Here is a 1,087,500-nt window from a genome sequence, read left to right as displayed (position 1 = left end):
ACTTAATGCTATCACCGAAGACAAGGAACTGAAAACCGAAGGGAAGAAGAGAAAATAAGCCAGTTGGACCTTTTAGATTTTTGTTTCCTTGGGACCACTTCTCATTTGATCTAGACTGACCTTGAAATTGCCTCGTGAGGAGTGAGGAAGATGTTGAACTTCTCCTTCTGCCTCCACCTCCCAAATCTATGATTACAGGCACACATCACCACCGCCACCTCCAGCTGTAGTCTGTTTATTTTTCAAGGAGAAGTGTTGGTCAAGAAGTTCAAATAAGAAGCTGGAAGAGCAAATAAAACCCACGAGAAGAGTGGATGTCAAGGGTCACAAGCATGTGAAGGGCGAGAGGTAACTTCAGGTGACTTCTTTCCCCAAGTCCACCATTTCCATAGCACATATGACAGATTGGCTGGGAGAGAAGAGTTTGGGTCTAAGTTCTCTTAGAAAATCTCTTGAAAATATCAGACTCAGAAGGGGAACCAGAGCAGAAGTAGAATGTAGAGAGGGTATCAGTGGGCAGAGAAGATAGGTTAGCAGCTATGAAGACTGGGGAGTATGTTTGGTTAGGGCCAGAGTGGTCACTCTTGTCATACAGAACTTCTAATTCATCCAGTGAGGAAGGTCATAGAGAGGAGATGGTGAACTAAGTCATGGGAGTGTGTGTTGCATGATTTATAGAGAAACTGATGCCATACCCAAGTAATGGATGATGCTTAGTCACACGCCAGGTGCTGAGCAGTGGGGAAGCATGCATCTAAGGCAAGGTGGGGCATTAGGGACCAGTATTGAAAATTTGATTGGTTAATGGTTTTATCCCTGAAGCTGTAAATATACACAGGTGGGATATTTCTTCTTTGAAATTGTTACCAGTTGCCCCAAGATTTCTAGTGAATAATTATCCAATTTCCAACTGATGTGTCCTGCTTGTTTTAATGATACATTAAAATGATGAGTACCACCTCAGCCCTGTTCAACTCTTTTCTCTTTTGTTCTTCCTGCCTTCCCTAGATCAGGCTGTCCCCTACAGTTTTTGTATTTGTCTTAAAAGGCATTGGATGCTTCTTTTAATTTTAAATAAGTGTTTCCCTGTCTTATTCCATGTGTATAAGAAAATGTTCCAATACTGAAATGCTGTTGGTTCATTCATATTTTTCATACATTCAGCTTTTTACCAAGTTTTTTTTTGATTTAACAACTCTGAATATTCTTCTTTACTTACAGGATATTTAATTCCAACCACAACTAATCTGCTTGTCATTTTTTTACAACAGTTATTCATTTTAATATTTCCTGTCATTACATCTGCTAGAACATTTAGTCTAATAAATAATGGTTGGAAATGGATATAATTTTCCCAGACTTTAAGAGAATTACTCAAGGTGCACTTTACTCTTATATGTAATATTAATATCATTTTGATATGGATAGCTTTTCTCATGATAAGGCAATCATTTTCTATTTCTAGTATTATTTATTTATAGAATTCATATGTGAGGACTGTATTTGCATCACTGCTACCCCTCCTCCTTCTTTCTCCAACTCCTATCATGCTCCCTTCAATCTCTCTCAAATTCATAACTTCTTCTTTAACAATTACTTTTTAATATATGTATGCAAATATGTATGTATGTCTATGTATAACCACACATATATCTTAATGTTGGTCATATGTATATGTGTCATATATACATACGTGTGTGTGAGAGAGAGAGAGTTTAGAGATGACCACTTAAGATTCTAGTCTATCAGAAAGCTCATCTCTGGATAAAACTGATTCTCCCTATCAGTTCCCGTTGACTGTCTGTAGTTCTCTATTCGGGAGTGGGACCTTAAGAGATTCCTGCCCCCCTATCGTGTTGGCAAACTCAACTGGTGTGGTGAGTGTGCAGGTCCTGTCTGTTGAGATTTCACCAGTGTGAAGTTCACTGTCATGTCCTCCCTTACATCATGGTAAGATGCTGTTCTCTGGCTCTTACCATCTTTCCACGCCCTCTTCTGTGATTTTCCCTGAGGCTTGGGTCCAGGTACATTGCCAGATGTGCCACCTGCTCTCAGGATTTTGACCAGCTGTGGCTCTCTGTGGTGGTCTCTATTTGCTGGAAAGGAAGCTTTTCTGATGCGTGGTGAGCTCTACACATGCCAGGCAGGAGAGAGGGCACGAGCTCTAGCTTTTATAAAATCTTAAGGACTGGTACACAGCATTGCCTAGGATCTTCTTAATCTAGAAGCTACCTTGCCTTTTTCCTTTGTAACTATCCTGAGATGCTCTAAACAAGCAGCCATGTCTGAAAAGAGCAGTGGTGTGCAGGCAGCTTTATCCAGTCTTAACAGTACCTCCTGCCATTTCAGCTATACACACACGTAAGAATGTGAGAAGCCCTTGCCCATCTTGGTGCATAGCCACCGTCACCCCTGTTTGTTTTCTAGTTGACAGTTAGGTCAGCTGCTCATGCTTCTGATGACTGGGGTTTATTTCTGAGATCTCTGCTATTTCTTCTTACTCTTTGTTTCCACGACTAATTTCCCTCAGGACTGCATCATATAAATCATACTGCTTCTTAATAATTAATAGCTAAGTCATGGTTCTATGTAGGAGGAATCTTTCTACCTCATTCATTTTGTTTTCCAAATATTTCTTAGCTATTATTGTACTTTTAAGTTTTAAAATGACTCATATTTATTACAATTACATTATATCTGCATGAAAGTTTTATAGACATCAATAGAAACTGATACTTGAACATTTGTTCCTTTGAATATTCTTTACACCATGGCTCACACACATGATTGACAGCAGGGAAATGCAAAACACATTCTCCTCTCTGCTTGCAAGATACCTTGCATTTCAGAGATTAAAGTAAACATGAACCTAAACATTCTATTCCAGCTGTTTAAGCATGGTGTTATAATGGAGAAAGTTTTTTCATGTCCAGATGGACACCCTTGATTTTCAGGGTAGCAAGTCTTCATTGATTAACCTGTCTTTATTAAGGTTTTGAAGAAGAATGGGGAGTCAACATGGCCTGGCACATTAAGTCGAGGCAGGACCAAACCCCTCCCTCTGCATTAAGACTGAGCAAGGCATTCCACTACAGGGAATGGGCTCCAAAAAACCAACTCACGCACCATGAATGTGTGGTTGGTATGTAAAATGAATAAAAAATTTAAAATTAAAAAAACAATGTAGAGGGTATACATAGTTTGCTGATTTTTAAAAAGTAATTTGGAGATGTTCAGAATAGCCTTTTCTTTATCCATGTGTCTTCAGTACATAGCTTTATTATGAGAGTTCCCAGTACTGGGAGTCTCAATGGGATATCCCAGCAGGCAATTAAAGCTGAGGACTGGTGAAACAGACAAGAGTTTTAATGACTACAGCTTGGGGCTAGGATCAGATAAAAAGGTCCAGTGACCTCAAGTTCATCTTTAGAGTTCTGAAGGGGCCTCTATGTGTACATAGAGGAAGGCTTGAGCAAGAGATACACTTGATTAAGCAACCTGGTAAAGGTGTGGTCTAGGTTATCACAGTCAAGACTCTGCTTCTAAATGGTAAGGAGGAAACCATTAGGTTTGCTAGCTCCTACCTGAGGGGAACTGGCTCATGTGTGAAGATTAGCCTGGTCTCATCGTTTTGGTTAACTATATCCAGTGAGGCTCTTCTGTTCCTGGAGTCCAAGGGGCACTGAAGGTGACTGCAAGACTGTCAGCCTCGTCTCTAACCTTCAGCCTTGAAGGATGAGGAGGGAAGTCAAGACAGATTCTCCTTGGGTGAGTCAAGCATGTGTCTGGCCCAAAGCATAGGAGGTAGACACGAAACGAAGGCAGAGATAGAGGCTTCCATCCTTCCGTCCTCTCGGTTACCTGGTGGGTATCAGTGAGGAGTCACTGCTTTGAAACAGATGCGGCTGTTTAGCCTGTCACAGGGACTAGCGGCAGCATCCTTTGGAACAGTCTTCACTGTGCATTGGAATGATGATATCGGAACCCTTCTGTGTTTCTCTTGGGTTTGTCATCAGCGATTCTCAGAGTAAGGGAATGGCACACATTTTGGTCTTTTTCTTTTGGTATTAGAGACAAGATATCCCCATATAACTCAAACCTTTAGTTCCCAACCCTCCTGCTTCCACCCAGGAGTCCAAGAATCACAAAGGTAGCATGCTTTGTATTTCTTTTTTTCTGATCTATTGTTTTCTGCCATGCAATTAGAATACAGGAGTCCAAACTCCTAAATTTTAGGTTTGAATTATCTAGATTGTTTAACATGGGGTTAACCCCAGAACAGCTGTCTTTGTCCTCCCTGCGGGGATAAGGACACACTGTTGACACTGGGAGTTGGGAAAGAGACATGAGACGTCCAGGATCTGCCCCTCAGTCAAGCAGGCCTAGCAAAGCCAGAGGCTGTGAACTATACAGCCATTGGGTCCAAGCACATAGTTCCCTAATTTCAGCAGCTCATCTACAGGGGGGCAAGTGGTTTGAGGATCCCTGGTGACCAGGCACCTTTCCATGGAAGTGAGCTTGTTTGCAAACGTTGGCCATTTGAGACATTTTCTTTAATTATCTCAGACGTTCAGGACTTGTGATGGATGTGAGGCTTATCAGTCTATCATGTTAAACCTTTGAAGTTTCTGAGGCCTTAGGTCTAGAAGGACTTGGGGTTTCAGTTGCTGTGGTGATCAGGGACCTCAGCTTTTGGCTCATTTCTGAGCTGAAGACTGCCTTTGTGTCTATCCTGGTGGTGGGAGATGTTTTCTCAAGAGTCTGCCTTCCAGCACAGCTATTGTAGCTTTGGGTCCCTAGATACCTAATATTTTGGAAATATGACCTACAGCATCTTACTCTTCTATATAGTCATAAATCTCTTATGGTACTTCCCTAGCAGTGATACTTAAAAAAGTAGCTCCATTGCCTTATCATCGTCTTATATGATTGTGTTATTAATACTTGATGATTCGATCCATCTGATAGTTGTAGTATGTCATGTGAATTAAGGGCACTGTTTATTTCTCTGTGTGTGAAAATGTGTGTGCTGGTGTGTGCCGCGTGTGCATAGCCGTGAGCAGAGGAGGATGGCAGTGTCCCTCTCTACCACTGTCTACTTTATTCCTGAAGACAGTGTCTTTTAACTAATCTGGACTGGGCAAGCCATCAGCAGCCCTCGCCGTCCTGTCTCCGCTCCCCACAGCACTGGGGGTGAGCACAAGTGCAGCCGTGCCCAGCTTTCTGCATGAGTACTGCGGGTTTTAACTTCTGCCTTCATTCTGGTGCAGCAAGCACAGTTGTCTGCCGAGTTATCTCCGAGGTCCTGGAACCATTTATTTCTTAGGCGCTACTCACTGCCTCACTACTTAGTGTGCATTCATCACTGCTAAATGCATTCATTAAATACTGAATTCATGTACATGCTGGAATCATTTTCAGCTTTTTTTACTGGTTTCATTCATTAATTTCCCATGTGGTTTTAATTATCAAAGCTATAGATAACATTCTTATTAATTTGAAAGTAAATTTTATCTCTTTTTGGTCTTCTTTGAAATACTTATTGCTAATTACTGCTTATTCCAATAAACCATAAAATACTACCATTAAATTATAGAATATTTTAAAACTAAGGAATTTTTATTAGAAAGTAAGTTTATTTGTTATTCATGGGGTTTATTCATTGCATTTTATATGGTGTTTCTTTATACATATTTCTTTCTTTTTTAAATAATATTTTTATTATTTTAAATTTTCCTACCCTCCTTAAACTCCTCCAGGGTGCCCCACCCCCTACTCACCCACTGTCATGCACATGCTTACACACATGGTCTCTACCCCAACACACATGCCATCATTCTTTGAAATCCACCCAGTCTAAGGCATGTTGGCCAAAACCCCTGCTGTGTGGCCTGATTTGCATTATGATTGCTACACCAGGGGTCACACCTCTAAGGAAAATGGACCTCCCCTCTGATAGCAGCAGTCTAATGCAAGTATCTCCTAAGGGTCTCTCCCTCCATGCTGGGATCTTGTCTGGTTTGACCTTGTGCAGGTCCTGCGTGTGCCGCCACAGCCACTGGGAGTTCTTATGCACATCTGCCCTTTTGTTTCCAGAAAAACCACTGTTTCCTTGAAGTCATCCACCACATCTGGCTCTTGTAATTTTTCTGCCTCCTCTTTCTTGTGGGTCTCAGGTGTGATATAGATGTCCCATTTAGGGCTGTGAAATCTGGACTTTCATAGTCTCTGTACGATGACCATTGTGAGTCTCCGAGTTAATTGCCATCTAGAAGATGCTACTCTGATGGGAACTGAGTGATACACTGATCTGTGTTATATCACTATCTCGTGCTCTGTCCCTTTAACCGAATAACAGGAGTAATAACTGGATAACAACAGTCTTCACTATGGCCTATAACCTATCCAGCTAGCCACGGGCTCTTGGCCTCATGGTCATTTTGGGGTATCTGTTCTATCTCCTGGGACTGGACTTAAATCCAATAAAAAAATGGTTTATGGCACTATTGTGCTAGTGGGCTTATCTTGCTAGGCGGGTCATTATTGAAGCTTGTGAGGTTCATACTTGGGTAAGGTTGATGAGTAATTCTTCCCTGCAGAAGTGTACATAGCATCTTCCAGTACTATGAAAGCTAGACGTTTGGGATGAAGCTCCCAAGGGGGTACCAGTTTTATATCTCTATGCTTTATGACTCAAATATGTGATGTCTTCAGCAATAGGGTTTTAGCATCAAGTTTGGAAGATAATCAAGGTATTGGCAATGGCTTGTTGTATTTGAGGGTCTATGAGATCCCACTGACTAACAACTCAAGAAGAGAACTAATACCTGGTTGAAAATGGAGACTACTCTTTTGTTCCTGATTCCCCAGACCTGAATAATCACACAGAAACTATGTTAATTACAACACTGTTTGGCCAATGGCTCAAGTGTATTCCTAGCTAGCTCTTTTATCTTAAATTAACCCATTTCCATTAACCTATGTATCAACATGAGTCTGTGACTTACTAATATGGTAGGTCATAGACATTTTTCTCCTTTGGCAGTATATAGTATCTCTCTGACTCTGCTATCTATCTGTCTAGCTGTCTGTCTGTCTGTCTATCTATCTCTCTGTATCTCTGTTTGGATTTCCTGCCTTGCTATATTCTGCCCTGTCATAGGCCAAAGCAACTTCTTTATTAAGCAATGGTAATAAAACATTCACAGCATACAGAGGGGAATTCCACAGCACCTGGAACTGTATTTTTATTTGGTTCTGTGTAGTATCTAGTTGAGTTATTGTGCCCCCCCGTTACAGGGTAGCTCCATTTATGCTCCTTTATATATGCATACATTGTAGGAAGCTTCTACAGTAGTAGGTTTCAATACGGCTCTTTCAAAAGGCTCTGGTGTTGGTTGTCTCTCTGTGTCATCTCATCTACCCTGCCCTCCCACCCCACCCCACCCCACCCCACTTAATCCTGCTGTTTCATCTTTCCCTTTCCCCATTTCTAACACTGTGTTTCATTTCCCCTTCCTTGAAATATAGGGGCATCCACTTCCATTTCTCTTCCTTCTACTCTCCTGTATTTCTAACTTCATGTCTCAGTTTCTTTACCTGCTGCTATAATAAAACCCTGACAAGAGCTTCTTAAGGGAGAAAGGTTTGTTGGGGTTCACAGTTCAAGGCAGAGTTCATCCTGGTGGCATAGTCAAGCCAGCAGAAGCTTAGACCAGCTGGTTACATCACACATATCATCAGAATGCAAGGGGATGAGGGGACCATCCCCTTTTTCCCTTTCACGTCCCTTTTTCCATTTTATATGACCCAGGATCCTCTCTCAAGAAATGGTTCCACCTACAATTAAGATGCCACTTATCAATTAACATAAGATAATCCCCCACAAGCATGCTCAGAGGCCCATGTCCCAGATGAGCCTAGAGCCAAGTTGGCAGTTAACACTGACCATCATAGGTCTTTACTCTCTAACGTATGAGATTGTGCATCTCAACCCATCAACTGATGTTCATTTATGTCCCAATTGAGTCAACGGTCTTCTAGTAAGGGTTGGAAGCTGTCTGTGTCCTCCCCCTCTTTCTCAACTCATTCCCTTCTTCTATTCCCCCATCAATCCATCTCCTTCTCTCTGTGATAATTGAGTCTAAACTTTTATTAAACAGGAAGTCAGATGATAGACGATGGATCCATGCTGCAGACAGTTATATGATTATAGTCCTGCAGTGCTGGGATGGGGGGGTTGTTTATTTTTAGTATAAATAGCTTCTCATGAGAAAAATGGCCCAAACCTTTGGGACTGCTCAGCAAGAGTAGCACACATGGCCCTGATACATATGGAAAAAAACGGTTGTGATCAACTCCAAGGTGCCTGACAGGTAGCTTGGCTTCCATCCCACTCTCTGCATCAGAAGACCCCAAGTCCATTGAATGTCACTGTGTCTTATTCAGTGCTGGAATGGCATCCTGGTTTCATTTCTGTTGCTGTGAGAAAATGTCCTTATAAAAGCAATTTTGGGGAGAAAAGATTTATTTTATCTCACAGTTCCAAGTTCCGGTCTGTCATTGGAGGGTCTTGAAACTGTCATAACACATCAAGGAGACTGGAGCAGAGAGATGTGAATGTCTGCCTGCCTTTTGCTCAGCTCACCCTCTCTACTCTTATATGTTCCAGAATGTGAGCCCAGGGAATGGTGCTGCTCGTGGTGGGGTGGGCCTTCTGCCCCATTTCACCATATGAAGACAAATCCCCTCAGAGATATCCCCACATGTCAGCCCGATCTTTAAAAAGAAAAAAAAAAGTTCCCCATGAAGATTCCCTTTTCAGATGATTGTATCAGGTTGACAAATGTAAGTAGTACCTGCCAGAGAAAGGAAACAAGATGAAAATCACAGCGTTTGCCATCGTCTACAATAAAATATTCCCACTAGAGATCATTTCAGGCTGTTAAGGTGAATTTGGCAGACTTGGAAAATCCCTAAAAACTTAACAGTTCTCATCCCAGGCCTGTGCAGTGAACCACAGAAGCCATGCTCCCCACCCTTCCAAGGTCCTGTGCTACCACCTTCAAGAGCTTGGCTCATCTGCAGTCCTCTGTTCTATGATCACTTTGAGGCTGGATTGTCTGTCCTCCTTGTCAGTCTTGTTAGCCAAGTCTAAGCCATATCGAAAGCCTTGATTTCCAAAAGGGGGCACTTTGAACATGAACTCCTCATTTTAGGTGAAAAGGTAGAAGAAAATTGAGGAGAGTGACGAGACATGCCAACCAAATGTAGTGTGTGCTCTTGAGTTGACCCTAGCCTCGGGGGGGGGGGGGGTGGTGGTGGTGGTGGTGGTGGTGGTAAAGACTGTTAATATGACAACTGATGAAATTTTAGCGTAGATTGTAAATTTAGTAATAATTCCATCTATGCTAATTTACCCAAGCTTGAAAATTGTACTGTAGTTATTTAAAAGATTATCTTTTTTTCATGAAAGCAAAGAACAAAGAATGCAGGGATAAGCGAGCTAGGGATGAGCTTTGTGGTGATGTTTTGTTTGTGCTCTACCAAATAAAGCTTGCCTGGAGATCAGAGTGCAGAGCTAGCCACTAGCTAACCATAGAGGTCTGAAGGTCTGCACAGACAGACAGACAGCAAGTGATATAGCTGGGCTGAGAGAGAATGTAAGGCAGGAGAAGACAGCAGCTCAGCCCTTTTTTGGAGTTAACAAGATAAGAATTGTTACTCTGATCTTTCAGCATTTACCTCAATATCTGGTTCTGGGTTTTTATAATTAAGACCAATTAGAGCTCATGCAACATAGCTCAGTTTGTAGAGTACTTGCTTAGCATATTTGAAGCCTTGGGTTTGATCCAATGTCCTGTAAGCAGTACACAGAGGTGAGGCAGAAAGAACACTTCAAGCCCTGCTAGGCTGTCTAATTTGAAGCCAACTTGGTAGCTCTTTTCAAACAACAACAAAAATCCAAACAAACAAAACCAGTGTCAGTAGTTTGCTACATGATGATGCAGAAAGAATGTGTTTAAAAAGAAAGAGAGAAGAGGACAATGCGAGAAATGGCAGGCAGGTATGGGAAACATTTCAAGGAATTCTGTGTGGCATTCCTGACTTTCCCATGACTCTAAAATTATTTATAAATCAAAGGAAGTAGAAAGAGAAGAGGGACAGAAAGGAATGGGAAGGGAGGGGAGGATGAAATGGAAGCCCAGAAGGAAAGAGGGGATAAAATAGGCTACAGAGAAGGCTGCAGTTGACTTCTCATGGCAATCTGCCATTGAAATACCCTTTCTGATGTCTCTTGGGACAAATTCTTGCTAATCCTTGGCACTCCTCGGTGGTCATCTCATTTAGTCCTTCAGAGAGATTTGGTGATGTTTGTTACTCTCCCCTTTGATAATGGCTTCTCCTGTAACTAGTCTATCCTGTCACAACCAAATTCTGATTGTCCCTTTTATATCTTAATTGTTGCTGTTTTATGAAGTTTTGTCCTTGATTTCTCTTCTTTAGAGTATATACACTTTTTTGCAGATTATTTAATATACCTCATAATCTATACCAGTTCAGGCTTCTACCTCCATCTCCTGAGTTTCTGGCTTATGAATGTGCCATGCAGTGTCCTCTTTGTTTATGACACTAGAGACTGAAAATCAACAGGGTCCACAGCGTCATTGCTTTTGTTGTCACATTTGGGCTACGCTAACAAAAGACCAGAGAGAACAGATTTCAAAGAGAGATGCTTTGTTGGGGCTATGGTTCTGGAGGTCACAGTTCAAGATGGCCTCTGGTATGAGTGAAAGAAGAAACTGGTGGGAAGACAGGGCTAGAGCAAACGCCATCACACTGTGATCCAAGGGACAAGCAGGAAGGGGTTGAGTAGCTCAGTCTCTAATGGCAAAGTCCCAATGATGTAAGTGTCTCTCAGTAGGCTCCACTGTGATGGTTATCTGTCATCTTGGAAGACTCTAGAATCCCTAGAGATGTGCCTCTAGGTGTGCCTGTGGGAGAGAATCTCAGTCACATTAATGGAGTTAGGAAGGCCCACCCACTATGATAGGATTATTCCCTGAATGGGATCTGGGACTCTCTAAATGGAGAAAGGGAGCTGAGAAGCAGGGTGCAACCATTGCTCTTTTCTTCTTGATTGTGGCTATGATGTCACCAGCTGCTTCAAGTCCCAGCTGCCTTGATTTCCCGGCCATGAGGGCTACCTTTGAATTGTGAGCTGAAATAGACTCTCCCATCAATTGATTTTATCACAGAAACAGGAAAAATTAAGACCCCCTCCCCACCTTTTCAGTATCCACTAATCCCTAATAGCACCACACTGACAACCAAGTCTTCCGCATACAGATCTTGATGGACATTCACCGAGAAAGAATTTACCTTCCTTGGCCCTACCTGTGGTGTTCCAAGGCCTGATTAGGGCCTTTTCGGTTTGTTTGTCTCTAAGAAGCATTCCCACAATCACCAGCTATCCATGCCAGAGCCTAAGCTTAACTTCCCCCTCTCTCCTTGTGAACACCCTTGTTTTGGAAGCTGACATGACATTGATGGCTCTAAAGTGGATCCTGTCACCGCAGACAGTGGAAAGCCTCACAACACTTCCTTCTACCCAAACCTCTTTAAGAGCTTTTGTAATGTGGCCACTGTTTACCTTCTTCCTTTATCTACCAGAAACTCACACACATTCCTCAGCATTCAACCCTTTTTTTTTCAGTTTCTCAGGGATGACAGTTTTTTTTTCCCTTTATCATTTCCTGTGATATTCTCTATCTTTGGTTCTTCAACTTTGTCATGAACACTCTTCTTTCTAAACCCTAAGTAAATTCTACTTCGTTTCTGGCCCCCACTGTGGGGTCTTTAGTGTGTGGCTTCCCTCATTCTCCTAAGCCCATGTGCCCCACCTGTGACACCTCCATACCTGTGCACATCAGAGCCAAGCCCTTCCTCCTCCCTGACTTATTGGCTCTGAGAGATCAGACCAGTTTGCTTTACAGTTCCACTCTAAGTGCTTGTCACGGATTCTGGCAGATAGCTGATGCTCAGTGGCTGGTTCCCAAAGAGTGAGAGTAGGGAACTTTGTCCTCCTGTCAGCTGCTGAACACAGCATGTCATTGGCTTAGCTCCACCTCTCATAGCCAGCTCTTCTTCCATGGCTACATGTACCTTTGTGTGACTTCCACGTGCAACTTTGTTCTTTGCCTTGAAGCACCCACATAGGTCCAGTTCCTTTTCTGGGTTGTGATCACAGCTGAAATTCGCTAGTGTGCCTGCCTGTTCTGTTGGTTTCCTTCCCTCCATCATAAGCACCCCTGTCCTTCCAACCATTCCATGTGAGAAGTTGCCTTTTGCTATGTGAGCTCTTTTTTTAACGACCTTTGTGAAGAATGGCACCCATAGGTGGTCAGAGAATTCCATTACGTGGTGAAGACCCTCAGGTGATGGTAACAGCATTTGCTTGATTACAATTTTAAACACTGATAGACAGAATACTTTGATTTTGTTATCTTTGCGTCTATGGATACCGCGACTAGAAATAGCTGCGGTAGTTTTCACATTGCCTGAGGAATATTGAGCAACACCGAACAGTGGGCTTTCCTTACACCTTCACATGCTGCCCTAGTTATTTTGTACACCTTGAGGAAGTGTGCAGTAACAACCTACCCCTGTAACAGCCAAGGAAGTCATCTGTTCAAGGTCCCGTGTTTGATGAGAGGTTGTCAGGTGTTGACAGACTTTTCTGAGTTCTTCTGTGACGTTCAGAGCTGCACCCCAGTTCTTCACAACATCTTGTGACTGCCTCGTTGCTTCTCAGTTCCCAGCACCTGCTATGGGGTCTGCTGTGCAGAATTCTCTGAAGGCTTGTGCTCACAGCTTTCTCCTGATGCAAAGATGGAGGATCCTTCTGTAGATGCTCCGGTTAGTGGTTCCACAGGATGGAAGAGATTAAGAAAAAAACCATAAAACAAAAACCAAACCCAGCCACTATCACCATAAAACAGGTAGAGACCAGCAACAATAGGAGAACAAGACTCAATATATCATCTATTTATATTTTTGAGTGAGAGAAACTTTGAGCAGAAACTCCAGGTTAATTTGTCATGGAGGAGAGAGAAAGGACTGTCTGTCACAGATGTGTTCCCAGTTCTGCTGGGACTGGGGGGCTCATCCCACATAGGTAGAGGTGGCTAATTTCAGGGCTATGAAGTCAGAGGAGTGCAGCTCCTCAGTCATGTCCAGTACATACATCTTCGAATCTTAAAGTTCTTCAAAACTTTAATTATTTTGCATTTATCTATTTTTGGAATGTAATTGAGTAAAAAGACATAAGTTGCAACACAGCTTTATTCTTTAGATAATTTAAACAGGTTTGGATATTCTCAGTGCATCTTTCTGAATGTATTACAAATGGTAATGAAAGTTTGTAAGTCAATAGTATTATTAGTGCCTGGGAAAAAGAAGTAGATGAAAATATTGACTCAGCATGGTGCATTAACATCTCATTTTTCATCATCTGATCAAAGTTTCATCAAAACATTAGCTGTATGTTGTATTTTTGGAATAATTGCTTATAATAGCTTTTAATTCTACGGTTCTAATGAAGGGAGATTTCTCCAGTAGAAACAAACAATCCGTACTTTGCCTTGAAGAGCTGGTGGTTTCTTGCTAAACTTGGGGTGGGCGCTTTAAGCTATGACTCACTTGTGAACAACCGGATTTTTCCATCTTTGTTTTTCAGGATTTGGAAACATCTCCCCACGAACTAAAGGTGGAAAAATATTCTGTATCATTTATGCCTTGCTGGGAATTCCCCTCTTCGGCTTTCTGTTGGCTGGGGTTGGCGATCAACTTGGGACCATATTTGGAAAAGGAATTGCCAAAGTGGAAGACACATTTATTGTGGGTACCACAATCTTTTTACTACATCTATTTGCTATTCTTTTTAAAAGACATTACTTCTTCTAGGCCTTAGATGAGGTAGAAATCCAGTTGCCATTTACATAACAATTTTTTACGGCTCCCCTCTCAGACTGCTACTCATTGGATTTCAGTTATTTACATACTTGACTGAGAGAAACTAAAAATTATGTACAAGAAAACAGATCCATATCCTTCCTGGGTTCTACTTGGAGTTGTATGATATCCTAATTATATTCTGTGTGTGTGTGTGTGTGTGTGTGTGTGTGCGCGCGCGTGTGCACATGTGTGTGTAAAAGTCAAAGGGTGATCTTGGGTGTCACCTCAAGGTCCATTCAATTTTCTTTTTATACAAGGTCTTTAAATGACCCAGATTCTCACTGGCTGATTGGTTGCTGAGGTCCTCAGGACCTGTCTGTCTCTGCCTCTCCAGGACTGGGGGTTACAAGCATGTGCCACCACACCTGGCTTTGTTTTGTGGGCTCTATGTGTGGAACAGTATTTTCATGTTTGTAAGGCCAACATTTTACATAACTGTTCTATCTTCCCAGGTCCCACCTATGTTTTTTAAAGTAGTTAATTTTCCTTCAAACTTCTTTTTTATTTATGCATGTACATGGTTCACAGATCTTGGTGTTCATAGAGGTCATAAAAGTGTATCAGAGCTCCTGGAACTAGTTACAGATGGTAGTGAGCCCCTGTGTGGATGCTGGAAACTGAATACAGGTGCTCCTAACTGCTGAGACCCCTCTATAGCACCACATCTTTATTTCCTTATTTGAGCAACTTTATCAATAACTTAACATTGTTCTAAGCAGTAAATGTTAAAACTTAACTCTTGAAGCAAGTAAATGGCAAGACTTTTATTTTGAAAAATTGCTTTGGCACCTGTCTTGGTTACTGTTGGCATTGATATGATATGTGGTCCATTGAGGCAGGTCATAATAATAAATAGTAAACACAAAATACCTTGATGGTAGAATTCGGTCAAACATAACTTCCTACAAAATGTAGCAGTTTAGAAGAAGCCAAGAGAGTAAACATGAGGGTGTTTGTGATCGTGTTATATTTAGGAGGTATGCGGATAAAATTAGGATGCTATTATTGAAGCTAACAGAGGGGGAAGTAGTGGTGGTGGTGGTGCATGCCTTTAATCCCAGCTCTCAGCTTTGGTGAGGCAGAGGCAAGGCTCAAGGCCATCCTGGCCTACAGATCAACTTCCAGGACAGGCGGGGCTGTACAAAGAAAAACCAAAGGGGGTGATGCTATTACTGAATCTATGATTGTAAGTTTGTACCCCAGAAGAAAGTCATGGAAGGATAAAAAGGTTGCATTTTCACATGGTGTTAAGAATCTCCTCTCACCTGTCCTGCAAAGCATCACATTTATCATTCCATTATTCTTTTGTCATTCCATAGAAGCTCCGATAAAACACATCTTCAAGGTTCCTCTATTGAAATGAAACTATTGACTCACCATTTTAACTTTAACATTAGAGATTTAAACTACTAGAGATCGGAGTCAGCTCTGGTCATTCTTACTGCTGGAGTGAATGAGATACGGCCCTTCCCAAACAGGGCTCTCCCTCCTCTTGCGCATATTGGACTCCAGTCATTCACACTCACCAGGAAGGCAGATCCAGTGCATTGCTTGGTAGTAATGAATAGCTCATTCCTACATTCAGTGGGACTGGCCACGCCATCCTCCACAGTGTTTGCCAACCATGTGCCTGCTGGCTGTTTGCAAGCCTTCACGCCTTCACGGTGGTGCCATTCCCGTTGTTATGATGGTTGATGTCAAACACTTTGAAACAACTTTCAAGATATGAATTTACTCAAGACTCTCAGATGAAGATGGTAGATGAGAGAGCTCCCTGTGGTCATTTCCATTCTGTGATTTTGTACATGTTTATCTCCATAAAGATCTCACTCTATTATTAAATAGTTTTCATTTTTTAAAAAATTAAATTACACTTACATTTATTTGTATGTGCCTGTGTTGCTCATGTAGAGGTCAGAGGACAATTTGCAGGAGTTGGCTCTTCTTCTATCATGTGGGTCCTGGGCTTGAACTCAAGTCTTGGTGACAAGCACCTTTATCTTTTGAGGGTGACAACCCCCCTCAGTTGTTCCCACAGGGCTACTGCGGTGCATAAGACAGAGTCAGTCAGTAAATAAAGCTGCATCACAGCAGTGCCAGCGCGGCTTACTGGAGAACACACCTACAATCCCAGCGCTCTAGAGGCTGAGTTGGGGGGTCCTGGCAAGTCTAGATTACACCACAGGGACATTTTGCTTTAAGAAATAACAAGAAGATGACTAATCTCAGAGAGCTGCAGACAGACCCCCTTTCATACTTTACATTATAGGGAGTTCTTACTGAAGAAGCATGTAAAAAAAAAAAAGAACAAAACAACAACAAAAAAACAGGCCCCATGGTGACAGGCATGGTCAGAGCTGTGAAGTCCCCCCTTGGCTTGCAGATCTCATAGTTTTGTAGTCCCACAGGCAGCTGGCTCAGCTGGGACTCAAAGGCAGACTTCCTTAGTGTCATAGCCTAGTCAACCAAATGAATGCCATTATCCATGTCCCCAGTTTTCAGCTGTGAATGTGTAGTACTCGCCTGGTTTCTCAGTTGTCACATTTTCCTCAATTGTACCTAACCCACAGTTAGCTGTGTTCCCACAGTGTAGACTGCTTTCACTAAACGGTTCAGGTGAGTGACCCTTCACACCTACCCAGCGCCACCCTCTCCCAGCCAATGAGCAAATGTACTATCATTTTGAAAAGAATATTTTACCCTTGGCAAAGCTATGAAGGTGCCAAGTAGCATTATTTATTGACATTGGTTGTTTTTAACTGTTTAAATTATACTCGATTCTAATGAGTAAAGATGGCTGAATAGGAAGGACAGAAGGGCAGGAAGGAGTGTACTCACTCATGTGACGGCACTTGGTCTTGCGGGCATATGAGTAACCTCTGTCTACCCCATGTCTCTGTCTTTCCAGAAATGGAATGTTAGCCAGACCAAGATCCGCATCATTTCCACCATCATCTTCATCCTCTTCGGCTGTGTCCTCTTCGTGGCTCTCCCTGTGGCCATATTCAAGCACATAGAAGGCTGGAGCACTCTGGACGCTATCTATTTTGTGGTTATCACCCTGACGACCATTGGATTCGGTGACTACGTAGCAGGTAAGGATTTGGATTCTCTGGGCTGTGGCTGCTCTCCAAGCCCAAGTCTATCAGTTAAGGATCACTCTGGTTGAAATCGGAACACAAGGCTATGTGAGACAGGGCGGCCAGGCCAAATGTCACAGCAAGGTGGCTTTAAACAGGGAGTCCCTGCATCCCTCTGAGACTGCGGGTAGAATTCCTTGCCTCTTGCTAGTCCTTGGAAGAAGCTGCTAGGTCTCCCATGATCCTTGGTTCTCAGTAGACTCATTCCTACCTCAATCTTGCCAGTTTGTGACAGCCCCCTTGCTTGTGTTTCTAGGTGCCAATTCTCCCCTCTTTCTAAGAGCTCAGTCACTGGGTTAAAGACCCACCCTTCTCCCCTGCAAGCTCATCTTTGCTAAGAACAACTGCAAGGACCATGTTTCCAACACAATCACATTCTGTGATACATGGGAGTTGGGGCCTCACCATGTCTTTGGGAAGGACATGATCCAGCCCCTAATAGTGACTGCCATGAATAGTGATTCCTTTACTCTGGAGGGAGACAGAAGGATTAAGCTGAACTCATTTATGTTTTATTTTGTGAAATAAGTAGAAATGGCTGGTTGTATAGAATTTTGCATTTCTAGATTAATAAACACTAAATACCTATCTTTCTTTTTGGTATAAGAAAGTTCAACTCTTCTTCATCCTTTTTACTTTCTTTTGCCTTCATTTGTAAAACTTTGTCAGCTTCAGAAAGTGATTTTATTCTTGGCCACCGAAGATCCTCTTTTGCCTCTGACACTGGAAGGTTTAATTCTCAGTGCAGGGCAGTAGTTGCGACCCTGGCTGAAGTGGGTCACATGGTTATCTACCTCATTCATATCACTTGATTTATCCTTTTCTATGTGCAGTGTCTGCTCTTTATTCCCTTGTTGTTTCTCTGTCTTACTGTATCAGTTCAGACCTTAGCTGTGTGGTTCCAATTCATTTTTGTGTTTTTGTGGATATGATCATGTGTGTGTATGTGGGTACATGCATATGTATGTATGTGTGTATGTGGGTACATGCGTATGTATGTGTGTGTATGTGGGTACATGCGTATGTATGTATGTGTGTGTATGTGGATACATGCATATGTACGTATGTATATCTATGTGGGTACATGCGTAGGTATGTATGTGTGTGTATGTGGGTACATGCGTATGTATGTATATGTGTGTATGTGGGTACATGCGTATGTTTGTATGTGTGTGGGTGGGTACATGCGTATGTATGTGTGTGTATGTGGGTACATGTGTATGTATGTGTGTATGTGGGTACATGTGTATGTATGTGTATATGTGGGTACATGTCTATGTATGTGTGTGTATGTGGGTACATGCATATGTATGTATATGTGTGTGTATGTGGGTACATGCGTATGTATGTATGTGTGTGAATGTGGGTACATGCGTATGTATGTATGTGTGTGAATGTGGGTACATGCGTAGGTATGTATGTATGTGTGTATGTGGGTACATGTCTATGTATGTACGTGTGTGTATGTGGGTACATGTGTAGGTATGTATGTGGGGGGGTACATGCGTATATATGTGTGTGTACATGTGTATGTATGTATGTATTTGTGTGTATGTGGGTACAAGCATATGTATGTATGTGTGTATGTGGGTACATGCGTATGTATGTGTGTGTATGTGGGTACATGCGTATGTATGTATGTGTGTGTATGTGGGTACATGCGTATATATGTGTGTGTATGTGGGTACATGCATATGTATGTATGTGTGTATGTGGGTACATGTGTATGTATGTATGTATGTATGTGTGTGTATGTGGGTACATGTGTATGCATGTATGTGTGTATGTGGGTACATGTGCAGGCCAGAGTGTCTTCCTTGATCATTCTCTCCTATATTGTTTGAGACAGAATCACGCACTGAGCCTGGGGTTCCTGGATTCAGCGAGAACAGCAAGGCCCTGCATCCTCCTCTGTCTGCTTTGCCAGCTCTGAGATTACAGGGGCATGCTGCCATGCTTAGATATTTTTGCATGGATACCAAGGATCTAACTCACATTCTCATGCTCTTCACTGAATGATCTTCCAGCGCCAAACTTAAATGCTGATAGTAAAAATAAATGTGTGGATGACCCTCCGGGGATCATTTTAATGACATCCCCAAATTCAATGATCAACTAATTTGTAACTCCAGTTTGGAATGATAGAAAATATAATAGGTATATTATGTTGCTATAAAAGAGTGACATGTTATTAAATTCTCAGAATAAGCTCATCAGAATGATTTTGATTTTTTTATTATTTTATTTATTTATTAAAGATTTCTGTCTCTTTCCCGCCACCGCCTCCCATATCCCTCCCCCTCCCCCAATCAACTCCCCCTCTCTCATCAGCCCGAAGAGCAGACCGGGTTCCCTGCCCTGTGGGGAGTCCAAGGACTCCTTCCAGGTCTAATAAGGTGAACATCCAAACAGCCTAGGCTCCCACAAAGCCAAATCAGGAGCAGAAGGAGAGAGAGCACGAGCAAGGAACTCAGGGCCATGAGGGGTGTGTATGTGTGCACGCGTGTGCATGCATGCACATGTATGTGTGATGTGTGTGTGTACACACACCGAATGGAGGTCAGAGGACAACTTGTGAGAGTTGGATTTCCATGGATCTGGTGATTGAATGCAGACTGCCAGGCTTGTGGGGCAGGCACCTTTGCCATCTGAGCCATCTTTCTGGTCTGACCTCTCAGTCTCTAATTTAAATCCTTCCAGAGGAGAGACCGTATTGCTGTCTTTAGTAAAACATCTAAAAGGCTGGAGGTGGTTAGTGTGTGCTGGCATTAAGGTTGAAGTTGCCAGAGCCTCCTTGTGAGGATTGTGTGATATCTTTGAAGAAGTATGTAATTCTTATAGGTAAGGCTGTCCCTCAGAAGCACCAGGTACACTTCTCTCTACCAGGTGAAGGGGCCGGGAGTGAGGGGGCAGAGGGCTAAGGGGCCCTTTTATTGCAGCAATTGTTGAGATGGTGTGAGGCGTCTCAGCCTTTGTAGCTCACATCAGAAGACAGGGTCCTGTCTCAAGATGTTCGCTTTCCTGCCTCCCTAGAAGTTGTATGTGGTCAGCATAAACAGAGCGGAGAAATGTGTTTCTACAGGGGAAACTGAGGCAGCATGATGAAAACAAAAATACACTTACAATTCATTCGTCTTCCCTGGTTACATAAACATAATTACAAAGCCTTGTGAACGGTGTTGTCTGTACAGACATTAGGTGGTAAGTCTTACACTTCAGGCCAATAGCCCAACATGCCATGAGATATTTTAAACAACCCCAGACTGTGTCGAACCGGCTTGTGGCCTTCATGGTCTGAGACGCCTTAAAAATACAAAATTTATAAGAGAAGAAAAATGTGGGTGGAATCTTAAAATAATCATTTCTATGACCACCACCTAGATTGGCTTGGAGCAGGTAAAACCCCAAATATTTTACTTTGTGGTTTTGAAAGACATGTTTTGTTTTTCTTTTTTGTTTTTTTTTTTAAGACTTTCTTTAAATTCATCTCAAGAGGTCAATACTCTTACGCTGAAGAGATCCTGTAAGTCTCCCTGTGGCTATTGCCCCCTGCCCACGGAAGAACATCCCATGGGTCCAGTCCCAGTGGGGTCTCTGACTCCAGAGTCTTGGCCCCATGTCATAGAAGGACAGGGTGACTAGGATGATACTTCTTGACCTGGACAGATGGCTCAGCAGTTGAGTTCTTTCTACTCTTGCAGAGAGCCTGAGTTTTGTCCCCAGCACTCACAGTGTCTCACAACTGCCCCCAACTCCAGCTTCAGAGGATCCGATGCCCTTTTCTGTCTGCTGTGGGCTCTTGTGTAGGAGTGCACAGAAACCCACACAGACACAAATAGGTATTTTAAAAGGAATGATGCATTGTGCAATTGATAACGGGGAAAACAGCGTTTCCTGCCACTAGTATCTTGCTATATTGAACCCCTCGCCAAAGGCATTACTTTCGTCTCATGTTTATTTGTAAAGGAGTTCTTTAAAAGATAGAAATCCATCTTTGGCTAAAATGACTAGTGGTGGCTAGAGAGATGGCAGTGGTTAAAGACCTGCAGGGTGGCTCACAGCAGTCTGCAACTCTGGTCCCACGGGATCCATCATCCGCTCCTGCCTCTTTGGTCACTGCACTCATGTGATGGACAGACATGTAGACAAACGCTCACACACATGAGATTTTAGAAAAGATGAAAAGGAGGGAGAAGAGGAGCAGTTCACTCGGATCTGTTTCTGCTGCCTTGCTCTATGTTGGTGCTTGTGAACACAGAGCTGTGTTCCTAGGGCTGCGGGCATCTGTGCCAAGTTCTCACCCCCACCCCCGTTTCAGATAGATGTGGAGAGGCAGGGCAGGAACCATGTGCCCTTTGCCAGAGTCTTCGGAAAACAGAAACTATGTTTATCTTTCAAGTTTCTTGAGAAGGGGTTGCCATGTGTAACTCCACAGAGTCAACACAGTGCGTCTTTGCTCATGGGGACCTGCTGAGCTACGGCAGGGCAGGGCTCCTCTGAGGAATGGCTGGCTCTCTGCTTTGTAGAGCTTCCCTCTTGCTGCCTATTGTCCTGACCCATAATGCAAGAGCCAGCACGCCACCTTAAGCCCTCTAGATACTCCCTACAAATCTTAATTTTCTGTTTCTGCTTCTGCTTGTGTCAGAGCATGGGGCAGTGGCTGGCTGGTTACCTTGGTGACTGACATTGAATCCTTCTGGCTGATCCAGTCTGTCCTCTTGCCCATGCTCAGTGTCCTGGGGCTAAGAAGGAGCAGTGGGGGTGGGGTGGAGCTAGGTGTTGGCTTGTGTTATGGGCAAGAGCTGCTCCGCACAGCACAGAGGAGTGTGGGCAGTAGCTCTACCCGAAACGGAAAAGGGGGAATGAGATGGCTTAGCCAGTGCCATCGACCTGGTTTTGAAACCGTAGTCAGAGCGGTAGGGATGAGTTAAAATGCACTGCAAAGTCGCACCTGAGAATTAATTTTTATGTCCTCATTCCTGTCATTTGAGTTTTCATTTCCTTAAATACCTAGAATGACATGTTCTTAAGTCACGCTCACCTTATAGGCTGAGGACTACACCTACCGCTTTCTTAAAATCTAGCCTTGATCATATGGAAATGTGCTTGGGTTTTTTTTTTTTTTAAGTAGACTTATTGAGCTTGGTCCCATGACTGATCTGCTTGGTCCATGAATGTGCAGGAGAAAATGACACACAACCCTTAGATGACGATTCTCAAAGACTGGTGAAAAGCCCCAGTTGCCCACTTAAGGCAACTTAAAATGCATTTTCAAACCTGGTGGCTTTTTGAATCTACAGTGAGTCAGAGGGAAGACACGTAACCCCAAGTGTGCTTCCCAATAAAATCCTTAAAGCACTTCTTTTCCCAAAGGCTGCTTAGGTAAGTGCAGAAGAGGCAGGCATGAGGGAGGGAGAGCCTGATGTGAATGGTAGCTCAGCAAAGCCCTGCTCGCCCAGTCCTCATGTTCTTAAGAAAACCCAAACATTTTAGTCCCTGAATGTAAGCCTTCTATGTAACCATCATGGCCAACATCACAAAGATGTATTTCCCAGCCAGTTCATTGGTTATGAGTGCTTACTGCTCATCCAGAGAAGGGGTGTTAGGTTCCAAGTGCCCACATGGCAGTTCATACACCTGTAGCTCCAACTTCAGAGAATTCAATGCCCTCTGCTGACCTTCTTGCAGACTATACTCCAGTGCACAAAGTTAACATGAGATAGGATGAGCACCATGAGTGAAGTCTCACCAGCCAGGGGCGTACTCCACCTCCTGTGGGATGAATCAGCTCCCAGCATTTAACAGAGCATACTTCAGTGACCAAGACTCCATAAAATACATTCAGTAACCTAAACTCCTGATATACTTACATACATATGGTGTGAGAGGTCCTTCTGTCTATGTATTGCTTTTATCGGTTAATGAATGAAGAAACTGCCTTGGCCTGTTGATAGGGCAGAACTTAAGTTGGCAGGGAAAACTAAATGGCATGCTGGGAGAAAGGAGGCAGAGTCAGAGAGATGCCATAGATAGATGTGCTGAAACTTTGCTGGTAGGCCATGACCTCATGGTAATGCACAGATTAATTGAGATGGGTTAAATTAATATGCAAGTGATTAGCCAATAAGAATCTAGAGCTAATGGGCCAAGGAGTAGTTTAATTAATCAGTTTCTGTGTGATTATTTCGGTTCTGGGCAACCAGTTCAAACAAGTGGCTCCTTACAAACAATTGGCACCAACGTGGCTATCTAAATCCACATCAAACCTGAGATTTGTGCAAATATCTCTGAGTACAGTTACCAAAATTTCTGCCACTAAACTGATTGCAGAGGAAGATATTGCTGGAGCCCCAATAGATACCAAAGAAAGTACTTGATGAGGATGGAGGGCTGTTGAAGAGCTGTCATGCTTCGTCACAAGAGCCACTCAGAAAAAAAGAAGAAAAAGCAAAATAAAACAAAAAACTACATTAACCAGAAAGGGGAAGTTTGTGTGACTGCTAGAGAGATGTGTTATAGGTTGTGTGTGTGTGTGTATGTGATGCGTGTGTGAGTATGGTCATGAGTGTGCTGCTATGTAAGTGTGCAAGTCAAAGACAACTCTTGAGAATCAGTTTGAGGCAGGTCACTCTTATTTCTCCCTCTGCATCCCCAAGGTCAGTTGGCCCATAAGCTTCCCAGAGAGTTCCTTGTCTGCATCTTCCATCTCACTGTGGGAATGCTGGATTGCAGATGCATCTGGCTTGTATAGGTTTTCAGGATCATTGGTCTCACCCGTGAGATATTTAATCCACTGAGCCACCTCGCTGGCTCACTGTATTGTAACCATCACTCCTTTATTAATGCATATTCACTGACTCTGATATTTAGTGAACATGCTGTTGTTTATGAGACGCTGTGCTCAGCACTAGATCATAGCAATGGCTTGGGAAGTTCTTGCTCCTCTGGATGGAAGTATGAAATTATGGAGCAGCCACGAAGCAGGGATCCATGTTCGGTGGGACAGGAGAAATTTGCTCATCCTGTTTTAGTCAGTGATGAGAGAATTGATAGTCTACACATGGTTAATGAGCAGGATTGAACTGCGGGTCTGTGGGCAAGCCAACAGTTGAGCTTGCAGAGGTCAGCAGATATCTAGAAGCATTGTAGAAACACGGGGGGAGACAGAAAAGAAGGGGACGTTGGAGTGATAGCCATGATGGTGTGGATACTTAATGGAGACTCCAAACTGCTCTCCATGGAGACCTAGAGATCATTTCCAGGGAGAACGATCACTTATCTCCTGCACACCGCAGGGTCCTACCGTTGCAAAGATGACTGCGTGAGAGGAATTGTGGATCTCCCTTCTCTACACTCACAAGGTTCCTGTTCTTCTTATAGTAGCTTTTCTGTGAAGAACAGAAATGGGCTGGTAGTTTCTAAATCTGAACATTGATCTCTAAAATCCAAAAATATAACTTCACATACTAGGCAGATCTAATTGCCTTCATTCAAAAATAATTTAAAATTTTTAATTTCATTTTATGTCTATGGGGGTTTTGCCTGTATGTATATCTCTATTAGTACGTATGTACCTGCTATCCTTAGAGGCTAGAAGAGGGTGTTGGGTCCCTCTGGAACTGGAGCCACAGATCATTGTGAGATGTTCTGGGAATTAAGTTCTAGTCCTCAGGAAGAGCACTGAGTATTCCTAACTGCTGAGCCATATCTCCAGGCCTGTATTAAATAACTTTTGTTTGTTTGTTTGTTTGGTTTTTCAATCAGGATTTCTTTGTATAGCTCTAACTGTCCTGGAACTCACCCTGTAGACCAGGCTGTTCTGATACTCACATAGATCCTCCTTCTTCTGTTCCTCAACCCCCAAGCTATGATTAAAGGTGTGTGCCACCACTCCGCATCTAATTATCTCCCTTAGCTTCACGTTTTCCTGCCTCAGTGGCATCGGTTTGATTTAATAGACTGAAGTCACCAGATTGACCATGCCCCTGTAAGAATGTTTCTGTCCCTCATGCAATTTGATATCACAAAAGAAAGATGCACAAAGCAGACATAATACCTCACCAAAATCATAATAAAGACTCATGGTTAAAATTATAGTCAAAGCCAAAAATTAAGATTGCTATTTGATATCCAAGCTGAAATACTTACAGAGAAATGGGAGCCCATTTCTGTTGTTTAAATGGGTACCCCCCAATAGGTCATGCATGCTGTGACCCCCCCAAGAGATATAAAGGATCCCCTCAGGTCACTGAAGATGTGCATCCACAGGTACTGTGAGACCCCATGCGCTTATTTCTCAGCTTCTTGGCCCCTAGCACACTCTTTGTCATCACTGCTACTCCGTGTTCTTCACCAGAGCACCGAACCCGATGAGGCCCCCTCACCCCAGACTGGAACTCCCGAAGTCATGGGTCCAGTGAACGGTTTTTGGTAGTTGGGCTACATCAAGCGTCTTTGCTACAGCAGTGTGAGGCTGAAACATCATTACTACAGAGTGACGGTGTGCATACGTGATACATGTTTATGGAATACATGCATCACTGTAGAAAATGGAAGGACGGCCCTGGGATTGGCCATCTTAGTCAAGAAGGAGTGCCCTTTAAAACCAGGGTGTGTGGAGGTTTCATCTTTTCATTCATATTTTGTGATTCAGAGGAAAAAAATCATGAGTCAAGAAAATTAAGGGGTCAGAGCACTGTGTTTTCAAGTTCATATTTTAAAATTGCTTTATTATAATAAATTGCACACACACACACACACATACACACACACACACACACAGAGAGAGAGAGAGAGAGAGAGAGAGAGAGACAGAGACAGAGAGAGAGAGAGAGAGAGAGAGAGAGAGAGAGAGAGAGCGCACAGCTTGACTATGGTAGCTATGCAAATACCTGAACCCAAACACAAGTTCTGTGGAATAGAATAGCGCCACCTTCTGGAAACGCCTGGATTCCCCACAATGCCAGGCTGGAGGACGGCTGTATGGACTCCACCGAAGGGTAACTGCAGTTAGCAGCTGAGCACGTGGGTAATGAACAGCTCCATCTAAGGAAAGCAGCCATGCTTTGGGGCAACCTGATGGGGTTTGAATTTGAGTTCTGCAGCTCTGGGTTGTTTTCCGTCCTCTGATGTCTCTGTTTTGAGACCCTGGGATTTCAGAGAAGCTGTGTGGACCTGGCAGTCTCTCTTGAGTTCTGAACAGATTGAACTTGATGGCACTTGAATCATCAACTTTGTTTCTGAGAAGGCAAATGGAAAGGAGGCTGAAACCTGTGCCCAAAGGTCTGATTGATGTCCTGGCCCAAATATAGGGGCCTCAGCTCCCTCGGCATCCACCTGCAGAGCTTCGGGGTGGAATGGCCCCCTTGGCACCACCGCCTGCAGTCCTTTAGGTTAGGATGGTTCCAGTCATGGAAGCTAATCAATATGGCCAAATTCTCTTATCTCCCCCAGTAGGAATTTTGAATATTTCATAAATTGATTGAGCAATGTGGGGCATTCAGGGTCCAAAGGTCCTTTCCATGTCCCCAGGGCTATTCTCTACCTTCCCCCAGCTGGGATTCTTGGGGAGCAGGCAGGAAAGTTCTGTCAGTGCTTGATATAGAGGAGGTTTCCAGCTACTGTGTGTAGGGAACCCACTTTGTGGAGAGAATCACTTCCCATCATTGTGAACAGCACGAACCTTGCTGAGTTATATTTTTAGTAATTTAATCCGCTACATTGGATCAAACTCTGGCCGAGTTCCTCTTGCAAATGTCAAGGAAGAGAGATCAGTGAGGGAGTGGGAGCAGGAGGGGGAGAGAGGGAAAAAGAGAGAGGGAAAGGGAGAGGGAGGGAGGAAGAGAGAAAGAGAGAGAGAGAGAGAGAGAGAGAGAGAGAGAGAGAGAGAGAGATATCAAAAGGGGGCTGTCACATCCAGGAAGAGGTTCAGAAAGCTTAGACTTCCTGTACTATTTGGAAAAGTTGATGAGGTTCCTGAAGCTGTCTGCCTCCACCCCTCTTTGGTATTTTTATTGCTATCTGTATGTTCTCTTATAATGAGCCAGAAAGCTCCTAAAATGGAAAGAGCTTGTGTGCACATTTTCTATGGCAACAAGGAGAGAACGAAGTGGAGAAACTGTTCTGCCAAGTAGATGGGGAATCCAGGAGGGGAGGGAGGGTGTAACATCCCGCAGTCTTCAACACAAACAGTGAGGGGAGGAAAAGACACAGGGGGACACGACACCACGGGACACGACACCACACCGGAGACAGTCCCGAGGATTCAAGCAAGGACAGAGACATCAATCTACATTTGTGGTTTCTAGACAGTACCTTATTGTGTCCTCTAGTCTGCTCTAAGCTCCCAGGCATATCTCAGCATCCCAAGTGATAGATTACAGATGTGAGCTGCCACTCCCAGCTACTTTACTGTCCTAACAAGAGACACCTATTCCTATGAAATAGGTAGAAAATTAATACTCTTCATAGTTAAGAATGAAAAAAAAGCACTTTTGGTGGTTAAAAGCACTTGCTGCTTTTGCAAAGGACCAGAGTTTGGTTCTCAGCATCCACATCAGCTCACAGCTGCTGTTAACTCCAGCTCCAGGGAGTCTGATGTCCTCTTCTGGCCTCAGCAGGCACCTGCACACATTTGCACATACATGTACATATGTATACATACATGCAACTAAAAGTATAAAGTTTAGAATCATTTCCTTGTTTTAAAATACCCCCTCCCAAATCAGCTTATCTCAACATTACAGATATACTAACATAGGGAAGATTTTTTTTTGTATCAAATGAGCTGATTAATGTGCAAATAAACTCATAAGTCTCAGGTTTGGGAAGCGAATAGCATGAATAGTTCTCTGACAATGCTTTCTGTCTTGGGGTTTTTCTTCTTAGATCATTTAGCTGCCAGTATTTCATTTTAAGAGTGGTAATTAAGAAAGGGGAAGAAGCTTTTTCCATGGTTTTGAATCACTAAAACTTCTGGGTTAAACGTTTTGCCCAAATATAGGCCTTTTGGTGATGAAGCTAACTCACTCTTTGCGACTGTAACATCCTGTTTATGACGTGGACATAAAATGTCATCCCAGGCTTGCTCTCATTCAACACAGCCGTTTCCCAGGTGCTCCCCAATCAGAGTGTCTCTTGGGGCTTCCCACCACCCGTTCCGCTTCAGCCACTAAGTTCCTTTGGATAATGTATTCAGCCATGAACACAGGCCATCTCACCTATAAACATAACCCAGTCCCCACTGAGTTAGGGTCCAGCCTTTATCATCTTTTGCGCCCTATTCTTATAGAGAAATAGACTCCTCACTGCTCCTACGCTGTCTGATCCCCTGAAAGAATCCTTTGAAGAGAGTGTGCCTTCTCACAATGTCTTGCTACTCACCCCTTGAAAGTTCCCTGTCTTCTCTCTTCCCCCTTCTGTGTTCTTCCACAGAACTATGTAACCTTTGTCCTACAGCGCCATATGCTCTATTGTGAGTGACTGTCTATGTGAGGCTTTCTTTCCTGTTTAGATGTGTGTGTGTGTGTGTGTGTGTGTGTGTGCGCGCGTGCGCGTGCACTTCCACCTTTTCTTGAGACATGTCTCTAGTTCACTACGGCTTATTCCATGCTAGCCCAGGAACTTCTAAGAATTTTCTTGTCTCTATGACCCATCTCTGGGTAGGAGTCCTGGTTACAGAGGTGAGTGGTCACATCTAGGTTTTATACTGGTTCTGGACATCTGAACTCAGTGCAAGCACTTTGTACACTAAGGTGGCTCTCCATTCTCAATGTGAGAATTTCTCAGGTTAAAGTTGGGTTTCTTAAGACATGCCCTTGTCTTCTTGTTCTGGTAAATAAATAAGCATTTCAGTGTAACTTCTGTTTGTTGTGCTGAATGGAAGGGTGTTTGGGAATGTGCACAGCAGAATCCCACAGTACACAAATTTCCTTTAACACTTCAAGAACACTTCTCTTCTTCCTCTTATTCTTTCTGGAGATATACATTGATGATGTCATGGGACTTCCTCAGGGACAGCTGCCATGACCCAGAAAGGGAAGGAAACATCTTTCAGAAGAACTTTTTGAACTTGTCCATGAAAACCTGAGAGTTGTATAAGCAAGCATGAGAATCTCGGTGTAAAAGAAGAGGCTGGGTCAGTGGAGAAGGCAATGGGTCTGCCCTTGAACTACAATTCGGCCAACGAGTGCAGTGGAGATCACAGTGGTTGGCTCCTGGGATTGCGATTGTGTATCTGACTTGGCCTTTCTCTGGCAGGTGGCTCGGACATCGACTATCTGGACTTGTACAAGCCTGTGGTGTGGTTCTGGATCCTCGTTGGGCTTGCTTACTTTGCCGCCGTCCTGAGCATGATCGGAGACTGGCTGCGGGTGATATCGAAGAAGACTAAGGAAGAGGTGAGGCTGAGGGTGCACAGAGTCAGCAGCCAGTAAAGGGTTGGTTTTATGTTCTCTTAAAAATATTTAGAAGTTTAAATGCTTAATATTAGCATAAAATTTACTGCATGAAGTAATAAAAATATAGGCATTATAGTTTAGTCATTTTCAGCATTTGTTGAATACTTATTGGGTCAGTGACTATGTAGGAATTCTGATTTATTTGTAATGAAAAAAGATATAATTTAAAAAATTTTGCTAGTTATATACTTTTCTTTTGTGTTCTTTCTTTCTTTTGTGCAATGGCACAAAGTGAAGTCTGGTCCATAAAAGGAAAAGAGTGCACTCAGGGCCAGATCTACTGCCCTGGGAGAGGACCTGTGGAGGATCGTGAAACACTGCGTCCCGTCCATAGCAATGGGGGAAAAAATCTATCAGTGTGCCACAGAGTGAATAACAAATGCTTTCTGTAATAGGAATTTAGTTTACCTTTGCCGGTTGTTTTCTTTTTTCTTCTATCTATATGTTCACACTTGGACATACACATATATTTTGTGGCTCTTTACATCAGAACTTGCAGGTATTCAAAATGTTACATATTTTATACAACAAAACAAGTAATAGTGATCTTGAGAATTTTGGTGCATGAAGGTTTTGGAATTTTAAAATGTAAGCATTGATATTGATTCCTTGGATATTCAGTTTTGATTGTATTTCTATCTCCAGAAATACCATTGGCTGTTGGAGGGTGACTGAGTTGTGGATTTATTTGTTTGTTTGTTTATGACTATTGTATGTTTTTCTGGTGGGACTTGCCAGCTTTGCTAGGGGAGTCACAGGTCTCTCCAGTCTATGCCCGTGTCACTCAGATGCCTTCCTCCAGTTAGCCTGTCCATCCATTTCATTATCTGCTCTTCACAGGCCAGGATGCACCAGTGTTAAATCTTTGGTTTTTAAAAGCAAATGTCCATCCAAAAGAACGGGAATAAAATAAGAAATAGTGAATTTGATTTCTCTTTACAAATTCTGTCTTACTTTTTTGGAAACATGTAAAGTCAGGCAGTTTTTTTTATCAATACCTTGCATGTTCATGGTAGCAAGCAAGAGTATTATTTACCAACACTGTGTCCCGTGGGTAGCATGTCACCTCGTTGGGATTTTCTGGATTAAGTCTAAGTGTGTCTGTCTGTGTCTCAGTTACACCATATGCCAAAAAACTCTTTATCCTGAGAAAATGAGCAAGACAGAATGCTCCGTATCTTAAAATGGGCCAAAGTCCTCTTTTTGGATGGACCAGAAAGGATCTAAGCTGTGGGCTTGGGGTATGTGGAACTGGGAATGGGGAGAAGGGAGGTGTCTATTCTAACATTCTATATACTGCTGTGAATCTTGAAATTCTCAGGGATAAAAAGAAGTTGTAGCAAGGAAATATTTTAGGTAATAGTAATAAAGAAAGCAGCTCAGGTGTTCATCTAAATAACTTTCAAGTGCATTGAAATATTGACATTCATGTCTGCATGCACACACTATCATCTCTTAAAGCTTGAACTTTGACAGTTAGGAAAATATTATTGTGTGACACATTATATGCAGTAAATTGAATACATATATACATTAATGCTACTGTGATTGCCGAAAGAAGATCTAGAGGCCACCGTGCTGTAATGTAGCGAGAGATTTTGTATCTTTATACAGTTGGTGAAGTGTTGTAATAGGAGCGGAGGGGCTGTGTTCGCAGCACCCCGGCCGCCTGGCTAGCTTATGCCCCGAAATAACAACACACAAACTGTATTCTTTTAAACACTGCTTGGCCCATTTCTATCTAGTCTCTTCTAGGCTAATTCTCGCACCTGGACTAGCCCATATCTAATATCGTTTGTAGCACCCCAAGGTGCTCTTACCGGGAAGATTCTAGCCTACGTCCATCCTGGGTCGGAGCTTCATTGCATGTGTCCGCCCAGGAGCAGGGAGCATGGCGTCTCTGTCTGAGGCGTCTTACCTCACTTCCTCTTCCTCCCAGCATTCTGTTCTGTTTACTCCACCCACCTATGTTCTAACCAATAAAATGGGCAAAGGCAGTTTATTAGCCAATGACCTCCCTCCATCAGTGAAGTTGCTGTAGGGTATGTGTTTAAGCTTGAGAACTTTGTTTTGGTATTTTTGCAGGGGACAAACTGACAGTGCTGCAGATCACTGCTCCAGAGTAGCATCCTTAGTAGCAAACACAGCAACTGCAGCAGTGTTTGGGGCTGCTAGAACAAGTGCAGTAAGAGCTCTGTTTCTCCCTGCTCTGCAAGCCATTAACTCTTGAGGGTGCTGGCAGGCATGGGCCATGGTGAGGCCTCACTCCTGGACTTGCCTGGGTCCTAGCTGGCATGAGCCATGGTGAGGCTTTGTTCCCTGGCTTGCAAATTGCCTCTTTTTTGCCATTTCTCTGGGCCGAGAGAAGGCAGGTCAGCATCTCTTCTTTTCTGTGTAAGAACACGGCTGTTACTAGATTTGGGCACCAGTCTTTTTTTTTCCCCATCTGATTAGCTGCCTTTGAAAAACCTGTCTCCAGATCCAGTTACTGTGAAGGTTTCCACTTCTGCATAGGGATTGATGAAGGCTGGAATACAGGCTACGATGCTGTCTTTCCAGATCAATACACATTTTTACAGAATGGGTTTGTTACATGTGGACCGTGAGGTCATGTGCCCATTCATGGAGGACTTCCCTGGCTTTCAGCTAAAAGTACGAGTGTGTTTTCATGCTAGCTCACCGTGGAGAAGGCTAAAGGAAGAGGCTATTTTTCTCCTTACCACAGACCTTTTGACTGCTGCCCAGTGTTCTGAGTACCACGTGCCTTCTGGAAACAGCATCCATGAGGGAGTCTAAGGCAAGAGACAGTGTGAGCCCCACGCTGCAGCAGCTCCAGTTGAACCCACGGAAAATGAATTTAATTTGAGCAAATGTGTATTTTCTGATTTATGATCAATTTAGAGAAATGTAGAATAGGGTCACAAATTTAGCCAAGAGTATTGGTGGGGGAGAAGGCACAGTGTAACTAATTTGGGCATTAGGAACCAAATATTTGATAAATGGCATAGTGCTTAGTTATCTACCACAGCGAGAAGATGATAGATAATTTAAACTTTGAAACAGCTCAGCAAAGGGTAGGATCACAGAAAAACCAAAGTGTGGACTCAGGATCCCGAGTGATAATCCCATGACTCAGAATAAACTGATTTTCTTCAACAAACCCATGCATTGCATTATTATTTTGAAATATGGCTGAGCCATAGTGATAAAATACAAACAGATATAGATAATTATATGAAGGGTTTATATCGTTTTGAATGTTAAGCCATATGTTGTTTCCATTGTGGAATCATTTTAATAGAATATACATAGAAGATTTGGGGAGTAAAGGAAAACATCATTTTCCCTCAGCACGTTGAAGTGAACACCATTGGTCTAGTGAATCCATTCGAAGGGCCTGAGGAGTAAGTCACTGGATGGAAGACTATGGCATTGATCCAGAAGCACCACACATAACTCTAGGTGGTCTGCGTTTCTCAAGGAAAGCAGGAAGAGCTTAACCATTTTTTCCTGGAGACGTATGCATGTCAGAAAAGTGTGCTCCTTTGTTATTTTTAAAGTTCCCATAGAAAGTAGACCGAGTTTAACAGTAAATATGAATAGAACTAATTGTTTTCCTTATTAGCCCATATATCCTGTTCTGTGAGGAGATCATGTTTCCATTTAGGAAACAAGGGCTATTTCACAACAGGGTGTATACTGACACCCAGTTCAGGTTTAAAAAAATAAGCTGTGCTCACATCAGCCAGAAAACAAAATCTGTCCCTGCTTAGGAACAAAGCAGGGAAGAATGAACCCTAACCCAGACATTGCTCAGTCAATTACTTTTTACCTCGGAGTGTGGAAGCCATGACGTCTGTGTGCACTCTGGGTTCTGGTCCTTGTGAGGTAGGCAGCAGCAGTATCCCAACATAGATTGGCAGTCCTGTCACGTCTCACAGAAGAGGGAGAGAGGGACACTGTGGATGGATGGCTAAGCAACTTTATTTATTTATTATTTGCAAATGCTATTTCTTTAGTCTCTGAAAATATTGATGCTGAGTTGAGAGCCCAACTTTGGTGAGTTGGTCTTCTGTTATTTAAGAAAATAACCAGTGTCTGGGGCCTCTAGTGTTCAGGTCCCCCAAAAGAATGTAAACTGGCTCTAGAATCATGAAGTGACCCAAGAATACCAGGGGAGAAATGTTACTTCCTCTGGACACATAGTGGCATTGTTAATCTCTGCACTCTGCTCCGGGTCGTCAAGCAAAACCCGTTCAATGAAAGAACTTAGTGGATCAACGTCACGTCCAGAAAATGGACAGCTAAAGAGGAGGTCTGGGCTGAGTCCTGGAAATTTTGCAGAACAGGAGCAGATCAGCGTCTCTTATCTGAGAATTGCTTTCTAACACCCAAGGCTTTATTGTCTCATTTACAACAGCTTCGACTTCCTCCTAAAGGCCTCGGGAGTCGCTGAAGGATTTTAGGGAAGTGGAATAAATGCTTTGATGAGAATGAGAAAGATGAGTTTGGAGATGCAGATGAGTGTACAGCTGGGAGGGATTGGTCCAGGGAGTCTGCGGTAACAATGCGGTAGAGATCAAGTATTTATTCCAAAAATCTTGGTGGTTTGTGTGCTGAGAATACAAAACAAAACAAACAAAAACAAAATAAAGCAAACGATGGTGTCTGTGATTCTAACTTCAGTAGGGTATCTACCACAGGAAATAACTCAGGAAATTAAGAAATATTGAACAGTTAGGAGGGAGAGGATAATTTCATGTTGACATTTATTAATTTGTGGGTAATTTTACATTTAAGTGATGTGGAGGCCCAGAGATATGAGTCCTGTTTCACTTTGACTAAAGGTCAGAGAGTCTGAGCTTATTTTTACCCTTTCAAAGTTGTTGACAACAGGTGTTGTTCTTTTCTAAAAAATGCTGCAAGATCCCCACGGCAGTACGCAGCAGAAATGCTGTAGGTCCCAAATGGTGGCAACGGGCCATGTGGCGGCAGACAGCGGACCCTGGGAGCAGCCAGTCCCAGGCAGAGAGGCTGCTGGTCTCAGAGCAGTGGTGGCGGGCCATGTGGCAGCAGGCAGTGGGCCCCAGGCAGAGACAGCTGCTGGTCCCCGAGCAGTGGCTGGTTCCAGGCAGGGAGACACATGGCAGGCAGGCAGAAGACAGAAACATGGATAGACACGACATGCAGGGTGAGGTTGAATGTTTATTCAGGGGGTTATGGAGGAGGAAGGGTGAAGGGGGGACAGAGAGAGAGGGAGAGAGAGAGAAAGAAGAGGAGAAAGAGACAGAGAAGGGGGGAAGCAGAGAAGTGGGGAGAGAGGCAGAAGCAAAGCTGCCTCTTCGAGAGGAAGATGAAAAAGAGAGCGAGCTCAGGCCGGAAGCTGAAGATCAGCCTGCCTCAGCAGATGGGGAGGGGAATGGGTGTGGCTTGTCTCTTAAAGGGACCAAAACCATAACAGGTGTGGCTACAAACAAGGTATGCTGACCTAGTGTGTCCTTACTTGGTGTTTGGACATTAGGATGGCCCACAGAGGTGGAGCTGCTCCACCCTGACCAAAGGTCAGAGAATTCAAGCCTATTCCTGTCCCTTCATTTTAAAACAGGAGGTTTGACCCAGGGAGTGGCTTCCTATGGGATACTTGGTCTACGGTGTATTCACTGCATTTCCTGTCCAAAACATCAGAATGCTTAACTTGGGAAATAGTGGCTTGATGTCTCAGTATTGAAGCAGGTAACTGTTCTGGTTGTCCTTTGTGTCATGTTAAAGTGGTCTTTTGCCTTCTTCTCCCCTTTTGGACTGGGGTTTATACGTGCATGGAAAATTAATGCAGGTGGATTTAGTATTCAGTATTCACTGAGTTGCCCTCCTGGTACTATTCTATGTCTCTGTATTTCTTTTCTATCTGTCTATTCTGCCTAATGTTTCTAATGCAAACACCCCTACCCTGGAATGTACAAACCCATCAAGGCTGGGCCCCAACAAAGTGATTAAATCAAGTATAAAAAAATGGGTTTGCATGCCTAGATATATGGGGGAAATGGAGGCTGTGAAGACAGTTTGGGGGTCATAACTATATAAATGACAATGAGGGCTGTGAGTATAGATAAATATCTTCATTAAGATTTGTCCAACGAGACAACCACAGAGATTAAAACAAAACCTGAGGCAAAGCAGTCCTTGAAGGAGCTGAAGGTGGAGACTCACGTGGCTAAATGGATCCTATGCTGGCAGATTCTGCCGAGGAGACAAGGGAGGTTTCAGAGGATGATCAAATGATGGATCATCGCATTGGCTAAGGACAGTGGAAGAGAAAATGAACCACAGTAAAAGCCAACATCGCGTGAACAGATGAATGAGGTGGCTCATGTCCCTGTGGGGTGGCTGCCACTTGGGTGTCACTCCTGGGGAACTGTGGGGCTTGCAGAACACACAGTGGCCATCTCCTAAGATGCTCCTCTAGGCTTATCACACACAATTCCTAACATAGGCGTTTTTCTGTTTTGTTTTTCTTCTCACCCCTGCCTGCTTCCCTCCCTCTCTGCTCTCCTTTCTTTACTTCTCCCCCTTCCTCTTTCCCTGTCTCATTTCCACTTCCAGATTGTATGGTTGACATTGTAGTTTTTTACTTTAATTTCTAACATATGGCAGGGAAAGGACAATGTGGGTTAGTATCATTTTTAAATCTTTCTAAAATTCTCTGCTATTGAGATTCTAAAGAAGTTAAAGATGACCAGGTGAAGTTAGACTCCAGACTTGCTCTATGTGACCCTAAGACTTCTCCAGTATATATTTAGTGTGTATATGCATTGAAGATATTTCCTTTCCCCATACTGAAGTGTTATATGACTGAAGATACATGCATCAAGTATTTTCTTAATCTTATTAAAAGTCTTATTTTAAAAATAGAATAGAGGCAGGTATGACGTGCTAATGAAATCCAGACTTTCACATCCCATGGAGATGAGGATGCTTCTCATTATGCCAGAGTACAAGATCTGAGCTTTAGGCTTTAATAAACCTTTGCTGGTTGGTATTTGACTCCAGCCCCATTACACCAAGGACAGTTCTTCTCATGGTTGTCTCAGTCTCGGCTCTGTGGCTTATTTATTGGGTAAAGCAGGAATCAAGAGGGAGAGTGAGCAGAGAAGAACATAGCAGTATCTGGAGCACAAGTATGGGGATCCAAGTTCGGATCCCTAGACCTACGTCAATGCAGGGCAGGCATGGCTGCCCTCTGGAACCCCAGCACCACGAAGGCAGAGAGACAGGGCATCCCCAGAGCAAGACGGTAGCTAGATCAGCTGGAGTCAGCAAGTTCAAGTTAAGGCTCAGCCTCGTCATGGCAAGTGGATAGCGACAAAGGAGGACATCCGTTGTCAACTTCTGCATGTAGGTATACCCGCAAACATGTGTCCACAGACATGTGAACCTGCATATCTATGCAGGTGCACACCCTACACATACTCATCAAAAGTAAACAAAGTTAAAAAATCACATTACTAAGGTAAGACTGTAGTTACCCCAAGGGAATAGTAACTGGCAGGCGCCAGTACACTGGCTAATTTCTAAGTGGAATTTTTTTCCTTTTGTCTACAAGAAATGGTTCTATCATCATCTGTATGGTTTCTGGAATGCTCATGGGATATGGAGCCCACAGAACTGTGAGTTAGAACTGGAAGGATCTAGAACTTGGAGTCTTCATTTCCTCATGAAACAGGGGTGGTAGTACATTGTTTACAACTGAAGAAGCATATTTTGGGTACGTTGTATTGTGGCCAAATGCTTCCCTAGGTGCCTGCTTGATTTCTTCCCTGATTCTAAAGACAATGATACAGATTATTATGGTCTGGAGAGCCACCTTAAGATTTCTTGCTGCTCCTGCAGAGGACCTGTATTTGGCTCCCAGTGTCCACATCAGGCAGCTTACAATGACTTGTACCTCTAGATTCTAGGGATTCAACATCCTCTGCTGGCCTCCGTGGACACACACACACACACACACACACACACTCACACACGCACACACACATATGCGCACATACACACATGCACATGTGTACACATGCACACACATACGCGCACACACACACGCACACACATATGCGCACATACACACATGCACATGTGTACACATGCACACACATACGCGCGCACACACACACACACGCACACACATATGCGCACATACACACATGCACATGTGTACACATGCACACACATACGCGCACACACACACACACGCACACACATATGCGCACATACACACATGCACATGTGTACACATGCACACACATACGCGCGCACACACACACACTGTAAAATACAAGTAAAGCCTTTTGTGAAGCTCTGTGGTTGCCATCTGTGCAGCACCTCATGCTGTTCTGTGCACAGCTTCAATCCATGTTTTTGTTCTATGGCCCTGTGCTTTCCACACCAACAGTTTAAGTGGCTGAAATAATAAGCAAGCACAAAATACAAAACTAAAAAAAACAAGAAAGCCTTGTTCCTGTATATATTGGCAGAATTCCATCATAAAATACAAGTCCAGACGATTTTATGGGAAATGAGTATATAAATTTTCAAATGTTTTAGCTACTCTGTGAGTCTAACATGTGTTTTTACATTAAGTGTTGCTTAAATCTACTCAGAAAGCTATTTTCTTAATTGCGTTCTTGAATTCAACCCACAGATTTTCTGGATCTTGCTGTCTCAATGGAGGAAGAATCCATACAGATTCTTATCTTTGCTAATCAAGTGGCAGTGTCCTAATTACCACCTTAAGTAAAATATTCTGGATTATTCTTTTCTTCCTTTGAGATGTTAGGTCAGACACTGTTGAGAAGTTGTGTCTTCTCTGCTTCACGTATTTCAGACTGCTGTCTGCCAATAGAAACCCGAGAGGTTCCTGCTCTTGGCTTATAGGCAGTACAACAGGAAGTCAATCGCCTCGGCCTCCAGACAGTGTATAAGCAATCTCATTTACTGTAGAGATTACATTATAGAGGATGAGTGCACCCGGATGACCTAATGTTGTCTACCCCATTTGACTGTTTGGAAGCCATCACTGAGACTTTGTGTTCAGAAAGGTGGCCACCAACAACTTACCTTTCAAAATTGTTTCTGAGCTCACTCATCAAATCCCAAAGTAGCATGATTTCTCATTCTTAGAGCTGAAATAAAGCACATTTTCTACACACCCACTCCCTGATGTTCATACATGTAACCTCAAGTGGTGTGTGTGTGTGTGTGTGTGTGTGGTGTATGTGTGGCATGTGTGTTGTGTGCATGTGTGGTGCATGTAGTGTGTGTGTGGTGTGTATGTGGTGTGTGGTAGGTGTGTGTGTTGTATGTGTGTGTATATGTTATGTGTATGGTGTGTGTGGTGTCTACATGTAGTGTGTGTGGTGTGGTGTATATGTGGTATGTATGTTGGTGTGTATGTGTGTGTGTGGTATGCACGTGTGTGTATATGTGTGTGTGATGTGCAGGTGTGTGGTGTGTGTATACAGGGGTTGACATCTGATGTCTTCCTCAGTCTCTCTCCCCTTATCTGGGGGAATAGGATCTCTCATTGACTCTGGAGCTCACTGATTTGGCTAGACTGGTTGGCCAGCAAGCCCCATTTATCCCTCTGCCTCTACCGCTCCAATGCTGGGGTTATAGTCGGGCACCAGCCCTCCTGGCTTTTATGTGATTGCCGGGATCCAACTCAAGGCCTAATGCTTGCACAGTAAGTGCCTCACTCGCTGCTCCTGCTTCCCAGACACCAGAGGATTCTTTCCAAACGAGTGTTTGTGGTTGTTCGAGGCCAAGAGTAGGAGGCACTCTGAGGTTTCAAGTTCTATGGTCATCTTTTTCCCCAAAGTGTGGCTGTTTGTCTAGTGGTCAGTGGGTGGTGTCCTAACTATAGTGAGGAAATTTACCTCTTCCTGTGTCACGTTCGGTTTGAACCCAATACACCAACTTCCTATTAATGATTGTGTTTGCAGGCATATGTGCACATCGTGACAATGGGTAACACAATCTCAGTTCTCAGAGAAAAGAGTCGCCCTTTCTTTCCCTGACGAAAGTGGCAGGCATTGGTGACAGTGCTGTGCTTCTGTGTGCCTTCCCTTCCCAGACACGCTTTAAGGTCACCTCTATTTCCCTTGTGGTTGGTGAGTCACTAAAATAGAGCTGGGCAGCAATGTAGGCAGAACTGAGCAAATTGGATGCACTAATTGTTCCTGTGGCCCCCTGAGGTCTCACTTGCTCTTGGTACAGTCACCTCAAGGAGACGGGACTGTGTCAACCAAATCTCTGTGTGACCCCAGGGGACAGAGTCTTCGCTGACTTCTGGGTGTCCAGAGAGAGTCAGAAATGAGCCTTTGCTGCCTGAAACCACTGATGCTGAGGCAGGGCAGAACTTATTTGGTATGAGCCCCTCCCCATCATGACTGTTCTAGAAACTTCTAGCTGTTATTTCTCTAACTCAAAGAAAGAGTGAAAATAGTAACCACGATTTGGAGTATTCTGAGTTTGTGTGCCACAGTCAAATCTGTGTTTTGCCTTTGTTCCCAACTCAGACAAGCTTAGACACAGTTGTCCGTTTTTATCCCCTTGAGGTTCTCTGCTGAGAGTGATGGAGGCAGGAAGGCTACTCTGAGTGAGGTCAGGTTAGCCTAGGCTACATAGTGAATTCCAGGAGAGCCTGGGCTGCGGAGTGAGATCTGTTCTCAAAAGAGCCAAAGGGAACCAGACAAAAGCCTGCAGATGGCTTTTATTAAAATAGAAGCATCAAGATAAGAATCGAAGCGAAGTGGGGCGGCTGGCTTGTGGAAAGTGCGGCTGCGCGAGCCGTGTCGAATGGCAAGTGCACCTGCCTTCTTGCATTCTGGCTGCTCACTCAGGACGGGTCCCTGGGAATCTGCACATCCTTTGTTTCTAAATGTTCTGTATGCACCAAAGACCTTACTTCTCACTGTCTCGGGACTGTTACTTCATCAGGGGGATCTTGAGGGCTCATGCTCTGTGTAGCATTTGAACAGGTCCTGAGAGAACCTAGTGAAATAGAGAATGGTCATAGCATTTGCCTTTAAGGTGAAAGTTGCAGGAGGGCGGGGATCTGTATGATCAGCTGGTGAGTGTCACAGCGTGGACACTGTGTTGGAGATGAAAGAGGGTGGGGGTGGAGCCATGCACAGACACAGGGATGATAAAATGATTAATGGACGTTCTGCTGTGTTGAAATGTATCCTGTCTCCCCCCTGTGTGAAATGCCACATGACTGCAACAGCTTTAAACGTGAAGAACATTCTCCGTGAGGCTGTTGGTTTTAAATTTATCTTTTCACAATTTCATTACAAATATGTTATCGATAACTCCACCTTCTTCCCAGGAAATCCCCTCCTGGTTTCACGTTTCCTTTGTTCCTGCATTGCTGTATTTATTTGGGATATGTACTTGAGTGTGAGCAAGGAGTTCATTGTCTTCAGCAAGGACACCTGTCTCTAGCTACACCACTGAGGAACCATGCTCCTCCTTCTAGCGGCCATCAACTGCCTAGGGCTTCTCACTGAGGGGCAGGGCCTTAGGAGCCCCTCCCTGCTCTGTGATGGAATGTTGATAGGCTTAGTCTTGTGTTGCATTGTGGACACCTGCTGATGGGTAGAGCATTCGTACCATGTCTGCAAGACATCATTGCCCAGCGTCTCTACCGTCCTTGACTCTTATAGTCTTTCCACCCCTTCTTCTGTAATGTTTTTGGAGTCTCTGAGATGTCCCACTTAGGATGAGCACTCAACGGTCACTTACTCCCAGAACTTTCACCAGTTAGGGATCTATGCCTTAACCTCTGCTCACTTCAAGTCAAGAGCTTCTCTGACCAAGACTGAGATTAACTCTAATCTGTGTTATAAACATAAATATTTAGAAAGCAGTTTGCTAGAGTGTCAACATAGCAGAACAGCAATAGTAGGTCTCCTCTAGAGCCTATGACCTCCCCAACCATGGACCTTTGACTGATTCTTCAGTACCAAATATGAACTCCTGAGTCCTCAAATCCAACCAGGCAATGGGTGGTTACCACCTAACAGTCATCTCACTATTGCACTGGTGAGCTCCATTTGCCTGGCAGATGGCAACTTGTGGGTCTCACAGCTGGGTAAGACGGTTAATGACTTTTGTTCCCCAGAAAACTGCATATGACATCCTGGCATCATGGAAACTAGCCAGCAGAAAGAAATCTTCAGCTAAGCACCAGCTTGATTCTATGTCCTGTAATTAAAGTGTGTGATGTTTTTAGCAAAGGGGTCATGTGTAGTCCAGGTGTGTAGCTAAGAACAAGGGCAATAGCCTATGTTGTTTGGGTGGTTCTGGGGAATCTCTGACCATATTAGTTCCATTTCTGTTGCTCTCCTAAAAATATCTAAAAATCATAAAGCAAGTTGGGCAAGACAGGGTTTATTTTGGCTCATGGTTCCAGAAGGATCGAGTCCATCGTGGTAGAGAAGGCAAACAATCAGGAGTGCAATGCTGACTTGATAGTCAAGGAGCAGTGAGAATCACAGCTTGTCCATACATAGGAAGCAGAGACAGAGAGAACAGGAAGTGAACTAAGCTATAAAGCATCAAACCCCGCTTCCACTGACATACTTCATCCAGCAAGGCTCTACCTCCTAAACCTTCTTTGACCTCCTAAACAAGAACACCATCTGGGAAAACAGTGTTCAAGTACAGGAGCTCACATGGGACATTTCTCACTCAAACCATGACATAGTCAACAACTCATAAGGAGGTGTCCTACACCTGTCACTGGGATGTTTGTTGGATAAACTATGGCTTTGGGGACCATTGTTATCCAAGCTACTTCAATTTAAACCCTTCTTAATTTATTTTTTAAGAGCTTACAAAATACTATGGTTCTAATATGGCTTTTTCATACTTCCTTAGTATTAGTTAACATTTGTAAATGGAAGTTTCTGTCCCAGCCAGTCCCACAGACATTCAGTCCCAAAGAAACACACAGAGGCTCATATTAATTATAAACTGAACTATTAGCTCAGGCTTATTGTTAACTAGCTCTTAAAACTTAAATTAACCCATAATTCTTGTCTATGTTTAACCATGTGGCCTTGGTACCTTTTCTCAGTTAGATATTCTCATCTGGCTTCCTCTGTATCTGGCTGGTGACTGATTCTCTGCCTTTCCTCCTCCCAGAATTCTCTTAGCTCTGGTCACCCCACCTATACTTCCTGCCTGGCTACTGGTCAATCAGCATTTTATTAAACCAATGTGAGTGGCACATCTTTAAGGCATACAAGAGCATTACCCCACAGCAAACATTTTTCCCATCTCTTCATCTTCTCCATCTCCACTTATACCTTCCAACCCCGAGTATCCCTCTTCTTCCACTGGAGAAAGTATTTACCCTAATTGAAGGCCTTTTCCCTCTGCTCAGTGTCCCCTATCTAACTTTGTGGACTCTGCAGGCATTCCCAGGTAAACACAGAAGTCTAAAATTTCTACATTGAGGTCCAACTGAGGTCCAATTATGAAGCGAGAACATGTTATGTTTGTCTTTTGGAGCCTGGGTTATATCACTCAGTACTTCCCAGGCTCACCCATTTATTTGAAAATTCATAATTTCATCTCTCTTTGTACCTAAATGAAATCCCATTGTATATATGTACCACAATTTCATTATCCATGAATCAGTTGGTGGGCATCTGGGCAGATCCACTTCCCAGCTATTATAAATAGACCCGCAGTGAATATGGATAGGTACATCTTGCTATAGGAGTATTATAGCACCCATATGGTATGTGATCAAGAGTGGGTCATAGGTAGTTCTGCTTTGAGCATTTAGAGAAACTTCCACACTGATTTCCATGGGGGCTGCACCAGTTTCCACATAAGGAATCTCTTTCCTCACATCCCAGGCAGCCAGCCTTCCTTGTCATCTGTCTTCTTGATTTTAGCCATTCTGATGCAGGTGAGATGTAACCTTAGATGACCTTAGTGCCAGGGGTCTAAGATGGAATATTTTAGTTATGATTATTACTTATAAATACAGTCCTGAGCTACTTAGCTTTTCCTGTAGTCTGCTAGTTTCTGACTAGACATGGTTAAATGAGGCAGGGGAGGGTTTGGATTTATATGTCTATATCTTTTGCCTCTGATCTGTTCCCCATGCTACCATTTATTACCACCCACCGATAGTGTAGCCTGTGTATACTGAAGTTCTGGGATACATGCCTATGGGTGGCCTGCCAGAGAAATTGGTGGTTTGATGAATTGTTTAGACTACACGAAAGGGAATCTAGAATCCCCAGTTCCTGCTTCTCTTCTATTTCCCTGAAAGTTTTTGTTTTCTGTTATGCAAATTACAAGTGCAAGTTTCAGGCTCATCAGACTGAAAAGATAAAGGGTTTAGTGGAGGGGGAACTTGGGGATAACTCAAGCCTCCCTGAGCTTTATTTAAAGCCTTGAAGACATCAGAATCAGACCAAGGCAAAATGCCCATCAAATTCACCCCCTCTAAGCAGTTGTTTATTGTGTGAGAGAATGAAGCTTGGTTTATTTTCATCAAAGATGAATAGCAATGGTGTCTATATAGTCCTGAAGAGACAGTATCCATAAAGTCCTGGAGAAGAGGGAGATATGACATTGCTCCCTCTTGCTCTTCTTAATCTTCTAGAATATTCCTTGCTCCTGAAGTACTATCTGTAATACAGGCTTCTTAAAATAACCATAGTGAGATATAACAGGGACTCTGTGCTGCTCAGCCCTATGCTATATGGGCACAGAAATAGATCAAATGGTGTTGTCAGAGATATAGAGTGATGCTGTAAGGACCAAATGTGGAGGTCAGCCTGTCTGCTAAGACTGACGGGGGATTGGGGGCTCCAGGTTCTTTCTGTCTTGATAGAGTCTCTTTCTTCTCATACGGTGTGGGTGGCTACTGCAGGCAGCTCTGATCACCAAAGGCAAGGTGTGCTTCCAGCCAGGCTGTCTTCCAGATGCCAGGAGCCACATTCAGAGTCACTCTTCCCCCAAGTTCTAGACACGCAAGCCAGCAGGGGCACAGCGAGCCGAGGCATCGCTTGGACACTTGGCTCAGGAGCAATCCCACTCTTCTAAGGGGAGAAGCTAGCCCTTTCCACCCTTTCCACATCCCTGCCCCCGTTGCCTCTTCTGCTATTCTCTCCCTTTCTTCCTGTGTCTGTGACACAGTAAGAGAAATACAGCCCCATGCTTGTCAGACAGAGCGGTCCCGGCAGCAGGCAGTATTTCTGAGGACTAATTTCTCAGTGCTATATTTGGCTTGTGAATGGCAGCTGGGAGCGCTTGCACGGTGTACAGGAACACTCTGCCTCATTAGACCCTCTCTGCTGCCTTCCCTCATTAAAATAGGGTGGGAGACACTGCTGGGTTTAGAAAGTGCACATGCACTGTGACTACTCGTTTGTCTTCCCGATTGTCTCTGAAAGCTTTCGACTTGTTCTTAAGGAGACAAAAGTGTGAGTCATGACCGTCCCAACTAGGGATCGCGACAGAGGTGCTTCTCTAGACCAGTGCTTCATAACATAACCACAGTACACAGGTAGATTTATATTACATATCAGCATATGTGACAGTACAATATAGATTATCGTATATAAGACCACTGTATATAATAATACAAATTATGCATAGCATATCTAATAATGCTTATGTTATTAATATAGCATTATATTTATTGCTGTTTTGTATCCTGTAGTGCATAGATTATATATTGCTCTATATAGTAAACATGAGCTATATTAACTTAATATTCCCAATAGTTCTGAATAATGTACAAGGCACAAACACAAATCATCTATGTATAAAAAGTTTCTAAACACTATCATTAAAACTGTTTACTAAAAGTGAAGTTAATTTTTTGTATATGTAGTAATAGCAAGCATACATATTTATTTATTTACTATATTTGGGTATTTTTTCCTGCATGTATGGCTGTGCCTCCAGAGACCAAAAGAGGGCATCAAATCCTCTGGAAATGGATTGTTGTGAGCTCCACTGTGGGTGCTGGGAACAGAACTCTGACAGAGCAGCCAGTGCTCTCAACCTCTGAGGCATCCTCAGTCCCTGCAGAATTTACTTTGAAGAGAAATTTCTGGAAGCAGTTTCTCCTTTGAAAAAGAAGTTGGAAAAATACTTCCTCATGGGTCTCATGAATATTTTCTTCAGCACGCTGCTGTGCAGTTAGAACACGGTAAAAATATTTCGGAGCCAGTAGAGCATCGATTTGGAAATGAATGCGTAAGCCTCTGCAAGGAGCAGCAGGAGAGCAGCGGAGTGGAGATGCTCTTCCAGCGCTCCTTCCCCTGCACATCCTGTCCTGTTTCACACAGGCACCCCAGCCACAGCTGACATCTGCACTATTCTGGTAATGTACTTTGTCAGAGACTAGTTCAGCCAGGAAAGCAGAAACAACTTTTCCTGTGCCTTCTATAGAGAAAAAGAATCCATATCTACTTTGCCTGGGATAGAGTCTCCAGTGTACAGATGTGAATACAGGCTCCACATAATGGCTTTCAGGAGTAAAATATCCCCATACTGCCTCTACTGTGTTCAAACATTAGTAGATGTATTAGGCCCTTTTGGCTGCTATAATAAAAAATACCTAACGGAAACAACTTAGGGGAAAAGGATCTGTTCTTGCCTGCGGTTCAGGGATGGAGTCCATCCTGAAGAGAAGGAAGGGAGGAAGGGAAAGAGGGAGGAAGGGAGGGAGGGAGGGAGGGAAAGGGAAGGAGGGAGAAGGAAGAAAGGGAGGGAAGGAAAGGAAGAAGAAAGGCAGGAAGGGAGGGAGGGGAGGGGAAGAGAGAAAGGGAGGGAGGGAAAGGGAAAGGAAGGAAGGGAAGGAAGAATGGGCATCGTGACAAACCCCTCTCCATGGCACTGAGAGGCTGCTTCCTCATAATTAGGTGGATGAGGAGTCAGAGAAGGGGGTGTGTGTTTTTGGGCGTGGCACTGGTTTTCCCTTTCCCACGTTTTACTCCTGGGCTGGTGCCTCTTGCATTCAGTGTCTGTTTTCTCCCCTCAGTTAATCGTTTATGGAAACTCCCTTCTACACACAGCCAAAGCTGAGTCTCCCAGGTGACTCCTCACTGGCTCCAGTTGATAATGGATATTGTACAACCAATCATGGTGAATAGTTTAAAGACTAATTTGTTTGTATGATAATGATTTGAGATTTTAACCTCTCTATTTCAGACATTGAGATCAATGCCAGTGGTTAGAAGATAGCATGTTGGGTCCGCCCACAGTGATGAGAGCCCAGGGAGGAGCCTGACAGACTATTCCAGGAGCTGAGACACACACTCCAGTAGAGTTAAATATACCAATAATACTTGAAGGAAGGGACATTTTGCAGGATTCTAGGAGGATGAAGGAATGGTGCCAGAGGGACCAGATGACTAAGACAGTAACTTAGTGTAACTTAGTTCATAGTGTTGGGTAATGTGACAGAACTGGGCCATGGTGAGGGATTCAGTCTCCGATGTCAACATCCAAGTGAGTGGTGACCTACAGCAAAGGTCACAACGTGAGGATGCTGAGGGAGATCTTGGGGAGGCTGTGCACTCCTGCAGACATCTCCACTGGGGGGAACACAGTGTAAATGAAGCTGTTGTTTATTATCTCCACTTGGTCATCACTCACACGAGACCTTCATGTCCTTTCTGCAGAGCATCCAGTGATGTTCCTGTTTTTGGGAAGCATCACCCAACATCCATCCATTAGCTCATGGCAAAAGCCTTTTTGTCACTTGTTAAATTTTGTTCTTCCTCGCCCTCGTGGCTCAGGTGTCAGAGATTTTCCTGATGCCATGGCCACAGCACCTCTAATTTCTTACCTCACACTGTGTCTCCACACCGTCACTCAGACCCATGGACCCCAGGACCCCTTCAGTCCACCTGATCCCACGTTCCCACAGCAAGCCTGCTTTGTCTGTAACTCCCATCAGTCCACCTCTCTATTCCAGCCACCTCCAAGTTTTAGTAAGTCACCAGGAGAAAGGAGTTGACCTCTCCATATGTGCCTCTCCAGGTTTATCTGCATATTATACAAACATGCTACTGAGTCCCTGATCTAAAAGGCAAGATACTATTTCAAAACACATGCAAATAACTAAATGTTAACAAAATGAATGTGAGCTAGGTTTTACATATTTTAATCGTACTTTTTCATAATAGAGAAGCTTTGTTTTTCTTGGTAAAAATTGATAATGGCATCAGTGTAATGCATATGCTTTGTTAATTCTTAGATATTGTTTTAACATAGCCCTAATTTTGCTCTCTAGGGCTATTTTGGCTGTTGTGTCTGAAAATGGAGACTTCTGTAGATACACAGACTCCAGTGAAAAGGGGCATAATATTTGATTTCATCGTTTGCTAACTGTGCAAATGGCGTTGGAAAATGCCGTCTCCACCAATATCATACTGTCGTTTTTAGGGCTGGCTCTGTTCAAATTTGTCGAAAGTCTTCCTTTGAGGGATTTTAAAATTCTTCTTCCAAGCTTACTAAATATCATTCCCAAAGTTTTCTGCTCTTTATTGGGACACATACAGTAGTAATGTTTCTAAATGAGCATTCAAACATCGTCTCGTCCCATGCACACATAGAAAAACAACTGAAGAGCAGCCTGTGTGTCTTGGATCTCATGCCTCTGAAGAGAGTAAATGTGGTAGTTTTTTCTTCTTTTTTTTTTCTTGCAAAGTATCTGTCATATAGCATCTTGCAACGTCATTTGTCATCACAGAGCAGAGCATAAAATTTAAGGAAAAAAACTACACAGTTGATCTTTAAGTATTCTGCCCTTGGAGAACCATTGCATTGGAACATAAGATGCCCATGGCCGAGTCTGTCCAATCAGCATGCCAGGAATTCTATTTAGAATTCTGCTTCCCATTGCTGAGAGCTCATAGCCTATAACATATGACTGTCTGTTGGGAACAGTGAAGGGGACGTTCCTGTCCAGCCTCCCATCTAGGACATCTGCCCTGCTCTCTGCATTCCACCTGGATCACAGGACTCTGAGGGCTTAGAAGCCGCCTTTGTCATTCTGTGCTCTAAGTGTTCGAACAATGTGATCATAAATTACAGTAGGTGTTCTACTTGTCCACAGAATATTTTGTCAACTCAAGGCAAATTTTCAAAAAAAAAATTTAAATCTGATAGTTTTATTCTGAATTTTAAAATTATTTGTGTGGCTCTGAGAATCAAGTTGAAAATCTTTTACACGACTGGTAATCTCATATACTCTGCGTTCTGTTTATTTCTCAGCCCCATCTTAAAGGTTTATCTGGGGGATTCTCCAGGGCCTTCTCTCAGTACTCTGGATACCAGGCTCCATGACACATCAGTTCCATCTCTTCTCCGTGTGGAACCATGGCCTCAAGCCCACGGCTGTCTACCTGTCACCCTGCTGACCGTGGATCATTCAGGTCACAGATCAAGTGCCACATCTCTGCCAATAGTCAATAGTCCCCGGCACTCAGCCTAAGCCATCCCTCCTCTCAGGATCTCATTGGAAGTCTTCATTTTGTCTTACTTATTTTGAGACAGGGTGTGTTGGTTTGAATAGGAATGGTTCCCATAGACTCATGTGTTTGAGTGCTTGGCCCATAGGGAGTAGCACTATTAGGTGGCCTTGTTGGAATAGGTGTGGCCTTGTTGGAGGAAGTGTGTCACTGTGGAGGTGGACTTTGAGGATTCAGATGCTTCAGCCCAGGCTCAGTGACACACAGTTCTTTTCCTGCTGCCTGTGGATCCAGATGTAGAACTCTGGGCTCCTTCTCCAGTACCATGTCTGCCTGTTTGCTGCCATGATCATAGTGGATGGAACCTCTGAAACTCTGAGACAGCCCCAATGAAATATTTTTCTTTATAAGGGTTGCCATGGTCATGGTGTCTCTTCACAACAATAGAAACCCTGAGTAAGACACAGGGTCTTCTGTGGCCCTAGTGGGCCTTATGCTTAATATTGCAGCCCAGCCTGATTTCAAATTCATTATTATCCTGCCTCTACTTCCCAAGTGCTAAGATTTCAGACTTTTATCTTGATCTTACTTCATCACAGTTTGTGTTATTCTGTGTGATTGTGTGTCCCATGCGTGTGAGCTCTGTTGGGACAGGGCTCTTCCCTTCAGCCAATTTAAGTACATTTCTGAGCTGCAAACCCTTCTCATTCCCATCGTTCTGCCCAGGACTCTGTATTGTCCATCTCCTCCTTCGTGACATTATCAGTCACTCTCCCTGGAGCCATCCACAGTCTGTTTCAATCCAGAGACCTCGCTTGGACACATTTAATTAAACATTCATTGTGTACATAGTACGTGAGGCAATTGAGAGAGAACAGTGTGTAAAATCAGACTTTCAAAATAGATTGTTTTGTGTGTTCTTCCTCTTTTAAGACATACACACACGCACATATACACACATACACACACATGCACACACATGTATACATACATATCCATGCACCAATGTTGAATTTACTTCATGTGGCAGGGGCTCATAACATTGACTTAGTCACATATTCCTTGGGAATTTGTTTTACCCTTCTATGGTCTTCTTTCTCCAATTAAAAACATAAACAAACATGAATCCTAGTAGCAAATACCTACTGTAAGATGTCCTTATACGTTTCTGGCCGGATGACCCTTCCCACATCGGTTATGTCTAAGGTATAAAAACACTTACATTTTCTTCTCAGAGCTTTGAGGTAGAGGATAATAAAGCTCTGAGTCTCAGAGGGTGGGGAGATGGATCAGTTGGTAAGATGGAAGACCTGAGTTTGGAGCCTACCATGGTGGTGGCATATGTCTGTGGCATGTGTCTGTAATGCCAGCACTAGGGAACTAGAGTTGGTGGAGTTCCAGCCAACCCAGGCAGGTTGGTGATCTCCACGTTCAGTGAGAAACCCTGCATCTTAATTAGATTTCTCTTGTGATAGAGTCCATACCAAATGCCTCTTGAGGAGGGAAGTATTTCCTTATCCATCTTCATCAGTCCATTAACAAGGGAAGCAAGGTATGAGCTCCAGCAGGGCAGGAACCTGGAGGCAGGAACTGAAGCGTAGACCACGGGGAGACACTATTCACTAGCTTTTCCCCTCCATGGATTGTTCAGCCTGCCTTTGTATACAACCCAAGACCACCTGCCCCAGTATGGTACCTCTCACAGTGGACTGAACCCTTTAATAGCAATCATTTGCCAAGAAAATGCTCCACAGTCTTGCCTACAGACCAATCCAATGGAGCCACTTCCTCAATCCAGGTTCCCTCTTTCCCGATAGCTCTCACTTGTGTCAAGTTGATATAAAAGTAACCAGTGCATCCTGCATCAATTAGTGACTGAGAAAGACGTGGACTCTGATTTCTGGCCTACACACACACACACTCACACACACACATGCACACGCACACACACATACACACACGCATGTACACATCCACATTGAACAACACACACACACACACACACACACACACACACACACGCTCACACACTCACACGCTCCTATATACAAAGTGTCCCTGGTTTCTCTCCATGGACCAAGAGCAGTGGGGTAGAGTGACAGAAATGTTCTCTTGTACTTGTTTGAGCCCTGTATTTGACCAGCAGTCATGCTGAACCTTAATATTTGTTTTTGAAAGGAAAGGGTTTATTTAGCTTACAGTTGTAGTCCATCATAAAGGGAAGTCAGGGCAGGAACTGAAGCAGCGGCCTGGAGAAAGGCCACATACTGGCTTTCTTCCTTGGGCTTGCTCGGGCTACTTTCTTATACTACTGTGGACCACCTGTTGAGTGCTAGCACTGCCCACAGTCTAGACACTTCCACATCAGTCATTATCAAGAAAATGTCCCCAATCGCTTGTCTACAGCAATCTGATGGAAGTATTCTCAGTTGAGGGTCTCTCTTCCCAGACTCAAGCTTATGTCAAGTTGGCAAAAGAAACAAACAAAACCCAAAGAAACACTGTTCAGCCTGTTGCTTGGGCTTATAAATAACTAGCTCTTACAACTTAAATTAACCCATAATTCTTATCTGTGTTTAGTCATGTGACTTGTTACCTTTTCTCGGTAAGACATTCTCATCTTGCTTCCTCTGCATCTGTTTTGTGACTACATCTTTGCCTTTTCTCTTCCAGAATTCTCCTAGTCTGGTCATCTCACCTATACTTCCTGTCTGGCTACTGTCCAATTAACATTATATTAAACCTATATGAGTGACAAATCTTTACATTGTCCAAGAACATTATTCTCCAGCACCCCAGGACCACCAGCCCAGATACGACATCACCCACAATGGGCTGGGTTCTCCCTAGTCAATCACTAATTAAGAAAATGCTCTGCACGCTTGCCTACAGCCTGATCTTATGGAGGCATTTCCTTAACTGAGGCTCCCTATCCCAGATGAATTTAGATTGTGTCAAGTTATATAAAACCACCCAGCAGGCGCCTTTCAATATCTGTAACTTGTTTCTTGTCTAGGGTAAAACACCCAATGCCTGTAACTCTCTGCTTCTTACTGCATCAGCCTCTTTGTATGTAGCTGATTTTGAACTGTCCCCAGTGCCACCTCCCCACGGGGGATGCCCACTTGCTGCTTGGTCTCCAGGCCTTTCTGCTGGCTCCTTCTGGAGTTGCCCGTCTTCCCTATCTCAGGCTGAAACCCAGCACTTGGCAGTCTTGGGTGGATTTTCTCTTCATGTGGTGGAGTCAAGGTGCCTCTCCAAACCCAGGGCATTGATTGACATTTAGCTAATTCTCTTCCACTTCTCTTTGGGGATACAGTGTGTGGGAAGAATAGAGCAAGGGATAAGGGAAAAAAAAACATTTTAGTGGACTATTCCCATGTTCTTGTGGTGAGTACTAAATACTCTTTATAGAGAGGGGGTAAACTGGTATTAAGTCTGGGTTTTCTGAATGTATCTTGAGGTAGTATTAAATGTTCAATTTATTCATTCAAATTAAATAGATACACATCAGGATGAATGCCTGTAGGTTTAAATCATCTCCCTCACCGGTCATTACTTTTGACTTGGCATTTTCTGCCAGCCTTTAAGAATGTAGAAAATGAAGAGAGCTCTACCTCTTATCCCTCATCCCCACCCCAACCCACTCACTGTGGTGCTGACACAGTTTCTGCATCAACTCAGAGGGATGTTAAGTAAATATCTGATGTCTACACCTCAATTACATTAGTGTAGAATTTTCATAAATGGTACACAATTGCTTTCAACTGTCTTATATTGTTCACTATCCCATTTTGTGCAATGCAGTAAGGTGTTGTATAAGTTGGGTAGCTCCCTAAAACAGGGTGCTACAGAAACACCAATTACAGAGCATCAGGGAGAATCTCAGTATTGAAAACAAAAACTCATGCTATTGTTCTCAATCTTTATGTGTTGTATTCGTTTGTTTGCTGTTGAGAAGCTCAAGAATTATTAAGTATAACAGGTAATTTAGGGTAAGGAGACTTTATGAGTATTATATAAACTCTCCTGAACCAGTGGGGGCAAAATTACATACCATTCTGTCAGAATAATGTAACACTTGAGTGCTCCTTTTGGGTTTGGGAGGGCTTTTTAACCTGGTTGGTAAAGAGACAATTTAAATTGCTCTTTTTAACAGTGCTGTTCAGCAATAAAATGAAATGTCAATACTTCAGAAACTGAATAAAGCTAATTGTTAGGAATTACATCTTGGCAGTCTCTGAAAATGGAACGCAAAGTAGGCTTCCGATTATTTTTACACATTGAACCAGAGGGATGTTTTCAGCCCAGCTGGCTGCTTTTAATACTTAACTTTCCTCGATGCATTAAGGTCTCCGAGCAGCTGAGTGCTGGGAAAAGTACTTATTTTATGATATCACCATCTAAGGGAACAGGAGGACTTATGGTCAAGGTCTAGGGAGGCCTGCTTAACTCTGTTCATGATGATGAAAGTTCCTGCATGTTTGTTACTGAGTCTTACATGTTGGACTTTGAGGACTTGCTGTCAGGAATAGGTTCTGTGTTACCATGCCTTCACCAACAGCAGGGGCTAGAGCCCCAGAAATGGGGCTAATGTCCTGTATTTGAACTGAGTACTGATAACTCAACCGAGTTCAGACTTACAGGGAGAAATTGTTCATCAACTGATGATCCAGGAGAGGAACTGGCTGACCTGAAATGCTGGTTGCTACTCAAAAAGATCATTAGGGAAGTGAAAGAAAAACCAATTAGGATAAAATTTAGATAAGACACAGGATAGGCTGTGTAGGGGAAAGTTGACCGGGGAAGCATTATGAAGACTGGAAAGGAAGAAAAGAAGAGAGAGAAGAGGGTGGGAAAGGAAAGGAGGAAAGAAAGAAGGATGAGGAGGGAAGAGAGATGGAAGGAAACAGCTTCGTACACGGAGTGAGCATTGGATGGCAGAGAGTCAGTGGAACAGCTGAGGAAAGGAGCCTTGTGGGGAGAAAGCATGGCTGCGTTCTGATCCAGAGCTACCAAAGATGCTTGCCATGTTCCCACACACCACAGATTCCATCTGAAGCAGCTGCAGATGATGACAATCCTGTAACTGGGGTACTCCTTTTTTGGAGAGAGTTTAGTGGCAAATTTGGGTTCCCATCTTCATGACTGGAACCGAAAAGATTATAGAATCTAAAAGGTGGCGGATGACTGGGAAAGTGTGTTGCAGGGGTGGAACACCAAAGCGGAGGACTCCAAGAGGAAGCACAGAGCCTCCGATGGTGTGGTTAGGGGGACAAAGTTTTGGAATATTTTGACATTGAGTGACATAATTAAGGCAGCCCCTGAAAATATAACGTAAGATTGGCTCCAAATTACCCAATTGTTTGTTATTTGATCAAAGTGAGTAAACAATTTTGTTTGGGGCTATTCTAAATTTGATGAACTTCCCATTAGTGTGGAGTGCAGAGACAGCATGGCTGAAATGAAGTGACGCCCAGTTTCCTTGGGACTAGTTACTAAACTGTCAAAAACAAGACTCGTGAGGCAGCTCCGTTTAATACTGGAGAGTTGATGTGACACAACCTGGGTTGAGATCCAACCGTGTAATGCTGGTTGGAAGACCATGACTATTGCCTTGTGGAGAAGATGTCCTTTCCATTAAATTTACTCTGACTGTCTTACTAAAAATGAGTGCTGTAGCTATATTGGAACAATTGCTTCCCATGAGAAAGTCCCTACCCAGCAATGGGGAAGCAGAAGAAAGAGGAAGTAAAAGCAGGATGGGAAATTTTCTCTTCACAGAAATGTGGCTAAAAAAGTAGATTAGAAGGAAAAGAACCCATAGGAGCCCAACCTTTAGAAATGGACTCGACTCTCTGCCTCTCTAAAACAGATTCTCTTTCCCTCCTTCCAGAAAAGGGTTCTACTAACTTGGGAAAGCATGCAGCTGGTATTTTGTAGATCTGTGTGGAAGGAGATGATCTCTTTATACAAACACCTAAAAAGACCATACTCTTCGATAGCTTAATTTGAAAATCATTTCCAAGACTGGAAAGTTCCCCGAAACCATTTTGGGCTTTCTGCCTTCCGGTGAAGACTGGCAGAGGAGAGGAGCTGTTGGGGAGGAGGAGTGCATCCATGTAGACAGTCACAGAACCAGACCAAGGGATCTTCTCACAGCCCAGAGTGAAGGGCAATACATTCGTGGTTACAGTTCAGAAATCTGGGCTCAGACTCAGTCATTTTTTATTTGCTTTATAACATTAAAAATTAAACATTAAAAACCACAAGTCGTGGTTTTATGCCTTGATATCCTGGTCAGATAGATTCCTAGGGACAGATGCATCCAGTTCTGGAGCTTCAGTTGTACTGAGCAAAAGAAAAGCATCCGTGTACTTTGCTTCCAGGGTTTGTTTGAAGCTGGCTCTGCAGTATATTTCATCTGACAGATCCTGGCACCAAGGGGTGATTGAAAAGAAAAGAGCACTACACCAAAAATCTTATCCCTTCCAAGGAGCAATGCGAATCCCAACACTCGGTATATTAACATTAGAACCCAGTTATCATTTTATATACTTTTAATACTTTTGTTTATATTCATTCATTATCATATATGGTAATAATTAGTTAGGAAACAAGTTTATTTAGTACTTAACCTCCTAATAGTAGAAAATAGCTCCTACAGGCAATAGACTTCTCAAAAAGCAGTGATAACTTACGTGATATTTATTGCTACTGTGTATATATTATATGAGTTATCATATGCTTATTTTTTGTCTTTGACAGAAACTCTTGATCAGAAAATGTTTTGTTATTTTACTGGCCTTTGTCACGGGACATGAACATTCTGTACTGTTAAAATTGGTTCTGATGGTTAGGTGGTACTCAGCAAATGATCAGAAGGTAAGGTTTCTGGGTTGCCTTGTCTTTGGGCTGTGCTAGGGCACACTCTCTCGGAGATCATGAAATGTCAGCCTCACAGTGGAGGACCTGGTGTCCGCATAGGAGGCTACCTGTCTGTGTCTGACAACAGCCGGCAGCTTCTCACTAGTTCTGAAGAGTACGTGATGCTGAAGCATTCCCGTAGAGGTGGGGAATGAGCGCATTTCTCTGAATTACTACTTTCCAACACGATGGTAGATGTCGCCTTGTCGAGTGTTTGGGGAAACAGAGGCTTCACCTTCGGCTTTCAAGGAGTCTGCTTCATCTGTGATGGGAACCAATGGAGTGATGAATACCCCCGGGAGCACTGATGAGTCACCTGTAAAATTTCTAAATTGTAACATCCAAAAGAGCTGTCCTCTTAGTACAGCCTGTCAATTAGGCAGTTTAGGAAACTTACCCTAAAGATGTAAAATACTGCAAGTACTTGCTTTTAAAATATGTTGTTGCTGTTTAAGGGCCTTCCCAGTGTTACTTGGGATGACACAAAGAACAGAAGATGTAGGCTTTGGACCATGGCTGCAGAGGCAAGCAGCCAGCGTTCTGCTTTTGCAGGTGCTCTGCGGCCTGGAAAGACCTCGGATTCTAAGCACAGGTCTTGTCCATAGGGGCCAAGGAAGATGATGGTTATCTAAAGTGAGAGTCGCTCATCTTCCATTTGCAAGGCGTCTGGTTGATCTGCTCCCACAATCAGGAAGCACAGAGTTGCATGCTGGACCCCATCTGGCTTTGGCCTTTCACCTTGTTCTTCATCTGTCCCCAAAGCTCTCTCCGTGATAGTGTGCTTCCACCCGCATTCAGAATGACTCTCTGGCTTCAGTTAATCCTCTCTGGAAAATCCCTAGGAGACCCTTGCCGGCCCACATAGGGAAGGTATAGCAATAGCCAGAGTCTGCTACTGCTTCCAAGGTGCTGCCCTGCAGAGCTGCTGGAGCTGTGACAATGGAGAGGGGACTGGTAAAGATGGAGGAGTCTCTGCAGACCTAGGTGCCTCTGCTCAGCTCCATAACTGGAAACGTAGAAACTAGGTCTGAGAAACACATGCTAGACCTTAGCTGTGCGTATCTGGCTAGGCAGGAGTGCTTCCCACAGGCTGCCTCTCCCTGTAGAGAGGAACAAGATGCCTGGTCAGATTGAGGAAGCAGAAGCCCTTTGACCTGATTATGTATAAAGACTGTTATGATTAGTTTGCCATTTGTTCACCCAATTTGTCCAGCTGACCTGGCTAGATTCTCCATGCATAGACCTTTCTGGAAATACCCAACAGGACCCAGCAGGCAGAACCTGTCACCGGTCATGAAGCCAGATAAGCAAATTAAACCAACATTTGTAACAAGTTGTACCGAGAGCTGGGGAGGGGAGGACAGAGTGTACAGTGTGGTCCAGGAACGAACAGATGATGATCAGATTGCATTCTAGGCGATTGGGAAATGACTTTCATGAGGATATTCAGTTCTCTGTGAGCAGGGACTATCCCAGAGGACAGGACGGAGAAACATTAGTCTTTGTCTAGGAGGCAAAGCAAGTGTGGCCTGTTCAGGGAGCTGAAAGAAATATGCAGAGGGTTCCCGGGAGTAGAGCTGGTGAGGGCGGCTGGCAAGAGTTGACTCTGGAGGGGCAGGCAAGCCCGGATGGCATGAGGTCCTTGGAAGAGGTGGACTGTTACAGAACTTCAGGGTTGCTGCAGTGGAGAATGTGTTTGGGGAAAGGGAGCTGGAGACATCTGGGGGTGGGGGCTGGTATGAAGGAGAAAGTGGATCTGCAGAACCACGGGTGTTTTGAAGTGAGAGGAAGTGTTAGGAGGGCAGGCAGGGTGCTGATAATGTCTGACTTGGGCAGCTTAGTGCATGCAAGTGCTGGGATGGTATTGAGAAGTTCTGCAGTGTCATGGGGGAGACGTGAATCTGTGATACCTTCTTGTCATCCAGAGTGAGGTGCCCACAGAGCAGTCAGTTAGATGGACTGTGTGTCCAGGGGAGAGCTGACCTGGAAAGAGAGGTATTAGAAAATGTGAGCACTGACAAACAGAAGGACATGGTCATCCAGGGAAAGAGAGAAGACGGCAGTGCGGAGGAACAAAGGCAAGCTAGGGGAAGATGCCAGGCAAGGAGTGCGGAGTGTATAGACCAGGACGGGGCTGACCGTGCACAAGGAGAAGGCTCTCCAGTAAACGCCCACACTGCGGAGTATCCACAGTAACCACTAAGGACCACAGTGTGGTCTCCAGCTCCATCACTAGGTGACGTACACTGCTGTGTCTAAGGGAGAGGGAGTGCTATTTCAGCTGCTCTAAGACCTTTTAAAAAATAAAGTCCAACGAAACCAAACCAACTTAATACATGAAAATTCATTTTAATTTTCCAGAATGTCACAAATATCAACATTCCAGACAACAAAAAATTTTAATTATTTGATGTCCTAGGGAGCTTCTTTGAAATTCTTTAGAGATTTTATATATTTTATATGTGTGGGTATTTTGCCTCCATGCGTATATGCGTATGTGAATACAGTGCCCACAGAGGTCGGAGGAGGGCATCTGATCCCTGGAACTGGAGCTGTGGATGGTGGTGTCCCAAAGTGAGTTCTTGTTCTCTCTCTCTCTCTCTCTCTCTCTCGTTCCTTTCTTTCTTTCATCTTTTTTTTTTTTAAACACAGCACCTTCACTTCTTGGATATATGTTTGATCAGTGTTAAAATGATTCTGTACTTTATTTAGGTCACTGTTATTTTTTGGTTAATGACTATGTTGTGATACAGTTATATAAAAATGCCACCTTTTTTTCTCATTTCTTTAGAAATGGGAACAAATTAATCTTTTTCTTAAGGACTGGGGATAACTTTTCTTTCATAGGCATGCTTTGATTTGTTTTTTTTTTTCCTCCATAATTTTAAAGCTTAGGAGCTATGTTTCCTAAATCCAGTATCATAAAGAAAAGTATTGCCAGGTGGTGGTGGTGCATTCCTTTAATCCCAGCCCTGGGGAGGCAGAGGCAGGTGGATCTCTGTGAGTTCACGGCCAACCTGGTCCATAGAGCAAGTTAAAGGACAGGCTCCAAAGGTACAGAAAAATACTATCTCAAAACAATAAAAGGAAGGGAGGGAGGGAGAGAAGGGAGGGAGGGAGGGAGGGAGGGAGGGAGGGAGGGAGGGAGGGAGGAAAGCAAAGTGAAGATGGACATAGTGAGGAAAGAACACGCACTATTGCTGCTGCTTTTGATGACTAGCCCAGGGAGTGTTTTTAGGAGTTGACTCATTGTTTCCTGTAGGAGATTACAGCCATACACACTCACCCTGGTACCATCACCAGTTGTAGGGCTGGATTTCAACCTAGTCTGAATTCTTTGCATTTCTCCAAAAAGTTTCTAGTCTTAGGATTAATAACTAATGAAGACACCCTTGGGCATCGCGTCACCGCTGGCTTTGTTATGTTTATTGTCTGTAGGGTCTTTTGCATTCTAAGAACATGCTCACATGAGCAGCTGTCTCTCTTGTTTTATACTAATGACTCTGGTGCTCAACAGTGAATGCCAAACGGCTGCCTATGGGCACACAGGATGTGATTGCACACCAAGTCATTCTCCTGTATCCCGGCCTGTTTCTGACTATTCTCACTTAAGCTCCGACACCCCTAAAGGTTCTCCACCATTGGGGATTCTACCAAAAGCAGGAAAATCACATTCCCCGAATGGGCAGAAAGACACAGCCTTGCCAGAGATCAAGTACAACCAAGGATAGGAGGCCATAGTCCGAGGATTCAGACAGCCAAAGCCTTCTTGCAGTTGCTGCTTTACTACTTGGCAAAGATGCTTGTATGCAGGATGTCTCAAAATATAAAAGAAAGGAAGGAAAGAAGGAAAGGAAGGAAGGAAGAAATTAAGGAGGAAGGTAGGGAAGGAAGGGAAAGAAGGAAACATGGAAGGAAGGAAGGAAGGAAGGAAGGAAGGAAGGAAGGAAGGAAGAAATAAAAGAAGGGAGGAAAGAGGGAAAGAGGAAGGAAGTTGAGAAGATAAGAAAGGAGAGAAAATGGGAAGGGAGGGGAGGGGAGGGGAAGCAAAATGAGGGACGGGTGGGTTTACTTGGAGACCACAGTTCAAGGGGATACATACCAGACCCGATCAGACAACAGAATATCAGCCAGCTGGTCACATTGCATTGGCAGTCAGGAAGCAGAGAGCAGACAGGAAGTGAGGCTCAGGCTGTAGACGCTTTAGTCCTACCCCAGCTTCATCTCTTAAGGTTCTCCAACCTTCCCAGACACTGTCAGTCTCTGGGGTCCAAGTCTTCAAAACCATGAGCCTGTGGGAGACAGCACAACCAAGCCTTGCTGCATCCATCACATGAGAAAGGCTGGACTGCTGAGGGACCACAGGGGACAGTAGGCACTAGCATGCTTTGAAGTGCAGCCATTTGCAAAACAATTCATTTACTAAGGACTTATTTTTTTTTATTTCACAAAATGTGGAGGAGGAAGAAAATAAGATGAGCATATACAGAGAAAGAAAAAACAGTAGCAGCATGTGGGCTTCACAACATTGGCTTCCTTCGCCCATGTGTCAAATTGAGGGGATGTGATTTTAGTGATGAGTTTATCCATTCGATAGACATTTGGTGAACTATGTCTGCTACATACCAGGTACCTAGTGTCAAGGGTATCCAGGCAGTTTATATTCCAGCCAGAGATAACGAAAAGCTAACCAATAGAAAAATTAACAGTTGACTTTTGATAAGCAAAGTGTAACTTTCATTGTAAGAAATCTGTTTTTAAGATGTGTGTGTGTGTGTGTGTGTGTGTGTGTGTGTGTGTGTGTGTGTGTGAGAGAGAGAGAGAGAGAGAGAGAGAGAGAGAGAGAGAGAACATTACCTAGGAAAAGGGAGAGGAGTGGCCTTCTGGGATATGGAAAGAAGTTAGATGTCATATCTGCTTCTTATATTTGTTTGTTTTGTTTGCTTGTTTGTTTGGGTTTTGGTTTTCTAGACAGGGTTTCTCTGTCCTAGAACTCACTTTGTAGACCAGGCTGGTCTTGAACTCACAGAGATCCACCTGCCTCTGCCTCTCAAGTGCTGGGATTAAAGGCATGCACCACCACTGCCCAATTTCATATCTTATTCTTGAATTCACAGACACTCATTTAAACAGAAAATGTAGATTAGTTTGTTTTCTCTATTATATTAGAGTTTATATTAAATTTCTCCTAGGGAAAACTCATCAAAGAGTAGACTAATATTTGCTGGTTTTACTGTTGGATAATTATGAATTGTGAAATAGAGCAGGCAGGTTCCTCCATAAAATCATCAGCAATGGGAGTAATGGTCAGGTGTAATTGTTTTAGTTTATGAATAATTAATTATCCTTATTTTATAATAAATTTCAAATATTACACCATGCCCAGCCAGGAGGCATGCCTATAATCCACCATATACTTGAAGGGGACCCTGAACCTCTCTCAGGTCAGGATTCAGGGTCTTAGGAGGCTGCGCACTGAGACCTTGTTGCAAACATTTTGTTCTAAACTTCTATTAGGACAGTTGACTTTGAAGTAAACTAGAATAATTAACACATTAGAAAACAAAAACTATTTCATCTAAGACCTTACTAATGGAGACATTTAATCTTTAAGCTATACTTTGCCTTTAACATTAAGTTGAAGTTGCAGAGAAACCAGATCTTCTAGCTTTTCATGTTAAATGTGTTATTTTAAAACCCCAGGACAGTATGTATTCATAAAAAGCACATTACTGTGTCAGACAGCAGGTGCTCTGGACTCAGAGACAATGGGGACTGTGATTTCATGCGCAGTTAGCCTGGCAAGGAGACAGCTGCTTAGGAAATGGAGCATCATGTGAACTGTGGATGGTGATTTACCCCTGGGTGTAAGATTCTTCGGGAAGCAATTCTGAGTGGTTGGGTTTCTCACCAACAGATACTACCTATGCTTTGCTAGCCTGAGAGCACCCCATCCCAGTTTGCTTTCTATTGCTGTGATAAACATCAACGTCAAAAGCAATTTGGGGAGGAAAGGATTTGCCTGGCTTATACCTTTTAGTCCATCATGAAGGGAAGCCAAGGCAGGAACTGAAGCAGAGATCATAGAGGAAGGCTACTTGCTGACTTGTTCCCATGGCTTGCTCAACCTGCTTTCTTATCCCATGACTTGCTCTACCTGTTTTCTTATAGTACCCAGGACCACCTGCCCAGGGTGGAACCACCTACAGTGGCATGGGCCCTTCTACCTCTATCATCAATCAAGAAAATGCCCTATGGGCTTGCCTACAGGCTAATCCAATAAAGGTGTTTTCTCAAACGAGGTTGCCTAAATGCAGAAGATTGCAACTTCTATCAAGCTGACAAAACCCAACAGCGCTCTCCCACCAAAATCAGGGTGCAATTTAATCATTCAATCTTGGTTGAGAGGGAACTGTGTATGACAGTCCCCACCTATAGGCTCAGCTACACTCTTAGCTTGTAAGCACCGAGCCACCGCCTCAGGGCTAACCATATGACTGATGTTACTTGGCGTGCTGCACCAAGCAAGCACCTTTCACCTTCCCAGCTTCGCCTTTGCAGACCGAGATAGCAGTTCATCACTTCCTTCCTAAAACATATTTTAGTTCATATCCATTCACGCACATATTATGTTCGGGTCAAACCCACTCTGTTTTCTCCCCATCCACCTCGCACTACTTTCCCTCCACCCCGATAACATGTGCTCTTTTGTTTAAACACACCAAGTCCACTTAGTGGCATTTGTTTGTATATGGGCGTACCTCTACTGGAGTATGGAGAGCCTCTTGGGGGAGCACATGCATGGAGGACGTTGACTCTCCCCCTATTCACCCAGCAGCCACCAATCACTAATAGCTCCTCGGCTAGGAACAGAACTCTCTGAGACCTCCCTGCTCCATGCTGGGGTTTGGGCTGCCTTGATCACGTGCAGATATTGTGCAGGCAGTCCCAGCTGCCATGAGTTCTGTGCACAGAGGTCCTGTCATGCTCCACATATACCGTTGTGCTTTAGGTACCCACAGAACTTCTGTTACTTGCATGGCAGGCAAGAGAGAACCAAAGCAACACAAGCCCTAAGTGACCACCCAGGAAAGTGAGGCTGGACGCAGGCACAGCTTCCTGGTAGGATGTTCCCGTACACACACCACAAGAGATTCTTCCCTGTGATGAAACTTGGCTAGTTGAGGAGATGGCAGAGTCCCTCAAAGTCTGGTCCTTTTTCTGTTTTAGGATATAAACCTGCACACAGAACTGTCAAAGACTTGTAAGTGGCTTATGCTATGGAGTGAGTCCTTTGGTTTGTAGGTGCTTAAAACTTAGTAAGGGTGTTTAGCCATGGAAAGAGAATGGCTCCCCCTTGCGATAAGGTCTCTGTGGTTGGTGACGTTCATAGCTTCAGCCATGCTGCTAGGTCCTAAGTGGCAACACAAGGTTGGACCCAAAGGTCATGCACTATGTCTGAGTTCTAAACTCTAGGTTAGATCTGAGCTCACAGCTGCACTGCTGCCAGATGCTACCATGTCACCTGGGCAAGAATGCCCAACTCTTCCTCAACACTACCGCTTCTGTAGTTGCCTCTTCTACACCCAAGTCTTCAAAGCTACGGGCAGATGGAAGCAATAAACAATACCCCCAAAATTTGGGTACACATTAAGAGATTTCGTTTTTATAACATTTGCAATGTCTTCATGTATGTGCGAATATGTGTATGCACAGGTGTGGAGGCCAGAGGCCAACCTCAGATGCTCCTCAGGTGCCTTCATTCATTAATTCATTCATTCATTTCTGAAACAATGTCTCACTGGCCCAGAGCTCTCAAATTAGGTTAGACTGGCTGGCCTATAAGCCTTAGGGATCTGCCCGTCTCTGCCTCCCCAGTTCTGGAATTATAAATCACATGTCCCTACTGCACCTGACTTAGCATTTTATGTTTCTATGGCAGGACTCCCTGCATAAAAAAAGCATGTCTAGGGCATTAGAAATAAAATTTTATTTCTCAGGTTTATGTTTGTAATATTTTAGAGCCCTTTCTGTAGGAATTTGACTCTCGTTCTGTCAGTGTGGCTGTTAGTAACACTGTCTCTGTCAGAAGACAGACACCTTCTCAGTAAATCTCCCGAATAAGACAAGAACTATACAAGATGTAGCTCCCCGTGTTGATGGCTTCCTCTCTCTTCTTGGCCTCCATGCTCCAGGTGGGAGAGTTCAGAGCCCATGCCGCCGAGTGGACAGCCAACGTCACAGCCGAGTTCAAGGAGACAAGGAGACGGCTGAGCGTGGAGATCTATGACAAGTTCCAGCGGGCCACGTCCGTGAAACGGAAGCTCTCCGCAGAGCTGGCGGGGAACCACAGCCAGGAACTGACTCCTTGTAGGAGGACCCTGTCCGTGAACCACCTGACCAGTGAGAGGGAAGTCTTGCCTCCCTTGCTGAAGGCTGAGAGCATCTATCTGAATGGCCTGACCCCTCAGTGTGCCGGCGAAGAGATAGCTGTCATTGAGAACATGAAGTAGCTGCCTTTGGGAAGAGTCTGAGGTGTAGCCACAGGGCAGGGCTTCTCTAGGCTCTTGGGACTGTTGCTGGCAGCATTTAAACGGTGTGTATGATGAGCTCAAAGGGAAAGCAAATAGATACATCCATCTGGTCACCTTACATCCAGGGAGTTGGAGTCCTGCAGCGGCAGCCCTCTGGGGACTCGTGAGCTGTCCACTGAGTGGTAGTTGTGGATAGGCAGTGTTGATGCCTTTTCGTGCCCAGACTGTTGCCCTCCCCCTCTTTCCTACCGTGCCATAAGGCCTCTGAAGGAATTGGAATGCTTTGGTAGTCATGTAGCTTGGAGGAATATACCCTTGACTTTTCAGGGGTTGCCTAACTGAGCCTGGATGCAGACCACTTAGGGATGACAACATTTCTTTTTGTAAATGGCAAGAAACTCTCACGCAGCCTTTTACCTAAGAAATTTCCTGGCAGTGCCTTAATTTACGAAGAAACAGGACCCTCTCTTGTGGGCTTGTGGTTTCCCTTCCCTGCCCCCACCCTAGGCTGACCTCCGCTGACTCTTGTTTCCTCCTCCCCTTCACACACCGTACCTTGCTGGAAGCAATGTGTAGCTTGATGGAAGGAACAGATGCCAGCCATGGGCACAGAAAGAACACTCAGGAGCTCTGGTGTCACAAGACAACGCAGAGAAGGGAGGTCAGAGAAGGCCCTCTGAGTATTTATTTGACTGGGGTACCAATGGTACATCTATATATATGTACAGAGTATTAATTATCCGGCCGGTAACATCGGCTGCTTCTACATAGCCCCCTTTTTTCCTGGCAGTATTTGGAGTTTATCATTTATTAATAACTAGTCATTTTTTAAAGGCAGAAGAAGTGAGCACATACTTCTATAATCTAAGTGATCTAATAGAAGAAAATGGTTCCAACTGATATCACAAAGTGATTTCCAACAGTTGGTGTGAATTCATTCTGACGAAAAGAAAATAGCGAAGCCGTGTATGTGTATTCGCTAAGAAATGGCTCGCTGCCAGCGTGGACAAGCCCAAGGCACAGAAGGCTTAGACCCTTTATTTTCTTGAGTGGCTCTTGCCAAATTGTAGTGTTGGGTGATGCCCAGAAAGAGGGAGTACAGCCCCAGCCACCTTAGAGTCCCTCTGCCGAGGTGACTGAGTGTGAGCACAAACGCTGGTCTAAGGGTCACTGGGACTTTTGGGTGTGAGCACAGACGCTGGTCTAAGGGTCGCTGGGACTTTGGGGTGTGAGCACAAACGCTGGTCTAAGGGTCACTGTGACTTTTGCACATGGAATGATGCAGACTGCCAACCTACGTCGTCTCTAACAGTAGAGAAAATGCTGAGTAGCACAATTTAAGTCCCCAGAGTTATTTTTTTTAAGAGAAGAAAAGGCTGATAATCCATTTAATTTAAATTTATATCCTATAATTCTTTTGGATGTTTCAAAATTCAGAAAAATTTCATTTTGCAAACCGCTCCCCTCTCCTTTATTTCATACTCATATCTACTGTACACTGTATACGTAATTTTTAAAGTGCAGAAGAGAAACGATTCCTCTCCACGTAATTGCAAAACTGATTTCTTCTCCTTTTGGGGGAGGGGTGGGCATATGTGAACAAGTGGCATTCAGATTAAAGTCTTAAGAAATCAACCCAGGATCTTAAAAAAAAATCTAAAAGATTCATATTTTCTAAAATTTGAATTTAAGCTAGAAATGTAAATATCCAGTTAGCTTGCAGAGAGTACTTTTATAAACCCGGGAAAGTTCTAACCAAAATTCTAGCAGGTCAGACTCCTTTACAAAGAAAGCTCCCCTCCATCTCCTCAGTAGCCATCCTGAAAGCTGACACGGTGGGATGCTGCACGTGGAAACTGTGAATCGGACGGACGAATAAAGTTTGTAATTAAAGTCGGACTCTCGTGTTTGCTGTGAGAACGTCAGTCGGACTCAAGCCTAACGGAACGGAGGGCTGTTGGTTCTCCTGCTGAGTTACTGCCAGGTCTTCATTCACAATAGCCAAACAATGGTTTGGGCTGGTCCTGTTGGTGATTGAACCGAGGCCTTGCACACGGACACATAGCAGAGGGCTACACCGCTGATGTTTTCTTGGCTTTTAAGACAGAGTAGCCTAGGCTGACTCCCAGTGTGGGATTCTTCTGTCCTCCCCTTCACATTACTAGAACCATGGCTCTATACTACCATGTCTGTTCTTCTGGAAGGGTTTATGATGCTCAGTGCTTCCCTCTTAAATACATACATGGTGGACTTTGGAAGGCGTTGACCCAGAGCCAATGACTGCAGTGCGGGAAGATGGTACCTGTGGTATCACCCACTTTCTGACTGTTCCTACCATCTCTTGTTGCATGCTTAAATCATTCTCTCATTGCTAGAACTCACTGACATAGTCTGGAGAACGAACCCAGACGAGCAGCTGCTGACTGTAAAAATAATAGTGGAATATCTGGGTAGTACTGAAGCTTAAGGAAGGCAGCTGCCAGCTAACCTTCCAAACTCTATGCCCCAACTATTGACTACTTACCATTTTTCCTTTTCCCTTTTTCCTTTTTGCAGTACTGGGGATTAAGCCTAGGGCTTTGAGCATGCTAGGTAAGTGCCCTACCCTTGAATTATAGCCCCAGTCCCCTTTCTATTTTCTTCTGGGGTTACACTAAGTTGCCTGAGCAGGCTACAGGCATGCAACACCATGCACAAGGTATGGATTCATTCTGTATACGTATCTGAAAACTGGTCCCTGCACCGTGGTTTCACTATAAAACACCCCCTACAGATGCATGTTCTGAACACTGAGTTCCCGCCTGGGGATGCTGTTTGTGAAGGTTGTGGAAGCTCTAGGATTTTGAGATGCATTACTGGTCACAGTGGATGGGCTTTGGGGTTTTACAGGCCCACCTCTTGCTTACTCTGTTTCCTGAGGAATGAAATGTGGTCAGCTGACTTCCGGTGCCCCCCTGGTTGCCAGGTCTTCCATCCCTGACGGAGTCCACGGCTCTGGAACTGTAAGCCAACCAAATCCTTTCTCCCTTAAGTCGCTTTTGCTCAGGGTGTTTTACAACAAAGTAAAGAAGCAAGTCACCTCTAGACTGGGGAGATTTTACCACAGCTTGAGTATTATACCACCTGAGGCTGCTTTTGTCTTCCCCAGGCTTTGTTTTGTTTATTCTTCCATGAAGAATATTGATTAGGGTTTTGATGGGACATTGCAATTCCTAATGAGGGGGCTTTCTTCTGAATCAGGAATAAGTTATTCTATTTTGGTGGATATTTGGAAAAAGAAATTGAGTAGTGAGATAAAGGTCAGAAAGTCCCAGTTCCTTATTCTCAGACCTAGGTAGCAGGTAACGGCGGCGTTTGTCTGAGGCTTCGGTCCTAGCTGAGAAAGGGATTCCTCTGGCATGCTTCCAGGTTTGTAGCACGTAGTTCTCATCATTGCTCCGTAGTTTATGCACATGTGTTTTTGTAGGCTTCTCTCTCTTAATGCAGTAAAATATGAAATTTCTGAAGCTCAAAGGCACTCAAATATGTTTCTTAACCTCTGAAAAACAGGGTGAGGGGTGATGCATATGGTTCTGTCTCTTTCTCAAATTCTAAGAAACAGTCAAGATAGAAAGAAAATCAAATCCCTCCAAATTCTATGTCACAGATCAGTCAATAAAAGTATTTGATTATTGAGGCTGGATGCTTAAAAAATTTTCAGGAAGTTTTAGATGAAACGCCCAAACTCAAATCTGGACACTCTGGAGGCCTGAGCTCGCTATGCAAGTTCAGTTTTTTGTTTTATTTTTCACATTTCTTTAAAATTTTTGCTGTTCTCATAAAATTAGCTCTCATTTCTTATTAAAGTGGGAACATAAATTTGGGGGTTTGTAAAGATGTATTTGAGTCCTCAAGTTATTAAAATCAATATTGGTTTAGGCTAACGTGTTCACTGAAATATTATTTTTAGTGACATTATTGCCTAAATGTGTTCAGGCATTACTTCCGGTGTTGTGTGGCGATATCTATCTACTTTGTAGGGATTTTGGAGAATGAGACCCCTTGCTGCTTTACATTGGGAGTTGTCATAAGGCCCACCTTCCCCCGTCACCCTTCCCCCAGCTCAAACACTTAAGTCTCTTTCATAATCCATCTCCACCCAAAACGCCACTGTTCCCTCCTGAAAGATGGGAGTCTTAAGAACACACTGTTAGAATCCAGTCGATGTCTGTAGGCCCCAACTCAACTGAGAGATGTGTTACTTGCTTATTATTTAATCCTACCAGTGAGGGCTTTATTATTTTCATTTCCTACTTTTGTTTCATGGTACTTGCTATAACAACTTTCCAATTATTATTTTATTCTTCAAGTCTGTCTAGGAATTAGCTTCTGAACATATTTTCTGATCCTAACAAGTGGATGCCTTTTATTGGCATTAGATAAATGCACATTAACATCCTTTCTAAACAAAATTCTTTTTTTCATGCTTAAATGACTGTCTATGCCACCTGGAACTGAATCCAGTGTTTGACACATTTGAACTATTTCCAGTATGGCGTGTTAGTCACTTGCAAGGTATGATGTTCAAATGAGCTCAGAACAAGCATTTCTCATTCAGAATGTGGCTGACTGTTGTGACTTTTGCATTATACATGAAGAGACGCTAATATGTCAATCATTTTGCACTGTCTCCTTTGCTTAAATGCCAAGTTAGACATTTAAATCATATTAACATTGGACTTACATTTCCATATTTTTCAGCAAACATCAGTAAGTGATATTTCCTGATCCAGATCAAAATATAATCAGTAAGCAAGTGTTTCACATTTGGGACAAGTTGGTTTGAAGATCACATGTATCTGATGAAGCCACCTTGCGTCTTGTGAGGTAGAACCTCATGAACAAAGCTGATTCTGACATTGCAAAGCTCTCCAGGCAGGTTAGCCAAATGCACAAATCTCCCTTACAATGGCAATGTATATGCAAAGTAAATACGGCCTTGCTCCTGTCAGCACTGTTCAAGAGCCTTCAATGAGTCAATCACTAAAGATATAAAACCACTCAGAAGACAGAGAGGTACATGGTGGGAAGTCAGAGAAGACCCCCAGTGGTCCCTGAGAGAGAGATTTGAGTCTGAACTATGCAAACAGACTGGCAAGAGGGCTCAGTAGGTAAAATTGCTTGCCTGATTAAATTCTAAGCCTGTAATCCATGATGGCAGAAGTTGTCCTCTGCCTCCGTATGTTCCTCATAGCATGTACTCACCTGTACATACTCATCACACACACACACACACACACACACACACACACACACACACACACTCTACCAGGACATCTTTTCTCCTTGAAACATTAAACTATAATGAACTCAGTGCATGGAACTAGAAAACAAGCAATTGCAAAGTAACAGCAGTGTAGACTCTGTTGCTTCTTGAGCGAAATTGCCATGCACGGACCATCAGCCCAGCCACTAGCTTCTCTGAGCGACACATTGGGACAATCTGAGCTGCCCCAGCACAGCTCTGCAAATGGGAATCTACCCTTATGGGAAGTTAACCAGCTCCCCAGTGTGGATGCTCCAAAGACAATAATTGACATAAGACTAATAAAAGACAGAGATCTTGGCCTCCCATGCGTAGGTCCCACTAGGCCACATCCTTTCTTATAGCCTCCTCTGTCCCCCCTTTTCTCCTCACAGGCTTTCTTCTCGTGAGCATCCCTAACCCTCACATTTGCCTGAATTCTGGCCTTTGATTCCGTCTTGAAGATGGCTGTGATATTGAATATTGAAACAGAAATGACAAAATTCAACACTTTTTAAATAGGGAACCAGTGACTCTGATGTGGGATCTCATTTTCTGAGCAGCCAGAAGGAAACATTTATCAGGGGCTTAGAACTCACGGGCAGTGCTGAGAAAGTGGATTCAGGTCCTAAGAAGGAAGCCACACAGAAGACAGCGTCCCAGGAACATGGGCGTTAACAGGGCTCATACAGTAACAGTAATGCTGGGAATTGCCCACAATAACCCTTGAAAAATAATTCAGTGGATTATATTAAAGTATGTATGAGATATATATATATATATATATATATATATATGTGTGTGTGTGTGTGTATCATATAAGCTTATGCTCTATATTGGTCATGCTACCCCCGACATCTCCCCCATCACCTCCCCTTTTCACCTTCCACCCATTCCTAACTTCATATCCTCATTTTTTTAAATAGCCCCCTGACTCCAGTTGGTTCTGCTTGTATCCACCTGAGGAGGGGGTATCCACCAGAGCATGGGTGGCCTCCCAGGAGCTACTCTGCTTAAATAAAACCCTAAATATAATAAATAGAACCCCAAATCATTGGGATTTATTTCTCCTCAACTCCTCAGGTGAGGTGAGAGTGTTGACTGGCTTTATCCTGTTCAGACAGCAATAGCAACTGTGAGCTCATAAATACATCATCCTGCCAAGCTGAGAAGACACAGTTTTGGCTGCTCCTTTCTGGCCACAAACTCTTCCAGTCTTCCACTGCCCTGTCCACAGGGCCCTGAACCTTCTGGGGAGAGGCATAATATATTTATGCTTTGTAAGTGTTTCTATGAATGAAAACACATTTTTTTTTTTGAGCCTAGAGAAGCATTCCCCACCTTCCAGCTCTATGCTGTCGAAAAGCAGGCTGGATATGTAGGTAGAAATGGTTCCCTCAGTATTCATCCATAGTGTGTGTATATGTGTGTCTGTGTGAAGGGGAGCGTATAAAAATGGAGAACAGAGCCAGGCGGGGGTGGCGCACGCCTTTAATCCCAGCACTCGGGAGGCAGAGGCAGGTGGATCTCTGAAAGTTCGAGGCCAGTCTGATCTACAAGAGCTAGTTCTGGGACAGGCACCAAAGCTACAGAGAAATCCTTGAAAAAAACCAAAAAAAAAAAAATGGAGAACAGAAGTTACATAGTACTTTTCCTTGATATTTGAACAAGATATGGAGACATACTACAGTAAGTTGAAAACAGATTGATGAACTTTCTATACTGTGTGCAAGGATGAGAGGGACACAGTGTCTTCACTGGCATTGAGGTCAATCAAGTTACGACCCAGCCAGTGGGGTTTTTCCATGGGTTGCATGTAGACGGTAAGACTTAAGTTTCTCCTTAGCTTACACATTTCAGAAGTAGCTGGGAAGCCAAGGACTCTGGGTAAAGCATTCACAAATGGCCAAGTCAATGAAGCTCAGAAACAGGTTTCCTGTGATTGCAGGAAGAGCAGTCAACAGTTAAATGCGGACAGCTGTAGGGAACTATAAGCTGGCACCATCAGAGGCTCCTGCCTACTATCTACCTACTAGCCATAGTCCCAGTTGTCGAAAGCATTATGCCTCCAGATGTTGCTGAATGTCTCCAGTGGGGCGCCATCAACTGTGTATTCTGTAGTAAGGACTTCAGAGAAAGCACAGGGAAGTCGTGTGTTCTGGGAGCATGAACCAATGCATACCTAATTCTACATAGACGGTGGAGAGATCATTGCAAGCCACAGACAGTTACTTGAGCTCTGGTTTGCGGCAAGGCTTGATGAACTAGGAGAGGGAAATTGATACATGAAGGACGTTGGCTCAGCAGCCAGTGGTGCCCTTAGAGTTGACTAAAAGTGCTTCCTCGGAGTCCCCTTGAGCAGGACTGTGGCTTTGGAATCGGTGGAATGAGGGCTCCCTTCAAGTCACCATGGGTTGAAATCTGTACACTTCCTTGCCCACAGGCAACTTTAATAACCAAGAGAAATGGTCAGACAGTGACATACACTCTTCTTGCCGTGGAACTGTGTGGTTAGTTGTGAATTTGAGAGACAAGTAGCCCAGGTGTACCTGTTCCCAAAGACCTTTATACCTGCTGGGTTGTGTAAATATTCTGAGCCTTTCCCCTCGTGTTTCTCTGAGGAAGTCAGTGGTGATGGTGGAGTATCCTTGGTAAAGCCTGAAATGCATCAAAATTCAAGTAGCAATTCCCTGCAGCAAAATGAGGCCCTTGAAGTTTAGCAGAGGGAGAGAACCCATTTCCTATTAATATAAAGGATGCTTTTTCCACGGCAGGGCTAGGTTGTGCAAAGGCTGAGATATTACAGCCATCGCTTTTACTGCTGAGCTACAGGACATGATCAACATTACAATAGAGGCACTCATTTTCCTGAATTATTTTGGTAGAGTCCTTCTAGCAGAAAGACATTTATTTCACCAGATCTTGATAAAATATTCCGTCAGTTTGGTGCAGTCATTACCTCTGCACACTGCAAGGGCCGCACAAAAGATCAGAGTGTGGGGCAGATTCCTACCGAGGCACCCACATTGCCCAGAAGGTCTTTAAGGAACGTCTGCTGGGTGACTGCTTTGGAATTGTTCATAAGGAACAGACCCATGTCCTCGCCGATGTGACTGTAAAGTTCCAAAGCTCCATGTCAGCTGTTCTCCAAGATGTTTAATGAATCATCACCTCCAAGATGTTTTGTGATTTGATTTTAAAAAATCTATTCTTCTTAAATGCCATGAATAATTCAGTGGACTACAGTTCACTGCTGTAATAAAATACCATGACCAAGGGAACTTACCGAAGGAAGGAAGAGCTGATTTTGGCCTGCAGTCACAGAGGGAGAGGCCTGCATGTGGGGGAGGAGCAGCCACAAGTGTTCAGGGTGGGAAGCTGAGAGAGCATGTTCAGCTTCGAACACGAAGCAGAGGAGAGTGAACCGGAAGTGGAATGAGGCTGTGAGTTCATTCCCCATGGCATACTTCTACAAGGCCCCACCTCCTAAAGGTCCCATACCATCTACAAACAGAACTGCTATGCTGGAACCAAGTGTTTACATACATGAAACTGTGCGGACATTTTTGTTTTAAAGCACTCCCCTGAGTAAGCTAACAATTAGAAACTGCATTAAGAGTATTCGTTAATTTACCCCAAGATGACGTTAACTTAAAACAGAAATTCTGGGGATCAGGAGACTTGGCTGTGTGATGTGACTCTGACATTGACTGGGTTTGTAGGGAGGCTCTTAGCCACCATCTTAAGGCCTGACTGAGCATGAGACACTGCTCCAAAGATGGCATTCCATGTGGTTGTGGAAAGAAAGTCTAAGGGAACCTGCCTCTTCTCCTGTCTGAAGAACCTCACAGCATGGCAACTAGCTTCCTGACAAAGGATCTGAGAAAGAGAGCAAAACAGCTTTCCTGTGGTTTATATCTGTTAGCATATATAGCCAATTTCATTTAAGATGCATTTATTAAAAGTGAACCCTGAGATCAAATTGGATTCAAAGCAGGGGGAGGGGTTGACATTAAACACAAACTATTGAAGACTTGCACCGTACAAAACAGCACTTAGGACTTTTTTCCATATCTAAGAAAATTCACATTTGATTTCAGATGCTGATGCAAATAAAAATATTTTGATAGATCACTACTGAGATAACTCATAACTCTCCTCCATCTTTAAAAATGCAAATCTTGCCAAAAAGAAAGAAGACTGGCTATCAGACAAATAGAAGATATTTGGTCCTCATAAGTAAAATGTGCTCCACCATGCTAAAACAGCCTAGATAGCCTACCTTGTTGTTTTCTTGCCAGAAAGTATGTTTGCAAAGGAATGCTCTTTTTAGCTTCTTTAATCCCACTCTAAAATGAAAAAGAAGACTGTGTTCCCAGTCCTCTGGGAGTTGGGAGAGAGTATGAAACCCCTGCAGCTTAGATTACAGCAAATCCTCTGGGAATCCAAATAGCTGATGCCTCTCTTCCATTTCCAGAGGAGCACATAATCCAGAAAGAATAAGGACAGCTGGCTGAGCCATCATTGGATGGGGTTGCTCACTTGGTTAGGACACAGTGGGGGCAACAGAAAAGAGATTCCCCTATTTGAAAGGAGGAACCTTTACTTCATGGGCACAGAGTGGAGATTTTTGAATTTATTTCACGTTTGCTCTAAATAATTTACAAAGCTGTGGGAAAATATGGATAGCTCAGTAAAAACCCTTTTGTGTCACACAAGTCATAGCATTGTGGAAGACAGAAGCATCAATTCTTACATATAGTACTTAGACCTTTTAATATTCCTTGTGGTCTCCTTTTTTATATTTAACAATATTTGGGTTCAGAGCCTAATGCATGACAAGAATTCTACTACTAAGCCTTTTCCTCAGATCTTATACGTTATGCTAAAGACTAGAAATTTCTCACCAGACAACCCAATGACTCTAACGCACCATGTCATATCAAGACTTTAACTCATGACTTGTTATCCCCCAAATCCCTCATTCTCATGTATTTGAAAAGCAAAGTGAAAATGTCATTTTCCTGGAGGGGCAGAGCATTAAGGTAAAACATAAATGATATTTAAAACTTCTACTATTGGGCTAGAGAGATGACAACAGTTAAGAATGTTTGCTGTCCTAGAGGACCTGAGCTCTGTACTCAACACCACCCTCTTTCAGGGACTCACAAGCACCTGTAGCTCCCACTCCAAGGGCTCCAGTGCTCTCTTCTGGACTCCATGGGCATCTGTGCTCACACATCCATAATCAAAATAATAAAATATCTATTAGAATATAATAATATCAAAAATAATAAAGAATCAGCTTTCCGTTTTGTAACAACAAGCCAGTTTTTAAAGTGACTTTCATTCAGAGATGTACAGGAAGAGCACAGACAATCAGCAATGTATGCCAGCCAGTGGCATGCAGAAGCCCTGCGGAAAGAAGGGCTCATTGACCTTAAGGCTCACAGAAGACTCTGGAGGAGACCGTGGGTATGATGCAATCAGTAATGAAATCAGGAGAAAGTCAGTCTTGTTTGAATCTTCCTGATCTCTTCCCTCTTCCTCTTCATCCATGGGTCAAATCACTCATGGTGTCTTTAAACTAGCGAATGTGTCACTGTCTGGGTTCACCAAGATACAGTGATTAAGGCAGAGTTAGATGGATAAGAGACTTTCTTGTGGGCATTACTTGAATTAACATCACAGACCTCCCCAAAGTACCACAAGATGATTGGCATCAAGCACTTATCTCTCATAGTTATGAAACCTTCATGTCTGAATCAAGGTGTCAGGGCCACAGCAATGATTGATGTTCATTGTCAACTTGAGGGAATCTGGAATCACCTGGGAGAAGGGCTTCTGGGCACATTTGTGAAGGATTGTATTGGTTATGTTAATAGAGATAAGAAGACCCTTCTACTGTGGGTGACAGAGATAACAAGACCTTTCCACTGTGGGTGATAGAGATGATCAGACCCTTCCACTGTGGGTGATAGAGGTTTGCAGACCCTTCCACTGTGGGTGATAGAGATGATCAGACCCTTCCACTGTGGGTGATAGAGGTGAGCAGACCCTTCCACTGTGGGTGATAGAGGTTTGCAGACCCTTCCACTGTGGGTGATAGAGATGAGCAGACCCTTCCACTGTGGGTGATAGAGGTGAGCAGACCCTTGCACTGTGGGTGATAGAAGTGAGCAGACCCTTGCACTGTGGGTGATAGAGGTGAGCAGACCCTTCCACTGTGGGTGATAGAGGTTTGCAGACCCTTCCACTGTGGGTGATAGAGGTGAGCAGATCCTTCCACTGTAGATGAGGCTACAGTGACTGGGGCTGGGCTCTTAAATGCAAAGCAGAAAGAGAGCAGAATGACAACATGCATTTGTTGCTTCTGCTTCCTGGGTGGATGAATTGTAAACAATGCCTACAAGCTTCTGCCACCTTGACTCCCCTGCCCTGACGACCTGCACCTTGAGCTGTGAGCCAGCATAAACCTTTCTCCCTTAGCTTGCCCTAGCAGGGCATTTTACTGCTGTGAAGGAAAAGGAACTCAGGCAGCCATGCTTCCTGTACAGCCTCTGTGGAAGGGCTTTTCTGATCTCTTCCAGTTCCAGAAGCCTCAGGCATTCCATCAGAAGTCTGATAGCTGATTCTCTCTCCACATAGCCTTCTTCCAGCTCTGCTCCCAAATGTTCCCCTTACTATAAGGACAGCCGTTATACTGGATTATGGCCCCAAACAAATGATGTCATCCTAATTTTGATTGGATAAGCCAAGACCCAATTTCCAAATAAAGTCGCATTTGCAGGTAACTAAGGTTTAGAACATCAACATATATTTCTGCAAGGCACAATTCAGTCAATCAAGGACTTAGGATGTAAAAGGCAAGAGAAGAGAAATTTCCCTGGAGAGTCCTCATGCTGCAGTGCAAGTTAGACACCTAAAAAGGAGAAAATGAAAGAAGTAGAAAGAGTGGCAGATGGCAACAATTCTGAGAGCTATGTCCAGGCTGATGAGGACTCAGAAGCCAGAGTTTACCAATAAAGGAGGGGTAGACCAGATGGCCTAGTTCTACTAGACTCACTCCATCCAATGTTAGCTTGTAAAGTATGGCCTGAATGAAGCTGGGATGTGGGAAGCAGAGACTTACAATCAGTGAAGTCTATAGGAGGGGGATTTGAGCAGGATGTGATCTGCCTTCCACACATCCAGACAGCAACTTCCTGTGGTTCTTGTAGTTACATCCTCCTAAGCAGAAACTTAGCAGTAGGAATAGTCAAACAATCTATAGCCCCCATGGCTATCTTGGGAGCTGCAGCTAGCACTGTCCCTTTAACCCTCTATGCATTCATGCTAGATTCCCCTTAAGGAGATTTATACCTTTCTTGAAGAGATGGTTCTAACATTCATCCCTGGAGGCACCAAATTCCCGCAGATCTGGCTGGATTGTTGCTTGTGTCCAGTCCCATTGGGTTTGTGATAGTGTCAGCTGGCATACCAAAAAGTCACCCGAGTTCCACAGTCTTTCATTGCTCCATTACATAAGGGCAGTCCTGTCTTTCTTTTGCTTAGCAGAGTCAATTTCCGTTGCCCAAATGCTGTCTCCTGTTTTAACCTGCTGGACCCTAAACCACAGATTTCAAAGTGCCCTAATGCCAAGCAAAGATCAATGGGATGCTTTCAGGATACATGCGAGAGCATGTGTCACCTCTGCTCCGGGAACTGGGGTGTGCGACATGCAGAGGAGCCATGTGGCATGATAAGATAAGGCAACTTGAAAGCGAGAATGTGTTCATTTAAAAGTGGGGAGGGAGCTGCAGAGATGGCTTAGTCATCAAGTTATTGCTGTTGCAGAGGACCTGGGTTTGATTCCCAGTGTCTCATTAGACAGCTCACAGCCATCTGTAACTCCAATTCTGTGTGGCTCTTACTTCCTAGGGCACTCACACATGTGTGGTCCACATAAACACATGCAGGAACACATGCGTACACATAACCAATATAATGTTAAAAGTGGGGAGACCTCGGTCGAGCTGTCGTTGTTCAACAGGAGTTGCTTGACTCCTCCGTACTCACAATCTAGTAGACTCATGACCTGGGAGGAAAGGTATATCCATGCAAAGATTCTTCAGCTAAAAGAGAGTGTCCCGTTAGTAAACACAGTTCTATTGGTCACCTGTGCCCTCGCTCTTAGACAACTCCAAACCCACCCACTCGTATTTTGTCTGCACCTTAGTCCTAATGCCATGCAGCTTCCTGCCTGACCTCCTCCACTGGAAGAGGATTTGTGTCAAGGGGAAGACTTTGTTATGACCTGAGGGGAAAACAGTGCTAAAAATTGGAGACTTCACTGCAGCTGGTTTTGAGACACCCTGAGGCTGTGGTTCTTTGATTTTCTTTCTATGTACAAGTTGTCATGAAATATTAATTATGACTTCAGTGAAAGGATCATTGTACCACAGGCAAAAGGTCAGCACCGCAGCGTGGTGCAGAGATGGCAGCAGAGATGAAAGTGGGAAGCCTGTCCCCTCCTCCTTAGAGCAAGGTGACACACAAAAGAGAATGCAGGGTACGGTGGTTCCCTTTCTTTTGAAATTTCTAGTTGCATTTGAGGGGGGGCAGGGAGGAGGGAGGAAAGAGAGAAAGCGATAGGGAGAGAGAGAGAGAGAGACAGAATCAATTTTCTTCCGCAGCATGGATCCCAGAGACAGTACAGTTGCAAGCTTTGCCTTCCGAGCCCTCTCTTCCAACCTAATGATATTCACTTTCTTTAAGTTCATCTGCGATGTCTCTGGAATCCCTCGTAGGGCTTTACTTGTGCTACTGAGAATCATTTCTTCACATAGACCGATTTTCCTTGTTACTTGTTCCCTGAAATGGTGGTAGACCCAAGAGACTAGATTACTAAATAAGAAAAAAAAAAAAACCCAAAAAACTAAAAAAAAAAAAAAAAAAAAAAACTAAATCACAACAGGAGTGACTCAGAGATAAGGAAGACTCTAAAATAGCCTGGGGGTGAATGTGAGCCAGATACATCCTGCAATCTTCCATGGCTTTTTAAATGCACATGCCTCCCCAATATGTCTGAAATGAGATTAGATGCAATCATTTTAAATACGTTTGTATAGTTGCACTGGGTTCAATCACATCTACTTAGAAGTCATGCTTCTTTCTCCGGTCAATTAAAGCAAGCAAGAAGAGGTGCTAATTAACATTTCCCCAGCCATGAGTGAAGACGGCACAGGACAGCCCAGACTAGCAGACTATTAGTCACGTGTCTATGGCCAAAGTTAAAGTTTTTTTTTCTAAAGGAACTGACGTGTAAATGTATCTTCAGAAGTAAAATTGTTTGCAAAAGACTCCTAACTATCACCTGACCGTCTGTAGCCTCCTCACATCTGTGGACAATCTCCAAAGAGCAAGTAATTGAGAAGAGGGACAAAGAAAACTTTCAAATACAAAACTTTCCCACCCTGTGTGATGCTTAGCTGTAACTCCCAGCTCCCCACAACCTAGGCTCACTGGAGAAGAGTCTCATTGAGAGACTGCCTAGACCGGTGGTTCTCAACCTTCCTAACACTGTGACCCCCTTAATACAGTTCCTTGTGTTGTGCTGACCCCCCAACCAAAAAACAATTTCCGTTGCTACTTCATAACGGTAATTATGCTACTGTTGTGAGTCATAATGTAAACAGCTGATATGCAGGGTATCTGATATGTGACCCTGTAGGGGTTGGGACTCACAGGTTGAGAACCACTGGACTATTTTCATTAGCCCGAGAGTGTGCCCAAGAGGCGTTATCTTGCTGGGCAGTAGTGGCACACACCTTTAATCCCAGCACTCAGGAGGTAGAGGCAAGCAGATCTCTGTGAGTTCGAGGCCAGCCTGGTCTACAAGAGCTAGTTCCAGGACAGGATCCAAAGCTACATAAAAAAACCCTGTCTCAAAAAAACCCAAAACAACAACAAGAGAGAGAGAGAGAGGAAGAGAGAGAGAGAGAGAGAGAGAGAGAGAGAGAGAGAGAGAGGTGCTGTCTTATGGAGTGGAGTAAGCTGAGTACGCGTGGATATGGCGTAGGTTTATTCCTTCTCTGATCTTGGATGCCTCAAGTTCCTACCTTGATGTCCGTTGCCATGATGGGCTGTCACTGGAAACTGTAAGCCACGTAAGTTCTTTTCTCCCCTAAGTTGCTTTTTGGTGGGTTATGCTATCACAGCAACAGAAATGAAACTGGAAAATGTGTTAATTGCGTCTGGACGTCCCCAGTGATGATTGGAAACTGGGACCAGTGGAGTCATGTGATTAGCGAGAACATAAGGTTCCTGGAATTTTCCTCCCTTCTGGCTGATGATCTTCACTCCGATGAGTCTAAGAAGCTTCAGACATATTCCTGAGTGCCCATAAATAAATTTCTTGGTGGGCTTGACCATACTAATTAGTGCCCTCTCCCATTTTCTGTTGCTGTACCTGCTCACAGGTAACAAGCCATCCCTGGTGTCTGTGTGACTTCACAAGCCACCATTAATAGCATGACAGCTGCGAATGAAGGCAGTTATTTTGGTGTATGTCCCAATGCCAGGAGGTTAACTTTTGTTTGCCATCCTCTGCCCCAGATGTAGAAGTGAGTCTGCACGGGCGACCCGTGTTTTTGGAAGGACAGTCACCATGCTATACCGACAGTCATTGCCCCTTTCTGTCCCAGCCCTTTGTCACTGGGCCTCTTGTCCAGCCTTGATTTTGACCATCAAGGTGCCCAGACTTAATTGCATTTCCAGAAAGGTTCAAATCTGAATTTCCACTACGTTTTTGTTAGCCTCAATTAGAAATAATTGATATTCTCAGCAAATTATAACAGAAAATATAATGAAATGCAACTTGAGTTTTTAAACGCTGAAATTTTAAATGTTGCAAGTATAGCAAAACGTAAATGAGTACAGACTCACTCTGATGTGAATGAGCATGGTATACTGTGTGTGTGTTTGTGTGTACTGCTGATGACAGTCATTGTTAGGGAGAGCAGTGCCCTGCTAACAAAGTATAAGTTGTCTCAGTGACTTTAAAGATTTAGTAACCTCACATAATACATACATAGCTACGGTAAGTGTACGTGAAACACAATAAAGTATTATTACATAATTTTTTCCAAAATTATGGTGTGAAGAGAAACATGTATAGTAACCTCCTGACACTTTGAAAATTTTGCCTTTATTTATTTTTAGATTAATTTTGTGTGGGGGTGTACACATGTGCGCCACTGCCCAAGCGGAGAGGTCTGAGAACAAGCTGCAAGGTTGGTTCTCTCTCACACCATGTGGGTGGCAGGGATCGAGGACCACCCCCAACACTGCCAGTACTTCCTTCCATTTGTTTAATATTGCCCCATGTCCACAAGAGACTGTCTCAGTGACTCCATTACTGCGAGAAAACGCCACAATGCAAAGCAACTTGGGAAGCCAAGAACTTATCTATCTCATGTTAGAGCTTTCGGGCTCAGTGTGGAACTCTGAGACCTTCCTGTCCTCTCCCTCCAGTGCTAGCTTTTTGCTGTCAATCACACTGATTTTATGGCAGCCAGATCCTGCTGTGGCCAGAGCATATGCTAAAATGAAATCCTTTGCTCTCGCATCTCACGGTGGGTGACCTCATCACAACCCCCACGCCCAGATACACCTTGACTGTCCTTACTGGGAAAAGATGAAATCATTCCTAGATTCTGATATGTTAGAGGCCAGAATAGGTAGGTGCTTGGACTGCTGCAAACTATGGGTGGACTAATTTCTCAATTGAAAACTTATTGATGGCACATCTAAGTGAACTACCCATTTCTTCTGTAGGACATCTGCCTAAACTCTTTATGATGCATGTACAAGTCTTACCCATGATGGCTTAGCAAACTAATGTCATACCAGCTTTTTGACTGATGAATACTTCTGAATCCTAATGGGCTAGAAGAGGCTCTGATCTAAAAAGTATATATATATATATATATATATATATATATGTGTGTGTGTGTGTGTGTGTGTGTGTGTGTGTGTGTGTGTGTGTATGTATTCTGTTTAAGGGATTGAATCATAATCACACATTAACACAATTTGAGGACATAGGGTTCATGTTAGAAAAAGTCACTGTCTTTACATACAATAAGCTGCCATCTACACCCTCCACTTGGCAAGAACTGTTCATCTATCTCCTGAATCAGAACACACACATTATGCTTGAAATGCTAACATTTGCACAGTGAGCATTAAATGAAATTGAACTAAAAACCTTCAGAAAATACTTCCTTTAATCTAAGAAATGGCCCTAATGATGATCTTTGCTGGAACTCCTCACACCAGATATTGCGTGGAAAGTAGGTTCCTTGCTTGACTCGCGAACTGCTACTATCAGAATAGCGGATGGCCTCGTCTTGGTTCTAGTCCCTGTCATGTCCAGATGCGTGATGACAGCTTTCCCCAGTTTATGATTACAGCCCCGGGACAGAATAATCTAAATTATTAGATTATTCTTCAAAGCCAAGGTGTCTTCTTTTATAATCTCCCTGTTCCTGGGCAGCTGTCGACCCTGGTGGAAAGTGGAAACAGACATGGGGACTGGGGACTGCAGCTGAGGCAGTCGGAGGTAACAAGTAACCAAGTAACAGGGCTCCTGCCACCAACTGAAGGGACAAAGCTCAGTTGAGTCCAGACCAGACTGGGTGTTTTCACACCAGCAGGGTCCTTCCTTTCAAGGCTGTGAGAAGAGAAGCCAGGGCACTGGGCCATTATTATGCGAGACAGCAGGTGCTGAGGTCTTCATTCCCTGCTGAGAAGTGTTCTGCTCCATGGAGATTGTAAACTCCTTTTCTTGTCTTAACTGTCACTTTCCTATAGAAGGGCTTTCGACCAGCACGCTGGCACGCTGGCACTCTGGCATGCGGAATGTTTGCTCCTCTTGTTTTCCATGCAGTAGCTATGTATGTGTCTCCAAGGCAATTCCAACTGCAACGTCCCACACACAGACTAGAAGCACAGACTCGGGAAAGAATGAAAGCCCTGTTGGACCCAAGTGGTCAATGGACTGAGAATGAACTTGAGCCAGAACAAGACAGACTAGAGATTTTAACATCCTCTGAATAAAAGTGGAAGACGATTCAGATTTGCTTATTAAAATACAATTTTCCCAAAATCTACATGTCACAGTGCAATGTTTAGTCTCCATAGTAGGTGCAATAGTTATTAAGGGAAAGAAAGCTTGAATTTGGAATCCTGTGTTTCTAGCAGAGCCTAGCCTGGGCACTTGTACTAGTATAGGTTAACGGCTCTCTATGAAATGTGTTACAATTGTTATTTTTCTAATATTTTGATTTATAATCCAAATTTAAGCTATATACTAGGATGCTTATGCTCATTGCCCAAGATTCATGTAGTAAAGAGTGACTTCCCGAAATTTAATCTTTGCTCCAAAGTTTTTCAAAATAATCTTACAGCATCTTCAGATGAGGTTCCTGGCTTTCACAGTCTCACTCTTTGGGCCAATTTTATAAACACGTGATATCCAGGAAGTGCCTAGGGGGACCTGTACACTTGTTTGTATGTGTCTGTACACAGGGGAAGCTGTGCGTTTCATTGGGCCCTTGTGTATTATTAGGCATAAATGCTGACATGTAACCATCCCAAGAATCCAAGGAGGTAGGGCGTATTAATTTCATCTTGCATATAAGGAAACTGTCCTTTAGCCATGCCAAGCAAGGTGGCACCTGTCAAAAGCAAGAGTGGCCTATAAAATTCACTAACCTTTAACTGCTGGCCCAACCAAATCTAAAGTTTAGGTTTGTCTGAGCTTGTTGAAATAAGGAGCGGCGGGCTGCGTCCCCAGCACCCGGCCGCCCCCACAGCTAGCTTTACCCGAAATAATTACACGGAAACTGTATTCTTTTAAACACCGCTTGGCCCATTTCTATCTAGCCTCTTCTAGGCTAGCTCTCGCACCTGGACTAGCCCATTTCTAATAATCTGCTGTAGCCCACCAGCTGGCTTACCAGGAATGATCTTAACCTGCCTCTGTCAGGAGTGTGAGAATCATGGCAACTCACTGACTCAGCTTCTTTCTCCCAGCCTTCTGTTCTGTTTACTCCACCCACTTAAGGGTGGGCCTATCAAATGGGCCTAGCAGTTTCTTTATTGCTTAACCAATGAAATCAACAGATTGATATATGACACTCCCACATCATGAGCTCAGACTTACCTTACCTAAATTTAACAGCTAGTTGGCTGATATGAATTTTATTACCCTCCTTTTCATGCCTTATTAATTGTGCATGCATATTTTATCAGTTTATCTATAATATAGGCCTTTCTATGTCACAGTTTGACATGGGGTGTGACATAGGATGACACATCACCAGCGTGGGTTTATTTACGGTCTTTCTCTGCTTCTCTGTTGAGGTCCATTTGGTAGTTTTCTAAGGCATTTACTATGGACGATCTACAAAAGCTCACAGGCAGTCTCCAAGGCCTGCTCATGCTGAGATCTGCTACACCAGGCTCACCCTGGACTCATTCTGCTATTCATAATTACATTTGCGTTAGAGTCCAACAATGTGCTGAGAATGACTTAGTCCAAATGACCAAGCATGAGTTGGGGAAATGGGACAGCAGCTAGTTTCAAATGCTCCGTGCCTGGGGATCTTGTGTACAGTTGTGGTAGCTTGGGGGAACTTTTGGGGCTGGGGAGTGGGTTACCAGTTCCTCTGAACTTAAGACAATCCATCATTGTGGTTTTCCTTGGGTTTGTCCTGAGTAACCCATTGTTAGTGGTAACTGTAGCAACCCTAGATGAAATACAGATTTTTAAAGGAATATACTCTTTTAGAAGTACTTTGTTCTATTTCATTTTGTGTGTATAGATATTTTATCTGCACGTGTGTCTATGTACCCTGTGTATGTCTGGTGTCCATAGAGATCAGAAGAGGGCATCAATTTTCCTAGGACTGGAGTGACAGTTATGAGGCTTCATGAGGGTAATAGGAATTGAACCCAGGTCCTCTGGAAGAATAGCCACTCCTCTTAGCACCTGATATCTTTCTTGCCTAGAAGTACAGTGTTGGCCAATTGTATCGAGTGCTTCAAATAGGAAAATATGCAGAAAACTCCCTTTCTGAAGATTTTTTTTTTGTCATTGCTAATAAGATATTTGTTAAGGGAAACTATGGGGAAATCGTTTCTGAAGAAAATAATTAATAAATAGCAATTTTTATCCTGGTCTCTCTCCATAGCATGTAATTACCTAAGAATTGAAAGACTGCCATCGCCGGGTCCCCTCGAGGGAAGTCCCCAGTTAGGGCTCCATGGGCAGTGTTAAAAATACAGCATTGATATTACCATTGTTGTTTTCTTAAAATACCACTTCAAAGAGAAAGGAAATTGATTGTATATATTTATCCTGTGTTTGAATGCATGATTATAACTTAATCTAAAATCATTCAAAGTTAGACATTAAATAGACATTTGAAATGAACTATTATGTTCTATCCTAGCGTTACAGCTTTTCCTTAATTGAATGCATTCATAAATAATCACTCATTTGCAGCATTCTGGTGGCCCTCAGCAGTTTTATTGTTGGGAGGTTCTCAGACACGCAGCTTTCCAGACAAATTCTCTTCTGCTAACTATGTTTAGCCTGAATGTGAGTCTGTAAAATGAGCCAGCTATTGCCCCCTTCGTTCATCTTTAATTTGTTTATGTTTACTGTCGCCAGTGGCATCTGTGTCTCTAAAACTTGTCACTCTCCGCTGGTTATTTTCTGCAGTACCAGGTGCCCTGCAGGTTATCCAGCATGAACTGAAGGCAATCAGGTCTTCACTGCAGCCTCATGCGAAAGGCCACGAGAAGTATTTCACACCATGCTATGCAATAAAGCTCAGCAAATCCTTCCAATACACAGTTCTTCAACTCTCTGTCTATTGCAGACAGCTTCTCCACCCCTCCTCCTTCCTGGTGTCACTAGTATGGCTTCTCTGTTTCTCTGATTTTCCTTATAGTAGTTCCATGCCAGTCTTAATGGCACACAGTGCAAGCTTCCAAAGGCTTTGTATGCATAGGCATCTTCAGGAATAAGCAAGAGCAGAGAGAAGGCAGTGTAAGTTAACAAGCTAAGAAAGTGGAAAGGGAAAAAGATGGCAGAGATACAGTAAGTATAGAAAGGACCTACTACCTCCAGCAAGTCGGGTGTCATGCATGTGTGCAGTGTGCAGGCGAGGTTCTGAAGAGCACTGCCTTGTTGCTTTTCCTGAGAAGAAGTTAACAACCATCCATGAATCCATGCCCAGAAGGGGCAATGGAAGCACACCAAGGAAATGATTCTACCCAAGTCTGGTTTAGGAACCAGAGCTTGCTGACACTGTGCACAAGCCATCGGTTTCTTCTACCAACATGGTGACTAAGGCGCTTGCACTACTGAACCACCACAGTGTGAGTGGTGACTCAGGAGCTGCATCTCCAGAGCTCTCTGCACAGTTCGCAGGCAGCTCTGCTGGTCAGAGTCCCCTCTTGCTGAAGTTCTGTGGTGCTTTAAGTGCAATGGCTCCTATAAGCGCATAGAGAGTGGCACTATTAGGAGGTATGACTTTGTTGGAGTAAGTAAGGCCTTGCTGAAGGAAATGTGTCACTGTGGGTATAGGGGTGGAGGTCTTATATATGCTCAAGCCACACCCAGTGTCTCAGTTCACTTCCTGTTGCCTGCAGAAGATGTAGAACTCTCAGCTACCTCTCCAGCACCGTGTCTGCCTGCATGCTGCCATGTCCTGCCATGATGATAAGGACTGAACCTCTAAATTGTAAGCCTCCTCAATTAAATGGTTTCCTTTCTAAGAGTTGCCATGCTCATGGTGTCTCGTCACAGCAATACAAACCTAACTGAAATAGAAGTTGGTACCAGGGACTGGGTATTTCTGTGATAGGTCTGACAACGCTTTTGTTTGAAGGAATATGGACCTTGGGACTGTGGATTCAAAAATCAGTTGAATACTTTAAGTACTGTTTAATGGGACATACTAGGAGCATGGAAGACATTGATGCTGAGCCTGGTTTCATGAACTGTTGGGGCCTGGCTCAAGAGGTTTCAAAGGAGAAGAATATTAATAAGGGTCCTAGAGAACCTTTTTTTGATATTTTGGTGTAGAAAGTGGCTCTGTTTTGCCTTTGTCTGAAGAGTCTGCCTGAGGCTAAAGTGGAAAGTTTTATATTAATTCTGTTGGCAGACGAAGTCACAAAACTGCCTAGTATAGACTCTGTCATAGGGTTATTAGTGGTAATTCTATTGAATATTTATAATGAAAATAAACAAGCTGAGAAAATAAAAAATACAAAATGTACAATTTGAGGAAAAAAGGAGCACCGGGAAGTGGAATGGAGCTTAGTCCTGTGTTCAAGGAGATAAACAGATTAATAAATAGAATAAAGGGAGTGGTGACCTCAGGGTATTAGCCCATCCAGCTAAGTTTCCAACTTGTGAAAATGAATTTTTAAAAATGCTTAGAACCAGCTGTGGTGGTTCACATCCTTAACCTCAACACTCCAGAGACAGAGGCTGGTGGATCTTTGAGGACAGCCTGGTCTACAGAGAAAGCTCAAAAACAGCAAACCTTAGGAAATTAAGGTATCCATCAACAATGGAAATCTGGTGAAGATGCAATTGAAAGATCTCTGAGTTCAAGGCCAGCCTGGTCTACAGATTCAATTTCAGAACAGCCAGGCTTAGGCAGTGAAGGAAACCAACAAAAACAGAAAACTGGTGATGATATAATTGAACGAGGGGACCATGTCCCAGACCCAACAAGCAGCAGAACGTGGCAGTTTTGGACACATGGTTCTGGCTTTAGAGTCAAGGACAGAAAAAAAGGTTTATGGAATATTCCTCCATGACTAAAGAAAGCTGATAACACCAGGCATGTGTGTCTGAATGGAGGCCTAGACAGGCAATTTTCTGAAGCTGTGAAGGAGAAGCCTGGATTGCCTTGGAGACAGCAAGATTTTAGAGATGGCAGAGTCATGGGATACCTGTTGAGGAGAGCTGCTGACAGGGAGTGGAACCAATCCAAGAGAGAGGAAGTGTGTTGCAGTCAAGGAAGTTGAAAAGAGTTGGAGATCTGAAGAGCATTTTGACTTCAGACATAGAGATGTAGCATCTAAAGTTTGCCTAGCTGGTTTTCGGTCTTGCTTTGGTCCAGTATTTCCTTGCTATGCTCCTTTTCTTTGTTTTGAAATGGTAATGTGTTGCAGTATGTATGATGTCCACATTAGCCCAGAATAGAGTATAATAAAAGTTTACTTATTAAGGAGTAAACTCACAAAAAGAGTAGTGATCCATAGTCCTCTGGAAATTGGAACTGAACCCAGCAGTCATGAGGCCCACACATACTTTTATGTCTGCATTTATAGCACATGAGACCTTGCCCAAACTGGGTCAGTATCTTAAAGGCAATTGGCTGAAGGAGTACCACAGCACCTCTCCCTTTTGTCTAAATAAGAGAGTTCTAAGCTTAATATAAAACTATATACACTAAGAACAAATATAAATTCTAAAAATTAGAACTTCAACCAGCATAAACAACATAGAGCAAAAAATATATACTAAATGTTTCAATAGTTATCCTATCTTAAGGAGTCTAAGTCTTATATTAGAAATGAGAGGAAAGTAACTATGACTATCAACCCCATCAAAGACCTGAGAAAGGAAATAGTATGACTTGAGTAAACAGGAAGTACAATCATGCAACTTCCCAAAGGTACAAGAAATAACAGAGACAACCAACTACCTGGTCAATCACCCAAAGTCTCATTTGCAATGTTGGGGCAACCAACTCTGGCTAAGGCCTAGAGTAACTGACACACCATTTTTGAGGCAGGAAACATTTAAAAACCATCTTACTCTATCTTGACAGGTTTGGCAGTCTTTTTGCTTGTATCCTTTTTGTCTAATCTGGAAACCACGCATTTTATCAGTGGTCAAGGTAGGGGCAGTTCTTTGCCCAAAGGCCAGTTTTGCAAAGAAGAAAACAAGCTCCATATGGAAAGCCTCCAGTGCTCAACAGTCTCTCAGGAATAGATCAGTGCTGTCAGGAGCAGTCGTATCTCATGTCAACAGAGCTTTAAGTAATTTAATTGCCATATTCTACAATTCTTTGAAGTGGTTGAAGATTGCCTATCTATGTAGAATACAATCTCTATATATCTGAAGAACCCGATCAGTCTAACTAAAAGTATGACAAACATGAACTACTATTTACCTATAATTCTTAATACCTATATAGCATAAAGACTAAGTCTTTTTATTAAAATATTAAATAATCTTTAAACAAATGTGCAATAAATGAGGACAATGATCTCAAAATATAAACAAGTATAAGTATCTTGATCAGAGTTAGAAATGTATAGTGCAATATGAAAAGTTTATCCTAAAACTGCACCAATATGCGAAATATCTTAAGCAGAAATAGAAACATGTATGCATATAATTTGACAAAATAGCTTTGCATAGGTACACAAATATTGTACACAGAGATTTGTTATATATTCATGATAACAAATATAATTTGAATTTGTATCAAAACATAAGAATCTATAACAATGTAAATTGTCTATAAATAATAGCTCACAAGTATTCACTGTTACTCACTATTATTATTATTAGTGTGAGTAAGCTCACAATAATCTACCTATTATTCCATCCAATCCCTTTTTTTCAAAAGAGATATCTGAGCCTAATTAATTTCTACCCCTATACCATTTATAAGTAACCCCTAATAGATGTCCCTAACTCTGAGGACAAACTTTGTTGGGAGAGGGGATGTGATCATGGGGGAGATGTTATTCTTATGAGATCCTGTGTTGTAATAGAAGCGGCGGGGCTGCGTCCCCAGCACCCGGCCGCCCACATGGCTAGCTCTAGCTTATGCCCGAAATAATTACACGGAAACTGTATTCTTTTAAACACCGCTTGGCCCATTATATCTAGCCTTTTCTTGGCTAACTCTCGCACCTGGACTAGCCCATTTCTAATAATCTGTGTAGCCCACGAGCTGGCTTACCAGGAATGATCTTAACCTGTGTCTGCCTGGAGTGGGAGAATCATGGCGACTCACTGACTCAGCTTCTTTCTCCCAGCATTCTGTTCTGTTTTCTCTGCCTACCTAAGGGTTGGCCTATCAAATGGGTCTAGGCAGTTTCTTTATTAATAAGAAATCACTCCCACATCAATCCTGTAAAAACTAAAGTGATGGTTAAGTTTTAAGATTACTGTCTGGTAAAATTGCAGACAGTCTCTGAGTAGTTGGTTTGGTTTTTCTGAAGTTCTTATTTTAAGTTCTGGCCAGAACATTGTTAGAAGATGTACCATTTCAGCTAGCCAAGTTGGAATCATCTTGAGCAGTTTGTAACCCAAAACCAATCTTAAAGTGGTGCTATCAGCATAATGACATCATATCAATCATGTGTAATCATTGTTGTAGGGCCCCATTTTCTTTCTGGAAACTTAAAAGAGTACTGCAGGAAAATTTATCATTCATTGTGGAAAACTTAAACATTATTCAAATAGACATATATTTAATGAAAGGTACCATAGAGACAAAAATAGGAATGGGGAGAAGTAAATTTTTTCCTAAATTTTTATCTTCCTTCTGTCCCATACCAGGTAGCTCCTGATGTGAGACAGAAACACTGAATTTTTCTTTTAACAACATGCTTGGATTTAGAGAAGGATAGCACTCTCTAATTCCAAAGCCAGCTTTGATTTTTAAGTGAGTCATGACTATCATTATACTGAGAAGTTGGGAGATATGTATGTTTAGGTAGTGAAATTTAATCCTGCAAAGGATATTGGTACCATAAGTCAGATTTCTCTATGCTCGGTGATTCTTTCTGGATAGCTGTCTTTTCTTCTTTGGGCATCTCCATATCCAAGGTCTCTTGACTTTTTGAAGATGGGTATTTTCCTGCAAAGAACAGAACCCTGCACCAACACTTATGAGGTTTCTTTACCACTGTAGGATTGTCACCTCTGTGGATGGGCTGTCATTTCTCTTTCTCAAGAGGTTTCTCTTTTTCCAACCAGCAGGGCCCAGTAATGGCATAAACTCTGGCCCCACGTTGGGCACCAATCTGTAGCAGTATGAACCATTTTCACACTAGCCTAGAATGGAGTATAATAAAGGTTTATTTTTGTGGGGTAAACTCACAGAAAGAGTAGTGATCTGCAGCTCTCTGCATGCTCCAGGAATTGGAACCAAATCCAGCAGACAATGGGCCCCATGCACACTTTTACATCTGTATTTCTAGTACATGATATGACATCCAAAATGGGCCAGTATCTTAAAGGCTAGTGGCTAAAGGAGTTTCCACAGCACCAATGTATATTTTGTCATTATATGTTGAAAGCATGTAATCTACTGTTTGATTTTGATTTTAAAGGGGATTACAGTTTAGAGATTTTATGCATCTCAGAAGGGACTTTGAACTTTGAACTTTTAAATATTGTTGAGCTCGGTGGTAGTGGCACACACCTTTAATCCCAGCACTCAGGAGAAAGAGAAGGGCAGATCTCTGTGGGTTTGAGGTCAGCCTGGTCTACAAGAGTTAGTTCAAAGACAGACTCCAAAGCTACAAAGAAACCCTGTCTCAAAAAACACCAAACCAAAACAGAACAAAACAAAAATAAACATTGTTGAGACTGATAGACTATAGGGGCTTTTGAAGTTAGAGTAAATGTATTTTGCAATTTATGATTTGTTATAAGCTTATGGGGACCAGGGAGTGGAATGTGGTGGTTTTAATGTAATTAACCCACATAAGTTCATTTGGGGCACTGGAGTGGCATTATTAGGAACTGTAGTTTTGTTGGGGGTAGCTATGGCCTTGTTGGAGGGAGTGTGTCATTGTGGAGGCAGGCTTTGAGGTCTCATATATGTTCAAGCCACTCCCAATGTCTCAGTTCACTTCCCATTGCCTGTGCAATATGTAGAATTCTCAGCCAACTCTCCAGCACCATGTCTGTCTACACACTACCACATCCCACCATGATGATAATGGACTGAACCTCAGCAACTATAAGTGAGCCATCCAATTCAATATTTTTCTTATAAGATTTCTTTTGGTCATGACATCTTTTCACAGCAATAGAAACCCTAACTAAGACACTGTCTTTACTGCTCTATAACATTGGGAAGGGGCCTTGTGAATCTTGTAATTTTTAGGAGCTTCTTGAGTTGTCTTAGGAATCCCTTCCCTCCCTCCTGGAGGGAATCCCTCATCAATAAACAGGAAACCCTTTCCGACTCTGCTGCCCTCTGAAAAACATCCTTTGGGACATTAACATAACATGTTCAAATTTGGCATATGTGACCTCAGAAACAAATGAACAAACAAACCTTTCAGCATTGTGTGTTTTGGGTTTTTGCTTTCAGTGGTTATTAATGGTTGATCTTGGTTGTTACCTTGACAGGAACTAGTGTCTTCTAGGAGGTAAGTCTGGGTGATTCTGTGAGAGTATTTCCATACTAGTTTAACTGAGGTGGTATGACACCCCCCCCCCCGCCGAATGTGAGTGGCATCATCCGATGGACTGCGGTTCTGAACGGAATGAAAAGGAAAAGTGTGGTGGAGCATCAGATACTAGTTTTTCTGCTTTCTGACTACAGACATGTTGTGACAGCTGCCTCAGGCACCTGCTGTTGTAACTAGAGTCTTTCTCTCTCACAATGATGCTGTCCTGGCTATGATGGATTGTGCCCTAATCTGTGGCCAAAGTAAACACTTTCTTCCTTAACTTGATTTTGTCAAGTGTGTGGTCCCAGCAGCAGGAAAAGTGACTAGTGAGGTGGGGTATGGTCAGATTCTCCAAACACCAGGACCATGAATTGTACTTTACACAGCTTAGCCTCCATGCTAAAGTCATGTATCAGAAAGTACCTGTCGTCTCACTGCTTTGTGCACATGCGTTCTATTTAGCAAAACAGGATCCACTTAATTAGCCAGCATGGCAGAATGTGGAACCATCAAGACCACCCAGACCTCTATGGGGTGCTCATCTGCAGAGGACTGGAGACAGACACAGTTCTGAGGAAAGAATGCTAAGGTATACCGTAGGCCCTGTTGAGAAGGACACAAGCCACTCTCAGTCCTTGCAAATCACCATGAAGAAAAGAACACCTGTGCTATTCATAGTTGCTGTCTCATGCCCAGGATCATGTGTATATGTACACTCAAGCTAGATGTAGTTGTGTACTGCTAAAATTTCAGCAACTGGAAGACTGAGGAAGGAAGATCATCAGTTTGAGGAATCCAGGGACAAAATAGTAACACTCTCTTTCAAAAAACAAGCAAGCAAACACACAAAAATTCTATCTACAAAGCCACTGTGATGGGAGCCACAATCTCATTCATTTCATAATTTCAAATTATTCATCTAAATCCATAAATGTTCTACCCAGGATGAATGTACAGCCTAAATAGGACCATGCGGACATCGCCTATCCCTGACTCTTTTAATTGATGACACTAAATTCTGCCATGAATTTTTGTTTATGATCAAGGTAGAAGGAGAAAGTTCTAGTGCTTTCCATTGGTTCATTTCTGCATTCATGACCCTGAATATGTCAGAGGGCAAAGGTGGGAATACAACTGCCCAGTGTACGTGCAACACCAGTATTGTGAAATACTTAGAAACTGGAACAATGACCATAGGACAAGCCCTCGTGGGGTTTCCAATTGCCTAGAGACATATTCTCTCACCTGTTCTCAACACACCCTCATTTCTATTGGTAGAGTATAGAGTAAGATTGTAGGAATCTGTCAACTTAGAATGTCTAGTAGTCTCTAATGCATCTTTAGGTCACCACTCCCAAGAACATCTTAGAGGAATGCATTTCAGGAGTTTCTTTGTGAAAAGCGTCGAGTTTCTAGGATGAACAGACAACAGGGCTATGACAGCCTTCTCCCTCTGGGATTCCAATGTCATTTGAAAGTGTCAACTCATGAGTTTACATGGCTTGAAAACCTTAGGGAGAAGCTATTGCTTCCCACTGTGGCATCTCCAAGTCATGATTTCCAGTACTCTTACAAAGCAGAAGCGTTTTTGTTTATTGATCTCATGAAAGAAATTTTCATTTTTGTTGCCTATTGATACATTTCATCCTTAGGGAATACTGATAAATCAGCAATTACTCAAGAACTATGAAGTATAAGCATGCTAACTCTTACTATTCTATTATACAAAAATAAGAACTTCTGATACATACAACAAAACTGATGGAGCTGGGGGATATACCAACAGAAATAAACCTAACATGGAAAAATGCTATCTATTCTGACTTGTATTAGACTCTCAAAAAAATCTAAATTCATAGAAATAGAGTAACATTGGCTTCTCAGGAGTTTGTGGGGCACCCCTCCCCATGGTGATGTCAATCAAAGGAAGCTGTCAGTTAAAAGCTGAGTAAGCTCAGGAGTCATGTGGTATGAATTTTGATTACAAACCTGATTTGATTAAGAAACACAAGGTTAGAAATATGGCTTAGTGGTAAGGAGGGTTGCTGTGCAAGACGGATGTCCTGAGTTTTACACTCAGAACCTACATGGTAGGAAGACAGAATCAAATCCTGAAAGTTGGCTTCTGTTATCCACATGCATATCAGGGCACATGTGAAACTGTATGCACACTTTTTTTTAAATCAGCTAAGGTATTAGAGAACATACCTCTTGGATTGTCTGGGAGATATCTGTAGAGAGAATCAGTTCGTGAAAGTTCTAGGATAAACAACAGATCAATTCTTTGATGGGTTCATAACATCAGGGTAAAATTGAGAGGGATCAAGAAGTAGGAGTTGGGCCTTTGGAGACAGTCCCCTATATGGGCCCCTTATTGTATCTGTTGCTTGCTTCCTTGCCAACTATGAAATAACAGCTTTTCTCTGTCATACAATGTGGTACTCAGGCTTTTGAGCCAAGCTTGAGCATGGGTGGAGCCATCTGCATCTGTGAGCCTAAATAAATCTTCCCTCCTCAACTGTTTCTGTCAGGGGTTTGGTAAGAGCCACAACAATCAAACGCAAGACTTAATGTACAGTTTTGTGACTCTACAACAGATAATAATATGCAATATACTTGTGGTATGAGACCATGGTCTGTATTCTGTCAATTATATTTTAAATAAATGCTGATTGGCCAATAGTAGGAAGTATAGGTGGGACAACCAGACAGGAAGTAGAGGCAGGTCAATGAGAACAGGGGAATTCTGGGAAGAAGGAAGCCCATTCCTCTGAAGTTGTGAGACCCCCACAGAAGAAACAAGATGTGACTGCCTTGCTGAAAAAGGTACCAAGTCATATGGCTAGCACAGACAAGAATAATGGGCTAAGATAAGTTATAAGAGTTAATAAGAAGCCTGAGCTCATGAGCCAATCAGTTTATAGATAATGTAGACCTCTGTGTGGTTTCTTTGCGACTTAATGACTGTGGGAACCAGGCAGGACAGAAACCCTGACAACATACTTGAAGTTTTTTCATTGAGAGGACTCAAGCATTTCCACTTCATACATTGAAATCTGAAGTCTGAGATGACAGATAAACTGTTTTGATTGTGGAGTTTTCCCTGAAGACATAGTTTAAAACTTTATCTTGAATATTCTAAATATACATATCAGTCAACTATAACTTAATAAAGCCAGGAAATATTAAAATCACCACAAGAACAAAGAGCCAGGGATTTCTGACTACTGTGTGATCACTGATAACCTTGAGGTTAATGAGTGCATCAAACTGGGTATTTTCCAGCTTCATGCTGGCTCATGCTTAGAAAGGCATCCACCACAATGCTTTCCAAAGGCACGGCTCATTTCCCAAGTGAATGTGTTTCTTAGTAGCTCAATAGTGCTTCTTATTCTTTCTGTTTCATCTTGCTATCTTAGGAGTCTTGCCACTTCCATAGAAGATGTGAGACACAGACAGAGTTCAAATTACAGTCAACACAACAAGAAAGGTGCTAGAATCAACTTTAACTTTGTGCCCTGACCCTTTTGATGTAAAATTCTCCACAATTTCACTTATATTAATAAAGAAGTTTATTTTCTGCTAGATATCAAATCTGAAGTCATTGTAGGATACATGAAAGACTCTCAGAAAAGTGCAATTCAGGGACTGGAAAGAGGACTTAGCAATTGAGAACATTTGCTGCTCTTGCAGAGGACCTGGGTTCAGTTCCCAGCACCCACAAGGCAGCTCATGACTGCCTGTAACTCCAGTTCCAAAGGACCTGACAGCCTTTTCTGGCTTCCACAGACACCCGGAACATATATGCTGCACAAACTTAAGAACAGGCAAAACACTCTCAAAGTGAAAATAAAGATCTTTGAAAAGGGGCAAACCATTATGGTAATTTAAATAAGGCAGATTTAAATGACAATCAGCGTGAGTTAATACAGAGTGTGAAGAGTTGACACAAACAGTGGTGTCCTTGTGTTCTTACACAGTGGAAAGGAAAATATTCTAAAAGTACTTTCTATAAATTAATATTTTTCATAGTAAGAATTATTGTTCCTTAGGTCTTTGTGGTGGTTTGGCCAAGTTTCCCAATCATAAACATCAAATTTCTTGTCTGTTTCTAACCTTAAATTGCATGTTGGTTTCACTCAGATGTCCAAGGCCAGGATCTGGAACAGAGGATAGCGGTGCATGTCAGCTGTTCCTGTGGAAATGGACAATTCTCCCCTCAGAGTCACTGTGGGAGATGCTGGGCCAGGATCCTGGGATGAACCTGACAGCTGAGGCCTTAAGGAGCTTAGGAACCTTGTGGTCTGGAGGGAACTGGAGTTTAACAGACTGCAGTGGTGGTCCGGACTGTGGAGGATAAGCCAGGAAGAGTCTCTACAGCAGCTGGACAGAGGCAGCTGTGTCTTGACTCTGACTGTGGTCTATGCGGGAGAGAAGTGGGAAGGACCCAGCAGGTCAAGGAGGCTCTGACTTCAGTGTGGTTTGGATGTGTTGCACCATTCATGCCCACCGCTTCCCTCTCTACACTCATGGGAAGGGATGTTTGGTTTTCTGATGGGATTGCTTGGAGACACCAAGTTTCAGTAGGCTTCATAATGCCAGGTTCAAGGGAAGGATTAAATGTCTGCACAGGTTAGATGCCACCAACACGCTGAGCAAATGAAGGTGCTGGAAGACATTGACTACTTAGATGATGGCTCTAGATCTTTGATGCATGTGTTTATGTTTCTGTATATGTGGGGAGTAAGTGTGTACAGGTACACACACATGTCTGTGCATGTGCATATGTATGCTTGCATGTAATATGGGTGTGCATTGTAGGGAATGATTATGTTCAGGTGCACACGTATGTTGTGTTTGCATGTATGGGGTAAATGTCTATAGGTGCACATATGTGTGTGCGTGTGTGTGGAGGCCAGAGGTTGACACTGTCTCCTCAATCATTGTCTACCTTGTACACGAAGGCCAACTCTTTCCGTTGAGCTCAGAGCTCACTGTTCCAGCTTGTCTAGCTAGCCAGCTTGCCTCAGGGATCCCACATCTCCATTTCCCAGGTCTGAGATTACAGGCATGCTGCCATGCTTACCTAGATTTTATGTGGGTGCTGGGGATCCAGCCTCTGGTCCTCATACTGGAGTGACAAGAGTTTCTATTCACTGTGCCATCCACCTGCCCTCTTGGTCCTTTAAGAAGGCAAAACTCAGCCTGATCCACTGAAGCACTAGAGAATTCTCAACATTCCTCAAAGAGAGATAGCATCAACCATTTGGTAGCAGCCAATCCAAAGTTTATGTGCTAAGCATGTACAATAACATTTAGCTACACTGGATCCTGAGTCCCAGGGGTGCAGTGTGATGGTGTCTCAGTGGCTGGCTGGTACATGGAGCTAAACAGTCCTTGGGACAATGCTGCCAGACTCCCTAGACCTCTCTGGGTTTTACTCGCCAGCCTCTTTCATGTTTGGCAGCTCCTACATCATTCCACACATCCATAGAAACGTTAGCCATGCCCATAGTGTGATTCTTTCCCCGATCAAAATTCCATTCAAATTAAAACCAGAGATGTAGGTTTTTCCCAACCAAAATTAACTTTGCAACTGTGTTATCCAGATGTAGGGTGTCTTTGACAGCTGTTTATGGATTGGACACAAGGGCGGCTTTGGGAACAGACTCTTGCTTTGGCAGTTGATCGGCAGTGCACTTGGGTAGATGCTTTTGCAACATTTACTGGAAATCATCTGGACATCAGACTGACTCAGAGGATGGATTTGCTTGGCTGTTAGCCAATCATTGTCCTGCTAATCACCTCCCAACACACACACACAAACACACACACACACACACACACACCAATAGTTCTCATATGGACCCTAAGAATGGTGTGTTCAAGGGAGGTAATCACAAGTCTTTGCATGATTCTAAAGTTTCCATGATCACCTTGCAGGAAAGAGGGAAAATGTATTATTTCCCATTATTGCTTTGCATTGATGAGTTTGTAGACCACATCAATGGTCATTTAAAGCCTTATTGTTATTTCTTTATACCTCCAATGATATATGACACAATTAATAATCAAGTGGGACTCCATACTCCCTAAATCGAGCTCCAGAAAGCCAGGCTAAGTCTATATCACTTAAAGAAAAATTCTAGTGTTATGAGTATAGAGGATAATATATTGGTATTTTATTTAATTTCCTGTGTCTTAGATGAAATAGCCATTACAAAGTATGGGCAATAGAGATCCAGGAACAAGTTGTCAGCAGGCTGTGTTCTTACGACAGCTTCCTTCATGACTTACAGATGTCTGTCACACAGTGGGGCTGAGGCCTTCAGAGTGACAGGGAACAGGACAAGTTGCCACCTTTCTGTTTCTTCTCCTAGTGGTAGGAACCCCATGCAGAGGGCCACATCTCTAAACCCATTATTCTCACGGCTAAGGTTTCATCCTGTGGGTTCTGTTGGGGGGCAGTAACTGAGGTCCTAACAGCTCCGTCCCTATGTAAGAACCAACGCTTTCTCCCTTCTTGTGCATGCAGTCCAGATGTGCTCTCCAACTGTAAGGACTCTGACTCCTGGTCACTCATGTGTGTCTGGGACATAAGTACAAATGCTTCTGATGTGAGCTCTTGACTGTCTCACATAGTGACCCTGTTCCTTTGGGAATATTGGAATCGGATCCCGCTGCCTGTCCTTGTGCCATTCCTTTGAAAGTCACCCAAATTTCCAGTTCTCACTGCTGCATTCTTCCCTAGGTCTGTTAGCGCACTAGCAGTGACTGGGGCCTGAATGGGGTTTGGAGTAAATAGGAGCTGATCTAATGTGTAGTTACTGGTTTTTAAATCACTCATGTAGCAAAAAATATTATTCTAGTAGTGTCAAGTATCAAATGTTTGGTTTCAACTGAATCAATTAGTTAAGTCAACAGTTTTATTTTCTGTTAATATGCCCTTCCCTATATAGTGAATGATCTTTTACCATAACAAGTAAGTCAAGCTATTTTTGCTATATTTAGAAATATAACTCAAAACAAAACTTATAACATTTTGTTCGCAAGATTTAGTCCTCAGTCCCTTGACCCCATATTTACTTACACAAAGCCCTTGATGTTTAAATATGTTTCCTCTTGGAATGGATGCTCCGTGCCTGCACTCAGTGCCTGAGCCACAGCCGCAGGGTGGACGGAAACACAGGGAGGTACAGATGGCTCAGAGGCTAAGGGCACTGCAGGGCTCAAAACCTGGCTTTGGCTCCTGGGATGCTCACAATAGAAGGAGAGAACCTTCTGGAATGCGAGCTTTATGGAGGCTCTTGTTCACCAACAAATTCCCAACACCCAGAATAAGTGCTTGCATTGTCAGTGGTCACTGGACAAACGAATAAATGTATATTTTGTCTGCACATCATCGACAGAACTGTTGAGGGGATCTGACTGTGCAAAGGAAAGAAGTGAGAGAGAGCCGCCCACGCATGAGGGCTCTCCTGCCTGAGACGGCATTAAAGGGTAGTTAGCAGACAAAGCAAAGGCAAACGGCACGATGAAACCTCGGTCCTAAGACATAGAAATGTTCCTTCTTCTGTATGTGCTAGGGAGGTGTGGTCTGGGTGTTTTCTATCGAGACGAATTGACTTTTATGTTAAAAATGTATCTGTGTGTGTGAGCCAAGGATGGGAGCAGTTGGCAAAACCAAAAAGATTCTAACCGAATGACAGGTTACATCTTCAGAAGCATGACGGTCTACCATGAAGAAGGCAGACTCCAGTCATCCTGCTCCCGTTGGACATCACTTGAACTATCTATTCATTTCAGAGAGGAAAATACACACTTTAGGCATTATTAGTGGACTGTCAATACATAGGATCTATGTGCAGTTTTCCTTGTTTAGAAGTTTTGGAAGCTGAAACAAGGCACAGGGCTTCTCAGGCCTATGCACCACTGATCGTGAGAACCAGAGCTAGACAAGACAGGCAGCCCCAGGTGGCCAGGCCGAAGCCTCTGGTCGTAGCCTAAGTGACGGAAGGAACAAGGCTGACAGGCCATGGGAGAAAGAAAAGCGAGGAGCTTTAAAAATGTGTTCTTTTCACTGGAACTGTCCAGCTTACAGAAAAGTAGACAAGGTAATAGCCACCATAAAATGGTTGAAATGCTACCACAAAGAGGAACGTTGGAATTTTATTGTCGAAAGCCCTGTGAGAGGTTGGGGCCAATTGACCTAACTCTGAGGAGATAGAGTTTCATATAAGAAAGAACTTTCTGGAAGTGAAAGTTGTCAAGAGATGTAAATAGGTGGGAAAGGAGAAGAAGAGGTAAAGATGACTTTAAGAGGTTCCTGGGGCCTGGAAGGGAGAGGCAACTTTAATGTCCTTACTTGGGGCTGCTTAGGACAGACAGTAAACTGTTTAGTTTGGGCTTTTTCCCATTTTTTCTTAAAGATGAAAATCGCTTAGTTACATATGGACTATATTTCTCCTGAAATCCCACAAGCCCACGGCAGAAGATGGGGAGGCGTGTGAAATAGCTCTCTTGGTAACAGAACAGAGGAGGACAGGAGCTAGAGATCACAGGAAAGTTCATGGGAAATCGATACTTACTTAGAGACAAGGTAAGAAGCTAGAATGTGGGACCAATAAAATAAAATATAATAAAACAGCATGGAAACAAACAACAGACCAGTGCAGAAGGTTCTGGAGTACACTGGAGTCTTAGGGAAATTCCACTCTCGATAATATGTGGATTCTCCTAAGACAGCACCCAGAGACTGGAAATAAGATTCAGCTCTTAAGAGCATCAATTGCTCTAACAGGGGACGCGAGATTGGCTCCCACTCTCCTGTCAAGAGGCTCACAACCGCCTGCGTCACCCCAGTTCTGGGGGAGGGGAGCCACCACTTCTCACCTTGGCAGGCACTTGCTCTCACATGTACAAATCTACACACAGACTCACCAATATACACAAATAAACATAAACAAACAAAACAGGACCCAGGCATGGGATTTGGAAGGAAAAGGCAACAGGAAGAGAGAGCAATGCAGGACACACTGTCAAATGGGGTCCTCAGGGCATGGGCCTTGATTGAAACTCCGACCCAATTCCAAGTCTGTAGGACTAAGAGATCTGGGGCTGGGGGGCCATCGTTAGAGGAGCCGCAGAGAACTCTGGGGGCCTAGATGGAAATGCCCTGGAGTATAGGAGAGGTGTCCTGGCCATTCCTTACCAGTTCTCTGGCTTTCCAAGAAAGCAGCTTTGGAGAGAGGGAAGGATCCCGAGCCGCGAAGAACTGGCTGGCATGGAGAGCTCTCTGGCTGTTTCGGCACCGTCTGTCAATAACAGCTGCCCCACCCCCTTACCTTCACCTTCACCGGCTCTCTGTGGGCTCCTTTAGGAGTCTCTTAGGTTTGTGTTAGTCCTTAGGTGTCTCCACCATTTTCTTCTTCTAGTCTCAGTGGAAGACATTGTGTTTTCTGCTGTAGTTTCCCACCCCCCACTGACATTTTGTCTGGGTGTCCATGCTCTGAATTTCGTGTAAATTCTTAGGCAGGTGGAAACAGATTAGCTTTACCAGTGTTGGGTTCAGTTTTATTTTTTGGTAGAAGTGCTATATAGGTCGCGTTTTAGTTTTTGCCTCTCTCTGCTTGATGTTAGCAACCATCTGTGACTGTTGTTGAAGTATAAATTCTCAGAGAATATATGACTTAGCAAAAATGCTGGAACTTTCTGGCACCTAAATTATTGCAGGGAGCTTTGAAAGCTTCAGTAGCTCGTTATCCCTTAAGACGAGCCTTTGCCTATAGAAGGGTTTATTGAGCAAATGAATTAAGAATAACAATTTATGAAAATAATCTGAGAGCAACATGAGAATGGTTGTGTGAATCTTTTTATTATATATAATAATTTTATAGTCATTTTGTTTCTTAAATATTTGTTCTTTCTAAATCATCAATTTTTTTCTAACTCCTACTACAAGCACAACAAGGATCAATATTCGCTGCTATTATAGATGGTAAATGTTTGTATTTAGCTAAACGGACACTTTTAGGTTCATGTTCTACTCACAAGTGGAGGTTTTGGAGCAAGCGTACTGACCCCCTTTCATGGTTATGGTGCTGTAACTGTTCATAGACAAAACATGGCTAGGATGATAAGTTCTGAAAAATAAAGCTATTGTTTCTTCATCGTTTGAGAAGTGGCCAGGGTTTCTAAGATTAAGGAAGCTAACAAATCAACAATCGAACCCCAGAAATTACATGAGGAAGCAATTTCTTTTTTTTTTAATTAGATTTAAAAAAAAAATACCAAAATACCAATCCAAATTCCCACTCCCTCTCATCCTCCCATTCCCGCCACACACCTTTCCACCCTACCTCCTCTAATCGGAAGAGGGTAAGGCAGAATCCAAGGCCCTCCCTACTACGTCTAGGGCAGCATTGCTGAGTTTTAATGTCAAGCCTTCTCTCTCACCAGGGTTCAGGTAACAAAAGACAAAGGTGAAAATACTGTAGTCAGGCCATTTTGGAAAAAAATCTCTCCACTTCCTGTAACCATTTTTTGTGAATTTTTGTTTAAAAACAAAACAAAACAACAAGACCAACTTTGGTTCTGTGAGGTGTGAAAGAAGGAAAAGTTCTCTCTGAAGAAATTGAGCAAATTAAAGATTGTAAATTAGCATGTTGGGTGAAAGCCCTAATAAGACTCGCCATGCAAGGATGGCCAGATGGTCTGGGTAATGCAGCCGCTGTATCCAGGGAACGCCACAGCTGTTTGTACATGCGTCTGATGACAGATGTCCGTTTAGAACAGAAACCTTCACCAGTGAACCAATGAGACTATTTAATTGAAGTTTAATATGAAAGCAGCAGAAATTTAATAATAGAACAGAGCTTTAAAGGACTGTGAGCCCTTTGCTCGGCACGCATCCTCACTCTCCAAATGCAGTTTTTCTATACTAGTTGGGACTAATCATCACCAAATGTGCAAGCATGAATTCCTCACACTGGCTCTCACCATCTTTATTGAGTCCCATGTGGCAGAGAACTTTCCTCTCGAAAGTTAACAGCCCCTGTGTTTGTATGTGGGTAGACGGGGGAGATAGAGGTAGATACAGATATGGAACACCATGGGGCTCTGGGCTACATTAATATTTCCAAGAAATAACTGATACCCACAGGAAACTTTCAACCTTAGCTTTCTTTTGAAAAAAATAAAATCCTCTCATCTGCTTGTGGATGCTGGGCCACGTGTTCTCCCTGGGAATTCACTAAGTTTTTCAGAATCTAGAGCTGTTTTGATGTGATAGATGAGCATTCTGTTCCCATGGAGCCTAGCTCTGTCCTGCACATAAAGCCCATGGGGCTCTCAGATCTTAGCTGGGATTAGGATGTTCTAGAACAAGAGGGCATCTAAAGAGATAGTCCAGGCCTCTCTCATTTTGGGCCAAAGTCTAGAGATAACAAGTGCAGCTGCACACAGTTTGTGCACGGTTACAGTGCTGCTTTTGCGGGATCAGTTTCCTACCTGGGAAACACATGTATTCATTTAGATGCCATATCCGTGTGTTTTATAATCCAACAGGAGAAACCATTCATGGACTAGGAGAAAAGTAACAAGCCATCGCTTTTCTATGCAGATGTACCCTACCGTGAGATGAGTCTCCGTTGTGTGGTCACTGTTGATCCCCATACCACAGGCTCCCGTGTTTCTATTGGTTGATCTACCTTATTGTGTACATTGCTAACCACCTACCTTGACAATGTTCCTTTTATTTTTCTGTTCATTGGAAAGTATTTTCTCCACAAACTTCAATGAGCTGGTGATAATGCTGCAGGGAAGCTTTACTTGTTGGGTAATTACTCACACATTGTCTGGCAAGCACACACTTTAACCAAGGTTCTCCAAGTCACACATAGTTAGGATGGGCTCTTTTCACAGTAAATGTTAGCCTGTAGATCATTAAACCATGAGCAGGTATCTCTGAACACTGGAGGCTTTCAGTTGTGAATTGTCCCAGCTTGGTTTTTTAATCAACTCTATATCCAGAGGATTCAGACATACAGCCTACAAAGGACCTTTCCAAGTTCTCTTTGGCTGTTCACAGCTGTCTTCTCAGTTCTGAGTTTTCATGCAACACAGCACAGCTGCAATCTTAATCTCTTCCTTACAGCACTCATGGATCATTTTTTTTATTTCCTATAAATTTGATAGCTAAATCATTGTTTATTTGCTTAAAACCAACATTATTCCTGTTGCCACTGAATGTTTACCTCTAGGTTTTACTGTGTTTGGAAAGTAACCTGTTGTGGGCCTATCTTCCCTCAGCTCTTTGGTGTATCTTTGCTGTGAGATTTAAATGCAGCAATGTCACCTTTAGACTCTTATCATATCATAATAACCAGGTCATGGGTTGACTTGTAAGTAGTTGGAGACTGCTCATTTGTTTCCCAACTTCCCAGACCTAAAATATTACACAGAAACTATATTAACTACAACACTGCTTTACCAATAGCTTAGGCTTCTTATTTACTAACTCTTATATCTTAAATTAACCCATTTCTATTAATCTATGTATTGCCACAAGGCTTGTGGTTTATTGGTAAGGTTCTCCAACATCTGTCTCCTTTGGCAGCTACAAGGTGTCTCTCTGACACTGTCTTCTTTTCTCCTTTCTCTGCTTGGAATTCCCACCTTGCTCTATTCTGCCCTGTCACAGGCCCAAAGCAGTTTCTTTATTAATCAATGGTAACAAGACACATTCACAACTGCTATAGGAATTCCTACTGCCAGTAGCCTTTAAGTTACCCACCCACTTGGGCGTGGCCTCTTATACTATATATGCTGATGTAAAGCACATGTCTGGCCTCTTTTCCAGCTGTGGGATTTGGTTGCTATTCCCCTTTCCAGCAGAGGATTGTGGTCTGTGAGCCTACCCCTAAATAAATAACCTTTTATTATACTCAGTTCTGAGCTAGTGTGGAATTTCCTTTTTAGTGTCCTTCATCACACAACATGCAGAGGGGAATCCCACATCAACTTATATACAAAAGACAATTTATGGCAGAACAATTTATGTGGATTTCTGCCTAACAAAGGTCAGAGTAGTAAGATTCCACATATGAAAAACATCGCCATAGTTAATGCTCAGACTACCAACCAACAAGAAGGCAGATTGTTACCAATGGTTTGCCATAATTCCAGCAACTTTTTTGCAATTGAAGTCCTACACATCCGATTATAATGGTCTTTCTTCCCCCTTAGTGCTTCGGTCTGTCTAGTCTCACCTGGAAGTCATTTTCTCCAGAAAGCTACTTGGAGATATTTATTGCTTTAATGACTTCTAGACACCAAAACATACTCAAACGGGAAGAATGGAGATTTCTTTCCCAATCATCTTGATGGTTTGTCAACAGGATGTCAAACATCTGCCTCCTTGAGACGCCTGCCAATGATTGACTAGCCTTTCCATTTTCAACTTCCATGCTTTCTGGCACCGTGGGGACATGCATCAAGTTTGTTTACACAGTAGCCCCAAGCCTCTTACAGAGGAATAATCTAGCGTCTGTCCTCGTGAGCTGGAAGGGGAACTCTGCTGTTGGTGATGGCTTTGTTTTGGACCCAGAAAAGACTGTGGAAGATCAGGAATGATAGCAAGAGATGTGAGCAAATATAAAAGGAAAGAGAGCCTAGATCATGAAAGCCTTTGAAATTATACTAAGAAACTTAGAGACCCATTAGGGAGCTAATGTGTCCACACTTGATTCTGAAACCACTAGCGCTGGTCACAGATGCGCACCTGGATCAGAGTCGGGGCCACTGATGGCAGTAAGGAGACAATGAAAGGCTACTGCAGTAGCCAGGTGATAGTCACATGAGTGCTGGCAGTGCCCATAGAGACAATGACCGCTTTTAAAAGTGGTCAGAAATACACTTACAATTAAAAGGCACCTAGGTCCACATAAGGCAGAGCAGAATGGGAAGCAGCTGGAAGCAGAAGGCAAGTTTAGAGAAAATAAAGATCATATTGAACCGTGTCAGATGTAAGGACCTAGGCCATGGGAAATGGCTGTGGCAACGGAGGAAGACATGAGCGTGAGAGCCAGACGAGGGAGACTGCCCAGGACTGCAGAGCATCTTCCATGAAGTTCAAAGAGCAAAGAATTCCCCAAGACTATGAACGCCAAGTTAGGGTGAGAGAGACGGCCCTGCCAGCCAAAGAAAGAGGGCTGTAGTGACAACCAGAGGATTGCCATGATGGAGGTGTCTGGAAGCTGCTCAGGGGAGTTGTTTGACAGTGGGTTTCACATGCAGAGCTGGACCTTAGCTGTGAGGCTGCCCTGGAAAGTCATTGAAATTGTCAAGGAAAGAAGGGTGTCCAGTGTGAAAGACTCACTGTTGTGTCACAGAGAGACAGGTGAGAGAAATCTGGGACTAGAAAGTTCTCATGAATGGTAGGAGTGGCCAGTGTCACAGGACCTCAGATCTCTTAGTCCTTGTGTCCATACCACTGCCCAACCTGTGTGCCCCAGCCCAGGCGCAAGGCTCTTTAGAACTTCTTGCTTACTTGACATGCCGACTTGTGTGTGCAAAGGAGAGAGCTAGATCTGAGTGAATGATTATACTTTCTCAAATACCAGGCTGGTTCTGGACACTGGAAAGAAGTGATTTTGACTGTTAATTAGATTATCCTTAGCTCTCTGTGTCTCTTTCTAGGTGTGATCTGTTCTTTACCTTACTTTACCCTCTTTTTCCTCTGGTTTCTCTCTCTCTCTCTCTCTCTCTCTCTCTCTCTCTCTCTCTTTCTCTCTCTCTCTCTCTCTGTGTGTGTGTGTGTGTGTGTGTGTGTGTGTGTGTGTCTGCCATTACCCTAATGACTTAATACATTGTTCTGGTTGTTTCTCTCTGACCAATAACACTACCACTCCAAAATACTGCCTGGAGCTCTGGCTTTTTTTCTTAAGTGAAAGAAATTGTCTCTTAAAACTACAGACTTGGTTGTAAACCTGTGTATGGCAATACCTTATCAGCTACCACTGCCTGCCCCTGACTTCTGATTTCCAGTGGACCAGGCCCCATTGATGCATTTAGCATGCAGGGTTGATATTGTAATTATACTTTCTCACCCAGGTCCAAGCAAATGAGGTATATTTAAGATCTCACAGAGTAGAGGGGACACAGAAGATATTAGGGTTGATGATGACTAAGGCCCCTTAAAGACACCCAGGTGTTGACAGCTGAAGAACAATCCCAGTGAAACAAGCAAGAATTTGGTTGCTCTATCTTCAGAAAATGTCTTATTTATTTCCATTTATTCACTGTGTAATTTGATGACTTAAGAAAAGAATCTAGAATGCAAATTTCTAATGGAGACATTTGAGCTGTTGCTAAATGTGTCCTTGTGGCTGTTGCATGACCGGGATGATGGTACCATTCAAACTCTCAGCTCAAAAGCTCTTCTGCTCTCGAGTTCTTGACTTTTCAAGGCCCCTTACATCCAACCACTCCTTAGAACACAGCTCCTGTTGGCGTCAAATATTCCCCAGCTAGGTCCCTCCCGTCTTACATCAGAAATGCCAACAAGATGAAAATCAAACACTGTCATGAGAAAAACGAAGGGCCTTTGTGGCCACAGCCAGTCAACACAGATGTCATGGTTTCCTTTCCCTGTTAGAAGCTCAGAAATACCATTGCAAGCCAGGAAGGACAAACTTGAGAGCAAATCCTCCCTTGTACCTTGGCCATTCCACATTCTGCTGGTGTCTTAGAGGGTGAGAATGTGGTTCCATCTCAACTCAATGGCCTATGAGAAGTACCTCACCCAGCACACATTGAATGTGAGTGGGGAGGGAAAGTCTTTGTCATTTTCAGTTCTCTTTGAGTACTTAAAAACATGGAGTTGTTTTATAATGTCCAAAGATTGGAAAACCCCACAGGACCACTGCCCAAGCTGATAGGCTCACCACTAGCAAAGATGAGATCCCAGCCTCTGTGTGCCAGATTCTGTGTGTCTGGAGTATGATGTAAGTCTTTCTGCACAGCTTGTGTGGTTACCACAGTATTGGCCATTTGTGGATGGCCCTACATATCGCTCTTCTTTCTTCCTTGAGGTCGTATCTTAACTTTTGTTCCTATATTTTCTACCTTTTATTTTAATTTTATTTTTTATTTTGTTTTTCTACATGTTTTACCTTTTATGCACGGGACTAGGTAGAGGAAACCATACCCCGAGATAACTCTTGGTTCCATTCTCAATGCTGTTTCCTGGGAGAATGTGTGAGCCAGATCTGAACAAAGAGAAGCAAAGGCAGCTGAGGCTACTGAGGCAGAGTTTACAGCTCTTCTTTTGCTGGGTCTTTTGTTGGAACTAGATATGACTTCTTTCCAAGCATAAGGTGTTTGTTTGGTCTGGAGACAAATCTGGAACACGTTCTAGTTGGGTTGTTGAGATAATTGATCTTGAAATACACTTTCCCTGTGGATGGAAATTTTTAGAGTGTCTTATGTTTTTTCTTTCTAATCTATTTTGTGTTTGCTTTTAGATAGTGTCTCATATGTTAGCACAGTTTGGCCAACAATTTGAGATCCTTCTTTCTTAGCCTCCTGAGTAGACAAACTTATGACCATGCATAGAACGTGGGGGAAAAAACCAGACAGGACAATTCTAGTTACTTTTTCCTGTAGAAGGTCTGACTCTAAAGTCCTTTAATGTGGAGCTGACTTTTTACCCTTTCATTTCTTCATTCAGCAAACACTATGAAGCCACTAAGTTTTGCTCTGCTGGCCTGAAGGAATACTTCTATTAACACCCTTGAAGTCATCCTTGGGGCTGATTCAGATCCAAGTCCTTTTCTTTGACAGGTAAAAACAAAACAAAAAGAAACAAACAAAACAACAAGAAACATGCTCTCACCCACATTATATCCTTGACCCCACTTCTTCACACCTTTGTCCTCGCTGGCTTGGCTGTGCCTACACAGCCCCTCCGAAGAAGCTGAGGCAGCTTTGACATCCGATGGCACAGCGCGACTCTGCACAGGCCTCCTCTCTCAAACACTTGTGTGGCTGCCTCACTGGCTTCTTTGATCCGGACTTTGGTTAATCTGCCACCTCATCTGCCACTCTCCCACTTTCTTGTTTCAGTTCACATTATTTAATACTCTTAATTTATAAAAATTATTCCTAGCCATCTTGGCTCGTGGTCTGTGTGGGATTTTCTTTGCCACAGCTACGTCCTTAATGCTATTGCAACTGACGCTTAACACTAATGGCAAAGGCACAACTGCTAAGGTACAGCAGAAACTCCTTTCCAAAGACTTCCATTTCATACACGAACAATAAGCCCAAGGGTTTAACACTATTAGGATGTAAGTCAGAAGTCTTCTGTTATGTTGGTACTTGTCTTTCTCAGGGTTATTATTGCTATGATAAAACACTATGACCCAAAACAATTTGGGGAGGAAAGGCTTCATTTGGCTTACATTTCCACATCACTGTGCATCACTGAAGAAAGTCAAGGCAGCAACTCAAGAATGTCAGGAACTTGGAGGCAGAAACTGATGCAGAGGTCATGGAGGGGAGCTGCTTACTGGCTTGCTCCTTATGGCTTGCTCAGCCTGCTTTGTTATAGAACCCAGGACCACCAGCACAGAGTGGCACCACCCGCAATGGGCTGGGCCCTCCTCTATCAATCACCAATTAAGAAAATGTCCTACAGATTTACCTACAGCCTGATCTAAGGGAGGCATATTCTCCTTTGAGGCCCCTCTTCCCTGATATCTCTAGCTTGTGTCAAGCTGACATAAAGCTGTGCAGCACAATCATCTAGGTAAGCATGGACCTCAAATTGTCCTCCCATTTTGAGATCTGAACACAGTCTAATAAAAATAAAACCACTGAGTTCAACTGCTGCTTCATCCAAAGTATTTGTTGATAATTCTGGTTATCAATGTGGAAAATTCCGGCGAGTCCTTATTTGACACCATTGGTTAATGAATTAGTTCTGGGTAACAGAGAAAGTTGGGGGGGCAGTAATGGCAGTGGGATGGTAGTCCTAGACAGCACCAGGAGTGGGAAGAATAAAGGATAGGGATTGTTCTTGATGTAATGCCCCTTGGCTTTCGGAAATGTGGGTTGCGTGAGTAGCGTCTACGCAAGCAAATCTAGTACATTCTATCTTTGTGCTGAGCATGAAGCTGGCCTGAAATCTGGTGCCAAAACCATATGTTTGACTCTGGAAAAAAAGGCATTCCTCATATTCATCAAGAGCTCTTCCTGGCAACCCTCGCTAATAGTTTTGAGCACATATGTGTCTGCACGGTCGATAGTGCAGAAACCACACTGGTTATATATAGAAAGCATTATAATGCTGGATATATTTATAGAAATGTCTGTGGAACATGCAGTTATTTTTAACAAGAAAGACTTGAAGTTGTTTAGTGCAGATGCATAATTGCATTACAAACAAAGCAACTGATCCTAACGCAATCCACGTTTGCAGACACCGTGCAGCCCCTTTAGAGTCAAGTGCACGCCGGGAATGGCAGAAGTCTGAGGACTGCACAGGATTGTCGGATAAGCACAGACCTTAATCTAAGGAAAGGCATGCTGGCAAGAAGGCATGTGGGCCTGGTGCCTGCAGAGGGGGAAGATGTGCTCAAAAGCTGTCGGCCTCTATTCAGTAGTACACAGAAGACCAAATTCTTCCCTTCTCCATAGATGCTAGCTACAGCTGGGACAGAGTTCTTTGGCATTTTCAAAACACTTTCCATTGATGAAAGGACAAGCAATGAGAGAACCAGCTGCCTGCTGTGCTGGTTTTCGCTCTGCCCATGACCTTGAGCTGTCTGGCCCAATAGAGGTGATGCTTCTTGTCTGCCTATGTGACCTCTTAAGAGGAAAGAGGGAGGGGGTCACTCATGCTTGGGTGGAGAAAACCTGGACAGGCAGTGTGAAGTGGCGCGTGATTGGTTCACAGCTTTCCAAGGACACTGCAACTGGATTTACCATATCCTGTACTCATGAGTGTATTTCCCCCTTTCGTATCTTAATAAATCCTTGATACCACTTAAACAGACGTGCAAGGATTTCCCATAACAGCTTGTACCCCACTCTGTTACAAACTATGTGTGTGTTATGACAAGTGACGTCACCTGGACAGGATGCAGAGTCACCTGGGAAGCGGGCACTGGTCATACCTCTGAGGGATTGTCTTAATCAGGTTGACTGAGATGAGAATTTCCAAGAGTTGGTGATACTATCCCCTGGGCTTGGGGTCCTGGACTGAATAAATCAGCTAAGTCTGTTTGCTCCTCACTCCCTGCTTTTTTGGTGTGGACAAGGTGTGAGCAGCCACTTTAAGTTCCTGCTGCCACAGCTGCCTCACCGTGATGGACAAGGAGCCGAAATAACCCTGTCCTTCCCCAGGTTGCCTTATGGTAGGGGCAGAAGAACACTGAGACGTAGGAGCTTTTGTGTATCTTGTTTTTAAAAGGGTCTTCTGATTCAAGGTGTTCAATTTTTAAGCCACCAGCAGAGATCCCTCCATCTCAGCCCTCTACAAAAGACAGAAAGTGACAGGAATCCAGAGGGCAGACGGTCACTGCAGACTCAAGACTAGCATCTTTTCAAAGAAGGTAAACTGAACCGGGCCCAAAGCCCAGACAGGATGTGAAAAAATACAGGAATGAAACTCCACAGTGGACAGAGATGGTAGATTTAGGACATTATAGACAAGTCAAAATTTGAAGGAACAGGCAGAAGCAAAGCTTTGGGTCCCAACTACAACTGTGTTTGCATGTGCTTGCTAATTTAAAATGTATTATTTGTGTTTGTGTGTGTGCATGTGTGTGTGTGCATGCGGTGGGTGCTCATAGGCTCCAGACAAGGGTGCTGGATCCCATGTGTCTGAAGTTATAGGGGGTTACATTCCCTGGTGGGGTTGTACAGTGATGTACATTCCCTGGTGCATGTGCTGGGAAGCAAATGCCCGTCCTCTGTGAGCGCAGGAAGCCGAGCATCTCCCAGCCCCACAGCACCTGCTCATTCCTCTTGCCTCTCAGAACCTAAAACAGAGCCTGGACGATATCCCCTAGACACCAAGTAAATATTTGTCAAATTCAGTCTCAAACACACCACAGAACTGAACCTCATAGGATGTTATCAGTGAAGAGGGGCCTCAAAGAACCCGAACACTGAACCGAAGCTGAGGGAGCCAGGTGAGACTCCAGCGTTTGTTGGTTCTATGCTCTCACTGGCTAAACTACGACATAGAAATAGCATGGCAGTCCTGATTCCTGTCCTCGTGATGAACAAGTTTAGAAGCCTGAATGCAGAGGCTTTTCTTAAACCTGTCAATGCTGAAGCCATGGAGAGCATTGCCAGTACTGGTCTGAATGACAGAAAGTAAGAAATCACAGCTGAGTGTGTCTATGGAAAGCAGAAGTCAGAAGCGCTATCCTTGTTGGGAAAACTTATGTAATTATTTTATTAATCATGGAATGTGATTTACAAAGTCTTTTTTTTTTTAAGTTTTCCTTCTGGAACTGTAATCAGGTTCCTCAGGATAAATAGTTGAGAAATAAAACAAAACAAAACATCTCCCTGTATTTCTAGCAGAGAAAGAGAAAACAACTAGCCATTTTGAAATATGGCAGAAACACTTGCCATAATCATGTCTACTAAGCAGGAAAAAGCTTAACCGGGCTTTCTGTGGTGTGAGGAAAGAGCAGTTCCCCTGCCCCAGCCTCATCCAGCAGCCCTGTCCCATCTACCACAGAACGAGCCAAGCAAAGGCACTGAAAAGTAGTGTCAGCCGCATGGGTCCATCCAAAGCCTGGGGCTTAGTCACTGCAGCCAGCGCAGAACACTTGGCTTCCACACACTAGTGCCACAGGAACGGGGATTCCTCAGAACAACAGCGCTACCCCCTGGTAAGTTAGAGCTGAAAGACCGGCAAAGTGTCCTCTCCACTTAAGGAAGAATGTATATCCAAACCCAGAGACAGCAGAGAAGAAAGAGAAGGCCACTAAGGGAAGAGTTGGAGCCTTAGGCTTAGCACAGCTACAGCGAAAGGGGAAATGTCTCCAGGCCAGCCAGGTTCTCCCCAGACTTCACAGGCAGGGTCATTTTCCTTCACTGTGTCAGCAGGAAAACCATATGGAATGCGATCAACAAGTACGAGGCTTGCTAGCAGACAAGGATGAACACCCAAATGGAAAAAAAAAACAGCTGGAGATGCTTATAAAATGAAACTTTGGAAGCATCAGACAAGGGATATGAAGTAACTATGATTGGCCTGTCATAGCGTAAATTGGAAAAGCATATAAACACAGATAAGAATAATATAAATAATGGTTAATGTAGGTGATAAGAGTTAATAAGAAGCCTGAGCTAATGGGCCAATCAGATTATAACTTATGGAGACCTCTGTATGATTTTCTTCGGGGCTAAACGGCTGTGGGACCTGGTGGGAGGACAGAAACCCCAACAAGCAGGCCCCTCAGTCAACAACTTTCCACTTAACAAGGTGGAAACTTTGAAAAAGATTGAAAAGGGAAACCTAGAAATGAAAAATACTGTAATTGAAATGAAGAATACATTAGATGCAGTCCCTAGTCAGTTAGACAGGTCCAAGAAGACTGAGTTTGGAGACATGCTACCAGAAGTTTCCCAAAGTGAACTGCAAAGAAAAAAATATATACCCACACCCACTGAATGTCCAAAGAGCAAGAGATGAACATATGTGTAAATTTATCATAAATGTATATATGGATTATTTTATAACTTCCTGTAGGTTTTATGTGTGCATAATATACAGCAGTCTCCAGAAAGTGGATTTGTAAGGCTTTTTCACATTTGGGTTCCAGTACTTCTCAGAACAACTATACAGGATAGATACAAATGTCCTCTTTTACAGTTGTGCCCAGTATCCCAGGATACTCAGAGGGCTGCTGAAATGGAGAACACTGATGGACAGGGAATAAAATCACAAATCCAAATATAAAAGAAGCCAGGGAGTTTGCACACTGCAAAACTCAAATTCGAGAGGATGAAAATGCTCTGTAGGGTTGTGAGGGCTGAGCTTCTGCGTCGCTTCTGCTGTGACCTGACTAGTGCCCTGGGGGACACAAAGCAGGGCCTTGGTGGACCACTGAGCCACAGACATAACTATGAACTAGGCCTAGGCTGAGCACTGAAGGAGACGGAGGTCGCTGCCACTTGAAAATGATGCTTCCCACGGCTCAGGCCCTAGGAGGAAAGAGCACACGGCAGAAAAAATGGCCAACCGGCTAGCCATGCAGCCAATCCGAGTCCTCCTACGCAAGACTAAGAACCAAAGACCACATAACGTGCTAGGCCACCGGCCACCTATTGAGATGAATTGGAAACCCCTTTCATCCTGGGCACCATGGGGATTCCCACAGCACCGAGGATGCCTGATCATGCTTCGTGGACAACACATACCTAAGAAAGTATTTCCTTTTGGTTTGGGGCCAGTTGCTAAAGCTGTAGACTTGAATACACAAATGGCTCTTTTCCCACAGGCAAAGCACAAACCAGAAATTGAGCAACGTTTTCGGAATTCACCAAATCTGTCATCTCTAACTTTCCAGAAATATCTGGAGTTACAGCTGTCATTGTTCTGGAAACATCCTCCTTCTTCCTGAAATTAACCTTCAGCAGCTGGCCTTGTTGCACCAAGATTTCAGAGGAGCCCAGATGTCTAAGGAGTGTGAATCCCTGGTGAGCCTGAGTCCAGGGACACAGTGCCTTGGGGGTGGGAAGGAATTGCCATGAGGACTTAGGAAGATTACACTATTTGAAGTCTTCTGTTTCACTTGCTTTCTGTGCTGATAGCTACGATATTTTTCCTAGCATAAAGCTCATGAAGGTTTCCAGGATAAATCATAATTGGTCATTTTAAATACTATTTGATTCCATTACTGCTACCAGCCAGTTTAGGGTAAAAAAGAAAAAGATTTTCTAAACAGGTCAGTTTTGTATTTGGTTTTGATTAATTATTTTATAAAATTGTGTGTGCGTGTGTGTCTGTGTGTGTGTGCCCAAAGGGACCACCAGAGGGCTTCGGATTGGAGTCACGGGCAGTTGTGTGCACCCTAATGTGGGTGCCAAAACCAAACTCAACAAAAGCAACAAGGGTCCTGACCTCTACGTGGCTTTAGACCTTCTTTAAATTCTTTGAGAAGTCAGATTTCTGCAATGATCCCCCTTTACTTATGTGAAAATTCCACTGACCAAAGGTACATCTTCAAAGGTAGCTAGATTAAATCATAAATTACCATTATTCTAGTAAGTTTGTCATAACATGTTGGCTGCCAGCTAGGTTTCCCAATGACTCAAATATTAATGCAACATGAAATGATATCTAGGAGAGAAATAAGAAAACCAATGGCTGGGGTACCTTCTGTGGTGACTGACTCTGGGGCCTGCCTTCCTCATGAAGCAAGGCACGCTCTTCAGAATCTGCTCCTCCACCCAAGCTCTCAGGAAGCCTCTCCCATACTCGCAACTGGACTGCAGCTTTTCTGTTCACCAAGACTCACACTCTTCCTCGACAAAGTCTGAGGCAAAGTCTCACTCTGCAGCCCAGTTGGGCCTGAGATTTGTGGTGCTTCTTCTTCCTCGGCATCTTATGTGCATGGCTGATACATGCCACACACCCCACACATTCACCTTTTCAGTTTATTCCCTGCCTGTTTCTCTTCTTCCTACCTCTTGGCACATGTGAACATATCTTGCTCTTCTCTGCTTCATCAATTTTCTATACTGAGAGAAAGAGAGATAGGGGGAGGGAGGGGAGGGAGAAGGAAAGAGATGAAAAGAGAAAAGAAAAATAAAAAGAAGGAAAGAGAGAAAAGAGGAGAGAGGGAGAAAGAGATTGAGATTTAGTTCTATTCCAGCCAGCAAAGAGTGTCTGAATATCTTTGTCCATCTGGTCTATTTTTCACTAATGAAATGAACAAAACCCAACAATCAGCTTGAAAAATTATTTGGCAAAACAAATAATTACCAACAGGTAAAAGAAACTAAAAGGCAAAAATATCCTTTGGTGTGTTTTGTTTCCTTCTCATAGGAGGCTCAGAAAAATGTCTAAACATAACACAAAGCCATAATTATTAGCAATATTTACACACCATAATAAATTAAGAAAACATGTCTGCCACCTTGGTATCATTGAAATTAAGCTTTTGAACATGAAACGTGCATAAGAAGGGCTTATCCAAAGGCTGTGCTCCTAATTATAGGACCTTATAATTTCCCCATCATATGAGCCACCATTCAGACCATTTCCTGATTGTGTATTTAATGAATTCTTGCCACGTTTTCCCTCTACCCAGTCTGTGTCTGCACTCGAAGCAAAGAGGCTCCTAGGTCCACCTACATTCTCTTGCGCCTTGCTCTGCAGCTGCTGCTGCGGTCCTTACCGATGCCATCCTCTCCTGCCAGTGTGTGCTTTTAAGCTCTCTGAGAACACCTGTTCCTCCTAGATTGCCTCGTAAACACTGTGTCCAATGTGCCAGACACAGTGTGTCACGTCTCCTAGGGATGTGACTCCCCTTGATGAATTTAAAAGCCACTTAACACTTCCTATTTAATTTAGCAGAAAATCACAATGTAAGTTGTGTGTAGCGACTTTCTCTGGATGCTTGTTCTCCCTTTAGGGGATTCCTTTACATTGAGGGATCGCTTTCAGCCAGCAGTCCTTCCTCTGCATGGCATTAGAAAGTGTCCTTGATGGTATGTGACATTTCAGGGAGGTAGAAAAGCCTCCTTAGATTAAAAAAAAAAAAAAAAAAAAAGCGGTCCTTAGGAAACATAGCAGCACATTGCAAGCTCCAGTTGAATGTTTTGTTTTCTGGGGTACACGATCTCTGTAATCTGGTATAAGATCCCCAGGGAGTCTTTTCAGTACTGCTATGGAAAATATGGCACAGAGAATTAGACCACAGTGGAAAGAGCCTTGCTCTAAATATTTCCCCGAGCTTCAAAGGAACAATAGCCCTGGGATTAAAAGAACCCAGAAACCATTCCAGCTTCTCTGCCTCGACATGGTCAATGAGCTGCTCTGGAGTGGTCATCTGGGAGGGCTGACAACAGCGCCCAAGAATTTAAGACTAGCTGGGTAGTAGTGACACACGCCTTTAATCCCAGCACTTGGGAGGCAGAGGCAGTTGGATTTCTGTGAGTTCAAGGCCAGCCTGGTCTACAGAGCTAGTTCCAGGATATTTAGGGTTGTTAGACAGAGAAATTCTGTCTTGAAAAAAAAATATAAAAATGAAAACAAAAGCAAATTTAAGTCTATAAAACTAAAATCATTACTGCAATCAGATCACCACGGCGAGTTTCGCCTACTGCCTCCAACAAGGGTGTCTCCTAGATGATGAATTGCTCATGCTTGGCACTTTTATGAAGCTCACAATATAAATAGTCTGAGACGTTAGACCATCATGTCCTCTACCATGTGACATAATCTAATGCCTTTGAAGCTGTGCTGCAGGAAGCCAGTCAGAGCCCAGATGTCTTAAGTGCCTCCATCCCTGCTAGTAAAACCCAATACGAAACACTGTATCAGGTCCACAGATTTACCATCTACATTCCCAAGCAAGATACAAGCATGGAGGTGCTAGCTGGGTGGTACCTCTACTCTTTCCTGTCGCCTTCCTCTCCAAGTAAGCTTCTTACCGCTCAAATGAAGTTACCTGCTATTTTGATCAATTGGACTCTGAGGAATTTGGCACAGAATGAAAACTGGAAGTTAACTACACTCCCTAACTTGGGAACTTCAAGGGGTGGGCTTTTCAAATCCATTGTTTTGAAGCAAAACCTGCTTTGCTTTCAGTGGTAGTAACACAATCCCCACCACCCTATGGCCCCATTCTATCCCCAATCCCCCCAAAAGAGAGCAAGCAAAGATGTTCTTGCAGTTACGTCCCATAACCCCAAACTGCTGTGCACACGTATTTAAAAAGCCATTTCAGATGATCTCCTCATGTCTTGAACTCCACCTGACGGCTTCAGCTTCACTTTGTGAAATTTCACGTCTGCAGGAACAATGTCTTTCTGTGCTACAGATGAGCAACCCTTCCAAGGAAATGCTTACTGAGTCCCTCCTCATGTCCCTTCAGCTCGCAATAGTCTTGTCTTCTGTAAGATGTGTCAGGGAAAACATCATCTTAGGTTACTTGCTGCTGAGAATAAGCACCCATCGCTTCTTGCTTAGGTCCCTGGAGACAGAAGCAAGCTAAAGATGACAGCAGATGTAACTGCTGTGGTTTCATGCCCCCTTTCTTGATCACAACAAGCCTTATCACTGCACAAATTTTCTTCCCCTTGATTTGCTTTTGTTCATGAAATCTTTAAGTGAATTCAAGTATATCAAATATGTAAGTATATCAAACATGTTCAAAGAAAACATCTGGTGATAATAAATCATAAAGAAATTTATTTTAAGTTAATTCTCTAAGATACAGATAGTTTTGCCATTTATTAAAGATGAAGGAAAAGTTATATTTTAATGAGATCAATGTGTTTGTTGGGTTTTTACCAAGGAATCAGCTGGGGACTGGGAAGAAGGTTCAGTTGATAAAGTACCTTGTTACTCAGACTTGAAGATCTGAGCCAGATACCAGCACCCATTAAGAAGCCAGGCATAGTAGCAGGAGCTTGTCCCAGCTCTGAAAAAGGCTGGGATGGGTGAACCTCAGAAGGATCCCACTGAGAGAACCTGTCTCAAAACAAAAGGTGGATGGGTACTAAGGAATGACTTCCGAGATGGACCTCTGACCTCCGCATATGTGCACACTCATGAACCTGTGCACATACACACATATATGCACACACACATACACACAAACATAAAAGTATAAAATCATCATTGGTTAAATCTTTGGCACTGGAGCATGTACAGAATCTTCAGTGGTTTTCAGATTTGACTAATATTTTGATTTTATAATCCTCCATGCTAGCACACTACTTCACCTAAATACATAATACATAATAGCATGCATATGTTTAAGGACATTTCAGAAGTTGTTGGATATCCTGTTCTTATCCCAAACCAAAATTCATTTAAATATTATTTAAGTGAAACTCAAGTCAGCAAGGCCAACAGCAGTTTTAAAAATCAAACACCCTGACACAAGACGATTCAAAGAGATGCCAATTGATGCTCTCATCCTGAAGGATGATGCAGGAAAATAGTAGACATCTTTGTTTTCCATGATTGACTATCACGTTTCTGCAAGGACAGGGAATGCCATACGTGTCGTGGGAACACTGTGATCAATAACAACCAATACTCTGGACTCTGAGCTGAGGCATTTCAGTCAGCAGTCACCTCCATTGCATGGCATGTGCCGTGTGCATGCTATGCAGTGTGCATGCTATGCAGTGTGCATGCTGTGTGACGTGCATTCTAGGCAGTGTGCATGCTGTGCAGTGCGCATGCTATGCGGTGCACTTACTATGCAGTGTGCATGCCGCGCAGTGTGCATGCTGTGCAGTGTGCATGCTGTGCAGTGTGCATGCTGCATATGCAGCCATGAGACTTCAGGAAAGTCGCTGGATACAGCATCCACGAGTGCTGCCAAAACAGGTTGAGTTCAGTGTGCAATTGAATTTGAATTCAGTTTTATTAAGCATTCAGGAATCTTTTGTCATTGTCAAGTTTTTCAAGACCCTCTGTTTGGTTACATACCCCTTGAATCTTGTGACCCATGCTTAATGAAGCTGGGGTCAAATTAGTAAGAAATATTGCTCACAGAGCCTGCAGGCGCTCCCTGCTCAGTGCAAAGGTGTAATTGCACATGGCCCTGTCCTCTCTGAGGCAGGCACACTGCTAAGTGAGCTACAGTTGGCCCGGTGTTTTGGAAATAAACTCCTTCTATTATTTCTTTTTTATTTTGTCCCTTCTGCTTGCTCCCCTTCCTTTGTTTGCCCTTCTTTTTTCCGCTGCCACACTTGAGTATATTATTCTTTTTTTAATTGAATTTTCAGAGTAAATTTTTAAAATGGAGGTTTGCGATGGGTTTTATAATAGCCTTGCATTAATGTGACATAAAATAATAGTTTTCTCCCTATATTATTCTATACTACCGAGCAAGTTTGAAGCGTAAAGTTTTCAGACTCAGTACATGAACTTGGAAAGGGTGCACATTTCTTGGTCTTGCTTCTCTTTTCTTCCGTGTAATAATTTCTGTTTTTTTTTTTTTTCGAGACAGGGTTTCTCTGTGGTTTTGGAGCCTGTCCTGGAACTAGCTCTTGTAGACCAGGCTGGTCTCGAACTCACAGAAATCCGCCTGCCTCTGCCTCCCGAGTGCTGGGATTAAAGGCGTGCGCCACCACCGCCCGGCAATAATTTCTGTTTTGTGTTTTGGTTTTCATGCATTCTCTTTGACTGACGCTTTTCCTTTCTAGGAGGTTCGGACACACACATCACTGCATGCCAAGCCTTTAGCAGCATAGCTGGGCCTTGCTACGCAGGAAAGCTCCATGTAGGTGAGTCGCTGCCCCTGCTCATTAACTAGACCTGCAGGGTGGATGATGACGAGGATAGAGATGCTGTTGTCACCTGAGGAAAGCCAATGCAAGGAAAGCCACCGTGAAAGCCCTTTCACCATTTCAGAAGCATGAATGCCCTGGATACACAAGAGACCTTATCAGTTTTGTTCAGTCTGTGGAAGGAACCTGCAAACAGATGCAGGAGGATCAGGACAAGGGAAGAGAATTGTCTCGATGCAGTTGTTTCTTTTGGGTATTTTGTTGCCGTGAGACTGAGCTCATCTCTCTGACAAGCCTTTAGTTACAAGGAGGACTATAGGTCAAGTTTAGTCTCCAGTTGCTCCACCATGCTAACTGCTTGGTGTCCTTGAGAGCCTCAGCTATCAGCTTGACCTGAACCCGGAGTCACTTCAACTGAAGAATTGTCTCCATCAGAGTGGCCTGTGAGTATGTCTGTGAGCTAGGTTTGATTACTAATGGATGATAAGACACCAACTGTTACTGGGGCAGGGGTACCATCCCTAGCTATGTGAGCCTGGGCTGTCTAAGAAACCTGCCTGAGCAAGTCAGAAAAACACCCTCTAGTAAGGATTTCATCCACAATCTGTAGTTCAGGTCCTTCCTTCAGGTTCCCCACTGATGGACTGTGGTATGAACGTGTAAACAAGTAAGTCCTTTCCTTCTACTACGTATGTGGGGTCATAGTGTTTATTACAGCAACAGGAGCAAACTACAGCCTTCAGAAAAATGAGAGAGAGAATCAGATTTTCTTGCTATTCAACAACATAAAAGGAATAAAGTACTGTTTGATTCGACAATATGAATGGGCATTAAAAGTCTGACGCTTCATGGGCGCACACCTTTAATCCCAATACTCAGGAGGGAGAGGCAGGAATGGCTGACTTTAGGGCCTGTCTTGTTTAAGTAGCCAGTTCCTGACCAGCCAGAGCCACATTATAAAACCCTGCTTAAGCAAGGGATGCTGAGACTGGGAGAGAGAAGGGGAGGGAGGGTAATCAGGATGAGCAGGTGTCCAACAACCGTTTGTCTGACTGTGCAAACCGTTACACACAAAATTCATTCAAGAATATACTTAGAATTTATAAATCTCATTATCTTAAACATACAAGAAACCAATCTAAAAGTTAAAAATGAAGAAAATCCTAGCCTCAAAATGTTACTAAAGCAAATATCATTTTATAACTGATAATACAATTCTCATTAACACAAAGGCTAAACCAGAACTGGTAATCTTACTCTGGTGAGGGGAGGGGGAGGGGAACGTGGGGGAGGTCACGGTCCTCCTTGACTATATTTGACTACACAGGAAATTCAAGACCAGTGTAGCTGCTTACAACCCTGTCTTGAAAGATTAATATTAAATAATACAAATAGTTTAAGTAAATTTTAATTCAGTTTGTATTGTCAGATGCCAGGCTTCTGAAGGTTCTGTGTATTTCGGATATTTATTTGAAATATTTACCATGAGAAATTAAATGAAATTGAAGAAGGGAAAGAGAAGGTTCTGAACTTGAGAAGTGAGGTTGTGTCCCCGTTATACTGACCGCTTTCAACCCGTTGACTAGATGGCTTAGCTTGGTACATTTTTGTATACATATTGTGGAGTAAATCAAAATTTTCATGTATTTCAAGTGGGTTGCTCTTAATCCACCTGTCCTTAGGATGAGTCTACATATTTTATTTAATATTAGACCCTCATACCTGTGTGCCTAAACAGAAACCCAAGTTGCTACTTGGTGACTCCCCTGTAATGATCACTTGTTACCATTGTGCTAAATGTTTTAAATAGTTTGACTGCTCTTTAAAAAATATTTATTTTATAAATTATGTGTGTGTTGGGTGAGGGTGGTATGTATGAGTGTTAGTACCTGCAGAGGCCAGAGACACTAGGTCTCCTGGAGCTGGAGTTGCAGACACTTTGTGAGCTGCCTGCTATGGGTGCTGGGAACTGAACTCAGGTCTTCTGCAAGGGAGACTCTTGGTGCTGACAGATACACCATCTCTCCATCCCCGTCTGGCTTTCTCCAGGTCGGTGTCTAATCTAGACAGGCTCATCGGTTTCTTTAAGCTTTCTAAGGCAATTCCACGTTTGCTGCTATTTTTCTACTCTTTGCATGTCTGTGGGGAACAGGATTCTGGCGCACGAGGTAGCATTTGATTCTGCAATGTCTGTGTGGGGGCGGTGATTAGAGAAGAGAATGCTGAGGAGATAGGCAAGTGGGAACATTTAGAGAAGAGTCATGCTGGGAACTTTGCAGCCCAGACTGGGGAGAGAGAAAAGGCTGGGTAAGGAATTTCTAGCTGAGGGCTTTGCACCATTCCTACCAGGAGATGCTCCGGGAGGAGAAGAGGCACTAAGCTGAAAAATCTGGGTCAGGGTGTTCTGCTCCCCGGCAGTATCGAGCAGGCATGGGCAGTATGGATGATTTTAATATTCCTCCGCTAGCTATGCTCAATTCTGGAGTTCAGTAATGACAATTAAAAACTAACCAGGACTTTGCATACAGTAGCCGAGTACCCGTTACCCTCGCTGTTATCCTCTCTAGAGTTAGCACCGCATACTCATTCGCGCGTGTCTACGCAGAGCTGTTTGTTGTGTGCGAGAGTTGGTAGTTTGGCTCCGTGCATGCCGAGGACGGAGACCTGAAGACATCCGCAGATCTCCAAGACCTTGAGATAGACTGTTGCAAGCTGCCATGTGGGTGATGGGGATTCGGACCCTCTGGAAACGCAGCCACTGATTTTAACTATGGACCTGTCTCCCCAACTGTACATTTATGGCTTTTAGCATCACCATTTCTTTTTGTTTCTCAAAGCCTCACTCTGTGGTCCACGCTGGCCTCAGACTCATCCTCTCTCTCAGCTGCTTCAGTCTTAGCTTAGAGTTGTGCGGCACCACAGTAGACCTGCATTAGGTAATAATATTATATTTCAGCTATTTTCATACCTCTACTGAAAACAGTCTTGGATTCAAAGTATACTCAGTACCATTTGTTTGCATTGCCATAATGTCATGACCATGTTAGACATCTGACAGCTCACAATATCATTAATAGAGACACCACAGAGGAGACTCTTGTTCCTCTGTGTGGGTTCCATGACTGACAAGGTAGGTATAGAAGCTGCCAAGTGGGGCAGGGAAATCATTTGATGGAAATCTTGATACATTGGCATCTTCTCCATTGGCAGGATTGAGGGATGAACCTGGAGTCTCTCATGCATGGGAGGTCAGAGTTCTACCACAGATCCTGCCCTCAAAAATCTACTTCTAAAAAATAGATTCTAAATAATAGTTTTAAAAAGTAGACGAAGATACTTAGCTGCATGGATCATGAGAGAGAAAGAGGCGAGGAACACTTTTGAGGGAGGGCAAGGTGTAGAAACCATCACAGTTTACGGTTCAAAGGCCTACGGGCGTTTTCTTTTTCCTACTTCTATGCTTTTGGCAACACCCTCATTCAGTGTAAGGTGGATGGATGGATCCCCTTCTCTTACAGTTCCCATTTCACAAAGAACATTGGTATGGCTAAAAAAGCAACTGAGAATAAATATGTCTATTCAAGAGGGATGCCTGCTAGGGTGTATATCACTTCTAAATGTGTTAGAGGGGAGCCTATGCCACTATTTGGTTGTTAAGAACAATAAAGAAATCACATCTAAACCAGCTCTCAGAGAAGAGGCTCAGTCACCTGGTCGGAGAACACATCCGCATGCTCACTGGCTGCCAGCCGGTGACAGGGGTCAAACGGGGACTGGAAGCAGGCTGTGAGCAGCTCTCTCTGTGCCGCATCATTCATATGTGAGCTTAATAACTGTGTGCTCCTCCAAAAGAGACCTAAGGCATCATCTTTATAAATTGTTATTGTTGAGATGAAAATTTCAATCTGTGGTATGAAAAAAAAAATCCACCCTTTCCAAGTCCATCCATCTCCGAGATAGCCGAGGGGGTAGCAGCTGCTCTGAGTATGAAAATCATTTGGATTCAGGATCGGCTATTATGTTTCAGGGCCTACATTATCCCCTCTCAATGGCTGCGGCAAAATTAGTTTTATTAGTCAGATAATGAGGACAGAGGCAGACGGCAAAGCAGTGGCTGAGCTGGTTCACCTCTGCTTTGAGGACGATAGCTACTGACTGATGTTTTGTCCCAGGGCGAGGTCAACGTAGGGCAGCAAACAGTTTCCAGTCTGTTCTTTTCTGGAAAGCAGCAACGTCCAAGTCTATAGCCAGGCTGGCTCACTGTGCAAAGTTATCAAGGGAAAAAGTCTGGAGGGGTGTGTTCCGAGAAGTTATTTCCAAAGAACTCTGGAACTGCTCTTGAGCTGGGAGATGGATTCCACTTCACCTTTTGAATCCATTGCTGCTAGGAATTTAATTGTTTATCATCACCTTTGAGGCATCAGGAAGTTTCTGTCTAGCAAGGTATGGTTGCATACGTCAATACCCACCCCCCCTCCCCCGGCCCCGTTAACCCAATGCTTTCTCAGCTGGGCTATTAACAGAATCAAAACTGCATGACACATGCATGGAGACTAACTGGAAAACAAATAAATAAAATTAGTGACCAGCTTCACAGAAATCCAACTTCTAAATAAAGAATGTCTTTTGTCTTAGTTGTGCTGAAATGAAGAATTCTACCTTTTGCTTACTGATTGAACCACAGAATGAGGATCTTAAGTGCAATGGATGTCTCTTTTCTGTTTCAAATTTTATCTTTTCGGCAAAAGTGTGGTTGAACACCTACTGAAAACTGCTATCAGAATCTTGTGATGATAAGTTATTTAATAATCAATATTCACACTTAATAAATGGATTGATAATCAGAAAGGTAGCATGCCAGGGTGAAGATATGACGCAGGTCACTTAGCCCCCATCAGCTCACACCGTTTTCCTTATTGGCCACTGACTCCTACAAATGTTGACTATCACTTTTTTTTATGAGATACATATAGGGAATACAATTGGAAATGGAGATTTTTTGTATTTGATTAGAATAGAACAGTGTGAGATTTAAAATAAGTAAGTAAAACAAGCTAAAAGAAGTTTTTTCTTTGCTTGCTTTGTTAGGGCTTGAGAGATGGCTCAGTGGTAAAGGGCACTGGTTGCTCTTATAGAGGACCAGAGTTCAATTCTTAGCACCCAAATGGTGGCTCACAATCATCTGTAACTCCAGCTCCAGGGCATCTGACACCCTGCTCTGACATCCATGGAGACTAGACATACATGTGGTGCACATACCTACTTTTAGACAAACTACTCATACACATAAAACGATAAAAAAAATTAAGATTAAAATATACACAAGACAATAAAATTATAGTAAAGTATTTTAAAGATAATTTAATTTAGTATTTAAAGAAGACAATATCAGATGAGCATAACAGTAAAGAAAATACAAAAAGCCGGTAGGATAGGAGCTGTCTTGCAAATGATTATTGAGTGATCTGTGGGAATTTTTAAATAGTTGAGAACAAAGAAGGCCTCCTTGAAGAAATGTTGGCATGACTTGGAATTTGTGGCCAGATCTGCTTATACATATTGAATTCACTGGACACTGTTTGATAATATGCGTTGTGTATATGGACATCACAGAGAGACAGGCACTAGAGGAAGGGAAAGGAACTAGGAAAAGTCTCTTAACTCCTTTTGAAGGCTTGACCCCCAGAGCTCCAGAGTTCTGAGTTGGAGCCTCGGAGAGTCAACTGTATCACGAGGGATGTGACTTCATCAGTGAATCCTGTAGTCATGGGTCCAGAGCTGATTGGTTGTCAGGGTGTAGAGTGGACTTTAGAAAGTGGTCCCTAGCTGATGGACGTGGTCACTGGGCCATGCCTTTAAAGGGTATGTTTTGTTCCTAGAGCCTCTGAAGGATGTATCTTGTATAATTTTTCCCTATGAAATATTCTTCCACTCTTCCCTTTCCCACTCCTTCTCTCCCACCTTCCCTCCCTCCCCACTCATTTTCCTCATGTTCCAGCCATGTGAAAACACAATCCAGGTAGATCCCTTCTCCTTCATGGAATTTCCCTCCAAGATTTTGTCACAATTAAAAGCTGAGTAGCACCGTCATTTTAAGAAAGAGTTTTCTTTTGTTTTAAGGCATTTTGAAGCCTCCATTTTTGTTCTGAAAGAAGCATGTTCAGAGGAAAAAACTGTGGACAAAGAATAAAGGGGATATGCACACACGTACTCAAAGATCTGACTGCTCTCCAAACTGAATAGCAAGAGTAGGTTTGTCTGCCACTTTCACAATTACAGCTGATAGGCACCCCAAGGCCTAGAACATTATGCCAAAGGGATATTCCATAAAACAGAATAGAGATGAACTCTTCGCCATCGGGGGTTTTTAGGTGCAGACCCAGAGTTCTCCAAAGAGATTGTTTATTTTGTTTCCACTTAGTTCATGTCTGAGAGGCAAAGACCTTGTGAAATCAAATCAGAGTGGTAATGGCAGGGTTTTCAAAGACCATCATTCCTTCCAGAAAGCTCTGCTAACTTTGACTGGAAGGACAAAGCAAAAGCCCAATTAAAATTTTCAAGAGAAATCCCACCTGAACCTGTTCTGTAAGCACTGATTGGAAAATTAAAGGCATCCGACTTGTCCCATTCCCAGACTGCAGTGTTTGTTTATTTGTCTTTCTGTTTGTTTTGAAACAGGGTTTCTGAATCCAGGTCCTCTGCCAAAGCAGACCTTGCTCTTAGTCACTTACCATCTCTCCAGCCACACAAGGGCATTAAAAACAATCTATTGCCACTATGCATTTGAAACTACAAAAAATAAGAGGAACACAACATAGCAAAGTCTAGTGAACTTCCCAAAGAAGGCTTTCCACTTATGCTGGGGGTTTTTATTCCTGGCTACTTCGGATTGCCTGGGAGCTTCACTGAGTACAGGAGTCTGGTTCTTGTTTCCAGAGACTTTGATATAATTTCTCTAGGGAGAATCCTTGACATTGGCATCTTTAAAACTCTCTAGGATATTCTAATTAAAGCCCGGCACCTTTGAGATGCAATCTTTAAAATACGTGTGGCACCTTCAATGCGTGTCTCTTCATTTCGTGCTTTCTTCTGCAGCACAATATGCACAACCCTCTTGGATGCTGTTTGTCTTGGTTTAAAGATCTCAAACAAAAATCTATGCAAAGAGAATGACGCCTCAGAAAGACACCCTATTTTGGTTTGGAGAGTGTGGTAGATTGAATGTAATAGGCTCCCATAATCTGACAAGGTGTGGCACCATTAGGAGGTGTGGCCTTGTTGGAGTGGGTGTGGCCTTGTGGAGGAAGTGTGTCACTGTGGGGGTAGACTTTGAGCTCTTCTTTGTTCAAGCTACTCCCAGTGTCACAGGCTTTTTCCTGTTGCCTGCAAGATGTAGGGCACTCAGCTACTTCTCCAGAACTGCATCTGCCTGCTTACCGCCATGCTCCCCACCCTGATGATAATGGACTGAGCCTCTGCACCTGTAAGCGAGCCACCCCAATTAAATGTTTTCTTTCTAAGAGCTGCTGTGGTCATGGGTCTCTTCACAGCAACAAAAACCCAAACCAAGGGACAGAGAGGTTATTTAAGGATAACTTTGACCATGTGTTTTGGTGGTAGACCAGAATCAAAGGCCCAGTGTGATGAAGCAGGATTCTGCGGCACCCAGCAGGACGCTCTGACTACTGGGTTAATCAGTAAAGGGAGAAATCCTATTGCTGGACCATCTGCACTGAGAAGGACTAGGGAAATAATTGACACCTTCCATCTGCACGACATTGGTCTAAATGTTAGCTAAGGGTCCCCAGATTTCCAGACAGCATCAGGGAGAAGGAAAAAGTAAACTTGTTTTTCCAAGTGTTGGGGAAAGTAAGGCTTGGATTCACAGTTAAGAGAACCCTACCAAACACACCCACAAGTGAGGCTGATATCCAACCACAACACATTGAGTAGTCATACTAAGTGCTAAAATATTGACTAAAATAAACATCTTGACTAAACAAAAACAAACCAAAAAGCTACTTTGGGGTGCGGGGCAGCCTCAATATTCTTAAAATGTTTAAGAATAACTCCAGGTAACTCAGCCAAAGAGCCCTTCCTTCTCCATTGCTCTGCTATTTCAATTGGCCTCTGTCACATCTCCATGACTGCAGCCTGTCCCCTCCACCAACCAAGTCAACAAACAAACAGAACAAAACAAGGGGGATCAAAAACAAACTACCAGAAGGTTAAACAGCAATGGATTTAGGAAAACACTAGTTAGGGACAGAGAAAAATTGTCGCCACCCGTTTGTGTCATGCTGGCATACCGGAGTATGATCCTCAACCCACAAGCCGGAGGTGGGACGACCTCGAGCTTGAGGCCAGCCTGTGTTGCCTGTGTATCCTACCCCAACGCCAACATTAAAACAGTCAGTCGCTGCGCCACTGCTGACAAAAACCGGCAAAGCCCAGAAACTCAGAGACCAGGTCCTGGTGCGCGGTGCCCTGAAACTGGCCGCTCTCTTAACTTTTGCTCTGACTGGCATACTGCCTACATTTCAGGGGTTTTGTTTGTTTGTTTTTATCAGTCCAGCAGTAGACATCCAGCATAAAAAAATCCCTCAAATTGAGAAATAAATCAGAAAGGTGGGGTAACAAGGACCCTTTAAAAATGGGCCATAAGGATTTAAAACTGTCCCGGGAAACACTCTGGGGGGAGGGGAGGTTGAAATTCTGTTGTCAGAGGAGCACAAGCTGGAGGTTCCCTGTCAGCTGACTTTGTAGCAGAACCCCATTTTTCTAGACCCAGCTTTCCTTCCATGGTTTTTTGTTTTGTTTGATTTGTTTTTGGGTTTTTTGTTTGTTTTGTTTTGTTTTTCAAGATTGGGTTTCTCTGTGTCACAGCCCTAGCTGTCCTGGAACTAGCTCTTGTAGACCAGGCTGGCCTCGAACTCCCAGAGATCTCTGTTTCCCAAGTGCTGGGATTAAAGGTGTGTGCCACTACTGCCTTTCCTTCCATGTTTTTATGAAAGCATTACACTGCCTGGACAAAACTCAGAAAAAATAAGAACTTCCTTGCCCCACTCCTGGCCCAGTTTTAAATTAATGTATTTTTATTTGCTAAAATATAAAAAAAAAAAAGTCTTAGGGCAGCATTACCAGGAAAGCACTTCCTTTATAATTACTAAAATATAATTAATATAAAGGCTATAATAATCACTGATAACATCGTTACAGCCGGTGTTTTTAGGGTTCTAGAAATAGAGAAAAGTTAATGTGTCCTTAAATGCATGTCTTCTCACCATGCATTAGAATAAATATAAATATAAAGTTGCTGAACTGATCCTCAGACTCCTCCCAAGCCAAAGGGACCTGAATCCCAGAAGTCAGAGCCTCCCAGCCACTGAGGGTCAGACTGAGGACAGAGCTCCCTGGAGGCCAATTTCCAGGTAATTGCCATTATCTAACTGTCCCTTTGGATCTGCCTCCTAGGCACTATCTGGATTTGATCTGTCTTGGAGGTTCCCAGTTAGAAGGACTTTGTCTCTGAAACGTTTATGGAAAGCAGACAGTTTAACATTGATGCCTGCTGGCTGGCAGATGAACGGTGGGAGAAAGGGAAAGCTGTATAAAGGATTACATCACAAGCTGCCCGCAAGGGGCTCCTAATGTCTTGACACAGTCTCTCTCAGGAATCTAGAGGGCCTTGAGTCTCCCTGACAATTCATCTGAGGCTCTGCATTGGTACGAAGCAGGACTGTGGAAGAATTCCAGGGGCTATTTGGTTGTGATAGTGAGGGGTTTTGAGGGTTTTGTTGTTGTTGTTTGTTGTTATTTTTGAGGGGGGTCGGATTTCATTGTATTTTGGGTTTTCTATATTGGGGTGTGTGTGTGTGTGTGTGTGTGTGTGTGTGTGTGTGTGTGGATGCTTGCACTCAGGAAAGCACACATGAGTGGATTACAAATTGTATTGATCTCTAGAGAATGTGCCTATATCTCCTACATTAACATCCCTTGTTAGAACATCGTCCTTGTCACTAACACTAATAATTACCGTTTTCTAAAGTCTGTGACTTCAGGCTTCCTCATTTCCTGCCTTATGTTCTTCTGAAAACCGCTTGATAAATTCAGTCAACAGGTAGCCTTAGTGCCTCTCGGGTAGACTGTAGCTGGCTGACCTTGGATGACCTTGACAATGTTGGGTGTGTTGTAGGTGCTGTGGACAGTGCCTCGCCTCACGTGAGCTTTTTTGAAGTCATGAGTTTGGAGGGAGAAGGTCCTGAACACAAAAGGCTTTGTCATCATGTCCAGGCTGTAGACTGTCAATATACAGATCATAGGCAGTGATATTTCACGTCTAGTGCTTATTACTGACCTAAGGTTCTTCAGGCGTTTCTACTGTGGGGTCCTCGTTTTCCCCCTTTCCACATTGCTCCCTAGGACAGGAAGCAATACAAGGCTTAGCACACGTTATTTTAGGAGTATTCTTCCTTATCCCCCAGGGAATTGGGTGAACTTCTTCTGCAGAGAAGACGTGTCTACTGCTTCCCATGTATTTACTCATAACCACTGGTTGGTATTATCATATCTTGAGTATATGGTTAGTATGCTTTCTGAAGTATGGGCCTAGCACTAGATAATTAGATAAATATTGTCAGATGGCCTTGAATTTATTAGGAAATATATTAATATATTTTATAATGGTCTGTCATGTCTTCCCCCAACTCTGTTGTGCCGCTTTTCTCATAGCAAAATCCTCCTCATTCCTGTATATTGTTATGCTCTTTGACAATGGATCACGGGAAGTCTAGTGGTTAGTGGTGTTTGCATTTAGAACTCATTTTCCTCCCTTGGGTTTGTTCATCAGGGCTCTGAAAAATAGGAACTACATTCTCTCCTCTCTCCCACTAACCCAGGGGTACCATCAATTTCTTGGTTAGAGTTTTTCCTTGAGTTTCATTTCAAGCCAATTTAAAATCTCTCTTATATTTCAATGGGAATAAATGACTGGGAAGCCCAGGATCTAAAGGTCAGCAGATAGAGGTTTGCTTCTAACTATGAACCAGTATCACAATGTGTAGCGATATGTCGTATTTTTTTCTTTTGGGGACCCAGCCATTCCTTCCATTGCTAGCCATAATCCATACTAATCACTGACTCTTGTTTCCAGCTACAAATGCTGGAAATTTTTAAATCAATTAATTTAGTTTCAAAACTAGATATTGAATATTCTTGTCATCCTTTGTTGGTACCATACAAAGTACATAGCTCATAGCTCAGATAGCTATAAAATATAAGAAATGGCCATATCTGGCATGGCTTTGTCCTCTGTTTATTGAAAGCTCTGATGTCTCAGGGTTTTCACAGGGTTGACAAGCAGCTTGATAAGCTTATTCATGTTTTTTTGTTTGTTTTCTTGTTTTCCATAGCTTATTACAAAATTTTTAACTCATTTCTCCTGTCTGCTATTACAAATAAAACCATTCAGCTTCTGCATTTTAATTCAATCAGTAGATAGCCTGCCTTTTTTTTAAATACTTTTAGTTGATTCTCCTAGACTTTATATTTATAAAACATTACCAAACCATGTCTTTCTTCTGTTAAAACTAAAAGGCATCACTGTGGGGCGTTCCCCATCAAGAGGTCCAGGGGGGAGTTTGACAGGTGGGAGAGGAAGCATGGCTGTATGCTGTTTATGGTTTTGCCTTCCTAATCCAATCACCACAGGAAGTTAGCTATTTGGATTCAGTAAAATAGGCTGTTTGGGGTCTTGCGTTTGTCAAATGTGTTAAGTAAATTTTATAATCTCAGTACCTGGGAAGCAGCAGCAGCAGGATCAGGTGGTCACCCTTGGCTATATAATGAGTTTGAGGACAGCCTGGGCTACATGAGACCCTGTGTCAAAAACTGAAAACAGAAAAGGAAATTTGAAATTTCCTTTTTTCCTTGATTTTCCTGAAATGTAGTAGCGAAGACACTGTCAAAGGGAGGGGGCCAGGACATGTCAGCTGTGGATTGAGGAGCCTGGAGCTCAGTGTCACCGTGGAGCCCACTGGCCTCACCCTCCATAACTCTGAACTGTGGACATGGACACCAGCTGGCACTTGGTTTCATCCACAAACATGGAGGAATTTACCTCTGCATGGGACTAAACTAAACCTTCTCATGAGCTTTTGTTCTTTCTGTAAATGGTTTGATATTTCAGCATTTCTTCTCATCTATTATTATCAGCATGGTGTGTAATTGTCTTTCTGTGTGGATGGTGTGAAGGAGATGGACACTCTGCTTCCTCATTTATGGAGATGTGTGGTGCAGATAGCTGATGCTCCCGCTTCCTCATTTATGGAGATGTGTGGTGCAGATAGCTGAGGGGGTTTGGCTGCACTCACAGGAAAAAATTCAAAATAATTCACATCTATGAAGAGGGAAATGCCCTGTCCTGACATTCCATGACATCTAGGACAGCCATTAAAAACAAGTATCTTTACAACCAAAATTTAGTAGTTTTCAAATTTCCATTTTTAAAACAAAGAGGCCTCCCTTAGATGCAGAGTGATGTCGCTTCTCCTTTCTCACGATGGCTAGTCCTGGTTCCTTGTATCACATTTTGTATACCAGCTCATGTTAAATCACCACCAAACATGAAGGGAAGGAGGGAGGAAGGGAGAGAGAGAGGAAGGGAGGATGGGAGAGAGGAAGGGAGGAAGGGAGGGAGGGAGGGAGGGAGGGAGGGAAAGCAGCAAGCTTGCTTCCTAGGCTTCTATAATTAGTGATATCATTTGTAGTGAACTCAACTGTTGCTTAACTAAACAAATGTTTTTACTTAAATATTTGACAGTGTTTTCTAAAAATCTGCTACTTTTCTTGAAGATAGTAACTCACATAAAGTGTATGATTCTGGCGGAGACATTGTAAACCATCAGGGCCCCTGGATGGCTACATTGTGTGAACCTCAGAAGTGTAGCAAATTGATCCTTTGTGAAGAAATTTCTCAGAGCCTGGGTCCACATTTTCTAAATCTTCTGCTCCTTCCTGTAGGAGTCCCAGCTGAGAAGCCACAGGTGAGGTCGTGGTGGACGGTTTTCTGGTTAAGGAGACCACACCATTTAAGAACCGTAATGATCTTTCAGAACTGCATGGTCCTAGTCTCTTGTTGACAGGTGATAAAGAAAGGCAGGTTGTGAACGGAGTCCTCTGGTGGCTGCTTCCAGCCCTGAGAGCAGACAGCAGGCACTGGCTTTAGCAGATCCCTTTCCAAGGCTCTCTAAACCCAGCTCCAGCTCTTCTGCTGTTTCCCCTTTCTGTGGATGTAAAGAGGGGATCTCTGTCACTGGAGTCCTGCAGTGAAGAGAATGACCTAATTCCCAACAGCCATGAAGTACAGGGCATGATTAATCTCTGCTGTAGGCGTTCACCTGAGAGTAGAGCCGCTGCCTGGCAGAGGCCTCCCACCCAAGGAACCATGTCTCCTGCTCATCTGTACAGAAGCAAACAGGACTAGATCCCTTGACCTTCGCCATGGTAACAGATGTCTTCCTGGAAACCTTTGCTATGAGTTAGCTAGCTGGGGAGGAAGGGAAGGACATAAAAGGCTAGTCGTGATGACAGAGTCCTAAAGTTGTGTCCGAATCGGGAACCAACTCCCCACTCAGTAAAGGGAGCACCTGCCACAGCAGCAAGAGAAAAGGCAACCTAGAAGCAGCTGATGACAGTATGTCCCTGCCAAGTGTCTATTCCAAAAGAACTTGGTCACCTCCTTGCTTATTCGGCAGACTGGGAGGGGTGGGGTGGCAGGGCAGGCCCAGCGTGGATGGGAGACTCTCCCTACTGAGGCAGAAATTCAAGATCATTAAGGCGGTTTGAATAGAGCAAGGCAATCTAAACTCGGGGTGAGGGCTGCGAAAGGAGGTGTGAGTGACACATGGTGGCCAGGTACGACCTGGGAGATAAGGACACCCTTTCTGGCTCAAGACTTTCTTTTCCTTTTCCAAAAGATAAGTCAGTATTTGGAATTTACCTCAAACTGCATATGGATCCATCAGCAATGTCATTTAGTACACAAGGCTGCAGCTACATCTTCTGAATCCTCTCTGTAACAGCTCTTCAGGGATCACTGCATTCTGCTCCAACACCCTTCCAAATCTGCAGGGGTCTACCTGTGTCTTTACATAAGGATGACCATCTTGTTGACTAATCCATGCTCCTTGGCATCGTCAAAGTAAGAGTCATGGGTTATTTTTTTCTCACTAACCCTTTTATATTTCAGATAGTTGTTTACACAAAGAGCTTTCAAGGACATGCATTGGCTTATATGGCAAAGTTTTTCATTTATACATATTTTGTTTATAAAGTACTTAAATTACTGTTATGCATTTTAAATGCATTACCCCCAAAGATAAAAATGTGTTTGGAAGATACTTTTCTTGGCTTTGTATTTTAACTCAAATAAATTTGTATTTATAAGACTTAGCACTTAGCTTCACATTCACTGGACACCCAACATTGGATGTTGTACAACTCGGTCCTCTGGGCACTTCAGGAATGTTTCTCTCTTCAACTCTCCACGGCTGTGATTGTTCACAAGTGACCGGCACATAACTGAGCCCTTTAACTCTACAGCTCAGAGCACAGGGACCTCATGAGGCTCCGTCCCTTTGCAGATTTATAGGTGTTTCTGGAGAGAAGTGAAGTTGCTTCCCCAGCTGCTGTAAGTAACCCCACTTAGACGCTCCTGGTTTCCCAGGCTAGACTCAGGTAGACTCATTTCTTCCATCTCATTGGTGCACCATCTGGGGTGAATAGATGTTTGGCATACGGCCTCAGAAAGGGCATACATGACCCTAGGCTTGGGGGGTCACCTGTTTTTGTCATCGGTTTCATCTCTTGGCAGTGATTAGGCTTCTCTCCTCTCCCACCATTTCTCCAATAGGCAGACCAACAGAGTTTTCAGACACAATACCAAGAACAAAACAATTTTTTAAAATTTTTTTGTCTTATTGGATTGTTTGTTTTGATTTTCATTTGGGTGCTTTTTATGTTCTGGAGGGGCTTGAGAGGGAAAAAAAACACATGGTTAGGTAGGCAGGGAAATGGGAGAATCAAAAATGTTGGGGGAGGAGAAAGAACATGTTTAAAAAATAGTGGACAAAAAAAAATATAAAAACAAGACAATATACCCTTTATCAAACTGACTTCAGAGGCAGCATCCCCAACTCTTCAAAAGCACTGTAACTGTAGAGGTGAACTGCCCCCACTTAGGCAGAGAATGGACATGCTAAACAAGAGAAAGCATCTCTTCTCTGTATGATGCCATGTTTCAGGCCATCTGGCCTCAAAGTAATCCAGCAGACATGTCTCTCTCAAGCTTTCTGCTGCAGATCAACCAGGACTACGCTACACAGGAAAACAATAGTCAGTGAATCTGTACCCGCGCTGGGGCCTGGACCAGGTGTTTCCAGGTTCTTGGCATCGTATTCAATGAATTGAAAAAAAAAAACTCACATGAATTGCAGAGTAGCAGGGAGACGATTAAAAGATAGAACATGTCAGATACAGAGTCAAGAGGGATGGGGGCCACAGGCATAAAAGTACTCATAGGCCCTTTTATGGAGTTGTAGAGGAGTTTGGTGACTAAGGGCATAGTTAGGGTGCTGATCTGTTTTACAGGCTTGGATAACATAAACCTTTGCCTCATTCTACATGTCCTTACCCATAATGCACCTGTGCATGTATCCCACCCAGCCTAGGCTGAATGGGCCTACCTCTTGGTTTCAGGATATTTCTGGATATGACTATCATTTGCATTGTGATGTGGAGGGGAATGATTTATTTTTACTGTTGGAAGCAGGTGCGCACGCAGCCTGATAGAGCTGGAAGCCCTAGGCCGCCGGGTGCTGTTAGGGAAGGCGTGTGGGCACAGCTCAAGCCAAGTAGACTCCCAGAATGCTAACGTGTCTGTGAGCTTGCTTGTCTCTGTGCCTTAACCTACAACTTGACAAATGCTGCTCTGAAGAGAGCCAGCCCGCAGGAGTAAGGGAGGGACCCAAGGAGATCTCACGCCCTGTCTGTCCCTCAGGGCTTCTGCCTTTGAGCCCATAAAGACTAGACTTTCCACACTCTTCACGGTTTATAGCTGAATTTATCAAATGGGAGTCTCATCAATAAATGCAACTGGGGATAAAGCCAACATTCTTCTGTCCCGTTTATGTTCTCTGACCGCATCTGCCTCCCACTTTCTGGTTCTCACCCTTCCTCCCTTTCTCTTTGCTACCTCGTCTCACATGTGGCAGGGGCTGTCATTCACTGTGTCCACTGTGAGCCGTGGGCATGTCACCTTGAGTCTAGCGCATCTCAGATACTTCTGTTTGCCTACAGTTGTGGCTGCCACTCTTCATCGAGAGTGGCCTGCTTCTCTGTCTGTTTTCTTCTCTTCTCCTCCTGCTTTTCCTAGCTTGAATCTTGTATCAGTCTGAACTCAGCCTCCTCTTCGTGTCATGAAGGTAACACTTCACTGCACCAATCCGGTTTTGGGTTCAGGTCCTGGGTCATAGAGACTGCTGAGTTCATAAGGAGGTGGCAGGATGGGACCCGGTTCATCCTTCCTGCCTCCCGCAGTTCCCACTCTGCCTGTGAGGATTGGTACTGCTCTGTTTTGTCTGAGAGTGCCCCATGCATGGCTGCTCCGCACAGAAGTGTCTGTTGCCATGCAGCTGCCGTAGATGCAGATGAGCTTGCCGGCCCGCACAGGAGGATCAAATGTACACTGTCTCTGGTGCTTAATCTTCTCCATTTCTGCCTAGCACTTCTTCCCTCCTGGAACTAAAAAGCTCACATAGCACTTCTTGTGAAGTTCTCTGCTCATTTTTAACAGCAATACTTCCATGAATTTGAAATGAAAGCCTTGGGCTCTTTACACGTTCTTGTCTGCTGCTGACTGTAAAGCCACAGGGTAATCTAGAATGATACCCTTCCTTAGAAAGTCCTCTTCATGTGTCCACTTATCCTAAGAGAGGTCTCTAGATGGCTAAAATGACGTCAGCCTCTACAAGAGGACTCAACCTGACCCACAGACCCAATTCTCTGGTGTCGATAAGGCCAGGCCTGATAGTCTCTCTTGCTGGGACCGCATCCATAGAACGCCTCTTGATCAAACACCCAACTTCAAGTTTTCAGATTTTAGAGAGAAAAGCCACAAACTCAGAAATAGTTGCTGAGGGAGTTGTTTCAAGGTAGTTACAAACCAAATAAACCTGTTTAGAAGCTTTCAAAGTGTCAGTCAAATTGCTAAAATAACAAATACCATGTGGGTGACAAGGTAATACTTTTACCTCCTGTCTTCACTGCTATGGCTGTGATGTCTAGGTCAACGTCTGGCCCTAGCTAAGAAGCTCTCCACAGACGGTTTACAAATGTGTGGGCCTTTTCTTCAGGTGAGACTGGAGCTGGCTGAACACAAAGTAATTTGAGAATGAAGTTTTTTAAGAGGAAGTCATAGGATATAGCTGTCACTGTCTGTGGGAAAATGGTTGAAGCAGGGAAATTCTAGAAAGGGAGATGAACCAGATCCCAGGAGGGAATGAGAAGGCCAGGTTTCTGCGAGTGATAAAGAATCCAATGTCCCTTCATAACCACAGCATGCCTGTTCAGATGCTGGCAGCCCCCGGGCTTTACTGCTCCCTGGAGAAAAATAATGCTTCCTGTAAAATCGCGAAAGGAATTCCATCCCTTCAGCGGAAGCTCACTTTATCTTCCAGTTCGAGGAGGGAGTTGTTCTTTTATCCCAAGCCCCTGCATTTTTCTGCTCCGTTTATTGCTCAGATCTGGTAGCTCTCATTCCTGGTGGCTCATCTGAATCACCTGTGAAATTAAAAAAAAACAATACCAATGCTTTTGTGCCCATGCCCCATCTCTACTTTGATTTATCTGGGCTATGATGCAGTCCAGACACTACTGGGTTTTATTTTTCTGTTCTGTTGCTTTGTTTTTAAGATCTCGGATGGTTTTAGTATTTGTCTAAAACTGAGAAGTTTTGTCCAGCCCCACATTGCAGGACTCTATGTGTCTATGGTACTGGAAAGACATTTGGTCGTTTTTCCTGGCTTGAATCATGCTCTGTATTGTCTGTCCCCGTCACCTGATCTGATCTCCATGCCCCTCAGTGGTTTCTAAAAACACCTCCTGTTTACCTTGAGTCCTTGCAGAACATTTGAAAACATCCATTTGCAAAGTACTCTAAAATGTTACTTACACATAAGTATATGCAATGTAGATGCCCAATTTCATTCTAATTTGGTTCAGAAAATGACTATCTCAACCTAGAAAATATGTCAACAAATGGTCCCCTAAACAGCAGAAAGGGCCGAGATCACCTCATTGGAATGTCAGCATGTGGAGGAAGAGGGGGTCATCACTATATCCTCAAGCATCTTTTTTTTTAAATTCTGTTTTTAGAAATAATCTCTGTAGAATCAGAGTCTATTAACTATGAAGAGAAAAATGTTTCTATTGAAAAGACGTACCCTGCTTAGCCTGTCTGTAGCTTACTCTTTCTGTCTAGGAAACGAATATGGAGTCCTGTGGCCCTAACATCTCGCGAGATGTGATGACCTTTAGCGTTCCCAACAGTTTGTTTGCCCTAAGCAGATGAAGGATGAAATCAGAATTTTCAAAGTCCAAAGTTGCTTCTGGCCCAGCTACTCAGACTAAAATAAAACACCACCTCCCTCCTGGCTCTGCTCAGAACTCCACAGCTGGCCTCAGCACAACACTGAGCAGAACTTGGGTCTTAGGGGACATCACAACTGTCATTCACAGGAACTGTCTAGAAGGTACGCATGGGAGAGCTAGAAACCAGTCCTTCCTTCAAAGTTTGAGGAAATACATGATTTGAAATCAATAGTGTTGACAAATTAGTGAGACATAGCAGCCCATGGATTATTTTAAGAAATAAGCTTCTGCCAATCAATTGGGTAAGTGCAACTGAAAGTTGCAACTGGCAACTTTACTGGGGCTCAAGGTGGAATCACTAATGGTTCTTATGGAGAGGAGAAACGTCCCAAAGAAACACTGGAAACTCGGTGACGTAAAAACCCGGTTCTATTCTCAAGACATAGCAAATGCTTTATGCCCTGAGTTAGCGCCACACTCCAGGACAAGAGAATGAAACCATCCCTTCCCTGCTTTTATTTATAAGAATTTTTCATATATATGAGTAAAGGAGGAGGAAGTCAGAAGAACACACTAAGGATGTACTTATACGCTTCTGCCTCACACTGCTAGAATAGCCGATATGCAGCGGTTTCGTGTCTAAAGCATGGGGTTCTGAATTCATTGCTAAGAGTGAGTCCTTCATCTAGAAAATGCTATGAGTGAGTCATAATACCTGAGAGGACCAACTGGGTGCGCTGAATTGAGCATAATTAAGATTGAAGATGTGCCACCAGAAGTAAATTAGATTTTAAATGTGTTTGTAGATTAGTAAAGAAAATAAAGGTTGATAAAAGCTAGTCATCTTAAGATGAAAGTGCAGCATTTGAAATCCTTTATTGCCATGTATTATTTATTATTCCAGTCACGTGACATGGAATCCCTGCTTAGCATTTTTACTTAGTTGAATAGCAGGCATCTCAAAACCAACATGTCCTGGAACTCGGCTTCCCAGCTCCTGAAGTGTTATTCTGGGCTCCTCGCCTTCCCTTCTGTCTTTCTCGGTGACGTCTTTCCAGTTGTTCAGATCAATTTTTCACACGCTGGCGTCTTCTCTTTCTCCTCTCCTAGCCAGTTAGAGGGTCAATGTCCTTAATCTGCTGGCCGGTACCACCTCCTCTCTCCGCCTGCACTGTGGACCCAAATGTCCCAGTTGCTGGCCCTCTTGGTACTCTGTGATGCTTCCCCCTGCCCAAGCCTCATTATCACATACTACCAACACCATGGCCAGGGGACCCAATTAAAGGCTGGGTCAGAGATTCATTTCTTCTTTCCTTAGTGTGACTCCCACTGCACCAAGAATTAAAACAAAAGCCCTGCTTTAGATCAGAAGGCGCCTGCAAAATCAAGGTCTTGCCACCTCTCTCCTGCCTTTTCTTCCTTTTCTCTCCCCTTAGCTGTCCAGCCCCTAGAGTTTCTGGACCGGCTGGCTCCTGCTGCAGAGACTCCTGAGCTAGTGTGGCCTCCAGCAAGCAAGGGCTTTCTCCTGTTGTCTGCAAGCCTTACCCTCCGCCTCCTTTGGGCTCACATTGTGAAGGAGTCCTCCTGTGAAGACCATCCCCAACCACCCTAAACTAACACTTGCCAACACTTGACATGTGGGAATTCCTAGATAATCCCATGTTGTGCAAACGAATACAGACCTTCATGAGTTGGTTGGAGTTCATTGGAGGCATTTAAGGATGGTTTATTTCTGAGCGGTATTGACTTTCCGTTTTGTTTTCCTGTGTTATACTATTTATTTCTTTAAACCTTATAGCTGAGCCTTAAATTCTGGATTTTTGGATGTATCATTTGTAATGAGTTTGATTGCTTTATGTTCATAATGATATATTCAGTCCATTTCTTTTTGTTTTATGCTAAGCCATCTCCCATATGATCTACAAAGTTTGATATTCTCCTTTTACTGGCTGTAATGTCGATCCTATACCATATCAATATGTGTGTTGGAAACTCTAAAGAATGCCAAAGCATCCAGTCTAACTCGCACCATTGCATCCATGTAACCGACGCTGACATATAGACATTTGAGATTGTGTCTTTAACAGAACTAAAGAAACACGAGCCTTCAAGTCCTGTGCTAAATATAATGTGGACGATATATACGAAGCCTTCTTCTAGCCTTTGCAGATATTCATGCACACCCACATGTGATGCACGTGCGCACATGGACACGCACACCACACACACACACACGCATGTGATGCCCACGCATACACGGACACACATGCTGCACACACCCATATGATGCACATGTGCACACGGACACACATGCCACAAGCAAACAATAAAATGTTTTAAATTGTGAGCATGATGAGCATTAGGCCAGGAAGCCAGCAGAGATGCTACAAATGCTGGCTGCTCAATGTCAAAGCCATTCATCTTCTGCTCACGTGAGCTAGTTTTGCCCTGAGAGAATCCTTTGAGAGTTTCTCATGATCCAGCCTCCATTCCAAAGCTGACAGCAGGATATACACAGAAGAAAGTTTTCTCCTCCCCTTAGAACACAGCTCCAGACGCCCTCCATAAATTATATTTACTGTGACTATATTACTGATTCAGACGATAAGCCTCAATCACATTAAGACAATATTAATACTGCATCGCCATATGAGTTTCTCATAGGACAGGTCAGTTTTATCACATTTCCCTAGATGTGTTCCTAACAGTCTAGGCTTTTCCCTCACTTGAAGTCATATGTACCCTTTTTTGGTTTGTTGTGTCATTATTTAATATTTATTAATTCCTCATTAGCTTGATAAATTAGCATACTGCATCAATTTGTAACAGAGTAATTAAGTCATTTCAGTGAGTAGAGCAGCATATTTTCAATATTCAATGTAAAGCATGTGGAATTTTTATCTACTGAAAATTACATCTCAAAAATAGCATTAAATTACAAAACCAAGCCAATTTAATCTTGAGAGAATATTAAGCCATACTCACAGCCTTCAGTACCTCATTTTAGATGATTTTAACGGTTATGTTACAATGTTCTTTTAGTGAATATCAGATTTTGTGTCAAGAGCTCACTTTTAGAACTCTACAAGCTTCAGAGGTACTTGTCTGATCAGAGCGGCAGAGGTGGAGTGTGGGATGGGTCCCCGCAGAAGGTGAACGCTGGTGTTTAGCTGGCTTCCCTTTCTTATTCAGGATGGTTCTCCCCATCCCTGTACTTCTCTGGACACACCTTTACAGAAGTGCCCAGAGGTGTGTCTACTGACTCGAATTCTGTCAAGTTGACTATGAGAACACAGTCTACATCAGGAGTTGTGTGAGGAAAATTCCGAGAGCTTGTGAGGAAACTCTAGGAAAACAAGACGTGAGTCATGGGACCCCAGTGTCTTCAGGAACTGTTATTGGATTTGCCTTTGAGTCCCTCCCAGATGTAACGGATGGGACTGAGTTTATCTCAGGTTATTCATTACAACTGGCTATTGCTATTTGTTTATGTATCTCTGTGGATAAGCATGTGTTTGCCATATGCAGCATGTCCTTGTGGTTGTACACTTTACCCTTATTAACCTTCAGAGCAGAAATTGTCTGGTGCTCTGAATAAAGCTGGTTATGGCTTGAGACTTTAGTCGGCCTCATTTTAAGGCCCTACTCTCCCAGGTTCACACTGCCAACCAGAGTGGTAAACAGTTGAAGGTCAGGATTAAACCACGACAAGAACTGTGGTAAACAGTTGGTGATCAGGATTAACCACCACAAGGACTGTGGTAAACAGTTGGTGATCAGGATTAACCACCACAGGACTGGGGTAAATAGTTGACAGGATTAACAGCCACAAGGACTGGGGTAAACAGTTGATACCAGGATTAACTACCACAAGGACCATTGTCTGGCAGGGGAACCTTCCTAACAGGTGCACAGAGGTTTCCCTGGGAGGTTAATATCTTCCGGGTACTCCACTACAACATGTTAAGCTGCTTGAAATCAATCACAGAAGGCCCAGCACTTCGGTGCCGGAACACTTGGTCTTGGAGATTCAGGAGCTTTCTCAGGCCAGTCCTCAGCAGCACACTGGAGTCATGTCTGTTTACTTCTTCTGCAGGTCACCACCAGAAAATACATTTCTTCTGTCTGTGTTTATTCAAAGCTAGATTCTGTCCCAGCTCTCCATGTTGAAAGGTTTAATTCAGACCAGTTAGACTCCTTCACCCACACGTGAATCAAGGTTATAAATGCGTGTGTGTATCTGTGTGCTCATGTGTCATGTAGGTGTGATGTGAGTGTATGTAGAAGCCGGAGACTGGTGACAGATGTCCTCCTTAGTGGCTACCCTCTTTACTTTTTAAGACAGGGACACCCACTGAATCTGGATCTTACAAATCCTGCTAGGCTGGCTGACCAGTGAGCCCCAGCGATCTGCTTCTCTCTGCCTTGCAGGGCTGGGCTTGTTGGTATGTGCCACTGCACCAGATAGCTTCATGGGTTCCAGGGATTGAACTTGGTCCTCATGCTTGCTTGGCAAGCACTTTACTTTCTGAGCCATCTCCTTGGGTCCTGGGATTATAAAGTTTTACACTATCATTTAAATCTTGTTGTTCCATTAAACAGCTGCATCCTTTTCTGAGCTGTAGACTCTTTTTTAAGAAATTGTCTAGCTTATTATAAACCCTCCGTCCAGTGCACTGAGATTGAGAGGGTGATTACAATTAATTGAGAATTGTAATTGGGAGTAGGTTTAAAATTTATGGCTGTCCATCAAAGTCAATAGAGCTAAGCGACCGCTGTCAAGAGCAAAGCCTTCCTTCTTCATCATGAGAGTGTGGAACACAGACGTTTAAGAGGACTCCACCGTACCTTCTGCTAGTGTTGTAGGCTAATTCACCAACATGCGTTGCCTTAAGACAGCTGCACAAGTTGATAGTGTGAATTATCTTGAAAAATCAAACCCGATTGTGTCATTTCCCTTCTTAAACTGTTTCATTAAAACCTTAGCTCTGGCAGGCATGCAGGTTGTTCCATTTTCCATTTTACAGATGGGGAATTAAGAATGTGGTTGACTAACGTTCCCAAGAGCAAGGAGCTAAGCAAAACCTCTGAGCCAAGATTTGATCTCAACCCTGACAGTGTTGACAGGAACTGGTGAAGTGTCTGAGTGGCAGAGGAACAGGAAGTTCGAGATTTATTCAGTGCCTGCTGCATAGCTGTTCATTCTGTTGCTGTGAAAACAGGCACGTGCATGAGCTGGGGAGATGGCTCCGTGGTCAGGAGTGCTTGCAGTTGCTGCCCTTGCGGACGACCGGAGTTCAGTTCCCAGAGTTTGGCTCCCAGCACCAAGGGCCTCACAACCACCTGTACTTCAGATCCAGGGGATCCAATACTCTCTTTGGGGTTCTACAAGCTGTAATTTTGCTATTGTTATGAACTGTCATGTAAATATGCAGGATATCTGATATGAAACCTGCCCCCAAAGTGGTCTTGCCACACATGTTGAGAACTGCCCATCAAGAGATTCTATCTTGACAGATGAATTAGAGCAATAGAGGAAGATGTAGGACATGGACCTTTGACATCTGCATGTACAGGCAAGCCCCCAACACCACACTCAAACCCACACATACAGAAGCATCCGGGGCTTCAAAAGCCTGGGGAGATGGAGTTCCGGGTGAGGTGACCTGATTCTTGCATGGCTCCTCCTCAAAGCTTCCGCTGAAGTCAGGGAAAAACGAGTCTGGTGTGCTGAAGTGCTTGTGCTCTAACAATGCTTCTGCATCATTTAAATTTGAGTTACAAAATGTCTTAGGACATTTGATTGGCTCTTCTTGTTAGTTTTGAGACTGCCGTGTAGCCCAGACAGACTTCAAGTTCCTAATCCTGTGACCAAGTCCTTCATCTTCATGCAGTCACTGGCTAACATTGTGCCTGCGTTCAATGTCTTGCAATTGGACTGAGATGCTAAAGTTAACTTTTATAAAACAAATAGAGACAAAATAATTGCACCTGATGATTGATGGGGTAAATACTGTGGAAATGTGAGCTCATCATTGGAAATTGGCACATATATAACCCAAATAGGTCTGTAATGGGGGGAGAATTAGATAAAGAGTAATGATTATATCCCAGCTATGACACAAACAGAAAGAGGGTGCTGGTCATGTCGGAGCAGCAACATAGGGGTGGGGGCAGTGAGAGAGGGGGCAGGAACCTGTGGGAAGTGGCTGGCTGGACGATCGGTTCAGCATCATGCAGAAGGGATTTTAGGACTTTGGGGATCCCCAATGTAGAGGTGACCCGAGGAATCGAGAGGCCCCGAGGGTTGGGGGTGAGACGTCTGGTTTAATTAATTGCTTTGAGTAAATGAGACTTCAGGTTAGCACTTTGCTGCTAAAATGGAAGTGACTGTGACTAGTTTTATGTCATCATGAAGGCTGTTCCCAATGAGTGGTTCAGAGTAATTCTCTCTAGATGTCATGGCAAAGGGATTTTTCCAATGAGATTTCAAGCAAATATAAGACTCCCCACCTTGTTGGACAGACTCATTCAACTAGTTTGAGACACCAGCAAAGACTGGTTTCCCTGAGAGAGGCTTCTCCAGACTGTCAGAGGAAATCCTGACCCGACTTTTCCGCTTGGTGACATATGGAATCTCAGCATTGGTTCTCACTTGCATTTCCATCCCGAAGAACTGGACTACAGATTTTGATTTGCCGATCTACTCCTCAGGTCAAACAACCATCAATCAATTGATCTGTTGATCTCACTGCCTCCCCCTTCTCCATTTCCCTCACCCTCTCCCTCTTCTACCTCTCTCCTCCCTCCCAGCATATCTGTGTGTGGTCATTACAGAAAGCAAAAATACCAAAGATTGTATAAATAATAGAGTTGACAATAAAAGGAAAAGATTTTCTTAAAGTGAAAAGCAGCTTCGATGTTTACAGGAGGCTGGAAGCAGCTGCAGCTTCTAAAACTGCCTTGGTCTCCTGTCTTCACCCACCTTCCCTAAAGGAGCAATCCCCTGTCCCAAACCATGGTTCCTGGTGCCTGAAGAAAGGCTATACATTGTGCCATTCACTTTCCCACTGACCTTCTAATGATCTGGTTTCTTGTATCGCCAGTACGATATAATCCAGACTTTTTTTTAAGTGCTTAAGGACTTCTAATACTAGCATGGTTCAAATATCAGCTTGAATGGAAACTTCCTAAGAGCCTTGAAGCCTCAATTTCAACACCACCCTTAGAGCGTCTGAAGGAGCGAGGGAGAGGAATTCCCACAGCTTGTAAGACGGGGAGGTAGACCCAGAGGACAAAATGCTTTCTCTGCCTTGCTGCCGGCGAGAGACTGAATGCAAACGGTACCCTGGAGTGGACAATTATTCTCCTCAATTCAGGTCCTCACTAACTGCATTCTGCCTTTGAACCCTATGTGTGTTTTCAGTCCACTCCCTGCTCAGGGTGACCTCTGAGGAATATATTTCCTGTGATGCAAAGTCAAAGCAGAAATCTTAAAAGACTTGCATGGTGATGTCAGCTTCCTTCAGTACAGAACTCTGTGCCCACAGAGGACTCTGTGGAGTGCCTGCTTCTACTCATCCAGCAACTGTACCAGCTTGAACTTCAGCTGAACACTTTGTTGTTCTGAGTTAATCCCATGCATTGTCCATACTATCTGCAATAATGGTGACAGCAAAGTCACACCCTCAGCACTAACTGTAAAATAGTAACTTCTGTAACTGAAGGACAAAGACAGCAGAGAATTGCATGGAATTTACTTGCTAAGTTAATGTTGTTCATACCTGTTGAAAAGCAATACTCTAGATTTATCCATTAAAGATTTGTCTGCATATCCATATCCTCACAAAAAATATTTTAGTAGCTTGTTATATAAATCCAAAAACTTAGAAATAACATTAGCCATAAAATAACTAGATAGGAAAGTTGTGAAATAGTACATATTAGTAAACAACTGACTAAATTATCAACAGAGATAAAACTCGAATCATTTATAGTTTTTGTTGGGAAAAATAATTCATATGGCTACATAATCACAATAGGTTTTTTTAGTAAGTTAAAAAACTAAAGTATCTATTAAGAATGCACTGATAAGTGGCAAATTTAGAAAGAAATTTGTATATATCTCTAAAGCACCTAAGGGGCTAGGAACCCATAGGAGTAAGGCCTGGATAGAGTGTCCAGCAGGTTCAACGGGGAGAGACTGTTTGTAAAAGGTGTTACTGAGTCATAGTTGCCTATCGACACATCTTTACCGTCTGTAAAATCCTTCTTACATGAAAACAAGAGGGAAGCGGGCAAGCACAACTGCTTTCTGTATCAGAAGACAATAAAGGAAAAGAGAATACAGATAATATATAGTTTCTAAAATCTCCAGATTTTAACAGAACTCATGGCAGAAAAAACAAGATAATGTGGCCGAGACTCAAGAAACAGAAGAACTGAACAGATGAGCAGAGAGTCCGAGAGATGCTAAGTGTTGGGTGTAGCAGTGACTTAAAAGCAGTTGTTCTAGCTATGGTCAAAATGAGCAAAGCTGTGTCCAAAGGATTAAAGGAGGTATGCTGACAAGAAGTGCTCAGAGCGTCCCAGGGAGCAAGTGCAGACCGCCAATGGACAAACTGTACCTCCAGAGTTGCCAAGTGTAGCAACCGACCCTAGCAGCAGATCCGATCTTGAGAAAGCACGTGGGAACCGGAAAATAGACCAGTGGTTAATTGAATTCAGGGACCAGAAGATAAATTAGTGGTTAATTGGATGAACAGAAAATAAAATCAACAGAGCCTCCGAGGTTTAAAGAGAACACAGCAAACCATGAGTCCAAAGGAGCCTCAGAAGTGGGAGATAAATAAAGAAAAACTTGCTCAAGACATCCCAAATACCATGAAAAGGAGTTCTGAACCAGACAGTGGTGGCACACATATTAATCCCAGCACTCGGGAGGCAGAGGCAGGTGGATCTCTGTGAGTTCGAGACCAGCCTAGTCTACAAGAGCAAGTTCCAGGACAGGTTCCAAAGTTACAGAGAAACCTTGTCTCAAAAAAACAAACAAAACAAAACAAAAGGTATCTGACAAACACAGTACCAAGAAAAGCTAAGTAATCCAAATAGAGAGAACATGAAGAGATTCGCATGTAGATGGAAGGTTGCCGAGTTTTTGAACATCAACATCAAAGGGGATATAAGCAGAAGCTTAAGTCTTTCCAGAAGCAAAAGTTGCCAGAGGTACAGAGTAAGAGGCGGCTTCTGCAGAATAAGGCAGGGAGGGGCCACCTGGGGTTCTGATTGTGGCTTCCCATTGTGTCCCTTGTGTCTAAGAAGACTGTGAGTGTCCGACCCATCAATTCTAGTTACTTAACCGGGAGAAGCAAGAATGTGCCCGTGCTGCCTGCAGCAATGTCTATAGCAGCAGTGTTAACAGAATCAAAAATATAGAGACAAAATGCTCGTCAGTGGATACATAGATAAGAAAATGTGACTTAGCCCAGTAATGGAATCTGACTAAGCTATCAAAAGAAAAGAATATTAACAAAGCAGACCTGGTATTAGAGTGAAGATAGAGGCTCCTAACAGACTTTTTGCATGATAGAAATGTTATAAAATTATCTTTTTGATGATTATAAAACTGTAAATTTGTTATGAGGTTTGTCATTCCACCCTAATCAAACTCTTGGATGCAAATATGTTTATCTAAATTCAGAGTTCCTACCACTTTAGTTTAGTTATAAGTTGCTAATTGCAAAATTATCTTAAATTCGGCAAACTGCTGAAGGAGTTCAACCACCAAAAGAAGCTGGCTGCCTGAAAAACAAGATAAATTGTTAGATAATTATTCATTTTTGACTCAGGTTTCCTGTTGACAAAAAACAAAACAAAAAACCCTATTCGTTGAACGATCCCTCTTTGCTGGCATATTGTCTTAACGTGAAGCTCCTTCATTGCAGCTCCTTTCTCTCCGCCTACAGAGAGAGCATGTGCTTTCCCAGATTTGCCTTTAGAAAACCTGCACAAGGGACACAATGAGAAGCTGCAATCAGAACCCCAGGTGTCCCCTCCCTGCCTTACCAATCCCTCCGGAGTCCCCGCCTCTGCCCTCTGCAGGAATTGTCACCTTAATTGCTTTTTCTAAAATGAACTCTCCTTAGGGAGTTCTAACGGCAAATTGTTCTAACATAAAGTCACCCTTCCCAGATGAAAAAGACAATAAGACTCAGATGAAATTTAAAAAAATGTACTCTGACTTTGAGCTTGAAATTTGTTGAAACTGTTTGTGTGTAATGACCAACCCATACTCCTAAGATTCACAACTTAGGATAAGCTTGCATCAGCTGGCAAGCTGGTTCAGTAGGTTAAAGTGTGGATAGTAGGAGCCTAGTAACCTGAGTTCAAGATCTGGAGGGAGACAGGTGATGACCAGAAGGTTTGCTCAGACTTCCACAGGAGTGCCGTGGAATGGTTGTGTGCACATGCACACACTAATCACCATCATCATCACCACCATATTGATCATCATCATCACCATCATCACCATCACTGTAACCTTCATCATCATCATCATCATCACCATCATCATCACCATCATCACCACCACCATCATCATCACCATCATCATCACCATCATCATCTTCACTGTAACCATCATCATCATCATCATCATCATCACCATCATCACCACCATCATCATTATCACCATCTTGTGAGCATGTGCGATGAGACACAATAAAGAACACACGACTTGCTGAAAATATTTAGCAACTGTGTTTTTATGCTGGGACCAATTATAGGGCCTTTACACAGCCGTAGCCACTAACCCAGCAAACGGATCTTTAAAGAGTGGTGGTCTGTGTCATCTCCAGGTTCTACACACAGACACTCTGCAGTGACCAGATCCAAGCTCGTGATGCTGTTCAGGTCAAGAAGATTCCTGCATGTTCAGTGGTGGGGAGTCTCCTGTGTCATCTCTTACCTCGCTGTAGGAAGACTGGAATTATGCATGTGTTCAATCATGTCCAGCTTTATGTGGATTTGTGGGGTTTGAACTCGGATCCTCACACTCAGTAATTGACAGTATTGCCATCTGGGCTCATCACCAATAGATTCAGTTTATGTAGTAGGAAGGATATGTGGAAAACAGTGAAATTACCTCTTATTACCAATTGTGATTTTCTTTCTGATTTTTAAATCTTTTCTACCCTTCCCACTTACCTTTTCTGGCTTCCTTTGTTTATGTGTGGTAATTTTCTTGGAGTCATTCTCTAAACTGTATGCATCTACTATGGAGTTTTGTTTTGCAGTTACCATGAGGTTTATATATAACACTTTGAACTTAAAATATGAAGTTTTAATAACAACTTTAATTACAAACAAACAAAAAGTATATTCACATCCTCTCCCCTGTATTGTATGTGTGTGTGTCTCCAGGCTTACCATTTTTGCAATTCTCACATCATAAAAATTCATTGCAGTTACAGTTATTTAAAATGTTCAGTATTTAAAACATAGTAGACAGAAACTTGTGTTGCAAACTCTATATAGATGGGCATCTTGAAAATGACCACACCATTTCATAGAGAATTTACCCAGTATTGCCATGGTGGTAATACTGTGCAAATAGGACACAGTCTATAAGATTCAGCAGGATTATGGGGTAAAAACACAAAACTGCCGTGATTAGTGCATCAGTGAAATTTCTATAGTGGTGTAGAATCATGCAAGACTTCTCTCCTAAGGCTAAGGACATACTGATGCATCATTATCCTCTGACTAAATTTTCAGGGCGTTAAACCCAATGAGTCTATTGGAGGCAGAGGGCATCATAATTCTGCTGAGTGTCCTGTCAGGTTTGAGGGTAGCACGGGGCAGCAGAGCTTCAGACTGCCAGTCCAACTGCCATGCGAACTATGGCCTTAGAGCTCAGCCAAGCTAAATGGTTCTTTAAGATCGAAGCAGCAGGATAAGTTACAGAGATCCTGAGTGGACTCCTAAAGGGGAGTCTAGGCCTCGGGGAGTTTGGAATAATCTGATAGTTGCTTGAGGAATTTTTATGATTCTCCGTGTTTTGAAGAATTCACAGAGATCCATCAGCAGACATGCACTGTGCATATGAGACTGGGCATGGGCAGGACATACAAGCTGTTTGGATGCACAGCTGGCTCAAATGATTAAGGTTTCTCCTCCCGGTGCATTGCCCCGTCTCTCTTAATGCACACCAAGAAAGCTCCCTGTCACCAACTGATCGGGAATCATTGTTTTTTTCTTGTACCACACAACAGATCAGCACCGTCCAGTGTGGATAGCTGCCGCACTACAAACTGGCTCCAGCTAGTGTTGCAGAAATGCATGATGGGAAAGCTCTCCACAGACGAAATTTGAGCAGAGTCCTTGGTTGCTCAGTTTGCTCCAGGACGAAGGTGCCTAGAGATAAGAGCTCAGCAAGGTGGATTTAGAGTGAGTCACTTCTCTGAATTGAATGGATGGTCGAGAGCTGGAAGAAATAAGATAAGTGGGAAAAAAGGCAGAGTGACAAAATTCTGTGACTTTACTCCTCAGAACAGGCACAGAATAAAAACAATAGTCAATTTCAGTAGACCGTTCTCAATAGTCAGGTTTTACTCACTGAGGCTGTTCTTCAGGGCAGGAGTGCAGCTCTGGGTACAGTGCTTGCTTATCTTGTTCAGGACCTTGGGTTTGATCCCAGGGACTACAAACTGTAGAAGGAAACTCGGGCAGCTACATGGCATCTCCTTGACTCTTCCTACTCTCTCTATATATCTCCGTTCGGATTTCCCGTCTGGCTTTATTCTGCCCCGCCATAGGCCAAAGCAGCTTTAACTCATTAACCAATAAAAGCAACATATATACAGAAGGACTTCCCACATCAACAAACAGTAACAACAAAACAAAATTAAAACAAAACATATAAGACTGATCACCCCTGAAAGTTGCTATGCTCTTCAACTTTTAACCACAAAGTAGCACATCTAGGGGTGGGAAGAGGTCGCAGGCAAGAGACAGTTACCTAGTAACCGTGTGCCAGTTTCATAGTGAATGAAATGATGGCACTCCTGCCATGAAAAGGCAGCCATTCTCCAAAACTGACACAGTGAACTTGTATTTTTTCTTTCCCGTCCGTGTTGCTCGTGCCAACCCTAATTTTGGGGCATACAGATTCTCTCCCTCACCGCAGCGTTTCCCTGGAGTCTGACCAAAGAATGCCTTTGCTCTATTTAGAGAACTAGAGCTCTGAAAGCGGTGAGATAATATTTCTGTTGGTGTTAGGCTTCCCATTTTATAGCTTTTTAATATAAAAGAATTGGAAGAATTTTATACATGAGTACTACATTTATATCCTTTTCACGCCCCCCTCAACCCCCTCCTATTTTCTCTCAACTTCACGGCTTACACATGCATACACACATATGTATATATAAATACAGCCTGAGTCCATTCACTGTTCCTCACATGTGTGTGTTCATGGCTGAGCACTTGAGATTGGGGAAGCTGTTGAGGGGCTCGCAGCTGGAGAAAACTGATTCTCCCTTTCTCAGTACCCATTAATTGCCTTCAGCACTCCAGCTATTGGGTGGAGCCTTGTGAGATCTCACCAATCCATGTTGGTATGTCAAAGGCTGTGATTGTTTAGGTCTTATTTAGGTAGCCATATTTTTGAGATTCCGGGGGTGCATATGTAGTAGACGCTATGTCACAGCAGACTTCCTGGTCCCCTGGCACTTACAGTATTTCCGCCCCACGCTTCTGCAGCGTTCCTAGGGCTGTGTCGTAGATGGATCAGCTGAGGTTGGGCACCAATGGGCAGTTGTTCTCTGCATTCTCACTGGAACATTGGCAAATAATGTTTGAATATTAATTATGTGTTATTTGTATTTTAAAAACTCGAGTATTTGATTAATTTTGTTGATTTATAAGACCTCTGGGACTGGAAAAAACTAATAGTGTGTAGTACAGTTGATATCTTTGTGTCATTGGGAATATCAGCTGTCAATGATTTTGTCCAGGCTTTGCTCTGCCTTTGCTGCAAATGGCTGGCGACACACAGTTAACTACCTGGCCTACGTTTAGCCATTTCTCTGCACGTATTTCCTAAAAGTGTGTGTTGAATATGACAGGAAGCAAGAAACTAACATCTGTAAACTCTCTTTGCTCAGTAATGAAATTAAACAACTCAGCGGTACCTTCCAGCATTTTCTGAAGCACAGTGAGCTGTCCTTGTGTTTCAGCCGTCACCACTTGGGCTGTTCATGTGTTCACTGTGTGGATAGCACACGTGTCCTCTCTGAAGGGGAAGTATGTCCACCACATTCTAATAACGTTACCTGCTTTCTGCAACTCTCTGCCCTCTCTAGAGCACCAGAAAGTTGTAAGAATTTTAGAGATCATATTACCCCCAAGAATCTAATCTAATAATAAAAAACCACTTAAGAGGCTTCTCAGGGTCAAGCTGTGGTATCTGATGAGTCCGGCCAAGCAGCCTAATCCTGCACTGTCTTCCCTAAGCTCCTATGTCTCTGTCCTGCGGTGCTCTTTCTCTGCCTACTGTGACAACCTTTAATATTTTAACTGATTACTAGAATGTTCCAAAGTCTGCATCTATGGGTTTTCTAAGTTCCAGGCTGTGTGTGCTTTTGCAGACTTAACCTGTGTATTTATGAAGCATGCATGTAGGAAACTGGTGAGTTCTTTGCTTGTTCAAGGACATCTGAGAGCAGCTATTACAATGCTAGCTTGAGTCCACGGCAAACCACAAGTGAGACTTGCTCTTTCCGGGTGGACACAGTCAGGCAGGAGAGCCACACTGTGCTCTCGGTCACTTCTCCACAGCTCATGGGAACAGATTTTCAATGAGGCAGGATAGGGAGGCTGGGACTTCTGTGAGTCTAGCATGGGGGAGCTTCACCAGAAACCAGAGACTGGTACCCTGCTCTTGAACCACCAATTTCCAGAGCAGTCAGCCAAAAATAAGGTGTTTAGGTTCGCAGTGACACTCTTAGGTATTCTGTTACTGCAACAGAAAATGGACAGAGATGACCAGAAACTCTAGAATCACCTAGAATCTAGATTACGGTTGCAAACTATAGAAATGGATGTGCACAGCCCAGGGGCTCCTATGCTGCTATATCTGGTCGCATTTAAGCGCCAGTCATGTGAGGTGATTAGCAGAGCCGACCAGGGCAGCATACTCTGTCCATGATGAATCACTGCGAAGAAGCTGTTGTGATAAAAATGCCTACAGGATGTCAAATTCTGTGCTGGGAGCTGAAAATATGGAGATTAAAAGATAGATTTCCATCCCACTGAGAAATCAATTTTGTGGAAAAACCCACATAATGAAACTATAATGGAATAATAATGTGATTATTTTGACAGAATAATGCAAAACAACAACATCATGGGGGCTGGAGAAACGGCTCAGCACTTAAGAAGCACTTGCTTGCTCTTACAGAGGACCCACATTCAGTTACCCACAGTCCCTCTGGAACTCCAGTTCCGGGGCTCTGCTCCCCCACTCCCCTCTGTGGTCAGTATATGCATGCTATGCACAGGAACACATATAGGCAAAACACTCACACACATGCAGTTTTTTTTTGTTAATTCTAAAAAAAAAAATAGGCCTCAAAAAATAGTAACTCAGTCATGTGTTAAACGGTTTCGATGCAGTTTGTATAATAACAGGAAAACTGAACTGTGGTTACCATTCCCTCACCTTGAGCAGAGGCTGAATACACACAGCTGGAGGGACTGAGTTTACAGTGCAACCCAGATGAGTGATCCTCCATGACGAAAGGCTTTAAGGGAAGAGTGTTGGTGGGGGAGAACAAAGGAAGAGAACAGTCTCGTTGTGTAGTAATAAGGGTGGCGGGGGGCTGCGTCCCTGGCACCCCAGCCGCCTGGCTAGCTTATGCCCCGAAATAACAACACACAAACTGTATTCATTTAAACACTGCTTGGCCCTTTAGCTCTAGCACTTACAGGCTAATTCTCACATCCCAATCAACCCATCTCTAATAATCTGTGAGAACCGGTCTTACCGGGAAGATTCTAGCCTAGTCCATCCTGGGTCGGAGCTTCATGGCGTGTATCTGCCTGGGAGCGGGGCATGGTGTCTCTGCTCCAGCCAGCAGAGCTGACGAGTCTGACCTCACTTCCTCTTCCTCCCAGCATTTTGTTCTGTTTACTCCACCCACAGGGCCAAGCAGTTTCTTTATTGGCCAATGACCTTCCTCCATCATTTCCCCTTTTTCAGTTTAAACAAAAAAAAAAAAGACTTTAACTTTAACATAGCAAAATTACATATAACAAAACAGTTATCAAGTAAAAGTTACAATAATCTTTATCATAACTAAGGAAAACTATAACTATAACTAACTATTCTTAACTCCATCAAAGACTCCAGAAAGATACAATACTACCTAAGCAAACAGGAAAAAAGCAACTTTTAAAGCTCTAGAAATGACAGAGACATCTCGCTGCCTGGACAGTCACCCAAAGTTCTTTTGTACCGTTGGGGCATCCATCTTCAGCCTTCAGGCCCATGGTATCCAGCAGACATTTCCATAAAGCAGGAAAATTCAAAGTCAGTTCAGTCACTATCTGTTGTGTCCTGCAGAATGTCTCGCAGACTCTTTCATGAATCAGGAACCCCGAAAGATCATCTTACCTTAGGCAAGTTCAGTAGTCCTCTCTCTGTGGGTTCTCTGTGTCCAGTTTATGCAATAGTCCAGGCAAGAGCAGTTTCTTGCCCAAATGGCTATCAAACTCCATAAGGGGCCTCTTCGATGCCCATCTTCCTCTTGAAGTAGATTGGTGCTGCCAGGAGCAGAGTGTCGCATTGTCATGAAAAGTCCTCAGTTATTAAAACATTAAATGTCCTATTCTGTAATCTTTGAAAGACATGAAGAATGTCTATCTAAAATATATCTCTATATATCTAGAAAATCTAATTAACATGACTACAAGCTTTACTATTATCAATGATTATCCATTAACAACCTATATTTCTTAATTATACAGTACATATTTAAATGAACTACACAATCACAATACCTTAATCAATATCAGAAACACTTATACATATAACAAAATTGACTTTAAATCTCTATCAATAAAGCAAAATCTATACTAATGCAAATTATTCATATCTATATCATATCCCCCTTTAAATGTAAAAGAACGTTTATAAACCATATTTGGGAACATGGGCGCAGTTTTTTCTCTCCATACTGCTTCCTGCTGAATGGGGGCGTCGTTAATTAGGTCTTTCATGGTATAACCTGTGTACTAGTTTCATCTCACTTGGCAGTTGAGCGAAGCAATTTTCTGAAGATGTTCACTGCAACCCTTCAGGAGGGCGTGGTCCATCATACCACATCGGAATAGAAGAAATGAACAGCGTCTCATCCTCTGTGAAAACAAAATAAGAAACTCCTTTCCAAAGTATCATATCCTTAGATCCAAATTCAAAATATCTATGTTGGATTAGTTCAGCAGTATTTATAAACAAATATCTTTTAGTAGATTTTGCTCTTTCCTCAGCATTCAAACAATTCAAAGAGAGCATAATAGCATACAGTATCAAAATTCTCTGTGTATTTTCCATCTTTGTGCAGCTTTGTTTTAACCTCTATTTTGTTTATTTTTACTTTTAACTCTTTGCTTTTTGAGACAGGTTCTCTGTATCTTTGACCTGAAGTAACTCTGTAGACCAGGCTGTCTTTGAACTCTCAGAGATCCGCCTGTCTCTGCCTCCCAGGCATTCGGGATTAAAGGTGTACACTACTACACCTTGAACTCACAGAGATCTGTTTGTCTCTGCCTTCTAGGCACTGGGATTAAAGGCGTGTGCTACCACACACAACAACTCTCTTCCTTTTTTTTGTTTTTTACTTTAAGAACTTCAATTTTTAGTCTGCATATATTTTTAACACACTTCAAACCATTTAGAAATTTTCTTTGTCTTTGAATCTCTCTTTACTGTATATCTCTCTTTTTCTGACCACATGAATCTTTAATTTACCAAGTAATCTCAGTAGGACTAAAGGCGTGGCTTTGCCAGCTAGATCCAGTCCATTCCTTAGCTTTCCAGCCTCATGGCGGATATACAGGCTGTAGCCATGTTTACTGCCACAACTGTATGGCATTTCAAGGTCCATGCCAGCAAGTGAGCTACAACAGACAACACTTAAGTCCTCTCTCGGTAGCCGGCCCTCCTGCCTCAAACAGTCAGAGTTTGCCCTGGCAGGACAGCCCAGAAAGCTTGCATTTTTAAACGGCGCAGCTTTTTTCCTGCTACGGCTGAAAACCGAAAAGCATGCGCTCAGCTTTTCATCAACACCATTTAAGTGTTTCATGGCAGGACCTCTTAATGAGCTGCAGGGTTTTGCAGCTGAAGCTGAGTCAGGAAGCCTCTCTTAGATGAGGCGCTTGCTTGCCTCTAGGAAGCAGAGCAGACCCGAGAACACAGCGAGTCTAGTTGCCATCAAACAAATCGTAGCACTTTACTCCAAATGCTCTATTCAAAAGCTCTGTCTCCAGCAGGAGCCAGACAGAGATCGCAATGGCGGCACAGCCCCAGGAAGTTGCGCTTTAAAATGACACAGCGTTTTTTTCTGCTACTGTTGCCGAATCAGGAAATCTCTCTACAGCACACCACCAACAAACAGCAAAAATCTGTGTTAAACTCTCTTTCCCTTATTTTTAAGCCTTCTCAGGTTTTTTAAGTGGGTTTAGTCCATCACGTGGGGCGCCAAAATGTAGCGGCGTAAACGAATGCAGACAGATTGTAAAAATATATATAGTTTTAATGTAGAAATAGACTTACAGAACCACCATTCCCGCGTAGACCAGGAAAGCAGAAGAGACAGCTTGGAGCACGCTCGCCAAATTTATAGGCAGACATTAGCCCGAGGCGAACACGCCCCCCAAGGGGCGGGACTTATCCCTACATCGTTTTGTGTGTGTGTGTGTGTGTGTGTGTGTGTGTGTGTGTGTGTGTGTTTCTTTTTTGAAGTGGTTGTTTTGTTGGAAACTGAGTAACCCAAGCTAGCCTAAAATTTACTGTGTGGACAAAGCTGGCCTTAAATGCGTGATTTTCTTGCATCTACTTCTCAAATGCTGGGAGCATAGCCATGGGACACCATGCTTGGTGAGGACCACATATTTAAGACAGGATTATTTATTTGGTTGACTGGGCTCCATGTGTGAAGGAAACTCCATCCTGGTGTAGGAAACGGGTCTCTGTCCCTCTGGCCAGAGCCCAGGCACACAGGATAGCCTGGCCCAAACTTATTGACTCACCTGTCAACTTATTCTTCAATCAGTATGTGCGATTAACCCCTTAGAAAAAGATCCATTTTCTCACAGGTGTTAGGAAGAAGCAAGAAGGGATTTACAGAGGATAACATCCCACTTCCTGTTATCTCTAAACTGACTTAGATCCATACTCACCCTGCGTGCTAAATTGCGATTGTCTGCAGTCCTGTCTAAAGCTGGATTTGATGCCTCAATCTCTACATATGCTGTCAGCAAATCCAGTTAACTTTGCACCCTAAGTGTTACCCAAAACCTCTGCACCCACTGTGACCCAAAGTACCCTAACTCAAGGCATGGTCCTTCCCTCCAGAGTCACATGCTCTTTCCCTCCGGCATTGCTCCATCTCAGACTCAGTCCTCTCGTTCCCGTCTAACTCTTCCTCAGCTGCTCTCTACAGAGCAACAAATCAGCCTTAGGAAGCCATAACATTCAACGTCTCTTATTTTAAACCACTCAATGGCTTCTAACTCTATTAGAATTCCCACTCCTCAATGAGTGTTGACTCCCTTAGCATTTGGAACCTGACTCTGCAGTATGTTTATGGGGGGCCTTGGCTCACTTGTTCTACCTTTAGGCTTCAGAGCACATCACGATGTATTTATTATAGCTTGTCATGAATGCATTTATCACATTCTATCGTAACTGTTATTTATCTATGTAGTTATTAGACTCCAGGCTCTTTAAAATTAGATTCCCACCCCGTTTAACAGCTACATAGTAGCGGCTGACTGAATTGATAAGCATCATTTAAGTACATCAATTTCTTCAAATGTACTACCTTCTTGTAGGATCACCAGGGTTCCGTTGAAGAGGAAAGCTGTAACCATTAACACTAATGTATAATATGAGAACCAACTAACTGGTAAACACTTGGAAAACAAACAATGGATTCTCTGGCTGAAAATGACAGTTAATATGGGCCAAAGCTAAGTGCTATGTTGCCAGACCCTGGTACTATTGGGTAAACTAAGAAATCAGATCATTAGCAAAAAAAAAAAAAAAAAATCTTTGAGTAGCAGCAATTTAAAAAATGTGTGGGTGTGTAGCATAGAATCAAACCTGGGGCTGTTATAACTGTTTGAAATAACAGCACAGAGAGGATAGTTAATAAAAGTCTCCTTCCTAGCCATCTTTTAGACAGAGAAGAATTGGAAAATGATTGCATTGAAATGATTGTGTAGAAGCTCAGTGAAAACAATTGGCATGAAATCTTGGCCAGCCTGGGTTATATCATAAGTGCCAGCCTAGCCAAGGCTGTGTAGACAGACCCTGTCTCAACAAGGCTGTGTAGACAGACCCTGTCTCAACAAGGCTGTGTAGACAGACCCTGTCTCAACAAGGCTGTGTAGACAGACCCTGTCTCAACAAGGCTGTGTAGACAGACCCTGTCTCAAACTCTCCCAACACAAACAGAGCAAAACAAATCATAGTGATGTGTACGTGATAATTTTTAATCTTTGGAAGTCTTTCCTTTTCTGTTTTGCTCAATTTGTCCCCTGCTGGGCTACTAATTGCTGCTGATTTTATTGTTTATTTGCTGGTTCTGCTTCTCTTCTCTTCCTCTAACATCACTGCCTGTTGCATGTTCATAGCATGATGGCATGCAGTTACAGATTGTGGTAGAATCCTAGCGTGTGGGCACACAGGTGTGTGTACACAGGAACAGACAGAGCTGTCAGGGCCTGAGTTATTGGAATAATTTAGTAGTAACACTTCCTTGTAATGTCTGAGTTCTAGCATCTCCTACTCCAACCACTCACACGCCACCACACCATAGTACAGTCCTGGGTACAAAGGTCACCTCATTTTAGATGTTAGAGTAAAAGAAAAAAACATAAAAAATAGAGATCTTGCTTTTCTCTGCAGGTTCTCTTTAAATAAAGTTCATCTGAGATTTCAGAATAATGTATGTTCCAGTTACTCCAGGCACATCCAGACCTTTCTCAAGATTAGGCATAAAGTCATAAGTAATCTGAGCAAGGCATTTCCTGGAATTTTTTAAAGGAGCCATGAAATGCTTTGGCATGACCAACCTCAGATCTGCACAGAATTAACACAGAATGGAGGTTTGAATCCTCTGGGGAGAAAAAAAAAAAAAAAAAACAGAACAAAATGAAAAGCGAAGGACAACGATGACAACCACAAAACCACTCATTGGTAAATGATTGCATTTGGTTCGCCATTGGAAGTCATTGGCACTGGTTATTTGATAAAAGCTGAAGGAATCCACAGGCTGAAGACTGACTCGGGATGAAGCGCATCTGCTGCTCTTCTAGAGGACCTAAGTTCTGTTCCCAGACCCCACACAAGGCGGCTCACTGCCCCCAGACACATGAAGAATAGCAGAGAGGAGGAATGAATAGAGAAGGACGTAGGTGGACTGTTTTCTACCCCTGACCCTGCTGTTGAAGAAAAGTAATTAAGAGCGTTATGTGCTGTCTATCTACAGTATGAGTCAAGCATGTGCCTCTCAGGGTCAGCATTAAATGTTCCTTAGGTAACATTCACCAGTGTTGTCTTTCCTTCAAAGCCTTGATTGGCTAATGTCTATTGAATACTTCCCATCAGACTCGGTGACATACCTTGTTTTATGGGATTCATGGGACTTATTCCCTGCTGTGCTCTTACTCGTTGATAAGGCATGAAGTGTATCTTCAAATTCTCTCTCTCAAACGTGCTGTGGGAAAATGTTTTTGCACACTGTAAAAATTTGTCACTTGTATTGGTTTAATAAAATGCTGATTGTCCAGTAAACTAGGAGAATTCTGGGAAGAGGAAAGGGAGAGACTCAGTCACTAGCTAGGGGCAGAGGAAGCAAGATGAGAATGCCTTACTGAGTAAAGGTACCAAGCCACATGGCTAAATATAGACAAGAATTATGGGTTAATTTAAGTTATAAGAGCTAGTTAATAATAATCCTATGCTAATAGGCCAAACAGTTAATAATTAATATAAGCCTCTGTTTGTTTATTTGGGACTGAATGGCTGTGGGACCAGGCAGGCAGTTTTTGCTCTACAAAAATTCAACTGTTGTATTCTGGACACTCCAGAGAGTAGGTGACACACTGCTGCATGCTGGGCACTCTGGAGGGTAAGACAAGAAGAGTTCCTCACTGTAGAAGGGTCCATACCATAGGGGAAGCTATAGTGACAGAAATGTCAGGTAGCCAGTCATCCTGCACCAGCCATCAGGAAGCAAAGAGAAACACTGGTGCTCAGCTCTCTCTCTTCTCTTTACTTCAGCCAAGGACCCCGTCCCATGGAAGGCTGCTGCCAACATTTAGAGTGACTCTTTTGATGTCATGTGAGCTAGTTTGTAAACTCCTCAGAGACATCCTCAGAAGCTTGTCTCCTAAGTATTCTGGATTCTGTCAGGTTGACATTGGCATCCTTTACCACGAATGGCGATTGATTGGGAAAGAAAGGGTAAAATTCTCCTTCATAAGAAGAAATAATCATACATTTAAAAACTACAGGAAAGACGCTGGGAGTAATGAACAGAGATAATAAATGTGCCTCTCTGTTCTGCCTCTACCTGTGCTAACTCTCCCGTCCCTCGCCAAAGGCCTTGAGTAGTGAACTCTGGAAATGCATCCTGCAGATGACTAACTCAGGGGATCTGGAACTTTGCTGAAATAGTCTTACATAGTAGACCTCACCAGGAATCGTCTCCAGCTCACCTCTGTGGGGGTCTGATGTCAACCCCAAGCATTTTCTGGATGGAGCTTTCTATCCTGGCCCAGTCTCCTTTCCAGCTGCCCCAATGCAAACATATTTTACCACTACCCAGACATAATCCTGAGATCTGCTTTGAAAATACTTCTGTCAGTAGTTTCTGTGTCTCTTCAGACTCAAGTACCCAATATTATGGACCTGGAGCCCCCTTAATTTTTCACTTTTTTTTAGCTGATGGCTTATTTTAAAAGACATAAAATATATAATGTAATATATAAATGGTATAAGCAGAAAGAGACGAACGGTGAAGACGCAGGTAAATATACAGCCTTGTGTCTTACCAATCAGTTATGGGCCCTGGGAAAACTCCTTGGCTGCCTTGAGCCTTAACATTTTTATCTATGTAATTGCCCTGGATAGTTCTCTCTGTGACTCACAGTCAGATCGTAAAGCAAAGGTGTGGTGATGGCAATCACTCAGTATTCCAAAACAAACACAAAAGTGTTCTAAAATGTTTTTCTTTTATTTTTGAGATTTTAGTTATACAATACCCCATTCCCTTTCCTCCCTCAAAATGCTCCCCAAAATCCTTCTTTGCTCTCTTTCAATTTCATGATCTCTTTTCATTAATTGTTGTTACATGCATGCACACACACACACACACACACACACACACACACACTCATCTTCTTAAATATAACCTGCTTAGTCTGTAAAATGTTACTTTATGTGTGCTTTGGACTAACAGTTTGGTACCAGGGAGCCAATAAGCATATCCTTTTTTTGGGTGGGAGGGAGAGCTTCGACAGGGTTTCTCTGTGTAGTTTTGGAGCCTGTCCTGAAACTCACTCTGTAGACCAGGCTGACGTCTAACTCATAGAAGTCTGCCTGCCTTTTTCTCCCTGTGGTGGCATTAAGGGCGTGCGCCACCACCGCCTGGCATTCAGTAAGCACATCCTAGATGTCTGTAGTTAATTCTGTTGAGTCCTCGAGGACTTTCCTCTGTCATCATGGCTTCTCTGTTGGGTGTCATCCTTGTTCAGTTCCTCTTTAGGCAGTCATGTTGTTAAGGCTTTATGGGTTTCGCTTCTGATATTACTAGGAGACACAGTCTCACAGCAAACTCCCCGATCCTCTGGCTCTTAAAAGTCTTTCTGTCTCTTCCACAGTATTCTCTGAGCCTTAGATGTGGGAGTTGATTTGAAGATGTTTCCATCGGGACTGGGCTCTGCCACCCGGTGTTTTGACTGGTTATGGTTTTCTGTGATGGTTTCCATCTGTTGTGAAGAAATTCCCTTGATGAGTAGTAAGGAGTGTACTTGTCTGTGGGTATAAGGACAAATATTTAGAACACAGTTAGGGATTCTGCTAGTTTAGTAAAGCGATAGTGGTAAGTACTCCAAGATCCAGAACTTCAGTAGGATGCTAGTACCTCCAGGCATCATTTCCTTCTCGCTGAGTATCTCTTAAACCCAATTAGAGAACTATCATTTACCACCAGATATGCTTGCCTTATTATTATATATTAGTATTATGCAGTAATACTGTGTCCTTAGGATTGTCATGCCATGCTGGCCACTATTGTGGGTCCTAGGCATCATAGCTGGATAGAATGGTTGGTTGCTTCCTATTAGAAGCTTGCATGGCACCTTCTGGAACTGTGAAAGCTAATCCTCAGGGAAGAGGCGTTCAGATCAGTTCTAGTTTGGGGACCTCTGACCCCTGTGTCTGAAGTGCATGGTGTCTTCAGCAATAGAGACTTGGATTAGATTGCTTCAGGCAACTAAGGGCAATAGTAATAGTCTACTGTGTTTTGGAATTCTCTTGGACAACTCTGGCCAACTTCCAATATCAGGTTTCTCATGCCTGATGTTGGCATTTTTGTTAGGTAGTCTTTGTCTTTTGGGGATAGCATTGTCAGAGTAAACTATATATGTATGCTTATATGTGCATGTATATGTATTATGTGGAGGGTATGTACACAGACTTCGTGCATTATAGGCTTTTATTTTACGTAGGTAATAGCACGATTCCTTATGAATTTTCAGATATCTTTACTACTATTTTGCCTCCTTTCCTCCTTCCATATTTATCTACCCGCTTTTATCATTTCCGGGATCAGATCTCTTGTACCCTGCTATCTCCCTCTCTATGGTTCTCCCATCTCCCTACTCCAGCAATGGTATCTTTTTGCTTTCCTGGTTTCTGAAATTATTCCAGGGTATATATTTACACCTGAATATTTGGAGCTAGGAGCTTCTAATTTAAACAAACAAACAAACTTGAGACTTTTGTCTGTCTGGGTCTCAGTTACCTCACTTGGTATGTATTTTTCCAGTTCTAGAATGCTCCCTGCAAAGTTGATGACTTCATTATTCTTTACAACTGAATAGCATCCCATAGTGGACCACATTTTCGTTATCCATTCGTTGGACAGTTAGATTGCTCCCATTTCCTAGATATTGTGAATCGAGCAAGTAATGACCATGGCTGAGAAAGAATCTGTGGAGTGGAATGCCAAGCCCTTTGGGCATCTGCCAAGGAATCATGTGGGATCATGTGGTAGATTTATTTAGATTTATTTTAATTCTTTGAGGATTCTCCACACTGATTTCTATAATGGTTTCATCAGTTTACAGTCCAGCTAACAATGAGGGAGGGCTCCTGTTGGGGAATATTATTTTCAGGTGTGTTGCTTTTGTTTATGCTGCATTGGTTTAACTCTGTGAAACTGGGACTCCTTGCCTGTCTAAAACACCTGATGGTCTAATAAAGAGCTGAACGGCCAAGACTGAGGCAGGAGCGAGGATAGGCGGGGCTGGCAGGCAGAGAGACAAGGAGAGGAGGACACCAGAGGCCAGGGTTGGCAGGCAAAGAGACAAGGAGAGGAGGACACCAGGGGCTAGTCACCCAGCTACACAGCCAGCCACGGAGTCAGAGTGAAGTTAAGACACACAGAAGAAAAAGAAAAAGCCCGGGGACAAAAGGTAAACAGAATAATTTAAGAAAAACTGGCTAGAAACAAGCCAAGCTAAGGCTGGGCATTCATAACTAAGAATAAACCTCCATGTGTGATTTATTTGGGAGCTGGGCCCACCAAAAAAGACAAAAGACCAAAGACAAAGGAACAAAAGAGAAAAACAACCAGCAACAAGAGGCTCCCTTTTTCTGCACACCCAGTACCATGATTGTTGATAGCTGTTTTGTTGGTCTTTGCCATTCTGGCTGGGGAAAGATGGAATGCCAACATTGTTTAGATTTGTATTTCTAGAAGTTTTCTGGTAGAATTTTACCTTTTCCAGCATAACAGAGTGTGCAAGTTTATAAAGATTCACTTAGAATATTCCAAGTTTCTTTCATGTCTGAGGTAATGTTTCCCTGTTCTTTTCTGAGTCCTTCAATCCCTCTCTTTCTCCTTTGGTTAGTTGAGCCAATCTTGTTTATCTTCTCAAGGAACCAGTTCTTCAACTCACCGATTCTTTGTATTATTTTCTTTGTTTCTATTTCACTGATTTCTGCTTTGATTTTTCTTCTTTCTTGCGGTTGACTGGGTTTGGATTTGTTTTGTTCTTGGTTTTCTAGAGTTTTTAGTTGCCTCATTAATCCATTTATCTCTGTTCTTTCTGATTTTTTTTTTAATGTAGACACTTAGAGCTATAAATTTCCTTCATAGGACTGCTTCCAATGTGTCCCAGAGATCTTGGTGTGTTGTTCCAGGAAATTTTTATTTATTTCTTGATTTTTTCTATGGCCCATTCCTCGTTAAGTAATAAGCTGTGTAATCTGTGTACGTTTGCATATTTACTAGACATTTGTTCGCTGTCAATTTCACATTTTATTGCATTGTGGTCAGAGAGGATACGAGGAGTTGTTTTAACTTTTTGGAACTACTGGAGATTTGTGTCTCAGGATGCAGGCTACTTTAGAAAAGCTTCATGTGTTACTGAGTAGAAGGGGCATTCCTTAGTGTGAGTGGGGTCTTCTGTGGACGCGTGTTAAGTCCATTTGATGTGTAATGTCAATTAATTCTGATCTTTCTCTATTTCTGTCCAGGTGACCTGCCGATTAGAAAAAAAGGAGGTATTGCAATCACCTACTATTAATGATTTGATATTAATCTGTGTCTTTAAAATCCAGTAATACATTTTGTTTTACAAAATTGGGTGCTCCAGAGTGTGGTGCATGTAAGTTAAGGATAGCACTATCTTCTCACTTGTCCCTTGATTAGAATTTCATTCTCTTTAATTCTTCCATTCGTTTACTCTGTAGTCTATTTTGCCGGATACAAGGAGGGCCATACCTGCTTGCTTCCTGTTCCCATTTGACTGGAGTATTCTGCCCATCTTTTTACTCTAAGGTGGTGTCTGTCTCCAGAGCTGTGTTTCTTGTGAACAATGCGTAGATGGATTTTGCTTCTTAATCCATTCAGTCAGTGTGTGTCTTTCGATTGGAGCATTGGGGCCCTTGATATGTAAAGTTATTGTTGAAATATGTTTGCTCAATGCAGGCATCATGTTGTTGATTTTGGTGGTGGTGTTGTGTGCTCAGCGGTACTTTATGTTTCCATAACTATGACTTATTATTCTTTTCCTAAAGTCTCCCTGCTGTGTTCAGTCCTCTCTTCATCTTGAAATATTGTTTTCTATATTTATTTTCTTTACGATTATTTTGCTGGAAATAATTTTTAGGCCGTTTATATCACATGCAGTCTTTCTTTCTCCTTCAAATATGGTAGTAGTTTGGCTGGTTCCAATATGTTTTTAGCTGAAATAGAACTACATCACTTTCTCTGCTCCCCTCCCAGCAACCCTTCCTTAAGCCCCCATTACCCCCATCCTCAAGTTGGCAGCCTCTTTTCCTTTTATTATTACTATTATCATTATTATTATAATTATATACATGTATGTGTATACATAGACATGCGTAAGTAGAACCTACTGAGTCTGTTTTGTTATTTGTGTGTGTATGGTTCCAAGCTGACCAGTATGCACTGGACAACCAATAAGGGGCTCATCTCTGGGAAAAGCTAATTTTTCTCCTCCTAGGAGTCATAAGTTGACTGTAGTTCTTTGTCAAGGAGTGGGACCCCTCAAAAGTTTCCCATTACCATGTCCATTGATATTGCTGTTCGTTGTTTTGGTCTTTTATTAGGCAGCCATTTCTAGGAGAGACTGTTTCACAGTAGACTTCCTGGTGTGTATGTATGTGTGTATACATGTGTGTCGTATATGTATATATATATATACCTGTACATGTATTGGATATAATTTCAGGTAAATATAAAATAACATGATTTCTTGAGTCCTTATTAAGTAGTTTTGATGTTATTCCTCCCACATTTCTCCTTCTGTATTGACCAATACAGAATGCAAAACTATTCTAATTAGAAGACTACTTTGATTTAATTATCCTTTGGAGCTTTATAAATTCCGAACATCCCATGCAGTTTATAAGAGGAATCATAACTTGAACAATTTCTAGTGCTCTAGTTAAAACTGGAACTTATCACTAAGTTTATCGTTCATGATCTTGAAACTTGATCCTGCAGTGTAAACTTTTTCTTGAAATGACCTCATCTTTAAAAGCAAATAATCTCAAAATTCCAGAAAAGGATTCCCTCCTGCCAAACACAAAGCAGAAGTTATGGTTACACCACCATTCTAGAGTTTTCCATGGTCTTAAGATTGTCTTCTTGAGAACTAATAATCATATAGGTACAGCTGAACACAGCCTGGAAATGTTGCTGCAGGATTTTTACTACTATTATATCATCATCATCATCACCATCATCACATCATAAAGCAATGCAATGTACTTAGATCATATCCACCTTCCTCTCCCCACTCCAGCTCTTCCTGGACGACCCTCCCACATCTTCCTCCCAATTTCGTCAATCCCTTCTCTTCCTATGGAGTAAAAGTATAAAATTTGGTTTTCTGGTTCATTTTTGTGATGAATTACCTACATGAGCTAAGCTAAGTGTGTGACTACCCTTCTTCCCCTTCTTTCTTCACAAAACCAGAGCTCCTGAGCCTCTTCTCTTCTTCTGAGGTTGAGCTGCCTCTTGTGACCTCCTTGCCCCAGACTTTCTCAGCCAGCACCGTGAACCTTTCTTTGGAACTTAGGTGTTCCCACACCGTTGAATAAAGTTCATCTAGAATACTCTCTGATCCTGTTGCCATTCTCTAGAGCAGTATGTGTCCTTGTAGTCTAAAAATAAATTACTATGTATTTTAAAGTATCTGATGCTTTTAAAATACTTGCACAATTACTTCTCTTTTACCCCCAAATTTGTTCTATTTGCTTTTATTCTCTTGTGAGGGTTCTGGACAGTTTCCACTGGTGGCCATCAGAGACTTCCCACTCATGTGGAACCTCACTCAGGATTTGCCGCCCATATCCATTACATTCCAGTGACTTCGCTCAAATGTTTGACAAGCAAGCAGTGCCAAGAGGCAAAGCTTTTATTCAGATTCCTGCCTTGAGGGCACCACCTAGCATGTATGGAAGGCGTGGCCGTGGGTGTGGCATCAGCCTGTGCCAGTAGGAACTTGAAGCCGCTTGTCCACACCTTGGTAAAACAGGAAACAGGAATTAGGGTCCAGCCTCAGAACCCCCAAGACCTACCCCCAGTGACCCACGCTGTCCAGCAAGGCGTCACCTCCTAGTGTGCTACAGCATTCCACACAGCAACTCAATCTGGGTATGAGTGTGCAACACACCAACCTGGAACACATTTCACACTTCGAAGGTCCCACTTAGCAAGTATTCAGTGCGACAGTCTCAACTTTTGCTGTCACTCAAACTCCCCCAGACGTACAGCCCGGGCCCTGGGTTTATACACGTGGAGCTCACTGCCCGTGGCTCTTTCTCTACTAGCCATCTTCCTGCTTGTGACCTTAGACCGTCCCGCCTGTCCTTACACAGCCGCCTTCCACATCAAGTCAGTCCCCGGCAGACTAGGACGAACCAGATTTCTCAGGCAGAAGTCACTTTAGCTTGGCTTTGAGCGACTCTATGCTAAATCACACACAGAAGCCTCCGATGAGGTGAAACCGAGTTCACACAAGCCCCAGATGGAGGCAACAATGTCACCCTAACCACAACCAGAGCTAAACCCTTCCCTGATAGATCCGGCGTGGAGAAGGCAGGCAGGAAGGGGTCGAGCGCGGAGAAATTTTTTACCGTTGCTGTGCTGGAGGACTAGGAAGACTCTTCCCTCATAAAATTTTATTTCTGTTTAGACCTTTCTTTTCTGGGAAATTGGGAGCTCTTGTTTGTTTGAAGTTTTGGGTTTTTTTTTTTTTTTTTTTTTTTCCTGGAGTACCCACAACAGGCTTGAGCACAATGTCCTGGAACAAAACATTCCCAGGAGAGCCTTGAGCGCAGAGTCGGATGCAAGGTCATTTTTCGAAACAGCCTCAGTAGTTTGCCTGCCTCCAAGTCTTCCCAGAAGCCAAAAGAAGTGAGCCAGGTTCAACTGCAGACTCTAAATATGACAGAACGCCCTGTGTATCCTCCCTCGTTATGAAACCGTACAACACATTGGCTTTTCTGTGGGTGCGGTGGGCGGGGCTGGAAGATCAGCTGTTAGCGTTAATGACTCGCGGCCTTCGAGCTGCCTTCCACACAGGGATGTTTGAGGTCCTCAACAGACAATTATCCCGGGATTCTTTGTTTCAGTAGCTCACGACTTTTTGGTTTTACTAGCAGAGGGAATAACATCGACTTGTGGAGGATAAAAAACATGTAAACTTGACAAACGAGCGTGTTGTCATTCTCAGAGGACAGGGCTGGCAGGTGTCTGTTGTGGCTATGGGCTGAGAACACCAGCATGCGGCTGGGAGGGTCAGAGGTGTAAAGCAGCCAATGACTGTGACAGACTCAGTGGCTCCATGTTGGCTGGGAACAGCCATCAGTGGAGGGAGGTGGCCTCCAGATAGTGGGAACACAGGGCCACAAATGACGTGACAGTTGCGTTCTCATTCTATGGACTGAACCCTCCACATAGTTCATGGAAAGGCCTAGGCGAAGCCTAGAAGCTCCGTGTCCTAAAGAACAATGCTAGACCGTCTAAGTTGAAGGCTGTATGGTTATGGAGAAATACAGTGAAATTCAGTGGTCATCAAATCAGCGGCACGTGTGTGTTTTGTAACTTGGCCTCGCTAAGCTGGGGCCCATTTTAAGCCAACTTATTTTAATTGTACCCTAGGCCAGCCTTGAACTCACTATATAGCTGAGGCTGACCTCGAACTCCTGATTCTTCTGGCGTCATTTCTCCATTGGTATTATAGGCATGCCTGCACCACCACAGGTCGCTAACAGATGCTTTCTATTCAAATGGGCTCAATACACCCTGTGTTATGTCTCTTATAGTACTAGAGAGTATCGGGTCCTTACTGAGGACTCTGAGCTCGGGCTTCCCTGTTTGACACTCTCAGACTGTGAGGCTGGAACCGGTCACCTGCTGTGCAGATTAGAGACAGCTGTTTATGTCCGGTCACAGAACCAGGTATAAACTGGTGAGCCTGACACCCAGGTAGCCTGACACCCAAGCTTCAGCTTGGCTATTTCTACAGAAGACCTGGGAGGGATACAGTAAAGAAGTCTGTACGGACTTCTCACAAACAAATGAAATGAATCTTAGGGGGCACCACCATTTAATAATGTTCTGAAAGTCATCCAAGCAGTGATAATATGTGATTATAACCACAAAGGGATGCGAAATTTAGTTTATGAGTGTCTCTAGATGTCCTAAGGAGACCGAAGAGCCGCTTGAACATAACAGCACTCCCCACAGAACATCGGGAAATGATGACATAGTATTTGGGGACAGGATTTAAAGTAGGAGAACACGCTATGCTCAGAAAGTAGGCTCGCATTCTGAAGCTCCAGATAGGACCCCAGGCACACGTATTTGGAGGAATTAACGAGCCTTCTTGCTTTCCTCAAGCCATGGAAAATAAGGTAGCTAGTCCCCAGGATTTCAGAAAACTAAAGATGAAATAAATAATACGCTATATTATTAACTTTTCTGTGATTCTGGAAAAGAACATCGTGTTTTATTTCCAGTCAATAAACTCATTCAACTCGGAGAACATTGCTGATTCCCAGCTAATGGGCAGGAAGCAAGGACAGACAAGAATGCTCAGTGTTTCCTATAAAGCGCTCGTTGTTTATGCTGAAATTAATTTAATAACTAACGAATACTTACTGGAAATGCAGGGAAATGGAAGGTGCTCAGTACCACTACCCAGTTACTGCAATGTCTTTTCATCATTTTATTAAAAAAGTAAAACTCGGTCAGTAAATATTAGGAAATAAACCTGAGATATCCACGGACTCACAGAGACATGAACACCTGTTCTCTCTCCACCTCCCAGATGGAAAATTCCACCCAATCTCTCGGCTCCTCCTCTTCCTCCTCTGTGTGTCCGTCTTCTATCTCCCTCTGAGTCAGCCAGAAGACTCTATGGCTCACTCCAGCTTGCTGAATGTGGACTCTGCCCAAAGAACCGAGGTGGAACAATCAACACAAATCAATCTCCCCCAACACCAGAAGCATCGCTCACTTTTCCAGCTCTGTAGTAGAGACTGACTTAGCTCGTGGTTTCAAAGGGTCCTTGGGTGCTCAGCCTCACACACTTGGACAGAACATCACAGTGACAGGAGGGTGACTGAGGATGGCTCTTCACCTCACAGCAGACAGGAAGCAAGAGGGGAAAACAGGAATAGACTAGGGAGAGCACAAGAACATGGGCCCAGAAACCAATATTTTCCAGTTAGGTTCTACCTCCTACAGTTTCCAGAACATTCCAAACTAACTCTTCCCGCTGAAAATGAAGTCCCAACACATGAGGCTTTGTGGTGGATGCGTCACAGACAACCAGTACTATCAGACGGGCTGCTGAGCCCTGCGAAGAGCTGCCGTTAATGCGGCCTCGGCCAAGCAGAGCAGGGGTACTCGAGAACGTAAATCCACACCAGGCAAACATGTCTTCACCCCAGTACCATCTTCCTGGTCTCAATAGAGATATGGGAGTCACTTATATTGCTAGTTCCAGTCCTTCTTAGGTATGGTCTCTGGATGATCTTGGATTTCAGCTAATCTGTGTTCACCTCCCTAGTAGAAATGGACTATCAAGTTGAAATCTTTTTTTTTTTTAATGATGATGGAATCTACAGTTTCAATCAGGCCAAGAAAGTACTCTACCAGTAGAAGGGCACCACTAGCCCCACAAAGCATATGTGTGTACATATGTGTGTGTGTGTGTGTGTGTGTTTACATGAGATGAGAGCTTTATCAAAAAGTATATGACATAAATGTTCATATCATAATTAGTGGCAGGCCTCCCCTATGTAGGTAAAACAGTTTCCTTAATTTCTTTTTATATCTATCTATCTATCTATCTATCCATCTATCTATCCATCCATCTATCTAGATAAGATCTTGTAACTTATCTCAGGTTGACTTTGAACTCTTGATCCTCCTACCTGTGTCTACTGACTACTGGAATTACAGGCAAGCATGACCATGCTTCTCTGCCCGCCTGTGGCTATGCCAGAGGAGCAGCAGGTGGGAACTGAGTTCAGGAGTTTGGTCCACCAGAATGCAGGACACTGATGGGTGAATCTCAGAGACTCGAAGTCCTGAGGGCGTCGACTCCAGAATGCCTTCTGCTACTGCAGCACCTTTAAATGAATGCTTGCTGCTGCCATGTTTCTCTGATATCTGGCATGGTGTGAGGGGGGGGGGGATCCCCACTGCCATTAATGTGTATGATTGTCTCATGGAAATACAGCATTCTACTGGGCGTTTTTGCCTATGGGTTGTTATGAAGATGATTTCCTCTCATGCTGAACTGTTTAATTGAAGCAATGATTTTATACAATAACAGTGTTAGCTTAAAAAGAGTTTTGAAGATTAAGGATTTCTAACAAATGTAGTAGGGATTATGATAGAGGTTGGTTTAGTGGGGAAATGGATATAGGTAAAGGTAGAAGATAGTGTTGTCCCTGCCCCTGATAGAGCAAGGGCTACAGAGGGTAGAAAATAGGAACAAGGAAGTTATCACACAGCTAGAACCTACGAGCGTCTCTTGAGGAGCCGTGGAGTCTGTGGTTTAGGTTAGAGATTAGGAAGACAATCAAGTCCCAGGAGTTAGCTCAGTTTATTTTTGATATTGGGACATACTAAGCTATGTTTCCAGACTCCATTCCAGACTGGAAGACATCCAGGTACAGTGCTGGTTCTCACACCAGGCTATGCACTCCTGAGTGAGGACACTAATATTTCTGAGTTGTTTCCCTCAGTGTAAAGTGGAGAAAACGGAGATCACAAGATCTCCCTCCATTTCCTCTTAAGAATTTGTTGATGGTCCAGAAATAGACACACCCGTGTGTGTCCACTCACAGAAGCATAAAACTCTACAGATATTTTAAACAGGGAGGCTTTCAGGCAGGAGATTGTCTGTGGTGGAGTAAGAAAGTGGGAGAGAGTGCAAGGGAGATGGGATGGATGTGTCATGACAGGAAAGCTGCCACTGTCATTGCTGGTGCACACATGTATGCACACACACGCATCTACATACACACACATACACAACATACACAACACACACATAAACACACAACGCACACACATACACACATACACAACGCATACACACATACACATACACGCGCATATACACGATAAGATCCGAGAGAAGCCAGCTTTCAATAGAATCTTGGAAATGCAGCCCTGTAGTTAGCTGGAATCCACTTCATTCCCTGTGCTGCCTCACTGGGGTTTGCACTTGGAAGTGGGGATGTTCAGTAATAAATACAGGAATTTTGATTATGTATGCTGGCTCAGAGCTCCTCCACATCGCGTCTGGAGTTGGCAGGCCATAGAAGTGCTTTGATTCGACTCTCGACAACTTCCTTCACCTAAGGAAGGTAGGAGAGAAGTCAGGAGAACATAGATGACTGAACTGTGTAGAGGTGTAAAATTCCTGGATATTGTCAAGCAGTGGGATTTTATAGGCATCTTATATCTTGAGTAGTAAGGGCACTCCTATCGGTTCATAGGACACAGCCTTAGCTGGGCATCTTTGGGGCGAGGCTTTCCTGAGTCACTGCATACTGTTGTGGGCTTTTCCAACAAATAATTGAAATGAATGAACACTGTCAGTTAACATCTCTTCAATTTATTAGGGAATAACTAATGTGATCAATATACAAATCCTTTGCAACTTATAAAAAGTGAGACTATATTTTAAGTTTCATTTATTTTTGTTCTATGTATGAGTGTTTTGTCTGCCTGTACATGAACTGTGTGCATGTGCCCACAGAGACCACAAGAGGGTACTAGATCCCCTGGAATTGGAGTCAGTTGTGAACTGCCATCTGGGTGCTGGGATTCAAACTCAGGTCCTCTGCAAGAACAGCAAGTGCTGTTGACCACCGAGCCACCTCTCTAGTCCCTAACTGTTGTGTTACGAGCAGCAGGGCTGCGTCCCTGGCACGCGGCCGCCCGCATGGCTAGCTTTACCCGAAATAATTATACAGAAACTGTATTCTTTTAAACACTGCCTGACCCATTAGTTTCAGTTTCTTATTGGCTAGCTCTTACATATTGATCTAACCCATTTCTATTAATCTGTGTAGCCCACGAGCTGGCTTACCAGGAAAGATCTTAACCTGCGTCTGTCTGGAGTGGGAGAACCATGGCGACTCCCTGACTCAGCTTCTTTCTCCCAGCATTCCGTTCTGTTTACTCCGCCTACCTAAGGGCTGGCCTATCAAATGGGTCTAGGCAGTTTCTTTATTAATAAGAAATCACTCCCACATCATTTCCCCTTTTTCTGTTTAAACAAAAAAGAAAGGCTTTAACTTTAACATAGTAAAATTACATATAGCAAAACAGTTATCAAGCAAGAATTACAGTTACAATATTTATATCTATTTTATCTTTTATCATAACTAAGGAAAACAATAACTATCTATTCATTCTTCAACTCCATCAAAGACTCCAGAAGGATATAATATTACCTAAGTAAACAAGAAATAAGAAAACTCTAGAAATGACAGAGACATCTCACTGCCTGGACAGTCGCCCAAAGTTCCTTTGTACGGTTGGGGCATCCATCTTCAGCCTTCAGGCCCATAATATCCAGCAGACAATTCCATGAAGCAGGAAATTTCAAAGACAGTTCGGTCACTATCTGCTGTGTCCTGTAGAATGTCTCGCAGACTCTTTCATGAGTCATGAACCCCAAAAGACCGTCTCACCTTTAGGCAAGTTCAGTAGTCCTCTCTCTGTGGGTTCTCTTTGTCCAGTTTATGCAACAGTCCAGTCAAGAACAGTTTCTTGCCCAAATGGCTACCAAACTCCATAAGGATCCTCTTCGATGCCTATCTTCTTCTTGAAGTAGATTGGTGCTGCCAGGAGCAGAGTGTCTCATTGTCATGAAAAGTCCTAAGTTATTAAAACATTAAATGACATATTCTGTAGTCTTTGAAAGATATGAAGAATGTCTATCTAACTGAAATGTATCTCTATATATCTAGAAAATCTAACTAACATGACTACAAGCTTGACTATTACTGATGATTATCCATTAACCTATATTTCTTAATTATACATTACATTTTTTAATGAACTACACAATCACAATACCTTAATCAATATCAGAAATACATATACATATAACAAAATTGACCTTTAAATCCATACCAATGCAAATTATTCATACCTATATCATTTCCCCCTTTAAATGTAAAAGAACATTTATAAACAATATTTTGGGAACATGGGCGCAGTTTTTTCTCTCCAAACTGCTTCCTGCTGAATGGGGGCGCTGTTAATCAGATCGTTTAGGGTGTAACCTGTGTGTCAGGTTCATCTCAGTTGGCAGTTGAGTGAAGTAATTTTGTGAAGATGTTCACAGCAACTTTTCGGGAGGTCGTGGTCTATCATACCAAATTGGGATAGAAGAAATCCACAGGGTCTGGTCCTCTGTGAAAACAAAAGAAGACCCTTTCCAAAGTATCATATCCTTAGACCCAAATTTTGAAATCGTAATACCTTTATATCCATTCTGGTTTAGTTTGGCAGCCCATGTAATGAAATGTCTGTCTGTACTTAGCTCCTTTACAGTCAAAAATTTTAAAGAAAACACAATGTACATAATCCAGACTCTCTGTGAATTTTCCATTTTTACGTGGCTTATTTTTCTTTATTTCTTTTAATCTCTTAACTATCTGTACTCTGTCTCTTTAAAGACTTTACCCTTTTTTAAAGACATTTACTTTATTCTCTATATTCTTATTCTTCTCTCTCTCAAGCCTATGTACATTCATCCAACACTGTGATCCACTGAGGTTCTGTTATGTCTGAATCTGTTTTATTGTGAATCTGTAATATTTTTACTATCCAGGAGCATTTCTTAAAATGTTAAGCACTTCTTAAAAACTTAAGTTGCACCATGTACAGGTAATACGGTACCACCTGTGTCCTGCCCAGTCTATACCTTAACTGTGCTGTTATTATGGTAATTACGGTAGTTCCTGCCAACCAGCACAGTTCAGCAAGGAGCAGCCACTCCTGCCTCAGATCCATTTGGTGCCCCTGAGCTGTGCACAGTTCCAGGCACACAGCAAGTCCTCATTGGAGCCGCACTCAGCAGTTTAATTTTGAGACTGAGCATGCAGCACAGAAACTTTTTATCCAAGTTACAACCAAATCTGACACGCAGAGCACTGCGCAGTCTGAAAACACGTCTCTTCCACCATGTTCTTCCGCCTGCCTAAGCCTGATTCTGCCATCTGCCCAGGTGCAGGCGGGGAGCGCTGAGAGCACTCTCCTTCCGATCCCAAGCGGGAACACAAACATCCAGTCCCATAAAATCCATTGAAATGCTTTAAAGCCAGAGTTTGCACTGGCGGCACAGTCCCAAGAAGCCGCACTTTAAAATGACGCAGCTTTTTTTCTGCTGCTGTTGCCGAATCAGGAAATCTCTCTACAGCACGCCACCAACAAACAGCAAAAATCTATGTTAAAGTCTCTCTCCCTTATTTTTAAGCCTTCTCAGGTTTTTAAGTGGATTTAGTCCATCACGTCGGGCGCCACTCTGTTGTGTTACGAGCAGCAGGGCTGCGTCCCTGGCACGCGGCCGCCCGCATGGCTAGCTTTACCCGAAATAATTATACAGAAACTGTATTCTTTTAAACACTGCCTGACCCATTAGTTTCAGTTTCTTATTGGCTAGCTCTTACATATTGATCTAACCCATTTCTATTAATCTGTGTAGCCCACGAGCTGGCTTACCAGGAAAGATCTTAACCTGCATCTGTCTGGAGTGGGAGAACCATGGCGACTCCCTGACTCAGCTTCTTTCTCCCAGCATTCCGTTCTGTTTACTCCGCCTACCTAAGGGCTGGCCTATCAAATGGGTCTAGGCAGTTTCTTTATTAATAAGAAATCACTCCCACATCACCTAACAGTGTTTGTAATGGAATTGGCACATGAAGACGTGCGTATTTATGGAGTGCCATGAGGTGATTCAGTACATTCACTCTGTGCCGGATGTTCAAATCAGCGTGGATATTGTCCAGCTCTTCAAATAGCATGTAAGCCTTGGGTGGTTTAACACAGGACTTGGGTGCGATTTCACATATCCTAATAAATTTGGCAATCACAGTGTCTAAAAAAACCTAAGTTACATTGTTATGCCTGAGGATGTATAAAAAAACCTTTCCTGATCACACAATATAAAAATTTCATTTCTTTCTAGGCATAAAATATGAGTTGTGTGCCGCAGTTCACAGCATAAAGAATTCTTCGGTTTGAACTGAGTCACAGGTCTCTGATTCGGAGTAGGCAGACTGTGTGGTTAGTTAGGCTTTAGAGATGTAAAAGCATTGTCCAGTCTGTACCAGAAGCACGCTCTTTTCTGATCAGACAGTATCAAACAGACTCGGGCTCTTTACTCTGACGTCACGTGGAGCAGAATCCACCAAAAAGAAAAGAAGAACAAAAAAGCCTCAAATTCGATACACAACATTTAGAAAACAAAAGAAATCACGTAAAGCTTCATAGGCTCAGTCCAAAGTGTCCTCTTCCTGTCTCCACTCACGGTGCTTACATTTTGTAACTGACCCCCCCCCCCACTTCAGTCACAATGCTCAGTGCTACTTGTAACTGGCACCGTTATAAATATTTGTACTATATTATTGAACAAAACTGACAAAATTTCCCCTCCTTTATCCTTGAGTGTGTATGTTGGGCCTGGGATGGGAGGGTGTAGAGAACACATAATCTGTGGTGAGGGAATTGTACCATTCCATGCTGTACTTGAATGTTACAAGAGATGGGTGGGGTCCGGCAAGGAAAAGTGATCCGGAGTGTTAAATAACCCACGTGGCAGTTCTAACTGGTTTAAGTAGTTCATCGAAGGAATCGGAATCCACACGGTGGATCCACGGACTGAATAAAAAGGAGAAAAAGGGCAAGTGGTCTGACTGCCTGAGTTCACCTGCATCTGCCCCTGACTGCGGACGCAGCGTGACCGCCTCGTGCCCCTACCGCTATGGAGCCTGAGTTCACCTGCATCTGCCCCCTGACTGCGGACGCAGCGTGACCGCCTCGTGCCCCTACCGCTATGGAGCCTGAGTTCACCTGCATCTGCCCCTGACTGCGGACGCAGCGTGACCGCCTCGTGCCCTGACCGCTATGGAACCTGAGTTCACCTGCATCTGCCCCTGACTGCGGACGCAGCGTGACCGCCTCGTGCCCCTACCGCTATGGACAAAGCCACTGCCACCACCAGGCCTGGGTTGTCATGCTGGGCAGTACCCTTAAACTATGACCCAGAAAGAGCCCTTATTCTTTAAGCTATCACAGGGATGAGGACAGTGCTCAATACAGCCACTGGCTCCAAAAGAAGAAAGGTCATCATTTCTTATCCTTGGGCTGGCCATGAAGAAAGCCAAAAATGTCGATTTCCACAACAAGTGGACCGATTTCTTGAAATAAACAAAATCCAAAGGAGACCCGTGGAGCACTGCTTTATGTATACCAATTAAAGAAACTGAGTCACAAGGCACAGTGATGCACACCTTTAATCCCAGAACTAAAGAGTCCTCTAGAGGCAGGTGGATCTCTGTGCGTTTGCAGCCCATCTGTTCCATACAGTGTTCTAGAAGAGTCAGGGCTACATAGATGGGGAATAAAAAAGAAAGAAAAAGAAGAAAGAGAAATTGAATCAATTGTCATTATCCTTCCTCAGCAGAAGGCAGCAACACTTCTTGCCCGATCAGTCCCCCGAAGATGTAAAGAAGAAACAGGGCTCCTCTCTACAATCTGCTTCAGAAGACAGGGCAAAGAGAGTGTTCCTGAGGTCACTCAGTGGCACTGGACTTGCCCTGACTACAGACCCTCCTGTTAGTGGCTTGAGTTGCCACTCTCCCCGAGGAGATTTTAATTGGTACACTCAGATTAAATCTGCAGCAGAGTGACACCCCTTCTCTGTGTCACTTTTGTGACTCTGGGTACCCTCATCCATTTGCAGAAGTAATTGGACAAAATGCTTTGGGTGAAAGAGATATGTGGAAGATCTTGATTGTCCAGGACAGTGCTGATGAAATCCCCTTCGCTGGTCTCCACTGCTTAAAGAAGCTTGAAGATCCTGTGTGTCCGTTGGCGTTGGAGGTGTCTAATCTTCACCTCAGCAGGCACCCCTAGTGCCCTGTACCAGACTTGCTGTGGCCCTCCAAACTTTACACACTACCTCTGGATGTCCTGTGAACTTCTTGTGTGTGGTCTGTCGTCCCTTCCACTGTTTCCTCTTTCCAGCTCCCCTCCTGTTAGCCCTGGTCCTTCTCTGTCTCTTTCCAGCTCCCCTCCTGTTAGCCCTGGCCCTTCTCTGTCTCTGGACCCCTGCTACCACCCACCACGATTCTGGCAAACACAGCACCATCCAGATGTGTTCATCTCCCCATATCAAGCATCCCGATATCTGGAGACCAAATAATGGACTGCATTTTCTGCCTGAGAGTTTGCCTGTGATCCAAACAGTCTTTGTGTTGTCAGGACAAGCTCTGGGAAGCATCATTTAATCTGTGAAGAAGACTAAAACAGAAAGGAAGGTGAAGGACTCCAGGGTGGGTCAAAAGTTCACTCGGAACTGAACTGGAAGTCAGGCTGAGATAAGAAACATGTACAAAAGCCCTTTTGTGTCTCAAGATGCCTTGTGTTTAGAAATACCCTCTGGGTGGGGCAAAGTCATGGTTTCCTTTGTAATATGCTTGCATTCAAGAGGTGGGAGGAGAAGTTGCCTCTTTAAAGGCCATTAGCCACAACCTTTGGGAAGAAGGAGAAACTTGGATGGGATGACACACAGCAGAATGTTCTTGGATGACCAATGGAAGTATCAATTCTGAATATAGGCCATGAGTCATGTCTATTTGACCTTTCCAAAGACGCCATGTCCATCTCTGAGAATGAAGATTATATTTCAGTTAGCATATGATCTAGAAATTGCAAGTAAAATATTCATAAACTTAAAACCAATAATTCTAAGATGTGTACGTGGACTTCTTGATCCAGGCCCTGAGGCTAGCAGGTCAGTTCAACCCCTTAAAACTTAAAGTTTCAAGAGCACTAATGTAGCTGAAACTTTTTAGTCCTCTTTTCCCTCCAAATCTCAGTGCGCAGCACACAGATCCGGAGCTTTGGAAAGGCTGAAGCAATTCTTGATCTAACACACACAAGAAATGTCTGTCATTGTGATTTCACTCTGCTGAGGACGTGGGAGTTATGCCTGTGTAGCTTCCAAAGGTTCTGAATTTTTGTATTAGGGTGCTTAGTGCATTACCCATAAATACGTGTCTTTTAGTCAAAAGATCAAATTCAGTTTTTCTGTTGGAGCCATTCTTGTTCTCTGGGCAACTTAAATTTTCAGGTGAGTTTGCCAAACATCAACTAAAGAGAAATGAGCCAGGCGTACTAATACAGTGTCTATAAGCTCAGAATTTGGGAGACTAGGGTGGGACAGTTGTGAATTTGGGGCCAATCTGCCCAACTTAGCAAGGGCTTGTCTATGGAGGGAGCAGAGGCAAGAGTGAGAAGGGGGTAAAGGTGAGATGGGGAGGGAGGTCCTGATAGGTGGGTGAGCTTGCGGACACCCTGGAGGCATGGAGTGCCGCTGTGCCAGTTGGAACATACCTGCTGAGGTATTCTAAGTTCTCTGTGGGCAGACTGGTTTATTAAATGTCTGAGGTCAACACTAGGGATGTGTTTGCAAGGAACTCCTCAGAGAGGTAACTTCTCTAACATCAGAGCAGCTGTTACTGTAAAATTATCATCTCTTGCTTTTTATGGAGATCCTTCTGCTGTGGTGTGGGCTGTGAATGTTCCCCGGGACATGTGTTTGTTACAGGCTCAGCTCCCATCAGGACTCCTCTAGGAGATGGTGGGTTCTTGGGCTAACAGGGAGTTAGGTCATTGTGGGGTGCGCCCTTGGCAGGGATTGTAGGGTTGCAGCCTCTTCTGTGTTTTTCCCTCTGGCCATAAAGTGAGCAGTTGTCTCCACAGTGTGACCCCAGCCCAATGGGCCACCTATCCACAAGTCAAAAAGCAGCAAGCTCATGTATCACTGGTAGGATCCTGCAGAAGTAAAAACCAAGACTACATTCTGTGTTTTATAAATTACCTGAAAATACATAATAGCAACAAAAAGGTGACAAACTCACCTGCTTTAAGTTGATTTTATACTTACCCTCCTGAAAAAAAAAAAACCTGACCACAAACTGGTTCCCAGACAGGCCACATGTGTGTCTGAAGTGAGAACACTGGCAAACACCTTTTTAAGCCTGAGTCATGATATATGACACTCTCGTGCTCCTAGTGGGAAGGCAGTGGTGGAGCCCTCAACTGTGTTGAACTCCGCTCTGTTTTTACTATTTGTTATTATGAGAAATACAAAAGTACCCTTTCTGACAGATTCCATGTACAAATTATGGTCTGTACAGTCACACTGCCATACTCCGTCTCTAGAACTTTTTTAGATGGCATGAAAACTCTGTGTCCTTCATTGTTTCACCCACCCAATCTCTGGCAGCCACAATTCAACTTCCCGTTTCTATGAGTGAGCTTGTGGTTCCCAAGGCAAAATAGACAGATTTCTCAGTGCCTTTAGGTCCCACCCACTGGTATTAGGGACTCATGCTGTGCCTTTGGGGCTCCGGCAGAGGTGGGTATGGGAGACTGATCTCCTAAGCCATGGTTTTGCCATTGTGACATAGATGTTCCACACTTATAAGTGAGATCTGGCCATGGTCTTGATTGGGCCGGTTTGATCCAGTGTGAGAGTTGTGGAGACAGGGATGAAACAGGATGTATCTCCAGGGCTCTGGTGAGCTGCATCAGGCAAGCCTTCCTCTAAGGACATGCCGATGTCCCCTTGGTAGCTCTGATAGTATTGGTCACTAGTGGCACCAGCCTCCTAGTGCTCAGCTGCCACTGGTGTTGCTGTCCACAGGTGTGTAGAGGCTCTGGACCTTTTCCCCAGCTCACTAGCCCGCTTCCACTTTGGGGGTGCTTTTTCTAGTCTTCTAAATATTAAAAAAGAATGTTTTAGTTGTGTTTATGCACCTGTGTCTGCGCGCAGGTGTCGTCTGCGCGCAGGTGTCTGCCTATGTACATGTGCAAATGGATATCTGTGGAGGCCAGAAGGTGTCAGATCCCCTGGAGGTGAATTCCACGGCGTTGCAAGGCACCATGGGTGCTGGGAACAGACCTTGGGGCCTCTGGAAGAGCAGCAAATGCTCTGCATCTCCCACCCACGCCCTTTCTTCCTAAGCTCGCTCTTTCTAGTCTACGCCTGGCTTAACTTACTGCACCTGTCGTTGCCTAGCTGTGCTCTTGGTGGCTGTGCCGGTTTTCACCCAGCCGGGTTTGATTTTAACTCACCCTCTGGTTTGTTTAAGGTGGCAGGGGCGGGGGCAGTAAGAAGCTGCCATTAAAACTGCAACAGGCCATCCCAGCAATTCTCACGGTCCTTCCCAGTTCCGACCTCCTGATGGCAGTGACAGAAGCAACTGTGAACACAATTAGTTCAACCACTTGATTCTAAGAATTTTTTTTTCTGAAGCCTCATAGTAATGAGCTTGTTTTCAGAATTTGCTGTAGTAATAGGAGCGGCGGGGCTGCGTTCCCAGCACCCCAGCCGCCTGCGCGGCTAGCTTATGTCCCAAAATAACAACACACAAACTGTATTCATTTTAATCACTGTTTGGCCCATTCTCTTCTAGGCTAATTACTACAATTTGCAATGTGTCTTCCTCTCTCCTTTCCTCTCCCCTTCCTCCTCCGTCTCGCCTTCTCCTCCTCCTCCTCCTCTTCCGCCTCCTTCTCTCTCTCCCTCTCTCTCTCTCTCTCTCTCTCTCTCTCTCTCTCTCTCTCTGTAGTAATACGAGTGGCGGGGCTGCGTTCCCAGCACCCCGGCCGCCTGGTCAGCTAGCTTATGCCCTGAAATAATAATTACACGGACACTGTATTCTTTTAATCACTGCTTGGCCCATTTCTATCTAGCCTCTTCTTGGCTAACTCTCACACCTGGACTAGCCCATTTCTAATATTCTATGTAGCACAACTAGGTGCGCTTACCAGGAAGATTCTAGCCTAAGTCCATCCTGGGTCGGAGCTTCGTTGCGTGCATCTTCCCTGGAGCGGGGAGCATGGTGTCTCTCTGAGGCGTCTGCTCCCTAGAGGAGAGCTGTGGAGTCTGAGCTCACTTCCTCTTCCTCCCAGCGTTCTGTTCTGTTTACTCCTCCCACCTATCTTCTAACCAATGAGGGCCAAGCAGTTTCTTTTTATTTAACCAATGACCTTCCTCCATCCTCTCTCTCTCTCTCTCTCTCTCTCTCTCTCTCTCTCTCTCAGCTAATTCTCCACAGTAAATAACTTTTCATTTAAAATTGCCGAAGCAATTCCTATTTCTCAAACCAGCCCTTGGCTGCTGCACCTGCTGGAAGGCTCTGGCCTGTTTTAAACAGGTTCCTGCTCACACTCTGCCCTCCGCCTCAGTCTCTGAGACGCCCTTGACTCCAACACTGAGGAGAGTTGGGCACTCACAGTCTTTTTCATGGCAGTCTCTCCAATCCTTGACTCATTCACCACAGGGACATAGCCAACCAGCGTCTTAGTATTTATTCACTACAACTATGGACCGTATCAGCAGCATCTCATTGTACTCATATCTCATAATATTTTAAAGGCCGAAGAAACCAAAACTGCAAAAAACATAAACAACCTCTCACAAAAGCGAAGTTGTAAATTTATGCATATGTATATAAAATAAAATAATGTATTACTTTAAAATAACAATCTAAATCCACAAAATAAAGATGATGTGAAAATAGTGTCCATCTTAAGATAAATTGTTGTCTCAGTTGAATTTTTTAAGATTTATTTTTAGCCAGGCATACTGGCACATGCCTTTAATCCCAGCACTTGGGAGGCAGAGTCAGGTAGATCTCTGTGAGCTTGAGAGTAGCCTGGTCTACACAATGAGTTCCGGGAAAGCCAGAGCTTGTCTTGAAAAAAAAAGTTTAAAATTTCATTTGGTGTATGTGGACATGTCCATGCAAGTACCTGCAGAGTCCAGAAGAGGGCGCCAGGTGTTTGTGAACTGGGGTTTCTGGAGCATGAGTCTCCAGGTGTGGGTACTGGGGGATAACTTAGGTCCTCTGCAAAAACAGTCCTCTCTCTAAACCTTGGAGCCATCTCTCTATCCCTATTTCAGTTATTTTTTATGTGCTCTTAAAAACAAAAATTCAATTGCTTGTGCTGATATATGTATGTTTGTATATATGCATACACATATACATGATGCCAAGTGTTTTGTGTAAAATATTTTAACTCCACCCCAAAATGCAGATTCTTTGCTTACAAGTGGCCTGTGGGTGATCAAATGTACCGATGATCTAAAGAGGTCCTCAAGAGTGATGACCTGAGCCAGCCCATTAACCTCAACATTTAAAACCCACAAATTGCAAGTCTCAAACACACATCATGCAGAGACCCCGCGTGCCCGTTTCTCTGTCCTTTCTCTTGTTCATTGCCACTCTTTTCCCTTCTTATCCCAAAGAGCTTCCTTCCTCAGTAGCAAAGGGATAGACTTCTCGGAAAAGTCCTTCCAGTCTCATTTCTCACAATGCCCAATACTGGCTTTACCCCTTTCTTCTCCCTCCCTGTCTCCCTCCCTCCCTGTCTCCCTCCCTCCCTGTCTCCCTCCCTCCCTCCCTCTCCTTCCTTCTCTCTTTTCCTTCCTATCCCAGAGGTAGCAGAACCCTTGCTTCTCATGTGCTGGTAGTTTTCACCTCCTGCCTCCTGACAGAACTTTCTTCACCACTTCCCCTAAATCTCTGCCATCTCTAGCGTGCATCCTCCTATCCCAGGCATAGACAGCCCTCAGTATCCCTGGAGGACTGGTTCAGGATCCCCCCGACATACACAATGGTACCCAATCTGTGGGCGCTGTCGACCCTCCAGTAACACAGATTAGAAATCACATGTAGCCTCTGAGCATCCTCCGAGACACCAATCACCCCTGATCATTTCAGATGCCGTTTGCTGAACATCTTGATCTGAGCTCACTCATCTGAATCCTAGCCTGCAGAGCCTGCAGAACTAAATGACTTGCAGTGTTCCTCGTGGGTTTTTTTTTTCCAGGTTGCCCTTGCTGCTCCTATTTCCCCATGCCCAGTGTCTTCATGCCAAGGTATCATGAACCCTGTGGTTCCCCTGTGTTTACTTGATTCTCCCTGGCTTTGCAGCCTGGCTCCCCCTCACTCACTGTGTGGCTTCCAGGAAGGAGCTTGCCTGTCATATAAACTAATGGTGATATATCTCTGGTTTGCTTACTGCTATTGTTTTTGTTGTCAAAGGCTGACCATATTTATGCCCATTATTATTTTCTTCTATGACCCATGTTACCAAGAATAGACCGTTTGAATGTAAAGTCATGACTTCAGTATGTAATGGAGCAACTTTGCATTCCCTGCAAGCGACTCTAACTCATTTAGGAACCACGTTCCTAGTCCACAACCCATGACACCGATGTTAGTGGCAGGGACAAGGCCTGTGGGGCAGCAAGCTTGGCTTAAACCTCCATTGTGTGTGCTGTGTGGCCTCTAAAAGAGCATGGGGTGAAGCTTGGGGCTGACCTGCTGAACTTTGTGGGGCTGCGAGAACCTTTACGGTTTTCTTGGCAGAGGTGAACAGTAGCAGGCGCTGAACTAGGGAGCACAGCTTGCACAAGAGGGAGGCCATCTGGTCCTCTGGGGCACTGTGACACAGCTCAGTGACGGGAACATGCCATGACACCGACACAAATTGACGGTCAGCCAGGAAACTACATCTGACAAACAACATCTTCAGGTTGAGTTGTAATTACTGTATCCTCCCGTAGGCATGCCACAGGAAGTGAGCGTCACTTATGACAGAAATCCAAAGTAAGCAATTTGTGTATGAGTAAAGAACAGCCATATGGCTCCATTTAAGGTTGGCAAAGATTTTGTGTTATGTTAAATATTTGTGCTTTTTTTTTCCTCCGATGAATATGCTGATAAACATATTTAATAGCGAGCTTGCTTGTGGTTTAAAAAGCCAAGGCTGTGGACTTCTCTGACCTGAACAACAGGCTCACTGGCAGCCGGGGTGAGCAGGAGAGGCTTGCTGGAGAGATGCCCTTGCCCACTTGGGTTAGGCCCACTGAGACATAGATGCTGGCCAGACATTCCTTCTGTGAGATGTTGATGGCTCACACCCCGCTTCTGGTGACTACACACCATTGTCACACACCTTCTTTACCCTCTCCAGTCCTCAGGCCCCTGCACTTTCCTTCCTCAGCCTCGTCTGTAAGAGAAAGGGAAGGGATATCCGATGGGGAAAACGCACTTCTTAATCCCGAGCGCTGGGATTAAAGGCATGTGGAGCCATCACCCGGGTTCTGAACTTATTTCTTAATAAATATTTATCTCTCTCTCTCACACTGTTAATGGTGCTTTAAAGAGAAAATTTATTGAATTGACTCAGAGTTCAGGCTACTGAGAGCATGTTAAATCAGATCTCTGTCACAAGTGACTATACAAGTTGGGTAAGATTCAAGAAAGGAAAAAATCGTAAAGCCCCTGGTATTTACTACAATTAGTGAGTAGAGAGGGTGTGGGAGAGAAAGGGCTCCAAAGTATGCAGGGCAGGCCCACAGCTCCTTCCTCTTAGCAGATAACCCACTGATTCACAGGAGGCATGCAGAAGGTGGGATGGGCAGGAAGCAGAAGGCAGAGGTTGCGGCAAACTAGTTGCTCTGGGAAGGTGAACACTGGCCTCATGATGACCAGGGCAACTAGAACCTGACAACATGGAGAAGGGAGAACTTCACAAACTCTCCTTTGAGGGTCTTGTTAAGGCCCAAGTTATTGCATGCCAAGAAAGAGATCAGAAGATGAACAAGGGGACCAGGGGACCAAAATCCCAAATGGCTTCGTTTGCTTATTTGTTTTGGTCCTGTGGTGCAGGAAACAACATGAAGTTCACAACTACTGACGAGCCAGGAAGAGGCCAGTGAATGGCCAGGTTCAGTGGGAACATCCAGAAGGCTCCTCACCTCAGAGGTCCCTGTCTCTGCTGCATCTCCACCCACAGGTATGTCTGCATATTTCCTCACCCCTTCCTCTTTCCCTCCCTCATCCCCTGAGCTGTTTTCCGTCTATGAAGAACTTGCTGTGGCTTCTTGGAGCCAGTGTCAGTGGATGGCATGCCCTAACTTGTCCCAGCGAGGTTCTTAGGTGTTGGGGCTTCTCTGTAGCTTTAGAGGAGTGTGTTCCTGGGCGGCAGTCATTTAAGACTTACGTATTTCCTTTGTCTTCCAGCTTTGATAGCCGAGCTGCATTCTTCATCCCTATTCTATTCCTCAAACAATGCATCTTTGCTTGTCTTTGGATTGCTTTTTACAAATTCCTTTGTTAATTATATAAAAGCATCATTCTCCAATGTGCCTGCTGTGTTTCTCTTTCCTTCTCTTCTCTATGGGAGTTGTAGAGTTTCTTGAACATTCTTGACATTTATAATCAGATTTAGGATATTTTTAGCCAGTTTCTCGTCAGCTGTGATTCTTCTTTCTTCTAGTGTTTGTGCAATTCGGTTTTTATTGGATTATGTATGTTAGGCCCAAGCCCACTTGCCTTGTCTCGTGGTGTTTCTCTGTACATGTGCATGTGGATATTTTTTACGGACTTAATTTCCAGACCTGGAGAGGTGACTCAGTGCTTCAGAGTGCTGCCTGCCGTTGCAGGGGACCTAGGCTCTGGCCTAGCACTTTAATTGGTGGCTCAAAGTTAGGTTAGTCTCTGCTCTCGGTACATGCACTCACACACATGTGTGCCAAACATACACACAGGTACACACACATATACACACAGACATATACTTGCACACATACATACATGTATGCACATTTACATACAAACATGCATGCACACCTACATGCACACACAAAGGAATAATGATCCAGTTTGGTTGACTTTAGCTTGGTGTGGAAATCAGTAGATGACAAAGCTTCTACCCTAAATTTATCTTGGATCACAGGAAGTGAGGGACTATTGCAGAAGGAAAAACACAACTTTCATGATAAAGAATCTGCACATGAAAGAAATTCAGACACACTCTACGAATCCATAGAAAATAACTGAGCAGATACTGGACAATGACGTCCGCACAGCTGAGGGTCTCTTTTGCCTCCGCTGTCTCCTCTGAGTCCAGCAGCAAACCTCCGAGCAAGGGGCCATCTTCATCAGCAGTGAGACTGTTTTTCGGGGGAATCTGCAGGCTGTAGGCTATGGGTTCGAATATCGCTCTTCTCAGGCACTCACTTAGCCAGATGATGGCTCTTTCTTATTGCTGGGTGCAATTCTACATGATGGGAGCAATAATGTAGAAAATAAAACTGAAGTAGTCCCTGTAAGGGTAACATCTGCTGTCAACCCAACAGGATCCAGAATCACTTCAAAGCAAAACCTCGGGCGAATATGTGGGGGAATTTGATGGAGGAAGGTCATTGGCTAGTAAAGGAACTGCCTTGGCCCATTTTATTGGTTAGAAGATAGGTGGAGTAAACAGAACAGGATACTGGGAGGAAGAGGAAGTGAGCTCAGAGTCTCGACAGCTCTCCTCTCTGGAGCAAACGCCTGAGAGAAATGCCATGCCCCGCTCCCAGCATGAAGCTCCGACCCAGGATGGACATAGGCTAGAATCTTCCTGGTAAGCGCACCTTGGGGTGCCATACACAGATGATTAGAAATGGGCTAAATTAATATGTGAGAATTAGCCTAGAAGAGAATGGTCCAAGCAGTGTTTAAAAGAATACAGTGTCCGTGTAATTATTTTGGGTAAAGCTAGCCGTGGGGGCGGCCGGGTGCTGGGGATGCAGCCCCGCCGCCCCCTACTACTACAGGAATTATAGGTGGTGTTAACTGAGGTGGGTACCTTAAATACAGGTGGCATCATTTCCTCAGCTGGGATCCAGGGCAGTAGAAGAAAAAGAGAGCTGAGTGCCAGCATTCCTTAGTCTTTGGTTCCCAGCTTTGAATTCAGTGTGGTGGAGTGCCTCTATCTCTTGCTGTGGTGACATCCCCGCCATGATGGACTGTGTAATCTTAAACTGTGAGCCAAACAAACCCTTTTTCTTGCCTTCCTTTCCTTCTTCTTCTTCTTCTTCTTCTTCTTCTTCTTCTTCTTCTTCTTCTTCTTTCCTTCCTTCCTTCTCTTTCCTTCCTTTCTTTCTTCTCCTTCCTTCTCCTTCCTTCCTTTCTTCTTCCTTCTTCCTTTCTTTTTTCTTTCCTTCTTTCCTTCCTTCCTTCCTTTCTTCTCCTTCTTCCTTTCTGAAGTTTCTTCTATTGGGTGTTTTCTCAAAGCAATGAGAAAAGTAACTAATAATCTCTGTCCTAATCACTTCTGTTGTGATTAACCAAGTGCCTGAGACAATCATCTTACCAAGATTTGTTCCCACATTTACAGTTACAGTCTGTGATTTACTAGTCCTGTTGCTTTGGGCCTGAGTATGTGGAAAAGGAAGAGGCTGAGATTCCATAGTCCCTTCATAAACTTTCCTCTTATTACCTCAGGAGTCCCCTTTGGACCACATCTCCTAAAGGACACACTATCTTTCCCATCTGTGCCACCCTGGGGAAGAACCAGGGTCCTTGGGTGACAATCAAGAACTAAACCAGAATATCTGCAGTGCATCTTGTATACCATGAAAGATTCAGAGAGCAAGTCAAATAACCATGATGTGCAGTGATAGAGCCTATGATGTAGGGAACATGGGACCCAGAACAAATAACCAACAAAAAGCTCTGAGTTGGAAGAGAAGGAGTGATCAAGGAATTCTTCCAGAAAATGAGACCTCTAAAGTGGATGGAATAAAACCAAGGGCTGGGAAAGTGTAACCTTCCAAAGAAGTGGGGAGATCGTTAAGGGTGAAAAATAAGAATGTGCCCCCAGTGGCCTCAGGTGAGGCTTCACTTCTCAAAGTCTACACTGTCACACCACACATCACACATCGAGCTGCCACTTGTGAGTGTTCAAAGGCCTAACAGCAGTGTTGGTGACAGTAAATACTGTCAATGTGTGTGGTTGTCAAGGCGGATTTGTGTGATTTCACATTATCTGTTTAGTGATGAAAATGACCTACGGGTTGTACTCTGGTGGCTTGGATGTCGTGTGATGGTGAACAGAGATCTAGAAGCTTTTCCAGAGTTGTGTTTGATTATCAGAGATTTTTACCTAAGTGCCAGAGATTGTGATGGGCCCAGGCAAAGCCCAGGGACAAATTCAGTAGTGCTGTAGCCTGTAGCATATTCTAGAACACTACCCCAACCAGTCAAAGGAGGTTGAGAGTTTATCTCAGTGATTAAGCACTTGCCTAAGGAGGCCTGGGTTCAGTTGCCAGCTCTGGAAACAAACAAGCAAGAATTCTAACCAACTAACCAATCAACTAACTAACCAAACAACCAACCAAACAACTAATCAACCAACCAACAAACTAACCAAACAAACAACCAACAAACTAATCAACCAACCAACTAATCAAACAACCAAACAACTAATCAACCAACCAACCAACTAACCAAACAACCAACCAAATAACTAATCAACCAGCCAACCAACCAACTAACCAGCCAACTAACCAACTGACCAACCAACAAACTGGAAGTTACCCAACAAGGATGGAACCCAGTCCTTCTGGGAAGCAATGCAGAAACTGGACTGAAGAACAGATCCATGTACTTGAACTTCTCAGGGAAGCTGGATATTGAATCAAGCAATTCTCTCAAACTGTCTCTCCTGAGTAAAGCTGCACAGGCCCCTCCCTCCACCAACCAGGCCCTTCAAGTCCTTGTTTAGAGTTCAAAGAAAGCTTGGTCAGCTCTCAGTCAAGGACTTGAACTTGGCAAGTAGATCCCTGCTCCAAGGCCCAGAATACAGAAAAGCTTTTCTTCAGTCACGCACCCGCCCCAGGGGGAAGTGCTCTAAGAAAATTAGAAAGTGGTCTCTTCCTTGAGTAGCTGTGGGGATGTGTAATGCCAGACATGGGTCACTCCGGTGGACCACAATGTGTGCTGGCATCTCCCACGGACTCAGGCCGCATAGGAAAGGATAACAAGGCAAGTGACTGTGAGATATTCAAGGCACTTGAGACTGGCTTTCATGCTGGTGAAGTTTTACTGGAGTGTTGTTTAAACCACCCTCAGTCACTTAGTCCCACGGGCCTAATGTGGTGGGCCAGCTTCTACGTAACTACTGTCGGTGGCTGGATAATTGTTCATTTTCCAAATCCTGTTAAACTCCCCTTGGGGTCCATGTTGAGGCATTAAGTGGCATCCATTGGCAAATGTAACATGAGAACCATTGCAAGGAAGCAAGTTAAATTCCCCCAAGGTGATGAGAAAATCAGGTCCCTCTGTCTTCACAATCAGGTTTTCCTCATACAGAATCAGCAAGAGTCCCTGACTGCCACGTCTGAACGCGTGGATGCTACCGCCTGCACAGCGCTGGGAAACCCACCTCTGTCTGCTAGAAAGAAAGCTGGCTGCTACTTTAGAAATTCAAGTTGGGTTCCATGAAGTATCTGCAAATGTTCCCAAATGAAGTCAGTGCACAATCAGGAGAGAAGACGGTTTGGTTTGGTTTTCCTGTCAAACCTAGGATTGGGGTTTAGGGCCCTTTCTACTGCCCTTGTCTTACACAAAACCCAACTCATCCCAAAGCCATTCCCCATGTTCCTCCCTTCCTATCCCCACAGGTCATGTGAGACTGTTAGGGGGCACAGAGTCAGAAACCCAGCACCCCAGTCTCTGTGAGAGTGTTAGGGGGCACAGAGTCAGAAACCCAGCACCCCAGTCGCTCTGGATTTCTAAGAAATTAGGAAATGAAAATTGCTCAGAAACAAGGATTTCTTTACAGTCTGCCTGAAGCAGGGGGTGAAAGAACTGTACCCCTTCCCGTTCTCTGTTGCAGGGGTAGAGCTCTGGCCTAGCAAGTGGAGGCCCTGGGTCCTGTCCACAGCATTGGAAACAGAAATGATGGACCAAGAGGCAAACCATATGCATCTGTCAGTGTGTGAGATAAAACTATACGAAATCTCCCTGCGGGGAGTTTCCACTCCTCCTCTGCATCCAGGGTTTCAGCCTTTGCTGGGGACGTTTCAGTTCTTGCAGTCCGTTGCTTGCGGCTTCCTGTCCCCACATGCCTGTGAGTTCCTTTGGACCTTTCCCTCTGCCCGTCTATCACCTGTCTTCCGATCTCTTTATTCTTTGCTTCTCCACTACGTCTTTCCTTGACTTGGGTTGTATTTGAGTATTTCTCCCTTCACAAAGCTAAACAAATAGAAAAAAGCTCCTCCCTGGTCCAGAGTCCTTCATTGCATCGAGCACTCTTTTATGTTCTGAAAGCCCAGTGTAACCCTGCCTTTGGCCAACATCTACAGAAGCTGAATAAGTTAGAATTCATACCCAGAAATTAGTCATGCCTGTATGAAGTCACTCTCTCCATGTTAATTTGTTACACTGTGAGTCAGCCCCTCCTCTCATACAGAAGAGATAACGAAGATCTGCTTCTAGCTTATGCAAACCTCGCGAAGCTCTGGTTGTCTCCCATGGAGTCCATCGCAGGGGATGATGGGAAATGAGGCACTGTGACACTGGCTTCTGTTACCTCTGCCCATACCTGGGGGGTTGTGGACACATGGCCCCAACCTTATGACAAGACAAAGAAGGCGGAAAACGTAGCTACAGTGCATTTATTCCAGGGAGACGGAGCTATAGGGAGTGGGCAGCATTAACACTGCTTGACGACATGGCTTGTATTATCATTTTAATTACTATTTATTCTGCTAGTTTGTAAATTCTTAAGACATACACACATGCACGTGCACAAATTCTCATCTTTATTCGTCATGTTTCTGTGGTTCCTCAACACCGAGCAGTGGGGCAGGCTTTCTGCAAATGTTTAAATTCCTGTTTGATTCATTGACTAAATGCCTGAGTACTTACTCACTGAATGAGTGAATAATTGAGAGCTGGTTTTCTATTGTAGTCAAAGTCAGGTCCCACTGGCTAAGACTCAAATCTCCCAAGTGAATTCTTCTGCTAGCAGACATTCTCTATGGGCTTCTAATGCTTGCATTTTTCTCTAAGCCTCTCAATGGTTTTTCTCTAAACCCTATTATTTCACGTTTGTTCACACAACAAGCCACCGTGGAAGGTAAGAATAGTGTCTCCCTCAGCCACTGTTTGCCCACATAGCCTTGGAAAGTGGACAGACTACTCTACAACCGAGAGAAAGCTAGTCTTCCATTGGGCATAATAAAGATCACCTCTCACTCAAGAGCAAATCAAAGCATTCTTGCGGCTCTTTCCAAAGGATTCATGGACCAGAACTCACGAACGCCTCTCCTCCAATGCAGGTGTCATTTTGATTTCCTTGGCTTCACTGTGAGGAACCTTCAGCGCAAGTCCAAGCAGTGGCTTGCACTGTTGCTGATGCAAATCTGCCCTCACTCTGGCCCAGCACTCTTGTCCTCCATCAGCACCCACGATGCCAGCTGTGAATACAGAGACAGCTCAGCATCTTCCCCTGCCTTCACCACTCCCTGTACTAGAGAGCTGGTCCTCTTTCTTGGTATGGATCTGACTTTTGACTGGGCTTGCTTCTCATGGCCTTAATACTCAAACTTAAAATTTCATCCCTCCAACAAAGACTGTTTTGCAAGTCTCTGGTTGTTTCTCAGATAAATGCAGAAGTAATTTCCTGTGTTTGTTGACCCCTCTGCCCACAAATCTACTTTGTTACTGATGACTGTGGTGGTTGGAAAGAAAATGGCCCCCAAAGGGAGTGGCACTATTAAGAGGTGTGGCCTTATTGGAGGAAGTGTGCCACTGTGGGGTAGGCATAAAGGTCTCTTTTGCTCAAGCTTCCCTCAGTGTGACAGTCATCAGTCGGTTTCCTGCTGCCTTCTGGTCAAGATGTAGGACTCTCAGTTCCAGCACCACACCTGCCTGCACACCTCCATGCTCCCCAACGTGATGATAAAGGACTGAACCCCTGAAACTGTAAGCAAGCCACCCTAATTACATGTTTTCTTCATAGGAGTTGCTGTGGTCATGGTGTCTCTTCACAGCAATAGAAGCCTTAACTAGGACAATGACAAACTTGCCATGTTGGTGACAATTCTGTATTTCTGCGAAGGAGTCAAAGTTGTTGCCACCTTTATGTCCCCCCACTAAACTTTCAGAGACTCCTGTGCTCAGAAGGCATTAGCAGGGATTGTGATGAAAGCGATCTAACCTATGAGAAGTTCTGCCAAGAGGCGCTGTTGCGAGCAGATTGGAATGTTTCAGAAGGGCTTCTGCTTCCCCTTTGTTCTGGGGAAGGAAACTATCCACTAAAGCACAGGTGTGCCCCTCTGTGCTTCCTTGTAAGGGAACAGGCCCTGGGCTGGGAGCCAGAGGAAGTACGTTCCCCAGTTACCTAGAGGAATGAGCCAATGAAATGATAAAACATGGGAAAAGCCAGAGCAAAGAGACACATTAATGCCTGGATTCATCCCGCTCTGGCTTAGCTTATCCAGCGACTCGTTTGTCTCCTGCTATGAATCCGCCCACTGACACACAACAGTCAAGAGGGAACGGGATGTGTTTCTGAAGAATCAAATGAGTTTTCCCTCAGAAGAGACATCTGCACAGGCATTGTCTCTATAAAACTCCTCAGACTCTGTCCTTTCACTCGGAATCTCTCAGACTCGTGGAGACAGGGTTATTCCTCCGCAGGGGGACAGCAGTATCTCAACAGAGGTGGAGGTTTACCAGCTCTGACCAACAATATCTTGAACACTGGGAGAAATGTGGTCTGTTTTCTCTGCTGTTAGAAAACATGGCTGAGGGCACGGTGACTTCTTCTGGCTGCTGCTTTACGATAGAGAAATGATTTCCCTCTACTTAATGGAAGATTTTTTTAATGGATTCATCTATTTGTTAATTTCCAGCAAGGACAACTTTGTTTTCCTAAAGGAAATTCAATCAAAGCAGCCATTAAAACCTAGTACTTTGGATGTTGTAGAAAATTTTTCTCTTTTCATAAGAAATATGCAAGTATAATATCCAACAAAAGAACACAAAAGGGAATACCCAGTTTAATTTTCCAGAGATTAGGTTTTGTAAATGTATTTTTTAAAAAAAAACAAAAATAACATGTTTCTATCAACATCTTTTGTTGCTTCAAGTCACCAGAAAATGAGCAAGCATTTGCAATACACAAACAGTGGAGATACACTCTCCAGAGCCAGGCGGGAACAATTCATATTCAGCATCCATATGCACACTCCTCTTCAACAGCAGGAAGCCTGCATCGTCCTGCAGTGGTTTGCTCCAGGCTTCCAATGAGCTCAGCTCCTTGCCCAGTTCTAGGAGATAATCAGGTTTTGGTGTGACTCAAGTTTGCAGCATAGCAGAAGGTGGTAAGATTGTGTGAGAAGCCTAAATGCAAATCTCTCATTGCAACTTAAAGTGGGAGAACTGAATTTACCCCTCCCGCCAACTCTGATGTTGCTAACCACTCTGTTTGCATGCTGATTCAGAGTGATAAATGTAGATATGGACAGGGTAAGGGATGTGATATAGACAGGGTAAGGGATGTGATGTAAACAGAGTAAGGGATGTGATGTGGACAGGGTAAGGGACATGATGTGGACAGGGTAAGGAATGTGATGTGAACAGGGTAAGGGACGTGATGTGGACAGGGTAAGGAATGTGATATAGACAGGGTAAGGGACGTGATGTGAACAGGGTAAGGAATGTGATATAGACACAGTAAGGGATGTGATGTGAACAGGGTAAGGGACATGATGTGAACAGGGTAAGGGATGTGATGTGGACAGGGTAAGGGACATGATGTGAACAGGGTAAGGGACATGATGTGAACAGGGTAAGGGATGTGATGTGGACAGGGTAAGGGACATGATGTGAACAGGGTAAGGGACATGATGTGAACAGGGTAAGGGACATGATGTGAACAGGGTAAGGGACATGATGTGAACAGGGTAAGGGACATGATGTGAACAGGGTAAGGGACATGATGTGAACAGGGTAAGGGACATGATGTGAACAGGGTAAGGGACATGATGTGAACAGGGTAAGGGACATGATGTGAACAGGGTAAGGGACATGATGTGGACAGGGTAAGGGACATGATGTGGACAGGGTAAGGGATGTGATATAGACACGGTAAGGGATGTGATGTGGACAGGGTAAGGGACATGATGTGAACAGGGTAAGGGATGTGATGTGGACAGGGTAAGGGATGTGATATAGACAGGGTAAGGGATGTGATGTGGACAGGGTAAGGGATGTGATGTGGACAGGGTAAGGGACATGATGTGAACAGGGTAAGGGATGTGATGTGGACAGGGTAAGGGATGTGATATAGACAGGGTAAGGGATGTGATGTGGACAGGGTAAGGGACATGATGTGAACAGGGTAAGGGATGTGATATGAAAAGAGAATGAAACCTTCAGCCTTTCTCTAAAGCTCAAAAGACATAATTATTTGATTTGTTTTTTTTTTCTTCTTAATTTGGGTCTTCTGGAGTTTTTTCTCCTAGCCTTTACAACTGCCATTTAGTATGAGTTATTTGGGTAGACACTGTTTATTTTATCTATTTATTTATTCATTCCTTCATTTGATTACTTACTTTGAAACAGGGTCTTACTCTGTGGCTCTGGCTGGACTAGAACTTGCAATATAGCTCAGGCTGACCTTGAACTCAGAGATCCTCTTACCTCTGTACACCACGAAGTATGGCTCATTGTTTATTTCTGTAATTAAAACATACTTAACACAGATGGATTGAAACATGCAAAAATAAGTAAAAAAAAATACCAGAAAGAACACCCCAATTGAATACATGTAGGCATAAGAATCATCCAGTTTCTAAGTGACTGTATAGTAGCTCCAACTCCAGTCATTCCAAACCTTTCCTGCAGATCTGCGTCTCTACTGATCCACTTGTCTGCCTCTCTGGCCTCCTCCCCACACACAGCTTCTGAGGTAAAGGGTCATCCTCCCTGTGAAGGAAGAGCCATTCCTGCTGTGTGGAGCTCTGTGGCTCCCATGATGCCCTTCAGCCCTCATCTGCCCGACGTGCAGACCCAGGCGCCTCCTAGGTACTCACTGAGGCCATCATCCTCCATTCTTTCAAGGTTTCTTTCTGTCCAGAGATTTGTCAGGTTTGCCTTGAGAGGTGGCTAGTATTCCAGATCTTGTCGTCTGCCTCTGATTTCCCCTTGGTCACCGCGGACACACAGGTACATGCACAGTACTGTCCCAACACCGTGTCCCGCTGCATGTCTGGCTCTAAACAGATGGTGATGCCAGACATGAGGGCTGAGCAGGTGGCTAGAATCTCTGATCTTGGCTAATGCTCAACTGAAGCTTGTCTTCTCATTAGGATTCTTGTTCCGGGCCAACCACAGGAGGCTGCCTCTTGAGGATCTACCTGGAAGCTCCTTCATAGCTGCCTTCTCGATGCTCCCTTGTTCGTTCCTCACCCTCTGCTTTGCTGGATCAAATTACTGATCAGGGAGTTTCTCCTTAGTTCCCAAACCAACAGATCAGTTCCGATAAGCATCACCTCTAGCACTGTGCTGTGCTGTGCTGTGCTGTGCACTTTCCATCAAGGCCCAGCTTACAGCGGATTTGCCTATTGCCGTTCTAGTCAAAATGGTGAGGAAACAGAATCAGCCTAGAGGTCCACTGACAGATGAATGTAGTACAGAGACACACAATGGAATTTTGTTCAGCCATAAAAAAATGAAATAATGTAAGTTGCAGGAAAAAAAGTGGGTGGAATAGAAAGGAAATAAGGAAGAAAGAGGCAGGTAAAAAGGAAGGAAGGAAAGGAAGAAAGGAAGGGGGAGGGAGGAAGGGAAGGAAAGGAGGGGAAGGAGGAGGAAGGCAGGCAGGCAGACAGCTTTGTATGTAGGCAGCCCAGCCTTGAGCACAATCAACCTCTGAAAAAAGACATGTTACACTTGTGTCTTTACTACTTCCTCCCTGGCTACCACAGTTGCCCAAGGCAGCCTTTCCAGAGTAGAGGCTTCCTAGTCTTCGTTTATCTTACAGTCTAGCTGTAGCAAAGGTTGCCCCACCCTTTGATAAGATCTCCTTCGGGTCAGTTCCCAGTGCCCTGGCCAAGATGCTGTGCCAAGAAAGGCATAGACCGGAGGAAGCAGGCGAGAGCACGGGTTGATACCGGCACTAATCAGGCAACACACCATTTCTCGCAGCCTTTGAGAGAAAGGTGACAGCGCCTCAGTCTAAGGGCAACACAGGACTCACCTGTCCAGCCAAAAGCTCACCTGTAGAATACAGGCTTCTCTTTACAATGAACACGCTGGAGCCGCTTGTGTTTCGAGCACTACATGCGGCAGCAGCAGCAGCAGCGCATATCAACATACAGGTCTTCACTGTGAGAGGCAAGACCTCCCCGATGACACATTCAGGAGACCATTGAAAGCGAAACAGCTTTTAATACAGGATCTCACGGAAACAGACGACATCCCAGAGAAAAGGCGCCCAGGTGAAGGCATTGATCCCTGGGCTCAAGGGTATATTTATGGAAAAACAAAAGCATCATTTTTGCTGAAAAGGGTTTACATAGCAGACAAGAGCATAGCTGTATTTTCTGCTGAGTCATAATTCCCCAGGTATCCGGATCCAGCATTTTTAGCTGACTCATGGTCCCCATTTGTCTGGTGGCTGCAGACTTCAGCTCATTCCAGAGGTCTGTGTTGTCACCATGTGGTCTAAGCCTTTATGGCCCCTATGGCGTCTAGCCCTTCACACATGCGCACGTGCAGGTCTAAGTGTAGGGACCAACGGCTGTCATCAGGCAGGGATCCTCCTCCATTGCTCTTCCTTTACCTTGCTCACCGAGGCAAGCTCTCTCGCTGGTTGGGCTAGTCTTGCTAGCCGGATTGCTCCACAGAACCCATGTCTCTGCCTTCTAGGGGGTGGAATTACAAACTGGGCACTACAAGTGCCTGGCATTTACATAGCTTCTGGACATCAGAATTGCCATAGGAAATCCTACAGCCAGTAGCCCTTGAGTTACCCGCCCACTGGGGCGTGGCCTCTTATACTATTACCCGCCCACTAGGGCGTGGCCTCTTATACTATTACCCGCCCACTGGGGCGTGGCCTCTTATACTATTACCCGCCCACTGGGGCGTGGCCTCTTATACTATTTATCCCAATGTAAAGTGTGCATCTGACCTCTTTTTCCGGCTGCCGGGTTCAATTGCTGTTCTCCGTTCTAGAAGAGGATATTGATTTGTGAGTCTACTCCTAAATAAATAACTATTATTCTCAATTCTGAGCTAATGTGGGATTTCTTTTAAGCGTTCTTCTTTACAGAATTGTGGCCCTCAGGCGTATGCATGGCAAACCCTTGACACACGGAGCTGTCACCCCGGCCCCTTCCATCTTCTCCTGTACTTTAGTAGCAGTCCTACTTTGTTACGTTTAAAGCTTTTGTGTTTTGTTTTTATTTCTTATATTCATATTATTATTTACGCATTTTTAAATTGGGCAGTCTTTTTCTTTAACTTTTTATGTTTCTTGAACTTCATAACATTCTTCTCCACTCCGACTCCTTTTATTTGGCCTTGCTTTTCTTTCATTTTCCCCTTGCCCTGACCCCTTCCTTCCTCCTGTGTTCATTCACCATCTCCATATTTTGTGTATGTCTTCTCACATATGTCTATGTATGTTACATAGATTCTAAACATTTTTAAATCATAGTGCGCTCTACACTGTGTCTCCCGTTTTCTGCCCCATGGTCCATGGTGATGGGTCATTGGGCTTTAGTGGACTTTAAGGCATTTTTGCATCTACTTCAGTGCAGTGGTGCTGCTCTTACAGTGCTTTGTCCCCTTCGCCATGAGCGATGCTAGGTAGGGATCGATGCCTCCAGAAGAGGCTGCATGGAAAATGGATAAACAGGGAGACCATCATGTTAATTAAAATAAATCAGACTCAGGAAAACAAACACCATGTTTCCTTTCATATGAAAGTTCCAGATCTAAGTGTGTGTGTGTGTGTGTGTGTGTGCCTGTGTGCGTCTGTGTGTCTACACAGGCCATACAGGTAGAAAGGGATCATGAGAAGGCAAGAAGGGATATTAAGTCTGAGGATGGGTTGAAAGAATGTGTGGTAGAATGAACAAGATAGGAAAGCAGAAGGAAAAACTGTTGTGGCTGCGGAAGGCAACCATAGCAACCATAGCATGCTAGGAGCTGGGGGAGGGGCAAGAATCAAGCAGAAGGGCAACTTGTGTGTGTGTGAAGCTTTCTGTGTGGGTGTGAGATGATGAAACTCTCCCTTCCTGTGCTTAACTACAAATAAATAGAAAGAGTAGGCTGCTCTCTGGGAAGACCCCACTATAAGACTAGGAGAGAGAGCCCAGCTGGCCGATGCCCAGGCCACCACCCAGAGTCACAGGAGGTGTGACAAAGGAAGGCAGGTGGTTCCTCCAGAGGATCTCAAGTCCTTAACCCCTCCTACTCAGGTAGGCAGCAACGAATGGGAAGATTTCAAAAATTCAGTGGCAGGAGAGAGGGCTCAGAGGTTAAGTATGCTTGCTGCTTTTGCAGAGGACCCAGATTCAGTTCCCAGCACCCATGCAGCAACTCACACCCACCTGCAAATCTCCTTCTAGGGGTTCCAACACCCTCTGTCCTCTGAGGCACCATACATGCATGTGGTGCACCTCCAAACATGCAGGCCAAACCCTCCTGTGCATAAAACAAAGATAAGTTCAAAATATTTTTAAAAATTTAAAAGTCCATGTGGAAAAATTATCAAAGACCTCAATGAAGATGAAAATAAACAGGCAAATGAGGCAGGAAATCATCCCAGACCTGGAGAGAAGCCAGCAGCACAGAGGAAAGAGCAACATATCAATTAGAAAACTGAAAATTCAAAAACATAGGTCACTAACTCTAAGAATGCCCTCTGACCTCTGCATGCATGTGCTATCAGGAATGAGTATGCATGCATAGATTCACACATACACATGTGCGCCCGCACGCGCGCGCGCGCGCACACACACACACACACAACGTTTTCCTGAGACAAGAGAAGGAAGCCTACTTCACTTGTCATGGACGAAATGAAATTGAAATCAAGATACCACTTTCATAAGCAAACCAATTAGGAAAGGGTTATATTGCTTCCCTGGAAGAAGACCTACCCAAAATCACTGGTAATACATGTTGTGTTGTGGCCGCTTTAGGGAGGAATTTGTGGCATTTGTTAAATTTCTGAGTTCATGGATCCTGAGTTTCAACACTTCCAATCCCATAGATTTTCCCTTAAGAGGCAGCAAATGGGCCTGGAAGGAAAAGTAACACTCGTTATGAGAGTCATTTGGTTTAAAAATTCAAACAAGAAATGCATCCATCAATACAGAACTGCAATTAGATCAGCACAGTGGATTCATTCTATGAACCAGTACATTATATTAAAAATTTGTTTGAACATAAAAGGTCTGATATATTATTATTCAGATAGATTTTAAAGCTTTTTAAAAGTATGTGTATGTTGCCTGCATGTGTTTATGTATACCATATGAGTGCAATGCCCCTGGAGGCCAGAAGAGGGCACAAGATCCCCTGCAGTTGGAATTACAGGCAGTTTTGAGCTCCCTGACGTGGGTGCTTGGGACCTAATTCTGGTCCTCTGCAAGAGCTTCAAGCCTGCTTAGCCCCCAAGTCATCTCTCCAGCCCCTGCTTCAATTATTGAATAGCTTCTGCTCATCTCACACACAAGAATGTTAATTCCAATGTGTATTTAATGAAAGTTTCTACATATACATAGCACATCAAAATATCAAATAAGGCCAGACAGTGGTGGCGCACACCTTTAATCCCAGCACTCCAGAGGCAGAGGCAGAGGCAGGAGGATCTTTGTGAGTTTGAGGCCAGCCTGGTCTACAAGAGCTAGTTCCAGGACAGGCTCCAAAGCTACAGAGAAACCCTGTCTCGGAAAAAAAAAATCAAATAAAAGAGTAAATTCATTTTATTAGCACCAGCAAACATTTCCCTGAAGAGTAGTTGTTTATTATGTTGCTGTTCCTCAAGGTCATTTCTGGTCATGTTAATTCACTGATGTTCAGTCATGGGGATACTTTGTAGCATTGTTTATGAGTGGGTGCTCTTTAATCCCTAAATACATATGTATGTACATATATACAGTACAAATATTATATATATATATATAAAATCTTGTTTTCCAGTTTATATCTTTTATTTTATCTTAAATTTCATTGAAAATTAGACAGAATATTTATGGCATTTTTCCTAATCTCATTCATAAACAGCATTTGAACCCTCCATGCGTGCTATAGACATACAGGACACTCACAGAATGTATAATACTGCAGACAAGAAAAATCCCTTGACAAATATTGCAGGACATTGGTTTTATCTTATCCTTAAGATCAGAAACTATGTTTTTAAAATACCTTAACAATGGCCAGAGACAGGACTCAACAGTTGAGGACATCTGCCACCAAGCCTCGTGACTTAAATTCAGTCCCTAGGACCCACGTGGGAGGTGGAGAGAACTGGATCCTGGAGTTGTCCTCTTACCTCCACATGCATAGCTTGGTGTGTGCGTGTGTGTGTGTGTGTGTGTGTGTGTGTGTGTGTGTGCGTGCATGTGTGTGCGTGTGTGTGCGTGCGTGTGTGTGCATGTATGTGTGTGCATGTGTGTGTGCATGTGTGTGCATGCATGTGTGTGTGCGTGTGTGTGCGTGTGTGTGCATGTGTGTGCATGCATGTGTGTGTGCGTGTGTGTGCGTGTGTGTGCGTGTGTGTGTTCATGTGCGTGTGCATGTGTGTGAGCGTGTGTGTGCGTGTGTGTATGCATGCACACATAAACAAATAAATATGAAATACCTAAAGCATATTAAAGTACCTTTAAATTCCCTTTTAGTTCTAGCTTCTGTTATAATCACACAGATGTCCCCATTTTGCTACTTGCATTTTCCCAGAGGGTTTTTTTCCATATTATTGTCTCCCAATTTATTTTCCATTTTCATAAAGCACTTTAGAAGCCAGTGACCCTATCCACATTCCACCCCTGGGTATGAGCCCCTAAGAGTCACTAATTGATTGAGTTCAGACTGTAGCTTTTATTGATTCTATTCAGAGTTCCCTAAACATTACTTTGTATAGAATACTTTGACAGTCTGGAGTGAGGAGTGTTATCTTCGTGACAGGAATAAGATGGGGGAGGAAAGAGGTTTTAGGTAAGCTCTTGGATGGGGCCAATCAGGCAATTACTGTGAAACTGAAATGGAAGCCGAACAGCCTTCCTTTCTACTTCTAACATCTTCCTTTGTCTGCAGGTCTTAGGGTTCTTGGGGAAAGCGATTTTCTGAGAGCCATTGCTCAGGAAAAAAATAGCACAAAGCCCAGGGAAGCAAATCACACCCTGAGGACAGTGGTGTAGAACATGGAGATCAGCTGAGGTAGCTTTGAAGGAGGAGAATGTCTGAACAAATCCCTTTCTTAAACCTTTTTGTTAAAGTCCCCTAGAACATTTCGGATTTTTCACTTAATGTTTTCAGCATCAACAGAGAAACTTGAGCGTCAGCAGTAGATGCCGGAACCAGGCACAGCAGATGTTGAACCTACCTCCTGAGGGGTCCTACCCGATGATGGGGCAGGCTGCAATGCATTGTTTAAGTCTTGGCTTCTCACCTGTCAGATGAGTGAGAATTCATATGTCCATTCCCTTATTGGATTGACTCAATTGTCACCCGAAAGAGAAGCCTCTTCCCACTGTGGCTGATGTTCATGTAGCTTCCACTACATTACAACATCCAGTAAGAACTCATACTTTCAACCACGGTGATTAGGAAGCCCTGTTATAGATGGCGTATCCACTCTCTTTCATTCGGCTTCTTGCTTAATTCTCTCCAGTCCTGGTTTGAGTGTGTGCGGTGTCGCCTACTTAGCTGTTAGTGCATCCAAATGGCACTTGTTGAGGGGCTGGGGATGTAGCTCAGTTGATGGAGAGCTCAGCATGCACAATGCTCAGCTTACTCCACAAACCAGAAATGGGATTGTGCATCTGTAATCCCAGCATCTGGGAGGTGGAGAAAGATTACCAAAAGCTCAAAGTCATCCTAGATACATTTCAAGTTTAAGTACAGACTGAGAGTTGTATATATGAGATTCAGAAGGAAGGAGGGAAGGGAGAAAGAGAGTGAGGGAGGGAGGGTGGGAGGGAGGGAGGGAGGGAGGGTGAGAGGGAATGACTGGGAAGGGAAGGGAGAAAGGGAAGAATGAAAGAAAGGAAGAAATGAAAGGAAGGAAGGAAAAGAAAAGGGCGGCCAATAAATGCTTGAAAGAAATAAAGCTAGGCTGTAACAAAACACAGGATATAACAAGTAAACACTGAACATATGTCCTCCTTTAATATGTACCACTGTTAGAAATGATGCAAAGTGGGGTTTGCACGGGGTACCAAGTATGTAGTGGGGATGAAGGGCTCGAAAGAGGCCTTTCTGAGAAGAGGACTAATGGCCCCATGGAAGGTTCTGTGAGTGCATCTGAGGACAGAGTGTCCTCAGCCAGAATCCTGGATTCGCCATGAGTATGTGTTCCATAAACTAAAGGTGGAGCCTCAGTAAAGACTACAAACCTTACAGAAAATATAGAACACTTTTCTGAATTTATAGAATATGTTGCTTTAAATGTGATGCAGTGACAGACAGAATCACCAAGCACGAACTCTTAGGTGGGTGTTAGCTTCTGCCTCTTTACGGTAAATCTGTGTGCAATGGGGTGCGGTCTGAGCTTGAGAGCTGAGAAAGGACTGGTGAGGAGTCGTAGGCAGAGGTGACATGTTTTAGTCTCTCTAGGTGCAGACAGGCTGGTGCATAGGCAAAAGCAGACACAGGTGCCCCTTCCGGTTCGAGTGGTGTACTTATATAGGATCACACAAAGTGTCATTTTTCTGGAAATGATTCTGTAATGGATTACATCACTTCTTGCTCAGGATCCCCATCTATCCATCACAGCCATCTTTAGCTAACAGTCCCCCAGGTGCCCAGTGTGGAGGGTTCCATAACTCTGTTGATATCCATCTTGTCACCACATTATCTAAATGTTCATTTCTTCCACGGAGAGTAAAGGACTTATGGGCGATACCATCTGCGGAGGAACATTCGAGAGCTAGTCTCCACAAGCACACACAACTGGGCTAACGTCCAGGCACCCAGGAGAGCATGTCCACTGAGCTATGGGACTGTAGCGGAAGACGAGGGATCCACCTGGAATGCAGGAACCACACTTCAGCACGGCCTGTGGATAAACAGGAATTTGCTGTGATGACAGTGCATTTGGCGGTTGCCTTGGAGAATTGCAGTATTGTAAATCTTAAGGTCAAGTAAAAAAAATCAAGTCTAAGTAGCCACACCATTTAAGTACAGCCACTCATCAAGAACTAGGCTGCACTGACATCGTGGTTTCTTTTCCTGTTGCTGTGATTAATACACACTCACACATACACACACTCACATACACCCACATACACACACACACACATACACACACATACCCACTAACACACACATACCTACTAACACACACACATACACACATACCCACTAACACACACATACTCACTAATACACACATACACACACTCACATACACCCACATACACACACACACATACCTACTAACACACACATACACACACATACCCACTAACACACACATACTCACTAATACACACTCACACATACACACACACACATACACACACTCACACATACACACACTCACATACACCCACATACACACACACATACCTACTAACACACACATACACACATACCCACTAACACACACATACACACACACACATACCTACTAACACACACATACACACACATACCCACTAACACACACATACTCACTAATACACACACACACACACAAGAAGAATGTAGGAGTCTATTATGCCTCACAGGAAGGGAGGACAGGTTACTGGGGTAAGGGCATCTGGTCACATGACATCTGCAATCAGGAAGCAGGAGACAGTCAATGCTGATGCCCAGTCCTGCTTTGCCATTTCATCCACAACCCCAACAGTGAGATGGCAACACCCACAACCCCAACCATGAGACAGCAACACCCACAATCCCAACTATGAGACAGTGACACCCACAACCCAAACATGAGGTGCTGACACCCACAACTAGAATGGGTCTTGCCACCTGAACCCCCTCCAGAAACCCCTCATAGACACATCTGGAGCTTAGTCTCCCGGGAGATCCCAGGCTCTGTTCATACTTTGCCACCTTTTTAATTATAGCAAGAAGGAAGAAAATTAAGACAGTGAAATATGCCACAAATATCCTCCATTAGCCTTGACGTGAGAAAACCTCTGTGTGAGTCTAGCCTTGGACCTAGAGCTGATGATTCTGTGGCTTAGACTTCAAAGTGGTAGGCCTGACGCCTGCCAATCAGTCTTCAAATGCAAAACCTAAACAGCAAGATTTTGAGCTCTGTGTAATCCAATCCGTGTTTAGAGGGTTTGAATTACCCGGTCTCATGGTTTCCCTCCTCCTTGGACTAATGTTTGTTCTTCTTTGCGTTTTTTCCTATTCAGAATTGTACTTTTGAACCATGGGCTTCTTGAGATGTTCTTGTTCAAAACAGAAGTGAAGTCAGGTGTTTGTGTTTGCTGTGGGTCTCCAGGTTGTGAAACAATTTATGCTTCGCAAGTATTATGTCAAATATGAAAAACAGCACCTGCTAATCTAGACCCATCATAGGTTAATAAATATAAAGTTGAATAAAGGCACTCATCTACTATTGCATTGATTTAAGTGTTTTATATAATATGCTAATTATAAGTATAGAACATCATATTATAAAACCTAAGCCATATTGCAGGTTAAAAAGAGGAAAGGGATTTTATAGCAAATCATAGGTGAAGCAAAGGTTATGAGAATGTGGACCTCGGGCCCTGTGCTACTCAGTGGCAGGTAATTAATTATTGCAAATTGTATTCTAATATCAGATATCCCAGCTTGATTATAATAAATGAGAAAGAAAGTTATCACTGAGGTGCCCTTCAGCAAATGCAATTTAGTTAAACACCACGTTTGCAGTGACCTTGTTCTAACAGGTCATTTGTTGTGTTTTCACTGTGAAGTGCCCCCACAGGCTCTTCTGTGTGAACAGTTGATCCCCAGTTGGTGGAGCTATCTGGGAATGTGGAGTTTTTAGGCAGCAGTTTTGCTAGAGGAAGTGGATCACAGGGAGGCCACCTTGAGTTTTACAGCCCCACCCGAGTTCCTGCTCACTCTCTCCTACCCGCCTGCCAATCTGTAGTCAGCCGGCCGTCTTTTTCACCTCCAAGCCTTCTTTGCCCTGATTGGATGAGCCTTCTGAACTGCAACCGTACACTTTGCATTGTTCCTTGTTGGGGAATTGGTGACAATAAGTATCACAATGAGAAAAATAGCTGATACATCATTCAAATATAGTAAAACCTGAAAACGGCGGGGATACGGTGGGAAAGTGGGGCACAGGGCAGTTCTCTTCATCAGCTGGAAGGATGCAGGCTGCACGAATGCACTAGCATTCCTAAAACACCAAAACTTCCCTTCACACTCAGAGAACCTGCACTCTCAGGCCAACAGGCAGCAGCAGATTTGACAGTCAATTAACTGCACCTGAGAAATTAATTGACTATTAAGCCATGTCAGGTCAGCCAGTTCCAAGGTGGTTTTTGTGTCCTTCATGGGGGTTCTCTGGAAAGAAAATCACTAAAGCCTGCTCTGTGTGGGTAAGTCCAATAGAATCGGAGCAGAATTAGTGCAGAAGATGAGAAAACATTTTATAGTTGCTTCTATAAAAGGAGAAAGTGTGGATCTTTAAGACATAATTGATTCAATCCATTATCTCGAATTGTATTTAATTTCAAGTATGCCAGTTAATATTGAAAGGGATTTCACAACCCAACAGAGCTGGGGCCACTAATTTAGTTGACCAAGTATTAAGAGCATCTTAGCCTGTGTGTGTGTGTGCACACGGGTGAACATGTATGTGCATGTGTGTGGAGGAAAAAGACAACCTTAGCTATTTCTCAGGTGATGTTCACTATCCTTTCTGAGACAAGAGCTCACTGATTTTAACCCTGGGGATCTTCCACCTCCTCAGGCCTGGGGTTACAAGCTCACACCACCATACCTGGCTTTTTTTAAACATGTGTTTTTTGTTTTAAACTCTGGTCCTTGTGCTTGCAAAGCAAACATTTTATTGCTGAGCCATCTCTCCAATCCTCACCGTCTATTTCTTATGATACACACACACACAAATAGATAGATAGATAGATAGATAGATAGATAGATAGATAAATTAAATAAATAAATCTGGTCAGTGTATATATGGTTACTATATATATATATATATGTCTCCAGTCACTACCACACCCTATATATATATGTCCACAGTCACCACCACACCCTATATATGTCCCCAGTCATCACCACACCCTATTTATGTCCCCAGTCATCACCACACCCTATATATATATGTCCCAGTCATCACCACACCCTATATTTATGTTCCCAGTCACCACTACACCATATATATATATATATGTATATATATATATATATATATGTCCTCAGTCATCATCACACCATATATATGTCTCCAGTCACCCCCACACCAGCTTTGGCATGCTTGACTCCCACAGGACGATGACGAACAATGTGACAAGGTGTATTAGACTGAGCAGATGGCTCTGTGCCTTCATTCAGGAGCCCACACAGAACCGTGACATCACACTTACTTTTATGGCTCACAGTTGGCAAGAGTGGCATGTTTAAACAGTTAATTATTTTCAAGACATTAAATCCGTACCAGAGGGAAATCTAGCAATGTGAATAGAATATAAATCCTATGAAGCCATGGCTTCGAAATGTCTTCCGGATAGCGAGCCACTACCTAATAAACAAAGAGCGGATGCTTAGTAAATGTTTGCTGCATGGACGAAAGAATGAACTGAGTCAGTGGCAGCAGTGTGGTTCAAACCAGATTCTTGAATGTAAATTCTGCGTGTGTGCACCTGTGGGCAGCAAGGGCCCAGACTTCCATAAGATCTTGGAATTAACTGTGAGATGAACTTTGACCCTCAGCTGCAGGGCCTGAGGAGACCTTTGCTATTCGGCAAGCAGGACTCGATGGCCTCCAGGAACTTTTCAACCCTAACATTTGATCTCAAGAACCTGTCTTTCATGTCAAACTGAGTTTACACGTCATAGCACAATTGTCCCTGAAGCCTCACTTCCTACTGTGACATTGAAGGGATTTTCTTTCCTGTAAAATTGTAGATTGTTCTGAAGTAGTGGGAGCCAAAAGGACATCTATGAGCTCCTCATAAAAGAGAATCTTATTCCTCCTTCCCCCTCCTGCTTTTCTAGCAAGACCAGGCCACCAGGACAGCAATCTACATGTTGGGAATTCCCATGGTAGAAGAAGATAAAATGGGCCATAACCATTTGTAGTCCCTGGTACCCTATGCTCAATCACATTATAGTGACTGACACTTAGCGGCACTTTCCTGATGTGTGGTTATATAAAACATCTCATGCTCACATAAAAAAAAAACCAGACAATTATAGTTGTATAATGGTCAAGTCACCTTCCTTTGGAGAGATGGCTCAGTAGCACTGGCTACTCTGGCAGAGAACCCCGTTTGGGTTCCCAGAACCTACTTAGTAGCTCACAACCTCCATAACTCTGGTTCCGTGGGAATCTGATGCCCTCTTGTGGCCTTTGCAGACACTGCACACATGTAGTTCACATACAACATGTAGGCTAATCAATCATACTTACAAAATAAAAATAAATAAATCTTAAATTTTCTTAAAAGACAGATGAATTTGTGATGATGATATATTTCAAAACCCAAAATTTGGGAGACAAACCCTAAAAGAGCAATAATCCCCACCTGCATTCTTTTAGAGATGGCCTTGCAAAACTCTGAAACTAAAGCCACACGGAGTCACTCAGTTAGGTCCTGCATGCTTTGCGTTTGATAAGTGTTTTTCATGTAGCTTCGTGTTATCTTTGTATGTCTGGACGTGATTCTGGTCTACAAAGGCTGAGAAAGAGGCCGAGAAGGCAGGCAGGCAGGAAACGGAGATGCCTTTGAAGTTAGAATTAAAACCAGCCAGAGCAAAAAGTGAGACGGAAGGAAGGCCTGGGCCCTGGAGATGGCTCTGTTAGAATGAGGAGAATTTCCCCTCTCCTTGGCTCTGTTGAACTTCAATTTGCACCTCAGGGCAAGCTCTGGTCTCCTATTTTCTGGATGGTTCTTCCCTTTTTCCGTCTTCCTTTAGCTGCCTGCAAAGGCCTCTATTCTAGGGACAGACTCAGTGCATGCTGTTCAACCAAACGCATTTTGTATCTTTTTAATCCTTTTATGTAGTCTGAAGGCTAAAGTTGTTACAAAGCTTTATCATTCCCGTGGTGAGAAAGAAGTCTTATCGATGAATTCGAAGGAGTGAAGGAAAACCAGGTGAAACGATTAGGCCTCCATAAGTGCCTCATTATCTCAGCTAAGGAAATGAATGGGGTTTTTTGATGTTTCTCCACTATTCTCCAGCATGAAGTCTGGGTTTCATATTTATTAGCACCTTTATATTTGACCTTCAAGCTGGCTGACAGATTTCCACAGTAATGTGTAACAATAAGAAATAAATCGCTAAAGCTGTCAACAGTGGGCTGTGGATGGTTCCTGCCCCACGTGTCCTTGGCTGTAGTATTTATTACTCTCCACGAACATAAAAAACTGAACGCGGATTAGTGTAATACTAGAAAAAGTACAATGTGCCTTTGATACTGGAATTAGAGAAAATGAGCCAGGAGCTAAAGGTGAAGGGATTGGTTCTCTAAAGTGACTTTGAACTAAAATGCACATGGTTCTGTATTTGTTATTTATAGATCCTGGAAAATATGGACCAGCATTCACTAAGAAAGATTCTACACTAATTGATTTTGTTGTCTTTTAAAATATGTGTTTATTATTTATGAGTTATTGTATGTCACTAGAGTGCAGGAGCCCATGGAGACCAGATCCCCTGGAGCCGGAATGGCAGGCACTTGTTACGTTGTCACATAGGGGCTGGGAACAGAGCCTGGGTCCCCTCTAAGATCAGTAAGCTCTCTTGTCCGCTGGGCCATCTCTCCAGCCCCTAGAGTTCTGTTTCCGAGAAAGCACAGATGTAGGGAGCTTGCTGAACTTCCCTGTCTTGCTGTAATAACTGGGCTTCTCCCATGCTGTGTTCCTTATGCATAAGCCAGCTCTTCAGATATGTGCACAGTCACGCTGTGTGAGCCTAGGGTTTACATAGCTTTGAAGCGTATTTTAGGATTTTTAGAACATTTATAGAAAAAATGACGATGCAAAATCATTTTTAAAAGCATCAAAATGTTACCCATGTATTTGAAAGAGAGGACATAGCTTTGGGAGCAGCGAAAAAGATGAGGTGTTTCAATAAACATTATTTTCTGTGATCACTCATGAATTTCAGTCCTTCCCTGGCCATAATACTTTGTTGGTGAATATGTTCACACGAAACATAAAAAAAATCTAAGATGAATTTGCATACCGATTACAGTGGGAAATCATATTAAATTCAAATAATGGGGGCTGTGAGATGGGTCAGTGGGTAAGGGCACTTGCTGCCAGGCCTGCCTGACATCCTGTTTTACCTCTAGAGTCCCCATAGCAGAAGGGGAGAACTGACTTCTGCAGGCTGCCCTCTGACCTCCAGACATGCACCATAGCAAATGCACACCCTGTCACATGCATACATATACACACAACAAATCAATGAAAAAAAGATTTAAAATTTTAAGTTAAAATGCTTGCTAAAATCCTAAGCAGGGGCTGGAGAAGTGGCTCAGTAGTGAAGAGCACTGGTCGCTTTTCCAGAGGACCTGGGTTCTATTCCCAGCACCCCCATGACAGCTCACAGTGGTCTGAAACTCCAGTTCCGGGGGCTCTGACATCCTCTTCTAATCACCGCATGCCCCGCACACAAGTGGTACACAGGCATGTGTACAGGCAAAAATACCCATATGCATGAAAGAAATAAGAATTGTAAATGCCTAAGCAAAGTCCTTTGGGTATTTTACCAAAAGGAGGCAGAAAGCTGAGGAAAGAGTCAGAATAAATTTTTTCTCAAAATGCAAAAAAAAAAGGAGTTATGAAAGTGGGAGATTGCAGGCTCATGGAATCTAAAAGCAGCTAGAGTTATTAGACACTTCCAGTGTGTACTTGGACTCAAAATTCCAGCTTTCTTTATCTCCCCAATGGTAGAGAAAATGTATATGAAATTGCTCTAAAAGAAAGAACTTTGTGTGTCTAAACAGAACTTTCCTGGTTGTAAATTTTGAAAAGCTTGGAACATATCACCAAGATGAAGACAACAGTAGAATTTCTTTCCCTGGATGCTTTTTAAGGCAGAACAAAGAGCCAGCTGGAGGCTTTTGGGAGCAGAGGGTATTCATCGGCACACTTCAGAGATGTCTGCTCATTTGGCTGTGGCACACAACTGTCTGAGCCTGCGGGATCGATCCTCACACCCCACAAGCCGTCCTGCATTCGGACTTCTTATTTCCCTTTTCTAGAGGAAGGCAAAACCCCATCTGGGCTTAGGACTGCAGACTTTTCCTCCTTATTTCTTTGCTGCCAAGCCTGAGATGAATTACAATGTCTCACTGAAGGATGCTATGTTACATCCTGTTCCCAGAACAGAAGAATCTTGTACTCTGCTGCTGGCACTCTTTGATAGTGCCCACTGGGGCTTCTTTAGACTGTAACATCAGGATGGGTACAATATCTCTGTAAACTCACCATGGTGATGGTCAGGAGTAGGACCAAAAGCTCATGGGCTCCTTGACCAGGATGTGTTGAAGCCTCGTGTATTACTTTTTCTGTGCTATAACAAAAGTACCCAAAACAGCAGCTTAAGAAGGGAAGGGATTATTGCTGTGCAAATTTTGAGGATAAGCACAGTCCTTCACGGTGGGGAGGCCCGGTGGCAGGAACTGGAGGTGACATTTTATCTGTAGTCAGGAAACAGATGGAAACAAATGATGGTGCTAGACTGCCATTCTTCCTACTCATTCCGGAACCACAGCCCATGAGTGACGTCACCACAGCCCATGAGTGACGTCACCACAGCCCATGAGTGATGTCACCACAGCCCATGAGTGACGTCACCACAGCCCATGAGTGACATCATCTCAGCCCATGAGTGACATCATCACAGCCCATGAGTGACATCACCACAGCCCATGAGTGACATCACCACAGCCCATGAGTGATGTCACCACAGCCCATGAGTGACATCACCACAGCCCACGAGTGACATCACCACAGCCCATGAGTGATGTCATCACAGCCCATGAGTGACATCACCTCAGCCCATAAGTGACGTCACCACAGTCCATGAGTGACATCACCACAGCCCATGAGTGACATCATCACAGATCATGAGTGATGTCATCACAGCCCATGAGTGACATCATCTCAGCCCATGAGTGACATCACCACAGCCCATGAGTGACGTCATCACAGCCCATGAGTGACATCACCACAACCCATGAGTGACATCACCACAGCCCGTGAGTGATGCCATCACAGCCCACAAGTGACATCATCACAGCCCTTGAGTGACGTCACCACAGCCCACAAGTGGCATCATCACAGCCCATGAGTGACATCATCACAGCCCATGAGTGACATCACCACAGCCCAGGAGTGACGTCACCACAGCCCAGGAGTGACGTCACCACAGCCCATGAGTGACATCATCACAGCTCACGAGTGATGTCACCACAGCCATGAGTGATGTCATCACAGCCCATGAGTAAAGTCACCATAGCTCATGAGTGACATCACCATAGCCCATGAGTGATGCCACCACAGCTCATGAGTGACATCATCACAGCTCACGAGTGACATCACCACAGCCCATGAGTGATGTCATCACAGCCCATGAGTAAAGTCACCATAGCTCATGAGTGACATCACCACAGCCCATGAGTGACATCACCATAGCCCATGAGTGATGCCGCCACAGCTCATGAGTGACATCATCACAGCTCACGAGTGACATCACCACAGCCCATGAGTGATGTCATCACAGCCCATGAGTAAAGTCACCATAGCTCATGAGTGACATCACCACAGCCCATGAGTGATGTCACCACAGCTCATGAGTGACACCATCACAGTCCATGAGTGAAGTCACCACAGCTCATGAGTGACGCCATCACAGCCCATGAGTGATGTCACCACATATAGGGTGGGTCTTCCTGCCTCAGTTAGCCCCATCTAGGATTTCCCTCACAGACATGTCCAAAAGTTGTCTCCTGTGGGAGTCTAGATCCTGGCAAGCTGATAGTTAATATTACTCACCAGACTTCTTTTTAGAGACATGACACATGTGTAGGATCTCACTGGGTTCATCACCATGAGGCAATTCTATGCTGCCATTTTAATGAGGAAATTCAGGAATAATGAGTCATGTGACTATGTGCTTGGACCACAATGACTGTGTAATATACTGTCCAATCTATGATCCTCTGGATAATAAGATAAGGGGAAGGAAGCCTCATTATATCAGCTCTGTGAAGACATGGACAGACTGTCACAGGAAACCCAGGAAATATGTTGTCCTTTATTGAGCCCAAGCTGCAGAGCAGATGCACAGGAAAGAGCCCCAGTGGTGCCATGAAGGTAGAAACAGGTGGGCCACGGTCCTATGTGCTTCCAGAAAAGAAGCTGACGGGGGCGGGGAGCTGGAGGGAGAACAGGTAAGAGCACCAGGCACTGTGCTCTCGGGGAAGACCTAGGCTTTATTCCCAGCACCCATATGGTGATCCGCAGACATCTGTGACTCCAGTCCCAGGGGAGTATGACTCGCTGGCCTCCAAGGGCCCTGTATGCATGTGATGCAGTGACATACAAAAAATAATAAAATAATTTTTAATTTTTTAAAAGAAGCTAATGGGAAAATGAAGACCAGAGCCTTCATTTTTAAATGTTCCTTCTTTTGACATAATGTTAGAATTATTTCGTTTTGATATCAATAATGGATGCCTTTTGTACAATTGAAGTACTCACTTTTATTTTCATAGCTTTTATATGACCGGGTCCACTTGTGAGTCCTTCCCCATCTATCTGATAGCTAACTCTGCATGCTAGTCAGGCCCTCAGTAGCCTGCCAGGCAATAACATGTACTGTGTATGTAAAATGGGCTTTCTCAGGGAGCAAACACTGGGTACCGAGAGCAATATTCCAAGAAGGAGGAAAGAACATTCTGTCTCTGTTCTTTCCTGTCATCTAGAACTATGTTAATACTGAGTGATGATAGTTTCAAAAAGAAAAGACATAGCTGCTACCGCCTAACAGGAAATGAAGGTGATATAAGCCCAGGAGAGCTGGGAAAGATTTGCATGGACGTCTCTGGAAATCTGTGTGCAAAGGGTTTCCAGGAGAAACAGAAGATGAAGAATATTTTAAATCTTCATATTTGTAACTCTATCGTTCTTTCTAAATAGGTGAGATTAGGGTGAATTTTAAAGATTATTTAAATAATAGAGACCTCCAAAAAGATGCACTGAATTGCATTGGTTGAAATTAACGTCTAAAGATATCAATATGGACTGGAGTGCTCCGTTCTCAAGGATCGCCATGCTGTCCCAGCCCTCAGTGCGCTGCCTCCAAACACCTGCCACTGCCCCCGAAATGCCATCCTTAAAGTCTCATCTTCTTTCCTGGCTGTCCATTCCTGACACCAGCTGGGTCTGCCTGTAAAACTCAAGGCAGCAAATTCAAGTCAGAAAAAAATGTTTTCCTCAGTTCCCAGGCAGTGAAAGTGCAGATGTGACCGTATAGACAAAATAATGAGTAGAAAATTCTCTCACTTCCGTTTCATTGCTAAAGGGATTAAATGTTAGACACGAACTATTTTAAGTTCACATCAGCTTTCAATAGTTTATGACAACTTCTGTCTTTACATCGAAGAAATTACCGATGTAAAGGCCATTAATGTTTCCCTGTGTGGCCAGACCCCTGAATGCATGGTGCATTCCAAATCAGGAGTGAGGGGAAAACCCAAGAATTTAATGAATTCATGTCCTGCACCTTCAAGAAGACACAGTAGATGACAGAGACTCCTTCAGTTGGCACAACTATTCTAAAAAATATTCATAAAAATAACACTGGTAATGAATTAGTATTAGTACTAACTTTGAGTTCCTTTATGTGAACTTCAATTGTGACGATGAATTACAGGTCTCAAAAGAATTTGTGTCATTATTAATTTGAGTGTAGAAAAATGGCATTTTTGATTGATGAGCTCATTTCTCCATAATGCATCTTAAATTTAACTATACTTGAAACCACCAGAATTTGACTTTTGTGAAAAAGCGAGCCTAACATTGTGATCCCTGGGGTATTTTGTGCAGCTCTTCCATTCCAAACTCCACATTCAAAGTGGCGGTCAAAGCTGCAGAGTAGGGTGTGATGGGGAGGGCCCATCACAGGTGAGCAGACAGACTGCAGCCAGGCAGTGTGCCGAAGTGTGTGATGGTTTGAAAGAAAACAGCCCCCAAAGGGAGTGGCACTTTTAGAAGGTGTGGCCTTGTGGGAGGAAGTGTGTCACTGTGGGGTGGGCTTTGGGGTTTTTTTTTTTTCTCAAGCTTCCCTCAGTGTGACAGTCAGTTGACTTCCTGCTGCCTGCAAGATGTAAGACTCTCAGCTCCAGCACCATGTCTGCCTGCATGCTGCCATGCTCACCTTCATGGTCATAAAGGACTGAACCTCTGAAACTGTAAGCGAGCACCCTCAAATGTTTTCTTTGTAAGAGTTGCTGTGGTCATGGTGTCTCTTTAGAGCAATAAAAGCCCTGACTAAGACAAAGTGCATGTGGCATTGCATATTGGTGCCTGGGTCAGAGGAGGCTGTAGGACTGAGGTTCTCAACCTGTGAATCGTGACCTTTTTCGAACAACATTATCACAGGGGTTACCCAAGACCATCAGAAACACAGACATTTACATTACATTGTATAACGGCAGCCAAATTACCCTTACAAAGTAGTCATGAAAATAATGTTACACACAGAAGCAGCTAGAAGCCCCAAAGCCATAGTTTTCTGCCTCCTCAATGGTGTCTGATGGGATTCTAATTGTTAAACCATGTTTTAAATTCTCCGACGTATCTCTCACGCTCTACCAGCCTGGAAAGAAAGTGCTTGGAAACAGGCCATAGCACGTTTTCCTGAATTATTTCAGCATAGCATGAAGACTGTCACCCGGTGTCAACACCTGGCCATGACTCTTCCTAGTTTAATGAAATGCTTGTGAGACATATTTGTTCTTGGCTATGCAATTTTTAATATAGCAATAGGCCTTTACGTCCAGTCACTACTAAGCCAGTTGCAAGGAACACAGTGCTCACAAAAAAGAAAGAAAGAAAGAAAGAAAGAGAGAAAGGCAGGCATGGTTTGGTGTTCTGAATCCACAACTCCCTGCTGTCTCACCAAGACGGGTTATCTCGCCTCTTGGAGTCTCTTTTCTCCACCGTAAAACCAGAGAGCACCACATGCCCATTTACTGTGGCTGTGCCAATAACACAGCCGGCGTCAGGTGCTGTATATAGCAAAAATCAGACTAAAATCTGTGATTTCACAGGAAAGGGAGTAGTGTTCTCCCATGTGAGGAGCGTGGAGAAATATTTAAATATGAGAAGGGGGTTCCTGTGCCGAAGTCTACTAAATCCTGATAACTGGGTTTGTGGCCTGTCCCTCTGAGAAAAGGGATTTATTTCATGTCTTCAGTAACTCTCTGCTGTTCAAAAGGCAGGAGGGCATCTAAGCTGTGTCTTTATTTAACAAAAGCATCTGACCATCATCTTCTAAGGAGACTTTACTGGACCCTGAGGACTCTGATCTCGTAGGTCTTCAATCTACTCTACAGTAATAATGATAACAAATTGCTTTTTATTGGACTCCTGGCCCAGTGTCCATCGTTAAAGAGACTTTCCAGCAAATATTATCCCTACGTAAAGATTTTTTTAGTTGATAAATTGATTTGTTTGTCAGTTTGCTGTTTATAAACATGTTAAGTAAGGGAGCTAAATGACAACCTAAATCCATCTGATTTCAAAGGCTGGGCCTTTGATGAGTAAGCTCTTTCCCCCTTGTGACGTGAGTTTCACCTTCCATTTGAACTGGTTTCCTCATTTCAAGGCCACTGCAGCACCAACATCAACACTGTCTGGTCAGGGATTCTCTTTGCACATTCAGCTATGATATTTCTAACAACCATCTCCTTTTCTTGCATCTGTCACCCTGAATAAGTGTCTTACCTTCAATTTCACTGCAACTTCAATTTCTTGATGACCGTTTCTTCAGCCTGTCTTTCCTTCCCTGCATTTGCTTGAATCTCACTAATAAAATGGTGCCACTGCTTTCAGCTGAGGCCCCTCCTGAATCAACAAAACCAGTTTACCTTGTTCATTTCAAGTCAACAGCTTGTTCGCTCTGCAGCAATTCTAGGGTGACAACTTGTACTGAGAAGGTCTAGCACATTTTCCAACAAGTGGGTATTTATTTTTGAAGTTGCCCCACAGTAGATATTATATGAGGAGGAATACATCTAATCCCTATCTCAAGGCCTTGATCTGGTAGAAAAATCTTGTGTTTACCTCCTTAACAGTTTGCGTTTGTTAATGGTAGATAAAGAATCATTTATATCCAAGAGGTCAGGTGGGTATAAAATCAGGTTGTTAAATTGTCACTATCTTTGTTAGGGTTACTATTGTTGTGATGAAATAACATGGCCAAAGCAACTTGGGGAGTAGAGGACTTATTTCTCTCACAGTTCCATATAACAGTTAATCATCAAAAGCAGTGAGGGTGGGAACTCAAGTAGGGTAGGAACCTGGAGGCAGGTGCTGATGCAGAGGCCATGGAGGGGTGCTGCTTGCTGGCTTGCTCCTCATGACTTACTCAGCCTGCTTTCTTAGAGAACCCAGAGCCACCAGCCCAGGGATGGCACCACCCACAATGGATTGGGCCCTCCCCTACCAACTACTAATTAACAAAATGCTCTACAGGCTTGTCTACAACCCAACTTTATGGAGACATTTTTTTTCAACTGAGGCTCCCTCCTCTCTGATGACTCTAGCTTGTATCAAGTTGGCACAAAACTAGCCAGCACTATCACCGGCATAATCAAACTAGCAGAGGTGGGGGGGGGGACAAGAAAAGCCAAGAGTCTTTTGTCTGAGTCTTGCGTTGTTGGGGAATGAGAGTGAGACCCTCCGCCAGCGAGCATGTCTAAGCACCATGCCGGAGTTATATACGAAACACTGGTGAGAACTGTGGTGGGGTTCGCCACTGCTCTTCCTCAAGAACAATGCTGGATTTTCTTTGTAAGTGATCTTTCTATTATTCTGCCAAAAGTTGATAGCGAAAAAAAAAGTGGCTAAGAAAACATTGGTCAGAGCTCTCTGAAACTGCACCTTCTTTTAGCAAGCAGCCTTGAAGAACTGTAGTCTTCAGGTCGTCCTGCACAGTCGGAGAAGAAAGTCTGTGCATCACAGATAGCTTCTGAGTAAGTCAGGGCTCTGTTGGATCTTTTGTGCCTGACATTAAGTTGTGATTGACACCTGCCCTGTTTTAGGGCCAGTCTTCAGGCTTGTGAGTCTTTTAATTTCTTGTTCTTACCAAGTTTCGTTTTATTTTCTTCTCTTACTTTTGACTGAAAGAGCTCTAACGAGACATCACGTATTACAAAGACAGAAGACAGAGTCAGCCTGACGGGCAGTAACATTTTCCACGCATCCAACAAATCCCACAAGACACCAATCACTTGTATTATTTCAGGCAGATTCCCTAAATCCAAATTCCAGATTTAGAACTCATTTGCTGCATGATCGGAGACAAGTTACTTAACATCTCTGAACCTTAGATTCTTTTTACCAAAAATGAGAACAATGATAGTTTCTACTTTCCAAATCTGTTACTAGGATTAGATCGAACAATCTCATGTCGGTCAGATTGAGATAATCTGACAACTTTATGTGGCTGTAGGGGCTGAAGAAGTAAAAAATAAAGATTTTTCTCTAGAAAAAGAAGTGAATTTCTTCCTCTGCAAAAAGTAACAATGGTATATGGAAAACAAAACGGAAGAAAAATAAGTCCAAGACTGACGGGTGCCAAGGGACTGAAGAGGAATGTGAACTAGAGAGATCCTCCTCGAGATCCATTGGCTGGGGAGAGGAACAGAGACCAAAGACTACTGAAAGAACATTTTACACAGTGTTGACTGGTTCACAAATCAGTGTCTTACATCCCAGAGACCATGGTGGAGGCGGCATTTGTGGGCGTGGTCTCATGCAAGGGTGGAACCCCTGACACTGTAACTTATATAGGCTGATAGTGCTGGTGTGTAAGGAACAGAAGGGCAAAGGCAGGGCTGGACGCGGAGAAAGGAGGAGTGAGAGAGACTTCTTTAGCTCTGGGAGAGCAATCCCCAGCTTCTCACTGGGAAGGACTGCATCCTGCTCATCTAAAAGCGCCTGGAGCTCTTTCCTGTGCATGGTGTTTTCTCCAACCCTCCAGGCTGGAAAAGAGGAGGTGTTTTGTATGCAAATGTTCATCTCTGAGTAGTGAGTGCCAAAAATACGTATACCATGATTGATTCGAAATCTCATCTTGTTTTCAACGATGAAAAACAGAAAAAAAATTGTGTATGCCTTGTTGCTGTAGGCAGACACATAGACACTAATGAGATTTATAATGGAGCCAAAACATCTGAGGGACAAATGAGCAGAAAATATTCAAGATCCATTCTGACTCTATTAGAACATTAACATGAACCTCCCAAGCTCTTTGAGTATTCTAAACTAGGCACGCAAAGATGTCTGCTGCGGTAATCATTTGTATTGGCGGGACTAAGGAAGTAGTCTTAAGAATGGAATGGTTAAATTACTTAGGGCATAAGAAGTCTATTTTAATGTGGTTTAGATGTCCTCTAAGAGTGAGTTCATTTCACAGTTTAAGAAGAGAAAAGCCTGCAGTAAGTAAGACAGGACCCAGGGTCTCGAACATGCTACACACATTCCCACCGCTGAGCTACAGCAGCAGCCCTGAATGGGAAATGCTACTGATCCAGTGGGGCATGCCCGGAATCCTAGCCCTTGGTGGATAGAGACAGGGAGAACACAAGCTGAAGGCCAGCCTGCTTATATAATAAAACTGATGTGGGATTCCCCTCTGTATGCTGTGAATATGTTTTACTACATTTATTAGTTAATGAAGAAGCTGCTTTGGCCTTTGCGCTCCTATTCAGCGTGAATTGGCAGCAAGGATGAAACTTTTCCTTCAGATCAGGAATGAGAACTCCACTTATTATTGGAAAAGAGGTTTTCTGAAATATAAAAATTGGATTCAACATTAGAAATAAACGCAGGGCATCCAGCATACCACTGCGATACACAACATGTTTACATTGTTCCCAGATGCCCCCATGCAGCTTCCAGCCTACCACTGCAATACACAGCATGTTTACATTGTTCCCAGATGCCCTCATGCAGCTTCTAGCATACCACTGTGATACACAGCATGTTTACATTGTTCCCAGATGCCCTCATGCAGCTTCCAGCATACCACTGTGATACACAACATGTTTACATTGTTCCCAGATGCCCCCATGCAGCTGAAGACTTTGACCAAATGCTGGGTGAGAAATGGTTAATAAACTGAACATGTTTTTATACTCTCTGTCCTTTATTTAAACAAAGCAGTTGCACTTGACAGTATGGAGACGATTGGAGAGGAGCATAGCAAACATTCGTCTTTTTGTTCCTGTTCAGTGTGGAACTGTTCCCTGTATTTTGAGAAATTTCCATCAAATGAAACTGTATTTTCCCTAAGTAAGGAAATTAAGAAGATAATAATGTTACTAGATTAAACAAATGAAGGAAGAAGTAAGAGGACCAGTTAGATCGCATTTTATACAAGTAGCATAATGTTTAGTGTCTAACTCAGATATGTATGCATTAAGCAAGTCCTGATGGAGGAAGGTCATTGGTTAAATAAAAAGAAACTGCTTGGCCCTCATTGGTTAGAAGATAGGTGGGAGGAGTAAACAGAACAGAACGCTGGGAGGAAGAGGAAGTGAGCTCAGACTCCACAGCTCTCCTCTAGGGAGCAGATGCCTCAGAGAGACGCCATGCTCCCAGCTCCCAGGCAGATGCACGAAATGAAGCTCCGACCCAGGATGGACATACACTAGAATCTTCCCGGTAAGCGCACCTAGGGACGCTACACAGATGATTAGAAATGGGCTAAAATAATATGTGAGAATTAGCCTAGAAGAGGCTAGATAGAAATGGGCCAAGCAGTGATTAAATGAATACAGTTTGTGTGTTGTTATTTCGGGCATAAGCTAGCCAGGCAGCTGGGGTGCTGGGGACGCAGCCCCGCCGCTCTTATTACTACAAAGTCCTCCCTGCATCAGTTCAAAATTCAGTTCTCCTGGGTTTCGTTCTGTAGCCTGGAAAAGCGAAATATTTGCTCTCCAGTCTCCTGTGAGAACAGGCTATGGGGTAGGATGGGCATAAGACCTGGGATAGCCAATCAGATGTGTGCGTCCTGACTTGGCTCAGAAGACGCAATAACAGTAAAAACCCAGCATCAGCATCCAGTTTCCATGGAAACAGTGGTAACTGCAATGAAAGCTTTGTCATCCTGTGTCCAGTAACATAGAAGCAGTGACGATGGTAACCACTCCCATGGACTCAGGGGCTCATTGGCTAGCTGGCCTCTTCATCCTGAACTTCCAAGTTCACTCTTCAGAAGGTCATTTTCTGCCTGGGTCAGCGTCTCTTTAACACCTTCTCGTTCTGCTTATGTTGTCCAAAATCACTTTTTTCTTTTTCCCCAATTAAAATCATGTTTACAGGTAAAGGAGAATAAAACAGAAAGTAAACATTCAAATATAATACTATCCGTTCTCCTCTCGGAGCAGCTCCGTGTTAGGAGCACCGAGCAGGGAGCAGGACTCTTTGAGCTCGGGGTCCAGCCGTGCCACTCACTGCTGAGCAACCTGTCCACGCGAGACGAGCTCAGCCCCAGTGTTATTCTCGGAACACTGCTTTGAATTTCAGATGAGTCAGTACTGAGGACAGGGCCTGGTACCGACCAAAAGAATATGCAGGTTTCAAAACACCAAAACGCTGCTTACCAGTTGTGTTCAGAGGCAAAGCCAGTCATCCGCGGCATTACTGCATTGACTCTTCCTGCAGGTGCTAGGAAAGGGTCTTGGAGGAATCTACAATGTGAAATATGTCACCCTGCGGCTGACAGAGGCTAAGACAAGTAAATTTCCTTGAGCGCTCATAATCACGCATCCTTCACTGCAGATTCTATTAAGTTGGTGAACTCTGTTAGTGTAATTTTTAATAAAAGAGGGGATGTTCAGGAAGCCTATGTATCATAAAACAGCCCCCCTCCAGCTAATCAAGGTCCCGCAGAGTCAGTTAGTTATTAGCAGACCACACAGAAAAGGTGCTCATGGGGCGAACATGCGGCTTGAATGCCATTATTCGATTAATAAAGGGAGTTGGTTTGGGTTTGTTGAGACAGCATCACATGAAGGCCAGGCTTTTGAGCTGTCCCTCATAGATAGATAGATAGATAGATAGATAGATAGATAGATAGATAGATAGAGATAATCTCATCTAATCTCATTTTAGTGATGAGATTATAGGTGTGTGTGTGTGTGTGTGAGAGAGAGAGAGAGAGAGAGAGAGAGAGAGAGAGAGAGAGAGAGAGAAAGAGAGAGAGACCATGCTCAGTTTATGTGGTACTGAATATGAAATCCAGGTCTGCGCATGTCGAGAAAGCTCACCCCAGTAGAACTCCATCCCTAGCCCTCAAGAAGAATTTTCTACTGAATCCAATGGTGATAAACTCCTGAGACAACAGCTTATAGGTGCACCAGTGATGAGAAGCAAGGTGACAATGCACCCTGAAAGAAGAGAAGGGTGAATCGGGGATGAGTGAGGCTAAGAAGGGAATGGGAGAGTGTGACCAAGTGACAGGGGCACCCATGACCTAAGGTGGATGTGAGAAATGAGCTGTGCCCTGGATGGGGAGCTCCTTCCCACTGACTCACTGAACAGTGTGTGAGATCTCATTACTTTCCAGTAGAACTAGGTGACCAATTCTAACAGGTTCCTTTGGGAGATGTTTATGCTCTGAACTAACAGTCTCCACTAAGCCTTGCATGGCATTCAGCACCCAAGACAGGAAAACCCTTCTGTTGACCACTTAGAAATTGATTTTGATTGAAAATTTTACTTCTTGGCAGTGGTTGAATTTCAGGCATGATTGGAGTCAGGAATTCACAGTGTGTCAAGCATTATTTGGAGGGAAGGAACCTGTGGATGGATGGATGGATGGATGGATGGTTGGATTGATAGATGAATATATATATGAGAGAGAGAGAGAGAGAGAGAGAGAGAGAGAGAGAGAGAGAAGGGGGTAGAGAGAGATATGGACATAGGTAGGTAGATAAACAGATACACAGATTCATGCATAGATGTCATGCTGTTTCATTTCTCTAAAGACTTGCAGTCATCTTTAGATCATTCAGCTCATCGGTGGTGTTTGAAATTGGACTTGCTTCTACCATAGAGAAATAAATCAGTCAGCTTACTTTGTGTTTTTTTACCAGCCACTGTGGCAGCTGCTCCTGTGTCACTGAATAAAATACCAGACAGACAGACTGATGTTGGGGAGGAAAGGTTGGTTTGGGGCCTCTGGTTTCAAAAGGTTCGATCTATCTTAACAAGGAAGGAAATAAAAATAAATGAAATCAATCCTCATGATGAAGATGTTTTAAAAACCTGTCTCTTGTCATTCAGAAGGCCTTGAAGACTGACATCTGCAGACTTCTTAGAAGCTGACATTTACACCTTTTATCTGAGACAAAATAGATTAAAGAATTTTTTAAAACATTTATGTATCTGATTTTACTGTCCAGTTAATCTTGGCCACTGAGGAGTTTTCTCAGCTCCCATCCAAGCCTGGGTTTCTAGCTTCTAAGTTACAGACCACAATCCATCACCCTGGGGTGTGATGCAGTCTCACTACTTAGTTCTCTGGCATGCCACACCTCGTAAGCAAATGTATATAAAGCCATAATGAGGATGGATGCTGTGCAGTTCCCACCCAGTGAGAGCCCCAAATCATCCTCCTTTCTCTGTTTTGTTGTTAGATATATAAGGAGAAGCTAGGGTGCAATTTCTAGGGCATACAAAGCCCTTTATCAGTGATAAATAATGCTTCCTCGGCTCACTCTCTTTCGTAGAGTAGAATTTTTAATAAGAAATCATTGACTGAGACCTTACAGCCTCCATAATTGATGGCTCTGTGCTCCTGAACTGCTAACTGCAATTCCTGCTCCTGTGATGGATGCTCAACCCCTTCAGGGCAGAACTCACGTCTTCGCTCTCACCTTGGTACCCATTGCCAGAAAAGATGTAGCCCTCAATGAATGAGTGTGTTTAGAATTGCAGTGACTTCTGCTGTTAGGGTGTTACATGGCAACCACCAACACATGCCTCTCTGCTTGGCGTTCTGCCCAGTCCTATGGGTATGTTTGCTAAGCAAAAGATTACAAGTCCTCTCTGTCTGTCTCCATAGAATTTGAAATCTTGTTGGAGAGAGATGAGTATCTATCTTCAACAATGATGATTAAACAAAACAAATGAAGGCCCCTCGATCTGTCCCAGGCTGACATTTAAAATTTTACTGTTACCACACTCTTTAAGATACTAGTGTATTTCTCCATAACTGATTCCCACAGAACAGTAAAGATTAGACATTTCTTTCCACCAAATGTTGAGTAGGGTTCATTACAGTCTGCTAAAGCAATGTCTGATCTACTTGGTATTAAGTGAGGAGTTAAGAGTGGACGCTTAAGATTACTTAAGGGGTATTACAAATAATACTGCTATGAACAATCTAGATGCCCTTCAATGGAAGAATGGATGAAGAAAGTATGGAATATATACACGCTAGAGTACTACGCTGCGGTAAAAAACAATGACTTCTCGAATTTTGCATGCAAATGGATGGAAATAGAAAACACTATCCTGAGTGAGGTGTCCCAGACCCAAAAAGATGAACATGGGATGTACTCGCTCATAATTGGTTTCTCGCCATAAATAAGGGCCACGGAGTCTACAATAGGTGAACCTAAAGAAGCTAAGTAAGAAGGTGAACCCAAGGAAATACATATAGTTATCCTCTTGGCTAAGGGAAGTAGACCAAATTGCCGGGGAGAAAATTAGGATCTTGGGGGTGGGGTGGGATGGGGGTAAGGGGAGATGGGGAGAGAAAAGGTAGAAGTGAAGGAGGGGGGACTTGGGGAATCAGGAGAATTGGGATAAAGGAAAGGTGGATAGGGGAGCACGGAACCACAATTCTTAGTTAAGGGAGCCACTTTAGGGTGGGCAAGAGATTTGACCCTAGAGGGGCTCCCAAGTGCCCAAGATGAGGTTCCCAGTTAGTTCCTTGGGCAGCTGAGGATTGGGAACCTGAAATGACCCTATCCTAGAGCAATACTGACGAATATCTTGCATATCATCATAGAACCTTCATCTGGTGATGGATAGAGATAGAGACAGAGACCCACACATGAGCACTGGACTGAGCTCCCAAGGTCCCAATGAGGAGCAGAAGGAGGGAGAACATGAGCAAAGAAGTCGGGACCACGAGGCGTGCACCCACCCACTGAGACAGTGGAGCTGATCTACTGGGAGCTCACCAAGGCCAACTGGACTGTGACTGAAAAAGCATGGGATAAAACCGGACTCTCTGAACATGGTGAACAATGAGGGCTGATGAGACGCCAAGGACAATGGCACGGGGTTTTGATCCTACTTAATGTGCTGGCTTTGTGGGAGCCTAGCCAGTTTGGATGTTCACCTTCCTAGATATGGACAGAGGGGGGAGGACCTAGGACTTACCACAGGGCAGGGAACCCTGACTGCTCTGTGGACTGGAGAGGAAGGGGGAGAGGAGTGGGGGGAGGGGGAGAAGGGTGGGAGGAGGGGGAGAAGGGTGGGAGGAGGGGGAGGGAAATGGGAGGCTGGGAGGAGGTGGAAACTTGTTTTTTGTTTATGTTTTTTTTTCTTCTTTTCTTAATAAAAAAAATTGTACATGTAAAAAAAAGATTACTTAAGGGGGTGGGAGAGTAGAAGAAACTTTTTTTTTTATCTTTGCTGATGCATAGATGAAGAGATGGAGTTTGTTCCCGGCACCTGCTCCCTTCCTAAGCTTGAAATAGTCATCCCTCTGAGTCACCGTGAACCACTCTGGTTCAAATTCATTTCATTGCTTGGCCCTCTCCAGACTCCAGACTAACTGCAATTTCTCTCCCAGCAACGAAAGGCTATGCATGAGTAATCCTTGGGACAGTCTGGAAGAAAGAACTCTGAATTAAATCTACAAAACTTACTTAAAGCAAGGTTTCTTAATCTTCTAGGGCAGTAGTTCTTAACCTGTGGGTCGTGACCTCTTTGGAGGTTGTATATATCAGATATCCTATATATCAGATAGATTATGATTTATAACAGTAGCAAAACTACAGGTATGAAGCAGCAATGAAATAATTTTATGCTTAGGGGTCACCACCACATGAGGACCTGTATTGAAGGTCGCAGCATTAGAAAAATTGAGAATTACTGTAAACCTAGAGGTTTCATGATCTTTCAAAGATATTTTGTTTGACAGATAAACACTGTATGTATTAAGGTGTTCACAACGTTTTGATGGGTGGTTATATTGGGCAATGGGTGTGTATATTATCTAACATACTTATGGGATTTGGGGGATAAAAAGATTTAAAATCTATTTTCTTACCAGTTTTCAAGTATAAGGCGCATTGCCATTACACATCCTGTCTAAGGGGTAAAGAGGAGAACACACCCCTAGAGGCTGGGATGAGCCCTGGGAATAGGAAGGGAGAAAGATTGGGAAACAGATGCAAAACACCCACAGCAGGGACTGTTCCAATGTTCTGCTGCCTGGGATGATAACTGTAGTTGCAACACCTCGAAAAGCCAGAGAAGGGTGGGAAGGTGCCAGCCTGGGGAAGCTTTCACAGGTTAGTGTGAACATCAATACCTCCTTTCTGTAACTGGTTTATTCTACTTAACGTCCATCCTCACGGCACAAATGACAGGATTTCTTCCTGACCCACAGTGAAATAATATTCCTTTGTATAAAATTGTTCTCTTTTTTTATCCATTCCTTTTCCACCAGATGTTGTGGTTGACTCTCTATCTCGCAGATGTGGGAAGGATAAACCTGGGAAGGCAAGCAGGTCTTTGATATGCTGAGTTTCTTTGGTTTGTGCCTGTACCCAGTCATGGGATAACTGGGTCGTGTGGCGGCTGTATTGTCAGAGGTTTGGGACAACCTTACACGGTTTACTGTAGGGCTGTACTAACGTCTGCTTCCACAAATTCCCCCAGTTTTCTGTGTTCTTGCCCACACTTGTTATTTTTTGACTTGACAATAAATCATTCTAGCTAGGATAAGTTCTCACTGTGACTTTGAGTTGGGTTTCTTTAATAATTAGTAATCTGAAATTTTTTTAAGTTTTTGTCTCAATTATTCATTTTGTTTCTAGCTGACTTTAACTGTTACATAAAAACACGAAACCTGTACATATTAATCTGGAGCCATGTGATGTTATAGTACTTGTTTTAAGTCATGTGATGTTTAAATTGGGCTAAATATGACTATCTCCTCAAACACTGACCATATCACAGCAAGGTCTTTTACAGATGTCCCTTCCAGATTCTGGAAAGGCACAGTGTGTCGCTGTCATCGTGGTCACCTCATTGTGCTACACCACCCCGAACTGCTCGCTAGCATTCTATCTTACACCTGCTGGGCATTGTGTATGTTCTTTTACAGACTATATCTACCTAAGCCATTTGCCTATTTCTAATCAGACGACTTAAGCACTTTGCTAGTAGCCTATGCCCTTGAGATTTTTCTTCTCGTCTTCACTTCACTAACTTCCCTCTTAGAAATATTGTTCCTGCCACCCATGAGCACTGGTATCTTGTGTCTCCATTGTTCAAACTCTTGACACATTTGGTGGTTTATCTCTACATTTCTCCTCCATCTGTTGGTTATTTAGAAGCATGTTGCCATGGTTCTGATTCCTAGCTGCATCCTGCTGTGGTGAGATGCCCCTGCTGTGAGTTCAGTCTTGCTAAATCTGTAATGACTCTTTGTTGCTGTAGGAATTCCTACAGCTAGTAGCCTTTAAGTTACCCACCCACTTGGGTGAGGCCTCTTAAAAATATGCATATGTAAAGTGTGCATCCGGCCTCTTCTCTGGTGGCAAGATTTGGTTCCTGTTCCCCGTCTGTGTAAAGGACTCTAATCTGTGAGTCTACCCCTAAATAACTAGCCCTCTATTATACTCAATTCTGAGCTACTGTGGGATTTCTTTTAAGCATCCTTCTTCATTTGGCGCCCCACATGGATCCAAAATCCACACCTACCAGGTAGACCAGCTTAAAGGCCTAATTGGTCCCACCCTTGCTCACCTGGCTTGCTTTTACCTAAGTGGCTTTTTGTTAAAAAACAAACAAACAAAAAAAAACACCACAGCAAAGCTAACTGTGTGTGTCAACTTGAAAATTTCCCAAGCTCACACACACACACCCACTGCCGTGTTCCCTGCAGGGCGACATGCACAGCTTCCTGAGTTCTGGGCTTCTTTCTCCATGTACGGAATTGATTAAATTGCTTTTAATTGGTCAAGCAAAGCATATGTCTCAGCATTTAACCAGCATCAAGGCAAAAAAAAAAGAAAAAAAGAAAAAAAAAGTTGCTCAGGACTGTTTGAGGCATCAGGTTGCGCTCCTGGTCACAGCTCTGCAACCACAACACCTGCTGGACAATAAAGATTATTACACCTAAAACAACTTACCAGACCACATAACAAGTAATTAATAAATCAATAAACTTGAAAGTTATATAATTGCAGACAACATTACCATGGAAATTTTTAGTACCTTTTTTGCTAATACTATGGATTGTATTCTGCAAGACTTATATGGTTATTGTGATACATCCATTTATTGGATATTGGGACTCAGTTTTTTCTTCATGTTATATCCTGAAGAAAATGGTTTGATAACAGAGCCAAGAATGAGGAACTTTAAGAAATGATACAGTCTTTATAGACTAATAATGAACAACTTTCTGATAGGATTAATACAATCAAAAACCAAAATTTACCTGAAAAAAAATAGTATTATAGAAAATGGTAACATGTCAAAGGATATTGAGAAATTATCTGAAAGAATTTATACTGCTGAATTTGACAATCAAAATTTGTTAAAAGGTTATGATAAGTTAGCAGATAGAGTATCTCTCCTGGAAGGCAATCTGCATGCTATCCAAATAATGTTCAAGGATGAGGTGTTATCTTTAAAGGAGAAACTTCAGACCTTGAAATCACATGTGCAGACTGAGGACCAGAGGCTAGGTGGCTCAATGAAATCAGTAGAAATATATATAGGCCTGGAGATTCAGGCTTTACTAAAGACAGTAGTAAAAAGATTTGAAACGATTGAGGAAATTATTGGAGCTGATGAGCAGGCAAAGAAGGTACAAGGACAGGATTTAACATCACCAGTAGCTGTCAGATATGAGTTACCCAGGGTTTTAGCTTCCTATCCTGTAATCTTTTTTTTTTCATTGTCCTGTTTTTTTTTATTTTTTTATTTTTATTGAGAAAAGGAAGAAAAAAAAAACAAGTTTCCACCTCCTCCCAGCCTCCCATTTCCCTCCCCCTCCTCCCATCCTTCTCCCCTTCCTCCCACTCCTCTCCCCCTCCCTCTCCAGTCCAAAGAGCAGTCAGGGTTCCCTGCCCTGTGGTAAGTCCTAGGTCCTCCCCCCTCTGTCCATATCTAGGAAGGTGAACATCCAAACTGGCTAGGCTCCCACAAAGCCAGCACATTGCGTAGGATCAAAACCCCGTGCCATTGTCCTTGGCTTCTCATCAGCCCTCATTGTTCGCCATGTTCAGAGAGTCCAGTTTTATCCCATGCTTTTTCAGTCACAGTCCAGCTGGCCTTGGTGAGCTCCCAGTAGATCAGCTCCACTGTCTCAGTGGGTGGGTGCACGCCTCGTGGTCCCGACTTCTTTGCTCATGTTCTCCCTCCTTCTGCTCCTCATTGGGACCTTGGGAGCTCAGTCCAGTGCTCCAGTGTGGGTCTCTGTCTCTATCTCCATCCATCACCAGATGAAGGTTCTATGATGATATGCAAGATATTCGTCAGTATTGCTATAGGCTAGGGTCATTTCTGGTTCCCAATCCTCAGCTGCCCAAGGAACTAACTGGGGACCTCGGCTTGGGCTCCTGGGAGCCACTCTAGGTTCAAGTCTCTTGCCAACACTAAGGTGGCTCCCTTAACTAAGAATTGTGCTTCCGTGCTCCCCTATCCTACCTATCCTGTAATCTACTCTGACAAAGCATCAAGTTCTAAAGGCCCAAAAGGATCCAAAGATGATAGATGGATATCCATAGGAATGAATGATCTAAAAGAAATTAAGCAAGCAGTAATAACTTACAGCTTGCATTCCGCATTTGTTAGGGAGATGGTAAAGACATTGGCTTCTAGAATTAAAGCAACACCACATGGCTGGCTTCAGTTAGTTTCAGCAGTCCTGGACGACGGGCCTCAACTGATATTTAAATGTTATTTCAGGGAAGAGGCAAAAATTTTAGAACAACAGGGAAAAGCAAAAGAACTTGAGACTTCCCAAGATCAAATTCTTGGTGAGGGCACTTGTGCTGACCCACAGGCACAAGCTCTTCACAATGAACAAATTTTGTCCCTATGCCACAAAGCAGCCTTAAATGCTTGGCACAGGATTCAGGAACTAGAAAAATGAATTGAATCATATACCAGGGTTAAACAGGGCCAGAGAGAACCCTTTAATGACTTTTTACAAAGATTAACTAAGGCTGTACAAATATGAGTAACAGACCCCGATGCTAGATGAGTACTTATTGAATCTCTGGCTTTTGAAAATGCCAACTTGGAATGCAGAAAGATACTTGGGTCTTTAGAGGTTAGATTAGCACTAATGGATGAATGGATCCTCCATACAATGAACATTGAGACATTTGACTATAATACTGAATCTTGGATAGGAGAAGCAATTTCCAAAGGAATGAGGAGATATCAAAATACCAAATGTTTTAATTGTGGTAGAATAGGACATCTGAGAAGGATTGTAGATAGGGAATTCCTAGGAATAATATCTCCTCTGAGAATGGCAAGAATAGGAGGACTCAGCCTTCAGGTATACATAGAAGGTGTGGCAAAGGCCGACATTGGACCAATGAATGCAGGTCATCAGAAAACAGACAAGGCAACCCAATACCATTGGGAAAATCCTTGGGGGGGAGGGGACCTCTTGCAGGCCCCCAAGTCAAAAGTGGTCCTCCCAGTCACTGTGGAGGACATGACTCACCAAGAAAATTTAAAAATCCAGAGCCTTCCATAAAAGACCATACTGTTCTGGATGATGGAATAAGCGTGAAGGATAAGTCAAAAATTTCAATAGAAAATAGGAAATGTATATTCTGGCATACTTCTATAAATCATCAAGGACCAAAGCTAAGAATGCATATAAATGGCATTGTAGTTATGGGTTTGATAGACATGGGTGCAGATGTAACATTACTCCAGAATCTTAGCATCCAAATTGGCCTCTTCAAGAGGCAGATATTCAATTACTAGGAATTGGAACCATATCTCAGTGAAACAAAGCACAAGATAGTGAATACATAGGGCCAGAAGTACAGAGGTGAAAACTGAGGCCATATGTGTCTAATATTGCAGTGAATTTATGGGGTCATGACCTGCTACAGCAATGGAATAACCAGATTAACATTCCTGCAGTCCCAGAAACTCATAATTCTGGGAACGATATTATAAGATACTATATACAAAGGTCACCAGTCATTCAAGCTGTAAAGAACACAAAGCAACTAGCAAACCTTTAGAGGTATCAACATCCATACCTTTAAAATGGTTAACCAAAATCCAATATGGGTTAAACAGTGGATATTAACAGAAGACAAACTGCAGGCTTTAGAACAGCTGGTACAGGAGCAACTAGATGTTCACCATATTGAAGAATCAACCAGCCCTTGGAATTCTCCTGTATTTGTTGTTAAAAAAAAAAATCTGGTAAATGGAGAATGGTGACAGATCTAAGAGCTGTCAATAAGGTAATTCAACCTATGTGCCCTCTACAGTCTGGAATTCCTCTGCCTTCTCTATTACCAAAGGATGGCCTCTTATAGTTATTGATTGAAAAGATTGTTTCTTCACTATACCTTTACAAGAAAAGGACAGAGAAAAATTTGCCTTTACGATGCCTACTTATAATAATTCTCAACCTACTAGCAGATACCAGTGGACCATCCTTCCACAGGGAATGCTCAATAGCTCCACCTTATGTCAATACATTGTAAGTCATCAACTGGAAATAATATGTAAAAAATTTCCTAAATCTATAATTTACCATTACATGGATGACATTTTGATCAAACATAGATACTTTAGAATTTTTGAAGAAGTAAAGTAAGTTTTGCCAAAATGGGGATTACAAATTGCTCCTGAAAAAAAATACAGTTGTCTTGCATATTGAAACCAGATGATACAGAATTGACTTCATTATTCATACAGGTTCAAGACATAATGAGGAATGGGCTTTGTCACATATACAAAACATACATCTGATCCCATACGGGTCTGCCAGGTCCTCTAGCACAAGGTAACCAGGAATTGATTGATTACTGATTACAGAAGAAGAAGAAAAACTATGGATACCACAAAAATTAATAAAGATTTGCTTTGAAAAAGAGAAATCTCCTGGAGAAAGAGAAATGACAGCTCATCCTCAGGGGTGACAACCATACAGGTGGTGAGGAAACCATATAGGGTTGGGGCAGGGTTCTGCTCTTGTCTGTTCAGGAAAATACATGTCTTCAAAAATACAAGAGACCCTGGATGTTTGGATGCTGAAAGAAGGAAAAATAACTATCCAGTAAGGATCATCAAGAAAAAGGAATATGACTTGTAAGGACAGGTGATCAAAACACACAGACACACACACACACACACACACACACACACACACACGTTCCCTGTTAGTGCAGAGGACTGTAATCTGTGAATCTACCCCTAAATAAATAACCCTGTTGTACTCAATTCTGAGCTAGTGTGGGATTTCTTTTAAGCATCCATCTTCACTTTGTGGCCTGACAATTGATGTGACCTTGAGAACCTTACAGATACATTTGGAAGGAATATGTATTTTCCCTCTGGTGAATAGCGCCCTGTGTGTGTACTTCACATTATTTTTATTTGCTGGGTAGTTTAACCAAGGTTTTCTTCCACACTTCCTGCTAGATGATGTGTCCTTGTTGACAGTAGGGTGCAGACACTCTCTGCTGTTAAAGTACTCTAGACTCTGTTGAGATCTACCAACATGGTTTGGAATTTAAGTGTCACAATGCTGGGCACATATATAGTTATAGTTATTATATCTCTCCAGTGGAGTCAACCTTTATTATCATATAATGAAGTTTTGTGTCTCTTTGTATGCTTTTTACATAACATTTGTTTTATTGAATGCAAGTATGGTAGCTATTCCTGTTTTCTTTTGGATTCCATTTTCATTAAATATCTTTTTTCTACCCTCTCAATGTGAATCTCTGCATGCCTGGCTTACTTTTTTTTTTAATGATAGCTCTTTAATGTGTAGCTGTAATACACTAATACATGAGAAACACTTCTATTGTCAATGCTTGAAGAAAGATATGCACTCTGTAAATGTTAACTTGTATGATTGTTGCTACAAGTTTAACCCCCTAACAACATTAAGACACAGATGGAAGAAAAGATAATCGGGGCAGAAACAAACTAATACTATAGGTATTGAGGTTTAGACTTTGATCCTAAAGGAGTACTGAAGTTTACTCTATTTTTCTGTACAATCAAAAAGCATTTACTGGCCACCTACATTCTATACAGATATCTAAGGCTGGTGTGTGTGTGTGTGTGTGTGTGTGTGTGTGTGTGTGTGTGTTTTATGGAAAAAATAAGTTATATTATTACCATAGAATGCTAAATAAAGGGCAAGAATGATATGAATTTAGAGTCATTTGTTACCACAACAATAAAGAAAAGATTTCTTCCAAACAATGCCCTTAGGGAGGAAAACTGACATCAACTCTTAGTAATCAGAGAGGCATACCTTTAATGCTAGCCCCCAAGAAATAGATGCAGGAGGTTTGGAAGTTCAAGACCATCCTCTCTGTAGTGAGTTACACTAGCCTAGCCTACAAGGGACCCTGTCTCAAAGAAACAAAACAAATTTTTAAGAAAGCAATTAACCAAGAAAATGTATTAAGGGTGTGAACTTCTTAAACAGAGAGACAGCAGAGGCACAAGAATAGAGTACAACAAGGTTCACTCATTGAGTTATGGACATATTCCTTCACTAAGAAATGATGAGCCAGGTGCTAGGTGAATGTTGAAGATCCAAGGATGCACCCTGTTCTTATGGGCTTCATCATCAATTAGGAAAATACAGGGAAGCACAAATATAAATTATAAAGTATAATGGGAGGGAGTGTCTGGCTATTTCTGAGACAAGCTTGTTGCTGGGATGTTTTGAGAGAGGCTGTGGGGAAGAAAGTAAACAGTTATCACGGAGACAAAAAGAATCCTTTTCTTCATCCAGAGTGCGCCGACCCCTTGTGACAGGGAGCCTGTGGCTGAATAGCTGTCCGCACTGGAGAACCTGAGTTGACAGAAATTAAGACTCCTGTGTGAACCTGGCATACTCAGAAAGTGCACACAGTGGAGGAAGGCGACCTGCTGGGAGTGGGCCGAGAGGCAAAGCGGAAAAGGTAACCTCTTTGGGGATTGTGAACTAATAGCCGATGTTCACAGGGATCTGATATCACGAATATCGCCTTAAACCCTACAAACCAGAAGTGTTGTCTGTAGTGGGTTCGTGCTGGTACTGTCAGCTGGCTTAGATCTTACAAGTGCCCATATGCCAACTTGCCCTCCACAAATTCTCTAAGACCTGAGTTATAATCACTGTGAGCTAGGTTCAAAATTCAAATCACAGAAACAGCTTAAAACTCAGTTACTAGAATGACCAGAGACTCACTATAAAGTAAGTCTATTTAATGTTTCTAAGTTAAAAACTTTCAAAATGATGAAATCATATAAGAAGTTATTAAAACCAGTAAAGCAAATGCCAAGAGAGAGCCTATCTATAAATAAACAAGGCGGCAGATAATTGCACATGTTCGGGACTGGTGATTTTTTTTCTCTCTAGAGGCTCAACTCTTAATTGCTAGCATGGGGATAGCTCCCTAATTGGAAGCCCACAATAGTGTCTCCTCTAATTACATCTTACTCTCTTCCCTCACCTTAGGTTATCTGAAATGTATGAAAAAGAGAAGCTAAAACTAAGATAATAGCGTGAGACTTCAAGAATATACCACTTCGCCAAGCAGTATTCCATCTGCAAGTTCACCAGCGTACATCTGTCCATGTGCCCCGCCTTGATTTACGAAGGAATGCGTGCCTGCTGGTGCCTTTGGAGTTCTTGGAAGGGACACAGAATCAAACGTGCGTGAGTCACTGACTTGTCCCGCTGACAAAAATGTCGACCTTTGATATTTGTTGTCGCAGCAGCCTACTTAGAAGTCAAGAGTGTTCATGAAACCCTTTCTGGAGCTCCAATATTAATGAAAAATTCATGAGCTCACATATTGCATAAGTCCGGCAGGAAAGTGTTAGCAATACTTTCTATTTATTCCCCCATCTGCCTGCGTGATTCAGAATTCCCCTCTGCCCCTCTTCACTGGTGCAATCTATAGCAAGATGCACTCGTGTCGATTATATAAACCCTTCTCTGCCTAGTCATTTCAAAGTTAGAACCACGGACGCCATGTGTTAGAAACCCTCCACAATTAGCCAGCCCGTGGAAACTCCTCAGTGCCATGGACTTCTAACATAGGGGTCCTAATGGTAATTCTACCTGCTAAGGGGGCCCAAAGACCGCCTAATGCCACAGCTGTGGAACTGTGCTGCCGCCTACTGCCGGGAGGGTGTCAATGCAGGGGGAGGGTTCTAGAGTCCTGCTGACAGTCCTCCAGAGAAAGTTATTCAGACACCACTAGTGCAGAAAGCTACTGCGCTAAGAAATTAGACTCTAGTCTAGGGGTGGCGTTTACCTCGGAGGCAAATGCGAGACTCTATAGCTGTCCTTGAGCCTGACGGCCAGGTCAGATATTGTGGAATAAGTAAAAGCTGCTTGCAATAAGCTGGGGAGTGTAGCTTGCTTTGCATTTATATCAAAGTCAAGAAGGGATAAAGAGCCAGGAACAGTGTTCCTTGGCTCGAGTCAGAGTCCTCTCTTGGCAATATTGAAGATGCTATTTTTCAACGTACAAGTTCTCTCACTTTCCAAGTGAGAATAATAACAGTACATGGGCATCGCCAGGTGGCACTATGAAAACTATGTTGGTCAAAACGGTACCAACCAGGAACTAACCACTCTTAGCTACCCACACTTCTATGCTGCTTCCTTCCGAACACTAAAGTCAAATTCTACTGTGCAGAACCAGTTCGCTAGTATCTTAGCCACGTTCTGACACTGTGAAGGGACACCACAACCAAGGCACCTCGTATAAAAAAAAGCATTTAATTGGGACTTGGGTACAGTTTCAGAGGTTAGTCCGTTATCACCATGTTAGGGAGCACGGTCACATGCAAGTGGACATGGCACTAGAGAAGCAGCTGGGAGCTCTACCTCCTGATCCACAGGCGGAGGAAGAGAAACTGGGCTTGGCATGAGCTTTTAAATCCTCAAAGCCCACTCCCAGGGACATGCTTCCCCCAACAAGGCCACACCTCCTAATCCTTCTAATCCTATCAAAGAGTTCTACTGCCTGGTGACTAAGCATTCCACTATGTCAGCCTCGGAAAGCCACCACATCAAGTACCAACACTTGCAAGAAAAAAGAGAATATTTGGTAAATGAAATGAGCTAGAACAGCTTGAAAAACAGCCCTCTCACGTTCCTTATGCTTTCAATTTAAGGTGCTTTTTTGAGTCTGAGCACCCTTGGCATGAGCATCTAATAAACATCATATCACAAACCACTGTAAGCCAACTGCAACTGTGAGCTAGCTCCCTGCTCTGTGCCTCCAACGTAGTAGCTCTTATTCCTGATACTTGACAGGAGGAACCTGGATCTGTGGATCAATGAACCACTTAAAGCCATTTGAGGAAGGGCATGGAGTTCTAATTGGCATCAAGAACTATAGTGATATTTCATTTGCATTTTAATAAATAAAGCTTGCCCGAAGATCAGAGAGTAAAACAGCTCCACTCATCAGCCTTCCAGACCAGGCAGTGGTGACACACACCTTTAATCCCAGTAGCCACACTAGTTGCCATAGAAACAGGGTGGTGCATGACTGTAATCCCAGTGGTGCATGTCTTTAATCCATGCCCTAGAGAGGAATATAAAACAGGAGGAGACAGTTCTCACACACAGTCTCATTCTGAGGTTCCTGGAGGTAGGATCTTCATTTCAGACTGAGGTAAAGGTAAGAGCCAGTGACTGGCTGTTTTGCTTTTCTGGCCTTTGGGATGAATCCCAATTTCTGTCTCTGAGTTTTTACTATTTATACTACAAAGAACTTCCCAGTGGTGTTTCCTGACATGCTGTAGGAATTCCTACCACCAGCAGTTTTTAAGTTACCCACCCACTTGTGCATGGCCTCTTATACTATATATGCCTATGTAAAGCATGTGCCTGGCCTCTTTTTCAGTGTTCTCCATTCCAGCAGAGGATTGTGATCTGTGAGTCTACCCCTAAATAAATAACCATCCATTATACTCAATTCTGAGCTAGTGTGGGATTTCTTTTAAGCATCCTTCTTCACTGACAAGAACAGATGAACTTCTCTGCCCTGAAATAAACATTCTGCTAAGAGGTGTACTAAGCATTCCAAGTCTTGATGAAATAGAGTTGAAAACTGCACAGTCTCCAAGATTGGAAGTACATAAATAAATAAAGATAAGTTGACCTTATGCAGTGAGGTCACATCTTTCACTTTACAGAGGATCTTGAATGGTACCCAATAAAAGTAAATTTAAATAAACTAACTAGAGCCCCCTTCACACTTATCAAATAGAAATTCAATTTATAAAGCAACCGTTGGCAGGTAATCTTCTCTGTGTTTCATAAGCCATGGGTACTTCTCCCAGCTAATGGCACACTGACAAGATCAGAAATTCTGGTCATGGTCGCTCTCAATAAGCAGAATTATCAGTGTTCACCAGATGTGATGGGCAATGCCAGATACACAGAAAAGCTGTTCCTAACTTAGGCTCGTCCAGGATAAAAAGCGCAATGACTGTGTTGCATAGAAAGTGGTGCTCTCATTAGTAACATGTTTTTCATGACATTTTGTTCAGACATGTTTGCAGTGTCCTCCCCTCTTCTCTTTGCTTGGTTAGCTTGCAATTGTCTGTCACATCTCACCTTGTGTCCCATCTCCCGAGGCAATTTATTCTGATTCCCTGGATTGAGAGCAAGCAAGTGCTCATCTTATATTCCACTATATATCTGGAGGTTGAATCCTCATGTTCCTCTGTACTGAAGTAACCTGTTTACCTCCCTTGAAAGGACACGGTTTTCCAGCACCTAGGACTGTAGTTATCACATGCGTAAAGAGGTCAACATTTCTTCATGGCATATACCATGGTCTTCACCACACATGCCACTGGCTTCATAGCATCTTCCATGGTCTTCGATGGAGACTTGAAAGGAGACACATTTCACAGTATTGGCATCTGGTCAGCCAGCATCCATTCAATTAACAAACACTGGGGGCATGGAAGTTACAAAAGTGGACAATGCAGAATGAGAATGTCCCCCAAAGGCTCAGGTATTTGAATACTTCATTGTCAGTTGGTGGAGCAGTTTTGGGATTGTTAGAAGGTGTGGCCTTGCTAGAGGAAGTATGCCACTGGAGGCGGGCCTTTGAGAGCAATTCACACTCTTTCTGTTTCGTGCTTTCAGTTGACAATGTGACCTCTCCTTCCACTGGCTGCCATGCTGTCCCTGTTAGCAGGAACTCTAACTCTCTAGAACCACGAGCCAAAATAAGCTCTTCTGTAAGTTGTGTTAATCATGGTGTTTTATCTCTGCAACAGGGAAGCCATTAATACAGCAAGCAATAAAGCTTCTCAGAAGCTGCAAGTTTCAACCAAATACACACGCTTGTTGTATTATATTAGCTGGTGATAACTGCCATGGAGAAAATTGAGAAGACTAGGAGGTGACAGGGTAGCGTGTACCTGCAGTTTACAAGTGTGGTCTTGGTGGTCATGCTCCCTGACCAAGGCCATTTGAACCCAGGCCTGAGAGAGGATAGACTTAGCCACAGCAGGAGGGGGAACATTCTAGGTGGAGATGAAAGCACCCACACACTGTTTCTGACATCAGAAAGGCCTTGCTGGTTTTCGGATTGTGTAAATGGTGCAGCCCTTACAAGGTGCAACATAGCAGGAAACGAATTAAAAGACGTAACTCAGGGTTCAGCCCATAGCTCAGTGGTAGAGTGTTGGCCTAACACAAAGCTCTGAGTTCCACACCCCCAGTAGAAGCAGCTGGGTCCAATGAGTACCAGCAAGCATCACCTTGGAGTGAATCATTTGTGTGATTTGTCTCACCATCAGTATTGACTTCTTGCCTTAACAACATGACTTCCGTGGCCAGGTGCCGCGGATTTTGCCACACTTGCCCCGTTGCAATCAGAGCGAAGTTTGATGAGTGTTCACTGTGTAGTGACTCACACTGTTCCTCTATCTGGGAGCCTTCCACACCTGTGTCCCTCTCGGCTCCACAGGCAAGATTCAGGAGCAATCCCTTTTGTCCAGCAATTCTCCTCTTCCTTACTTAAGGAAACTCTGGAGCTGGAATCAAAAAGCCTGGGACTACAGTTTCCAAACCATGAACCTTGGCATTGTTCTTCCAATTTGTGACAGGTCAGATAATTCTCCTTTTCTAAGTTGTGAATGGAGGGACGGCATGATCCACCCTTCAGGAGTTTTGTAAGAAACTTGATTATTTCAAAAAAAGAATTAAAATGATACCTAGTGCATAGGAAATGCTAAAGAAATAGTTTTAGTGTTTTGGGTGTGTATTTAGTGCCTGACCACTGGCTGGAATGCCTATACAATCAATGGGTCTATGTATCGAACTTGCTCAGGGAGCTCTTCCCAGTTGGATTTGCATTGTGATCACTTGCACCTGTGCCCACTCTCGCACAGTATGTGTATTCCTTGAGATTCCCTGGAAACATAGTTTTATACCCAACACTTTATAACCTGTTGGAAGAAGGGGCTAAGTGCTCTGTAACTGCTGGGAGTGAGAGCAACTGGGCCCCCCAGGTTCACTTGGCTCAGGTGGTCCTCCATCATCCTTTCACAACATCGACAAAGCAAGATGGCAGGTGGCTCCATGTCCTCTCTCCCACCTAGGTGTCTCCAGTTAGATTCTTCAGGAGTATGTCTCTGAAATGCTTCATCTTCTAACAAGCCCAACTGTCTTCCAGACTGACTCAGACATTCCCAGTGAACTTGACTGCTTTTCTTTTAATTTATTTAATTTTGACTGCAGGGCTGTTTGTGTGTTTCTGTGCACATGAGTGAAGGTGCCTGTGGAGGCCAGAAGAAGGCAGCAGATACCCTGGAACTAGAGTTGTGAACCACCCAAAGTAGATGCTGGGGACCAAACTCTGGTCTTCTTCAAGAACAGCAAGTACTTAACCTCTGAGCCATCTCTCCAGCCCCATAGACTGTTCATCTTGCACGGAACTCATGACTGGAGGGAGTGTGATGGCATTGAACTGCTGTGAACATCTTACTGGTAGAGACTTGCAGGTACATTTGAACTTTATAGATTCCAGCTATTAACATATGAAGTTCTTGGTAAACATCGTGTGTCGAGTTCACCTTGTCACACCGTAATCCTATTCCTCTTTCCTTTGACATCAGGACTAGGACAGTACATTTTAGGAAACCAAATCCGCTGTTCGGCATGCCTGATAGGATGGAGAATGGTGTTTAAATACCTTCCTAGAAGCTTCCTGAGTTGATCCTTTTGTTCCTGGGTCTCTTTGCTCACACATGTGCACCCTCACATTCTTCCAGGATCACAGTCAAGGACCACAGAGTTTCCTGAATCTGGGGTTAACATTACCAAGGGCATAATTCTCTTTGGGGCTATTGAGTACTGTTATGTTCATGTTTCTGAAACTGCCAATGATTGAGATGCTGTGTGTAAGAAAACACAGTAAATTCCTCTAGCATAACATGGTCCTGCCTTTAATAAACCACAATTTACTGAGAAAATTAGAAATGAAAACTCTTAAGTGAGTATAGAGCGCCACAATGTGGTTCCAGTAAGTAAGGACACCTACACGTTCATCCAGTGTCACATACAAAAGACACCCTCGAAATAAATGTCTAAATCCTCTGGTTCTTACAATCTTTCCAACTCCTTCTCCATGATGAACCCAGATTCACACATGCTAAGCAGATGAGACACACCATCAGCCCCGCATCTGTGCCAGTGTGGACAACGCCAGAGAACAGTGGCGAGAATACAGACAACAATTTCCTTTTGATGAATTTCAGGTCAAGCAATGGCATGGTCTGTTAGGTAGTAATATTTTCATATATTTGGGCAAGCTTCATCTCTGCTTCCCTGTGACAGGCACTGATGCCAGGTTGCATACCTATTTCCTGTGCTCCATATAGTTCATAGCAAGTTTGGGAGGCAGACAAGGATCACAAGTCCTGGGCAGTGAGACAGCACTCGTGGGAAGTGGAGAGGTGCTCAGAGGCAGCAAGCTTCATGCTGAGGGCGAAGGGTAATGAGCAAACGGCCCAGTGGGCACCACTTAGGAAGGAGGAGCTAGACACAATTCACAGCCCAGACTGAGAGAGTTTTAGAATTGGGAAGTGGCTCTATGTAATGTGTTGGGCAGACCACTCACTTTTAGGATCTGTTATGTCTGTCTTAGTGTTCCCTTCTCTTCCTATGTCTCTTCACCATCTTAGTAGGGAAGAAATAGGCTCTTTTCAATCATGTCACAGCTTCGATAGACAATAGTAGTTTAATTTTCAAAATTGTGTAGTACAATCACATAATGTTATGTACTTATTCTCCAGTACAAGATATATTCTAAATTTTGTCCCATTGGAGAAATGAAGTTGCATTAAAAGGCAAACTCAAGAAGGAGGCACTGATGTTGACAGAGGTTTCCTGTCCTGCCCAGTCCTGCAATCGTTCAGTTCCAAAGAAACACACAGAAGTCTACATTAATTATAAACTGATTGGCATATTATCTCAGGCTTCTTATTAACTCTTACATCTTATATTAGTCCATAATTCTTGTCTGTTAGCCACATAGCTTGGTACCTTTTATTAGGAAGGCATTCTCATCTTGCTTTCTCTGTGTCTGGATGATGACTGCAGACTGAACTCTTTCCTCTTCCCAGAATTCTCCTGTTCTCGTCACCCTGCCTCTACTTCCTGCCTGGCTACTGGCCAACCAGCATTTTGTTGAAATAATACAAGTGACAGGATAAAAGACCATTGTCCCACAGCACACTGGTGCATAGAAAACCACTGATTTTTTTTTCTGTTGGTTTTGTGTCTTGTCACTTCACTGAAAGTGTTTATCAGATCTAAAATTTTCTGACATCTGTGGGCTCTTTAAATAAACCCAATACCAGCAAATAGAGGGAGTTGGGCTTTTTCCTTTCCAATTTTTATATTTTATATTTTTCTTGCTTTACTTCTCTAAGACTTTGAGCACTAGGTAGGATAAGGGTGGGGAGAGTAACATTGTATCTCATTCCAGCTGTTAGGGGAATGCTCTCCATTTCCCCCATTTAATATAATGTTAGCTACAGGTTTGTCATATTTAGCCTTTATTAAATTGAGGTTGATTCCATCTAAATATAGTTTCTTTGGGTCTTTGATTGTTAAGGCATATTGAACTTTCTCAAATGCCTTTTCCAAAGGCATTTCTATTTCTATTTTTATTTCTCAAATAGCTTTTCTGCAGCTATGGAGATGATCTTTTGATTTCTGCCTGTAAGTCTATTAATATGGTATATTTATTGGTTTATGTGTATTGAACAAACTTTGTCTCCCTGTGATGAAACCAACTTGATCATTGCATATGACCTTCGTGTGACCTTGAATTTGGTTTGCAAGTATTTTGTTGAGAATTTTGTTTATCTGATGATTTTCTACATTTGTTAGGGAAATTGATCTAGAGGTGTGTGTTGTATGGAGCTGCGGGCCACTTCCTGCCACCCAGTTCCTGCATGGCTAGCTTTACCTAAAATAACAACACACAAATTGTATTTTTTTAAACACTGTCTGGCCCATTAGTTTTAGCCTCTTATTGACTAATTCTCACATCTTGGGTTAACCCATATTTAATAATCTGTGTAGCACCATGAGCTTACCAGGGAGATTCTTAATCTGTATCCATCTTGGAGAGGAGAGCTATGGCGACTGCCTGACTTGGCTTTTTTTCTCCCAGCATTCTGTTTTGTCTACTCCACCCACCTAAGGGCTGGCCTATCAAATGGGCCAAGGCAGTTTTTTTTATTAAACAATGACCTTCCTCCATCAGGTTCCTTTTAAGTTTAGTAGAGCTCAGGAGTGAACCCAGCCATAACAGGGCCTTTCTGTGTTGAGAAAATTTTAACTACTGTTCAGTTCTTTGGTTTATTTGAGGTATTTTAGCTGTTGGTTTCCTATAGCTTTAAATTTGGTAGTCTTGTGCATTTAAAATTTATTTCTTCTAGATTTTTTTTTCCAACATGTAGGTTATGTTTTAATGGGGAACCTCCTTTAGCCAATAACCTTTAAGAGGCTGGACCAGGTTGGGGCATGACCTTTTGGGCACCCAGAGAAAACCACTGGCCTGCCCATCTCTCTCTCTCTCTCTCTCTCTCTCTCTCTCTCTCTGTCGTTCCCACATTATACACCTGAGGTTGGACTTCTCATTCCTGTTCCAGGAGTTTTCCCCTTACAATAAAAAATAAAACTGGAATCTATTGGATTTAGCTTGGGATTATTCGACTTTTCTCCTCATCCCCCTTTTCAGTAACAATGTTTCAGAGTGTTACTGAATGATGTTCTGGCTTTTGCTGGAGTCTACTTATCAACTCTGCTTTATCTCTCATTTTATTAATTTGGGTTCTTTCCTTTATCTGTCTGTCTGTCTGTCTCAGTCAGTGTTCCATTGGTGTGAAGAGACACCATGACCGTGGCAACTCTTATAAAAGAAGGCATTTAATTGGGGTTGACTTACTGTTTCAGAGGTTTAGTTCTTTGTCATCGTGGTAGGGAGCATGACAGCAGGCATGGTACTGGAGAAGTAGTTGAGGGTTCTACATCTGGATCTTCAGGCAGCAGGAGAGAGCTTGGAATAGACTTTTTGAAATTCCAAAGTCCCAGGGACATGCCTCCTTCAACAAGGACATACCTGTTCATCCTTTCAAATAGTGCCACTCCTTGGTGATCAAGCATTGAAATCTATGAGCTTATTGGAAGCCATTCTCATTCAAACTACCAGACTCCAAACTGTCCATCTATCTATCTGTCTGTCTGTCTGTCTATCTATCTATCTATCTATCTATCTATCTATCATCTGTCTGTCTGTCTGTCTGTCTGTCTATCTATCTAGCTATCATCTATCTATCTATCTATCTATCTGTATCTATTGATATAGATAGATATATAGATTTGAAAAATATATATTTATCCTCTCAGCTAGGGAGTTGGCAATCTTTTTAATCTTTTCAAAAATACAACTTTTTATTTGATTAGTTCTACAAGATCTATTTTTGTTTCTCTTTCATTTATTTGTGCCCTGGTCTTTATCACTTCTTGCTGTCCACCTGGTTTGGGGTTCGTTTCTTGTTTTTCTATAGCTTTGAGATTATTTGTTTCAGGTCATCACTTTGTTTACTTATTTGTGATCTCTCTAATGTTTTAGAGTAAGCGGTTATAGACGTAAGCTTTCCTCTTAGACGGCCTTGGCTGCTCCCAGAGGGTCTGGTAGGTAGTGTCCTCCTTCTCACTTGACTCTAGGAAAGTACAAATGATCTCGTGGGTTCTTCAGTGACTCACTGTTCATTCAGAAGTGCCTTGTTCATCTCCGAGTATTTGCATATTTGTGTGTGGGGGGGGGGGTATCCTTGCTAGTTTTATTCCACTGTGGTTTGAAAGTATATCCATCAGGTAACCCAGGCTAGGAAACACAGAACCTGCACATTCTTTCTCATCCCTGGGTCCTGGCATCTACTCTAGAAGGAAGTGGAGCAGGTGAAGGAATGACAAGCGAGATGTGAGACAGGGAATCCTGGGGTGGGAAGGGTACCTGTGACACGGGGGCAGGAGATGCAGAAGAGGGACATGTGGAAAGATCAGGCAGCACAGATAGGTTCGAAAATACCATAAAAGCCTGCCACTTTGTGCTAGTTAAAAATCAAGTTTAAAATGTTAAAGATGGACTTAAAGCGATTTTTGGAAGAATGTTTCCATCTAGTGGTCAAGTTGAGAAATTCACGTAGGCATGACCGTGTTTTCTAAAAATGTATGTTACAGTTTCCTGTCCACTAACTGTTATAATTTCTTTTTGTGCTCAGTTATCAGGCTTCCAAGCAGTCTTCGTGTTATTTGGCCAGATTCCCAAAGGAAACAATTTCTCCAGGGACAAGCAAGTTGTGCAATTGTTAATCATTTAGTAAATCTTATCTCAGCTGATGCTAACCCTCTGGGCAGACCCTCTTCCTTGCACGTGCTCCCGTCTGCACTTGGATACTTAAATAATGCTATTGACCCTTGACAACTGGGCAGTTAGCATGAACGGTAAAACTCTGACGGTATCTCCCAGCTCCATCTGCCGCTCTGGTTCTAATACTCCATGAGTTCCCTCACACTCCCTTTCAGGGACAGCCTCGTTTCCTCTTAGGGGGTCACTTGTGTTTCAGCCATTTAATGTCATATTCCGAGCGCTGTATGTCCTTGTAGCTCACTCCTTCGGTGCTGTGCCCTAGCTCTTCCTCTGTGACATTGTGTTTCATCCTCTACTCTCCTTGGCAATGGCATTTCCCCCATCAGTTTTGCTCTTATACCCAAATACAGGGCAAGTTCCCAAGGATCATCTGCCAGTAATGCAATCTTGCTGGTCTCCTAAAGTACCATTCCCTGACCTTAGCTCATCCTATTCCCTGGCAGTACCTCCTGGTCACCCAAGGCAGGGACCCATGAGAGACCAAGGAAATATTATATCCAAGTTCATCTTGGTGAACAAGCGTCTTTTTTTGTTTTGTTTGTTTGACTATTGGTTTACATACAGGAGCATGAGCGAGAGTTTGCTTACTGGTGCTTGGGTGATTCTAAAACAGTTGCATGACCGAAGAGTTCCATCCAAGCACATCCTTCCAGAAGATGCATAAACAAAGTCCCCACTCCATCAGCCCATACACTTCCACACTCTAGTGCCTCTGGAGACTGCTGCAGCTGGGAGGGATGCATGGAGGACTTGTGTGACCGGACCATTGTGTCAGAAAGATACAGCCCTGCCGAGAGCGCCTTATAGTTCTGATTTTTGCCATGCCTTTGCGTGGCTTGGGACCCAGAATCCTGACAAAGGGGAGCAAGAAAATGAAGAAAATACAGACATAGAGAAGTTGGGATCAAGCGCTCTCTGATAGACAAGCTGCACCATCCATTATATTATATGCAATGGAACACAGAGATGGGGTTATTGAATACAGCTAAAAATGGAGGCAATTTTATTATATATACCTGAGAACGGAGGCAGGGTTATTAGACACAGGCTAACAAGGAGGCAGGCTTAGCTAATCTGGGTAGGAGCAGCCTGAGGGGAAGTAGTCCTCAGGCTGCAATATCTGAGATGAGAAAGCTATGGTGGAGCTTTCTGCACACACTGTCGACATTCCCATTCAGACCTGGGTCTAGCTTTGTCACCCCTGCATCTGAGGCACTGGTCCTTGACATGGCCACACGCATGTCAACAATACACACGAGCTCAGGGCTTCACTCACTCCCTACAGTTTATAAAATCAGATTATACACTTGAGATATATTTTTTCTGCAATTGCCTTATGGGTAGCTTTTCTGTCTGCCCTCATCGCTAAGTTGTAAATTTGCAGGCTCAAGATTTTATCTTTATCATGACTTTGTCCCACAGAACACCTGGTACATGCATAAACATATGTGCATGAAAGCTAGTAACAAGCAAGGAGACAGATGTTAAGGGAGTCACGAGTTTTCCCTGAAGACTGGAATCACAGAAATGCAGAATTTTTATAGCAGAGGTGTTTACTCCTCAAACACTTTACAGACAAAGAAAATGGGTCCAGTAATGTCGCAGTGGTGAGGAGCCTTATGAAAAAGAAACTATAGCAGGATTCGGTTGAGAGTCCAGCCACCCCATCAGGGGGTGCAGTGAGTGTGAAGGCAGGAAAGACACAGCGGTCAGAAGAAGTCAGTAGACGCAGGAAGGTGTGAGGACCAGAGAAAACAGGGATGCTGAACACTGTAGTGGCAATAGGTGAGTAAAAGAAGACAAGTGAAATATACCAGGGTTGGGAAGATGGTTTAGTAAAGGCAAGTAAGAACAAAGGAACTAGAACAAAGCCCTCTCAATAGTCTGTAGGCAGAGTTTCCCTGTCCCACAGAGGCTCTCAAATAACTGACTCAGAGACTTAGCATAAATTACAAATGCTCAGCAATAGCTCAGGTTTATTACTAACTAGCTCTTACAACTTAATGCATTTATGTGCTGCCACGTGGCTCATGGCTTGTTGCCTCATTTTGTATACGTCCTGCTTCCCTGGCTGCTGACTGATGGGCAACTCTTCTGACTCTGCCCTTCTTCAACCCTTCATTCTCAGTTTGGCTTTCCCACCTAACATTATCCTGTTCAACTATTGGCTAGTCAGCTTGTTTATTAAACCAACCATAGCAACATATATTCACACAGAGGGCAGAAGGATTATTCCACAACAATATACTTTTTCAGGTCTTCAGATACACTGTGTTCCTGACTACTCGGTATCTTCTCTCTGTTCCCATCTGTCTGGCCCACCCAGTATCTCTGGTGTAGGAGGTCTTTCTGTGTCTGTGTTGTTTTCATTGGTTAATGAATAAAGAAAATGCCTTGGCCTTTTGATAGGGCAGAACTTAGGTAGGTGGGGAAAACAGAACTGAATGCTGGGTGGAAGAAGGGCAGGGAGAGAGAAAAGCCATGGATCCTCTGCCTGAGATGGGTGCCAGTTAGAATCTTGCTGGTAAGCCACAACCATGTGCCGATACACAGATTAATAGAAATGGGTTAAATCAAGATGTGAGAATTAGCCATTAAGAGGCTAAAGCTAATGGGCCAAGCAGTAAATTAATTAATGCAGTTACTGAGTGGTTATTTTGGAACTAAGCTATCCGGGACAAACAATTGGGCCCTTTCCCTTGCAACATATCCCATCCACTCTCTTTTGTCCGAATCCTTCTCTTCCCTTTTGTGGTTCAATTCACATGTCTTCTAGAGAGCTGTGACTGACTGTCACATTGAGATAACTGCCTCTAGGAGACATGGAGGTCCCTGTGCTCACAGGTAAGCACTAGGAGAACTAGGAATGTCAGACACACAGGGCTGTCTCTTCAAAGAGAGAGCTATATAACCTGTTTTCCACCCAGAAGGCTGGGAGTGGATGTGGTTAATAGCCTGGTGACCTTTGCCCTATCTATGTGACAGAGACGTCACCAGATCTTTCCCCAGGTCCTTATTATGAGCTTGTTTTTCTCAGTCAGTCTCTGCAACCTATCCTTATGGAAGATGTCCCATGTAGTTTATCAAGAATTTCTATATAGTCATGTCTTAAGCTTTGCTGTTGAGTAACTATCACCAGGAAAATTGTTCACCAAATTGTGCTGTGCTTAAATATTCCTAAGATAAATTACTTGGAATCAGATTCTTGAAATCTGAAACATCAGCCACTGAATCATGTTGAACTGAATTTCCTTTCCACCCCTTGCAGAATGACACTCTGCTGGCCATGGTGTTTGCAGAGATCCCCATACCTGCCCATTAATGTATAACCTAAGCATCACAATAGTTCCTAAATTACTGTTGAAGCTACCTCCCCAAATTCACATCTATAAAATGATAGCAAATGAGTGTACATTCACTGGAGGGTTTTTGGAAGAGATGGTACCGGCAAGCAAACTACTCTATAATAAAGTGTGTCTACCAGTGGTGTGCATCTGAACACCACACACACACACACACACACACACACACCATGCACACAGGGCAGAGGGTGGTATCTGAAGCCCACAGGAAGATCAAGGTTACAATAATAATATCATATTTTTTATAGTTGATTCCCTAATGCACATCTTCATCAGTTTTTTTTTTTTACCTGATGTAACAGCTGCCGAGCAAGAGACTCCCCTCTTCTTTCTTTCACTTACCAGCTTTTTCTTTTTTTTCTTTTTTTCTTTCTTTTTTTTTTTTTTTTTTGGTTTTTCGAGACAGGGTACCAGCTTTTTCTAAACCCCAAGTCTCCCACCAAATAAATATCAGTCTTGCCAAACCTACAATTAAAGAGACGTTGACAATTACCAGCATCTAGAATAGTAAGTCAACATGTCAGCTTGGCAGATAAGGTCTTGTGCATCACACCTTGCCCTCCTTCCTGTTTCTCTCTGTTCATCCACCCTTAACTCTGTCTTCCAGCATTGCCCCTGGCAATAGTGTCAATCATCCTTCCTTCTCAGTTCCCAGGCTACACAATGGCCTCTCCCAGGCGTAGTTTTATGCTCTGAGCAGCCTCTCTGGTAAGCAAATCCTCCACATTGATCCTTAAAGAGAAGTTTGAATGCTCACTCAACATTCCCCAGACAACATCACAGGTCATAGGCTCCTCTCTGTTTCCACGGCACTCCGTCCATCCTAATTCACCTTGTGGAACAGTTGCAATTTATACACCACCTTTGAGTTTCTGAGCTCAGCTTCTGAACCCCTCTACAGGTTGTGTAACTGAAGGTGGAGGTCAGGAAGGCTCTGGAAGCATTAGAATATTCTTGAATGTGCAATGACCAAAATTCTGTCCAAAAATCAAACACATAACAAGTTGGAGTGTGTGTGTGTGTGTGTGTGTGTGTGTGTGTGAGTGTGAGTGTGACAGTGCTCTCCCGCGTTGCTCTGTGTGACTTCACTGTGGCTTGGTTCTGAACAAACAGATCGAGCAGGCACACTTTGTAAGGTACGTGAAATCACGGGACCCATCAGAGAGGAATGCTGCCCAAAGCATGAGGGTACAGACTGGACACTCATGCGTGGTGAGCTGCAGTGTTTCTACTGCTCCCCGCAACTTCTCTCACAGAAACACCATGGTGTGACCTAGACATGTAGACGTCCAGGGTTTCCCTATTGCTGCTCCTCAGTCTGGATGAGGCTAGAAGGCCCAGGCACCAACCTGTGTGAGACTGCTTCATCTCAAACCATAGTTTGAGTTGCTCTCTTGAGATTCATAAAAGGTCAATCAGTGAATGTTGACCTGGGTTACAGCACTGTATCTCATGAATTCTAAAACGGCCCTGTATGTGCTTCTGCTGTTTTGTACTTTATCTTTATGCACAGCAGCCTTCTCAGTATGGACCATAGCGAAACCAAAACAGAACACTGCTGAAAAACATCAGAGGTGCCCTGTAGTCTCCAATAATCAACCAATATTCAATTATGCACATAAAAATCAGCAAAGACATCTGTCTCTGTATACAAATGGCAAATTATCTTTACCAAAGAAATTCCATGTAGTAAATTTCTATCATGCTTTTTAAAGCTTGAGTTGGTGATTACTGGTGGAAGGGGCACATGGGCCTCTGTGTTCATGTGGTGCACAGAGGACAGGTGATGGAGCTGGTTCTCTTTTACCTGATGCACCTGGGTTCTGGGAGTCAGATTCAGGGGCAGTAAGTGTCTTAACCCATTGAGCCATCTCACTCTCCTCTTTCTGACTTATCAATAAATATTTTTATTTGTATACTTTTTCACATACGCATTTGCACAAGGGCTTGCAGAATTTTTTGGGACTAAAGGATCAGGTCACAAAAGGGAGGCATTTAAGAAGCTCTGCTTCTTGTGTGCTTAATGAATGACACATGCGTTAAGTAATGTACAGTTATGTGCCATCCCGGTTAGCAGGAGCTTGGAATTGGCCTCCAGGGTAATGGAAACTAAAGGAAAGACAGTTCTGCCTGTGGTAAGGATTTGTCTCAAAACTAAAGTTCTCTGTTAGAGCCTCTGATCTATTTCCCTTCACCCTTTTGCTTTGCTTCTCTTCCCATGGCTCTCTCAGTTTTGGATTCTGGACTTTTGAACACTTCTTTTCCCTAGTTAGTTCTTCTGAATGTCCTTCTGTGTGCTTGATGGCTCACTGTTAGTCTGCCCTCTGATTCCTCCGAGTGGCACCAAATAGGACTCAAACAACCTTGCCCAGGGTCAACCGTTCTCTGACCACTGCAGACGGACTTCCTTCACCTCAGGACACATAGGCGGATGGGACAGAATGACTGGCTCTGTCCATTCCAGGCTCTGGGTTCTAGATAAGTTACAAGAAGGGTAGTAAATGAATGAATACGGAGTTTTACACTTTTTCTGCCCCTCAGTGCCTCACAACTTCAGCAGCGCGCTTACCTCCACAGAAGAGAGGGATCTGTCCTTCTGTGACCCTCCTGAGAAAGAAAACAGTTCAATCGCAGCCATCTCTGTCAGTCATGTTGCATAGAAAGGAGCCAGGTTCCTCCAGTGTGAAGAAGGACAGAGCAGGACATGTACAGAGCTTGACCCTGCATGGCCTCCTGACCCTGCATGACCTCCTTTTGGCCTAGAGCAGGAAAGGCTGCTTCCCATTCCCAGTTCTGCCCAGACCTTTAAAGGGAAAATATCTCAAGAGCAGAACGCAGAACAATGTGGACACTGTGAGCTTGTGGCTGTTGCGTATCAAATGGAACACAGAGAGACTTTGTTGAATGTTTTGCCTCTTGGAATTCTGAATCACTGTCTGTTGTCTCGTACATATGACTAATTTGATCAACAGCAGGAGAATAGTTTTTCTCTTTGAACAGAAAATTCTCTTAGTGATTCCTTGTGTTGTTTTTTCTTCTGTAAAAGTAAAACTTTTAATTTCTGACCTAGGATTGCTCTAGATTGCCCAAAGAGGCCCCATCATATACTGTAGACCTACACTGGTTACCCTGAAATAGTATTTAATAATTAAATAAATTAAAGAACAGAAGGTCACCCAAGAGATGTAGACTATCATCCTGGGGATGATAAGTTAAATCCCGTTTTAGTTCTGCCTACATGTAAGAGATAAAGAGCCCCAGGATAATGATGCTCCCATCCTACTGAGGAAAAGCCAAATAGTCATTTCCTTTTTGAAAAAGACTTATTTTGGCTTTTTATTATGTGCATGTGTCTGTGTTGGGGGGTGTGTGTTGGAGAGAGGACCACTTGTTCTTGCCAGCTGCCCGGCAAGCTTAGTCCTGAAAAAAAATCACACAGAAACTGTATTAATTAAACAACTGCTTGGCCCCATTAGCTCCAGCTTCTTATTGACTAACTCTTACATCTCAATTTAACCCATCTCCATTAATCTGTGCATCACCACGAGGTTGTGGCCTACCAGCTAGGTTTCAGCATGTCTATCTCCAGCAGCTCCATGGCGTCTCTCCCACTCTGCCTTCTTTCTCCCAGCATTCAATCCAGGAAACCAGAAGTGGGCCAGGATCCGCTGACACTGGAGTCACAGGTGGCAGTGAGCTGCCTGGTGTGGGCACTGGTGCCCTGACCAGGTCCTCTGTGAGAACAGTGTGACTCCTCTGGGGTGGGGGTGTTTTACCTTTGGTACAGCCAGGGTGGCCCCTCAAAGAACAGCCACAAAGAAAGGAGTTGATGTGTTGAGTTTTAGTGAAAATTCAATATGCAGAGCCTGTAATTCACTCCTTGCTGTGACCAGTATGTGACAGGCAGCAGCCTAAGGAAGGAAAGGTTATTTTGTATTATAGTTTGAAGGGCTATGGTGCATCTTGGAGGGGAGGACATGGCAAAGGCGCAGGATGGTGGCCGCATGTGCAGTAGGACTCCGCATTTCCCATCTTGAAAGACCAGTAAGCAGGGAGAAGGCAGGCAGTGGGGCTGGACTGTTAAATCTCAAGGCACACCCCCAGTGCTCCACTCCCTGCAACGGGTTTCCATGGCTCATTGTAGTAGAAGGCTGCTTGTTCATTTCCCGACTGCCCAGACTCCCAAAATAACCACACAGAAACTGTATTAATTAAATCACTGCTTGGCCAATCATTATAGCATATTCCTAGCAAGCTCTTATATAGTAAATTAACCCATTTCTATTATTTTATATTTTACCATGAGGTTCGTGGCCTACCGGCAAGGTTCTGTCCCAGCGTTTATCTCTGGCGGGGCTCCATGGCTTCTCCTGACTCTGCCTTCTTCCTTCCAGCATTCAGTTTAGTTTTCCCCACCTACCTCTATCTGTGTGTGCATGCCCAAGACAGTCCCTTTCTTAACCAATGGTCTTCACAGCACACAGAGGGGAATCCCTTATCAACTCATAGGTTCACAGCTGTACAAAACTGCAGCACTAGCTTTGGGGGCGGGGCACTAGCTTTGGGGGCGGGGCATGGCAGCGTGTTCAAATGCGTGAGCCTGTGCGAGCATTTCTTTGTCATACCACAGCTTTTGAAAGACCGTTATGGATTGCCAGTAGGAGGTTAATCCATGTTGTCAATGTTCTTATCTGCTCCTTCCTTTGCCTATTTCTGGTTCTGAATAATGAAAGCTATCTTTCTGTATGAACACTCATTTCCATAGTCTCTTTCAATCAAAGTTAGTATCCTGGCTAGTTTTATGTCAACTTGATACAGCTAGAGTCTTCTAAGAGGAGGAAGCCTCAACTGCGAAAATGTCTCTTTAAGATCGGGCTGTAGGGAGGCCTACAGGACATTTTCTTACTTAGTGATTGATGGGGATGGGGGAGCCCAGCCCATTGTGAGTGGTGCCATCCCTGGGCTGGTGGTCCTGGGTTCTCTGAGAAAGCAGCAAGCCAGGGGAAGAAACACTCCTCCATGTCCTCTGCATCAGCTCCTGCCTCCAAATTCCTGTCCTGTTTGAGTTCCTGTCTTGACTTCCTCCATGAATCAAATAAACCCTTTCTTTCCCAGGTTGCTTTTGGCTGTGGTGTTTCATCATTGCAATAGTAACCCGGACTACGACAGCAGTTTTCTTTCCCATCAGCCTCTCTCACGGGTCTGCCTCGTAGCTTCTCCTGTCCCTCTACAGCCATTCTAGAGCATTGTCTGGAACACGCTCCCTCTTCAGCATCACAGCAGTTTAAACTCTTATACTTTGTGAATTTCATACATGAATACAGTGAAATCTGATCAGAACTATTCTCCTTGCCCCCCCCCCCCCCACCAGTTGTTTGTAACTTTTAGCAAGTTTTTGGATGATTTTTAAACCTCGGTCTTCTATTTTAAAAGTGGTCCTAGGGCCGATTGAGAGAGTGTTCTGCATGTAAGAAGTTCTGGTTCAGTCCCTACTACTCCCAGGAAAACAAGAATACATACATGCATATATGTGAACCCATAGTAAACCCACAATCAGCACAGGTTAGTTTCAGTCTTGTCTTCATTAGCAGCTAGGGTACACTGCCGTAGAAGACTTTAAAAGTATGGTTTAGGGGATGGGCATTTAGGTCAGTGGTGCCTAACAAGCATAAAGCCCCTGGTTTGGGGCTGCAGTACATAATGCTGAGAGCAAAAAATCCGAATCAGTAAACAAAAAATGGTGTGTATCTGCATTCTAGAAACACTTTGCCAGACATGGATGTTTTTGCTTTCTGAGCAGTGGCAGCATGGAAGTTCTGGACTTCGCAGGTAACGAACTGTAAGGTGTTCAGAATCTTAACTTTGCACTGAATGTACACACGTGCATGAGACATCAACCCAAACAACTACCAAGCCTCCTTTGCTCTAGACCAGCCGCCCCTGACCCGCCCGCCGCCTGGAACTCCTCCTTCTTTCAGGCACCGCCCACTCCGTAGTCAGTGGTGCGCCGTTTTGTCCCACGCGGCGACCCGTCCTCCCGACGGCTGTGGCGGCCGCCATGGAGGCGAGTGGGCCCTGAGGAGAGGCCGGGCTCGGCCGGCGGCCTGTAGCCGCGGGAGGCGGAGGCCGGAGGCACGCAGCGGGGAAGGCTGGTGCTAACCGGGACGCCGCGGGAGGCTCGGTGCTCCGTGTGTGCTCCGGCCTGCGACCCGCCGCTCCTCGCTTCGGCCCCGGCTCCGGCCGCAGACATGGCGGGCGGGCACTGCGGCGGTTTCGCCGCGGCGGCGGCCAGCAGCGGGGAAATCGTGCAGCTGAACGTAGGGGGGACCAGGTGAGCAGATGGCCGCGCGGGGTCGGGTGGGGCGGGATAAGCCCAGGTGGGATACGCGCTGCAGCGGGGGCGCAGCCTGCAAGTCCAGGTGGGGTGCCAGCTGCTTGCAGGGCGGCGTCTTCACGGCGACTAGATGGGGCGCTCGCTGCAACCTGGGAAGCGTCTGCACGGCCAGGTGGGGTGCTCCCTGTAGCCTGGGCGTCGTCTGCACGGCCAGGTGGGACACCCTCTGCAGCCTGGGCGACGTTTGCACGGCCAGGTGGGGTACCCTCTGCAGCCTGGGGGGCGTCTGCACGGCCATGTGGGTACGGTACCCGCTGTGGCAGGGCTGCGTCTTCACGACCAGATGGACTGCCTGCTGCAGGCAGGGCGGCATCTTCATGGCCAGATGGGGTACCCACTGCAGGCGGCGACGCATTTGCATGGTCCAAGCAGCCCCGCCCATTCCTCAGAGTCTGGTCCCGGGTCAAGTGCGCTAGAACGCAGTCTTCTTTATTCCTCCTGGTTCCTGAGTGTTGGGCTAGAAAAGCCCAGTGGTACACAGAGCCTGCCTGAGCCAGTGACTCCCGGCCTCCCGCCTGCTAAGCGAGCGAGCTGACACTGAGCCGTGAGCTTTCCAGCAGGTTGTAGTCAGTTTCTCTTGGTGCATGGGCAAGGGTCTGTCTGTCCCACTTGTAGAGGAGTGTGTGGCTTGTGAGCACCTTGGTGTTGGCAAGAGAAAACTAGCTGGACTCTTTTTATCCTCACTTAGGCCCTCCACTTCCATTCTGTGCCTTTTATTAAGTTTGTAAAACAAAAACACCTCCCCCAAAACAACAACCAAATCCATTTTTGTAGGTTCGTCATGGCTTACACATTACTCTTCTCAGAAAAGGGTTATGTGTTGGCCCTAGTTGAGGGGATCACGGGTTTTAGGCACATAAGGACATAGGGAGCAGGGTACTCTGTAAGACTTTAATGATGTAACGCTTTTGCTTATTTCAAAGCTAGAGATTAGCAGCAGTGGAAACAGTGCTGTGACCCTCTGGGTGCTGGAGAAGTCTGGGCTAGGATTTGTCTTCCTGCTCTCTCTCCTTTTCCCTCCAAAGCAAAGTGTGAACAGGTGAAGCTGTTGCCTCTCTAACCGCACTGTGTGCATGCCAGGTCACACGCAGCTGTGTATCTCCTAATGTAAGAAATGTGGTTTCCCTGCCCACCTAAAATTACATGAATGTACTGCGAGTAGCTTGGTACGCAGAGGTGAAATACTCCGCACAAAGGGGTCTGAGGCATGTGTCACTACGAGGAGCAGGATTATGATATTTAAAATCTTGACGCTGGTTGGCTGACATATTTCTTGTCAGGCATTCAAAAGGACAGAGCATTATGACAAATCCTAAGCTATATTGTTAGCTTTGAAAAGATTTTGTCTTAAGTGTGTGTGTGTGTGAATGCAGGTTCAGTGTGTGAGTGCAGGTTCTGTGGAAGTCAAGACTCCCTTAGAGCTGGAGTTTCAGGTGTGGTGAGTTCTCTTGTGAGCCACCTGACATGGGTGCTGGGAACCGAGCAAGAGCAGCAAGTGATTCTAATCATTGAGCCATCTCCTCAGGCCTTATGTTGTTATTTACTGTATACTGGAGATGGATGTGGCCAGCAAGTATGGCTAGGCTGATAGAGGCGCTCAAAGAAGCAAAGCCTGGCAACCTGAGTGGCATCCCTAGAACCTGTGTACAGGTGAAAGAGGAAAGCTGACCCCACAGAGTTGTTCTCTGACCTCATATGCACATCGTGGCATGCCCCTCCCCACCCCATCCTACACCTGTATCCATAATAAAAAATAAAATAAAATAATAATAAAAAAGAAAGTGGGTGTCTTAGCGGCCGATCTCCAAGGACTACAAGTATACTCTAGCTTCGAGTCTTTTGTGGAACTTGATTCTGAATTTTTCAAAGTGCTAACCAGCGGAGAATACAAAATTGGCATAATTTTATTACTGGTTTAAACATTTTAGAAGACAGATAAAGGTTGTTAGGTGGGAATGAAACAGAGTTATTAGGGTTGAATACATCACAAGCAATGGCAGCATTTGATGCCAAGGGTTGGAGCCCCGCCTTCTAGGTCTTCATCAACCTACATACCCTGTTAGCACTTGAAAGCTAAAAGAGGGCAGAAGTCATGTTTATCTTGTACAAGTTTAACACAGTTAAGACAGTCACGAAAGTCCCTGGAAGAGATAGTGAGTGGCCGTGAGAGTCAGCAAAGATGCTGACTGCTGAAGATGGCCTGTGGCTTGGCTTGAAGCTCTGAAGTCACAGAGTAAGACGACAAAGTGTTTGTCCCGAGCTCAGGAGAAAGACAGAAGCAAGCTGCTCAAGGAATGAGAAGAACAAGCAAGTTTTTTGTCCCACTCAGTACTTGATGGGGATTTCTTTAAAAACTTGTAGTGTTTATTATTACAGCATCAGTGAAGAATCCCAGTGCTCAAGATCTATTTACTTAGGTATCAATTTAGGTAAGAGAGGGCCACTTGGTAGGGACCCACTTATGGGCAGTTTGGGAAAGAAGCTAGTTTCTTCTGCGCATAGCAGGCCCTCCCTCTGAGTTAGCACCCTTGGGCAAGTTGCTTGGTTGTGCTCAGTTCCCAGAAACAAAGTAATAAATAGTACCAGACTCAGACTGATAGAACTTGAAATAAACGTGAGGGTTAGTGGTATCATAGTGATATTTTATAACAAATTATTTGACTTGGGTTGCTTTCATATTTTCAGGTTAATTTAGTAGCAAGCCACTAGAGTGGAGGATAACTGAATATACTAATTTCTTTAGTCATCTTTTTGATATGTTTACCATCCATCTATCTATACTTGGCATACTTCAGATATAAGATAAAAAATAGAAAAGGCTCTCATATATATGTAACAAAAAGCTATGTTAATCATATATATATTACATATATACATATATGTGATATATATACACACACACACACACACACTCATGTCTCTTTGCCCAAAGTTGCAGATTATCTTCTGGGGTGTGCTTGATACTCATTGACTATATAGTGCAGGCTTCCTTCCTGCTGCCTGACTGTCTCCACCTCTTGAGTGCTGGGATTACAGCAGTGTGCTACCATGCCTAGTTGGGCATTATGATTTTAAGCAGTGTTGTAATAGGAGCGGCGAGCTATGTTCCTGGCACCCGGTCGCCCGCATGACTAGCTTTACACCCGAAATAATTACACGGAAACTGTATTCTTTTAAACACTGCTTGGCCCATTATATCTAGCCTCTTCTCGGCTAACTCTCGCACCTGGACTAGCCCATTTCTAATAATGTGGGTAGCCCACAAGGGGGCTTACCAGGGAAGACCTTAACCTGCGTCTGTCTGGAGTGGGAGAATCATGGCGGCTCCTGACTCGGCTTCTTTCTCCCAGCATTCTGTTCTGTTTACTCTGCCTATCTAAATTCTACCCTATCAGAGGGCCAAGCAGTTTCTTTATTAATTAACCAATGAAAGCAACAGATAGACAGATGACCCACCTCCATCAAAGCAGGCCTGTGTACATGGTTTCCTGAAAGTGATGAATATGGACTATCAGAAGCAATAAACTATGCACTTTTTTTTTTCTGTGACGAATACTGAAGAAAGCAGCTCGCAGAGGTCAGAGCTTCTCTGGGCTCCTTTTGGGGGCTGCAGGCCGTGGTGCAGAAGCTAAATGGGGTGGCCGCGCTGTCTGCACTCACGCAGGGAGTGATGCCTACTGCTGTTCAGGCCCTTTCCTTATTATTCAGTCCTTCCTCCCAGAAACAGGCAGCACCACTCCGTGGCCTCTGCTTCAGTTCCTGCCTTGAGTTCCTGAACACCAGCCGACGGAATGGTGCTGGTTGTTTTTATTTTGTATTGTTTTTTTGTCTGTGTAAGGGAAGAGAGAGTTATCTAGGAAGAGGAAACCTCAGTTGAGAAATTGTCTCCTGGGGCTGGAGAGATGGCTCAGAGGTTAAGAGCATTGCCTGCTCTTCCAAAGGTCCTGAGTTCAATTCCCAGCAACCACATGGTAGGTCACAACCATCTGTAATGGGGTCTGGTGCCCTCTTCTGGCCTGCAGGCATACACACAGACAGAATATTATATACATAATAAATAAATAAATAAGTATTTTTTAAAAAAGAAATTGTCTCCTTCAGATTGGCCTGTAGGCAAATCTTTGGGACATTTTCTTGATTAATTGTTGATGTGAGAAGGCCAGGCCACTGTGGGTGGTACCTCTCTTGGGCAGGTGGTCCTGGGTTGTGCAAAGCAAGCTGAATAAGCTGTGAGAAACATTTTCTTTATTGCTAATTGCTGTAGGAGGCCCAGCATGCTGTAGGTGGTTCCATCCCTAAGTAGGCAGGTGTAAGCTGTATCAGAAAGGGAGCTAGCAAGTAGCATTGCTCCATGGCTTCTGCTTCAGTTCCTGCCTTGTTTTCCCGCTTTGGCCTCCTTCAGTGATCAACTGAGACCTGGAAGCCAAATACACCCTAGGTTGATTCTGTTCAGTGTTTTATCATAGCAGCAGCAGTCAAGCTAGGACTAGGGTGGATCTCCCACTTCATTTAATCTAATCTAGAATTCCTTTGCAGACATGCCCAAAGGTTTGTGCGTTTGCTAAAACACACTGCTAGGAAAACTTGGCATGCTTTCTTGAGGATATGAACTCCTTCCTATTTATTATATCTTTATGTATTTATTTGAGACAAAGTCTCATTGGCCTCTAATTTGCTGTGTACCTCAGACTGGCATGAAGCTCAGACCATTCTCCTGCCTCCACCTCTGGATTAGTGGAATTACAGGCATGCACCGCCTAACCTGGTTTTAGCTCCTTTCTTTGTCAGATTAATGAGCATAGGGATTGCTTGACAACACTTAGATTATTTATGACTTGTGAAATTAGTTGGGAGTTAGCATCCCTGTGTCCCTATGAGATCTTTCAATGGAACATATGTAGAGATCTATCTACAGGAAATGAACTATTTTGGGCTGGAGAGTTGGTTCAGTGGTTAAGAGCACTTATTGCTCTTGCAGAAGACCCAGTTTTGAATTGCAGCACCCACATGGTATCTCACAACTGCTGTCCAGTCCCACTGTGGTCATTAGGCACGCACATGGTGCACATTGATGATGTGCAGACAAAACACTCATACACAGAGATAATAAATAAATCTTCTAGGAACCATTATCTCCTTTTTTCCCTTTGTAGGTCAGTGTGAGGGCGTATTTTTCTCACAGACTGAGTTTGTGGGTGGAGGAGGCAGAGATCATTTTTTCTCTATGATTAAGAAGCTTCCTTTGATAACAGTAGGCAATGTCTGTGAGATAATTGGGTGGTGTCAGACATTTTTATGGAAGGGAACTTGTACTTTTTTCTGCTGTTACTGACATTAGGTGACAAGGCCTGGTCATGCCAATGGCCACATGGACAGCTTAGTAACATGTTTCCCAATACGTTATATAGAAATGTTCTGTTGTAACCATAGAAGGTCCACAGGTTTTACAGAGGAATCCATGTCTGTTTGTACAAAGCACTTAGTTGTGCATCTGATTATCACACCTCTATTTCAGAGTAGCTGTTGGGTCTGTGCCAGCGTGAGACTACAGGATGACAGGTCATTCTGCAAACACTGCCACCTACTTTTAAAAACATCATCATTACTGTTATAAAACTCCTGAAAGTAGCCTTGAAGTTGTACAGTTTTTAGGAAACGTTTGAAGCCCTTGCTGTCTCTGTGCTTAGTGTGCACTCGGCCTCTGCAGTTCTCAGCTTGGCCTGCAGTTGGCTGACATCTGCTGTGCCACTTGGAAGATGAGAAGGGAAAGGAATGGCATTGAATGACCGGCCGGGATGAGCAAGGAGCAAACAGCACCCACTTATGAACTGGAGCTAGCCCAAGGTGCTGTATAGAGAGTGTCGGATATAATTTACACGAGTTACTAGTTGCTCAGAAAAGGGTCATACAGAATGGAGTGTCTGGAAACACCGCTGTGGATTTGGTAACCTTATAGTGTCAGCAAGAAGGCTGGGATTTAGAGTACTGGCCGTGGAGAAGGTGCTGAGCTGGGGTGAAGACAGGAGACAGAGCACGAAGTGGAGAGACAGCAGTGGCACCAGAGATTCACACATAGCTGAGCCCAGAAGTTGGGATTTGTTGTGATGAACTAGAAAAGTTGGGGGTTAGGAAGCTTTGCTTTTGATTTTGCTGTTGAAAATCTTAACTCTGATTGCACAGCAGGAAAATCTGTAAGTAGTAGACAGGATAATCAATGCAAATCCAGTCATACCTGCTTGTGTGTGTTGCTGTCTCCTGTCGCAAGGTGTTCTCAGTTATAATTCAAGGCGGTTTCAATTGCAGGTTCAGCACCTCAAGACAGACACTTATGTGGATTCCAGACTCCTTTTTTTCCAGGTAATTAATGTAATTCTTTGTTATTATACACTTGATTACTTGCCAAAATATGAAACTTTTTCCTTATTAGTTAAGTTTATTATTGTTAAAAATGTCAACTCTTAAGTTAGAAATTTTATTGTTTTCATACCATTGAGAAGGTTCTACTGTGTATCCCAGTCTGATCTTTAACCCTTGTTCTTCCTGCTCAGCCTTCTAATTGTTGGAGTTATAGGCTTACACCCCACACCTGGTTCAAACTGAGATTGTTTTTAAAGTTGGAGATAGAAAATTTGCTTGTATTGGCTTTGGCATTTAGAAAGGAAGTTGCTTATGTTCAGATTTTGTAACTAACTCTAGCTTGTTTTAATGGCTCCTAGTTTGCTGAGTGGGAGAATTTCAACACTTCGGGATGAAACTGGTGCTGTAAGTATAACGTGTTTCTAAATTCAATCAGCAGATGTTTATAATTTTTAGTGTATAGTGACAAGAAGGCTCACATTTTAGTCAACATAAAGTTAGTGTGGCTGTTTTTGTGAATTGTCACATATAGGGTTTCTAAACTGTAGAGAGACTCTTAAGCAGTAACTGTCTATTGTATACAGCAGTTTGAGGTGTTTGTGATCAGAACCATTATAGGGTGTAACTTGTATTGACAATTGACAGAATAGTTCTTAGTCAATAATTGAAACTTTAAAAGTCAATAAATATAAATAAAATATTTTGGTATTAGAGTGGCAGGAACTTGCAGGTGGTAGTCTCATAAGTTTTATGAACTGTGAAGCAATACAGTGCGGGAACAAAGGCCTGTGCAGTTGAAGCCAAGAGGTTGGTTTCTGCTCTGAAAACATTGCTGTGGATGCAGTGGTGTTCAGGTAACTAGTGTTAACGAGAGTGACAGCCCACAGAAGCATTTGTAGTTGTTTATTTGATGAGATTTGCAGGCAAAACAAAGTAGCAAATCAGATGTGTCTGCATGAAGTTATCTTAGTTAAAAATTAAATTAAAAAACCCAGTTCTTGGTTTTTCTGATGGAAGCATCTTTGTCCTCTGTATTATGTGGTCTCCCATCAGTTATCCTCCTGCCCCTTGAAGCAGAGGTGGTGAGGTTGTCAGCAAAGCCTGTGGAGGTCCTCCCTGTGAGTGACAGCACAGGAGAGACACAGAACACCCTTCACCATTCCTGGGTGTCACAGCGGCTGCCACAGTGTGTGCTGCCATAGCATGAGGTTTCCCGGGTGCCTTTCCCCCAAGCCTTTCAGTAACTAGAAACAAAAATACTTACGTGATCACACTGACTGACCATGGCTACACCATTTCAGTTTGAGAAGCATCAAAACCAAGGAAATCTCAGTCTGTCTCTGTTCCTCATTGGTGTTTCAGGTGTTGAAGGAGGGACATACATTTTTGACTTGATAATAAAACAGTTCTTCACTTGCAGATATTTATTGATAGGGACCCGGCAGCATTCGCCCCTATTTTAAATTTTCTTCGGACAAAAGAACTCGACTTAAGGTAAGAGTCTTGTCGTTTCTGAGGACTTGCTGGCAGCCAGTGTTTGGGCCTGTTCACAAAGTAGTGGCTTGCCCTAGACTGCTTTTTAGCTGATGTGTTTGTGCTTACCAGCACACCGTGTTCACAGTTAGTAAGATAAAGTTTACAGTGTGTGACAGTTATGGCAGGTAATTACTGCATCATCTCCTCAAATGATCTTGTGTTGGGAACCTTTAGTGTGTCCTTGGTAGCTAATTGTAGGCCATAGCGCCAGCTGTGCTATGCACTTTGGCTGACTCTCTACTTGCTTTGTTACCTGCTTCTTGCACTTTCTTTCCCCTCAGTCCCCGTTCTGGCCTCTGAGCATCTCTGATCTACCCTGTGACAACAAGCATCCTCAGCTGAAGTTGGATGGGTACAGGCCAGCAGGCCTCTTTCCTTCAGGATGCTGTGGCAGCTCCCTGGGCAGTTCCCTGTTTTGCACTGCTGTATGCCATTCAGTTCTGCAGGCAGCAGTCAGTCTGATCAGGCTGCTGTTGTGCTGAAGACATAGAGGTTATTTCAGACAAATGACTGATGGTTTGGCCTTGCTCGTCTGTTTTCGGCCTGTGCTTCAGCTCTCTCAATAGTGTCAGCTCTGGTGTCTGTTTCTGCTGTATTTGCCTAGGACTTTGTGCCCACCAGCGCCTCAGCTCTTGCTGTGTATTCTTACCTTTTTACTGATCTTTCTCCAGCAGACCTCAGCTCCAGAAGGACACCCACTCTTTCCTGTGTCCCGAGTCCAGCCTTGTGATGGACATGTAGTAGATTATGGATGGTTATGGATTATGAATGGTTACTTAGACTGTATTTGTGAATTTGCCGTCTTGAATTAGTTTACATTCCTACCAGAAACATTAGTATTTTTTTTTAATTTTTTTTATTTATTAAAGATTTCTGACTCCTCCCCGCCACCGCTTCCCATTTCCCTCCCCTCCCCCGGTCAAATCCCCCTCCCTCGTCTGCCCAAAGAGCAATCAGGGTTCCTTGCCCTGTGGGAAGTCCAAGGACCACCCACCTCCATCCAGGTCTAGTAAGGTGAGCATCCAAACTGCCTAGGCTCCCGCAAAGCCAGTACGTGCAGTAGGATCAAAAACCAATTACCATTGTTCTTGAGTTCTCAGTAGTCCTCATTGTCCGCTATGTTCAGCAAGTCCGGTTTTATCCCATGCTTTTTCAGACCCAGGCCAGCTGGCCTTGGTGAGTTCCCAAAAGAACATCCCCATTGTCTTAGTGTGTGGGTGCACCCCTCGCGGTCCTGAGTTCCTTGCTCGTGCCCTCTCTCCATCTGCTCCTGTTTTGGACCTTGAGATTTCTGTCCGGTGCTCCAATGTGGGTCTCTGTCTCTGTCTCCTTTCACCGCCTGATGAAGGTTAATATTCAGGAGGATGCCTATATGTTTTTCTTTGGGTTCACCTTCTTATTTAGCTTCTCTAGTATCACGAATTATAGGCTCAATGTCCTTTATTTATGGCTAGAAACCAAATATGAGTGAGTACATCCCATGTTCCTCTTTTTGGGTCTGGCTTACCTCACTAAGGATAGTGTTTTCTATTTCCGTCCATTTGTATGCAAAACTCAAGAAGTCATTGTTTTTTACTGCTGAGTAGTACTGTAATATGTATATATTCCATACTTTCTTCATCCATTCTTCCATTGAAGGGCATCTCGGTTGTTTCCAGGTTCTGGCTATTACAAATAATGCTGCTATGAACATAGTTGAACAAATACTTTTGTAGTATGATAGGGCATCTCTTGGGTATATTCCCAAGAGTGGTATTGCTGGGTCCAGGGGTAGGTTGATCCCAAATTTCCTGAGAAACCGCCACACTGCTTTCCAAAGTGGTTGCACAAGTTTGCATTCCACTAGCAATGGATGAGGTAACCCCTTTCTTGACATCCTCTCCAGCAAAGAATATCATTGGTGTTTTTGATATTAGCCATTCTGACAGGTGTAAGATGCTATCTTAAAGTTGTCTTGATTTGCATTTCCCTGATCGCTAAGGAAGCTGAGCTTGATCTTAAGTGTCTTTTGGCCATTTGAACTTCTTCTGTTGGGAATTCTCTGTTTAGCTCAGTGCCCCATTTTATAATTGGGTTGATTAGCCTTTTACGGTCTAGTTTCTTGAGTTCTTTATATATTTTGGAGATCAGCCCTTTGTCAGTTGTGGGGTTGGTGAAGATCTTCTCCCAGTCAGTGGGTTGCCTTTTTGTCTTAGTGACAGTGTCCTTTGCTTTACAGAAGCATCTCAGTCTCAAGAGGTCCCATTTATTCAATGATGCCCTTAATGTCTGTGCTGCTGGGGTTATACATAGGAAGTGGTCTCCTGTACCCATGTATTGTAGAGTACTTCCCACTTTCTCTTCTATCAGGTTCAGTGTGTTCTGACTGATATTGAGGTCTTTAATCCATTTGGACTTGAGTTTTGTACATGGTGATAGATATGGATCTATTTTCATTCTTCTACAGATTGACATCCAGTTCTGCCAGCACAATTTGTTGAAGATGCTCTCTTTTTTCCATTGTATACTTTTAGCTCCTTTATCGAAAATCAGGTGTTCATAGGTTTGTGGGTTAATGTCAGGGTCTTCTATTCGATTCCATTAGTCGACTTCTCCGTTTTTATGCCAATACCAAGCTGTTTTCAATACTGTAGCTCTGTAATAGAGTTTGAAGTCAGGGATGGTAATGCCTCTAGACGATCCTTTATTGTATAAGATTGTTTTGGTTATCCTGGGTTTTTTGTTTTTCCATATAAAGTTGATTATTGTCTTCTCCAGATCTGTGAAGAATGTTGATGGGGATTGCATTGAATCTATAGATTGCTTTTGGTAGAATTGCCATTTTTACTATGTTGATCCTCCCAATCCAAGAGCAAGGGAGATCCTTCCATTTTCTGGTGTCCTCTTCAATTTCTTTCTTCAATGCCTTAAAGTTCTTGTCAAATAGATCTTTCACTTCCTTGGTAAGAGTTACCCCAAGATATTTTATGCTATTTGTGGCTATCGTGAAAGGTGATGCTTCTCTGATTTCCCTCTTTGCTTCCTTATCCTTAGTGTATAGGAAAGCAACTGATTTTTTGGAGTTGATCTTTTATCCTGCCACATTACTAAAGGTGTTTATCAGCTGTAGGAGTTCTTTGGTAGAGTTTTTGGGGTTGCTTACGTATACTATCGTATCATCTGCAAATAACGAAAGCTTAACTTCTTCCTTTCCAATTCGAATCCCCTTGATCCCCTTATGTTGTCTTATTGCTATTGCTAGAATTTCAAGCACTATATTGAAGAGGTATGGCGAGAGTGGACATCCTTGTCGTGTTCCTGATTTTAGTGGGATGGCTTTGAGTTTTTCTCCATTTAATTTAATGTTAGCTGTCGGCTTGCTGTAAATAGCTTTTATTATATTTATGACCCTTGTATTCCTAATCTCTCCAAGACCTTTATCATAAAGGGGTGTTGAATTTTGTCAAATGCTTTTTCAGCATCTAATGAAATGATCATACGGTTTTTTCTTTCAGTTTATTTATATGATGGATTACATTGATAGATTTGCGTATGTTGAACCAGCCCTGCATCTCTGGGATGAAGCCTACTTGATCATAATGGATAATTTTTCTAAGTGTTCTTGGATTTAGTTTGCCAGTATTTTATTGAGAATTTTTGCGTCGATGTTCATGAGTGAGATTGGCCTGTAATTCTCTTTCTTAGTTGGGTCTTTGTGTGGTTTTGGTATCAGGGTAACTGTAGCTTCATAAAAGGAATTTGGCAATGACTCTTCTGTTTCTATATTGTGAAATACATTTAGGTGTATAGGTATTAGCTCTTCTTGGAAGTTCTGGTAGAATTCTGCATTGAAACCATCTGGTCCTGGGCTTTTTTTGGAAGGGAGGTTTTTGATAACAGCTTCTAATTCTTTGCGACTAACTGGTCTATTTAAATTGTTTACCTGGTCCTGGTTTAACTTTGGTATATGGTACTTATCTAAAAAAATATTCATTTCTTTTGCATTTTCCAGTTTTGTGGCATACAGGCTTTTGTAGTAAGATCTAATGATTCTCTGAATTTCCTCTGTGTCTGTGGTTATGTCCCCCTTTTCATTTCTGATCTTATTAATTTGCGTGTTCTCTCTCTGTTGTTTAATTAGTTTGGATAGGGGTTTGTCGATCTTGTTGATTTTCTCCAAGAACCAACTTTTTGTTTCATTGATTCTTTGAATTGTTTTCTGTGTTTCTATTTTGTTGATTTCAGCCCTCAGTTTGATTATTTCCAGTCTTCTACTTCTTCTGGGTGAGTCTGCTTCTTTTTTTTTCTAGAGCTTTCAGGTGTGCTGTTAAGTCTCCAATGTGTGCGTTCTCCGTTTTCTTTAAGTGGGCACTTAGTGCTATGAACTTTCCTCTTAGCACTGCTTTCATAGTGTCCCATAGGTTTGAGTATGTTGTCCCTTTATTTTCATTAAATTCAAGGAAGACTTTAATTTATTTCTTAATTTCTTCCTTGACCCAGGTGTGGTTCAGTAGTTGACTGTTCCGTTTCCATGAGTTTGTAGGCTTTCTGGGGGTAGCATTGTTGTTGCCTTCTAACTTAAATCTGTGGTGATCTGAGAAGACGCAGGTGGATCCTGATATTTTTTTGTATCTGTGGAGGTTTCCTTTGTTTCCGAGTATGTGGTCAATTTTCGACAAGGTTCCATGAGCTGCAGAGAAGAAGGTATATTCTTTCCTGTTTGGGTGGAGTGTTCTATAGATGTCAGTTAAGTCCATTTGCTTCATTACCTCCAACAATTATCTTAATTCTCTATTAGGTTTCTTTCTGATTGACCTGTCCATTGGTGAGAGAGGTGTGTTGAAGTCTCCTACTACTAACATTAGTATTTTTGGAAAGGATTTTGTAAGGTCGTCTTTTAGGAACCTTGGAGTTACCGTTAGCTGCTACTTCACTTAATTTTGGCTCCTTACTCACTGAAGGTGTGCTCTTTTCAGATGAAGCTGTATATTCATTTATTTTGGTCCAGTTTGTTCTCTCATGTATATGTGTGTGTGTGTGTGTGTGTGTGTGTGTGTGTGTGTGTGTGTGTGTGTGTGTATATATATATATATACACACACACACACACACAAGCCAGGCACGTATTATGTCAGTGGAAGAGTGTTGAAATATGCTTGTTTGTGTTTTCTGTCTGGGCCTGGAATAAGTAAGAGATGGGCAATCAGTTTCTTTAGAGAAATTAATTCAAAAGTCTCTGTTTACTTGTAACTGACCCACAGTTCCATCCACAGGAAGGCCCACTACTTCTTTGCCTCTCTTCATGGCAGCTAACACCTTTTGGTGCTTAAAAGAGGCCCAGCAAATTTAAATTTTATGAGTGGTTTCTTTTAAAAAAGAAAGGAAGAAATTTGTAAAAAAAAAAATTCTTTTAACCATTTCTTGCATAACATTTTTGTATTGCTGTGACCACTAATTACGAATTTGTTTCCCAGTTGTTCAGGGGACTGCCTGCTGCTCCTTGAGGAGTCCCCTGTTTGTCCTGAACCCTTTGTTGTCTTTGCCTTTGCCACTGTATTGTTGACTTTTGGTTTTAAAGGGGAGTTGGGAAGTTTTCAGCATTCGTGTGTGTGTGTGTCCCCGTGTCCAAACTAAGGTTGATGTCAGGCACCTTGATCTCTCTCTCTGCCTTTTATTTGGAGGCAGGGTCTCTCAGTTGAGCCCAGATCTTACCATTACTTGGGTTAGGTTAGCTAGCCACTTTGCTCTAAGGTCTTCCTCTGCCTTCCACATTCTGGGGTTACAGGTGGGCTACCACACTCATCCAACTGTCATTTCTGTGATGTGGATGAGTCTGAACTCCTACCGCTTGTGTCCTCATCTTTGGGCTGCAGCTGCCCTACTCCAACCCTTCCTAGCCAATACCTTCTCATAGCAGTTAACTCAGTTATATATGCTAAGGCTTCCTAGAGGAGGAGCAGATCACAGCTGGGCCTTCCAGTGCCTCATGCGTGCTGTGGGCTCTGGAGCTTCCTCTCCTTTCAGTTCTTTATGGGTTCCTAACTTCACTAGGGTGCGATAGCACTGTCTGGATCTGGATAGTGTCCTTGCTGGACCTTTAAAACCCAAGTCTCACTTGATTTTACTTCGCACATTGCAGGTGTGGAAGTGAGCACTGTTGTAGGCACAGTCAGGAGGAGGGGGAGCTTACAGGGTCTCACAGTACAATGGGGTAAGGTTACAGTATAAATAGAAAGAAGTCCAGTAAGACAGTGGTTTCTGCTGCTTTCTGTTGGTCAGATTTTCCTTGATAATTTGTTTGTATTAGCCCTCAAATCCCTGTTGCTCACACAAATATGTATGGTCTTTATGTCGGTAACAAAATGTTTTTATTTAAAGTTTTATTTATTATTGTTTTATGTGGGTATGTTTTGTCCACACATGAGTCTGTACCATGTACATACATTGTGCTTTTGGAGGTCAGGAGAAATTGGAGCCCCTGGAAGTGGAGTTTCAGGTGGATGTGAGCTGCCCTTCAGGTGGTATGAACTGAATCCGTCTCCTCTGAAGAGCAGTGCACACTCCTAGCCTCAAACACCTCTCCAGCCCCAACACTACGCTGTGCTCTGTGATGTTTCTTTCAGGTGCTTAATGGCGTTAGAAAAACAGTGTGAGAAAAACAGGATTTAAGCTTGACGTCTGTCCCCTTGAGCCGGTGCTTCTCAGTCGTCTGAGTGGCAGCCCAGGCTGTCGGTGTCAGCGAGCTCACAGCCTTTCTTCGTCTCTTTGTAGGGGAGTGAGCATCAGTGTCCTCAGACACGAAGCCGAGTTTTACGGGATCACTCCGCTAGGTATGTGTTGATCTCCCAGGATTTACCCTGTCTGCAGACTTACCCAAAGGCAGAGTGTCTTCTATCAGGTCCTCCTCAGAGTGCTCAGTGTTTCCTAGTAAAAAGATAACCTCAGCTGTTTAAGGGAGGAACCCTTAAACGTTCCTCCTTTCTCTTCTCACTGCCCTTAACTAGAGAAAGTCTACGTGAGCAGGTCTGTGTGTGCATGTGTGTCCCCTGACGAGCTTGCGTTGCCTCTTACAGTGCGAAGGCTGCTGCTGTGTGAGGAGCTGGAGAGGTCGTCCTGTGGCAGTGTCCTGTTCCACGGCTACTTGCCCCCACCAGGTACTGCTGCTTGCATTTGTTCAGACTTGTTGAGCAGGAACAAACAGAGAAATTAGAAAACCCATCTTGGTTATTTGAGTTTGGATAAATCTGAACCTCATTAGACTGTGTCCTTTTATGATAGTGAAGTCACACAGTATGTAGAACAGGCAGGGGTTGACGCCTTCTTCTGTAGGGCCAAAGAAGCAAACCGTGGCAGCCCCACAGCTGCCATGTTACCACTGACCCCTTAGCCCGAGGCCTTAAGCCCTGGAGCTCTGTGGAGTTCGGTTAGTGTCCCCTTGGTTACTTTGCCTGTGCAGCACTGTGCTTCTGAGGGAGGTGTTGCTTTTGAAAAGATCCTGCTGAAAGCATGAGGAAATGAAGCCTTGAGACAGTGAATTTGGACATAGTTAGGATGGCAGGTGACTACTATAAGCCCAAAGAGCAGCTTAGACTAGACGGATTGATTGCTCATTATCCTGAAGCTGGGTCAAAGGGCACATCATATGATAAGTCTTAATCTCACTGGCTGTGAATAGTAAAACTTGCAGGAATTGGTTGGATTGTTTCTTATTTTTTTATTTTTGGTTATAGTTAAATTGTTTGCCATACACTGACGTGTTTGGAGACTGGTTGGAGGTGTAACCTCACACTGACATGCTTGGAGACTGGTTGGAGGTGTAACCTCACACTGACATGCTTGGAGATCTTGTGTAGGTGTAACCCACACATGACGTGCTTGGAGAACTGGTATAGGTGTAACAAAGTTTAGATGTTCTTGTCCTTCTGTTACAATGACATATTTTTAATTTGTAGAAGAGAAACAGATAAATTTGTGTCTTCTCCTTTGTAGGCATTCCCAACCGTAAAATAACTAGCACAGCTAGATCCTCAGTGGATGCTAGGAATGGACTGAATTCTGTGGAAGGCGAAGCCCAGGGAAGCGGGACCCAGCCTGTGCTCTCTGGAAATGGAAATGAGACTGTTAGGCTGGGTAAGCCAGGGGTAGGGTGGGGGGTTGAAACCCAGAGGAGAGCTTGTACTTCGTTCTCAGATAGGCTGCGTGAGTTTTGAATATTCCTCTTTTGCTCCACACAGACACAGACCACACACACTCTTAGGGCACTGTGTGTTATACCCATGGCTACAGTACTGAGTGTTGTGGTACCAAGCCGTATCTAGACTCATCATTTATATCTTGGAAAATCTCATTTAACACACATTTTTATTTGAAGTGTAATATGATCCTCTGACTTTGTTTTTTCTCTTTTTCTTTTGTCTGTAGAGCAGTTGACAAACTGTGTTGAGAGCTAGCTAGTGAGTTCCCATTAGGCTGCTGGGGCTGTGTGGTATCTGTTGGAACTACTTAACTCTGCCTCTGTCTGGTGCAGGCAAGCTTTGTTGTAATAATTTATGAGCCTGCTCTGCTCTGACCCCCTTTCACCCAGACAGGCAGAAGCATGAAATGGCCTCAAAGCCAGAACTTTCCAACTCATTTAAGATGTAAATGCTTCTCTCTAAAACCGGCAGGGTTTCCAGTGGACCCACGAAAAGTGCTAATAGTCGCTGGCCACCACAACTGGATCGTAGCTGCGTATGCACACTTCGCTGTGTGCTACAGGTACCTCGTCCTTAAGCATTATTTGGTTTTATTTTAGATCATTTATTTTATATTTAGGTTGAATATCTGTTTCTTTTAGTCATCAGTTTTTCTCCTGTGTGTTTCCCACTTCACTTGGTAAAAATTTGTTTTTACTTGATACCTACTTTATTCATGCTTCTGACAGCCTTACTGGATGTTTCTCAGGTGGTAGAAACTGATACAGATGAGACATGTTTGTTGTTTTTTTCTGGCTGATGACATTAGGCAGGATTATTAATGTGAACCCTCCAATCTCTTTTTTATGATGAGTCAGTCTTGTGCTATGCAGTAGAGTGGAGCTCTGTGCTATATAGCGGTCACACTGTGGGGCGGAGTCAGGCAGGGCTGCTGTGTGTGAGTGACACAGCCCAGTGTCTACACTGTGCGGAGTTTGCAGCTGTTGGATTGGATTGAAGGGCAATGGGGAAGAGTGCAGGGTCCAAAGTTATAGGAGGAGGAGGAGCGGCGGGCTGCATCCCACAGCCCAGCTAGCTTAACCCCCAAAATTATCACACAGAAATTGTATTACTTAAATCACTGCCTGACCTATTATCTCTAGCCTCTTATTGGCTAATTTTTACATCTTGATTTAACCCATTTCTAATAAATCTGTGTATCACCGCAACGTTGTGGCTTACCAGGAAAGATTCTAACCAGCATCCATCTCAGGCAGGAGAACCATGGCGTCTGCCACATTGCCCTTCTTCCCAGCATACAGTTCTGTCTAATCTGCCTACCTAAGTGCTGTCCTATCAGAAGGTCAAGGCAGTTTCTTTATTCAACCAATGAAAGCAACACATAGACAGAAGAACCTCCTACACCACAAAGTGACTTTGTTTGTGTTTAACTGGGGAACGTTTGACTCTTTCTTCAAAGCCCCATGGGCTGTGGACCACAGGCAGTGTTATTACTCTGATGGAAGAGGCAGAGAGGTGGCCAGAATATACTCTCTTTAAATTTTGTTGTTGGAAAGTCAAAGAAGTTAGAGATTTTCGTCATTTTGGTTAAGGAAAAAAATAGCTGAAGGTTAAAAGTTTTAAAAAAAAATATCCTTCAGGAGTTGTTTATAGTCCCATTGTAAATACTGCAACGTGCCATGCAGGTTTGCCTCTGTAAATACTGCAATGTGCCACGCAGATTTGTGTCTTGTAAATACTGCAGTGTGCCACACAGGTTTGTGTCTGTAAATACTGCAACGTGCCATGCAGGTTTGCCTCTGTAAATACTGCAGTGTGCCTTGCAGGTTTGCCTCTGGAAGGAACTGCATGCCACCTGCTTGGGCATGGCTTTGGTTGTAGTTGTGAATAGGTTACTTTGTTCTGACACTTTACAGGGTTTTAATTCAATTACCAAGGAGTATAGAAATTAGCTTTGGGGTGGTTATTTTGTAGATAGCGCTTACATATCATGAGATTAATTTAGTAAGGGGAATTTTTTAGAGTTGTTTTGTATTTACCACCATCTGAGCCTAAACTGAAGCTCCCTGGGTGCCAGTCTAGTGGCTGTTTCCCACTGGCTGCACGTTTGACTATGGACAAGGATTCCAGACCTGCGTGGCTCTGATGCTTAGATTATGGCAGCCTCGCCCGTCACCGTGCTAGCTATAGGGAATGTTGAAGAAAATCCCACAGGAGGAAGGAAGGGACAAGGACGAGTGATGCTGCTCACATCTGCCTTTGATCACAGTCTATGCTTACCTGGGCAGTCTCGCTGCAGCTGGGGACTCAGCAGTGTGGAAGGGAAGGGTGATCGTGCTGGCTTTCTTTATAAGCTTCAAATCACACAGCAGACTGATAAAAAGACTTCAGAAATTTCATAGTACTTTGTAAGATCATGGTCTTTTCTGCAAGGTGACTTTCTTGACAGTTTTGTGTAAGTTCAGAGCCTCAGCATGGAGGACGGTGTGGTGGCCACTGACTCCAGTGTGGTTGGGCTTTAGTTCCATGTCCCATTTCCTTCCTGAGTTTGACAGTCTTTGAGTAAATAAAGAACTTGTGTAAACTGCTGCCCTCTTGCATCTGGACTCTGTTTTAGATTCTTAATCTCGGCAGAATTTCCTTTGTTGTAGGTGGTATAAAAGTTAAGAATGTGTTTGCTTTCTTCCAAGTGAGTGAGTAATTATGTTGACATCATTTATTATGTAAGTCAGCTTCCTGCTGAATGTGAACCCCCCCGTGTGTGTACATGTATGTGTACATATGTCTGTATATCTGTGTATTTGGGTATCTTGAACTCCTATATGCTTAGTACTTAAACACACTTGTTTAATTTGAGAAATAATGTGTTTAGTAATTATACTTAACTAAACCTTGAGGTGAGGTTCAACTATGAAAATACGATACTCTCTGCCCTGCCTTCCTAACTCCAGTGTCATCTGTAAAGAGCTGGGTTGTTAGTTCTCGTTGTCACGCTGAACATATTTTCAGTTTCAGGTCACCTCCGTAGAAAATTAGATAGCTGATTTCTTTGCATGCATTTCAATTTGAAAACACAAGTTCACCTGCCTCATTGAGTTAAAGTCTGCTACAGTGTAGTCATGCTCTCCAGATTGTATTTCATCCGATAAGGTCCTAAGTATTGCAGACACACAAGTAAAAAGTGTGCACTCTGGAAAAGAGTGTTGTGTGTCCCTACATCTTTGCTTACAAACAAGATCACACCCTCCTCTCTGTTTACCACATGCCTGTTGGGATCTGTGGGGAGCCGCCCTGTGTCTACATCGCCACATAGCATGTGGCATTAGTCTTGAAGTGTGGACAATCCCTGCTTTGTGCCCAGTCTGAGAGGGCCTAAAAGTCCACCTTTCATTCCTCAATAGTTGGCAGTTTTAGTTTATTGGATGAGTATTTTTATTTTATCTTAATACATCACCCCCATCTGGTGGCCAAAAAGGGTAATTACAGACCTTAAATTTGGGGGAAAACATCAATTTATTGCTTTGAAGCTTAAGGCAAGAAAACATTAATTCTCAGTTAAGGCTTAATTTGGGAGCTGTAGTTGCATTACTTGAGCATACTTATTTCAATGAATGTGGTGGCCCATGCCTGCGCATGTGCCAGTTAAGCAGCATATGCTCTACCATGACGCTCAGGTTAGCTTTCACTGCCTGCCAGTGTGAAAGAGCACACTGTCCGGGACCTTTGGTGATGTAATCAGGCTGTAACCTTGGGGGCAGTCACATAGAATACCTGTCTGCAAGACCTAAATTCCCAAAGGACAGAGAAATGTATTAAAAGTAGGAGCCAGGCATGGTGGTACCAGTCTACAATACCAGCTCTTGAGAGTCTGAGGCAGGAGGATTGAGTTGGAGACATCATAAGTTCTACTTCAGGCCAGCCTCAGGTACATTGGAAAGACCTTATCTCAGAGAGGGGGGAGAGGGGAAGAGAGAGAAAGAGGATAACCAAAGAAGCACCTGTAGTTGCTGGGGAAGCTGAAAGATGTTCTTGTCGGGGAATCAGTGGCCTTGTGAAGTCCCGCGTCTAGACTCGTATAAACCATCTCAGAGAAGACTTCTCAGCCCCACTGTGAATTTGCTTGAAGAATTTAAGGTTGTGATGTGATGTCATCTGGGGTACAGATGACACGTCACACTAGTGACATCATTAACATGATGACTAACAGGAAGGAATACAGATTCCATCTAAAATTCTGTCTGTGGTTGGCTGTCATTGTCCATACAGAACAACAGTGTAGTGGCTTTGGGGGTATGAGAAATACAACTATCTTCATTTTTTTAATTTTTAGAGTATTTTATAAAACTTAAATTCTTTGGAGAAATATATATTCTAGTCCTTTTTGTGGCCACATGTTCTATGTTTTGGGTCCATGGGAGTCTCTCTAAGATGAGGACAGACTACCACAGTCTAATAAACCAGAATCAAACTTTATTACAGGAAAAAATAAAAAATAAATCTCCCTGGGGCACAAAAAGCTTGTCAGCTAGCTGATACCACAGCCAGAGATGTGGATTGTAAGGCTGTGGCAAAGGCTGATTCTTGACCTCCTCCTTTTATAGCAAGCATTAGGCAATAACAAGAGAATTTTTACAATCTTGGGGTAAAACTCAGATACAAATTGCCCTTCTTTGCAATTTCCATTAACAGAGTTTTTCAGTTAAATTAGTGTTTGTATTTAGTCCATTGTTTTGTCCCGGAGTTCCCTGATAGTGTTTTCCAAGGCTCTGCACCTCCCCTGACACTGACAGTTTCCCATAGCAGGGAAGGGTGTGGGACAATAGAAAACCAAAAAGTCAAAAGTCACGTACATCCCATCATTTAAAAGTCAGTTCACATCAATTTCTGGTCATGAGTGGCCAGGGGGTTATCTAAAAGCTGATCCTCAGTTTGCACAGGGCCGCTTCAGCCTCATAAATAGGGTTATGGGCTGTAAAGCAGAGTAACCCACTGTTAATAGTTAATCCTTAGCTGCTGAGAATCAAACTGCTGACAGTTTGCTCTCATTCTCCTGGCTTACAACTTTATATTTCTTTATTTCTACATTCTTATTTCTGGAATCTACATTTTTATATTCTTATACTCTTCACTATGGATGTAAATGTAAGATCAGGAATAATACTGTAGATTGTACCAGGTTTTCTCTTTGGGTCACCAACCAGTTCCCAAATCGTGACTCAGAGATTTATTATTATTTGTGAATGTTCAGCCTAGCTTGAGCTCATTTCTGGCCAGCTTTTTAAACTTAAATTAACCTGTTTCTCATTATCGACCTTTGCCCTGGGGCTTTTTACCTTTTCTTACCTTCTTGCTATTTGTCTGGCTCACTGATGGCTGCTTGACTTCTTACCCTGGATGTGTCTCTTGTTCTCCTCTTCTCTTGAGCCTAAATTTCTCTTCCTATTAATTCTCTCTGCCTGGTAGCCCCACCTATCCTTTTCCTGCCTAGCTGTTGGCCATTCAGCATTTCATTAGACCAGTCAGGTACCTTAGCCAGGCAAGGTGAAACAGATGCAACACATCTTTTCATCATTAAACAAATGCAGCATAAATAAATGTAACACATCTTTGCCCAATAAAAATAATATTCAATAACAGGAGATGATACATCAATTGCATTACCATCTCCATAGGTAGGTGGAGAGTGTGATTTTTTTTTTTTTTTTGCTATATTGATATCTGTTCCTTTTCTCATCTACCACTAAGTTTTCTTTTCATGTTTATTCTTAACAGAATCAAAGAGTCTTCTGGGTGGCAGCAAGTGTTTACAAGCCCATATCTGGACTGGACCATTGAACGCGTGGCTTTAAATGCAAAGGTGGTTGGAGGTCCTCATGGAGACAAAGACAAAATGGTGGCCGTCGCCTCAGAGAGCAGCATCATCCTGTGGAGCGTTCAGGATGGAGGAAGTGGAACTGAGATTGGTAGGAACAATTTTACATTATGCTTGGCTGTTGTCCATGTAAGTTTGATTGGCTGTAAGTATGGCAGCTAGCTGGACTTGTAACACTTCCCACCAGGGCCCAGTAGTCATAGGCCTGCTCAGTGAGAGGATGGTGTGTTAGAGGAAGACACTGATGCTTCAGGAGGGAGCCCTGGGATTCAGTTTGCTCTGATAGAGCCTGAATGCAGCACAGAAAGTCGCTCCTCGGTTTTCCTCCACTCACATTCTGATGGTGGGTAAGTAGTCAGTCAGGTGTTGTACAGGTTGTTATCTATTGGCATTCACCTTCCTAGAAATTAAACTACAGTTCGAAACACTTACGGATATAAGAAAAGCGAGCAGTACTTAACTCATTGCATGGTGATTCAGATTTATCACCATCATTTATGCCCTGGCAATGCTAAGCATGCGTGGGCAGCCCGTTTATGGCAGTTCTCCCCTTGTTCTTGTCCTGGGCAGTCCTAGATGCTTATGTTATTGTCATACCCAAGGTTCCAGAGTCTTCCTTTATGCCGTCTACCTACCCTTTTTGGGCCTTGCTCTTTGCCTTGTCCTATGCACTCCTCCAAGCAGTGCTATCTTCGAGTATCTGCTGTCATTCATTCTCATAATATGGCCACAAAATATCTCAAGCGCCATTGCTGTATCCTGTAATTTACTTCCTTCTGTAGATGGAGATGTTTCTTATACATGTTAACAAAAAGAACTTTTGAGACAAGTGATATTGGTTGCAGTCTGTAGATTTCCATGGTGTCTTTTTAAACTTTTGTTTTGTTGTATGTGTGCATATGTGTGGTTTATGCATGCATACCTATGTACATGTGCATGTGTGTGTGTGGTTTATGCATGCATGCCTATGTACGTGTGCATGTGTGTGTGGTTTATGCATGCATGCCTATGTACGTGTGCATGTGTGTGTGGTTTATACATGCATGCCTATGTACATGTGTGGTTTATGCATGCATGCCTATGTACATGTGCATGTGTGTGTGTGGTTTATGCATGCATGCCTATGTACGTGTGCATGTGTGTGTGGTTTATGCATGCATGCCTATGTACGTGTGCATGTGTGTGTGGTTTATGCATGCATGCCTATGTACATGTGTGGTTTATGCATGCATGCCTATGTACATGTGCATGTGTGTGTGTGGTTTATGCATGCATGCCTATGTATGTGTCAGTTTACCTGCTCGTGTACCTGTCTGTGGGAGTCAGGAGAAGACGTGGGGTGTCCTGCTCTCTCTCTTTCTCTCTCTCCACTTTACTCCCTTGAGGCAGAGTCTCACCCTACTTGGAGCTTTCTGGGTTTTGCCCAGGCTGACCAACAAACCCAGTGATCCCGCTGTCTACTCATACCCTACCACTAATGCTAGGTTATAGGCAGGTAGGACATTTTTCTCTCTTCAGGTATGTGCTGGGGAGGTAAACTTAGGCCCTCGTGCTTATGCAGCAAGTGCTGTTTCTAATTTGACCCTTTCCATCCCTGTGTGACATCTTTTGTAGCTCTTAAGTCTGTGTCTGTATTTAGTTTGCTGTGATTCATGGCTTTCATTGGTGTGTGCGAAGACAGGGTGGCCCAAAACAAATGAACAGTTGGAAAGCCCTCTTTCTTTCTTGTGAATCTTATCTGATAACTGTGGCTCTTTCTCTTGACTCCTGCACCAGAGCTGTGAAACTTTTCTAGCTCTGCTGAGTTGAAGTCCACCAGCCTGTTTTGTTTTGTGACCAGTCTTTACTCCAGGCCAGGGTTTGTGATGGTGGTGCTGGTCAGCTGGACATGTTGGCTTACTGAGTAGGCAGCTTCACCAGATGCTGAGTCCATTCACTGTAAGCTGATTCCAGGGTCGCACATCTGACTCCCTGGGTTAGGAAGTGGTCATCCTTGTGTCAGCGAGAGCTTCGGAATACTAATTTTCACTTGAAACTGTAGTAGTAGTTTTTCTCCAGCCACCACCCCACACGGAGACTTATTAATTTATGAAATCTTACCTATAGCTCAGGCTTATTCCTAACTAGCATATAATTCTGCATTCTATCATGTGGTGTTATGTCTCTTCCATCTTGAACCTCCTGTTTCCTCTCAGAATCTGCTGGCATCTACCCTAGATTTCTCTTCCTCTTCTCCCTGGAAGTCCCAGCTATACTTCTGCCTAGCCATTGGCTGTTGAGCTTTTTATTACACTGTTCACAGTAACACACCTTCACATGGGGCACAAATTCCACAACATGAAACCTTGAAGTTTTATAGCTGGCAACAAATACTATCTGATGCTTTCCTTGAATTAGGTTTGTTTTGTTTATTTGAGGGGAGCAGTATGCCAGATACCAAATTTCTTTCTCCACCTTCTCCCTCTCTCTCTTCCTGTTTCCTCTCCGTGAGTATTTGAAGTCTTCAAGTAAGGCATGCCACTCTGAGATGGTACCTTATCTATTTAGATTCCTGGGATTTCCCATCATTCCACACGCTCATAGCACCCTCCGTCATTCCTGGGGTGTCTTTAGTGAAACCCTTGTGTGACGTCTGTGCCCCGGCCTTGTGCCCTCACACACAAAGTGTTCACCTCTGTTTGGTGGTGGGAATCCTGGAAGTAGGAAGACAGAGTTGCCTGTATCTCTCTCCCTCCCACCCCCTGCCCCAGTGTTCATCTCTGAATGGTGATGGGACCTTAGCAGAAACTCCTCTGCAATTTTTGTGTCTGTGCATCTGTGCATGTGCAGGTGTGCATGTGTGTCCCACCGCACAGTATTCATCTCTGAATGGTGATGGGAATTCCTGGAAGCAGGAAGACAGAGCTGCTTATATCTTGAGTTCTCTGCTTAAAAATGTCACCTTGTATTTTATCCAATTTCACTGTTAGTGGTTTAAAATGTGTAATAATTTATCTTATTATGGTTGATAGTATAACCTTTGCCCTTCAGTTTGTTAGAAAACACATTTTAACATTAATTACTCACTGCCATGCTGGCTAGTTTTATGTCAGCTTGACACAAACTAGAGTTATTAGGGAAGAGAGGACTTCAGTTGGGAAAATGCCACCACCAGACTGGCCTGTGGGCAAGCCTGTGGTACATTTTCTTGATTGATGATTGATGCGAAGGGTCCAGGTCACTACAGGTGGTGCCACCTCTAGGCAGGGGCTCTGCATTATTTAAGAAAAACAGGCTGAGCAACCTTACTAAGCCAGTAAGCAGTACTCTTTCATGACCTCTGTATCAGCTCCTGCCTCCAGCTTCTGCCCTGACTTTCTGAATGTTTACTCTAAATTGTAAGATGAAATAAACCCTTTCCTTCCCAAGTTGCTTGTGGTCATGGTGTTTATTGCAGCGAGAGACCTGAGCCGGCAGTAAATAAGCAGAGTTAGTTATGAACCTCTCCTTTCAAGTCTATTGTGAGTGGAGGTTACTCCTCATCTTGTTTCCAAAGACTAGCATGATGGGGAGCTCAGTAAGAGCTGTCCTATAGCCATGTGACGGTGGCATCTGTTGTGTGCTGTTCTTTGGAATTTGACAACACCATCCAGAGAACACTATTGGAGGGTCCATGATAGGCTCTCCTAAGGCCGAACTCTGCCCTGAGACTCAGCCGAGACTGACTGCTGCTGCAGGCCGTACTGTATGCGTGAGCCTAGACAGAGGATGCAATAGTTCATGCTGTTGCCTTCCCTGCGGACAGTGGACAAGATCCCGGAGCCTAAGTGGGAGTGACACTTCCTTCCCGAGACCATTCAGGATGTCGTCCTCCATTTCCCAAAACCTTCCTCTTCTCTAGAGGAAAGCCACCTTGCTTTAATTTTTGCCGCAGGACTGAATGCAGTTGGCTTCAGTTGTTTTAAAAGTCGTCCTGCCTCAAAACCATAGTTCCACTATGTAAATAATTGTGTATATTATTTACACAATTACACAATTGTGTGCAGATCACTGCCTTCTGCCTGGTGTAATAATTGTGTAGAGTGTAGATCACTGCCTTCTGCCTACGTCCTCAAAACCATAGTACCACTATGTAAATAATTGTGTAGAGTGCAGATCACTGCCTTCTGCCTGGGTCCTCAAAACCATAGTACCACTATGTAAATAATTGTGTAGAGTGCAGATCACTGCCTTCTGCCTGGGTCCTCAAAACCATAGTACCACTATGTAAATAATTGTGTAGAGTGCAGATCACTGCCTTCTGCCTGGGTCCTCAAAACCATAGTACCACTGTGTAAATAATTGTGTAGAGTGCAGATCACTGCCTTCTGCCTGGGTCCTCAAAACCATAGTACCACTGTGTAAATAATTGTGTAGAGTGTAGATCACTGCCTTCTGCCTGGGTCCTCAAAACCATAGTACCACTGTGTAAATAATTGTGTAGAGTGCAGATCACTGCCTTCTGCCTGGGTCCTCAAAACCATAGTACCACTGTGTAAATAATTGTGTAGAGTGCAGATCACTGCCTTCTGCCTGGGTGCATTTTCTTTGTCTGTTTTTGTCAGAGGGCAGAAGGAGTGGTTTCTGCATCTTATAGCTTGCTTTGCTCTGTCTTGGTTGCAAGTATTGTAGTCGTGTGTCTGATATGGAAATATGTATTATACAGACTTTTAAATGTCTAAGAGGAGATGTTCCCAGCAGGACTGCCCCAAAATCTTGTGAATTTTGGCTTTGTCCATTTATGGCATCTTTCTTGCTGCTTTATTTCTGACATCTCAGATGTGTGAGTGAGAACAGGTATGAGCACGTGGCGGTGCGTCTGAGGTCAGGGCACATCTTTTGGGAGTTCTAGATTGTGTGGCTCTAACGTCGGCTGTCGGCCTGCGCTGCCTGCACTCTTCTGACCATCTCACTGGCCCCATTGACTTCCCTTGGGTTTGCTTTAGAATATGCGATGCGATGCACTGGTCTTACCTGTAGTACAGTCCTGAGCGTGAAGAGGCCCAGTGCTGCTAGAGGCCCCGGAGAAACAGTCATCTTGTCTGGGTTGTGCTTTTTAACGTACACCTTGTTTCCCCCCCTGATTTCTTTAAGGCCTCACGAGTCTTTGCTTTGGTAGCTAAATGTTGAAAACTATTTTTCACATTGGCACACAGGCTCTTCTTTGAAATGCTTTAATGATGGTCCACATGAAGCATATGGTCCATATAACACCATGGTTATAGTGGAAATGGTGACTGAGGCATTTGACTCGAGCTTTTCATAGATGGCATAGGGGAGAGCAGGAAGTGTGGTGATGACGGTAAGTTATCAGAGCCAGGCTTCCTGTGCAGACACAATGCCTGGGTCCCACGAGTGCCTGAGGAGCCTGGAAGTCTCACTCTTGCCTTAGTGTGGGTGTCCTTAGACCACACTGCCCTTTTCTTACAGTTTAAACTTACCCACTCTCCAGCTCGATGACATTGTAGACTAGACCTTTGGAAGACCTTCTCCTCAGCCCTCTGCCTGTCTGTTATCCCGCTCCATGTTGCTGCCCCTGCACAGCCTTCTGTTATATTAGAATTGAATGCACTGTCCTCTGCTAAACTGTTCTTCTGTTAACATCAGTCTCCTTGTTTGTTTCTTCTAGAAATCCTCTGCTTTATACAGTTCCTTTTCAGTTGGTTTGATTGAAATGCAAATACTGGAAAATAGTGGGTTAAAATAAGCTTGGAATTAAAGGCTCAAATGCTTGTTTTGAGCCCATCGTGACTTCTTGGCCTTCTGTTTGCTTCTTTCTGCATTTTTAAAGCCCTTCAGGATAGTTGAGTTGTCCAGTCTGTCTTTAGTCAGTATCCCCAAGATCCTCCTCTTAGCAGGGTCAGGGTCCCCAAGATCTGCCCATGAGCTGTGTCTTTAGTCAGTGTCACCAGTATCTAATCCGTGAGCAGGCTGCCTTTGAATTTCCAGCAGATTTTACCAGGTCTTACTTAATCCCAGAGTCCTTCTATTCCTGCCTGGCAGGTTACTGTGATATTGAACTAGGACCCAGCCTGAGACAACACAGCTATGGGAGATTGCTGGGCAATTGCAAGAATTTAAGAACTTAGAGGTTCTGCCTTATTTCTGGTCCCTATTGAGCATGGGACACAGTCTGTAGGCTTAAATCAGTAACCCTGGAGATGCTTTTAATCTAGGTTATAAAAAAACTGGCTATAAAAATGATGCCTGATTAATGTCTCTTTTTGCTTTTGCCATTTAAGGTGTATTCAATCTTGGTGTTCCTGTGGATGCGCTCTTCTTTATTGGGAACCAGTTGGTGGCCACAAGTCACACAGGCAAAGTGGGAGTATGGAATGCTGTCACTCAGCATTGGCAGGTTAGTCTCAATTAATGCTCATTATAGAAGTGAACACAGTTTTGTGCTGACTGCCCCTATTTATAGACTTCTCGCCATAAGTGCATCCCATGGAAGATTTGCTTCTCTATAGAAATTTTACTGTTTTAAAGGGGTTTGTTTTATTTATATAATGTTCCCCAGCTCCTTGAGAGTTTTAAGAGCCCTGCTGTGTGCATGGGAATCAAGGCAAACTTCTTGTATCGAGGGAGAGCACAGCTGGAACTGGACGTAGACAGGTGTCCAGAGACAGTATGTCATTGCTAAACACCTCCAGGGCCTAGAGAATGAGACGCGACTGAAAAAAAGGGGGGGAAATGAAGGGCTCCGGATGTAATAATGTGAAGGTCAAGAAAGATTTTCAGGTTTGGTTTATTTGTTTGATCTTTTGGTCTCTTTTTAAGCTAACTACACGGAAGGTACTAGACTTTTGTTTTCTCTAGGGTAGGTGAAGCTTGTGCATGTTGTAGGTGGAGAAAAAGTTGCACAGAGAACCCTGGAGACGGGAGGATGGAGGTGTGGCTTTTCCCCAGAAGTGAGGAGGGTGCGGGATGCAGAGCACAGCTAGAGAGGCTAACCAGACCCCTGCTCTCGGGGACAGATGGTGGGGAAAGAGAGTATGTGGGCGAGTGTATCGAGGATCAAAGGAGTTGTGAATCGTGCAGTTTTCATGGGCTCAGTCTATTAGCACCGAGAACTGGGACGGGAACAAGGGAAAGAAAGTAGGGTGTTAGCTTGCACTATGTGGAGGGTGTTTCGTTATGGACGCAGTGTAGCAAGGTCTGAGAAAGTATAACGATGGCAAGGTTGGTGACACCAAGATAACAAAGAAGTTCTGGGGTGGCAGGGAGAACTGCAGGGTGTCGGGACTACAGGGGACGTAAGCGGATTGATAACTTGGAAGGAATTGGGAAGAAAGTGGTGGTGGTGAGGGGTTGGAGCCATTCTCATGCTGCAGCCTGTTTCATTTCCTCTTGAGCTGACTTGAAACTGCGCAGCCAGCTTTCCACATCCCTGGGTTTCACATCTATAGATTCAGCCAGCTGTATGGAGAGCATTCCAGAACAGAACTGACATCCTTCTTATTGTTGTTCCTAAACAACACAGATCCCAGCCGATGGAATAGCATTCACATGAGGAGATGCATGGAGTCTAGAGATGATGGAGTGAGTGGGGGTGACCTGCAGATACTAGGTCTTGTTACATTTGTACATCGAGGTTTTGGCATGTCGTGGGTCTTGGAATGAATCCAGCATATATACTGACGGATGCGAACCCTAGGGGCGTCTGTGTAGACATCAGAAACAGAAAGTAGGATGCAAATGAACTGAGTCAGATGACAAGATACTCAGCAGAGGGGAAGGGTGGGGAGGGATGGGACGTGACTGACATGAGGTTCTGGAGGAATGTCCTGAGATCTTAGGACTGAGGGAACTGGTAACACTGTGGTTGCGTCTCGAGAAAATTGTTTGAATTTCAGTGAAGATACAGAAATCAGGTTTGCATAGAAGGGGTTGTAATAACAGGAGCAAAGGCGTTGCAGGGGTTGTCATTGTGAGTGGAACAGGCTGAGGAACGTGGAGAGGCCCGGGCCTAGGTGGAGCTTGCAGATGGAGAGTTGTCAGGACGCTGCTGCTGCCCTGTGAAGAAGACTGAGTTATGGGACTTTCACTCTCTGTCAGCTGTGTTAACTATGCAGCTACATTGTCCACACGGAAGCGCTGTCCTGTGACTCTGGAAGGAGTAGCACCTTAAATGTCTTCTTGGCCTTTCACTGCTGTTAGAACTGAACTTACATGTTTTCATAGCTCTGAGATTCAGGCTGGAGTGGTGACATCATGCCAGCCTTGACTTTGGGTGTTTTGTCTGTGCATCACTTGGTTCTTCATGCCTGGTGCAGGCATGACTGAAAACCACATCTGACATGAGGATTTGTTCACATTTCAGAAGGACTCTGGGAAAGTTGTGCATCTGTACAGCAAATGAGCTTTCTAATCCAGCTGGTTCTCTTAGTGCGTCTTGGAGGTGGCCTGCCCTGTGGCCTCATTCTCCCGTCTGCAGATCTCAGTAGACAGCTCTGACTGGGGGCTGACTCCCAGGGCTGCTGCAGTACCAGTGGACGGGGTTCCTAGGTGGTCGTTAGCAACAATCAAATAGCAGAAGAAGTGCACAGGATGACCCTTGAGTTTTTTACTGTAAATGTACATTCAGGATGGATTTGAAATATTAGATGACTCACTCAGCTTCACATCTGCATTTAACCTTAAAAAATATTGTAAAATTCATAGTTTTCTATCAGCATCTCAGCTCTTCCTTGATACAATGCTGATGAAATGTTATAGAAACCAGTCTAGTTAAGATATCAAATCAGGCTTTATTCTCACTCCCTTTTAATTTAATCTCTCCCTTCTCATATAGCTTACACACACACACACACACACACACACACACACACACACCAAGATGTCACAAAGGGTTAGAAATTAAGCATTGGCTCAGTCTAAGTTCCATAGCAGAAAATAGCACTGTGTAGGCGTCATTCCCCAAGTTCTTTGTGTTTAAATTTAGACTTACACTAAAAAGGTCGATTTTAAACAAAGATTGATTACCCATTTTATTCTCATATCAGAACATGGAGAATCTTGTGAATGTCTGTCCTGGAAAGTAACAGTGGGGTGTATATAGTTTGCCTCTTAAGAGATGGGAGAATGTTTTACATATTCATTGGGAGGGGTGGAGGCTCACGGCCAAAATGGCTTCAGTGATGACTCAGTAGTGGAGGCTGAGCTTGGCAATGAGACCCTGACCGAGGGTCCAGAGTAAACTCCTGTGGCCATCTTCCTGCAGACCAACTGACAGCATTTTCCTGAGATGAGCCTTGGAAGCTCCAGGCTGCTACCAATCTTAGCAAAAAGCAGCTCCAAAGGGCACAGAGTCTGGGCTGTAGAGACCTAGTGTAGGTGTGGGGTGTGGAGCTGGACCAGAGCATGGGTGCACGCAGGCAAAGCCGCTTCCTCTCAGACTGCTTCACTTCCAGCTGGAAGCCTGGGCAGTGACCAGCCGCATGGGATGCAGTCCTGTTCTCTGAGAAGCCTGGCCCTGGGTTGTCTGCAGAGACTTCCTAATGCAGCCCGTGACTGGAACTGAAAAGTTGTGCACAGAGCAGAGGTCCTGTGTGTGAACAGCTTAGAGGAATTGTTACTTCCCGGTGTCTGCTCCATAGCTAGAGCCGACATAGGCTCTGCCTTGCTCCTCTTTTTCTGGAAGATGCTTTTCTTAGTGTGGATTTCTAGAGGTCGTCTGCTCTCTGGTTCCTCTCCTGACCTCTGTTGAGGTTCTCCCCCACTTTTCTCCCCTGTGATTACACTACACACGTAGTTAGACGGGCTGTAGCACATGCAGTACAGGCATGAAGCAGAGCACGTAGATCTTACCTTGCTGGAAAACAGGCATGAGAAGAGCTTGCTCCTTACTGAGGAGGTCATTGCTGGGGCATGTGCCTTGGCCTTCTGAGCTCACAGCTTCACAACATGGTGCCATTACTGTTTGTACACACGCTCTGGCCTGGGGGTAGACATTTAATCCTGTCTCCTGCTGCCGCCACTTTGTTTCCTTTCCTTGGGTTTATTTTTTTGTGATAACTTTAGTCCTTTGCAAACAGACTGATTGCTTTGAAGAGGTGCTCTTTAATTCTAGTACCTGGAGAAGAAGTCATAGAAGAGTCTTCAGTGAGGACAGAAAAAGCAGGCCACTGTGCACTTGAAGAGATTGTAACAGGCTGTCTGGCAGCTGCACTCTGCCTGAAAGGCACTTGTGCTGGTCATTCGCTCTGATTATGCACTGTGTGGCTTTATTTTATGTGAGTGAGTTGGGAGCAGAGGGTGAGGTTTGCCTCGGCTTCCAGTTTCAGGGTTGTGTTGTAGTATCTGACTTCGGAGATTATGGGCCGCTCTGGGCTGCAGCTCAAACACGTTTCCTCAAAGCTGAATGGGTGCTTTTCCGTTCACTGGAGCTTAAGACAGTTCGTTATCTAAGCCTTCCTAAGTACCCAAAACACCAGAGTGTTTTGAAGAAGTTGGAACAGAAACAGAAAAGGTGCTTCCTAACGTGTAACAATCTCACCGTGTCAGGTGCAGGATGTTGTTCCAATAACCAGTTACGACACTGCGGGCTCCTTCCTTCTCCTTGGATGCAATAATGGATCAATATATTACATAGGTGAGCACTGAGCATGCTTTATACATGAAGTCACGGAGACTTCATCCTCTGTGTTCTGACTACGTGTGTTCTTGTCTTCAGACATGCAGAAGTTCCCATTACGGATGAAGGATAATGACCTCCTTGTCACTGAACTCTATCACGACCCCTCCAATGATGCCATCACTGCGCTGAGTGTTTACCTCACCCCCAAAACGAGTCAGTACATGGCCAGCTTGGGGGGTTTTGAGATGCCTTGTGATAAAGGAATGCTGAGAAACACTAGCATGTTAACATGTGCCTGGGGACAGACCATGTTCTTGAGTGTGGTGCTTGTGCACAGTGTACTTTTACTGACTCCATTAGATGAGACAGTCATCAGCACTGAAGACTAGAGTGCACACTGAAATGGCTGGAGGGGTAGTCTAGTTTAAATCGCGTTGTTTTCGACTGGGGACCACAAAACCATGGGCTGTTACTCGTGCTAGCCCTTCCTCCCTCCCTTCCTCTCTGTTTTCAGTTCTGTGCACTGTCCTTGGCTGCTTCCAGTGATAGAGCTGAGAGGTTGTGACACATTGTGGAAAACCAAGTTTGAAATATTTAATTACTCCATGTCCATTTAGAGAAAGTTTGCTGGGCTCTGCTCTAGAATGAGTATAATGAAGTATGGATTCCCACCCCAACCTACTTTACAGTAAGAGGTAAAACTTGGAAAGTTTTAGGAATCAAAGTCCTTCCTCGTGTTGGCAAGGCTTAGGAAGCATGAGAATGACATCTCTGGTGGCTGGAGTGCCCCGTTCTGTGCTCTCCCTGTGACGGTGAACGGGAAGTAAAGCTCATGGCTCTCTACCTGAGAAGCTGGCTAGGATGCAGATGTGTGCTGCAGTGTGCACACCTTCTTAAAAGAAAAGAAAAGCTACCAGGGCAGGAATGGGGACTCAGCCTCGGCACTCGCTGCTCTTCTAGAGGAGTCAGTAATTCTGGTTCCAGGAGATCCAGCACCCTCTTGTGGCTCCAGGAGGACCAGGCATGTAGCTGGTGCACAGATATGCAGCAGGCGAAGCAGCTATACACATAAAAATAAGCCTTTTAAAATAGGAGGAAGAGGCATGCAGAGCTGCAGCTGGGCCAGCCGGGTTGGAGGAGGCTTCATGGTCAGCAGTGTGTTTGAGCATTGCAGGTTGTGTGCCCGTCTCACTTGGTGCCATCTGCAAGCCTTCGTGTAGGTGACACTTGGTTGCTCAGGGATGGCTTTGTACTGCAGCAGAAGAGCCAAAGCCACTTCAAGCTATAAGCCCAGGAAGTGCTGCTGTGGGTGCTGTTTCCCTGCTGGGCCTGGCGTAGCAGGGCTTTTGTTTCACAAATCGGTACTGAATGCCCTATCTCAGGCATTCTGAAGGGTGGTTGAGTTTCTGTCAGTAAGGAGCAGAGGGAGGTAGACACATGAGTATGTGGAATTAGCGTGTGATTACCAAAGCAAAGCCTAAGACAGAGCAGTTTTATTGTAGAGTGTGGGTCAGGAAAGACTTGAAGGGATGCAGACTACAATGGATGAGCAGTCTAGTATGTGTTCCGACTCCTACTCCGCCACAGTCACCACAGGGAGGCTTCACAGCACCCCTTTCTTTTGGTCATTACATAACATACTGCTTTTGACCTGTGGCTCCTAGGTGTCAGCGGAAACTGGATTGAGATCGCCTACGGTACAAGCTCTGGAGCCGTGCGGGTGATTGTGCAGCACCCGGAGACAGTCGGCTCAGGGCCACAGCTCTTCCAGACCTTCACAGTCCACCGCAGCCCTGTTACAAAGATCATGCTGTCTGAGAAGCACCTGGTGTCAGGTACAGTAGGACTCCTGGCAGGCCTCCTGCAACCTGTTCTCCTTTGCATAGACGGGGGAGGAGTGGCTCATTCTCTGGCTGTTACTGGAGGGTGTGGCTTTGACTTGGCCTGGGTGTACTCTACGTGAAACTTACGAAATAACATATCTCTGCTAGTCTCTGATATTTCCTCATGGCAAATTTCATTTTAAGCATATCAGATCACTGCTGAGATTTCCGTTTCAAAATTTTCTAAGCTTGAACTTTAATTTTGTTTTGTTATCATCAGTTTAAAACTAAAGCTGTAGACTTAGATGTATATTTTGATAGTTGATTACCTTGCAAAATGTTAAAAATTTGTAACAATATATAAAATTATTTGAAAAAAATAACATTTTTGGATTTATAGTTTCCTATAATCAACACTTTAAATATTTAGATAATGAAGTAATAAATATTATATGCTAATTTTATAGCATAATGAGGGCCCCTTTTCTTAATTTCTTTTTCTTTTGTTTTTCAAGACAGTGTTTGGCTGTAGCTATCGAGCCTGTCCTAGACCTAGCTCTTGTAGACCAGGCTGGCCTCGAACTCACAAAGATCCACCTGCCTCTGCCTCCCACTTTTTTAACAAAGTCAAATTCCACTGAAGAAATTGACGCTAGGAATTCCTAGATGATGTCTAGACTTGGTGAAATTTCAGTTGTAACTTGTCTGTAGCACTTGCTTTTGAGGGGCGCTGCCCATTGTGGAGGGATTTTGCCCAGCGCTTTCGTAAGCATCATTTTCATATGTTGACTGTGCTTATTTGAACAGTACTAAAAGATTTTTGTGTCTTAACACTGTTCGCAGTGAGTGCTGGGCAGAGCTGGGTGCCTATCCATGAGTGAGTGAATAGCTTGACCTCCATCAAGCGCCTCACTAGACCACAGATGCCTTTAGCACCTGTGTGCTTTTCTGAAGTAGCGCTCACCCATCCGCTCCACCCAACCCTTTCTCACTTCTCTTGCTGGTTCCTTGTTCGTTTGAGAGTGCTTTCTTAGCCTGTGTGTTCCCTGGTGATTGACTGTTGTCGGTACCGTACATGAGTGTTCCCTGGTGATTGACTGTTGTCGGTACCGTACATGTGTGTTCCCTGGTGATTGACTGTTTGTGGTACCGTACATGTGTGTTCCCTGGTGATTGACTGTTTGTGATACCGTACATGTGTGTTCCCTGGTGATTGACTGTTTGTGGTACTGTACATGTGTGTTCCCTGGTGTTTGACTGTTTGTGATACCGTACATGTGTGTTCCCTGGTGATTGACTCTTTGTGGTACCATACATGTGTGTTCCCTGGTGATTGATTGTTGTCGGTACCATACATGTGTGTTCCCTGGTGACTGTTTGTGGTACCATACATGTGTGTTCCCTGGTGATTGACTGTTTGTGGTACCGTACATGTGTGTTCCCTGGTGATTGACTGTTTGTGGTACCATACATGTGTGTTCCCTGGTGATTGACTGTTTGTGGTACCGTACATGTGTGTTCCCTGGTGATTGACTGTTGTCGGTACCGTACATGTGTGTTCCCTGGTGATTGACTGTTTGTGGTACCATACATGTGTGTTCCCTGGTGATTGACTGTTTGTGGTACCGTACATGTGTGTTCCCTGGTGATTGACTGTTTGTGGTACTGTACATGTGTGTTCCCTGGTGATTGACTGTTTGTGGTACCATACATGTGTGTTCCCTGGTGATTGACTGTTTGTGGTACCGTACATGTGTGTTCCCTGGTGATTGATTGTTGTCGGGACCATACATGTGTGTTCCCTGGTGATTGACTGTTTGTGGTACCGTACATGTGTGTTCCCTGGTGATTGACTGTTTGTGGTACCGTACATGTGTGTTCCCTGGTGATTGATTGTTGTCGGGACCATACATGTGTGTTCCCTGGTGATTGACTGTTTGTGGTACCGTACATGCCGGTCATGCTCTGACTTCCTCTCTGTCAGTACCTAGAGAGCCGAAAATCCATCTGTCCTGCTTCTGTGTCTGTGTGTTCAACAGGCGTTCCAAACCAAACCTCAGCAAATCAGACGATTTAATCACTGACAGAGAACTAGGAAGTCACATCATATACAACATCACCATCCACCTACCCACACTCAAAATTTAGGGTTCCCCCTTAATTTTAACCTGAATGTACCCAGTCCACCAGGAAATGGTTTTTGATGATCTTCCCCATTCTTCACCCGAGTGACTCAAGTCTTTCTTCCCTGGGTTTCTACAGGTACTGGGCAGCTCATCCCAGACCCTGTGGAAATACAGACTAGATCTGAGTCCCACTGACTCTCCTAGCCAGCTCCAGATGTCCTGTCTAGCTTGTAGTCTAGGTTTATTCACCTTCTAAATTTTGTCCTTGTGCCAGCCGACTTCCTTTGGATTACGAGGCTCTGAACTATTGGCTTTTCTATTTTGTAAGCATGCCTTAGCGTTTTTTGCTCTTGTTATTTTGTTTGACATGTTTGGCTTTCACATACTTTTTTGTCATACTGTCTTTCACACTCTCACACACTTACTCACGCTTGTCAGTTTCTCACACACTTCCCTCTGTCCTTGAGGCTCTCATGCACTTCCTCAGTAAGGTCTCCCAGTCTGTTTAAACTAGCCTTGTCTGCTAAGTCTCCCGTGTGTTCATGGGCTCACCATGTGGTTGTTACTTGTTTGCCTATCATCTGTCTCCTAAGCTTTAGTAGTTGTATTTTCCTCTCTCCTCTCAGCACTCAAGGGTAGCTGTTTACACAAAGACGCTGGAAATATTGTATGGTCTTATGGCACTTAAAGCTCTTAGACATGCCATCCTAGTTAAACATACGCTGGTCCCTGCAGTGGTTTGAGATCCTCATGACTGCCGTTGGTGGCTTTGTTAGTGTAGGGTGAGATGCGAAAGCAGTGCCTAAAGCAATTTATATTTCAACACAGAGTATTTATTACATGTAGTGCTGGATCAGTAAGTTTGTCTGGAGTGTTCTGTGTTCTCTGCCTTTCTGCCCCCTGGTGGCTACTGGCGTAAAAGCAGCTGTGTGCTTTTGTAGTGTATTTCAAAGTGAGGTTTCACAGGATGGTGGAGGAAGCTTGACTCATCCAGAATTGCTCCAGTTATTTGTCTTCTACTAAGTTTATAAAGTCAGGGGCATTTCCCATAGGATTGGTTGAACCCCTCATGGTGCCTACTGGACTTCACCACGGGTTCGGAGAACTGAGGATTTCATTACGTCTCTGAAGTGCGGAGGAGTCATTGTTAGTGTCGCCAGAGTTAATTTCTAAAGTTTGCTTTAGAATACAAACCGTGATTTTTGTATAGAAATTTTACATTTCTAGCATTTATAGATGTTTTCTAAAAATCATTGCAAAATCATTACAAATGGCAAGGTAGTTTTTTTCCCTTGTTAGACCAAGCAAAAAAGCACCCTTTCTCCCTCTTGGTTTCATGTTGTAGGGTGTATCTTAGGACGGCTTGTTCTCAAGGATCCAAGTTTGGTCCCAGCATTCATGTCAGATAGCTAATAACTGCCTGTATTTCCAGCACCAGGTCTCCGAGGGTAAGACACACATGACATAAAAGACATTCACATTAAAAAAATATAGCCAGATGTTGTGGTGCACACTTTTAATTACAGAACTTGGGGGGGCAGAGGTAGTCAGATCTCTCTGTAAGTTCTAGGCCAGCCTAGTCTACATGGTGAGTTCCAGGAGAGCCAGGGCTACAGAGAAAGGCCCTGTCTCATAACGACCTTCACCCAAATGTAAATAATCATATTAATAATAATTAAAAGGTTTAATTAAAATATTTTAAAAACATAATTGAAGTGTGTTTATTGATGCATACGTCTCTGATAGAACTAGTGCCCAGCTCTAGTACAGACTCTACAGTGACTAGGAAGGAGTCATTAACAACTGGTTCCTGGGAGGTGTTTAGAAAGTCTCGTCACCAGTTTTCAGGCTCTCCTGGCTTAGGCTGATTAGCGTCTGAGTGGTATAAAACATTTCTCTCTCAAATTTAAAAACCTGTTTCCATTTCTATCTTACCAGCTTGTGCCTTGGTTTTATTGTTTGTTTCAAATGCGGTCTTCCTGGCCTGCACTTACTATGTATTCCAGTCTGGCCTGATGCAGTGCCTCCTTCCACATGTGGCCCTGCTGTTTTAAAGGATCTCACAGGCTTACTTCCATGTCTCATGTTGGCACCAAGAGAGTTCTCTTTGGTTCCCTCACTTCAAAACATTATCATTATTATTGTTAGGTTTATTGATTGGTCTTGTGTGCATACATGTTTATGTTTTTGCACATGCCACAGCCCATGTGTGCAGGTCTGAGGACACCTTGCAGGAGTCAGTTCTCACTTTTGACTCTGTGGGTCCCAGAGATGGAACTCGGTGCCGTCAGGCTTGGTGACAAGTGTCCCTCTGCCAAGTCATCTTCCCAGACCCCGTCTCACTCTTGTTAACTAGAAATAACTGAGCACAGTTGTAGAATAAATATGTGATCTGCCTTTTAAAATGCACTGTGATCTGTTGAATGTAAAGAGGTTGAATTGTTTCAGGGTGGTGTGTGACCCTATGTTCTTTCCTAGTGTGTGCCGACAACAACCATGTCCGTACATGGACAGTGACCCGGTTCAGAGGGATGATCTCCACTCAGCCAGGTTCCACTCCTTTAGCGTCTTTCAAGATCCTGTCCTTGGAGGAGACAGAAAGCCATGGCAGTTATTCCTCTGGCAATGACATAGGTGGGCATCTTTACAAATGGCATATCATGGGAATTATATTTTAATTTTGAAAGTCATTCAAGCAAAGTATATTTGTGTGTGTGTGTGTGTGTGTGTGTGTGTCTAAGTGTAGGCTATAGGACTACCTCAGAATGATGCTGACAGAGGCTCTCTATTGGCCTGGCACTCACCAAGTAGTCTAAACTAGCTGGCCAGTGAGCTCCAAAGATCTGCCTGTCTCTGCCTCTCCAGCATGGGGATGTCACGCACACAGCACTCGGCCTGGCTTTTTTCCATGCACTCCAGGACTTGAGCTCGGTCTGTGGGCTTTGCCAATGCATCCGTCTTCCCAAACCCTGTAGTTTTCTTATTAGTTCTGTGAATTCCCAAAATTACATTATTGAAACATTTTTTATTATTTAAAAAGTTAAGATAAACAATTTTCTCTTACTAGCATTTCTTCCTTTAAATATTATATTCAAATGCTAACCAGGTGTTGTTGTTTCTACTAAAGCTGTGATTGATGACTGTGTATAATTGAAACTTTTCATTTTTTTCTTTTGTTTTTAACAATTATTGAGAATACAATTGAAGCTGGGGAAAGTCATTGTTGTTACGAAATTTGAGTTGTTTGGCCAGCGTGTGCACATCACTGTACTCTGGTCCCAGCGAAAGTGGTACAGTCTGTGTACTGACCGTCTGTAAAATGGGGATAAAGATGGTGCTTTCCTCAGGGAGCACTGAGAAAGATCATGGGGTGAGTGGGTGTGCCCATACACGTGAGCTGAAGGCTGGGATGCCATTCAGTGTGCTTCCCCAGCACATCAGCAGCAGCACAGAGCTTGTTATTTGGAAGTTTGTTGTGTGCCACGTACTTTTATAAAAAAAATCTATTAATGAGTACAATAAAGAAGAGATACTAAACTCCCCAGTGTCTCAGGGCAGGATTCTCTTTTATAGTTTGACTTGGTCGTCCCTGCCTTGCCCAGTATAATAGAGGGGAAATAAAGAATGTATTTTTATTGTATATGTATAGGTGTTTTCCTACATGTGTGTATGTACAAGGTTGGAAGAGGACAGCTGAACCTGGAACTGGGGTTACATACAGTTGTAAGCGATCCTATGGGCACTGGGCACTGAACCCGGGTCCTCTACTAAAGCAGCAAGTGCTTCTAACTTCTTAGCCATCTCTCCGGCTGAAGCTTTTCATTTTTATATCGAAAACCTTTGCATGCTGCCCCAAATAGGCCAAGTGTCCATAGTCCAGAAGTCCACACCCCAGTCATCTCTTTTCCACACCCCAGTCATCTCTTTCAGCCCTGTGTGGAATGTGAAATTCCCTTCATTCTGTTAGCTCTTTGTTTAGACTGATGTCCTGTCCTTAAGGTGTCTCATTATGGATGTGAAAATTACAAAAGTCAAAACCCTCCAAACTGAAGAAGCGGTCATCCCGGAGCTCTGGACAGTGTGCTCCTGTGACTCTGCGCAAGCACTTGCTTGGTGGCTACTGTTGGTGTGTTTCTCTGGAACTCAATGCAAAATTACTGCTTTGTACTTTGTGTCTTAAGAAAATAGAAACATTACCTCCATTGTGGTAATGGAGGCTTCTGATCACTTTAATTCTTTTGAAAAACATTTTATTACATTTTGTGTGCGCATGTGTGCACTTGAATGTGCACCCCTGTTCCTCTGCTCCTCTTACCAGAGCACACAGGTGGAGGTCAGAGAGTAAGTTACTGCAGTCAGTTCTCTCCTGCTGTGTGTGTGCTGGGAACCAAACGGAGGTCATCATGCTTAGTGAACAAGTGCCTTTAACTGATGAGGCATCTCACCAGCCCCATTACGTTCTAAGTATTGAAGTTAATCTTCAGAAGACTTAAATTTTTACATATTGGCTTTCAAAATGTAGTAGGGATACATGAAGTTTATATCTCTACTTGCCCCTTTTGGAGCTAGGGATCCAGTCCATACTCCCAAGCCTTTTTCTAACTTGTCAGAATCTAGGCATATTGTCACAGGGACCTTCTGGTGCTGATGCTGCAGATCCTTAAGGAACGATTGCCCTCAGTTTATACATCTTTAATGCATAAAATGCAGTTGTGAAGTATTGTGGGACTGAAGAGATGGTTAACAGTTGAGAGGACTCCTGTTCTTCCAGAAGACATGAGTGTAGGGATAAGTCCCGCCCCTTAAGGGGCGTGTTCGCCTCGGGCTAATGTCTGCCTATAAATTTGGCGAGCAAGCTCCGAGCTCTTGCTTCTGCTTTCCTGGTCTCCACGGGAACGGTGGTTCTGTAAGTCTATTTCTACATTAAAGCTATATATATATTTTTACACTCTGTCTGCATTCGTTTACGCCACTACATTTTGGCGTCCAACGTCGGGCTATTTTGCCCCCGACTCAAGCGGGTAGCCGGCTACCTAACACAGCACCCTCCCGGGTGCTGTTTTTCAGTTCGTGACTCCGGCCCCAGTGCCGAGTCCGAGACCCACTCGGCGACACAGGCCCATTCTGCCTGCCTTGGCTAAGTTTTGCAGCGGAACTCCACTGCCTGAATTAGCAGAAGCTCAAGTACTTGCGGTTTTGCAACAAAAGCTGCCACAGCGTCAGATTTGGTCTGTTACAAAGTGACTTGGCCGGTTGTGGTGGCCCACGCCGGTAGGATTTGCTGAAGGAGGCAGAGGCAGGAGGATCACAAGTTTGAGGCCGGCCAGGCAGTGGTAGAGCACGCCTTTAATCCCAGCACTTGGGAAGCAGAGGCAGGCAGATCTCTGTGAGTTTGAGGCCTGCCAGGCCTTGGTAGTGCACGCCTTCAATCCCAGCACTTGGGAGGCAGAGACAGGCAGGTCTCTGTGAGTTCAAGGCCAGCCTGGTCTACAAGAGCTAGTTCTAGGACAGGCTCCAAAAACACAGAGACCATCACTGGCAGGAACCGATCTTTGCAGGTAAAAAAATTTTCTTTTATAAATAAAATGTCTGAACACATTACTGTTCAAGAATTTAATGATTTTTTTAATTGTACCATGTGGGAGATTTTACAAGAGGTGTCTATCACCCCACATATATGGATCCTTCTGGGATTCGTAGTTTTCATTGGCACCAAATGGTTTGATAATAGAAATATGATAAAGTCTTTACGAGACGAATCCAGGATTCTTAAGGTAGAGATTAAACGCTTAAAAACAATTGAGAATGACAACAATCTTCTCAAGAATCAGTTTGAAGTTCTCCAGGCTGATAACAATCTTCTCAAGAATCAGGTTGAAGTTCTTCAGGCTGATGTTAAGGAGAAATTCATTACTATGGAAAAGGGAACAGCTGATCTGGACCATAAGATTCAGTCCCTTTCTGTAGGAAATGAAACATTAACTGAGAGAATCAAAACTGCTGAATGTGACAATCGGATTTTGTCTAAAGCTTATGACAGATTGACGGAAAGATTGTCAATACAAGAAGGCACGGTTTATGCCATAAAAATTATGTCCAAAGATGAGATGTTATCTCTAACGGACAAACTTCATATTTTAGAATCCTCAATGAAGGCTTTGGAACATAATTCTGGACAGGAGATTCAGACATTGCAGAAGGCAATGGTGAATAGAATTGAAAAGATTGAGGAATTTCTAAATTCTGATGAGGAAGAGCAAAGGGTAGAAAGGAAAATTTTAACTACATCTGTGGGTAAGTCTCTCCGGGACAATTTCCACAAAGCTCTACCTACAGCTCTACCTGCCTTTCCAGTAATAACAACAGAGAAGGTGATTGGTTCCAAAAACCCTAGGGTCATCAAGGAGGATACATGGGAGCCTGTGCGTATGAATGATCTCAAGGAAATAAAACAGGCTGTCATGACTTTTGGGATGCAAGCCTCTTTTGTTAAAGAGATGCTAAGATCTTGGGCCACGACAAGCAGAGCAACCCCCTCAGACTGGCTCCAGCTGAGCTCTGCGGTACTCGAGAGTGGACCACAATTGAAATGGAAATGCTTATTCAGGCAAGAGGCTAGACTCTTAGAACAGCAGGAAAAAGCGAAGGGAATTGACATTTCCCTAGATCAAATTCTAGGTGAAGGGCTCTTTTCTGATCCTCAGGAACAAGCTAATTTGGATGAAAACACACTCTCCATGTGTACTACAGCAGCCTTAAGGGCTTGGGACAGGGTACAAGACCCAGGACAGAGAATGGAATCATTTGTCAGAGTTAAACAGGGTCAGAGAGAACCCTTTAGTGACTTTTTACAAAGATTAACTAAGGCTGTACAAATAGGAATATCTGACCCAGAAGCAAGACGTATAATGATTGAGTCTTTGGCTTATGAAAATGCAAATGTGGAATGCAAAAGGATTTTGGGTCCTTTAAAGCTCAGATCAGCGCCGTTGGAAGAATGGGTCTTGCATACACTCAATGTTGATACATTTGATTATGGCACTGAAGCATGGGTAGAAGAAGCAATTTCCAATGGTAAAAGGAGACACCAGAATACCAAATGTTTTAATTGTGGAAAAATGGGTCATATGAAAAGGAATTGTAGACAATGGATTTTCAGAAATAATAATAATAATAATAATGCATCTTTCAGAAATAATAATAATAATGCATCTTCTAGAAATAACAGAAATAGGAGGACTCAGCCTTCAGGTTTATGTAGAAGATGTGGAAAGGGCAGACATTGGACGAATGAATGCAGGTCTACAAGAGATAGACAAGGCAACCTGATACAGCCGGGAAACGTGAGAGGGGGGGCCTCACAGGCCCCCATGGCAAACATGGTTCAGTCATATCCAGTTTCTGCAGAGAACGTGCCTCATCAGGACAATTAGGAAGCCCCATGCCTACTGTTACAAGCAATAATGATCAGAAAGATAAGTTACGTGTGTTTTGGCAAACTTCTATAAATGATCAAAGACCTAAACTGAGAGTGTGTGTAAATGGCATTTTTATTACTGGCCTGCTGGACACAGGTGCTGATGTAAGTATCATTACCCCAGATTCTTGGCATCCGTGTTGGCCTCTTCAGAATGTAAATGTTCAGCTCCTGGGAATTGGAACCCTATCTCGAGTAAGGCAGAGCACGAGATGGGTTGAATGTATAGGGCCAGAGGGACAAATAGGAAAATTAAAGCCATATGTAGCCAATATCGCAATGAATTTATGGGGTCGTGACCTATTACAACAATGGAATACTGAAATTAACATTCCTGCTAAATCTAGAGCCTATATTTCTGAGAATAATATTAAAAGATATTACAAACTGAGAAAACCGGCCATTCGGGCTGTAAAAGAACAAGCAATTGATGTCCTTTCAGAGATACCAACAGCCTTGCCTCTAAAATGGTTGACTGACAAACCAATATGGACAAAGCAATGGCCTTTAGCTGAGGAAAAGTTACAGGCTTTAAAACAGCTGGTACAAGAACAATTAGATGCTGGACATATAGAAGAATCTACCAGCCCTTGGAATTCTCCTGTATTTGTGGTTAAGAAAAAATCAGGTAAATGGAGAATGGTGACAGATCTCAGGGCCATCAACAAGGTTATTCAACCTATGGGCCCTCTGCAATCTGGAATTCCTTTGCCCTCTTTATTACCAAAAGGATGGCCTCTCATAGTTATTGATTTAAAGGATTGTTTTTTCACTATACCTTTGCAAAAAGAAGATAGAGAAAAATTTGCCTTCACAGTGCCTACTTATAACAATTCTCAACCTTCGAGGAGGTACCACTGGACCGTTCTCCCCCAGGGTATGTTAAATAGCCCCTCCCTGTGCCAATATTTTGTGAACCAACCATTGCAAATAATACGCAAGAAATTTCCCAAATCTATAGTATACCATTACATGGACGACATCTTGTTATCTGATTCAAACATGGATACCTTGAACAGACTGTTTGAAGAAATAAAGATACTTTTACCTAAATGGGGATTGCAATTAGCTCCTGAAAAGATTCAGAAGGGAGATTCTGTTAATTATTTAGGTTATAAAATAGGTTTGCAAAAAATTAAGACACAAAAAGCACAAATTAGGAGAGATCGCCTACGGACTCTTAATGACTTTCAAAGACTGTTAGGAGACATTTCCAGTCTACGACCAGCTATTGGAATAACACCTGATTTAATAATTCATTTGAACAAAACCTTGGATGGTGATAAAGATTTAAACAGTCCCAGAGAATTAACAGCTGAAGCAGAAAAGGAACTGACAATGATTGAGGAAAAATTACAACAGGCACATGTGGACAGGGTGAATCCAGAGCTCGATTGTATTCTCGTCATACTACCATCAAAAATTTCTCCTACAGGAATTTTAATGCAGAGAGATGATATTATTTTGGAATGGATCTTTTTACCACATAAACCAAGTAAGAAACTGAAAACTTATGTGGAAAAAGTCTCTGAGTTAATTATAAAAGGCAAGCTGAGACTTCGTCAACTAGCAGGCATAGACCCAGCAGAAATTATAGTGCCTTTCACTGCTGATGAACTAAAGAAATTATGGGAAGATAATGAACCATGGCAAAGAGCTTGTGCTAATTTTTTGGGAGACATTAATAACAACTATCCAAAAAGCAAGCGGCTTAACTTCATAAAGAGAACTTCTTGGATTCTTCCTCGAATCGTCCGTGATGCTCCAATAACTGGAGCCCGTACATTCTATACTGATGCCAATAAATCAGGGAAGGCAGGTTACAAATCAGAAGACTTGGATAAGGTGGAACAAAGTCCGTATACTTCTGTCCAGAAGGCGGAATTATATGCCATTCTTATGGTGCTAAGGGATTTTAAAGAACCTATTAATATAGTTACAGATTCACAATACGCAGAAAGAGTTATTTTACATATTGAAACTGCTGAATTTATACCTGATGATACTGAACTAACCTCATTGTTCCTCCAGGTTCAAGATTTGATCAGGAACAGGCTTTGCCCTATGTACATAACACACATCCGATCCCATACGGGTCTGCCAGGTCCTCTAGCACAAGGTAATGCAGAAATTGATCAATTATTGATTGGTAGTGTGCTACAAGCCTCTGAATTTCATAAAAAACATCATGTTAATAGCAAAGGTTTGAAGAAAGAGTTTTCAATTACATGGCAACAAGCTAAGGAGATTGTAAAGAAATGCCCTACTTGCTCTTTCTATAACCAAACGCCACTGCCTGCAGGGGCTAATCCAAAGGGCACCCAAAGGAATGAAATCTGGCAGATGGATGTGTTCCACTTTGCAGAATTTGGCAAATTAAAATATGTACACCACACCATAGACACGTATTCAGGTTTTCAATGGGCTACTGCCCTGAGCTCAGAAAAGGCTTATTCAGTAATCACACATTTATTGGAAGTTATGGCCATCATGGGTATACCTGCGCAAATAAAGACAGATAATGGTCCAGCATATGTATCTAAGAAAATGAAACGCTTTTTTGAATATTATAATATAAAACACATTACAGGTATACCAAATAATCCTACAGGTCAGGCAGTTATAGAAAGATCAAATCGTACTATAAAGGATATGCTGAACAAACAGAAAGGGACTGAAAATACCCCCAGAAATAGATTACATAATGCTTTACTAACCTTGAATTTTCTTAATGCTAATGAGAAAGGAACGACAGCAGCAGAAAGACATTGGATAATGGAAAAGTCTGCTGAACTAAATCAACCGATTTATTTCAAAGATGTGCTGACCTCTCAGTGGAAGCCAGGAGATGTGCTACGTTGGGGAAGGGGTTTTGCTCTTGTTTCCACAGGAGAAGAAAAATTGTGGATACCATCAAAATTAATAAAGTTTCGATTTGAAGAGGAGAAACCTCTTGGAAAGGAGAAATGACAACTCATCCACAACGATGATATTCATACAGGTGGTAAGAAAAACATATAGAATGGGGGCAGGGTTCTGTTCTTATCTCCACAGGAAAACACTCATCTTTGAGAAATTCAAGGGACCCTGGATGTTTGGATACTGACAGATGGAAAAATACCTGCCCAATAGGAAATATCAAGAAAACTGAATGGGTTGTGTAAGTAATATTAAACCATATTTCTAAATTTATAAAGCTGGTTTTGAAGTTGGACTCTGGCTCAGTCCCTCTCCAATTCCAAGCCTGTTAGTAAGAGAAAAACCCAGAGTTTCTGGAGTTTCTGTCTCATGTCAAGAGCCATGATATGGGACAGAAAGAAATATGAGTTTATAAAACATCTTTGCTTTTCTTCATATCTATCATACTTTTCATTGAATATATCTATCATGTCTTTCATTGAATATATATATATATGTCTATATATGTCTATATGATTAATGTTTAAGTTTTTCATAATGAACAATGAGTTTTTCCTGAAGTGACATTTGAAGTTTCCAGGAAGAAGATGGGGCCCCATAACAACAACTCCACCTGGTTGATATGACGTCATGATACTGATAGCGCTACTACAAGACCTGCTTTGGGTACCAGCTGCACAAGACAGTTCCAACTTGGTTAGCTGAAATGGTGCACATCTTATACAACATTTTGGCCAGACCTGCACGAAAATACTCAGAGACTATTTGCAATTTTAAAAGACATTATCTTGAAATTTAACCATCATTTTACTTTCACAGGATCCCCCAGAAAGAACGTCGCCCCTATGACAGCTGGAAGTAATTCTAGAGAACGACGTCCCCTCTCCCAGTAAAGTTTGCCCTTGTGTTTAGGGACATCATTTAGGGGTTGATTATAATTAGTATATGATTGAGGGTTGGGGGAGGAATTTTATAAGCTCAGGGATCATATTGAAAAAAAAAAAGAGGGGTGATGGGATAATAGACAAATATATTGGTATAGATTCTTGTATATTGATACAAAGTTAAATTATATTGACTATTGTACGCATGCATGTTTCTACCTCTGTTTAAAACATTTTTATGTATTGACATATTGTATTGATATATATATTGTATATATTTACCACATTGCAGTGTACATTTCTACCTCTGATTAAGATATTTATATAATATTTGTGTATTGATATATATTTACCTACTGCAATGTATATTTGTACATTGTTTATATTTGGAGGTCATTGTCCTCATTTGTTTCACAGTCGTTTATTGTCTTAGTCTTTAAGTTAGATAGATATTGAGAATTATATAGACTAATTGTCATCTAAGTTTGTCATTTATAATTAGACTAATCAGGTTCTTTAGATATATAGAGATTATACTCAGTATAGATAGATAATCTTCAACCTCTTCAAAGAGCTGTAGAAAATGGCCTTTAATCTAACTCAGAGTTTCGTGGTAGTGAGACACAATTGCTCCTGGCAACACCGCTCTATTCCCGAGAGAATGTTGAGCACCAAAAACACTCCACCTGGAGCCTTTTCTATTTGGCAGAACTGGCCTTTGGGCAAAGAAATGCCCATACCTCAACCACTGACACAGATACAGAGCGTGCATCAATGGATCAAACAGGACTGTCATATCCTGCCAAGACAGGGTAAGATAGTTTTGAAAAGTTCCTTGCCTTTAATAATGGTATGTCAGTTATGTTAGGCCTTAGCCAAAATTGGTTGACTCAACGTTGCAAACGAGACTTTGGGTGATTGCCCAGGTAGTCAGTTGTCTCTGTCAATTGTTGCACATTTTGGATATATCTCGTTTGTTGAGTAGTGTTTATTCCCTTCTCAGATCTTCGACTGAGTTGAAGATTATATAATTGTAGTTACTCTTTACATTATTTGGACTTCTTGAGATAGAATGTTTAGCAAAGCTTTTGTTCTCAATATTGTTTGTTGTATTTATTATTTGTTGTTATTGTATGTAGTTGTATTTGGTTTAGTTCTGTCTTATTTAGACAAAAAGGGGAGATGTAGGGATAAGTCCCGCCCCTTAAGGGGCGTGTTCGCCTCGGGCTAATGTCTGCCTATAAATTTGGCGAGCAAGCTCCGAGCTCTCGCTTCTGCTTTCCTGGTCTCCGCGGGAACGGTGGTTCTGTAAGTCTATTTCTACATTAAAGCTATATATATATTTTTACACTCTGTCTGCATTCGTTTACGCCACTACACATGAGTTCAGTTCCCAGCATGCACATGGGGTAGCTCCTGGGGATCCAGTGCCTTCTTCTGGTCTCTGTGAACACATACACACTGACAGACTTAGACATACTCACACTGACACACTCAGACAAACACGGAGGTATACACACACACACACACAGGAAGAAATAAATCTTGAAAAATAAATATTGTCTATTTATTGTAAAATTTAATGCAGATTAACTTACTTTTGCTCTGTGTGTGTGTGTGTGTGTGTGTGTGTGTGTGTATGACATTGATTTAGGGCTTGTGCCACAACAGGAATGACAGTTGTTTGGGGAGAGGAGTGTTAGTATTAATGTGCTTTTATAAGTGAAACCATTCTTGCTCTTGTCCAAGCTTTCTGTTTTCCGACACAGGGCCGTTTGGAGAAAGAGATGATCAGCAAGTGTTTATCCAGAAAGTTGTTCCCATCACTAACAAGCTGTTTGTCAGGCTATCGTCAACTGGAAAAAGGTAATGCAGGCTTCACAGAAGGACATGTTATGTTCAGAAGATGCTTTTGTCTCCCAGAACGCAGGTGCAGTTTGCTAGAGGTGGAAGAATGCACTAGAAACGTATCGAGACGAAGTTCTGTGCTAGTTAGCTACTAGCAAGGTAACGCCCACTCAGAATCATCGCTGACCCTGACGGAACAGACTGAGAGGCCCACAGAAAGAACAAAACCAAACCAAGAAACCTTTGAATTGGAACATTTCCCATCATACACAAATATTATATACATTACTTGTGTCTCTCAGTTGGGACACTGCAGATTTCCTGCCAAGGGTCATCCTTGGCTGATGGTCACGTGACCTGCCTGACTGCCATAGCTCCCAGTTGGCATCTGCATCCCAGATCACATTGTCCTCACTCCTGTGCAGTGGCCTGTCTCACTGTGTCCTGTGCTTGTGCAGCAGGCTGCCGCTCTGGTCCTGAGTGCTGCACATTGGGGCTTTCTTTGTCTTCAGAGATGATTTGTCTGATTTTAATGGTGGATTTCATGGTAGACACATGTACTAAATTCTAAAACTACCCTTTATTAGCTACTTAAATTCAACCTAAGTGGCCTCATCGGTTGCCTGACTGATTAAGGTTCTGCTGTGTAGAGAGTGTACCTTAAGGTAAAGTGATAAAAGCAGAAGTCTTTACAGTTGCTGGCTCAGTGGACATTGTAGAAGTGAGCTTTCTGTTGTTTTGTTTCACTTTGAAAACCATCATCCCTAGCTTTGCTGATCCCCCACCCCCCGCAGGCCAAACAAGTGAGCGAGCCTAATTCCTAGTGGTAGTCATTAAGCAGACAGTTTCTTCTCAAGGTTGCTGGTGCTGGTACTGTTCCTAGAGTTCCCTGCTTGCCTCTCTTTGGCCTGTCTCTGTTTACAAGGCATGTTCCTGAATATACTCTGAGATTGGATAGGTTTTATTTTCATCTAGATTGCATGTAGTCATTAGTAATTATTGACAGAAGTCCAGAAAACGACTAATGCACCTAAACCATCCCACAGATGGAGTGTGTTCTTAGAACCGTCCTACGGATGGAGTGTGTCCTTAGAACCGTCCCACAGATGGAGTGTGTCCTTAGAACCGTCCCACAGATGGAGTGTGTCCTTAGAAGATCCCACAGATGGAGTGTGTCCTTAGAAGATCCCACAGATGGAGTGTGTCCTTAGAACCGTCCCACAGATGGAGTGTGTCCTTAGAACCGTCCCACAGATGGAGTGTGTCCTTAGAACCGTCCCACAGATGGAGTGTGTCCTTAGAACCGTCCCACAGATGGAGTGTGTCCTTAGAACCGTCCCACAGATGGAGTGTGTCCTTAGAACCGTCCCACAGATGGAGTGTGTCCTTAGAACCGTCCCACAGATGGAGTGTGTCCTTAGAACCGTCCCACAGATGGAGTGTGTTCTTAGAACTGTCCTACAGATAGGGAGTGCCTTTTCTGCCCTGCTGGGGCACCAGACATGCATACGTGAATAAAATAAAGCTTTTTGAAATTTCTACTAATTGAAATAAACAAGAAATCACTTAGTCTGCTAGTGTCTTTAAAAGTGATCATAGCAGACCTTACAGGTGGGGAATTAGTTAATGTTTATACCAGATGGTTTACTGCAGCGTGTGTGGCCTGTGTGGCCAACAGAACTGGCTGCTCCACTGGCTGTGCCCACTGGGCTTCATGTACACCCCAGTGGCATGGGTGTTTCACGACCCCCAGGTGCTGTCCTCTCAATCGCCTGTCCCCAGTTGTGCCTTTTTTTTGCTGATCTGCTTCACTCATGCAGTTCTGGAACTTTTGTGAGTTTACGTTGTAAAAGGTTGTGCACAAGCTTGAGTGATTTTCTCTCTCAGCATCAGTATATTCCTTTACTCTCATTGCTGTCCCCCTCTTCCCTTTCTCTCTATTTTCTCACCTCTTCCTTCTGAAGACTTCCTCATTCCCAAGATGGTTTTTGTGACCAAATTATTTCTCTTTCTTTCAGTTGAGAACACACTAATATATGAGAAGTTTTTCTCATTCAGAAAAACAAGACTTGATTTTTCTGTCAATTCTCTTTGAGCATTTTAAAACTATTTTAGGTACATGTTCATTTGTGTGACTTTGAAAATCAGAACTTACTGAAATGTTTGAGTTGTACAATGTAAGTCATTGCACCCTTCAGTCTACAGTGTTCTGTCTTTGCAGGATCTGTGAGATCCAGGCTGTGGACTGCACTACAATATCCTCGTTCACTGTGAGAGAGTGCGAGGGCTCTAGCAGGATGGGCTCACGGCCCAGGCGCTACTTGTTCACCGGCCACACGAATGGCAGCATCCAGATGTGGGACCTGACCACGGCTATGGACATGGTCAACAAGAGTGAGGACAAGGGTAGGCAGCCACGCAGAGACTATATTAACTACAACACTGCTTGGCCTATGGCTCAAGCTTATTCCTACCTAACTCTTAGATCTTAAATTAACCCATTTCTATTAATCTGTGTATTGCTACGAGGCTGTGGCTTACCGGAAAGGTTCTGGCATCTTTCTCCTTTGGGAGCTACATGGCATCTCCCTGACTCTGCCTACTCTCTCTATATATATCTCTTCCAGCCTGGCTACATTCTGCCCTGCCACAGGCCAAAGCAACTTCCTTATTAATCAGTGGTAATAAAACATTTTCACAGCATACAGAGGGGAATCCCACATCACAGTACAATTTTGTCACAATCTGACCTTTGATCTCAAGTTTTCTTTTTTAAATATTTATTTATTTATTTATTATGTATACAATATTCTGTCTGTGTGTATGTCTGCAGGCCAGAAGAGGGCACCAGACCTCATTACAGATGGTTGTGAGCCACCATGTGGTTGCTGGGAATTGAACTCAGGACCTTTGGAAGAGCAGGCAATGCTCTTAACCACTGAGCCATCTCTCCAGCCCTGATCTCAAGTTTTAATGAATGCTTCCTTCTCTCTCCAGATGCGGGCGGCCCCACTGAGGAAGAGCTGCTCAAGCTGTTGGACCAGTGTGACCTGAGCGCGTCCCGCTGTGCTACCCCCAACATCAGTCCTGCCACGTCTGTTCTTCAGCACAGCCGCCTTCCAGAGTCCAGCTCCAGGTGGGTCAGAGAGTAGGGAGTGCATCCTAAATGAACTGGGTTTCTCCGGGAAAGTGTCCGTTGCTGTAAGCTTGAAATCAGATTCAATGATATTGAATTGTTCAAATATTAATCAATTTTTATTTGTATGCATAGCACATTCTTTTCATAGGAAAACATTTTAAACTTTTATTGAGTTTTTTTTTTTGACAGTTTCATACATGTATAATGTGCAAGGAAAAAATATTGTGCTCTTTCATGTATGTGGCGTGTGCTGTGATTGACCTCTGGACTTCATACATGCCAAACATGCTCTTTACCACTGGGACCCCCAGTGATACACTTCCCCAGCAAGACCACAGCTGAGCCTTCACAAGCAGCATCACCAGTTGGGGACCAAGTGCTTAAATGCCTGAGACTATGGGGACATTTATCATTCCAACCACTGTAGGGAATGTCATTCTGTGAAAAGGAACTCACTGTATTAGGGTTCTCTAGAGTCACTGAACATAGAAGACGAATCTCTCTATATATAAATATGCGGAATTTACTGGAATGACTGCCAGGCTGCAGTCCACCTAGTGCAGCAGTGGCTACCTGAATGGAAAGCCCAAGAATCTAGAGTTGCTCCGTCCCACGAGGCTGGCCTCTCAGCTGGTCTTGTGTGTGTGCTGGAATCCCGAAGAAGTGGACTCCAGTGCCAGTGAGGGAATGGACATACTGACAAGGAGAGGGCAGGCAGAGAACAAACCCTTCCTTCTTCCATTGTCCCTATGTAGGCTTCTAGCAGAGGGTGTGGCCCGGATTAAAGGTATGCCTTCCCACCTCAAGATCGGGATCACAACTGTGCCCTCCATTTCTGGATTGTGGTTCATCCCAGATATAGTCAAGTTAACAACCAAGAATAGCCATCACACATACCCTGAATTAGGAAGATCACTTATCAATAAGTTTTCGTTCTTATTGCTCAGGTTCAAAGCTAATCAAAAGTGTTTAAGTTATCTTGTCTAATTTCATTTTAAGGCATTGTGTACTTAATATAATAAAGTGTTTTGCCTTTTTCAATCATATTGACAAAAACTTTCAAATTCTAAGAATCCAAGGGCCAAATAATTGAATTACATTGATTCCTTATTGGTTTTAGCATCTATTTTCCTTTTTTCCCTGCTATTCAGAATTTTTGCTTGATTGTGAATGCATGTGTTACATTGCTAATTGTATGTAATATGGTGTGCTTGTCAAATGCATTCTTATAGAGAGGTGTGGATAGTAATATGCATTATGTTTTTATGATGTTTTAGTTGTCAGTTTAACTGCTTGAGATATGCTCTTGAGACCTGGAAGTAAAGTTATAACTTGTCATTTTAAAATCTGTCTTCCAGCCTTCAGCTCCAGCACCATGAAACCATCCATGAAGCAGCCACTTATGGCGCCACGCGGCCTTACCGAGAGAGCCCTTTGTTAGCCAGAGCGAGGAGAACTGAGAGTTTCCACAGCTACAGAGACTTCCAGACGCTTAATCTCAACAGAAACCTAGAGAGAGCTGTTCCAGAAAATGGTCCCGTGGGTCCCGTGCAGGCTGAAGTGAGAGGGGCAGCGGGGGAGTGCGGTGCTGAGAGAAGGTCCCCTGGGACAGAGCTAAGGTGTGGGAAGGAGTTGGAGGGGGGGTTGGAAGTGCAGAAAACCGCTGAAGGGTTGTCAGAGTCCAAGAAAAGATCAGCGGAGGATGAAACCGAGCATAAAGTGGAGTTACGAAAGAAAGGATTTGAAGCAGGAGGATTCCTTGGAAGAAAGAAGGTTCCCCATCTGGCTTCCTCACCAAGTACCTCCGATGGAGGGACCGACTCTCCTGGTACAGCATCCCCATCTCCAACAAAGACCGCTCCGTCACCTCGGCACAAAAAGAGTGATTCCTCAGGCCAAGAGTACAGCTTGTGAACTCACCCAGTGCATGGTAGTTTCGGGAAATTTACACAGAGAACAAAATTCCCTAGGTTTCCCACTACATTGGCTTTTACATCAAAACACTATAGGATACAATTTGACCAGGTAAGTGTCTTCTGAGCCGGCTCTCCTGAGGCAGGAGCAGAGCATACCCTCCTAAGGAGGCACAGTGGTGCGATCCTTGGCAGCTTGGAAGTAGCCTACTCCCGCAGGTGGGCACGTAACAGCGGTTTGTGAGCGGAATCATTCCGTGTCCCCTCCGTGCTGCCCTTTTGTCCCAGCACCGTGGTAATCATGGTAGTGCCCTTCGAGCATGTGAGGCGATGGGCCATGTTCCTAATCAGTGGCTCAAGACTTGTCTTGCAGTGGTACCCTAATCTTAATCACAGAATCTCCTTGGAATGTGGCTCCCAACCCTTGTGATTGCGAAGTGTTTACTAGATACCTGATGAGGTGCTATGTTGTGAAGAAGTCTCATGTAACTCAAACACTATTTCTGGAGCCCAGGTTCCACTGTGCACTACGTCTTTAGGGTTGGTTTGTTTCATTGTGGTCATTTCTGATCCTTGTTGTTGGGAGATAATGCAGCATGCGTCACCAGTGTTTGATACCTGAAGTCTGTCAAGTGGGGACAACTGTTCGTTTTTGAATAGATGAGATAATAATGACAGGGAAGCTTGGTGTCCAGAAGGGCGACCCTCCATTTGCTGGTTTTCCCTACTTCAGGAGCCATTATGTTTGTGCAGTGTCTCACGGGATTGGAGTTCTAGATTTGGAGTTAAATGCTTCCATCTGTAAAACTGTTGTTTTGACCTATTTTGAACTCTGAGAGCAAAAGAAAAATTTTTGTACATTTTCTTCATTCCATTGGGATGGTTTACACACTTCTGCAAATGGAGAAAATGTAACTGTAAACCCATGAGCATTCACTTGTAATGATGTATAATTCCCATTCCCAGAAGTATAATGACATTGGAAAAAAAATTCTTTAAAATTAACTATATTGTCAGTGATTTCACAAAAAAAAAAAAAGAACCCTTGTATTTATTTGTCGATTAAATCAAATGAGAAAGGTTAAGGCAGTGTGTCTTCAGTTCTTTAAGGAACACTATCCTGTTTAAGCTCTACAACATGTGTTTGTAGAAAAGCAACATTGTATTTACCATGTAAGTAGACCACTAAAGAACAGAGTGCAAATTGATTGGGATTAAAATTTCATAGAAAGATGATGTGAACCTTAATCCCATCCTGACAATTGGAGGCTAGCCTGGGCTCCATCATGAACCTCCGTCTCAAACATGGAAGAGTACCTTGACTAAAGCACGGATTGCAGATTCTGCAGGCCTAGCCTTGTGTCTCCCATCTGTAGGAGAGTGGGTTCCACTTTTCCAGGTCGCTGTGTTCCTATTGCCAAGGTTGTGACTCAAGTACAATCTGAAACACATCTGGTGAAAACAGTGCAAGCCGTTTTGTTGCAGCTCTACTGAGTGAGGTAAGTATTCTCATCTCACAGGGCATAAACTTAGCCAGTGGCCAAGCCAGCTTTTGGACTGAGGTCTTCTGTTTGAAAAACCTACAGTTTCCTTCCTGGCTCCCTCATCAGGATCACTTGGCATTAAATAGAGCTGTCCTAGCCCCGTTCCAACCTTTGGTGCATTTGCGTCTCTGGTAGTAGACTCATTTTGGTAAGGGAGCTGCCGTTGGTTTTAATGCACCCTGGATCAGAACATGCTCCCCACATTCTGGTTTCTTTAACCAGGTATGCCTCTCTCGTTTTCTATGTGTAATTGAGGATTGCTAGAATAGTCCTTCATAAGTTTATTAAACTTAGTTCACATTTAAATATCTATTCGCAGCATCTTGGCATGTATTGTGACTATTATTTCGGCTGTCCTTTTCTCACCAGCTGTATTTTTATGTAGATGCCAACATGAATGCTAGAGTAGCATGGTAAACTCTAGATTCCGAAACTCTTGGGTTCTTCATCTGTGTAGCTGATGTCAAGGAAGAGCTAGAGGAGCACAGGCGGACAGGAAGGCTGGAGTCTTCTTGTTCCCAGAAGACGGTAGGAGGAGAAATGACAGGAAGGCATAGGGAAGGTTGTCTAGACAGAACAGACTGGGGAGGGAAAGACTCAAGGGCTTTATAAAGTACAACCTAAAGTCCCTTCAGCAGACTCTAGACTTTGGGTCCCTCTCAGCCTGAAGGGATAAAGCTGTGCCTTTTGCTTTCCTGGCAGCTGGATCTTGTGTTTTTCCCAGATGTAGAATTCTTTGTCCAGTCCTGGGAAAGAGCTCAGTGATCCCATAGACAAGCCAGCACCTCATTGCATTTTCTCCGAGACTCACCCAGGGTTTTAGATGACGTCTGTGCAAGTATGCCTGACTGACAATCAGAAGGACTCGGGTCCCCTTTCCTGCAGTGGAACTCCACTACCTGCAAGGTCAGAATCCCCAGTTAGTGCCCCCCCCCCAAGTAGGGAGTAGCAGGTTGGTAGAGTTGTGCTCATCCCCCCTGAGAAGGGGGTAGCGGGTGGATAGAGCAGTGCACTTTTATCTTGTGATTGGAATTCTGCTGCCACTTCTTCGCCAGAAGCACAAGCGTGGGACCCCAATAATAAGAACATTGATAGTCATTGGTCATATTCCTGATGGATGGACCCCAATAATAAGAACATTGATAGTCATTGGTCATGTTCCTGATGGATGTTGGGAGAAGGCTGATTCCTCACTGGGTCTGCATGGAGAATGTAACTCGGGTCATCCTCAAATTTAAGCTGAGTACAGGCACCTGGGCATGGGCTGCCTGGACAAGGAAAAACTTGTGCAATTTTATTTCTTGAGCCATTCTAGTACTTAGTATTGTCTTATAACAGCAGAGAAAGTGATGCTGAGCTTCCCCTGGTTTGAGGTAGAGTGCACCTGAAATTCCAATTGATGCCACTCGGAGGGAGGGAGGGAGGGAGGGAGGGAGGAAGGACAAGTTCTATCTCTGAGTTTAAAAAAAAAAAAAAATTTTACATGCTGGTACCCCAGAGGGGCTTTAGCTGTTTGTCCAGAACACCGTGGCTCCTTGCTCTTCATTGGAGCTCTTAAAATGTCTACTGTGGGGGGAAGCCGAGGAGCGGGGTCTCCCATAGCTTCACCGCCTGGTTGATGACAGCTCTGACCTTCCAAATGCTCCATCCACACATCTTTTCCAGACCAGGCCCTGCACCCCACACACTTACTGTGTGCAGAACTCTGTGTTTGCATTGGAAGAGATAGTGGGCCCCGGATGGAAGAGCACTGGCTGTGGAGCTGGGGGGGGGGGGGCGATAGCAGGGCTGCGTACACTTGTAGGAGGCCCTGGGTCTGCTCTTGCTTTCAGCACTGCTGTGGCCAGTCACGCAGGAAACAGAATCATGGAAGGAGCGGTGTGGTAATGGAGGCTTCTGATTAATTCTTTTGAAAAACATTTTATTACATTTTGTGTGCGCATGTGTGCACTTGAATGTGCACCCCTGTTCCTGTGCTCCTCTTACCAGAGCACACAGGTGGAGGTCAGAGAGTAAGTTACTGCAGTCAGTTCTCTCCTGCTGTGTGTGTGCTGGGAACCAAACGGAGGTCATCATGCTTAGTGAACAAGTGCCTTTAACTGATGAGGCATCTCACCAGCCCCATTACGTTCTAAGTATTGAAGTTAATCTTCAGAAGATTTAAATTTTTACATGTAGGCTTTCAAAACTTACTGGTTCCTGAAGGAGGCTGAAGAGCCTTCCCAGCCATGTGCCTCTGGACTATGACTGCAAGACCTGGGAAACGCATGTGAGTTTGCATTAGTGCAGCGCCAGGTGCAGGACAGGCTGCTGCAGCCAACAGACAAAGAAGGCTATCCTGCTCAGTTGGGAGGCTGGAGGGGAAGGCTCCATAGGTCGTCTTAACTGCTTTCTGCCCGCCCCCCATCTCCAGTGGGCAGAGCCTCTTTGCTTCATTTCTGTATCCGCTTCTCCTCCAGCTCTGCACTCGGTGAACTACTGGGTACTGGAAATGTCTTAACTTTGGCCTTCAGATCATGTGAAGCCGGAGCAGAGCCAGGCCCATCACGTGGTGTGTGCTCTCTGAGCACAAAAGTTTGTGTGGCTTAATGTCACTTTGGGGCATACAAAGTGGCTCTTTAAAGCAAGCTAATATGCTGAGTGTTGGTGGCATCAGATACCTTAGAAACCAACGGAACTGTGAGTACCTGGGCCCGAGTCCATGCAGGGACAGACAAGGGGATAAGATGGCCCTGAGAAAGATGAGAGGAGGAACTGGGAGCTGTAGGGGACTGAGACACAGCTAAGTGTGCAGATCCCACTGCTCAGTCTAGCCTCTGCCCAGGACAAACGGGGTGGGACACTGTCTTTCCTCGTCTGTCCCAATGCAGATGGGACAAACGGGTTCCAGATTTTCCCATCGTCCACTCAGCTGCTTCCTATAGCACTGGGCATAAGTAGACTCTCAGACACTCAGGACAAAACCTTCTGATTCTCTTTTGTCAGATTTAGAATCAGTTTATTCTGGGATGTTTCCCTCACATGAGATGGTGGGAGAATCCACACCCACCTTTGTTCAGAAGAACTGAGAGAAAAATAGTTTTTCGGGTTGTCTGCCTCCATTTGCAAACACCCAGAAATTGTGGGTACAAGCAGTTGCCCCTCAAGTCTAACTGGGAAGGGTCTCCGGTTAGACCACTGAGAAAGGCAGACCAACTTGATCCTCCCTGATCGTGGGTGCTCACTCTAGTGCCCAACGAGAGTTTTATAGTTTAAAGGCTCCAAAAGAAAACTTTTCTGTATCCGTCCATCCCTGTTCGTATAAGACGACCCAGTAGGTGATGAGACGCATCTGAGCCGGTCTCTCCTGGTTAGAAGGACAGGTAGTTTGGGCCCAGCCAGTTGTCAGTGGACTCAAGCCCTTAAGTTTATTGTAAACCACTCTGTGGGTTTTTATAAAGAGCAAATGATGCCTTGTGTGTGCATTCAATTCTCCTGTGCTCTTTGAGTCCCCTGAGAAGCTGGCTCTGCTGATGTCGTACCCAAGCATTTCCTGGGTCAGACTGGCCCTCTGGCTACTTCTCTTGCCACAGACTCAAACAGTAAAGGCATCATGACTTGTCTCTTGATGAAAATAAAGCAGCTAGTGAAAAACAACCCAAAACTTCTAAGTCCAGCGCCAGAGCTTTCTTTACTGCTGCTCAGTGTCATGTGCTGTGTGAAGACTGTGTGTTCTGTAACGTTTACCTGGGAACTCACCAAGCCCCTCAGTGTAGTGGTGTGGACACAGGTGATTTTAAGTTACGGCAAATGTAGTTTAGATTCAATTTTGTTTTATTAAGGTGCTATTACACAACACTATCTTTGAAGCCAAACAACTGCCGTGGCATCAGCCCAGCCAACGTGCAAAGATGCTCACAGGTAGGTTTGTTCATGTTATTAAATCTAATAAGAAAGCCGGGAAGCATAGACAAGTTACAGAAGGTGTGTAACAGGTCAGAGTTCAATATGCTTAAATCAGTGGGGTTAATTGATCTACTCTGTCACAATAACAAGGACTGGCTTAAAGAACAAAGTCATCAAAGTTTTAAGCCTTTGATTCCCCCGCCCCAACTTTATATCTACATATTACTCAAAAGTACCAGACTGACTGACATGACTTTCTAAGTGTTCAGGAACCATACCTGGAGACTAAAATGGTCGGAGGGATTAATAAAAGGGAGGATATTTCCGCCTTTCTCAAGGTCAGCTAGGTCCCAAGGGACCTCTGAGTTATAACTGTAGGGGATCTAACCTGTTCTCTTATTCAGGGAGGCTTTGGAGAAGCCATCCAGTCAGTCCTAACTGTGGTCAGTCTACATAGAGGCCTGTAAGCCGAGGGAAATTTCCTCCATGCTTCCATAGATAAAGCCATGGGAGCAGGGATTCCACCCTCATGTAGATGGAACAACTGTAAAAGAAAGGCCAGAGGAGCTAGAGGTTTGTCTCAAGCCCCGGTGGCCCCTGAGGAGCAGACCTCGAGTGACCTTCACAGGTAGAGAAGTGATTGCTTTTGCACACACAGCAGGCCCACATCACCAAAGATTACAATGATTGCTGTGTTTCCTTCTTAGACACTAGGGCTTAGTCCTCAGGAGGTGTTGTTCAGACAGTATTTCTCACTAATGATCAGAAAAATGCTGCCCAGAAGTAGGACCTCATGGTCCAGGTTCAATTCAACACAGCAGTGCCTACCTGCAGCCATGAGAGACAGAAATTAAAGGAGATAAAGCTTAGCAAACTGGCTAGTTCTGTTTTCATTCCCAAAGGTATAAAACTTTTGGCAAGGCAGGAAAATGCATGTTAAGATGTGTGTAGTTGAGACAAGGGGTAGAAGTGTTTAATCCCGGTCTATGCTTTGACACTTAAGGGTGGCAAGTAACTAGGAGCTGCTGTGCCTCAAGTTTGGATGACAGTCAGTACCCTGGAAGAACAGTAGCCGTAGACTATTCGATTATGGGAGTAAATAGTGGCTTTTAAGCAAAATAAGTGTTTGTCCTTTATGAAGGTCCACAAGATATTGTCACATAAACTCGGAAAAATTTCCTAAGACTTTTAAGACTGAAGAAAAGGTTTTCTGATAGTGTTTTCCAGGAAGAGAAATTAATAATTTATGAAAAGTTGACTGACGATCTCACAGTTTTAGTTCTGTAACAAGCGAAGGTTTTCCAGCTGTCACAGCCTGGGTTGTGGGCATGAGCTGCTTGGCCCTTAGGAGCAGCTAGGAGAGCTGCATGCTGCTGAACCACACCTGTTCTGTGGGATCCTTTCCCACGTGATGTGTGTTTCAGTGTGGAGCTGTGACTGCTAGCATGGGTATTGCTTATGGGCTTTCAGTCTCCTCTTAGCAGACTTGCTTGGGTTTAACCAGTGGCATCTCATTGCTGATAACAAGTGTGTACCGTCTTGAAATGGCCCGGTGTCACCAGCCGAACCCAGAGAACTGCTTGCTTTATCATCCACAAAACCAGGAGGCAATGCAAGCATCTATCTACATGTTGATAGAATTCCTTATCTGAGACAATCAGAGAAGTAATAGTTCTTAGGTCCTCATAGGAAAAATTGAAAAATTAAAAAAATTTGCTTCTTTGTTGTTTTTCAGCTTTTATGATATGTTGTGATAACTGGAAAAAACAGGGTACAGCCCATGCACCCCAGGTTTCCTTGTTACAACTTCCATTCTTTACAGGTGGGTGTCGGTGAAGGTGGTGTGTTCCTTGGTTACCGAGCTGAAACCCTTGATGGCATTCATTAGTTCCTCTTCGTCCACATACTGAAAAGCAAACCAGTCATTGGTTACAGTACTTCCTGTCAGTAATGTTCACTCCTCACAGTCTCTCACTGTGATATAAAACATATTCAGGGAATTAAAAGCTGCCTACTATGTTCAAGACTGGTATGTGGATTCAGATTTAGACGTTCCTCTAAATTCCCTTCCCTGAAGGAATCACACACACACACACGTGAGCTGCCAGCTAGCTCAGCACACAGCTAGAGATCACACTGTACAAGATCTTAGCCTCTGTGAGCCTCGGTTAACTATAGAGTAGGGAAATTTAGAATCAGTGTATATGTAGTTTTTTATTTAAAAAACTTCATTCAAAAAGAGTAAAAGCCAGGACACAAGCTATTATGCCCTGTTGCTCCCTGCTCTGTGTGCTGCATTTATCAACAGGGTTAATGTTATGATTTCATACAAGCAGTAGCTTGCCAGGGGTTGGCACCATTACAGGGTCCACTGCCTCCTGCACACTGCCCTTTACTAGGACTGGCACACCAAGCAAGCCAAGCTCACGTGGCCATTATTTTCAGTGGTCTCAGTTAAAGTCTATGATCACAGTCCCACAAAAAGACAGCTCCTGTGTCCTTGGTTTGGTCCCACTCACCTCTGACCTTACACTCCTTCTGTAACTGTGGTAACAGCCCTTCCTAGACTGTGTGAGGATTATGTGAAATGTTCCATTTGTGTCTTCATTGTTGCATTAAGTACATTTATATGTTTTAACAAAAAAATCCATTTAACAATCACCCCAGCCATTTAAAACCTACAACATAATTGGGCAGGTGCTATAGGGAGTGCTCAAGGGCCGTGGCATGTGGATAGGAAGCAACTCACCAGTCCACTGCTGTGGCCCATAATAGTTTCCCAGAGCGAGTCATCCGCCAAGCCTTTCTTGTCTGGAATGTCCATGAGCTGGCTGACGCTGCGGTGGAGAGAACCCTGGGTGTAGGCCTGGCTGATTTGGCTTTGACTTGGGATCCTCAGTATGGACACACTTCGGCTGCTCCGAATGCTCAAAGGCGTCCCAGACCGAGGGATTCTGGTGTCAGCCAATCCCTGGAAAGGAAAGCAGCTGTTAGAGATGGGCGGATAACAGAATACTTGAACTTGGGAGCTGTGAGCCCCTGGACTGCTGTGCCTAGCAGTGAACCCAGGGGGCGGGACTGGATTAAGGTACTCTCTAACTATACACTGACATAGAGCCTACCTGTCTCTTCAACTTCTCTTCCCTCTCGTCGAAAGTGAATCTATGTTGTTCATGGTTGCCCAATAGATATTTCATTTTCAGAGTTCTGCACCGGTATAGGAAGTGATCCCTCCTCCTCCTCTCCCCCATATTTACCTTCTTGTAGGAATCTAGAGTCCATAAGTCATCAGCTCTGTCATTACCACCAGCAAGGCAAAAATCTCGCTAATTATAAGATGTGATCTTAGGGTAAATCCTAGCTGACGGAAACAGCCAGTTTCTGATTTAATGTCCCATCAGTGAAATATTTCTGCTTCTCCATGGACAGTCAACACAGCATGCAAAAATCACATGGCATCCGAGCAGCACACAGAGGTACCTCAAAGTGCATGGTGTAACTTTTTAGGGTGACATTGCTGGTCACATCAGATATATCAGCCACAGAGTCAAACTGAGAATAAAAAACAAATGGGTGCATCAATCTTTGTTTAATGCTGTTTCAGGGGTTTAGAGCCAAGATGGCCAAGAAGTACCCTTCACACAGGTCTACCACAGAGAAGAGTTTGAGTCACTAGTGGGAAACTTTAAAGGAGAGAGGATGAATTCTGCAAAGCAAAGTGGTGAGAACCCCAAAGAGCAAGAACAACCAGTTGAAGGTGCCCTAGAGGCTGGAGAGTTGCAGTGTGTGACATTGTCACCAGGGTCCTGGCGTCATGTGAGCAAGTGCCAGTAATGTAGACCATCGCAGCAAACAGCAACCCAAGAGAGACATCCATGATACTTACAGCTCCCCAGCTAGCATTGACAGACCCCCTTCGCTAGCATGGGCAAGGCCTTGCGCTCAGTCTTGGCACAAATTTAAAAAGAGAAACGATTCCTATGAACCAAGGAAGGTACTCTGAGTTGCCCTCCCCAGAACTCAAGCAACAATAACAGCCCCTTCTTGATGACATCTTGGCAGTCAAATAATAGACTCCACACAAAGCGTTGGGCCATTGTGTACCTGCACCTTCCTGGAAGGAAGATTGCTCTCTTAGGATCCTGCAGTATAAAGTCTAGTACCCACTGTGGCAATGAGCTCATGAATTGGGAAGGACCTTTCTACACCACAGTTGGACTGTACTGACTGCTGGAAATGCCTGGTCTCATCCACGCTCACACAGCTAGAGCTGATAAGGTTCCGGAAAAGCCGGCAGGTCGCTCTAGGGACACACCTATCTTTCACCGCCTGTGAGCTAGGGGAGTTCCCGTCTCAGCCAGCAACTTCGGAATAGCAAGGACATGCTAGTTGCATCTGTGCCTTTGGGTGCTAAGCCCCTTGACTACAGAAACATAGTAGCCAGTGGCTCTAACCAGTCAGCACCTGTACTTCATAACAGAATCTATAGACGTTCTCCCTCCTAGTTGGGAATTTTAAGACTGTAGCTATGGGGAGAAAAGGGCTCCCTGGGGATCAGGGCAAGAGTCCGTGTACATCAAATCCTGAACAGTGTTACCCTCACAACAGCTCTCCCTACAGAAACATCTCCTTCCAGTCTCTGAAGCTCCAGGACTTCTAGAGACCAAATTCACAAGCCTCAGAACTGCCCGTATTGGCTTGTGAAACCAGTTTGGCAGAACACATGCCTAAATGAAAATGTTATATACACAGATGAATAGCACAAAGCAATGATGGGACAATGCAGGAGGGAAGCAAGGAATCCACTAAGAGCTAGGAACCATTCAAAGAACCAATCAGGAGTCTCTCATGAATGAAATGAAAAATTATAATTGAACTTCCCACACTAGCAGATGTTAAGATGAAAGTGAACCAAGAATGATGAAACTACCAAGACCTCTAGTGATCTAACACTTGCATTTTGAGACTTAGAGAAAGTGAAGAAAGGGAGAAAGGTGCTGAAAAAAAAACTATTTTATAAAATAATGCCTGACAATTTCCCAGGTGCTGGTGGCGGTTGGGGGTGGAGGGGTCTGTGAAATACTGACTTTCTGGGTAGGACGTAGCTGTTGGCAGTCAAAATTCTAGAATGCATCACTACTATCAGAAGAGTTATAGGCAGTTGGTGGCTGCTGAGAGAGTGAAACATACTCTTATTTGGGGATGTGGCCACTGTAGGTCCATGCCCCACTGGATAGGCCCACACATCCGTGCATATGTGGGCATCACTAGTTGTATTGGGGTTTGTGTTAATAGCAAATTAAAAAGGAAAGCATGAAGTTTCGAAGAAGATTTGGGGAGTGGGGATTAGAGAGATAATGGTGAATGGATATGATCAATATATTGTATAAATACATAAAAACAATATCTTTTAAAAATCCTCAGAGATAGGGATATTCAGATTTATGTCCTAGTCTGAAAGACATCCCAAAGTAGCTTCATCCAGAATAGACCTTAAGGACATATATTGTGTAGTTGACCAAGAATTCTCAAAACATTAAGGGGCTACTCAGATCTATAGCAGGATTTTCACAGAAAACTTACAGCTAGAAGAGAATGATATTACATTTTTAAATTACATTTTTAAAATACAGTTGAGGAAACTAAGTAAAGTCTTTCCCAGATAAGAAGGAACTTAGGGAATTCCAACACTAGGAAATCCTAACTAGAAACGAAGGGATGGTAACTGCTGTCATGAAAATAAGACTCATTGAAATAGCATCCCAAAGATTTAAACTTAGATGCTGCCAAACAAATAAACAAAATAGTTATTAAAATGACAGGAGTAAGTTACTTTATCAATAACATCCTTGCCCATAAATGGATTAAATTCACCAATCAAAAAATATAGATTGGCAGAATTAAGAATTAATTGAAAGTCAGATATAGTGGTATATAATATAAATATATAAGTAAATGGTATCCAGAAGCAGGAGGATTATGAGTTGCAAACTATCTTTGGCATTCCTAGTTATTAAAAAAACAAGAACAAGCCACAAAAATCCTAGAACCCAACTGTATGCTGCCTATAAGAAACTCAATTGCTTTACTATAAAGATCTAACAAGTATACCAAAAATAAAAGTTTGGGAAAAGATATGTCACACAAAATGGGAACCAAAAATGATCTGAGCTTCCTAGTTCAGAGTTGTAATCCCTGGTAGTTGGGGGACTGAAGCAGGTGGATCACAAATTCAAGGCCACCCTGGGCAGACAAAGGAAATCTTAGGAAATCTTATCTTAACCCCCCCCCCAAAAGGGGGTGGGGGAGGACAGATGTGGCCCAGTGGCATAATGTTTTCCTGGTATGTTCAAGGTCTTAGGTTCAGGAAAAGCTGCGTTCATTTCAGATAAAAACAGATACTAAAATCTTTACAAAGAGGCAATTATAGTGAGAAAGGAATCTGTTCAAGGAGATGGCAGAAAAATGTAAATATATGTAAATGTCCTAGTCTGAATGAGAATGGTCCCCAGTTGGTGGAATTGTTTGGAAAGGATTAGGAGGTGTGGCCTTGGTGGAAGAGGTATATCACTTAGGGGGTAGGTTTTGAGGTTTCAAAGCGGGTAGCCATTTCCATTTACTTCCCCACACCATGGTTTTCTCAGCTTGTAAACTCTCCTTTGCTGCTCCAGTGCCATGCATGCCTGCTACTATGTTTCCTGCCATGATGATCATGAACTCTCCAAAACTGTTAAGCAAGCCCCCAGTTAAATCCTTTCTAAGTTTCCCTGGTCATGGTGCTTCTCCACAGCAATAGAAAAGTAACTAAGACAATGCCCAACATGAGACTTTCCAATACAAAGTAAAATTAGCTCTAACGTGAAAGACAGATTAATTCAGTAGGAACTGGACATTTCAACACTCAAACTTCCCCATTGGGCACATCATGCAAATGCAAAATCATCAAAGAAACAGCTGCATTGAACCATACTTTAAAACAAACACTCCTAACAGTTACCGGACATTTCATCCAGCAGCAGCACACAGATTCCCCTCATCAGGATCTTGAGGATAGAGCAGTTAAATCTCAACAAAGCACAGTTCTACTCAGACTGTAGATTAAAACTGCAATCTAAGAATACCAGGGGCAATAGAAACCAGCAACTGGTGTGGAAGCCACAGGATTCTTTCATTTGGGACTGGGAAGATGACTTCACTATAAGGATTGTTCATGGCCCTTAAGGGCCCGAGCTTTGTTCCCAGCTATTACTACAGCTCCAGGGGAATCTAACCCCTGGCCTCTGCAGCCACCTGCACTCACTTACACACAAACACACAAGCATATCTCTAAAAAACATTAAATCTCTCCTCTAAAATATCTTGGATCTGATGATGGCTTTACTGAAAGCATTCAAAGGATAGCTACTTCTCATACTTTGAAAACTATCCCAGAAATTCAAATTGACCAAACTCTTTCAAACTCTTTATGAGGCTAACATTACCTGGGTCCTGAAACCAATACAATAGAGCATACAGTGCTATTGCACACAAAAATAGCTGTAGACTCATATTTCCAATGGACAAAGAAGCAAACATTCTCATTACATATTAGTGATCAAAGTACAAGTTGATGCTTACATACCATAAGACCTGAACCAATATTCCAGCCTGCATGCAAACTGCATAAGATACCAATCTTTAACTCCTTTTAGAAGTCAGCCGGGCGTTGGTGGCACACACCTTTAATCCCAGCACTCAGGAGGCAGAGGCAGATGGATCTCTGTGAGTTCAAGGCCAGCCTGGTCTTCAGAGTGAGTACCAGGATAGGCTCTAAAACTATAGTGAAACCCAGTCTTGAAAAAACTAAGAAAGAAACAAAGAGAGAGAGGGGAAGGGAAGGAAAGGAAAGGAAAGGAAAAAGAACATATTATTAGAAATTGCCTTATAAAATAACATTTCTTTTTTCACATCAAAAAGAACATATACCATGATCAGCTTGAGCTGGTCCCAGGCATGCAAGAATGGTTCAACATGTACAAATGAAAAAAAGTGATATACTGCATCAACAGAAGAAAGAGCAGAAAACCATAAGGTTCATTTTGCAGAAAAGGCATTTGATAAAATTCATGTAAAATTACCAAATAATTGCACACATAATCATACCTCCATAGACTAAAGAGCATTTATAATAAAGGCTATCACATACTCGGGCAAAAGGTAAAAGCTTTCTTTTGGAAAAAGACAATGCTGCCCATCCTTACCACTGTTAACACAGTACTGAAGGGAAGTCATGGCAAGAGCTACTAAACGAAAGGTTAAAGGGTATCTAAATGGGAAAGGACAAGGTTAATTTATCCATGTTTGCATAAATACTTCACCAGAAAGCATTAGAATGATAAGAGAATTTATAAAAGCGAAAAGCAGGTCACACCAGGAAAAAGCTTTCTTTCCCTACATACCACATGGGTTTCCCCTGGTGGGTAGACACTCAGTGGAGTCATTCGTTTCTGAAGAGGCACTAAGGGAGGTCTCTCTCTGATGCATGGCTCCCTGTGGATTTTTCTTTGTAGAATCAGGGACAGGAAAATAGCCAGCAAGATCAGTCCCAGCAAGGCAATCACCACAAAGAACCACAGCTCACTGTAGAACTCTGTGCTCTTGGTCCCTGCTCCCTTCTTTTCTCCAGGAGTTGTCAGCACTAGGTAGGCCTGAAAAACATGGGACAAGAAAAAGATTCTTTCTGTAAGTGGTCTCATGGCTCACGATGCTGCTATTGGAGAGTGAAATGAGTCTCCTGTGCTTGTTTCTAACTATACATGAGCTAGAGCTGGTTTGCAGTGCCACAAGGATAGCACTGCAGATCACTAATACGTTACAGGGATGCAGCAGACAGTCACAGCACTGCAGGTCACCATTGCCTTACAGGGATGCAGTCACAGCGCTGCAGGTCACCATTGCCTTACAGGGATGCAGCCAGCAGTCACAGCACTGCAGGTCACCATTGCCTTACAGGGATGCAGCCAGCAGTCACAGCACTGCAGGTCACCATCGCCTTACAGGGATGCAGCCAGCAGTCACAGCCATGCAGCCTGCAGTCACAGCGCTGCAGGTCACCATCGCCTTACAGCCATGCAGCCTGCAGTCACAGCGCTGCAGGTCACCAATATGTTACAGGGATGCAGCCAGCAGTCACAGCACTGCAGGTCACCATTGCCTTACAGGGATGCAGCCAGCAGTCACAGCGCTGCAGGTCACCATTGCCTTACAGGGATGCAGCCAGCAGTCACAGCGATGCAGCCAGCAGTCACAGCACTGCAGGTCACCATTGCCTTACAGGGATGCAGCCAGCAGTCACAGCGCTGCAGGTCACCATCCCCTTACAGTCATGCAGTCACAGCGCTGCAGGTCACCATCGCCTTACAGCGATGCAGCCAGCAGTCACAGCGTTGCAGGTCACCATCGCCTTACAGCGATGCAGCCAGCAGTCACAGCGCTGCAGGTCACCATCGCCTTATAGTCATGCAGTCACAGCACTGCAGGTCACCATTGCCTTACAGGGATGCAGCCAGCAGTCACAGCGCTGCAGCTCACCATCGCCTTACAGCGATGCAGCCAGCAGTCACAGCGCTGCAGGTCACCATCGCCTTATAGTCATGCAGTCACAGCGCTGCAGGTCACCATTGCCTTACAGGGATGCAGCCAGCAGTCACAGCGATGCAGCCAGCAGTCACAGTGCTGCAGGTCACCATTGCCTTACAGCCATGCAGCCTGCAGTCACAGCGCTGCAGGTCACCATCGCCTTAAAGCCATGCAGCCTGCAGTCACAGCGCTGCAGGTCACCAATATGTTACAGGGATGCAGCCAGCAGTCACAGTGCTGCAGGTCACCATCGCCTTACAGGGATGCAGCCAGCAGTCACAGCACTGCAGGTCACCATCGCCTTACAGGGATGCAGCCAGCAGTCACAGCGCTGCAGGTCACCATTGCCTTACAGGGATGCAGCCAGCAGTCACAGCGATGCAGCCAGCAGTCACAGCACTGCAGGTCACCATCGCCTTACAGGGATGCAGCCAGCAGTCAGTGCTGCAGGTCACCATCACCTTACAGGGATGCAACCAGCAGTCACAGCCCTGCAGATCACCAATACATTACAGGGATGCAGTAAGCAGTCACAGCGCTGCAGGTCACCATCGCATTAGAAAGGTGCTTGGTAGTCATGAGACAGTAAACTGGATTTGGAGACATCAGATCTTCTCATTTGTGAATGTCAGCAGCCCATTCTAACAATTTCCCCGTGCCTTGTCACCTGCCCTATAATCACCCAAAGCTCTGTAAAATCGGCATCTCAAATGCACTGGGGGTGTGTCCTATGGAGAGAAGTAGCAGTAAGACCACTTCCTGGATCTGTTTGTGTGCCATCGTTGGTGTTATCGAATTAGCCCACAGCCAGTCAAAGCTCGCATTCAGGGAGGGTTCCAGTTGGGATCTGTGTGGAATGCTTGCTCTCTCGCTGGGACAGTGACAGGTAACTAGATCATCAAGGTTCTTGTGTCACCAGTGGGCAAATCCATTATTGAGTCTGTGGCTTAGCAGGCTGTTGAGAGGTGGGCCTGGTCGGAGGAAGTAAGTCGCTGCAGGCATGGCTTGAAGGGTGTACTTGGTCCAGACCCATTTGTCTCTGCTTTGTGGTTGCCATGAGGTATGAGACAAGCTTCTATGCTCCGTCACATGCTTCTCACCACAGTGTTTAGCCTCAGACTCGGGGACAAGAGGGCCATGTCACTGTGGATGGAAATCTCTGAAACAGGATTCCCAAATAGCCTTCCTTGACGTTGATTTTCTTGGGTCTTCTGCTGCACTGAAGGAAAGCTAAATAACACGAGGAGAAGTTAGGATTTCTGAATATGGAAATTAAGTAGTCGTAGGATTATCTGATCTTCTGTCTGGGGGACAGAAAGGGGCACACGGGAAAGGCGGCTATGGGGTCCCTACTGAAGAGTATAAGGCAGTGTAATCATGCCACCAGGCTGGATAACTGAGAGGGAGAGGATCTTAGATCAGCTACCCATCCCCTCACTGAGAACAGCTTCGAGGCTCACAAACTGTCAAACAGCCACCGTGGCTGGCCAGAATCTGAAAGCTGAAGCCCCGCCCTCTGAATGCCAATGCTATTAGCAGAGGATAAGCTGAGGGTGTGGAAATCTCTGCTCCTGGGACACCTCCCTGATTCCAGGAGATCAGGACCAGAGAGTAGGGAAGACATACCAGGGCCTTGTATAAGGGTGACGCAAACTAAGTTTGAACCCTAAGAGGTGGCTACACCTCTGTGAGCCCAACTCTACTGATCAGTGACATAGTTTGAAAAGTCACTGACGCTCCGGGCCTCTTCTCACATCTGAAATCAAAAGTTGAAGACAAAGCTCCAGCAGGTTAACAGCCTCTTCACAGCCAACCGGCGTGTGGTGTTGGGAAATGGAACTGTGGCTGTGTACAAGAAGGGTTAAGTTCCTGTGTGTGTGGCATGGGGCTGGGACCCCAGAGACTGATCCGATGGGCTATGTGTGCTCTTTGCTCAGGAGTACGTGCGGAATGAAGGGCAGGGTGCCCGAGGGGAACCTCAGAGGGGAAAGCTCACAGCAGTAGGAGACACAGTTCCTGCCTCTTCCCCTGCTCGGAGGCTGCCTCCAGGCAACGGAGCAGGAACTCTTTAGAAATTATATCACAAAAATTAAAACTGACTAGAGAAATCGGCTGAGCAGCACACCCCTGAGCCGGCACAGTCCACAGTTTCTCCCCCATGCTCTGCCAAAAGCTCGCCTCCAGACGAGAGAGCCACCCTCAGCCCAGGGTCCACAGTGGGAAATTCCATCTGTACTCACAAGCTGACTGGAAGTTCTGCCCTATGACAAAGGCTGAAACGGGATCGCCTGGCCTTCCCTCTTTCTTTCAGACTACACTTTTACTTTAGGGTTCCTGCGTTGCTCATCCAGTGCCAGAGGTGTAGTCAGGGGATGAGTTCTGGTGGGGGGAGCTGGATATAAAGAAACCTGGTCTTGATGTGCATGCGGTATGGACCAGTCAGCAGGTGCTGCTGGGTCCCAGTGTCACAGCCACCAGACAGGACATCTTTAAATGACACAATCCCCATGCCCTCCCTTCTGTGTGTGTCGGCAACCCTAGGATCTGTGTAATTAGCACACGGAGCCAAAGAAACACAGTTGAAGAAAATGTCTGGGGCCCAGAGTTGGTAGGAAAACCACATTTGGGCAAGTGAGCAACACAATGTTAGAACACTCCTGAGTAAATCCCTATGTCCTCCACTGTCCGACTGGGCAACTGGATTTTTTTTATCAAATGAAGCCTTTTCTGTCTCACAGCTCTGAATAAAATGAGATTAGCTATATTGCAGGGACCATGTTAAGTCTGAGATATATGGTATACCCAAATAAACATAGCATGGAAATGGGATACCTAGTGTGTGTGTGTGTGTGTGTGTGTGTGTGTGTGTGTGTGTGTGTTGGATGGAAACACGCAGACATCAGAGGACAGCCTTGTGTGTCAGTCCTTGTAGTTTGCTAGCTGTCCTGTGAGCTTCTGGGGACTCTCCTGTCCCCACTTCTCATTTGGCCTTGGAAGCACTGAGATTGCAAACTATGCTACCCTATGTGGCTGTACGTGGGTTCTGGGGACTCACACTTAGGCCCTCGTGAATGTGTGCTAAGTGCCTTCCTCACTGAGCCACCTCCTTGGCCCTTACGTCATCATACCTTGAGAAGGATGCAGACAGAAAGGTCCCCAGTTCACCGTTTTAGGCTCCGACTCCAGTACCTCATTTGCCCCTCAGGATGTGAATTGACCACCCACTGTCGCCCATCTTCTCATCTTCCCTAGAGCCCTTCTCTACTACCTTTCTGTATATGATATCATGAGAGTCTTCAGATAAAATATTTGTTCAGAAGAGAGGTTTAGTCCTGTCTCTCTGATGTTTGCCACACACTCGACAACTCACTGCCTTGGCTTTTGAAAATAATATGAACTCCCTGTCTAATAGGAGTTTCATCAGGATCTGTAAAGTGTTCTTCCTTCTTCTTTCTAATTTTAATGGCACCCTACAGTTTCTGCAAAAAGAGGCTACAGTGAACGTGTAGACGTCCGCCTGGCCCTGGAGGAAAGTGAGTAGCTGCTACACTGAACACAAGACAAGAGAAATGCTTACCACATCCAGTAGTGGCGTCGTACCGGAACAATGAAGTCCTAACACTTCCGATGTCTGTTGTGCAGGTGACCTGAAAGAAGAAAGCTAGACAAAAGAAAGAACCGGTCAATCTCTAGTGTGAGCACCAGCTAACAGGTGTCATTGGGAAAGAGCAATGAAAATGAGACTCCAGAGCAAACTGAGTGCTAATGTCACATGTGATGATCAGTTCTGATGGTGGGGGGTGGTTAGGATGGCATTAACTAATGTGGGAAGAAAGTGGGTGGTGCCATTTCCATTTCCTGGTTTTGGGTTCTGGCCCTTAGAAGGGTAGAGCAAGCTGCTGAGTATCATCCATGCATCCATTCATTCTCTCTGCTTTAGACTGCCCGAAATGTGAAATGTGACCAACCATTCATTTCATGCCCCTGCTGCCTTGACCTCCCCTCAGTGATGGACTGGAACCTGGACCCGTGAGCTGACACAAGCCTTCTCTCCCCTTAACTCCCTCTTGTTACAGTATCTTTGTTTTCATCACCGCAACAGAAGCGACTAGGATGCTGGTTTTGATGCCCCTGCTTCTGCAAAGGCGTACGACATCCCAGCAGTGACTGTTCCTAGAGCAAGGCTGCTGCAAAGGAGGGGCGCAGTGAAGAGGCTCGCCACATGCTCTTGCCATGTGCTCCTGCACCACAGACCCAAAGCTGTGCCAGCAGACAACAAGTGAGAGCCATCTACGAGCCGGAATAAAAACCTTCTCTTGGGCCTGTGTTAGAGCAATGACAAGCTAATACCTAATATGCATATTTCTAATTAAAAAGTCAATCAGCGGAAGAGCTGCATAATGGCAGCATATCCGTAAGGGTGGAGTGGGAGATCTGAGCTTCTACCTGGGCAGCAAAGCATCACCGAGTCAGAGGAGTCACAGCCCACAGATGAGCGGATCTTGCTCCGCAGTGGGTCTACACCTTTTCCTTGAAGGGCAGCTCAGAAGGAAACTTGGGAATCCACGATCCAAGTTCCTGTGTCAATTGCCAGGACCCTGTGCCTCTTTCAAGGTCACACAGATGGTCCGAGGCCTGCTCAGGTAGAACCCAGATCTGCCAACTGTCGGGCCATCTTCTTTCTATAGCAGGCTGCCCAGGTGGCCAAGAGCTGTGACGGGGTGTTGTGGCTCACTCAGGGGGGTGTTGTGGCTCACTCAGGGGGAAACTTGGTATCTTATCCGTCAGCTGAAACAGGTTTCTCAAGGACCCAAATGCTCCTGGGTTGATTTATATATAAATCCGATGTACCTTTCAAATGATTCTGTATCCACCAGCCGTGTGACCACACAGGTAACTTCAAAATCTGAAGCACCTTGTGGCGCCTTTCTTATTCCAACTGAAAAACTGAGACAAAGAAGTAATGCGACTGGAGACGGGGATGGAGTAGAATCCTAGAAGAAAAGGGGGTCCGTGCGAGGATTGATCCTATGAGGTTTGAGGAGCCCCTCACCCAGGGATCTGGGGATGGAGATGGTCCTTGTGTGCTCTGGTATCGTTTTTGTTACTTTGATAAACACTATGACAAAAGCAAACCGGAGAGGGAAGGGTTTATCGGGCTCTTACTTCCCGGTTACCCTCCATCGTTGGGGAGTGAGAGCACGGACTGAAGTAGAACTGTGGCAGAGTATCGTTTGCTGCCTTCTTCCCTCTGGCTTGCTGAGCAGTTGTTCAGTATGGCCTGTGCCCCTGTGCCTAGGAATGGCACCTCTACATGGCACTTGTTCCTACATCAGGAAAATCAAGCAATCAAGGAAATGCCCCACGGACATGCCCAAGCTTGGACGGGCCAAGCTGATGAAGGCAATCCTTACAATGAGGATCCCTCGTCCCAGATGAGTCTCAGGTGTTCCAAGTTGATGGTGAAAACTGACCAGCACACCGATGACGGTGTTGTTTGCAAGTGGGGGGATAGCAAGGAACCCCGTAAGTTTTCAGCGTGTTCACCGCGTTAGCTTATTGCGGTTTGTCTTGTGAAATGAACCTGCCCGCTGGGAGACAGCACTGCCCCTGGAAGTATCCAGTAACAAACAGGAAGGAGACACATATTTAATCTGACTGTAAGATTTCTACACCAGAGGCCACATAAACCAAGGAACTTTGATGCCAAATCTTTTCAGGTTGCCTTTCTGGTTTAACATCTCATAAATCTGGGAACACCTTACACAGAACGGAACGTGAGTTACTGACTTTTGAGTAACTGTCTTTGGTGTGTAAAGGGCGGTGTCCAGGTCACTGTACACCCATTGTCCTCTGTCAGTGACCATGTATTCCTATAGCTGGCCATTCGGGAGGGAAGTTGACACACACTGTGGATTCATCGCTGTCCACTGAAGACAGGGCTTGGTACTGAGGCTCTATGGGAAGCAAAGCACAGCTCGATGGATGGATGCACAGGGTGCTTTAAGAAGAGTGTAAACAACAATATATGGAATCAGCCACCCAACCAACCAAACAGAAACAACCCTGGGTGTTGCTAGAAACCCACTAAAAATAATAAACTGGTGTGGGAGGCAAGAAGACAGCCAATCAGAACACGTGTGAAATGCAGACTCAGCAGCTTTGGCTGCTTCCGATCAATGGAGACCACTATTTTATAAATAAAACTATTAACATACATGGGTTTGCTTAGCAACATAGCCCGGGGCTCATATTTTGCTGCATTTTCCCCTCTTTTAACGGATAAAATGTCCTTAATACTATTAACTATAGTGCATGGCTATTTTTCATATCAAATCAATATTTATTGCTATGAAGCCCCAAGGACTAGATGAAGTCAATTTTTTTTTTTTTTTTTTTTGCACCAAACCAAACTGCTTAGACGGTGAATTATGTCCTTTGGGCACCCATTCATTTTTAAAGGTTTTTCTTGAACTGTTAGTTTGTTTTCTAAGCTAGTTAAAAGACCTTGCAAACAGCAATCCGAGCATAATAATTTACTCTCTGACTAATCAATCAATAGTGGAGCACATTAGTATAGAATCAGGCTGGGCTCTCCTAAGTATGATGTCAGTTCTAGAAGCAAGTTGGTGTGCGTTTTACAGGGTGTTCTCTTAAAGAAATCTTGACTGCAGCTTGCCCTTAATGTAAACACATTGTTAAGGGAACAACTGGAGTCCCTAACATATCACCTTTCAGGGTGGAAGAGATCTCCTTCAAGAGACCTTGTTTTCTCCAAAATAATCAAGATATTTATAAGTCATTAAGATCTATGTATATTCTCAGTTAGCTGTTAAGAAAGGAAAGGTGTGAATATATTGACTACATTACTGAAGAGACATTATAGCAAAGTAAGGGATAATTACGTTTTGTAACATGGTTTAGATCCCAAAGACAGTGTTGCAGGATATATGTGTTTGAGTTAATTAAATAAAATCAACCTTAGGTAAGGAGGCGAATCCAGCAACTACTTGACAGAAAGTAACCATAGAGAGTCAGAGGGGGTTCAGAAAACAGACAGAGACACACATAGGCAGTAGGAGACAGGGACTTTGAGTGTGGCAGTGCTTTTGACTTTGGAATGATGGAAGACATTCTGAGATGCTGGCAAAGAGAGAAGATCAGCTAGTTGCTCCTCAACCTCTCTGAGCTAGCAGGTTTTCACACCCCAGCCTCTGACTCTTGAGTCTTTATTGGTAAATTGAACAATAGAGATTTAGTTCAAAACTTACATTTGGTGGCAGGGGCAGGAGGCAGATCCAGTGGCATGTAGAACTCTCACTGAGCTGCTGCCTGGCCTGAAAAGTGGGCAATTCCTGGCTGAAACAGCAGTAGATTCAGGTGCAGCCGCTGTGCTGGCAGAAAAACATATTGGTACCCCATGTGGGCTTGTCAATCAAATTAGCATTTCTAGGAATCAAACTCTCTGAACTTGACTATATTTACAGGACAATAAATGCTATAATTCTTAACATTTTTCATATTATTACATATTTACTGTTATCCATCCACCTAGGATTCTGTGCCCTATTGTAGCAGAACGACGGATCATCCACCCCCCATCCCCTCTCATCTGTGCCCTGAGTGCTGCCTTGCTATAACCTGGAACCCTCCATGATGGGAGCATCGACCACAGGAGTGGGCAAGCACATTTTTCTCATGGCAGGACTGGCTGTTCTACTGTTTCTACTGTTCTGCTCCCCACCGAAAGCAGCCTAGGCAGAGACTGGATATGTCCCCAAGCCCTTGAGTGAGCATGAATGTGCTCTCATACCCTCTACGACTGCCCACACTGCTTAAAGTCATGTTCTAGTTTGTGCTCTCCGATCCGTGTTTTCTTGCAGGGTACATAATGAGCTATATATAGCACACTGGTGTTTAGAGACCCACATTTTAGTCATTCCTTGCAAGTTTTCATATCTATGGATTCAGTACAGAATTGAGAGGACCTCTCTCCTTAGTGTTGGTCTAGTATTTAGATGTTTCTTCCCTGGGAAGGAAGGATAGCAAACAAAGTAGGAAGCAGGGGAAAATGGATGTTTTTGTTCACTTTGCTCTTTCAGTGCAAAAGCAGAATAGCAACCTTCAGGACTCAAAGAATTGGTTGTACCCTCCATCCCTCATCTGGATGCTCCTTGGCTTTCTGGCCAATACTGACAGGATAGCTGCCTCATGGGCACATCATAAAGGGGGCTGTAAATTTAGACAGCAGACACTGAGAGTTGCCACAGTATGCTCTGATTATCATATTGACAGCAGGAACCTAAATGTTGTCCATAGAAATGAGAAATGATATTTTGGAGGAGTCTAAGGTACCTTGCCAAGGACCGGAACAGAGAAAGTGTGGGTCAGAGAATGAATTAGGAATGGTTCAGGTAGGAAGTGACCCTTGCTAATCAGCCTTCATTTGGGACTGTAGTCTTTAAGTGAGTGAACCCTACTGAAGAGGGAAGAGGGACAAGGAAGGACTTAAGCAAAAGGAGGAAAGGGAAAGTAGTAGAAAGGCTTGGAGCCAGGTTTACAACCAAGACAAGAAAACCAACTGATAAGACTATCCCCAGGGGCAAGAGGCGACCTGGAGGTGCTTGTCATGAGAACTAGAATTACCCAGAACATTCCCGGATAGTCAATGAGGGAGCCAAGGTGGGGGGAGGGTGTTGAAACACAGGTCCTGTAGTCATCAATATGGAGGTCAAGGACAAACCGTGGGGAAGTAGAAGGGTCTGGGGAAGGGACAAATGGAGATGCTCATGTAAATTGATCTTTGGAAAAGGGTTGTGGTGCCAGGAGAGGGAACCAGGCTTATTAGCATCAGGAGAGAAGTGGCTTTCCAGCCAGGTGTACACGGAGGGGACCGGGTATGGTCTCAGGCTCAGGCTGAAGGTAGATAAGGTCAGATGCAGGCACACGTCTGCCTTGGGTGAAGTGGAGAGCATCTGACTTGTGATTCCTCCCAGCCTCTGCGAAGTTAGCAGTGGAGATCAGGTCTGGCTGTGGGTGTGTGCAGAGCAAGTGTGAAAGACCCTCCCATACTTGAAAGACCCCCGTGCCCACGTACTATGTTAAACTCTGCTGAAAATTTAGCTGCCCCCCCGCCAGCCGATGCTAAAACTGGTTATCTATGGGTTGCAGACTCACTGACTGGGCTAAGAAGAGGGAATACTCCACCCCCCCCCCCAAGACATTCTATCTAAACTGTCAACTCGCTGCAGGGTGCTCTATCTAGCTTTGTGGTTTTTCAGGACTGAGGAGAGGGAATACTCCACCCCCAAGACATTCTATCTAAACTGTCAACTGGCTGCAGGGTGTTTTATCTGTCTTTATGGTTTTTCGGGGAAATTCGAGAATAGACATGGGGCCATTCCCAGAATGAGCTAAGCCCACCAATTTGAGAGCCAATGAAATGCTTGTGCTATACTACCCTCTTATGTAATCATTTTTCCCTATAAATATGGCTGTTTGAATTTGCCCAGTGTGCTCAGTTGGCGTAAGCTGCTGGTGCACCCACAGGCTCCTATGTAATCAATAAAGACACCTCTTGCTGATTGCATCTGTTGGCCTGAATTATTGAGTCTGGGGGATTTCTCCCACCACCCTTGAAAACGAGGGTCTTTCAGATGGAGGCTTGCGTGAGTTAGGTAGGAGAGGAAGATGTTCAAGTGACCTGGGAACAGGAATGCTGAGGGGTGGTGGGCCGTTGAGCATAGTGGTGATGGCTTTCTATCATCCCACTCGCTACTCTTGGGGTCTGCCCTGTCACTCAGGTCAGCTCAAGGTCAAGGTCAACCTGCGGTCTAGGTCTAGGTCTAGCAGCTCACGTGAATGTCCCCTGGAATTCTAGAATACAATCCACAGACTTTGAAATTGCCAAAGGCTTTTAAGTGACAATGGTTTTAAATGACAGAAAGAATACAAACCAAATATTGTCAAGTATAAAAAGCCAAGTGTGAGCTCGCCTTTAATCCCAGCATGGGAGGCAGAGGCAGGCAGATCTCTGTGAGTTCGAGGCCAGCCTGGTCTACCAGAACTAATTCCAGGACAGGCTCCAGAGCCACAGAGAAACCCTGTCTCAAAAAAACAAAAACAAAAACAAACAAAAAAGCCAAGTGTGAAAATTTTAGTTATGCTATGATTTCAGATACAATAAAAACCATATAAGTAGAGAAGAATGGGGTGACCAACTCAACCATCGACAGCTGTTGTCTCTAAGTGGTGGGATTCCTGGTAGGACTGGCTTCCTGTTTATGTAACCCCTTGGGTACACGGGCCTCCCAAGGAGGAGTCCTGGGTTCAGCCTGATGTTGGGTTCTTGATTTATTGGAATTCTGAGTAAGTTTTGAACCAGGAACTCTGTATTTTCATTTCTTATTGCATCCCACAAATTATGTTTCTGCTTCTGGTAGTGATGTTATTCCCAATACCTTTCCTAACTTTCATGTGTGTGTGAGCATGTGTGAAGAGCAGCACAGTTGTTTGGGTGTGTGTACCTGCTGTTATGCCCAGATCAGAGTCCCCCCCAAAGCCAACTAGGAAACCAAGTCCTGTATGTAAAAGCACAGAGCCTTTCTTCTTAAATAAGTTTGCAAACTTGGATTCTCAGAGTTTGTTTTTTCTAGTAGCAAAAGTAGGGGTGAGGGATTTCTAAGGTTCTGTACCCCTGATTGGCTGACATTTGTCTAGGGGTGTCCTGGTGAAAAGCAATGGGGGTGTATTGGCAGGTGGTTCTATCTGCAATGGTTGGAATGTTAGGAATTTTCTTTGGATGGTCTGTTCCTGGGTGGTGCAAGCTTATGGCTTTTCCTGGAACCTGGTTCTGCTGGGTATGACAGCTGTGTGGCCTGAGCCCCACATGTGGCCAGGCAGCCCTAGGCCCCACATGGCCTGGGCCCCATTATGTGTGGCCAGGATGCCCTGGGACCCACAAATGCGTCTAGGGAAAGCAGAGGTTAACGGTGGTAGTGCTGGTAGGCTGTCTCAGGCTCTGTTCCCCTGTTTTTTGAGTCAAAAACTCTGACTGACTTGGAGCTCACCGAATAGGTATGACTGGCAGCAAACCTCAGAAACCTAGGTGCCTCCCCAGTGCTAGGACAAAGAGTGTGTCACTCCATCTAGGGTTTTTCCATGTGGGTTCTGGAGACCTGCCTGAGGTTCTCAGGCTTTCTATGATTGAGCTATCTGCCCAGCCCTAATTTTCATTTAAGTATGTGCCTGTACGTGTGTGTGTATATATATTAGGAATGGAAGTTATTTTATAGAAATCTAATTAATTGGCTAACAGTTCATTGCATGTCCATCTTATGATCTTCTTGACATGCCATATCTCACTGCTTTGGGGAAGTGCATGGATAAAGGGAGGGGAAGCATCTCTGAGCAGTGGGCTTAGCCAGGCATGGTGGAACACCTGTAATCCCAGGGTTTGGGAGATGGAGACAGGAAAATTGCTGCAGGCTTGAGGCCAGCCTGGTCTACATAGTAAGTTCCAGACCAGCCTGGACTGCCGACTTGCCCTGGTTTTTCTCTGGTTGTCACCTACACGGTGTCTCAGTGGCAGCCCATGCCACCGAACACAGGCCTTACAGTCCCACTGACATCCCCGTTCTCACGCGGGATCTCCTGTGCCAGGTCCCGGCCATAGTACTCACTTCCTTTCCTGGTGGTGAAGCTGGTCCCTGTGGGACCCGCGGAAGTCATGCTTCCCGCCTCACTATGGACCACACTTGCGCCCTGGAGGCTGCCACTCTATCAGGTCGGCTCTATGTCCAGGGCCCCGATACTTCATCTCTGTGTGGCTGGGAGGGCAGGGTGGGGCCGAGTCAGGAGGACAGGGCTGGCACAGCTGCAGGTCATAGCTGGAGCAGTCAGGGTCTGGAGAAAGGAGACAGGCCATGAATCTGATTATCCGCCACTTTTCAGAAGTTGATTATATTTTGAGGAGAAGACACTTTTGCAATCTCGTTGAAAATTCCATTTTCAGGAGATGTGGCTTTCAGGAACCCTGCACTGCTACCACAGGGAATGAGAAGTGAAACACTGGAGAAAAGGAGTGGAGTTACACCAGATGCATGCAGTGCCTGCAGAGGCCAGAAGAGGGCGTAAGAACCACTGACAAGGAGTGTAAACCGCCGTGTGGGTATTAGGAATTGAACCCAGGTCGACAAAGAGTAGCCAGTGCTCTTAACTGTCGAGCCGTCTCTCCAGCCCCATCTCCACCCCAATTTTTTGGGACAGCATCTCTCACCGGCCTGGAATTCCCAAGTAGGTTAGGCTGACTGTCCTAGGGCTCTACCTACCTCTGCCACCTTAGCACTGGGGTATCTAAGTGTGTGGCCACCACCCTGGGCTTTCTATGTGAGATTTGGGGATCAGACACAGGTTCCCATGCTTGCATGGCAAGCATTCTACCAATTGAGCCGTTTCTCCAGCCTCACGAGTAGTCATTTTCATTGATAAAGAGCAGATGTTTGGTTCTCTATAGAGTGATGGAGGTGGGTCTTGTATCTTATCTGTTGCTTTCATTGGTTAACTAATAAAGAAAACTGCTTGGCCTGATAGGACAGAAAATTAGGTAGGCGGAGTAGACAGAACAGAATGCTGGGAGAAAGAAGCCGAGTCAGGCAGTCGCCATGATTCTCCCACTCCAGACAGATGCAGGTTAAGATCTTCCCTGGTAAGCCACCTCATGGGCTACACAGAATATTAGAAATGGGTTAATCAAAGATGTGAGAATTAGCCAATAAGAGGCTAGAACTAATGGGTCAAGCAGTGTTTAAAAGAATACAGTTTCCATGTAGTTATTTCGGGTAAAGCTAGCTGTGTGGAGCTGGGCGGGAACGCAGCCCACTGCTCATATTACAACAACAGAGGATTAGAATATAGGAAATCCCCTTTCCTCCAGATTACTCTGAATGAAGACTTTTTGTTCTTCGAGACACTGACCTTCCTGACATTTTAACTTAGGTCAGGGCAATTCCCAGCTAAGCACAGAGTTCTCTTTTGCTCCAGATGAGGACTGCAGAGTGTATGGTCCAGAGAACCCTTGAGGGAGCATCTTCTTTAGTGACTGCAAACACAAAGCATTGTCCCTCTGGCTTCAGGATGCTTTTGTTGGTCACCTTTCTCTCAGCTGGTTTTATGGCTAACACGTTCAAGTAACATAACTGCTCAAATGAATTTTTTTCTGTATGCATCTATTTTGTAACCTTTGGGGGCCTGCTGGCTGGTTATGCACCTCTGTGGCAGGTCTCCTTTCCGTTTAGTTATCTCTTCCACTGACACCAGCAGGGAGCTGAGGGGGCGTCCACTGGAAGGACTGGTGTGTGCACCTGAGGTGGAGACAGCCCCAAGGGTGGGGCAGCGTGAGGCCTCAGCTTGCTGTTGGCCCTCTACTGCAGCCGCTGAAACCGGTGCAGGCCTCAACTGCAATGGTATATGTGGTGGAGGGTCTCAGGTCACAAAGGGTCTGCTGCATGGCTGTGCCTTCAGAGAGCTGCAGGAGCGAGGACCAAATGGGACAGTGTCATGAGTCAGAGATGGTGTGCCTCTTTCTCTGAATGGAAGCCTGTGTTAGGTACTTTGAGACAAGGAATAACCCTGCTCTGAATGGAACCCCACACTAGGTATTCTGGGAGAAGCCATTCCCTGCTCTGAATGGAACCCCACACTAGGCATTCTGGAAGAAGCAATAACAGGGTTTCTCTGTGTAACAGTTCTAGCTGTCCTAGAACTAGCTCTTATAGACCAGGCTGGCCTTGAACTCGCAGAGATCCATCTGCCTCTGCCTCCCCATTACTGAAATTAGAGGTGTGTGCCACCACTGCCCAGCTTTGTGCTAACTCTTCTAATGGCCAACCCCGATGGAGGGGAAGTTTAAAATATAGAGTTCAGGGGAAGTTAGATGCAACAGGAAAGAGGGGACAAGGTGGACTATCTCTTCCCTAACCTTAGGAATGTACTAGAAAATGGAACCAAATATACAAAAACTGGGTTGGATTCAATGACTTTCAAAAGGACTTCTTTATAACAAAATGAAATAAAAAAAATCATAATCTGTATTGAATTATATTTTTATCACTAAATTTTATATTCTACTGCAGTAACTTGTAAGGAACTTACATTTCTAGAATGTGCTGGAACCCATGTCAGAGGCGGGTATAGACATTTAATGTGTAAGCCTCCCTTCCTCTCAGGGCTGGTTTTGCAAAGCTATTTGTCTTTGTAAAACTACAAACTTCTGATTTATATAGAGCAAACTTTTGACCTCATTTGGAAAAGAAGCACTTAGAAGCTGGAGATTAATTTCCACATAGACATAAGGAAAATAATTAAGGAGCTAGCTGCTATTTTCTAAAATGCATACAATGCACTCCAAATAGAAATTATTTGGGTTTATTAATATTACCATTTTATAAGCATGGATAATCAAGGGCTGATTGTATTTACATCATCTATATTTATTGAATACGAAGCCCTGTAGAAAATATGCTAATATTCCCTTAGCCTGCACCAGGAGCCTTGCCTGCGTGTGGGCCTTCTTTGGAAATTGTGTTTCAACACTGGGTATGCTGGCCTCAGAGGATTTCTCCACACTTTTCCAAATCGTTCCCTAAATTGGTGTAAATAATTCATAATGTAATACTTGGATATTCACAATCTCCCTATAAGCTTATGTGAACCAAGTATTATAATCTCCACTTACTCACGAGCCACAAGGGAGAGACCGAAGCCATGCCACAGAGGTAAGAGACAAAGCGAGGACAGACTAGGTGGCTCTCAGTCTGTCCTTAAATAATGCAGGGATTGTCTTAGTGATGGCTTCCTAGTTGCAAGGATCATTAAATATTAGTCTTTTTGTCAAATACCAAAAACTTTTATGTCAAGGAATTAAAATATTTTTGTCTTCCTCACCTTGTAAAACCTTTGTGCATTTTTGTTTGTTTGTTTTTTGTTTTTTTGAGACAGGGTTTCTCTGTAGCCTTAGAGTCTGTCCTGGAACTCTCTCTGTAGACCAGGCTGGGCTTGAACTGACAGAGATCCACCTGCCTCTGCTTCCCAAATGCTGGGATTAAAGGCGTGAGCCACCACTGCCCAGCTTTGTGCAAATATTTTAATACCTCCACCCAGAAAAAACTTTCTTTTATTACCCAGCCCACCCTGTGAAGTTAAGTGATTTAAGCAGCACATCCTTCCTAGTTTCCCTTCTTTTCCTTTAAAACTAGCCAAACTCAAAAGTCTATGAGGTCAGACCGCAGCCAAGGGGGAGAAGATGAAGCCACCAACAGAATTAGAATAAATACTAAGTAAACTTCTGGGCTTGGGTCTTAGTGATCCCTGATGTAGGAGGGTCATCTGTCTATGTGTTTCTTTCATTGGCTTTTTAATAGGGCAGAAAATTAGGTGGGCAGAATAGACAGAACAGAATGCTGGGAAGAAGGGAAGTGAGGTCAGATGCCATGGAGCCAGCCACCACGTCAGACATGCTGAATCTTTCCTGTTAAGCCACTACCTTGTGGTGCTACACAGATTAATAGAAATGGGTTAATCAAGATGTGAGAGTTAGCCAATAAGAGGCTAGAAATAATGGGCCAGGCAGTGTTTAAAAGAATACAATTTGTGTGTTGTTATTTCCAGGGCTAAGCTAGCTGTGTGGAAGCCTCTGAAAAGCAGGCCTACTCACCTCATCACTACAGCTCCCTTTTTACAAAAGCAATCAATCACCTTGCCAAGTTACCTTTGCCTTGCTGGTGTGTTCCATTCTGCCACACTAATGTTGCCCTTTCTCTGTTTCTGGCATGGCCCTTAACAATAGGCACACTACAACCCACTATGGTAGCATCCCTCCGTGCTCTTTCCTATCTCCTGACTTTCCTCAAATGTGTTAGAGACAGCTGTGCCCAGTGGTCCTGCCTCTTCTGAGTAGGTAGTACTTTCTTGAATTCACCTTTACTGACAGAGACAGGAGTTTCTTTTTGTTAGAGATCTATGTGTGTGTCAAAATTGGGGTTCCTGTGTATGTCAAAATTGGGGTTCCTGTGTGAGTCAAAATTGGGGTTTGGGAACACTCCTCACTTCATCTTTTCTCTTTTAGCATTCACTCTGTCAACCTCATCAGGTATACATGCCGCCCGATTCTTCAAGTACCTGGCCTCTATTTTTCTAAATGTAAAGAATTCGCATATGTGTAAAGTCTTGGGTTTCTTATGTCTCTGGAATCTTCAGCACCACCCTGTTGGAAGGAGACATCAACACCCCTGGTACTTGTCTCAGCTTAGATGTTTCCTGTTTTCTAAAGACTTGGTCTCTCAGAAGGGCAAGGAGAGGTGACACATGGGAAACCATGGAGGAGGACAAAGAGCCAGATCACAAAGACAGTGGCTTTTAGGAAGAGCCCTGCTGAAGCTCAGCTCTTTGAGCTGTGTGCTCACCATGGTGTGAGTCCCCCTGCTGGAGCTGGAGAAGAGTCCATAGAGGTTGATATTCCCATTGGGTGTCTTACCCTTGGGTAAAGGAGAGGGTGTGGAATGTGGGCACTTTGAGACCTGTTGTGGGGGCAGGTCCAGTTCTACACCAAGTCCAGCTGCTTGGGACTTGGCCTGCAGAATCTACTGCCTATACCTTAAAAAAGAATCAGCAAGAACAATCAAAACCAAGATACCCTCACACTGGAAAAGGCTATCAGGCGTGGACTTAATGGTGCACACTTTAATCCTAGAACTCGGGAATCAGAAGCAGGTAGATCTCTGTGCGTTCAAGGCAGTCTGATCTACAGAGTGAGTTCCAGACCAGCCAGGGCTATGGTATCTCAATGAAAAGTTAAAAAAAAAAACAAAACAGCTAAAGACAAAAGAACAGGATGAATTTTGATCTTGCAAGCTTGTGATTACGAAGGATCACAGGACACAAGAAGGGAGCTCAGGTAGACTCACCACAGCTGGCTGACATGCTCCTCTCTGCCACTGTGGGGCAGCGCGGTGGTTTTTGTCAGTTCCTCGAGACTGGATGGATTCCTGGACTCCATAAACTCAGCAATTCTTAAACACCATCTCCATTAAATCTGCATGAAAATCCAATTTCCTTTCATCAAGGAAGGGACAAACATATGGGGAGATGTATAATCTTATTTATCAAGAACCATTTGTATAATTAAACACGAATATCCTAAAAGGTCGCCTCGGGTCGCCATTTGCATGAGGAAGTAATTTGTCGAACGTCAGGTACAATAGACCAGGTGGATGGATGTGCGAGCATATAGGGTTAAATTAGGCCCAATAACAGCCAACCACACAGTGATCAATCAGAATGATAGATGGAAATGTCAACACGAGAAGACTGTGTCTCCAAGTGCTATTCCTTACTAAGCTCTCAGGTAAAACTAACTTCGGGGAATTTTTCTTTATCATTGGTTGTCTTTTACTGTTTAATAATAATAATAATAACAATGATAATAATATTACCATGGGCCTTTAAAGACAAGTTTATGTGTGCACTCCAGGGGTGCAGTGTTGGGAGGCATGCAGATAGATAGTTTAAAGCAGGCTTATGTTGGGAAAGAGTTTCGTCTTGTTTTGTTCCTACATCAGTACACCTTCTAGAGAAGAAACGCCTTGGCAGACTTTTAACGGGGAGGCCAAGTCCGATCTGTGTTTGTGTTTCTGTCAGGGGCAGATGCTTTGTGAAAGGCAAGTTCTGAAGTTGAGCTGCTGTCAAATGTAAATCTCCAGCCCCTTGCTGATAGGGTTGCTGGCAGCTCCCTTTTCAAAAGAGAAAACTAACCTGCTTCCCAGCGAAGAGGCTCTTTAAAGACAGTGAGTGATCTCTCCTCATTTGCATAGAATCACTCACATTATTTTTATATATTCTTTTTTTTCAAAGCACTTTAAACTATTTTATGTTGTGTATGTGTGTGCACTGTGCATGGGTTTTTTTTCGGTGAGGGCTGGCATTGTACTCTTCCCAGTAAACAAGCTTTGGATTCTGTAGGTTGCCGCTATGTGTAAACAAGAGACCAAGGCTCTCAAAGTCTAGATTAGGTCAGGTCCCTGGATGTGCAAGGGTGGAATGTGAGTAAATTGTCTCAGCTGACCTGGTTCCCTGTGAGATGGGCTGGGAAGTGAGAGACAGGAGACTGTCCCTGGGATGGCAGGGCTCATGTCCAAGGCAGAGTACCACCCACGCGGCGCTTGTGCCCTCTGCAAAGGCCAAGGGCAGACTTACAGGGGTTGGATACTAGGTTATTGATGAAGAGATCAGATAGCATGCCCCAAGAGGGAGGATGCCTGGTTCAAGGAGCTGGAGACCAACCACTTTAAGGGCAACCTTCCAGGGATGGACCGGAGAAGACTTTCACAGCAGATGCGAGGCAAGCTTGGAAAAGACACTATTTAAGGGAAGATGTAAAATAAGAGTACAAAGGTCAGTATCAGATTCCCTGCCAGGAACAGGCTCTTGGCGACTTCCAGGCATGCTGATAGTAATCAGGGTCACAAGAAGGAAGCCTGTGGAGGGAGCTTTGATAGCAACAAATCTAGCAAATAACTACCGCGTGTCCACAGAGACAGCTGCCACACAGGTGGGAAGCTGAGGCACAGTACAGGGGCAGTCTAGCCCAGGGCGGAGAACATTCGGTTCTCTTCTTTTAATATTAATTTTTAAAGTTAAAACACAAGTGGGCTTCCTTATGGCGTTTGCATACACATATGCTATTTTTATTTGTTGTTTCTATCTGTGCTTTTCCACCCGCTGCCCTTCCCTGCCCTCTGGTCTTCTAGCTGGGCCACGACTCCCTCTACACAGTTCCCTCTCATTTCCATCTCACAGGTACTTCCGTCACCATCTCCTCTTCCTCCTGTTTCTACACATACACACATGTACACACACACACACAAAAGTCTGGATTCCACATATGAACATAACATGCACTATTTGTCCTTTTTGGGTCTGGCTCATTTTGCCTAACACAGTAATATTCAGCTACATCCATTTTCCTGCAGACATCGTAATTTCTTTCCTTTACAGTTTAATAAAATTTCAGTGTATGTAGACGAACTTTTCTTTGTCCATCTATCTCTATAGATAGATATCTAGGCTAATTCCATGTATAGGCTACTGGGAGCAGGACAGAAAGAAACATGGCTGTGAAAGTGTCTCTGTGGGTGTTGGCTTAGAGTCCTTCGGGTGTGTGACCAGAAGCGGCTCATCATTGTCCACGTAGATGCAGCATGGGATTGTGATGCTGCTCTTGGAGTTAGCCCTTTGATCAGGTGGAGTCTTATTTTCAAGATGTGATATAATCTAATAATTTTATTATGTTTAAATGTGCGTGTTCATCAGTGGGTAGCTATGTGCACATGACTGCAGCTTCCTGAGGGAGCCAGAAGAGAGCACCAGCTCTGCTGGAGCTGAAGTTAGACATAGTTGTGAGCTTCCCCATGAGGATGCTGGGAACAAACCCAGGTTATCTTTCCAGTCCTCAGTTAAATATAATGGTAAGTCCTCAGTGTATAGGTTTTAGTGTACTTTGGCATTTTATCTTCTAGAATATAGACAATATAAAATCCCTGTCTAGCAGGGAATCTACATAGGACCTAGTATTCTCTCTTCTCTTGACAAGAGACCTTCATCACACATTGCTCTTTCCCCCTAGACTTCCTTTTTAGTATTCAATCAATTTGAGATCACAATAGCAGCCATATGAATCAGCATGCTTATGCAAAGCAGGCTCAGCCTATACACATGAGCGGCAGTGAAAATGGAAATGGTCACAACGAGGGGAAAGCCGGAGACGAGACTGCAGCGGTGGCTGCAGCGGTGGTGGCTGCAGAGGTGGGTCTCACGGCAGGAAGGGCAGCCGTGTGTGCCATGCCACATACCACAAGAAAGAGACAGAGACTCCGTGATGGCAGCCTTGCTCACTCTCGGCACTCTGCCCCGCCCTCTTCCATGCCCACTCCCTGTGACAAAAAAAACGTCTTTCAAAAATTTATTATCGTTTTTACCTATGTCCAACTAAACAAGACATGGACTAGGGTATGTTCTTGTAGTAATAAGGGCTCATAATTAAAATATTACACAGATTATGCCTGTGATATCTTCTTAGAAACAATTACTGAATTTGGTAACATGCGACAGGGTGGCATTCTGGCTTGGAGTGTAAGTGTCCACCAGAAAGTCACATGTTGAAGGCTTGGCCCTTACAGGTGGCAGCTTTGGGAAGATCAACTCACTTAGGGTTTTGGAATTTAACAGAACATTGGAAAGTTTTGGAGGTGAGATCTAGTCAGAAGAAAGTGGTTGTTGGGGAGTATCATTGAATGGCATATTTTGTCCTGGTCCCTTGCTGCTCCCTCTCTCAGTTCTCGCTGCCATGAGGTGAGCAGCTTGCTGCACTGTGCCCCCTTCACCATGATGCTGTGCTTGCCACAGGCCCAGAAGTAATGGAACTCAGAAGCCACGGCCTGTGACCTCTGAAACTGCCAAAGTAAATATTCCCTCCTTGAGTGACCTCAAGCATTTGTTGCTGCAGTGGCAAGAAGCTGGCTAACATGGATGGAGAAAGATGGAGGAATTATGGGCAGGAAATGTTGAATAGTGTATTAGTGTGATTTTCTTTTCCTTTTGGTCCTAGGAGATGAATTTAGACCTCATGCGCACCAGGCAGGCATTTCGCTGCAGGACTGCCTCTCCAGCTCCCTGGCCTTTCAGTTTTCAAGGATCAATGTAATAACCAGAAAGCCGAGTACCTTCGGAGGGGACATGGAGTTACCTACTATAAATTCCATGACAGAGAGGGGATAAAAGGCGGTACACACAGAGCATCTTCTAAACACACTTCCCCAATAAACAAATAAATGATGGTTAAAGTTTCTTCTGAAAGACTCGTGATCTACACTCGGTATGTGCACACAAGTTAGAATAACACCACGGATTACACAGTCCAGAGCTTCTCAGTAGGGAACTGTTAAAAAGGTGGGCAAGTCAGGTTGGAGAAAGTTGATTGTTTTAAAAAATCGTTTCTGTGGTAACAATGGGAAGCGTTACAGTGTAAGATGCAGAAACTACAAATACTTTTAATGAATATAAAGTAATGGAAACGTTTAACCATGGATTCTATACTTGGCAGTGATCAGCACATCAATAATGCCAGCTTGATTTGCTACCTAGATACACATTGCTGTTTTCAGTGCAATATGTATTTAACTACTAATGGGTATCATCTTTTTGCTAACATCCATGGTGGCACACACCTTTCACCCCAGTGCTCAGAAGGCAGAGACAGGTGGATCTCTGCGAGTTCGAGGCTAGCCTGATCTACAAGAGCTAGTTCCAGGACAGGCTCCAAAGCTACAGAAAAATCCTATCTCAAAAAACCAAAAACCAACCAAACAAGCAAGCAAACAACAACAAAAACCAAAGCAAAAAACCATGAAGCTGTTCTTTAATTTACTCATTTCTCTCAAAGATTTAATTACTGTATCTTTCCTAAAATAATTTTAATTATTTTAAAATTAATTTAAAACACCTGACACTAAGCTGCCGTACCTGGACAGCTGTAGAAACAGGGAGCACTCTTTGGAACTAGAGATGGTCTTTGTGTGGAGTGTGTCAGGAGGGGTTCCTGGACCAGGGTCGTCTACATCACTTTGGGCTCTTGCACCTGAACATGGGTTCTTAGCATACTTCCAGCTGATTCTTGCACCCAATACTCTTCGCAAATGCTATAGAACCAGGAACAGAAATCTAGGGACAATCATGTTTCTGCTTCTCTTCATAGAGTGTTGTGAAGTAATCTTGTTTACACTGTGAAGAAGTGTAACTCTGATCGGTTTAATAAAAAGCTCAACAGCCAATAGCTAGGCAGGGTTCCTGGGCCCAGAGGATGCTGGGAAAAGGACAAAGACACGGAGGAAGCAGAAAAGCAGGATGGACAGTTCATAGATGAGGTAAACGAGCCTCTGGGCAGCACGTATGTTAATAAAAACGGGTTAATTTAAGTTATAAGATGTAGCCAAAGACAGGCCTACGCTATCAGCCAAGCTTTCATAATTAATAAGCCTCCATCGCATTATTGGGGAGCTGACGGTCCCGACAAAAAAGTTCTACTACACGTGTCTGTTTAGAGTGTGTTCTAGCATCAGGACTACCTACAATCTTGAAAACAAACACTAATGTATGTGTGTGTGTGTGTGTGTGTGTGCGCGCGCGCGCGCGCGCGCAGAAATCCAAGGTAACATCAGGTGTCTTTGCCAATTACTTTCCGCCTTATGTTTTGAGACAGGGACCCTCACTTGGAGCTCAACTGGCCAGTGAGCCCCAGGGATCCTATCTGTCTCAACTGCACTAGAACTATGTGCTACTACTTCTGTTTGCCTGTTTGTTTGAACTAGATCCTAGGGGTTTGAACACATGACCTCACGACGGCATGGGATGCTCTTTGGTGATATCCCTCGTATGTTTCCTCATGGAGTGTTTGATTAGACAGCATTTCAGTAATTCTGGGTGGCAGTAGGAAAGAGCCCTCGTTGTTTGTACAAACCAGAGAGTGAAAATACAGTGCTAACAATTCACCTCAGAAATTAAAAAAAAAAAAATAAGAGCATGGGCAGCCATGGCAGTCAGTCATTAATCAGCAGAGTAAATAGGTCGCGTGTTAACAGGCAAACAATTAAATTATTTGTTTCCCAGGGGCATGGAATGTGATTGTTATCACACTCCCGCGAGGGAGACAAATAGATATTAAAAGGGTCTTTCCAATACCTGTATTGGCTCAGGCCAACAGCTAATTCAATAGATTCGATCACAGTCCGCGCTTCCTACATGGCTCCTGATTTATGGCTTTGGCATTCTTTAGTTATCAGTCAGCGTGGTTTGCTCCCGGCATTCATAAATTATGCCTCATAAATAAAAAGACACAATCAAGGAAATCCTATGGGTCCCTCTACACTCTTGGAGAGCGTTCCCTTGCCATTCACGCGCAGGCCTTTTTAAGGGGTAGCTTGCCGTGGCTTTTGAATATGGTTGAGTAGTAACACACAAGAATGGGTTTTGCCAGAACTGGACAGAGAGGCTCATGGCTGGAGACAGCAATGAGTCTGCAATTATATGGCTACGGAATTGTTTTATTTTGTGACTAGCCTACAGATTCCAGCCCGGCAGGGCTACTTGTTGGAGGGCTTGGTGAAGCCACCTGCCTCATTGTCTACCTTTCTGACCCTCTTTCATCACCAGATGGACTTTGCCCAGCACCTCTGTTTGCCAGATAACCTCACTGAGAACCTTTCTTGCACAGAGTCCCTGCATTCCTGGTTCCTTTCATCCAGAACACTTTGGATCAGGCAAGAAGGAACACGATTTTACTTGAATTCTGGGACACAGGGGAAGAAGGGGGTGAGTGAGTGGGTGGAGGGAGGGACATTGTCTCACTTTCTACTGGTACTTTTGAAATTCAGAGATGTGAAGTAACTACACAAGTTAGGAGACTTCTCCCATGTTAGAAATGACCACCTGGTCTCCACCGCTGAGGCTGCTGCTGCTGCCCTGGTTAGACTGCTCAATAGATACAGCTAGGACTCTGTTCTAAACCACGAGGTTGGAGAACCGGCTTGAACACAGCATGAAACACCGAATTAATCCGAGTCCACGCTTCGTAAGAGTGAAGGTTCGGAGTTTACTGCTTGCTAAGTTTTGCGCTGTCTGTTCCACTTTGGAGGGAACAGGAACTTGGTATCATTCTGCTCTCAGAGGGGATGCACAGGAGGAGGAAACCAGCTCCCTTGGCCCTCGGCTTGCTTGCTGCATGTGCTCTCAGGCGTGTATGACCCACAGGCCCCCTGGGCACCAAGGGAGAAACGGACCCAACACAAAACTGAAAACTTCCTGAAAGTATTGGGCGATCGTTGTTGTTGTAGCTGAACTATGTGGCTCTCCCCAGCACGAACTTTGTAGATGGAGAAGCAGGCTGCCATGCCAAGAAGTTGATCATGTCCCTTGTAGTTCATTGTTTAATCAAGGTATTTAATCATTCCAACAATGCCATACAGTTGGCATTAATACTCTCATTTCACAAGGAAACTGAAGGGCGTAGATGTTTATGCCATTTGCTATGTATAGGGTAAACTTTCCAGTATAAGTGTGTGATACCAGCCCGGACTACTCAGGATTCCTTCCTGCTTAATTCTATGCTAGCTAATGTCAACCGTCAGTCTTACAGGATCTAGAGTGACCGGGAGAGCAGCCTGAGTGAGGCGCTGTCCAGGTTGGGCTGGCCTCTGAGCACACCAGTGAGGGATGGCCTTGATTATGTGGAGGTGGGACAACTCACCCTAAATGTGGGCAGCAGCATCTCACCACTGGGCCTTGGGCTGAACTGAAAGAGGGAAATGACAAGCCTCCATCCTTATCTACTTTTTGAGTAGTGATTCTATCATGTTCAATAAAATGGCAGCTACGCCCTGACTGTTGCAGTCCTGAAAGGATGCACCATCTCCACAGAGTGGCTGGAGCGAGCCAAGACTGGGATGGCCGGGAAAGTAGACTGCACTGGGTGCTAGAGTGGACCCTGTTGCTCTGATGAGACGCCCCGACGAATGCAAACAGTGGGGGAAAGGGCTCATTTGACTTTACCTTTTTGGGTCACAGTCCAGCATCAAGGGTCAGTAGGACGAGAACTTACGCTGGGCTTGAAGCAGAAATTACAGAGTGTGACTGCTAGGTCACTCTGACTCTCCTGAAGGACCATGATTAGCTAACTTTTTTTTTTTTTTTCGAGACAGGGTTTCTCCGTAGCTTTTTGGTTCCTGTCCTGGAACTAGCTCTTGTAGACCAGCCTGGCCTCGAACTCACAGAGATCCACCTGTCTCTGCCTCCCGAGTGCTGGGATTAAAGGCATGTGCCACCACCGCCCGGCTTAGCTAACTTCTTATATGCCTGCTGAGGGATGGTACCATTCAGAGAGGGCTGGGCCCTACTACGTCAGTTATCAGTTAGGGTAATTCCTAACAGACATGCTGGCAGACTCACCCATGATAGCAGTAACTGAGTGCGGAGACTGCTTTTTCAAGTGATTCTGACTGTGTCAAGTGGGCAGCTAAAGTAACTAGGGTGCGAGGTAAGATAATTAATTATCCGTGAATGTAAAAGACACTGATTAAGCCACATCTATGTGTCAGACACTGATGTCCAACCCTGCATACCATAGTAATCAAGGATGGAGCAAAATCTACCGGAGAAAAGGTAATCCACAAGAACAGATAATAAATCAAGCTAGGAAGGAACTGATGGTACAGGGTCAATGTGTGCATGGTGATACACACATACACACACACACACACACACACACACACACACGTATGTATGGGTATTTTCATGCAGCATATAGGAAATGCATCAGTCTGTCCAGGACTGTCCAGAAGGGTCTTTAGGAGTGATACTCAGGCTATCCATTCAAGTAGGCAGAGGCCACCAAACAAAGATCAGTAGGAACAGATCACAAAGGAAGAGCCTGTGCAAAGACCCTCTGTGCAGAACCTCAGCTTAGTCCTGAGTAAGGGCTGAGGCTGAGAAGATGAAGGCAGATGCCAGATAACAGGAAGCCATTCCTTGTGGGAGCAGAGTGGAGCCTGCGTTCCCAGGTGCTCAGAATAGTTCCTTATTCATTTCAGCTTTTCTCCTTACAGGGTTCTGGATAGTGAATGCTTTCTGTGCATTTAATATTAAATTCTAATTTGTTGTATAGGTGTTAAAGTATTAGCTTTTAACTCTAGTCCACTCAATATCTTTATTGAAATAAGTCTCTTAACCCCATTTTACAGAACTTCCAGTTTGCTTTTCTGTTCTTATGACGAATCACTGACCAAAGCCAACATGGGAGGAGAGGGGCTGTGATTGTCTGAATAAGAATGGCCCCCATAGCCTCAAATATTTGCACATTTGTTTCCCAGTTAATGGAGCCATTTGGGAAGGATTAGGAGGTGTGGCCTTGTTGGAGGAGGTGTGCCACTGGGAGTGGGCTTCGGGGTTTCAAAAGCCCTCGCCATTTTTGGTCTCACTCTGCCTTCTGCGTGTGGATCAGATGGGAACTCTCAGCTGCTGCTTCTGTGCCTTGCTTGCCTGCCTGCTGCTACACTCCACGTCAGGTTTGTCATGGATTCTAACCCTCTGGAATGGTGATCCCAAGATGAAACGCTTTCTTTTACAAGTTACCTTAGTCATGGTATTTCATCAAAGCAATAGAAAAGTAACTAAGACAGGTTTTTGGGTTTTTTTTTGGCTTAAACTTGCATATCATACTCTATCACCAAGCGAAGCCAAGGACAAAACCTGGAAGCAGGAACTGAAGCAGAGATCATGGAGGATTGCTGCTTACTGGCTTGCTCACCCATCTAATACAAGGCCACATGCCCAGGAATATCACCACCTACTGAGCTGGGCCCTCCCACATCACTAGTTAATCAAGAGAATGCCCCATAGATTTTCCTCCAGGCCAGTCTGATGAAGACATTTTCTCAATTAAGATTCCCTTTTGCTGGGCACATGCTAAGAGATTAGATATGAAAACAGGATCCAACATTTTGCTGTTTACAAGAAACTCACCTCAACCACAAAGACAGACATCTACTCAGAGTAAAGGGTTGGGAAAAGGGTTTTCAAGCAAATGGACCTAAAAACAAGTGGGTGTGGCCATACTAATTTCTAACAAATCTGACTTCAAACTAAAATCAATCAAAAGAGATAGAGATGGTCATTTTATACTCATAACAGGAACAATTCATCAAGATGAAGTCTCAATCCTGAATATCTATGCCCCTAATATAAAAGCACCCACTTATGTAAAAGAAACATTACTAGAACTCAGGCAGACATCAAACCACACACACTAATAGTAGGAGACTTCAACACACCTCTCTCACCAATGGACAGGACAATCAGACAGAAACCTAATAGAGAAATAAGAGAATTAATGGAGGTAATGAAGCAAATGGACTTAACAGACATCTATAGGATATTTCACACAAATAGGAAAGAATATACCTTCTTCTCTGCAGCTCATGGAACCTTCTCAAAAATTGACCACATACTCGGAAACAAAGCAAACCTCCACTGATACAAAAAAATTTTAGTGACCACGTGTGTCTTATCGGATCACCACAGATTAAAGTTAGAATTCAACAATGAGGCTACCCCCAGAAAGTCGACAAACACATGGAAACTGAACAGTCAACTACTGAACCACACCTGGGTCAAGGAAGAAATTAAGAAAGAAATTAAAGTCTTCCTTGAATTTAATGAAAATAAAGAGACAACACACTCAAACCTATGGGACACTATGAAAGCAGTGCTAAGAGGAAAGTTCATAGCACTAAGTGCCCACTTAAAGAAAACGGAGAAAGCACACATTGGATACTTAACAGCACACCTGAAAGCTCTAGAAAAAAAAAGAAGCAGACTCACCCAGAAGAAGTAGAAGACTGGAAATAATCAAACTGAGGGCTGAAATCAACAAAATAGAAACACAGAAAACAATTCAAAGAATCAATGAAACAAAAAGTTGGTTCTTGGAGAAAATCAACAAGATCGACAAACCCCTATCCAAACCAATCAAACAACAAGAGAGAGAACACGCAAATTAATAAGATCAGAAATGAAAAGGGGGACATAACCACAGACACAGAGGAAATTCAGAGAATCATTAGATCTTACTACAAAAGCCTGTATGCCACAAAACTGGAAAATGCAAAAGAAATGAAAATTTTTTTTAGATAAGTACCATATACCAAAATTAAACCAGGACCAGGTAAACAATTTAAATAGACCTGTTAGTCGCAAAGAATTAGAAGCTGTTATCAAAAACCTCCCTTCCAAAAAAAGCCCAGGACCAGATGGTTTCAATGCAGATTTCTACCAGAACTTCCAAGAAGAACTAATACCTATACTCCTAAATGTATTTCACAGTATAGAAACAGAAGAGTCATTGCCAAATTCCTTTTATGAAGCTACAGTTACCCTGATACCAAAACCTCACAAAGACCCAACTAAGAAAGAGAATTACAGGCCAATCTCACTCATGAACATCGACGCAAAAATTCTCAATAAAATACTGGCAAACCAAATCCAAGAACACTTAGAAAAATTATCCATTATGATCAAGTAGGCTTCATCCCAGAGATGCAGGGCTGGTTCAACATACGCAAATCTATCAATGTAATCCATCATATAAATAAACTGAAAGAAAAAACCGTATGATCATTTCATTAGATGCTGAAAAAGCATTTGACAAAATTCAACACCCCTTTATGATAAAGGTCTTGGAGAGATTAGGAATACAAGGGTCATAAATATAATAAAAGCTATTTACAGCAAGCCGACAGCTAACATTAAATTAAATGGAGAAAAACTCAAAGCCATCCCACTAAAATCAGGAACACGACAAGGATGTCCACTCTCGCCATACCTCTTCAATATAGTGCTTGAAGTTCTAGCAATAGCAATAAGACAACATAAGGGGATCAAGGGGATTCGAATTGGAAAGGAAGAAGTTAAGCTTTTGTTATTTGCAGATGATACGATAGTATACGTAAGCGACCCCAAAAACTCTACCAAAGAACTCCTACAGCTGATAAACACCTTTAGTAATGTGGCAGGATACAAGATCAACTCCAAAAAATCAGTTGCTTTCCTATACACTAAGGATAAGGAAGCAAAGAGGGAAATCAGAGAAGCATCACCTTTCACGATAGCCACAAATAGCATAAAATATCTTGGGGTAACTCTTACCAAGGAAGTGAAAGATCTATTTGACAAGAACTTTAAGGCATTGAAGAAAGAAATTGAAGAGGACACCAGAAAATGGAAGGATCTCCCTTGCTCTTGGATTGGGAGGATCAACATAGTAAAAATGGCAATTCTCCCAAAAGCAATCCCCATCAAAATCTCATCAAAATTCTTCACAGATCTTGAGAGGACAATAATCAACTTTATATGAAAAAACAAAAAACCCAGGATAGCCAAAACAATCTTATACAATAAAGGAATGTCTGGAGGCATTACCATTCCTAACTTCAAACTATTACAGAGCTACAGTATTGAAAACAGCTTGGTATTGGCATAAAAACAGAGAAGTCGACCAATGGAATCGAATAGAAGACCCAGATTTTAACCCACAAACCTATGAACACCTAATTTTTGATAAAGGAGCTAAAAGTATACAATGGAAGAAAGAGAGCATCTTCAACAAATGGTGCTGGCAGACTGGTTGTCAACCTGTAGAAGAATGAAAATAGATCCATATCTATCACCATGCACAAAACTCAAGTCCAAATGGATTAAAGACCTCAATATCAGTCCGAACACACTGAACCCGGTAGAAGAGAAAGTGGGAAGTACCCTACAACATATGGGCACAGGAGACCACTTCCTACATATAACCCCAGCAGCACAGACATTAAGGGCAACATTGAATAAATGGGACCTCCTGAAACTGAGAAGCTTCTGTAAAGCAAAGGACACTGTCACTAAGACAAAAAGGCAACCCACTGACTGGGAGAAGATCTTCACCAACCCCGCAACAGACAAGGGTCTGATCCCCAAAGTATATAAAGAACTCAAGAAACTATACTTTAAAATGCTAATTAACCCAATTAAAAAATGGGCCACTGAACTGAACAGAGAATTCTCAACAGAAGAAGTTCAAATGGCCAAAATCAGGGAAATGCAAATCAAGACAACTTTGAGATACCATCTTACACCTGTCAGAATGGCTAAAATCAAAAACACCAATGATAGCCTTTGCTGGAGAGGATGTGGAGTAAGGGGTACACTCACCCATTGCTGGTGGGAATGCAAAATTGTGCAACCACTTTGGAAAGCAGTGTGGCGGTTTCTCAGGAATTTGGGATCAACCACCCCAGGACCCAGCAATACCACTCTTGGGAATATACCCAAGAGATGCCCTATCATACTACAAAAGTATTTGTTCAACTATGTTCATAGCAGCATTATTTGTAATAGCCAGAACCTGGAAACAACCTAGATGCCCTTCAATGGAAGAATGTATGAAGAAAGTGTGGAATATATACATATTAGAGTACTACTCAGCAGTAAAAAACAATGACTTCTTGAATTTTGCATGCAAATGGATAAAAATAGAAAACACTATCCTGAGTGAGGTAACCCAGACCGAAAAAGATGAACATGGGATGTACTCATTCATAATTGATTTTTAGCCATAAATAAAAAACATTGATCTTAGAGAAGCTCAATAAGAAAGTGAACCCAAAGAAAAACATATGGTTATCCTCCTGCACATTGGAAGTAGACAAGATTGCTGGGCAAAAATGGGGGGTGGGGTGGGATGGGGGAAAGGGGAGATGGGGAGAGAAAAGTGAGAAGGGGAGGATGGGGAGAGCTTGGGGAAATGGGATGGTTGGGATAATAGAAGGATGGATATGGGAGCAGGGAAGTATATATCTTAATTAAGGAAGCCATTTTAGGTTTGGCAAGAGCCTTGACTCTAGAGGGGTTCCCAGGGGTCCAGAGAGGTGTCCCCAGCTAGGTCCTTAGGTAGCTGAGGAGAGAGAGCCTGAAATGGCCTGACCCTATAGCCATACTAATGAATATCTTGCATATCACCATAGAACCTTGATCTGGTGATAAATGTAGATAGAGACAGACACCCACTTTGGAGCAATGGACTGAGCTCCCAAGGTCCAAATGAGGAACAGAAGAAGGGAGAACATGAGCAAGGAAGTCAGGACTGTGAGGGGTGCACCCACACACTGAGACAGTGGGGCTGATCTATTGGGAGCTCACCAAGGCCAGCTGAACTGGGACTGAAAAAACATGGAATAAAACCGGACTCTCTGAATATGGTGGATAATGAGGGCTGCTGAGAAGCCAAGGACAATGGCAGTGGGTTTTGATCCTACTGCATGTCCTGGCTTTGGGGGAGCCTAGCCTGTTTGGATGCCCACCTTCCTAGACCTGGATGGAGTGGGGGAGGACCTTGGAAACTGGGGGGTGGGGTGGGATGGGGGAAAGGGGAGATGGGGAGAGAAAAGTGAGAAGGGAAAAATGGGGAGAGCTTGGGGAGTGGGGCATGGGGAGTGGGGGAAGGGGGAGGGAAAAGGGAGGCGGGAAGGCGGCAGAAATTTTTACTTAAAAAAAAAAGAAAAAAAAGAAAGTTCTTGTCATACAAAAAAAAAAAAGATTCCCTTTTGCTGGATGACAGTTGCTTGTATCAAGTGGACAAGAACTAACCAGCCCACCAGATAAGAGACACAAGTATAACTCCCTCGCTAAAGACAGAGAGCCAGTAAGTTTTGCAGCCAGGTAGGAACCCATCTGTGTTCCTTCCAGACATGAAGGAGCTGTGCTTCAGAAAAACAGTGCATGGAAGTGGGGCCAGGAAGTTACAGCAGGTCAGGATCTGAGCCGTTCCCCTCCCCACTTCAACTGGCTAACTGGCTGAGCTGCTTCAGTTCCTGATAATGCAAAAGAGGTAACAGTGCCCACCTTACAGAATGACTCCAAGGTCCTTGGTAGCTTTAATTGTCAACTTGACACAGGCTAGAGTCATTTGAAAGGAATGTCTTGACTGAGAAACTGTCTGGATCATGCTAGTCCATGCATATGTCCCTGGGACCATCTAGACTTTTAATTGTGTGGGAGAGGCCAACCCACTGTGAGCATATTCTTCTCTGGGCAAGTGATTCCAGAAGGCAGCCGGCCAAGCATGAGCCTGTGTGACCCGCATCAGCCATGTGACCTGCAATCAGTTGTAATCTGCATCAGCCATGTGACCCACAATCAGGTGTGACCCGCATCAGTCATGTGACCCACAATCAGGTGAGACCTGCTTCAGCTGTGCTCCTCCGTTTCTTGCCTCATGTTCCTGCTTGAGCTCCTGCCTTGATTTCCCTCAATGACGGAGTGTGACCTTTAAGCCAAAACAATCACCTCCCTGCTAAGTGGGTTTGTTGTGTTATTTGTGAGAGCAACAGAAATGAAAGTCGGACCGAGGAGCTAATGCCTTAGCGTTCTTCGAGTATTTCTTCCTTAGTGCATCGCCACATCAAGAAGCTAGCAGTGATCATCATGGTATGGTTCACATGAAAAGATGGGAGAGGATGCAGCAAGGCTGCCTGGCAACCCACGGCTCACTTCTGGATTCCAACTAGTTGTTATAAAGCAATACAAATTTTGCAATTGAGCATTATATGTTCAATCTATATCTCTTTCTGTATTGTTCATTACTCTAGAACCTTGAGGGTTAAGAATATATAGAAACCTCACTTTCAAAAACGTTTTCTTCTTGAGCTGGGCAGATGGCTCAGTCAGTGAAGAGAGTTTTCTGTACAAGGACCTGAGTTCAGATTTCTAGGACTTGTGCAAAACTGGGCACAGCTGCATAGATCCATAACCGCCTATACCCATAACCTCGGCATTAAGGAGACAGACCGGTGGACCTTGGCAGATTGCTAGCCACGTGACAGACATCTACAGTCAGCTTCGGGTTCAGGCTAGCCATGTGACAGACATCTGCAGTCAGCTTTGGGTTCAGGCTAGCCATGTGACAGACATCTACAGTCAGCTTTGGGTTCAGGCTAGCCATGTGACAGACATCTACAGTCAGCTTTGGGTTCAGGCTAGCCATGTGACAGACATCTACAGTCAGCTTCGGGTTCAGGCTAGCCATGTGACAGACATCTGCAGTCAGCTTTGGGCTCAGTGAGAGCCATGACTCAAGCTGTGAATGGGAGAACAATAGGGGAAGACGTGCTATCCTGCTCAGGTCTCTGTATAAAGACACATGCTTGCACAACTCGAAGTTACACTCGTGTGCACGGCATTCATGAACACCACACACACACATACACAACACTGTTCTTATATTAAAGTTTGTTCATTAGATGGCATTCTCTAATTTGCCTTCTTGAAATGTAAGCCCATCTCTACCCGTGTTTAGATGCAATGTGTGTAACTGTGTTCAGATGCACTTGTAACTGTGTCCAGATGTGTGTGTAACTGTATTCAGGTGTGCTTGTAACTCTAACTGTGTCCAGATGTGTGTGTAACTGTGCTCACATGTGTATGTAACTGTTTCAAAGGCAATGAGAAAGACTGGCAATGGTGAAGGCTTAGGAACAGAGTCCCGAGGAAGGTAAAAGGCTCTCCCGAGAATGACTGACGTGACCAAGGCTAAATGGGATGTGGGCCGTGGCCCAGTGGTAGCCCTGAGTTTGCTATCTCTGGGAATGTCTTTGGGGGCCAAAGCTCCATCCATGCCCTCAGACAGGCTGAGTTAGACACTATCGATAAATCATTTAAGACCTTGAGCTGAGGGACATGAGGCAGAGGGAGCTCAGTTCTTGTGGGAAAACTAAACAAACAGAAGCCTCCGTGCTGGTCAGAAATACGTTAGTGAGATTAATACCTAATTAAATGCAAGTCCAAAGCCAAACAGAAAACATGCTTGATAAGTTGCAGCTAAATGTGGTGCAGAAAACGCTTCGGAAAGGGGTCTGGTGCGGCGACAGCATCAGAAAGCAAGCAAGATGAGACAAGGAGCCAGCACAGAGAAGTGCGGTAAGACTCTCAGTGATGGGGGACGGTCTCGGGCTGTGTCAGTGATTGTTTCTCTGAGACAAGGAAGGATGAACTGTAAGGAGCCCTCCCCCCCCCCGCCCGTTCAGAGCCACTCGTGATCTTGATTAGAGATTGATACAGTCTACTACTGATTAAAGATTCATTGATACAGACCAGAGTTCTCTTCATCTCAGACTGGGGGTACAGCATGGGCCTAAGACCTAGGCATCCTACTAATACAGAATGTTTACTCCCATAACACACCTGAATGACACAAAGGGGACCACGTGAAATTAAATGTCAGCCAAGGTTTGTGGTGTGCATGTGCAAGTGTGTGTGTGTGTGTGTGTGTGTGTGTGTGTACGAGTGTGTGGGGGTACGTGTGCACATGTGTACGGGTACAGAGGCAAGACTTTAAATAACCTTAAGTAACCTCAGCTATTTTTCTTCAGCCATGATCTACCTTCTTTTTGAGCCTTTGTGGTCTGGGGCTCCCCCAGTGAGCGCGGCTGGGTGCTCAGTAAGCCCCGAAGATGCACTTGTCATGCCTCCACCTCTGCTTCCTCAGTCCTTTGGTTACAGGTGTCCTTGGCTTTTCTTTTAACATGAGTTCTGGGATTTGAACCCAGGGCATTGTGCTTACACTGTACAGCTGAGCCATCTGCCCAGTCCAAATTCTGGGATTCTAACTGTTTTCTTTTAGAGAACAGGAGTTGAGAGTTGGAGAAACAGGGGTCCCTAGCCTTCACGGCTGTCTTTGGTGTGAGGGCTGCACTGCGCAATACTTGCTTCTGACTGGCCGCATTTCACACATGCCGTGTCGCCTTGATGGAGAAAGCAGACCGTGGATGAGGCATGCTCACCGAGAGCGCTTAATTTTCTCAGTTCTTAGGAAGGCACATGGTAAAACAGGCCAAGTTTAGAGTTCTAGGGCAGTCCTCTTCCTTATTGAGGAAGGGTGATAATAATAGCTATTATGATATTGATTGAATTATATTCCTATCTATTTTTTTTGAGCACATTCACTTTTAACCCCCAAGCTTGCCTATGCATTGTACTGTATGAAGCTAGGTAGGGACAAGATGAGGGAGGGATGGAGGGCCGGAGGAATGGAGGGATGGAGGGCCGGAGGAATGGAGGGACGGAGGGCCGGAGGAATGGAGGGATGGAGGGCCGGAGGAATGGAGGGACGGAGGGCCGGAGGAATGGAGGGATGGAGGGCCGGAGGAATGGAGGGATGGAGGGCCGGAGGAATGGAGGGCCGGAGGGCCGGAGGAATGGAGGGACGGAAGAACGAGTGAAGAAAGAACAACAGCTTTAAGTCCTGCCTTAGTAGCCAAGGTCTGGTGTCTAGTCCTTCTCTTGTGTTGAGGAATTCCTTTAGTTTCCTCCCCAGACAAACAGGACAATCCCCTTGGCTGCAGTCTACCTTAATGTACTTTTCTGCTATTGGCTGTAGCAAAGACTTGCTGTCACACTGATGATGTTGCTTTCCTCCAAGACACTAAGGACCCGTAGCCTGTAAGTGTAATACATTTATTACTTATTTATACTTACAGATTATGATATTTTTATAATTTTTTTTATTACCAAACCCAACATTTATTGAGAACACAGAAAATTATTTTTATAATTTTTAAAATGAATTTATTTGTAGGTAACTAGGTTAGGTCATAATAGAGACATCACTGCTGATGGGTCCATACTCATTTTGGTGAGGAGTAGCATGCAGGGAGGAAGTATGGAGGAAGGAAGCACGAAGGAGTAGCTATGAGTGAAGGAAAATTCCCGTGTTGAGTCTTGGTCCCAGTGTGAGGGTCCACGGAGTTATCTCTTAGAGTGATGAGTTCCTACGGGATGGGGCCCTCACAGACGGGACTGGTACCCTTATGAGAGGAGACTCTCCCTCTGTGTCCTCCTCCTCTTGCCCGATTCCTCTCCCTCTCCGCCCTGCATTGTGAGATACGATGAGAAGATGCCTTTGCCAAGTAGAGTGGTTCCTCACTATACGAGGCAGCTATGGGCACCTGGATTGTAAGATCTCCCAGACTGTGGACGATAAATGTTCACGGTATAGGCTACATGGTCCGAGACATTCTATTATAACAAGTGCTAAGGCAATGAGGGAAGGCTTGGAGAAACTAAATTGTTCAATTAGCCAAAAGGCACGACGCCTCTCTCTCTCTCCTTCTCTTCTGCTCATCACCTGTGCTTTGGCAGCTTTGATGGAGACGCCCAGTACCCTACTAACATTTTAATCCATCTGCCTTTGGACATCCTCGGACTCTAAGGATCCCTTTTGCTTCCTTCACAGCCTTCCCTCCATCCTCTTCTTGGGCAACAACACTGGTTGGTTAAGCAGCAGCAGCTCCCAGCATGCCCCGGCTCCCTTAGCCTTAGCCTCAAGACCGGACCCTCACATCAGTGAGTCAGAAAGTCTCCTGTAAGACTGAGCTGGAGATTCTCAGTCACCCAGGCACTAGGCACCAGAAGCCCTCGGAGCCTCTGAGTGTGTGTGGGTGCTCACTGCAGAAACCTGTCAATGTGGGGAAGTTTCAGGAGAGCTAATTAAGTCCCTGTCAGCACGAGTCAGTGAAAGGGAGCCCTGGCAGGCCCGGGCAACTCCATGGTGAGTCATTGCCTTAAGCGAGAGTATGAATATGAATGCAGAATTACCTGGAGCTGCTCATTAGCCAGACATCTCTCCCTGAGGTAAAAGCTAAAGTGCAGGGCTGGGGGCCGAGCTCAGTGGTAGAAGCCTTGCTTGGCTTGCATGTGCAAAGCCCTGGGTTCCACCCTCAAATCTGCAAAACCCTGGGACAGCTCAGGAGGGAGGCTCACCAGGTTCTTCCTGAGGCCTGTGGGAAGACCACTGCCCTAACTTGCTTGTTCATTCATCCAGAACTTTCTGACAGAAGTTCGGGGTATAAACAGTATAGCTAAGCACAGTCCAGTTGAGAGGGGCCAAAGTAAAAAGTGGCACTGTAGGAGAAAATGCCAATTGAGTGTGTAGGTGTCCCCTGGCTCTGCCTAGCCACGGGACACTCGTTTAAAGAACAGTCTTTTCCTGGAAGGATTTCATTCAGCACGGAGGCATGAAAACACACTTACGGGGTTAAGAATCAGATTCCGGCGGACAGTCCTTCATTCGGCATTCCCATGGACGACTGGGTTTCTAACAGAACTCTGTATGCCTTGTTCCACAAAGCCACCTTCCCACCCCCGTGGACTATAAACAGCCGTTTCCTAACGCCCTCCACTCAGGTTCTGTATCCCACGTGGTTTTCTTTTCTACAAATAATCTTTCCATGTTTGAGCCTTTAGAATTTCAGGCTCCCAGGAGGTTGGGTTGAAATGGAGACTCAACTTTTCTCAACTCAGAAAGTCTTGTTTCACAGTGTTAACTCTTATACCTCCAGAGGATGAGAGAAACAAGGCAAAACAGTGCAATACGGCAGGAAGGGAAACAGGTTTATCAAGAAAACATCGTCTGATGGAGACAGGAACTTCCCCAGTAAATGCTGAGCTCTATAGCACAAGTCTAACAGGTCTTCATAATGAAAGCCCAGAGTCAGATACAGCGGAAATGCTGAGAGATCAGCGAGACGAAGGAGCCAAGCCACTGTCACCTACCTCTCAACTTCCTTCCCCCCTTCTCATTTTCTCTCTCTGCCCAGCCATATCACTTCCTGTCTGTACAGACCTCCAGCCCTCTATGGTTAGCTAGTGGCTAGCTCTGCCCTCTGATCTTCAGGCAAGCTTTATTTGCACAAACAAGATTCTACCACAGACCTCATTTCTACCTCCATAGGTAAAGAGTGGGTCTTTCTTTTAAGAAGAGTAGAATGAGACGCCCATTGTAGTGCTTGACTTTATAGCCAGGATTTGAAGAGGCAGAGGAAGATGTCTGTCTGTAAGTTCAAGGCCAGCATGGTCTACATTTGAGTGCTAGGCCACACAGGAATACAGTGAGACCCTGTCTCAGAAATGAACTAGAATAAGTCGGATGTGACAGCTTACGCTTGCAATGTTAACCACTTAGGGGAAGTGATCAAGGAGACAGCTGTGACTCAAAGCTGGCAGGAGCAGCTACAAAGGCAATAGCCCCCTTTCGATTCACCTCTGCCTCTGATGTGGGTCCCTTGGTCAACCGACACGCCTGATGAGAAACCTAACTAGAGAGATACAACACATGCCTCGGACCTAGATGCCTTCAAAATGGAGCTGAGACTTCTACCATAGGTGGTCCTGCTTTCCCCCAACGACACAGCACGGGCCAAGGCAGCAGCCATCAGTGACTTATCTGCAGTATCTGAGTGTTTGCTGCCGTCCAAGGAGTCCATGCCAGGTCCACCTGCTCAAGAACCCAGCTGAGAGCCCAGGGTCTTTGACAACTGCACACATCCTCGTGAAGCAAATGAGACGGGACAAAGGGAGGGCCATGCAGGGCCCGGCACTGTCTAACGGTGCTCTGACCCTAAGGACAGCAAAGACAGGTTCTTTCCAGCCACCAGCCGTAGTCCACTCTACACCTTCTGGGTTGCTGTGCTTTCTGATTACCTTGAGGGGCTGCAGAAAGGACGTGGCAGTGAAGAGTGATTGTACTCACTGAGCATGGTTCCTGGTACACACCGAGTGCCTTTAACTACAGCTCAAGCGAACCAAATGCCCTCCTCTATTGGCCTCCTCGGGTACTTGCACACACACACACACACACAAACACAGACATTCACATAATTAAGAACAAGAAGGTAGCAAAGTTTGTTTTTCTGTTTTGTTTTTTGTTTTGGGACAGGGCTTCTCTTTGTAGCCATGGCTCTCTTGGAACTTGCTGTAGACCAGGCTGACCGAGAACTCAGAGATTCACCTGCCTCCACCTGCTGTGATTGAAGGCATGCACTGCCACCACCCGGCAGAAGGTAACCAAGTTTGCTGTACAATTGCTCCAGCATTATCTGGGCAGTCATCCTATCATAAAACAGTATTTCTGTGGACACATACTCACATGTAAGTGGGAAAAGTCAATAAATACTGTAAGTAGCTTCACATCTATTTAGATTAGGTCTTGCAACCAAACAGTTGGCACCTAACCAAGAGAAGACTCTGGCTTTTAAGAGAGTTTTTAGATTTGTAATTACAAACAATAAATTTAGATTTATGTGTGTATAGTTCTCCAATTCAAGAGTTGATTTACATTTGCAATACTAGCTTCCTCAGGCAACTTATGAAAGAACAGCGTTGTCCTGAGAGAGTCTTTTCACGTATAAAACGTTACCTCTAACCAAATCACACTTCTTTGTATCTATCACATTCCTGGTCATTTTATTGATATTTCTGGTCTTTATTCTCCTGCCTCAACCTCTGGAGTGCTGGGATTACAAGCAAGCACCATCACACTGTATGACCGCAGCTGTGGCAAAGGGACCTGGGGAGTCTCGCCTGCTAGGCAGGCACTGTGCCAACTGAGCTACAGCCCCCTTGACCAGATTTTTGGGATATATATAAATTTATAATATATATTATATAATATATTATAATAAAATTTAACAAATATTTCTATATTTATATATAATAAAATATATATTTTTTAATCTGAATATTTTTCTTGGTATTTGCCTGACCTTCAGGGTTTATGCATTTGACAAGCATCAGTGAACTACAAGCTAGAGAAACCAAGGTAGGCTTAAGTAGAAGAGACACTACGGGAGCCTACAACACTAAAGGGACGGGGGAGGATGGTCTCGGAAACAGTGTGGGAAAGAGACTTTGAACTGGAGCTGAAGGGTAATTCTATCAAGACTTCTAATCTTTTTTTTTTTTTTTTGATTTTTGAGACAGGGTTTCTTCGTAGCTTTTGGTTCCTGTCCTGGAACTAGCTCTTGTAGACCAGGCTGCTCGAACTCACAGAGATCCTCCTGCCTCTGCCTCCTGAGTGCTGGGATTAAAGGCATGCACCACCATCGCCCAGCTATTCTAATCTTTGTCATTCAAACATCTGAGTTAACGGGTAAAATCAAGCCCCAGGTGAGTGCGTGGCTGAGTCCTCACTTACAAGGAGACACCGAGACATCAGATCCATCCTCTTAGGACATGCATTGCTGCTGCAGGAATATTGCACGCAGATCCCACAGCAATCAAAGTCTCGCGTACAGTCTCATAGATTTCAAAATATCATCCTCAATTCCTAGTCTTTGAAGAGACACGTAAGGTATTAATAGCACTGACTGATAGATGGCTTGGTCTTTAAATGTCTTTCTTCCCACAGGCAGATTAGCCACAGCCTTTTGGTTCCTCTCAACATCTCTGCTTTCTCCTGAACACGGTGACTGGCCATGTTTGCCACTGTGCTTCGCTTTGTTACAAACCACGAGCTCTTTCCCTAGGGATGGTTTAAGGAATACTTATAACCGAGGCGACCCAGATGGAAGGAAGCCTAACAGCAGAGACCACATCACAGCTACAGGATCCACCTGAAACCCACAGCAAAACCAAGCACGTGGACCCAGGACCAAGAAATGAAGAGTGTAAATAAATGGTCCCCCTCCCTCACTGGCTGCCGAGAACAACTGAAGGGATCTTACAACATTCCGTAAAACTGCATTTCACGAAGTGGCTTTTGGGATTGCAAGGGACAGGGCAGAAGGAATCTCTGCCGGGTGCACACCATCCTGCCTTGAGTTTTATGAGACACAGATTCTTCCCTGATACCCTACTCTGTGAAAGTTAGTAGCTCCAAATCCATAAGTGAGCTGAAGCTTCCACTGTGGGCTAACAATGGACTGGCCTTTCCAGGATGGGTTTTTGTTTGTCTTTGGTATAATTCAAAGCATATGGTTTTTCCATTGGGCTCGCGGGGTCTTGCCCGCCACACAGCTACCATAGGCTGGAACCCTCCTGCAGCTGTCTGCACCTCCAGGGTGGGCCTGGTTGCATCAGGGGTGGTACCTCTGTGGTCTGGGTAGATGTCCAGTCGCTGGAGGCACATCCCATGGCGGTGCAGACTTGGATACGAATTTCATACATACAGGAAACAAGGGAGAACCAAGGATGATTCTTAGATCTCTCTGGGACAATTTTTGAAAAGTTTCAGAAGAAAACAAAAAAGTTTATATTTATGAACAGCTAGCTTTAGAATAACGACACACTTCTATTTTTATGGAAAGTTTGAACAGTTTTTCTCTGATTTGCAAACTCAAAGACAGACCTTCATCTGTTTGGTAAGTGGTCAGTTCTGGCCTAGAGAGGGATGTATGGAGTAAAGAAACTCTAGGTTTTCTGTCCAGAGAGAAAATTCTGGTGCTGTGAAAAGGTACTGAACACAGCAGTGGGCAATACAGCTTTGTGTGATCCTGCCTCCTCCTACCTGCTAGGCAGAGCCAAGCAACTCCCTGGGAAGGCTTCCAGATTATGAAGGCTCTGTGGTAATGGATCTCCTCACATGACACCTGACATCTTAAAACAGGCTCCCTTAGCTCATGCGAAGACCTCTGGGGGGCAAAGTTAACCCCCCTACACACTACATTATCCATCACGAGACACCTTATCACTACCTAGTCAAGCTCGATTAATCAATTATGTTTTGCCTCATAGCCGGTATCTACCTGTTTCCACGGCAGAACCTTTCCCAACACAAAGGCCCCTGCTTAGTGCTGAGTGCCTCTGGCTGCTCTCTTCCCACGCCCATTACTTGACGACCCAACCTTTCCCTCAGGTGTGCGGTCAGTCACCTTTCTTCCCTGCTCCCTCCTCTTGGGTCCGGTTACGTCTTGTTCTTTCCCCGCCTCCTCTACTTTTGCCCAAGCTCTCTGTTCTGCGTGGCTTCTGTTTTGCATTTTTGCCTTCTTAGTTATTTATGCTTTGCATTTCCTTTGTGGCTCGGTGAATGTTAGCATGAACTGTCAGCCTGACAGGATCAGGAAACACCTAAGTGAAGCGCCTCTGGGCACACCTGCGCGGGATAATTAGCCTCCGGGCATTCCTCTGCAGGCTCCTGTTGACTGCCTAAACTGAGGTGGGAAGCCGCCAGAAACAAGCAAACTAAGTGAGTGGAGCTCCTGCACTCACCTCACCCTGCTCCCTGACTCACCTCACCCTGCTCCCTGACTCTGCATACCATGTGACCAACTGCCCTGGCTGTTGATGGACTCATCAGTGAGCCCACATAAGTCTGGAACATTGAGGGCAGCCTTGTTGGGGTTTCTGTCCCGCCTGGTCCCCTGGCCGTTTAGTCCCAGAGAAAATCACAGAGTCTGCATTAGGTTATAAACTGATTGGCCCATTAGCTCAGGTTTCTTATTAACCCTTATAACTTATATTAACACATTATTCTTATCTATGGCTCAGTACCTTTTTCAGCAGGGGTCAGGTCACATACTGCTCCGTCCATGGTCTGGGCAGGACTGGTGAGGAATGGGCTTTCTCCTTCCCAGCATTCTCCTATTCTCATCACCCCGCCTCTACTTCCTGCCTGGCCAATCAGCGTTTACTTAAAACATGATTGACAGAATACAGACAATTCTCCTGCACCATAAGCCCATCCCCCACTAAATTAATCTTGTCAGGGTATTATCTCTGCCACAGGAAAGGTGCCTAAAGCAAACTCTTTTTCCTTCTCCCTCCCTCTCTCCCCTCGCTTACACATCTCTACCCTGCCACGTGCCAGTTCATCGGTGAGCAGATTCACCAGTGTGCCTGGCGGGCCAGACTGATAAGCAATGTTGTTGGGTCAGTTTTGACTTTCCGCATAGGACTGTTTTTTTTGGATTCTCTGTGGCTTGTTTTAAAGTCGCGAGTCAAGCAAGGAATGCAATTGGTAGAACACTTATTGAGAACAGATGCAGGCCTAGACTCGGTCCCTAGCACTGCTCCGTCTGAGCAGTGTGTCACCTGCAGTTCCTGCAGGCGAAGTGAGAGCAAGGATGAGGACCGGAAATTCAAGGCCAGCACAAACTACAGGCGACCTGTCTTAAACAGAAACCAACAAAAAAGGCTGGAGGTGGTGGCCCAAGCCTGTAATTCCAGCCTGTGGAATGTGGAGGTGGGAGGGTCAGGTGTTCACGATCCTCGATGATGTAGTGAGTTCTGGTCCATAGTGGGCTACGTGAGACCCTTCCTTAAAACAACAACAAAAACAAGCAAACAATCAGAAAATCCTTGGCCACTTTCTTTCTGGTTCTTGAAGATTCCCAAACTGCTTTCTACTAGTCAGCTGGGGGTGCCCCACGATGAACACACTGGTTTTCATTGTGTCTGGTAAATATCAATATGATGTAAAACCCACAAAGACAAAAAGGACTGAAATCAACCGATACAGGATTGATACACTGTTATATTTCACCAGCTGTGATACACTGTTATATTTCACCAGCTAGGATACACTGTTATATTTCACCAGCTATGATACACTGTTATATTTCGCCAGCTGTGATGCACTGTTATATTTCACCAGCTGTGATACACTGTTATATTTCACCAGCTGTGTCAAGGATCCAGCTGTTGGGGCACTCGGCCTCTGCATGCCTCCTTATGTGTCCTCGCTAGGATGGCCGCACTTTAGTCTTTTCATTTCTCTCTAGGAAGTGTTACTTTGACATCTGGGAAGCCATTTTCTCCATGAATCCTTTGAGATATCAGTGCCCAGAGGGGCGCAAGATAGATATGATTTTAATACCTGTGTTGTGGTCACATAAAGAGGAAACCCTGACAAAACGCAGGGCTGCACCCCAACATAGGCCTTTAAAATGTCCTCAGTAGTGGGAGCTCGAAGGCAACTCACATAGCATGTAGATTAGCAGTGGAGAAGAATACCTGAAGAGCTTTTAATTACCGTTTAATATTTGATATGATGCTAAATAATTGCCCTGAGTAGATGCATAAGACCACGAATGCTTTATCCTCACAGCTCTGTACCCACAGATAATTGTAGCTGTGTCTCATCCTGACACCGGATGTCAGAATCATAGCCGAGTTTTACCTGAGGTGGCTGGACAGCAACACTTTTGCAGACTTCATTTTTTAAAAAAAAAATGATTATATTCATTTTACTAAAATTTTCACATAAAATGTTTTTTGTTACTCTCTCTGGGGATGTCAGGTGCCTGAGATGGGATGAGAGAAAATGCTCAGGTGTTGGGAAGCTACAGGAATCATGTTGGTTTAGAACACCTCTATGCATGTCATAGAAGCCAGGCTAACCTAGGATGATACACATGAGCAAAGTGGTACCATCTGCGAAGTCGTGAGTTCAAAACCAAGGGAGTTCTGTGGCAGATACAGAACTCAAAGACCCCATTATTCCTGGAAGAAGTGTTAGATTTGAATGAAAGAAGGCTAGCCTCTAGACAAATACTGGTCCAGTGAACTCATGACTATGTGTATGAATGTGTGTGTGTGTGTGTGTGTGTGTGTGTGTGTGTGTGTGTGTGTGTGGTGTGTTTGGAAGCTAGAGGGTGGCACACGGTGCTGTCACTTTTCACATTCTTTTTAGAAAATGGTCTGTCTGAATCTGGAGCTCACTGACTCACCCGTCTGTCTAGCTGGCTTGGTAACCTGGTGGGTTTGACTCATGTGCCCCACCAGATGTGAGGCTATTGGAAGAAGCCCCTCTGTTCATGTGTGTGCTAGGGTTCTAACCCAGGTCCCCTGTTTGGGGAGCAAGCACTTTACCGACCGAGCCATCTCTCCAGCCCTCCTTTCAGCTTAATAAGTGTCGAGGGCTGCAACTCGATGGAGGGGATCGGCCCCGTCTCTTCATGTTGTACTCCAGATGACAAACTTCCAAATGTTCTGGAAAGCTGGCATCGAAACATCACGTGTCATAGTTCTGTTCTCCAGAGACTGGGAAAGCATGCTGTAGCTAAATGAAGGTGGGGCCTGTCTACTGTTCATGGCTGATGCACGGGAGGTGGCGTGTGCACCTGGCCCTGGGAGCCTCAGTGGCACTGATGGAGCACAACAGAAGGGACAATGACTTGCACCCAGAAAGCCCAGCTTGTCTCCTTACCTGCGAAATGGCTTCAGGTCTTTGACTGCGAGTGACTGCTTATCAAAAGAACTGTGTGTTGTATTAGCTCACAGCACTCAGGGTTCTCTTTCAAACAGCTCATGGGTGAAGAGGTATAGTTGATGATCTCACTGTTTGTCCTCACTGGAGAGTCCCAATCTGCTAAGATCTCAAGAGCATCCCTGGCCTGCAACTTTGGAGGCTGTAAGCCTGAGGTGGCTGAGGGGCTGGTTTGATCCTTGACAAGTGGACTCAAGACACTTCCCTGGCTGTTGGTGGCTGTCACCGAGGAGCAGTATTCTACACCTGGGGCGAGGGTAAAATCATGGTAGCGAGTTTCCAGCCCTGAATACACCGTGGCTCCATCTCGCCGATGCTCATAACTTCTGATCTGGCCATGTGGGTTTCTTGGAGGTTTCTGAGCCTGTGACTTGCAGTACTAGGGGGGTCCATGTTCTCTGGCACACACTAGCAGTGCAGCCTCCACCTGTGCAGGCCACAAGGGAGATACTGTATTGAGTAAAAGGCTGCAGGTTGGAAACCAGAAAGGACAGGTCCTGCCCAGCCGTGTACTTCCGACCATCACATCTAAGCAAATCTTTCCATTTTGCATTGATGGTGGGGACAAAGACACGTTTATCTGGCTGGCACCGATGGCCTGAAGAACTGGAGGGCTGACTCCTCCTGGAGGCGCTTCGGGAATGGTGATGGTGGTGGGTTTGCTGGTACAGCAGCTGCCATTGGTGGAGGCGAGGACTGAGTAACTGTAAGCTGGAAAGGGAAGCAGCTGGCTGTCGGTGTAGTTGAAGGTGCTAGCATTGAAGCCGATTGGATGGAGCACTTAGGCCTCTGAAGTTCATAGCACTGGGTAGCACCATTAGACTTTTGGGGTGGCATCCAGGAAATCAGCAGTTTGGGGGACTTCATAGACACATGGGGTATCTCAGGTGAAACAAGGCCTTTTGGGGGAGCTCACAATGCCCTTGCCACAGTCCAAGAGCTACAGGTGTGCCTTGCAGAATTCCACGTGCCGATTCTATAGGCATCTTGCCTCCACGTCTGTAGACCTGTGTCATTATATACCCAGGAGTCTGTCCCTTTCCATGTGGGATTCTGTGAAAACAGTGTTTTCATCCACCTGAGTTGTCCCATCTCCCCAAGCCTCTCTCTCCAAACATCTGTGAATCACTTCATAATGAGTTATCTTCCCGTTTGGCTTAGCTGACTGAGCCCACAGTAACCTTACAGTGGTGGACCCCACAGACTGGATGGTAGGAGCCAACTGAGAGTCTGGAGGATGGGCTTCGTCTGTTCAGAAAGGCTGGGGCTCTGAGTGAGCACAGCCTGCTGCTGTGCAGACCTCGAGGGTCAGAGTGGAGAGGGTGAAGGGGGCCTAGAGCCTGAAGAGAAACTGTCGACCCAGGCAAGAATACTCCAGGAGCCCATCGCTGAAGACATGGTGTGCCTGCAGGATGAAGAGAAGAGGAGGATGAGAGCAGTGTGGGGTTTTTGGTGCAGCAGTTTAGTCTGTCTGAAACGCTCACACCTGCCCACCTGATCCCACTGGTGCTAATCCATTAGCCTGCAAATGCTGGCTTTAGACGTGGGATCTGCCACGGTTAATATCAAGTCCACAGAAAACTTTTTAAAAGGTTGGATAAAATCTAAGCATTGACCCAAACCTCAGGCTGGTGAACGCTATGGCTTACACAGTACTCATGAGGTTTGAAAGGCAGGAAGAACATTCAAATCTCTTATTATAGACGCTCCATGCCTCTGATGGAAGTACATGTGGCTTATTGAACAAGCTGCCTTCCTCTGAGCTTTCTGTGAAATGGAACCATATTGCTGGTCATCCTTGTTACAGGATGCTGGGCTTGAAAACGTGCTTTTACGGGTATATGCATGCGTTTGTGTGCAGACTCACATCATGGGATGCACATGTGTACAGATATGGTCATGTGTATAGATATAGCACACCAATGCACATATACATAGTCTTGATAACAATATGGGAGAGCATTTCTATGCACTGCTTTCTCTTTGAAGTCATAGAAGCATCGATGGCTTACATGGTGGGCATGACCACGTGTGCTCATTACAGCCCCGCTCTTAACCTCGGTAGCAGTTGTTTGTAATTACACGGAGCTGACAGATACTGGCTGGTCTTGCTTTAAACCTTGTCCAGAAACCTCTAGTAGGTAATTATCAAATAGTAACCCCATCTTCCCCCTTTGCATTTGCTCTCTCTTTGTCCAAAGTGATTAGTTTACATCTTGTCCTTTCTTCCCCACCTCCTAGCACGCCTGCCTCTCTCTCCCTCAGAGTTGGTTGGTGACATTCCCACATCCTCCATCGAGAAGGAGATGAAGTCAGAAAGGCATGCTCTCATAGGATGTATTATTGCCAGGACATGTTCTACATTCTTGTGGATCCCAAGTCTCACACTCCGTTGGCATCTTACTTACTCCTCTCAGCTTCCTGGTTTTAACTACAATCTGGTGAGACATAGTGAAGTGGTCATTTTCTCAACTTTCAGTTTGGTATTTAACAGATTACACAGTTAATACTCTATCATAAAGCAGTCTTCGTGGGAGATGATTTTGGTCTTCTATAGGCTAATTTAAGTGTTCAAAGAATAATTAGAGTAGGCGAGCTGGAAGGTTACTAGGGAGGTTATGAGTTCAGGATACACTTTCAGTTCAATAATAGAATCAACGAGCATAAGGTGAAGATACAGTATCTGTGGTCATCTTGGCTTCTGTCCCTATGACTGAAGTATCTATGCTCAATTAAAGGCCAAGCAGGCCATTAATCCCCCTTCTTTTGTAAGGACTCCATTCTTGTAGTTATTCATATCATCTCTTCCATCACAGATCCCTTCCCTCTCTGGCTATTTCCACTAGTGTTTCAGTGTGCTCTAGTATCGCATTGGTTTTTACATGAAAGTCTCAACATCCCGCTTGCCTGGCTACTGTCCCATTTCTCTGCTGTCCTTCTCACCGAGGCGTCTTCAGTGAGTTGCCATCTTTTCCAGAGGCCACTCCACTCCGGTGCCTTTTTCTAGCACGTGATCTTCCTGCCAAGATTCCAGGGACCTTGCTCTTCTCCAGTCTAGGTCATCTCAACACGTCTTGCTTTCTTCTCCTCACATTGGGCATGCAATACCCACCTACCCATCCTCAACATCTAGTCTCATTTCACTCTCCCCTGACTACTTTCCTCTTCATGACCTCCACATTTCTTGTACCCCAGGACTGGACCCCAGGATCTCCTCATCCCTAGCTACATCCTCTCCATGGTGATTCCGCCCATCACCATGGCTTTACACACAGTCGCCTGCTAACAGACTGCAGATACAGAGCTCGTTGATGACTTCTTGTGGAGTTCTGAACTTGGACTCTGACTAGCCACTTGCCCTCAAACCTGCTGCTCTCCCAACTTTCCCTCCTAACTTAGCTAACACCCCAGGGTCAAAGCCCCGAAGGCAATCTGAAGAGTCACCCCTCTCTTTCCTTTACGCCCCATATCCTGCCTATTAACAAAAATCTCATCTCTACTTTCTCTATTCACTTCCAGTACCCCATATTTCCTGGTTTCACCATTCCTTCTTTGATTCGAACTATCTAATTTGAATCCTACCCTGAATTCTCCAGTAGGCTCTCGACTCCACTAGTTTCTCACAGGACATGAGTGTGCCGCCAGAGTGAGAAATTTGATCCCAGCATCCCTTTGCTTAAAGCCCTCAGTAATGTCTCACTGAACCCTAAACACTCTCCCTGCTCCATGTCACAGCCCACAAGGCTGGGCCCACCCTGCCTCTAGTCTGTCTCGGTGCCATCTTTTCCTTTTTCCCAGCGTTTCATCCACGCAGGCTTTCTTCCATTTCCTTGAGCACACCAAGGTCATTGCTGCCTTAGGGCCTTGCATTTGCTGTTCATTTTGTCTGGAACATTTTGCCCCCATATCTTCACATGACTGCCTCTGCCTTGTCATTCAGGGCTCAGCTCAAATGTCAACTCAATTCAAATGATTATCCATTTTAAAATAGCCTGAGCAGGCATAATTACATGACTCTATTTAATTTTCTTTATAGCATCCATGGCTCTCTGAAATTCCCTTGCTTGTTTATTTACCATCTTATAGTTTGTGCTTCCACCCCTCTTTGACTCAACTCTCCCCTGCATTTATTCACACCCATGTAAGGGCCTAGACAGCAGGGACTTTTGCCAGTCTTGTTCCCTCTTGAATAAGAGCACGGCACTTAGTAGACACTCAATAAATATTTGGTGAAATGCAGATGGGGCGTCAATCTTCCTATTGTCAATCATTCTCAGGAGAGGCAGTCGCTGGCAGGGGGAATACACTCAGAAAGAGCTTTGATGGGTGGACTGAAGGGGAAGCTCTGTTGCCTGGGAGGGGCTGAGAACTGAGATTCAGGATTTAAGGTTGCCCCGGAGGAGGGTTTGGCTGAGGTCTACTGGTGGGAAGTGGCTTGCCTCTGAGTTTCTGTGATTGGCTGCAGGACCTCCAGCTAAGCTGGGAGGCAGCCCAGAGAAAGGGGCAGGAGGTTGGAGCTGACTCCAGAGCCCTGAGCTGTAGATAGTATTTTCTGTCTCAATCTTCTTTTAGGGCGGATGAGGTGAAGTTTAGTCTTTACTCTTTCCTGTGGAATTAGCATGGGGATCTCCACTCTCTGGGGAGAGCGATTGGAGCAGGCAGTGGATACAGCAGCTGTGGCTGGGGATTCTGCCACCCTGACCTGTGGAGCCACCAAAGAGGACAAAGCCAGAGGGAAGAACTGGGGCGTGAATGGCTGCCAGCTCCTGAAAGAAAATAAAAAGATTTTATGGGTCTACCTCATGTGGGCAAGCGTTGAATGCTTCAAAGTGTGGGTTGAACATGGGAATTCCGTCTCCTTTACACCGCCAGGCTGGTGAGGTGAGGCTTTATATGTGACATTTAGAGGCTAATTTTCATGGCTACATGGGGAAGTCAAGAAGTTAGTGGACAGATCTGCAGAGTGAGTTAGGTAAACTAAGGAAATAACCCAAAGTAAGAAGGCTGAGGAGGCAGTGAGGTGAGGGTCAATTGGAGTTCAGAGCTTTGGGGACTTCTTGGCTTCAAATCCCACCTCATCTTCGGCAATATTGCCGGAAGCAGCTACTTAACTTTTATGAGCGTCCTGAAGTTGAGCGGCCCCACCTCGTGGGGTTGATGTGTGGATTAAATGAGGCAACCTCAGCCCACTGCTGGGCCCACATCAGGCCTCCCTCCCCCAGCTGTTCTTCACTGATCTAGGAGGAGGTGCCAAGAGGAGCCATCAAGGGGAATTAAACCAGCTTTCCAGTGACCTAATGGCATGGCAGGACACATGTATTTATCTGGAGGATGACCAGGGGATTCCCTATGCAGGATGAACTCTACCTTGATCTTTTTCCATTGTTTCTCTCTGGCTCTGTCCACTGGAGCAGCAAAGCCCGCCCGTTCTCTCTCAGGTCAGCTGGAAAGTTGATTAGTTCACTTGGCGAAGATTCTAAAGTTCTAATCAGAGTCCAGGGGCTTGACTCCTGTCCTGCACTGTTAACAGTGACCACGCCCACGTGGGATGTTGTGAATGGTTCTAACCCAAAAAGATAGGCTTCGTGGCTTGTTCCCTGAGAGAAAGTTAACAAGTTAGGTGTCTGTTAGAAGCCAATAGAAGGTTATTCTCTGGACTGCACGACCATGTCAGAATGCATGGCATTCACAATGGCATAGATGCACAGCAAAGGTTTGGATTCATGTTGAGGAGACAGTGAGTGTTCTTTCTGCTTGCTCTCGTCCACACTGAATACATCAACTAAAACAGTGGTTCTCAACCAGTATGTCAAAGCCCCCTTGGGATGTTGAAGAACTCTTTCACAGGGGTCATATATCAGATATTTACATTATGATTCATAACAGTAGCAAAATTACAGTTATGAAGTAGCAATGAAATAATTTTCGGATCAGAGGTGGTCGCCACAGCATGGGGAACTGTATTAAAGGGTCGTAGCATTAAGAAGTTGAAATCCACTGAACTAGCGAATGATTTCAGATATGTGGAAAAGTTGTATCAGATGTCACCTGTAGACTTTCAGAGCTTGAGACCTACAAGTCGTGGTGCCCACGACGAGAGCTGCAGTTAGCTTAACAAAGAGCAGTGGCCCCATGTTGCATCCTAGCAGCTGTGGGGAGGTGGCCAGCAGGTTCATGGGAAGTCTTTGTGAGATTTAGCAGGGACATGCCTAAAGCTCTAATCTGCAATGCTGCTTATTCAGACGTGAGACCCTCTACTCCCCAGCCTTCCCCAACTCATTGTGTGGCTGTGCATTTGTATCTTACAAATTTGATAAAACAAACACAAGAAAACAGCAATGAGCCCATTGGACTCTAAATGTCCAAACACCCTTGGAGAAGCCTGCTATTAATGTAAATGTGAAATTATTCCTATCTGTCAGAAGCAGCGTAACTAAAACCATGAAATGCGCCCAAAATGATTGCTATCTAGGCTTTGAGAAATTCGCCCTTGTTGGTCTAAAAGGAAAAAAAAAGGGATCGCGGAATTACTTTTGTTTGTTTGTTTGTTTGTTTCTTGCTCACAGAGAGACATTTAACATATTTTGCATAACTTAACTGGAGCTAAGAATCTTAACATTCTGAGAGGCCCTGGGGTGTTCTTGCCAATCTGGGCAGGATGGATATGTCTGTTTAAGGTAGGAATTATGCCTGCAACAGGGGTTAGCAACATATGCACGAGTAAACACACATACAAGCACGCACACACATACACATACACACACATTTTGAGAGGGGGTATTTCCTACTGTGGACTGTGACCACTGACTATGAACAATCATGACTAAGCTTTGTTTGGATGATGATGGTGACTTGTAATGACATGTGATCACCTTGGGTTTATTAGATGTTTAAATGTGACTTTGATAACCTATCAAGGGTTTCTTTCTTTCTTTCTTTCTTTTTTTTGATGGGTAAAGGTAGGGAAAGGAAGTTATTTCTCAGGGTGGGTAGCTGAGAACATGGACACAGTTATGAGAAAGGATTTCTTCTTAATTTGAAATCTTCCAAATGCCATTTTGGGATGAAACTGTAAAAACAAATACCACCAAAAGATGGTAGATGTATTTTTTGATTCTCTCTTATTCCATGAGAGACCTGGGTAAAGAAAATACAGTTTCCTTTATGGATCTGAGACTCGTGAAGTCAATTTTCCTGTTTCAGTATGTCCCATTATGACATTACACGCTAACCTCCTGGAATCTTTTAATATTTAAACATTTGCTAAGCGGCCAGACTCTGAAACAAATTTTACAGAAATATTAATTTCTCTTTTTTAAAATATTAAAAGTTAGGTTATGAATATTTAAAAACGTATTTCTCCACAACATTGGATTGGTCTTTTAGATAAATATATCAGCAGATCAGGATGACCACAGTGAATATTAAACCTGATAGTGCTTCCAGTCCTGATTACAAACATTCTTTCCTGACAAATGATTTCTTTTCTCTGGAAATAGGGCAAACATGGGTAAGATTAATAATGCAAAAAAGAATAATTCTTTGTTCAGAAGATTTGGTAATAGATGCCAATAGAAGCAGAGGCCCCAGAGTGATCAGGAATCACCTCTACCAGATTATGCACAGAAAAGTGGGCTGTTGGGGCAGACTTGGAGATGTTTTTGTCACAAGAAATTGGAAAAGCATGTGGGCTATAAAGCAAAACCATATGTATATTGTCAATCGTGGCACCTGCTCCATTACGGTTTATTTCATAGCAGAGACTTCCATTCAGCCCCTAGGTGGCAATGCTATCAAACACTTCTCATAACACGAGTGCTAATGATTAACAGCCGACTGTTCTATCTTCCAACATACTCCCGGCAACCGTTAAAAAAAATAACACAACTGATTTCATTATAGATTCTTTTAATAAACATTTATGGCTCAGATCCTTGAAAGCGAAAGTATCCCAAATGCCCCCGCCTCAGAACCTCCGCCATCTAATGTAGAAACCTGGCCTGTGTTTCTCAAGTTCAAGTTCCGGCGTGCGAGGCACAGATGCTTCAAGGTGTGATCCTGTAAAGGGTGATTTTAATAGTGCTTTTCTTAATCTGGTTTACACTTACTGTACACACACACACACACACACACACACACACACACACACTTTGCACTTGACTGCAGAACAGTTCCCTTGTTACTTTGTTATTTCTGAAGTCTCCCCCCACCCCCAGCCCACACACACCACATTTGACTGGAGAACAGTTCCCTTGTTACTTTGTTCCTTCTGAAGAGACCCCCCCACCCACACACTCTTCACTTTTCTTGCCTTCCCTCATCTTCAGGTTTTATATTCATCACCTCCCCTCTTTTCTCATCTTCCTCTTCGGATATTTTCAGCTTGGCTTAGTCTCTCCTTCCTTTTTAAAATTTTCATTTTATCTTCTAGAATTCCCTCTTCATTATCATCTCCTATTCCTTTAGCTATTAAGCCTTGTATTTGTTGTCTGAGGCTTTGGATTTGCTGTGTAATAACAGAGAATGACCTTGAACTTGAAATTCTGTGCCCACCCTTCAAGTCTGAGTGACGGGATTGCCAGTGTGCATCACCATGCCCAGTGTTATGTGGTGCTGGGCTGAAACCTAGACTTCCTGCGTATAATAAGGTAAGCACGCCACCGTTTGAGTGACACCCCTCCCCTGCGGGTACTTTTGAGCTACACGTATTGGATCTCTCACCTCTGGGGTATCAGTTCACGCTTGCTTCCATCCTGATCTTTGTTGGTACCCCTCCCACAGTCTTTACTGCAGAAGTTTATCCGCGATTGTTACACAGCAGATGGAGAGTAACTCAGTAAAAGAGGGTGGGAAGGAATTTTTACTGGAACTAATCCTGATCTGCTCTCACCACTGAATCCAAAGAGATTCAGCCTCTTTTACTTTTTAAAATTTATATGCAGACATGTCAGAGCTGGGATACAAATCAGTGTGTCATTTATGAGGCGTAAAGGCAGGGCTCTCTGGAATGCTCGGCTGGTGGAGGCCCTGCTGCCAATTTGAACTACATTTTAACCTCTCAACTCTGCTCCCGTGGACACGTGAAACCACTTGGAGTCTTCAGCAGTCTGACAATTTTACACCATCTCCTCTGATTATTTTTGACGACTTGAAATGCCCCAAAGGTGGCCAAGGGGTCAATAGGTTTATGTAGGTTGAAAATGATCAAAAATTACCATTGATCTGTAGCTGTCAATAAAAGGCTGCATGGGGATAGTCCCTGCACAAATGTTTAAACTGCAGAGAGCTACCTAACTTAGTCACCTTTGAGTCTATTGATCTGATGATCCAGCAGTTTCCAGAGCTTTCCCTCTGGTCTTTGTGGTGTTTTTTCACTAAGCCCATCCACCTCAGCCGTTAGGAAGCCTCTTTAGGCTACTCACAGTAATGAAGCCAACGTGGCGAGGCTTGGGGGCTGAGAGGCCATCAAGGAGTCTTATGTGTGTTTACTGCAGTTTGGAAAAGGGTTAATCTTCGTGGGCACGATTCACTTCATCCCAAGTCAATGGGATTTCTTCTGCCTTTGCCTTTTTATTTGTTATTCTCACTTTCCTTGGCTCCTGATCCTAAAATGGATCTGCTCTGGCTTATACATACAGACCAGCTGAGGGGTGTTCCTTTACCCCTCAGTTCTCACACATGCAAAATCCCAGAGAATACGTGACTTTGAAAGGGCTGGGGAGAGTGCTCTGTTGGAAGCGTGTGCCATATCGGCATGAGGACCTGAGTTCAAACCCAGCTACAGAATGTGCTGTGTAGGAAGGCGCATGTGTGCAGCCCAAGGGCGGGGGAGCTGGAGATGGGAGGAGCCCTGGACCTGCTGTCCAGCCAGCCTCGCTGAATCCATTGGCTCAGAGCTCAGTGATAGATCCTGCCTCAGAAAAGAAGGTGGAGCATAATCAAAGTAGATACCTCAGGCTTCGACACACATGATCACACATGTGCATCCACACACACATGAACACATACAATGTACAAAGAGAACTTTAGACCAACCCATATTAAAACATGTCAACCTCATAGATTCTTTCTCAGCCACATTTTGCTTTCTCATGACAAAATCAAGGAACAGCTATGTATGGGAGCTTATTTAAGTTTCAGACTAAGAACGTAAGCAAACATGAGAAGCCATTCAGTCTCTCCTGTCCAGGGTCTCATGTACTATTTTCTAAAGACATGGGTCTGGAGGGGACAGCTACAGCCAACTGGACACCTTTTCTATGTTCTGATGCTAATGAAATATTTTTTCAGTTTTCTTAAGTCCAGATAATCTGATTTGTGGGTTATGCAGGGTTTTCACCCCCTTCCTTTCTTTTCCATTTAGGAAAGTAACATTTGAGTTCCTCAAAGGTTGATCAACATATTTGCATCTAGTATTTATTTTGCATGGGTGAAACCAGTCTTAAGAAATGTCATCTTTACTCATTAGCAACATCTCAATCTTGGCTAAATAAACCCACAGTGAACCAGGCTAAGACCTCCAAGACTGAAAAGTGGGTAACTTCATCATTATCTTTACCGTAACCTTCTCTGCTCTATGCTGGCAGGAGAAGACATTTATGGATGTAGATCTACGTGCATGCAGAGCTGCTGTCAATCAGAGATCAATTCACAATACAAGAAAGGAAAACAAGACACATTCCAGGCTCCTGGCCTGTGGTTTCATGTGTGTGTGTGTGTGTGCAAGGTGCCGTCACTATGAAATGAGACAGATCTACTTAGATGATGAGGGGGCAAGCAGCATGGCCAACAAGCGGCTCCATCCAAGACTTTAAATGTTGTTAAAATTACATCTTAAAAGTTATTCTCTCTAAAAAGTTAGTGTCTCGCTATCTGTCTGTCTCTCTCCCGTGTGTGTGTGTGTGTGTGTGTGTGTGTGTGTGTGTGTGTGATGGTGACTGTGGTGGTGGTCAGTGGACAACCTGTGGGAATTGGTTCTCTCCTTCCACCATGTGGGTCCTGAGGATTTAACTTGGGTCATCAGACCCTACAGAAGGCATCTTTGCCCTTTGAGCCATCTCCTTGGCTCCATATTCTTTAAACATTTTGAGCCTTTTGTGCATGAAAGCCTTCGTGAGGATGGAACATGGATGGAAAGCACATGGATTGGGTTCTGATGAGGTCAGAACTGGATAGAGCTGGTCTGCTCTGCAGAGATGCATACAGTTCTGAACCTGGTTCTGCTGTCTGTGAGGAATAGAGTGGCCTTTTAGAGTTGGGGCGAGAGGAGGTGACATTTTGGAGAAGATGCAAATTGAAAGTGGGGTTGAATTTAGGACAAGAAGAGCTCACTATGGTCGTGAGGACAGAAGAGAACTGGCGGGGGGACCAGCCCTGCAACTACGCAGGTCAAGAGCCAGGGCTATGAGCTGGCCCACCCCAACATCCACCCCATCTATGGTCTGCTGGAGCATGTGAAGGGACCTGACTCACAGATTCAAAGCTGCAGGATCTCCACAACACAGGGCAACAACAGAATATCCAAGAAGAGTTTCAGTGAGGGCCCAGCATCGATGGTGTATACACGAGAGGCCTGGAACCAGATCAATGATTCTGCAGTGAACACTTGTGAGTTAAGATGTATGGACAAAGGGGTTTATTGTGTGACTCCCTGCGTCACACTGCAGCTTCCATGTTTAATTTTGTTCCCTTCCCCCCTTTTTTTCTTAAATTTTGTTTTATTTGGGGAAGTACGCAAGGACAGAGAGTGGATGTGAAGGGATGGGGAAATGAATGGGATCAAGATACATGGTGTAAAAGACACAGAATAAATAAAAAGTAAGAAAGAAATAAAAAGATATGCTATAAGCTACTTTTTTGTTTTTTCTTTTTCTTTCTTTTTTCTTTCTTTCTTGCTTTTTTTTTTTTTTTTTTTTTTTTTGAAACAGGGTTTCTCTGTAGCTCTGGAGCCTGTCCTGGAACTCACTCTTGTAGACTAGGTTGGTCTTGAATTCACAGAGATCTGCCTGCCTCTGTCTCCTGAGTGCTGGGATCAAAGGCATGCACCACCACCACCCAGCTATAAGTTAAACTTTTAGAATCGTAAAAAGCAATAGAATGTTGCCCTTGGTAGGTTGACCAAACCCAGTGGAAAGCCACACATGGGCAGCACAGACTAGATCTGATGGGTGGTGGTGGGAGGAAAAGGAGGACATAAAGTTGGATGGGTAGGGAAGAGGGGATAAATCTTGGAGGAGCAAGGGGAGGGGTAAATATGGTTAAAACTCATTGTGGGAAATTCTCAAATAACTAATTTTTAAAAAAAGGAAAAGAAAGCAGGAATTTCCTTTTGTAAAACAAAATGTTTGTGGTGGGGCAGCTCAGTAGGGAAGTGCTTGTACAATGTGAGGAAGGACTCCAAGTCGGATCCCCCAGAAGAACAGATTCAGGAGTGGCAATGTACACTGTCACCTCAGCTGCCCGGTCTACCCAAAATGATGAGTTCTGCCATCAGCGAGAGACCCTGGCTCAGAAAAATCAGGTGAAGAAGTAACTGAGAACAGCCAACAGCAACTTCTGTCCTCCTTGGGTGTCTGTATGGGCAAGCATGCATGTATACACACATATAGACAGACATACATGCATATAGACAGACAAACACACACAGACAGGCACATATACACACGCCAGTCTATGAGTTCTAGAAAGATAGAAATGAGCTCTAGAAAGATAGAAAGTGAGTTGAATTCAAACAGGGTGTTCTATCCACTTTTGAATCATACCTGCCCCATCTGGACTTTCCTGTTTTGGACACATGTCTGTGTGGAACTTACCACATTCTTGCCCCAGCATCTTGCAAAGATCAAATATTTGCAAGGTGTCCAGAAATGGTTAGAGCTACTGCTGTTGACTGGGAAGCAAGGTTAGCTCACAGGCCATGTAAATACCAATGTATTCTTAGTGCTGACACTAACACACAATGTAGAATTCAGGTGCAAGACCTGAAGAATACATAACCACTGAACTCCTCCCCTGTTGTAAGAGCCCGCTTGATTGTTCCCAGCAGCTCAGACTTGAAATAACCACACAGAAACTATATTAATCAAATTACTGCTTGGCCCGTTAGCTCTAGCTTCTTATTTGCTAGCTCCTTACATCCTAAACTAGCCCATCTCCATTAATATGCGTATTGCTACCTGGCTGTGTCTTATTGGATAAAGTTCCACCCCCAGTGTCTATCTCTGGTGGGGCTACATGGCTTCTCTTGACTCTGCCTTCTTTCTCCCAGCATCCAGTTTAGCTTTCCCTGCCTAGTTCTATTCTTCCCTATCACAGGCCAAAGCAGTTTCTTTACTCATTAATCAATAAAAGTAACACATAGACCACAGGACTTCCCACACCATTTCCCCTTTTCTGTTTAAATAAAAATGCCAATCTGTTGTAAGAACCCGCTTGTTTGTTCCCAGCAGCTCAGCCCCGAAATAACCACACAGAAACTGTATTAATTAAATCACTGCTTGGCCAATCACTTAAGTGTATTGCTAGCTAGCTCTTACATTTAGAATTAACCCATTTCCATTTTTTTATAATTTACCATGAGGCTCATGACTAGGTTCCAGCTAGCACCTCACATCTTTCCCCTTTGGTGGCTACATGGTGTCTCTTTGACTCTGCCTACTTTCTCTGTATATAACTCTTCCAGCCTGGCTATATTCTGTTAAGCCATTAACTGAAAGCAGCTTCTTTATTCATTAATCAATGACTTCCCACACCACTCTCCCTCATGACTGTGATGTGTGTTACCCTAGTCTAGGCAGAGGCCCTTTACTGTAACTACTACACACTTCCCAACTTAAAACAGTCAGCAATTAGACCTGTCATTTCTTAATGCCTTCACTTGGCCAACCATCAACACCATCAGTTCTCAACCTGTGAGTCCAACCCCTTGTGGTTGAACTACCCTTCACAGGGGTCACAACTAAGATATCACGCATCACAGATATCTGTATTATGATTCATAACAGTAGCAAAATTACAGTTAAGAAGTAAACAGAAATAATTTTATGGTTGGGGTCACCACAACATGAGGAACTTCATTCCGGGGTCACAGCATTAGGAAGGTTGAGAACCACTGACCTCCACAGAGAGAAGGAGGAGGGTAAGGGAAGAGAGCGTTTCTTCTCTCCCCAAGCATATCATTCATTTCACAGTGAGAGGGGTAAGGAGAAGATGAAGATTCAATTCACAGATATATTCTTTTTGTTTCTTTTTTGAGACAGGGTTTCTCTGTAGCTTTGGAGCCTGTCCTAGAACTAGCTCTTGTAGACTAGGCTGGCCTCAAACTCACAGAGATCTGCCTGCCTCTGCCTCCTGAGTGCTGGGATTAAAGGCCTGCGCCATCACTGCCTGACTCCACAGATATATTCTTGACTGGAAAATTGGCTGTATCAATCAATAAAGCAAAAACTAGAATCCTTACAATATGTACAATGATGCCCTGTTACCACAAAAACACTGAGGAAAAGAAGAACTGCTCAGAATGGCATATTTGTCAAAGGGGAAGATAAAAAACATTAAACTTATGATCATTAAATTTTAAAGTGGCAAATCAGTCACACTAAATATTAAAAAGCAGCACTTCTGATCTATCAAAATTAAAAGTGTGCTTACCCTGTGACCCAACAATTCCATGGGAAGCTAGAAGAACTGTGATAACATACATGTAAGAGAATCTTCCCAGCTAGTGTGCCGTGTTTATGCTACTGTGACTGGGCCGGCCTTCGAGAACTTATGGATGTATGACACCCTCCTAACCTCAGAAGCCAAGTCACAGCAAACAGGGACAAGCTCATTCAATTCTGGACTACAATGAGGGAAATGGGAAGCTGGGAGGGAGAAAAAAGGGAGACAAAGAAGAGAAGAAGAAGATGGGGGGAGGGGAAGTGGGAGAGAGAAGGGGAGGAGGGGGGAAGGAGGGGGAGGGGCAGCTCACACACAGGCACTGCAAGAAATTCTGGAGAGAATGACCCAAGAAATACCACCTGGTGTCTGGCCCTGACTGACAGGGACAAGCCAGTGAGCTCACAGGTATAGCAGGTGAGGGAGGTCCTTGAGGAAGCTGGGATGGGGAAAGAATCCAGAAGATTCTAGCCTGCTGAGGCACTAGGGGCAACACGCAGAGGCAAAGAGGACTTGCTTAATGGTCTAAGATGGTATCGAGCTTGGCACTCAGCTGATAGCAATGTGTGCAGAGTTGACACCACAGGGGTGGGCAGGGGTCAGATGGTGCGAACCCTGTGGGCTGAGTCCAGGCCTCAGATCTGACTCTGGGTTCTGTGGGATAGCCAGGGAGCAGTGCCACCTCTGCACGGCTTAAAGCCACAGTGATCATCTGGGTCCTGGGTGATGAAGGTGTCTGTGAGTCTGCTCAGGCTGATAACAAAATACCACAGCTTCAGTGTGGAGAATATTCCACGGTTCTCTCCTGGCTAAGGCTGGTTAGTAGTGTCTCCTTTGAGGGATTCCTAACACTTCACTGGAAGTGAATGCTCCTGAATCAGGCGATGACTTTTCTATTCTAAGGACTGGCGAGTCTATGAGTCTTTGGGTTCCTCTATGGCTCTATTTTCTGTAACCTTGCTTCCACAGGAGAAACTCAATTCCTTTTTTATTTTCTTTTCCTCCCTCTTTCCTTCTTTCCCTTCCTCCCTCTCTTCTTCCTTTCTTTCTTTCTTTCTTTCTTTCTTTTTAAATCATATTGTTTCCCTAGTATCAAGAAGGTGGAAATAGCTAAGGCTCTGCCCTGGAACTTCAAACGAAATGGTACCTAAACACACTCATTGCCTCTAGAGTCTACTTCACTGTCAGGATCAAGTAGAAGGATCAAAACCTAACCTGTCATTTGCAAGGCTGAGGAATGCCGGAAGCACAGGAGGTCCCAACTCCATGTCCTCAGAAGTACTCTTGCAGCCTGCATCTCTCTGTAGGCTCTGCCCTGTGCACCCTGCACCTTCAGGCCCTCCCTGCTCACCCTGCACCCCTGCCCTTTGTCTTAGTGAACTTCCCGATGAAGCCTTGCATTGGCCCACAGTGCACCCCTTGCAGAGTACCCTTCCATGCTTAGGAACTCCCCAGCGTCTCAAAAACAGTTTAATGCCAGGTCCATTCTGGAGAGTTTGGCTGCCCAGAAGAATCATCTCTTTTCATTCTCTGCTTCTTCTGCTGTTCTTATTTCACAGAATCAGGATCTGTTTAGCTGTCGGTTCTTCTGACGAGGTCTTGAGTCTTAGAGGACAGAGACTGGGGACAGAATGTTCTTAGCACCATATGGGTGCTCAAAAGATGTCTGTTGCATGCATAAATTATCTTTTATTTAAATACATTATCTTATTGGCAATATGCTAGCTATTTTGAAAAGAATATCATAGCATATATCTAATATTTTCTAATACATCTATAAAAATTCCTTGATAAAAGGAAAACAATTATTTTATGTATCCCCAAGGAAAAAAGGACTTCTAATTAAATGAAAATATAAAACTTTAGAGTTTTAAAGTTTATATTTGTTGAGACTCTTAATTTAAGCTTATATGAGCATATTTTTTTTTTAAAGAAAATCACACACAGATGAGCTGATTCTGGCCTATGTAGTGTTTATACTAGTTTTTAATTTGAATACCAGTATCACCTTTCTAAAGACAGTTTAAGTGGTACTTAAACCCAGCTCAAGCAGTTGTGCCAGCCGTGGGCACAGCTCAGCTGAAGTGATGTGTGTATGGTTACATTGACTGAGTCTGTGTGGGTACAAGCAATGCCAACCACATGAGAACTGTGCAGGTACGGGCAATGCCAACCACTTGAGAACTGTGCAGGTACGGGCAATGCCAACCACATGAGAACTGTGCAGGTACAAGCAATGCCAACCACATGAGAACTGTGTGGATACGAGCAATGCCAACCACATGAGAACTGTGCAGGTACGGGCAATGCCAACCACATGAGAACTGTGCAGGTACGGGCAATGCCAACCACATGAGAACTGTGCAGGTACGGGCAATGCCAACCACATGAGAACTGTGCAGGCACAAGCAATGCCAACCACATGAGAACTGTGTGGATACGAGCAATGCCAACCACATGAGAACTGTGTGGATACGAGCAATGCCAACCACATGAGAACTGTGTGGGTACGAGCAATGCCAACCACATGAGAACTGTGTGGGTACGGGCAATGACAATCACATGAGAACTGTCACCAGCAGCACAGGAGATAGTTGAATGCCCATGATTCCAGACCTGAGAATTGTTGAGGAAAAATTTCATCCTTAAATACCAGTGTGTTGCTGGGTGGTGGTAGTGCACACCTTTAATCCTAGCACTTGAGAGGCAGAGGCAGGCAGAGCTCTGTGAGTTCAAGGCCAGCTTGGTCTACAAGAGCTGGTTCCAGGACAGGAACTAAAGCTACAGAGAAACCCTGTCTTGAAAACACCAAAAAAAAAAAAAAAACCCAAAAAACAAAATCAAACAAAAAAACCCCAGTGTGTTGTAGGAGGGTGTCCGCTTGTTCCTCCCGGCTGCCCGGCTAGCTTAGCCCTGAAGTAACTACACAGAAAATGTATTATTTAAATCACTGCTTGGCCCATTATCTCTAGCCTCTTATTGGCTAATTTTTACATCTTAATTTAACCCATTTCTATTAATCTGTATATCACCACGTGGCAGTGGCCTACCGGGAAAGATTCGGTATGTCTGACTCTGGCGGCTCCATGGTGTCCCTCTCCTCTGCCTTTCTTCCTCCCAGCATTCAGTTCTGTCTTCCCAGTCTACCTAAGTTCTGCCCTATCAGCTAGGCCAAGGCAGTTTCTTTATTCATTAACCAATGAAAGCAACACACAAACAGAAAGAATTCCTACACCATCAGTGTGATTTCCCGACTCTCCTTCCCAAACAGAAAAGGGACACCCTCACATCACCCCCCAGTGAACATGAGTTCATTTAGCAGAGTGATTGGACTTGTTTTTTTTTTTGGTCACAACATTCATGGGACCATAAGGCTGGTTAAGAGGCAACCAAAGCATACTGCTACTTGATCAGAGTGTGACAGTCATGACACTAATGACATAGGGAACTCACAAGTGATGGCTTGTGGAGGGTGGAGAATGGCCAACAGGCACGGCTACTATGAAAGAAGCACCTGACCACTCTAGCCAGTGACCAGTACTGCTGCTCTCAAAATCACTCACAGATAAGTTCTTTGCCCTCTGAATTCTTTCCCTACAAAGTGTCTTGTCCTAAAGGGTTAAAACACACAGAGCTTTCCAAATCTGCCTGTCTGCCTGTCTACCTGTATCTATCTATCTATCTATCTATCTATCTATCTATCTATCTATCTATCTATCTATTATCTATCTATCTGTCTGTCTGTCTATCATCTATCTATCTATCTATCTATCTATCTATCTATCTATCTATCTCTGTATCACACACACACATAGCACACATGCATACACATATATATGTATGTATGAGAGAGAGAGAGACTAACATTATCTTTGTTTTCAGGAAGACGAGGATGAGAAGGTCGTTGAAGCAAACTGTCCATGCACATCATATTATCAGGGGCCGAATCAGGATTTGATGGGAGGCATTCAGACTAGAGTGTTTGTGCCCATGACCTTGCAGGCATTTGGGGTATTATTCCATACCTCTTACTGTCTCCACTAATGATACCAGACGTTGTAAGGCAATGCTACTGCATGTCACATGTTCCTTTCAGCAACTCAAGAAAGGCCTCCTTACTGCTGTGTGACTCAGGCTTGCCTACAGCCTTTTCCCTTCTGAGGAGTCAGGTTGTACAATAAAATAGAGATGAGTAGGAGGATTGTTCTAGAAATAAGCGCTTTGGGCCTGGAGTGAGAACTCAGGGAAGTACACAGCTTGCAAGCCCATGAACCTAGGTTTAATTCTATCATGTAAAATTTTGGGTGTGGTGGCACATGCTTATATTATAATCCTGGCCCTAGGAAGGTGGAGAAAGGCAGATCCTTGGGGACTGGTGACCATATAGCTACCCTGATTGGTGAGCTAGAACCAATGAAAATGGGTGCATAGCACCTGTGATGTGATAGCTAAGGTTGTCCTCTGACCTACACACATCACACACACACACACACACACACACACACACAAGCACTCTAATACACATAATTGCACACAAAACCAACAGCAACATCCCTGACAACAGTTTGGCAATGAATCAGGAAAAACACATAAAAGACAAAAATATGGCAGCTGAGGTAGACAGAACAGCTGTCAGAGAGAAGGCATTGAGAACTTCCATAGCTTACTTTTACCAGGCTCCAAAGGGTTAACTGTCCATAAAGCTTTAGACCTGGATGGTTGGGTAGACATTAGTGGCACACATCAGCAGTTGTAGCATGGTGATATTGAGCTGTCGCTTGAAAAATATTTTAATATAATAGGATTTAAAATTCCCCCCTTTCCTTGGATTTTTCGGTTAATATTGGAATTAAATTAAAGCATTAAGTCAACCAGCTTAGCGTAAAGCAAATTATGTCAGGTTTAGCGTTGAGAGCTTTGTTATAGCGTATCTATTGACTCAAGCTTATTAACTCGTAAATCCTCTAGTTTTAGATTATGATCTATTGATTATCTGCTTTTATTTGCATTTTAAATGAATAAACAAAAAGGAATGATCAGAGTTTAGTCATTATACCTTAAGAGAAAATGTCCTTAAGCTAAGCATACTTAATTCAAAATAAAAACAACTTATATTCATTTTGAGAATGCATTGTGATTTTTACTTTCATATAGGTAGATCCAAGATGGTTTTCAATTTATACATTTCTGCTCAATATTTCAACAAAACAGAGAAAAATTCTCACTGAAGACAGAGGGTATGCTCAAAATCTGGTATTTTGGGTGCCTAACACATTGTTCTAGAATCCATGATTTTTACTTTTTTATCTTTTAAAACAGATAAAAATGGATTCCTGTTTTATAAGAAAGGATAATGATCCCTCAAAGTCCTGTGAGTGACGTCTGGGCAAAGAGGCAATTCTGAGATTCTAGAACCTTAATCCAAACAAGAGTTACTTAATGACCATGGCTGGAGCTCAGGTCTTGGCTTTGTCCCCCACCCCAGGGACACTTTAGGCACATAATCTAATTATTCTGAGTCTTGGCTCCTAACAGTCTCTAACTTCCCTATGAACTTTGTGAGAAGTAGGTGACCATTCTGAAAGTACCTGGCATACCTTTGTCACTCAAGAGCAATGATTTCAGTGTGACCTTCCTCCTGGGAGTTGCCGAGGAATCCTGGGATTCTGATGATTCAGAAATGCAACTGTCTAACTTGGCTTTATGCTCTGTCCAAAGAAAATCACTGACATCAGCTTAGAACCTGGAGGCTTCTGGAGCTTCAGTCAGGTGTTTTCTTTGATGACTATTACTTCCCCAGCACAGCTCTGAGTACTACAGGGATCAGGGAAGGAACACAAGGTACACAAATCTTAGTTCCTACCTCCTTGGGAATGAGACTCACATTTAGGAAACTCATGTGCAAATAGATGGGAACTGAGCACAGACAGTGTATGAAGGTAAAGTCCTAAAATACTGCATAGCATCATTGGGTTTTAAATGGCAACATGCAGGAAAAGTACTAGATTCAGGATCAGATGTGTTCAACCTGTAGACCACAGGCTGTATGCATACTAAGATAGCTGCAAATGTGGCGTGGCCCAATGTGTTTCCAGGTGACAGTGACATATCACTGTCTCAGGCTGAATGATTTCATTTAAATTCTCTGCTAAGCTTAAAGACTAGAATGAAAAAGACCAATGTAAATATAAGTGTTTTCCTTGGGGTATAAAATGTTTGCACTGCTGCTCCCTCCTATGCTGCTTCTAAGATCTCATAGAATGGCCTACACCACGAAGGAGTCTTGCTGGGAGGGATTCAGGAGCTGTGAGTACAAGGAGTTACCCACACCATGGAAGGGATGTTCAGCTATCGAGGTGGCTGTCACCCCAGTAACTGTGGGAACACATCATTTACTAGGTGATGAGGACAGATGAAGGGGAGTTGAATGGAAGAATTTCCCCTTCTATCTTTCTTTGATAACCAGGCCGACTATAAAGCATGAAGGATGAGGGCTGCCCAATTCAAACCGAAGCACGTAGCCGCCATCTGGGCATCTTAAAAGTAGGACACATGGAATGCTCTGTCAGATCCCCCAACTGGGTGCAATAATGCAGCAGTAAAAAAGAAGGCCACAGAGAACTATGCTGCCATGCTGTTGCAAGGAGGGCTTGTTTGTCCCGGTCGCCCAGAACGGAAATAATCACACAGAAACTATTATTTAAATCACTGTTTGGTTTATTAGCTCTAGCTTCTTATTGGCTAACTCTTACATATTAGTTTAACCTGTTTCTATTAAAATCTACGTATCACCACATGGCTGTGGCTGATTGGCTAAAGTTCCAGCATCTGTCTCTAGCAAGGCTACATGGCTTCTCCCTGACTCCACCTTCCTTCTCCCAGCATTCAGTTTAGTTTTCCCTGTCTACCTCTATCCCTGTGCAGGCCCAAGATAGTTTCTTTAGTTACTAATGGTATTCACAGCATAGAGAGGTGAATCCCACATCACCTCCCCTTTTCTGTTTAAATAAAAAGGAAGGTTTTAACTTTAACATTACTATGTAAAATTACATATAACAAAACAATTATTAAGCAAGAATTATAGTTACAGTATTTATATCTACTTTATCTTTTATCATAACTAAGGAAAACTATATCTATTCTTCAACTCCATCAAAGACTCCAGAAGGATATAATATTACCTGAGTACATTGTAAGCAACTTCCAAAACTCTAAAATTGACAGAAACTTCTTGCTGCCTGGACAGTCACCGAAAGTTCTTTTGTAACATTGGGGCATCCATCTTCAGCCTACAGGCCCAAAGTATTCTGCAGACTTTTCCATGAAGCAGGAAATTTCAAAGACAGCTCCATCCATATTGGCAGTTTGTCAGTCATATTTTTCTGTGTCCTGCAGAATGCCTGGCAGACTCTTTCATGAAGCAGGAACCCTGAAGGACCATCTCACCTTTAGGCAAGTTCATCAGTCATTTCTCTGTGGGCCCTGTATATCAAGCAGTCCAGGCAAGAACAGTTTCTTTTCTAAATGACTAGCAAACTCCACAAGGAGCCTCTTTGATGTCCATCTTCCTCTTGAAGTAATTGGTGCTGCCAGAAACAGATGTGTCTCACTGTCATGAAAAGTCCTAAGTTCTTAAACATTTTAAATGCCAGATTCTGTAGTCTTTGAAAGGTTTGAAGAATACCTACCTAACTGAAATATATCTCTATACATCTAGAAAACCTAGCTAATGTGACTACAGGCTTGACTATTAGTGCCCCTTCATGATCACGCTAATATAAACTACATACACTTGGAGCTGGAGAGCAGAATGAATGCTTAAAACTCTAGTGAATTATCAATAAACCAAGATCAATAATAATGCAAATTTCTGTAGCATATTTCCCTTTAAATGTAAACAAACATTTATAAACAATATTTGGGAATATGGGTATAGTTCTTCTCCAAACTGCTTTCTGCTGTTTATTGGGCAAAGTAATTTTTTGAGGGTTATTCATGGTGACCTTTCAAGGGGTCTTGGTCTTTCAAACCACATTAGTCTGTGAGGATTCCACAGGTTCTCATTTCTGTGGAAATAAAAGAAGACCCTCTTTTCCTTTGACCGAAGTTCTGAAGTCAAGATACCTTTATAATATATATGCTGGTTTAGCTTAGCAGCCCACCCAATGAAATGTCTCTCTGTACTTAGCTCCTTCACAGTCAAAAAATTCAAAGAAAACACAATAATATACATAATCCAGACTCTCTGTACGTAGTTCATCTTTACGTGACTTGTTTTTACTCTATTACTTTTTAGTATTTATTTTATTATCTTCACTCCTTTAATCTATGGCTTTCTGTACTCTTTTATATTACATTTACTGTCTCTTTACTCTTTCTCTTTTCTCTCCTAAGCCTACATACATTTTTTTAACACCGTGACTCGTTTGGTGTTCTTTTATGTCTGGATCTGTTCTATTGTGTATCTGTAATTTTTTACTGTCCTTCTTAAAATGCTAAGCACTTCTTAAAAATTTAAGCTGCGCCATTGCTAGGGGAAATATGGAACTTCCTGCTTGCCCTGTCCAGTCCAGCATGGCGGAACTGTTCACTGCCTCAAAGAGCCATGCATAATTCCCCATCTCTAGGCACACAGCTGGTCCATGTTGCCACCAAGCAAGCTTTAGCATGTTGCTCACAAACCCCATTCAAATGCTTGGTCTCCTGAAAGCACCAGAGGTGGTGCTGGCAGCACCGCCCAAAAAGCCAGCATTTCAAAATGGCTCAGCTTTTTTTCTTTGCTATGGCTGAGTCAAGAAAATCTCTCTTAAAGGAGCTGCAGCACACCACCAGCAAACAGCAAGAAGCTGTGTTAAACCAGAATGAACAAGCCCTCCTTGCAACAGCATGCCATCATTCTAGTTTAGGAAGGGGCAAAGAATGTTGCAGTCATGATACTTGGTGCATGGATGGTTCTGAATTCTGATTTGTATGGTATATTGACATGCCCCATGAAGGACATTCTTCTAGCAAAAAGGAAGAGGTCTGAGCATTCCAGACAGTGGGGGCTCAGAAATGGTCTCTTTAGGTTTTAAGCACAAGCACAGACTGGTCCAAAAGGAAGACAGCATTGACTTTTGAACACCAGACTTGCCATTCAGAGGCATGGCATATTTAGCCATTTCCCTCAGACCCTTAATTTCCTGGCTGAAGATTACTAAATTACTTCAAAGTGAGGAAACTAATATGTTTAAAACTATCTTTTTAAAAAGAAGAGACTTGAAATTGGGAGCAGGGGTAGGAAGCAACCCTATGAGGAGTCAGGGAAGGAATGGAAATGAGTACAATAAAAAGTACAACGTGTATATGCATATTAGCAAAGAATTAATAAAATATTTTAGAAAACTATTTTTTTTTAATCTATCTCTGAAGGTGCAAGTTCAGAATTTCTTATTTCTGGACTCTTGTAGATCTGGTTACCCCATGAAAAAGTGATGCTTTATCAGGTGGAGAGAACCCCCAGAGCCTCCCTTTCTTTTCATGTGCTTTTTAAGAGCAGGGGTGGGGGGCTGAGATCGGAGGGGTAGAAGGGGAGGAAGGGAGAGAAAGAAGGGGAGTTTGTTATCATAAGACTTGATGGCAGAAACACGGTGTCTTTTCTTGAGGCCACATAATGAGGCTGTATGGATTAATACACTTCCATCCATCTCAATCAGCTTGAATTAGAGAACCCCAAGTTTTTTTGTATCTGCAAGGACCTCTATCTGTAAGATCAGTGCTTTCTCAGGCTTCTCTCTGCTGGGTGAGGGGCAGCAGCTGTTGAAGGCAACAGAAAACAGCGCCTCCCACTGCAGACACAAGGGAACTGCTTGCTGCTGAGGATGGTCACCCCTTAGGTTTTGCCGAGAACAGGTGCCCTCAAGAAACACAAAGAGGGGATGGACCTTAGGGAGGCAGTTTGTGCCATCCCCACCCCAAATTCCCAAACCTTTCAATTTAAATTTTCTTGTTTCTTCTGTAATTCTAGCATCATTTGAACTAAATTTTCCACTGGACTATGTTTCTAGAATTCTCCAGTGATCTCTTCATTGTTCTTGTTTTCCTTTTTTTCCCTCCCTCCATTCCTCCTTCCGTTCCTCCGTTCCTCCCTCCCTCCTTCTGTTCCTCCGTCCCTCCATCCCTCCCTCTTCTTTTTCTTCTGTCTCTCCTCATGCTCTTTTTTTTTTTAACTTTTTAAATTTTGCTCAATGCTAGGCATCACTGGAAGCCAGTCTAGCCATTCCATGTGTCTTCCTATCTTGGGATGAAAAACTAGCATGCACTGTTAATTGGATACCCGGGGTTCAAAGAGGGGAAATACAGAGTCGATATCTGAACACTGTAGTGTGCTGACAGCATAGTAACCACACTCTACTTCACAGGATTTAAAAGCAAGCCTCCTCAGCCCCTTCGCACCTCCCTCCCCTTGCTCTGCTCTTGACCGTCTGTGAGCCTAATATAATTTTTTAAGTGATTTATTTCTAACAGATGTGATCCTCCGCACAACGTCCCCTAACAATTTTAATTTCTGAATATAATAAGCATCCATTCCACTAATAAATAATTATCACTCTGCTAAGGACAAATGGCAAGGCTTACAGCATGATGACCAGGTCGCTGAGAGCTGAAAGGACAAGGTGTGTCTCCTGAGGCTCTTACTGTGTCGAAGCCAGAAGTGCTAATTACAGCATTTCTACAGTATGATAGGCCACAAAGGAAAAAATCAGCCACCGTGTAACGCACACAGCGTTTTAGAAAGCTACTCACTTTGGTGGTGTTCCTCAGAATCCATCCATACCTTGCTTTTTTGAGACGGGGTGTCTTGGGGTGCTCCCACTAGGCTAACTGGCAAAATTTGCTTGTCTCCACCTTCCCAGGGCTTAGATCATGGAGACACAAGACCAGGCATAGATAGAATTTTATGTGGGTTCTGAGGGATGGAACTTGCGTCCTCAGGCTTATTGACTGAACCACCTCTCCAGAGCCAGAAAGCCTCTTTCAGGCTTCCCTGTGGTTTCCTATAGATGAGAGGCAATAGGCAGTCTGGAAAGAGAGATAGTAGGGCAGGTCCTGGGATAGACACCTACATATCCACTTAGTTATTTCAGGGCCCTTCTACCATCTCAAGGGCAAAACTAGGTTTGGGTCTTCATTACATTCCAGGGAGCGGTGTTCTTTATTAAAGGTCTAATGATTTGGACCCAGGCACTGTCACAGTCAATGTTAATGTCACCAGCATCCCCCTGATATTCAGGCTGTCATCCAGCACTGTACTAGACAAAGGAAGGACACTGCAGACCCTGGAAGGGGGATATTGTCAGTGAGTCTCTGAGAAGCTTCCTGGAGTATTCCAAAGAGGAGCCCACCTTCTTGGCTGGCTTTGTCATTCCTTTTCCTAGCGAGGTCAGTGGTCACAAGGCCATTCTGCTGTGAATGAGAGAGAACTAATCTGTCATGTTAAAGGGACACACAGCATTGGGGAAAAGTTGTTGTGGAATAAAGAAGCAATGAGAAAAGAACTTTTGTTTGCTTTGTTTCTGTCTTTTGAAATGGGGTATCCTTATTGGCCCAGGTTGGCCTAAAATTCTATATAACTTAAGCTGTCCTGGAACCTAATATTCCTCTGACTCAGCCTTTAGAAGACTGAGATTATAGACATGTGCCATTGTGTCATTTATGTTACTTTTGAAAAAAGAAATCGCGTATGAGTAGCTCCAGACAGTACACATAGCAGAAAAAAGTCTCTTATTTTCTACTGATGATGACTTACCAAGCCGGACCAAATACTCCTCCATCCCTGCTTCAGCCTGTCTGGTCAGCATCATCAGGAACCAGCTGGTGACTGCACAAAGTGGGAGAGGATCCCAGCCAGTCTCCAAGGCTGGCTTGCTAAGCACAGGTTCTTAACCCTGCTGCTGACCACTTCCCTGGGCAGCTTTATCTGAGGGGGTTCTTTGGACATCTTTTAAAAGTCACAAGTTTGCTATCAACCTGACAAGTGGGGCCAGACTGGGAAGAGGGCCTCTCTTGTCATCCTGGAATAAAACGTTGCCATCAGATGCTTGAATGAGCAGACCCACTGATGTCCCTGATGGTCAAGCTCCTGCGGGCTGCACATCTTTGATACACAGTTTAACACACAGGCCTCTGAACTATCCTGGCCCAAGTGATCTTCAATGTATTCAATATTTTATACATCAATTGCTATATTCATTCTGTCAAAAAATCATACCAAGTCATGAGGAATCTGTCTTTTTCTGTGATTTTCATCAATATTTAGTTTTCCGTGAACAGCATCTTGCTCCTTCAGGCAACAGCTCAAGAGGTGAAGTCGAGCAGGTACAAAACACTCAAAAAGACAAGATCTTCTGAGTAAATTGGGAGCATAGGGATCTTGGGGTAGGGCTGAAGGGGAGTGGAGAGGCAGGGAGGGGAGCAGAGAAAAATGTAGAGCTCAATAAAAATCAATTAAAAAAACCTTACACCAAAAAACACAAACAAACAAACAAACAACCAAACAAATCAGAGATTGCCGCCACCGAGTTATCACCTGCAGTAGGCTACACGGCCTTACCCATCTTACTTAATTTTTCTGAGATTCTGTTTCCTCACTAAGAGCAGATAGATTCTAAAGCTCCATGGTGACAGTGGGGATGAGGAACTGGGATTTTGTGAAGTGCCCGTATGGCTTATAAAGGGAGTTCTTGGCTTACAGGTGGAAATTGGAATATAAAGATGATTTAGCTGCGAACATACAGATCTCCTTTTAGGATAAAAATATAACATTACTGAGCAATTTTTAAAAAAACCTCTAGATTATAATAGTAGCTTGGGTGTGGCAATACACAAGCCACTTCTGGTTTATTGGATTTCAGCCATTCATCAATTCATCATTCATTAACAAAGGTCTTTGTGAAACTGACGTTATTCTCAGCCCTGGAGACAAAGGTCTGGAGGACCAGTCCCCAGAGCGCAGGCTCACACTCAGGTTGGGGAGACAAACAGTAAACAGGGTGGAAAAAAGAAAACGCGTCAATAGAAGAGGCCGAGGGTTTAAGAGAAAGAGGAAGCGTGGGCCTGGCAGCAGGCTCAGTTTGTGAAAGTGCCTGCCACAGAAGCCTGAGGACCTGCAGGGGCTTACCAGCACCCCCAGGAAAGCTGGGTGGGGTGCAGCCGCGGGCATCTGCAATGCCAGTGTTCACAGACAGCCAGACTAGTCATCAGTGAGCTCCAGCTGCCAAGAGACTGGCAGAGGGCAGGCTCTAGGCAGAGGCAGGCAGATCTCTGCGTTTCAGGTCAGCCAGGTGGGAGCAATAGACAAAGACCTCCAACATCTACGTTGGCCTCCACATGTTCACACTTCCATGTACATCCATGTATATAGCCGTACAAACTCATGCATATATACAAAGAAAGCAACACACACACACACACACGAAGAAGCAAAAACTTTAAACAAATACAGTAGGCAGCCATCAGCCTACCTGGATAAAGAACATTCCAGACATAAAGTGCTTCCAATCACTCTCTCTGCCCTTGACACCATGAGGAGGCAGTTACTTAAGACTCCTCATGAATATTAATATTGTATGCAAATATAGCAGCTTTGTTTCCTGGCCGTTTTTCCTTTTCCCTCTTCTCCCTTTTCTTTCCTTTCATTCTTCCATTTAAGGGTAAATTAAGCACTAAAACTTTTTCTTTGGGGACATGGAAGAGAAAAACCGGGAAGCACTTAAAGAAAACAGGAATTAAAAGCTTTCCTGCCGCGGTCTCCGTGCATTTGCCCGCACGGAGTTTTTCTCCGGAAGTTTAACCTAACAGAACGTGTTCACCGCGTCTGTGACAGCCAAAGGAGTGGCGGGGAATGTACCCTGACATGAGCGATGTGGGACGGTCTTACGTTTCAGGAATTTTTTTTCTTTTGGTCTAATTAACCTGAAAATATTAGAAGAATTCAAGTCTTAATCAGGATCTTTACTGTGATAGTTCAAATAGACTGCATGTAACTACTGTGTCCGAATGAACAGGGTTGCTTTCTCGAGAATTGTAGGGATACCAATCCTGGTGAGGAGGGGCGCAGAGTCCTGTACCTCCTGGCCGACCACGGATGAACTTTGCAAGGTCGGCAGGCATCCTTGGCTGGGAGCTGGTCACACCTCTGCTCTGCTCCTCCTCTCCCATCTATGTGGGGAGGGTAGAAGGGTGCAGGATATGACACTTAAGTCAGTTCACACACTCACAGTGAGCTTCGGAGCTTACTTTTGCTGATGGGTGAAATAAAGGAATTAGAAGAAAGCACAATATAGGACTCTTCTGAAAAACTTCCAGGAGGTTCTGCGCACTTGACTTTACAGGAGGAGTTTTCGACACCCTCCATCTTTCTGATCGGGTTCTTTGTATGCTGCTTTGGCTGCTGTTATGTTTATGTATTTCTGACAGTGTTCTTAATGACACACTAACAGATTGTAAAACACGCTGCCGGCATTTCCTTGTTTTTTATATTTTTAAAACAATGTCCTTCATGTAACAGTAGTTAAGCGCGGCAGAAGGACATCATTAGAGCCATGGTTAAACTGTAATTTACACCATTAGGAAGGCAGGAGCAATTTTTATTGCCTGGCAATTTTCTTGCTGAAATATTTGGACCATATGGCTCAATTTGTGTAATAACCTTAATTTCTGCACCCTTCAGGTCCGCCTCCATCTCCCACGGAATGGTAAAATACGCTTTAACAGAAAAGGCAACTGTCTATACTTAGAGGGTTGAGATTAATAACATGTCACGTCCTGTTTTTGGTGAAGGAATTCGAGCAGCGGCCAGATGGTATCTCTACAAATAACTGTCAGGGGTCTTGATCTAATCAATACAAGGTATTAATACATCTCCCTTTGCTGTTTCTCCAGGGGCTGGCACAGAACATCTGGAAGGGGTGGGGGGCTGCCGAAGAGAAAGCCGATTCTTTTCAGAATCAAACTGAGTCCAATTAATTTTTCATGTATCCTTGATAACTGTTTCATAATGAGCTATGCGTCTTGACGGATTTGGGGTTGGCAGAGCCGGCTGCCCCTGCTTTCCAGCCCCATTCAGTCCACTTATAGAAACCAACCCATTAATCAAGCTATCTGGCATAAAACCTGAATCTCAGCTCAGCAAGAGATCAATAATATCATAAAAAAAAGAACCACAGAATCATCCACTAATGGGCATAGGTATCCAGCCATGACTTTAGTAATTGCTTCAACAAAAATAAAACTCTGGGTCATAATCACCCAATAGGAACTTATATGATAAAACTCATTACTTGTGTCTTGTCGAAAGGTAACATTTACATCTGTTAAAAATACACTGTCATTTTACTATCTAGTCTAGACCATTATCTTTTAGGGTTAGACAATGTTCCCCTTAGAATGGATTAAAATTCTCTGATTTGGTAATGTGAATATTTAATAATCCAAGTATCACATAAAATGTTTAAAAATGAGTTATTATACTCCTTTTACATTCAGAGCGCCCGTGGGGTTTCTTCACATACTCTAGCCTGGCTGTATAGGACACGCTACCATAGATATGATATCATGTCCTCAGACCTCATGACTCTGGTTGGTTTAGTGGTAACATTTACAATTTAATCTTTAAATCCTATCACTCCCCAAGTGGGATGGTTTCACCGACCCTTCTGTCTCTTTTTTTTTTTTTTTTGGTTTTTCGAGACAGGGTTTCTCTGTGGTTTTGGAGCCTGTCTTGGGACTAGCTCTTGTAGAACAGGCTGGTCTCGAACTCACAGAGATCCGCCTGCCTCTGCCTCCCGAGTGCTGGGATTAAAGGCGTGCGCCACCACCGCCCGGCTGACCCTTCTGTCTTTTGCTAGATTCTGGTCAGTTCTTAGAACTCTCTCTGCTCGGTCGCTGAGCCTTGGTTCTGTTTTCAAAGACCCTCAGTGACTCTGGTAGGGAAAAAGGACTCGGAACAACTTAGGGAGACGGAGGAAAGCCATTATCTGCTTGGTTAAAGCATTCTTATTGGCTCTCAGACAACAAGTGGAAACCTACTCCATCCCTGGGAGATCCTCAGGTACTAATTAGAAAAAAATCCCAGGAAACACTGCCAAAAGATAGTCATCCACTGGCCGATCGTCTGACCAAATCCTGCCAAGGTGACAGACAGGCCTCAGGAATCACCGAGGGATTTAAGGTGAGATACCATCCATCTTTGATGACAGTGGAGCTTCACATCACAATGCCCCTGCTTGTCCTCTCCGTGGCTGGTGGACTTGTAGCATGGCTGTGTGCTGCAGGGGAGGTTGGAATCAGAGGTGTGACTTAAAGTCCTCCTTGGTTCTTTTAGGCATTTATAAGCAAGGAATTGCTTATCACAATGTTTTTTGTCTTTTATTCTTCTCCAGCAGTCTGGGGGAATAGACTCACCCTTTGTATCCGTTATGGCTTCTATGTGCAGATTCTCAGCAGAAATGCCACAAAGAGCTAATTAATGGATGAGACCCGCAATGTTTCTTGGTCATGATCATCAAATTAGATCTGATGTGTTTCTGCCCTCCATTGCAAATAGCATGTAATTTTCATATATTCATGAGATTTCAAAGACGCTGTTGCCCAGATTTTCAACTTTCATTTTGTTTGCTGATGTCTGGTATTACATAAATACAAAGCAGTCCAGTTAGAACAAACTCATAGTGGCTTCAATAGTGCCAAGACAGAAAACCCCGGAAAAGGGGTAACTGTAACGACATCTGAAGCGTCTGATCCACATCTCCTGGCTTCTAGAATTTTCAATCAACACAGTGTCATTATCAGGATAATTAATTTATGCAAACCTAAATCCTCAAAGACACAGATAGAAAATATTTTCTCCTCTCTTCTCTCAACCCGCAGACTGGATCAAGGAGGCTAATGCCTAGGCTTTGTACTAGCCTAGGAAGACTTTCCCGAGGTGTTTCACCTTACAAAATGATAAGGAGATAAAAAGATTCATTTGCAAGCCTATCACAGAGTACTTGCAGGTGGTGGGTGTGGGTCATTGCTTTTGGATTAAAAAGGAAGCGTCTCTCCTTCCAGGAGAGGTCGGCAGCTTGTGTTAGGCGAAATCTTTTCACTGTTAAGCATGATTAGAATATTCCAGCAGTAGCTCTGGTAATTTAGAAATCACAGTATTGTTGTAATATTTTTCTAGGCTTTAGGAGTTCACAATTGTTTGGCCCAATCAAATCCAGGAACACTAGAGAAGTTATCACCCATCAAGGTAATTACTTTCAAGTTGAAATAATTACTCTATCAATGTTAATGGTCTTTCAACTTCAATAAAGCACTCACCTGCCGATAATCACGGCTAACCTCTGCCTCCGCTGCAATTCCCTCTCTATTTAGCGGGTTATATTACAGCCGTTACAGTGGTCACTTGTCCTGAACAGCTGCTGACTTTCGCTTTGATCGGCTGTGAACCATAAAGAATTGGTCATTTGTGTATGATATCCCCCTCACCCATCAGCCCTTGCAGAGCCCAGGAGGTGACTGCGGGGCTGTAATGGGGTCCTTCAGGGGCAGCCATCTTGTCTCAGGTAGTGGCCACTTTCCGCTGGTGACGAGAGTCGAGTAGTTCAATTAACTTCTGCCCTTCACTGTCATTTACAGCTTGCTGTCTCTGCTAACTGGCATATACTGAGTTTATAGTGTGGGCCCATCACCGCGTTCACAGTACTTTTTCGCAGGTTGTGGGCAAGGTTTCTTGAGGGTCCTTGGGTGTCGGGGTGAGGTTCAGAAAGAAGCACCATACTCACCTCAAAGGCCTCTGAGTGGCTCCACCAACTGTCCCCAGGTACAGAGAGCCTGCTATTTGGCAAGGGTGATGCCAATTTGTGTTATCTGGGGAGTAAGTGGAGGTGGGGTGGGATGAGGGCTAGATCCTGTTCATACGGGCTGAGATCTAAGGAAGCAAGGGCCCTTAGAGCGTCACAGCGTGGTGGGTAAACAGAGTCTGGGAAGAGCAGAGTCTTAGGGAAGGCTTGAGCTGCTACTGTGGCAGGGACTACAAACCCCCACTTCAGGGAGCTGCAGAGAACAGATTCTTGCTTAGCAATTTACAAAAGAGACTAAACCAAACCTGGTATTTAGGGAATGACCTGAAAGTTGTAAACTGAGAATTTTGTTGCAGGATTGGGAGCAAACGTAAAACACATTTTTACACTTATGGCCAATTAGTTCAGCTGTTTTATACGAACCACAGCTCTATCTACATTTGCCAATTTATCTCAGCCCTGCGCATTGCAGGACATCTAACGTTTCAGTTTGCTCTATGGCCAATCACAGCGCTTTGCGTATTAAGCGCTGTGATGCATTAGTTAATGTAATAAGCCTATGAGGTACATAACAGTCTAGTTTAGACTGAGAGTATAAAGGATGATGTGTCAGGGCGAGGCCACCCTTGGAGGAAGAGAGGATGAGGGTGGAGAGCCTATGGGATTCAAGAAGGAATCAGCACACAGTGTGGAGGTTGACTCGAGAGGATTTCGGGAGAGTTGCATATGGCAGCAAGGAAGAGGGAAGCCTCAAGATGACCTGGCTTGAGCAGCCAGGGGGAGGATGCAGAGCGGAATGTAGCTGATGCAGGACCTCATGGGTGAAGCTGAGTAAGCTAAGTGACTAGAACTGGCTGTGCTGATTGGTGCCTATAAGTCCCAGCACTGCAAGGCCGAGGCTGGAGGAGCGCTTGTTCAAGGCCAGCCTGGACGACAGAGCAAGTTAAACAAGAGGCAGTGACTAAATACAAATCTTAAAGAATCAGCCCTTGGTCTTCATGCCTCATCTTCCTATGTAAGATAAGCCATGCAAAAGAATGTCTAAGCTTGGGCTGGTGTAACGGCTAAGGGTGTTTTTTTTCCCAAGCTCGGGAACCTGAGCTAGAACCTTGGTCAGCTAGAACCTTGGTCCACGTGGTGGAAGGAGAGATCTGATTCCTCCAAGTTGACCTCTGACCTCTATACACACACTATGGAATACACTTACATAAACACAAAATAAATCATTTCTTTTTGGTTGAAAGCATGTATGAGCTCATGAAAAGCCAATCCAAGAGGGGAATTCAGCTGATAAATGAGATCACTGTTTTTTTTTTCTCCCTATAGTGGTTTAGTGGTTTTTCCAACCCTGTGAAGGCACATGAGGAATAAATATCTCAGAGTCACTTGGAGGAATCGAGAATTCCAGGAAAGGAGTGATAGACGTCTACTCTTGACATGGGGTTTCCCACTGCAAAAGAGACTCAGGGTATTTTGGATCTAGCCACAAGGATGGAGAAAGCTTTTTGGAGGGTCTTGATGCAATTCTAGGATTTGATGATCATGGCCCAACACAGATGCTGACAAGGGCTTCTTATTCAATGACCTCTGAAGTTGAGGTTTGACTGGGTCTTGCCTCAGAGAGTTGCTCACAGACAGACATTCAATAGGAACGATCACTGTGGACAAGATACACTTTTATCATTTGGTAGGACAAGAGCTCTGTAGGTCTCATGGGTGCTAAGAAAATAATCCAATGTGACGGGTTAGGAAGTTAGCTGGGGTGGCAGCAGGGATAGAAAAGAAGCCGTGGGGTTGACCGCAAGGGCAGTAATGGAAAGGAACGCAAACACAATAGCAAACAACCAGTCAGATCACCTGGCCTGCCCCCATCAGTGGAATATGGGGCACGGGAGTCTTCATGGGGTCCTGTACATAACCCACAGGGGAAAATCCCATGAGGCATCTGTACTGTGGTGGCGATGGAGGATAGGTGAGAACATTGTTATCAGCAAGGCTCTGCTCATTCTTACATAACTCATCTCCCTCTTCTCTTCCTCTCCTTCCCTTACTCCCTCTCTCCTTTCCTCTCCTCCCCACTTTCCGATTATTCTGAGGAAATCAGTAAGAGAATAGGAAACTAAGGAAGGAAAAGGCACGTGACCATGCTGTCTCCTCTTCACTGTAGACCGCTAAGCATAGGACAGCAGATTTAGATTATATGGTTGGGTGCTTATCAGTGAAGAGTAACTCAAGGGCAAACCATGGGATCCACCTTTGGTGTTATTGATGGATAGATAAGGGGGTCTTAGTGGAGCTGGTCAGAATAAAGTACAAGGAGAAAACATTTTCTCCGATAAGTAGTTGAAGGAAGATCATACAAGGCTAGCAAATGAAGAGGCAGCATCACATCAAACACATCCTTACAACAAGCATTCACTGTGCTGTGTACCACCACCCCACCCACACTCTGAATCTTTCACTTGGTGGTTTGAATAGGAATGGCCCCCATAGACCTGTAAGTGTGAAGGCTTGGCCTGTAGGGAGGAGCACTATTGGGAGGTGTGGCCTTGTTGGAGGAAGAGTGTCACTGTGCAGGAGGGCTTTGAGGTCTCATACGCTCAAGCTACGCTACACCCACTGTGGATACAGACTCCTGCTCCCCACTGATCAAGATGTAGCACTCTCAGCTCCTTCTCCAGCATACTGTCTGCCTGCATGCCACCCGCCATGATGATAATAAACTACAGCTTGGAATCATAAGCTACCCTGATTGAAAGTTGCCCTTTGTAGGAGTTGTCATGGTCATGGTGTCTCTTCACAGCAATAGAAACCCTAAGACATTTCATATACTAGAAAGAATAACCTTATTAACATTATAAAATGTGAAAAAATTTGTCTATAAGACAAACATGCGAGGGAGTTTTGGTGGAGTTGCCATTTTTTTAAACTGTACCATTGCTTAATCATGCTAGAATGAGATCCTTCTAGAAGGCCACATCTTACAGAGCCTTTCTGCCAGCCTCTGAATGGGTCTGCAGAAGAAAGGCTGAGAACCATCACACTGTCACAGCTACAACTAACTTAAGATCATACGTAAGAAGCAAAATCTTACGTTATAATAAGCCAAAACGAAAATGGGATTAGAATGAGTTCATCAATTTACTCACAAACCTTCCATAATAGGGCAATTATGAAGTACCTCATAATGTGTTTTGGCTACAAATCTATTTAATGGCAAAGAGATCTGGGCCAAGCACATGAGGAAGTTTTAAATGCCTCCTCCTTGACATTGGGAAAGGGAGTTTGGCAACCAGAATGTAGAGATTACTTTTGTAATTTTGGATTTTATGCCCAGATGAGAAGCCAACTCTTAGTGACCCAAATCATTTGCTCAGTCCATCAGCTCCTTATGCCTGACTCTACATATGGAGTGAGATACCATCTATCTTTCAGGCTAGTGGCCAAAGGCATGTTTTGGGCTTGGTGTTTTATGATCCTGTAGGGCAAGCAGGGATGTTCTCATAGCACTAACTAGCAGGCAAAACACCTTTGCCTTTAAATCCCAAGTTATTTCTGCCAGAACGATGGCAGGTGCCAGTGAGCAGGAGCAAACAGACCTGAGTGGTGGTGGCAGCCTCGCCAGCCTCGCCAGCCTCGCCAGGAGTGTTCCTGCAAGTAGCACCGTGGAACTCTCGCATGCCAAGCAAGGCTAAATTCAGCCTCTTTCCTGACATTGCTCCATCCATCACGGAGCTAATGGGGGAAGGGAGTTTAAGGATTTGTAACTGAAGCCTGTTTTCTGTAGGGAAGACTACTAAGGTCTGAAGACAACCTAAGAATTTTGTTCTTTTCAATTTAGAAAGACCTCCTTGGACTCAAAGAGAGATGGCTTTTCATGATGTTGAGAGAGAAATTAGTGATGCATTAAAAGCCACTCGCTCCCCATTTCTCCTCTCCTGCTGCCTCTGCTGCTGCTCCTGCCAACACATCCAGTCTTCACCCCTATGGAGGGCCCCTGCTGCCTGTTCTCCATCCACTGCCACCTCCACAGGATTCATGGCTGCACTGCACCTGCTTCATGTGGCTCTCCAGCAACCTCCACCTGCTTCTAGACACCTCTGGGGGGACGCAGGCAAGCTAGGGATCTGTTGACACCATGGGTGATATTTTGATGGTCCCTTGAGTAGACATGGGACCCCAATAATCAAGGGACTAAATGAGTGATGTTAGGGACGTCTTTCACAAGTCTGGGTTGGTTTGTTTTTCTGAAATTGTGTGTTTACATTAAGAGCTTCATTTATATCAATCAGCACCCCTTTGCTGCGGAGATCTTAGCGAGAGTAAGATTCAAGAGGAGTAGGGGACTTGCAGCAAGATTTAAAAGGGAGTCCTTTATGCACACCCAGATCGAAGACACACTGGAGTGAGGGGCTTAGAAACCTTAGTGCCCAACTAGTAACTTGTGCCTCCCAGTTGACCACCCACCTTCCTACCCAACCACTGCTGGGCTCAGTCTCATAGTAGGCCCCACAGTGAGTAAGGATAACACAGAGCTCAACGGCTATTCATCCAGTTTGATTGAATGTGCTTGACCCTAAAGATTATTTTTTCAGCAATAGAAGGAAGTCATGTTGTTCAGAAAACAAAAATAGGCCTATATTATAGAAGAAGATATATGGATAGTGTGATGTTTAGTTTATTTTTTTTTTCCAACTTGACACAAGACAGGGTGATCTGGGAAGAGGCAATGGAGGAAGTGCCTCCATCAGAATGCCCTCTAAGTAAGTCTGTCCATCATTTTCTTCTGTGTAAGGGGGGTACCACTCCTGAGCAGCAAACAAATTGGCCCTGGGTTGTAGAAAATTACAAGCTGAGCAAGTCACGGAGAACAAGCTGATAAGTAGCGCTCCTCTGTGGTCTCTGCTTCAGTTCCTGCCTTGAGTTCGTGCCCTGACATCCCTTCATGATGGGCCATGTTAGGGATGTATAAGCCAAACAAGCCATTTCCTCTACATGTAGCCTCTGGTCACAGTGTTAATCTCAGCAACCGAAAGCAAACGAGGACAGTGAGGGTAAAAAGGATACTCCTCTCTGTGGAGGGCAAGAGAGAACATTGCATATATGGTACATCTTCCTACTTTTAGTCTTTTTTTAAAGGTTAAATGTAGCCTCTACATTGGGAATATATGAGTGGATAAGATTCATAGACCATGGTCTATTTGTCTGATGATCTCTTTCAAAGTATCCATCTATGTGAGGTCACAGTGACTTGTGCCCTAAAGATTCGGCCTGGTGGACCAGAATGTCTGAATCCTGCCCTTATGGCTTGAAAACTTCAGATGGAACTTTCTGGGTGAATCCAACCAAATCTCTGAGGAGTTCTGCTCCAGAGTCAATGATCCAGAATGCTGGAAGGTCACATGGGACGAATGCACACACTCAAAAATACGTTGTAGGAGTTTTATAATTTCTTGATTATTCTGGCTAGTCTCTTTGGAATCATAAGGAATAGTAAGTCTTAGAAAAATAGAAAAGGTGTGCATGATGGGTCTTTTAGAATGGGAGCGTTGAAGACAATGTTAGGAAGCTCCATGTATTAAGTCTTCCACCCCCATCCCGTGCAACTCACAGCCTGAGGCCACAGGGTGGCTGTGGCTTCTCTTCTAGGAACAGGTTAAATTTTTATAAATAAAATGAATAAAGAACAGAGTTTTCACATCCATCAGAACCCCAAATCATGTGTTTGATAACAAAACCGCAAAGCAATGACCCACAGGGTATTCTCCCAATGAATTCCAATAGAACTGGGCAGAATATATAATTAGTCATATATTCTTGTAAGTTATATTTTGAAAGAACAAAGGTTTGGTCATTGTTGCTGGTGCCTTTGATAAACACATATTTATCATAGTATTTCAATATTTTAACCAAAATTACTTTAGAGGTGAAAGAACAATTAGAATCTAAGTTCTAAGGATACAGTTTAAATATAGTAGGTTTCCCTACCAATCAGATTATTAGCTAAAATGGATCGTTACTATGCATTCCATGGCTCATAATGCTTATGAAAAAGTATCCGGAAATGAAATGGAAGAGACACTGATAGGAAAAGGATGTTGATGTGGGATGTCCTTCTGTACACGTGTTGCTTTTATTGGTTAATAAATAAAGCAAGCTGTTTGGGCCAATAGCTTAGCACAGTAAAGCCAGGTTTAAAATCAGAACAGAGATATAGAAAGAGTAGGAAGAATTAGAGAGATGCCATGTAGCTGCCGAAAGAGAAGGACATGCCGGAACCTTAGGAACCACACCAGTAGGCCACAGTCTCATGGCAATACACAGATTGATAGAAATGGGTTAATTTAAGATGTAAGAGCTAGTTAGGAATATAACAGTGCTGTAATTAATATAGTTTCTGTGTGATTATTCAGGTCTGGGTGGCTGGGAACGAAAGAGAAGTCTCTGGTTACAGAATGTCAAACAGGAAAACAAAGTATCAATTCTGAAATAAGACACAGACTTTCACATTAATGCCTTCTCTCAAATGCTGCTTATGGTTGACTCATGTAAAAAACTAAACATGAGCACAGTGGAAAAATTAAAACTCCAGCATTTACTTGTAGAGATTCTTTTGGAATTACATTTTGATACACTGACCAGGTGCTATTCATCCATCTTGATAAAAACGAACTCCAATATATATATATATATTGGATTGCCATGAGCTTGAATCACAGGCACATGCCTTTAGCTTTTAAAGTAACATTCAATTCTACCCTGCTCATCTTATCTGTAAGGGTCATTCACATTTAATGACGTTTTGGCATGTTTTGAAAACCATGAATTTCCTCCCAAGACCCTAACATTTCATCTTTTCCATACAGGCTCTCTAGCCTGAGGACTTCCTGTTAACTTCCAGGGGGTTTCCTGTGCAGTGCTTTCTGGATGATACCTCTTCTTGCACTGTGACTCATGACTGGCATGTGTTGTTGGGGTTTGGGATCCAAATTCTAGTACTGTGGGTTCCTATTTTTTAAACTATAATTTTCATTTCTACAATATTATACAAATGTTTCTAAGGCAAAAGCCACCACATTTCTGCATCTCTCATAGAACACAAGGAAATTCTGGGCACAAAGAAAACTCACAGGAAATACTAGGTGAGCTAATGAAATTATTTTATCCATCAGGGGAACAGTTCAGAAAAGAATAATTAATTCCCTGTTAGAATACATGTGTCTTTTTTAGAGCATGGGATATTATGGCCTTCTTCTCTGTATGCATATAAACCTACAGACATGTATATTTAAGATTAGTTCTTTGACAAACTAGACAATTGCATGTTCTCATCTTGACATTATTCCTATGCTTTATTGAGGGAAATACTGAATTATTTCCATTTAGTGGGTCTGTAAGGTGGTAATCAGGCAAAGAGACTCATTTATTTGCTTGTAGTAATGCAAATAAGTTCTGGTCCTGCCAACTGGTCCCCAAATGCTGCTCATACTCAATTTATTATCAATATTATAATTATTGTTGTTTTTCAAACATGAAAATTTCATATATTTATGCTCCAAGTGAGGAACATGGCAAGCAGATAAGGAAACGAATTTTAATTTGTTAACCAGATAACCCAAGGGCTGTTTATTTATTCTAAATTCTTACTTACCGTCACTGTGAAAGCAGGGATGGCAGAGTTGCTAGGTGTTGACTCCTCTGGTCTTTCTTGGTAGATTAAATGGTACCGGAAGATAATGCCATTGGAGACCTCAGGTTCTGTCCAGTTTAGCAGGACCGAATGAGCACTGGTGACTTGAGCCCATGGTGCTGAGAGACCTTCATCGGGGGCTCCATGGTTTGTACTGATGACCACAGGCTGTCCACCACACCCTCGGAGTTCCAGGCTCTGATTCGGTAATCACACAGTGCAGAAGGCTGCAGAGTGTCTGCATCATCAGTGAACTCAAGAGCTCCTTCCGACCAGACAAAAAGTAGACTCCTCCTCAGCATCAGCAGGATGTCTGCAAGAGAACCAGCAGAGAGTGTGACCCCCGGGCATGTGACAATAGCTTTAGAGACAGAGGAAGAGACTGGTTTATCAAAATGAGCATCTTCTTTCAGATAATTTTTCCTTATTGGGAATTGGCTACATTTTCTTAATGTAGTTGACATTGTGTGTGTGTGTGTATGGTTTTTAAAAGTTCATACAGGTCATAGAAAATATGCAAATACAAAATATATGTAAAAAATTAGGCAACACATTACCGTGATGGTTAATATTGTCAAGGTCACAAGACCTAGAACCACCCAGGAGACAGACTTCTGGGCATGTCTGTGAGGAAACACCTAGCTTGGGCGAACTGAGCTGGGAAGACCCTGTGTGCATCAAGTAAAGAATCATCAGCATCACGTTAGAATTCCTATGTCTTTTCTAGTGTATGGGATATTATTTTATTCCTCCAAGTGAGGACTAAGTCATGGGTGTGGACACAAGCAGTAGCATTCAGGTTCTGCCTTTGAACACAGAACCACAGAATGGGCTGTGCAATGGCTGGAGGCTGATGTTTTGGGAATCCTAACTCTTCTGTGGTCAGTGGATTGTGGCAGGTTCCAGTGTGAGACGCTTCCATATTCTCCATGATCTCAGCCCTATAGACTGATAGACTGATAACCGATGGTTTCAGTGACTGCAAAGCATTGATATGGTGAGGCTGACCTCCTCTTGTGGGATGTTGGGGTCACCATGTACAAACACTGAGGCTGGCATACTGTGGGACAGAGAACCCACAATTCTTCCCAAGGTTTGCCTAAGATGATGCACCTGTATTTGCCTGCAGGGCAGTTAGACAGCATTTCTATGTTTCTCATAGGCCACTTATTTTCTCTTCATTTAAACTTTCTATTAATTACACTGTAACCCTCGAAGCAAGGAACATTCTCCTTATTATTTTTTATACACTTGTTATCACACATCAAGAGCCACACATAAACACTGTCTTTGACTCAGGAGCAGGAACAGAGATGAGTGAGCGCACTGGACCCGCAGGAGCAGAGCTGAATATATGAGACCAAACTGTGCGCTAATGGATGAAAGCCACATGGTAGATGCAGGATCAGGAATTTGAGTTGGAGACTTTTAAATGGCAAAGGGCAGAGGACTGCTTCCTTTTTGCTGTTTCCTAAAGTCTATCACAGTCCAGAATAGTCTCAAAATATTCTTCTCACTGCCAGAGAACAGGATTACCCAGTCCTCTTATGGGTGAGATTGTGTTGCTATCAGAACTCAGATCTCTACATTTTATTTCGGCAGTTGAATGTAGAAAACATTCAACACGGAAGCAAGAGGAAGGGAATTGTCAGCTGTTAAGATGGTCTTACTTAATATCTGATGCTGAGTTGGGAACAGATTCTCCTCATCCAGGTGTAAAATCATAACACGCATCTGACAGGAAGGGAACTGTGCCTTTTACATTTCCATATTCCCAGTGTTCGAGTCCATGAAGGGGTCAAGCATTTACTTTTCAAATAAGTGGCCAAAAGGCATATAATTTCATGATATTTTTCTGCCTTTTGACCTCATCTTTATCCCGTTCCCTGTATTGTTGGGGTAGAGAGGTAGGCTGAGGAAGAAGGAGGTGGAGAGCAGGGCTCTTATCTTCTAGCTCAGTCTCTGGTGGAGAAGAGAGTGTTGAATAAATCAATATTTTCCAGGCTGTTAGAAGTCTTTAATTAACACCCTCTTCAGACACTGGGGAACACACATGCTGCCATATCAGATTAACCGGCCCCATCAAAACTCGAAGGGTGATTAAGACAAAGCAAACGACAGCATCTTTCACAAGGTAGAAACAGGGTAATGGAAAATCTTTGGCTCTCGGAATCTGGTGTTTCTCCAGCTCATCAGCTGCTGTGGTGTAAGGCTGAGCAATGACAGGCCATGGAGGTATTATAGGTTGACCTCATGGGTCTGCTCCCATGCATGGGCCAGATTCTGCACTCCGTGCAGGTATGTGAAGTTTGGCCCTGGTGTCTGCTGCATGCATCGGGTACTGGGTGTATCATGGAGAGGGATCGGCTCTATGAGAATCCCAGGGCTCATGGCCAAGGACTCCAGTCAGCATCCAGAAACTGTGTCTGCTAGGGACATGATGCAATCTTGATGGGGGAGAGTCTTCTGTTTTGTGTTGATTTCATTGGTTAAATAAAGAGACTGCCTTAGCCCTTTAATAGGACAAAAAATTAGGTAGGCAGAGTAGACTGAACAGAATTCTGGGAGAAAGAAAGCCGAGTCAGGAGTCGCCATGATTCTCCCACTCCAGACAGATGCAGGTTAAGATCTTCCTTGGTAAGCCAGCTCGTGGGCTACACAGATTATTAGAAATGGGTTAGATCAATATGTAAGAGCTAGCCAATAAGAAGCTGAAACAAATGGGCCAGGCAGTGTTTAAAAGAATACAGTTTCCATGTAATTATTTCGGATATAAAGCTAGCCGTGAGGGTGCCAGGAACATAGCCCGCTGCTTCTATTACAACAGAGTGGCGCCCAACGTGATGGACTAAATCCACTTAAAAACCTGAGAAGGCTTAAAAATAAGGGAAAGAGAGTTTAATGCAGATTTTTGCTGTTTGTTGGTGGTGTGCCTTAGAGAGATTTCCTGATTCAGCAACAGCAGCAGAAAAAAAATGCGGCTTCCTAGGACTGTGCTGCCAGTGCAAACTCTGGCTTTAAAGCATTTCAATGGCTTTGATGGGACTGGATGTTTGTGTTCCCACTTGGGATCGGAAGGAGAATGCTCTGAGACTGTGCTGATGGCTCAGTGCTCCCCGCCTGCACCTGGGCAGATGGCAGAATCAGGTTTAGGCAGGTGGAAGAGCATGGCGGATTCCTGCCATCATACAGAGACATGTTTTCAGACTGTGCAGTGCTCTGCGTGTCAGATTTGGCTGTAACTTGAATGAAAAGAGTTTCTGTGCTGCATGCTCAGTCTCAGAATTAAACTGCTGAGTGTGGCTCCAATGTGGACTTGCTATGTGCCTGGAACATTGCATGCCGCAGCTCAGAGGCACAAGCAGCTCCGCCATGTTGGACTGGGCAGGGCAAGCAGGCAGTACCTGTTTTTGACCTAGGAATGTCACAGCTTAGATTCTTAAGTGCTTAGTGATTTAAAGGCACAAATCAAAAGTGCTCCTGGATAGTAAAAAAAAAAAAATTACAGATTCACAATAAAACAGATTCAGACAGACCACTAAATGGATCACAATGTTGGATGATTGTATGTAGGCTTGAGAGAGAGAAGAAAAAAAAATGTAGAGAATAAAGTTAATGGTTTAAAAAAAAGGATAAAGTCTTTAAAGAGATAGAGTAAATAAAGAAAAATAAGCCACGTAAAAACAGAAAATTCACAGAGAGTCTGGATTATGTACATTGTGTTTTCTTTAAAATTTTTGACTGTGAAGGAGCTAAGTACAGAGAGACAATTAATTATATGGGCTGCTAAGCTGAACCTGCACATATGTTCTAAAGGTATCTTGACTTCAGAATTTGTATCTAAGGTTATGCTTTGGAAAAGTCCTTCTTTTGTTTTCGCAGAGGATGAGACCCTGTGGATTTCTCCTATCCCAATATGGTATGATAGACCACGCCCTCCTGAAAGGTTGCTGTGAACACCCTCAAAAAATTACTTTGCTCAACTGCCAACTGAGATGAAACTAGCACACAGGTTATACCATGAAAGACCTAATTAACGATGCCCCCATTCAGCAGGAAGCAGTTTGGAGAGAAAAAACTGCGCCCATGTTCCCAAATATGGTTTATAAATGTTCTTTTACATTTAAAGGGGGATATGATACAGATATGAATAATTTGCATTGGTGTGGATTTTAAGGTCAATTTTGTTGTATGTATATGTATGTATACATACATAATGTATATGATATCAATTAAGGTATTGCGATTGTGTACTTCATTTTTAAAATGTAATGTATAATTAGGAAATATAGGTTGTTAATAGATAATCATCAATAATAGTCAAGCTTGTAGTCATGTTAGTTAGATTTTCTAGATATATAGAGATATATTTCAGTTAGATAGGCATTCTTCATATCTTTCAAAGACTACAGAATATGGCATTTAAATGTTTTAATAATTTAGGGCTTTTCATGACAATGAGACATGTCTGCTCCTGGCAGCGCCAATCTACTTAAAGAGGAAGATGGGCATCAAAGAGGCTCCTGATGGAGTTTGATAGCCATTTGGGCAAGAAACTGCTCTTGCCTGGACTGATGCATAAACTGGACACAAAGAACCCACAGAGAGAGGACTGCTGAACTTGCCTAAAGGTGAGATGATTCTTTGGGGTTCCTGACTCATGAAAGAGTCTGTGAGACATTCTGCAGGACACATTAGAAAGTGACTGAACTGTCTTTGGAATTTCTTGCTTGATGAAAATGTCTGCTGTATACTATGGGCCTGAAGGCTGAAGATGGATGCCCCAATGGTACAAAAGAACTTTGGGTGACTGTCCAGACAGCGAGATGTCTCTGTCATTTCTAGAGCTTTGGACTTCTTGTTTACTTAGGTAATATTATATCCTTCTGGAGTCTTTGATGGAGTTGAAGAATGGTTAGTTATAGTTATAGTTTTCCTTAGTTATGATAAAAGATAAAGTAGATATAAATATTGTAACTGTAATTCTTGCTTGATAACTGTTTCGTTATATGTAATCTTACTATGTTAAAGTGAAAGCCTTTCTTTTTTGTTTAAACAGAAAAAGGGGAAATGATGAGGGAGAGTCTTCTGTTTTGTGTTGATTTCATTGGTTAAATAAAGAGACTGCCTTAGCCCTATAATAGGACAGAAAATTAGGTAGGCAGAGTAGACTGAACAGAATTCTGGGAGAAAGAAAGCCGAGTCAGGAGTCGCCATGATTCTCCCACTCCAGACAGACGCAGGTTAAGATCTTCCCTGGTAAGCCAGCTCGTGGGCTACACAGATTATTAGAAATGGGTTAGATCAATATGTAAGAGCTAGCCAATAAGAGGCTGAAACAAATGGGCCAGGCAGTGTTTAAAAGAATACAGTTTCCATGTAATTATTTCTGGTATAAAGCTAGCCGTGCGGGCGGCCAGGGATGGAGCCCCGCTGCTCTTATTACAACACAATCCTATCAAAATCTGATGGGAAAACCACCGTTTCTATATTGTCTTACTTCAGATTTGCTATGACAATTCAATTAATTTTTATTAAACATCTCATGAATTACCAAATTGAGATGTAGACATGGTTTTCTTAAAACTGACATTAAAAAAAAATCCCCACTCTCTGAAGGGGAATTTTAATATCTACACTATTTCAGAGATGCAATATGATAGTAACTTCAAGTATATTCACCAAAACGATGAAAGGATTCAGCCGGGTGACATATTTCTTACTATTGATTATTTAATAAATTAATATTACAGATGAATAGGTTGCATCCCAAGGGTGGCATTAAAGTCGGGCTCTCTTTGGTTCTGAACACACCAGATAAGAGGTTGAGGGAAACCTGTTCCTCCCCCCCCCCAATTATGAGGTGTCAACAGTTGATGGGGTAGTCCTGCTCCTCCAGAATAGCATGTGTTTACAGATTACATGCTCAGCTCTCCCTGCACAGCCATGCCACTGTTCTTTTCTTACAGCTTATTTGGGCAATTCTATCTCAAAGATAGGTCACTCAATGCTGCCTAACACTATGTGGAGAGTAAAGATAAATATAAATCTGGGAGAAGAAGATTTTTTTTCATCAGTCGCTTCTTCTCATTGTGTGTATAAAATGGCCTCCTCTAAACATTTTAAATATAGTTATTACACAGCCTAGACATTGAGATCTCCATTGCTGCTTTATCAAGGAGTTTGATGCTGGGTTCTGTTGACAATGGGCACCCGAAGGTAACCAGGAAGTCATGAAGAAGGGGGGACCGACTCTCTTACTTGTTTCCTTTAGTAGCTTTAGTGAGCACCTTGCCAGAATGGATGCCTCACCTGAGAGGAGAAGACATTTCCACTATACAGTTTGTCAAATGTGAGAACACGGTTAGATTTACTGTTTCCTCCCTGAAGAGCCAGAAACATCGTCCTAGGAATTCAGAAACCCAGTTGCCCAGAGTTCCTATGTCTGGGCTTCTCTGTTTTAGTAATTCTGTCCACTTCCTTTGTTCCCTCCACTCTTAGGATGCCACCGGCTTTTGTGAAGCTGCCACTTCTGTGCTTCCTGGAGTTTTTGTCTCATCTTTTCAGTCACCCAATTAACACATTTGTCCTACACGGCTATTGACATTAATCCCTCTGTGAAAGGTAAGCGGGCTTTTTGATTACACCCTGATTGCTCCAGAAAGTGATGATGTCTACAGAAAGAGGGAAACAGGAAAATCCTAGACAGAGAAATGGTAGACTGCATCTGGACTCAGCAAAGTCACCATTTGGCCTTTACTATTTCATTAAAAAGTCGGACATTCAGATGATCTAAGTTTCTTTCGTAAGTAGTTTAGACTCTAGCCAAACACAACAGCTGCTTCACCTCTGGCCTTCACTGTGGGGACATTTTCTTATTCTATCGACACCTGAATGCCCGCACTGCCAGCAGTTAAGATCTCTCTACTACAGTTTGTGTGTGTACACATAAACGGCTTTCGGTTGTGAGTTTTTCTCTTCACAGCAATGACAAGTAATACATCTCTAAATTTTCTGATGAATATTTGTGCATCTTGAATTATGTTGCACATCTTACCTTGTGTTTAGTTTATCTCATACAGTAATAAGAGCATTAGTATGAAGAATTAAAGTTTAAGAACTTCGTATCCCGAGGTATATATATAATACATGAATACATATCTAGCTATTTATCATCTAACTCAGTGCCCATATCTGTACCCACTTTTCCACACAATGTCTTCAATTTAACAGCACCCTTTCCTCAGTAACTCAGTTAGCTAATATATACATTCTACAGAATCATTTTAGTCTCCTTCTTGGAAACACCAATTCACACCTTCAAAACTCACTTAGATTTTATCCTTTAAAGTTTTTCAGAAGGACGGTTCATCATCCCCCCCCCCTTTTCACAGTGCTAAAGCGACTTTGTATGCACCTTTGACTTCTAATGCACCTAGTTCAAATATTATTATTCATTTAATAGTGAAGAGTCTTGAGACTATAAGCCCTGTGTAATTTCATCTCTGTTTACATGGAAGCTCCTAGTGGGAGAAGGCAGTTTTCCTAAGTGTTTTGTCAGTTCCTAAGAACTGATTTTTATACATGGAAGTGGTGAGATTTTGACCATTTGTAAGGCTGTTGACCTGATGAAGTGGGTAGATCGAGCCTTTCTTTGAAGAAGATGTCAATATTCAATCTGGCTTTGCTTCTATCTTGACAATAGATAGGTTGCACAACACTAACCTAAACGTCCTCGTTATTTATGAAAATGGGTACAGAAAACCTACCTCCATTATGACTTGCACCTCGTCAAGAAAGCAGCCTATGTAACTGGAAACCTAAGGAGGGACATTCATCTGCAAAGTCTGCCACTAACAGGTTTCAATGATCCAAGTGTGGAACACACCTTACAGACTCAGGTGTTTAGACACTTGACCTCCAACAGGGGGCGCTGTTTGGGGAGGCTGGGGCATCTTTGGGATATGGGGTATAGCTGACAGAGGTACAGCCTTAGAGCAGAGTTGAGGGCTGTGGCTGGGCTCAGCTCTTGCCTGAGGTCTCCACCTCTTGTTGCACTGAGACATGAACAAGTGACCTCATGCCCCCACCCCTGTGGTTAGAAGCCACTTGGTCCACCTTGAGCAATGTCATGCCTTCCCCACCAAGAAAATGTGAGCTGACATACTTCTGTTCCCCTCTGAATCGCTTCTGCTGGGTATTTTGTCCCAGTGATGAGAAAAGTAAAAGTGCCACATGGACTATTCTGTCTGTTTTGCTGGCTCATAAACGTCTTATCTCCTTATTAAGGGAAGCACTTTCTTTTTTCTTTTTAACAGCTTGATATGTAGCAGCAATATTATAACAATGAAAGAGGATCACCAAGGGTGGAAAGTAGTTTGGGGGACAAGTGAGAACTGGCAGACGCTTTTTTAGAATGAAGTCAGCATGTTGGCCTCCTGGGATTTAATAAGAATATCTGCATAGGCCAAGCCTTGTCCTTGGATTGAGCCGGCTGCATTTCCTGGGTGAACAATGGAGCAGGCATTGTACGGTATAACTTCCTCGGAAGTACAGCGGCTTGAGCTGTCACCGGGCAAGGGGCCCCACTCGTCATAGGATGAAAAAGAACTGTGTGTCTACATGCTATTTCTGTCCTTACAAATTTCTGATTTTTTTTCTGCAGCTATCTAAGAAAAATTTGATATTGTTGTTGTCTAAGCACATTTAAACTTCAGCTGGAATAACTGCCAAGTGATTCATGCCTCGGTAGGTGAATATAACGATTGTATCTGGAGCCCCAGCGCGCCATTTTCATTTCACTTTAAATAAAAAACAAAATGTATCTGTGTCAGTCAGCGCCCTTCCGCTGTACTCAGAGGTATCAAACAGGCTACAATTATGATGGTGAAGTGATTGTGTCACGCTGGGGGAAGGTTTATTGCGCTGGAGTCTGCGAGGCAGTAACACATTCTGTTTCATATTCCTCTTTATATCATTGTTTGGCTGTGACTAGAATAATCAAATGCCATCAAATGCTGTCAAATTCAATTGACAGTATTTTTCATTGAGACGGCCTTTCTGCATTCTGTTCCCCGTTTTCCTTTGCTGGCGTGGCGGTGGGATAGGCACTGTAATCAGGAGCTTTGTTTACAGACCCGACAGCGTGCGCGCAGCCACGTTCTGCTCCCTCAAGAGTCGCCGGTTTCCCTTCATTCAGAACAGGAAAGCGATGCCCCTTCCTCGTGCAATTAGCGTTTGGTAATGGACAGGAAACTATTTCTGGAGAATGGATGGGTACCTTAGATTCTACACTACAGTGCTTCGTGTGAAATGCAAGTTCACGGCAGTCGTTTTTATACATTCGTGTGTATTTGAATCCGAAATATTATTCTTCACACTAATGTTGGCTGAGAAGTTGGGCTTGCTCATTTTAGGGGATGCCATTTACATTGCCAAAAGTGCAGCCATAGCTTCTCCTTTCACTGTTTTTTTCCTCCTACAGACTCGTGGTTGGTCACTGCAGGGTCTGAGTTAAAGGGTTCCAACTGTGAAGGGGCTGGCTACATGGACCAAACAGCAGTGGGGATTGCTGGAGAGACAGCAAGATAGGAGAGCAGTGGGGAGGCATGCAGGAGATGGGCTGCACCCGTGTGATTGTGTGGACGTGGTTGTTGGAGTGGGTTTCATATGCAGACCCACCTGACTGCCACACCTGTGTCTGCTCTCGTAGATGCCAAGCTCAGGGGTTCTTTGCTTCTGACATGTTTGGTTTTCAGCTTCTCTCTCTCTCTCTCCCTCTCTCTCTCTCTCTCCAACAACTTCTTCCTCCTGAAAAGTTTTAAATAACATCCAGTTTAATATATTTCCTATAAAATTTACTCTAGAATCCATTTTGTTTCATATTATCAGTGGCCTCTTTGTGTGAGCTCTGTGAATTCTTTTGAAAGACCTTACAAAGCAAGGCTTTACAAAGTCACCATTTTTATGTATTTAAATATTCATGATGCAATGTGCAGAGATGCCTAACGCTTCACTGGATGCCAGGCTGATTTCTGGGAAAACAGTCTATCACAATTTAGAAATTAGACATTATTCTTGGTACTTCAACAGAGAAACTGTTCTTTTTTTAAGGAAAAAAAATCTGAGACACTAAACAATCCCAGGTCAAGTGTCTAAAAGAGTTACCATTTTGGCAGGCTTGTTGTATTCTTATTTCATACTGTGTGGTGGGAACTAAGTTTTTCAGATAGGCCGATTGACAGTGTCCAACAGAGAAGGCATCACACCCCCACCGCTGAGTAGGATGCTGGAATTTGGGGAACCAGGATTCCTGGGAAGAGGGAGAAGAAGAGGAAGAAGGAAGCATAAGTGCATTGTATAGAATGGTCAACTGCTCTGCCCCTTAAGAGCTGTGCACACATACAAGGTTATCAGGAAGGTAAGGGACTGCTCTGAGTAGCATTGAAGCTGCACCAAACACAAGTTGCAAAACCCTGCAGTGTACCCTCCAAAGGCAAGAGCTGTTTAAACATTCATAGTAGTCATCTTCAGATACACTTCTACTGGTAAATAAAAGTGAAGGCACCTGTCACTTAAAACAGGAGGCCATTAAGGAGGGTATTGTATTTTCCCTACGTTTACTTAAAGTACATTAAAAAAAAAACCTCCACTCCAGTTTGCTTGTGACAATAATTTCTCTGTGGAGCATTGTGTAAGCACCTTGTCTGACATGGATCTTTGACATAATAACCCATAAAATATCCAAATCACAGTCTACCTGGAGAAGTCCCAGGGCATTAATTATTGAGCCAGGACAGTCCACTCTGTCAGTGAGACTTATGGGCCTTAAGTACATATGAAATTTAGGTCCAATAACTACCATTTTTCACCAGTACTTCCTAAAGAGTAGTTTTTTTTAAAATTAATCTATTCACAATCTATTCCTATAATTAAATGCCTGTTAACTTTTATTTGGTCATGAAGACATACACTTTTTAAGGGAAAGATACGAGCTTTGAATGAAGGCTGTGTTAGAGGAGCTGACTAAGTGATCTCACTGACTGGGGAGTGTTGGCATTTATGGTGTTATTACAGGCTACACATCAATAAGTGTGTCGTTACTATAGAAACAAGGAAATCTACAGACAACACCACAGAGTAAAACATCACAGGACCCGATGACACACGAGGGGTGAGGGCCACTGAAGGATGTCTTTGCTTGTGTTGGTAGCAGCCCCACTGAGAGGAAGAGATGGCAGCACCTGAGGTGCTCAGGATGGTGTGTACTGCGGATATAAACGGGCACTGGGAAGATTTTCACACTGTCGGGACTGTCCCATGGTCTCTTTAAGAAGGTTCTATTTTTTTTTTTTTATTTTTGAGACAGGGTTTCTTTGTAGCCTTGGCTATCCTGAAACTAGATCTGTAGAGCAGGCTGGTCTTGAACTCACAGAGATCCACCTGCCTCTGCCTCCCACGTGAGTGCTGAGATTAAAGGTGTGTGCCACCACTCTTCAGTCTCTTTTAGAAATCTGTTTGAATGGGCAGAACCCGACAACCCAGAAGACTGAGCAGTGTGTGTGCGTGTGTGTGTATGTGTGCGTGTGTGTGTATGCATCTGCGAACATGTGAACAGACGTGTGGTGTGTGGGTCATGGATTCGTGTAGAGGCCAGAGGACATCTTTGGCTATTGTTTCTCTGGCATACTCCACTTTTTCCTTTTTAGATGGGCTCTCTCACTGACCTGGAACCCACCAAGTAGGCTAGGCTGGCTGGCAAGGGAGTGCAGGAATCCATTTGTTTCTGCAATCCAACACTCGAATCACAAGTGTGTGCTGCATCACGCCTGGTGTTTTGTCTGTTTTTAGCATTGAATCTGGGGCTCGACTTCAGGTTCTGATGCTTGCTTGACATGCTCTTTTCTATTTATGTCATCTCTTAGGCCTAGAATGAGCATTTCCTTTTCAGTGTAGACTATCCTACTTGCATTTCCCACAACACTTGTCTCCAAAGCTCAAATTATCATTTTATCATCAATTCCCCAATTCTTTAAAAATCTTATTACATTTTTATATATTAAATATGTGTGTGCATATGCATGGTTGCATGTCTATGTACATATGTGACACCCACGTGTGTGCAGAGGTCAGAGAGTTCTTCTCTGTGGGAGCAGGGTCTCTTCTGAGGGAGCAGGGTCTCTTCTGAGGGAGCAGGGTCTCTTCTGTGGGAGCAGGGTCTCTTCTGAGGGAGCCGGGTCTCTTCTGAGGGAGCAGGGTCTCTTCTGAGGGAATGGGTTCTCTTCAGAGGGAGTGGGGTCTCTTCTGTAGGAGCGGGGTTTCTTCTGTGGGAGGTGATTCTTTTCTGTGGGAGCGGGTTCTCTTCTGAGGGAGTGGGATCTCTTCAGTTTTGAGGACTGAACTCGGTTCATGAGGCTTAGTTAGCAAGCACCTTTACCTGCTGAGACATCTTGCCAACCTGATCCTCAATTCTATGTCATGTTTTCAACAGCCTGGTATATGCTTCTATGCACATTTTCTACAGTGACCTCGATCTCAACAGGAGATTGCTATCAGAATCAGCTATGTTTCCTCCTTCCAAGTGGTTGCCTGAGTGTGAGTATCGTGTGTGTCGCTTCCTCAGGGGAGTGTATCCAATCCCCTTGAATCTGGATTACAGGCAGTTTTGAGCTGCCAGATGCAGGAGCTCAGCATCTGAACCAGGGTCCCCCGAAAGAGTAGCAGATAATCTTGAACGCCGAACACTTCCCCTTTAAAGGCAAGGAGCATTAGTCTCCGTCAAGTTAAAGCCTCTCATTCTGGATTGCACACTGGCTTGCGGTGGGCAGTAATGACATGGTCCAGCTGCCTTTCACAGCTTATATTCCTACGCTGCGAAAGCGTAATCTTAGATTAAGCTACCAGAAAAGGAAAGCTACAGGGCAGGGCTGAGAAAAGCTGTGTGGAGAAACAGAACAGTTTGAACCAGTCAAATTGCCATTCACGGAACAGGAAAATTAAAGAGAGATTTTCCATTCTGAAGACCAAGGTTCCTAGTCTGAGACCCACACATCCTGGACATGTGGCCTCGTTTCAAAGAATACTCAAAGACCGGGACAAACATGGAACTTTCTGGAATATTCCTTCGATTTGTAAACTAATAGAAACACGTAATTGTCCTGTCTGAACCAAGGAAGTTAGTAGAATCTCACTTTTCCTTGTTCATGAAAACCGGCTGTGAGTGCTTCCTCTTATAATGTTGGCGTCTGGAAAAATGGTAAAGTCGTGAGAGCATTTGCAAGACTAAGAGGTGAGAAGCAGAAGAGACTTCAGAGTGAACCCCGCATAGGACTGCGGGAGAAGTTCATGTTGAAGCACCCTTGTGCTGCTGCAGAGAACGGCTCATGGGAAACTCAGAAAATAGCTTAATTTTAGTCTGTCCGCATTGCCTTGAAATGAATTCACCATGAACAATACGGCCCAGGCCTGGAACAGTCGGTCTGGCCTGTGACACTTCTGCTCAGGGTCACCAGAGAAAAGTCGACATTGCTATCTCTTCATGAGAGGATAAAAAGCTATCTTAAGATCAGACCCCTAGCATTTTCCGCTAGGTTCACATTCCTCTTGGTTGGTGTAACGCGTGCACACTGTGAATTTATCTGGAAGATGTTCTCCAAGGCCTCATTCCCAACTGTCAGATGAAACCAGGAACATTTTTAATGTTCCCAGCAAGCTGCTGTAATTAAAATAAAGTTTGAGGGCTGGAGGAAGAAATTGATTATGGAGATCATTTGAGACTCTCAGTTCATTAACTGGTGAGGGGAACCGGGGTAACATATTAAAGAACTGTGCCGTCAGGCCCGGCACTCTCTTTAAAGCTCCTACAGAGATCTCTTCCTGAAGCAGGAGAGGTGATGGAAGGGTGAACTAGGGACCCTTTTGGTTTGCAATGCAACCTTTAAGCAGGAATATGTGTTTACAGACATTTCTATCAGGAGTATCTCAGAACACCCCATCATTCCAAGTCACGTTATAGCCTATCTCCTTATTCTCCTGATGCAGTCTGTAGCCATCAGAAGGAGATGCTGTGTCATGTATGGGGCAATGAGGTGAGAAGGATGACCTGGATGCTAAGCCCATTACTGGGGTTGGCTCTCTTGGGTTTTCCTAGTACCTAGGCTCTAACAACTCATCTCTTAGCGATGATTCAGATTTGTCACAAATGTATTCCAACACAATAAACTATGGGACTCAAGGCAAACACAGAGATGCCAAATCTGCACATGTTAGAAGATAATGTGAGGCTGAGAAACTGTAACCTCATGGCTGTTGCTTGAGGCTGATTCCGCAGGAAGACATGTCTTTTTGTTTCTCTCATTCCTTGGGTAGGTCTTGTGGAAGAGTCTCGAAAACACACTTATGCCAAATATGCCTACATGTTATTGAACTAGATAAACTGCACACTGGATCAGGGGCAGAACGGATCTGCCCCTATTTCCTCAGTCACCGCTGCACACCAAGTCACCTCTATGAGCACTGTAGAGTGATGACACCAATGGCCATAGAGTTGCACGCTTGTAAGGGAGACATAAAACACAACACGATATTCTAGTACATTCCCACATGGTATAAGCTGCTAAAAAACTCCATCTCTACCCAAGACAGAATACATAAAAATGAAAGACAATAAAGCTTCAATAACACATATTAACCATGCTCTCCTGTCCTCCAACACTCCTAAAACCCTCTCTCGTCTAAGGACACGATTCCAAACAGATGTGACTGTTCTATCCATGCAAGTGACTGTCCTGACACTCTCTCACTGTGTGACTTTTTAAGTGTGCACTTGTACACAATCAAGTTGTGGTGTGAAGGCAATCTGCCACTCATCCTTGGCAGTAATTTCAGATGGTTCCCCCACCCAATCTACCTGAAGTTGTTTCTTTGTCTTTAGTCTGTACCTAGAGCAGGCTGCTTCCAGACCCTGCATCCTTCAACTTCTCTGCTCAGAAATGACAGGGACTCCCAGCAGGGCCAGGGCACAAGATTGCACTTCTGCTGTGTTTCAGATATGGACACAATATCGATCTAGATTTGAGCATGGCTAGCCACGGCATGAACCCCAAAAATGTATTTTTCACCTTGCTGTTAATGGGCAACGAGAGCCCTTTACGTACATCGATGAGGTGTCGGAACAGAAAATGCACCTCTGAACTGCAGACATGTCAAACACTGACAAACACCTAGAAAAAAAGGTCCCACCACTGCCATCACTTTGCGGGGCAGTGACACACAGTCTGCAGTGTCCCCGAAACCCCATGCCATCTGCAGCGAGCCTGAGACGATGGAGCCCTCTGGTATCCTGATGACTAAATGCAATGAAATGGGCAGATTTGTTAGAATCTGCTGGGGGAGCCTCACGACTTGGTTAGTTCCCAAGTTCATAAATTCCTGTCAGAGCAAAAGGAGCCACGGAAACGCGTGTGAACCAATCTACCCTAAGTGCAAATGGCAGCTTTGTTATTTGGTGTCAGAGTTACCAGTCGCACAGTGACAAGCTGCCATAACACATTTTCTTGTTCTCTGAAGAACAAGGGTTGTATTGGTTAATATTCCTGGCGGCGCTCCTTTCCATAATTTACAACAGCTAGATGCTGATAGGTTATTTAACATTTATGAAGTTAAGATGTAATCAGAAAAAACCCTGATTATCTTTACAAATAAAAAAGTTAAATTATTCAACTTTTTTTTCCCTCTTTGTGGCTTCATTTCACAGCAGGTGCAGACTTTACAATGGGACAAGTCAATCACAGAAGCCCTTTTTAAATCCTTTGCTAAGCAGCAGGCACAGTAACAAACCTAAGAGTAAAAGGAAATATATAACACATATTCGGTTTGATAGCAGCATTAGCTTCAAAAGACAGCTTACACTTGGAACAGTGTCGCGACACCGGCTGCCCTGCTCCTCTGTGCTGCCGGGGTGTCTCAATTACGTCCTTTTGTGGGGTGGAAAGTGAGGCAGGCTTCCTCCCCTTCTTTAATGAGAACTGTAGGGGATTTTGACAGAGGCTGATAGCGACACTGTGCAGCCTTTGCCCCCTCCACAGATGGTGAGGGTCCCCAGAGGAGGGGCGATGTCACATCTTCTTTATGTCTATCAGCGTGATTCAGTGTCCTGCATCCTGCCACACCCATGAGCAGGGACCAGTAAATATATCCTTGTGTGTTAAGTGAGCACAAGAATCACCCTACCCAGAGGCAGATGCATTTTGCTTTCTATGAACTTTGGGACTACAGGCAAAATGTCTCCTTGACCATTGGCTGGACTGACCTACAATTGTACTGTGGCCATTCCCATTTTCTGTATCTATAGCAAAATTGTTTTTCTAATTTTGAACTCAATTTTAGAAGTGATAAAATTATTTCCTATATATATTAGTTAGGTGGGAAAATAGAACATAGATTTAAAAAATATATACATGTACACATACACACAAAACAGAGAACTAGATAATGATTGGACAGAAGGAGGTGATCAGCCAGCACTGTGGGGTCGAGGGACTATGAGCAGAAAACTTGACATACAAATATAAAAATGCCATAATTAAACTCATCGTTGAGTCTACCGAATATATGCTAAATTTAAAGCATTTAAAATTTAAATGGTTAAAAAATCAGGAGACAATATAGCCCATGTAGGTTGCTTCTGATAGCGATGTGATGAATAACCTAGAGAAAGTCACAACTTAAAAAAGTCTACATTGACCTTTCTCACTAGTAAAATATGGAAAATAAGTTAGTGTGGCGGCCCACGCCTGTAATTCCAGCCCTAGTGATGGTGAGGCCGAGGATCAGCTGTGAGTATGCTTTGCCTTGACTATGGGGTGAGACGCTGTCATTAAAAACTCCAAACAAATGTAGAAAACATCCATTTGCATGCGAAATTCGAGAAGTCATTGTTTTTTACCGCAGCATAGTACTCTAATGTGTAGATATTCCACACTTTCTTCATCCATTCTTCCATTGAAGGGAATCTAGGTTGTTTCCAGGTTCTGGCTATTACAAATAATACTGCTATGAACATAGTTGAACAAATGCTCTTGTCATATGATAGGGCATCTCTTGGGTATATTCCCAGGAGTGGTATTGCTGGGTCCAGGGGTAGGTTGATCCCGAATTTCCTGAGAAACCGAAACACAGATTTCCAAAGTGGTTGCACAAGATTGCAAATGGATGGAAATAGAAAACACTATCCTGAGTGAGGTAACCCAGACCCAAAAAGATGAATATGGGATGTACTCACTCATAATTGGTTTCTAGCCATAAATAAGGGTCACGGAGTCTACAATTGGTGATCCTAAAGAAGCTAAGTAAGAAGGTGAACCAAAGGAAAAACATATAGTTGTCCTCTTGGCTATGGGAAGTAGACAAAATTGCCGGGGAGAAAATTGGGATCTTGGGGGTGGGGTGGGATGGGGGTAAGGGGAGATGGGGAGAGAAAAGGGAGAAGGGGAGGATGGGGGGAACTTGGGGGAAAAGGAGGATTGGGATAAAGGAAGGTTGGATAGGGGAGCACGGAAGCACAATTCTTAGTTAAGGGAGCCACCTTAGGGTTGGCAAGAGACTTGAACCTAGAGTGGCTCCCAGGTGCCCAGGCCGAGGTCCCCAGTTAGTTCCTTGGGCAGCTGAGGATAGGGAACCTGAAATGACCCTATCCTATAGCAATACTGACGAATATCTTGCATATCATCATAGAACCTTCATCTGGTGATGGATGGAGATAGAGACAGAGACCCACACTGGAGCACTGGACTGAGCTCCCAAGGTCCCAATGAGGAGCAGAAGGAGGGAGAACATGAGCAAAGAAGTCGGGACCACGAGGGGTGCACCCACCCACTGAGACAGTGGAGCTGATCTATTGGGAGCTCACCAAGGCCAGCTGGACTGTGACTGAAAAAGCATGGGATAAAACTGGACTCTCTGAACATGGCGAACAATGAGGGCTGATGAGAAGCCAAGGACAATGGCATGGGGTTTTGATCCTACGTAATGTGCTGGCTTTGTGGGAGCCTAGCCAGTTTGGATGTTCACCTTCCTAGATATGGACGGAGGGGGGAGGACCTAGGACTTACCACAGGGCAGGGAACCCTGACTGCTCTTTGGACTGGAGAGGGAGGGGGAGAGGAGTGGGGGGAGGGGGAGAAGGATGGGAGGAGGGGGAGGGAAATGGGAGGCTGGGAGGAGGTGGAAACTTGTTTTTTTTTCTCCTTTTCTCAATAACAAATAAATAAATAAATAAATAAATAAATAAATACAAAAAAAAGTGTAGAAAACAGGGCCTGAGACAGGAAATTATAGCTGCTGAGAAGGGTAAGTGATGTGGGATTCCCCTCTGCGTGCTGTGGATATGTTTTGTTACCATCGGTTATTAAAGAAGCTGTTTCAGTCAATGGCTTAGTAGAGTAAAGCCAGGCAGAAAGTCCAAACAGACATATATAGAGAGAATAGGAGGAATCGAAGTGTCACCATGTAGCTGCAAAGGAGAAAGCCGCCAGGTGCCAGCCAGAACCTTACCCGTAGGCCACAGCCTCGAGGCGATATACAGATGAATAGAAATGGGTTAATTCAAGATATAAGAGCTAGCCAACAAGAAGCCTGAGCTAATAGACCAAACAGTGTTGTAATTAATATAGTTTCTGTGTAACTCTTTGGGTCTGGCAGCAAATGAGCTGTCTCCGCCTACAGGTGTTTATTTCAACAAAATGCCTAGCTCATCTCAAGACTCAATAATGCAAGATGCATGTACTTATTAATATGCAAATGAAACATAAACCAGAAACTTGGTTTCTTTTCTTCTTTTGAAGTTTCCCAATCCTTGATATTTGGTGACTGCACTCAACAGTGAAAATTAAAACAATAGACAATGTTGGATTGCCCAAACTAGTGCAAGGGGACTTTTCATTTATAAAAGCTGGTGAGAAGTTTGTTTTTAACAAATAGTGTCCAACCCCATCCACTGCAGCTGAGACTTTAACTCAACACCCACCGGGGTGTCTCACGTCTGTAGATGGCCCATATTGTGGCTAACTAAACTTTCATCAAAACGTGATTAATAAAAAGTATTTATGTGCCCATGCAGGATTAATTAAAATGATTTCCCAGCAGAAGCATGGTTGCCAATTCTTTTCTTTAATGGACTAAAAGATAAATGGGCAAGGGAAAGTGCCAGGGTTTCAATATTATGCCTTAAACTTAAATAACTCACCATTCTTAGCGAGAAAAAGCGCTTGCCGAATGCGGTGGTACTGTTAATTAGGACATGATTAAGGGGTGGATAGTTCAAAATATAGTCATCATCTTGATAAATTACAATGGCTCATTATTATCTGCAGAGTTTAAATAATTTTGAATGTTTGGGTTCTTAAACAGCAGGACCGGCTTCCTCTGTTCTTTCTCTGAGTAAATGGTTTATGCTCGATGAAGTCTTTGCTTTTCAAAAGTCTATACTTTTTCACGAATTACAATTACATATATTGTTGCTTTCCTTCATTTGGATCTGTCCTGATCCAAGGTCCAGAGCTGATATGAGGTAAGGGGACACTTTAGGAGGACACTAACCTGGCCTCTCTTGCCTCTGATTTGAACAATAACCAGCTAGTATCTTTTCAGAACTGCTTACCATATAGCGTTAAATGTTCACACCTCAGCAATGGAAGTTAAGTTACTATCATGACTCCAGCCCCCTTTAAAAGGATTTATTTATATCCTATATAATTTTTTCATTTTATTTCTTTTTCTGTGTATGGGTGTTTTGCCTATGTGTATGTCTACACTTCATGCTCATGCAATGCCCTTAACAGCCAAAAGAGGGTGTTGGATTCCATGGGACTTGAGTTACAGACAGCAGTGAGCCACTGTGTCAGTGCTGGGAGTTGAACTTGGGTAATCTGGAAGAGCAGCCAGTGTTCTTTCATCATTGAACTGTCTTTTCAGCACTGATTTATTTTAAAGTATATGTATATGTCTGCAAGTGAGTACAGATGCCCATGGAAGCCACAGGAAGGAGCCAGAGCTAAAGTTACAGCCATCATGAACTGCCCGAGTGGTGTTTTGGAACTGAGTTGAGTTCTAGTCCTCAGAGAGAGCAGTCCTGGCTCATTACCGCAGAACCGGCTCTCTCTTAGCCCCTCCTTTTTCATAAAGGCAGAACCTGTGCTTAGGGAACCATACAAGCTGCCCAAGGCCATAGGGACACTAAGTAGTGGGGCTCGTCCTACGTGGCTCTGTCACCTTCTGTGCTGGAAGATGAAAAACTGTGCAGCCATTAGACAATAGCAATAACCTTTGGGAAGTACATGTATGCACCAAAATTTTCTTTACAGTCTCTCTATCTCTGTCGTGTGTGAGTGTGTGTGTATGTGTATGTGTGTGTGTGTGTGTGTGTGTGTGTGTGTGTGTGTGTGTGTATGCATGTGCATGTGTATGTGTGCGCATGTGTGTGTGTGATGGTGAGCATCCATGGAGAGAGTAATGGTCCTTAACAGAAAAGCAAGTGTATGGATATTTTTACTCAGTGGGGCGTGGAATGTTTGTACTTCCTGCCTGGTAAGTTGCAGACCCCTATTCATGATTGCTTTTTCCATGACGTCAGCAATTTTGCTGTGCATGTTGCTGGTCCTCACCCTCCATAGAAAGAGCAGGCATCTTAATGTCTTAGAGGTTTGAGTGTTTCGGATTATTTCTATTGACATTTATCAGGTAAACAGGGGATAAATGGGCCCAGCTTTGCCTAGGACAGAGAATACTGAGCAGTGCTGTAATCCACTCTGAGTGATCTCTTCATGGGGAGTTGAGACACTTCTCAACCTACCCGCTTTCCACCTAGCTGGGTCTTCCCGCCCTTGCTTGCTTGAGGCCTGGCTATTCTGTCTAGACTCTGGGTTATGTAGGCAGAGTCTTCTGGTTCATCCACACACTTTAGTTTGGTGGCCTTTTACCCATAGAGGTCTCACCATTTACCAATTAATTTTCCTACTCTTGATTTGCTGGACAAAACATCATCCTCCCAGAACCATTGGGTTTTAACCAACAACTGGTTGGCTAACTATTGGTTATCCTATGGACCTCTTGGTTATCACTTCGTAATGCAGAGTGTATATCTCATGTGTTTGCAAGACTTCCAATGAAAAACGCAAAGCTTTGGATCGAAGAGTTGAACCGAAGGAATTACTTTCCAAAGGTAGCAACTGAACAGATTCACATATGAATCTTGGAAATGTCTGGTGACCTTGAACATATGATGTTATTATTCCACAATTCATATTCCTAGGATGGGGATTATCTATTAGTGTTTAGAATTAACTGGGGCCTGGGACTGTCTGGCACACAGTAGGATTTAAGAACTGTGCACCCATGAGATCAGCTCTCACTATCACAGTTACCCTCCCCTGGGTGTCCTCACTCCTTTTATCAGCAGATTTATTGATGCTGTCTAAGATGTAGTTTATCGATAGCATTGGAAACATAATTTGAAAACCTGAAATACAGTTAATTACCTAGGTAATTCTTCTGTTGCCAAGCAACCACATAGACTATTTGCTCCGAGCCACTTACTTGCCTGAGGTAACTCTGTCCATATACTGATCCCCACAAAATGCAGGTGAAAAGAAATCAACTGATGCAATCAATATTTTGGCTTTGTACATTCATGAGGACACCACTGATTTCTGTCTTCAGGAAGTAGTGCTGCTGACCACTGTGGTTTGGTGTGAGAGTCGGAGTTGCTAAACTTGGTGGCACATTTGAGTCATGGAGAACTTTTTAAAAAAACCAGTCAGCCAACCAACCAACCAACCAGCCAGCCAACCAACCAACCATCCATCCATCCAGCCAGCAAACCAAGCAAGCAACCAACCAACCAATCAGCCAGCCAGCCAACCAACCAACCAACCAATCAACCAACCAGCTAACCAACCAACCAATCAACCAACCTACATGTCTTGCCTTCAACTCAAGAAAATCTTTTCCCATGAGCCTGGAATGTTTTTCTTTTTGGATAGAGTCTCATGTAACCCAGACAGGCAGACTCCCAACTTCCTACATTGCTGAGGATGACCCTAAACTTTTGATCCTCCTGCCTCTGCCTCTAGAATACTAGAAGTATTTGAGCCAAGTCCGGCTCAGTGATGCTTAGAGATGGGACTCAGGGCTTCCTGTGAGTTCACAACTGAGACACCTCCTAGCTTGAGGATTTGCTTTTGAATAAGATGACCAGGGATTCCAAAGTCTGGTCATGGTTAGAAACTACAGATCTGGACTTTCTGACTTGCTTACTAAGTCTATGGTGCAACCATTCTGAACTTCAGAATATGGGGCAAGATCTAGAAAATTCCTGTAAATAGCTTTGCTTGAAACAAATTTGCTTCCCTTCTGCCTAAAATGTACATTTGTGAGTACTCAGAACAACAACAACAACAAAAAAAAACATGATTTCCCCAATCATGAGGCGCTTTCTGATAGGATCCACTTCACACGGTACACAGAAACACGGTCACCTGATGTGTCCTGAGCTCGGAATCCTTCCTGGCACCAGAAAAATTATGTTTAAGATTTTAATCTTTCTGTATATGACAATGTTTCTGTAATGGATTCTATGCATCTAAAATAGTGACAGGTCTGAAAATTGTAGATTTGTTAACAACTGGTTAAATAGTCAGAGTCAGCATGCAATTCTTCATTTTCTTAGTCTAGGCTGAATGGAACTTTCTACCAATCTTGAGGTAGGAAAGATAAATGTTACATTTTATAAGCAAGGGTTATCTTTTCTTCCATAACGAGACTTCCCTTATTGAAAACATTATACATCCAACATAAAAATGTGATGTTGAATTCAAAGAAGAAAAATGAAACAATGCTAGGAAATTTGAGAAATAACTTGAAAAATTTTAACACTGTACTGTACTTAGTACTTTTAGCATTTTGAAAATGAAGGTATTAAGTCTGAGAAAAAGCTAGAGAAAATACATTTTGAAGGTAAGTGTGTGTATGTGTGTGTGTGCAAGCATGTGTCAAATGTGTGTGTATACAAGCATGTGTCAAGTGTGTGCATGTGCAAGCATGTGTCAAGTGTGTGTGTGTGTGTGCAAGCATGTGTCAGGGTGTGGCCATGGAGGTCAGAGGACAATTCTAGCTATAGTTCTTGCTTTCCACCTTGTCTAGGCATTGGGTCTCTTGATCCTGCTGTGCTGTGTATTCCAAGATAGCTGTACTCTGAGTTCCATCCAGTTCTCCTGCCCCTACCTCCCATCTTGCATGGGAATGCTGGGATTATAGGTATGCACTACATCAGACTTTTTATGTGGGCTTTGGGGAGAAAACTCAAGCCATTAGGATTACATAGCTAGGCTGGTAGGTACCTTTCCCTGATGAACCATTTCTTGGGTCCAGAAATTAAATGGAAATGAGTTATTAAAATGATGTGTTGATGCTCTTAAGAGTTAAATTTAAAAGATTATTCATATCTATAGAATTATCACATAAGCCAGGTAATAAATGCCAGTTACATAAATGACATCATTTAAACTTTGCAATAGTTCTACATGAAAATATTAATACCAGGACTATTATTCAGAAGGGACCTAAGAGATCACCATAGAATCAACAGAATGACAAGAATTAATACAAACCTTTCAATAATAATTCTCAATATTAAAGGTCTTAATTCTCTAATGAAAAGACTCCGGCCCACAGATTTCCATGTTTTTGATGCCTCCAGGACATACACCTCACCACCAAGGATGGTCACCATGTTAGGGCAAAAGGCTAGATAGCAGGATTCTAAGCAAAAAGGAACTGAGACGTGAACAGGCAATGCTATTCTAATATCTGTGAAATTGCCCTGAAGCCCAAAACAGAAGAAGCAAATGTTATCACGTGGTGTTCAACAACAGAACACTCTAAGAGGACATTAAAATTATAGACACACACACTCACCAACCATGATTCACACAGTTTCACAGGACAGACAATCTGTGTCTAAAACCACAGACTAACACCAGCACAGTGATGGGGGGGGGTGACTTCAGTACCCCACTGTCACCAACAAATAGATAACCCAAAAAAAACCCCCAAAGAAATATTGGAGTTAAATGATATCCTGAATCAAATAAATAAATCTAAATTTAATAAATCCACTAAATCAAAGAAACCTACTGAACATTCTATCTCAACAAAACTGTTCAGAGTTTCTTATACCAGAAAGATTTTACACACTTTTAACAGTAGACCTTTACATATCTATAAGAGTGCATAGCATAAGCTTGGCGGTGGTGGCGCACGCCTTTAATCCCAGCACTCAGAAGGGGGATCTCTGTGAGTTTGTGAGTTCAAGGCCAGCCTGGTCTACAAGAGCTAGTTCCAGGACAGGTTCCAAAGCAAAAAAGAGTGCATAGCATGGCTTTGTTTTTAATTGTGGAAAAGTTTTGTTTTGTTTTTTAACTAAAGTCTACTTAGAAAAATTCCATAGTATCTATTAATAATTAGTTGTTCTACAAAGTCATCAGGTGTTACATGCATATATTATCAATTAAATTTTTCTTTGAGATTTCATAAACGTATATGAGTTCTGGGCATTCCCACCTGTCTCGCTCCCTCTCTTGACTCCCCGCACTGCTGTTCTCTTTTTCCCCCACACCCACTTCTTGTTTTGCTTTGTGACCCAAGGTCCCGACGCTCCCAGTTCACTCAGGAGATCTTGTCTTTTTCTTCTTCCCATGTAGATTAGATCCATGTGTGCCTCTCTTAGAGGCCCAGAGGAGCTATTTTTAACAGTGTGCTGGGCTGAGCCATGGTTGAACTTAGGCGAATGGTGTTTGTTTCAATTTCAGTTTAAGAGTAGGGAAGATCAGGGGCGCAGGGCTCCTTGGAGTGCACGCATGGCATATGTAACACTAGGGGTTCTATTCTAGTACCCCAGAGAGCTTAAAATCAGGCTACGTAGCCTAGTAGTAGATGGTAGTTTCTTATATAGTGTGTGCATATCCCCAAGTTCTGTCTCTAGTACTGAAAAAAAAAAAGAATAAAATATTTTCAAAGTGAATTTTAGTCCTATAATCAGTTTTAAGTTTTACTTAACCACTTGTGGTCTATGTTAAAAGATAATTTCAGTCTCTCTCCCGCCCCCCCCCCCCCCCGTGTGTGTATGTTTGTGTGTGTGTTGTGTATGTGAGGAAGAGGGGGTTGTATGCTTGCACACACAGAAGCCAGAGTCAGCGGAAGGTATCTTTCTCTATCCTTCCCCATCTTATTATCTGAGACAGTCTTTCTCCGAGCCCAGAGCTCACAGATTGAGATAGAAAAGCAGGTTAGCAAGGCTCGGGGATCATCCCGTCTTCGTCTTCCCCTCTCTGAGATTATGGTTCATGCTTTCACATTCGGGTTTCTTACACGGTTGTAGAGGATTTGACTTCAGGCCCTCACGTGAGGATGAAAAGTACTCCACCCACTGATCTGTCCAGCTTTTTATTAACCTCTGTAGTGTCTATTTGGTCAAGATTTTACCCAAGGATTATACTTATATCAAAATTTAATAATGTATTAAATCGCCAAAGCAATTTGGCATTGACTAAATGGCCTAACGAAGGCACACTGAGCAGAGAGGCAACCTCCAGCCATTATCACCAGTCACCATGATAAGCTCATAGTTAGAACAGGACATTACCTTTCCACCTCCCTTGATGCCATACAGTAAGAAACCCTCTAGACCAAAGAGCTGACCACATGACTCCTGGGAGAAGGATGCCCAGAGTGGTTATAATCTCTGACTTGCCTTGGACATATAGGTATGAGTGCAAAGACAGTGTTTTTAGAATTCTGAATTCCAAAAATGCACTGCTTTGGTAGAGAGTCAGACAGATGTTAAGTATCTACATATTTATATAAGTAGGCATGCATGCATGTACACACATGTAGAAATACATATTATGATAGTTTGATGAGAAATGTCCCCAAAGGCTCAAGTATTTGAATGCTTGATCCCCAGATAGCATTGCTGTTTGGGAAATTTATGGAACTTAAGCAGTTGGAGCCTTGCTAGAGGAAGTATGTCACTGGGGGTGGGCTTTGAGGGTTTATAGCCATATCCCACTTTCGGTTCACTCTCTGTGCTCTCTCGGCTTCCTGCTGTCATGTATCCCCCAACATCATGGATTCTCCTTTTGAAACCTTAATCCAAATAAATTTTTTAAAACCACATTCATCCTTATCTCCAGCAGCCAGTTTCCACTAAACTATGAGAGAGAGAGGGAGGGAGGAAGGGAGGGAAATAGATGGCGGGGGTTGGGGAGACAGAGGGAGGGAGGAGCTATCCCATTTTTTCTTTACCTGGGGCTGGCCATGCCACAGATATGGAATCAGAGCCCAGCACGGTGACATTATATGGGGGATGGACATCTTCTGGGTCCACATAAGCATCTGGATGATGAAATCCTTGCTCACACTGCTGCCACCTCCAGTTTTTGTTTCTAACTTGTAAATGTACCTGAAGAAATGAAAGTTATAACAAGCCGATTTTGAGACTCTGTGACAATGTTTGCTGGCTTCTAACCTGCTGTTTTTCCCTGAGTTTGTGACACTTTTTGGATCTCTTCTATGAGAAACGCTACTGTGAGTTTGGTCGTTGTGTCTAGCATAGAGCGCGCTCCTTTCTAGAGCGCCATTACTGCTGCCTCCCAACTCCATGCTGAACCCCGTCGTCACTCATGGCTTTTCCTGAGAATTTCAGGAACATCTTGGGGTGTGCTACTGGGCTGTGAAAATTCAATTTAGTCTTTTTCTATTTCTAAATGGGTTGAATTTTCAGGGAGATTCATTTAGAGGCAGAGATATTTAAATTGATCTGTTATTTTCCACAATAAAACTAAATTATTCTCTATTCTCTGCACTGAAACATCTGTTGACGTAAGGTTTATCTCGTGTCTGCTGAGAAATGAATGGGAATGAATTGCAAATGGTTCAGATGACTCCTGTAGACAGAGCAGAGCGAGTGGAGGGGAGGTAAGAAGTGGTAGGTGATGGGAACACCATTCTCCCAGTCTCTTTAGCTGCTAACTTTGGAATGTAGGTTTTAAACACCATTTGATAAGTTTTGAAGTTGGACATTGTATTTTGTATAATTAAATTTCTCATGCTTTCACATCAAATGGAGGACAAACTATTTGATTTCCTGTAGGCCCAAAGCAACCACCCAGCACTCTCATTTGCTACAGCATGGCTGATGAACAAAGAGATGAGTTCGATAATTGAGTAACATTTTAACAGGAGGTGTTCTTTCTCGGCCTTGAGCAACTTAGAAAGCTTACAGTGTGATTGGCGAAGTTTTCCTTGTGCCGTCTGCTGTTGGGTTCCAGGTTTTTATCAGGGAATTCTGTTCATCACTGCCACCCACGAGAAGCAAGCTTCCATTACGCCTCAGCTGATTTTGAGAAATGAGGCCGTTGGGCTTTTCTGGAGGATTCCAATGTAATTCCATGGTGGGAGAATTGATGATAATGTGTTGAGGTGTCACCCGAACTCCTGGCAAAAATGACACAATGAAGTTTTATTGTGAGGATAAAATACATGCCTCGTGAAATGGCGCAGCTCCCTCCACGAGCCAGCTAGCCCTTATCTGTGGGTTAAAGCGATCTCATTGTGGAAGAAACAAGCATGCCTTTCCTGTACTTTGGGGGAGAAACAAGTCACCAAGCACGGATTTGCTCTTCCTCTGGCTTTACATTTGAATGTCACACCACTGGCTGTGGGACGTTTCTGTGGCTCGGGCATCGCTCTGGCTGTAATTCAATGAAGAGTGGAAGAAGAAATGTGGGCATTTGAAACCCTGGTGCTCTTTGGGTTATGTGGAAAGAAGCACAATCGGGTATTTATCGGAATTATACCGGTCAGTGAGTTAGAATGTCTTCTTCCCTCTTGTACTGCTGGCTACGCATGTCCGTTTTCTCTGGAATACTCTCTGGCCCCACTTCCCAGGTTTCCAAGATTCTTCAACTGTCTCTGTAAACACTGGAGTGTCTCAGAGTCCCAGACTCTCTCTTCACTTTGGCATTCTCTCCCCCCCTCCCCACATCCTCCTCTCTCTCTGTCCCCCTTCCTCCCAAACTTTCTTGATGATCTCTCTTGCTCGCCTTTGCTGAGGGCTCCCCAAGGCACACTTGACACCAATTCTCCCGTGGGCTTCAGACTTCTGACCCCAACTGTTTAGGTGACATTGTCATTTAGATACTTACTTAGAAATCAAAGGCTCAAAGCATCAACATTGGAACTCTTAATTTTCCTTCTACAGTTGATAGAGCTCCAAGCCTGTCCACTGACTAGTTTTCTCAGGAAAACACACAAAGATGATGTTCTCAAGGTACTCCCCGCCCCTGTACTCCTGTCGCTGAGCTCTGCAGACCCTACAAAGCTACAAAGCTCCGGTCTTCACAGCTGTCACTCTGGCCTTTCCTACATGTCTGTACTAGCATCTTGTCTTTTGCAGTTCTGGGGACTAAGCCCAGGGTCGGTGATGCAGGGCAACTGCCCTACTATGCAGCTGCACCCCCAGCTACACCTCAACTTTAAAGCTTGTCTCTGTGTTTTGGATTCACTATGTAGCTAGAGACCAGCCTTGAACTCCTCCTCCCTAGTGCTGGATTACAGGTGTGTGCTGCTGCTTTGGAGCTGTCTCTGCTGTAAGTCTTGGCTTTCTCAATGCCCTTGGAATTCTCTCAGCACTCTCTGACTATTTTATATATATTAGGAAATACACAACTAGTATTTTTTATACCATCCCCTCCCTATCATGGCCTCTGTGGTCCCTATTTCTTGTCATGGTCTCTACTTCTCTACCCCTAGCCCCCTTAGACCACAGTTGTCCTGAGTTATGGTCTTCTGCCCACACCCTTTTCTGATGCTTCAGGCTTGGTTCTTCCTGTCACTAGGGTTTACATTTGCCCTGGGTACGTCTGCTTTAGACATCCTAGGCTGTGCGTTTTATTAGCTCAGTCCTCTCTATTGATTCCTTCATCCATGCAGCTTGCTTGAAGTTTACTGTCTTATTCTAGCCTCTAGTCAGGGGGTCCTGACTCAGTTTCCAGCACACACCCCCTTCTAGTTCCCTCACATCCTTATGATATCATCATCATCGTTTTCTTTGATGTGCTACTTTCTTACTTTGTTACGACTGATTGGTCCACCCACCCCTTTGCCTGCTTTAAAGAAAATTATTTCCACAGAGGCAGGGATCTTCAGTCTTACTTCCCAACATGTATCTGTGAATAGCAAACTAATATGGGCAACATATCTCCTGACAATGTTACATTAGATAGTCTGGACAGTTATGGAAAGCAGAGTTGGCTAGACTCATTGTTTCGCAGAGTTGAGTCTTCACCATAAAGGTTAAAATATATACAGAAATAGTCACAGTTCAAGGTCTGTCCTTAATTATTCTTTAAAAAATAATGTTTTTAGATTTACTTTTTATTTTACATGAGTGTTCACTTGCATACATGCATGTGTATCATATATACAGTACCCAAAGAGGGCAGGGGAAGGCACTGGCTCCCCTGGAAGTAGAGATACAGGTGACCGTGAGCCACCATGTAGATGCTGGGAACCGAACTCAGATCCTCTTTGCAAAAAGCAGCAAGTGCTCTTAACCACTGAGCCATCTCTCTGCCCCCTCAGCACTCACAGATGCGGATGGAGAATCTGACGGTGAAACAGAGAGTCTGCTGGAGGTGACTGTGCCCTGAGCAGACCTCACACCGTCTCTAAGGGGCTCTAACACCACCCATTCAATTAGGCTCCCAGCAATCAATAGCTTCTGGCTGAGAATGTCTCCCAAGCAAGTGACTCAGTAAAAAGTAAGTTTCTGGCATTTTTAGAAGAGAAAAAATTGTTCAGGACATTCAAACACAATTTCTTCAGCAGCACACTGAAGAAAGGAAACAGTCTGATGGATTTCAAAGGCCTCACGCACACCGGCATTCAAAGAGCAACTGATTTCTGAGAAGAAAGCTGCCTGTCTTGTTCTCCCTCAATGCTGGATAGAGCGCACGCTGAGGCCTAGGTTTCTCTGCCAACAGCTTCAAACAATTCAGAGTTCAGGCTTCAACGGCACATGAGCTTGTAGATTCAGGCAATGAATCACCAAGGTTTAATCTGATTCTCTGTAGCTCATCTTTCTGTCCTTGAAGGATATATTAGAAATCACCAAGGAACGGCTGAGGTGATGGACAGTGGGCAGGACACTGCCATTCAAGTGTGAGGACCAGAGTCTGAATCCCCAGCACCCGCATAAAGACTGATGGAGCAGCCTCCCTGCAATCTTATTTTCAGCGCTATCATAAGAGATCCTTAGAGAAAGCTAGCGGACTACGGGAAGCAAATCTGCAAGCTCTGGGTTCAAGTGAGAGACACTCACTGGACCTGTGGGGTGGAGAGTGACTGCTATGATATCTGATGCCAGCGTCTGGCCTCTCCATATATGCATACGTTCATGTGTTCACATGCATGTGTGTATGCTCACACACACAAACACATATGCACATGTGCACACATACACAAATGCTGTGCACTTATACACAGACAAAAAATGCCAAAACATGGAAAAAAGCCATAGCTTAGTTTCCAGTATGTACTCTCAAAGCAGCCTATGCAGAAGGAGGTCTTAATGAAACAAAGGGGATCCGAATTGTGGAGTTGTTTCATGTTTTCAACTAAAGTCTTTTTTTTTTTTCACATGTTCAGCTCCATGGAAGCTGGTAACTACCACATGGCCACAGATTTAATTGGGAAGACACAGTTTCAGTGTGTAAATAGCGGATAGTGAATGCTATATATTTACCTGCAGGATGGGTTTGGGCTGTTATTACCTTAACAATTTCGAGACATAGTTGATAGAGTTAAGACCCACTTGAGGGAGTGCCAGCTATGAATTTGCCCCCCTTCTTCTGCTACTCTCCAATTGCAGCGATAGCACCAGAAAACAGATCCTATTCTGTGTAATAGAGGGCAGATCTGAGACAATCCCAGGGAGAAATGGACGGAAGGAAGAGAACCGACCCCTAATACCAGGCTAGGGCTCACTAGGTAGGAAGTACGGGGACCAAAATAAGAAAGTAGATTTTAGTAGCTGTTTTTACACACTGACTACCAGAGATGTTGCTTCTGGATTTGTTTTAAATTGGTCTTGAGTTTTGTGTATTAATACCCATTCTAAAGTTCCTGCAAATGCCCGTTAACTAAAATTTCCAATTTTTATTGTGAATTGGCTTCTTGAAATCTGTTGGTGAAAGCCAGTTCTGTGTGAGTTCATCACGTTAAGGATGCACAGGTCTCTGCATAGTTAAAGACTACTGGCTGGTTTACTCAGACGTCTACATCCCTTTCCCTGTTAGGTACTGGGATGTGGGGATAAAAGGCATCCTCCTTACTTTTCCAGTTTATCACGCCATGGTAAATGCAGACTTGTAAGTACAAATACTATGATGAGGGATGGTTGGTGCTTAGAGAGAAGTGTGGGGGCAGGGAAAGCACTTAGGAAAGGAGTCTCGGTACAGATTGTGGGGTGAGATCAGGAGAGGTAGGAAGGAGGTAGTTCTAGGGGGACATTCCTGTAAGAGGAGCCGTGTGAGCCCTGGTGGATGACATGGGGCAGCATGTGAAGTCTGATGAAATCTACATGGAGTCTCACAGAAATGGAAAAGCATTTGGGGTGATGAAATATGACTCCCCATTTCCATAGCATGTGGTCAAGACCACCATTGAGCAGAGGGAAAACTCGAGGCATCTGTTTGCTATAGAAGCATGATAAGGATTTGCTTCCCTGGAAGTAAATTCGATTTTAGCGAGCTGGATTAACAGGAGAGATGCCCCCTTTGACATGGGGGAAGAATCATGAGAGGACATGAGAAGACTGAGCACCCCTTATTGGAGAGGACCCTTGTTAGGAGGAGCCAGAGAAGTTAGAAGGATGCAAACAAAGGCAGGGGCAGAGGGATGGAAAATAAGAATGAAATAAAAAATTAAGATTTGCAGTCAGCACGATTTATGAAGAGTGACGTGTTGTGTATGAAGAAGATGGACATTTAAGAGCAGCAGTGGAGGGCTGAGGTGATGGGCATTGGTGGTACTTAAGAGAAGAAAACAGGAAGAAGGGCAAGGCGGGGAGGGTGAGAAGTGGGGTGAGAGAGAACCGAGCACTGAAGACGGAAGGTCTCACAGTACCGAAGATGCACAGACCTCTTGCCCATGAGGGCATCCCAGTGAGCGGGCTTAGGCTTGGCAGCTCTCAGTCTTTATAAGAAGGCAAAGCCAGTACCCAAGATCTAGACTATGTGTACTGAGTACAGGAAGGGTCCAGAGGGGCCTCAGGAAGCCAGGGGCGGGAAAGAGGAATCGGATGAGCCCAAGGCAGACTGGGTCTACTTTGTCTTTTCTTTCCCCGGTGTCGATGCTACAGGAAAGCTGGGCTACGGTTTTGCCTGAGTTCACTCTAAGATGAGTTGACCTTACTGGGCAACAGGAAAATAAGGTAATAACCCAACCCGGGTTCTTCCCACTACTGGCTAAGGAGCCACAATTTCCGCGAGGATAAGACTGTAGAGAAGTGTGTTCAGTCTTCCGGAGGCCATCCTGTGCTCTAACACTTTATGTTTAGATGGAAACAAGAACAGGAGGAAAAGAACACAGGTTTCTTTTAATTTTTCCCATGTGCACTCATTACTCTCAAATCGTAGACTTTCAAACTGTGTCTGACTTACTATAAAAGTGGCATTTCATAACCAAATGTCCTGGGGTTAGTAATTTAAAACTTTACTTTCATTATTTTAAATTATGAATGTGTATATGTGTATGTTCATGCGTGTGCATGTGTGCATGCAGGCTCTTTTGGAGGCCAGAGATATCAGATCCCTGGAGCTGGAGTTACAAATGACTGTGAGCAGCCTCAGGTGTGTGCTGGGAACTGAACTCAGTTCTGTTTTGGAAGAGCAGTAAATGCGCTTAAACACTAAGTCATCTCTCCAGCCCAAGTTAGTAAATGAAAAAGGTTAATGTCATTGATGACCGACCCCTTTGTAGCCCCTAAACACTGGGATGGTATTGGTTCCCTGCAGAGGTTACCCAGGAATGCGCATACACAGCCAGAGACTGGATCTGAAACTTTGTTGCTTCCCAGAGGGAAACCTTTTTTCTTTGCACAGTTGTTTCTGGGGACGGAATAATGCAGAATGTTAAGAAGCATACTGAGGACATTTCTTACAGCCTAGCCCCCCCTGTACCATCTAAAGTCATAATTTTCAAGGCATAAGATCTAGACCCTTTCAAAAACTTTATAAGGGGAAGTGGAGAAATAGATTTAAAAAGTAACTGAAGCATGAGTTTGGTGAATAATCCAATACCAGAGATCCCCCACTCTATCAGGCTTGAGTTTTAGCCAAAGCGGGTTGGTAGCACCGTGGCGATCACCCATTATCATCAGAGTATCCATTTGATGGTTGACCTTTCCAAAAAATCCACTGCTGCTTTCCTCCCTTCCTAGGAACACCAAGCTCTCTGACATGAAGCATTCTTTATATAGAGAGGATCATTAGTGAACTCCTAGAGAGGAGCCATATGCCCCATATGTGGAATTTTCCATTTTATTCCCCATTTACTGGTAGGAAGTTTAGGTCTAATGTTCCAAGGTACAACAGTCCTTTCAACAGAAAAGTAATGAACAAGTGGTTTGGGACCCTGTCATGGCAACGGACACCGTGGTCCTCCTTAGATGCTTCTTTATGTATGTTTTGATTTCTCCATCTCTAAAACAGGCCAATAATAAAGATTAACGGATAGGAGATCCCTAGCACAGGCTACTGAGCATATTCTCTTCCATAAAGCAAACGGCATCACACACCCCAGGTCCCAATCCACAGCGGCTCATTGTCGTCACAGGGACGGTAATTCCAGGTTTTTCCCTAATGTGTATTGTATATTTATTAATCACTAGCAATGAGTGGAGTCATCTGCAACCATTTTTACACACAAAGCGATTACCATTGCTCTCCAACATCTCCATATAAACATATCACCTGATTTCCACAATGTGTTTTTATTTAGCAATTCTCCTCCCCAACAATATTTGAATTGCTCTCCACATTTTGGCATGAGGTAAAATGATGCTTCCACGGCATCCTGACACAGGGCCCCTTCTGTGCATGCGGATGAGCTCCAGGCATAAATAATGAAAACTTAACTGCTGTGTTAAGAAATTAAGATTTTGAATTTAACAGACAATACCAATCTGTCTTCTAAAGAGGGGGGGTGGGATCTCTCTGGTGGCATGTCTCTCCCATTGTGTGTGTGTGTCTGTGTGTGAGCGAGTGCATGCAGACATGCATGTGTAAAATCTCAGTTTCTGGGGCTCAACTGCAGCCTATCTGCATCATAAAATCCTTCTCTATGTCTGTGGTAGGTTTTCATCTCTCCCTCAGATTATAATCTTTGCATACACACCTAGTAATTCTGTTACTATCATTCTTGTTTGGTTTTACTTCCTTGACGGCAGAGACTGTTTTTGTCCACCTTAGCAGTGGGTTTGTTATTTGTTCACTACTAAAGGGTCTATTGCTTGAGATTTTGAGGAGCTTAATAGCCAAGCATTCATTTTCCCCATAAAAAGCAAATCTCAAGTCTTTAAGAATTTCAAGAACTTTACTGTGAGTGGCAGCCTATGGTTTACTGAAGCCTGTAGGAGGGGACATGGGATATTATTTTGGTTTAGCTTATCAGTTTTATTCCTCCTGCCTTGTTTGCTACAGAAGAGCTTATACAGTTAATTAAAACAGCACATACAACGTTTTCTCTGAACCACAGATCCATCCTGGTTACCTTGAGGGGCAGCCTGCAGGGTCTGACCTACAGAGGGCTCACTGGAGGTGCATCCGGCAGACGTACAAGCTGCGAGGGTGAAGCTGTAGTTGGTGTGTGGTTGGAGACCTAAGAAGAGCCAACAGAAAATAAAGCACAGCTTGAGAGGGGTATTCATTAACAATTAAGCAACGGAAGTTGCATGCAGAGTTGTAGATGTTCCCTGCACACATCCAGACTCCTTTTCAGAGTACAGGTTCCTGCTCCCAGGGTGGGAACCCACAGCTTCACACAGGCCAGGAGGGAACCCACAGCCCCACACAGGCCAGACAGAAACCCACAGCCCCACACAGGCAGGAACCCACAGCCCCTGCACAGGCCAGAGAGGAACCCAGAGCCCCTCACAGGGCAGAACCCACAGCTCCACACAGGCCAGACAGGAACTCACAGGCCCACACAGGCCAGACAGGAACCCACAGCCCCACCCAGGACAGAACTACAGTCCCACCCAGGCAGGAACCCACAGCCCCTGCACAGGCCAGAGAGGAAACCAGAGCCCCTCACAGAGCAGAACCCACAGCCCCACACAGGCCAGGCGGGAACCCACAGCCCCACCCAGGACAGAACCCACAGCCCCACACAGGCCAGGCGGGAACCCAGAGCCCCACACAATCAATTCCTCCTTCTCAGATCCCCATACATGATGCCATTTAAAACTGTTCCACTTTTTGGCACCAGAACATTCCACATCCAGAATAGCCCATTCCATCTTGAAGAACACCAGGGTTCCTCCTCGTTTTGTTTGAAAGTCCTTCCTTATATCATAGTGAGCCATTCCTGTCGCTTCCACCCTTGGGGACCCGTAGAACCAATCCAATTTCCTTTCCATATTGCTTGTTCGTTAAATATTTGTAGACAGTTATCAAATCGCAGAGTGTTTTCTTCTCAAGACTAACCACCCTAGCTCCCGCGACTGCCCCTCAAGAGAAGAGAGACAGAGAACACTTTACAGGAAGGTTAGATGCATCATTGTCTAGGCTCAAGCCATATTCCGTTCTTATAAACAACCAGCTACAACTTTTAGGAAAATAAAAAGCCAACCCTGCCCCCTTTTACCAGGTGTATTCATAGACCGCCATTGTTCTTTTCTGTCAGATGCCCGGCTTTTGTCTTTACGCACAGATGGAGGATATTTCAATGAGGGCAAAGCATTTATTTACTTCTTCTGCATTTATAAAAGAAAATGGCTCAGTAATTTCCTAGGAGGGCCTCAGAGGGAACAAAGAATGACTTGATCTATTTATGACAGAAGTTGTCCGTGGTTATATGTCACTGCTCTGTGGCTGATGACCTTGGCCAAGCTGCCTAGCTTCTTTTTGCCTTGGTCTACTGATCTGTAAAATGGGGAATCACTATAGCATGTAGCTTATATGAGAAGACCAAATGGGATGGCAGGTAGTGCTTTATATCAGCAGGAGTAACGTTAAGGCTCGCGGCGTTCAACAAGAGGTAGACTGACGCTTACAAGGTCTTTCCTGGATTCTCGAGGGAAGCCAATACCCAAGCATTCTCAGAAAAATAAAGAAGACCTGTGCTTTGCCAACCATCAGATCATTAAGCTAATTTACAGAACCCACTCTGTGGTATTATGCATGTTTTCCACAAGCTTCCTGCTGCATTTTGACACATTTTATGCTTTTGATGGCATGGTTCTTCCTCCAGATTTGTTCCCATGTTATCCCGTCACTTCATGTAGATTGCTTGAGGTCTACATTTTTTTTAAAAATAGATTTCAACTACTCTAAACAATACACCAGTCCCTTTTATCTCCTGAAATGATTCTCTCCTTGTACAGCCTTCTGTATCTCTGGAGCACTAGGTGTCTTTTTCTTGCCTTTTTTGCTATGGCTCAATTGCCGAAAGAGTCAGGACCCTGTTTTGCCTTTCAGTGTTTCCTGCCAACAGCGATGGCACACAGTGGTGCTAAATGAATGGAGGTGGCAGCCATGGGATTCACACAGGACTGGAGAGCCGGTTTGGGGGTCTCTGAGGAAGCAGGGACCCAAGGCACCTGGATCTGCTTGACATCCAGCTACAGGGTCTTTTCTGTTTCCTTATGGACTTAGTGATAAGATGCAAGTACTTATTTGATTCTAATCTTCCATTTGGTTGCCAGGGAGGATTTACATAATTTTCCTATTTACCTGATTTTTAGATCAGGAATACAACTAAAGATCTAAACCATTCCCAAGCCATACAGCTCTGATAGAAGCTTACAGGAAACCGCTAAGCTAATAAAACACAAGAACTTTGAGAAAACGGAAAGGGCCACCCAAGAACGGAAGCCAAAGGTCGCAATGGCAGGCTGGTCCACAGGCATTTCTGCCCACAGTGTCTATCTTGTTTTTTTTTTTTTTATTCTCCTTGGTTTTTAAACTGTTTGTTAAATAATTATGTTATTAATATAATTTGTGAGTAGTAAAGTTTTCTACATTTTTTTTTTAGATGCAAGTGAGGACACATGTAGGGCTGGAGGGAAGAATCAAAAGTTAAGAGTACCTGCTGCTGTTCTAGTTTGAGTCCTAGCATCGACGGTGAACGGCCTGCTCCAGCTCCCAGGGGATCAGATATCTCTGACATCACTGAGAACCTCCATGCACCAACACACACACACACTTAAAAATAAAACAAATCTTTTTAAAAAGTAACAAGTTATTTGTGGACAGTCTATCTTTCAAGACTATTTTTCCAGAAAATTCTCCAACAACAACAAAACATTATAACCCCATTTCCTTTTGTCCTCTTGTGTTCTGGCTCTTTGGTTTCAGGTGCTAAGGACATTTTTAGAATGGACATTAGAAGAGAAAACACGTCTTCAGAGAGGTGTGCCAAATTTGATGAGAGGAACAGGATATTTGTAACACAGAGGTTAGGAAGAAATTCCGTGGCTATGGAAAAGAAACTTTTATTTCTTGTTGATACATTAAGTCCACAAAATGGCCCTATGAATCATAATAATAATAATAATAATAATAATAATAATGTTAATAATTATTAACATTAATGGAAAAACAGGGATATTTGGGGTATTAAAATTTGACTCCAATGTCTTACCCTGGAGACACACAATTTCAAACAGATTGTTCTAGTTGTTTCTTTGTTGCTGTGATGACCAGAAGTTACTTAGGGCAGAAAGGGTTTATTATGTCTTGCAGGTTAGAGTCTACCATCAAAAGAAGCCTGAGAAAAAACGCAATCAGGAGCCTGGAGGCAGGAACTGAAGCAGAGACCATGGAGGAATGCTGCTTTCTTGCTTACTCCCTGTAGCTCACTCGGCTACCTTTCTTAGACAGCCCAGGCACAACCTGCCAGGAGTAGGCTCCACATACAGAAGTCTGAGCATTCCAATACTCCCATCAATCAACAATCAAGAAAAACTCCAGAGACCTGACCACACGCCAATCTGATGAAGGCAATTCCTCAGTTGAGAGTCCCTCCTCCTCTGTATGTCTAAGCTTGTATGCACAACATCTATGGCAGAGATCAAAGACGTAAAATGTGAGACCCCCATACTCAGAAGCTCCTAGAGAAAACCTAGGGGAGGAATTTCAGCATGTTGGTGTAGGTGATGGTGCTTTGGCTATAACCCCAAAGCAAGGAAACAAAAGCCAACAGTCGGCAGGCAGAGCCTTGTGCCTTGTTAGACTAGAAAGCTGCAGCACAGCACAGAAAGCTTTCTTTCTCCCATTTCAAGCTGTCTCTTCATGATCGTACTCTAACATAATACTCCAGCATAATGTTCCAGAATAATACTCCAGCATATTGTTCCAGCATAATACTGTAGTCAGAATGGCAATTGTAAAAAATGAGAAAGTAGTCTATAAAAAAGTCCTGTAATCTCTGGAAGGGAGCTCCTCACACCCTTACTGCATTGAGTTCCATGCCTAGGCTCGGACTGAGTTTTGGAATAAACCTTGCTTTTGCATCCAAAAGAAAGAAAGAAAGAAAGAAAGAAAGAAAGAAAGAGGTAAGCAACTCCACATCAGACAGAAGGCTGATCTCCAAAATATACAAAGAATTGAAGAAATTGGTCATCAAAAGAACAAATAATCCAATAAAAATGGGGTATAGACCTAAACAGAGAATTCTCAATAGAAGAATCTAAAATGGCTGAAAGTCACTTAAGGAAATGCTCAACATCCTTAGTCATCAAAGAAATGCCAATCAAAATGACTTTGAGATTCCATCTTACACCTGTAAGAATGGCCAAGATCAAAAACACTGATGACAACTTATGCTGGAGAGGTTGTGGGGAAAAGGGAACACTTCTGCATTGCTGGTGGGAATGTAAGCTGGTACAACCCCTTTGAATGTCAGTGTGGCGATTTCTCAGAAAATTAGGAAACAATCTTCTTCATGACTCAGTATGTGGAAGATCCATCTGTGCTTGGATATTTATTGTAGTCTTTAAAGTGGTCAAGACACAGGATCAGTTTATATGCCCATCAGTGAGAGAATGGATAAAGAAAACGTTTATCTAATACAATGGAACATTACTCAGACACAAAGAAGAATAAACCCTGGTATTTAAAACCAAAATAGATGGAACTAGAAAACATTTTGTTATGTAGAATAAGCCAGGTATAGGAATATACATACCTATGTATGTATATGCATGTTCCCTTTTGTATACGTAAATAATAAAAACAGTTTTCCTGACTCAAATGTCATTATGTGAAGTTGAAAACATAGTGGGGTGGACAAAAGAGGACAGATGTAATCAGTGCATACTCTAGGCAAGCACTGAAATATCACACTAAAAGTCATTATTACATAAAACATTACACATGAAAACAAAACAAAATAAAATAATAGTACTAAGATTTGGTACTCATAATTAGGGTCTTGTGATATTTGTAGGTTTTCAAGGTTTGTTATTTATTATTATTATTATTATTTGGGTTTTTCAAGATAGAGTTTTTCTGTCCTGCTCTGGATGTTCTGGAACTCACTCTGTAGACCAGGCTGGTCTTGAACTCACAGAGATCCATCTGCCTCTGCCTTCTGAGTCCTGGGACTAAAAACATGTACTACCATGCCCGACTTCAAGGTTTAAAGCAAAGTAACTGAACCATTTGCAGACATGAGTCCCCAAGGCGAATGAAAGACTGAAGGACCAGAAAAGGTAGGATGGAGGTCAGGGTCACAGGAGAAACTAGAGAGGGTAGTGGTCTCAGTCTGTCTGATTCCTGTGCAGTTTGTTCTCAATAGCTTGGGTCTACCCTTGAAGTGTGAGCATGCATAAGGGATTGTGTGAATTAAATGGAAGAAACACATAAGCTTGTTTCAACAGATGACTGCCAGGATGGCACACAACTTCACAGAGTCCATTCTAGGGGTTTTTCTTACAGAAAACACCTTTTTTTTTATATATATAAAACAGCCTCTTGTGCATCATCAGGATTTATGCTTTGTTTTGAGTCGACCCCACATGAACTGAGGAGTAGAGAGAAGAGCTACCTAGGCACCGAGAGAGTGCCATACTCTCCTTCCTTGTTTGCAGCTCAGAATTGAGTGTGTGGCATCATGCAAATCAATAAAAAGTCAGGTTATGGGCGATGACTTCTGTGTCAGCAGTTGGAACTTCCCTTCTCCCTATGTGGAGGTTTGGAAGAGAGCTGAGCTTAGAAATAAAGACCTTCAACATCCTGAGAATGTCATTTGGTACCCTGGAATGAATCATTCCTAAAGTCAGCACACAGAGCTTTACTTTTCGGAGCTGGCAAAATGTCCACTTGTTAAGTGGGTTTGCTTGAGTGGCTGAACAAACACTAGTTTTAGAAATGACTGGTGTTATTTATCTACATACGGGGGCATGTTCTATGTGAGACCACATATGTTACACGTGGGCAACATAGCAGACATTATTCCCTCCTCCTGTGTGATTTTTCTTCATGCAAGACAGAGTTAGGAACTCATGGAGGAGAGATTTAACAGCATGGATAGATGGTCTCCCATGTGTATGATGAGTTTTACTCTGGATATTTCCCCACACAGGAGTTGTTCTTCTTGTTTCATAGTAAAGCTGAAGTTCAAAGCACGGAGTGAAGGAGCTACTCAGAACAGAACCGGGGCTAGCCCAAGCTCCATTGCCAGATACTAAGTTCTTGCATCACAGAAAGCCCACAGTTAGAGGAATTAAAGTCCACCAGTGATGGCCTCTCCCTTTGATGATGAAATGCCACCACAAAGACAGACGGATGGCAGAAAATCTACAACAGCCCCTTTAGAAATACTACTTGAGTCGCTAACTCGAGTTGTATGCATTTTAGCTGCTCTTCAGTTGAAAGACATGCTGATTGGATGGAGTTCAAACAGAAGAGAAGAAACAGAACTCAATGTTGTGTCCAGAGATTCCTCCACTTTTCCTTCTCTTTGGACCGACCTTTACATCAGACATAAACGTTAGAGGGTTTGCAATTATATTCAAGGGAATTTGTTATAAAATTATATGACTAGTGCCAGTGGAGGCTGGTGAAGGTGTTTACTGCCAAGCCTGATGACCAGAGTTGATTGCCAGGACCCATGGTGGAGGGAGAGAGCTAATTCCTAAGGGGTATCCTCTGGTTTCCACATTCATCTTAAGCCATGGGTATGCCCACATACATGCACACACATAAACACATACAATAGAAGCTGCAAATGGCATCCCTGAAACACAAGTGTTTATTAAGCCTACTCCTTTCTGTGGGCCCACGGCGAGCAACAGAATCAGAGCCCTGAAACACAAGTGTTTATTAAGCCTACTCCTTTCTGTGGGCCCACGGCGAGCAACAGAATCAGAGCCCCCTTAATGCCCGCCATTGTCTGCTCATTTCACAGACAGTGTACTAACCACAGAGAGGTGGAGGAATCTCGGAAAGGGTGAGGCTAACATTACACCTTGAACATCTGGATTGAGTAAGGTAGACTGAAGCAATTGAGTCAAACACCCCTGTCTTATAAGGAGGATGATGACTTGGTAGCTCAAATTCCTGAGAATGCTTCTGTAATACAAACCCACAAGCTGGGGGCTATATCTCCATCTTTTCATTTGGGCATTATCACAAGTCACACACACTGGCCAGACCACCTAGCTGTAAGAAGCCCAGAGACTCCAGGCTGACCATTCGGGTTCTCACAGTTACCAGCCTATTAACCATAGCCAGAGTTGAGGTGTTTGTCCTCCAGGTGCCTCGGTTTTCCCACCTGAAGCGGCAGTTGTGAGGGGCTAACTGCCAAGTTTAGCTAGAGACGAATCAAAAGAAGACACCATCTAAATGCATCATCTTTAGTAAGTTTGGGATCCTGTATTCTTTGAACAATTAAGAGGGCTGTTTAAATAGCCCACAATAGAGCCTAAGCTTCCACCAGGCATGGGTGATTTACATGTACCCAGTGACCTTTCCTATCAATGACTCAGTAGAACTCAATAAAATCTACACATTTCAGTAGGATTTGCTGTCATTTGCGGTGAGCCCCTATTGGTAGTCCTTAAACTGAGATATAGATGTGAAATATTAGCAACTGGCAGTGAAAAGGGCACACCAATTGAAAACTACTCGTGAATTGGCCAGGATGAGAAGAGGGAACTAAAGAGACGTCTCAAAGGAACCATTCTGACTGTAACTTAATCCTGAAGTCAGAGAGAAGAGGCAGAAAAGAAAACATCATTCAAGTAACCAATATTGAATGAGAAGAGTAAGAAATAGCATCGCCGAGCAGAGAAAGGCAAGTGCAGGGAGACAAAGCAGGCATTTAACAGCTCAGAATAGCAAAGATGACTGGGCCGAATAATTCCATGAATTTCCCTACAGGGAATCATGTTCTCTTTGAAAGGAAAGGGGCATCATATAACCAAACTCATTATAATCACACTTCCAACTAACATTACTTTCAAGAGTAATATGCATCAAAAAAGGACTGAAAAAAAACCCCACTGATGGTTCATAAAAATATGATTTGGCAAAGAAAACCCATGTCAATGTCAGTTACATCTGTGATACGCTCTAGAATGAACAGCTGGCTTCTGGTCTTTAATCTCCAGATATACTGTGAGGAAAAGGCATTTTTGTTCATTATGTCTTGAGAGAGAAAGCGCTACTCTAAAGCACCGAGCTAATGATGCTGTAACGGTATCTCTTATTTTCTAAGGATTTTCCAAATAGCCTGACGTGGGATACCACTCTAAAGGTTCATCCATGGTGACCAGCTGACTTAGGAGGAGTTCTAGCATAGACTGATTTCAGGTAACATCAACAATGACCACCACCAACATCTCAGAAAAGCTTAGTCGGGCATGGTGACTCACATGTTTGACCCCAGCACTAAGGAAGTAAAAGCAGTCAGATCTCTGGGAGTTTGAGGCCGGCCTGATCTGGTCTACAAAGTCAGTTTCTAGCTAGCCAGGGTTACACAGAAAGACACTTTCTCAAGAACAAAAATAAAAAAAACAAGCAATAAAAAAATCTTGAAGGAGTTTGAAAGGTTCACACCACAATGAAATGCTGTCTAAGTAGACAGGGAGTAAGACAATACTGTTTACTGTGCCATAAACATTGTGTAATGTATATATTAGTTGGATGATCACAGCATGTATAGTTGGTTTATTTATGCTTTCTGGTACTAAGGATTGATCCTAGGGCTTCTAGCCTGATGTTCACGGCTGCATAACTCAGCTGTATCCCCAGATATCTGTCTTTATATATGGTAACAGGATCTCAGGTTTTTCTATGTTCAGACACGAAAACATGGACAGCAGAGAGAACAAGGGCTCGCTAGAGCCACTGAGACGAAACATAGTGAATTAGTGATCATTTAGGCAGTGGACCTTGGAATACCTGGGAGAAGTGCTGTATTCCTTAGAAATTAGCGTCTAGACAGGTCTTGACTATGGTTCTTTGAGCTTAATTCTACAGTCACCAGCAGGCTTAAAAGAAGGGGAAAATGAATGGTTGATGCTATGTTATTATTTTTTTTAAAGCTTACTAAGTAAGCTTTCCTCAGCTTTGGAAAACTGGGAATGAAGTCAATCTTCATGTTTATTTTCACACTAATTTCACACATTTATTATCAACACTCACTGATAAATGGTTGCACAGCACATGGAGAAATACAACCATGGGACTACACACGACTGCAGGACAGTGGGCTGTGGTGGCTCTGAGGACGTAGTCACCATCCAGGATTTCTTTGACTCCATGTCAATAAAACAGGTAGCCTGTTGGTCTGTCTCACTAGATACCTACTGGTGGTAGATGGGGAGGATTTGCTCAGAGACCCAAGCTTCCAAGTCTGCACTTTGCTTATTCTTCTGTTCTTATTGTGTTTAAATTCTCAGTAAGATTTTACACTTTGTAATAGGACTTGCAGACTATGTAAACCATCGTGCCTTAGATGTAGATGCTCTTGGCTCTTGACAGTGGGGCTTTTATCTACAATCAAGACAGGTATAAGCTTTTATGCGATATGGTGTTCAGTTCAAGATTTACTTATTCAAGAAACATTGTGGGGGGCCATGCATGTAGCTCTTGAGTATTTGCTTGGCATGGTGGGGCACATTTATCATTCCAGCACTGGGGAGGTGGGGCAGGACAATCATAAGTCCAAGCTCTTTCCTTGATTATGTGGCAATTTTAAATGCAGCTTAGGCTACACACATGAAAAACGATGAATGACTATGGATACAAGACAAACAGGTAACAGAAAACCGTTTTCTCTGCCCTTAAAAAGATTCCCTACTAATTGAGGCATCAATAAGAAAAATGTTATATATTTGACCCCCACCGTGTATGTATGTGTGTTGCATCAGTACATTGGTGAGGTCAAAGGACAATCTCAGGTATCACTCCACCTTTCACCCTGTTTGAGGCAGGCTCTCTTGATGTTCTCTCTTGATGTTCTAGCTGGCCTGGAGTTTCCCAGGATTCTCTTGTCTCCACCTCCCATAGTGCTCTAGGAGTCCTGGGATTACAGATACATGCTACCATGTGCAGGTTTACGTGGGCTCTGAGGATTCAAACTCGGGTCCTAATGCTTGTGAGGCAAGCACTTTACCCACTGAGCCATCTCCCAGCTCAATAAAATGTTATAGCTATCACGACAATAAAGATAACTTGTCACCACACAGTGGAGTCATCTGAAGGGAAACCCTTCACAAGGATTTTTTCCACATTTTGTCATCCTGATGTTCAAAATACGTTTTCTCATTTTCAAAAGTAATGTGGATAGTACTGGCATTAGCATAATGTTACTATTCTACTTTCTGTTTTAAACAGAAATGTTAGGGTTTGTGTTCCCTAGTAGAAAGGGCTTTCAATAACCTTGAAGCGGAAGAGAGAAGGCAAATCGACGCCTGAATGTGCCTTCTGACTGCAAGGCAATGATGAACAGCCCACAAGTAATTCATTTGGCAACAGTTTACCCCGAGTTAAGAGACACACAGGCCTCACCAGACCTGCTGCTGAAGAGGAGGTGATTCATTCATTCACTGTGCTCAGTCAGTCACTGAGATAGCCCTTCCACCTTCCTCTCTATCCCCAAGACACAGGCTGGCTAACACGACCATTCTGCCATCCAAATGTTGTGTGTAGGATGGAATAGTAGACGAACTTAGCCATAAGTGATCAGGGGAGGACTCTATTGACAAGCTACCATGTGCTGTTTGCATTAGTGAATATGAGCCGAAGGGAGCTGCTCTCTCCTGGGTCTCACGGGGCCCGGTGTGGGGAGATAGCAGACAATGCTCCAGTTTACTTAAGGCATTGATAACACCTCTAAATAATTAACTGAGGACTTCCTGTCTTCAATTACTTAATGCTTTTTTTAAAAAAAACATCTTTAGAGGATTATAAGCAATTTATGGGTTTCGAGTGATGAGGGCCTTTGCCACTATTCCCACAAAGCATTTATGGGATCATGTTTCCTAGGCTTTGAGGTAATTAAAAGTAAGCATGGAGACAGCATGGCTGCGGCAAGGTGCTGTTGGTCCCTCATGCCATGCCCGGACTGAGCTCCTTCAGCCTCCGGAAAGCCTAGTGCTGCAGCTTCATTAGGGCTCTGATACTTAGGGAATACTAGGGTTTGGAAATGAAGAGAAATCTAAATATTTATTTCAGGCATCTCAAGAAGCCTTTAAACAAACATCTGAGATAGTCTAGGAAGAAAATTCTGTTATTTTCCTTCATGAAGAAAAACAGAGAAACATTTCTTCATTCAGACAAACACCCATCACATCATAAATGTTTCTCTCCTGTCTTTGGTTGGTCAGCTGACAACCTGTGTTCCCTGGCAGAGAATGTACACCGCATTGTGGTGATCCTGACTTAGAAATGTTTGTGCCTAGCCCCACATTCCTGGTCCTTATAAACTGCATTTAGAAAGCTTTGAACCCCATCTCCTCAGGGCTCTATTGCCCAAAGGAAAGATTCTCTAACTGCATTTATGACAGATGGATGGGCCAAAGGACTCTGGAGACTCTCACAGCAAACCCCAACTGGTCAAAAGTGACTCTCCATTAGATACATCCACAACACAAGCCCTACACCCAGTGCTAGGGAACACTGTGAAAAAGAACTGGAAGATTCTAAGAGCCATGTGACCAGAATATCTGCTGTAAGAGAGTGTCTTCCACATATGACAGAGATTCTACGCCTATAAAGTCTAAACAATACTGTCACTACAAACAAGACTGGTACAACGACAGTACCCGTTGGCTACTCACAGACTTACCAGTGTTGATGTGGGAAATCCTAAAACCCCCACCCCAAGGTGAAGAGCTGCAGGCAACTAATGTCTGCTGAGAGACAGAGAGTCAGTTGGCCCTAGGGAGGGAGTCCACACTCACACAGGTTTTACAGTCCACAGTGGTCAGCCCCAAACACATACATATCCTAGCAACAGTAAAATAATTTAAAAAGTTGTATTAATGTCTACATATGTATAGATATGTAACCATAATAATTAAAGAGAAATATAGGAGGATTTGGGGGATGTGGGAGGAGTTGGAGGGGGCAGGGAGTAAGGTATAAATGATGTAAACATAGCACTCATCTAGAAAAATCTCAAAAAGTAATCAATAAAATATAAAAGAATTTTCACTTTATGATTTTTTTGTGAAAGTTTAACTTATATATAAAAACTTTAAAATGTTGATGCTAATGAAAGGACTTCTGGCACCAATGTGTGCACATAAATTCCTCTTTGACATGGCAATATTGATGAAGAATGACAATGAAAGGAAGGATCATGGAGCAGAGGGATTTAAAGAAAGGACTTCGCAATTATTTTATAATTAATGAGGTCGTCCATCCTGTGGGTTTGTACATTATAATTGAATTTGTTTTGCCGACATCTCAGAGCTGGTCTCTGATGCAAGCCAGTACAGTGGGCAACATTTCAAAGCCAGTACCAAAGATGGTAGATACGACTGGGCCACATTCTTCAAAGTTCTCTCTCAGTTTGCTGTGGAGCCAGTATGAATTGGTGCGTGATTTTAGGTGGCTTTAGCTGACTTTTAGAATTTTAATTCACATTCAATTACCATGTGCACTCAAGTCCTCTGTATTGCCAGCCCAGCATTCTTCACTGGCCTAATGACTGTCTTTTTACTGGTCAACCTCCTCTATTGCCACAAGCATCTTAGAGGTCACTATGCTAATTAAATGAGAGACTTTTTTGTCTGGGAAGAATGTGTGTGAGGTGTTTTCCAGTGCCTGTACTTGTGGAGGTCAGAGGTCAACATCAAGTGTCTGACTTGATTGTTATTCACTTTAGTTTTTTGAGACAGGGTCTCTCACTGAACCTGGTGCTGACTGATTTGGCTACAATGGCTGGCCAGTGAGCTCCAGGAATCCTCCTGCCTCCACTGCTGCCCCCCCCCACCCAGTGATAGGATTACATATGTATGCCACCGCAGACACTGGCTGTTTCTAATGTTCACATTAGAACATTCACACAGCAGGCATACACCCTCTGAGCCATCTCCCCAGCCCTCACTATCTCTTTTGCAAAATTTTTATATATTATTAAGACCATAACCACTGAGTAGCAGTATGTGCATGAACACACACACACACACACACACACACACACACACACACACACACACACAGAGAGAGAGAGAGAGAGAAAGAGAGAGAGAGAGAGAGAGAGAGAGAGAGAGAGAGAGAGAGAAAGAGTTAATTTCTGGTTCCCTTACAGATGGAGCTAGTAAATACTGTGGACACCTTGTGTGGGTGAGTTTTCTTCCTCTTTTAAGCATGAAGTCTACAGACTTTCCTCATTTCCAAACATGTGGTGAGAGGCAATGAGTCAGAACGTAACTCTTCTTTTTAGGACAGGAAAGTCATGGAGAAAGGCCAGGTTCTGCCACATAAAGCCAACCACCAATCAATTACTTGTGCTTGTGTTACTTTGAGTGAAACAAGATATAAGAAACCAGTATGATCCTTTGAATGAAAGAAAGCATTCCCAATCCATGTTATCACCAAGTTAGTTCATGATCTCCAGATGTGGAGTAAGATGTGCGGGTGTACAAGCATGAACTAAGTGTCTTCCTAGGACTCATGGGGCTTTTGGAGAAACACCAGCCATCCTGTCAATCAGTGCGTACTTAGGAGGCAGAAAGCCATGGAACTTAAGAACAAAATACCACAGAGTTGCTTTTTCAACTGTGTAGCATAAATTTTGACTTCTGAAAAACCAGACATATCTTTCTAGACATTCTGTACTTTCCTGTAAATTGTTATCGGTGTGACTAATCCTCTTTGAATGCACAGAGCCCAGCAGCAGGAGGTCATCACTTTGGGAAGTCTTAGAAAGAAATGGAGAAATAGTGGCCCTTTGGAAAACCATCGTCTCAGAACCTCAACGTCCAGGTGTGTTTGGAGCAACTCACTGAACCCCAATAATGAATGAAATGACTTTGTCTGCAGAAGTACTTTTTCTAATAAAACAGACCCAAGGGTCACCTCTGCCCTCTTGGGTTTGAGATCGGGGTTGAGTAGGTACATGCTGGTGTTCAGATAGTGTTTGATATCTCTTAGCTATCTGCCCCAAATTCGCTCAGCTTCCGCTGGCCTGCTCAGGATGAGTGGAAGCGTCAGCAATGCAGGGCTGAACAGGTTGGTCAGGTCCCTGTCTGCAGTCTGCATTTGCTAGTGATGGAGGTAGAAGGGAAAAAAAAAGACAAAACCAAAGATTAAACTACTGGGTGCTGTGAAGCCTATGATTAAACAACGTGATTAAGACAGAAATGCATTTTCTCTTCAAAAGAAATAGGCAAGCTGCACGTGGTAAGTGTTCTATGGTCACCAGGAGGGCTGACCCACCACTCTCCTGCAATTGGAATAATGATGGCAATGCTAGAGATAACCAAAATAATATGATCACTGATCATTAACAGAAATAATCACGAAAAGGAGTTCCAAGCAGCCAACAGTCAACAAGCGAGAACTCCCTATTCACCTTGGCGCTCTCTGGCAGCCCCGACATGATTTTTTTTTCCACCTCTCAATCCTTACTTGTCTGTCCGAGCCCCATTACCTGTGAATCTATCCCTGGAGAATGAAAACACATCTTACTGTTTGTTTGGAAAAAAAAAAAAAAGTTAATACCGACACAAGCCCTCCCTCCACACACTGCGTATCAAAGCCAAATATAAATTATTTCTGAAGTTCTCTGCTGCCGTGGCTTATTGCTGCCAGTGTGGGCTCTTTGATTAGCATGGTTTAAGTAGGACCTGACCATATGTCAGGAGAACATGTCCTTTCGAAGTGACCTCATATATCAAACACACACCCCTGGGGGGCTCCCCCCACAACCCCACGGCAATGACAGCCTCCTCCAGTAGATTTCCCGTTTTGTCACCTGTGACCGTATGCTGCCTGCTGTCACCAGTGTCAGCGGAGATGAGCCCTCGCCCATCCAGCCAGCGCTGGTCCTCCTTAACGACATCTTTCGTTTTCTCAGGGACACTCCAGCTGAGGCATAGTGTCTCTGGGCCCTGGGCTGTGATGTTTGGTGGTGAGACACTCTCAGGGATGCCTCGGGTGGTACCTGCGAGCCTGGAAATTAAACAGCAATTTATTGTCATTGTCCACTAGGAATCTTGATCAATGAAAACGTCGCTTCTGTTTTAGAGCCCTGCCGTCTGGCGTGGCATATCATTAGCAGAGGCTGGGGGAAGGAGCACCCCCCCCCCCTCCATTCTTTCCCTCTCATCCTATTTAAACAATGAAATCTGACCTTGAATACATTACATAAGTCTCCAACTACTATTTATCACAACAGGTCCGACAACAATTTTGAAGGCAGAGTGCGGCCCTCCGTTTAAACAAGTGCAACCCGCCTGGCAGACTGTCTGCCTGGAGAACTCTCTTCCATATGGCCCATCAGTGTCTTTGCATTTTAACAGCCTGATTTTGAAAAGAGAAGCATCAGTAAATATGGAGCAAAATTGAGGTCTGAACTTGCCTGCATAGAGCATGCTTTAGGCAGCATAATGGGCAGACTTCCCGGTCCCTTTCCCAAGACAACTGTATACCGTGTACACGGACACTCCGGCAAAAGAAGCAAGTGAGAAGAAAAATCAGCCAGTTACTGAGTCAGGGATGTCACAGTATGGTTCTGGATGAAAACGCACTGTTGGGAAGATATTTTTTTCCAACAGGATAAACCTGATTGCATGTTTTAACCAATTGTTCTGGCATCTGGTCGGCCCAGGTCCTGTTACACACAAAATAGAGAATTGTTCGAGAATTGTTCAGACTGTAACTTTTGATTAGGCCAATCAGCTGCCATCTGCGGCATGGCGGCAGGCTCAGTTATCAGTGGGGCTCTGTGTGCTGTGTGGTTTCTGTGACGGTGTGCAGAGCCCACTCTTGGGAAGTTTAAACCGGATGAATAGCGATAGAGCCATTCTGTCTTCTGGGGTGTCTCCCAGGCTGCTTCCGCGAAGTTGGCTCCTGAGAACTGACACTTGATTAATTTCCCCCTTAATTCTTTGTTTCTTCTCGGTCTCCTCTGAGGGGTTTTCTTTCTTCCCCATCAGTCATCACCAGGGGTGCTCTGTTTCTTTTCTCTCTGGGTCCTTGATGATCCTACCTTAACCCCTTGCTTTAGTTTCTCAGATTTTTCAAGCAAGCCCATCTCCTGGTCCGGCATCCAACTAGATGTTTTGTTTTCATTTAAAATGGCGAATGATACCTGCTGCCATCATCCTGCTCTTGAAACAGTTTGGAGCAACTTGGAGATAATCCTATCATTTTAGCATTTTTGTTTCTGCTGGCACCATCGCAACACCAGCTACCAACAACTGCAGCCACATACCTAAAAACACAAGCAACGCCTTACTTCCCTCTTTTCTGGGTGTCCAGTCTTTTGACATTGGAACGTGACACTGTCATCTACAAAGTTTATGCTTAAGAACCACAGAATCAAGTTGAAAAAATAACATGCCAGAAAGCTCATAACACTTTAAGTAACTTCTAATTTAGTGTTGGGGCACAGCCATAGCAATCCCAGGGGTGGCTATGGACAGGGGCTGCAGGCTGTATCCAGCTGCATATTCTATATAGGTTGACACCAAATATTCTAGATTCTATCACCTGCATTCTGTCGTAACTGTCTTTTTATTTATTTATTTTTTATTAAGGATAGTATTTTATAGCTCAGGCTGACCTCAAACTTACTGTATTATTTATTATCCTTTACCAAGACATCCGCTCGAGTATTGAGATCTCTCATTTGCATGGCAGGCTCACTGATTTCTGATTTTTAAGTGTGGGCAAATTTTGATGGCATGATATTTAGGTGCAAGTTATCACCTAAATGATGATAATTCTGGACATTTTACAGCTTTGTAGGCCATCCCTGACCTGTTCCATTTTCTGCCATGGTAGCAGAGTACCTATGATGGAGAAACATCCCAAGAGAAGAGTTGTCTATTTTTGCTTCAATGTTCTGGAATCTGAGAAGTGTAAGATTGGATGGCTGCCCAGGGAGTGGGGCATGATGTTGGCAACCAGGAAGGTACCCGGGCTTGTGTAAAAGCAACAGAACGTGAGAGGCGGCCTCAGGATAACCTGTATCACGGGGACTCCTCTGGTCCTGGGAATGTGGTAATACACTCCTTTGCCCGAGAAAGGAGGGCATTTGTTCCTGTGCCAGTGTGGATGCCCTGTGGCTCAGCACCAAAGGTGCCACTACCATTCAATGCCAGCTTTTGGTTTCTTTCAAAATCAGAATGTTTTTTCTTTCCCTCAATTTTCTTCCAGTGATAGATGAACTCCAATGTGCTTAGAATTTAAAGACCCAGTCCTAACATTAGCATTTATTGAGCACTGACTATTTTTTTTTTGCATTGATACCAACCCACATGGTGAGACCGATTGGGGAAAATGTCATGGCAAACCACAACAGCTATCCAGAAATAATGAATGAGAGGGGATAGAAAAGAGTCACTGGTACTGGCTGAGAGTTCGCTGTTCCTGATAAAACACTGATGTGTGGTTAAATCTCTGTGCCAGGAATCTCCTGTTCAGCATCAACAGCCAATGAAGGAGACTCACACTCTCCTCAATGCCACTTGGAGGGAGACACAGTTTACTGGCCTTGGAAAAGTCACACCCAGGATGACACACAGCCCTCATGCTGGATCCTTCTTCCCACAGTTAGGTGAGTTCCTCTCACCTTGCTGCACAGCTGGCAGCTGTGCAAGCCTTCAGCTGGTACAAATATTCCTGGATTGGCTGGATCCCCTCTGTGTCGGTGAAACTCAGCGCTGGTCCCCGAAATCGCCCCCTTCCATCTCGAGGAAGAATGTAGTGAATAACGGCCTGGAAGGTAGAAAGACGCAGGCTGTGTGGCATGCCATGCTAACCATTTTCAAACAACATGTGTGTCCTTGATCTTTACAATTACATTTATTTATCTATGCTCGTACACGTGTGTGGAGGTCAGAGGACAGCTTTGTGGAGACAGTTCTCTCCTTCCACCGCACAGGTCCCAGGGGCTGAACTCAGGAGGTCAGGATTGGTGGAGCAGGCTTTCTAACTGCCCAGCTATCTCACCAGCCCTGCCATAACATGTTTTAAAGAAATGAGGTATAACAGCATCTTAAAACATGGCACTTTTCTATGCTCAAGCGAGTGGTTCTCAATTGTACTACCTGGGGAAGATGAACTCAGGACTGAGTTGTATGCTTATCTCTGTTCATGATTAAAAAGAATTACTTTTAGCAATAGAACGATTTTGTCTTCAGTTATATTCTGCTTATTTAAAAGTAGCTCTGGTATATGTGAGGATTTGGGAATTTTGAGTAGGAATTTTGGGTTTCCTTTTATCAGGAAATATTTCCACTGAATAGATACATGGCAATATATAACTCAATCATTTCCATATTTTAGGAATTTATAAAGTTAGGTAATTCTATTTTTGAAGTAGTTTAATACCATTTGACTGTTTGGGCTTGTCCAGTTTAAGAAAACTGCGTCTTCAGGTTGCCCATCCTGGCTTATGGAGGGGCCCTGACTCCTTGAGGTGCATCTTCTCTTGAGCTGGCTTTAATAGGCTGGCTGAATCCTCACCCATAGCTGTTCCATGCAGAAGTCCTGTATCCATACACAGTACTGGGCTCAAGGTCTACGTCTGCAAAGACAAAAGGCACACTCTGGGGGTTTACTCTTTTTTTTTTTTTCAGAGACAGGGTTTCTCTGTATATCATCACTGGCTGTCCTGGAACTCACTCTGTAGACCAGGCTGGCCTCAAGTTCACAGAGATCTGCCTGCCTCTGCCTCCCAAGTGCTGGGATTAAAAGTGTGTGCCCCCACTGCACCACACTAAAAAAATTAAAGTAAAAATCGTTTTTAAATTTAATTTTTATTTTTAATTGCTCTCTCTTTCTTTCTCTCTCGTTGTGTGCATGCGTGCTGGTGCCTGCAGAGGTCAGATGACGGCCCTGGACGCCTAGGATCTGAAGTTGTAGGCAGTTGTGAGCCTCCCTCACGGGTATTAGGAATCACATTCTGGTTCTCTACAGGGGCAGTACTGACTCTTAACCTAAGAGCCACGCCTCCAACCCCTGAAACTCAAGATCTCTAAACATTTAAAACAAATGCTTCATGCTCTTACCCCTTTGTAAATAAACAGAAATCTAATCTCTCCATTTTATAAATCCCCAGATGTGGAGATGGAGTCTCACAGCCAGGACCTCTTCATTTCTGAAGAGGGCAATGTTTGTAAAGAAACTGCTGAGGGGCTAGAGTGAAGGCTCAGGGGGTAAAGTGCTTGCTGCAGAATCATAGCACCTGGCGCCATACCCAGAATGCGTGGGAAAGCCTGGGTAGGCTCAGCAGAGTTGTAACCCCAGCACTGCAGGTGGGGTGGAGACAGGCCCATCCCAGAGTGCTCAGCCAGTGAGAGCTCTTACCTCAGAAAGTAAGCTGGATAATAGACAAACGACGTGGGCCTCTGGCTTACAGACGTACACACATGCGTGCACACACACACGCATGCACATGCATGCATGCACAGGTATATGCGTACAAAAGAAATGATTGAAAAGAAGACTAATGTAAGGTTAAATTGAGTGTCTCCAAAGTTCGTGCGCCCCTTTACTTCTAGATGAGGCAGGTATGTCAAGGCTATTTTGTAGTTTTTTCACTATAAATCTTATCAGTTATTACAACCAAAGGCTACCAGGAAAGGGATGGAACTCCTGGCAAGTTCTCCAATCCTAAATGAGTTTTAAATGCAGACAGGGAACAGCAAGGGCACTCATCAGAGTGTGTTTAACCGTTTTCACAAACCAGTGAAGGCGACAGGTGAAACAGGAGACTCACAGCAAGTTCAAGGCCAGTCTCGGCAATTTAGTGAGACTCTAACAAACACATGAGAAGTGGGCTGGGGACGTAGCTCAATGGGAGAGTGCTCGCCAAGGCTGGGTAAGCTGCTGGGTTCTACGCCAGCACTGCCACAGATAAGAAAGTTTGTTTCTCATGCTCAATTTATAGCATTTTCCAGCAGACAAAGCAACTGGGTTTTAAAAGCCCCTCTAATGTAACATCAGTAGCGCATCTATTCATTTTGGAAGAAGGCTCCTGCAAGGATGTTCTAAGAGCCCTTCAAAATGTTGACTTGATTGCAGGTGGCAGATAAAAGCTGACAACTCTATGGAATAAAAACCTAACCATTTAAGAGTAAGGGTCCACTACTGTGATATTTAACTCACAGCAGGAAGCCGGAAGGCAGGGCAAACCGCGGTCTATCTTGAAGCCTTTCCTAGTGTTATTTATTAAATAATTTTTGTTTATGAGCAGTGTAATAAATCTCAACAAACAGAAGCAAAGACGTAACATTTTTAAGACCATTTCAGCCCTAGTGGGACAAATAGAACGAGTGTCCAAAGCAAGTGCTGTGCAGTAGAGGGTGTGGTCTTTGTAAGCCAGATGCTGTAGGAATAGAAGGGGCTCGTGGCTGACCTGGAAGGCCTACACCAAATACTATGACCCTTTGAGCAGGATGATGAAGGGCTACCGAAGGGGAGCCAACAGTTGAAGGAGGGGCCAAGTACATGGAAGGAAGCTCCTTGCCCATATGGAAGCTTTCAGATCTCATCTTTCAGCAGACGTCAGGTGTGGATTGGTCTGCTTCCCACAGCAAGCCCCTTTCCAGATGTGACCCCCATTCCGTCACATCCTATGGCCACACAAGATGACGGCCTTGGGAGTAAGCATGGAGAGCTGAGCTACCTAGCACAGCATCGGAGTACATTCTGGTCAGCACACTCGATTTCTGCTCCTCCTTCCCTCTGGGAGGTTTCTTGTCTCACCTGGAACACTCCATTGCTGGAATTTGGAGTGATCACTGCCTGTGGTTAGTGAGGCACAGCGATGGTTTGTGCTGTATTCAGCATTGCTTTGTTTATTTTTCTAGAGTGCATATGAATTATGTAACTTAAATGAACCCTCTCTGGCTCTACCTGTAGCAATACACCTTCGTACTCAGGAACAATCACATTCTGTAAGAACTTTAGAAACATTAGAACAGTAAAACATTGCAAGGAAGAGCAGAGGTGATTAGAAATAACCTTCGAATCTACAGAGCTTCTTATCCAGCTCAGTCAGTGCTAAGTACCCCTACTTTAGACTAACCCAGAAGTGCAAAAGGATGCTTAGATGTTACTATGTCAGTGGCTGTGACGGTTGTTCTGAGGATGACTGGCCATCCCGGGGACAGTCCCACCCTGCAGTGGTCCCCTTCTTCAGAGCAATGCTCTCAGGCCTCACCAGCCATTACTAGAAGTTAAGTTACAATGTTGAGAATAAAAATTAATAGCCATCTAATGGAATATACCAGAAAGGCACACGCAGTTTATTTACTTCTTGTTCTTTATTCTCTTTCAACTTAATTTAAAATAATACACATTCCTTTTGAGGGACAGATTAAAAAATTTAAATAACTGTCTTTGAATGCATTCAGATTATGCCTTTGATTACTATGCATCGAGTTGGCCTAAGAGTAGGCCAAGGTTGATGGACATGAGGGAGATTGTCAGAGAGAAATGGAGTCTGCATTAAAAGTAGCCTCCCACTCGGCCCACTCAGCCACTGGCAGCGGGTTCAGCATTCATCACCTACCTATGACAGAGAGTGGTTACATGTCCCGAAAGAACCGTTTTCTCTGCTGAAGAACACAATCCATCCGTTGCTACCCTCCCCGTGGGGTTGAAAAGTCCTTTTGCCACAGGGTAGATATAGGTGGTGGCAGTGAAGTCACACTGCCCACAGTGTGCTGTGGCCTCCATGGATGCTGGGCAGACAGCTACCCATAACTCTGAGTTCCTTTTGGGGAAAGGGACAAGAAAGTTTGTGAACTTCCCTTAGTCACATAGAATGCATTTTTGTATCATTTGAATGAAATACTTTACTCTTGTGATAAATGAACATCTTCAAACACATAAAAGAAAATGGCTTGCATACCAGAAAGGACAGAGATGCTGAAAGGCTTGGATTGCATTTCGGGTTTGTGTCTTCCTAGCTCTGGGAACTTTCAAAGCCTCATCTGTAGGAGCCCATGAAATGGAAACTAAATTCACCAGGATGGTCTGGTCTGTGAATCAAATGACCTCACACTCAGAGGATACGTGACAAATAAGAACTGTAGCTTTTGTGTGAACTTTGACATTTTCTTGTTATTTTGGAGAAAATATAGGATGGGTTTCTGAGAATCCGAACTTCTATGCTGTAAGAAAAGTTGGTACTGGGGCCAGTAAGAAGGCTCAGTGCATAAGGGCCCCTGATGCCAAGCTGAGTCCAATGCCTGGGTCCTCTGTGGCGGAAGGAGAGAACCATGTCCACAAAGATGGCCTCTGTCTTCTACACATCCCTTAGATTCTCCACGGCTCAAAGGTAGCCCTGACCCCAAGACACAAATAAACAAATAAATGTAATAAAAATTTAAGGAGGACAAGTTAGACCCACAACACGGAAGTTTAGAGAACCCAAGTGCTGCACATGTCCCTGTGACTGTTTTCACATCCAGGTCTTCTCTCTGAGGGACCTCTGGATGCTTCACCCCTGCTGGGAGTGCTCCACGCTGAGGAGATTAACCGCTCAGTCATTTTAAATTTGGGGCACTATAGAGAAGGTAATAATCACAGAAGACACCAAACCACATTACATTCCTATGCATAAGTAATAAATGGGGTTTAAATGGTTTTAATATTAAAATTTGATCATTTTTCTTCTCTCTTTCCTGAAAGGTTAAATTCTCTTCAAGTTTATCAAAATACCATTTCTTCAGAAAAACATGGTGATAATTCCATTTAAGAAAGACAAAGTGAATGCATATTTATCTGCTCACTGGAAACCTATCCAAATGACAGTAAGACAACGGATGACTTGTAGGAACTCAACATATAAAGTCTAAGGAAGCCGGCAGGGAAGTAACACACAGGGCATTTCAAGTACTCACACATGCCAATTATATCTCAGTCAGACTGAAAATCACATTCTATGGAGCCATCACTTGCACAAACATTTGCTTTTATTTTAACACAGTCTATTTAAGCAGTAAAGTTCTAAAGTGCATGGTTGATTTAGTGGTTTAAGCAGGATGGATAAACAGCAACAAAGCAACAACAGAGTGAGTGAGAGGGAGAGGGAGGAAAAGAGGGGGAGGGAGGGAGGGAGAGAGAGAGAGAGAGAGAGAAAGAAAGAGAGAGAAAGAAAGAGAGAAAACTGGAGATCACTGGCATGGCATGGAAAAACAAAAAGGAAACTGCTGTGGGAGAATGGTTTTACCCTGTAAAGATTTTTTTTTCTTGTGCTTGTTTAATAAAATGCTGATTGGACAGTAGCCAGGCAGGAAGTATTGGCAGGGTGACCAGGCAGGAAGTAGTGGTGGGGGCAATAAGAACAAAAGAATTCTGGGAAGAGGAAAGAGTGGGTCTGCAGTTGTAGAGGATGCAGATGAGAATGTCTCGCTGATGAAAGGTACCAAGCCATGTGACTAACAGAATTATGGGTTAAGATGTAAGAATTAATAAGAAGCCTGAGCTAATAGGCCAACCAGTTTATGATTAATGTAGGCCTCTGTGTATTTCTTTGGGACTGTACAACTGTGGGACCTGGTGGGACAGAAACCTCTGTCAACAGGAAACTGTGTCCCTGGATGGCTCCATAGCCCTAAGGGGGGCTGTCAGCAGCAAGTGTATTGCTATTGGCTGCAGTTAGCCATGCCTGCCTGAATGAGACAAGCCGCAAAAGAGTTAGTGCAGATGAGAGGGGCAGAGAGCACGTGCTAGAAGGACAAAGCCGGGACCCAGGTTTGAAATAGTGACAGGAAAAGTCAATCTGCATGGCACACACTACCAGTGCCCCTGTGGGTCCCTACACAGCCGGCAGCCAGGCAAACCCCACTGCCAACCTGGAGGAGAGAGAATACAGCAGTACTTGTTAGGAGTCCTGATCATGTGACTCCCTGACAAAGAGTCTCCCTGCCAGGTGGTAACCCTGCCACGCTTCCCACTGACAGACAGACCATGATGGGCACGGCAAGTCCCCAGTCAGCCTCTGATGAAAGAGGCTCTTACAAATACTAGAGACTAGGAGGCTCAGGGCAAGCAACAATAAACCAAGAAGAGTCAAACCTGTGCTAAAGAAGCAAACAACGCCATTCAAAGATAAAGCAAACCCACAAAACCCAACCAAACCAATGCCCTCAGGAACAAAACCATCCCCATCCAACCCAAAAAGTCCTTTAGACAAAATGGTTCCATTTCCTGTTTTAATTAATAGGAAAGTTGAAAGATAAGTGGAAGGCAGTACCTCAAGGAGGTGAAAAAAGATGAAGTAATCAGTGGACGAGAAACTGCTAGAAGGAAATATTAAAAGGTGGATTTAAGAAGATCAGGACCGACTAAGAGGTGAGAACTAAGGCAAGGGCAGCAGAAAAAAAAAAAAACATCAAGTGAATCATAAAACTGCACCCCTAGAAAGGGAGGTGAACTCCAGGCTAACTGACACTCCACATATCATTTTAAGTTTGGGGATGCAGCTCACTGATCAAGCGAGTGCAAGGCTGTGAACCTCACCTCCAATGCTACAAAGACAGACTGACTGACTGTGGATTATCGTTAGTCCACGCAGGGGCTCCTTCTCATGAAGTAAGATGATGCGGACATGTCTTAAGTGAGGACATAGATGAATGCTGGTACTCAGCTCGCTTTCTCTGCCTACCCATAGCACAGCATTGCCTACCCTGGGGTTAGCGCTCCACACTGCCTGCCCCCTGGGTTAGTGCTCCACACTGCCTGCCCCCTGGGTTAGTGCTCCTTGGGTTAGTGCTCCGCCTCAGTCCTTTCCTCCAGAAAACCCCTCATAGCACACCCAGGGATGTGATTCCAGCTATTTCTAAATCACTGAGATTGACAATTGAATCACCACAGGTGGCAGCTGCAGTACTCAGGGCTGTGCTGCACAGGGGCCAGGGAGGACAGTGCTCGGTCTGGGAGCACACACTTCCTGTCACCCACTCATCTGAAGTGCTGGGCAAAGCTTTCCCCAGAACAGCTAATCATTAGGAATTCCTTTAGAATTCATCGCTGTGGCATCAATCATGACAAACTCATCCGGTATTAATATGGATAGGACACAAGAATGAATAATGCACACATGAGGTTTTATATTCCTATTTTAGAAAAATAGTTATGAACCATGTATTTCTCTTTTCTTCGTCAAGGCGGCCCCTCCGAGAGGCTTTCTATCAATTACCTTCATCGCCATTGCAGCCGAAATCTGGTCAGGACAAACATATTTCAAAGGATTCTCTCCAACTCCATTACAGCATCGCCGGCTCTCTGGAATAAGTTCAGTGTCACAGCACTTCGCTGGCACCGGGTCATTCTTTTTAACGTGTGCTTTAGACTCTCCGTGGGAAGCTGAGCAGCATATGGTATCTGACATCTTCACATAATCCTGCCCACAACACAGCACTCCTGCAACAATAAAATGTTATATATGAATATCAAATAAAAAAGGGAAGAAAACTGAGGTAGCCGTAAAGCTTGGTATAAAAGCGTCAGACTCGGGCCGTTTCGGCGAAGGAGCCCTAGCAAGGGTAGCGTCTCTCCACCAAGGTGAATTAAATGTGCGGTGAGAGTCCTTCTTAGCCAGAGCGCCAGGCACTCATCAGGAAAAGAACACACAAGAGGAACCATTCGGAAATCATTCAGCTAGGCCAGACTCTGCCCGCACTCCATTAAAAAAAAGAAAGACAGAAAGAAAGGTTGGGTTTCTGTCAAAACCACCTTCCCCTTTTGTGATGATAACAGCATGTTGCTCAAGTAGGTTTGCTAGATTAAAAGATCCTAGAGAGAAAGCTGGAGACATTCACAAGGGAGGCTGGGCCACCCAGGACTCTGGGATGAGAGCCAGGCAGAGTGGAAATATAGAGACATCCAGATGAGCCACCCTGGGTAAGAGCTCCGTGAGCTGCCGCCTGTCTTTGTCTGGGGTGTGCATTTGCCTCCCCTGAAGTCTGAGACAGCTGTAGAGTCCCTTTCTCTCAGAATTATATTGGGTATGTGCAACCAAGCCGGGGCTATTGCTCAGTTGGTAGAGCGCTTGCCTAAGTTTGGTCTCTAATCCATACTGTATAAGCCAGATGGCATCACACCTCGTGATACCAACATTAGGGAGGTGGAGACAGAAAATCAGAAGAACCAAGTTATTTTCAGTGACATGTTGAAGGGAAGGCCATCTTGGGATCCTGTGGTACCTAAGAAGATGATAATGACAGCAAACACAGCTGGTCAAAAGTCCCCAACAGCCACACCTCTACAAACTTACATCAGAAGGGGAGATGACGCTGTGACCACAACTGGCCAAGAGGCAGAGATACAGAGGCTATGGCACGCTCAAGCCTAAATGGAATGTGTACCATAAGCTCTTCTCACAAGGCTCAGGGTCCGTTGTGAAATGGTTAGAAAGTGTGCAGGAGGCTGTGGATGACTCCGAAGAAACATTGCCTTCTAGGTACAGCTGCACAGCCAATCACAGCGTCATACACAGTCTCTGGTGCAAGCCAGGGTCATCCCAGATCCCAGCAGGGAGTGGGAGCTGAGTAGGAAGTCTCTCCACTTCTGAAGAGCTAAAGGCAATTGTTAGCTGCTGCAGGAGGGAGAGTCACTCTTTCTAAGAGTGAGGTCTCTGGTAAGATGATCATTTTCTAGGGCAAAGCCAGACATTTAGGAAGAACAAATTGGCCTTGATGGGATGGTTGAAAAAGATTTTAAAAAGAAAGGACACAAAATTGGGTGGGTAGGGGAGATCTGGAAGAAGTTGGGGAGGTGAGTGAACATGACCAGAACCCACTATAAAAAATTCTCAACAAGCTAAGTGAAGTACATCACAAACCTCACGTACACACCCCTAACAAACCAGTGAAGCCTGTTTGCCACCCCAGAAGAACAAGCATGACAGCCAGCCACTATTTTCTGAGTCTCACGCAGCCCTGGGTCTATCAAATGACGTGGTTGTAAGGCTGGGGACACCAAAATAAGGGCACGTCACCAACTTTCCATCCGCAGAGACATCTATGCCTGAAGGGCCAATAGGCTTTTCTCCCAATGACCAAATGTCTACCATGTATCGCCATAGAAGAAACCAACATCAATTTAGACATAAAAGAGCCAGTTAGATAAACAATGCTCTGGAGTTGGATTTTGCTAGAAATCAAGGTGTCTAGATGGCATGTCATCATGTTGTCTAAATAGAATTTGCATCTGGCCGCAAAGCAGCGCCACTTGATGAATGATTCATTTTAATTAGAGTTCTGTTTGTTTATTATTCGTCCCAACCAATAATGCAAAGAAATTCAAATTTCAAGTGGTCTAGAGTCCTGAATTGTTTAATCTGGTCCTGTACAAACGTCCATATTAGGAGCAGCATCCCTAATAACAGGCCAGAGTTCTTAAAGCTTTTAAAAAAAAGGTCATTCAGAAAGATCTCAGTGTGGTGAATCTCTTAAAGGAAGACACTATGCAGTCAGGGCTCTGAAGAACTATCATACTAGTGTTCAACTTCAAAAAAATTCTCACTATTTAAAAATTGTATACTTGACTACTCATAGATACTGATCGTTACATTTTGATGTGTAATATGCTAAACTAAGTGTGATAAGTCTTCCAAGTCACTGAAAGTAAACAACGATATTAACAATCTTTATTTTCATTCCCAGGACATGTGCTCTGTAATGAGATTCGCACTGCAAGGTTCTCACTGCAGACTGAGTCTTAATTCTATGGATAAAGACAGGTATATTCATGCAAAACGCCAGTGTCTTCTTATAAATGTGTGTTTTCATACACACAAAAATAAAAGTGACCGCCATGCGCCTAAGTTTGGTATTGTTTGGAAATTGTTTTTCTGCTGCCTTCAGATCATAAATTTAAACATACCCTTGGATTCTTGGCTGTCACTTTTCTCCTCTTGTAATTTTCTTAAAACTATTCATGTTTCCATTTTAGAGAGCAATCAAAACCTGAAAACTGGTCTTTTAGGGAGGAGAGTACAGTCTCCCCCTCCGCTCGCAAATTATTGCATGGCTTCACCATGCTCTAAGTATGAAATCAAAATGCAGACATTGACCTAATTCGAAACCCTAATCAGTCATCTGATCGCTCTGAGGGACTTTTGACAGGTCAACTAAAATTTTGATAATGAACTGTTTTTATACGAGGGGAGGAAAAGAAAGGATGCTTTTTTTTTTGACAAAGGCTTCATCTTGGCTTTTCTGAATTGAAAATTTTCAGGCGAGATTTCACTCACATAACAAGAAGTGCCTCCCTTTCTAGTTTCCTTGGCCAACCATTACTTCTTCAATTATTATCAACCTTGTTCCAGTGTGATAAATTGCTAATTACTTAATACTCTAATCAGCGTTCATTCTTTGCACAGATAAACCATGACAGTGCCATTAATTTAAATAGTAATTTCACTTAATGGCCAGAACGGCACACCAGATTTTTATGCAGCATTTTCTGAAGTCTGCATCCATCACTGTGATATTCTGACATAAAGATGTCTGACGTGCACTAACTCACTTAGGGAGAGCAGATGTTGCAGGAGAGGGGCTTGGTGGTACTACCCATGGTGCCTCACTTCAGCATGAATGAGCAGCAAATCCAGAGACAGACTGGCTTCCGAAAGGCATGGCAACAACCTTTGACCCCTGCCTAATTTATCACCCACAGCACTTGACTTTTGAACCTCGACACACAGAAGTCTCAATTTTAAACAAGCTCAAAGAAAAACCAAACAGGTCATCTCTTATTGATGGCTTGGGCCGTTCTTCCAAGGCTCTTCATTATGTTTGTGTGAATATGGAGAGTGTCTTTGAGCAAGACACAGAGAGGTGCGTGTGAGTAGATATTTCCATTTCGGGTCGGCCTGCGTGCACAGGCTTTCACATCATGTATACATACAGCCCCTGGTAGATGGCGGCTCTTGAAGACACGCTTGAAATCATACTATCAAGTATGGCACCAGCATTTCTTTAACATACAGGACTAGTGAGGAAATATTTGTCAATGCATCTGTCTGATGATTTGTAAGCAGTTTAAGTCTGTACAATGTGCCTTACACTCTCCAAAGAAGACTAACAGATAAAACCGGTAAAGTAGAAAAAAATCAGTCCTGGGTAAGAAAACTCATACTGAACCCTGGGCTGGACTAGGGACCGTCATATTTTAGCACAAGGGGTTCTGTGCTTCAGGCATAGAAGAGAGAAGAAACGGATTACAATTAGCCCTCAGAACAAACTTAGAAAATTAGGGGCAGAACAGTTAAAAAAAAAAAAAAGATAAGAAAAAAGACATTCTTGCTTGTGATGACCAGTAGGTGGCGCTATGGCCACCATCACAAAACCGAGGAAGACATTAAGCTTGTTCCTCAAACCACTGCCATATATTTTAAAACATTACATGCTACATTTTCCAAAAGACCATCGGGGTTGTATGGAGACATTTTTGGAGCAATCGCTTCCAGTCAGCTCTTGCACCGTGGAATCCTGTAGTTACCCCCCTCCACCTTTTTTAAGAAACTTGGAAATTCCATTCTAGGAAAAAAATGTTCTTTTTTTTTTTTTTTTTGGAGGTCTTCATTGATTTTTCTCAAAGCAGAGTCTAGGGTCCATGTAAACCCAGAATTTTGCCATGAAACAAAGACTTTATAAACCTGATTTATTATCTCTCTCTCTCTCTCTCTCTCTCTCTCTCTCTCTCTCTGTGTGTGTGTGTGTGTGTGTGTGTGTGTGTAAACATATTCTAAAAGCAGGGAATGATCTTGGTCATGGCTAACATCCTCTCTGAATGATAGACAATGTTTTTATTTTGTCTTTTAATATTAAGGAATGCATCAAGTCTGAGCCCAAATTAACGGCGTACATGATAAAACCATACATGCAAAACACTAAGGGAAAAATGTGTAATAAGGAGATTTAAAATATATTGGGAGAAAATGGTTAAGAATACATATCGGCGGGAATGACTTCCTTCCCAAGGTACCTGTATAACACTCCCACACAGCTCATCCGCCCAGAGAGAGCACTAAAAAACATAAACGCTACCCCAGCACTTCTGCTCCTCCGGCATCTGTTAATTCACTCCATTTATAAAATACATATTGACAAAGACAACTGAACTGGGACCAGGGAGATTTGATTTGGTGTGAGAAAGTCAATTCAATGTGATTTTGTTAAGGGGCTCCTGCAGGCAAATAAAAGAGTTTAAGTAATAAAGTACATAAAGAGATGGTTTACGAGCCAGGCCGGTGTCGTGGCGGGCTCCCAATGCCGGGCGCTGGGAGAGGCTGGGTTTTGGAACAGTGTTGTAGGATCTGAGCCTTGTCCGGCGGCTGTGAAGGTGGCTAGGGTGTGGAGAAGCAGGCCTGTGAGCGCTCGTAATCGCTGGGGAGACCAGAAGGAGAGACAGCTGAGGAGGAGCGAGAGCTCAGAACCTGGCTGTTTTTAGTGTGTCTGAAGGTCAAAGCAATAAAGAGATTTTTTTTCTGCTTTGTTTTACAAGTACTGAGCCTCTGTCTCCTCCACTGTGGCTACCAGAGATAATGGAGGCATAGATAGCACTGCAGAAACATGTCACTCTTGCTTCCTGGGACTTGAAGAATGTCATTCTCAGGAAGGCTTCAGTGTGGACTGGTGAGAGAACCCAAACTAAGAGGATTCAGCGGTTAAGGTCCTGCTCTGCAGGACTCAAGTTTGGTGCTTAGCACAGAGGGCTCACAGCTCTCTGGGACTCCACCTCTAGGGGACCTGATGCCCTCTTATGGTCTCCATCGGCAACTGCAGGCATGTGCCTATACCCCTCACACATACATATAATTCAAAGTAACAAAAGTAATTCCTTTTGAAAAAGAAACGTTTGACTGGTGAGCTCTCATCATCATAGTGAAGTAAAAGAGGTGATTCTGAAACGTGGGTCTATCAGTGCTCTTCAAGGGTATAAAGATGGCAGGCAATTTGCATCCTTGCTTTTGTGTATGTGTGTGTGTGTGTGTATGTGTGTGTATGTGTGTGTGTGTGTGTGTGTGTGTGCATATGTGTTTACAATGCACTTCTACTGAAAGTGAGAATCTTTACATTTGAAAGAATTCTCCAGAAGGTTAAGAATCCATCCTAGAGGGCAGTGGCCTTTCCGCGGCTTTCCCTTCTGGCAACAGTGCTCTCGCGTCACTTTCCCTCCTTGTACTTTCTGCCACTCAGATTTAATTAGTTTTTGTAAATCAGAGCTATGACAATCACATCCACTTTTCCTGGAGCACTAACCAAATCCTGGGCCGACTCAAACCTGTCTCCCTCTATTTCACTGTGTAGGTGATGCGCCGCCCATAGGCCAACATGGCACCATGGGCGTCCATTCTCCACTAGGTCAAGCCGCTTCTCTCAAGACCTTACTCAGCGTGAGTGAATGAAAGTCTGTATTGGGGCTCAAATCAGTGCTGGCAGTATAATGACCCAAGGCTTGCTGATGTGTAGATGGGCTAGTGACGTCACCGAAGATAACCTGACTCAAGTGGAAAGAACCAGAGTGTAGACAGGTGATTCTCAACCTGTGGATTGCAACCCCTTGGGGAGTGTCACATATCAGACATCCTGTATAGTAGATATTTATATTATGATTTTATAACAGTAGCAACATTACAGTTATGAAGCAGCAATGAAATAAAATGATTTTATGGTTGGGGTGTCACCACAACATGGAGGAACTGTATGAAAGGGTCACAGCATTAGGAAGGGTAAGAACCACTGGGTTAGCTGGACACTACACACTGAATACAGTTACTGCAGTCAGCCCCACAGATAGGAAGGCCAGCCACCGCAAACACTTGCAGAGAAGAAAATCTGAACTACGCTGCGATCCCAAGGAGATCCTTGGTACAGATCCCCCCCCCAAACTTTTGCATTAAAAAGTATGGGGCATGTATGCGAGCTCAGAGGGCTGTGCCTTTCCTGTTAGTCCCTTGCTTACCCTTCCAGGCATGTCTGACCAACATGACTTTGTGCTGGGCCATGTTCATAAGCATCCTTAGCTCTGCAGTTCATTAGCCACAGGTTAGATGTACCTGCCAGGGCAGACTGGCATCGGCTTTCCAGTCATATTTGCATACCCATGTTTTAAAATAGCTATATCAAACCCAAGAGTCACATAGGAGAAAACACATATTGTGTTATTTTCCTGAGATGGATTGTCTCCATAAAATTATCTCCAGTTTCACCCACTTTCCCAAACATGACTTTGATATTTTTTATGACTGAAAAAACATCTGTTGTATATGTATGATGTTTCCCCTGTTGTTGACCCTCAGGCTGGTCCCGTAACTCAGCTCCCATGAGTAGCGCTGCAGCAAAGACCGCTGTGATGTCCGTCTGTGAAGCCCTCTGGGTAAATACCCAGAAGTGCTATAGCTGGGTCATGTGGAAGATCTATCTTCAGCTTTTAGAGGAACCTCCATGTTGACTTCCATCGTGACCCTCTCGTCTATATTTTCACCATCAGTACAGAATTCTTCCCCTTTGTCCATGAGAATCTCAATGTCGTTTTAATTTGCATCTCTCTGGTGGCTAGTGAAGTTGGAATTTCTTTTGTCCTATTAATTGGAAACTTTATTGTGAATCATCTACTCAATTCATTAACCCATTTATGATGTGTTTTGATTTCTTATTTTTGAGTTGTCTATTCTGGGTCAGTAGTTTTCAACCTGTGAGTCATGACTCCCACGGGGTTCACATATCAGATATTTATACTATGACTCATAACAGTAGCAAAACTGCTACAACAAAATCGTTTTATGGTGGGGGATCACCACAAGAGGAGAAATGTATTAAAGGGCTGCAGCAATAGGAAGCCTGAGAACCCCGAGCTGGGCTAGATATCAACCCCTTGTTGAATCCATAACTGGCAATGAATTCTCCCATTTTGCAGGCTAATATTCCTCAACTGTTTCCTTTGTTGTGTGGAACCAGTTCAGTTCTTGAAATCTCATTTGTCACTTGTCACATTTTCCTAAGTGACTAGATGCTCAGAAGTCCTTGCCGGTGCCAATGTCTTGAAGTGTTTTCCCTAATGGGAAAATTATTTCTTAATAAGGATATATTTACTTAACCAAACAAAACGCTTAAAACGGGAAGATAATTAAACGAGAGGAAGTAAAATATTACATTTAGCTAAGCACATTCATAATTTGCAGGGTTATGAGGGATAATAAATTTCCCTAGAGCTCATACATGCGCAATGTCAGCATGTGAGATTCTGATAATAACATTAATATCTAAAAAAATTTAAATAAAAAATACCTTAGTCCTTGACTTGATGTCTCTAGACCAAAAATATAAAAATTCCAAATATCAAGTTTGTTGTTACTGGCTTTATGTTGCTTTGTTTTTGTTTTCTGGTAGATTTATTTTGGTATAGAGGGTCCTTAAAGAGGGAATTTACAAAACTGTTTATCTTGGTGACATCTCAGAAATGGCTGACAGGGGATTCTAGAGCATAGACTTCAGCCGCTCTTTTCTTCCCATGATCCAGATCTGGCTGATTTCCTTCTTGCTCCCTGAATCTTGAGTTCCTTCTCCCTTGCCCATCTCTCCTCTCCCTCACACGCCTTCAGCAGTTCCTTCCCATTTCCTGTGTTGCCCTTCTTAGACATTTTTCCTTCCATGGACCTTATTCTGTGACTGTTTTCAAGGTGTAAGTAGACGGTGGCCATGCCAAGCAGTCAGATGATTTAAACTAATCCAGAGGTTGTATCATGTAAGCAATGAGTCACCAAGCTTTAATAAGGAAAGGCCTGAGTTCAATGAGAACTTAGGGAGCTCACGCACCATCTTGGATGTCCTGCTCCGTGAATTAGTCCTCATGAGACCTACAGCAAGATGAATTGATAGGAAACCATCGGATAGTATCTGCCTATGTTTAGATTCATGAAGAGTAGGAAAATAAGACAAGAATTCAGTGCAGCTATCCTCCAGGTCTTTCCTGCTCAAATTCATTGCTCAAGAGACTATGCTACTAGACAACAACAACAAACTGATAGAAATACAAATTTAACAAGACTGAATCAAAAAAATATAGAAAACCAGAAGGGACTCAGTAATTCATAATAAGATTATATGATTTACCAAACAACTCCCCATAAGAAACACAGTGGACAAGTGACTTCCTTGGCGAATTCTACTTATCCTTAAAGAAATTAACACCAATGTCTTCTTCCAGAAAGACTGAAGAATGGGGAATGACTCCCAACTTAACTGTGAGTTATACAAAACCCCGATATTAAAACCACACAAAGATGCTGGAATGAAGAGAATTGTAGATGGGAAGCCCTTGGGAATAGCAACTTTGAACAACAACAACAACAAAAAACCAACCAAACAAACAAACAAAAAAAACCACTTCATGGCCAAGTTGGATTTATTCTGAGAATGGAAAATTCTCCAATAAAACAACATGGTGCCGTGAGGAAATTCTGCCACAACACAGGGCTGACAGCCTGAGTTCAACACCTGAACCCCTCAATGGAAGGAGAGAGTCTACTCCCACAACCTGCCTTCTGACTTCCACAAATGCACCATGGCACACACACACACAATAACAATACAGTCCAAAAAGATTAAAGCGGTTTTAAAATTATGCATATGTGTGTGTGTGGGAGGGTGGGCCTTGGCACGTTAGCATCGGTGCATGTGGAGCCAGAAGCTGATGTTGGGCACTCCCGAAGCTGGAGTTAGAGGTAGCTGAGGGTCCCTGACACAGGTGCCGGGGGACAGAACCCAGGTCCTCTGTAAGAGTAATTCGCACTCTCCACCACTGAGCCGTCTCTCCAGCCTCATTAACAATCATTTTTAAAAGGTTAGCAAATCAAAGTTAATCAATATAATACAACATCATCCTAACACCCCAATAAGGGGTGGTGGGGGACATGCTCTCAGCTGAAGAAGAAAAGGCATGAAAGAAAGCTTTGTCTCTTTCATTCTACTCCACAGAGCAGGAATAGAAGGAAACCGTCCCAGTATTAGCGGGTGTGAATAGGAAGAGTGGCTGACTAACAACCAACTCAAAACAGAACCACTGGAAGATCGGAAGGAGACAGAGATACCGGCCTCCAGTTCTTACCATTGGAGTGTTGGGTGGTAGCCAGAACAATTACACAGATAAAGAAAAAACAGGCATCCAGAACCAAACAAGTCAGGCAATCCATGTATGTTCTCAGACTATAGGATCTTAAAAGGGAGTAAAGTTCCATTTATTAAAATGAATTCCATTTATGAAAAGGAATACCAGGACTACTCAATGAATTCATCAATGTTTCAATATATAAAACATACACAAATAATCCATTAGGCTTCTACACCATAAGAGCAAACAATCTGTAAAACAGTAACATTTAACACAGCACCCAAAGTATAAAATGTGTAGCAATGAGGTCAACCAAGGACATGCGAACACCGAGAGCTGCAAGAAACAGCCCAGTGTAAGAGCATCCCACGGTCATGGCTGGGAAACCACTGTTCAGATGTCTGTGCTAGCCCAGGTGATTGGGAGAGCCAAAGAGATCTCTGCCAAAATCCTGAGGCTTCTTTGAGAAATGGGAAAGCCACTGTAATTTTCACATAAACGCTGAGGCATCGCAAATAGCTAAAATAGTCTTGTCTAAGAACAAAGTCAGAAGTCTTCTGCTTCCTGTTCCAAACTCCAGTACAACGCTGCTGTGGTAAAACAGCATGGTACTGGCACAAAGAGTGATGTGCAGCTGAAATGAAATAGACAGGATAGCTCCAAATTCACACATGCAGCGGTCAAGCCACCTATAACAAAGCTGTCAAGACCACCCAATGGGGGAAAGTAACACTCATTTTTGCACAGTTAGTGTTGAGAAACAGAAACATTCACATGAAAAAGAATAAAGTCAAATTCTTACCTTATTATATGCCACAAAATGAGCTCAAAATGTATTGAAGATCACAGAGTAAAATTAAAATTCAAAATTCTTAGTAGAAAGCATCTAGGGACAGCTTCACGATATTGGGTTGGGAAATGAGTTTAAAATAATTGTTTTGGTTATAACATGAAACTTACAGCAATAAAAAAATAGATGAATTTGTATCTGTCAAAATTTCAAACATTCCATCACCAAAGTAGATAAGAGTCAGCCACAAGGAAGGCACTGGAGAAAGTATTCAGAAATCATAAAATAATGAGGGATTATTTTAGCCATTTTTATTTTACTACATGACAAAATACCGGAGACTATTCAATACAGTTTCTAAAGGTCTGTTTCATTGATATGTCGAGTTCTAGAACATGGCACAAACCCTGTTCTACAAACAACTTCATGGCAAGAGTGGATGAAGGAAGGGAATGGCAGGCTCATGGTCACACAGGCTGGACAACTGCAGAGTCCAGTGGCCTCTAAGCAGCAACACTTGCCAGCTCCAGCTCTCAGGAATGGAATAAAGCCCCCTGAGAATTCCATTAGCGCCTTTTGGCGCAGCACCCTGGATAACCTGATCTCTTTCTAATAGGTCCCACCGCGGTGCAAAAGCTTAAGAAGACCATCACATTGAGGACCAAGCTTTAAATGTGAGCATTTGGAGACAATACCACAGCAAGGATGAGTATGAAAAATATATGAAGAACTGACACACCTCAGCAACATAAAAATGTGCATGAATAGACATTTTTCCAAAGAAAGGATAAGTTTATGAATCACACAGAAAGACACTCAATATTGTGAATCATTAGGGAAATGCAGATCAAACCCGCTGCTTCACAGTTAATTATAACAGTTATTACAGAAGGGGCAGTCACACAGAAAACATATGAAATTAGAAAATAAATGTTAACAAGGGCACTGATTCATTGTGCTTTTTTTTTTTTTACCATATCCCAAAGGTGGAGAGAATCCAAATGTCCTTTGTTTGGTGACTAGACAGATAACAAAATATAGTGTATACATACAATGGAATTCGGACTTTAAAAAAGACTGAAATCCTGATATAGTCTTGAAAGCATGCTAAGTGAAAGAAACTAACAATAGAAAGACCAATATGGTGAGCTCCAACTGTATAAGGACCTTAGAGCTGGTGAAGTCATAGGCAAAAAATGGTGGGGTCTTTGCTATGGTGTTACCAACAGCTAATGAAGGCGGAGCGGACTTGTAAAGTGTCATTAGTGGAATAGTATATATCTTTATATCTATCACCTATCATTTTCTATTTATCCATTAAGTCATCTCTTATCTACGATTTGCCTATTTATCATCTATTCACCTATCTATCTATCTATCTATCTATCTATCTATCATCTATCTATCTAATCTATCTATCTATCATCTGTCTATCTATCTATCATCTATCTATCTATCTATCTATCTATCTATCTATCTATCTATCATCTACATATACCATCTGTTGTCATCAATCTCTATGTATGTATGTATGTATGTATGTATGTATGTATGTATCTATCTATCTATCTATCTATCTATACCATCTGTTGTCATCAATCTATTTATCTATCTAACTATTCTATCTATCATCTGTTTGTCATCTGTCATCTGTTTACCCACCTTTATTTACTCAGGATAGAAGAATCTTCTGAAATGTAATTACCATTTTTCTTAACCCTTTTCAGCCAGAGAACACAGTGTCCCTTAGTGGCAAACCTACAGTGTATGGTGCTGGTAGCACCATAGCAAAGACCCCAGCACTTTTTGCTGAGCCTGATCAGTTAGGCATGATCTAGAGTAACTGGAATTAGAGGAACAAAGAGCTCTTCAGATCTGTACTGGGGAAAGACAAACTTTTGCATGAGGCCTCTCCTGGACTGCTTTTATTATTTGTGTTATTATTTTAGTCAGTTTCCCGACTTCATTTACCGACTGTAGAAAAGTTTTAAGAACAAAACAGAGAGAGATGTGTATTATACCAATGAGAAATAAAACTCTTTTCCCCCTAAAAGAAGAGCTATTAGACACAATACACAAGGACCAGTCACCCCCTCATTAACCTCTAAAAATGAGTCTTTCAGGCCAGGTTTGAAGATGTTTTCTCTCTAAATGGTGCCACGCAGCCCAACAGTTCATTGCTATTCTGATCAAACAATGACCCACATTAACACTTCTCTGGGGTCATTAGCATATTTATAAAAAAGTGGGGTGAACAAGCATTCCCCTCTCTGCTGCCCTTTGTGATATGTAGCTATGGAGCAAAGTCTTGAGAAGAAAAAAGGAGTAATATTATTAACCAATATTTCAACTCCTCTATAAATATCAAAATGCCTGCACACATCCCAGCCTCAAGCATAGAGACTACTGATTGGATTTGAACTGCAGCGAGATACAAGACAGCTTGGGGTCACTACATTTATTTCTTGATGTGAGTGGCCTTAAACTAGATAATGAAGACTGCGGGCTGAGGACCCAGGTCAGAAAAGCATCCCTTCATTTAGATATATACAGATTAGCAATTGAAGCATAGACCCAGTTCTCCCTCGGGAAGGGCTTCTTTATGTCTTTTCTTTTCTCTTCTTTTCTTTCCTTTTCTTTTTTTTTCTTATCTGGACAAGAGAGGATAATGTAAAACCATGGAAAACAACTGCTTCAAAGAATCAGGGTGTAGCATGGACTCAAATGTTCAGCAGATATTAAAATGTTTTCTGTAACTCTATATATGTGCTGTGTGGATATCATACATATTCACACGTATGTGATGCATAAATGCACGTATAATTTTGACAGATTAGACATACACACATATCTATATGGTGTGGAGATTTTAAGAATTGGTTCCTAAGGGTTGGCGAAAGGAGTTCAGTCCATTCGTATGAGAATCCAAGTTTGTATGCACAGCATTCACACAAAACCCAACCAATCTACCTGTGGTCTGTGCCTGTCATCGTAGCCCTGAAAGGCAGTGACAGAAGAGTCTCTGGTGGCCAACCAGCCTAGTTAGCTCCAGGTTCAGTGAGACATACTATCTTAAAGAAGGCAGAGGGTGGGGGTGTTGGCTCAGTGAGCAAAAGCATTTGCTACTCAAGCTTGTTGACCTGAATTTGCCCCCCAAGATCCACATAGAAGCAGGGTGTGCTAGCGCACATGTCTCTCTCAGTACTCCTAGGGAGAGTGGGGAAGAGCAGAGACTTGGTCTTATGGCTTACTGGCCAGCTACCCTGGGGCATGCTGGGTAGTGGCAGAAAAGAGAGAGACCCTGCCTCAACATGGTGAGAGGCAAGAACTGATGTTCAAAGGTCCTCTAGCATCTACATGCTTGTGTTCTGGGGCATTCATATGTTCTCTCTCTACCCACCTGCCCCTTACATGCATGGACACACATACCCACTCAATTAAAATAAACACTTTTAAGTGAACAGTGATTGAAGAGACACTGAATGCTATCTTTAATCTCAAAATATACACAATATGTAAACATATCAATGCAGACACACACATACACACACACACTCAGTTATTAGGAGGCTTATATAATGTCAGTAAATGTTCCAGAAGATCAAAGTGGGTTGTGTTCTTAGTTCTAAGTCCCACGCCGTTAGGCTTGGAGAGGCACACATAGGCGGATCTTTGGTGTTAGTTAACTGCTGTGCTAAATGGGAGCAAGTATTTATCATTAACTTCGAGGGGAAGAATCATTTTCCGGCATTAGTTTATTTCAATGATAATATCAAAAATTTCAAAGTGACTTTGAAAGAAAATTCTTTGATATAGCCACATAAGCTAATTTTATTCTTCTTCGGACTGTGTGGCCCTCAGAAGATCCCCTGGGTCTACTGGCATGGAGGAAGTTAGCAGACAGCAGGAAATGCCCATCTCATTTGAAAGCAGTTACTTGCGGGAAGAAAAGACTCGTAGATGAGAACCCCCAGCTGAGGACACTTGGAGAGAACAGAGAACTTGACAAGGCTTTATTTGATCAGTTGCTAACAACTGTGGACCAGAATTCAATAAACAAGTCAACACTCCTCTACAAAATCTTTATGCTACCATCAACATACTTCCTTCTAGGAAATGTCATTATGATTTATTCAATTATGAATGTATTCTTGCTGGAGAATCAGAGACAAGAATAATATTGCTACCAAGATACATTTTTCTGTCCTCCGGGTTGTAGGGGGAGGTGCAGATGGTCAGAATGAAGGTTCACAGTTATGAATAAACTCCAAGTACTTAATTATGATACCTTCCATGTTTGATCTCGTGTTTTGCAAAGGAAACCGGGTCATAGAGTTTCTCACATCTTCTCCTTGGGTGGTTGTATTTATATGGAGTACAATGAACATACAAACACTAATACTTCAATTAGTAGATTCAGTGCTAACTTCATGCTCAGCTAAGTATCTCAAAGCACGCAGCTCTCTTCAGGCATCTGAAAAATCACTTTCCTCTCTCTTCCAAATTCATTTTTTTCCCTGTGTTTAAGAAAGACACCAGTGTTCTGGGGCAGAAGGGACGGCTCAGTGGTTAGGAACGGTTGCTATTCTTCCAGAGCCTCTGGATTTGGCTCCCAGAACCATCTCAGATGTTCACAACCTCCTGGGACTCCAGTTCTCAGAGATGGGACACATGGCAACATAAACTAACATAGGCACCTATACATAAGCAAACCAATCTTTCAAAACAGGACAATATCAGAGGTAAGTTTAGGTGGCAGGAAACAAACATCTATATTAGAGGGGCTTCTCCAGGGGCAGTACAAGTTCTATTGATCTAGAATGATCCTTAAAGATATGTCAACATATGTGAATGAAGTAGACAGGAACCACAGTGGGAACAAGAGGCAGACAGATTGGAGGGCCCTAATCCACACCCAGGCAGCCACTAAAAGTCAAGCTCCTTCCTTCCCCATCAGCCATATATATTATCAGCTCATGTTTCCCCTCCACTCATATGGGGGCAAACTCTGATGGGTACAAAATGACCATGCCAGGATGTCACCCAAACAAGCTGGTTGCTGACCCACATGAGCCAGGGAAAAGGCAGGTAGAAGAACACTGCCCGGGGGTAAGAGGGCTCAGTGGGTAAGAACATTTGCCAAGCAAGAATGAAGAACTTTGAAACCGGGTGTGGCGGTGCCAATCTGGAACCCTGTAGTTTTCTAGCCACCAGCCGGACCCAGTCTCAACAGAATAAGGCAAAGGTAGAGAGTGACAGGCCAGTCAGGATGCTGGGCAACTCTTCTGGGCTCTGTATATGCCTTATTACATATTACATGCATGCAGGTATGCAGTTGTACATGCATGTACATGTGGGCTCACACACACATGCATAGGCACATGCAAAGAAATAAATTCCAACCTCATGACTAACGGAAAGTTACCCAAACCCAGGCCACTCGAGCAACCAGACCAAAGGCTTGTGTTTTGATTTGTTGAAAGGCAGCACTGTTCACGTCTCTGCAACCTCCTTTCTCTTTCAAAGGCAGTTTTTACCTGTGATGTTCGTCCCCTCTGCCTCCTGTTTTGTTTCTGTTATCATGGAGGTGAAAGCTCCCTCTGACTAGCGTCACGAGCACACTTTGATGAAAGAGTAGTCAAGTTTTCAGGAAGAGCATGGCTTTTGAGAAAATACTACAGCACTCCCTTCTGGAGTTCTCAGCCTACACACCAATCTTGTTGTGTTAGCGATCTCTTCTAAACCCATGGCTTACTTAGAAATTGCAGCTAAGTTAGGCCGTAATGGAGATTCTGTTCAAACCCTTAAATTCAAGGCCTGAGATCTTTCGCTTTATAATCTGTGACTGCCACTGTTCTCCTCCCTTATGACATTTACAGGGCAATGTTTTATGTCATTTACATTTGGAGAACAATGTCTAGTTTACTTAGCTTACAGTATTAATGACTGGAGTTTGGAACTCTCATGTAAATTGAACCAGCTACAACCCATTTAATAATGAGGCATGTGGTTCTCCAAGGAGCAATGGAGGGAGTGGAGAAAAGCGGCATGGCTTGGCAGTGCATCAGCTGCTTGTTGCGTCCCTCGTAGCTGTGACAAAGTACATCATAGAGCAACTTGAGTTAGGAAGGGTGATGGTGGCTCATGGGGGCTACTCACCTGGGAGAACTCTTTCCCTTGGGTGGGGAAGGCCTGGGACAGGGCGAGCTCACATTGCATCGGTATTGTGGAGCAGAGGGGAAGCATTCAGTGCTCAGTTGGCTTCCTTGGTTTCTCTTTTTTTCAGTCTAGGACTCCAGCCTCTGGGATGGTGCTGCCCACACTCAGCTCGGGGTTTTCTCTTCTCATGAAAGCTCCTTGGAAATACCCTCAGAGCTGCTGCCAACCTGTGTCTTCCAAGTGACTTCAAATCCAGCCAAGCTGACAGTGAAGATAAACCATCACAGTTCCTGATTCATAGATTTGCTGAGGAAATGTTGACTGCATAGTGAAACAAAGCCACGAGAGATGAGGAGTCGCTGCTAAGGAGAGCTCCATATACATCTCTCTCTAGCAGAGATAGTAGAATCTCGGATACACCTGTCTTTCACTTCTTCTAGCTGCCTTTCAACAAAGCTGGAAAATAACATTTAAAGCACATCTCTGGCTGTGCCTTTGTGGTTCAGGTGTTGATGGGAAGGTCCTTGTGGTTCAGGTTTTGATGGGAAGGTCCTTGAAATGGTTTACTGAAATGGACCACAGGCTTGCATTTTCAGCTTCCCTCAGCTTCTGAATGCTGCAGGTGAAGACACTCACCTGGGAGAACTCTAGCATAATACCCAGAACAGTACTGGTGATCTGGCCGTGCCTTGAGGATTCGACCCCTACGACAAACTGCAGTGGAATTTGGAAGCGCCGTGATGTGTCTCTGTTCACTGCTGCTTTTTCTGGGCTGAGGGTCATAGAGAAGTCCATCACAACAAGCCTGAAAGTTTGGATCAGTTTTAAAGAAATATTTTAAAAATAGACAATTTTACGTTTGCAGTAAATATGTGCACCTGATTACGAATGCTGCATCTCCTGGAGCATAGTTACCTCTCCAAAGGCCTTGAAAGCTGACCACACTGCCCACCACTGCAAAAATGTGTTCTCCAGCATCACACAAATTCCATAAACGTCACTCGAAACAATGCAGCTTTCCTTGCCTTCCTCAACTGAGCTTTGCTTTGTGATATAACATTATGTAAATGAAAATGTAAATTGCCTTTCGACTGCCAGTGCTTCCAGTATAAAGATACTTAAAGCTGTAAATGAACCATTTCCTTCACCTAGATATCGTTCTTCTAATGATTGCTTAACTTGAAAACACCACACCCATGCAAACTGCTTCCTGCTCATCCTTTTTATTAAATAGATTGAATTTTCCTTATAATGTATATGATCATTTATTTATAGACCCCAATTTCCCATTAAGGCAATCTCCCCCTCTCTTTTTTCCCCTCTATACATATATGCACATATGTATATATACACACATATATACACCTATGCAAATATATATCACAGCAAATATATATTGCAGACTACTCCAATCACAAAAAGAATTTACATGGAAACCAACTTGGGAAGTCATTTTCTCTGTGTTTCTGCAAGCAGCTAGCTTCAGAAAAAAATCATATGCTTGAACAATCAGTTAAGTATTTGTATCTTTATGCTCTGTATAAAACAAATCAAGGGCTGGAGAGATGGCTCAGAGGTTAAGAGCATTGCCTGCTCTTCCAAAGGTCCTGAGTTCAATTCCCGGCAACCACATGGTGGCTCACAACCATCTGTAATGAGGTCTGGTGCCCTCTTCTGGCCTGCAGGCACACACACAGACAGAATATTGTATATATAATAAATAAATAAGTAAATATTTAAAATAAATAAATAGAAATAAAACAAATCAAACACTGAGCAGTGGCTAGAAAGTGGATGAGAATTTGGACTGGATAGAAGTCACTTTGATTAGAGAGATACTTCATGAGGCAGAAAAATCAACAATGTTTACAGAGAACCCCTCCCCCACCATGATGCCTCCACTTTGGAAGCTGCCTCAGAGCAATGACTGAAACAGAAGTCCTTCACAGCTCCACCCACTCAGTCCTTCATCTACAAAGTTATCTCACCCAGCCACTCAGGCCGCATCCCTAAACAAGCAGAAACACATTTTTTAAGTCAGATTTAGCTATTAGCCATGAGTATTTAAGGCCAGTCTTACTGTAAGTACATACTCGATGACTCTTCCTTTCAATGCTGTGTTCTGCATAAAATATATGAAAAGTTACATACCATGCTTAAGAGTTCCAAGAGAACCCTTTTCTGCTTTTGAAGTAATTTCTATACTTTTCATCAAAAGCACTTAATATCAACCACCTGTATAAAAAATATTACTAGACAAGATATATTTGTTTTTTCTAAAAGTTCTACATTTTAACTAGCAGGTCTTTTATATTAAAAAGGAGTCCCCATTATGATTTTCCATGTACATATGCACACTTGTATATATACTACACACACACAATTAAATCAAAGCACAGTAATTTTAGAGATACAGAAATTGTAAGGTTGCCAAGTGCCTGGCTTTATGTGTCTCCTACATAGTAACTACTACTAAGCAAGTGGCTGGCTTTATGCATCTGCTACATAGTAACTGCCACTAAGCAAGTGGCAGCCATAATAATTTGTGTTTCGATCCACATGGCTCCGGAAATTCACTTTATTAATTCCGGAGTTCCTTTCTAGTGGATCTTATGGATTGAGGAGGAACCTTAGTTATCAAACGTGCAACGCTGCTGATAAATAGGACGGTATTTCATTAGATGAAATCTTACCTTCAAATCAAGTCGTTTTCTGTGTTGTTTGTCAATAAAAGCCATTTACAAAACCCTCCGTCTGGCTGTATTATTGATCTGATCCCTAAACAGCAACTAATATGAACATTAATCTACAAATGACCATAATTCTAAGATAGTTCTGACACACCAGGAGCAGTCCTGTTTACGGCAATGTATCAGAGTTGTGGGAAGAAACAGCCGTTTGTAGCTGAATGGATTTGTGCAGTGAAAATTTCAAGTCCTTGCCGGGCGGTGGTGGCACACGCCTTTAATCCCAGCACTCGGGAGGCAGAGGCAGGCGGATCTCTGTGAGTTCGAGACCAGCCTGGTCTACAAGAGCTAGTTCCAGGACAGGCTCCAAAACCACAGAGAAACCCTGTCTTGAAAAACCAAAAAAAAAAAAAAAAAAAAAAAGAAAAAAGAAAATTTCTAGTCCTTGAATTTGATACTAATGGAGGGGGTACCTAGCATCTGAATAAACCCATATTTTCTGGAAGATGATGGAAGATTTAAAAGCTAAGATGCTCACGAGGTCAGTAGGAATTTGGTAGGAATGTTTTCTTCTCTATGTGGTCTTCACAATGTAATATGAAAATCAATTATCATAACAACTTGGTGAAAGGAGCCTGGGCTTTCATTGGTACATGTGAAAAGATCTACCTTAGTTCCTGGAGAACAGCAAGTATCCCCACGGATATTTTCAGGGTGTTGACACTTGACCCTTGCATAGCTCATCATGGAACCTCTCTGTTAATGTCTGGGTTTCAGAGCATGGATGCCTTGTTTTCCATAAAAGGTCATATCTGAGAATGATTCCATTTGGATTTCTTGGTGTCATCCAATTTATTTGAAGGGATCTGCAACAGACAAAAATATACATATACATGTAAATACACATACATGGATATACGTACATGTGTGTGAGAGATATGTTTTATAATTATAATTATGTGTATGCTGCACCACTCCAGGCTAGAGCCAATCCCATTGACAAACAACATACAACACAACTGCTACCAACCTTACTCACTCACTCTTCCTGATTGGTTAGAAGATCTGACTTCAGGAGCAATTCCCTGCCCATGGAGTGTGTATTACCATGCTTATATATGCTGATGCACATGCTAATGTACTTGTATGCTCATATCCACGACTATTATACAGCTTGTTTCAAGACTCAATCCAAACTGTTTTAGTTTGGGGAGAACAATACATGGTAGGTGTCTGGTGGTTTCTCACTTGAAGTTTCAAAGACAAGAAGAAAAAAAAAGCCTCTGTGAGGAGTCAAGAGAACCAATGGTCTACTGGGTTTGCTGAAGAAAAACCAAGGAAGAAACCTTGGTAAACAACAAAATCTGGAATATAGCAGATGGAACCTCCTCTCTATGCATCCTCTCCTTTTCAAAACCAAAGAGAGACATATCATCCAGCTGACCAAAGATGTATCTGGAAGGCAACTGTGAAGTCTATGGGCAGTGTTAGCTTCCTGGACATGGTTGTCAATGTCTCCCTTCTTTGCTATAAGATGTCTTCATTAATACCTGTGCTGGTTCAAGAAAGTCTGTAAGAATCCCAAAGAGCAGCACAGAAGTTGGGATCTCTGAGACGATGACATCACCTATCTCTGTCTGGATCTAACTGTGTAAGTCTCAATGGCTAGTTCCTAAACCCGCAGCCAAAATCAATTCCCAAATTGAGAAAACCATCAATATCACTAACTGTTGCAAGGAACTGCTTGTTCATCCTGGCTGCCCAGAACTGAAATAATCACACAGAAACTGTATTAATTAAATCACTGCTTGGCCCATTAGCTCTAGTTTCTTATTGGCTAACTCTTACATCTTAATTTAACCCATTTCTATTACTCTGTATATCACCACGAGGTCATGGCCTACCAGCAAAGTTTCAGCACATCTATCTCCAGTGGTGGATCCATGGCGTCCCTGACTCCATCCTCTTTCTCCCAGCATTCAGTCCAGTCTGCCCTGCCTACCTAAGTTATACCCTATCAACAGGCCAAGGCAGTTTCTTTATTTATTAATGGTAATCACAGCACACAGAGGGGACTTCCTCATTAACTAACTTCTTCCAAAGAGCATCTGATATTTCTCTGCATTTGAGCCACTGCTAAGTAGATTTGTTTCTTCAGCTCATATGTGCTTTGTAGTCTGAGGTCTAGGAACTGGCGATTCCTAAGATGAATACCCTTACAGAAAGCATTTGATTTTTTAAAATTTGAGGAACCACTCCGTTTTAGAGACATACAGGCTTTTGGGGGCTGGAATAGAATAAGTAACAGTTGACCAACATTTCCTGCTTTTTTAGTGAGTTGTTAATACTCTATTTGTGCTGAAGGAGATCAGAAAAGTAAAGCTGCCTACAGAGAAGAAATGAAGTCAGAGCGCCCTGGTGACTCCCATCTGTAATCCCAGCACCTGGCAAGCTGAAGTAGGGAGGATAGCAGTGAGTTAAAGCCCTTCTACGTTATCTCAAAACATAAAACAAATGAAAAATGATCCATGATCAGATTAATACTATGAATCTGCCTGGATCCTATGTATGCGGTGTCTACAGGTTCTCAATAAGAAGAAAGTAGTTAGAAAAGAAACAAGTACTGAAGGTGTTTATGAGTTGTAGAAGTTCCTTGGTAGAATTTTTGGGTCACTCATGTAAACTATCACATCATCAGCAAATAGTGAGAGTTTGATTTCTTCTTTTCTGATTTCTATCCCCTTAATCTCCTTTTGTTGTCTTATTGCTCTAGCTAGAACCTCAAGTCCTATATTGAATAGATATGGAGAGAGTGGACAACCTTGTCTTGTTCCTGATTTCAGTGTGGTTTCTGGGAGTTTCTCTCTATTTAGTTTGATGTTGGCTGTTGGCTTGCTGAATATTGCTTTTGTTATGTTTAAATATGTTCCTTGTATCCCTTCTCTCTCCAAGACCTTTATCATGAAGAAATGTTGTATTATAGCTAGAACCTAGAAACAACATAAATACCTCTTGACCAAAGAATGGATAATGAAAATGTGGTACACATGCAGTACTACAAAGCAGAAAAGAATAATGACATCTTGATATTTGCAGGAAAATGAATAGATCTAGAAAACATTATATTGAGTTAGGTAACCCAGACCCAGAAAGACAAATATCATATGTACTCACTCATAAGTGGCTTTTAGACATAAAGCAAAGAAAAACCAGCCTACAATTCACAATCCCAGAGAAACTAGACAACAAAGAGGACCCTAAGAGAGACATGCATGGATCTAATCTACATGGGAAGTAGAAAAAAGACAAGATTTCCTGAGTAAATTGGGAGCATGGGGATCATGGGAGAGAGTAGAAGGAGAGGGGAGAGAAAAGGGGGACAGAGAAAAATGTGTAGCTCAATAAAAAAATTTAAAAAAGAAAAATAATAATAAATAAAAAGAATATATAACTACACTGAAAAAAACTGAAATAATGCACTGGTACATGACATATTTGGGGGCATAGAATAGCCTGCTGTGCCTCCTGTATAAAACATAAAAATGATTAGTCTATTTTGTGGTCATTGTTTTGGAAAACACTGGAATTCTGACATGAACACTAATTCCCATTTTGCTACTCTGGAGGCTCTGACTGGACTTTTAGCCGGTCACAAACAACTGTGGGTGCTTTTCCCCACAGAGAATACTCTAGTAGTACATGAAGCAAAGCAAGGCATGAACCAGGGCCAATGTCTCTGCTCATTGTTTTAATGTGATTGTGTTTGTGTTGGGAACATGTGTCTCATGGCACATGTGTGGAGGTCAGAGGACATTTCTTCTCCTCCCTTGTGGGGTCCTGGGAATCAAATTAGGTCATGAGGCTTGTCAGCAAATACTTTTACCCACTAAACCACTTCACTGGCCCAACATTAAGCCTCTCCTTCCTTCCTTCCTTCCTTCCTTCCTTCCTTCCTTTCCTCCCTCCCTCCCTCCCTCCCTCCCTCCCTCCATTTACTTACTTTTCTTTCTTTTTTTTAGTTTTTTTTTTTTTAAGATAAAGTTTCTCTGTGTAGCTCTGGCTGTTCTGGAACTCACTCTGTAGACCAGGCTGGCCTCAAACTCAGAGATCTGCCTGCCTCTGCCTCCCGAGTGCTGGGATTAAAGATGTGTGTCACCATCGCCCGGCACAAATGTTAAGTCTTATCCCTCTCCATCAGAGTTTCACAGTGACTTACATGGGAGCATTATTTTTCTGTCACTGTATACTATTATTTTAAATTATTTTTCCTTTTGGATCTGATCAACATTCTCAGTGATATCACTTTCAGAAATCCAATTAAGCGCAAACATCTATCTGAGGAGGTAGCAGTCAAGATAAACCTTGACATTATAATAGGCTGATGAAATTATTGTTTCATTTTCTAGAAAGCATACGTACAGCACATCCTGCAGTGTGCCTGCAGAGAGGAAACTAACGCCACCATTCGAGGGCTTCACGGGCTAATTGCAGCCATTGCTGGTTATCCAGACATCCAGCTTCCAAATCAACTCGACCTTCTACAGATATTATATGCATATTCAATGCCTAAATGAATTATAGCCCTCACTATGCCCTCTGCATGTGATTGGGGGTGGACATGCACATGTGTACATGTATATGTAGAGACCAGAGGTCAACCTCAGTTGTCATCTCCTCGGAAACTGCTTACCTTCATTTCGTGGCATGGTATGTCACTGGGCCCGAGGCTTGCTGACTAGGCTATGCTGGCTGGCCAGCAAACCCCATGGCTACCATGCCTGGCTCTTTATGTGGGTGCTGATAATATAACTTATGTCTTCCTGCTTATACAATAAGTACTTTACCAGCTGATCTATCTCCTAGCCCTAGAACACTACTTTAAGTGACAGTCAAGGGACTGACAGGTCTGGGAATACGATTACAGTATCTTTAATAGTTTCTCATAAAAGCCACCATGGGCACATACATGTGAGAACACAAATCACAGGGGGTCAGACATTCCAGTTGGACATTTTTTTAAAATTCTGTCATTTGATAATTATTATTCTATTTATGCTATAGTGCATAATGCTATATCTAGCCTTATAAAAAGCTGTCACTTCTGCTAACATGGAAGCTAGAAAGCAGTGGGCATACAATTTCTTATCTTTACATTGTAAGTCAGGATGCTGTATGAGGAGTTAGGTCTCACAGAGACACTTTATTATTCTAATATTTTATCCCCATTTGTCAAAATGCTTATTTAAGCCACAAGGGGAAAACTCTTGTGCTTCCAAGACCTCAGACTAAACTGCTACAGATCAAGCAGCTCTGGATTTCTGATTATTCTAAGATAGGTCTTAACAAAATGTGGATATTGTTTTGCTACTCAATCATGCAGTATTCACATGCCTCAATAATAGTCTAGACCATGTTATCAAAAATGGTGAGAATACTTTAAATATAAAACAAAAAATATTTTTGATGAAATGTTAACTTTTGATTTTTGAGAGGTTTTTGAGTATTTTGATTGAACTTAAATATTCAATAATATTCAATTTTTTGAATATTCAAGTACCTATTGGGATGTTTATTAAGAACTGCATCAAATGAAGGAAGAAAAAGACAAATGAAACATAAACACATACCACGTGAATTGTGAAATAACAAAGTCAAGTGTTTGCATTTTAATTCTTTCAAGACATGGTTTTTCTATATAGCCCTGGCTATCCTGAAACTCTGTAGACCAGGCTAGTTTTGAACTGACAGAGATCCACCTGCCTCTGCCTCCTGAGTACTGGGATTAAAGTCCTGTGCCACCATTGCTTGACAAGTGTTTTCATTTTTAAAAACAAATAATCAAGGCCACTCAAAGACGGCATCATGGGGGACACAGATATAAACGTAACTAGATGGTGAAGATAGCAGAGAGAATTCTGGGATGGACCACACAGGAGAAGGAGAAGGGCAGTAGGGACACTCAGCACGTAGACGATCAGGCCAGCAATGAGTCCACTCTGATGGGCAGATCACATCTACCAATCACCAGACACATGTTTTAACGTAAAAAGAGAGGTATGGAGTCTTCCCAACACCATGCTGGGCAGCCTGAGAGTGCAGGATTATTACTCCTAAAAACAAGTATCCCCTTAGAGGTGATAGCCAGGCTGAATAGAGCGGCTGGAATCAGGGATGGCAAAGGGCGCGAATGGGCATCAGCGGTGTCCCAGCCAGTCAAGTTGACATTTCCTCATTTAGGAACTGCAGTTATGGCTGCAGAGGTGATTGTCATGTGATGAGTTTATCTGTTTGAGAGTAACTTCAAAGGCAGCATCAAGGTTCTGAGAAGTTCTGAGGACCCCACCAGTCCATCATCCTAACTAATCCAAATAAATAGAATCTGGGGAGTGCTCCAAAGCCCAGACTTTAATGAATACTTATTAACTACCCAATGCAAAAGCAGGCGTCATTCTATCTTTATCATTGGAGGAGACAGGTAATGTCCCGTTGATCATTAAACTTACATTTTGCTGGAGGGAGAGGAGCATTAAACAATGTGAGGATTGCTAATACCTCAAGTCATGGGCTGAGGAGGCCTGGCTCTTCCGTGCAGAAACACAAAATAAGGGTGAACCAAAGTGAGGGAGCCAATGCGTGAGCCAGGTTGTATCCATGTGCCCGACTTGTGGAAAAGGAGGTCAAAGAATCCAGTAGCCCTGGACTGCACTGAGCAGGAGACAGAATGGTAGAAAATAAGACACAGGGCCTGCTGTGTGGCTGGGGTGGAGCTTGCCAACTGTGTGGGATTTCATAAGCTAGGAAGATAAATTTGGATTTGATTTTGAGTGTGTTGGATAACCACTGGAGATTTCCGAGCCAAGATAGGAAAGGGAAGCTATTTACCCTCCCACACACATTCCGTAGGTTCTGGAAACAGGTCCCAAGTACATCATGCAGAGAACGTGAAAACAGAGAAACTGGCAACGGCTGCTTCTTGTGGTTTGCGGCTGAAGGATGGAAGTAGCTAAGTCCAATCTGCTATCTCTCCAGTGAAGTTTGGCTAGGAGGTCTTGGGGCTGTCTGATAGAGGACTCTGACTTGGCAATTTATCATGGAGATGAAGCCTACCTCTCTGTTAGAGTGTGGTGCTCGGCAGGGATGGAGCACAGGGACTCTGCGCTGATGATGAAGAGTAGGCAACACTATGTTGTTTATCATGATAGAGATGGGCAAGTTCCAGAGCCAAGTGGTTGACTACAAGATGCAAGGCTCGGCTGTCTTTAAGGAACTTAACCCAGGATGGCAGCCTTGTGAGTTGAGCATGATTCAAAACCATTTGCGGCAGAGATATCCCACATCAGGGAATTTGGTTACGTGAAGATCCCCTTGGGGACTTTCCAAGGGAAGCATGCTTGTTCAAGAGAGCTCTGTTTGACACCCAGAGGTCCATGATGACCACTGGTGGCAGCCAGTGAGTAACATAGGAGGAAGCACATTGCATAAAGAGTAATTGGTAACAAAGATCAAAGAGGAGGAGAAATACAAGTTATGATCAGGCAATCAGGTGTAGGCCTGTGAAATATTAGAAGATTTGGGTAAACATGAGCTTAACATTTTGCTAGTTATGGAATGAATCTTATAATAGGTGGTCATGAAAATTAATTACCAAAATGAGACTCTTTAACTAGAAATAATTTGAAAGTCATAAGAAAATGATATCTGAAGTGGTAAAGGGGTCCACTGAAAGTTTCTCTTCTCTACATCTAACTGACTTTGGGCATTTTACAGTTCTATAAACTGACATAGTGGAAACAGGGTAAGGATGATGGCAGCAGACACGGGGAAGACCATGGATGGAAAACTGGCTCAGACGGAAGTCGTCTGACCTTGATGGTTAATGACCTTGGTGTTAAAAATAACCAAGTCAGGCCCACAATGTGGCTGAGCAGGTGAAATCTCCACCAACCTGGATTTGATTTCTGCAGCTCACACGCTAGAAAAGAGGGCTGGCTCTGGCAAGCTGTGCTTTGCCCTCAGCATGTGTGCTGTGGCAGGTGCATGCTCACCCTCCACTGCCCAGAACAAACTGATAACATAATTTAAAAGGGAGTTTAAGTGGAGGTACCCTACAATGGGGGAGGGTGTGCTTCTCCTGGACACATAGGTTAACAAAACCCCCTGTCAAATACAGGGTACCTATTTTCAAATTGTTTGCCATGGGGTCTCATAGGCCCCCTCTGCCATGATAGGCTATTGCCATTGCTCTTGGTTACTTTTAGAACTTGGTGATATGGACTTATTGCTGAAGACATCACATACTTGAGTCACAGGAAGTTGAGCTGGTACTGACCTGGAGTTTTATTCTTCCTGGACAGCTTTCATACTACTGGAAGGTTCTATGAATGCACATAGAGGCAATACTACGTAGATTTAGGAGGTTTTAAAAAAGAGACTGACAATGAAGTTTGGAGAAAAAAGTGATAGTGGAGGGAATAGGAAGGGTAGGGGAGTCACTGGAGGAGAGGAAACAGTGGGGCGGACCAGATTCAAAAACATTATGTGCATAATAACAACTCAATAAAAATTAAATAGATGAAAATGGTCACCTATATGAACTTTAATGTATGGGATGGTGGTGTGTTTACAGGAAAAGATGATCAGAATGGCGAGAATTAACTTTTGGTTCCAGGTTACAGAAGTGACAAGAGACTTCACAAGAGAAAATCATCAGGCAATGGGATGTATGGGCATAGTTCAGGGACACACCTGGGTCAGGGGCCATGGAGGCGTCGCAGCTGAAATGCTGAGAGAGTTCACATTCTCTGTGTAGGGAGCACACCTTTCTGTTGATGACACCCAGAGTTAATGAGTGTGCTTGCAAAGGAATCCAAGAAAAGGTTTCAGAGAGCTAGGAAGAGGGAGAATCTACAGGCCCTGGTGAATGAGGAGGAAGGGCTGGAGGTACCAAGGCCACCTTAGTGACTGCATTGCTTCTGTGCAGGCTATGCGATGTGGAGAAATCGGGGGCATTTGGGAAGGAGAAGAGGGCACCGACACATAGTGGTGACAGAGCTTCTGGAGTAGGTTTTGAAAGCCACTGAGGTCACAGGACACGGAGTTCTGCCACAGTATTGAGCCTACAGAAGATCTTCTGTGCGAAAAGCCTTCCCCATACTTTCTCAAGATTCCAAAAGAAATTCCAGGTCTAATGAAAAGTAATTTCCAACTGAACATATTAGCAAGCTAGGGAATTTAGAGCACTGGTTCTCAGCCTGTGGGATGTGACCCCTTTGGCAAGCCTCTATCTTCAAAAATATTTACATGATTCATAACAGTAGCAAAACTATTTAGGAAATAACAATGATTAATGTTGGGGTAGGGGTCACGACAACATGAGGAACTGTATTAAGGGGTCACAGCATTAGAAAGGGTGAGAACCACTGGCTTACGGGATATGTGATGGAAACACAATTTAATAGGTTGAATGTTACAGCCTGATAGTTTCCTTATTGAAATAAATGAAAACATCAGTGTAATACATATCACATATATGTTTATGAAATCATAAAGTACTACCTTCAGCACAGGCTCTAGTAACTGAAAAGATCAGAGAGAGAGAAAAAATATCTGATAGAGGAGAGACTCTGACATCTAATGATACAGTATTAAAACTTAGGAGCTCCTCAGTTTCTCCTCAAACATAGGTAAAGAAAGGAGAAATTTGTTACCTGGAGGCTCTGACCTCTAGTACCAGACTCAGCTCTGAGTTAAGTCATTTGAAAATACACCGGGCTTTATGCACAATACTCGTGGTTTAACTATCCTTTGGAAGATTCCAACCTATCATGCTTCCATCACAACGATTTCTGAAATGTTGCTTTATAAAAATATTATGGGCACCATTCAGTCTCTCCAGGCAAACTTGAAAGCAATTATTTTGTAAGCATTCCAAGGACTTTATACCTCAGACGCTGCATCAGTAATTCAGCCCCAAACCAATGCGGTCTCAATTAAAGGCCATAACAGACTCAATCAGGACTCTCTCTTGACTTTCCCTGGGGCTCCATGCCTGGAAACCATAGGCTTCGGAGCTCTGGCAGGACAGGATGAAACCTCTTCCATATGTTTCTCTCAGCTTTTGTTTTATGGAGACAGCAGACGCAAGCTTGCGAGCATTCCAGCACCCAGTGAGGCTGTCGGTTGGAGGGTTTGTCATATTTCAATCAAAGCAGGAGCCAGCCTGTCCTCTTTGCCCAGCATCATCACTACAGTCTCAAGGACCAGAATTAATGAATAAGCTATTGATTAAATTCCACTCTAGCAAATCCACCAAGGCAAATAAATGAACTACCCAGGGCACGTGTAGGCCATGGCCAGACATGTCTGGGGTATCGATCAGTAGTTAGTATTCTTTGGGGACACCGGAGCAGCTGATGGTAAGATGACAGGAAGGGAACATGCGAGATGGAAACAGTCTGTTTCTGAAGGGACATATCCTGAAACCACAATGGTCCTTATCTCTTTCTGCATGCGTGTGCACCTCTGGGTTACATGGAGCGTGGGGGATATGACAAGAGCTCGCGCTGCAGATGATGTAGTCAAAATCTGGGCCTAAGTTAAGGTCAAAGACAAGGATGAGCTGATGCACTCCAGGCACCAATCAAACAGGCTCATGTGATAGCTACATGTTTAGAGTATAACAAATTTTGCTGACATTGCATTTTATCAAAGAATAAACATAAAAAAAAACCCATTGAAAATGTATGCTTTATAAGAAGCCAAGTCATTGGCAATGTTCTGGAAGTAAAGTCAATCTACTGATATTTTTCTGGTTGAATTTCACATTTGATTTTTACATATCACTAACATAAAAGATATTTTAACCACCCAGAAACATAATTCACAAGCATTCACTGTCAGATGTTTAGTGAAGCCACACAGACAATGCCATGCACACAGGAGGCTCGCTGCTCTGGTGCTGGTACCCTTGCACTGATGGCTTCGGAGCCCGTGCCCACTCCTTGCAGCCCTGCCTTTGGGATCTGCTACTGTGCCATCATGGCTCATTTTAAGAAAAGAAAGATTTTACATGCCAACATTTGGTTGAGAATGGTGTCTATCAATTCTTTTTTTTTTTTGTTAGATCTCTGACTGAAAGGGGGAAAGAAGCAAAAATAAATCAGCCAAAGGCATTGCAATAAAGAAAAATCTGCTGCGTGTGTGTGTGTGAGCATCCTGTGCTGACCACCGTGGAGTAAGGCTGCTATAGCCATTCTCTCTCAAATAGCACAGTGGGAAAGCCTGCGCACAGCACTGGCTGGGGACTCTGGGACGGAACCATGGCAGGGGCACCATGAAATGCGTTAAGTCATGAAGAACGGTTGTCAGAGGGTGCCTCACCCATCTCAACTCCCTTCCACATTTAACCCGGGGGGAGCCCCAGGGTGGAACAGTGAAAGTGAAACCCGAGAGACTGGCAATCTTCTCCCATCGTTTTGGCCAGAGTGTGCAGAGGGGGAGATATAGAGTGTGTGGGGGCAAAGTCCCATTCTGCTTTGCTCCTGTCCTTTTCTTCTTGGCCCTGCACGAAGGATGGAGCTTGTCAGAGGGAAGTACCATGACTTCGGCCAAATGGGAATCAGAAAGACCCAGACAGCTCATTTTTCTCTTCTGAGGAACCAGAAAAAGGAGCCCTGCAGTCCAGAGAATAAATAAGGGAGCGGAGAATCCTTGCTGTTTTCTATATTTCCTTTTCCTCCTCATCACCTCCAAAGTAGCTTCAGCTGTGCTGTGAAGCATCTGGAAGACACAAGGCCCCAGAGAAAAATAACATTTTAGCCAAAGGTCCAGGATAGGGAATGCAAGAGACTAGAAAGCTGGAAAAGATGGAAGACACCTTAATTTCAGAAGCAAAGTCATACAAGCTCAGAATCAGCTCCAAGTGGCATGTCCCCATCTGTGCCACACACACAAGGAAACTCTTCAGCACGTGAGCCCTTCTCCTATAGTCCAGCCAAGTCGTGAGGAAGCCATGGAGGAGTGTGTGCATTCGACAGAGGTGAAGAAACCCTGCAAAACTTGAGGAAAACAAACTGGAGGCTAACTTACTGACAAAGAGACAGAAAATAATTCACCCTACTCCTAGCCAGCGGCCAAACACAGGTAGGAGAGATTCATCTTCTGAGGCTATGGACAAAGTTGCCCTACCACAGCCTAGTATTTAAAAATGATCCCAGGAAACAATCCCGTCATTCAAAGCGATGCGAATGAAATCTGGGGTGGTTATATAAACATCAGGCAATACAGACATAAGAATAAGGAAATTATGAGAACTGGTAAGGGATAGATTACACACTGAGTGTAGGGTCAGTTTATCATGTCCTTAAACGGCAATGTGCACATATGTACTTGGTAACAGCACATCAAATGCATAAGGCAAAAATGACGTACTTGTCCCCATCTCTCACCTCAAAAAATAGAGGTGGTAGCTTATTTTTAGAGCCAAATGTGTGGCCATGAGCTGAGAACACATAGATTACCCCACACTCCCTGTTCCCATGTGCCCAGAGTTCACTGACGTTCCAATCAGTTGACAGCCTTATAGAAAGGTCACTATACTGTGCAGCTTCTTTCCAGGAGTTTCCCTACATACACCTAAAGAAGCAATAGATTCATCCACAGATTACATGTAGAGACATCAGCTCTTCTCTGCCAATAATTGGCAGAGCAACTCAGCGGGTCAATAAGTTTATAGATAATCCACACATCTCCATGACTCAGCCTCCTCCACATGATGTTTATAAACACACTGACCAAAGCACACACTCATGCTCTTCAAGATGGACTCTGTTCTGTGCCCTGAAGCAAACCTTAGCTAATGCAAGAGAAGTGAAAATCACAAACCCATGTCCCTAGAACATATGAAAAATGAACTGAAAATCCCATACAAAGTATCTGAGAAAATTCTAAATATTTGTGAATTAAGTCAATTCCCTGTGAATAATCTATAGGCCAAGAAGGTTCAACAGTTAGTAAAAAGTATTTTGAACAAATGAGAATGCAACATTTCACGACATGTGCCACCTAAATCCGGGCTCAGAGGAAAACTCAAAGCCATGGGCTTTCGACTACATCTTACACCAGCAAAGTTAGCTACTCTCTGAGGAAACACGAAGGCAAGACGGAAGAGGAAAGCAGTAAAGAGCAGAATTATCTGGAGTAGCAAACAGAAAGTAATATTTAAGAAATCAGTGAGGATTCTTTCCCACTCTGCAGGCTGCCTCTGCACGCGGATGGCGGTGCTTTGCTGTACAGGTGGACTGGAGGCTCCATGAGCTCCCATTCATCGGTCGCTCTAGATGCCTGAGCTGTAGGGGTCCTGTTCACAACATCCTCTCCTGTGTCAGCAAATTTACATGGATTCCCTTCTTCCTACCTCTGTTAAAAATGAGAATATCAGGTCTTAGGCTGAGGGGCGTGGCACACTTGGAGTTGAGTTTCATGCAGGGTGAGAGATAAGGCTCAGCTCTTTCCCATTTGGCCAGCATCACCTCTTGAAGATGTCATCTTTTCTCTGGTCTGTATATTTGGCCTCTGTCAAAAATCAGTTGTCAATAGGTTCATGTGCTTAGCTGCAGTCCTCAAGGCTAGTTTTTCGATCCAGGTGCATGTTTTTAAGTCAGTTACCCTGTTTTTCTCCTTTATCATTACTACAGCTCTGTGGTCTAACTTGAAATCGGGATGGTGTTACCTGCAGCAGGTGGTTTTCATTTTGAATTGTTCAGGGATGTTTGGGCCAGCCTTGTTTTTTGTTTTTTGGTTTTTTTTTCGAAGAGAAATTTAACATTATCCTTTTCAATTTCTCTATGGAGAATTGTGTTGGGATTGATAGGAACTGTGTTGAATCTGTAAGATTGCTTTCTGTAGGGTGGCCATTTTCACAGCCTCACTCCTACAAAGAGTGTAGTGTATAGTGTAGCAGGAGACAGCGCTCAGCACAGAGACCACAAACTGTCAAACTGTAGAGAAGAGACCATGGAGCACTAAGTTCTACATGACATCTGTCACTCCTCCAGCCCCTGCCCAAGACTCAGGGACTGCTGTGGAAGAGGGGTTGGAGAGATGTAGGGCCCAGAGACAGCGGCTGACTGACTGCCTAAAGGAAACAGCATTCTCTAAACAGAGCAGGCTGCTTAGACAGAGGAGCCCACAGTGGCGGTGCCAGCATGCACGAGACCTGCTCAAGCTCCAATCAATAAATTCTTAGCGTGAAGAGGGAAGCATGAAGTCCGAGCTCAAGCTGATGAACCATTGGCAAAGAGAGCTACCAGGATGAGGAGAATCAGTTTTCTTAAGGGGTGTGGCCTCCAGTAGGCCAACCATGTCTTAGTAGAAAGCTACTCTACCGAATACATTGGCATGGAACAGCTTGGGCCCAAAGTTGGGTGGGTAGGAAAGCGAGTGAATCTGGGAAGTTTGAGGAGGGGGTTGACTATGATCAAAATACATTGTATGAAATTCTCAAAGAACTGGAAAAAAAAACCCAGAAAAACATCAATAAAATCAAGAGGCATTTTTTTTTTAAATCTACTAAATTAAAGACCTCTTAGATTCTACCATGGAAGGAAATCAATCAATAGGTACACTGGAAATGGCATTCTGCTCATAATGCTGTCAAGTGGTTTGAAAAGGACCAACTTTGCATATTCAAGATTAAAATCAAAAAGCTCAGCTGAAAGGAAACATCTAGAAAAACTCCAAATGATTAAGGAAATTGCATTCCAAGTTAAAGGTCTTTCTCCAAGGAAAATTACAGGTAAAAGTGGGTTTTATTGGTGAATTCGACCAACATTTAAGAAATACATAAAACATGTTTTATCCAATTTGTCTACAAAGTAAAGAAAGGAGTGGCTATCCTTATATAGCGACGGAATCAGCGTGATGGTCAAGGTCAAACATGGTAAAGGCTTTGCTAGAAGAAAAGGCAGAGTGGAAGCAGTTCTATGAGGATAGGTGGATGCACCTGCAGATTACAGCAAGCAGCTCCCAGCAACATGTAAAGAGGAGACCACATGGCAACCATGCAGGGCTTACCCAGAGAGAGTAGACTAGTTCATAGCTTTTAAATCAACACATAATTAATCATCCAAAAATATAAGATGTAGGAAACCATGTGACATATTTATAATAAATGTCAGAAAATGAGAACTAAAAGATAATTCTTCAACCCAATAAAAGGTTTTCTCTTTAAACTTCATAGGTGACAAACATCCTCACTAACGGTAAAGGGCTGAAAGTGCCCTTAAGTTTGTTCTGTAGATCCATGTAGAATTCAGCAATCTACAACAAAGTGCCCAAGACTCATAATAAATTTAGCAAGGTTGCTGAGCTGAGTTTTATTATATCAAAATCAATGGTCTTTCTACACGCCAATAACAAACAATTAAATTTTAATTTACTTAAAGGAACATTAATAATTGTACCCCTAAAAGGAAACAATTAGGTACAAATCTAATAAAATACTTTTACTACTGTGTATTGAGCTCTATCAAATGTTGATGAGATAAATGTATCAAGCACAAAAGCAATTTATTGTGCCTAATACATGAAAGATTAGATACTATTGAGACACAAATTCTGCTCCAAGTGACTCACAGAGTCAATGCAGTCCTAATTAAAACCACAGAGAATTTTGTAGATATTAATAAACTGTTTCCAAAATCTATATGGAAAAGTAAGGGAAAAGAAAAGCCAAAACAAGCTTTAGGAAGCTGAAACAGAAGACCAGGCTGTATGTTTTCACAGGGCACTATGCATCTGGAACAATCAGCAGTACACCGTGCTGGGGATCTGGCAGGCATATTGGTAAATTCAGCAGAAAATTCAAAAGTGCCCCCTAAAGTATGTTTATATACACTTTTCACGGCATCCTTACATTTTCAGTAGAAAAAAATAGTCACTGCAATAAATCGAGTTGGAACTACGAAATACTTATTATAAAACAACACGAAATAAAACTAACACGAACTTGTCCCACCCATCAGTTTAATTAGCATGGTCATAAATTCAAAATATAATCAGACAAATGTTCTAGAAGAAGAAGAATAGGAGGAATATAATACTTATTTTAGGAGATTTTTTTTCCTTCCCATCTCTAGTCAAGATCTCACATAGCCTAAGATGGTCTTGAATTCCTATGTAGTAGAGAAGCAACTCCTAAGCTTAGGTAAAGTGGAGTTCTTGTGTTTAATACCAAGTGTACAAGCCAAATCCACTGAAATGCAAGTCTTCTGTTCTGTATAAGACACAACCAAACTGACAAGAACAGATACTACACTTGATCTTAACCAAAAGTCCAAGAAGCAATGGCTGCTCTTCCAGAGGTCCTGAGTTCAATTCTCAGCAACCACATGGTGGTTCGCAACTATCTATAACAAGATCTGGTGCCTTCTCCTGGTGTGCAGGCATACCTGCAGGCAGAACACTATATACATAATAAATAAATCTTCTTTTTTTGAGTGATGAGAGAACTTATTTATTTATTTATTTATTTATTTATTTGATTTTCAATCAACAGAGTTTATTTTCCAGCAGATGATTTGTGGATAAATATGCTCACTTTTGAAAAGAGGAGTAAAAAGTACTCTGAAGTGTATTTTGTGGAAACCCTCTTTTGTGGAGTTCTTTTTTTTCCATTAAAAAATTTATACTTCCTCCCCTCCTCCCATTCCCCTCCTAGCTCTCAGCTTCCCATTCCCCCTTCTCCCTCCCCCTCCCTGCTTGAGAGAGGGCAGGGAACCCTGCCCTGTGGGAAGTCCAAGGCCCTCCACCCTACATCCAGGCCTAGAAAGCTGTGCATCCAAATAGACAAGGGTCCCCCAAAGCCAGTGCATGCAGTAAAAACAAGTCCCAGTGCCTTTATCAATGGCTTCTCAGTCATCCCCCATTGTCAGCCACCATCAGAGAGTCCGGTTTGATAGCATGCTCCTTCAGTCCCGGTCCAGCTGTATTTGGTGAGCTCCCATTAGAACAGGCATACTGCCTCAATGGGTGGACCAACCCCTTGTGGTCCTGACTACCTTGCTCATCTTCTCCCTTTTTCTGTTCTTCAACTGGACCTTGGGAGCTCAGTTCTTGTTCTGATGCGGGTCTCTGTCTAAAGGAACTTCTGGAGGCATTACCATCCCTGATTTCAAACTCTATTACAGAGCTACAGTAATGAAAACAGCTTGGTATTGGCATAAAAAACAGAGACGTCGACCAATGGAATCGAATTAAAGACCCGGATATTAACCCACAAACCTATGAACACCTCATTTTTGACAAAGGAAGTAAAAATATACAATAGAAGAAAGAGAACATCTTCAACAAATGATGCTGGCATAACTGGATGTCAACCTGTAGAAGAATGAAAATAGATCCATATCTATCACCATGCATAAAACTGAAGTCCAACTGGATTAAATACCTCAATATAAATCCGACCACACTGAACCTGATAGAAGAGGAAGTGGGAAGTAGTCTGCAACACATGGGCACAGGAGACCACCTCCTATGTATCACCCCAGTAGCACAGACAATAAGAGCAACATTGAATAAATGGGACCTCCTGAAACTGAGAAGCTTCTGTAAAGCAAAGGACACTGTCATTAAGACAGGAAGGCATCCTACTGAATGGGAAAAGATCTTCACCAACCCTACATCAGACAAAGGCCTGATCTCCAAAATATATAAAGAACTCAAGAAACTAGACATTAAAGTTCTAATTAACCCAATTAAAAATGGGTTACTGAACTGAACAGAGAATTCTCAACAGAAGAAGTTCAAATAGCCAAAGGACACTTAAGGTCATGTCCAACCTCCTTAGTGATCAGGGAAATGCAAATCAAAACAACTTTGAGATACCATCTTACACCTGTCAGAATGGCTAAAATCAAAAACACCAATGATAGCCTATAAATAAATCTGACATTAAGCTTTATTACTGCTAACACTGGGTTATTATTACTATTTTTGAGTGTTTTCCTTGTGCAGAGGCCATGCTAATAGTCTCTGTATCATTACAATTCTAATATATATGCTGCCAAAGCAAGCACTTATTCTAACTTTTAGTTTATTTGTTGATAAAGAGCCTTATTATGTTGCCCTTGCTCTCCTGAAATTTGCTTTGCAGACCAGGTTGGCCTTGAATTTATAGAGCCATGTCTCCAGCCCCAAATCTGAATTATTAAAGGCCTCACTTTCAACCTCTGGTAATTTCTGAGCAAGGAAAGGGTAAAGAAAGGGATTCTATTAAAACTCTGATAAAATTGTTAGCAGCTATCCAAATACTGTTTGCTCTATTTATCTGAGACCTATTTTTAGCTTTAGGGCAATCTGAGATAGAGAAATCAAATATTTTCAAAGAGATTCAGTTATAAAGTGGTCATTCTAGTTAAAATCAGAATTTTGCTTCACAAAAGAATGCACTAAAGGACACATTCAAATAAAGAGGCCCTCTCGCATTCAAATTCTTACATTCAGATATCTGTTAATAGATGACTAGGCAAGAGATATGGAATCAGGAAATCAGGTTTTAATGCTTCTGGTATGCAGGTAGATTACCCGAGAAATATAAGAAATTTGATATGCATCCATACTTACAGCAGCCTTTAAGTGAGATTGTCATGGCTAAACTGATTTCTTTGATATTTGCTTCCATTTCTTATGATCAAAGTTGTTTAGATTGACTGATAAAAAGCTGGGTACCTTGAAGTAATATCATAGATTATAGGTATTGAAATGTCACTTGGAGTATCTTCCGCAGTGCTGACTTGGGTTCCATTGCTTTTCGTGCAGGCATCTTTTGTACAGACTTCCACCTGCAAAGATTAGTTTGGAAAGGAATAAATATAATCATCTTCAAAACAGACCGGCAACAGACTGAATCCACCTTCCCCTTCTTCATATGAATCTCTTCAAGTCTGCTATAGCCTCAAGGGGCTTAGGAAATATTCTTCTTTTTGATTTGAATTGAATCCAGTGGGATGAACTCAGAACAGAATACAGAATTGGGCTCAGGACTCAGGACAATTGATTTAGTGATTAACATGGCGATGTTTGGTCTCCAGTTCTGACCATTCACAAAGAGAAGGGCTTATTAATCTATTCAGAGTAGTCAAAGGATGGAGGTGCTTAGGTGGTGATTCACAAGCCTAATAGGTTATCCTTGCATAGCGCTCTCCAGATCTATAACCATGTGCTGTAATGATGATATCTCCTGGAAGTCTTGACACTTTGCAACAAATCGCCCAAATGCTAATGTCTAATGGGAGAAAAATGAAGCCCAGGAAAGCCTCCCAATAGGGCCGAGCTATTTTATATCCATTTGTTCCAGCAGCAATAGTATTGTCCCCTTAATCAAGCAGGCGATCATCACTCCTCCCTTTAATTCTGCCACCTAGTTAGAATAAAAACTGAGAGGGTGGAAGAATTTAGGATTGGAAATGGGACCCATCAAACACCAGTAACCCAAAGGAGTGTATCCGCTGGCTGGGAGGAGAGCAGCGGATACACAGGAGATATCTGGTGGACCAGCCACCACACATAGCATTTAAGGGTAAACTCGGCTGTATTTCTTTTTATAAAAGATTTATTTTAAAAATGTGTGTGTGTCATCAGAAGTGTTTCATGTGCTTGCTGGTGCCCGTGGATGTGAGGAGGGGTGTCAGATCCCCGGAATTGGAGTTCTGTGTGGGTGTGAGCCACCTGATGTGAGAACTGGGAATGAGATCTCAGTCCTCTGAAAGAGCAGCAAGTGTTCTTAACCACAGAGCCCTCTCTCCGGCCCCTAAACTATACCCTTTCTTGTGCTAATTGACATTCAATGTCTTAGACACCAAGGTAAGAGAATGTATTCTGGTGCTGCGGTTTTAAGCCAAACCATCCTCCAAGTCTTTGCATCAGAACTTGGAGCCAGATAGATGAGATCCACACTGCAGTTTGGAGACATCATCTTGTTCCAGAACTGTTGGGTCTAAACAGGAACTGAACAGGTTTTCTACAGTGTACCATCATGTTATTGAAAATTGCAATGGTGCCTTTTGTGATAACATCTTATAGACTTAAACGTTATTAAGATCCTCCACTATGATTAAGTACAAACAAGAAATATCTTTAAGATAGATTATCTTAAAAATACGATGTGATAGAAATTATAATATAAATTTTACGCAAATTGGAAGGTGCCACGCTTTGGTACACATTGGGATTAACCTGAGTAACCCAACCAAATTCATTATGTCTTCATTATACACAATATATTCCTGATGGACTCTTGACCAAAGAACTTTTCACTGCCTTCTGGATGTCACAATCATAGTTCAGGTTTGTAGGGTGAGTGATGCATTTTGACAGGTGATTACGTGTCATGTGTTACAGCACACAATAAACAGTCGGTGGAGGGAATGGTGCTGCCTCCTAGCTTCTTCTTGTTTGGAGCTTGAGTTCATCCCTTATAGCTAACAATAAAGTAGAATATTGTGGATTTAGCCCCTACTCTGCTTAACAACACCAGAACTCACTGCTCCTCAGTTTGGGCACCTGTTACCCAGGTTCTCTCTATTCCCAACTGCCATTATGTCTGACCTCTAGTAAAATCCATTCTGTGTTCACATTCATTATTCTTTAGCTTGAACACGTGAGGAGTCCTCAGACCTACATTTTAGCAAGTCTGAAAAGAAGGAGGCAGAGAAACCAGGAGACCCGGAAGGTAGTCAGATGGTCTAATATTTGTTTGGGACTTTCCTGCATCCTACTGCTTTCTCAGCTAAATATTCCATTTAAATGGAAGGACAAAGCTACTTGGGTCTATTTGTGTTTCTCCAAAATACTTTGTTGAAGTTGGGAAAGCACAGCACTGTGTTTCGTTCTTTCTGATTTACATTCCCAGGCTCTACCCCGAGTCTCTCTCTACTATAACATGTGAATGAAATCTACATATTGGGGTTTAACATGTTTACCTGAAAAGAACTTAAAAATCAAGTCTTAAAATTAAAGTTATGATTCCCTTCTAAATGGTAACATAAAAGAATTTATCCAGTGAGATACCTGGGTATTTGATCAGCTTTAAAGTCAATTGTTGTTTTGTGGAAGAGGTTAACCTAGAGAAGTTTCATTCAAATATTAGGTACATCTGTTTAATGTTGACTTAAATGACGTTTGACTTCATAAAAAAGGCACTAAAATTTAACTTTCAAATTTCCAGCCACGCATAAATATGCCAACTGTGATAATACTAGACTAAAAAACAAAAATCCACAGTGTAGACAGTAAGGAAAAACACTCAAATTTTGGGTTCAGTTTTGACATTCTGTCTTTGTTTCAAAGACATAAGTCTGGTTGAAATGTGTTTTCTTCTGGCTACAACAGAACCAATCCATCAGGGCGAGCGAGGGTTTCCACATTACGAAAAGGGCATGCAATAGGCAAAGACAATGTGATAGCTTTGTCTTGTTCTACAGGCCAAGACTGAGCTGCACATGCGTGTGCAGCCTCAGCGTTCTCATCGCCAGCCTGCACTCTGCAAGTCAGCTTTGCTGCTACATATGTATATAGGAATGCATGAATTCACTTATTTTTTGGTGTGTGTGTGTGTGTGTGTGTGTGTGTGTATGAAGGCCAGAAGAGGGTATTAAGATCTTCATGTTCTGGCTTTGTGGGAGCCTAGCCAGTTTGGATGTTCACTTTCCTAAACATGGACGGAGGGGGGAGGACCTTGGACTTTCCACAGGGCAGGGAACCCTGACTGCTCTTTGGACTGGAGAGGGAGGGGGAGAGGAGTGGGGGGAGGGGGAGAAGGGTGGGAGGAGGGGGAGGGAAATGGGAGGCTGGGAGGAGGGGGAAACTTTTTTTTTCCTTTTCTCAATAAAAAAAATAAAATAAAAAAAAATACTTGGAAGTATTCCACTTTAAAAAAAAAGATCTCTTAGAGTTGGCATTTAAGACATTTTTTAAGAAACATGGATGGATCTGCGGGTGTTAAAACCCAACAGGGGTCCTCAGGAGAGCACAACAAGCAGTCTTAACCACTGAGCTACCTTGCCAGCTCCAGCCTTTCAGATTTTAAATGCAAATGATCAGGCTTCACTCTAGAACTCAGTCTTATCCTCCAACAAGGGCCCAAAGAAGACCTCACGCCAAAGCCTCCATTGCTGCCCTGAGCTCTTCTGCTCACAAAAGCTGTAACAGGGCTGACCTGAGGCCTGACTTCTCTATGTGGTCCACTTATCAGCGTGGGCTCTTCTACGGCTTGAGAGTGCAAACGTCAGCCCACGCGTGCCATGCTAATACGCTCACATAGGTTGCTGGAACTGAAAACACAACCCACGGAGCTTTCTTTCTGTGTCTATTGTTTCCTTTTTCCCCTCTGTCTATTGTTGCTTATGAAGCCAAGTCCATGGGTCACAGTAGGGATGGCCAGAGTATTGTAGCCAAATAAACATGCTTCACTCTCAAACATGGGAAACGACATGTAACATGGGCAGACATAGCACTCCTGGCAAAACGTTTCTGGGGTCGAATAAAATTCCTGCATTTAATGCCTTTTGGAAATTATTCATGAAATGCTCATGAATTTTAGAAGTTGCATAGATTATTTAAAAATTTACTAAATTGCAGTCTTCTCTATAAATGCTGAGTTTCTGAAATCTTTTCTTCACTCATTTATTCCCTTGGCCTTGTTATCTCGTGTGTCTGACATTCACACAAGATTTTTCAGCTCCTGCAGGACATTAGATTTTATATACTCCTGGGCTCTGCTATTCCTCCTATTTCAGAGTCAGTAGACCTTGGTGAAGTCCAAAGGCTTGGCCTCAGATAAACAGTGAACTCTCTGAATTTTGTGATAAATTTGCCATGTCAGTGTATAAGTAAATATTCTTCTAGGGAAGGAGGCATGGACTTAGAAGGTTCCAGACTCCCAAGTACAAACGATTTGATTGCAGCCCTGCCACAGAGGTGAGGCTGAGGAGCGATTGCTGCGTGCTGAACAGACTCATTCCTTCCGTCCTCAGCTAAAATCCTGTGGAGTGTTTATAAAACTTTTTATGTTTTCCTGTTGCATTCAGAATCAGAAATGCTAGTGGGGGACAGAATATTTTACATTAACCATGCCTTGCCTTTACAAAAGGGACAGCTGACACCCAGTGAGCTATGCTACCTCCCCGAGTAAGTGGCAGAAAAAAACAAAGCAAGCAAACAAAACCAAGAGACAAATCTCTTCATCTACAAGTTAATTCTGATTTTGATACCAATAAAAGGTCAAGAAAGAAGATAAACTGGGAAGACTGGATTTTGGTGACCATTTGACCAACTTCACTTCGTTGGTGGGCATTTTATCCTCTCTCTCACCAGCACCGAGAACCATTCTCCAGGGATTCGAGTCTGCAAAGCCCTTGCAGCTGACGGTTTTCATTCTGGTCAATTTCCCTCTTCTCCCTTCCCTTTCCCATCAAATAAACAGTAATCTGTAACCAGGACAGAGAGCCTGCACACAGAGACATCGCTTAGCATGTTTTATTTAACATATCCATGAGCTTAACCATCCAAAAAAGAAAGAAACAAAACAACATTCTGACCTGAATGTCACAGATAGTGACGGGAGACAGGCCTTTCCGAATAAACAGCCCCGGCACATCCGCTCCAGGCTCGGAGAGCTTATTATTTACATAGACGGAAGACTCGGAGACACTGCCATTTGGGTTTGAAGAGGATGTCCAGATGACACGTACAGCTGTCCTGTTGATGATGACAACCTCTGGAGGAAGCATGCCCCGAGGCTCTAGAATTAAAGCAGGAGCCTGAATAAGCCCCAGCTGTCTCTGCAAAAGCTCCTGTTAAACTACATGCAGATTGGTACGGAGGCTCAGCAAAGAGATCCTTGCACATCTACTTTCCTATGATGAAGTTAGCACAGTCTGAAGTCCTCTGCAAATTGGCTTATTACGCTCCCAGTTAGAAACCGTAAGCATTGGTGGCAAAATGCTTCATACCACCAGCATAGCACTAATCTCCGATGCTATGTGGCCAGTGGGATATAAATGATAAATTGCTCACCCGTCTGTACCTCGAAACATAGATCTGTTATTTGCTGTTTTTTTCAACCTTTCACTTTAAGTCTTTAGGGGTAGGGGGAATTTCCTCCTTAAGCCAAATAAAATAAAATACAATTCAAATACACTAAGGCTACTGGGATGTGAAAAATCATTTGCTGTTACTAGCTTCTAACTCAAGCAATATGAAGCAATAGTGCAATATTGTCATTATGTAAATGATTTTGAGTGTTGATTACCATAGGTAATGATGAAATCTAACATTAGAAAAAATCTCACTTAGCATTAAATTACACAATTATTCAAGCATGTCAGAAATAACTATGCAAAGGCCTATTTTTATCATAAAAACTCATCGTAACTATTTGAAAAATCGTCCTTGTGGTTCATCCTATTTTATAAACAAAAGGTGCCGACCTTTGGCGTTACAAAGGGAAATGGGTTCCCTACTTAAAGAGTTCTGCTAATGGCCTGGAACACTTGCTTGGGAGGTAACGATATTATAATGTTTATAATGAGACCATAGAAAGCCAGAAAGATTAGAAAGACCATCCCAGGCTCATTTCCGACTCACAAGTTGATTCTCCAGCTTCCTCTCCTTTGCTAACTGGCTTAGAAACCCAGACATAGGCAATTCTTCTCTGAGGCTGAACTTGCACCTAGTGTTTTCTGGTGACTTGGGGTGGGCTCTTCCTGAGCTGGGATGTCATTTTGAAAAGCACACTGCTATTGAGGGCTAATCTTAGAGAAGAAAATCTCTCTAAATATCACCTTTTGCTGATGTGAACTGGCTCCCAATTAAACCTGCGCTGAAAGGAACAAGAGGAACAGGTCTGGTGGTCCAGTTACTACAGTTATTACAGCTCCACACTGCTGTTTCCAGGGGACAGGTTTATTTGTCTGTCAGTTGACACCAAGCAGGTAAGCATTTTGGTTTTTACCCACTTCCTTTAAGCTGGACAGATGATTGATCTCAGTTCCAGAACGGATCAATCAATGCCATTGGCATCACCAAGCTGAGAACCTCTTGGCATCTTTACTCACCCTCATTGCATGTGGCCCTGTGTACCACTGTGCTGTTGGTTCCACGGACTTCATTGAAGACCGAGAGGAAAATCTGACACTCCGTATTTGGAGCTAAGATGCCAATGACATGAGAATCAACATCTGGGAAGATTTTCAGGGATTTGTTCAAGGCCCCAGAATTCCAAAGCAGTATGTAATATTCCACATCACCTTGGAGATCTTGAAAAGCTGTTAATGAAAAATAAAACATTGTAAACATGGCAGGTGGGAAACAGAATAAATTCTCTTGCTAAATATTTCTAGAATAAAATAGAAGCAAGTGGATGGTAATTCAGCTTTATAAAAGGTTCTAGAATCTTCTTTTTGGTGAAACTGGTAGAGTTAGATTTTATTTTTAAAAAAATTTTATCTTTCGCTTCATTCCATAATCAAGAAGTCATGTTGAGAATATTTTAAACACTTTCTTTAAATATATACATGTATACGCACATATATGTTATTTATAATTATTCAAATAACCTTCCCAATATCAATATGACTATTTTCAAAGAAGGTGCGATGGAAAGTAACGCAGCATGGAGGACATTCATGACTTTTTTCAAGTACTCTTTTATGTTAACGTCTTGGGTTCATGCGTAAATAGCAAGTGTTAATTTTTATTATATTCCCCTAACCATGGTACTACTTTTGCTTGGTCTCCAGCAATATTTTAAAAGGTGGGTATGCCAGTGTGGTTGGAAGACTTTATTCCAGGAGGCTTGTTAATTAAGTTGGGAAACCCTGAAGATTGTGGTGATTTTTTTTCTCTAATGTCACCAACTGTGCTCATATGAAACTGGTCTAATCCAGTAAAACTGGGTGGATTGTCTGTGAGAAAGCTGCTTTTCTCACTGAGATATTCTTCACTGGCTTACGGGAATATCACTCACTAATTTGTGGCCCTTCCACAGCATGGAGGGCATTTTAGATGCCAAGTTTGCGTTACTTGATACCCAACTAATTTAAATTTCATTCAAAAGTTAAACCTTTACGACATTAAGTCCTTCCCAACTCTTATATGACAGTCTTCCTAGGAAGACACAACACATCCAATCTACTTGCCTAGAAAGGAAGCCCATGTAGACCAAACAATAAAGTACCAACTGTACCAAAGCCTGATTTGCTGAAGCAGTACTCTCTTCCTCTGGGCCACTAACAGGAGTCTGGGTGAGGGGTCACTGGTAAGGAGCAGAGGTAACCCAAAAGCAGTTGCATCTCTGGAACTCTTCCCTGTGATGGCTGAGGGACCCCAAATCTGGCAACCATGGGGGCTGTTCTCCCAGGCTCCAGGCAACTCCACTGTCTGGATATGTCTTTCCTTTCCCAGTTTGGCTGGCCCAGCATCTCCACACCCAGCAACTGCTTTCTTCTTCTGTATTATTGGAAGGGACCCTCCAGAATCTTCTAGTCACTCAGAACATGTGACCTTCTATTTCCTCCTGAGGCTGATGGGTTCCCCATTATTCCTAGAGGAAGGTTTCAGTTTGGAGGCAATGTTCAATTAGGTAGAACATTCCATCTAACACAAAGTTAAACAGATTTTAGTTGTTATAGATGCTTATTAGGAGCACACAAAGTTTTAAAGATTACATGTGTTGAAACTGACATTGTACATTCAAGGATAGCATGGATATTATGTCAAAGTCTGAAGAAAACCCCTTTACCTGTCCATTCCAAGCCTGGTTCCATTTGCCAGCCCACTTAATAGAATTACAAGCTACCCAGGGAATGAGGACAAAGGTTGTGGTTAGTCCTGCTACTGAAACCCTCTGTGAATGCTACTCTGGTCTTGTGACTAGACTAGAAACAGGTGGTGTAACTGGACAGTAAGGGTCACCTTTCTACCTCTGTCTTTTTCCAAGAGGGCAGCTATTGTAGTGTAGAATCCTAACAGTAGGATATGCTCCTTACTGGCCTTGCTGCTGAGATGGAACACCCGATGGAAATGGCCTGAGAGGATTTATTTTGATTTAGGCTCAGAGGATACAGTCCCTCACGGTGGAGAAGGCAGGAATACGCAGTGGAGCCTCTTCATTTGCTGTTTCATCAGGAAGCAGGCAATGGGGTGGGGTTGAAGACCGGACTGTAACCTCTAAAGCAGCTCTGCATGAGCCACTTATCCCAACTAGGCACTGTGACCCCAAAGTTCCAAAACCTCCAAAACTACACTGGAGGAAGATAAGCTCTACAAGGCTGAGAGATGAGCAAACATGGAGTCTGCCAGAAGGCCTAGGCATAGGCACTGTCAGAGGTCCTGATAGAGCCTAGTCAGTAAGGGGCTACCATGCAATGTCAATGGGTCAGAGTAAAGTCTGGGTGCTGGGAGGAGGAAAAGCAAGGATCTCCCCACTTTTGAATAAGCGAGTCTGCTGTTTGCCTTTTACCCCGCTCCCAATGTCTATGCTGTGATGCTGCACCTTCTCAACCCCTCTCCTGAGGAAGCCATTAGGGCCCAGCAACACTACACCACGAACTGGTAACCAAGTGCTCAAACATAGGAGCTGGTGGGGAAAGTCCACACCCAAAGCATGGTGGCGGGAGTAGGGGTGGGGGCGGCGGGGTGTCAGACAAGCTCCAGAAGGCCCAGCTGAAGTATCAGATGTTTTCGGAGAATAGATTAGTGTCAGCCTGTTTTGAGGGAAAATATTTGATCTAAGAATTTTATATACATCTAAATGATCATCTGTGTGCAAAAAAGGCAAAGATATTTCTGTACTGACAAAAGTTAAAAGAATTTGTAAACATGAAAGTAATATTATCCTATATAGGCAAAAATTAACATACAGTTACATTAAAAAAAAAGATCCAGTGAGATACCTCAGAGGGGAAGGATCAGCTACATAAATGTGACCCCCTGAGTTCAATCCCTGGAGCCACGGTGGAATGAGAGAATCGGTTCCCTCAAGTTGCTTCCCCTAGACCCTATTGGAGAACTCAGGCATGCGCACAAAGCAAACAAACAAAAAACTATCATAACAATAATAGTAAAATAACAAATGATGTCCACAATGAAACCCTCTGCAATCATCAACCAGAGGACAGAGGGGTAAATCGAAACCCAGAATCTAGGATCAGGGAAATCTAAGGATTGATGATAAGTAGTGAAGTCACTTTGAGAAAATAGTTCTGTAAGTGTTCAATAACAATGAAAATTATGAACCAAACACTGAGAATTCCAATAAGTAAGGAAAGAGCACATTAATTGCTTATTATATGCAAAATAAAACATGGGAAAGGGTAAAAGATATTACTAACTATGAATGCCCACTAAATTAAAATAATAAAAATGAATCTTTAAAATGAATGTGGAGATCATTGTCTTTGGGTAAAATCTTTTGGTGGATAAATGTGACAGACACTCATATTTTTCTTTCCCCCCATGCATTAGGCATAGAGGAGAATGGAGAAAGAAGACAGTCTTGGTGCAGAAGTTTATGTTGTCTACCCACCTACCCACTGCAAAAGTCAGAAATCACGAGGCTTGTTTTTATTTTCCATGACAAACATATACAATGGAAACAGGCGAATTGTCAAGCAGCTTTTCAGAAGCTTTGAGCCAACCCTTCTTGGAATCAACCGTTATACTCACAGAGACTTATCTGAAAAACTTTCAGGTCATGAATGGAGACAACAGCAGGTTATATTGCCTGTGTCCCAATAAAAATAAAAACATCATCAGATGGCTTCTCTTTGTTAACTTGTGATTGTAAAAATTTACCAGGAATGTTGCGTTTGTACTAATCACAGAAGAGAAAAAAGCATGTCTTTTATTATAATCTGTGTGTGTGTGTGTGAGAGAGGGGGGGGGAGTACATGTGCAGGTTCGTGTGAGTGTACACTATGGTGCGTGCAAGTCAGAGGGCATGCATGGGGGTCAGTGGACAGCCTCGGGTGTTGGTGACCACCTTCTACCTTGAGACATTGCTTTTGCTCACCACTGTTTACCAGATGGACTGTGCTGGGGGCTTCAGGGGAGTCTCCTACCCTGCCTCTCATGTAGTTATGCTGGGACTATCCTCCAAGCCAGCTCCCAGCCCAGAATGAATGAAATGTGTGTGTGTGTGTGTGTGTGTGTGTGTGTATACATACTTATTTCATACATTTTAAAAGATGATGTTCATTAAGCAAGGTGTCAAAATTTATTCTTAAAATTTTTTAACGCCACGATGTGCTAAACAACAGCTTTGTACCGTCCAACTTATTAGGTTATGCACCAATTTTTCTTCTATCAAGCAAGAGAAAACATCCAAATGAAAGTTGAGCAAACAGGCAGCTCTTTCGCAGAGGAGTGACTAGTTAATTGACTTAAGATAGCAGGTCACCCAGAGGAGGGACAGGATCCTGCAGCAGGCTTTCACAGATGACCCTTCTCAGAGTTAACCTTTGTGCTCATGGAGAATTTTCTGAAAAATTTCCAAGGTATGAATGGAAATCAGAGCAGATTGCATTACCTACATCCCGAAGGTCAGAGGTTCTGATTACTGAGGTAATGAAACTTCAGCGGGCTGCTTCAGGTCTATTAGGTTTGTCAGCTTCTATAAGCACGCTGACTTCAGGAATGCGATGATATCACCGAGGATGTCCGCGAGCAGGAACATAACAGCCACATCTTCACTTTAGTATTCAAGCATCACAAGGTGTGTGTGTGTGTGGGGGGGTGACTACATTTATGGGCATGCTCTTAAGATGAATTGGTGAGCAAGGTGGAGCAAGGAGGAAGAGTAGAACGGGTGGAAACACACACACACACACAAATAAATGCAACTTCAGATAAAACCAATTTTTCTTGAAGATGTAACAGAAGGTAAGTATAAGATCAATTAACTCAAAATATCCCATTAAAATAGTTCAAATTATTCTAATCCAAATGCCACAGATCATTAAAAACCAAGAAACATGGCAGGGCAGTGGTGGCACATGCCTTTCTTTAATCCCAGCACTCAGGAAACAGAGGCAGGCAGATATCTGTGAGTTCGCAGTCAGCCTTGGTCTACAAAGGGAGTTACAGGACAGGCTCCAAATCTACACAGAGAAAAACCCTGTTTCAAACAACAACAACAACAAAACAAAAAAACCCAAATAACCAACTGACCAAACAAAGAAACCAAAAAAAAAAAAATCCAAACTAACAAAAGCCCTAGGAATTTTTTTAAATGAATTATTTGATGGAAGCATAGATCAACACAGTGGATTCTCTTATACATAATGTCCCTCTGGCCTCCACACCCCAGGCTTGGTTCCCAGCCTCTGGTAGTATTGGGATACAGGGATCCCTTGAAGAGCTGGTACCCGGTAGGGGTTACTTAGTTGACTGGAGCATGCTGGAGAAGAATCTTTGGGCATGGCCTTTCTTTCTTTCAACACACCTTGAAAGGCGGTGTTGAAGGCACAAGAACCTGGAGTACCACTCCCAGAACCCACATAAAACCTGGGCATGGCAGTGTCTGCTTCTGATGGAGTACAGGGAAAGCGGAGGTAGAGTTAGGCTGATCCCTGAGGCTTGCTAGGAAATTAATGAGTTCAAGGACAGTGGGAGAAACACCCAGAAGAAGCCTGCCTTTGGTGGACCTCTGGCTTCTACACACACTTGCCCACATACATGTGCTCCTGGATACGAGAACATAAGCACATCTGTATATGCGAATGTTGGTGGAGGCTGCTCATTTGTTTCCCAGCTGCCCAGACCCAAAATAATCACACAGAAACTATGTTACTTGCAATACTCTTTGGCCAATAACTTAAGCTTACTTCTAGCTAGTTCTTATATTTTAAATCAACCCATTTCTATCAATCCATATATTGCCACGTGGTTGTGGCCTAGGTAAGGTTCTATCCTTCCATCTGTCATCTGTCTCCTGCAGTGGCTACTTCTCACTGACTCTGCCTACTTTCTCCTAGCATTCAGTTTAGTTTTACTGCCCAGCTCTATTCTGCCCTAACACAAGCCAAAGAAGCTTCTTTATTCATTAACCAGACACATTCATAGCATATAGAGGGAATCCCACATCATGTGAACATATATGCACATAGCTTTGGCGCCTTCACTTCCTGTTAGTGTGCCATGGTGGTTTGAATCAGAAATGTTCCCCCACGATCTCTCAAGCATTTTAATACTTGGTGCCAGGTTGGTGGTGCTACTGGGGAGGTTTGGGAGGTATGGCCTTGCTGGAGAATTGGACTCCAATCCTCTGGACCCATCACCCCAAATAAACACTTCCTTCTCTAAGCTGCCTTGCTCGTGGTGTTCCATCCCAGTAACAGAAAGCAACACGCGTGCTAACACTCAGTGGAAAGAGAGACATGCAGAGTGTTCTTACTTGGTTTCTCCCATCTCACATCTATGGCTGGGTGGTTAAGGACGCTCATGGTGACAATGGCTCCTTTCTCTGGAAAGCCTGCTAAGGTGGTCACTGCCACTTCTTGGCTTGGTATAAAGCCCACCCACGCTGTTGTGCACAAAGAGATTATATTCGTACGTTGTAAAACTGAAGGTGTTATTAAAATAAACAAACAAAAAAGGCACTTAAGTTATGTTCTATAGAAGATGAAATGCATTGATCTTTTTTTTTTTTCTCACAAAATACAGGATTCTTTCCCACAAAATGTTCTGTCTCCTTTTCCTGCTAGGAAAGGCTTGCTTTCCTTTCTTCTGATACAAAACATGCCATTATCTCTGTAACTCTCCAGTCTCAACCAGAGCACCAGGAAAACAGTTTATTTGGAAGCCGTACGCAAATGTCAGTCTTTTAAGTAAACGCAGGTTATCGTTTTCCCTGTTCTTACTGTTTTCAGAAGCAGGGAGGATTATGGCTCAATTCGCGATGTAATTACAAGGCTGGCAGCCTGCCAGCACTCTGTCCCAATACCATCCAGGGAGTTTTATGCTCTTCTTTAGAGAAACTCATCCATTTTCAAAGATCAGATTCCGTTATCATTTTCCTATACCTCTTCTCTGTCCTTGGGATCTCACTGGCTGGCAGATAAAAGCTTAAAGGAAACCTCAACTGTGAGCAGAGTGCCCAAGACTGCCCCTCTGAGAGTTTAGTAACAGCGAGGTGTGCTGGGTCCCATTGATACGTTGAGTCACTACAGAGGAAATGGACCAACCCTTCGCCAAAGGAGAAACACGGATACAGAGCACGATAGGAACTTCCTGAGTACATGCTAAATTGTTAATTCTTTATCTCTTTGGGTTTTCCAAGCAGGAACCCAGTGGCTTTATCTTTTTGGTTCAAACTTGCTGGAGAAGGAAAATGCTATAGGTAGACAAATCAGGCCCTGACTCTTTAACAATCTGTATGGAGATACTTGCTTAGTGGCTGACCCAACTTTGGCTTTAGATCTTCTTCCAATGTGGGGTCATACATGTTCCCAGGGTATCCAGCCGCTGATGCCTTCAAAGCCAGGCCCAAAGTCTCAAAGCTAGTCACCAAAGGCAAGAGTGCTATTTCCAGAAACCTCACTAAATCGCAAGGGGATGTTGCACATAACAACAGGGAGGGGGCAGGAGTGTTGGTCCCCCAAGCACAGGCCGGGACCATCAGAAGTTAGAAGAAGACTGCTTTCTGAAGCCTCTGGGGGGAGCTTGACCTCAGAAACAATTTGTTTGGTGACTTTAATTCTGAGAGCTGTAAGCAAGGACCCTCTCTTTGGGCTTGTGTTGTTTCTGGCCACCCAGCGTGTGGAACTTGATGTTATTACTGGGAAGACACCTGTCTATGTACTCTTCACTGAGAACTCACCAGCCTGCAGGACCAAGGCCACTGAAAGGCGACAGCCTTGGCAATTTCCTGTGACCCAGATCTTTCTACAACCCTATAAAGCACTATTATAGTATGGATTTTAAAAGTGAGGCAAATAAGGTTGGAAATATTAAAGAGCTTGTCCAGTTCATTGGACTCTTTACAAGAGCTGAGATTCAAATGCAGGAGGCCTGACTGAAGACATGCTGAACAAGGCTGCTGCACTGGGTACTGCCAGTGTGATGGGAAAGTAATAATAATAACAATAACAATCCAGGGATAATCTGCTCTGCCCCTGTTGGGATGATGCCACATGACTGGGCCTTGACCTTCGGTACCTCTCTAGCTGAGGGGAGGGGCTGATTTACCTCTGCATCCAGACTGCCTGCCCAATTTCCTCTGTGACCCCAGGATGAATGGGAAGGGTGGTGAGTCGGGGTTAAGTGGGTGGCGGAGCTGAGACAATAGAAGGAAGAGAAGCTAATGGCTCCCGTGGGAATTGAACCAATGACCTTGGCTTCATTAACTCTGTCCCTGGGTAAAATACTTATAATTGTATTTCAAGTCATAAAATAGTCTGTATCTGAAGACCAGAAGCTGAATCTTCTCCACTACAGTGCTTGAGCGTTTCTTCCGTATGTTGATGCTACTGTACAAGTGACAACCTTTGTGACTCCAAATGACACTTTGGTTCAGCCTTTGCTGTGTCAAGCTAATAGCACTGATATTTTTCTTCATGTACAAATTTTTGAGGGCCTGCCTCCCATGATACTTGTAGGAATTTTATCATAATTTTATACAATTTAGGTAGACCAGGTAATATATATTCCATATACACAATATATTCCACACACACATATATAATAGATGGAACATATATATCTGTACATACATACATGCATGCATAATACACACATATAGATATAAAATAGATGGAGCACAGAAGGCATAGACCATATGGATACATGTCACTGAAAAGTGGGCTTTCAAGATGGTACTAAAACTTCTCAAGTAGACCTGCCTTTAGAGCTCATCTACTTCAAATATTTAAGTGTCTTCTCCATTTTAGAGATTAAAAACCAAACCCCAGGACACTTAGAAATGAAACGGGTTCACCTAGGTTTGCAGAACAACTGTCTGTGCTCAGGGAACCTCTCTGTGTCTTCTGAGGACTCGGTCTTTCGAATACCCATTGCTTCACTTATCTGAGAGGTCAGTGTGCATTCATGTGACACCACATGTTTGCCCTTTATCATTTCTCCAACTTTAAAAAAGAATTGTGAAGATTTTCAATATATGTGTGTTTTCAGGTGTCCTCAGAGGCCAGAAGAGGGCATGGGATCCCCAGGAGTTGGAGATACAGGCATTTCTGGGCACCCTGACATGGAGGCTGAGAAACAAACTTAGGTCCTCTGTCAGAGCAATCAGTGCTCTTTCCTGCTGAGCTGTCTCTTCAGTGCCACATCTCTCTAACTTGTACTAAAAATCTCTTTCCTACTAAATGAAAAACTAAAATGTGCAGTTTTTAAGGCAAAAACATAATTTAAAAAAGTTAAATCCCTGTATTTCATGTCTGTGTTTTTAACCCTGTATATGTGTGTGTGTGTGTGTGTGTGTGTGTGTGTGTGTGTATGCAGAAATGAACACAGGTGCTGTACCTTAGGAGGAGGAGTTGGCCCCCACAGATCTGAAGTTACAGGAGGATGTGAGGTATCTAACACGGGTACTGAGAACCTAACTCAGCTCCTCTGCAAGAAGGCTCCACGTTTTTAATCCCTGAGCCATCTCTTTGTCTACAACAAAAGCAAACTTTACTTCGTAATGGTATATTCCTATAACTTGTCTACATATCTCTGTGGCTCATATTTCAGCCCTACACATACAGAAGGATGAGTTAGCTGTCCGAAAGTAGCTTTTCTATTCACTATCTGCACTGTCTTTGTAGTGAACTTAACGGGTGGTGCCAAACGGGCATTCCACTCAACAACATAAAGCTTCCCTAAATAGAATGGTAGGTCAGTTGGTACCATGTACCCACAGCAAGACCTATCCCAGAAGACCCCTGCTCCAATAGCAAATGAAGACTCTTAGGTGACACATACGATGATGATATTTTCCTCTGTGCAAAACAGCACAGGTTAAGAATTTGTGGAAAAATTCTCAGTTCAAGGTCCAGCTATTCGAACTCAAATAAAAAAAAATTCTGTTTAGTTGGGAAAAAAAAAAGCGCCCATTAGATTCTGTCTAGTTGACGCAGGCTCCATCTGCTTATCTCTCAGTTACTTGTGGGGACAAACAGGTGTTCATAGTTCCCAAATCAGTCACCCTCACAGATTTCAGGGCACATGTGATTTGGCAGGTCAGACACAAACATATTCATGTCCAACAGAAAAATGATCCCTACTGAATCTCAAAGCAGTTTTTGAGTAAAATAGACTGAAAACAAATAGTATTTGCCATAGTGAGCAATGCCACTCCAATTCATTCATTTATTCAAACCTTATTTCCAACAGTCTAGCAGTCTCGATCCAAAGAATAAGGAACTTGCCGTCTGTTCTCTTAGAGCCAAAGCCAGTGTGAGCTCTGAGGGACATGCTTTCTGTTGTTTATGTAAGCATGTGGACCCAGGGGATGGGGGCTGAGGAGTCCAGAAATGGGAGTTGGTGCCTTTCTCAGTTCCTCTCCACCTTAATTTTTGAGATAGGGTTGCTCATTGGAACTCTTTGGTCTGTCTAGATTATCTGGTCAGCATATCCTAGGGATTCTTTTCTCTTGTCTCTCTTGTGCTAGGACTGCAGGCAAAGGCTGCCGCACCTGGTTTATGCACGGACTCTGGGGAATCTATATCTGGTCCTCACATTTGTAAAACAAGGGCTTTACTTAATGAGTTGACCTCCACCCCCATGAGAGTGTTTTGAAATGAGAAAATTTAGACTCTGTTTACCTAAAATTTACTTTTTCCCTTTTCTCGTTGGATGCAAACGAGTGAGACCATAAAGTTTAACCTCACCAATGAGGAGGTGTGATTTGGTCTAGCTTTTGATGTCACGTGGTATTTAGTCTGGTGGAAGCATTGGTCCAGTGAAAGATATTTTGGGTCAAAATGTGTACATTGAAAAGCTCTGATGCCTCTGGCTAACTGATAAAAGTCTTCTTCAATATAGCTGAGACTGACTTGGGTTGTTTTCATCAGAATCAAATCTGTGTCAACTTTATTGACATCCCAACAGAATTCAAGTTTCAATATTCTTATCACTATAAACAATGCCCTTGAAGAGTCGGTCAGGTTAGCTGCTTCCCATACTGAGTCTATGTCATCTCTGCCACAAACAAAAGCTTGCTTGGATAGTCTCTCTCTCTCTCTCTCTCTCTCTCTCTCTCTCTCTCTCTCTCTCTCCTCTCTCAATGGTTCTGAGAGGCCTCAGCTGAGTCTCAGCCCTTGGCATGCTTGTGGGAACAAGGAGATGCACTAACAAATGACCCCTGCCCTAAGATAATTACAAAGACAAAAAGTACTTTTGTTTGAATTAAATTATGTAGATAACTGGCTTGATGACCTGCATTCTATAATACGATATAGAAGACAAAATTACTATGAGGGAGTCTTGAATTTCAGGATATAAAAATTGCATAGAAAACTATGCCATTGCTGTCTAGACTCTTTTTCTCTATATCAACATACACATTTAGTAAACAGACCACTTGAACAAGGCAGTAACTCCGACTTCTTTTCAATGTCATAACTATTTATAAAGGGAAGCCCAGACATTCTTTGCTGCACATTTTGTATCAGAAGAATTTTCACTTCAACACTGTTCTAAATATGTCTATAATGATAAAAATGAAACAAGATGGGTGTGGTGGGGTGACTGTAGAGAAGGCTTAGGGGTTAAAACACTGGTTGCTCTTCCTGATGACCTGGGTTTGATTCCCAACAACCCCATGGTGACTTACAACCAGCTGTGACTGTAGTTCTAGGAGACCTAGTGCCCTCTTCTGGACTCCATGGGTACTGTATGCATGTGGTGCACAAACATCCATGCAAGCAAAACACCCATACATATAAAATAAAAATGTTTTAAAAAGATGCGATAAAACACTTCAGTGCTCTACTTATTTATGTAAATAGGCGCAAAGTGGGAACAGAGAAATTTGGGGAGAATAGGCAATTATGTATGCCTTCCAAAAGAAGATGGATTCAATTAAGAACTACAAAAAAACAGTCAAATGGATAAATCAATAGGATAAACAAAGTCAGCCTTCTGTGCCCCAGGGTTCCATAGCCTCAGATTCAACCAACCATGAACAGGAAATATTTAGAAAAATAACAGCATCTGGTACTGAACCATTTTTTTGTTCCCTAAACAACGCAGTGTAACATCTATCTGCCTTCACACTGGTCTGAGCATTGTAAACAGTGCAGGGATGACTGAAGCCTATGCCAGCCTGTGATCAGCTCTATGCTAGCTAATACTTCATAATTTCATATCCACGACTTTAGCATCCATGGTTTTTATTATCTATGGGGCCAAGGATTTGCAGTGGTCCCGAAGGTAATTCCCCAGATTCCAAGGGAACCTAGGTAGGTCCAGGGGAAAGGTTCATTATGGTGTCACAATATAGGGGACAACATTGGTCCTTTCTTAGTATGCTGGGAGCTGTGAATCACCTGTAAGAAGGGAAGTCCTGGCTGCTATCATGGCAGATGAAGTAGCCCCTGTGCAAGCAATGTGTGCACTCATCCCTTTATCAGGAAAAACCCGAGCCCATGGGAGGGCTAATTCCCAGCTTCCTCTCCGAATGGCAAGATGGACGGCCCACTTTGTGCAGACAGGGGTGGACTAATAAAAAAAATAAAAGGAAAAGTCTCATATTAAGATGACTGGGCCATATGTTTTGAATGTTAAGAAATGGAAAACACATCCTGAGTTTTAACCCCAAGTTGTTTATGAGAGTGTAAGCAATTATTAGGTAACTGAAGATGACCTTGAACTTCTGGCCCTCTTATTGCTACCTGCCTGTAGACCCTGTATATTCTTCTTACATGGGACTGAACCTGTGACTTTCAGCAAGTCAGACAAGCAGTCTGCCACCTGAGCTTAGACTCCAGCCGCTTGACTCCTTGAATAAAAACAGAAACCTCCAAATCAAATTTCCTTGTGGGGACAAAAAATCCTGGACAATTAGCCTCATGTAGCTACTTAGATCCCACACCACATTTTTGTTTATCTGCACAATCCTTCTAGAGATAGCTGCCATGGGAATGTTTATTTCAGCTCATATTCAGACCAGCAAGAGTGGGGACAGGCAGCTTCCTGGAGGAAGAACTTTCTAAGCCAAGACCTAAAGTGTAGGTGATACTGATGAACGGAAGGGGCCTGATGAGGAAAGGATCAGAGATGGGAATTCTTCACATTGTTCTTCGTGAGCACAGTGAGAGAGTCTGGGACACAGAAGCTGGAGGGATGAGGGACGGTTGGTAGTGGGGCTCAGACAATAGTCCACATATTTTGAAACTTCAACACATTGCCTGGACCAAGAAAATGGAGAAATAATTGGATCTAGGGAATGGCAGATGATATAGTTGGAGCCCCAGAGATGGTGAAGGGTTTGTCTCAGCTCATAAAGCTGGTTCCTTAGCAAGAGATCAAAGAGTACTTAGATCTAACTCTATCATGTAGTATTGTTTTGGCGGCTATCACCTACTGGCCCATGGTTTAGTTTTAAACTCTAGATTCAACTCTTTCAAGTCTCACTAATTCAGTGACTTACAACCCGCTATCCCCTAAACACAGGTGAATATGGGAGGCACCCACTGATTTCCACAGTTCCGGGTGTATTCAATTCTTCCAAATTCCATTACTAAGTTTCATGTCTAGATAGAGATGTGACAAAGGCAATAGGTTGGGGCTCACACATCGCCAAGTTTGACTTGAAAGACTTATTGCAAGCACACAGTTGAGATGGCAAACACTCAACACGCCTCGGCTATACTTCAATGATAAATGCCACAGATAATAACTGAACATATTCTACCGTGTGACTGATAACAGGTTCACACTACGAACACTCTGGGGTACCTTGAACTACTCCACACACCCCAAACTAAATGCCAGTATTTGTTTTTATAGTTTTTGTAATCTCACCTGCTAAGACTCTTATCTTTGTAAAACCACTGAGTTCCTGAATAAATATTGTGCCACAGATTTAAATCTTCTGGGGGATTTGAAGCAAGTGGCTGCTGGATTTTGCGTCTCAGAAGCTCATATCTAAAACAGAAGACAAGCAGGAATATCATGATTGTCTCAACGAACATTATTACTGAGATTCAGATAGCTTAGTGGCATGTATATGACGCATGCATGAAAGCAGAAATAATACCCTAGTGCAATTATGAAATATTTCCAGATAAACACTTTTTCTTCCTGGTTTAGCTGTCATATAGTCTGCTAATTGCAAATTATCACATAGACTCACATGTTTTGATCACCAGTGGGATGGAAACAGTTTAGATTTCTGTGTCAGATTTGCTCAAGATCTGTTGCAAGTTTCACACAAAGTAGGACTATAAAAATCTTATCAAGTTAATGATTTCCTAAGACTCCATTAAAATTTTATAAACAATGATGATATTATCCACTCTGTTTCCTATGCCATGTATTCAGTTCTGGTGGCTGTAGAGCTATTTCAGAATCACAGTTCTTGGCTTCCATCTTTTTTTCGAGAAGGGAATACTCTTCCTAAGTCTCTAGACAGTGGTGATATGGAAATGACTGCATGGTTAACTTCATAATTCAGAGACACCACTGTCCTACCATGTTACACAGAACACACGCCAGAGCGGCCAAGCAGAATAAAATTAGTTTTTGAAAAGAGAAAAACAATGAGGGGAAATATTAGCTATGAGAGAAATGTTTTAAGGATTTTAGTTTGTCTCGATATGATGCTCACTCTTAGTCAAAGAAATCCCTTAATACAATGTGCTATTATACAAATGTTAAGAACAGAGGGATATTGTGTGGTTATTATGAGTTTGTAGGAGTATGTAAATATCTAGATGGCATTAATTTTATGTTGAGATGTTAGTGAAACCCTGCCTCCTTACTTCTTAGAATGACAAAGCTAAAACAAACTGCAGAGGAAAGTCCTTTCTCTTCTACCTCAAATTTGGTCCATTTGGCTTGAATGGTGGCTGCCAAGAAATCCCAACACAAGATTTGCTTAGTGGAATCAAAGACGATGGGGCCAGTTCCTGAGGCAGGGCTGGATGGGAGGTGACAGAGGTAGGGAGACTCTCCGTGCACCCTCGTAGGTACCCATTCCCTCTGGAGCAAGCACAGCAATTGTGATCAAGTAATTAGTGAAAGAGATGAGATGAGGTTCTGTTAGGGATCGTGATGAGAGGGTCTGGCATGCAGATCTCATAGCTCAGTATGTCTCCGTTCTGGAGGAATGGGGCTTTCCAAGTGACCTGAAATAAAAGACCAGGAGCATCAGTGTGACAACACAGGAACAGAGCAGTGATGTTCACAGAGTCTAGAGTTTTGCCTGCCTCCTTTGCCTCAAAGTCATTTTCTGAAGGTCCACATTCAACTTAACCCCATGCACTAGACAATAAGGAAGGACTGGGGACCATGAGCTGAATGCTAGGAACCCAGTGGGAGGTGCTTCCTGGGCTTGACTTTTAGCTGTGATGCTTTATAGAACCATCAGACTAATACCCATCCTGGCGATCCATCTCTGCCTTGGCTGCACAGGACACAGAGCAAGCACACGGAGGAAATTCACACACCCACATGCATTAGGGCAGCATGAGGACTTGAAAGTTTGCATGTTTATAACTCAGTTACATTGAACTCAGAGCTCCTAATTTTACCTTGTGGGTTAAAGAGGTTGTTTTACAAAGGCTGGGATGGGTGGCCATTATTTGTATGTTCTGACATTCACAATTGAATTCCTGAAGCTGGTGTACATTTTAACAAATGAAGCAATAATACATTCTAGTCTCAGGATAAGAACATGTAGAAAGCTTTTAAAACTTCAAAGGGTCGCTCTGTTTGAACAAGTTTCACATCAGAAAACAGAATAACATCTTATAAATTCCATCATACCAGATGCGACATTTCTCTCTACAGTTTACTAGAGCTTGGTGGACTAAGGTTCAAGGTTAGAGGCCCCTGATGGCTCTATAATAGAAAGTTTGTTGCTGCTGCACAGATACATACTTTGGTGATTTCTGCACTTTATTTTATTTCTCAGTTATTCTAAGTGTTTTACCATGGCAATCTGTACATTGGCTGAATCCTGTTTGAAATCCTTCTTTTAAATCTGATTTTACACTGCTTAATTATTTCATTAAGAAATGGCTTTCAAATCTGATGAGGTCATTTAAAATGATTGTTGTCATTTTGGGCTTGCCTGTGTGAGCTTCTGTACACCCCATGTGTCAGGTGCCCAAGGAGACCAGGTTGTATTGGACCCCATGGAAACGGAGTTTTAAGCAATTATGGGCTGCCTGATGTGGGTGCTGGGAACTGGAGTCCTTTGCAAGAATAGTAAGAGCTCTTAACTGCTGAGCCATCTCCAGTCGCTTCAACCCTTTTGGGTTAAAAAACTACAGGCTTTCTCCTTAATTGGTTAGTGTAAGAGGCATGATGAGAGACAGCAGGACATTGAACTTCCATTTTTGGAATTGGATCAAATTTGTCCCATTAGATTATTCTTTTGATCTTCTGCTTAATTCAATTTGCTAACATTTTATTCAGAAGTTTTAGATTGATATTCAAATATGAAATTATTCTATACCTTTATTGAACTATTCTTTTCAGTCTTAGTAGACACTGTCTACCACCCTTCAAGAAGGAAAGAGTCTTCTCAGGAAATTAAGTGCCACAGGGAAGTACACAGAGTTCATTTTTTCACATAATATAATTACTTGGAGTTTTCCTGATGGTTAGATTTTGAGAATATGAGTTAGACCTACCATGCCCTCAGTTTCCCTTAATACTTATGTCTTTACCAAGCCATGAGCAATTGTTTTTAGTAGTCAAGTATTAAGCTCAGAGCCTCGCACATTTCAGGTAAGCCCTCTACCCCCGAATCGCATCCTCAACTTCTTGTACATTTGTGACCGGGTTTCATTAAGTCACTAAATTGCCACAGAAGCCGGGGTAAGGCTTCAATTGTATCACCCTCATACAGGACTCTCTTAGATTTGGCTCACTTTCTACCTAGCAATGTGCTACTCTGTAATTGTCTTTTAGTTGGCTCACTTTGGTACTTCCCTTGCTGCCCCTGTTGGGCAGTAGCTCCTGCGGGTGGCATTGCACAGAGATAGCAGGGCTGGTGACATGGCTTGAATACAAGTCATCCCTCTGCTTACTAAGGAGAAATCTCACTAGAAAATACACTTGGGTAAAGTTTTAAGATATTCCCAAGTACAGTGTGAGCCAATAATACTAACACGAAACTGTGTTCTTTGAACATTTAAATATATATCATGAAACACTAGATTAAGTCCAGAATTCCTCATTTTTCCTAATTAAATAATGGGAATTGATGGCCAAAGGCACTACTTGGCTGTCATACCTCTGTGTTTCAAGATCTTTCTAAAAACTTGGGGCCCATATGTAGTGGTGTGCACCTATAATCCCAGAACATGGAAAGCAGAGGCAGGTAGGTCTCTTTGAGTTCAAGGCCAGTCTGGTTTACAAATTGAGTTCCAGGAGAGCCTGAGCTGTTACACAGAATAACCCAGTCTTGAAAAACCAACGAACCAATCAAAAATACTCACACACACACACAAAAAAAAAAAAACAACAAAACAAATCAAAACTTGACCTAGGGTTTCCATGGTTCTCTTGGGCCTGAGGTGATGACCCATGGGATTCAGCTCCCTTAGACAAGCTGATCTAAACTTCCCTACCAATCCGATAGGACATGGACACCCTACTCCCTTTCCTAGATGAAAGTGTCATGGCCCTAGAGGGGAAATAAAGGCTGACTAACTCCTTCCAGATATTGGCATCCTGGGGTGTTGACCCACTCAAGCAGACTGGCTCACTGTTAGCTTCTGAAATCACGCACACATTTATTTTTTTCTTTTTTGATATTCTACAATCAGTGATGTCTAATTTTTAAAATTTTGGCAGAAAGAATCAGAAGAACATTTGAAGTGTAGCTGCTGCCTCTGTGAAGGGACTGTGGGTGCCATGCCGCATGCCATCTATCAACGCTGCACCAAAACCCGCCCCGCAGAACTCTTCAGAGAGGTAAGGCAGTTCTGGAATGATCACTGATTCTGGGTTTGTTTGTTTCCTTTCTTTTCTTTTTTTTTCGTTGACTGAAGACAAGTTCTTATAATTTTTCGAGTTCATAGATTATCATATATGCTACATGTAAAAATTAAATTAATGTTACATCAATAGAATTCCATATGCTTTACTTGTTTTTCATCAAAATTGCATTGCTTTAACAATTCTCGGGTCAAAGATACTTAAGATTATTTTGGGTGTTCAATTTTCAAAGACTAAATAAAAAAATTGCTAAATGGTCACTTCTAGTTTGTGGGTTAAATGAATTTTCTTCAAAAAGTTAAATTATCTAGCGTCATCGAGTGCCTGCCTTTCGCTGGCAAGAGAGAACTCAGCCTGGATCCAAGCAATAATTCCGACAGACGAACTTTGCTGTTATGCAAATGCCCTCTGCTTTGTGCTCTGGTGAGCAAGCCACTGTACCGAGGCTTTTGGCAATGGTACAAGGCTGGATCCATGGAAGCATGTGTGTATTTACACAAAAGAGGCTTCTAAGCTGCAAAACTCCCTCCTGTTTGGTTACACTAATTTCCCTTGAATGAAGTTTGTATGCCAGCCAAAACAATGGTAGTTATCCCATCCTCTAGAGTTCAATCCCCAAAGAATGAGGCCAATAATTGAGCTTTCTGGATATCCCAGCAATATGCTATTTTCTTAATTTCTTTTCCCATTATTTCAACTCTTTGATTTTCTTTTCCAAAAGAGCACGGAATATGCGCGCGCAGAGCTTTTGTTTGTTAATCTGCTTCTCGGCGCTTCCATTAGTCTCCACATCGCTCCTCATTTCCCGATCTGTTTAAATATGACGTGGTCCTGAGGCTAAGCATCCCACAGTGGTATCAAAGTAGTTCATGTGTGCGAGGCAAATAGCAGTCTCTCAACAATATAATTAAGGGGATTCAGGGAGAAATGAAAAACTGACATTGAATTCCAGATAGTTTGGGCTAAAGGCCAGAAAGCCAGTTTCTGCAGCAATTGCCTCAGACAATGAATGTGTTAGTCTTGTCAGTAGATGGCTCTGTCAGACACAGAGTGCACACAGGGTAAGTCCCTACATCTGTAGGACCGAGCGAAGCCAGAATGCCCAATGGCTTACCTGACTGCATCTGGTCCCAGCAATGCACCCTGGGCAGCTGCACTCCTGCGCCCAATGGCTTACCTGACTGCATCTGGTCCCAGCAATGCACCCTGGGCAGCTGCACTCCTGCAGGCCGGGAGGGTATTTTTGAAACTTCTACCCAGCCGCTGCTTCTTGTGCCTCCATTAAGAGAGCTCCCCAGAACCCGGTATTCATATGGTGTCCAAGGGCTGAGGGTAGGATCCTTGTCAATAAATTTCATGGCATGACTTCTCGAGAGAGGTGACAGGCTCCTAATTTCCTCTTTCCCTTTGACTCGTCTCTCGATTGTAAAGTTTTCAGTAAAGTCACTGGGGTTGCTGGGGGATTGCCAGATACAATGACAGATGTTGGAGTGTCTGGAAACAGCTCTGGGCTTGGGATACCTTCGGTGTTCCTGGGAGTGTCCACACAGTCTGAGACTCTGGTGACTTGGAACACCCTTTGGAGGTACAGGCTTCCACCTGGAACTGATACCCCGAGGCCATGAAGTACAGACGGCCATGCCAGTACATACGATAATGGGTAATAGTCCTATCTCGCTTTACGGGCTGCTGCCAAACGATTGACTTCACTCTCGAGTTCACGTCCATAAGAACTGGAGGATCTACTGGCCCAGGCCCTGTAAAGAACACATCCAGGAAGTCACGGATCTTACAAACCTCGTGTATCCTCAACAGTAAAACTCAAATGAACAAGCACTTGGTGGAGACAAGAGGCAAACAGGGAAAGGGCGCACAGATGAGCAAGACTGCCCTCCCACGATGGTATGAGAAATACTTGTTGAATGTGACTGAGCTGACGCTGCCCTTTTCTTCCTATCATAGACCCAGCAAAACCATTTCTCTTCATTAGAGCTAATGCTGAAAAAATATCAAAAGGACTTTTACAATTATTTTAAATCAAGGCATTAGAAGAAAAACACACAAGCTGACAGTTTAACCAAAGTTCGAGAAGGCTGCGGCCACATTTTGCCCCCTGGGTCCCCAGTCCTGATTCTAACCAACATCACTACGGTAACAGACCCGTTGACAGCATTCCTCATCATACATTCCATAGGATGCTGCCTCTGTTTATCATGCTAATCCATGTTTTGCGATTTATCTACTCCCTGTTAATATTATCGGTGATTTTTTACTGTGCCTGTGACAGAGCTGACGACGATCCAGCTCCTTCACCTGCTGATAAATAAACAACGCACAGATCTGACCTTTAGGTTAACGGGTTTTACGTCTGCCCCACTCAGCACTCTAACTGATTCAATTATCATAAAGGTTCGGGAGGCCCCATGAATACTGAAAAAGGCCCACCATATGCCTGCAGAGGTGGTGGTGGGGGGCAGCAGGCACTCTGCAGCCCTCCAGAGAAATTCCTTAATTGTAAATAATTTCACCATGCGACACAATCAAGTCACCTTGAATGCGAATCCCCTCAGCCCGCGCAGGCAAAGTGTTATTTAAGCTTTACTGGGCTGCGTTAAATTCTGCAATTTGAAGGGCTGTTAAGTTTTTCAATTGAAATTTCATTTAAAATGCAGGTGCTTTTTATTATATCGCGGCTTTACTGCTCTCTAGGTACAAGCAGGAACATGGCGCAATAACACAAATCTGGCTCAATCACTGATCAGTAACAGCTGTAATTCCGGGACGTTTAGCATTCTTATAAACCATGGCCTGAGATCTATAAATTGCTACAACAGATCAAAAAAAAAAATACTATAGCCCTCTTTTCTGCCCACAGCAATTTTGGCATTTATGAGATTTTTTTTTCTGTGAACATTAGATTTTATTGAAAATCTTTTAAAAAGATATAGTTGGATTTAGTAATTGTTTAAAACAGCATTGATTTGAGTGTGAATGTGCGATTCAGTATCCCACTGAGGGCTAAGTGTTAAAGGTAGCCATAGACTTGTGAAGCCAGTGGCTGTGGCAATAGCTATGTAAGGGATGTTTCCAAACAGAATGGGCTACGTTTTAGTCACCAACTGAAGTGCTGATGATAGAATCAAAATTCGTTTTGTGAAGGGACCTAAAATCAAGCTATTTTTGACAATCTGGTCACCCACCCTTTGTGGGGAGAGAAAGCCTAGCATCATGGTGACGTTGGTGTGGGCATTCCCCAGGCTGGCCTGTTGTTAGCCTTCACTTGAAAGCCGTCGGTGACATTTCTTCTCGCCTCGCCAGTGCATGGTTCAGAAGCAATTATCATACCAACATGGGGATACGGCTCCTTTCTTAGCTGGCCATGCCATGCATGTTTAGTTATTCCCAGAAAAATCTGAGCGTCTTACAAGCTCTAAATGTTTTGCAATCTAAAAAAAAAAAAAACCCTCTGATATGGGAGCTTGTAAAATCAACTGTGGAGATTCGAGTCTTTAGCCTAACCTACCTCACCCCCTCTCCTCACTAAAGAATAATAAATGCTTTAAAAAGCCAGAATGTTTTCCAGCGGGTTTTCATCAGGGTCTCGCATAATGATTCCCTCCTCTGTGAGCTATCACACTGCGGAGCTTCTTCAGGGAAAAGCACCAACAAGGATGCAGTTTGTTCTCTGTGATGAGAATGCAGCCTTTTATTTCTCCTGAAGACGCTGATGGTGTGATAGGTAAAACATCCATGATAATGAGTCGGACTTACTTACACTTCAAACTCCCACAGAACACAGCCCTTCCTTAAAGACGACCTCTTATCTTGGGAAGAGGAGACATTCAATTTCAATTTCATGATACCCCCACCACACACCCCCAGAGCCAGAATACATCTTATTAGCTTCTCTCTCGGGAAAGCCCAGCACACTCCCTGCTTCCTCTGCAGAAAGTCCTCTAACGCATCCTGGAGAGGAACAGAAGGAACAGAAGTAAGCTTAATTAGCTCCTTTGGCTAGGCAAGTGTTAAAACCTGACTTCTGGCACTCGTTCAATTTGGAGCTTTGAAATGATAAGCAGGATCATCTAATTCTATATACAAACCAACTGTCCTGCTACTGCTCAGTTGAAAGGGTCACCACAATTATGTAAAACATGAGTAATAACTATAATTGGGGTAGTTGGCTAATACAATAAAAAGCCGTGAACACGAGGAAAGTTACGCTCGCCGCAGTAGCTATCACTCTCTAAAGTAAGAATTCATGGGTGAAATGACATGAAAAAGATGGTTATAAAAGTTTAATGGAATGATAAAAGGCAAAAGTCGGCCTCTCAGCTGAATTCGTAAAATCCCTATACATCACGATCAGCTCCTTAACTGTAAAATCAATGTGGACTAGAACATGTTGTCAATGCCGCTGTCACTCGAGGGGAGATGGGGAAGTCTGGCAGGCACACAGCTCAGCCGCCCAGTGCTGGAGACTTAAGGCAACAGCTCTCTCAGCGGGTGTAACAGTCTAGAGCACAGCTCCCTGGAGCCAGGAACTGAGTCTCCTCTCTGGTCGAGCTACAGACTGCTGTTTCAAGGTAATCTGAGCATTCACAGCTGAAAGCGGTCTTATTTTGGTGAAAGGCATGATCTTTGTGGGTAACTGCCTGCCTCACACATAAGGTTCAGCCCCAGCCCAAGAGAAAGTCATGACCTTGATGGGAAATGGCCTTGCTATGTTAATGTCAGGTGTGCACACTGGCGAGTGCGCAGGCTCAACTCTGTCTACGGCTCCTAGTTCGAGGATACGTGTGATGTTCGGCAGTTTGGGATGAAAAGTCTTTCACACTTGTTTGCTGTGGTGGATTGATTTTCCTGTTACAGTCTCAAATGTTGTCCTCAAGCTAATATTTTACCATTCTCATAAAAAGAACCTCGCCTGGTTTAAAAACTCTTTTCAGTGATATTAACTCCTAAGTGAATAGCCTCTAAATTTCCCAGTGAATTAAAAACCATGGGGGTGGGATGCGGACTGCCCTTAGACAAAGCTCTGCATCACACTCCAGACGTTAAGGTAGCCATGCTATTCATCTCTGATGCCGTAGCTGAGAGAACGGCAACCTGTCTTTTTAATCATGAATTCTTTCGTCAATTTATTATTTATACCCAACAACTTCCCCAAAGAATTTTTGACAGCTAATAATAAAAGAGCCAAATGCAAGAAGACCAACAGAATAAAGAGAAGGGAATATTCATGTGGTAATAATGAAGATGGTGCCATGGCATACCCCCAAACAAATATGCAGAACTTGAGCTAGCTGTGGGCTTGTCCAGTGTCAACTCCCACCTTCCCTGACTGCGAGGGAAAAGCCAACACCGTGTTCTGGGTTTAATGGCAGAGCAGCAGCATTCCAGCCATCGCTGAAGTGGAAAGGGCAGCGCTGCCCGGTCTGTCAGTAAGAGGATCACTTCTGAAGACCTTCCGTTCCCTGTTCTCCCAAGACCAGGAGGAGTGGAGGTCAGGAGGAACGGCTGCTCATCTAGACCTGGGGCAGGGGATGAGGAGATCAGCAGTTCATCCTTCTTCAGGGTAGTTCCTCGAACAGTCCAGGGCTGCAAATAAAATGTGCTGTCTGGCATGAGAAGCAGCAAAATCCCACAGCGTAAATATCTACTGGTCAGAAATGCAGCCGGCTGCTCAGAAGAGGCTACTCCCGGGTCACACAGGTGTAACCAACCCAGCAGCTCACATCACAGGGTTCTTTTCCTCACCGCCACTGACTGCTCTTCCAGACCATGGCCCTCCTTTCCAGATTCTTATTTAATCAACCCTGGAAAACTGGGTTTTATCCTGGGATTATGATCAAATTGAGTGAGATGTTGTGATTAAAAGAACCTATGTAGAGTTTTAGTGTTCTAGAATGTTCCTGATAGATAGAAGGGTGTAGGGGTGTGTGTGTGTGAAGAGAGAGAGAGAGAGAGAGAGAGAGAGAGAGAGAGAGAGAGAGAATCTACTGAAAATGACACAAAGCCCCTACCCTTGTTAATGGTCAGTGGGCTGCAGGTGTGGCATTCAGATGGGCAGATCTTAACCCTGGCTGTTTAACACACACATGTGGTTGTTACCAAGAGATCTTCTAACAAAGTCCACTGTGAACTTTCCAACATGGATCATCTAAGAACAAAAACACTTTAAAAAAATTGTTGACATTATTCTACAGATAGCGATCTGGTACAGAATAGTCTCTTAGTAAAGACAAACCCATAGCAGTAAGGCAACTGTGATAAAAAAAAATACTTATTAATTTCTTAAACTAAATGTAGGAAAGGCTGGAGAAGCCTGGGCTGCGCGTCAGGTCAATGTGTGGTTTGCGTCGGAAGGATGTAAGGAATAGTGCAACTTGAGACAAACTTTGCAAGAGCAGCCTGCTTTGTGTGCTCAAAGGGGATTCAAGAACCCACGAGAGAAACTGAGGCCAGATGGACCCAATTTTCTGTTATTTAGTCCATCATTTTAAAGAAACTTCTGTTAGCAACTTGACTTGGACAAATTCAATGTTAAGATTATACAATAACAAAGAAATACAATAAAATAGTTGCTCCTACTAATTACAAAAATGTAAGAATTTGGGTCAGTGATCTATGCAATAGAAAACAAAGCTTACAGGGATGAACATGCAAAGCCTTCTATTTTTAAGGATAGAGAAGCAACTATGGATTTCTGTGGCTGGAGAAACGGCTCAGCAGTTAAGAGCGCTAGGCTGCTCTTGCAGATGACCTGAATTCAATTCCCAGCACCCACATGGAAGCTCACACCTGTCTGCAACTCTCGTTCAAATGGATCCAACACTCTTTGGCCTCCATGGGCACCAGCATGTATGCAGTGCACAGACACACACGGAGCAAACACCCACACATAAAGAAGAAAATGGGCCTTTTGCTCTCCAATCTCTTGTCTGTAAAATAGACAAGCATGTCTCCCCTGTGAAGGTGTAAGGGGGCAGCACCCAGCCCTGAATATTCAGAGCATGTGGGAAAAATGCCTGAAGCAGGAGGAACAAAATGACTACGTGGCACACCTGAAATTTATAGTTCATATTTCTTCACTAATGAAAACGTTAATACTGATACAGGCGCTGTTGCTAAAATCTTTTTCCAGGGGAAGTCCTAGCCATGTCTATCCCTCCTAAGATCCCAATAGCAAAGGAAGGCGCAGGTCTGCTAAAACTCACTCTAGGGAGCAACACTTTTATGGGGCTTCCTTACAAAGCAGAGGTGAGGGGTTCCTCGCAGGGGTGTACATCCTCCTACCGTGACAGGCTGTGCCTGAAAAGCCTTTACCCAGCATGAACGAAGGCGTCCCATCACTGCAGAGTGGGAGCCTCCCTCTGTCAGACGCCTCAAGCCTACACATGTGCTCTAGCCCCTCCCCGCCATGTGCAATTAAGGCAGAGTTGCTTTGAGGGTCTTGTGACCCACGCCCAACTCCTCCACTAGGAGATGGAACAGTCACTAAGCCCAGCTAGGCAAGCTCCTTTGAAACGGGCACAGCTGAGCTGCCGTAAGGGACCATCATTTACAAGACATTCAACCCAAATTTAAAATATTTTCACATTCCTCTACCTAAGGACACTGGTTAAGCTTCACATCCTAAAATATATGAATCATAAAAAAGTTTACTGCGCAATATTAATTTTTAAATTTAAACACCCCATGGACACACATTTACATAATAAATAGTTTAAGAAGTCTTATCCTAGATGATCTCCACCAGCTAACTGAACTTCACACTTTCTTTTCCTCCCCTCTCCTCCCCTCCTCCCCCCTTCTCTTCCCTCCCCTCTTCTTCCTTTCCTCCCCTCCCCTCCTCTCCCTTCCCTTCTGGCTTTAGAGACCCCAGAAAGGAGTGTGGAATCTTCCTCTGTGACTCAAGAGAGCTGAGGCCAGGTGTGTATCACAGGTGTCCCTGCATGGAGACCCAGAGAGACCATTGCATGAAGCTGTGAAGGTGAAGCCTGGATTGCCTTGGAGACCCCAAGATATTAGAGATACCAGAGCCATGGATTCCTGTGAAGAGCTGCTAACAGAGTGAGACCAGGCCCAGAGAAAGAGAGGTGCTGCAGTCAACAAAGCTGAAGGAGTTGGAGATCTGAAGAGCATTTTGATATCAGACATGGGGATGCAGAATTTAGAGTTTGCCCAGCTTGCTTTTGGTCTTGCTTTGGCCCAGTCTTTCCTCACTATGCTCCCTTTCCTCCCTTGTGGGATGGTAATGTATATTCTGTGTTATTGTCTGTTGGAAGCATGTGATCTCTTCTTTGGTTTTGATTTTACAGGGGGTTACAGTTGAGAGAGTGCCATGAGTCTTAGAAGAAAATTTGAACTTTGGGCTTTTAGATAATATTGAGACTGCGCTAGACTATGGGGACTTCTGAAGTTGGATTAAATGCAGTTTGCATTATGATATGACCAGGAATTGTGGTGGTTTGAGTAAGGGTGGCCCCATAGGCTCATATGTTTGAATGCTTGGTCACCAGGGAGTGGAACTGTTTGCAAAGAATAGAAAGATTAGGAGGTGTGGCCTCGCTGGAGAAAGTGTGTAACTGGGGGTGGCTTTTGAGGGTTCCAGAGCCCAGGCCAGGTCCAGTCTCTCTGCCTATTGTCTATGGATCAGGATGTAGCCCTCAGTTTACTCCAGCACCATGCATGCTGCCATGCTCCCCACCACAGTGACAATGGACTAACCTGATACTGTGAAGACGCCCCCAGTTAAATGTTTCCTCTTCTAGGTGTTGCCTTGGTCATAGTGTCTCTTCACAGCAATAGAACACTGATTAAGACAGCTAAGCATGCACCCACAAGTGAGCCAGAAACCAAGCCAGGAAGCAGCCTTCATTCATGGATTCTGCTTCAGGTTCTTGCTTGAATTCCTGCCCCAACTTCACTTGACAGACTGCGAACTAGAAGTATAAGACAAATTAATGCTTTCCTTTTCTAGGCTGCTTTTGGTCATGAGTTTTGGCATGCAAAATGAGGAAACTGAAATAGTCACTTCATTCAATTATAAAAATACAAAAAAATCCTAGATTGTATGCAATGGATCACCAAAGTATGCTACTAATGGCCCTAAATATCATAGTATATGTCATGTGATATATCTTTTTTTATCACTCTGAAGACAAACTTATGGATAATTATCTGGTAAAAAGACAATGAACAAAGATAAAAACATCTATGTGAACCCCCAGTATGAACTGCTCAGACTCCAAAATTCCATTTATGGTATTATATTATATATGTGTTATTATATAATATATATTATGCTATTATATAAACATTATTATAATGCCATTTTGATTTATGCTCAAAATTAAAAGTGAGTGTCCTGGCAGGGGGGCTGGAGAGAGGACTCAGCAGTCAAGGGTCCACAGGCACTGTTCTTTCAGAGAGCCTCAGCTCAGTTCCCAGCACCCACACACTAGGTGGTTCCAATTGCCTGGGACTCTAACCCCTGGAGGGATCATGTACCTGTGGGCACCTGTACTGACCTGCAAATATTCCCCTACACACATGTGCATAATTAAAAATAAATCTGTAAAGGTATATCAGTGCAAAATTTTAAATCTCAAGTTTGTGGTAATGGTCAAATCCTTCAAAATGCCTGGTCACAAAATCATTTGTTTGGAGTTTTATTTTGAAGTTAGCAATGGTTTTTAGGAAGCAATTTCGATATCATTAGTTGATCTCATTGCTTGTGTATGGCTGTAATTTTGTCAGACTGATACCTCCCCCCCCCAAAAAAAAGCAAAAACCTAAACATTACAGTTGAAATATAACTAAATATTTGTCTCCTCTCCTGGAAAATCTTTACTAAAAGCAAATTACCTGACCCTCCCTGGTCTTTCTTTGAGTTTTTCCTTAATAGTGAAGTGGGTGAGCTCACATTTTGCATGGAGCTGGAGTTTAGGAGGAAAAGCCCTCTGTGATTATGTTTAAAGTCAAGTTCACAGAACCCTGCCCCAAACTACAAGTTTTCCATTTATATACTACACGTAAAACAGCTGCCAGTGTATGGAAGCTGTAGAATAACTGCAGTCCCAAGGGGGAAACCACGGTATGGCTTAGAAAATATCAACACTATGGGTTGGGGAGATGGCTTTCTTCTCAAGAACAAGGACTTCAGTTTGATGCTCAATCCTGTAGGATAAAATCTGGGTGTCGTGCCACATGGTTATAATTTTAGTGCAGGGAGGCAGAGACAGGTGGAGGCTTCCTGGCCTGACCATAGCCTACTCACCAAGTTCCAGGCTAATGAGAGACAGTGACAAAAGAGGGGTGGCCAGCATCTCCCAAGGAATGACACCCACACTCTGACCTCTGCATTGTATATAGCACACACATACACACACACATATCCATGCTTACAAATCCACAGATTTATACACACAACCCATACACATGCTTGCCAACACACAGATTCACACTCCTACACCCATAAATATACCCACATACCCACAAATACACACACATACCAACGCCCTACTCATAAACATACAGATTCACACCCATACACATGCTTGCCAACACACAGATTCACACTCTTACACCCATAAATACACCCACACTCACCTGTAAACACACACACACACACTCATAAATATACAGATTCACACATACACTCATACACATTCTTGCCAACACACAGATTATTGTAGTAATAAAGGACGGGGCTGCATCCCCAGCACCCGGCCACCCCTAAGGCTAGCTTTACCCAAAATAATTACACGGACACTGTATTCTTTTAATCACTGCTTGGCCCTTTAGCCCTAGCCCTTACTGGCTAATTCTGTTATCCCGATCAACCCATCTCTAATAATCTGTGAGAACCGGTCTTACCGGGAAGATTCTAGCCTAGTCCATCCTGGGTCGGAGCTTCATAGTGTGCATCTGCCCAGGAGCCAGGAGCATGGCGTCTTTCTCAGGCGTCTGCTCCTCAGAGGAGAGAGCTGTCGAGACTCTGAGCTCACTTCCTCTTCCTCCCAGCGTTCTGTTCTGTTTACTCCTCCCACCTATCCTCTAACCAATAAAATGGGCCAGGGCAGTTCCTTTATTAGCCAATGACCTTCCTCCATCAGATTATCACACAAATACACATACATAGAAATAAAATGACTAGAAAATATTTTCAGCTGCTAGGTGCCTTTCTTCTTCCTACTATATTAAGTATATTCATCTGAGTCTAATGTAATCACTATATAGCTTTGTAAGCTGTAGACATGTCGGCTGCTTGGCCTGCCACTAACACATTAAAAAAAATCCGTATGTTGTTTGTATTTATCTGGCCACAGGTGCTTGAACACCACATTGACCAAGTTGGCTGCAATGAACATCTTTTATTAACACATGTTTTATGGGATTTAAAATATTCAAGGGAAGGCTGCATTATTATTATTTGTCATCTGCACCCTAGATTTTTATAAATTCATGGGACAGGATATTGGTGGCCTTCTGATGTAAATGACAAATTAATTGAAAAAATGCATTTAGTGCCTTGCAGTTTTCATACAGGAGAGCTTTTCTTCACACCCTAGAACTGACGTTAGAGGGTGAAGATCATCACTGCCTATATTTCTCTGGTTTCAGGTGTTTCACAGGCAGAAGATGCTAAGCCTGTATAACCAGAGGTTCAAAGATACATGATCCCCAAAGCTACAGTCTCTACATTCACATATGGCACACGCCCGTGAAAATACAAAAGATGTGTGGTTGCTCTAGCATCTTAGTATCTGGTCACAGTTATTTCTAATAATGTCAAAATTTCACTCATTCAGTGGAAGCTTCACCCTTACCATTTGATCATGTGCTCTTGGGTCTAACATAATCTCAGTGAGGAAGGTCACTCTTGTGCGTGTCTTCCTTTCTGGTTTCACAGCCCTGCTATAGTATTGATAAATATCATTGCCTCAAAATACCACATGAAGCATACTGCCTTGGGTGACCTATGGTACAACAGGTAGAATTGTGTCTGTGACTAAAGAGGCTCCTGCTGATGGCAGGGAATTCAAGGATGGGCACCAAAAGACTTCTCTGTCTCATTCTGTGAGACGGAATGGGAAGCATCTCCACTGATAGCCACTCCAGCAAACAGGAGGCGCCAAGGCTGAAGTGCGATTCTGGCATGGATCTGTCAGCGTGGGTAGCTTTCTAAGCCATGCTTTGTAGCCTTGACAGAAAAACTGCTTGTGCCCAGTGCCAATCATTCGGCCATTGTCACCTCGATTGCACTTCCTTTGAGAGATAGTATCCATCTGCACTGACATCCAAATATATAGCACACTGTCACCATGTACAATGGGAACTGCCTTGCAGCGGCCTACGGCCACCTTCCAGCTCTTTGCTGAGGTGTGTGACTTAGTGTGTGTGCAGAGAGGGGAGAAACTTTCCATCCATCTCACGCAAGTGTTCACACAGCCATGATGGCTGGAGTCCTGAGTTGACACCTGTTAGAGGATCAAATATCACTTGTTCTTAAGGGAGATGCAAAACGAAGCACTAATTCCACATGGTACCAAGATGGCAGGGTTCCTGCATAAAAATTCTAACCACCCACAATCTACAAGGCTAGTCTTATAATAAGAGGCGATGGGAAGCCGATTTGATCAACACAGAGTGCTGGACTTACAAACAACATGTAGTGATTTTGACAGGCTTTGGCACTACTTCCCTACCTGGGGACAGCACAGCATGGCCACCCACCATTCAGTAAGGACCGTGGGCAGATTACTGTGGAGAATACACTAAGGAATAAAGGAGGGGGGCCCTTTTCCCCTTCTACCTACGTGGCGCTCAATTGAGCCATCACCTCTGCAGAGGACTGAATAGTTAGTTTTACTTAATCTTTATTGAGTGACATCAAGCATGGTAATTTTTTTAAAAGGTGATTAAACATCTATCTTCATTTTTAAAATGTCTTTTGAAAAAAAAAATCTATTTTGAATGTGAGCTTTCCAGTCCATAAACCTGAATACCACACTGGCGACTACAGAGTCTGATTTCCCGGGGTGTGTGCAGTGCTCTACCTGAAGATTACACGCTGATGGCTCCTGAATCTGGGGTGCATATCCCCTCTGTGCTGGAAGTGTTTGGAGTGGCACCCTGGGACAAAAGCATTTGATGCACCCACATGAATTATCTAGCTTGCTTCCCACGGTAATGAAGAATGGGAGGGAACGGGGGAAGTATTTATATTGTTCAGAATGGCATTTTAAAAAATAAACTGAACTTTAAAGATGGAGAACTGTGTTGATTCAGTTCCATTTTATGTCTTACCACTAAGTACTTAAAGTCATTATGGATATTGGAAGGTAAAATAATCTACTTAATACAGAGCTCGTATTGTTTTAAATATTATACCTTTGTATTGATGGTTAGCTGTTTTGAAGGTCACTCCTGTGCTTGTTGGCTATAAAACCAGGCCGGCTAATGTGCACCGAGCAACAACTCCTTAGACGTCTGTGATGAGAAGACTCTACAGGATTAACCCCCAAAGCTCATTGTTCAAACATCATGTCTTCTTCCCATATTACTTTGATCTCATTGCCAACCTTACTGAAATCAAACAGGCAAAAAATTATACCTTTGTCTTGATATGTTTGCTTTGGCAGAGGTAGTTAATTTAAAAACAAATGCTATAGCTACTACATGTTAATTTCTCAAATGTAACTAATTTCAATTTTTATTTTCAATGAAAAAAAAGCAAAGGATTCTTTGTTAGTTGAATAAGGCAGTTGAATCTAGCTCTAATTTTCTACACCCCATCATCTACCCACCCATCTATTCTGGGGGCTACATTTGGTACATATACCAAGTAGGGTGGTGCCTGCTTCCAGCCATAAGCGTAGCTAACCCTCTCTATCATGCTGCAACCCAACATTTCATCCCTGTCTGCCTTCCAGGAGTCCCCCAAAGCATGTCACACTTGGCCAAAGTGCGGAAGACCTTCCCTTTTTAGAGTATCCTGTGTCCTGAAGGACAAGACCACTGCCATGCCATAACTGTGACATTTCCTTCTTTCTGTCTCTGGGTCCCACCCTCCATCCTCCTGGGTACATAATTTTCTTTCTTCTGTACAGACTGACCACGGCTGACCCTCTTACCCTGGAGGAGATTCTGCCACTCTGTGACAAGAAATTTGGAGGGGTTTATTTCCCTGTTTCGGGAAACATAAGGCAGCTAAGGATCCCTGTTGTAGCTGATGTTGACTTTGGGTAGCTGGCCTACTTACTGTCCTCTGCAGTCATGAGTGGAGTCCAAGCACTGTGTTTGCTGCCAAAGCCATCGGTGGCAACTGAGCGGAGCTCATATACTGTGAACGGCTGGAGATCACTCACTTCATAGCTTAACGATGCAGAAGGATTGGGGAAAAAAAAAATCTATGTGAGAAAGAAATGCCCATTGTGCAGGCTTAAACATGCAAATAAATAAAACAAAGACACAAAAATCAGTGAAATCATACTGCAAAGAGCATTCAGCAACACCAACATAGATTTAAGTAAAATTATCACATTGTATCTACTTCAGAATGAGAAACCATTGGGAAGAATTTGTTGTCTTGTGTTTACAGAAAACACAAATTCTGGTTGCAAGGACAGCCTCTGCTATGAGGACAGTGCCGGGCAGTTGTGGAAGGATCTTTGCAGTTCAGCCCAGTTTACCAGTTCCAGGTCACTTCCAGTGTATGACACTTGTACTCATGCAAGCCTTAAGGAATGCAAAAAAAAAAAAATCTTACTTTCCATGCTATATAAACAAACACTACATTTTTATTTCGTAGAGCAAATGTATATCCACTTAATTGTTTGTTCATGTTCTACTTTGTTCGAACTTTTAAAAGACACCCAAAGTTTGTTGCACATAAGAACTGACCCATCCTCTGGGTCTCATTTTTCTGAGAACATTTAAGCCATGCAGACACTGTTTAAGGCGGCCCACAGGAAGAGGCACTAGGTGGGAATATGCTCACTCTAGAAAGCTGTGGGTGGAGGGGCCTGGCCTCATCTGGAGCTGGTCTGTGGGAGAGCCCGGAGCGTTGTTGCGAGCTGGTGTAGGCCAGACAACCTGAAGACGGGTTGGAGTGGCAGCTGCAAGCCTGGGAGACAGCGGGCCATCTGGAGCTGTCGGGAAACACAGATGAATTAGAGCACAGCAAACTGTGGGGGACATATGCTGGGTGGAGTGGAAATGTTCCGCACACTGGAAAACTGTTCCTCGGGATCAACAGCGACGTTAAACACGGTCCATTTAATTTAACATTTTCATTCCTGAAGCGCTGTGCTTCCACCCTGTTCATCTCCGCAGTGACGTCAGCACGTCCGACTTAAAAGCCAGCCCCCAAGCTTCAAGAAGACAGAGCACCGAGCTGTTCCCACACACTTTCTTCTGTTTGTCTAATTGACAGCATAAAGAAAATCTGGTGAAGCAAACATCAAGCACCTTTAATTTAACCCCTTTCTAAGCAGACTGGGCGCTGAAGCTACCTGGGTCTTCATGTTACCAGTGGTCCCCTTGGCTGTAGCACTAACACTAACGGGATACAGTGGGCTTCATTACTTCCCTTCCCAGGGTAAGGGGTTTGCTAATGTTGTGTTTATCTGTAATGATGACACATTCTGGTTTTGAGTCTTCCCAAGAAAATACAAAAATAAACTCCCTTCTTAGTGTACCCCTCCACCTGAGCCTGAAAGATTTTCACAAGGCCCCACATCATTCAAACATCAAGAGAATTCATTGGAAAGTTTCTTTGGGGCACAGCAGTAATAAGTAAAAATGAAGTCTTTTCTATAAAAAAATTATGACTTTTTACAGGGTTATTATGATTACTTAATTTCCCCAACAATTAGAATTTGAATGAATTGATCATATCATTTGCTACAGAAGTTGTCACAGACTCAAAAGCAGATTAAACAGAGCTCTGAGGCTTCTGGGAGATCATGCTATGACTCTGAGTCTGTGTTTTCTTATCTTTAATTCAGGGATATTTTTCTCTGTAGGTACAAAACAGAGTATCTTACTTTTGATTCCAGGAATTATTACTTGTTATTGTTATTTTCATCATTGACATTGTCATCACCATCTTCATCATCACGGCTATTGCCACATTTGAGCTAACCTTCCCTTGGCGTAATTTAATTACGACTATAATATTATTTATTAATTCATGTTATTTAATGTTGTTTACTAACATTGTAGTAATATAATGTTATTACTATAATGAAAACAAATGAAGTATCAGGGTCCACTTTAAACATTAAAATACATACATATATATGTTTGTGTGTGGTGTGTGTGTGTGTGTGTGTGTGTATCCTTGTAAAGTCTGTGGATTTTCTGTGCTCTACAGTGTGGGAGACCCTGCCTGTGAACATGAGGCTAATGAATGGGCAATGATGAGAAGGGAAGAATTAGATTACATGTTTCATCAATCTTCAGTAAGGGCTTTGAGTTCATCAATAATTCATTCACTTGTTTAATACACATTCATGGAGGCTCTGCTCTGGGTTAAGTAGGGTTCTTCCCATGGAGGGAGAGCAGTGCTGGTGAAACCCCTGTGGAGCTTACGTGTAAATGGAGAGATTAGGTAAGAAGAAGATGCAGGAAGGGATACTCAATGATGAGAAGCCTGGAGAATGCAACACAGGAGGCCAGTGAGGTGAGGAGAGACACTTGCTGCTGAGCCTGAAGACCTGAGCTCGATCCTCAGAACCATGTGTTGAAGGAAAGAACTGTCACATCTAAGCTGCCCTCCGACTTCCAGGTATGTGGGCCTCCTGCCAAACCATAAATAAATGAAGATAAAACAAAACACAGCCATAGCACGTTGAAGGAGGCTGCTAGATAATTCCCAGCCACTTAGCCACAAATAATCACACAGAAACTATATTGTTTAAAACAGTGTTTGGCCCATTAGCTCTAGCTTCTTATTGGCTAACTCTTACATATTAATTTAACCCATTTCTATTCATCTGTGTATTACCATGTGGCTGTGGCTTACTGGCTAAAGGTCCAGCATCTGTCTCTGGCAGGGCTACATGGCTTCTCCCTGACTCCTCCTTCTTTCTCCCAGAATTCAGTTTAGTTTTCCCCATCTATCTCTGCTCTACCCTGCTATAGGGCCAAAGCAGTCCTTTATTAACCAATGGTATTCACAGCATACAGAGGGGAATCCCACATCAGTAGCAGCATTAGAGATGAATGCACACTGGACTACAGAGTATACAACTTTACTGATTTGATTACGTTTTAGATTCGGTAGGAAGATGGTTGGAAGGACATATATTTAGGTGATATTTGAGCCGAGACCTTATGGGAACGTGAGAGACAGCCATGAGGGTGTCTGTGAAGAGCAATGGAGGCAGAAAACAAAAGGAAATCTGGGAGAATAGGAAGCTCTGACTGTATGAACAGGTTAGCTGAAAGGCCAGTGTGACTGGAGCAGAAGATGGAGAGTAAACAGGACTTCCTCCTAAGTGACAGTCTAAAGTCCCAGGAAAGGTTAAGACTCTCCGCCCAAATGCAGCAAAGTGTTTGTTAAAGAGAATGGAATGGTGATTGAAAACGTAAAAGGACCATCGGGTGGGAATGGGAAGAGTGGAGAAGAGCAGAGATGCAGGCACTGCTGCTGGGACAATAAGGTACAAGGTGACAATGGTTGTTTGTTTCAGCAGTAATGATGAAGGTAGGGAAATACTTTGCCCCCCAGTCAGGAGTGTGTTGTCGGTAGAATTTAAGGAAGTCAAGGGCAATGCTACTCTTTTCAGCCTGGACAGCGGACTGACTGGTAGCATCATTCCTGAGAGGCACTGAGGGGGCCACGGGTTATCAGGGAGTGATCCAGATCTGTGATAACTGGGTAGAAATGGTGAATCAATGGAGATATGGCTTTTCAGGCTGAGACTTGTGAAATTAGCTAGTGATTGAGGGCAGAGAAGGCAAGTCCGGAAGAGGGCTACAGCCTGAGCCAGGAATCACCTATAATGTGGGCTCAGGAGGGGAAGAAAAGCTAAAAAACGTTCAGACTAGGTGCCAGGGAAGGAAAGCTTAAAGGAAGAAGGGCTGATCACCTGTGCCAAGTGTGCTGGCGACTATGGACCAGGAGTGAAACTCTGCTTTTGGCAAGCTGAGTTGTACAATGGCACCGCCAGGAAGAGATGCAGGGTGGGGTACCCATGACACACTGCTGTTATGAGGAGGTGGACAAGAGGGTTGGGTGGAGCATGAGCGAGCTGACAAGGTGAGCTCTGACAACCGTATTGGGGGAGTTCATTCTACAGGGAAGTAGCGAACTTCTTGACATTGAGGCAAGGCCTGGGAAAGACGCGGAAGTGCAGCATCGCAGAAGTGTACTAGTAATGGTTAAATTTTCAGTTTGACAGAATTAGAGTCACATGGCCAATGGGCCTCTGGGAACACGTGTGGGCAGGTATTTTGGCTAGGGTAATGGTATGGGAGGACACCCCTTAGTAAGCAGGCCATACCCTGAACAGGGATCTTGGGCTGTATAAAAGGGAGAGCTAGCATACATGCAGAGCTCTCTGGTTTTTGGCTGTGGATGAGATCTGACCAGCACTTTCACGCTTTGACTACCTCAACTCCCCACTGTGATGGGCTGTGCCTTGACCTGTGAGTCACAACACACTTTTATTCCCTTCTGTTGCCTTTGTTAGGATGTTGTCTCACAGAACAGGAAGAGGAATCGAGATCAATTACTGCAAGAGTACAGTAAGAGACGAGGAGTTTTGCAGGTGTTAGTGGGAGGTAGACAGTAGCGTGAGAGAAGAGAGGATGCTTGACAGAGCCAAGTTCTTGTGTGGAGACAGAAAGACATGCCAGTACCCATGTCTGCTATGTCCACAAGTAGATTCCAGGACCAATGGAGAAGGAATTGATGCACGATTAATAAAGACTCAGAAATAGATATTGGGGTTTACCTGAAGGTCAGAAAAGCAAAACAGCCAGTCACTGGCTCTTATTTCTACCTCAATCTGAAATGGCGATCCTGCCTCCAGGAATCTCAGAATGATACTGTGTCTGAGAGCTGTCTCCTCCTGTCTTATAATCCTTTCTAGTTCTGGGATTAAAGGCATGTACCACTACCACCTGGTTTCTCTGGCAAGCTAGTGTGTCTACCAGGATTAAAGGTGTGTGTCATTGCTGCCTGGTCTATAAGGCTGGCCAGTGTGGCTGTGTTCTGATCCTCAGGCAAATTTTATTTATTAAAACACGAGTGAATTGCCACTACAAGGAACAGAGCAGGAACACACACACACACGCACACACACACACGTGCACACGCATGCACGTGCACACATACACACACCCAAATACGTGCACACACACATGTGGTAGAAAAGAAATGGATGCACACACTGAGATGCAGGAAGGCGGTTGGCTGCTGATTGGTCAATGGCAAGGACTACCCTCTCCCTGTGGAGTTCCACTTCTCACTGAACAAGTCAAAGAGAAGGCTAAAGACATCAGGTCATACCAAAGAGCAGGGGTGCATGGGGTGTCTGAGGGAAGAGCAGCAGAAGGAAGTCATTCTCTTAGTGGGAGCATGGCACGGCTGGGAAACACAGTGGGATGACTGTCTCACAATCCAATAACAGCTTCGAATCTTTGCGTGGGAAGACATCCATTGTCCATCGCTAAGGACTTTCCACCTGACATTTTAGGAGACCCCAAAGAGTGAAATCATTTTTCTCTTACTCAATACATATTCTCTGGTTAATTTTCAACAAGTGTGCACATACAAAATGAACCCTACAGAAATTAAAATTTAAAAGACATACCAGGTATAGTATAAATTCATAACCCTTATTTGTTATTTGTATCTAATTTTTCTATGTTGAGAAATACACCATTAGTTGAATTGTGAAGGAATATTTATTTACTTAAAGCCCTCAATATGAAAAACCAAAACAAAGCAAATGAGTTTTAACATGCAGACTGAAATTCCTCAATGCGTGGAAGCGACAATAGCACAGGTTTGGACAGCAATGCCCTGAACACTCTGTAATGTCGATGTGCCAGTGGGTCTCTTCTGCCCAGCTAGGAATGCGCATACTCATCAATTCTCACACGCCAATTATACAGACTGCTAACACACTTGCCAAGACATGGTGATATTCTGTGATTTCTGCACAGCTTTTCCTCCCGAAAGCCTTCTTTTCCTCTGCTTAGCCCCTTTTACCCTGGGCCCATTCCCTCAGAGGCTCCTCTGCATGAAAGCAATAACCGGGAGTGGGTCATAACTCCAAGCCTGGTTGCTAACAGGAGGGCCCTGTATCTATCTGCTTGATAGATGGTCCCCAGGACGCCATGTTGCTCAAAAACCTTCTCTCAAGTTTCATATGACCCTCGCGGGGCAAACACGCCACAGACAGCCTCCTGAATCAACGCACCCTTCCCAGTAAATACTAATTCTACATGGCAATCGGATAAAACAGCTACCCCCAGCTATAAATCCCCAGGAAGGGAGTTTTTAATAAAATTTCAAATTCAGCCTTCTTTCGAAGGCCAAGAAAGAGAAAACAGCAGGCCATAAATAAATCACATGCTGAATGAGTCAAGATGGTATAATTTTGAATACATGATTTTATTAAACTTTAAAAATAATAGACTTTTGGACCTAGACTAAAAAAAATTATCAGTCCCCTAATCAAACAAGACAGGTCCCACATGTCCTCAAGCCTTGTTCCTGATACATATATAGAAGCCTCCGCTCTGGATCTACACAGCAAATGCAGGGTTTGTTCTTCTCAATGCAGGTGACTACTAAGTCTGTCAGAAGTAAAGAAAGAAGGTATATAGAGAAAAAGAATTCACCAAGTTTTCCTTCTACAACAGTATTTATCCTGGACATCTTAGTCTGTCTCTGTCTCCTCTGTGCGTGCGTGTGTGTGTGTGTGTGTGTGTGTGTGTGTGTGTTTCAAAATACTGTATTCAAATGCTGTATTAAGGGGCCAAAGAAACCTATGTTAATCTGCATCAAATTAAGATAACACATACTTGAGTCCAAGAACAGGGAGGAGCCAAGCTGGTACTCACCTGGAAGCTTCATGTCTACTGGCGAGCATTCACAGTGCTGGAAGGCATGATGTGTGCTATCAGAACAGAAAAACTCTCACCAATCTCACCCAGCTGTGAACTCTGGGTGGTGCAAGACACGCCCACTGGTGCAATAGTGAGAGGAAAGTCATGGGAGTGACCAGGATATCCAGCAGCTTTCTGATGAATTTAAGGCCTCCTCCACAAGTCGAAACACAGAGAAGACTCTGTGACTTCTGATAGGCCACCAGTCCTAGTGGATAACCTACTAATATTACTTAGTTAAATGGGTACCATTTAAAACTGACTGCCAGTGAATTACTGTTATACTCACAGTTTATCACATCTCTCAACCATCGTCATAGAAATGCCCATGCATATTCTCAACCAGACAAAAATCCCAGCATGCACAGGGGAGATAGGCATGGAGTCCCACCCCTAGGGAAGGAGCAACTGATAACTGATGATTGCTGAGATGGGGGAGTCAGTTTTCCTTGAACTATAGTCACTGCTAAGTTGTCCACTATCCAGTAGAAGGCCACACACGCAAGAGGTCATTGGCAGAGACAACTTTACTTGATGGGTTCGCAAATGTGATAATAAGCATGATTCCGCAGCAGGGTCTTGCTGCAGGGGGAGAAGGCAGAACATGTTCTAAAAAGGATTCTATCATCCATCCTCTGTGTGATAGGTAAGACAGTAATCGGGAACGACTGCATGAAGCATGTAGTCAGTAAAGGGTGTCTCAGAGCATCAGGGGGTTCAGAAGCTCCAGACTTCCAGGGCTGTTCTGGGTCCCACTGCTACATTCTAAAGAGCATGGGTTATACAGGCACCTCCAGATGTACTTTGAAATGGCTTGTCTCGCTTTCACAGGGCCTCCAGCTCCTGTCAGCCCAGGCTCTACATATCTTCCCGTGCTCATTGCATGCACAGGTCAGGGCTCCCTGCTGGTTCCACTGGGATTGTGACTCTGACCTCAACTTCTCTTCACTCTGGAGATTAGAGGGTTTTTAAGTTATGTAAATTTCCCTGTTAACATAAAAGGAAACTGTGGCTCTTTATCCATCTGTACCCCCATACACTGCAGAGTAACCTGGCACCTGTACAAAGCTACTGCCAACAAACTTCCCCATCTCTCTCTCTGAAACAGCTACAGAGAAGCAAGGATGTCTAAATTCCAGTTTCTAGAATGCACAGTTAAAGTTCAGACACATAAACTAAGTCACTGAGTCATGAACAAATTGAAACAGAAGGCAAGACTCGATTTCCAGTCTCGGAACCATATGTCATTTAAAAGGATATTAATTATGGGCGATGCGCAGATGTGCTGGCCAACGGACGGTCAGCCTCGAGCCCAAGGATGAGCAAACAGAACAGCACGGGCAGCGGCAAGTAGATTCGAGCAGATTCCACAGCCGCCCGCAGCCCCAGCCATGCTAAGTTTCTTAGCACATTCTATGTGCCAGGCTCTTTAACATAATCATTCCAAATCCCCAGAATTATGCCCTAAAATCATAGACTTATCTTTTTGTGGCATAGATCAAGAGGGCAAAGCTAATAGAAGTTAAATACTTAATCTCAGGTCGCAAAACTGGTTATTGCAGAGTAAGAATTTGGACTAGGGCTGCTAGGTTGAGGAGACTTCTCTAATTTTACTTCAGTAACTACCCAGTTCCAGCAAGTGCTTCTTAACACAGAGCAAGCACTGCATCCAGAAAATATGAGAGGCCACTGCTTACAATATTGAAGCATTAAGCTTCAATGAAAGATGAGTTTTTTGTTCAAATCAGATTCTTTCCAGAAAAATACTTTTATGTGCCTGAGTTTTTAGTCAGGCATTCAGTTTGCCATTCTTTACTTTGGAGCCCCTTCCACACACGCAGACGCTGAAGCTGGAAAAGGCTATGCCATGCCTGTGAGGCCAGTCAACAGCAGCCTGTGTTTGCACACGTGACTTCTTTACTTTGAAGACCTGACTTCGTCTTTCACAGCATGCTGGATCTCCACTCAAGTCTGGCTATGAACACAACACCAGGAAACAGGACTAAATCATGAAAGGAAGGGATCAGAAACTTACGCCATAAAACCCAGACCGACAGCAGCTGTTGTCACCAAGGCACTCTGTTTGGAAGGCCCTGGATGTCAACATCAAAAAGCCCGAAACCCAACATGCAACCAAGCTCTTAGTGGTCCTGAGATGTTTTCATTGCATAGACATAAAACAGATCTAAAATAGACCCTGAGTTTTAAGAAGATAATTTCAGGTTTTAAAATATGAGGCCAATAAGCCAATAGATTTTTCTGATTTCCACATAATATCCACTTATCACTGAATAAGGAAAATACATGGGGATACTGAAGGCTAAGTCAGTGACCTTGCAATTTTGTGAGAACACACACAGTTTCAAACTCCTAGCTTAACAACAGATCCCCTTTCCATGTCAAATAAAGTAAAGTCAAGCCCAAATAAGCCTGAGCCATTGCAAACTTTCCTATAGATCCAGGCTTATCTATCCAGAAGACACCAAAACTCAATCTTAGAGGAAAAACCCCAGATGGCCAGCACTTCAGTTCTCTGGGGGAAGACCCTGTGTTTGTTCTAGAAATGTCACTTTAAAAACTCATAAGATAATATTTTGACTCAACGAAATCTGAACAAAATTCAGAGCTTGGTAGATTTGAATTTATGTTGTCGTGGTTATTGAATAGACAGACGATGTAAATGATGTTCCTTCTGAGATGGGCTGTTGCCTTGACTTTCACTGGTAAAGAGAGATACACGGAAGTACCCTCAGTAATACTGAATAGCTTCATAAGCCAAACCTTGGATTAAGGCTTCCTCTGTATTGTCACCTTAATCCTCATGAAAGTTCACCGTGTGATCAGTGAGGTGACTCTGTGGGTAAAGGTGATTGCCACCAAGCTGGATAACATGAGTTCAATACCAGGACTGAAAAGGTAGAAAAAGAAAATGGATTCCTAACTGATCCCTATGTGGGCATATGCACACAAATCATTAAATAAACCCATAAAGGTTCTCTGAAAGTTCCACATGGAAGTAGGTGGGACAGGGAAGGGGACCTTGGTAAGGTTGAGGGTGAGCTGCATACCCGGATGACTCCAGCAGCTGCCTGGAAACCCAAGGTCTTGTTTTTTATTCTATGGAATCTCAAGGGACTGAGCCAAGCCAGTGGGACCTTCCTCCCAGGCACAAAGGTCATCATTTCTTCTATTCCTTGCCATTGAGCTGATGGGGGCACAGGGAAACAGTTTACAGTGTGAGTACCATCGTGAGGGGTGGAAAAAAAATGTACAATGAGTGAATGTGGAAGAAAAGGGCTATTTTTCTTTAAATTGTCTCATTTAAAATTTTTGGAGCTTTCTTCATCTCTCTGCCATTAGGTTTCTGAGCTCCTTCCCATCTCTGACTGTTCAGAGGATTTTTCTTGCATCCATCAAGGTATCTTTGGTTTTAAGAAGGCCCAGAAAGAAAAGTCCCAGAGAAAACCCAGAGAACTAGATACATGAGTTACATATTTTATCCTTTACTGAGAAATGGCCACAATTTCTTGAGGTCTTCTGTCTCCAGTGTAGTAAGGACTTAGGAGAAAGTTAGAGTCTGGGGACTGGAGACTTGGCTTGGTCAGTGGGCTAGCGCTCCTGGCTTATGCATGAAGGCCTGAGGACAGCTTCAACCCCAGTTTTGTCGGAGGGGGGTGGGGATGAGGAGGTAGGGGGTGAGGGGCAGGACAGACAGGAGGATTCGTTACAACTGGCTGGCCACAAGCCTGGCTTCATGGGCAGCAAGAGACCCTGCCGCAAGAAAATAAGGAGAGACTGATAGTAGGCTGGACACCTTCTTCAGGCTTCTCCACATGTAAGAGCACACTTAGGTGGGCACAGACCATGCATTCATACACTACAACACACACACACACACATATGCGCGTGCATGCCAAACAACAGCTTTGCTGGTGAAGGAAGCTTATGCTTATATGAATTTTATTTTTAAGAAAAAATACTTATTTATGATCTTAGTGACAGAATGAATGATTTCAGATCATATACCTCTGGAAAAAACTGAAGCTGGTTCGAGACTTGCCTTCAGTTTCCAGTTTGCTAGGTTTACTATTCCCACTAAGAAGGTAAAGAGTTCACCAACATTTCAGAGCTTTGAAAGCTCAGCCTCACGATCAGCACACACTACCTGTCAAAGCTAATATGGACACACTGGGCATGTCTACCTCCTGACTCAATCCAGTGACTACTGTCTTGTGATACACGCACAGGGCCGTGTATTCACCACAAACGGTTTAACCAGAAGGGCGAAGAAATAAAGCTATCCCCAATTACAGGATATAATAGGAATCATACAGAAAGAGGGGACAAAGGTGGTTCAGACCACTAGAATAGGAAGACTCTGAATGCTATTTGCTGTGGATCATTTCAGGAAAAACAACCCACTTCCCTTAAGCATTCACTGGATCAAGCAGCCTACTCCCTGGCTCTCTTCGTGATTTGGACTCTGAGAGAGGGTTTGCATCAGCTGAGAGCCAGCAGACACGCTGAAGGGCCCTCCTGTCACTGGAAATGCCCCAAAGGGGTGGATCACGTAGGGAGTTTTGAATTTCATTAGATACACTATTTGTTCAGCTAGAAAGAACTGCCACAGTGTCAGACTAATTAGACGCCCCGAAGGGGGTGGCCAGAACACCCACAGGAATGGGTTGCCTTGTACCTCAAATCACCTGACCAGTTTTGTTCTTTTCTCTTATAGAACTTTGCTAGATTCAGGCACTGGACTTAAGCGTTTGCTTTTGACGTGTGATTTCCTCTCAGTATTTCCAAGCACCTCAGTATTCTTATTATTTTGAAGATCATAATTTTCATCCAATTAGTTTTCATACAACATTGCTACTTTTCTGCTTGAAAAACACCCTATGTTTTGAGTCTATTATGCATTAGAAAAATAATTAAAAACACATACAACAAAAATAATATTTGACTAATTCCATCCTATTTTTAGATTAAGTCCGTGTACACACATGGGTTAAAGCAATTCTCTGAGGAGCAGAGGGTTAACGGAGTTAAAAGGGTCACCAGTACTTTAAGAAGTGCGCTCTGTCTCATATCCACACCATTCTCTTGAGAAAGGGGACGTTTAAAATATATTAAATTATTCTAAATAATAAAAAGTAAACTAAAAACAAAAGAGGATATTTAATTAATTACACTTCTTTCAATGTATCTAACAAGAAAATAGAGCAGTGAACCTAACTTGGACAAGGAAGCAGAGATGCTACTGTGTTTTAGAATAACGCTTTTATCTTGTCACTGACTTTATTGGTCTCGCAGAGAATCAAGTACTTAAAATGAAGTCATCTTTGAAGAAAAATTTCAGCCATTTAATGATTGAAAGATCAGAAGAATTTTCTTCAGAAACTCATGTTAACCACGACCATCATTGCAGCTAATATTTAGGCTCATATTTTATCAATTAACTAACGAGGTCTAGGTGTGCAAGACTTGGACCGTATGCAAAGCATCGCTTCCATTTGGTTGTGTCCCCCATCTGTGCACATTTACAGCAGAATCCACTCCTGGGTGGCCACAAGGGGGTGGCAGGAGCTTAGGCCCCAGAGGCCTCTTGAATCTGTTCAGTGTCTATAGGAAGAGACTCTAGAGCACTCTCTAGTCTTTCTGTCATGGAAGGGTAGGGTGAGCAGACAGCTCCATCTGAGGAAAATGTGCTCAGGCCAGACATCAAACACACTGGTGTCTTGGTCTTGGGGTTTCCAGCTCCAGCACCTGAGAAACAAGTTCATGTTATTGATAAGCCTTCCAGCCTGCAGCAGTTTGCTACAGCACCTGAGTGGGTGAGGACGGCCTCTCAGCTCACAAGGTCGCAACCTTCACATTCTTCATTTGAAGAGGTAAACAACAGTGAGAAGAAAGAAATGAAAACACAGGCATTGATTTCAGCTCAAGGATCGTAGAGCTCGAATCAAATTCTAAAATAAAAACTGACAATTTCCCAGGCTGAGCACGTTTTCAAGAAGGCAAAATACGCCTAGTTTGACTCGCAGCCCATCTGACAGTTGCTTGCATAGTTAATGTAAAGAACATGTGTATCCAGGATATTATAATAATTATTTCTAGCAATTTAGTCATGTAATTGTTCCCTTCTATCGCACTGGTATAGACCTCATACGGAATTGCTGCTAAGGGCTTTTATCTCTTTCATGTATAGACCCTTGGGAATTTACAATGCCAAAACCAATGCCCTCTTGCTAAGGTCCCTTCTCCAGTTTTGTATGAGAATTTCAACCCAGCCACAAACCCTCAGACTGACAACGGTGTCCTGCCTACAAGACACACTAGTACAGTGATGACACAGGCTTGTGGGAATAACCAACTATCTGATTTGACTGAAGGCCCACTCCACAGGACAGAATCCATACCTTGTCACACTTAGCCTCTAAGTGGAATGTCCTCATCAAATCCCTCTCCTCAGGACCCAGTAAACCTTGTGGAAGAGCAGGTGGAAGGAGTCTAAGAGACCAAGTAGATGGGGAACCCCAAGAAAAGAAAGCCCTCTAAGTCAACGTGATCAAAATGTATAAATTCATAGAGCCTGAGGCAGAAGACAAGGGGCCTTCAGGGGGTCTGCATCAGGTCCTTTGTGTGTATGTGGCTTCCAGTTTAGTGTTGGTTTTTTGGGGGGGAGGTACTTGAGACAGGGTTTCTCTGTGTAGCCCCCGGCTGTCCTGGAACTCACCCTGGTGGACCAGGGTGGCCTTGAACTCAGAGACCCGCCTATTTCTACCTGGCCAGTGCTTGGATTAAAGGCATATGCCACCCCCCCCTGTGTAAAAGACTTGCTTTCTATTACTACTCAAACTTATTTACCTTAGTGTATTAAAATTTTCCTTATAATGTTATAAATCTGGGCATAGCAGCAAGCCTGACCTGAAAGAACATGCTCCTAATTCCCCAGGACATTCCATGACAAGGCTAATGCTCACTGGCCATATTGCTTTACTTCCATCTGGAGGGTTAAATCCTAGAGCTACCTTAACCTCAGGGATCGACTGTCAGCAAAAGCCTGGGCATTCCAAGGCAGTTAGTCACAGTGCCGTGTTCTCCATGTCCCCAGAATCATCAGCCTTAGTCTTCCTATGCGAGCCTTATCATCTCTTCCCATTACAAATGGAAAACCTGGGGCCACACAGGATGCTCCAAAGCACTCAGGGTCATATAGAGGACAGGATCAGACATTAAGATTTAAACCAGGCCCTGTGATTTTAGAAACCTGGACGTCAATGAGAATATCTTGCTCGCGTGTGAGTGAGTGTGTGTATTGGTGCTACAGAGGCTCACGTGTGAGTGTGTGTATCGGTGCTACAGAGGAGGGTTGGGGTGGGACACACTCACGGAAGTCATTTTTATCCTTCATGACATTTTCCTGACACAGAACCTACACTCTTGTCTTTTCCAAGAAACTAAGGGTTTGCAATTGATTTTTTTCTAAGAAAATAGGAGTTGAGAAAACAAACAAAAATCCCTAAGACTTCTAAGACCATTTCCCTGGTTATAAGGCTCATGCCATATGAAATTTAGGTTTAATCCTTTCTGAGAATCTCTTAAATATACTTAAATCTTACAGATTTCCGAATAGGCTGTAAGTGCTCCCAACCTCCACTACAAGACAGCGTGTCGCTGTTAGACACACTACCAGAAATTACTGTATGTTTTATTAAAAACCTATTTTTCTGTGTGTCTGTCATGCTCTCCTTTTTATCTAAAACCCTAATTTAGTTGTTGTTCCCTTAGGTACAAAGTACACAGTTCATAATTCATTTGATATAAAATGTCACTTTAGATTCTTGCCCTTCTTTGATAAATGAGAAAAAACATGTACATTTCAATTTCCTCAATGCCAGCACGGCCAGGAGCAACCCCCTGCTGTGTTTCTCAAAGACCTTTGTGTTAAATTAAACATCAAGGTCCAGAAACTGTGGGGAGGGGATCTCCAAGGCAGAGAGAGCAGACAGCGGATACATGAGGCAGACGAAGAGACCCCGTGCCTTTCCCACCCAAGCCCCCGCTCCCAGGCAGCTGCTCTCATCCGAGATTACTGCTCACTCATAATTTAATAGGCCGCCACCAGCCTGCTCATCCTGCCTAAGCAGTTCTTCAGTTTCCATAAGCATTTTAAGTAATAAGAATAGCTGCTGTTGTTGCAGGGGGTATGTGGTCAGAGGATAACTTGCTCAGGTTCCTTTTCTCCTTCCTTCCTGTGGGTTTTGGGGAGCCGACTTGAGTCACTGGGCTTAGAGGCAAGCAGTCGGTAGAATCATCAAGGAAAATAAAAATTTAGATGTTCACCAGTTTATTTTTCAACATAGTAGTGAAAATGAATATACGTTTTCACTTCACATGAATCGTGTTTTACAATCTTTAAACAGTAGCCAGCACCCCCTGACACACCAGCTGGTCCCTTCTACGCAAACCCTCGTGACTCTTTACCAAGCCACCAAGGAAGACCCTGTGATCAAATCACCAACAAGTGAAGATGCTATTTGGGGGATCCCGTGGGTCAACAGGTACTCTGGTCCATTTCTTCCACAACAAATGTGTAATTTGAGAGACATCCTTCTATAATTCATAAGAGTCAACCAGAATATTCATGACATTCCTACTGAAGGTTTTCTTTAATGTGTGTGTGTGGGAGGGGAGAGGGCAGTCATACACATGTATGCTGATGAGTGCAACATGTATGCAGGATTACGGAGGTCGGAGGTCAGCACGATGTGCCCTTAGCTGCCCTTCACCTCATTCTTTATGATATACTCTTTTGAAGAGCATGGAGTTTGCCAACAGGCTAGACTGGGTGGCCAGCGAGCTCCAGCGGTCAGTCCTTCTCTGCTTTCCCAGCAGTGGATCGCAAGAAGGTGTGCGCGTGGATAACATGTTTGTGTGGGTGCCACAGTATCAAATTCACATCTTCCTGCTTGTATAAAGACAAGGCAGCTGAGGCATTTCTCAAGGCCCCAAATTCAGATTCTGATGAAGGAGTGTTCTTCCTTTCTGACCAGAAGACACAGGTGAACGCTGAGGTAGCCATCCCAGGGACTACTTTCTCCACGTATTCGTGTGACTAATGGCGGTGGATTCTGTAACATCGACAGCACTCCACTGTGAACAAATGCCTCTGCCAAACCAGAGAGTTTTAAAACTGTCCACGGAATGGCGTTTTAGTAATATATTCTTTCATTCATTTGTCATTGTCCTTGCAGAGGTAGACTTTTTGCCTGTCTTTCAAGGACTTTTTTTTTTAATTTTAAAAAGTTAGTTTCACGAGATAAATTGCATGTCTTTACAAGAGCACACACTATGCTCAATCAGAAAATCAGATACACTCATTTCCTCTGAGACACAGAGAGAATTAACAGAAAGATCTGAAATTTAATATGGGCCCAATGAGACGACAAGTCAGTAATTAACAATAACGACGCCATTCTGACACACTAATGTTGGGTAAATGTATTTGAACATGCTTTAATGAACTTCTCTGTGCAACACCTGCACGGATCTTCTGCAACAGCAAACAGAAGAGAAAAATCTAAATATTCACATGAGAGTCAAAGGAAGACCTGTACATTCCAAGCTGGAGTCTTTCATGACCCGGAAGTATAGAAAAGATGCCTTCAGAGAAGGCGAGGCCTTCCCTACACGGAGCAGCAGAGTGCCAACTCAGCAGTCACTTTTTCTGAGTGTGCAGTAGGTTTTATTTTTTAAATTGAATTCTACATATTTTTAAAAATTGCAAACATATTATTATTATTTTGTGTTTATGCATGATGTGTATATGTGCGTGCAAATGGGCCATGGCATTCCTGAAGAGGTCAGAGGTCAGCTTTGTGGAGCTGATTCTTTTCTCTTAGGGGGAGTCCAGGGATGAAGCTCAGGTCACCAGGCCTGTGTGGCAATCACTTTTAAAACTGAGACATCGTTTTAGATCTACTTTATGTTTTTATTAATTCATGTATGTGGTAGGAGTTCCAGGTTGCACCTGAAAGATGTTATTGGTGGAAAGTTTGTCCTTGTAACTACCTTGGGAGTGGATGGGGCACGTTGGTTGTCCCTTTACCATCTCTATAGACTGTGCATGGTGGTATATCGCTCTGCACCATGCTACTCTGTGAGGCTCGTGAAATATGTCTCAGTGACTTTTCCCCTCACTTGTTATATGCTGCAGTGGAAAGCATCAGTCGGCCAGTTCACTCAGGGACATGCTTTGATCCCTTCACCAGGTTTTCAACCTTCAGTGGCTCAGCCAATCAATATGCTTCAAATTAGTTTAGACACACTTGTAGAGTCAAGTTATTTCTTTAGCTCCAATTGAAGGGCGGGGCCTAAAAAAGTGTGCTACCTCTGCGGGAGAAGCTAGGGAGGCTGACGGAAAGGCTCAGATGTCCAGGTTCATAGGTATTGGAGTTCGTCTCCTAGTGGCAAGGCCTAGTGACAAATGGATCTTGCTTCCCAAACTTGTACAGAAATGAAGGCTGAAGAGCAGCTTTCTCATGGACTTTGGGAGAACTGAGTTTTCGTATGATCAAAGCACACTGAATGCATATATGCAAAACACAACAAATCTCATTTTTTTATACAATTACTATACGCTAATAAAAAAGTAAAAGAGAAACACCTGCACCCAGTGAGGGCTCCCTTGGTATAAATAACCACTCTATCAAAGAACTCTTTTTGCCAAATAAAACACTGCATCATCTTAATGGTCCTCTTGGCAACTAGTAATTGCATCAGGATACTCTGTGGAGTTGTATTTACGAACTTCTAAAAGGAAAAAAAAAGTCAAAAAGCTAACTCTTCTGGTCTAAGAGCCAGAAACCCCTGGAATCCGTGCTAAAGATGTAGCCAGATCATGAGTTGCTCATTGAGGAGAGCCATGGGGAAGAGACTCAGGTTCACTTACATGGACATCCTGGTAACAGATGTTCCATGAAGGAATCCAGGAGCAGAGGAAATTTCCTCGGCAGCATCTTCACGGTAGGGTCATTTGCGTTCCTCAGTGCATAGACAGTGAGCCTGCTGCTTTCTGGTGCTGCTGGTGTCCTCGGCATCTGGAACCAGCTGCCTGGGGTGTCTGTCTCCATCCCATTCAGGAACGCTGTGAGGGAAGCCTCTGTCCCTAAGAATGTTAGGCACGGAAAACTGGCTGACCTATTTCCCTGCCGGAATTCGGTGACCTACTTACGAATGTGAAATACAGTTGTGAATATGAACACGTGACATGTTCGCTTTGTGTGCATTTTAAAGATGATCTAATTCCACGGCTGTCAAACTAGAATATCTGAATGACCTGCACTGGGGAGCAAAGAGAGGGAATCACTAAAACAGAGCTTCCGTCTCAGATAAGCTGGTGTCGTAGTTGGAGGGTAGGGCTCAGGAGTTTGATCTTGGGATGCTAGGAAGATGCTCATGGTTAGAGCCCTTGACTCATAAGCAACAAGCATGAAGCAGGGCCAGAGTTTGGATTTCCACATGCCTGCACCTCAATATGGGCCGGGAAGCCCACTAGCTAGCCAGACTGGTCACAAGGGTAAGCTCCACGTTCAATGGAGAGACGCTGCCTCAGTGAATATGATGAAGACTGATTGAGAGAGACACCTGCTGTCAGCCGGTGGCCTCCACATATGTGTGTAGTCAAATGTGCATGCAAGCCTGTATCATACAAACAGACATATAAATACCCGTACTCATCACACATGCGTACTCAAGGAAACGCATAGAAGAAATCTGGACTTGGAGTAAGTTCTCAGGTAATGGAATGACACACACTAGGGGAAGCACTGGTGAGGCTCAGGTCTGAGAATTCTGCCATCAGAAGCCCCAGACACAGAAAAACACTGAGGCCAAACCTAATTGCTGAGAAGAAGGAATACTGTTGGTGAAACTCATCACTGTGACCTGTAAGAGGAGAAAGATGTTCTCAGGAGACTAGGGGTGCAGTGACTCTAGGGGCACCTCCAGGACAAGGGAGCACCTCCTGGGCAAAGGAGCACCTCCTGGGCAAGGGAGCACCTCCTGGGCAAAGGAGCACCTCCTGGGCAAGGGAGCACCTCCAGGACAAGGGAGTACCTCCTGGGCAAAGGAGCACCTCCTGGGCAAGGGAGCACCTCCAGGGCAAGGGAGCACCTCCAGGGCAAAGGAGCACCTCCAGGACAAGGGAGCACCTCCAGGGCAAGGGAGCACCTCCAGGGCAAGGGAGCACCTCCAGGGCAAAGGAGCACCTCCTGGGCAAGGGAGCACCTCTAGGACAAGGGAGCACCTCCGGGGCAAGGGAGCACCTCCAGGACAAGGGAGTACCTCCTGGGCAAGGGAGCACCTCCTGGGCAAGGGAGCACCTCCAGGGCAAGGGAGTACCTCCAGGACAAGGGAGCACCTCCAGGACAAGGGAGTACCTCCAGGGCAAGGGAGTACCTCCAGGACAAGGGAGCACCTCCAGGACAAGGGAGCACCTCCAGGGCAAGGGAGCACCTCCAGGGCAAGGGAGCACCTCCAGGGCAAGGGAGCACCTCCAGGGCAAGGGAGTACCTCCAGGACAAGGGAGCACCTCCAGGACAAGGGAGCACCTCCAGGGCAAGGGAGTACCTCCTGGGCAAGGGAGCACCTCCTGGGCAAGGGAGCACCTCCAGGACAAGGGAGCACCTCCAGGACAAGGGAGCACCTCCAGGACAAGGGAGCACCTCCAGGGCAAGGGAGTACCTCCAGGACAAGGGAGCATCTCCAGGACAAGGGAGTACCTCCAGGGCAAGGGAGCACCTCCAGGGCAAGGGAGCACCTCCAGGGCAAGGGAGCACCTCCAGGACAAGGGAGCACCTCCTGGGCAAGGGAGCACCTCCAGGGCAAGGGAGCACCTCCAGGACAAGGGAGTACCTCCAGGACAAGGGAGCACCTCCTGGGCAAGGGAGTACCTCCTGGGCAAGGGAGTACCTCCAGGGCAAGGGAGTACCTCCAGGGCAAGGGAGCATCTCCAGGGCAAGGGAGCATCTCCAGGGCAAAGGAGAACCTCCAGGACAAGGGAGCACCTCCAGGGCAAGGGAGCACCTCCAGGGCAAGGGAGCACCTCCAGGGCAAGGGAGCACCTCCAGGACAAGGGAGCACCTCCTGGGCAAGGGAGCACCTCCTGGGCAAGGGAGCACCTCCTGGGCAAGGGAGCACCTCCAGGGCAAGGGAGCACCTCCAGGGCAAGGGAGCACCTCCAGGACAAGGGAGCACCTCCAGGACAAGGGAGCACCTCCAGGACAAGGGAGCATCTCCAGGGCAAAGGAGCACCTCCAGGGCAAGGGAGCACCTCCAGGGCAAGGGAGTACCTCCAGGGCAAGGGAGCACCTCCAGGGCAAGGGAGCACCTCCAGGACAAGGGAGCACCTCCTGGGCAAGGGAGCACCTCCTGGGCAAGGGAGCACCTCCTGGGCAAGGGAGCACCTCCAGGGCAAGGGAGCACCTCCAGGACAAGGGAGCACCTCCAGGACAAGGGAGTACCTCCAGGACAAGGGAGCACCTCCTGGGCAAGGGAGTACCTCCTGGGCAAGGGAGTACCTCCAGGGCAAGGGAGCACCTTCAGGGCAAGGGAGCATCTCCAGGGCAAGGGAGCATCTCCAGGGCAAAGGAGAACCTCCAGGACAAGGGAGCACCTCCAGGGCAAGGGAGCACCTCCTGGGCAAGGGAGTACCTCCAGGGCAAGGGAGCACCTCCAGGGCAAGGGAGCACTTCCAGGGCAAGAGAGCATCTTCATGGCAAGCCAGCAGTCACATAGTCTTAGGAGTGATTGTTTTATTTCGTATCAGGCTTGCTTTTGGAAACTCCCTCCTTTGAGTGCTTAGACAAAAGCAGGCACACACCAAGCCTCCTGGTTTGATATTGTCTGCAAGAAGGCTAAGGGTGCTGTTCTCTACTTTGGCTGTCTCCCTCCAAGAATCTTGCTTCCAAGTAATAAAGCCCAACTCATAGGCTAAAATCATGATAAGAGCTAACTGGCTCCTTTGAGAGGAAAATCCAGACAAAGAGTTGGTCTTCTGTAGTATTGGATTCAATATGGCCAGTGCAACCACCAGATTCTAGCCTATCTTCTATAGGTCATATGGAGTCTTTACTTATCACTCATGGGGCTGTCCCAAGTAGAATAGCAGGAAGCTGCCTGGACCTCCAGTTTGTTTTAGGAGTTTTTAAAGGAAAATCTGCACTTGTGATATATGCAGAAGGACAGCTATGGACACCAGGAGCAAGCAAGCATTGTTTCCAGAAGCAGAGAGATAGTTACGTGGTCAGACAGTTCTCTTAACCTTAAGGGCAGGGACATGTTGTATAGGAATTTGTGGCTGGTTCAGAAACAATCAGAGAACAGTTTTACCCAAGAGAGTTTCAGTGGTTAAAATACATTTGGGAATGAATGCTTGTCATTAGATGGCTTCACTAGCTCAGTAGACCCCGACACTTTGCTCTGACCCACTCTTCTTTCTCCATGCTGGTGACATTTGCAGACCTTCCCAAATGTGATAGCTGGTGAGAGATTATTCATAGAGTCCAAGGATTCGTGTGGCGGGCATGTTCCCTTGTTGACGGAGTGCTTGTTTCATGGTTTTGATGGAACACACAACACACATGAGAAACAGAATAATGGAGCCCATGTTCATTCTGAGAGGGAAGGTAGATCCCTGGACGAGTCAAGGTAGGTTGTACAAGAATGAAAGCTAAAGAAGCCACTGTCATTCGCTGAGGATACAGTACTGCAGCCCTTCCTCATCTGAGGGCAACAGGTTCTGAGATAGATACCCTGGGAGATACCCGAAACCACAGAGTACAAAACTGACATACAATGCCTTATCTGTACACACTCATCTGCCACACAGCCTCAGAGCTCAGTGGACTACAGAAACAGAGTGCAAACCAGCAGGAATTGTCTGCCTTCCTAATTTCCCTGATTATTCTTATCTTTGCTTTTACCTGCCACACATGGAACTTGTTTTCTTTATACCTTGAGCTGATAGTTTCTACCATTTTTATCTAAAGGGAAACATTACAGCTTGGATGCCTCGCGCCCTGGTTGCCTGTGATCCCTACTCTAGTGCTTTGACGGAAATGTGGGTGAGTTAAAGGCAAGCCCTGGGAGAACAGGACAGTTGATCTGGTAACTGAGGTGGCAGCGGGTAAAGAGGCGCTGAGGAGAACATACATCATGGAAACTCTGAACCAAAGATGGAATGAGAGCATTCAATTTAAAGCTCTCAAATTGTTGGCTTTGGGAACATTCTAGTTAATAATTTAGACCCCAGTTGACCCCCATAACTGAGACTGAAGAAAAGGAGCAGGGGTTAGCAGACAATTGTTTGCCTAGAGATACTACAAATGCTGAGAGACAGAGGAAAAAGGCCACTGAGTCCCCTCTGCATCCTGCATCATTCAGCCATTTGTTCTGTATTCTGGGAGATAAGACATCATCCATTACAATAAGCAGGGAAGTTGGCACAAAGCCGAAGGCAACCGCTGACGTGTGAGGACCAGGTGTGACTCCCGGAGTTAGTCACCTGTCTTTTAGGAACGCCTGCTTTCCACACTTTCAATTTTTTGGTTGGACAATTGCCACCTGCACACTGAAGTTTTTTTTTGTACCAATCAGTTAATAATCAGAATAGCACAGGGTTTGGGAGGGATATTCCACTAAAGTCATGGTCTATTTTCCATTAAGAAAGCATCTAGCAACTCTGGACCAGGGCAGTCTTTCCCCATGTATGGAGCTAAGCGAAGGGAATGTGTTACTATTTACATTGTTAATGAAGAGATTGGGGTGAGCCCCTGGTGAGGAGCTTCATTAAAGATTTCCTTAGTTTCCTAAGAATGGCTATACAGGAGGGTAAATGTTCGCAGGATTTTATGCAAAGCAGGCATTGAGTTGCTCTATGATAAAGAAGGAGAAGAAAAGAATAATACTATTTTCTAAGAAATAAAAGAAACATTTCTTCGGGGCACTCTGAGAATTCAAATAAAATTTCAAGCTGCATTTAAACAGCGAAGCTGTCACATGTACATGATTTTCTTTTCACCTGAAGTTAAAGATAAACCTTCCTTCCGAGATGAAATGCAGACAGGAGAATTGTACTTACTCCTTTTAAAAATATGATTTTTAATATCAATGAAACTCGGAGAGGCAATACCTCCCATCTTTCTCCCTTGGTAAAGTAGGGGGAAAATGTGATTTTCATTTAATTATTTTCTCAGTCTCTCCGCCTTGCCCCAGGATGCTCTGAAGATAGTACTTAATTGTGTGTGGGGGCATGTGTGTCTATATAAACCACAGGAGAATAGTATGCAAATGGACACGACTGCTAGCTCTTGGCTGGAGGCTTGCTGCGCGCTCCCTAAGTGCACTTCAAAGTTCGCTTCCTTCTTCCGCGTAGCTCAGAAGTTTGTGCCTCTCCAGACTGTTTTTATAAGCAGGAAGTCCACTGTCAAGACAATCAGCATAAAAAGTAAAAGAGACTTCACAAACGGTCACAGGAAAATGCCGCCCCTTCTCAGGCTCAGGATGTGTAACTTTATAAACGTGAATGTGAGCATGCGCACATACCCAGACACACACCCACACCTACCGCGCTGCAAACTATCCGTTTTAGGAAACCGAAGGTAAGAACTGGAGTCAAAGGGTCTGAGCATATATTAAAGACAGACACTGACACCCTGGCTCTGCTCTAATGAACTATTTAGGAGCAAGCAGGAATAAAGCCAGACAGGGAGTTACGTGTTTTGAAACACACATTATTTTATGAAGAATCTAAATACAGTTTATTTTGTGAGTTCAACTACTTTATCACCTTCCATGGCTTGAGATTTTTTTCCCTAGGTTGAAAAAGAAATGGTAGCACATTTGGAAGACATGCAGAGAAGGAAGACATTATGCACAACTCCTCTGAAGATTCCTAAGAACTGGGATATCCAGATATAAACTGCGTGGTTTTTAATATACCGAAGGCAAGGATGAACCATCTGTTTATGTGGTGGAGTGTGTGTTGTTTCAAGAATACTGTTCAGCTCTGTCTTAGGTCTTCTTTGGGCCCTCAGACTAATAAAAGGCTGTCAACCTTCCCTTTCCTTCCGCCCTCTAGACACTGGAACACACCACACTAGCCCATTCTTTGTTTCGGTTTCAACGCTTTCAAGTGTAGAGGATTATTTTGTTTATTTTCATCCCTTTGCACACTTCTTAAAACATACTGTGGCCCATTGCATGTGGAAGTATCTACTAAAATCTCACAAATAAGTCAAGGTGGATGGATGGCCATCAGAATGCAGACATCAAACACATGCTGAGCGGGTCTTAGAGCAGGCAAAGGGAAGTCCTACCTCTTTAAAAACTATGAGTTTGATTTATTTTTTGAGGAGCATCTTGTCATATTATTAAGAAATATCTGCGGGCGTGGAAGTCCAGTAGACTCTCACGGTTGCAGCATTGGGAAATGAAATAGGTGGCCCGAGAGTTCTATGTACCTACAGTCGACTTCTGGGGCCCTAGAACAAGCTTTGGGTTGAAATTATAGAAAAAAATTAATTTTTTTTTTTCGTTAAAAAAGCGAAGGAAGGGAGTAGGTGAAATCACTTGCCACCAGGCCTGCTTGCCTGAGTTTGTGTCCAGGTACCACACGGTGAATGGAGAGAACCGGCACCCTAGGCTGTCCTCTGACCTCAACACTGTATCATTGTGTGTATGGCCTCCAATGAGATATGAATAAATTAATAAACAAACACTTGCATGAATGACATTAAGAGTCTCAGACTCATCTCCTGGTCAACTGAAGGAACATGTGGATGATGTCCATTTTTTTTTTTTTTTTCAAAGCAGAGCCGTTGTTTTCCATGGTCTGAGCTAAGGGCTCGTCCTGTTCTCCTGAGGCTGGGTTCTCTTCCCGAGAGCAGAGCATCCCCACACTATGGGCTCACTCCCTGCTCTTAAACAGCATAGACTCTTTTCGTTAGCCGTTCTTAACCAATTTTCTGAATGAACACATGTTTTCTATTTCTTCTGCACTGCACAGAGAGGGATATTAAATGATCTCTTAAGCTCAAAGATAAAATTTGACTGTCACCCATAGCGCTTTGCTCGCCGAGAGACAGCTTTATTTTGCCAAAAGAGTTCATGTCAGCTGTGCTCCTCAGCATCATTTTATAACTTAATTAAATGTTACAAAATTATGAGGATAACAGAGATTAGTTTCTATAAGAATTAATTGTTTTATACAACTTAAAATTAGGAATTAATCATACTATCCTGTCAGTACTGTGAGGTTGTGAAAACAGAAAAACCCTGTAACTAGAGTCCACTTAATTATCTTTACATTTTTCTTCCCTTTTGAATATTTGTGTGTGTGTGTGTGTGTACACAGGTGTGTTCAGTGGCCACGAAGGACAGAGAGGGTGCTGCACTCCCTATAGCTGGAGGCACAGGTGGTTAAATGCCACCCAATATGGGTGCTACAAACCCAACTTCAGTCCTCAGAAAGGGTGGCGAACATTCTTAACAGATGAACCATCTCTCCTGCCCCCAGTTCTGCTTTAACTTTAAATTGGGAATCATAAACTATGCATTATGGATACAGTTTTTGGAAGAAGTATGCTAGACTCTTAAATGACAAATTAACTCCCTAAGAAAACAACTTGGCTCTATATAAAAACTTACAGGTAAATAATTAGCCACATGCAAAATTAGTATGTAGGTACCTGCTCTGAGTTGAATTATATTCAACATATATTTGTATTTATTTTTTAAAGTCCTGTTTTAACTACCCTTCTCAATAGCTAATTAAAAATGATGGTTAAAATGAAGAATTAAACACAACCTACAGAGACTTCAAGATGTCAAGAGTATGATGTTTCTGTAGTATGATGTCAATATTGACAAGAGTAAGACCAATAATGTGATGACTTCAATCTAATTTTAAACCCAAAAAAAGAAAGATTGTCTAAGTAAAAGACACGGGGACAGCAGAAACAGTTTTCAATACCAGTCCTAATGCCCACAGCATGTTCTGCTCAGTCACCTATCCAGCAAATACTTTGTCTCATCCTCTTGGGCTACAACCATGTAGAAACCAAACATTGTTTCTGCCTTCACAGCCAATCAATGTCTGATAAACTGTGGCAGAGCTAAGAAGAAATCAGAAAGAAAACTTCCAGATTTTAGAAATAACTCAAAGAATGTTTTAATCACCACACATTAAAGGAACACACTGTTCCTTCAAATATTGAGTTATAGACGTTTTAATTAATTATTTTCCATCTATGTGTGGGTACACGTGTGCTGGTCAGAGAACTATTTATGGGGGTCACTTCTTCATTTTTACCCCTGTGAAGCACAGTTTCTTATGGCTTTTGCTTTGTACCACATGCTGCAAGCTGGTATTCCAGCCTAGCATTCCAGGCTAGTACTGGCTTGCGAGCGCCCAGCATGTTGTCTTGTCCCTACCTCGGTTTCCCTGATACGCGCACCTCTGCATCCTGCTTCTCATATGGAGTCCAAGGATTGAACTTGGGTCATCGGGCTGGTGCAACTACGTGCTAAGCCATCTCCCTGGCCCTGAGTTATACAGATTTTAGGCATGATTTTATTAACGTAGATTTCTTGATATTTACACAAAAAGAAAATGCCCATATTAATTTTGCTGGTAAGAAAGATTTTCTCCTTCAAGGAAAAATGTAATAAATGATTTTCAAAGTTTTCGGTGCCTATCTACTGTTCTTTTAAAAACAGGCAAGACTTGGGCTGGAGAGCTGGCTCAGCAGTTAAGAGCATGTACTGCTTTTGCAGAGGCCCCTGTTCTGTTCTGAGTTCCCACATGGTGGCTCAAAACAACCCATTACTTCAGCTCTATGGGATCCAACACCCTCTTCTGATCTCTGTTGGCACTAGACATACATGTGATTTGCATATATACATGTGAGTAAATTACGGGTGCACATATAAATAAAAAACCTTAAAAGATGAAAATAAAATAAAAGCAGGGCAGAAATATTTTATGTGTCTAATCTCCACATACAGGTCCCTACAGCACAGCAGAGCAATACAGGAAGCGAGCACTGAATGGTCCCTAACCACACAAATAAACACACTGCTCTTGCACCTGCCAGGTAATCCTATAAGGGGGAAATCAGGCAGCCCGAATCAGAGCTATGAAGACTGAGGATGACTTGACTCATCAGCTAGAGTGGAGGGGCGAGGGAAAGACTCCTGAGGATGAACCACTTGTAGTCACTTTCCGGGTCTCTCTGTTTTCCGCTTTTGGAGAACACATTTCAGAAAACAATGGCTTCCCCGAGCCTTCTATTTTAACAGAACATCTAAGCTGTAGGAATTCTAATCAAAGGTTGAAACCACCAATTTATTTATTGCTGGAGCAAACTGAATGGGGTTTAGAATTACAGGTGGTTCTGAGCTCCATCCTGGTTGAATTGAAACCGTTTAGATAAACAGAAGAAAATGATTCCTTCTGCAAAAATAGGAAACATTCATAGAAAAATATAATCCGGATGTAGCTCGTCAGTGTGAACTATGTCAGTAATCATTTTAAACTATGCCCTTTCATGATCCCGCTGTCTCCTCCTGCTCTCTGAGTAGGTCTTTGATGTAACAAAGACAGTTTCAGACAAGATTTCAGTTCATCTGGAAAAAAAAAGGTTTAAGTCTGGAGGCAAAATGCAGTGTATTTAAAATTTATACAGTCCATAACGTCTTTGTTCTGAACTTGAAGATCCCGCAGAACTTGGGAGCTCCCTCACCCTCCGTCTCTAAGCACATTCCTTCATCCTCGGCTGATTATCCGGCCACGGCGGCTTTAGCAGGTGCTTCCACCATTTAACTACATGCAGAGTCATGGCTGGCCCCTTCTGATCAATTGCCAATCCATACAGGTTTGACTGATAAAAGAGCCAATTAGATTTAAGCAAATTAAGGGACATCACCAATGTCAACCACTTATTAAACTGAAGACCGAATTCCATGCATACAAAACACAGATGCCCTGAGCCCCATTAAGTGCTGGAATCCTAACCCCATTAGTAACTCCAGACCTTGGTGGGGTAAAGGTCACAAGGAGGTTTCATATTTATGGATTAACGTTTGGATTCCTTTTTATTTTTTTTTTAAACTCTTTGCCCAGAACTCTTGTACCTGTCCCATAATGCTCTTCGAGAGCTTGGATTAAAGTGATCTTTCATTTCCCAAAGTACCTTAACACCAATGAGAATTATGTTGTAGAAATAATACAAAACACAGTGGTTGCAGGATTTTAGAATCCTGAGAGCACAGGGGAGGTGGGGTAGGACTCCACAGACAAAAGCAAGAGATACTCCACCAGAATCCCAAAGACTAAAAATTTATTTATTTTTTTTATATATAAGGTTTTGGGGCCTGAGTACCATTAATCTACATACTTAGCCCTTGGAAGCAAACTTCAGATAGCATGTGCTCATCAGATTTCCTTTGTGAGTATGTGTGTGTCTTTGTTCTGGGTTTGCATGTGTGTACATGCATGTGGAAGCCAGCGGCTGACATCCAGTGTCCTCCCCAGTCAATCTGCTCTTTCTGCTTGGGGACGTGGTCTCTCCCTGGACTGGAGCTTTCTGATTCAGCTGGACTCTCTGGCACTCTCCTCACCACTAGGTTTCTAGGTGTAAGCCTGGCATTTCAAACGTGCTTCTGGAGATGAAATTAGGTTCTCTTGATGGCACAGCACGTCCTTGATCCACTGAACCATCTCACCAGTGAGCCTTGGATTCTTACACTCAGATTTCCCATCGGTAAAAGACAGTTACTTGGAAACACGTGATGAGAGGTCTCACCAGCATCAGCCCAGAGACGTGTGTGTGTGTGTGTGTGTGTGTGTGTGTGTGATGCATTGCCAGAAGAGTCCAGCAGGGGGCATCAGATCTTTTGGAGTTTGAGTGATAGGAAGTTGTGAACAGCCTGACAGGTTCTGGGAACCAAACTCTGAAGGGCCCTCTGCAAGAAGAGATTTTTGCACTCTTAAGTGCTGAGCCACTTTTCCAGCCTGGCATTTAAAATTCTTAGGACTGCATTTTCCTGTCTTCTTTTTCCAAATTCCTGCAGAAGCTAAGAGGTGTTCATCCTATGCTCATCTGAGAGAAAGCCAGCAGTTAGGATCGGCAAGCTCATGAAACATGGGGCTGTTTCCTACTTTAACTCTCTGGATTTCAGCTAGATATACATGGCCACAGCCTCTCTCCACTGGATACTGTGTGCGGAGAGGTCGCAGCTTTGCAGCTGACTATTGTATAAAGATACTCAGGTAGAGACTGGACCTGAGGGAAACTGAGGAATGATAACCAAGGGTAACTAAACTCTTTGTCGGGGTATGCATGGAGTATATGCACACGCGTGTGCAGATGCATATATGCATACGTTGATGCCAAGCATCCTGATTGGTCACTTCACACCTGATTCCTTTAAGATAGGATCTCTGGCTCAACTACAGCTGTTCTGGTTAGATTGGCTGGTGGCAAAGTACCCACAACACCCTCTTGTCTTGACTCCCCACAGTTTAGATCCAGGTACCTCCCTGTCTCCTAGTTCACAAGCCCAGTACTGGGATTACAGGCATGCAGTCAAGCCCAGCTTTTCCAGGGCAGCTGACTGTGCAATAAGTCATGTGTCTGCAGTAAGTACTCTTGCATGCTGGGCCATCTCTTCTGAGCAACCCCACCCCAGGTAACATTTGATAGCAAATATTAGGTAAAGACAAACCAACGACATCCCCCCACCCCCCACCAAACTTTCTGTTATGGTGTTTTTGATGTATCTGAAAACAACCCATAGCTCAGACTATTTCATTTCAAACCTCACATTATCCAGTGTGGTGTGGAAAGACACGACGAATTTGGCATTACCATCAGAGAGGTCGGCCACAGAGGGCAAAGAGATGGCACGGACTGTTCCAGCCAAACACAACACAAAGCAAGCAGCACACAGAGGCGCCTCTGCCCGCCGGTCGCCTTCCGTGAGCTGGCTCATTTACTGTCCACTTCGGTATGAAGCACAGCTCACTGGAAGGCATGCAAGATTTCTTTAATAACTCTCAGCACTAATTTAATTCTACTTAAACACACATATTCCACTGAATGCCACATGCTTTCCAGCATGATTTTTATGTGTAAATCATCATAATATGTTTTCAGCTCATTAGGTAAAAGGAAGCATGAACTAAAACCTATTTAATCAATGAGCTATCACCTTTAAACTGCCACAAGGTCATAAAAAAGATAATTTCAAAGCGGCAAGTTTCTTAATTGTAATCAACAACAATCTAATGATGGGAGAAAATAAGTCCTAATGGTGGCAATAAAGTGACACACACTGTCTCTAAAGGCGCCGCTTCCTCTCTGGGTGAAGGGTCACCTCCCGAATCTGGACTCCCAGGTACTTACTCGCGATGGCACACTAATCCCAGATTGTGGGTCACAGTGGAGCCTCAGCTCCGGCACACACCTGCGAAGCAATGACGTAGCTACCCCTGTTTCCGTGACATTGATCCTTGCATGGGCAAACACACCTTTCACGCGTATATCGAGTGAGAATAAAAATGTGCTATTTTACTGAGTCATTATCACACACACACACACACACACACGATCCTCTTAGAACACACAGGCTTAAAGGCACAGACAATGCATGAAGTGAGCTCCTTTGTGAACACAGACTGAATTGCTAGGAACTGAGAATGCTCTAAGTCAGTAGGAATGCTGTCCATGGAGCACATAGTTATTAAAGTTCTTTGGTGCTGAAAGTTTGGAGGCAGGACAGACATTCCCTGGTCATTGAGTAGGTTCAGAAAGCCCACATTGGGAGACCCAGTTGAGCCGCGTTCTCCTACTCTGTAGCCCGTTTCCCGTTCAGGAGCTGTGAATACCAATCTGAGGGAGACATGTCTTCTTACCACTGAGACCTCACAAATAGTTAGAACATGGGGTGCAGTCGACTGCACATTTTAGGATAATTATGCTTATTTTAAACGGCATCAATTTTAAATAGAAATATTTTAAAATAAACATACCCAGAATGCACTGCATTTCACACAGGAAAGGCGATTCAGTGTGTGGATGAGCTGCTACTGTAATGGCCACTTGCCGATCCTTCCAAAGAGGACCGAGATTTAAAATGTGATATTGTCCATATGTTCTAAGGAGGGGCAAAAGGGTTGTACTTTTTCATGATTCTCCAATAACTCCTGAACACTGATGCCTTCCCAAACATCTCCTTAGAAATATGTTGTCAAAACTAAAAAAGTTTAACAAAATTTGACAAGTTGAAAAAAACAAGGAAACAAACAACAAAAAAAACCATCAAACAACGAATTACAAATAAACACATTTACTAATGTTTTTAAGATAAAGATATTCAGAGATACCTGTGTATACAAATATATACATACACATGTGCACACATGTATACATTCACACACACAAATAAACAGACATGAATGTACATACATACACATACCACATGCACACACACATGCACACACATAAGCACACACTATAAGAAGAATAAAAACAGACTCATCCAAGCAATAAAAGAATATAAATAATGAGTTTTCAAAAGACAAAACTGCCCAAACATTCAGAATTACAGCTGAGCCTCTGTTTTAAAATAAAGTGTCCCATAGTCACTTAGCTCTAGGCTTCCTGTACAAGATCAGAAAGCTGACAGCAGTTTTCAAACTCACCCGCTGGACGTATTTCAACAGACACAGGGTCACGAGGATGCTGCTTCGGCTGTTGGAAGCATTCACTTGGACCGTGTAGTGTGAGCAAAAAACCAAGTCGTGAACCAGCATCCGGAGATGTTTCCCTTCACTGCTGAGGATGGTTTTTGTGCCACTGAGGAGGGTGTAGTTACCACCTCCTGGTTGAAGAGGAAAATTCCACTTAATGAGTATTTTCTTTGCTTACTTGAGTATTTTCTTGGGTTGATGAAGATGTAGTGCCAAGCTGAATGATCACAGCAGCACCTGTGAGACATTGCCTGTGTCCCAGTTAGTGTCTACACTCACTTCACTACGCTATGGATAAAATGCAGGCTGTGTGAGTAGCTACAGATCATGGACATTAAACTGCCCTGACAGGCAAAGACAATATGACCTTATATAACAAGCACCATGCACACAAATAAAAACTATCCAGATATAAAAATGTATCCCTTGATTTTTTATTTTTCATAATCCTTGAGTTTTCATTAATATACATAGAGAAGGAAGTGATGTCTCCCAATGAAATGGTTCTGACTCTAGATAGCACACTCTGACATACGCCATCTTCTGCTCACCCTGCTTGAGTGTTAGCCTGGCCCCTTTCTAGTCCATGTCTCCTTAAACTGGGATTGGTCAGAATAGCATAAAATAGTTGCTGTTGGTGGACTGCCAGATGTGTCCATTTTGACTGGAACATCTGTATCCATCTTTCTTAGCAGATGCAGAAGCCACCTGGTTGCATAAAGCAATCGCTCCCCATGTGCCCTCATCATGTCCCACCATCTCCATCCTTTCACATCTCTGGTGAGCCCACACCACATCCCTGTCTGTGTAGGACATAGAGAAATGCTGCACCCTGGATATAATGGCTCCTCTTTTTGGAAACCCTGCATACATACTAATAGTTGTTGTGGGATAATGATTTTGTACACTATAAAGATTTGTCACTCATATTGGTTTAATAAAACACTGATTGGCCAGGAAACAGGCAGGAAGTATGGGTGGGGCAACCAGACTAAGAGGATTCTGGAAGAGGAAGGCAGAGGGTCAGTCACCAGTCAGACAGAGAGGAAGCAAGATGAGAATGCCTCACTGAGGAAAGGTACCAAATCATATAGCTAAACATAGGCAAGAATTATGAGTTAACTTAAATTGTAAGAGTTAGTTAATAATAAGCCTGAACTAATAGGTCAGACAGCCTATTACCTCAGCCTCTGTGTGTTTTTTTGGGAGTAAATGACTGTGGGACTGGGTGGGACAGAAACTTCTGTCTACAAACATTCATGGTAAAACAGAGAGCCGAGGAAGAGCTAAAAATTAGAGTTAAAATGAGAACAAAGTTTAAAGTTATGACATATACTTCAAAAGATATACTTTTAAAGTATACATGGGGGAGACATTGTTTTTATTTTTTGTCAATATAGGAATGTGTTAGTACTCTTTAAAACACAAGGCAAAGAACTATTTAAAGATCATCAATTAGTCAATCAGGCTGCCTTCCTTTGTCAAAATATTTCCTGTTATACATTTATTTCACCAGTTTTGAAAAAATGAGTAAAAGCCACCAGGATACTGGATATAGAGGGGGAAACAAGTGTATTTGCCAGACCTATCAATAACAGCATAGTGTCTGATTAAAAAATCCAAAAGATAGCCACTTGATATAAGCAATCTTATATTGTAAAGAAATTTGAATGCCTAAACTATCTGTAGAAATATATCCTCACAGATCAGCAGGAAAAGTACAAAGAATGCCTGCTGACTTTTGGCAAGCCCTGGGTTAGAACCTGTCCTCCTGCCCTTTGAGCAATGGGCCCTCTTCCAGAACGCTTAATGTTCCTGAGTGTCTAGCTCTCCATCTCTGAGCTCGAGCTCATGCACAGAGATCTCATACAGAGCCACCATGAAAGCCAGCAAGGTCTCACTTTCCTGCAGTCAGTGTGAAATATCTGCTCAAAACCACACGCTACTGGAGTTACTTGGGCTTCTTAGGATAAGAACATAAAGCTGAGCAGTGTGCATTGCATGTGTGGCCCGGCAATGTATATAGTTTGATTAGCTGCCGTGTGAACACATCTACCCACTCTCTCATTACAATGAACGAAATAGTAAGGACTTCTGCTGATTTTTTTTCTTGCTATGATCCATACAAATTATATATGCAAGACAAATATTGAGCATTGGCAAGTGGTTAAGGTATAAGCATCTGGCATTTTGTTTTCTTGGTGATCACTAACTATGTCTTAATCATCAAGATCCTTTGTTGCTCATTTAAGTGATGAACACAAATCTGACCATGTCATGATGTTGTCCTAGAACCAGCAGGAGTCTTATAGTTGGTTAGGATGTGGTCATTTTGTGAAATGTGGGTGGGGTAGATAAAACTAGACATATACATAGGCTATATTTATAATAATTTCAGGCTGAAGGAAGTAGCTGAAAATTTTATTTTGACAAAGCATACACAATTAAGTATTTTCTGTGGCCACAAGAATCTCAAATAATTTACATTTTGGTCTTGAGATTGATGTAGGCAAAGGGATGGTTATTCCAAAGAAAATAAACAGGGTTCATTGACTAGAACACTGAAAAGCATAATTGCTATTTGTTTTCAATAAAGAAATATTCTAAGTTTACAGGGTGACATCAAGTCCAAAATGGGAATAGAAACTTTATCTTGACACCTGTGCAATGCATGCCCACAGTGTTCAAGGCAGCTTTTAAGGGTTCATTCAGTTTCATTCTGAGTGATGCTATTTTAGCGTTTGGAGGTTCTTTATGGCTAGCTTTGTGACTTGATTTGACTGACGATTGCTGAGTGTCAACTGTGTGTAAGAAGCCTTTGCTGTACATGAGATGACACCCAAATGCATAAAATGTGGCACCTGCCCCCGAGAAGTCTACTGAGAAAGGCCACAGGTCCTTTCTGATCCTTGTCTAAGCATAATCACATGATCATATTGGCATATCTCCAGGTCTTGGGATGCCCAGTTCTCTTTAGAAGCATTTTTACTTATGGCTCAAATGACCATTGCTGATGTTACACGCTTAGCTGTAAAATCCCAAAACCAGGTCACCTTACCCTACACAGACATAGGCAGTCGCTCATCTGGCAAGGAAGTTGTATCATTTGTGCATCTTATAAAAGATTGAAAATTGTAAAACACCAAAAAAATTCTATAATTATGTCACAAGAGCCCAAGTTTACCTATTTCTATCCAGTCATGAACACAGGGGACATACATATTCAAAATACTGGTGGGGTGTCATTCTTTCATCTGGTTTGCTTGTTTGTATTGGAAGCAATTTTTGATCCATAAACCAGACTCTCTCCTCTGTCTTTCTCTGAAAATGGCGTGGCAGAGAGAAATATATTAAGTACCACTTTATTCCAAGTTTGCCATATAACGACATTAATACATGGTAATTATACAATTAGTTGTAATGCTAGTTTCTAGCTATAGAACAATGATTACTGAGTAATTATAAGAAGTATATAATTACTCAATAATTATGAGAAGGAAGCAATTATATAACCATTTTGCTCAGCTCAAAAAAACGAACACGTGTATCTTCAGGAGCCATGCAGATGAATGAGTGTGGTCTACTCTCAAGCTTCCACAAACACATGGCTCAGTTCACACTTCCTGGAGAGAGAGTCAGGATTTCTACTCTCTGTGAAATTCAAACCCCTTCGGATTTAGAACCGAGTGTTGATGTGGGAGTGTCATATATCAATCTGTTGATTTCATTGGTTAAGCAATAAAGAAACTGCTTGGCCCTCATAGGTTAAAACATAGGTGGGAGGAGTAAACAGATCAGAAGGCTGGGAGAAAGAAGCTGAGTCAGGAGTCGCCATGATTCTTCCACTCCAGGCAGATGGAGGTTAAGATCATTCCTGGTAAGCCAGCTCATGGGCTACAGCAGATTATTAGAAGTGGGCTAGTCTAGGTGTGAGAGCAAGCCTAGAAGAGGCTAGATAGAAATGGGCCAAGTGGTCTTTAAAAGAATACAGTTTCCGTGTAATTATTTCAGGTAAAGCTAGCCGTGGGGGCGGCTGGGTGCCGGGGACACAGCCCCGCCGCTCCTATTTCAACAGAGTGTGGATCCACAGGTCAAAGCGCTTTATCCAACCCATCACCTGGCCCCCACTTCGCTCTCAGCTTGATGACTTTGGGCTCTTAGACACAGGGAACAGTTTGTTAAAATGCACAGCCCGGGCTGTGCCTCTGCGCTGAGCTGCACCTTCCCATTTCCCTCTGCCTGGCCATAATGTTCCGTGGGCGGGAAAGGTGCGACCATATTGCTTCAGTCTCAAAAGCGAAGCTAAGGAAGTCTGAGGTGATAAGCACCTTCTGTTACAGGTGTCCCTTCCTGTTTGTCAGACTTGGCCCATACTGTGTGGGAGTGACAGTGGGTGTCACAGGTCCCTTCAGGTTTCTGGGTTTGGGAACCACAGCTCACCAGGCTCTGAACTTCAGTCATGGCGATGTTTAGCAGTGCCTCTCCAATCCATGCTTGACGCGAGGTACTAGGCTTCAAGCCCAACGAGGGTATACTAGAATGTGCTTTTGCTAGCAATAATCCAGGGCTTGTCCCCACTGAAGTCACTTAGGGCCATCTCATGAAAATGCACACACATGAGTTGCACCCAAACCTACTTAGTGAGGGTACTAGCGCAGGAGCCAGAAATCACTGAATGATTAGTTCCTCAACATGTTGAAGTCTGAGAGCTACCGGCTGAATGATTTGTTTGCAGTTATGCTATTTTTAAAAATTTGTTTATGTGTATGCCTGTTTTGCTTGTATTTTATCTGTGTACCATATATGTGCCTGATGTCCACAGAGGTCAGAAGAAGGCACTGGATTCTGGTCCTTGAGTTATAGATAACCATAAACCACCAAATGGGTGCTGGAAATGGAACCTGGGTCCTCTACAAGAGCAGGAGATGCTCTACAGGCTGAGACATCTCTCCAGCCCAGCTGTTAGGCTGCTCTTGGGGGTAATGATCACAAGTCATCTCATTTGCTTCCAAACATAACTGGATTTCTTACTGGTAAAGCTTTAGACTCTGGCTGTGGGCTGTAAAATGTTTACTCTGTTAGTACATTAGCCATTTAGAGAGGGTATAATGCAAACAAACAAGAGCGATCTTCAAAGGCTACAAAATCTGATGCAACTGTTGGATAAGAAATTCTAATGCATGCAGGAAGGAATTTTAAGGTGAATTATCATTGATCACCATGCCATCCAAGATAACAATAGCTTCCTCGTTTCTGAGTTATGTTTTCTTCTCCTTCTGTGTCTCTCTCATTGATGGTGCAGGGACTAGAAACAGTCATATTATATCCTAAGGAGGGTAAGAGTTTTGTACAGATTGTGGAACTGGTATCTTATTGTTACTGTTGTTTTTATGTGTGTATGCGTGGGTATGTGCATGGGTGTGCAGAATGGTTAGAACTCTTTGGTTCTCCTAGAGCTCGAGTTACCGGCATCTGTGAGCTCCTCTAAGAAGGGCGCTGGGAACTTTATGTACTCTTGACTACTGAGACATTTTCAGGTCCCTCAACCACATAATTAAACAGAGAACCCCTGGGAGCTAATAACTGACTGTAATTCTAGTTCCTGGCAATGAGACATCCTATTCTAGCTTCCTGGGTACCAGGCAAAGGCACGGACATGGTATACAGACACATATACAGGCAAAATACTCATTTTTATAAAAAATAAAAAAATCAAACTGTTTAAAAACAGGACCCCCACTGATTTTTCAGGATATTCCAGATTTTGATGAGTCTTTAAATATACTATATCATCTAGTTCTACTTTCCTGTTTTTGCAGGAAAAAGGAAGTAGAGGAGGAGATAATCATAGTGCGCTCATGTGGCCAACAGGTTCGTTTGTTGTTCCTAGCTTCATTACAAAGTCCTGCTAAAATGCTAACTGCATCAATGCCAATTTTCTCAGGTGAAAACCTCGGTGTTCTTATTTGTCGAATACCAGAATATTGTCCGTGAAAGTATTTTGTTAAGTGAGAACCAACATAAGTAGATATTTTTGTATGTCATATGGAAGACGTAAAGATGATTACTGTCCTGGGATAGCATCCTCTGGGAGTCTCCTGATTGAAATCATGTAAGTGGGTATCCTTTCTCATTCTGGTAATGTTCATTGTCACAAAAATTTTAATGCGCCATATATTCTATAATTTTTTTCCTCTGCGCTGTACTGCTCTGACCTTTTCAATATTCTATAATTTGACTGGCTGGCCATTTCTGTTCTCTTCCTTTTTACAGCCTTATTAACTTGTAGGAAAGAGGGAAGACGAACCACCAATCAGAATACATAATATTGCAAAGGTCAGCACAGTCGCACACGGTGTCATCAGACACCGATACTGCACGCCAGGCATTAACACCTGATATCTTATTCATGTGACAAAAAAAACTGTAACGAGAACAGAAAATGGCACAACATGAATCCATCCTCCAGACAGAGACCGTAATGAGAAATGACAGCGAACAAACCAAACCCAGTCTTGTTTCCTTGTGATGATTTCATATGTCACTCTTGGTGCTGCTTCAGACCGGCCCTTGTCGGAATCCAATTAAACCTCAAGGTAGGAAAGGTGCTAACTAATTTTCCTATTTCCAGTTACAAAAAAAAAAAAAAAAAAAAAAAAAGATCTGTGTTTCTACCATTTGAAGTCTCAATTTTAGAGGTGTTGTACTCCATCCATCCCAATCCCTTAGCCCCCTGCCAGTACCCCACCCCACAAAAGTCAGGCATGGAAGACGGTATTGCAGATCACGGTAGCAAGGTGAGCCGGCACTGGGAAGGTGCTCAGGGTGCCAGGATACTCTAGACAGCAATGGCTCATGGTTATGCTTTTGCTACTTCTTCTCAGAGACATTATTTTAGATTATTTTACCCACAAAGTGTATTCCCCTTGTCTCACCAAGCTGTAGGCCTTTGGGTAGAGGGAATCGCAAAGGCACTGGGAGTTCAGTTTGTAACTTATATATGGACGCATCAACCTCTGGCCAGGAAAAAACATGTGATAATAACACACAAAATGCTCATCAGAAACAACCTAGCTAGTGTGTGTCTCCGTCTCTCTGCCTCCCTCCTCCCCCTCTCCTTTATCCTCCTCCCCTCTCTTTTCCATTCTTTGACTAAGTTTCATTTCTCTCCCCCTCCCCCAGTAGTCTTGAATTTGTGATGTCACTGGCAGTGGGCTTGAACTCTGACCCTTCTGCCAGCAGCTTCACAGTCCTGGAATCACAGCCAAGAGTTGCCAGACCTGGTTATTCTTCCTACATGCTAGGCAAGTGCGTGGCCAACCACTCTGCTTCCTTAGCGTGCAGCTTTTGTTTTTGTTTTTTTTCTCTTCTCTTTTGGCATTAGAATATAATTACCTCATTTCTCCCTCCCCTTTCCTCCCTCCAAACCCTTCCACATACCCCTCCTAACTCTCTTTCTCCTTAACAGAACATTTCAAAGGAGGAAGAAAGGGCTTGCCTGGGAACCTCTTAGTCCTTCGAGGACAGCGCCCTCTGAATACATCAGATTTCTTACCACTACTGTGATTATTCTATGTGATTTTAATTAGTTGCCATCAGGTAAAAGGTCTACTTCTTTGATTGCTCTTTAAATTAGTCACTCCACGGTGTGACACTGCTCCGATGGGGAATAGATACGCACACTACCTCATCAGTGCAATGGAAGTGCCTGGGAAACACACGGCCAAGCTGCTCAGGGGTGAGGGCAGCAGTGGCTCTGCTGTATTCCAACACACCCTGTCCTATCTGGGGCTTCTTCAGCACATGAGCAGGGCCACACACCCTGTCCTATCTGGTGCTTCTCCAGCACATGAGCAGGGCCACACACCCTGTCCTATCTGGGGCTTCTCCAGCACATGAGCAGGGCCACACACCCTGTCCTATCTGGTGCTTCTCCAGCACATGAGCAGGGCCACACACCCTGTCCTATCTGGGGCTTCTCCAGCACATGAGCAGGGCCACACACCCTGTCCTATCTGGGGCTTCTCCAGCACATGAGCAGGGCCACACACCCTGTCCTATCTGGGGCTTCTCCAGCACATGAGCAGGGCCATGACACTTGCCTTGTAAGTGCCTTAAGTCATTAAAAGAGTCCTTGGAGGCACAGTTTGGGACCTTCAGTTTACACACCGGTGGGCGTGTACACAAACATTCTGTCACCAGAATGTTCCTGGTGGAGTCCCTGCATCCTTTCCACACACTGAACATATGGGCTCTGAACCTTTTGTGCCACTGTGATTGGTTGGAAAATCTAACTGCCATTCCTGATCCTAGAGTACTGGCCATTACCCAACTGCCGTTCCAGGGCAGCTAAGAATTTTGACTTTTTTTGTGAGGGCTTATATGTGCTTGCAAATCATTGTCAGTTTAAGGACAGCAGCCGTGTGGGGAGTGTAGCCTTGGGTGGGGATTGTATAGTTTTTCTGAGGACTTCTCTCAGTTTTCCTTGGGAGTCATGCTTCCAGGGCTCCTATACTTCCTGTGCCTTGCTGTCATGCACCAGGACCACCACCAGGAGCAGCTCAGAGCTCGTGCAGGACCTCACCGTCTCTCTAAGTATTGTTGCACCAGCTCTTGAGCTGAGGGTCCCAGAAAAAGGACCATCAAGGTGTTGCTGGGACAGAAGCCCCACTTCTAGGTTCTAAAGAAAGAAATCCTCCTAACAGTGCTGGTTGGTAGGAGGTGAACCTTGCAGACTGCCTGTTCTGAGGGCCTTGGTTTCTTGCTAGTGTTGGACTGGAGGTTGCTGTCAGTCACTGGCTGTTGTTAGTGAGGCTTTCCTTCCAGAAATCGCCATGGTAGTCTCTTCACTGTTGTTGGGTGTTCCCAGCATGGCCTCTTGCAATGCCAAAGACATCATTTCCCAGCAAGATGACTTCTGATCTTTTTCAGCAAGCCCACAGAGTCACGCCCCACCTCCTTCATTCCATTCTGCTGGTTAGAAGCAAGTCATAGATTTTGACCACAGTAAGAGGAAGGTTTTTCACAAGGGCATGAGACCCGGAACCGGGGATCACAGATGCACCTTCCAATCTGTGTGTAAGTTTCTAAACGTGTGACTGTGAATTATCTTGCTGGAGAGAATTGGAAATCAGTTGTGAACTCTAAAATGTGTTTGTCTGGGAGAGAAGGATGCTAAATTTAGTATCACCAAAGTCTCCCACCCTTCCCAAATGTCTACCCAAATCAGAAGAAAACCGAAGAACAAAAATAACATTAACAAAGCAACTAAAGGTTTTGATAAGGCAGTCAGGAAAATGAAAAGATGGAGTAGCTAGGCCTGGTGACACATACCTGTCATTCCAATGTTTAGCAGGTTGGGGTAGAAGGACCATCATGGATTTGAGGTCAGCATGGGATATAAAGTGATTTCAAGGGCAGCTGGACTATACAGTGAGTCCCTATCTTAAAAAGAAAGAGAGAGTAAGAAGAGGAAGGAAGGAGAAGAGGAAGGGCAGTCATTCTGACACTTGGATGTAGGAGGCAGTTTAGACAAGCCTTTGTGCTAAACAGCAGAGCTGCTTACCACTCACATAGCAGACACAGAAACTAAGGAAAACACTGAGGTCATGCTTCGCCTCTCCATTGAGAAGAGAAACTTGCTTAGCCTCTTCATTCAGCCAGAGAGTCTTCAGCGGTGGGAGGCTAGTCAGACAAATCTGGCTGTCCGGTGGAGTCAGGGCTGCTTTTCCTGCTGAGGTTTGTACTGGCTGCGAATCCAAGAGTCCAGGAATGAGAGATGCACAGGAGGTGACAGTGGGTGCCTCCTTCAAGAACACGCAATTGAATGTCAGAATGAACTAAATTATACAGGTTCTGTCCATCACTCTCTGTAATCTCTACCTCGTGCTATCCTCCCAAGCAACAGGTATGCCATTAAGAGACAAGCAGGGCTTAGCGAACACTCAAGGCTCGGATTGATAGAAAACCAACTGTAAGCACCTTTGTGGTCAAGTTCAGAACATCAGAGCTGCCCCAAAAGAAAGGTTAAAAGGGTGAAATTATCACGTAGCCTGGGGTACCAGTGGCAAGAAAATCACCCGTACTTGAACTTTTTCATGGGTCCGTGGGCTCCCTGATAATGACATGGAGACTTATTATTAACTAGGAAAGCTCTGCAGAGAGCTTAAGCTTGTTTGTAAATAGTTCTTATAACTTAAATTATCCTATATCTTTTAATTAAATTCTTTTATGTGACTTGGTTATCTATAATCTGTGCTCCTCATTCTGCAGCCTCTCCATCTGGCTGGTGACTCCACCCTTCTTCCCAGCACCCTCTGTGCCTGAAAATTGTGCCTAGCTATTGGCCATTCAGCTTTTTATTAAACCAATCAGAGTGACACATCTTTGCCTTGTACAAAAAGATTATTTCACAACAATCACCTTAAAAAATGAAAGAAAAAAAATCTCAAAGACAGAGGAACACCAGAAATAAAACCAAGAAAACAAAAACAAAAGCAAATATATGATGTGGGATGTCCTTCTGTATATGTGTTACTTTTATTGGTTGATGAATAAAGTTGTTTCAGCCAATGGCTTAGCAGAGTTGGGAAATCCTAACAGAGACAGAGAGAGTAGGCAGAGTTGAGAAGACGTCACATAGCCACTGAGGGAGAAAGATGCCAGAACATTATTGGTAGGTCACAACCTCGTGGTAATACACAGTTAATAGAAATGGGTTAATTTAAGATATAAAAACTAGTTGAGAATATGCCTAATCCATTGGCCATACAGTGTGGTAATTAATATAGTTTTTATGTGATCATTCGGGTCTGGGTGACTGGGAAGCAAAAAGTCATCTCTGTTTACAAATAAACCAACAAAAATCCTTAAGTATTTAGCAAACAAGCTAGTTGAAACTCGTTAGATGGTAAAAACCAAAAGCACAGAGTAATGAAAACCTTTGTTGTAATCATCATCCATCAAGAGCAAAATCGAGACATCAAGACAGGATGCTCATCCCACAGGAGGAAAGTGGCCAGTAACATCATTTCATTCTATGGGGATCTGAGTTTTCTCACTGGTGTGTTGTGGCTAAAGGCCACAGAGGAAGGTGAAGGGTCTGTGGCCATCAGCTTGCTAATCAGATGTTCCCACCTGTAAATGGCAAAGCTTGATGGAGAACCAATGGCTGAAAATGGTTTTAGATAGCTCTAGAATTGTCAATCCAGGAACAGAGCTGTGATCTTCCAGGGCCACTGCATGGTGGTATCCTCCTACCAGAGAGTCTGCTGTCTTGTGTGCAGTCTGTCTGGGTGACGCTGCCTGCGGAATCTGTGTGCATACAACTCTAGCTCGCCACAGCTTCCCAAGATACTGGATTCACTGCCACAACTTGTGGAGGCCCAAAAATGTGAGCCTATTTCTACCTTGTCTTGAAGGTCAGAGAGTTTGAAGTTGCTCAGTTGTTAACAACAATCAGGCCTATACAGCCTGAATCAGGATGTGGTGACCTGGTTCTTTTGACATTAAGGTGGCTCATACAGGTAGCTCCATTCCATCCTGACTGATGGTCAGGATATGTAAGCATATGTTTGCTCCTTCCTTTGTAATAGGAGGTTACCTGGGGAGTGGCTGCTTTCAGGGTACTTGCTCTAGGGTGGGCTCACTCCCTAAACAGCAGAATGCTAAAGACTTGATGTCTCAAAGTGTTAAAGCAATTAACTGTTTGAGTTGTCCTTTCTATCATGTTAAAGAAGTATTTTGTTGCCTTCTTCCTCCTTTTGTACTAGGGCATAAAAGTGTATGGAAAATTAAATGTGGGCAATTTCAGTATTCACTGGAATGCCCTCCTGGTACTATTCTGTATTTCTGTTTTATTATTTTTAAATGCATCTTCATATTCTTCGCTAATATTTCTGATCCCCACACCTGGCAAGTGATATTTTTGTTGAGGATGGTCCCTGACACAAGGCTTCCTGTTCATAGACTGAATTCTTCCTGTTTGCTACTAAAACACGATCTATGACCTGAAAGTTCTGAGGAAGTTCACGTGTGCTACCATGCACTATTTAGCAGTGGGATGTTTTTCTTTTTCTATATTAAATACACTTTAATAGCATTCATAATTTCTGTAAAACAAGGTCATGGGAGAGCCCAGATGTCTAAGGAAAGTACAGACATCTTCAGACAAGAAGAGAAGGCTATGCCAGACTAGACCATTGCTGCAAGTGTAAAACGCAGATTTGATCGTGCCTTCACACTTAAGAGAAGCAGACACACACATAAAACTCTGCCTTGTTATATGTATTTTTTAAAAGTGAGCTACTAAATGCTTTAATTAACTTGTGAAAAAAACTGGCTTAGGAATGGACCAGTGGCCACAATGGTAAGTATAATACGGTACCAAGAGTCCCCAAATAAGCCTTCAATACGTACAGGTCATAAGATATAAATCTGTTTGTGGAGCAAAGGGAGTCTGCTATATAAATGTTGGCCTCTTGAGCAACAACTTAATCAATTTTATTCTGCAATTTAAAGTTGGGCTGTTTTCCTCTTTCCTGTCCCACAGGCGGTGTCTTTCCAGCATGGATAATTACAGAAATGAAAAGCAGCAGCTTGGCTCCACCCAGAGACATTTAGCTTTCCTTGACTGCTGGTCCCTCCTTAACCTAGAGAAGCTGGTGTGCTACAGTTCTAAAACAAATGTGTATAAGCAGATACACCTCTGCCTTTGGACACAGTCATCCGCTCGGCTCCCAATGCCCCAAGAATGCAGCTTCTTCCACAAATGATCAGGCTGTCACTCAAAAAAAAAAATGTTATTTTAAAACTCAGGCTCCATCTGAAGAAAAACAGTGGAAATTTAGACAGTTTCATGCGATCGTGAGATATTTAAAGTTTGTATCTTTGCTCTCGGGAGGGGGGTGGGGGCTTACGCTGCTGCTATACAAATGATGATTATGATGATGGCGACAATTATCTGCTTTTTAAACACATCCATAACTCACAGATGCCAATAAGAATATGTAATTCTTCAGGGAGACGATCAGAAAGAAAATGACTGAAAAGCAGACCTGGGAATCTCTAATCCATAATCAAATATCTAGATTGATTGTGTCACCTGCACCTGTATTGATTTCAATTGGAGTTGCTCACCCAGGGGAAAAATAAAAACGTGGAATAAAACTGATTTATGAGAACAAAATAAATCCTTTTGTGAGCGGTAATGAATTGGTACTATTTAACCCTTTCAATCACAAACGGAAAAGTCTATTTATTTTTTCAAGAATGCTGAGCCAGCCAAAAGCAGTCACATTAAAGTTCCACGTGCCAGTACCCTCGGCCACCACGCCAGGGAAGACATGCCACTCTAAACGTGATGGAAGGCAGGGGTTGACATATGACATACTTTTTGCTTTCTTAAGCCAACTTCAACACGTCAGCTCAGTGATGGACCTACAGGCCCGAAGCGTTCGGGAATCGGTCAGCGAATGTTTGCTGTACTTATTTCCATGATTTATAAGGCGCTTGAGGTGCAAGAGCAAGTGCCAGCAGCACAAGGCACCAACCTCATCTAACTTTTTTTTTTAATTTTAATGTAGATATTCATTAATTTTCTTAAAACTTTGGTAGACAACAGCTAAATTGAGGATCATCCGAGGAAAAACAGGATTTTTAGGAGAGGTAGTTGTTAGCATGATTTGGAGCAACTATTTTATTTATACAATACCATTGTTATCCTTGTATCTTGAGTAACAAAGGATATGGTTGGTAGAAAAATCCAAAGTAATTGTTTAAGTCTGTCCAGTATTGGCCAACTATGCATTCCATCATGGAAAAACACAACCCCTCAAGTTCCTTACTATCGAGTAGATAAAATGTCACCAGCGCTTTGCAAACTGACTTTTATCTCTTCTTTTTCCCCTTGTGCCATATCCACATGCGTACTCTGAGATCTGACTACACACATTCACTCAAAACAGAAGTGAAGCATTTCCCAAGAATTAAGAGACACCGTTTAACAATTTTTATTAAAAGTCTTTCCTCATAAGGGACAACTTACTGGGAAAAGTGAAGGGGAGGCTGTAAGGTATTCACCTAACAATTGTGAGTGCTTGGGCCTTAGAAGGAAACAAGCTTTAGATTCTGAAACACCCCTGCCTGATGTAAAGAATGCTGGCCTTTGACTCCTAAGTTTTTGGGTTGTAAAGTCTCTGTTTAAGTTAAAATCTTCTAGTAGATTGGCTATAAAAATGTTACTGACTGACTTTCTTCTCTTCCTGCCCATCCTTCCCCCTCCCTTCCCCTCCTTTCCTCTCCCTTCCCCTTCTCTTCCCTCCCCTCCCCTTCTGTTCCCTTTCCTTCCCTTTTTCATTCAGACAATTCCTGACTACTAGGGAATGCAAACCTTAGTAGCAAATCAAGGGCTCCTAGATAGTTCAGTGGGTAAAGTTCTTGCAAGCAGGAAGACATGAATTTGATCCTAAACCCATGTGGAACTCACCAGGCACAAGGTCAACAAGACAGGTCAGAGGGGAAGGCATAGCTTTCTATCTTGAAGACCGGAGTTTAAACTCCACATGTGAACCATGACACCCAGGCACCCACAGAATTACATACACACAATAAGCAAGTGTGAAAAATAAGAAAACCAATAATGGTGGCTCATACCTGTAATCCTAGAGCTGGCGATTCCTGGGCTGGCCAGGCAGCCAGTGAGAGACCCCGTTCCACAAAAAGCAAGTGAATATCCCTGGAGAAACAGTACCTGAGGTTCTCTTTTGGTTCCTAGATGTATACACACACATGTGTGTTCCTGTACACACACATGTACCTGCACACACATAAATGCATACACGCAAATATGCACATGTACATGTGTGTTCATGCAGGAGTACACACACACACACACACACACACACACACACACACACAACCATATCAAAAACCAGGAAGAGAGAAGCTAGTCTTAAGACAACATGATGCTGTCTTTGGTTCTGTATGTCGTATTTTGTTGCTGCAGTGTAAGCTAGAACCACCTTTGTAACTGCCACTTGCTGCTCTGCAGATGAGACAATCTGTGCTTTCTTTGCATGCGTGTGCACAGGTACCGTTTGATGTCTTTACTCCTTCCCATACTGTGTTGATTGAACCCATAGATGCTGAAGAGCATTCTCTACCCAGTGCTCCCCCATTCCCTGCTCCACCCTATGCAGCCCCAACTTGATTTTTATGATATAAAAGACAGGGGCATAACTTTACAAATATTTTTATGTGTCCATCTGACATTTTATTTCAAAACAATTAAGGAAGGGAATTTCTAGTCGTCTTACTCTATACAAATAGAAATGAATTTTAATCTTCTCATACTGGCTTTATGTTTATTTTAATAATCTCAAATTAATTACTATAAACAAATAATTGAGCGGATTCTTCTGTTGGGGCATATGCAAATTATAAGGGTTATATTTGCAGTGCAAACCTTAAATTCAAGGTCTTTTCATTCAAATGAGTATTCACTGTGTGGTAGAGTGATATCCAGCTGGCATCCCATAATGGAGTCACCCAGAATGCATTCTTAAAGAATATTTTCTGTCTTTGGAGAGCTGGAAAAATTGTTGACCTGGAGATTTATAAACATGCAAAGAGGTGATAAGAATGGCATGCTTTTAAAATACCTCGGTGACACCAATGGTTCCGTTAGCACTATAATAAAAATAAGTGAACACAATAAGAAAAAGAAAAAATAAGTGGACGGATCTCCAGCAAGAAACACAATATCCTTATGTAGAAAATAACAAAACCTTACAGGATGATATAAACAGCATAAATTAATGGAATGGTGATGCGTTTTCACCAGGTGAGTAATATCCAAAGATTTTAAGTCATCAACAATGGATTTATTAGCGGGAGAGTCCATTAAAATGTCTGTGGCATTTTGTTCAAGTTAATCTGACATGCCGTCAGGAGAATATGCATATGAGAGCTGAGATCTTTAATAATAATAAACAGTAAGCTGGAGGGCGCAATAGAACTTTGCTTAAAGATATGAAGGTACTGAGGAAGAGTTTAGCTGTTAGAATCAGCAAGATTAATTGAGCACATGGTGATCTACCCGATAGATACAGGGAAAACAAGCACCTAGAAGCCAGAGGCAGCAGAGCTGTGAAGTCAGATCTTTTATGTACCTTGCCAAGTTCAGCAGTCCATGTGTTGCAGCTCTCGATGGAGAACATGCACAATGCAATAAGCAAACACTTAACTAGCCGAGATCACAGAACCATTTCCGGATCTCATAAACATATAAAAATAAGTCAGGTAAAATTTGCGATGGTAGACTCATTTCTGAGCACCATCCATAACCTTTATGCTGCCTTGGATATCAGGTCAGATTTTAGGGCCTCAAAAAGAAAAAAAAGATAACTAAAGCAACCTTCTGTTTTACCTATCAAATGAGCACAGTCACAGCCAGGCGGGCACGTCTGTAAATGTTTGGATGGCATCTGAATTGATGTGACTTTTCCTGAGAGCATTTTGCCAATGAAAATCAATAAGTGATCTTAAAAAATAATCCCGAATCTGTAATTTAATAGCCTTTTAAAAGCTGGAAGTCATAAAAAATGTGCAGAAATACTCAAGGATTCAAAACCCAGCAAAAGGAGTTAATATATTTTGATGTGATCATACTAGGGCATGGTGTGTGTCTTTGTGTTTGTGTGTGTGTATGTGTCTGTGTGTTTGTGTGTGATGAGGAGATGGGGCATATCCATGGACTCATTGTAGGTATAAAGCCAAATCCCAGAAATGTTCATAGTAAATTTCAAATTCATATGTATATATGCCCATGTATGTACATACACAGAGAGAAAATGAACATATAAAACATATTTAATTAGAGAAAAAAGGGTCAACTACTCACCTAAACTGGTAAGTCTACCAATACTAAGTGTAACTTATGAAAATCTGTATCACGACTGAAAATTTTGGGAATTTGTCAGCTATTGGAACTTGTAGCCAAAGTCTTTTAAAATTCCTTCCATGACTCTGAGGAAACCACTTCTGTCTTGTTCTCCAGCTTCATTTTCTTCCATTCTCTATGCATGTGATTGAGTATGAGTGTGAATACATGCATGTCTGTGCACATGTGTGTAAGCAGGCGTGTGTGTATGCATGAGCGTAGTGTGCATGTATGTTGGGAGGTTAGGCATATGGGTATATGTCTGCCAAGAAAGACAAGGGTATCAGGCATCTAGCTCTACAGGCGTTCTCCTGATCTTTTGACACAGGGTCTTATAATCAATTTGATGCTGAATGTCTTAGTCAGTTAGCTCCAGGGAGAGATTCTCCTGTTTCCACACTAAATCCATAGTACTGAGTGGCAGTCACTCATGACCATGCCTGCCTTTCACATGTGTACTGAGGATTTGAACTCAGGACCACTTGCTTTCACAGAAAGTGCTTTTACCCAGAGTAACCTACTAGTCTCTTCATCACTCTGTGCCTCAGGCATACTGATATTCTCTCTCTCTCTCTCTCTCTCTCTCTCTCTCTCTCTCCTCTCTCTCTCGTATCTATCTTTCTCCTGATCTGTCTGTCTGTCTGTCTGTCTATCATCAGTCTATACATCACCTATCCATCATCTTTTCTTAGAAAAACCACAAACCCATGCTTTTGTACATCTTACAAAACAAATGTTTTCCCTCTGGGATCCTCTTCCTGGTTGGCTCCTAAGCATCTGTTTCAGTTACTTCAAATATTGTTGGCTTGCGGAACTTTCCTGACCCTCAGAATATATTAAATTCCTTGTAGGCAATACCTTAGTGATAACTGATTTTGATTTAACTCAAGCCTGCAACTTTAAGCTTTTGTATGGCTGTTTGGCTAATTTTTATCTTCCTGGGACATTTGGAGCCTCTTGCTTTAGGAACTGCACCTCCCGCCCCATCATCATCTCTCCTGCTTCATAGGACAAGCTCCATGCCAGTTTGTTCTATGGACAAATGAATAAACATTTGAATTTGACTCTGTGTTTTCAAATTTCTCCTTTTCAGATATAAAAGTTCATTCAATATCTCTCTAAAGTTTTATGACTAGAAAAATACGTGATTTTTGGCAAATGTTTACAAACTAGAAACACAAGTTTCTGAAACCTATCACAAGTTGAGTTTTCTTAAATCATTCCACAAGACTTTTAGATCCCATGTCACTGATAAACAGGACTGAGTAATCTCGTGTGTCCGAGGCTGGGAGAACAAGAACCAAGTCTCTTGGTTCCCATGAGTCTGTCGATGAAGGATAATCTCTTTACCACACATGCGTGTTCATTCCTGAATCCCAGCAAGAGGAATTTGGGGATGAGGGAAGGAGTCTATGTGGAGGAATGTGTCATAGAGCCGGATAAAGATGCTGCCAGGAGTCTTTCTCTTTCTCACTATGACTTCAGGGAGTCAGTCTAGAATCCATTCACAGACAACATTTATGGCAGTAATTCATTGGAGAGTGCCTCATTCAAAATTCAGATGATTACAGGACACCCCCTTTCCTCTATTTATAAGCTGGAACTCAAGTTTCTCTTCATCCAGTGGGTGATGAAAACACTGGCCATAGGAAAACAAGTGGACCCACAGTAGACAGAGACATGGTGGGGCCAGCGCAGGTTCCTGATGTCAGGAAAACAGCCAACTGGCTATCAGACGCAAATCCAAGCAGCTGCTGCGTGAGGGTTGAGAGGAGAAAAATTCTAAACTGAGTTTGATAAATTAATGCTTAACTCTGCTCCTGTGGAAGGATCTGCCCGGATAATACATTTCTGCAGCTTTATTGGCTGTGACCTGATGTATAATCAGAAACGTCAATATGTGCTGGAAATGATCATTCTCCAAGCAAAGTTTTAAAATGGTATAGATGTTATTTTTGCAAACAATACTGCAATTACTTTTAAGCCAGACAAATGTGCTTTTAAATATCCTTCACATTCATGTTTACATTTTTCTTGTTTCCAGAAATGCATTGAAATTTTATGCAAGGCTATAACATTTTCTTTTCTTCCTCTTTTATCTTTTTATGAGGTGCTGTTTTCCTAATTAATGCTAGCTGTGTGTCTCCATTCTTAATATCTCTTAAGAGGATTTCAAAACACCTAAAATGGTCAAGGAAGGTCCAGGACTGTTGTCCTGTTGTCTACAACCCAACAATTCCCCACCACAACACTCGTTTACTTTCTTTATGTCCCAGAGGAAATACACAGCCAAAATTGTGCCCCACAAATGGATCCATCCTGTCATCTGTCATTGGTCACTCCTTGATGAGAATTTGTGCAAGAGACAGTCATGACTGCCTTATACTTCTGCTGGGTGTTAATGTGTGTACACTGTAATTTCATTTTAATACCTGGAATAGGAATGGATATTCTTTGGCCTTATAGTCTCAAAATATGGACCCTGGAGTCAGGAAAAATGACCCTAAGAAACAGACCTACAAGGAGGTGGGTCAGCATTTGGCAGTAGCGGCCGCAGAGGCCATCATACTGACACTGCTCTCCTTTACCCCCAGCTTCCTTTTCCTTCTGCCCTGAAAAATCCGCTCCACAGCACCTCAGCTGCGTTCAGTCTGGCCGCCCTTCCCTCCAACTCATTATGGTGAAACAAATTCAGATTGCTTGAGAAGATACAGCCTCTTTCATCTTCCCCCTGACTGACACACAGCTACAAAGTTCTCCGACGGGGATTCCCAGTTACAAGCTGTCCTGCAACCCAGGAACAATCTCCCCCGCTCCCTGGGGTCCCTCCCAGGGGGCACCATGTCAGAAATACTGCATGGCTTGCCAGCTGGACGCAGAAAATACACAGCTCCCTCCACACTGAAAAACAGGCCCCAGGGACGATAAAACAAAGCAATCCTTTTCCTAACAGCCCCAGCCTTCCTGCAGTCTCCTTGCAACTCTCAGGAATTCTCAGGGATCGTTATTTTCTTTTACCTTCCCGAGAAAACAAATGTTCCCTCTCTCCTTTCTCTTTGTAATTTTGATAAAACATGGTCCATCGGTGGGGGAAAGAGGGAAGGCGGGCATGGGGAGGAGATACTGTGCACAAGTCCCTGGGTTTCTCTAGGTAACCTTGACCCCCACATCGTGTTTTCTAAGTTTTTCAGCATTTGTTGGTATCTGCAGCGTTGCAATAGCCACAGTCTCTTCCTGGTGACTGGTAACTTCTAGGCAAAGTAGATACACCAGGGGGGAAGGATTTAAAGGAGTATGGACCACAGAGGCACTCCTGTCTCCTGGAGCTGACACACAGCCAGGAGAGGAGAAAAGGCTACTTTATGTATCCCTCCTCTTTGTCTTCTACAGGAGGCAACTTTCATCAGTGTGAAAGCAACCACCACCTTCTAGAGGCTCCAGAGGCTGTGAAAGCCATGGTACTCACTATGCATCAAAGCACCTCAAAAGCCAGGTGCTCCATTCTTCAGTACTCCCCCACAGCATGTTAACTCCTGGGTCATAGGACTCATCCCGCCCATTCCTATCTAGATGCCTGATTTCCTATCTAGAGCCACATTCTGCTCTGATTTTCATTGACAACCACTGGAGGAAGACTTGCAGGAGAATCATGAAAGACAAAGACTGTTTAGCAGTGTAAGAGGCACCCCAAGTGTTTTCCTGCAGAAGCAGGAATCTACACCAGGCTCTCTTCGTCCTCTCGGCCACCCACCAGAGGGCTGTGTCACCCAACCCAGCTCTTCAAGTCTGAAATAGTGTGATGATTCCAAACTGTTCTCCATAATGATGATGGGTCCTCTCCAGATTTCTATTTCATTTCCTGCCAAAGCAAGAGGTATCTATCGTAGAAAATTAAAACTCCTAGTTCATAAAGAGGAAAAATAGGTATAGAAACCATTCCTAAACATAATCATGCACAGTGTACAGATAATGAATGCCCCTATTCTTTCCAAACTCCAGCTTGTCCTTTTAAAAATAGTCTTTTAAATTAATATTTCTTGTTTGTTTTTGTACAAAGGCTGTCAGTTCTTCTGAGCATGGAAACGTGGTTAATGTAAACCTCATACTCACTTTTCCCTTCTCCCTTCCCTGCTGTCTCCTACAGCTTCTTCCCTCGGCTCCTTGTAGACTCCTTTTTGTTAGAGGTGTCCATCCCCGAGGGGTAAGACTCACATGAAGTCTCTGTGTTCACTCTGTCTCTGCTTCCAGAAATCCCCAAAGTCGTGGTTACAGCAGTAGGAGGTTATCAATCTGCTTCTGCACGAAAAGCATCTCCCTTTGAGAGGCTGCAAGATCATTTCCATTCATCCTTTTTTTAAATTTTTCTCCCTAACCTACAACATCTTTTTCTCAAATTCGTGTCTCTATTCTGTGTGCTTCAACACCAAATAGGGGATTTGGAAAAAGGGAGCCTTGGAGACAAAACCTGAGCTATGGTGCACAAAGGACTCAGCAATTAGGGCGTCTCAGACACAAAACAATCTGCCAGGCCATCAACCACTGAAAATCACTTCCCGTCCATTCAAAGGAAGGATAATGAAGAGCTAAACAATTCGCTGAACATTCCGCAATCACCGGCCGGGAAAAGAGCAGGATGTGTGGCTACGACACAGCTTTGTCTCCTAAAAATAGGATAGCTCTGAGGACTCCCAGAAAGCCTGGTGGCGGCAGAGGGCTGGCACTGGGGAAAATATGCCCTGAAGGGATTCAGAACCTTTCCTTTCTCGCGTCACAAAGTTACTCTCTCTCTAGTTCCTATCTTGGTAACTGGATAGTTTTATAAGGTTTCAGCTGAAAATGTTTGGAAACTCTGTCTTACTGATAACCTGCACCAAAATTCTTGGCACTGATTGCTCTCGTGAAAGTGGTTAGATAAATGAAATATCAATTGTAACTCTGAAGCCAGTTTTATGTGATCCAGGTTTCTGTTACTTGGTGTAATTCACTGTAATTTTTTTCTTGAATTCACACATTCTCTTTATTTAAAAATCATGCAAATTAAATATGTATGATGCTATTATAAACCTATTACCTAAAATTAAAATTATTAATGACTATATATGAAGAAAATAACAATAACAACACAAATTTCCACACACTAAGCATTTTTCTACGGATTGCTGAGGGTTTACAGCTCACCTGAGTGAGGTGAGCGACCCCCTCTGAGAGTCACTGGATAGAGGACACTCTGCAGACCAGGGCATGGCACCTGCTTACCCTAGGAAAACGGACTCACATTAGATGTCTCTTGAATTGAATGGATGAGGCAAAACAGGCATAATTCCAAGAACTAAGTGCTAAGTCTCAGTGCAAATGGCAGGAGATGGAATCCTCCATTTCCTGGTGAGGAAGGAGCACCCTACTTAACTTGGTGACTCATAGTTATTTGGGCCTCGCTGGCCTATGGTGTTTTCTCACACTCAAGTCCGTAATTGAACCAAGGGAGATCCCGCTGTCCCCTGATTAATTCCACCCCACTTGTCGTTCTTGCCCCCCATGCCTGAGAATGGACTGACAGGGGTGCTCCTCTTACCTAACCTGCCTGCAGGTGTCCTCTGGGCCCAAACTGTTGGTGCTGTTTTGTTGACCTAGTTAAAAACCAGCTTAAAGTCTAAGTACCCAGGTCTTTTTTACCTGGGAAGATTCTTGTACTTCAGACAAAGACACTAAATTCTTCTGGCAAAAACTGCAGTTATATGTAGAAGACGGATGTTATGACTAGACAGATATAAATTCATGTTGGTACAGTGTGAATTCAGATCTGAGAGTGAAGGCAGCAAGGTATTTCCTAAAAGTGGCCTTTGAAAGCTACTTAGTGACATTAACATCTGCATGCATGTGTTACAGTCTACAAATATATAAAACCATTCTTAAGTAGGAAATATGGAAGAATAAGTGGGTTTATGTCTATGTGGGGAAATGAGAGATAGAGGGCCAACAAAAAGCATCATCCTATTATTGATTAAGAAACCCCAGCACCACAAGGGTGTAAGTGTGCCTGGCAGCCACACATCAGCACCGCCCCCATCACAACAGCTCTGGCAGTTCCCCAGGGAACCGGAAGTACATAAACACGGCTTGAAGGAGTAGAAGGAAGGAAGGAAATTCCACCAAACAAGGAAAGAACCAGAAGTAAAAAGGAAACATAGACAGAGGTGCAGCTCTGCCTACAAGAACTCACAGCAAAGGGGACACAGAAAATTCTTCAACCCTAGGGGATAAAGTAGGTCGATTATTTAATGAGAGACTTCTGAAACAAAGGGATGCTTAGTGTTTGATTTATGCACCGTAAACTATATATCCGAGTGAAGCAAGTAGGGGCATTCTTGTGGGGATGACTTTAAGTGCTAGGGAAAACATCAGTGGGAAATTACGCGATGTTTAGAGCAGGTTTTCCTAATATCTAAGGAGACTCGTGCTCAGTAAAAAGAGGCACCAAAGACTGGCAAAGAACAAATTCACACAGGACAGTTCCTTCAAACTACATCCTGCTAGGAGGATGGCAGAGCCAGGGCTGCATGGACCCGCTTTTCAGTACACCAGGCCAGCAAAGGCCAGTGCGACAACATGCTGATCGGACATGTGGCATGCCCACACTCTTCCTCATCTCTACTTCTGTGAAGTGAAACCGGAAGTGCCTTACACACTTACAGCACATTTCCTTTTCCAGGGGACACATTTTTATTATAACTTTTTATATTTTGCCTTTCTTTGGGGAAAACCATTTCTCCCACCAGGCAACACATTTTTAAGAAATTCATCTTTCTAATTAATATACCTGCAAAGGTATAAAATGGGATTATTAGTCCATTGTGGCATTATTGGCAGAACCACAGACTTAGACAACTGTCTATTAATAGGACACCAACTAGACAATGAAGTTGTATGAGCACATCAAGTACATGAAAACTTTCTATTCTCATAGGAACATCTCAGAAACTATTAATTTATAAAAACAACATACAAACAAACAAACAAACTGGAACCTAAGCATGCAATTTGGTACCAATTGTGTAAGAAGTTGTATGTGTGGAAAGAAGAATATAATCATTTTATAGAGGAATACATGTAGATAGATGGATGGGTGGATAGGTGTGTGAATATACAGACAGACAGACAGACAGACAGACAGGTGTATGATAGAAGAGACTAGCCATAGTTTCCTCTGAGACTCATGAGCAGAATGGAAACTTTGGCTCCTTCTTATTTTTGTCTTTAAACTTTGACTCATGGGAAAATAACATCTGGCAAAAGGATAAATTTTAGGAGAAGAAAATCTTTCTATATTGGCCGCCTACATTGTGCAAATCGTGCTGCTGACTTTGTAAAGTTTTTGGTTCAGAACCGGAGCTGCCACATGGAACGAGGTTCCTGGGTGGGTGTCTGCAGAGAGAGTTGCCCGTTCTATCGTGAGAAATAATGGCCCAGGCGCAGGCACCTGCTCTAGCCCATCTTGAGAGTTCTAACCACTAACTCTTCTGCAGCTGTTCATCATGTCAGGAAAATAACCAATTAGCCATCCGACAATTCAGGAAGCCTTGTATAACTCTGGGAAGTAGACGATCTCTTTTACAACTGTGATGAATTAACATTTAATTCCTTTCTCAGAGAGTCACACAGACCTCCCTCTACTCACTGCAAATGCCACCTAGCTGTTGATAGTCAACAGGATGAGATGCCAAAATCCTTGCTCTTGACATTGGAGAGGGGTCTCCGGTGACAAGAACCGACTCGAGTTGAGGAACCTGCTTGGGCTAAGTCCAAGATGCACCCTCTGCTTGCCGTCTTGCCGCCCGCCCCCCCACTCGGAGTCAGACGCACACCACAGGACTCTCTAAGTCAAATGTTGTAATTGCTTCCAATTTGTCTGTTTTGCTTTTGGCAATTAACAGACTGAAATGTTATCACGGAGGAGATCATCTCATTTATAAGACTAGCTTTTCCCGCCACTAAAATATGCAGCGCTCTGTCCTTCACTACCGGCAGGAGATAAATGGCTGGTTTTCGTTGCTGAAGAATATATAATGGTTAAAAAGTCACTTTTTTCCTCCAGCTCTACATAAATCACTGAACTAGTCAATATTTAATAATGCTTGCCTTGGTCTGGAGTCCCTTGATCACCCTGTCATGTGTAATAGCTCCCTCTCCGATAGCTTTGACATAAAAGCCCAGCTTTACTGAAATGCTAACATGTAGAGGGTCATTACGGATCGACATTTACCTTAATCTGTGACTGCCAACCATGAACCGATAAATTCCAGCAGATTCCACTGGGAGAAATCAGTAAACTTCTCAGTGGAAAGAAGTGGAAGAAAATTCTGCCGAGGACAGAATACATTTTCTACAAGGGCTGCTTAGCAAATGGATTCTGACTTTTGAAAGTTCTCTCGCTGCCCAGCTTTGCAACATTTAATACCGTTTTGATGGTTTGAGGGACGGGATGACAACCGAAGATGACAGGACTTAGAAGGCAAGCAGAAATGTTCTCTGCAAAAACAATGCAAGATTAAACACGAGGGGGAACACGGCTCCTGCATTATTCACCCGGCCGCCTTGGCGGAAATAGCCGGGCTGTCATGGGTCCGGCCTAAATGTTGCTTCTTTTTTCAAATCGATCATCACTCCTTCACCTCATAATCTTACGAGTGCTTCACAGCAGAATACATCAAAGCCCTGATTGCATAAAAAAGGGACAGGCCAATCTTTGAGGGGATCAGCTTAGCCTCTGACTTGGAGTCCATTCACTGTGCCTTTGCTTATTTCCTTACAGACACACTGTGGAAATTTAGGAATACCCTCTCCAAAGCATTAAAAAGTCTGTTTTTCTTTTTCTTTGTGCTTTTATGTGTATTGGGAATGCAATTAAGTCTTACAAGTAGACGTGACATAGAAACCAACATGATATCTGGAGGGGCGATCCTCTTTTTGCCGGAGCCTGCAACTACCCCTGCTACAGCTTTGCCTGTTTGGTCCTGGTTAGAAAAGATATTAAAAACCCTTCTGAATAGAATTAGTACGGCTTCCTTGGGGAAAAGTGACAAAAGAAACAGTTACTAGACAGACAAATTCAAGTGTCTTATAAGCCGCGTCACACAGTGCTCCCCTGGTGGGCTTACAATACCAGTCATGCTAAGCGAGCCCAACTTACTGAAACAGAGAAGTTGATGGTATTTTCGAGGAACCCCTAGCTGCCACACCCGAATTACCACTTTGGCAGAGAATTATGGAAATAACAACCAGAAATAACATACCTGGGATAGAATGCAAAATCGAAGCTGAAGTCTTTGCACAAAGAGTATTTTAGGCTTGGGCTGTGTTTAGGTAAGGAAAGGGCACACGGGGACTCTCCTCTGCTGGAGATCCAGTTCAGCACCCCTGAGGCTACTGCAAGCACAGACCATGCCACCCCCAGCTGTGTGATGAACTGCCCATATCTACAGCTATGTTTAAGTTATAAGTTAGACAGTCAGAGACTAATCAGAAGTAATAATTAAACCGAGCGATTGTATCAATATGATAGGTAGTAACCACGAACAACTTTCTTTTTTGAATCTTCTGTGTAATAGTGTTGTGTTGACTGAGAACAGGTGGCTGTAATTCTGCAAATGAAATCACCTTAGTCCTGTGACCCTGACCTGAGTTTGCACATAAGAACCACTCACTAAACATAGCTTCTCTAACTGATCCACGTTGGTTGTAGTTTTAGAGAAAATCCAGAAATGAAAATTAGGTTAAAAGCAAGTGTTCAGAAATAGGTAAAGCTTTCTGATATTATTGAAAGTGTAAGAATTGTACACAATTTACCTTGACTTGCATAGAAACTTCTGGTAAAAAGGACTAAGTAGGTTAAACATCCATTAGCGTGACGATGTACTTCCCAACTCACATGGGCTTCTCGGGGCCCCTCAGTTTTGACAGGCACATTGACCGTGCCTTCAGAAGGAACTTCTGGAGTCCAGCTTCCTGCCTGCAAGTATAAAAAGGTTCACTGTATTCACAAATAAAATAAGCGTAGGCTTTGATTTGGTAAAATTTCTTCAAAGAATCTTTTTGCTGCAGAGCAGACTACAGTGACAGGTAGCATCTTGTCAGAATACCTTGCTTCCTCAGCAGGATCAAAGTCTACCTCGTGTTTTCTTCCTCCCGCTGTGAAAGCTTAGACTTCTGGTCCCTGACAGAGGCTGTAGCTTGTCATTTCCAGAGGATGTTGATTGGCTCATGGTGAGCCTGTGCCCTGGGCATAACCACAGACTATTTCAGAACTGCTTAAGAATAACATCTATGTGATTGTAAAAGGAAGAGAGAAACACATGGGCTCCTTCCTTAAGTTCCCAATTTCCTGATGGGAGGACTGGACTCCTAGGTTTGAGAAAAAGCCACCCATAGCCTCTATACTCCCGCTCCCCCTCTCCCCTCTCTCTGTTTTTTTTTTTTTTTTTTTTTTTTTTTTTTTTTTTTTCGAGACAGGGTTTCTCTGTGGTTTTGGAGCTCTTGTAGACCAGGCTGGTCTCGAACTCACAGAGATCCGCCTGCCTCTGCCTCCCAAGTGCTGGGATTAAAGGCGTGCGCCACCTCCGCCCAGCTTCTCCCCACTCTCTGTTGTCGGAGCTGTGTTCCTCTTTTGCATGAAAACATGGCGCCACCAGATGAAGTTCCCCGAAGAAGCTATATCTATGCTAACTGATGCTTAACATAGGTTAAAAATTGACTAGGGTCTCTTACATTTGTGAAGCGTTGGGATATCTCGGGCTATCTTTTTTACTTTTTCCCCTAAATAGTCATTTACTGCCCTTGTCTGAATCTGATTCACATCTTCTTGACCATCAGGTGAAATCTCTGGAAAACATTCACTGAGCAGACCACAGGCCTCTGCCAATCCAAATGCCAGGATGTCATCAGGCAGCATCTGGGATCCGCAGCCGAATCTCTGGCTTTTCTGTAGCCTGCCTATTTCCTGTTCCCACCACTGTGTTCGGTGAATACCCGGATTCATTTATTTACTTATTCTTTGGTTCTGTGACTACAAAACATTCAAGAATGTTCTACGTGTAACATGTCACTCAGGGCAACCAGCATCCATGTTTCTGGGTCATGTTCATTCACATTTAGCTCAGAACAAACTGCCTCAGATTCCCCATGGAGTGAGGTTACACTCTGTTTGGACAGCTTCAGGATGACATGAAAAAATAAATGTACCATAGTGTATCTCACCGAGAAATAATCACATCAGTAGCTCACGCGATGCTAACCTGCCTGTGCAGAAATTGAAAAAGAAGGACATTGAAATAAAAACGAGTCTTACGAGACAAGGGTCAGAAATGGCTTGATAACAAGGGACTACAATGACCAAGTGTCCAAAGAAGATGCAGTTGTTGGCCAGAAAGTAGAAAGGGGCTCATAATATTTTTTATTATGCTTTAATCTCTGGCTAGAACTTGATATACCAAGTATCAGTGGACCATATTTGACTTTTCAATGTCTATTGAATATATAGGTAATTTTCACCATATTCTTTGTGTGTGCATGTCGGTGTGTATATGTGCAGGTGCATGCATGTGCAGTGTACATGTGGGGGGCCAGAGGTCAACTAAAGGTGCTTTTCCATAAGAGCCATCCGTTTTGGCTTTTAAGTCAACATCTCTCATTGGTCCAGAACTCATCCATAGGCTAGACTTGCTTGTTGGAGGTCCCTATGGTCTTTGCCTTCTGAGAGTTGGGGCGGTCACTGCACAGCACCACGTCTGGACTTTTCAACGTGGGTTTTAGGGAATCTGACAATAGGCCTCACGTTTTTAAAGAAAGCCCTTTGCCCACCATGCCCACAGCCCTGACCTTCGTGGTGCAGTACAAACAGGCTCATCCTTGCCACACAAGACGATGTTCAAGCCCGAGTTCCTGCCACCGGCAAATAGTCTCAATTATGAAGGCTTTATTTGTTAAGGTGAATACATTTTTCCAATTATGAAAACAAATGTGAAAAGGATTGAGTGTTAATTTTTAATAAGTGTGAGGCTGCAGATGTTTTATCTTTCTCAGAGAGAGGCTCTGGTTTCTTTGGAGCTGTGTTCTCTGCTTGTCCCGTGCTTCAGTCACGAACAGCTCTGTACAACAAGCCAAAAAAGCAAGACTGGAAAGAAATCATTCCTCGGTTTCATGTTTCATAATAATGTAGCTACTTTAGCTATGTCTCTGTGTACAGTTCCAGCCATTGTACAGAAAGGGGTTTGAAACAGTTTCCAACAAAATGATGCTTAAAAAAGTGAATAACCAATGCTAATTCCACATAACTCTATTAGTCACTTCAAACACCTGGTTAACTCAAGATAAATAGCTTCTTAGGGTTCCTTCAGTGCTTGAATAAACATTCTGGCTTTTACTCTACACTAAAATTGACAACTATATAATTTTTCTCCAATTAGAAGGGTTTTTTAATTAAAAAATGTTGCCTTAAAATGAATATTATGGAAAAGATTCCAAGAGGTAGAAGTTGATTGTGCTTTGACCTAAAATTTTTCTTTTGAAATAGGAAATAAATTTGACAACAAAATTGTGTGAAAGCACAGGACCATTTCAACAAAATTTCCATTCTTAACAAAACTCTTAACAGACTCCAGAAACCCTTAGGTAAGTAAAATTCCATTTAACTTTTCACTCCAACCTTTTAAAGATAGGCACCTTTAGGAAATCCAAAGCTTCGTCTAGCAACAATGCTTCCAAGAAGGAGCTGGATATAACAGGCATAGGGTAGCTTCCCTTGCGCTGCCCAGGATCTTCAGAAAACCACACCTGTGTTAATTTTCCTTTACCGATTTATTTTCTTAGTTTTAATCACGTGCTGGTGTGTGTTGCAGTGTGTGGGCATGTGCACATGAGTACAGGAGCCCACAGAGGCCAAAAGACATTGTCAGTTTTGCTGGCCTGGAAGCTGTGAGCAACCTGATGTGGGTGTTGGGAGCCAAACTCAGGTTCCCCGCAAGAGCAGCCATTGCTCTTAAGCTCTGAGCTATCCCTTCAGCCTTGAAAGCATTTTTTTTTTATATTAGAAATACTTCAGAAGTCAAATGTGTTCTTTAAACGGACAATAACGGAACAAACCACAGGGGAATTAGATGGAATAGGGCAATTCTGCCTTAATCACCCCAAATAGCTCCCCTCGGTCAGGCTGGGAGGACAACACCCATTGAGCTATCAAACCCTTACTCTATCAAAACAGTAAGAATGTGGAGTTGATGCACGAATGATTCATTTTTAAAACCCCTATTTTACCAAATTTGTGCCATTTTATTTTCATCTTAAGGGTCATTTGCCCGTGTGAAGTGTGAGTGATGCCACACCTAAGACTCGAAGCGTATTTGTCTAAGGGCGTGCGGAGTGGCATTTTTCTGCATGCATGGCTAACAACGCTATGAAATTGGCAAAAGATGTAAGAACAATTCAGTTTATTTCTGTCTCTAAAATGTAGAAGTCATTATTAAGGATGGGCCAAGTACAGGGAGGGAAGAGAGAGAGAGATAAGTGCCACGTGGAGGAGGTGGTTTTGTGAGCCACACGAGCACCGAGACTGGAATGGATGGGGACCTGGCAGGGCTGAGTTTACAACCCAATTCTCCTTCCCCTTTGTATCAGGGGCTGTGGTTGATTTCTAAGGTTAACACTGCCTGCCATCTGTACTGAGCAGAGATCAATAACTGTGTCCCCTTGCTTAAGGTTTCTAGACTATCTTGAAGATGAGGTGGGGCAGCTAGAACCACGAGTCACAGTTTACACTGGGAAAAAGCACAAGGCTTTAAGCTCATAAGAATATTTCTCTGTTTTGATATATATTTTCCCTCTCCCTCTCTCTCTGTTTCTCTCTCTCTGTGTCCCCCTTTCTCTCTCTCTGAATGGAGAAGTGTTGGCCTTTTGCCATTCCTGCTTTTATAGGTTAGTATCCATCAGAGGGGTCTGCACAATAAAGACTTGATAGCAATAATGATGCAAGTTCCATATCGGCACTATTCTGTTTTAGCTTCTTGGAAAGCAACCAATCTCAGATGGGTTGGGGGGATGTCATCAAAAGTAAGGGATTACAAATTAAATTGAAGAGCTGGGTTTTTTTTTTTGTGGTAGTATTTATATAATATACTCTTCAATGAAGACAGAGCGCATTAAAATGATAGGGAATTAGCAAACATTGCCAAAAATACCTATGAGTAATTTTAATAAACTGAGTATTTCTCTGAAAAAGAAGCTAACTCTATTTAATCAAGAAAAATATGTAAAAGTGTAATGTATTATTTTATACTAAATAACTCTATGCTGGTCTATGGCGGGCATATACGGTCAACTGGACATGCAGAATGACGTTGGAAAGCTAAGGATAATTTTTTCATGCTTTTAGCTATCAATGAGACAGAGATACACATTACAAACTTCTGAAATGTAAGGATCAAGCCCAGGTATTAATACAATTTTAAATACCAATCTTATAAAGCTGTATCAGATTTATAAAATAAAAATAGTTTATTTAAGAGATGAAGTAAGTACAATCCTTTGATTTATCTGCTTGTTGGACAGCAATATAAGCATCTTCTGGGAATTACAGTTTTCAATATTTATTTTTTAATCATAAATGTAATTATTGGGGCATAATTAAAAAGAAAACATGTATCTTTCATTTATAATCAAAGTAGAATTATATATATGTCTATTAAAGCAGTCAACTTGTTGCTTATTTATATATATATATATACATATATTTATGAATATATGTATTCTTTCCCCGGAGGACACAGTCCTGATATGTACATTGAACCAAACACAACTTTTAAATGAACTTTAATAAAAGGAATAATTTGCTCTTGTACTTGGTAGGCTATCTGCCACATCCCAGAATATAAATTCATAACTCACCAATGGGCCCAGAGCACAACCCTTGGCCATGCATGCTTGGAACTGGAAGGTGTGTGAGCTCCCAGGATCAAATCCATAGGCAAGACCGCTGAGTTCTGAAGATTTGTGAAGGAGTGCATCGTCCAGATATAGGCTGTGAGCTGTAATCACACCCGGGAAGATGACAATCAGCTGTTAGAACGGCCCCAAGACAACAGTGAGGAGCTAGTAAAGCAAGCACCCCTCCCCCCGTGCTTTCCTGAAGTCGCCCATCACCCACCCTGTTCTGAAACCCACCCTGCCCTGCACACCCACCCTGCCCTGCACACCCTCTCTGCCCTGCACACCCCCTCTGCCCTGCACACCCCCTCTGCCCTGCACACCCCCTCTGCCCTGAACACCCACCCTGCTCTGCACACCCACCCTGCCCTGCACACCCCCTCTGCCCTGCACACCCCCTCTGCCCTGAACACCCACCCTGCTCTGCACATCCACCCTGCCCTGCACACCCCCTCTGCCCTGCACACCCACCCTGCTCTCAATGCTGCCTCTTCTCAAAGAATAAGGCATACTTTACTTTAAGCAACACTATGTTAAGCTATTTGTAACAGAGAGACTGATAGAATCTAAGACTCTAGAAGAGAAAGTCTTTGCTTGAGGCCATACCGAGTGCTATCGTTTATGTTCCAGGCCAAAAAGGCAAAGTGTACACATTCATACACGTATTTATATGGATTCTAAAAGCATCCTTAGTAGATTCCTTGGCTATAAGGGAACCTTACTTGCTACGGTATTACATGTTACTCAGGATCTGTCACTGTGCTTAACCCTTTCCTCACTGCCTGCCTGAAGGAGGGAGTTATTTTTTATTTTTTTATGATTTTACTGAGCTATACATTTTTCTCTGTTCCCCTCCCTGCCTCTTCCCCCTTTCAACATTCTCCCAATTTACTCAGTAGTTTTTTTTTTCTACTTCCCATGTAGATTAGATCCATGTATGTCTCTCTTAGGGTCCTCATTGTTGTCTAGGTTCTCTGGGATTGTGAATTGTAAGCTTTTATTTTTGCTTTATGTCTAAAAGCCACTTACAGGTATAAGATGGAATCTCAGAGTTGTTTTGATTTGCATTTCTCTGATGGCTAAGGATGTTGAGAATTTTTTTAAGTGTCTTTTACTCATTTGAGATTCATCTGTTGAGAGTTCTCTGTTTAGGTCTGTACCCCATTTTTTAAATCATATTAGTTGTTCGTTTGATGACCAATTCCTTAAGTTCTTTGTATATTTTGGAGATCAGCCCTCTGTCTGATGTGGGGTTAGGGAAGATCTTTTCCCATTCTGTAGGCTGTTGTTTATCTTGTTGACCATGTCCTTTGCGTTACAGAAGCGTCTCAGTTCAGGAGGTCTTATTTATTAATTGCTTCTCTCAGTGTCTGATGGAGGGAGTTCTATCATTAGCCCTCTTTTACCTGAGAAGAAACAGGAATGGAGTTGATGCGAGTTGCCCAAGCTCACACAGCAGCAGGTAAGTGCTGGACTTAGCATTTGTCTTTAAGAAACAGGAATGGAGTTGATGCGAGTTGCCCAAGCTCACACAGCAGCAGGTAAGTGCTGGACTTAGCATTTGTCTTTAAGTGATTTGACTGTATCTTCTCTCCAACGTTACCTCATCCACTAGCTAAACCCTGTTCTCACATTCTGCTCAGACTGGATTTGTTGTAATTGGAGTGGAGCAGTGGTGGGCTGCGTTCCTGCCACCCGGCTAGCTCTTCCCGAAATAATTACACGGAAACTGTATTCTTTTAAACACTGTTTGGCCCATTAGCTCTAGCCTCTTATTGGCTAGCTCTTACATATTGATCTAACCCATTTCTAATAATCTGTGTAGCCCATGAGGTGGCTTACCAGGGGAGATCTTAACCTGCGTCTGTCTGGAGTGGGAGAGTCATGGTGACTGCCTGACTCAGCTTCTTTCTCCCAGCATTCTGTTTTGTTTACTCCACCCACCTAAGAGTTGGCCTATCAAATGGGCCAAGGCAGTTTCTTTATTAATTAACCAATCAATGAAAGCAACAGATTAGAAAGAAATCACTCCCACATCATGGATTAGAAGCGCTTCTGACAGGCCAGTTTCCATGATCAACTGAGAGTCTATATTAGAAGGAAAGTCATGCAGCTTTTCATAAAATTAGTATAAATCAGGGAAAACGGAGTGGCCATCAACTGAAAGGACTCAAGCCACATGTTCTTAAGAAAAGGACGGTAAGAGTCAGCATAATTGAGTTCATTAGAAATATTGACTGCCCAAGCTTACTTAACGTTGCACCATGGGAAACAAAGTCTGACCATGTTAAATCAGAACTGCTATCAAGCTGAGGTTAATTTCTGGAAGTCCCCGCTGAGTCCACTCCCCAGGAATCACGCTAAGTGGCCATGAGAACACACCCTTAGCTGGATGCTCCCTGTAGCCTGCGATACAGCTCTATTCCTGCTTTTAATCATTCATCCCACTATAGTGTTACTAAGCCGTGTTTAATTGCCTGTGTTCCCCAGCAGACCATAGGCTCCCTCAAGGAAGCATGACATTCCTCATCTGTTTATTTCCGAAGCTAAGCAGCATTCCACGTCAACCATGGACAGAGTAAATAGGTTCACAGGCAGCACAGGAAAACAGCCAGCACCTGATAGAGAGTGGCAGTTCAGAACCCTTGGAGGAAGAGATGCCTCCTGAAAAGACAGCGGGGAGAACATTACGAAAGAAGAGCTCCAAGAGCAAACTTGGAAGAAGAAGTGCAGCTAAGCCAAGGGCCGCAAGGAAGTCACTGAAGGTTGTTTTCCAGGAGCCAGAGAGATTGGGGAAGTATAGTAGAGTAGACCCAGCCTTCATCCGTGGGCAGTACTGTTAGCTGTGGAGCTACAGTACCAGGACTTCTTTATTCTAGCACGTATCTGTCCTGGGAGGGAACGGCTCGCCTCCATCTAGACCTGCTCACAGCCGTTTGCCTCCCATACATTTTATAAGAATTCTTGTTGGCCTTTGGCACAACCTCTCTATTTTTTTTTAAATTTGAGTGTGTGTGTGTGTGTGTGTTGCACAATGTCCTGTATTTAATTCACAGCATCAAAACACATCAGTAATCCAACAAATGAACAATTCCTTATATATAACACCCTCTGTCTTTTATACCTTGCTAATTTTGTTTTTCATAAAAAATACCTATTGATAAGTATATTCGTTTAGGGTCTAGTATTTTTGAATAAGTTATTATTTTAATGCAGTTCTTGTTATGGCCTATTTTTTCCTTCTTAAGGACAACTTTTTATGTTGGACTTTGTGAGTTTCCTCAGTTTCTATGTTTTGAGGAAGCAGTCCTATTTTCCTACCAGGCACCATTTGAGCCTCCAGAATAAGTAGGTACTTTGCCTGTGCTAGCATCCATTCTCCCTTGCATCTAGTGGTACCCCATCTAGAACACTGATGGATGTAATAGCACCTAACAAACAAAAGCTCATGTGAACTCCTCTGTCGAGGAAACCATGGACAGTGAACAATAAACCAGGAAATACACAGAAAACCAAGGGAAGAGAGTAAGATGGAGCCTCAGCGATAAGAACAACCAAAAGTGAGAGTATTCTAGGAACTACAGAAAACACTCATTTAGTACCTTAACCCTCCCATCTCCCAAATAACCCATGTGCATAACAGATACTCTTAAAAAGGAGCTGAGATTCTGGCTGATTTCAACAGAAGTAGAAAATACTCAAATTGACATGGCCCTTTCCTAAACAACTACAGGACAGGGAATTTCTTCTGCTCAAGGGTCCCATGCACAGCATCTCGTTTATCTGGCACGCTGGGAAGTAAGTATTTTATAAAAAGTAAATTGTAGCTATAAGTAATTGAAATTCCTTAGCACAAACTTCAAATTCTTTGTCATTTTTAAAGAAGATTTAGGAGTAGATTCTAAGCACTCACCGGTTTCCTCACAAAGGATATAAGTGAATCATTTTGGGAAAAGTTAAGTTGTGGTTGTGGTCAATATAGAATCTGTTCTCAAATTTAGTGATTCTTGGGGGAACACTAGGGGCCTCCAAAACTTTTGCCCTCAGCATCACTTTCCAGTCCCTTCTCACCATTTTTTTCCTGCTTGTCTTTTGAATTCTTCATCCTCTTTCAATGACAGCTACTCTGACTTACTATTTTTCTGTCTACCTGACTCCATCAAGTCAACCCCAGACATTCATGCCAAGAAACTGGGTATCTATGACATATGTTGAGAGAGGGCTTCCACGAAGATGGGATGAGGGGGATAAACTGTGATAGAATTGAGCATTTTGACAGTTAAGTCAAATATGCAGAAATGTTAGTACCCAGCTGTGACATGGAGTGGGTGAGGCTGAAGTCTAACTTTAGTGTACAGTGTTCCCACACATTAATACACACACACACACACACACACACACACACACTCACACACACAGAGTTACCATGTGTTCTAGAGACAACCCATACCTGATGGCTAAAAGAGTAAAAGATAATTGCAGCACTTTGCACAATGGGTAAGTTAGGTTTTCTTTAAGTCACTTAAATTCTTCCTGATACCTCCCCCCTACTTTCATCTACCAGTTGACTCTATTTCAAATTCCTCTCCACCTTACTTCCATGGTCACCTAGTCTTTTCTAACGTTATCTAACAATACTTCAGGACAATGGCCACTTAGGTGCGCCCGACGTGATGGGCTAAATCCACTTAAAAACCTGAGAAGGCTTAAAAATAAGGGAGAGAGAGTTTAACACAGATTTTTGCTGTTAGTGGGTGGCATGCTGTAGAGAGATTTCCTGATTCGGCAACAGCAGCAGAAAAAATGCTGTGTCATTTTAAAGCCCAGCTTCTTGGGGCTGTGCAGCCAGCGTGAACTCTGGCTTTAAAGCATTTCAATGGCTTTTATGGGACTGGATGTTTGTGTTCCCACTTGGGATCAGAAGGAGAGTGCTCTGAGACTGTGCTCAAAGCTCCCAGCCTGCACCTGAGCAGACAACAGAATCAGGCATAGGCAGCCAGAAGAGCATGGCAGATTCCTGCCCCCATACAGAGACGGGTTTTCAGATTGCACAGTTCTCTGCGTGTCAGATTTGGATGTAACTTGGATGAAAAGAGTTTCTGTACTGCACACTCAGTCTCAGAATTAAACTGCTGAGTGCGGCTCCAATGTGGACTTGCTGTGTGCCTGGAACTGTGCGCAGCTCAGGGGCACCAAATGGATCTGAGGCAGGAGTGACTGCTCCATGCTGAACTGTGCTGGTCAGCAGGAACTACCGTAATTACTGTAATAACAGCACAGTAAAGGTTTCGACTGGTCAGGACACAGGCGGTACCGTATTACCTGTACATGGTGCAACTTAAGTTTTTAAGAAGTGCTTAACATTTTAAGAAATGCTCCTGGATAGTAAAAATATTACAGACTCACAATAAAACAGATTCAGACATAACAGACCTCAATGGATCACAGTGTTGAATGAATGTACATAGGCTTGAGAGAGAGAAGAATAAGATTATAGAGAATAAAGTAAATGTCTTAAAAAAAGGGTAAAGTCTTTAAAGAGACAGAGTAAAGATAGTTAAGAGATTAAAAGAAATGAAGAAAAATAAGCCACGTAACAATGAAAAATTCACAGAAAGTCTGGATTTTTTGTATTATTGTGTTTTCTTTAAAATTTTTGACTGTGAAGGAGCTAAGTACAGAGAGACATTTCATTATATGGGCTGCCAAGTGGAACCAGAACAGATATCATGAGGGTATGACTTCAGAATTTGGGTCTAAGGTTATGATGCTTTGGAAAAGTCCTTCTTTTGTTTTCACAGAGGACGAGACTCTACGGATTTCTTCTATTCCAATATGGTATGATAGACCACAACCTCCGGAAAGGTTGCTATGAACACCCTCAAAAAATTACTTTGCTCAACTGCCGACTGAGATGAACCTAGCAGACAGGTTTTCCCATAAAAGACCTGAATAACAGTGCCCCCATCAAGCAGGAAGCAGTTTGGAGAGAAAAAACTGTGCCCATGTTCCCAAAATATTGTTTATAAATGTTCTTTTACATTTAAAGGAGGATATGATATAGCTATGAATAATTTACATTGGTATGGATGTTAAGGTCAATTTTGTTATATGTATATGTATTTCTGATATTGATTAAGGAATTGTGATTGTGTAGTTCATTTAAAATGTAATGTATAATAGGAAATATAGGTTGCTAATGGATAATTATCGATAATAGTAAAGCTTGTAGTCATGTTAGTTAGATTTTCTAGATATATAGAGATACATTTCAGTTAGATAGACATTCTTCATATCTTTCAAAGACTGCAGAATATGGCATTTTAAATGTTTTAATAACTTAGGACTTTTCATGACAAGGAGACACGTCTGCTCCTGGCAGCACCAGCTACTTCAAGAGGAAGATGGGCATTGAAGAGGATCCTTATGGAGCTTGATAGGCATCTGGTCAAGAAACTGCTCTTGCCTGGACTGATGCATAAACTGGACACAAAGAACCCGCAGAGAGAGGACTGCTAAACTTGCCTAAAGGTGAGATGGTCTTTTGGGGTTCCTGCTTCATGAAAGAATCTGCAAGGCATTCTGCAGGACACAGCAGAAAATGACTAAACTGTCTTTAAAATTTCCTGCTTCATGGATACTATGGGCCTGAAGGCCAAAGATGAGTGCCCCAATGGTACAGAGGAACTTTGGGTGATTGTCCAGGCAGCGAGATGTCTCTGTCATTTCTAGAGTTTTGGACTTCTTGTTTGCTTAGGTAATATTATATCCTTCTGGAGTCTTTGATGGAGTTGAAGAATGGTTAGTTATAGTTATAGTTTTCCTTAGTTATGATAAAGGATAAAATAGATATGAACATTGTAACTGTAATTCTTGCTTAATAACTGTTTCGTTATATGTAATCTTTCTATGTTAAAGTTAAAGCCTTCCTCTGTGTTTAAACAGAAAAAGGGGAAATGATGGAGGAGGGTCATCTTTCTATCTGTTGTTTCATTGGTTAAATAAAGAAACTGCCTTGGCCCTTTAATAGGACATAAAATTAGGTAGGCGGAGTAAACAGAACAGAATGCTGGGAGAAAGAAGCTGAGTCAAGGAGTCGTCATGATTCTCCTACCGGACACAGATGCAGGTTAAGATCTTCCCTGGTAAGACACCTCGTGGTGTTACAGGGATATTAGAAATGGGTTAGATCGATATGTAAGAGCTAGCCAATAAGAGGCTGGAACTAATGGGCCAGGCAGTGTTTACAAGAATACAGTTTCCATGTAATTATTTTGGGTATAAAGCTAGCCGTGCGGGCAGCCGGGTGCCAGGAACATAGCCCCGCCGCTCCTATTACAACACCCATGTGTCGTGAGCTACTACAGCCAGGGAGGGAGGCTCCAAACTACTCTCTGATCATGCCATATGCCATCAGTGAGCCATCATGCCTTCTCAAGTAACAGGGACAAAACGCTGCTTCTCAAAACAGGGGGCGGGGCCATGTAAGCCAGTCTTGGTGAGGAAAGGCTCGAGGTGTTTGTGTCTCTGTATTGTGCTCTGTGGTCCAAATCTTCCCAACAGGGCACAAGGTTTCAAAGTCACAGCAGTGGGATATTGTTGTGGTTCAGATCCTGCTTCATCCTTGTGCTTCCCACTCACAGAGACTGAGGCAAACTCAGGCATTTCCTCCCGTCCAGGCTGTGCTAATGCTCCACGCTGCCCTGAAAGACAGTCCCAAAGGCAGCTTTCCTGGTAAACTCATGCACAATAAGAGCATTCTTTGGTGTGGGAGTCCTTAATGCTCAGATACGTTTACTATGCTCTATTAATTATACCTAGTAATGGATTTCATTATAAAGTTTCCGCACATTATGAAGGAAATTTGGTCCTGTTCATTTCTTTCTGTCTTCTTCCTCTTCACCCACCTTTTCATCTGCTTTTGTCTCTGTTCCTTTGTTAGCTAAGTGAGCTATGTGTAGCTTACAGAAGCATGGGAAGGGTTACTGACTGGAGCATTCTAGCTCGTTTCAAGTTATGTAAACAAATTTTATATCTGCTGTTTTAGTAGTAGACTTTTGGATGGAAATGACATTAAAAAAGTAAGAAACATTGTAAACTAAAATTTAAAAACACACTTACAGGAAGCAAGAAATAGTATCTATTATCACAATGGCTCGAATTTCACAGGTCTTAGTTAGGTGTTGAAACTGAGCATGAAACACCAATACAATGTATAGGACTTTTCAAAGTTCAGCTAAAGTGTCGTTTCCTTTCTCTATCTAGAGTGACGGGTGTGCATGGATAGTGTTGGGAAAAGCCAAAGGCTTATTCTTAAACAGCAAGAATTTAAAACAATTTGCAGGTGCCCAGTGAGCCCACCAGGCTCTGGTGGAAACTTCCAAACCCACAGCCACACTCACAGCATTGGTGAAACTCTCTGAGTCACAAAACAAAGACCAGAATCTTGGTAATTTAAATAGGGATTCCTAGGGAAGTAGGATAGGTTGGATGTGAGAACTAAAAGAATGCATTATACATATGTATGATTGCCAAAGAACAAACTTAAATAAAACTGTTTAGGCTTCCATGAAGTGTGTGGACTGTCCTTTGATACTGACAACTCCCAGAAATCAGAGCTGCCACTGACATTGTCAGGAGGATGAGAGAGGGTCACAGCCCAGACTGGGCAAGCTCACTCTACTGTTGACACTATGCTTCTGGTTAATCTCTCAATTTGCAATAATTTCTTGTCAGTTAAGACTAGCTGACTATGCAGTGATGCTAAAGGTAATCAAAATAGACCCACTGAGAACGCTACCATTTGCTGAATGTCCATTGCCTATGGGATAGCATGCTTGGTATTTCAAGGGACAGAAAGAATAAGAACTAGAACCTATTCTTATATAAGAAAGAAGAGAGTTAAATCAAGCATTACTGAATAATGGTCTAATCAAGACTTATGGAAAATGTAAGTGTTGGAGAAAACCAGACAACCAACAAATGGTTTGGTTAAGTGCAAGGAGCAGTGGCTCCAAAAGAGGATTTCAGCATGGCTTAAGTCTCCCTATAGTACAGTGTCCCATTGGGCCGCATCAGATTCAGCTGGATATCCCATCAAAGACAGGCGATGTAAACCCATTACTCAGGAAGGAGGCTCCGGGCTGGAGCAGTAAGTTCTCCCTGCATAGAAGGAAGTGTGATGCTCACCAATGACATCTCTTGTCAATCAGTATTGTCTTCACATTGGTATATTCAAGGGCAACAAAATAATCATTTGAAGGAAGATTGGAGCCTTAAACCATCTGAAATTAGTGACATTTTTTTTGAACTTGTACTGACTTGTGCAAGGCAAAGGGACACACATACACAAAAAAAAATCCAAAATCACTGGAAAAGGAAGACATTGGAGATGAGGAAAAGTGAGACATAGAAATATATTGATAACAAATGCTAAAGCTATTTTTTTCTCCTAAATATGGAGTAACCAGTTGGAACTAAAAGAGGAATATGGTACCACCATATTTCAGGAGGACTTGTGATTTTTTCCCCAAGAAAAAATGACTTTGTAGAATATAAAATCACAATTTAAGTTAAAAGGAGAAGAGTGTCAACATCTCAGAAATCTGTGTTCATAATCCCAGCTTTCCTCCCCACTGGCGGTGATTATATCAAAGGTTTATTGTATGTACATCCTAGCTCTTCACCCTTTCAATAGAACCCAGAAAGAACAAATAAATCAGATACTGAATTAAACCTTGTAAATCATATTTTAAGAAATCTGTAGGATTTCACGCTACTTTGTGCCTCAATCATGTTTATCAGTAACTAGATGGAGCCGTGTGGCAGGCATTGCTCTCCATGTAGAGGACAGAGGACACTCTTGGCTGCTGCCTTCACAAATGTGACAATACAACCAAGAAGAGACATGAGGTGTCCTGAGTGTGTACGAAGTCTGTTGAAGGAAACCCTGTGGGACAGGAAGAAAACACAATGGTCCCAGGCGAGGAGGCAGGAATTAATGAGTCTCGCAAGACTGAAGAAAGCTTGTCTGAGAAAGTGACCTCTTGGCTACACCTCATACCTAGAACTACATCATCGTGAGGCAAAGCATGATGGGCCGTTATTTGGCTATCACTAACAGAGATTCCATAATGATAAGCAGAAGGTTTTCCCGAGGACATCAACAAGTTAATCAAAACGCAAGCTATGCAGAATAACGAAATGATCTGTCTCCAGAACCTTTGAATGAGGCTCCTTCGTCACCTTTATAGCACAGGTTGCACCAAAACAAAGTTTAAAAAATGTGAAACTTTTATATTGTTGACGGTTTCTATAATGAATGAATAAAAGCTGCTGAGATGTATTCCCATGGCTCCCATTGTTCCATTCCCTAAGTATACTAAAGGCCCATGAGACAGGATTAAAAAATCGGTTAATCTTTCACCAGTAAACAACTTCAGTGAGTAGCTATGGTGATTTTAGCTAAGGAGTCATTTACAGAGATGAGATGCTAAAGGAGGGAGAGGAATCATTGTAAGCCACTCCTCCCCAGTAATGACCAAGACTCCCTGCAGAGGTCCCTAACCAGAGCCAAGGGGCCAACAAATCGCTTCCTTCTACAAGGAGAAGGATCAGCAGGTGCTAAGACTCGGAGAATGATCTGGCATTATAAGAAACATTATTGGACAGAGGTTAACATTTGGTAGGGAAATACAGCCCTGTCACTCAGAGCCCAGCAGGATGGGTGCCAGGGCGACACCATCCCCTCATTCCCTTCTTTGGTCATTGTCACACAGGGAAGACGGGGGTGTGGCAGAGGGGGTGAGTGAGTGGACATTCCAGTGAGGTTGGCCCCCACTTTACAGCGGGGATATCACATTTGATATAAAGCTTAGTAACACGGTAAATATCTTAGAGCTAATGGTGGTTTGGCTGTGTGTTGATTCTAACACGTCAGACCTACTTCACAAATTCTGAATATCTGTTTCCCCCACAGCCTTGAAGGCACGGGGGAGAGCAAAGAAAAGTGTGGACACTAAACGGCACAAGAATAGGGACCACACCACTGTCGCCTTCATCAGATTCTCCGTGCTGTTTCTTGCTTAATCTTTCGGGCAATTATCAGCAAGATAATGGTACAAAACTGTATTATAGTATGCGTATTTATGTGTGAACACACACACACACACACACACACACACACACACACACTGAACTGAGTTATTTAATCCAGTTCCACACACCCTGTTCTTCAATGAGAACTTGCAAAATGAATCCTTGCTTTTCATTGGCTGGCTAATATAAAGCGCTTTGGAGTTTGTCATCTGTTTCCATAATGATAGACTTCTTAAGGTGTTTAATTTAGCAGGCAAGCTGAATCATAATTGTCTGTAAAGCATGCTCACCAGGGTATATATCTTCCTGCCTCTTCATCATGCCATGTCAAATTGTATTTCCTACGGTGCTCAATAGGTTGTCATATGTAAGCAAGGAAATTCAATACAATATAATGTAAATTTAATACAAGGTATCTCTATTTACACTGAAGAATTATGTTTACTGTAAGAATTAAACAACAATGTGTCCATGTGTCATAAAAATAACACGCAGAGTGAATACTGATGCTCCAAACCTATTTGTTTGTTTTTTTGCCAGTGAGAGGCTTGGCAATAAGAATATCAACTGCACGCTACCCCCGAGGTCCAGATGCTGATTGAGTGTGGCAGATATCTCCCTGTGTGACTACTTGATCCTTCAATTAAAAAGGAAGAGAGAGAGCGAGAAGCTCCCACACTGTGGAAGAGTGCCTTATTACTGTTATGCTCGCCTAAAAATGGCATCGGCGGAATCTAAAAAAGGCTGTGCTTGGGAGATTCTACCTGACAAATTGATGGGAGGTGTTTCATAAAAGTTAACCCAGGTTTGTTCCAAACTGTCAAGCAGTTTCCCTAAGTGGCTCACCGAATTCTAGAATCCACTGCACCTGCTAAAACTGAGCATTAACAGAAAGAAAATAGAATTATATTTGATTATGGAATATAGTTGTTTCAGAATGAAACTTTAAGAAAACACACAGCTATTTCTTGAACACCGGAGAAAATCACAACAGACTTGCAAGCATTTGAATTTTGCCCTTATTAAATTAGTAGTGAACAAGCAAAAGTTTCACTTTTATTTTCATATGTCTGGTTGGAGCCTTATAATAACGAATCTGTAAGCAGCAGAGTGAAGAATAAAAAATCGTGATTTTTTTTTTTTTGCCATTTACGGATTTTTTCAAACCCCATTCCTTTTTAATTAGCTGTCTTGACTTTGAGTAATTAAATTGTTTAATTCTTATTAATCCAATTTTCTACATCTGTATATGGGGATATTATAAATTTCATGGGCTAATTTTGGGAATTAACGTGCTATCATAGTTATCTTTAACTGACAACTTGACATGGTCTGGAATCACCAGAGAAGAGGGCGTCGGCTGAGGGATTGCCCTGACTGGAGTGGCCCATGGGCCTGTCTTGGGAGTGCGTGTTTTGATTCTGAAATGATGTGCAAGGCCTCAGCCCACTGTGAGTGGCACCATTCCCTAGGTAGGTAGTCGTGGGCTGTAGGAGAAAGCAAGACAAGCATGAACCTGGATGAGCTCCCTGCCGTACTTCCTGCTTCAAGATCCTGCTGGAGCACCCCACGTCCTCATTGATGGGCCCTGGTGGGGAAGCAGAAACCAAACTCCTGTTCCCCTAAGTTACTTAGACTGACCATTTTTATCATAGCAACAGAAATGAAATGAAATCAAGTGCCTAGCAAATAGTTATGAATTATAGCCAGCCTTGTTACTGTTAGTAGGTGGGTAGGAAATCAAAACTTCTTTCTACCCATGAACAAAAGATTGTGTTCACCTGTGTACCTGCATGTCCATTATAACACCTCAGGTTTCCAGCACCCTCTGTGCGTGGGAACAATAGCCGTGTGTATGGAAGATCAATACCCAAGCAATTTCTCTGCCACATTGATAAAGGAATGCATTTGTACAATTATATGATCTTCCAATAATGCCGGTTGCCTTGGTAGGAGTCCGTGTAAGTCTTCGGAAACAAGTGCAGCCTTCGACTGCTGCTTACATGATTGCAGACGCGCTTGTTGGCGGATGTTTTGGTTAGTTTTAACTGTCAACTTGGCATAATCTTCATCTCCCGTGAAAAGAATCACATTGAGGAACTGTGCAGATTGTCTTGGCCTGTGGGCATGTCTGTGGGGGATTTTCTTAACTGGGTTAATTGATGTGAGAAGACCTGCCATGAAGGTGGGTGACTCTATTTATGTGCCAAGCCCCGGACTGAATGAAAAGGGGAGAGGGAGCTGCATCCAGCAAGTGTCATGCATTCGTTCTCCTGCTGGTTTTCACTTGTGTACGACTAAATGTGTCAAGTCCTCTTTGACTTCCCTGCAAGATAAATCAGAGGGCAAAACGAAGTGAAGGGGGATCATGGGTGAAAGCCCAGGTTTTGGGTTGGTACACGTGGGTAGGGTCAATTGGGAGGAGTGTGACATTTAAGAAAAAGCATAAGAGGATGAGCGACGGGGGCATGGTTAAGAGGCCAACGTGGGCACGCTGGGTTTCCGACTGGATAGAGACATGAAGGTTGTAACAGGGACCTGGGAGGACTCGTTTCCACTGGTAAGATGATGGGATCTGGATTCACCTATAAAAGGAGCCACAGGACCCATGTGGACTTCTGTAGGTCATGTGGCCTCTGGGCATGACGGTTAGAAAATATCTAGACTGCGTTAATTGAAATGGGAAGAATCTGCCTACTTGGGGATGGCATTCTCCCATGGGCTGGCATCCCAGACTAAGAGAAACAGAGCTTAGTGTGACCATTCATTACCACCTGACTCAGGTTCCCACGGCCATGGCTCTGTTAGCTGCCATGAAGAAGTTTGCCCTTGAACTGGGACCCAGAATAAAGCTTCTTCCCACGTGTTGCTGTCATGGGTGTCGTGTGCGGTAAGGACAGGAGTAACTAACGAAGTGTGCCAGGACTCTCAGCTGGGCAGGCGGTTAACACATCCTCATCATCACTGCTCAAACCCCTGAGGATTATATTCTCAGATCAGTTTACCAACAGGGTTCTGGTAATTAGGCAAGTCTGAGAAACAGAACTCAACATCACTTGAAAGGGTTTCTCTCCTAGCATGAGATGAAGTCTCTAGCAGCAAATTTCACAAGATACAATTTTATAAACTAAAGTTTGAACACTAACAAGAGGCATGCCATTTTGTTAGGCGTTCCATAGGAAATGAATGAAATCCTCGTTGGTTTCTGTTGTTTGTACCCGGTGGGACTGTTGGGCAGGTAATCAAATAACATTAAGTCCAGGTTAAATGACGTAAGGGCCATGAAGAGGGCACTGAAAAGATCATGTGGCCGAGAGCAGTGGAAGTATGAAATTCAAGGCAGGGCAGCATGGCTTCACAGATGCCTGTGGCAAACCTGTAAGGATGTGTTAGGTTTCTACAGGAAAAGGCAGGAAGGAAAGGGAAAGGGGTGTGAACCTCTGCTTGAAGAATTCAGTAAGATCCCAGAACAAGACAGACATGTTACTTCAGAGATTCCCCACATAGTGTGGCTCTACAGTAAGCCATAAAAATGAAAATACTATTGGGTGGTGGTGAAACACTCTTTTAATCCCAGCAGTCGGGAGCAGTGAGGTCAAGATCAGCATGATCTACAAAACAAGATCCAGGACAGCCAGGGCTACACAGAGAAACCAAAAAGAGAAAAAAAAAGGAAAAGAAAAGAAAATGAAGATACAACACAAAGTGACAAGTGGCGTATAGCTGAGTTCAGCCATAATCCAGGAGTCTTCTGACTACCAGACTGCAAGATACGAAGAAGCGGTGTTTGTTCTTCAGGTGGATAAGGGAAGTGCAGGACCTTTGAAAATATATAGAGGCAGAATGGTTGGGGAAACAGGATTATGCCTCTCCACATACCTAACAACAGAAATGAAACAATAGCAAATTCGGGTCAAGGGAAGAAGAGGCCTGAGAAGAAGTCCTTGGAACAGCTCTTAGAAGATTGATTTTAATTGTGTGTGTGTGTGTGTGTGTGTGTGTGTGTGTGTGTCTGTCTGTCTGTCTGTCTGCCTTTGAGTGAATCTGCCTTTGAGCAAATGTTCCTTTAAAGGCTAGAGGAGGGAGCCAGACGCTCTGGAGCTGGACTTACAGGTGGTGGTGAGCTGCCCAACACTGGGGCCAAGAAATGCATTGGGCCCCGTATAAGAGTAGAACATGATCTTTCCCACGGAGCAGTCTCTACAGCCATATTAATGTTTGCTCCACCAGGAAAGTGCAGAAAATTCTACTGTAATTAAACACATTAGATTATTATAAAAATGTTAGCAAAATATTCCTTATCTTGCTCATTGCATGTATTTAAAATCCACTTGGCAAATACACAGAATATAACAAGCAAAAGTCCTGGAAACGAGGAAAGGGTTTCTCTAGAAAAGCAAGGAGCACAGGGCAAGAAAAGTTTGAGTGACAACTACCAGCTGGGAGGAAGGAAGTATTCTATGCGAACCGGGTTAGCAGCCATCCAATCAGAAGGAATCAGCTGCATTTCTCTGACTCTGTGAACTAGTCAGCTTTCTCTGTGGAGTTGGAAGTGTGAGAAGATTTTTGGCTGCTTAATATGGTATTCTATAGATGCTGATTATTTATATTAAGAAAGTTGTAACCATATAGGAGTAGTTTTAATGGCAGAGAAAAGTCGCTTGCTCTGATTACCAGAACTCTCTCCATTACCTCAAATGTAGCTATTGCGTTTGTTAAAAGTTTAACTTTAAGAGGAGATAGAATAATTCACGGTAAACGTGAGACGGTTTAATAAATCTACAAGGTTTGTGTTTTGTTTTCTTCCATCTGTTTGTGCTTGCCGGGGCCATTTCAGTTTTCAGGAACCGTTATTTAAAGTAGTTTCTATATTATTAATACATTTTGATATTTGCCACAAAGACGGACATGGTTTGCTATTCTGTTCCTCCTGCCAGAGCTCAACAAGAGTTCTATGTCTAACAAATCTTAAAGATAATCCCAATAACTGAATAAATACATCAGTTTCCTAAAAAGCCTATTAAGATGTCTTTATGATGATGCTTTGTTTTCCTGTTGTTTAACTGGATAGCTGAAGCCTCTAACCAGCACAAGGACACATACATCATGAAAGAATACAGTGCTGCTTAAGTATAAATGTATGCACGTTTAATACATGCATTGTTTAAATCTCCATGTTGAAATATTTATAAACACCAGCCTAAGGAATCCGGGTTCCGAGTGACTTCTTTTCAAATAAACTTCTTAACTAAAGAGCACTTGAAACACGCTGTGTACATGAACTTCCCACCTCTTCACTCCTCCAAGGAAGAGCCAATGGCCGCTGGAAACAGAAAGTCATTAAAGACAATGTCACTCTCAAAGCCCCATTCTCCCCGAGTCCCCTCTCCCAGTGCACACTAAACAATGGCGTGCAGTACACAAGAGCTATCAAGAGGGAGCACTTTTGAGCCACCAAAACTGCATGTCAACCTAGTAAGCTCACTCTCCCCAACTACAGGGACACTATCCCAGGTATTTTATGTGCTAAAATGATCATTAAAAATTAAGTACCACATATAAGCTGCCATTTAGAATATTAATTTACTTTTGCTAATCATGTTTTTAACTTCAGGCTAAAAGAGTTCGGTCACCATTCGGATACTCAGGCTTAGTCCAGGAGACCTTAAAGGAGTCTGGGGGATAGGAGTGGACTCTGGGGCCTGGCACACCTTCTGGAACCCTCTCTTTTATTAGGGCCTGGCTGGGCTCACTCATTGCACAGTACACACACACACACACACACGTGCGCGCGCGCACACACACACACACACACACACACACACCTGTGCATGCCTAAGCCGGGACAGAGGAAAGCGCTTCGGTCCTGAGCCTCAGATTTGGAAGAAGAGTGAAGGGAGATAAGACAGAGGAGGAGTTCTAGATCCCACTAAAATAGTATTCCCCCATTCCCCACAAATAAATAGGCCAGTTTCTGGTGCTGAAGTATAACATTTAATTAGATTACTTTTTAGGACCTGAGAATTTATTTCCAGTAAGTCCAAAATAACCAGGGTACTACATGAAAAACCTGTCTAAGTTACAGCCTAGAGATGCAGGGTGCATATTGACTGGGCGAGCGGCTTTGCTGTCGAGAGTTAGCACTATGCAGAGGGAAACACACTTGTGTCCGCGCACGCGCGCACAACGCTCACACACACACACACACACACACACACACACACACCCCTCTGGGGTAGAGAATAAGATGGACTCACGGCATCCACTTACTCACTCCAGTATAACCTGCCTGTGCTCATTTCAATACCATGAGACATCAAATAAAGCAACATTTCTAAGCCAATCAATATTTTAAAAAAATCTAAGCTTAATAGCTTAGTGGGCTGAATGGGTTACTTCATGTCAAAAGATGTGGATCCCCTTAAAACAGGGATGAGGAACTCAAAGCGATCCCTAAAATAGCATCTAACTCCAGAAACAGAACACAGGCATTCAGGACATTGGATTTTCTCAGAAAGAACTGATAATGATTTCCAAGTTACTGAGAAATTGAGACATACACACAGGGCTATTGTCTCATTATCAAATACAAACAATTGTGATTTTATGAAACAATGAGAGGAAAAAACCGTAGTTAAGTTTCCCTCAGTACTAACCTTCTACCTCTCAACGGCAACAGAGACAACAAAGTTAAAAAATTGTTCATAAGTGAGATTCAGCCCTGGTTAAGTCTGAAACAAGACAAAATGTGAAAACATGGCAATGCAGAATCAGAGCGCTTGTTAGTGCATTTTCACGGAGGCTAAAACTGCGAACCCCATTGTTTTTATTGATATCTCCTGGCCTGTGCAGCTTTGTCAGCTATCCGCTATGGCTTAAGGCTCTGGGGAGTCTGTCTCCTCAGGACAGAAGAGAGGGGAGGACTGGTCAGATTTATCCTCACATTGGAGCCTGGAACTGTTTCCTGTGTTGTTAAACCTGGCCACAGAGTTTCCATTATGACAATAAACAAAAATGGATAGCCGAAAACTTATAGTGAGGTTAGCTTCCTGATATAAGAACACTTTAGTAGGTGTTGGGAAGACAGTAAAGTATACAAGGATGCACTCTCAATCTCAGGAACCTGCAGGGGACAGCTAGGTGTGGCAGCTCAAGCTTGTAATCCCAGTGCGGCGGAAGTAGAGATGAGGGGATCCCCGAGGTTTGCTGATCGGCCAGGCCAGCCTAATTGAGAAACACACACCAGTGGAAGAGCCCATGTCAAAACCAACTAGGTGACCCTAGGCACATAGCTTAACGAGTAAAGCAGCTGTGTTACTGCATAAGAACCTGAGTATGGGTCCCCAGACAAGCATGGCAAAGTTCTCCTGTATCCCAGATGCTGGGGTCAGAGGTAGAGATGGCTTACTGGGACTCAATGGCCAGCCAGCATGAGAAAATGTAAACTGCAGGTTCAGCCAGAGACCCTGTCTCAAAAAATAAGGTGGAAAGGACACACATCCCTACCACATGCACACACAAAGGGGTTGGGATGGAGATAAATAAGTAAACAAATAACAGGTGTGTGTACACATACACACAGAGAGAGACAAGGAGACATGGACAGAAACAGATAGAGAGAGAGAGAGAGAGAACAGAAATAGCCTGTGTCTTCAGAGTAATTTCTCATGAACTTAAGGATGCTCCAGATGGGTGCCATCACCACCCACGGACACAACTGCATTAGGCATGGGCCTAACTAGACTCTCTGGGTTTTTCTCAATTTTTGGATGTAGACCATGCATATCCATGTCAAAGAAAAGCTGTCCTCTCGAGGATGGAGCTTTAACCGACCAAGCAGAAACAGTTAGCCATGTGGTCAACCCCTGATGTATGGCTTCAGGACATGCCACCACTGACTGACCCAAAAACCAGCTATGGGAACATTTAAAAAGAAATGGAAAACACATGCATGTAACCTACACACTAAGAGTCTCAGAGAATATCCAGGCAGCAGGGCCGTGTGAGATATCCGAGCTATCAAAGCCAACGCTGGCAGAAAAAGAACTCCTCATTTCTCAAAGAGAGGGGATGTATGTATTTTCTCGACCTTAGATTCAGAGCATGTGGCGGCATATTCTTGTGAAACTGATCACACAACAGGATTTAATTCTGATTGTTGTGAATTTCTTTTTCATTTATATTCATGTTACCGCATTCCCTCACTACCCTTCTCCAAAGAAATACTGGATTAGACAACACACTGCGCATTTATTTCAATAGAACATAAACTAACATCTACTTTGTTTTGAGAATTTTATGATGATTTCCAAAATAAATGTAATATCCTCTTTGGGGGCTTTTTCCTGGACTGTGTCATCTGAAATCTGCAAACTGATAGCCTGACAAAGAAGCACCTTGGGAATTCAGGAGATTATCTTTCTGGCCAATGAGTCGGGGTGTAAAGAATTGTTGAAACAACAGAAATATCTGCAACTTTATCTCAGTTTTGGCATTGAGAGGATTCTTCTCAAACTCAAATCTGATTGGTCTAATGCCGATTGCAATTCTGGCTTAGGAAAATAAATAAATAACTGGATTGATTGGAGTTGTCCTCATAAAGCAGAAAGGACCCTGAAAGCCTACGAGGTAGCTAAGTGAACAACTTTGACCTGTTTCCTACGGCTTTTAGTCAATCACAAACACATGAAAACAAAATTCACAACGGTGTGTTGCCAGTGCCAATAGATTGGTAATTTCCGATCTAAAGAGGCCTTGTTTGATTTGGTAAAATGTATGTGTAATCGCTAGCCAGGCGAACAGGAGCTGGGGTGGCAGGAACACAGCCTGCAGCTCCTACAACATATCCCTACTAATCCTTTCCTGAGAAGTTAAGTTTGATGCTTCAAGAAATAGCTCATCTGGTAAAATGCCCACTGTGCAAGCAAGAGGACCCGAGTTCAGGTCTCCAGTACGCATGTATAAAGATGACTTGGTGTTGTGCTATGCAACCCTAGTTCTTTGGGGAGGGGACCAGAGGATACCTGGAGCTTGCTGCCCGACAGCAAGTGACTATCAGTGAGCTCTGAGCACATTGACAGAAAAGACTCTATTTCCAAAGGAAGAGTCAAGAATGAGAGGAGACAGATGACCTTGACCATTGGCTTCCACATGCATGAATACATGCCCACTACCACTCAGTACACAAACACAGTCACATACATATGACGGACACACACACACAACTTGGGCTCACCATTTCAACACTCCTCACCAGTACACAGTCACGGTCACATACATATGATTCTCTCTCTCTCTTTTTCTCTCTCTCTCTCTCACACACATAACTTGGGCTCACCATTTCCATTCTTTAACCCTCACCCAGTGACAGATGGTTAGTACTGTTAGGAACATGTTGTAGCGCTAAATCTGACCCTTGCGTCTTTATGCATTTGTTAACTTACTGCTTTTCTCAGGAACCATTAAGACCTAACAGACTTCAAAATGAATACCATGTTGTACTACACGCCAAGAGCCTGGGCTGTGGAAGCATGCATCTCCAACACTGACTTTCCAGAAAATACTATGCAATATTATTTCAGGTCTCAGACTCTTTGTGACTCGGTGGCCATTCACTCATTCCTGCATGAACTGTCTTCACAGACCCTTGACTCCAGCAAGTACTTTCAGCGTTCTGCACAGAGCATTTGGGAAGATGTGACTTCTCTGTTTGCAAAAACTAAATGAATGACCCAGAGTGGCTCTACTGCCTCATGCTTCCGTTTCAGAGGCTGCTCAGGGCCTGGCTGTCTGCATGCTTCGGTTCTGAGCACTTAGCCAATATGCTAGGACAATCCATAAAGGCCACTCTACTTTGTTGAACACCTGCTCTCCACTACTTATCTAATGACCTTGAGAGCTGGTTATTATATTGAAACTGTACAATATACAATAATCCCTCAATTAACCAGGATAAACCTAAAATGCCATGGTTCATTTAATTTACTGCTTAATGAAGTTAAAAAAAAAAAACAAGCAACAACAACAAAAAAAACCTTTTAGTTAAATATTTCCTGAAAAAACATTAGGATATTTCCCACACTGATAAATAAATTGGGATTAAAAGGAACATGAGCAAGTTTGTCTCCTTAATAACCTTTTGGGCACGAGGACATCCATGTCATTATGACCTCTGACACCAGCATTACTCAAGACCTGACACATAGTGTAATTATTTGGGGTTACCTTTTTAGCATCACAGAATTTTAGGACTCTCAAAAAGACATTAAAAACATTAAGTTCAATGTCCTAATTTTAGTCCTGAAAAAAATGTAAGTTGAGCCGGGCGATGGTGGCGCAGGCCTTTAATCCCAGCACTCGGGAGGCAGACGCAGATGGATCTCTGTGAGTTCGAGACCAGCCTGGTCTACAGAGCTAGTTCCAGAACAGGCTCCAAAGCCACAGAGAAACCCTATCTCAAAAAAAAAAGCACACAAAAAATGTAAGTTGATGTGCCTTAGTTCACTTGTCTTGGGTTACACAGTAGTAAAATCTGAATTTAAACTCAAGGGAACAGACCACAAAGTTAGTTGTACTTAGATTTCAAGTTATAACAAAATTATAAAGTATGGGATATTGAAATGGATTTTGAATGACTGCACAGTACATCCTAAAAAATTGCCTTAGGAACAGAACATTTTTATGCCACTTACCTCCTGATGAAACCCAGCATTTCAGCAATTTCTCCTTAATCTTGGTTGCTCCCAAGCAATCGAGCCTGTTCATGGTTTTCATGTGTACAGCTATTTTGGAAACAGTGTGGACTTCACTATTAGCTTTTGAAAATCGACTTCGGACACTGTTTGGCTTTTTAGTGACATACCTATGTGTAACCTGAATTGTCAGGTCCCACATCCACATGCTGTGCTGAAGGCAGAGGCACACGGGCCATTCCGAGCAGGGCTTCACATTGTTTGTTGCCCTTGCTCTGCACTGTCAAGGCAGACACGTAACAGCAGTTGGATGCAGTTTATTTTCTCATGGTATAATATTTTGAGCATTCACGAGCATGTTAAGTAAAATGAATGCGTACACAGTGTCTACATAAATGTAAATTTATTCATAATCAAGAGCAGAATATTTTCTATGGCATTTATCAAAGCAAATACCCTCATATAGGTATTGCTATAAAATGAAGAGGGTGTTTAAAACAAATAGGGACAACCTCATGTTTATATTCAGTTATTTTCAGATGTGCTATTAAACTTAAAAAAAGATTATATTTCATCAAAAAGCAAAAGGAAATAGGAGTACAAATTCCACAGCAATGTCAAGGTCTTTTAAAAGACCTTCATCTACAGACGTGCCAGTTAGCATTAAAAATACCACCATCTTCCCAAGGAAAGCTCTAAACTGTTGACTCTCGGCTTTCACCAAGTGACTGTTCTTCTGAGACAGAAGTTTAATATAAATCACAGTATAATAACAATCAAGAATATCTTGGGGTCATTTGAATCTTCATTTAAAAATACAAGATCTAAATTCATACTGTGAGGAGTTTTCCAAATGAATACAAGCACCACAGGCAACCATCTTATTAATCTAAGTATTTTGGGGAAAAGCTCTCTACAATTAGAATGTCCTACAAATAATAAAAAAAAATTAGTACTGAGCATCTCAACATAGATGCAGGAAAATTCACTAACTCAGGTTATGTTATCCTTCAAGTAACACAAACTAAATATGCAGGCAATCAACCAAAAGACTTCATCTTTAGGTTATGGGGGGAATTTTTAGTATAAATACTAAAGGATGAGGCTTTTTTGGTATTTCATTTGTTTGATTTGGAAAGGAGGGGATATGGGAAGGAGAGAAATGGCAGAAACTAAGCTGACTTACTCCCAGCTTGACGAGGTATAGACACCCAGGAGAAAGATGCCGGAGCGTGTGAGCTTGGAGGTTTTTGGTGCTGTTGTGGACAATATTTCACACTGTGGAGGTATGTATAGGATTCAAAGTATATAATCTACAGTGCTCCCTAATTCCACTTAGTTCCCTTGGTTGTCTCCACCTGGGAATCAGTGAAAAATAAAGCGTTTTACTCATTTGTGATGTAGAGGATTAAGAGTCAAACAAACTTTAATTTACCCTGCTGCAAAAAAACCTACATATAACGCTCAAAAGCGATTGCCTTTTAAAAACATATACACAGTTATAAAATACCTATTCTCAGGGTCTTTAGGGGAAATGTGACATAGCCCTTGCCTTCTAGTTACTTATTCTTTCTCCCTTCCTTCCTCCCTCCCCCCTCCCTTCCTTCCCCCTCCCTCCCTCCCCCCCTCTGTCTCTGTGTGTGTGTGTGACGTTGAACCTGAAGCTAGAGTGGCTGAGCAGCAAGCAATATACACCTTCCTGCCTCTCATCGGCGCTGGGGTTAGAGTCGTTTATGACTACACCAAGTTTTTTATGTGGGTTCTGGGATCTGAGCTTAGGTCTTCATGGCTGTACATACAATAATTGTTCTTACTGAGCCATCTCCCCAACCCCTAGTTACTTGTAATTTACAATAGTTAACAATATGTAAACATGCATGATTTCTTTTAATCTTGAGTTTAGGATATCAGACAAAGATGGGGTGGCAGACAGTGTCTGAGTACTTCTGAGGGTGTGAGAAGGAGGGTGGTGTACCAGTGCTGGAGACCCCAGCAACCCAACACAGAATGAGCAAGTAGTCACGGAATATAGAGAGTGGAAACCTGTAAGGGCTAAAGCGATGGGCAAGGGCTTTTCGGCAGTGTGAGGTTGTACCTCCAGATCAGGGAGGCTGGACAGGTAGAACCAAGAATGATGGACACTTCAAATGAGGTAAGGAGGTCTCGTTTCAGAACAGACAGAAGACAACTCAGCCGAGAAATACTCAGGGAAGTGGATACTCTTTAGAATAAATAACGCAGCTTGTCTTAAGGCGACCGAGGGCCAGCCCGAGAACTTAGGATTAGAGCAGCGACAGCAACAGCATGAATGGTGATGCTCTTCAGCTTGAACGAATGCCACAATTTATTCAATGTCAACATTTCATTCACAGATGAGAAAACTGGGAGTAAGAAAAAAATGAACAAGCATGAATTGGTGCTAAGAGAACTCTATTAAATTTTAACTCAGCTTCTTAGACCTCATATAATGAGAAATAAACAAAAGTTACTAAGATCAGAAAAAAAATTGAACATATTTATAAGTTATATTCTTCTCTGGCTTGAACTACAGGGGAATGAAACTCATGCTCTCATAGAGGAACTGGGTTTGCTTCCTGGAACCCACATGGAGGCTCACAATCCTGGGTAACTCTACTTTGGGGGATCTGATGCTCTTATGGACTCCTTGGGCATCCAGCATATATGGCACACACACACACATTTGTGCATGTGTACACACACAGGCAAACACTCATACATTTAAATATAATACATTTTTAAAAAGAAGATGTGTGTATACACACACACACACACACACACACACACACATTATTCTAGTCATTGCAAATGATTGCAAAATGCCCTCCACCTATAACGAACTTCCCAGTGGATAAGTAGGTGGTCATTTTTCTCTAACTGACAACTAGAGAAAAGTTTCATCCACATTTAGCTTGGAGTGATTGCCTAGAGACAAAATGGAAATTAAGTTGACAAGTGATAATCAGAGGTTCCTAGAACCTTTGGTCTAATCATTTCTATGCATTTAATCACAATACAATTAGCTGGATGTCACAAGCCCCTCTGAACGAGCACGTCAGGATTCTTATGTGAGCCAGAACCAGCATGTGCAAGACACAAGAGCTCTGCTTACTGGATGTGCAGAGTTCTAGAACCAAGGGCAGTGAAAGTAGGGGGATCCACTTGTTCTGGGGGTAGCTGCGCTGTCTGCAGGATGGCATGGGAACTGTGTGTGAGATGTAGGAAGCTTTTATTGGTTAATGAACACAGAATCTGCATGGACCTGTGATAGAGTAGAGCTAGGAGGGGAAAACTAAACTGAATGCAGGGAGAAACAAGGCAGAGTCAAGGGACACCATGGAGCTGCCAGAGCAGAAAGACACAAGCCGCCAGCTGAAACCTGGCTGGTAGGCCATGAGCCTCATGGTAAAATATAAAATAATAGAAATGGGTTAATTTAAGAGATAAGAGTGAGCTAGAAATAAGCATAAGCTAATAGGCCAAGTAGTGTTGTAATTAACGCAGTTTCTGTGTGATTATTTCAGGAAGCCAGAAGTGAACAAGCGGCTTCATACTACATTTGTGCACCCCACAAGTGTGCATGTGTCAAGGACAGTCTCGTGAGCTGTGAGGATGCCTAAATCTGGGGAAGGAGAGAAACCAGAATTATCCTCCCTAGTATATTCTCAGGAGAGCTCACTTCCTTTCCACATTCTGACCTTTAGGAATTGTTAAAATAAAGCTTCACATTAGACTCACTAATTATGGATGGGCAGTAGTGGTGCATGCTTTCAAACCCTGCACTTGGGGGGCAGAGGCAGGCCGATTTCTGTGAGATTGAGGCCAGCTTGATCTATAGAGTGAGTTCCAGGACAGGTTCCAAAGCTACAGACAAACCCTGTCTTTGAAAACCATAATTATAATGATATAAAAATCATTAATTATAAAAATCAGTAGAAATAAAATATATTCATTTCTCTCTTAAATGACTTGGCTGCATTGAAATGGATCCTTGTCAGTCACAATCTCCATCTAACTTTCTCATTTTATAATTTGTTTTCTTGAATGACTATGATCTGGCAACTCATTTTCAGGGTTTAGTCTTAGTTCAAAGACTCTGTTAAAAATAAATGAGATATTTAAATTATTTTGAAGACAACAGGAGTTGTTTTTGAAATGCAAATTCGTTGCCTGTAACAATGACTTTGAAACTCCCTTCTCCTGTCACCTAGTCAACTACTATTTGACCTTCAGATCATCCAAGCTGTATGTGGGTATGTTTTACCTGGAAGATGTCCCAGACACTTCCCAGGATCCCCTTGGACAGGCAGCAGCTGTTATCTGCTCGTCTGACGCCCATAGCACTTTGTGCAAACTCCCAGCATGACACTCACAACCCTGCAGCCGTATTAGTGTCTAATACCATGCCTGACATACTAGAGATTCTGAATATAAATAACTGAATCAATGAACACAGAATGAATGAAGGAGATGACAATACAGTTGAGCTAGGTATGAAAAGCAACCATGTGGTACCCTGGCCAATAAAATCATCTCTCCTTCTCATGAATTTCCATGGTACTTCACATCTGTTGACTTTCTTAGTGAATATCAATCATATCCCTAATGAGAAAACTAAATCTATAATTCTTCAATTCCATTCTTAAATGCCCTGAATTCTTCACATATAAAGCACCCAGTTATCTAACTAAATTTTGACCAAGTTTACCAAACTTTAGATCTAATTTGTACTTTCACAATATTAAAAATAGTGATTCTGAGAAACATCTTTGAAACATATCATGATTTAAGTAACACATATCCTTAAATCTTATTAACCTTGAACCATCATAATTTCATGTTTAAAAGATTAATGAAATGCAGCCTAATTCAGGAAAATAGCTTTTGCATTATACTGATAGCAAAAGTAAACTAGGAAAGGCATGCTGATTTTCATGCAAAATACAATCAATTGGCTAAACATGTAGGTCACCGGAAGAAAGGCAATCTAGTCATTTTTATAGCAAGAGTTGCGTTAGAACAAAGGAAGTCACCAGGATGACACTTGCCTGATTTGACCAAACCTCATTTCGTACAGCTTCTGTATGATAATATCTAATGGCGCTGTGCTGACTTGAGACACCCTCATCTAACGTCATAAGAGGAACACAGAAAGAATACACTGGAGGTGATGGACCAACTTGGGATGGTACGACTCTGAGAGATGGCCACAGCAACCTCGTCAAATGTGCATGAGTAAGGACTGGAGAGCCCCCATTTGGGCAAACATCATATCAAACCTATGTCCTAGTCAGGGATGCTATTCCTGGGATGAAACACTATGACTTTGGTACTGGAGGCAGAAAGGGTTTATTTGACTTATACTTCCACATCCCTGTCCACCATTAAAGGAAGTCTAGCCAGCACAACTTACAAAACAGCATCATGAGAGTGGGTGAAACCACGAGTGATGGGTTACTAGGAGTTATAACCATAGCTGTGTATTTTACCCTGATTTTGTGTGTGTGTGTGTGTGTGTGTGTGTGTGTGTGTGTGTGCGCACACGTGCATGCACGTGCATATGAGTGTGTGGGTAGGAGGGCCTATGAGTGTGTGGGTGGGCAGGTACACACTCATATGAGCTTGTGGAGGCCAGATGCCAATTCCAGGCATCATCCTCAATTGCTAGCTCTATTTTATTCTATTTTATTTTTAGCAGGGACCTCTGGCTGACCTGTCCCCCAGTTAATTGTTGCATTTAGGTGTTTCGGTACAGCCAGAAGAAAAGTACATGATCCATGTGATGTGAGACCAGATCACTTAAGGAACAAAGCCTGGCTGAAGGGCCACTCTGCCAGACCAGACTTACGACAACGCAGTCCAGCACCCCTCCCTGTTCTCTTCCTTTGCTGCCCCTGATTGCCAAGGACTTGATGAACTTTCTCCTTCTCGTCTCTTCCCAGGTTTGAATCCCTTCCATTCTCTGGGAAGGAAAGCTAGGGGTTTCATTTGATGTCATATCAGGAGCAATAGCAAGGATGGCCCAGAGCTTATAGGAACTCTCACGGTGGCCAGAAGTCATGGTCCCTGTGCATAAATCTGAGCGATTCTTGACTATATCTTAGTCATGACAGAACATCATGGTTAGCTGCAGCCGAGACTGGGTACTGTCATATTCTCCCCTCAGTAATGGCTGGAGTTCCCTTTCCTATAAGCATTCAGATTGCTCAGGCAGGGACTTGGCTATCTAGTTTGCAGTGGAGTAAGAAATCACCCCATTCAAGGATGACAGCATCTCAAAGATGCGGCCTTCACACCCGGGACTTTGTTATCTCAGCTAGTGTCTCAGAAAATCATGTTATATCGGTACCATGGGTCCCCCAGCATGCAAAATGCTCCATTCTCCTATATATTATAAGTCTATGCCTTCAACAGGATTTTGAGGCCTAATTACTAACCTCCCCCCCAGGACTGTTTGCCACAGATAGGAACAGTTTCCTGTAGCAATGACACAGGGCTTCTTCCTGCACTTGGATTCTGCTGTGATACGTTGTCTTCTTTGGGTTGAGGAGCATCCACTGCTATGGTTGTTAGGACCCGAGATCAGGATGAGGAAGTGACTACACTTTGCAGGGTCCCATGTGGTGCAGTGGGTGTGACTCTTAGCCTGCGGAGGCTAGGCAGAGACACCATAACCACTGCAACTTCATAAAATAAAACATTAAATTGATTTTTTTTTTTTTTAGAGTTACAGAGGTTTAGTCCATTACCGTCATGGAGGGAAGCATGGCAGCATGCAGGCAGACATGGTGCTGGAGAAGGAGCTGAGAGTTCTACACCCAGATCTGCAGGCAGCAGGAAGAGCAAGCCACTGGGCCTGGCTTGAACTTTTCAAACTTCAAAGCCCACCCTAAATAACACACTTCCTCCAACAAGGCCACATCTCCTAAACCTCCAAACTAGTGCCACTCCCCGGTGACCAGGCATTCAAATCGATGAGCCTATGTGGCCATTCAACTCAACCACCACAACTCTTGAATCATCAGGACTGAAGCATCAGAACCCAGCTGCATCAAATCCTCCAGTCACAGGTTCAGTTCCCCTCAACTACTCTGCCTTGTAAGTAATTTGTTTTGTTTGTGGATGTTCAGGGCATTGTATATTAGAGCAGAATGGATTTTAATGTTCATCAGGGCTTAAGAGTGTTAATACTGCCAGGTGTGATAGCTCAGACCATAGTCCCAGGACTTGGGAGACTGAGACAAGAAGACTGTGTGAGTTTAAAGCTAGCCTGGGCTACATGGTTAGACCTTGTCTCAAAATTAAAATAAATCATATATATATATATATATATATATATATATATATATATCCCTGAATAAACAATATTAGTGCTAAATAATATATAAAGTTATATAAAATTTGACATAGTAGTAAGAGTTAGACAGGAGTTAATGGCCATCTCTTCGAGGTGACATTTTGAACAGAGACCTGAGGCCAGTAGGTAAGGAAGTTGTAGGGATTCTGGTGAGGGCACACTGCGGGAAGGGTACAGCCAGAACCAAGGCCTTCACCCATGAGGGAATAAGTGAGAGGAGTTAAAGAGAGTGACCCTCCTAGGATTTTGTTATCAAGGAAAATAGAGAATTGAGACAAGAAATAGTCAGTAGGAAGGGGTAGGTGAGAGCCGGGAAATGGTAAAGAATGAAAACCAAGAGTTTGTGGTTATCTACAGCTTTGCTTCCTACCAAAGGTGAAGGAACTGCTTGGGAGAGTTGAGTAGAGGGGACAGAAACAAGCAATCACAGAAACAGGAAAGGGACTATGTGGGTGGGGCACTGTTAGAGACGTGGGGTGTCATTTGGAATGTGGGGTCTGAGAGCTATATCATCAGCTAAGAATTCACTTTGGATTCTTTGGAAACAGCAGCAATGACAAAAATACCCCCTAAACACACACATAGTCCTGAATTGTCCTCTCAATGCTCTTAAAATGAAATCGAACACTGGCCTGTCAGGTAGTGACTGACTTAACATTTCTCTTCCTCACACTCCCGTTCACCCACACCCCAGATGAAGCTCTGCTCCCCTCATATTACAAACCCACACTTGGAGGTCTTTGAAGGGGTTGTTCTCTCTCTTTGATGTCCATTTCTGCCTTTGTTGTTGAGTGGCCTTGGCTTATCCTCTAGGTTCATCCTCCTTTGAGTAGGAGTCAAATTATGTCGTCATCCATCCCAACCTTAGATCCCACTCAAGAGAATGGAAACCTTTTGAGTACAAAGAGATATTTTCTATCATGCCAACCATATTATCTAATGCTTGGAGTAATGCCTAATGAAAATACTTTTCATTTGCTGAATAATGAATGGGCAAGACCAGAGAAAGACCTCAGTACCCCCTACATGGGGTACTGTGCCCCCAGATGAAATGCCATTATCATTTTTAGAAACATATTAATGTCTACAAATCTCAAAAAGTCTAACACAACTGCCAAATCAATAAAGGCCTATAATTATAAGTGAAAGGAAATTTGCGTTTAAAAATAATAAGGTAAAGCTGTTCCTAACCGAGCATCAAACCCAACCGCCAAGCACTAATGCTTCAAAATAAACAAACAGTCGATCAATCAAACAAACAAAAAAATCCAGGATACAGAGGCAGATGAACATGTAAATCATTAAGTGTTATGGAACCAGGGTATGCAGGTGTCTTATACTATGGGTGGTTACATATATATTAATTTTGTATGATACATTCAGGTGATGTAGATATAAAATGATCGCAGTATATTAATATCAATTTATTACTTAGAAGAATTTATGTGCAAAGCCTAGTTAGCAGTGCCCTACTCCACCTCCGATGTCACACAGCTTCTTTCCTCAATGACTTCAGCATTGGCTCAGCTCTCTTTTCAATCTTAATCTCCCTTTTGGCAACTTTAACATCCTCAATAATGACTCATCCTTGAATTTGGCTTCACTTAACTTCCTCAAGTGCAATGCCCTTCACCTCGCCTTCATTTAGTCACCAACCAGCCGAGTTCCACTCATTACTTCATCATCTTCGGAACCAGGCCCAAGATTCTAAATCTAGAATCCACCCTCTGCAGACACACGCAGCTTGCTGCCCACCTCTTTAACACAGCACACGGACGTAATCACTCCTTCACCAACAATCTCTACTTTTGGGGGCGGTGGGTTTCAAGACGGGGTTTCTCTATGTAACAATCCTGGCTGCCCTGGAACATGCTTTGTAGACCAGGCTGGCCTCAAATTCACTGAGATCCGCCTGCCTCAGCCTCCTAAGTTCTGGAATTAAGGGTATGTGCCACCACCATCAGGCCAATCTCCATTTTTTTTGAGACTATCGATTTCCAGAATATTCACCACAGCTGCCTTTCCCTCCTATGGCCTTTGATTACCTGGTATCATCTTATTCTCCAAGTACTTACCATTTCTCCTGCTGTGGTTTGAATGTGAAACGTCTCCTATAGGCCATGTGTTTGAGCACTCGGTGTCTGCTGATGGCATGGCTTTAAAAGGTGATGAAGCCTTCAGGGGACAGAGTTTTACTTGAAGAACTGGGTGACAAGAAGCAAGTCCTGAAATTTTACACTCACTTACTGTCTATTCTCTACTTTCTTATGTGAATGCGATAAAATCAATTGCCTCATGATCACGGCGCCCTGCCTTCCTCACTATTAAGGGCTGAAACCATTCTTAAACTATAGATGAAAATAAATGTGTTACTTCCTGAATTGATTTTTTCCAGCTAATTTGACATAGAAACTATTAAGGTTACTAAGAGAGAAAATGATACCAAGGAATGGGGCCCATCCATGCAGTTCTTAGTAAGTTTAGGGACATGTTTGTGAAAGAAAAGGTGAAGAATTCGAAGTAGAATGTCAAGGTAGAAAATCCCTAGAATACTGTCTGTAGCTAAGTGTGCCATCCTGGTGGCAGTTCAGAATAACCACACCAAGAAAAATGAAAAGTCCTGCTTCCTCACACTTCAGATGCGAATAGAGGCTCCATCAGAACCTGGTTGTCCTTTGTCCATGCCCTGAGAGCTTGACACTGAGTTAAAAAGTAACACACTGATTTCTCCAGTGGAGAAATGTCCCAGACAAGACAGCATTCAGGCTGTGTCATGGCTACTGCTCACAGCTCTTACCCAGTGACAGCAACAACAGGCACAGGCAGTTAAAAGAACTGCAGCATCGTGAAGACGGGATGTAAGAGAGGGTACAGTTGTAATTATGGTGCAGAGATAAGGGTGTAATAGTTAAAGTGATTACCATAATTAAGGAGAAAGCTCACACTTTACACTGAGACAGTAGGCAGGCTTCTCCAAGGAAAGAAACCACCAACCGAAGGCTCCAACTCGTAAAAACACAAATTCATTCACGAGAAGTCAGCCTGAACTCAGAATGCCGACGGCGTAGTTTCTTACTAGAAAATAGCCTAGGAGGTGTGTCCCCCAGGGTCTGGACACAGAGGCCATCACAACTGTTCTCCATGGGCACAGGCTGCATCTCAAGCTGTCTTTATAGTATGTAGGCATAAGTCCTGTGGTACCAACTTCTCAAATAGGAAAGCTGTATGAGGGAGGGGTTCATGGGGGCTTCTGCCAAGGTTCTGAGGCCGGGCAATATGAGGCCCAGTCAGAGTGCCTGGGAGAAGGCTCTGAGAGACCACTGCATGGAGCTGGGACAGTGAAGTCTAAACTGCAATGGAACTCTCAGAATGTCAGAGATGTCCGGTCCATGGGATGGCCACTGGAGAAATTGGCAGGCGGCCCAGAAGAGGTCACATGTATTAGACACAAAAGAGCTGGAGGGGTGAGATGCTGCAAGGCCACTGGAGTCTAGATGATTCCATCATTGGCCTCAGAGGATGAACGAGCAGCTGAAGGCGCTGAGGCTCCCCTTCTGGGGGGCTTGTCGTTAAAAGACTGCCTTGGGTATCAGAAGAGACTGGGAACTTTGGGCTTTTCAACAGGCTTTGTTTAATACTATGGGGACTTTGGAGACTGGAGTGGATATATTTCTCATCATGATATATCCAGGAGCCTAAGGAGGCCTGAGAATGTGGGAATGTGGAGGATGGGATGGAAAATGTTCCCCATGTTGTTTTAATACCTGGTCCCCAGTTGTTAGACCAGTTTTAGGAGGTCGTGGAAGCTTCATGAGATGTAACCTTCTGGAATAAAGTGTGTCATTAGAGCAGCCCGAATTCCCATGGACTCTCTGCTTCCTGACTGGGGCTGCAAGGTGATGAGCTATCTCACACTCATGACACCATGACTTCCTGACTATGTCCCTTATCAAATTGTAAGGCAAGAGAAAGCAAATCCTTTTCCCCTGTAAGTTGCTTCACGTGAGACTTTTTATCACAGCAACAAGAACGCAAGTAAACTTGCAACTCTAGAGTTCTTTGCCAAGCTTGCTGTCCCAATTCTCAACTCTGATGAATCTCAGGTGTGTAATGTTTCTTACAGCAGTTATATGGACAAGAAAGAAGCATTTCAGCCTGTCCGTGTTGAGTGTACTGCGACTTTTGGTGCCTCTGTCTAAAGTGGGCCTTTGGGACTACTCAACAATAACTGTCTCATTCCCTTGTTTATCTCTTTCTGTATTAGCTATTTTCTCCCCCTCTTTATGGCTGGGCAATAATCTGGAAGAAGCTAACGGGTCTAAAGTTGGAGTTCCGATTCCCTCCTCTGCCTTCCGTTATTTTCTGCCAGTGCAACAATCAGGCTAATCCATGAATTTTTGTCTTCCTTACTTTCTTCTGACCCCACCTCTCTGCCTTCTTTGACCCTAAATTCCTCTCAGTTGAGCTGTAATTTTTTATCTTAACTATACAGTGCTGTCATCGGTAGAGTTACTAGTCAGGGTGCAGAAAGAACAAGGGAAAGTTCTCTACAGTCACAGAGGGACTAGAGAGAGGGCTCAATATTTAGATCAAACGTTTTGTAGAAACAGGGAGTGTAACCCTCCACCATTTCAAGCTCTTCCTTCTGTCGCCTTTGAAAATAAGATGGAGGGAGGAAAAGGAAATACACTGCCTAAAAGCCCCAGCCTTGATTTTCTCTTCCAGCATGGAGTTCCAAGCGAGGACCAAGAACCAAGCAAAAGGAAAGGCCATGGTGTCTGTAGACAGAGCTTCAAGAACCCTGACATATTTAATGCTCCCAAATGTGATGCAGAAATCGTGAGGACAGAAACGCATCCACAGTGTGTCTAAGGGGGATGTCCCTACCACAGCACTTCGCCATGGAGGAAGAGGTACCTTGGATAGCCAAGCTCCAAGTTTTGAAAAGGTGTGTATGAACATGAATGAATATCTTTACATCAGGAGAGGAGAGAGGATTCGAAAGTAAGGGGGGGGGGGGTGTCGCTGATTTCTAATTAAGTCACTTAAGAGTGAAATCAGATAATAGCGTTGTGTTTCAAAGGGAAATCACATACATGTGTAGAAACTGGGGCCTGAGAGCAAGTGTGTTAGCACCCAAGACTGCTCTCCATGAAAGCTGCCTGCCCAACTGGCACCCAGCCTATAGGATCATACAGCTAAGGTTTTCAGTGCCTATACCAAATGGCTTTTCCCCAATTTTCTTTTCATCTAATTCAATTACTAGAAGTGACCAACCTCCCAGGTCCCATTTCTTGGTTAGGGTTCTGTATCTGACTTCTGTGGTGTTACTAGCACAGGAATTGGGGATGTTCACTCTGACAACTACGAGCTCAGGGACAAAGGGACAGCTAATGTGTACAAACGTCCCTTTGACATCAATCATTCTGATGCGTGTCCTGCCCACCTGGAAGCCTGGTCATGATGCCAGTCGTGTGAGAAGTGAACAAGCGCTCCCTGAGATGCCGAGTTACAGGGAACCAGTCACAAATGACGTCACCAGGTCAAAGCTTAGGGCAGAGAAGAACGTGGCAAGTGTCTCCTGGTTTAACTGCCAGTGCTTTGGAAACCAACATCCCCACTGCTGTGAAGAGGCCCTTTCAGGGCACGGGGGTGGGTCATGGGTCTAAGAACCACAAACTCGAGTCCAGCAAACTGAGGGTAGGGGAACCTCGAAACTAGAAGCCCCTCATCTAGACATCTTGTTCTATTAGCATGATGGCATCAGTTGCATAAGGCCAAACACCAGGAATTTAGGAAGGAGAGGAAACAGATCACTCTAATCTGCATTACACGTGGATCATGGGCCCTCCCCTGACTGTTACAAGTGGAGGATCCCAATGCATGGAAACCCTTCCCATTATAGTCAGGCAAGCTCTAATTTACAATACTGTCCATGAATTATAAGCTGTTTTACAATTGATCTTGTGTTGTTGCTCACAGAATATCATTGATTGCGATTTATAAAATGAACCAATAAGCAGAAAATTAGAATATTAAAATGTGCTTCCTGCTTCTCTTTGATGACATATAATCTTTTCTGTACCTGGTAACAACCTAATATTTTATGTATAACATAAGACCTTCCAGCTTTTCCCTGGTTTTCTTTTCCACTCTCTGAGTGTACTTTCCATGAATGCTGTGTGGATGATGGAAACTGGACAGCACTCCAGGCAGCCTCTGGCCACACCTCTGTTGTCATTTTGATTGCTAGCTGAGGGTGGCTCAATAAGAACATATTACACAGAGAATAAAAGAGGCTGTGTGTGCTCCATAGACACCTGTAAAGCAAAGACCTAGCTCACGGCACACAATGTCACCCTTCACCCTTGCATTGTAGAGCTGGCCCTTGCCCCACAAAGGTTTGCCCAGACTTTCAAGTACAAAAACAAATTGCTTTTTCTTATAATGAATAAAAATCAGAGGTTGTATTTAGCTTGAAAGAGCATCCTTGTCTTTTCACTCCTCGGAGAAGCCTGAGCTTTTGACTTGCTTGCCTGTAACTCAAATGGGCGACTAGCCACCCAAGGTCCAGGCTGTGCTGGAAAGATAATGTGCAGAGCTGGAATCACCTTCCCAGCGAGGATGAGGACACGTGACTCTTCACAGCACATTTTGGGAGAACTCTTCTCGGTTTATAGTGTTTTCTACCTCCTCAGAGAGCTCTGCATCCCTCGTATAAAATTAAAACTTAACATTTCTCTTCTCTATGGTGCAGCTCCCTTGACTGTCCTCAACACACAGAACTGACACTCTTCTGGGCTGTCATTTTAGATCTGTCTCTTCCAAGGTTCTTTGTTCTGATCCTCACCATACTCGTCCTTTAAGAACAAGGACAGGAAGTAAGGAGGTGAGGAAGGGGGATGAGGACCTATTTTGCCGCTCTGGTGAGTGGCACATGCTGGGCAAACCCTGCTGATTAGGTGTCATCACCCAGCAGTTCCTGTGGGAGGACAACTTCTCATTATTGTCACTTATGAAATGAAGGGGCAGCAGTGCCTTGTTTTCCTCCTTTCTTCATCTTTGGCTGGTTAGAACAGGCGTCTGCCATGAAACACTCTCCAGGATGACAACACCCTTAGCCAGCTGTCTTCCAATCTGGCTTCCTGAAACTGTATGCAATGAATCACAAGGTTTTGAAGCAAGACTGTTTGTCTGGGTTCTTTCATAATGCAAGCCTAGAACAGCCCACTCATAGCGTCCCCCTCTAACCTCCTACTTGCATCACTTGAGAATTATGGGTAATTTTAAGAGCAGCCTTTTGATTTTAAACAATGCTTTTAGCTCCCAAACTAGAGGAGAAAAAAAATGAGACAGCACCCCAGTTCCCTCTCTGAACAGATTTAATTATATAATATGGCCGAATGGCTCAAAGCTGAAGATCCTTTCAGACTGAGGTAGACTTATTACAGTATTTTAAAATACAAGTGAATCAGTTCATATTTGTAATATATTTTCATATATACTTAAAGGACTTTTAACAGGTTTTCTTTCATTTTACACACACACACACACACACACACACATGCATGAGTTTGTGCGTGTCTGTGTGAATGTACATCAAGTGAGTTCAGGTACCTATGGGGGCCAGAGGAGGTCTTCTGGTCCCTCAGGTCTGGAATTAAAGGATGTTGTCCGCCACCTGACATGAGGGCTGGGAACTGAACTTGGGTTCTTCAGAAGAACAGCAAGCACTCTAATCCAGTGAGTGACTATTCAGTCCCTCACTGAAGTTAATTATGAGACACAAGGAAAAAAGTAGTGCCTGACTCCCTGTGCAAGGGCAGCGGGGGGGGGGGGGGGGACTAGAAATGTGTAAACCAGTGTTCCCAATGCGGGAGAGTGAAGCTGAAATGCTATGCATATTTCTTAATAGTGGAATAACATTGGCTACTGCCCACCATTTACCAGGCACGGTTAGACATTCTGTCTGCTTTGCTAAACCCAAATCTCACCTGGGAATGCTTTTCAATAAAGAGTCATTATCAATCCTGCCACATTAATTTAAGACTTACAGCAGCCTAGCCTCATCCTTGGCAATAAGATGACATGAGAAAGTAATGAGTCTTTGCCCTCACAAGCCACAAAGTCTCTTCTAGGTGGCAAGATACACATTTGTTTTTTGGCAAAGCCTTCAACCAGACTTCAGAGGCAAATCACATGCCTCCTCCTGTGGGAAACCTTTCCAAATTCTCCCAATGTGAACGACTTACTCTTTCCTGTTCCGACAGGGCCCTCCTTACTCTGTGACACTTAACCTAGATTCAATGTTCTGTTAGGAGCATCCTTCATCAGCTCTTAACACAAAGTCTGAGAATTTTAAAGATAAGATGAGATCATTTGGGGTCTAGACAAGGGAACAGATGGTACATGCAAGTAAAATTGTATTAAAGAGAAACAGGAAAGAGATTATGCATAAAATGTCAGGGAGGACTAAGAGGAATGTTCAACAATGCTAACATACCAGGTATGATCTTAGAGCAGTTGGGGCATGACCATCCCAGCCTTGAGGGTCCTACCAAGCTGCAAACAGAACTGTGCTTGGGTTAGGAGCCTTCCTTCCAGTGGAGGACCAGAGCCACTGACAGACTGAGGTCTGTAAGTCCCTCTCACCTGCCTGCCCATCTGATCTGCACCTTTCTCCTTCCCTGTCTCTTCAGGATGCTCCCCACTGGAGGAGCCCAGAGAGTCTGGAGGCAGAGCACAGGGCACCAAAGAACACACAAGAGAGAACACAGCAGTTGGAAGGAGACAGCTCAGTTGGTAAAATGATTGTTGCACACGAGTCAAGACTTTAGTTTGATCTCCAGCACCCGTGTAAATAGACGGATATAGTGGAACATGCCTGTCTTCCAGTGCTGAATACTTGCCAATATGGAGATTCCTTGGGATCATTGGCCAGCCAATCTAGCTAATCAGTGATCATCAGGCTTAAGGAGAGACCCTGCCTCAAAAAGTCAGGTGGAGAGTGGTAGTGGTCAACATTTGAGGTTGACCTCCAGTCTCCACACACCACACAGGCAAACCCACATTCAGATGGATACACACAGAAGCAGGTACAAAAAAATAATTTAACCAGGAGAACAGAGAATTTCTACTACAAAATGATGCGTGTTTTAACACAAATTATCAATTCTCAGCTATATCAGCATTGTATGTAAGAATTTTTCCTCATTTACTTAACAGTACAGAGATATAATTTTTTTTGAATCTCAGAGTAATTTATTAAACTTCTAAATAGTCACAAAATGTTCCTACTTACAATTCCGTATATTTATTTATTTTTTATTTTTTTTTTACAATGCTAATTCTAACACTTTTTTTAAATTTATTTATTTATTAAGGATTTCTGCCTCGTCCCCACAACCGCTTCCCATTTCCCTCCCCCTCCCCCGATCAAGTCCCCCCCCTCATCTGCTCGAAGAGCAATCAGGGTTCCCTGACCTGTGGGAAGCCCAAGGACTGCCCACCTCTATCCAGGTCTCGTAAAGGACATTGAGCCTATAATTCATGTTCCTAGAGAAGCTAAATAAGAAGGTGAATCCAAAGACAAACACATAGGCATCCTCAGGAATATTAACCTTCATCAGGCGATGAAAGGAGACAGAGACAGAGACCCACACGGGAGCACCGGACAGAAATCTCAAGGTCCAAATCAGGAGCAGAAGGAGACTGAGCACGAGCAAGGAACTCAGGACCACGAGGGGTGCACCCACACACTAAGACAATGGGGATGTTCTATTGGGATCTCACCAAGGCCAGCTGGCCTAGGTCTGAAAAAGCATGGGATAAATCCGGACTAGCTGAACATAGCGGACAATGAGGAATACTGAGAATTCAAGAACAATTGCAGTGGGTTTTTGATCCTACTGCACGTACTGGCTTTGTGGGAGCCTAGGCAGTTTGAATGCTCACCTTACGAGAGATATAATTTTTAAAGGTACTTACAAATTTGATGACTGTTAAGTATTTCTATTAATATTGCTGCTGTTATTGCCATATGTACACATACACATATAGCTTTGAGCTTCCCATTTATCTATCATCTAGTGGAATGGTCTTCATTTTACAATTAATTTTAATAATTCAGTTTTATACAGTATCTAGGACAGTGTTTGCTATTTAGCACACTATAGATAACTTCTACTAAATAATCTTACTATACAATGTTTCATCCAGGCTTTTCATTTGTTTTATAACAACAATAACAACAACAATAACAACGTTTTCACTTTTACTTTTGTGATATAGAGAATTTAAACCTTTATGCATTCTACTATCGCTATATTTTGCCAATATTTCCCCAAAGGAAATATTATCTGGTTGTTTGAGTACAAAAATTATACAACAGAGACTACATCAGATTGAAAACTGTTTTGGTTTTAAAAGAGCAGAGACTAAGGGGAGAGATGCTTTGAATGCAGAATTAGAGGAGATATTGCAGAATAATCTAACCCAAGCACAGACGGGGGTGTTTTCCCCACAGCCCAGGGGAGCTGGTGACCAGAGCCCGTGAAGGAAGGAGAGAAAGAGAGCAGGGATATGGGGTGGGGCCAACTTGACACTGGATGCCAGGCTGCAGTATGAATAGGTGATTACCATGGCTGTAAAGACCTCTAGAAAACAATTTTAGAGTAGGCGAATTGCCTGGAAGAGACTCGGAGCAGCCTGTGCAGGCTGAAAGAGGCAGAGAGCAGCTGAGCTTCCTGAAAGAGGAGTGAACCAATGGAGCCATCTGAAAAGGATGCTCTGATCTGCTGAGCCACCTGCAGGTTGCACAGTGCGCTCCAGGTTTGCAGTTTCCATGAGCTGTGATCAGTGGGCATTGGTGATACAGCTGTCTCTGAGTCATTTCTGCTCCTGAAAGAAGTTCCAGAAACTCACTGGTTCACCAAGTTCAATTTGGGTGGTATCTTACTTTCATCTGTCATGGATTCCCAATCTGGGGTGAGTAGATGTCTATATACATCTCCCCAGGAATAATGTCACATAACAACTTGGAACGGGGTGTATGCTCACCCCTTTTCTAATACTAATGTATTTTGGAGCCTGAGACCTATACCTGTACATACTACGCACACCCCTTCTCTGGACAACCAGCCTGCGACCTGTTAGCAACCTAGGAACCTGATGTGTATCCAGTCATACAATGTCTGAACAATGGAATGCGTTTATCTTCTTAACAACCATCAGGTTTAGACTGAGTCCTTTCAACCACACCCCACTTCTGTCTTGGTACAAAAGCAAAACAATCAACCTGACTTGGATTATTTGAGTTTATGTATAAAAAGGAGAAATCCTGTCCCCACATCAACCTTTCTGGAGAATCCCATAGTTACCATCTTATGCAGATGTGTAATTAGACACAATGTGATTAAAATCAAATATAGAGGAAGAAACAGACACAGAAAAGAAATAGTGACAGAATTCAATCTGCCAGTCAAAATAGAGAACCCCATGGGCCTTAGTGACAAGCCCCTCCTCCTTCCTTTAGACGTCATAGAAATAAACGCTGTACCTGTGATTAGAGCTTCTGAGCATCTTGACCAGTGTGTCCAGCTGTCAATCTATTGTTTGGCTTGGAATAAAGTTCCCTTGATGCTCTGCAATCAGGGTAAGCCTTTATCTCAATCCTTTAGATAAGAGGCCAAGCCCAGGACCACAAGTAATATTTAACTGAAGATAAGCAGAACTAGGCACAAGTGCTTCATTCCCAGACAAAGGTGATCATTCTGAGAGATGATACCCAGCTTACTGATACCCAGTCTGTACAGCAGTAGGAGAGACTCAGGCCATGGCAGAGCAGTTCCCCAGTGCCCTGTGATGAGGGTGTCTGTACAGAGTAGAACTGTGGAAACACCTCGAGAGTAACTGTGGCACCGAGCCCACTGGTGTCAGATACCTTCCTAAATGCATGTGAAAAACCCCATATGGACACCCAGAAACACATGAAGGGCAGTGCACAGAAATCAAAGGTCGTCCAGAGCAGGTGAAGGCAGTGAGCCAGGGAAATATGGCTATTACAGCTAATGAGACGTGTTTGTACATTCAGATTAATGGGTGCTGAGAAAATCTGAGATAAAAACATCCATCTCTCTAACTGTACATCTCTTAGCTCTCTATCTGGGCTTAGGGGTATAAGCAGTGGGTGGTTGGTATCTCCAATTCAAGCCTTGGGACCTTTTCTGTTTCATAGATGATCAACATCTTTAAGCATAGATTTAGGGAAGGAATGTGAAAATGTTCCTGCAGAAAGGTGATAAAAAGCATAGGATGACTGAGTCTGTTTTTGTGTTTTATCTAATTTGCAAACCAACTTCCTTTCTTGCTGTTAAAGTTCATTTTATAAACAAACAAACAACAAAACCAACCATGAAACAAAATAACACTCAAGCTACAGAGTGCACACTCAATATTCACAAAGAGGGCATTGGAGAACTGACGCTAGCGACGTCTGTGAAGCTGCAGAACGAGAGTGAGATGCTAAATACAGGCGGGAACCTGAGTCTGCTTGGCTATATATATCCAAACACATCTGAAACAGAGAGCACCAAGTAACATTGAGACATAAACCCATGCAGGGATACCTGATATCGAATAGTGTCCTGTATCTAATCAAAACAATATTCATAGAATTGTTTTATCTTTTCCTAATTTTTCAGAAAACCAGTTCTTTAAATGTTGTGGATGAACATATATATTTAGTCAAAATAATCCTGTTCATACCATAAAGGATATTACAGAATTAAAAGCAATGGTTTCCCTTATGTTACTAGCTCTTGGCTCTTCATTTATTTATTTACTTCTTTTGTGTATGTAGGTATTGCACCTACATCTATGCCTGTAACCGTCTGTGTAAAGTCTAGAAGAGGGCCTTGAATCTACTAGAACAAGCACATGTGGGTATTTGGATGTGAACCCCACAGTCCTTTGAAAGAGCAGCTCAGGCTCCTAACTGCCTATTAACTAAAGCTCTTACAATTTAAACTCTGAGATGAGCAACTCTAACACAAATCAGGATTATTATGGTTTTCCCCGGAAGATGGCACAAACTGCATTTGAGTTTGAATAAGAAACATGTAACTCATCCCTTATGCATTTCTCTCTAGTGTTGCTGATATTGTAAAGATATGAAGATCCATTTCAAAAGCAGGCAGACAAAACTTGAATGTCCCCTTGGAGAGAATCATGGTGTTTGGAAAAGGCAATTTCAAAATAAAGCAAAGAGAAGAACCGAGCCAAGACTTGGGAGCTTAGAGTGTATATGAGTTAACTAAAGAGCAGCTGAAGTGCATGGCTATATCTCTACCCATAAGTCTGGAGTTACCTAAGACAGGTAGCTATAAGTGCTTCCATACAAGTGTGCATGGGACACCGGCGAGAGATGCCAACTTTAAAGCGTTATCAAAATTAGCAGAAGCTAACTGTTCTTTCAGTAAAATGCTACTCTTATTAGCAAATATTAGAAGTATTGGAAATAATACAGTTCACGAATAGAGTAGGATTATACTGTACAAGGTTTTTAGCTAAATCCAGGACATATGGCCAATTTCTTAGATAAAGGAAACACCTTAATATGCACAGGTACAGGAATAACTCTCCTGCCATTCATTTATGTAATTCACCCGGAAAACATTTGCTAACTGTGATACCTGTGCATCTTACTCAATGAAGACAGAAGAGGAGATTTGTATGAGATAGTCACACTATCTCTTGAACTACACAGTGTTGTGGATTATGATCTATCATCTATCATCATCTTCTGTCTAGCAATCCACCTATCTATCCATATCTATTAGTCTATCTATGTATACCTGCATACATACCTATGCACACACACAAAGAGCTGTTTCTAAACCATTTTATTTGCTTCAGAAAATTACAAATAAATTACAATAAAGGATTGCAAATTACCCGAGAAGAAGATTTTCATGAAATTACACACTATTGTGGACCTGCTGTTCAGGAGACTGAGATGCTTGTAAGAAGAGCTAATTTAGCATCTAAAGTTTCACTGATTAATAACAAATTAAAGTGAAGATACTAGCATCAAAATACATAAAGAAATAAAATTCAAGGTATTAGCATTAACGTTGCAATATTAACCCCTAAATGTCTTATTTTCTCTAGGCTCTTTTTTATTTTAAAAATTATATTATACAGTAAAACATATATACAATAAGCAATAAGAGTATTTATGGATTCAACATCCATCTGTTTATTTATGTGACTATGCTAACCAGAGAAACTAAAATTAACATGCACCCATTTGCTTATCTCAGAGCAAATGTCTTTTTACCTCCAAATTACATTAGGGCCCATCATAACTGAAGTTGTGATGAGATTTGCTTAGGCCTCTGATCGTGGTCATTTTATAAGACATTTATTTTCTGAATTACTTAATGTTGGTTAATGTTAGCATTTATTAACTAACTTTATATAACACCATTTGAAAACAGTGAATTAAGAATGATAAGCAGAATATGGATGCCATTAAAACAAAATGATACAAGTATATGAAAACTACTCTTCAACTTTTATTGGCTATTTGTAAAAAGCAAATTTCTCACAGCTGTTTTATTTGAGAAAGATCTACTCAGAAGTTTTTAGGGTTTGGGGACCCAGTAAAGGTCCAAAGCATTATGGAAACCTTATTTAATTTATGTATTAAAATCAAGCCTAACATTACAACCAAGACGCACCAGAGGGTAAAGCTATTAAAATTATCTATGTATTAATAGGTTTTGTTACATCCAAAAATTCAACTTAGTAGAATTTATAATCTGTTTTTTCCATAATAGAATAACCCAATGGTAGAAAGTAGAATTCTAATCTCCCAACATAAAATCAATATTCAGTTGTATATGTGTTTAGTAGTGTAGTCTTAGGGGCACAGACTTGTATACGATTCTATAATAAAGAGAGAAAAGGGTACTAGAACAATGTCATCATTACAGAACTGCCTGCAGAGCATTAGAGACAAACTTTCCAGCATCCCTGAGATGTGTTCCTTCCTGAAAGCTCTTTCCCTCACTCTGAGTCTGAAGAATGAGCAACAGAGCAGCCAGGAGTGGGGTTCTCAGGCTCTAAGCAGGATGCCTTAGTCTAGTTGGGATTATTCACTAGAGCTCATCCTGTGTTTTGCATTCAGACTAAAGCAAACATTTGACCTTTGAACCATGTACCAATTGAGGCGCTATAAGACCCTGCTTCACAAAAACAAGTGGGAACGGGCATATATTGATCTTCTGCTTGAACTATGCAGAGTTTATCTTTATAACTACGTGATGTTTTTAAACTCTAAAAACGGAAGCTCACATTTGAAGCAGAGACACTTTAACTGACATGCCACTCCTAAGAGCACACTGATGGTCTGAAGGCAGCAATGCTGTGGTAATATTTTGACACTCCTGACTGTTATTAATAAGCCGGTGACACTTTCCATCATCCTTTCAGAGGAAACATCGAGCTGAGGCTTGTGATTTCGAAGACAGAATATTATCAGAGTGCCAAGAGTCTATTCCCAGCTATGTCATGAACTAGCTGGATGAATGTAGATGAATCCGTGGAAGTCTCAGAACCTCTGCTTCTGCATGTACACATGGCAACAATTTGTTGGGGTTGGCACATGCATGCGTGTACACAAAATATAACAAGGCTAGAGGTCAACCTTGGGTGTTCCTACTTAGGTGCAGTCTACCTTGCTTTTTGGATCAGGGTCTATCATTTGCACTAGGCTTACTGATTAGGAGAGGTTGGCATGGTGTGGGAGGTCCTTCTGTCTGTGTGCTGCTTTTATTGGTTAATGAATAAAGAACTGGCTTGGCCTATAGCATGGGAGGAGAAGGGCAGATCAAAGAGACGCCATGGATCTGCTGCTGGAGATAGATGTGCTGAAACTTTGTTGGTAGGCCACGACCTTGTGGTGATACACAGATTAATAGAAATGTATTAAGTCAATATGTAAGAGTTAGGCAATAAGAAGCTAGAGATGATGGGCCAAGCAGTGATTTAATTAATATAGTTTCTGTGTGGTTATTTTGGTTCTGGGCGGCTAGGATGAACAAGCAGCATCTTCCTACACTGGTAGGCCGGTGAGCTCTAGGAACCCTATGTATACCCTTCCCCAGTGCTGACATACAAACCAGGATTTACCCTGTGTGACTTGGTAATCCAACTCAAGTGGAAAACTGGCTGAATGAGTACCCTAGTTCTAGGAATAATTTTTTTAACTTTGTGTATCATTGACTAATTTCAAGACACATAGGATCTGCTATAAATGAAAATATTTTGTAAGTAGAAATTTTCAAGAAAAGTATCAATAAATATTTATTCTAGAAAGTGAGAAAACATTTAGGGAGGACATTATGGCAGAAAATACTTACTTTTTCTATTCTTTAACTTTTATTTTTACTTTAGGTATATGGATATATTTGCCTGTGCGTACATCTGTGTACCATATGCATGCAATGCCTGTGGAAACCATAAGAGGGGACCAGATCCCCGGTACTGGAGTTGCACTTGATTGTAAACTGCTGTATGGGTGCTGGGAGTGAAACCCAGGTCCTCTGGAAGAGCAATCATTGTGCTTAACCACTAATTTGTCTGCCACTAAGCCATCTCTTGGGCCCTAATGGTAGGAAATGTTTATATATTAGACAACATTTTCAACCCAAAACACCTTCATTTAAGATTTAACATAAATAATGTATAAAAAGATCCAAATGATAAAAACAGAAAAATCATGTCATACAGTTCCTATGTGAACAGTAAGATTGTAATGTGTGTTTAAAAATATTTGCAAATAAGAAAAGAGTCTCAACTTTGACAAAGCACAAAAGTATGAAGGGTTTTTAAAAACTCCAAATGTATATACACAAAATGTCTAACAAGAGCGTGTGAGATCACAGGCTATGTTTATAACAACTTTTAGAGATGATTCAATATTGAAATTGACCCCTTAAATATGCAGTATCCTGTCAAGTGCAGTACAGACAGTAAAATCTCTAAAATCATGGTTTAGCTATTAATATGCTAGTTTGGCAATGTGTTCATTTGCTGTATAGTTTGTAGAATAGTCCAACTCCCTTTATAGGACTATAACTTGTTAACAAAAGCAAAGGAGATGTTGAATGCATTAGTCAAATTGTATCTTGTGATGACCTTTGGTAGGTGAAGATGAGGAAAAGTCATTTTTTCCCTGTGTTTTACATTTTCTTTCATATCACTTTTGTAGACGGGAAGTCTCCCCTTACCCAAAGTTCTATTTTTCTCTGTATGGGTTACTCATGGTTACCCTTAGTCTCAAATGTGAAATAACTTTATTTTATCATAGCTTAACATAATAATTATCCTGTTTTTTATTAGGTATGTTTTTTGATATGCTTAATTTGTAAGTCAAACTTAATCCTAGGTATTTACACAGAGGAAACACATGCACGTAGATTTATCGAGTCTCCAGTATCCACTGAGGGCTTGGGGACACTTGGCTTCCAGACAGTGTGAGTATGTTGGGGGAACTATCTTACGTTTAAAATGCAATTAATCTCATATGGCTGACACAGTATCAAACATAGAACACACATCATTTAAAAGCTACAAAAGTCCTTACATGCAAATTAGACCTCACCCTCCTTTTCCACTTATCCATTTCCTGTCCGGCATGTAGTCCACCCGTAATCACACCCTCCCACATACCTCCCAAGGCCGCCTGCACACAAGAGAGTTGGGAATTTCCTGCTAAGTGCTTTGCAATGTCATTTGAAGATGTTCTTCTATGTATAGAAATTAATGGCCTCCCTTCAGCACAAACTGATTTAATCTTCTGAGAGGAAAAGGCTATGGACTGAAAAGATTTGAGAATCTCAAAAGTGGCAGGAAATGAATTGATAAAATAAAATATCAAGTTGATGATATCAGGTAACATTTCAGGGAAGTTCTCATGAAGAAGAACAGAGAGGGCAGCTGAGTGCGATGACTTCCTGGGACGTGTGTTCATCAACAGACAGCTGGAAAACACAGAAATGGGCCGGCGAGGGCCAGCGCTACTAGTGGCAGAATTTTAACACTTGAAACTTTAACGTGAGCCAGGTTTTCTAGCCGTAACGGTTGGCATTTGGTGTTGGGCCCTCAGATATTGTACTTTCTCCTAAGGTTTGTATATATATTTTTCTTTCTTTTTTTTTTTTTGCCATGTGATCCCAGCTTTATTTTTAAAGGGCCTGTGCCACAGAATCAATATAAAAACACAAAAAGTCCCATCAGTTTAATAACAATAAATACCCCAAAAATGGAAAACTGAGGGCAAGGGAAGTGGCCCCTAGGCAGGGGCACAGGGATCCCTGTTCATGGCACCAGGCCTGGCTGCAGGGTCCCCTGGTATTGTTGTTGCTACGAGGTTGGGGGCAGTGATTGTCCTGTGGGAGCCATGGTCATCTGGGTCAGGACCCTTACTTCTTCTGGGGTGTGCTCAGCTTCTGCATGCCCCGGATCTTTATATTTTTTTTCTTTACCCATATATTTTTTTAAGTAAGCAGATCCTGTCCCCTTGGTGTTAGTTTGGTCTATGATCCCAGACAGAGCAGTGTACTTTTCAGTACTTTTCAACCTGGGTGAGTGAGGGAGATCCCCAGCCATCAGGACACAGAGTCACAGTGTCTGAAGACTGCATCTCCCAGTTCATGGAGAAAGTCTCCAAGTCACAGGCGAGAGTGAATGCGCTACAGAAAGCTGTGAGTAAGAGGACTAGATTTCTATGTCTCCTAAGACAGTAGACTAACAAACAAACAAACAAGCTTTGTAAAAGCAAGAATAACCAAGCCTGGCTGCTTTTGAAGCTTCTGACTCTGCCATGGACAAAATCATACACACTGTAAATGACAAAGCTAATTTAAGTGCTGACTCCCACATAGCTGACTTTCGTAAACAAGCTTCCCTTAAGGCTTTATCACCACCCTGACTAGAAGGAGGAGCCCCAGTTTTCTTTGGTCATTAACCTTTTGCCTCTATGGTACTGAGGTATTACTTTTAAAGAGAATTTACGAAATACATTGAGAGAATCTTACCTATTAGGTAACCAAAGGATCCATACAAGATCTCTAGATACAATGAAAACTTTGACAGACAATACAACAACAAAACCATTTGAACTTAAACGGGTCTCTAATCTCTGAAATTCTACAGTACAGCTGACTTCCCCTAAGAGCCCTGCTATCTGGATGCTGGGCCTTTCTCCATATCATTTGCAGGTTTAGGGATTTCACTGCCCTCCACCCGCATTATTAAAGAAAGGGCACCCTGATAATCTGAAGCCTGGGCTCTGTTAATCACGGCATTCTCCTACGGTTTGCTGAATTTCCCAAATCGGATAGAATGACAAAGGCTCTAAGCTTAACCAGATGCGGTTTTATAGTGATGTCACTAGGCTTTTTCCCATAATCAAAGCCCCCAAAACATACAGTATTTACAACAAGGTTAATGGAAATCCCCACCAAGGGTAAATACTTCAGCAGATTGTGTCATCAGAATATGTTTAAACACTATTTAAAAGGATTTGACAATAAGAAGATTTGATTTTACACTGGTAGACGCACAGACGCACAATACAACAGAGCTGATAACAAATGCCTATAATGCCGGCCTCTCTTTCTCCCACCCCACAGCCATCTGCATTGTTAGGTTCAATTAGCTTTGTGCATTTGAAGTTCAAACCAGTCTGTCCGTCTGCTCACTGCATGGAGATGATAGTGATGTGGTCCAGCCTCCACCGCTGGGGAATAATCCTATGCTTTGATGTTTTTATTTCCTAAAACATTGGCAATAGCATGTCATTTCTTTTTTTAAAAGATTTGTTTTACTTTAATTAGGTGTATACATGTCTACCTGTGTATGAGTATGCACAGGTACTTGTAGGGACCAGAAAAGGGGGGTTGGATGCCCTGGAGCTGGAGTTGCAGGTATTTGTGAGCTGCCTGACTTGGGTGCTGGGACCTGATCTGGGTCTTCCGGAAAAGCAGTGCATGCTCTTCACCACCGAGCCAACTCTTCTCTCCAAGTTCTTGCTGTTTTACTGCTGAAAACCCTTCTCCATTGACTCGTGATGAAGTTTAAAACTTGTCTTGATTCATTTTCACCCCTTTGATCACTGGACTTTCTCCTTGCTTCGCACAGTTCCCCAAGCCAAAGCATGTTACAATGGACCCTGTTGGATTTTCACAAAATGAACATTAGATCACATGTGTGAGGTGCGTCCTGCCCTGGCTTGGGTTCACCAACTCCCCAGTGTGTAGCATTTATTTCTGCTCTTGCTTTCTGGATGTTTCCTCATACTGAATGGTGTTCTACTTGGGTTATATCTGTTTCTGAGCGTTGCCATGGAAAGGCTGGGAGAGACACTGACATGTCTCAGTGGCACTGAACCTCCAGCCTCCATGCATAAAGACGGTCAACAGATACTTTATAGACTTGAACAGGCCGTTTAGATGTGTGCTCAAGGGGGATTCTGCATCAAGAACCTTTGTCACAATAGTAACTTTTAGCATTTTGTAAGCAGAACCACATGGCTGTTAAACATTCTCAGTTTTTACAAATGAGTGGCAAACGCCATCTCCATGTCATCATAATTGAACGTGTTATCACATTTAATTTCAGAACTAAATTCTGAAGCAGTTTCCATTCTTACCCTTCTACTAGGAAATCCAGGGATTTCAGAGTGGCATAGAACTGCCAAGTTGTGCATGTTGTTGCTAAACCCTGTGGTAGGAAGAATTCTGAGAAAGAATACAGTCAACCTTCATCTTCATGCAATTACTTCCCTTTCAATATAGACAGAAATGATGAATTTGATGGAGTTCCTGAAAATTGGTATCTCATGTACAAAAACTGAGATTACCCTGAGGGGGTATAGTCTAACTTTGAGCTCTTTAGATTAGAATCTGCAGTCTCCTTGGATTCACAGAAATACACTAGAAGAGAATGCTGTTTCCTGGGGAGTTTTTAAAACAAACAAAGTACTATACCATATATGAGCTATTTCTTTTCCTCTAAACTCACACACACACACACACACCACACAAACACACCTATGACACTCAGGATTGGTACAAGATTAATAATAGCTAATAATCATGCAGAACAGTTATAATAATGTGCTATACTAAGTAGACAATGCACGAATGAAGCCATGCAGAATGGAAATTAAGGATGCCTGTAGCATTCTTCCGCTGCTGGTAGAAGAATTTGAACACAAGGGGGATTTAACACAATGAAAGTTCTCCACCACAAAGATGGAGGGGGCTCTGTGGATATGACCCCTAGAGTTGTCTGAAGCCAGGAGAGAATAGAGACCTCAGTCTCTATAGGAACATGAATTCATAACCTAAGCATATCTAGAAGAGGCTTTCCCAGCAGGTCCAAATTCTCCAAATCCTTGATTTTGTGGGACTTGACTTAGAAAACAACTTAATGTATCCAAACTTTGCCTCTATGATATGTGAGCTCATGCATAGGAAATAATGAACACTAATTACAGAATTTCCCCTACAGATAATATGGCCAAAACCATGAGGTTGAGTTCTAACTGCTGGAACGGCATCTTCAGGATTCACATCCATAAAAGGTCCCATCCATAAAAACTTTAAGATACTCTTTCCACAGCTGCTGTACCGGGGTGGGGGGAGGGGTAATTTTAGAGAAACCTTAGTATCCATATATTAAATATGGAAGACACTGTATCTGCCTCTGTCCTTGGATGGATGTGGAGTAAGGAAGTCTTTTTTACCAAGTTCTATATGTACTCAGAGTCGTTGAGTGAGCAAGAAACACTGTCCTCTCTTGTTCTTGCAATTACAGACTTGAGTGCATGTACATATGTACACATATGTTTACATTATTCAGGGCTATATGTAGACAATGATTGAGCCCTGTGAGGTGCCAAGGAATCTGCATTCCAGTCAGAGGAAATAGGAAAGTCAAAGACCCAGGAATGGAGAAATACTTGTGTTTCCAAGAACAAACAAACAAAAAATGCTGAAATAATATTGCAAAAATACATGAGGATAAGAGAATGATTTAAGGCCAAAAAATTAGATAAAATATGTGTTATAAGCCAAGATAAGGAATGTAAATTTTATGACTGAATGTGAAGGGTGTAGGAGAAGTGATCCAATATTAAATTAAGATGTTTTGTTTCTGACAAAAGAATAGAAAATGTTGCTGTTTTCTGAGATGAAACTCAGGAAGAAAAACAAAATGTTGGGGTGTGGTCAATGAAATTAATTCAATTTTAGGGAGTTGGACTAAAGTGATAAAGTATTTAGAGAGTATTCATGGCTAGAAGGAAAACATCTTAGCTGAAGATAAATATGAATAGGGATTGTATGGAGAGACCTCATGGAGTGTTCAAAGACCATGACCATAATCAACATTTGTGTAAAAAGAGAAAATAAATCATTCCAGAGCTTGACCATCAACAGGTAAATTAGGTTGGTAAAAATGTCACAGGTACAAGGAAAGGAATGTCCTGGGATCCAAGGAGGATTCTGAAATACATGGCCTCCATGTTGATTTGAATAAGGAAGAACAAGAATGTGGAGAACCCAAGTAAGACTGGTAAATTTTGGATCCAATCCTCACATCCTGGTTTAAACCTTTGTTTTCTAAAAGGACACATTCAATTCCTAAACTCCTTCACATGTGTGGATGTGTTCTTATATGGAAATAGTCTTTGAGGTTGAGTGTGACCTCAGCTTAATCAAGTTAAGTCAAAATCGAGGGGTTAAGTCAGTCCACTTAATCAAGTTATAAAACATAATCAAGTTAAGTGGAGGTCATGGGAGATTAGGATAGGGCCATAAATCCATTATGATTGCTGTGTTTATAGGAAGGGAGAATGTCATGCAATGGTAGAAGCAGAGAAGCAAAAAGGAGGAAAAAACAGATCAGAGAAGAAGAGATTAAGAGCAAGCACAGACGCCTGTTGGAGATTGGGGACAGCATACAGCAAAAAACCTTCCACTAGTGGGTTTATCAAAGTCACTTCAGCAAAGCTCAGGGCCTAGGTTCAAGTGTGAGGAACACAGTTACACTAATTTATCTTTGGTAGTTTTCAAATGAATTTGTTGTAATTATGATGGCACAAGAAAGGTAGCACCTTGAAAACATTGAAAATTTTATACTTGAAAGAAGCGTAGGTGGGAAGAAAAGGAAGAATCTGAAAAATACAGTGACTTTGGTTCAAAGAAAAATAAAGAACCCTGAGCCCAAGGCCCAGGGAACATTGTGGGAAAGAGGCAGAACAATTATAAGACCCAGCAGTTTAGGGAATCTATTATGAGATGGTGTTTTCTACATATGACAGGAAAGATGTACCCTTAATATCTCAACAATTGGGTCACCTAAACAGGACTTGCATATCGACAAAATCAGTTGGAATGCCAAAGGGGATGGGAAAAACATCTCACAAAGTCTCATGACTAGATGAAGAGCTGTGATGGCTGAAGTTGAGATTCAATGTTCTCCATAGACAAACTCTCTAGTTATCTGGTTGTCTATACACACCAGCATGCTTATGCATATACATAGCAGAACACATGTACAGATTATACATACCAGCATACATATGGATATATATACCAGCACATATATACACATGCACACACATACATATTCATACCAGTACACACGTGCAGATACATACCAGCACACACACACATACACACACACACACACGCATATAAATATATATCTACCTGCACACATATACATACAAGTAAAACTAAATGGAACCAGAAGGTTGTGGTGCACATCTATAATCCCAGCACTAGGCCTATCTTTGTGAGTTCCAGGTCAATTGGTCTACAAAGCAAGTTTCAGGATGGCCAGTGCTACACAGAGAAACTCTGTCTCAAAAAACAAAAGCCCCCCCCCAAAAAAACAGGTTATATTTATGGTGTGGGATATCCTTCTGCATATGTGTTGCCTTTATTGGTTAATGAATAAAAATATTTTGGCCAATGGCTTAGCAGAATAGGGCAAGGTGGTAATTCCAAGCAGATAGAGGGAGAAAGAAGGTGGAGTCAGGGAGAAGCCATGCAGCCTATGCAGGAGACATGCCAAATTGAATCTTACCAGTAGGGCATAACCATGTAGTGATAGACAGATTGATAGGAATGGGTTAATTTAAGATGTGAGAGCTAGCTAGAAATATGCTAGAGTCATAGGTCAAGCATTCTTGTAATTAATATATTTCAGTATAATTACTTCATGTCTGGGTGACCTGGAAACAAACGAGTGTCCCTCCATCTACAGATTGATATGCCAGTGTGGGGCTGACTACATCCATGTAGAACATGAGAAAACAGAAAGGAATTCTAGATGCAAAAAAACAGAGTTAAGCCAGACTTCTTGAAAGCCAGCATCTTTTTTTAGTATGGGCTCTGTTTGCTGGTGGCAAACAGGGGTGTTGCAGCTCCTTTAAGAAAGGTCTTCCTGATTCAGTGGTAGCAGCAAAAAAACAAAACAAAAAAACCAAAAACCAAAAACAACAACAAAAAAACCCCACATGGTTTCAAAATGGTGACTTCCTGGTTCTTGCTGCCAGCATGAACTCTGGCTCTTTCAAGAGACAGAATACTTGAATGGGGTTTGTGGGCAGCCTGCTGCTAGTTACTTTGTGTCCACATGTGCCAACTGCTTACCAGAGTTGAGGTGGTGAGTGTGGCTCCCACCCAGTAGTCTCAGAGGCAGCAAACAGACCTCCACCATGTTGTACTGGCTGGAGCCAAAAGGCAAAGCAGCCTTAGTTTTAGCCACACCACTGAGCATTTTAAGAAGTGGTTCTGATCAGAAAAGGATTACAGATATGCAATAAAGACAGATTCAGATGAAAAAAAAAACCCTAAATGTGTCACAGTGTTAGATAAATGTATGTGGGTTTGAGAGAGAGAGAAAAGAAAAGAAATATAGAAAAATAAAACAAAGTCCTTAAAGAGATAGAGTACAGACAGTCATAGATTAAAGGAGTAACAAAAAATAAGCCACATAAAAATGGAATATACACAGAGTCTAGATTATGTATATTATTGTGTTTTCTTTGAATTTTTTGACTGTGAATGGGATAAGTACAGAGAGACATTTCATTGTACAGGCTGCTAAGCTAAACCAACATATATACTTTAAAGGTATCGTGATTTTAAGTTTTGGGTCTTAGGATATGTTGCTTTGGAAAAGAGGTTCTGCTTTTGTTTCTATGGAAGATGGGAACCTGTGAATTCCTTCTAGGCCAATAGGGTTTGATGGACCAAGACCTTCCCACCGGAAAGATCTCCATAAACCCCCAAAATTGCTTTTCCCAACAAAAAGAAGGAAATAGTTTAGATAGAGCTATGCCCAAATTCCCAAATATTGTTTGCAAATGTTTGTTTGCATTTAAAGGGGGATATGCTATAGAGATGGATACTTTGCATTGGTATGGATCTTGGTTTACTGATACAAATTTAAGGTCAATTTTGTTATATTTGTATATTTCTGCTTTTTATTAAGGTATTGTGTTTGTGCAGCTCATTTTAGAATATAATGTATAATTTAAAATATGGGCTAATAGATAGTCATTTATATTAGTCAAGCTTGTAGTCATGTTAGTTAGGTTTTCTAGATATACAGAGATATATTTTAGTTAGATAGATAATCTTCAAACCTCTCAAAGACCTACAAAATACGGCATTTAAAATGTTTAAGAAATTGGGACTTTCCTCGACAATGAGACACATCTGTTCCTGGCAGCACCAATCTACTTCAAGAGGATGATGGGCATCGAAGAGGCTCCTTATGAAGTTTGTTAACCAATTGGGAAAGAAACTATTCTTGCTTGGACTGCTTGATGTTATGGTGTATGAACTGTACATGCAGGACCCACAGAAAAATGACTGCTGAACTGATGGAGGAAGGTCATTGGTTAAATAAACTGCCTTGGCCCTGATAGGTAAGAACATAGGTGGGTGGAGTAAACAGAACAAAATGCTGGGAGGAAGAGGAAGTGAGCTCAGAAATCATGCAGCTCCTCTCAGAGCCATACACGATGAAGCTCCGACCCAGGATGGACGTAGGCTAGAATCGTCCCGGTAAGTGCACCTTAGGGTGCTACACACATTATTAGAAATAGGCTAGTCCTGGTGTGAGAGATAGTAGAGAAAAGGCCAGATATAATGGGCCAAGCAGTGTTTAAAAGAAAACAGTTTGTGTGTTGTTATTTCGGGGCATAAGCTAGCCAAGCGGCCAGGAGCTGGGCTGTGGGAAGAGTCCTGCAGCTCCCACAACACTGAACTCACCTAAAGGTGAGACCATCCTTTGGGGTTCCTGCTTCAGGAAAGAGTCTGACAGACACTTTTCAGGACATAGAAAAAAGCAACTGATGGACTTTGCCATTACAAGGCAGAACAAATCTTCAAATTTTTTGCTTCATGAAAAAGTCTGCTGGATACTATGGGCCTGTAGGCTGAAGATTGGATATGGGGCAGAAGAACTTTGGGTGAATGTCCAGGTAACAAGATGTCTCTTTAAATTCTAGAGTTTTAGAAGTTTCTTACAATGCTTACAATGCACTTCCTGTTTACTTAGATAATATTATATGCTTCTGGAAAATTTGATTGAGTTGAAAAATAAATAGTTATAATTATAGTTTTCCTTAGGTATGATAAAAGATAAAGTGTATATATATATATACACTATATATATATAGTAATTCTTACTTGATACCTGTTTTGTTATATGTAATTTTACTATATTAAATTTAAAACCTTCCTTTTTATTTGAACAGAAAAGGGGGAATGGTGTGGGAAGTCCTTCTGCATATGTGTTCCTTTTATTTGTTAGTGAATAGAGCTCTTTTGGCCAGTGGCTTAGCAAAATAGAACAAGGTGGGAATTCAAAGCAGATAGAGGAGAAAAGAAGGTAGAGTCAGAGAGAAGACACATAGGTGCCACCTGAAACAGATGCAGCCAGATGCTGGACAGAATCATACCAGTAAGCCACAACCAGATTAGTAGAAATGGGTTAATTTAAGATGTAAGATATCTAGGAATATGCTAGAGTCATTGGCCAAATATTGCTGCAATGAATATAGTTAAGTGTGATTATTTCAGGTCTTGGTGGCCAGGAAATGAACAAGCAGCCTCGGCCTACATATTTACACACACACACACATATACATACATGCATACATAAATATACACTTACACACACATCAATAATAATCAGAGAAGAGGCCATAAAGTTAAGAAGGAGTGGGGAGATGTGGCAAGACTTGGAGGACCAAGGAAAAGATGTAGAAATGGTGGAAATACAGTGTTCATGTGTGAAATTCTCAAAAATGGATTAAAAAGCAGTGAAATGAGAAAATCAAATATTCTAATATAAGTAACTTAGTGAAAGAGTATAACGCAGGTGATTCCTGTTGGATGGGGTTCTGAGTAGTGAATCTATGAGACATGAGGCAATGCGGGGTGAGGACAAGGCCCTAGATTCCTCACTGAGAGACGTAACTGGACAGGACACCATGCTCTATGTGGACAAGGAAGAAATGATCGAAAGACTGAGATCCCCTGTTGGTCATTCTTGGGAGACCTTAGATGCTGGAGAACTTGGAGTCAAGGAGGAGTGGTAAGCTTTAGATGAGCAGGTGGGAACGTTAGAAAGGATGAGTTAACATGTGAAGAAGAATTTCTCATGTGCAAAAAACATGGGTCTTACAGAGTCAGCAAGTGGAAGAACACTCTGGAAAGAAAGATACGTGGAGGTCATAAAGCAGATGATTTTAACAGTAGATCCGTAGTTTTGGACTACAGGAAGTGTCTCCAAGCTCCTCTTACAACAACAGAAGTGGTGTGAAGACAAAGCCTTTGACCCTTTCATATGCTCCGAAGTCTTCATGATTATTAAAGAAATCTGAAAACAACTGCTGAACTAATAAATCACTTCATACAAAAGTGATCTGTCCCCTCCCCCCACACCACACCGTCAAATTCATCTGTCACCAAATAGGGGCATTTCAACTGATTTCCAAAGAGATGCCTTATCTAGTTCTAACAGGTAAATGTTTGAGGGGAGTATAAATATAGTTAATTATGTTATCAAACACACAGCCAGACATTCTACAGAGAACAAAGTTCATGGTGAGCTGGAACCTCCTCCCATACACATGTTGAGTCTCAGCTCCTAGAAGTGTCATAACGGCCTCCCATTGTAATTAGTTACTAAGAGGTCACTAGGGTCAATCCCAACACACCAAGACATTTATCTTTATGAAAGTAGAAATTTAGAGACAGACAAACTAACAGAGAGGAAACTACATGAAGGCAGAAGCAGCCACTGTGGTGACATCCTTAGGAACCAGGCTCCAAAGATGGCCAGCAAGTCACAGGAAGCCAGAATGGAAGCTGGGCAGTCTCCCTACAGACATCAGAGGCAACAGGTGCTGCTGGTGCCTGCATCTTTGAGGATGCTCTCCAGAACCGAGACATAACCTTCTGGAGAGCACACGGTTTGTGGCACTCTTCCACAGCAGCCTAGTTAAAAGAATTTTTTTTCACTACTTATTGGATGATTAAAGGAAAATATCTAGGAAGCTACATGAACAGCCTACCTCATTAAAGCCATTTACCAAGCTTAGCATATTAATTACTTCTGAATTATGCATCCGTATTTATTTACTTCAAAATATTAATTTACTGATTCCCAGTGATTTTTTTCAAATTGACTCATTTTAACTCAATCCAATAAAAGTTTGTGAGATGCCAGCTATGTTCCAGATGGTAGATACTACAGATTATGGAAATGAGTAATGATGCAATGCCCTTACATTCACGTTTTGAACAAAGATGTAACCTGTTTAAAATTGGCTTATACAGAAGAACACATTAAATGGCAAATGTGTGTACAATGACCTGACAAATCTGGAATCAATGAAAACTGTGGGAATGTAGGCAAGCAATGTGTGTTTAACATTTGGACAACGCAGACAGGGCTAAAAGGACAGCATACAGCTCTGATACTGTCAAAGGGAAACGAGGGAAGCTATCGGCATGACTCAGTATCAGAGGAAAGATTAGGCAAACCAGATGGTAAATATTAATCCATATGTGCCATCAGATTTCTTAAATGTCTCTCATACCAACTTTATCAGGCACATTAAAATGGAAAATGCCAAACAACAAAATATAATTTCTAGACTCCAAAAGCAGAGAATTTAAAACATGAAATGACATCTTCAAGGGAAAGAAACATGTTGGGGAGACTGGGTTACTAGTAAAATGGTGGGCACACATGCCTAAGGACCTGAGTTTGGATCCCCAGAACCCAACTAAAAGACGTAGGTGCTATGTATCTATAACTACAGAACAATGAGGGTCAAGACAGAAGGATCCCAAAGCTCACTGGCCAGGAAGTCTAGCCCAGAGAATGAGCACAAATCAGGGAGAGAGATGCTGCCTCAGAAAACTTAAAGGAAGAGAGCAATTGAGGGGAACTGACTGGTGGGGACCTCTACAATCATATGGATCTGCACACTCTAACAAGTGTGCCACTGCACAAAAAATAAAGGAAGGAGAGAGGGAGGGAGGGAGGGAGGGAGGGAGGGAGGGAGGGAGGGAAGAAAAAAAGATAAAAATAAAAAGTGCAAGAATCCCATCACTAGGATAAACCTATGTATGTTTATGTAAATCCACATATGTAAATTCTTATGTCACATGCAATCATCTATTACACACATGCTTACACTTCTATCATTCACTAAAAGAAACATATATTACATCATGTATGTTCAAATGCTTGTTTACCACGGTTCTACATTACATTTCTAGATCCAACATGGTAACCCTATGGTCATAGTAGCCCATGATTGCACTCTCAGGGTGGTGGCCTTGGATCTTCTTACTGTGGCTGTGCACACATTGGTGACTCACCATACTATGTGCTGAGCTGAAACATACTGGGATTCATTTCTAGATCAGACCAGAAAGGGGAAGATGTGTATGTCTCAGTTTACAAAATTCTGTAGATTTTAAGAACTGATACTCCCTTAGCAACTGCCTGGGGCCATAAGGTTCTGGGATGTAGGTCCATAGAAAAGACTATGTGACTGATTTACTCTCTACCTGGTTTTCAACATTGACCAGTGGGAAAAAAAACTAAATTATACTTTATCCACTCACATTTAGCAGATAACCCATCTATTCTATCAACAGGTAAGACCCAACTATACAGAATGAGGGATTCTAACATTTGATAATGCTGATGATTAATTTGGGAAGTTGTTGCACACATTACAATCAACTAAGAATATTCATCAAGCTGTATCCTTAATATACACTCTTCCGAAAGATTCTTCAAGAATTAAAACAATCGATTAAAATAATCAGTGAGCTCTATTTGTCAAGGCCCCAAAGGTCACCTTGTATTACCACTTTCACCTAGAACTCCACTGGTCTCATAAGATGATATCAGCCCCACATCGCCTCTAAAGTCCCTCCCTGCACAAGAATCCTTTTATGCCATAGCTCAGAAGAAAAAAAAAATCCCAAGTTATCATATCATGTGTGACTGAGAGAGCAGCTCTTAAAATATACATCCACATTGAATTTCCTCACAGGGCAGTGCATTGTCCACCGGCTTGGGAGGAGGCATCTTTGGCTTCACCATGCACAGCTGAGATGGAGGGGAAAGGTAAGCATTCCATGTGTGCTTCTTCATTCCTTCTAATCCTGTGCCACTCAACACACGTGGCTCTTGTGAAGAAAGCATTAACCCACGCTGCCGAGATATCTAGCTCACTGAGTTAGGATCTAGGAGTTTTAGGGCATCCTCTGCTGCATGGTGAGTTCAGGGCCAGCCTAAGGAAACCACTAGAAAGTTTTACTTTCTTCCAAAGGTTCTATTGCAAACCAGCTGCAGGAATCTCTATCATGTTGCTCACGTGTGTAGAGTATTGATAAGCTTCCTTCTAACACTTGGTTAGAGGTACCTCACCTTCAAATTTGTTTTTTATTGTGTCACAAAAAATACAGCTACATCTTCAGTAAATTCCTTATTGTGAGACTGAAGTGTTTGGTGGATTTTATATGTGGTACTGTTTGACCTTGACAAATAAGACCAAACAAAAGCTGTAGTACATTTAGTAGATTAAAGATCTAAATACTTAACTACCCGATGTTATCAGAATTTCACCCAACGTTCCTTCTTCCCTTCCTTCTTAGCTTTCCTCCACCTCTTCAGCATTTTGAAGTCTTGCTCCCTGTTCCCCGGACATACACACCCTACACACTTTCATACTACTTTAACCTGGGTATCTACTTTATTCAGAGAATCCGGGGTCTTGGGAAGATGCCCCCTTCATATTCAACCATACAAATGACACAGACCTGTTAAACCTGTGGGGGTTTGGATGAAGATGTATTTAAACACTTGGTCCCTAGTTGGTGTTGCTGTTCAGAGTGGATTAGGACATGTGGCCTTATTGAGAAGTACACTCCCTGGGGGTGGGTTTGGAGAGCCATTTCCAGTTCTACTCTTTACTTGGTGCTTGACATTCAAGCTGTGAGCTTTCAGAGCATCCTGCTCTGACCACCTGCCTGCTCTCTACTGTCAACTGTTCCAATCATCATGGACTCTTATCCCTCAGGAATTGTAAGCCAAAACAATCTCCTGGGAACAGTGTCTTAGCCATGGTGTTTATCACAGCAGAAGTAACTGTGACCTGGGCCTGAGTAAGCATGTATGTTGTCATTGATATTGGGCATCTTTGCCTCTTAAAAATATCCCCATAGTTGGGCAGTGGTGGTGCATGCCTTTAATCCCAGCACTTGGGAAGCAGAGGCAGGTGGATCTTGTGATCTGATCTATAGGAGCTAGTTCCAGGACAAGCCCTAAAGCTACAGAGAAACCCTGTCTTGAAAAACAAACAAAATCCTCATTGCCATTTTCCACCGGCAGTCTAGAAATCATCAATCGCTTAGGTCATCTCAACCCCAAAGCACTTAGGTGTCAGAACTGCTCCCAGGCTCCATTCTCCTGGCTTCCAGGGTAGCATGGCTCTCAGCAACTTTGTGGTCAGTTTTTCTGAACATCCTTCTGACTTCCACCACCAAGCTGTTCTTGTCCTTCAAACCTCTGTGGGCTTCTCTGAAACATTCCCACAAACTTCTTAAAGATTGCCTGTTTCTGGTAGGGTGCCCCTCTGCAATGAGAACGATCTGGTTGGCTACCGCTTGGAGAGTCGTCATCCATCAGTATGCTATCCAGCCTTCACTAAAGTGGTCCCAGGATGCTGGGTACTCACAGAGGCTTCTGTTTCCACCTAGTCATGGATGTATCACACACACACACACACACACACACACACACGGCCCACTGTAGCCCTGCTAGTGTGATCAAATAGAGGTTCTTCAATCTTTTGATAATGCTTTTAATCAGAAGTTTTAGAAACACAATTGCTTTTAACTCAAAATTCCTTTTAAAAAATCTGTCATGGGACAGAAATAGGAGATTAATGGATATCTTGCAGGAAAGACAAATGGCACCCCCAGAACACCACAAAACTGGGGGGAAATTAATTGAACCCTTACTTTTGATAAATATTTATTTTTTGCAGAAGAAAAATGCATACTAGTTTAAGCTGTCATTACACTAACCTACATCCTATTTTTCATATTATTAGTAATACATAATGTGGTAGTTTATATTCAAAACTAAAACTAGAATGTATATACCTCATGTATTTATCCAGAAATACACCAAGGTTACTATGGTTACGAAAAATCCATTACCTTTGAATACGGAATGAAAAAGTTTGACTTAAAGTGTGCGCTATTTATTATAGCAAACATCAACAGCCTTCGGGAGGTTCCCTAACTGGATTCATTTTTCAGTGTCAGAACTGACCCAGTGCACCACGAGCCCATGGCCTATGCAAGGCAAAAATTCGAACTGTGCGCATTTTTAAATATAGTTTGTACTGACCTAAGGAGCAGCAATGCATCTGACTTTGAATGTTTCATATTTAAGGGGAAGAAGAAAAAAAATTCAGAGCACCCAGAGGCTAAGTGGCTACTGGATGGGATGCCCTGCCTCAACCTCAATCTCCCTTGCCAGCTAGGCCCATTCCCTATGCACAATGGGAACACCTGTTCAACTGACGAGTGTAAGAGAAGCCACAGACAAGCGGAGGAGGAGGGGCAAGGGCTGGCACTATGAATGGTTAACAAGGGGCATTACATCATGTCATGGAGTTCTTAATATAGCTGAAAGCAAATGGGTTTAAAGAGCCATTGACCCTGGCCAAGGAAACAGGATGAGCCAGTGTTCTGGGTGAAATTTCAAAATCTTTCCTTGCCCTATTCAAGTTTCTGCTCATCAAGTATAACTGGGTATTTTGAAGTAAAGCACAGAAGTCTAATAATCATGCAGAAATGCAGTTGGTGGAACCAGATGTCACAAACAAAAATAAATTTCAAATGTTTTCTGTTAGTAAAACATATCAAAAATTTGAAAAAATATTTCCTCCTGGTAAATTCTCTGGATATCAAGGGACGATATAGATCAAGTTTGCAAAAGTAAAAAGCCAAAGGGAAGACGTAAAAGTAAGAGAGGAGGAAGAAGGAAGTCGGCAGGCAGCAGGGGCGAGGGTGAACACAGTACATTGCACAGAAGTATGAAATTGTCAATGACCTTTGATTCACTTGTTTCCATTTTAAATCATAGCAAATCAATATTTACATACAATATTTATCACAACAGTTTTTAAAAAGACAAATGTTTATATGGTTGTATGTGTTCTTATAAATCTCCTAGGTGAAATACATTATTAAAATGTTCTGAAACAGGGTGCAAGAGAGATGTTCAGGAGTGAAGAGTGCTTGTTGCTCTTTCAAAGGACCTGGGTTCAATTCCCAGTACCTATACGATGGCTTGCAACCATCTGTAACTCGATTTCCAGAGGATCCAACACCCTCTTCTGACTACCTCACTTGCTAGGCATGTACTTTGGTCCCAAGTAGATCCACATTTAATTTGGTTTAAGTGATTCTGACTTCTTGATCTAGCTGTGCCTCAGCTTTGCTAACTGTAAGATTAGAGGAATATAAAGCGACTTTCCTCATCTCTTCTGAGGCTTTTTGTTGTTGTTGTTGTTGTTTGCTTGTTTTTGTTTTTGGTTGGAGACAATTTTGTCATGTATTGCAATAGTGACACCTGCTTGTCTCCATTGTTTTAGACTACTCTTACAAAAAAATTTCCCTAAGGTAGAGTCTAGTGTTGACTGTGAGGCATGTTTCTTGGATGCAGCCAAAAGTATGCTACTCCTTAAGATGAACCCCATTCCCAATGGCTTTCTCGGGTGAAGAACCTATGGTCAGACAGGTCACCAGCCTTAGGGGAACCTCTCACTATTGATAGAGCACTAACCAGCTTCTAATGGTCTATCGTTCTACCCACAGACCAATGCCTCTCTAATACCACACCTGAGAAACCTGTCTGCAGATGGCGATTCGCACAGAAACCTACGACCTGCCCATGTTCAGAAAATAAGACTGTATTGTGCTTAGCTCTGATGGGACACACACTTCATCCCTCCTCTCGAGGCTCAGGGATCATTTCTGAGGAAGGGAGAGAAAAAACGTAATACCAGAGGTGGTGGATGACTACAAGGACACATTTTCTACTGGACACAGCAGGGCCTCTGCACAGAGGAACTCATAGCAACTTCCCAGCATGCTCAAAGTCTGTGCAAGCCCAAGCTAGACAAAATCATAACATAAAGAGGGAAGAGAGCATGTTACCCTATCCCAACCCAATAGCTGTTGGCAACTGATACCTCTGGGAGAGGGAGAGAGAGCTTCCTCCAAGAGTGGGGGCTCTGGTTAGTCGGCCATATTCCAGTAGAAGTCCACACATCCAGAAAGAGCAAAAACTGGTTTTGAAGGTTTACAAGAGACAGAGCCATTCAACAAATCTGGGTGGGTAAGGAAGAGGGGATGAATCTAGTACCATCATCAAATCAATCTTATGATTATTCTATTATTTAATTTGTAATATAAACTCTATCTTAAGGAAATGATAATTATGCCTCTTATTTTTTTTTATAAGATTTTTGAGACAGGGTCTCTAGATATATAGCCCAGGAAGGCCTCAAACTTCCCATGTAAGAGACTGGCCTTGAACCTCAATCTCTCTGCTTGAGCAAGGACTGTAGGCATAGACCTATAGGCATAATTACAAGCTTGCTCTACGAAAAAGAAACAATGTCTTAATATGTTTTATACCATTTGTTTCCTTTATAATGTTAAAATGTAATATTCCTACTGAGTTAGTTTCATTTCCCATTCTGAGATAAATTCCTGATAAAAGTATCTTAAGGAGGAAAGAGTTTATCTTGGCTCATTGATGGGGGGGACAGGTCACCACTGCAGGGGCAGCGTGGGTGCACGGGGTGGACAAGTCACCACCACAGGGGCAGCGTGGGTGCACGGGGTGGACAGGTCATCACTGCAGGGGCAGCATGGATGCATGGGGTGGATAGGTCATCACTACAGAGGCGGCGTGGATGCATGGTGTGGATAGGTCACCACTGCAGGGGCAGCGTGGGTGCACGGGGTGGACTGGTTACCACTGCAGGGGCAGCATGGATGATGGGGTGGGCAGGTCATCACCGCAGGGGTGGCATGGATGATGGGGTGGACAGGTCACCACCGCAGGGCCAGCATGGATGATGGGGTGGACAGGTCATCACTGCAGGGGCAGCGTGGGTGCATGGGGTGGACAGGTCACCACTGCAGGGCCAGCATGGATGATGGGGTGGACAGGTCATCACTGCAGGGGCAGCGTGGGTGCACGGGGTGGACAGGTCACCACTGAAGGGCCAGCATGGATGATGAGGTGGACAGGTCATCACTGCAGGGGCAGCGTGGGTGCACGGGGTGGGCAGGTCACCACCACAGGGCCAGCATGGATGATGGGGTGGACAGGTCACCACCGCAGGGGTAGCATGGATGATGGGGTGGATAGGTCACCACTGCAGGGGCAGCGTGGGTGCACGGGGTGGACTGGTTACCACTGCAGGGGCAGCATGGATGATGGGGTGGGCAGGTCATCACCGCAGGGGTGGCATGGATGATGGGGTGGACAGGTCACCACCGCAGGGGTAGCATGGAAGATGGAATGTTAGGCAGCTTTTGCTGACATCAGGAAACAGAGAGGAAGGCAGGATGACTTTTTCTCTCTTGTTTTTTATTGAGTCTGGGTTGTTCGCCTATGGGACACATCTCAAACCTACATTTGTGTTTGCTTTTCCTCTCTCAGTTAGGTTTCTCCTCAAGCCTTCACAGATACACCGAGAGCTGTGTCACCTCGGTGATTCTAAATCCGGTCAAGCTGACCGTGGAGATGTCTCATCGTTCTCAAGTTACAGATTCAGGAATTCAGACTCAGAGAAGATATCACGTAAGCCCATGCTCCTCAACTAGCTAGGATGCCTAGGTCAGTACCAACGTCTGTCACTCACAGGCTCTGCCACCTTGCTCCTGTCAAATCTCAGTTTCCTCACCTATAAAGTGTGGGTAGCATCTACCTTGTGGAATAAATATCAAAGATATCAATATAATCCTGGGTGAAATACAAAAGTCATTATTCTTGTCCACTTTATAGTCTCAGACTAAAGAGGAGGTGAAAATCTAAAGGAGACCACAACTGCCCAGCAATGCCTTGTGCTGGTATCTGACAGTGTCCCAGGAAGCCAGGGACAGCAGACAAGGAGGAGCACGCTGGGTCCCTTTGTCATCCAAGTACCTGGCATTCAGGTGAATGGGTGAACCCTTGAATAAATAACCTTGCTTTTGACTCTAACTTGTTATAACCTTCCACAAACCCTAGGATCTCTGGGACTCAAGCTTTCAAATCAATCAGCGTTTGAGTAATGCTATCTCCCTGGGAGACCGACACAGACAGGCAACACTAGAAACGCAAAACTAGCATGGGTAACGGCTAGGTGGCTGTAATACCGGAAGGCACACCCATGAGCCTCTTGCCATTTAAGAAACTTCTGGCAATTCCATGTTTGCTTTGGTGTCATATAATCCAGACCTATCTGTCTCTTCTCAAACGGTTTAAGATTTGTAGCACATTGAGCCATCTATCGGCCTCTCCAATCATTCCCCAGGCAGGCAGGTTTCAAATAGTTAGACCTGAGATCATGGGGACCTTGAAGGATGTATCCAATTTAGTCAGCTCACAGAGTCCATGTGCATGGGGGGGCCACACTGATACTCAGCTTCAAACACGTGGTCTGTAGAATCCAGAAAGGTCTGAGCTAGTTAAGTACCAAGATTCCCTTGATATCCCAAGGAGGTGATAATCACTCACCTGATTCAGAGAAATATCTGCAGTGGTCATCTAGAAAACACACATACGCATCTATTACCTGACAGCTACAGTGTAGTACCTGTGATGGTGTAGTTCTGTCCTTCGCCTGTGTAGACCAGGATGAGAACATCCATGTCTAAGGAGTACTCTGTAACAATCCCATTTGCATGTTTGGGTAGACTTCAGGACAACGACAAGGAATTGGAAAAGGACAAGGCCACTGGTGTCTGAACCTCTTGGGGTGCTGTGGGAAAATAAAATAGTCTAATTTTAGTTTACTTTCTAAGTCAAACTTTTCAGACCCAAACTAGTAAACCATGGGCTGAAGCTGTAGTCCCATGCACAGAAGTGTTCTTGACTTGTAGGCCGCTTGTCAGTGATTGCTTTAGGAGCAGCGCTAAAGAACTGTCCTGAATTCCTGAGGACTCACATCTCTGCTGGATGCGAAGTCCTGACTCTAGTTCACTTGACTGATATGTGTGTTACTTCATCAAAAGTATGGTTCACCCATCGTGTCCTCCTGGGGCTGAGCCTGTTAAAGCAGATGAAACTGTGTGCCGGCTTGTCAGGGCACAGGATTTGAAATGGGCCACACGGTGAGTGTTTTCGTATTAGAATGTTTAAAGAACTCTCCAGCTACAGGAGTGGTCAGAACGTGGACAGCTAAATTAATTGCATATTGAAACTACACTGTAGTTGTTGAAAAAATATATTTACACACTAGCCAATGAATTGAAATCATGGAAAATTAAAGACAAAACAAAACAAAAACTAACCGGAAACAGAAATATCATTCTGTCTATGAGACATGGCGCCTTGGAAAAGAGATTTGGGAAACGTACACATGATGACAAGGGCACTGAACCCGATGAGCGGGCGATCGCTTGGTGAAATGGTTGGGAAGTAGGTGTGAGGGGCACCAGGCAAAGTCACGACAAGGAGGTGGAGAGGAAGCAATGTGAAAATTCCCACAAAGGCTGGTGGAAATGAGTATAAAACAGGGTAATAGTGGTGTACCCCAGAAAACACAATCTCACGCTGAGAGAGACGATGCCATCTCAGTAGACTAGATTGGGGATAATGGTGTACCACAGAAAATGCAATCTCACATAGGGAGAGACTACGGGATGATTTAGGATGAGGATGTCTTACTGGCAGCACAGATGAGGGACTGCACTCTGGTCTACAGAAGGCATAGAACAGAGAATAAAGGGTCTCAAGAAGGATTTTACAAAACCCTTTGTCTCATCACTGTGCCATCATATTGGCTTCTGTCCGCCTTCTCTCTCTCTGTGTGTCTCTCTTTTAACTGCCTCCTATGCAAATGGTGTTTGCAAAATGATATCAAAGGTGAAAAGGGCAAAAGGAGGTTTTGGGGAAGAGAGGGAGGGAGGGAAGAAGGGAAAGAAAGAAAGAGAGTGGAAGGAGGGAAGAAAAGGAGAGGGAGAGAGAGCATTTGCCCAAGTGAGCATGCCTTTGCTGGCTAACTTTTGCTATAGCGACCAAGCTTTCAAATCTAAATAACTTTCCTACCAGGCAGCTTACAGCAAACAGAAATACAAAGCAACCACTCTTTCTGCATTCTGAGAGCTGGCATCTCTTGAAGAGATGAGTTTGGAGTTCTGAAATGTTTCCTCTTCCCCAGTGCATGTTTTCTGAAATGTTAATTTAGACCAACAGTTTGTGCATCTCATGTAGTGAGGCTCAAGTAAGGAAAAAGGGGGGAAGTGGTGATCGATTGTGCCTTAACCAGCATCTGGAGGTTCTGTCCTCCTGAATTCATGGTTGCCCACACTGGTGTTTAGCAGCTGAAAGAGACCATGGAAATCAACCATTTGATTCTCAATTTCATACTGTACCACACAATCAATTCTTTTTAGTCAGACTGTCTCTAGATTTACTTCTGAGCCATAGTAAAATGAGGACGCTTTCATTAATCTTTCAGATGCTTCATATTAATGACAAGGCTCTTGCATGAACAATGTAACAGCAATTAAAAAGCCCATTAATCTGCATTACAGCTATTAAAGATGCATGTCATTAAAGGCTATGGGGTTTGATTCATTTTCGCACCCCCCCAAAAAAATGGGAGCAATTATGGCCTGGCAATGCACTTTGTCATCAAATTAGGTCGGGGTTTTCCAGCAAATGGCCTCGCAGCATTTAGCTCTTCTCCTATTTTATTATTCATGACTGAAATGTGGAAGTCGAGACCTTTGAAATTACTTTACCTTCTTGTGGAGTGGGGATGCTCAATGCCTGTGCGCTCTCTGCACAGCCTGCCCGAGAACAAGGCGTCAGAGTCGCTGCATAGCTCTGGAAGGGATGCAGTCCTCTCAGTATGCCTAGGATAAAAGGGGGACACAAAAGGTTTAAATGTTTGCTGGAGCATCTACAGAGAGCTCCCCATGAGTATGTGGGGGTGAGAAGTGAGAAAGAGACAGAGAGAAAAAGAAAAAAGCACAGAGAGATACAGTGACGGAGAGATGCAAACCCACGACTCATAGCTCTCACAGTCCCAGTGAGAAAATGCTTGCGGAGTATAGAAGGGGAACTCATGGGCAAAAGCCTCCCACCCACTCATTGCCAGGACAGTGCTAAAACAGTATTTGGTGGTCATCACGCAGAGCAGCCCATACCTGCAGAACGCGTCATTACAGGGCCTGGACCGCCCACAGAAACAAACATGATCCAATTTGCCTGAGCCTGGCCATTTTCAACCAGATTTAACGGAGGAGCCCCCGTACAGTGCTTGTTAGCACACTTTAGAAAATGCTCCTCCCAAGTGGGGCTCTGCTATTTCAGTGGTAGGATACACAAAGACAAACTGTGTGGTAAGCAAGATGTATGCAAATTCACACAATGGAACAATTAGCAAATTGGATAATTATGCTTTTGTGCTTCTACTTGTAAAATTATTAGTTTATTTAATTAAGACACCTGTCTCAAATGGAAGCATCACATAGGGAGGCATTGAATTAACCAGGCTTCACGGGAGATGTGTCAGATTTGTTTGGCAATGCAAAGTACACATAGACATAAAAATGTCTTTTGTCTACTGACATCCATAACCAAGGAGAAACTTCTTACTAGGTGAGTCCTACAAGTTAAAGAAGTTTCAGGAATACAATGCATGTGCTTCCTCTGGTTTTCTCCTGCTGAAAATCTTTGATTCAAATGGTAGAGAGTGTTACCATTCTTTCACAAAAGGTCATCCCACTTTTTATAAACCCTCATTGGCTAAGCCTTCAGTACCTCAGAGAATATATTATTGTCTCAAGGTAGCAATACTGGTGAGAGATTATACCGTCCAAACACTTTATTATCTGTGCTTATACATTCATGTGTGTGTGCATATGTGTCTGTGCATGTATGTACATGTGGTTTGTATGTGTGCATGTGTGTTTGTATATGACTGTATATGCATGTGTTTGTGCATGTATATGTATGTGTGTGTGCTCATGCATATGTGTGTGCTTCTGAAGATTAGACATCTTTCTTAGCTGTTCTCATCTTGATTTTAGAGAAAAAGTTTTCTTGTTTACCTGGAAGCTGCCAGTTTGGTTGGACCACCTAGCCAATGAGTCTCCAAATTCCTCGTGTCCCTACTTTTCCGGCAGGGGAGGCACAAACACATGCCACTGCCGGGTTATCTCCTCAGCCTGACTCAAGCACAGATTGAACAGATGTGCATCTGTATTTGCCCTCCCCACGGAGAGTGTAACGACTGGAAAGAACGGAAAGAAGGGATGAGCAAAGACAGGAAGCACCGGTTTGCTTTTGCATCTCCTCCTTGCCCATGATCCCTAGTGTGCTCCTCTTCATCTCAGTGGCTGCACAGGTATCTCCCTACATGGATCTATTGGAAAATACCCAACCACATGGCACCCTCTTCTCAGTCTGTGTCCAAAGGAAGCAAGCTAACGAGCACATGCATGCGTACATGCATGCATGAGTGCACGCACGCCGCATACACATACACCAATTACAGGTTGGGGTCCTCCTAGTTTTGAAACTACATGTGGCACAATCCCTACATCCCCTCTTGCCTTCAATCCTGACACCGGTACTCTCATTTCCTCTTGCATACGCCAGTATTTATGACCCATATTTTCAAGCAGGTGCCTCTCATCCCATCCATGCTAACACAATCACACTTTCATCCATATTATAAACCAAGCTGCCATACAGCTGCTCAGGTTAAGTTGCCTGGGCACAAAGCCTGGTGAACTGCATGGACCTGAGAAAGTTGTTCAGACCTCTGTGCCTGAGTCTTCTCCTATCTACATGGATAATAATCTCTGCCTTGAAGAAGAGGCTACAAGAGTGGTGTGTGTGTGTGATGGGCTAGTTCAGTATTTACATCAAAACTTTACTATGAAGATTTAGCACCTCAGGCATGGAGCGGCCTCAGCACCCAGCTATCTGAACAAAGAATACTAGTGTAGAATGGTTTTAGTCTAACTCATGCTACGGCTACAGCTCAGCTCCTGACTCCATTGCTTTCAAAAGACAGTAATCTTTTCAAGATAAATAATTGTCTCTAAAATCCCAACCCTTAAGCCAACTTCAGGCATTCCTTGCACTTACTGGATATAGGTTCCTTCTGTGGCCCTGGTACCACTGGGGCACCCTGAGCTCTTCACTTTGGACAGCTTCTCTCTTTCCTTGGTTCAGTCCAAATACTTCCAGAGTCCTTTAAGGACATGTTGTTTGACTGAACTAATTCTTCAAGTCTCTTTCTTTCTCTCTGTCTCTGTCTCTGTCTCTCTCTCTCTCTCTTTCCTTCCTTCCTCCTTCCTTCCCCTTTTTTGATCTTGCTAGTCTATCAGGCCTCATTATGGAGAGAGCCTCAGAATCTCCAGACTTTAACTGCCCCAGTGCTCTGGACCTGCAATCCTACCTGCAGGCTGAGCATCCCCATGTGGCATCCCATGGCAGTGTCCCCCTCAATCTGTTTCAGTCTACTGGTAACACAGATAAAGTTGTCCATTTCTTTTTCTTTGCAGGGCTTGGGATGGGTCTCATGATGCAAGCACACCATGCAATTGTATCTTTATTTCCATATCTTTTTAAAAGATTTATGGTTCTTTTAAATTTCATTTCTGCATGTGTTTCTGCCTGGAGATATGGTCACATGTGTGCAGGTGTCTGTGGAGGCCGGATGAAGGGGTCTGATCCTTTGAGCATGGAGTTGTAGGCTCTTGTGAGCCACAACCAACATGGGTTCTGGGAGGTGAACTAAGCAAGATCAGTACATGCCCTTGACCACTGAACCATCTTTCCAGACCTATGTGCTCATGTGCTTATAGGGTGTGTACATGATAGTCTATGTATGCTTGCATGTATGTGCATGGTTTAAGCACGTGTGTGTGTGTGTATGTGTGTGTAAGCCGGAAGTTGATGTAAGGCATTTTAGTCTATCATTTTTAACCTAATCTACTGAAACAGAGTATCTTACTTGAACTCTAGCTTGATGACTCACTAATCTAGTTAACCAGGATCGGCCTTTGGTGTCCAATTCTACCTCCTGGCCACTGAGATCATGAGCTGCTGCACCTGCCTGACATTCACATGGGTGCTAGGGATCCGAACTCAGGTCCTCATGCTTGTATGGTGAGCTCTTTACCCACTGAGCCATCTCTCCATCTCCCTAGGTTCCATTTTCCCCCATTTCTTAGTACTTCTATCATGAAGACTTCTATCGTGAGACTAGACAAATTCTAGTCTCAAAATGAAAGCATCACCATGAAATATGTCTTGGCATGTCTAGCTTTACAACTCATCTTTCCTGTGGGAAGTGCGACTCCACTGTGGCTGCACATAGGAAATAACTTCCATGGGGGCATTCGCAGAATACCAGGCCAGCAGGAAGCGAGTCAGGCCCCAGAGAATAGAACTTAAGTTGCCAACATGAGCAAGGCATGCTGGCATACGAAGCGACCTGTGCATCATGTCAATCATGTAGCACGTGACAAAAGCTGTCTCTCACAGATGGACATCCTTAGTGGAGACAGGGATGTTGACTCAGAGAAGACATAAGGTTGTATCGTGGTTGATGACACATGGTTCCTACATAGGAATATCTGTTAGGTATTAAGGTCATCACTGGGGAACTGCAGATGACCAGATTTACACAAGGATATATTGAGATATTATATCTCCTCAGATCATAACTGAAGCACCTTGGTGGAACTTCAATCGTTTTATTGGCTTTTCAGGAAAGGTTCACATCACTAGGGAGGACCACATGTAATCGGATTCCAAAGTGAGCTTCAGTGTTTTGCTAGGCCCAGCTTATTTGTATGAGTCTCTTTGTATGCATGTTGTTCTGGTTCCATCTTGTTGCTATGACAGACACTGTGACTAAAAGCTTGTCATGGGGAGAATGACTTATTTCAACTTCCAGGTCACAGTTCATAATTGACTGCCATCAGAGCAGAAACTCAAAGCAGAAACCATAGAAGAAAGCAAGCTGCATGCTGGGTAAGGTAGAATTGTGATTAACTATCTTTCCTATACAGCCCGCACCACCACTGCTCACCACTCCACCCCTGCCTAGGGAATGGTGCTGCCCACAGTGGGCAGCTAAGACAGTTCCCATCAGACATGCTCACAGGCCAAACTGACATAGGCAATTCCTCCACCAGGGCTTTCCTTTCAGGTGACACTAAGCTGAGTCAAGTAGACAATTAAGGCTAAGAAGAATATACATATATCATGAAATTCCTCCACTTGGTGTCCTCTTTACTTAAGGGCTTTGCCATCCAGCAGTAAAGTTTTCTTAAAGTTCTCAGACATGAGGGTTTAGAAGATGCACACTCTATTTCGGGATCCAGGAGGCCTACTTAATTAAAGAAAAATGAAGGATAGTCACTCTTAACCTCTCAGCAAGATACTTTCTCCAGCTTTATGCTCTGTCAGAAAGGTTTACCAAATCATGTTAAGACTGGAGACCTTAAAGGACCATGGAGAGAAACTAGATCCCTCTTCAGGCCATTTATCAAAGCATGTATGTGTCCTGTTCCAAGTGGGTGAGACAATCATACAGAATCAAGAAAGGAAGCTACAAAATGGAGACCAGGGAAGAAAAGCAGAGAGGAGAAGAGAACTGAATTTGGGGGATTTGCCAACTTTGGATCCCTGGTGGCAAGTCTGCATGACTTCTAAATCACACTTTTAAAAAATGTGCTATCCTTTGCTAGGCTGGCGCACATTTCTTCCCCAGCTCCAAGGGGGATTGCCCATTACACTGCATCTCCAAGATGTAAAGTGTCTGTCAAAGTGTCTAAATAACTTTCCCCAAATATAGACTAGGAACTTGAGCAAGGGGCATAGGCTAACTATTCAGTGTTCCTGCCTTCATGTCTGATTACTGTTCAGCATGAGTCACAAAGGAAGACTGCCCATCCATAATGCAAGTCCTGCTCTCTGGGACAGGTGCTGATTGCCTTTGCTCCCGTGTGGGGAACTCCCCTGGATCCATTCAAGTTGATGCCTATAAAACACTGTGCTAGCAACAAAGGCAAAATGCCTCTCCGAGTCTAAGTAAGTAGCCCATCTTGAATCCAGCTTTGTTGATCCTTAAGTGATTTCCCAAATCTTGCTTTGAATATCAAGGTAAATACTTATATTGTCTCCAGAGAAAAACATAGTGATAATCGACCTTAAAAAATTATGCTATCGATATTTCTTCTTTCAGCCTCTAGAAAAGAAGAGTGAGAAGATGATTTATTTTTTACAATGTTTTTGATGCAAGAGATGTTGAAGCTAGCAGGACTGCAGTGATGGCAGCCACACACAGATGCATGCAGAAGCAGTGACCACAGACATGCTGCATGCATTGAGGCATTTGTGTGATTTAGACCTGTGGGTCTAAGATGACGGATGGCATCCTGGTTTCATACAGCGATTGCCCACTCTGACCCAAAGCACGGTAGGGATGGAAAGGTTAGTTTTTTAAGCTTGCATTTCCAGGTTACAGGCCACCATTGAAAGAAATCAAGGGATAAACTCAAGGCAAAACGTGAAGGCGGGCCTGCTTGCTATTCTGTATAGGATCTCCAACAAACTCGCTCCACAGCCAAAGAAGTAGAATAGGAACAGAAAGGATGCTCTTTGCCAGTTGGTTTTCAGGCCAACTTACACTTTCCTAAGCATTCTTACTTAGTCCATTATCCCCTGATTTAAAATTATACTGCCCACAATGGGAGTGGCTACCCAGCATCCATAAACAATCAAAGCAACATGCCTGCAGACTAATCTGATCTAAACAATTCTTCAAGTGTATCTATTTTCTCAGATGAATCTAGGCTGTTAAATTGACAGTTAGATCCTAGCAGGACAGGAGGCTTCAGTCTCTCTCTCTCTCTCTCTCTCTCTCTCTCTCTCTCTCTCTCTCTCTCACACACACACACACACACACACACACACACACACACACACACGTGCATGCACTACAGTTTACCTAAAGTGGACACTTTCTGGTTCGCTGAGCCAGTGGAGGCTTTCCTCCCAGCTCCTACAAAACACCAAGTAAATTAAAGTTGGACAGAGTTACACAAAGAATTCTAGAGAGAGAAATGTGTCTGTAGAGGAAGGGGCCAACCCGTTATGACAGCAAAGAAGTAGATGCCAACACTGTGAACTCGAAGTGGGTCTCAGATGGATGTCCTTGTGGGGGAACAACACTGAGAAATCCTTTTCAACTTGAGTGTCCCATTCACTAGGCAAATGACCTCTCAAACTTCCTTTCAGCCACAAAAGTCTGTGAGATTAGAAAATGGCCCCAACCATGTCAGAAAGCCTGCCAGTCTTTCTTGATAATGGAAGAAGGCAAGCTGAAGCAGCATTCAATAAGCATAAAGCAAGCATTATCGATGTCTTAAAAGTGTGAGTGTCCCATGAAGCTTAGGAACATCAGTGTGCGGGCATGGATTGCTGGCCCCAGCAGGGCCCTGAATCTCACTCTAAGCGATAATGCATTGTGCATTAATGCCTGGCATTGAGACGTCCTGACATACCACACCAGGGGAGTTTGAAGTCAAGTACAGAGTCTCTTCAAAACCCAAGCTCTCAAGGAAGGGCTGGTACTTTGTTTAAGGGAAGGAAACCCATCCAGGTAGGGAGGAGAGCTTGTGCACAGAGAAGCCGCAATGTCGAAGTCACCCCAATGACTCCCAGGTCAATGAGTGCAGAGGACGTGCTACTATCCGTAGTGTCCCTGCTGATAATATGGTTGGTGGGCACACAACCATGAGAGCCCGAGTTCAAGCCCCAGAATAGGCCAAATCGACCCACCCTACAAACAAACCAGGTGTGGAGGCAGACTTTGTAAACCCAGAGCTGGGGGGACGGAGACAGTGAACCCTTGGGGCTACCTGGCTTGCCAGTTGAGCCTACTTTGCTAACTTTAGAACAGTTAGAGATCCTGTCTAAAGACAGTGCCTAAGGAAGAACAGTAAGGTAATCCTGTAGCCTGCACATATACACACTGTACTCATGCAAACACACACTCTCTCTCTCATGCACACACACACACACACACACGCGTGCTCTCTCTCTCTCTCTCTCTCTCCCTCCCCCCTCCCGCCCCCCCCCTCTCTCTCTCTCTCACACACACACACACACACACACACACACACACACACAAGCACTCACTCTCTCACTTGCTCTCTCTCTCATGCACGCACACACACTCTCTCTCTCTCACATACACACACACACACACACACACACACTCACACAGGCACATACTACAGTTTACTGAAAGTGGACACTTTTTGGTTCACTGTGCCAGTGGAAACTTTCCTTCCAGTTCACCACCAATGCCCCCTACCTACACTGTATCTTTTGACTGACAGACAAGTATCTCCAACACTAGATTGATTTTACCAAATCTTTCTTTCCTTTGCTCACCCTCCACTCCCGCAACTTCAAAGGCTGCAAAGAGAACTATGAGCAATTGGAGGCAGCCTGGCTCCCTTGGAGAACATTCACGCGGGGCTGCCACTAGCTGTACCAGCTGCAGTGCCTCTAATAGGAGCCCAGCCAATGCACCGGGAAACAGAAGAGCATGGGAGGTGGCTTTGACATTGAAATTTTATGATTAACTTTTTGACTCAATGTCCAAAGGCTCTGCCAGCAAAAATAACCTGAAACCAAAGCAAGATGGCAGCCATTCTGGAGAAGAGATGGAGGACCGAGCTTCTATTTCCATTCTTCAGCCGATGCCTCTCCCTCCCCCACCCACCCCCAGCTGCCAAGCTATGTGTTTGGCGAGCATCCACTGTAATCTGTTCTCCTTCATTATGCTAATCTGTGGGCGGAAAGATTTCTGTCATCTTCGAATGGCTTGTACAGCAACGGTAAACACCTTGGCCTGTCTGTAATTGGACAGGTGTCTGCATTGATGTCACCCAGCTTTTAATTCAATTAAAGACCTGGCTGCTCTGCTCTCATTACCCACTCATTTCTGTTGCATTTTTTAGTCTGGTGGTAAAATCCGTGGATGGCATTGTCTACCCCGAGTCTGAAGCCAGTGGACTCCCTGCAAGGATCATGTATGATGCTTCAGATGGGATGTTTGCATGTTAGGAGAGAGGTAGTCAGAACATCATGGAGAGTTTATTCTCTCTCTCTCTCTCTCTCTCTCTCTCTCTCTCTCTCTCTCTGTCTCTCTGTTTCTGTCTCTCTCTGTGTCTCTCTCTCTCTCCCTCTGCAACTCTCTCTTTCTAACCCCCCCCCCCATGTCTTCTTTTTCCTGACCATAATAAGGAGCGGACACACAGCTACAGAAAAGCTGTCTCTCACTTCCTCTCCCTGGGGCTTCCCTCCATCTCCTGAGAACTCAGCCGAGTGCCACGCTCTGATTTATTTGCTGGCATTTCACATTTGGATCAAGGATGCGAGGGTGGGCCAGAACAAGGCACTTATTAAGAGGGCCATCTGGTAAGGGACATCACATCGGCTGAACCGCTCATCGCTAGGGACGCAATGGAAGAGGCTGAGCAAAGGAGAAGACAAGAGGACAGTTTTTGCCTTGAGACGCTGCCATGGCACTGCTAAAGTCTAATTCTCAAGTGTATATCTGAGCCAGCCCAGTAGATGGATTGGAGGGAGGGAGTCAATCCAGCATGCAACAAATTTTGCACACTATAAACATCCCCTTGGAAACAAAGTTCTAACCCAGACATTTTGATACATTGACCCAAGAAACTATATAATGACACTTGTTAAGTCTGGATGAAAATCCACGAGTCTAGAAGAGATATTTGGAAATGTCCACAGATACTTCTGCTTCCTCTAGTTCCTAGTATGCTGGGACTCCTGCATCTGTGGTTGTCAGTAGCACGTTAATTCACAAGAAGCCGATGGGAACACAGGGCTGCTGAATACTCAGCCTCAAATGGGACGTTTGCATCTCCTCTTCCAAGGCTCAGGGAATTTGGTTCAAAGATGACTATTCTATATAGTAAACACAGACTAATAAAACATAAAAATAAGACCGATAGCATTTATAAAGTAGCGTTCGTCTTCAATGGACTTGAATAATGGAATAGCCACAGCTCTTCCCCACACCTAAGCAATTCTTAGAAAAAAACCTAATCTTTTCAATAGTCAATCTCTTTCAAATGAACTTTGTGGCCTAGTTCAGAACTTCTCCTGGGGAGCATCAGTGATCGCACACCTTGGATCCAAGACTACGCAGATTCTGATGTTTTCCAAGTAGGAAAGGATAACTGTTTCCTTTATAAAATACGGGGCCTAATCCCAGACTTAGACAATGGTTTAAGCAGCATTTGAATTGACCTTAAAGATTTACCCATGAAGATTCTCTCAGCAGGCTTACAGCTAACCTCAAAATTTTAATCAATGCCTGCTTCTCGGTAAGAGTCAGAGTCTCCGTCATCTCAATTCCAAAGAAGTTTGAAGCCACAGGCTTGGTTAACTCCTCACACCACAGGAAGGGCAGGCGCTGAACTGAGTACAATGGTGAAGAATAAAGACATGACTCAGCTGGAGGCAGGGGGAGCTATAGGAAAGCCATTTCTGCTAACCACTGTCCCACCTGCTGGGTCCAAGTCTGATGGAGTCATCTGGTTCTTAGAAGGACTGCAGAGTGCAGAGAAACATAAAGTGCTCATAAGCCAAGGTCACACTGTGGTTTCTGATCTTTCTTGTTCCCACATGACATAAGCCCAACCTACAGAGGCGAAAAGAGAAGCCTCGTTAAAAACAACAGAGCACTTTTAATAGCAAATACTTCATTGAAAATGCACCTTAGAATGCGTTCAGAGATTCACCTTACTACAAAAGCTGTCTACAAAGGGTGATTTGTCTCTTAAACCAGTTGACAACACTCCTTAAGGGAGACAACTGACTCATAAGGAAGTGTGTGTGTGTGTGTCTGTGTATGTGCATGCGTGTATGAATGTGTGTGTTGTGTCTTTGTTTATATCAAATGTTGGTAGCTTTCTGATTAATTCCAAATACAATACAATTATAAAAAGATAAAGAGTAGAAACAGTTTGGGAGAACTTCCTTTCCTTTATCTATATAATATATAGATAAATATATAGATATAATATATAATATATATATAATGTTGTGAGCATACAGGCATACCTTATTGCTGATCACTGGACAGCAGGATTTAAATATTATCTTCATTTTCTACCATGCTATGTGTTTCACTAAATTGAAATTCAGATGCTTATAATGGAAATTCTTTTCAGGCTCAAATGAATTTCTTGTTAAAAAGAAAAAAAACCAGAAAACTAAAAGGCAGACTGCCTCACAGTATCTTCTGAGGAGTAACTTGCCAGGCACATTACACATTCCAGGGAAGCAGACAAAGCTCTTAACTCACCAACGCCGCCTACCCTAATGCAATTCTTCTACATTAGCAAGGCAGGAAGATGACATCACTTCTATTTTTACAATTTCTGTCATATTTTTGTCCTCTGCAAATCTCCTGACCAATTTCTTACAAGATTTACATTTAAGGAAAGAGTTTGTAATAAACTACAGATAAATTTATGGAGTACTATAAAAACCGGCACAGACTTCCTCAAAGTCCTTCTGTGAACAATCACGCTGAAAAGAATTTCTGTCTTCGTTTCTTCCCTGGTTTGCAGATGGTGGCAGAGACCACTCTTTGACCTCCTGGCACATATTACACACTTTTCCTCCACCAAATAAGTTTCCTTCCTGCTAGACAAATGGCTCAGTGGAGTAAGGTTAGCCTTTCCCAGCAGTCCCCATAGCCATGCCACCGAGTTCTGATCACAGCCGTCCACCCAAGGCCGAGCATATCTAAAACACACCTTTTCAGCAAATCTGCAGAGCTGTCCAAGGTTTTGCTGGGTGGAATCACACTGGAGAGGAGAGGCCCATGCAGTGGAACGCGGAGCCAAAGATTTGACCCCAAAAGAGGCACAGCCAACGGATGAAGTGACTGTGGTGCTGGTGTAGGAGAGCCACATCGACTAACTGTGACACCTGTTTGCAGAGAAGCCTCCTTGTGGCTTAGCTCATTTGAGAAGTAGAGAGATGATGATAAACCGTTCCTCAGCTTGTCTTATAATTCTCCTTTCCTACCTAGTCTTTCACTGTATTTGGGTGCTTTCTGGTGGTCTAGCCTAGAATGTAATAGCTGATTTATTGTATCTTAGTCTAGAAAATAACAGATCTCATCATGGTATTTCCCTTGGGTTTGTGCGTATTTCACGTGCTCACCCCAAGCATCTGCTCCTTCCCTTTTCCTTCCTAGAGGATCCCATTCTATTCCCTGAAGACTTCCTTTTGACTTTCGCTCTTCTTTATGGCAGAACAAAGCTCTACTGTGTACACGGAAGGCTCCACTGTGTACACGTAAGGCTCCACTGTGTACACGTTAGGCTCCGCTGTGTACACGTAAGGCTGCACTGTGTACACGTTAGGCTCCACTGTGTACACGTACCACATTTCTTTATTCACCTAGCTTTTGAAGGACGTCTAAGCTGGTTCTGGATCTTGGCTACAGTGAATAGGGTGATGGTCATCATAAATGTTCAAGTAACTCTGTAATCTGACTTACAGTCCTGGGGCACATGCAAGGAGGATACAGTCATTCTCTTTTTCTGTTATTGGTTGATTCTGAGGAAGCTCTGCTGTGTGTCCACAGGGGTTGCACCAGGTTATATCCCCACCACCAGTCTATGGCTGTTTTTCCTCCCAAGTTTTCACAGTGTTTACTGTTCTTCCTTCTCTTCTCTCTCTTGGTATGATAGCCATTTTAGCAGGAGCGAGTTGGAATTGTACATCAAATTTAGCCTGTGTTTCTCCTTATGTGAACATTTTTCCACATTTTTACTGGCCATTCTATATTTCTTATTTTAACAACTCTCTGTCGAATTCATTTGCCCATTTATTGATTAGATAATCTTTCTGGTATTTTTATTATTTAGTTTAGTTCTTTATATATTCTGGATATTGCCCCCCTGATAGATGTACAGCCATCAGAGTTATACAAACTATTAGTTGCCATAATGGCTATGCTTTTTAAAATCAATGAATATTTTCTGCTATGTATGTTTATCATCAAGGTCGATGTGGTGCAGGCCTCCATTATGTTAAACTGCGAATGTTTGATTTCTGAATTTCATTATGAAGTAAAAATTTAGAAACCACTATTCAGAACCTTTGCATTTACCATTAATTTTCTGCCATGGAGAAAATATGCGTTAAACTGCAAATACATGTTTAAATCAAGACTGACTCTGTATGCCATTTTATAAGAAAGTTCTAGAGAATCGTAAGTATGATGAAACTCTACTAAGGAACAGTAGTTCAATTCCTAGCCCAGCTCAGCCTGGTGTAATATACAATATTAACTTCACGTTAACTAAGAGTTAGTAGCAGACACTCCATAATTTATTCATAGAAAAAGTATTACACACGACCTAAAGTGGGTATCAAACGCAACACTTGCTCTGTAAGAGCTTATCATCTAATGAGAAAATAAAGCGCGCGCACAAAGAGCAGCCATTTAGAAACCACGGAATAAACATTCGCAGCTGAGTAGGGAAAAATCGCATTGTATTAAACTAGAATGATGTCATTACAGACTTCTCAGGTAAATATAAAGACAATCTACATTGCATATAACTTAAATGTAGAACATACATATGCTCATATTTACATATACCCACGATGGCGATTTGGATATGAATGGCCCCCATAGGCCCATATACATGGAAGCTTAGTCCTTAGGGAGTGGCACTACTTCACAGGGATTAGGAAGTGTGGTCCTGTTGGAACAGGCATGACCTTCTTGGAGAAAGAGTGTCCCTGGAAGTGGGTTTTGGGATTTCAATTGCTCAAGACAGGCTCAGCGTCTCTCTTTTCCTGCTGTCTGTCAATCCAGATGTAGAACTCTTGGCCCCTTCTCTAGCACCATGTCTGCCTGTGTGTTGCTGTGCATCCGACCATGATGATAAAGAATTAAACCTCTGAACTGTTAGTCAGACTCAATGAAATGTTTTCCTTTATAAGAGTCGCCATGGTCATAGGGTCTCTTCACAGCAACAGAAACCCCAACGAAGATACCAACATATATAGGTCTGTATAATAAAACCTCCTTGATCAGATAATAGCTGGATTTAAGGCAGGCCAGGTCAGTCCTGAGACAGGAGTCACATGATTTAAAGTCCCCGCTTCAACTCCTTCTACTTTCCATCAAGTATAGGATGCTTGGTTCTTGGTACCCATCTAATTCTTCCTTTCTCTGTGATTCTTAAGGTTATTTTAACCCTTCATTTTCTTTGGAGGCATCCCAACAGTAAGTTTTACTTTTTATCAGTAGATGGGAAACCCCCAAATAGCTCACCCATTCTTTCCAGTTAACAGATATGGACAGCTTCAGGAATGGGTACCATCGCTTATTGATGGCTTTGTTTCAGGTTCTTCCACCCTGTCTTCAGTCTGGCCCCAGATTCAAGGTCAGAGTCAAACATATGTGCTTTCCACACGTGGGTACAGCTTTACTAAGCAAACCAGTCACTGCACTGCTTTCATTTTCCTCTCAGGCAAGTGAACACCATGAACTTTAGAGTTTTCTTTCATTTCCCATATCAATAGTCAGCAGCTTGTGTTCTACTCGGCACCTCAGGGTGGGGAGTGGGCTGGGTAGACCTTCAGAGTTACACCCTGTTCCAACTGAAACATCTACAATACAACAGCCATGCCTTTCAGGGCCCATCACAGGTGAAGATGTGGAGAGTCTCTAAGAGCCAGAGAGACAGGACATCTGCTGAGAGACAGTGTAGTCTACAGATAACAGGGAAGCTGAAGCTATGAGGTCTCAATATACTTGTAGATAAGATCTGAACAATGACAACACCATCTGACATACTAATACAGATGGGGCAACTCCCAAGGCCCCACTCCTAGAAGAACAGCTATAGGCATTAATAGTTGCCCAGAGAGGAGCAATCAGTCTTCTCTATGGACAAGGCCCCTGATAGGTTATCCGATCCCCAGCAATCATCCTTAAAGACAAATATGTTTGAGCAACACTAAGCAAGCTCAGTAGATTGAATTTATAAATAATTTATAAAAATATAAATATATAAGAGATCAAAAATTGGAAAAGGAAGGGGGGATGCAGGAGGAATTGGAGGGAGGTGCAAACATGAGAAATGATATAAATACAGTACTCATATCTAAAATTATCAAAAACAAATTAGAAATAAAAAGAAAGGAGAAAATTTGTAAAGTTCATTTTAAATTAAAAATAAAGAATTTCAGAGTCATGTATTCTATTTCTAGCCTGGGTAGGGGTTCGCATCCTAGAACAATCATCAGGGTATTCTCACCTCCTCGCTCTGTGAGCTCTTGGCAGCCCTGTGCCGACCATGTCCACCCTTCCCTGTGGACCATGGTGTTTCTAAGGCAGCTGGAATAGGGAGGGAAGGAGGAACATGGGTAAATTCCAGCCTACCAGCCCTTCCCCACCAGCATGCTGTACCCTGTAGGTCATCGTTCGTGGTCCACCAGCCCTGTGCAAAAGTGCAAATGGGGAAAACAAGCAAAGCACGGAGTTTTCAATTCTAGCACGGGATTCCTGTGAGAAAGGCTGTGTTTCATAAGTCATTCGGGAATCACTTTACGTGATAGAGTTGAATCACTAATTGTTACCAGAAACCATCCAAGAGAGAAGAGAAATGATAGATTTCCAGGTAGCCGTTATCTTTTTTCTTTTTTTCTTAGGCAAATTCAACTGCAGAGGCTGCAAGAGTTTTAGTGGGAAAAGCTCTTACCAATTGAACTATAAATTGAAATTTCGTATTTTTCTATATAAGTGTAGATTTGGTTGTAAGATCTGGAAAATGGTTATTGTTGGTCCATCTGGTAAACTATAGTGAATAGTAAATTTCAATTTTTCTGGCAGAATAATAATAATAATTACTTAGTACCTAGGAGAAGGAATGCAACCCTCAGATTTTTAGGACAATGCCACATACATAACAGGAATATTGAGAGAATTTTTATTTAGCAATTACAGCTTTAGCCTGATGCCAGGTGCTCTAATTATCTGCTAATGAAGTCCACACACTCAAACAGCTCAAGGAAAACAACAGCCATGTATGTGCGAACTCTTGGATTGACTCTCTCTCGGTCTGATTTCAGATCAGGTTCTGCACCTCTCCCTGAGCAGCCTCACTCAGAGGGGAAAGGGCTGGACTCTGGCTGCAGCTTTGCATGTTAACGGGGCCAAAAGGGAAAATCCACAAATGCTGGAGAAAGCTAATTGGAGCCCTTTGCAGAAGTCTACAGAAATAAGAAGCAATGGCAGTGCAGCGTCCTACCCAGAGGCTCAGGTGGAGGAAAGGAACTCTGAACTCTGGCCTTGGGAAGGTGTGGAGTTGAGGCCCTGTGGCCCAAAGGGGGCCCTTGCTCCTAAGGGGGTCGATTAACCCTTGGACTCTTCACTGCTGGTGGGATTATACTCACTGAATCCTTTAGTGGTCAAACCCATGAGCACAATATTTGAATATTCTGTCTGCCCTCTTCTGCTTGTCTAGTTTTCCATCCTGGTGTTTGTGTTTAATCACTTGCTCTTCTTTTGACCTGTGCCTTCGCGTGAGTCATACGAAGGCATAAATAACATCTCCCTCTTCCCCCAAACCACGACACTTAGTTGTCTCCCTCAGTTCTCTTGTTTAATATTTTGTCTTTGTTTAATATTTTGTTATCTACACTTACACATTATATGGAAAACATCTCTTTCCATTCTAAATTTTCAAGTTTAAAGCTGGGAAGGAAGAGTTACCACAAGGATTTATGAATGAAGTTGAAATTTGATAATGGGTGTATTTCTACTGCTAACTGTATTTCCCAGTGTTAGCCGAACACGAGAACTATTCATTCTAAAACGCTGGTGTACAGCTCCATTCCAAACCCATTAAACCTGATGCTCTGTAAATGGACAAAAGGTTTCAGGATGTCTCAAAGACTCCTCATTAGGAAGACATAGCTTACGAGACTCCAATAACAGAGGTAAACGTTGAGGAATATCTGAAGGACAAGAGGCAAAGAGAACTTAGCTGTACATCACCAAGGGCCAGGAAACTTGAATTCCTAGTGAATGAGAAAAACCCCTGGCCTTCAGGACCCTAATTCATTAACGAGTTGAGATAGTTGAGATCCTGGTGATGGCAATGGAAGCTTCCCCAATAGACCCTATCATCTCCCTGTGGAAGCCTTCATTGGCACCAGCTCTCTGACCAGTAAAGCAGAAAACCACCTGGTTTTCCTAGGGATGGAGCTACTGGGTTGCAGAAGGTGAGGTCCTGGGGGAGTAGAGTCAGCAAATGGAGGAACTATGTCTGTCCCAGTGCAGAAGGCACGGCAGCAGACCAACTTCTGACAGCAAGGAAAAGGACAGTTGACAAGGCTCCACAGACAGAGTGCACAGAAGGGCAGAAGTGGATCAGGCTATGCCTTAGTTAGTAGGGTTTCAGTTGCTGTGAAGAGACCCATGGGCTTGGCAACTCTTTATAAGGGAAAACATTTAATTGGGGCTCTCTTATAATGTCAGAGGTTTAGTTCTCATGGTGGGAAACAAACATAGTGGTGTTCCGGCAGACAGGATGCTGATGCAGGGGTTGAAACATAGTGGTGTGCAAGCAGACAGGATGCTGATGAAGGGGTTAAAGGTTCTACATCTTGATCTACAGGCAGCAAGAGGTGGACTAACTTGAGCTTCTGAGACATCAAAGCCCACCCCCACACATACCTCCTCTGACAAAGCCTCAACTCCTAATAGTGCCAAACATTATGGGCCTATGGGGGTCATTTTCTTCAAACCACCATAGGCTATAACTCTCCAAGGTCTGCCTCCAGTGAATGCATCCATCAGACAGGTTCCATATCCCCAGATACACAATTTCCCTAAACAAAGCCACCAGCTGGGCAACTAGTGTTCAAATATATGAGCCTGTGGGGGAAAGTTCATTTCACATTCAACCCAGAATGCCTGTACAATCTCTAAAGCACCATTTGAGTGCAATTAATAAATATGGTCTCTATGAATCTAGACACAAGTCAAATGATGACCAGACAGGCAGGTGACAATTGAGAATGTTGAGAGAGAGGTGGAAGGAAAAGCTAGCAAAATAAGGAATGGAGAAATAAAACCTTTAAGACTTTAAAAGAATTAAACGTCAGTTGGGAAGGTCAAATGAAAATAATCAAAACCTCAAAAACATAAAACAGAACAAAAAGCCACAAAAAATTATGAGACAATAGCCTAAAATTCAAAAACTGTAATTTAGAGATCAATAAGTGTAACTATGGTGGAGAATTTCTCATATTTATATTTCTAAGCAAAATACTTTGCATGAGAAATTCATTTTTGTCTTTGCAGCAATAACTAAATAAATGAGGGTTTATATCCCACTGAGATATTGAAGAACATTTCAGTGATATTGTTTTAAATTTGTCTCTGGTCATGCGACAAATCTTTGGCAGGAGTGGACTCTGGGCATGCATTGACTTGACACCAGGTTTTTGCTGTTATTTTGTTTCGAGACAGGTTTTCTCTGTGTAGCCCTGGCTGTCCTGGAACTCACTCTGTAGATCAGACTGGCCTCGAACTCACAGAGATCCGCCTGACTCTGCCTCCTGAGCACTGGTCTTAAAGACGTGTGCCGCCAGGCCAGGCTCTGTCACAAGTTCTGAATAGCTAAAATAAAGGGAGGGCTACCTGAGAAGAAAGAGGTAAATTGAAAACTTGCCGTTTCTCACAAAAAGTCAGGATCATATATGTAAGGCCGAACTTTCCACAGACAAAAGGCCTATATCTGGAGAATAAAATAACTCATTATAAAACAGAAAAATAATTAATGAAAAGAAATGAATTCATTTTCTGAAAATACTTTTCAACTTAATTGGTAAAGAATCCTGCATCAGGCAATAAATCTAAAGAGCTTGTATACACCCGGTATCAGCATTATTTTAGTCAAATAAATGTGATTCTAAAGAGGAAAATTAATTAAAATACTAAAATCTCAACCAAAGTCACCTCAGTTATGCCAAAGGAGGGATGCTTTCCCAAGTGACAGCAAGGCTTATTGGAGTGATGATGTCTGCTTCAAAAAGTGGTTGCCACCCTCCAGTCTGCCCACCTCTCCCACTGCCACCCAGTCCAGCCTTGGGGTCAACCCTGCCATCTCCTCATCTCACTTTCTAGTCTTTACTTTCTTTACTCTGGAGTTCTCTGTCCTGGGTAATTACCCAAGGTGACTCAAGGTGCTCGATGCACGGGCTCCTCTCCACCACTGTTCTGTGTCTGCATCAGCAAAGCTCTACGGTAAACCTGGAGCTGTCTTTTTTCCCTAAGATCCCATCTGTGCTTGTGCTTGCCCGCCCGTTCGAGCTGTGAGCAGCACACACACCTTCCGGGGACACGTCAATGAGTCCTCAGCCTACAATGGCAGAAATAGAAGGTCAGAGAAAGAGAGGGCTAGAGAAATGGCTTAGTGGGTGAAGCACTTGCCGTGCAAGCAAGGACCTGAGTTCCAGTCCCCTGAATCACTGGTCCAGAGGATCAGAATCTCCAAGCTAAATGGCAGGTAGCATGGCAGAAAGCAAGGCAGAAAGCATCTTGGAAATGCTTCTCCACCCTCAGTATCTGACTCACTTATACCCTAAATATAAATTTGTTATTTCAAGAAGGTATTTACTGTTGACCTACCTAACACCAACAAATACTAATTTGCCTGGAATAGAAAATACGGTTTTTAATTTTTAAATATCTCATAGAAAAATGAAAGTATTATATCAACTAATATCTCTTAAGGTTTTTTTAATAGAGAAAATTTAAATAAAAATGGCAAAATTTGAGAGTTCTATATGATATAAGAAAAAATCAAGAATTCTTTACGAATAGAGAGAAATTTCAGAGATAAAAATGTGACACACACTCTAGAAAAACTGCCACGGAGCCTCCTTAGGCCACATCTCAAAAAACAGGCTAGCTAACAAATACCCAGTGTTTCCAGCAAGCAAATCAACATAAATTAAAACAGTACTGTCCTACTTTATTCTCAAATTTGAAAATATTTAGAAAAAAACATAAAACACAGTGACTAAGATGAAATGAACTAAAAATTCTTGTGTTCTGTTTGCTGGTAGAAGTATAACTTGTAAAGACTTTGTGGAGTGATGGCCCCCAAATCCCTACTCATTTGTGGAAAATGTCACCAAATCTTAAGCACTGTGTGCATGGCGCACAGACTCTGACAGCTCTAATTTATATGTGTGGTAAGCATCGCTTTATGTGTTCTGCACAAGCATGGAGTTACTTTCTCTGGTGTTTATTAACATAAAAGGGATCTGAAGCCCAGAGAGAGGAACTGACGTGTCCCGCTTGCAACAGCTGAGAACTGATCACTGCCCGTTAATATTCTTCAGGGTATATATTACTTTTCTATTTCATAGGTTAAAAGGGACATGAGAAAAGGATCCAGAGGTTGCTGAAAGTCCCTTTATCAATTGCTTTTCTCGCTGCTGTGAAAAAAATAGTTGATAAAAGCAACTTGTGAAAGAAAGGGTTGATCTGGTTCACGGTTTGAGCAGAAGCAGTCCATCACAGCAGGGATGGTGGTGGGAGTGGGAAGGAGGTGGACAGACCACGGGAAAGACAGACTAAGCTTAATCATATGTCCACTGGTAAGAAAGTTAGCAAAAATCCTGCACAGTGGATTCATCTCCCTCTGTGGGATGCAGTCTACACTATGAAGCCAACAAGCGAGTGGGATGCAAAGGGGACATTCACATGGGGAATTTGAAAAAATAGACTACAAGAAGTAATGTACAGAAATGGAGGAGGGCCTAGTGCTGCTATAGAAATAAGGTGGGCCTGTTGCTTCTTGGAAACTGTCAGTGGTAAACTGCTTGACAGCTTCCAGGTTTTAGCCGATTGTGCAGCGTGGAAAAATGTCAGCAGGGGACTTTGTCAGGCTGAGCTTCCATCAGGACGTGTTGGAGAGAGGAAGGTAGTGGAAAACATGTTTTTATAGAAAATTTGGCTGTGGGATGATGAACTGGCTCAGCGGATAAAGGCACTTGTCACCAAGCCTGAGGCCCTGAGTTCAAGTCCCGGGACACGCATGGTGGAAGGCAAGAATAACGTCTAGGTGTTTTTGATATCAACATGTGCACTGTGGCCTGCGTGCTCATACAAATATACCCACATAAACAAATGTAATTTAAAAAATTGGGGATAGGCAGGCATTTAGTCTATCCATAAAACTTCTAAAGAAGGGGGTCACGGCTTGGGATCATTGATAAACAAGCTGGAATGAGGGAAGGCGCTCAAGGAGATGCTCGTATCTACGTGATGACTCTGGTCACAAATATTTCAAGAGAGGAGAGCTTTTCCTGCCACGTTTGCTGTCTTAACCTCTTGGGGACAAAGGCCTCTGTTCGGCTTTCTAGTTAAATCTGCTGTAACATTTCCAAATGTTGAAAAGTGCTCTTTCTACACACATGGGTTTTGGTGTGAGATTTGTCAGTGAGGTGTGTGGGTGTATTCTCTTCTAATCCTTCTTCATGGCTAGCTGCACTGTGAAAAATTGATTCCCCGATTTGCCAGGCAAATGGCTGGGGCTACAACCCCCCTCCACCTTGAGATAATTAGGTTTAATCACCAATTTTACAATAAATCATGGCTCTGTGAACTTGAGCTAGTCCCAAAGAGTAAAGTTTTACATGGTAAAATATGCAAAATGGTCAGATACATATTTGTGCTTGGATATAAATATTTTATATATGTATGTGTATGATTTAAATTTGTATGCATGCATATGTGTATGGCCTTCAAAAGGCATTTAGGAAATATTCACAGGTTATGACTAATATGGCCTAGTCCTTAGAGGAAGGGGAGAAGATGGACCTCTCAGTGGACCTATGCACTAGAAGCTGTGTGCTTTGTAGACTTACTGCTTTTATCCTAGGTAGTTAGACACAGGATTTAGCACATTACGTGGAAATTTTCTTGTTATTTTTTCTTCTTATTTCCGTGTTTTGAAGCAGAGTATAGCTGTATAGCCTAGGCTAGCCTCATTCTTACAATGTAACCTGGGCTGGCCTTGAACTCATTATTCTTCTGTCTTAGCTTTCCAAGCTCTGTGCTTCACATTCCTGTGAATGTGTCAGTACAGTGTGTGTTCCTTATTCTTGTTTGTCACTGGGCAAAAACATGTATATTCAATGTATTTGGGGGGATACAGTGTGAAAAACATTTTGTTATTCCAAATCAAAACAAAGGAAAGTGTAAGGTAAGACGGACCCTACTCAGTAGTCTCTCTTACCTGTGTGAGTGCTGGTGTCATTGAACCCAACACAGGCAGAGGGTATGTGGGCCTGGGGCTTATCCTCACTGTAGGCTTTTAGAATGTACTTCTCCCGGACACCTTTAGCCACAGCGGGTTCATCCCAGGCCACTTCTATGCTATATCCATTTATGCTCTGGGCTCTTGAGGGAGTTGGCACACTCTGTGGAGCTAGGAAAGAAGAAAGAAGAAAGGGAGAGCTAGCGCCGGGCTGGGGAGATGATGGTTCCTATTCTTCACTTTTAATGGCAGCCGTAAATCAGACTCGACCATTAGCATAAATACAATTTATTAGAGTTGTAACTTTTCAGCATTGATTTAATATGACCGCACCTCTCGAGCCATTCAGTTTAAGCTATATTTCACAACCATCAAAACTCCATCGACATAACGTTCTTTGAAGTTGAGACCAGGTTTTCTGAAAACATTGAATGTACCCGACGTGTTTAAGTGACACTCATCAGGAAGGAGGCGCTTGGTAGGCAGGTAACAAGGTGAAGCAATATAATGGTGTACCACTTTGGAGAAAGGCAATTAGGCTGTTATTACATACGGTGAGCTGACACTTTTACACCTTCCATATAGCCAAGAAAAGGGGGGGGGAACCACACACGTGATTGTGTATAATACTTGAATGGCTGTTTCCAAATCCGATTGTTTTTTAAATGGTGTTCAAAAAACACAGCTCCAGCAGTGATGATATATAGGGCACACTTTTAATTGCATTTGGGGGGTTAAGGGAGTTAGTGCCTGGATGGCTTTCAAAATCAGTTTTAGGGACAGTCTGTTCAGTATCTCTCAGAACAAAATGTGAATACTTGGAGGAAGTATAAAAGACCTCGCAAGCTGAGTCCCAATTTCAAAAATCCGTAACCTTAACTATTTATTAGATATTTGCACAGCTCTGATTAGTAACAACTTCATCACAGCTGACTGCACTGGGGACACAAAGAAAGAGCCCAAGAAAGTGTGTGGCAGGATGATGGATGAGAGTCTGCTCTAACTGCGCCTGGGCTTCTGAGCCCCATCAATGAATGGCGAAGACAGCGGGAGACAGCAGGGTTTCCCACATCAAATAGTCTTCTCCCTGACTTTACCGTTCAGACCAATGCAGCAGGACAGCTTGAAGGGAAACAAAGTGAACATTAAGGATGAGAGGAGACACAGAGAATAGCACTCTCTGTGCACTTAAGACACTACAGGCATCTACGAAAAACAGGACACAGAACCAACTTGCCAGGAAAGAGACAAGTGGAGAGATGCTGATTTTATTAGCTCTGCAATGTGGTGCAAGGCAAATGTGGTGCACTGTCTACCAGATGGTCTTCTCATAAGGGACAAGCAAAACCAACTCAAAAATAATTAAATAGTGCAGTTATTCTCCGGCCCTCGGGAGCTGCGTGGTGTTGTGGTCGGATTGCAAATGTGAATTGATGACATAGGATGCAGGGGTCAGACCATGGCTGTGCCTTCCGAGCTCCACAGTGGGTCAAGCTGGAGAGTAAGCTACGTCCATACTTTCTAGATACCCACTAAACTGTCTAAAAGCAGGCTTTTAGAGCATATTTGCTAAGAACCTGGTGGATTATTAAACAGAGATAGAAACATTCCAGTTCCTAATGGCTATTTTATTCTGAGCTTCCTGCCTATTTTGAGCTTGAGGGGAGTTTTAAGGGGATGTTCATCTCCATCTTGTGTATAAGTTACTTAAGTCAATTTAGGATATTCTCCCATCATCCTCCCTGGAAAATTTATAGGCAGCGAGCCTTGAAAGTTATTGTTAGCGATATATCTCAGTATTTCACATCCTTAAAATGAAGGTCCCTTTAAGGGTACCTTGGACAGTAACCATTATTGAGAAATATAAAATAACGCCATGGTGTAAAGCCTGTTTCTGACCAACTGTTACTGGCTGGAGAAACTGTTTTCAGGGACAACAGCCAGCATTATGTGCTAGACTCCCTGACACATATTAGTCTGCTTTGAGGGAATACTACTGTCTACCAAACTCTTCGCCATCAATAGTTCCCAGCCATGCTTCCCCAGAGAGGACTGTGCCACCACAGCCATGAGTACAAAACACCTGTTGCTCGGCTGCCTGAGATCTGCTCTATCATGTCTCCTCATTGCTCCTCTCCTGAGCTGAAACCATTAAACTAACAGGAAACTTCTTGCCCGGGAGGTCCATCCTACGATGTCATTGCTTGCCCCCATGACAAATGTCTTCTATGACATGGCAAAGAGATGCACCCGATTCTAACCAAGCAGGGATTTTGAAAGCATTGTCTGTGAGGCTCAAGATGATACCTTCTACCTAATGATACCCTCATGTCTGTCTTTTGCCTTTTGGGATACAAACAACTGGCAGAGGTTTCTCACTCTGCAACAGGATGGTGGCACCTATTAAATTCATAAGTACCCCACTTTCCTTTCTCTGCATCTAAAGGGGTGAGAAAAAGCCTTAGCAGGCATTTGGTTAACTCTTACAAACTCAAATGCAGTGGTATACTGTGTTTTTCCACAGCTATTTTCAAACCCAAATGGTGTTGCTTCAGGACACTGTTTATAGGCACGTGCAAACACATATGTATGCACAATTACATTCGAAAATCAGCAGATGTTACCTGTGCCTGACTCCAGTCGCTAGACACAGAACCTCCTTCATGGGAGGCTATGAACCTATACAGGTATTCTTAAAGGGAAACAAGTAGAAAGTGGAAAACCAGCTTCCTACAGACTCACAGTAGGCTGTCAGCTAGGGAAAAGAAAGCATTTCATTTAGAGACCACCACATTACCTGTAAAGGTTTGGAGCCTGCTCTCATAAATACTCTGCCGGCTTCCCCAGTAAACCAGGATGGAGTCATTTCCCCCACAGTTAACAGCACTGTCACTTGACGGGCATCCGTCCTGATTCACTGTGACAGCACGGCTGGACACAGATGCCAAGTTAACGACAGCACCCCGTGCAAATGCGACTGCCTTCATGCAACCGCGGAACCCGCGCAAACAGAAAGGGATTCGTGTCACGGGAAGGGCTTGGGTCATTAATGACCAACTGTTTGTGTACTCTGCAGCTCTACCTCTGGGGGAGGGTTTCGTTAGGGACAAGGATTAAACTTTCAAGCTTTGTTTGAGAAATCTTTATGGCTCTTACTTATCATCCGACTTAACAGTTGCAGAGATGTATTTATAGAAATCATTTTGAAGAGCTGCATATGCGTAGATAACGATGATCCTGCCTTGACACTGACACAAAATGTCCTCTGCCTATGTCGGCCTACAGTTTCTAAGTTCCTTCAGCCAGAAAGTAAGATTTAAACATTCACCACAGGCTAGAGAGGAGTCTCCATGTGCTCAGTCAGCACTGGAAAGTTGTTAGTATGAGTCAGTAGTTACCCTTGGATCTGTATGGCGTGGGAAGAAGAGTGTGAGGAGTTTACGTTGGGCAGCAGCAGAGAGATCACTGTTTCTCGTGTACTGGGATCCCCAGACATCAACATGAGCTGTATGATTATTATTTTACACATCTGGAATGTGGTCCCGCTCACCCCCAGAAAAGGACAAGGGTACTGTGCTCTGCCATTTTTCTGGGCCCCGTCATCCTGGCTATACACGGTGAATGTGCGCTGGATTCACACCCACACTGACAAAGCCTGCCAGTCAGTGTCAGCCACACTCACCCCAGAAACGTCACAGAATGTATGTTCTACAGGCTGAGCTTGAAACACTGACTGCCACCGCCAGAGCATGTGAACAAATGCATTCCTAGGTTTCACTGTGTGTCCACCAGAGAACAAACATAGACAAACATCTGGTCAACCAAGCAATGGTAGTTTCTCTGAAAATGCATGGACAGACAGAGGGAGCTCAGTTCCACAAAGTCTGGCAAGACAATGTTCAGAAATATGCACCAGGTTAGGATGATTGAGGCTGAGCCTGGACTGCAGTAGGAATCCCCTCACAGACATTCCCCTTCTTTCTGTGCCATGCACTGTCAGATTTGCAAGGTCCAGGTACACTATGAGCATTCCTAAAGATTAAAATGGCCAAACTGCTCTCTTCAGTGCTTAGCTGATTTCTGATTATTTTTTTCTCTCATGTTAAGCTACAGACTACTTCCCGTTAAGCACCTTTGGCTATTATTGCAATTCCTTCAGGCCTGACTAATCAATACTGCCAGTCTAGCTTCAATACATGGAAGACAATTCAGTTGGTTGGGCTGAACTTGAAGCATTGAGGCTAAGTATACAACGTGTTTGCTGGAAAATTCAGAACCAAAGTATTCAGTTATCACAGCAGTCACTTTTCTGATGGTACCTGCAAGGATTGGCTCACCTCTCTGCACCCAATCTTCCCTCCCCACTAAATGAGGGCAAAGGAAAGGCCACTTTCACGGTGTCTATGCTGCTCTGAGAAGTCAACACTATTCCGGGGCTCCTGGTTGTCAAAGCCAAGCTCTAGAGGTGGGATGGGGATGTGTCTGCATGGCTGCTGGTTCACAATGCCACTGAGAGGTCCACGTGGAATGGTCCACTCAAAGGTCACAAGACCTCTGGGGCGGCGGGGGGGGGTTCAGACCAGTTAAATGCTTCCTTTGCAGTTCTGAGGACCCAAGTTCTAGCCTCGGACACCAATTATGAATGGTGTGCATTATCAGACCTTGATGGTGAGACCCAGCTGCTGAAGAGACCACAGACTTGGATCACAGTCCTTGCTCCTGAGTTTTCATAGTGCTGAAAGATGAGATGTAGCTTTGTAGTGGAGAAAAGTCACCCACCATCTCTCCAAGCTGTGAACTTTGCAAGCTATAATAATGATAGACCGGGCAAGTCATGTTGATGGCTACGATAGTGGCATGATTATTATGGGAACAGCCAATTGTTTTGTTATTGGATTTAAGACCAGTTACAGAGGAGGAAATGCATGCCTGGAACTACAAGCCTGGCCCAGAACCCATGGCTAGGAAGAACACAGGCCCAAAGTATGAATCTACTACTACTATTTTGCTGATATATATGTAGCATCCAATTTTTCTTTAAATTTATGATTCTGCCCATATATTACCAGCTCCAATATCTCAGCAGAGAAACTTCTTTGTGTGGTGATTAATGTCGAAATTCACAACCAGTCAAAGCACAAAGGAAAAAATGGCTATGGAAGGCTCAGCCATAATTGGGACCTTCATATCATAGTCTTTACCCACGGGTCAGGGAGCATCATGGAAGGAGGGGTGGGAAGACTGTAAGGGCAAGAGGTCAGGGAGGACCACAGAAAACATTCTGAACAGGAGAGCACAGGACCAACGTGTGCATGAACTCTAACAGATGTGTTTACCTGCAAAAGACCTGTACAAGGTCAAGCTAGTGCACACTCTAACAAGGAGCAAGGCTCCCGTGTCTCCACCTCTAGCTGAGCAGCTGTTGACAAGTGATGGCCAAGAGATGGAAAATCACCTTCCTTTAGGGGAATGGTACCTGCTTGGTAGACTGTTCTCCAGTAAATGGATTCTTACCATCTCTGTATAGGCTGCACAAATTGGACTTAGCGAATTATTAAAATAAAATAAAAGACGGCAAAAGACTGCAAGGTGGAGAATGGATTCCTAGGTGCTAGAGGACGGGAGTTGGTGTCAAATGATCAAAATACATTAGGTCCATGTATAAATTTTATAAAGATTGAATACAAATGTCATATTACAAATGTTTGAATGCTGGACATTTCCGCTAATGTTTGGAACCCCAGTGTTGGGGAGGTGGAGACAGCAGATCCCTGGTGTTTTCTGGTCAGCCAATCTTGCCAACCAGAGAGACCCAGGCAAGGAAGAGCTCTGACCCCAAAATAAGTGAATAAACAAATAGATAGGTATACACTACCCAAGGAACAAAAGCAAAAGTTGAATTCTGGCCGCCATATGCAAAGGCATATACATCACAGGCAGACACAATGTGTACCTGGACATACATGCACACACACAAACATAGATATACATTGAAACTGGTGGTAAGTGAAAGTAGCAAGTTCATTGCGTTTCACTAAAATTTTCACAATTTGTTAAAAAATCTAATGACTTGGGAATCAATCATAGATTTTTAAAGTGTGGGAAGGCCACAGATATGGTAACTGCCTGCCATTTGGCACATCAGGGAAGTCTGGAGGTTTCACAGGCATCAGCTGCTGAAGGTTCCAGCCTGCAGGTGGCGCTGATGAGTTCGCCTGTGGGGTCACCTTGGTGGTTTCCTTCAGGTGCAATGACACCATAATATGAATTCTGTGTCACCAAACACCCCCAAAGCTATTTTCAAACTCGGATGAATATGACGATAAAAAGCCTAGAAAGGGATTGCTTTAGGCAGGACTGAAGCCTCTTTCTGCCTTTGTACAAAACAACAAAATTCCCTTGACCCTTCTTCCACTTTCCCATCACCCAACACTCTGAATATCTAGAAGGTGACCGAAGTGTCTAAGTGGGAGGAGAGCAGCAGCGGGGTGTGTGAGGTGACAGGCATGCAGGGTGGGTTTGCCCAGTTCCTGTCTCCCAGGAATTTTAGGCGGAGCACACACCATGGCATTGTGTGCCTTGGGCCAGTTCTAGCTGGCCTGGATGTGAGTGCACGTCCTATGTGATGATTCCAAGCAGACAAATTCCCACAACCCTTTGAGAGGTGGTACAATTTTAGCAAGCAAAATCCCAAGAACTTGCAAAACAAAGAGGCAACTTGATTTTGTATTTTATTCGAAGGACAGTTACATTAATGGCTAGCGGGGAAAATAGCATGAATATAATCACAAAATAGAGCCTGGGAGAAAGATGGTGTAATTAGGAAGCCCAGAAAAGGATGAAGGCAAATGGGTTAAGGCTATTGATAGCTCAAAAGGGCTACATTGAGCAAATGTAATTCATTTTACTTAACTGGATGCCTGTAGGCTGTGCCTCTATGTGGTGAATATTCTCTCAGGTGAGTATATATCCAGGTAAAATAGACCTGTGTGTCTCAAAGTACCTGAATCAGAAACTTAAGGCATGGGTGTGTATGTGGGGTCTTAGAACCTGAATTTTTAACACCATTTCACCCCATTTCAGGGCACCTGGAAAGATGTTGCTGATGGTGATGATAATGATGATGAAGATGATGATGGTGATGAAGAAGCTAATTTCAAATTCTTACTATGGTCCAGCATACTAGGCTTCAGTTATTCATCAGTATTGCAAAACTGGTGACATGGATAAAAGCCACGCACCAAAAAATTATTCTACATATAAATGAACTATCCGTCACCATCATAGACTTATAGCTCGTGTAGGTAAAATTGTTCCTTTGGGTCTGTGTGGATGCTTTAAATTTCAGTATCAGCTCATCACTCCACTTATTCACATCTCCAAGGCCATCAGTTATAATAGGGTTAGGTGCACTTCTAAACCTAAGTCTGGATCAGCGGGTTGTTTACCCAACGCTGCCCACTCCATTGTAAACAAGACGAAATATTCTTACTCACGGAGGAGTGCCAGATTCTTTCTAAAGCCAGAACGCCTGGAAATCTAGAGAAGATCCTGCAAGAATGTCATATTTTTAGCAGCTGCTACATCTTAAGTGCCTTGCAAATGTCATTACTGTCTCAGACCCCGGTTATTCATTAACTCCTTGCTGTGCCTCGGCTGAAAGTCTTTGCAGAGCGCTCCATATATTTCCTATTCAAAGTCATTTAAATCTTTATGTACTTACCCGATAGGCAAAGACTGTTTCATGGAAATTTTAACCATTCATGGTGCATAGATGTAAAAAGGTATAGAGTGCAGAGACCATGCTCTATACAAAAGTATGCTTGGCCACACGCTGGAAGTCTCTGGGTTTCACTACGTCACCAATGAAAAGAACACTGCACTACAATGAGACCCAACTGTAGCGCCATGCTGCCCACCGTGGACTTACTCTCTTGTGTCTACCTTCTAGTCATGTGACCCTGGCAAATGCTGCTCATTGCAGACTTACTCTCTTGTATCTACCTTCTAGTCATATGATCTCTGGCAAATGATGCTCTTCCCTATTGCTCACCTTCCTCATCCATCAAGCCAAGTGGGTCATGCATCACCAGGCCTCCATCAGAGGTTTTTTGTGAAGAACTCACGGTGTCTCGCGCCAAGTACACAAAATGTACTGCACACAGGTATTTTTAGCCTTTCTCTTTCTCTCTCTTTCTCTGAATCAGGGGTCTCGCCATATAGCCCAAGAAGGCACCAAAATTTCCATCCTCCTGCCTCAGTCTCTCCAGTGCCAACATGATCAGTTACCTTTTAGAGTGTTTTTTTTTTCTAGTTAAATACACAAAACATGAGGTGGGATTTTTTTGTTTTGTTTTGTTTTTGCTGGGCTAAAAGTGTTTAACTTCTTTCCTTTTTCTGATGGTTACTGATAATCAAAACTCTAAATGTTTACAAATATATTTGAAATTCAACCAAACTCACTGTTTCATGTTATTTTTTTTTCTGCCTAAACATTCTACTGAAAAGACACGGAGATAGTAAGCTCAGAGGTTTAAAAAGACGGAATCGTAGTATTTTCCTGGTTGCTCACACACTTATACACACTTCTCCTTTTCACTTTCACGAAGAGATAATGATCAATAGTCAAAAATCCCAAACCACATACATTCTCAAAGAAAATATGCAAGCAACACATATAAAATTGATGTATGTGTATGACAATTGTATTTGCTGAAGACATGTAGGAATAAATACGTTGAATCTAAGTAGCGAGGAGGTACACTCTTAGGAACAACATAGAAAACTGTGTGGGGCTGCCTGGGTGGTTAAGAACCCTGGCTGCTCTTGCAGAGGACCTGGGTTCAGTTCCCAGCATCTGCATGGCATCTCTCAACCCACTGTAACTCCAGTTCCAGGGGATCCAATGCCCCCTTCTGGCTTTTACGGGAACTGCATCATGTGATGTACATAAATACACTCAGGCGAGCTACAAACAAAATAGAAATAACAGCTCTTTAAAACGTGTCTTTTAAAAAAATCTGTTTAAGAGATGCCAGATGACCAGTTTTTTTTTTTTTTGTAAGAAGAGGAGGGAAGGCTAGCAAGTACACTTTTAATACAAGTCTGCTGCCATGTTTGAACATCAGCACCGCTGAAGCCTGCTGGGACAGGAGCATGTCCAGTGGTGGTGCCTCTGGCGGGGATCTTACCTTGCTCCAGAGTCCCAGGGCTGTAGGAGTCCTGCAGCTCCTGTGGGATCCCACCCACATAGACAGGGGAATCCACCCGCAGAGTCTGGGCTGCAGCCTGCAAGGCTGGCTCCAGGAGCCCAATCCTGCGAGCTGCCACCACGGAGCCTTCCTTTTTGATAAGACTATTCCAGACTCCATTACAACAGGCCGGTCCCCACCAGGGATCCACTTGTGTGAAGATAAGACTGGATTTTAACGGGAATCTGAGCAGCCTGCTCCTCAGTTCCATCTGCATATCATATTAAAAAAAAAACATCAAAAAGCGTCAGCAAGGCAGCTTAGAGAAGAGCAGAAGGTCGGTTTCCCGAGGAAAAGCACAGCGCTCTCCTGAAGGCACTCAATAAGCCCTTCTACTTTGTCCTATGCAGGACTGAAGTAATGGATAATGAAATACTTTGCAAGCTTACAATTGGCATGAAGAATGTGGTATTGAGTCAAACGAATTCATACCCAGTAATGATTATTCTACACAGTATGCTGTTGTGGAGGCAGCAGCGTTTTGTCTAACGTAGTTAACAGATTAAATCCTACTCCAAATGACTGGCGAACTGGAGAGGAGAACACTATGAACTATGACTCCATCCTGGAGTTCTTAGAAAATGAGAAAATACGACTGCATGTATCAATTTAATTTGGGGGAAAAATTTGACAAGACAATAAGAAAATGAAATGTCAAGCTTGATGAAGCTTGTTTTAAATGGTTAGTGAACTCAATTTCAAATTTGTAAGATATATTTTGATTCAATGTTTCAGTTTTATTCTGAGTCTCTAGCATAATTGCCTCCATGTGTATTCTTTTAGATTAATGCGCCATTTTCTAATGTCAGCATATTTTACCCAAATTTTCAGTGTGAGGGAAAATATTCATATGTTTTCCCTTAAAATGCTACATGATAATTATTTTACCTACCATTTTTTTAAATTTTGTTTTAGGTGTGAAATCAGCTGCCGTACTTGTTGAAAGTTTTAGCTCAGCATGTTAAATAAATAAATTAAATCTTGCTGGGAGAAGAATATGTCTCCTATGTAGACATCCTTATGCTGCATCCCCAGCAAGCAAACATTGCCCTTCATTCAGTTAGCATGAAGACCAACAGCTCCCTAAAATCCCACAGATGGCAAAGGAGCGTTCTGGGGGCACTCCTGTAGCCAAGACAGTGATGGAATACCACATGAACAGCGGACATATGAGCCACCCACTTCCCAAGAGTCAAGGAAGATTTGGAGGAGCAGAGGTAATGGATCCACGGATAAACCACTTGCCACACAAGGGTAAGGCTCAGACTTGGGATCCCTGACCAGGTAGCAGACAATCCCATCACTGGGGAGGAAAAGACCAAGGCTCTCCGGAGCAAACTAGATATTTGGACTGACTGAATTGATAAGCTTTGGAGTGAGCAGAAGACCCTGTCTCAATAAATACAGTGGAGAGTAAATCTAGAAAGAAATTTGACGTCAAACTTGGGATACCATATGCATACATACATGTGAGTACTCATATAAGTACACCCACATACATGTTCATGCCCACACATGTAAGCATACATTCACACATAGGTGAATAACACACACACACACAAACACACACACACACACACACACACACACACAATTTAGAGTAATATAAGGTGCATGGTCCCTTCCAAGCAGGGGTAGATATGTGCAAGACAGAATCCATCAGGTTTAAAGAGAGGTTACAATTCAGGAAAGACAAAGCAGTGGGTGGCAGGGAGAGCATCACTCAGACTGTAGACATAGATTTTGGATGATTTGGAATGACATGAGAAAGTTCATCTTTCCTTTGTCTGACACCAAAGGCTACGGTTTGTACTGACTCATTTTATATCAAGTTCATCTTCTTGGGCATAGGAAGCATTCGTCAGAAACTGGGATCAATAAAACATTGAAAGCCCTTAAATGAGCACAAATAATAATGGCAACCAGGGAGTCTCTAAGAAGTATTTCCTAGAGTAATGCATGAGAGCAGGGTGGCCAGTACTGAATGCACTAGGTACCAATAGGTGAAGTATCCACACTGGGAAACGGTCATGTGCTGCTTGACTATACCCAGAAGCTGGCTAGGGAAGCAGGGTTGTCCCACCCATTTCTGACACAAGCATGTTTGTCTCCAAGTGTCATCAGAACTCTTGTCTGAGGACAGGTTGGGCTGCCCAACTCTGTGACAAGGTCAGGAGTGAAATCAGCATGTCCTTCAGCAGCAGAAGATGAACTATTATTATCATGGGATGAACTATTGCTCATCCCATGATAGAAAGGCACCCACAGTGGGAAGGAGAGGCCAGAAGTTGGGGGTGGGAAGCTTATCCATGCAGAAAAGGCTTAATTGAGAACCCTAGGTGATCTCCTCACCTTCCCCACTCAGTCTCTGCAGGCCGGCCTGACTACCAACTTTGATAAGTTTACCTTTGTACTCTTCTTTGCTCTTTAACTAGAAGTCTTGCCCCAGGGATATCCTGCTCTGAGCAGGCCTCACTGGGACTCTGGTTGAAGACCTCAATGGGACTTTGTCAGGTGATTTCTGTCAGGAGTTGTCAAGCACTCAATTTGAAAGTGTTACTGTCAGACGGGAGGCGGTGGCGGGGAAGAGACAGAAATCTTTAATAAATAAATGAATTAAAAAATTAAAAAAAATAAAACACAGAGGAAGATGGACACTTGAAAAAAAATGAAAGTGTTACTGTCTGTCTGTCTTTCTGCTACTTGCTATCCATCCTTTTACTTGGTATGTACTTAAGAAACTCCCTCATTTGGAACCCAAAGCATATCTATGGTAGTTCATCCAGCAGACTGGATAGAAGTGGGAAACAGCAAGGACCTGTTACTATTGATGTGATTGCACCAAATCACCAGTGCTGTGTGTGCAGGTGGAAGCATGTCCAGGGCTGATCATGAGTGCTCTGACCTTGTCCATGGTTTAACCCACTGGGTTAAAAGTCTGAACTGAGAGGCTGGAGAGAGGCCTAAAGGTTCAGAGCATCGGTTGCTCTTGCAGAAGACCTGGGTTCAATTCCCAGTACCTACATGGTGGCTCAGAAACATCATTTACTTCAGTTCCTGGGTACATTTTTTACCTCTTCTTGGTTCTAGGTGCTTGCATACATGTGGTGCACAGACGTACATGCAGGCAAACACCTGTGGTGCATAGACATGCATGCAGGCAAAGTACATAAAATAAATATAAAAATAAAATAAAATACATGCACATAAATAAAAATAACATAAAAAAACCAGAGCAGACTATGGGCTAGTTTTAGGATGTGTATTGTTGGGAGTGTGTTTCTGAAGGGCACCTGTTTCCCTAGCCCATCCCTGTTTTCCCTCTGTCAAAACCCCAACACTCCCCTTTGCTTCATGTAGCAGAAGCTTCTGGAGCCTGCTCCTATCATCACTGATTTTACTGAAAATGCCAAGGACTACAGAGTTAAATATCTGAACACATCAGCTAAAATAGGTCCTTTCCTTTGGATCCTGTCAGGTGTTTGGTCAAACTGACACAAACACAAAGGCTATGACATCTCTGATCCTTTTGGTGTGACCAATGGGAAAAGGTTAACCTTTATCACCATAAGAACAGCAAATGCAAAAGCAGACTTGCCAGAAGGGGCTCACGCTGTCAATGACAGAGTTCAAAACATTCAGAGAGCACCAGGAGAAATGTTCTGGAAGAGGTAACAAATGAACACATGTGGATTTGGGATAGGACAGTGAAGTGCAGAAAGAACTCATAGCTGTTGTGACAACTCCCCAGCACTTCACTAAGTTAGCAATAGCATCTGATTGGAAGACTACAGCAAATGCAAAGCTGGTATATAATCTCAGTGCCCTTAGGGAAACAGCTCATACCAACCTTATTCACCATAGCAGAGACGTTGAAATAACCGATGTGCTACTGGTGAGAGGCATAGTATGCAGCCCTGCAAAATGGAACACTTCCTTGGAAAATACAAAAAATCTAGACTACAGTGACTAAATACAAATTCCTTATAATATATTACATATCAATTTCATAAATCCCCAAGTTTGTAGCACTCATTCACATATGTTAGTCAAACTATAAAAGGCAAACCAATAAAAAACACAAAATTATCATTACATATTGATTCTGGTTAGAGTTGGGGAAATAGAATAGAAGCCATAAAAGGATGATAATTGAGTCCTCAGATGGAGTGGTGCTCATTAGCATTCATCGTATTGTGCTTTATCAGACACTGAATGAAATACATACAGTACATTTTGAATCTATATCAAAAGATAATGAAGAGGTATTTTTCATGTATCAAGAAACTAAATTGGATTTTCTTAATTCTTAACATCTGCTCTGTTTTGTTCAATTCACAACGCTTATAGTACTAATTGTCAGTTTAACAAATTGTCTTAACCCTATAAGACACTTCACAGACCTATAAAAATAAAGACTACTTGAGGAAAAAATGAAAATAAAAGTGAATTTTACAAATTCAATTGTGTCTAGTACTAACATACAATTTATCTCTTTCAAGCTGGACCTGATAATTTAAAAACAAATTTAATTAAATTCATTAATGTGCAGCAAGAAAATCTGGTCCCTCTTTGTTATGAATGAAAAGGAGCAATCCATTTAGTTGGTTAGTTTGAAACTTCAGGGGAATCTCAAAGTCCTTTCCAGCATGAAATGTATCTGATGGAAGCTCCAGGAATCCTTCAAGATAAGAGCATATGCACGCTCCCATCAACATACTGCAGGCACTGTAAGAGTATGGCGAACATCTGGGAATAGTACCAACTTTGTTTAGAAATCCCACAAAAGAGTAGACAGATAAGGGTTATGACATCCCTTCTGCTGTCTGGTGGAGGCTGTGAGATGAACATCACATCCCTTTGAAGAGGAAACAGAATGCTTCGTCAACCACACACTCATGAACATCCCACATGCTGAGCAGCCTGACGGAGCAGTGACCAGACTCTGGGCTAAGACAGGCTAGGACTGCCATCTTCGGTGGAAAATGGACAACATCACTGCTGTTGTGTTCTGTTCCAAACAGTCTAAGCACTTTATAGCCAGTCAACTTAAAGAGATGGGATGTTGTTGTAAGGAGGCTGCTTGTTTGTTTCCCAGCCACCCGGCAGCTCAGACCCAAAATAACCACACAGAAACACTGTTTGTCCCATTAGCTCTAGTTTCTTATTGGCTAACACTTATATCTTAATTTAACCCTTCTCCATTAATCTGTATATTGCCATGAGGCTGTGGCTTACTGGGCAAAGTTCCAGCATCTGTCTCCGGCAGGGCTACATGGCTTCTTTCTAACTCCTCCTCCTTCTCCCAGTATTCAGCTTAGTTTTCCCCACCTAACTAAGTCCTACCTTGTTGTAGGCCAAGCCAGTTTCTTTATTCACTAACCAATAAAAGCAACACATAGACAGAAGGGCCTCCCACACCAGTGGAAGGGTTAGGATTGTGTTTATTGAGGAATAGTCTCCATTGGTCATGCCACACTGTTCCTTTCTAGGGCCATGCCATAGGGTGGGATGTACACAGAGATGAGTGTGAAGGAAGTGACAGGTATGTTTTCTCCAGCCTCTACAGTGGTAGCCCTCAGAACCAGCTGTCCCTCAGAGGCCTGCCTTAACCCCATTCCCGGCTTTAAAGACAGACATGGCTCAAGTATATAATAAGGGAAATGGGGATGCTAGTCATCCTAACAACAAAAACTCCTTGGTGACCATTTTCACAGTAACCTGCAGGCTGACATCTGCCCCTTGATTTATACATGGGCACTAGGACAGTCACATATAAGCCAAGAACTCTGGGGCCCACCAGAGCTGTCACTCATAAACACATACCATGAATCTTAACAGCTATATTTCATGTTCATACTTTGCAAATGCGTGTAGACTTCTACATACACATTTCGGCAATATACTCATTAAAGTAAACTGGATGGATGAGGTAAAGTTAGTCAAAGACAAGAACAAATGCACTCCTGTCATTTGGCTCCTGAATGTCCTCAACTTTTTCAAAAAGGTGTTACAGGAGAACCTTTGGACTGACAAGGAGGCACTAGAAGGGGAGGGTGGCCTCTCCTCCTTTTCTCTTCTGCTCATCGGCAATGAGTGATTTCACAGGGTCACATACTCCCACCTGTATGCTGCCTCCCCTGGACGGTCAGAAGCCACAAGGCTAACCATGCACTGAGACCTGGAAGACTGAGAGCCAAAATTAACCTTTTACCTTCTCACGTCAACATTCCCAGATATTCTGTGATTGCGACAGAAAGTTGATGAATGTATACTCAGGTTGCCTGGTTAAACAAAAAGTACCTTTACCCACTGAGCCATATTGTCAACCTTTTCCCCTGCCTTGTGGTAACTTTAATTAGTTTCATTTTAGAGTATGTTTTTGTTATTGCGTACTAAAAGTAGGGAGTGTGTGTGTGTGTGTGTGTGTGTGTGTGTATGTGTAAACTTGACACAAGTTAGAGAAACCTAATAGGAGGAATCTCATTTGAGAAAAATGCCTTCATAACATTGGCTCATAGACAAGCCTCTTTTCTTGTGTAACACTTAATGTGGAAGGACCCCGCACATTTTGGATAGAAAAAGGTGCCAGTTGGTTAGCCACCATACGGGTGCTAAGAATAGAATCCAGGTCCTCTGAAAGAGCAACCAATATTCTTGGTCACTGAGTCTCTCTCCAGCTCCAGCATATTAATCATGGAACTTTTTGGATTGGGTTGGGACCATTTGCCTGTAACCTCTTTTGTGACCCCCGCGATGACCGGTGTATTGACTCTTACAAAATATGCTCTGAATGTCCCTCAGACTTCTGAGAGTCAAATTTTCCATTCATGTATCATTTCCAATGAATTAAAAGTCTTAGAAAAATATTTACACACATCCTGCAATTATACGAACCTCACTTAATTAGTATATGTCAGTTTGGTAAGAGCCTAATGCATCTCTGGAATAACAAGAACTAGGTATTGACAAAGTAAGTAAAACCACGGAAGGCGGTCTCAAAGGGGAGGGGCCCATAAATTAACACGCGTGTGTAGAAAATGTAAATAATACCCATTCATACTTTTAAGTTCTGCAAATAGATTAGTTTTGAGTACAACATTATGGCAGTTGGTTTTAATTGTCAACTTGATTCAACCTAGAATCTCCGGGTAAGAGTCTCAGTGAGTGACTATCTAGAGTGTCAGGAGCCATTTTCCCAAAGATTATAGCAGGGACTATCGTCCTAAGGATGTCTGCAGGGAGCCCCACACCCAACTATCTTGAAAACTATCTGTTAGCAGAACCCACCCCATAGTCCAACTATCTAGAGAATTGTTTGTGGTTGGAATCACAAAAGGAACTATTCCGCTTGCATAGAGAACACTAGGTGTGTTGACTTGTGACCTTTGCTGCCCCGGCAAGGTCCCTTCTTGCCCTTGCCATGCTCTGGCCCCCATCCCAAGCCAAATTCCTCATTCAAAGGCTGTGTAAGCCACAACCGTTTCACTATTAAAGTGAGACCTTGACAACAGAATCTTGCTTGGTCTCCTACCTGTCTCCCACCCCTGTTCTTTCAGATAGCGCCTCTTCAGACCCTGGAATAACTGGACCCGCTGGCTTTCAGGCTCATCTGTAGCGGGACAGTCTTGTTTAAGGAATTGATACTTGATATGGGAAAACCTAGCCCACTGCGGGCATTGCTGTCCCTGGGTTTGAATCCTCACTGTGTAAGAGTGGAGAAGGTGAGCCAAGTAGTGAGCAGGTATGGACTCATTCTCTACTCTTGATGTAAATGTGACCAACTACTTCAAGTTCCTATCATGACTTCCCTATGGTGATGGAATTGAACTGCAATCTGAACAAACCCTTTCTTCCTTAAAGTTGTATTGCTGGGGTCCACAGAAAAGAAGCTGAAATATCTACTTCCATGCCCTGTGAAACTGACCGAGCCTCTCTCAGAGGATGGTGTGATCTCTTAGCAGACTACCTACAAAGAGTCTGCCTGTAGCCACCCATCATGGTGCTGCCTTTCAGAGAAGCCGAGGAGTCTGTAGGACAGGAGAAGAGAATTACAGGTTTCTCAGGGGCCTACAGAGTGAAACACATCACAGATCTTTGGCACCCAGCTCTCTTGCCTCTGCTTTAGCCTCCTTGTCTATCAGGGCCCTGATAAGCCAGTTGCTGCAAGCCCACAAGTCGTTAGCAGCCCCGTCCCTTCCTCTACCACACTGACCTCCTTGTTAGTCCTAACATTAACATAAAGTACTTTCATATCCCCAGGGCCTACTGCCCACTGATCCCTTGGTCCTGGCCTCATATCCAATGATTCTTGACCTGAAACCGATTTCCTTTTAGATATTTTCACGGTTCCTTTCCTGGCCTCACATTTCCCTACTCAAATGTTAGTAAAAAGTCCTTCCCCAGTAACACTGGGTCAAATCTAACACACTTGTCACTACACAAACCCTTTTTTAACAAAGGCCCAATGTCAATTAGCTGTGAGCTTCTAGAAACCGGGCTAGTGAGTGCCATAGGGGGCATCCAGAATGTTCCTCAGCATTCTTACAGGGTAAATTAGGCTGGGTTTCCCATTTTTCTCAGTTTTCCATTGAGGTTAAAGTCTTACCAATACAGATAGCAGTCACCTATCCCGTGTTTATGTTCTCATAACCCTCTACTACTTTATTCTTTATTAACTCTGTCCCTACCTCCATCAAATCACATCCTCTACAAAGCTCTGTTTACTCTTTGTTATCGAAGCACCTAGAACACTAGTAGAACACAGTAGGAACTCTCTAAAATCACCTTTACCCTACATGAATGAATGACAGCCTACATCAGTGGATGAAAATGGATGACAGAGTCAGCTGGAAAGAGAACCACACTCAAAGCAAACACCAGGTATGAGGCTACCCACTGCAGAAATGACGGCACTTACTTACATTGCTGAGTCGTTGTTTTTCTCATCTCTGTGTGGATATCTGCTTTCCTCCTTGCCTTCTGGAGGCAAAGGGGAACATTCATAAGGTAATTAAAGGCCCTTGTGAGGTGTGGGGAATGTAGGAGATGCAGAATGAACACTGGTGACTTTGTTCCCATCTCTGCTTTCCTGGAGTCCTACCTGGAAGAGAAGCTTGTGGCCTGCATTTACTAGCAGAAGAGCAAAGAGCAGCTAAGAGACAAATTCCATTGGGAATGGAGAAACCAATTTGAAATTCATATGTGCTGATGTATATGTGAGTGCACGCGTGCACACACACACACACACACACACACACACACACACGCTCTCACCTGTGTGCTGTCCATCAAGATTGATTTGACCAAAAGCCTGATGCAATGATTTCTTGCCACTGGCCATCACTGTATTGTTTACCATGGTCAATGGTTGTGGTGACTCCAACAAATGATCCCTTAAGAGAATGAGTGAGCAAATGAATTAATGAATGCTCACATCGAGGTGCCAGTGACACTGTCTATTTTTTAAACCTGTCCACAGTTTTCAGCATTGTGATCCCAACACAAAGAAACTGCTCTTTCAGAAGGAACTTGATGCGCAAGCTGCATCTAGCGATAGCTGTGATTACCCTGTATACATCTGAAAACCACAGTCCCCATATGGAAGGACCCCTCTGGACAGGAAATCTCTGACTAAGGCACTCGCATGTTGGGTATCTATGTTCATATTTGAACATTCATAGAGGACTTGTAAAGAAGAGAAGAATTTAAAACTGAGAAAAGTTGTGAATATATAGCCTAAAGATAAACAAGCATCAGGAAAATTAGCTTCTTGTCACTAATAATTTCATAATATGCACTGTAAAATGGGATGGGAAATGAGTTGTGTTAAAATGAAGTATTTATTGAATGCATGTGTGTAATTTGGTTTTCAGTGCTTTGTACTCTAAAGTCTAGCACGTATACCATGGTAGGATAATAATAGCACAGTGAATGGCAGATACAAAGAGGAAAGAGTAACGAACAGGCAAGGAGAAAGAAGCAATGAAGAGAGAGAGAGAGAAAAAACAAACAGTCCTCCCTAGCACGCTAGAGTTAACAGCCCATCTAGCACATTAGAACAAACAGCCTGCCTGGCATGTTAGAACAAACAGCCCACCTAGCACCTGAGAGCCATGGTAACACAATTTCAATGTATAAGTCAGAATAAATAGAAGAAACTCCATCCCCATTAACCAACATTTAGCAGCAGATTCTTCCAAACCTAAGGAAGATAAATTTAATATCAAAGTTGATTTACCTGAGTAAGAATCAAATATGAAGTTGATGGATGTTCTTAGAATCTACAAGCAAGGTTGGTTTCAACAGTCCATACTTTAAAAACTAATCTGCAATCAGGACTGAAGGGATGACTCTGGAGTTAAGAGCACTGGCTGCTTTTGCAGAGGACCTGGGTTTGATTCTCAGCACCCACACGGCAGTCCACAACCATGTATAACTCCAGTTTGGGGGGAATCCATCCCCCTCTTCTGGCCTCCCTCAGCACTGCACACATGGTACACAGACACATGCAGGTGGACACCCATACACATAAAATCCAAATAAGTATTTTTTTCAAAAGATTACCTAGAATGTTTCATCAAACTCTAACAATTTTGTTCAACTGTTTTTCATGAGGGGAAAATCCTGGCAATTCTCTAACGTAATAGATTTAGATGGCACAGCACACGACATTAACTCTAGCTTCGTATATGAAATATTTTCTGTTTGCATTTCCCCAAGAATAGAACATGTCCATTTCATGCATCTAATTGGCTCTTGTCAGTCCTCACAATATACTTGGCAACACACATGATGTATAGACTCTCGGGCTACCAGTGTTAACAAAACAGCAGTACCAACTACAACAGCCAGAAAGAGCTTTTCATTTCCCCCAGCACACAGTTGCTTCTCACACGGACGGAACCCCAGCTCATGTAGATAATCTGGTCAGCGAGGCACATGACCACTTCCAAAGTTATCTCTAGTCCTAGATCTTCCTTCTTCCTTTCTCTTTTTTCCCCCTACATATTCCTTTATTTTTCCCCAACTCTATTTCAACATTTTAATATTTTACAAACACACATTTCATTATCATAGTTTAATAATTAAAACCAGAACTGGTGTCGTGCCCAATTAATGTGCCCTGGTAGCATGCCCATTAGTTTTTCCATTAGTGAATTCAACAATACTAATGGGATTACTAGCACGGGATGCTAATTGGGTGTGACATAAGAAACTGGCTTACTTCTGAGCATACCCTTGCTAATGATGAAATTAATGAGCATTTTATTAAACGCTGTCTCATCAAAGTGTACTTAGTTAGCGTTAAAATTGTTACAAACGGTTCTGCATTTTAAAGATCAGGTGTCTGAGGCGAGGCTCCGCACATTTTGTTTGGCAATAGTCTGCAGCAGGGATGGTTCTTGTCATCAGAACTCTGCATACCGACTGGATGCAGATCCTCTGAGGTATCCTGCAGCAGAGCACACCACACTTGCCCTCGGTCTTAGAGGAACTTCTCAAGGCCTACTCTGATGAGGATGCCAATATCCGCATGATAATAATTCTGCAGTCAGGTCCAGTACTGCACACGGAAAACATTGGGTGTGGCAGTTAGACTCTGTTCACGGTTATTTGAGAGTTTTGTTTTCAAAGGCTCCTCGTCTGCGAAGACAGAATGTTCTGTGTCTTTTCTGTGAATGTCACTGTGTATGGAATAGTGAAGGGACCAGCTGGGTCAAATTGGGCAATAAAATATCCACTCATCAAACCTATACAAAACTGGAGTAGCCAAAGCAACAAATAGAATGCTGTATCTATTTTAGAGACTCAATGAAACTATAGAAATTAAAGCTGCAGTCAATTTCTCAACTTCAACCCTTTTAAGCTTGATTTTTGTTATTTTAAAGTGAGTGTGTGTGGGTGTGCACATGTGATGTGGGAGTGATTTCTTATTAATAAAGAAACTGCCTAGACCCATTTGATAGGCCAACCCTTAGGTAGGCGGAGTAAACAGAATGGAATGCTGGGAGAAAGAAGCTGAGTCAGGGAGTCGCCATGATTCTCCCACTCCAGACAGACGCAGGTTAAGATCATTCCTGGTAAGCCAGCTCGTGGGCTACACAGATTAATAGAAATGGGTTAGATCAATATGTAAAAGCTAGCCAATAAGAAACTGAAACTAATGGGTCAGGCAGTGTTTAAAAGAATACAGTTTCCGTGTAATTATTTTGGGTAAAGCTAGCCGGGTGGCGGGACACAGCCCGCCGCTCCGTACCACAACAGAATGGCGCCCGACGTGATGGACTAAATCCACTTAAAAACCTAAAAAGGCTTAAAAATAAGGGAGAGAGACTTTAACACAGATTTTTGCTGTTTGTTGGTGGCGTGCTGTAGAGAGATTTCCTGATTCGGCAACAGCAGCAGAAAAAAAAGCTGCGTCATTTTAAAGTGCGGCTTCTTGGGACTGTGCCGCCAATGCAAACTCTGGCTTTAAAGCATTTCAATGGATTTTATGGGACTGGATGTTTGTGTTCCCGCTTGGGATCAGAAGGAGAGTGCTCTCAGCGCTCCCCGCCTGCACCTGGGCAGATGGCAGAATCAGGCTTAGGCAGGCGGAAGAGCATGGTGGAAGAGACGTGTTTTCAGACTGCGCAGTGCTCTGCGTGTCAGATTTGGTTGTAACTTGGATAAAAAGAGTTTCTGTGCTGCATGCTCAGTCTCAAAATTAAACTACTGAGTGCAGCTCCAATGAGGACTTGCTGTGTGCCTGGAACTGTGCACAGCTCAGGGGCACCAAATGGATCTGAGGCAGGAGCGGCTGCTCCTTGCTGAACTGTGCTGGTTGGCAGAAACTACCGTAATTACCATAATAACAGCACAGTTAAGGTTTAGACTGGGCAGGACACAGGTGGTACAGTATTACCTGTACATGGTACAACTTAAGTTTTTAAGAAGTGCTTAACATTTTAAGAAATGCTCCTGGATAGTAAAAATATTACAGATTCACAATAAAACAGATTCAGACATAACAGACCTCAGTGGATCACAGTGTTGGATGAATGTACATAGGCTTGAGAGAGAGAAGAATAAGAATATAGAGAATAAAGTAAATGTCTTAAAAAAAGGGTAAAGTCTTTAAAGAGACAGAGTACAGATAGTTAAGAGATTAAAAAAAATAAAGAAAAAATAAGCCACGTAAAAATGGAAAATTCACAGAGAGTCTGGATTATGTACATTGTGCTTTCTTTAAAATTTTTGACTGTAAAGGAGCTAAGTACAGAGAGACATTTCATTACATGGGCTGCTAAGCTAAACCAGAATGGATATAAGGGTATTACGATTTCAAAATTTGGGTTTAAGAATATGATGCTTTGGAGAGGGTCTTCTTTTGTTTTCACAGAGGACCAAACCCTGTGGATTTCTTCTATTACAATTTGGTATGATAGACCACGCCCTCCTGAAAGGTTGTTGTGAACATCTTCAGAAAATTGCTTCGCTCAACTGCCAACTGAGATGAAACTAGCACACAGGTTATACCATGAAAGACCTAATTAACGACGCCCCCATTCAGCAGGAAGCAGTTTGGAGAGAAAAAACGGCGCCCATGTTCCCAAAATATTGTTTGTAAATGTTCTTTTACATTTAAAGGGGGAAATGATATAGGTATGAGTAATTTGCATTGGTGTGGATTTTACAGTCAATTTTGTTATATGTATATGTATTTCTGATCTTGATTAAGGTATTGTGATTGTGTAGTTCATTTAAAAATGTAATGTATAATTAAGAACTATAGGTTAATGGTTAATCATCAATAATAGTCAAGCTTGTAGTCATGTTAGTTAGATTTTCTAAATATATAGAGATACATTTCAGTTAGAGAGACATTCTTCATATCTTTCAAAGACTGCAGGATATGGCATTTAATGTTTTAATAACTTAGGACTTTTCATGACAATGAGACATATCTGCTCCTGGTGGCACCAATCTACTTCGAGAGGAAGATGGGCATCGAAGAGGATCCTTATGGAGTTTGATAGCCATTTGGGCAAGAAACTGCTCTTGCCTGGACTGTTGCATAAAATGGACACAGAGAACCCGCAGAGAGAGGACTGCTGAACTTGCCTAAAGGTGAGATGGTCTTTTGGGGTTCATGACTCATGAAAGAGTCTGCGAGACATTCTGCAGGACACAGCAGATAGTGACTGAACTGTCTTTGAAATTTCCTGCTTCATGGAAATGTCTGCTGGATACTATGGGCCTGAAGGCTGAAGATGGATGCCCCAACCATACAAAAAAACTTTGGGTGACTATCCAGGCAGCAAGATGTCTCTGTCATTTCTAGAGTTTTCTTATTTCTTGTTTACTTAGGTAGTATTATATCCTTCTGGAGTCTTTGATGGAGTTAAAGAATAAATAGATAGTTATAGTTTTCCTTAGTTATGATAAAAGATAAAATAGATATAAATATTGTAACTGTAATTCTTGCTTGATAACTGTTTTGCTATATGTAATTTTACTATGTTAAAGTTAAAGCCTTTCTTTTTTGTTTAAACAGAAAAAGGGGAAATGATGTGGGAGTGATTTCTTATTAATAAAGAAACTGCCTAGACCCATTTGATAGGCCAACCCTTAGGTAGGCGGAGTAAACAGAATGGAATGCTGGGAGAAAGAAGCTGAGTCAGGGAGTCGCCATGATTCTCCCACTCCAGACAGACGCAGGTTAAGATCATTCCTGGTAAGCCAGCTCGTGGGCTACACAGATTAATAGAAATGGGTTAGATCAATATGTAAAAGCTAGCCAATAAGAAACTGAAACTAATGGGTCAGGCAGTGTTTAAAAGAATACAGTTTCCGTGTAATTATTTTGGGTAAAGCTAGCCGGGTGGCGGGACACAGCCCGCCGCTCCGTACCACAACACACATGTATGTGCATGTGTCCATGTGTGCATGTGTGTGCATTCGTGTGCATGTGTGTGTGCGTGTGTCTGTGTGTGATTGCAGCAGCCTGCAGAGGTATCAGATCTCCCTGGAGCTGGAGTTACAGCTGCCGTCAGTCACCCAGTGCCTCTGATGGGGACTGAACTCAGGTCCTGGTAAGATTTGTGCATGCTCTTGGCTGCGGAACCCTCTCTCCATTGCTTGTTTTGCTCTCTTAACAACCCCAGCACACACTTCCAATTTTAACTATCATTAAGAACCTTTGATTTCTCCTCCCTAAATACAGCATATATAGGAGAGTAACTGAGTTTTAGAGGAAGAGCCTCCCTTGACATAGGATTTACAGCTCTGCACACAATCCGGTTCTCAGGTTTATTAAGACATTTGAAAACTTGAAACATGCAAGAGAACATGAAGTTATTTTGAAACTGTTTTGCAGTGACTCCAAAATTCCTGGAAAACAGCTGGGCATGGTGGTGCACACCTTTAATCCCAGCACTTGGGAGGCAGAGGCAAGCGGATCTCTGTGAGTTCGAGGCCAGTCTGGTCTACAAAGTAAGTTCTAGGACTATTATACAGAGAAACCCTGTTTTGAAAAACAAAACAAAAAAGAAATAACCACAACAAAATTTCCTAGAAAATGTCCCTTTCAGGATTCAAAATTAAATTCCTGAGAATTGATTGAGGGAAGTCATTTAAACGTTGCCACCTCAGCATATTCCAGGAAAAGTCAAAGTGTTCGACAAACAAAGCCAGTGAGGACCAGCATGCCACAGGGTCATTAAAAGTCAGACATTTCATCTCAGAAAATGGATGGTCCGATTTAACTATGGTCGGGTCTCAGTCACAGTTATTGAACACTTAACCAGATAGTCTGTCAAAAGTGTTTATCATGCATCTATATATTCCTAAGGATCGGGTTAGGAATAAAGCAGCCCTCACTGGGTATCACTCCGATAAGAAAACACACTAAGCACATAATCACCAGTGTGCTAGGAACAATACTGGGTAACCTTGGCTTAATTGACAGAGAAAAGGGAAAAATGACTTAAAGTGATGCTTAAAGTACTTAAAACACACATAATTAGGATGTCGCTATCAGGTGCCCGAAACAAGCGCATCTACTTCTTTAAATGTGGGGTATCTCTGACTTGGCATACAATTCTATATTCAGTTTTCTATCCCCAAATAAGAACAAATAAGAGGAGACTGTTCAAATTTTTCTGTTTGGCAGTTTCAATAACTGTCTAAAAACAAGCAGGGGCTTCATGATTCGGTGAGCAGATTTGTACATTTAACCTGCATTAGATATGAACGTGGCGGTAGGTGAGGGCACTGCCCATGCTAGCTAGTGCTCACTGCTTCATGGACTGCCTCCTGGGCTAGGACCACTTAGTATAATATATCTGATTACATCTTCTCAAATACACCCGAGGCAAGCCTGCTGCCCCAATAACCTGGCGTTTTCTAAGGTAAATGACTTTTCAGAGTGCTGCAAACGGGCAGCTTTGGCCTCATCCGAGTGATTATTATTTTAGGCAGAAATGTGCTTACCCAGCACCGTAGAGCCCTCCTATCTCCGCACAGTTTCCCACCTTGGCTAGCCCAGTTTCCTTAGTATTTGACCGGTATCTACCAACTCAGTGTACACTTAGGATCTGGCTGTAGGGACCAGGGGTGGAGCAGCTAGGAGAACCGCTGGTAGGGGAGCTCTGGCAGGAGAGAGGAGAGCGAAAGAGCAGAAGTGATGGGAAGTGTTCTCTGCCACTGTGACTTGTTCCTGTCTGTCTATCTGATGAGACTCCAGAGAGCTTCCTGGCAGCATGCTCAGAATCATGCCAGTCCCGTGGCTGAGTTGGGAGAGGCATTGTCTGACCTCTTTATCCCCCCATTGGGCAGTCTCCAATATCCCCACACTTTTGAAAGAGGGCGGGACTCACATCAAAAGTGATCGTGTGTTGACATTCAGATCTAGAGACATCAGGCCTTCCTTCTCCCAATGCTTTGCCTTATCTCTTTAAGGATGAGGGTATTTCCCTGCATACATTTATTGAAGACTCTTAATCTGGGAGGGACATCTGTAGTTCCTGGGAGTGCATGCTCTCACCTTCTCATGTTTGTGTCCCCAGAGCCTAACCCCAGAACCTCAAGTTCTAACTTTGCAGTCTCTCTTTTTCTAACTTTTCTGTGCTTGCGTGGTTGTGTGTGTGCGTGCATGCATGCATTGTGTGTGTGTATGTGTTTGGGCACGTACATGCAGGTGCGTGTGTGAAGCTATAGGTGGTCCAAACTCAGGTTCTCAATTCGCATAGCAAGCACTTCACTCCCTGAGCCTTCTTCTTAGTGCTGCAAGCTTTGCAGAAAATAAAAATAAATAAACTACACTCAACACCACTTCTCTCAGTTGGTCTAAAACAGTTGGTCTAACTCAGCATGCAGATCGTGTGGGCTTCAAGAATGAACTGCACTCCCTAAAGAGAGTCCCTCTGTCCATATCAGAGCTCTGTAGGCAAGTGCTGAAGTGCCTTCTCAAACATCCCCAGATAGAAACCTAATAGGGGTGGGAGAGGAGGCAGGGGTTAGGGGTGGGGGAGGAGGCAGGGGTTAGGGGTGGGGGAGGAGGCAGGGGTTAGGGGTAAGGGAAGAGGCAGGGGATAGGAGGTGGGGGAAGAGGCAGGGGATGGGAGTGGAGGAAGAGGCAGGGGATAGGGGTGGGGGAAGAGGCAGGGGATGGGGGTGGAGGAAGAGGCAGGGGATGGGGAAGAGAAGAGGCAGGGTTTAGGGGTGGGGGAAGAGGCAGGGGATATGGGGTGGGGGAAGAGGTGGGGGATAGGGGGAGGGGTGGTGGTGGGGGATAGGTGGTGAAGAAGAGGCAGGGGATAGGGGAGGGGAAGAGGCAGGGTTTAGGGGTGGGGGAAGAGGCGTAGATAGGGGAGGGGAAGAGGTGGGCTCTTGATTTTGCTGCTCACTTTCACAGTTTCCCCTGTTTTTGTTTTTTTGTTTGTTTGCTTGTCTGTTTTCTTTGCTTTGCTGTGGTGTTCACTCTGCCCTTGCTTTGATAGGCTTCCACGTCAGAGACTATCAGTGCTTGTAAAACCCATGATCAGTCATGCACTCAGGGTTAAGTTAACAAGCTGGGACTTTTTAGACACTCTTGTCTTACTGTCGAGATGCCTTACCGACACAGTCTTCCTATGGTTTCTAGGTGGTATTTTATCCTAAGTTTCTGAATATTTTATCAGCACCCGAGCTGGCTGATGAGAAGAAGCACTGAAGGAATGCTAAACCATCCTGGAGCGGCTTTACTCCTCAGGTTGTCTCTTGAGAGACAGGGCCTCATGCATCCTGGGTTGACTTTGAACTCTCCTTGGCCATCCTCCTGCCTCAGTCTCTTCCCAAGTTACAGGAGTGAAGGCGTAAGTCACAAACAATGCCACACCAGTTTGGAATTATGATTAATAGGGTGGTATTTATTTAAAGGGGAAAAAACTTACAGATCACTGTCCCAGGCAACAGCCCTCTATGCAACCAGGAAGGGAGTCTAGTCACCTGCAGAGCTGGAAGTGAAGAGAGAGAGGAGAGGGAAGTGGCTGCTTTTTTAAAGGGAGAGAGACTATGCCCCAATGGGCTGGTATCTCAGCAGCTATAGGTTGGAGGAGGGGGAGGACCTCCCACAACACAGGAGTGCATCCCTGACTTTAGACCTGGACTGCATGGTTTTTGAATCTGCCACTTAGCCCTTGTGGCTCAGACTGGTCACCTGGGAAAGGGGACATCAGGGTGCCCATGTTATCGATGTGTTGGTGGTGGGTATGTTCAGACGTGCGGAACTCTAGGTAGAGAGAATGCGCATAACCCAGCCTGGCACAGGGCTTGTCTGATCAATCTTGACTGGGATTTACTGGGGCTTTTCAATAAACTTCTAATAGGTTTTCTATCAACACAGACATTTTTAAGTGTTATATTATTTTTATCTTGTTCCTCCTTTTCCTGTTGTTCTGGAACTTTCTCTAACATTATGTTCTACTATTCTGAACCTCAAAATATCTCTTCTCTAATTAATTTCCTTAAGGTTTCCAAGGGGGGAACAAAAACAATGTTTTCAGTTCTGTAATTGAATCCAACGTTAGCATGCCGACTCTGTCTCCAACTACCATCTGCCCTGCCTCTGATGGCACCTGCAGCTTCCTGCTTTCTCTCTGGTATGGGGTTGTTGGTAATGGTGACGCTATCCACTTAGTTTCTATCTTTCAGCATCCAATAAGAAGCTGCAGTAACAGTAGGAGAGGGGCATCCGGGGCTCCTTGTCACAAGGGTCATCTATCAGGCCACTTTGAAGACACCAGGAAGAGAACTTTTCTGCCATATCCTCAGGTCCAGCTTTGCAGAGCAGGAAATTCTCCGTCTGCCTGTTTGGGAGCCTGGCAGGATCCGTAGACATACTCAATCCAAAGGGCCCAGATTCTCCACCTCCCACAAAGGTCCCGGGGTACAAGACCCATTCCCTGTTCTGTCCTCACATCCTCCCCCTGAGGTTACTGGGTGTCTAAGCCTCTGTCCTCCCCACAAAGTCACCTGGGGTCCAAGCTGCAGGGGAGACTGGGGTCCAAACCACAATTCTCCCTGCCAACTCACTGGGTGTCCAGGTTGGAAGAGTTTGAAACCATCACCCAGAGCTCTTAGTCCAGGATCCTAAACTCAGCTTGGACCCAGAGGGGGAAAAGCCACACCAGTCGTGATAACATCACACAAAGAGTTCATGTAGAAATACTGTGTATGGCTTTCATCACAGGTTAGAGGGAAGACCTGAACAAATGGGAAGCAAATGATCTCATTCTATCACTCACAGGTCAGATACATCAAACGGTTCTAGAACTTTCTAACTGACAAGAAGACATCTTTCCAGTGGTTTCTCTCAAGGTTGTGTGAGCAGACAACACCTGAGGGAGAGGATTCTTCTACAGAGCTGCCTAGAACACGGGCAGAGACTTTCCCCAGACAAGGTGTTTGTAAATCCTGTCCCATGCTCAGGGAGGCAATGGAGCTGACAGAAAGTTGACCATCTTCCTTTGAGTAGCTCCAAGAAAGTCCCTAGTTCACCCAGCCAAACCTGCAGAATCATTTCTGGAGTCTACCATTGGTGTCCTACTTGGGGCGAACAGACATTTGCTCATGTGTTCTAAGGAAAAGTTACACACACAAATAACAACTCATTATGCTTGCAAAGACTGACAACTCAGGCCATAAAACCTTCCACTTTATGCTCAAGTGATCTCAAACATCTCTTTCTAAATACTCACCCAGTAGTTTAAACAGATTATTCTGCTACATACTTTCTAGGTTGCTTCTGAGGTCTACAACTATATTTAACTTTAAAATGATTGGTGCCTGAAACATGAAGTTAAACAGTACTTAAAACCACTTCAACATTTGCTGCTAAGAGAGTTAACCATGAAAGAAAAGTAGGGGGAAGGGAGACAGGAATGAGAAAAAACACAACCACAATTTATTCTCTGAATAAAAAGTAAATCTGCTCAGATTCACTTGCAGAATTTATTGATTGTGATTTTGTGGCAAGGTCCCATCCTTACCCCAGGTTGGCCTGGAATTCAGCAAGTACCAAGGCTAGCCTCCCAGCCACAGCCTTTCTCCAGCCCAGGCTCTGAAGTACAGGATTCCAGGCCTACAGCCCCCCATCCACCATCCATTTTGCATCATCGTAAGCTAGCTTACTAATCTTCGGCACATAACTTCGTAGACTAGACAGCACTGGAGGAGAGCTCTATTACTTTGACTGTGGGGAGTCACTTTCTTTTGTAATTTTCATTTTCCTCACTGGTAGGATGATCAGTGGTTTTCAACTTGTGTGTTGTGACTCCTCTAGAGTCACCTGCATACATCGTGATCCATAACAGTAGCAAAAGTATGTTGAAGGAGGCACCTTGTTGGTTCCTGGTGGCCCAGCTAGCTTATATCCGAAAATATCACACAGAAACTGTATTAACTATATCACTGCTTGACCCATTAGCTCTAGCTTCTTATTGGCTAACTCTTACATATTAATTTAACCCATTTCTATTAACATGTATATTGCCATGTGGCTGTGGTTTACCGGGTAAAATTCTCAGCATCTGTCTCCCATAGCTCCGTGGCTTCTCTCCGACTCTGCCCTTCTTTCTCCCAGGATTCAGCTTAATTTTCCCTGCCTAACTAAGTTCTGCCCTGCTATAGGTCCAAACTTTATTCATTAATGGTAATCACAGCACACAAAGGGGACTCCCACATCAAAATTACAGTTATGAAGTATCAATGGAATACTTTTATAGTTGGGGGTCACCACAAAATGAGAAGCTGTGTTAAAGGGCTGCAGCATGAGCAACACTGGTGTAGAAAAGAACCTCTGTTGAAAGCCTGAGTTTCAGAGGAACAGTCACCATGAGCACCTGCACACTCACCTCAGTAGAAAGCCTGAGTTTCAGAGGAGCACTCACCATGAGCACCTGCACACTCACCTCAGTAGAAAGCCTGAGTTTCAGAGGAGCACTCACCGTGAGCACCTGCGCACTCACCTCAGTAGCTGGCATTCTCAGAAATGTTAACTGTCAGCGCTAGGAATTTACCTGGTGATTGGAAAGAAAATATGGACGGCCATTCTTCAGCGGAAGGGCAAACTACTCTTCCTGGTTGTTAGGGGACACCTCAAGGATGATCGGCCCTTCAGGCATCCTTGTCCAGAAGCTGGCCTTGATGCCTGGAAATGCAAGTGGCTTTGGTTAGTCAGGCTGTAGTTTTGTTGATTCTTTCTGATAAATGCACATTTGCTTTCATTATTATTTATGATGCAGTGAATACAGTCAGGAAATTATACACAGCAATGTTCTGGGATGCCCCCAGTCAATAAGTTTAAATATAGCCCACGTTAAAGGCTAAGTAGCACTTGGAAATTATGGCACACTCATGTTAATCAATATACAATGAAGTTTAAATATGTACAAAAATCATCCACCTGAAAAGACATGATGCCAAAAGTGGATACTTAATAGTATCAGTTTGAAAATATTATCCGAGGGTCCTAAAAGTAAATGACATTTTGACATAAATGAAAAACTCACAGTGCCTTGTTTAAATACCTATAGAAATGAAAGAATCAACTCAGCAATAGATGCTAAAACAAAAGGACCCGGATGAACCGGCCTCTTGGAGCTAACTGATTGAGTCTGAAATGCTGATCGCCTTCGGGATTGCAGTCTTCCCTGACCCTTCGGACCACACACACATCGTTCAATACTCTTGTCGCAGGAATTTCCAGCTCAGGAGATAGGGACAGTTTGCAAAGTTCCTCTCACAGACACTGCTAGGACCCATTGGCCCCAACTCCAGTCTCCAGATCCCACCTACACAGCCCCTGTGGTGAGACCTTCCTGCAGAGGGTGTCTAGTTTAAGGTGGTGAAAGTCACAGTCTAAGCTAATCACCACGGTCTCTGGTCTGAGTCTTCCCAGTCTCGTGGGAAAAAGAAAATTAACAGAGCAGACTGTGAGAATAAAGAGATCAGCAACACACCTGAAAATCAAACAAAAGCTAAAACACAGTAATAAATAATGAATGAATTCTTATTTGAGCACTGATACACAATAGGCCAGGATTATAAACACTTGAAAAATCTCCCTTTAGGCTGGGCTAATAACTGAAGGACCTACAGGGGTGGGTAAATTTTATTCTGTCGCTGTGACAAACACTAAACACAATGGCCAAAAGCAACTTAAGTGTGTGGGGGGCAGGGGAGGGGGCATTTGTTCAAATGTATAGGTTTTAATCCATTGTTGAAGGAATTCAGGGTAGGAACTCAAGCAATAGCAGGGACTGAGAGCAGAAACAATGGGGGAGTGGCCGGCTGGCTCATCCCAAGGCTCTTTCTTAAACAGTCCAGGACCATCTGCCCAGGGATGAGTGCTATCCACAGCGAGCTGGTTCCTCTGACATCAATTAACTATCAAGGCCATCTTGACTGTCACCTCCAGATATGTGCCCCAGACAATCTGATCTGGCAAGTCTCTCAGTTGAGACATTCTTCTCGTGAGACTCTACAATCTAGGCTGTGTGAAGACGACTGAGCTTTGGTTCAGTGAAACTATCTCAGGAGCCAAGCCTGGTTCATCTTTCCGCTCCATTTTCTCACATGGTGCCTAGATGGAGTTCACAAATCTATTGGGATTTTAGGTAAAGAGGAAGGAGATGGGAAGTTCAGAATGACCATTATGCTCTGCTTTTCTCTTTGCTCTCAACAATATGACTAAAATGATGGCCTTCAAGCTAAATAGCTCAAGTGCATTGAGTAAAAATAGCTGTCGTTTAGGGTATAAAGGGTATACTGATGGGCAGGATGGCACCTCAGCACAGCTACAGAGAAGACAGAAGTCAGAGTTTGGGTGAGAGAAGAGGGGAGTGGTTATCCAACCAGAATACACCGCCACTGTCTGTAATTTGAGAAATCTGGGGAATGAAAAACAGTCAAGGATTATGGGAATATTTGATTATTCAAGATGCATTTGGGAATATTTTAATTTTTTACATACCATTCAAAAAACAAACAGATGCATGTGTTTCTTGAAGCACAATAATTTACAAGGCTCCTAGAACAAAGAAGTGTTTTAGACCAACAAATACGTGAAACTGTATACAGAGGAAGTGCTTCCCATGAAGGGAAAATGGAGTGAAAGAAAGGCCATCCTGACTGGATGGTGTCAGCTACTCTCCCTCAACCTTGGCATCTTTTTTCTCCATGTTACCAAAATAAATAGAGAATGATTTTCTTCCTCCTAGACTCTAGGAGGAAAATGAAAAGTTACAATTTTATTGAAGCATGTCCTTAATAATTAGATTACTATAACTATCCATGTAGACAAATCCTAGCTTTTGAGCCAAAGGCTTACCTCGCATAATCAATTATTTAAATGAACGAAACTCACAAATAAATATATGTAAATATAAAGATAATAATAGTTTGATGGATGTATGAAATAAAGAAAATGTTATTGAATTCACAATGAGATAGAATGGTTAAATGCATAATTATTCAAAATAATTAACACTCTCTTTCCCCAAAGAAAGCTACTTATTTTCAGATTCCCAAGCACTGATTTAGGCTCAGTCACGTGACTTTCATTGGCCAAAGGAATGAAAGAAGATATAAGACCCCTTGTCGGGGCAGAACCTCCCCTCCCCTCAATCCCTCTGCCTCACAAACACTTTTTCATCTTGGGTCAAAACTTGTGAACCATAGCCAAACAAGTGTCCTGAGAGCTTTTCTGTAGACAATTGTGTGAGGCTGTGGAACTGACTCAAAGCAGCAGCAGCAGGAACAGCAGCTTCCTGCTTCATAATATGGAGAGCTGCATTTTTTTAAGGCAATACAAAGAAGAAATGAGCTAAATTTTACTATTTATAGCTTAAGACAAGAGATGTAAAAGAGTGTTTATATTGTCTCAAAAGTTACACATTCATTTGGGAAATATTTAAGGAAGCAATATTCAGTGGCCTTTGCTCTGGGCTAGTGGGACAAGTGTCAGCAAATATGTCCCATGATTATGTATACACAGATATATTTGAGTATATACTATAACAAGAAGGAAAAATATATGAAATAAAATACAATCTATATAATACTAGACAAATGACAAGTTCATGAACAAGTAGATGGAGTGTAAATTCCAACTCTGATGAGGGTTGCCGATGTACTAATCTGTGGATATAAGAGCAGATATTTAGAATGCAGTTGAGAATTATAAGCGTAAGGAATGTGGCAACAGCAGGTTATCATCAAGGGCCCAGGACCTCACCAGTCACAGGTGTTGACTAGGTTTGCAATGCCAAACATGCATTCCCTCTTCCTGAGGGGGGCTTGAGTTCAATTAGAAGGCTGTGGGTTACCCCTGTGGGGAGTCTACCCCAATTAATCATCTATAACACAACCCAGCACCTAAGGAAAACATCTCAGAAGAAGAGGCAGAAAGACTGTAAGGGCCATAGGACCAGAATGGCTGTAATGAGATCAAGCATGTCAGGGAGCTGCACTCATGAAATCTTAACAGAGCTGCACAGTGTCAGTACCAGTGGACAACCTAGTGTGCATGAAACTCTCACAATGCTGCATCCCTGGGGGAAGAGACACAGGCAATCAATGGGTGCTAAGAGATGGAGACTCAGTCTCCTTCATGAGCCTCCTGATAGAGTGTCTACTCCCAGTGGTCAGCCTTAAACACATATACAAACAAACAACACTAAGTGGACTCAGCAGGATATAACAATACTTGAAGAAGAAGAGGCCATAAAGTTAAATGGGAGAGATTATGAGAAGACCTGAAGGGGAAAAAAAGTGTGAAAATTAAATAAATACAATAGTAATGTATGAAATTTTCACAAAAAAGTAAAAAAGAAGTTTAAAAATTGAAAAGAATTTAATGTTACAGAAAACCTGATAGTAAATGCCCATATTCTATAATGTACAAAAAATAATCTTTGGAGAAAAATCTCTCCCCCCAAATAAACGCTGAAACTCTGAACAACTACTTGGTAATTGCCATGAGATTATTCATAGAAACCTTATTTTTAAGATAGAGTCTTGCAACATAGCACGGGTTGGACTTAATCTTGCAATTTTCCTGCTTCATCTTGTGAATGCTGCTAGGATTACAGGTGTGAATCACCCTGCTGAAACACGTGCATTCTTTCTGATTTAACCATTTGATTTCTAGTTACAAACCCCATCCCAAAATATATAGGTTCAGAGGATACAGGAATATGATAGGAATCCCCTGGCTTCTGCCCCGCTGGAACACAGAAAATGCCAATACTACAGAAACAGCAACTCTATCTGCTATGGCCACATTTAACCGCATGGCCAGTCTCACAGATGTGATACTGAGCAAGGAGTGGTCAGAATGGAGGAGGAGAAAATTGGTAAGGACCCATTTACACAAAATTCAAAGCCAGACCAAGTGACTTCTATGACTTGAGAAGTAAGGATTTACTTGACAAGGATTTGTGAGATTTCACAAGGACCTGGGTCTCGGCTTCTAGAGGCCATGTAGGGTTCCATTTGATTTGAGTACGAATGTCAAAAGCTGTTGTTATCTGGAAACAATCTATACCGATACATTGTTATCGGCCACACAGATCCTTGTTTGAATGCTTGATCTTTAGACCTAATGCACTATTAGGCGGTGTGGCCTTGTTGGAGGAAATGTATCAATGTGGGGGAGGATTTTGAAGTCTTACACGTTCATGCTACACCCAGTGTCGTAGACAGTTCACTTCCTGTTGCTTGTGGGTAAAGATGTAGAACTCTTAGCTCCTTCTCTAGCACCATGTCTGCCTGCCTGCTGCTATGTCTAACTTTGATGGTAATAATGGGCTAAATTTCTGAAACTATAAGTCATTCTAATTAAATGTTCTTAAAAGTTGTTGTGCTCTTTTTGGGTATATATCCAAAGGATACTCAGTCATACCACAAAAATATGTGGTTAACAATGTTCTTAGCAGCATTGTTTGTCATAGCCAGAACCTGGAAACAACCTAAGTGCCCCTTGACTGAAGAATGGATAAGGAAAATGTGGTACATTTACACAATGGAGTAGTACACAGCAGAAAACAAAAAACAATGGCATCTTAAAATTTGCAGGCAAATGGATGGATTTTGAAAACATCATATTGAGTAAGGTAACCCAGACCCAGAAAGACAATTATCACATGTACTCACTCATAAGTGATTTTTAAACATAAAGCAAAGAAAACCATGCTACAAATCACAATCCAAGAGAACCTAGATAACAATGAGGACCCTAAGAAAGACTTACATAGATCTAATCTACATGGGGAGTAGAAAAAGACAAGATCTCGTGAGTAAATTTGGAGCATAGGGACCATGGGAGAGGGCTGAAGAGTAGAGAAAAGAAGGGGAGCACAGAAAAAAACATAGCTCAATAAAAACAATAAAAAAGTTGTTGTAGTCCCGGCATCTCCTCCCAGAATTGAAACCCTGATGAAGACGATGCTCATTTCCCCACTTTCTATCTGCTGTTCTATGATAGGGATTTTAACCACAAATAAACACTGAACAGTTTTGTAAAGTTTAAACCTTACAGAAATTGCAGGAATAGAAAGTTATGCATTCACACGCTTTTCCAGATGACTGTTTCCCCCATACTCTGATTGAAAATGGATATTTCAAAATACTAAAATTTAATGTTGTTTTTGTCTAGTTTTATTATTGGTGATGGCAAAACATTCAAATATATTAGCCATTGGTATTCATTTTTTTAAAGTTTATGTGTATTTCTTTGCCCAGTTTTACAAACTCTCTGTGGCCCTGTCTATATAATGTGTAGGGTCTGTTACACAGCATATGCTATCAAGGACTGCAAAGTACTATCCTCTTGGTCCCAGAGTGTGGAAATCTGGTCTCCTTATTTATGTACCTATCATTTACACACACACATACTTTCACCCTCACACACATTCACACTTACAGTACATGTACACATTCACACTCACATACACAGCATACACATTCACACTCACATATATATATTCACACTTACACAGCACAAGTTCAAAATCGTTCTCATATACACATTGACACACACAACACAAACACACATTCACACTTTCATACACATTAATACTTACATACAGCACACACACACACTCACACCCACATACATAGTCACACACACAATAAACACAAACACAATCACCCTTACACACATCCACACCCATCCACATTCTTACTCACACACACTCCCATATACAGAAGACACGGTCACTATATTATTATTACTTGCTCTCCAGTCTCTGTTGTGTCTCCCATTTCTTTTTACATATCCACTTCCTTTTTCCATTCTGTCTGGCTCATGACTTCGTAACTGTTCTTTCTCAAAGACCCGCACAGTTGGACGTCTCACCTTCACTGTGTTTTCTGAGATGCTTCTCCCCTTTGACTGCTCTATTAACAGTGAAGCCGGCCTTTCACTCTAGCCTCCTCCATCGCTCAAGTCTCTGATCAGCAGTTCTGCTTTCTCTCTCATTTCCTCAGGGCCCCCACTCTCCACCTCTTCAAAGGCAACCGCTATTTCATCTTTTGGTCCACGACAAGAGACTTCTCAAATTGCTTGGCTTCTTCCTCATATTTCATAGTTTTACAACCATTGTCAGGCCCAGCAGTTTGAACATTAGTAGAAGTCTTGGGTTGGCATTTCCAGGAGAGCCCACTGAAGATCAGATGGATTAGGTAATAGAATCTTGTTCTGCCTTTTAATTTGTATTCCTGGAATGAGCGCTGAATGTCAGCTTCTCTCACAGCATGGCTCCCCACTGGGATGAAGCTTCACCATACTTTGACATATATGTGTGTCTGAGTCAATCTTTTATTACTTTGAAGAGACACCATGACCAAAGCTCCTCTTATAAAGGAAAGCATTAAACTGGGGCTGGCTTACAGTTAGAGAGGTTTAGTCCATTGTCACCATGGCTGGGAGTATGGCAGCATGCAGGATGAGATCCGGATCTACATCTGTATCCAAAGGCTGAGCAGAAAGAGAGAAAGAGCTACTGGCCTATCTTGGGTGACTGAAACCTCAAACTTCCACCAAGGCCACACCTCCTAATCCTTCTAAGTAGCACCACCCCTGATGACTAAGCATTCAACCTGTTGGGGTCGTTCTCATTCAAACCAGCACAATGGGGTTTTCATTTTTGTTCTTTAAAAAGTACTCTTTATAAAGGATTTGATTTTGCCTGTTATAGACTATAGACAATTAGCGCCTATTTATCCATTTATTTATTTAGTCAGACTGTGAGATTCATCTATGTTTTGTTCCCCTCTGAGTATTTTAAAATGTCCTCAGAATTCATCAGATGATGAGGGATCTTTGTTTTATTTACTTCATCGTTAACACCTTGAGCAGTGGCTGGCACAAAATAGAGTCCTCAAAATATTTGCTAAATAAATGTTTAATCTTGGGAATGCTATTTTTAGTAAGTGAACACTCTGTCCTGAGTCAGACTCTGTGCTTGCATTTTGTTCCACAGATAAAGTTTTGCAGCAGTAGAACTTTCCTATCTCAAAATATTTCTTATAGATGACAACTGGTTCTTCTGCTCGATTCCTGAATAAACTGGACTACGCTTTGCAATAAGGGTATCTCAAACTGAGAGATCAAGGCTGATATATATGATTTTATCCAAACATTCATTTTTTTGTATTGACATTAAAATAATTACCGTTTTTCTTTCCATAAACAAAAGCCTGCATATTAAATCATAACAGATATTATATATTATAGTAAAGATCAGATCTTTCTAGGTGTGTTACTGCTGAGTCAAATGAAAGTTTTATTTTGTGAATATATTTGAAACTATTTTACTGTAGACATGTTATTTAGAATAAGTTTTTATGATTCTCCCTTTGGGATACATGCACACTTCCTGGGTGAGTCTGGTATATTTGTCTCCTCCTTTTTAGTCATGGCACCTCTCTCTCATGTCTGTCTTCTCCAGGACAACACAAACAGTGAAAATGATAACCCTTATTTACTATTGATAACTTGGGAAAAGTCCAACATAATTTCTTAACCAGTCTGTGGGGTGTTGACGGCTGACTTTGCCAATTACTATCTTCAACTTACATAACTATGTTTCTGGTCCATTTTCTCCCCCTTCCAGCCTTCTTTCGATGTCTGTTTCTTGAGTTGCTGTTGTAGCGAACTGAGGCAGAACAAAAACATGACTACAATGAGCTACAAAGTTAAAAAGCTACAAAGCTTTAAAAATTTAAGCTTAAAAGAGAGAGGAGGATCACTGAGACATGTCTGAAAGTTAAGAAACCTTTTAGATAATGGATAAACAAGGAAATAATGGGATTACTAGTAGACAGTCATCCATGCAAGCATGATCATGAAGAGTGACCAAGAACTCCAGAGCTCTAAAATACTACCAAGAACCATGAAAAATAGTTAAGATGGTTAACAACAACATTGCCTTAATTATATCTGTAAGACTATAAGGAATATATACAGAATATTAGGCAAAGCTGTATTATAGATGGATAGGTATACAGGGAAAGATAGATTAATGTCTGCATATGCTTATACATCTACTTACACAATGACATATAGGCATATATATTCTAATATGTAGATATTTATCTATGTTTGGATTATATACCAACTGAGAAATGTCTACTATGTAAATATAGATATTTATCAATCTCTTCCTTTCCTGTTTACTTCCTCAAGATTTCTATGTAGTTACTATATAAAAATCAAGATTTCATAAGACTTGATTATATTGTTTTAAAGGATTACATTTGTAATCAGAATGCTTTTGCCAATATCTTATAGACTTTCAATCAACCTTGTATAGATGACACATATACCCAATTTCAATCATCTTGACAGGCATACATACTTCATCTGTTACATAATATACTCCACTTTTAAATTATCTTGGAAAACTATTATGTCTCAGATTGCAGTTGTGAGCATTTAAAACATAAGACAATGACTGGATTTGTATTTTTCTCACTGTTGTGGTTAAGTGTCTGAGAAGATACCACTTAAGCAAGGATGGTTCGGTTACAGTTTGAAGTCATAGCACCTGTCATGGTGGGGAAGGCATGATGGCAGGAAGGTGAGGTGGTTGTGCACAGTGCATCCCCAGTCGGAGAGGAGAAAGTGCACTAGAAGCATGTCTCTGGGGCGGGTCTTGATATCCTGGGACACTTCTAAGCTAGAAAGTAGAAAGTGGACTAAAGTATGGTGGGATATTAAGACCTGCCACGGTGACACATTCTTTCCATGATGTTCCACTTACTAAATACTCTACAACCTTCCAAAACAACAGCACCAACTGAGGACCAAGTGTCCAAACACATGCATCTGTGGGCGTTGCTAAACATTCAAATCACAATGCTACCTAATTTTGACACAATTTAATTGAACAGTGAATTATAATCAATCCAATATACCTGTTAGTTTTCTGGGATGAGTAACAGAATATCCAACATGCATTTGGATCCTTGAAGTATCTGCCTTATGTTGTTTATTAGTAATAGTTTAACAAGTAACTCTAGCGAAAGAAGTATTTAAACTTAGAAAAAATTTTGCTACAAAACATCTTTAACTAAGATGGAATTTGTTTATCCTGTTTGTAAAAAGTTGAAAACTTTCTTTCCCATGTTGCATTACTGTGTTCAGCTTTTATGCAGGAGGAGGAGCTCAGTCCTGCCTCAACTTGATGTACAATGCTTTCTTCAAGCCTATAGGAGGTTTGTTCCTTTGAAAGAGGACTGAATGGGGAGGGGGTAGATAGGAATCAGGGAGAGGAAACAGGAGGAGAGGAGGGAAGGGAAACTGTGGTCAGTATGTAAAATAAATGAAAATAGTTAGTTAAAAGAAATTTAAAACTTTCTGACAAACATAAAAAAGTTTATAAGATCTATTGTTGTTCTCTAGTTCAGGGAAGGTCCATGTGCATATATGTACCCAATTTATGCAGAAATAAACACACATATTTCAGAGAGTTAAATTTATAAGGACTTATACCAACTAAGCAAGAATTCAAGAATTATTTGCAAACATACTAAATATATTAAACATAGAAAAATTTCCTGTATTACATCTTATAAAACAAGAATTGTCGAAAATTAATTAAATTCCACTGACTTGCAGCTTCAGAACAATTGCTGAGGGATCTTTTCTCCAGAATGAGTTCGGTAGCTTCGATGGTAATCAAAAAAAAAAAAAAATGTGCTGACATAAAACAGCATGAAGAAATCACCCTTAGAAGCTTTTCATCAAAGCCCCATCTGCAGCCATATGATTGCACAAACCAATGTGAAACCACTCTGGACTTCTTTGCAGGTAAGATCCCAGAAACAGAGTTAGGACACATACTCCTTCTCTCTCCGATGTACTGTTAGCTCGCTCTGAACCCAGAACTTCCCCAAACTGGAACACGACATTAAAGATAAAGTGGTGGGTGCCTTAGTGATAATGCAGTGTGGAAGAATCCTGACTTTCAGTGCAGATGAACACAAAATGAAGAAACTGAAGTTCAGGTACTATGAGAAATAAAAAGCAGTGTTCAAACAAAGAAAGGAAACATATGAAGGTAGTAAGGGTTTCCCACAGTTCAACATGGCCACCTAACTGACTTCACATGCACTGAAATCATTTATCATGCATCCTCCTAACTAGAGGATGGAAAGCTGCCTCTGCTAGTACATAGAATCTGGTTACTACCCATGAAATAACTAGGACCATGGCCCTCCCATCCAGTGCACTGGACCATGTTTGTCAGTGGTAAGGCTATGGGAAGTTGTTTACTTGCTGCTTAGAGTCCATGCTTGTCATTGCTGCTCCCGTAGAGTGAGTAGCCAGGAATTAGCAGAGCCTGAGCATCCTGTTACATTTGGAGGTCATTGTCCTCATTTATTGCACAGTTGTTTATTCTCTTAGTCTTAAAGTTAGATAGGTATTGAGAATTATAGATCAATAGTAATCTATGTTTGTCATATTTATATTTATGCTAATCAGGTTTGTAGTAGTATTGGAGTGGCGGGGCTGCGTCCCCAGCACCCTGGCCGCCTGGCTAGCTTATGCCCCGAAATAACAACACACAAACTGTATTCTTTTAAACACTGCTTGGCCCTTTAGCTCTAGCCCTTACTGGCTAATTCTGATATCCCGATCAACCCATCTCTAATAATCTGTGAGCACCAGTCTTACCGGGAAAGATTCAGCATGTCTAACCTGGTGGCTTGCTTCATAGCGTGCGTCTGCCAAGGAGAGTGGAGCATGGCGTCTCTGCTCCAGAGAGCAGAGCTGTCGAGTCTGAGCTCACTTTCTCTTTCTCCCAGCATTCTGTTCTGTTTACTCCTCCCACCTATGTTTTAACCTATGAGGGCCAAGCAGTTTCTTTATTGCTTAACCAATGAAATCAACAGATTGATATATGACACTCCCACATCACTTCCCCTTTTTCTGATTGAACAAAAAAAGGAAGGCTTTAACTTTAACATAGCAAAATTACATATAACAAAACAGTTATCAAGTAAAAATTACAGTTACAATATTTATATCTACCTTATCTTTTATCATAACAATGGAAAACTATAACCAACCATTCTTCAAGTTTATCAAAGACTCCAGAAGAATATAATATTACCTAAGTAAACAAGAAATCCAAAACTCTAGAAATGACAGAGACATCTCGCTGCCTGGACAGTCACCCACAGTTCCTCTGTACCATTGGGGCATCTATCTTCGGCCTACAGGCCCATAGTATCCAGAGACATTTCCACGAAGCAGGACATTTCAAAGGCAGTCACTATCTGCTTGTCCTGAAGAATGTCTCGCAGACTCCTTCATGAATCAGGAACCCCGAAAGATCATCTCACCTCTAGGCAAGTTCAGTAGTCCTCTCTCTGCGGGTTCTCTGTGTCCAGTTTATGCAATAGTCCAGGCAAGAACAGTTTCTTGCCCAAATGGCTATCAAACTCCATAAGGATCCTCTTCGATGCCCATCTTCTTCTTGAAGTAGATTGGTGCTGCCAGGAGCAGAGTGTCTCATTGTCATGAAAAGTCCTAAGTTATTAAAACATTAAATGCCATATTCTATAATCTTTGAAAAATATGAAGAATGCCTATCTAAAATATATCTATGTACATTTAGAAAATCTTGACTATTATTGATTATCCATTAACAACCTATATACATTACATTTTTAAGTGAACTACACAATCACAATACCCTAGTAAAGATCAGAAATACATATACATATAACAAAATTGACCTTAAATCTCTATCAATAAAGCAAAATCTATACTAATACAAATTATTCATACCTATATCATATCCCCCTCCAAATGTTAAAGAATGTTTATAAACCATATTTGGGAACATGGGTGCAGTTTTTTCTCTCCAAACTGCTTCCTGCTGAATGGGGGCGTCGTTAATTAGGTCTTTCATGGTATAACCTGTGTGCTAGTTTCATCTCATTTGGCAGTTGAGGGAAGCAATTTTCTGAAGATGTTCACAGCAACCCTTCAGGAGGGCATGGTCCATCATACCATATCAGAATAGAGTCTCATCCTCTGTGAAAACAAAAGAAACTCCTTTCCAAAGCATCATGTCCTTAGATCCAAATTTCAAAGTCAAGGCATTTTCAAAATATCTATGTTGGATTAGTTCAGCAGCATTTATAAATAAATATCTTTTAGCAGCTGTTGCTCTTTCCTCAGCATTCAGATAATTCAAAGAGAGTATAATAGCATACAGTATCAAAATTCTCTGTGTATTTTCCATCTTTGTGCGCTTTATTCTAACCTCTATTTTATTTTTTGCTTTTTGAGACATGTTCTCTGTATCTTTGACCTGGAATAACTCTGTAGACCAGGCTGTCCTTGAACTCTCAGAGATCTGCCTGTCTCTGCCTCCCAGGCATTTGGGATTAAAGGTGTACACCACTACACCTTGAACTCACAGAGATCTGTTTGTCTCTGCCTTCTAGGCACTGGGATTAAAGGCATGTGCTAACACACCTTGAAGTCACAGAGGTCAATCTCCCTCTGCCTTCCAAGTGTTGGGATTAAAGGTGTGTACTACCACACCCAACTACTCTCTTCCTTTTTTTTTTGTTTTTTTACTTTAAGAACTTCAACTTTTAGTCTGCATATATTTTTAACACACTGTAAACCATTTAGAAATTTTCTTTATCTTTGAATCTCTCTTTACTGTATATCTCTCTTTTTCTGACCACACGAGTCTTTAATTTACCAAGCAATATCAGTAGGACTAAAGCCGTGGCTTTGCCAGTTAGATCCAGTCCATTCCTTAGGTTTCCAGCCTCATGTTTACTGCCAGAACGCTATGGCATTTCAAGGTTCCTGCCAGCAAGTAAGTTGCAGCACACAAGTCTTCTCTCTGTAGTTGGCTCTCCTGCCTCAAACAGTCAGAGTTTGCCCTGGCAGGACAGCCCAGAAAGCCGGCATTTTAAAACAACACAGGTTTTTTCCTGCTGTTGAGTCAGGAAAATTTCAAAATGGAGGACGTACCATTTTGTGCTAGCTCTGGGGCTGCCAGGTAGGAGCGGCACTCAGCACTTTAATTCTGAGACTGAGCGTGCAGCACAGAAATTCTTTTCATCCAAGTTACAGCCAAATCTGACAGGCAGAGCACTGCGCAGTCTAAAAACACGTTTCTGTATGGCGGCAGGAATCCGCCATGCTCTCCCGCCTGCCTAAGCCTGATTCAGCTCTCTGCCCAGGTGTAGGCAGGGAGCACTGAGCCATCAGCACGGTCTTAGAGCACTCTCCTTCCAATTTCAAGTGGGAACACAAACATCCAGTCCCATCAAAGCCATCGAAATGCTTTAAAGCCAGAGTTCACGCTGGCAGCACAGCCCCAGGAAGCCGCGCTTTAAAATGACACAGCATTTTTTTCTGCTGCTGTTGCCGAATCAGGAAATCTCTCTACAGCACGCCACCAACAAACAGCAAAAATCTGTGTTAAACTCTCTTTCCCTTATTTTTAAGCCTTTTCAGGTTTTTAAGTGGATTTAGTCCATCATGTTGGGCGCCACTTTGTAGTAATATGGAGTGGCGGGGCTGCGTCCCCAGCACCCTGGCCGCCTGGCTAGCTTATGCCCCGAAATAACAACACACAAACTGTATTCTTTTAAACACTGATTGGCCCTTTAGCTCTAGCCCTTACTGGCTAATTCTGATATCCCGATCAACCCATCTCTAATAATCTGTGAGCACCAGTCTTACCGGGAAAGATTCAGCATGTCTAACCTGGTGGCTTGCTTCATAGCGTGCGTCTGCCAAGGAGAGTGGAGCATGGCGTCTCTGCTCCAGAGAGCAGAGCTGTCGAGTCTGAGCTCACTTTCTCTTTCTCCCAGCATTCTGTTCTGTTTACTCCTCCCACCTATGTTTTAACCTATGAGGGCCAAGCAGTTTCTTTATTGCTTAACCAATGAAATCAACAGATTGATATATGACACTCCCACATCACAGGTTCTTTAGATACATAGAGATTATATTTAGTATAGATAGTATAATCTTCAACCTCTTCACAGAGCTGTAGAAAATGACCTTTAATCTAACCTAGAGTTCCATGGTAGTGAGACACAATCACTCCTGGCAACACCGTTCTACTCCCGAGAGAATGTTGAGCACCAAAGACACTCTACTGAGAGCTTGTCTTCTTCTTGGCAGAACTGGCCTTTGGGCAAAGAAAAGCCCATACCTCAACCACTGACAGAGATACAGAGTATACGTAAATGGATAAAAACAGGATTGTCTTATCCTGCCAAGACAGGATAAGATAGTTCTGAAAAGTTTCTTGCCTTGGAAAATGGTCTGTCAGTTACGTTAGGCCTTAGCCAAAGTTATTTGCCTCAACATTGCAAATGAGACTCTGGGTGATTGCTCACATAGTCAGTTGCCTCTATCATTTGTTGCACATTTTGGAAGTTTCTTGTTTGTACTTCCTGGTTGCTCAAATAACTTCCTGGTTGCTCAAATAATATTACTTCCCTTCTCAGATCTTTGATGGAGTTGAAGATTAGATAATTGTAGTTACCCTCCTTATGATTTAGCTAAACTTATTTCAATACATTATTTAGACTCCTTAAAATAGAATGCTTAGTAAAACTTTTGTTATGTGTTTCTTGCTTAATATTGTTTGTTGATTGTAATTTTATATTTGGTATCTGTTCCTATTGTATATAGTTGTATTGGGTTTGGTTCGATCTTGTTTGGACAAAAGGAGGAGATAATGGGGAAGCTCAGCCAATCACATTTGGCTAGGGTGTTGCCACCTGGGGCCAGGTTCGCTGGACCCATTTTGGACATTGTAACTTTTACCCTGGTTGTGTGAGTTTCCCCGTTTTCAATTATTAAATTTTATCTGTTATTTTGAGCTGGTCTGGTTAATTCTAGTGTACCATTGAATACGCCTTCACTTGGCTGCCTATATGTTCAGTGTCTCTGAAAAGTCTGTCTCATAGCTCTATGTCCATGCTATACAAAATGCACAGGCTTTAAACAGGTGATCTTTGAATTCCTGCCCAACTCCTAAAATGAAGAGGGACTCCTTTTCAGTGCTCCCTGGGATGTTGGAGGACTAGCAATGAGCACCTACAGCTTTGCAGGGCAGCCCTCACCAGCACAGAGTCATTTCTTACTAGTGTCTGCAGGTCCATCCAGATGAAATTGCAATAAAACTTTATTTTATTCAAGAAATCCTAAGAGGATGTCTCCTCTAGACACTTCTTGTCATTACTGATGCTACTATGATAGTGGAGGGGCAGGTATTCCCAGACCCTCCAAAAGCTTAGAATTTAGAGTTAATATCTGTTTTTACTTTTTGAAGGATAAATTTTAATTATCATCTTTCTTTTCATTTTTCTATGACCCAGACCAAAACAAAGTTATAATCTCCAAACTCTAATAGGAAACCCATCTTACGAGTTTTATTTTGTTTTTTGGTGATAATAGTGGTGGTGGTGGTGGTGGTGGTGGTGGTGGTGTGTGTGTGTGTGTGTGTGTGTGTTTGGGGTGGTGGTGGTGGTGTGTGTGTGTGTGTTTGGGGTGATGGTAGTGTGTGTGTGCTTGGGGTGCTGTTGGTAGGTGGGTGGGTTGGTAGGGGATGGTGGTGGTGGTGGTGTGTGTCTTTGGGGTGGTGGTGGGTGGATGGGTGGGTGGTGGTGGTGCGGTGGTGTTGGTAGTGTGTTTAGGGTGGTAGTGGTGGTGGGTGGGTTGGTGGGTGGGTAGGGGGTGGTGGTGGTAGTGATGTGTGTGTTTGGGGTGGTGGTGGTGGGTGAGGGTGGGAGTGGTGCTGGTGTATGTGTGTGCATATGTAAAGGTGCTTGTACTGTTATGCTGCAGAGGCCAATGAGAACATCCCGTAACCTGTTCCACCTCGTAACCTGTTCTACCTTATTGGCCTGACACACGGTCTCTCACTGACTCAGAGTCAGGCTCGCAGCCAGCAAGCTCACCCATCGTTCTACTTCCTTCCTTTAGCACTGAGCTGAAGGAACATACTCAGACACATCCAGCTTTTTAGTTGGGTGCTGGGGATTTGAACTCTGGGAAATGCTCTCACCATTTGACCTACATCCTCATTCCTGGGAAAACCCTCTTTCTATAATTCAACCCATTATTTATGTATGATCCTGTAAGCAATCTTATCATATTCAGAAAGGATGCTCACTTCATCTGTTCACAGAAATGAAGGTCAGTGTGAGATACTGTGTGACAAATAAATCATTCTGTTTTTAGCTAGGATGCTCTTCCATGAAGTATCTAAAGCAAGCCTATTTGTTGGAAAAGCTTTAAAAATTCCACCACCTAATAACCCAGGAATCACTATGCAGCTATTTATTCGATTAGGTGCTGGTCTCTTTAAATACGCCTCCAGCCTCCAGCAAACTAAAGCCACGAAGGTGGATACAACACCTGCAGCAGAAGGCTTCACTCGATGGCACAGTTTAGTCTATGTTTCTATACATTCCCCTTATAAAACATTTTAAAAGCTGGTACATTTATGAAGAATATAGTTGTTTATCTTTGAAAGTCTCAGCTGGCTAGTCAAATACATGATTCTGCAGATTGCATACAAAGACCAGTTTTCCAAAGCCATGCAGATTCTTAATATGTTGCTTTAAATTTCTACTACAGTTTAATCCCACATATGAAGAAAGGAGTACTTGGTTTAGGTGAAATCATGTATGTACCGAATTTTGAATGATCTTACAGGTGTTCTGACACATTCTTAAACAGATGTGAGAAGCTTTGTCATTTCAAGTCATTAGCTGAGGCTCTTAAAAACAGGACCTTAGCGGAGCCACTGCCCTAGCATCCTGTCCCAAGCCACCGACAGCTCCCTGTGTCGGGGTAGCGGAAGGTACCTGTATGCTATGGCCCATGGTGCTCAGCTCAGTGTCTGTCTACTGAGATCCTTAGTTTGGAAAGAGCTTTGTTTTCCCCTATAGGAGAAAGGTTATTACCAAATGTGAATACCAGGTCAGGTTTAATTTCTTCTAGAAACTAGTGCCTAGTATTGGTTCACTTTTTTTTTAATTAAAAAAAGAATCATGAATGTTCTCCCAACGAAGATTTAGAACTAAAAAACAAAACATAAAAGCACAGATAAACAATGTCTCACTCTTTCATGTATGTTAGGCCTTAAAATGGACATTTAGATTCAGAGATTAGAAATGATTTGATGTCTGACTCTAAGGATGAGAATGGTGTCCTTTAGAGTTGGAGATAGTTTTAATAAAAAGCATATTATATTAAATAAGGGGGAAAGGACTTCGGCATACCTTACTATGCAGAAGAATATCAAACTGGACTACCTTTTGTGTTCAACCTTCATGACCGAATATTACATTTTTTTCAATTGATATTGGATAATTTTATTAGTATGTGTCAATCTGATAGTAATGTTATATAAAAATATAAAAATTAACTTCAAAAGTGAATATACTGAGAGATGAATATAACTAACTTTTCTATAATTAGGAACAAATTCTTCACACATACAGCACAGCCAATAATATGTATTATTCTCAAAACAGAGTTGTGTTATGGACTGGTCAAAGATTACTATAATTAAAAGGTGTTTTTAGCGTTAGAAAAATACACTTAAAGTAGCTAAAAGGTTAACTAGATTTAGCTAAAAGGTTGGGTACAAACTCACCTCTAATAATAATGGCACAGGTAAATAGCCACATGAATAAAAAGTGATATTCGTGTCCTTACCTTTACAACTCAGTGAAAAGGAAACTCACCTTCATTCTTATTTTCGCTCATTTTCCCCCCTTTCTAATTTGATACCTGTTTTTATTTTCTTTTTTTCCTCCATGTAATACTCACCACTGGTAAAACAAACAGGACATTTTAGCTTTAATCTTCTTACTACATAACCCAAATAACTTCAGTCATGTTTGCATTAATGTTGCATTAATCATGTTGTTGCGTATTAATGAGTTTTCAGGCTATGCTAATTACTGTCATAGATTCTGCAGCAGCCCATTAAATATACAAATTACAGAATTAAAGAGCCAGAGCTCTTCATGATTAATCTCTAAATGGAGAAAAACTAATGATGTCTATACAAAGTTTCTCTCTACTTTTGGCTGAGTGAGCCCAGTGAACAATCAATTAGACCGTGGGGGAAATCTGAAGCTATCCAACTACACAATTCCATATACGAGCTTTGTTTCTGCCGTCAGTGCTGTTTTGTCTTTCATAAGAATTTTGCATTTATGCATTGCCTGTCCTCAATATTGGTGAAAATGATGTTCAACATAAAGCCCGTTTTGAATATGATAAGTTTGTGCCAAATCCATTCCACAGATTCTGAAGTCACCAAGGGATTTGTGTGAAAGAATTTCCACCTCAAGGAAGTTGTCAGGAAAAGACCTCAAGCACAACTATCACAACAAAAGGCCAGGGTTTTCCTAAGAACAAAGCCAGGATGCTCTGCTGGCCTCTGTGCAGTCTGTATTTATATCACAGAGTAAACTTGTCTTGAATAGCAGAACAGAGCTGAGACAGGAGGTGAAAGGACCTAGGATTTTTTAGAGCAGGTAGGTGGCTTGATCCCCCAGCCACAGGCTCGGGGAGAGGGTCATTCTTAATTGTTTCAACAAAGCACAACAATGGACCTGTACTTAAAGTGTAGCAAGGACACAACAGAGGGATGCTGCCTAAAGACAGTGAGAAGAGGAGCAGTGTTGGATCACAGAGGTTTGCACTCAGACACATCACAACAGGCTACAGAGGTGAGCATGATTTGTGTAGAGCCGAAATATGTCTGCGTTCAACCTCAAGAGCCCGAGGGTGACAGGTCAGAGAGAAGGCTCAACCGTTAAGAGCACTTAATGCTTGGGATGGCTATTTTTGGCTGTCGATTTGACTATATCTGGACTGAAAGCCAAAGTGCCATGTCACACTGAGAGATTCAAATGGAAAGGCCCACCTTAAATCCAGATCATTCCAGGTCTCAAGACCCGCCCTAGATCTGAGCCACAACTTCTGCTGGCAGTCTCTATAAATAAAGGACATGGAAGAAGGAAGCTTTTCCTTTTTGGCTTCTTGCCCTCTCTATGGCTGGCAATTTCATCCCATCACTGATATTAGAGCCTGCTTCTTCACGACTTGACTCTGACATACACTGAAGAGCAGCTGGGACATCCAGCCTTGTGGCTGGAACAAGTACCCTATTTCTGAACTTTCCACTGGAGGCAGCCATTGCTGGAATAGTCAGACAGCAGCCCGCAGGCCAACCCCACAGATATTCGTTCCATCAGGTTCATTTCTTTAGAGAACCCTAACTAACAGAACACTCTTTCAGAGGACTTAGGTTTGGTTCTGGACACCTATGTCAGGCATCTCACAACTATCAGTAACCCCAGCTCTGTGGAAGCTGAGGGGTTGCATCTTAAGCTGTAGGGATGGAGCAGAGACAGATTAGAAACAGTTTCAATCTTTTAACTTCCCCAAACCTATTTACAGTGAGTGCCACACTTCTTCCAACAAAACCACATCACTTAAACCTTTCCTCCCCCCAAATACCACGAACTGGAGACCAAACATTCAAATGCCAGAGACAATGGGAGGAAGTCATGAATCACCTGATGTTAGTGCTGGGAATTGAATTCAGGTCCTCTGGAATAGTAGTATCTTCTCTTAGCCACTGAGCCATCCCTTGAGCCCTGACCATGGCACTTTGTTACAGCAATAACAAAAGTACCCAACACAAGGAGTCAGGCTGAGTATAAGTTAAACATCCAAGAAAGCGGATTTTCCTCTGGTTGTGCAGACCAAAGATGGGCACTTAGAGAAGCCATGTAGATGCCAGGGCCGTCATTGCTTTTAATGACACCACAGCTCTCCACAGGGCTTGACTAGATTCTGTCAAGAAAGATTGCTGAACACTGGGTTTCCTCACCCACACACCTTGCCCATCAGAAGGATTCTGAGAGGCTTTAGGCCGATTTGCTGGTGTTCTGGCTAGTAATTAAATAAAAACCAGTTTGCTGCTTTAGCAGTAATTGTATAAACACAATATTGCTCAGGCAGAGAGTAATTAAACCGATAGAGAAGAGATACATGATTTGAAATGGATAAAACATAAATGCATCAAAACAAAAGTCAGAATAATGAGCCGAAATGCTGCAAAAGGAGACAACAAGGGAGTCCAAGCAATTTAGACAACAACACAAGAGTCCAAGTGCAGAGGCAGCTCTCTTAGACTATAGAAAGGGAATGGACAGGAAGCACAGGCAGAGATAGACAGCAGGCTCGAGGAGCAGCATTGATTGGACACTGCATACATGGAATAGAAGAATAAATTTTTAAAAAGGAAATGAAACTAATGAATGGGCTAGAGAAATATAATAGGTCAAAGCAGAAATATCCCAGAGAAGAAAGGAGGGGGAGAAACACCTCCAGAGAGAAATACAAGGCACCACCAAAGCTCATCAACAAAAACCCCATGGGCCACTCAACCCTGAAACCCTGGGAGTCATGGCAGAGATATTCGATGCAGGTGAGAGAGAATCCAGGCTTACATCAAGTTTTAAGTCAGAAACACAGAAGCAGCAACAAATCGGCCAAATGCTAAGGGTTCAGAGGTGGTGGCGTGATTGTTTGGGGAGGACGGTGCATCTTCCCGGTGCCATTTTCCTAATTATGGTGGCTGCTACGACCTTCTCCTGCAGGAACACGACCCAAACCAGGTGTAATTGAGGGTGGCTGTGCAGGGAGGGTTCTGTGTGGACTGTGAGGTCGAAGGAAAAGTCTCCTTCACCTGCAACTGTTCAGATGTCAGCCTAGTAGAAAGCATAGCCACAAAAAAAAATACAATTTTTAAATATTCACAATAGTATCTTATTAAGCAGGCTTTCTATTCCTTGTTGCTTGGAGTAGCATGAAACTCCCTCAAGCTTTTCTGGGACTCAATCAACTCATGTATAACTCACAAATTTTAAGTTACCTTATTTAAGAGATCCCTTCCTTTCTGGAGTAAGGGACTGACCCGAGGTCTTGCACATTTTAGGCAAGTGCTGAGCTCTCTGGCTAGTCCACTTTACCATTGTCATGGCTGCCATCTCCGAAGGAAATGGGATTACCCAGGGGCTCATCCGGTACAGTTTAGAAATGGCTGAAGAAACATACGAGTCCAGATCGCAGTGTTTTCCAGGGCTTCTCTCTTTTTCTTTGGTACCCCTGATTCACTATTCATTTAAACAAACAAATAAAAACATTCCCTGGTTTTTGTCAGTAAAGGTGATTAAATATAAGTCTCATGGGTTCCTGTCTGTTCCTAACTCTCTATAGAACCCTTTCTTTGTTCCCCATTGGTGCTCCTGACTTGGGGGTGCCTTTCCGTGGCACAGACTTGATTTACCCACTAGCTGATTTTGTGGTTCTTTTTGTACCACCTATCTCCATATTCCAAGTTGTTTGAACTGCAGTGAGGGCAATCTCTAGAGGCAGACTTCATTCTATTATCTTTTCTTAAATGACAGTCCTAGGAAATGAAGTTCTTAGCCAAAGAAAGGTGTGTGGTGTGTGGCTAGATGGGGCGGACCTGACTTTGGAGACACACTCTGCTGTTGACTTACAGGAGTCCCTAGGAATGCATTGTGTCGCATTTCCTCAGATGAGGACCGAGAGGAGACTGGCCTCTCCTAAGAGGACTTATTCAACTAGTTGCCTGGCATCCTGTGGGTATCATCTAAGAGTGGTCTAGGCTTGCCAGCACTAAGGATAACTGCCAACATCACTCACTCAGAGAGCTCAATATGGGAGGTTAATTTTGTACACCTGCATTTCAAAAAAAAATGTGTATTGATATTTTTCTTCCTACCTAGAACGGGAACATAGTCTAAAAACTGAAAATAGGGCCATGGAGATGGCAGTCAGGTGTGGACTTTGTGAGCATGAGAATTTGAGGTTCAAAAGAGCTGACTGAGCAAAGTGGGGTACCCTTCTAACTCCAGGGCCAGGGAGGCAGAAACAGCACATCCCTTGGCGGTCCCTGGCCATCCAGCTAAGGCTTATTGATGAGTTTCAAACTAGTGAGGGATTCTGTCTCAAAACCAAGGTTCCCAAAGAATAAAATATAAGGCAGACTTCCAGCCTCCCCTCCACACTCCTGCAGACACACACACAATACACTCACATAAAACATGAAAAATAGCTAAATTTTAGAAAGCTCCCTTTGTGAGACCCACTGAGATGAGGAGACTATTTTGCTCCTCTGTTCTTAACCACTAAAGCTTGTTTTTTCACATATTCTTCCAAGAACATGTATTCAATCAATAATATCTATGATCTCCATATTAGCTCCATATTCTACAAAAGGAACTGAGGCCAGGAGACAGTATATCCAAGTGAGGCACAGTTATTTTTACCAATCTCACAAAATAGAGTTATCTGTTTCTGAAGACATCATCACAATGTAATATTTATAATGAATTTAATTCATGATTACCTTGATCAGTTTCATTAAACAATTTTCCTTCCAACTGAAGCCTTCACCATGGGCATTTTTCCACCAGTGCAATGTGTGGGATAGTTATTAGTCAGGGAACTGCAGCTTTTATTACAATATTCCAGTGACACTTAGGAAATATGATTCATGATGATGCGATGAAGAAGACGACTTGAGGGGAGTGCATGTCTGCTTACAAATGAGACGGCAGAGAGACAAATGGACAATTTCAGACTTAGCCCTCTGAGCAGTGAACACTGGTCTTTGCATAGCCATTTACAAAATACTTCAGGGCCTGGAGAGAGGTCTCCATGGGTAAGAGAATATTTGCTGTGCAAGCATGACCTGAACTTAGATCCCTAGCACCGAGTTTAAAAAGCTGGGTGCTTCTGTGTGCATGCCGGATGGCCCCAGTGTTGAGGGGTGGAGGTGGCAAGAACAGACAAGTCAGTTTGATGGCTGCCGGCTTAGTTCTAGTCTCAGTAAGAGGTGACAATCCTGTCTCAAGGGAATAGTTCAAGAGCAGTAGAGCAGGGCACCGAAGGAACTCCTCTGTCTAGATGGGCACACACATTTGCATGCACGCATGCACATACATACACACACGTGCATGTACTAAGTATTTCAAATGTTTAAGTTCCCTAATAGTCCAACTGTTAGTGTGAACTCTCTGAGAAGCAATGGTGATCACAGCATCACGCTAATAATACATACAGAAAAATGATAGGTGTTTTTGCAAGTGGTTGGGGCCAGAAGCAAGGTGACGCTTGACTGTGCTTTCGCCATTTTTCATGGCCCTTCAATCCAGGTGCTCTTATGGTAACACTGATCGGCTTCTGAAACACAGAACATGCTTCCTTTAAGGGGAGTAAAGATGGATTAGAAAGCAGTCCTTGGCTCTTATTTTGGATATACTCTTGAAAGAGTGTGATGGGGAAGGTCGCACCGGGCTGAATCCCATCCACGAGTCCACAGAGAAGTCTATTATTGGATCCCATTCATTAGCTGTGGCCAGGTTGGCATTTTCTTCCCTAATCTTTATTTGATTTGTTTCCTGAGAAAGCTCTCAGGACAGTGTGGCTACCTCCATAGCTGGCATGTGTACAGAGGCCTTGCTAATATCCATCTGTGCTGTTCACTGCTTATCAAATATGATTCTAGAGGGCTACTCATGTGATGTAACACATCACACTCCTAAAGGAAGAGGAGTTTTTCAAAAAAGGAGCCGGTGAACCTATCTACTTATAGTAAAGGGTGAGCATAAAATAATTCAAATTAAATGCTCTCTTAGAAAAATCAACTCTTACCCATCATTATTTTATTAAATTTGCTGCTATTTGTAGGGTAATAATGGCTGCTTCATTTCTGTGGAGCTATGGCGGTGCCCACCATGGCAGAGGTATGATTGAAAAATAACTGTCAACAAGATCTGCCATGTATACTGTAAGAAGAACTCGCTGATGCAGAAGCCAGGGTATTTTTAAACTTTTCGTAGCTGTCATCCCAGAAGATACAGCTTGGGAGGAATCATCTGGGTGTCCCCGGGAACGTTGGAAATGAGAGGGTGCTATCAAGGGTAAGGCTGGGCTAAGACGGTGAATAGCCCAATGACCAGGGTAGACGAGCTGACTACCAGGAGAGGAATGCGGTAGACACCGTGAGATGGAGACCAGGACCTTCAGACTGCTAGTTTCCTAGTTTTATCTTTATCTTGTATTGAGAGATAATATTAACTTGTTAAAAAAACAAATTGAATATCTATAAACAGTATTGTACAACTCACTTCCCAACTTCCTTATTGATTGCTTCAAATAAACACACAATTTAGACATTCTTTCTTTACCTTCTAAATGGGCATAAAGGATGGGCTGAAGCCATGTCTTCCATCAAGTCAAGGTTCTTTTGAAATTCACGGTGCTGTTTTGAGATTTAGCTTCTAAAATTATAATTTTTTTCAGACACTTCTGTCAAAAGAATGGTGTGTGTTTCATATTTCTATGTGTCAGTGGGTCATGTGTTGCACATGTCCCTGAAAGCTATAGGTCTTCCTTGAATCATCTTTCAGACAGGATCCACTACTAGGACATGAGGTTTGCAGATTCGTCTAGGCTGGCCAGTGAGGCCTGGGCATCTGGCTGTCTTTATCCTCCCCGCACTGGGACTGTAGGCACATACCATCATATCTGGTTCTTTACACAGGTCTTGCTAACAGCCCCATCCTCATGTTTGTGCAGCAGGCAGTTGAACTCCCTCCACGGCAATGCTTCTTGTATTTCTTTGCAGTGCAAAGGTTGTCTAAGTCCTGTTTGAAACAAAATTAGACGGGAATGCTTTCTCCTATTAAAAACTTTCCCAAATTGTCATCTGTATCTTACCACAAATGGCCGAAAGGAAAAGCAGAAGACAATGCTTTGTAGAAAGTGATGTCTGCTGTTTCCCAGATTTGCCCTTTGACCTCTCGCCTTGTTGTTCCTCCAGGACTGCCCCTTCTCATAGCGTACGATGCCTAGTTCATTTGTGCTGGTAAACGTTGCCCGTTCCAGATAGAAAAATCCCTTTCTACCTTCTTTCCCAAGGCTTTTGTGGTGAGTTGTCTATGTCACTATGTGTCAAAGGCCCCTGTGGAGGCCTTGCTGTATCTGTGTCTTCAACCCTTATGGCTCCATCATCAAGGCATAGCAGTCACCATTCTCATCCTATGTCACACAAGGCGACGCTAAGATAGCTACAAGATGCCATGGAGCTGGAAAGGTGATAGAGAAAGGTTTCAATCTCTGGACGTCAGCCTGGGGATGTGAATTCAGATGTTCAACAGCCCCGGCCCATAACCTGGTGCATGCTGCTTCTTGTCCTTTTCATGTGAGGTGGCCTTTTTTGCTTTGTGTCACTGAGCTTGAGAGTAGAGGCATAATCCTTGTCTTTCAGGCCCCTTGACCTTGGAAGACTACCTTTTTCAGGAAAGAGAAAGAAACCTTCCTTTCTACTCCCTCGATTCTTAAGGCAGCTCGCTTGCTTAGAGTTATCCATGCAGCTGTCTTCACCTTGGAGACTCTTTGAAGATCATAAACATGTCAAGCATATTTCTGCATCTATCACACACTTATCTGTAGCCTTTCTAGTACTAAGAATCCAATAACTCCCCTGTGGCATTTTGTGAAATTGGGTTGCTTTGGGAGATCAAGGTCTTGGCTCCTGTAGAGAACCACCGAAGGCAAAGCTCATTTCTAATCTCATATTTCATTCAATGGCCTTTATGTAGAAATACCTTGTACCTCTCACGCTGATCCTTGGCCATCAAAGTAGCCACACAGGTTGTATGGTTAGAGCTAAAAGGAGAATAGGCACTATTTAATATTTTTTTTCTTCTGTTGGGGGAAGAAATAGAAATAAACAAACTCTCAGTGGCCTTGCTAAACCTCACAGTATCAAAACCTCAGCTAACTCCAGACTTCTCATGGCAGTATTCCACTTGGAAATTTTCTCAATGGAGACATATATGGTACCTTGGGCCATCTTTTATCTCTTATAAAATGAAAACCTGCTGAGAAGTGTTTGCAGATCAGAAAGGGTAGAATGGCTAATCCACATTACAAACTTAAAGACTGATAAAAACTTCTTACATTTTCTCTCCCAATGGGAAAAGGATTTATTGTTGATAGTAAACACATATTGATGTGGGATTCTCCTCTGTATGTTGTGATTACCAGTAATAAAGAAACTGCCTTGGACCCATAGCAGGGCAGAACTTAGCTAGGTGGGGAAAACTAAGCTAAATGCTGGGAGAAGGAAGACGGAGTTGGGAGAAGCCATGTGGCCCTGTCAGAGACAGATGCTGCAACTTTACCCAGTGAGCCACAGCCATGAGGTGATACACAAATTAATGGAGGTGGGTCAAATTAATATGGAAGAGCTAGTCAACAAGAAGCTAGAGCTAATAGGACAAGCAGTGATTTAATTAATACAGTTTCTGTGTGGTTATTTTGGGTGCCGAGTGGCCGGAATGACAAAGCAGCCTTCTTACAACAAAAGGATTTATTGTTGATAGTAAACACCTTAATCCTCAAACTTCTAAAATGTTGGTGTGTGGATCCCTGCTTAGTGCAAGGTTAAAACCAACGCAATAAAGGGGCATGTGGTGTAGGGGTAAATGTGAATCCCAATTTTACTGAAGATTATAAAATACCTCTCATGCTAGAATATTTTTTTTCATGTAAAATATCACAGGAATCATACAGTCAGCTCAACCAGAATCACAACAAAAGGACAAATTCTGTCTACTATGGTATAACACAAAATTTCCTAAATGTATTAAACATCACTAATCACATGTTCACTGGTACATTCCATGATAAAGGGATCAGTGTAGGGATAAGTCCCGCCCCTTAGGGGGCGTGTTCACCTCAAGCTAATGTTTATCTATAAATCTGGCTAGCATGCTCACAGCGCTTGCTTCTGCTTTCCTGATCTCAGCAGGAACGGTGGTTCTGTAAGTCTATTAAAGCTGTACATATTTTTACAATCTGTCTGCATTCGTTTACGCCTTTACATTTTGGCATCCAACGTTGGGCTATTTTGCCCATGACTCAAGCGCGTAGCCCGCTAGCTAACACAGCACGCTCCCTGGTGCCGTTTTTTAGTTCGTGACTTGGGCCCCAGTGCCGAGTCCGAGATACACTCAGCCACACAGGCCCATTCTGCCCTGCCTGCTCACCAGAACAATTAACCCCTCCCTGCCTGCCTTGGCTAAGTTTGAAGCAGAAACCCACTGACTGAATTAGCAGAAGCTCAAGTACCTACGGTTTTGCAACAAAAGCCGCCACAGTGGCAGATTTGGTCTGATACAAAGTGACTTGGATGGGTAGTGGTGGCGCACACCTTTAATCCCAGCACTTGGGAGGCAGAGGCAGGTGGATCTCTGTGAGTTCGAGGCCAGCCTGGTCTAGAAGAGCTAGTTCCAGGACAGGTTCCAAAGCCACAGAGACCACCACTGGCAGGAATGGGTCATTGCAGGTAAAAAAAAAATTTATTTTATAAATAAAATGTCTAAACATATTACCATTCAAGAATTTAACAGTTTTTTTTAATTGTACCATGTGGGAGATTTTACAAGAGGTGTCTATCACCCCACATCTATGGATCCTTCTGGGATTCGTAGTTTTCATTGGCACCAAATGGTTTGATAATAGAAATATGATAAAGTCTTTATGAGACAAATCCAGGATTCTTAAGGCAGAGATTGAATGCTGAAAAACAATTGAGAATGACAACAATCTTCTCAAGAATCAGTTTGAAGTTCTCCAGGAAGAGAACAGATCTTTGTTTAACATGACTCGATCAACTGAGCAAAATTTTAAAAAGGTACAGGCTGATGTTAAGGAGAAATTCATTACTATGGAAGAGGGAACAGCTGATTTGGACTGTAAGCTTCAGTCCCTTTCTGTAGGAACTGAAACATTAACTAAGAGAATCAAAACTGCTGAATGTGACAATCAGATTTTGTCTAAAGCTTATGACAGATTGGCGGAAAGATTGTCAATACAAGAAGGCACGGTTTATGCCATAAAAATTATGTCCAAAGATGAGATGTTATCTCTAATGGACAAACTTCATACTTTAGAATCCTCAATGAAGGCTTTGGAACATAATTCTGGACAGGAGATTCAGACATTGCAGAAGGCAATGGTGAATAGAATTGAAAAGATTGAGGAATTTCTAAATTCTGATGAAGAAGAGCAAAGGGTAGAAAGGCAAATTTTAACTATATCTGTGGGTAAACCTCTCCGGGACAATTTCCACAAAGCTCTACCTACAGCTCTACCTGCCTTTCCAGTAATAACAACAGAGAAGGTAATTGGTTCCAGAAACCCTAGGATCATCAAGGAAGATACATGGGAGCCTGTCCGTATGAATGATCTCAAAGAAATTAAACAGGCTGTCATGACTTTTGGGGTGCACACCTCTTTTGTAAAGAGATGCTAAAATCTTGGGCCACAACAAGCAGAGCAACCCCCTCAGACTGGCTCCAGCTGAGCTCTGTGGTACTTGAGATTGGACCGCAATTGAAATGGAAATGCTTATTCAGGCAAGAGGCTAGACTTTTAGAACAGCAGGAAAAAGCGAAGGGAATTGACATTTCCCTAGATCAAATTCTAGGTGAAGGGCTCTTTTCCGACCCTCAGGAACAAGCTAATTTGGATGAAAACACACTCTCCATGTGTACTACAGTAGCCTTAAGGGCTTGGGACAGGGTACAAGACCCAGGACAGAGAATGGAATCATTTGTCACAGTTAAACAGTGTCAGAGAGAACCCTTTAGTGACTTTTTACAAAGACTAAATAAGGCTGTACAAATAGGGATATCTGACCCAGAAGCAAGATATATAATGATTGAGTCTTTGGCTTATGAAAATTCAAATGTGGAATGCAAAAGGAATTTGGGCCCTTTAAAGCTCAGATCAGCGCCCTTGGAAGAATGGGTCTTGCATACACTGAATGTGGATACATTTGATTATGGCACTGAAGCATGGGTAGACGAAGCATTTTCCAATGGTAAAAGAAGACACCAGAATACCAAATGTTTTAATTGTGGCAAAATGGGCCATATGAAAAGGAATTGTAGACAACGGATTTTCAGAAATAATAATAATGCATCTTCTAGAAATAACAGAAATAGGAGGACTCAGCCTTCAGGTTTATGTAGAAGATGTGGAAAAGGCAGACATTGGACAAATGAATGCAGGTCTACAAGAGATAGACAAGGCAACCTGATCCAGATGGGAAGCGTGAGAGGGGGGCCTCACAGGCCCCCCATGGCAAACATGGTTCAGTCATTTCCAGTTTCTGCAGAGAAAGTGCCTCGTCAGGACAATTCGGAAGCCCCATGCCTCCTGTTACAAGCAATAATGATCAGAAAGATGAGTTACGTGTGTTTTGGCAAACTTCTATAAATGATCAAAGACCTAAGCTGAGAGTGTGTGTAAATGGCATTTTTATTACTGGCCTGCTGGACACAGGTACTGATGCAAGTATCATTACCCCAGAATCTTGGCATCCATATTGGCCTCTTCAGAATGTAAATGTTCAGCTCCTGGGAATTGGAACCCTATCTCGAGTAAGGCAGAGCACGAGATGGGCCAGAGGGACAAATAGGAAAATTAAGGCCATATGTAACCAATATTGCAATGAATTTATGGGGTCGTGACCTATTACAACAATGGAATACCCAAATTAACATTCCTGCTACTTCTAGAGCCTATATTTCTGAGTATAATATTAAAAGATATTACAAACGGAGAAAACCGGCCATTCAGGCTACACAAGAACAAGCAAGTGATGTCCCTTCAGAGATACCAACAGCCTTGCCTCTAAAATGGTTGACTGAGAAACCAATATGAACAAAGCAATGGCCTTTAGCTGAGGAAAAGTTACAGGCTTTAGAACAGCTGGTACAAGAACAATTAGATGCTGGACATATAGAAGAATCCTCTAGACCTTGGAATTCTCTTGTATTTGTGGTTAAGAAAGAATCAGGTAAATGGAGAATGGTGACAGATCTCAGGGCCATCAACAAGGTTATTCAACCTATGGGCCCTATGCAATCTGGAATTCCTTTGCCCTCTTTATTACCAAAAGGATGGCCTCTCATAGTTATTGATTTAAAGGGTTGTTTTTTCACTATACCTTTGCAAAAAGAAGATAGAGAAAATTTGCCTTCACAGTGCCTACTTATAACAATTCTCAACCTTCGAGGAGGTACCACTGGGCTGTCCTCCCACAGGGTATATTAAATAGCCCCTCCCTGTGCCAATATTTTTTGAGCCAACCATTGCAAATAATACACAAGAAATTTCCCAAATCTATAGTATACCATTACATGGACGACATTTTGTTATCCGATTCAATCATGGATACCTTGTACAGACTGTTTAAAGAAATAAAGATACTTTTACCTAAATGGGAATTGCAAATTGCTCCTGAAAAGATTCAGAAGGGAAATTCTGTTAATTATTTAGGTTATAGAATAGGTTTGCAAAAAATTAAGACACAAAAGGCACAAATTAGGAGAGATCGCCTACGGACTCTTAATGACTTTCAAAGACTGTTAGGAGACATTTCCAGTCTATGACCAGCTATTGGGATAACACCTGATCTAATAATTCATTTGAACAAAACCTTGGATGCTGATAAAGATTTAAACAGTCCCAGAGAATTAACAGCTGAAGCAGAAAAGGAACTGACAATGATTGAGGAAAAATTACAACAGGCACATGTGGACAGGGTGAATCCAGAGCTCGATTGTATTCTCGTCATATTACCATCAAAAATTTTTCCTACAGGAATTTTAATGCAGAGAGATGATATTATTTTGGAATGGATCTTTTTACCACATAAACCAAGTAAGAAACCGAAAACTTATGTGGAAAAAATCTCTGAGTTAATTATAAAAGGCAAGCTGAGACTTCGTCAACTAGCAGACATAGACCCAGCAGAAATTATAGTGCCTTTCACTGCTGATGAACTAAAGAAATTATGGGAAGATAATGAACCATGGCAAAGAGCTTGTGCTATTTTTTTGGGAGACATTAATAACAACTATCCAAAAAGCAAGAGGCTTAACTTCATAAAGAGAACTTCTTGGATCCTTCCTCGAATCGTTCGTGATGCTCCAATAACTGGAGCCCATACATTCTATACTGATGCCAATAAATCAGGGAAGGCAGGTTACAAACCAGAAGACTTGGGTAAGGTGGAACAAAGTCTGTATAATTCTGTTCATAAGGCGGAATTATATGCCATTCTTATGGTGCTAAGGGATTTTAAAAAACCTATTAATATTGTTACTGATTCACAATACGCAGAAAGAGATATTTTACATATTGAAACTGCTGAATTTATACCTGATGATACAGAACTAACCTCATTGTTTCTCCAGGTTCAAGATTTGATCAGGAACAGGCTTTGCCCTATGTACATAACACATATCCGATCCCATACGGGTCTGCCAGGTCCTCTAGCACAAGGTAATGCAGAAATTGGTCAATTATTGATTGGTAGTGTGCTAAAAGCCTCTGAATTTCATAAAAAACATCATGTTAATAGCAAAGGTTTGAAGAAAGAGTTTTCTATTACATGGCAACAAGCTAAGGAGATTGTAAAGAAATGCCCTGCTTGCTCTTTCTATAACCAAATACCACTACCTGCAGGGGCTAATCCAAAGGGCACCCAAAGGAATGAAATCTGGCAGATGGATGTATTTCACTTTGCAGAATTTGGCAAATTAAAATATGTTCATCACACCATTGACACTTATTCAGGCTTTCAGTGGGCAACTGCTTTAAGTTCAGAAAAAGCTGATTCAGTAATCATTCATTTATTAGAAGTCATGGCTATCATGGGTATACCTACACAAATAAAGATGGATAATGGTCCTGCTTATGTCTCTAGGAAAATGAAACGATTTTTTTGATTATTACATGTTACAGGTATACCATACAATCCTACAAGCCAAGCAGTCATAGAAAGATCAAATCGAACTATAAAGGATATGTTGAACAAACAGAAAGGGGTGGAAAACACCCCCAGAAATAGGTTACATAATGCTTTGTTAACCTTGAATTTTCTCAACGCTAATGAGAAGGGAACAACGGCTGCAGAAAGACACTGGATAATGGAAAAGTCTACTGAACTAAATCAACCAGTTTATTTCAAGGATGTGCTGACCTCACAATGGAAGCCAGGATATGTGCTACGTTGGGGAAGGGGTTTTGCTCTTATCTCCACAGGTGAGGAAAAATTGTGGATACCGTCAAAATTAATAAAGGTTCGGTTTGAAGAAGAGAAGCCACTTGGAAAAAAATAAATAACAATTCATTCACAAGGATGGCGAGCATACTGATGGTAAGAAATACAGATAGGTTGGGGGCAGGGTTCTTTTCTTATCTCCACAGGAAAATACTCATCTTCAAAGAAATTAAGGGACCCTGAATATTTAATTACTGATGGATGGACACATTTTGTAAGTATTAATTTTTCTTTATATATATATGTCTTATTAAACATTTCTTTATAAATATATAGAGCTGGTTTTGATGTTGGACTCTGGCTCAGTCCCTCTCCAATTCCAAGCCTGTTAGTAAGAGAAAAACCCAGAGTTTCTGGAGTTTCTGTCTCATGTCAAGAGTCATGATATGGGACAGAAAGAAATATGAGTTTAGAAAACATCTTTGCTTTTCTTCATATCTATCATACTTTTCATTGAATATATCTATCATGCCTTTCATTGAATATATATGTGTATGTCTATATATGTCTATATGATTAATGTTTACATTTTTTACAATGAACAATGAGTTTTTCCTGAAGTGACATTTGAAGTTTCCAGAAAGAAGATGGGGCCCCACAACAACAACTCTACCTGGTTGATATGATGTCATGATACTGATAGCACTACTACAAGAGTTGTTTTGGGTACCAGCTGCACAAGACGATCCCAACTTGGTTAGCTGAAATGGTGCACATCTTGTACAACATTCTGGCCAGACCTCCACAAAATACTCAGAGACTATTTGCAATTTTAAAAGACATTGATCTTGAAATTTAACCATCATTTTACTTTCACAGGATCCTCCAGAAAGAACATCGCCCCCATGACAGCTGGAAGTAATTCTAAAAGACAACGTCCCCTCTCCCAGTAAAGTTTGCCCCTGGGTTTAGGGACATCATTTAGGGGTTGGGAGGTTGGGGGAGGAATTTTATAAGCTTAGGGATCATTTAAAAAAAAAAGAGGGATGATGGGGTAATAGATTTATAATTGTGAGTTACTGTTTTTAGACAAATATATTGGTATCGATTCTTGTATATTGATACAAAGTTAAATTATATTGACTACTGTATGCATGCATGTTTCTATCTCTGTTCAAAACATTTTTTATGTATTGATATATATATATATATATATTGTATATATTTACCATATTGCAGTGTAAATTTCTACCTCTGATTAAGATACTTATATAATGTTTTGTATTGATATATATTTACCATATTGCAATGTATATTTGTACAGTGTTTATATTTGGAGGTCATTATCCTCATTTGTTACACAGTTGTTTATTGTCTTAGTCTTTAAGTTAGATATTGAGAATAATAAAGATTAATAGTCATCTAAGTTTGTCATTTATAATTAGACTAATCAGGTTCTTTAGATATATAGAGATTATACTCAGTATAGATAGATAATTTTCAGTCTCTTCAACGAGCTCTAGAAAATGGCCTTTAATCTAACTCAGAGTTTCGTGATAGTGAGACATAATTGCTCCTGGCAACACCGCTCTATTCCCGAGAGAATGTTGAGCACCAAAGACACTCCACCTGGAGCCTTTCTTTTTGGCAGAACTGGCCTTTGGTCAAAGAAATGCCCATACCTCAACCACTGACAGAGATACAGAGCATGCATCAATGGATAAAACAGGACTGTCATATCCTGCCAAGACAGGGTAAGATAGTTTTGAAAAGTTCCTTGCCTTTAATAATGGTATGTCAGTTATGTTAGGCCTTAGCCAAAGTTGGCTGACTCAACATTGCAAACGAGACTTTGGGTGATTGCCCAGGTAGTCAGTTGTCTCTGTCAATTGTTGCACATTTTGGATATATCTCGTTTGTTAAGTAATATTTATTCCCTTCTCAGATCTTTGACGGAGTTGACGATTATATAAATGTAGTTACTCTCTACATTACGTAGACTCCTTGAGATAGAATGTTTAGCAAAACTTTTGTTCTCAATATTGTTTGTTATATTTATTATTTGTTATTATTGTATATAGTTGTATTTGGTTTAGTTCTGTCTTATTTAGACAAAAGGGGGGGGATATAGGGATAAGTCCCGCCCCTTAGGGGGCGTGTTCGCCTTGGGCTAATGTTTACCTATAAATCTGGCGAGCATGCTCGCAGTGCTTGTTTCTGTTTTCCTGGTCTCCGCAGGAATGGTGGTTCTGTAAGTCTATTAAAGCTGTATATATTTCTACAATCTTTCTGCATTCGTTAATGCCATTACAGATCAGGGAATCCTAACATACTCTGAAGGCCTGTTTATGGCAGGAGAATAAGTTCAGCTATCCTCTAAAATCATAACCAATGGAGAGCCCTAAATTCTGTCCTTGCCTGGATAGGTAGTGTTATGCAAAACAACACAGGAGGAAGCCATCAGAGATCTAGAGGGAGAGGCTGCAGTAAGCATCACTGTGCTCAGGAAGCTAAGGGACTAGGGCACAGTTCCCTCCCTGTTCTCAGGGATGGCTGTGTGCTTCCTTCTGACAGAGGAGAAAACATCAACTTTAGGCAGGGAAATGCAAGGCTGTATTTATTTCTATATTTATGTTCCCCAAACCCATTATGTCATCAGCTCAAGAGGGGATTAAATTAGTACCTAAGTCTATTTTGTTTCATCTTTTAGAGAAAAGAAAAATAAAAGGCTATTCTTCATGGGCTTCATGTTGATTTTCATTTTATTGCATAAATATGAATGATTACCATGTATATGTCTGACTAATTCTGAATGATGATAATCAGGAAATATCTTCTCCCTTTGTAGTGAACACATTGATAGCTTAATTCTCTTCTTCTTATCCCTTTCACAGAATTGTGGATTTATGGAACACTTAAGATTATGATTGATTATCATATTTGTGTTATAATGAATCAGGCGATTGGATCTTTCATGTTGTTCCTAGGATATTTGCCCTGTGTGCTGTTTTCAACCTGCCAGGAAACACTAATGGAGAGTTGTTTTGACTCAGAAACACTGAGAGAGACAATCAAAAACAAAAGCTGTTCTCAATCCTATGCATAAACAACTCATGTCTCTCAAAATAGAGTACCGTGACTAAAATATAAATAAACTCAAAGATTAATTTCCAAATCAAAGAAAAGAAAATAGAACACAAACTTTTGAAAATTCCCTTCATATTTTTCTATTCATGGTAGAAAAAATCCAAAGGAGCATAATACTCTGATGCAAGAGTAAATTTACATACAAAATCTTTGATAACAGATTTTAATAGTTACAATTAGAGTAATTGGCAGGGGTGGGGGTTAGGATTCCAAATTTAGAAAACACTATTAATTAATTAACATGGGTAGAAATAGAAATGTCTCCAGTAGCAGAGCTGATCAAGGATGCCATTTTTCAGATATAGGCAGAAAACTGAAAGGCCAATAGAGTCAACCACGAGAGTCAGCTAGAGGTGAGAGTCAACCACGAGAGTCAGCTAGAGATGACGCAGTGCATTTTGATCCACATGAAACCATCTGTGTCAACTAAAATGCTAGTTTTGAAAGTGAGGAATAAACCTGATAAAAGATTTCTGCCATGCTGCTTTCTCTTTAACACAGTGAACACAACTCAATGTCAGTATTTACAGTTGTAAAAAGACACTTTGCCTATAAAATGGATTCCATTGTGTACGAGAGCAGCCGAACATAATTCAAAACCACGACTTGATTTTATACAATTGCACATGGTAGCTGTCCAGAATGGCAGGCAGGTAAGAGGCTGTGCTGCGGTGAGAGCTGAAGGCAGATGCCCAAAGCCCAGTAGCACACAAGAACACAACTTTAGTTTGCTAAAACATCTTTTCAATGGAATTCTCTGGTAAACAGTTGGATTCAACATCGGTAGATTACCATCTAGGCCTCAAGATAGTCATCACAGACTCATAGGAAGGGTTGACACCACTGCAAGGGTAATATACAAAGTTGCTTTACCACACATGCATGCTTTGAAACCCGATATACTAACATGTGTATACTTCATCTTTAAAATTTAAAACGGATCACCTTCCTTAGCATGGTGGTGCAGGTCTACAATCTCAGTATTCAGGGAATGGAGAAAAGAGGAGGGGGAATTCAAGGTTATTCATGGCTACATAATGAGTTTGAGTCTCATTTGGGGTGGATAACATCCTCTCTCCTATATATGCACATATATTGAATATATAATACACATAGATGATGATTTATATATAGTTGCTAGAGAGGCACTTAGTGGATAAGAAAGTGTACTGCTCTCAGGAGAGTTGGAGTTGGTTCCTAGCAACCACATTAAGTAGCTTCTAACTGCTAGTCACTATTGATGGGGTAGAGTCTTCTGTTTTGTGTTAATTTCATTGGTTAAATAAAGAGACTGCCTTGGCCCTTTAATAAGACATAAAATTAGGTAGGCGGAGTAAACAGAACAGAATGCTGGGAGAAAGAAACAGATTGAGGAGTCGCCATGATTCTCCCACTCCAGACAGACGCAGGTTAAGATCTTCCCTGGTAAGACAGCTCGTGGGGCTACACAGATTATTAGAAATGGGTTAGATTAATATGTAAGAGCTAGCCAATAAGAGGCTGGAACTAATGGGCCAAGCAGTGCATAAAAGAATACAGTTTCCATGTAATTATTTCGGATATAAAGCTAGCCGTGTGGGTGGCTGGGTGGCAGGGATGCAGCTCCGCTGCTCCTATTACAACAAACTATAGCTCCAGGGAATATGAAACCCTCTCCAGGACTGTGTGGGCACCTGCACTTACATGTGTGTATGCACATGCATTTGCACACACACATTTACACATAACTAAAAGTAATCTGTATCTTAAGTAAACAAAATAAAAAAGGGCATGGTATGGTGGTACAGACCATTAATACCAGCATTCATGAGGCATGTATCTCTGAATGCAAGGCCATCCTGGACTACATAGTGAATTCTAGGCCAGCCAGGGCTACACAGTGAGACCTTGTCTCAAAAATAAATAAATATTCAAATAACTAAACCACTAGTAAACAACAAAATGGACCACGTAAATGATTTTTATCAGTTTACTCCATCTTCTCTGAATTAAATGCTCATCAAATAGAAAAGTACAAGTGAACCACTTGGTTATTTGTCTAACATAAGCTGGTATATTTAGGCAACTGTCTGATAGTTAAGAAATGTGCCCAGTGGCGATGCTGCTGTACTTAATTCTCCACTTATTTTTCACTCATACTGCGACTTTCAATTTCAGTTTCCTCAAATTGATGCTGAATAAGTCGTCCACTCTCTAATCAACAAACATCACCCATGTTAGAATTAAAGGGAGACATCACGGCTCTTGGCTCTTGCTCTCCTGTTATTTACAGTTAGGACAATGCAGCAAATGAGAAAATGAGCGCTGTCATTTAGTGGTTCTGCCTCCGCTGGGCTTGCATACATCTGAAAGCAGCTATGTGTGACTAGCATACCCTCAATGAAGGCGTAAGTCACAAACAATGCCACACCAATTCGGGGTTATGATTATTAGGGTGGTATTTATTTAAAGGGGAAAAAACTTACAGATCACTGTCCCAGGCAACAGCCCTCTACGCAACCAGGAAAGGAGTCTAGTCGCCGGCGGAGCAGGAAGTGAAGAGAGAGAGGAGAGGGAAGTGGCCGCTTTTTTAAAGGGAGAGAAACCACGCCCCAGTGGGCTGGTACCTCAGCCGTGATAGGCTGGAGGAGTGGGAGGACCTCCCGCAACACCTCAATGTTGTATTCATAGACCTTTGAGGAAGATTAATCATACATGGATCTTAGTATGTTAAACATCAATATGAGCAATCATAAGAAGGAAGAGAATAAAATAAATTAGAAGTTTTGTTCAAGATTTCATATTTGTAGTCCAAAATTGATTATCGTGTCTATTGAATGAGTAGCTGTAAAAGCATATACTAATGATTAGCTTTTACTGTATTTGTGAAAAATGCATGTGGATTTATCATGCCACATGTTTTATGTGGTTACTTATCATATTGCAATAGCTGTGAAGACAATTGTATGTCTTTGATTAGCAACAAGTAATTCTATTGCATATTAATATTCTCATGAAGCAACACAGGAACATGAAACAGCTGCTTGAGTTGGTGTATCCTAGTTGTTACTATACAAGCACAAATAGGATTATTGTCTCCACACCATGATTGTCTGAGGCCAAGCATTCTGACAGAAACTTAGACTATGATGACTCAGCCATCTCTACGGACATAAAAGCCTTATGCTCCATGGACACCTGGGAACATCTCTAGAGTCAAGTCTCTCACAGACCCTAAAATGGCTCCCTTAATTAAGATATATACTTCCCTACTCCCATATCCACCCTGCCTCCATCCCAATTGTCCCATTCTTCCAAGCTCCCCCCATCCTCCCCTCCTCACCTTTTTCTCCCCATTTCCCCTTATCCTGACCCCATCCCCAAGTTTCCAATTTTTGCCTGGCAATCTTGTCTCCTTCCAATATCAGGAGGATAACTATATGTTTTTCTTTGTGTTCACCTTCTTATTTAGCTTCTCTAGAATCTCATATTATAGGCTCAACGTCCTTTATATATGGCTGGAATCCACTTATGAGTGAGTACATACCATACAAGTGTCCATGGAGATGTCCCCAGCTAGATCCTCCGGCAGCTGAGAAGAGGGAGCCTGAAATGACCCTATCCTATAGTCATACTGATCAATATCTTGCATATCACCATAGAAACTTCATCTGGCGATGGATGAAGCTAGAGACAGAGACCCACATTGGAACACTGGACTGAGCTCCTAAGGTCCAAATGAGGAGCAGAAGGAGGGAGAACATGAGCTAGGAAGTTAGGACTGCGAGGGGTGCGCCCACCCACTGAGACGGTGGAACTGATATAATGGGAGCTCACCAAGGCCAGCTGGATGAAGGAGCATGTGATTAAACTGGACTCCCTGCACGTGGCTGACAAGGAGGGCTGACTGAGAAGCCAAGGACAATGGCACTGGGTTTTGATCCTACTGCATGTAATGACTTTGTGGGAGCCTAGTCTGTTTGGATGCTCACCTTCTTAGTCCTGGATGAAGGGGGGAGGACCTTGGACTTCCCACAGGGCAGGGAACCCTGACTGCTCTTTGGACTGGAGAGGGAGGGGAAGGGGAATGGGGGGAACGGGAGGGAAATGGGAGGAGGGGAGGATGTAGAAATTTTTAATTAAATAATAAAAAAGTAAAGCATTCAAAAAAAACAATAGAGAAAAAAAGCCTTATGCTAAAATAAGTTATCCAATTGTTCATGCTGCATCCTGGGTTGTATTTTAGATAGAAACACATGGCTTCTTTGATTAAATACTAGTCATTAGACAATAGCTTTTGACCTATCACACTATTGCTTTAGTTACCATAACTTGCAATGCTGATAGTAATACTGTAAATTTTGTTTAGTAAATTAGATGTAAAAGAATAAAGAATGTGATAGTGTTCTAGATTAGAGTATCATTTTCTTCGCTGAGTTAGTTCTTCACTTTTTGTTTATTTTGATTATTACGAACTGAATTTTATCCCTCTATGGTAGTTAGAATGTAATTGGCCCCATAATCTCATAGGGGATGGCACTATTAGGAGGTATGGCTTTGTTGGAGTTGGTATGGCCTCATTGGAGGAAGTGTGTCACTGTGGGGGTAGGCTAGAAGATTCCTATACTAATGATCCTGCCCACTATGTCATTTAATTTCCTGTTGCCTATAAGACAGAAGACTCTCAGCTACTCTTCCAACATCATATCTGCCTGCATGCCACCATGTTTCCTACCATGGTAATGGACTAAAACTCTAAAGTTGTAAGCAAGACTTTTCAATTAAATGTTTTCATTATAAGAGATGTTATGGTCATACTGTCTTTTCACAGCAATAGAAGACCCCTAACTAAGGCAGAAGTTGGTACTAGGGATTGGGTTATTGCTGTGATAGGCCTGACCATGTTTTTGTTTGGAGTAATACGGACTTTGGACTGTGGATTAGAAAATCAGATGAATGTTTTAAGTCCTTCTTCATGGGTCATACTAGTAGGAGCATGGAAGGCGGTGGCACTGATTCTGATTTGATGAGCTGTGGGTTATTCACTCAAGAGATTTCAGGAAAGAAGTATTTTCCTAGAAATCATCCTTGTGATATTGTGGCAAAAAAAAAGTGGGTTTTTTTGCCCTTGTCTGAAGAGGATGACTGAGGCTAAAGCAAAGAATTTTAGATTAATTCTATTGGCAGAGGAAATCTCAAAGCAGCCTAGTATAGACCCTGTTGTTTCGTTTTAGTGGTAACTCTAATGAAGATTTACAATGAAAAGGAGAAAGTTGGGCAGGGTGAATTACAAAATGTAAATTTGGAGAAGAAGAGAGCACAAGGAAGTGGAATAGACCTAAATTCTTTTTACAAAGGGATACATGGATTAAGAAATGGAATACAGGGAGTGGTGATATCAGGAATAGATTACACCCAGCTAATTTTCCAACTTGTGAAAAGGAACTAAAGAAAAGTTTATGGTCTCGGTGTCATAGGGCAAACCTTTAAATCCAGCACTGGGAGGTCAGAGGTTGGCAGATCTCTGAGTTTGAGGCCATCTTGATTTACAGAACAAATTTCAGGACAGCCAAGCTTAGACACTGATTGACAGAAAATTGGTAAAGATATAATTGAACAAGAGGGCCATGTTCCAGCCCCAGTAAGCAGTAGAACTTGGCAGCTTTGGCCATTCGGTTCTGTCTTTAGAGTTAAGGATAGAAGAAACAGGTTATGGAATTTACATCCATTTAAAGAAAGCCATTGAAGCCAGGCACATGTCCTGAATGGAGGCCTAGTAGAGAGGTTACTGCATGAAGCTGTGAATTTGAAGCCTGGATTGCCTTGAAGAACCCAAGATGTTAGATATGCCACAGTAAGGGGATTCTCTTCTGAGGAGAGCTGCTAACAGGTAGTGGAACTACCTCAAGAGAAAAAGTGTGTTGTAGTCAACAAAGCTAAAATGAGTGGGAGATCTGAAGAGTGTTTTGACATTAGATATGGAGATGCAGAGTTTGGAGTTCGACCAGCTGGTTTTCAGTCTTGTTTTGGTGCAGTATTTCCTCGCTCTGCTCCCTTCCCTGCATTTTGAAATGATAATGTATCTTCTGTGTCATTATGTTATAAGTCTGTAATCTGTTTTTATTTTGATTAGTTAAAAGACTGCATGAATCTCAGAAGAGACTTTGAACCCTGGACTTTTTAAACATGGTTGAGACTGTGATAGACTATGGGAACTTTTGAAGTTAGACTAAATACAGTTTGCAGTGTGATATTGTTACAAGCTTATGGGGGCTAGGGAATGCAATGTGGTAGCCTGAATGTAATTGGCCCCTATAATCTCATAGGAAGTAGCACTATTAGGAGGTGTGGCTTTGATGGAGTAGGTATGTCCTTGTTGGAAGAAGTGCCACTGTGAGGGCAGGCTTTGAAGTTTCCTGTGCTCAGTATACTTACCATGGGCTCAGTTGGCTTCCTGTTGCCTACTAGATGTAGGATCTCAATTACTCCTCCAGAACCATGTCTCCCTGTATGCTGACATTGTGTCCTGCCATGATGATAATGAACTGACCTCTGAAACTGTAAGCAAGCTCCGTCAATTAAATGTTTTCCTTATTAGAGTTATCATGATCACAGTGTCTTTTCACAACAATAGAGAGTCCTTACTAAGACAGCCACCATTCAGATGCTGAAGTCATATGCCCTTGTACTTCAAAATAAGATTATGTGAACAGGTTCTTTGCAGATATTAATTTACAATCAGGTCATGCTGGAATAAGGTGTGTCCCTGATCCAACATGGCTGAGCAGACAGATACTCACATAGAGAAGACACCCTGTGAATAGATAGGTAGAGGGGGAATGATAAAGCTGAACTCTAAAAATGGTCAGAAAAAACCATGAAACTAGAGGGGAAACCGGGACCGGAGCTGGAATTCCACGGGCAGTAGAAGAGGGCTCATGATAAAAATTACAATTTGCTCACATGTGTTGCCATGAAAACAGAGCCTGGAGTTGACAGATCGATCAAGGACACTATGAAAGATAAATACAGGGACTTAGGATTTAGTATAGGATAATCAACTAGACGGATTGAACGAAGGACAGAGTTCTGGGTGAGGGTAGACCAGGAGGCTGCTCCAAGGCTTTTGGACAACAGTGATTTTTAAAAAATACACTGTAGCTTCAAATATAGTCCGTTGTGACAGACTAAATTGTAAATAAAGATGGCTGCTAATGAGAAGCTTTTATCTTCATCACTCAGGGAACCCCATAGAGTTAAATACAAAGTAACAAGGAGTTAAATACAGGGTAACTAAGAAAGACTTCAATACATCTGGTGACCGAGGTAGAGTTTATTCTCTATGGTGGTAAAGCAACAAGCTGGTCAAGTGAGGGCGAGAACTAAGAGAGCTCAGCATAATAAATAGTACTCAGGAGAGCTGAGACCACTTACTGGGGCGTGGTCTCTCTCCCTTTAAAAAAGCGGCTACTTCCCTTCTTGCACTCTTTGTTTCCTGCCATCGTTCTGGCTACTAGACTTCTTCCTGATTGCACAGAGGGCTGTTGTCTGGGACAGTTATCTGTAAGTTTTTTCCCCCTTTAAATAAATACCACCCTATTAATCATAATTCCAAACTGGTGTGGCATTGTTTATGACTTACGCCTTCAGCACTACTTTTCCTAGTTATAATCAATTTTATTATGAACTACCTGGAGACCACAGGCAGTTCTTGGTATAATGTTTTCTACTATTTTTTTTTATATTCTTCTTGAAATAGTTGTCATATGAAGTCCTCTTGTTGGGCTTGTCTTGGCTCTTATTGACCATTCTGATAACTTCTAACAGATTACTTGAAGGAATTTAAATTTAATTCGACTCCAGTCTAACAATAACATCCACACAAGTTTCTACCTATCTGTCTGTCTACTTATGTGTCTATGCATGCATGTATCTATGAATATACATGTATTTATCTATAATCTACATATCTACGCATGTATGTATGTGTCTGTCAGTCTTCTCCCTGTCTCTGAAAGAGGAGACTCTTCCCCAATAAGGAATGGCCATGTGTGATACTTTCACAGACCAGAAAGATTTTAGGAAGTCAATACAAAAATGGCATGATGATGGATAAAAAGACAGAGAAACAAATTTAATACAAATATACTAAGGAAATGTGTAAATTGTCCTCATTACACTGAATCTAATGAGCCAACCTCCAGCTCCTGCACTCCCCCACACCTGCCCACTGAGGCAGCTACATTCATTCCCTTTCCACCTGGTGGGAATTAGCCATGCCCACCACCATTCTTCGGCCTTCTTAGGCTCACGGGGTCTATTAATGTTCAACTCTTAAGTAATATCAGTGAAGGTCAGGCACAGGTGTGGAAGCCCATCTCCCACGCTGTGTCTGATCTTCCTTGGAATGACTTGTGTTGGAGGAAGCTGCTGGTTCGTCCTGGGTCACCCAGAACCAAAATAATCAAACAGAAATTATATTAATTAAATAACTGTTTGGTGTATTAGCTCTAGCTTCTTATTGGCTAACTCTTACATATTAATTTAACCTTTTTCTATTAATCTGTGTATTGCCATGTGGCTGTGGCTTACTGGGTAAAGTTTTGACGTCTGTCTCCGGAAGGGCTACATGGCTTCTCTATTTCCCATATCGGACTTGAGCTCTGCCTGCCATTGCCCCTTACGTGAGGATGGGAGGAGGGAGAAGTAAGCCATGACTTGACAGTAAAGTTAGCTCTAATTCTTATCCAGTGTGGTCAGAGACAGTCGGACCTTCTTCATAAGCTGTTGGAAGATGAATTATTGTATGCTAACTTCGAGGAATGTATTTACACTTGCCCATGCCACCACTTTGAGATAATAGCCTATGTACTGAAATTTGGGCAGAGACTGGGGTTATAATGGGCCCTGGAGTCCCACCTTTAGAAAAAAGAAAAAAAAAACCATTTTGTTTATGTTGTTTTTTTTTCTTCCTGTGTCCTGGACTCTATGGCTGGGTGCTATGGGGAGAATGACTGTTCGTCATGCTGGGTGAGAGCACCAGTAACAGTCAGCATTCTCTCTCCTAAAGGATAAACAAAGATCCTGAATTAGAACAGGTCTTCGTGTTGATGCTTGTTTTGTCTTCCTCAAATGTGCCCCTGGACAGATTCAGCTCAGTGAATTCAAAACCCATCAAGCGCACGCTCGATAACATGGTCCCGCTGTTCAGTACTTTCCCAAAGTTCTAATTTGCACAAACATCAGTCTTGCTGCCTCCCTCAAGCTGCTCTGCAGAGTCAGGCCCTGCTCCTCCCTCCGCCCAGCCCAGCAGCTTGTTGAGCTGTCATCACCTCAATCCTCAATTTTTATTCTTCGCCGCATCCATGGGAATGATTTTTCTTTTGGTGGGAAGCAGATTCCCCACAAAACATTGGTTTAAATAAACAAAACACACACAATTAATTCGAAGGTAATTAACTGACTTTATGAAAAATTCAACACAAGCCTCCTTCCTAAAAGGGCTATTCCCTATGTGTTCAAAATAAGACAGTATAGCTAGCTCTAGTCCTTATCCAATATGGTCAGAGACAATACGACTTTCTTACATGATATTTGAAGGTGGATTATTTTATGCTAATTTTAAGAAATATTAAATTTTTTTATTTTACTGGGTGAATAAGTAACTGAATTTCCACTTTGTTCCTGAGACTCCATGGAATAAGATCTCCACAAAGACAGGGGCTGTGCATAGCTTGTCTCTTAGGTGGCATATATCCTGTCTGATATGTAGTACCTGCTCAGTAAAGATATCCGAATAAAGATGAATGACTTAGGAGAGGTGGCTAATGTCCTAGAAGTATGCTTATAAGATAACTGTAACCATATTTTTTATAAGGTTGCAGACTGTGACTTCTTTTGTAGGTGTCTGTCTCAGTTATTCTTATATCACAATAGCAACTTAAGTGCGGAAGGACTTACTTGGTTCACAGTTTGAGGGAATGCAGTCCATCCTGGTATTAGGATTAAGAGTAGCTGATGAGAAACAGGAAGTAGAGAGCTCAGGCAAAAGGTGAGGGATCAGGTAATTGCCCTCAGGTGTTCCTCCTTCCTCCGTCCTCCCCTTTCTTTCACCTGATTCATCTTAAATGTACAACACCCTTTCAAAGAGCACCATCAGATCTGCACCAAGTATTCAAACTCATGAGCTATTGGGGAACACTTTACATTCACGTGATTAGAGTAGCTTCTGGTTTTAGCACAGGTACCTGTCACTTGCCAATACTGTTGACAATTGTTGTCAATAAACTCTGGTCCAAATGTGAATGAAACTTTCACCCATGGTTGGCGCCATGAGATTAGATGTCACGTTCTCTGCCAGTTCAAAGTTCTCTCTTTCACACAGCTGCAACCTGACCTCCCATTTTCAGTTCTGAAAGTAAGTCTCCCAGTAAAAGCCCAGACACATACTGCAGCCACTGACACTGCACCAGAGTGACCCCTGTCAGACTAGTCTACTGCTGACACTGGGAATCTGCTGGGATTCTGCTGAAGAGAGAAAGGTAACTGTCCTGAGAAGTCAGATAGGCGAACAAACCTCAAACAGCCACAGGGAGAGGCACAAGCATCCTCACGGGGACAGCAAGGATGGGGACTCTGCAGAGCTGGGATATTGAGCTGGTAGCCATGCTACTGAAGGCAGAACTTGTTCCAAGTTCCTCCTGGGGTTGACTCTGCCTCCCCAACAGAGGTTCCATTAGCAAGGACATATGTGGTTCCCACACTGAGAGAATAGAATTGCTTCTCTGGGAGATTTACTTCTTGACAGTTTAAACATTGTAAGTAACTTTAAAAAAAAAATGGGGGCAGAGAACCCATTTACTCAAATTACATTTTTCCTTTTCCACCAGCCATTAAGGTTTAAATGCAAGTCGATGCTTTTCTTTGGTGTGCTGAAAAGCTAAGATGTGGGTATATCGTACAACTTCCTCAGCTCAGATTAAGATTGCGAGCATTTGGACCTGCAATATCATCTCAGGAGAAAACAAAACAAAAGCAAACCAACAAACACAAACGCGAGACCCTCTAGTGCCTTTAGTCCCGGGAGTCCATTAAACTGTTCTCCAGGCTCCTAAGAAGCCACCCTGCTGCTGCCCTCCCTTAAGAACACTGCTGGGGATCATGGGCTCCGAGGGGGAGGCTGGTACCCTGCTGAGCATACCAGAAGTCAAGAGAGGTTACCATTTCCCCAAAACTGCTCTATTCTCTTACACACCAAGCATCCTCAGAGCCCCCTGCATCCAGTCTGACTCCCATGTCACTTAAAATCTTTGTTGTGCAAGGCTGAGGGAGGCTAGAAAGTGTTTTCAAATGCCACAGGTTCCCAGCAGCCAGCCAAATGGTCTCGCTTGGTGTTGATATCCAGGCATCAGGTAACTTCTTTTGCTGGGACAATAGTTCTTTCTATGTTATGTATTGCAGCAATGTGAGTTCTCTATTAGGTAAGTTCCTTGTCTTTTTAGGATCTTTTATACCAAAATGAGCTATTTAATCATTTTAAAGTATGATGATCACACCAAGGAGGATGTCTAAATCATTTTCTGACTTCCTGCTCGCATCTCAAGCACAATGTGTGTTAGTCAACTTTCTATTACTGTGATAAAATACAGAAGACCATCAACTTGTAAGGTCAAGAATTAGTACTTAGGTGTTATCTAGGTTTTAGAGGGATAAAGCTGCCCGGTCCTTTAGCAAAGTGACCAGATACATGATCATGGCAGGAGCTCCTATTAGGTCAAACTGCTCATTCCATAGCCAAGAAGTAAAAGTGAAGGAGGACATAGGGTTAATCTGGGAAATAATTTTCACATCAACAAAGATACCAGCTATCACACCAGCTTTTCTTACTCAAAGCAAATGAACTGTTAGAAGGCATGGTTTTGATCATGGGAGTGAGATAAAACAGTCTCGTATCTATTTTCTCACTGTAACCATGGACTAATGCAGAAAATACAATGATTTGTTTACTGCTGAGGTAAATAATAAACATTGATGAAAGCAAAACAGAAATTACGCTAGTGCTGAGCTTTATCACGCCTCACCATATCACACTCATTGTAGAAACTCCAGGAATTTTCTATCAAAACTCAATACTGGAATTGTGACAGTTCCCTCACAACTGTATACAGCTGGGGACAACTAATGGGTATCAACAGAACAAATGTCCTTTCAATGCTATTTCTTGTTCCTTTATGTAAACAAAAATTGCCCACTGGTTGCTAGGATATAAATCACCCAAGGCTTATCCTGGGTAATTAATATGCATAAGGCACGCTTGGGACATATCTGGCATGTGAAAGCCAGAGGAGCTAATGAAAAGACAAAGCAAGAACCCCAACCAACTCAACAATGTATTGGTAGAAACAAAACCAGATCATAACCAAAGGGGAGCCGGTGGTTGACAGTCTGGTGGGCTGTTTTCTAAGCTGTCTTGTCCTGAGCAACTCACTACTAGAATTTTTTTCACTCAGAACAAACAAACACAATAATAAACAAAAGAAAAAAGGAAAGGAGGGAAAGTCCCATCTGCCTCTCCAAAATCCCTATATACACCTTGGTAGAACAGTTAGCCCTCCAAGGAATTTTCAGAAACCCTAATGTGCACCCATGTAACAACATTAGGAAACACTCTAGCACTTTATGTAAATGTGTGTCCCTTTCATTAAAAACCCCAAGTTCAGACTTGAGGTACTTGAAAATCCTTTTCCAGGTCTGGTTTGATTTAGGCCCCACAGAAATGACAATTTCTAACAATTTTTAACTAGTTAGGTTTTACCTAATTTTATCTAGTGTTCATCCTGTCTGCCAGCCCTCATGCTTCCAACTCCTTGCATCTTGCAGCATCTTTGCTGAATAAGGAGAACCATCAGCCCCTCTCTTCCACACGGCATCTCTTTACGAGTTGGAAATATGCATGGAGCATCACCACTCTGTGTTCTTTCCTTAAGATTGAGTGGCCTTGGGCCTCTCAGCCTTTTCTTATAGGTACCATTTTCAAGGCCCTTCATCATTTTTTGTTGCTCTCTTTTGATGCCTCTGCCCCATCTGTCTAGGTTTTAACAGTGCGTCTTCTCAAATGGATCACAGTACTCCTATAAAGGGCTGAGATTGCCAAGTGGAGTATAATAATCACCTTGTTTATCTTCTTCTTGACAATTCTGCTAATAAAGCACAGGGCAGCACTCACCTTTCTTCTCCCTTTTGCTAAATAGCATCACACTACCGACTCCTTTTTTCTGATGTTAACCTGGATAAAGCATAGCTGCCGAGGACAGGAGGGAGTAAAATTAACTTACTAACCCTTCTTTCAGTTGCATCACCTAGGGAAGTATCTCAAAAATGCTGGAGGCGGGATAAAAACAAAGTGGCACTGTTTAAAAATTCCTTTCTTCGCGCAGAAATCTAAATGATCTGGACTGGAGAGATGGCTCAGTGGGCTCAGCCCTTGCCACCCCAATATGAGGACCTGACACCGAATTCTCATAACCCAATGTATAACTGAACACAGGTGTACATGTCTGCAATCCAAATGCTAATAAGACAAGATGAAAGGAAGAAACAGGAGGATTTTTAGACGTTTGAAGTCCAGGCAAAAGTTATGAGAGTCTATTTCAAACTATGCAGAAGGAAGGGCAATCTAGCCCCCAGTGTTGTCTTCCAATGTCTGTGTGTAAGCTGTAGCATATGCAAATATGCATACCAGACACATATCTAGTCCACACCTTCTACACATATATACACAAACACATATATATGCATGTGTGCAATATATTATGTGTATTATACACATACTATTTATATATGCATATATTATATGCATTATATACATATTATATAGGCATACATGTGCATATATATTAATTTCTCTGCTTATGACTGAAATGCAGAGAAGGGAGCAAAATCCATGTCTGTCTCTTATCTCTTAAAGGCTTCTACAAAATCAACTTGTTACAAGAAAGCAATTGGAGAGGATATAAGTTTTGCTGAGTTTATTTATATAACACAATCCTTCACTTACCCTGAAGATTTCTGGAAATTATTTCAGAAAACTAGAAACATGAACTATAAAACTATGGTCAACTAACTTAAAATCAATTTCTGTTCATATTGTGAGAGATGGTCTTTTGGAATTGAGCTGTGCCATCGAGCTTGCCTAGTATTAGGTTTTCCAGAGCCAAGTCTGAGAAGGTGCAAGCTGATTTGGCAAGGCTGATAACTACAACACAAGAACTGTGGATCTTCTGTTTTTCCCTGCTGAGCTAGAAAAAAAAAGAATGGAAGGAAGGAAGGAAGGAAGGAAGGAAGGAAGGAAGGGGAAAAAGGAAGGAAAGAGGGAAGGGAGGAAGGAAATCAACCTTGTGTTTGGGTCATCAAAACTCCAGGAACCAAGAAGCTACATCAGGACTTCCTTACGTGACATAGCCAACCAGAGCCAAAAATGAAACCTCTTGCATGTCAGGAGCTTGATTGAAAAGGACAGGAGGTAGACGGTGCCCTGCACTGTTGGGGCATACTCAGTGTTACAGGATGGGCTAAGAATGTATTGTTTTACACAGCGGCCGAGTGTCAAGTACCTAGGTCTCAAAGCAGAACAATCTTCACTTTACCCCGGGGGAATGATCCACAACTGAATGAAGTTCAGTCCTCTTGGAAGCTGAAGAACAGTCAAGGGATGAACAAAGACAGTGTTCTGCGTTGCATGTTTAATTTTGATACTTAGAAATATCAACATCTTCAGTGTGACACACACCAACAAATGAATTAAACCTCGTCTTAGAGCTTTGAGAGGTTGGCTCAGTTGTTAAGGATATTTGAAGGACATTTGCTGCTCTTGTAGAAGACCCTAATTCAGTTCCTAGCACCCGCATCTGGTGGTTCACAATTGTCTAGAGCTCCAGTGTCACAAGATCTGAAGCCCTCTTCTGGCGTTCAAGAGGAACTGCATACACATGGTGTACACAGGCAAGGAGACACATGTACATACACATTAACAATAATAAGAATAAAAACCCACAAAGCATTAAGAATATTATTTAAAAGAACTCAAGTTGAAGAGTAAACTCCAAGAAATTATTATTCTGTTATAATTACATACTGACAATTGATTTTATACATGGGTTTTTAGAAGGTCCTGAAATTATAAATTACATAGTTTTAAAAGTAGCTCTACCAGATACTGGGCATAGAAAGATGGTGAAGTTGTTACTGCTTTTATCTTTTACCTACCTGCCTGTTGGGATATACTTTATATTGGTGACAGTGAACTAAGCTATGAGCCTTTGCCAGACTAGCAGGTATTGGAGGAGAGCCCTTCTTCCCTCTCTTTCTGGCTTGCTTGTTATTTTGTCCTGCTTCTGTGTAACTTAGGTGACTCCCCTGGTTCTTCTTCCATTCCTACCTATTCCTTCCATTCCTATCGCAGTGGTTTCTCTGTTTGTGGGCAACCTATCTAAAGAAATGAAAATAAAAATCGAACTCAGAGACAATGAGATCACAGATCAGCTCTACCCAGACCCTTGTGCAAGCCACAGGGAACATGAGGGGAAGAGGGAAGAGTTGGGGATTCTATTCTCACTGTCCACCTTGTCGAGGCAGACTCCCTTTCATTGCTTCTTCCACGCCGAGTGTTTGAAGCTAGCTGGACTTTATTTCCTGTCTCTCTCTCCATTTCTCCATATGAATGATGGGACCACATATGCATTTAACCACATGCAGCTTTTTATGTGGGGTCCGGGGAATGGACTCGGGTCATCTGGTGTGTGCAAATTGTGCTTAGCCAGCTTCCCCTCGCACACTGGTTTTTAAAGCCATGTCCAAATCTTCTTTGAGACTTAAAGATTGCTGTTGCTGGTTGTTGGCTTTTGTTGGAGCAGAAAAAGAGCAGCACATTTAAGTGATTAGAAGAAGTAGACTGTTATGCTGGAGAGATGGTTCAGCAATTAGGAACCACAGACTATTCCTTCAGACGATGAGAGTTTGGTTCCCAGTTTTCAAGTCAGGCTGTAGTAATATGAGTGGCGGGGCTGCGTTCCCAGCACCCCGGCCGCCTGCACGGCTAGCTTATGCCCGAAAGAACAACACACAAACTGTATTCATTTAAACACTTGGCCCTTTAGCCCTAGCCCTTACTGGCTAATTCTGTTATCCCCGATCAACCCATCTCTAATAATCTGTGAGCACCGGTCTTACTGGGAAAGGTTCAGCATGTATAACCTGGCGGCTTGCTTCATGGCGTGTGTCTGCCTGGGAGCGGGCATGGCGTCTCTCTCAGGCATCTGCTCCCAAGAGGAGAGCTGTGGAGTCTGAGCTCACCTCCTCTTCCTCCCAGCGTTCTGTTCAGTTTACTCCTCCCACCTATCTTCTAACCAATAAAATGGGCCAAGGCAGTTCCTTTATTAGCCAATGACCTTCCTCCATCATCAGGCAGCCCATAATTGTCTGCAACTCCAACTCCAGGAAGAGATCCAACACCATTTTTTGGTCTCTTTGGGTATTTGCACCTTGTACACACAGACACATACATACATACATACATAAATGAAATAAACAAATAAATAAAAAATTTTTAAAACAACCAACCAGCTGTGAACTCTGGACTCACAGGGCCTGAGTGAGCAGAGATTGCCAGCCTTCCACATCCCAGCAACATAGTCACATAACACAATAACTGGGCAACAAAGACACAAATGCCCACAGCTAGAACGTGAAGTAATGAGGAGATAACACACTTCAAAACAACTCGTGATGTCATGTCATTTTTAGAGACTGATGATTCTAAGAGTTTTCATACATAGCTTATCTTCATCTCCCTAAATGCATTGCCATATAGATAGCCACATAACACAGACAATGTTGCATGCGAGGTAGAATTAAAAAAGGAACTCGAAATAAGAGATGCCCTGCAGGTTTTAATGAGGCATTAACAGCTCTGGAAATTAGAGTCCTAATTTGCACGAATTTATGAAGTAAACAAGGGGAGTACAGGAAGTGATGGAGGCTGCTGCCCGCCACCTCTGGGCCACACATTTTAAGGGAGCGTCAAATTGATTTTGCAACCCTTAATTATATTTCTCTAATTTTTGTGTGTGAGACGGCTGAGTTTGTAAGGATACAGAAGAAACCAGTTCTCAGTCAACTATGTTTTCTCACAGTTAAAATGGATCACACAGCACATTAACACCAACTACGTGAGCCTTGGAAAATACGTTAGAGAAATGTCACTGTCATCAAGGCAAGACTCGGTCAGCTGTGTATCTGAGTGTGCACGCCCTGCTCAGGCAGAATTCCTTATTAGGAGAAGTACCTGGGGACCCAAACTATAGTCCCTTCTGCTTATACCAATTGTGGCCAGGCTCTGAATGACATCAAAAGGAAAACTATTCTGTCGAGAAAACTGGGTTCCTCTAGTGATACTGTCCAAGATATGGATTCGAGGAATGACCAGTGACTGAGTTCTCGCTGTCTAGTTAGCAGAATGGTTCCCGCACCCATGTAACAAGGCAGACAACCACACACCCCTCTACGTCCCGCTTCTAGCACAGCCAAAAACCCCATGAGTCCCTAGTTTCAAGAGAGATGCTGCATCAAAGAAATAACTGGAAAATAAGAGACGACACCAATGCCTTCTTCTGGCCTCTATGCATGTACACAAAATTACTCCTACATGCTGACACATATATACACACATGAGAAATAATAAGTCAGTAAAAGCATAAGCTATATAGCATGTCAGCATAGCTTAATGAAAGTCATTTATTTCTGTAGCATACTAGATACTAATTTGTTTAGGTGGAATTTGGAAAGTTGACCTTGAAGTGGGTAACTTTCTTTACTAATTTTATTGGGGTACAGCATACGTCTGATATGATGCATTAACTCAAAAGTTACAATTCAGCCCGTGCTAGCTGACTCATACACCCATAATGCCACTACATCCGCCAGAACCAAACATTTGCTTCTCCCTCAGGCTGCTCCTTTGTGTCCCCTAAATAACTTTGTCTTTGAAGAGTACAGCAGTGTAATCAGCAGTGAGTCCTCTCCGGCTTTCTTTTTCTGCACAGGAGTTTAGAGTCACCCCTGCTGTTCTCATCCGTCTATCCCTTTGCATTGCTTAGTGGTCTACTGTGTGACTGAACCCTATTTATGTGCTAACCCACTGCTGACCATTAACGTCATGTCCAGTTTGGGGAAACCATGAAGGGAAATGTCATGAATACTTATGCAAATCCTTTTTGTGGACAGGAATATTTCACGTTCTTAGCAAACACCCCAGAGAGGAACAGTGAGTCATCCAGCAGATTTAAGTTTTGTTGAGCAGATCTGCGGTTTGTTCAATTATTTCATTTTAGTTTCTTGACAAAGCTCACTTTGTTTTTAATCGACATAAGATATAGTAGTAGTAGTAGTAGTAGTAGTAGTAGTAGTAGTAGTAGTAGTAGTGGTAGTATCTTTAACATCCACCCCCTTCATACACACATATCACTTAAAGAATAAATAAAGTCAGTAGCCAGACTTGGGCCATCCTCTGCTACATGTTAAGCATCTCTTCTTTCTCTTCTTTGAACATATCTTTTCCCAAGATTCCTTCTTAGTCTCTAACCAACCAGTCTCCAGACTGCCAGCATTCTCCTCATTAGTGAGTGGTACCTAAACATACTCATTTCTCTGCATGACTACAAGACTTTCCTTTTGAATCATAGGCCTGGAGGGACTGTTCTATAATTTGAAGCTCTCCCAGAGGATGAGGCAGGAGTCTGTGAGACCCCAGCCTTCAAGTTCCATCATTATTTCTACCACCACTTAACATCTTAAAGTCTACTTGCTTAGTATTTATAGATCTAATTTTTCTAACATTAGTATAATTGTGCAAGAGAGAACGCACACAGAGACAGAGAGAGAGAAAGAGCGAGAGAGAGAGAGAGAGAGAGAAAGAGCTGGGAACTGAGCACAAGATCTTGCTCACCATGGATATAAACTATATTTATTTGAATTCCCACCACCCCTTTTTATAGAATATAACCAAATTATCCAGCCTATCCCTAAACTTGGACTACTGTACAAGATGATCCTCAATTCTTCTTTTTCTTTTTCCTCTTCTTCCTCCTCTTCTTCTTCTTCTGCTCAGTTTTCTGGGATTATTGGCCTATACCACCAGTGCAGCCTTAATAATGTCTTTATAAACAGCTTTATTTTCAACAAATTTTTCTTGTCAGGAGACTTGAGATGTTTTGTATCAAGATATAGGAATCATTTGCCATCATTTCTGTGTTCAATGAATGATTTCACTGAAATACTTTAAACTTTGCACTAGGGACTATTCTTGCTTTGTTCAATATTCTGTTTATAAAACTAATCCCAGTGTCTGGTTAATGGGGTGAAATTGGAAGGGAGCTATATATGGGCTGAATGAACTAGAGAGCAAAGCAGAGGCTTAAAATACAGGCTGCAGAAAATAGAAAAACACACATGTTGGGACATACTGAGTTTATTCCCGTTCCTAAGAGGACACAGTGACCCTATCCTGTTCCCCAAGAAGACATGGTGACCCTATTCTGTTCCCTAAGAGGACACAATGACCTTCTCCTGCTCTTTAAGAGGACACAGGACCGTATCCTGTACCCTAAGAGAACACAGTGACCTCATCCTGTTCCCTAAGAAGACACAGTGAACCTATCCTATTCCTTAAGAGGACACAGTGACTCTATCCTGTTCCCTAAGAGGACATGGTGACCCTCTCCTGTACTCTAAAAAGACACAATGACTCTATCCTGCTCCCCAAGAGGACACAGTAACCATGTCTTGTTCCCCAAGAGGACATGGTGACCCTGTCCTGTTCCCTAAGAGGAAGCATTGACTCTATCCTATTCCCTAAGAGGAACACAGTGACCCTAATGACATTTACTCTATAAGGTGAAATTGTTTTACGTGTTCACTGTTTACAAAGTAGGTGATCTTCAAAAAAGCATTTACAACAAAGGAGATAATTTCTCATGATTGTAGGTCACTGAGCGACTGGCAGGCTGGAAAGTGAACATGAAAGAGGCGCTTACATTTTAAGAGAAGTGTTTAGGAACAGTAGGGAAGAAGCTGGAATTTTGGTTACAAGAGCACTGAGATATCAAAACTCAGCCAGTAAATGCAGAACTGCCATGTAAGTCTCCAGAAAAATGAGAAAGAATAATTAAGGAATAACATTAGAAGTTTGTAAGTTGGCTAAAATGAAGTGAACAGTCATGGGTATATTATAGAGAAAGGTCATAAAATAGTGCCATCAAGATTCATGCATTTTAGGCATATAAAATGTACTTATGAAACGAAGAGTTTGTTCTTCAAGTCCTGATATACAGAACACCAGCCGTGTGTGTGTGTGTGTGTGTGTGTGTGTGTGTGTGCGCGCGCGCGTGCGCGCGCACATTAACAATCTTCCAGGTGTGATCTGTCAACCCTACAGATGGACTCCTGCGTTGACACCTGTTGATAATCCGTGGTCTCTATTGGAAAGAAAGATCCAAAACAGGAAAGAGGACTTTAGCAATCTGTTCCCACTATGATGGGAGACAGATTTTACCCTAGGGGAATCTGATAAAGGAAGCAGCACTGTTACCACTACCTTCCACACCAGGCTGTGAGCGTCAATAACCCAATGCCCTTGACATGGATTCAATCAGCATGGTGCCGTGAATGCATCCATAGCATTGATCACTGTTGTTAACAAACCACTTCCAAGATTAAAAATGTTTTCTTATTGTTTTGTATATGCTCATTATGACTGTCGTCTTAAACCTATTGCAATAAGCCTTGATTTGTATGAGTAAAAGTGTCAAATGTTCATCAACCTCCAAATTGAATAAGCCCAAGAGTCTAACCTAAGAGATGTGTGACGACCCACCTTTAAGCAGTACACTAACCACGGTAGAGCAGACAACAGCCACTAGCCGCTTGTCTAACAATATGGCCAGAGCTGCAGCTTCACCACTAACTCTCATTAACAATTTGATTTTGTCTAAGTACTATCCAGTTTTAATGCACTTACTCCTACATGTAAGCCAAAGAAAGATCAAGCATATTGAATTAACACTCTACACTATCAGTGCATTCAAAATTCAAAAAGATGAGTTTTTTAAAAGTATAACACATTCTCATGCAAATAATAAATCTTATTGTTAAGTAATTTGTACAGCTAAGCAACCCTTCTTATAGATTATTTCTTTGCTATTACTCAGTTAATTCCTAATCAATGAGCACTTTGTAAGGACATTTTGTGTGTGCCTTACATGATGTTGAAACTATAAGAAGACACTCATGATTTCAGTCCATGGAAAACAGCAGCAAAAAACCCATTTCAACAGAGCAAAGTAAGAGTTAATAAAGAGAAATTCTTTTTATTTGTTTATTTATTTTGGTTTTTCGAGACAGGGTTTCTCTGTAGCTTTGGAGCTTGTCCTTGAACTAGCTCTTGTAGACCAGGCTGGCCTCGAAGTCACAAAGATCCACCTGCCTCTGCCTCCCAAGTGCTGGGATTAAAGGCGTGCACCACTACCACCCAGCTGAAATTCTTAATTTCTATGGAAGCATGTACGAGATATCTCTAGCCTAGACTTGGCATGGGAGAAAACTGAGTGTAGCAGGGGAAATCTTTAGAGGAACATTAAAGCTAGCACTTTACTAATGAGCAGCAACTAGCTAGATAAGAAGATGGAAATGAGCTTTTTAAGCACCATGGTGGCAGGCAAGAACAGCAGTATGCCCTTGAACCTGAGCATCCTAGGAATGGAATCCACTTAGACAAAGCAGCTGGACCCAGTGATGACCAGAGAACTGGATGGGAAAGCAAGAAGAACTTGTGTGGAGAGAAGAGGCTGAGAGGCAAGAGATGAGAGCTGGTGCAGAGCTGGTACCATACTGACAGGTTCCGGACAGTGCGAGAAGAACGATGATGAATTGGAGAATGGCCTACAGAAGAGGGAGACTCCACAGAGAGGCCCAGACAGACCGGTCACGGGCAGCAGCTACGATAAGAGTTCTAAGACATGGCTAAGAAAAATGGACAGAGGAGGACCAAGTGCTAGAAGGTGAGGACCCTTCATGGAGTCCCATCTTGGGAACTCTACGGCTCTATGATGCCACTGTTGCTAAGCATGGAAGAAGGAACAAGTTCAGAAAAATAAAGCAAAGAACAGAGTGAAGATGGAGCAGCTATTGTCTCTCCGTTTTCTGACTGCATTGGGTTGGAGCGGCCATTAGATCATCCACACATTTCCCAGGACTCTCTTATGACTCCCTCAAAAGGTCTTTTCCATGTGGAAACAGATGAGTGAGGCCACACGGAAAGGAAAACTTGGACGCCTGTGTGTCTGAGCATTTCCCGAGTCTGCAATGAGTCCCCTCTGAAGTTTTGTTTCATTTCCAAAAGCACTGAGCTGAGACTACTCCTCAGTCAAGTGTGTGGGAGTAACTGGCTCCACCAGCGAAAGCTCCAGGGCCACATTTGCAGGCTCATTTCATAGGCATGCCTTCCACATTGTTGGGCTAATATTGTTTGAAACTCTCCCGCTCAAGCAGAGCTGCTAGCACCTGCTGTCCCATCACCTCGGCACAATGGCATCCTCTTGGAAATGGAGGATGTCTCAATGGTGATTATGATTCAGCATCTTCTCTCCATTAAAAAACTTCACCTTTTTTTAAGGAATGTCTAATATAAAGAAGAGTATAATGCTTTAAGCATTTCAAATTAATTATTTGGAAAACATATGCAAAATAGTTCACTTTATAAAATCAGAAGGAAGGATCCCATGACCATAGTAAGCATCACAATTTCTTTTCTTTTGCAAGTCCCTCGTTATTCTTTTTGAAACTAGATGAAAACAGGAAGTAAATTAACCCATGTTATAAAAATAGAGAAGGCTATTAGACCATACCAGTGTGTTAAGAGCAGTGGAGTGTTTGGGGTGATACCAGAACGACCACCCAACACAGCATTTGAAAAGTCACCAGACAGCTCAAGCATGAACATCGAACATGTGCTTGTGAGTGTGACATGAGCCTGTGTGACTCTGTGTGTGGTTTGTATATCAAAAAACAACATTTCCATTTATTGATAAGAGAAATGCAACAGGCAGAGACTTTGAGTTGATTCGTAGAGTTTGAAATGAACCAAGACTTTGGCTCTGTGAAAATATTATTTCCTGATAACAGGACTGGGGTGGCTTGCCTTATTGGCAATTAAAATTAATGAAATTAATGTTTCTTCCTATTCTTCCTTTTCCTCTCCTCCTTCTTCCTTTGTTTTGTACTGAGAACCAAACTCAGGGCCTGCTCTTGGTAGGCACTCTATCTAGCACTGAGATAAAAACCACAATTTTTAAGATTATTTGAAACAAAGAGCAATATGATAAAAGCATTCGCCAAACAAATGGCTTTGAAATGTTAAGACTTAAGCATGGGTCTTCACATCAGCCTTTATGATGACTGGGGGAAGGGGGAAACGGCCCTCCCTCATCATGCCATTGATGCAATACTGAAAGCATTTCTAAGGACTTACCTAGACCCTCTTACTGCAGCGAGCAAAGACGATCATTGCAAATTTTCCTCACGAGATGTCTAATTTCCATGGCATAGTCTGACTTCTGCTTTTCTTGGGTGAGCACATGAACCCCGCCCCTCTCCGGCTATACAGGTGAACTCAACCAGACATCCTCATTGCCATCAGATGCTGTCACCATCAGCATCTCCTCATGGTCTAAAGGCCACCAGTCCTTGCCTCTCCTGCCATACGCTCTTGCATTTTCTCTTCCTTCTCACCCTGCTTGTACATTTAACAGCTAGGCCATGGAGTAGATCCATATATTTGTTTTCTAATAATGAAAGCCGATATCAAATATCAGAGGTTAAATAAAATTTGTAACTGAAATCTATCTTGTGAAAATATAGGTCGTTTTTATTCTTTCTAATTTCTTAAAGCACTTTCTGGCCAAATTACTTGCTTCTACTCTGAGGAAAACAAACACCAGGACATCAGGGTTGAAGGTCAACATGAATGTGCTTTTCCTAATTAGTCTATCTTTAGGTTACCCAACCTGTGCCTTCACTCTCTCTGCTTACTATCAGGTTTGCTTTAATGAAGGAATAAATCCCCAATCACCAAGAGATAATAATAAAGCATAAAAATCATACAGTAAAAGGAGTATAATGCATGAGTTTAAGGACTGCCGATCTGGAGAGGGGTGTATTTCTCTTTTTGTACTTGCGAATTACTTGTGTTTTGCATCAGCATTTTGAGGAAGGTAAGTACATGAGAAAAACATGAATGACAATCACTTAGTGTCCTTGAGTGTCACGAGGAAAGAAGTGGGAGCCGTACACAGGACACTCAGGATCCCTGATCGTATTTCTCCTGCAGACAAATCAAGAGGAATTACAAGCAGATGCCTCGTGCACTCATCTCCCCTGTGGCTGCTACAAAGATCTCCCCAAGGCAGTTGCTGCTTCCTGGGCAGGGTCAGCAGTGGGGAGAGTTGAAAAGGCTGGAGTGATTGGCATCCCGATACGATGGCCGTCAAACCTCCCCTCAAATGATCACGGACTTGTTTTACTAACAGAGAAGAGTGACAAGGAGAAGGAGGGTCACCTTTGGACTGCCAGTCTGAGCAGATTTCAGATTTTTACCTTTACATGGAAAGAACAAAATTCTTTGTGTAAATCAAATAGGTTCACTCTGCATTCCTAGGGGGAGAAAGTGAACATGATTTATTTCCTCTCCCCAGCATGCAATGTCGTCCCGTTTGAGTTGGACAAGAGGGAGGAGGCTGGCTGGAGAAAGTACTGTAGGCTGCATGCAAGCAGGGAGCATTGCTTCACAGTGAGTGCGCGATTGCCCAATTATCATAAATAATTTTCAATATTTCATTTCTTTATGTACCCCCTCAGTACGTCTCAAGAATGCAATAGTCATTTTATGGCGATGTGTTCTCTCCATACCACATTTCAGATCATTAGAGATGAGTGAATTTATATGAACCTTAAGTTATAAACATCATGATACATGGAGAAAAATCAAAGCCCAATAGTTCATTGAAAATTCCTGATATCTGGACGGGAGAGCTGGCTCAGTGGTTATGAGTGTACGCTATTATCACAGAGGCCAGGGTTTGGTTCCCAGACCTATATGGTGGCTCACACAGTCACCTGTGACTCCTGCTCTATGGGCTCAGATGCCTTCTTCTGACCTCCACAGGTTCCTGCATACATTGTGCACGCATATTAACACTCAAGCATACGCAGTTACACATACAATAAAATTTAAATCATTTTACACAAATATCTACCTGAGTTTTAAACAACCTGATGCTTTGTTAATAACCCAAATTTGAATTTGAGGGAACTGCATAGCTACTCCACAATCATAGAACTGGAGCTTGAAGAACTCAGAGTTAGAATCTGTTATAAACTACAGTGTACCTGATAAGGATATTTGTGCTGCTCCCGGGTCTGCCTAGTATTAGATTTATTTCTACCATCAAAAGCAAAATCAAGCATCACATTTTAGTATAGAAAATTCCATGCAACTTATCCCCAATATAAGCCTTAGTCAAACATATCTTGTATCTATAAGAATGAACTAATACAACCGTCATTGATTTTCAGTCAATATTATGGAAAAGTCTTACTTAGAAAAACTCCCAGTTATAGTAGGCATTTGAATATTAATAACTGTGTGGCAGCTTGTAGCTGGTGCTTAAAGAGAGCTGAGCAGCATGTGTGCAGGCATAGAACACAATATATTACCTGAACTCTCCCCTTCTATTCATTCTTTCCTACCTGCAAGTAATTAATACAGTGTAATTATGCCAAATGTAAAGAAAGGGAAAGGGGGCCACAGAAAAGAGTAAGTTTGTCCAAATGCATTTAGCTAATAAATAATGCAGCATAGATCTACAATAAGTGCCTTTACTCTGCTCCCAAAGTCCTCACTTTTATTCATAAAGATATGGAGGAGCTAATTCATGGTCATGAATTTATACTGCAATAGAAATAAATGACTGATGCTATAATATATTCAGCCAAGGATTAGAGCCTTCAAAAGCCCATGTATCGGAAAACAAAACAATACAAGCGTGTCTTAAAGAACAAAGCTTAATCGGACTCATTATTTTGCTTGAAGGTAGAATTCATAATCCTGATATTAATAATTTGCAATGTTAAGCAGCATTTGGAACATATATCTGTATGCTTTGTTTCCGAGTTGTCAGGTATAAATTTGAGAGTCCTGAATAGTAGATTCAAGCTTTCTTTACTGCAGCAGGGAGAGTTTATATTGAGACTTGAACACACTGCTCTTGAGCCTGGAAGGTATTACGAGCATGGTTACACAACCTACCATTAATGGGTAGGGGCAGATATCTGGAATTTCCCCCAGATAAACCTATGATGATTACATCACCATCTACTTGTCTCTGTATTTAAACTTCATTTCCCTTCATGTTTTGAGAAACATTTTAGTGAGTGTTTCAGATTTGATAAGAAGAATTAAAATAAGAACCATTTTGGTTTGTCTTGACATCAAGAGACTGTAGCAGATACATCATATTAGGGGTCCCTGGGATTTTTCTCATTAGATTGGAAATCAGACATAACAACTGTATAAGTATAGATGAGTATGAGTTGGGTTCCCTGCCCCACCCAGCAGTCCAGCTTTTTGTAGCTCCATGGAACTAATTGCCAAGCAGGAAAACTTGCCATCAAATGTCCTTGGAAACATGATAAATATATAAACAAACAAGTAAAAAAAAAACAAACTAAAACAAAGAAACAAACAAATGAAACAAAACAATGAAAAACCAAAAGATAAAACCCAAAAATTCTTGAAGAACTTAGTTCATTATGAACAAAGTAACCAAAAAGTAAATCCAAACTGTGTATCAGGTTGGCTCAGAACTCCAGGTGATGGTCATGTTACCTCAGTTGACTATTCTTCACACTGTATGAATATATGTCATTTGTGATTAGTTTAATAAAGAAGCTGACTGGCCAATAGCTGGGCAGGACAAGGTTAGGTGGAAGAGTCAAACTGAGAATCCTGGTGATACAAAGGGTGGAGTCAGGAGTGGTGAGCAGACACAGAGAAAAGCAATATGGGCATGCTAAATTGAGAAAAGGTGCCAAACCACATGGCAAAGCATGGATAAGAAATATGGGTTAATTGAAAAAGTAAGAGTTAGCTAGTAACAAGGCTGAGCTATTGGCCAAGTGTTTGAAATTAATATAAGCCTCAGTGGGTTTATTTGGGAGCTGCTGGAACAGAAACTTCTGCCAACACACCTGTTTCCCAGGATCACTACTCTTTTTCTCATTTCCTAATTTTGAAGGAGGAGCCTTTAGCAATTCCCTTTTATAGTGAGTCCAAACCTGAGACCTTAGTTCAGAATCAGTTCAGTACCTGATTCTACCTTGACCTCGCAGACTTGGTACCTTAGGCAAGCCACTTGCACAATTCTGTGTCCTCATGCCTTTCGAGGGTGGAGCACCACGGGCAGGACTGAAAGAAAACCCAAATAACACTGCTTTCACTTAGCCCTGGTAGGACTGGTTGAAAGATCTGAGCAACACTGGTTACACTCAGTGCTCTGCTTAGCGAAGGTGAATGTTTAAAGAAAGCTGGGAAGTTTGTTTAGAGGGACTGGGGAGACATCTGGGTCAAGACAGTGCTTGCCTTGCAAGCATAAGGACTTCAGTTTGAAATACACACTTCACAAGTTAAAACAAAACAAAAAAAGCACTAGGCAGGATGGCACACACTTGTAACTCCTGTGCTGGTGAGGCAGAGACAGGATCTGGGGGACTCCCCGGCCAGCCTGTCCAGTCTATTTGGTAAATCCAAGGTTAGTGGATACCCTGTCTCAAAGAGAAGCTGGATGGTGCCTGGTGATTAATAGTCCCGGTTGTCCTCTGACATATACACCATGCACCACACACACACACACACACACACACACACACACACACACACACAAGCGTTCCTGCATATACATACAAAAGTAGTTTTGAAAATCTGTTCTAACTCACTAATTGGATAAATGCATAAATGTAGACAAATGATCCATCTTAATAAAAATAATAGAATAATTTAACCAAACCTGGCAGTTAAGCCAAAGGATCAAGCCAATTATGAAGGTTGTTTTAAGAATTAAAGGAAGGAGTGCAGAAAGAACTCTCTGACTGTCCTTGCAGGTGCCTGGAGTTGAATTCCCAGCACCAGATTGGGTTGGGGATCACAACTGCCTATATATAACTCCAGCTCCAGGGATTCCATGCTCAGCCATGCATGTGCACATACCACACTCACACACTCACACACACACACACACACACACACACACACACACACACACACATTTAAAGCACACATGTATATGTATACATATATCTATCTGTACATTTCTATCTACAAAGAGAGTTAAAAGAAATCATAAGTAATGTCAAGCTACCAGCACACAGTGAAAACCAGCCATGCCTCTATCTTTGCTCAGGAAAATCACCAATGCTCCAGGGAGCAGTTCCCCTGCAGACTAGGATGGGCGTCCCTAGTACATTCCCTGTTGCTGGAGGCTTGCCATAGACAGAAGGATCTGTTCAGTGAGGTCCATGTTTATGGTGTAAATTTTTAAAAGAGGAATTTGGAAATGTTCCCAGATGCTGCATCTGCCCCTGGCCCTTGCACCTCAGAGGATGAGGCCAGTGAGGGAGACAGCAAGGATGGCTGAATTTATTAGGAATGGATGGGCCACTCTATTTTTCAGCACAGCAACAGTAGGCGATCCCATAGGAAACCTGCCTGTTGGCTGGCCTGTCAGATGCGCTCACAGCAGCCAGCCCCAACCAAATAGGGACAGAATGCTGTTCCTGAAAGCCATGCATACCAAGCCTAGTGTTCAACTGCAGAGACAGCTTCTATTTCCTTTTGAGAAAGAGTCTACCAGCTGCGACTTCCTCTTCACCACCTCCAATGACTTTCTCTTGTTTCTCCGTCATAAAAGGCATTAACCAGAAATTCGGCAAGGCGGGGAACTTGAATTCAATTTTTAATTATGATGATTTTGATGTGTGGGGAGGATAGTTAAGCACACATTAATCTCAATATATCTCAGGTATCAGGTAATCATGATTTACGACAAGCATACACCAGCAGCCAGTCTCACCCACAAGCCAACTGTTTATTCTTTGAGGTGAAATCAAACCAGTGTCATTGGATTTTCTAGCTCAAATTCCATTTCATTGTCTTTATATACTAATACTTTTAAAATATGGTATTTTACCAAAATTTTCTCATAGATAAAACAAATATCTGAGTTTATGTAATAATATAATCCTTATACTTTGTATATTTATCTTATGTGTGTGTATGTGTATGTGTGTGTGTTTGTGTGTATGTGTTTGTGTGTGTGTGGTTTATGTGTGTGGGTATAGGCACTCATGACGTGATAAGCATGCGGATGTCATAGGAGAACTTTTGGAATGGGTCCTAGTCAGTCACCCACCTTGTTAGCGGAAGGGCCTCCATGTTGTTAATAGGTACACAGGCCAGGCCTGCTGGCCTAAGGCTTCTGGGTATTCTCTGGTCTCCAACTTCCATCATGCTATAGGAGCTGTGGTCTTAGAGTCACACATTACAAACTCTTGCTTTATCTTGAGTTCTAGGGATCTGAGCTCAAGTCCTCAAGTTTCATGGCAAATGTGTTACTCACGAGCCATTCTTTAAACCTCTTGGTATTTTTTAAAACAGAAATATAATGTCTGGGCATAAATCCTCTATCGTGATATTTATGTTTTAATAAATAAAGCTTGTCTGAAGATCAGAGGGTAAAACTAAGCCACTAGAGGGCAGGCAGTGGTGTCACACACCTTTAATCCCAGGATTTGGGAAACAGAGGCAGATGGATCTCTGTGAGTTCAAGGCTACCCGGGGCTATACAAGATCACTGCAGAAACAGATCCAGGTGATGAGAGCTCACAACTTTAGTCCCAGTATTATGGAGTCACACACCTTTAATCCCAGCACAAAAGGGGAGTATAGATGGGGATGAGACAGAGGCTCAGGGCTGTCTGCAGTCGCCCAGCCTTGGTAGAGTAAGATTTCTCTAGTGGCTTGCATGGTTTGCTTTCTGACCTTCAACTTGAACCCCAATATCTGTCTCTTGGTTTTTATTAATTGTGCTACAATCCTCCAGTTAAATATTTTCTTATCCAAGAGTTGTTTTGGTCATGGTGTCTCTTCACAGTGCTAGAACAGCGCACGAACTTACTCTTCACGTCTGCATTATTCACATTGATTTTCATGTTTCCAAATATTGCCTTCGCTGTTGTTTACATCAAGTCTGTCAACATTTTTAAACTTTGTGCCTGTGACGGGGAAAAACCTTCCAGGCTTCACCACAGTGCCCACCCGGCGAAGGTGGGTTTCCTGAGACTTGTCTCCCCCAATGCTTCCATTTGGGACTCATCTACAGACGTGGAAATAAAGTAACCCTCAGATAGCTGACGTCACTCTCTCCCCACTAAGGGTAAATGTTCCTTCTGAGTCTTTCCATGAGATTTGGTGCCCGTGTGTTCTCAGTGGTCACGAGGCATTTCCGAAACCCTTTCCTGAACAGGATGCAGCACCCTCTAACGCGTAACGATGGAGGCCGCTCCAGGACATGCTTTGATCCAATGAGCTCTCCCTTCTTTTCTTTCCTTTCTTGCCTCCTATCCGCCCCCTAACACAATCCTAAAGGGATGGACGTGTTGACACAATCAGGCTACCATAATAAAAATGGCTGAGTTCATTTTTCTATAAATAGACCCTATAAAAATTTTATTGTAAAGAGATATCAAAATAATAGACAACACCTTGGGGCGTAGCACTTCTCAAATAAAAGTGTCAAATACTCTTACCTATAAAATCTGGGTGAGCCATTCTGGGAAATCTGCAGTAACCATCTCCCAGGAAGCAGGTTCCCTCTGTCACCGTAGCCATGGGAACTGGGAGAGAGGGATCCCTCCTTTCTAGGGAGCATACATGAGGCAGACCATTGACTTCTGCAGGAGGAAGTCACCAGAGATGGACTGTGGTGCTGGTGATGCCTGTCCCCATAAGAGACCTCAGCTGAGCAGGAGCTGATGGCACAGAAGGACACAAAAGGACACTGAATGAAATAGGGAGACATACCCTTGCGTACATCACACTTAAAGTCAAACCAATTGCTGTCATAGGGGCCTACATAGTTCTATGAATGGAAGAGAGAAAACAGTTGAGTTCAAAGATGACTAAACAAAATTTAAATGACTAACCAATTCCTAACAGAACATACACCACACATGGAGGAAGATTATTTCTTGGAAATAATTTCTTTTTCTTTTCTTTTCTTCTTTTTTTTTTACTGAAATAACAAATATTGTAGCCACTATAGGTCCCCTGAGCCCTTGTTTATATGCCTGTTGACTTCTAAGACTCCTTCGCTGACTCCTTCTCTGGATATCTCTGACCCCTCTGAACTGTACCCAGCCTATGACCCGCACTGCGAACAGTTGCACAGCCTCCTGTCCTGTCCTGCACTGAGCTAGTACTGAACTGATGGCAGAAACAGTGGATATGGGCAAGGGGAATGAGAGGGAGGGGTGGCCCTGCCAGAACAGGATATGGGCGACTTGATCCCAGTATGTCCTCCCAAAATAATTACTAATATAGGATTAACGACTTTAGAGGGATCAGGTTTACTTCATCTTATTATTTTTATTCTTACCATATTGGAGTTTGAATCTAGACAGCCTCACGCTCTGCCTCTCAGCTAAATGCCCCATCTATAAAGCATAGACAAGTGGTTTTAAATTTTTCACCATTTATTTATTGTATGGTATGTGTATATGTACACATTTGCCCATGAGCTTATTATCATGACATGAATACAGAAGGAAGCCAGAGGGCAACTTGAGTGAATCATTTCTCTTCTTTTAATATATGGGCCTGAGGACTGAACTCAGGGTGCAAAGCTTATGCCAAGTTGAGTTTACCCACTAATCAGATTTTATTCACAGTCAAATTTAGAGGAAGGCATGGACTTTACCCACATACCTCATGTCATGCCCTACACAAACATGGCCATTTCCCTCATGTCTGCTTCTCAAGAGTGGTTGTCAGAATAGATGAGCCTGTTCTAAGGTGTCCCATCATCCAAAGTCCAGTGTTGTCCATGGGGTTCACTGCTGCATAGGCTGTGGCTTTGGGAAAATGTATATTAACACATACCTATCATTATACTTTCAATAACATATATGTGCGTGTGTGTGCGTGTGCGTGTATATGTGTTGAGACAGGGTTTTTCTATGTAGTCCAGGCTGACCTTGAAACTGACCTCTACCACAGGCCACTAAGTCCCGGGAAGCACCATGGCCAGCAACATGCAGGGTATTTTCACTTTGGTCAGAAGTCTCTGTTGGCCATTTATCTGCACCCTCAACTCCTTACAAGTACTGTTCTCTTTATAATCACCATAGCTTTTTGCCTTCCCTACAGTATTTGATCAATAAAGTGTACATTAATTTCAGGTTGCTTTCTTCTCCTTAGTAACATTAAAATTTCATCCATTGTGTTTCAGCTTCAGCACTATGTAATATTCCATTCTCTGTATGTATATTTTTGTTTTTCCATCCATCTGCTGAAGCATGTCATGATCAACTGCTTTTTTCCAGTTAACAATAATATTAATACAAGTGTGCATGCATGCAGGGGTTACTGTATTATTGTCATTTCTCCACTCCACAGGGAAATTCCAAGGGGCCAGAAGCAATGGACCATATGCTAATCACATGTTAGTCTCTTCCAAACTGTTGTCCCATTATGTATCCGTGCCACCAATGCAGGGCAGGTCTTGGATATTTTAATGCATGTGAAATGGTATCAATGTATATTTCCTGCCTGGGATACAGTGGGGACCATCTTTGTGTCCTTAACCACTCTCCCTCTGTATCCTGTTGTAAGACAGTCATTTTTGTATGCAATTTCCTGATTTTTATCCTAGGCTTAGAACTGACAGAAATGAAGGCAAACAGGTAAGCAAACTCCACCCTGAAGGCCAATCAGAATATCCCATGTACAGTACCTGATCAACAAGAGTTCCAGTACATTGGGTCCTAGGTCTCACAGTAGCTGGAATCACAGCTAGGCCTAAGGTGACCATGCCACCACCTTGGCCTCAGACATGTCTCAGTAATTGCTCAGTGACCACTGCTGAGGGATAGGATCTGGGACACTCAGATCCTGGATAGTGACACCTCCTGGGAGTTGCTAAGAGATTCTACTAGTAAAACTTTCCATGTAACCCTATCAAAGGAAAATCTAAATAACTGCTGAGCTATTGAAAACAAAAGCTAATGTTCAAGTATGATGTCTTTTTGTTTGTCTGAGAGAAGGTTTTCTATGTCGCTCTTCCTGGCCTGGAGTTCACTATGTAGACCAAACTGGCCTGGAGCTCAGAGCATTCCTCCTGCCTCTGCCTCCCCTGAGCACTGGAATTGAAGGAATGCACCATCAGTGATGGATAACCTGTTATAAGGAGGCCACTTGTTTCCTGGCTGCCCAGACTCCCAAAATAATCCCACAGAAACCATATCATTTGCAATTCTGTTTGGCCAATAGCTAACGTATGTTTCTGGCTAACTCTTATATCTTAATTTAACCCATCTTCATTAATCTGTGCATCACCACAAGGCCGTGGCCTACCAGCAAAGTTTTGGCATGACTGTCTCCATCAGTGGCTCCATGGCTTCTCTCTGACTCCGCCTTCTCTCTCCCAGCATTCAGTTTTGTTTTCCCCACCTACCTCTATTCTACTCTATCACGGGCTCAAGACCATTTCTTTATTAACCAATGGTGTTCACAGCATACAGAGGGGAATCTCACATCAATGGCCTCAACTTCAATGATGTAACTTTGCTTTAAACAGTTATTAGCAGGCTAACATTCCTACTTTAAGCATGCAGGCTAAATTTGAGGGATGAAGGTTAAAAAAAAAATGAGCACAACTATAGTCAAGGCTTTGATCAACACCCAAACTATGTTTGTGGACTTTTAAGTTATACTTGCATTAAAACAACCTTGTACAGAAAAAAAATACTTTTCTGTTTTAAGAAATAAGATGTGGTATGAGTCCAAGAGCTGAAATCCTTGAAGCAAGGCAGAAAATTCACCTTAAGAGCATAGAAATAAATATTACTAGGTGCCCAGAGATGCTGGCCAACTTTCTAAAGAGAAGCAGCCAAGCACAATTCTATTTTAACTTCAAGAAGGAGCAAAGAGTTCATTGACTTAAATAGAAAATTAACAACTGTATTCATCTTCTGCTGCAGAAATCTGTGTGATATTTTTATACATGTATGAATCTTATATGCATGGCTTCTTTTGGTACTCTCTGCCAAAATTTAGCTAAATTGGGTGTTCTCAGTTGTCATTCTGATAATCCAAAACAAAATAACAAAATAAACCACCCCGAACCTCCTGCACCCGCTCATGTTGGGAGCTAAGCCTCATTTGCATAATTTTCTGTGGCCACCATTGCTTTGTTACAGCTCAGGTGGGCAAGAAGGCTCTTCATGGGTTGAGTATTGAGCTCTTAAGTGCAAGGAAAAGAGAAATTAGCATGGTTTTCTTTATAATTTGACTTTGATGCATGCATGTGTTGCTCATGTGTGCATGTGTGTGTGCGTGTGTACATCAAAGGACAATCTCGGGTGTTATTCTCTCACTCCTTGAACACTGACAATTTCCTTGGAGGCAGAATGTTTCACAGTTCTGGGTTAGGGACAGATCCATTAGATTTGACTGGCTAGCCAGTCCACCCCAGGAATACTCCTGTCTCTGTCTCCCTGGTGCTGACATTACAAGTATATGCTTTAACACCCCACCTTTTCATGTGACTTCTGGGTACCAAAATCCTCTTCTCCCTTCATCAGCCTTCTTTACTTTACAGACAAGGAAAAGCTAGTTTGTGAGTCCTTCTGCTGTTACAGTTTCTGCATTCCACAGAGGGAGGAGTCTCCAGAATTGGGAGCACATGAATGTGACGTTTTTACTTTGAAAAATTCCATCTAGCCAACTCCCACTGATATTCAGAAGAACTCTCTCAAATGAGGATTATTTTTTTTTTGTCTCTATCCATTCCATTTAAACCAAAGACCTGAAGTTTGGATAATCTTTTACCTTTCAGCATTGGGAGAATGGTATCCTTTCCACAGCAACCTCTTTCCGAAGGCACATGCATTTGAGCCCCTTACAGTCCTGCCTGCCAAATGGGAGAAAAGGGTCAAATCATGGACCCTGACTTTCCACCTTGATAGTAAGAGCTGCAGCATTTCTTAATCAGAAACACAAACAACAACAATGACAACAAAAGTAAAAAGAATCGCATTGGCTCTGCAGTTACTTTTTCAATTCTTTCTAAAGGTGAGTGCTCCCTTTTGCTTTCAGTCTGGCAAACAGTTTACAGACAAGAAGGACACACTTATGTGGAGGGTTCACTCAAATCAGTGCCAGCTGTTCAAATGGTATCAAGTAAGACCTCAATTCACAGAAAATTGTTCCACCCAGCAGGTGGAATGTCTTGGTTAGTCTCCTCCTGAGCAGGAGTTGAACTAGGATTGATTGCCTATCCAGTGCTTAAAAAACCTAAGCTTCCAGCTGCTATGTTGTAGCTTCACACAGAAGAGTCAACCATGGCTTCTAGCAGGGTGAATATCCTACTGAGTCATTCTTTTCCAGTATCCTCTACAGCCAAGAGGGGGGATGGAGTGGGTATGCCAACCAAATAAACTAGACACACACACACTCGCTTAGATTAAGGAGAATTATTTGTCAGAGTGCCAACACAAAGGGATTATAGACACACAAATATGTTTTTTTTTAGACAGTTTGTCATCACAGCACAGGAAGCTAAGAGAAAACTTTGAGCAAAGAAAACAGCTTTAGGCTTCTCAAAACATTTTCATCTTAATTTCTTATGCTACAAATATTTCAGTAAAATCATTTCAGCTTCATCTTATTTGTGAGGTTTTTTTCCCTACAAACTGAGGAAGAATTTCCAGTGCAAAACATTAACACTCACTATCATTTCCATTCAAATGCATGCTCTAGTTCTTTGTTAAATTGTGTGTGTGTGTGTGTGTGTGTGTGTGCATGCGCGCACGCATGTGCGTGCATGCGTGTGCATATGTGGTGCTTTTCTTCATGTGTGATGACTAGGGTTGTTCATGTGCATCTGTGGATGCCTGAGGGGACATTGGTCCTGCTCTGGCATAATCTGCTGTACTCCCTTGAGTCAGACTCTTTCATTGACCCTGGATCTCACTACTTCTCTTCAGCTAGACTGGCTGCCCAAGAAGCCCTAGCAATTCTCTCATCTCCACCCCTCCTCAGCACTTAACACCAAACACAGCCTTATCTGGTTTCTGTAGTCTGAATTCAAGTCCTTGCACTTATGCGGTAAGCATTCATATCCACTGAGTCAACTCCTTAGTTCCTTAATAACTTCATATCTTATAAAGTGTTCTAAAATGCGCAGCTAATCCACAGCCTTTATGCAGCATTTGTTACCTTATTATCTGATTAATGGCACATCGTAATGAATAAATTTACACTTGCGAAATTTATGGAGTGTGGAGTCTTAACAGACTCACAGGTCTTTGGCATCAAATTTCTTCATTTGTTTTCAAAATCTTGCATATGAAGTCTGTGTGGTCAGCCATTCACTATGACCAGACACCGTCTACTTCCTGCTGTGAGGCCAGACATCCAGAAAAAAACAGAGCTTCCTTGGTTCAGTGTGCGTAGGTCTAACATAGGACATCCTTAGACACTTTGTCAAAAGAAAATTATTTTGACTTTTCCTCAGAAATCTAAAACCATGTCAGGAAATGTTACTTTGCAAACACTATTCAGCCTGGACATCTGCATGTCTGCTCTGAGACCAGGGCCCAAGATTGAACCCTGAGTCTGCAGATGCTCTGCTCAGCAACCAGTGAATGGAGAGGAAGGGGTCTTCATAGGAGCCTAGAGGTCACTCTGTTCATGTGAGATTTTCCCTGTATGGTGTGAATACGTTTTATTACCATTGGTTAATAAAGAAGCTGCTTTGGACTATGGCAGGGCAGAGTATAGCAAGGCAGGAAATCTAAGCAGAGATAGAGGAGGAAAGAAGGCAGAGTCAGGCAGACAATATGTAGCTGCTAAAGGAGAAAGACGCCAGAACCTTACTGGCAGGCCACAGTCTCATGGTGATACATACATGAATAGAAATGTGTTAATTTAAGATGTTAAGAGTTAGCTAAAATATACCCAAACCATTGGCCAAACAGTATGGTAATTAATCTAGTTTGTGCGTGATTATTTGGGTCGAGGCAGCTGGGAAACGAACGCACAGTCTCTGTTTATACCTTGTACTCTTATTGCCAACTATTTTCTGACTCTATAGAACAAAATATATTTTCCTATTTCCTTCCTGTTTCCTGGTTGTTACCATGTGAGGCTGTGCACTGTGTCTTAGCCCACCATTTGATCTCTCTTTTATTATGTCTTCATTGAGAGACATGGCTGAGTTTAGATTGACCAAGTCGTGATTCTCAATTAGAAAACTAGAAGGGGAGCCTGATATACAGGTCTCCTTAGACTTCAGAGGAGCTGAACACAGCCCTTCGCATTTCCTCTCAGCACTCAGTCGTCATTTCTTTATCCAGGATGTGGCATACAACATTATCTTTCTATGTGTGCCATGCCACAGAAAGGCTACAGAGCGCTACTTTCAGAGATCTCGATTGAACTTGGTTCCCAACATCGCTGTCACTGGCTTTCAGGTGATGGTAAATCAGTTGTCCATAACTAACACTACCCAGGTCTAGAGAGAAGAGGACACATTATTTCTGAACCAAGACACTGAGTAAGAAGGCGACAGTCACAAGCACCATTCCCTACAGTCCACCATTAATATAAGAGGCAGTGGCTCCGACTGTAATTATGGTATCCTTGCTCCGCAAACGTGAAGCCTTTATGGGGCTTGAGCAATTAGTTCCTTAAACGTATAGTAACACTTGCCTATCTGACAGCGCAGTATTGATTTTTTAATCATTTTCAAGTCTCCTCCAGCACAAATAAATGTACTATAGTTACAGTTAATGCACTGTGTACATGCATTAAACACGGGTGTGACACAATTTATTATTTTGTGATATATAGAATCCAAGTGGTCCGTCTCAGGAAGTGTCCTGGTGATCTCATATCAGTATGGGTGTTACCGTTGTCCTTGGTCCTCCGAATTCTTTAACTTCAAACAGCAAGAGACCTTTTCTTAATAAGATACTTAGGCCTTCTAAAAAAAAATAAGAGGGTGCTGCATATAAATCTTTTATATATGCCAGTGTGGGAGAAAGAAATTTAATAGCCTAGTGGAGAGGAGAGCTTGTGCTTTCCTAAAGGGGTCACTGTGGGACCAATGGAGCTTAGCTCTCTAGCATTTTTGCCTGTTCAATTTCTCTCCTCCAAGTTTTGTCTTACTTATTTTTGAGGGTGCACTTGTCAAAATATTTTGGAGGGACTTGAGCCTCTAATTCAGTCAAGTTTTCGAACCTTTAGTTGCTATTTTATCAATCAGCTGAAGATAGAGAGGGAACACTGCGATGATAGGGTTCTAGTTTAGAAAGGTGATTTCTGTGTGCCCTTTCTGCACGCCCCAAAGGCCAACAGGAAGCAGGATAAAAGTCACATATCCAAAAGCAGTCCTGGTCCTGAGGTCATTGCACATGTCACAAGCCAGCCCTTTCCTTGCTATCTGTGCCCTTAAAAGTGAAGTTGGTAAGTAAAAAGCAGTTAATTCTGTTTTGTTAGAAATAATATCATTTTAGTTTTAGCATCGAAGACAGATGCCAGCATTTCTCTCGGAACAGATGGCAATTCTGTCTAATAGTGCAGCTCTGTATTAGTAAGGTCTGCTGTGTATACAAACAGTAATAAACACTAGGTAAGGATCAAAATAAATTTTAATTGTTGACATTAAATCCTGGCAGCACAGACTAAGGCTGCAATATTCCCTTTTCAAGTCTGACACATTTACTAACGTGGCAGAAGCCTTTCTGAGAGCTGCCAGGACCCAGCTGCAATGGAAGGAGGGTTTTACACTCCCTGTTAGTCGTCACCCAGGATACCTGCCTCCTCACGAAGGACATGGCATTAGTTCTGTTACCTATGAAGATTATTTATAATGTTCTTAAAGAAGGTAACATTTAATGATGAAACAAAAGGGTGGTCCATGCAGCAGCTGCTCCATATCAGGGGCCCACAACTATTTTGTTTTACCCTGCTAAGTAAATAAGATCTCTCATCAAATCAGTTATGCTAGAATGCCAAGGTGGGCAGTCCTAACCTTCGCCCAAAGTGACACACCCTTCATCTTGTCTACCCACTCTGCATGGTTTTGAGGACAATATCAGCTTCTCCAGCCATGCTTGCCATGGGCTTGCTGGGGGTCAAATATGCCAGCAGCACAGATTCCTCTCTCAGAATGCCTCCAGCGACCCGGTATTACACACAGCGTCCCTTATTTCTTTTGGGAAGCTGCCATGTTTAAAAATAATCATAGCAAAAATTAAAAATAACACCCAGGTCGGTTTGGCTTTTAGATGCCTGCTCAATAACAAACATGCTTTGCAATCATATTTCTTTTAAAAAAAGATGTATTTTTTTAATGACGAAAAATATATTGCTCCCACCATATGGGACAAGCAACGACTCACCAACCGCTTTAAGATGCAGCATATTGAGCTGACCATATGTTCCAATGCTGTTGAATGGCTGAGTGATTCATGCCCGTCACATTCTAGTATATCAATTAAAGCTCCTTGAAGTCTGCATGATTTGTGCCTCTGTTATTAAACCCTGCTAATTCATCCCACTTACACATCTGTTATAAATCTCTAGGAGTGCTGCATGATTCATGGCAATCTGTGAGCATGCTACAGCAAATTCTTCTCCTTGTAATTAACAGTAAATTGTTTTACTGCCATGCAATGAATTTTTCAGTTATATCGCAAATGAACTCCTAAATGTGCGGGTTTTTTTTTTCCCTAAGAACTGACTTATATCATTAGGCAATTAAAAAGTATTGCTTTGAACCAAAAGCTTTTAATCAAGAGAAATACAACTTAAATATTGCTTAAGAGCCCTGGCAATTTGACATGGTGTTTGCAAGTGTAAAAATGGTCTCCATCGAGAGAGAAAACAAACAAACAAAGTCCTCTGCATGCCCGGCATCTCTGCCATGAGAGGTAGCCGAGCGGCCATGGTTGGCACATGGGAAGCCAAATTTCTGCACAGAGACTGTTTATCTTGGATGGGCCTTAAGTCATCTGTCACTCCCAAATTTCTCAGGCTGCTTTACACTTCTCTCATTGTAGGATGCCATCTTTACTCTTGAAATAAATAATTGGATAATTAGCCAAGTTGAATCATCAGAGGACTCCAGGGCTGTTCAAGTGTTCTTGTCAGAGGTGAAGCGAATTCATTTCAGCTCGGCAGAACTTCCAAGAGCCTTTGATTTCCCCCTCCCTCTCTTGGCAGCAGCTTCGGATTCATGAGTCCATACATCAAGTCAGTAGTTTTAACAACAAATGGAATTAAATTCAAAGAAGGGAAACTAATTGAAGGACAGCGACAAAAGTGCCGGGTGATGTGCTTTTTAATACGGCCTGCCACATTTGCATGATAATTTTTCCTTTTTAGCGCGGAGCAGAAAGTGACTAGCTTAATGAGGGATTATTCAAGACAGGAAGGAACAAAATGCATTCATAACTAGGAACAAAGATGGCATTATGAGACGGAAACCAGCAACCTCGGAGAAGGAACTGGATGATTGCCTTACGCACTATGAATAAAAAGGTAGAAAAATATTTATATTAGTATTCACTAATGACTATATAGACAAGATTGTTGTAATTAAAATTATAAATTAACATATTAAGAGTGCTTGTTTAATCACTCTGGGTCCTATTCACAATGAAAAGACTTATGTCCCTGCATGCAAACAAGGTGGGTTTTCTACCCAGGAGAAAGGAGAGCTACATTATGCTCTGGTTTCAGAGGAAAACTTAATGGACCTGTGGTTACTTTCTTGATAGGAGATGGAAGCTTCTCAGCTTGTAGGCTGGAGCCAGTGACAGGAAAAAGAAACACCATGGTATTCCTTTAGAAATGGGTCTCCTAAAGGGAGATTTAAACCTGGTGAACTTGGAAAAAGACAGAAATTCACTAATTTCCTGATGAAAAGGGTAGCCTTTTGTAGATGTGTAATTTGGATTTGTAAAAGGTCCAGGATGGCCAGGAGCATTTCCTTAACTTTAATTTCAGCTTTCCTAAGTGCTCCATGGAGAACCCATCCATTCAGAATTCTGCAGGTACCAAACCAAATTTAATACAGTACTCAGGGTGAAGCACACCCATTCTATCATATGAACCAGAAGATATTTAAAATAAATCTTCTGGTCTCCAGCTTTTTCATGAAATTTCAGATAAAACTTCATATCTTTTTAAAAACATAGTGACTAAGATTTTAATGAGGAGATACCACTGTTGCGGCCCCACACTTCTGGATACCTACTTGGATTTATGACTTCCTATTACAAAGCCATTGATTGGCAGACCTCCATCCCTCCACTAAGATTTAGGAGTTAAATCTCCTGCAAGCCCCACAGCAAACTACCTCACTGTTTTTCAGAAATATCAGTGCAGGGAGGCTCGTGAAGCAGCTGGTTACCTTAAATTCCAGCACAGACTTCACTGCACAAAAGCCCTGACTTCGACATTGCTTATTTCCACACTGTCCAGTCCATGAGTCCTATTTAGCTGTTTAATCTTAGAGCACATATGAGGGAAGAAACATAAGCACCTACTAGAAAAAAGAGGCATGAAGGCTACAGAGCCAGCAGCTGCTGAACTGGGCTTACAGGCCTCTAAAAGCTCATTTTTCTTCTCACTGCTTTGAATATACCTGCAAATGGTGCACTTCACACCAATCCAGACTTAACAACGAATCTCTCTCACCATCAGCATGTAAATTCCTCTTATTGGCTAATGAAGAGTCACCTGCTGATGGCCAAGACTAAGTTCTCCTTTGTATTCCCAAAAGCCTCTGAAATAATTTCTCCAGCAGAGTAGAAATGATTTCCAACAGGAACAGAAGCTAACATCATGGTTTATGTAGAAACCAGGTAAACCGAAGTGTTCGTCAAAACGTCAAAGAATCACCTTTAAATTTTCTACAGCCTTCTCCCGTTGCAGCTCAGTCCTTCACACCCAGCTTCATCTCCCAGTGACAGTGACCTCACCTCTCATTTTCTTTGGCTGGTCCCTTCCCTTCAATACTTCCCAGCATGCATGCACTCGTTCAGGTACCCTCCTTTACTCACATCACTGTATCCTCTCCATCTTACCGCCCGTATTCACCATAGTCGCCATCTCTACAGATGATTATAAGAGCAGCAACATTTTAACCAGCAGATTTGTATGCTCTGGTGCTAGCCGCTTATTGCTGCCATGGACATGTTCCTACCAAATGATCAAGCATAAACGCATGGGTTTGTTTTTCCCATATGTTCATCTTTCCCATTTTATTTAACAGAAACACTATGGTCTACACAAATGTTTACTGCCGTCAACTTCTTCCTCTCCTGAACCTGTGGTTAGTCTCCCAGTGAAACTATGCATTTCAACCGTCAATCTTCACTTCTACTCATGGGACATGGTTCCCACTGAGAAGGACTGAGAAGCTATGCACGTTCCCTCTGAATGTATGGCCAGAGAGGTCTTCATAAACCATAGATTTCACCACAATATCTAGAACTGTAGGGATAAGTCCCGCCCCTTAGGGGGCGTGTTCGCCCGCCTCGGGCTAATGTTTACCTATAAATCTGGCGAGCATGCTCGCAGCACTGGCTTCTGCTTTCCTGGTCTCTGCTGGAACGGTGGTTCTGTAAGTCTATTTCTCCATTAAAGCTATATATATATATTTACAATCTGTCTGCATTCGTTTACGCCGTTACATAGAACAGTGCCAGTGTTCTAACATGGGGGACTAGTGCATTTCATATGCTCAGGAAATAGATACAAACGTCTTTTTCAATCAACCAAATTCATCTACAACAGTATCCAGTGGAGTAACTTCCTAATCTCCCAACTCACAGCCATTCTTCCTCCCCTCTGTTTCTACAGCCTTCTTTTCAGCTAAGAGTCCCGGCACATACCCTCATGTCAATTAGTCTCTTAGATGTTAACTCCTTCATCCAAACACTGTGTACATTGTCTTTTGAATTCCCACAGACTTTACATAGTGAGTATCTATTGAGTGTTTTTTTCCCCTTTGGTTTTTCAAGACAGGTTTTTTTTGTGTGTGTGTGTAGCCCTGGCTGTCCTGGAACTCACTCTGATGTAGGCTAGCATCGAACTCACAGAGATCTGCCTCCCTCTGCCTCCTGAGTGCTGAGATTAAAGGTGTGTGTCGCCACTGCCCAGGTAATAGTTGTTTTCTAATTGGAGAATTTACAAGATAGTGTATTAATGGTATGCTTGTGCACATTGGCGACTTCAAACTACAACAACAAATTCAAAATATGTAATCTGGACACAATTTTTTATTTTATTTTGCTTTCATTTTAATTTTTTATTCTATTGTATGTGTGTGGGCGCTTTGCCTGCATATACGTCTGTACACCACTGGTATGTCTATTGCTCTTGGAAGCTAGATTAGGACATGGATCCTCTGGAGGTGAAGTTACAGGTCGTTGTGAGCTGCCATGTGGATGCTGAGAACTGAATCAGGGTCTTCTGAAAGAGCAGCAAGTGCTCTTAATCACTGAGCATCTATCCAGCCTACTACATTTTAGAAGTGCATCATAATTCTGAATGATAAACTTCTCAGAAAGGAAGAAATTACTATAGACTTTAAGATGTTCTGGTTTGTTCTCACAAGGAACCTGGTTTTAAGGCTTTCCCCTGTTTGGTAAATGCTATATAATACTAAGAGCCTGAAGATGTGTGCAGCACAGCTCTGGACTCTGGTGACACTGTAAATCCTCTCAGCAGGACATGGTGTGTGTTCACATTGGCTAACAAACATGTTTCATGAGAGGGCAATTTCAAATAAGAAGAAAATTTTATGGGCACTTTGCTGTGAAGAGTATTTCTTTGCACATTTTATACACATTGTCTTCTGAATTATAGAAATACCACACAAAATACGTTATCCGTAGTTATGAACTGAAAAGCTCAGTAATAGAGATAACATAAATCACTAAGGGGCTCACAGCTGGTGCTCTAATTTGAACAAGAAAAGCTCCCCACAGGCGCATTTGCCCAAGTCTCAGGCTCCTGCTGGTGAGTGCTGTCTTAGAAGATTCTGGAAGCTTAAGGAGGTGGGGCCAAGTAAGAGGCGGTAGATCCCAGGGAGTGTACCTTCCAGGTAACACCTGTTTCTTGCTCCTTCCCCACATTTGCTTCCTGTCTACCATGATGTGAAGAGACAGCATCTCCCACTGCTACCATGATCCTTCCTAGTCCACGGGACCAAGGAAGTATGGACTCAACCCACGGACACTGAGACAAAATCATTTTTCTGGCTTTTAGTCATTATATCAGATGTTGATCACTGCTGTGCAAAAATAGCAAACATAGCTCTTAAATAGCCAAGTCTAACTCCAACTCATGCATTCTGGTTCATTTTGTTTTTCATTTAAGTACATTTACAAACTAGAAATGGTAACTAAGAAGAAATTAATGTGCCTCATCCCACAAAATGTGTATGAATAAATTGTTATTTTTACTTGGGAAGCTGAGGCAGGAGGATTGTGAGATGGAGTTTAGTCCCAAATAAATACTGAGATCTTATCTAGAAAAAAAGAACAATAAAATAAAACAAAACAAAGCACAAAAAAACTATTTATCACCCACATCTGAAATCTATGTAGTTTTTTTTAAAGATTATGAGATAGTTCCAGGTTCTCTTTTTTGATGATTAAAAAAAGAAAGGTAGAGAGGCTCAGGCTCAGTGGCACACACCTTTAATGCCAGGACTCAGGGGGCAGAGGTAGGCAAATTCTTGAGCTCGAGGTCAGCCTGGACTACACAGTGAGTTCTAGCACAGCCTATGTAGAGAGACCTTGTCTCAAAAAAAAAACAAAACAAAACCCAGAGGGGAAAAAGTGGAGAGATGGAAAAAATAGAGAAACACAAAATAATAGTTTTAATTTGCACTTTCTTTATGCTTAAGTACATGGGAAAATGAAACGCAGCATGTGCCTGCATTTCCTGCAGAGGCAGGAAGAAGGTCACAAATTTGAGGTTAGTCTGATATATGTCTCAGCAAAGTCAGAATCTCAAAGAAGCCAAGGAAAAAAAGAAGGAGGAGGAGGAGGAGGAGGAGGAGGAGGAGGAGGAGGAGGAGGAGGAGGAGGAAGAGGAGGAGGAGGAGGAGAAGGAGGAGGAGGAGGATGCTAAATACTTCTTCAACTATGTGTTGGCTGTTTGGAGGCTCCAGTTACCTTGTGACCATCACTCCTGTGCCAGGGGCCTGAGGCTTCCTCACTAGTGACTGAAAAGAAGCTGCAGAGAGCACTTTGGGTGGCTTCCTCTATATCTTGGGGACTCACAGCTTCAACCACAAGACAGGACCATTGGGGATGTTATCAATGATGCCATGAGGGGCAGCTCCTTCCTGCACTCCAGTCTCCAGGGTCTATCTAGTCCCTAAGAACAGGCATGTCTCACTCCAGTTTACAAGACAGGACCTCATTATCAATGATGCCACAAGGGGTAACTTCTTCCTGCACCCCAGTTGCCAGGGTCTATCTAGTCCCCAGGAACAGGCAAGTCTCGCTCCAGTTTCTTTCATTTGCTGTGTCTACAGGTACATGGGCTGACACAGGTAGAAAGCAAGCCTGCTCAGCACTAGACCCTTCCAGTTGTGGCAGGCACTAGAGCACGGAGAAGGCCAGACTTTTGCTGATGTAGTGTTATTAGCGGTATAATGGACAATGATGTCACGAGGCAGACAAGTTCTACTAACAACAGCATCCCAAAGAAGAATGCTGAATAGAAGCTTGAGGTAGATATTTCCCACTGTGGAGGTCCTAGAGAGTGGGGTGTCCCGCCTTGTGGCTGCTCACTCACCTCTTAAGTCCCCTAAAGGTAAATATTTCAGTCCACTTAAGAACTCCCCTTTTCAGGCCTTGGGAGACAGCTCAGCACTTAAGGTGCTGGCCACCAAAACTGAATGACTGAGTTCAATCTCTAGGATCCTCATGATAGAAAGAGAGTTGACACTTGCAAGTTGTCCTCTGACCTCCCGGCATGCACTGGGCATATGTATACACACACAAATACACAAGTATAAGTAAAAGAAAAGAACTAGAAATCAGCTTTATAAAAACAGGTCTAAGGATGCTGGTTTCTCTGAGACATGAACGCTTCCCAATGACTAAAGGTATAAGATACGGATTGGACAAACACACGGGAGATGTTACTGCGAGAGCAGAAACACTGGGTATCCAACAGCACCGGATGACTTTGCAACTTCATCACTTAGGGGTTTGGACCTCCCACCCACCTCCCTGCTGGCTCTCTCTATCCTAACTCTCCCAGAGGCTAATCTATAGTGTCTGCTCAATCTCTGCCTTATTTCCGTCAATCTGCAACATTGAATATCCTTTTAAATTCCGTGTCATTTTTTGCCTAAAGCAGATAGAATCCACCTCACTTATTCAAATTTAGTACCTTTGAATCATGTAATTCATAAAAATAAATGGGCTTATAAGAAAAATAGGGACTCCATATGATTTAATACACTTGATACTCCTTGAATGTACTCTCACTTCTGAAATACACACAGATTAAGCATAAATTCACGAAGAATTCAGTCATTGAGATAATAAACCACGCTGTCACAGAATTTGGGTTTCCTTCACATCCATGGGAAATTGTAACAAGCAAAAGTCATTGTGTGACATAATTTGAACCAAATTAGTTTCCCCAGAACTGGCGATAGGAACAATAGAATTAGATCTACAGATGGAAGGGTGATGGTTAAATATATGTTTTTACAACACCTATAATTAATGGAGAGATCTCCTAACCTCTGTACATGTAGAGACACCCATAAAGAGAATGCAAGCCTTGCTGGCAGAATCAGTGGGAACTGAAAATATTCTAAATGCTGGTAGTGGAGTGTATAAGGCGGTGGTGATATATGTATTCAGCTTTGTATAAATCTAGTTGGCTTGCAGTAAAGCAAACAAAAACGACACAAACCATATTCTAGGATTTAACAATTTTCCTATTATATTGTAAAAACTTAGGAGATTCTTATTAATCATAAATAAAATAGTATGCAAGCAACTGTCTAACAGATGAAAACATCGTGTCAGGACAACCTACAAATTGCTTGATATCCTCTTGGGACAGGAGTAGGCAGTCCCTACCTAAGAGGTAAAATGAAGATTGAGGAAAGAAAAGTCCTGTGTCCTGGTGAGATGCCTCCTAAACACATCTCACAACTGCCAGGACATTCTGAGGTCCGAGGGAGAGACTGAGCACAGGAGGCATCCTTATTCCTTAGCTAATCTGGGGTTCTTCTGGTATATCCATAACCCTTGGCTCCATGTTGTTTTGTTTAAAAATCTCAAGACCAACAGCATTCAGGGTCACTGAAGGAGCATCAGGGGACAGGGAGGATGCATGTGAAGTCTAAAATGCAGGTGTCCTGTAGGTGTTAATTTTCAATATGGGTGTATTTCTTTTTTTTTGAGTCAGTATGCGATTTTATGATTTTTATTGAGCTCTACATTTTTCTCTTCTCCCCTCCCTGCTTCTCCCCTCACCTCCAACCCTCCCCCAAGGTCCCCATGTTCTTTATGTTCAGTTGGAATGTATTTACCCGCTGCTAGAGTTTGTCCTGCTCCCGAAGCACTGGTTACACAGCCCATGAAATTGCAGAGAGATAAAGATGTAGATCCTATAAGGTCTGAGTCCCTTTATGATGTAAGACGGGTTTTGGGACTTGGCAGAATACAACAGCAAACTGACAATAACAATCATACAATAATCAATACACAACCTATAATCTTGGCATTACAAATTCCATGAATTCAGATAGAGGGAATTATTGCCAACTCCTATAAGGAAAGTGATTTCCAAAAAAGTCTCACAAGCCAGGGTTTAATTGATAATTGTACAATCACACTGTTTTATGAGGTAATAATGCAGTTCCTGAGTGGATAAATGAGAAAACAGAGTTATGGCCTCATAAAGCAGCATGGATGTATGGTTATTGTCACCAATGGTAGAGATAAAGATGGCGACATTGACATAGTTATTGTGAAAAAGTCCAAACAAAGCCAACAGTAGCACAGGGTGGTGATGCCACATGCCACCTGATGGCAGAACACAGGACAATGGCATAGTGCTAAGTCAGCCTACCATTTGCTTAAAACCTCCATGGAAATAAAGGGGGAAAGGATGGATGCCAAGTGAATATTTCCTTAGGTCAAATCTCACTTCCTTTCCTATTCAAATAAACATAAATTAGACTGATAGCTATATTTTCTCGAAATGTTGTCATCATCTTATATTTTCAAATGAAAAGAGAATTTGAGCAAAAGATACTGGGAGGAACACTGTAAACAATTAAACAGGCAGCGAGTATCCACCCTACCATCATGAGAAGAACCAATAACAAACAACCATGAAAACTTGCTCAGATGGAGGATGTAAGTTATATTTAGGGAGAAATGCACACAGACAGAATTATGAACATGAAATGATTCTTCTTATGGCTACTGACATGGACTCACTGGGCTACATATGGATGCTTGGGTCAGCCAGAGACCAGACTGCGTATGCAGCTGTGGCCCCTTAAAATCACAAGATCTGAAAGTTTATACTACTTAGGCATGCCATAGCTACTTAATGTCATGAGGCAAACAGTCAAATGTTTGTGGTAGTGGCAATATAAATCAATGGTACCACCAAGGCTATAAAACTATAGGACACACAGCTCTGTACAGTGTGGAAGACTTGGTAATGTTAAAAATGAGTATGGTGTGGGTTGATGTATGTGCTATACTATATGTTTTATCATTGAGGTATGATATGTATACTTATAAAAAGGTTACAGTCAAAGATTGCTGAGTTACGTCAGTGGCAGCCCTGTGGCTTGTGTTTGCCATGCTTCTTGAGTCTATCAAGAGTTTATAATTAATGACCTAGTTCTTAGGTTTAACATTCATATAAAATGATACTTCACAAACAGACACAGGTTCAGATGCTTACAGAGTTTTGTGACATTCCAAATAGTTCTTAGGGATTTTCCCTACAGGAGTACAACAAAGTACTAGGGTTGTTTACCTAGGTATTGACTTCAAAATTATATTAGCCTAAGAATAAAAGAATAAATAAAATAAAGGGTGAGTCAAAACACAATGTTAAATATGGAATATAAGGATCAAAGACCAAACACCAGTCTTATTATAAATTTGCCTAAACAGCTACCTTATAGCAGATTTATAAGCCATCTAAACTGAAAAGCATGTTATTATATCAGATGTTATTTTATCATGAGATAGTTGAAGAAGTCACATATGTAGATAGACGGGAAAGACAATAAGGAACCATAAATTTATTGTTGACTTTTTGTCAAGCCCCAAAATAGATTTCTCTGTTTTGTATGTATATTTTGTCTACTAAAACAGCTCAGAATAAGGCAAAATTCACAGTGCCATAAAGAGGGTCTCCCTGCAAATGCAAGTCTCCCCAGAACTTTTAAAATGAAGTATTTGTGGAGGAAATGAGTTAAAACATCTTGTTTTTAGGACTAGTTTTCAGCCTGACAGCTGGCACCTTTCTAGGAGAAATGAAAGCCACCCACAGACAGAGGGAGTAGAGGTCCAGCAAACCAACGAAGCTGAAATGAGAAATATGATGTCACCAAGCATCCAGAGGAACTGGTAAGGACATCCTCTCAGGTACACGGAAGGAGCAAGGCCCTCCCAGCAGCTCAGTTTTAGTCCTCTGAACTCTAGAACTTGAGAGAATCAATGGATGGCCTAACAACTCATTCAGTTTATGGGGATCTTGAAGACTGTGTGTAAACAAATAGTGCTGAGGTTGAAAAGCCTGGGATCTCTACCCTTTTGGGGCAACTTTAGAGAATTCTGATTCTCAATGTTTGGGATGTCAGGTGAGAGATTTTCATAATGGTCTCATACTTCTTACTCTCAACGATGACAGAGTTCCCTATACTGTCTGCTGTGCCTGAGTAACCCTCCCCCATATATCCCGATCTCAAGTCTTCTACCATGGCTGGTGCCCTCTGGAGAAACAGAACTATGACAATCATAAGAGGCCTTCAATTCCTAGAGAGAGATGTCAACGTATTAAAGTGGTATCCTGCAACTGGAGCACCCTAGCTGGCGGACAATGAGGGTTCAGGGAGGTGAACTCATGGCAGACCACAACTTTGCTATTGTGGAACAATTCTTAAACTTACTTTAGTGGTGAACTAAGTCATCATTAAGACAAGTTTAGAGAAAGTATTAATTTTTAGGACTGTGTACTTAGGTGGCTATTGTCAATGTCATCTATGAACTACACAAAGATAATCTTAGGGTTATCATCATTTTAAGACAAACTATCCGATCCTTCTCGAAAGTATTGTTTCTACGTGTCAACAGAATCATGTGAACTGGATCAGATAAGCAGGGAACAAGTGTATGGAGGTCTTAGTAAGATGTGTGTTTCAGAGAGTAGGAGATTAACTTTAAAGAATTAAGGGATTTGAAGCACCAGCTGGGGTTTTAGGAGGCCGAGTTGGATGTGACATCTAGGGCATCCATCCAGTCCAAAGTAGAAGAAAAATAACTATATCTTACATCTGTAGAAGTGTTTTATCTTGCTCCCTTCAGCAGGAAGCTCAATGTCTGGTGAAGAAATTTCCATCTGAAGGGGAATAGTTCTCATGTGGGCACTCTCTGACCAGCATGCCAACATGAAATTCTGCTGCTTGACCTGTCCCAGAGTGGGAAGTAGTTTAGCCGTGGGCTCAGGCTGTGGTGTTGGCTGATGAACGCTTTGAGACATTACTAGATCCATGGGCTCTGGGAAGCATAATAGTGGGGAAATATGGTGAAGTATTTATGGAAAGAGAGCCCCAAGGCAGACAATATGCAGAGAAAAGGCACGTTAAAGTGACAGGAATTCTAGAGATCCTAAACTATCTGCTTAACACCCTCAAGAAGCTATTGGACTCTCATCATACCAGCACAGCAGGCAGAACATCGGATGATTGCATAGCTAGTGTTACTTCTCATTGGTTGGATTTTTTTTTCAGATATGTCATCTTAAAATAAAGTCAGACAGACTCAACCAAAATGCATCCTATGATGGAAATGGAAATCTAAGACTTGAGCATAGCCTAAAGAGTGTCATGCCGACCTTGGACGCTCTCTCTACACCATAAAGAAAGGAGAAGACCAGAGCTGACTACACATGTAGGCTGTCTTAGTTACAATAATAGTACAATAATAGTTACAAGGATAGGCTCAGAGGCTGCTGCTACATAGTCTCACCATGGTGGGTCTCAGAGACAGCAGCAAATACAAACATTCTCAGAAGACAGACCTGCAGGCATTGCATTTGCTTACCTGCTATGTGTGAAATAGAAGTATCTCAAGGTAAAGACACTCTGGTCATGGACATGAAACAAGATCAGAAAGTCAGAGTATGGGAAATCTGGGAAACATGATGTTCACAGATTGGACAAGAAGTGTGGAGATCTTATTATCTCATGTTGGTGTTCATCAAAGACTATGTCCCTCGGAAGTAGAAGTGAATGCCAAATACAGGATGACACATGCCGTTGACCCCATAGCCTCTCTCTGTACACTACCATGCCTATAAAACAGGCTATAAAGGTAAAGTTCCTCATCTCTACACTAGAGAGAATGATACCCTCTCATTTTCTAGAAATTTCCATAGCCAGTGAGCACTAGCGTAGACATTACTTGAAGACAGGATGTGAACATGCATCCAAAGCCTTGAAAATTCATTGTAATAACAGCATTTATATGAATTATATCAATATATAAAACTTGAGGCAGGTCTCATGTAATCTGAGCAAGCCCGAAATACACTAGTTAGTTGAGGAATGTCCTCGAACCTCATATCTTGCTGCCTCTGCCTTGAGGGTGGTTGGATTATACACTTGGGCTACTGTGTTAGTTTTATGTAGCACTAGGAATCAAGCCCAGGGCCTAACACAGGCTAGGCAAGCACTTGACCAACAGGGCCACATTTGTCAGCCCTACAGCCATCATTTCTGTTATATTGTAATAAATTTGGTTCTTCATCACTTTTCCCAAGGAAATGAAGACATACCCAAAATGTGTATATGCGATGGTCTTCTCAATGTCATTATGACATCTAAATGAATACAGTAGAAATCCTGACAGATTGTGGACTGGCTAACTGCAGTACTATGTGTTCAAATAATATTTTCAGACTGCCTTACATAGTACAAAGCTATAAAAGGACTTCTTGGAAAATATTTTAGACTAAGTGGAAACAGCAGGTCTTACGAAATAAAATTGCAACTACTTTAGTTCAGCACATTAGATAAATAAGCGATAAGCATAGATAGACGAAGGACCTTGAAGAGCTGATGTTATGCTAATGAACATGGCCCATTTGATAAACACATTTGGAGAGAGATTCTCCTACAGAAATCTATAAATTCAGAAAACATCAAATGAAGCCATAACTTAATTCAGGAAAGAAATGAGCTGAAAATAAAAATACCTTTGAACACATCGTCACTGGAACATCTTGTTGGGGGGACTGTTCAGAAACCATGTTGATGTTATACCCTAGAATTTCTCCTTTTGTAAAGCCTTCTGCTGGCTTCTCCCAGGAGACACTGAGTGTGATGAGCGAGGGGAGACTGAAGGGGGAGCATGAACAGAGGTGCTAGCAAAGACAAAAACATCATACGCATAAATGAAATCATAAACGATTTCAGACTTAGCTATTGTTTTTTTCAAAACCCTATAATGTGTAAAAAAGTTCCATTTTTAAAAATCTAAAAAATGTACATATATATATATTTTACATATTCACGTTAAATTGTCATTCAGAGTGATGTTTACTACTTTATCAGGTAAGGTATCTTTCATTTACAAAATAGAATTCAGAATGGTAGGATGAATGGGTAAGAGCAATTGATTCACAGCATAAGGACCCGAGTTCAGAAAGCTGGTTATGACCTCAAATGCATCTGTAATCCTATTGCCATCTCGGGCAGAGTCAGAAGGCTCACTGGGGATGGTTAGTCACCAGTCTGGCTGCAGGTTCAGTGAAAGAACTTGTCGCAAGGGAACAAAGTGGAGAGTGATAGAACAGATACTGGATGGCTTCTCTAGACTCGGCATGCATGCAGACATATGTTCTTTATCTCTCTTTCTCTCTCTATGTTCCTCTGTATCTCCGCCCCCCCCCCCCACACACACACAGGGAAACTCGGAAACTTCTGTTTTCATGAAAATAGGCGGTGAATAATTTGATAAGAAATTTGGATAATACAGAAAGAGAACATGTCACAGTCCCCAAAGCAGACGATGGATGACAACATACTAGATTTCTTATGGAAAGCCATGTTTAACTAAACCGAGTCAAACTAATGAGGCTGGAGAAAATCACTCTCCACTAAAAGGTCCATCTAAGATGGACTCAATGAGCCCAATGAAACTCATAGCTTTGGGTCAGTCCTTCCTGAAGTGTGCAAGGCACACAGACGCCACACACTTACTCCTACCATCCTTGCCGTCTTTGTATAGAGTTTAAATGAGCTGCCAAAGGTGTGTTATCAAAGGGCCTCATGGCATCGTTCCTCTCCAGTGGTCCTTAACATCATGAGGGCTCCCAGATGCTGTTTCATTTGCTATTATCTCATTTCTGATCTTGGCTTTCCATTTCCAGGACTTCATGACTCAATACTTCACTTCTCCTGGCCCTCTAGTTTGTCCAAGATGGCAAGGAGTGTTTGGGAGGTGATCAAATTTAATGCACATTTAATTCACTCCATGAGGCCTCTGGACATGCACCCAAAGCTATTCTCAACCTTTACACTTTCAACCTATTAAACTGAGGTTGAGTTGTGTGTGTGTGTGTATGTGTGTTTAGTTTTCTTATGTTATCTTTATCAAACTATCTGATTTATTCTCAATTTTCCATTTTATTTCTCATATAAAGTAGACTTCTAATACCATAAGCATTGAAGAAACAAGCATACTTTTATTCTGTATTGAATCTACAAATGTGTGTGTGTGGGGGGGGGGGTACTGGAAGTCGATTTTATGTGAGAAATAAAATGGAAAGTTGAGAATCAATCAGTTACTTTGATAAAGATACCATAAGAAAACTAAACTTTTGGCTCTTTGCCCACACCTTAATTCTGATTGTTTCAATGCAACTTGGGGTTAGACCTTTTGATATATTAGTTTATGTCATTATGTAACCTCTATTACCTTCAAAATTTGTTCTCAAAAGAGAAATATCTAATCATAAAACTAAAATCTCTTTCCCTGTTGGTAAACAATGATAAACACAAAGCACGATATGGTTAAGTGTCTGTCTGCTCGACACTGGGAATCAAGTGACCCCTCCCCATACACACAAAGACTGGGGCTACAATTAAGCCTTCTTCACTACAAATGAATTTATAGCTAAACCGTCTGCTCTTTCCACTTCCAATGGTTTTTTTTTTTTACCTTAATTTCCAGGCAGCACTTTTGCTGAGGGGTTTTCAAATAAGAATCTAAAGCATCCGTCTTTACCTGACTCTCCTATTCTTTCTGAGGCCCGGGAAGGTGACACACTGGCAGCCATATTCACAGCTAAGACCCTAAAGGCTTACCCTGCGTGTGGCCCTGAGCCAGAGATGGGCACGTTGACTTGGGGAGGCTGCAACACGTTCTCACTCCTCTTGGCTGACTTTGAAGTTAGGTGAGGAGCCAACCACTGCTCCGAAACATGCAGCTTTTCTTAGTAGATAGCCATCTCTTCATGGATGATTCAAATCTCACAATTACACCTACGAAAGAGACAGTAGATTGAAGTGACCTAGGCAAAGGGACTTTTTAGGGACTGGTCACTTAAGGCTGCAAGTTTTTCAGTATTCTGACTGCATTACCTGTTGATTCTTTTTAGTAATCTAGGGATAGAAATTTAGCATTCTATAAGACAGGTGTCTTTAAAAGCAGCAAAACTGATTACAAAATTAGCATGAAAGCCATTCTATTTTTGAGGAAAATAAATCAAAAGAAGTATAACTACAAAACAACCATAATTTACCATATGTTAAATAAAGCATTTGCAGGATGGGTACTCATAATTTCTGCTAAGGACATCCAGTTCTTTTGGGGTACCTGCGCACTCTACTTCCAGTGTGCATATTTTGAATATTGGACATTTAATTACATATTTGACACTATACACATTTGCATAAATATTGTGTAACTAACGTGTATCTAGTTTTTACCAAGCAACAAAAAGTTTGATGTCAAGTTTTGCCATGGTATGTACATAATATAAATTGTTAAAAACTTAGGAATGTGTGTGTGACCTATGTACCCCAAGGTTCAATTTTAAGAACACAAAAATTAACTTAATGGAATCAACTAGCCTATGTACAATTTTTTTGTATTATTTTATATCTTTTTCTTGCTTAAAAGAGAAAATTTGCAGCTTATGGGTGCCCTAACTTGTGACTCAGTCAAATATAATGCATTTTATAAGCATGCATCCAATTATAAACATCATCTGTGTTGTGGCAGATGCCATTAGGAGCAAAGATAATATTAGCCTTTTAAAGAGCAATTTAATTGAATGGAATTTGTTCTTCAATTAGATGAAATATTCTCTTCTGCTACCAGTAGAAATAGAACTTCATATCTTCAAAAATCCTTTCCTGAGTATACGCCTTACATTCATAGAAGCAAATAGAGTTTCAGTCTCACTACATAATCCTTCATCTCTGTCTCGGTCTCTAAAGGAAAGAGACATCTAGGCCTTACCATTTTGTGCTCCTGATAGAGCCCATCCTACATGGGGTTCTGTGGAACTGATTTTCCATATTGCAGGTGGCCGCAGCCTTTGGGGCAGTGCCTGGGCTGTGGTTACTACAATGGGCAAGGTGTGTAAACAGCCTCCTCTAGTACATTCCTGTACAGATAAACGGTACTGGTTGAATGGAGCTAGAGTCCAGTGGTAGCTGGGGTTTCCTGACCTTCGTAAGAGACACAGGGTTCGACACTGTCCATGGGTGTGCGTGATAAACCATCCTCCTCTATAGGACCAGAGTCAGAGCCAACAGAAATGGTATGCGTCAAGTTCAAGTGTTCTTCTGAGACCTCCAGCTCTGCAGTATAAATGACAGTGATGCTCCTTGTTGAACCAAGAACACTAGAGGCCTCTACATAATATGAATATGATGTGAGTGATGACAGACTGCGACCAAGCACTGAGTATCAGAAATAGAAAGGAAAACCAGACAGTCAGAATTCACAGCTGCCAAGGAATCCTTTCCAATGGCCTCTTTCTCATGCTGTTTAACTGTGTGGTATACTGATCAACTCATTCCAGTAAGGGTGTGCTGAATAAGTTTACAAGGGAGACCAGGCAAATTGTGGCTGCTTGTATTGTCCAGTATGTTGTGAGAAAAGTGTCAAATGGAGCAGAGAACACTTAGAAATCTACTTCTGCCCTTGGTATGCTCTTCACAGGGTCCCCCGACAGAAGTACCCATAGGAAGTCCTTGCAATCACTGAAGCACATATTTGCTATCAGTACACATATTGGTTTGTTTGCCAAATGCTGATCCATGAGTCCAATCTCTGCAACTACCACCAAGCACCTGCTCTTTCTCCTGCCTAATACCTTGACTGGACCCTTCCTGACCTGTTAAAATGACATACAACCATACACACATTTTGCTAAGTCTTAGAAATATTTGTCAACTACAGAGAGGCTGTACAAGAGAAGTTTGAGATGAGCAGAATCTCCATGCATGAAGGGCAGAGGGGTCAGAGAAGAGAAGGTAGAAAGCAGAGATTGAGAAAAAAGGCATTAGGTAGTGGCCATGATAAGCTGTGTGCCTGGATCCCCACTCTCTACAGAGACAGCAATCATATTGCAGACCTAGGAAACAAAGAAATGTCAGAGTGGCTCTTGACTGCTACATTGTCTGACTGTGTGGGGGTCCGTGGAGGTTTCTGTTACAGAAACACTGATGGTTTCTGCATATCTGGATGCCCAAGGAATAGATATCTGGAGTCTAATTTTAATCCACAAAATTTCTTGACTTTCTGAATGGAAAGGACACTGTACTGAGAGCCGGCATTCATGGGACCTCTTTTGGTTAGAGCAAGGTGGCTTTTGGTGTGGGAAGTCCTTATGTCTGTGTGTTGTTTTTATTGGTTAAAGAGGTAGTTGCTTTAGGCCAATGGCTTAACAGAGTAAAGGCAGGCTGAGAGAGATATAGAGAGACAGTAGGCAGAGTCAGAGAGACACCATGGAGCTGCCAGAAGGGAAAGATGTGAGCTGCCAGCTGGAACCTTGCTGGTATGCAACAAGCCATATGGTAAAATATAAAATAACAAAAATGGAATAATTCTAGATGTAAGAGCTAGTTAGCAATACACTTAAGCTATTAGCCAAACAGTATTGCAAATAACAGTTCCTGGGTGATTATTTTGAGTCTAAGCAGCCAGCAATGTGCAAGCGGACTCCAACAACAGACTTTAAGCAAGGGCCAGATGTTAGATGCAGGATGGAAAAGCTTGGAATATGGTGGAGTGTTCACAAGAACCTGTAGAAAAAAGCAGCTTCCCCTAAGTCAGTGTCATGGGGATGCCAAGGAAGAAACTGGTCCACTGCACTTCAACAAGACAGTATCCTCAGGAGGAACTTCTGCTAATGGCCAGAGAGAAGTTATACTTCCCAAATGCCACTCAACATGGCAATTGAGGGATGACAGAGAGAAGCAGGCTTAACAATATAAGTATGGACCTGAGCGGAGGTGCTTTTGTTAGTCTGTGCACACATCACTGCAATTTTATCATGGAAATGCCTATCACATGAATATCCCATGTGCTCTGCTGATCAAGTAGTATCCTCCACAGAAGTAAAGAATGAGACAGACAGAGAAACGACATCACCCCTATTCAGATGAGGCCTCTAGGGCCGAGACCCCGACTTCCTTGGTAAGGTGCTGCCATAGCCCCTGAATGGACGAAGCTGAGAAGTCTCTGTGTCGACAAAACTTCCCGAGGACCTGCTTCTTGTGGTACCCAAGGAGGAGACTCACCCCAGGGCTCATAGGGAGACCAACCCTGTATCAAGTACTTGCCATATCATTGTAGTTTCAAGATACAAATACGTGATCTGATCTCCAAGGCTGAGAATGTGTAAGAGCACTGTTGTTCAGTAAGAAAGAACCACCGTGCAGTTTGCTATGGTAAGACTTATTTAAGGACCCCCAACTTACCCCGGAAATTATCCCGCAGGAGAAATGGTTTACAGGGAGAGCAAATTGAGAACAAAGACTTTGTCATGAGGTCACAGCTCCCTACTGACTTCTCTGTTTTCTTCTCTGAGTCCCTGAAGAGGATGGACATGTTCCCCCATTTGACTTTTTTTATCAGCATGTGTTAATGGGTTTTCTTGTGATACTTTCATCCATAGATATACTCCACTTTGATGACGCTCCTCTCTTATGTCCACACCTCCTCATTCTAGCCCCATTTTTTTCTTCTCCATTGCACTCTACTCCTATCTCAATATCTTTTACAAAATGCCTGCATCCAGCATCTGAGAGAAATGGGTGTAATGATTGTGTATCTAATCAGGCTTATTCCACTCACTCTGATGATTTCCATCTATCTTCCTCTAGATTGTGAAGAAAAAATTTATTCCTCCTGATTGATAAATAATATTTCACAATGAAAAAAGCATTAATTTTCCTTAACTGTGTTTTGTTCAATGGTTATCTATGGTGATTCCATATCATGGTCACTATGAATAATGCAGCAACGATCACTGATACACCTGGATCAGTAGTAGGATTATAACTGTTAATTCCTCTTCATTTTTATTTATGTGTATTTGTATATGTATGTGCATGTGTCTAAGTAGGTGCACATGAACGTAGTTGCTTGTGGAAGTCCAAGGGTGTCAGATGCACTGGAGCAGGAGTTGTAGGTGGCTGTGATCTATCAGCACAGGTCCTGGGAACCAAATGCAGGTCGTCTGCAAATGTATTCCATGCTCTCAAGCACTGAACTCCCTCTCTAATCCCACAGTTAGGTTTATTTTTATTTTGTTCTGCTGTGGCTCAAACCTAGGACCCTAGCATATTTGGCAAACATGCTATCACTGAGCTTCATGCTCAATCTCTTACCCAGTTCCTAGAGTTGAATATGTATTTCATCAGGAAGAAGGATGGCTTTCAGTTTTAGATTCCATCTCTAGTATGTCTGCTATTCTCTTGTTTCCAAAATCAATATATAACATTATATATATATATATATGTAATTTATTTGGAAGACAAAACTATGAATATATGTGTGTATATCCAAAACTTACCGAGAGCATCTTAAATATGAAACACTAAATAAAGGGTGTTGTTCACCTCTGATAACTGTTCTTCACACTGATGATGTAGGGGAGCTTTGGAAAGGTGGGAGGGGGAGTCTCTGCAAAGCGCCGAGTAGGTAGAAGTCTGAAATGCTAACTTGAAGACTAGGGAGATAGCTCAGTGGTTAAATTCTTGTTGACCAAGCATGAGGACTAGAATTCAGATCCCCAGTACTCGTATAAATGCCAGGGTGTGGCAGCTTTCCTGTAATGCTAGCTTCTTAAGGCTGAGCCAACTATTCCAGAGTAAGCTGGGTAGTGATGGACATATTGGTAAGTTCTAGGTTTGCCTGAGAGACCAAGTGAGTTTATACTAGGCCTTGATATACTAATGTACACGCACATACATCCATACATACCCATAAAATATGTATTTAAGCATATGCACACATCATAAAATGCCACACACTCTCTCCCCTCTTTCTCAAAAAATGGAAACCTAAATAAATAAAAAATAAAATCAAAAACCAAAGGGCTAACGCAACCACATGCTCTTCTACTCCTCACAGCATGTGAGATGTCTGTCAGTTACATGTTATTTAGGAGAACACTGAATATGCTATAGTGCAGTTACTGCCTTTGTGCAGAAACTTTCAAATTATCCCACATAAGTGTGTCTAATGGTTGGTTTTAATGTTAACTAACACAGTGTGTTATTACCGAAGAAAAGTCATTCCAAAGCTTTAAAGATGTTAATATAGAGATGTATGATGATGGTAAGAAAACGCTCTCCAAGAATCCCTCAGGATTCCAGGCTAGCTAGGGGAAGTTTCTGTACTAATGAGGACTTCTATAATAGTCTCGACTCCATGATCAAACTTGCTTGGAAGACAACACTATTAATTTTCTTTGAAAAGTTCAGTGATTCTCTGCCTACAATTCCAACTGCCTTCATTTAACCCGCAGATTTGTGTTCATTCGGCTGAATAGAAACAGTGTTTCCTTTCCATGTTATTCATGCTACCCAGGCACTGAAGCTGGAGCCATAAACACTGGGTATTATTAGAAGACTGGGAAGTTCTGACCACGCTCACCCATTGTTGCCACTGTTTAAATGCCGTCATGCAGATAACTTTCACATCATTAATTACGATGGTTGTCGACAAATGCCAGATATGGCATTTTTAATGAAAAATGATGTTTCAGGAAATAATACCTTATTTGATAGGATTACAGATGTCTGATTAGCGAATGAGTGAATGAATATTTATTACCCACGAAACCATTGTTTGGATTCTATGTTAGTACAATTGTACAGAAAGCCCTGGTGCTGTACTCCTCTGTATCATTTTATCAAGTAGGACCACAATATGCTACTGTGAGAAACATGGGTTGAGTGGATCACTGATGGGTTCAAATTAAATTCAAGGCTGCTTGGAAAATGGAGCCAGTCTGGTTGCATCTTCAGAGATAATTCAACCAGTAGTCCTGTCAGCTCAGAAACCATTTGCAATATTTTTATAACTCTCTCCTTCCTCTGTCACGAAAGTTTAAGTTTCAGAACACCTGGATCCCACTGACTTTTGGAAGAAAATAGACATTTTAGTAGCAGGTTTTCGGATGCTTTGCCAACATGGCAGATGTGGACAGATGTTTGCTTCCCATCCCAACCTGCATCGCGAAGTTCAGAATTTCCATTAACTTCACAGAAGACTAGAAACAGGGAAGGGATATTTAGCATGAAGAGAAAGTAAAGGACACAATAAAAAGTAGATGCAAGGCAGACACGATTAGATCACATTTGGAATTCAATCTGCTGATATAATAGATAAGAAGTATCTGTCGTCTATTCAGGAGCTTGAGGTCAGCCGGTGCATTAAACCTGGCTGTCTTCCATCCCTGTTAAAACAGGTTATGGAATGTCACTCTTTTAAGTTCAATTTACACGCGTTTTAAAGCTTGTTATTCATGTTCCATAAGTTTGGAGGGCATGCGAGATGATTCTGCAGGGAAAAGTGCTTGTTGAGCAAGGCTAACAACTGTGGGAAGAGAGAGTTGACTCTCCAAAAGTTGTGCACCAACCTCTGCATATATGCTACGGTATGCACGCATACACAATATAATAAAAAATACAACATTTTAAAGAAAAGGAGGGATAAAGAGAATGAAAGGTAGCTTCAGTGGATTCCACCTTCTAAGATATCCTAAGGTGGTTTTCTAAAAGAATTTGTAGTTAAACAGGACTAGAAGCAGAGATATAAGTCCATAAACAAGCAAGAAACCCCTTCAGTGTATCTTTAAGGATGACATATTTAAGTCATCTGAGTACTTTAAAAAAAAAAAAGATGGTAGTTTCCCACAAGTTTGGCATCAACAAGCTCATTTATTAACAATTTACTGGACCCAAACCAGACTTCTATCTTGTGTTCCTATCCTCTGTCTTTCAATTTAAGCCTGTGATGCTATGCCACACCTGTGTGAACAAGGCAGCATCTATATGAAGTTATATGATATGAATCGCTATTAGTAAGTATCATGATTCAGATTTCAGAATCTACACTACCTCTGAATTCAAATACACAATCATACATACGTACACACAGTCATATATGCTTATAATTCCAGCCCTTAAATGCTAGCCTAGGTCTCAAGAGACCCTGTCTTTTAGAACCTTGGAAAGACTAGAATTGAAACTCTTGACAACATTCTGCAATATTTAAATACAGAGAAAACTGTAGTCCACTTGATGTCACACTCTCAGCCTTTGAAAACTAAAACTATAACAATCCATATGCAAGTTCTTTCTAGCATTTTTATATTACAAACCATATAGGAATGGACATGGAATTTTTCTGTTCATTTATAGATGTTTTTGTGATAAAATTTCTATGGTATGATAGTTCAATAATACATGATATGAAGGAAAGACATTTCATATATTTTAACAATTTACTATGTGCAAAAGGCTATTCCTGTTACCAGGACAAACATCCTTAAGTCCATTAGTGTTCCAGTTTTGATATACCAATCATGATGGATGGAGTCACTGCTTTCCTCTCGGGAAATTCAATAATCATCTTACCAAACACTATACATCTTATTTTCATTGTGGTTTTTTATTCCTAGTGAGATTTATAATTCTCTCTGCATGAGATGCTCTTTGCTCATGGAGGGGACTATGACATTTTTCTTCAGCGTCAGAGAGTTTAACTTATATCAATTCTTAGAATACCACATCTTTCCATTACCAAATCCTAGAACTCATGGTATGGAAGTTGATCTTTGGTTGTATAGATTTCAGAACAATCCCTGAGCAGAGTGTAAGCCAGCTGGTGGGCAGTGGGAAAAACAGGTGGACTCCAGGAGATTGATAGAGTACGAACTTTGAACCAGTGCTCTGGGTGGAGGTAGCTGGGACGGAGCTAAATTGCAATGGAGAGAGCATATATTAGCAAAAGCAATCGATAAACACACTAGGAAACTGAAGTAAGGTACCCAGCAAAGAAGTCCTTCTGACTCAGGGTCAGTTTATCAAGAAGTCATGTGGTTTACCAAGACATTAATAAACAAAATGTATGAATCACCATTTCTCTAAGACAAAGCTTTTTATCTACAAGCATAAGACATGTGTGTAGATCAGAGCAGCTGACATAAACAGGGTTGGGGGGAAACTACGGGGTAGTCAAGCATTTTCTTCACCGTAGTTTTTAAAAAAATATCTTAAAGACATATAACACTTATTTTTTCTACTGAATTTAAAAATTGACACGAATTCCCTTGAAACTTGATATGTAAAGGGTACACCTCTTGGATGCTGAAGAGTGTTTCATTCCACTACGTAAGCAGTGGTTACTTAAGCACTAAGTACAAGGTCTTATTTTACTTTAAAGGACATAATTAAGTTCAAGAACTGTTTGCTGACATAAATACATATGAGTGCCAACAATCTAAATATTGTGGTGAGTTCAAGGCCAGCCTTGCTTACAAATCAAGTTCCAGGACAGCCAGAGCTATTTCAGAGACCTTGTCTCAAAAAAAAAAAAAAAAAAAAAAAAACCTCTAAAAATTGTTAATTAAAATGTGAATTCACATGTGACTGGAAGAGCACTCTGAAGTTTAGATTGCTTGTCTTGCAGATGGGGGCACTCTTCCGATTGTAGGAAAATCTAAAACTTGACTCTGGAAACTCTAATCTTTTGATACCACAAATATTCTTGACTTCTAGAGGAATCTTCCCAACTTTTGAGTGTGAGCTTTGTTATTTCCCCAGAATACACAGAAAAGATAGAGAGAAAAAGAAATCTAAGAAAATACCATCCAAGGTTCAAGCTAAACCCAGTTTGAGAGAGGTGACCTAGTAAGCTTTCCACTGAATGAGATGTCACACGTCCACACAGTTATGTGACTGGCTTTTAAATCCACAATCCTTCCACCAAGAGACATTTTTATAAAAACATGCAAAGAACTGAAACTATTAAAATAGATACAAATAGGTACAGATATTTTATGCAAAATGTCTGAAGCCATTTGGTGAATCTTTCAGGTCTCAAGATAAAAGACTTAATTGCATTTAAAATATATGTAACCCAGAGAGACTGATGAAAGAACTTGAAAGAACTTTACTTCAAAAAGGTGTAGCAGCCCAGGGTATAGTAACAGTAAAACTCTTGCAGTTAACAGTATATTGGTCTCATGATGTAGAAGGGTCATCTGTCTATGTGTTACTTTCATTGGTTAATAAAGAAACTGCCTTGGCTTTTTGATAGGCCAGCCCGTAGGTGGGTGGAGTAGACAGAACAGAATTCTGGGAGGAAGAAAGCAGAGTCAGGCAGACGCTATGAAGCTCTGGCCCGAGATGGACGTAGGTTAGAATCTTCCCCTTAAGCCACCACCTCGTGGTATTACACGAATTATTAGAAATGGGTTAATCAAGATGTGAGAGTTAGCCAAGAAGAGGCTAGAGCTAATGGGCCAGACAGTGTTTAAATGAATACAATTTGTGTGTTGTTATTTCAGGTATAAAGCTTGCCATGCGGAAGCCAGGCAGGACGAAAAACAGGCCTGCTCACCTCATCATGATAGTCTCATATCTCTTCTGTTCACAGAATTACTAAATGTACTGTTTTCAGACAGTTATGAATAAAACATTCTCTTGGGTTTGTTTTTAGGTTAATATTCTTAAATGCAAGTGAGCTAGGAATGGCTAAAACATGAACATATGCACTAGAGTGTATATAGTTTTGTTGAAGTTCATACATAGACGTTTAGAACAAGCTACGATTCACTAGGAAGGAATATAAAAACAAACAGTTAATCCCCAATTTCCTTCTGTCTCTCTGAGTTAGGGAGGTGACCAGTTCTTGGAAAGGATGAAATTAAGTGATGGGAAATAGGTGGTTTGGTCAGCAGAGAAGCAAGAAATCAGAGCAGGCATCAGTACTTTCATTCTGTGCTACCCTCTGCTATTTGAAAGTTATATCCCAGGGTCCCACTGGGAACTTGCTGTTCCTCTCCCGGCTACCCACAGATGATATTGGAAAGCTATCATCAGTACATTTCCAGGAAAGAGGAAATAAAATCATGGAGATAATCCCGTGGAGGGACACCACCAGCCACTTTGGGAATCCAGGAAAACCTTTTCAACACCTGTTGTACACAGACAAACAACAGCCAGAAGCAGTTCACAGTTTCAGTAACAGAGAGCATACCAATGTCCGTCACTCCACATTCTGTGAACTTTGTTGTTCTGAACGGCTGCTAGTAATATAGAAAACAAGTTGTAAATCCCGTTATTGCCTACTCTCTCCCTCTTCCTGTCTTCCCTCTTTCTTTCTCCTTCTCTCTCCATCACCACCTTCCTCAAATGTAGACAGTGGGCTTCCAGATACGCTGTTTTCCAGAGTGGGTGACTAGCTATGACATCAGGATGTAGTGACTGACTTTCCTGTTATGCTGGCTCATGACAGAGCAAGTTCCACGAGGAGAATATGCACAGTGTTGAAATACGGAGCGGCGGGCTGTGTCCTGTGCCACGCGGGAACTTCGGTTCTGTAAGTTTATCATTAAAGTGTGAATATTGTTTAGTATCTGCATTGCATTTATTTACGCTGATACAGCACAGTGCAGTCTGCTGCAGAGGGCACTTTATCACATGTCCAGGAGCCTTCTGTTAGGAATTCTGGGAAAGTGTGGACACACAGTTTTAGAGTAAACACAGGAACCCCATCCATAGCTATAAATCGAAGGACTTCAGGTGACCTTCAGCAGTCAACTCTGGGCATTATAGAGTGGTACAAAGTCAGAAAAAAACTAAGATGCCATATTAGGGTAAATTAATTAAAATTATAAATGTGAGATGCAGACTCATGGCTAATATATGTAAAGTAGAAAGCAGTGAGAACAGAATATCAATTACAGTATAGTGTGAAAATAATAACTATAAAATTAGAATATTAATAAACAACATTAGAATAGTGTTCATAAAACTTGAAGCATAGTACATGAAACTTGTAATAAATAACAAATCTTCTATTTGTTATAGTAAATTACACAGAAATACATTTGTGAGCTAGGGAGATAAACTGTTTTTCTTTAAATATCAACATCATGATTTTAACAGTAAATGTCCATGTTCTGGAAAAAAATCTCATCAGGGGAAAACTGGAAATTGTTTCCTTTGCAGGTGATTTTATTCCACCAGACAGTTGTCCGTGTTTTACTACCAGTCTCGGCATTCCGGAAATTTCAATTAGCTAACCAAGGAAAGACATACAGATTTCTTTTAGTGTGATTTTCTTTAGTTTAATTTTCCAGACTGTGCCTAAGACTTCTTAAATGAGTTTTAAATGGAAGAAAGCATCGAGACCCTCCTCCCAGGTCCTAGTGTTTCACGAGCCAGCATTGGGCTAGAATGGACTTACTTTTGCTGCAGCCCAGTAGACGGTTGGCACCCAAGTGGCTTGCACCAGGAACTCGAGTATCACACTTCGGGCCTGCAACACGCTGGTTGCAGAAACATTGGCCTGTGACCACATCACAAGTTTTGTTCAAGGCTCCTGCCCGGTGACAATGACAAGGCTGGCCCCTGAAAACAAGACAAATAAATCACCAAGAGTGCTCTAATTAATTATTCAGAGTGTCTGTCATACCTATCAGTGACAGTGTGGTTGAATACAGCTTGCTTTTGCCAACGACCTGAAAGGATGCTTGAACTGCACAAACACAAACTAGAGCAAGAGAGAACAGAGCTTCATCAAAATGCTGCTGGTGCCTAAGTCCGTGCGAAGAGTCCTTTCAGTTAATGGATTCCAGGGAGGTGGCTCGGTTGGTAAAGCACTTGCTGAGCAAGCATGGGAGTGAGCCTGAGCTGGGACCATCAGTATCCATGTGAAGACCAGCTGTGCAGCGAGTGCCTGCTACTCAACATTCAGCGATAGAGACAGAAAGGTCCTGGAGCTTGCAGCCCAGGCAGTCTAGAAGAATCAGTGAACCCAGAGACTGATCTCAGGAAGTAAGGTAGAGAGTAACCTTGGAAGGTGTCAACAATACACAAACACAAGCAGACAGTCAGACATACACACACACACACACACACACACACACACACACACACACATTACGCTCTAACCATACATGGTGGTACAGTAGTCTCAGAATGTGGGAGTCAGAGGGAGGACAATCAGGAGTTCCCAGTTGCAGGGTAAGTTTATTACCAGCCTGGCCTACATTGAGGCTTTGTCTCAGTAACTCCCAGAAAAGCTTTTACATGCCATGGTGCATTGCCACAATTATTCTCAATACCAACCGTGTAATAAAATGAAAAATGTGTTTGCTTACAATAGAAGTTCTATCATCAGCTAAATGGTTAAAGTAGGTACTTCAAATTTATTTTTATTTAAATATCCAGTTACAACATATATATGAAAAATAAGTCACTGCTCTCCCTAAAATTGTTCAAACTCTATATTTCATTCTATAAAGACTAAATTTTGTTGACAATCAGGCAGATTATAATTTTTGTTGACGCTTAATATGACTTATATTTGAATTTTTTTCACTGTATTAGCTTCATTTTTTTTGTTTGTTTCTGAGATAAAGCATTCTGACAATGGCTACTTAAAAAAGGAAGGGGTTGAATCTGGCCTGCAGTTGGAGGGGACACTCCGTCATGGATGGGAAGTCAGGGTGGAGGAGCAAGAAGCAGGAGATCATACCACAGTCACTTCCAGAAAGCTGATGCTCTCTGCTGCCTGCCTCCTTTTCTCCACTGTGCATTAAGGTCCCACATAGGAAATGGTGTCCCCCTCAGTGGGCAGGTTTTCCCAACTTGGTCAAGTACATGATCACCTTAGGCACCCCTCCCAGGAGGCTCCAGATTTTGTCAGTATAGCAATTAGCAGTCACTGGCTCTCATCAAGAGAAGACTGGAGACAATACAGCTACCCTGATCTCTACCAAGGTAGCAATGCTACAGGATAATGAGCATTACCACCACAAGATACAAGCTCCATAAGCTCTTAGACCGAAAGTCATCTGTAATATTAGCAATACCAACTTGCAGTGGAAGAGAGGGAAATCTTTATCCTCGGGGTAAATTATTCTCATGCATATTCTCCTCAGGGCATTTCATTAGACTAAGCAGTCTGGGCACTATAAACATTAGAAAAAAAATTTTAATGCCCACTGAGAATATTTAAGCAGGGACTTTACATGCAGATCGAAAACAACACTAAATAGAGTTCTCTATTTAAACTATAGATAAACTGATGGGCATCGTGACTTCACCCTACTGCAAATTTTACGGTGTGATCTCTTGGTTAATCATTCAACACCCTTAAAGAGGCCGATAAAAGCTAAAGCTGCAAAATAAGTTGAAAATTTGTGTGATGGACGAATCTGCCATTGGGAATAAAAAAAAATCAGGGTTTCTCCTGAAAGCGACAGTAGCATAGTTGCCCTTTTTATGGTCTTGATAAAAGAACTCCCCCTACAAACAATCCTGATGGTCTTTAGGTGGACACACTGCACTAGAACTTCATCCCCAGCAGATGGTTTCTTTTTCAGACAAAATATTAGAGATGAGGAAAATTATGCATTAGAATTAAAATAGAATTAAGAAGCAATGAAATGGCTTATTTATTCTTAATTTCATTATGTACTATCATTTACAGTATATTGTTTGTAGGCTTTTAACATAACACTAGTAAGACTGAGCAGTAAGAGGCAGTCCTTTCTCTCTCTCTCCTCTCTCTCTCTCTTCTCTAACTTCCTCCCCCCCCCTCTATGTACACACACACACACACACACACACACACCACTCTTGAGTAAGTGCCTCTTGAGCATTTCAGCTCTTATTGTCATTCACTCATGAGTCAACCACACTTACTTTACACACAGCGCATTTAGAGTAATGGCTTGCAGGGCGGGACCTAATTCCATCCCTTGCTGAGGCTCTATTTTCTTGCAGCCGGCTGCTATCCACACAGCTCCAAGTCAGCTATGTCAATATCCGTGGGATATTAAGTTCTGAATCCAAATGGAACAAATAAATCACTTCTTAGGAAAGCAAGCAATGTTTTGAGTAATTAAATGCGTCTATTTCTGGTTTTATTGTCTCTTCTCCCAGCCGCTGTTGTATCAAACATATCCGACTTATTATAATTGCTTAGTTTCAGTTAGAGAGAATTTTTCCTTAAGTGAAGTTCATCAGAGCGGATTTTCTAGAATATTACAGTTTGCAACCAGTCCAAGGGACACAGGGGATAATACTGTAATTAAGGCTTAAATGAAATGATTCCTATAAATTTCTCAGCCACTCAAATACAATTTTAAACATTTGAAGACTCCTTAGCACGTTAGCCACAAGTTCGAGAGTGGTTTTTTCAGATGCCCCTCCTTAGAGTACCAGCCAAATGAAATATAATTCACATTTATTAAAACAAAATTAGACACAATGAAGGAGAAGACCTCTCAGGCTTAGAAGAGAGGCAACAAACTAAGATGAATTGTGATATTGATTTTGCCAGGATAAATGGTTTTCGTAATATTAATATAAAGAAACCTTTATTGCTCAAACTCTCCTGGCACAGCCCGAGCTGGTCCCGCAATCTGTTTAAAATCTTCATTTTTCATCCTTATGGGAAAAACCTCAGTTGCTAAATGGATTTCATAGAGAGTAATCTGTCAAGATTTATATAGATAAACAATTTGTGATGTTTATTGACCAGTTCATTATGATAAACCCAACAGGAGGGAGACTCTGCTCATCCTGGCCAGCTTACTGCTGCTGCTCCCCCACTCTGCAAATCAGTATTTGCCAGGTACACTGAGGGGCTAATTGGCTTCTGTCTCTTAAATGACAAATCTCCCATCCTGGGCTTTCCTGGGAGTTCCTTTCAGTTATTCAAACAGTGCAAAAGTCACCCTAATTATTATTACAGAAGAAACCTAACTCATAATGAAGACAGTGTGCTTCTGCAGTCATGATACTGCTGGGAAGTTCATCTGCTGGGATGCAGGGGACAGGCCACCCCTTCTTCTGGGACCCCAGCTCATGTGTACATGAAAGGGACTTAAATAAAGGCTGACATAAGTGTCGCTCACTGGGCCCAGTTCAGGTCCTGGTTGGGAATCCAGGAGACGAGTGTTATGCTCCTGTCCTCGAGAAACACACGGACGACTGTGAAGGACAAAAGCCCAGTGAAAGCTGCCAGTAACAACGCATGCAGAGTTTCTGGTGCCACGCAGGATGAACAACTACCCTTGGCAGTGCCTGGGGAGAGAAGCAGCTGACCACCACCATGCTGAAAATGCAAAGACTGAAATGATACAAAATGTTATACTTTCCGTGCTGACAGAATGCCTCCGGGGAAAAACCCCACATCTCATATAACAGGTCACCGTCTGAATACAGGTACATTTGATATCTGTAGACTATGTAGTGTGTGTGTGTGTATGTGTGTGTGTGTGTGTGCACGCACATGTGTGTATGAGAGAGAGAGAAGTGGAGACAGAGAAATGGGGTGTGAATGTAAACATTTAAGACAGGGTAAGTCCATATATGTGCATGCGAATTTGGGGGACTCTATCGATTCATGATACCACTCTCTGGTATTTTAATCCTGTGAAACAGAGTTTCCAACTGAAGCAGAAGCTTGTCATTTCCTCTTGGCTGGCTGGCCAGGAAGCTCTTAGGATCTACCTGTCTCTGCCCCCAGTGTTGCAACAATTAGAGCTTTATGCTGCCATTTTCAGCCTTTTCTACAAGTGCAGGGGGATTAGAACCTGGGTCTGGATGCTGGCACAGTGTCATTGTTGGCTTCACTGGGGTTTTGTTGTTGTTGTTGGTTTTGGACCACTTGACACAAGCTTCTATCATTTGGGAAGAAGAAACATAATTGAGAACATCTCTTATCCGAAGTTGCTTTTGGTTGTGGTGTTTCTTGTAGCAAAAGAAAACTAAGTTGAATACCGAGCAATCCTCTCACCCACTGAGCTATCTCCCAGCCTTGCAACCAGAATGTTTGGAAAGTGAACCAGCATGGGCAGTAGTGATCCACTAAGCTGGGAAGGTAAGGAGAAGACAAGGCAGAGGCAGGAGAAGACATGGCAGAGGCAGGGTATTGGTAAATGAGTAAGTGAGGGGGTTAGATTTAATGTTTTGTTTTTTGGTAAATAGGATTAGTGAAATGTGAGTGAAAATTTGAAAAAGAAGGAATGAGGACTCAGGCATTCCTGGGTTTATAATTTTCTAATAGAGAATGGACATTATTTAATACAGAGCAGGGAGGAAGAGAATTTATATCACTGAGGCTTTTTAACAGGGCTACCCAATGAGGAAAAAAAAATCAGACCACAAGGCCAATTTTAAGGAGCTGGGGTAAGACTATTTCATCACCAGGCCCAGCAAAGTCAGGATGCAAGATGCACTGCTGCATGGTCGCACATAGGGTTCAATACACACTACTGTGTGGTCACACATAGTCAGGGTTCAATACACACCAGTGCATGGCCATACACAGTCAGGGTTCAATACACATGCTGCGTGGTCACACACAGTCAGGGTTCAATACACACCGGTGCGTGGTCATACACAGTCAGGGTTCAATACACACTGGTGCATGGCCATACACAGTCAGGGTTCAATACACATGCTGCGTGGTCACACACAGTCAGGGTTCAATACACACCGGTGCGTGGTCACACAGTCAAGGTTCAATACACACCGGTGCATGGCCATACACAGTCAGCGTTTAATACACACTGCTGTGTGGTCACACATTCAGGGTTCAATACACACCAGTGCATGGTCACACACAGTCAGGGTTCAATACGCACTACTGTGTGGTCACACAGTCAGGGTACAATACACACTGGTGCGTGGCCATACACAGTCAGATGCTTACACTCTGATGAGTGATTGAAGGTTTACTGTATGTAACACCAGGAGAGCTACAGTCTTGGGGTAGGACACCGGAAACAGAGCAAAGAGGGAATGCTAGACGTAAAGATACTTTATCATTTTGGGGCATCACTAGTTTGGCAGGACTGGGTTACCTCTGAGGGGAAAGTAGCTTCCCTGTCAGGACTGTCCTCAGTCATATTTCTGAGAAACCGAGCTCTCTCCTAACTTCCAGTGCAGGATGCACTGGGGGCTGGAATGCCCTCTGTAGCAGCATGGCTTTCCCTAGGCTAACACTTTTCCCTCTGCGTAAATCTGGCCTTCATGCTGTCTCATGTGCAAACTTCTTGGTTCTCCTTTGTTAGCCACAGACTCCAAGAGCATCTGCGCTCTCCTGGGGCGGGAGGTAGATTTATGGTGTGAGGGTAGAGGGGAGGCCGCCAAGTCAACATGAGTGCAAGGCCATGTTTTCATGGGTTAGTGAAGGGTAAGTGGGAGCATTGGCATCTCACCCTGAAGAAGTGAACAATTCAACAACCAGATTCAGAAAACTTCTCCAGGCTGGAAATCAGGAACTCATCAAACAGGCTATGCTACCAACAATGATCCCAGGGAGGAAGCCTTCCCACCATCCACAGGAGAGCTAAGCTCAGTAAACATGTTCTGGACCGGAAGCCAGTGACTCCTCCTTTGCTGACACTCCACATCACCACTCAGGTCCTTGAGATACAGAGAGCTTTCAAGCAGAAGAGAGATTATACCTATTCTCTGAGGCTACAGAAGCAGATGGAAGAAGCGGACAGAAAGCCCCAGGAATGAAACATGTTTTTCAACGTGAAGACCACACTTTGGACTCACAATTACAGCAGCTCATTGCTCCTGCATGAGACAGGGGATCTTTGAAATTCTATATTTTCAAGCAGAAGGTAAGGGACCACTTACCAGGTTTTCTGAAAGAGAGGGCATTGAGGAAGAAAATCTTAATTTCTCTTAAAGTTCTTCCCAGGCCCTTAAAGTTATAATACTAATAAGTTCAGCGGGATAGAGTGTGTCAGTCTGTCTCATTAAAGGTTTGTAGTCTTTATCTACCGAGGGCAAAACAACAAACATTTCAGGTTCTGTGAAACACCATGCTCTGTATTACAACTCAACTCTACTCTTGTCCTCAGAAAGTAGCTAAGAAATGATGTCCAAAAAATGAGCATTATTGTGCCCCAATTAAAAATAGGAATCAGGTTACATTTAATACTCAAGTTCCAGAATGCTGACTTTTAGCACAGATTGAAATATGGCACCCGACAATGTATAAATCCTAATGGGTAGAATTTGAAATATGTTTCCTTACTTGGTAAAATGCGCTCTGCAGATATGGTTAGAGATCTGGAGATGATGTTCTGACCCTAGATTATCAGTGTGATCACATAGGTCTTTATACAATGAAGGCAGGGTGGTGTGGGTGAGACGAGAAGAAAAGAATGCGAGGTGAGAAATGAAGCTCGGAGAAGGTAGACAGTGCTACTCTGCTGCTTCTGTGCGCAAAGGGAGGAACTGGAAGTCACACAGCTCAAGGGATGAGGAAATTGGAAATCTCTTAGTCAAAAGCTTGCCTTGCGAGCAAGCAAGAGAGCCTGTGTTCAATCCCCAGAAGACACATTATAACCAAAAGGAAGGAAAAACAAAAGCAGCACAGCACAGCACAGCACTGGAGATATGGAAACAGATGCCTGGGGTTTTACTGGCCAGCCAGTCTAGCCTGAACAGAAAGTTCTAGTGGGAAACCCTGTTCAAAATCAGGGGCTGGGTGTGGGTAAGCCGGGAAATGACTCCATTGGTAGAGTGCTGCTGGATAAGCATGAGGACCTTTGCTTGATCCTAGGACCCATGTAACAGTTAGTTATGGCAACTGGGCCCATAAGCCCAGCGCCAGAAAGTCAGAGAGCCAAGGAGCCTTGAAGTTATCTGGCAAGCTGGTCAAGCCTAGTTGGTAATTTCCAGGTTCAATGAAAGATTTCGTCTCAAAATATGAGGTGGAAAGAAAGTGAGGAAACCACCCAGTGTCAGTCTCTTCCTTTAACCCCACGTCACACACAAGAATATGAATGCCCCCCCACAACCAACACTACTTCTCCTCAGCCATTAAAGAATGTAGGTAGACTATAGAAGATCAAGACAATGGGTTTTATCCTAGTGTTTTCAGAAGAAACACAGGTGGCCTGTTGGCACCGTGATTTTAGTCCACTGAAACTAATTTAGGACCTCTGACCTCCAGAATTATACGATAATAAATCCTTGTTGTTTTAAGACACTGAATTTACAGTAATTTATTATTTCCAGGAGCAAGTTAATATACCTGGTCTGGTTGCAAAGAAGAGCGGAAACCTATGTGTCCTGATGCTCAGCTCTGTACCATTCCCAGTTTGTCACATCGAGGACACAGTGCTATTAATAACCTATAAAAGCTGGCATTCCGTGAAGAACCTTCCACAGTCTATATTAAGGGAGAATAAGAAAACAGGGGCCATAAGGTATTTCAGAAATGACTATCTACTTTTCCTTCTAAGCAGATCCCTTTGTCTTAGTCCTGCTCTCCACTAAAGGAAGAGTCTTTTTTTTTTTTCTCACTTCTGACTGTGGTGTGGTTTTGTGACTTTCATTAAAAAACACAATCAGGCAGATATAGCAGTGTTCAACACAAGCCTCAAGTCTCTGTTCTCTCTTTTTCCTGAAACTGCTGCCATCTTGTGATCCAGCCCAGGCTAGTCTGGGAGGATGGGAATCTCAGACAACAGCCAACTGCCTAACAAAGTCACAGAGTAGCCTGAGCCTATTAAAAACATGTGAAGAAGTAAAACTGGAGACCCATTGGAGACCCATTGGAGACCCATGGAGACCCATTGGAGACCCATGGAGACCCACTGGAGACCCATGGAGACCCACTGGAGACCCATGGAGACCCACTGGAGACCCACGGTGACCCATGGAGACCCACTGGAGACCCATGGAGACCCACTGGAGACCCATGGAGACCCACTGGAGATGGGCATGCACAAAGATTGCCAGACCAAATCTATGACATTGTGTTCACATGAAGAGTTTCTGCAGTAAAGCCTAAGTAATCCCAAGGTAGGAAAATCTGATGATATGTTCTTAAAGTCTAAGCTTTCAGAGAGCTGACCAGCCTCAAGCCCTGATTTCTACCACCTGAAAATAGACAATTACATTATAGTATGTGCAAGGCTGGATATGCCCAGTTCCTTGAGGCTTAAAACAAGGTAAACTGAACTAGTGACTCTAGATGGCTTTGAACATTGAAGAGGAAATGTTGTGGGTTGTGACATGTGTATGTTACATAGAAAATGGGAGAGAGTACCAGAGGAACTGGACATGCCTTCTTCACTTAGGATAGAAGTATCACTCACAGGTCAATGTATGGATGACATCAGGAAGCTCATGTGCTATTTTTCCGTTTTCATTGTTTTAGAGTTAGACAAATGTGATATACATTTTTGCTTTATGGATTTTTTTTAACCCTGGGCAATTTTTTTGCTTTCTTATTTTTAGGGCTTGTTAAACCATGCTTGCTGCCTGTGTCAGAGGTAAATGAAGTAACGTTTTCACTAGGGCCAGCCTTTGGAGGAACACAACCATGTTTCACTGATCAGTACACATTGAAGAATGGAACATGGGCTTGGAAACATGCAAAGGCTTTTCCAGGTTGGTCACAGGAAACTGTCAATGACTGGTGATGTTCTGTTGTCCTTGCAACAGTTTAGGGTCAGTGTTTATGCTATTTCATTTATTTTGTCCTTTGGAATTGTTTTTAGACAGTATTGAAAGTAAGTCAAACTACGACAACCCCAGCAGGCATTGCTCTTCTCAATAAAGAGGCATGAAGAAGGGAGGGGTGAGGAAGAGTCCCTGAGGATACCAGAGGTGTCTGATGAAAAAAATCACAGTGCTTTAGGAAACATTGTGCGTTTCTACAACCCCACTGCTTACCAGTAGAACAGTTCACTGGAGACACTGGAAATGGACACATTTAAAGCAGCAAGCATCTACCACAGTACACAAGTGTCACGAAAGGATCCTCTGTCTTTTAGTTTTTAAATATCAAGACACATTTTTCCCACATTGTATATCTACTTATATCTAGATTATAAACGAACTTTTTGAGAAATAAAATGATCTCTTTTAGTTTCTCTGAGATCGGATCTCCTGTAGTCCAGGCTGGCCTTGACCTCGCTATGTAGGAAATGTCGGCCTGAATTTTAATCATCCTTGACTCTCCTGCTTCTGTCTCCCAAGTGATAGGTTTAGAGGCACACACCACCCTAGCTGCATGATAAAATTATCATATGCCGTGTGAAACCCCATAAATTCGTCAGTCCACTCTTCCGTTTAGAAAAAGATAATGTTGGTGTTTTATGGTGGCAAGCAGAAGTCAGCAGAGACATCCACGAAGACTATCATTCAGAAAAGAAATAGGAATCATAAAAAAGAGCGAGTCCATTTGTTCCCCTCTCCCCGATGAGCAAACATAGACTGGGGCAATTCTCATGTCTCAGTTTGAAGTACTTTTCCTCTGTGACCTTGTGTGAGGGAATGGCTCTCCTCTAGTGACTATCCATGTCAAAGGGAAAGAGACGGCAGGATTCATCAGTGCAATGGGAAGGCCAGCTCTCATCACAGACTTTCCACGTGGCTGATTCCAAAACGCGCAGATGGAGGATGGGAAGCTTTATCCCGATTCTTCCTTTTTTAAAACAAAGCTATTTTTTTTTGTATAAGTGTTCCCACAGTGTACGTGTGTGGCATATCTTTGTGTGTGAGCCTATGTATACATGTGTGGACAGATGTCTCAGTGGGGATATCTGATATCTTTTGCTATTAGTCACTAACCTCTTCACTTGAGACAGAGTCTCTGACAAAACTTGAAGCTACACTGATGCCATCAAGCTCCAGTGACTCTCTGGTCCCTCTCTTCCAGCATTGCATGTGTGCATATGAATGTACCTGGCTTTCTGCATGGCTTCTGGAGGTTGGAGCACACATCCTAATGCTTGCCCAGCAGGCGTTCTTCCATGGTGAGTCAGGACTGGGAGCCTTGTAGAGTTTTTGTTCTTTGTAGAGAAGCTTCAACAGTTCTTTCCAGTGTCAGCATATGGATTAGGTCCTATCATGTCCTGACCGAAAGGCTTTGAATCCCACTAAAGCACCATTTATTTGGAGAGAGACCAAAGCTGTTTATCCCTTTAGTCAAGAGGATGAGGGCATGCCACATACTAGTGTTAAGATCAAACAATTGATGTACAGGGCACAGACCGAAAGAGGTGACCATGTTCTCAATAAGAGTCAATGGTAAGTAAGGTAGTGGCTGATGTCAAGGACAGAGCTGAGTAAATGGAAAGGCATGGTACATCGGAGAAAACAGCAAAACAGAGCTGATTGGAGAAAGAGGGTCTTGGACACCAAAGAGAGAGATTTTTTACTAATAATGACAATTAAATCAAAGACACATTGAAAAAAAGATGAGTCACAAACAGCAAGTGGGAGTCAGCCCTTGTTTTTGATGGAAGCATCCCATGTCCTGGCGCATACATATATCCCATCCAATATCTCATCTTCAACCTGGTGATTAAAGGACTCATCTATAGGTCCTGTCATCATCCAGAGACAATACAACACCCTGGAGTTTCAGTTTTGAAAATTGTATAACACTAGAAATAGAATTTCTAGTGCTGTATATCAGGCCAAGTTTCAAATTAGGCATAAAAGAATCCAAAAAAACATTTTTTTTCTCAGATCTCTTCTTCTAGTTCAGACATGATAATGACAGGGATTCTTCAAGCAAGGCTTCTCTGGTTTCCCCTCTCATCTGGTACTTACCTCTTTTCTCACACACAGTCAATCTCACACGGTGCTGGTACTCACTAGCTTGGCCCAGCCCTCAGCAGCCTACATTCTCTGACCTCCCCTGTGTTTCGAGCCATCCTGTCAGGATGCTGTCTTTGGTCTCCCTTGTGCTCAGAGTTGACCTTGCATTTGGGGGAACACTTTCTGGCTTCCTGCTATGAGCTCTATCCTTCCAGGGTGTCTTTCTTCCTAATAGTTCCAAGTATCTCAGCATTGCCTCTATTCCAACAACTTTCTTTTTCTCTCTGTAGCCCACAGAATCTTGTCCGACTCCTCCATCTGGGACTTTTCAGGCTTGTGCAGGCTGCTCTTCACAGAGCTCACTCCATTTCCCTTCTTTCTCATCTTAATCAGACCCCCAAGCTCATGTCAGGTCGCAGAGGAATGCTTCACGTGGTCTAGCTAATGTTGGCCAGACTGCTGTGCCCATTCAGATTTGCTCGGCTGAAAGTACGCATCAGTGCACCAGTCTCCATGTTCCCCTTCAACAGGTCCCTTAGATCCTGCTAATGTGTAAGACATCACAGACCTTTCTGTCGTCCCCTCCGGGGCAACCCTCTTCTCTAGTTATCTTTCTTTAACATTTGTTTAGCTAGTCTATTTTGTTATATACATTGTCTTTGATAGAGATGAGAATTCCAAGAGTCATTTAGGGGACTATGAATGTCACTCAGTGGTAGGGCACATGCTTAACACACAGAAAACCTTATGTTACACCCTTATACTACAAAAAAAAAAAAAGACTGTTCGCTCTTGACTGTCTGGATTATGTGGGTTTGACTACTGTATGCACAAAGTATGGGGGCTGAGAAATGGATGGGAAGACATGAATAGGAAGAAGCAAGAAAGACGTTCTTAAGCATAAACAAGCAGAAGAGTGAGAAATCAAACGATAATGCTCAAACCCTATAGAGCAGGGTGAAGCAGCGGGACGGAGCCAGCAGTGAGGAGACGACAGCATCTCTATGTGCAGTTTTATCCAGTGAAGAGGCAGTGGCCAAGCTAGAGCTAAAATATAATGAAGTTCAGAAGGAAGGACGGGGGATGAAGACAAGAAGGTAAGAAAGGAACAAAAACAAAACTCCGGAAGGGATCACACTCAAAATAGGCCATTAAAAATGTTGTTTTTCTCTATGACTAAACAAAAATTAAGAATGTATAGAAAGGCAGACAGATTGGAGGGGGAGCCACAATCTGGAATCATCTGTTTATGCTGCCATTTCATCTGCAGAGTGGAGAGCTGGAGAATCTTCAAGTAGCAGATCAGGAAGCTGAAGCTACCATCTGCAGCGCAGGAGATCAGGCTTGTGAGAAGCACAGGTGAGATGCAAGGCTGCAGGTCCAGCCAGCACAAGCTCACCCTCCATCCGTCCAGCCCAGGGCAGCAGCAAGGGGACAATCTCGAAGCCTGAACGACAGCCCTATGGAAGGGAGGGAGCTTAACAGCAAACAAAATTGACTTTGTTCCATGAAGATGGGAATAGTTGTTCAATGTAGGAGTGGACAAGGATACCAGCACAAAAATTAAACGACACCTAAGCACAGGTTAAGAGTAGTGTGAATTCTAATAGGTCTTATTAATAAAAATCTGGAGTCAAATATTAAGAGTGTGAGAGCTAAATGGTCAGAGAAGTAGAGCAGCCAGTCACTAGCTCTCATCTCAACAAAACTCTCAGACCAAATGGGTATCCTGTCTCTCCCAGTCTTCAGATATAATGCAGTCTCTATGAAACCTCACAATGAACCCTGAGTTCCTGCCTTCTCTTTCTGCCCAGCTATATCACCTCCCATCTCCATCCTCCTAGTGTTGGGATTAAAGGCGTGAGACACCACCAATTGGCTCTGTGTCTCTTTTAGACTTATTTAGTCTCATGTATCCCGGCGTAGCCTTGAACTCACAGAGATCCATCTGTCTCTGTCTCCCAAGTGCTGGGATTAAAGGTGTGTGCCACCACTGCCTGGCCTCTCTGGCTAACTAGTCTGGCTAGCTCCACACTCTGATCTTTAGGCAAGCTTTATTGGTTAGATCACAAATAAAATATCACTACATTTCCCCTTTTTTTGTTTAAAAAATAGGATATAACTAATATAAGAAAAACAATAAGTACAATAACTATATACAATATATACATGCAATAAGTACATCAACATTCACATTTGACAAATCCAAGGAAATTACTCCATTATCCATTTATCTTGGTGAGTCCAGAGTGTTGTAGCTAGTTCACTTCTTCTTCTCACTTTCATCATCAACCCTAAATTATTTCTGTATGTCTCTCGACCTTATACACTTTATATTTCCTTCGTGAATTTCTTTTCTGACTCTGATAAACGAGGAAAACTATAACTATCTTGTCTTCCACTCTCTCAGAGACCCAAGAAGGAAATAATATTAACTGAGTGAGCAGGAAGTACAAGTAATTTAAGTGGGGATTCTGGGATGGCAGAGTGGGAACAATGTCATCCATACACAGCACAGCATTTCTGGGATCAGGACGATCTGCGACATAGAGAGGGCCAAGACTAGATACGGAAGAACTTCAGTAGGTGTGCAAATTTTAATATTTAGAATAATGATGGCACTCGAGATGAACAGAGAGAAATGCACTGTCTGTGCATTTGCTTCTCACCACCATAGCAAGCGCCCCAGACAATTACAGGCAAAGACCGTTTAGCCGAGCTCAGGCTTCAAAGGTGACTTTCCATTGCCTATGGTGCCCGTGGTGGCACATCATCAGCCTGATACACCATGGCAACGGAGTGTGAGGCAACAAAACACTTACCTCACATATAGGAAATGAAAAAAAAAAAAACAAATATGGAGGGCTGAGGTTCCACCATCTCCCTCAAGGACATCCCCCCACTGGAATTATGACCTCCCATGGGGGGCCCTAACTGCTAAATGTTCCACCTTCCATCTCTCAAAGGCACCAAGGTCAGTCAAGCCTCAGATGCAAACTACAGAAACACTCCAAGTGCTCCGTGAAAGAAACTTAGACAAATGAGTAGGAAAGCAATGTGGGTGGAGGGGAAATGCGCTCTTGTCAGAGAATAATGTGTACTTTTATCAAGGTTGCTCTTTCTCTGAGTCAATATCAGAAGAATCAGTTGATACGCAGAAATATATAACTAAATTTGTATAAAATTTGTTAGGAATCATCTTCCTTTAAATCTATCCTTGTCTAGAGCTTTTCTTCCTTGTGTCTTCTACACTCCAACCTTGCACCGACCACTAATAATACTACATTCAATGTGGGTTTGTTTTTGTCAGATGACAAATAGAATTTTTATTTCTTACGAGGGCATCAGGGGCTTGTCACATAAGGCAAAGGTCACTGCTGAACAAAATTATTATTTCTCTCTATTTGAATGACCACTTTGTGTTAATTTTTTATGGTACTAATTTTCTTATTCTCTGTATTTCCTCCTCCACTCCACTCTCTGTACTGATGATTCTATTCCAGGTCTTATGCACTTTCAGCAAGTGCTCTATCACTGAGCTACATCCCCAGTATTTATTCTCTTTTGATGTGTTCCTAGAGGGCTTAGGAGAAGTTAGACTATCATCTCCTAAAATGAAGGTTATGGACACAGTTTATATAATATAGAACAACTCCTGAACCGTACCTCACACAGGAATTTCAGATTCTGGGTCCGGAGTTTTTGCCAAGGCATTGCCTCACGTTCCAGTGCTCTGGTCAGAACCCTGATGGAAAATGCATCACACAGTCCAAGATAGTAGTTGATGGGTATTTTAGGAAAATGCCAGTTATATGGCTATGCTTGAAAATGCCAAGAGCTTTTCCCTTTTACTAATTGCCAGCCAGGAGAATGGGTGACTTTCAAAGTTAGTGGATGCTCTAGGAGGCAGTTGTGGAGGAATTCAATATTTTAAGTGACCTCAGCTTCTTCCAATACTGCAGGCTCTATGGTCTTGCTTGTCTCCTTCTACTCCTCCACAGTTGATGCCAACACTTCATTCTACCTTCTGACCCAGACACTCCAATCCGGAGTTAGCCAGACATCCTGCAGAGTGACAAATGACACGGCATTCTCTCTAGGCAGTCTGAGACCTGGAATAAGCTGGGGTAGGCGGTGTGATACATATAAATAGGGAAAGAAAAAGAGCAGGATTTTTCCCACCAAAAGCAGCCTTGACCATTCGAGGGTGAAGATTATGATAGACTGAAGAGAATAGTGTCTTTCATTAAAAAAAAAAATGCTGGGGCAAGGGAGAGAGTCCCAGGATTAAATGCTTGCTGTGCAAACATCAGGGCTTGAATTTGAGAATCAGAACCCGCCCCCCACAAAAGACAGGCATGGTGACACACAGTTCCAGTTCCAGTAGGTTCCTAGAACATCCTAGACTAACAGGCAAGTTCCAGCCAGTTGGAGATTTTTTACTATAAAGGCCAGCTCCTTAGAGCAATAGCCAAGGCTGACTCTAGCTTTCACCTGCAGGAACACACACACACACACACACACACACACACACACACACACAGTGAAAACAAGACAATGTAGATGTCTCTCAGTCATTGATAAGAGTTGTGGCCATACTAAAAGTACCAAGGGAATTCATAAGGACAGAATGGAGTGGTAACTACTATGTTTAGTAGGTAAGATGTCAAGGAATCAAAAATATACTTACCAACAGAACATTTTTATAGAAGTTATTGTTAGAAAACTGCCAAAGTTCTTGTTGATAAGGAAAACTAAAAATAAAATCGATGTTTTGCTATCCATACATATAAAGATTTACCTTCTAGTCTCAGGATCAAATCCAAAGTAAGGGTCTTGACCCTGGTAGTATGTCTTCCCAGTGGCTGAGGGTCACGACAAGGGCACTGACCAGTGACACTGTTGCAGACAGAGCTCACTGTTCCAACTGTGTGGCATAAGCATGTCAGGCAGCCAGTGGCATGGCCAGGAGAAATGCAAAATCCTAGAAATAAGAAAAAAAATTGTTTTCACTTTTGGTTCAGTCTTCTCTAAAATGGATAGTGTTTTGATATCTTTCAAAACCCAAAGACTCTCAAGGGACTCCTGGGTCTTATGTAATCGTGGTTAAAACTCTTCTTAATGCGTATATTAAACATAAACATAAACTACTAAAAACAACCACCAAGTCATCTACATGAAAATTTAGTATGGGGAGCTAAGGATATTGCTCAGTGGTTAATTAAGGATGCTTGCTACTTCTATAGAAAGCCTGGATTCAATGCCAAGCACTTACAAGTAACTCACAACTGTCTTAGACAGGTCCAGCAGATCTGAAACCCTCTTCTGGCTTCCCTGGGCACCAGGCATCTGCATGATGTATATGCATACATACAGGCAAAACATTCATGCACATTTAAAATTAATTAATTCACAATTAAAAATAATTTAAGCGTGTTTGAATGAACTTTCAACTACAAACTGGCCCTCTTCTACTCAAGCCCAAATAGCAAGTAGGCATGAAGTACCCTATGTACTAGGGAGATATTTGGGAAGAAAGCCAGATAAAATGCAGGACTTCCAGTTAAAAAATTTAATTTAACAACGATTTCATAGCAAAATAAATACTATTTACTCATACAAAATGGTTTCTGTTTGAAATTCAAACATAGTTAATCATACCGAATATTGTTAAAATTCTCAACCCTTAAACTGTCTACCTCACACATGATCTATAGCTTGTTAATCACCAAGAACTACTGCCAGTGTCTCCCAAGAATTTTACATCTTCAGCTGTGCCCTCCCCAGCTCCCTGTGGAGGCTGCCACCAGCTTTCCCGCAGCATGAGGCAGGAACCAGTGTTATCGAAGGATGTTCGCATACATGAGTTAATTTAGATGTTGTTATGTCCTCTATGTAGTTTAGAAAAGCGAAGCTTAAAAGGCTGACAAACTCCCCTCAAATGCTGAACTAATGAATGAACACAAGCCAGCTTCACACAGCCTGCTCAACTCCAGAAGTCATTTTACCCATTGGCAAGCCCAGACCATCCTGTCAATCTCCTCCTCATAGTGCAGCTTGAACAACCTTCCTGAAAGGAGATTTTTAATGTCTCTTTCCTCTATTTCAAACTAGTTTAAGGGTTATTTCCTTCAAGAGAAATATCAAGACTTAACCAAATTTGTACCGTGACTTCCCGCCCTGTGGTCAAGCTTCGCCTACCTCTTTAGCATCAGCTCCCAACAGGAGCATCTCAGAGATGCTATTTTCTCTTCTTGACCCTTGAAGGCCTTTTTGTGAAGGGGTTGCTCTGTCCGTGGCAACAGTTTCTACCCACCGCCTTGAAGCCATGAACAAATTTCTCTAGGCCAATTCAGGCATGCCTCTGACAACTTCATTGCATCCCGCTGATTCCCACCAGTGCCCAGAACCATACAATTAATCTAATTTTCATCAGACTGTCACCTTCATCATGGCCAGAACCTCATCTACATAAGTCGCCATTCCCTCTACTAACCACAGTAGGCCTTCACTAATGGTGATGAGGGTATAAAAATGGACACAAGGAGTCAATGAGTTCCACAAGTACTACACTCAGAAAATATACATGGACACACACACACACACGCACACACACACACTCAGCTTAACATTTTAGTTTTATTCCATAATCCACATCTTTTTCTTATGTCAAAAGTAAAGGAAAAACATGTGGGTCTCACAACCACATTGGCATTCTTTAAAATCTTCTGGGCCCAGAAAATGGATGACAATAACGACAAAGTCAGAAGGGCTTTAGACATTTGAGTGGTGGAGCAAACATGTGAAACATAACAGTTTTGGTATAGTGTGATGTACATACATGTGTATGCTCACGTGCAAATATCTACCGAGACACACGCACAAGCACATACAAAATGCTACCAGGAATTCAACTGCGGCAACATGGAGAGGCATCACAGAAACCATCTGTCAAATAAAGTTGTGGAAGCTGAAACTTAAATGTTATGGTCATGAAGTTTTGGGATGTATTAGTCTCCGGGAAGAGGACAAGCCGGCAGACAAAGCCAGCCCTTCCCGTGTCGTCTGTTCTACTGGGAAAACCAAGGATAACTTGCGAAGTGCCACACGTACTTGAGGATCTAGTTAACCAGAAGCCATCATCTAAGGTCACAAAATCCCTTGTCCTAGGTCCTAGCTATGCTCTTAGCGTGGAGGCCCAAAACTGTGAGCCTATTTCCACCTTGTCTGAAGGTCAGAGAGTTTGAGGTTGCTCAAAGTTGTTGAGAGCGAGTGTGGCTACACATCCTGACCTAGGTGTGCTTATTTGGTATTTTGGATATTAAGATGGCCCATACAGTTAGAGCTACGCCACCCTGACCTAAGGTCAGAGAATTCAAGCATGCTTCTGCTCCTTCTTTTGAATTAGGAGGTTTGAACTAGAGAGTGGTTGCCTTCAGGATACTTGGTCTATAGGATGGGTTCACTACCTAAACACCAGACTGCTTTTCTCAAGAATTAATGACTTGATGTCTCAAGTACTGAAGCACATAACTGTTCTAGCTGTCCTTTGTGTCATGTGAAAGCGGTCTTTTGTCTTCTTCCTCTTTCTGGAGTGGGGTATGAAAGTGTATGGAAAAGTAAGTGCAGCAGACTTCAGGATTCACTGTAACGACATAGTCTCTGTAACTTCATAGTCTCTGTGATTCCTTCTTAGTTCTGTTCTTCCTACCTAATTTTCTAATCCCCATACCCCTACTGGTAAGTGGTGTACTTGTCAAAGCTGGTTCCCAACATCTTAGATAGCTCTAAAAGCAGAAAAAAAAACTCTGTTCAGAAATAGTAAAAGTAATAGATTGAAAGATCTAGAACACCCAGGTGTTGGCACCGACATCATTTTTATATTAATTTATAGTCAGATGACATGATTTATTTCTCTATCTTGATCCTTATATCCACCTGTAGGAATAGGTTGTAGCCACATCATCTAATGCCTGTTTGGCTACCTTGATCATCAAGTCACAGATCCCAAAGGCTTTGGTAGCTGAGGAAGGAAAGTACCTGGCTCCTTAAATTGCTGAGGCTGGTAACAGGGGCACAAAGAGCTCTCCAATTTGTATGAATTACCCACTAGCATAGATGCTTAGAAGTAATTTGGACTTACTGCAATAGCTTCGAGTCACAGAGAATTCTCAAATAATTAGGGATCATTTCTGCAAGAAATGATTTCTTAGCTAAGTCTGGATACACAAATAGGGGTGCATTATGGTACGTAAAACTGCATAGTTCAAATCTTGGAGAGTGAAGAACCACAGAGAAAAATATTAGAAATATAAGCTAAAGACAACAGTCATGAAAGAAAGTACAAGAAAGCACTTGTATCCGGGGATGCTGCCATGTGGGGGCTTCCAGGGAGAAGCCATGGTGGACTTTGCTGGGAGGTGAACTCTCCTCTTCTCGAGAGCTTGATTATAAAGGTTAATGCCACCAGTACTTTAGTTGTCCTATTTTTAAGCAGTTCAATTAGAATGACGCAGGGAACTTCCTGCTCACAGCCTGCTTGTCGGCTCACCTGAAAGTGCCTAATTCTAGACCATTACTTCTCAGTTGATGGCTCCCAACTATAGAAAACAACACTTCTCTTCCTGTTCTGCTTAAACTTCCACTCCCGAGTGTGGTTTAATGATAACCGACCTTAATTTCTTCTTCAACTTAATGCATCTCTGATCTCACGCCATTAGCTCAGCTTCATGGTGCACACCTTTTACATCTGTATCATTTTACCTGATATTCCTGAGACTGCGTTCCCTCACAAATGTCTTTATACTGCCCTCTTAAACACAGCCGATGGGCCAGGGTGCTTTGTTTTTTGTGGAGCTGAGAGTTCACAGGCACAAAACAGCCTGATAATGCATATCATTTCCTGCCTTATTTCAGGCAACTCTCGGTCCTGAGCAAGGCAAACCTCAGAGAGAAGTCAACGTGTCATCTTCCAGTGCAAGGAGGGCGGACCCCATACCACAACACTGCTACCCCTGAAAGGGCCTTGCAGAACTCACAGAGGTCTGCAGTATTAGCACGACCGAGGGAAGCATCTCCTGTCAGGGTTATTCGCACAGCAAGGCACCTGTCCCAAGCATCAACGAGAGCCCATTTCCCAGCAATATCCCTCCTGGGGACCATGAACAACTAGGCTTTGCTAAGGTCCTGAAATGGGAGAAAGAAAACAAACTTAACCTCTGGGCCATGCTCAGAAAAGGAGGGCAGCGCTTGGCTCAGCACTCATTATAGGCCATTAGGAGACTATCCTCTGCACTTTAAACCATGGACACGATGATGTTCATGGAAGGAACCCATGTTGGGAAGGGCTCAATAATCAGGGTGTGTGGATACAGTGCCAACGGCAGCGATTTTCAAATCAGGATACTAATGTTTCCCATCATTTTGGTGTTGTTAATAAAAAATAATGCTAACAGCATTTGCCATACTTTTGACCCAATGCTCACGGAAGTACAGACACAACACTACTCATCCTACTGTCACGGCAATTAGTGCTCTCATTACATTAGGTATGCCGCAAACGCTCTGCATTCAGTTCCTCCGTGGTAACTGTTCGCTCCTCTGCTACGTTGCCAGCTGTTATATATTCTTAAAATCCAGCTCAGATCTTTTCTATTAAATTCTTTATGTCCCATGCCTCAAGAATCCCCCAGTCTCTTCTATAGTAAATGTTCCTGTACTTCCACAAACCAGATTCTCCTAGTTGAAGCCCAAGGACTTTGTATATTTGTGATTGTGTCTCTTAAAGGAGCTCAGGACCTGGCACATAGTGCCATATTAAATAGATGTGCCCACTGCCAAAACAGATACAGCCATAAAGTGGGTAGATAGCTCAGTGGATGGATGGGGCGATGGGCGGATCAATCTCTGTGGTCCCTTAAAGTATGAAATGATTTCCTTACCTATGAGAGGGAAAATGGTCAGTGTAAATCTGTGAGTGCAAAGAGAGACTTGTGTAATAGAATTGTGCAGCCTAACAGGGAATACAGAAAGGTGTGTGTAAGAATCAGCATAATGCATTGAAAATGTAACTTTCAACAAATCATTTGATGGATGATGGGGGAGGTGGTGTATGCTGTGAATGTTTTATTGCTATTGGTTAATAAAGAAGCTGCTTTCAGCCAATGGCTTAACAGAGTAAAGCCAGGTAGGAAATCCAGGTAGAGATGTAGAGAGAGAGTTGGCACAGTCAAGGAAACGCCATGGAGCCACCAAAGGAGACAGACGCCTGAACCTTGCTAGTAAACTATGAGTCTTGTGGTAAAATATAAAATAATAAAAATGGGTTAATTTAAGATATGAGAGCCAAGGCAAACTTTTATATTCTGTTTTCATTCTACTGAATTTCAGTATTTATCAGATGCACACTTCCAAGCATCCTCCCTGCACCACAGAGACTGTCTATAAATCCTTCCAACTTAGTTTATGTAGATAACCCCATTCCTAGAGCCTGCTGCTCTGGTCTTTGTCATTCCCTCACCCAGGCAGCCCATGATAGTGTTCTTTTCTTTTTCATGCCTATTCCTTGGATTTTTCCACAACAAATGAGATTTACCAGGACCCGAAGGAACAAGCCAGAATCACGTGTTGAGGGGACATTGAAGATGGGAGAAGGTTACAGATATTTGCAACTATATGTATCTTAAAGCAGCCTCAAGTGATTATTTAATGAATATTTAAGTCAATTTATTTTTTTTTAAATGTCCCCATAGTTTGAGGGCATGCGTTCTGGAGTCAGATTCTCAGGGATTTGTAAACGCCTCTTCTATTGTTAGATTCTACTCCCTTTGCCTAACCAGGAGGGGAGCGACTGCAACCCCCATCATAGAAATATTAGGCACATGACACGGACTTCACAGCAAAGCTCCGAGGCAGAGCTGGGTACTCCGTAAGTACCCAACAATTATTCTTTACTATCATTATTGAAACTGTTATTATGAAGTTTCCCCAGAAATAAGATTTTTCTTCCTACACTGAAATTGAAATAAGCATTCCCCTCTTCCCTCCTCCGACATATTCCAAAGCAAGCAGTCCAGAGTGTCCAAGGTAAGACTGTTTCCTGGCAATTGGTCCTGAGAGTGATGTCTAACCTGAGACTAAGTTCTTGCTGGGGAAAAACGCATTAACTTCAAAAGGTTTTGTTGTTGTTTGCTGTTTTCACTATGATCTGGGTGCGATCGGATCTCAACGCCTATGGATGCTCCAGCTTTGCCTAGAGCCTCAGCCACCTGATTTCCATCCGCAGGGTCTTCATAAGATTTGGTTTATGAGCCCATCACTTAGCCAGGAGGATATGCTTCCTAATGAAACAAGATACTTTGTTTTACTCTCTAATAGTCTATGTGACTTATAAAATAAGAGGCAGAAGCAAGTACTGAAAAAAGCATGAAGCATTGTTCTATTAGGACCCAACATGTCACGAGAAGCCGTTTCCTTTATAAATTAGGCTTTATTGTATTTCAGAGCTGCCAGCGCCCTCAATAAAACCTCTCTGCCTCTGGTTCTCAAGGACAAGGGAGGGTCACGAGCCCAGGATGGCTTGACATCATCCCCTGCCTTTCTCGGTCTGGCCTCTGATTAAGAACAGCTGCTGAATAGTACGAGGTCATCCAGAGCTGGAGCAAAAATATAAAAAATAAAAAGCCAGGGGGAAACATATTTAGTGCCGTATTTATTAGTGTGGGTCTGTGTACGTTCATCTTTATACACACACTACAAATAATTTTAAATTAAAGCATTTTAAAAATACTTAATGGAGGTTAAGCAGCCTTTTTAACCTCTGCTCAAGTTATTGAATGGTGTATTAAAACCAATGTGGCTCTAACGTACCTTCCAGTGCACATTGCTGTGTTAACAAATTGCCTATAAATTTCAGCTGAATTAAGCCCATTCCTTGTACGTTCGCACTAAGGTTAGGTTAATAATACATGAGATTTCATTACACAAACGTTCCTCAATGATGCTTTTTAAGAAAGTGGGGCAGGAATCTACATGGCACCCTCTAGCATGGGCCAATTTATATTTATAGTCACGGAAGAGAAACAGGCATGGTCCTTAGGCTTGTGAGTGTGTGTGTGTGTGTGTGTGTGTATATCCCCAGCTGAGCTTCTCCCTCTGTGTCCTATTGCTAGCATGAACCCATGTGCACTCATGCCCTATGATATGGGACCTTGGACTCACAACTGTCCAGAAGGAAGTAGAACCCAGAGACAGAGATGGCTGTGGAATAACATGTCTACTTCAGAGAAGGGTTGTCTTCTCCAAGCAAGTTTCACTGTAAGAGGCAGAAACAAAACAAAACGAAACCAAAGATCAAAGTGGAAACTCTGAAGTCAGAAGATGGCAAAATTTACAATCACCCCACTTATACTTTGCCCCATTTCATGCCATGCATGTGCGAATATTGCACCTTGTTTTGTTTCAAAAATGCACATGGTTTGAGTTACCATTCCTCCTTGCAGATAGGAAAATGATCATCTTGAAGTCTAAGGACATTTCCGCAGGACTTGGCTGTTCCCATGGCTAAAAATAAGCAAAGGCAACTGAGATATTTTTATACATAATTACTCATTCAATAAATATTTATGGATCACCATTTATGGAGGTTCTGTACCATAGGCCTGAGCGAAAGCAGTGAGCCATAATGCAGAGTCAGAGTGAGGTTAGTGACTGGAGAAACACGGATGCACTCAGAGAGCCTCTGGCGGTTGCAGGCCAGGCAGCCATGGGAGCCCACCAACTTCAACCTTCCCTTTGCTGGGAAGCTAGTGAAGGGTGGGTTGCGGAGACCTGGCTGGCTTTGAGTACTACCCGTCTATTGGATGGGAAAGCCAGAAGTCCTTGAAGAAGGATCCATAGAGAATGGGGAGCTGGGGATTTTGCTTGGATAGTGGCTTAGACTACAGGGGAGTAAGAGGGAGGGTGGAGAAGTGGTCAAAATCTAGATACACTGCGAGGCTGAGGCCTCAGGACTGCTCATGGTAGAGGAGTCAGGAGCTCTGGGAGAAAGAGGAGTCAAGCCTGGTTATAGTGATTTGACATGACAAGATTACAACCCAGAAAATGCAGGGCAGCAGTGCCATTTAAACATGGTAGACTGAGCAATCTTTCCTTTTTCTCTAAAGCGGAATGTAGTAATATGGGCGCGGCGGCGGGGCTGCATCCCCAACACCCCAGCCGCCTGCTCGGCTAGCTTTTGCCCCGAAATAATTACACGGACACTGTATTCATTTAATCACTGCTTGGCTCATTTCTACCTGGCCTCTTCTAGGCTCACTCTCGTACCTGGACTAGCCCATTTCTTATCATCTGTGTAGCACCGGTCTTACCGGGAAGATTCTAGCCTCTGTCCATCCTGGGTCGGAGCTTCATCGTGTGTGTCTGCCTGGGAGCGGGGCATGGCGTCTCTCTGCAGAGGCGTCTGCTCCCGAGAGCAGAGCTGTCGAGTCTGACCTCACTTCCTCTTCCTCACAGCGGTTTGTTCTGTTTACTCCTCCCACCTATCTCCTAACCAATGAGAGCCAAGCAGTTTCTTTTTATTTAACCAATGACCTTCCTCCATCAGCAGAAGAAGAGTCAATAACAGATATCTAAGAGGAGAAATATAAAGATCGTTAATAGAAAGTATACAATAACTATATTGATCAAGTGCGCATAAACTCAGAAAGAAACGTATGGCCTTCAAAGCTTCAAAAATCTCTCCAAAAGCTGCCACGCTCACATTTGAGGAGAAGACATGGAGGGTTAGTTGTGGAAGTTAAAGCAAAGAGAGATAATTTTATGTCTCAACTTGGCCTGCCTTGGTCAAATCTTATCTGACTTACCTGGTCAAATAACATGTATAGATATTGCAGTGAATCTATTGGGTAGGTTTCTATAGAACAAAATAATATTCATACACAGATAAAAAATGGCTCATTGAACACCCAGAATTACTAAACAAAGAGTACACCAGCCTGAAAATTCCAAAACCAGATAAATAAAAAGGATAGAAACTTCTAGAAAGATAGGGAAGACAAAAATATAACAGGATAGCCAAGCCAATAGAATGCTATTTTTATGAATACCATTTGAAGTACTAGTAAAATTTCATATATCTCTCTTTAGTTGGATGTTTCAAAGTGCTAAAGACCACGCCAGGAACACAAACTACAATTACTTCTCTCTGCATTCTTCCAGGAGCTACCAGAGCATGTGCTCTAACATTTATACAGTTAAAGCGAGATAAGTAAAGACAGAGTGTTGTGGGAGCTGCGGGTTGCATTCCTGCCGCCCCAGCTCCTGGTTGCCTGGCTAGCTTATGCCCCGAAATAACAACACACAAACTGTATTCTTTTAAACACCTCTTGGCCCATTAGCTCTAGCCCTTACTGGCTAATTCTGATATCCCGATCAACCCATCTCTAATAAGCACCGGTCTTACAGGGAAAGATTCAGCATGTCTGACCTGGTGGCTTGCTTCATCGTGTCTGCCCGGGAGAGGGGAGCATGGCCTCTGAGCTCACTTCCTCTTCCTCCCAGCATTCTGTTCTGTTTACTCCTCCCACCTATGTTTTAACCTATGAGGCCAAGCAGTTTCTTTATTTCTTAACCAATGACCTTCCTCCATCAACAGAGACTTATGAAAACCAGGACCCAACACAGGGCAGGTGCAAAGGTGAGTTGTGGAATCCAGCTGTGGGGGAGGACTGGGTATTCTGCCCACATCAGAAGGGCAAGCCCGAGCACCCGGACCCCTGCAAACTGGAATCTCTAGGGAACACAAAGTGTGTGGCCAACCTTTAGAATGGAAAAATGGGCCAACGTCTTGTCCCAGACTCATAAAAATGCCTAAGCAATTTCTAGAAGACAATACAAGGCAAATAGTTTTTTCAGGAAAAGAAGTATAATGTGTAGATGGCTAGTTCAATAGTAGATCTAACAGTTCCACAGCAGCCAGCTCTCAATACAATCAGGGCAGAGGAAAAGAAATGCTGAGGAGCCTTATGAGGAACTCAGTACTCATGGACTGGTCCAAGAAAGTTTCTAAGTTCAAAACCAGTTAAGTCTCAGAGGTAAAGACATTTACTGCCAAGCCTGATGACCTGAGCCCATTGCGAGGACTGTGACACAGGAGAGGACCGACTCCCGATAGTGTCCTCTGGCCTACAGACATCCATATAAGATAGGCACACACATGTGCGCACACACACACAAATATAATTAAAAATAGAACACCAAGGTCAAACAATAGATGGACAATATTAAAAAATAAAATTTAAAATATTAAAAAAAGGATTCAAAGCCACAGGATAGTCGTGTGTGGTGGCGCTCAGCAGAGGACTTTGGGGACAACTTGACTTTTAAATCACAAGCCTTTACATTTTATTTGGTTTGTAAATTTATGCCTGTGGAGATCTTGATAAACATAAAATTAAATTTATAAAGGAAGGCTTTGGAGTATTACTCTCCACATTTGCCTTCCCCAAACCAGGCCCTGGTCTTTCTTCTCCCCCAAGGTCTATCTGTTTAAGGCTTAACTGATATTGGTTGCTTAAAGAGTCTAACTTTAAAGCTTTTTTCCTAACTAGAGATGTCACAAAACTCCACCCATAAGGGTGGGGCTGTTGCCGTCCCCTTTACAGGAGAGCAGGATGGCAGGCATCATTACCATCATGGAAACATAATGGTCATACTAAAAGCATGTTATATTTGGCTTACTCCATGCCTATTTTACTTCTTAGAATTTCAGTGCCTTTGAGACAAGGATTAACTAATTCAACCCACACAGGTACAAAGACAGTCCAATGCTTTACACACCAAGAATGCTTGGGCAAGAAGTTTGCAAGTTGGAGAGACCATGTAATAACAAGAGCAACTTCTTGGACTGTTCTTGGAATCAAGCACTTGCAATCTTAAATAGGGAAAACTGGAAATAGAAAAAAGAGCTAAGAGAACATGGCAAACTCCGCTGTTCCACCCCACACGGCAGCCTTGGCTCCCACTGCTGTCTCCCATCAGTGGGTTTTACGTGCACCGTACAGACATGCCTATCCAGTTTTCCATCCTGACACTTTTAAACATACAGAGCAGCTGGTGACACTGAGGAAGAGTGGGGAATATGCATGCTCTACTTGACAACCACCACGGCCTCCCAAACATAGACTAGAGAATGTGGCAGCCCTGAAGCTCTGCAGACCATTGTGAGCAAGTGGTCATTGTGCATGCGTTTGGAACTTAGTTTTCCACCTCTCTCCCCATCGACTTACACTCAATGAAAGCTCTCCTTGGGGTGCAGATACAATCGTCTTTGGTTAGTCTGAGATGTCCACATCTCAGATCAGAAACCGCAGTAGAGAAGGGATTGACAGTGTAAGTGACTGCAGTGTTGGAGGGGCGTCACAGTTCCATCTCAGTGTTTCTCATCACAGGTCGGTATCTCCAGAGAAACACTGTGATGAGACCTTGTTCCAGGGAGCATGCGCGAGAGAGACATGAGCCCATAGATGAGAGCACTATGAAATATCTGGGAAAAAAAACTAAATAAAACTAAGACAAGATTTTGTTCATGTATTCCCGCAGTGCCCCACTCGCCATTGTCATCTTTGGGCAATGAATTCAATTTTGTTAATGATCAGAGCTGTGGCAAAAGCGGCAAGTTCATTCTTGCTGGAGGGATTTCCTCAACAGGTTAGCGGATGGGCTAGCAACTAGGTTTATTATTTGCTAATTGTTTGTATCAATGTCTTCCCATATTTTTGATAACAGGAGCTCATTGTTTAATACAAGCAAAGACATGTGCACAGACTCTCTTGAAAAGTCTCTTATGGTTAGCTCTCTTTGGGAGGTCTATCTTCTGGCTAGCTCTCTGTGGACATGCACACAGACTCTCTTGGGAGGTCTCTCTTCTGTGGACATGCAAAGCAGTCCTGACCAAAGGACCGTGAAGAGAAGGAAGTAGCAATGGGCACCATTCATAAATTTACTTAGAAATGATTCTGCCTATCACTGCCTGGAAATGGTTGACTGGATGAAAACCAGAGCTGCCTATTGTAGGAGGTAGATGGGGGCCACTTCAAGTGCTGACATCTCTGGCCATGCTGAATTAACTCAGGGGTAGACATCCTGTCAAAATGAAGCAAATTAGACTCCCCCACCTCGGAATTATAAGGTGACTTGTAAGTCTATCTGCCCAACTGGGCATAGAATCAGAAGCAACATCAGGAACACATGGTGGCATAGTATCCATGGAAGAAGAGTGGATTATGGGCACTCCTGGGGCAGGGAGAAGAAAGGAGAATAAGAACATTCTAGTCCTTTTGGAGGCAGGAGAATTTCTATTTATATAGTTTTACTGCAGCATAGCTTCTTAAAGTGACACTTTCTACATTTCCTTATGCATTTCAATGAGCTTTGATAAACTGGTAACTATATAGCCGCTCACACAACCAAAGTTTAAATTGTATCAGTTTATCTGAACCTCTACTGGGGTCCCTTTCCAGTCAGTCCCCTTCCACATGGCCCCCTAATCTTAATTTTGCTCTTAAAATTTTGTTTTTCTGACTTTCATGTACATAAGATCACAAATTAAGCAGCTTTATCAATCTTATTTTTCTCCCCTAGCCCAATTTTAAAAAGAAAGTCACATAAGGACAAGAAGCTACATTTGTATCATACGTCCCTTTCTTCCCCATCTCATGTCCTCCTCCTCCACCTCCTCTCCAATGCATGATTTCACTTTGCTAGGCAGGCAAGTGTTCCCGGTGATGACATGGTGGGACTTGCACATTGGGATGACCAACAGCTGTCCCCCTGGACCCAAGGCTAGCTTAATAGGAGGGAACTCATGCCTGTTACTGTAAACCTAACCAACAACCCATGACGAGAGTGCCATAGACCCTGGAGAAGAGCCAATGCCTGTCATTTTCCAAAATCAATATAGCTTTCAGCTGTACTCTAACTACTCATACTTAAAGTGATCAATTTATTATAAAGTATTACTTCATTAAAATTAGAAAAAAAAGCAAAGAAACTCCCATCAGAAAACAATTGGAAAGATAGGTTTCTATACGGTGAGATCAGGATTTACCTATCTTATTATATAATGACATTTAAAAATAATTCTGGATGTATCCTGACAATATCAGAGAATACATCCCTTTTCTGCATAATATTTTGCCAGCCAACTTCATTTAGAAAATTGGTTCATCATATAGATATTTGATATTGTATGGATAATTAGGTCAAATTCCCTTCTTCTTTTTTTTTCTTTTTAGAAAAAATTACCCCCTATTCTCAATCATTTATCTTCTAATTTTTAAAAAATGCACCCATATCAGGGTAAGAAATGCTTTTGTCTTGAAGTAGCTCCGTTCCCCCACAAACAGCAATTGCACACACAAGACAGTCTCAAGCAGGTCAAACAGCTCTCTTAGGACGATGTAAGCAAAATGATGATGCTAGAGGTACACTCTTTAGAAGCTGCATCCAGAAACAAAGGGGTCCCCTGTGGTCACTGCACTGAAAAGGAGCTGGTCTCTTACCTGGCTGACACTGCTCACACCTTCTTCCTCACCAATGAGGCCGACATAGGCACTGGCCACTGACGAGGTCACAAATGCTTCCAGGTATTGTTCCCAAGGAATCGCGCTCACACACCCGATGCCCTTGAAGACTGCCCATTGTCACATTGAACCTGTGAGGCTCACACTGGTGGCAGCACAGATCTGTTACTACTGCTTTGCAAAGACATGGTCCCGTTGATTTGTCATGCGACAGAGAGCCATCTACTGTCCTGGTCTTCTCACAGTTGCAAGGCAAAAGGAGGAAGGAATCTTTCTGTGGTAGACTGAAGCTCCCCTCCACACACTGATTGCACTGTTTCCCTCCAACGTTGGACTTACAGATGCACTGTCCTGTCTCGGCATCACAGATGGTCCCAGCTTGGGAGCCAGTCATGTTACAGTCACAGGCCTTACAAGTGCTGCTGGCCAAACCGTAAAGGTTTTCTCTGCAAATGTCACACTTAAATCCTTTGGATCCTTTTTCTGCACGCACACTGCCCAGGAAGTGAATCGCAGAGCTGGTTTGCTGAGCTATGGAGGTTATAGTGGCAGGGCTCACATCCACCATCATCAATACTCTGGAGAAATTTAAATCCAAATTAGCAGCGATTGCATCTAAGCCCTGTAAACAAAACACATTTGAAAGGGTGAGGGAATTAGGATGGCACCAAGGATGATGGCTGGAGGTTAACCTTTAACACAGATCCAAAACATAAAGAGGACCATTCTGGACAGCCATCGAGGCCAAACACTACCGAAATATTAAGTCAGTTCTCACATGGGGCCTGTAAGCAGCATGCTATGAATAATATCATTGCTAATCAATGCAACAAAAAATGCAGAATAGACACATAACATTGTTTCTGTTGAATGCGTGGTGAACTTTTTTCTACTTCTACAAATTTCAAAACTATTTTACTTAAAATAGACTTTGACATATAAAAGTCACATGGCACGTGAGTTACTTTTCTGAAACTCAACATTGCCTGGAGAGAGTTAGTAAGATTTTTCTAGGAGGGTAAGCAAAGTATAAAATACCAGCCAGGCAAAATAAACAGGTTCTAGAATTCAGTTCTCTATCACCATGGCTGGAATTACAATGGTGAACTGTGTTAACATGTATACTTAAACGCTGGTAAGGGAATCAATCTTACTATTTTTCACTACAAATATGTTAAGTGTATAGGGAGTAGATACACCAATTAGTCTCAAACAATTCTTCCCCAAATTGTCCACAAACCATAACTCCATGTTGTATCCCAATTAAAATAGTGAATTTGTATTTACTACTATGCCTTTAAAAGCTGGGGGAGAAGAAACAATAAAATACTGTTCTGATAACTCTCTTTGTGCACAGGGACATGCACCCTTACTTCAGCTGCTACACATTAAATAATCGACATAAATACAATGTATCCAATTTTTATTTTAATCCTCTGTATACTCTACATTTTATAATTTTCAATTAATATAAATTACACTTGCCTTGGCTCATAAGGCGAGCGCACTGCTTGTGAAATCATGTGATTCAAAACATACCTGTTCAGGTATGAAGTAAACTCAGAGCTTTATGTTTTTTTCTTTTTAGAGGGGCACGAACATACGTTGTACAAATGGAGAAAAATGTTTTGTCACCTAAACTTAAACCCCTGACAACTTAGGTTAGTCTCAACAAGGACATTACCAAGAACAGGAATTTAAAAAAAAAAATTCAACAGTGATGTTTAGATGCAAATCCCTTCCCTTTAGACAGACCTCATATATCCATGAATGTAACTACCTGACTACACGGCATTGAATCAATTGAGACATCTATTTCAAACTATAATTGTATAATTGTAATAAAAAATTAGTCCTAAAATAAGCATCAAATACATACTCAGGCACTGATATGGAGAAAAGAAGCCCTAAGCTGCAAGAAAATGCATAATATGTATGTATATGGACAAAAATTCATTCAAACTCCAAGAAAGGCAAGTTCTTTAACAATGATGAACGGCTCACCTAAGGCATACCATTTAATTTCAATAAGGAAAATAAAAAAGGACCACGATTGCTGCAAATTTTAAAAATAACTGTATTGTTAACAAGAATTATGACTCATTTTGAACTATTAAAATCGGTCTACATGGATTCATATCAGATCAGTTTTAAAAATATGCACAGTGCTTATTTGAATATGCCATACATATTCCTGACAGGTAATCTATTCCTAACGATACTCACGGAGGCCTACAGGGCATCACACTCGGAGCTAACAAGTGCGGGCGAGTTAGCACACTTGGCATTTAATTCACATTCTTCTCCCTTTTTATTCTAGATGAATGACCTACTTTAATAAAATTATTGGTGGTAATGTATTTTACTGGTGATAGAATCATTAGTAAGATTTAACAGTTTTGTTAACTCAAACAGTTTGCCTTCTGAAACATATACAACACACCCTTGTGTTTTCAGGGTTTTTTGTTTGTTCCTATTAACGAGGTAATCTTCAACAAGGATGGCTGCTAATCCTATTAGGAAAATATATATTCACGTCAAGTTCGTGTTTTTATTAAAAGTATTTCACTTGCAGAGATTACTCAAGAAATCATTATTTATAATATTGTTAAAGTGAGGATTTAATCTTCACAAAATACATATTTATATTTTCCTGCAGACTTGCAGCATCCAATAAAATGAGCAAATGACAATAGGAAATGGCACAGATCATGATAAATTTTAGGTAATTAATTTTTTTTCTTTTTCAAGCTGTAGGACCTAACTAATATAGGAAAGGTGTTACTAAAAGAGAGAAGCCTCCACTCCATCATGCACAAAGACCTGGGTTCAGCTTGCTTCTGTATCTTGAATTTAAAACATATCTCATACCCAGGAACAAAGAAAGGCACACTGAATGAATTCTTCACCCCACTCCTCCATACGTCAGCCAGGGTTTCTTTTTGAAAGTTAGTGTTTGTATAGTTGTCATAAATAAAGGTGGGAACGATGTTACACATCTTAACATCATCTTTCCTTAAACCAGTTTATGTGATGTCATCAGACCTGTCCATTTTTTAATTAGATTAATTAAAATGTGTGTTTACCATAGCTGTGGAATTTTGTATATATATATGAGCAAACAATACATATTGGGTTATATTACAAAATATATACATAATCCAGAATTGTATGTAAGTACATACATACATATAAATGTATACATGTGCATGCATATGTGTGCTTGTGTGTGTGCATATGTGTGTGGTACAGAGATCTTTGCCAGGTACATTTATTATTCTGAGGTTCAGGTCAGTGTAAGTATAACCACACAGGACTTGGAGTCTTGGGTGACAATAGAAAGGCCAAGGTCTTTTTTAAACTTCTTGCAGGAACCAGGGCATGCTCAGTTAGAACACAGAGTGCACTTCATCAGAAAACTTTCCTAATATTCCCATACATCAAAATTTCAAAGTGCATTATGTACGTGGTGCGTTTTGGGCACTTGATAAATTTTGTCCTTATGTGGCGGTGGTTCCCCTCAAAAATGCTGGATGTAATAAATTGCTATAATCAAATCTAATTTCTGAAAAATACCTGTGGGAGTAACAAACAAAAAAGCATGTCTTGTATAAAAAAATGATAAATAACACCAAAGCTCTCTGTTTATTATAATCAGCTTGGTACAGAATTACAAAATTAAAATTATGTGACCCTTTATAAGTAACTCTAGCAATAAACATGATGTGTGGAATTATATTGACTTGCTTTGCATTTCATAGGGACAGTTCAAAGAAATATAATAGAAAAAATGGAAAGATTTATCACAAAGTACCCTTTAGCACAGAATGTTTTGGAAAAAAATCCATTTATTTTAGCCTATTAAAAGTAGCAGGGAAATGATTTGCTTAGAACTCATTAAGTGTAAAACATTTTGAAAAAGTGCTAATTTTCTAACAGAAACATCTATGCAGCAGGCAAATTATATTTTTCTATGACTTATTAGTTGAGTCTGTGTAACTAATGCATCTACCGAATAAAGAAACTTCTAAAGGGTTGATTAAACTAAGCGTCAAACTACAGTTTGATACAATTATTAATTGAGACATTTTTAGATAGTCAATTTCATCCAAACTGGTTTTCCCCAGCCTTGAGCAAGAGAACTTGTTTTACCCTTCAGTTAAGCAATCAAATATTGGCTGGGAACAGAGATGTGACTATAAACTTGTGCTTGGCACGTACCAATAACGTGTGCTTGGCACAAGCCCTGGCCTGAATTCTGGTGACAGGTAATGTCTCCATCCGACAGTCCCGGAGGGATTGCAGTTCCAGGGGTGGCAGCCATCAGGATCCAATGCCTGCAGGTCCAAGAATTCATCCTGGCATGGAAGGCGCTGTGTCCCAGGCACATGTCTCTTCCAATCACACTGGCCTCCAATCTACAGGAGATGCAACATTTTGTAGAATGATGAACGTATCTATTTTTAGATAATTTCCTCATTAGATACAAGACAGTAAGGGAAGGTGAAAAATCTTGAAATGTTAAACAGACAAGAAGGCAATCAGGTTGTGCCCCTCATGACAGCAAACATGGGGAGTTTCGGCAGGGAGCTAATGGGTGGCTGAGGGTGGAAATAGGCCCATGGGAGTCAGGTGCATATGACTAAAGGGGAATGGGGAATCAGGCATTTAAGTACTATATAAAGAAATCAGAATATAGACATTCGAGTCCTGGAAATAGAAAAGAGCCGGCAGCTAATTTAATCTCCCCAGCTCTCGCTTGCAGTCTCACCCTGTCCTCTTACTATCTGGTTGGTCCAAATCTGTTTTGAGCAGTTAGGTGTTTAAATTAAGAAAAAAAAACTCCCCATGATGAGACAGCCCCATTAAGTGTGAATGTTAATGATGTCCTTTGCAGTGCAGCCCTGAAGACTCACCATGATAGACATCTTTATCCGTTCCTCTTCGAGGAACACTTCAATGCTCGCTCGCTTATTTGTGGTATCATTCCACAGGAAGTATGTCATAGATAGCTAATATTATTGCCAATTATGCACGCGCTTTCAAATATCCAGGACAGGACTTCAGATTAAAAATTTTAAAGCATCATTGTTGTCTCATCTTCCCTCCTCTAAGAACAGAGTTCTTATTGGAATCACCATTTTAAGATAAGACAAGAAAACTGATGTGGAACTATCTAAGTTGTAAAAAGTAAAGTGTTTGAGTTATAGGTGACGGACTCCAATATCCAAGATGGTGAGCATAGAAGTATGGTCAGGCACTTAGAGAATGCTACCTCATACCTGGCTGTACTTCGTATTTGCCTGCTTACTCAACCTCCCAGAAGGTATGAAGTTGACTAATAAAAGGATATGCCTTTTCCTGCAAACATAACCCTCATCTCTTGGTATGCATGCATTGCACCTAGGCATGAAATGCAAAGGTCCCCTGGTTGCCTAGGTGTCCTATTGCCACCATTTCAAAGACATCACTCAGTAACTCAGGCCTGACTTCTTGCTGGTGCTTCGTATGTGTGGATCCTTCTCTCCAAACAGACAGCAAGTACCCTAGAAGCCTGGACACACGCTGCGTGTCTGTCAAATAACTACACACACTCTATGCATCAAGAATATCCATTCAAAGACAAAGAGCAAAAGAAAATGACAGAGGTAGACAAATCAATGTCTCTTGTGTTCAAACTTTATCTCTTGTATACATTGTTAAGTGTTTAATTTAAATGTCTTCTCACTACCAATTAGAGTTTAAACCACTCTGAAGTCGTCAGGAGCATGTGAAGACCTGGCATCTACACACCAAATGCTCACTACTGTGGGCTTTCTCTCTTCTTTTGCTCTACCCACAAATCATGTCTGCTTTTATCTTCACACATGACTATCATCCCCTTTGTGCATAATATTCCCCCCAAATCTAAATTCCTGCCTTGAGTTTTATCAAAGCATTTTGCCAACAAAAATAGTGTTCTCCATGTGAGCCACTCTGGCGCAAATTCTGACGATAACTATTTTCACATCATTGATTTAAAAAAAGTTTGTTTAATACATGCAAATTAAAGTTCTACCACATTGGTTATACCTTAACAGGTAGTTTGAAAAGAAAATGGTAGAGGGTTTTATAATTATATAAAAGCATCAACATGACTCAGTTACTTCAAGTTGAGCTGAAAATACAGGTTTTTTCCCCCCAAGCATTTCATTTGCAGGTACCATAAACCTACTTACTGTCTCAGATTAATCGCTCCCATTCACATATTAAAACAAGAGTCTGTCTTCCCCTTTAAAAAATACTTCTAAGCTAAGCATGCTGGTGGCTCATACCTGAAATCCCAGCATTTGGAAAACTAAATTAGAACTGGCACAAATTAGGAGTCAGGCTAAGTGACATAGCAAATTGGAAGGCAGCCAAGCTCTACGGAACAATCCTGACTCAAGCTAACACTTTCAAACAGATACAGTCTCCAAGAAAATCTACTTTTAAGTTCAGATATTGATTCTCTTTAGCCAACATCTTAACATGTTCTATGCTGGGGCTTGAACACGTATGTAAACCTGGGAATCTGTGCTCTCACGTTGGACCTGAGGGTCTGAGCTTGCCTTGTGAGGCAGCTCCTGGAGAGAGTTAGTGGGCATGTGAGGAGTGAAATGCCCACATTATCTTTATTTCCTTCACCCCAGCTAACAGCCTGTTTGACAGTCACCAGACATCTGAGTCCCTCTTAGGTCACCCAACTGCACATACAATTGAGAGATCTCAGTAAGTTCAACCAAGGCAGTTAGGTCCAGTTCTGAGGCAACCAATAAAGTCAAAATTTGAGTGTCTTTTTTTTATATTTATATTTATAATTATGTGTATTTTTGTGTGTATGTGTATTGATATGTGTGTCCACAGAGGCAGGAGATATTGAGTCTCTCTGGAAGTTGGGAGTTATCTAATAGAAGGGCTGGGAACTGAACCTGGGTCCTTTGAAAGAACAATAAGCATTCTTAACTACCGAGCCATCTCTCCAGGCCCAGTTTTTGTAGCTTAAGCAGCAAAAGTTATCATATATAACACTGCCCACCACAACTAAGTTCATGTTCCAGTTCCCTGTCAAACAGACTGAGAGGAAAATAGTTTAATCACTACAGTCATGTGGCAGACTATTACTGAGATTCCAAGGACCAAGAAGAAAGGAAAAGAGAAAAAAATGGTACAACAGAGAACAAGAACAAAAATGTGTCTTTATATTTCAAGCTATGTTCATTTCTCTGCTCTTCAAGGCTTACAACACTATCCAGGTCAGTTTTAATCCACTTCTAGACACATTAACAAAAGAAAAGTAGCACACACCCACATGCTCTGCCTCAGGTTGGAAGCAACCTTCATAAGCATGGCTTCAGTCACATTCTTTCCAGTTTTACAAGACTTGGGCTGTTTCTTTGAAATCCTCTCTAGAAGGCACTTTGGGGCTATGGATAACTTGCCAGGTTAACCTTCTAACAGTCTGATAAGTTTGAATGATGTTTCAGCTTTCAAATTTTTGTTGAACTGGAGTCTTGTTAGATTGTCGGTTTTGAACTAAAGATCCTCCCACTTTAGCCTCGAAGGGCAGAGACTGTAGGTCTGAACCACTGTCCCTGGCTCCCGATTTCCGTTTTGACTGTTTTGTGATCTATGGGTTATTAAGAAATAGGTCAGTTTCTAAATATTTATACATGTTTCTGAATATCTTATTTATTTGTAATATTCCTAATTTAACTGATCAGTTAATATACTTTATATGATTCAAATAATTTACAGTCTGCTGAGGCATGTTTTATGGCCCAGAATCTGGTCTATTTTGGTAGATGTTTTCCATAGCTCTCAAAACGACGCCACAACCCTTGACTGTTGCTGGACTGAGGGCTCAGTCAACGTCAATGAGGTCAACTTTGTTGATAGTGTTGCTGTAATCTATATACTTACTGATTTTCTGTCCATTTGTTTTTCATGGTTATTGAAGACAAGGGGTATTGATATTTTCACATGAAATTGAGATTTTTTTTCTATTTTTTCATTCAGTTCTATTGATGTTTGCTTTCTATATATAGTTATTTTGGCACACAAATGTTAAGAATCAGTAGGGCTTATCATTAAAATGAAAACAATTCCCTTTGCAATATATAATTGTTTTTGGTACCCTCCATAAAACGGTTGCAGTAAAATCTGTTTCCTGATACTAATAAAGGCGCGGCAGCTTTCCTCCAGTTCTTGCTGGCAAGCGTCATCTCTCCAAAGCTGACATGTAGCCGTGTGTTCGCTCTATTTGAACTATATCTCCTACATATTGCATATGCTCTGTTCATAAGATCTCACTTTCACATGTTGTTCCCATTTTTCACTCATAAGTGGAATATTAGAATGTGGAATTTGGACATGGTTATTGCCATGACCCAAAGCTCACCACGACCTTCTTCCAATTGACCTAATCTTCCTGGGCTTCCTCATCTGTCCTTTCCTAATTATTTATCAGGATAATTTATTGAATCCATTTAATGTCCACAATGACTGACTAAATGCAAGTTTTACTTTATGATTTTAGAGTATTCTCTTGTACATATTTACACCATTGACCTAAAAGGGAGAAATTTACTTCACACGTGGCATAAGAACCTTACACCCTTCCCCTTCTCCCTTTTTTACCATGGCCATATATTTTCCCACACTGCACTCTCTTTAAAGTGGTGCTGATTTTGTTTAAACTTTCCATTGCCCCTTAGAGAGAGTTAACACACAGGCAATGCACTTTAGCAGCTACCATTTTTGGATCACCTTCTTTCCATGTGTTGATCCATGGAACATGTGTTATTTTACTCCCTCTGAAGCACTTTTACAAAATGTTTTGTATGCTGCCGCTCTACCTGCAATTGACTGAAACTTTATACTCTGTACAACTGAGCTTCCTCTTCCCCCCAGAAACACACTGCCATGGCTACGGGATTGAGCTGTGCCATGTCTTTCTGCATGTTCAGTGTTTCTCCACTTTCTTCTCACTTGAATTATTTTAACCGAAGTCTGCGGTCATCCTGCAGTTATTCCTCTGTATGTATGTAATATGTATGTTTCTTTGGATACTTCAATGTTTTGTTTTTATCACTAGAGGAAGCAATCAATAGTTCTGAGGAATTTGATGATTATAATCCTATTTATAGTTTTTTTTTATTTCTCATTTGTGTGCTTTATTGACCTTCTTGACTCAGCGACTTTGTGGCCTCATGTACAATTTGGGGATTTCTAGCTATTATTTCTTTGTATATTTTTGTCTGTTCCACCACACTCAGATTCACACAGTCTTTTAGAGCTTCATGACAGCTCGTTCACAATGGCTTCACTTTTCTCAGTCATCTTTTTCCTCTATGCTTCATTTCTATTGCTAAGCAGATACTAAGTTATTAATATTTCTCTCAATATGTAGTCTACTATCAGTTCTAACCAGCGTGGTTTTCATTGCATACCCTTTAGTATTTTCTTATGTAAAGTCTTTTTTTTTCTAATCTTCTACTTCCCCATGTAGCTTTGAAAACACCCAGAATAGAGATAGGCTGTTTATTGTAATATATTTGCCTGGCAGCTGTACATGTATGTGGCTTCTGGAACAGTTTAGATTACTGTATTTATTTATTTATTTATCTTTACTATTATTGTTTTAAATTCTCACCATGGAAGATGCTGTTCTATTTCTTGCAAGCCTGGTAATTTCCTGGCTTTCTATGGTGGCTTAGCTCCTTCGTCCCTAACACCCCCATAATGTTTTCCCCAGGTTTTTACAAGTAAGACAATCAACATTCATATGAAGACTTACGGACCATACCCTGTGAACCTCTGACCTAACTCCTCTGTGTTCTTCTTGTCTTTCTGAAACACTAAGTATATTGGATTCCAGAACCCCTTAGCTCCTTTCCCATAGCTTGGTATAGACCGTCTTTCAAGGAAGTCATCTGTGGGAATTGGAGAACTACAGAATTTAGTGTCTATGTCTGGGGGGGGGGCATTTTCTTTATTCTTATTCTTGAGGTCTTGTATGTATTTAATATAATTCATCTACATTTTGGTTTCTTTGGGTGGGAAAATAAATTGAATTTCTGTTTGGTTGAAAGTAGAAATTGCATAATCCAGACCCAGAAAGACAATTATCACATGTACTCACTCATATGTGGTTTTTAAACATAAAGCAAAGAAAGCCAGCCTACAAATCACAACCCCAAAGAACTTAGACAACAATGAGGACTCTAAGAGAGACTTACATAGATCTAATCTACATGGGAAGTAGAAAAAGACAAGATCTCCTGAGTACATTGGGAGCATGGGGACCTTGGGGGAGGGTTAATGGGGAAGGGGAGAGGCAGGGAGGGGAGCAAAGAAAAATGTAGAGCTCAATAAAAATCAATAATAAAAGAGAAAAAAAGAAAGTAGAAGTTATATGAAGGGGTTATAAACTGACACCCCTTCCTCCTCAAACAGGGCAGGAAACAGAACACAGCAACCCAATTTAAAGGGAGACTAGACGAAAAAGTGCAGGAGGAATCTATTAGCAACACTTAGCGTAGCACGGAGGGAATGCTATTGGGAAACATTTATTCAGATATTTTACATAAATTTTGGGCTTTGAACCCAAAGAAGAGAGCGCTCCCAGGAAGCTTGGCAGTGGTACCTCTGCTTGGAATTCCGAGGGATGGAAATGGCATGAACCAAAGTCTCACACAATCTCTCAACTGCTCAAAAGTTAGATTTCGAAAGCATCCAAACTAGAATCCTGAATCTTTAGCTTTCCTGTCAGTGTAACACTTTCTTAGAGGGAAACTCTGGACAGTAACAGGATTTGCAAAGTGCCTAAAATGGGAGGAGCACAGGGCACCCTTGGATGTCCAAGGCAAAGAAAGGAGAGTGTGCATGGTGTGTTGTGTGCACTAGCTCCTTTAGAGATTAACAAATTAACATAAATATCTCCAGGAAAAGTTTACAAGGACTGAAAAATAATTCTGGTTACTTTTTTCTCAAGGAAATAGAGATATAAGTTTTAAGTGTTGTTTGAAAAGCACACATTTAAATATGTGTGCTCAAAACTTAAAAGGTTTTGGGTTGTGGTGGCTCATGCCTATAATTTCAACATCTGGGAGGCTGAGACAGGGCTCATCGGGACCTCTTGCTTCAGGTTGCCACATAACTCTCTCCTTCACTTCTTATGCCAAGTACAACCCATGTAACCAGACCTGTCTGCCTACACATATGTAATAAGAAATACTCTTCTATATAATACATTCCTGAGGCACGTACTTGTCTGGCTTCTTCCACAGTACTTAGTTTGGTAAATAAAGACCCACTTATTTTTGTGCCAGTTGATTACTTTCTGCACCTCCTTCTCATGACCCATTACAACAGAAACATTACAACAGCAAGGAGGGTGGTGGTTTGACCATTTCTAAGAATATTTTAACCCTGTGTGCATGTGTGTGTGTGTGTGTGTGTGTGAGCATATGCATGTGTTGGAGGAGGCTGCTTGTTTGTTTCCCGGCTGCCCAGAAACCAAAATAATGACACAGAAACAGTATTAATTAAATAACTGTTTGGCCTATTAGCTCTAGTTTCTCACTGGCTAACTCTTACATATTAATTTAACCTATTTCTATTAATCTGTGTATCCTTACGTGGCTGTGGCTTACTGGCTAAAGTTTTAGAGTCTGTCTCCTGTGGGGCTACATGGCATCTCCCTGACTCCACCTCCTTTCTTTCAGGGAGCCTTTTGTTTCCACTTCCCACAGTGCTGGGGTTACAGTTATGTGAGATCATGTCTGGCCTTTTAGGTGGATATTGGAGAGTTGAATTTAGGTCATGTTCGCTCAGCAAGCAACTCTTACCAACAGAGCCATCTCCCCATCTCTGCCACTACAATCCTGGTAATGATTCTTCTGTGGTATTGATGAGAAGAGAGTTCCTTGGGTAAAAAGGAAATGATGTACTATTGGTAAAAATACAAAAATCTATAATAGCATCAAGTCAAAGTTGAATTTCCAAGGAATGACAATCCTGAGCAACGTTTATGTTATGACAGTTGACAACCAACTACCTACTCAACAAAATCTAAATGCCACGATGTGGAAAACAGGGTTTTCCAGCCTCACCAAATGTCCCTTATGCCACCGCAGTGAGACTCACGAAGTGTTAGACCTTGTTTGCAGTGCCTCTGGACACTGAGCACACCTAGGGTGATGCAGCCATTTCAAACGGATTTGTGGAGGACATGTCACATAGGAGAATGAAATATGAAAATATGCGGAGGGGAAGGAAACCTGCAAAGAAACTCATAAACACCATCATTTTGAGGTTTGCCAATAGGGGTTTTATTTTCTTTGGATATTTGTGATTTTTTAATTATTTTTTCTCTACATTAGTCTTTTTTTTTTACAATTTTAAAGAGAAGCTATGAGAACAAATATCCTTTCTCTATTTTTTTGATCTTAGGTTGAAAATATTTAGTATTTATTATCAAGTAGGCTCTTTGCTGTGGCTCATCGGCAGACAGCTTTCAGCCTGGGAAATGTTTATTTTCATCTTAGAGTATGTTCTCATCATGGAAACCTTTTTAATATTTTTTAAAAGCTTTTTATAACTTACTGAGATCATTACAAGGGACTTTTCTTTGTGTTTATGTGGTTTATTACATTATATTAATTCGAGTGCATGATTGAACTGATATATCATTTCAACTGAGTTTTAAATAGTGAAATAACTTTACATTCCCGAGGCACATGCCAAGCAGCCATGGTACATTAGTGCAGTTTAGACAGCAGGAGTCTGGTCAATAATTATTGTAGAGGTACTTACAGCTATGTTCATATAGAATATTCACGTGGTATTTTCTGCTAATGCTTTGTAAGGCTATGAGATTAGAGTTAGGGAGTCCTTGCAAAGAGAGCTGAGAACTATGTATTTCTCTCTAGCGTTCTAAGTTTGTTTAGGAGAACAATATGATGGTTCAATGTAGTTTACTGCTGCATGCCCTGGATAATACAAGGCAAAGTCATGATGGCCTGGAATTCTCCTTACCTAAGGATTTTTCATTTGTTCAGGAGCACGACAGTACCTTTGGCGCTCAATATGAACCTCTGGGCAGTCGGTACCAGAGTAGAAGCAACGTATGCAGGAAGTAGAATTTCCACAGCCAGACAGGAAGTCAGCCAGAACTCGAGTGGCCAGACAGGAAATGGGACAAAGAACACATGATCAGACAGAGAGCTAGGCAGAGAACACAAGGGCAGACAGGAAACCAGGAAGATCACACAATCAGACTGAAAGCCAGACGTGCTCATGTGCTACAGGAACTCAGGAATCACATGGTCAGACAGGAAGTCAGATAGAGATGTTTCGACTGCACAGAAAGTCAGTCAAAGATCAAACGGTATAGAGGTAAACACACAGGTCCTAGAAGACAGAGCTGGCAAGGCACAAGAAGCTGTAAGATAGAGAATGTACAGCCAGCCAGGAAGCCAGGCAGAGCTCCTAAGACCAATAGAAACCTAGACCAAGCTTAGACAGGAAATAAGACAGAAAAGGAGAAAACCCAATGACAACCATTCCTACACCCCATCTTTTTGGAGGAATCATCAATCATATCATAATATCGCTGCACCCGAACCAAGTGTTTGATACACAGCTTTTGGGAGACAAAGAGGAATTGTATCTGAACCACAGTTTTCAAATCCACCCAAATTCAGTTACTTTAATAAATAGCCACACTCCCAAAAAATTAAATCCATGTGTAACAGTCACATAAAAGCCAGGTGACCAGCCATGTGAAAGAACACCTAAAGAAAAGAGAGTCGAAGGAAACCACCAGAAGCAACAAGACCTGGACAGCATTAGCACCACATGGGAGGACACAGAAGAGGCATTTCACTCTTAATAGATCTGCAAACTACAGAACTCATCATGCCAATATGAGAATGGGAACAAGAAAGGAGGGGGTTTGGGGGGATAAGATAAAGCAAACCGAAGAGTTTTTCAGTGAGAGGCGAGGGGAGCCAAGAAGGCAAGCTTCGGGGAACCTTCAAAACTGCCTCTGCGGGCACACTTTGTCAAAGTTTTCCTTGGAAATAACAAAGCTAAAAATGCTTAGTTCATTTAAAAAAGCAAACAGAGTCATTTATGTGGAAAGTTAAAATGTGATAGTTCTGGTTCTGGGTAGCTTGTTCATTCATTTGATCTATAACTTAACAAGCAGAGAGCCTAGGAGAGTCTTACCCCACAGTACTTGTGAAGTAAATTATTTAAAATTAATCATTGTATCACTAAAAATATACTTAGGAAATATTATCAAACACTATAGGGATAATGACTATTTTTTATCTTTCTCTGTGTGTATATGGGATGGGAAGATTTATGGTGGGATCTCATGTAGCCCTGGCTTGCCTCAAACTCACTTTCTTGCCTGAATGACATTGAATTCTTGATCCAAAATGCCCCCACTTTCTAGCTGCTGGGGTCATGGACATTGCGCCACAACACTCAGCCCAGAACTCACAGTTTCTACTGAGTGACGACAAGGAATTTGTCATTGCTCCTAGGATGCTCGTTAGAGAACATTTATCCAAACTGTTTGGGCTAAAATGGCTATTTTATGTACATGATTGTGAAAATATTTTTCAAACGTACATGACATTTTAAACATAGAAAAGAAATCACAGTTATCTATATCCAACGTGCAATTTCATTTTCTGATTTTGGTCCTTTAATTATACACAACTAAAGAACCCAGAGCTGAACAATTAAAATGTGGAGCTCAGGAGTTAAATTCTCAAAGCTCTGCGGCTGAATCATGTAAAAATACCATTTGGCATCTGTTACTTCAAGTACTGGATACTTATTTAGCTCCTGCCATTAAGTTAGTTAATTCCCAGACTCAGGCTGATTCGGGAGCCTCTTAGCTCTGCACCCCATTACTGCTGATCTTCAAGGAAACACAGGCTTTCTAAACTGGACGCCACACTGGAGTAAGCATCTAAATTTAAGTACTAGAAAGATGCTGATTTTAGCTATACTTTTCTTAAAATTCTGGAGACTGGAGAGATGGCTCAGGGGACCAAGAGCTTTGCAAGCACGAGGTTCCATCTGGAGAATCTGCCTAAAGAAGCTGGGTGTAGTGATGCATACTTAGAATCTCAACCCCGAGCTGACAGAGACAGGAGAGTACCTGGGATAGATTGCTAGCCTGCCTCGTTTAACTAGGGAGTTCCAGACTACAGAGAGACCCTGTTTGAAAAGTATAGAAGAGTGTAGGAGCCTGACAAGCGATGTCTGTGGTTGACCTCTGACCTCTGACCTACACACATACACATACATACATACACACACAGAGAATATTTATGAAATGCCTTTTCATTTTGCTCATGTTTCTAAGAAAAACCATCTCTCTACCTGCCCACAGTGTTTGCCACCTTCCAGGAGTTGGCACAGCCCTGTGTCAGCAGTCAGTTAAGGAGTGACTGTGTATTCCCAGTGCTGAGACAATGACTTTTCTCTGAATTCCTAGCCTTAGTGCAATCGGCTGACTGGTGTTCACTAGGTGCTCACTCTACTGCAAAAGTAAATACATGTGTGTAGCGGTTTCTGCTACATATGAATGTCATGGACTGGAAACGTCAGAGAAGATCGTGCATCACAGCACTTGCTTTCACTCAAGTGCTTTGTGATCCCATGATCTTTCATCCCATTCAGCTGCTGAGAACCTTCATTAGAGTAGATATGCTTCCACACTGGTGTGAAACTCACACGCCTTTGCTTTTCCATCCTCCAGTGCCTGAGGCTTGTCAGCTTCCCCATGGCAATGGCTAAGGGGTGTGCGAGAGGTAAGATTTGGTCCATTCACCAGAAGCTATGGCAGATGACAACCATCTGCTGAGCCTCTTCAGTGTCCAGAGCAGAACGCCTGGGAGGACTGCACGCTGCCGGCCCCAGTAGAGCTGATGCACTGAGAGGCTTTAAGAGGAAGCAGGGTGGCTCTGGTCTTTCTGCCTCTCTACGGCTCCCAGCTCATGCCGTATCATCTCGGGCTTTCTTTCCTACGACCAAATTAAGTTTATTTCACTCAGACTTCAAACTGCTACTTGGATCTTTTGGTGCATGTAAAATATATCACTGTGTTAACTTAGAGCACTTATATGACAAATGCCATCTAGGTGTTATAGCTGGAGCACCTGGGCTTGGGGTTTGTTGGAAAATAATACAGAGTTATTAATGAAATAATGTTTTACTCTATAAAATCTAAGATGTTATAGTAGCATTTATTTCTTATAAGAGTAAGTTGTCTATCTGAAGAAAGATACTAATGAGTCAGGAATTTGAAAATTCCTTATAAAGTATCCAAACAGGTATTAAACAATTTCAGGCCCTCATTATGGACAGAGGGACATATAGCAATGTTTACTCAACTCTCCATTTAGAACACTATTGTTTCTTATTTGCTTCCTGCGTATACAATTATTTCAAAATATATATGTGGGTCATTAATATTATTTGATATAAGAAACAGGATTTGACATATGTGTAGATAGGAATGTATTTTCTTCTCACTTTGGAGTGTTGCTAAATGTGTCTAGTTTACTAAGAAATTTTGGGCTGATTTCTTACATCTCTTTGTTTCACGGAAGCATTTCCATTCCATCTCACTCCTCAGCCCCTTTCACTCCGGTCTAGCATGGCTTAGCCTTATCTATCTGTCCTGGTGCTGATGAAGCTGTCTCTTGGTGATGTATTGAGCCCTGTGATAATCAGTAACTCTGTGGACTTTCATCCATATCTTCAGGTTCTAGTCAACTTTTATACTTCTCTAGTTTTATCTTTCCATTTAAGAAAACAAAACTTAAGGGAGCCTCTCAACTATTGAGGTCATAGAGCTCGATTTGATACAATTGATCAGAGGCTCATAGAGTGGAAAGCATAGAAAATAATTTGTTTTTAAGATGGGCTGCAGGGAACCAGTGAGATACCACAGTTAGGAAAACACTAGCTGTATAAAACTTAAGACCTGAGTTCATCTCTGGAGTCTACTGTGCAAAGGGAAAACCAGCTCTTGAAAGTTATCCTCTGATCTCTATACATATGCTATGTGTGTGCACACATTGACACACTCACACTTTCTCACAGACAAAGAAATAAGGGTGGAGTAGCACCCTAGGAACTTCCTTCACAGGCTCCTCTGTTGACATCCAAGCCTGTGACAAGAAAAACAGGACCTCTTTCCCAGAGTCCTTTGAGCCACGTGTCTCCTCTGGGCGTGCTAAAAACACCAGCGCCATCTTTCTTCAGAAAGATCAGAAAGGAAAACAAGAAAGAGAACACAGCGATGTGCTTCTGTATAGTTTAAAGAGTCACAGAAGTTCTGAACCCACAGGGTTATGCTTGGGATCCATGGGCTCCACAAAAGAATGCCTCTAAGATAGTAATTATTCATCTTACTTCCCAATTGACAGTGTTGTTCTGATTCACATGTTCTCTTGGTCTTGACTTTGGCGTAAGAATTTTTAGGGTTCAATGACTCAACCTTGCTTCCTGCTATTCTCAAGGTCTCTGCATTCACATAGGGCAGGAATGCAGTATTTTTTATGGTGAAAGGAGGTTGTTTAATCTGTCCAATCTCACGGGACTTGATTGAAATTCCACTGACCAGGATCAAAGGGAAAATTTCCCTTTAGAACATAGGTCACAGGGCAGGGCACCACCGACCATTTGGTTATTCCCTAGTTACTGTGAAAAAATAAGAGTTAAATTCAGCCTAGAGTTCATGTATGCTCCCAAATGTTATCAAGCAACACAGTTGCATGGATTTTGAAAACTGTCCTTGAATTGAATGCAATAGTTTATCATTCTCACATCACTGATGACTTTGTAAATGTAGATTCTTTCATTTTATTGAAAAGAACAGTAAAATTTTAAAAATTGCATTCCTATTTGAACATTAAATTATGGAAAAATGGCCCTAAAGTCATCAGTGATTTCTCTAGTCAAAGAATGAAAAAGTAATCAAAACAATGTCAAATATGAGTGTGGTTTAGAGATAGATGCAGGATTGTTTCAAATCTGGAAAATCTTGCAACTATTTCTGTTTACATACAAGTTCCTGTATGTACCTTCTTTGTTCCCTACTAGATTTCAGGGAAATTATCTTGTTTTCTGACCACAAAAATAACAAACAAAACAGAAGGGGAGGGGAAAATTGAAGGGGAATTTAAAAGGAAACATAAAGGATCAAAATTAATATTTTACAGACCATATATATTTTTACACTTTTTTTTTTTGTTTTTTTCGAGACAGGGTTTCGGTGTGTAGCGCTAGCTGTCCTGGAACTCACTCTGTGGCTAGGCTGGCTTTGAACTCAAAGAGATCCATCTGCCTCTGCCTCCCAAATGCTAGGATTAAAGGTATGTGTCACCACCGCCCAGCCCTATTTTTACACATTTTAACTAGATTATTTTTGCTCACTTAAAAATCATAATAAAATATTTAAAAGTGTCCTGTTGTCCTTGTCCCGATTCCATCCTCTACTTTCATCTATGCTCCATTTCATTTATCCGTTTATTAATTGTGGTGTATTTAGTTCACGTCTATATTTTGGTTATTGGGAATAAGGTTGGTACAGGTCATATAGTGAAACTCTGGACAGTATTCTGAGGAACATTGGGCTGTTTTCCCTAGTGGGTGCACATATTAATTTCCACAGACAAGACTCCTGGGAGGCTTCTGTTTCTTTACTATTTACCATCTCTTGCTCTGGGCCATGTGTTTCTTGCAGCCCTCCAGGGGTGTGCAAGGGCAGCTCACTCTGGTCTAGTTTGAAGGTTTCTGATGGGTATGTCCAGCCATCCCTGCTATATAGCACAGGCTGGCTTCAGAGTGCCATCTGGCTGTAGCTGACTGGACTCAAACTGGCGGTCTTCCTGTGTCTGCTTTCCAAGATTACAAGCAAATGATTACAATCAACTTGTTTTGAAAAGCCCTGTTCAAGGTTTGCTGAAAGTAATGTAAAAAGTATATCTTGTAGATTGTCTTGAATTAATTATGTTTTTAATGTAATTCACAAAATGTTCTACATCTGGGCTATTGACATAACCTTTATATTTTCTCTTCTTTTTTTCCCCCTTTTGGTTTGTCAAGATAGAGTTTCTCTGTAGCTTTGTGGCTATCCTGGAACTAACTCTTGTCGATCAGGCTTACTTTGAACTCACAGAGATCCACCTGCCTCTGCCTCCCTTTATATTTTCAACTATTCAAAATAATATGTATTCATTAAAATTAATACAATCATTGAGTTTGTTTTGTAAGACAAATTTTCTTTTATCTGGTTATTTGTTGATATGAGGTTGACAAGTAAAAACTCAAGATAATGACAACCCAATTTAATCCAGAGCTATTGACTAGAAAGTAGGACTTCAGGCAGCTTAGTGAAGATTAGACTTCATGTAAGTCATTCTTCAAAATTAGGGACATTAATAATAACCATATTTTAAGAATATAAACAAAATATTGTATTTTAAACTATTAGGCAGGTAGAAATAAGACACTTAGAAAGCACAGAAACACCATGACTTCTACTTGGGTCTTCACATAACTAGCTTTTCTAGTACTATCTTCTACTGACTTGGGGATTAAAGTGTCTTACTTATAATTTTTTAAAATGCTTCACTACTTTGAAGATTGAATAGAATTCCCACTCTCCAATTCTTTGACACTTTTCAAAATGAAAATTAAAATAAGTCCTTCTTGTCTGCAAAAGGACCACTACACAGTACCAGTTCACCTTCCTGATGGACACTGCTCAAGGTCCTATCTATCTTGTCTGTCTCTAAATACTAACTCAGAACTCAAGACCCTGGGGGACTGTCCCAAACTAACCTCTAGCAGGAGAGCCATCCGTTACCTCCATCACTGAAGTAACTCACCAGGTCACAGAGGAGACTGCCATTTCTAGACCTTGTGCGGTTATACTCGCAGGGCTTGTAGATGCCCAGGGCAGAGGGATCTGCACCAATGGGCCGGTAAAAGTAATCCTGGCAGGACTCACTGTTTCTCCCTGCGTCGGGATAGAGTGTGCATTAGGACTCATAATTCATTACAATCGGCTGCATAATTCAAGATTAAAGACTGTATTCCTTTGAGGAAATTCTGTAATTTTCGGGACGTCCATTTTAATGCACCTTTCATCTCTACCTGCCAATTTAGTGATCCGGAGCATATGAAACGGTGAACCTGTTCCAAACGGTGCTCTACTCCATTAAACGCCCATCTGCTATGCAATACCGCACTTCTGACAAGTTTTGCTTTGGAAGGGAGCATACATTTTAAAAAGAAACCATTCTCAAACTTAAAATTTCATCCCTATGTGAGGAATTGCGACACTCGTGTCAGATGACATCTACGTGCGTGGAAGGAAGTGGGAATGCTGCATCACAAACATTTGTCCAGAGTCATGGAGCTCACATGGTTGGTAAGGCCCTTGGTGTGAATGCAGGAGGACCTGACTCTGATACCCAGCACACACAAAGCCAGCCAGGCCCATGGAGTGGCACACACCAGTTACCCAGTGACAGATGGGTCCCTGGGGCTCACTGACCAGCCAGTTCAGCCAAATGAATGAGTTCCCAGCAGAGGGACACGAGGTAGGAGGTGCTTGAGGAAGACAGTTGATGGTCACTTCTGGCTTCCACATATATACACATGCTCAGCATACATATGCACATGATCACCACACACACAAAATATAAAGATGTATTTTTTAGAAGTAGACTATGAAAAAATTAGAGAATGCTCTTACATGATGGATAGATATACAGTCAGTAATTTTTAATGCTTCTCTTAGTTATTTTTTACTTCAAGTCTCAGAATACCAGATAAACCTTGCATTAAATATTAGAAGAGTATAGCCGAGTCCAGTGTGTAACACAGTGCCTATGGATTTCAGCTTATTAGTCAGCCTTTTCTCTTGCCCTCTTATGAATAGGAGCCTATGTTCTAAGTAAATTCCAGAGTCCATGTGGGTAGTGCAAGACCAGGGAAAGAGGCTGAAATAAGCCATCAGGCTATCAAATTTCCCATTATAAACCATACACTCTGTTCAGATGTTGCTGGAAATGGACCCAATATCAGAAAACTAGATAACTATTTTTTCATTCTGATGGTTATTATCTTATGATTAATTAAAAATTAAATAAATTCATAATGCTTCTAGGATACTGACGTTGGCTCCTCAATTTGTGTGTCTGCTCTGGAACCTGCTCTTGCATTATCAACGCGGGAATGCTCACCTCCATCGCACCCACACCCAGTTAGCTTCTCAGGCTATTTTATGTCACCAAGAATTATGTAATTCATTCTCTCATGCCCCAGAATAACACTTTTGGGCCCATTATATTTGCATTATATTTTACAAACACTGATGCTGCCTGCTTTTGCTTCCATGTTAATACTGCTTGTCAGAAAGCAGTGATTTTAATAACTGCTGGAAATCACTAATTATAGGACCTACAGAGACTATGGATCACCTTCTGTATTTATAGCCAATTTGTTACCGTGTGTGTGTGTGTGTGTGTGTGTGTGTGTGTGTGTGTGTGTGATGACATGTGTGCACCACTGTGCGCCTCTGGAGGGCAGAGGACAACCTGCAGGAGTCATTCTTCTCCTTCCACTGTGTAGTTTGGAAAATGCAGCCCAAACTTTGGGGCTCTCCAGTGAGCTCTTTTTCCTATGAGCCATCTTCTTGGTCCATATATCCATGATGTCTTAAAAAGATTGTCGGTTTCTGTGTAATGTCTGAGCAAATGTAACTTGCCCATGTGTGAAGCCAGACACAAGGAAGACAGGAATATAAGTGACAGGAGTAACTTACTGTAAGGATGTATTCAAACTGAATCAGGTGAAGCTATGCAAATCAGCAGTTTGGTCAATGCTCTGAACTCTTTCTGGATAACACCTGCATGCAAACACAATGAAGGACTCTTTCTGGATGGAGAACATTTGATGAATAAGCCTTTGCTTCCAAACTTAAGATCATGTAAGCCCATCCCCAAATAAGATAACTATATCATAATTTAAAATACCGTGCATCTAGAGACAGACACCCAGGATCCCACGGGCTGAGCCAGTCATTTGGGATTTGAGATTACCTGTCCTGTGATGCAGGCAGTCATCACAGACTCCTCTGCTGTGCTCCAGAGGAAATGGGTCCACAGAAGCATCATGGTGGCAGCTTCTGGCGTGGCTGTGGCACTGACAGGGGTTACAGTTGAATGCATGAACAAGGCCACCACTGTGGAAACGCTTGTCATTATAAAGGGGTGAGCAGCGATCAACACTAGAACGATGAAACGTCAGGGCTGTGCAGTTTTTATCCAGGTGCCCATCACTGTCAGTGAATGGAAAATGAAAAACTTGTGAGTTAAGAACCTGACTACTTTGTCATCAAAACTATTTTATAAATCAGAAAATGTCATGGATGAGGATTCTCTTACAACCTTTAAAGTTATGTCGAAATATGAAAATCCCCTACTCTGAGCAGTAAAGTGATGTGGGATTTCCCTCTGTATGCTGTGATTACCATTAATGAGTAAAGAAACTGCTTTGGACCTATAGCAGGGCAGAAGTTAGGTAGGCAGGAAAAACTAAGCTGAATGCTAGGAGGAAGAAAGGCAGAGTCAGAGAGAAATCATGGAGCTGCCTTGAGATAGACATTGTGAACTTTTACCCAGTAAGCCACAGCCGTGTGGTGATACACAGATTAATGGAGATGGGTTAAATTAATATGTAAGAGTTAGCAAATAAGAAGCTAGAGCTAATGGGCCAAGCAGTGATTTAATTAATATGGTTTCTGTGTGATTATTTCAGGTCTATGCTAACGGGTGGCTGGGAACCAACAAGTGGCTCCTTACAAAAGTATTGGAATTCACAAGCAGTAAAATGAGTATTAACTGATCACCTTATAGTTTCAAACTTTGCAATGAATTGGGAAATAAACTCATCTCGTGCTTTGCAAATAATCTTATCAACAATACTTCCAAGAGTATTGTTCTACATCTCATCCACGCTCTGGCGTGCTAAAGCCATCCTCTCCTTTGCTGTTCTGTGGTAACTTGCAATACTCATTCTGTTTCTTGAACACCCTGGTTGTGAAGTGTTGTATAAATGGGTCACTAACAAGGAAGTGGTACAACAGCTACTTCCCTGCCTGAGGAAAGAAATGGGATTGGCCGCCGATCCTGTGTGTGTAGTTTGAACGGCAGTTCAAGGATTGAAGACACATCAGCTGTTTGTGTCAATAAGGAAGCAAAAAAAAAATAAGTATCATTGATGATTGAGGACCAGTAAGTCCAAATATTTGCAAAAGATAATTTCTCCCTTTATATTTTTAAAAAGAAAAAATAAATACGACTCTTTCCCATTGTGTTTCTATTTTGCAGTATACTGAACATTTTAACATCAAGCAAAGGCTGTGAGTTTTTTCTACTTAACTGAAGGGGGAAGCAAACCGAGAAGAAAATACGAATGTTACACAAACACCAGGCCGCAATGCTCAAGTACAGGGAAGTTGAGCTGTAGTTATCAATACGGAATGTACCTGGTACTTCAGTCAGTTTTCAGGGTTCTATAATATTCTCATAGTGATGAAATTATTTTTTAATCATAACTACTTTTATGTCATGGATTGAGTAGCTGGCCTCTTTTCTTCTCCCATTGTTCTCTAAGGCAGTCGTGTGATGTCCCTGTCTTCTGTTCTCTAGTGACACCTGCGTCATATTTCTGTCCTTCTGCATTCAGCCTTAGCTCCCTTAATACCCTGTCCCAGGAAATGCTAGACACCTATGTTTATACCGCCCACACTGTCTGCATAGTTAGAGCAGAGAGGAAGTTGCTAAGGTGATGGCTGAAAATTCACATCTAACTCTGATACCGATGTTCAAAGAGATCTCTTCTTGGAAGAATTTATGGCATGCTAGACAGCAGGCTAATGCCTGCACAGCGTTCATGATCAGCTATGATGAGATCACTCAAAATGATATTTCCAACTAGAAAACAACCTCATTTAGCAAATCAAAGGTACAACTAACCACTGCTAGTTTCAGGTATTTGGCCACATGATTTTATGAGACAGGGTCTTGTCATGATTCAGCCGGATTAGCAATGAACTGACTATGAAATCCGAACTGGTCTTGAACTTACAGTGATCCTCCTGACTCAGCTTTTCATGTACTGAAATTATAGATAGGTACCATGGCACATTGGCTAGAAAGAAACAAAAAAAGAAGAAAGGAAGTAAAGAAGATAGAAGAGATAGATAGATGATAGATAGATGATAAATAGATAGATGATAGATAGATAGATGATAGATAGATAGATAGATAGATAGATAGATGATAGATAGATGATAGATAGATAGATAGATAGATAGATAGATAGATAGATAGATGATAGATACTTTAAACTTTCCCTTACTGAATTATCATATACCAAGAAAGCTTATTTTATAATAAATATTGGAGTTAATTTCAGACTAGACATCAGAAAGTATAGTTATTGTTGCTTACTGACTGCAGAAAAGGCCACTGTAATGGGAGGTATGTGCCCTCAATATGCTAAACCCTAAAGTAAGCATTTAAAATGTAGTTACTCCCAGCAGTGTAAAAGTGGGTAAAGACACTGTAGTTTACAGACACAGTGGAATTGGATTCGGCCATAACAAGATAGAATCATGTCAGTTCCAGCCGCATAGTGGGACTCCTCCTGATCAGTGAAGTTAAAAGACAAACATGGTACACCATCGATGACATGTGGAAGCCACACAGGTGATGAAGCAGAAGAGAGGTCATTGAGGCTGTGGTGATCCAGGGGGAGACTTGAGGTTGGCTAGGTAATGAATACAGGAGTGAGTGCAGTTTGACTCAGTAAAGACTTCTGATGTCCTGAGCATCATTGTGCAGCTATTGTTGGCAATTAGCCCTAAATGTCCAGTAGCCATTTGAAAGGGTCTTACCACTCTCCACAGGCATGTGATAACATATACATAGCGAGAACCCCTGTGTAATCATTGCACACAATGCCCATGTGCTAAACTATAGTGCTATATCCCATAAATGTGTATGCTCACTGCGTACTAATAAAAATAGTTTAAAGACAGAATGGGCTCAGGGAACAAGGCCTACTAATGTTCTATGTCATGATGGCATCAGCAACTGAGAATTTTCCAGGTTAGGAGACACCATCAAAGCTCTTGAACAAAGTTAATTTTTAAATCCATGTTACACCTATAAATCCTGTATTTCTTCATCTCTAAAGGGAAGAGAAGTTAGTATTTTACAACTGATTAAAAGCAATTATGGAATGGGGACCAGTAATGCTCAAAACCAATCCAAGAAGATATTAATGCAGAATCTGAGGTTACAGATTGGAGAACATGAGGAGGAAGTGTGGGAGAAGATATTGAGGAGGAAGAGGTAAAAAACAAGGAGATTAGAAGAGGAGAGAGGGTTTAAAAGATGAAAAATGAGAGAAAGAAGTGGAGAAGAAAGGGGAAGAACAGGGAGAGAAGGAGATGAAAAGAAAAGAGGAAGGAGAAAATGAGGTGAGGGGGAAGAACAAAAACCCACCAGAGACGTTGGCCTAAAGTCTGGATGGCCGCGCAGAACACAGCACAATTCTATGTGAAAAGTTGTCATTAACCCCTGGGGATTCTCAACCTTCAAGGTCCTGGCCCATGATGGACTCGATCATGTGGTCTAGAGAATAGAGCAAAATGTAAAGGATGAAGGAGCTTTATTTCTGTGTCTTTTTGTCATGAGTATGTAAATCAGCGGAAACTTTACAGACTTCTACATCTAGGCACCATCAGATGTCAATGGGGTGCAACTATATTTCCTAGTGGCTGTGGGTCTAGGGAAGATGAACTCAGGATGTCACTGGGATACAACTGTCTGTAGTGGCTGCAGGTCTGGGGGAGATGCAATCTACTGGGATAAAATTAAGAACAGGAAAACAATTCATGTTCCTAGAGAAGCTAAATAAGAAGGTGAATCCAAAGACAAACACATAGGCATCCTCCTGAATATTAACCTTCATCAGGCGATGAAAGGAGACAAAGACAGAGACCCACATTGGAGCACCGGATAGAAATCTCAAGGTCCAAATCAGGAGCAGAAGGAGAGGGAGCACGAGCAAGGAACTCAGGACCGCGAGGGGTGCACCCACACACTGAGACAATGGGGATGTTCTACTGGGAACTCACCAAGGCCAGCTGGCCTGGGTCTGAAAAAGCATGGGATAAATCCGGACTAGCTGAACATAGCGGACAATGAGGAATACTGAGAACTCAAGAACAATCACAGTGGGTTTTTGATCCTACTGAACATACTGGCTTTGGGGAAGCCTAGGCAGTTTGGATGCTCACCTTACTAGACCTTGATAGAGGTGGGTGGTCCTTGGGCTTCCCATAGGTCAGGGAACCCTGATTGCTCTTGGAGCAGATGAGGGAGGGGGACTTGATCAGGGGAGCGGGAGGGAAATGGGAGGCGGTGGCGGGGTGGAGGCAGAAATCCTTAATAAATAAATTAAAAAATAATAAAAATAAAAAATAAATCCAAAAAAAAAGAACTTCCAGAGTTACCTTGCCTTGGCCCAACACCCTGAAACACCCATACAACCATGCTCTTGTCTGTACTTATAAAACTCTGTTGCATTGAACAGATTTAAGGAAAGACAAAATCTTACTGCATGAAAATATGAAAACAATCTCAAGCTTGTTTTTATTAAAATTTATTTTTCTTTGCTGCTCTTTTGTTTTGCTTTAGTTCAAAAAAAATCTTAATGAAAGAATTTTCTCACCCCAAGGTGATGTTTCAAATTGTACTTTCTTGATAAAAGCTAGTGGAGAGCGGTAAGGATGCGGGCATGTGGCCCTGTCACACTGATCTCATGTGCAGTCTGTGGTCCACAAACTAACCGCAGGCTGGATTTGGGGAGGTGCCTGCCGGAGTCAGAGAAGCAGATCCAGCAAAAGAAGGCCTGTGATGTCCATGAAAACAGCATTTTCTTCCTTTTGCTTTTGATCTAAATGTTTTTATTTTCTCATTTGATTTTTTGTCTTTATTTTCAACTCACAGGCCAGTATCGTGAAGCCTTGTGATAGATAAGACTGAATAAAATGTCATATAAATGCTACAAAAACACAATCCTGGCTTCCTTGATGTTTTCAATTAAAGAGGAATTTTGCTACAGACTTAAGGAAAGTTTTGGTCACTCGTTGGTATGGAAACAGCTAGGCTTCCTTTGGCACACAACTTTAATGCATAGATGAGATGAGTAACTTTGTTTCCTGATGAAAATAAATACAGTTTTCTTTGGGGCTTTTAACACTGTAAATACCATAGTCCTAGGGACTCGTTACGATAATTAGAGCAACTCCGCCTTGAGGACGGCAATTTACTTGCACATCCGAGCAACATGTGAACCTGTTCCTGTACATAGAAACTTCTCTGTTGAATTGCGTCAACTTCATAGGAAAGACCTGGCATCTTGGAATATGTTTATTACACTCAAAAGAATGAAATGTTTTCAATGCCCAAAGCAAGCATACATCTCAACTTAAACATAATGCAAATACTTACAAATATAGATATGAACTCATAATAATTTAGATTTTAAAATCAAGTAGCACGTAGAATATAATCTCATTTTCTAGATAAAGGGGGTTTCATTTCTGTATAAGCCAACTTTAAGACTCTACTAAGAGAGAGACATTACAGATTTACCCACATTACAAATAACATCAAGTCTGAAAGTAGCTACATATACTACTTGTTGGGATTGTCTTTGGGTGGTAGGCAAATACGGCTTTTATATTTTATGACTAGCTTTTCTACATAGTATAAACTTATCGCAATATATTAAAATGTTTTTGATAGTTGATGTTTTCTTGGGGACAGATAGCCAATTTTCTTTAAAGGTGAGGCTCAGGTAGGTGGTCCATGTTCCAAAGGATGTCTCCACATCCATGAGGATGTGCTACACACAAATTGTACTTGGTGAGTTAGGAGAGAAGGAACATGCAATTGGGAAGGGGGTGAAGAGGTGTGGAGGATGTATTTGCATTGTTTTCATCTAATACCTAGGAAATTGAAAATGTTCCCATTTTAAAGTCCTGCACATGAGTGGCAGAAGGTGATACAGTGCTTTTCTTTTTAAGGACTTGTAGGACAAGAGCCCAAATCCAGTACTGGGGATCATGGTATGATGCTCTTTCCTATCCTTTGAAAGTTTCATCTATGTAGCCACTGTAGTTAGGTCCTCCTCACCTCCTACTCCTCACCTCAACCCCATCCTCCAGCACCCCTCAACTTCATGTCTTCAGCCCCTCTTATCTTTTACAATCCACATAAAATGTAAGAGCTGGGAGATCGGAGGGGAAGATTGAGGAAGGCTGGCTTTGGACACAGCATGGTTGTTGCTTTAATTCATTGTGGGTATAGTAGCCTGCCCAATACCTACACAAAACCTGGACAGTTAAATTCCAATACAAGATGGGGAGAGTCCTGATGTCCCACCCATAGCTGAGGAGCTGGAGGCATTGGATGGCTGCTGGAGCAGACAGAATCACTTGTTTAGGTGGTGGAGGGGCATTGATAGGTTTCTTCTACACATGTGTATAAGAACAGGTACTAATTGGACTCAGTGGGTTATAAAGAATGATTGATAAGGATGTAAATGTTTTCAAAGCCTTGTTACAGAAATACAGATTTTGAGAAACAACTACCTCAATTTTAATTTTAAAATTTGTTTTAAACCATACCCAACTGAATTGCTTGCTGACATCTATTTAGGTCTCCTATCTGATTGACAATACTATTAACCGTTTATGTTACGTACCAAAATAGAGGGGTAAGTTTGTTGTCTATACTTTGATTCCAATGTTTCAAAAAAATCTCTTAATGATTGATCCATACACGCACTTGCTGGTTCTACTCAGCTGACTAAGGTAAACGAAGACATGGTGATGGGAATAGCACTTAACGAGCATTGTGAGTGGGTTTTGCCTTCTAATTCTTTCATCAATGGTTTTAGCATCTTAGACTTAGAAATCCTCCCACCTTCTCCTGAAGCTCACCATTTCCTCCTCTTTCTTTTGCTTCCTCCAGTGACTCGTGTGTGGGTTTAGTTGTGTTTCAGCCCAGTCTATGCAAGCCTGGCTCTTCTCCAGATGTCTCTGGATAGTCAGATTGTAAGATTAGAGGATGCTCCATCACGGTGAAGGACCTGGGGGTTCACCAACTCAGGATTTTTGCCCAGTTTTCTGTCAGGTTATGACTTTCTAAGACTTAAGTGTTAAGTGTTCTGTGCAGATTCTGGGAATCCAGAAATCTCCTCCACAAGCATTTTCGTCCTATTTGTTACAAGTCCTCGATCTCTTCTGCAGATTAGAAGGTTTGACCCGAGGCTCAGTTTATCGCATCTTTTTTCTTCATTCATGTTTGGTTTTTCTCATCTATCTAAAGAGCCATCATCATATGTAAGGTCATACAGATGTTCTTCTGGGTAACCTTCTGAGATTAACTTTACATTTTATATTGAGGGATAGGACTCATTTTGCATCAACGTTTGCAGAGTACTAAACTGTGTAACACACATTTATTTAATTTTAGAGAGGGTTATCCATTTAATCTCATGTTGTTTGTTGACAGTATTTCCTGCCTTCTACTCTATCACCATGACTTAAATGTCAAAGGTGAGTAGACAGCACCGTGGCTCTGCCTTTGTGGGGTCTGGATATCTTCTATTACTCTGTTTCTGTATTTTGTAGCAGAGATAGCACATGTCTTTCCTTAGCTTTATAATAATGACTCATTACTATAGACCCAATTTTCTTCGCCTTGACATTGTATGGGTTATTCTGGGTTTCCGGCCTCTCCATGGAAACTTTAGAATCAATATGAGATACTTGCTGGTATTCTAAATTAAAATTCATTGAGTCTATAGAGTAAAATTGACATCCTGATGATATGAGTCTGTCTACAAAACAGAAACATTTCTCTCGCAGTCTTTGATGTCTGTCATCAGAAATGAGCAGTTTCCAGCACATAGACCATGGACCTACTTAATCAGACTTAGTGTTTTGCTTCTAATTCAGATCCCTCTTTAATGTTGCTGGAAGACAGTAATGTGATAGACCCAGCTCATCTCTTCCCTGTGTCCTGCAATCCATGTGTTGAATCAGTAATTCTCAGTGCTGTTTTATGCATTTTCATAGATTGTCTATATGGAAGATCATGTCAACTGTATACAAGAACAATTTCATTTCTTCTTTGCAAATCTGTATATATTGTCTTTTATTGGGAGACAGGGTTTCTCTGTTGCTTTTGAGCCTGTCCTAGAACTAGCTCTCTGTGTGTGTGTTTATTTTAAAGAAAATATTTGCTGCTGATTTTTTTAAGTGTGGAATACTTTACAAACTTGTGCCATCCTTACAGAAGGGCCATGCTAATCTCTGTATGGTCCCCCTTTTAGAACTTCCCTTTGTAATACAAGGAGTACTACAGGGAGTGATTCACATGCTGTGTTTTTGATTTCATAACATCACATTAGACATCCTTAGGATCTTGGTGTGATGGTTAACTGATAACCGAGTCTTGTAGTATCCCAGCCTTACATGCCTGGGATAAATTTCTGTTGCTTGGGGTGCAGAGGCTTTTGAATATCATGAAATTGCTTTTATCAATTCCTGAACAACTTATGTTCTGTTTAGAAAGCAACTCCCTATGCCGACGTCTTGAAATGTTTTTCCTACTCCGCTGCTAGTTTTGGAGTCTGTGTCTTATATTAAGGTCAGTGATCCAGTTATACTACACCTGGATGTTCACTCAAAAGACTCCAACTTAACCAGTTACAAAGACATTTGCACCTCAGTGTTTCCTGTAGCACTATGTATAACAACTGAGTGATGGGGCCAACTTGGGTGTCCAGCAACAGAGGGGAGTGTAAGGGATTTGTGGTGTACACTTATATATACAAAAGTTTACACCCATAAAAAAGAATGAAGTTACAAGGTTGGTGAGGAAATAGTTACAACTGGACATACTCACATAAGTGAATTAAATTAGTATCAGACAGATAAGTATTATATTTTCTCTCCTGTGTGGGTCCTAAAGTTATCGATAACACACACACACACACACACACACACACACACACACACACATACACACACACACACTAACATACACTAACACACAGTAAACAAAATTAGAAGTATAAGTGTCTAGGGGGACAAATCAACTGATGGAAAGGCATGCTGATTATTTTGTTCTTGTTTGGTTTGGTTTTGTCAACTTGGTACAAACAAGGCTCACCTGGGAAGAGAAAACCTCAATTTAGAAAATGATTCTCTAAGATGGGTCTGTAGGCAATCTGTGTGCCATTGTCTCACTGGAGGTGGGCCGCCCACATGGAAAGGTGGTCCTGGGTTTTATAAAATAAAGAAGCTGAACAAGCCACAGAGAGCGAGCCTGTAAGCAGCATTCTTCCATAGGCAATGCTTCAGTTCTGCCTTGGATTCTAGCTCAACTGTCTTCAGTGATGGACTGTGCCATGGGGTGTGGAATCCAAATAACCCCTTTGCTCTCCAAGTTGCTTTTTGTCACGATCTTCATTAGAGCAATAGAAAGCTAGCTAGGTCAGAGAGGGGGAAGCAGGAAAGGGTGCTGGACGGAGCAGAAGTGGAGGGGCACATGCAAATGGCCTCTATGTGACTGTAAGAACATTTTTAAAATCTAAAGCCCCATCTAGTAGTGATCATCTTGACACAGATTTTTTTGGCCACTGTGTGTTCTTCCTGATTTTAAATTGTGTCCATCTACAGTCACAGCTGTGGGTTTTCAGTGAGCTTCCAAACTTCACTTCCTAGCTCTCGAGTCCCTGAGTTCATCTGTGGTTACTGCTGAACATAATTTCACCTTCTCTTCTGAACCCGTGTCTTGTCATTTGTCTCATCCTTTCTGGCCACATGTGGCATCTTCATCTTTGGTGGCTGTCAGAACTGTTATGTTTACTCTCTGGGTGTATTTTTCTTAGACTGCTCAGTATTCAGAAAAGTTATGGTATCCCCAACTTCAGAAAATATTTCATGTTTATTCCTTCAAATATTACATTTTATTACTTTTATTTTATTATATCCATGTCTTCCATAAAGCTATATTTGTTCACAGACTCATAATCTCTTTCAATTTAACAGTTTTATGTATATACTGACCAAACGAAACTTACTAGAGTTTTATAAAAGTAGCACTATGTATCAGAGAAAATTAAATTTCCCATGTGAGATTCATTTAATGCATTTTAAATATGAAATGTTCAAATTCTCCTTAAATGGATTAACTCACTGGTATGACAAAACATTAAAATGGAAGATGGAATACATTTAGAGCAAAATCTCCCCGTGCGCGGAGATGCGGAAGCAGTGTCAGGCACAGGATGGTGGCATCAGTGAGGTGCAGGTTAGTCACGGTGACTCATGCTTTTGGACGTGAGTGCGCTGAAGGGTTTTATTCCATAAAATAACAGGAACTATCCATTTAACATAATGAGCACTGGGAAGTGTGATGTTGGCATCCTTTGGCTTATTGAATGGTAGGAAAGCTTATTAAATAAAATGCTTCATGCTGGCTCTGCTATTTGCAATACTAACAAAAATGCACACTGATAGTTTGATCGTAGTTAATTCATAAGATCCAGGATTAATGATATAAAAGGGTCACAAATTAGAGCCAAAAAATAAGAGAATCATTCACGGTCACTAATAAATTGCTCTAAAGGGCTTGGCACCCCTCACAGGTAATGATGTCCCAGGATGACGAAGGAATTGCTAAGCAGCCAGAGTGCCAGTGCTGGCCCACATCCTGGTCATTGCATCACTCTTGGCTTGAACTGTAGCCGGTAAAGGAAAAGGAAAATGCATGCTGATGCAAGGTTCACCTAGTAACACCTTTCTTAAAAGTCGATCCAATCAACACTTGAACCCTTAAAACATCTGAGTTCTAGATAAGACCGGGCATTGTGGCAAAGGTTTACAGGTACAGCTCCACAGCTCCTCAGAGGTGGAGGCAGGGGCATCGGGAGTTCAAAGGTTGTCTCTGCTTAAAACAAGCATTAGGCTACCTCCTGAGAACTTCTCTCCAAAGTGCACTAATAAATAAAAATGCATCTGAGACGAAGGTAAGAGAACAAGAAGGTAGATAATGCTATGCAACCATGTCAGCAAATATATAAATATACAATGCCAAACTTGCAAAATTCCTAGGTCCTATTGTGCTTTATGAGTTCAACCTATACTCTCAGATGGATCTTAATCAAGCTGGTGACCTGTCCAAGTGAAATGCAAGCTCCCTAGTTTGATAAAGATATCGCCAGGAGTCCTTAGAAAATTATCTAATGAGAAAATCAGTAGGGTGAGATTTTAAAGCTTGTGTACCAGCAGAGTAAATACTGACAGCAGTGGACATTAAATGGGACTGGGGGTGGAGGTGGAGCTCTGACGTCAGAAGATGTAAGGTCGTGTGGGGGAGAGGGATTCACCCTCTGTCCTGATAGGCTGTGATTACAGAGCTGCCCAAGCTCTTCCAACTCTGGATACTGAATGAGTGTGGTTTATGGTATACAAATCATGTATTGTAAAAGAAATTAAAACATGATTGTTTTGGAAGATATTACTGTGGGTGCAGATGAACATAGGCGTACAAAATCTCTGCATTACTTATCAATAACTATGTGTGAATAAACAGTTAACTCAAAATAAAAGACTTGTAAAATCCCCAAAATATGTGCATTGGCAATAATGACTCTTAACCAAATAAAAGTCATCATCGGAAACCATGATTCTCCCTGCCAGGTACCTGACGATTAATGTAAATTCAGCACTGTGCAATCTTGACTTCTACTTTGAAATACTTAATTCTGCTTGAACGCTAATGGGTAGTATCTAGTATTTTGAATTCGTTTTGCCTCAGATCAATCTCCAAACGGGCTGAGCACATTAATCATGCGCTGCCTTGGTCTTCCTTGGGAAGACACATCACGAGCCCTCTGAAAGTGCTCTCTATTGATGAAATATGCCATTATTTTTATGGTATATATCATACATTAATGTCAAAAACTTAAATTGGCAATATAATGTGAAATGTAACAGAGTTCCTCAGAAATATTCTTAAGGGAACCTCCCCAAGGCCCACATTCTAGCAATCACAAAGTATAATGGAAAAAACAGAGAAAAAATAAGTCCGGATTTAATTCATTTCAGGACAAGCACAATCTTTAGTCCTAAGTTGAGTGGATCTTCATTCTTAATTTCTATTTTTAGGAAAGGTTGAAGCATACAAGTTAGCCATTGGCAGCAACAGACAGCCAGTTGGAGTACTCTGGGAAATAAATCTTGTAGTATGTCAGTCTGTCAATCTATCTGTATGTTTTACGTAGGTCTCCATAGCTCAAGTGACTGGATGGTTCACTTCTTGAGGTCACCCTGGTGAAAGTGTGGTCACAAAACTAAATCAAGGAATCTCTTTAAGTAGGGAAGTTGCTCCCTTCACTCAACTGCTGTTATCTAATATAGTAGTGACTATTCCCTGATTAAACAGTATAAAATTGATAAAATTTTCTTTAAAAACAATATCAAAACTGTATTAACACTACTCCCATTCTTGGACCATAATTTGTCCCTTTATGAACAACTGAAGAAAGCACGGACAGTGTCCATGCAAGGCAAACTCCTGAATTTATGCTTCTCCCCTTTCTCTCCAATTCAGCCCCTTTCACTTCTGCCAAACACACTTTCTTATAGAAAAGAAACTGCCAAGAACTGGCATGCTTTAAATGCTTACAGTTTCATTGTTTTGCCAAACGGCAATAATTCACAAAAGCCATGTTTATTGAGAACTACTCTTTGTGGTTAGTCTAACACTATAAATGGGGGACATTCTTCCTAGACCTTTTCCAGGCCTTAAAATGAGCTTTATGACCCAGAGGATGGGAATGGCTTAAACCAAAACATTTGTAAAATGCAGATCGTGAAATACTTATGCTTGGATGATTTGAAAACAACTTAATAGTTTATTGACATTTCCCCTTCAGCTGCATTTGGCAAACTTTTCTAAGCAGATTGTATATGCAGCATTTTTATTTATAACTAAAGTCATGAATTATCAAAATAAAAGAAAAATTACACAAGTCTACATTTTCACACTTTCCAATCTAAGTAAGAAGCACTGAAATATAGTCTCAGTCTAAATTATAGTTAATTAACTCACTAGCTCTGAACCCTAAGGCGCCACCTGAGTCCAAGTATGACAACCCCAATTTGGCTTCCAAAACCAATCATGAATCTTGATTCACTTAATGCCCCTCTTTTTAAGAAGAGGCTTGAAATCACTCAAGAATCATAAGATATCAACCTCATCAACAATTAGAAAGGATAGAATGAAAAGGATCAAAAGAAGAAGAGAAAAAAAGGGGGAAGGCTGAGACAGAACACATCTTCTAAGATCAGGCTCGGCAAGCTAAGCAATACCTCGTTATCAGAAAGTGTGTGTCTCCACGTCATGAGAAAGAACATGCCAGGGTAAAGCTTCTGGGTACCAGCTAGACTCAGGTCAATACAGCCTGCTAAGTCCACCCAGAGAAGTTTTTAAACTGCTTTTTAGTGGACTGGAAGAAAAAGTAAAAGAATTTAAAGAAATCACTGACTGTTGATGAAGTGACCATCAGGGGTTACAAGATGGCAGCAGGAAGAAAGCGTCAGTAGGAATAAATGTTCAATTATAAATCTAGGACCAACTGGCAAAGGCTTGTGTGTCTGTGCATGTACACACGTGTGCGTGTGTGTGTGTGTGTGTGTGTGAGAGAGAGAGAGAGAGAGAGAGAGAGAGAGAGAGAAAGAGAGAGAGAGAGAGATGCACATTTGTGTTGATGACTCAATAAAGAGCAAAATGAAAAATCTAATTCAATTAATTTTGGAAATAATACTGTAAGTCATTTGCTTGGGAGGTAGAGGCAAGTGGATCTCTGTGAGTTTTAGGCCAGCCTGGTCTACAGAGTAAGCTCCAGACAGCTAGAGCTACAAAGAGAAATCCTGTCTTGAAAAACCAACCAACCAAACAAACAAAAGAAAAAAACTCTCTGTTGCCTGATTTGGTGGTGTGGGCCTATAATACCAAGTAATCAAGCGTTGAAGCAAGATGATCATGAGTTCAAGTCCTAACTGGGCTGCAGAGCAAGTAATCAGTCAGAGCACTGCATGAAGATTTTGTCTCAGAATAAACAATGACAAGCAAATGAACGACGACAACAACAAAACAGCAGAGGCTGGGAGTGTGGCTCAGTGAGACAACCAGTGTCTCTCGCACACACAAGCCTCTGTTTTCATCTCCAGCACACCCCAAGGTAGCCAATGACATGCACTTTGTAGAGAGCCTTCTGGCCATCAAGACACTAACGATGCAGTTGAGAGCAATTTAGATTGGATGAAGTCTCTCAAAGGACAGCAAGGCACCCTGTCAAAATCCAGAGAGATGATTTATTCAGAGACAAGATGTTCCCAAATATCTCAAAAATATACTGCACACATGTGTGAACACACACTTCCACAGATACACAAAATTAAAAAAGTAATGGGAAAATGTGTTCTGCAGACACATGACAAGTGACTCAATCTTCGGTTTCAATCATTCATGTGCACCTCATAAGCAGATAGTGTTTTTAATCCTTCAAAAAATTAACAAATTGTTTAAAGAATGTAATCTTGTAAATGCCATTAATAAAACTGACAATTTGCAAATGATTTTTCTATAGCAATTGGGTCGTATTTATTAACATTAAATTTCAAATATTATAAAGTGTATTGCAACTACACCTGCATCACTTGTATACGTAAACATGGCCTTGTAGGTTAGCTTGCTCTGGCTCTTCCATCAGTGTGCCTCAGAGACTCACACAGGCCGAGAATGTCTCTCTTGGCTAGACCTAAACCAGAAATTGATAAACACATACTCCAGGCCTATGGGAGTTTGTCCCTATTCATGTTTGGTGGTGTTCACATGTGACAGGCATATGGAGGCTAGAAGACTACCTGAGGTATTGTTCCTCGGGCTCTGTCCACTTCATTTCCTTGGGCTTGGAATTCACCAAATATGCTAAACTAACTGGCCAGGGAGCCCCCAGAGATCTACCTGTCTCTGCCTCCCTAAAGCTGGGCTGACAAGTGTACACGGCTATGCCCAGGTTTTCACATGAATGCTGTGGATGAAATCAAGTCCTTGTCCTTGTGATACAAACACTCTAAGCCCATCTCCTCTCTCCGGGGCTGGCACTGCAGGTGCATACCCCACCCTCGTGTTACAGGATCTGTCCATCAAGTATTTTTCCAGAGGAAGAAATGGAAGCTTTCACTGGCCAGAGCTGCTCTATCAGGTTGATTTAAATGCGATTTTAGTCAGCATGCAATGCGGATAAACCAGCAGAGAGAGAGAAAGGGGGAAATCCTTAGAGTTTCATCTCAGACGCAGCTTCTCTGAGATTAGCTTTAAACACACAAATTTCAGCTCTATCAATAGCTGCATTTCTCCACAATAATATTTTAAGTTCTTATCCATTTAAGTATGTTCTGAAGCTGAACCAAAACTAACTTTCTAGTCACCTCCCTTCCCATTTCCTTTTAGATTTCCTGGATGAAGCAACACACCTGAGGCCCTTCGGTGATGCTCTGGGGAGAGCAGAAGCATCGATAAGGACGCCTGGTCTGGTCGCAGGTCTGGGCATGTCCATGGCATTGGCACCTGTGTATGTGAGCAAGCCACACACCTCAGAAGCCAGTCATTGTCAGAACATTCAAGAGCCTGTGGGCATACACACTGCACACTTGAGAAAGGCAAACCCAGATCTGTGATTGTGTAGACCCAACCTCAGTGGTTTGGAAAGGTCATTGTGAAGACACCTTGGAAAGGGAAGTGAGATGGGGTATGGTGACTCCCTGCAACCATGTGGAATTTGCCACAGGAAGGCATTCACTGAAACCAGTCAAGCTATACTTAAGAAGAAACTGTGGATTTCAATGTTTGCCCTTTGTTTCAGAGCAAGACAAAAAAATATGATTTAATGATATTTCTCTTGTTATTATATTACATAAAAAAGTGTTGATATTTTGGATCTTCTTATTTTATCTCTTTAAATGTTCAAGGTATACTATTTTTGTTGAACAATCCATTTCAAGTATACTGAATATATACTTTGCCACACCAAACAGTATACTGCCAAGATTTGAAGTTATTTTTTTTAAAATATTTTTATGGTTTATTTAACTTTATTTTATGTGCATTGGTGTGAAGTGTCAGATCCCCTGGAACTGATCTTCAGACAGTTGTGAGCTGCCATATGGGTGCTGGGAATTGAACCCGGGTCCTCTGGAAGAGCAGTCAGTGTTCTTAACCACTGAGCCATCTCTGCAGCCCCTGAAGTTATTTTTTCATTGTGAGTCATGTTTTTAACTCTAATGATGAATCTATCAACAATTAAAGGCAAAATATCTCTCTCTTCTGATGACAGACAGGTAACCTTATGGAACTTTGAACTATGACTTTGAGAAGAGCAAGTGTCACTCTTAGACACTACCTGGTACTGTAGTCACAAAACAAAATTTGCTTCTGCTTTTTAATATAGAGAATATTTTAAAATTATATTCTAAACCAAACTAAGTAAAATGGACAATACATTTTTGCCAATGTCATATTTATAGTATCATACTTTTTTTCTTATAGTCTGAGGATTAACCACTAAATGCATTCTCAACCTTAGAATGTTGTGCTTTCTGGGAGGACTGTGGTCTGAAAATTCATTGATTACAGGGTTATATGAAATATAGGAAGGCATCAAATGAAAAGCTCCCTGTAAAATTGCAGAAGAAGTCATTTTAGAATATAAAGCTCAGAATCTGGCCAGCTCCAAAAGCTCAGCTACTATATATCTATATATTTTTAAATATGTACAACAGACACTGGTTTAAAAGAACATTCACGGTGAAAACCACATTGCATGCATCCCTCTGGGGACGAGTACTCCCTCCGACTGATGGTGATGTCATCCACTGCGTAGTGTCTATGTCTCAAGTCAGCAGTGTGCTCGGCTGGACACTACTGCTTGTGGAGGTACAGCTTCACCTGAGTGGCTTCCATGAACTCTTGAAGCAGTGAGCTATTGTAGAAGTCATCATACCCTGGAAGCTGCTTCTGGCCAGGTCCAGGTGTCAGGAGGCCAAAGGAGACATTACCATGGGGAAATGAGGTAATACTGTCAAGGAAAGAAATTTTGTATTTTTCAAAGCTATTAATTGTTTTGTTCAAATAGAAGTCACAGTTGGGGTTATTTCTATACAGCATCAGGAAACTCCCAAGGTCTTTAGTCTTGGGAAACATACATTCCTTTTATTTCACATATAAGTAGGTAGGGTCAGCACAGAGGGGCTGACGAAAGGTTTCATTAGAACACAAATGCAGAAGGCTGGATGCATAAGATGAGCAGCATATTTAACAGCGGAAGGGGACAGTAAATGGGAACACTTGATTCTTTACCAGAACTAGAAGTAGCTGAAAACTCAACTGGGGGGGAGGGGGCTGGGTCACTTTTCCTCCCTAAAACCAGTGATGGAGAGAGATCTCTTTTGGCCCAGTCAGCTGTCTGGCCCACAGGTTAGGACAAAGGCCCTGGTTCATTAAAATTAATTGTTTTGAAAATGTTCATACTCAGGAAACTGAAGGCAGTTGGCAGAATCAGTATTTTTCAAATCTCTGTTGTCTTTCATTCCCCGAATACTGTTATTTCTAGCAGAATACCGCCAGTCCTCCCAGGGAGAGCAGCCTGCTTCCTTCCTCGCAATCTTAGTGCTACAGGCTGTGGGCTGGAGAAGTGAATGATGATTTAAAATACCTGAGGATGATTATGCCCCTTATTATAGTTATGGGTGGTAAAGTTAAACACACTATTAAGAAGCCAAAACACTGAGAATTCAGATTTGAATATGAAGACTCACTTCTTCAAATTATTGTGATGGACAATTTAAGGAACAACCTAGGAACTTCAGACTCACCGTAAAGGCAATACATTCTGTAATTACATATTTCCTCCCATTGTCAGTGATTCTGTACATCACAGTGAACCCATCATGTTTATTCTAAATATATGAGCAAAGAAAGTGACTCCCAGGAATTACATATGAATAAGCACCTGCTCTGTTAATGTATGTTCTTCTTAAAGGGAGGTTCAAACATTTTATTAATTTCATTGTAATATCAATCCCCAAACATTAAACGTTGGATGTCAATTTTAGATATTGTGATTTCATTCATCACAACTCTACCTTTGCCACGTGGTGGATGAATTGTGTACCCAAGTAGACACATTCAAGAGGTAACTACAGGTGCTTATGAATAGAACATTCTTGGAAACAGCCATTATGGATCTAGTAAATCTAAGGATCTTAAAACTAGATCATTCTACACTATCCTGAGTGAGGTAAGCCAGACCCAAAAAGAGGAACATGGGATGTACTCACTCATATTTGGTATCTAGCCATAAACAAAGGACATTGAGCCTATAATTAGCGATCCTAGAGAAGCTAAATAAGGAGAACCCAAAGAAAAACATATAGGCATCCTCCTGAATATTAACCTTCATCAGGCAATGAAAGGAGACAAAGACAGAGACCCACATTGGAGCACCGGACTGAAATCTCAAGGTTCAAAACAGGAGCAGATGGAGAGAGAGCAAGAGCAAGGAACTCAGGACCGCGAGGGGTGAACCCACACACTGAGACAATGGGTGTGTTCTATCGGGAACTCACCAAGGCCAGCTGGCCTGGGTCTGAAAAAGCTTGGGATAAAACTGGACTCGCTGAACATAGCGGACAATGAGGACTACTGCGAACTAAAGAACAATGGCAATGGGTTTTTGATCCTACTGCACGTACTGGCTTTAGGGGAGCCTAGGCAGTTTGGATGCTCACCTTACTAGACCTGGATGGAGGTGGGTGGTCCTTGGACTTCCCACAGGGCAGGGAACCCTGATAGCTCTTTGGGCTGACGAGGGAGGGGGACTTGATTGGGGGAGGGGGGAATGGGAGGCGGTGGCGGGGAAGAGACAGAAATTTTTAATAAATAAATAAATGGGAAAAAAATTAAAAAAACAAAAAAAACTAGATCATTCTATTTAAAGAAAAGGAGAGGGGGAAATTACTACACTCTGAGAAACATGGAAGGGGGCTCGATGCAAATATTTAGAACCTGGAGTTACAGGTCCGTGAATTAACAGACATCACCAGAAGCTGAAAGAGGCAAGGAAGACTCTTCTTGGCCCATCTTCCTCTGAAGGAAGGGGCATCCCTGCCAACACAATTCTGGGTCTTCAGGACTTTGAGAAAACATTTCATTTCCTCAAAGATACAAGGTCACTAGAGCAGGCACACCCCACTGTCTCTGGTTACCTGTTACTGTCCATTTTCTGAATCTACAGAAATGATCACTCCTTGATTGAGCTGCGTGATGTTTGTGAACACATGGGAAATCCATGAAGCAGCAATGTTTTTATCATCGATGAAGGAGAGAGGATGGGCTTTGGGATTCAACCATGACAGTTGATGATGGGGACTATCTTCTGCAAAACTGGGAATGCAATACTTCTGGACCGAGGGGTGGGCACTGGGGTGGCTGTCAGGGCAGCCACAGTGTGACTGGATTGCAAGTGGGGGAGGTCTCCAGAAAAGAGCTCCAGAATCTCTCTGTAATTGTCCAGAGAAGATGGTAAGGACACACAACCTCTCACAACTGAAAGCTCATACTACCCTTTTGGTGTTTGGAAGACTGACCATTTAGCTTTAATAATTTTTCAATGGAATGTAAAATAAAATTCATTTTGGACAAATAAATATTCTCAGTATTCTAAAGTTTTGTGATGGTGAGAAGGTTGACTGACGTAATAAGGGCAGTGGGGCTGCGTCCCCAGCACCCCATTTGCCTACACGGCTAGCTTTTCCCCGAAATAACAACATACAAACTGTATTCATTTAATCACTGCTTGGCCCTTTAGCCCTAGCCCTTACTGGCTAATTCTGTTATCCCGATCAACCCATCTCTAATAATCTGTGAGAACTGGTCTTACCGGGAAGATTCTAGCCTATGTCCATCCTGGGTCGGAGCTTCATAGCGTGCGTCTGCCCAGGAGCCAGGAGCATGGCGTCTCTGCTGAGGCATCTGCTCAGGAGAGCAGAGCTGTGGAGTCTCTGACCTCACTTCCTGTTCCTCCCAGCGTTCTGTCCTGTTTTCTCCTCCCACCTATCCTCTAACCAATAAAATGGGCCAGGGCAGTTCCTTTATTAGCCAATGACCTTCCTCCATCAGTTGACTGTCAACTTTCCAGAATCTAGAATCACCTGGGAGGCAGGGCTCCAGGCATACCTGGGAAGGACTGTCTGGATTAACAGTATCCTCCCAGAAGGTTTGTGAGGGATTGTCTAGATTATAACAATCCATCCGGGAAGACCCATCTTCACTGCAGTCGGGACGATGTCCTTTGCAGATATCGTGCATTGTATGAAATAGAGAAAAACAGTTTCAGTTCTTGCAAACAAGCATCCCGCCCTGCCAGCCTCCACTGTGGATGTGATGTCACCAGTGACTTCCAGCTCTGATTTCACTTTCCCACGTGATGGATGGTACCCTGAGCTAGGAGCACAGGGCCTTTAGGTACACAGCCTTTAGATGACCTTTGTCACATCACTCTGTCATGACAACAAGAAAGACACTAAGGACAAATGCCCTTCAAAAACGGTATGTTTTTTGTTTTAACTCTTAAAAATATTACAGTGTGTGTGTGTGTGTGTGTGTGAGAGAGAGAGAGAGAGAGAGAGAGAAGAGAGGGAGAAGAGAGAAGAGAGAGAGAGAGAGAGAGAGAGAGAGAGAGAAGGAATGTGGGACCCAGTGAACAGCCTTCAGGAGCATCCTCTCCTTCCACTGAGGGAACCAGGAACTGAACTTTGGTCCTCGGGCCTGCACAGCAGACACTGTGGCCATCAGCGTCATCTCAGCGACTTAAAGATCTACAACAAGAATGACTAGCCAAGCTTAATGCCTCATGCCTGTCATTCCAGCTGTTCTGAGTGCTACCGTGAAAAATTCCAACATAAGACCTGCTTGAGCTACCAAGAGAGTTCAAGGACAGCCTGGGAAACTCCCAAGATCTTGTCTCCAAACGAGAAGTGCAAGAGGGCTGGAGGCTTGGGAGTGATAAGCTCTTGCCTCTTGTCTGTGAGGGCCTGTGTTCAATTCCTAGAACCAGAAGAGGACAGAGGAGGAGGAGGAAGAGGAGGCAGCATGTGTAAGGCCTTGCTCTGGATCAAGGCATTTTCCTTAAATTTAGTATCACTGTGCCTATTTGTGATGTAGAGAGGAGTCATACATCTAGATTTTCAACTGACTCACACCGTGAGTGAACAGCAATATATTGAAAATAATGAGATTTAAGATGCCATCTCCAGTTCATCCCAGGGAGAGCATAAGAAAGCGTGTATCACTTTACAGGCTTCTCATTTGGGTGAAGGGATTGAGGCCAAGGCCATTTGTCAGTGGTTTCCTGTGACTCATCTGTGAGTCTGGCTTCCTGAAATGTTTCAATGGCTTCAGTCCACATGCCTGCTGCCAACAGTCAGACAAGGATGCCAGGGGCGGGCTAGCTATTTAATTTTTCCATTAAGAAGAATATGCCTGCTCCAGAGATGCACAGGCCATTCACTTTCCTCCATTCCTATCACCGTCTTCCAGACAGTCAACACCAATAACCACATCTGACTAGGGTTCTTCTTTCCGACCCCAGTGAGGTGATGGCGGAGGTGGCTGACTTTGTCTTTCACTCAGGGGCATGAAGTAACTACTTGAAATCTCACTGATGATTTTCAATTGACATCAGCTATTGAATGCATTCCAAAGTCAATAAGTGCTATGAAATCTTTTCTCTGGCTAAGAAAGACTTCATTCCAAAGAATGGCTATGACATAGCTCTTCAGTATAGGAGGCACAGGCAAAGGAGACCTGAATGATAAGGGGCCATGGGCAACCCATTTCCTCTCTGTTCCATGGTATGGCATTCTTGTCCAGGCAGCCTTTGATTCCTCAGACTGCGAAACAAAGGAGGTCTAAATTGATCACGGGTCTACCAGAGGCTACATTATTCAATTGAGGTGTTTCTCAAATCTCTGAGAGCTAGTCCTGACATGCAGAAGTTTAACACACTAATCTATGACTTCCTTGATGAGATATATAAAAAATATTTCCCTTGAAAACAGTAAATAGGGGTCAGGGAAATGTCTCAGCAGCTAGGAACTCTTGCAGCAATAACCTGAGGATCTGAGTTCAGATTACCAGATCTCATGAGGAGGTCAGACATGGTGTTAGTGGTACACATCTGTGACCCTGGCACTCATACTTAGGGACAGAAAACACAGAATTCCTAGAAGCCATAACCAACCAGCCTGAGGGATGCTGAACAATGGCCGAAACAAACAGCAAACACCAAAGACCGACTCAAAACAAGGCAGAAGTCAAGAGCAGACACCTGTGGCTGTCCATTGACCTCTGCATGCAAACCCCTATGCAAATACCAACACACACGTACACACATACACACTCACATATACACCACACAAAATAAATACTTCAGAAGTAAATATGAAGACCTCATCCATAGGAGCACATTGTCTTGGGAAGGGTTACTATTGGTGGGATAAAACACTATGAGCAAAGGAACTGGAAGGGAAAGGATTTTCAACTCATGCTTCCAGATCACCATTCATCACTGAAGGAGTCAGGATAGGAACCCAAATGTGGAGGGAGTCTGGAGGCAGGAGCTGATGCAGAGGCTACGGGTGAATGCTGCCATGGCTTGCTTAGTCTGCTTTCTTATAGAACCCAGGACCAACTTCCCACGATGGCATCACTCACAATGGGCCGGGCTGTCCATTGTGGATAATTAATTATCACTAATTAAGAAAATGTGCTATAGGCTCATCTACTGTCAGATCTTGAGTCATTTTCTCACTTGTGGGTCCCTCTTCTCCAGTGACTAACTTTTGTCAAGTTGACATTAAAAAAAAAAAAACAAGAAAGAACAACTGATCCCTTGTCAAGCTAACACACAAACACACCACTATAAAGACACCACTATTGGGCCACAATTTTTCCTTTCTTAACAATTCCCAAGACCTCACATTAAAAATATAAGTAACTTTAAAATTCCCACAGTCTTTACAAATTTAAATGCGCTAACAATCAGTCTGTTTAAAATATTGATTCACTTTAAAAATCCAAAATCACTTTTTAAAGTTCAAAATTTTTCAACTGTGAATACCTGCAAAAAATCAAAATTAAATTGAAAACTGTCTTGCTTCAAGAAGGTAGAGACCTTGCCCAGTCACAATATGCAAAAACAAAAGTGAAACCCCAACAGTGTAAACAACTCAGTGTCCAATATCTGGGACCCACTTGTGCTGTCTAGGCTCCTTCAAAGCACTAGGGTCACTTCTCCTGCTCTGCCCTCTACAGCACACACGGCTGTCTCCTCGGCTCAGACTGGATCCACTCCGCACCTGCTGTTACCCTTGGTAGTCATCCATGGGTCACTGGCATCTCTAAAATGTTAGGGTCCCTTGCCTAATGCAGCTGATCTGCACTTTCACCAATAGCCTCTCCAGGGCTCTCTTCAGGAACTCCAACCCTGCCACACTATGTCAAACCTCAGCTGTTCTCCATGACCCCTTCATGCCTTCACAACCAGCACTACCTGGGTTACTCTTATACTACCAAGTTTTGCTGCCAGAGAAAAATCTGTATTTGTCAGGGTTCTCTAGATGAATAGAACTTAGAGAATGAATAATGTGTGCGTGTATGTGTGTGTGTGTGTCTATAGTCTGTGTTTCAACTAGTCCAACAATTACTGTCTAACAATGGGTAGTCTAAGAATCTAATAGTTGCTCAGGTCACGAGGCTGGATATTTCAACTAGTCTTCAGTATATGCCAGCATCCCAAAAAAATAGGCTCAAAAACCAGTGAAGGAATGGACTTACTAGTGAGAGGAAGAACAAGCAGGCAAAAAAAGAGTAAGCTTTCTTCTTCCATATCCTTACATAGGCTTCTAGGAAAAGGTGTGGCCCAGATGGAAGGTGAAATCTTCCCATTTCAAAGGATCTGCATTAAAGGTCAATTTTCCCACCTCAAAGATACGAATTAGAAGTGGATTTTCCCACCTCAAATGATTTAATTAAGAAAAATCCCTCACAGGTATGCCCAGCCATTAGGATTTTAGCAAAGTCCAGATGCAGCCAAGCTAACGGCCAAGAATGGTCATCACACCTATAGTATCGCATTAGTTTCTAGGTTAGAATTCTTCAGAGCTCATATCTTCCAGAAACTCATGGGCACAAGATGGGAACCAATTTGCTCACAGAAAACCCTAAGACGGATTTTGTTCTACTCTCCAGATAAGTAAAATGCTCGGAGAGTGGTCATCATAGTCGAGCTGATATTCTGTAAACTAAAAATAAAACAGTACAATACTTCAGATATTCGATCATTCTAAAGTCCTTGTCCCTTGAAACTTCATTTATCAAAATAATCATTCATTTTATTGTTTCAGTTCTCTAACACTAACAGTTTCTAAAAGCAATTCTGAAAGGCACACATGTCAGTTTTTAAGTATTAGCCACTATCTTATAAAGAATTTTTGAACAAACACATTAAAATCTATGTTGTATCAACAAAATGAATTTTCTTAGAGAAAATTACTTGTGAATAATTTTGGTCACCTCATATTATAAGGAGTTTCTGACAGAAAGAATATTAGTGAATGAGTATAAATTGTGTCAAAGTAAATACGGGCAAAAATAAACCAGGTAATGTTTGCCAATTGCTACAAAGATGAACATGGTGGATGTAATCCCTGTTTCTCCTGGATACTGAGTCAGCCACATATTACAGCAGAGTGCAAAATCAGTCTTAAAATATCCTCATCTACTAAGAATACTTCTGAGAATTCTTAAATACTAACCTTCACAGACACAGTATTTTTGTTTATCTGCCAAATATTTATGAGGGCAGGAAAGCTCAAGCGACTTTGAACTACAGGCAAGGTAAGGAAAACAAAGGGGATGGGGTGACGACTCAGAAGGTCAAAGTGCCTGCCGTGTTTGGGCCTCAGAAACCATGTTAAAAGTTTCATGCGGCGGCATGCAGCTGCAACCCCAGTGCTCCTACGTGGGACCAGCTAGTCTGGAACACGCATAGCCGCAGACACACAGGGAGAGAGCTGCCCTATGAAGGTGCAAAGAGGAAACCAACTCAGAAGCTGTCTTGTGACTTCCACATGTTGTTCCTTGGCATGTGTATACTCACAGTCCTAGGCACGTTGGAAACACAGACTCACACACAACACACACACAACTAAAACAGGTACTACCTCTGAATCTTTGTTCTTTATTTTTAAAGAGGAAAACTTCACACTGGAGTTTGAATCATGAAGACCTCAGAATGTAATGGGACCTAATACATAGCATCAATTAGTAACTGAGTGTTGGTGGAAAAATTAAATTCTAACCTCTGGCTAGTTTAGAAAATACTGTTTATTCAATAATCCATTTTCCAAAATAGTCATTTTTCAACAGTCTTGATGACAATAATTTTCAAGAAAATGTTTCTTTTCTTTTCTTTTCTTTTTTTTTGGAAGACTTTTGGGGAACACTGGCCAGAGAGAAGTTGTTAGGTGAGTAAAACAGGAACAGTAGAGGCCACAGAGATGGCTCAGAATAAATTGTACTAGCTGTGTTTCCCCTGGGTACAATTCCCGGCACCCACACGGCAGCTCATAACCATCTGCAACTCTACTTCCAAAGGATCGGATGCCCTTTTCTGGCTTCTGTGGATATTAGGCATGCACATGGATCATACACATATATGTAAACAAAACAACCATCCAAACAACTAAATTGTGAGCAATAGAATTAGCATCCAGAATGAACTCTTATATCTAAGAAAATCAAGAGAGATTCCGAGAAGATCACAAGATCAGGGATGCTATGAGAAAAGCATAAAAATCCTAAGAGTCTATGCCTGAGCATATGTATCTATATGTGAGCACACACACTGATGTTGTTTGTTTGAAGACAGAGCTTAGAGGTAGATCATCACTTGCTCAGCATGCGCAATGCCTGGGGTCCAATCGACAGCACTGCCAAAAATAAAAATAAGCAAACTACCCAGTTTGTAGTCAGTGTTTATATATAAATGATACATATTCAAGAAAATGGTTGAGGTTACTTTATATGTGAATATTTATTTTTGAAGGCCAGTATTTTCAGTTGATAAACTGAGATAAATGTTTTCAAGTTGCTTTTGTCCATCTTTACCATAGCAACAGAAAGATGAACTATCACAGAATGGCACGGGGAAGAACATTCTGGATTTAGAGAAAGAAAGATGGGAGGGATACATGCGGGTGCCTCCAAGTCCTGTGCGCTTATGTGATATTGTTTGGGAGGAAAAGTGAGCCAAGAATACCACTTTTCACAGTATCAATTTTCCTTGAGAGGCTGCTTAAAACAAAGGAAGCTGGATGCTTCTCCTATGTGTCCTTTTACACCTTCCCACCCACACACGGTTCTCTTCTGGGCATTCTTCATAATCCATACTACAGTTCCAAAGATGAAATTTTGAATTCTTTTTAACTCTTTAATGCTATGACTTTGTACTTGATATTCACTTTATTTCAAGAATTCCTTCCTTATCCAGACCTTGTTTCAACTTAAAAGTATGTCCCCTGGAAAATTTTCTGAGCCACCATATTGCTACAATTTCCTGCAAGACTTTGATGTGGTCTTTTCATTCTGTTACAGGTACCTGCTTCTATCTGTCCTATGAAATTCAAAACACATTCAATAAACTTTCCTAGCAAGATAAAGTATTTGTTTCTATTCACTGGTGTATCCACAGCTCATAGCCATATTCCTGTCAGCTGGCAAATGGTCAATGGTATTCAATAATGAAGGAAATAAAAGAAAAAATATGCAGGAAGTGAGTGAGATGGTTCTGAAGTGAACTTAGGGAAAGTGAATCAAAAGACAAATGATCAACCAGGGGAATGAAAGAAGTCAAAGAGTTGACTGTGTCCTCGAGGCCAATGAATTGTATAGTGGACATAGAAAAAGAAGATATTTGAAATAATGATCAAATTTTGAAGCCTTGCCGGGCGGTGGTGGTGCACGCCTTTAATCCCAGCACTCGGGAGGCAGAGGCAGGCGGATCTCTGTGAGTTCGAGACCAGCCTGGTCTACAGAGCTAGTTCCAAAGCCACAGAGAAACCCTGTCTCGAAAAACCAAAAAAAAAAAAATTGAAGCCTTTTTAGAAGCACACAAAATGTCCCCAGTGTTCCTGAGGGCAGTTTGTTGGCTGATCCTGCCACAGTACAGTTTTCATATTCCAAGCCTGATTGTCCATCAAGAAAGCCTTTGTTCTGGGCAGAACTGTGTCCCCACAAAATATAACTCCTCACACTGGAGAATGCCACCTTACTCGCATATAGTATATAGATTCACAGATGTAATCAAGAAAAGCAATCATTAATGAAAGTCCTTGTTGAAAGACAAGGGTGTCATTTATAAGGTGAGGACACAGTCCAGACACACAGGACCAAAATCACATGAGGGAAACATAGACAAAGCAGTGCTGAAACCATAAACACAACTGAGAGACAAGGAAGCCTTTGCTCCCGGTGTTCACATTTAATAGAGTCCTGTGTAAGCTCGGCATTGTTCTCTAGGGTCCTCAACTCAAAAAAAGTACATTTCTCTTGTATAAGCAACCCACACTGTCAATTCAGCCACATAAAATTAACAAAATCATTCAAGTTATCAAAGAGAACGAACACAAACTTATATAACATGTTGTCAATATGGCCCAACATCTCCCCTCCGTAGAAAATATTGTGTATAATGTTTAGGTAAGAGCTCAGAAGGACATGTTTCCTATCAAACAACCACACCAGAACAAACAGCAGTTGTGGTGGCTAGAATAAAAAACGTCACCCATAGGCTCATATATTTGACTACTTGGTCCCAAGTAATACTGTTTGAGGACATAATGGAACCTTTAGCAAGTGGAGCTTGCTAGAGGAAGTACGTAATTGAGGCTGGGCTTTGGGATGTTAATAGCTTGATCCCATATCCTGTTCTCACTCTCTGCTTCCTGTATGCAGCTGAGATATGATCTCTTGGCTTCTTGATCCTTCCACAGGAAGCCATGCCTCCCTGCCATGATGGACGCTTGTTCATCTCTCTGAAAGTACAGGCCAAAACAAACAGCTATTTCTAAGTGAGTTGTGATCCTGCTGCTTTATCACAGCTGTAGACACAGCAAGTAATCGTTCCTGACCCTGGGAAGGTGCCCTGTCACTGAAATACGACCCCAGTTACAGACACTTGGATCTGGTCAGAGTCTTCCCTGCATGTCTGGAATATCAGATTGACTTCACCTACTCTCATCTACTTTTATTAATCTACAGATATTTAGCTGGAATCTACTGTGTACCAGTCACTTTTGGTGTAGCCACAGATGCAACAGTCCACCAAAGATACACCAGTCAGGAAAAATACACCTGTGTGTACTCACTCATAAATCGATACTAGCTATAAAGCAAAGGATAACAAGCCTATAGTCATGACCCCAGAGAAGCTAAGTAACAAGGAGAACCCTAAGAGAAACATATATAGATAACCCTGGGAAGGGAAAATAGACAAAATCTCCTGAGAAAACTGGGAGAATGGGAGAGGGGAGAAGAAGGGAGAGCAGAAAGGAAAGAAGAGGGTAGAAGGGTAGTGGGGAAGAACTTGAGGGAACAGGATGGTCAAGATGTGGAAGAACAGAGAGGGAGAGCGAGGAAAGAGATACCTTGATTGAGGGAGCCACTATGGGGCTAGCAAGAAACCTGGCACTAGAGAAATCCCCAAAAATCCACAAGGATGAACCCAGCTAAGATCCTAAGCAATAGAGGAGAGAATGTCCCATCTTGCCTTGCCCTGTAGTCAGACTGATGACTAACTTAAATGTCACCATAGAACCTTCATCCAGCAACTGATGGAAACAGAGGCAGAGATCCATAGCAGAGCCCTGGGCTGAGCTCCCAAAGTCCAGTCAAAGAGTCAGAGGAGTGAGAATATGAGCAAAGAAGTCAAGACTATGATGGGGACACCCGCTCAAACAGCTTACCTGAGCTAATGGGAGCTCAGCAACTCCTGCACGGCAGGGAAGGAACCAGCATAGGACCAAACTAGACCCGTGGAATGTAGGTGACAATTACATGGCTGGGGCAGACTGCGGGGCCACTGGCAGTGGGACCAAGATTTATCCCTACTGCTTGTACTGGCTCTTTGGAACCCATTCTCTTCAGAGGGTTCTTGCTTAGCCTAGATATACTAGTGAAGGCCTTGGTCCTTCTTCAAAGCAATGTGCCTTACCTTCTCTGAGGAGTAGATGAGGGTGGGGTAGGGGAGAAGGTGGAAGGGACAAGAGGAGGGAAGGGAGCAGGAACTGGAATCAGTATGTAAAATGAAAAAAAGCTTTTCTTAAAAAGTAAAATAAAAAAGAAATAAAAGAAAAATACACCCTTGATTTTTTTAAATAACTGCTATTGCTATAGAAAATTTAAAGTAGGAATGAGAACAGGGCTAATTATTGGGGTGGTGTGTTCACAGAGAGACCTCATTAAAAATGAAGCACCAGTGTGTGTGTGTGGCAAGGGGGTTGATTGGTGTGGACATCTAGGAGAAACATATTCCAGGAGGGCAACCAAGGAAGGAACGCCTCCTAAAGCATGTGCTTAGCATGTTGGAAGAACTACAAGGAGCCAGCCTCATAGCTCAGAGTCCGGGTGGGAAAGGCATTCAGAAGGTGGAGTGAGACTGGTGAGCGATGAATTGTGCAAAGCTTTATAGCCCATTCTAAGGGTCTGGGTTTTATTCTGAATGAAACGAGAGGCGTCTGGGGGCTGGGAGTAGATGAGTGGCAGGATCTCAGGTTCATTCAAAACTGTCACAATTTAGAACTCAGGGGAACATGTTCAGAAGCAGGAAGGCCAGAGGGGGCTACTGCAGTAGCCCAAGAGGGAAAAGATGCCAGTTAGAGAGGGTGTTAGGAGTGGGGGCTTCCCCAGCAAGGCTGATAAATTAGAATCCACTTCCTATATCTTAATAACAGTTAAAGGCAAGTTCTGCTGCAGAGGGACAATGAAATCCATTTTATCATCTATAAAATAAAAGGGCTGGGTTTTATAACCTTTAAAAATCATTTGAGTTTTACACTTTGGAGTCTGTGATAGGACCATCATCTCCACTGACTCAGAATTCATAGTAGGGCATTTTGTGAAAGAATTAGAGAAAGTGTTGCACAGACACAAAGTGAACATGTATTATCCATCCCAAGCAGGGGAGGTACAGCTGCGAGAGGGGAGGTCACACCGTCTTTCAAGGACATCGGCTCAGGAGCAGGCTTTAATCATCCCTTTGCTACTTGCCAATTTTTAACAGATATTTGTAGAAGAAAACACACCATAAAGAGCTCTCTCCAAAAAATATCCATATGGGAAAGATAGGTCCAAATTATATAAATTGATGAAGGTAGAGTAGAGGCATGATTCCTACAAGAAAGACCTCAGAGCTGTTCAGAGAGAGAATAAAGACAGAACAAAGATCTGCCTTGGGATCCTGAAGTTGAAGCATATAATCCCAGGGGTCAGTGTGAAGCAGAGTCAAGACTGAGGAGAAGACTCAGTGGGAGCAGTGCTGGGGGTCTGGACCCATATAACACAGCTATATATGTGGTTACCAATACCAGTAACCCAGCACGGAAAGGGACAGAGACAGGGGCTTGCTGCCTGTGAAACTAGTTCAAGGTTCAGTGAGAGACCATGCCACAAAGGGGAGGAAGGCAGAGTGGAAGAGCAGAATGGTTGATTCCTCCTTGGGCCTCTGGATATGAATCACCTGCACCCCTACGCAGGCATGTTTGCACACGGAGATGTTTGCAATGGTCTTAAATAATGAGCACAGAACACCAGTCTTAAAGAAGACAATACATTACCTTTACTTCTTAGATAGCATAATTTTCTATTTTGAAAAATTCCAGGGAACATACACAAGAACTACCAAAGCTGGTACAGAAAATTAGCAAAGCAGCTCAAAACATAAAAGTTGACATTTTAAAGATGCATCCATGCCATTTGGAAATTTTATTCCATTTATAATGGCAAATAAAACAGGAAATACTATTTATCAGTCTGGCAGGACACTGACTGTGAGTAGAACCACAAGATATGAATATTAATAAAACCACCAAGATGTCATCAGGCTTGGAGGAGTGTGGTGGTTTAAATAAGAATACCCCCCCCATAGGTTAATATATTTGAATGTTTTGTTGTCAGGGAACGGCACTACTTGAGAGGGATGAGGAGATATGGTCTTGTTGGAAGAAGTGTGTCACTGGGGGGTAGGCTTTGAGGTTTCAAAAGCCCCAGCCAGTTCCATAGTCTCTCTCTTCTGTTGCTGCCTGCAGATCTATAGAACTCTCAGCTACCTCTCCGCCACGTCTGCCTGTGTTCCACCATGCTTCCATCCATGACAGTAATGGACTAAACCTCTGAACCTATAAACCAGCTCTAATTGCATGTTTTTCTGATAAGAGTTTCCATGGTCATGGAGTCTCTTTATAGCAATAGAACCCTGGCGAGAACACAGAATAACCATGGAAATTCTCTCTGCCCCAAAGCAGGGCTTAGACTGTACTCCCAATGGCTGCCAAGTCAGTGCTTTCAGAATTTTGGAAATTAACTGGATTTTGAGTGACATTTAAAGGCTATGTTTTTAAATGGATGAATATTTGTAAAAACATTAACTTTTGTCACAATTTGACCTTTTCTACATTTATTCTCTTCCCTAAAACGTACAGTCTTGAAGGCAAGAGCAAAAAAGTCTACAATCAGAATTTCATAAAAGCCAGCAGCTAGGGAGCCACAGGAAGGATCAGAATGAGATTGGAGCCTTCCAGAAGTCTTCTCAAAACACTGTCAAAATTCAGTGTCTGGCAGGAGCCTAAAGAATCTCTCCTTTGAGGTCTGGATGAATACTTTGTCCTCCTAGTGGGAGAAGCCCTTTTCAGAGGATGGTGGCATAAAATGCTTATGCTTGCAGTGCCTAGGCAGCTTTGACAGTGTGTAAACCCAGAACCATATGGATAATCTAGAAAACAATATGCTCACAGGGAGCCTTTAAAGATCTGATATATGCCAAGGGGTCTTGGAAATATCCTAAGTTTGACAATTGCACATTGAACAAAAGAAAAGACTCAAATTATGAAAGTCAGAAAAGAAAGATGAGATATTACTAACAACATCAGAGTTGTGGAATTGTAAAACCTATAAATAAATATATGATTGAAACTAGATACCCATGATAAATTGACAGATTCCTAGAAAGACATCAACTGCTAAACCCAAGTCACGAAGGGTAGATAATACAAGTAGATGCGGGAAAGAGACAAGAGTACTGTTAAAATTCTCACAAAGAAAACCTTGAGACTCAAGCCTCCCTTGGAAAATTATACTGAACACTGCAATTTACTTCAAATTCATTTTGTGACGCCAGTGTGGCCATATTGCCCAAATCAGAAAAGATATCACAAGAAATTACAGCCTCTGTAGAAGAGAAAATGTAATGATTCTAATGTGCAATTTGTCTGATAAAGCTGATCATACAATATGAAAAAATATGGACATATTTTAAGGTTGAAAAATTGGTTCTGTAGATGAAAACAAAGTCACAGATGAAATTGATCCAACAATGGATATAAGTGTCATGATCAATTCCATGGAATCATTGCTGAACTACAACAATGATTCAAGATTTTAAAACCAAAATCAAGCACTTTAAAAGGAGATAATGTTTTCCAGGTCATTCATCACTTCTAAAATTTCAGCAGTTCACATAATAATTAAGGGTGAAGGGATAAATCTTCTCTCCTTATGGTAACAGCAAGCTTGTGGTATTTATTTTTTTAGCTATGTCCATCTACTTTTGTGGAGGTTATTAATATGAGTAACTAAGTAAGGGAAAATGTTTCTATAGTGGAAAAGTAAAAGTATTCTCTGTATATAGAAAAATTCTAAAAACGACATTTAAATATATTAGAACAAATAAGCGATCTAATTGGTAAGATGAGAAATCAATGTGTGGAAAATGAAGTATATTATCTACATAGTGTAAGAGAAACCTTGAAATTAAGCAAGATGAACTGCATTTTTACAAAGTAGCAAAGATAATTAAATGGAAGCATAATGATCTTTTGAATGGTCCTGGAACTGTTAAATTGTATTTCAAATATTAAAGCACCTTAACCTCCATCATCCACCTCATGCATAAGTACTGCTGGATGATGGTAATAATGCTAATTTTTAAGCTACAATCCAGAACAAGTCATAGGGAAATCATTCAGCCTTCATGTAGAAAAGGATATCTTAGTTGCAACTACAAAAGAACAACCAACCATACAAGGAGAAATACAGTTGCAACATTAGATTAGATTTCCATGGCAGATTTCCTGGGGAAATTCTCATGGACTAAAGATTTCCTGGGGAAATTCTAATGGACTAAAGATTTCCTGGGGAAATTCTCATGGACTAAAGATTTCCTGGGGAAATTCTCATGGATTAAAGATTTACTTTGAAACAAGGTGGCATTTTGAGCAGCTTAGGTGCCGCATGGACATGAAATGTCTACCCAGTATCAAGAAAGAAAAAGGAGAAATAGCAGAATAAATGGGTGTCCATCAATGGTCTTAGAACCCATACTAGATCGTTCATTAATGTTAAGCATTTCATTAATGTTATTATTTTTACTATGTACTGATATTAATGACAGCAATAATTTTAATCCTCCTGGTATACTCTCGTAAGACATTGTTGTTACTCTCAGTCTGTAGATGAAGAAACAATTCCTTACAAAGGTAATTCCCTTGGTCAAATAGGTCATAAGTTAGATCCAGGAATGCTCTTAAATACATAAACTGTTTCTATTAAAACAGAGAAACTACAGACCAAACCTCAATGTGACCAATTCTCAATGTAACCATAAACAAATATCAGACATTAACACATTAGATCATTTTCCTTTGAAGTTTCATATATAAATGCAAAAGCCTAAGAAACTAGCAACAAACACAAAATCCTTAAGGAGACACGAAGATGGTTTTATTTTGGGGGAATTTGAAGACTTTCCATTACACAAACAGCAGGCTGAAGATACCTGCTCGCCTGACTCTTGTCAGTATTACCACGTGACGCCTCAGCGGGGTGTGATGGCTCACAGTATGACCCTGGAACTGGGGAGGTAGAGGCAGGAATATTGCTATGAATTTATGTCCCACCTGGCTTGCACAATAAATTCTAGGTCAGCCTTGGTTACAGAATGAGACCTTTTCTAAAATATTTAAATTTAAAAATCTATAGTCTACAATCATAAAAAGTCAAAAGATAAGGGAAATAAAATGTAGCAAATGTGTTCTTTGTAAATTATGCAGATTTCTAAATAGAAAATCCAAATAACTTTAGAATCAAAATATTAGAATTAATTAAAGCTATTAAATGATAATGGCAATAAGAATGATATACAAAAACCCATATATTTATATAAACAAAAGCCAAGAAGAGTGCCAGTAAAGATGCTATTTACAAAAGCACTAAAATATTAAGGCATTAAGGCATGTATGGATAAACAAAACATAGGAATAGCTTTTATGTAACCACTTAACCAAAGCACACCAAGGAATACCTAACTGGGGGTAGGGAGCAGTTAGTGGCTCAGAGGTTAAGAGCATGGGCCGATTTTACAACAAGCCTAGGTCTGACCCCAGCATCCATGTTGGGTGACTCCAATAGCCTATAACTCCAGCTCCAGGAGATTCAGCTCTTTCTTCCAAAGGCACTATATCCACATGTGCAGGCACACACAGACACACATGCAGAGGCACCAGACACAAATAGATACACGCACACACACACTCACACAGAGAGAAAGAATTAAACATAAAAATAAGTCTTTTAAGAAACAGAAGTTCAAATAGAACCATGTACCATGATGAAAGAAGCAGATATTCAAGATAATAGCAATATAAGTCCTTCATATATGTCAGTATAATTTTAATTAAAATCTAATGAAATTCTCATTAGATAATTGTCATGAAATGGGATCCTGTAATGCATTTGGGGAAACAATATCTAATAATTATTGTTTGAAGGCTGGGAAGAAAGATCAGAACAAGAACACACTCTGAGACATCAACACACAATCAAATGTACCCCTTGTTGACAAGAAGTTGATTAATTTGACCTCTGAAAGAAACAGAAAGTACACAGTCATAAAACCAGAGTGGCAGATCAAGGTGACTTTACAATCAGGAAGAAATTCATGGATATTCAACAAAAATCAAAGGGACAAAAACGCTCCAATAAAATCACTTCAAATTCAATCTATTGCACACACAGCACAGAAATTAACTTCATGGGAAAAACACAACAGCTGATATTTATTATGCCAGGATATGAAAGAATTTCTGAAACAAGACGCATATACATGAAGGGGTGGCTGGCTCAGGGAGGGCCAAGATGGCAGAGCAGAGGCAGCCAGTACTTCCAGGTGTTACACAGCTAGACTTGAACCCAGACAGAAAATTGCTTCTTAGCTGCGACTGGAAAATTGAAGTCATGGACTGAAACTTGGACAATATCAGAGACGCTGCTATTAGAAAAAAGAGTCAAGGAAAAAACACATCAGTCAAGAAGGAGACATGACTTAGCCATCCCACCAGGTGAGAGGGGTTGGCAGGGACAAGAGACAGGAGATACAGTCAGGAAAATTGAGGAAAATCAGACAGGCAACAGCAAGGCGGTCTGATTCAGTCAAACCTCAGAGCTGCGCAGACTTCTATCACGTGAAGAGAGTTCTGTGTTCCTAAAATAAGAGGCATAAGTATAGTGCTGTGATGGGAAGCCATCTTGGAAGTCACATGAAAGCTTACTGCTTTAGGAAGCCTAAGTTCCTATATTTCCTTTTTCCTGCAAGCCAGACCCATGTATCCTCCCATTTTCCTGGTAACTGGGTCCCTACCAGTTCAGTGAGGCACCTAAAGGAAGCTCATTGAAAACAAATCCAGGAGCTAGGGAGATGGCTCAATCTACAAAGTGTCAGACAAATAGGGGAAACTGTGTTTGATCCCCATGACCATAAAAACACTAGGCGTGGCAAACCGGGTCGGGATGGCACATGCCTTTAATCCCAGCACTCAGCAGCCAGAGGCAGGTGGATTTCTGTGAATTCCAGGCCAGCCTGGTCTGCAGAGTGAGTTCCAGGACAGCCAAGGCTACACAGAGAAATGCTATCTCGAAAAAACCAAAGACCAACCAAACAAAACAGCAAAAAGCAAACAAACGAACAAAACCCCCAGGCCTAGTGATCTGCCGAGGAAGCAGAGAGAGGTAGATCTTTTGGGTTTGATAGTCAGCCAGCACCTTCCAATCTACGAGTCCCGGGTCCCTATCTCAAAACTACAGGACCGCAGCAATTGAGAAACGACAACTAAGGATGACCTCTAACCTTGACATTCACGCATACAGGTATATATGCATGACTTTGTGCACATGTATGTGTACACACCACACACACACACACACACACCTGAAAGGAAAAGAAAAATATGAGGATTGTATATGGTAGAGTTTAAATTGGAGACTGTTAAGGTTTGGCAATTCTTTCAGAATTTGATATAAGGTATTTTGATCATATTCAACCCCCGCCCCCACCTCTGAAGATCTGTTCCTCCCTAATGCATCCCAGCATTCCAGATCATCAACCTTACAATCTTCAAGCCCAAAACCTGACCTAAGGCTTTTTACTCAAGGTTTGTTAAAATTTTACTGACTAAACTTTAATGATTCTTGTGGTTTTCTTCAGACTCCATCTCATTGATCATGTTCATTAATCTATTTTCTTAATTCTATTTGGTTGTTTTTCCTCTGCTTTCTTGGAACTCACCTATCTTTACAAAGGCCATCCTTTAGAATCCTTTTCTAGTGTTACATCCTGCCATAGTCGCTCTCTGCTGCTGTAACTCTTCTCTGTCTCTCTGTCTGCCCCCCACCCTCCCTTTAGTTGCTTCCCATCCTTCTCTCCCTCCTCTTCCCCTTACCCTCTGCTTTCTGGTTCACACTTGTCATGCAGCTGAGAACTATCTAACTCCAGGACAATGCTCAGCCTCCTCCTTCTCAGTATTCGAGAGCCAGGGATGGGGGTCAACCCCAGTCTGTCTGATTCTAGACCTCATACTTCATAATTAATTATTTAAGAAATCATAATTTGTTATAGGGGAGCAGCACTGTTTTCCAAACACCACATGCCCTCCATGAAATGTTAATATGTAAAAGTCCCAAGACCACGTCCTATACAATGAATGAAAATCAGGTCTCTAAGAACCAAAATCCGGTTACATTTATAGAACATACTCCATGAAGTGCTTACATTTCTCATTCTTACCCAGTATTGTAAAATACTTTTAATATGTACAGTAGAGTTTACTGACAATAATTGTCACCAGCCCAATTAAGTAATGTGAGTGTTGGTCACTTAAATTCTACTCAGAGAGGAACACTGTTAGCTTTTGAATATACTCTGGCAAACGTCTGTCTAGACATTTAAATATCTGTGATTCAGTGATGTGTGGGCTAGAGGTTATTCCATACATGCCTGCCTCTCTCGAGGGACAAAACTCACAACTCTTGCATGACATCAAGCTCTTGCATGAGGATACACAGAATATGTTTCTTCCCTCACGCTTCTCTTCACTTTTCCACTATAAGACAGGTGGTATTTGTTTAATCAACTTCCGTTTGAATGCTATAGCTAGTCCAACTCTGCTTGATGAACTCTACAGTGAACATTTTGAGAACAGATTCAAACTATTGTCTAATTAAATTCTTAATGCCCTCCAAAATGATATTTTTCTGATTAAGTAGTATCCACAGTTTGACTTTTGGTAGTTTGCCAAGTTACCCAATTCTTTCCCACAATAGTATAATCTCGATTTTTCCCCTTTCATTCTTTGACAAACAACAAAATGATAAACATTGAATAAATTTTAAATTCCTAGTTAATTAGTCAGATATCTCAATACTTTCATGTTTGTTGACATATAATCATGCCAGTGGGTCTCAAATTACAAGATTATAAAATATTTGCCTTGACTTACTCTACTAGCTCATGACTACACATTCTCCATTGAATCTTAATCAGTAGTTCTTATGCAGCATGGCCCTGAGTCATATACTTCATATCTTCTTATTTTATAACTATTTGTTCTGAAAGTCTAGTTTGACAACTTTCATGGGATAAATAGCAACCAATTTTGAGTTTAACTCTGACCTCCTATATGCCTATGTATCTTTTTCTTTTTGCATGTGTGAACACACGCATGTTGGTTCATGGAAGGGCATTTATTTGGCTGCCAAGGGATGGCCTTTCATATGTGTGAACACACACATGCTTGTTCGTGTAAGTACATTCATTTGGATGCCAAGGAATGGCCCCGGTGTCATTCCTCAATCTCTGACCATCTTGAGCTTTTTGTTGGTTTGTTTTTGGTATCTCCATGACCCAGGGCTGGTCAATAGTCTATGGCAATCCTGTCTTCCTGCCTCTCTTACCAACACTGGAGTTAAAAGCACACCCTGCACTGCTGGCCTCTTTGATTTGGATTCTGGTTATCACGCAGGTCCTCGGACTTTGCACAGCAAGCAGTTCATCAGCCGAGCTGTCGCATGCTCCTATCTTTTCCACACCATTTTCCTGTCTTCATTCACTCAGGAACTCATATACTTTTCCCTTCATTTTTTAATGTAATTCTCAAAGCTTTTTCAAAACATAGGATAAATAAAAGAAAGGGGATTTCCTGCCTTAGCTGAGGTTAAAATTATAAAACTATGAAAAGGTTAAGCTGCACTCAACCTCAAGTCCAGAATGTTCAGATGCACTCAGAAGCACCCAAGGCAGTAGTTACAGATGTAAAAGCCACTGCGGTTCATTTGGGGCCATCAGTATTTTCTTTCCTGGCATTTGCTTTTATACATACTCAACAAATGATCAATGATACCTTAATGGCCAATAATCTTCTGGACAAAGAATTGTCCACTTAGCCAGGCAGTGGTGGCGCATGCCTTTAATCCCAGCACTTGGAAGGCAGAGGCAGGAGGATCTCTGTGAGCTTGAGGACAACCTGGTCTACAAGAGCTAGTTCCAGAACAGGCTCAAAAGCTATAGAAAAACCATGTCTCGAAAAAAACAAAAAACAAAAATAAACAACAACAACAAAGAAGAATTGTCTACTTAAATACATAGTGAGATGTTCCTTATCTCAATAGGAAACTGAGAATCTGATAAACCACTAATAAATCACTGTAGGCCCCACTGACATGATAAAGGCCCCACTTGACAGTGTATAGGCCCCACTGGACAGTCTATAGGCCCCACTGGACATGCTATAGGGCCTACCAGACATGCTACAGGCCCCACTTGACATGCTACAGGCCCCACTGGACATGCTACAGGCCCCACTGGACATGCTACAGGCCCCACTTGACATGCTACAGGCCCCACTGGACATGCTATGGGCCTCACCACACATGCTATAGAATGCACTGGCCAGGCCTGTGTCTGAGGCAGTCCCTAGAAAGCAGAGACTGTCAGCCTGGTGCTGTGTGACAGTCAACAGCACCTCTGCTTTAGATGGTGGAGATATCTTGCACAGCTGCCCCCTCAGAACAAACAAAGCCATCTTGAATATGGACACAACTATGGTGGACAGTGACTTAATTTCTTGATTAAAAATCATACAAGCCAGAGAAATATAGTGATTTATAGAAAGTCCATAAGAACATTCTGTACCTATCTCTTTTCTGATTAGAGAGGTGGCAGGGAGCCTGGCTCATTAAGCAGGAGTAATGAGCCGGCCTACACGCCACCTCTAATTAGAGAAGAGATACAGTAGGTGCCGCCATACCTGTAGGCTGATGGAGCAAGGCTGGGAATTAAAAGCATCCTTTCCTTCTCGCAGCTCCTAAATACCCATAATATGAGTGTAAAATGTAATAAAAAATAGATATTTGTGAGAAATCATTTTCCATTTCTTGTGTTATAATCATAGGTGAAAAATCCTTTTCGCAGAGTCTAAAAATAAATATCATTTTCAGATTACAATGGCCTTTTGAAGCTTCAATTCAGCATTTAGTGCACTGGAGTAGAACAGAGTCAAGGCATTTTAGCCCCGCCATGCAAAACAGACAAATTTACAGTGCTAACAAACACTCTTAGCAGCGCTTACTGAGGAAAGACTTAGAAACATTACTGAGGGTTAAATACCTAAATAAGGCTCACAAGACTTAAATGTGTTATTAAAACTTTGTGTGTGTAGAATACTGAGCTTTTTTTCAATAAGCTAATTGTTGAAGCCAAGTTTCTAAAAACACAGACTCCTTGATTTACTTTTTCATTAGTTTAGCTTGATCTAAGACTATTTACAAACTGCAGTGATATTCTTTTTATTTGTGTATGTATACAATGTAACTTAAGCATCTCCACTGTCCAGCCGCTCCCCCCAGCTCTCCTCTACCCCACCCAACATACTTCACACCTTTCTCCTAAATTCATAGGGATAACAAGCTGCCCTCTTGATTAGATTTGAGCATGCTCCACAGAAGGGAACTCATGCCTGATCTTATCAGATCCCTGGCTAAGGAAGGCATGGTTCTCTTTGGTAGAAAATCTATTGATGTCTTGCTGACACATCTTGTTGTCAAAGTTCTTCCTAAATATTTTTGTTTATATCATAAATTAGGACTGCTTTCAGTCGTGGTTATAGAAGCTTCCAGAAAGTAATAGTTAATGCAGACTCCTAACTGCTCAAAAATGTGAAGAATGAGCCATTATGCCTGCTCACTGTTATCAATACTTCCTCCCCAAGTGCTTACAGAGCATCTTAGAAGAGAAGGCAGAAGGAACGTAAGAGGCAGGTAATGAGGGCATGCTATACAGGCTGCCTCTGGACACAGCATGGCTACTCCACACATGCTCTCAGAGGATGTGGTCACCCACAGGAGACTCCTAAAGGATCAATGAGAGGGAACATTTCCAGCAGACAGGAGAGAGCTCTATGACGCCTCACCCCTAACTGAGGACTCAATGGCAGTTGCTGCTGAGGGATGGGGAGGTCACATTTCTTTGGGTGGAGGGAGGCCACCAGAAGTTTTCTCATGCTCCTGTGGATGGACCCTGTCACGTACAAGCAGTTAGCACTAATGAGACTTACTATTCTCTATAATAACCATTTTCATCAACCCAACTCATTGTTTCACAGGAACACAATACATAATCAAAGATGCTAATAACTGAAACTACTGAATTTGTCAGGAACAGTTTAGGGAAGATTTCGCAGCCCCACACCATAGCTGATGCTAGCCTCAAACACAGTTGCATAGCCTACTCTCACAGCAAACATGGGCTCTTTCTATTTTCATGTGTGGACTATGTCCTTCCCTGCCACACCAAACTCAGGTTGCCCTCTAGCACTCTTTCAATACATCATAAGCAATGTAATCTAAATCTATATGATCTCATATAGTTCATCTAAAAGTCTCATATATCATGAATTAAACACAATACGTTAAAAATCAGAAACTGAAGAAGACTAAATTTTTTGATCAATGGAATAAAACTGTTTTGGACTCATTCTTGATTGCTGAAAACAAAACCTCAGAAATTTAGTCATTGTTTTTAAAGTGTTTGGAATCAGACCACAAAAGCAGATAAAAATTTTAAAATCAAAAACAGTGCAGTGGAGATGGTAACCGGCATATAAATAAGGGAGGCAGAGTAAACGGGAACTCCATACGTTCAGTTTGGCTTTTCTAGAAACCTAAAGCTTTTCTTTTAAAATAGCAACTACTAATAAATTCAAATACACAAGTGGAAATAAGCTTAATAAATAAAAGTTTTCTCTAAGGAAAGCAAACCTTTGCTGAGATGAAGAAATTATGACTGCCATGGGTTAGAGTACTTGATGGGATTTTCATCTCCAATCTCTCTGAACTGACATGATGATTTAAGGCTTTACTTTTATTTTTCTTTATGTGTGCATGTGTACGGGCGTAAATCATACATGTGTGGGTGTAAGTCCCATGTGTGTGTAAGCCACGTGTGTGTGGGTGTAAGTCCCATGTGTGTGTAAGCCACGTGTGTGTGGGTGTAAGTCCCATGTGTGTGTAAGCCACGTGTGTGTGGGTGTAAGTCCCATGTGTGTGTAAGCCACGTGTGTGTGGGTGTAAGTCCCATGTGTGTGTAAGCCACGTGTGTGTGGGTGTAAGTCCCATGTGTGTGTAAGCCACGTGTGTGGGGGTGTAAGTCCCATGTGTGTGTAAGCCACGTGTGTGTGGGTGTAAGTCCCATGTGTGTGTAAGCCACGTGTGTGGGGGTGTAAGTCCCATGTGTGTGGGTGCCTGTAGAAGGCAGAGGAGGCTATAGGATCTCCTGAAGCTGCAGACAGGTGGCAGTGAGTCATCTCTTGTGGGTGTGCGAATGAATCCACATCCTATGGAAAATCAGGAAGCACTCTTAATCATGAGCCATATCTCCAGCCCCCACTTAATCATTTTGATTTCAGTGAAGTTTAAGCAAAAACTGAAAAGCAACTGTTGATGTTTAAATGAACGGCAATACAATCATGCCAGAAAATGAACGTTGGGAAACTTACCCGAAAAGGCATCAAAATTTAAACCATAAAAACAGAGACTAAGCATTTTGAGCCAAGTGTGTATGGGTCATGGGAACAGATGACAGAATTCAGAAAACCAATCAATCTTAACACATGCAGAATTTTTGCTTATTACAGAGGGGCTATTGTGGAGTGGTAGGGATGATCAAATGGCTAAAAAGAATTTTACTTTAACTGTTTAGGTGGGACAAGAGGAGGCTTGAACACAGACCTGAGTTAAAGATATAAAATAATAAAGCTTCCAGAATAAAATATAGGAGAATATATTCTTCAAGACTTCAAAGTGAGTTAAGTATATTAATAAAACACAAAACGTGTCAACTATGAAAGAAGGATCTGTAAATTATATTTTACCAAAATGGGGTGATACTGTTTGTCAGAGTTTACCCTTGAAGAAAAGGTAACTATAAGCTGTATCTTAGAAGACAATGCCTGACAGTCATGGATTCATCAGACTCACATTCAAAACAGCAAAGAATTTCTACAAATTAATAAGAAAAAGACAAAGTACCCAATCAAAAATTGGCCCCAAAAATTCATCCTGAGTATGTGCTTCCTAGAAAAGCATATTTACAAGGCAAACAAGGTGCATGAAAACTTCCCAGTGTCATTAATCATCAGAAAATGCACCACAGGCCATTTGGCAGTATCCGGGCAATGGAGTTAGTGAGGGTGTACGTGTGTCACAATACTGGGTGTTACTATTTAGAAGCTACTTAGAAGTGTTTTCTGAAGCTAGCAGTGATACTACACGCATACGGTACATCTGACAGAGACAGCCCTGAGTGACAGGAAATTAAGAGCACTCACTGCATATTTGCATAATTCTTCAGGAACAGAGAACAGCCATTGATAGTGGCAGGAATCTCTCCTGAACTATTCTTTTTTTTTTTTTTTTTTGGTCATAAAAGGAGAATAAGGTCACTTTATTCTAACAAATGGAACAATTAAGAAGACATTTCAACTCTAAACCACATATACACCCAATTTTGGTGTACATAATTATATAAAAGACACACATTTTAAATAATAAAAATAAATCTTCAAGCCAACACATTATCAAGCCATACCCCTAATACTTATATTCTATCTTGTATACATGTTTTGACATGAATAAGAATATTCAAGATATAGTTTCATGCTTAAAAGAAGTTGGCAGGCTGTCTAAAAACTAGAGAAAACATCTAGCGTAATATCCTTAGGCATATTAATGAATTTTACATGTAAATATGTATAAGTTTGGATACATAACATAAATAAGGAGTGTACAAATGAAATGAAAACAGTCAAGGGTCAACCTCGGCAAAGACTGACACACTCTGTATCAACACCCACCAGTGTTTTTTAACTTAGAATCCTTAGGAGTATGAAACACACACACACATACACAAATGTACATGTACACACACAAGTGTTTAAGGCAACAATACCCTTTCAGTAAGGTATTCACAACTTTCTGTTGCTATGCATTAGAGCCACCTTTATGCTGCGCATTAAAATATAAAACAGCCATATACTTCAACCCAGCCCTTCAACTTCCAAGGATTTATCTGAGAAAATAATTGTAGCAACATTAATGATAGCTTTATTTACTAAAATAATTTAGTATATGCTATACGTGGTGCTTTGAATTGTATTTACTCATTTGACAATTAAGAACTTGTACTAGGCAGCTGCTGTATGCAGGATGCTTGAGAATTGGTAATACTAATACTTTATATAACATTGCCTCATTGAGCCTTATAAAGACATTGTAAGATACCACCGTCACCAGCAGCGGCAGCAGCAGCAGCAACAGCATCTTAAAGTTGGTATAACCATGAGGTATTAGCAGCTTTACCTGCTCAGTAACTGCTGAGATTTAGTTTGCCTCTAGGGAGATTAGCACTAGAGTAGAGATTATCAAGGAACTATATAATCAGATAATTATTCAAATATATACATGCATATACAATATATACATATGAATTTGTATATACATATCAGATGAAAATCTGGATATTGATGTATATGTACTAATATATTGTTTTCCATCAAATGGCTTTCTGATAATTTGGAAACATTTGAAATTATATGAAATCTTATTGCATATTTTCTTGTTTAAGAAGTGTGTTGCAGTTATAAAGCGGCATGCGACATAGACCCCATAATTGAAGCAGCCTGATGCAACGGAAAAGGATATTGACAGAAAATATGGGTCTTAAACATTTGGAGGGGATGGATCTATTTTTAGAGAGCTTAGTGAAAGCATATGTGTTAGAATTTCCCTTTGGGGAAAGAATTATATTTGTAACCATAAGCCTCAGTGTGGATTAAAAAAATCTAGGAGAGTATGAAAAGTTCAATTATTGTCTCTGAGGATGGAAATGTGTAACAAACTTTCTACTTTACAGAATTCCCTGTCATTTGGATTTTTTAATAATAAGCCTGAGTTACATAATTATCCAATTAAAAGTTCAAGTGTTTTGAGGGCAACAGTGTTGGGTATTTCAAGACAAATTTCATTTGGGTTTTTACTCTTCTCACTTTATAGTGTGAGCCATCATTTAATCTATATTTTTCAATAAATGTGGGAAATAGAAATAGCACAGAGCCAATGTTGTTCATATGCCTCGGTTTCTAGAAAATGTGTTATGGCTCTCATTTAGCAACAACCTTATTAAAATTCAGTGAGTCAAAAACAAAATAAATATTATACGTTGTTCTTTTATTGTATGTGAATATAGATCTGGTGAATGGATTTACACTATGTATGCTTGCAGGCGAATGCTGAAGTTTGACATCTGGTGTCTTCCTCCTAACTCTCCAACTTACTCTTTGAGGCGGGGTCTCTTATTGCTCCTGTATCCAGTCCATTGAGTCAGCCAGACAAGTTGGCCAGTAAGTTTTATTTGCCTAGCTGTTATTCTGGTTTGGGAATTCAGACTCGGGACACCAAGCATAGATTATTTCTTTAATGTGGTTTGTGGTATCGATCCTCAGATACCTGTACTGTGTACCAGGTGAGTGACTTCCTGACTGAACCATACAACCGGATCTTGTTTTGCAAAGAGATAAGAGTAGAAAAAACTTTTATTTTAAAGTCTCCCCCAATATATATGTTCATGTGGAGTCTTTAGCTGTGGCCTTCCTAGAAGAAATATCTTTGCGGGTGGAATTCAGGATCTTGATATGGAGTGTACCCTGAGTGAGATGGATCTAAATCTGATGACAACTATACTTCCAGTGAAATAAATGAAAACCACACAGAGGAGACCAGCCAAAGGCAAAGTGGAGCGGTGTGGGGGCAAGAAGAGACTGCGCAGGTGTGCCAGCTGCAACCAGGAGAGAGGTGTCGAATAGCTGTCCCCCAGAAGGAACCACAGTGCTGAAGCTCTGATCCCAGACAGCTGGCATCAAAGGCTAAATTTCCATGCTCCTAAATGATGATGCATTGGTGGATATTTATTATAGTGTCCCTGGGAATTGAATACATCTAAATATATCATGAACACTTGTTTACTATTTAAAGCCAGGACCTATAACTGGCCAAAAATAATAGAATTCTAATGACAAAATCTTACCATTTAAGTTCTGTCCTATTTGTACTGCGCTGGAGGCAGAGTCTGTAATTGAACCACTCAGAGTTCTTGTGTCAAATGCTGTCTTGTTCTCATCCAAACCATTCACAAAGAAGCTGATTTCAGTGTGATGTACCTGTAAGAACTATCACCATCTTCAAGTGCGTAAACTTTTACGTGGTACTAACACCATACCAGTAGCCTTTTTGTCTTTTTTTTCTCAAATCATTTTACTCTTTCTTAGCTTCCTGCAAGTTGAAATATTGGAAGCATTTTCATAGCCAAACAATATCATCTCTGCATGTTACAAGCCCAGATATGAAACTATACAGCAAAATTTTTATTCTATGATGATATATACCAGGGTATTCATGGGACAGCACCATGCAAACCCCATGGATACCCTGGAATATGTTTTTAAATGCTAATGCCATCGAGGTCATACTTGAAAATAAATTAATTCAAAGGTAGAATAATATTTGAACCCAAATATGCCAAATATACATATGTGTGTTTGTGAATATCACCCACATTACTAGTGCAAAGTGCTTACCATAAACACTCATTTCTTTGGATACAGGAGTCCAGCTGATAATTTTTGAATACACTTTCCCATTATAAAATTACATAAAAATTTGCCAGTTACATTCTATTCTGATCAGCCAAACAATCTAACAGTTATCTACGTCCCAGGAGAGTCAACTTTGCCAATACATACCTGGAGAATATTGCAACTTAAAGCATTTGGTGTGGTGGCTAAATAGTCCACTCTACACCCTCAGCTTTAACATAGCTCTAGCAAAGGAGCCATTGACAATATACCCTGACTGAGTGCCAGTGAACATGAACCCCAAAGTCAAGTGATCAGCCAGATAAGACCCGCTGGTCACAAGTTGATGACTAGTGGGGCATAGAATCATAAAATTATTGTATGATGTGATATCTTTTTTATTTCTAGGGGTCTTTATCATCCCTTTCTATTTATTTAGCATGTCCTTTAGAGTTTGATTGATTTTTTCTTTTTTAAAAAAATTTTTTATTGAGAAAAAAAAAGTTTCTGCCTCCTCCCAGCCTCCCATTTCCCTCCCCCTCCTCCCTTCTTCTCCCCCTCCCCCCACTCCTCTCCCCCTCCCTCTCCAGTCCAAAGAGCAGTCAGGATTCCCTGCCCTGTGGAAAGTCCAAGGTCCTCCCCCCTCCATCCAGGTCTAGTGATATTTTAATCACCATCCATCAGTCATCATTCTGCAGTCAACACCTCATAGGCTGTGGTTATATACAGTCTTTGATGGTTACACACTAATTCAGAATAAACAAGCAGCTATTCAGCCACCAATGATAATACCTACACATAGTCTTTCTGTTGAAGTGCTTCTGACTGCAAAAGGCATTCAAACCATTAAACCAACTCCCATGGAAATATGTATTTCTTAAAAAAGAGAAAGGACCGAGAGAAGAGACAGGCTGACAGAGGGGGGGAAGAAGATGGGCACTTACTATTAGACAATTAAAAGGTTGACATTAACACTTTAATGAAGTGTAACTGTGGGAATGTTATTCCAGCATGAAGTTTGAAAGATAACGAAGTTAGAGTTAGGACCACTGTAGGTTCATTGATAAACCATATATGCTAGTCTGGTGTAGGACTTCAGCAGTAAAAAATGCCATGTCCAACACACATGTGAAGTCAGGGGACAGGGACAGTGTCTTTACCGGGTTCACATTGCCGTGGGTCTGCCATGGGTCTAAAACTGACTGCGAATTGCAGTGTACATATGCATTATCTATTTATTTCTTAGTGTTAAAGATTTTCATACATGCAGATAATGTATTTTGATCAAGGCCACCTTATTCCCTCCCCTAAAACTCCACCTCCCCAACCAGTTTTCCTTCCCAAACTATTTCAACCATATCTCTACTGAAAGGGATTTGAAAAAAAAAATGAAGTAAAGCAAAGCCTTTACACTATTATGTGAATTATTTGCTTTAGGAATCTTTTCCCAGAATCTCCTACTCAAAAAGCAAACTCAAGAACCTAGGGGTCAATGCCACAAGTGCTTGGTAATATGTATTTCTTAAAAAAAAAAAAAAAAGTTACGCAACATCGATACTCTTCCTTCTAGCCAATTTAATTTTAATGAGGTCTCTCTGAAATATACTGACCTGAGGTTGTATGAGACTCCATTTCAAACAAAGCTGAAATTGACCTAAAGTCATACCCAGTTCCTCATGAGCCCGTGTCTATTTCTCTCTACCGAATAGTAGGAACGCACCTTTTTTTTATTTCCCTTGCATCCCATTTTTCTCTGCCTGCTACTATTATTTGGTGTTTGACTGTTATCATTATGAAAGATACAGGCTCTTCCAGTTTGTTATTTGTAGCATTATCTCATGTTTTACAGCGCCTTCGCACAACATGCAGGCTACATGAAATATAACTCGCGAAAAGTTCCCGGTGGTATTAATGCATAAAAAAAGAACGTGGTTCCATCTCTACTGTCTTTACCCAGCCCAAAAACTGATGAACAGCCAATTTTCCTTTATCACATTAGCACAGCCATGAGGGAAACACATTTGTTCTCGTCAGTTACACTAAAGATACTATTACCAATCTAACATATACATGGTTTATATCAGCAGTATTCTCGGGGCTTGAGAGAGTCAACAATATATTAACAGGAGCATGACAGTTTATTTAAGAAAAGAAAATTGTCTCTGCAGAGGGACAGAAGTTAGAAATGTATGGCTGAAGCCTGGTGCCACCGCTCTAATAAAGGTGATAATTCTTGTGCTTTCTTTATAGCAGGTAGCACTCCGGTGACAGCTCTGTCATATCATTCAAATAAAAATGTTGTCTTTAACAAGTTTAAGGGTACCTTTATTTTGAGTCAGATAGAAAGTGCGCTTTTGATTTTCTGTATTCTATCTGTCGTCGGTGTCCAGGACCTTCATCTCTTCTTCTTCTTCTTCTTTTTTTTTTTTTATCAACTCATCACGTATTTGCTTAGTAGAAGAATTCAGCGTCAGAGTGAATTCCAGAAGATGCCTTCACTTGCCTGGCACTTTTAGAATGATTCATGATGGTCCCAAACTGCTCTCCCCATGCCAACCCCTCCCAGTCAACCATCTTTCTATAAACAAAATTAAATCTTTGGTTTTCTGAACCATGTTTTATGTTACAAGATCAACCAAACTATTTTAGAATTCTGATCCGGGGCATCATCACACAGACATTGTGAAGACAATAGTGGCCTTTATGTAATAGCTCATCCCAATGCTTCCCCTGGCCAGTTATGAAGGGGGATAGGAATGTGTATGGTGGAATTTCTGATTTGTGAAGAGAAAACCTCCTACAAAATGAACCTCATACAGCCCTCATTCTCTGGCCTGGGCAGATGAGAGCTGCCTGTGCATGTAAACTGATGTGCTCTAGGGGAGTGGATTGGTTAATCCAGCAGCATTTACAGAGGGCTTTAAACCAACCCCCTTAAGAGGTCCACAAGCACATAGAAATAAGCATGCACCTTTCTCAAGCCCTTATTCCATTCCTTATTCCTCATTCTATTTTAACCACAGCTGTTCAACTTTGTGCCCCCGTGAAAGGCTGGACTCATCCGCTTGCGTGAAAGAGGGCATTCATGAAAACATCAATAAGTCATAGGGACTTTCCTCTGGTCCTCATGCCTGGTTAGTAAGGAGTATATTTCAAATGACACAAAAAGAAGGCAGAGTGGTATATACCCAAATCCCAGCATCTGTGATGCTAAGGCAGAAGGATTGCCACATGGTGAAGGCCAGCCTGGACTATGTGGTATATCTCTCAAAACCCTTATAATACATATAAGTTTATATGTAAATATATATTTTAAATTATTTTTTTCCATCTGGGATAACAATGCACCAAACAACAGCCTAGATTATCTAACAACAACAACAACAACAAAATAACCCAACAACAAAGCAGTCATGAGAAGACTTCTTTTGAGTTGGTCAGGGTTGTCGAAGGACTCCCAAACATTACAGGTTCTTTCTGTTACACTTGGCTGCCTCCTGTAAGTAGAAGGTAGGTCTCTATTGCTGAAGACACCATGCACTTTGGATCTGGGACATAGGAGACCCAAACTGAATCTGACATGAATATCTTCTTCCTGGGGCCTAATATCATGGAACCAGAATGTGCCATGCAAGCTTTCCAAGGAGAGAAACAACTAACAGCATCTGACTATGTTTACAAACCACAACAATGACCAGCATGGTAGAATACTCATTAAGGGTGTATTAGTGGCATGCATTCTCTACCAGTAACCACAGTTCTCTAACTAGACTAAGTACTCACTCAACCGGAGGGGGACCATGCCTGGGACTGGAAACCTAACAACTACCCAGGGCTAGAGAAGTCATGGATCTTAGAGGAGAACCTACAACAAGCATAATCTCTAAGGATGTCTTCTGTCCTTATTACCACTAATAAGTGTTATCCTCACTCTTCCTCAAGGAAACTTCCCTTTGCAGTAGACAGGAAGCATTACCGAAAACCAAAACAAATCAATCATATTGCAGAGTTTTGGACCTCAGTTGGGAATGTGGGCATTGTGTTCCATAGAGTACTTCCTGCTATCTGGGGGTGACAGCACCCCAGGTGACCCTGAGAAAATTGAGATAATTGTCAAGTCCTGGGAAAACTAGTTGTAACATTTGTTGTCCAATCTCAGAACTGTTCCCATGCAGAGGGATCAGAATATATATCACATGTCTTATAGTTTTACTTGGTTTATTTCTTTAAGTCTGTAGCCAAGATTTTCAGGATGTCTCCTCTGATCAAACAGGATCTCTTTTAACCTTGAAGGAATCCACAACCTTTCATTTTCTGTGGAAATAAAATCACAACCTCTCCCTCTATGCAATACATTTTCTGACTTTCATTTTAAAGTTAAGACATCTCTGAAGTATCAAGGCTGGTTTAATTCAGGAGTCCCTTTTACAATTTCATGTCTCTCAACAGCTGTCATAAGCATTCAAAAAATTCGAAGTCGGCTGGGCAGTGGTGGCGCACGCCTTTAATCCCAGCACTCGGGAGGCAGAGGCAGGCAGATCTCTGTGAGTTCGAGCCAGCCTGGTCTACAAGAGCTAGTTCCAGGACGGGAACCAAAAGCTACAGAGAAACCCTGTCTCGAAAATTCAAAAAAAAAATAAATAAATAAAAATTCGAAGTCAACACAACACCATAGAGCGTTCAGACTACCTGTGCATTTCCTAGTTTTATGTGGATTTTTTCTTTCTATTACTTTACTCTCTCTTTAAGACTTTATTATTTTTAAACTATTTTTCTTATGACTGTATGTATCCATTTTTTTTCTTCCTTAAACACTTAAACGCACTGAAAACTATTTACAGGTTTCTTCTGTCTGGACCTGTTTTACTATGCACCTGTAAAATTCTCTGACTTTGTGAGCCAAACCTTAAACTCACTGCTTTGTGCTGGTGGCTAACTCCACCCTGCTTGGGTTGTGAGAGACAAGCTTTATGCCCTATAGGCCTGGTTGAGAGCTATGTTTAATTTGGAGCTATCCCTCCTCTGCTTAGTTATTAGCTGTTCAGATTTATATTAGACCAATCAGGTACCTTAGGCAGGCAAGGTGAAATAGTAACATATTTTACATAGTTAAACAATTATTCTGTAAGACAAATGTCATACATCTTTACATACTTAATCATTCTATTCTACAACACTAAACATATAGACAAAACAACATATACATGAATATATGTTCAAAAACTTCTTTTTCAAATAAAGAAATTCACATATTTGTGAGTAATTACTAAAGGCATGCTGTGGGACAATGGTCTGTATTCTGTCAATTATATTTAAAATAAACGTTGATTGGCCAGTAGCCAGGCAGGAAGCATAGGCAGGGCAACCAGGCAGGAAGTAGAGGTTGGGCAATGAGAACAGGAGAATTCTGGAAAGAAGACACAGTCCATAGTCATGATCCAGACACAGAAGACGCAAGATGTGACTGCCTCGCTGAATAAGGTACCAAGCCACGTGGCTAACATAGACAAGAATAATGGGCTAAGGTAAGTTATTAGAGTTAATAAGAAGTCTGAGCTACTAGGCCTATCAGTTTATAACTAATATAGACCTATGTGTGATTTCTTTGGGACTTAATGACTGCGGGAACCAGGCAGGACAGAAACCTCAGACAACAGAGGCAAAACACAATAAAATCATCTGGAATACAAGACAGATATGTAAGAAATGCCACCCACACACCACTCTTTCAGCAGACTATGTGTGATAACAACACTTTTAACCTATTAGGTGATGTTTTGATCCCTAAAATGACATCAGTTTCTTTGAACTTAAATACTGAATTTTTATGTGGTCAATGCAACACTGTCTTTTGAAGGAATTCCTGTGGGAAGGTCCCTTAGAGGGTTTGTGTATAAGCATACAGCATGCATTTGGGCATTTACTTAGAAAATGTTGCAAGCCTCCCAAAAAGACCACTTTCCTTAACTCAACTTGTCTCCTCTTCAAGTCAAACCATCTGAAGAATTTTCAAAATCACCTTTTAAAAGATTTATTTATTTTTTTTGTGTGTGAGTATGAATGTGGCTTTTCTGCAAGCACGTGCATCACTTATGTGCCTAGCGCCCTCGAGGTCAGAAGAGAGTCAGATCCCCTGGAACTGGAGTTACAGACAATTGTGAGGCTCCATATGGAAGCTGGGAATTTAACCCAGGTCCTCCTGCAGGAGCAGAGCTACTGAGCCATTTCTTCAGCCCTAGAGTAACACCTTTTCAACAGATCTAACATGAAGTGTTTGGCAACACAGCCTAAATTTAAATTCACCTTCAAAAGATAATGGATTATACAAACACACTGAAAGCCATTTTGAGTGTTAAGAAATTCAATCGGAAAGCAAACCACCGTGGCATGAACTAGAATTAAAAACAACTCGATGGAGGAAAAACCAGTCTGAGGCTTTCTGAAATAGAAATTGCCCTAAAATAGATACATCTATTTCTAAGTGGAAAAAAAGATTTACATAAAAGATTCCACAATACTGCCTGTATTTCTTAAGCATAAGACAATTTGTCCCCCAAACTCCATAAAGTTATTTTTAAATATCTCACGTATGTTACATCCCCTCTCTGAGAGCACATGAAATCCCGCCCCAACTGCTTGCCATTTTAAACCTAAGTGAGTTTTTCTAACTCGTTTTATTGGATTTTTTCTCTAACTTTCATCATCACTTAGTTTCCAGTTTATGGATAAGGGCATCTCACTGGCTCGAGAACAAGGTAGTGTCTGTGTTGTGATCAAGTTGGTTCCTTATGGATATTTGCCTGAATCGTTAGGATTATTAAAAGCATATATATCAGATATTATACCATTTAAAGTCCTTTGTCAAGTACTTATAAATGTCAGCATTATAAATGTGGGTAACATTGACGATACCATTTATTTAAAAGTAGTATATATTGCAGGCATTGCTCTAAAAATAGCATGTATATTCATCCATTCCTGTATCTTTACAGCCACCCAAATTAATCTTGCCACTGTTCTCATGCTAAAGAAAACAAAAATCAGTCCCAGAGAATTGAAAGCAACAATAAACAAAGCCATTCAAGCTGGTCCCAGGGCCGGTTTGAAACAGCCAGGTTTAATCTGCCGCTTAAGACCAGTCAGCATGTGGAAAGAATAGCCTTGGATAATCTTTCCTCTGTAGCTCTATGGAGTGAGGACTCTGACCACAGGTATCTTCCCACAGGGGCTAACACCTCCACATGTGTGTGCAGTTACATTGGCATTGGGCTGTTTTGAACAGTCCATGCTTACTCTGTCACTAACCAGTGGCTGATTTGAAAGTGGTCCTGCTTCTGCTTGAATATTTAATGAACTCATTGTGATCTGCTAAATTCATGTACATATGGGGAATTCAAGCCACTGGAGCCTGCTTCAGGATCTTCTCCTCCTGCAGCGGAAACAGGAGTTGAAAAACACATCCATGAAAGGCAGTAAATGTAGAGTGATAAACATGAACAGGGTACTTAGGGCCAAGGACGATATAGAGACACCATTCTGAAAGCCTCCTCTAAAAACCCATCTCTCTCCTTACCTCCCCCATATGAGGCAATTTCTTCTGATGAGTTCTCCGCTCTTCCTCTCTGGTGTCTCTTCATTGGTGACTCAATCTAACTAACAGCCTGTCTCTTGTACTACTTTATAAAAATATGATGTTTGTTCAAAATTACAGGAAAATTATCAAAATACAATTTTTTTCTGATTAATTTGAAATTAAACATTTGACACATCTCTCCTGGATCCTGTAGTCTGTATTGTTACAATAAAAGCAAAACAGAACCATCAAAATAAGAACACCAGCAGTCACACCTCTAGAATATTACCTTCAAAGTTTGCTTTCTTGTTTTGGTTATTTGTTTGTTTGTTTGTTTTGTTTAGGGAAGTTGCTAGTTTCTCTAAAACATCCATTAGAGGAACAAACCCAGTCCATAATAAAAGCTAGGCTCAGCTGCTTTGGTCTTGGTCTTTCTTTGAGCAGGACAAGTTCCTTGACCTATCCATGAGGTTCACAGTTGCCACATCATGGAAGGTGGTAGCTTCTCCATTTGAGCCCCACGGTGTACACATGAGTGTGTGTGTAATCATGTGAGTCTTTATGACACACTGGCCTTCCTATAGTGTGAAGGAAGCCTTGCTTCTGCTGCTTCCATACTAACAGAATTGTTTCTCACTTTTGTATTAGTGAACCCTCTCCTCAGCTTCTCTACTGCAAAATTAGTTCTCTCTGCTACAATAAGCATTTGGTGAATAGACAGAGTATATGATCAGTCTCCCCTTCAAACACATCAAGGTGTAAATTTATATTCATCTTCATAAATTTTTAAATCTATTCTTTGTCAGGTATAGTACATTACCCTCTGACTTAGTAACCATTCTATTGATGCAAAGAGAGACCAAGACCATGACAACTCTTATAAAGCAAGGCATTTAGTTGGGGGCTTGCCTACAGCTTCAGGAGGTCAATCCACTACCATGACAATAGAGAGCATGATGACAAGCATGGCACAGGAACAGTTGTGAGAGCTACATTGTGATCCACAAGCCTGTGGAGGAAGGCATACACTTCCTCCAATAAGACCACACCTACTCCAAAGCCACACCTCCTAATCCTTCTAATCCTTCCCCTGATGACTAAGCATTCAAATATATGACTCTATGGGGGTCCTTTTGATTCAAACCTCCACACTCTTAGTGTGATGTTGGTGGTGCTCTAGTTTGAACCCAGGGTCAAATACACAGTGGACAAGTATTTACTCCAGAGCTGTCTTCACTTCTCCTTCTTCATATTTTATAATAGGGTAGCATTAAGCTGCTCAAGCTGACTGCAAATTTACAATCTCCCTGTCTCAGCCTCTTAAGTAACTGGCATGACAGACCTTACCACCAGACCTGACCTCAATACATAATCCATGTCCATGGGTTTCAGTGTTTGCACAGTAGAGGCCCTGAATTGTGTGTCATACTGACATTCCCCACTGGATTCTAGGTCCTCATGTCATGTATGTTCTTGCTTTCTCACATAAAACGGTTATCCATGTCTGTTTCCATGTCCTTACTTTCCCACCTTAGTTCTAAAGTCAGCTATTTCTCCAAGAAATTGCAGCTCCCTTTGCTGATATGGGGTATCTAGAAACAAGGGTTCTCTGACACTCTGAGCAAGCAACCACAACACAAATTTACAAAGGCATTCACAAGCCAGCTGTCCTGCCTCTGCTCCTCACCTCTAGCTAGGACATTCCTGTGCCATTCAACTACTTTTTCAGGTATTTCTTCAAATACTCATTTAGCAAAGACTTTCCAAACACTACCAAATTAGTTCCTTTTCCATTCCTATGCTAAACATCATGACTAATAGCAAATTCATGAAGAAATGGTTTATTTCTTCTTACAGTCTATCTTGAAGGGAAATTAAGGAGGGAGCTCAAGTCAGGAACCTGGAAGCAGAAAGAGAAAAAGAGGCCGTGGAGGAACGCTGCTTACTATGTTGCTTGCACCATGGCTTGTTCAGACTGTTTCTTATATATACCCAAGTTCACCAGCCTAAGGTTGGCACATTCACAGTGGACACCATGCAACATTTATCAATAGATAAGAAAATGTCTTACAGGCTTGCCTACAGGCAACTTGTTAGTGGCATTTTCTCAACTGATATGTCTTAAATAGCACTCGCTTTTGTCAAGTGGGGGGAAAGGCCTAACTAGCACGCTACCCTATCAAAGCCTGAAATTTCTAGACTAGACCCCTAGACCCTTGCTAAGTTTCTCTTCTCTCCTCATTCCTTCCCTTCCTTTGTGCCCAGCCTTGCTTTACTCCCTCCCTTATTTCCCCCTTCATCCCTCCCTTCCCTCTCTTTCTGTATCTTTCATTTTGTTTTTTAATCTTTCTGTGTATGTATGTCTATGTTGTGGTGTGAATATGGAAATCAGTGGACAACATGCATTGTCTGTTTTTGCCTTTCATCTTGTTAGAGACAAGGCCCCTGTTTTTGCCCCCCATCCTACCTATGGGAGTCCTGACATTACAGGCACACACCTCCATGCCTCACTTAGCTGGAGCTCTGAGTGTTTGAATTCAGTTCTTTGTGCAACCTGAGAAAGTCCTCCAACCACCGAGTCATCTTCCCAGTTTCTTTGCTTCCTTTCTTCTCCAACTATTCTTATCTGTACCCACCATTTCAGGTCTTACTTCATTCCTTTCACGTGTGCTTCTCCATAGGTACCAATCTACCCATTCTGACTCAAGTTAGTATTAGTTGGCTCCAAAGGGATTATGATAAAAGTTTGTTTAGACTATGTCTCATTAACTAAATGAAGCTATTTCAAGCCAAAGGAAGCCAATGAATCCCTTTAACCTATTTCAGCTACCTGCATCATGAAACTTGATGATTCAACTGAATTGTTGAATTCTTAAAGGCATTCTAGAATGGGGAATATGGTTTCAAAGTGACCCTTGTTTGAAATGGAAACCAAAAGATATGTTATTTTGGGGAAAGGATTCTGCTCTTATTTTCCCAGAAAATAAAAAGCTGTGGATTTGTTCAAAGTAAAAGATGATTAAGATTGGTGGAGAAAGAGCCCCCCTGAAAATCCTGGCTACAAATGTAAAGAAATAAACCTAAAGGAAGTACAAGGCACATGATACGTATTTTACCTACTCAAACACCTAAAAAAATCATCTTTGGCTGATTTGAGTACAATATACAGCCTATACTTGTATTAACACAGATATATGTGTTACCTTTAAATTTCATATATTTTCAGAACTAGGAGATGAGACACCAATGAAAACACATGGCCCAGAAGATCCAATATCTCAAAACATCTCTGTTGTAGGTTCCTCAGAGTTCTACATTCAAAACAGTTTCAAGGTGACTAACTGAGATGATTCAGTCTCACAGAATACTACAGTCAAGAGGTAACAATCATTCTGTTTTCCTCAAAGTTTCCCCCCAAAATGCCAATGCTCCCAAACAACAGGAATTAGTCTAGAGAGATGCCCACATCCCCAAAAGATGGGTTATAGATGTTTGTTATCATTTAAGGAAGGTTGTGTACAGATAGGTATTGGGAATGGCCAGGAAAAAAACTGGAAAAAGGAGACTAGATTCAAAGATCCCTTTGTGAAAATGAAAATCAGGGCATATATAAATGATAGAATAAATGGGTAGATTATTGAAATCTACTTGTAAACTAATAAACTATTAATTTCAAACTATTTTACATTGGTATGGATTTTGGCTTATTGATAAAAATTTAAAGTTAACTTTGTTATACTGTATGTATGCTTCTGTTGGAGTTTGCTTTCTTTATGGCAAAAATCTAGCCATTTGGGAAAAGAAACTTCCCACTACCCTTGTCTTAATTACTGACAGTATTCTGTCCAAACTGGACCAACAAAATGCAAAAACAGGCCCTGCCAAACTTTGCCAAGACAAGATAGAATAGTCTTTCAAAATTTCCTGCTTCTCAGAAATGTCTGTTAAATATATTAGGCCTTGTAGGTCAAAGATGGATGCCTCAACATTACAGAGAAACCTAGAGTGACTCTACAGGCAGTCAGATGTCCCTGTCATTAGGTAACATTTCAGTCTTTTGGGGTCTTTGACAGGGTTGAATATTAGATAAAGTTAAAAAGACTAGTTAAAATTTTCCATAGTTATGATAAAAGGTCAATTAGGTATAAACCTTTAGAATAACAAAGCTAAGATGGATGATAGAGTATTTCTCTAAATTTGCCAAATACAAATGGACTAGATATTATAACTGTAAGTCTTACTTGATAATTGCTTTTGTTATATATAGTTTTGCTATGCTAACCTTAAAGCCTTCCTTTTTAATTAGACAAAAAAGGGGGAAAATTCTGTGAAATAATTGTACACACTATGAAAATAATCTAATCTCATTTTTAATAAAAAGCTGATTGGCCTGTAACCAGGCAGGAAGCATAAGAAGGACAGCCAAACTGAGAATGCTGGGAAGAAGAAGGGTGGAGCCAGTGGCGTCCCCAGGAGACTCAAAGGGAGCGAGACATCCTTGAGGATAGGTAAAGCCATGAGCCATGCGGCACTATGTAGATTAGTGAACAATTGGTTAAGTTATGAGAACTAGTTAGTAATAAGCCTGAGTAACCAGCTGAGCATTTATAATTAATAAGAAGAATCTTGGGCTTATTTGGGTTGTAGCTGCAGTGACAGCGAAACTCTGCCTACAGAGGTCTTCTCTGTCCTAAAGTAGGTAAGACAGTTCATGTCTAAAGAGTCTTGTCTCACTCTGTAAAGCAGAAGAAAATACATGCAATTTAACTTGAATGATATACAAAAAAGAAAATAGAATTCATTAAATGGTTATTCATTAAAACTTTTTAAGTGTGTGTGTGTGTGTGTGTGCAGGTGTTTAGAGAGACCCAAAGAAAGTATTCTACCCCCATGGATCTCTGATTACAGGCAGTTGTGAGCCACCCTATTTGGGTATTTGGAACTGTACCTGTATCCTCTAGAACTGCAAACACTCTTAGCTCCTTAAAGGGCCAGCCTACATTACAAAAGCAGATGTGGGTCAAATGCAGAAATATTCAGTGTATTCTATCTTCTACTCTCAAGTGAGGGAAAAAAACCCTCTATAACATGTCACTGATTTGGACAAAATAAATATCTTTCTTATCTTATGGAATTCATATTCATAGTGGAATTGGATTCCTAAATTTGACTGGTACTCTGAAAAAGTATAAAATATATAAAATACATGTCATAATATTTAATACATGTTATATATATATATATTCATTTATAATCCATATTTATTTATTCCAAGTCTTTGTCACAAGCTACCTTTCCCTGGTAACCAGCACTGTTAGAAGCTATGCGGAGACTGACTTGGTATAACTGTGTGTTGGGACATTTTGGATGTCCCCAAAGGCTGAGAGACCTCAGATATGTAAGGGCCAGATAAAAATTCATGACAGAAAAAACATTCATTTGTTGATTTTGCTTATTAGAAGGGAAAAATAATGAGCTTACAAGTGTTTTGGTAATTGTTTAAAAGTGAATCATGAATGAAGGGAGGTATTAGAGGGTGAAACGATTCAAAGGTGAGGTTGAGTATTACCAAGGCTACAGTATCTAACAGAAAAAGACCAGTACAGTACCTATTGTCTCCCCAGGATGCTTTCAGCTAAGCATGCCTCCTAATTCCTCCAACAATGGATATTGAAAAATTAGTATTAACTTCCCTCCCACAGAAATATAATTAGGCTAATGCAGTAGCTTACTACCTTCCACAAATTCACCCCAGGGCTAGAATTTACATTAATTTTAGGAAAGCTTTTTTCCCCTGAACTGTGGGTATTGAAAGATGTGGAATTAACTGACTATGTTCTCATACAATCCTCGGCTTAACTACTATGTTCCCAGGGAACCCTGTGATACCCACACAGACCTAAATTATCACCTATTAACTTTTTTTATCATACTTTTCTGTTTTATTTCTTTGCATACTATTTTTCTATTTTCTATTTATTTAGGGTTTCCCATCTCTCCTTATTAATCCCTCAGCCTGAATACACATATATACACACATACACACAGAGTGTGGTGACTTGGAAGAGAAATGTCTCTTACAGTCTCTTTAATTTGAATGCCCCATCAGTGTTACTGTAGAGAGAGGGTTTTATCCATTTATGCTTTGAGTTATGACTTCCTTTATCAATCTCATTTCATTTGCTTTCTACATACACAAACTACCTTTAATAAGACAAATTAGGGCTGGGGCTGTTTCTCAGCTGGAAGAGCACCTGCCTGGCATGCAGAAAGCTCTGCAGAATCATGGAGTTGTGACGCACACCTATAATCTCAGCACTGGGCACATTCACACAAAAGGCTCAAAATGTCAAGGGCAGGACTAAGGAGATGGTTCAGGGGTTAAGAGTACTTGTTGCTCTTCCAGAGGACCCGGATTCACTTCCCAGCACCCACATGCGAGATCACAACCGCTCTTAATTCCAGGTCCAGGGGCTGCAGTGCCCTCTTCTGACACCCAAAGGCATGGACGTGGTGCACAAATATACATGTAAGCAAAATGTTCATTTGTATGAAATGATAAATAGATCCTTCTAAGCTCAAGGTCAGCATTGGTTACACAAGGAGTCTGAGACTAGTCTAGGATATTGAGACTGGCGGGATGGTTCAGTGGGTAAGGCTGTGGGACACTGAGACTGGTCATCTGAGTTGGATTCTTGGAAAGCACATGGTGGAAGAACAGAGCAGACTTGTACAAATTGTCCTCTAACTTCCACGTGGACCTCAGAGCATTGTATACACCACACAGACACACACAGACACTGACACACACACACACACACACACACACACACACACACACACTGGCGTAAAACAACCATGTTAAAAATGAGGTACAATTTTATTCATTTTCATTCCTCACAGAAGTGTTGATCAATGTCTAATCTGGTTATAAATGTAAAGCCTTTTTACCAGAATAAAAGCAAATATCTGATAACCTTTAAGAAGTGACTACAGTTTCTGCTTAAGTATTGCAGCACTCGTGAGGTCTGTCCATAATTGCTTCTTTCCTTTTTCTCCTTTCTCAAGCCCAGGGAGGGACTACACAGGCATACAGAGAGCAGCAAAGAAAACTCAGAGAGTTAGAAATCAGAACTTAGTGATGAGAGAGAGGCTAAATATTCAGCGAACTACAACATTAACCATATTCGCATGAAACAAATATAATTAATACCGAGGCATGGATTTTCACACTAGAATTTTTAAGAATAAAGAAACATTTGAGAATCATACACACACACATACACCACATACACACACATACAAACACACACACACACACCTCAGAAAAAAGTAGTTCAAAAGCTGATCTCATATTTTCTTCATGAAAATAAGAGTATATCAAAAGCTCAAAAAAGAAAGGAAATAAAATAATGTCATTACTACAAGACATAATTTGCAGCTGAACATTTGAAATCTATTCTCAACTATGCAAACATCCAAAGGTCAATCACCACCCACATTCCATTGCAGCAAATGACAGCAGTTTCACCAAAAATGGGTTAAAATTACTTTAAGAAATTACTTGTGTAAACCCATAAAGAGGACAGTGAGTGTTGAGTCTACTTCACTATCTTGATTTTTAAAATAGGAGTTACAGGAGCTACACAGACAGCGAGATGTTCAAGCGAGGAAAGACACTTGCCTTCAAACCTCAACCAAGAACTAGATTTCATGCTAGAAACCACTGTGATGCCAGGAGAGAACCTATGCCTATAAGTTGTCCTCTCTGCACACTTTCTGAAGCATCTACCACTCCAACATACATGCAACTGCTTACAATACACATGCATCTACTTACAATAAACAAATAAATAATAACAAAATATTTCATGATATTTCTATAAAACAACTCTTATATAAGGATTCCATCAGTGTACAGTGTACTAATCACAATTATTCAACAAGCACAAGACTACAGAGACGAGATGGAGAAAGAAAGTGGGCAGGGAATGGGTTATGTTTGAAGATGTGCTAACTCACTGGCTGTGTGGGAGATCATAGCATATTGTATGAAACTTATGAATTGAGAAAATACAGTCTTAAGTTATTTTTCTGTCAATTTAAAAATACCTATTAGTATATTAAGACCAAACTTAGTATCTTTCAAATTACTTGCACAAGGTGGGGTAAGAATCACAAAACAAATTATGTGGTTCAACAGATGAAAGACAATAAAAAATAATTCCTTGTGTTAACAAGAACCCAAAGGCCAGACACTGCAGTGCACTCTTTGGTCACACATTTTCTGAAAGCTGAAGGCAGTCTGTCAATAGGCACCCCAAACAGAGTAGGCAGACTCTTAGAGTCAACAACTGCCACCTCTGGAATTTACTCTAGCCGTGCTCTGAGAGGAGAGTGCCATGTGGAAATTACTAATTTATACTGTCCTCAGCGTGTGTTTCTGGCCACTGCTATCCATTATTCTGAAGGCTGTGCACGAGAATTCAGAAGGCAGACATCTGAATGCTCTGAGGATGGATCTGTAAAGTTAAAAAACACGAGAAAGGAAAATAAATGAAAACCAGGGGTTATTGAATTCACTGCAAACCAGAGACCCAAGACAGCACAGGGCCTCCAGGCTCAAAATCTGTCCATAGCCAAAAGTTGTTTTAGGAGTGGGTATATCTTCAGAAAGAGAGCTCGGATTATCACTGAATGACTTTAGGAAAAAAAATGGAAATGTGTGGTCATTGAGTGGATGATAATCTAGAAAAGGAAAGATTAGGGCGCTGAGTCATTGACTTGGATCCCATGATGCAGCAGGTCATCTTGGTAGTAGAAGCATAGAGTTTGGGCCACGAGCTTTACAGAGTGGGAACAGAGGTCCCTAGATAAATATACAGTCCCTGAATTACAACTTGATGACCAACTTTCCATCCTTGCCATTTTCACCTAATCTCGATAAGAATAACCAAAAGTGGGGTATTCCAGAGGTTGTCTCTGGTAGGCCAGGTGGAAGACAGTAGGATTGAGAACAAAATGGATGCAATCTCCAATGAAACACTTTTCAAATACTCTAAAGAAGTGATACAATGATGGACAAGGTCAGACAAGACATACCTAACAGAGAAGCCAGCAGTACATGGCATCAGCTGCTCAGCTCTCTGGATGGGGCAGGGATTCAGAAGCTACTTTGTCCTATGGCAGGGAAGAATACAGGTAGGTGGAAAAACCAAACTGAATACAGGGAAAAAGAAGGCAGAGTCAGGCAGACACCATATAGCTACCTAAGAAACAAGATGTGAGATAAAAAAAAAAAACATAAGCCTTTTGGTAAAATATAAGATAATAGAAATGGGTTAATTTAAGATATAAATGCTAGCTAGGAACATACCTAAGCTGTTGGCCAAACAGTGTTATAATGAATATAGTTTCTGTGTGATTATTTGGATCTGGGTGACTGAAAAAAAAAAAACAGTCACCACTTACACTAATTTTGTAGTACACTGGTTCTTCTCTAATGACTGTAGTTATAACTGTGTATTTAGATAAAGAGGATGCTGATTACTTTCTCTTATCCCCTCCCCACTCCTGCCAATCACCTTATTCACTACTACTCTCACTCCCACGAGCACCTCTTGATGTCATGTGCAGGGTCTCCCACAAGTGAACACTGCTGCTGTGTGTCATGACTGCAGTGACCATGCCATTCCTGGAAGAGAGTATTCCATATTTGTCCTCCCCACCCCCTACCCTTACATTCTGTCTGCCTCTTCTTCCACAATGTTCCTGGGCCTTGTAGTAAGTGCTATAGGTACTCCAGTGAGGACTGAACCCCTTGCTGTCAGCCCTTTGACCAGTTGGTAGTCTCTGCTTTGACTGAGTCCCACTGCTAAAGAGGCTTCTCCTTTTAAGGCTGAGCATAGCCTTATCTATTGGTGCAAGCATCAACATTTAGAAAGAAGTTTTACTATACCTCCATTTTGGAAAATCTCAGTAGTAGATGCCCTCAAAGGGCCTATGATACCCTAGACTTCTGACAAGGTTTATTATATCAGGCATGTATTCCCTCTGTGAAGTAGGTCTGAAGTATATTCTGGAAGTGCTTGGTCATGCCCAGAACACTGTCTCTAATTTTGTTCACAATTCATTGTAAACTTAGATAAAAGCAACCAGAGGTAAGTGTCCACAGCAGCAAGTGAACTGCCTGAAAATTCCCAAGTAACTAATCCATCACCTGTAAACTCAGTTGCCCAGAGTTTTACATCATGGACAAAATGGAAGGCAATTCTTTGCCAAGATGTAACATGAATGGCCTTAAGTTCATATCCTGCACCTGGACTTTTGAGTCAGCTTTTCTACGGGACTACTGGCTTTCTGGGCTCTTGCCAGAAGCACCCCTACAGCATCCTAAACTTTTCCTAACTCTTCAATATTCATCTCATAAACCTCTTCCCAAGGCATCTGAATCCTACTGCCAGGCAGTCACAGTGGTAACTCTGCTACTTTGATACCAATTTCCAGTTATCTGTATTATTCAGTTTTATCATTGCTATAACCAAACAGCTGATCAAAATAACTCAAGAAAAAATGGTATATTTTGTTCAAAATCGGAGCCTTTAATCTGTCATGGTATGAAAAGAACAGCACAGCAGCTCCCATCCTGGCAGTCAGAAAGTAAACAGAGTGGTAATATAGGACTTGAGATGAAAGACACCCACCAGGAGATCTCCTGTCAGTATCCACCCCTCCCATGAGGCCCACCTCCTAGATATTTCTCAAGAAGAATAAGTTTTCAAACAATTTAGGCATCACATTGACCAAAATTTGAATACACAGAGAAACTGTACAGGTGCGTTGAAGTTGAAGTATCCATTCTGTCTGAACACTGCTCCGTAGGAACTAATTATACTGCAGGATTCTTTTGGCCTCCACAGATTTGGCCAGGCTAGAAGAGCAGTGAGTCCCAGGGGGTCCACCTCTCTCTGAATCCCCAGCACTGGGATTCTAAGAGATCATCACTAGTCCAAATCTGGCTTTTTAGAACTCACATGTGAAAAAATAAATAAATAACTCACATGTGCAAGGCAAAGAACTTTCCTGACAGGTTCAGCTACTCAATACCAAGATTTCTGTTGTTGTTTTCAAATAATTCCTTACAAAGGAGATGTCTGAAGACCAACATTACTGGAGTTAGACAATTTTCTTCAGGTGTGGATTATTCTCTAATTAGTAGGCATGAAAACTATGGGTGTAGAATACTTTTAATAGAACATGTAGTCTCCAGGTGGTCCAGAATGCTTTTCAAATTAATGATGTAGATACTCACAATATGGAGGCTTCAATTGGCAAACAACAAGAAAATCAATTAACTGCTCAGTGCACTTTATAGATCCTTAAATACTAGAATCTATTTTATAGCTACACTTCCAACATGTGTCACTGGGTCTTTAGTGCCCTATGCGACCAGAGACCCACATAAAGGACCTTATTTTAACATTTAACTTGAAGAGAGATTTCTACCTGAGTGTTCCCTTCCTCCTCATTCTCCCTCCCTTCCCTTACATTAGGTATAAGACATAACTCTGGTTCTCAGGGGGAACTCACATGTCCAGCTGAGTAGCATCAGGCTTTTCTGAATTTCTAACTGTCTCTTTTATTCAAACCTCCTGAGACCCAAGTCACTGTTACACTTAGCTCACTTTCTCCTGAAAAACACTGTTAAAGAGGAAAAAAATTGCTTGACTATATCCTTCCCTGAGCCAGTTACTTGGCTATATAATATGAAGACAATTTTTCACAAATACAGTTATAATTATTATTTTGCCTTTAATAAAACAAAGTCAATTTTCATATAAAGCAAAGGGATCTAAAAATCTATCTCAAAATGAGAGGACAATGAAACAAGATGAGGGTGAGGCAAAAATACTTTTTCTTTAAACTGAATTTGCTTTAATGTTCTACCTTTTTGGGTTGTCCACCTAGAACATGATTCTCAACCTGAGGATTGCAACCACTTTGGGAGGAACCATCCTTTCACAGGGGTTGCGTGTCACATATTGCTGTGGGATAAAGCTCTTGTACACTGTAAAAATTTGTCACTTGTATTAATTTAATAAAATGCTGATTGGCCAGTAGCCAGACAGGGATTTATAGGCAGAATGACCAGACTTGAAGGATTCTGGGAAGAGAAAAAGCAGAGATGCAGTCACAAGCCAGGCATAGAGGAAGCAAGATGAGAATGCCTTACTGAGAAAAGGTACCAAGCTATGTGATTAAACATACATAAAAATTACGGGTTAATTTAAATTGAAAGAGCTAGTTATAATAAACCCAAGCAATAGTCCAAACAGTTTATAATTAATAAAAGCATCTGTGTGTTTATTTGGGACTGAACAGTTGCAGAACCAGGCAGACAGAAACTTCTGTCTATAAGGTATCCTGCATATCAGATATTATGATTCACAACAGTACCAAGATAATAGTTATAAAGTAGCAACACAAATAATTTTATGATTGGGGGTCACCACAACATGAGGAACTGTATTAAAGAGTCACAGTAGAAAGGTTGAGAACCACTGCTCTAAAGACATACACGAAGCTTTTGCCTAAGGAGTTTTTTCTTTTCTGGAAACCCGCAGAGCATTTACAGTGATGCTTCTTGTTGCTGTAAATTCCAGCCTTGCTTTCTGTTTCTTTTTCCTTTAAAAGGAAACATCCCACCTTCTTATATCTATGTGGTGAGTCAGTGAAAATGAGTTCTCACTGAACAAGCATGAGACCCCAAGTTCAGATACCAGCATCTGTGATAAATTTGGATGTGGCCACTGCGAGTTTCTAACTCCAGCACTATGAGAGGTAGATCCCAGGTGATCAGTAGCCCTGGGATTTGCCACCTGCCAGTCCAACTCTAGCTTCCACGAGAGGTCATCTGTCAAGTGAATAAGGCAGAGACTGATAGGGAAGAACCCAAAGTTGTTCCTCTAGCCTCTATACTTGTGTGAACTTGCACACAGGCATGTGGACACCACACATATGCACACACACAAGTCATGACTTTGCAAATAAAAAAAACCCAAGGGAATTCCAGATGAGCTAAGTTTAACAGGATGACTTGTATAAGAGACCCTTCCCACACACCCTTAGAGATCTGCACAGGACCTTGGTCTCAGCCACACCATAATGCAAATGCTGTGCTAACAGGTGTGAGGGTGGATTTCAAAGACTGCCACAGAGGCTAAGGCAGTGTCCACACTAGAGAGGATCTTCTAAGTGCACATCTTGCTGAAGCTTCTACCAGGAAAACTTAGATTGCTTGTTCTGTGAGGAATTCTTGCCTTTTGTTGCTAGCCAGGTTTTCCATGGCCTCCTCACAGGTGTTCATTAAATGCTTTCAAGAATAAGGAAAGTATACTAAAAAGGCAAATCAGAGTTAATCTTAATTAGGTAATTATATATAGCATATATTATATAATGTGTATGCATGTATATCTCACCCACACATCAAAAGCAGTGGTCAGAACAGTGTAAAACAAAAGATACCAGAAGGCACAGGTCTAGGATTTCTAGTATAAAGGAAGAAAGAAAAGGATCTTAGATGAAACCATGCTTGTTTGTGTGTGTCTATGTCTGTGTGTGAGTATATGTATGTATGCATGTATTTATGTATAGTGTGTATATATATAAGTGTGTATGTGTGTGTGTATGTGTGTATAACACACTTAAATCCCAAGGATTCCCACTACATATATAAAAATCTGTGATATTTGTACCAAAGCTGTTTTGAAATAATGCTGAAATAGTTAATAGGTCCTTGTATTCTGAAATTCAACTCTCATCTACAATATATAGAAACAATAGCTCATGCGCATCTTTTCCTTTCTTTCTGTGTGTTTGCTATGTGTTTACCTATGCATGTAGGTGTGCGTATACATGCAGGCACATACATGTATGTGGAGTCTGAAACTTGATGTTGGGTGTCTCTTCCTTGAGCAGTCTCCACCTGTCTCCACTTGAGACAGGCTCTCTCAGTGAACCTGGAGCTCAGAAGTTCCACAAGATGAGCTGAGCTGTGAGCTCCAGAGGAGCTTCTGCCTCCATCGTCCCAGGAATGGGGTTACAGTTATATGTCATCATACCTGGCTTTTTATATGGGTCCTGGGGATCCAAACTCTGGTCCCCATATTTATTTGGCAAGTACTTCAACTGAGCCATCTCCCAGCTTCCAACATTTTTCAAAAGAATGCATTAGTGTTTCTATGATTAAAACGTTTGTTGGTCTTGGTTGGTCCGACATACTTCTATCAGCAGAATACAGTTCTCTCCATTTAATTACTTGCAAAGCATTTCTGCAAGGGATAAACTTACTACACAAGATTTTTCTCATTATAATAAAACAAATTTTAACTTTTAATCTCGCATCTCATATTTCATTAAAGTAAATTCTTAATCTCATATTCATTAACTTTTTAACCTTCCATTCTTTCCTCTACTTACATAATAGCTGTTAATTTCTAAAAGAAATTTACATGTTGAGAGGATTTACAGCAAAGGCTCCAGAAAGTAAACACACACAGTTAGCCTATTCGCTTCGCGAGAGACTCTAACCATGCCTAGGAAAGAAAGAATGATGTGTCAAATGGACCTCTGTCCCACCTCAGCCCTCACGTGGCACAGTTTCCCTGTGCTTCTAAACCACTGCCAATAATTTAGTTTGTAGGATCTCGGCAGCTTTCCTCCTGATGCCCAGGTATCAGCGGGCAAATAATAATGACTGCGTTTACATCTCGCTTCTTCCCTGTCAGTGCCTTTAGTTTGCTGTCAGCAAAAGAGAAACAAAAATTTAAAAACTGTCAGTTTTAAAAGAATAAGACAAGAAATGCCAGGAAATGCAGGGCTTAAGTTTTCCTCCTCTGTGAAATGTCTAACTACATCACTGGAATTGTTTGATGTCTTAAATCGTAGGTTCCAGAATAGATTGAAATCTGTGAGCAAAATGTGTTTGCTTTAAAATCATAGCGCTGAAGCCAGGGCAAGGCTGAGGCAAATGCTGCTGCCACTCAGCCGGTCAAATGAAGGGATTCTGGGGATTTGCGGTATTATTTGTAGAGAAGAGGAGATTAGGCTCAGATTATGAGATCTATGCATCCCTGAAGTTTTCCAGTCAGCCGCTAAATGAGTTCAATGAAACTGAAAAGTTGAGACATACTATCATAATGAGTGGAGTCGCAGCATCACTGTATGCCTCTCTCAACAGAAACCCAGGAGTCTCAATTATGGCCCAGGTTAATATTTAGAAAGGATGCTGCTTTATAATCTCTTATAATGTACTGGGGTTATACTCAATACTTCAATCAAATGTTTTTGAATATCTGGCTCAAATTACAACCATCTTAAATAACAGGATAGTCTTGAAATGGATAATTCTAGATGTAGATATTTAAATAATACTGGCAAAGTTAAATGATTGATAAAAAGAGAAATGAATACAATATATACAATAAATGAGAGTTTACTGCCTAGTATCCATGATAATATAACAAATTTGAAAAAATTTAAGTTTACAGTTGAGCCTTCTTCTTCTATACGATGTGACAACTGCCCCCCAAATTTCGTGAAAACTTCTCTGTGTTTGGTGTATTTAATGAAATTAAAAATAGGGGGCACACTTTACATTTATTAAAATTGTGAAAACGAATCATTATACCATCCTGTCCTGAGACAGTGAGTGGACTGACGAGAACATCGGCTGAGAATATATTTAAATATGATTCACACATGCAGTATTAGGAAAGGAAAAAAACAGAATATGAAATAAACATTAGGCATCAACTCATAGCTCCCTGTCAAGAGCACGCCCAAGCTGCTAACCACGGAGTTCAGGGGAAGGTAACTATCTGTCAAATGTAATCGGTGCGATTGAATATGCTTAAGCTGCTTCTGTGAATCAACCAAAATTGCTTTGGTCTTATTGACATTCAGTTGCAAGGAGATGCAGCTCATCCAGGCCAGTAGACAGTCTGACACAACCAGAGAGCTCCCGGTGGCATCGAGTTTTCAATATAGATGCAACTATCACCAGAATCCACACAGACTCAACATTCTGATCCCCTACAGTGTCTGAGGAAATGGGTCAGGCGAGCATCAGTTGGTCACAGAAGGCCCAAGATTTTACCCTGTTGCTCTCACACCTGACAGCCTGCTCAGTTAACAGACCATTATCACTCTTTAAAAAAAAAAAAAAAAAAACAACGAGAATAGATTTGATTGGCAGGTCAAGTCGGCTGGGTTAACCTAAGGCTTCTGTTGCATTTTAGTTAATCCCACTTCTTTTGCCTTTTTGCTTCCACTAGAGACCTGCCCCTAGTACATCTTAATAAATAATAGCCAGGCATGTAGGGAGAAATCCAGAGGTCAATTTTAAACAATGCCTCGCAGGTCGTTTCTGACATGTATGGGGTTTGTCTATGCAGTGTGCTCTACAAGGGAACTAAGGTGAGTAAGCTTAAGCAGTTTTTCAGTGTGACTTCCCCTGAGCGCTGTTACCTTTTCAGCAGAGGCTGCCAGTGCCCACGGGCTTTCGTTCCAGGTCTTAACCCTACCCTGAGCAAACTTTTCATCCATCCCTCTTCTGTCTGTACACATTTTCAGTTAAGGAACCTGTGTCGAGTACCATGTTGCCTGTGGTCCCCTGCTTGCTATTGCTCAACATTCTCACTTATTCAGTTCCTCCTCCAGGCATCAGTTGGTCGGAGCTGTGATCTCACCTGACTCTCACTCCTGCCGGGATGTTCTGTTAACAAGCCATTATTAATCTTCCAGAACAATGAAAGTAGACTGATTGACAAGTCAAGCCTTTTGGGACTAGCCTAAGGTTTCTGTTACATACTGGCCCAGTAGTCTGGTGTCTGCTTTCTTCACAGAGCAGCTCAGAAGACGACGTGTACAGGATTGATTCAATGAGAAACCAACAGACACAAATGGGCAGATAGCTTGATCAGTAACGATGTGCATATACTACCGTTTTCCAAGTGTTTGTAAGATAAATTGCTCAATTAAGGACAAATGTATAAACTTCCACATTAGGAAAGAGGGCAATCCAGAGTGCTCTGTTTTCTGAACTCACATTCCACCTACTTCCTGAGCAGCAGACTTCGTGTTCCCTCAGGGAGTCGCCACTATGCCCTCACCCCAAAACACAAGGCTGCGTGGAAATTAACTCTGGCGCACCATTTAAGTGAAAGCATGTGTACATAAATGTCATATGTGCTAAGGATGAATTGTGTTTAGGACAGTGTAAACATGTTTACAAGGTGCAGGATAACCCATTGTATTAGAGTAAAGTTACTTAAGGACATAGACTGGGTATTTCTTCTCTAGTTTTATTAATTATATTTCTAAGCATTTGAAAAAGATTGAGGCTCCAACTTTTTTCTTTTTACAAATTTTCAAAATGTCCTTTTGTTCACCAAGAATTATCCCCCAAGCATTCTTTTCTCTTGTGTGAATCTCAGAGACAAATGCCCTGGAGCCAGCAACCTCCACATATAGCCACCATCTTTCACTGTCACCAAGCTAAAGAGCATCATGCCAAAAGACTGGATTCATTCGCTAGGAAGTGGTCACAAGGTTCATTTGATCCCCTGACTCATGCGTAAAATATCCTGGCCTTGGCACACCGTGGCTTCTATGCAGGAGTTTGCATTAATCTGCTACTGCTGTGTCCGAAGTGACTACTACACTGGCTACTTTTCTGTCAGCTTGATGCAAGCTGGGATCATCTTGAAAAAAGAAAACTCACTGATGAAATGCCTCCATATGACTGGCCAGTAGGCAAGTCTAAGCATTTCCTTAATTAAGGATTGATGTAGGACGGCCCAGTTCACTGTGGGACTGAGATGATGTAGGGCTGTCTAAAAACACAGCTGAGAGAGTATCCTTCTTGACCTCTGATTCGGTTCCAGCTTCTCTTTTCCTGCCTTGCATTCCTGCCCTGGCTTCTCTCAGTGATGGACTGGTTCCTTGAAGTTTAAGATGAAACAAACCCTTTTCTCCCTAGGTTGTTTTTAGTTGTGGTGAAAGCAGTTTGAGTAACTCTCAAACAATAATGAATCTGCCCTGGTAAACAGCTCTTTACCAATGCATTCTGCCCATTCTTGCCGATTGCATCTGTACCACATAAACAGATCTTTACCGAGGCATCCTGCCTATCCTCACCAATCACAGCTGGACTAGTAATGGTGTGGGCTGACTTCCGCTTGTCTTCCCTGTCCATCACAGACTAAACACTTGAGATAAAATGCACAGAGCACCTACCTATAACTCTGAACTGAACTTAGTGTGGACAGAAACAGAATTCGGAAAGGAACTAAAAACCCCTAAAACAGAAAACCGCTGCCCACTGCCCATCAACACCGCAGTGGTACCCACTACACACCTTCAGAAGAATGGCTCTGTAAATGAACAAATCAACCACATCATGCGCAGGAGTAGAAGCTACGCATGTCATCTCGATGCTGAGCTTGTCATCTCACATTTGTTTCTTTCTGAATGAAAAATGTCACAGCTGTTTTGGAAAAGTGTTTCTCAACTTCTGATGGAATCTAAACACGCAGAAATGCTTATAGATCTAGCTATACTTAAATATGTGTGCTATCTTACATTGAAATAGACATTAGGAATTTAACATCGTCTGGCTGGCTCTGTCACAACACTCAATCACAAAAAGCGCTATTCATTTGCCTTTAAATGTCCTACTTTTAACATTTCTCCTTTTTTGGTGCTGTGCACAAAACCCAAGTTCTTACCCATGATACACAAGTGCTTCCCTGCTGCAGTTCCTGAAGAATTCACTTTTCTGAAGTTGTTAGCAATTCAGAAACTTTTTATAATTGATGCACAAAATTGACAGGTATTTGATGGGTTTCTGGGAGGTGTTCTAATGTAGGTGTACATTTATTACCTAGGACAGATGCTGAGAAACGGGCATTTTTCTTCTTTGTGTAGTATTGAGGACTAAACCTTCGTGCCCAGAAAACAACTGTTTTCCAGCTGATGCCCACTCAAACTGGAGGTTGTTCCAAACTCCCTTCTTTTCATTTTCTTTACCTTCAAAACATTAATATTCTATTAATATTTTAAACTGTCATACACTTATTACATGGGGTATATTGACCCTTACTGATATTTTTATGTAAGTATAACTTTGAGAATAATCACCACCAAATCACCCTCCCCTCCTTACATTCTCCACCTCTCTTGAGCAATCCCCTTTGTTTCCTTAGGTAGTTTTGCTTCTACTTCATGTCTTATATGCGTATATGATTTAATTTAGCTTAAAAAAAACTATGATTCACAACTGAGCACAAATATTTATCTTTCTGAGACTGACTTCATTCACTTACTGATTGTCTCCACTTACATTCACTCTCTTACAAATGACATAACATCATACTTTTTCATAGCAGAATAAAATTTCAGATTCATGTATCTCAAATTTGCTTCTGTATTCCTCTGTTGGTGCCCTAAGTGCACAGTGCTATAATAAACACTGACATAAGTATTTCTGCAAAGTGTTAGCTTGGAGTCCTTTACATAAATAGCCAGCTACAATACAGTTGAGTCCACTGTGGAGCCATTTTTAGTTATTTAGAGAAACCACCACACTGATTTCCATAGCAGCTGGACTAGTGAGTAGAAGGATCCTTTACGTCCACACTCGCTTCTCTAACAACTGCTCTTCTTTGAGATTCTTTTCAGAAAGTTTTGCCTACGCCTGTAACTCAAAGCGTTTTATTCATACTTTCTTTAGGAGTGTCAGATTTTCAGGTCTGGCATCAATGTCTTTCATCCACTTGGAGTTGACTTTCATAAAGGATGAAAGGTCTGGCTTCATTCTTCGGTAGATGGATATCCAATTTCCCCAGTGTTCCCACCACCATTTGTTGAAAGTCTTTTTTTATTTTATTACTATTGTTTTTATTTCTTAAATATTTTTGTTGATTTTTTTTTTAAGGAGGATCTCTCTATGTAACTCTGGCTCTCTTGGAATTCTGTGTAAACGAATAGACCAGGCTGGCTTTGAACTCAGAGAGATCTGCCTGCTTCTGCCTCCCTTTTGCTGAGTCTGTTGCACTGCACCTGGCTGAGGATGCCTTTATCTGATCTGACACACCTTTTTCTTCCCTTTGTTAAAACTCAGGTGAGTATCAGTGCTGTCGGTTTTGATCTAAGTCTCCTACTCTATTCTGTTCCATGCTACAGCAGCAACACGCTACTTATTTCATTGTTGTTCCTGTGGGTTTATAACCTAAGTAATGGAAGGTACTATCTTCAATATTGGGTTTTGTTTTGTTTTCATGTAGGATTGGTTTGACTATCTGAGGATTTTTTTTGGGTGTGTGTGTGTGTGTGTGTGTGTGTGTGTGTGTATTTTTTTGGTGCTTCCATGGGAATTTTAAGATTGTTTTTGATTTCCGTGAAGATTTAGATTTTGATGGGTCTATCAAGAATCTGTGCATGCTGATCCATAAACATGGGAGGTCTTCCCATATTTCAGTGTCTTACTAAAATCTCTTCCATATGTAAAAATTTTATTGTAGAGGTCTCTTATTTTCATAGTTAGGTTAACATTTTTGAGGCAATACTGAAGGGAATTGATTTTTATTTATTTTTATTGGTCTATAGGAAAGCTATGGATTGTACATATTAATTTTGTATCTTGCCAGCTTGTTGAGCATACTCATCTGATTTAAGGGTTTTGAGATAAGAATCTTAGGGGTTTCGTGTATAGAATCACATCATCCAAAGCTGTTGACAATTTGTGTTCTTCCTTTCCCATGCATGTTTTTGATTTCCTTTTCAGTGCCCAGCTACAATGAAGTACTATTTGAGTAACAATGAAGACCCTTGATTTGTTCCTGATTTTAATGAATGGATTTTCAGTTTCTCCCATTTAGAATACCATTGGCTACAGGATTTCCACATGGAGCAGTTTTTATCTTGAGATATGTTCTACTTCTACTTACAAGAAAGCAATGGTGGATTTTGTCAAAGCATAATTGAGAGGATCACATATCTTCTTTTCTTGAGTCCATCTCTGTGATGTATTAACTTGCATGTACCAATTTAAATACATTGAAATATTCTGACATCCCTGAAATGAAGTCAACTTCATCATGATAAATTGTTTTTCCTATGTTCTTGAATTTGGTTTTCAATTTTCATTGCAAAATTTGTGCATCCACGTTCCCTAGTAGTACAATACTAACACTTGATTTTGTGGAGTCTTAGTCTGGGATTTCATCTATTTCACTCTCGGTGGAATTCGGTCCTGGAGAAATTTTATTTTTGAAGGAATCATTATTGTCTGGATTTTTTTAATTCTTGTATTTCTGTATGAGATCTTGCACATTTTGGTTTATTCTACTAATTGAATTAATTTTAAGCTTCTCTTTTGGTTTTGGAGTATATTTTAATATTTAAGTAGATCTGGGTCTTAATAGTTTTCAGGAGATAAATCTCCAAACTATGAGTTTACACTAACAAGTGTGATCCCCTACATTACTCCAAGAACAGCTTATTGACTTCAGAAGAAACCATGACTATCAGTAGTTCTTTTATTCAACTATCCTAATAGTTAATTAAACAGAGCAGCCCCATTAACTCAAATAACTACTGGAAGGTAAAGAAATTAAGGGAGTATGGTGAGCTGAGGAGTAACTTCGTAAGACTGGAAATACTGGCTGGGCTTAGATTTAGACCAATAGAGAAAATGAGATGGAAAAATATAGCTGGAAGGGTGAGGTTGGGATACTGTTTTGGTATAGGAGGGTCATCTGTCTATGTGTTACTTTCATTGGTTAATAAAGGAACTGCCCTGGCTTTTTGATAGGGCAGAATTAAGATAGGTGGAGTAGACCAAACAGAATGCTGGGAGAAAGAAAGCAGAGTCAGGTAGATGCCATGAAGCTCCGGCCCAAGATGTACGTAGGTTAGAATCTTCCCAGTAAGCCACAACCCCGTGGTGATACACAGATTACTAGATATGGGTTAAAGCAAGATGTGAGAGTTAGCCAAGAAGAGGCTAGAAATAATGGGCCAGGCAGCATTTAAATGAATACAGTTTCTGTGTAATTATTTTGGGTAAAGCTAGCCGGCGGCCAGGAGCCGGGCGGTGGGAAGCGGCCCTCTGCTCCTTCACTACACTGTTAGAATATGCATAATTAAAATATTACCAAAGCTCTGATGGGTTACAGTTACAAAAAAAGAGAGAGAGGAACTGAGGTGGGGGTGAAAAGGAAAGGATGTAGATTGTGATTAGGAAGAATAGTACAGAGTGCACAATAACTGGGTACAGAAACAAACACCCAACACAATACCTAATCAAGCAATGTAGACACTAAAGCAAGATCATTAGAACAAATTTATGCAAGATTTAAAATAACAAAAAGACAAGTGAAATCTAAGTGTACTAGGTTATGCGATAGCATCGCATCTGTGGGCGTTACTTTGCTGATGGGATGGTTTGGATTGCTTGCCTCCTCTGTTTTTGGAAGCAAATTGTGCAATGGGACATATACAGCTGCAGCTCTAGTTTATGCCTCTAAAACCTGACTTGTGGTGTGCACTAGTGGGAGTTTACATGACCACCCATTTGGATTGAGATTCCTGAGCAACTCCACACCTATAGTTCAGCAGTTTCAGTCCACTTCTGCACTGTTTGCTGAGAGGATTGGGCCCTCTAGGGAGGGATCTCACATTAATGCCTTGGCTTTTATATCCACAGCTACTGTCTGTCACAGTATTGGTTGGGAGAGGGGATATCTCATGCTGCCCTCTCCCACTGACCTTAACTGGGAGCCACAGGAAGATTTTCCATATCAACCTGGAAGTACCATATTATAGCTCCTGACTCCATAGCCCGCACTTACCTCTGGTCCCTCTGCTCATGCGTATATCCAGGTCTTCCTGCCTCTGATGCTAACCTCTCTCAGACTGTTGGAGACACGCTGGTGTGTATGGGAAGAGAAGGTGGAAATTCCTGCCTTATAGTTCCCATTACCTTAGTCAGAGTCCTGTGTGCTCAGCTTGGACTCTGCTTCTGGCTCTTCCACCCAGAGTCTCACCACCAAAGCATGCCCAGCCTTGGTCATCCAGCTAACTCTCTGTGCAGCAGTGGGGTGGGTTGGAAGCTGGACTTCCGTGGCACTTCCCACCTGATGCTAGTGGGAGCTTCATGGTGTGAATGACCATAACATGACACCTCTTGCTTGTTTCCCTGTGGCGATCTCACCAGACTAAACTATTTGTTTCCACCTATTGTCTTTGGTACCAATATATGATTGTTTATTACCCTGGCTGTTGTTTCAAAGACTTGGGTTCTCAAATCTATCTTACCAGGAAGTTGGAAAGGTTTCTCTAATATGTAGAGTCGTATTGGTCATCCTAAACAAAAACATGTCTCAGTTTTATTCATTTCTTTTTTACTCCATCTTCCTTCTTTTGTAATTTATAACATGAATGTAATACTTTTCTTTTACATGAATTGATAACCAAAATATATGCTTCTAATACATTAACCACAAAAAGTATAAAAAGATAATAAACAAGAATAGTAGCCTCTAGTATTTTCATTTCTCAACCAAAGATGCTTTTGTTACTTAAGAATATTAGGTAATATGTGCGAGTGTTTATCACCAAAGAGGTTGCAGTAGACAGAGAACAGTGTCTCAAAACACTCTCAGTACCCTCACTCCCAATAAAACCCAAAGAATTAGGTCTATGTCAGAAATGTTGATATTAATAGGTTCTGACTCAACATAATCTGTTCAAACAGAGTCCCCTGATTCACACATCCCTTTTCATGTGGTTTCAGTCAGCCACATTAGATAACAAGGGTCTGAGCACTTTAAGGAAAATTCTAGAAATAATTGATGCACAAATGTCAACTTGCCTGCTGTTCCAAATAGTATGACAAAAATCACAAGCTCTCCCCCTCCACCTCACCTAAGATAACAATCTTCCTTTTGTCTAGCAATTATAGTGTGTCCCAGATCCATTCCTGTTAGCCACTCGACAGACCTCATGGTTGTCAAAACAGCTATCACCACTTAAGCATTTGCATTCAAATCATCATCATTTTCCAAATAACAATCCTGAGAGGCCAGAGTAGGGATGCTGGCAGGGGCATTACAGTTGTGGGATAGCCATTCTATTTTAATGCTACTCTTGCTAGCGATTTACTGAACCTGATTTACAAAGCAAACCTCGCCAGAGTACGCATGGACATGGTGTTTGCAGGAATAAACATACTGTGTGTAATAGGGTTTGCCCTTCCCTTGCTTCTAAATAATACCAGGGGTCTTGGAGACTGGCATCAGTAGATAAACGGGGGGCTATGTACCAATAAGAACCCGAACCCCAACAAAATGCAAACTCAGGAAGACTCCTAGACACTTAATTTATTCTGTTTCATCTCTAGCACAATCGTATAGGTGTGTCAATCAACCTGACATGTTTTCAGTATCAAGGTACTACAGCAGCATTATCTCACTTCATTACAGGAAAAAACGACAGTGGGACTAGACTAACAACCGTACCTAACATTTATCATGGAAATTGGCAGCATATATGACGACTTAAAGAAACAGCCATTCAAAATTTGTCTAAGAAAAATCTGACTCAAAGGCTCCCTGTATAGAGAGAGGATTCTGGCCATCACTGGTTGAAGCTTGGCTAAGTAAGTGGCACATTTTTATTTTAATTGTAATTCTCTGCAGGAAATTTTGGATGATATTTGAAATGTTACCTGAAGTATCAGTAGCCACAGTGATTGGACCAACAAGATATGCACCACGGCAAAGTAGTGGCACCTTCATCTTGTAAGTACCAAATATCTGTCTAACTGGACTGGAGATCAGCCCAATGGGAGGGAGTTCAAACAGTACGGTACACTGAATCACTACCCACGACTCTAAAGGTCACAGATGCTAGGGGAGATTATACTGCCCTTTCCTATACTAATATAACCTGGATGTATTATAAATACGTATCCTTAACCCCAGAGATGTGTAGTTCTCATCCCTTTTCAAAGAATATTATTTTTTTTGAAATGTCAATGACCTTGTATTTCACAAGAGTACATACAGATTTTAGAACACTGAAATAGTATTTATGTTTTCCCCTTCTTTTGGTTCCTTGTGAGAATTGCTTGATCTGCATCTCAGAGCCCAGTTCTGTATTGACAATGTATGCTCTGAACCTTCTCCACCCTGCTTGCTGATGTAGACAGAATATTACAGAAATTTGCAAAATACAATCAGTGAGTATGGGATGCCTCACTCCAGCAAATATATGTACAACCTAATTTCCACGAGACTCAAGGAAAGCTGCTGAAGAGGGCACAGAAGGATTCTAAAAGCCAGAGAACCAGAATGCATAACAATAGACAGCACCTTCTAGACATGATAGGAAAAATGCATACATGAACTCTCAACAACCCAGTGGCCCGAACAAAATCAGCATAATGACAATCAGTTTACATGAAAATGTAGACAGGGTTCTACACAGGGTCCCGCTTCCAAATGAAGAGCTATGGGTTGGAACTGACTCCTGAGAAAGGGAGAATTAGTTTCCTCCAGGGAGAAACCTCCACATAGGTTGTCCAATCCCAAGGTGTCAGGCCTGGACACATATACACATGAGAAACACTGAATGGACTCTGTAGGTTGTACAAAGATGTATACACACACAAATACATACTCATAACCATAAGAATTCAAGAAGAAATTCTAAATTTAGGAATAAGAGAGGGGACACAGGAGGAATTCAAAAGGAGAAGGAAGGGTGAGGATTGTGAGGTAAAGTGCTCATATATAAAATTCTCAAAAAATAAAATTTAAAAATCATAAAAATATGCTAAAAAGTATATATGGAAGTTTCTGTTGTACATTAAAATGTGAGTAAGCTATGGACAGTGTTCATTTATGGTGGCATTAGTGATTTAGGGCAGTCTGTCTAACAGACTGTAGGAAAACTGACAAGAACTAATAATTAAAGATGCTAATTTGGATTAGCTATAATTAATTGAATAATTTATCCTTGGTTTTTATCTTAACCATGATCAAGCTATGCTTATTATTTAATCATTACATGGGCTAGTTACACACGGTACAAGTAAGTATTAAAATACACATAGCAGTACTTTAAAAAAAAAAAGCACTAGTCATCATGGCCACAAGCAACGATAGCAATCACTTTAGCATCACAGTGAATTTACACTCTTACAGTCTCAAATACAGTTAGATTTAGAAGAAACAATGGCAACTATAATATTGAAAGCAGCAAGTCTATAAGTTCTACGAGATGACTTTCAACATCTAAAGTCACTTTATAAAGACACACCTTCCAAAATCAATTGAAATACAATGGGGGGCAGGGCACAAATCATGCATCTCCCCAAGTTCCACCTCTGCCTTTAGTATTAAATGTTAGAGAAGTGTCATTTTCCTGAGGACTGGTCATCTGAACCAGTGGAAACCTGACACACTGGTGCTGCTTTGGCTTGAGTAAGAAATGTTCCCCATGGGCTCATGAATTTGAACACATGGTTCAGAAACTCTTTGGAAGGAAAGCATTTCATTGGGACTTGTTACAGTTTCAGAGGTTCAGTCCATTGTCTTAATGTCAGGGAGCATGGCAGCATGCTGGCAGACATGGTGTTGGAGAAGTAGCTCAGAGTTCTTCATCTGGATCTGCAGGCAGCAGATCTGGGCTGCCTGCCTTGGGCTTCTGAAACCTCACAGCCCACCCCAAGTGTCACACTTTCCCCCAGAAGGCCTTAGCTACTCCAACAAGATCACATCTGTTCTCTAGTTCTTCCCATCTACTGCCATTTCCTGATGACTAAACATTCAACCATATGAGCCTATGGGGCCATTCTCATTCAAACCATCACATTCCACTTCCTGACCCCCAAAGGTTTGTAGCCATATCATAATGCAAAAATGCGTTCAGCCCAACTTCAAAAGTCCATATAGTCCACATAGCTCAACAATGTTTAAAAGTCCAAAGCTCAAAGTCCCTTCTGAAACTCAAGGCAATCTCTTAACTGTAACAGCATATAAAATCAAAAAGAAGATCACATACTTCCAACACAGTGAGGAAATAGAGGACCAAAGCAAGACAAAAGGCCAGTAGGACAAACTCCAAATTCTGGATCTCCATGTCTGATGTCAAAGCGCTCTTCAGATCTCCAATCCTTTTACCTTTGACGACTGCAACACGCTTTTCTTTCTGGGGCTGGTCCCATACTCAGTCTGTAGCTTGCCTTGACAGATATCCCAGGACTCTGTTCTCTCCAACATCTTGGAATCTCCAGCAAAATCCAAGCTTCACCCTTACAGTTTTACACCCTGGCCTCTCTGGGCCTGCATGAAGGGACACACCTGACATAGGCCTGGCTCCAGGGACTTTCCTGAGTCACAGAGGAAGATTCCAGAATCCCCTTCATGTATTCTTTACTATAAAACCAGAACCATGTGCCTGACACTGCCAAGTTCTTCCATTGCTGGGGCTGAAACTTGGTTGCCTCATTCAAATACATTTTCATTTTCCTGTTTTCTATGACTTCTTTTACTGTTTAAGATTTTCCCCTAATTCCCTTTCAAAAAATAGAATCTTAGTTGGGTGGGATCTTGCCATGGGGTCATCACTTTATTCCATGTAGTACCAGGTTTTTCTTTAATCTGTTTATCTCCTTGAACACACAGCACTCAGCTTCATTATCCTTCCTGGTGCTCTTTTTCTACTTAAACTGCACATTTTGTATTTTTCCTTTGTCAGATTGCTCCTTTTCATTTAAAATCAGCATAAGAGAACACTAATACCCAAACAACACAGTCATTGCAAGGCTATCTTGAAATCTCCTCTCCTAACTCCCAAGATCCAAAACTCTTCAACTTAGCCTCCGACAGATATTTTTGGTACAAGGACAGAAAGCAGGCATATTATTTTGTCAAAATATTATAAGAATCTTGGGAGTTTACTAATATTGTTTTCTCCTCCAAAACCTCTTGAGTCAAGCTGTCATAATGTACATCACTCTCAGCACCACTGTCTTCCACACTCCAGCTAGTATGGCCCATTAAGCTCCACTTAATACATACCACTACTTTCCTGACCCTAAGTCCCAAAGTCCACAGTCTACCAACATGCAGCATGATCAGGCCTGTCATATAAATATTCCAGTCCTTGGAACCATGATCACAGCAACTCTTATAAAGAAAAGCATTTAATTGGAGCTTTCTTACAGGTTCAGAGGTTTAGACCACTGTCATCATGGTGGAACATGGATGCATGTAGGAATACAAGGATGGAGAAGTAGCTGAGAATTCTACACCTTGATCCATAGACAGAAGGAAGAGATAGCCTCTGTGCCTGGCTTGGGCTTTTGAAGCCTCAGAGCCCACCCCCAGTGACATACCTCTAACAAGGCCACACCTACTTCAACAAGGTCACACCTCCTAATCATTCCCATGTAGTATCACTCATTGATGACTTCACATTCAACCATGTTCACCATCATGGACAATCCCTCCAGAACCTTAAGCCAAAATCAGCTCTTTCTGATGCCATTTGCTCTTGGTATGGTATCATAGCAACAGAAATGTAAGTAATACCAATGCAAGAGAAATGCTGCTTTCATAGTTAGACGTTCTTCTAGCCGAGAATTAATAACGAGACGAATAGCTATCCACCCACCATGACAGTAACAACACTTGCAGTCAATACAAAGTCACCTTACTCCAGTCCCCTCACAAATATCCCATGTGTTGTCCAGTCCAGAGTCAATTCTAGCCTGCCCCTCAACTTCCACAGTGGCCCAGGTTTGCAGAAAGTTCTCAGAGAGTCCGAAAATGCTGAGGACAGGCTTCTCCCAAGTACTTCACAGTCAGCTAAGGCAGGCACTGTGACAGTGTTTTACAGACTTTTATATAGTCAATAAGACTATGTCAAGCTTTGCCAGATTCAACATCCTGGTTATTGAATTAGCATAACTTTTACTTTAAGCTCCCCATATCTAATTCATTTTTTTCAGAAATTTTCCCTAGCATTTATTAGCCAATGTTCTTTAAACCTGATGAATAATTTATAGCTAATTAGCATTTTCAATGATAAACAAGTACTTAATAAAATTCTTTGTGGCCCAACTTTATTTTCTTCAGGTTCCCTCTTCCTACAGTCATAGGCCATGACCATAACACAGCAAACAAATACAGAAAGAAGGTAAAATCTCATGTCTGCAACCCAGAAGTCAACCTGTGCCGTCTTAACAACAAATGTTTATTTAGCACATGTAGAAGCCTCTAACCCTGAGCTCCCAACCTTCTCAGATAAAATAACACTCTAAAATACTTCTTCTGGCAAGGAGACAGACCATGACAGCCTCCATCAGAGAAACTTTTAAGCAAAAAGTAAAAGTATTCATGTTGTCATATTGATATAAATTTGTGTTTGCTCCCATTTTATACAAGTCAAGCTAGAAGATCCCAACTTTATTAGGTAACTAGAGGTTATCAGATTTATCAGTGTTAAAGGAACCTGTGTTTCACTGATTTCTGACTTCACTGTTACTATTTTCTTTGCTCCACCTAGGGCTTAATTCTTTTCTCTTAGTGCTTTTCAATGGAAGTTGGAGACATATTTTAAACCAACATTGCTCAATCTAAGTGTTTAGAATCATAAAATTCTCTAAAATCCCCCCTTTTCAGCCTTCTACATTATACTACTTATCACTCAGAATTAAATACTTCCCTTCTGTGTTTGTACTTGATTTTTTTTTCCCCACACAACTGGCCAAGGCACAGAAATTGACCATAGATGCCCATCCCAGTTGATACATCTATAATGCAAACACCACACTTGAGGTTCAGAGAAAGCAAGGGGGTGGGAGGGAGGCAAATCTACCCTGAAAAACCACCAGAGGAATGACAGAAAGCAGGAGTAGAACACTGACCTGGAAGCAAATTTCTCGTCAAATCCAAAAGCAGGATGGAAGCTATGACACAGAACTTGGACTGATGAGGGAAATTAACTGTCCATCATTTATTTAATGAATATAAACCCAGCATAAACATGTCCTTTAACAATGAAGAGGAAAATTGAGACATCATCAGATGAATGGGTATAAGGGTATTAGATTTTATCCACCTTAGCTGGCAAGAATGACTTATAAACAATGATAATAACAACAAAATTTCCAAAAGAGAAACAAAACGAAGAAAGAGGAACACTCAGGACACTTAGGCTGTCTCTCAGCCTGTGATGCCAGATGGGGTGATAGGAGCAAGCGCTGTGAAATTGTAAGGGTGGTGCTGAGAGTTTGTGTGCAGGAATTACTCAAGACAATTGCATTTAAAATCAGGATAAGTAAAGAAAACCTAAGTGGAGGAAAGACTTCTGCCTCTCAGGACAAGGAAAAAGTGTCCATGTCAGTAGACTGTGATGAAGAAGTTGCGTACATGTAAACACTGAGAACCACCAGAACACTCTAGAGAAGATAGACTCAAATGCTGTTTTTAAATTCAAGGAGGGATTGTGAAATCTGTTCAAGTGTCACACAGTGCTTTGGGGACAGAAAAACAGACAGAAAACAGGCAAAAGAAAAATAAGCAAAGGAGCCACCAACAACCACAATATACACCAGACAATGTAAAAGGTTGCAGACACAAGGCTGATCTCATCAGATGTCTGAAGAGTTCATAATAAAAGAATGATTACTTGATACTGGAAGAGTAGGTATGACAAGGGGCAGCAAGAAGGTAGATAATACCTACTAAAATACAGTCAAATAGGAAGAATTGCTTTTCTGGTTAGCATGATAGGGTTACTGTAATTGAGATTAGTTAACAATACATTTAAAACCAACTAGCAAATGCTTAGAAGAATATAAAGAAAAAGAAAATTTAAAATTTTGGTGGGAATACAAATTATTAAAGCCATTATGGAGAACATGATAGAGATCACACAGAGACACAAAAGGAAGCATGACAAGCAAAAAAACAAAAAAACAAGAGAGAATTATTGTGATTTCCAGCTATCTCACTTCTGAGTATGAGTATGTTTTATGCAATCAAACTAGACTCTTGTCAAGATATGGACTGGTTATAAAGGTAGTATTTTGTGTTCATTGAAACTCTACTAAATCCATAAAAACTGATATCGTATCATTGTAAGAAATGAATGGAACTAGAAGATGGCATGCAAGAGTACCACACCACAAAACACTGAGCTCCGGATAAGAGGCCACGGTCAATGGCAGAAGGGTGGCAGAGAGATGGGCTAAGAAATCAAACTGTAAATAGATCGGGGTCCCACGTTCTAGTACTCTATAGCAAGAGCTCACAGTAAACCATCAAGCCTTGCATGGATAAACAGAATGGTCCAAGTCTCTAGGTACAGAGTAAAGACATATAAATGCTAGCATCCCGATTTGAACTGCACATATTGTATGCATTCACTGAAACATTACACTCCAGTTCATAAATATATATAATTATGTTAATTAAATTATTAAGAGACAGAGACACTAATTACTCCAATTCAATCTTTACACACTGCATACATGTAGCAAATTATCATGATGCATCCCATAAATACATATGATTAAAATATCAATCAACAAACACAGAGAAGCACAGTCTATGCAAGATCTACACTTCAACCTCCTTGTCCCTAGTTTTCAGGTTTCCTCATGACATCCATCACTTTAATATTCATAAAAGGCCTTCCTCCCACACATCTTGAGCTGTACCGCATGTCATCCTGGGAGGTGTGTTAAGTGGTTAGCATTTGTGTACAGGTGTGAGACCACAGACTTCATCTCACCTGTAATCCATTGCTTCAACGCCCCCCCCCCCACACTTTTTGGTCATATTTTCAATCCAAACACTGAATTCAATCATTTTCTGTAAAGTTACTGTGGGAAAAATACTAAATAACTAAAGCAGATGAAGGGGCATCTTTCCCTGTAAATCAACTTAAAATACATAGCATGCATGTGTAATCAAAACCTCTGGGTTTCCTCCACCACACTGGCACTAGCAAGAGCAAGTGGCCTTTAGCCTCAGGTTTCAGAGCCTCCCCTCACGACCCTGCACTTTGCTCTCAAGCCCCAATCAAGTCATATGTTTTCTTCCCCTTTCTTACCCAAGTCCCTGTGATAAAAGTAACTGGATACTAAGCACAAAGAAAACATATCAATTTCCTGAGAAACCGCCACTCTGATTTCCAAAGTGGTTGCAAAAGTTTGCTAAGGAGGTTGAGCATGACCTTAAGTGTCTTTTGGCCATTTGAACTTCATCTGCTGAGAATTCTCTTTTCAGTTCAGTACCCCATTTTTTAATTGGGTTAATTAGAATTCTCATGTCCAGTTTCTTGAGTTCTTTATATATTTTGGAGATCAGACCTTTGTCTGATGCGGAGTTGGTGACGATCTTCTCCCATTCGGTAGGATGCCTTTTAGTCTTAATGACAATGTCCTTTGCTTTACAGACGCTTCTCAGTTTCAGGAGGTCCCCTTTGTTCACTGTTGCTCTTGTCTGTGTTACAGGGACTGAATGAGCATGCAATCAAACCGGACTCTCTGAATGTGGCTGAAAATGGGGGCTGACTGAGAAGCCATTGATAAAGGCACTGGGACTTGTTTCTACTGCATATACTGGCTTTTTGGGACCCTAGTCTATTTGGATGCAAAGCTTCCTAGGCCTGGATATAGGGGGGGAGGGCCTTGGACTTCCCACAGGGCAGGGTTCCCTGCCCTCTCTTAAGGAGGAAGGGGGAAGGAGGAAGTGGAGTGGAGAAGTGGGAGGGGAATAGGAGGAGGGGAAGAAGAAGTGTAAATTTTTTAATGGAAAAATAAATTATAAAAAAGAAACATATATAATTACTTTTCTATTTTTCAAACATACAGTTCATGGTCATTTAATCTTTTGATTTTGAACTGAAAATTCTATACCCAACATAAGTATTTTATATTAATTCATAAGTAATTTATAAAGTAAGTGAACCTATTAGAACCTTTACAAAACTAATCTTTTAAACTCATTTTTTTCTTTACATGGATATAAAAACTAGTCTTCAATACAACTTGTTATATATCAAGACTCATACAGAAAACTTGAATAACTTAGAATGTTGTATTTAAGAGAGAACTATCAAAGACAATAAATGGGGAGATAAAACTATTCAAGTCCATGTTTAAGAGCAGCCGTAGTTCCTATTCCTTTATGAAGTGATGCATTCCCTGGGCCCAGTTCTGCCCTGGGCGGTGTGCACACAGCTCAGCCTGGTGATGTTCAACCAACAGCAGCTGTTAGCCCTTTGGGCACAAAACAACTACCCACAAAGAGCGACAATCACCCAAGTCTTATTATACTTGGCTTCTAGGCGAAGATGCTGCGAATGACAATTCCATTAGGTGAACGGGTTTAGGCAGCGCCATCATCAAATGTGAACCATTATAAATTTGACAGAATCACCACTGTGGCATTTTCAAGACTAGACATTGTTTAATAAAAAAAATAGTGGACACAGAAACACACACTTTTATTGCAAATTTCAGTTTTAGCGCTGAATCAACATAGCACACGATATTTGTATATATTTCTTTTTTATATATATTGTATATTTTATAGCTATCATTGAGGACTGGCCATTTTCTTGTAGAAATAAATAGGTACGTTCATCTTCAAATATCAGTTTCTAAGTTTAAATGTTAATTTATTCATGGCTTTCTGTATGTCTTGATTAGAAGTGTCCCTGTAGAAATTATCTCATTGGTCTTACTCTTTTGCTGTGAAATATTGTCCTGATGACATTCAGACTTAAAGAGGTAAACACTACAGCATACTGTGTACTGGTTCCTTCTATGCAATAAGCTAAATAAGACAATTTGGGGAGAGCATGTAGTATATTTTATGTATTTTATAAATTTTAATAATGTCACTACATTATAATAAAAATTAATAAATAAATAGGATTATAATGAAATGGAAAAATGAAATTTAAACCCTGGCAATGCTGAAGCATGCATGAGCAGCTTCTTTATAGAAGTACTGTTGCACTTGTCCATATATTGGGTTTCATGGTCTAAGCTGATAAGGGTCACTAACCAGGTCTCTTCCTCAAGAGGGCACCAGATTTCATTACAGATGGTTGTGAGCCACCATGTGGTTGCTGGGAATTGAACTTAGGACCTTTGGAAGAACAGGCAGTGCTCTTAACCTCTGAGTCATCTCTCCAGCTCCAAATAGGATTTGAACCCATTAGTAATAAAACCAAAACAAAATAAACCATGAGCTATGTATCAAGAGACACCCACTCCACCAAAAACATTCTTTACTGCAAGTCTCCAAGCCAGTTTTTCTTAGCCATTCTTCCTTGACCCGATATACTTACTTCTACACAATTTAGTATCCCTCACAGATACCTTACACCATTTTGAGTTTCCCTTCTTCCTCATGGATAGAATTTTTAGTTTTCCTCTTCCACACCAACCAAACGCCTATTTGTCTCTAAGAATTAATTGATATGCTATTTTCTTTAAACACCTTTCCCAACACACCTAATTTGAAGTTGATAAATTCCCTGCACTGAATTTTGGTTGCTTTATTTTCTTATACACTTCTAAGTTCATCAGATGGGTAGGAATTACACCCAGGCCCCACTTCAGCCCAGTGAACACATAATGGCATACACGCATGGGAAATGCTAGTTTCTTATCAATGCTAATGATTTCTAAAGGTGGAATTATGCTGTGGACTGAGGCTCAGCTAATGCTACATGTCAAAATTATGGATTTTTTTTGGCCAAGTAGACTTTATGCAACTATACATAGTAGAGCACTAGAATTCATCAACTCTACATTCTTTCCATCAACCAAGGTTCTAATTTTAGTAGCTAAATTGTTCTCAGCATATGTGCCATTGGTCTTTTATACGCATAATGCTGCTTCAGGTGGGCTTCAGTGGCCTGTCTTCATCCTCATCTTCAGGATGCTTGTCCTCTCTATATAGTCAAGTGGTGCTGAGCAAAATGTAATCCACCCATGCTATGTTTTTCTCTTCTTTTTCCTCATGCTCCGCATTCCTGTCCCTTTCCCAGAACATCCATAGGGTCTCATTTAAAAATCGCAGTGTCCGATGATGTTTAATGTGCAGCGTCTCTGACCACCATTCCTCATTACACACCATGCTTTAGCGTCCACCTGCAGCATCAAGTCCCTGGCCTTTTCATCTTCCACGTTCAATGCATGTCACCAAGGGTATTGGCACTGCATGGGGTGTGTATGTGAAATGCTTTCACCTCTATCCCAGTCTGACTGAAGGTATCATATTACATGTATGAGACTTTTGGAAATGCAGACACTCCAGTTACAGTAGGGTAAGAAGTTCAGAATCCAGTATAAGACAGCAAGAGTGTGAGTTGAAAATGCATTTAGTACACCTTAGTCTTCCAATCAAGATGGCTGAGCTACGCAATACATTGGAGAGTATGGGTGGGTTACCCTTAGGATTGTGAGACTCACTCGAAACTGAAGCCTGGCATTCCAACAGGATGTGTATCATATATTGACTACAACTCAAGAAAAGATCAAAACATAAAATATGCTATATAGTTTCTACCGAAACTAAATGACTTTCATGACATCAAAAAGCTGAAGTATGCACTGGCTGATGGGATATAATCAAGATTAAGGAAGAACATAGTGTAGTAGGTCTTGTATGATTTCCCTTACTGTCTGAAAGTGTATGTGTGTGTGTTATGCATATGTCATAGGGCAAGTGTGGATTTTAGATGACAACTTATATAAGTCTGATCTCTCCCCTTACATCATGTGGGTTTTGAGATCTATCTTGGGCTGTAGGCTTTATACACTGAGCCGTCTCTTCATCCTAGCTTGTGCATAGAACTATTAAGTAGTACTTTACATAAAAATAATCCTGTTATACATTTAAACCTCTTATAGGAATGAGAGACAGCTGCAAAATATATTAACTTTCTATGAATGTATAAATATGTAAAATATAACACATACATATACTGTAAACATGTAAGAATACTTACAAATATATCAAAACTATATTTCTGTTACAATTGAGTCTTTTCAACTCCTGTGGGATTTTACTTATGTTGGTAATAGAACTTTAAAAATGATCCTTTAGATTTTTATGATGACTTAGTTTTATGGCAATTGGTTTATTAAAATCCTTTAATTTTTCTTATGTGCTGTGGGACAATGGTCTTGTACCTTGTAAAGATTTGTTATTTGTAGTTTGATAAAATGCTGATTGGCCAGTAGCCAGGCAGAAAGTATAGGCAGGGTGACCAGGCAGGAAGTAGTGGTGGAGTGATGAGAACAGGAGAATTCTGGGAAGAGGAAAGGGTGAGTCTGCAGTCCTGACAGAGAAAGCCAGACACAGAGGAAACAAGATGAGAATGCCTCGCTAATAAAATGTACCAAGCCATGTGGCTAAAATAGACAAGAATAATAGGCTAATTTAAGATGTAAGAATGAGTTATTAAGAAGCCTGAGCTAGGCTAAACAGTTTATGATTAATGTAAACCTCTGTGTTTCTTTGGGACTGAACGGCTGTGGGACCATGTAAGACAGAAACCTCTGTCAACACTTATGTGCATGTCTGTGCATCTCTGTGTTGGTGGGCATCCCTCTGAGGTCATAGAAGACACCAGGTCACCTGAGGTAGAGCAGTTACTGTTGTGCACTGCTCATTGTGAGTGTTGGCTATCAACTCTGGGCCTCTGCAAGAGCAAGATGCTATTCTAATGACTGAACCTTTTTACAGTCCTTGGGGTAATTTATGGATTTTAATTGAAGGTTAGCTAAATTTAATACTACAAATAGGCAGGCTGTGTTAACCCTTAAGGGCCCCCTTTTGCTCACCCCCACAATGGGAACAGCTTCAGTCAATGCACTACAGCGACAATCAGCGTTTGCAATGTGAGCCTGTAAGATGACTAATATTATATACACGAGCCGGACTTAGCAACAGCTATTCTGATTTTTAACTGATTGTTCCAAGAAATCATCATAAATCCTGTGTTTTCACTTTGCTCTGAATAATCCAAAAACATTCAACTAACTTAGGTGATAGCCAAATGTTTAAATATGACTCTGCGTGAAGAAATGATGTTTAATGCACTCACATGCTTATGTGACGAGACACATGAAGTTACAGGTGTAATCAATAAGAATTAGCAAAGGAACAATGTGGAGGAGAGATCCTGGAATGGGGGTCCCATGAGCATCCCTAGACAGCATTCTAGCCCGAGGGCGCTTCCAAGGCATCTCTGCCCCATGTCCCCCCATCATCAGGAGCATTTAAACAACCATATTAAGTGTGCTTATGTACAGATACTCCAAGGCCAGGACCCTCATTTATCTAGTCTAACAAATTGTTCCTTAAACTGCTTGTCTGTCTCCAGAGCTCCTAATACTTCTCCTTTTTCAAACTGAAGACATAAATCAAAAACAGACTTCACAAACAGCCAGGATTCTATTCCCCCTCTCCTCCTATTGATTGCTCAAGCTTATTTAACAATACTTTCTCCACTCATTGCATCAAGCTGCCTTTCTTCGTACTGCTGTGCCTGGGCTCCTCTGTGGCTGTGTTGGTCAGTGTACCCACAAGCCTTCAAGAGGCCACAGAGCATGCTAAGATCATCCTTGAGGCGCCATTATCCTGACACTTCGTCAGTCACAACTCATGTTTTACTGTAATTCAGCATAGTTCCTAGAGAAACTCTACCAGCCATTCCTTGAAGCTATAAGTTCCTTGAAATGTGGGAAGTGGTTACAGACAAAGAGAATTTTTACAAGGGACTCGGGAGTTTCATTTTCAAGGGACAGACAGCTAAGTACATACTTCTAAGTAGTTTGGCCTGCCAATCCACAACAAAAGACCCAATAAAATTTCTCCATATATTCCAAAAAATTTAAAAACCTGTCTCTTAGTTGGTATAACATATACTGACCCAATATGGATACTACACACTTAAAAATCTATTATGATTATCTCTGTTGTGCTTAATAAAAACATGAACTAATTTTTCAAGTTTCAGTGTAAAAAGTGTGGCTTAACCGGGCAGTGATGTCACAAGCCTTTAATTCTAGCACTTGGGAGGCAAAGGCAGGTGGATCTCTGTGAGTTCGAGGTCAGCATGGTCTACAGAGGGAGTTCCAGGACATCTGTTACACAGAGAAACTGTTACACAGAGAAACCCCGTCTCGAAAACACCAAAAACAAGTGGCTTAATAAATTCCCTTTTTGCATAATTGGAAATGGCCAATATACTAAATCCAAAAGCAAAATTTAAATAAAAAAACATATAAGACTCCTGAATGAATATTAATTTACAAAATTCCCATTTTCTGACCACTCTTATCTCAAAATGCTGGCTTTCAAATAAATGCTGGTGCATCTTTCACTAAACAATTTTGGATATTTTTGCACTCAAGATATTAGATCTCTTCTGTTCATGTGGCTGGTACTTCCTGGTGTCTTTGTTGCCCAAAGATTTAATCATTTGTAGCCATTTAAAAATGTAAGTGCTAGCTAAAAAATCTACTTAAGCTATTGGCCAAACAGTATTATAATTATTAAAGTTTTTGTGTGATAATTTTGGGTCTGGGCAGCTGCGAAATAAGCAAGGAGCCTCTGTCTACACTGGCATTTTTCACTTTTTTTAATTCTCTTGTAGATAGTACTTTGTTAACATCTTTAATTTTTTATTTTTTGAGATTATGATATAATTATGTCATTTTCAAGAAAGTGAACAGAAAGATAAGCATCACATTCTTTTTGTCAAATGTAGACTATAAAAAAAAAACAACAAACCAAAAGATGAGAAATCAGAAGGAGTATTGGGGGGGAAAAAGGCACATGGGAAGATGGCTCCATGGATAAATAAGAGAGAGAACACTGTGCCAGTGTGAGGTTCTGAGTTCAAATCCCCAGCGCCTACATAAAACGTCAGGCATGGCTTTGTGCACCTAGACCACTGTGCTGTCAGGAGTGGCGACATCAGATTCAATAATGCAAGCTTGCTGACCTAGCCAAACTGCAGACTCAGCAAAAGACCCTGTCTCAGGGAATACCGTGGAGACAGTGATAGAACCAAACACCCGATCTCCTCTTCTGGCTTTCTTGGATCCCTGCACCCACCCACGTACACACACCACACACACAAAACCCATGGCTAAGAAGGGACCAAGATGATGAGGGCATCATACATGCATACATGGAACCGCTACAATGAGACCCAGAGTTTTGTATAGTTTATGGATAGTAACGAAAGAACACATGAGCAATGAAAGAGGCTATAACGCTAATTACTCTTTAGGTTTTCGTTGTAGATAAGTAAATAAAAACATGATTGACAGCGAAGAGTAAGGCCCTAAGAGAAGCTCGATGGCTTCCATATGACCATTGCAACTGCATAGACCCCTGCTGAGGTGTCTGCACTGGGAAATGGGCAAGCACTATCAGCTTCATTAATCTAATTGCGCGATGTGTTCATTTGTGAGTTAATTAGAGTAGAGCGATTTTATTTTAAAAACCTAACAGCCAGGCACAGTGGCACATGCCTGTAATCTCAGCACTTTGAAAACGGAAGCAGGAGGATTGCTGTTTGTAGCCAGTCGGGGCAACAGCTTAGCGTCCACATCAGGCAGAGCATCAACCAAGAGCCTCGTTCAAAAACCAAGAGCCTTGTTCAAAAACTCAACGATAACTTTTTAATTCAGAAAGAGAAACAAGAAACAAACAACAAAAACTGATGCATCAGAAAGGATAAGTTGTCACACAGTAGACAAACAGAATAAAACACCAGCGGCCTCACTAAGTCATTGATCAGCACAGTAAATAATGTTCCAGCGGTTCAGAGAACTGGATGCTCTTTCAGGGGCTCGGGTTCTGTTCCCAGCCCCACCATGGTAGCTCACAACCTGTGTGTCTCCAGTTCCAGGGGATGTGATACCCACCTTCTGGCCTCCTCGGGCACTATACACATGAAAGTGCACTTAACTAAATGCAGTCGAGACATTCATGCACACAAAATAGAATAAATAAAAAACCTTAAACCATCAGTATGTTAGCCTTTAAAGAAGGGAAGATTTAAAAACAAATATTCACCTTAGCTTGGCAGTGATTTCCCCCTGATATGCATGGAAATGGGACGTTGATTTCCGTGTGCCCTACAAGGCACTGCTCCCAGGATGGCAGTTTCCACACGGCTGCCTCTTTGCAGTTGGAACTTGCTTCCAAAGCTTTCCATACCTGCCAAAGCCCCACCCAATTTCACAGACAAGGCAAAACAAAGGTAGCCAGAAAGATTATCTTCATCATGACAGACACCAAAATCTGCCGGAAGCATAGATGTTTTGGGATTGTTGGCCAAGTCTCTTTGTCTAGAAGTTCCCATTTCCCCATTTTAAAATCTAGAACCCGATTTGCTCACACAATCATTATAGAATGGGCAACTTCCAGATATAAGATAAAGAGTTTCCCATCTGTTAACTACTGAATGGCTACACACTAAGGACTGCCAGGATGGACCCCAGCTGTTACTACAGGGCCTGATGTGATGTGGGATCCACTCTCTGCCTCTATCCCTGGGGCACAGAAACACAAGGGATACTGAGCTTCGTCAACCATTCACCGAGCTAATGTCTTACCCAAAAACCTGAGTAGGTATGATGAATGCCTCCATGAAATCAATTAACCAACTATGATTATCTTTATATATATATATATATATATATATATATATATATATATATGTATGTATGTATATGTATATATATATACACACACATATATATGTAGTGTGTATAAATATATACATCCTTCATGTATGGTTATGCATGTGCATCTATGTGTATTTGAAATCAAAGATAATTTTCATTAAATCAACCAAGCTGCAAGTGTCCTCTAATGTGACAAAGAATTATGCTAATCCCTGGATGAGTGCTCAGATGGGAGCACCTCCTGGGACATGGAGCACACTCTACCTCTGGTTTGAAATATTAAAGTGTGTTTGGCAGCACCAAGGCACCCGAAATCCCACAGAAACAAAATGCTGCTCTGTCTCTGTTGTAGACACTGTAAACACCGGACATCTCACCCCTATCTCAACATCTGAAGCCTCTAAGTTTCTTCCGAACTGTGGTTGAGAACCACAGCGATAATACTGCACCTCCCGAGTGCCTCAAGTGCAAAATCCACCAGCTCCAAGGTCACTGATTTAACGCCACAGCCAAATTTCCTTCATGTTATCAGACAATATCTGAGAAAGACAGCTATAGAAACCAAGTGAGGATTTAAATGTCGCCATCACCAGCAGGATCAGTGCTGGGCTCTAAAGGAGTCAGCGTCTAAACACAAAATGTGGTGACCAAATAAAGCAGAAATTCCCTAGACATGTGATTATTGCCCACAGCATCATTGCCGTTCAGCTCTGGGGCTGAGATTTTTTACAGCAGCATAAGGGGAGAAGTCACTATTATACCAGGAGATAGAGCATGAGGTCACTGGAATACCTGTCTTCCTTTGATGTCATTTACATATACCCGGAATTTAGATATAGTTCTGGGTTGGTGCCATTTAAAGGAGAGACAGGATGACAGATCCCCGTGTTTAACCAAATGTTAAATATTTTTTATTTCACTCACCTGCACACTGAGATGAATCCATTTCTTCATAAGAATTCTCCCTGGTGTCATTACTTTTATTGGAGGCTGCAAACCATTTACTGTGCGATAATAAAACATGGTCTCTTTCTCAGATATTGTAACTTTGAACACAATCTGCCCATCCACCGTCTTTCCCATCACACACCTAAGGAAGCAACCAGAAAAGATAGAAGAGGTCAGCATCCAAGCAAAACGACACACGGGGTATTTTGTTAGTGTAACCCTGACCCCTCACTCAAGGTGTACTTTGAGTAAAACCCTAGAAAGCTTTGTTCCAGCTGAAGTTATTTTATTTCAGTAAAAACTAGAATTCGTATTTACAATATATTCCTCAGAGCCTCAACACCCTTCATTAGAGATTCATGATGGAAAGTAAAGCCATAGCGTCCTACTGGAAAACTAACATTTAGGCTGCTGGCTCATTGGTCCCCTGGCTATTCCTTTTATAGGAAGTGGTAGGACAGCCCACATCCCACATGCGTATTGAGTTACCAGGGCAAATCTTTCTTCTTTTAATGTTAAGTGAATCTGGAGTCCATGGAAGGCTCTAAATTATTAGCCCTGGAGTCAGAATTGCTCTATTTGATTCCTATGATGAAACAGAGGGTGAACAACCACCGCCTCCTCTTTTCTTCCATCTTCCATTGGCCTAAAGTCAAAAGCAGTGTGTAAAGATGACCACTTGCATCTTCCAGGGCCAGCTGTCCAGCTGAGACCCTGGGCTGGTGGAATGGCCTTGGATGGAAGTCTTCTTTACAAGAATAAGATCAAGTAGTATCTTGATAACATAGAACAACTTTTAGGAAGTATCTCAGGTATAAGATAGACTCACTTTTCCTCAGAGAATTGGTTTTTCTACTTAGCTCAAACTGATTTTAAACCTGCAGTCTCTCCATCCCAGCCTCCTCAGTGCTGAGGTGATGGGGGTATACCACCATTCCGGGCTGGATTTCTTTAAAGGGTCCCTTAGTATATATTTCACAGCCTGGGACTCTGTCTTAACCTGATGGCCATTTATTTAGGCAAGGCATCTCTACGGGTACTGCAGACCATGAAAAATTCTTCTCAGCTCAACTATGTGTAAGCAGTCCTTCCTGCTCATTAAACCTGCTTTGCCATTCTGGCAGGAGCCAGAATCCATCCATCGGGGCATCAGTATTCTGAGGACATGGAGGTGTATGGAATACCACAGTCTCCTCCCGAAAGTGGTCAGTCCCGTCTGGAGCATCCCAGAGGCAAAGGTAACATTGGGCCCCCCAAAAATTGCTGCTAAAGATCCTTAAAAGGGACATTTTAAAAACCTCAAGTCTCTTTCACCTATTTTGTCTCGAGTTGGGAAATAGAATAAGATTGGGGAGAGCAAGGGTCTCTCTCCTATTGACACTAATTTACTATCCTTTTGCCTGCCCTGGGCAAAGCATCTTTTTAATTTTAGCATACAATTTTAGATAAAAAAAAATTAAAACACATACATACATACTACTACTACCTTTCAGAAGCTGAATATTTGTGATTTACTGACATGGGGGGGGGGAATCTGCCTGCACCCTACATCTCTGGGCCTTATTCTCAGAGTTTTCCTTTGTTCATTTGTCTTGAGTATAAAATCTACAAGTGAGAATTCAATCATTACACAGGATTGTATTTGCCAAATGCAGACTTATTTCCCCAAGCTTGCTGAAAATGCTTTTCTTAATATGTTATTGATTATCTCCCTTGCTATTTTGTTTGCTTGTAAACACTCTAGCTTTGGTAGATAATAAATGTGAGGCGAAGGCAGGTAGTAAAATATTTAGGAACTGGATTTATTCTGCTTCTGAATACACAATAATTGGATAATCCATGTTTTGTTTGTTTTACTTATCTAGTGCAAACACCCCCAAATTCCCCCAATTCCCATAGGTATTTTGGCTTTGAGAATGAAAATGACCTTGGTACAAGCAATGGACCCTCCAAACTAGAAACCTCATGCCACCACCTCTGCAAATGCCCTTGTAGCTTATCTATACAAAATGATGCCAATAGAGGAGATATTTGGTACAGAGATGTCTCTGTAAGCTTGAGAAAAATGTCTTAAAATATGGGTGCAGAGGACATAACAAATAGTTGGAATTTCCAAACATAAAATGGCAAAGTCCACTGGGGGAAGCAGTGGAACAAGGAAAACAGACCGTGACTCTACACTCCAAATTTTACACAAAAGTAAAATGCATGGACTTTCACTTGGCAGATGGAACACAAACACCTCTGACAAAGTCACATTTGTTTATGAGATGGCAAAATTTCTGAGTTGTTTCCTACATTTTGAAATACTCGCCTAACACAGCCCCACAAAGCAAACATCACAAGGGTGGGTACCCAACACTGTGCTAGGAGATAAAAGATGAGATGATGATTCCTAAAAAAAAAAAAAAAAAAGATGAGGTGATAGTAGCTAGAACACACTTTATGCATGGATAAAAATGCCAAAGAACAAGTTTAATGTTAAAAATAAAAGATTAGTGGGAGCTGGGGAGATGACTCGGAGGCTAAGAGAACCTGCTGCTCTTACAGAAGCCTGGGTTCAATTCCTACCATCCATGTCAGGGAGCTCATACCCACCTACATCGACAGATCCAGGGGTCCCAATACCCTCTCTGTCCTCCACAGGCACTTTGACTACACTTGCATACTCATGCACATAGATACATACATACTAACATTTTCAAAGTGAGTTAAGTGAAGCAAAGCTGAAAATGTTGCTTGTTAAGTTTCTGGTCTGTCTTTGCATTATTAAAGGACTTGTGTCAAATATCAGTTTGAGAAAAGGTTACAGAAGGAAAAGCTTGTGATCATACAGACTAAAGTTCGTTGTAGGAAAGCTCATTCTTAACTCGTGTTGAGGGCATCCTTAGCAGATGCAACAGCAAGAAAATTTTGAGGAACTTCTCATGCTTAATCACTTCCTAACAAACTTGAAGATGGAAACACTGCACAGTGAAGACCGGAGTTCGAACTGTTCGGAAGGGGAATGCTATTCATATATCAGACTCATGTGTTGAACACATTCCAATAATCATGTAAACATTTATTCAGAAAATAAAGATATTGAAATATCCCTAAGCCTACAGCGAGCTACCTACATAGTAAAAAAATTAGAGCAGGGATAATTTGTATATATAACACTCAAGCAAGACTTCAAACATAATTATTCTGTACTGGCACCTGTGCCTACAAGTGTACTCTGAACTTCCTCTAGATTCCAAGGGCTAAGACCAAAAAGATCAGATAGTTTATGAGAAATAAATGAATAATAAGTGACTCAAATATGATTGATATTGTCGATATGTAACTATATTGTATATTATATAAAACTATTATATATAAAATTGTGTATATGATTGGTATATGTTTAGCTGTATTGCCCTCCAACACGACCACTTCAACACTGTTTTTTTCATGGTCAACTCCATTCACAGCAGAAGAAAAACATTTCAGAAAAAAAGAATATTCAAATTGCCAAGTCAGAAGAAGAAAATCTAATGTAGCAGTTGGTCTTCATCTGTAGGGCCCTGGAGTTGCTCAGATTATTGCTACCTTGTTCTCTGAGGTGAAACCTCAGATTGCAGAGATCTTCAAACTCAGTTTTTCAAGGTCCTAGACCAACTGAAAACACACAACACTGTTGGAACTACTCACGTCACACCGTCTTGCTCAGCCTTCCACCACACAGCTGCGGCAAGTTCTGCTGCCAGCCCTGGAGCTTGCAGAGAAGGGCAGTTCTTGTGACTTCTGAATATAAAGTTTGTGGAGTGGCTTCCATAATAAGGATGGAGATCGTGGGGTCTGCTGAGAGGCAGCTCCGGAGGCCTTCTAGGAGAACAGTGTAGGGAAGAGAGACAGTGGTAAGGGCAGTCCTGGATACACAGCCTCTGGTACAGAATTACACTCTCTCAGCATCCACTGCACTGTGACAGAAAGTGCTGGGACTGGGAATCCGCCCATGGCATGGATACCTTCTTGAGAGCACCCACATTCTCCAGCCTTTGGAAAAGGCCCTGGGAGGCAGCCAATGACACTGAGGTCAAATAGGCAAAGATCAATGTTTCAGTGGCCTGACACAAGAAACCCAGTGGAGAGCCAGGTAGCTCATGACTACAAAAAGCATTTTTCACCCCATGATGAATCATTCCTAAGTTAATAATCAAGTCCGCTCTGCTCGCCAGAACACTTTAGAGGCTGGCCACCTGAATATGGGGATTCTCTATCTCTGGGCTACTGAAAACACTCTTTGATAGGAAGAGCAGAGAAAGGATTTCCTTAGAGAGGGCAGAGACATGAGTCAAAGCTGGTGTCTGCTGAACAAACACACAAGAAGTCAAGAGAAGCCAGAGTTCATCCTAAGCATAAAGGCTTTGAGTCCCCACCCCCTGCTAAAGCAATGGCGATTTCTCAAAGTCTATTCTGAACCATGTAACTTGGTGTCTAAAACCAATTCTCCTGATAAAGATCTTGAGATTATCGGAAAAATCACACTCATGTACAGGACAATCAGTTTAGGTATTTACATATGATAGTGATTCGAATTGTAGACTTATAGCTCCTCTGAGCTGTTACTCGACCCCAGGGAATTGGCACTACCTGCTCTAATTAATGCGGCAAAGCATCCTAGAGCTCTTTCCATGAACACCATATGTTGTGACCGGAGCTAACTTGCAGATGCCCAGAGTGGAGCTAGCTAAGCACTCGGTGCCTTTCCCCTCATCCCAGCCTGTGCAGCCACTTTAAGCTCACAGTAAAGCTGATTAGAGACTCAATACCATCTGCTTGCCCTGCGCCTTAATATTTATCAAGCATTTGTGTTAATGTTTCCACATATGACTCTGTATTTGGAGGTTAAATATGGATTCCTAATACCGTGTAAGTAATTGTATTGATAAATAAGGCGAGTTACCATCTCTTTATTGCATTTCAACTGGTCCTTTCAGTATGAGAAATAGCTCCTCAATAGGACCTCTGTCCCATGTTGCCTGGCAACCCCTGCTTTAACCCCCTCCTCATTACTTCTAGAAAGTAGGCCCCAGCAAGAGGAAGGCCACGAGGAAGACTTGGCACTCAGGTAAAACATCCCCCACAGCTCAAAAGGTTACCTGTAACTCAGTGCTGGCGGCTTGGTGGCCCCTCTGGAACTGAGCTGTCCCAGCTCTCAGCTGGTACCTTAGTCAGTGGGAGGGAGTAAGGTTGGACCATGCGTGCTTAATTTTTAAAGTACCAGTACACCTTATCCTGTAAGCACCTGCCAGGCCCCTCCTATTTCTTGCTTTTGTGAACATCACTCCATGCAATGCTTTAATCAAAAGGACCTGACACTGGAAGACAGAAACTGTGTGGGCAATTCTGAGTGCTCTCTCTTTGGGAGGAAGGATCCAGCATGAGGCTCCAAACTTAGGTGGATGCCCTTCAAAAATGGCCAACTGATGGAAGTTTCTCTACTTATTTGTTGACCTCTGTCACCTCAGGACATCCTGTTCCAAATATTCTTGGTTTCTTTGGGCCAGAGACGTCTTGTATTTCCAAACACTGGGCTTGTAAAACACAGATTCTAAGCTAACCAGAGAAGCAATGGGACTACTGAATTTTCGTTACCTAATTGCCAGCTGATGCATGGGTATTTGTATGAACATGTCAGCAGTCATTTCTGTATAATTCTTAGTGTATTCAAAGCAGTCTTCTCTGTCCTCTGAAATATTAGAAACATTCCAATAATTCAACAGTCTCTGTAACCTGAGGGTCACATCTTAAAAAATAAAAGGTAAGATGGTCTGGAAAATAAAGAGTCAATTATAACTTCACTTCCTATAAACCTTTATAGCTACAGACATCTTTAGAACCAGGAAATGTTTCTAAGGTGTTCTCCTTAAAAAATCAACAAGAGACAAACACAAATTATCTTTTTCCTAGTGTCCTTACTTTTCTCTCCTACAAGAACATTTTTGCATTAAACTGTTTCACCTTTGGTCAAAATACTCCATTCTTTGCCTCCTGGTTGCTTTATTTAGATGGGAAATTTTAAATTAAGAACAAATAAGACAGCTAATTTGTAAGGACTTCTGTGGGCTTTGTAAAATAAATCTTAGAAATAACCCAGGACATAGTGCAGTAAACTAGCACATTACAGAGACCTGCATGAGAACACACAATCTGATTGTTCCCAAACAAACTCAGTGGGCACCTGGGAGTTTTGTCCCCAAGCCTGACGACCTGGGTTTGATCCTGAGAGAACTGAACATAAACAGAGGAAAGAACAGACTCCTCCCGGAAGTTGTCCTCTGACCTGTACGCACATACACCACACACACACACACACACACACACACACACACACACACTGAGAGAGAAAGAGAGAGAGAGAAAGAAAGAGAGAGAGAGATGCATGTGTATGCACACAAATAAATATAAAAACAAATAAAACAATAACATTAAATAAGTTACACTTACTGGTGATTAAGGGGAGCTATCTCTACATGAGTCTGTGGCTTCTCTACATACCACACTAGCCCAGGCAAGCATACCTAATGACATGCACATATACCATATATGAGTGTGCGTGTGTGAGAGAGATAGACATACAGAGAGAGACAGACAGACAGACAGAAGGGTATCAGCAGTTCTGCCTCCCAAGGAGGTGTTCTGCTTGTCCTTTGTAAAGGCAGACACTGTATTGACACATTCATTGTCTCAGTTTTACAGTTTAGTATAATCAGTCCTGTGCTATCTCCCAGGTGAATTGTACATCAACGGCTTTATCTTTCTACAAGTGCCTGAAAAATACTTAAGAAAAAGAAAGGATAAAAGAGAAAGGTAAGGTGCACGAGAAAGTTCAGGCAGATATGGGTAGTCATGCTCTGGCCTTCTGTCTGTTTCTGGCTCATTCTGGTCTGGACCAGTATGACTGAACAAACCAACAGATAGCATGATAGCAGCCAGATGGACAGTTCCTGGAGCCTGCTCTTGGCTCATTCTGATGGACGTAGACAAATCTCCTCTAATAGAATGTGCAGGTCCTTTCCTAGCCTCCACCTGTGTCTTACCTACGGAACTTCTATTGTCCAGAACAGGCGCATGGACCGTGGGCATATTCAAAGGACTGGTGAAGGGACTCCTCAAGGTGCAGATGCTAAGCCACCTCGCGGAAAGCACTCATTGCAGGAATGGGTAAGATGAGTGACCATTCGCACACAGTTCACAACTAAGGCAATGCCATGATGGCTCATAATTCTTTTATATTGACAAAGTAGTAAACCTTACGCTTCAATCAGACAGCTCTAAAGGAATTCCTCTTTATCCAGGAAAAGCTCGTGATCTATAATAAGACTGAGAGGAGCTTGGCTCTCAGGTGCCACAGGGCTCAGCTCTTGCTTGTGGCTAAAATTAAGTGGATTCCCCTGGATTTGGGGTTAACCATGGGTTTATTATTAAAACTTAATCATGCATAATAACATATTAATTACAAGACCAAGAGCATAGATGCAAAGTGATTACACATAAGAAAGTACTAATAAATCTACAATACTTGACTTCTTAGACAAGTTGAGCAAATTGCTAAACCCTGCAAATCAAGTGGATCCAAGAAGAGACATGAAGACAAGGCAGAGGGGCATCAGCTGTAGAATCCAGCAGTAAAGTATGTATTCCTGCAATGACGTCACTTAACTGTCCCAAACTGAACAGCTCTGCCAATCAGCACCATGCTTTCATGTCAAAGATGTAGTGGTGAGGGGGTGAAGGCCAGGAAAGCCCCAGAGGTGATGGATGTGCTCCATGCTTGCACTGACAGTAAGTTTCAACACATGCAAAATTAATCCAAGACAGTAGAAATTAGAAGGATTCTCTTTAAGATAGGAAATCAACTGAGAAAGGGTTTAAGAAAGACAGCAAGAGAACAAAGACAAAAAAGGAAAGCAAAAGAAAGCCCAGAAGAGTGTTGAGAATATTCTGTCTTCCAATTAGAGTATAACTGCACTTCCGTTTCTTTTTCTTTTGGTCTCCTGACTTAAGTCTCTTATGTCTCTCTGTCTGTCTCTCTCTGAGTGTGTGCGCACAAGCATGTGCACACCCTTGTAAAGGTGTTGGAAGACACTTTAGCTCCATCTGCATGATTCTTAAATTGTAATTTCACTAACACTCTGTAAATACATTGTCCTTATGGAAAAAATTCACCTGCAGACTTTTTAATACATGAAACATTTTGTGTTTAGCATTTCCTTTTTAAATTTGAAATACCTTTATAGGGAGATGTAATGTGTGCAGTGCATAGTGTGTAAGTCTCGAGTGCATGGCTTGTTGAGCGTTTGCTTGTCTGTGCACGTGTGCAGCTGTGGAAGAGCAAGCCTAAGAACAGACAGCTGAGCAGGTGAGGCTTGCCATCTATAGCCAACATTTAAAGAGCCAGTTCTGGGACAGCAGGCTGGCACAGTGGGTGAAGGCGCATGCTGTCTAGTCTGAGGACCCGAGTTCGTCCCCTAAAACTCTCATGATGGAAGGAAATAACAGATGCCACGAGCTGTCCTCTGATTGCCACACCCACACTGTAGCGTGCATCCTACATACACAAAATAAACCAGAAGTGTGACTTGAATTGTTAAAGACCTGGGGTGGGAGCAGCCCCCTTTCTGATCAAATTAAGACGGACTGCCCATCATCCTGGTCTCCGGATGACAATGACAGTTGTACTACACTAGGGGAAGTGATCTCATCCTCTGGATTTAGGAGGTAGGTTTGATATAATGGTGGTGGGCACTGATAACCTCACCCATATCCATAAACATGTATTTCCCTCAGCCAGATGTCAGGATTGACCCCCTAGACCAGAATAACCTATACGCATGCTCCATAATACATTTAATCTTTTTTAGTAGCGTGATCATAACTAAGAAAACAGAAGCTATTTGACTCATCATAGGGTGGAACCTTTACAGCACTGGTGGTCCCAATTGGTTGGCAACTATTTTGAAAATAGCAAGAACAATCTAACCACAGTCTTCTGAATAAGTCTTTGATAAGGTTAGTGCTTATGGTTAGCACTTATTATACCATGGAAAACTTGAAAGAGGGAGATGGAGAGGGGAAGGAAGAGGAAAGCAGAGGGAGTGAGGGGAGAGACAGGGAGAGAGACAGAGACAGAGAGATAGGAAGAAGAGGGAGTTGTCAGCGAGGGGCTGTGAGAAGAGGATTATAGGTATGGGCATGGTGGGAACTTGAAGAGGCACTGAGAACATGATGGGGTAACTGGCCGAGTCAGAGAAAGCAGTCAAGAGTCATGGCAGGAAGGTTAATCACAAAACCGCCTGACTCTAAGCAACATACTGCATCTACTAGAGCAGAGAGGGAGCCCCATTTTCTCTGAACCCCATTTAAGCATTCACAATAGTTGTAGGCAGAAACCACACCTTTGCCCAAAGAAACACAAAGCAGCCACCTATGGAAAGTTGGTTCTGTGGAGCAGGCCTGGGGTTTGCCTAGGGCCATGATGAAAGTGGATTTGTGGGAGTGGTTTCATCCCAAGACCAGGACTAGAGCCTTGGTGATATAGTCTCAGGTGTCTAGACAAGTTTGTCAACTTCAGAAGCTCACAGCCAGGAAGTCAGATACAAAGAGATAAGACACATGAGAACTCTGACTGGTGACCAGAACAGCAAAGGACAGGGATGTGCCCTTAAAGACTGGCTTTCAGGAGACTGAGTAGACAACATTGAAGGATCCGAAGAGCCCCCTGATGGACTGCAGGAACTCAGGTCCAGCTTTAACAGGTTCTAGAGAAGCTTGTGATGGTCTTAGAGAAGTGGTTCTCAACTTTCCTAAGCCTTGACCCTTTAATACATTTCCTATGTTGTGGTGACCCCCACCCCCTGAACTGTAGAATGATTTAGCTGTTACTTCATAGATAATTTTGTTGCTGCTATGAATCACAACGTAAATATCTGATATGCAGGACATCTGGTATTTGACCCCCGTGAGAGCGTCATTCAATTCCTCCAAAGAGGTCATAACCTACATGCTGAGAACTTAGGGAGATATCAAACACAAATAAATAAGATGAACTTAGATGTGTGACTTTCGCCATCCATCACTATGTCAAAGGGGAGATGAGTCTGTGATTATGGTTGCCAACCAGAGACGGTTGGGACTGTCATGGCAACACCAGCTCTTGGCTGTACTTTCTTGGGATGGACCACTCATATTCTTGGCTTTAAGTTCCATAAGAATGGGATTAATATAACCCAGGTACAAAGCTTGCTGAGCAGTTTATGTAGAGACTTTGGGCCACAAGTGGATTTTCACTAGTGTACTTCATTGCGTTTTTTTCTAATGTATAATTAATATGTGTTAGAACTGTATATCCAGAACTGGAACATTGGAAGGTATGAGAGAAATGAAACTGCTGATACCAGTTTTTCAATTGCTCTACAGTTGTATTGTAATATCTATTTAATCTCCATGACAACCCTATGAACTGGACAGAGAAATTCACTCCATGAATGCACAGTGAAGGGGAAGTAGAGGTGGAGCCAGCACGCAGGTGAGAAGAGATAGGCCAGCATCAGCCTGTGTTCAGGAGCACTGGCTTAGGGTGACCTGAGCCATGGAAGGTTTCCTGGAAGTAGACAATGTGGATATGAACTTGGACTTTGAGGGATTTCATAAACAACAGAATTTACCTGAGTGTGGAGACTCAGTTGAAGTTGTTTTATGAGACAGATATTCTACAGACACACATCCCCGGTGTAGATCATCAGATTTTCAGATTTTTATGAACATTTTCAAATTATTTTAAAGGGTATTGTTAGCAGTTCCTAGGTCTGGGTTTTGTTTTACTCAGGATCTAAGTCCCCATGGCTCTAGTTCTGTCACCTTGTGGGAAATGTTTGAATGTCTGTGGCTGTACTTCCTCGCCCAAGCAAACTCGAGGTGATCCAAGTTTACGTTCCTCTGAGGCATGAATGCTTCGCACAGGTGTCTCAGGCTGCCCCGGACACAGGGAAAATGTGATACTTTCAACAGCATGTGGCAGCCCATCTAATTCCTGTCCATTCTTTCTCCTCCGCCTGGGCAAGGACCCAGACTTAGGCTGGCAGGTGAAGTCAAGATTGGCTTTCTACCTCTGAGGCTGGCAGCAAAGTAACAGCTGGGAAGCAGCGAGGGATAGACAGGGAGCGGCCAGCAAGCTAATGGCTGGTGAGCAGGATAAAGAGGTGGGTGTGGGCCTTCAAAGGAGGGGAACAACAGTCAGTGAAGGACAGCAGGCAAGCAGAGCGCCACCTGAGAGGTTGAGCACGAGGCAGGCAGGTGATGGGCAATAATTACAAACCCAGCAAAGAGCTGTGACCCTCCGCCTGGTGCAGCCCCTCAGCAAATGAAGACGCTCAGGGCTGTCTGCACCCTGGGGATAAACCGCTAAGCTGGAATGGTAGTATAGACAGTTGTAGACAACCAATCCACTTGAGTGACGTAACTATTACACAGAATAATTTTTTAATGTGTTTTACATTTAGAGCGAAGGAGCACAAAATACACAATGATAAGGACAAAGATGATTTTGCACAGGAAAAAAAAAAACAAGCATAAAATGTTCAGAGAGCTATCTCAACTCTGGGGAGATCATATGACATCCATGTCATCCTTATCTGATAATTCTCTGAAATCTTCCCTGTATAATTTTTTTGTGATAGCTGCAGTAGACTGAGTACACCTTATTCAAAGCATCAAATGCCCAAACTCCCTAGAATCTGAAGCGGTGGGACCACCAACATGGCACAGCAAGCGGACAGTTCCTTCCCTGTCTGCACATGCTGGGCCACAGCCCTAACATGGGCTCGAAAAGTATTATTTAAATACCCAGCTTCATGAGCAGCTACTAAACAAAGTGAATTTCCACATTTATTGGGGATCCCTGCCTCAAACATCTAGTTATTCCCAAAATGAGCAAAATCAAAATATGAAACACTATGCTGTCAAGAATTTCAGATTAAGAAATACCCTGGGGTGTGAATTTTAGCATCAGAAAACAAAGGCGGCCAAGAGACAACCAAGACAAGATAAAGTACTCAAACAATCAAAGCGTAGCAACAGATTTCAGCATACGCAAGGGTTGTCGCTATCATTAGAACTCAGCAAGATGGCCTGAGGAGTCACTTCACTGAGATAGAAACTATAATGTGTTCTCCAGTGAGAAACGGCGACCTCATTATTACTATTGGAGACAAAACCCTACCCTCAATGACCAGAGGAGTATGGTTTCTACCTTACCCTGTGCACATGAACACATCCGGTTATCATGGAAAGTCAAGAGGTTCACAGAGAAAGGAGTTGTTGGCCTGGAGGATATGAGCAAATTCTCTCAGTCATCAGCCATGCTTGGAAAATTAGTTGAGGAGGTAGTCAGCTAGGCATATTTGAACTATTATTACATTAATCTTTACAGGCAAAGTATGGTGGCTCACATCTTCATACCAGCACTGGGAGGCAGAAGCAGGTGGATCTCTGTGAATGTGAACCTCATCTGGTCTGCATATCAAGTTTTCAGCCAGCCAGGGCTACATATTGAGACACTATCTCAAAAAACAGCAATAACAAACTTTAAGCAATGATTCATTATTGTTATTTTATATAAGAGGAGACTGAAACTTGGATAGTGAATAATTTATTGAAGTCTTAAATTTACTGTTGAAGAAGAAAAGTAAGATGCAAATGGAGGTTTGTGTAAACATCCACATGATAGACTTTCTGTAATGGGAGCCGTCTCAGAGATTACACTATTAGGCATTTTCATGCATGAATGTTTTTCTTAAAACCCATGGAGGTGGTGATCATGTAGACAGTGCTAATATATTGAAGATGCTTATAGACTAATCAATTAGTACAAAGTCCAAAGGAATTCTAGAAATCTGGTTCAGCACCTTGTTTAAGAAAATATAAAGGATTTTCTCTCAGGAAGAAATGAAAAGCATAGTTTGAGGTTTGCAGGAAGAGCCCCTGTGGACCCGGTGGTGCTCATCTGCCTCCAGTTCTTATGCAAGAATAACCGTACTAGAACATATTAAAAAAGATCACCAGAGGAAAAAGCCAGGAGGCTATGAAAGTAAGCACCAAGGCAGAACTTTGAGTAAGTGCTTGATGAAATTGAAGTTATTGGTAGTAAGGGAATCACTTTATGTAGGGCCAAATGAATCAACTGTAATTTTAGCTTAAAGTGCCACTACAGGGACTGTAAAATTCTTTCTACCTGGATAAAGACTATCTGACGTGAAGTGTGTAGTGAGAATGTAGCGTGACCAGAGGCTCACAACATAGAAAAAAAAAAACTCTTAGTGGCTGGAGGACCAGACACTAGAAAGGAGAGAGTGATCTTAGATCAACAACTCAAAGAAAGGGCCATTGTGTATGTTGGGATCACACCCCGTCAAATACCAACACATTGTTCATAGCTATGTGTTACTTGAAGCTAATGTGTTAAATTGATGAATGGATGGATGAATGGCCCAAAACTACACAGCAGCTCATGATTAAGGCACAAAAATCTATGCTGGACCATACACTCCACACCCTTGCCTTAGCTTTGGAGAAACATACACTACAAAAGGGCAAGAATGAGACTCAGTAGCTGTGAGAACTCCCAGAATTAAAACTTAGGGTGCACAGGCATGGGGGACACTAGATGGTGGCAGGAAAAGAAACCACTCAAGGGATCTGAGGAGGAATAAAGATTCCAAATAGGCTAAGTGAAAAATTGTCACTTAAAATTTAACATTCTATGGCATCATGGTCCACGTGACTACTGAACTTACTCTTCCTTATTTTTTTAAGTTGGGACGGGGCATGCAGAGTCCAGAAGAGGGCGCCACATACCCTAGAGCTAGAGTAACAGGCATTGAAAGTCATCTGACATGGTGCTGGGAGTCACGGCTTTTGCAAGAAAAACAAATCTTAAGCACTAGCCCTCTCTCTAGCCCCTGAACTTATTTTTTTATTTTAAAATTTTATTTACTATATACCCAATCCAAGTTCCCACTCCCTCTCCTCCTCCCATTACCCCATCCAATCCTCAGAGAGGGTAAGGCACATTGCTTTGGAGAAGGTCCAAGGCCCTCCCTACTATGTATAGGCTGAGCAAGGTATCCATACATAGAGAACAGGTTCCAAAAAGCCAGTAAAAGCAGTAGGGATAAATCCTGGTGCCACTGTCAGTAACTCTTCAGTCTGCCCCAGCCATGCAACTGTCGATCACATTCAGAGTTTGGTCCTATGCTTGTTCCTTACTAGTCCAACTGGTGTTGGTGAGCTCCCATTAGCTCAGGTAGACTGCAGTCTTGATCACTTTGCTCATATTCTTATTCCTCCCACTCTTCAAATGGACTTGGGAGCTGAGTTCGGTGCTCCGAAGTGGGTTTCTGCCTCTGTTTCCATCAGTTGTTGAATGAAGGTGATATTTAATATATTTATCAGTCTGACTACAGGGCAAGGCCAGTTCGGACACCCTCTCCTCTATTGCTTAGGATCTTAGCTGGGATCATCCTTGTGGATTCCTGGGAATTTCTCTAGAGCCAGCTTTCTTGCTAACCCCGCAATTGCTCCCTCAATTAAGATATCTCTTTCCTTGCTCTTATCAAGAGGAGGGGAGAAGTGGAGGGGTAAAGAGATCCTGAGGGAACTGGATAGTCAAGATGGAGGAAGGACAGAGATGAGAGAAGGAAAGGAAGACCCTGATCTTGTTTTTGTCAGGATAAAATTTGGCAAAATACATTCTAATGATTTTTGCCTCTGAAATGAAGAAAAGAATCTACACACAAAATCTACACATGCAGCTATATAATCCTTTTGACACTCGGGCCATAAACTATAGTCATCTCTGGCCATTCAGTTCCTTGTTTTTACATTGTCACTGCAAGCTCGGGAGGTTGTTAACATGACTTACCAATCCAGAAAGAGAAGTGAAGGAAGACAAAGGTAAATAAAGAGTATGTGTGTGTTTAGTAGTGGAATTAGGAAATCAATTTGTGATACAGCACAATTTTATTTTACTTTACTTTTCTCTTGTTAAATAACAAACTAAGAAAAAATTGTAAATCAACCACTAAGATTACCACAGCATGCTGCTGTATTTTCTTCTCATCTTTTGACTCTATTTTTAAGAAAATTGGGCTAGTAACACTTGTATTTATTTCCCTTAAAACTAATTTTTAACTATTACTTTAAGCCTAGACATACTTTTGCTTCAGTATCTTCTAATTGTTCTTAACCTGTCATATCTTGACTATGGGGATTTTAAAGGCATAAATGTGTGACCCAATCTTTTTAATAAGGCAAGATTAAAAGGCTATGTTTCCTTATTATAAGAAACACCAACAGCAAACATTACAAAGGTTTAATCTTCACTAATTCAAAAGGGGTGAATAAAATCTGATTTCTGTGTTTAAATATTCATTTCCTTGCTAGTAAATTTGAACATTTGATGATATTTGCCATCATTATATCATCAGCACATATTCTTTGCTTCTGTTGCTGAACATTCAATTAAAAAATAAGTTACTATTCATTATATATTAAAGATATTGAACAGTGGGCATGCCTTCAGAAAATATTTTCCCTAGTTTGTTTCATATATTAATATTTTCAATGAAAAGTGTGTGCATTTACTTTATTGCCGTGTGGCATATGTGATATAAAAACTATTCTAAGTGGGTAGACTCACTTTGTTGTTTACCATCCACAGCCCACCCCAGCACCTTCTGATGGCTCCCCACTGACACTGCTGTTAAGCAATTCATGGTCATCCTTCTCTTGACCTTTGCCAGTCACCCTGGTTAGTCAAATCCATTGTCTCTGTCAAACACCAGAGCAAACAGAACTGCGGAAGTGTCAGGGGTTCCAATCCATTGAGCCAGGGAGAGCAGCGTGAAAGAGAGCACCTCACACAGCCGCAGCCTGGAAGCAGAGAGCGAAGGGCAAACCCGCCAGCTTTCCCCTTTAGCCATTTAATTTTCTTAGGGCCTCTAGCCTCTGGGACAGTGCTGTCTACATTCAGGATTGGCTCTCACTCCTAGTTAATCCTAGTTAAGGTTCAAAGCTCTCAAAGATGCACCCGGAGGTGGGCTTTTTCTATCTCTTGAGAACTTCTTAGTCCAATCAATTTGGCAACCAAAATAAGCATCACAGACAAGCTGCTAATCTATCTCTGGATTCTGCTACTTGGCTAGCACTCACGGAAGTGGGATGGCTCAGTGGTATGGACCACTTGGTACAGTTGAGTGCAACCTACTGCTAGGTTTCTATGTGTATAGCACGCACACTTGAAGTTTTCAATTCTAAAAAGTGTGTTTACATGTACACACACTACAACTTCCTGACCCATCCATGGAGGAACAGTTGGCTTGCTTCTACCTCTTGACGGCTGTGACTAGTGCTCTCCCTAAGCACAGGTGTTCAAAGGTCTACGCTCAGGTATTTGTTTCCAATTTTGGGGGTACAGACACAAAAGTCATGTCATGGGATCACCTAGTCTGTTTACTCATTTTGGAAATCCAGAATATTACTCTCCATATAGAGAGCAATGTTTCCTCCTCAAAGCAAAATTACCTCACCAATATCAGATATACATATACATATATTATATACATATAATATATATATATTCGATATATAATATAAAATTTGTTATATATTCATATAACATATTATTATATTATATAATATATAATTTTGAAATATGAATTTAGTTTATGTGTATGCATGTTTTGCCTACATGTATATATGTACACTGTGTATGTGCCTTGTTCTAACAGAGCCTTAACAAATGGAAGCTCATGTTATAGAAGATTGGGAGCCACCACTGGTACTGGGAACTGAATCCGGGTCCTCTTCAAGAATAATAAGTTCCCTTAACTACAGAGCCATCCTTACAGAACCATCCTTACAGCCTTTTATCATTTAAAAAATTCATTATTTTTAGTATTTTATGCTTATGGATGATTTGTTGGCATGCATGTCTATGTACCACAAGTGTGGCTAGTGCCTACGGAGGCCAGAAAAGAACGTAAAATTTCCTAAGACGGGAGTTACAGATGGTTGTGAGTCACCATGTGGGTGGTGGGACTCAAATCTTGATCTTCTAAAAGAGTAATGCATGCTCTTAACCACTGACTCATCCCTCCAGTCCCTATCATTTCAATCTTTTAAATTGCACTTACAAATTTAGTGTGTGTGCATGCACACACTCACACCATCACACACGTGTGAAAGTCAGGTGTCCACTCATGAAAGTCAGTTTTCTCCTTCTACCGTGTGTGTTCCAGGGTCAAAGCAGGCCCGGGGCAGGCACCTTCACCCACTGAGCAACCTTGCCTAGCCCAATCATCCTCTTTAACAACAGATATGAAATGGTGTTTTAATTTGCATTCTCCTGATGGCTAGTGATATTCATCATCTTCATAGAAATAAAATGTTGTTGTGTGTTTTATTAAATCTTTGGCTGTGGGCTTAGCAAAACCTTTGTTTTGTGACTATTACCTCAGTGTTAAAATAGCATAAACTGCTGTGTGATCTGTCTGAAACTCTTGTTTGTGTCCTGCTCATGTTTACAGAATCATCTTTAACTTGGGCAACAATCTAAAAATAAACTCAATAATAGAGCATCATTTAATAAGGTGTTTCCATTTCTATTGTTAAAATAACAATGGCACAAATGTTAAAGCCCTCATATGGAGTGAGCCATGTTTCAGGGTTCCTGTTACAGAATCCCATTGAATCACATGCATTAAATATGTGAGACATTGAAGCTATGGTTTAATAACAAGCAACAGAAACAAATTCATCATGCCTTATCCTGTGAGAAACTCATCATTGTCATACGCATTTGCTCTTTTAGAATCACTAGCATTCTTGACTCAAAGGTGAGAAAAGGAATCTCAAGCATCTTTGAGATAAGATGCACATTGAATTCTAAAGAAATTACACTATAAGCTTTATCTTTCTTTGCCCTTGGAACATGGTATTGCTTTAAACTTGTTTGAGAATTATTTTAAGTTCCCTAAAAGGTTACTTAGATACCAGTTATTGATAAATGTCTCAGATACTTCTACTTTTGCATACTTTTCAGAACCCTGGCCATCTCTTCATTATATAGTTTAAAAAATTATAGCGTGTCCGAACACACGCGTTATCTATGTGAATCCGGCCACCCTATTGAACAGCATCACATATTTTCAGTTAACCTAAGCTTTAATTGATAAATGTTATTCATGATATTAATATAACTACTCTTTGTTTCACAGCTGATACTGTCCCTATTTTATATAGTATTGCATCTACTAAAACACTTGGAACAAAATTTTCAATAATGACTGCAACAATTGGCATTGCAATCTGCTTTCATAACATGATGTAAATGTTTCTCATACTGTAAGGATCCTGGAAGACCAAGGCATCTCAAGTTCAAATGCAAACATTCATTATTTCTTTAAAATGTTACAAATGCGGGGTTTTTTTGACGGTGCCATTAATATTTCCTATATAATTCTTATCAAATAGTTTGTTAAAGGTTATTTGCTCTGGTGGGCTGGAGAGCTGACTCAGCAGTGAGAGTGTATCCTGCTCTCACAGAGAACCTAAGTCAGCTTCCAGGTATGTTGAGTAGATGTTCACAAACCTTTAATTCCAGTTTCAGGGATAGCTAAACCTCCAGCTTCCACAGACACCCACAAATGGGTGCATACTCATACACCACACACTACACATACTTTTTTTTATACTCTTTTTTTTTAACTTTTTTTTTTATTGAGAAAAGGAGAAAAAAAAAACAAATTTCCTCCTCCTCCCAGCCTCCCATTTCCCCCCCCTCCTCCCACCCTTCTCCCCCTCCTCCCACCCTTCTCCCCCTCCCCCCACTCCTCTCCCCCTCCCTCTCCAGCCCAAAGAGCAGTCAGGGTTCCCTGCCCTGTGGTAAGTCCTAGGTCCTCCCCGCTCCGTCCATTTCTAGGAAGGTGAACATCCAAACTGGCTATGCTCCCACAAAGCCAGCACATTACATAGGTTCAAAACCCCGTGCCATTGCCCTTGGGTTCTCATCAGCCCTCATTGTTTGCCATGTTCAGAGAGTCCACTTTTATCCCATGCTTTTTCAGTCACAGTCCAGCTGGCCTTGGTGAGCTCCCAATAGATCAGCTCCACTGTCTCAGTGGGTGAGTGCTCCCCTCGTGGTCCCGACTTCTTTGCTCATGTTCTCCCTCCTTCTGCTCCTCATTGGGACCTTGGGAGCTCAGTCCAGTGCTCCAGTGTGGGTCTCTGTCTCTGTCTCCATCCATCACCAGATGAAGGTTCTATGATGATCTCACTACACATACTTTTAAAAAATCTTAAAAATTAATTAAAATATATTTTAAACATTTTTCTCTCTTTCTACTTTGACCTAATGATATAATATTTATGGAAGGAGGTTATTCTTCTTCATGGCTCAGAGTAACAGTTGCTGAGTCATATTGTGAGGTAGATGACCATGGAAAATGCTGGACATTAGCATGAGAGAGACCAGAGCCTTGTACGAATCAGAGGCCTGGGGGGATCATAGCACTGGAAGGGGTGGAGAGGTGGTTCAGTTAAGAGCACACACTGCCCTTGCAAAGAACCTGATTTCAGTTCCCAGCATGTATGGTGGACAGCTCACTTCCTCACGTGAGCCCAGCTCCAGGAGAACTGGAGACTTTGGCTTCCATGGGTGCCTGTACTCGTGTGCATACCGACACATAGACACAACGATGCTATGAGTCTCAATGAAGACATGGTGGTTCTGAGAGTGTGAATAGAGAAACACACAGAGGAACCAGGTCCTAGTGTCAGGGACCCCACGGGGCACAGGGCATTTCCTAAAGTCGCATCTCAGAGTGATCAGAAAGGTTTACTCTTTTATTGATTCTTTCTGTAAAATAGCTGACTCTGGGTTGTTTTAAAATATGAGAGAAAGAAGGCTCTAAACCCTACACCAAACCCATTACTGAGTTATAGTCATAAATGGAAACACAGCAAAGCAGTTAGGACAGTATGGGATAACATACTGCTTACTTTAAGAAAGTTATTTAAAATGTCATTCACACAAAAGGATCATCCACAAAGGAAAACACTGATAAGTTTATCAATATTAATCTAGCAATCATGGCTTACCCAAACACTAAGAAAGTAAAGAGGAGAGCCACTGAAAAGCCTTGCAATTTACATGTCTGACAGGCAAGATTTTACCCAGTGGAAACAAAGAACACTTGCTTTTTCAACAGAGGAAAAAAGAGACATTCAGGATTAAAAAGTGGACAAAATACAGGGTGGTGGCACACGCTTTTAATCCCAGTACTCGGGAGGCAGAGGTAGATGGATTTCTGTGAGTTCGAGGCCAGCCTGGTCTACAAGCAAGGCAGCCAGGGCTACACAGTAAAACCCTGTCTCGAAAAAAAACTAAAAAGCCAAAAATAAATAAAAAATAAAACAAGTGTACAAAATATATGAGCAGACTTTTATAAGCTATTAAAAACTCTTTCCCCTTTGGTTAGAGATCTAAACAGCAGCAACATTGATCCTGACCTCTTCTTTCTGCTCTTCTCTGAGCTAAGGAAAAGGAAAGAGAGCTGTGTGTGGACCAAAAGGGACAATAAGCAGACATCAGTCCATGGTTGTCTGTCTATCCCATCACCTGCCCCCCAAGAGGGGCTCTTCTATCTTGATTGGCCTGAATGTCACATTGAACTTGTAGCCTACAACAATTTACTTCTTCAAAATCAGCCTCACTAGCTCTAATTTTCTGACTTAACTTTTGGCCCTAAGGTTTCTCCTTGTAAAGAGATTTGAAGAGGGGGAGGTTGAGGGAGAGTGACATATAAACGCTAAGGGAGCAGGGAGGGCGACTAACTGGAGGGACTGAAATAGAGCAAGGGAGGGAACCAGCTGGAGCCTGGGGGGAAAGGGAAGGGGACAGTTGGGGAACAGAAGGAGACCATTTAACAATGATGGGCATGTAAGAGGACTCCATGCCGAAACCCACTCCTTTGTGTGCTAACTTAAAATATTAATATTGATGAGTCCCTGTAGAGTTTGGTTTTGATCCCTTGACTAACATTACCTGAGGGATGAGGGAGCAGGTCATAGAATGAGCTCGCTATCTTTTCCTTAAGATTGCTTTTCGGGCTGAGGAGGGGGGGGGGACTTAATTGGGGGAGGGGGGAGGAAATGGGAGGTGGTGGCGGGGAAGAGACAGAAATCTTTAATAAATAAATAAATTAAAAAAATAAAAAAACGAAATGGCTTAAGCAAAATGAAATGTCAAAAAAAAAGAATAGCAAATATAAAATCAATTAACATGGCTCTCCTGTTGTCAAATTTATTAAACCCAAATCTGCAAGGGCTCCACCCTGAAGAAGTACATGGCTAACCCTTGCTTCCTGCAGTCTTCACAGAGCTTAGTGCCTTACCTCCCAGAATGTCCAGGGTCGTCACTTCTGTTATCGCTGAAGAAATCCTTCCAGGCTCGCATCGCTGTTGTATATAAAATGACAACTTGACTTGAGTCCCTAGAGATAAACTTTCACTTTTATGTGGTTCTCTACACCACTGCTTTCCTGGTCTTGGTTCCTTAATGCCTGCTCCTCTCGCAGCTTACTAACCGAACTGTGATTTAGGGTGCGTTTCACACAGATGAAACTAATACAATAGATTAGTCCCGGCAGGTACAATGTACAGATTTTAAAAGCAAGACAAAGAAAATAGTCGCTTGTGGGAATTAAGATAGCAGTCTACAGCCAGGTTTTCAGTTCTGCTACATTCCACATCACCAGTTAACTGGGCTCGCAGAACTCTCCCAAGTTTTTAAAAGATAATGTCAAGATTTATCCTACAGTTTTGTTTTAAGAAACCTGCAGTGTTTCAGAAAATGAGAAGTCCCCTAACTAGTATAAAATAATAATATGAGAAGTACTGAGAATTATGAATGGTAGGGTTCCCCACTAACTCTTTCCAAATTTTTTTTTTTTTTTGATTTTCAAGACAGGGTTTCTCCCTAGCTTTTGGTTCCTGTCCTGGAACTAGCTCTTGTAGACCAGGCTGGCCTCAAACTCACAGAGATCCCCCTGCCTCTGCCTCTGCCTCCCGAGTGCTGGGATTAAAGGCGTGTATCACCACCGCCCGGCTCTTTCCAAAATGTTAACTCTATGTTTTCTTTTTGTTTTTAAGCCAAGACTTTGTTGGAAAGAAAAGCAGGCTTGGAAAGATATGGGAAGGAAAGAGCCTGGTGATCAGGAGAGGAAAGTGAGGGGTTATCAGGAGGAAAGGGGGGTCCTGCTGGTGATCAGGATGGAAGGGGGTTCTGCTGGTGATCAAGAGGGAAGGGGGGTCCTGCTGGTGATCAGGAGGGAAAGGGGTTCTGCTGGTGATCAAGAGGGAAGGGGGGGTCCTGCTGGTGACCCGGAGGGAAAAGGGAGTCCTGCTGGTGATCAAGAGGGAAGGGGGGTCCTGCTGGTGACCTGGAGGGAAAAGGGAGTCCTGCTGGTGATCAGGAGGGAAGGGGGGTGCTGCTGGTGATCAGGAGAGAGAAGGGGGTCCTGATGGTGATCAGAAGAGAGAAGGGGGATCCTGCTGGTGACCAGGAGACAGAAGGAGAGTCCTGCACTCAGATTTTATAAGATCACTTCATCAAACCCAGAAGAATACACTGTGCATTGTTCCTTGAGAGGGGCCCTTAAACAGCTGGTGAGCTGCCTAGGAAAGAAACACTCAGGTCAAGTAGGGCCAGAACTTCACAGGTACTTCCAGGATCCAAATATCACAACGACAATGACCTGGATCCCACACTCCAAAATGATACACCAAATTCCCAAAAGGTGTATTCCAACAATATGCAGGAATCTATTGCCAAAGAGGTTTCAAAATGTCTGTCTCTGCCTCAGTGCTCCCTGCTCAGGGCCTCTTGGCTGGCATAGCTCCACAGAGAAATGTAACCCAGAGAAGCACTCTGATGGACTGAACGCAAGCTTCTCTTCATTACAGCCACCAACGCCCTGGCACTTCTTAAGACTCTACCTGAAGGCCTCTCATGGTTTTCCTTTAGCACCAGAATAAGGAACAGGGCTGAGGGTAGAGAATTCATGGCCCTGGGCAACCGTAATTCACCAGACCTGAACTGAGAAGCTCCCATGCATTATATTCTGAATATAAGGTGACTTAAATCTTCTGGGAGAAAAATGCCTATTTAGCTTAAGCAAGGTACCATGCCCAGTGGTACAGGAAGAAAGCTCCAAATGTCAGGTTTTAACCCAAGACTGTCTTCTGGGATCCTGAAGCCCAAGAAACACCTTAGATTATGGCAAAAAAAAAAAAGAAGAAGAAGAAGAAAGAAAAGAAAAATCACTCCTGCATGAAATGACCATCAATATTTCTGAAGAATCCAGGCAGTATGCAGGTAGCTGCATCCTGTAGAATCCTGTTTCATATTGATTATTACTCATCGTTCAGCAACCTACTTCTTTATCTACAGAAAGGACATTATAACCATTTCATTCGCCACAGTCTTTGGAATGACATTGATTGGAACAGGGGAACCAAGGGCACGAAGAGACAGAGAGACAAGTGATTCAAGCACTCTGTAAAAGACCAGGTGCTGATCTGTTCTGAGAGGGGATTGGACCGCTGGGAGCAGGTAGTGCAGCTGAGGAGGATGGAAACCTTTTACAGGAGTTGAGGAGCGAGAGTTATCTGGACTTATCTCCTGGGCCATCTGAGTAGGCAACTCACCGCGAGTGGGAAATCTTATAGTTAACTTGGTTCTCTAGAGACTGTTGATGCTAGGGGTCATTTGGCTCCTGATGTCCATGGAAGATACCATAAGGCTCTGGGGTTCAACCCCCAGGACTCATGCATGGTAGTTACTGTGTAGGGATTCTGATTTTACTCTGTGCCCAATCTTCATGCCTTTATGAATGCTAAACGAAGGCTGACCATTCACAGCCTGCATTCTTCTGCCTCCTGCGTATCTGCTTTTATTATACTGCCGCTGGGGGCTCAAAATGTCTATGACTCCTGCATCTTCCTTCTTTACCATCCCAGCCTTCCTGGCACAGCCCGCCAGCCCCAAAAATCGCTTTCACAAAACTCAAAACTATAATTTCCCATGCTTTCCTTCTTCTACCTTTTGGTGCCGGTTTCCACCCCAAACCCAGCTCTTGTTTCTCACATCCAAACTTTTAAGTGTTGCTAGGGAAAAAAGCTGGCTGTGTGGACCACAGAGACCCCTGAAGCTACCAATTTCTGCCTGTGAATTCACAATGGGGTCCTTAAGAACTACTGGTGTTCCTAACGGCGCTCAAGCAACTTCTCACATTCCCCACGTAAATGAGCCACCAACCCTTCAAGCTCTTCAGAGACCCGCAGACTCTTCTCTCTGAGAGGTGACGGAGCATTATTTCACTCGAGGAAAACAGCAGTACAGGGTACACACCCTGTCTCACTTCTGGGTATTCGGGGAGAGAACCAGGTTTCTTTTCTCTTGGCACCGATGGATCCAAATTTCTTTTCCCCTCAATTTTGTGCCTTGAATTCTTTAAATTTTATCATTATCTTTTATTTCTATGCCTCTATCCCTGCTCGAGCTCTGTGAAAGGGTATCACTACTCATTGGTTCTGTGGTTTTGTTGCCCACTTCCTCTTGTTCTTATGAGGTTTGTACTACATTGCATAAACCTGCCTTGAAGCCTTCAGTGGCCTCCCACTGGACAAATCTACAAGCCAAGTTTTTAGCTCCAGTTCTCTTCAAACTGTTAGCAGCACTTGACACATGGAGTTCTTTCTTTTATTTCCTCTTTTAAAAATAGTTTACTCACTTGTCTTTCCGATTTCCAGAAATCCCATTTCAATTCCCAGAACCCACACGGTGGCTCTCAGCTAAGTATAATTCCAGGTCCAGGGGTCTGACACGGCTTCTGGCCTCTGCAAGCACAAGGCACACACATAGTACACAGACATGCTTGCTGGCAATATATCCATGTGCATATAATTATCAATTTTAATGTACACGAAGACACACCACAGAGATGCCTGCACAAATGTCAATTGTGGCTTTATTCATAGTAGCCCAGATCTGAAAACAACCTAACATCCATCAAAGGATGTGTTGATACACACACCACGGCATATTCATTGAATGAGAATACCACTTAGCAACGGGAAGGTATGGACAAACCTTGCAAAACACTTTAAGTGAACAAAGTCAGAGACCATAGACTAAAACTGTGCTATTTTATTATTATGGTGTTATGGAAAATCAAACTGACGAAGACAGAAATAAATGTGGCCAGCAGAGGCTGGCGGGGCAGAAGCGTATGAAGAGACTGTGGAGATCAGAAAAGTACCCTGATTTCGAACATGACAGATGTGACAAGATTGCACATTCTTCTGGAACTTTACTGCACTATACTTTCATGGGGAGGGACTTTGCTATGTGTACATTTTAATTCAACAAATTATATATAAAAATTATATAAATGAGAGGGTAGTTATGGCAGCAAGTATCTGGATTGAGATTTTATGTCATGTAGTTAATAGATGCATAGCTTGAACAAGCTTTTATTTCTTCACATGTAAAACTGAAACATGAGCAATGCCTCTTTCATAGAGCTCATGGGATGGGACTAACATGCTTAGTACTGTTTAAACATGTCAGAAACCTATGGAGTGTCATCTTTTCCATTGTGGTTACGCAGCATGGCTATCTATTGATTAGATACAGGTATGATATAATGAATGAACTCTAAAGTCCCAGAAGGAAGACACAGAATAAAAGTTTCTCATACATGGTCAGAATATAAAGAATGAACAACTTGATTGTCCTGCCATAACTGAGATATCATTAATACCTTTTTAAGGCTCAGGAAACATCACAGAAGGGACAGAGGTCGGCAGTGAGGAAGCAAGGGTAGGGGTGTGGAATGCTGACTTCCAGGCACGTCATAGCTGTTAAACTTTTCAGCTCATAGAAGCTACAATTACGCATCCAAGATTTCCACAAATTGGGCCTGTCAGGGCCCTGTCATGGAATGAGGAGGAGCTTATGGGGTCCCCACATCCTTGAGGATTTACAGACAGCCGAATATTGATTGAGGAGAACAGATATGTTCTTCAGTAGTGTACTCACTGTTAAGGCGCACATGCTCTGTAAGCAAGTTCTCATCCAGGATCCTGTGAACCACACACATACACACACAAACACACACACATATTCACGGCTCATGACATGAAGTAAACTTATTGGAAAGAGGAAGAGGCTCATTGGGAATAGGGGGACAAGAGAGGGTAACAGGCAATGTGAATCTGATCAAAATACATTATAAACAAGACTGTTGTGATGGAGCTCACTATAAAGTGTAATTAATATATGCTCATAAAACATGTTTTTAAATGATTTAAAAACAAGAGCTTTGTCTATGAACTACGCTGACTGGGAAAGTTCTAGAATCAGAGCTGTTCCCATGCCTTCCTTCTTTCTCATCCCACATTAAAGCCTCTGTTCAGAAACTCACTACCTCTTCGAAATTGATCATCCATGGGCTGTGATGTAAGCCCCACTTCCTGCCAGGCTGTTCCTTGACCTTGTAACCATCTTGACTGTCCAGCTCATCTATTCCAACTGAAGTCCCTGGCATTATTTAATTAATCTTGATTCCAGCCCAGAGACTCCCGGACAGACAGTCCCCAGCCCAGATCTCCTGTGGGCACAACACACGAGTGACTAACAGTTGGATGCAGGGCTTTCTGGTTCAGCTTACACCACAGGCAAAAAGCAATATTCCCCTGGGTTTGCACAGTATCTGGGTAGAGAGAGTCATTGCTTCCCATAAGGTAAATAGCATCACATTTTAAATGAACTCATTAAATACATTCATAAAAGCAATCAAGATAGTTCAGTAATACCACAAAGCATTTACACAACTCATAAAAAATACCATTTTCCTGATTACCAGCCTTTAAATACAGCTCCCAAATAACACGTTTATCCTTGGCCTGGTGAGGGAAGATCTATGGCAAGTGGAAACTGACTTCTTAACTATCTGTAAACATTTCCCGAACATTGTGCTTTTAACATGAGATTCGTGAGCCAATCTCAATAATGAGCCCTGTATCAGCTAGACTCACTAAAGACTTAGAGAGAAAAAGATAGCGGGGGACATGTACTGAAGATCAGATGCTCACATCACTAGGTGATTATAAAAGCTGCTATCTAAAGATGCAAATTAGTTTATTAGCAAGTTTATGCCATTGTTCCTACAAACAGACTGCCTCTCCTCGCATATATCAGCTGAAGTATTTTCGCTGTGTTAACATGGAATTTTAGAAATGCCTCTAAGGTCCCACCTTAGAGTGGCTTAGTGCTCTAGTTTCTCTCACAGGTATTGGCGAGGAGGGATTACAGTGGTCTAGCTCAGGATCAGAAGTCCAGCAACCCTGAGTTCTGAACTCTGCCATTTGCTAGGTGTGGATGCTGTGGTTCACTTTCCAGCCTTGCTTTTCTTTCCACCACAGTCATCAAAAGGATTGACTGAGAATTGGGGATGCTCAATAGACGTTTACAGAGGAAGACGTGACTACTGAAATTCCGCTTTGATCCCTGATTCACGGAGGCTTGTGGTCCTGATTTTCTCGTTACTGAGGCCTCTGCAGGGCCCTAGCTATATGCACTCCTAGACAAAGTGTTATCCTTGGCTTCACTGTATTTGAAGGGTGTGTGTATGTGTGCGTGCATGCCCTCATACGTGTGTGCTTGCCCTCCTGCATGAGCCTATTGTGGGTTGAGACCAGAGGTCGCTGTTGATGGTCTCCTCAGTTGCTTTCCACCTTAGGTGAGACAGGATCTCTCATTGATCCTGGATCTTGCCAATTATGCTGGGCTGGCCGGCCAGCTAGCCAGCAAGAGCACACGTTGTATGCTTCCTCAAAACTGAAGTGGGTACACGCTACCCTATCCAGCTTTTAACGTGGATTTCAGGACACTGAACCAGGTCCTCCCGCTTTTGCAGCAAGGGTACTGTCTCCCCTGACTGTTTCCCCGGACTGTTTCCCGGGTTTGAGTTATTATTACTTCAAAACCTACCTGTCTTTCCCTTTATTCTCACCTGTCTCCGTTATTTACTTACTGTTGTAAAGCTGTGTCTGTGTTATTCCAAGTCCATGTAGTACACTGAATATAAGGAAAGCAATATATTGATTTTTTAAAAAACCCTCTGGTGTAAGTATCTTTATATCACAGCTATTTTGTGTTGTCTGCAGAGGAGACTATGTAAGAAGCACTCTAGAGCTCAAGGAGCATGCCGCAGTCACTACTGTGGATGTCAGCCCTCGGGGGCCAAGAGCACAGAGAATTCAGTCATCGTGACTGCTTAGTAGGGGAACACAGGAAGCCATAGTCACTCCGCACGTTTAGTCCTCTTGGTTTTCTAGAACATAAGACTCTCCTGGCTGGTTTGTGAAAGAGTGTGTTTCTCCTTGCACATGTGTTCTCTGCTTACCAGTCGGGAACCTATTTAATTTTTTGTAAAGAAATGAACTCACAGGATTTTCTCTAAAAATGAATTCACGTAGTCTGCCTGAAAGCTAATGCGGGGTTAAGTAAATTAGACTTCTCGATGTCTCGTGGTAAATGAAGCCTGAATTATAACTCTATCCCCTAACCAGACAATAATCAATATTTCAGTACTTAACTCTAAGTCTGTGGATAGAATAATATGTACTCTAATTTTCAAGATGAAAGTAAAAACTGTCCTTTCAATCACTCCCAGCAAGTAACTAATGAATAATGGCGGAGAGAGTGGGCACATGGAAGGAATCTGGATATTCAAGCCTTCATTCCATAAACAAGCTCAAAATGCAACTAATCCTTCTAATAGAATCTAAATAGCTATCATTTGTCTCAGGGAAGGATAGATAATAAATTCATGGTGTAAGCAGCAACCAGATTTATATATACATTAACGTCCTCATTTACAAAAAAACCAATTTGTGTGGTAAGACAGAAAAAAGCACAGCACATTTCTTAATCAGTTTCCATGATCTCATTTACCTTATTAGGATTTGTTATTATTTTTAAAATTAATTAGCTTCCCCCCGTACCATACTTTTGCTGGTTTTCTGGATGGGGAAATGGTGGCTCTTGGGTCCCGAAAGACACGGGGACTGAGGCTGGCTTAGGCGGTGACTAATGGTTCAATGCCGGGAAGTGCAGCAATTCCCCTCAGAGCTCTGTTGGGTAAGTGCAGGGGGCCAGAGGCACAGCCCCCACCACTTGTACCTCAGAATGACAGCTCATGTCCATCTGTCTACATGCGGGGACCTAGACAGAGGCCCACTGCAGACTAATCTTGACTCACACCCTCAAAGAACCAAAGTCCAAGGGTGTGTGTGGGTGACCCAAACACACCTCCCCTCTGCCTCCATTGTGGAAAATAACCTTATGTTCCAGACCAAGCGTGTTAAATGATCATCAGAAGTCTGTGTCAGACTCTGGCCTAATGTTAGGACTGGATACACAATGTCTGTTATTGGGAAATACCAATAAAGACAACCTTGATGCAAAATAATAAAGTATATTTCCAAAGTCTATCACGAAGCACTGCTGCACTGGAAACATTCAATAAGCTGAGATAAATGCACTGTCACCTCAAGTCAGCAGCCGGTGGGGACTGTCTTACACCATGATGGGTAAAGACACCAGTCGGGACTGCCCTGAGCTTGTTCCAGAGTTGTCTGTCTGACGTTATCATCCTGTGGACAGGCTTCTTTGACCGCACTCTCTCTGTGCAAAAAGACTCACATGCTTACCCCATCATCTGTTTCTGCATCTACTTCCTCACTTTCCCAGGAGATACTCCACCCTAGTGAGAGCCACCATTTCCCTTAAAGACAAACTAAAGAGTAAAATGCATGTCTGTGCCTTCCTCTACAGGCCTGTCCAGCTCTTGCCCTACTTCCCTCTTTCCTCTCCATCTTCTTCCCGATTTTGTCTTGCATTCTGCACTGTGCACAATCCAGCATTCTAAGTTCTCCAAATGTACTCTGATTTTGGTATTCATCCTACTAAGGATGATGACTGCGATGACACACGTGACCAAAAACAAATTGGAGAGGAAAGGGTTTATTTGGCTTACACTTCCGCATCACAGATCATCATCAAAGGAAGTCAGGAACCTGGGGGCAGGAGCTGATGCAGTGGACACAGAGGAGTAATGCGTATTCCTTTTCCTCTCTGCCTTGTTTAGTCTGGTTTTTCTTCTCTCCGACAGAACATCCCCTCTGTCCACTCCCCCTCCCCCCCAGCCCCTGCCCAGATCCATTCCTTCTCCATTTCCTCAGAAAAGAGCAGGTCTCCCAGGAATTACCAACCAAACAAGGCATAACAAGTTACTGTAACACATCTATCCAAGACTTTCTGGCTTTCATGGTTTCCATAGAGAAGTCAGGTGTAATTCTGATAGGTTTACCTTTATATGTTACTTGACCTTTTTCCTTTGCAGTTCTTAATATTCATTCTTTATTCTGTATGTTTTGTGTTTTGATTATTATATGGCAAGGAGATTTTTTTGATCCAGTCTATTTAGTGTTCTATATGCTTCTTGTACCTTCATAGGAATATCCTTCTTTATGTTGGGAAAGTTTTCTCCTGTAATTTTGTTGAAAAGGAGGGAGAAGATGAGCAAGGAGGTCAGGACCGCAAGGGGTTGGTCCACCCACTGAGACAGTGTGTCTGATCTAATGGGAGCTCACCAAATCCAGCTGGACCGGGACTGAACAAGCATGTGATCAAACCAGACTCTTTGAATGTGGCTCCAATGGGGGTGGACTGAGAAGCCATTGATAATAGCACTGGGACCTTTTGGGGACCCTAGTCCATTTGGATGCATACCTTCCTAGGCCTGGATGTAGCAGCCGGGGGGGGGGGGGGGAGCCTTGGACTTCCCACAGGGCAGGGTTCCCTGCCCTCTCTTAAGGAGGGAGGGGGAGAGAAGAGGGGGAGTGGGGGAGCAAGTGGGGGGATGGGAGGAGGGGATGAAGTGTAAATTTTTTAATAGAAAAATAAATAAATAAATAGATTACTTTAATGTACAAAAAAATAAGTTACTGTAAGACTAGGCACAAGCCCTTGTATCAGGGCTGGACTAGGCAACCTGGCAAAAGAAAAATGATCCCTAAAGTCCCACTGCTTGGAGTCCTAAAAACCACCAAGTTAACAACCTTAACATATTTGCAGAGGGCCTAGTGTAGATTTGTAGAGGGCCCTCACAGGCTCTGTGATTGCTGCTTCAGTGTCTGTGAGCCGCTACCAGCCCTAATAAATCAATTTGGTGGGGCGTGTTCTTCTGGTGTCCTCATCCTTATGGGTGCTAGAATTCTTCCCCCCCTTTTTTCGTTAGGTTCCCTAAGCTCTGAGGTGGGGACTCAATGGAGAGCTTCGGTTTAGGTTCACTCTCTGCCTCATGGTTGTCAGCCTGCTTTTCTTTTCTTTATTTTTATGGAACCCAGGACCATTGGCTCAGGAATGACTCAACAGACTGGGTCCTGCCCCATCAATCACTAATTAAGAACACACCCTATAAACCTGTCTACAGCCCAATCTTATGGAGGCTGTCTCTTGAGGTGCCCTCCTCTCAAGCTGACATAAAATGTTCCAGCACAATCTACTTCTTCATCCTCTGTACCACCAGGCTTTCTACTTAGAATGGCTTTATCTACGTTCCTTTGAATTCTAAGTTCCAAAGGTGGATGTCACCTCTACTCACATCTCTGCGCTTTCCGAAGAGGTGGGTGTTATTGGGGCTACTGATAGGTTTAAATTACTCTGAGGGACATCCTTCAACTGTAATAGCCTCCCTCAGAATCAACAGCTTGATAAAAAGTGAAGTACTGGATAATCAGGTGTGATTTCCTCTGTATTCATTCTATCTCTAATCTCCAGTGCTTCATACAGTAGCTTTATGGAAGGTAAAATTTATTTCCACTACTTCAAACAAATAAAAGACAAGTTTACTCAAATGAGTCAATCACCTGTCCGGATGGCAGAGATGAAACAAGACAATCTCAAGTAAACGGTTTCCATAGCTTCTGTTAAGAGGAAACGACAGGGCTGCAAAATCTCAGTAGGTGATGAACTTGCTACATGAAGTATGAGAACTGAGCTTGGGTCCCAGAACCCATGTGACACCAGAAGTGGAAGCCCATGTCTGCGATTCCAGAGTTCCTACAGCCATGAGAAAAGAGACAGAAGACTCCCAATCTTTTGGACCAGCAAGAAACAGTGGCAACGCCTGTTTCAGACAAGGTAAAAGGCAACAACAAATGGTCAGACTGTTCTGAGCTGTGGGACACTCGTGTGCACACACACACATCAATATTCTTCTCACAAACTTCATACACACATATGCACAAACACACAGAAGAAAAATGAAGTTGGGGCTAGAAAGCTGGTTCAGTTGTAAAGAGCACCTGTTCTTGCAGAGGACCTGGGTTCAGTTCTCAATATCCACATGGTGGCTCACAACCATCTCTAACTCCACTTCTAGGGGCTCAACACCTTCTTCTGGTCTCCAGAGACACTAGACACACGTATGACATATAGACATGTGTTATAGTAAGATCGCTAGTTAATTCCTGGCTGCTCAGCCCCAAAATAATCATCAGAAACTGTATTGATTAAATCACTGTTTGGCCTATTAGCTCTTGCTTCTTATTGGTTAGCTTTTACATATTAATTTAATCCATTTCTATTAATCTGTGTATCATCACGTGGCAGTGGATTACCAGGTAAAGTTCCGGTGTCTGTCTCCAGCTAGGCTACATGGCTTCTCCCTGACTCTGCCTTCTCTCTCCTAGCATTCAATTTAGTTTTCCCCACCTAGCTAAGTTCTGCCTTGCTATAGGTCCAAAGCAGTTTCTTTATTAATCAGTGGTATTCACAGCATACAAAGGGGAGTCCCACATCAGACATGCAAGCAGGCAAAACACTCATATATGTGAAATAACCAAATATTTTTTAAAAGAACAGTAAAGGGCATTTGCCTTTTCCTATTGTAGCTATTGTTACTATGGCTGTCACTCAGTGACACAGAGTGAGTTAACAACCACCCAGGACAGCATAGGGTAGGCTGGTTACAGAATCAGAAGCCAATGCTTTCTCCTGTGTGCCACTTGGACATGTTCTTGGACAACAGGGAACACTTGCATAATTTGCTTCAAGCGGTTAAAGATTTTATAACCACCTCTTTTCTTACTTTAAGATATAAGGATGCAAACGACCTCTTTCAACCCAACTACATCAGCAGTAACTGCCTTATCCTTGCCTACTACTACTTGAGAGAACATTGGATTTCACCAGTGGCTCCCATACACAGCGTTCCAAGTGTCTCCATGGCCTACCATCGTAACTTGGGGAATCCATAGAGAATAGCCCCTTCTCCTACCCTCTTCCCTCTCTGCTCTCCACACCCAGCCCCTTTCCAAGGTGCCGAGGTAAAACCTGACTGATAACATTGTGTCCTTCAACACTAGCTGGTTTATTATTATCTAAACTGGGCTTTTTCTTCAGTGCCAAGGGAAATCCCATGAGTATCTGTTGCCTGAATATCAATGGCCAAGAATTCTGAAGCTAAGGCATGGAGGAGTGGGAAGGGGCTCTCCTGGGGCATCTGCTTCAAGCACAGCCACTCAGCCAAAGTCTTCCTGGCTGCGGTTCACACACAGGTTCATTCTTTCTTTAAAAGATACAGTAAGAGGCTTGCTGGTTAGACATGAACTCAAGCTGTTGAGCTGTATAGACACGGGGAAGAAACTCTGTCAGCCTTTGAGATTTCCTTTTAAGAATGTGACCAGACATTCATGTACACACTCAGACTTTCATTTTAATCAGCAACCTGCAAATAGCACATTCATCTGCCCAGACACGGGGCAGGCACTGTTCTCAGAGATAGGAAAGTACATTGAATTACAGACACAGGTCCAGAGAAAGGAAATCTTTGTTGAACACAAAGTCCTGGAGGCAAAAATGTTATAAGAAAACAAATGGAGTTGGGGAACAGGAGTCCCAAGGAAGGAATCTTATTTCAAACTCCCTGGCACAAAGCCAGCCACGCTGCTGGTGACTAATTTGCAAACAACATTGCATCGCTACACTGAAGTATATCACGCCAATATTTGTCTCTTAAGTATTTCTCTCTGGATTCATGTATTTTCCTGCATCAGAACTTTTAGTTGACTGTGGATCATGTATTCTTTCTGACTTACATTTGATGTTCAGTTCCAATAGTCAGGACTGGTTTTGCAGGTTAATATATAGAATATTTTTCTAGAAGCTTTCATTAAAAAGCAAATCAGCCTCATGCATTGCACGTTGAAATAAAATGTATTTTATATTTTTGATGTCTCCTTTCTATGAGAAACTGTCTTCATCTTATGCTTGTCTCTAGTCAAGATCATCCATTTAATGGCCTGAGAACCTTCAGATGTCCACTTGGTCAAATGCAATACATTGATAAGCAATGTGGAATCTATCACCCTCATCCCATTCCAGCTGCGGAGTCAGAGTACTGATGGGTTAACAAGAGCCTTCATTTTTATCTGAAACCGACATGGCAACTCACCCTTCTTCTACCTTCCTGCCATACAGCAGCTGTCGACAGCCACAGCCATGCCTTCCTCGGCCTCTCCCACTCCCCCTTCAGAGTACTCGTCATCCTGCATTGCGGATGCACAGAACCATTTGCTAGTGGGCTTCAGGCTCCACAGAAGTAGATACGGTTACTCATTCATGTCTGTCTTTCCATCGCTCAGAACAAAGAGGCCATGAAGAGTCATCTGCGCTTAGCAAGAAACACATGAAAGACAAATGGTATGGACAAGGAATACAGGCTTAGCTGTTTTGAGCCCTAAATTATATATTCTTCCTGATTAAAATGTTAATAATTCAGAGAGGTTTGGGTTTAAACTTCAAACGTCTGACAAAACAAGTAAATAACAGAGCAAAGGTTTGAATGGAAGGTCGACTGGGACCCCAATCTGAGGGTTGAGGAGGCGTGGAGAGTTCTCCGGTGCTCTGCAGTCAGCCAACATGGCTGCTAGGGGACTTCTGCTGGGCAGTGAGGGACACTGTGGTCCTGCCTTCGCCTGCAACATAAACCATGTTACACCTCAGCTGTTCACCGCTAACAGGCAAAGAAAAGGAAAACAAAGTTTGGTGGGATGATATCAGTGACCCCCAACATGCACACACGCACACACACACGCACGCGCACGCACGCACATGCACACACGCACACACGCACGCACGCGCACGCATGCACATGCACACACGCACACACGCACACACGCACACACATGCACACACGCACACACACGCGCACACACGCACATGCACACACGCACACACATGCACACACACAGCCTATCTACCCAACTCTTCCATTTCATAAGCATCTAACTTGTATCACTCTCTTCCCACAACTAAATGCCGAGCCAGAGAAAATGCATCATGTTTCTTCAAAAAAGAGCAAAAAGACCAGAGTTGAAGGAGGTCAAAGAGTCTCCCAAGAAGTGTGATGACCAGGAGCATAGAGGCCCTGAGGTCACTTGATGGAGCCCGGTGAAGCGCATTTCCTATTGATGGAGACAGGGGCAACAGGAAGCAGAGTAGGAAACAGCAGCCCAGAGATAATGCTCTCCTCTAAATTGCACAACACCCTACTCCCACAAGTCCCCGAAAATCTACAAGACAAATGACACTAACCACTATGTTCCCTAGAGAACTGGATAAGTACTGAGATCTGTATATAATAATATAATTATACATATGTATAATTATAATATAAACAGTCCAGGGACCTTCAGTTCAGAAGAAGGAAGCTACAGATTTCCAAAGAAACAAACATGAAAGCCAAATACTGTGCAGAACTATACTGCCTCCACATCTCATAACATGGAAGTATGACGCTCCACAAGGCCCGTGACACGGTGCCCTTCAGGAGGGCATTGATAAAGAGGGTGCCAGTATTCAAACCTGAGAGGACCGAGAACGCTCACAGCTAAGACACACTCTGCCGTGAGGAGGACTAGGGAGTGGTATCCACGGAAGAGTCTGTGGTGTGATGGACAGTTTCACAAGATGCCAAGGAATGTTACATCTATTAGCGTGCACCCTAATTCCATTTGGAAGACCGCACGCTCGGGCTGACGGGAGCAAGTGTAACTAAACAATCTTTCAAGTGTCATGAATACCTGAGGAGAGATAAATACAAGCTTAATGCATTTTGTCTAAATCAAAGAGAGCCAAGATAAGGGCAGTAAAAGGTATACACTGTAGACACAGATGTGACCAATAATTTTCTTGAAAATAGTGTTTAGGATTGCCATTAATATTTCATATCAAATGAAAATATTACATTACTATTTAAATTTAGCCGTTCTTAACAACACAATGGCTGGAGAGAGGAAATGAGATTGCTGACCTACTGTATTAGAATATGTATTTTACATTTCTACACGGAGTCATTCTCTAACTCTATAACGGAGAATTTGCTCAGGAGTCAGGACAAGGATTAAGGAGGAAAAGATAACCAGATAAAAGTCAAACTTCCCCAGGAAGAAGATACACATTTTAAAGTCAGGAAACATCTCCTTCATTGCTGTTTTGTTGTCTCTGATGTTAAATCCCAGCTCCCCCATTCATTAGCAATGTACCTCTTCAGAGAGTGCTTTAATGTCTTGGTTTATCTATCAGTAGAAGAGAAAGATTCCCAGCGACCATGCTTGGTGAGACAGTTTCGTGAGCTGTAACATAGAGCACCTGGGACAGGGAATGCAGGGTAGACGCTACTGAAGGCTTTACAGCCACATCTGTTTCTACTGGTAGCAGGTTTTAGTGTCCTTTAAAGTTTATATGGCGTTTTAGCATTTAAGAAACATATCTATGACCAAGGCATGACAGTAGATGCCTGTAGTCCTAGCATGGCTAAAGCAGGAAAGTGGGTTTGAGGCCAGGCTGTTATGCATAAGATCCTATCTCTAAACAGTGATATCAACAATAAACAACAAAAACCTATGTATATTTATCTACTTTAATATTTCTCACAGAACCAAGGCTTAGGTGGTGTTGACCCAATAGTTAAGAAACGCACCAAAGTTTGCAGAGATCCTTAACACAATTTCCAAGCTCTTGTCAAATTTTCTTCTTCTTCCAGCTATCTTTTATCTGGAGGGCTCCCCAGTCAGGAAGATGCCCATACCACAATATCTGAAGGGGTCTGAGTCATGACTGTGCTGAGCAAGCACCATAAGCAAAAAGAAGTGGTGGGTACTTGGGTTCCTGCAGGCACAGTCCAATCTGAAAACTGATTTGTGCAAACCAGTAGGTACTACCCAGAGAGGCTACATCCATACTGGGAGCATTACGGAGTTAGTGTGTGGATCAACCCTACTTGTGCTTAGTCAAAAACTAAACACAGGAATACTTGGAGAACAAGGCTTTTATTTTTTTCTTTTAGGCCACCAACCCACCAGCCCATCAATCATGACACAGAGACTTATCACTAGTTTTGAATGCTCCACCTTAGCTTAGCTCATTTCTGGCTAGCTCTTTTTAACAGAAATGATCCTGTTCCTCTTTATCTACCTTTTGCCTCAGGGCTTTTGATTTTTCTTTCCTTCTGTTTACCTTATTTTCACTTCTCATGTGTCTGCTGGCGTGGGCTGCCTGGCTTCCGGCCCAGAGCGTCTCCCTCATTCTCCCCTCCTCCTCTCGTTCTTCCTTCCTTTTCCTAGATTTCTCCTCCTATTTATATTTTCTGCCCACTAACTCCACCTATTCTTTCTCCTGCCTAGCTATTGGCTATTCAGCATTTCATTAGGCCAATCAGGTGCCTTAGCCAGGCAAGGTAAAACAGATGCAACACATTTTTGCATAATTAATCACACAGCTTTATATCATTAAACAAATGCCGCATAAACAAAAGTAACAGACCTTTACGCAGTTAAAGCAACACTCAGCAGCATAAACAAACAGAGCACAGCTTTGCCTAGTTGAAGTAACAGCCCACAAGACCGCCGTGATTTTGTCATGGGAGGACTTTGCCCAGTCATTGAAAGTGAGGCTGTGTACAAGTGTGAAGACATTGTTCCAGGCAATCATGGGTAAATATGAGTTCATTGGCATATTTGCATCAATAATAAAAGACAACATTTGAAGCACGGACTTCCTAGGCATTTTAAGATGTACAATCATGAAGGGACTTTGGACTACTCTGATGTACGTAATTCCAAGCTCTATATGCCTCTTGATTCATTTTTTCTGTTTCCGAGCATTTTGAAAATAATAGAAAAAGAACTCTGCCTAAATGGCGCCAGTCTTGATTTGCTTAATCTCGCATGCTCTTTCAACTCTCCTTCCTTCCCCACTAGTGTCTTACTTCAAGAGGACTTAAAGTGACAGTGTTTCCCTGATTCCCCTGTGATGGAGGCTCCAGGTAATAATAAAGAAAGAAGCCGAACACTGGCAACCAGGTACCTGTCATGTTTGAAAAAAGAAAACATCAAATTTTAAAAGCCTGGAATAAGTAACATTAGTGAACAGCGTTGTTCTGAACCCCCTTCAAGGTCTGTTCTGTCAGCTCAAGAAAATATGGAGGCCAATATTTACAGAGATTATTTTAAAGGCAATGACAATAATCCTCACAATTAGATAATAGAGCCTTTTATATTAACATAAATGATATTTAAAAATGGAAACATTAAGCCACTGCAAGCATAAGCTCCAATATTAATGGAGCACATAAACAGAAAAAAAAATGGTTTTGTGCTATTTAATCTCAAAAAAGGCTTAATGACCCTTATCTGATTATCAAAACAGCAGAAGCAACTGTACTAGATAAATAGGACATTATGACTACTGTTAACTGGTAAGCAGCTTGAAAATATCTAAATGAGTGTATTTTTAAATCAACCGTAATAGTCACAAGAGGCATAGTAAAGAGATGCCCTGGATACGCTATGACATTGGCAAACTTGAACGTGCAGGAGGAACATAGGAAAACTGCTGGGCAAACAAAGCAGACTGAGACTTCGGGACTTGGTTAATGACATTGTGGATCTTGCAGCTGCGGGTGCATGAATCCTCAGAACAATGCGCACACCCGTAGCAAAGGGTCAAATGCTTCTGTCCGGGGTTTGGTTCACCTGAGCTGTGGGATGAAATCTTCTATTGGAGTAGAGAAAACCTAAGGAATCTTCTATGCCACATGGCATGGGTGCTGCCATTGCGGTTTTCTACCCTGTACCTGGCCAGAAAGAATCAGATTCAGTAACAGAGCGACCCTTTGTGCTTCAGTCTCGAGTACCAAAGGTAGTGGCTGTGGGATGACTCTCTTGCTTCTCCTCGGTGTTGGTTCATCTGGTCCTCTCCTTCCTTGCGGTAGGACTGTAGCCAAGAAATCCCTCTTCCGGGAGCCAGCTCCTCTGGTGTGATCATCTCACTCTCCAAACCTGAAAACTGCACTCATGTCCCAGGGAGAAGTATATCATGAGAGACAACCACGTGTCTGGTCGGATCAAGGATCTGTGAAGGTTACTGCACTGCCATCCTCCCGCTGCACCTCTGGTTTCTAGGCTTGAACCCAACCCAAATTCAACATCAACATCTAGTTAATCACACTTAGGTAGAACAAGGCTCGTTGGAAGGTTGCTCTGGTGCAGGAGAGAATCTCAATATGCATGCATCTTAGGTCTATTATAGCTATAATATAGAAAAGATGAATACATTGGAGAAATCACCAAAGATCTAGAACACAATGACATATTTCTCCATTTTAGTTGGAAATTTATGGTCAGCAGACAAGTTCAGAGACACACACACAGACATGCAGGAGCCAGGAAGAACAATGGGCTTTGTCTTTGCTGGAGTATGATAGCCACACCAACCTCCATATTGCTAGGTTTTACACATCTGGTCCAGCTCTGGAAGGTGATACTGAAGGGAAATAGTTACCTTAATTGCAAAGGGATCGGCAGTTGGAAAGGGTCAAGCTTTTCTCTCCATGTTGTTTGAAGGCATGGAGCTCAGATCTTTTTTTCCCTATTGTTTAACCTTTAAAATCAAGATTTTTTTCGTCTCCCCATTTATCATTGTCTAACCTTTGCGACTGTAATTTGAGACACAGATTGAAAAGAACCTCTGTCAATAAATCGTTGTTGTTTAGTTGGATTTTTTTTCCCCGTGGGGCTGAGTGTTTTCTTACATGTTCTGAAGTCAGATGGTTGACTTTACAGAATCCTTCCAACTAAGTAATAGGAATGAAGACAGACTGAAGGAAGTAAGATGGTCCAAAATGCAATTAGTAGCTCATACTCACGTTTGCTCTCCCTCCTGAGAATGCTGTGCTCCGTCCCCCAGGACTCCACTGGCATGTTGTGTCAGCCCAGCCCAAAGGGAGCAACTGTGATGTGGAAGGCAGCACTATCTTCTGTCCTGGCTCTTCTTTGCCTTAGGAACTCCTCGGTACCCAAGCCTATGCCTAGAATCTCTGAGCATTGGCCATGGCACAGACACAACCTGAGAGTTACACGTGATGTTGCTGGAAGGGCAAGGGACCACAAGGAGGAAGCTGTAAGAGGCCAGTCAATGCATTCAATCTCCTGCATTTTGCTAGGATTACACCGGGAAGGAATAAACAGAAATCCAGCAGCCAGTGGCTCCCAGATACAAGTCTTGAAAATTCAATTTTGACTTTTGCTTTAAATTAGTGACAGGTGTTACCATCCCATAATGCAAATTTATCTGCTTCTTTCATTCCTCATTTCAAAGAAATTTGAAACAAGGCCAGTCACAAAGATGTAGCTAGAGTTTCCATATTAGGTGCATTCCCTTTAATGCCTCTAGAAAAACTAGATAAAGTCTTTCTAAAATGCAGATTACAGCAGCGTGCATCGGGCAGGCGCATGATGTATCTTGGTGTTCATTCAACTCACAAATATAATTGTTTGGGAAAATACAAATGACAAATTGACCTTCAGATTAATAGCTACCGTATTGGTAAAGTACAAATCACTTTTAACAGCCACATTACTTTAGCAAGGAGAAGCTTGCTAAGTGCTCTTTAATTAAGTACATTTAATGACCTTAAGGGGCTTAGTCGTCTTGTCTTGTGATCAATACGTGTGCCAAGATGGCTGCCTCGTGAAATGAGGAGGAAGAGACAGGACACTGGGAAAGATTAGTTCCTGCCTCCCTGCATTTTCCTTCCTTTTAGTTGTTTGATTCTATTCAACAATCTGGAAACTGACAATCCCAGATGAAAAGAACATACTGGTAATCGATTAATTCTGAACGCAGGTGTTTAGTTCAGCAAACACAGTCTTTACTATATTGTCCCAAATCCCAGTGACAAGCATGGTGTCTCTCCCAGCCAATTGCTGCTTGAACAATGCTGATCTTGGATACTCTGCTTGTCCCATTTGGTAGGTGATTGGTTAATTAATTATAAATAATTGATTTACTCTGAGACTCCTTTTGTGCATCTGTGAAATAACATAGGAGATATCACAGGTCATTTGCTGGGTCTACATTTTATATTTTACACAGGTAACAGTGTGTGTGTGTGTGTGTGTGTGTGTGTGTGTGTGTTATCTGTCTGAGTAGCCAGATACACAACAGAGATTAAACTTCTGGCCTAGATCCTGCCTTCATTTGCCCCTAAATGCTGAGTAAGAGCAAGTACAGAAGTATCACCAAAACCAAAAACAAGAGCTAAATTAAAAACGGTGGGGAATCTGGTGCAGTGGAGATGGGAATGTGGATGTGGTGGGATGGAGCAGTATTAGTTATGGATTCACAGTCTGTGGATGTGGTGGGATGGCGGAGGAGGATTGGTTAGTTATGGAGTCACAGTCTATGAATATGGTGGGATGGTGAAGGGTTAGTTATGGAGTCACGGTCTGCGGATGTGGTGGGATGGCAGAGGGTTAGTTATGGAATTGCAAACACTCTATTTATTAGTGACCTGAAATAAATTGCTCTTCCCTTCTGGGCCTCAGCATTCTTGTAGAATGGATGTGTCATCATAACATCACCATGGTGACAACATTACGTATCACAACATTCCTCAAAGCAGATGCCCGAGTAGTAGCTGTAGCTACCATTCTGTTCCCTGATGTTCCTATGTGATCCAGAGACATCCCAATAAACACTGTAGGTGGTCAGCAAGATGTAGGTAGCATTCATTCTAGATTGGCTTTTTATATTTTGCATTTGTTTGGGATTTATTCATTTTCTTTTATGTCTATGGGCATTTGACCTGCATGTATGTATGTGGACTGCGTGTGTGTGCTTCATGCCCACAGACATCAGAAACAGATACTGTATCTCTTGGAACTGTATTTACCCTTGACTGTTAGCCACCACGTCTTATCATTTGTTACCACCACGGTGCTCCCCGATGCTTGTAGGAAGAACGGTGAGCATGGGGAATTGTCACGAGTTGATTCATTTAAAGGGAGAGGTATCTGCTACACCTCCCTCTCTTCCACTCAGCCGTGGCTTGACATCTGGCAAACTTACAATTTTAACAGTGTCTCCAATGGCTACCATTAAAGAGCCTGGTACAATGGTGAGCACAGGAAGGGCATGGGTTGGACTGTTATTACCTCCCACTCAGTTCCTATAAGACCCTGGGCAGATCCTGTCACTATGTTAGGGCCCCATTCTCCATGACTGTCAGTCAGAAGTGGCTGGGGGAGGAGGAGTTGTTCAAGACCCAGAGCTCATCTATGCTACTAACCAAGCATGATACTTACTTAGCATAGAGCAGACACTTTAGAACAAGGCCCCTTAGGCTGGGGAGAGGGCTCAGTGGTCGAAGCACTTGCTGTATAAGCATGAGGAGCAGAATTCAGATTCCCAAAATCTGCATCCATGAAAGGTGGCCAAATGATCTGACTGTAATTTCATCCCCAGAGCAGACTAGCTAAAGCCACTCCCTGTGTCAGTGTACTCTGAGTGTGACTGAAAACTCTGCCTTGGTAAAGGATGGAGGATGATTCCCTGCACCAAATTTGTTTCTTCCCCTGAATGCACACACACGCACATGCACGTGCGCACGCACACGCGTGCACACACACACACACACACACACACACACACACACATGCACGCACACGCACGCACCTATATGCAAACACATATAGATACCAAGTGGGAAAAAAGTAAGTAAGTACGTATGCGCAGTTAAAAGGAAATGATTTGTGGTTATCTATGCCAATGAATCTGTGATTAAGTAATCAATAGGAAGAAAAGCCTCAAAGTCCCAAAGGCAAGCTGAGAAGGTTCAAAGAATAAAATGTTTGAAACACTGCCTTGAAGAGATTAGGGAAACAGAAAACAGAAACGGCATCTTAGAATGTTCCTCCGTGCTTCTGCTCTAGCTTGCCCTGAACCTGCACACGGATATTTAATTGGGAAACAGCTAAATGTTGTCTACCTAGAATTACTACTTATCTTCCTCTTTACAATCGTTTGCGTTTCTGTTTCTCCTCACAAGTCTGTTCTTGTATTTTCTTACCCTGGTGCGAGGCTCTTAACCCCTCCACATGGCACTGAGAGCTCCAACAACGGGAGTCATCAGAGACGTTAGGAGAGTGGCCCTGGTCCCCACACGACAGCCACATGTATCTCCAACCCACTTTGGAATCAGAGTAGAGATGTCTCTGCCATAGAATATGAACTAGGGTCCAGGCTTGTGAAATACTCTGCAAAAGTCATTCTTTGTATGCTCTTTATTGCCTACAAAATGCTGGGAGAGTATGCTAGTAAGGGCATTATAGTTAAAGAAAATAGGATATAAAATAAACTCTTACTTTCTGCAAAACAGCTGTATTGTCTTTCCTTCCCAGCAAACACATAAACCCATGTCCTCTGAGGTGAGGAACATCACCAAACCTTTATCCTTGTAAACACCAGATATTTATTTCCTAGTTGGCTATATCTGAAGCAAGAAAATATTGTACTCAAAGTTTTACAGCCAACCCATGGTCACAAAACCAAAGGAAAGGTTTTACCAACTTGACCTGGCCTAGTTTTGGTCTAAGTTGGGAGGAAAGCATCCAAGTCAAAAGAAGCGCTTAGAAGAAAGAAAGAAAGAAAGAAAGAAAGAAAGAAAGAAAGAATCAGGCCCTTGCTTAATATGCCTCCTGATTCATATGTCAGGAGAGTGTGGATATGTGCATGTGATGTGTATGTGTGTATCTGTGTGATCGTGAGCATGTGTATGTATATATGTATGTGAGTGTGTGTATCTGTGTGATCGTGAGCATGTACATGTATTTTGTGTATCTGTGTGGTTATAAGCATGTGTGTGTATGTATGAATGTGTGGGTGTATCTGTGTGGTCGTAAGCATGTGTGTATATCTGTGTGATTGTGAACATATGTATGCATATGTATGTAAGTATCATCTGTGTGATTGTGAGCATGCGTATGTATATGTATGTGAGGGTGTGTATCTGTGTGATTGTGAGCATGTGTATGTTATGTGTGTGAGTGTATCTTTGTGGTTGTGAGCATATGTGTATGTATGTGTGTGTGAGTGTGTGTGTCTTTGTGGTTGTGAGCATGTGTGTATATGCGTATATGAGTGTATGTGTATCTGTGTGGTTGTGAGCATGTGTGTGCATGATTGTGTGAGTGTGTGTATGGTAAGTGGGAGGATACTTTCACCTTCACAATGCAGCAGCTGTTTTCTTTTTTAGTGGGAATAATTCTAGGATCTAACTTATGGATCTTGAACACTAAATGACTAAAAATAGGGGGGGGGGGACATTGAACACAGTACTTGGCCTACCAGAAGCACCACCTAAATGATGGCTGTAGAACTGAAATTGCGCTTTATACACGATCTGAGGCAGAACTTGGTGATATCTCAGAAGATAACAGAAATTAAGAATGGAGCTTGGGAAGTGGCTCAGCAGGCCGAGACACTTGCTGCCAAGTCTGACCACCTCAGTGTGCTCTCTGGCCCGACGTGGTCGAAGGATTTAAAACTAAGAGCTAGATACAGATGGCACAGGGGCAAGCCTCTTACTTACAGGAAGCAAAGTAAGAGGAAGCAGAATTTGAGTTCTGCCTCTTCCTTTCATTTAATCCCTGGCTGGATATCAACTGAGGTGACAAAATGTCCTGTCTACATGGTCAGTGTCAGCCTTGGTAACATAGCTTCCAGCACATTATGTTTTAAAAAGATGATTACAATCCATTCTAATGCAATATGTTTAAAATAAAAAACTAATTTCAAAAATCTAGTGATGTTATAGTCAAAGACCAGTTATTAGTTTCAAAGTCAAATGAGCCAAGAATACATCCACCCAGAAAGCCATGGAATGGACCTGCTGTGGCTGGATAAAAGCTGAACAGGAAACAGACAAATGGTTCCCCTTGTTCCTCTCAATTCCCTTCTCTCCATCTCGCTGGATTGGATCCTTCCCTCATTCTCAGAGGGTGATGGATCAAATGGCAGATAAACCACAGACATTAGACCTGGCTGAAGAAAACAGTCCCCCCTGCCATCCTATTGTCCTAAAGAGAACAGTCCACCCTGTCAGTCATCCTGTTGTCCTGAAGAGAACAGTCCACCCTGTCAGTCATCCCTTTGTCCTGAAGAGAACAGTCTGCCCTGCCATCCGGTTGTCCTGAAGAGAACAATCCTTCCTATCATCCTGTTGTCCTGAAGAGAACAGTCCACCCTGTCATCCTGAAGAGAACAGTTTTCCCCTGCCATCCTGTTGTCCTGAAGAGAACAGTCCACCCTGTCAGTCATCCCTTTGTACTGAGGAGAACAGTCTGCCCTGCCATCTAGTTGTCCTGAAGAGAACAATCCTTTTTATCATCCTGTTGTCCTGAAGAGAACAGTCCATCCTGCCATCCCGTTGTCCTGAGGAGAACAGTCTGCCCTGCCATCCGGTTGTCCTGAAGAAAACAATCCTTTTTATCATCCCGTTGTCCTGAAGAGAACAGTCCATCCTGCCATCCGGTTGTCCTGAAGAAAACAATCCTTTTTATCATCCTGTTGTCCTGAAGAGAACAGTCTGCCCTGCCATCCTGTTGTCGTGCCCTGCTTGCTTTCTTTTCCTTTGCCTTGGGAAACGAACCCTGGGTCTCACAAATGCTGAGACAGTGTTGCCCCAATGACTGTGTCACCAGCTCTTGATATCTTAGGAACATGTCTCCTTGCATCTCTTCCTAGCCCCTAAAATGGAGACAGTGTCAGGCCCCATGTGGTCCCTTCCCTGTTAATTTTATTTTTCCAAGGCACACCATTGTCTCTCGTCAGATTCAAACTTTACCTTGACTTTTGATAAAGGGCAAAGAAGTATAGATTTTATGTGAAAACTCGATTAGTTTTACCAAGTTACTTTCAAGTTCCTATGCCATTTTCTTTATTATTATTATTATTTATTAAAGATTTCTGCCTCCTCCTCGCTACCGCCTCCCATTTCCCTCCTCCTCTCCCAATCAAGTCCCCCCCCCCAACATCAGCCCAAAGAGCAATCAGGGTTCCCTGCCTGTGGGAAGTCCAAGGACCACCCACCTCCATCCAGGTCTAGTAAGGTGAGCATCCAAACTGCTTAGGCTCCCACAAAGCCAGTACGTGCAGTAGGATCAAAAACCCATTGCCATTGTTCTTGAGTTCTCAGTAGTCCTCATTGTCTGCTATGTTCAGTGAGTCCGGTTTTATCCCATGCTTTTTCAGACCCGGGCCAGCTGGCCTTGGTGAGTTCCTGATAGAACATCCCCAATGTCTCAGTGTGTGGGTGCACCCCTCGCAGTCCTGAGTTCCTTGCTCGTGCTCTCTCTCCATCTGCCATTTTCTTAAAGCAGGTATGAAGTTAGTAATTTGATCTTGGTCCTCTTCCATTGGGTAGGTTTGCAGGGGCTATATATAAGGCTAGAGGTTGGCAGAAATACTTTTAAGGAAAATATGTCTAATTTTAAAAGCAATATAATGAATGTGAGCTCTATGCAAAAGGGAGTGTGTATAGGAAACAAGAAAGACAAATCCTCCACCTACAGAACACAACACAGATGATGAGGTACCAGACTCTGACCTGGGCCAGGAGAAGCTCCTTGGCCAAAAATGACAGATAGATCCCATGCAAGGAAGCACTAACTAGCCTTAGAAATATTAATTAATTAATATTGCAAAAACTGGGCAGAAGAAGAGAACTGGGAATTTCGTAACTATGAGGATGGTTTGTGTTTTATTTTATATTTCCTATCTGTTTCCTATGGAAACCTCGGATGAGACAGTGGCAGTGTTGGTTCAGGCAATCACATCAGAATGTACTGATGGCTTTGGGGTCAGTCCGGGCAATCACATCAGAGTGTGTTGATGGCTCTGGGAATCCAAAGAACCTATCAGAGAGGCAAACTCCCATGGCACCCAAGTGGCTTCCATGCTCTCAAACATGCCTTTGGGAGACCACAAATGACCTCTAATTGTTATCATTCTGCACACATTTGCCAGAAAGCTTTGTTTAAGTTCTCTCGTACCAATTTACTCCCCTCCCTTCCACGCTCTCTCTCTCCAGGGAGATGAACAGCCGGTTAGTCTCAGTTCAACAACTTTTTATACCAAGATGCCTTCTTCTTCCTACAGAACGTGGGGTGGGGCTCTCCTGTGGTACTCTCCAGCGGTAAGCTCGTCCTCTCTGTCACAATGCTTCATTCTCTCAATGGCTATCCTTCCTCTAACTCAGAAACACACAAATATAGGGAGCTTGTCTGTTTCTCCACAACCAGGTACCACCAGACCCAGCATTCTACAGATCGTCCATGTGAGAGATACAGGTATCTGTGAGGCTATGGAAACCTGACAAAATCCACATATCACAAGTTTGCTTCCTGTGATCGGGGCCCACGATAAGCAGATGTAAGTAGGACATATATAGAGGCATCAAGGGTGAAGAACCATGTCGAAACAATAAGCAAATGGGGGCCAAAAACTAGGAGACTCATGCTCAGCCTGCTCCCAAGGAAGGTCCTGAGCATATTGATGGAACGACAGAAATGAATTCTACCCAGGCAAGTTCAAGGCTAAGGATGAATGATTCCAATGAACCAGCCAGAGGGGGGGGGGGGGGGGATAGAGGCGAGCTAGGTGAGGAGAATGGGCCAGAATAAAATAAAATGCACATATGTGTGAAAATACCATCGTTAGACTCATTACTTTACATGCTTACTTAAGAAATCAAGAAAAGTGAAAACATCATTGTAGGAGGCTGAACAACATCACTCTCTCTCTCTCTCTCTCTCTCTCTCTCACACACACACACACACACACACACACACACACACACATACACGTGCTCGCGCGCACAGACACTGGGTCCAGGAGTTACTTACTTTGTAAACTTGGTCATTTTAGAGGTGATTAAGTAAAGTGTCTTATAATGTGGGAGATTATATTAGATGATCCTTATGCCACAGATATATTTAAAGCCCTGTGCCAAGGTAGATGGCGCACGCAGACAAGAGAAGCCTATATGAAGACGGATTCAAGAGAGACTTGATGGTCTTGAATGCTGCACAACTGTAGCTGCAGGACCAGGATGCCCCAATATCCCTCAATGACAGGTCTGTGAACTGGAAGCGTAAGCTGAAATAAGCCCTTTCCTCTCCAAGTTGCCATTTATAAGAGAATGATCTGCAAATTGAGTGGCAAAATCAATGCCATTCCTGAGTAAAATAATGTGTGCATGTGTGTAAATAAACAGAGTGATACCATGCTTTTCATAGTAATACTAAAACACTTAGGGAAAGACACCAAGAGAAATTTCTACGATAACCATCCACCCTTGCCCTAAATGCTCTGGAAAGTAAATAAGAAAGTAGGAGCCGGGTAGAAATAGAGATTGACAAACTGATCAAAAGAGCAGAGCAGGGGACCAAGGAAAATCCCATGTAAACAGACATGGCACCACAATGCATTGGAGAAAGACCAGCTAGACAATCGCTGGGAATAGAGAGACAAAGATATAGAAGACATAACATCCACCGGATGCCATTCACAAACCCACAGAAATCCAGTCCAGGTTATTAGATGAAATCAAGGAGGTGAGTAAAACAATTAACCCATAGAAAGGCAGATGTGGAGGCATTTTCTCAGCCTTGAAGAAGCAGTATGGTTTTAGTGGTGCTGTAAGTGCTATCTATGATGAAAAAGGATGGTAACTAGGGCTGTGCTAAAGTTCAAAACTCCTTCATCAAAAGATACCATGAAGAAAGTAAAGATTCAACCTGCTGATTAGAGATCCTTCTCCACTTGTCACTGTATTATACTCAGAATATACTAAAAGTATCTACAAATAACTAAACTTAGAACCATGGGAAACATGAAAATTGGTTAATCTGGACAGAAACTTCATATAGAGAAGATATCCAAATGGTCAATAATGTCTAAAAAAGCATATTCAATATTGTTGGTGTTCAGGGAAATGATACACATTTAAAAATTAAATAAATTTAAAAACTGAAAATAAAAAGACATGGAATATCACTATAGATTGAAAATGTAAAGTCCATGGCGACATTAAGAATTGTATTGACCATTACTCTGTCAATGGAGGAGTAAGCTGGTCTGACCACTTGGGAAGAAAATTAAAAGCTTATTTATTGACATTAAACCCATACATGATGTGCAACACTTCTATGCTACATTCAGAATATATCACCCGATGTGTGAACATCCAGGTCAGGTGAACAGAAGTCTATAGAAACATTGTTTGTACTAATCATGGCAATAAAACCTCAATGTTCATCTACAAATGAGCAAACTCCTGATAACTGAAACAAGAATCAATTTGTCAAAAGTAATGTTAACCAAAAAGCAAACAATTAGAAAATGTTATATACAGAGTATTTTCTTTCATTTAAGTATGAAAAGCTTTCTGTGCTGCTTAGCAATGTGTATCCAGAAGGAAAAATGAGTCCTGTTTACCTTTGTTCCTGCTTGAGCCATGGGCACAATGTTTGTGACGCTGACCAGTGTCAGATAGGTGACTTGCTAGATGCTTCCATGAGTGTTGATGTCACGAATATTCACTAAGAAAAGCCTGTTCTATGCACTCTTCAATGCTTAAAAGATATTCTAAAGGGAACACAATTTATTGTTAAATGATTGATAAATGTTATATCGGCAAATGTAATTAATAACATGTACTCCAAACAATACTGTATCAACTGACAGAGACCATTATAACCAAGAATTATAATGAAAGGTTCTCACATATTCTCCCAGAAACACCAAGGAGGAAAAGTAACTAGGAAATAAGTAAATATTGTTAATAATGTGTTAACACTTCCTCTACAATTTTTTTTCTTGATTTCTTGATTTTTATTTTATGTGTATTGGTGTTTTGCCATGGGTATTGGGTCCCCTGAAACAGGAGTTACAGACAGTAGTGAGCTGCCATGTGGGTGCTGAGCCCTCTGAAAGAGCAGTCGGTGCTCTTAGCCACTGAGACACTTCTCCAGCTCCTCCTCTGCCACTTTTAATTAGCCTGTTCTGAACATAAGCAGAACTTTCTTAAAAGTCAATTATAAACTCAGCCACAGAAAGTGTATATTCAATGCTATAATTCAAGTACATATGGACTACACTCTCAGAAAACGTAAGTAGAAATCAGTGACAATATTTGAAAATATAATAGCAAATATCTACATGTAAATATATGTACATACATATACCTTGCTAGTAAACACACTGATTGATTAGAAATGAGCTAAAGGTAATTATGGGATATTTAGATAAATTCTAGTAAGAACATTACATGTCAGATTCCATGAGGTAACACACTTTAACACGTGTTAGATAACATACCATGGAAAGCCTTTGTGTTAGGTCCTTATTCACCTTTACCTGCTTTCTCGCTCTTCTTGGCCCTTCTGTGTAGACATGATGTAATCTTGCAGCTCAACTCACAAAACCATATACTATTCTGCCCTCTTCTTCAAGGTGGGGCTCAGCTGGGTGACTTTATGGACAATGGCAGGTGAATAATGGAGGAGAGAAGCGGTGGCTTCCTCTCTGACTTGGGATGTGTTGGCGACTCTTGAATCACTAAGATGAAAGTGACCTCCTAGTGAGTGCAGTCCCCATGGCCTGGATCTGGGAGCCAGGCTGACTGCACACAAGGCAGGGGGTGAGTTCCGCCTGCCACTACAACCACCTCCAAACATGTAACCCTTATTTTACACTTTATTGGAATTTTGTAGTTGTTACAAAGTCAAAACTGGCTGACAGAAACACCAAGACCCGGAAATGAAGTTGTAGCTAGAGCAAAATCTAAACTGTGGGATCAGCCTGGGGACAAAGGTAGAGGGAAAGTTCGGTAGAGAGCTGCGGAGAAATGTCTTACAGGCTGGAAAATAACCACGGACAGCAAGCGTTTGCAAACCATCTGAGATAGTGTGCTTCAGTCACAGGAGGAAGGAGTGATCTAAGAAACACAGGACATAGAAAGCTAGCATGAGGGCTCAGTTGTCCTAGAATGCCCACAAGAAAACAAGTGAATTTGATGGAGAAGAGGGTAGACTCAGAGAGGGACTGGAAGGCTTCCAACTCGCACTTGAAGGGAACAGTTGTTGTTTGTTTTACCCTTTGGCTTCAGGGGCACCACCCAGCTCCCAAACAAATCACGCACATGTAGTCTTATCCTTTCTTATAAACGCCTGGCCTTAGTTTGGCTTATTGCTAGCCAAGTTTTCTTAGTTTAAATTCCCCCAGCTACCTTTTGCCTCTGGGTCTTTTCTTTTTCTTCCTTCTGTGCATCTTACTTTCACTCTTATTCCATGGCTGGCTGGGTGTCTGTGTGTCTGGGTGTCTGGTCCCTGACGTCTTCCTCTCCTTTTCTTGCTCCTCCTCCTTTTCCTCCCAGAGTTCTCTTTCTATTTATTCTCTCTGCTTGCCAGCTCCACCTATCCTTTCTCCTGCCTCACTATTGGCCGTGCAGCTCTTTATCAGGCCATCAGAGTCACAGAGTCATTTAGAGTCACAGCTGCACAGAGTTAAACAAATACAACATAAAAGAATGCAACACATCTTTACATCATTAAAACTAATGTCCCACAGCATAAACAAACCTAACACATCTTAAAATAATATTCCACAACAGGGAGCATAAACCATGCACCTGAAAACCTGGATTCTTAACCAATGACTTAAGGAGAGAGCAGGTCCCAGTGCTCAGCCAAGACGAAGATGAAATATGTCAAGTATTCAGTGCTCAAAATCAAAATAAATAAAAAGAGAAACTTAATAAGAATAAACTAATACCACAGTTGCACATTTTAAACTATTCAGGAACTGATTCAAATAAAGTTCCAACACTGTAGTGATTATCTACAAACATGTGTCTGTAGAGAAATAGCATAAGAATTCATGGAAGACTAAAACATACCCATTGAATGTGGTTTGCAAAAATATTTTCTCCACAATAATTTATGCATCAGAAATCCAGTGTTGTTAACAGAATTCTGATAAGTCAAAATAAAAATCTTTAGAATTCTTGCAGAAAGAGTATATTTTCCCCAATATGTATAAATTTGAAAAATATGCCAAAGTGCAGGCATAAATGGAGGATATGCCACCAGGTACTGAGACTGCAGAGTCTTAGGACTAAAATAAGTCACCGTGCAATAACATACATCATTCTCAGAGCAGACTGAAGAGTGAGGAGACCTCTTTACATACAGTGTCTTGTGTGATGAAGATGTCACCCCACGCACTGTGGGGATTGATGAGATTGAGAAACTAATCAAAATGCTTTACACATGAAAAGTGGATTAAAGGAGACCTAAGTGTGAAATCCAAATTATAAAAATCATTCTTAAAAAATCGGGGAAAATATCTTGAGCTCTGGAACCATAAAGGTGAGACCAAAGGACTTGATTCTATTCCAGTTAATCATTCCTAATCAACAAAGACAAAGGTCATGGTTACTAGACACATGACAGACAGGAGAAGACATTTGTGAAAAGTAAAACTGACAGGGATCAATAGCTGGAATAGACAAAGAACTGTAAGTGAACAATAAAATGATAGGGAACCAAACAGAGACAATAGCAGAGCTGAAATAGATAATGCCATGGAGAAAGAAATGCTTGAACAAGTAAGTATTAGGGCTAGGGAGATGCACATATGCTCACAACCGAGGAATAAAGGAAGCCAAATATGCCACTATGGTAGTTCAGAATAACCCTGTAACCCGGGATAATTTCTGTAGTGTAAATAAATATGTAAATGACCACCGGTCTGGCAGCCTGTACCGATTTCCAGAAATAATTTCATTGGCCTATAAAGAAACACATCCAGAAATGTTTAGCATCATATTGTTTATAGGTTAGGAGATGGAAAACAATCCTATTGTTCATTATCAAGAGAACAGGTGATGTATGACATATGTTTTCAGTGACTTACGATGGCAAACTCCCTGATAAGTCACACAGACTAGTGGGGAGTAAAGAGTAAGAAGTAATGAAATGGTCAACAAAGGGCCATCTCTGTACATTAAAAGTCTTACTTGTACATCCCTTCATCATATACATTGAGACAAACAGAACGAGATAACAATGTAACAGCAATGAGTTCATATTCTTGAACAAAATGAACAGAAATGACCCAATGCCATGCTCCACATCTTCAAATAAGGAGACATAGGTAGCATCTATTATTCAAGTCCTAAAACCTGCTGAATGCCTGGCTATTGGTTAAAACAGTTTATATCAAGAGTTGAATAGACCAAATTCAACCTTAGCTGAGTCACACCTTAGCTTCATGCTCTTAGGGCAAATTATATAATGTCATGGCTTGAATATGCAATGTATCCATAGCTCATGCTTTGAATGTTCAGTTCACCAGATGGTACCACTATTTTGGGATGGTTTGTGATCTGGAGGTTTGGGTAGGGATGGAGGAAGTAGGTCACTTGGAACAGGTCTTTGGGAGGGGGGTATGCTACCCCTGGCCTCTTGTGTCTCTCTGGTCACCCACATAGTGACAACTGATGTGGGATGTCCTTTTGTGTATGTATTGCTTTATTGGTTGATGAATAAAGCTGCTTTGGTCAATGACATAACAGAATAAAACTAGGCATGACATTCAAACAAAGATATACATTGAGAGAGTGGGTGGAATCGAGGAGATGCCCTGGAGCCACCCAGAAAGCAAGATGTGAAGTATCCAGCCATGAGCATAATGGTCATAGAAACTAATAAAAATGGGTTAGTTTATAGAGAGAGATAGCCAAAAATAGCCTAAGCCATTGGCCAGACCATTGTAACTGACTTTAAGCCTCTGAGTAGTTATTGCATTAACAGCTGCAGGGACCTGGTGGGCAGAGACAAAGGAGCCCAGTGGGATTGCGCTAAAGAACAAAGGGCCTTCAGTCTACAGACCACTGTCCTTTCCCTTGTACCCCTACTGCTGTGACATCCTGCCCAAATCACAGCACCAAGTCCTCAAGGAAAGAAAGCTCGGAAGCTGTGGGACCAAATAAATATTTCTTCCTTAAATCTGTCAGATACTCTATCCATGGGGCAAAGGAGTCACTAACCCACTTAACTTCTCTTAAACTCTTTTACCTTGTGTGTAAAGGAAAGACTAATAAGATCTCATAAAACTCTGGGCTGTGTTGAAACTCTTTAAAACACCCAAAGAACTTAGAACAATGCCATCACCCAGGGCCACTGTTGATTTCTGGACACAGCACAACTGTACTGAGTTGCCAAGGCAACCCTGCCCCTGTAGCTCTTCAATGCAGTCTTCCCAGGGAGAAACCCTCACATCTACCTGCTTCTAACAGGGGTCTCAGATACCCACACTACCCCCAATATCAATGGGTTTTTATCCTACTATCATTGGATTACCTTAAAATCTTCTCTATCCTCTGTTAGAAAGGAATTTTTAAGAATGAATTGAAATTTCAATCTATTGAGCATTATGTAGAAAATATCTCTTTCCATCATTAAATGTTTTGATGGTACCAATCCGCTGAGCTCGTATTTATCCCTACTTTGTTAACTAGAGTAGATTTTATTAGTGGTCATGCCATGAAGCTAGTTAGTGACAGAGAGCTGGGATTTGAACTTACACTGCAAGGCTCAATTTCTCATGTTATGTAGTGTGGCATATTGTAGATGACTCTTCAAAGTTTATGTTTGCACCCCAGACCATATTACATAAAGCATGTCATGTACAAATAATATTCTGTGTAAAAAATCATTTTATTGCATTATCTGTTTATTATCTAGCCTAGAAATTATCAATGACTACATGCTTATTTCTGTGAGTGAGAGAATATGTTTCTGTGCAGACATTAAAGATATATAGCTATATATTCCTTGATATGTAAGTGTGAATACACTTGGCAAGTAAATGCTGAACTATTTACTTTGCTCAGTGAAAGAGAACCATGGCCAAAGAGCAGCCTCAGAGATTCAAAGTACAATCTCAGAGATCATCCCAAACTGCCATCTTTAGCAGCTGGCTTACATCCATCCTCAGAATGCTTTGTTTGCAGTGATAGGAAGTCTCAATCCAGGAGAATCAGCCCAACTCAAGACCTCATTTCCAAAGTTGCTTGTAAGCTTTTAGTTTCCTGTGTTGGGTTTTTTTTTTTTTTTTTAAGATAGCAGGCAGTACTTTACTTCTCAGATAAACTGTGAAAATTGACTGGCTTTTCAGATTTAATTGCAGTGTGAATGGCGTCCTTCTAGGTGCTGGTTCTTGTAGTAACCCTTCCCTGAGTTGGCTGGTATTCCTTAAAATCCGCCTGCCAATATTAGACACATACACACGGGCACTTTTGCGTTTACAAACATTAAACAGAGCCATTTTCTTTCTTCTACCTATTTGCTTTTCTGGTTGCTGTCTTTTGGAGGGAGTATAATAAACTTGGATTATAATCTGACTGCATGCTACAGAATTAGTATTATCCAGCACCCCTCTGTGCAGAATCCTCAGTCTAAGATGCAATCTAGGGCCTCTGGAAACTTTTCCCAACTAATTCCATTTACTTAAAGACATTCTTGACCATCCTCAAAAACTCTGCTGTAATAGACTATAAACAAAATTTTTTCACCTACAGAAGCTCTGTCTACAAGGCTTCTGTTGAGGGTTGGTTATTCCTCCCCCCCCTCCCACACACACATTTGATATTAAATTTTTCTACTGAAGATGAATTCCATCACTCCAGGACTTCTATGGCACTTGCTGGGGGGAGAATTAGTATTATTAGTATTTTTTAAGGCTATATAGTTGATGCTACTTTTTTTTTTTTCTGATTGGCATTTGTAATAAAACAGGGAGTTCTTGGTCATTACCCACTGATTCTGTCGGCAAATCTCTTGGGTAGGTGCAGTCGTCACCCCCTGGTGATAGTGTCACCTATGTAATTTTTCTGCTAATAAACAAATTTGAACTAGCTAGGATTTCTAAATTCTGAGACTAGTTGTTTATCTGAAACATACTCCAGAGGAATCATCAGGCAGTTCTGCACTGAATTTAATTTAAACAGTAACAGGAAAAACAAATCTCTATGGAGGATATTCAACAATAATAAAATATTTCTCTCAGCGGGTGAGCTGGTAGCAATTGCATTGTTGTGATCCAAGCTCACGTTGCAGTAGGTCATTACCATCATAACAAGCCCTTGGACCAACTGGCCTGGACACGCAACATTGAGCCCCTGATGGGCACATTATTTCAGAACTTGAGCTTCGTGGAGAACAAGACAAATATTCCTGGAAATGGAGGATTATATTTTGAAATTCCTTTCTTCTCCACTTTGTTTCCTAATAAGATGCAATTCACAATCAATCTCTGGCTACTCACTCTTGGTTTTTCACACTGCGATGGGGCAGGAAAAGCAAGAAGCTGGGTTTAGGAAGGAAAAGAGGAGATGCTCCAACTGAAACACATCTGTACCCAGTAGACTGTGGAAATGTCCACTGAGCAGGTGCCCGTTCTTCACTGTGGAAGAAACAACCTTCAAATGAATCTTGCTTTTCTTTCACAGGTTAGTCACAATAAAGTTTTCAAAGGAGCCAGGTAAACTACAAGCTTATGCACAGTTTTAAGAATAAAGCATTTCTATTTTCAATTCCGTTTTATTTCTACCCAAAACACAAACCTACAACTTGAAAATACATGGGTAGAAAAAATAGTTCAGTCCAAAGTCCCTACCAAAAAATTAATTTAAATTTTCTTTCTTTTTCTTTTTAGTAGAGAAAATCATTGTTACTTTTCCCCTTCAGAACATGTCAATGAATTTCAAAGCAAGATAAAGGGCCAAAAGAACAGATTAAAATAAAAATAATCATGAAATATTCAGCATACAAATTGTTGAGCTGGCAACTCCACTTATTACTGGCAAATAACTAGATGTGCACTGAGCAACCAAATAAAACATATTCCCTTAGGCCTGGAGAGATGTCTCAGTTCTTTTTTTTTTTTATTTTTTAATTTTTTTTGAGATGTCTCAGTTCTTAAGAGCATTTGCAGTTCTTGTAGAGAGGATGGGGGTTCAGTTCCCAGCACTCACATTTGCTACACACTATCAAGTATTAACCCCAACCCCATGGAAATCTGTTGCCTTCTTCTGCCCTCTGAGGCACCTGCACTCACATGAGCATACATAGAGACATATGGGGATACATAGAATTAAAAATAAGACAATCTTTTCCAAAATGTTCCCTTGTGTTTTTGGGAGAGGCAAAAATACCAGAGGTGGAACTGGGGGAGAGAGGATGCCCCCTATCTTACATATATCCCCTTGTCTTTGTGGGAGCAAAATTAAGAAGAGATCTTTTGCCTTGGATTTCTCCTTCAGTAACAAACATGCAGAGCCAATACAAGCAAGCTCTTTAAGGGCATTTACAGATTGAGAAAAATTACAAAAACACACACAGTTGGATTCCATCCTTATCTCCCAGTGAAATCATCTGAAGATCTTCTCCAAATGTCCCAATGCCCAAGCCACATGGAAGATCCCAGTGAAACCAAACCTGTGTCCTTCCTGGATGGGACATGTGAGTCTCAAGATTCCAAGTTTAAAACACGGGCATGAGATGGAGAACCATTGTTTTGTTGTTTTTAAACAACTCCTGACAGTTGGAACAAAACCGTTGTCAGTTGACTTTTTCTTAAATAGCTGGAAGGGTACACAAAGGGCATGTTTACTCTTATGAGTTATGATCTACTGGTTAGATGACCATGCCTCAATAAAGTTGGATGTTATTTTATAGATTCCTTTCATTTGGTATGTGTTCATGAAGGTTTATGAAACTCAGCAACCTGGGTTTTCAGCTTTTAAAGCCTTAAAGTATTTTGAACGCAACATTTGACTAATCCTTAATCTTTTTCCCTGAAGAATGATATATTGTTCATTAAAATAATCTGCGAAGTAATGCATTCCCCTTCTAATATATCAACATGTAAAACAAGTAATTGCTTGAAACTATTCAACTTAAGTGATTCCTAAGAACAAGCAATAGACAAATCTACTTGGTTTCTAAACTGACAAACACATCTAAGAACGTTAAAACCCCACTGTCACCTTCTTTGAAGCCCGTAGCAGCCATGATAAACGTCTGTGCTACAAAAGCTGTCTTGTGATTACAGGTTATGAAAGAGCAAGAGAATTTAAATGTTTGGGTTTTTAAAGGACAGAAGTGTGCCTCACATATGTTTAAAAAGAGGAACTCTGCTGGAGAAGGCAGACCGGGGATCATGTCTTAGTTTGAATGCTGCGTCTCGGGTATTTGACACAAATATAGCAACATCTCAAGACTTTAAAATATGACCCTGAAATACTACGTCGGGCTTTTACCCCTCGACAGATATTAAGAGAGCACGGGGACTCTGAGCTTTCTTGATAGCTAGGTAATCGTGTGGTGCTAAAGACACCCAGTTCTAGTTAGTGGCCTTTGTGTCGTGACTGTGTTTCCAAGGAGAACCAGTGTCCTCTGAGAGGTGGGCAAGCTCACTGACGAAGCACTCTCTGGCTGGGGAGAGTAAAGAGAGGACAGGTTAGGCAGGCGCAGTGAGAACAAGCATATTAGCACTTGGTGATGGCTCCACAAGGATCTAGGGGAAGCTCCAAGTTGACCCCAAGCAGGAGGGCAGTAAAAGGTCATTTGCTGTCAACAGTGCTGTTTAACCCTCCTGAATTCCGAGACAGCCTCCTCCCTTGTGCGTGGATCCCAAGGCTCTGCCAAGACTTCGCAGCCAGGAGCGCTGGTCAGGGGCTGAGCTGTGAATCTCTCCACAAAAGGCAGGCTTTCCCAGAGCTCTGTGTGCCAGCCCGGGAGCTCGATGTAACTGTTGATAGAAGGAAATAATAGATATCTCTCACAGGTTTTAATGTGATCTTAAAATAGGGGAAAGTTTTCTGTTTTGACATTGACACGGAGGCGATGATTTTGAGTAAAGCAGGGGCTGCTTAAGATTAAATACGAGCTATATAAAGGCCTGTCAGAAGGAATTCTAATGTGCCACGAGACACTTTGCATACCCTTAAATATGCAAAATGTCTCTTGGCACCCTAGAATTCATTCTGACAGGCCTTTATATAGCTCTTACTTAAAGTCCTACTTTATTTTTAGGGACCGGGTCCTCAGAGCTACTCTTTGAGTGGCGGCAACAAAGGGCGCTGTTGATCCGTTTGTTTCTTTAGCGCTGGGAGAAAGAAACACAGTACAAAAGAGCGCGAAAAGTGGAAGCCTGTTTAATATTGTTCTACCATCATCCGGAAAGGCATAATAATTTGAGTTACATATCTGAACTGATTGGAGTCACAGGATCATAGCTCCTTTTTGCATTTAACAATATATACAATATAAAATAAATACATTTACACAAATGGACATTTGCTGGAGCACACAGTATGGTACACATCACAAAAATATACAATTGATTGCTTTACAGATGTGATGCCCATCTACAGCTATAGACATGGTTTCATTATTATTAATAATTATTATTGTTATTATTTTCACTACTGGCTATAATGCAACTCCTGGATCATTGTAAGCAGTTTAAATTTTGTTTTGTCCATTTACGATCTTTTGCACATAAGACTGCCATGAAATGTTGTCCCAGGCAGGTAAACAGGGATGCTTAAATAATTAAAATACAATCACCGACATCCATTTTCTCTTCTATAAGAAAAATAGCAGTTTTAAATTTTTTATATCTTTTATGTCATCATTTAAATGCAAAATAGCGGAATAAATACAACAATCTGATTTGATTAAACACGAGTGTCACTACAAGGAGTCAACACAATCATATTGCTTTAAATAAGAACAAAGCTAAAAGAAAGAGAAAACTGTAAATCGCACAGCTAAAACATACACCTTGGTGATTTCCTGACTCTTGGCATGAACGAAACGGTCTTGCCTGAAACTTGAGAAAACTTAAACTTTGCTCGAGCAAGGTGCAAATGGGTGTTTGCCCTAGCGCTTGAGCATTTCTTTTAGATCTACATTTTAAGCTGTTTTTTTCCCCCTTAGTTATGAGATATTTGCTGTTTGGAAAAGCCAAGTCTTTTAAACTGAGGACTACACATCGTACTGCATTTTGCAAATGTGTCTCTGTCTCACGTGTACACTTGCAGGCTCTGACTTCTGCAGCCCAGATACGTCAGTGTGATACAGCGAAACGGTGGCTACACTCTATTCCACCTGTATACACAACACAGCTGCACAGTAGTAACTTAGTCCCTGCACAAACCTTCTGGAAAATAATGTTTTTAAACACTTACATGATGAAAGAATCTTACAGGATCAGCACCTTTTTATCCTCCCAGGAGTTGTATTTTCTGTTGATGGTTGTTCAGGGATTTGCCAATTTTATTTTACACTTATCAGAGCTATCAATTTCAAGTTATTGACCACCTGAATGAATTGCTAATGATGATTTACCTAGATTCACACTACAATCACTTTCTCTACTGAGAACCACAATCTACGATATATTCCCATATAGCTAATGATAGATACACAGTATTCCTAGCACGGGGCTGAGGCATCCTCAGCCCAAGGTATTTTGCTTAAAGCACACAAAGTAGCAATAGTTTTGGAAGCAAGTCTGCACCAAAAAGTTTCGCAACAACACAGAGCGAGTTAATAACAACATCCGAGAGATGATCAGGTGAAAGCCATATATACAGCGTTTAAAAATTAGACTTATCTATATTCTTGAATATTCAAAGCTTTATGTCTAAGCTATACATTGGTATTCTATAATAAACCATTAGAGAAATTATCCCTTGTTTTGAAAATATTATTATGATTTCGATGTGTGTCTGATCATAGTGAATACTGGTTTGGAGTTTCAATCTCTTTTATTATTGGTAAGGAGTAGAATATACTACTGTAGTCTCCTGAGGAAGGTATACATCCAATACTGTCTCTAATTCTACCCTGTGTCTAAAAGCACACACCACAAGAATCCAAACACCACGAGAACAAGACGACAGTTTCTGAATGCAACGTAAAGTCCCGAAAAGCGTAGCAAACATGGAACATGGAAGCTGAACTAGTCTTCTGTTAGGAGTACAACTTTAATTACATCTGTGTACATAGAGTAAGACTGTCCACAGAATACAGAGAGCAGCTACTAACACTGGTCCATTGGTAAAAGCGTTCTATGGAGGTTACTGTTTTCTGGTTATTCGGCGACTGTAGGTTCTGGGAGGGGGGCATCTGATTTCTTCGTTAGATTACACCTGGTTCCAGTTCTGAAACCGAGCGACTTTCACGCTGTGACCACACGGCTTGGAAAGCACGTGGATTGGCTTAGCTCTTGGTAAAAAACGAACAGAGGAACGAAACAAAACTGCAGGTTAATTTAAGCAATCATTCCTAAGAGAATCAACTCCTCCGGATTAGGCTTTAGAATTTGGTCAGGCGTCTGCTGTCTTTGATGATTGGGTTGCTTGAATTCTGGCGTTAGCCTTATTGCCTCTGAAATGATATTGGCTCAGAGCTCCTTCTGAGACAGAGTTTGTAACTGCGTCCAGGCAGCATCTCGTTCCTAACCACGAGGGCAGCTAGAAATCGTATGGCGACTGTCCCTCCCAGCGGGGAGGTGTACTGGTGCTAATTCTACGGATAGGGATCCCACGTGCAGTGCTCGTGGGTGTGACCGCTTGGCATCACGGTAGGTGTAATCTAATCCTTGGTGTCAGTGAACATGTAGGCAAACTGGAGCTCATGTAAGAAACTGATGTTTGGGACCAGACTGGCACACAACATAAATTGCATCCGTGGTAATATGCACCTTCCCTTCAACTATTGCTTGAGTTAAGTTAAATCCCCATATTAATAAATGGCTGAAAAGTGGTAAAGCTGGTACAAAAAAATCTCCATTTGTAAGAAGAAACGAAACATTTTTAAAAATCTTCCTTCAGGGTTCATTTGTCCTTCATCAGTGTTCAATTGTTCAAAGCCAGCGCAAAGTTGCGGTATCCTTACCTCTCTCTAGTATTGCATGAATGAATAAAGCTTAAACGATTCCCTGAAAAAGTTACATAGTAGCTAAACTAACCAATACCTGGAAGACTTGACAAAAGAATTAAGGAATCAAATGGCTGTAACTGATCTAGATGAGAAAGCAAGGAGAAGCAGCTGAGGCCGCCACTTAAGTCGTCTGATAGGAGGCTGCCCCGTGGAATCTACTACTGCGCTAAGTCGATTCGCTTGGGTTGCACTGTACTTTTAGGTACGGTTCTCTCTTTGATTCCTTACTCACTGGGGATGTCAAAGTTCATGACAAGTTCACGGGCATCCATATTATGGATCTCTGTCCTTTGGCAGGGCTGGCTTCCATCTCTCTCCAGTTAGAGACCGCATTTAAGAGTTCAGCGGCCGAGGGGAGAAAAGGAAAAGACAGGGAAGGACGAGAAAGGGAAAGAGATGAAGGAGCTGAAAGAAATGCTCCTTGCAATTAGAGGCATTGGACATAGAGAGTGAAGGGGGAGGTGGAAAGGAAGAAGAAAAAGGGGGAAAGAAAAAAGGAAGGGAGGGAGAGAGGGGGAAGAAGGGAGGGAGACAAGGGAGGAGAAAGGGAACCATTAATGAAAGAAGCAAAATGTCAGAACAGGAACAAGGGAGAGTGGGAGGGACAGGAACAGGACAGAGGGAACAGTGGGATAAAGGCGAGGAAACCTATCAGGAAGCTGTGGCGGAACCCACAGGCTGCATCGTACAGTTGCTGCTAAAATATCAGTGCAGTCTCTGTTGATTTTAAATGTTGTTAACTAAACTCTAAGATTCTTCGACATCACTCTTGGGTTTTTCTTCCCTTTTTCAACGTGCAGGATGGGAGGGCCCAGGGGGCTTTTAGTCAGACCTTGGCCTCCAGCATTTCCAAAAAAAGTTTGTGCATGGGGACTTTGCCTTCCAGTTTGATGTTGTAGAAGTGCTGCACGGCCTTGGTGGATGTCTGCCTCAGGAGCGGCAGCGTCATCAGCATCTTGCCTGCACGGCGAGGGTCTTCCATGTGCTGACCAGCCTCGTAATCCTGCAGGGCCTCGTGTAAGACGTCTTGAAGTTTTTGAACAGCCTCCACATCTTCTATGTGCATGGAATCTGGACAAGGAAGCAGAGTATGTCAGCAATCACAAGAACAGTAAGATCAAAGTCACACAAATAGTGTAGTTTATCACACACATACACACACACATACATTTACACACACACACACACACACACACACACCGAAAACACCGTAAAGCAATATCAAAAGGAGCACAGCTGAAAACATTCTCAACAAAACATTTGTGTGCTCTTGGTCACCCCAAGGTCAGAGCTGCTGCATAGGTCTTATTTCTAACATCTGTGGTTTTCCCCTGAATTTTGCTTAGTAACCCCCGATACGAGCTTAGAAGAAAGGAATTATTTTTTATCTATACATAAGTAGATATAGACACATATTTACAGCATGTCTTACATATTGACCAGCAGAAAATCTGGGCAACTTGACTCTAAGCCTTTTTCATGTATTCATTTAACAAAGAATTATAGCAAGGAACTTAGAACACGGGTGAGTAAGGGGGCAGGGGAAAATTTGGAAATGGCTGGGCAAAAGGAACAAAAATGATCAAAATTTAAGAAATTCTCAAAGAAGAAATACAAATATTATTGAAAAAGGTCTAAATTTTAGCTGAGATAAAGTTTAAACCCCAAATCCTCCCACAAAATCCCATATTTCTAGTTGGAAAAAATTAATGACTAGGGTCATAATTAACAACTCCACATGATACACAGAACCTCACCCTAGACAGAGTGACATCCCAATAGCTTTTTCATGCTTTCAAGATCTTAAACGCATTCCGAATATTAAAGTGTCCTTGTATTCTCAATTTCCCCTGCCTTGAAATAGTTTTCCAACCTTGAGTTGTGAAATATTTTCCACATTCGTAACAGTGAACTCTGCCCCTAAATTGACTAATCTAACAATCCAATTCCGCCAGGAACAAAATGGGTTAACAAGGTTGTTGCAATTACCCTTGTGAGAAATGTAAAATGTGGATTAAAAAAATAAAACACTTAATTATATACAAGTTTGAATCATTTAGCACGTTTTATTGATTCCGATGACAGTTTATCTGTTAATTACACATAATGGAGTCTCTGGGGACCTTCGTGTTTCATAATCCCTTTTCTCTGTGAATGTTGACTGTGAAGATGTATTTAGTTAGCCCAAAGTTTCACACAACTCAGACACCAATCAACAACTAAACAGAAACTTGTGATAAGATGAAACAGCAACAAATGAGCAAAGGAATTGGGGCAAATGAGTATCACCATCAAAATGCTGTTGAATACCCCTTCTGTTTGTTAAAAGTATTTTTAGTGTTCTTGTACAGGGTTATATAAAATCGTTTTACCATATTAATGGTAAATTAGACACTATCTGTACTAAGTAGATAATGGCCATATGGTGTTGTTACCTCCAGATAGAAGGTGATGCTACCATGGAGCTCAGATTAATTGGCATGGTAACCATGGCTACTACTGAACAATACAATACAGTGATGCTCAGGTCTATGGTAACACTAAGGGACCAGCTGATTGACATGTTCTTGAAGAAGGACATGAGGGAGGGTCACGAGACCCTCACCTGGAAATCTTGCTATCATCCCTTCTCGTTCCTTCTTCCCACCTGAAAGTATCTTGGGAGATGACAAGAGTATACAGGAAGTAAAAGGCTAATTTCCAGGAGACGCCATGAGGCAACTTCCAGGAGGTCATCATCCAGAATGGAATGGGACGAGGTAGAGACACAGCTCTGTTGGAGCCACTCAGAGCCCAATAAGCTATTCCAGGCCTATGCTTTCTCCAGTTCAAACTAGTTTTCTGTGTTTGTGTACATGTGTGTGTGTGTGTGTGTGTGTGTGTGTTGTACATGCTGGAGTGTGTAAGTGTACATGTGTGTGCATCTGGGTGACCTTCAGGAATTGTCCACTGTGGCTTTCTGACATAGAGTCTGCCACTGGCTTGAAATATGCTGATGTCAGCTAAACTGGCTGGCCAGTGAATCTCTGAAGCCTTCCCGTCTCTGTCTCCCAGCACTGGGATTAGGAACTCTTGCTCCCTATCTGGCTTTTTGGCATGGCTTTGCATGGTTCACTAGTCCTCATGTCGGCATGAAAAGCATTTCACTAACTCCCTAGTCCATAAACTTGGTTTCCTTTCTTATCAAATTAAAGCTTCTCGAATGTGTGAGAGTGAAGAGAGCGTGCAATTTTGCAATGAATGAAAGAGAACTGTTCTATGAGCTCATGTCCCCAACGCCTCCAACTTTCTCAGCCACACATTTTACAGTGTTCCTAGCAATGACATCTCTGATTGCATGAAGACTGCTACTTTACACGGGACAGGGCTAATTAGTAGAAATACAGACATTGATAGAAATATAGAATGAATATAAAATATAGACACTAATTAGAAACACAGAATGAAATAGACCTGTCTCCAAGTTCCTTCATTTGGTTAGAGTAATAATTACTAGAAGAAGCTAGAATATATTTTTCTTTTCTACGAGGTGTGTCGTTAAACATGGGAAGCCAGCTGCAACCCTCCCCTCAGCTCTGCCTTAGCTGCTCCTCTGGCCTGGCCCAGGGAGATATACGAGCGGATGTCACAGGAAATGAGGCGAGAACAAATAGCAGAACGATATGCTCACAAACAGCAATTAAGACTTCAAACTATTCTTTAAAGGCCGTGATTTAGCTGGAGAGATTTAAAAATGATTTAATCAAATTACTATGATAATTTAACTTCCCATTTACAGAAAAGATTCTAACTCATTTTAGCTTTACCCATTCTCAGATCTGCTAATACTTTAAATGCAAACTCACTAAATCTGAACTATTTAATTAGACCACGATTCAGCTGGCAGACTGCTGAAGGAAATATTCATCTCCATTAGGGGCCCTGGTTCAAGTGCTCGTTCTGTAACTTTAATCTGCTCTCTTCACTGGGCTGAGCTGACATGCAGATGCCAGATGCAGTAGAAGTGGCATTATTTATGGTTTGGCTTTGGAGATTGGTACTGGTTTCATAGCAAGTACATTTCCAAGGCAACAGGTACCAGAACCAGAATGGATGGAAATAAGGTAAATGTATCATCCACTCATGAACAAACTTGACAGGGTGGGGTTGCACAGAAAGAGAAAAAGGAACTTGGATACCTGGGCCCAAGCCCAGAGTCACTAACTCAAAGTCATGGTGCTGATGGTGCTGAGACGGACGGTCATGGCACACACCTTTCATCCTAGCACACAGGAGGCAGAGCCAGGTGGATCTCTGTGAGTTCGAGACCAACCTCCAGGGCTATGTAGAAAAACCCTGTCTCAAAAAAAAAAAAAAAAAACCCAAAGACTAAAAAGAAGTATGATTAATAAAAACCCGGAGACAGAACTTGGGGTTAAGCCTGAAATTCAGAAAAGCAAAACAGCCAGCCATTGGCTCTTACCTCTACCTCAGTCCGAAATGGCAATCCTGCCTTTAGGAATCCTCAGAATGAGACTGTGTGTGAGAGCTGTCTCCTCTCATTTTATATTCCTCTTTAGTGCTGGGATTAAAGGCGTGCACCACTACCGCCTGGTTTCTATGGCAAACTAGCTGGCCACTAGGATTAAAGGTGTGTGTCACCACTGCCTGATCTGTATGGCTGATCAGCATGGGCTTTTTTACTCTCTGAAGTTCAGGCAAGCTTTATTAATTAAAATACAAATGAAATATCACTACACCAAAAAAAGGTACTGGGGATAGATCCACAACTTCCACCTAAAGCTTGGTTCAGGACAACTGAATAAGGTGATTTCATATTAATTATATATTAATATATTATATATTAAAAAGAATTAAGCTTTCAAAGTATATTCTAAGTTCAAATAAGACATATACTATTACTTATATGGTGTTTTAACCCTTAATGATTACATTAATAGTTATCCATATAGAATGCTTTTATTATGTTTTAAATTTATTTATTTAATGTATATGGCTGTTTTGCCTGCATGTGTACCATGTGTGCAGTGCCTGCAGAGGCCAGGAGAGGGTATCATATTCCCTGAGATTTAAATTACTGAGGTTGTGAACTGCTATGTGGGTTCTGGGTCTCGAGCCTGGGTCCTTTGGTGGGCAACCAGTGTTCTTACTCACTGAGCCACCTCTCCAGTTCCTCTTTCATAAATTTTAATAGTTTACCCTGTGAATGGAACCACAAGGGAAGGTGTCATTCCACTCTTTGACTCTGAGAACAGGGAAAGATATATCTACTTCAATAGGTGCAAAATTCAGACTTTTCCAGCCATCACCAAATACTTATTGATTAACTATAGTGAAGCATTGGCCTTTCCTATAACTGTGGGTGTGGGCACAGGTACTCAGGGGGTCATAGTCCAATGTGAAAACTGGCTTCCTGTTTGTAGCTCATTCTCAATAATGCTGTCTCAGTACCCGGATTGTACTCTGAGCTGGACATGAGTATCAGAAGTACATGACTATGCTTGGTGTTGAGTTCAGAATGTAGCAAGAACCAGCATGTACAGTAATCCATTGTGTGTAACAGGACAACAGGGGCTACCCTTTAGGATAGAGTTATCTTCCCCCGCATCTATATCTGCTACATTCATAGAATCCAGCGCATCTATCTGAATCGATAGTTTATATTTAGCTCCTCATTTTCTAAAAGCAGCTCCTCTGGAGGAAAGAGAGAGGGTTCAGGCTGTAACAAGACATCTGGAAGGGTTCCTGAGTACTTTGCAGTCCTTGTTTTTTTTTACCTTGCTTATATATTCATTATGGTAGACTGAAAATTGGTTCCAAGTATGTCCAAGTCCTGCGTCCTAGAAGCCATGAATGTCATCTCATAGGGCAAAAGAAACTTTGCACATGACTACGATCAAATCTTCATGTGGGAGATTATCTTGGAATATCCAGACCAATAACATCAAAATGGACAGAAGACAGCAATGTGATGAGGACTAACTTCTACATCTCTGCCTTTTATGATGGAAGGAGAGCCTGGCACAGTGGGCATGCCTGAGTTCACAGATAGGGAATCAGGAGTTCAAGGCTAGTCTCAACTCTCTAGTGGGACTGTGTCTCAAGAACATAAGATAAAATGAAAAGATACATGGATGGGATACATGGTAGACAGATAGATGGGTGGATGGAGAGATGGGTGCAGATGCTCTAAGTTATGGAATGTGACCAAAACGAGAGAAGTCAATAAAAAGATTCTTCCTTGGGGCTACCAGAGCAAGCCGAGCTCTGTCCATATCTTTGTAGTACACTTGATGAAACTGATTTAAGAATTCTGATGCCTAGAGAACAGAGCACAAATACATTTTAAAAATGAAGATATAAATTATGTCTGCACTGAACATGTATAGTGTTCTGCCTTGTCATTGTTTCCCATACAATCCAGTATGTCAATCGTTTACCTGAATTTACCTGGCACTACATATTATAAGTAATCCAGAGATAAGTTACTGAAGCAAGCAGGTGTAGGTTATATAAAAACATTATTCCATTTTACATAAGGAACTTGAAAATATTTACGTTTTATATAACCATGCTTAAGGAAAAAATTCAGAATTATTTCCTCACAGATACCATGGGACATGGTGTTACAATTATCAGAAGACAGGGAAATAAAAAAAGTAGGCATCAATTCTAAAGTAATTTAAAACCATCGATTTAGGTTTCTAGAGGTAGAGTTGGAGTCCCGAGTCTTCTGTACCCAGACATTTAAGACACAGAGTATGGTCATTTGTGGTATAAAAACAGCAGATGGAGAGCAGAGATAAAATATCCAACTCTCTCTGTCTTACAGTGACTACAACTCTCTGTCTTACAGTGACTACAGCTCCAGTGACTACAGCTCTGTCTTACAGTGACTACAACTCTCTGTCTTACAGTGACTACAACTCTCTGTCTTACAGTGACTACAGCTCCAGTGACTACAGCTCTGTCTTACAGTGACTACAACTCTGTCTTACAGTGACTACAACTCTCTGTCTTACAGTGACTACAGCTCCAGTGACTACAGCTCTGTCTTACAGTGACTACAACTCTCTGTCTTACAGTGACTACAGCTCCAGTGACTACAGCTCTGTCTTACAGTGACTACAACTCTGTCTTACAGTGACTACAACTCTCTGTCTTACAGTGACTACAACTCTCTGTCTTACAGTGACTACAACTCTCTGTCTTACAGTGACTACAACTCTCTGTCTTACAGTGACTACAACTCTCTCTCTTACAGTGACTACAACTCTCTGTCTTACAGTGACTACAACTCTCTGTCTTACAGTGACTACAACTCTGTCTTACAGTGACTACAACTCTCTGTCTTACAGTGACTACAACTCTCTGTCTTACAGTGACTACAACTCTCTGTCTTACAGTGACTACAACTCTCTGTCTTACAGTGACTACAACTCTCTGTCTTACAGTGACTACAGCTCTGTCTTACAGTGACTACAACTCTCTGTCTTACAGTGACTACAACTCTCTGTCTTACAGTGACTACAGCTCCAGTGACTACAGCTCTGTCTTACAGTGACTACAACTCTCTGTCTTACAGTGACTACAACTCTCTGTCTTACAGTGACTACAAGTCTTCATCAGTTCGTCTCAGGTAAATGTGTCTCCCCATGGGCACATTTGGAGATTCCCCAAGAGAAATTTTTAAAAAGAGGTGGATACAATAAGGTTCTCCAAAAAATAATAAATAAATATATGTATTTCTGGATGGATGGATGGATGGATGGATGGATATAAACTCTTGGCCAGCAACTAACTAACGTCATCTTTAGAACATCATATAAAATAGGGCAAATTTTTAAAGTTCTGTAAGAAACCAGTAGCTCCTGCAGGTTGAAAAGGATTTTGTTAATGACATCTATTCTCATTCTTTAGTTCCATGGAGATGCTATATTTCTATCTTGAGGTTTTAGAATACAGTCTCTGTCAATGTCCCCCATACCAAAACAATCTCATCACCTTTATAACTCATTTCAAATATTTATGTCACTATGTGACATTGGACACTGTTTACTTCCCTGTTCAAGATCTCTCTTCACTGGGACAGAGGAACTCCGAGTAAGAGAGGCAGAAAAGATTGCATGAGTCAGAAGGGATAGAGGACACCAGGAGATCACAGCTCACCGAATCAGATAAGCAGGGCTCACATGGGCTCACAGAGACTGATGCGGTAAGCATGGGGCCTGCCTGGGTCTGCACACAGGTCCTTGGCATACATGTTGTAGCTGTCAGCTTGGTGTTCTTGTGGGACTCCTAAGGGTGGGAGCCAGTATATCTCTGACTCTTTTGCCTGCTCTTCGGAATCTTTTCCTCCTATTGGGTTGCCTTGTCTAGCCTCAATGAGATAGCTTCTGCCTTGTCTTACTGTACTCTACTTTGTCCTGTTTTACTCTCATGTCTTGGAGGCCTGCTCTTTCCTGAGGAGGAAATGGCAGAGGAGTGGATCTGGGGGGAGAGGGGAGTTAGGAAACAGCGAAGGAGAAAAGGGAGGGGAAACCATGGCTGGGTTGGGATGTATTATATGAGAAGAACCTACTTCAAAATTTAAAAAGAATGAATGAATGAAACTACTTACATGTCTAAACCTTGTTCTCTGAAACAGAGGAAATACAGGCTTGCAGAATAGAAAACCATACCCCTAGACAAAACATTCCCAAATATATGCTACATAAACAAATACTTATTTGTGGTATTGCTATTTAATTATCAAGTTATAAGGAATACCTTATCAAAATTCTCCCTGAGGGGATGATAATAAAAATAATGGAGAGACACTAAGCCAAACCTCCATGAGGATTCAAACAGCCTAATTAAATATGGCCCCACCCATTCCAACTACCTAGATAAGTCACTGCTTCTGTCATTACAAATTCCACAATGTGGGCACAATTCGTCCATACTTAGTCCTCAATTACAAGGTTGCTAGAGTTACTCCAGAGTTTAAGCTGATGGCCAAAATAGTAATTATAGTATTCTATCTGCAGATATTTATTCTAAAAGTATTATATAGTAATAAAAAGAAAACACTTAATTTTATTCATATTTATACTCAAATGAAATGAGCTCACTAAAAAGCATGACATCCCTTATCAAGAATCAAACTGTCTTCTTGCCAAGCAGAAGCACAATATTTATGATTATTGAATAAAAGAAGATGTTTAAAATAAGACAAGAGAGATAACTGAGATATCTGTTAACATCAACAGCCATGCAGGAAAAGGTCACATAGGTCTCTACTAAACAATATTAATTTTTACATAAAAATTCATTTATGTTAATCTAAAATTCCTGAATACTAAAAGAAAAAGTGGGCATTTTCTAGCACATCTATGCAAAATGTCAGCATATGCTCACAGGGATGTGTGTATCCAGATGCTCTCACAGGATGTGTGCACACAGGTGCTCTCACAGGGATGTGTGCACACAGGTGTTCTCACTGGGATGTGTGCACACAGGTGCTCTCACTGGGATGTGTGCACACAGATGTGCTCACAGGGATGTGTGCACTGGATACACTCCCAGGCATATGAGCACACAGATATACTCACATGAATGTTCCCATAAGCATTTAAGAAACTCACATTGAAACCAAACAAGAAAAATCTACAAGTTTGTTTCTGTTCTCCTAATTATGGTCAAAGAACAAATGGAACAAAATAACCTTATATCCGAAGTATCAAAGAAAATGACTTTCTAAGTAGGTTACCCCAAACTAAAAGGCTAGGATTTGGACCGAGATGCAATTAATTTTCTTGCTGTTAAAAAGCTAAACAGATGTTAGAATCACCTGGTGCAGAAACCCTCTGAAAAGCCATGCTACTCAGCAACTAGGTCTGGTGAGGCAGGAAACGTCTTAAAAATCTCTAGTTTTAAATTCAAGAAATTAACAAGTACAGTAAATAAGGACTTCTGACCACATGTGACTGCAGCAATGCAGGTTCCTTCCTGGCCTGGCAGCAGCAGAACGGGTTTGGAGCATCCATGTTTGAACAGTATCAATGATTAAACTTTTAGTAAGGATCTGAGGGAGCCTAAATTAGAATACTTAGGCATAAATTATGCCTGGAACATCTCCAGTTGACAACTTATAGCGATTTGGATGACAAAGTTAGCATTGCTCAGGGTTGACAATTAACCAACAATTTACAAAATCAACTGGAAACATAAAAAGATACAAAATGTGCTCACTCCATTTGAAAAACAACAAATTGCATAAATGGTTTCAGTTAGAATTATTTTTATGATTATCTAGTAAAAATTCTTTGCAAAGCCAGTACTGTGAAATCCTTCGTCCAATCTGGAGAAATGCTATATAGTGGAGGTTAAACAACCTATTCTTAGAAAACGTCTATCTCATGTCTCACATGGACCCTCAGAGAACAGAGCCAGGGTTTCTCACAAGTTCATAAAAACAAGGTCACTGGTCACAAGAAATCATATTTTAGGTTTCACAGGAAAGGGAAGGGGAAATAGGGTGGATGGTGTGGTTGGGAGTGGGTTATATTCACAATTAAACCTGTGAAGTGCTAACGCCCATTATGAAGACAAATAGGATGGTACAACTTCATTGTTGAAAACAATTTCCCTTCTATCAGTCCAAGGATTCGTGCGTCAATATTGTAGATGAACTGTTAATTACAAAATCAATTAAAAATTATTTCTAAAAACAGTCACGCATCCCTGGCTCTCAGGGGGGCAATTTGGGCAGAAGATCTCATCTTGGCCAGCCCGCGCCACATCACAAAGTCGCCATCCACAAGTAAGCAAAAGCAATCTGGTTTTTCATTTTTCAGCGCGGCTGAGCCCAGCCTGAGATTGATCGTCACATATGGCCCCAGAAAACAAACTGTCAATACCTTGAATACTGCAGAATTTGAACAAATAGCCAGCGCCCATTCAAGCCACTCATTGCATCCCATTTAACAGATTTTATTGACAGTTTCCTTCTTGTAATTAAAGGGAAAACTACTGGCCAGCAACCAAGATAAAGTTCAAAGATAGGGTCAAAACAAAAGCAGCCAGAAAGAGCACGGTGTGACTGTCAATGCTACATGGCGTGAGAGCCATTATTGACAGGCAGGTATCTGAAGATCGGCCGGTCATTAGGAGGGATCTATCCTGAACTTTATGCAAATGTTAAAAGAGACAATGCAGCATCAGGGGAGGCACAAAGAGAGAACTACAAAGTACTAGTGACTTTTACTTACCAGAGTGTGTCCTGATTTTAGCACACCCCTGTGCAAAGGCAAGGAGTATCTATTCCTTAGCCCTTACTGCAGGGGGCGCTCTCAACAGAATTTGGTATCTAGAGAATTCTAGACTATAAGCCACAGAGTGTTCTTTCCTAACAAAACCAAGAGGCAACACAGCATGTATTTTTCTCAATTGCAAAACTGGCCTTTTTGAGAGAAGAGGTGTCTCTCCATAACTCACTGGCATTGCCTCACACAGAAACAACAATGGAGCTAATTTTGTCCCAAGACTGCCCATTTGTGTGAGTCCCTCAAGGCCTTCTGCTTAACTATGGCCCAAATTAGTAAATGCACGAGGTGGTAAAAGTGTCACCACTTACGGGAGCAAGTGAAATAAAAGCCGCTCCCTGGAACTTTCTTTTTCTTCCTAACTTTTCACTAGAAAGCTGCACTGATTATAATTTTGCTGACTCACAGAGAATTTACCAAGTGGACCTCACAAATCCCTGAGAAGAGCCCGAAAGGGGAAGACTGACAGCGTTAACAATGCAACAAGGACCACATAGGTATGCCAACCTGAATTAGCAAGAGCTATCGCTTTGAGGGTGACGAATTCTTCTTTCTCCAGCTTCATGCTCTTGTATTTCTTCACCAGCTGCAGGATGGCATTATTTAGGTCAAGAAGGCCTGCTAATTTGGACTGGTCTTCGTCCATTATATAATCGTCTGCATAGACAAGTTCATCCTCAAACGAAAGGGATCGGTACACAACACCGAGGATCAAGATTTCCATCCACGCGCTTTGCAGGAGGCTCATCTGATCAGCCAGGGACAGTGTGGAGAAGCCTGCATGGGAAGATGGGTGGATCAAGTTACTCTACAGCCACAATTTCATAATGCAATCCGAGCTTCCTAGGATGGGCAAGGTCTGTCTCAGGGCTCAAAACCATGCTGTGCTCTGATTAGGAAAGGCTGTTAACTCCCCCACCCCAGTATCATTTTGTGAACCCAAAGTCGAAGTCACAAGCCGGCTCCTATTGGTTGATGCAATGGTAGAATCACAAACCCAGCCAGGGAAACAAGATAGAGGGATGGTTTTCTTTCCTTTGTTTGTAGAGAAAGCACCACCACACCACCTCTCCGATCTACTCCTAACTTTAAAGGAGGGGTGATCTTTGGTTACCTTCAACTACCTGGGTTTTTAAAAACTAGTACTGATGAGGAGGGTGAAGGCTAAAATAATCCTCCACACATACTGTGGAAGAAAACAATTTAAACTGTGTAACACACAGAAACTCAGAAGTGTGTTTCCATAACAGTTGTGTGATGAATTAAAACCAAATAAGCATTCGCAACTGGCCACTTAGCCCAGCTGACGTCAGTGTAGATTCCTCTCTGAAACACCAACCAGCATATAAAGAAATATAAGGAGAAAGCTTAGCTTACCAGCCCCCATGCCAAAGAAAGAAGTTACAATTCGTACTTTTCATTAAAGTCGATTTGTTAAAAATTCTAAATATAGAAATAAAAGTGTCTGGTGGGAAGAGCGGGCAGAAAGCCAGAGCCCAAATGTAAACACTGGCTGGGCTCCGGCTCAGCCGTTCATCTTGCGCAGGACAATGAACCTGTTTCTGCATTTGGGAAATTTAAGAAGAGCAACCCTCTAACTACTGACTCACAACATGCAGTTGGGAAGTGTAAGGAAGTAAAAAGTTGCGACTTATTTTTACCTGAGATAATATCTGGCTCAATTCTTCACTGAAATATTAGAAAGCATCCATAAAGGTTATATAAATTCTCTTCCACACTTGAGTAATGAAAAGAAAATGACTGGGAAATAAAAATAAAGTCTTGTTCAAGACAATTCTTTAAGTCCAAGTAGATGCATGGTGTGTGTGTGTGTGTGTGTGTGTGTGTGTGTGTGTGTGTGTGTGTGTGTGAGATATAATGTACTTGCATCTCAGCTCTGTACTGGGAAGGAATATGTCAGTGATAATAGCTGATGACCGGCTGACTGTTCCAAGAGACTTGAAAAGTTTATTCCCTTGCCAACCATATGCCCCAGAGTTCCAAGTGTATTCCCCCAACCCATGGTTACTGCATGGTACATTACACCCATCCATGGTATAAGGCCCTTCTAGCAGCAATCCTGTAGAAGGCAGAGTAATGTAGCTAAGGCAGCTTAACAAATCTCTTTTTGTGCCCTTCCTAAGATATTAAGACCCCACTGTAAATATCCACGGGCTCCAACCTCTGCAGGCTTCTGTTCCCCATCAGTTGGTCCTGTTATTATTCACATGCAATCAGTTCTGTCCCACATGTCAGTAAAAAGACCAGTGAGCTGCCCTTGGTACCATACGTGCTTAGTAAAACCACAATAGGGTTCCTTGCACTTCTTCTGATGGGCTCCCCACACCATTTCTTTCCTTATGAAGGCATTCATATGGCATTTGCCAGGGCTTCTTTGGGTCTAGTTTCATATGGTGATTTTCCCTAATTTTTCATCAGTGAAATTTGGTATTACACTAATAAATATATTCTGAGAGCATTTTAATGGAGTCAATGGAGGAAAATAATCATCAAAGAAAATTAATTTCTACAAAAGACAAACAAAACTCATTGTTCTTTCCACCGCACCACCCATCCCACACTGACTAACTGCAAAAGAAAGACTACTAGGGGTTTCTTTCACAAAGTCAATCAACAGCAAAAACAAAAATCATCACTGGGAAACTTCTGAGCCAGAAGGAATGGATCTTTTTTTTTTTTTTTTTTTTAATTTTCCTGGTTTAATTCTTCCTCCTTGCAATCCTAACCAGCAGTTTGTTACCGTTGCAGAAGGAGAGAGCTGTTAGCCTGGAGCGTCGTCCTGGGACAGCCCCATCCTCCCTCCCAGACACTGTAGTTAGTAAATAGATTTACACATCCTCCAATCTCCACCCATCTCTTGGCCGCATAATTAAAAGCAGGATGATTAGTTTATTGAGTGGAGGAGGAACTTTTTTATTGAGGTCCATCCGTGATTTTATCGGGGCCAGCACTTTTACGGCTGTCACTGGGTGCAGCCATCCAATTTTTCTTATCTGCCTGATTAATACAAACGCTGTTTCAGGACGCATTAATTAACAGATACAAATCTACGTTCTCATGGAAGGATCAATACGGAGAAGAAAAGAGGCGTCAATGTGAATTTAGTGCTGATGATGGAGAAGGCGCGCTATCGACATTTACGTGTGCCGAAACTTTAAAGTTGCACGGGGCGCTTTGTCCCTGTGATTTACAAATTAACATTTTTTTTTTCAACGGCAACAATGTCTGCGACATTTCTTTGGGGTTTAATTAAGCAAAAGCAATAAAATTTCATTTTTAAAGGTTGGTTCTGCCATTTGTTTCCTCTGTGTTGACGGATCTGTGTCTGTGTCTGCCCTGCTCGTCTATTCTGCAAACCTAACTCTTCCCCTTTATTTTACTCTGAAATAACAAAAAAAAGAAAGGTAAAGAAAAGGTGCTTTTCTTTTTTTCAAACACAAAGCTTTGACAACTTTGCTTGTTTGACCTCCTGAAGTATTTTTTTCCCCTCACTTTGTTAAAGCAGTACAATTTTCACAAAAGCATCGGGAGAAAACACAAAATCCATGCTTTAAAGAGGAAGGCCATCAGGGCCTCTACGTCTTCTGGCTGGAAAAATCAGTGTCTCACAATTTATACCTATACACCCTTGCAATCCAGAAACTGGCAGAAAGAATTTCCTCACCCGGACATAGGGTGGCACTCGGACTTTGTACAAAACATTCCTATCGCCCCACCTAAGGGACCCCAATCAGCAATAGAGATTTTATTTCCATTTCTTATTTATTTATTCATTTATTTATTTATTTATTTGGTGTGGTCCAGACTGACCTTGAACTTGCTACATAGCTCAGTCTGGCCTCACAGTGATGACCCTGCATAGCTCAGGCTGGCCTCACGATGATGATCCTCTAGCTCTGTCCACTGAGTGCTAGAATTACTGCCCTGCACCACCAACACCTGACTTTCAAAAAAAATATCTTTTCCCCCTCCCTTGAGGACGGCTGGCTATATTGCCATTCCACTAAGACACATGGATGAAATCTCATCTTTCTCAGGAGCCGTGAGCAAAGAAGCACAGACACCTGAATGACGAGCCTAAAGGAAACCACTGCCATCATGAAGCTGACTTTAAGGATTTCTTAAAGACGTGATTGTGCTGTTGGCGCTCAGCTGCTGTGTTCAAACGATAATTACTTGTTTGTGTCCTTACCAGGCATTTGCTGGTGTGTTATAACGACCAGGCTACAACGTAGAGTCCTTGTCATCGAGAACATATAGCTGTTTTTGGCAGGACACCTTTCTCCCCAGTGAAATGAAATGGGGCTTGACATTGTGTCCCCTGAAGTTCACGGGCTGTGCATCCCCGGATGTTAATCTTGGCTGTGTGACAGGTTACAGTTTGCAATGTGCAGCCCTATTCCAGCTTTGGAAACACCACAGCACATGTTTCTCTCCCAGTCGCAGCCCCTGCCATGGGTACCTCTGACATGTCTGATCTCTCTTCGTTTCTGCCTGTCCTGGAGTCAGGGCCATTTACTGTATCTTGGGCAGCTCACTCAGCGGAAGGGCTCTCGACCCTGACCCGCAGCTAAACTGTGTGTTTGTCTGCACTCCAAATACACCAGTGCAGAATGACAGCCCTTGGAAGGATTGAAAAGCTTCTCAAGAGGTAGCTGCCCCTGAGGTAGTGGACTTGCAGAAAGCAAGCTTTGTGCCAACCTTCTTGCCCATTTCGGCTGGAAACTTCGGGAGTTGATAGTGGTGCCACAGGCACTAGTCGGGGACATTTTTTTTTCCCAGCCTGGCAAACCGATGCACTTTACAGTCAGTGTACAAAAAGGCCAAGCATTTGAAAGTGTGAAGGGCAAAAAATATCTGACGGCTAGTCTTCAAAAATACACTTTCATTTCAGAAAGCATAAATGTTTATTTCCTGAATAGAGTGTTGACAGAAATAGGCTGCCGTGGAGGCATTTGGTTTTAACCCCTGCTAGGCATTTCCCTGTCAAATGCTTAGCTCGGAACAGGAAGCCCAGTGTTTCAATCCTCAGGATATTTGCTAGTATCAGTTAATCATGACATTGATTTGCCTGTCCTTGGGTTTTGAACGGCACTTTCTCTATTCCACAAAACAAAATAAATAAAGATAATTGACTTTTTTTTTCAACAAATAGCATCTCGTGCCACCATCGTGATTGGCCTATAGTGACTCCCTGAGACGGCAAACAAAGTTGGTTTGGGGAAGGCAGAGCAGGCAGGTTCTCTTGGCCCTGCACAAGTAAACCTGACATTTACAGGAACTGGGCAAGAGTAATGGTGCCACTAAGGTTCAGTCTTAGCTTCCAGTAGATGTTCAGCCACAGGGCCCTGAGTCAATACGATTTCGTGTGTTAAGTCAGTTGCTTTTTGCCCATATTAAAAGAGACTATCACTCGTTCTGTAACTCACAGAATGCACAGACCCGAGCCTTGGCTCTGAGAGAGAGAGAGAGAGAGAGAGAGAGAGAGAGAGAGAGAGAGAATGTGTGTGTGTGCATGTATGTGTATATGGTGATACATACATGTGGGAGCCAGAGGTCTTTGTAATGTCTTCCTCACTCTTACTTTTTGAGACATAGTATTTCCATGAACCAGGTTCTCACCAACGGGGCTTGACTGACTGTCCAAATAAGCAGCAGGTAGCCCTCCGCTCTCTGTCTCCCTGATGATAACATTACATGTTCACACAACTATACCAGGAATTTGACAGGGGTTCTAGGGAGCAAACGCATGCTTGTGCAGCAAGCTCCTCCCTGACTGAACCATATCCTGGCCAGTAGTGGGAAGAGTACAACCAACATCCTGAATTTGAGAAAGAAGCTGCTGCGGAGCAGATAAAACTGTAGTAAGGATGCCAAGAATTTCTCTAGGAATCGCAAACCTTTTTTTGGTAGTCCTTCCTTTCCCTAAACACTTCCGGGTGGCCAGTCCATAGCAGACAAGCCCATAGCCAGCAGTTCTCAACCTGTAGGTCTTGACCCCTTCTGGAGCTACATATCTGATACCTTGCATATCAGATATTCACACTATGATTCATAACAGTAGCAAAATTACAGTTATGAAGAAGCAGAGAAACGGGGTACAGTGAGCATGGAAGACGGTCACGGTACTGGGGACAGAAGGACATAGGATCCAGTGATACACCTCGCACCTGGATACTGATGAGACTCAGGAACATGCCACACTGCCTCTAGCCCTTATCTGCAGTGAGGTCATCTGAGATAACCCTGAAATCTTCTATGACAAACCTCATATCACTATGTTTCTAGAGGTTTTATTCGTAGGAATGTCATAGCCATTGACATTTGGGGCATCTACATAGGCACTATGGTACGACCAGCAGTTTAGAGTAGAGAAAATGAGTGGGATTCTGCCATGATCTCCTAAAAGTTTATAGTTAGGGGAAAGTAGACTGGAGCACAATGCAGAAAAGACCATAGATAATGTAAGAATGGGTAACAACACACATGAACACAGAGAAGGGAAACTTAGGGCTTGGTTGTATGCATCCTTCTGTCTATCCTCCAGTTCCTCCATAGTTTTGGTTGAGACTTCCACTCTCTCTTTGGATTCCATCTCTATGATCCTATCCATGGTTATTTAGTCATCTTTTTAATAGATATTATAAATATGCTTTCCCCTGATAAAAAGGCTTTCTTGGGGCAGATTGGGGGTAGTGAGTGTTCACTGGGTGTGAGACGGGGGTATTAGGGATAGCATCAGGGAGGTAAGAGTGAGCAAAGAATGATATATGAAAAGGTCACAAAGAAAGCCATTATTTTGTGTGCTTACAAAAAGATAATAAGACATAAATAATAATGACCTTTAAAAAATGTTCCCTTAGCTTGCAGAATTCCAGTAGGACAAAACTTGAATTTTCTGGTATAACATTGAATTTATTTCAACATCTGAGCTTTTTCACCCTTTCCATCTTACTTCCTAAAAATGACCAAGTCTTCATTGATGATGACGATGATAATATCTACCACATTAAACAAGGAAGAGGAAGATCCGGAAAGAGAAAGAAAAAAGAGGAGGAAGAAGAAAGAAGAGGAGGAGGAAGAAGAAGGAAGAACAGAAGGAAGAAGAAGAAGAGGAGGAGGAGGAGGAAGAAGCAAGAAGGAGGAGTAAGAAGAGGGAAAAGTGGAGGAAGAGGAAGAGTGCGGGAGAATTGTCTGTATTCTGTCAATCATGTTATAAATAAATGCTGACTGGCCAGGCAGAAAATATAGGCGAGAAAACAAGACAGGAAATAGAAATGATGTAATGAGAACAGGAGAACTCTGAGAAGGAGGAAGTTGATTCCTCCTACTCCTGCCGAGATCACTGAAGCAGCAGGATGTGATCTGCCCCATTGAAAAAAGGTACTGAGCCACATGGCTAACATAGATAAAAAAAAAATGGGTTAATCAAGATGTGAGAGTTAGCCAGTGAGAGTCTAGAGCTAATGGCTCAATCAATTTTATAACTGATAGAGACCTATGTGTGATTTTCTTTGGGGCTAAACAGTTGTGGGATACTGGGCGGGACAAAAACCCTAAAAACAAACAAGCCAGGCCGCTCATGTTACAGAAGAGAAAGAAGAAGAGAAGGAGGATGAGTAAGAAGTGAAGAAGGAGGAAGGAGAAGAAGAGGAGGACAAGAAGGAAAAGTCATCATCAAAACACAGGACACTAGGCTTCGGGGATTCCCTTTTCTTCTTTCTGAAGACAAGAGGAAGCAGCACGGAGATGCACATCTGGCGTGTCCACATCTGTCCTGTGCCTCCTAGTCCATGTTGAAACACTGGGCTTCTCAGGGCAAGTGCTCATCCAGGCACATATACTTGGCTCAGTGCAGGAGCCACTGAAGAGCATGTGTAAAGCCAGCGGCCTTCCCACTGTAAAGCAGTGACTCAGACATGTGCAGACAGCAAAGCTGTCGCTTCTGTCCTGTTCTGTCCACTATGTCTGGAAAAGGTGTTGGTGTAATTTAAATGACCTGTAGACAGTCTTCATCTTACCGAACAGGGCGCAGAGCCTTCCTTAGAAAATAATTTTGAGAGCCCGAGGAGATGGTTCATTGGGTAAGAATGCTCCTGTACCAGCATGAAAACACGAGTTTGAGTTCTCAATACCAACATAATAGCTGGGCATGCTGGGGTGTGTACATGTAATCCTACCACTGTGAGTGCTGAGGCAGGGGGATTGCTGAGGTTGCTGGTCAGCTAGGTGAAAATAGCAAGCTGCAGACTTAGACAGGAAACTTAGATGAAAGGAATAAAGCATCAGGTTCTAAAGAAGGACACCAGCATCCTCCTATGGCTATTGTATATGTGCGCCCATCCACATACAAAACACACACACACACACACACACACACAGGCACACACATCTATGAAGGAAGGAAAGGAGGAAGGAAGGGAGGTAAGGAGGTAGGGAGGGAGGGAGAGAAGGGGGAGGGAAAGAAGGAAGGACATAACTTGGAAGAACAACTTCCTTTGTAAGAACAAATATCACTGTGTATACACCATACAAGAATACCTAGGAAATAAAATAGAAACATTCTAAATCTATAAGAAATCTGATAGGACCTAGAGGAAACCACACAGGGTACCCCAAACCTTAACATGAAAGCAACATGTTCATATTAATTTTTTATAAACATTGATTGCTTTCCTATTAATTATTTTAGCAATTAAAAATGAGTTTGGATTTAAAAAACACAAGGTAATGGGTGGATTTTGCAAAAGTAAACTGTAGCGTCAAAAACATGCTTCTGCAGCCATCCAAAGTTTTAGTCAGCTAACCAAAAAATTGTTAATAATAACACATCACCACTCACACGTCTGTGAGAGTTAGATATGCTTTGAAAGCTCCTTAGAATCAGTAAAGAGTCAACCCTAATTTGGGGTTAATTTTCAAGATCAACAACAAAAAATTACTGGTAGTTTTTAAAAGTCTTTGTTATTTCCAAGACTTGTTTTTTCCCACTGTGTTTCTAACTTCAAAATATAATTTAATTAATATATATGCATGTCTATATATACATATATGTGCTTCTCTCTTCCCCATATGTCAAATTAATAAGAACTTGTAAAGAGAACTGCTCTACTTAGAAGCAGTCAACATCGAGCAGAAATCTGCACCTCAGCCCTGGCCACTTGTTTCTGTTACATGCGCCCAAAAACGATATTCTCGTATTAAACTCTAAAGGCATATTTAACACATTGGATACGTTGGGGGAGAAGCTATGGACGGACACAGGGTTACACATTCGTTTACTTGGATGTCACAAAAGAGAAAACTAAAAGGAAAAGAGGACTTTACATTCCCAGTTCCTCCTGCCTCCGTCTGTTTTAGGATTAAAGTTAACTAAGAAACCCATAAAAGGTTGTCATTCTGCTGACTAATGAAGTCTGGAGAGCTCACTGAACGCCATGGCGTCTTGTTAAATAAATCCCTTTGTCATAGTTCTTCCGGGGCTGAAAGCCACACATCTTCATAGAGGCCGCAGAATGATGTAGCAATTAGGGGGGCCAGAGGCATTTCTTTCATATGAGTGCAGCTGCAAACTTGAAAATTGGTATCTATCTACCAGTCATAAATTTTAAAAAAATTAGTATGTGTACATTTACTAAAATGAGCAAGAGTTGGGATCTCTGAGAGACACTCGTAAATAACCCCTACATTATTTTTAAATAAAACAGCTGCAAATCTTTTCAAACGTACCTAATCCCCTCCTTGCTATAGAGACGCAATCCAGAAAGGGCCCTAAGTATTGAAAGCTGATGTTCATCCCCTTAGCATCTGAATCCTCCCCTTTCTCACTTTGGTTGCTACACAGAAAGCAGGAAAATAAATAGAAAGAAACTCCTTCATGTGTTCCCTTGCTTTTCCTAAAAGAGACACTGTATAGTGCTCTGATCTATAACCTAGAAGGAAACAGAGGAGAGACAGAAGGAAAAAATAAAACAGGAGGCCTTGTGCATAAACGCAAACAGAGAATCTGCAGCATGGGCCACTATGAATAACGTGTCACAGGTACCCGTGCAAGTATGTAGAGGAAGCAAGTTGTGAGACTCACGTCACAGGCATGGAATTATAGCTTGCTGCCACAAATCTCTGCATTTAAATACGAGGTGAGATGGTCTGCATAGATCCTGAGCGATCTGGCTGTAATTTGCACTCCAGACATGCTGGAAAAACAGCCTTTCTGTGCTCCTGCCTCTGGGGTTTCACTTCGGAGTCTGGCTGTGTCACAGTGCCTCAGTGACTAGCGAAGGTGTGCTCACGAATGTGTATTCCCCAGTTCGTGGCCGGTGTTGCTGGCTGAGGCACAGCTAGGTCGTTATGGCTTGGCATAGGTTCCAGGGGGAGGCTACCAGCTATCTTCTCACTGACAACAGGAGCAGCCCCTTCAATTCCTCCCTGGCTCTGCCTTATCCTCTCTGACGGTTCTCAGTTTGGATAACTTACCGAATGAAAAGGAAACAATGAAAATCAAGAGACAGCAAAGCTCCTGGGAGTCCTTGGCGTCAGAGGGTGAGCGCCTTCTTTAGCAATGAATGTGTACTTGCCATATCTGACCCGGATGGATGGGATGCAAACCTGAACCTCTTGCACTAATTCCCAGAGAAACTCCCCCATTCACAAGTGGGCTGGAACATGCAGATGCCAGCACAGGCAACTGCTACCCCCCTCCTCCTTACAGGAACAAGAGCCCCCAAATCCTTCTCCCAGCCTCCTGTTTTGGTCTGCTGGAAAATGATTTTACCCATGCAGCCCATCTCTGTCCTCTGTAGTTCCTTTTAGGGCCTCCTGAGATCCTGTCAATAACCCCTAGGAATTCCTAGGGCCTCCCACACAAGGTTGACTCAAGGAAAATACAGGAACGACACTCTGGCTTAGGGCACGCAGATGAATCTATTAGGAACTTGTGTCATCTCCTAACTTGATTTGAGTGGCATTAAGAACACCTCTGGAGGCAGACACTCTTATGTCGGCAGTGGTCCAAAAGGAAAAGGGGGGAAAAATGTAGAGAGGGAGGAAAAAAAAAAAAACCCACCGCCTGATCCTAATACACCTAATTAGCCATCGGCAGACTCTTAATTGCATACATTAGGATGATTCCATAGTGGAGATTAATTCTAAATATACCCAAGCAGCTGGTTAAGATGCCATGGATTACAGTGTGGACTGTACTTTTCCACTTAATTAGATATCAAAATTAAGCAGCAACAAGCATTTTGACATAACGGGGATCAAGCCGCTGCTCAGGCTCCCAGAGCTGCAGTAAAGTGACCGCTAAACAGAGTCGCACAGATGGAGAGATATTAAATGCCGCACTGGAAAGTAATTTCAAATAATAAAATATCAATATTTACATTTTAATTACCCCTACCGAGGGCCTCTCTGTCATTCCACTATTGCCAACACAGCAAGGGGCTGTGAGATGACACCGTGGCTCTGGCTGCAAGGACTGTTTTGTTTCCATTAAAGAATGACAAGTGTTCTGCAGGCAGTGACACTCGGTGTGTGAATGCGAATGACAGCGGATCAGAAAATTCGTATGAAGGGACTGAGCACTTCAACAAGAGAATTCACTTAGGGCAGCAGGCGCCTCCGTGAAGTACATCAGCCTTTCCATTTTTTTCCCCCGCCGAAAGTTTATGATTGGGGAGACCCCAGGGAAGTTTTAGTCTCCCATGAAATATTTAGATCCGTAAAACGTTATGTGATGATTGTCAATTTAAAAACAATAATACTTGATGGGAACAAATATGCGGGAGTTCTCTGCAGATCGTGAGGTCGGGATGCGTCGTTTCCCATCTCCATCAGCGCCAGCACTGAAGACACACCCTTACAGCCTGTCTAACGCTGAGGAAAGTCTGGCGTGAGGTTTAGACTCCAGGCCTTACAAATACTGGGCCTGCTTTCACGATCTTCTCACTGGGATTTTATTCCTCACAACCACCTTGAAGTGAATCACAATATTCTTGACTTCAAAAAGAAAGCCAACAATGGCTCATTATTCACATATATGTAAGTATGCACATGCATACCCATAAACAAAGGTCATTGTTCACATGTGTTTTAGTATGTATACACATGCGTATACACCTATACTTTTCCTAGTTTGTTTGTTTGTTTGTTTCTTTCTCTCTCTCTCTCTCTTTCTCTCTCTCTCTGTCTCTCTCTCTGTCTCTGTCTCTGTCTCTCTCTCTCTCTCTCTCTCTCTCTCTCTCTCTCACTCTCCCTCTCTTTCTTTCTTTTAGGTTCTAGTAGCTCTCACTGGCTCTTCCCAAGTTTAATTCCTCTTCAAAGGGTGCAAAGACAAGATTATGAAGAAAATAACTGATACACATACAAAGTGGAATGCTGCATCCACAATAGAATAAAGGGAAGTAGTAAAGCCTTCCTTTGGAAATGGCTGTCTAAAGTGTAGAGATCTTAGAAGAATGTTAGTGCCTCAATAGGAAAGAGTGTAAGAGAAACCCCTTGGTCAGTGCATTGTTGGAGGCAGTTAACTGAGCCCCTATCTCAAGGCCTGTGTTTATTTAATGTGCGAGAGGAACAACCATAAATGTGATAAATGACTACAGCAGCCGGCAGAATAGAATTTTTCAAAGGAGAGAAAAGGGAAGTTGGGGAGCTTTTTATAGATCTTGGGTTCCTTTTAAAAAATATCGGCTCTGAAGTTGAGATAAAGGCTGGGAAACGGGTGAGGGTACTAATGTGTGTTCCGTAACCAAGAGATGCTTCCTCTTAGGGGAAAAGAAGTATGCGGCCGAGCCTTCCTTAGGCATCCATCCCTGCTGCTTCCAGGGCAAGACAGAGCCCCATTTCTCAGCTCCCAGCACCTTTTAATTTCTGAAAGAGCCACGGTTGAAAATCTTAATTAATTGTTCCATACTGCTTCAGGATCATTATGCAACGTAATAAAGGCCGTGTAATTATGAAATTTTACAGCCATTACCAAGGCTGATGGCTCGTATTTCATCCTCAGCTGGACCCGATGGCTTTTAGGCACTCGGCTCCCCTTTGATGAACTACGGACAGATCTATCAGGCCCAAACAATATCCAGGCGAGGCAGCTGTAATAGCTACCTACAGATGAAGGCAGAGATAAAGATAAACTATAAATCTGCACACACAAATGCAGGCACATTGCCTGGGGACGACAGAGGGGAGGAGGAGATGTTCAGGAGGTGGCCGCTCCCACAGAGGCGACCCCCCAAGCTTCTTAAGTGTTCCTTCCACAATGGCTCAGGTTTCGTGAAAGACAGAAATGCCCAAGTGAATGTCTCATTTATTCCTTGTCTCACAAAAATCAAATTAGAGAGGGAAGGGATGCCCATGAGCATTGTATTTAGGGCATTATTGAGAGGGCAGGAATGGTTCAGGTATTCTAACTTCTTTTTCACTTGCGGGAGGGGGGCATAAATGCAAAAGCATGATGGATGGGGTGTGATGTTCTACACCACACACTAATCCAAAGTCAGCAACGCATGTGATTATAAGTCATGAGTAGTTATATGAGTATATATGAGATTATAATATTTTCAAAATTATAATTCAAGAACAACAAAACCCACACTGAGACACAGGCGGGATAAATAAAATGCTGTTCATACATAACTAAGACGTTTATGACTCTCAATTATGAACTGATTATATCACGTAAGAACTCACAGCGCCTAAGACCCAATAAAGCTACATTTGCTTAACGTATTTCCATCACATCCCTTTTGGTGAATTAAGCATTTCCACGGGTCCTTTTAACTTTAAGTTAAATGGAAAAGGGCCATCTAGGAGGGTCATTGACAGCCCTAAGTGCTACATTCCAGGGAGTATCTAGTTCAACTCTGCCTCTCGGACACAGCAGCAGCTTCAGCCTCATAGTGCTAATGCCCTCAGTCCGTAGGATGCCATGGTCTCATGCTGGCTCACTTCATGAATATGAGCAGATACACAGCCTGCAACAGGGCTCATCCTGGAGAGAAGCCCGTGTGAGGGTCAATTTAAACCAGACTGAGTCTTGCAATGGTGGCCATGTGGGGCAGGCAAGGCAAGGAAGGAGCAGATTGCTGGAAGGCTGGGTTCCAGGCTGATGACTGGCAGGGGAAGGGGGTGGATATGTGTACACATGTTAAGATGATGCGTTATTGGCTTAGGAGGCATTGATACTTTGGGAAGTAAAACTTGGCAGAGTTCCCAAGAGTATGGATTAAGGGTAAGGAAAAGTGGTTTCAATGTAACCATAGCTACTTAGTAGCTACATAGCCTTGAGTTAGGCATTAAGAGTTCAATGCCCTCATCTAACATGGATTCTTCATGAGCGTTCTTCAATGCATGATCTAAAACAGAGTTCCCAAAGTCTGCAGATGCAGCTCAGGTGCTACAAGACTCGCCTAGAATGCACAAAGGCCTGGGGTTCATCTCCGGCAAAGCAAAAACTGGTCTTGGTGGCTCATTCCTACCACCCCAGCGACTGGAAGGTGAAGGCAGTATGGCCACAAGTTCTAAGCTAGCCTTGTCATATGGTGTGTTTGAGACCCTATTTCAGAACTAGGCACTCAAGTACACAGCCTTTCATGAATGAACACTTCCTCTGCCTGAATCTCTTTCTAAGATGACTGTTTTTCATTTATGTCCTCAGATCCAATATTTAAACAATAAACGTCCATGAACTACTTCCCCCTTCTCACCTGTACTGGAACATATCCAGCTGCTCTCCCACTTCTTTACGAGGAAGCAGCCTATTTCCTCATCCCAAAAAAGCCTTACCAATGAGTCAGCCTGACCTTCCTGCTGTAGCCCCCTCACGGGCTTTCTTCTATACATTTTCTATGCAGCCCCTTTACCATGTATCAATCTTTCTCAGGTTCTTTCCGTGGTCCCTTCATTTCGTCAAATCCCCCCTCCGCTTTGGTTCCTCATCAACACCTATTTTCTCTGCGTGTCTTTCTGTCTCCCTGCCCACCTCGATGCCTAAGAAGAACATGGCAATATGAGCTGCTCTCCTGCTCGTTTTTGCCCTTTGTCTTCTGAAGCCTGGATCTTCTCTCTCACCTGACTGCCCCCTCCCACAGCCTGGCTTCCCTTCACATTCTGCTTGCTTTCATGGAGTCTTTCTGTCTAGTCTGGCGCATCATGTCCTTCCCCCAGCAGTCCCCGTGGACAGGTGCTGCCCCCATCTTTCTTCTGGTCTTTCTGCCTCCCTTTGTGGCAGTCTTCCCATGCATGCACAATATGGCTTTTCTCCACACACCCCGTGACCATCTCCATGGGTGTAATGCATCTATCTACACGGCCAGCTCACCTTTTCCTCAGAGATACACATTTCATTCCCAGTCTCTTGCCATTCAGTCAAACCTAAATATCCCATAGACAACTCTGGTTATCTATAATAGAGCTCTTCTCTCTGTAAACTTATTCCAAATATACCTCTCCCCCCCCCGCCGCCACACACACAATCAGCATCACCAACAACTCCGAATGTTTCAATTAAAAAATATATAACTTTAAATAACAGAATTTAAAGTTTGAAGTTTTCTTTGACGTTTCTCCTAACTCTTTTCACCCATTTCCCCTCTTCTCTATCATATTGCCTGTTTCAAGCTCTTAATGTCTCCAGCCAGAGCTCAACCAGTGGTCTCCCCCTCCTCCTTCCCCCGAGGCATGTCTCTTCCCGTGAAGATCTGTAGGAAGAAAGGATGCCATCTTCTTAGCTTTGTCACTTGCTCATGTGAGCCCACAGTGTCCTTCACTGTAAGGACCCCATCTACCTTTCTCTTACTGATAAAAAGGAAGAAGGGGAGAACATATAAAAACAAAACTGTGGCACCCCACTAATCAGTTCTGTAGCGTGTCTTTTATATGACAAGCATTAGGAATATAGCAAAGACAGAATTTGGGTCCTTCAGTGGATTACACTGAAGTCAGGGAATAAAGATAAAGACAGATACTAAGCCAATAGTGCAGCAGAATGTCCTCACCATTGGGGGTGAAATGGTCTTCAGGGATGCACTGTGGAAAGGAGGAGCCACCCATGGTACTTGGCAGATATTCTAATGAGCCAAGAGTACATGCCTAGATCTAAATGCTGCAGACCAAATACTGGTATATTTCCCACATTGATATGCTGGAATCTCAATTTCCAATGAGACCATATTCAGAAGTGGGGCCATTGGGTTTGTTTGGTCTCAAAAGTGGTGGAATTTCATGAATGGGATTAATTCCCTAGTTAAAGAGACCTCAGAGATCTCTCTCCTGAATTCCCCCATGCCTATGATCTAGCAGACTGGCCCAGGCACTTTGATGTTAGACCTCCCAGTTCCTTAGATGTACACTGTGTAGAAGACATTGAATCTATGGTATTATTGTTACAGTAGCCAGGATAGACTGAGACCCCAGGAAACAGCAACTCAAACAGAAGGAAGGGCAAAAACGCTGATGCTGAAGAAGAACCTTCTTGTGGTGCCTCAGAAAATGGTGAAGAAGCCAGAGCAGATGAAGGGAATGGTGCAGCCTGGCAGCTTGGCTCATGGGACAGCCATGTCACAAAGGCTTTTGTGGCTTTTCCCCTTGAGTAAGGCTGGAAGCCAAGCTGGCCAGGAATTTTGGCGAATAGAGGGGCTGTGAGCTGTATCTGCAAACATGAGCAGCTTCAGCCAAGGAGTAAGAAAATGACAATGAACATTTAACTCTCTATGAAGAATATTCTAGTATCTTTCCCACTCTACATATGAAAAAAGTAAGGACCAAACACATCCAAGGTCACATGATTAAAGCATTCCTTCTAGGATCTGCACTCAGCCACTGGGTGCAGAATCTAGACTTGAGTCACCTGCAAGCATTATCATACTTCTGTGTCCCCACTACCATGCCCCTTCCCCAAACAAGCCATGCTAGTGCACAGTCCTACACTTGGGTGTGCAGTGCCTTCTCCCTTCCTCCCTGACTCATCTCTTAAACTATCCATGCGTTTCTGCAAGATTGCTCAGTATGAATTTCCCGAATAATCTAACTCTCCAGAGTGATGAAAGCGAGAACAAAGACAAGCTCAGGGAAGCCCGAGAGACGACTCATTCAGTTTGTTTCCCATGCAGACCTGGTGACCCCAACGCGAGATTTAAACCCTTGTCGCCATGATTTACACTTAAACCGCTTGATATGGATGCTTACATAGGTTCGCTTATCAAAATCTAAGGCTGATGCAGTGGAGAGGTGGCTCAGTGGTTAAAATCACTAATTGCTATTACAGAGGGCCAGAATTTGTTCCCAGCATCCACAAAATAGCTCGCAACCATCTTTATCTCAAGTCCCAGGGGATCTGACACTGTATTCTGGTCTCCATAGGTACCAGCAGCACCAGTGGAAGACACACAGACACACAGACACACAGACGTAGGAAACATGCATACAAAACTAGACGTCTAATTTCCCAATCCTGCCTAGGCAAAGACCAGTACTCCAACTGTAAAGAGATGCTTCAATATCACGTCTTTGTGGTCTCATAGACTGTTTTTGCCAATGTCCATGTTAGACAACGAGAACGTGCCTTCTGACAAGGTGTTCAATTAGCTGCAGCATTTTCCCCTAGGTGAACCTTCAGGGGTGTGGTCTCCAACAGCACCTGCCTGTCTAGCATTCCAACGGGCGAGTTCCTAAGATCTGCCCAGACGGGTTCAGTGCAGAGAAACACCGGAAAGCACACAGCACTGACACTGCTCCCCGCTACACTTCCATTTTTTTTTTAAATCACCGGGCTCACTCTTTGCCAGACACGTGGACTTCCTTTCTACTCCTGCAAGATCAAGCACAGACCTCCTCAGAATCAATGTATAATCTACCCCGACCAGCCAAAGGGCCCAGCATATTTCTTTTCCTCCTTTGGATCATTTTGTTTATTGTATCACAGCTGTTTAGCAGAATTGCATATATTGTCATGTCCTCAAAGACACAAGAAACTAAACGGCGTGATGAGAAGGGCAGAGCTTAGTCCTAACACAGCGGCTGCCCTATGTTAAATCAGTCCGTTTACAGTGGAAGATGCTCTCCATAGACCCAGCCCTCACCTGGCCTTTGATGCAGAGAGAGACTGGCGATCTTCAATCTGAAACTTAACCATGGCAGGCAAGAAATTCTGTTTCCAAAGTATCTTTGTCTCCTGTGTAAAGAATACTCTAGGATAACCGCTTTAAGGTCCAAGAAGACTCTATGGGTGTCTTATTTGATCATCTAATGTCTGACTTGTGAAGTTAGGAACATGATGAAAGAAGCTTAGCAAGGAAATCGGAAATATATATTCTACCCTTTTCCCTAACCATCTGTCTGGCCACACGACATAGAGAATTTTTGTACTTTACTATCTCCACTTATTGCAGGACTAAGATTGAGGTAACCCTTTGAGCTGTGTGGCTTATGGAATATCTCCCCTCCCACCCGCAGAATTCAGATATTAGTACTTTCATATTCTCAAGGATCCCAGAAAAGTCAGTGGCCTCAGCCATTCAGACAGAATGAAATGGGATAGACTTCCACACGCTATACAGAAACAGACTTTGTAGATCATCCTCTGACCCTGTTTCTCCTTTCAAATTAGAACAAAGAGCAGCACCTCAGATTGGTAATTTAAACCTCCCAGGAAAGACATGTGGCTACAGACCAGGGGCCTGATTGAATTCACTGTTACAACACACACCGCAAGAGTAGGTGCTCAAATATTTATCAAATGCGCACACTCACAAGTGGAGCTTGTCTGTGCGAAGCTTACATTTGCCATGATGTGCTCTTAAGTTCATTGCTGCATTCAATTCTCATGTAAATCAAAATGTTTGTCAGGAACTTGACATTTATTAATTAATAGTTAAGTGGCGAGCAGATGCTAGATGCTCATGGCCTTCTCCGTGTCTCTAGGATGGAGGCCCATAAAGAGCCCGGGTGATTGGAATATAGGAGAAAAACGGTTAGAAATAAAGACAGCTCAAAGCCAATTCCGTCCCCAGTGAACCTTTACAGAGCTGTTTCCAGGAAAGCGTCTTCTTTAACAGAATCAATTCCTGTTTATCATCAGGAGGTTTTCTTGCTACTTAACATTCAAGATAATTATTTATTAAAAAAAAGTAAAGATCTTTTTTTTTAATTCCTATCCAAAGCCAGCATTTTGTAAGATGTTTCTTAATAATTCATAACCATGACAGTTACAGACGTGCTGACAAGACAGGCTTTTCTTTTGATGCAGGCAACACTAACAAGAGAGACGAGCTTTAGTGTGCTACGGATTCTTCCGAGTTTATTAATTAAGCAGGAAGCCTTTCCCACTGGAATGGTGCAAGGTATTTATTAACACTTCAGCCACAAACAGAACAAATGAGCAGCAAAGAAGGTAATTATTAAACACACTGATCCCTTTATCGACTTGGCAGGGACAACCCCAAAGATGGTGTCTGATTATGATCTTTTTCAAGATATTTTAATTGTGCTTCTTAACCTGATAAATTAAAAACTACAGAGCAATCTCACTAACATCACAAAGGAGATCCTATCAATTTGCAACAAAAACGTATGAGAAGTGCTTCTATCAGCTTTAATTACATCCCGAGTTTAGTTGGCAAATTCCACCAGCTCATAGAAAGATGGAGAATTCACCATCACCGCTCAGTCTGTGGTGTTACCATTCCATGTACTGCTGTAGATTGCACAGCATAACCCCCAGACAAGAATAAGTTTGGAAAATAATATGTCAGAAGAAGAGGTTTTCTCAGTTACTTCTGTGTCTGGGGGTAACTTTTGTGACCAGATCTTCCATGTGCCTGCAGTGGCTTTGAACGCAAAAGCAAAGAAAGACTCTTCCCTTCTTGAATTCCATAGAGACTGCAAGTGAGGTTTCTTTGTATTTCAAGTCTGTGGTTAGTTTTAGACCAAAATTCTTCATCAATTCCCCCCAAACCTTCTACTTTCCTCAAGTGGCCACTTACCTTCATCCTAAACTTCAATCCACTAACACTTTCTTGGTAACTGGGGACTTGGACAGTAGTAAGTCCTCAGAACTGTGATCAAGGAGAGTTTGGGATTTTCATCTTGACCACAGTTGGGGACCTTAATTGGGGCCAACTCTCTGGTAATGAACTGACTGAAAAGGTACTCTGTGATAAGTCTTGTGAGCTGTACAGACCACAGTGAGTGGGTGTCACGTATGTGTGGATGCCTGACAGGGAGAAAGAGAGAGGAGGGAGGATACGAGAAGGGGGAAGAGTAGAGGGGAGGAGGAACACGGGGAGAGAGGACGAACATGGGGAGAGAGGAGGAGGAACAGGGTGGAGAAGATATGGGGAAAGAGGAGGAAGAACAGAGGGTGGGAGAGATGAGGGGAAAGAGGAGTTGGAACAGAGGGCGGAGGAGACATGGGGAGAGAGGAGGAAGAGCAGAGGGTAGAGGAGACAAGATGAGGGGAAAGAGGAAGAAGAATGGGGTGGAAGAGACATGGGGAAAGAGGAGGAAGAGCAGGGGGTGGAGGAGACAAGATGAGGGGAAAGAGGAGAAAAGGGGGATGGGAGATTGGGGAAAAGGGGGGAGATAGGAGTTGGGAAGAGAGGAGTAGAGAGTAGAGAGGAAGGGGGTGAGACAGCAGGAAGGGAGATGGCTGGAGTACTGAGAAGGGGAGCAGAAAGTCAGAGTAGGCGAGAGTGGGAGGAGGAGAGGGTAATTCTACCACAGTCCCCTGGCCCATCCATCCCCATCCTATTGACCCCAGCACACCCTTTTTGAAGTTCACATCTTGAGGAAATTTCATGCCAAACTTTCCTTTTGTGAGCAGTTCTCTTTCCAGCTATAGCAAGCCTGAACCGCTTCATTAGGATTCAAGTTCCTTTCAAACTTGGATCTGTAAAGGACGTAACTTTTTCTGATTCCTTATACAGGGGCTCAAACAACTCTGCTCTAACTCCTACATAAACAGACATGAGACTCCATTGTATAGTCATGCAGCCATGAGCCATGACCAGGCAAGGTGAATGACTCCCCCATACATCCTACAGAGAGACACTGTTTGCCCTCCCTAAGTTAGAGGAGCACGTACCATTTACCACACATATATTGCATCTTATTGTTCATATTTTTGTGGGTTCTTTCAGATTTTTAAGACTTTATACTCTTTTATTTAGTAGATCAAAACTTTTTAATGACTAGAGCTATGTTTTAAAAGTCCTTCCCATATAACGATCTCCCTGCAACACTGCAGAACTGAATTTTTCTTGAATCTACCCACAGACTTGCTACTGCAGCATTGGGTCCCTATGTCTCATGGGAAATAGTGTCATACACGGAGAAAAGCATCCCACTTTGATGTCACTGGTTTTAATTTTAGTGTTTATTTGCACTCAAATGATTCTCAGTTCGGGCTACCACCTGCCGTCTCCTCCCCCCAGGAGATGGCATTTGGAGAGAATGGTGGAGTTTTTGAATTGGGACTTTTAGTAGAAGAATCAAAGGATGCTAAATGTCCTGGAAAACAAATAATTTCCCAATCCAAATGGCAAGTGTACCCCACAGAGAAACAACCTGAGTTAAGGGCAGGAAAGAAATGAGCCCAGAAACCGACAACACAGCACAGGAGACATTCTATGAGCCACTGGAAAAAAAAAAAAAAAAAAAAAAAAAACCAAAATACAAAAACAATAACAACAATGTCTTCTAAACTTCCTAGGTCCTCAAACGGCTGCTTATCACCCTTTCCAAGTACTCCATTGACTACACACTGACCTTCCCAAGGTCTCCAATAGCTACCATTACTTTTCTCAGGTCCTCCAATGGATGGCACCCACTGTCCTTTCTAGGTCTTCCGACAGCTACCTACCAACTTTCCCAGGTCCTCTGATAGCCACACACTGACCTTTCCAGATCCTCCAGTGGCCACATATGACCTTTGCCAGCTCCTCCGAAGTTCACCCACTCTCCTTTCTGGGGCCTCTGATTGCCGTCCACTGACCTTCCTGAGTCCTCTGACAGTCGCCTACCACCCTTTCCAGGTTCTCTGATGGCCACCCACTAGCCTTCCCAAGTCCTCTGAGGGTCACCAACCACCCCTTCCTGGGTCCTTCTACAGTCACCTACCATGTAGCCCTGCTAGCTCAGCTATAGACTCTTCAAATATGTCTCGCAATAGATGACGGCTCCTTCTTCGGTTGCATGCTTTCACATCCTGCCAGTATTTTCCAAGTCAAAAAATTAAAACACAGCTTGGTTTTATTTTCTTGTGTCACTCTGATCACTCAAAAAGTAGAGAACCAAGGGTCTTGGACATCAAGGTTAGGATTATCCTGGCAGTGCCTATTATGACCCATTACAATTCCATCGAGCTTCGAATGTCTAAATGTTGCCTCTGGGAGCTTTCATTTCCTGGCATTTCAACCGCTCCTACTATCCTGATTTCATGCAGGTTCTAGTTTCGCCATCAGAACTATGGTGACAGTTGCAGGGATGTCCCCTTCAGCCCGCTTACCATCTACGGGACAGATGCTTTGCTGACTCTGTCTCTACCAAGACTCCCAGAAACATTTAAATCACACACCTCTTAAAGAGGAAGAAACAAGAGGGTTAAAGAAACACTGAAGAGAAATCAGCAAGTATTCACTTTGGACTCACGCTTAATGCATAAATGACTTTAAAAATCAGAGATTGAAAAAAAATCAGAGATTTTTGTTTTAGATATCAAATTATCAGGGATGTTGGATCACTTGTATTTGAAAATAATGTCAATGGTGAACAACCATAACTGGCAGATATCAGAAGAAAGACATAACGTGTACAATCACCGTGAACATGCCAGGACAATCACAGCTTTGGGTCCCTTTTCCTCATCTCTAGAGAACAGAATCAGAAGTCTACCAAGCTCACGGGGACATGCATCAGAATAAGGGGACACCAATGCATCTGCAGCCTTTTACAATCGGTATGTTCCCTGTGCAAAGAATGGTCTGGCAAGTAAGTGGCATGGTACTGCCTTTGCGAACTAAAGCTGCTATTCTTTCATGCATACCAGAAGCTCCTAACCCTGCTACAAGAAATCAGCTCATTTACATGAGCTTTATTATCTTAAATTCTAAAACATTTTAGTAGTCTTGGTTGGAGTCTTTAAAAACAATTAGATGTTTCTGGGTTCCTGAACTAAATCTACTAAGCCTAGTTTTCTCTATGAGCTGGCATCAGAGCAATGATTTCCTGGGACAGCCAGAGCAGGCCTGGGGTCTTTGCAGAGGTCACTGAGGACCACTCTGGCATCCAGACTCGATACAGAGCCTCCAGGGTTTTGCTTCCAGTGTCTGACTGGCATTCTTTTTTTACTTTATTCCAGGCAGATTCTCTTACTTTTAATTGCTGCGAGTCCATTTAGCACCAACCTCCCCTCCACTCTGCACTGTCCTGAGAGAAGGAAACTAGTTAAAATGACACAAAGGTCAAATGGCCCCTGAGCAAAGGCCACAGAGCTGCTCTCTGGCTGCTTGCTAGTCAGGCTGAATTGCTACAGGAAATACCCGGGAAGGTTGAGAGAAAATACTAACTGTGTGCATGCACAGGTTTTGGAAGCTCCATGTCAGTTTGCTTTTGATACATGGTGAAGCCGATCTTCAAGGTGAGGAATAAAACTTCTCACTTCATCAGCCCTGGAGCAGAGACAGACTGTGGAGAGGGCAGGGTCTACGATGCCCGTTGTTGGCATCCCTACAGTGACCAAAAGGACTCTTACCTGCTCCCACCTTTGAATGGATCTACTACCTACCAACATGACAACCTGGGGACCAACCTTGAAACATTGGGGAACACACAATATTTTAATTATAGAATGTATGGTATGGGGGGCTTAATCAGAAATAAAATAAAGGGTCTTATTATTGTTTTACTTTTGTTTGGCTTGGTTTCGTCACTTGCAAAGGGGGTCTTACTGGGTAGCTCAGGCTATCCTACAACTTACTATTGCCCAGGTTGCCCTCAATTTTGTAGGAATTCTTTTCCTTCAGTCACCAATCCCTGTTTCCAAACACCCACTCTAACAGTATTCCAGCCATCTGGCTTCTTCAACATTTTCCTCACTGCCCTTTAGTGCACAAAGAATGAGTTCAAAGATGGTGATAATTTTTACTTAAAAACTTAAATGGGAACTTCTGTGTAAATATACGGTTATTAAGGTTTATTGCTTTTCCTCTAACACGATTAGAGAAACACTTTAAGAATTAGACATTGACAGTAAGAGTCATTCATTAAACAGCCTTTGCGAATTAAAGCTCCAAAGAAAAGCAAAGCCACCAAGGGTGAAGATTCTCCACAGGGCTGGGTGACTGACTAAACCACCCGGCAGAGATAAGATGTTATAAACACAGCCAAACTGCCTTGCGCGCTCTTCAGTTCCTTTAAAGAGCATCTCATTGTCCACCCTGATGTCTGAGCGAGCTAACATCCTTTCCACTGCTAATACATTCGAAGGTATTGCTTCACAGACGCCATGCTTCCAGCACTTCCAATGCTCAGGACATCTTCTGCGAGAATCTAAGCACTGTAGCAGAGGTTCCTCTGCTTTGCTGTGAGCAGCCTGCTTCGTGTGTCCACCAATGCAACTAAATTAGGATTTCATTTTGTTCTGTGGCTACAAAGTTAATGGAACAATTTCCACATTGGGGCATGTTATTTGGGGCATCCTGAGTCCCTGTTCACAGGCAATAATCACTCATATTTGGCTCAGAATAAATTATCCACATGCTCTCTCTTGATGTGAGAGCTGCATTTCACATTGTCAGTTCCTATGGATGTACAGACAATTCCCAAAGTACTTCTGCAATACAACAACACACCATGAAAATGACTTTATGTAATCTCACACAAATCAGTCTGATGCTTCTGATGTTCCCACTTCGACACATGAATTCTAAGCATTTCTAGATTATATAAAACATTTATACTTAATCTACTATTCATGTATAACTTTTTTATCAAAAATTAATTTTTTTCACTTGGCTTTGTAAAAACTATTTTTTATCAAAATAATAATAATATTTGATTATTTATTATTAATAACAATTGATAGTTTAGTAACTAAGCATCCATTACTATATTGATTAAAATGCACAGTGCTTATACAATGGGTTTTAGGCTCCTAATACACTATTATTTGTGAATGCATAATTAGCTCCATAATAAATATTTCCCATGAATTTATGATAAAATTATACTTAAATATGCTATGGCCACTTTATTTAGACTTATTCTTTCTGCTTTATTTTTAAAGAATAAATATAAGACTTTCTCCCAGACTACATTGTACTGGCACAAATACATCCTGTTTGCCCAATAAACATTGCTGATTTTGTTGATGAAAACGGTATTTCATCAAATGAAGCCACGGAGATGGACCTAAAACTACCAAACTGACTTGGGTGTTATTGGAACAACACACCATAAAGTCTCCTGTGGATGGGAGGGGACTTTCAAGGCCCTCAACACTAGTGGCTGGTGTTTTTATTGGGAAAAAGACTAAGACGGGGTCCCCTCTCCTGGGCACTGGAGAGATCTGTCAGTATCTATGACCTCTGTCCACTGTACCCCTCAGACCAACTTTTGTGTTGTGACAACCGGCATGGGTCCATATGCTGCCAAGTGTTCCCACTAGTAAAAATTTCACATGGGAAATAAACTCCCACTTGACGATAATGCTGACATCAAGAATGTCTTGTCCTGCCAGGGATATAAGTCACTGCTGTAATCTCAGCACTTAGGGGGTTACAGCAGAAAGGTGAGCATAAGGGCCAGCCTGGGCTACATAGTTGAGATCCACTCTAAAACAAATCACAGTGTAACTCACTTTGGTTGAAGGAGCATTTGTTTCAAACCCAACAAACTCACAAACTTGAGCCAAGTCTCTTTTTGCTAAACTTGTCGCCAAGCCAAAAGTCCTTCTCTCACAGCAGAACCATCCTGGCTTTGGCTCTGCAAGCTGTGCGGGGAGCCACACTTGTCTAAAAGGTCTTCTGTCGCAACTCTGAAATTTCAAATAAGTTTTAATAAGGGACCTTTGTTTCCCAAGGGTGGACCGTGTGCTATCAAGAACTAACACATCAGCGCTACCGCATGCCTCTGTGAAGCCCATGTTTGCCAGCAGATCTTCTGAGATCCCCTGTCTGAAAACAAAGTGATAAAATGAAATGTAACCGGGCTGGAACTTAAAAAGAAAACAGGACTAATTTACATGAGTAGTTCGGACACAAACTGACCTGACCTTAAATATCATATCCACTATCTTGCCAGCTTTGGGATCTCAAACAAGTTGTTTGACTTCCCAAATACAGTGTCAGGAGAAGTCTTTAATTATAGGATGTTTCCTAAGATTAATCAAGGGGGCCTGACACCTCATCGAATCCGGCTTTGTGAGGAGGATTTTGGCTGGATTTACCTTGGCTTGGAATGAAGAAGCAGACTTTGGCCTCTAAAGGGGGTATATCTGAGGAGTTCAGATATTAGTCCCTTGTAGTTGAAGAGTTATCCAACATTTTCTCAGCCTCACCTAACAAAATAAGTCACCAATCTCTATCTTTGAAACATCATTAAATGCTGAACTCAAACTTGGCCTTCGGTTTACACCACCTAGGCCAGGGCAAGAGAAACACACCTGGATGGGGCTGCGCATGCGCGTCTGCCAACACCGCCCGAAGTCAAGGGTACCAGCATGCGTGTTAATACATTTCATACATTACAGATGTAAATTTTATTCTTGGAGCTGAAAGCCAGGTGATTAATTCTTCATAGCATCGTGATCAATTGGTGCAGATGCTCCACCTGTATTAGTGTTTGTTTTTGTGCGCGTTAGTAACAGAAACGCACCAATAACACAGGTGGCTGCCACGGAGCTAGGAGACACTCTCCGAAGCAGGCAAACATTGAGATCACTAGTTAGGTTGCACGCAGCACTGCCAATTTTTTCAATTAGACCCATTATTGATTTGATGAAATAGCAAATTAAACATACCATGGTGGTATGCAAATTGGTTAGAGGGAGCAGAAGGTTCTGGAACAGAGTTTCAAGGCATAGCAACTATTGGCTTACATTGACTGTCACTCATGAGGGTCCCTGGCCATGGCTGCTCTCTGTAAAGGTTCCTTGAGAGCCAGGAACTGACTTACAAAATAACCATTAGAAAAGATCAACAATGTATTTTTTAAAATTCACAACAAACATAGAAGAAAAAGAATCCTGAAAATCTAGCTTTAAATGGAAATGGAAAAAATGGGGTAGGGGAGTGAGGGGAGTGAGCCCAGAAACGTTTTTATGAAAGATAGTATACTTTGCCTTTCCAAATACAGTGCAGGAAGATTATATGCACAAGGCAGGGCCCAGTGGATTTCATGATGTTGACCCAAGAACTTTGCTCAACTACTCCCTCAGGTGACCACTCCCTCGGGCGACCATGCCTCCAGGAGACCACACTCTCAGGTGATTGTGTCCTCAGAAGACCACACCCTCTGGTCACCACGCCCTCAGGAGACCACTCCCTCAAGCCACACTTCTATGAGATCACACTCTCTATTGTCCATGCCCCCAGGCGATCACACTCTCAGGAGACCACACCCTCAGGTGGCCACTCCCTCAGGAGACCACACCCTCTGGTGGCCACTCCCTCAGGAGACCATGTCCCCAGGAGACCGCATCCTCTGGTGGCTAGGACCCTCAGGAGACCACACCCTCTGGTGGCCACTCTCTCAGGAGACCACACCCTCTGGTGGCCACTCCCTCAGGAGACCTCTGGCCAAAAAACCCTCAGGAGACTCCCTCAGATAACCATGCTCCCAGAAGACTGCATCCTCTGGTGGCCACGCCCCCAGGAGACCACACCCTCTGGTGGCCATGCCCTCAGGAGACCACACCCTCAGGTGACCCCCTCCTTCAGAATACTATT

At 42.5% G+C, this 1,087,500-nt stretch overlaps 4 protein-coding genes, 1 non-coding gene and 1 pseudogene across 17 annotated transcripts in view; 2 read left to right on the top strand and 4 right to left on the bottom strand.

Annotated features, from left to right (window-relative positions):
* Positions 1-65,960, top strand: part of Kcnk2 (potassium two pore domain channel subfamily K member 2) — a 188,220-nt gene extending 122,260 nt beyond the window's left edge. For all 5 annotated transcript variants that reach the window (XM_041635438.1, XM_041635440.1, XM_041635441.1 and 2 more), the window contains 4 exons: positions 13,739-13,899; positions 16,925-17,111; positions 29,415-29,554; positions 64,245-65,960. In XM_041635438.1, coding sequence (XP_041491372.1) covers positions 13,739-13,899; positions 16,925-17,111; positions 29,415-29,554; positions 64,245-64,562 — 806 coding nt within the window. In that variant the 3' untranslated portion in view covers positions 64,563-65,960. The remainder of the gene's footprint in view (positions 1-13,738; positions 13,900-16,924; positions 17,112-29,414; positions 29,555-64,244) is intronic.
* Positions 65,961-257,672: 191,712 nt separating this feature from the next.
* Positions 257,673-313,811, top strand: Kctd3 (potassium channel tetramerization domain containing 3). 3 transcript variants are annotated; one of them, XM_041635420.1, is made up of 18 exons: positions 257,674-257,999; positions 264,366-264,419; positions 264,779-264,824; positions 265,840-265,913; positions 272,705-272,763; positions 273,007-273,087; positions 273,923-274,063; positions 274,600-274,690; positions 279,901-280,091; positions 286,261-286,376; positions 290,525-290,612; positions 290,694-290,810; positions 292,262-292,432; positions 297,025-297,180; positions 307,596-307,692; positions 309,896-310,080; positions 310,672-310,810; positions 312,172-313,811. In XM_041635420.1, exons 1-18 carry the CDS (start codon positions 257,917-257,919, stop codon positions 312,725-312,727), a joined length of 2,445 nt encoding a protein of 814 aa, XP_041491354.1. In that variant the 5' UTR covers positions 257,674-257,916; the 3' UTR covers positions 312,728-313,811. The 3 variants fall into 3 exon arrangements, with proteins under 3 accessions (XP_041491356.1, XP_041491354.1, XP_041491355.1); XM_041635421.1 differs by lacking the exon at positions 265,840-265,913 and having other exon boundaries at positions 257,914-257,999; XM_041635422.1 differs by lacking the exons at positions 279,901-280,091; positions 290,525-290,612 and having other exon boundaries at positions 257,673-257,999.
* Positions 313,812-319,971: 6,160 nt separating this feature from the next.
* Positions 319,972-989,715, bottom strand: Ush2a (usherin). Its single transcript, XM_041635252.1, is given in 119 exon segments — positions 319,972-320,061; positions 320,905-321,126; positions 326,594-326,842; positions 331,331-331,434; positions 333,565-333,674; positions 333,676-333,730; positions 339,455-339,540; positions 339,542-339,677; positions 341,082-341,125; positions 341,127-341,181; positions 341,184-341,298; positions 344,234-344,303; positions 344,305-344,417; positions 357,713-357,726; positions 368,094-368,303; positions 368,306-368,406; positions 372,388-372,499; positions 372,502-372,803; positions 372,805-372,985; positions 372,988-373,230; positions 373,233-373,485; positions 373,487-373,862; positions 377,827-378,044; positions 412,585-412,763; positions 412,766-412,936; positions 422,791-422,894; positions 422,896-422,935; positions 438,982-439,059; positions 439,062-439,138; positions 439,987-440,023; positions 440,026-440,172; positions 447,511-447,618; positions 462,397-462,593; positions 464,377-464,385; positions 465,220-465,365; positions 465,981-466,027; positions 466,030-466,198; positions 469,188-469,371; positions 469,510-469,639; positions 471,403-471,457; positions 472,804-473,027; positions 473,464-473,562; positions 490,309-490,477; positions 493,029-493,089; positions 493,091-493,225; positions 511,086-511,198; positions 515,954-516,156; positions 517,472-517,681; positions 523,810-523,936; positions 523,938-523,977; positions 531,381-531,503; positions 532,395-532,705; positions 534,564-534,588; positions 536,733-537,000; positions 537,003-537,053; positions 537,056-537,286; positions 549,802-549,949; positions 550,521-550,690; positions 581,437-581,469; positions 581,472-581,615; positions 608,267-608,425; positions 613,351-613,507; positions 630,125-630,238; positions 633,514-633,578; positions 635,182-635,395; positions 636,368-636,539; positions 638,312-638,408; positions 638,759-638,821; positions 680,076-680,240; positions 682,228-682,341; positions 703,858-704,049; positions 704,976-705,000; positions 706,503-706,570; positions 706,676-706,880; positions 713,071-713,340; positions 717,680-717,810; positions 721,057-721,111; positions 721,113-721,159; positions 722,406-722,449; positions 722,451-722,524; positions 734,672-734,802; positions 801,461-801,682; positions 818,521-818,585; positions 818,587-818,664; positions 822,284-822,324; positions 823,437-823,566; positions 823,568-823,604; positions 825,470-825,643; positions 825,646-825,726; positions 826,709-826,897; positions 826,900-827,154; positions 829,180-829,292; positions 833,529-833,633; positions 833,635-833,689; positions 837,188-837,351; positions 853,343-853,409; positions 853,412-853,525; positions 867,102-867,597; positions 867,599-867,744; positions 871,344-871,404; positions 871,406-871,540; positions 887,069-887,199; positions 889,289-889,476; positions 890,991-890,998; positions 904,888-905,006; positions 906,268-906,488; positions 906,941-907,070; positions 907,073-907,124; positions 908,677-908,930; positions 908,933-908,970; positions 932,578-932,626; positions 935,709-935,841; positions 985,563-985,728; positions 989,262-989,406; positions 989,409-989,467; positions 989,469-989,499; positions 989,502-989,575; positions 989,577-989,694; positions 989,697-989,715. Coding segments are annotated over 119 exon segments (15,447 nt in total).
* Positions 508,498-508,704, bottom strand: LOC121435962 (annotated as a pseudogene).
* LOC121435951 lies at positions 510,326-510,433 on the bottom strand. The gene has a single exon (XR_005972631.1). It is a non-coding gene; the product is annotated as a U6 spliceosomal RNA (small nuclear RNA).
* Positions 989,716-1,045,420: 55,705 nt separating the features above from the next.
* The window catches only part of Esrrg (estrogen related receptor gamma), a 608,081-nt gene continuing 566,001 nt past the window's right edge, over positions 1,045,421-1,087,500 (bottom strand). For all 7 annotated transcript variants that reach the window (XM_041635228.1, XM_041635227.1, XM_041635229.1 and 4 more), the window contains 2 exons: positions 1,060,043-1,060,312; positions 1,045,421-1,049,300 (listed from right to left, as the gene is read on the bottom strand). In XM_041635228.1, coding sequence (XP_041491162.1) covers positions 1,049,056-1,049,300; positions 1,060,043-1,060,312 — 515 coding nt within the window. In that variant the 3' untranslated portion in view covers positions 1,045,421-1,049,055. The remainder of the gene's footprint in view (positions 1,049,301-1,060,042; positions 1,060,313-1,087,500) is intronic.

The sequence above is a fragment of the Microtus oregoni genome, unplaced genomic scaffold (assembly GCF_018167655.1).
Source record: "Microtus oregoni isolate MIOR12 unplaced genomic scaffold, Mior012 000047F_ref0000412, whole genome shotgun sequence".
Lineage (NCBI taxonomy): Eukaryota > Metazoa > Chordata > Mammalia > Rodentia > Cricetidae > Microtus > Microtus oregoni.
The sequence above is the reverse complement of the archived record's forward strand: the minus strand, read 5'-3'. Positions and strand labels throughout refer to the sequence as shown.

Excerpts from the sequence above, each read along its gene's own strand:
- Kctd3 (XM_041635420.1), top strand. The coding sequence starts at position 257,917 with ATGGCGGGCGGGCACTGCGGCGGTTTCGCCGCGGCGGCGGCCAGCAGC. Across the intron at positions 274,691-279,900 it reads CACTTCGCTGTGTGCTACAG|AATCAAAGAGTCTTCTGGGT; the intron begins GTACCTCGTCCT and ends TATTCTTAACAG. Across the intron at positions 290,613-290,693 it reads TGGATCAATATATTACATAG|ACATGCAGAAGTTCCCATTA; the intron begins GTGAGCACTGAG and ends TCTTGTCTTCAG.